This window comes from Odocoileus virginianus, chromosome 11, assembly GCF_023699985.2.
Source record: "Odocoileus virginianus isolate 20LAN1187 ecotype Illinois chromosome 11, Ovbor_1.2, whole genome shotgun sequence".
NCBI lineage: Eukaryota > Metazoa > Chordata > Mammalia > Artiodactyla > Cervidae > Odocoileus > Odocoileus virginianus.
Genome location: NC_069684.1, coordinates 16,899,083 through 17,824,089, shown reverse-complemented (window position 1 = coordinate 17,824,089; position 925,007 = coordinate 16,899,083). Strand labels below are relative to the sequence as shown.

The 925,007-nt window shown below is 44.3% G+C and overlaps 2 protein-coding genes, 3 long non-coding RNA genes and 2 pseudogenes across 6 annotated transcripts; 5 read left to right on the top strand and 2 right to left on the bottom strand.

Moving 5' to 3' along the window:
- Window positions 1-24,927: 24,927 nt before the first annotated feature.
- IER5 (immediate early response 5) lies at window positions 24,928-27,106 on the top strand. The gene has a single exon (XM_020868821.2). The coding sequence runs from the start codon at window positions 25,164-25,166 to the stop codon at window positions 26,133-26,135; it is 972 nt and encodes a 323-aa protein (XP_020724480.2). The 5' UTR covers window positions 24,928-25,163; the 3' UTR covers window positions 26,136-27,106.
- A 24,481-nt stretch (window positions 27,107-51,587) lies between these two features.
- Window positions 51,588-64,258, top strand: LOC110121613 (uncharacterized). Of its 2 annotated transcripts, none has more exons than XR_002309013.2 (3): window positions 51,588-51,750; window positions 61,268-61,361; window positions 63,868-64,258. It is a non-coding gene; the product is annotated as an uncharacterized lncRNA (long non-coding RNA). The 2 variants fall into 2 exon arrangements; XR_002309012.2 differs by having other exon boundaries at window positions 51,588-51,756.
- Window positions 64,259-131,688: 67,430 nt separating this feature from the next.
- Window positions 131,689-132,758, top strand: LOC139037368 (distal membrane-arm assembly complex protein 1 pseudogene; annotated as a pseudogene).
- Window positions 132,759-183,860: 51,102 nt separating this feature from the next.
- On the top strand, window positions 183,861-185,055 carry LOC110147493 (protein lifeguard 3 pseudogene; annotated as a pseudogene).
- Window positions 185,056-222,132: 37,077 nt separating this feature from the next.
- CACNA1E (calcium voltage-gated channel subunit alpha1 E) lies at window positions 222,133-742,799 on the top strand. The gene is made up of 50 exons (XM_020908964.2): window positions 222,133-222,558; window positions 334,470-334,905; window positions 413,791-414,057; window positions 443,288-443,393; window positions 444,242-444,381; window positions 514,599-514,702; window positions 515,825-515,977; window positions 517,128-517,309; window positions 586,540-586,643; window positions 648,471-648,586; window positions 655,249-655,302; window positions 655,949-656,038; window positions 657,009-657,218; window positions 657,987-658,099; window positions 659,937-660,049; window positions 660,715-660,846; window positions 661,556-661,628; window positions 662,490-662,607; window positions 665,123-665,190; window positions 666,869-666,966; window positions 671,193-671,249; window positions 672,426-673,085; window positions 673,478-673,791; window positions 676,450-676,609; window positions 677,775-677,904; window positions 678,796-678,855; window positions 679,615-679,721; window positions 690,956-690,967; window positions 692,725-692,821; window positions 695,245-695,405; window positions 696,134-696,271; window positions 697,568-697,769; window positions 698,791-698,955; window positions 699,935-700,045; window positions 703,954-704,037; window positions 704,755-704,880; window positions 708,417-708,482; window positions 713,730-713,821; window positions 714,369-714,534; window positions 719,591-719,718; window positions 724,884-724,980; window positions 727,149-727,254; window positions 728,114-728,221; window positions 729,393-729,493; window positions 729,757-729,863; window positions 734,735-734,846; window positions 737,753-737,881; window positions 738,916-739,096; window positions 740,150-740,340; window positions 742,055-742,799. Exons 2-50 carry the CDS (start codon window positions 334,484-334,486, stop codon window positions 742,583-742,585), a joined length of 7,362 nt encoding a protein of 2,453 aa, XP_020764623.2. The 5' UTR covers window positions 222,133-222,558; window positions 334,470-334,483; the 3' UTR covers window positions 742,586-742,799.
- On the bottom strand, window positions 731,184-734,798 carry LOC110147486 (uncharacterized). The gene is made up of 3 exons (XR_002316864.2): window positions 734,710-734,798; window positions 732,275-732,460; window positions 731,184-731,340 (listed from the first exon to the last, which is right to left on the bottom strand). It is a non-coding gene; the product is annotated as an uncharacterized lncRNA (long non-coding RNA).
- Window positions 742,483-749,313, bottom strand: LOC110147485 (uncharacterized). Its single transcript, XR_011490279.1, has 4 exons — window positions 749,137-749,313; window positions 743,747-746,605; window positions 742,761-742,815; window positions 742,483-742,552 (listed from the first exon to the last, which is right to left on the bottom strand). It is a non-coding gene; the product is annotated as an uncharacterized lncRNA (long non-coding RNA).
- Between the last annotated feature and the right edge of the window lie 175,694 nt (window positions 749,314-925,007).

Here is a 925,007-nt window from a genome sequence, read left to right as displayed (position 1 = left end):
TTCCACACACCATGAGTTCACAAAACGTTCTCCAGGGAGGGAAAGGCATTTGCTCAAAGTGCCAGTGGGCAGCAGCACTGGAGGGGTGTGGGGTCATTTGTCTTCCAGCCCAGATGTTTTCCACTTGACTGCACTGCCCTTGTTGGAGAAAAAGCCGCCACTGTCCTTCCTGAAATGCCTTCACCACCTCTCTTTCTTTGAACTTTTGCCATCTTTTAGCCTTTGATCTCACTGTAACATCTCTGCATCTCTCTTTCCCTTTGGGCTCCCTTTCTCCAAAGTCCTTTCATCTTCCAGTTACCCCTGCAGGCTGTGTAACAAATCCCAAGCCCTAGTGGCTTAAAACAACAGCAGTTGTTTTTATCATTAATATCTTTCAGAGTTTCTGTGGGTTGGGTATTTGGGTAGGCAGTTTTGGCTTGGGGTTATAGTCAAATAGTGACTGGAATTAAAACAGTGCAGGACTGGAGCAACTCAGGGTGGAGGGTCAGACATCTTTCTCTCTGTGTAGACTCTGAGGCTCTCCATGTGGTCTCTCTGTGTGGGTTAGATTGGGCTTCCTCACAGCATGGTGGCCTCAGGGCAGCAAGACCGCTTACACGGCAGCTAGTTTCCCTCAGAGCAAGTGTCCCAAGAGATAAGGGCAGAAGTGGCCTAGCCTTGGAAGCCACATCATGTCACCTTCGCTATACCCTAATTAGTCAAAGAAGTCACAAAATCCTGTTCAGGTTCAAGGGGAGGGTATGGAGACCTCAACACCCAATGGGAAGATTGGCAAAGTCACGTTGTGGGAAGAACATGTGGGTGGGAGGTATGGTTGTGGTCGTTTTTGGAAAGCCAGAGCCCATCACAAGCACTATGTCTCACCACTCTCTCCCCATTCACAATGCATTAGTGTCTTAAGACTGCCATAACAACCCACTGCAAACTGGGTGGCTTCTGGAGCAACAGACTTTCCATCTCACTGTTCTGGAGACCAGAAGTCCAAAATCAAGGTGTTGGCAGAGCTGTGCTCCCTCTGAAGCCACCAGGGAAGTCTGTGCCAGGCTTCTCTCCCAGCTGCTGGCAGAGCCTTGGCTTGTGGCTGTAAAACTCCAGTCCTCACTTGGTGTTCTCCCTGTGTGTGTGTCTCTGTGTCCAACTTTCCCTTTTTATGAGGATAGCAGTTGTACCGGATTAGGGGTCCATACTACTCCCATAGGACCTCATCTTAACTAACTACATTAGCAACTACTCCATTTCCAAATAAGGTCATGTTCTTAGGTACTGGGGCTAAGACTTGAATTGGGGGTATACACAGTTTAGCCCGTAGCACACCTCTGCCAAACCTCTGTAGGCTCCTGTCAATCCAGCAAAAGTTCCCTTTGCTCCAGTGAATCAGCTAGCATTTAGGAAATCAAAATAATTAAATGAACTCTCCCCAGAGTGAGTACTGACTCGTAAACAATCCACCTGACCTTAACTTGCCATGAGAGGAGTTAAATCAAATGAATCTGGCAGAATTTTGCATATGGTTTTGGGGGAGTTTGCGGGACTGCTGTCCTTTCTTTAAATCATACCACTTGGTTTTCTTTCATTTATAAGGCTCATTCCCCCCAACCTTTGCATGACAAGAAAAGGTATTTTTGGCCTCCAGCTTTCATCCCTGATGGTGAAAGCAGCTGCTCATTGATCTACTTGCCCAACAGCTTCTCGTTTAGAGACTGAGGCTTCTGATGCCTGCTCTCTTTGGTTCAGAGGGAAGATGCTGGTGTCTTTCAGTAGGTTAACTATGCCTTCAGATCCCTGGACACAAGATCTCTGGAAACACTTAGCTGATGGGGACCCTCTGCTGAGGAAGAAGCCCAAACTGGGGCTCCAGAGGAACTTACCAAGCTTTCACTGTGGCCTCCTTCTCCTTCTCTCTTGCTTCCCCATAGTTGGCTTGGCTGAGTAAAAAGAACACCAAATATAGCCACCTACATGAGTGACTTACCACGTAGCTAGATGGACACCATTTATGCCATTATATGTATCTTTATTGTAAGTCTTATTGGATTACAATACTAAACTCTGTCCATTTATTCCATCTCTGGCCCATGAACCAACTGAGGAGGGCCACAATTAAAATATAAGGGACATTCGTGCAAATTAGAAAACTATTTCCTTCCTCTGGGTGAATGCTGACCAAGGCCAGGTCTTATGGCTTAGCCAGTGGAACGTATAGTATTTCTACTCTGTTTGCCCCTTTGGTGAGATGTCCTTATAGAGGGCACAATCTTACCTGACATCTCTAATCCTACCATTAGAAAATGGATGGAAATTGGCTGCAGACTAAGATGAATGAACTGGTTTGGAAGGGAGGGGTGATAGTGGAAAAATACAGGTTAAGTCATTCAAATGGTAGAATTAGAAGTCCTATTTGTGTATACAAACAGCTAAAATTATCTGAAAGGTTTTACATAACCCTATCATGGAGTTTATTTATGGCAATCTATTTTTAAATTTCTATGTCATATTGGACAGTCCATTTGCACGATGCCTTGTATGTAGTAGGAACTCAGTAAATGCTTCTTGAATGAACCAGTACAGTATTTTAATTAGCTGGTCCACATGTACTCGTGAAAAAGAACAGTGTCATCTTACAAATGAAGTCATAGAGGGGAAATATCCCACTCAGGATTGTATGACATTCAAGGGGCCCAGGATGAACACACCAAGGATTCATCTGAATTCTTCAAAGGTTTCATCAGCATTAACAGTCTTTGTTTAATACGTTATCCTGTTATTGCCTTGTCTGTGAGATTAGGTATCCCAAACATTCTAACCACACTCCTCTCCGCCCCCCAACACACACATTAGGGACAAGGACAGATTTCAGAGGTTCTTACCTTCAGCCACCTTTTTCTGGAAGGTTCCAAGAAGAGGTGCTGAGAAAAGAGTTCTCAGCCATCTTGGGGGCTTCCCTGGTAATTCAGTGGTAAAGAATCTGCCTGCCAATGCAGGAGCCATGGGTTCAATCCCTGGGTCAGGAAGATCCCCTGAAGAAAGAAATGGCGACCCACTGCAGTATTTTTGCCTAGGAAATCCTAGTATTCCTGCAGTATTTTTGCCTAGGAGACAGGCGGGCTACAGTCCACAGAGTCACAGAGAGTTAGACATGACTTAGTGACTAAACAAAAAAATCTGTGGCTATCACTCAGCCATCTTGGGGACCCAAATATCTGATACTTAATATGTTTCTTTTTATTCTTAAGGACTCTGAAATTTCCTACCATCACTCGGAAGTATTTAGTTAATAATGCAAGTTTTTATGAATTTATTTTATTTTTATTTTTGGCTGTGCAGGTTTTTCTTTAGCTGTGGTGAGCAGGGGCTACTCTCCAGTTTCAATGTGCAGGCTTCTCACTGAGGTGGCTTCTCTTGTTGCGGAGCTCGGGCTTTAGGGCACAAGGGCTTGAGTAGTTGTGGACCTCGAGCTCAGTAGTTGTGGCTCCCACATTCTAGAGCACAAGCCCAGTAGTTGTGGCACATAGCCTTACACAAGTGGGATCTGTGGCAAGTGGGATCTTCCCAGACCAGGAATTGAACCCATGCCTCCTGAAGTGGCAGGCAGATTCTTTACCACTGAGCCACCAGGGAAGCTCAGTGAAATTCTTGAAATACAAATTCCATCAGTTCCTACCCATCACCTATGAAGTACAGGAAACAGTGCTAAAGAGAATTGATCGCGTGTGCATTTTCCTCTCCTGCTTCCTCCCATTCAGGGTTAGCGGAACCCAGGAGGAGCGTCTGCCTTTGTTCCACAGTGGGGGTTGGGTATGAGAGAAAGTTTGGGACCAGAAGGTTCTGAGTCCATTGGAGCTGGACAGTTGCAGCGAGCGGCTGAGTGGCAGCAGTGAAGCTGAGTTGGCCTGGAGCCCTGGCGAGCTGAGGCTGGGGCTAAGGCAAGTGCTGTGGCAGCAGCCAGGCCTCTGAAGATGCAAAACCAGGGCCAGAAAGTGGCAACAACTAAGGAGAAAAACAGGTTCTGAGAAAATAGCTTCTTAAATGGAAACTAAATTCAGGGAACAGGAGACTCCAGAATGAAATGGGAAGCCACTAGAATGGAAAAGGAAGTGAAACCAAGGGAGAAATGAGACATTCACCCCCCAGCTAAAGCAGCCTGCTTTTCTCCCTTTTTGAAGAATCAGTGTAGATTCTAAGGTGACATTGTTAACTGAACTGAGTAAAAGCTCTCTCTCTTTTTTTTTTTTTATAGCAACATGACAGTAGCCTAAATAAAGAATTCTGGGAACACATAGAGACGACACAAACTTAAAAGGTGAGACAATTCCAGGAAAATCTGGAATAATAAAAAATAAAACATTTGGAGTCCCATCAGCTGCCGAAATACAGCCCCTTGACGTACTTGAAAAGATTCCAACGCTTATACTCTGCATGTCACTCACATAATGGCTGCAGATCTGTGGCCCCTTCGTGACGCACCACAGGAAGTCACCAAACCAGATATAACCCCCAGAGGCTGAGAACTTGGGCTGCCTGCCATCTGACTTTTAAAAAACTGAATTAGTCATTGATCCTTGAGGAACAAGGAGGGTTGAGGATGAAAGGCAAACTGCCCTAACCCAATTTAGGTCTTTGCAACTGAAATTCGTCTACATCTACAAGATGACATGTTTATAGGCCCAGTGATGCCATTTTCAAGGATTGGCCTCTGCCACAATGAATTAATCATTTCTTTGTGTGGCACTGCATACACCATACTTTCATTAAAGTCATAGAGTTTATTTATTCCAATTTCTCACTAATAATCTGCCACGGATATTGATACTCAAGTTAAATTCATATGTCCTTCATTAGTTAATCAGCCATTCATAGAATGTATGTTCCATGAGGCCCAAGATACCAGTACCTGGCACATAGTAGACATTCAATAGCTGTGTATATTGACTAAATGATTTTCTGTAATACCTACTATGAGCCAGACTATATAGAAAATGGAACCCAGTGATGTTTTGAAAATCCAGTGCAGAAATGGCCCAGACATGTGCTTATAAGCAAATCAAGCTCACATGATAGAGAATGATTCTAGGGAAGATAATCTGGAATGTATTTCTGTAAAATAGACCCTGGGCTTCATGTTAATAGAAGAAATTCAATTCTGACAATGACCTTTGGGGATAATGCAGAAAAACACAGGTTGGATAGAACTCCAGAGCCTAATGAAGATAAGAAGTATATAAGTACTGCTTTAGTGAAAGGGAGGAGGAGCAAGAGAGAGGGGAGGGCTGGAAGAGCCCAGGGCTGCCCTCCCCCCCTCCAAACCCCCTCCCCCTGCCGCAGCAGCTGTGCTGGGCTCCCAAGGTCAACCGGCAATTGTGGTGGTGACATCGAGGAACTCAAAGATGTCCAGTGAGACAGAGGAAGCTCTGATCCTCTAATTTCCTTTTGCCTTCCCCAGCTGGCCGGTCCTCAGAATCTACTCCCTTTCTCAACCCCTCAGTGGCCTTTGGCTCTGCCCCTCAAAGGACACTGTGGCTACTCTGTGCTGAGATTTGTTTCTGCACAGCTGATCTCTCTGGCTAGACTGGATGCCACTTAAGGACACAGTCTGAATTCAACCTCCTTCGCTTGGCATCAGGGTGACTTTAAGTTATTTAACGTCTCAGCCTCAGTTTAAAAAAAAAACAGTTAAGTACCTCTTTCCTGGTGTTAGTGTGGGAGTCATAGGAGGTGTGTGTGTGTGTGTGTGTGTGTGTGTGTGAAAGCACTTGGCACAGCATGTCCCACATGCTGTGTCTCTTCCTCTAGGTTTTCTCTAGGGACTACCCCTAGTGCCCCACATGATCATAGCTACCACTTATGGAATACTTACTATGAACTAGGCACTTGACATGTATGATCTCTTTTCCTCATAATTTCAGCAGCAGGTCTTATCTCCATGTCACTGAAATTCAGGTAAGTTACATTTCTTGATGAGGTCAGAGTTCATAAATGACAGATGCATGATTCAAACCCAGGTCCTTCTCCATATAGAGCTGTGCTCTTTTCAGTACCTCACCCTATCTGCACATAGTAGGCACTCAACTGATGCTTGATGAAAATTATAAGGTGTCATTTACTCTAAGGGCTTCCCTGGTGGCTCAGATGGTAAAGCGTCTGCCTATAGTGCGGGAGACGCGTTTCGATCCCTGGGTCAGGAAGATCCCCTGGAGAAGGCAATAGCAACTCACTCCAGTACTCTTGCCTGGAAAATCCCATGGACAGAGGAGCCTGGTTGGCTACAGTCCATGGGGTCACAAAGAATCAGACATGACTGAGCAACTTCACTTTCACTTCACTTTCACTTTACTCTAAACTATGTTCGAGGACTTCCCTGGTGGTCCAGTGGTAAAGAATCTACCTGCCAAAAAAAGGGCACATGAAAAGATGCTCAACATCACTAATTATTAGAGAAATTAAAATCAAAACTACAATGAGGTAACAGCTCACACCAATCAAAATGGCTATCATCAAAAAATCCACGAACAATAAATGCTGGAGAGGATATGCAGAGACGGGAACCCTCCTACAGTGCTGGTGGGAATGTAAGTTCAAACAGCCACTATGGAGAACAGTATGGAGTTTTCTTAAAAAGCTAAAAAGAGAGCTCCCATGTGATCCTGCAATCCCACTCCTGGGCAGATATCCAGAGAAAAACACAGTCCAAAAAGATAGATGCACACCAATGTTCACTGCAGAACTGTTTACAGTAGCTAAGATATGGAAGCAATCTAGATGTTCATCAACAGAGGGATAGATAAAGAAGATGTGGTAAATATATACATAATGGAATATTACTCAGCCATTAAAAAGAATTATATAATGCCACTTGCAGCAACATGGATGGACCTAGATATTGTCATGCTGAGTAAAGTAAGTCAGACAGAGAAGGACAAATATATGACATCTCTTATATGTGAAATATAAAAAGAAATGATACAAATGAACTTATTTATGAAACAGACTCACAGACTTAGAAAACAAACTTAAAGTTGCCAGGGTTAGGGGAAGAATATGAGGAAGAGATAGTTAGGAAATTTGGGACTGACATGTACACTCTGCTATATTTAAAATGAAAAACCAACAGGTCCTATGAAATAGCACAAGGATCTCTGCTCAACATTATGTGGCAACCTGGATGGGAGGGGAGTTTGGGGTAGAATGGATACATATCTATTTATGGGGGAGAATGGATACCTGTGAAAGTCATATCCAACTCTGCAACTCCATGACTAATACAGTCCATGGAATTCTTTAGGCCAGAATACTGGAGTGGGTAGTCTTTCCCTCCTCCAGGGGATCTTTCCAGCTCAGGGATTGAAGCCAGGTTTTCTGCATTGCAGGCGGATTCTTTACCAGCATGGATACCTGTATATGTATGTAAACATACACACACATTAATCAACTATACGCAAATATAAAAAGCTTTTTTAAAAAAGAATCTGGCCACCAATGCAGGACATAGATTTGATCCCTGGTCTGGGAAGATTCCACATGCCATCGGGCAACTAAGCCCATGTGCCACAACTACCGAGCTCGTGGGCTGCAAGTACTGAGCCTGCCTGCTGCAACTACTAAATCCTGTGCTCCACAACAAGAGATGCCACTGCAGTGAGAAGCCTGAGCACCACAACTGGATAGTAGCCCCCACTCGCCACAATTAAGAGAGAGCCACAACCAAGACCTAATGCAGCCAAAAATTGAGAAATCAAAATTAAAAAAACAAAGCAAAAAACTGTGTTCCATAGTGAACCTTGGGAACAAAGGAATCAAAACAACTTTACAATGAATCAGAAATTAATAAAGTTCCTTATAAATTTGTGAAAGTCTAGATCTTTTTGCTCAGCCTTTGGTGATGTGACTTAAATGCTGAATAGGGCCAAATGAAATACATAGGGATTGTCATGCGTTTCATGGAAATGTCAGTGAAGGCCATGGATAAGATTCATTCCTTGGCAATTTTTGGCAGATGGGAAGAGCTGATGCACAAAGGGAAAACTGAAAACTTGCAAACAAACTCATCCAAGGTAGATCTAGGGATACAAAGGATATTCAAACTGGGATGTCAGGTTAGGGGTTATACAGTTAAATTCTCTCATTTTACAGATGAGAAAGTTGAGGCTTAGAATAAAATGATTTGACAAAAGAAATGCTAAAACTAATTACAAACTTTATATCTTTAGAACATAACATCACTTAGTCATTAGGGAAATGCAAATTAAGACCACAGATTATCAGTACCCAACTATCAGAAGAACTAAAATAAAAAGTAGTGACAACACCAAATGCTGGAAAGGATGCAGAGAAAGAGAAACTAGATCACTTACCCATTGTTTACAGAACACAGAATGGTAAAAGCAAAATAGTTTGGCCATTTCTTTCTTCCTTTATTTTTTTTTTTTAGTTCTACCACTTTATTGCTACCAACCCATCTCCCCCACCCTCGTGCACACATACTCAGTCATGTAACCCCATGGACTGCAGCCCACCAGGCTCCTCTGTCCATGGACTTTTCCAGGCAAGAATACTGGAGTGGGTTGCCATTTCCTTCTCCAGCCATTTCTTTAAAAACTAAAAATATACTTATCCAGAAGTGAAACTCCTAGTAATTTACTCCAGAGAAATGAAAACCTATGTCCACATAGAAATCTGTATACATTACCCATTGCAACTTTATTTGTAATAGCCAGAAACTGGAAACAACCAAAAGGTCCCTCCATAAAACAATGATACATCCATGCTAGGGAATATTACTCGGCAGTAAAAGAGAATAAACTATTTATACAAGCAACAACTTGGATGAACCTCAAAAGCATTATGCTAAATGAAGAAAGCCAATCTCAAAAGGTCACATACTACATAATTCCATTCTACAACACTCTCAAAATGACAAAATTTTGAGAGATGGAAAACAGATTAGTAGTTGCCAAGGTTAGAGGTAGTTGGGGAGAAGAGGTTGAATGTGACTATAAAGGGGTAGCATGTGAGAGATAGTAGACCTGTGTCTTGACTGCAGTGGTGGTCACAGAAATCTACACATGTGATAAAATAACAGAACTATACTCACATATGGTATAAGTACTGGTTTCTTGGCTTCCACATTGACCATAATTATGTAAGCTGTAACCATGGAGGAAATTTGGTGAAGGGTACATGGGACTTCTCTGTACTATCTTTGTGCTTTCCAGTAAATCTATAATTATTTCAAAATAAAATGTTTCTTAAATGAAAGCCACTTGTAATTATGATACTCGTAATTATTTGGCTTCTTTGAAACAAGTTCCACATAGATATTGGCCAGATAATAGACTGATACTCCTAGCTTGTTAAAGTGATCTGTGCCTGTTATCACAGCTACCCCCAGACTCCTTTTTCGAAAAATTCCATTGTGTTTGCAATCAGTAAGATTGTAAAATTAAGACACTTCAGGAGACCCATTAACAATGGAATAATCTGAAAAAGCTGTCTTACTAGAATTTGGTAATATGTTACAACATTAAAATAATTTGTTTGGGGAGTGTTTGGAACATTTCCACTGTTTAAAAACCCTGTAGAAGAAGAAGTGTAAGGTATTTGGGGCCTGGATCTTGCTGCCATTTGAAGGAGACCTCACCCAAGGCAAGGTAAGCATCACTGACTTATATGACCAACAATACTCAACACTTGGTGGTGAGGAGCTCAAGATGATTTGAATGTTAAGCCTCTTTTTGCACAGTCTTAAGACTGATTATCGTTCAGCCATTCTGACTGTTGGGTTCTTAAGTTAGTTCCCTTGCAGTGACTGTTTTCTAGTTACTCACAGGTGTACCTTGAGTCTACAAATACATCACCCATTTTCTGTGGCTCTTAGTGACCTAAGAGTTATGAATAATGCTTTCCATTATGACTGTCCTGGTCAACCTAATGAATGAACTTCAGTTAAGTGCATAGTTCCTCAAGGGGCAGATCCTCATGGAATTGATCTGCATATGTGGTTAGGTGTGATGCAGTTCATCTTGTAGGGGAGACAGACAAGTAAGGGCACAATAGAAATTCATCGTAATTGGTCCTCCAATAGGACAAAGGAAGGATCGAAGACGGCAAATTCTTTGAGAAGGGGGCAAGGGGAGTGCTGGGGACCAGGGTCATGGTATCAGAGAAAGAGGCTTGAGCTGCTTTTTCTTCTAGTAGTTGCAGAAGGAGATAATATACAATAAGATAGGAGTGAGTAGGGGAGTTCCAGCCACTATCTAATCCTTAACAAAGCAACAACTGCCCCCGAAACAGGGAACTACAAGCGTCTGTGTTGTTCACTGAGGTATCTCTAGCACGGAGGACAGTAGCTGCCACGTAGAAGTGCTCAAAAAAAAATAGTTGTTGAAAATAAAAAGAATACATTAAAACTCATCCTCTATATCACCTTATCCCTAACTACTTTTCCATCAGTTCAGAGTGTTACACGGTGGCATCACAGGAGCCAAGAAAGGAGATTTCAAGGAAGAAAGTATATTCAGTGATGTTAATTCATGTCATATATTGCATGGGGCTGAATGGTACCACACCAGGTGTTCCCAGGGCCCAGTATGTGGCCCAGCATGAGTCTACAGTGCCTCTTCACTGGATGAATGACGTCAAATAATTATTTTTAAGAGTTAACTAAAAAAAAAAAGAGCTAACTAGAATATTGTGTTGGCTCTTTCTGTTCTCTCATATTTTGTTAGTTTAGAACCCCAACTTCAGGGATTTTAATAAATGCTGGAAACATTCAGGAAACATCTCAACTCCTTTTTCCTTAAAATATTTCTCCACTGCCACTAACTCAGCAAATAAAATTGGGCTACGCAAAGTCTTTTTTGTTCCTCTTTTTCTAGTGTGTTGGAGCTGGAAGGGACCTTAGGTGAACTTCATCGTTTCATAGTTTAGGATCCTAGACTGTGAAGTCCCATGGCTTGCTCAGGGTCACCTGACCAGCTAGTGGCAGAACCCTGTGAGCATCTAACTCCTCACCCAGTGATCTCTCCACAATCCTGTGCTGTTTTTCTCTCTCAAAAATTCAAAACAACAGATGTTCCTGGGGGGTACCTATTAGATACAAGGCCTTCCCCGGTGGTTGAGTGGTAAACGCTCCAGCTGCCAATGCAGGAGACTTGGGGTTGCTCCCTGGGTTGGGAAGATCCCCTGCAGAAGGAAATGGCAACCCACGCTAGTATTCTTGCCTGGAAAAATCGCATGGACAGAGGAGCCTAGCAGGCTAGAGTCCATGGCGTCTCAAAAGAGTCGGACACAACTTAGCAGCTGAACAACAACTAGATATAAGAAGTAAGCTGGTGGTTTCTACTGGAGAGACAGGTTGAGAAAAGGCCCCTACCTTGAACAATTTTATAAATGAATGGAAAGAAAGACACATTTGAGGAAAATTCTAGAAAATATATGCAAAAAATAGGTTGCATGGAAATCCATGTGACAATGAACTTCAACTTGAATGGGAGAAGACTTTGGAGCAAATGTGACATCTTAAGGGCGCCCACTCTGCGCCATAGGGAGAGTGGTTGAGGGTGTGTGGAGGTGGGGGCGTCAAATCCTTCACTGGTCCCAGAGACCATTTCCAGCATAGCTGGTGGGGTTGGAACGCTGCTCACCTCTCACTGTCTTCTTACAGGAGAGGCCAGGAGCCATGACAACGTCTAGGCCAACCACAGGTTTTCTGAACAGAGAAGAAAGAACCAGGCTCAATATTTCAGGCACATACTTACGTCCTTATCTTTTCTTAATCTACAATGTTCCTAAAGGAAGTTTTTTGAGCCAAGAGTCTTAATTTGCAGTTCTAGTCGGTTCAACTTGATTTTGTAAAACCACCTCCAGAAATGCCCAGGATATTATGTGATAGAGGACTGCAGAGAACAGTCAGTAGAATTAATGTGCTAATGAGGTAGTAACACAGCTTTGCTCAGGATTAACACATTCGGGAGCCAACCAATTAACTGCTCTTTCTAAAACCTCTGTGTTCAGAGCTTGGTAAATCTCCTATCCTTTGTATATCTCAGCTCTCTTATGGTTTTTGTTGTTTTTTTGACAGGGCTTGGGGAGTGGGAGAGGAGTTGGAAAAGGAAAAGTTAGCTGAGTGACAAATCCCAATTTAAGCTATCTTGTTGTTATATCAAATAATGACTGCATGCGTGCTAAGTCACTTCAGTGCTGTCTGACTCTCTGCGACCCCATGGACTATAGCCTGCCAGGCTCCTCTGTCCATGGGATTCTCCAGTGAAGAATACTGGAGTGGGTTGCCATTTCCTTCTCTAGGGGATCTTCCCAACCCAGGGATCAAACTCGGGTCTCCTGCATTGCAGGCAGATTCTTTACCATCTGAGGCACCAAGGAAGTCCTGGTTACATATCAGAACATCACATATTTGTTTAGCATCATCCCAGTCCTTTATGGATTCACACAGCCTTCCCCTCCACCCAATTTGGGTCAGGACAGAAGTGCTCTCTGAGCTGCATGTACTATATTTTGACTGTTAATTCTGTCACTAACTCTGCTCTCTAATTAACATCCCTGCATCAGGCAGAATCCTTGCCAAGGTAAAAAGAACATAAGCATCTCTGGATCTTAACATCTAACATTTGAGTCAGCCACAGATGCCTTTGTGGGAGGGTCCTTTGGAAATATAACAGCATATATTCCTCTCTTTACTCTAAAAGCCCTCCTCTGGTCTCCAGAATATCCCTTCTCTTCATAAGGTATTTTTCTTCTTTAAGACGTTTGACAAAGTCAAGGCTGAAAAAGATAGTCACAAAACACTTTACATTTATGGAGATATATACCGCTCCTCCATCCTCTTCCCTGGAAACTTTCCTCACGGGAGGATACCCATCTTTCTCCTAAATCATTAATTCAACAAATGTGTGTTGAGTGTAACTCTGTGCATGCCATGTACAGTGCTAGGTGCTAAAGAATATACATGGGGAACAACTCTTGTTGGAAGGTCAAAGTTAATCACATCACTTTTCTGCTTTGTTTATCTGTTAGAAGAAAGTTTGCCCAATTGTATAATCCCTTTTCTAAAGTATCAGGAGAAAAAGGGATAATTTCTGAATGTTCCAATGTCTTCCTCCACTATGTATTCTCCTATCCATCCATCCAGCCGTCCATCTGTCCATCCACTCACCCCAACACTTCCAACATTTTGTTGCCTCCTTTGGACCAAATGCTGTACTAGGCACTGAGGATGCACACACATCTGCTAACAACCTCAGGGAAGTTCCAGTCCAGAGACGGTTGTATGATCAGACCATGAGCCGGTACATCACTGCTAGAGTAGAAGCATGTACTCAACACGAAAGGAACCAAGCCCATGGCTTCTAGCAGCTGAGGCTGATTGTGAGTTAGTTCATGGAACAGTTCTTGATAACTGTTTTAATTCCCTTTGGGTATATTTCCAAGGAAATTTAGAAACAGCAAAACCTAGAATCCAATTTGATATGTATAAACATTTAATCCTTTGGGGGCATATTTGGTCCTTCTGTTTCTCTGCTTCTCTCCTTTAACTTCAGGCTCCCGACCTTGTTGAAGGCAGGTTGTTAGTCTCTTTCCTTTGTTTAGGGCATTTTGTGCTTTCCCTTCCCATCCACGTCCCTACTCATGACAGCAGACATTTCAGAACCCAGAGAGCTCCGGCTGGCAGGACAAATTGACATGTGGGAGTGGGAGAGGTCGTCTTTGACAGAAAAGCATGAGGAAGAGGTAAAAATGGCAGGCTGAGAGAGCAGAAAGAGAAGAAAGAGGACAAGGCTGAGAAGGAAGGAGGAAGAAAAAAGAAAAAAATAGCAACCCCAGTTCTAATCAGATCTCTCCAGACCTGGTGTTGAGCAATTTTTGTCACTGGGAGTCAGGTTTAGAAAAAAGCTGGCTGGAACGGTCTTTCCCAACATGGGGGCGACGTGGAGCAGAATTACAGGAATACCAGAGGACTTGACTCACTCACCGCGAATGGCCTCTTAAACAGAGATTTTGCTTTGAAATTATGAACTGGGGGTGTGAGGTGGGGAGAAAACCTTCCCAGCATCCATCATGTGTTGCTTTCGAAAATTATTATTTTGGAGCACAAGCTGTTTCCTGTCTTTAAAGCCTATTATCTGTTCCCCTTCCAGGTGGAGCCTGGGCTGCCTGCTAATTTAATCCCCTGGGCTTCTCCCTCTGCCTTCAAGATCTCACAGAGATGCAGGCTTCATAAAGAGGGCACCTTTATGCCTTCCTCCCCGGAAGGCCCCCATCTACCCTGGCAGCCAAGGAGATGCTATTTTGGGAAACAGCAGCTGAGTGGGGAGGATTGTTAATTGTTTGTCAAACCCTTCCAGTCTAGTTAGATCTCATGGAAGAAAAAAAAGAGGGGGCAAAGCCATACCCTTTCCTTCATTCTATTTTACTCTCCCATCTGTGGGGTTGGGGGGAGCTGGGGGAGGGAGAAGCTGGGAATAAGGGGTTTCTTTTCCTCCTCAAAAGCACAAGCACACAATCTAATGTCTAAAAAAAGAAATTCTTCTGCCCAATTGGAAACATAATATTGGCCCAAGAACCAATCAAAGTAATTTAAAAATTGTTTATAAGCCTCAAAACAAACAACAACAACAAATCCCAAACAAACAAAAATCCCATCACAACGGAAGAAATATCAGGGTCTCCGTTATCCAGGGGGACCACAGCATTTATTCAAACCTCTGTGGCCAAACTGACTAAGCAGATCCCCGGTACACCCGCGCCACCGCCCCCGCCCCTGCCCCCTGCCCCTGCCCCTGCCCCCGCCGACACCCACTGACACAATGGAAAACAATTCTACCCAGGCACACTAATCGGAACATCCATGGTGACAAACACTCAGTCCATCACAGCATGGACAAATTCAAAATCAAACAGAAAATGACCCACATTGAGAACCGGCTGCTCAGGACTCTGACCTCAGGGGCCCCCCACGTGACTCTGAAACTTCATAAGCATTATGTCAGCCTACAGGGAAAAGGGGGAGAAAAGACTGGGAACCAAAATCTTATGCTTCTTAAAAGGGCAATGCCACAAAACATTTTCTAACTGGTTTTTCTTCCTTGACCCGTTCTCATGAAAGGATGTCTAGACCTACCTGACTTTTAAAGAACACTTCCCCCCCCCCTCTCCGCCCCCCCCCACAGAGTGATCTTTTTGGTATTTTCAAGGAATGTCAAAAGGAATTATCTTTTAGTATGAAAGGAGTTGAACCCCAAGAACTTTAGAAGTGATAATGGTGCAGGGATGGGTATGAGAATGCTGCCTATTTTACATTCACTTTTCCTCAAAAGCACTCAGGCTGCCTTATAAATATAAATCTGCTAATCCACACACTAGCTCCTGGTTAGAGAGCAGATCTGAAACTTCCTTTTACACTGGAGGATGTGTCTATATAAATTTACTCAGAATTTGCTTAGTCAAAATGAGCATGAGATGGGCTAGTGATTTGGGGTTTTGGAACTGAATGAACATTCATGTTGAAATTTATATCAGCTGTGTTGATCTAAAATGGACTTGATTGGTGATTTAGAATTTGTTCCATTGGCTACAGCAATTAGAAGGGGAGTAGGGAGATGAGGCAAGGCTTTCTTATTGGCTGAAAGAGATATATGTTGCCCCTAAACGAGGTGCTGATACCCAGTAGGCTTTTTGGTAACCAGTAACGTTTAATTAGAACAGGCTCAGATACTAAAGAATATGCTTGCAATGCAGGAGACCCAGGTTCCATTCCTGCGTTGGGAAGATCCTCTGGAAAAGGCAGTGGTTACCCACTCCAGTAGTCTTGCCTGGAGAATTCCATGGAGAGAGGAGTCTGGTGGGCTACAGTCCACCGAGCCGCAAAAAGTTGGATATGACTGAGTGACTAACAGGAAAGCTACTAGGGCTTCCTTGATGATGCTAGTGGTCAAGAACCTGTCTGCCAATGCAGGAGATGCAAGAGATGTGGGTTTGATCCCTGGGTTGCTGAAGATTCTCTGGAGAAGGGCATGGCAGTCCACTCTAGTATTCACACCTGGGAAATCCTATGGACAGAGAAGCCTAGTGGGCCACAGCCCATAGCGTCACAAAGAGTTGGACAGGACTGAAGCGACTTTTCACGGACGCAGGCAAGGAACTACTTTCTCAGTAATAATATAACACACTTGTAAATAGCATGGCAGAAAAAACAAACTACCAAAAAAACACCCACTTTATTTTATGTGAAAATAGCTTTTACAGGGAAATGGTAGAGCTTAGGGTCATGAATAATTGTATGCCAGGGTAAGATAAAATGTATTCAGTGATAATTTGGTTAACGTTGCCACTAGAATAACTTGTCAGGTACTCTTCCCTCTAATCTAGTTGGCTGTGTTTGAATATGTTACTCTCAAATTTGGAGAACCCATTAATTAGTTTATCAGATAGTTACTGATCCCTTGATATGAACATGGCAATACTCAGTTTTCTGGGTGTTGTGGAGACAGGATGCAAAAAAGTATAATGTAGCATTTCTCAGCACTTTATAATGTTATTGGGAAATAAATATATCCACATCAAAGTTAAATAAATGACATGTGAGAAAATAAAATACAAAAAAGGAGAAAAATAGATATCATAAGATAACAAGTTATTGTGGTTTTAAGTAACAAATGAATGTTGCGTTGTGAGAGAGTATGTGTGCCCAAGTGAACACACTGCAAACACCAGCAGGCATGGAAGACTTCCTGGAGGAAGTGATAGTGCAGCATTTGGGCAGGAGGAGAGAGTGCATTGTGTTGAGGAAGTAGGAGATGATCTATATACCTTTGATTAGACCTGTCCAGATGAGGGAGAGGTGGGACATTTATATTGCTCAGGGTAAGAGAAGGGTTGGAAAGATTTGCCTAGATTCATAGAATCGTAGAATTCTAAACCTGAAATGATCCTAAAAGAATCAGCTAGGCCACCGGTTCTCAAACATGGCTGCTCATGAGCTTTAAAAAAAATCCGCTGCCTGGGTCTCACTCCAGACATTCTGATTTGAGTCATCTGGGGTGAGGGCTGGAAGACTCCAGATTTAAAGCCTCCCCAGGTGATTCTAATATGCAGCCATCATTTGAGGACCACTGATTTTAGTCCAACTGTCCAATTTTACAAGACAAGGGCCACCTGCAAATCTGCCCATGCACAGCTGGTAAGAAGCCAGGCTCTGTCCCCTCGTTCCATTCCAGGCTGCTTGTCTTTAACAGTGTATTGTGTAGTACTCTGGGGACCAGGCCAGAGGGTTGGATTTTTGCCACAAAGGTCATGGGGAACCACTGAAGGTTTTTGTGCAGGAAAGTGGCACATTAAAAACAAATGGTCCTGCCATTCCAGGTGGACGTCAGAATTGAAAAGAATCAACACAGCCTACAAACGCACCAGAATGAGGCTGTCCAAGTGAGTACATTTTCTCTCTGAAATTTAAGTGTGCATGGTTGCATTTTGAATTTTAAAATAACATTGTGATAATTTCTGTATTATCATATTCAGACAAGGAGAATTGGGCTTCACTAACTTTGCGGCTACTTCTCAGTTCTAGAAGGAACTTTCTTCTGACTAGTTAGCTCTGGTTTTTACATTTTTCTTTGATTTTTCTCCTCACCTCTACAACCGTCTAAGTGTTTCATGTTTCATTTCCTTTTCATTTCATCTTTCCTCTGCTCTCCCCCTTCACCAATCAAGGATATTTGTTAATTGCTCACAATATGCTCATGCATATTTATATGTCCACACCTCCCAATCCCTTTATTATCCATAGGGCAGTGTTGTCCAATAGAAATATAGTTTGAGCCACAGATGTGAAAAGAAACAGGTTAAGTTAATTTTAATAATAATTTTATTAATTTTAATAATTTTCTCTAACCCGATATATTCAAAATTTTATCATTTCAACGTGTAACCATTCTCTTTTCAATACTAACTCTTTGAAATCGGCTATGTGTTTTACAATTACAGCATCGATTTGGATGCTAAATGTTCAGATTTCAAAAATATGACACACGGACTTCCTTGGTGGTCTAGTGGTTAAGACTTTGCCGTCCAGTGCAGGGGACCTGGGTTCAATCCCTGGTCAGGGAACTAGAGCTCATGTGCCACAACTAAGAGTTTGCCTGCGGCAACTAAAAATCTTGAATGCTGCAACAAAGATCCCACATGCCACAACTAAGACCCTGGGCAGCCAAATATAATAACTAATTAAAAGAAAAATATTGTAACAAATTCGATTAAGACTTTAAAAATGGTTCACATCAAAAAAATCTAACAAAAGAAAATATGACACAATCGGGACTTCCTTGGTGGTCCAGTGGCTAAGACTCTGTGTTCCCAGCACAGGGGGCCTGGGTTCCACCCCTGGTTGGGGAACTAGATCCCACATGCATGCCACAGTGAACATCCTGTGAGTCACAGCAAGTAAGACCCAGTGCAGGCTAAATAAATATTTTTTAAAATGGCAAAATCAAGTTGGGTTTCAGGAAAAGGACTTTATCCTATTTCATTTTTTAGATGCAAAGGAAATAAAATTCAAAATTCAGTTCCTCAGTGGCACTAGCCACATTGGCCTTGGGGCTACAGTATTGAACAGTGCAGGACTGGATTTTCTACAGTGGCGTTTTCACATTCTGAGACTGGAGAGGGTACCACGGTCATTTGAATGAGTTTGAATGCTGTACTTATTGAGGGAATTTATTTTTCTTTGGAGTATTAAAGGAGACAAGGGATGACAAAGGTGATCATAAAAAACAACCTAAGTTTCTCTGAAATAACATACAAAATTGAGGACAAGATGGGGGCTGAGGCTGTAACAGGTTCAGAAAGGAAATTTTGAGGAGGAAAAAGAAGACTGTCAGGTTTTGATGTCCACCCCTAGTCGAATGCTGTTTGAAGATAAAGAAATTTTATAGCTGTCAAGGTGCCAAGAAGGAAAAAAAAAAGATGTAAAATATGCCAGGATAGTGAGAGAAAGTTGAAATGAGGATTGCCTGTTTCAGAAGAGCAAGGGCCATATTATTTACATAAAAGTGCTTATAGTATGCTTTTGTAGAGTTTTCCTTCTAAAGATGCCACACAAATGATTACTCATTTATATAAGCAACTGTGACTCCTCCCAAATTCCAAATTTCAAACATTGAAAGGTAGGTACAGTTCAGATAATTTGCTATTTCACTCGCCAACTTCTTAACCATGGTTACTTATCACAGAGCTACTGTATGCGTGGGGCTTCCCTAGTGGCTAAGTGCTAAAGAATTCACCTGCCAATTCAGGAGATGTGAGTTCTATCCCTGGGTCAGGAAGATCCCCTGGAAAAGGAAACGGCAACCCACTCCAGTATTCCTGCCTGGGAAATCCCATAGACAGAGGAGCCTGGCAGGCTGCAGTCTGTGGGATTCCAAGAGTCAGACATGACTTAGTCACTACATAACAACATTGTATCCATGATCCGTAGCAGGTTTGCATTGTTCTTATATTGACTAGACCCCATTTAAGGCAATATTAGCTCTGTCATCATCTGATAATAATGCCTAGTCATGCAAACGAGAAATAAAGTCAGCAGAAGTAGATGGACAGGCCTCCTGTTAAAAAGAATCCTCAGATCAGAGCTTAGACAGTGCTTGAGTAGGGATAGCTGTGACCACACTCAGTGTACTAAGTTGCTTGTGCCCAGTGGAGAAGATGGGGTGGAAGGGCAAGACAGACTTCATGGACATCCTCTGGCCACTTCTTGCTCTGTCCTTCTGATACCCCCAGTCTCATCATGCTACCAATTACTCTTTTTAACTGAGAAAATCCCGAAGGTGACAGTAAATTCTAACTGCTTTCTAAAGCTTAGAAGAATATGTTCTATACTTTCCCACTTTTTTGGCAGGTGAAGGTGAAGCTTGCTGATCCTGAGAGCTCAGGTCCTCCAGATATGAGTTCTCAAGGTTCTGTTTTACTGTCTCAAGTTTGAGTAACTCCTGACAATAACAACGATCATGCTCAATTTCAAATCAGCAGACATTTATTGAGCACCTACTAGTTGGTATAGTAAAAAAAAAAAAAAAAAGCATTCAAAATTCAACAAGTGCTAACAGTACACCTACTACGTGCTTAGTACTGAGCTAGGCACTAGTATAATAATAAGAGTTATGATAAATAAATACTTGTGTGGTACTCAGAACTGTACTAAACACTGTAGGTATGCTTATAATTCCCATTGTACACAACAGGTGGCTGAGGCACAGAAAGATGAAATAACTTGCCCCTGTTATAAAACATGATTTACTTATTTCACCTAGATGTGAAATAACTTTCCTAAAGGTAACAGCAAGAAGTGAAACAAGGGTAATCTAGCCCCTGAGCCCCAAACTCACCAGGCTTTAGAATTAAACAGATTCAGAGCTGAAGCACACCCTCTTCCATCTACAGCTGTATGACTTCAGGAAAATCACTTAACTTTTTAGTCTTAGTTACCTCACCTGTAAATGGAGATAAAGACATCTACTTTCAGAACTTTGTAAGGATGATGCATAATGCCTCTACAGTGGCGAGCTCAGTGCCTGGTCAACAATATCATTTTTCAGTTTAGTTCAGTTTAGGTTGCTCAGTCGTGTCCAACTCTTTGTGACCCCATGAACCACAGCATACCAGGCCTCCCTGTCCATCACCAACTCCCGGAGTTCACCCAAACCCATGTCCATTGAGGCAGTGATGCCATCCAACCATCTCATCCTCTGTCATCCCCTTCTCCTCCTGCCCTCAATCTTTCCCAGCATCAGGGTCTTTTCAAATGAGTCAGCTCTTCACATCAGGTGGCCAAAGTATTGAGTTTCAACTTTAGCATCAGTCCTTCCAATGAATATTCAGGACTGATTTCCTTTAGGATGGACTGGCTTGATCTCCTTGCAGTCCAAGGGACTCTCAAGAGTCTTCTCCAACACCACAGTTCAAAAGCATCAATTCTTCGGCACTCAGCTTTCTTTATAGTCCAACTCTCACATCCATACATGACCACTGGAAAAACCATAGCCTTGACTAGATGGTAATGTCTCTGCTTTTCAATATGCTATCTAGGTTGGTCATAACTTTCCTTCCAAGAAGAGTACGCATCTTTTCATTTCATGGCTGCAATCACCATCTGCAGTGATTTTGGAGCCCAGGAAAATAAAGTCAGCCGCTGTTTCCCCATCTAATTGCCATGAAGTGATGGGACTGGATGCCATGATCTTAGTTTTCTGAATGTTGAGCTTTAAGCCAGCTTTTTCACTCTCCTCTTTCACCTTCATCAAGTAGGCTCTTTAGTTCCTCTTCACTTTCTGCCATAAGGGTGGTGTCATCTGCATATCTGAGGTTATTGATATTTCTCCCGGCAATCTTGATTCCAGCCTGTGCTTCTTCCAGCCCAGTGTTTCTCATGATGTACTCTGCATATAAGTTAAATAAGCAGGGTGACAATATACAGCCTTGACATACTTCTTTTCTTATTTGGAACCAATCTGTTGTTCCATGTCCAGTTCTAACTGTTGCTTCCTGACCTGCATATACATTTCTCAAGAGGCAGGTCAGGTGGTCTAGTATGCCCATCTCTTTCAGAATTTTCCAGTTTATTGTGATCCAGACAGTCAAAGGCTTTGGCATAGTCAATAAAGCAGAAATAGATGTTTTTCTGGAACTCTCTTGCTTTTTTGATGATCCAGCAGATGTTGGCCTTTTGATCTCTGGTTCCTCTCTGCCTTTTCTAAAACCAGCTTGAACATCTGAAAACCAGCTTGAACATCTGGAAGTTCACGTATTGCTGAAGCCTGGCTTGGAGTATTTTAAGCATTACTTTACTAGCGTGTGTGATGAGTGCAATTGTGCGGTAGTTTGAGCGTTCTTTGGCACTGCCTTTCTTTGGTATTGGAGTGGAAACTGACCTTTTCCAGTCCTGTGGCCACTGATGAATTTTCCAAATTTGCTGGCATATTGAGTGCAGCACTTTCACAGCATCAGCTTTCAGGATTTGAAACAGCTCAACTGGAATTCCATCACCTCCACTAGCTTTGTTCGTAGTGGAATTCATTAATCCAAGTGTATATGCACTTGATGGGCTTCCCTGGTAGCTCAGTTGGTAAAGAAACTGCCTGCAGTGCAGGAGACCCGAGTTCAATCCCTGGGTCAGGAAGATCCCCTGAAGGAAATGGCAACCCACTCCAGTATTCTTGCCTGGAGAACCCCACGGACAAAGCAGCCTGGTGGGCTGCATACAGTCCATGGGGTCACAAGGGTCAGACACGACTTAGTGACTAAACCACCATGGACTTGGTATGGTCACCTCAGGTGTCATAACCTTGAAATGCTGCCATACCAGTTGGCAGAAACTCTTGAGTGCCCCTCTTTCAGGCCATGCAGCCCCTCCTGCAGGAGCCTGCCCAAACCCCTGCACTGGAAGGGCCTCCAGGACCTGATGGTCAGAGCCTGTGTCCTACAGTTGTGAAACACTTTCACTGTCTCCTGGCTACAAACATGAGACGGGCTCCTGCCTGTGGTCAGAGGGCAGTTGGGGAGCAGTCCTAGGCATGATGGGAAGAAGTAACAGGGACAGTGATGAAGGCGTATGGCGGATGGGGGGACTCCCCGCTCAGGTGGGTCAGGAAGGCTTGGTCTATCAGGGACCAGTGTGGGTCGGGGAGAGCATCCAGATCATCACTAAAGTTCCTTTTGTCTCTCTCCTTTTTCATTCTTACTATCTCCACCTGGTTCAGACGTTTACTACTCTTTGCCTAAAGTCCCCCTTGATCTTCATGATTAAGTGGTCCATTTTATAATTAAGTGGTAATTAAGGGTGCTGACCATTCTAGGATCCATTCTGTGGTTCCCTTAGTAAACAGTCTTTGGTAGCTTCTTCATCTGCTCATAGGTATCCACAACCCTCTATTATGTAACCCCAGCCTCTATTTCCAGTCTTTCCACTTACTGTAGGTGCCTGGCACTCCTGCCAAATGAAGTATTTCTTACAATGGACTCAGTGGCCCCTGCTGCTTGGAACTTGTGGACCCCACCTTGGGGATTTTCAACACCCTCCTCAAATACAAATTCTTTGTTCGTTCCATCTAGGTTCCTTCCTTCCCCTGTCTTTTTCCACCCCAAGTCATGTAAGGTGTGATGTTCTAAACATTCACTGCTAGCATGTGATACCTTGTTTTCTCTTCACAACAGCTGTAAGAGGTAGGCACTATTACTATCATCTCTATTTTAAGACAAAAAAGACCAAGGCACAGAGAAGTGAATTAATTTTCCAAAGGTCACACAGCAGGCAAAATGTAGAGCTGGGATTGCAACTCAGGAAGCTTATCTTCAGAGCCTGTGTTCTTAGTGTTTTATAGTGATGACTAGCTCTCAAAGAAAGAGCAAAGAGAAGAAAAAAAATTGCTCGTTATTACACGAAACACATGGCTTGCTTTTGTAATTATTTGTGTTGTCATTTTATCTCCTTCTTTAGGTAAGCTGAAAATTTCTAGGGAAGAGGAACTCTGGGTCTTATGGACTAGTGTCTGTTATCATCATTAAGTTGTGAGGATAGATAATTACTGAGCCATCACATCCTGATTATGAATTAGCCTAATCAAACCTGCCTTTCACTAGTACTTTTCCCAACTAAATACATTACTTGGCCAAACCCTGATGCAAGATCAGGCTAGTGTTCCACATGGACTTCAAGAAAACTGTGCTTTGTTTGGTGACTCAGATTGTGGATGAGAGTTGTCATTCATCAGAAGATACTGAATAATAGAGCAGATGTGTATGTGATTTCTCCTTTTTAGGCTTGGAGAAATTGAAGCATCCTGAGGTTATTTACCCAGCATCAGGCAGGTCTATAGTGGAGCTTAGCTGGGACTAACTCAAACTGACTCTCCGGGAACCGTCTAGGACCCTGGACAACTCTCTGGTGTAAGGATCAGTAAATAGACTAAGTCATCGACTGACCAGAAAATTCTGGAACACTCTTCCCCCAAATTTTTACCTTGACACAAAATAAAATTATGACATCATCATGGGAATACAGGACTTCTCTATTTGTACTTTTATAACATGTTAGGTTTTTTCCCCCAAGGGTGGATTGATCAGTCCTCGTGTTGAAGAAAAATCGTTGTGAAGAAAGTGAACCACCTTACACTGTAACTGATGTTACAACTGTATTCGTTCTAGAAACTAGAGAACAAAGTGATGAATACTAACTTAAATAGAGAACCAAAAACTTTGTAGGTAGACACAAAACCTTCCTGAGGAGACAAAAACTTTGGAACTTTTAGAACCCCCGTTTTCTTTCTTCGGTGTTAAAATTGACAGGTACTGGAGTGTATGTGACTTTAGGAGGCAAAGGACTTATGCAAAATTAATATCTGCTAAATATCTTGTAGCAAAATTATGTTATCTAGGCGAATCCTGTGCCGCGTTTTGCCTTCGTCTCCATTTCTGTTATGTTGCGCGGAGCTTACAGGTGTCTGTCGCCTTGGAAACGGTGGTGCGGGGTGGGAATGGGAGGAGAGCTGATCCCAGGAAGGATCGAGGCTTTATTGCCGAACAAAGTCCACCACCATACTCGGATGAAAGTTCGAATGGTTTAGTTCGCTCTGGTTCTGGGAAGCAGCGCACAGGCCAGCACCTTTAAGGACAAACAACACCGTGGCTGTCCCGTTCTACGCATCACCAGCGCTCGCAGCACTGTCTCGGGGTAACCGCCTGCGGGCGGTCGCGCGCGTCTCCCCCTTTAAGAAGCTTCTCCGCGGGACTAACGTTCGAATAGCCCTGGCGCCCCTCCTCGGTCTCTGATTGGCCGCTCGAGGCGCACGAGGGCGCGCCGATGGTCCCGGAACGGTTGGCGGCCTCTCGCGATTGGCTGTCGAGAGGCCTTTATAAGGCGCCGGGCGGCCAGCTTGCCTTCAGTTAGCGACCGGACGCGAAACTGCTTGTGTGACTGTAGTGGGGAGGGCGTGGAGGCTAGTGAGCGCGTCGTCAGAGCCGTTTCTCTTCGGGAGTCTTCACAGACCGAGGGTCTACCCTCCGTGGCGGACTTGTTGACACTTCTTGTTCCCGTCTCAGCTTCGGAACGTGGGCCGGGGCTCACCCCCTCACCTCCGCGCCAGCCCTGGGAAGGAGGCAGGATGGAGTTCAAACTGGAGGCTCACCGCATCGTCAGCATCTCCCTGGGCAAGATCTACAACTCGCGGGTCCAGCGCGGCGGCATCAAACTGCACAAGAACCTCCTGGTCTCGCTGGTGCTCCGCAGCGCCCGCCAGGTCTACCTGAGTGACCCGTGCCCCGGCCTCTACCTGGCCGGTCACCCGGGGGCCCCGGCGGCGCCGCAGCAGCCCGAGGAGTCGGCGGCCGGGCCACCCGCGGGCTGGGGGGAGCCTCCTCCGCCGGCCAGCCGTGCCGCCTGGCCGGAGCCCGAGCCTCAGCCGGAGCGCCCTGCCGTCCCAGAAGTGCCAAGGGCGGGTGACGCGGAGCCCGCGGCCACGGTGACGGCCGCCGGGGACACTCTTCAGGGCGGAGAGGCGGAGGCGCCGGAAGCTGCCTGGCGCCGCGTGGAGGGACCGCGAGAGACGGCGGTCGGAGCTGGGGGTCCCGCCGGAGTCTCTGGGGTCTGCCCCGAGGGGCCCGAGGCTGCGCGCGGCCCCTGCGGCTGCCCCGCGGGGGACGAGGACAAGCTGAGCGCGGCCCCTCGCGTGGACCGCTGCCTCGCTTCGCGCCCCGCTGCGGCTGAGCCCCCCGCGTCGCCCCCTGTCTGCGCCAGAAAGCGCGGCGCGGCAGGGGTGGGCGGCGGCCCCGCGGACTGCCCGGCGCCCGGCTCGACCCCGCTCAAGAAACCCCGCCAGAACTCAGAGGAACAGCCGGGCGGGGCGGCGGCGGCCGCGGAGGAGGAGGAGGAGATGGAGACCGGTAACGTGGCTAACCTCATTAGCATCTTCGGTTCCAGTTTCTCGGGACTCTTACGGAAAAGCCCCGGGGGCGGCCGGGAGGAAGCGGAGGGAGAGGAGAGCGGTCCGGAAGCCGCCGAGCCCGGGCAGATCTGCTGCGATAAGCCGGTGCTGAGAGACATTAACCCTTGGAGCACTGCCATCGTGGCCTTCTGAGCCCCCGGGGTCCCGGTGCGGAGAGGAAGTTGAGCAGCGGGCGTCCCGACGTGAGGGCTGGGCCTCTCCCGGCGTTGAGGACGCCCCCGAGGCCGTCGGCACCGAGCGCGAGGGGGTGCCGCCAGGCGGCACAGACTGCCCTTGGGCTTGGTGGCCGCCTGGGCCGAGCCTCTCGGGTCTCCTCTGGAGACTTGGGAAGGGGAGACTTATTGGAAGAGGACGGCGATCGTGGACTTTTGTGTTTGTGTCTGTGTATGTCAGTTTGTGTCGTTGAATTAAGGCTATTTTGTCCCTCTGGAGAGCGTCACCCCTTCCCCGCGGTTTAGGAGATTGGGGCAGACAGGGACTTTCCTCTGCCGGCAGCGCCGAGGAGGAAGCGGCGAAAAAGGCCGGGGCCGGGGAGTTCCCCGTTCGCTCTCGGGGGAGGAAGGGACTTTACACACACCTCTTACATGAAAGCTAGAACCGCACCGGGGCCAGGAGCGGCGTTTCCTCCCAGGATTTCCTCGGACTAGAGGGATTTAGGCTGGAGTAGAGACTTGTATTATTTCTCTCCTTCCCCACCTTTCTCTGTCACTGAAGAAACGTCTATACCCTGTGATTACTCGGGGAGAGGGAGTGTTAGCGGCTCTTGTCTTCCTCACGGGGGAGGAAAAGAAAACTTGATGAACTTCACAGAAGAGTTCAAGCTTGGAAATATGGAGTTTATAGAGAAAGATTTATTTTTTAAAAGCTCTAAATCAGAACTACTACACAGTGCTTTTAAAAAGTGTTTAAGGAAACAAAGTTTACAGACAGAAGCCCTCAGTGGAAAGGCCCTATGGTTTTGTAGCTAGTGACTCCAGTCTTTGTTGTATAAAGGTTGGGGGAACTGACAAGGTTTTTGTACAGTATTTTCTCCTTCGTTGTATTGATTTTTGTATAAAAATGTAACTTTACGTGTCTAACACGTATTAAATATTTTGAAGCAACTTCACTGCCTCCTTGTGTGTAAATCGCCTGTCTGGGTTGCGAGGGAAGTGGGAGGAGGGCAACTATGGTCCGCCTGGAAAATTGAAGGTGTGGTTCTTAATATCAGTTGTGCAGACTGGGGACACTGTTTGCTGACCATTAAGTGGAGAGGGGCACATTTAAGCTTTCTCTCTCACATCAGAAGACCACTGTTAGGTACTAATATCAGTGGTCTGCCAGTTTCTTGAAACCTGCCACTAAAACTCCCTTTTCTAAAGTCAATTTAGGCAATTTGATTTTTAGCCCAATCTGACAGTGTCTAATATTAAATAGCTTAAGTGAAAACTTCTGAGGCCCTTCCCATCCACAAAAGTGTTTTTCACTAAAACTTTTAGTTTCCTGATAATAAAACCTGAGGGAAACTGCTGAGACTGACAAGGCCAGCTGCTCAGGTCTACCTCTGGATTCCAGTGGATGTCAGATGGAAATTTTAATGCTTTAAGAAATTAAAAAAAAAATTATGTCTGTAGAAAGTAAATGCATCAGTGAAAGAAAATAGCTTGTTTTCAGACTAGATAAGGTTGGAGGCCAAGGAGGGGTAGACGAATTAGCAAAGCCTGATTTGTTTTTGTCACCCAAATGGTGACATCAGTGTTTTGGCTGTGGGTCATGGTAAATAAATACTTTGACAGCCAAGTCATCTATTGATACATTTTTGGGGGGTCTAAGGCAGAATGTTTAGTATTTGAAGGGTAATCAGTAATCTCTCAGAAGCAAATCAGTTAGAGATTGGTGTCTTAAAATATGGTTGCTAGTACTTTAAAAGATGGAACTGGTCTAAAATAGCTTATGAATAAACTGGGTGTTTATGAGGTGGGGAAAATTGAGGAAAGAGGAGACAAATTTCTAAGAAGGGATTATTGCCTTTGAGCGAAGCATAAGGGAGTGCTTTGCTCTCCCTAAAGTCCTGACAGTGTGAACTTCTGTCAGGCTAGGAGGGCCCATGTTTTGGTATTTTTGCAAATCTGTCTGTGACTGGTTAAGTCAAAGGAATTTTCTACTTTATGCTCCATCACCATAAATAATATATTCATAGAATTAAACATTCTCTAATAAGGGTCTTGTTAACATTAACATTGACTTGTTTTGCTTTCAGAGATTAGCTCCTTAAGTTCAGTTACAGCCACAAGAGATCCATTGAGTGCGACTGCTTAAACTGGAGGTGTCTAGGGCCTTAATTTTGCAAACATTTCCTGTTGCTAGAAAGTAATTATTATGCTTGAACAACTATCTGAGTGCATTTTTATATTTGAAAGAAGGGAACATTTGGTGTGTTTGAGTTGATATGTTTTGCTTGAGATGAAAATCGCCATTGATCCTTGTTTTCACATTAGGATGAACCATGGGACCATGAGTCTGCTTAGTTTAGAAAAGGTAAATGGATATATTTGATAGGGAAATACAGCTTTGGAGAAATCAGTAAAGATTATTTTTTATCATAGAAGCAGTATATGTCATGGTTAGAGCTGGGCTCTGGAGCTAGACTTTCTGGGTTTGTATCTTGGCTCTGCCACTTACTAGCTGAGGGATCCTGGACAAGTTACCTCATCTCTCTGTGCCTTAATTTTTTCTCAGCTATGAAATTGAGATAATTGTGCCTACCTTTTAGGGTTGTGGAAATTAATGCCTAAAACTTTAGTTTTTAGGAAAGCACATCATACATAGAATAAGCATACAATTGTTAGTTGTTAATGTAGAAGTAAGTTCTGTGTATAAATCAGATCTGTGGTCAAAAAATTGTGTATATTTGTAAGAAAGGGGGAAGGAGAGTCTGTTTTGAAATTAATCCAATCTGTGAATTGCGAGTTCTTTTATTCTTGTTTTCTCTGGACACTGGGCAGTCCACAAAGCTTGGAACAGTTTTGCTGTTCTGTGTGTCTCTCACCAACCCGGTGACTTTGCTGATTGTATCAAACAGCTCTATTTTCAGCAAGGAGTAAGCAGGAGTGAAAACTTTCAAGGAGCAGAGATCTTGTTGACATAGAAATGCTTTTTGTGGATGAGCAGAGAGGGAAAAAAAAATAGCCCACAGAGTTATTTTTAGCCTGAATTGCTTGGGCATAGAATGTTTCTTAAGCCGTGTTAATTGATAGGTCCTGGAAAAGAGCCTTCCCAATGCCAGGATGGGGTTATCAGATTCAGTGTGACCAGAAATGAACCATAGTTTTAGTACCTAACCACTTCTTGACCACTCAGGGAATTTTTTATCAATTAACCTCAGGTCTGGCCTGGAAAAAATTTTTTCCAGATATTTACAGTGCTTTCTGACAAGGACTCCAGAAAGATCACATGAGTAGTGAATAGACGTGGTCATTTTCAGTAACATCTCAACTGTGACTAAACTTGTATTCCCTCTCAGAAACCACTGATTACATTTGGGGAAAGGAACTAATGCTGGAAAACTTGAACCTGCCCCTCCGCCCTGACTGCCTTTGCTCTAGGCACCTAATGTAGTAATAATAACCCTTGTATTCCAACCATTTACCACTGATTGGATTTGGGGATGAGGAGTGGAAGCGGATGGACCATCTAACAATTTTGGTAGAATGCTTCTCAGAATAAAGATATAATATCAGGAACGGAATTCATGATGACAAAACTCCATTTTTATCACTGGATTAATCTGAGTCCCTTCAACTTGCTAGGCATAACTACTCAGCTTAGAGCCTGTGAGATGAGGTCAAAAGGGTAATACCCACTGTGACATGCAGTTTGATGGACGTTTATTTCCTTATACTTTTTTAAAGTAGAGTTAGTTCAGTTCACTGAATAACCAAAGAACTTCTGATCTCTTGCCCTAAATATTTTATTCTTGTCCTGTTTGTGAATTTTTTTATTCTCCTAGGCTTGCTTTTATCCCAGCAAGTTCCTTGAAGAAGACAGGAATGAAAAGAAACACTGATCCAACTCTCCTGTGACTATAAAAGAAGCCATTCCGATTAGGTACAGAACTCGGGTGGGGAGTGAGGTCTGCTTCCCAGGATTCCTGGCACTCTTTGCAGTAATGAGCAGTTTGTCTCTTAGCCTTTGAACCATTGTTCGCATTTAAAATTCCACCCAGTGGAAAGCCTTGGGAGGAAAAAGACAGTAGAAGCAGAGTTGATGTTAGGAACCATTGTGATCTTAACTTGTGGATCCGGGAGTTTTTCAGTAGCAATTCTGGAGGGTGCCCTAGAGAAGAGGATAAAAAAAAGTCCAAAAAGATACATCTAGTAGAATTCCCCCTTCCTGATTCAAACACAATTTTCCCCAATGCCTGCCACCGCCCTTCTACCCCAAGTGGGAAAGAGGGTTTTAAAAATAAGATCTCTCTCTACCAGTTGCTCTCTCTTGGGAGAATATAGCCCAGCTGGGATATTGCTGGGTTGTATCCTGGGGTTTATCTCAGACCTTTGGAATCCTACAAGGAGGGAGGGAGAAGCCTTCTGGGACTGGATTCCTGAAAGGGCCTCTCCCTGCCTGCTGTGCTGACCAGCAGCAGCCTCCACCTCTGGATGCTGCCTACTTCCGGGTCGGTGAGAAACAGTATTGGCTGGCAGCTTTGGGTCTCTGCAGGAAGAAGGGCTGGCCCCTGTCATCACCATCAAGCCTCCCCAGCAGGTCTCTCTGGGGACTGGTATTAAGTAGGCCTGTTGATATTTTATATAATCGAGTTTTCTAGAACCCGGTCACAACAAGTCTCTGTGTGATAAACCACATTCCTAACTTAGAAGATGATGGTGAGACACAGCTTTCCTTTTTTGCCCCTTTTAGGCACCAGGTCAGCCCTAATCCCAGCCCTCTGCTTTCTCCCTGGGCTTTCAGAACTGGGCTTCTGTCAGGCTGCCCCGGCCCAGTCATTCCCTGAGATGCCAAGGCAAGACTCCTTTCAGTTTTTCTAGAACTTAAGGGTGTGCCAAAGCTATGTGTTCCCACCTGCTTGTTCTTCAACTCATGTGACCTCTCAAGTCTTGGGGCAGGGAGGCTGCTGGAAACTTGCTTTCTCTAAGGTCAAAGAAAACCATTCTGTCCCCTCTTAGAGAACTGAAGTTGTCTCTGAGGGCAGGATTTCCTTAGGCTAGTCCCCACACTTGATGCACTTCCTGAATCGAGGACACCACCAGTTAAGAGTTTTTCTCCAAGTTGATCCACAAGTGTATGACTTTTTCTAGCATCATCTTGCCCTTTGAGCCATAGATACTTGCCTCAGTACTATAGCTGTTTTGCCTTTCTGTCAATGCTGAGTCTAAGATCCTGCCCTCCATCCTTTTCTGAGTGTGCTCACATTTATTGTTTGTCTGCGAAAGGTCTGAGGAGCAGGGAAAAGCTGTGATTGGGAATGCTACCACCAGCTAAGGAGCAGAGCTGGATTTCTTGACTTCGAGGCTTGCAGTCTTCAGAGCCTTTGCCTACCAGAGATCAAGTCACAGCTGTGATCACTGGTCACCCAGTCCCAGATTCCAGCATAGTAGTAGGGACTGGGTATGGGAGTATTTATCCTAGAAACAGGAATGGCCACTGAAAAGCAGCTTGGCTTGTGACCAGATGGGGGGAAGGAAAGGCAAATCCTGGGAAGCCCTTGGGCTACATAGCTCCCTCTTCCTTTGCCACTTTCTGAACAGGCAATGAATCCACAGGCCCCTCTAATGGAGAAGTCTCTTTTTTTTCCCCTTAATTTTTTAGCCACATCGCATGGCATGTGGGGGAATCTTACTCCCCCACCAGGGATCAAACACGTGCCCCTTGCATTGGGAGCACAGTCTTACCCACTGGACTGCCAGGGAAGTCTCAAGAAATCTCTTAAGTGCTTCTTTGCTTTGTCTCTCCTCTCTTAGACTTTGATCAATTAATAGAAACTTATTACAGTGAGTTACTAGAAGTAGGAGTGGGGAGTAGTCATAATCCACTGAAATCACACAACAAAAGTGATGGGCAGCAAGTGAGCTGGAGACTGTGAGGTGACGCCGTGTGGCCCAGGACAGTTGTGGTGGTGGGCGGGAATCACCGTTGAGTCAAGTTCTCCCACAGTCAAGGTCTGCTGTGGGCCGAGGGACTTCAGCACCCCACTGGCTTTCTCCTCCCTGGCTGTTCTCAAACTATACCACAAGCTTCCATTTTCTTCAGACAATTTCCAAGTTTTATTTTTGGTTTGGAAAAGGGTGGAAGCACCTTGACATGTGCATTTATCAACATGAGCCTTCTCTCTGTGTATGACCTACTTTAGAGACTAGAATTGCTTTTATGTTTATGGCTGTGGGAGAAATCCCTGAAAGCAAAGATTCTGTTTAGAAGCTAAACTTAGGGTACATGGGATGCTATGCTGAGGTTGTTATCTGTGATTTCTGTGGTTTTCTCCTTGCATTCCACTCACTCTGTTTTCACATGTCTATGAACAGGCGCTCCTAGTCTGCACTAAGGAAGGCAGCTATAAAGCTGTGGTGTGTGGGAGATTCCGGCGTGTGGGCTGGCCCAGCTGTCTGCTTCCCAACCTTTTAGTCACCTCAGCATGAGGCATCTGGCCTCAGCCTAACATGTAGTTGGCCGCTCCTTAAAGCTCCTGAGCTCCTCTGTGAGGGGAGGGCGGAGAGGAAGGGTCTCCTACTTGTCAGGAAAAAGGAAACAAGGTCCAGAGAGTGAGTAGGGCATCTTGAATGATCAGGTGAGAACCTGAGCAGAGGCCGTGCTGGAATTCACCCCTGGACTGGGATCCCTCTGAGCCAGGGACTTGTAGGTCAGAATCTGATGAAAATGTGACTCACTACTTGGAGAGTCATTCATCTTTCTCAGTTTCTATTTATAGCTAAAAAAAAAAAAAAGTATCTACTGGCCTCACAACTGTGATTTGAAGATAAATTAGTTTGTAAAGCAAAGTCCGAAGATATAAACAACTCAGCCCTGGGTCCCATCAATTAAGTATTTACGGGAACACCCAGGAGAAACTCATCAATAGGAAATACAAAAGTGCAAACAGAAGGATCCTAGCCCTCATGTAGGGTGGGTTACATTCCAGATGAGATGCAAAAACAACACAGAAACCACCCTGTCCTCCCCAGAAAATCTGACAGTAGATAAGTGTGATCTAGCCCCTTGCTCCTCAAAGTATGGTCTTTGACCCACAACTTGGGTCATCTGGGGGTCTACCAGAAATGCAGAATCTCAGGTCCCACCCCAGACCTACTGCATCTGCTTTTAACAAGATTCCTAAGTGACCTGCATGCACATTAAATACAAAGTTCTTTCCAGCAGTCTGGGTGGGAAGGGAGTTTGGAGAAGAATGGATACATGTATATGTATAACTGAGTCCCTTTGCTATCCACCTGAAACTATCACAGCATTGTTAATCACCTCTACTCCAGTTAAAAAAGTTATTTCCAGTGATCTGGAGGGAAGGGTCTTGGGGGGGCTGTCTAGCGTGAACTTCTCAACTTGAGGTCACTCAAGTCTAGTTCCCTCTAGTCATTCCATCCTTCACACACTCCTTCCTCCACATGGGACTAGCTGCAGGCTTCTGGGCCTTTTCATATGCTGCTCCCCAGGGGGAGCAAGGCCAGGTTTGGAGAAGGTCCTTAAAGTTGGGAGCACGAAGAAACTGCAGGCAGGAGAGAAGTGCAGAAGCTAAGGACCTAGTGAAGGGGAAGCATGAAGGTAGGGCTGGAGTAGGAAGAGGGTGCTGTTGGCAGGACCACAGTTGGTGGATAGGTGGGAGTCAGGCTTGTGTTCAGAGAGATGGGCAACATAAAAGTTAACGAAACTGGAACCACTGAACGAAACATGGTCCTCGGTGAATTTTGAGAGAGATTCAGGCAGAAGATGGGATGGAAAATTTGATTATAAAGAGAGTGGAGAGGCTGTGGAGGCTCCAGCTGTTGCTTCCTCCTCAAGAAATTTGACATAAAAGGCAAAAGAGAACCCGCATAATTGCTAGAGAGGATGCTGGGTCAGTTGAAAGGGTGTGCATGTGTCTTAGCCAGTGGGCACTGAAACAGCTATATTGAGGTGAATGGGTTTTGAATAGGTAAGCTACTAAGTAAGGGTCTCTTATCAGAAGGAATAAACGCTTTCTTTTCCTTTTCCTGTCAAAAGGAGACTGGAGAAGCTCATAAATCACTCCAGGGACCTTGTTAGTATCAGCCACCCGCATTCTCTTCCTCGCTCTCGGCCCATGAAGACTTGCAGCTCTAGCCCCAACATACCAGTTGGCAAGGCAACGAAGGGCAACAGGATCCCGGAGGATAAAGGATCACTCCCTGAAACCCTAGCACTGCCAGCTGTTAATCGAAAGATATATATTTCTGATGTTTTGTCCTCTTTATATATGAGGAGTTTCAAACATCAGAACACATGCATGTGCTCTGAGGAAAGCAGGACTGGGTGTTTTGTCAGCAGAAAACACACACACTAGTCTGCTCTCATTTGGAAAGCTAGTTATGAATGAGCATGGGTTCCCGGGTAAGAACTTTACTTTTCCTTCCCTCCCAAGAACGTCTGACCTCATCTGTCATTCTCGCTGTTATAGAGGATTAGTCTGAGACCAAGAACAGGTTGAGACATGTCCAACAATGAGGTTCCAGGTCCGGAGAAGAGAGAGGGAAGTTGAGCAGTTTTAGGTGTCTTAAAGCAACTGATGAGAGGTTTAAGGAGATGGGAGAGGAGAGAGGGGTGGGCGGCTATTGAAGGCAGGAGTGATAGATGTCTGTGATGATTTCAAGAGACCCAAGATGAAAATAAGAGTCAGAAAACAGGAACAATGTGAGAAGGAGGAAAAGGTAATGAACTGAGAGCTGCAGTGTATTTGATCAAACACAGCCCTGTCCAGATGGAGAGCTGCATTATGCCCCTGCAAAGTCCTCTGGAACACTGGGAAAATGGAAAAGAATGAATAGCTCTACTTGTGGGGGGTGGGGGGGGGGGTGCATTTTCTGCCAAAGCTGGAGGAGAGATTTACTAGAGCAACCTTATTCCTGGATCTTCATTACAAGTTTTGACAAGTCAAGGTGAGACCCTAGCTTGCTAGGCTTTCTGCACTTACATCATTGAGAGACAAAATCAACACAGAGCTCAGAATTCCTCCAGTGGGTCTGCTTTCTGTCCTCATTAGATGAAGCTATTTCTAAAAACAAACAGATCATCTCCTCTCAGGGAAGCCCTGGTGGTGGAGCGGTAAAGAATCTGTCTGTAATGCCGGAGACGCAAGTTCCATCCGTGGGCCAAGAAGAGCCCCTAGAGAAGGAAATGGCAACCCACTCCAGTATTCTTGCCTGGAGAATCCCATGGACAGAGGAGCCTGGCGGGCTACAGTCCGTGGGGTCGCAAAGAATCAGACACGACTTAGGGACTAAACAGCAGAACCTCCTCCCACAGGTTCCCGCCACTTCCAGTGCCTTCCCTTGACTGCAGTCTGCTTCCTCTATTTTAGTTCCTTCTCCCGCACGAAGGGTGCAAACCTTGGCCTCCCTTGCCTCACCTCCCCCTTTTGCCAACACATCCAAACATCTAGCTCAAGCTTCTAGCACTTCCTCCCCATGAAGTTCGTTTTCCATCCCCTTTATGGTCCCCACTCTTGCCTTCGTCATTCTTCCAGCCCTTACCACTTCATTCTGTTCTCCCCTTTCCCTCAACCTCCCTCCCCCCAGCACTGAATCACTAATGGATTACTCAGCTTACCATAGAGTTTTCATGGTATTATCAGCCTCTGAGTCAAAAGCCTTTAATGACTTCCCATACTCTCCGTGAACTCCTCTGCAGGCATGCAGCCTTTTATGTTTATTGTCTACTCTGTGCTGGGCTCTAGGTACAAAGATGAGCAAGGAACTTGATATTTAGAGGGGAGGGGGATGAAGAACTCCCTAGAATTCAGGCTTCATATTGTGGTGATAAGGGGACATTGATGAGGGGTACTTAACTGGAGCATCAGGGAGGGGTTCTTGGGAAGAGGAGGTTGTTTCTGTACTGAGTTCCCAAAGACTGGAAGTGAAAGAAGAGGTAGGGTGAGGCAGGGCTGGTTAGAGTGGTTCAATAACTCAGGTGAGAAATGACTGGACTAGTAGCTGCAGCGGCACTTCTCCTAGACACCTATGGTACCTTGTCTTGATTGTTATTTAGGTACACGTTTTGTATTTTAACTTCCTGAAATTCTTTCCTCCTCCCTTCCCCATCAGATTGTAAATTCTCTGAAGATAAGTGCGGGGGGGCCCTTAATCTTATCTGTGTAGAGGCCTTTCAGTGTCAGGATCTGAATCGATGGGGACTTCCCCAGTGGCTCAGGGGGGAAAATATCTGCCTTCAATGCATTAGACACAGGAGATACAGGTTCAGTCCCTGGGTCGGGAAGATCCCCTGAAGGAGGGCATGGCAACTCACTACAGTATTCTTGCCTGGAGAATCCCATGGACAGAGGAGCCTGATGGGATAGAGTCCATGGGGTCTCAAAGGCGCCAAAGTGACTGAGCATGCACACACAAACTAGAAAAAGTGAAAAAAAGAATGGAGACCTAGCAACAGTAGTCAGTGGGGGAGCTCACAGCCAAAGAGAAAAAGGAATGTGAGGTTTCTTTTGCTCAGACCCCATTCTTTCTGCAGCCCAGCTGGGTTCCCACTCTGGTTTCTGCAAAGAAAATTCTGAGTCACCTCTTTCTTGCTAAATTCTCTTCCTCCAAAGGCTCTGAAGGCTGTAGGGTTACTGGAGTAGGGAGGGGGTAGCAGCACCTGATTCTTTCCCCATTTCCCAGGATAGACAAAGAGCAGTGATGCTGGCAATGGCCAGGCCAATAAGATAGTAGCAAGAACAGAACCTTCTGCCTCTCAGCCCTGGGGCCATGGAGTATCCCTTGGAAAGTAAGCAGAAGGTGGTGAAATTAGCCTTGAGAAGCTAGGAAGAGGTGACGGGGCTGGAGGGAAGGCCGTCCTCCTTTCAGACGGTGAACAGAATCAAACCCTTTCAGCCACTTTTCCAGTTACCAGTCTGTCTTGTAGGTAATTGCTTGTTTACTCCCATCCAGTTCTCAGAGGCTATTGGACACTTGCTGCTCTGGGAGCTGTAGATTTACCGATCCCCCTTCTACCCTCAACGTCTCCACTATACTGAACCTTCTGGGAAAGAACAAAGACCAGAGTTCAAGTTCTAATGAGGTCTCCAGTGAGGCAGAGGTGATAGTCTTCATTTGGTCCCAGGCAGAGAGATGTTGAAATCCCAGAACCAGTCCCTAAATTGGCTGTTGGCCTGTATGCGGACTGAGCACCCTGGGGAGGTGGGCAAACCTCTCGTACTCAACTTCTGGGAGACTGCAAGTAGCTCTTCTGGGATCACTTCTTCCCCAACCTAGTCTTGCCCCCCAGAGAGGGCACTTGAGTGCTGCAATTTAATAAATCACTGAAAGGCAGAGTGGATTCAAAATGTGATAAACACAAGCATGCAACTTGTATTCATAGAGAAAACAGTAGAAAGTGAATCCTCATATCCAACTGCTAAGAACTTGGGCTAATGCTCCCAAAACAGAACAGATAGATGTTAGTCCCTTCATTAACTAAGGGCCTTTTCTGCATTTCTATTGTGAGGGATGATCCTCTATTAGTTAAAGACTTGTTCCTCTGGAAGCTAGCCATTCTATGTGAACATTGACACTTGCTGGTAAAAGTCATAGGTATGCAATTCATGTCTTCTAATTAAAGCACATTTTTGATTATTTACAAAATGGCTAGGGCTGTAATAAACTAACCCTTAGGAGACCCCCGGCTCAAACAATCAAACAAACCTAATTTGCGATAGAATGTCCATGTGAGCCTAACTGCAGAGTCCACTGTTGCCGCTCCGTAAGGGTATTAGGCCCCTTGGGGACTGCCTTGCTTTCTGTTACGTTTGGTTCTCCCCTTTGGCAAGGCCTCTGAGGAGGCAATCAGAGTCCTTGGGCAGACGAAAGAGGAACAGTATCTCCAGTGGCGTGTGGAGCATCTCTGCCTCTTTCTTCCCTCCACTGTACTCAGCTCTCAGCAGACTGTAGCTCCCTGAGAAGCCATGTTTTCCCAGGATTCCTCTGCCTGGAATGCTTTCCCCACAAACCTGCTGGGCCAATTATTCTTGTAGACAGTCCTCCTTGCTGTAATGGTTTGTTCACGTGTTTCTCTTTCTGACCAGACTGTGCCCTTCCCATCTCTAAATCATAGTCATCTTTCTAGTCCCAACATCCAAATCAGAATCAAGCACATGGGAAGTACTTAGCATTAGTTGACTAGCTATCGTCTGGGGAGACTTAAGTGTTGGTTTGGCCCATTCACAGTCTGTGTGACTTTCAGCACAGTCACTTAATCATTCTGAGTTTTAGCTCTTTCATTTAAAAATAAATCCTGCCAATTCCAACTCACAGTGAGGAATTAAAAATGAGACAACTGTGGAAGTGCTGAACAAAACGCCAGGTGGTAGAGGTGGTAGGAAGGGTGCTCGGCTCCAAGCAAGACATATTTGTCTTAGTCTGCTCAGGCTGCCGTAACAAAATGTCGCAGACTGGGTGGCTTACACAACAGAAATTTATTTTCTCATAGTTTTGGAGGATGGAAGTCTGAGATTAGTGTGCCAGCATGGTTGGGTTCTAGTGAGGGCTCTCTTCCTGGCTTGCAGATGGTTGCCTTCTCATTGTATACACACCTGTGATAGTAATGGGGCTGATCGCTTCTCCCTTTTCTTATAAAGCCACAATCCTTGTGCACTCACTTAATTACCTCCTAAAGACCCTATCTCCAGATGCAGTCACATTGGGAGTTAGGGCGCCAACATACACAAGGAAGAGCTGGGAACACAATTCAGTTTCATAGTAATATTAAAAGAGATTCAAAAGCACACAGAGCTTCCTTCTGTCCCGCCCCTAGGTGCCCCAGCTTGCAGATCTGGCATCTCTCTGAGTCCACAGACCCTTTCGTTTTGTTCTCTGGACAACAGATTGTCTTTCTGGTCCTGTGTCAACATTTATTCTTTTTATAACTCCCGTCTCTTGTTGGGGCAGCTCTTCTGGGCTTGGGTTTTGGTGTCTACACTGGGGTTGTGTGGTAGTTGAAGCCATCTTAGTAGGCTAAGAAGTAAAAAGGAAATCATCTGGTGTTTTGATGCCAGTCTGAGCCAAGGATACAGGAGGAGTGGCCCTGGAAAAACGACTGAATTTCTTCCCCCATTCAGAGGTGCCTGGAAAAGAGGTTGTCTGTGTCTTACTAGTATATCTGGGAAAATAACCATTAATGTCTTGGGAAAGCATTTGCAGCTACAGTATATGAATTATAACTTGTATATCAGTTTATAGGTGTCCCAGTAACCAAGCACTTGTGTGGCATATCCTATGGCTTATGAAGAATACTACATACATTATCTCATCTTCACAGCAATCATTTCTCAGATGAGGAAATTTACACCTAAATGGCCCAGCAAGTCTCATGCCTAGGTCCTTTGACTTACATCCCCAAACTCTTTCCACCATACTAAAGTAACCCCAGTAGGCCACTTCAAAGAAAACACAGGGCTCTTAGAACTAGTCGATTCAACTCTACATGCTCCTCCACTCTGATCATGGAGAGCTGGAAACTTATTTGCCCCATATGAATCCTTTCTTCTGCTCTGGAATTTTATGGAATTTGAAGCAGCAAATATATATGGAATGAGGTAACATTCTTAAAGAGGAAAGGACTTTACAAATGCAGAGTATTAATTATTGTATTAGGTTTCTTTGATATGGGACCAAATTTCAAGGTACCTTGAATACTTTATATGCCCGTGGGATGCCCTGCCCACCCAGGACAACTGAATGAGGTAAGCACTACCTGGTTTTAATCATATCCCTTCACTAAACGTTCCTTTTGTTCAGAATCTTTAACGTGCCATGCTCTCTACCCTGCAGGAGTTCGCCTTCCAAGAAGTCAGGGGTAGGCTGTGGCCCTGAAGAGGGATGGCGGAAGGAACACTCCTTGGGTCTGCCCCTTTCTCCCCCCTGGGATGGGAAGATCCCCTGGATAAGGGAAAGGCTACCCACTCCAGTATTCTGGCCTGGAGAATTACACGGATACAATCCATGGGGTCGCAGAATCGGACACTACTGAGCGCTTTCACTTTCTCCCCCCACCCTACCCCGTTTGGTCGGTCAGTCTCAATTCTGAGCCAATCACCTGGAAATTGAGACACTTGAGGATCCGCAATACTTTAGCACACCACATCAACAAACAAAAGCTGGAGGGTGACGCACCGTGGAAATCTTCCTCTGGGAGGGGCGGGGTGGGGGCGTCGATCCCATCCAGGAGCTAAAGGGACTTTTCACTAGGTGCAATGCACTTGAGGAGGGCTCCCTGGAACGGACCACCCCCGCGCCCAACGGCGATTCCCCCTCCAGCCCAGACCCCTCGCCCCACACTTCCCCGTTTTTCCGGGCGGTCGGGCAGGAGAGAGAGCTTTATTTCTCCGGCCCTCCCTTTCACCTGGCCGCGCAGGCCGCGGACCCTCGGCCAAAGCCTCCACCCATTGCCGGAGGAAGGGCGGGGAGGTTCGGGAAGCTTTCGAGGGGCTGGAGGTCAGGCGGGGCCGGGGGAGACTCCGAGGAGACAACGCGGCCCGCGTAGCGCTCCCGCAGCCTCGGCCGCCGCGGAGCTTCCTCCCCTGCTCCCGCCTTTCCGGGCAGGCCGGCGGCGGGGAGGGAGGGCTTCCTGCGCCGGCTCCCTCGGCGCCTGCGGCCGGGCGTTTCGGGGACCCCGCCCGAGAGTTAGTCTGGCCCTCGCCCGCTGCGCAGCTGGCGGGAGGGCGGGACCCGGCCGGGCGGTGTTCGCGGAGGCGCTTTTCGCAACCGCCTGCCGCGGCCACAGTTGCCAAGGTTACGGGGGCGGGGCGCGCCCAGGTGGGAGGGAGGCTGCTGTGGCGCGGGCCGGCGGACCTGCGCAGCGGGCGGGGCGGGACCGGCCTGGGGCGGGCGGTGGGGGCGGGAGTCGCTGCCTGGTCGCCATGGGAACGGCGCAGCTATTTCCAACCCCCGGGTGGTGCCGGTGGCGCGGTGCCAGGGTGCGAGGGTATGGCAGGACAGCCGCAATCTGCTGCGGCCTGGGACTTGACAATGCGCCCCTTTTGTAGCGCGGGGCCCGCGGGCAAGAGGCCCGTGTAACGGGAGGGTCGCCTCCCGCGGGTCGCGCCTCCTCCCGGGCGCTCCCCGGCGTGGAGCCCCGCAGCCCCGGGCGCTCCCTGCTGCACGTGCAGCCCCCGCCACCGCCCTCGCCTAACAAAGCGGGGCCCTCCCGGGCGCGTTTCCTTCGTGCCCCCCTTCACTCGACGGACCCTTTGATTTCTTTCCACTCTCATCTTCATCTCTGACTCGTTCCACCTCTCACAGCCGCCTCCTGGAGTGCCTTCTCTTTTGTGCTCGCCAGCTCAAGTTTGGCCCTCACCCCAGAGCTTTGCCTTAAAAAACGACTCCATTTGACCTTGCCCCTCCCCCACGCTGTCATCCTTTGCTGGTTTAACGCTTTTGTTTCGAGGGCGACTGCTCTGTCTTACCTTTTCTGTTAGCTGCTGGCTCCCCTACCTAACACAAGCTACTTCCCGTTCTCAGCCTTTTGAAGACTCCCCGAAATCCTCTTGACATCTCTGCCTCTTTCCCAGTTTCCTTTCCACCTTTTTCTCTCAGAGGACGGTGGACAGCAGAAGGGAGACTGCAAATGGCCCCCTAGATTGAGCTCCCTTTTGTTTCTCGCTGCTGTTCAGTCGCTCAGTCCTGTCTGACTCTTTGTGACCCCATGGACCAGCACGCCAGGCTTCCCTGTCCTTCACCATCTCCCAGAGCTTGCTTAAACTCATGTCCATTGAGTCGGTGATGCCATCCAACCGTCTCGTCCTCTGTCCTCCGTCCCCTTTTCCTCCTTCCTTCAATCTTTCCCAGTATCTGGGTCTTTTCCAGTGAGTCGACTCTTCGCATCAGGTGGCCAAAGTATTGGAGCTTGAGCTTCAGCATCACTCTTTCCAATGAATATTCAAGGATTGATTTCCTTTAGATTGACTGGTTTGATCTCCTTGCTGTCCAGGGGTCTCTCAAGAGTCTTCTCCAGCACCACAGTTGGAAGGCATCAATTCTTCCACACTCAGCCTTTTTAGTTGTCCAACTTTTGCTGACACCACCGTTTTTCTGTGACCCTGAAATCTCATTGTTTGGGTAGTGTAGGTGACACTCTTGTGGGCTTTTGGGAGTTCTGCTGCCGTCACCATTACCCGTCTCTTTGATTGTAAGCTTAGTTAAAGGAAACTTCTGAGAACTGGCCAAAGACCTATGAAATGCAACTGGAGGAGTAAACTGTCTCTGCTTGCTCACTCTTTGCTTCAGGTCATATAGCATCTGTCTCTTCCTACCTCTAGACCCCCTCACCCAGGTCCATGCCCCCCCCCCCCCCCCCCACAGCATCACATTGTTCATCCTTTGGCACCCTGGATAGAAGAGGAAAGGGCAGGTCCTCCTCCCCAGGAAGGAAGGTGGGGCAGAGTAGCTTGTGCAGGAAGGGAAGGAAAAAGGAGGGAAGGAAGGAAGTGGCCAACAGAAGAAGGTGGAATCCGGTGGGAGGGCTTTGCATTGTTTTAAATCCTTTCATTTTTAGCTCTCCAGAGTCTAGCTCAAGGTCATCCCAGAACCCCAGGGGGGATTGCCTGCCTGAACCTGAAGGGGATTGTCAGAAGCTTTCAGGGACTTATTAAAGGGAGGTGGGCAGAGTTCAATGTATGCTGCAGTACATTTTTTGTGTATCCATTTCCTTTTGTTTCTTTTCTGTTCAACAAAGTCAGCTTTAAAAAAAAAAAACACACAATGATGTAAAGTAATTAGCCTCCAACTAATAAAAATAAATGGAAAAAAAAGAAAAAAAAAAAAAACTTTTTCCCCCCTATAAAAAGCCCCAGGATAGAACTATACTTCCTCTAAGAAAAATTTATCTAACATTTTTATGAGGACCTTTGTGAATCTACTCTTATAGTCTGTAATACTTCACATTTAATGGGGTTTATCGTTTATAAAGTTCTGTCACTTAATTCTACCTAATCTCACTCTTTATTATTATCCCTACCTGGTCCCTTTCACCCATTAACTTTAAAACTCAGTCTTTCATGGAATATTTATCCATATTTCTCTCTACTCTTTTTCCCTCCACTCTTTTTCTGGCCAAGGCCCAAATTGCAGCCCCCAGGAACACAGACAAGAAAGTGCTTTGGTCCATTTTTGGCCTGTGGCCCAGTACCAGAGGTATTAAGTTATAAATTTAAAGAGGTTTGTCATGTGACTATTATTTGCATAGTGTATCTTTGCATCTCTGTTCACTTAATATCCAGATGCCTGGCGGCATCTTGTTCTTTGAAAGCCTCAGAGTGGAAACAATCGATTTGTGTTTTGGAAGAGCTTTCTTGAAATCTAATCTAAACTTATCCTGCTGTTTGTCTTCCCATCTTGTGGATTTGTAATCAGTATCCTGAACACTGAGCAGTGGGCAGAAGATGTAGGGTTTTGTTTTTCTCAGTCTGGGAAAGCTCATCCCTGCTTTCTCTGTAGGCATACCCTCCTGAGGGGAAAGTGTCATCAATAACATTTTTCCATGGCCTGGGATGGGGCTGAGGGTCAGGAACAGAGCCCAGCAACCCTAGAATCCTTTTGTGTATCTTTTGATTTTAAATTGTTATCTCTTGATGAGGGCCTGGCTGTGTAGAGTTGGGAAAAGTATGGGCAGAACCATGGGATTTGGCTTCCTTTCCTTCTGTCTTACTTACACAGTGCTCTAGAGAGAATTTTCTACCACCTTCAATTAGCAAACCAATCTGCAAGCCAGTCTGCCCTGGGCACTGCCTCAGGGAATTTACACTCTTGCAGAAAACACAAACTCTGCAAACAGTTCCTGTGTGAAGGGGTGTGGGATGAAGCAGTGGGGAGGGGAGATTCATGGTAAACAGTAGGAAGGATTTTCTCATAACTGGAGATCTCAACTATGACAGAGGCTGGGCTGCTTTAGGTATTTGTGGTCATGGAGATGGTCGCCTAAACTAGATAGCCACCTGTCAGTAACACTGCAGTACATATTCCTGTGCTGGGTGGGAGGTGAATTTGATGACCTGATGACCCCTATAAGTTCTTTCTAACTCCAAGAGTCTGATATTTTGAAATATATCGATGATTCTAGGTAGTGTTCAATGAATAAGTCAAACTTTATAGGGATTGCATTCATCAATTATTTACTGAGTGTGTGTTCTGAGCTGCTGCTCTGCTGGATGCTGTGGGGGACTCAGAGATGCGAATGGTGGGGTCCAAGATCTTTGCAAAGGCCACCAACAGAGCAAACTGAAGCAGAAAGAGTTCCAGGCCAGAGGGAGAAGTCTTGTCTCCCATTCCTTCTCAATCACAGCCCAGAGGCCAGCCTCCTCTTACACCGTTGCCTCGTGATTTGTTTCTTCCTGAGATGCTAGATTGAAAGATTTCCAGGGCTTTTGATCTCGAGGAGAGGGGTAGGAAAAAGAACCTATATTAATCCAGAGAGTAGTGCTGAGGGAGTGAGGCCATGTCTGGAAGGCTGAAAGCTGGGTGAAATTAGACAACACCCCCCTCCCCCCCCCCCCCCAAATCAGGATATGCTAGGATGGGGACAGGAATGAGAACTGGGAGGAAAATGAGGTGGAAATGAATGGGCCCCTATAGGAGGAGGTAATGAGGTGAATCAAAAAAATCTGTCACTGAGATCCAAGAAGAGACTGGGGAGTTTCGTCTCTCTCTGTCTTTTTAAAAGATGAGACGTGTCAGTGAGAGGGCCTGGATTTATGAAGACAGATCTGTTTTGTTGGCTCCTACCAGGAGCCTGGGGAGTGAGCAGGTGGGGGCTTGCTATGGTTGCTGAGAAAGACGATGATATCCCAGCTCTTGGGCAGCCTGGAATCAGCTCTGGTCCCATTTTTCTTTTCCCATCTTTGGCAAGAGGAGTCCTGCTAAGACCTGAGAACTCTTTCCCTGGCTGGTGCTCAGCACCCTGCCCCCCTTCCCATTGGCAGCCTCCCCAGGAAGAGTCCAGGCACCTGTAGGCCAGGGAGAGTTGCGAGGTAGGGTGGAGTGGGAGGGGGGTGGAGGGGATCACTGTAGGATGGTGAGTGTCTGGGGAAAGGGAGGAGTCCCTCACAAAGATTCTGATTTGCTTCTCTATTCAAGGAAACAACCGGGAGTCAGTTTAATTAGAGAGCTTGGCATCCTAGGGGATGGAAACCTCTGCTTTGTTGGTGTATATTTGTGTATGTCCCAAATACCGTCCCTTTTCCATTGCCTGGAACACTCTCAGAATACCATTGCCGAGAATGTCCTTTAGGGGGTCATGTCTTGTGGCTCCAGGAGGACCTGGGAGTATGATTTTAAGAGCCTTCCTGGGGGGGAAGGGAGCAGTTTTATGTCCCTAACCACAACCCCCTACTAGCCTACAGCTTCTTTTGGAATATTGGCCTACTTTGAAGCACAATATTCAGTTCTCACTGAAATGCCAGTGCTGCTTTTGTGGGCACGGTGCTGCCCTGGATCACCATCTGCTGGAAGGAGCAGACTGGCAAGCACAGGAGGGCCACCCAGCATGAACCAGAAACCTGAAGGAAGGGGGTCTAGGACCAGGGAATTTTGCTGGGGATGGGCACAAGACAAGGAAGGAAAAAGTCCCAAATACCAGAGCTAGGGTTAGGAGCTGTTTTTGCTCCCTTCACTCCATCCCTGTGAGCGGAAGGACTCTGAAACTGACCCAGGTCCTGGCTGTGGGCGCAAGGTGTTCAACCATCTCTGAATTCTAGGGCTTGTGCACCCTCAACTGTGGCCTGAGTCATCTCAGAATCTCTGTGGGGTAGGGGGATGCTGTCATGGAATTTCATTCTGCTCTAAATGTGAGAACAGAAAGGCTGCTGCTGGGAGTTTTGCTCTTGTCTGCATTCAGATCATCGCCATGTTCTTTGCTTTGAAGGATGAACGGAAGCCAGGAGCTCAGTTTGACAAGGACTCTGCAGGGAAATTGCGGGATGCTGTTGTGGGCTGCAGGAAGCTCTTCTCCTGCCCAGATGATGGATGTGATGGGCCTCTGCGAAGGAGGCAGCCAGATGCTGGTTGCTTTTCTGGGTTTAGCTTTTAGTGCTGGGGTTCAGCTGGAAAGCCCTGGAAAGTTTTTCATGCAAACCAAGAGAGGGTCAGAGGCACCACACCTGCGCTCAAAGTCCTCAATGTCACAGACCTGTGGGTGGCAGCCCTTGGATTTCTGCCTGCAGTGGGCAAGGCTGAGAAGGCGAGGGGCTGAGTTGGCAGCTGAAAGATGGGGTAGAGCAGGGGTCCCCAGCCTCTGAACCACGGACTGGTATCCCCTGTGAGATCAGTGGCAACATTAGATTAGAAATAAAGTGCATAATAAATGTAATGCCCTTGAATCATCCTGAAACCACCCCCACTGCCCCGTCTGTGGAAAAACTACCTTCCATGAAACTGGCCCCTGGTGCCAAAAAGGTTGGGACCAGAGAGTGGACTCTTTAGCCCCAGAGGAACTGACCTTGAGGTTGGTACACTGGACAGAGTGGCCAAGAGAGAGCCCTCTGCCTCCATGCTTTTTCAAGTGTCGAGGGCTGAGTTGTTGACTTATAAGCCAAGCAACACAGGTCAGTCATCCTCCGGGGCTCCAAGGTCACTGGGGTCTATTTCTGTGCTGACTGATTGGTTTTATCTCCCTTCTTAGCTGAGATGTTCAAGAGCTAATTGGGCTTAGAGGACTAAAAGAGGTTTGCCTTCACTTTCAGAATTAAATCCAAATGCTGCAGTTTTAGGGACTCAAATATTTGTGGTTCATCCCCTGCCTACCATTTCTGCCTCATCTTTTGATACTCTCCTGCATATAGACGCCAAATAGTCACACTGACTTATTTGCATCTTTCCAGAGCACAGCATCTTCTCAGTCCTCTCTAACTTGGCCTATGCTGTTCCCTCCCCCTAAGAACACTCTCCCCTTTCCCAACTCCAGAGATGCCTGGCCTTCCAAAGAGCTTGCATCTCATCTTTTTCGATGCCCACCACCCCTCCCCAGTCTAGAGTAAGCTACCCCTTCTAAGTGCTCCAGGGAATGTTGTGCCTAACCCAAACCCTAACCATTACCCGAATTACAGTAGTTACCATATTAGATTGCGGTGCTTTGCTCCTGGGTCTCCCTGAGAAGAAAACAGTTTCTTCTGGGATTTCTCAGTGCTTGGCACAGTGCCTGATAACAATCAGCACTTGTGTATTTGTTCAGTTGCTAAATGCCTTTGTCCCTCATGCCCCTTCCCTCCCCCCACTAGAATTTAACCTCCATAAGAGCAAGGATCTTGCTTTCCTGGTTCACTACTATGCCCCAGGGTCTAGCACATAGTAGGCCTGCACTAAATATTTGTTGAATGATTGGACGGGAGTCAGGGCTTGTGATTCACATTTTGGCTCTTCCCCTGAGTGCTCTGGAGAAGAAAATGGCAACTCACTCCAGTACCCTTCCTGGAAAGTTCCATGGATGGAGGAGCCTGGTAGGCTATAGTCCATGGGATCGCAAAGAGTTGGACACAACTGAGCAACTTCACTGGTTCACTGAGTGCTCTGGTGGTCATGTGCAAGTTACTCAGCGTATCTGTGATGGTGTGGTGGGACAGGTGGTGGACCAGAGCACGGCCCTTAGGCACCTCTGCAAGCCTTCAGTGCCTGGGATCGTATTCCAGCCTCTGCTGCCGTGGCCAGTTCTGTGCAGAATTCCCAGACTTGTATACTCACAGCTCAGAAATGCAGAGGAGATAATACCCTGTGGGACAACTCTAGCCCAATGAGGAACCACAGCCAGTGGATAAATGCTTTCCCCCTTTCTTCTGGTGGATGGTTTTTTAAAAAATAATTTTTATTAGAGTATAGTTGATTTACAGTGTTGTGTTAGTTTCAGGTGTATAGCAAAGTGAATCAGTTATATATTTATATATATTTCCAGGCTTTGTTAGGTCATTACAGTGCTATCCAGTAGGTCCTTATTAGTTATCTGTTTTATGTATAGCAGTGTGTATATGTCAGTCCCAATCTCCCAACTCGTCCCTCCTCACTTCCCCCCGGCCCCCATAAGTCTGGTCTCTCTACTTTGTATGATTTTGAGATACATTTCAAAGTGTCCTCAGGGGGTCCCACGGGACTGGTCAACCAGTTGACCCTATGGACAGCTTCATTGTATAACTATGTCTGTGCTGGTGCTCTCTCCTGCCCTGTTGCTGCCTCCTTGGGCCACATTCTCAAATGTCCTGCTCACACATAATCAGGCTCTGCTCTGGGGGAACCTGGGTGAAGACAGCCAGTGTCCACTCCTTGCTGTGCTACCTACTAACTTTGGGTCAAACCACTTAACTGCTCTGCTTCTGTGGCCTCAGCTGAAAAAATGGGTGTCATCATGTCACCCGAGGTTTGTCATACTGGATAACATAATATATGGGAGAGCGTCTGCTTCAGTCCTTGCATGCATCAGGCACTCACTAAAGGTTCCTTTCCTGTGTTTGTGAAAAGGCAGGCCTGGGAAGCCTGCTTGGCCGCCTAAGGGGTGAGGCCTTATGAAGAAATGTTACTGCGCGTGATCCCTGCTCCTCCGGCAGGAGCAAAGGGTGACGCGACCGGATGACTCAGTCGTTTGGCAACGGGATCATTCTTCTCTGGAGCATTCTGTCAACATTGGTCAATGGAGTCTTGCAACATGCCTGACAGGTGGGAGGCGGGAAAAAGCAGGGTGTGGAGGCCGGGAGGGGCCCAGCCTGTTGCTCATGGGGCCAGAGGTGGCCGGCATGTCCGAGACGCTCCTCTGGCACAAGCGGAGGCCCCCTGCGAGGGGCAGTGACTCTGCAAGTTCTCTTCCTGCCAACCCCGCACCCTTTCCTGGATGGCATCCTCTGCTCCAAAGGATGCTGGTGTTTTTCATCCTTTGTCTCTGTCCCCCACCCCATGTTTTCCCTCCAAAATAGCTTGAGTCCCAAAGCAATGAAAACTCATTTCTGGCCCTCCCATAGGTGATGGGAGACGGTTTTGGTGGGGGGCTCGAAATCTCCCTGGCTCCTCCTTAAACTGTATGCTACATGCCCTCTTAGCCCATAGGTGAGGCAGGTGCTGGGCACATTAAGCCCATCAGCTCCCAGGAAGCTCTGGGAAGTGACTCAGGAGGGCTGGGTCGGCTTTCCTGATCTTTAGTCATCACCTCTTGGAGGCCCAGGCCTCTGATTCCCATCCTCCCTGGGAGTCTTCTGCTCTGGGCAGCCACGCTTGATGGCCAGAAGGATTGTCTTACTTCTCCCAGGCTCCTGCCCTGAAGGACCTGGGGGCCAGGGTGAATATCTGGATGTCAACCCCCCCACCTCGCCCAGAGGTGGCCCCTTCTCCCAGAGCCACCCCTGCCACCTCCCAAGGGACTAGATTCCCACTGGTCCAGACATCTAGTGCACATCTGGCTGGGGTGCCCGCCGGCGGAGCCCAGGAGGGGAGAGCGCCAGTTGCCAGCAGAAGACAGGCTGTGCTGTCCCCGCCTCCTCCCTGTCCCTGACGTTTGGACCCCACTCCCCCCGAGCCAGAGTCCTGCCCCGGTGAGCTCCTATTGATCAGGTGTGCTTGGAGACCCGCAGCTCAGCTCACTCTGCCCTCCCTTCCTACCCCTTACCTGAGTCACCGGGGAGCCGGAGCCGGAGCTCAGGGAACTTCCTCTGGAGGGAAGCGACTGATTGTAGCGGGGAGAGGGAGACGATAACAAGAATTGTCGACTAAGTTGCCAGGGCCTTTCACCTCTAGTCTCCGCATTCCCAAACTGCTGCCCTAACCCCGGCACAAGCATCTAAGTCGTCATACCTGTGTACACCACTTGTACATGCCAGATTCCAAATGCAGGTGGCTGGTCTGCAGTCAAACGCCTTCCCAGGCCCAACCCTTCTTTCTGTACTCTCTGATCCTGTCCATACTCTGGACCTGTGTAGCTGACCACAGACTGTATCCGTCATGGCCTTCATCACGGGGATTCTCAACGTGTAGTTTCTGGACCAACATCCCTGGCTTCACTTGGGAACTTAAAATGCAAATTTCCAGGCTCCCTCCAGACCTGCTGAATACAGAACTCTCAGGATGGGGCTCCAGAGTCTGAACTTATCAGGGTCTCACCAAGTGATTCTGATGTCCTCTGAAGTTTGAGAACCACTGCCTGATCACATTGTTGGCAACAGCCTAAACAGAGAAAAACTTGTCCGAAGGAGGGACAACCCTTGTCCAGGCAGGAGCAGCTAACTGCTGTCACAGGCCAGGCTTCCTCATGAACACACAGGTGCAGGAGGCCCCCGCCCACTGATGACAACCCCAGAGGCACCCGGGGATCCTGAGAGGGCCCTTCTCACTGACATCTCTCTTCCAGGCATTCCAGAAAGTGCCATGTCATTCTCAGAGAGACAGTTTTCTGAAAGCCTGTTTTTTTTTTTTTTTCACCCATGAAGTCTACGTGGGGATCTCATAAACAAGGGAGTTCCCAGAAGAGAAGCAGTGGGCTGGCTTTATAGACTTCTGTCCTCCTTCATCATTGGCTTCCTGACAAGGCATGGAATTTTCTTTTACTCTTCCCCACACAGCTGACACACAGGAGGAGAAGGGGACGACAGAGGATGAGATGGCTGGATGGCATCACCGACTCAATGGACATGAGTTTGAGGAAACTCTGGGAGTTGGCGATGGACAGGGAGGCCTGGCGTGCTGCAGTCCATGAGATCGCAAAGAGTCGGACATGACTGAGGGACAGAACTGAGCTGACACAGCTGACAAAGTTCCAGCCATGACCACAAGGGGCAGGGGGTGGGGGTGGGGTGGGATGGGAGTGGGATGCTGAACATCCTCAACTCCACAAATCTTCCTCATCCTTAGCCTGGCCTTGAGTGGGCACTCAGAAAAGAGGGCAGAGTAGGGTCACTGGCTTCTCTGAGAGTCCAGCAAGACCAGTGCCCCCGCCTTCCCTAACCCCCTCCCCCCCCCACCCCCCACCCCATACATCACCTCTGGTTCTCTTCGCCTGGGATCCTCCCTGCCCCCACCCAGGCCAAGGGTGTGTGGCCTGAGCCTCACTCCCAGCCTTCCTCCTGCTTCTTTGGGGGCCGCTCTCAGCTTTGGGGAGCAGCATAAGTGGTAGAACCGGTGTCAGAGCGCCCCGGGGCTCTCTGAGACTGTGGCTTCTACTCCTGGGAACAGCCCGAGGCTAATTCTACTCCCTTAGTCAGCACTGGGCGGGAAGGGTGAGGGCCTGGGAAAGGCCAGTGGTGTGAGCTCCTGTGGCAATCGCTCCTCGGTAAACACAGTAATAGCAGGTCCGGGATTATGATCGTTACCCACCCCCCCCACCCGATAATTATCAGCTGCAGCGCACGCCCTCGGAGGTGGGACACACCAGCTCATCACTGCACAGGGGGCTGGGGGCGAAGCTTCGGATTTCCCAGAGCGCGTCCTGCAGTTGCTAGGCAACTGGGACTCTGCGCAGGAAGTGGGGATCTCATTTGGGAAAGTCTCCCCAGGCCTCCAGAATCTCTGAAATCTGAAGCAGCTGTTCTCCACGTGTAGACCTTGGATGACTGACTGCTCACCTGGTAGAGGTGGGGGGAAGTCAGGAGGGGGGTGTCAGAGGCTGGTCACTGAATAAGAGAATCAGTCAGCCGGGAGGAGGGGAGCATGGGAGAAGGGAATCTGGTCTGGGAGCCACCCTCTGGCTGAAATGCCACAGCTGCTCTTTAGGGCGTGGGGCTGAGTTCAGGTGTGTTACTGCTGTTGCCAGTTGAGAAGCAGCTCTGGTGGCTGCCTGGTACTGGCCAGAGAGGTCTAAGAGGTGACCCAGCGAAGAGAAGATAAAGAGAGGAGGAAGGTGGGTTTGTGTCAGTTGGCTTGTTTTAGTGGCAGGTCCCTTTGGGTATGTTAGGCAGACCCTAGTGCCTTTTGCACTGTTTTGGGCTCCATAGACCAGAGGTTTTAGGGGTTTTTTAGCTTGTTTTGGGCGTGCCTTGAGGCACGTGGGATCTTAGTTTGCCAACCAGGAATCTAACCTGTGGTCCCTGCAGTGGAAGCTCAGAGTCTCAACCGCTGGGCCACCAGGGAAGTCCTTCCATAGACCAGAGTTTGAGATCATCGGGAAGGAGAAAGCCCTTGGAACTTTCTGGGTGGTATAATCTGGGGGCCGCTGAGCTGAATTTTCTCCGTTAAAGGACCTACAGCATTGTCTTTGGCCTGCTTCAGGAGTCTACTCCCAGGACCCTCAGCATGACAGGCTGGGGCAGGAGCAGAGCAGGGAAGGAGGAGGGCACAGCCGTGGAGCCTGTTAGCTTCCAGCTCTGTCAACCTTGACCCGGTACACATGGCATTTTCCTCTTGAATTCTGCGGAGTGCGTCTGACTTTGTTCACCTGGACGGAGCCCCTGGCTCAGAAACAGAAACAAATTACAAAGGAATGAAAATTCAATAAACCTTCCTTGACCGTGGCGTACTCAGATGGGAACGGTGCTGGGTGCCAGGGGGAAAGGGGGTCCTGAGAGCCTCGGTTCCCTCCCCTTAATGGGCTCGCAGTCTAGGTGTCACATGCACACTTCAACTGGAGGTCACTTTTTCTTCCTGGGAATGTGCCTCCTAGAGCAGCCAGAGGCTGGGGCTTTGTTCTAAGGGGGAGGTAATAAAAACCTGTTTATCTTCCCAGGGCAAGATGTGCCTTGGGGCCTCTGCATGTCAGTTTGCCTGAGTCAGGTGGAAGATCACCTCCTATTCTCTGGAATGTTGTCAGGGCAGGGAGGCGAGAAGAGGTGAGGTATATCCCTGGTATGGGAGCTGAGGAGGTGGATGCAAAGAGCTCCCAGCTCAGTGGCTGGTCTCCTGGCCACCCTGACCATGATCCGCTCCATATAACCAGAACCGCCCCAAGGAGACCATGATGAACATGTTCTGTAAAGGTATTCAAACAAAGAAACATCCATGGTCACCATCACCTTCAGTTTCTACAGATATTCATGGAATTCCCACCATGTGCCAGCTGGGGGGCTTCACGCTTTCCCATGGTTCTTATTTAGCCAGCAGTCTCTCAATCATTCTAGGAATTATGTATCACCCTCATTTTACAGACGAGAACACAGAACCTGGGGGCCCTAAGAGTACTCATCAGACTCAGTGAACTCAATGTCGCTTGCTAGTTCTATAGGACACCACTTAGATGTCATTCAAATATTTCCAACTTCTTTTATCCAAAACCAAGTTCACTATTATCGTCTCCTCCTGGGTTCTCGGCCTAAGTAATGGCCATTGGTCTAGCTGCCTGAAATCTGGAAGTTATCCTAGATACCACCCCTTTTCTCATCTCTGCTTTTTTGTATTTGTTTTTCTTACCTTCTGAATATCTCTTGATTCCACTTCCTCTTTCCCGTTCCTGGGTCACTGTCCTAATCCAGGCTCTAACAATTAATGAGGCTGCTCATCACAGTGGCCTCTGCCTGGAGCCATCCCTCCACCCCCACCCCACCCCACCTTGCTCATCCAACCTTCTGCTGGAGAGTGGCTCTCTGTAGCTTTCAGGAGAAATACAAACCCATTATTTAAAATAAAAGGCTCTTTTGGACTGGACCTTAATCACCCATGATGCCATATCTCCTCTCCAGAGTCCCGGGCCCGGGACCTGTGTGCAGTTCCCACGTGAGCCACACATGCCTGTGAGTTTTCTCAAGCTGACTTTTCTTCCCAGACTGCCCTGTGTCTCAGTCATGACCACTCACTACCCCAACTCCCATATGTGTCTTCTGACCTAACCTGAGCTTCCCCGCTTTTGGTTAATGTTTCCAGATGTCCGGAGTGGAGATGGTTGCCCCAGCCTTTGTGCTATCTGTCCCCAGAGTGGAGCTTGGCTCTCTGCTCACCAGAAGTGGAATGATCTGTAGCTTGACCACTGTAGTGGTTATCTGACAGAGGAACAACCTAAGAATATAGTGCTTTTAAGTTGGGGTGGGGACACTGCAACATTACAAAAAGAAAATTTATAAAGCTATCCAGATAAATCATGGAGTCCATTGTTCAAAGGAACAGGTTTGGCAATTGTTGAAGCCTCCAGTGGACAGTGATGGGCCTTCACATATGTCATCTAAGCAGTACGTCTGGGCTGGGCCACAGACAGCCTGAATGATACAGCCACAGTCACTTAGCAGTTGCCTGCCAATCCTGGGGGTCAAATCCAGGCAAAGGCCTGCTCCTCCCACTGCCTCCTGGGGCCTCTCCTGTTGGGAGGCCGGTTTTCCAGTGTGGAAATTGTGCCCCATCTAGGGGCTTACCAGGACTATGGCAAGGGAGGGGATAAGGGATAGGGGACCAGGGATGAGAGGACGCCCAAGGCCCCACAACTCAACCTCCTGGTTTTTCTCATGTGTGTTCAGCACACCCCATGGTGTCTCCCTGGAAGCACAGTTCCTGCAGTAGGATTGTCACTGGTGGCTCTGAAGACTGAGGTCCCTGTGACTCAGGTCAGCATCAGGCATAGAGGGCCCAGGCCTGAGTGGTGTATTTCAGCGTGGAGAGAAGGAGAAAAAGAGCTCCTTGATCATCTGTGACTCCATGGAGGTGGTGGCGAGGGCTCCTGGGAGCCCTGGGGGTGGGTCCTGCCCCCGTCTGGCTCTTTGCTCTAGTTCTCATGCCAGCAGATCCTTGGTTAAGGATTGTTGTGTGAATGAAGGAGCAGAGTGAGTCCCAGAGTGCCATATCTTTCAGGAAGGAGGAAGTATTCGCCCTCCTTCTTGGGTGTCTGCCCCTCAGATGGGGGCCATTTCTTCCGTAAGCCATCCCTGTTTCCTCTACTCTCCCCTTCTTCCCTCCTCCCTCCAGTCTCATTACCCCACCTGGGCAATTAGCATATTACTTTACTTTTGCCAGGCTTCGGGGTCTCCTCTAGAAAGATTCCTTCTATCTTTATCCACCGGACATTCATTGCCTTCCTTCCCTGGCTCAGCAAGTGTGAGTCTCTGCTGGAGGAGAAAGGAAGGTACTATGTGCCCGACGTTCAGGAGCACAGGTTGCTGGGGGAGCCAGCTAGTCAATGGGCAGTTGCCATGGATTTTGATCAGAGGTGAGGGACATCCAAGAAGACTTGGATGGATGGGGTTCAGAGAGGGCTTCTTGGAGGAGGTGACGCCTGACCTGAGCTAGGAGCACTTGCACAAAGCTGAGAGTAAGTCTCCTTAAATTTTATGCTCTAAGCCTTGACTCATTTCATTCTCAGCCCTGACCCTGAGGATGGGCAGAGTTAGTAGGAAAGGGAAGATGGTGTCGGTGAATAATCACCTTGCAGATAAAGGAAGCGGGCAGCAAGGGGCGGCGCCCTGATGTGAGAGCCCCAGAGCCACCCAGGGGCCTGGGTGTTGGGAGGGAAATTGCTGGTGCCTGGACCCCCCTGGTCATGCCCAAGAGCACAGATCACTGTCCCCCTCCCAGTGTTGTTGTTCAGTTGCTCCGTTGTGTCCCAGTTTGTGACCCCATGGACTGCAGCATGCCAGGCTTCCCTGTCCTTCCTCCCAATGCTACCAGTGTTCTTGCTGGGAAGAGAAGGTAGTTCCAGGTGGCATGGAATCAAGTGTCCTGGGTAATGAAACAGCTGACATAGGTGCTTACCCTGCGCACTTCACACACATGTCCTGGGAAATAGGTACCGTTACTGTCATCCCAACTCCATAGGTGGGAAACTGAGGCACAGAGATGTTGAGCAACTTGTGCAAGGTCATACCAGCAGTACCTGGATGTGAACTCAGGCAGTCTGGTGCTCAAGCCTATGCATCGAACCACTCACCCTTCTACTCTTCCTGGTGATACCTCTGAACAGCGGGAGAGAGTACACACCCATTGGGCTGTTGATAAAGATGGCTACAGGTGGGACATTTCTGAAAGATTCCTATCTTATCTTGAAAATTCACATACATCTTGTACCTATTGCAAAATAAAACCCCTAAATGTTTAATCAAAACATTGCCTCCCACCAAATAATTGAGTAAAATCCATGCTCCAGAGAGAAGTACCACATTTATCCCAAGGCACGGAGCATGGGCAGGGACACAGTCTGTAGTGGAGTGGTACAGCCCGCTCAAGTCTCAGGGCAGGAAGAGCTTGGCCCAGTTGGAGGAGTGGGACGAGGAGGAACTTGAGCATTTCACAGCGGCCCTGCGCGCTGCTGCCCACCCTCCGCCTCTCACGGTCTAGCTGGTGACTCTCTGAAGTCAGGGTGTGCACTCAGACTTCCTCACGTGATCCTCACTGCCAAGGTCATCTGGAAATGGGCTCCTCCCACTTTGTGGTCACTGGGCTACCTTGTTTACAACTGCAGTTCCTGCCTCTCCTCCCCCTCCCTCCCCCTCCTCCCCTCCTTCTCCCTCCCTCTCTCTTTCTCCCCCTCCCCCTCACCTCCTCCTGCTCCTTCCTCTTCTTCTTTTGTCTTCTCTCTCCTGGAGGAAGCCTTCCTGAAAGTCACGTGAGGGAGTCCCCACACAGGAGCACAAGCACTGGGGAAACTCTTCCATCTTAGTTCACAGCACTTAGTTCTCTCCATTCTTCCATTTCCTCTCTTTTCTAGAAGTTTTCATGTTTACTCCTGTTGAGCCACTGCAGAACACCCCCTGCATGACCTTAAGAAAATTCAGGGATCGTCGCCTTTCAAAGTGGGCAAGTGGATTTCGGGTCAGGGGCTAGGAGGTGCCCCGGGCTGGCGGGAGAGAGTGTCCTGAGGGGCTGATGGTGGCTAGACAGGGCAGGAGGGCTTGGACCTGGGGCTGAGCCTGTTGCTCTCCAGAGCGGGCAGCCGGTAAGGGTGTCTCTGGATGTGTGTGCTTTGGTGAATGAGGGAAGGCAGGCTGGGGAACACTCATAGACGGACAGAAACTCTTAGCTAAGCTGGGCTTTGACCTTTCGTAGATGAAATAGATCACTTTTGAGCCCTTTCCATGGAAGTTCTGAGAGCAGAGGCCCCACCCCTGGAAATCACCTAGCCCATGCTGGCTTGTTGTCAAGACTGCCTGCAGTCCTGGGGGAGCTGGTGACCTGGGGGCAGGGTGCACAGACCTTTATTCAGGCACAATTCAAAGGTCAGGGTATCATGTGCAATATTTGTGAACTTCGCCCTTTTCTCTTGAGTCTGGACTCTGGAACCTCAAGTTTCTGGAGGGAAGTGAAAGAGAGCTGACATCAACTGCTCATCGACAGTACACCTGGCACCAGGCCAGGCACCGCACGATACTCGTGATGTGTTGAAGTACACATTATCTTCTTGTTTTTGTACTAGGAAACTGAGGCCAGGAGGGATCAAAGCATCTTTTCTCAAAGGAAACCCAGGCTGCCTCTTTCACAGGCTGCTCTTGTATTAAGTGTCTCCTGGAGAGGCTGGGTGCACATCAGAATCTCCAGAGGAGAGGTCTTGGGATCTTGATTTTTAAAAAGTCCCTCAGGCATTCGTCATGGCCGGGATTGGAAGCTTCTGCTGTGCACCACGTGGCTTTCCTGAAGGCCTTAGTGGGGCAAATGGAGCAAAAAAAGAGAGTAGGCACCCACATTTGGAACATTAGCTTAGCAAAGAAACTTTAAACAATGCTAACTGGCTTTCTGGCTATGCTTGGGATGTGTCATTGAACTTCTCCGAGCTTCAGTTTCTTTGTCTGTAAAGTGGACATCCAAATACTTACGCTGCGGGATTACTGAAGTACTTGGGATACTGCAGTGATGACTTAGCTTAACCCACTCCAGTACTCTTGCCTGGAGAATCCCATGGGCAGAGGAGCCTGGCGGGCTACAGTCCATGGAGTTGCAAAGAGTCGGACATGACTGAGCAACTCTCACTCACTCACTCAACTAACTATTGGATAAATGGTAGCTATTAACACTATTTGCTGCATCATCTAAGTTTTTTTGGGGGGGCACGGACAGTGAGCTCCTCTGTGGCCCTCTCACCTATCGCTGAGGCCCTTCCTTGGCACAGCCTGTTCCATAGAAAGAGCAGATTGCCAGGTACTCCTATCCCTCCTGGGAAATCCCAGTGTCCCCATAGGCCACTGGGCCCTGCACTCTGGTACTGAGGCTCAGACACCTGGGGACACTTTCTGCTTTTCAGCTGGTGAGTCTGCTTGCTCCCCCTCCCCCGCCTTGAGGGCTGGCCCGGGGCAGGCTGGGCAGGGGGAGCTGGCAGGGGGAGCTGGCCTCGTGTGGCGGAGGCTGGCCTCGCGCCCTGCTCCTCTGCCAGCTGGGCGGCTGGGCCGGGCAGCAGCTTGGACTAGCTTGCAGGCCCAGCGGGGACCTCTGTGGGGCAGCAGGCCCCCTGAGCCCGGCTGCTAGCACCAGGGCCATCTGGTGCCTCTGTCCCCTTTTGTGTGCCTGGGGGAGGAGCGGGGAGAGGAGAGGCAAAGACAGATTCTCTGGCTCGCTTGCTTCAGAACTAGGGAGAAAGGAAAGGAGTGGAGGTGGAAGAAGGGGACGAAGACAGAGGGACTGAAGCCTGAAAGGGGGTAGGGGAAGAGGGAAGAAAACACAGAAGGAGTGGGTTCTCTCAGAGTCTTGGTAGGAAAGCTAAAAAGGAAAGAGAGAGCGGGAGACAGACTCAGGGAAGACCTGAGTGGGCTGGAAGCGGGGCTGTAACTATGCAGGAAAGAATGGAGGCCAGGAGTAGGCAAAGGTATACCAAGTGTCTCCACATGCAATGTGCGGAGCTGTTTTGCCAGAATATTTCTGTTCTAGGAAAGAGGAAGTGAGAGCCTGTGGGCTGTAGGTGACGGGAGGGGGTGGCTGAGAGAGCAGGCTGGGTTTCCGGTCACAGCAGCCTGGGGTCCTGCCCTGCCCTGCCCGGCAGCTGTGAAAGTTGGGGTCCCAGTCGGAACCGCTACTGACCGCAGACTTCTGGAAAGGGGTGTGATGGTTGGTCTCCAGGGCTGGGGAGAAAAGTGTTGACAAACATGTGCTTTGATGTGTGCGCTTGGAGAGTAAAAGTGTGCGTTCCTGGGCCCCTCAGGGAAAGTGAATTTAAAGAACCTCACATTTGGGGATTTGCAGTGGGCTTTGAGGGAACTGTCTTCTGTCAGGTGGCAGAATACCCCTCCTCCTCCACGCAGGCCCCCAGGCAGCAGGGCATACATGCAGCAGACAGAAATACCAATGAGTGTGCGGATTTGTGTTTCTCTGGTGTTCCCATAGACTCGCATTCTTCCCTCGGTGAAGTCATGAAGGGCGCAGAAAATGGTCTATTTTCTGTCCTGCGGACAACACAAACCGGCCCTGGGTTGGAAGCCTTCCTCCCCTGGCACTGCTCCTGTCAGACTCTGCTCCTGGAGCCCTCTCAGAATTCAGCTCGCATGCCCCTTCCTGGGCTTCTTCCAGGCTGTACTGCCTCCCTCTCCGGACCCTGCGTGTGCATCCCCACTCTTGCATTACCAGAAAGCCGTCCTGTCATCTGCCCACGGCCTTACCAGCATCTGTCTTCCTGTCCCATCTGGAAAATGGGACCAGTCACCGTTACCTCCTTGAAGTGGGAAATCTGCTCTGAGCTACTGCATGACTGAAGCACTGGGAAGGCACACAGCTAAGTGTGATTGATTTAGTGCAAAGAGGTCCATTTAGCATCAAGCAACATGCAGTGTTTTTTTTTTCCTCTCTATTCAAGTCACTTGAAGATCACCAACTGGTGGCTCTGGAAGCACTCTGAAACTCTGGGGGTGGCGGGGGTACCCCCATCGGAGGTGGGTGTTGTGGAGTTGACCTTGCTTGGGCTCTCATAGGCTCAGTGAGGGGCTGTGAGGAGCAGGGTGGGAGCACTCATGCCAGAGAGGCTGGTGCCCCTGGAGGAAGCCCCCATCCAGATCACCAGACGTGGCTGACGGACAGCTGAAATGAGCAGGGCTCCACGGGAGGTGCCCATTCACGTGTGCCTGCAGGTGGGCTCCCGCTGGCACAGCTGAGCCCCCTGAAGGAAGAAGAGAAGGGGCTTTGTATCCACAGCTATTAAGTGAGTGCTCATGATGTGCTGTCCCCACAGCATCTCTGACCGGGAGGAAGCCCGGCCCCGAGAGGCTCAAGGCCTCCCGCCCACCCGCTCGGCTGGTACAGGGCAAATCCTCCGTGCAAGCTGCAGCCGGGGCCAGAGCCCCAGCCCCTAACCAGGGGCAGGAGGGGCTCTGTGGAAAATGCTTTTGAAATGGCCCCCAAGAATGAGCAGGACTTAGACGTTTGGAAGGCTGATGCTTCTTCTAGGGGTGTGGGCACAGTGTGGAAGCAGATCCGGGCAGGGACGCATGTGAGGGCCATTGTGAAGTCTGAATGCCACCGTGGAGGTTGTGTTTTCTTCAGGAGAAGGTCCGGGGAAGGGGGTCCCGTGAAAGTTTTGATTAGGGGCATCAGAGGGTCAGGGTTGTCCTGGCAGTGGTCTAAGTGGGGCGATGAGAGAGCCGCAGGGGCTGAGGTAGGAGACTTTTGTGTGAGCGGAGGGGAGATGTGTGGGCCAGAGAGCCGTGGGCCTGGGAGGAATAAAAAAAATGACTGAAATGTCAGCCCGGAGGATGGTGAGGTTATTTATAGAAATGGGGAAGTCACAGAGAGAAGGCGCTTTGGGGGGTGGGGGAGAGGACAGAAAGGAGAGTTGATTTTGAACCTGGTGAGGTCAGTTGTCTGGACGTCCAGGTGGCCATGGTGAGCAGCAAGGGCGCCCAGATAATCAACCCTAGAGCCTCACCTTGACCGTTCAGCTTCTTAATTCTCCCTGGAGGTGCTGCGCTCACAGACTGGCTTTACATTTTGTGTTCTCCCAGTGCCACCAAACCCTTGATGCCCTGGGAGCCAGGGGGCCCAGTCACCAGCTGGCGCTCAGGGTCAAAGCCATGCAGTCCCTGCCCCAAATGTGGCCCCTTGAACCTTCAGGGAAGTTACAGATGAAGACTCTCCCTAGAGGGGTGTTCCTGCAGGGCCCAGTCACTCTGCTTTTCCCAGGGGAGACCTCACCCCCCATGTTGCAGGAGTGGAGAGGCTGGCAGTGGGGCAGGGTGGCACTTTGGCTCAGGGGCCATGGCAGTGACCCTGCGTTGGTGAGGAGGGAAGAGACACGGCTTCCTTCTGCTGGCTTTATCTCTGCAGGAGCGGGAAAGGAGCAGACCCCTAGCTGTTGACTACTCCTGTTCCCTCATTTCATCAATTCTTGGTCTCCTGTCATACTCTCCACCTTGCACGGGTAAGATGAAATCAAATTTTGGATTTGGGTTCATTCCAATTCTTAGTGAGAAGGCAGAGCTCTGGGAAAAGCAAATTATAATGGAAATAAGATCCATTCATTCTTTTCAGCCAGTAAGTAGGTATCTAGTGTTTCAAACTGAAAGTGTTACTCATGTCTGACTCTTTGCAATACCACGGACTGTAGTCCACCAGGCTCTTCTGTCCATGGAATTCTCCAGGCAAGGATACTGGAGTAGGTTGCCATTTCCTTCTCCAGGGGATCTTGCCGGTCCAGGGATCGAACCTGGGTCTCTCGCATTGCAGGCAGATTATTTACCATCTGAGCCACCAGGGAAGCCCTAGTGTCTACTCTGGATCAAATAAAGGATGGATAGGTGGAAGGCCCCACCCCTGACGAGCTAGAGTTGGGGGTATAGATGCAGACATGGGCAAGGGCAGCATAGGAGGGGCCCGTAACCCAGATTTAGGGAAATTAGGATGTCCTCATCTAATTTTCATCTAAGGTGGGAGGTAAGCAGGAAACTGTCCAGTGAAGGAAGAAGGGAAACTTCTCTGAAATGGGAACAGCAGAAACACCCCCAGAGTTTCTAATTTTGTGGGTCTGGAGATTGGCTTGGGCATTGGCATCTTAAATCCTCCCCCAGGTGATTCTAAATGGCAGTCAGGGCTGAAGGCCACTGACCCACCAACTGGTTTGTTTGCAGACTGGCGTGGGAATGAGACTCCTCCTGCCCACAGGTCTCTGCTCTTGTAGAAGAGGAAAAACTCTTCTTTTTTTCCACCTGCCTTAGCTACGTTCACTGGGCCCCCACAGTTTAGACCTATGAAGACAGATGAACAAGACAAAAATAAATGGAAGTTTATGAGGCCTCATGCATTGTAATGGGAGAACTCAGGGAAGGGAAACTCAAAGGGTGGGTGGACCCTGGACTTACGGAGCATTTTAACAAAAGAACAATACCTTTGTAGAAAAACGAGAAGACAAAGGGAAAGGGTTGTAGGTTTCCAAAGGTGGCAAACTGTGGGAACATGGGGAAACTAAAGGAAGATAACAGCTGGTTAGTGGAGCTTTTGATGGAGATTCCTCTGGTGGCTTCTCTGGGCTGATAAGGGTCTAGAGTTGTCTCTGGTGATTAACTCCTGACCTTCCTGGTTGTGGGTGGGGAACATCTTTATAAATTTATGTTCTGCTTTTGGGCTTCCCCGTGGCTCAGACGTTAAAGAATATGCCTGGAATGCAGGAGACCTGGGTTCAATTCCTGGATTGGGAAGATCCCCTGGAGAAGGAAATGGCAACCCCCTTCCGTGTTCTTGCCTGGAGAAGTCCATGGACAGAGGAGCCTGGCAGGCTGCAGTCCATGGGGTTGCAAAGAGTCGGACACAACTGAGCGACTAACACTTTGGGCAAATGAGAAGGCAGAGAGCTTTTCTTGTTTTTTCCCTCAGTTGCTTTCTGCTCAACACAGTCCTTATGCTGAAGTGGCTTGTTTTGGGGTGTATTTTGTGCTGCCCTTTATTCCCCAGGCCCAGTGGCCCCAAGCACACAGCAGGTGCTCAGAGGATGCAAAGGGTGAGCCCACTGAACATAGCCCAGGTGAAAGTAATGGCAATGGCCTCACTGAAGATGGACATGCAATGCAGGCGGCTCTCCTGGTTTTAAATGAGGAAATTGTGGTTCCCCCAGAAGATGTGAAACTTGTCAAAGGTCACTCCACAAATGACAGAGTTGGCATTTAACTCAGTTTAGGGAATGTTGCCTCAGTGTTTTTCTGACTTTGTGTTGACAATGCTGGGCTTTCGTGGGGGAGGAACTGGGGAAGCTGCTGGGTCATCCTTGGCCTTTCCTCAGCTACTCATAATGTCCTTGTGCCCCCAGCTGTTTCCTCCCATTTACCTGATTTTATCAGAGATGACTTATCTTTGGCTCTCACCATCGATGGCTCTGACATCTTCACTGACAACTGGCAACTTCAGAGACTCTCGAGAAAGCTCACTCTTTCTTTATTGGCATCCCTGCCAGCAGCCAGTTTCTTCAGAGCCTTGGTCTCCTGTCCTGGGGGCCTGGGGTGGCACTCCTTGTAGGAGGGAGCAGCTAGGGACAGGGAGGGGCAGGGTTGCTAGTGGTGCGTTCCTCCATCTCTGGGTTTATGTGGGGACAGCTCAGCCTGAGGCTGAGCGGGGAGGGGACATGCCTGGGCATGTCTGCTAGGGCATGGCTGTGTGAAGACTGCAGAGATTCTTGAGAACCTCAGCTGGACTCAAGGCGTGGTTAAACCCGGCCTGGAAAAAATGTCTTAGTCAGGGTGCAGGGGAAGAGGGGGTGTCCACTCTGGGGGAAGAGGGATGGGTACTGATGATGATAGTGGTAGATACAGATGGGTATTATTACTGAGCACTTCCTAGGTGCTGGGTACCGCACTTCAGTCCTTTATAGATGTGAGATCATTTCTCCTTAGAAAGTACCTTGACGTGAGATGCCTACTTTCTGATTTTACATTTCCCAGTTTTCAGAAGAGGAAACCAAAGCTCACATGTCCAGCCACCAGTGGAACTGCCATCTGTCAGCACTCTTGACCACTGCCCTCTCTGAAACCCTGAGTTCTCAAGATGTCCAGAAATACTGGGTTGGGGGTGGGGCGTGGCACCAGGGTGACGAGAACAGGTGTGGCTCAGAACCAGCCCAGTATGCGTTCCTCTTGTTCTCCTGTCTCAGACTGGCGGGTCTGGGAAATCTTGCATTAGTTACATTTATAGGTCTTTAAAAGCAAAACTGTTTTCACCCTTGACCCTAAAATAAAACACGTTCTCTAGACTTTGCTCATAAAGGAGGAATGGCTATCTTTAAAAGACTCTTACAAATGCTTCCTGCTGTGATTCCTCTGGCCCATTCTACTATGAACTGGCACAAAAACTAACAGCTTAAACCCTTCTGGGCAAAATTACAGAAGAAAATAAATCCTGGAGTGTCACTCTTGGCCACAAATATGAGCATGAGTAAGTAGCAGAGATACTGATTGGTGAGAAAAAGCTGATTTGTGGCACTGTGTGTGTGTGTGTGTGTTATCCGGGGGGAAACTTCCTAGTGAGTTGTGTTCCACCGTTCTATTTATAGGTCACTTTTAGGAACTCAGAACCACTTCTCTCACAGATCTATCTAGAAAGGCCCACCTATGGCTTGAAACTTCCCATGCTGTGCGCGGTGCTAAGTTGCTTCAAAACTGCCCACTTATGATGAAACAATAGGAGAAAGGAATTTGGCTGGGATGGGTAGTTAATTTTACCATTCCTTTGTTATGACTGGGAAATACCCTATCAGCTACTTTACGAGGGAAGTGATGATGTCATGGCCAGAAGCACAGCTTCTTTCAGTTTTCAGGTTGTTAGTATTTGGTGCACCTCCACCTCTTCCTACCCCATCCGTACTGGATCTTTCTAGAGGGCTTTCAGCTCGCCCCCAAACTGTGCTCACCACCCCTCCCCCCCGCACACATGAAGTAAGATATCTCTCAGTGCCCGCCCCCCCATGTCCCCTCACCACAGTCTGTCTCTCCGAGACTTCTAGTGTGGGGTGCTTCCTCATGCACTTCCCTAAAGTCTGACGACAACCATATGAGGCAGGTCAGTCCTGCCTCCAACATAGAGATCCCTTCAGATTGAATCTCCATCCTTCCATCGCCTCCATCTTCTCAGGGAGTCAAGTGGGATAGTCTGACTGCCTTCTTTTTTTTTGGAGCAAATAAAGGTTTATTGTGGGGTCAAGCAACAAGAGGAATGGGTGACTCATGCTCAAAAACCCCAAACGCCCCAATAGTTGCCTTCTGACTTGACTTCCCACTGCCTCCCCTGCCCCAATCCCCACTGCTTTTTTCCACACAGCAACCAGAGCGATGTTTGACAGTTGTCATCAGTTCATGTCACCTCCCAGCACATAGTAAAACTCAGCTCCTACCATGACCCTGCCAGGCCTGCGTGGCCTCCCTGCCTCTTACCTCCTTTCTCTTTTCTTAGGAACTTGTTGCATCTTATTCTTATAACGAATTGGGCTATGGGGGTTACACAAACAACAAGCCCCACCTCCCATCCTCATTAAGTGGATTGAGTGTTCATAAGGCTGGGGTGAAAATAATAACAGTTCAATTGGTTTTAAATACGCTAACACCTGGGTTGAAAACACATTGATGTGAGCCGATGAGAGCACACCTTCAAGGGTGTGACCTTTATGCCACTGGGTGGGATGGCTGATGAGTGAAGCAGACGCCGCACAGATAACTTAAGGGTCTATTTATGAAGTGTCAAGTACAGATCTGGGAGAAGAGAATTTGGGACGTGTGAAGAATTTGGAGGTAAGGAGACTGAATGTCTGCATGGGGGAATCGAAAAGAAGTAAGTTCTTTTAAATGTTTGTTTTGAGTCATGAGAAAAAGTGAGATATTATTTTTGAGATATTAGAATAATGGATTTTCAGTATCAGTAATGCAGACGCTCCTACATACTGAACTAGTGGGCTTGTGGCTTCTGGGGAGACTCACCCATCATAGGTCAAAAAAGTCTTGCCCAGCTTTGCATTTCTAATTAGAATATTACAAGTCCATGTCCATAGGAAGTGAATAATCAATAATTCTGAAAGCCTTGGGAATCCCCTACAGGTCCACTGGTTAGGACTCTGCATTTTCACTGCTGAAGGCTCCAGGTTCAATCTCTGGTCGGGGAACTAAGATCCTGCAACCACAGAGCATGGCCATTAAAAAAAAAAAAAAGCCGGGTTGCTGAGAGGGAGGTTTTCTAGTTTCCATGAAGATCCCTTTTCTGTGTCTAGAGTACAGTATGGAGATTAAAGCATAGGGTGACATGTCCAGCTGGGGTGCAGAGAACAGAGGGTTCAACACAAAGGCAGTACTAGCCTCCCAAGACAGAAGACAGCCCATCTGGTGCTGGGAGAAGCTCGGAGGGAGACTTGGGGAATGAGGATGTAGGGTAAGATGCTGTGTGACCTGCCCACTACCCACAGATTCAGGGTGGAGTGGGAGGGATGGTAGAATCTGGGGAAGAGAGGGGCTTATGCCCACTTCACATGTGGATTGCTGGGAGGAGAATGTATAGGGCAGTCACAGCACAGTAGAAACACTGTTGCGTTTCAGCACTGGGAGGGCCTGAGACAGTGGCCCTTGCTTCCAGGAGCCGTGCATGAGGGTGTGTCCAGGATCTCCCAGATGACCCCTAGGGATGCATCAGGAAGCTGGGAATCAAGAGTCACACCCCAGTGACTAGGTCAGTGGGACCTCTGGGCAGAGTCTCGGTGCGGACAGCCAGAGCTGGGACCAGAGGAGCCCGTGGCTGAGCCGAAGTGAGTCAGCGGTGCCAGGAAGTATGAAGTATGGAGCAGGGGTCCATGAAGCAGGGAGATGGCCAGGTTGCCTGTGGTAGATGTTAGGCCTAGCCTACAAGAACGAAACAGGACATGAACACCCCGAAACCCAGTGGGACAAGGGCCAGGAGAGGATGTGGCTTTGGGACAGTACATGAGAAAGGCACTTAGGGTTTTCACTCATGATAAGATCAAAGTGAGTTCCCAGTGTGAAATAGTAAGTCTCATGAAAAAAAATAAAAGGTTTATATAGTCTGGTCTTATTCCTTGGAAGGAAAGTTATGACCAACCTAGACAGCATATTAAAAAGCAGAGACATAACTTTGCCAACAAAGGTCCGTCTAGTCAAGGCTATAGTATTTCCAACAGTCATGTATGGAAGTGAGAGTTGGACTATAAAGGAAGCTGAGCGCCGAAGAATTGATGCTTTTGAACTGTGGTGCTGGAGAAGACTCTTGAGAGTCCCTTGGACTGCAAGGAGATCCAACCAGTCCATCCTAAAGGAGATCAGTCCTGGGTGTTCATTGGAAGGACTGATGTTGAAGCTGAAACTCCAATACTTTGGCCACCTGATGGGAAGAGCTGACTCATTGGCAAAGACCCTGATGCTAGGAAAGATTGAGGGCAGGAGGAGAAGGGGATGACAGAGGATGAGATGGTTGGATGGCATCACCGACTCAATGGACATGGGTTTGGGTGGACTCCAGGGGTTGGTGATGGACAGGGAGGCCTGGCATGCTGTGGTTCATGGGGTCGCAGAGTCAGACATGACTGAGCAACTGAACTGAACTGATGGTCTGGTCTCATTCTTCTCTGGGCTGGTCGGCTCACTTCTGGAGCACTGTGGTCACATTGGTATCCCACATTGAGACTGAACAGAGAAAGCAGATCCCATTACCAGGAGAGTGGTGAGAAACTGCCAGGTGAGAATAGGTTAAAAGGAATCGAGAGTGTGCAGTCAGGACAAAGACAGCTCAGGAGTGACTCACTTCTTGGTTCCTCCATGGTCCCAAGAGGAGTTTCGACGTATGGACACTATAGGGAGAGAGATTTCAGCCTGAAACCCCAAAGAACTGTCTAGTGATTTTCAGCTGCCATGGTCTGAATCAGGACAAAATGTCTTTCCTGGAGCGGCTGTATCTAAGCTGTAGCTAGGACATCATGCAGGAGATTCAGACATCTGTCTGGGTCACGGACCTGGTTGTTGTTCAGTCACTAAGTCGTGTCTGACTTTGTGATCCCATGGACTACAGCACTCCAGGCTACCCTGGCTTCCCTTCCCACGTAGGCCTGGACAATCTTCAAAATATCTCCCAACCTTAAGATTTTGCAGGTGGCAAAACAGAATTCTAATTTTACAATTTCTGACCCTGAAGAGGCTCTTACTTTGGGTCACAGTGTCTGAGTGGAAGGATCCCAGCTCCTCAGTGTCAGACAAACCTCATTTCCAAGACTGGCTGTGTGTCAGTCACTAGCTCTGTGATCCTGGAGGATTTCCCTCACCTTTTCTCATCTGTAAGATGGCCATACTTACCTGGCAGGATTTTGTTGGCATTAAGTGAAACAATATCATAAAAGGTGGGAAAAGAAAAGATGAAAGTAGATTGTGTGTGTGTGTGTGTATGTGTGTGTGTGTTAGTGGGAACAGGGAGACGCTAGGACCTTTGCAGTGCTATAAAACTGCATTACTGCCTTGTGGTTAATTTTCTTTTTCATAAGATCAGCTTACAGAGCATCAGGTTTAATGACAATATGAAATTGACTCTGATGTTGTGCGGACAGATTCTGGCTTGAATCCTCTTAACGGGAAAGGGAAGGGTTAGACACAGGGAGGTGGGGAGGCACCTGTGACTGTGCTGGGGGAGGGGCAAGAGAAAGTCATCTTCTAAGGGCTATAAACAGACAGCCCCTGGCCCTGTTCCTGGCTAAGGATGAGACTGCCTGTGTGGGTAAGTGCCCCATGCCCGCCCCGGCCTTTTGAGGAAGTAGTTACTTGGATAAGATGCCCATGACTGGTGTGGCTCCATCTGTGGCAGCCTTCAGCTGTGACTGGGCACAGAGCTCCTCTGAACCATCCCACTTCAGCCAGCCCTCAACTCCCTCTTACTTAATCCCTCCTGATTCCTCTGTCACAGCGTTTCCCTCTCACAAGGAGCTGTAAGTGACTGACAAAGCTAAACATGCTCCCGCTTCCAGGGACACTTGCCCTTCAGCCCCAAAGCAGCTGTGACTCTGCACCGGGGGCCCCTCTTCCCCGGCAGGAGAATCCCAGTGGAGGTGGGCATGGATGGCATCACCCGGTGTGTCTTTTTGCCAGGCTGACCCACTCTTGAGTCCCGGGGCACAGTGGTGAAGGAACAGGTCCAGCTGTGCTGGGGGTGGGGGAGTGCTCCCCCTCTGGGTTGGAGGAAGTGAGTGGTCCAGCCTCAGGCCCCAAGCTGACTCAGTGGTTCCTGGAAGGAGGTGATGTCATGGTGACACAGCAGTTCCCCTCCCCAGAAAAGTCAGTAGGAGAGTGAGTGACGGGGGTGTCCCATCGGCACCGAGGCCTGGGGCTCTCTTTGGAGTGACCACGTTCCTTGCCCCTGGCTGGCCACTCCATGCCACCTCTGTTGGTGGCTCCCTTCTCCAGATTCCCACAGCTTGGATCCTCTGCCCCTACAGTGACTCCATATTTGGGGCAGTCTTGATTGATTCTAAGCCTTCTGCCTCTTTGTTGTTCCACGTAAACACACTCACAAATGACAGGAAATCATTAAGTCTGAGCATGCCTCCTGGGCTTTAGGAACGTGGAGTCACCAGGCTGGATTGAAACCCGAGCATGGGATCCTGGGTAGCCTTGTGTCTTTCTCGTTTCCGTCTACATCTCTTTTCAACAACATTACTAGCTCCTGAGAGTTGGAGCTGTGTGCCTTTATTTCTTTTGTCTTCTCCGGACTCCCTCTGCAGGGCTGAGGGTGTGGGAAACTAAAAATGCTTTGGGGCTGGGGAGGGGGTGATGGGGGTAGGGGTGGCAGGCAGCCCACCTTGGCCTTGTCAGGCACTCCCTCCCTTTACCTCATGGGGGTTGAGACATCTGCATCAGGGCCCCTGTGGGGAGGTAAGGCCAAGTCTTGCTTCTTCGAGGTCAGAGCAGCACTAAATTGACAGGTAACGGTAGTCAGTCCTGGTGTGAGCTCGGGGGGGGGAAAAACCCGGTTGGATTTGTAAGGGCTGGGGATGCTTGCAGAAGACACTTTCCCTGCTCCATTGTTCACCGAAGACCCGATTCCCCAGGAGGCTGCATGTCAGACCCACGTGGAGTAACACGGGTCCTTTGTCAGCTGGAGTCTGAATTCTAAGGCCACCTCCGTGGTCCTTCCCAGACCTGCTCTGACGTTTTTACGAGCGAGCCGGGGAGACCTTACGCTGCCCGACGCTGCCCCCTGCAGGCTGTTGAGGGGCACAGCCTTCACCTCCGGGTTCGCAGGCTCTGAGCTCAGGCTCAGAGCTCTACCGAATGGTGGCTTTTCATCACCTAAAGTTGTCAGAGCAGCTAATAGTCCATGAACAGGGAGAAAATTAGGCTTCTCCAAGTGAATTGGGTGTTGAAAGATACTGAGATAAATAGTGGCGGTGGTAAGGATGACGGATGCAGTCGTATCTACTGCAGCCATCTCCTTGAAATCCAAGCTCACAACCACCCCAGAAGAGCAGCAGATGTTCCGAGGCCCTATTTAATGAATGTTGGAATCAGTCCTAGAAAGGTAAAACGCTGTGCCCAAGGTTATATATCCAGTAAATGCTGGAGCCAGGACCTGAACTCAGTGACCCCAGAGCTTTGTGGCATCGGCTGTCCATCAACCCGGCCCAAGAGAGCAGAATCCTATCCAAGAGGAAGATCCCTTTCTCTATGGTCCAGAGAACCATATGAACAGGGTTCTGTGGAATGAAGGTGAACTTTTCACAGCAGTCTCTTCACTAAGAGAGCTTTAGTTGTAGCCTCCACAATGTAATTTTAGGGATGCTAGCAAGATCTTCTTACCTGGAAATACATCCCCCACTTGCTCTTCCCATTGCTGGGAATCTCACTATAGGAAAGCCATTTGCTTGGTTAACATTGGCTAGGTGGTACCCTCTTGCTAACTGGAAATATGGTTCCTAAGAGGAAGTCACATGTTAACCCTTACATTGTAAGTCTACGTCTGTGGGGACTATCCCCATGATGAAGCATTAAAGATGAGGGAAAGTGGCAGACTGGGGTGTCTCTGATTGTATTCCTGGATGTCCAGAGATTCCCTCCACTGAGGAGATCCCAAATTAAATTCTTCATCTTCTCCCCGACCCTATTCTTTCTTGGACATCGAACAATCTTCACGTTCTCCTTCACTCCTCCATCTAATCGGTCCCGAAGTCCCACCTGGCTTGCCTCTAAAGTGGTGCTTAAATCTTTCCCATGCACACCTCCAGTCTCGGTCCTCTCAGGCCCCCATCAACTTGTCCCTGGCTTTTTTTTTTTTGGCCACATGGTATATGGGATCCTCGTTCCCCAACCAGGGCTTAAACCCCCTGCAGTGGAAACTCAGAGTCTTAAGCACTGGACTGCCTGTCCCTGACTTCTTTCTAACTCTGTGCCTTCACTGTTCAACGAGACCCCCAGGGCAGTGGCGGAAGAAGACTTCCTATTGGTAGAAGGTAAATCTGATAATGCTGCATTTTCTCTCAAGATCCTCCTCCTGAAGACTTCCTATTGATAGAATGTAAACCTGACAATGCTGCGTTTCCTCTCAAGATCCTCCTCGTCTCATGCATCCAACCTGGGCTGGTTATCTCAGGGCTGGTGCACTGGGAAGACCCAGAGGGATGGGATGGAGAGGGAGGCGGGAAGGGGGTTAGGGATGGGGAACACATGTAAATCCATGGCTGATTCATGTCAATGTATGGCAAAAACCACTACAATATTGTAAAGTAATTAGCCTCTAACGAATAAAAATAAATGGAAAAAGAAAAAAAAAGACCCTCCTCGTTGCTCAAGGAGCACAGACTCCTTAATCTTTTATTACAGGTCCCTCGGGACCTTGTCGCCACCCCTCTCTCTAGCCCCAGCTCTGTGACCCTCTGTACTTCCCTCCATCACCCGTCTCCATCCCATTTCCCAACCTGACTGGCAGACAGTTTTCCTTTGTTATCTCGAATGTTCCTTCACATATCCATGCCTTTGCTCTTGTGCTGGTTTTGTCAGAAAAGCCCTTCCCTTTGGTGGTCAACTGACCACTCCTCAGTGAAGCCATTCCTGATTTCCATCTCTGTCTCCTAAGGAGGAGGTAAAAATTTAAGTCTCTGTCTCCCTGACTAAGCCTGTATGCATAAATGAATGACGGAAGGATGAGTAAATGAAGTCAGCTGATGAGTGGGCTATCCATTCATTTCACAGGAAGTGCTGTTATTTTTTTTTAATGAATGCAAACCTAACCGTGGCTCCATTTACAAATGTTGCACCGAACGTGTATTGTGCGCCTTGGTGGGATATGCCGACTCTGTTATGATAAATAATTTTGTGGGCCTTGAACTTAATCACACAAGCAGAATCATTTCAGAACATTGCCATGGAGACGAATGAAGACTCAAGCAGCAGGGTACCACTTAGGCACTGACAGATTTTACAGAAAATGGGCTGAGACACACCTTTCTTGTCAAAAAAAAAAAAAAAAGTCCCCTAGCTAGTAGGAAGAGTGCTTCAAGGCAGACTAAAGCCTTACACTTGTGATGAACAAAAAGCCCCTGAAGAAAGGAAAACATGAAGAAGCCGGTCAGGAAGAAGAAAAATTCTTAGTGATAGATGGAAAGACAAAAGGAGAAAAAGGATGCTGGAGCCCTAACATGATGTTGGAGTTCCAGATATTATCAGAAAATAAGCAGAGGATGAAGATATCTTAAATACTGTGTATCATTAAATGGAAGAGTGTAAGGAGAGAATCCTGTTGTGTGAAGTGATGGAATATCACAGGGAATAGTCATGGCTGGAGGAAACTGAATGCTTGAACCTTGGCAACAGGTTCATAGTTTAATACAGAACTAGAACTAAAAGCTTACAATTCTGATCTGTAGGGAATGACCTTCCCTGTCTGGTGAAAACCTCTTCTTTCAAGGGCCAGTTCAAATGGCACCCCCTGTGAATGAACCCTTTCTCCACTCTTCAAACAGGGTGAACAATCTCCCCTGCCTTCCGCTCAGTGCATCATTTGTGGATCCAGGTTGTTCTCAGGTCAGCCTCAGCTGGTGACCCACATGAGCAGAGCGCCCTTGTCTAGCCATCTCTACACCCAGACACCAGTGTGGTGTCCAGCACAGAGCATATAAGAGCTGAGCTGGGTCTCCCAGAATCATGTGAAAACCCTAACCTCCAGCACCTCAGAATGGGACTGTATTAGAGACAGGACTTTAAAGAAGCCGTTGGGTTAAAATTAGCCATTAGAGTAGGCCCCCACCCCACCTAACTGGTGTCCTTGTGAGATGTGGAAATTCGGGCACACAAGAGACATCAAGGATCTGCGTGTACAGAGGAAAGATCCTGTGAGGACTCAGCGAGAAGGTGACATCTGCAAGCCCAGGAGAGAGGCCTCAGGAGAGGCCAGCCCTGCTGCCACCTTGATCTTGGGCTTCCAGCCTCCAGGCCTGTGGGGAAAATAGATTTCTGTCGTTTAAACCTCTCGGCCTGTGGCAATTTGCTATGGAGGCCCTGGCAAGCCAATACAGAATGCTTCCTCAGGAATTCTGTCAAATGTAGATAGAAATGCTGATTGTGAGAAGAGGAGGCCTCAGGTTTTGGTTGGAGATATTAGGACGAGAACCTCCAAGAACCAGAACGGCTCACTGCTGGAGGAAAAGCCACCTGTCTGAATGGATGCCCTGGCCGGATGTGAAGGAGAGAGCTGCGCCTGTTCACTATACATATGTATATTTATAATTTATATACATATATGTAGCTTGTAATAATTCATTTTGAAATAATTTTAAGCTTTCAGAAAAGTTGCAAGAACAGTATAATGAATTCCCATATCCCACACCCAAATTTCCCAACTCTTAACACTTCACTAAATTTGCCCTATTACCTTCTCTCTCTGTTTCTCTGTGTACATGGACATATATGTACATGGATGTATATGTCTGAACCATTTGAGTGCAAGCTTTTGAAGGGATGTCCCATCACTTCTAAATATTCCAGGGTTTTTTCTCCAAACAGGGTTTACAGACTTACCATACAACCCTCCAAATCAGAGAATGAACACTGACGCATCATGACTGCCAAATTCATAGACCCCTTCCCCCACTCAACATTTTCAGGCCGTTCCAACAATGACTCTTTCTCCTCTCTGGTCCAAGATTATATCCAGGAATATGTGTTGCATCGTTCTCACCCCTCTTTAGTCTCCTCCAACCTGGAATAGTTCCTTTGTGTTTCATGTCACCGATTCTTTTTAATTAAAGAGTACAGACCTTTCATTCTGTGGGATGTCCCTGGGTCTCTCTGGGGTAGTCTCATGATCAGAGCTGGTCATGCTTTCTTTCTTTTTTCTCTTTCTTTTTTATTTTTTAAATTATGATAGTATGACAACACATTTACAGGGGACTTGAAAGATACAGAAAAAGTTACATTACGGTTGTTGTTGTTCAGTTGCTAAGTGGTGTCCGACTCTTTGCGACCCCATGGACTGCAGCACGCCAGGCTTTCCCGTCCTTCACCATCTCCCAGAGCTTGCTCAAACTCAGGTCCATTGGGTCAGTGATGCCATCCAGCCATCTCATCCTCTTTATTTGGAGTTTCAATATAAAGCTTTCAAGAATTAATAGCATGAATATACAGAAAAGTAGAAGGATATAGTAGATGTGAAAAGCATAGTCATGCTTTCTTAAAAGAATACCACAGAAATGTGTTTTCTTAGTGAATTATCTAGGCATGGGCTGGGGGAAACATGATGTTAGCCAAACGTACAACTGGCGATTTTTATTTTATTATTTATTTGCTGCTTGCAGGATCTTAGTTCCCTGATCAGGGATCGAACCCATGCCCCCTACAGTGGAAGCACTGGGTCCTAACTACTGGACTGCCAGGGAATTCCCCAACTTGTGAAATTTATTTATTTTTTAAAGTGCCCCTTGACTACCTTTACCCATTTGGCAATGTTTATCTTGATCACTAGCTATGTTGGTGTCTGTCAGTTTTCTCCCACGTAAAGTTACCATTTCCTTTAATATTGTTTGGCATTTTGAGGGGAGATATTCCTGTTCTTTAATAAGCTTCCATCTATCAATCTTAGCTTCATTGATGTTTCCTGCTGGAAGCAAACACCACTCTGACAGTTGCCAAATTTCTATTTTCATCATTTCTTCCACTTTCATTAGTTGGCAGGCTACTTTAATAAGAGCTTTCCCATTTTCTGTGTTTGTGTGTATATTTAAGTGGTCCCTCAAGGGTGGTCCTTGCATCTTTCTGACATGTCTCCTTTATTCTCATCACGTTCTTACTTTTTGGCACAATTTGTCCCAGGTTCATCTTGTACTTTTTCTGCTGCAGGCTGGAATTAGCTCTTTTTTCAAGGAGCCCTGCTTTCTTTTGGTGGAGGATGGTTTTTAGAAATCAAGATCTGGGCATTTAGTGTGTTTATTGTTCCTGGGGTGTCATTGCCTCTAGGCCCTTTCAGTGGAGAGAGTTTGGAAATATATATATTCATTTGAACACACCTGCATATACATACACTTAAATCATTTTTGCTATTGAGTTGCTAAGTTGTGTCTGACTCTTTTGCAATCCTATGGACTGTAGACTGCCAGGCCCCTCTGTCCATGGGATTTCCCAGGCAAGAATTCTGGAGTGGGTTGCCATTTCCTTCTCCAGAGCATCTTCCCAAACCAGGGATTGAACCCGTGTCTCCTGCCTTGGCAGGCAGATTCTTTACCACTGTGCCGCCTGGGAAGACATTTCTATATTTACCTGTGTTTGTATGTTTTAAAACAATGTAAGCTGATACTTATATCTCCAAATCCCAATCCACCTTCAAGGTTCTTTATAAATCATCCCCTCTCCACATTTGCAACTTTGTTCTCCAACTTGGCTCTCATTATTCTCAATATATGCACCTAATTGTTCAATAAATTTTCTTATTTGCTTAATGTAACCACTCTCTGAATCACACCAGCTGTGCCTTTTACTTCCACCCCTGCCCCCACCTTCCAGCACCCTTTGTACTTGGACACATCATTGTGTATCTGGGCACCAGATACACCGTCAAAGCACCTCCACGTGTCAGCCCTCTTCCTGTCAGTATCCCATGGGGACCGGATCTTCCATATCAGGAAGGGAAGGGAAAGGAAAGGGGAGAGGAAAGAGAGAAGAAGGCTGTGCATATTGTTTTAATTAAAAGCAAAAAGGATGGAAAAGGAGATGCCATTTCATCTAACCCAGTAAGTGCTTTATCAAATATTGATTAATAAGGAAGTATAGATAGATGCCCATGCAGGTATGAATTGATAATTAACATTGTTTTAATAAGTTATCTGATTATTTATGTTTAAAGTATAATGCACTGTTGTCATCTTCACAAATGCTTTAGAACCTTGTAGGTGGGGTAGAGTGGAAAATATAAAATAGCAATGATAGGATCAAAGGAATGTCTAAGTGACAATTCATGGTTGGGCACATGCCTCACAACAGGGATGCATCTCAGAATTTTGCAAAGTTACGAAGAATTCATTCTCTGAGGTTGAAACCAATAAAAATCAGCCTAAATGAATGAACAACTACTTGTGGGGTGGAACCATCTTGAAAGATGACTTGTAATTGGCTACCAGCTACAACCAGGGTGCTTTCCAAATTTCCATCAAGGAGACTGGTGAGCCTTCCAAAACCTACCTAGGCTGTCATTCATTCATTCAACACTAACTGTGTTGGTGTCCACTGGGTTTCTTCCAAGCAAAGTTATCACTTCTCTCTTTAAAATTATATGTTAGCATTCAAGGGATATAATGGAGGAGAAAATGTCCTCATATGCAGAAAGTTCATGGTCTGGTTGCAGGTGCAGACCATGTAACCAGGTTGTTTCAATACACATTCTAAGTGCCTTGAGAGGAGGTCTCAGTCCTGACCTGAGGCAGTGTGCGTGGAAAGGATTCCCAGAAGAGGTGGCATCTAAGCCAACACCTCAGGATAGTGGGAATCAGCCAAGAGAAGAGGCGTGGGAGAAAGATAGAGATGAGAGAATATTGTGGGATGAGTGGCTACATGCCCTAAGACCTGGAGAACTGAGAGAACCTGGAGCACTCCGGAGTGGCTTGTGGCTCCGTGTGGCTGGAATGGCAAATTTGAAGGGGTTTGGGAGGATGTGAGACTGGAGACCTATGCAACACTGGATCAGCACAGGTCTTGGATGCCAAATTTAGGCATTTGGACTTCACCCTAGGGAGAGTAAGACATCACTTGAGTGTTTTAGGCAGTTGTGTGATAAGATCGCAGTCCCATTTTAGAAAACCCTCTTGCTGTGTACAAGGAGTCAGCCCAACTCAAGGTTAAGGGCACATTTCCCACAAGCCTGCCCTCACTTCAGACACCAGCCCCAAGTTTGGGGGTCCCCACAATCACCCTCTCTTCAGAGCAGCTAGCTATAAATTCAGGGGTGCCCATGACTACCCTCAGATTTGATAATTTGCTAGAACAACTCATAGAATTTAAGAAAGTGTTATTCTTAGGAATGGCATTTTATTATAATCAAACAGATAAAAATACATAAAATATATAAACTGAAATCAAAGTACAGTAGGGTGGAACCTGAGAAGGTTCCAAACAGTAAGTGTCTGTATTCCTAGGATGCATTTCCTCCCCAGCATCTCTATGTGACAATAAACATGAGTCTTGCAACTAAGGAAGTTCATCTGTACTTCAGTGTCCAGAGTTTTACTGAGGCTTCATTATCCAGGCATGATTAATTTAATAATTACCCACATGGTTAAACTCATCTCCAGGTACCCTCCCCTGCCTGGTGGCGGGGCTGGTACCATGTGGCCCAAAGCCCCAGCCACAATCATTCATGTCCTGTTGGTCTTCTGCAAGGCCAGCCCCAACACTGAATCATCTCATTAGCATAAGTGCGGGTCTCACCTTGAATAACAAAGGTACTCCTCTCAATGCAGAAATTCCAAGAGTTTGGAGGTTACTCCAGGAGCCCAGCCAAAGGTCAGATCTCTCTCACTGAGGCCAGATTTCTTACTATGCATTGTGGTATGGCAGTGAGAGTGAATGCGAGCAAGTCTGGAAGCAGGGAAACCATTTAGGAGGGTGCTGCAGAAATTCAAGACGAGAACATGGTGGCCGAGACCAAGGAACGGCAGAGGGAATGAAAAAAAGTAGAGGGACTGCAGATGCATTCAGGACAGGAGGTCAGGACTGAGTGGTTGACTGGATCCCTCAATCGTGCCTGGTTGAGGGACGAGGGAAGTAAAAGATTATGACAGGTGACTGGCCTGGACAAATAGCTGGCTTAGGCCCGCCGTATGCCGATAGCACATATTGCTGAACTGGGAAAAATATGATAGAGTAGAAGGAGGGGCTTAAATATTTAAAACAATAAGACGTCAAATTTTTTACTTCAATCTAGGCTTTAGAAATCATTGCATCTTATTCCAGGATACTCGCAGGCAGTATAAGGCCTATATATCCCCAAAGAATTTGTCAGTCACACGGGGCAGCATCTTCTCTACCAGAGGGCCACAGCCGTGGAATGAGAGCCCCATTACTGGTCACAGACAGCCTAGGGCTGTTCTTGGAGCTAGATTTAAGGGCGGTCTCTCAGTGCCAGGTGATAGAATAACGTGAACTCTGGAGCTGGTGGAACTTGTTTTGGCTTCTGCTTCTGCTGTGTGACTTTAGGCATATAACTTAACCTCTCTGAGCTTATCTGTAAAATGGGAATGACAACACCACACAATGCTTTTGTCAGGATCAAAGAAGATGGTGTACATCCACCTGTAAGAGCACCAGGCCTTCCCTTGCTGACCTGAACACCTGAGACTCTTTCTCAGACTATCCTGATTGCATCGGATAGTACCAGGCCTGGTGCCCACTTATCAGTGATATTTATTTCCTCCACAAGGCCTGCTCTGACCTCCAGAACCCAGAGGAAACTCTCTTCTAAACTCTCTACCCCATCACCTTCATCGGTCTGTCCTACTTTGCCGAGCAAGCTTTCTATTTCTTTATCTGCAGTTTACTTCCTCAACTAGATTGTAATCTCTCACAGAGCAGAGACTTTCATCTTTTTTTAATGTTCCATTTTGGAATCTTAGCACAGTGCCTTTTTGGACCTAGCACTTGCTCAAAAAATAGAAATCAATTGATATTCTACCTACTTTCATTTCCTAAAACACGCCCCAGAGTCATAAGCTGAACTCAGCCTACATAAGGTCATTACTACAAAGGAACATGTTTATTCATTTATCTGTTTATCCAGCTGCCCTTCATTGAAACACATCCAAACGAGAAGAGTGCCTCATAAGGCTCTCTGAAGGATCGCAAGGAGCCTGTCACCTCTCAAAGCATTTGTGGAATTCCTGCTTTGAGTTTTTGGGTGGTGAATCCTCACACCTCCTGGGAGGAGTTATTTTTGGAAACAGTGAGAGTCATTTTGGCCAAATTTGGTAGGTGTGGTCATTCAAGGGGGCAGCTGGGTGTAGAGCAAGAGGCACAATGATCAGTAAATATTTAATTTGGCATTTCCAATGTGTCAGGCACTTTACATTCACTGTTTTATTTTCATCTTAATATCATCTCTAGGAGGCGGGTGCTATTATTATCCCCACCTTACAGACAAGGAGCCTGAGGGCCAAAGGATGCCAAACACACTCTCTATAAGGGTCTCCATTCCTTTTTCCCCATTACCAAGATAGTGTTTGGAAGCACTCAGGACAGACATATGGGGGTGACCCTCCTTCCCCCCCAGCAAAGATGAGGGGACGGATACCTTATCTGATGACATCAAACCTAAGAATTGTGACACTTGAACTAATGGGGGCAGGGAGAGCTTGAGGAACATAGGAGCTGAGAAAACTGGTCCTTCCTTACAATGTAGGTGAATGCCAGCACACAGGAAGGCTCCTCTGAGAGGGACAGAAAATGAGGAGGGGACTGGCCCACGACTGGGGCATCCCTGAGCAGGGGGGATGATTCCTAACTGAAAGGTTTCCTTTTGTGCCTCTCTCTTTTTTAAAATTGATCATATTTTACTTTAAAAATTTTTATGCATTTTACTTTACTTTTTTGGCCACACCGTGTGACATTGGGGACCTAGTTCCCAGATTAAGGATCGAACCCGTGCCCCTTGCCTTGGGAGCATGGAATCTTAACCAGTGAACCGCCAGGGAAGTCCCTCTTTTGCACTTCTCTTTTTCACTTTCTTAAAATTGTATTCATGTTTACTGACTATAAAAGGAGTTCAAGTTCACTGTAGAAAACTTGGAAAACAGAAGAATAAAAAAACTTAAAATTACCTATAAATGACCCTCCTTCTGAGATCCCAGGCCTTGCTAAGTAAGACAAGGCTGCTGAGCAGATCAGTACACATGGGATTATTTATAAACTCCCTGCTTCCCACCCACCCACTCTCCTCTGGGCTAGAGAAGGGCCTTCAGCCAGGACATTCCCCCGCAGCCTACTCAGGCTGCTATATCAAGCCCTGCCTTTCTAGGGGCTGGATCAGGCATTCCTTATCTCTTGGCAGCAGGGTTCTCACAATGAGCCCAGTTGGCAGGCGCTCAGAGATGGGCCAGTGGGCTCTGGCTGCTGCTACCAGGGCCTCTAGCCTGCTCAGGGTCGTCTTCTCTGATTTCCACTGAGACTTGGCTAATGACACTGAAACCTTCCCTGTAGGAAGTCTTTTGTTTGCATCATTAGAGGGTAGCTGTCAGACAGCTGAGGTGAACCTGATGGGCCTGGCATGGGCGATGGGCGTGTCTAGCTTGTGCAGGCTGCATGGCCCAAGTCCTCCTCCTGAATCTGCCTTGCCTGCCCCCTACTCCCGCAGTCCCCACCTCGGCTTCCCTCCCCTTTCTCTTCCTTACTGCTTGGCTCAGAGTCTCCATCCATATGGCGTCGGCAGGCAAAGGCCTTCCATGGCTGGTGGCCTGCTGTGTCTCAGTTCCAGAATTCTGGGCTGGACTCCTCCCTAATTGACAGTGGACTGTAGCAGATGTAGTCTCTCTGCCTAGAAAAGGAGTTTTGCCAAAGGAGGCAGACTGACCTTATTGCTGCAAGTTGGGGCAGAGAGATAAGAGAGGCTTCCTAAAAACATGCAAAGGCTTAAATCAGGCAGAGCCACTGTGAGATCCTAGCTCCTCCGCTCAAAAAGAGGTGTGATCTTAGCAAGTTATGTAACCCCTATGAGGCTTAGTGTTCTCATCTTTAGGATGTACAGAATGCCATCTCTATTTTAGAACTTATGTAAAAATTGCAAAAGATGACATATATAAAGCTGACATCAGTTCAGTTCAGTTGCTCAGTGGTGTCCGACCCTTTGCAACCTCATGGAGTTTCCCTGTCCATCACCAAGTCCAGGAGCTTGTTCAAACTCATGTCCACTGAGCTGGTGGTACCATCCAACAATCTCATCCTCTGTCATCCCCTTTTCCTCCTGCCTTCAATCTTTTCCAGCATCAGAGTCTTTTCCAATGAGTCAGTTCTTCCCATCAGGTGGCCAAAGTATTGGAGTTTCAGCTTCAGTGTCAGTCCTTACAATGAATATTCAGTGTTGATTTCCTTTAGGATGAACTGTTGGATCTCCTTGCAGTCCAAGGGACTCTCAAGAGTCTTCTCCAATACCACAGTTCAAAAGCATCGATGCTTCGGTACTCAGCTTTCTTTAGAGCCCAACTCTCACATCCATACATGACTATTGGAAAAACCATAGCTTTGACTAGATGGACCTTTGGTGGCAAAGTAATGTCTCTGCTTTTTAATATGTTGTGTAGGATGGTCATAGCTTTTCTTCCAAGGAGCAAGTGTCTTTTAATTTCATGGCTGCAGTCACCATCTGCCTTGATTTTGGAGCCCAAGAAAATAAAGTCTGTCACTGTTTCCATTGTTTCCCCATCTATTTGCCATGAAGTGATGGGACTAGATGCCATGATCTTCGTTTTTTGCATGTTGAGTTTTAAGCCAACTTTTTCATTCTCCTCTTTCACTTTCATCAAGAGGCTCTTTAGTTCTTCTTCACTTTCTACCATAACGGTGGTGTCATCTGCTATTGATATTTCTCCTTGCTCTCTTGATTCCAGCTAGTGTTTCATCTAGCCTGGCGTTTTGCATGATGTACTCTGCATATAAATTAAATAAGCAGGGTGACAATATACAGCCTTGACATAGTCCTTTCCCAATTTGGAACCAGTCTGTTGTTCCATGTCCAGTTCTAACTGTTCCTTCTTGACCTGCAAACAGATTTCTCAGGAGGCAGGTAAGGTGGTCTGGTATTCCCATCTCTTTAGGAGTTTCCCACAATTTGTTGTGATCCATACAATCAAAGGCTTTGGCACAGTCAATAAGGCAGAAGTAGATGTTTTTCTGGAACTCTCTTGCTTTTTCTATGATCCAACTGATGTTGGCAATTTGATGTCTGGTTCTTCTGCCTTTTCTAAATCCAGCTTGAACATATGGAAGTTCACAGTTCACATACTGTTGAAGCCTGGCTTGGAGAATTTTGAGCATTACTTTGCTAGCGTGTGAGATGAGTGCAATTGTGTGGTAGTTTGAACATTCTTTGGCATTGCCTTTCTTTGGGATTGGAATGAAAACTGACCTTTTCCAGTCTTGTGGTCACTGCTGAGTTTTCCAAATTTGCTGTCATATTGAGTGCAGCACTTTCACAGCATTATCTTTTAGGATTTGAAATAGGTCAACTGGAATTCCATCACCTCCACTAGCTTTGTTTGTAGTGATGTTTCCTAAGGTCCACTTGACTTCTCATTCCAGGATGTCTGGCTCTAGGTGAGTGATCATTGTGGTTATCTGGGTCATGAAGATCTTTTTTGTATAGTTCTTCTGTGTATTCCTGCCACCTCTTCTTAATATCTTCTGCTTCTGTTAGGTCCATACATACCATTTCTGTCCTTTTTGTGCCCATCTTTGCATGAAATGTTCCCTTGGTATCTCTAATTTTCTTGAAGAGATCTCTAGTCTTTCCCATTCTATTATTTTCCTCTATTTCTTTGTACTGATCACTGAGGAAGGCTTTCTTATCTCTTCCTGCTATTCTTTGGAACTCTGCATTCAGATGGGTATATATATCTTTCCTTTTCTCCTTTGCCTTTTGCTTCTCTTCTTTTCTCAGCTATTTGTAAGGCCTCCTTGGTCAACCATTTTGCTTTTCTTTTTCTTGAGGATGGTCTTGATCACTGCCCCCTGTACAATGTCATGAACTTCTGTCCATAGTTCTTCAGGTACTCTATCAGATCTAAACCCTTGAATCTATTTGTCACTTCCTCTGTATAATCATAAGGGATTTGATTTAGGTCATACCCTAATTGCCTAGCGGTTTTCCCTACTTTCTTCAATTTAAGTCTGAATTTGGCATTAAGGAATTTATGATCTGAGCCACAGTCAGCTCCCAGTCTTGTTTTTGCTGATTGTATAGAGCTTCTCCATTTTTGGCTGCAAAGAGTATAATCAATCTGATTTTGGTATTGACTGTCTGGTGATGTCCATGTGTAGAGTCGTCTCTTGTGTTCTTGGAAGAGGGCGTTTGACATACGTTAATATAAAGATGATGATGATGATGATGATGTGTGTGTGTGTGTGTGCTCAGTCACTCAGTCATGTCCAAATCTTTGTGACACTGGACTGTAGCCCACCAGGTTCCTGTGTCCATGGGATTTCCCAGGCAAGAATACTGCTATTTCCTCCTCCAGGGGATCTTCCCAACCCAGGGATCAAATACAGCATTCCTTGGTCTTCTGCACTGGCAGACGGGTTCTTTACACTGTGCCATCTGGGAAGCAAAGATGGCATATATGGAAACATACATTATGGTAGTTACTATAATTTTTGTTAATAACATTTATGATCAGTTAGATGGGAGAGAGATGGTAGCTTTTTTTCTTTCTCTCTTAGATTTGAGATTTAACAGAGGAACTCTCCATGTTTGTTGTTAAGAAATTCATCTAGGCAAGAGATGCATGTTCCATTGATATAGAAATGATTTTTCAAGTTTGAGAGAATCTATTCAAAGCAACTTTTGGGCCTTGAGGAGGCCTTGGTTCACCTTTGTATTAGCCTCGAGAATCAGATCAACCTTATTTGAAAAGACCATTCGTTGTACTTACAGCTGGTCAAAATTTAGTGGCAAAACATTCCTTCAGTAAACCACAAGTCACTTTCTAGATGGAATGGTTACCTCTAAAATAACAGAACATTTCTTATTAGCACTTAGGAGGTACAGTTAAAGCAGTGCCCAGAGAAAATAGCATAGTGAGATTTTTTTGTCAATTGGACTGGCCCATAGGGTGCCCAGATCCTTGGTCAAAGATTGTTCTGGGTGTTTCTATGAAGGTGTTTCTGGATGGGATTAACATTTGGTAGGCTGGGTAAAGCAGATTGCCTTCCCAGTGTGGGTGGGCCATGTCAAATCTGTTGAAGGCCTGACTAGAACAAAAGCTGAGTAGGAAAAGAGTTTTTTTTCCTCTGTCCATCTTTGAGCTGGGACATTGGTCTTCTTCTGCCTTTAGACTTGAATTAGAACTTTCACCATTGACTCTCTTGTTGTCTGCAGATCTTGGGACACCTCAGCATCCGTGATCACATGAGCCATTTCTTTATAATAAATTTCTTTTTATATCTATTGCTTTTGATTCTCTGGAGAACCCTAATATAGACACCTAATATAGAACCCTAATATAGTTCTTATAAGGAACTAATTAAAAAATTAAACAGGAATGAAAAAAATGAACTAAGCATCCAACTGAAGTAGTTAGGAAAAGGTAATAAACATAAGGTAGGCAGAAGGAAGGACTTAATAAATGTTAAAGCAGAAATGAAAGACTTGTAAAACAAACAGGTTTAAAGTTAGTAAATTATAAGTAAATAAATTCAAATATAAGTCTTTGAAAATAGAATAAGATCCATCAATTGTCGATTAACCTTGTCAAGAGAAAATAATGAAGCACAAATAAGAAATGCTAAGCAGAAAATAACCATAAATGGAGGGAATGAAAAGAATCCTTAGAGACAATTTGGTCAACTCCATGAAAATAAATTTAAAATCTTATGTAGCAAAACAATTAACATTAGCCAAAGAGAGATCCTGGCTTTCCAGGTGGCTCAGTGGGTAAAGAATCTGTCTGCAGTGCAGGAGACACTGGAGACCTGGGTTCGATCCCTGGGTGGGGAAGATCCCCTGGAGGAGGGCATATCAACCCACTCCAGTCTTCTTGCCTGGAGAATCCCCATGGACAGAGGAGCCTGGTGGGCTACAGTCCACAGGGTTGCAAAGAGTCTGACACAACTGAAGTGGCTGAGCTCGAGCATGAAAGAGAGATCCAGCCCTGGTCTTTGGCTCCCGAGAGGTAATCTCTAGGCTTCTGATCGTCCTGCCTGGTAGGATTGTCTTTGTTTACCTGGGGGCCTAAGGTGACAACCCACTGTCTGACAATAAGGTTTATGATGGGAGCTTTGGGCCATATGGTATTTGCTCTTTCTCTAGAGCACCTGGAGACTAAAAGTCAGCCACGTGGGCAGCAACATCTATGTGACTGAACCCCAACAGAACATCTGGACACCAAAGCTCAGCTGAGCTTCCCTATTTGGCAATGCCTGTACTGCTGTGGGGGAAAGTGGCACTGTCCACAGCTCCACTGGGAGAGGATAAGTGAAACCCTGTGCTTGGGTGAGTCCTGGACTCTGCCCTCTGCATCTCTTTCCTTGGCTGGTGTTAATCCATATCCTTTCACAGTAATAAATTGTAACCGAGAATACAATAGCTTTTAGTGAGTTGTGTGAGTCCTTCCCAGAGAAGGCACTGGCACCCCACTCCAGTACTCTTGCCTGGAAAATCCCATGGACAGAGGAGCCTGGTGGGCTGCAGTCCATGGGGTCGCTAGGAGTTGGACACGACTGAGTGACTTCACTTTCACTTTTCATCTTCATGCATGGAGAAGGAAATGGCAACTCACTCCAGTATTCTTGCCTGGAGAATCCCAGGGATGGCGGAGCCTGGTGGGCTGCCGTCTATGGCGTTGCACAGAGTCAGACACTACTGAAGCGACTTAGAAGAGGCAGCAGCAGTGAGTCCTTCCAGCAAATTTTTGAACCCAAGGGTAGTCTTGGGAACCCTCTAAATTTGCAAAACCTAACATACTGGATACTTGCCTGAGAAATGTAATTCTCCAAAAACTGACCCAACATCATATTCAATGGCATATTCAAGGTCAGCTTGCCTTAGTTAACCTATAAATTAAAAGAAATCCCAACAAAACTAACAGCTCATATGGAAAAAGAAGCTGAAAAATGAATGGTAAACTAGCCCTGTAAGATATAACGCATATTATAAAACTTGAATAATTAAAATAGTGTAGGACATGATGTGGTTGGAATAAATAGGAAGTCCAGAAATAGAGAAAAACTTATTGGGAATTTAGCTTATGATGATGATGGCATTTCAAATCATTGGGGGAAAAAAGATGAATTATTCAATAAATGGTGTTGAGACAACTGGGTAGCCATCTGGAAAAAAATTAAGTTGGATCCATACCTCATTTTTTTATATCAGATACATACCAGGAAAAATAAGTGATTCAAATTTTTAAAAAATGCTAGAAGAAACTATGGGAGATTAAAAACTAATCTAATAACTATTTTGTAAGGGGAAGAACTTTCAAAAATGACACAAAATACAGAAGACCTCAAGAAAAAATAACTTCTGTTGCATTAAAATTATGTATGGCAAAACTAGTAAAAGCAATTTCTAAAGTATCATCAAACCAGGGAATGTATGGTAATAATCCTAACACAGAGAGACCTCTTATGAATCAATAAGAAAAATGACTATATGATAAGAAAATTGGCAAAAGATATGAACAGAGAGTTCACAGAATAGGAAGCACAAATGATTTTAAACATGAAGATGCTTCGTATTACTCATAATAAGAGGAATTGTAAAATAAAACTACAGAGAGATAGCATTTACCACTTTTCACTTACCAAATCGACAAAGACAAAAAACTTGTTTATAAACTGTTGGTAAAGGTATGGGGAGCAGAAAGTCTTACGTTGCCAAAGGAATGCTGAGTTCTGTACAACCTCTCTGGATGGCAAAAAATAACAAATGAACATCACCTGTTGACCAGCATTCTACTTCTAAGGATTTACCATAATCATTCTGGATAAAATATAGTGTATCTATTTGGGGAGAGGTTATTTAAGGGTAAAAACTTACAACCAGTAGATAAATAAGTCCTGGAGAGCTAATACAAAACATAGTGATTATAGACAATGATATTGCATTATAAACTTCCAAGGTGCTAAGAGACTAGATCTTAGTCATTCTTATCACAAAAAAGAAAGATAATACTGTGACACAATAGAGGTATAAAAAATTAAGTATTACGTACAAAGTTATGCATTGTGGCATTGCTTGAAAAAGACCAGAAATGACCACAATGCCCACTAAAAAAAGACTGGCATAAGTAAATTATGGTGCATTGAGGCAACTGAAAAACATGCAGCTCTAAAATAGACTGAATGAGCTCCCAAAGACACTTGAAAGAGAAAGAAATTAGGTACAGAACAGTACATGTGAAACAGTGCGATATCATTTCTATAAAACGGGAAAGAAAACAACATCTATTACAATGAGAGCAAATATGTGTTGTCTAACCTCATCCCTAGTATAAGGTAGGTACTATGATTACATCACGTTCTGTGGATGGGGGGATCCAGGGTACAGAGAGGTGCCCAAAGTCACCCGCTGGAAAGGAGCAGTACTGGGTCTTGAGCTCAGATAGATTGGCTCAGAGTTTTTACTCTTCCCACCATGCTGTGTTCTTCTGTTTGGGTTCATGTGCATATCTGCTTGCATATTTATGAGCTATGTCTGGGCAGCTGAGAGAAAGGTGTGGGAGAGTGTATTTCACTATATTCCCCTTTGTACCTTTGGACTATGTGAAGTATTATCCATTAATATATTTAAGCCAATATATTTAAACATATATTCCTGATTGGAAGCAGATAAATGACACAGGACTCAGGTCCCCTGAGGCAGGTATAAAATTCCATCCTGGATACCAGGAACCCAGAGTCTCTGTCTACCATGCCAGGGAAACCAGGGCCTCCTCCTGGCTCTGATCCACTCAGGGGGCCCATGTAAGAGTGGTGGGTGGAGGTGAGGTGGGAGATGTCCAGGTCTTGCCCACTGGTGGCCTGACCCTACCTGCCGGGCCTCCTGGCCACTCTGGGTCCAGGATCAAGGAAGTGGGTGTTAGGCCGGGCCCTCTGCTTGGGGCTCTGCTATGGTCTGCGGGGCTCCTCATGGCGGCCTCACCATCCGCAGCAGCAGTCTGCTTGCTCACTGCCCCCAGGCTATCAGCACTGCCTGCGATGAGATGGGTCAGGAGGTCACCTCTCCCCAGGGGCCGGCCCCCTCCTCAGACCGTGGGGCAGGAGGAGCCAGAATGCCTGCAACAACCACACGACCACAGTGACCCCAAGGGGCAGTGACCTCAGATGCATAACAACCGTGCACCATGATGACCACAAACTCCACGACAACCAGCACGGCAACAGCCAGGTGACCATACAACCGCCATGACTGTGGTAGCCTCAGCACCCACACAATAGCAACCACCACACACAGGCATAGACGCCACAGCCTGCGGCAGCCACAGCATCAGCTGCTGTGCATTAGATACTTGCTATGTTCTGACCTCCTGAACCTGAGATCTCCAAAGGCTCCCACCACAGATCAGCGAAGGTCCAGGAGGCTGGGTAACTTCCTGGGCCCTGAGGTGGGGGGACAGACATTCAGATCAGGTGGGCTAGGCTTGGGACATGGCCTCCACACTCTCTGGGGGAAGGTGTGGTTATTGAGGACTTCCAGGGGACTTAGGCTCTAAGAGGAGGGGGCATCTTTCTTGCTTCCCTTCCCGGGGATGCCTGGTGAGGCTCGGTGTGGAGTTGGGAGCAGAGATGACCGTCTCTGGGGATGGGACAAGCTGGCAGGCTTTCCTCTCATTCCAGTGGCCCACTTCCTCAAACACATCTCGGAAGGGAGGCTCTGACCTTCTAAAAACCACTTTCCTAAAGGAGGGTGGGGGAGGCCATTTCTTGACAGAAAACCCTAAGTCCTGTCATCACCATTCTGTAGGATTAGCCTCTATTCTTGCAGCCTGGCTTGATCCGCGGCTGGCCTGTGATTTTGTCCACATCAAGGGAAGAGGAATCTTCTCTGCTACCCTCTGGGAGGTTGTCACTTTTGCTGACAAGTATGCTATGCTTCCTCTTTTCTGATTTCAGAGAAGAGTTACACTTTTCCTTCAGGGAAAAGGGAACTAGTTCCCAAAGCCGTCAGAAGGGCTGCCTCTGAAGTCTGCCCAAGTGCTGGTCCTGGCTGTTGAGAGGGGCTCCCAGGCCCTGCCCCCAGATTCAGCCTGTTGGGGCAGAAAGGACATTTTCCTTTTTCTTATGCTGTTCTGGACCAGTGACTCTCAGCTGTGATTGAACAACAGGATTTCCTTAGGAGTTTTGAAAAGTTCTGTTGCCCAGGTAGCAGCTGAGATCAGCTGAATAGGACTGGGGGAAGGGCGTCTCTATGCTTGAAAGCTCCCTGGGAGATTCCTGGGTGCAAGGGGAACCTCCATCCATGTTTGTGGTTCCCGTAAATGCTTCTTCATTTACAGCTTGTAACCCCGTTTGGGTAAAAGCTGGGACATCAGGTGTTCCTGATGTCACAGTGTTCAATAGTGAGGCAGATTCAGAGTGGGCCTCGAGGAAAGGTGAATAGGGCAAAGGGTAATCACCAGCATGAAATTCTGCTGAGTAGATTGTCATCTACCTCCTCACTGTCCAATAACTATTTGTACCTGGCATAGGCCCCTATTCTTGTTCCCAAGGGTCAGTGAAACTCCACCTGCACCTCCTTCCTTGCTTCACTGGCTCCCTGTCTTGTACAGACTCAGCCACTGGGCCTTCTCTTTGCTTCCTCTTGGCCTCCATAACCCCCAGTTCAGAACCTGATTTGCTGTTGTCATGATTTGGGGATATTGCAGATCCTGTCCTTGGGCCAGGGACCAGGTTCCCCCTCACGTGGAGGTAAGAAGCTTTGTATCAACTTCAGCCCTGGAAACATTTTGTTATGGCTTTATAACCCCCCCAACCCCGATGTTTGTGTGGGAGCCCCACACAGTCTGTTTTCGGGACACATGAAATGCCGGGCTGGATGAGTTATGAGCTGGAATCAAGATGGGGGGAGAAACATCAACACCCTCAGATATGTGGATACCACTTAATGGCAGAAAGCTAAGAGGAACTAAAGAGCCTCTTGATGAGGGTGAAGGAGGAGAGCAAAAAAGGTGGCTTAAGATTAAATATTAAAAAAACTAAGATCATGGCATCCAGCCCCATTACTGCACGGCAAATAGAAGGGGAAAAGGTGGAAATAGTGACAGATTTCCTTTTCTTGGGCTCTAAAATCACGGCGGATGGTGACTGCAGCCATGAAATCAGAAGATGATTGCTTCTTGGCAGGAAAGTGATGACAAACCTAGACAGTGTGTTGAAAAGCAGAGACATTACTCTGCCGACAAAGGCCTGTAGAGTCAAGGCTATGGTTTTCTCAGTGGTCAGGAACAGTTGTGAGAGCTGTACCATAAAGAAGGCGAAACACCGAAGAACGGATGCCTTCAAACTGTGGTGCTGGAGAAGACTCCTGAAAGTCCCTTGGACAGCAAGGAGATCAAACCAGTCAATCTTAAGGGAGGTCAACACTGAATGCTCACTGGGAGGGCTGATGTTGAAGCTGAAGTTCCAGTGTTTTGGTCATCTGACGCCAACAGATGACTCATTGGAAAAGCCCCTGATGCTGGGAAAGATTGAGGGCAGAAGAGGGTGTCAGAGGATGAGATGGCTGGATGGCATCACCGATGCAATGAACCTGAACTTGGGCAAACTCTGGGAGATGGTGAGGGACAGGGAGGCCTGGCATGCTGCAGTCAGTGGGGTTGCAGAGTCGGACACGCCTGGGTGACTGAAAAACAACCCCCTCATGTGGTATTCCCTATCTTATCACAGGAGAAATCTCACCACCTCGGGTTGCGCCTCACCCTGGAACCTCACAACACCAAGCGTCACCCCGGCTTACAGCACTGTGTTTCTGCTGGAATCCTCGGAGATGCTGATCCTTTTGAGCAAGGCTTCGACTTTGAATTTTTTTGTATTTTATCTGTTATCGCTAAGCATTTGGAGCAGAGGGGACTTTCAAGCATGAATTTACAGCCCGGCTGTGCCTGTAAGTCTTATAACTACCACTCTGTTTTGGCTCTCCAGCAGGCCTACGACAACACCAGGCTCACAGGGTTTATTTACACTTGAAACTGGGGAATGAACATCGAGGTTGGAAGATGCCTTGAAATCACCTCACTCCGCCTTCTCATTTCACAGAGGAGGAGATCGAGCCCCAGTGCCTTGCATGGACTCTGCATGTTGTTAACAGCACAGCCAGGAAGGGAAACCTGACTCACAGCCTGGGTTTGGAATACCCGCCCTTGAACAAGGTTTCTCCCATACAGAGTGGTTTTTTGGCTTTGCAGCCTAATCTGAACCTCACTCCCAGTTTAAGAGCCAATTCAGGATCTACCCAGTCCTCCTGTGGTCTCTCCCTCATCTTGAGGCATCTGGCACTTAAAAGCAAGGGAAAGAGGATCAGCTCTAATGATTACTGAATGCCTCCTTTGTAATGGTTTTGTGTGGGAGCTCACATTTTCATATACGCTACTGTCCTCTAGTGGTCAGAATATGCATCAACCGTATAGTCTGGAACGGCAAGTTTAACTTGCTGAATGGTTCAAAACTACTCAGCTTGTCTTGAAATCATTAAGGTTCTCAGAGTCATAACTTTCCTTCCCTGAATCGAAACATGAATTCAAGTCCTATTTATTTGGTATTCCAATGTCAAAGCTATGGTTTTTCCAGTAGTCATGTATGGATGTGAGAGTTGGACTATAAAGAAAGCTAAGCACCGGAGAATTGATGCTTTTGAATTGTGGTGTTGGAGAAGACTCTTGAGAGTCCCTTGGACTGCAAGGAGAGCCAACCAGTCCATCCTAAAGGAACTTAGTCCTGAATATTCACTGGAAGGACTGATGCTGAAGCTGAAACTTTGGCCACCTGATGTGAAGAACTGACTCACTGGAAAAGACCCTGATGCTGGGAAAGATTGAAGGCAGGAGGAGAAGAGGATGACAGAGGATGAGATGGTTAAATGGCATCACCAACTTGATGGACATGAGTTTGGGTGGACTCTGGGAGTTGGTGATGGTCAGGAAAGCCTGGTGTGCTGCAGTCGATGGGGTCGCAAAGAGTCGGACACGACTGAGTGACTGAACTGATGTCAAGTATGTAAGATAGGTATGAATATAATCAGAAGCTATAATAACTACCTTGATGGCATCTAACATTTTCCAGCTGATGCTGCTCACTAGGCAGTACTGTCCAGTAGAAACATAATGTGAGCCATAAAGTAATTAAAAATTTCCTAGTAGCATCATTTTTTAAAGTAAAAAATATGTTAAATTCATTTTAATGATATATTAATATAGCCAGGATATTATAATTTTAACACATATCCAGTATAAAAATTACCACGAGATATCCTTTTTTTCTTTGTACTAAGTTTCTGAAATTTGATGTGAATTTTACAATGACAGACATCTCAGTTCAGTCCAGCCACACTAAGTCCTCATGAGCCATGTGTTACTAGTGGCCACTGAGTTGGACGGCAAAGGTCTGGGGCAGTGATTTCCAAACTCTGTCCTTGTTATTTACTGATGTTTATATGTCCATGAGGAATGTTTTCACCAGTGAGTAGCAGAATGAGAAAAATAAGAATTGTGCTTTTAAATAGATAGTCAGTGTCAGATTATCACCTATCTTGCTTGAGGGAATGTCTGGAGATGTCTTTCTGACTGTTGCTGTTAATATAATCATTCTTTTATGGAATGATGGTCATAGCAGATGGCAGATGATTGACCAAGTGTCCCTATTTTGTAAATAAAACATTCTCCATACTCTCCAGGGGCCCAGACTTTGTGTGCACGTGTTACTGGTGTGTGATGTATTAAATTCTGGGAGCCACATGCTAAGCATCTCCCCCTACCCTACAGCCAAGCTTGGACTATTGATGGTCACAAATGGGGCACGTGTCCGTGTGGCAAGGCTACTGGCCAATCTCAGTATGTCAACTTTACACCTTTTTCTCTGCCTCACAAAAACATAAAGACATGCAAGCAAGTGAGCATGATGCGAATAGAGGGGTGGCCTTGAATATACTCTAAGAACCACAACTTAGAGAGTAAATAATTAGCAAAATTCAGTTCTTAGCAATAATTAGTAATCACTACTACTCAACAGAGTCTACAGACTTGGATGCCACATACCTGGCATATGGCACTGCAATTTCACGTTGGTTGGTTTAGTTGCTAAGTCATGTCTGACTCTTGCAACCCCATGGACTGTAGCCCACCAGGCTCCTCTGTCCATAGGAGTTTCCAGGCAAGAAAACTGGGGTGGGTTGCCATTTCCTTCTCCAGGGGATCTTCCCAACCCGTGGATTGAACCTGGGTCTCCTGCACTGCTAGCAGATTCTTTATGGACTGAGCTACCAGGGAAGCAATTTCACATGGCTGGTTTTAAATGTGGAGTGGTGGAAAGTGATGAAATACTAGAAGAGAAACCACTGTTTTATGGGAAAGGACTTTAATATTCTCCTGGGCTTTACAACAGACAGTATCTGAAGTGGTGCTGGGTAAATTTATCTCACTTCGTGTGGCTGAGGGGAGGCCTAAGAACTCCTTTCCTGGGAACCAGGAGCTTGACCCTCTGTGCACACATAAAGAGTGTTTAATTGCAGTAGCTCCAAACTGCAGCCTGGTCTCTGGGTCCCCTCTTTTCTGACTGATGTGCCTCCTTTAGTTCATCTCTCTGCCCTGCTGTCCTAGCAGGTCACAGCCCTACCCCAGGCTTTGAGACATCCTCAAGGTGTCCTTAAAATATGCTTTCCGGCCACCCTGTTACAAATGCAAGTGTCTTCTTTGTTCAGCTGTCACTAGGGTACTCATTAGCACTTGTATTTCTCTTTCAAATACAGCCTCTACCCTTGACTTAAAATATGGGAAAGATGCTAGCAAATTGAAAATTTGTAAATCCAATAATTTTGATTGCTCTGGGAGCTCACTATTTGAGAAATCCTAGGGTGAATTCTTCTATAAATTGAGTCTTCAGCCCTCTACTTGTTTTAAAAATTCAAGTTTCCATATATCGTGCCTGAGGGAGATACGTCCACTCGAATTAAGAAATTTAAAAGATGCAAAGAAACGACTGAGTCTTCAGCACTCCTCCTCCATATTTAAATAGTGGTATGTAATCACAATTATCCAGCTCCAAGTAATTACGCTAGTATTAATGAAGGGACCCTAATCAAAAACTGTGCCCAAGGGAAGCTTCTGCCTGAAAGTCAGGGTTAATGGCCCAGCCATTGTTTTAATGGATTTTCAATGAGGTGTGAAGATGACAGGCCAATAAGGGTGAAATTTTATGGTGCAGCTAAACAAGCACAATTAGTGTCTTGACGTTAGTATTCTGACCTTGTTTCTGCTTTTATTTCCTTACAACCCCAGTGAACTGATTCCCTGGATGTTTAGTTATTAATTTATGTTTAATAGAATTCACAGAGCCTTTGTTAATTCTGAGTACAAGTGTCCCATCTCAGCTGCATTTGTTGGAGGGGCATTACAAAGGCCCTTTCCGAAAGACATTTCAAGGGTGAAACCTGATGACCCACCCGTTTTTGCTCTCCACCGGCCCTGGTTCCTTCCAGGCTCTCTGGCCCTTTAGATACCCGGCCTCCACAGCCTTGTCATCGGAGGAGCCAGAGGCCCCACCCTGGGAGGCGTGTGCCTGCCTGCTCAGCGGTGTCCCACTCTGTGTCCCCGTGGACTCGATCCCGCCAGGCTCCTCCATCCATGGAATTTTCCAGGCAAGAATACTGGAGAGCGTTGTCATTTCCCTCACGAGGGGATCTTCCTGACCCAGGGGTCGAACACTGAATGCCTTAGTCTCCTGCTCTGGCAGGTGATTCTCTACCACTGCGCCACCTGGGAAGTCTGGGAGGCGTGGAGTTAGTGGTTATAAACTCAGCCTCACCTGGGTTTGTCTCCTGCCTCTAGTAGCTCTGAGTCCTTTGGCAAATCACTGGGTTTTTGTGTAAGATCGACGTCTCTAGGTCCTTTGAGGGATCCTCCAGGGCCCCTTGTCTTGCCTCATTTTGAATCCAAGTCCCTGAGCTCAGATTCTGGGCTAGATCTGCCTTGAGTCCACCCCTAGCACTTCTGGGGACTCAGAATTTGATCATGGCTTTTATTCTCCTGGAGGCTTCTCTTGTGGCTCAGCTGGTAAAGAATCCGCCTATAGTGACGGAGACCTGGGTTCAATCCTTGGGTTGGGAAGATTCCCTGGAAAGGGGAAAGGCTACCCACTCCAGTATTCTGGCCTGGAGAATTTCATGGACCATACAGTTCATGGGGTCACAAAGTCAGACACCACTGAGCAACTTTCACTTTATTTCTCTGGCTGAATTCCCAATTTCTGAAAGGCAGCAAGAACCCCCCCCCCCCTTTTTTTTTTTGAAAAATCTGTCTCCTAACTGACCGGTTGGCAAACTATGGCCTGTGAGCTATGTCTGGCCCATAAATAAAGTTTTATTGGAATATAGGCATGTTCATTCATTTACAATTAATCTGTGGATGCTCTCCTGTGACAATCGCAGTCTAAAACATTCACTGTCTGGCCTTTAATGGAAAACATTTACTGTTTTTTGTCTGTGTGGATTGAATTATGTCTTGTGAAAAAGATATGTTAAAGTCCTGTCCCACGGTACCTCAGAATGTGGCCTTATTTGGAAGTAGGGTCTATAAGGACAGCAATAATCTTGGATTAGAACTCACCCTACTAGGCTCATTTTAACAACTTGATTACCTGACAAGACACTTTATCCTCTCCTTCTGCCTCCTGACCAATCCTGGGGCTTCCGTGTGTGACAGGGTTCCCTGTCCACCCTCCTCTGGAGAACTACAAGTAACGAACTCTCTTCAGTGGCAGTTGTCTTCTGAGCTGTTGGTCTCTCAGACCTGAAGAAAGCTGAAATCTCAGGTGCATTTTAGAACACAGGGACAGACAGAGAGGGAAAATAGTGTGAAGATGAGAGGGAGTATCATGTGACGATGGGAGAAGGGAGTGATGTATTTACAATCCGCAGGACGCCTGAAGCTACAGAAGGTAGAGGAAGGGCCAGAACAGTTCCCTCCGGAGCACCTTCAGGGGGGCGGGGCCCTGCTGACACCTCGATTTTGGACTTCTGGCTTTCAGAAGGCCAGACAGTAAGTTTCTGGGTTTTTTCAGTATAAATGAAAATTTATTGATATGAGCATGAAAAAAAGTGACACGTTCTAAATTTGTACATCATGCTGTGTGGGTTAGTGGTGGTCCTGCATTTGAGCGCAAAGAGGATTATGCCAGAGGTGGTGGTAGTTATTTAAAACAGCAAAAGAATCATGATGATGACGTCAAGCTCTTGATTTGTAATGGTACATTCTTTAAGATGAATTGGACAAATCTTGAGGCCTTGAGAACAATATTTGACCAATTCTGCCTGGATTTATTTTTTTACTTTTATTGCAATCTAATTGCTTTACAATGTCGTGTTAGTATCTGCTGTATAGTAAAGTGCATCAGCTGTATGGTACACATATACCCGCTCTTTTTTAGATTCTTTTCCCATATAGGTCATTACAGAGTATTGAGTTCCCTACGCAGTTGGTTCTCATTAGTTATTTATTTTATACACAGTAGGGTACATATGTCGATCCCAATCTCCCAGTCCATCCCGCCTCCCCATTCCCCCTTCTGTATCCATATGTTTGTTCTCTATGTCTGTGTCTCTATCTCTGCTTTACAAATAAGTTCACCTGTATCATTTTTCTAGATTCCGCATCCTTCGGAACTATCACCATCCTTTGTCCATCTCTCAGGATGGACTGACCCACATTCAATGGCTATTCACATGCAACGTTAGCCTCCGGAGTTCTTCTTTGAGTACTAGCTGCTAACACAAAGATCTGCACCTGTGGTTGCTCCACGCCCCAGGCTTCAAGCTCACACCTGGCTGGCCCTCCTATCCTCGTGGGGAAGCGTGGGGGAGGAGGGGTTCGGTTGGCGTCACCGCCTGGTAAGCGGGGGAGCACCAAGCGCCCCAAGCCTGATCCCAGCGCTCGCACACCTGTCTGACCACCACGCAGGCCCGGTATGGGCTCAGCACTCCTGCGTCATCCATTCTCAGGGCTGATTGATTCAGCGGGTGAGTCGTTACCTACTCCTTTGCGATTCTGACTTCCAGGGCTACCGCCTGCTTCTGTTGTTTTAAGTCCCTCAGTTTGAGACTGTGTTATGGCAGCCTAGGAAAGGAATACACGCCCTAACCAATTGTTTTGTTTCCTTTATTCCTCATTGTTCTTTTGCGTAACATATTTGTATGTGTGGTAAACTGGGCTCTAGCCCATGGGGTTGCAGAGAGTGGGATGTGACTGAGCACAACAAAACAGTCATTTCAAGGTGACCCTCACACAGAGTGTTGCGTTTGGGTTTCCTGAAGTAGTTAAGCCAGCAGGCAGCTCATTGGACCCCAGACTGAGGTTCAGAGACCTCGGGGGAACCTGCACAAGGTCCCATCCCCAAAAGGCGGTGAGTGGGGAGTGAACTAGTATTAACAAGGGTTCCTTATGTGTGCTTTGCTAACATTATCTCAAGACCCTCCAACCCATAACCAACCTGAGGATTAGTCGCTGAACCATTATACTAAGATAGCTTTGAATATAGAAAGGGTGTTCTCTTCTCACCTCATCTCCCCAGTCTCTCTACTTGGCTTCTCAAGACAGAACCACCTGGAGGTGGTCAGATACCTACCACTTTTCACAGCCCTGATTAGAACCAGCTGGTACTGACCACAGTGTCTGGGGAAGCTATTTCCTTGAAGGATGATGAATTTACTAGTGTGTGTTGAAACGAGACAGGATTGGTCTAGAGATCCCTTCAGTTGCCACTCTGGGCTGCGGTGGGGGTCCAAGGAGGGGAGGATGGGGAGGAACCTGGTACTAGGCCAGGTGCTATCGCGAAGGTGGGAGCTGGTTCTGGTCCAGGCTCCAACTGGATGTCATGGATCCTTCCAACCTCAGACACCAGGCGCCCAGCGAATCTCCTGAGGTTCTTGCAGATGTAATCTCCATTTCAATAGTTACAACACTTCTTCCACATCAGGGATATTTTGTAAATTTATGTCAGGATTTGGGGGGACTGTGAATGGACGAGTTGTCTCAAAAGGACTATGATCCCCATTTTATTTATTACTTTGGCTGCACTGGGTCTTAGTTGAGGCATATGGGCTCTAGTTCCCTGACCAGGGATGGAACTCAGGTCCCCTGCATTGGGAGCGTGGAGTCTTGGTTGCTGGACCACCAGAGACGTCCCTATCTCCATTTTATAGATGAGGACATTGAGTGTCCATGGATTGAATTGTATGTTTTATTGTTCAGTCGCCCAGTCGTCTCCGACTCTGCGACCCCATGGACTGCAGCACACCAGGCCTCTCTGTCCCTCACCATCTTTCGAAGTTTTTGCCCAAATTCACATCCATTGTATCAGTGATGCCGTCCAGCCATGGAATTGTACCCTTCCTGTCCCCACCAAAAGATGTGCTCAAGTTCTAATCTTCAGTGTCTCAGCATGTGACCTTATTTGGAAATAAGGTCATTGTAGATGTGATTGTAGCGGTCGCAAAGAGTCGGACATGACTGAGCGACTCACACACACACACACACACACACACACACACACACATACAGGTGTGATTACTGAAGATGTGTTATCCTGAAGCAGGGAGGGCCCCTTAGTCCAATATGACTGGTGTGCTAAGAGATTGATGTGAAACTACATGGAAAGAATGCCAGGAGAAGACAGAGGTGGAGACTGGAGGGATGCAGCTGTGGGCTGAGGAATGCTGAAGATTGCTGGAAACCACCCAAAGCCAGGAAGAGGCAAGGAAGGATCCTCCCCTGGCATCTTCAGAGGGTGAGTGACCTCCCCAATACTTTGGTTTCAGCCTTCGAGACTCAAGAATTGTAAGAGAATAAGTTTCCTTTGCTTTAAGCCACCCAGTTATTGTACTTTGTTGAGGCAGCCCTAGGAAACTGATACAGGGGTGTTATCTTTTTCAGGATCTTATTCCTAATTGTGAACTTAAGATTATATCTTAGCCAAAGAAATTTTCCACATTCTATTAGCCTAGTAATCTGATGTTCCCTGAAGACTATAATGCTTCGTTTTGGGGGAGGGATCCTGGAGTGGCATGAGAATTCACAAGGGCCCATTTCTTTTCACCTTATCATTGGGGAGTAGGGCAGGGGTCCAACTGGGTGGAACCTGAGTATCTCCTGGAAACGGACAGTGTGGGATGGGAAGAGGAAGATGAGGGGGGGCTCAGGTGTGGGTTGTGGCAGAGGCTAGATGAAGGGGGCCTGGACCCCAAGGACATTAGGTGCTCAAACCTTGGCTACTATTTATTTGTCTGAGGATTAAACTCAGTTCAGTCACTCAGTTGTGTCCAACTCTTTGCGACCTAATGAACTGCAGCACGCCAGGGTTCCCTGTCCATCACCAACTCCTGGAGCTTATTGAAACTCATGTCCATTGAGTCAGTGATGCCATCCAGCCATCTCATCCTCTGTCAACCCCTTCTCCTTCCACCTTCAATCTTTCCCAGCATCAGGGTCTTTTCCAATGAGTCAGTTCTTTGCATCAGGTGGCCAAACTATTGGGGCTTCAGCTTCAGCACCAGTCCTTCCAATGAATATTCAGGACTGATTTCATTTAGGATTGACTGGCTTGATCTCCTTGCAGTCCAAGGGACTCTCAAGAGTCTTCTCCAACACCACAGTTCAAAAACACCAATTATTCAGTGTTCAGCTTTCTTTACAGGTCCAACTCTCACTTCTGTACATGACTACTGGAAAAACCATAGCTTTGACTAGATGGACCTTTATTGGCTAAGTTGTCTCTGCTTTTTAATATGCCATCTAGGATGGTCATAGCTTTTCTTCCAAGGAGCAAGCGTCTTTGAATTTCATGGTTGTAGTCACCATCTGCAGTGATTTTGGAACCCAAGAAAATAAAGTCAGTCAGTTTCCATTGTTTCCCCATCTAATTGCCATGAAGTGATGGGAGCTGATATCTTGATTTTTGTTTTTACATGTTGAATTATAAGCCAGCTTTTTCACTCTCCTCTTTCACTTTCATCAAGAGGCTCTTTAGTTCTTCTTCACTTTTTGCCATAAGGGTGGTACCTGCATATCTGAGGTTATTGATATTTCTCCTGGCCATCTTGATTCCAACTTGTGCTTCATCCAGCCCAGCGTTTCTCATGATGTACTCTGCATATAATTTAAATAAGCAGGGTGACAATATACAGCCTTGATGTATTCCTTTCCCGATTTGGAACCAGTCTGTTGTTCCATGTCCAGTTTTAACTTTCTTCTTGACCTGCATACAGATTCCTCAGGAAGCAGGTTATGTTGTCTCATATTCCCATCTCTTGAAGAATTTTCCACAGTTTGTTGTGATCCACACAGTCAAAGGCTTTAGCATAGTCAATAAAGCAGAAATAGATGTTTTTCTGGAACTCTCTTGCTTTTTTGATGATCCAACGGATTTTGGCAATTTGATCTCAGGTTCCTCTGCCTTTTCTAAATCCAGTTTGAACCTCTGGAAGTTCATGGTTCACATACTGCTGAAGCCTGGCTTGGAGAATTTCGAGCATTACTTTGCTAGCGTGTGAGGTGAGTGCAATTGTGCGGTAGTTTGAACATTCTTTGGCATTGCCTTTCTTTGGGATTGGAATGAAAATTGACCTTTTCCAGTCCTGTGGTCACTGCTAAGTTTTCCAAATTTGCTGGCATATTGAGTGCAGCACTTTCACAGCATCATCTTTTAGGATTTGAAACAGGTCAACTGGAATTCCATCACCTCCACCAGCTTTGTTTGTAGTGATACTTCCTAAGGCCCATTTGACTTCACATTCCAGGATGTCTGGCTCTAGGTGAGTGATCATACCATTGTGGTTATCTGGGTCATGAAGATCTTTTTTGTATAGTTCTTCTGTGTATTCTTGCCACCTTTTCTTAATATCTTCTGTTTCTGTTAGGTCCACTACCACTTCTGCCCTTTATTGTGCCCATCTTTGCATGAAATATTCCCTTGGTATCTCTAATTTTCTTGAAGAGATCTCTAGTCTTTCCCATTCTACTGTTTTCCTCTATTTCTTTGCATTGATCACTGAGGAAGTCTTTCTTATCTCTCCTTGCTGTTCTTTGGAACTCTGCACTCAAATGGGTGTATCTTTATTTTTCTCCTTTGCCTTTTGCTTCTCTTCTTTTCTCAGATATTTATAAGGCCTCCTCGGACAAATTTTGCCTTTTTGTATTTCTTTTTCTTGGGGATGGTCTTGATCACTGCCTCCTGTACAATGTCGTGAACTTCTGTCCATATTCTTCAGGCACTGTGTCTATCAGATCTAATCCCTTGAATCTATTTCTCACTTCTACTGTATAATCATAAGATATTTTGATTTAGGTCATACCTGAATGGTCTAGTGGTTTTTCCTACTTTCTTCAATTTAAGTCTGAATTTGGCATTAAGGAGTTCATGATTTGAGCCACAGTCAACTCCCAGTCTTGTTTTTGCTGACTGTTTAGAGATTCTCCATATTTGACTGCATAGATTTTGGTATTGACCATCTGGTGATGCCCATGTATAGAGTCTTCTCTTGTGTTGTTGGAAGAGGGTGTTTGCTATGACCAGTGCATTCTCTTGGCAAAACTCTGTTACCCTTTGCCCTGCTTCATTCTGTACTCCAAGGCCAAATTTGCCTGTTACTCCAGGTAATTATTGACTTCCTACTTTTGCATTCCAGTTCCCTATAATGAAAAGGACACCTTTTTTGGGTGATAGTTCCTAAGGTCTTGTAGGTCTTCATAGAACCATTCCACTTCAGCTTCTTCAGCATTACTGGTTGGGGCATAGACTTGGATTACCATGATATTGAATGGTTTGCCTTGGAAACAAACAAAGATCATTCTGTCGTTTTTGAGATTGGATCCAATTATTGCATTTCAAACTCTTTTGTTGACTATGATGGCTACTCCATTTAGTCTAAGGGATTCTTGCCCATAGTAGTAGATATAATGGTCATCTGAGTTAAATTCACCCATTCCGACACATTTTAGTTTGCTGATTCCTAAAACGTTGATGTTCACTCTTGCCATCTCATTTGACCACTTTCAATTTGCCTTGATTCATGGACCTAACATTCCAATTTCCTATGCAATATTGCTTTTTACAGCATCGGACTTTACTTTTATCACCAGTCACATCCACAGTTGGGTGCTGCTTTTTGCTTCGACTCCATTTCTTCATTCTTTCCGGAGTTATTTCTCCACTGATCTCCAGTAGCATATTAGGCACCTACTGACCTGGGGAGTTCATCTCTCAGTGTCCTATCTTTTTGCCTTTTCATACTGTTCATGGGGTTCTTGAGGCAAGAATACTGAAGTGGTTTGCCATTCCCTTCTCCAGTGGACCATGTTTTGTCAGAACTCTCCACCATTACCCACCTGTCTTGGGTGGCCCTACATGGCATGGCTCATATTTTCATTGAGTCAGACAAGGCTCTTGTCCATGTGATCTGATTGGTTAGTTCTCTGTGATTGTGGTTTTCATTCTCTCTGCCCTCTGATGGAGAAGGATAAGAGGCTTGTGGAAGTTTCCTGATGGGAAAGACTGACTGAGGAGGAAACTGAGTCTTGTTCTGATGGATGGGGCCATGCTCAGTAAATCTTTAATCCAAATTTCTGATGATGGGCAGGGCTGTGTTGCTTCAAAAGGTCCCACACAGGCACTGCTGCACTCATTGCCCCCAACCCTGCAGCAGGCCACCACTGACCCACGCCTCTGCTGGAGACTCCTGGACACTCACAAGCACGTCTGGGTCAGTCTCTTGTGAGGTCACTGTTCCTTTCTCCTGGGTCCTGGTGCACACAAGGTTTGGTGTGTGACCTCCAAGAGTCCTGTGTAAGTTCTGGCAGCTCGATGGTGGGGTTAGCGGCGACTTCCTCCAAGAGGGCCTATGCCATACCCAGGTCTACTGCACCCAGCGCCCCTGCCCCCACAGCAGTCCGCTGCTGGCCTGCACCTCCTCAGGAAATGCCCACACACTGTTCTGCCTCAGTCGCCATGGGGTCTCTGGGTCGTGGTGCACACAAGGTTTGTTTGAGCGCTTTGAGCGTCTCTGGAGGATGGGGTTTGATTCTGTGATTTCGCCCCTCCTACCTTCCTGCTGGGGCTTCTCCTCTGCCCTTGGACATGGGGTGTCTTTTTTTGGTGGGATCCAACATTTTCCTGTCAATGGTTGTCCAGCAGCGAGTTGTAATTTTGGAGTTCTCACAGGAGAGGAGGAGTGTACGTCCTTCTACCCTGCCATCTTGAAATATGGATTAAACTATCCATAGCTGTGAATTGCTGAGCCTTTGCTGGTCTGTTCATGGGCCACAGAGACAGGATGATCAAAATGGAGTCCTCTTCAAATAATCATCGGTACGCACATGTTCACTGCAGCTTTATTCATGACAACAAAAGGTAGCAATACAAACAATCCAAACTTCCACTGACCGACCAAGAGACAAACAAAACCTGGCATACCCATATAATGCCATGTTGTTCAGCCAGAAAAGAAATGAAATCCTGTTGCGACAGGATGAACTGCACAGACATCACGCTAACTGAAAGAAGTCAGACAAAAGACCACATAGTGTATGACTGTACTTACATGAAATGTCTGGAATAGGCAGATCCGTGCAGACAGAAGCACATTAGTGACTGCCGGGGGAAGGAGGGAGGGAGGAAAGGAAAGAACTGCGTGATGCATGTGGGGGTTTCCTTCTGGGGTGATGAAAATGTTCTGGAGATAGGTTGTGGTGATGGGTGCACACCAGTGTGAATGGACTAACTGACACTAATTTGTGCATTTTAAAATGGTAAATTTTATGTTATCATACCACACAGACACACAAAACCCAGAGTCCCTGCCTTTCTGCATTCAAGTGAGAGGAGACAGACAATTAACAGAGAAACACGTATTTAACATAAGAGCTGTGAAGACAAGACAGGCCAGGGGACAGAGACTGACAGGGAGGTGCTATTGTCCAGGGTGGTCACTGTTGGCCTGTCTGAGCAGGATGGCTGGGAGGGGACCCTTTCAGGAAGAGGGAGCAGAAAGGACCAAAACGCCGAGGCAGGAGTGGGCTGGAGGGTGGGGAAACCCACAGGAGGCCAGCAGGATGGAGCTGAGGCAAGAGGGCCCAAAGGGGAAGGCAGCTGTGGCCACCGGGATTTGCGACTGCAGAATGAACAAGTGGAGAGACTGGCCAGGTTGGCTCTGGCTGTGTCAAGTAATACTAATGAGAGTTAGAAAAACGGCGTCCCTGTGGTCTCGGTTACCATGCAACATGGTCATGATTAAACAGATTTGTAACTAGGTGAGGGTTTTTGTTGTGCTTTTTGAGCGCACTGCCTAGGTAGTTCATTTATCTGTTTTTCATTCAGGCTGTATTGAATGACACGTTGTATTTCACACAGGTAGGTCTCCTGTTGTCCCCCACCTGGGGCTCCCTGATTCCCTCCCTCAGCTTTTTTCTTTCCCGCTGCGCTTGTTTCTCACAACCCATACAGGTATATACGGCTGCATGCTTAATTTCCTTGTCCTCTGGGCTAGGCTACAGTACCCAGTTATTCAATTACCACCAGCCTTGTGCTGCTGTGAAGGTATTCTGAGGATGTGGTAAACATCTACAATTAGTTGACTTTTAGAAAAGGAGCTTACCCTCTATAGCATCTCATCAGTGGAAAAGCCTTTTCTGCAAAGCTGACGTCTCCCTGTGGGAGGAGATATTCTGCCTCCAGGCAGCAACCTTGACTCCTGACTGCGTTTCTAGCCTGCTGGCCTGCCTTGCAGACTTGAGATGTGCCAGCCTCCACAATCAGATGAACCAAATCCTTGAAATAAATCTCTTTTATATTTATATCTACGCATACACATACATAGACACATACTCACTCATATATTTCCTACAAGTTCTATTTGTCTTGAGACAGATACCATCTCCTCCCCCAGAGGCAGGGTCTTGCCTGTTTCCTTCACAGCTGTGTCCCAGAGCCTAGAACTGTGCCTGGCAGTCGGAGGGGCCCAATCTGTATAGTCCAGTGGATAGTTCTTGCTTATTTGTTGTTGCCTTTATTGGTTGTCGGCTTAGCTTGAAAATCGGGAGATAAAAAAAGGCGGGGGTGGGGGGGGGGTGGGGGATGGGGGCTGGAAGAGCCATGATAATCTTATCTGAGCTGGGATTTCCCAGGGAGGGCCCAGGGCTAGAGATCCTGCTCTTGAGTGTGTGTGTCTATTTGTAGCTGAGAAAAAACTGCTGCGGTTAAGAGAGGTTGCAGATTTAAACTCAAGTTCGGATTCTCCTAGCAACATGCCCACCCACAGCTGCTGGCTGGTGTAATTCAAGCAGCAAGTATGTACAGCTGGGGCAGTTCGTGTTGCTAGGAGAACAGGGACTCCTGAGTGCTGTGGTATTAAGAGGGCCACAGGGTGGGCGGTGCCGTTGTGTCCCCAGTAATTGTTTTACGGCAAGGTATGCAGAGGAGCTCAGTGAGTGGGAGAAAGAGGGGCAAAGCGGAAGCCCTAATGTTTGTTTGTTTAGGAGCTAGTGGTTAGTACAAAGCCTCTTGGTTCAGAAAATGTCCCAAATGTGTTTGCAGTTAGGGACAGAGCCTGTTGGAGCTTATGGAACAAACAATTCCATGTGCTGTCTGGCTTTTAGCATCCATGGGCCATCTGGATCACAGCATAAAGTGTGAGGGTGGATTGGGGGTGGGGTCTAAACACAAAAGGATCAAACTGGCATTGGTTGGGGCCGAGAGGGGTTTGGGTTTCTAAATTTTGCATTCACTTTGCAGACTACAGCCCATGGGGTCACAAAGAGTCGGATATGACTGAAGCACCTTAGCACACACACATAATTACATTCACAGACCATCCTGACCTCCATCTTCTATCCAGGGCCAAGTCAGCCAGTTGACCCGCTGAAAAACAAACCAGGACACCCCCCAGGTGGTGGCCCTGCCTCTCACTTTGTTGCCTTCAAGAAACATTGATTAGCCTGGAGAGGGTGGTGTGGAGTTGGCTGGGGGATGAGAGAACAAGAGGAAGAGGGCTAAAGAAAATTCCACTCATGGCCGCCTTTATGAAGTGCTGTTTGCAATTGGTAACCACCCCATGTTACCATTTCTACTTTGTAAGAGGGGAAGCTGACTTGGAGGGCTGAGCTGTCCCAGGAAGTGACAAAACTGTGAATTCAGCCCAGCTCTGTCCCATTCTGAAGATCACCTTCTTTCTTCTGTATCTGTTGCCCAGGTGAGATGCTATGGGATTTAAGTAGAAACAGGTGGAGCATACCTTGGGCCTCTTTTCTAAGAGGAATTAAACTTCCCAAGTCTTCTCTTAGAGAAGTCTCAGGAGTAGGTAGCAGGAAAAACAACTGTGTGATCATTGAACTGCTTTTATCTTCCTCCTGAACACAGAGAAAAACTGTTTCAGAGCTCCGACTGCAGTAGGGTGGTGTCATGGCCCAGCTTGGTCCTAAAACCTTGTCTATGGCCACGTGCTTTCTTCCCACCTGCTGGTTGGATGCAGAGGACCCAGGGTGGGACTCCGTAGCCATGCAAGATAGTGGAGCTCCTGGGAAGAAGCCTGAGCACCCCAATGACTTTGCAGAGCGGAATACCTTTCTAACCTTGGTGATACTGGGCTGTGAGTGAAAAAAGCCTTTGTTGTGTCAAGCCCTTGGCTTTGGGGGTGTTTGTTAGAGTGGTTAGGCTATGCTGATTGATACAGAGCATACGTGAGGGTATGTGATAAGATCACTTTGGGGGGCGTGCCAAGAGAGTGATATTTGGCAGAGGTGTTTCCATGGGGAGGTGGGAAGGAGCCTCGTGGTGTCTGAGGGGTAAGATTTAATTAGCCACTCAAAACTAGGAGAAGAGGAAACCAGTGTGTGTGTAAAAATAGCAGTAAACACCTTCTAGGGAGACCCTTTCTGAATTGTAGTTAAAGATAATAATCATAAAAGTTAATTTTATTGCAGATTCACTTTTCTAAGTACTTTACATGGATTATCTCATTTAACCTTCATAATATCCCAATGAGGTAGGAGCTATTAATGTCATCCCCACTTTGTAGGTGAGGACATTTCCCTGTCACCAGAAAGTTAATGGCCGAGCCGGGATGGGAGTGCAGGTACGTTGGCTATGAAGCCTGTCTCTCTGGAGTGTGCAGCAGCCCTTTTCCTTGAGAACAGGATTCAGCTCTCTTACCTAGTTGTCTGAAAGAAAGGGAGAAGTAATTTGGGTGGCTTAAATGTCTCAGGTTGCTGTTCGAATTCTCTGAAATGGCACCAAATGTTCCTGGAAACATCTGGAGGGAACAGGAATGCTGGGGTGATGAGGAGGAAGACAGTGGGAATAGAGAGTCCAGTCTGTGGTCAAGGTAGGTTTAAAGAGAAGATCCCATGTAGACCTGTACTCAGGCAGAGCGAACCACAGGGGCTGGACTTGTGTTCTTCTCCTAACTGAAAGTGGGGTCCAGCTGCTTGCAGCTCAAAAGCCAATAAAGGGGCCGGCCAGGTTGGTGGAAAGGAGTTTGCTTTATTTTGGATGCCGGCAACCTGTGCAGAGCGCGGGGGTGGGAAGGGGAGTGGACTCCTGTTCAAAGGCTGACTTGCTGCCCCCACTTCCACCAATCAGGGGAAGAGCTTTTATAGGCTGAGGGAGGGGGCTGCATGTGGAAAACATCACAGTCAGCTCTGACCGTCATCTTGTGATTGGGCAGGCAGTGCTCCGGCTAGCGTCATCTTGATTGTTTCAGGTACAGTTAATCTTCAGTTCCAGGGTCGAGTTGTTCCCATTCCCCTGAGGCCAGTTCTTGGAATTGTGGTATCTTATGTCATGGTTACAGTCTGGTCATCACGTAGCTAACTTTTCCCACCTGGTGAGGGTTTCAGTATCTGTAAGACAGCTCACAGGATATGGCTCAGAGTATTATTTACAGACCTTGAAGAGGAACTAAAGATCCTTGACTTTGCTTAATGACTCAACAGTTATTGTTTAGTCTTGCTGGACTGCTTGCCTTTGTTTCTGCATTTTCCCACTTCTCTGATTAAACTTCTTCTTTGGTTAAAGTTTTTCCACAGACAAAAGGCAGGCAGAGGACATGAGGGCAAGGACGTTCGGGTCCTGCTCTGTTTCACTCTGAACCTCCCTGGAGCACACTGGCTCATCTGCAGAGGGGGCTGTGGGTGGGAAGAGCACTGACTGCCCTTTCTGCTCTGTCCCGAGAAAAAGGAAAGGTCTGAAGGTATTTTATACAGGAGACATACTTGGTCAAAGTTTATTGAATCCATATGCCAAATACTTATAGAGGGTCTACTGTGTGCCAGGCAAGGAATGCTGGGGATGCACTAGTGAGTAGAAAGACATGGCCGGATTCTAGACGATGGGTGTTTCATTGGAGGACCAGCCGGAGTTCACAGGTACCGCAGGTGTGGGAGTGGGGTGGGGAAAAATTCAGAATGGGGAGTCCAGCAGCCTCCAAAGTCTAGCCATATAGCATGACTGGGATGGGCTTGTTTACCTCCTAGTGTTTTCAGAAGAGAAGCAGTTGGTGTTTTTGAGTCGCTAAGTTGTGTCCCACTCGTAGCGGTCACAGCGCATTTCAGAGATGAGGGAGGGAGAGTGAATGAGCCTTTAGGAGACTGGCTGCCCTCAGGGAGCGAGAAGGGGAGCTTCTGAGTGCAAATGTGCACGATTCTTTTTGGGACCAGCAGAGACCATGCCCAGAGCAGGCTCTTTCCATTAATTTTTTTAAAAAGCATTTTATTTATTTATTTCTTTTTTAACACCAAAAACATTTGGTATTGGGGTATCCCTGATGAACAATTTTGTGGTAGTTTCAGGTGAGCAATGAAGGGACTCAGCCATACATATACAGGTACCCGTTCTCCCCCAAACCCCTCTCCCATCCAGGCTGACACATAAGATTGAGCGGAGACCCATGTGCTATGCAGTAGGTCTTGGTAGGTTATCCATTTTAAATACAGACCCTTTCCATTTTTGATGTCACTCTGGGATCGACATTTGATTTGCTCAGTTCCACGGACATTCAGGTGGAGCTGAAGTCTTGTGTTAAATGAGGAAAAACCTCTTCACCGGCTGGTCTGAAGTCTGGAGATGTGACTTGCTGTCCGGGGCACTGCACAGAGGCAGCCTGTTTTCCTCCCCCACTGACACTAGTGCTGCCCTGAGCTGGGACATCCCACAGTGTGAATCTTCTCGCTGATGAATGGCTGACCCTCGGGTGCAGGTGACTTGATGTCCCACTTCCTTACATGGGATGTGTTCTGAGTGGGAGCAGGGATACATCCCTGGGCTCAAGGAGAGGTCCCTTGTTAATCTAAGCTGTGTTGGGAGTGCAGACGCTTCCTTTCTTCACAATCCAGATAAGCTCTGGGACCCCCATCCACTTGCTCTGTCAGGGTTAGTGAAACTCACAGGTAACTTACAGGTGAGTGGGCAGGATTCCCAAAATAGCCCTCTTCCACTCATCTCTCCTGAGATCTAGGCCCCTGTTCCCAGCTGCTTTCTGGATATCTTGCCACATTTCAAAGTCACTGTGTTTCCCTTCCCTCAACCATCATTTCTAGAGTCTTCTCCATGCCAGGCCTGCTAGGGGTGGGAGTCAAAGAAAAGATGGCCCCCTTTCACATGACCAAGTGTGACCTCACCATGGTGTCTCTCTCTCTCTCTCTCTCTTTAAAAATTTATTTATTTTATTTTTGGGCTGTGGAGGGTCTTTGTTGCTACAGCGGGCTTTCTCTAGCTTTGATGAGCAGGGGCTACTCTCTCGTTGAGGTGCGTGGGCTTCTCTTGTTGCGGAGCCCAGGCTTCTAGGCACGTGGGCTGAGTAGCAGCAGCCTGGGCCCTAGAGAGCTGGTTCAGTGGTTGTGGCACTTGGGCTTAGTTGCTCTGAGCACATGGCGGGTCTCTGTTGAACTCGTCTCCTCCTTCCTCCTCTGGACCAAGCATTCCTTGAAGGCAATGGCTGCTTTTGCTACAGGATGTGTTCTCAGCACCCGCGAGTTAGCACATATTAGATGCTCAATAAAACATGGTTGCCAACATGTCAAATGAACGCAAAACCTGTCTTCCAAAGGCTTCGGGGTGTTGGGAGAAGCAGAGAAGGGAACCAACAGATGGAGTTCACCCCGCACACATGTTGGGGTAGCGGGTAGCAGGAGGAGGGCATTTAACCATGTCCCCAGGGTGGGGCTCAGGGACGGCTTGCATGTGGAGGCAACTGAGAACTAAGAATAAGTGGGAGAAAGGACAGGGCATAGGGGAGAAGGCCATTCCAGATGCCAGCAAAGCAGCCCAGGGCACCAACTGATGGAGCAACAGTGTATTCTGGGCAGTAGAAGGAGGCGAGGGCAGGAGGCCCAGGCAGGTGGACAAGCTCATCTTTTCTGCAGACCAACCCTGCCTTCCCTGACCTCCCAGTGTTTGTGGAGCCGCCTCAGTTCTCCTGGAGACTTTCCTACACATCCCGTCTTCTCTCTTCCTCAGGATTCTTGTTCTCTGGGTTTTGTGCTCACCCTTCCCCGCCCTGGGGCCTCCATTCTGGTCCCACCACCCTGCCCTGACGTTCTGCTGGCCTGGTTACTGTGCAGGCCACCGAACTGGCCCTCCCGCCCTTGTCTTATTGGGCTCCAATCCACCGCCGTACACTTCTGGCAGATTCTTTCTAGGGCTCAGTCCTGACTACAGCCCTCCCAGCTTAGTAGCTTTCAATGGCTCCCAGATGTCTATAAAATTAGGTGAGAGATTCTTGAAACTCAGTATGCCGGGACTCCAACCTGAAGGTCTACCTAACTTTCTAGAATCTTCTGTCCACATTCATGCAGCCAGCACCAAACTGGACTCTACTTGAGTTCATGCTGTCTGGACTATCTGTTCCCACGTCCCCAAATGTCTATGGGGTCCTATACATCTTTCAAGGCCAACCTCCAACTCTGCTCTCTCTGTGGAGCCTTTCCCCACTATGATAAACTTTATTTCATAACTCTTACCTCATGTCATAGCACAGTTCTAATCTTCCCTGGGCATGATGGATAGTCACCAAGGTTGGCAGCTGTGAGGAGCTAACATATGCCTTATGGCCAGAAGACCCAAACCCTAGCAACCACTATCCACAAAGTCCCAGAAGGAGAGTCAGAGGAAGAGCAGAGAAGAAAGAGCAGTCACATTTGATGGCAGCTGGACTTGGGCTCCAAACTGGAGTCAACCCGGCTGAGCCTGGGGGGCCGAGTTCTCCTTTAATCTCTGCTCTCGGCAGCCACATGGAAGGACAAGGGAGAGGGCATTAGCCTGGGCCACTGAACTGATTGGCTGAAGAACAGAGGAGAAGGATGAGCCATCCACTCCACCCGACCCTTACCCAAGCCTGTGTTTTAGAAACAGTAACCACACCTACCTGCAAATACGGGCCAATCAGTGACCTGCAGTCTGACCAATCGGACGAACTTTCTCCCTCCTTGGGATAGAATAACAGGGGAGGTATGCCGAGATGGAGCCCTGAGATGTCTCTTCTTACTTCCAGAGTCCCTCCAGCAGCAATGGAGACAGTGGGAACAGGGACTGGTTGGATGAATTTGAAACCAGTGCTTCCAGCATGAGTGGTGTGGGTTGGTCCTCTTGTCAAGGTCCAGGCCAGCAATCTCTAGACAGGATGTACTGATGTCAGGGTGAACCCTCTCCCGGCCTCCCACTGAGTACACACTCACTGGTGCTCAGTAAATGTCAACAGCCTGCTGAGCTAAGAGGAGTGGGAAGAGATGTATAGGAAGGTTTTCACCCAAAGATCCTGGCTCTCTTTGAGAGGCCATCACAAGGGAAATAGATATTGCGTGACAACACGGGAGCCAAGAGGAAGGAAAGCCTGAGAAGAACATATCAGGGCAAAACCACTGGGCAGTGGAAATGCATGGGCTGTGAGACCCCCTCTGGTTAGGGAGGGAGGACGCAGGGGAGGAAGGGGCTACGGGGACCTGCTTAGGGACCTTGTATCAGAGGGAGCTTGTTTTTTGAGCTTCATATTTCATTTTATTATTTTTTTAATTGGAGAATCATTGCTTTCAGAGAAGGAAATGGCAGCCCACTCCAGGATTCTTGCCTGGAGAATCCCATGGGCAGAGGAGCCTGGTGGGCTGCTGTCCATGGGGTCGCACAGAGTAGGTCATGACAGAAGCGACTTAGCAGCAGCAGCAGCATCATTGCTTTATAATGTAATAGTTTCTGGGTACAACCTGAACCAGCCATGTGTATACATATGGCCCCTCCCTCTTGAGCCTCCCTCCCGCTCCACCCCCCCACCCCACCCTTCTAGATCATCACAGAGCACTGTGATGGAGGGAGCTGAGCTCCCTCGGCTGTAAGGCAGCCACCTACGAGCTGTCCATTTTAGCCACGGTAGGATATACATGTCAGTGCAGCTCTCTCAACCTGTCCCATCCTCTGCTTCCCCTGCTAGGTCCACAAGTCCATTTTCTATGTCTGCATCTCTATTCCTGCTCTGCAAATAGGTTCATCAGTCCATTTTTCTAGATTTCATATATATGCATTAATATACAATATTTGTTTTTCTCCTCCTGCTTACCTCACCAGAGGGAACTGTTAAGAGATGCATCAACCAGGGAACTGAAATCCCAAACTCGTGTCTGCCCCGCCAGGGGCTGGGACTTTGGCCAGTTTCCCCCAACCCTCTCAAATAAAGTGGGTCTTTTGGCTCTGCCTCCCATGTAGCGGCAGTGAAGGATGCTGGTTGGTTCTCTGCTTTGTTTTGGGGTGGGATTTGGGGCCAGGGCTGCCTCTATTTCTCTCCTTTACTCTGATGTCAACTTCCATCCTCTCGAGGGTTTCCTCCCAGCCCTGGATGCTGAGGTGGGGGCAGCTTTGTTCTCATGATACTGGGCCAGTGGACGTGGGGCCTGGACGCCACATCAAGGAGATCAGAGTGGGACCAGCCGGCGGATTTGTTCTCATACAAGGACAGCATCTCTGCATCATCCAGTGGAGGAGTTCACACAAGTCCTAACCAGACGTCCGCGACTGCCAGGGATGTCCCAGGCCGAGATGAGTGCCTGGGGTTCTAGGATTCTGCCTTTGCAGTGGTTCTGAACAGATAACTTTTTTGGCTGTTTGTTCGTCCTCCAAATGGTTTGAGGAGGGGTTTATTCCACAGGTTTCCTAAAGAGTAAGCCGACTTCTAAATTCAATACTGAAAAGTCTCTGAGACATCCTTGATCATTTACATTTCCCATATGGAACCTTGTGATTTTTGGATTTCAACTACATGTTCCTTTCCTGCACCACCAAATTAAAAAAAAAACAATCTCTCTTTGGAGGAGCTTTTGATAGTCAGGACTCAAGGGTCTTACCTCCAAGCAGGTGTATTTGTATTTGCCTCGTGTCACCTGGCTGCAAAAGTCATTAAGGATCAGAGAACAGTGAAGGCTTTTGTTCTTCCAAATGCCTTCCCCAGCCTCATCTTGGGTCTCACAACCCCTCTGGGAGGGAAGCTGGGTTGGTGTTGATTTTTATCACGGTCTTTTCCGGGTAGGGAAACCCAAGCACCCACTAGTATGGAGGAAAGGAGCCAGAACAGAGCTGGGGGTCGAATCTGGACCCTCCCTGCATCCTGTTCCTTGGGGGCCACCCACAGGGCAAGGAGGCTGCTCCTGCCTCAGAGCTGCACATGCCCTCTATCTTTGCCTCCTCATCAGCCCAGAGCAATGCCAAGAAGTCAGGATTTCAGGGGACAGGAGCCTCAGCGCCCAGTCAAATATTCTCTTACGGACGAAGAAGCCCGGGGACCCAGGGATGTAACAGACAAGGGAGGAACGGGACCCTGCCGACAGCCTTGCTCTCCTAACTGAATTAACTTCACGTGGCCTAGAGTCTACCAGCCGCTTTGGAGGTATTCTCTCTACCTGCCAACCTTCCGTTTCTTGTGCCTTTTCTCTCCCTTGGCTCCCTGCAGAGACCCGCTGCAGCAAGAACCCCTGTCTCAGACCTTCGACTTCGCCGGTGCCCCGCCGCCGATTCTGCAGGTCGCCACTGGGTGGCGCAGCCGCCCACGGTGTGCGGGCTCGGGTCGCGCGGCTCTGGGTGCAGGAGGCGCATCCTGTCTGCCATCTCCACCAGCCCCACGGGAGAATCGGGCTCCTAGGGATGCTAGAAAGAGGAGGGGAACGGAAGGGGGCTGTCTTCCGGGAGCCTGGGGGGCGGCTTTCCGGCTGTGGGGCCAGGTGGGGCTGAACAAATTTCAGGGACCTTTAAAGAGAAGTGGATGTGTTCCTGCCTCCCATGGGCAGGGCAGGGCAGGGCAGGGAAATGTAGAGAGAGGAGGGGTTGCTGGAGCCTCTTTTCCCCCAGGGAAGCCCTCTTAGGCTGAGAATAGGCCAGAAAATTGCATTTCAAGAGCAGAGGAGAAAATATCAATGCACATGATTTGGGGAGGAGGGTTTCCTTACCTATTTAGCAAACGCACAGCACTTGTACATGCCAGGCACTTTACAAATGCTAGTACCTTTACGTCTCAGAACAACTCCACAACCTTATTTTACAGTCAGGACACTGAGGCACAGCTTCCCCCATCGGTAAGTGGCATAACTGGGGTCCCGCCCGGACAGACCGACTCTCCTGCAGCCTGCTATCAGGGCTGGGATGGACTTCAGACCACCTCCTTCCTCGCAGAAGGTGCTGGGAGGGAGGCATGCCTGGGCTTCTGCGTACAGTTTAGCTCTGTTGCCCTCCTGCTTCTTTAATTCATTCTTAGAACCACTGTTCTAAGATGTGGGGCTTCTTGGCACTTGGACTACAGTGGTCAGCAAAACCAGCCACAATCCCTGTCCTTGTGGAGACTTTATCCTTGTGGAGCTCGTTGTATTAGCAGTAGTGCTCAGCCACGTCCAACTTTGTGACTCGTGGACTGTAGCCTGCCAGGCTTCTCTGTCCGTGGGATTTCCCAGGCACGGGGGTCCTGGAGTGGGTGTCCGTTCCCTTCTCCGGGGGATCTCCGGGGGCCCCAGGGACTTGAACCCATGTCTCTTGCATCGTCTGCATTGGCAGGTGTGCTCTTTACCACTGGTGCTCCGGGGAAGCCCAGGAGCTAGTTAAACAGACAGAGATTAATTCATCACATCAATGACACTCACAGAGGTCAGTGCTCCAGAGAAAGCTCTTTTCTCCCTGGCCCCACTCCATACCCTCCCTCCCCAGACTCACTTGGCATAGTCCTGTGTCTACTAAGACTCTAGCTCAGAGCTGAGAGGATAGATGGTGACTTGACTTAGTTGCACAGCCCTTGGTGACTTAGAAGGGAGATCACATGCGTTATGTTGTTTGGCCTTAACCAGAATGGGCTGGCGTGGTTCTCCTAGGGAGGCAGGCCTTTTAGAAGAGGATGCTTCAATCCAGAAAAAATTCTGGGCAAGACTGAGAAAAAGTCTTTCAGACTTGGGTTTGAATCCAGTCTGTCACCTGATTTGTAGTGTTTGCCAATTTCTGTGGTCCATCTGTTGGTGGATTTCAAGTTACCGATGTGATGTCACTAAATAAGGAGCTGGGAAGAGATGCACAAATCTGACTTTGACAGCCTGTGTGAGCATGTGCCAATGCAATGGTGGCAGTGTCTCTCTCTAGTTATGTGAACTGAGGCAAGGGATTTAGCCCTTATAGCTTCAGTTTCCTCATCTGTAGAATGGGCTAACAATACCTCTCTCAAAGTGTTGGTATGTAGGTGAAGTGACTTACTGTGGTTTTTACCTGTCTTATTGAATCCTTATGATGCACTTACTCATACTGTTTGCTTAGTTTCATGTTTATTTCTCCAATAAACTATGAACTCTTTAAAAGTCGGGACCATGTCACACATCTTTTTGTTGTTATTATAGTTTTGTTGTTGTTTTGTCCTTTTTTGTCTTTTTAAAAAAATCAGAGTATAATAGACTTATTATATTAATTTCATGTGTATAACAGTGATTCAATGTTTTTATACAGTACAAAAATAATCACCATGATAAGTCTAGTTACCATCTGCTATCATACAAAGTTACCACAATACTATTGACTCTATTTCCTATACTCTATATCCTTTATTTTATAACTGGAAGTTCATGCTTAATCCCCTTCATGTATTTTGTCAACCTCCTAATCCCTCTGCTCTGGCAACCACCAGTTTGTTCTCTGTATCCATGAGTCTGTTTGTTTACTTATGTTTATTCATTTATTTCATTGTTTGGATTCCTCGTATAACTGAAATCATGTGGTATTTGTCTTTTATATCTGACTTATTTCACTTAGCATAATTCCTTCTAGGTTCATTTATGTTATTGCAAGTGGCAATTTTTCTTCTTTTTTATGGCTGATTAATATTCTACTGTGTGTGTGTGTGTGTGTGTATACAAACATTTTCTTTATCCTTTCACCTATAGATGAACACTCAGGTTGCTTCTATATCTTGGTTATTGTAAATAATGCTGCAGTGAACATTGGAGTGCATATATCTTTTTTATTTAAAAAAAAGATATTTTTTCATTTTCTTGGGAAATACCCAGAAGTAGAATTGCTGGATCATATAGTAGTTCTATTTCTAGTTTTTTGGGAAGAATTTCCATAATGTTTTCCACCCAGGCTACACCAGTTTACATTCCACTCAACAGTGCTCTAGGATTCCCTTTCCTCCACATCCTGACCAACACTTGTTACATGTCTCCCTGGTAATAGCCATTCTGACAGATGGGAGGTAATATCTCATTGTGGTTTTCATTTGCACAGTAAGTCCTCTACATAAGAACCTTCACGTTGTGAAATTTCAAAGATGCGAACATACATTCACACGTCTAATCACATAAGATAGTTCACATATCTGGTGAACACTGTCACGGGCATGTATCTTCCACAAGAAGTTGTGTTTTGTGTACCTTACTATATCATATTTTGTAGACTACAGTAGTACAGTATCTTTATTTTAAGCCCAGGATGTCCTGAAACAAGTGTAAAAGCAGCAGTGATGTAGCTGGCACTGTTAAGAGGTGCCAAGTGATAACAATGCAAACAAGTGAAAATAATTGAGAGAGCAGAGCAAGGTGAAAAGACAGCTTGTCCTCTGTCTCCCATTGCTGACAATCCTTCCGCTCTACCATCTTCTCCCTCTTCCGGTTAGTAACGCCTGTCCACTTGATGCCAGACCCTGCATGCTAGTTGTTGTAATGTACTACTGTACTTTTCAAGATATTATACTGTGAGATAAAAAATGTTTTCTTTATTTTTGTGGTTATTTTTATGTGTTATTTGTGTGAAAAGTATTTTAAACCTATTACAGCACAGTTGTTGTTTAATTGCTAAGTCGTCTGACTCTTTTGCAACCCCATGAACTGTAGCCCATGAGGTTCCTCTGTCCATGGGATTTTCCGGGCAAGAATACCAGAGTGGGTTGCCATTTCCTTCTCCCAAGATCTTCCCCACCCAGGGGTGGAACCTGCGTCTCCTGCATTGGTAGGCAGATTCTTTACCACAGAGCTACCAGGGAAGCCTATTTTCAGTACAGTATTATGTAGCCAATTGTGTTAGTTAGATACCTAGGCTAACTCTGTTGGACTTATGGATACACTCTTACATTGGAGTTCATTCGTTTGTAGGGAACGTACAGTTCTTCCTTGATTATTAGTGAGGTTGAGCATCTTTTCACATACTTGTTAGTCATTTGTATGTCTTTAGAAAAATGTCTATTCAAGTCCTTTGCCCAGTTTTTAATCAGGTATTAATCTTTTATATTGAGTTGTATGAGTTGTTTATATATTGGATATTAACCCCATGTTGAATATATGATTTGAAAATATCTTCTTATATTCAGTAGATTGCCTTTTCATTTTATTGATGGTTACCTTCACTATGCACATTTTTCTGTTTGTTTGTTTTTTTGATTAGGTTCTGTTTATTTTTGCTTTTGTTGTCCTTGCTTCTGGAGACAGATCCAAAAAAGTGTTTCTAAGACCAGTGTCAAAGAGCATACTGTCTATGTTTTCTTATAGGAGTTTTAAAGTTTCAGGTCTTACAATTAAGCCTTTAATCCAAGAAAGTGGTCTAGTTTCATTCTTTTGCTTGTAGCTGTCAAGTTTTCCTATCACCATTTTTGAGGAGACTATCATTTTTCCATTATATATTCCTGCTTTCTTTGTCATAGATGCTTGACCATATAAGCAAGGGTTTATTTCTGGGCTCTCTGTTTTGTCCTATTCATCTGTGTGTCTTTTTTTTGTGTGTGTGCCAATACCATACTGTTTTGATTGCTTTAGCTTCATAGTATAGTTTGAAACCAGGAATTTGTCATACCTCCAGTTTTTTTCCTTCTTATTCAAGATTGCTTTAACTATTCAGGATCTTTTGTAGTTCCATACAAGTTTTAAGATTATTTGATCTGGTTCTGTAAAAAATTGCCTTTGGTATTTTGATAGGGATTACATCAAATCTGTAGATTGTTTTGTGTAGCATGGACATTTTAACAATATTAATTCTTTCAGCCTATGAACATGGCATATTTTTCCAATTATTTGTGTTGTCTTCAATTTCTTGCATCAGCATCTTATAATTTTCAGAGAACAGATTTTTCACCTCCCTGGCTAGAGTTATTCTTAGGTATTTTATTCTTTTTGATGTGATTGTAAATGGGATTATTTTATTAACTTCTCTTCCTGATAATTCATTATTATGGATAGAAATGCAACACATTTCTATGTATTTAGTATTCTGAAAATTTATTTAAAATTATTGAAAATTTTTATTTTTTGGCCATGACAATGCAGCTTGCAGGATCTTATCTTAGTTTCTGACCAGGGATTGAGCCCATGTCCTTGGCAATGAAAGCGTGGGAATCCTAACCACTGAACTGCAAGGGAATTTCCTAGTATCCTGTAAATTTATTGAATTATATTATTCTAATTTTTTAATGGCATCTTTAGGGTTTTCTTTAGGCAAAAAAATTTTGTTCAGGTTTTTCTGTAAGATGGAAAAAATTGAATGAACATTTTGGCCAACCCAGTAGTAGCATGTCATCTGCAGGCAGTGATGGTTTCACTTTTTTCCTTATAAATTTGGATGCCTTTTATTTATTTATTTTTTTCTTGTCTGATGCTGTGGTCAGGACTTTTGATACTACATTGCATAGAAATGGTGCTAGAGGACATTTTTGTCTTATTTCTGATCTTAGAGGAAAAGCTTTCAGCTTTTCACCATTGAATATGAGGTTAGCTCTGGGTTTGTCATATATGGCCTTTATTATGTGAGATATTCCCTCTAAACCCAGGCTTCTCAGGTGACTCAGTGGTAAAGAATCCACCTGCCAATGAAGGAGCTGTAGGAGACGTGGGTTAGATCCCTGGGTCAGGAAGATTCCCTAGAGGAGGAAATGCCAACCCACTCCAGTGTTCTTGCCAGAATAATCCCATGGACAGAGGATCCTGGCAGTCTACAGTTCATGGAGCTGCAAAGAGTTAGACATGACTGAGCAACTGAGCATGCATGCATGCATATGCCCTCTTTACTTACTCTGAGGGAGGTTGTTTTTCTTTTTAAATAATTAATGAATGTTTAATTTTGTTGAATGCTTTTTCTGCATCTGTTGAGGTGAGCATATGGTTTCTATCCTTCATTTTGTTAATGTGGTGTATCATATTGACTGATTTGCAGATACTGGACAATTCTTGCTTCCCAGGTGGCTCAGTGGTAAGGAATTTGTTGGCCAATGCAGAAGATGCAGGCTTGATCCCTGGGTGTGGAAGATCCCCTGCTATAGGAAATGGCAACCTGCTGTAGTATTCTTGCCTGGAAAATCCCATGGACAGAGGAGGAGCCTGTTGGGCTACACCCCATTGGGTCACAAAGAGTCAGACACATCGAGAGACCAGGCATGCATGCATGAACAATCCTAACATTCCTAGAATAAATCCCATTGATCATGGTGTATGATCCTTCTAATGTATTTTGAATTCAGTTTGCTAATATTTTGTTGAGGGTTTTGGTATCTATGTTCATCAAGGATATTGGACTGTAATTTTTTTTTTTTTTTTTTGCAGTTGTCTGGTTTTAGTATCAGGGTAATGCTGGCCTTGTAGAATGAGTTTGGAAACATGACTTCCTCTTCAAATTTTTGGGATACTTTGAGAAGAAGAATATTAAGTCTTTAAATATTTGGTAGAATTCACCTGTGAAGTCATCTGGTCCTTTTTTGATTACTGATTCAACTTTACAACTAGTAATAAGTCTGTTCATATTTTCCATTTTTTCTTGATTCAGTCTTGGAAGATTGTATGTCTAGAAATTTATTTTCTTCTAGGTTGTCCAATATGTTGGTATATAATTTTCATAGTAGTCTAGTATGAGCCTGTATTTCTCTGGTGTTGGTCATAAGTTCTTCATTTCATTTCTGATTTTATTTATTTGGATCCTCTCTATTTTTTCCTTAATGATCTGGCTAAAGATTTGTCAATTTTGTTTATCTTTTCAAAGGGCTTCCCTGATAGCTCAATTGGTAAATAATCTGCCTGTGATTCAGGAAGATTCTTTTCAAAGAACCAGCTCTTAGCTTCATTGATCTCTTCTATTTTTAAAACCTCTATTTCATTTATTTTTACTTTACTCTTTATTATTTCCTTCTTTATGCTGAGGTTGGGCTTTGTTTATTTTCTTTTTCTACTTTCTTTACCTGGCAGTTTAGATTATTTGAGGCCTTCCTTGCATCTTGAGGTAGGCCCGTGTCACTATGAACACAGGGTGGGTTGCCATTTCTTTCTCCCGGGATCTTCCCCACCCAGGGGTGGAACCTGCATCTCCTGCATTGGTAGGAAGATTCTTTACCATAGAATGGAATTGGTTTTACTGTGTCCCAAGTTTTTTGGGAAGTTGTGTTTCCATTTTCATTTGTCTCAAGATATTTTTGATTTCCTCATTCACTCATTGGTTGCTTAGTAGCATGTTCTTACTTTCCTGTGTTTATCATTTTTTCCTCCAATTTTCTTTTTATAGTTGATTTCTAGTTGATTGTGGTTGGAAAAGATGCTTGATATGAGTTAAATCTTCTTAAATTTATTGAGGCTTGTTTTGTGGCTTAGCTTGTGATCTGTCCTGGAGAGTGTTCCATGTGTACTTGTGAAAAATGTGTATTCTGCAGGTTTTGGGTAAAATGTTCTGTATATCTATTAAGTTCATCTCATATAATGTGTCCTTTAAGACCAAGGTTTCCTTATTGATTTTCTGTCTAGATGATCTGTCCACTGATTCCACTGAAGTAAGTGGGGTATTGAAGTCCCCTATTATTATTGTATTATTATCAATTTTTTTCGTTATGTCTCAACATTTATTTTATATATTTAGGCGCTCCTGTGTTTGGTATATAAATATTTAGGAATGTTATATCTTCTTTTTGGATTGATACCTTTATCATTATGTAATGACTTCCTTTGTCTTTTGTTATAGCCTTTGTTTTAAAGTCTGTCCTGCCTGGTATGAGTATTGCTATTCCAGCTTTCTTTTTGTTTCCATTTACATCGAATATCTTTTTCCATCCCTTCTTTTTCAGTCTGTGTGTGTCTTTAAATCTGAAGTGATTCTCTTGCAGGCAGCATATATATGGGACTTTTAAAAAAATCCATTTGGTTACCTGGTGCCTTTTGACTAGAACATTTAGTCTATTTACATTTAAAATAATTATTCATATGTATGTATTTATTGTCATTTATTGCTTTCTGATTGTTTTTGTAGTTCTTCTGTTTTCCTTTATTCTTCTCTTGATGTCTTCCGTTATGGTTTGATACTTGTCTTAGTTTTATGTTTGCGTTCCTTTCTCTTTCTCTACTGTCTACATATTGTAGGGATTTGGTTCCTGATTACCATGAGACTAATATATATCTATATATCTATGTCTATAATCTATATGGCAGTTTTTGAGTTGATAGTTGCTTAAGTTTGAATGCATTCTAAAAGCACTACATTTTTACTTCCTACCCACATTTTGTTGTTTTAAAATGATAATTTGCATCTTTTATTTTTGACGTTATAATTTACTTACTATAGGTGAAATTTCTTGCAAGTACTGCATGCTTATGAATTGTGCCACTGTAGCAACAATAGTTGAAATTTGTATTTTTGTCTTTTAATCTTCATATTAGATTTTCAAGTGACTGAACCACTGCCTTTACTATATATTTGCCTTTATCCGTAATATTTTTCTTTCATATATTTTCTTAGTTCTAGTTATGACCTTTCCTGCTTAAAGAAAACCATTAACATTTCTTGTAAGGCTGGTTCAGTGGTGATGAACTCCTTTAATTTTTGCTTGTCTGGAAAAGTCTTTTTCTCTCCTTCACTATAAATGATAGTCTTTCAGAACTTTAAGTTGTTCCTTTTGGCTTGTGAAATTTCTGCTGAAAAATTAGTCTTATGAGGGGTCTCTTGTATGTGACTTGTGTTTTTCCCTTGCTGCCTTTAAAATTCTCTCTTTAACTTTTGTCATTTTAATTAGGGCATATATTAGTATAAATCCCTTCGGGTTCATCTTGTTTGAGATTCTGTGTTTCTTGGACCTGGATATTTTTTGTTCCTTTTCCAGGTTAGGGAAGTTTTCAGTCATTATTTCTTCAAATAAGTTTTTCTGTCCCTTTCTCTTTCTCTTCTCTTTTTGGTAACCCTACAATGTGAGTGCTAGTACGCTAGTATCAAGTATGCTTGATGTTTTCCCAGACGTCTCTTAAACTGTCCTCATTTTAAAAAGGATTTTTTTCCTTTTTTCTGTCCTGTTCGGATGATTTCCACTATCTCTCAGATTGCTTATTTGTTCTTCTGTTTCACCTCATCCCCTGTTGATTTCTTCTGTCTTCTGCCTCGATTACTGTGTTCTTCAGCACCGATTGGTTCTTTCTTATATTTTCCCTTTGTTGAAGTTCTGTCTTCCTCCATTCTTCTCCTGAGTGCAGTGAGCCTATTTACGGCCGTAACTTTGAACTCTTTATTGAGTAGATTATTTATCTCCATTTAATTAAGCTTTTCTGGGGTTTTATCTTGTTCTATAATTTGAAGCATGTTTCCTCGGACTCCTCATTTCGTTTTACTTTCTGTCTTCGTTTCTGTGGATTAGATGGAACAGCTACCTCTCTTGGTCTTGAAGGCACGTCCCCTGTGTGGATAGCATGTACCAGCTGGCTTCGGCAGGCTGGCTGGAGCTAGAGTGAGTGTGGGCCGGGGAGGTCCTGAGGTAGGCTGTGCCGGGGCTGCCTTCATGGGATGTCTGGAGTTGGGCTGAGCACCAGCAGAGGTGGATGCCAGAGCCGCCTTGAGAGGACAGCCTTAGCTGGTGGGGCCAGGGGTCTTGAGTTCAGTGGGTTAGCCCTGGCTGGCTGGCTAGAGCACCTGGACCATATTCCCACCCATGCCGTTGAGGCAGACGGGGAATGCGAAAAGATGGGGTGTGCGGCGTCCGTCACTTGGAGAGAGTTCTAGCAATTCCCTACACATTTGGCATAAGTGCTAAGATTATTAAATAGACTTTCTCATATAATCTAGATGTTCTTTAAACTGCTGCGTTTTTGTTTTGTTTTGTTTTGGTTTGGTTTGTTTTGTTTTTTCCTTCACAACAGGTTGAGCACACAGGCCCCTCGGAGATATCCCTCCACACTGCACGTTGCCATGTGGGGGGTGAGGTTTCCATCAATCCTGTGTCTCTCTCTACTACTCACATCTATAGGTTCTTCTTTTGCTTTGTGTGTGTGTGTGTAGAAGCTGTTTCATCAGTTGTCATTTTTCAGGAAGAATTACTCTGTATATTAGTGTAGATTTGGTGTGTCTATAGGAGCAAGGGAGTTTACAGTCCTCCTACACCACCATTTTGGACCCCAAGTAATCACATTCATCTTTGTATCCACAGTGTTCAGCATAGGGCCTAGCGCACAGTAAGCTCAATAAAAGTGTCCCTTTAAAACCCAAAGGTATGGCCCTGAGAGAGCAGATCGTATGGTGGGGATGTTTTGTGGATAACAGCCACTCCTAGAGAGCACCCTTCCCTGGGGTTCATCTCTGGGCTCCTTGGCTCTTTCTGTGATTCTGGGTGAGCCACTCACTCACTCAGCCTGAGCTTTCTCCGTAAGTTTGGGGAGGGCTGACCTGCTGACTCCTGTGTGGATCTTTCTGAAGGAGCCAGCATTGCTTGATCAGATTTTAGCTTTCCAAGGTCTGTGGACCAAGTCTGAAAGACGGCTGTCAGAAGGATCACTCTTGAATGTCTCTCTTGGGCTGCCAGGGGCCACTTGTAGGGAATATAGCCTTGGAGGCTGGTGGGGGCTGGATCACAGCTATCAGGAGCTCTTTCCATGAGGCTCCCCTGGCTCCTTCTCAGTTCTCTCCAAGTTTATGGAACAGGGTGGAGGGAACACCAAGGTAACAACGATGCTACCCCAAACCTCAGAATCATGTCTATACATGGGAAAAGGAGCCACTCTGGCCTTCTCCCCAGGAAGCATCAAATCTATCATCAGTCGTGCCCACTCTAGCCCTGCTGCCGCTGGAAAGCCTCGCTGTGAACTTCCACCGGTATGAGCTGGGCCCTCCCTAAGTCTCCTGTGCTCCCTGATACTCACTACTTTCAGCAGTGCCCAGCTTGGCACCACCTGCTGCTGCCCACAGGCCCGAAGCTCCCTCTCATCCCTGCTTCCTTTCCTGCTTTGCAGCTGGCCCACTGTCTCTAGGGGCACGTTCTCCTAGAGGTGAGAGACTAGACAGCATCCATCTTTTTTCATCACTGTGGAGTTTCTTTAAATTCTTGTGACAGCATGTGCGTATTGGTCTCTGAAGAAGTGAAGTCTCTGCCTTGTTTCCTCACCTTATAAAAGTTATCTAAAAAGTTTTAAAATATAGATCTTTTATTTATTTATTTATTTATTTTGAGGCTAATTACTTTATAATATTGTAGTGGTTTTGTCATACATTGACATGGATCCACCACAAGTGTACATGTGTTCCCCATCCTGAAACCCCCTCCCACTTCCCTCCCCATCCCATACCTCTGGGTCATCCAGCCCTGAACACCCTGTCTCATGCATCGAACCTGGACTGGCGATCCGTTTCATATACGATAATATACATGTTTCAATGACTTTCTTCCAAACCATCCTACCCTCACCCTCTCCCACAGAGTCCAAAAGACTGTTCTATACATCTGTGTCTTGCATACAGGGTTATCATTACCATCTTTCTAAATTCCATATATATGCGTTAGTATACTGTATTGGTGTTTTTCTTTCTGGCTTACTTCACTCTGTATAATAGGCTCCAGTTTCATCCACCTTGTTAGAACTGATTCAAATGTATTATTTTAATGGCTGAGTAATATTCCATGGTGTATATGTACCACAGCTCTTTTATCCATTCATCTGCTGATGGACATCTAGGTTGCTTCCATGTCCTGGCTATTATAAACAGTGCTGCGATGAACATTGGGGTACACGTGTCTCTTTCAATTCTGGTTTCCTCAATGTATATGCCCAGTAGTGGGATTGCTGGGTCATATGGCAGTTCTATTTCCAGATCTTCCTTAAAATCTAAATTCTCACCACAACTAAAGACCATTTGATTTGAATTGGTTCAAATGTTCTTGAAGTCCCTGAATAAAAGTGTCACCGATTAAATAATGCCATTAAAAGTGGCATTATTGGAGAAATTACAGAATAATCACCATCTCTTTCCCTAGACTTCTGTTTCATCTACAAAACAGGGATAACAACAGCAACATTTATTGCCCAGCTATGTGCTGGGCAAAGTTCCAAATGCTTTACACATTATTTTATGTAATACATTTAATTCTCACAACTTTATAATATCTCCATTTTACAGATGAGGAAACAGAGGCAGAGAGAGGTTAAATACCTAGCCCAAGGTTATCCAGCTAGTAAGTGGTGGGACTGAGATTTGAACCTCGGCAGTCTGGCTCTAGAGCATAGATTCTTATAATAGTAGCTCCTTATTCTCCTGTCCTTTTTTTTTTGACTGCTGAGATGCTAATTACTAATCAGTCTAATTCATTCCTTTAAATAGTTCCACTATTTCATTAGTTTAACTAACTGAGAAGTTAGGTGGTTTAGTTGCCTTTTCTTTTTGTTCTTCATCTGTGCACTCAGCCATCTGTCCATCCATTCATCTGTTCATCTGTCCATCCCATCCATCCAAGATCAATGCAATGTAAATAATTACAGAGATACTATTTACCAGCTGTTAGCTCTTAACCTCTTTGATTCATTCACCAGGATAAAATGGCATTATAATATTTTCAAACTGCTCATGAGTACTACATGAACTGTTTTATGTCCAATGTCTAGCCTAGAATTCATATTACTCTATGTACTTGAAAGAGACATAATTACGCTGAAAAAATGTAGAATTTAAGATTCACTAATATCACTAATAGTTTATAAAAATCTAATCATGTTGCACCCTAGGGAAAAATAACCCTTCCAGTGTTGAACTGATGAAGGACTCAGTGTCCACCTTAGCCACTCTCTCCCTCCTTTTGACGGTGGGAGCCATCTGCCTCTTGGCTGGCAGAGAGAGATTTGAGCCCAGTGAGATGGCCCAGACTCCTTTCCTTTTTGAACTTGCTGTTGGCAAGTCTGGGCTGCTTCTCCCTGGAAGAATAGGGTAGAAGGGCTTTTCCAGGGAGGGGATGGAGGGGGTGTGTATCAAGGGAGGATGAGCACCAAGGGCTGGGATGGGCTGGCCTTGGCGGTAGCTGGGATATGTATTACCTTCCAGAGAGGGTTTCCATAGCAAGGCCAGTATTTAGAAATTTCTGGTCACCTGTGATTCTGATCTTGGAGATGGCTGGAGAGTGAAGGTAGACAACCTTTTGCCAGAGAGAGCTTGGCACTCAGGTTTCTGCCATCTGGGTTGTGAATGCTGTGTGTGTGTGTGTGTGTGTGTGTGTGTGTATGTGTGTTCCATAGGCAGACTCTCTGGCCAGATGTCAAAAGGTCTCAAACCAAGGACTGGGGAGTCCTTGATTAATTGTCTCCTTAGCCATATCCCATTTCTGCCACTTTCCACAAGTTAAATGTGGAACACATTACAATTCAAAAGAGGTTGAATTTTTTTATACATTTATTGTCTTGCATCATCCAAGTAATAAGCTTTTAAAAGACAGCCCACTGGACATAATCATCATCAATAGTAAAACAGAGACACAAACTCAAACATAAGACAAGCCAACCAACCACAGGCTCAAGCTGTCTGCTGCAGTCACCTCCCTAGTGCCCTGGGAAGAAGGCTGGTATTTCTGGATCAGCCTCTGCAATCAGGGAACAGAAGGGGATCAGTGAGCTGCCGTGCTGGTCAAGAGTCCAGGATGCCCGTGTTTGGGACCATCAGCATGCAGCTCATAGCCAGGACTGAACTGAAAGATTGGTTTCAGTTCATGGGAGGGAGGGAGAGAGGGAGGGGTCAGTGAGGGAACACTGCTGGGAAAGTGCAAGACCCTTCCAAGGACTCAGAGGCAGGGGTCTCTCCAGATTCTGGGTGGAGCCCATGTTGGAACATCTGGACTATTAACTCAGTTGGAGGGGAGCAACCTGTTGTTTCTGGAGTGTGAGAAGCAGAGAGCACACTACGGCATTCAAAAGGTATATATCTTCTAAGTGGCAAGGCTTGTGAAATCATTTGACCTTGAAAGTGCAGCTGTAGGAGGAACTTGCAACTACTAAGCAAGCACTTGCTGATTATCTCGGTCTCCTGAAGATCCCACAGTTCATGCATTCGACTGATACTCATTGAGCAATTACCCGTGGCAGGGGTTATTCGGGTGCTGGAGATATAGCAGTGCACAGGAAGAATCAATAACCCCGTCTTCCCTGAGTCTGCCTCCTGGTGGGTGACCCAGCTCATAAGTAAGTAAAATACATGGTATGTTGGCTGGAAATAGGTGTCAGAGGAAAACAAGGGACAGGAAAGGAACATTGGGGAGAAATGTACAATTTTAAATGGAGTGGCCAATAAGGGCCTCATTCAGAAGGTGATATTAAACTGAAGATTGGAGGAGGGGAGGGAATGAGCCTTGTGGATGGTGTAGAAAATGAGTGGATCAGGCAGAGGGAATGGCAGGTGCCATGACCCTGTGTCAGGGGAGGCAGTAGGGCCAGTCCAGAGGCTCCAAAGGGAGACTGGTTGGAAAGGATTCAGAGAGGGGGCAGATGATGCAGGACTTTGTTGGTCACTTCAAAGCCTTTGTTTATATCTTAATGAGAGATGGGAAACTGGTGTACCATTTCTAGCACAGAAGTAACCTAGGGGTTTACAAAATTGCTTTCCCTGAGATGTTGAAGAGTGAAAGTGTTAGTCGCTCAGGGGTGTCCAACTCTTTGTGACCCCATGGATTTGTAGTCCGCCAGGCTCCTCTGTCCATGGGCTCCTCCAGGAAAGAGTACTGGAGTGTGCCATTCCCTTCTCCAGGGAATCTTCCCAACTTAGGGATCGGACCTGGGTTTCCGGAATTGAAGGCAGATTCTTCACCATCTGAACCACCAGGGAAGCCCTGAGATGTGAAGAAAGACTGAAATAGTGTTTGATGCAGAGAGTGTGGTGAGATGGTTCCTGGGAGTAGGAGAGGATGTCTTTGAGTCAGACATGGACATGGAGATTTGCTTATATATGATTCTGGCTGATAAGATAGGCTACTAACATCAGGTACCCAAGCAGGGAGATTGGATGAGGAGATGGCAAGATAAACTCACAAAAACCCTGTGGCAAAGAGAAAGAAAGAAAACTGCAGTGTGCATGACACAATTCCATCTATGGAAAATTGCACATGTATGTATGCAAGAAGTGTGAAAACTGCTCATGAAAAGCAGACAGTGTGAGAAATCCATGGGGTCCAGGGATCAGGACCCTGAACTTCCACTTCAGGGGACATGGGTTTGATCCCTGGTCACTGGTGCTGTGATGGGGCCAAAAAAAAAAAAAAAAAAAAACCCCACAGCAAAACAACCAGCAACAACAAAGAAAAAAAGAACCAGGAGAAAGCAGGCAGTGGAAATATCTGGGTGGCAGACATCCTGACTTTTTCCCCCAACACATTTCTGTATTGTTTAATTTTTTTTTTACAGTAAAGCAGGTATTGTTTATATAACCATAAAAAAAAATCCAGTAGAGCTATTTTCATCACGGAAAAAAAAGAATGTGGTTATTGGAGATTCTGTGGTTTGTTCTGTTAGTACATTTTATGACTCAGGCTCTCAAAAACATGCTATAACTAATTGAATGGGGATGGTGACGATTTCTTCTTCCACTGGTCACATGGCTAAACCCACATTGGAACCCCTGCTTGCTTTGCCCCAGTGGCATTCATGCCTGTCTGTTCTGGGTTCAGGCATTGCCTTCCTGTGCTACAAGGTAACTAACAGTCCATCTGATTATCCCAAGTTCATTACCGTGGAGAGGTGGGACATTACCTAAGGGGAATGGGCTGGAGACTTGGGGCCAGACTTTCCTAGGCATCTGCTGGAAAGCAAAGATGCAATCAGGAAGGAATAAATACTGAGAAAAATTCTAGACCTCAGAGCAACACACCGCCTCATCCCTGGCCCCTTTCAAGGAAACAGTATGAAGGTCTTCACAAAGCAGAGTGAGGAGTAGAAGAAACAGACAAGGCCTACTCCTGTCTGCCCCCTGCTCCCTGCACCGTCACCTCGCAGGGATAATTAACCTCCCAGTGAGCTGAGGACATTTCATGAAAATTTAAATACCGGAGCTGAGGCAGGCACTGCGTGTTGTCTTCATGGTGGCTTGGACATCTTTGAAAGCCTGAAGTCTCAGAGTCTCCCACGGAGGCCCCTGTGATGTCTGCATGGGGCTTCCTGGGCCCCGGAGTCATTGCGGCCCCATTCCCTGGGGCCGCTGCACAGGGCGAGAAGGCCAGAGCCTGAAGCGGAGACCGCCCTAGGTCCCTCTTTCGGATACCTGTGGGCTGTTACAGCTGTCCCCAAAGCAGCAGAGCCACACCATGGTTACTAAGGCAACACCCACCCCTCCAGAGCCAGGGGAGGGAGGGCGCGCTGACAGAGGAGGGTTTCATGAGCTGCTTATCCAGAGAGATCGGGGCTAAAAGTACCCCCACAGTTGGCACTTGCATGGCTTCGGGAGTCTCTGTCTTGTGTGTCTTGCTCCCTTACTGTGTTCTGATCCGCCAGGTGGGGGGTGGCCCTGCCTGGGATGAGAAAGACAGGCATTTGAGAAAACCCATGATGACCCTGATGGCTCTGGTGTGGAGACAGGCGTGAGTTAGGGCTGGTGTGAAGCAGAGGGCGGCTGTTGTCCTGGCAGACACAGGGCCTGCCTTCTTTGACTGCAAGGAAGTCATTGGCTTGGACACCCTTGGGCAGCTGACCGGCAATCATCAAACCATCAGTGACTCCAGAGGGCGCTGGAAATAGACCCAAGAGCTCTGAGCCTGCCTGCGCTCCCTCCCTGAGTGGCTGCTGAGGGCGCAAGAGGCCCTCCCAGGTCACTGCTGGGCCTGGGATCAGGCCAGCCCGGAATTTGCTGGCCGTGGGGCTTGCTGCTGTTTGTTCCGCATGTCAGGGACCCACACTGAAGCAGAGACCCGAGCTCAAGGCCCTCCTATTCCTGGGCTTCCAGCCTGTGCTCCCGAGGGCAGCCCTGCTTCTGGGTCTTCATGTGGTGAGAGAGGAGGATTACTTAGGTCTGCACCGTGAACAAGAGCCTCTGAGGTGGGCCACCGATACAACCTCTGTGCCCCGTAAGAGGTGGGTGAGGCTGTGACCAAGTGGCCACATACTGGTAACGGGCTGCCTTGGGTAGTGCTCAGACAGGGGTCTGCTTGGCTGTCTGAGCCCCACCAACTCACACAGAGGCCACTGGACCTCCTCTGGATTGCTTCTCCTCAAACCTCCCAAAACTAGGCACAGAATGCCTCAGTTCAGTTCAGTCTCTCAGTCATATCTGACTCTTTGTGACCCCATGAATCGCAGCACACCAGGCCTCCCTGTCCATCACCAACTCCCAGAGTTTGCTCAAACTCATGTCCATCAGGTCGGTGACACCATCCAGCCATCTCACCCTCTGTTGTCCCCTTCTCCTCCTGCCCCCAATCCCTCCTAGCATCAGGGTCTTTTCCAGTGAGTCAGCTCTTCACATGAGGTGGCCAAAGTATTGGAGTTTCAGCTTCAGCATCAGTCCTTCCAATGAACACCCAGGATTGATCTCCTTTAGAATGGACTGGTTGGATCTACTTGCAGTCCAAGGGACTCTCAAGAGTCTTCTCTAACACCACACTTCAAAAGCATCAATTCTAGTTCATGGGACCCAATTTGGGGCTGAGGCTGATTTCCTTAACATGGGTTCTTTCGTTTCACAGCCCCTTGAGCCGGTCAAGTTCATTGCGCCTCCCGAGGCCTCCTCCACCACTAAGCCCGCACAGGTTACTGCACCCGGAGCACCAGCCTCTCCAGCGCAAGCCCCTCTATTTAATAACTGCTGGAGCTGTCGCGTGCTCTCCGGGTCAGGGCTGATAGGGGCAGGTGGGTATGTGTACTGGATGGCGCGGAAGCCCATGAAGCTGGGATATCCCCCGGGTCCTGGGACTATTGCACAGATGATCTTTGGCATCAGCATTGCTTGCTGGGGTGTGGTCATCCTGTCAGACCCCAAAGGGAAGGCCTTCCACACTGGATGAAAGTACCACCCATGAATATGCCTTCTCTCCACGTCCCCACAACACATAGCAAGCATGGCAGTTACAGATGTTCTGGACAGAAACATGGACATTGACAGACTTCAGTCCTGCAGATACTACATGACTGAAAAGACAAACATGGATTGTCACTCATGGGCCATGACTGTTTATGGCCTTCTTTGCAGGTTCCACAGGGACCAATAAATCCCTGAGAGAAGAGAAGATTCCGTGTCTTATTTGAGGAAGGACGGTATAATTGTAAACATATATATATAGAGAGGAAGTGATAAACCAAATGGGAAAGTTAGCTAAAGTTATTTTCAATAGTTCTTTTTTTTAATCATACTTCTCCTATAATTGGCTCAGTACCTACTATCCTGGATAGGTATCATATAATACACAGAAGTACATAAAAAATGTATTCGCATACTGCTCATACTTCCCAAAGCATTGTCAGATTCATGACCTTTTGAGAGTTTACCAGCTACTCTGAGGAGGTTATATCATTGGTGGTAAGTGAACATTAAAAAACAGTCCTAGTGATATGCCCAGGCTCATTCAGCAATGGGTGTTCAGACTTGTTCTTGTCTTTCAGAACTAGGATTGTTCCCAGGAAGCAAGAATTAAGTTTATGAAACAATTGGATAAGCATAAAAATCATAAAATAAAAAGCTTAAGTACCAAAATACTTGTGAGAAATTCAAAATCTTTTGTAGTTTGTGTTTGTGTTTTGTTCTTTTCTCACAAGCACTGGAAAAGTTTCTGTGATGAAACTGAGTTGCTTTGCAATAAAGCCTGAAAATAAGATTAAAAAAAAAAAGCATCAATTCTTCGGCACTCAGCTTTCTTCACAGTCCAACTCTCAATCCATACATGACCACTGGAAAAACCATAGCCTTGACTAGACGGACCTTTGTTGGCACAGTAATATCTCTGCTTTTTAATATGCTGTCTAGGTTGGTCATAACTTTCCTTCCAGGGAGTAAGTGTCTTTTAATTTCATGGCTGCAATCATCATCTGCAGTGATTTTGGAGCCCCTAAAAATAAAGTCTGCCACTGTTTCCCCATCTATTTCCCATGAAGTGATGGGGCTAGATGCCATGATCTTAGTTTTCTGAATGTTGAGTTTTAAGCCAACTTTTTCATTCTCCTCCTTCACTTTCATCAAGAGGCTTTTTAGTTCCTCTTCACTTTCTGCATATCTGAGGTTATTGATATTTCTCCCGGCAATCTTGATTCCAGTTTGTGCTTCTTCCAGCCCAGCGTTTCTCATGATGTACTCTGCATATAATGCTTAGCTGCATGCTAAGTCACTTCAGTCATGCTCTGACTCTTTCTGACCTTATGGACTGTAGCCCATCAGGCTCCTCAGTCTATGGGATTCTCCTGGCAAGAATAGTGAAGTGGGTTGCCGTGTTCTCCTCCAGGGATCTTCCCAACTCAGGGTTTGAACCCGCGTTTCCTGCAGTTCCTGTATTGCAGTTGAATTCTTTACTGCTGAGCCACCAGGGAAGCCATGCTTGTTAAATGCAGGTTCTGACCCAACGGGGCTTCACAGGGCCTGAGACACTGCATTTCTGACAAGCTCCTAGAAGTCTCAAAGGCAGTGGTTCTCAAACAGTGGAGTAACTAAGAATCCCCGGGAGGCATTTTAAAACTCCGGATTTCTCCATTCCACTTGCGACCCCCTCAATCAGAGTCATCACATGGACAAATGTCAGAAAAGCTAACGGGCGATTCGCAGTCACCATCCTCCAGCCTAACCAGTGTGGTTCAAACATTACTCTATTTTTAGTAAGATCTGCCCTTTGCAAAGCTGGCCTACCACCTTTCATTCTTCAACAAATATTTATGAAGTCTCTTCTGTGTTTCCATAAGGGTCTATTCTTCCTCTTCTGGCTGGACAGACAGATGGCAGATGACAGACTCTGCTTCATGCCTCCAAGGCTGCGAAACTGAATTAAAGAAATCTCCAGGGGTTTAGGGTTCAGTGGGTTGGTTTCCTTACATGGTTACAGAGCAAGTAATGTGTTCTTAATGAGCTGCCATTTACTTATGCAAATAGCAGGCCCCAGATGCCAGGGGGATTAGGGTTTAGCAGAGAGGCGTGCCTCTGCATACCACTCAGGTTTTAGCACAGCAACTGCTGTCCTTTCGGACCCAACCCTGTTTTTTGTCTTTAACAGTCGCTGTGTGGCCAGTGTGTTCGTGCGTGTGGATGTGTGTGTGTCCTTGGGGGGGTCTCACGCCAGCCAGAGGTCCTGGGGGTCATGGTCACGACCTCTCCTTGCCCACGTCTGCTTTAGGCCTGGCCTTGCGGAGTTCTGTGAAGACCAGCCAGGGTGGGAGGCTAGGGCTGCTGAACTCCATGGTATAAGGACTTGCTAGAGCCAAGAGGTGCTGTGAACTTCATTTCTGGTCTTCATGAGAAAATTTCGCAAAAGTTCCCTTGCATCTTGTCAAAGGACAACAAAACACAAAAGCAGGGTCTTGGTTTCTCTGCCTTTCTCCCAAGAAGCTTCCCCATCACACAAGGGAAGACGCTGCTTGGGCTGTGAGGGTGTGAGGTCTCTGCGCGGTGCTGGTGCTGGCATGTCCTCTCCACTGGCACAGAGGAGCACCTTGCTGCAGCTGGTGACATTCTGTGCCATTCCAGGCACTGTCCAAACAGAACTTTTCAGGCCTCACTTCATTTCCCAGCTTTTGGAACATGGATAGGAGAGCAAAAATCAGTCCAAACAGGTATGGCATTCTTGAGCGTCAGCAACACACTGGTGATGTGCTCCCAGGCTTGTCTGCCTTGGCATCTCATTAGCACTGTTTGGCTGACACCCTCCTCCTCCTGCAATAACTGGCTGTGGCTGCCTGGATGTCTTCATGCTCACTGCTGAGAGCAGCTCCCCCTGTCTAGCTGGCCTGCCCCAGAGCCTGGTGGGAAACTCCTCTTGCTGGAGCATCACAGATGCTGCCAGGTGAGGCTCTCTGAATCACTTCCCACAGATGTCACCCTTATAAAATGCCCTTCCTGTTGCCCTTACCATCTCGTGCCCTCCAGGGCCTATCCATCCCCTTCTGTCTCTGTGACTGAGGACTTGGCCGTGAACACATGTAACTTCTTTCTGGCAACTCATCGCAGGAGGAATTGCTGGATACCATGGCAGTTGGGAAAATGAGGGCATTTTTTTTTTTTTTTTTTTTTGTGCCCATTCCCTCCAGCCCAGAGTCGACCCCTTTCATGAGGGTTGTGTATCTTGAGCTGATGCCCGCTTCTCCATGGGAGAAAAGGAAGTGGTGGGACAGATGGCGGGGTTGTAATGCAGTAGATGAAGGGTAGGTTTCGCCCCTGAATCTCACTTAAGGCATAAATCACCTTGTCTCATGGGTCACAGTTTCTTTACCTGCAAAACGGGGAAGGTTGGTTTGAACTTCTCTGGCCTACACTAATTCAAAAAAAACAAAAACTAAGAATGAAATAAACAATCAAACTGTTTGAGCTCATATTTAAAACTTAAGAGTTTTCACTGAAGCCAGCTCTAAAGATTGCTCAAGGACTCTAACAAAAAAGCGGAATCCAAATTAGAAGACTGATAAAAGAGCCATTACCAGGACTTCCCTGGTGGTCCAGGGATTAAGACTCCGAGCTTCCACAGCAGAAAAGAAATAAATAGATAAAACTTAGATTTTTTCATATAAAAGTATGATTTTTTCCCCTTCCCTAAAAAAATGGACCTATTTGACAACACCACTACCTCTTGGCAGCAGTCGTCTAGACCTGAGTAACTGCTGCCCCTTGTATGTGCTCCGCAGTGGGGTCCACTTTGGGGCGCCCCTCTGATGCCAGGCCGACTCACTCCATAGCTTTACTTGTTTGGTCTCTTTACATGTTTAACTTCCTAGAGCTAACATTACACATTACCATAAATTGAGTGGTTTAGAGCAACAGAAAATTACGCTCTAAACGCTGAAGTCTGAAGTCAAGGTGTGGGCAGGACCATGGTCTCTCTGTAGGCTCTAGGGGAGAATCCTTGTTTGCCTCTGACTAGCTCCTGGTGGATGCCAGCGATCCTAGGTACTTCTTGGCTTGTAGCTGCATCTTTCAATCTCTGTCTCTACTGTCCCCTGTGCATCCATGCGTCTCTAAGTGTTCTAGCCACTGGATTCGGGCCCACCCTAATCCAGCATGGTGACAGCTTAACTTGACCACATCTGCCAGGACCCTATTACCAAATAAGGTCACCTTCTGAGGTTGCTGGTGGACATGAATTTGGGGGTGGGGGACCTTACCCAACTTGGTGCAGCATGTGGATGGGCAACCCTGGACCACTGGCTTTATGTCCTCTGACTTGTCATTCTCCTGACCTTAGCCCCCAGCTTTCTTCCTCTCAGTGGTATTTTACTCCTTCAGTTCTCTCAGTGCAAATAGGTGGCACCTCAGTTTTCTGGTCTTGGTTTGACCACTTGAAAGGCCACCTCAGGGCTAATCATTGTCCTTCTGGGTTTTTTTGTTTCCATGTGTCACTGCAGGACAACAGATGCTGCTTGGGCTGTGGTGGGCATATGCTGAGTGTGGGGTGCACTTTTGCTTGTGGGTTCATTGAAGCTCTCAGGAGCATTGCCTCTGAGCAGCCCCTTCTCTGATTTACCCCAGAGGGCAACTGTCCTTCTGGGTGCCCACAGCACCTGAGACATACCTTTATAACATATCTGACCATCTTTAATCTGTTTTTTTACTTTGACCTTTGTATTCTATTGCTTTTGCTACAAGATAATCACTAAAGGGATGCTGCCTACTGATTTAAGTATACGTAATGGCCCATCTCTGGGGACCCTGTTTCTCAGGCCTAAGTGTTAAGCTAAAATACCTTTGTTTAGCTCTCAGGAAACATCCTAACAAGGACTACCTGTGAATGGTTGCAGGAGGGAAGAAATGAACACATCCCCTCCCGTGGCTAAAGCTTCCCTTGTGATTCAGATGGTAAAGAACCTGCCTGCCCTGCAGGAGGCCAGGGTTTGATTCCTGGGTTGGGAATATCTCCTGAAGAAGGAAATAGCAACCCACTCCAGTATTCTGGCCTGGAGAATTCCATGGACAGAGGAGCCTGGTGGGCCCTAGTCCATGGGGTCACAAAGAGTCAGATGTGACTGAGCAACTAACACACTCCAGTGGCTGGCCAGAACTAGGAAATGTTTGCAACAACTTGCTGCCTTTTTTTTTTTTTTTTTGCTTTGCCCTCTTACCTCTCCCTCTTTGTTCTATAAGAAAACAAACATCCAAACCCAGGCAGGATGGTTCTTTGGGACACTAGTCTACCATCTTCTTTGTTCAATGGTTTTCTGAATAAAGTTTCCCTTTCTTTCCCCATCAACTCTTCTCTCAATTTATGGGCCTATTGGTGTGATTAACAGTATGAGCTTGGGCTAGGTAACAGTTCTGGCACTTAATTACTAAATTGTAATGTGTGTTAGTTGCCCAGTCTTGTCTGACTCTTTGGGACCCCCTTGACTGTAGCCCACCAGGCTTCTCTGTCCATGGAATTCTCCAGGCAAGAATACTGGAGTGGGTTGCCATTTCCTTCTCCAAATTGCAATAAAGTGTTTATAAATCTGTTTCTTCTCTAGACTTGGAGCTCTGTAAGGTCAAAGACTATGTTTTTCTTGCAGACATTCAGCTAGGAACATGGTTGGCCGTTAGTAAATGTTTAATGAACTGATGATGTTGTAGGGAGCCCTACAAACTCTATAACCAGGACGGGATTGCCCTCCTGCCTGCCCACTCCATGCTGCTGGAGGCCCAAAGCTGCAGTTTTACTTTCTTGAATGCTCCAGCTTCTGACCGTTCCATGGTCTACCCAGACTTACTTTGGTGGATAATTGAGAAGAGATGGGGAGCTGGGCCTTCCCTTGCCAGCCATTCTCACCACTAGGCCTGATATTGTGTGGGTTGACATTTCCTTCCCCCAGCTTTCAGTCTTGTTCAGTAGAAACATTTCACTTCATTTCAGTGATAATCCCCAGATCCATCTCCAGAGGTTGGGTAATGCCCATGGTCTGTCTAATCCTAGAAGGCAAGGTCATGTCCTTGGTCAAGGTCCTTCATTCCAATGAAACTCATTTTCTCCATCTGCTGTGTCTGTGCTGCAGCTTCATTAATTAAACTTTTTCCCGATAAATATCTACTGAGTTCTGACCAGGTACCAGGTGAGGTTGTGGTTTCCAGGAATAATGTTGTGACTGAATGAATATAGGCCGTTGTCATGGAGTATGATTTGATTTAAATTGTAATAGCTCTGATTAAAGAGTTGGTAGGACTTCCTTAAGCATCATTAGTTCATCAAACATTTTCTAAGGGCCAACCATGTTCCTACCTGAATGTCTGCATCAAAAGCACAATCTATGACCTTACAGAGCTCCAAGTCTAGAATCTCTGTAATTTAAGCTGGAAAAGTTAAACACATTGTCCTATGACTGTGTCTGTCAGGAGGATCTGAAGCCAGCCTCGAGTTCTGGGGAATGCGGACTTGCTTGGAACATGGCATGTGAGCTGCACTCTAAAGGAGAGCTAGGAATCTGGTTGGTAGAGGCAGATGGGGACAGAGAATGGCAGAAATGGGACACATGGAGACCCTGTGGTGGGAGAGAGGACAGCCTCAACAAGGGTAGGGAGAAGGTCTGTGTATCTGGAGGTTGGAGAGTGACTGAGGAGCTGACAATGGAGAGGCCAGAAAGGCAGGTGGGGCCACATCAGGCCTCATGGCCCACATTGGTGCAGTAGGTGTCATGGAAGCATTTTAAGCAGGGGAGTGGTGTGTCCCAATGTGCATTTTCAAATGCTCATTCTGGCTGCAGTGTGGAGGATAGACTGGAGGAACTGAGACAGAAAATGAGGAGAGCAGGGGGAAATGACTGGAATCATCTCAAGTGAAACTTGGTGATCACTTGGACTGAGGGGGCGGAGTGGAATGGCACAAAGAAGGCAGATATGGGAAGTTGCTGGGAGGTCAGATGGAATTGGCAGTGGATTGGATTTGGTGGGTGAGGAAAAGGGAGGTGTCAAGGATGACTTGAGGTTTCTGGTTTATAAAACTGGTTGGTGGCACCTGTTATGGTGAAGAACAATGGATGGGAGCCAGTTTTGCAGGGAGAACATCAAGAGTTCAATTTGGTATATGACTGCACCTACTTCCTGGAGCTAGTGGGAAGGACATTGCTCAGAAGAAATCTCGGGCTCTTTTTTTTTTTTTAATTGGAGTAGTGTTGCTTTACAATGTTGTTTTCATTTCTGCTGTGCAGCAAAGTGAATCGGCTGTTTGTATACATATATCCCCTCTGTTTTGGATTTCCTTCTCATTTAAGTCACCACAGAGCATTAAGTAGAGTTCCCTGTGCTATACAGCCAGTTCTCACTAGTTATCTGTTTTATACAGAGTAGTGTGTATATGTTAATCCCAATCTCCCAATTCATCCCACCCCCATTCCCCCCTTTTGAAGCATCTGTGGTTGGATTCGGAGATGAGCCACTGTGCTCTCTTTCCTCCTTACCTGTGTCCACTTGAACCCTTGTAAGAAATGATCACTGAAAACATGCTCATTAGGGAGACTAATTGATTTGGCAGGGTAGCAGTTAGTGTCATGTGGACATTAAAAAATATGATGCCCTTTTGTCCTGAAAGAAGTAAATGTCCTTCCCACAACGAGCCACTCTCTTGATCCTCATGACAACCATGAGTGGGCGGGCAGCAGTGGGCCGCAGAGCTGGGCTTCGGCCACTCATTTTCTCTGTGACCTTGGGAGATCACATGACTCTTTTGAGCCTCTATTTTGCATGGTGAGGGTCAGATAAGATGGTGTGGCTGAAAGGGCTTTAGAAAGTTAACTGCTATGTAGAGATAGTTGGTGCTTAATTGTTACTGTGGCTGCAGCTTCCTCAAGGCACTGTCTCCTGCCTCTCATAGACTAGGAGGCGGATAAGATTTGTGTCAATGACCCAGACATCACTTGGAGGGTTTGGTTGTCAGCATCGCCCACCCCCATCTGTGGTCCCTTAGCTAGAGTTTTCCTCCACGTGACGCTGTCCTTACGCAAGAATTTTGCAAATGCAGTTCCTTGAGACAGTGTGCCAAATCCTTCAGAGGAATTGAAATCTTCCATGTCTGCTCTGTTCCTCTTTGTCACCAATTTTGGTAATTTGATTACAGAGAAAACCCTCTCTATTGGAGCTCTCCTGCTCTGGCCAAGGAAGCTGGTTCTGCTAAAGGTGTTACAGCTCCTCCTTCTCAAACAGGTTGTTTTTACTTATGTTTTGTTCTTGAGTTTGGAAAATACAACCTTGCCGTGAGCTATAGTGGGCAAACTGCCTCCAGTTCTTGGAGCAGGGCATGGAATACACAAATAAATGCATTCGTATATACACACACACACACATTCTTAGGCAGCTGCTTCTGGAAAGGATCAATACCTCTGTGTGTTTTCCTCAAAAAAAAAAAACCAAAAAAACAAAAAAAAAGGGATGGTCAGAGTGTTGCAGATGATTTCAGTTCTTGGCACTGGGAGCCCAGCCTGGCTGTTTGAGCTGGGGAACCGTGGGCAGGTCTTTGGTTTTTCTGGGCTTCCGCGTCTTCACTTAAAAAATGAAGGCATTTAAGTTATCCTTTCCAGCTCAGAAGGTCATTCATTCATTCATCCCACCAGTATCTATTCTAGGTGCTGGGAATGTAGCCTTAAATCAGTCAAACTCCTGGTTTTGAGAAACTTACATCCTCATTCTGCAGTTGGATTATTCATTCATTCAGGAAATAGTGGTTGAGGCCCTACTCTGTGCTGGGCAGCATGTGGGCACTATGGAGACAGTGGGGACCCACGTGGAAGTGGGTGCTGCTTTGGGGGAGCTTGCAGTCCAAGAGAGAAGAAGGGATCATAACAAAGGGTCCTGACTACATTGTGATGGGGTGAAGAGCAGGATGCTAGGATGCTGGGAGGCGCAGCGTGCGGACCCGTCTCTGTCTGAGCATCAGGGAAAGTTTCCTAAGAGGAGAAAGCTGGGTTGAGAGGAAAGAGGAGGAGGAGGGAAGGGGAGGGGAGGTTCTGGGCCAGGGAAGAGCTTCTGAGAAGCTGTGAGGAGCTGGGAAAGGTCTAAAGTAGCTGGAGCTGGGAAACAGAGGGCCAGCAGGGCAGGGTGGGGGTGGAAGAGAGGGGGAGGAGGCAGAGAGCTAGGTGGGGGACAGTTCACCAGAGCCATCAGTCTTGAAGTCTGGATGGCAACAGGGAGACCCAGGGCCTCTGAACCCCTTAGAGAGTGAGGTGCCCCCAGGGCCAGACCCTAGTCTGGGGTGGTACTCCCAAGTTCAGGGTCTTCTTCAGGTAGCCCAGGTCCCCTCTGCTTTTCACTCAGGCCCTCTTGCCTCCTGGACTATTGGAACACCCTTTCGTTTTGGCCTCTACAGAGAAACTGCTCACTTCTAATTTCTTTCTTTTAACCACTTATTTTCCTGAAGAGATGTTTATGAGATTTGAGGCATCCAAGGCATTTGATGGTAAGAAGGGGGCCTTTTCTAATCGCACAGTTTTCTTTTCCCAGTAAGTTTGTGTCTCACTCTGCATGCTTTCTCTGGAAGCCATGCTGAGGGTTTGGCTGGGCCCTGAACTTTTATGAGAAGGTTGTGTGGGAGCTGGGAGCTCTGATCATGAACCATGTAGGGTCAGTGCTGAGAAGGACTCACACACCTAGAAACCGACGCCAAACTCGAGCCACTCTGCACTGAAGCAATCTTGAAACAAAAATCTCATTTAAAAATAAAACATGTGCTTTTCCACATGAATTATTTCCCCTGGCGTTGTGACACCCAGTGAGTGACATTCCTGCCTTGTAAGCTTCAGCCACCCTGGTCACCTTGAAGCTCCTCGGACACTCCATGTTCCCTCCCTCCCTTGGGGTCTTTGCATGTGCTGGGCCTTCTCCTTGGAGAACTTTTCCTTCACTTTATACCCTTTTGCCTCAGTTCCCCTTCTTCATCCTTCTTAGCTCAGTTTAAGCATCACTTCTTCAGAGAAGTCTTCCTTGACCCTCCCAGTTGAGATTATATACTACCATAGCCCCCTGTTCTTGTCCTCCATAGTACACACTTCAGCTTATTGTCACATTGTGAGGTGGTTTCATTGGCCACCCAATAGACCCTAAGTTCTCTGAGAGCAGGAACCGTGTCTGTTGAGTCGCTGTTGCAGCTACAGGATGAGCACCACACCTGGTGCCTTGTGAAAACATTGTTTGATGAGCAAACTATCCTGAGTCACAATTTCCCGGTCTTCTTGGATATGCTGTTACCACAAGGCACCTCAAGACAGCAGACCTCACACTCTCCTTTGATGACTATCTGGCTTGTGCTTTTGTGAAAGCTGGGCTGAGACAAGCTTGTCAGGACATGTCTCAGGACATTTCCCTGGCCAAAAGGGAAATGAATGGGATATTTAGGGATAAAGGACTCAAGGCCCTGGGCAAAAGACCAGATATTTGGGCAGAAGCTGGGAGTTTGATGTGGCTGAGATAGTTAGTGCTCATCAAATATCCATGTGTTCTCTACACGGCTTCCCTTGAGGCCATGTGTCTGCTTCTTTCTAATGCACTGCATGGAAGTGATGGGAAGCATTTTCATGGGGCGGCAATTAAGATGCATGTGACTTTTTCATCTCTTTCTTCTCTTCTGTTGAAGAAACTGTTTCTATAGGACATAGTTGCAAGATGGAGAAGGGCTTCCTAACATGCAACCAACTTTTTGTGAAAGAGAAATAAATTTTTGTTACAACAAACCTTTAGGATTGAAATTAGTCTTATTAAGATTTCAGGATTTATTTGTTACTGCAGCATAGCACAGACTGTCCTAATATCCTTTTACCACATTAAATCTTTCTCATGATTCAGTCAGTTTAGTCACTGAGTCGTGTCCAACTCTTTGCGACGCCATGGACTGCAGAATGCCAGGCTTCCCTGTCCGTCACCAACTCCTGGAGCTTGCTCAAACTCATGTCCATCGAGTCAGTGATGCCATCCAACCATCTCATCCTTTGTCGTCCCATTCTCGTGATTATGTTTTCTCAAAAGCAAAACACTTATTTCCTTTCAAATTCATACCTATTAGCCAGTTGCCTTCAGACTTTCTGGAATTTGTATTAAGAATTCTGGGCGTCTACCAGTGATTTTCATATACCACAGATCCTGTCAGCATTTGATCATTTTGGTCTCTTGATGCAGGTTCTTTCCCTTCCTGCAGGAACAAGGTTTCATATTAAGTAAATGTCTTCCAGCCCTAGGTGGCATTTCTGACAGCTTATGGGAGAGAGGTTCTGCTTGGCAGATCCCTGGAGTGTCTCGCACACCCTTCAAACTGACTTCTTCCAGGTGAGCTGGGGCAGAAAGCATGTCCCACTTAGCTCTTGATCACCTCCAGTTATTCAGAAGGCTCAGACCTTAAGCAGACAAAATAAAAATACTCTGAACAGTCCTTCACAGGAGAGGCTCTTCTCTGTGATAGCTGCTGAGGTGAAAGAGGCTTCAGCTGAGGTACGGGGGCTGCTGCTGTCAAACGACAGATCCTATTAGGGCTGAAGGGACCTTTTACTTTCCTCAGGTTCTGACTAACTGGCTGACCTTGGGCAAGCCACTCCCATTTCCTCATGTGTGAAGTAAGTGTGTGAGTGGGGCTGGGGTGATGTAGCACTTAGTAGTTTTCAAACCACCGACCCCCAGGGATCACGGGGATGAGCAATGGAAGCATAGGACCCTGACTCTCTGCCAGAAAAGCCCTGCTTTCATTTATTTTATTTGTGTTGGGGTAATCCATTGATGTATTAACTACTATATCTTTGTTCTGTCTCCCATGAAAGATTCCAAAGAATGAAGTGAGGTTTTTCTCCCATCACCTGAGATTCTGACTTCCTGGCCCTAGGGGTTTGTTAACAGCATTTGAGATACAGGACAAGAAAATCACGCACAGAGAATCACTCTCCCCCAACCTAAGTTTTGTGTGGAGATGGGTTGTGTGGGAGGGGGGGAGAGTCAGTCTGGACTTGGGGTGGTCCTTCCCGGGAGAGTGGTGCTGGCAGGGCCAGTGAGGGGTGGAAAACTGTCTCCCCTGTGAGGTAGTGGTCCTGGGGGCTGGTTGGCTGCTGTGTGGTTTTTTGCCTTGGCCTTGAGAACAGCCATGGGTGGATCTCTGCGGTCAAGTGTGTCTTGAATGAAATTAGATGAGAGTTGTTGAGAGTGGTCTTCTCTGTTCAAGGAGCAATGGTAGATGTGGAGATGCAGGGCAGAGCCTGGGCCTCAGGGGCCCAAGGGCTGAGATGAGGGAGAAGGTACTTCAGCGCCTGACTAGGATTGATCCTGGATTCCTTGGCTACCATGCTGAGAAGAAACCTGGGGCCAAATGTAATGTACTTTAGAAGAATCTTCCCTGGTGGCTCACATGGTAAAAGCGTCTGCCTACAATGCAGGAGATCTGGGCTCAATCCCTGGGTCGGGAAGATCCCCTGGAGAAGGAAATGGCAACCCACTCCAGTACTCTTGCCTGGAAAACCCCATGAACGGAGAAGCCTGGTAGGCTACAATCCATGGGGTCACAAGGAGTCAGACACGACTGAGCAACTTCACTTTCACTTTAGAAGAAGAAGGAATATGAGTGATGTGGAGGGAACCCTCTGCCCTGCTTGTTTAGCCTTCTGGATAAAAGTTCTTTTAGAGAAAAGGCGACTAAACATTTACAACCCACTGTACTGCATGACCTCTGAAGTTCTTTCTGGAGCAGACAGTCTATGATACTGGAGTTTTAATGGTGATTTATCACTGACTCAATGGACATGAGTTTGAGCAAACTCCTGGAGATGGTGAAGGACAGGGAAACCTGGCATGCTGCAATTCATGGGGTCGCAAGAAGTCAGACACGACTTAGTGACTGAACAACAACAAATGTGGTAAGTGTCTCAAACTGGAGGAAATCCTCTTACATCCTCCCCAGCTCTGTCCTACACCAGGCGGCACATGGAAACTGCGTGGCAACTGTGGAGTTTCAGCCATGATTGGGGAGTTTAACAGGGTCCTCCTACAGATTTGGAACGCAGTGCTCATGAGATTTTGGGAACAGCAGAGCCAGATATGTAATTGGAGAGTCTGAATCCCGGCTGACTTGGACTGGTGCTGATCCTCTGATAACCGAAAATGCTCAGTGAATTCATATGTTCACCTTGCCAGGCTAGCTGGGTTCTCCAACTTGAAGGTGCAGCTCCTACAAAGGAAATAAGCCTCTGGCTCCACCGGGGGTGCTCAGGCTCAGGCAGGGTTCATGCAAGGTCATACCCATGACATAAATGCGTCTGTGACTTGGAGGTGTTTATGTGCCTGGTCACGGCAGTGGTCCCTTTCTGCACGTCACTGGCCAGTGGCGCACGAAGCTCTCCTCTAGGGCCTGCTCCACATACGGGCCGCCACCTCCTCTTCTCTTGAGCTTGGATCCAAGTCATAGGTAGTTTGCTTGTGCTCTGGGGCAGATTTACCTGGGATTTATGAGGCTGAGGCTCCAGGCCCTGGGGGGTACTGGGAGATGAAGAGTGTTCTACCGGGAGAGGGTAATTTCTGTGGAAGAGACTTTGGGGGAAAGGTTCTGATTCTCTAAGATTCCAATAATAACTTGCCAGTATTTCTTATCTTATTCAAATTAAGTATACTCTTTCATACCTAATTTTGTATTAGTCATTCTGCATCCTTTTTCTTGCAGAGGGCACAAAATCTGTTTAAGCTTCAGGTGTCATACAACCCACCCAGATCTGGTACTGCTTATGCTAACACTCGTGTTTGGGATATGTTCGTGACCATCAGTGGCTAGACAGGAGTGTGTACAGATTGCCTGCACTTTCCTTTGTGGGTGCTTCGCTCCAGCCTGTTCCCCCTCTGGAGTGACTTCTGCATCTTTATGGGGGCTCCAAAGCCCACATCTGAGTCAGCCACTCCAGATGTGGCCAGGTGTGGTTTCTCCCCTCCTCCAACAGTTCTGGACATTTTCTTTAAGAGTCCATTTAGTGTGTCCTCATGTACAACTTCATGGTATTTCTTTTGTTGTTCGTCTTGAATTGAAAATTGAGTACCAGATTATTATTTAACTTTCTATGTTATTTTGTCATATCTCCCCAAATGAGAGTGCAAGTTCCTTAAAGACAGGGGGCCACCTTCACAAAAAGAACTGTGTTTTCCATAGAGCTTGGCCCTGAGGAAAGGGCTCAGTGCACATTTGTTAGTTTAAGTAATAATGCCTACAGCGTTTTCAAAATTGATTGTCATTCAATGAAGAGAGGCAGAACAGGTAGATATTTTCTCTGCTTTATATAATTGAAAAATTCAGCTGAGATATAGCTCATGTATGAATGTTGTTCCAAGGTAAGACAGTCTTAAACCATTTCAAATAGATAGTTCCATCTTCTTTTTAAGTTTTTGCCAAAAAGTAGACATTTCCAGCAAGCCTCTTTCCAGTTTTTCCTGTTTATCAGAGAACCTTTCCATCTGGCTATGTTAAACGTCCTCTTTTCTGATTCAGAGTTTACTTGCATTCTCCTTACACCTTTGGAGAGGTCTTTTCAAAACTCTGTGTCAATCCTCCAATGAGTTGAAAGAAAATCAGCATGTACGTGACTTTCCATTTTGAGTGAGCCAGCCTGGCCTGCCTCCTCTGCTCTTGCTGCCTCCTTTTCCTTCTCTCTGCTCTAGTCACATGGCCCTTCTTACGCTCCCTAGACACACCAAGAGCTTCCTGCCTCAGGGCCTTTTCACATGCAGCCCTCCTGCCTGCTCGTCCTCCTACTCCTTATCCTTCAAGTCTCTGCCTAACTATCAAAGAGTCCTGCTTCAAATGACCTTTTGATTTCTCATCATGAAGACATCCCTGTTCTTCTAGACTCTGTCACAGCACTGTATTTTTTCCTGCACAGAATTTTTCACAGTCTGAAAGTATTTTGATTATTTGATCAGCTGTTTAGGATCTCTCTTTCCCAGGAGTAAGGTCTGCAGGGCAAGGGCCCTGTCTTTTTTTTTTTTTAAGCAAATTTTTATTTTATATTGGAGTACAGCTGGTTAACAATGTTGTGATAGTTTCAGGTGGACAGCAAAGGGACTCAGCCATACATATACATGCATCCATTCTCTCCCAAACTCCCCTCCCATCCAAGCTGCCACATGACACTGAGCTGAGTTCCTTGTGTTATCCAGTAGATCCTTGTTGGTTATCCACTGTAAATATAGTAGTGTATACATGTTTCTTTTACTCGCTGTTGCATGATCCCCAGTCCCACCTCTACTTATCACATGGCAGGGATTCCATATATATTTTTCAGCTGGAGGAAAGAAGTATGCAAATTATCGATCTTGGGTAAAAGAGAACACAGGACTGCTGCTGTGAGTTTGGTCATAAGAGGCTCAGCCGAGCCTGAGCCACCTGATGACGGGCGCCCATCTTTGGATGAAAGCAGTCAGTTGGCATGTCTGGCAGGGCAGGGTCTCCTCCTCTCTCACCGCTCTGACCCCCATCTAGACAGCATCCCAGGCCTTCCTCCCACCGTCTCCCTGGCCTCATCTAACGGGTCTGAGAAGACCAGCAGGGAGCTGATGAGCACCAGGTGCTGCTTGTATGGATGAAAAAAGTGCAGTTAGGGAGACCCCCTACTGCCCCTCACAGCCCCTTCTTTTCATGAGGCCTCCAAGTGTGAGTGTTGCCACTTAGAGTCAGAATGGATTCAGTGGTTTGTCATCTCCAGGGAGGTGGGGATCACTCAGGCAGATGAGTCCAGATGAGATTTTAAAAGATGCTATTGTCTGGGGTGACAGAGAACAGCTCATTTTAGGGCCCAAGGTCTCGCTTGGAGTTGATGGATAAAAGAATGATTTAGTAGCTAGAGAAAGGGAAATCAGCTTCCGAGGCTTCTTCCAGCTGCTCAGCCATAATACAGTCCAAGAGCTGACCTTTAATGTGGGCGTGCGAGGCCATCCTGCTGGGACAGACTAGAAGAATCAAGCTAAGAGATGCTGATGGCAAATCTAAACCAGCCAAGGGTGGAAAACCCAGGAAACATGGCCTAGTGGGGAGGGTGGCCAGAAAGCTGAAAAATAAAAAATAGCAATCAAACATTTCAGTGGGACAAGTGAATGCAGAGGGCTTTGGTGGCGCACAGCAGAAGGACCAGCAGTGTCTGGGGAGGGGGATGGAAATATTACTCCCACCCCAGAGCAGGGTGGGCAATGATGCCTGGGGCTGCTACGGCAGGGTGGGTGTCACCCGACTTTGTAAGATATTTAGTGGTGCTTGGCAAAGCCCATTTCATGTAGACAGCGTAAGTCGAGCCTGTGAGGAATGAATCATCTCTGTTTCCCAGTAATGGAAAGAGGCCCTGGGGATCCTGTAAGGGTTACCTGAGGCTCCTGGCTGGTGAGTGGCAGAAGCAGGATGGAAGTTGGCCTTCAGAGGCTGGAGTCAAGCTCTGGTCCTCTCTGCTAAGCCAGGGAGGTGTTTTGTGAGCTTGGGAGCCCCCACCGGAGGCCATGACCACCCTCCCTTGCTGGATCTTCCTCAGCTCCAATCAAATCAGATACCAAGAGCTTTCGAAGGGCCCACGCCTGCCCTGAGGTGATCCTCCTCACCCTGAACTCAGCACCCCAGGAGATCCAAATCTGTGGGACTTGGGGCAGAGGAAGATGGCAGATTCTGGCGACAAGCGTCCTGTCAGGCTCTGCCATCAGAGGGATGGAGAGCCTGTATTTTTGTCAGAATTGGCTGATCCCCCCAGAACTTCATTCAATTTCCGGATGGCCCACTGACCTGACTTGGATGACATTTCCTTTTTCCCAGGGAGGTAGATTGCCTTAATGCTCCTATTCTTTGGCTGCAAGAATGGCGTCTATTCTTCCCTCTCTCTTTATCCATGCCCTTTACCGTGCAACTTTGTGAATACTGTTTCCTTTACCACTAGCACCACCTGGGAAGCCCCTTTGAATACTGTTGCCTTATGTCCTGACTCTGAGATTAGTCTTGTGACTTGCCTTGGCCAGTAGAACAAGGCAGAAGTATAATTTCCAGCCTGGACCTCAAGAGACCTTGCATGTTAGGGCTTGCCCTCTTGCTCTCTCCCTGGGATGGACTCGCCTGGGCTTGCCTGCTGGTTGATGAGAAAAGAAAGATGAGAAATGTGTGGAGCAGAGCTGCGCTAGCAAAGGTGCCAGCCAAGCATGCAGAGAGAGTTCCCAGCAGATCTACAGATGCCTGGGGAACCGGCCTACACCAGCCCCTCTGCACCGCCACGTGAGCCAGAGCTGTTGGATTCTTGTGTGCCACTAGGGTTTCGTGGCTCACAGAGGTACTTGAAGAGCTAATAAAGTGCCAGAACCTGAAAAACTAACTCAGTATATTATGTAGAAAAAGAAAAACAGTAAGAAATTTGGTTGAACAGACCTCATCTCAGGTATGGACTTGCGGCTGTAGGGTTCCATCCCTTCATCCTGCAGATGAATAATCAGGAGTCCCAGAAAGGTGAAGCGACTTGTTCTGGATCCCATGGCTGTGTTGAGACTAGGAGTCCTATTTCCCAGGCCCAAGTTCTTTCAATCTCCTACCTACAACCTATCTGCCTCCTTGTACAGTTGAGACAGGCACACTGGGCTGGTGTGGGTCTGCGCTTGTGGGTGAAGGTCAAGGGTGGGGTGTGCTCTGCAGCCACGCTCTTAACCTCTGAACCCTGCAGCCTCTCAGCCCCAGGGTCTGAGACTGAGTGAGCAGCCTTAGAGAAGAAGGCCAGTCCCAGAGTGACCACTCAGTCTTCAGTGGTGGTCTCATGACTCCAAATGGCAGGTGGTTGCTGCTTTCAGCCACTAAGCCCCAGAGCTCTGTCAGGGGCTTCCCAGGTGGTTCAGTGCTGGAGAATCCACCTGCCAGTGCAGGAGCAGCAGGCGACGTGGGTTCGATCCCTGGCAATTGAGCATACACGTAAATCATGATATTTGTATATAATTTATCAGTGGTTCTCTTTAGAAATGAATTGTAACTTGGAATTAATAAACAAGGCTCTCTTTATTTAGGGTATTTTGGGGGGCTTCCCTGGTGGCTCAGCAGTTAAAGAATCCTGCTGCAATGCAGGAGACTCAAGAGACCTGGGTTCGATTCCTGGCTTGGGAAGATCCCCTGGAGAAGGAAATGGCAACCCACTCCAGTATTCTTGCCTGGGAAATCCCATGGACAGAGGAGCCTCACTCCAGTTTATGGGGTCACAAGAGTCAGACATGACTTAGAGACTAAACAATAGCAACATGCCTAATTGGCCCTGTGCCAGAAAACTGCTACGTGGCCTCAGGCAGTTGGATTATACCATGCTTCTGCTGCTGCTAAGTCGCTTCAGTCGTGTCCAACTCTGTGCGACCCCATAGACGGCAGCCCACCAGGCTCCCCCATCCCTGGGATTCTCTAGGCAAGAACACTGGGGTGGGTTGCCATTTCCTTAGGCACTGGTATTTCCCTGCCCTGGGAGGTTGAGGAACACTCCTTTCTGTACCAGGCGTGGTAAAGAGCAATTAACTGGCTTGTGTCTCCTTGTGCTGATGCAACCAAGCTCCTTCACATGTGGGAGTGGAACCTGATCAAAACTCGGACTGGGACCTGATCCCACTACCTCTGAGTAGGAGGCGACTTGGAACCCACTATCTTTTCACTGAAACCACTCATCTAGTGTCAGGACTTATAGAAGCTCAGATTCTTTTGTCTCATCACAGAAAGGACTCAGCGTGAGGCAACATGGCAGGCAAAGAGTTGAGTTTATTAGCGTGGGACACTTGGAGAGATAAAGGCAGACAGGTGAGAAGGCTCTGCCCTGATGGCTAAGAGGACTTTATTTTTATAAACAAAAGAAAAGTGGGAGAGGGAGAAGACCACCTTCTTCCCTATTCTTTGGCAAACATCAAGGCTTACTTCATTAGTTCCTCCCCTTTGACTGTGTATGGTTTAACAGGGACTGTCATGGTGCTATTTAAATCATACATATGTTAGTAGAAGGATGGTACATGCATGCTAAGTTGATTCAGCTGTGTCTGACTCCTTGTGACCCTATGGACTATAGGCTGACAGGCTCCTCGGTCCACAGGATTCTCCAGGCAAGAATACTGGAGACTACTGCCATGCCCTCCTCTAGGGGATCTTCCCGACCAGGGATTGAACCAGTGTCTCTTATGTAGCCTATACCAAAATACAGTAATTCGTCTCAAGTTTTGGTATAACATCCCCTTTCACCTAGTTTTTTTCCCCTTTCACCTCTATTTCTTTCTTGGGTACATGCAGAAATGCTACTCTTCAGGGACTGTTACCTCCTTGACTTCATGTAACAAGATTCGGACCCCATATCTATTGTCTTGTATTTTAACTATCAGGGTTTGTGGCTTGGGTGTGTCTGGTGCTTGGATGCACCTGGTCTTCCTTCAAGTTAGTGTAGATTGTTGCTAGGTTACTGGATTCTTTTCTTGAGTGGTCATTAACTTGCAGCAGTCTCCCAAACTCCCTTAAAATTCCCTTTTTGTCTTTAATCCCCTAGTGGGACTTTTGAACTATTTATCTTACTCTATCCCTCTCACTGCCAGCTTCACTACTTGCACACGTGTTCTCCCAGAGGTGGGCCAGCCCTTGCCATGAATCCAGGTGTGAGTTCACACATGTGTATACATGTGTGCATGTGAATGAGGGGTCTGAAACGGGTGTATATGATCAGGGACCTGTGAAGCTCTCCTTCTTCCTGAGTAGAGCATGATGGGTTTAATGATCTTTATGCTTTTCTATAGTTCTTCTGTTCCAGGGTCTTCCCTGACCTTGTCTCTTGTTCATTCCTGTTCTACTGGATGGGCAATGTCAGATCTGTGTTTGGGAGAATCAAGATTCCAGCCCAGTGATGGGAGTAGAGGCAGCTATGGGGCTCCAGGCAGCCAGACTGAGAAAGAGCGAGTCCTGCTGAGCCTTCTGCTTGGTTTCTACTTTCATTCAGGCTTCGGAAGAGGTCTCTGGGATTCCTGGGGTTGTTGATGGGGCAGGACAGAGAGGCTGCCCTCAGGCTGATAAAAGGGGACATGGGGCCGCCATCCAGTCCCCGACATACTTTGCACTGTGATTTTCAGTCTGGCTACACATTAAGATCACCTAGGAGTTTTAGACGGAGAAGGCAATGGCACCCCACTCCAGTACTCTAGCCTGGAAAATTCCATGGACAGAGGAGCCTGGTGGGCTGCAGTCCATGGGGTTGTGAAGAGTCAGACACGACTGAGCGACTTCACTTTCACTTTTCACTTTCATGCATTGGAGAAGGAAATGGCAACCCACTCCAGTGTTCTTGCCTGGAGAATCCCAGGGCTGGCGGAACCTGGTGGGCTGCCGTCTACGGGGTTGCACAGAGTCAGACACAACTGAAGCGACTTAGCAGCAGCAGCAGGAGTTTTAGAAATACCCACATGCCCAGCCTTCACCTCTGACAATAGGATCAGAATCTTTCATGAGGGAGGTGAGGGCCCAAGCAAGGTATTGTTATAAAACTCTTACATGCAGCCAGAATTGGAACATACTGCTTCCAGAGCTGAATCTGTAAGAGCCCCCCGTGAGAACTTCAACCAAGTGCTGTTTAGGGGCATATGATGCTGAGGCGGTTCTCTGGGTTAAGACACCACCTGTGGTAGGCTGAATTATGGCCATCAAGACATCAGGTTCTAATCCCTGGAGCCCACAAATATTATCTTATTGTTTGTAGGTGTGACTAAATTAAGAATCTTAAAACAGAGGAGTTTTTTTTTTTTTAAACGGAGGAGTTTATCCGGGATCATTTGAGTCGGCTGTAGATGGAATTAGAGGGATAGAGAAAGGTTGCACAGACATGGAGAAGAAATCAGTAGGAGATGGAGCAGAGAGAGATTTGAAGATGTTGGCCTTGAAGATTGGAGTGATGTGGACATAAGTCAAGGGATGTTTGCAGCCTTCAAAACCAGAAGAGGCAAGGAATGGATTCTCTCTAGAGCCTCCACAGGGACAGCAGCCCTGCCAGCACTTTTACTTTGGCCCCATGAAGCTGACTTTTGTTTTCTGTCCTCCAGAATTGTGACAGAATAAATGTGTGTTGTTTTCAGCATTGCAGTTTATAGTAATTTGTTATAGTAGCCACAGGAAACTAACACATTGCCCTCGGGTGAGACCTTTGGAGATGTCAGTGGTATTACTCTTCATGGGTAACATCCCCAAGCCAAACACGGAACCTGTATGAATCCAACCTGTCAACCTACCAGCCAACTAGTATTGATGAGAGGACCAGCCCCATACTTGATACAGTAGCAGTTACCAAGCAGGATGGGTGGCAGCCTGGGGCACAGTCAGTCCAGGGATTGAGCCAGCAGACTGAGTTAGCATCACTTGTGGTTTTCAACCTACTAGTCACAAGACAATCAGAGGACCTTGATATAAACCTGCTAAGACCTGGGTTCGATTCCTAGGTCAGGAAGATCCCCTGGAGAAGGCAGTGGCAACCCACTCTAGTATTCTTGCCTGGAGAATTCCATGGACAGAGGAGCCTGGCGGGCTACAGTCTATGGGATTGCAAAGAGTTGGACATGACTTAGCAACTAAACCACCACATGTAGCTATTAACATTTATTACCCTCTTAGGGAATTCTATTAGCTTTTCTCTTGTGTTGGAGTGCATTTTCTGGATCCTATCTGCATTTTGTCTTTGTTTATTATATTGTTTTGCTGTAACACATCTTCCAGTAGCTTTCTATGAAAGAGTACATGACAGGTAAATGTGTAGAAATTTTGTATGTCTGACTTACATTCTTGTTTCATATCCAATTTTTATTGAACTTATAGCTTGGTTGAGTAGCAACTTAGAATAGCGTTCTAAGTTGGTAAGCTTTTCCCTCTGAATTTTTAAGGCATTCCTCCATTGCCTTTCCAGGTTTCTACAGATAAGTCCAATACTACTTTGAGTTTTTTCTTCATATGCGATCTGATTTTACCTCTGAAAAATATTAGGATGATCTTTTCATTTGCTGTGTGCTTATGCTTTAACCATATGCCTTGGTGTGGGGCTTTTTTCCATATGTTCAGATAAGCATGTAGTGAAAGAAAGTGAAAGTGAAAGTCACTCAGTCATGTCCGACTCTTTGTGACCCCATGGACTATACAGTCCATGGAATTCTCCAGGCCAGAATACTGGAGTGGGTAGTCTTTCCCTGCTCCAGGAGATCTTCCCAACCCAGGGATCAAACCCAGGTCTCTTGTATTGCAGGCAGATTCTTTACCAGCTGAGCCACAAGGGAAGTTCAAAGCATGTGGTGGGCTCCTCTAATTTTGAAACTTAGGTTCTTCAGTTTGGGAAAAGTTTTTCTGGTTGCTGCTTTGTTTTTAGCAATTTGTTTTGGTTCTCTCTAGAAGTCCCCATTATTCAGATGTTGGACTTTTTGGAATGATCTAATTTTTTTCTGGAAGTCCTTCTCAATGTTAATTTCTAACTCTTCTATTGAAAATTTTATTTACTTGATTGTATTTTAATTTCCAGAATTCTCTCTTTTCCCTGAATCAGTCTTTTCTTTCTAGTATTGTATTCATGTTTTGTGAATATAGTATTTTCTTTTTTATATCTGAGGATTCAATTATAGTTTTTTGAAAGATGTTTTCTTCTACTTCTTGCAGTGTTTCTTTTACCTCTGAGTTCCTTTGTGTTTGTATATTTGTTCATTTTGGCCTTTCTCTGTCATGTTTAAGAATTTCTTAAAATGTTTACCAGTTCTTGGCTAAATGCTCATATTTAGGAGAGAGGTATTCAATATATTTGGAACTCCCAAGAAGTTTGCTGACTTGTGGGCCTACTTCTAGCCAGTTTCATTGATGATCCCCAAATATCAGTATCTCTAGGTCTTTTCTAGATTCCCTGTAAAGAAACCCTCTTATCTCTTTCTATAGAGTGTAAGACTGGCTACTTAGAAGGGGCAGGGTCATAGTGGACTTGGAGAGGCATCTTTAGAGTAGGTCTGTCGTATAAGCTTCTGCGAGTGCTGTTAGTAGGCAGCTGTCAGTTGTCATCTCTGTCATGAAAGGTCTCAGCTGCAATAAGCCACCTTGCTCAAGATTGTGTCCTTCCAAGAGTGGCCCACATCCACTGATTGATTACACCAAAGATGTAAAGGCCTGGCATTTTTGGCCCACTGTGGGACAGCTCTCCTGGGCCATTTCAGCTCATTTATTGTCTCACCATTTCCAAGGGCCAGGAATCTGGCATGCTTTCACTGGGTCCTCTGCTCAGGGTCTCCCCAGGCCAAGTCAAGGTTTCAGGTGAAACTGCTCTCTCATTTGGGACATGGGACCCTTTCCCAAGCTCACTGATGGTTGGTAGAACTCAGTTCTTTGCAGCTTCTTGCTGGCTGCTAGCTTGGTGCTATTCTCAGCTCCCAGAGGCCAATATTCCCTGCCATGCTGCCCTGTCCACAACGTGGCTGTTTTGGAGGGCATCTCTGCTGCTTCGATCTCTCTGACTTCCTCTGTCTCTGACCTACAGACCCAGGTAATGTTTTTCTAGTGGTCTGGTTTTATGAATCTTTCAAAAGCTATCATTTTAGCCTTCAGAGAAATGATGTGCAACTGTCTTTTCCCATTCATCTTTCATGCATTTACATAAAATGTCATTGATTGTATATAATTAGAATAATAAGCGTGATTGAAATTTGCAGTTTTGAGAACATAAAAATAGTGACCACACACCAGTCAGGAGTAGAAGAGGGTAAGGGAACCTGAGATGAACATAGTGGCTGTAAGTGCTGAGTATTAAATAGGGATCAGCAAGCTTTAGTTGATCTAGTGAATTCAGTAAGAGGAGATTGACTAAGAGAGCTATAACAACTAACAGTGATGGAGGGTTTATTCTAGACCAAGCCCCATGTTACTCTCTGATTTCCTCTGCCTCTGACTTTTGAACCCCCTTTTGAAAGGATTCACCTGATCAAACCAGGCCCACCCACATCAGGGACAGGAATCTTGGGACCATCTTAGAATTCTGCCTACCACAGAGGACTTCAAGGTGGGGAGGGGCATGGTCTGGCCTGTGTCTTTGTAGGATCACACTGGTTCTGCATTAAAAATAGACTCAATAGAGAGGGGAGCATAAATGGACACAAGGCGACCAGTTATGAGGCCTGATGGGGTGTTGAAGGCCTGAGAAGTGTGTGTTGAGACTGCTGCCTGGCCAGGAACTGCCTGGAGTCCTAGCTGGGGATACTGGGCTTTCTTTTTCTTTTTCAATTTGACTATACCATGCAGCATGTGGAATCTTAGCTCCCCAACCAGGGATCAAACCTGAGACCCTTGCATTGGAAGCACAGAGTCTTAACCCCTGGACCACCGGGGAAATTTGGAGATCCTGGGCTTTGAAGGGGTCATGGTAGTAGCATCCTGAGTTAGAGACAAGTGTAACTTTAGATTCTCCAAAGCACAAGGGCTCTGAAGCAGCTTCTGTCCCATCCTGTGGGAGGATTTGCCAGGAGTTAAAAGCACTGTGGTTACCCATGGCAGAGAGGCAGGGTGGAGGTGAGAGCGCTGTATCTGTGTTTGCTGAGGATACGGGGGCCAGGCTGGGCAGGTGACACGCCTGAGAGCCTGCGAGCTTAGGCCAGCGCCCCCATCCCTTCTTCATCCCAGGATCTCCTGTCACCCCTTCTTTCCCTGTCAACAAAGATGTGTCACTGGCTCCCCCAGAAGGGAAGGCAGCAATGGCTCTGAGCTGGGGAAGGCAGAAGCGGTCTGAAAAGCACAGCAGGGGTGTACTGTGAATATCCACTCATCTGTCTCTGAGACTTGTCAGTGCTCCCCGGGGCAGGTGGGGAGGAGGAGAGAGAGAGAGAGCATGTGGAGGCACATGGAGGCAGGGTGGGTGAGGGCTGATGCGGAAACTCGAGGTGAAAACACCTAGCCCTGTACCTCACACAGAGCAGGCCCGGAACCCGCTGATGTTTACTGAGCACTGGCTCTGTGGACCCAGTGCTTAACACTCCATTTCTGTCTCAAGGAGTTTACAATTTTGTCAAATTTTGAAATAGCCTGTGTGCAACAAGCACACTTGTGTGCATGTGTATGTACGTGTGTGTGTGTAAGATCTCAAGTAAAAAATCTGAGATGAGATCTTGACTTCAGCACTTACTTGCATGACATCATACAAATCATGGAACCCTCTGGGCCTGCCTACCTCTTTGTAAATGGGGGGATGGTACAAGTGCCTGCCTCAGAGAAGGGTCTCATCAATGACCTGAATTTGTAAAGTGTTTAGAGCAGTGCTTGGGATATAAGTATGTTGTATAAGTGCACGGTACATTGGAAGGACTGATGTTGAAACTGAAATTCCAATACTTTGGCCACCTGATGCAAAGAGCTGACTCATTTGAAAAGACCCTGATGCTGGGAAAGACTGAGGGCAGGAGGAGAAGGGGACAACAGAGGATGAGATGGTTGGATGGCATCACCGAATCAATGGACATGAGTTTGGGTAAACTCCGGGAGTTGGGGATGGACAGGCAGGTCAGCGTGCTGCAGTTCATGAGGTCGCAAACAGTCGGACAGGACTGAGTGACTGAACTGAAACTGAAACAGATAAAGAAGGCTGAGTGCCAAAGAAGTGATGCGTTTGAACTGTGGTGCAGGGAAAGACTCTTGAGAGCCCCTTGGACTGCTAGGAGATCAAGCCAGTCAATCCTAAAGAAAATCAACCTGAATATTCACTGGAAGGACCAATGCTGAAGCTCCACTACTTTGACCACCTGATTCAAAGAACTGACTGATTGGAAAAGACCCTGATGCTGGGAAAAATTGAGGGCAGGAGGAGAAGGGAATGACAGAGGATGAGATGGTTGGATGACATCACTGACTCAATGGACATGAGTTTGAGCAAACTCTGGGAGACAGAGAAGGACAGGGAAGCCTGCAGTCCACAGGGTGGCAGAGTCAGAAATGACTTGGGGACAGAACAACAACAACAGCAGAAAAGGCGTGAAACTTGAAATCTCAAATGACGTCTCCTCATCTTGTGAAGTTCTTTCTCAGTTCTGGAATCTTCTTGTACCTGATGTGAATGGAACTGAAGGATTGACGACTCAGGGTCACACCTCTTGTGAACGAGTGAGAGAGGGGTCCCAGATGTTCCTAGGGGGACACCGGAGGTCAGTGGTCATCTACACGTGGCCTCTGGCTCCACCCCAGACCACTACATCCTAGTGTCTGGGGACAGGAACTGGGACTGAACTTTTGAAAGTTTCCTGGGAGGTTTTGGTACCTAACTAGCAATGGCACACACTGATAGTATTGACTTGTCTTTTCTGCCTGTGTTTAATTCTTACTTCTTTCTGTGGAAAGTGTGTGTATATGTGTGAGATAATCGTTTGTCATCCACCTGCTCAGACAGAGTTATGGGAACACCAGGCTTGGATGTGAGGCTTTTGTATCAAAACTCATTCTATTGTTAGGTAGGTGAATAAAGCTTGTTACTGGCTCCAGTGCTCTGTCAAGATGTAAAGAATTTTTCTGTTCTCTGCCCTCAGCTCCCTCCGTCTGCAGCAGGTATGTGGTCTGACGCCCTTTCTGACCATTGCCTGCATCCCTTTCTGAGTCAGGTAGAAAAATCTGATGGCCAGCAGTCCTGACAATCACTGTTCTGGGAGGTCAGAGAGGGAAGCAGAAAGACGCAGCCTGAGCTCGGTGTGAGGAGAGCAGGAGAGCTTCTGAGAAGTGGAGGAAGAAAAGCCCCTCCTTGGAGCCCTCCAGCTCTCAGCGCTGCTAAGGGGATGGACAGTCAAAGTGAAGAATTTAGAACTGCATCTCTAGTGGGTTCTGTTCATCCCCCGCTACCCCCACCCCCAGAACTAGAACAGTTTGCTCGGAATGGTGCTGTCTGTCTTTCCCAGGCTCCCTGATTGTTTCGTTATGGCTAATGGGCTGACTTCTAGTTACATAACCTCCTCTCTGCTCGTTGAGGTCTCATTATTCCGCAGTGTGGTGTGTGCCAGGTCTGGGTTCCTGCGGAGTTACCTGAGAGAAGCTGGAGCGTGCTGTTTCTCATCATTTCCACTCAGCAAGTGGATCAGGGAGAGAGCGCTGCACCCTCGCCAATTATCGTGGGGTCCTTTGGGGTTGTTGTGTAATCTTCCAAGCACAGTGGGGTGGAACGGGCCTCGCCCCCTCTGGTGGGTGCACTGGCCGAGGCAGCGTCTGTTCCTGACTTAGCAGGTCTTGAGTACATGAGTTTTCTTCCATACCCAGGAGATTTTGAAGTACATTTGTATGTGGTTGAGTGGGGGGACTCCTGAATTCACCTGAGGTTTTCTCGCACACCAATATACAAAAATAAGGATATAAAAGCAAAGAGAGACCTTCCTTCTAGGCCTGGTAACTGCTGTCTGAGGTCCTGAGCGAGCTCTGAACTAGGCAAGTCAGACCACCAGCATAAGAACCTTCAAATCCAGGTATGAAAGCCCTGACTCCCAGGACAGGGACCAGGCTGTGGCAGGGAGCAGAAGCTTTGATGAGACGCCAGGGGCTGGCGCCCTCTGAGACAGCGAGGGTGACAGGATGGCATGGGGTGGGACTGTGAGGGCTTTGGGGTCAGCAGAACTGGTCTGACTCTGTTCTGCTGCTTCCCAATCATGTGGTATCAAGTCACTGTATCAATTAGGGTCCAGTCAGGAAAATAGAACAACTCTTTATCTTTCAACGCATGCATGCTCAGTCATGTCTGACTCTTTGCAATCCTATGGACTGTAGCCCGCTGGGCTCCTCTGTCCATGGGATTCTCCAGACAAGAATACTGGAGTGAGTAGCCATTTCCTCCTCCAGGGGATCTTCCTGACCCAGGGATTGAACCTGTGTCTCCTTCATCTTCATTGGCAGGCAGATTCTTTACCAGTGAGGCACCTTGGGAAGCCCAATCTTTTAATAGGGGGTTTTGAGTTAAACAGGCAGTGGCAGAGCCAAAGAGATGAGCAGGGCCTAGGGAACAGGGGACCAGCACAGTGGGAAGTCCCACCCCTGGGACTCAGGGAGGCAGTCATCTTATCAGAGGTCAGAAGCCAAGGGTGTTCCCGGGAGCTGGGGCCACGGAGGCAGGGAATGTCATGGGGAGCTGGAATGACAGGGGAGATGGAGCCATGGCTGGAGACGCCACTCACAGCAGAGAATGAGGAGGAGAGATGCTCCCATTGGCTGAGCCTGCTTGAGGGCAAAGGAACCTGGGAAATGAGACTTCTGTGATACAGACCAGAGCCAGGCACGGGTCTAAGAACAAACATGCATAACTGGCACAGCCACCAATGTCTTAAATAAACCATGTCTAATATGATACTGCTTATCCCTAGGCTGAGGCTTGGAGCTGGACTGGGGGGTGGACACTCTGTCATCTGGGATGGGAAGGAAATGTAGTGTCACCTGCTTAGGTACCTTCTATGGGCCCTGCACCTCAGTCCTATGTGATAACCTCAACTGTGTTATCACAAAGTAAATGTGACCCTCTGTGCTTCCATTTTACTGCTCTGTTTCTTCCTTTTAGAAGCCACCAGCCTCTTCTTCCTTTTAAAAATGGTTAGTTAATTTTTACTTAATTTTGCTAGCCTTATGGTACCACCTACTTCTTTTAAGAAGACTTCTCAGGCAAGACCCAGGTCTGCCTGAGTGACTTCAGAGAAAGAAGTTTTAGGGAGAGTGGAAAGCTGGTATATGGGACATGGCTGAAAGCGTGTATCAAACCTGCTGTGCAGTGTCCCCTCCAGTTGGTGGTGAGAAACCTCGGCCATCCTCATCCCTTCCTCCTTCTTTCTCTCCACTCACTTTCCACCACACGTCCCTGGGTCCAGTGCTCAGTAGGAAAGAGATGGTCTCACTAAAGGCAAGTTTGTTTAGTGAAGGTTCTGTTTCTGTGGGGACAGGGTTCAGGGAATCCACGCAGAATGGTGACCCATCAGGGACAAGTGAGACCTGGAGGCCGTCACCACCCACGGTGCCCGAAGGAGCCACAGTGCTGGAGCCCCAGAAGAGCTGGAGCTTGGAGGAGGGGTCAGGGGCTATGTAGTCTTAGAGAAATACAGTCGCTGCATTCCCAAACTGTGGCAAGGCGTGGAGGGGGCAGAGAAATGAGGACCCATGCATTTCTCCCAGCTGCCCTCTCGTCTCCTGCTGGGCCTTGCATTGGCTGAACCAGAAATGGGAGGGCAGGATGCCAAGTGTTGTGGCCCATGGAGGCCAGCCTCTGAGGTCAGAGCAAGACAGAGAGGGTAGGGAAGGGATTTGGGGTGGGGGCACAAATCGAGAGTAATCAGCATAGACTACCCTCTTGGTCACCTGGCATCTATTCTTGTCCTTTATTTAGTGAAATAACATATGTGTTTCTCCAACACAGGGGAAACCTCAAGTCCCATGAACCCCTCTATCATCACAGAGTGATGTTGATATCATAACACTCCAATCTTGACCCTAAATAGTCATGTTGGTCCCTGCTCTTCATATAAAGAAGCAGCAAAAATGTTGGGAAAAGAAGCAACAAAAAGCCTTTCTTTTTCCACCACTCATTTTGTATTCCCCCCGACTCTCTGCCAGCACTTTGATTATTGGGGCACCTGGTGGATGATCCAAACCTTCATTTGTGTAGGATCCACGCTTTCAGTGGTCCCGTGTTTACTGGGTTGTCATGGCTTCCCATCAACCCTTATTATTGGACATGGGAGCACTGAGAGATGTCCCAGGAAACCTTCTCGATTGCAGTCTTGGTCCCCTTTGCCCCCCTGTGTAGCAGCAACCAATGTCTCTTTGTTTTAGTTAAATTAATTCATTAATCATCCCCTTCTCTGACTGTCCACAAAGAGCTCCAAATGGCTGAATGTAGCTTGTAGTGTGTTCTCTGGTAGAAGACTTGCTCCAGTGCAGTATCTTAGTTTGGGTTCTTCCAACCTTGGGATAAGGACCTGGGTGCAGGTAGTTTATTTGGGAGTGATCTCAGAAAACACGGGTGCAAATGTGAGGAAATGAGTCATGGAAGGGAGTAGAGCCAAAAAAGGTGAATTAATGATCAAATGACTGTGAATCACTGGGTTTGGTCCTGCCGGAGACTCTGAGAAATAGTGTGAATAGGACCCTCCAGAGTCCTCCTATCAGAGAACAAGGAGGCTGAGCTGGGGCCATGACTACTGTTCCTTATTGGTAGGGGCTTTCGACCTTGACTTCTGTGTCTGTGGTGAAACAAGCTCCCACAATGCTGGAGAAGGCTCTTTGACAGAGGAGAGAGGCATGCACTTGATCCTTGTAGAGTGCTGGGATGTGCCTGCCGTGCTGTGGAGGGGGGATCTCAGGGGCATGGCCTGAGCAGCCTGTCATCATCACTGAGCCCAAGGAAAGCAAACCCTCCCTAACGGGCTTATTGGGCAATAAGAGGAGTCATTCTCACCTCTGTCCCTTGGTTCTGGGACCTGGGTTATCTGATTTAAGGGGGAAGAACACCACACACTGGCCCTGGAACCTCACCTCGTAGGACAGCATCCCAGCCTTATAGAGGGTGGTCCCCAGCTGGCATCACAGGAACGGGACTGCCTTGCTGAAGCTTTGGCCATGGATGAATATAACCTGCCAAGACCTTGGCGAGGTAGGGAAGAAGTGAGGGCAGAGGGGGTGTGGAAAGAAAGACTTAACCTCCGTTCTCTAGTTCGTCCTTCTACAGTCTCCTGCTGGTCCCTCTCATTGGCTGAACTCAACCGGAAGCAGAGAGGGAGGTGGTCTGGATGGTGCAGCCCGCGGGGTCTTCCGGAGAAGAGCACAGGGCCAAGCCATCCAGAGGGATGGGGGGAGGGGAGGGCAGCACTCAGGCTGATCGACTGCTTCCAGAATGCCCCCCTCCTTTCTATCCCTCCCCACAGTCATCAACTGTGTTCCAACCTCATTATCTCACCCCCGGAATATTGGGGCAATCTCTCAACACGTCTCTGAATCTCCAGTCGCCATCCCTCATGCCTGAGGCGCACGCTGAGTCTCATCGCTCCTCCTTGCAGAGAACTCGTGTTCCCCATTCTCTGCTCGTTTCTGAAGGTGGCCAGGTGCAAGGCAGTTTACAGAATAAAAAGATGATTCGGTGATTGCACTCATTTCTAATAAGGAGGATAGGTATTAAGCTAGAAATGGATCATTTCACCATAAAAGAGACGTGGTTAAAAAGATATGTAAATTTGGGCTCTTACATATCTTGGCATCATATTCAGGGATCTTCACAGTTTAACTCCAAATTTTCCTTCCAGACTTGTTTTCTAAGACATGTTCTACTGCATTCTCCCATGTGCCTGGCATCCCAGCTCTGATGGTTGCCTGGCATACTTTGCCCCATACACAGTTCGGATTCAGTGCCTTTGCTCTTGTTTCTTTAGCCCAGAAAGCCCCTCCTCAGCTGGCCTTTGGGATGCTCTGATCAGTCACTCACAGCAGGATAAGTCAGAGCACCAGACGTCTAGGGCCTCCTACTTGGAATGTGGTCCTCAGACCAGTAGCATGGCATTGCTAGGGGCCTTCCTTCAGTGACTCTCAGGTTCACTTGAATCGAGACTCAGATTCTGCCCTTAGAGCCCTAGGTGATTCCTATGTTCTTGAAAGTCTGAGAAACGTTCTATGTTTTGTGAACTACCTAAGTGGGGCTTGTAGTGTGAGCAGGTCAGCTTCCCAGTGTTCAGAATAAAGTGCAAGGGCTTAGTTCTTACTGTAGTTAGTTATAAACTGTTTGTGTTTCTCGCTTTCTAGCTTTTAAGTTGTAAGGATGAGGGGGGCTACCAAAATGGTTAAGAGAATGGTCTTTTACAGCATGTAGCCACACAGGTTCAAATCTTAGCTCTGCCACATATTAGCCTGGGGCTTTAATAAAGGCAATTAGGGGATTTCCTTGCGGTCCAGTGTTTAGAGCCCCATGTTTTTACTGCTGAGGGCATGGATTCAATCCTTGGTTAGGGAATTAAGATCCCACAAGCCATGTGGCTGAATAAATAAATTAAAGGCAATTAACCTTTCTCAGCTTCAATTTTCCAAAACATAGTGTATTAATGATATTACCACAGAGGTGCAAGGATCAAATGAGATAAAATATGGACATTATTTAATAAATGTTAATTGCATTTATTGTTTTGCAAACATGTGAAGAAAAGCAAAAAGCAAGAAACACTTGGATGGGAAGGTCTGAACCAGATAGCCAGTGATGGGAGGGGCAGGTCTTTGGTGCTGGAGCTCCAGGGCATCAGAGTTACAAATGAGAGCAGACAAAGGCACATCCAAGAGCAATTGAGTCAGTCTGGCTGAACAGAGGTTCCCCCACCAGAACAACATCCTTAGGCACAGTCTGAAATGTAGGCGGTATCCTGGTGGGCTCCCTGAAAGTGGGGTTGTGACATACAAAGTTAGAGGTGTTTGATCAGCCAGGACTGAAAAGGAGACATGCACCCTCTTCCTGGATGACTCATCCCAAATAACCACAACCATGTAATGTCTGACCAGGGTTCTGCCACTTGCAGTACACTCATCTCCATCATTTCTTTTAATTTGAGCTGTGATAGGGATCAGCCTGCTTGTTCAGGTCTCCCATGATGGCCCACCTCTGCTGATTCACACAGGAGAGATGATCTAGGCAGGGCAAAAGGCAACTTTGAATGTGTCTCCACAGACTTTGACATTTTGAGCAGGAAACAGAAGGACTTGAGGGCCCATGCTGTGTTTTCTTCCCTCCTTCCTGTTGAAGGTTGTGACTTTGGGGGAGAGAGGAGGCTGTGAGATGAGAGCAGCTGGCTCCAGGGAGGGTTCTGAAGTCTGAAATCAGTGGACTTAACACACTAGGGGGATGGCTGCTGACAGGATGGAGTGAACACACAGGAAGTGTGGGTTTGGGCCTGGATGCTTGCCATACCCATCTTGAAGACTTTCAAGGGGCATCTGAGACTGTGGAGAACAATGCCCAGAAAAAAGTGGAAAACTCAATATAATCAATGGTGTATGTAGTGACATGGAAGCAGATGGTAAATCTTCAAATGAAAATAAGAAGGAAGGGGTTGGGAGCATGACTGTAGATTCCTGACCCAACTGCTCAAGGTGTGGGCCACAAATACTGAACTTGGGTGGTAATGCAAGAATGTGAATACATGTGCAGATTTATTTTCTCCCTTTTGTAGGTTTATGTCAAGCTGAGGACCATCACTAATGCTGTTCCAGAGAGGCAGTTACGCAGTGGGTTAGTCTTGGTCTCAGGAGTTCAAATCCTGGATCTACCTCTTACTCTGTGTGACTCTGGGCCAGAACTCTGACTTAGTGGTAGTTTTCTCATCTGTGAAGTAGAATAATAAAGTCCATCTCATAAGAGTATTCAGAGAATTCAGTGAAATGATATAAGCCAAGGGTAGTGTTAGATACACATAATGTCCCATTGCTATCAGGGGAACCTCTTCTGTTCTGGTGACATAAGCTGGTCCTTCCAGGGGGTCTCTCTGGACCCCCACACTGGTCTGATCAGGCACAAGGACATCCAAAGTTCTCCCAAAGCCGCAGGTAGAGAAGGAGCTGCCCAGGCAGGAAATGGAAGGGAGATGATAGTCAAGTAGGAGGAAAACCACGGGCAAGTGGTGTCTTGAAGGTCCAAGAAGGATGGGTTTGATGAGAGAGGAGTTATCTTCAGTGTCAGGCGCTGGTGAGAGGGGAGGTGTGCCATCCAAGGAGAGCAGAAGAGTACCTCTGGACTTGGGAGGTGGTTGGGCAGGAGGAGGGAGACCTGGAGGTGGCCCCACCTGCCGTGAGATCTTGGAGTGTGTGGACCTCTGTCTTGACCTTCCTAACTATTATGATTAAGTAATTTATTCTTTTAACTTTCTTTTAGCTCTAAATGTTTCTGTGATTGAAGAATTGACTTTAAACTGGACATTGTCTCAATTCAGTAAGCACTTATTGAACATCCAGGAAACTTAGTGTGTTTGAGGCACCTTGGGGAACACACACGTGGTTTAGAATCTCAGTCACCCACTATAGTTTGATCTGGGATGAATCATTCACCCTGTGGAGCCTCAGTTTCCCCATGTGTTGCAATAGTTAATGAGCACTGGCTGCCCTGTTGTTTTCAGTGGATTCTCTCACTAACTACTTACAACCCTGGGAAGAGTTTGTGAATGAGGAATAGGACTTAGAGAAGTTGTATAATTTATTCAAGGTCCCATGTCTGTGAGCCATGGAGCTGGGAGATGGGCAGAAGTCTGCCTCCCCCTGCACGCTGCCTCTGCATGGCTGCATGCTACTTTATGGGCAGAAGATGCACCGCCAGGGCCACGTGTCTGTACCATAGAGCAGACCTGGTAAATTACAGTTAGGTAGTTGTTCATCCATCTCTCCTGCAAAATGTAAGATGCTTCCTCTAGCTCTCGAGAGCGGGGCTATTCTCTAGTTGCCGTGTGTGGGCCTCTCACTGTGGTGGCTTCTCTTGTTGCAGAGCGCAGGCTTTAGGCAAGTGGGCTTCAGTAGCTGTGGCTCATGGGCCCTAGAGCATGAGGGCTTCAGCAGTTGTGGCATGCAGGCTAGGTAGCTGCAACTCTTGGGCTCCAGAGCACAGGTTCAGCAGTTGTGGCATGTGGGCTAGTTGCTTTGAGTCATGTGGGATCTTCTGGAAGAGGGATTGAACCCATGTCTCCTGCATTGGGAGTGGGAGTGGATTCCTAGCCCCTGTACCACCAGGGAAGTCCAAGGTGTAAGATTCTTAAAAGCAGGGGGTGATTCTGAATTACCTGCTTGTAGTACTAGAGCCTAGGAGAAGCATCTGGTATAACAGGGGCACAAAAGGTGTTGGATGAGTGGCTATAGCACCGGCTCTGTGGATGGATTTAAAAATATAGTCTCTGCTCTCAAAGACATAATCTAATGGTGATATGGAAATACGACTGTGTAGTGACAACACAATGAGATACTTACTTTAATGGATATACATATATGGTACACATTTTCTTCTTGTAATTGCATTTATTTATGTAAATAAATACATTTTTAAATGGGAAAACATTTTTAAAATGAAAAGTTAAGGTAATTTTTATTATGGAATATTTTAAGCATGTACATATAAGGAACAATTGTGTATCTATTACCTAACTTTATAAAATCTTAACATTTGCCATGTTACATGATAACATACCAGTTTGCCAGGTGGTGCTAGTGGTAAAGAACCTGCCTGCCAATGCAGGAGACATAAGAGACATGGGTTCAATCCCTGGATTGGGAAGATCCCCAGGAGGAGAGCATGGAAACCCACTCCAGTATTCTTGTCTGGAGAATCCCATGGACAGAGGAGCCTGGTAGTCTACAGTCCATAGCATCACACAGAGTCAGACCTGACTGAAGCGACTTAGCACACACACACGCATGAAAACATCCACCATAAATGTACTGCAGATAAACTGAAAGAATCTATATATTCTTTCAGATCTCATTCCATTATTAATGTGAATTTGGGCTTAATATCCCCATATATATTCTTATATACTATTGCTTTGTGTATATATATCCATACATAATATATGATGTATTGTTTTTTTAATAATTTATGTATTGTTTTCATTGCTCTTTTGCTCAGTTACCATTTAAGATTTATTCATGTTGATATACTATAGCTCCAGTTCATTCACTTTAACTCATATATATTTCATATCATTTTTGAATGTTTTTAAATAATAAATTAAAAGTAATACTTGCTTCATTAATTTGGATAATATATATGCATATAAAGAAAAGTTACCCTCTCCCCAGCCTGCTCTATGTCCTGAGGTAACCCAGGAGATTACCTGTTTGGTGGGTGTCCTTCTACAACTTTCTCTTGGCTCAGACAAGCATATATACAGCGTATATAGATGCCTTTCTTTCTCTTTCCTTCCTTCCTTCTTTCTTTCTGTTAACAATATGGGATTCTCCTAAACATGTAGTAGATATGTCTTATTCCACTTAATCTGAGATGTGTCTTATTCTTATCCTGAGATGTGTCTTATTGCACTTAATCTGTGTAGATTTATTGGATGCAAGTCTTAAACTTGACTTTAATCCTGTGTCTGCGAAAGTGAAAGTTTAGATCAGGCCCTGTGCCTCTCACCAGAGAGATATCCTCTCTGCCCTTAAACTGGGAAGAGAAAGTCCCAAGAGGGTCAGGTGGGAAAGAGGCAGGAATGCTCCACTAGGCCATGCAGAAGATCAGGCTTTGGACAGGAAGGGCCTTAGCCATTGTGGAGAATCATAGCTCTTCACAGACGTGGGTGTGTTCAAGTTGGAGTCAGGCTAGATTACAAGAACGTTTTTCAGTAATAACTGATAGAAGCTTTAGAATTTTTGGTTCAAAGTTATCCCTGGAGCAACATAATTTTTCAGGCAAGCCTGGGTTATCCATGGGCTAAGTTATATGTCACATACATCTGAGACTATGATCTCAGCCCACCTCCCACTTCCTGTATCACCTTTGTATCAGTTAGGATGCAGGTTTTGCTACTTTGATAAAGACCTGAAGCTGGAGCTGGCACAGATTTTCAAAAATCTTATGAGCTGGTTGTTAAGCATAGCCATCATTAAAATTTTAATTATATAAATTTAAAAAGGAATAAACTGGAACTTCCCTGGCATTCTGAGCTTCCAATGCAGGGGTTCTGGGTTTGATCCCTGGTCAAAGACCTGGATCCCACATGCTGCAACTAAGAGTTTGCATGCCACAATGAAGATCGAAGATACCAAGTGCTGCATGTACGACCCAGTGCGGTTAAATAAGTGAATAATAAATAGGGGTGCTTCAGAAGAGGGAATACACAATTCTAAAAACAAGGGCAATGACTAAAAACTCATCATTTCCTAATTATTTGACTACCTTTTACTATTTGCTGTGCTTTGACAGTGATATACATCTATTACAGCACAGAGGTGCTGCTCTGCAGTGGTGTGGTGATCCAAGCTACTTGGATCTTGCTGCTCTGACATCTCAACCCCTACATTCTGTCCTGGCTCCAGGGAGGCTTGTCTAAGTTCTAACACCCATCCTGTACCCCAGCCAGAGGAAAGAGGGGAAAAGAGGAGGGTGAGGATCACTCCTTCCCTTTTCAAGTCATGGTTGTGTATTTGCATATATCACTTTTGCCGACATCTGATTGGCCACACCTCATTGCAAAGGATCTTGGGGATATGGCCTTTATCCAGACTTCCATGTGCCTAGCTAAAACTCTTTTTACCATTGAAGGAGGGAAAGGATACTGGAGGGACAGCTGGTACTCTCTGTTATAGCATTTCATGGATTCTTCTCATAGCCCTACACCATTAAGCATTCTATCCTACCCTTGCACTACTTCTTCTGAAGCCTGTTACAGGGCTCAGGAAAGTCACTTGCCATGGTCATAACCAGTAGAGACATGGCATTCTTCAGCCAATCTCACATCCTGAGGCTCCAGGCAGTGAGAAGAGACTCAGAGGCATATGAGACAGACCCATTTCTTCTAGAGTTAGGGCAGCAACAGATGAACAAAGGCACAAGAGGCTCCCTCTATTCAGGGCTGAGCTGGGATCTGAGGAGGGAGGGAACAATGATACCAGGAAAAATGAGATAGTACCAGCCTCAAGGAGCTTCTAGTCCAGATGAAATGCTTATACCTGAAAGATCACTAACAATATAGGCAGTAACTGCCAGGGACAAGGTAATGCCACTCTAATTTTAAATTCTGGGCAGAGAACCAGTCTCCATGAGCAACCAACTCCTTGCTGGACTAAGCTCTTGTTTTTAGCTTTTACAGTTATAATCAAATAAAACTTCCAACAAAGTTAGGTTGACATTAGTTAAAGATCTGCATAATTGTTGTACTGCCTGGTAATTAGGCAGAAATGGTAAGCAATTCACATAAATGACTGTAATTAGCATTATTTTTACATAGCCAATGTAGTTTTTAATTTTCCCTGTTACCCTGTATAGTTTATTGGTTGTCACTCTTGGCTCCAGCGGTAACTAACACTTTGCAGTGGTAGGTAGGCTGCCTGGCTCTCTCCAGCCTCTGCCCTGGGCTCAGAATGGCTTCTCCTGCACTTCCCCATCAAGCCCCCTTCATACTGGTAAGTGGCAAAGTTGTTACAGGCTTGGGCTCTGGAGTCAAAATGCCTTTACAACCCACTCCATGACTTAAACTTGGTGACCTTAGTGAACTGTTTAATCTTTCATAGAATTGCTTAGACATCATTTCTGAGAAGGGGTCTAGGATATAATTAGTAATACATGTATGTTATTATGTGCTCACTTATTCATTCATCCAATCGACAACAAATTTCAGCATCTGCTATCAACCAGATATTGCTGTAGGTGCTGAGCTTTGGGAGTGAACCAAAGTCCTGCCCCCATGGTTTACCTGTGAGAGCAGGGAGACAGACAACTAGTACACATCACGGTTCATCAGGCGGTGGTCAGTTGTATGCAGAAAACAAGGCAGAGGAAGGTATCCTGGTGAGGGAGGTGGCTCTTTCAGCAGAAGTGGATCAGGATAAACTAGGTGAAAGAGCAGTAACAGAACAACTCCCAGTTTCTGGGGCTTCCTTTTGCTCATGCTGCTTGTCCATTGTGGGACAGCCTGGATTCTTCTCCACACCTTTATCACCCTGCAACTCAGGCTGACTGTCTTCAACCTCTGTACTGTCCTTGGTCATGAGAGCAGGTGAAAGGGGGAATGTGAAGACTCATATCTGGAAGTGACATTGGCCAGGGTAGGTTGCATGCTGTACTTGATTTCAAGGATGGCGGGAATGTGGGGCCCTGCCTTATGCCTGGAAGGAGAAGAGCCAGAAATGCTGATGCACTGAGTGACTTCATTTATCCTGGATCTGCTGTCTGTCCTGTTCGTGCTCTTGTATGTGAACTCCATGTGCTGTATCACCAGGGCTCCCTGGCCCTCTAACTCCCACTTGGATTTGACCAAAAGAGCACCAAGAGGAGAGCCAAGGGTGGGGAAGGGCAGGCCGGTGTTCTTCATGCTCCCTGCCCCGTCACGGCTGATCTTCCACAACCGCAGCTCCACCAGGCACTCTCACACCCCGGCTCCAGCTCTCAGATGGGCTCTGATAACATCATTACTTTGGCCACCTGATGCAAAGACCTGACTCACTGGACAAGACCCTGATGCTGGGAAAGATTGAGGGCAGGAGGAGAAGGGGACAACAGTGGAAGAGATGGTTGGATGGCATCACCGACTCAATGGACATGAGTTTGAGCAAACTCCAGGAGACAGTGAAGGACAGGGAAGCCTGGTGTGCTGCAGTTCGTGGGGCTGCAACAAGTTGGACATGACTTAGTGACTGAACAACAACAGCATCCTTGCCTTGTCCCTTTAGGACTAAAGGTGAGGAAGGGTAGTGTCAGCCTCCCAGCGTGGCTAGTACTTGAGGCCTCAAAACCCATTCTTGGTTTCCTCTGTGAATAGTACCTTCCTGAAAAGATCTCTTCAAAGATAAATGCTTCATCTGAGTCTGGCAAAAATATCTATGCTACAGAGGTTTCTCTGAGGAAATGGCACGTGATGTGAGGGAGAAAGTCAAGCAGGTATCTAGCAGAAGAGGGTGGAGCAGTTAGGGAAGACCCAGGGGAGAAGTGGAGGGTGGCACACACAAGGGCCAAGGAGCCAGGTTCAGGGCTGTGAGTGTGGTGGGGAAGTGAGAGGGTCCAGACCAGAGAGGTGGTGGCGCAGATTACGTCAGACTCTTCCATGGGACGGGAGGGATTTGTGATTTTATTCAGAGTGACGTAGGAAACCCCTGCAGGGTGGCGGGGAGAGGTTGAGTGGGTGAGAGACATGACTTGACGTACAGTTTTAAAGGATCACTTTGATTTTAGGGATGAAGTGGAGATGATGTACTAGGAGGCCAAGGCTGAAGTCTCAGAGGGAGGTGTGAGATGCGGTGGCTTGGACCAAGAGGAGAGCCGTGGAGGTGCAGTGCTCAGGCGTGTGCTCACTCGTGTCTGATTCTTTGAGAGTCATGGACTGTAGCCTGCCAGGCTACTCTGCTCATGGAATTTCCCTGGCAAGGGTACTGGTGTGGGGTGCCATTTCCCACTCCAGAGGATCTTCCTGACCCAGAGATCAAACCCACGGCTCTTGTGTTTCCTGCACTGGCAGGTGGATTCTTTACCACTAGCGCCATCTGGGAAGCTCCATGGGGGTGGTGGGTGGAGAAGGGACCATATTAGGGTCTAGGTAGAGATGACACAAGACTGGCTGACAGATTGAATGTTGGCATGAGAGTAAAGGAGAACTTAAGAAAGACTCCAAGTTTTGGCCTCAGAGGAAAGGATTGAGGAGGATACATCTCTTTGGGAGAGGTGAAATCATGATCAGTTTCCATCATATTAAGTTAAAGATACCTGTTAGACCTTGAAGGGGAGTTGTTAAGTTAGTGATGAGAGGGAGAGGTCAGAGCTAGAAATAAAAATTTGATGACTACCAATGGTATGTGCATGCTAAGTTACTTAGTCGTGTCCGACTCTTTGCGACCCCATGGACTGTAGCTTGCCAGGGTCCTCTATCCATAAGGATTCTCCAGGCAAGAATATTGGAGTGGATTGCCATGCCCTCCTCCAGGGGAGCTTCCTGACCCAAGGATTGAACCCACAACTCTTACGTCTCTTGCACTGGCAGGCAGGTTCTTTACCACTAGCACCACCTGGGAAGCCAGTGGTAGGTGGTACTTACTGCCTAGAGATGGATGAGCTTTGCTAGTGGATGAGAGCAGTGGAGAAGAGAAGAGGTCTGAAGATCCAAGAAGGATGCTCTAACATTTGAAAGTTCAGAAGATAGGGAGGCTCCAGCAGAGGAGATTAGGAAGGATTAGCTGAATAGGAAGAAAATTAAGTGAAGCCAGTGTTCCAGGTCGGAGAAGTGGGTATTAACTACATCCAATGCTGTTGAGAGACTGCATTAGATGAAGACACCCTTTCAGGTCTTAGCTTGACTGGTCCTCTTCTAAGAAGTCTGTTCTAACCCCTGGGGGCTCAGGAGCTTTGTGACATGCTCTCATACACCACTGCTTCTCCTCCACCCTGTATTTACCTTCTGCCATGTCCATCTCCCCCACTATACACAGCTCCTTGAGGGCAGGAATGGCGTCTTACTCATTAATCACACTGAACTCAATGACAAGCACTTGGAAGAGTTAAATTGATAAATGTTGTTGTTCAGTTTCTCAGTTGTGTCTGACTCTTTGCGACTCCGAGGACTGCAGCACACCAGGCTTCCCTGTCTTTCACTGCCTCCTGGAATTTGCTCAAACTCATGTCCATTGAGTCAGTGCATTGATAGTAGTTCACTAAAAACACACAAAAACCCATGAGTCAATTAAGATGCAGTACATGCTCATCTCCTTCCAATACATTCACTGTCCAAGGCTCCAAATTTTATTCTCAAGAGCTGAAGTTCCTTACTTTTTTCACCTTGCAGGGCCTGAAGATTTGCGAGTTTCTTTTAAGCATTTCCATTTTAGTAGTTGGGACCCCACCAATGTTCCTCCTCCTTATGATGCTGAGGCCTTCTGGGACTATTTCTATTGGTTGAGCAACCTAGGTACCACGGGATGGAGCTGCAGAAACACGGAGACATAGAGTGTCTTCCTTGGTGATGACTTACTAAATCCTAAGAAAGAAACAGCTGTGGGAAGGAGGAGGTGAACAGAAGAGAGAGGGAGAGAGGTGGGGAGTAAAGGAGGGAGGAAGAAGGAGAGAGGCCCGGGACAAAGGTAGCTGCACAGTATGTATGAAAGAGGTGGCCTTGAGGAAATGAACTTTTTCTTCTCTGGCATCTCAGAGATGCTTTAGTGTAATTCCCTTATTTTATAGAAGGAAAGTTGAGCCTGAGAAGCAAATGGCTTATCCAAGATTTTAGCATTGGTGGTGTGGCAGGGCTGACCTAGACTTGTGCGCTTGTGTCTGTCAGTTCAGTGCATTTTCTTTTTGTGTAATTATTATTATTTTTTAATTTATTTATTTTTATTGGAGGCTAATTACTTTACAATATTGTAGTGGTTTTGCCATACATTGGCATGAATCAGCCATGGGTGTACATGTGTTCCCCATCCTGAATCCCCCTCCCACCTCCCTCCCCATCCCATCCCTCTGGGTCATCCCAGTGCACCAGCCCTGAGCAATTTTCTGTAACATGGTGGAGACCTTAGAGTCAGGAACAGGTGTTTCCTTTTCCAGGCACATATCTTCTGCTTATTCAGTGATACCTGGAGCTGCTTTCGAAGACAAGCTTCTTGTTCCACAGGTGAAAGGAGAAAGGCTAAAACTGCAAATGATGGAGAGAGAACAGTGCCAGGGGCACTTCTCTGCTGAGGGACAAAGGATGGAGTTCCTTAGAAGGGCTGGGAAGGAAGTGCTATCCTGGTGTCCGCTGGAAGGAGAGCAAAGAAAGGGAGAGGGAGGCAAGGCTAGAGGTGAGGAATTCAACCTGAAATTGGGGGACTTCCCTGGTGGTCCAGTGGCTAACATAGCACTGTCAGTGCAAGAGGTCCGGGTTTGATCCCTGATGAGGGAACTAGATCCCACATGCTGCAAGAGAACCCACATGCCTCAACTATAATAAAAAAAGATCTGGTACGCTGCAAAGAAGGTTGAAGATCCCACGTACTGCAACTAAGACCAAGTGCAACCAAATAAGTAAATATTTTAAAAAATTCTTAAAAAGAATTCAGAAAAAGAATTCTGCTGAGAATGAATAGAACCATCTTATGATGGAGCAACTTGACTGAGCAGATTGAGAAGGTGCAAGAAAGGGAGAGAGGCCCCATTCTTATCCAACCAGTGAGAGGGAGATATGAATCTTGGTTCCTCTCCCATTAGGGAAACAAATGGTCTGCTGAGGAGGGTTCGGGTTTGAGGAGTCGAGTGTGACCAGTTTGGATGTTCTCCTGCTGACCGCCTCCATGCCCTCCTAGCCAGCATCCATCCTGCCCTGTAGGCTACTAGGAGCAGGGGAATAGGAGTGTGTTCCAGGCCTTGTTGAGATCTGCAAAACTGGGTGATCCTGGGGTTTAGCAGCGGGCTTGGCCTTCAGTCCCATGAGCTGGGTTTGCTGGAGTTTGGAGGCATTGCCAGACTCTGTCTCACCTAGATCTTTCTAACAGTGCTAATTTCCAAACCCAATCATTTCCATAAAAAGCCTGGCAGCCTCGCCTCCCTTCTCAGTGAAGGTTTAATAGCAGAGCACTGAAACAGGTCTCGTTGCTAAGCCTTCATTATTTCCACAACATATACTACAGGACTCCTACTAATACACCGTGAAGCATTGTCCTAATTAAAACTAAACGACTCATGTCAAATTAAATGAGAGGAGTACATTGGGTTAGCCAGGACTTTGGCTTGCAACTGCATGTTTGTTTACTTGTTAATTGGTCAGGTTCAGTAACCTACCTCAGTCTTTTCTTCTCATCAATTCAAATTACTGACACTTCAGACTTGGCATGTTGGGGACCCCTGGCCAAGGAGATGAGATTCCTGACCATCAGTTCCGCTGTGCCGTCTTGTAAAGCTGTTGAGCCTCTATGTGCTCAGGCTCTCCTGGAGCAAACAGAGCATGTCTTTCATGAGCCTCCCACCTTTTGTGGATACTGCAAAGCTACTGTAAAGTAGGGTCATCTGAAGAGCTCCTACGTGTGCTCCCCTTTGGAAGAGCTTCGATCCAAAGGCTTCCTAGGTCCAGGAGTCCAACAGGGCTTTGAAGGCTAGTGTAAGCAGGAACAGCCTCATGGGTCACCCCCCACCCAATTCACAGATGAGAACACCGTGACTCAGAGAAATTGGGTAGCTTGCCCAAGCTCACACAGCTAGCACCTCCCTGTGGTTTAGGTGTCCCTCTTCAAAGGGCTTCCCTGGTGGGCTCAGATGCTAAACAATCTGCCTGCAATGCAGGAGACCCGGGTTCGATCTCCCTGGAGGAGAAAATGGCAACCCACTCCGGTATTCTTGCCTGGAGAATACCATGGACAGAGGAGGCTGGTGGGCTACAGTCCATGAGGTATCAAAGAGTCGACCCAACTAAGTGACTAACACTTTCATTTTCACTCTCTTCAAAGCACACACCCATCACGGCATTCATCACACTGTGTGTCTACTGCCATTTTCCTACCTGCCTCCTATACCAACTCAAGAGCTCTTGAGCACCCAGTGGCTTCATGGTGGGCAGGTGGAGTTCATGTCATTAAATGACGGTCTTATGTGTAGATGGTCACCATGGGAACCCATTGTTATGAACGCACATCCCTTGCCTGTTATTGTTGTTCAGCCTCAGTCATGTCTGACTCTTTGTGACCCCATGGACTGCAGCATGCCAGGCCTCCCTGAATTTCCTTGCAGCCAATTTAGGAAGGTGAATTCCTAGAAGTAATGGGACAAATTTCCACATGAGAAGTTGAAGAAAGAGGAATGAAGTGGTAGAGGTGAAGAAGAGGGGAATATTGTAATAGAAAGGATTCTGACTTGTAGCTAGACAGACCCAGGCTCAAGTCTTGGGTGGTAAGATGGTCCTTTACTATCTCCTGGAGTTTGCCCAAGTTCATGTCCATTGTATCAGTGGACAAAAAGATATGATAACAAAAGATGAGTCCCTTGCCTGCTACCTGATGACTAAATTTCTACAACTTGGCATTTCTCTTTTTGGTTTAAGGCTAATATTTTGTGTAAAAATGACAAACGCTGGTGGGCAGTGCCTTTGCTAGGTGTTATCATTTTCACCTACTTGTGAGTGAATATACCAGGTTAGCACTTTCTCCAGAGATGCAGTCTTGAGTCTCATAGTCTGAGACTATGTCTCAGAGAAATCCTTCAGCTCTTAAGTGGCAGAGCCGGGGCTGGGACACACACCCTTTACATCCCAGCCTAGTGTTTTCCCCTTCGTGTGATGCTCAGAGGTCCTGGGTACCTGGGGCCAGGAGAGTTGTGGGAAAATCCTTGGGCAAGAACTCCCAGCTAAGGGAGGAGGGTTTCCAGGGAAAGGGGTGCTGGGCTCTTTTCGCCGCATGGCACACAGGGTGTGCTTTGGGGCTTCCTCCCTCACACCAAGGTGGGTTATTATCACAGTGAACACCCTACCCTCCTCCTGCCACTGGTGTTTAGAAAATAACTCAGGCTGTCATTAACCAGTCAGCATAATTTAAAACCAGCATGAAAAAGAGGGAAAGAAAAGGGGAACTAGGGAGAGAGAGTTTATCTAGGAGGGAGACGACACAGCTTCCAGACAGTTCTCCCTGAGGCCGTGTGGCCTCCAGGTCTACCTGGAGCCGCAGGCTGCAGACAGAGTTTTGATAACTGAGAAGCCCCAGGTGTGTGAGCTGGCCCTGACCTGACCACACAATGGTCAGTGTGCCCTGATCTGCACAGACTGTTTGGAGAGATGTTAGCTACAATCCAGTGCACTTTGCACAAAGGCAAAAAGATGTGTATGGGATCCTAGAATGTTCGTTGCTATAGCAACATCTGCCTTTATTATCACCTAAATCCATTCACAGTATAAATATAGTAACTATTTGACTTCCCCACCCCCAGTCCACTTGGTAGAATATTTTAAAAAAAATTGTGACACTCGAAAAAAAAAGAAAAAAGAAAACCACAGCAAACTACAGTATCATGGAAGTGTGTGTAGAAGTGACTTTTGGAGATGGGGAGAATATGGGGACATTTGTGGTCAGGATAAATTTTCACAAGTTGCAAGTCAGTGTAGAGGCTAGTTTCCTTGCAGCCAATTCAGGAAAGTGAATTCCTTGAAGTAAAGGGACAAATTTCCACATGAAAAGTTGAAGAAAGAGAAATGAGATGGTAGAGGTGCAGAAGAAGGGAATATTGTAATAGAAAGGATTCTGATTTGTAGTCAGACAGATCCAGGCTCAAGTCTTGGCATCACTGCTTATCACCTGAGGACCAATGAGTCTGTTTCCTCATCTGTAAAATGGGAAAACCATATCCAGCAACTTTATCTCCTTGGACCAGAGCTTGACATCAGTTCCCCAGAAGACATTTATTTCCTATGTGCAAGCTCAGTCCTCTGCAGAGGAAGGGGAAAGGGGGCAGACCCAGCAGGGGCAGCAAGATCTTTGTGCCAGTTTGGAGACCGTCTGTGATGTTAGTGATGGCCCACAGCAGACTGGGAAATGGCACGACAAGCACTGTGGGTATCCTTAGGATAAAATACTCTCCTATCATGTAATAAAGGTGACCTTGAAAAAAAAAAACTGTAGAGTAGTTTGGGGAGGAAGAGTCTAACACCTAGCTACACGTGGATATGCTATTATTTATTGATTGAACCATTTCCCCTTTATGAGACATTTGGTTTGTTTCAAGGTCCTTCTGTCATAGGACTGTGTATGGATATTATTGTGTATAAATTCCAGTCTACATCTTGGGTTATTTCCTTAGGATAAATTCCCAGGGGTAGAACTGCTGCATCAAAGAAGATAGGAGTTTTTAGGGGTCTTAACATATACTGGGGCTTCCCTGGTGGCTCAGAGAGTAAACAATCTGCCTGCAATGTGGGAGACACAGGTTTGTTCCCTAGGTCAGGAAGATCTGCTGGAGAAGGGAATGGCTACCCACTCAATATTCTTGCTTGAAGAATCCCATGGGCAGAGAAGCCTGGTGGACTGGGCTACATGTAGTCCTTGGGGTATTTATATTACTTGACATATATTACTAACCACACCTTCCTAGAAAATTTGTACCAATTTACACAGTGTACAAATTTGCTCATTTCCCCATATAGGTCTGACAACATGGGGCATTTTAACTTAAAATTTTTTTTTGGTTCTCTTCTTACTTTCTCTTTGCTTGCTGTCTAGGATGTTCTTGGAAATAATTTTTTCCAGATTTATTGAGATATTATTGACATATAACATCATGTAAGTTAAAGGTGGACACCTATGTTGACTTGACATACACGTATTGTTAAATGATTACCATAGTAATGTTAGTTAACACCTCTAGAACCTCGCATAATTATCATTTGTTCCTTTTGTGGTGAGAACACTTAACATCTATTCTTTAATCACCATGTCGTACATTAGATCCATAGAATTTATTCATCTTATAACTGAAAGTCATGTTCTTTGTCCAACATCTTACTATTTCCCCCATACTCTAGCCCCTGGCCACCACCATTCTGCTCTTTTTTTTCTGTAAGTTTAGGTTTATAGATTCCACATATAAGTTGATATCATATAGTATCTGCCTTTCTCTTTCTGCCTATTTCACTTAGAATAATGCTTTCAGGATCCATCCATGTTGCTGCAAATGGAAGAATTTCCTTCCTTCTCATATCTAAATAATATTCCATTGTGTTTGTGTGTGTGTGTGTGTGTATGTATCAAAACTTCTTTATCCATTCATCTATAGATGAACATGTAAGTTTCTATAGTTGGGCTGTTATGAATAGTGCTGCAATGAACATTGAACATGGGGGTACAAATAAACCTTTTTTAAAATTAATTTTTATTGGAGTATAGTTGTTTTACAATGTTGTGTTAATTTCTGCTGTGCAGCAAAGAGAATCAGCTATATGCATACACATATGCCCTCCGTTTCGGCTCCCTTCACATTTAGGTCACCACAGAGTGCTGAGTAGGGGTCCCCGTCCTACATACTAGGCTCTCGTTAGTTACCTCTTTTATACACGGGCGTGTAAATATGTCAATCCTAGTCTCTCAATTCATCCCACTCCCTGTTCTGCCCCCGCCCCCTTGCCGGTATTCATATGTCTATTTAGAAGTACAGACATACCTTCAAGATCCTGAACTCATTTCCTTTGGGTATACATTGAGAAATGGGATTGCTGGATTATATGGTAGTTCTATTTCTAGTATTTTTGAGGAACCTCTATACTGTTTTCTGTAGTGGCTGCATTAATTTACATTCTTACCCACTGTTCCCCTGATGCTGGGAAAGATTGAAGGCCAAAGGAGAAGGGGGTGGCAGAGGATGGGGTGGTTAGATAGCATCACCAACTCAATGGATGTGGATCTGAACAAACTCCAGGAGACAGTGAAGGACAGGGAAGACTGGCATGCTGCAGTCCACGGGGTCACAAAGAATTGAACATGACTGAGTGACTAAACAACACAACACCACCCACAGTGTACAAGGCTTTCCTTTTCTCTATGCCCCTGCCAGCACTTAGCTCTCGTCTTTTCAATAACAGCCACTCTGACAGGTGTGAGGTGACATTTCATTGTGGTTTTGATTTGCATTTCCCTCATGATTAGTGACATTGAACATCTTTTTATGCACATGTTGGCTTTGTGTGTCTTCTTTCGAAAAATTGTCTATTCATGCCCTCTGCCCATTTGAAAAATAGGATTGTTTGGTCTTTTGCTATTGAGTATGATTTTTTAATATATTTTGGATATTAACCCTTTATCAGAAATATGATTTGCAAATATTTTCTCCCATTCTGTAGGTTGTCTTTTAATGTTATCAATTGTTTCTTCTGCTTTGAGAAGCTTTTTAGTTTGACCTGCATTTGTGCATGCTCAGTCGCTTCAGCCATGTCCGCTTCTTTGTGACCCCATGGTCTGCAGCCCACCAGGCTCCTCTGTCCATGGGGATTCTCCAGGCAAGAATACTGGAATGGGTTGCCGTGCCCTCCTCCAGGGCATCTTCACAACCTAGGATCAAACCCATGTCTCTTGCATTGCAGGCAGATTCTTTACCACCAAGCCACCTGGGGAAGCCCTTTTAGTTTGATGTAGTCCCACATATTTATTTTGGCTTTTGTTGTCTTATGTTTTTGGTGTTATATCCAAAAATTGTTGCCAAGACCAATAGTAAGGGACTTTCCCCTACGTTTTCTTTAAAGAGTTTCACAGTTTCAGGTCTTTTGTTGAAGTCATTAATTCATTTGAGTTAATTTTTGTGAATAGTGCAAAATAGGGATCCAATTTCATTCTTCTAAATTATTCAATTTCTCCAGCACCATTCACTGAAGAGACTATCTTTTCCCCACTGAGTATTTTTAGCTCCCTTGTCAAATAGCAGTTGACCATGTATATGAAGGTTTATTTCTGGACTCTCTGTTCTATTCCATTTGTCTTTTTGTCTATGTATCTATTTTTACATCAATATACTATTTTGATTACTATACCTTTGTAATATAGTTTGGCATCAGGAAGTGTGATGCTTCCTGTTTTGTTTTTCTCATATTTGTTCTGGCTTGATTAAGGTCTTTTGTGGTTCCAGATAAATTGTACAGTTGTTTTTTCTATTTCTGTGAAAAATTCCATTGGAATTTTGATAGTGATTGCATTGAATCTATAGATGACTTTGGCTGGACTGGAAATTTTAACTATGTTAATTCTTCCAACCCATGAACATGGGATATCTTTCCATTTAATTGTCTTTTTCTATTTCTTTCACAAACGTCTTATAGGTTTCAGCATACAGATATTTTACCTCCTTGGTTAAATTTATTTCTAAGTATTTTGTTGTTTTTGAAGCTATTGCAAATGGAGTTATTTTCTTCATTTCAGATATTTTGTTGTTAGTGTACAGAAACACAACTGATTCTTAGAAAATTTTGATGGGCTAAATTAAATTGTGTGTATTCTCTCTCTAGTTTGTTTTCTTTTCAGAAAGTAAGATGGGAAATATGACTTTGCTTTAGATATATGACAATGAGTTTTTTCCTCTTAAACATTCTTCTCAGTCAGCAGTAGAAAACTTTTATGTTGCTAATAAAGAACAAGAAACCCCTTCCTTTTAATGGATATTGCAAATAGCAGAAGGTCATATGAGATTTTTCTCCCGAGGCTCTCCTTAGCAATGGTCCTCAGTTTGTCTCTGCAATAGTCTTAAAATCTTACTTGGGAGAACTTGTCTTCTAGCTTGGACATGCCTTCTGAAATGAATTTTAAACAATAGTTCTTGATAGAAATTTAAGTGAAGTCATGAGTTAGTCCCTTCTCTTGTTTGTCCTTCCAACTGTCTGGATAAATTATTGAATGCCTACTAAGTGTCTGGTGTACAAGAGGCTGTGAAGTACAGGCAAGCCTGTTACCTACAGATTCCATATTTATGACGTTGCTTACTTGCTAAAATTTACTGTAATCCTAATCAGTGGCTCTTTTATGGTCATTTGTGGACATGTGTAGCATAGGGAAAATTTGAGTTGCCCAAAAAGCACATTCCCAGGGGAGGCAGAACAAGGTGTTTCTCCATTTTATCTCTCATGCTCTAAATAAGTGTCTTTGTGTGATGTACTTAATGCCATGTTTCTGAATTTTTCTTGGTGATTTCCTTGTTTAAATACTGAAGCGCTGTCTAGGGTTCCAAAGCACAGGAAAGCTGTGATGTGATTTAGGGAGACTTTGTGTTTGTTAGGTAAGCTTTATTCAGTCATGCAGTACTTTTATTCAGAAATATGGTGCTATTGGCTGTGAGTTCAAGGAACCAATGACATATATTAAATAAGGCATCTTTAAACAGAAACACACATAAAAAAAACAAGGTTCTGTGTGGACTGGTTGATGAAAATGTGACCAGAATCTCATAAAAATCTAACCCTGTGTTTTCCGTGGGAGCAACGCTTTAGCGTTTGCTAATTTGGTATTTACAGCAACGATAGGGAACATAACCAGCAGGAATAACCAGAATTGACTGCATATCAAAGGGTGACAGTTTGCCCTGGTAGATGGAAGGGACACACATAAAACAAATAATGAACAACATAAACAACAAAAGTAGTATAAATAGCAAAGAAAAATCGGAGTGAGATGGAGGAAGGCTTTGTGAAAGCAGTAGTCTTAAGTCTGGGCTCTGCAGGATGAAGGGAATTTAGGTAGACCCAGGAAGCTGAGAGTAGGGTCAATAGTCGTGTTAGGGGATGAGAGGTTGTAAGCCAGCTTGCTTGAATTTCAAGGTAGCTTTGAGTCTGAGACATATGAGAAATAAAAGTAGAAAAATAGTGTGGGCGAGGTTAGAGGGTCCTGGATGTTAGTCTGAGAGGATCTGGGTTTTTTCTTTAGACCAATTGTTTAAAAAAGAAACAAAATAACTTTACTAAAGTATAATTTCCATACAGTAATACAATGCACCCATTAGTTTGAGAGTTTGATGAACTTTGACAAATGTATACTAAAAACCACTACAATCAAGATAAATATATATAAAATATTCTGACAACCCTAAAATGTTCTCTCATATTCCTTTGCAATCAATACCCCTATCACTCATAATACTAGGAAAAAATATATAGCATAAATTTGCCTCTTACAGAATTATAGATAAATGAACTACTAAGTATTCTTATCAGACGGGCTTCTTTTGCTCAGCATAATGTTTTTGAGACTTATCCATTTTGTATATAGTGCATAGTGTCTTTTGAAATGCAGAACAATACTTCATTTTATGGATGTATCAAAATCTGCTTATCTATTTTCCTGTTACAACATTTAGGTTGTTTCTAGTTTCGAGCTGTTATAAATAAAATTGCTATGGCCATTTATGTACAACTCTTTCTGTGGAAATATGTTCTCATTTTTCTTGGGTAAATGTCTAAGAGTAATAACTGTTGGGTCATATAAGTGTGTATTTAACTTTAAGAAACTGCCAAGCTATAATACTTCCAAAGTGGTTAAAACATTTTATATGAGGATTCGCGACACCAGGAGGCCGGCGACGCACCATCCGGAGCTCCGGGTCTCAGCAGATGGGGTCTCCCCTCTGCTTGGAGTCATCATGTCCCATCCCAGTGCCCACCCTCCATATGAGGACCGCAGCCCCCTGTACCCTGGCTCTCCGCCCCCAGGGGGCTACGCGCAGCTGTCTGTCATGCCCAGGGGGTACCCTGCCTACCCACAGCCTGGCTACGGTCACCCTGCTGCTGGCTACCCACAGCCTATGCCCCCAGTCCACGCGACGCCCATGAACTATGGCCCAGGCCATGGCTATGATGGCGGGGAGAGAGCAGTGAGTGACACTTTTGGATCTGGAGACTGGGATGACAGGAAAGTCCGACACGCCTTCATCCGAAAGGTTTACACCATCATCTCCATCCAGCTGCTCATCACGGTGTCCATCATCGCTGTTTTCACCTTTGTGAAGCCGGTCGGTGACTTCGTGAGGGCAAACATGGCTGTCTACTACGCATCCTATGCTGTCTTCCTGGTCACGTACCTGACCCTTGCCCGCTGCCAGGCACCCAGACGCCGTTTCCCATGGAACATCATCCTGCTGGCCCTCTTACTCTTGCCATGGGCTACATGACCGGCACCATCTCCAGTGTGTATAACACCAAAGCCGTCATCATCGCAGTGATCGTTGCTGCTGTGGTGTCCATTTCGGTCACCATCTTCTGCTTCCAGACCAAGGTGGGCTTTACCTCGTGCACAGGCCTCTTCTGTGTCCTGGGAATAGTGATGATGGTGACTGGGCTTATCACTGCCATTGTGCTGGCCTTCAAACACATTTACTGGCTGCACATGGCCTATGCTGCGCCATTTGCTTCACTTTGTTCCTGGCCTACGACACACAGCTGGTCCTGGGGAACCGGAAGCACACCATCAGCCCGGAGGACTACATCACCGGCGCCCTGCAGATCTACACAGGTATCGTCTACATCTTCACCTTTGTGTTGCAGCTCGTGGGGAGTCGCGATTAAGGAGCACCTCCGGGGCTTTCCCTTCCCTAGAGGGCTGGGCCCTGTGATCCTGGTCTGGGCCTACACCCATTTCCTTCTCCTCAAGTAATACGCCCATTTTTCTTTCTGTCCAGGTATGGGCAGCCTCTCTCGCATTGGATGTATAGGTACCTGATGGGGCTGGAGGAACTGGGGACTAACTCTTGCCCTTAGTGGACAGAGCTGGGCCAAAGATGTGTGTTTTCCCTCCACCTCACTACAGGGCACCAAAGCCTTAACAGCTGGGGTTGGAGTGGGATGGGGTGAAAAGAGCCTGTTCTGTAGCTAAAAGGGGACGTGAGAAGGAGAAGGGACTTCCTGGTGATAAGGTTTCCCCTCCCACTCCTGCCATGGGCTTCTGGGCTTGACAGCTGGAACATTTTCCCTCTCTCAATCCCAACAAAGCCAGAGAGCTGTCCTCTGCCTCCTGGACTCATATCCTGTACTTTTTTGGCAACCCTTGGCACCTTTCAACACAGGAAGGTAGAGGGGGTTTGTCTCCCCTGCGTCAACCCCTTCTTTTGATAGCATTTATATAATGATCTTCGGGGTTAGGGGTGGGGAGGAAGAGGAGAGTGAGCAAAGTCAACACCGAGGCCAGCTGAGAGCAGCATCTGTCCAGGGCTTCCTCAGGGCCTGTGTGGTAGAGATCAGGCCCCCTGGCAGTCATCTGGTTCTCCGAAGCTGCCTGGGGCTTCTCTGGTACTTCTGAGATCTCTATAGTCAGTGGGACCACTTGCTTCCTGTGCTCAGGCTGCTCAGAGCAAAAAGTGAGGGCAGAAGTCAGGAGATGGGGTGGTGTGTAGGATCACTATAGCCAGGAAGTAACCAGGGTGAAGACAGCCTGGAATGTGGGCAGGGTCCCCCATCCTGAGAGATATGGAAGTCTGCGTGGTACCCAAGGGGCTTCCCTTCTGCTAAGTGGGGAGGGCCCTGAGAGGAAGGAGAAGCCCTTCTTAGTCTGTGAACTCACGCTGGGGGGATTTAAGATGCCCCATCTCTCCAGCCAACTACCGCTTTCTTCATGGCACCAAGTGCCTCAAGCTGGAATTGGGAAGGGGGGGAACAAGGGTCACTCTACGGGGTGGGGGTGGAAACCAAATAAGCCCAAGGATATAATTAGGACTTCTTTATTAAGTATGTGGTCCTAAATATGTCCCACAAAGGAACATAACTAGAAATAAAGTTTTGTTTAGAAGGTAAAAAAAAAAAAACAAAATATTTTATATAACCCCAGCCATATATGAGGATTCCAGTTGCTCCATATCCTGACAGCTAATACAGTTAGTCTTTAAAATTTTTGCCATCTTAGTGGGTGTGGAATCTCATTGCCTTTTTAACTTAAATTTTCTTTAAGACAAATGCTATTAAACATATTTTCATGTATTTGAGATTTTATATATTATTTTGTGAAGTAACTGTTCAAATATATTACCATTTAAAAGATTGTCTTATTGACCTGTAGATATTCTTTAAATATTCTGCATATTAGTCCTTTGTCACACATATATATTATGAATTTTTTCTTGCATGACTTGCCTTTATACTTTCATAATGGTGTCTTCTGAAGAGAAAATTTGCTGACATATTGAGTGCAGCACTTTCACAGCATCATCTTTTAGGATTTGAAATAGCTCAACTGGAATTCTACCACCTCCACTAGCTTTGTTCATAGTGATGCTTCCTAAGGCCCAGTTGACTTTGCATTCCAGGATGTCTGGCTCTAGAGTGGTCACATTATTGGAGGATAGTTGATTTAATTTGCTGTGTTTCAGGTGTCCAGCAAAGTGAATCAGTTATACATATACAGATAGCCACTCTTTTTAAAGGTTCTTTTCATATAGATGATTGCAGAGTGCTGACTAGTTTCCTGTGCTATACAGTAGGTCTCTATTGGTTATCTATTTTGTATATAGTAGTGCTTATGTATCAATCCCAACCTCCCAGTTTATCCCTCCCCTCTACTCTTACCCTCTGGTAATCATAAGTTCGTTTTCTACATCTCTTAACTCTGTATCTGTTTTGTAGATAAGTTCATTTGTAACCATTTTTGTTGTCTTTCTCTGTCTGACTTACTTTACTCAGTATTACATTCTTTGGGTCCAGCCATAATGCTGCAAGTTGCACTATTTTTTTCTTTTTTAATGACTGAGTAATATTGCATTGTATATATGTACCACATCTTCTTTATCCATTTCTTCGTTGATGGACATTTAGGTTGCTTCCATGTCCTGACTATTGTAAATAGTGCTGCAGTGATTATTGAGATGCATGTATCTTTTGGAATTATGGTTTTCTCTGAATATGTGTCTGCCCTTTAACTGAGATATGCAGATATTGAGCAGATCTCAATTCATGAAGCCATTCGGTGAACTTTTCATTTCAAATATTTCATTTTAATCTCTAAGTGATCTATGTTATCATATATATTCCATTCCTCTCTTCATCATGTTCATGTTTTCTTTTAAATACTTATACATAGTTGTAAGATTTATAATTGTTTTACATACTTGTTTGAAAATTCCCCATCAGATATGTCATTTCTAGTTCCATGCCCATTGACTGATTTTCTTCATGGTTTTGAGTCACAGTTTTCTACCTTTTTACCTTTCTAATAATTATTTTCAGTGGAAACTGAGCATTATTAATTTCCTTTGTTGAGTGCTTGATTTTGTTGTATTCCTTTAAAGAGTGATGGTTTTGTTTTGGTAGGCAAAAGTTTTTGCAGTTACTTTATTTATTTATTTAATTTTGATTAATTGATTTATTTATTTTACTTTACAGCATTGTATTGGTCTTGCCATACATTGACTTGAATCCGCCATGGGTGTACATGTGTTCTTCATCCTGAACCTCCCTCCCATCTCCCCCCCCATCCCATCCCACTAGGTCATCCCAGTGCACCAGCCCCGAGCACCCTGCATCATGCATCGAACCTGGACTGGCGATTCATTTCACATATGAGAATTTACTTGTTTCAATGCCATTCTCCCATATCATCCCGCCCTCGCCCTCTCCCACAGAGTCCAAAAGACTGTTCAATACATCTGTGTCTCTTTTGCTGTCTCGCATATGGGGTTATTGTTATCATCTTTCTAAATTCCATATATATGCATTAGTATGCTGTATTGATGTTTTTCTTTCTGGCTTACTTCACTCTGTATAATAGGCTCCAGTTTCATCCACCTCATTAGAACTGATGCAAATGAATTCTTTTTAATAGCTGAGTAATATTCCATTGTGTATATGTTCCACAGCTTTCTATCCATTCATCTGCTGGTGGACATCTAGGTTGCTTCCATGTCCTGGCTATTATAAACAGTGCTGCGATGAACATTGGGGTACACGTGTCTCTTTCAATTCTGGTTTCCTCAGTGTGTATGCCCAGCAGCAGGATTGCTGGGTCATATGGCAGTTCTATTTCCAGTTTTTTAATGAATCTCCACATTTTTATCCATAGTACTAGTTTGCATTCCCACCAACAGTGTAAGAGGGTTCCCTTTTCTCCACACCCTCTCCAGCATTTATTGCTTGTAGACTTTTGGATAGAAGCCATTCTAACTGGCGTGTAATGGTTACTTGAAGACCAGATTGATTCTTTTGAGGTTTCTTTTAAGGTTTTTTAAGGCAGGTCTGGAGTATACCTTAGAGCTCTGGTATAGTAGGCTCTATCTATCATATTACTAAGCTATGGCCCTTCTGGTGACTGATTTTCATATCTGTTTGAGTTCTGGGAATTTCCTGGCTTACAGCTCTCTGCTGATTGTTCTTTCCTGTCATTTTGGAGCTTGACCCGATACATATACAGGTTAGTATTCAAGCAAAGATTTGAGGGAACCCTATGCAAATTTCCAGGGACATAGCTTCATACAGCTCCCTTATTTTCAGTATTCTATTCTGCAACTTGTAGCTGCTTTCTCAAATTTTAATCTCTGTCTCCTCAACTTAGCAAGACCACTAGGCTTTGTTTGGATTCCTCTTCCTCGTGCTGCAATTTGGAATTTGCATGCAGGTGGATAGTCAGGGTGAATATAAAACATCATATTTAAGTCCCTTTTCTCAATGCGGGAGACCTAGGTTTGATCCCTGGATTGGGAAGATCCCCTGGAGAAGGGGAAGGCTACCTACTCCAGTATTCTGGCCTAGAGAATTCCATGGACTGTATAGTCCATGGGGTAGCAAACAGTTGGACACGACTGAGCAATTTTCACTTTCACTTCACTTTCACTTTCTCAAGGGTCATTATCTTGCATTGCTTAAAATCTGATATCTGAAAATAGTTGCTTAATGTGTTTTGTCTAGGTTTTAACTTATTTACTATTTTATTTATTTGTCAGGTGAACGATTCCCATAGCAGTGACTTATTCATAGGTGGAACTGAAGTCTAGAGCAGTATTTATCAGTGTGTGTTTGAGTTCGTGTAATGAGGCTATGCATGCATTGTTTGCGCCTTCATATAGGTAATATGGGTCATAGATATTGTCTTAGTTGGCTTGGGCAACTGTAACAAAATGCCATGGACTGAGTGCTTAAACAGTGTAAATTTACTTTCTCAGTTCTGGGGGCTGGAAGTTCATTATCAGGATGCCACCATGGTTGGGTTCTCTTGAGAGCTCTCTTTGTGGCTTGCAGATGACTTCCTTTTCACTTTACACTCACATGTGACAGAGAGTGAAAAGGAGAGGGAGAGGGAGAGGAGGGGAGAGACAGCAGGGGTGTGCTTTGCTGTCTCTCCTTATAAGCACACTAATCCCATCATGGGGGCCCTACCTCCATGAACTCATCTAAACTTAATTAAACTTAATTACCCCCCAAAGACTGTATTTCCAAACACCATCACATTGGGGGTTAGAGTTTGAGCATATGAACTTGGTGGTGAGGGGTAAGGGCATGGGATGCGATTCAGTCCATAGCACACATTCCTCAGAAATACCTCTCACTTCCTCATGGTAATTTTTTTCCAACTTAGGTGATATCTATTGTGCTAAGATGTGTTTTAGGATCTAAGTGACAAAACTCCCACTTTCTACTCTATTAGGGCTGTGCAGATTGAGAATTATTGCAGGCAATAGGGAGCCCTTACATTCAGGTTTTTGAGCAGGGAGTTGACAAGATGGAATGATTATTTAGGCGTTGAAGTATACAGGACTAAATGCAGGAGGGTGACAAGAGACAGAAAGCTATTTAATGATTATTATGCTAACCAATTGATGTGTTCTCTCAAGGTTGGGGGTCAGCAGAATTTGTCACTAGTCATTTGCTTATGAGTTGTGCCCAAGCTTAACATTATCCTCGGCACTAAAGCATCGGATAGCTCTAGTGATGAAGAAATCTTCAAAGACTCAAATGCCAAAATATATTCATTAATTTATTCATCTAGCATATGTTTTATTTAACTGTTGTGTCCAGCATTTTCTAGGAATACAAAATAAAGTTTATACCACTCTTACCCTTAAGCATCTTATGAACCCCTTGGGGACAGGAGACAAGCATATAAAGTAAAATATAATCATAATGATAATTCATTATTTGGGTATTATCTTACTCTTTTAAAGTGAATTCTCATACTTTCTTTGGTCAAAAAGATAACCAACATACTGTCTTACAGATTGTCCGTATGCTTTAAGGAAAGAAACAGGATAGTCAGTGTGGGATGGTGTTAGCCAGAGAAGACTTTCAGAGGAGGTTTTTGTGTGTTTTCTTGAAAGATATACTGAAGAAGAGGTGGAGGTTTCTTTGCACTACAGAAATCTCCTGGCAACCATCACAGGAGTTCAGGCTGACCCAACTGCAGTAGAAGTTGGACTTTGGGAAATATGACTGGAGAAAATGAGGACCCTAGGTAATAGAAATCTTTAAGGCCAGTCCCAGGCATGTGGACATCTTGATGCAACAATCAAAGAAAGAGATGTGGGAGGCTTGTATGTAGCAAAGTGATGGAAGATTTTGCCCCATGTTTTCTTTTCCCTTCTTTTTCTTTCACTTTCATGTAAGCTTAATTTTAAATTTACTTTTGACACTAAAAAGCTTTTAAAATAAGCTTTATGCTTATGTCTTATTATTTAAACAAACCATAAAATAGATCATCACCATAAAAACTTATAATAAAATTTTAAGACTGTAACCATTGTGTTAATGTGTTAAAATGGTAACCAAACAGATTTTAGCTCCCAGAAATAATGCTAGACACTCAGAGAGACACAAAGCGTTAGCATTTATTTATTCACTCACTCCGTTAATATCTTACGATGCTTGTCAGGACGTAGCCCATGTCTTCAGTATCTTACAGTGTAGTGATCAGAAGGGACTGGACTAAACAGCTGGCTGAATGCAAGTCTCCTTCCTTTCTTCTCCCTCAGCTAAGCAGAGGTTCATTCACATCTCAGGGCCACTCTTCAGGGCTTTCTTATTGGTTTAAGGACACAGGAGGGGAGGATTCAGAATGGAAGTTAGAAACAGTTTAGGGGGTTCTCTGAGGCTGCTGAAGCCTTTATTTTTGTCTCAGAATTCCATGTTGACATCTTCCCAGGGAGATTTCTTGGGAGGAACAGTTTATTTTCCTAGATTGTTGAAATAGTCATTTGAGTCTATAGTTGGGGGTCAAGTAGAAAGGGTGGAAAGAGCATGAAAGATGTCACTTTCTTATATAGTTCTGGGGATAACACCCAGCTGTGTGAGGGAGGCATAATAAATGAAAGTCAGTGATTTCAGCAACAGATGGGAAGCGCTTGCAACTAAAGGATTTTAGCTTATAATAAGCACGTGCCATGCCATGTGACCACAGCTTAGAGCTGAATGCAGTCTTAGCTTGTATTAATTATAGTATCTAAGAGTCTAAAATGAAAAGTTCCCATTTTACTTTCCATTGGCCAGTTTATGTCTAGAGTGTTTTATTCCCTTTCAGGGGCTAGGTTTAAACAGAGAAATAGGCAAATGGACCTCTTAAAATATTAAGAAGTTAGATGAGAAAGTGAAAGGATTTGAAACCAGGTGATATCTGGAATGGTTGAAGGAGATCTCTGTGCTGATCCTGTGGAAGAAAGGATTCAAAGGATTTGAGAAATTTCAAATATCTGAGGGACTGTCTTGTGGAACAGAAAGTAGACTGGATCTAGGTGAACCTAAGGGATGGGACTAGAAGCAACTCAAAAAAGTATCAAGGAAATTCAAGTGGGAGAGAAAAGTCCATTAGAACCGTTCCGATATGGGCTAACTCGTCCATCATGGGTGGTAAGTTCACTGACACTGCGTAAGTTTGATGTACATCTGGGAGAAATGTTGTAGAAGCATTCTAGCATCTGAAAGACAGTAGGATTGTTTGCTACGATTCTTTACCCTGTGAGGAATCCCATCACACCTTAGTGTCCTCTCAGTGGTGAGCTTATAGAGCTCAAAAGAGCTCCTAGGAACCCAGGGAACTGTGGATGAGCTGGTAAAGAGGGTGACTGCCAGACGCCCTAATTGTGAGTCATGTTTTTGAGCTACCCTGAGAGGCAGGGTGGAGGGAGGAAGAGAAAAAATTCCAAGAGGGAAAATACCTTCTGTTGCTCTTGGCAAACATTTGAGACAGCATCATCAGCTTGATGCAGCCCTACAGGGAGAATGGCCTCTGGTGCCCTGGCCCCTCTATCAGCCTGTACTTCCCAAGGCAGGAGGCTGGTCTTCAACAACCTCTCGCCAGCATCTAGCGAGTAATTAGCCCCTTGGGTGGTGGGTGAAGGGAGTGTAGGTTTGTTGTAACAGGAGACAGAGCTTACACTAACTCAGAAGCTGTATTTGATATTTTCTGATAGTCTCAGTTTGACTTATGGGGACTTTCCTGCTCTCTGGAATATAGGGCCTTATCACCAGGACAGGTGGATTACCTAGAGATTGCTGCTGGCGCTTTTGCTCACTTGACATTAATGCAGCCTTTGGTGGTTCTCTTTTCACATGTACCTGTCTTCTGAAAAGTGAAAGTGTTAGTTGCTCAGTTGTGTTGACTCTCTGCAATCACATGGACTATAGCCTGCCAGGCTCCTCTGTCCATGGAATTCTCCAGGCAAGAATACTGGAGTGGATTGCCATTCCCTTTTCTAGGGGAGCTTCCGGACCCAGGGATCAAACCTGGGTCTCCTGCACTGCGGGCAATTTCTTTACTCTCTGAGCCACCGGGGAAGTCACCTGTCTTCTCTCTCCAATAAATGGTAATAGTCCTGAGGTAAAGATTGGCTTATACTTTTGTGTGTCCGCCCTAGCACTTAGCTTTGTGCCCTTGTGTAGTGAAAGTGCTTATTGAAGCATTAGGGATAAGTGCCAACTTGTCAAAGTAGATTTTTTGTAAAGGAGATGATGTTGGCTAGTTTTTAACTATTTATTTGGTAGACTCTTCATTATGAATATTAATCAGTGAATATCATATCTTTATAAAAAATCCTTCAGGTGGTTTATGTCATTTGAAAATTCTTGCTGTTGGAGTAGGTATCAGATATTTTAAGGTCTCTTCTGCCTCAGCACTGGGAATCACCTTTGAGGTTTGGTTGGATCTGATTGTTACAATGAGTTTCAGGGATTCTGTTGCTGATGACTTGCATTTGCTCAAAGTCAATAATATACTGCTCACCCCTTCGTGATTTGGGTTGTTACTTCTATTAGCACAACCAATAAAAAGTTTTTCAAGAAGCTACACATACCTATTAGTCCTTCAGTGTCCAAAAGGAAAATTAGCCTAGAGATAGGGCAGCTATCAAGTGCTGATTTATGTGTGGGTCGCAGTGTGACGGCAACCTTGCTCATCACATCCCTTCAGTCCTTGTCTTTTCCTCTTCTAGTAGAGGGCAGACAAGTCTCTCCCTTGAAGGAGAGACTTCTCAAGCAAAAGCAAGCCGTCTCCAAGTGAGGTTGCTTTTGCTGCCTGGATGAGAGTTCACGTCTGGAGGAACCAAGGAAACCATCTTTGAAAGGCTGCATATAGACCAAATAATAGAATCCCAAACCGTGTTGTTGTATTTTAAAAATAACAAAACTTGGCAGGTAATGGGAGCACGCCATGATTTAATTGCTTTGGGTATTAATTAAAAAAAGATATAACAGGCTTTCAGGGAGGGATTTTAATGACTGTAGGAGCGTTTGAACATTATCTTTGTGTGTGTGTGTGTGTGTGTGTGTGTGTGTGTGTATGTGTATATATATATAGCCTATAAATCATCAAGAAAACTAAAGAAGCAGAAGCGTGGCAAGCTCATTTTACTGCCAGAACAAGGGCTGCTGTCTGCAGTAAAGTGCCCAGCGTCCTGAAGGAGCCTATGCTGGGGCACATTCTCGAATACTCAGTCTTTATTTTTCCTCCCTTGACTCAGTTTGTTCGTCTCTGTTGCCAAATTATTTTCCCTTCATGCCACTCAAATTATTCTTCCTCCTTGACGTGGAACACCCAACCATTGTTTGTCCCACACTTTTAAATCATGACTGACAGCTAACCTGCGCCTTTTGATCCTGTCTTCAGTTGATCCATGTACTCTCCTAGTTATTATGGTTGTTCTTTAGGAAACTTATAAGTTTTTGCAGCAAAAGCTAATAAGATAGCTCTGAAGAAATGTCCTGTTGCCCGTAGTTCTCTCTCTGGAGTAGCAAACAGCCTTACCTAATTTTCTTGTGTTTTTCAGATGAGAGGAAGTCAAATAAATGTCTAATGGTGTCCCTAACTAGCTGTGACTTTGAGGAAGTCATTTCTCAGTGTCAGGCTTTCTTTCTCTCCTCCCTCCCTTTCTTTCTCTCTCTTTCTCTCCCTATACATGTATTGATTCTTTTTCAAATTCTTTTCCCATTTAGGGAATTACAGAATATTGAGCAGAGTTTCCTGTGCTGTACAATAGGACCTTGTTATCCATTTTAAATATAGCAGTATATATATGTCAGTCCCAAACTCCCAATCTGTCCCCACCTTTCCGGCCCACCCCTATAACTGGTAAGTAAGTTTGTTTTCTAAATCTGTGAGTCTGTTTTTGTGTTGTAAATAAGTTCATTTGAACCTTTTTGCGGGAGGGGGGATTGGATTGCCTCTAGAGGTTCCATCTGTGATTCTGCTCCATCCTGGCTTTCTCCACCCATACTTTGTACCACAGGGCGCTGGGTGTGCAACAGACAAGACCTGGTTGCATTTCAAGGGAGTGAGAACTCAGCCTGAGTGAGTGAAATGGGCTTTGACAAGCCCTGAGAAGCTGGGCCCTGAAGCACTGCAGAAATCATACATTAATGCACAAAAACTTCCCAGTGCAGTGCTCTGAGCATTTGAGAGGAAAGACGCTATAGAAATCTAATAGGGAAATGATTCTTCTCTCATTTTAATTTACAGGCTCTCTACAGGCTAAAGTGAGAGCTCATTGGTGTTCAGGCTTGGGGTGTAGTTTTTCACACCCTTTTGGGTTTTGTACTGTTCAAGGCTCCTTTTAACTGGGCTACAAGAATAAGGAACAAGCTAGGGCCAAAGCTGGTCTAGGGCTCTGGGGGGCCCCATGGGGGAGGGGGGCAGTAGCCTGGCAGTGGGCACGCAGGGTAGATGGAGCCCCCTTGCCTCACTGAGACGGCAGAGGTGTCTGAGGCATGCAGTATTCCTCAGCCTTCATCGGAACAATCCACAGGTGTGGAGAAGCCAAAGGAGTCTTAATAGAAGCCCAGTAATGCCTAGGGTACAGTGTGATGCATGACATATGATTAGAGAAACAAAGAATACTAAGAACCTTTAACCTGGAAAGGAGAAACATTGGGAATAGCATTGGAACAATTTCCCAATACTTAAAGGACTGTCACAGGGAAGAAGAATTAGGCTTGTTTTTGTGCTTTCAATTAGACCCATTTGCTTTCAATTCCAAGAAAAATATTCTTAATAGTGTGTCAGAAATTGGAATAATAATATTTTACATCTTTCTGTTGTTTTAGCTTTATAACATCCCTACCTGATTTAACAGCACCATGAGGTAGGTAGAGCTAGTATTATTATTTATGTTAATATTAATCATTATTACTATCAACATCATTAATCATTTTAACCACCAACACCATTGTTTTTAATCAGACATGAAAATAGAGAATATAATACATTTATTTAAAGCCCTGAAACAGTTAGTGGGTAAGCCTAACTCTATATCCTAAGCTTTTTATTAAATTAACAAAAACATACACACACATGCACACACACATTCCCCAAACCACAAAATATGTGAGGAAACAAGTTTAGTTCAGTCGCTCAGTCATGTCTGACTCTTTGCAACCCCATGGACTGCACAACGCCAGGCCTCCCTGTCCATCACCAGCTCTTGGAGTTTACTCAAACTCATTTCATTGAGTCAGTGATGCCATCCAACCATCTCATCCTCTGTTGTCCCCTTCTCCTCCCACCTTCAATCTTTCCCAGCATCAGGGTCTTTTCAGATGAGTCAGTTCTTTGCATCTGGTGGCCAGAGTACTGGAATTTCAGCTCTAGCATCAGTCCTTCCAATGAACACCCAGGACTGATCTCCTTTAGGATGAACTGGTTGGATCTCCTTGCAGTCCAAGGGACTCTCAACAGTCTTCTCCTACAGTCTTCTTCAAAAGCATCAGTTCTTTAGTGCTCAGCTTTCTCTATAGTCCAACTCTCACATCCATACATGACCACTGGAAAAACCATAGCCTTGACTAGATGGACCTTTGTTGACAAAGTAATGTCTCTGCTTTTTAATATGCTATCTAGGTTGGTCATAATGTTTCTTCCAAGGAGCAAGTGTCTTTTAATTTCATGGCTGCGGTCACCATCTGCAGTGATTTTGGAGCACAAAAAAATGAAGTCAGCCACTGTTTCCCCATCTATTTGTCATGAAATGATGGGACCAGGTGCCGTGATCTTAGTTTTCCGAATGTTGAGTTTTAAGCCAAATTTTTCACTCTCCTCTTTCACTTTCATCAAGAGGCTCTTTAGTTCTTCTTTGCTTTCTGCCCTAAGGGTGGTATCATCTGCATATTTGAGGTTATTGATATTTCTCCCGGTAATCTTGATTCCAGCTTGTGCTTAATCCAGCCCAGTGTTTCTCATGATGTACTCTGCATATACGTGAAATAAGCAGGGTGACAATATACAGCCTTGATGTACACCTTTTCCTATTTGGAATCAGTCTGTTGTTCCATGTCCAGTTCTAACTGTTGCTTCCTGATCTGCATACAGATTTCTCAGGAGGCTGGTCAGGTGGTCTGGTATTCCCATCTCTTTCAGAATTTTGCGCAGTTTCTTGTGATCCATAGAGTCAAAGGCTTTGGCATAATCCATAAAGCAGAGTAGATGTTTTTCTGGAACTCTCTTGCTTTTTTGATGATCCAACGGATGTTGGCAATTTGATCTCTGGTTCCTTTGCCTTTTCTAAATCCAGCTTGAACATCTGGAAGTTTATGGTTCACCTACTGTTGAAGCCTGGCTTGGAGAATTTTGAGCATTACTTTGCTAGGGTGTGAGATGAGTGCAATTGTGCAGTAGTTTGAGCATTCTTTGGCATTGCCTTTCTTTGGGATTGGAGTGAAAACTGACCTTTTCCAGGCCTGGGGCCACTGCTGAGTTTTCCAAATTTGCTGACATATTGAGTGCAGCACTTTCACAGCATCATCTTTTAGGATTTGAAATGGCTCAACTGGAATTCTATCACCTCCACGAGCTTTGTTCTTAATGACGCTTCCTAAGGCCCACTTGACTTTGCATTCCATGATGTCTGGCTCTAGGTGAGTGATCATACCATCATGATCATCTGAGTCATGAAGATCTTTTTTGTATTCTGTGTATTCTCACCACCTCTTCTTAATATCTTCTGCTTCTGTTAGGTAAATACCATTTCTGTCCTTTATTGTGCCCATCTTTGCCTGAAATGTTCCCTTAGTATCTCTAATTTTCTTGAGGAGATCTCTAATCTTTCCCATTCTATTGTTTTCCTCTATTTCCTTGCATGATCACTGAGGAAGGCTTATCTCTCCTTGCTATTCTTTGGAAATCTGCATTCAAATGGTTATATCTTTCCTTTTCTCCTTTGCCTTTCACTTCTCTTCTTCTCATAGCTGTTTGTAAGGCCTCCTTAGACTACAATTTGCCTTTTTGCATTTCTTTTTCTTGGGGATGGTCTTGATCACTGCCTACTGTAAAATGTCACGAACCTTTGTCCATAGTTCTTCAGGCACTCTGTCTATCAGATCTAATCCCTTGAATCTATTTCTCACTTCTACTATATAATCATAAGGAATTTGATTTAGGTCATACCTGAATGGTCTAGTGGTTTTCCCTATTTCTTCAATTTAAGTCTGAATTTGGCAATAAAGAGTTCATGATCTGAGCCACAGTCAGCTGGCTCAGCAAAAACAAGAGCTGGTCTTGCTTTTGCTGACTGTGTAGTGCTTTTCCATCTTTGACTACAAAGAATATAATCAATCCGATTTCAGTATTGACCATCTGGTGATGCCCATGTATAGAGTCTTCTCTTGTATTGTTGGAAGAGGGTTTTTGCTATGACCAGTGTGTTCTCTTGGCAAAACTCTATTAGCCTTTGCCCTGCTTCATTCTGTACTCCAAGGCCAAATTTGCCTGTTACTCCAGGTAATTCTTGACTTCCTACTTTTGCATTCCAGTCCCCTATAATGAAAAGGACATCTTTTGTGGGTGTTAGTTCTAGAAGGTCTTGTAGGTCTTCATAGAACCATCCCACTTCAGCTTCGTTAGCATAATTGGTTGGGGTATAGACTTGGATTACTGTGATATTGAATGATTTGCCTTGGAAATGAACAGAGATCATTCTGTCATTTTTGAGATTGCATCCAAGTACTGCATTTTGGACTTGACTGTTGACTATGATGGCTACTTCATTTCTTCTAAGGGATTCTTGCCCATAGAAGTAGATATAATGGTCATCTGAGTTAATTCACCCATTCCAGTCCATTTTAGTTCACTGACCCCTAAAATGTCGATGTTCACTCTTACCATCTCCTGTTTGACCACTTCCAGTTTCCCTTAATTCATGGACCTAACATTCAGGGTTCCTATGCAATATTGCTCTTTAGAGCATTGGACTTTACTCCCATCACCAGCCACATCCACAACTGGGTGTTGTTTTTGCTTTGGCACCATCTCTTCATTCTTTCTGGAGTTATTTCTCTACTGATCTCCAGTAGCATATTGGGCACCTACTGACCTGGGGAGTTCATCTTTCAGTGTCCTATCTTTTACCTTTTCATATTGTTCATGGTGTTCTCGAGGCAAGAATACTGAAGTGGTTTGCCATTCCCTTCTCCAGTGGACCACATTTTGTCAGACCTCTTCACCATGACCCGTCGGTCTTGGGTGGCCCTACATGGCATGACTCATAGTTTCGTTGAGTTAGACAAGGCTGTGGTCCATGTGATCAGATTGGTTAGTTTTCTGTGACTGTGTTTTTCAGTCTGTCTGCCCTCTGATGGAGAAGAATAAGAGGCTTATGGAAGCTTCCTGATGGGAGAGACTGATTGAGGGGGAAACTGGTTCTTGTTCTGATGGACAAGGCCATGCTCAGTAAATCTGGAATCCAATTTTCTGTTGATGGGTGGGGGTGCTGCATGACTGCATGGCAGTGGGGCAGCGTCTGCGCAGCGCTGGAGAGACTTTGAGGAAATACCCCCCATCCAGGGGCAAAGGAGAAGCCCCGGCAGGATGGTAAGTGGGGCAAAATCACGTTTAGAATCAAACCCCATGCCTGCCAGAGACGCTCAGAGGGCTCAAACAAGTCTGTGCACCAGGACCCAGAGACCCCACGGAGTCTGTCTGCTGAGAAGGTATGAGTCAGCAGTGGACTGCCGCAGGGACAGGGGCTCTGGGTGCAGCAGACCTGGGTATGGCATAAGCCCTCTTGGAGTGTCCAGGAGTCTCTGGCGGAGGCGTGGTTCGGCGGTGGCCTGCTGCAGGGCTGGGGGCACTGAGTGCAGCAGTGCCTGCATGGGGCCTTTTGAAGGAGGAAACAAGTTACCTGCTGTTAAATCTTTTATGATGGTTGGCCTGACAACACCAGGGTCCTCTTTAAATACTTCTTGAAATTCCTCTCTTGGAATATCAACTCTTGATTGCTAACTCTAGGGCCCTGTACTCATTCTCCCAGGCCTAGAATGGTCTTCTTTCTAACCTTGTCTAGGATCATCTGGAAAGGATCAGCAGGAGGATTTAGGAACCTGGGGTGCTAAATGACTAATTCAGGGTCTAATTTGTGAGGCCCCATGGAGCAGCTGAGCATCTCCCAAGGTGCACAGCTGGTTTTTCAAAATGTTGCTATTATAGGATTATTGGAAATGGCAAATGGGCCTCAAGCATGGGGCCTCTTTTCTCGATCTTTAAGGTAAATTTAGCAGCAGTAGTCCATAGCCTTGACAGTCTTTAGACTGAGGAAGGGGGAAATGAATGGACAATGGAGAAGGATGATACTAAACTCATTTTAGGGAGAAGACAGTCCTCTTTTTACAGAAAATATCTCTAAGGAATAATTCCATATTTTGCCTCAGTTACTAGCTGATTTCTAGGTTCTTCATTTTGCTAAACCCAAATATCTCAGACTGGCATTTAGTGAGTTGATGAGCTGATAGCACTCACAGAGCATTCCCTCTGGGGAGATGCAGGAGACCATACATGCCTGCTCCCAGACTTCACAGTGCATTCATTTTCAATTTCCCCAAAGAACTCAGAATTATGATAGTTGATGTTATGATGGAAGTGTCAAAAGTACATGAAGAGAACTACAAAAACTGGGTCACATAAACCTGTTATCATTTGCTATACAGAAACATATATATTTTTAAATCACATTTTTAATATCAAGATAGAAAATAAAGACAGAAATATTGAGCATATGAGAGACTGAGCAGGAGGAGGGTTTGAGCAACAGGTCAGGGTCAGCCTTCCCTTCTCAGGTTTCTTCTCTCTTTCCATCTCTTTTTGTAACTGAGAAGGACCGCATGGGGCCTTCCCTGGACAGACCTCTCCCTCATACCCTCTCTGCTTTAACTCCTCTCTGAAGCACCTAGATAATATTATCTGACACACATATCCTAAGTTGTTTTACAGATGCTAAACCATCACCAAATGGAAGAAATTAACTACCTGACGACCATGAACTTACTGACCCCAGACCTACTGGCATCTAAGGATTGATATATTAACCTCCTTGACATCCCCTGTTATGTCACCATCAACCATTCAGAGCCCCGTTCATGAACTGATCACACACCTGGGATTTCACCTCTTCACCTTGCCTTTAAAATGCTTTCCTGAAACCCATCAGGGAGTTCAGGTGTTTTGGGCATCAGCAGCACTGGACTTCTAGATTGTGTGTGCTTAGTCACTCAGTTGCGTCCTACTCTTTGTGACCCCACGGACAGCAGCCCGCCAGGCTCCTCTGTCCATAGGGATTCTTCAGGCAAGAATACTGGAATGGGTTGCCATGCCCTCCTCCAGGGGATCTTCCTCACCCAGGGATAGAACCCAGGTCTCCCACATTGCAGGCAGATTCTTGACCATCTGAGCCACCAGGGAAGCCTGGACTTCTAGACTGGTGCCCAGCAATAAATGCTAGAGTGTCCTTCACCACAAGCCAATGTCAGTAGATTGGTTTCACTGTGTGTGGGCACATGGGCCCAAGCTTGGTTCTGTAACACTTTTCACCAACACAAATTGGAGTAGCCTCACTCCTTCTTTTCTTCTCATACTGCTATGTTCAGAAAGCCTGTCAGTCCCGAAGCCTTCTTTTCGATTTCTCTCATCTGGCCTAGGGACCCATAGGCAAACAGGTTACCTTGCAGCCTGCTGCAGAAGTCCAGAGGCCTGAAATGGTTTTGCAGAGAAACCCTGTCTGGACACACCAATCCTGTGGGGAAGGCTGCTGATGTGAAGCGGGGTAGTCTGGGAAGATTCTCTGGAGGAACCGGGTTATCAGCAATGTTCTGAAGGTGGTGTGTCTTGGCTTGGGGGACAAGGGCAGACAAAACCTCAGAGGGAGCAGGATGGAGCCAGATTTGAGCATGAGAAGGGAGGGGCCAAAGTTGTTCTAGTGATGAATATGATAATTCATGTGTTTAGAATCTGAGTCCCTGCTTCTATCCCCAAACTTCCTCTTCTCGTTCTTCGCACTCACATTCGGCGTACACCGAGAGCTTTTATTACAGCGTTCTCAGGGAGCAGACTGATGAAGCTAGAGCAAAAAGGGCCACTGGATTTCTGATGAAATCTGAACTTACTCGACATGGACAAAAATCTTAAAAGCTGAAGCTTTAGGTTAAAAAAATACACACACACACACACACACACACATATATATATATATATACACATATTGCTTGGCTTTAAATATCAAGAGCCAAAGTCTAGAGAGCTGAAGTTTTAAAAGGCAAGATGACACAATTTATTTCCCACTCTAAAGGAGATGAAAATGTGACCAGCTGGGGGAAGGGAGGAGAATGGAAGCCAAATGGTTATTGCTGGAACATAGAAGCTAGAACACAGGAGTTACTGTGAAAAAGCTCAGCGCCCCATCTCCTGGGTGAATTATGTGCGCGTATGTGCTAAGTCACTTCAGTTGTGTCCGACTCTTTGTGACCCTGTGGACTGTAGCCCACCAGGCTCCTCTGTCCATAGGATTCTCCAGTCAAGAATACTAGTGTGGGTTGCCATGTTCTCCTCCAGGAAATCTTCCTGACCCAGGGATTGAACCCATGTCTCTTAAGTCTCCTGCATTGGCTGGAGGGTTCTTTGCCACTAGCACCACCTGGGAAGCCCAGATTATGGAAGGGAAGGGCAATTGAAATGCTAAATGGATTGAAAGGAGCTCCAAGAGCAGTAGACACTTGGACTCCATAAGAGATTCTAAACAGACCAGAGATTTACATATAAAAAATTAAACCATACAAGTATTTTTTTTTATAAATGGGTAAATTCCTCTCTAATTTTGGAGTAGGGAAAACTTTTGTAACAATGACATAAAATCGAGAAGTGATACGAAAAATTGATGTTTTATTACATAAAAAATTTTAAAACTTGCATATCAAAAAGTTACTATAAGAAAAATGAAAAAGAAAAATATTTGCAAATTATTTGCAAACAAAGAGTTAATATCCTTAATATATATTGACTTTCTCTTATCAACTTCCCTTCATTGGTTTGTATAGTGTTAGTCACTCAGTCATGTCTGACTCTTTGTGACCCCATGGACTATAGCCTGCCATGCTCCTCTGTCCATGGATTCTCCAGGCAAGAATACTGGAGTGGGTTGTCATTTCATTCTCCAGGGGATCTTCCTGACCCAGGGATTGAACCTGGGTCTCCTGCATTGCAGGCAGATTCTTTACTGTCTGAATCACTATAGGAAAAGCAAAATAAGTGCTTGACTCTTTCTTTTTATTACCCATTTTTAAAAGAATGAGTTGATTTCCAAGTGTGATCAATAAAGATTTTTTTAAAGTATTGTAATGAAATTGCAGATGTAAACTTAATTACTGTGTTTCAATTAACGGTAATTGTTCTTATTGGTAATTGGATAATCCCACCTTTGGCTAGTAGGAGCCTCTTCAAGTTGGCTTCTGCATCCACTTGACATGATTCTAGTAGTCTTTGACAGCTTCCTTGATTTCAGGAAATTTTGCTAGATATTGTCAAATTCTTCATCACTGAGGTTCTAGTGTTTTGCCTTCCCACTAGCTTTTCAACAGAATATGATGTCACACTTGAGATTGTTATTAACCTGATGGATGGGAGATAGTACCTCACTGTATAATTTAAAATTTAAAAAAATGTTTTTAATGATGTATGGTTGATTTACAATATTATATAAGTTTCTGGTACACAGCACAATTTATAAAGATTATACTCTATTTGTGGTTATTGTAAAATATTTGCTGTGTTTCCCATGTTATACTATATATTCTTGTACTACATTTATTTTATACATAGAAGCTTGTTCCTCTTAACCCCCTACCCTAAATTGCCCCTCCTCACTCTCCCCTCCCCACTGGTAACCACCAGTTTGTTTTCTATATCTGTAAGTCTATTCTTTTTTTGCTATATTCACCAGTTTGTTTTATTTTTCAGATTCCACCTATAAATGATAACATACAGCATTTGTCTTTCTCTGACTTATTTCATTGAACATAATATCCTTCAAGTCCATCCATGTTGTTGCAAATGGCAAAATTTCATTCTTTTTTATGACTGAGTGGTATCAGTGTATTTCATTTGCTTTGCTCTTGTTATGAATCAGGGTAATCAACTTCTTCTGTGGTTAGGAGCCATTTGCATTTTTTTCTATAAACTCTCAGTTCTTATCTTTATTACATGTTAAATCTTTTAAAGTGTGGTGGGCCTCTGTTCATAGAGAGTCTCTGCATATTATGGACATAAGCCTTTGTTTATGAATAAGTTGCAGATAGTTTTTCCTACTTTATCATCTGCTTTTGCTCTTTTCTTAGAATATTTATTTTTGCCCTGCAAATGTTTTTTAAAATTTTCTTATGTAATAAAATTATCAATATTTTTTATTGCTTTTGGGTTTTAAGTAACAGAAAGCTTTTTCTGATTCCAAGACTGTAGAGGAATTTACCCATAGCTTTTTCAATTACCCATATGATTTAATTTTTACATTCAAATGTCAGAATCCATTTGAAATTTATTCTGGAATATACAATATGAGCAATGGATCTGATTTTTATCTTTTCCTCTGTGGTTATACAGTAATCTTATACTCTGTTTTCCCCACTTTGAAATGCTAAATGTTCAGGTAATAAAATGTTCACGTCTGGGTCGTTTTCCAGATATGCATTTTTCTGTCCATGTCACAATATCAAAACATTTTATCATAGAAGTTTAGAGTTGGGTTGAATTCTGACGTGACTAGCCCCTTTCCACCTACGTAGCCACTGCTCTTCATTTTAAGACTTTTCCTGGTGATCCTTCTATGTTTATTCTTCCAAGTGAACTTTATAATTAACTTGCTTCCAGTTGACTCAAGATAAAAAAATTATCTAAAGGTATTTTTATTGAGATTGTATTACACTTACAAATTATCTTATAAAAAAACTGACATCTTTCAGATGTTGAGTCATTTCATTTGTTCAAGTCTAGTTTTGTTTCTTTCTGATTGTTTTATAATTTCCCTGATACAGATTTTGGGCATTTTTTTTAGGTTTGTATCTCGGCATTTTATCTTATACTGCTGCACTGAAAAGGGCTTTTTTGTCTCTCATTAGACTTCTAATTGGGTTTCTTTTTATAAGATAATTTTAGTACCTGCTACTTTACTAGGTTTTCTTATTATGTGTAATAGTTTTTCCATTGATTCATTTCAATTTTCAAGATTATATCACATGCAAATAGTTTTTCCTCTTTCATTCCAATTCTTATTCTTCTAGATGCTTTCTCTTATTAATTGCATTAGTTCCAAAACAATATTAAATAGAAGAAGAGACAGTGTTGTCTTATCTCTGAATTTAGCAGGAAAGCTTTCAGTGTTTCCTCATTCAGGAGGCACAGTGGTAAAGAATCCACCTGCCAATGCAGGAGACACAAGAGACGTGGGTTCACTCCCTGGGTCGGGAAGATTCCCTTGAGTAGGAAATGGCAAACCATTCCAATATTCTTGCTTGGAAAATTCCATGGACAGAAGAACCTGGTGGGCTACAGTCCATGGGGTTTCAAGAGTTGGACACGACTGAGCGCATACACACACGTGCACATTTGTAAAATGGTAGTTTTGGAATTTTTGTCTCTTGGTTTCTTTCTCTATTGACTCAACACTGAAATAATCTAATAATCTCTTCTTTTCCCTCCATTTCCCCCCACTAAAGCTATTTTGAAGTAATATCCTTTTACTTTCTTACACAGTTAATTCCTGTAAGGCATTCAGTGAACTTATTTTACTTTTTACTTATATCCTTTCCAGGCTCCCTCTGTTTTTTAATGGTTTTACTGCATGGGAATTGTCAGATCGTAAAGTTCTAACATATTACCTTACATATTCTTGCATGTTCTCCTTTGTAACTATAATTTGGTCTTGAAGTGAAGTGAAATGAAGTGTTAGTCGCTCAGTCATGTCTGACCTTTGCAATTCCATGGACTGTCGCCTGCCAGGCTCCTCTGTCCATGAAATTCTCCAGGCAAGAATACTGGAGTGGGTTGCCATTTCCTTCTCCAGGGGATCTTCCTGATCCAGGGATCAAACCTGGATTTCCTGCATTGTAGGCAGATTCTTTACCATCTGAGCCACCAGGAAAGCCAGTAATTTGACCTTAGGTTTATCAACAAATATACACATAATGTTTTTTAAAAAATCCATTTTTGAATTGCTTGCCTATGGGCTTAGATGGTAAAGAAGCTTTGTGTTGCACTTTTCCCCAGGTTTATAGCTGTTATTTGGTATGGAGCTGGTATCATTCCTTGATATCAGAAGCAGAACTTCTTCTTCTTCTTTTTTTTTTTTTTTTTTTAGAACTTTTAGTACTTGAAAAGGCCCCAGATGTGTGAAGTTCATGGGGGCATCTGGCCTGGGGCAGGCCCAGTGGAGATTATTTTTGGCTGTAAGAGTCAACTGCCATAGATGGAGTTCATTTCCCAATTCCACCTGTGGCAAAGCTTGCCTTTTGTAGGTTGAGGCTCTGGTTGGGGCTTTCTGTTTAATAAGCATGCCTCTGAAGGAGTATATCCTGCCCCTTTTGTTCCTTTGGGGCTTTCCTGGTGGCCCAGACAGTAAAGAATCTGCCTGCAAAGCAGGAGACCCAGGTTTAGTCCCTGGGTTGGGAAGATCCCCTCGAGGAGGAAATGGCAACTCACTCCAGTATTCTTGCCTGGAAAATCCAATGGACAGAGGAGCCTGATGGGCTACAATCCATTGGGTCACAAAGAGTTGGACACGACTGAGTGACTAACACAATGCTTTATTCCTATGCATGTCAGGGATGTAGATGGAATCAGGACAGGTTAGGCATCATATCTCCCACCTCTGAGCACACAAAGGTAGAGCCAACTCTAGCAACATCTCTTTAAATCTCCTGTGTTAGCGGATGTCCCTCCATCTGACAGTGAGATGACCATCTCATCTTCATCAGGGAAATAGTGTGTCCAAAAAAGCTCAGAGAACAGGATCAGGGATGGAGCTCTATTTCTTGACTCCTGAGAAATGCAATCACTGAGTCCAACACATATCTTCTGCTTTTTGTGTAACATTTGTGCTAAGTATGGTGTCCTCTAATTCCGATCTTTTTTCATAAAGTCTTTTCTTAGTGTCACTAATAGCATTCTTTTAAAATCTCTCCAGGAACAGTGTCTCTGTGAGCTATATTGCCCCCTGCGTTGTCTTCTAATAATTTTATATGTACCTATTCTGTCTTTGCTACCAGCCTGTAATCATTTTGAGGGTCTGTGTCCTATTTCTCACACAATTTGTCTACCCAGCAGTGCTAGCACAGGACATATTGTCAAAGTAGAGTTGAGTTGGACTTGTAACCAGGAATGAATTTTGACAGCTCAGAGCTCCGGCTTTGCAGCAGAAAATAATGTCTGTAAATTTCACAGTGGGTGGTCTTACAAATCATGCTGAGGGAACACTGAGAAGGGCTGGGGCAGTTTGACCAGTTCAGGGCTCCAGAGCCCGCGGGGCCAGGTATTAGGAGTGAAGACTAAAAAAAATAGACCTGAGTCTGTAGATTTCAACTTAGGTTGAAGGGTTTAAAACTGAGAATTATCGAGAAAGTAAACATGGCTATTTCAACAGTTTAGGGGTTTAACCAAGTTAAGTTCTGATGCATGATTCTGACATTTTAATTGAAATGAAAATTTAACATCAATAAAATAAAGACACGGCATCAAATAAGAGCAACACTATTCTCATCCTGTACTCGGAATGTCAACTTGACTTTTACCCCAAAAGTTCGATGAGTCCAAGACTTTCTCAAGCTGGGTGCCTCTAACTCAACAATTATAGTTACATTATTGTTATTCTGGTCACAAGTGGTTTTTGGACATTGTGTCCATCAGCTTCCTGACCCAGCAGGATGTATTCTTAAAATTGTTTTACCAGGAGAGCTACTGGCCATGTTTTACTCCATGTGCTTTTTCTTCTGCCCATTTTGTGAATAAACCTCACTGATTTTTCCCTCTTCTGAAACTCCCAACAGTTATTGTCCATACAGTCCACACACGCAAGTCATTCTGACTTTGATGCTAACTTAAGCATGAGAAAACCAAGGTCCAGAGTGCCATGTTAGTTTCCCAATGTTGCATAGTAGTTTGACTGACAAAACTGTGATGAGAATCTGAGTCTTTACCGACAGTTCAGTATACTGCTACCTACACAGCACTGCTCACACTTTATAGAATAGCAGCAACAATAGCAATAACAACATGATACTTCACATAATGCTTTATGCTTTGCTTCTATTCTTTTTTAAAATTAATTATTTTTGTCTGGGCTGGATCTTTGTTGCTATGTGTGGGCTTTCTCTAGCTGCAGTTAGTGGGGACTAGTCTTTGGTTGTGGTACACTGGCTTCTCATTGAGGTGGCTTCTTACGTTGCAGAGCATGGGCTCTAGGGCACTGGTTCAGTGGTTGCGGCACTGGTTTAGTGATGGGGGCACATGGGTTTAGTTGCCCTGTGGCTTGTAGAATTTTTCCAGACTTGGGACCAAACCCAGCTCCCCTGCGTTGGCAGGCAGATTTTTAACCACTGCAGGGAAAGTTCTATTTCTCTACTTTTTAAGGCTGAATAATATTGTATTGCATGTATATACCATCCATTCGTACCTTGAAGGATCTTAAGCAAGGGTATGACCTGGGCTGTGATTTACAGCAATCACTCTGGGGGTGTGGTGTGGTTCTAGAATGGAATGGGGGGGGACAGAGTGGAAGCAGGGAGACCAGGGAGGGGCTAGTGCAGTTTCCCAGACTAGATGGCAGTGGCCTGGCATCAGGCGTGACAGAGGGCTTGGATTCCAGAGACATTCTAGAGGTGGGATGGGTGGGATTTGATAAAGAGGATAAGATATGTGTCCTCACTTTAGAAATCTAGAGGTGGCTCAGGTCTTCATACTTAGAGCTTAAGGTTTATTTCTTTATCATTCTTTTCACTTTTATCAAGATAGTACTAGCTTGATTAGAGGATTAGCCCTTAAGGTGGGTAACATTATGCCAATGTTTGGTTCTTAGAATTGAGTTCTATTTTGGAATGGGAATACTTACAAGGATTTTCCATAGCCTGGGTTAAAATGTACCAACACTATCCTCCTTCCTTTGTTATGATTCTGTGCTCACCAAGCAGCAGCCTCGGATGAATAATTTGGTCTTGCAGATATGCCGATAGCAAGAAAGAGGTGTGCTGCCTACAGAATTTAAGTACAGTATTCAGGCCCCAGAAAGGACAACCTCCTGTGTGTAAATTAATAAACTGGCTTTCCAGTTTTCCAGTCTCTAGATATTTTGGTTTATGTGACTTTCCCCCGGTACTGGTTAATTTCAAGAGAAGTAACAAAGTTGAGTTTCTGAGACTGCTCTGCTGAGGTCATGCTAAAGGAGGATGATTCTACTGAGCCACGACTGCCTGGTAGGCCTCATCTTAAGCAGCGCCCCCCTCCCTCGTGGCCATTTATGAAGATTTCTTGAACTGTGAAAGCTCCAACTAATCACAACCTTTCAAAGAGTTCCTTAACTGATGTTTCCTGTTTGGCACATCCCATTTTATGTCAAGCTAAAATTTTTTTCACAGACTGGGCTTAGTACTAACAAGGCTTGAAGACAAAGTCAGGTAGAGAACAGATTAAGAAGGCCCCAGGCAGTCCTAGAGAGCAGAGAGACAGAGGGAATGCCTGGCTTTTTTTTTTTTTTCCACATTAAGTTTTATTGGAGTATAGTTGCTTTACAATGTTGTGTTAGCTTCTGTTGTACAGCACAGTGAATCAGCTATATGTATACATATATCCCCTCTTCTTTAGATTTCCTTCCCATTTAGGTTACCACAGAGCATTGAGTTGAGTTTCCTGTGCTATACAGTAGGTTTTCATTAGTTATCTATTTTATACATAGTAGGGATGTCTAGCTTCTAATTCAGATTCAGGTGAATTAAAATAAAGTCTGGAGCCAATGAGATTCTTTTTCGGGTGGCTGAGATGCATGGCTTGTAGGATCTAAGTTTTGTGACCAAGGATCAAACCCAGGCTACAGCAATGAAATCTATGAGTTTTAACCACTGAACCACCAGAGAATTCCCACCAATGAGATCCTTATGCCATTTATTAATTCTGCAGACATTTTATTTTCATTGACATCTAGGTCAAATAGTAAATGGTAAATACCAATCCCTGTACTGTCAACTTTTGCCCCAATAACACTTTTGTCATAAGCTACTCCCAAATTCAGAGCCTTAAAACAATAATCACTTCTTCTTAAGGAGCAGAAAGTCAGCTGGGGTAGCTTTGCTTCCGGTTGCAGTGGCCAGGTTAGCTCTGTGTCATGAATCTCTCCTGTTTCTCCTGGAAGCACTGGACCAGAATTGGCATGTTCTCTTCATGTCGGTGGCAGAGGGTCAGAGAGACAGCCCTGATGTGTCGTGTCTGTGACATCCCATTGGCCAGAGCAAGTCACATGGCTGAGCCAGTGTCAAAGGCTGGGAGAGTTCCCGCCTTCCTGTGGGAGGGGCCACAGAGGGCCCAGGTCTAGGAGCGTGAAGGACGGAGGATATTAAGGCAATCTATCCCAGGCCCAATTCAGAATTCCTGGAAACATGGTGCTATTTATGTCCCTGGGAAGGTTCTGCAGATGAGGACTTTTTAAAAGACAATGTGTTAACAGTTTGGTTGTTCTCAGCGAAGGTTCTGCAGATGAGAACTTTTTAAAAGACAATGTGTTAACAGTTTGGTTGTTCTCAAAAAGTTAAACATAGAATTACCATATGATCCAGCAATTTCACTTCTAGGTAGACATCCAAAAGAATTGAAAGTAAACAAAAATAGACGCACGGGTATAGAAAACAAATTTATGGTTAACAAAGGGGAAAGGGAGGGGAGGATAAATTATAAGTTTGGGGTTGACATATACACATTATTATATATAAAATAGGAAACCAATAAGGACCTACTATATAGTTCAGGGGACTATACTCAATATTTTGTAATACTGAGTAACCTATAAGGGAAAATAATCTGAAAAAAATATATATGTGACTATATATATTACTCAATCACTCTGCTGTACATCTGAAACTAATACAACATTGTAAATCATCTATATTTCAATTAAAAAAAAGAATTAAAGCCAGGGACTCAAATAGATACTTTGTACACCAATGTTCACAGCAGCCTTTTTCATAACAGCCAAAGGTAAGAACAACACAGATGTCCATCAAGAGATAAATGGATAGACAAAATGTGCAATATACATACTATGGAATGTTAGTCTTAAGAAAGAAGGATATTCTGACACCTGCTGCAAATGGATGAAGTTTGAGGACACTGTGCTAAGTTAAATAAACAGTCACAAAGGACAAATATTGTAGGACTCCACTTATGTGAAGCACATACGCGCTAACTGCTAAGTCGTTTCAGTCATGTCTGACTCTTTGTGATGCCATGAACTGTAGCCCACCAGGCTCCTCTGTTCATAGGATTTTCCAGGCAAGAATACTGGAGTGAGTTGCCATTTCCCTCTCCAGGGCATCTTCCCGATCCAGGAAGTGAAGCCATGTCTCTTATATCTCCTGCATTGGCAGATGGGTTCTTTACCACTAGCATGACCTGGGAAGCACATAGAGTAGTTATATTCACAGATACAGAATGTAGAATAGAGGTTACTAGGAATTAGAGGTGGGGGGCTGCAGAGTTATTGTTTAATGGGTACAGAGTTTCAGTTGGGGAAGATAAAAAGTTCTGTAGATGGATAGTAATGATGGCTGCACAACAATACTAATGTACTTAAAGCCACTGAATTGTAGACTTAAACATGATAAAAAGGTACATTTTATGTATGATTTGCCACAATAAAAGAAGAGAGGCGGGGGGGATGTGGTTGCTGGGCTTGGTCATCAGATCTTTAGAAAGATATGGGGGCATCAAAGATGTTGAGCTGAGGAGGTCTCTCTGGTATAAAGACATCTGGGTCTCAATGATGGGAGAGAAGAAAGCAGAAGTCTGGAATATTTGAATTTAATGTCCTAATGGAATTTTATTTGCAGAATTAAATCCATTTGATCAGTCTAGAAACTTGTTTTCTTTGTGTAAATCGACTCAGTATTACATACAACAAGCCATGGGAACTAGAAGGATTCAGGACCAGGGAAATAAAGATAAGGATAATTTGGGGGTTGGTGAGAGTGTGGGTCTATTTTCTCACCTTTTATGAAATGAACATAACAGAGCCAGCTGGTGCAAGGGGGAAGGTATTGAACACAGCAAATCCAGTAAAGCCCAAACAAGTGCTTTATAAGACTTGAAGAGACAGGAAGAAGGGACATAAAGATATGATGGAAAGGTGCCCAAACCTTCCTATTGTGATAACTGGGCTAGTCCTATTTTCTTTCCCCTGGGAACAAAAAGCTAATGGATGCTTCAGGAATTCCTAGTTTCTAGTGGACAAGGAGCTAGAGTCACCTGTCCTAATATTTGTACTTCCCTTTTTCCATTCCCCCCCAAAGCTCTTTGAGAATATGCCAATGCCATTGATAGCTCAGCATGCTGAGAGACGCAAGGTGGTGTTTGTCTTGTACACAAACAACTAAGGAGAGCTCTTCTTGTTCAAAGTTTTCATGCCTTTTTTTTTTGTTTTTTCTTCCTCTCTTTCCTGTACTCAACCTCCACGGACTTGGAAAGCCATGGGTTTTAAATTATCATCTTTGCATGTAACTACATTCTAAGAGTGTCCACTTGGAGCGACATGGTTGGCACATGCTGGAGAAGCAGTGGGTTGGCTGATTAGATAGGCTCTAAGGAAGTGCACGCTCTGAATGTGGGAAGAGAACATTTTCAACTCTCCCTCTGATAACACATTTGCTTTTTGCTCAAGGATGCTGGGCCTGGGTGACTTGGGTACCACTGGGCCCTATGAATGGACAAGCTGCCATTTTCAGCATTCACTGGAAATGTGGAAATAAATGTTGTTTCTTTGGCCTTTGACTTCTCCTTGGGCAAATATGGAAGGCTGTATATTACCAGAGTCCTAAGAACTGGAGGTCTGGGTTTCCTGCCAGAGTTCCTGAGGGCAACAGAGACTGAAGTGATTGCAGGGCAGAAGCAGGAGCAGCCAAATCAAAGGCCCTAAGGTGGACAACTGACTGGGCGGCCAGGGGTCTAGGTGATGGAAAGTGAGGGAGTATTTGGTGAGTTGTCAGAGCATCCATGAGGCTCAGGCAGCACCGCCTCTTGTTTCCAGGACCCTGTACCCACCCTCCAACCTTGATCAATGAAAATGAATTCCTGCTTGTGCTATTCTGGTGTTCGTTAGGTTAAATCCCTGTTCCTGCCTCCTCTGGTTCTAGACATCCCAAAGAGACAGGATGGAGGCCAAATCAGTTCAGTTGTCCTTGGAGTGAAGGGGTAGCTTCCTTCAGAGGTCTGTCAGGGACGATGTGGTCACAAGGACGGCAAGTGAGAACTTGAGATGCCTCCAGTGGGTTCTGGGGGAGGAACGAGAGTAGCCGTGGGAAAGAGTTCAGACAGGCAGTTTTGAAAAATGGATATTCCTGGCTTACTGATCTTTTCTAAAGTAATCAGTTTGTGTGTGATTGAATGATTCAAATTTGTAGCTTTCCCTGAAAAGGAGCAAGGTGGTTCTCAGACATCTGGGTAACTTCAGAGTGAGACAGGTGCATAGGAAGTTATCTTACTCATTTCCTTGCCTGCAGGCAGGATCAACCCAGACACCTGACTCAATTCTAGCTTAAAAAAAAAAAAAAAGAACTTCAGTGAAAGAAAGTGTTTGGCTTGTAATAATTATTGAGAATTTTCTATGTTCTAGGCGTTGTTTTACATACTTGACAGGCATCATCTCCTTCACTCCTCACAATCGCCCTATAAGAAAAGTATTGTTGGGATTTCCCTGGCGGTCCAATGGTTAAGTCTCCATGCTTCCAATTCAAGGTGTGAGGGTTTGATCCTTGGTCAGGGAACTAAGAGTCCACATGCCATGCAGTGTGGCCAAAAGAAGTTTTTTTAGAAATAAAAAAGAAGGGTATTGCTATTATCTGTATTACACAGAGGAGGAAACTAAGGCACAGAGGGGTTAAACATCTGGCCCAAGCTCACGTGTTAGTTAGTGGCTGAGCAGGCAGTGAACCCCAGGCAGTCTGATGCCAGAGCCTCCACTGTAGTCCCCTGGTGAATGGGACTTATTCCTCACTGTCTCATCTCAGGTCTCAGACTAAGTCTGCTCAGGCTGCCATAATCAAGTACCATAGCCTGGGTGGCTTAAACCACAAAAACACATTTTCTCACAGTTCTGGAGGCTAGAACTCAGAGATCAAGGTGTTGGCAGGGTTGGTTTCCTTCTCCCGAGGCCTCTCTCCTTGGATCGTAGACGGCTGTCTTCACATGGTCTTCCCTCTGTGTGCGTCCAGGTCCTGCTGTCTTTTCATAAGGACACTGGTCATATTGGATTAGAGCTCACCTGAGTGACCGCATTTAACCTGAATTGCCTCTTGAAAGACCCTGTCTCCAAATACAGTCAAATCCTGAGATACTAAAGTTTATGACTTTCAGCATATGAATTTAAGATCCCCTGGAGGAGGAACAGCATTCTTGCCAGGAAAGTCCTATAGACAGATGAGCCTGGCGGGCTATAGTTTGTGGGATCACAAAGAGTTGGACACAGCTGATCATGCACTCATGCATGTACAATTCAGCCAGGGTGAATTCTCTCATCTGTGAATTCTCACAGGGTGATGGTGAATGTAGGTCCTATTGAAGCCCACGATGACTAGATTGCCTCTTGGTCTTCTCTTTTGAATGAGGAAATAGCCCCACCTCCGCTGTTTGCTTCCCCGCTCTGCTTTTCCAATCAGTTAATTATCTACACTGTTCTTTTGCTCATGATTTTCATGTTCTGCCTTGTAAGTGGTTGGGTCCAAATTGAAAGCATACTATGCTCATTTACATCTAATTTTTCTCTTTTCTCCTACTGGTTCGTAGATATATTGCCAATTCTGGGTTGGAGGAGAAATTTTTGTGTAGCAATGGGAAAGATAAAAGGGTAAAATAAAAGAGTACGAACATTTGAAAAATAATAATTCTATCTTAACCGCTTGTGCTGGGTCCTTTTTGTCCTGTACCATATGTTGAATTAATAAGTCAAAAGGTTTCTCCTATGTGTGAAAAACAATTTGAAACCCCAAGAATCCAAGAATCGTAGAAACATAAGATGCTGAGGTTGAAGAAAGCTAAGGTCTTGCTAGAGATCTCCAGGTTCTTATTTACAATTCAATGCAATGAGTTTCCCTGGTCCCATTCCCTCCCTGAGTCCTCTACCATATTTCTTCATTAATTAAATGAGATTATTTCATTTCTTTACTCCTATAGGTCAGCTAAGTCTGAAGAAAGAGTCTAGCAGTTACTTCCCAGTAGGCTCCCAGTTCTGTCTTGTTAGATTCATCAGAGGAAATGAGACGTTAGCATGTAATATGTGTTGAAATATTTTATTTGACAAGTCAATTTGGGCTGTTTCTCGTATATATAGGCGGGACCATGTCTGATGCTAACACTGTACTGAGAACTTTGCTCTAAATTGATGTAAGATAACCGCTTAGAGAGAAGTCCTTGAAGGGCTGTGGAAAACATGAGTGTTGGCATCCTGTCCCATCTCTGTGCTTTATGCTGGCCTGGGTCCTTTGTTTTATTCTCTTTGAACATTTTGTGAATTAGTGAATATGATTTTTTTCTCACCCATTTTGGGGTGGTTCCCTGGAAAAGGGAATGACAACCCACTCCAGTATTCTTGCCTGGAGAATCCCGTGGACAGAGGAGCCTGGCAGGTTATAGTCCATGGGATCACAAAGAACTGGACACAATTGAGCGACTAACATAAGACTTGGGGTGGTGGTTTTTTCTGCATAGGGGAAAAGGGCAGGTCTACAGGGCCTTGGCTGCCCCTAGACCCTACTTAGTCTGAGACTCCTCCAGGGTAATCCACATACTGAAGTCAGAGTTTTCAATACCTCCTTCCAAGGTAAAGCCAGACCCTTGGAAGATTCCACTCTATTAAAGTGTACTTGACTTAAAACTGTGACTAAACACTGATGGTGATAAAATGCAGACTGAGCAAGAAGCCAGTTAGAGAGTGCACATGCAGGAGTGAGCAAGCTGCATCTGTTGAATGGTGAACCCCAAGAGTTCAATTACCCCAGTTCCCTCCACAGAGGGTAACCATGGAAACCTCATAACCCAGTGCATCATCAGTCTCTGAACAAAATACACACACACATGCACACACACACAGACACACGTATGCCCTGGGAGGGCAATGTATACGTATGAATATGTATGCATGTGCCCATGTTTCAGTTATTGTATGTGTGGGGTGTGTTTGTGTGATGCCTTGACAGTTTGTGTGTGTGTGTATCAGATGGAATTAGCATGGGCGTTCACTACCAAATGCTTTCCGGTTATGCTCCTGGGGTGATGAAGAGCGTAGGTTTGTCCTGTTTGGGTGCTGTACTGGGAGCTGTTTCGAGCATGTGGGAGAGGACGTGCATTTTCAGTTTAGTGGAGGGTGACGTGGTGGGATGGTTTAAGCACACAGGAGGGCTGGTAACTTATTTTTCCCTTTATTAGGTTTCTATTGCACAAAAGTGTACAGCTGTGGGATATTTCACCAGCTGGGAGGTCTGATTCTCCTGGGATGGGGAAACCTCAGTGTGGATCCATGTTGAGCTCAAACGATCTAATGTGGATGTAAATCAGGTTTGGGGGGTATCATTTTTACAAAGAAATGTCTGTTTTTTCACAGAATGTGCTGGTCTTTCTTTTTTTCACTGTTCTCTTTCTGATTTAAAGCTTTCTCTTTTTCTGAGGCTTAGGCTAGCCTGCCTACGGCATAAGGTCTGTGAGAATGTGACACTTGGGAAGCGAGTGGTGGGGACAGCTCATGGAAGTCTGCTAATGAAATGTGTCATTCAGCATGCACATGATATCAAGAAGATTGCGTGTCACTTGGCAGATCTTTGACAGCAAGGCAGCTCCATCTGGATTAAGGATTGTTTGGGGGAAAAGCTACATGAAGACTGAGGCTTCAGACCAGCAGGCCTGGGTTTCTAGGTTGTGAATGGGGATAGCACACCTTGTAGAGTCTGGCCCTGTGCTTGACTCTCAACTTAATGGGAGCTCCGTGCGTTTGAGGGCTTGTGTGTCTGTGTGTTTCTCAGCTCTGCCCCTCCTCCTTTATGTAATGTATGAATGAAACAGAACTCATTAGGGAGTCTTAGGAAGAATCCACGGTCTTCCATTCATATTTATAGCTAAAGTTTCTTAAATGGGTAGGTCTTGTTTGTCCATCAGAAAATGGCTATCCAAAGAATATTTGTCTTTCTGTTTTTGAAGCAGTCACTTCCTGGATGACAGAAATCCACACTGACATTTCCCAGCAGGGGCCTCAAACACTGCTTGCATCCTCCCTGACTCCTCTGCTCACCACCCGTGGGCCTCTGGCAGCGCCAGCCCAGCCTCCCTCTGCTTTCCTCATGACCCTGCAAGACATCTGCTGTCAGGTGGCTGCCTGAAGCTCTGACACCTTGAAGGGAGTTCCCGTTACCTCATGCATTCAGTTACCTTTTGAGTTTGCCTAAATGGTGTTAGAGCAACCTTGGAGATGGGCAGAAGGGAATCACCTGTCTGGAGGTGTTCACTTTCCCCATTCCCTCTGGAGCCCACTCTCAATCCCTCTAGGACCTATTTCCATTCTGGACTGTCCCACCAAAGTGCCTGAAAAGGGCCCCTTGCTCTCAGCTCCCATCTCATCAGAACAGTTTGGAGAGGAGATCTCCTTTGCCCCATGCACACCATGAGAAGACTGGGACTCCCATGGGCTCCCATCAAGGCTTCCTTATGCCATTTCTGGGGTGCACCTTGAGTCTTTAACAAGCAGTGATTCAGAAACGCATGGTTTGAGGTGATTTACCCTTTCATTCAACCACTAATTCTTATGTGCCCCCCCCAAATGGCAGCCACTGGAGGTACGACAGTGAAAGATGTGCTGTTTTTGCCCCTTGTGAGTTCACACATCAGCTGAGGTACCAACAATACAGTGAGAAAAGGTACGTGTGCTCAGTCACTTCAGTTGTGTCCAACTCTTTGCCACCCCATGGACTGTAGCCTGCCAGGATCCTCTGTCCATGGGATTCTCCAGGCAAGCATACTGGAGTGGATTGCCATGTCTTTTTCCAGGGCATCTTCCTGACCCAGGGATTGAACTCGCATCTCCTGGGTCTCCTGCACTGCGGGCAGATTCTTTACTACTGAGCCACTGGGGAAACCCGAGTATGGGGTCAATCCAGGGCCCTATGGGAGCTTATAAAGGGGCCATGGAGGCTTCTTAGGGGAACTGATGTCTGATCTGCAACCTGAAAGATCAGGGGGAATTAGCTGGGTAAAGGGAGGTGATGGGATACTTTCCAGCAAGAGGGAATTGAATTTTTTTTTTTAAACTGCCTAACAGGTAAAACCTGATGGCAAATGGTGAGAGAGAGAGAGAGAGAGAACAAGCCGAGGACAAAAAGATGGAGAAACATAGGAAACAGTGGAAGAGGCAGAGGTAGACACAGACAATTGAACAGTAATGAAAGGCTGGAAGATGGAGAGATGTGAGGAATAGAGAAAGGACCAGGGAATCGTGGATTGTGAGAGCTGGAAAGAACCAGAGAGAACATGTAAAATCCCCCCCATTTTTACAGATAAGGAAACTGAGGCATAGAAAGCCATTTGCCAAGGATTTACCAGAGTTACACATGTGTTTAGTTAAAATGCTGAGTAAGAGACCTAGATCCCAAGGCTTCTAGGAGGTTTGAGAGAGAAAGAGCTAGAGAAGGACATGATGGGGAGAGAGAGAAGTCAGAGACAGAGGGACGAGAGCTAGGGAGAGGCGCCGAGAGCTGAGATTCCTGGGTGGCGCACTGTCAGGATTGTGTGTGGAGGGAAAGCAGGGAAAGTTTAGATGAAATCTGAGCCAGGTTCCTTTTCCTTTTCCCTCTCCCTTTTCCTCTTTTTCTCCCTCTCTTTCCCCTTCTCACCACATCCTGCCTACAACTAGATGGCAGGGAGCTTGTTGCCATGGCTACTAAATGGCATTCAAGCAGGCTGAATTATTAAACCAGGGTCTTTGAAGCCAAGGCCCAGTACGAAGTCCCTCTAGGAGGCATGGGCGCAGTGTGGGGCACAGGTCTGCACAGGGTGGGACAAGGCGCTCCCTTGCTGGTCTGGCTCTTGGAGTGTGCCCCGAGCACCTGAGCACCTCTCTGAGTACAGTAGAGGCCGGGGAGTTGGGGGGGAGGTGCATCTGCTGGGGTGAAGTGTTGGAGGGACTGAACCCCAGCATCCCAGCCGACTCTCCTCACCTGTTCCAGCAAAGTCACTGGACAACAGCGGCAACTCATTGGAATGGAAGAAGAACCAAAACCAATATTTTCATTATGTCTGAAACGGCACCATACTGTTCAAATTAGTTGTTACTTGTTGCCAGAGAGGCAAGAAATAAAATGACAGGTGTATCCCTGGGGTCATCCTAGGCCATCTGGGATTGCAATTCTTCCTTGGATAGTTATAGGGAATCTGTTGTGGAGCCATCCGGTTGGTAGGCGTGGACCTCTGCCTACAAGAAGAAGGGGCTGTCAAGGAGGATTGTTTGTGGGCACAATAGTTGTTTGTTTTGATGGTGGAGGGGGCTGAGTATGGATGCTCTTCTCTTAAGGAGATTCCAAGCCAGGAAAACTATCAACCTTCTGGAAGCCCAGCTCTTCAAACTTTTTCATTAAAAAAAGAAACCCAAACATTGTAGTGTGACTGTTTCTGCTTGTGGGCTGATGGAAGAAGGGCCTCTGTGTCTGATAACTGTCCTGTGTTTGTGAATATGTATGTTAGGGGGTGGTGGGGGGCATGAAGAGTCCATTTTGAGGTTAATGGAGTCATTCTCCTTCCCTCTAATAGATTCAGTAGATCCTGAGGTCAGTTTTCTAAAGTGGGAAAATCTCTCCCCACGTCCTCCCCACTCTGTTTCTTCTCCCTCAAGGGGAGGGCTGTTGACTCTCCAGGTCTTAGGATTCTGATCCCCTTGTGTTCAGGGCCCACATTTTCCTGTATGAGAGAGGCTCCTGCTGATGCTTGAACTGAGAAAAAAAAATTCTTAATAAGGGAAACCAGATCTGTAAGTCTTCCCAGAAATCTGCCAGCCTCTGAAAAACTGATGGATAGCCCTGATTTTTTCCCCTGATGCTCAGCTGGAGCAGTTTTCAACGTCAGGGCCACAGGCTTGATTTTCCAAAAGCTTATTTCATAGCGACCAGACTCATTTCTTTTCAGGGTTGATGATAATTTTTAGGATTTACCTGATGCTGGGGCTGAAGTTCTGGATCCTTCCAACAAGACCTCGTGGGGGTGAAATGGACACTAGCCAAGGAGGCCGCACTTCCTTTCCCCATCCCAAGCTAAGAGGAAGGGGAGAGGAGCCTTTGGCCTTGTGACCATTTAGTTCCCTTCAAGGCATGTTTTCTGAGATGTGCCAGGCCTTGGGTAGATGGATGTGGACTATACAAAGGTGACTAAATAAAATCCGTGCTCTTGGCCATAGCTCACAGCTAAGTAGGAAAGGCCCAATGTCTTCATTCAACTCTGGCAACCCCCAGGGGAAGTCTTCAGAAGACGTGCCCCATCTTTCTGTGCCAAGGCCAGGCCTAAGGAACTAGAGCTGCAGGAGCAAGAAGCCTCTCCTTTCTCTTTCTCCTCCTCCCCTTCTTCCTTTCTGTTTCTCTTCTCGGCCCATTCAGTCCTACTGCCTTCTCCTTTCTCTCTCTATGGGGTCCTCTGATTCTGAGTTTTCAGTGGTAAGTGGGCAGCTGAGTATAGCTAACTGGCACAGCCCCTCTGGGGATCTATTTGGACTGAAGAGATGGTCTGGTGGGAACTGAGGTCTTTGCCAGCAAGGGCCCTGGGAAGCATTTCTATTATCAAGGAAAAGATATGCAAAGAGCCAGAGAAATGAGAGGAGATGGAGCCCTCAGAGGGATTCAGATCTAGAAAGCTTTGGAGATAGGCCAGTCTGACTGTTTTAAGGGCTGTTCATTTTTTGTGCTCCTTAAATACCCCTAAAGAAAAGCTATGACAAACCTAGACAGCGTGTTAAAAAGTAGAGATATTACTTTGCCAACAAAGCTCCGTCTAATCAAAGCTATGGTTTTTCCAGTAGTCATGTACAGAAGTGAGAGTTGGACCACAAAGCAGGCTGAGTGCCAAAGAATTGAGGCTTTCGAACTGTGGTATTAGAGAAAATTCTTGAGAGTCCCTTGGACAGCAAGATCAAACCAGTCAAAAGGAAATCAATCCTGAATATTCACTGGAAGGACTGAAGCTGAAGCTCCAATACTCTGGCCACCTGATTGATGCAAAGAGCTAACTCGTTGGAAAAGACCCTGATGCTGGGAAAGATTGAAGGCAGGAGGAGAAGGGGACGACAGAGGCCAAGATGGTTTGATGGCATCGCCGACTCAATGGACATGAGTTTGAACAAGCTCTGGGAGTTGGTGAAGGGCAGGGAAATCTGGCATGCTGCAGTCCATGGGATCGCAAAGAATCAGACACGACTGAGCAAGGAATAACAACAAAATACACCTGGGAAATGGAGTCTTCCTTGGAGCGCTCAGCTGGCCCCTGGCCACCCCCAGGGAGCCTCTATATCCCTCCAGAGGCAGCAGAGATGTTCCCCACTTGGGCTGGAGTCTCTTCCTTGGACAGCATCAGGCTCAAGCACTGGTCCCTCCCCACTTCCTCCTCTCTCTTAACTTGATGCTTAAAGTCCCTGTTCGGGTCTGCTTCCCTTCCTAGGTAATCACCCTCTTCATCGCTGTTCCCAGACCAACAGGGCAACCAGCCAGGACTCTGGAGCCAGGGTGAGGTCCACTGGCAGAACCTTGGGAGGTGCCGTTGGTGCTCAGAAACAGGGACGGTTGGAAATAGACTGTGGAAGTTTGAGGTCACTGAACTTTTCTGCAGAAACCCCAGCCGAAATTTCTCGTCTCCAGGCCCTTTTACTACACCGAGCCCCGCCCGCCATCCAGCCCCCGGCCCCGCCTGCCGGTGTGCGCGCTCCCGCTCCCTCCGGCATCTCTCTCCGCACCCTCCCGCCTCGTGGTGCTGCCCAGCCGACTGTTTGTTCCTCTGTTTGGATACAGCTCCAGTCTTCTTATCTCCTTCTGACCCCTCTTGGGGGGCATGTGTGCGAGTTCTCTTTCTGATTGTCAGAAATTTCTTTTCCACTGTGTGGGCAGGAGACAGCTTGGTCCCCCCGCAACTGTCTCCCCTCTCCTTTATTTATTTTATTCTCCGTTTCTCTCCTTTCCCTTCTCCTGCCTCCCCCCTCTCCTTTTTTTTTTTCCCTGATACCTCCTTCTTCCTCTTTCAATTTCACCGTCTCTCCTGCCCCCTCTCCCCGTGCCCCTTCCCTTACCTTTGTGCCCTTTTAAAAATAATTCAGTGATGTCTCGGGAATACTAGCACACTCTCCTCATTCAGCCAAGCGCGGGATTCTGCGTTAATTCAAGGTAAGCCCCGGTGGTTCCTGCTGCCCAGGAAATGGTCGCCTTCACCCTGGTGTCGGTGTAGGGCGCCTGGCTCCGAGTCCCCAGTGCTGCTACCTGTTGGGGGTGCATGGACCGTGGAGATTCCGAGTTTGTCTGAAACCTTCCCCTAAGCCGGTTCTTCTCCACGCGCAGCCCTTTTCTTTGTAACTTCCGTGTTAATTTCCCAGGCGTGGGAAAGCCCCCGCGTAGTGGGGTGTTTCGGGGTGTGAGTGGTGTGCCCCTTGCCAGGGCCCTGGGGGCTGGCACCTGGTTCGTGCCTGCGTGTTCGCTCAGCCAGGCGGCGGGGAGGGAGGCTCCTGCAGCCCCGGGAGCGGGAGCGCAGCCAAGCTCGGAGGAGGGGGTTGCGGGGTCTCGGTCAGTTCCAGCCTCAGGGAAGTGCTGTGGGTTGTGTGTGTGTGTGGGGGGGGTACCTCTTGGGGAGGGCTGACTGAGGAGGGGCTGAGCTTCCAGTGAAGTTTCTGGGAAGGAGTTGTGTGCGCCCTTGGAAGCACCCCGGGACCATCGTTGCAGGTTAGGCTGGGGTGTTGCTGGAGCCTTGGGGTTGTGGATCCGTGGGAGAGTGAGTGGACCCTATCCTGGGAGAGAGCTGGGAACTGGCGCTCGCAGGAGGAAGGCGAGTTCGAAGAAGACTCTGAGCTATTTAGAGTGACTTGCCTTTTGAGTCCGTTTGGGTCTCCCAGCCAGATGGTAGCTGTGTCCTTTTCCAGGGATGAACACCCAGTTCACTGTGCTCCTTTGCTTTGCGCCCGTGCCCAGGAGAAAATGACGGGAGATGCCACCCCTCCTCCTGCCACATTCCCCTGAGATGGAGGCTTCTGCCTCACTCTGGGGACTGAGGTGGCAGTTTGGCCACTTGCCCAAGGAACAATTGTTCTTCTCACTGGGTCTGACTCTGTGGCTGCTCAGAGCAGGTGGTTCAGGCTGTGTAGGGGGGTGAATGACCCAGATCTGGGGGATTGTAATGATCCTCTCTCTCTTTTTTTACCTTTAGAGGCCATGGTATTGGAGCACTGATTGTTTCTTGTTCTGGGGGCCAAGAACCCCACGGTGTCTCAGAGACATCACAGTCAACAGATAGGCTGGAGGAGCCAAGCACTTTAATCCAGAGGAGGCTGTGAGACCTGCACTCAGAGAAGTGTTTTCGTGAAAGGAAAGAGGTTTCTGACGCTTAAATAAGAATATCGTTTTATCGCCGTTGACACCAGAGCTAGAGAAAAGTGGTTTTCTTTATTGGGGCTGGGAGCTGGGTTAGATACTGGGGAAAACTTCCCCAGTTGACAGTTCCAAAAGGAATCTTTAATGGAAAATAATAGAACTTCCTTTCCTGCCAAATGTGTGGATCTTTTGGGTTGTGCAGCCATCTCTGGAGCCTAGAAAGAGATGACTTTTTCTTTGACTCCACTCTACTATTCTCTCACATGATTTGTCTCCAGCCAGCTAAGATTTTTTTTAACCACCACTTTGTTGTACCGAGTAATCATATAATTTATTGTCCAAGCTGAGACACTTTTGAGGGTAGACAGAGACATTAGTAATAATTAGACATGGACAAGAGAGACTGTCTAGACAGATAGGGATGAATGATTGCCCTGGGAGTGACTGTATAGTCAGAGTGAGGGACAGTTCACGAGGCAGCGTGCCATGCTCTCATATCATTTGAATCTTGCACCTTCCTTCCTGGAGTGGCTCTTCCTGAGTCAAATTGCAAATGGGCTTTATTTCAGTTCCCTCTGAGAAGCTAGCACTGATTATAAATCTCTTTCCTTTGACAAACCCCTCTTTCCTCAATTCCATGAAACGCTTTACAAATCCCACTTCCAGAATGGAACTTCGTGCTTTGATTGCAGGAGTTACAAGGAGAGGGTGATTTACACGGAACTGATTTACATGTTTCTATCTCTGTCTGTTTCCTTGTGATATTTATGAGCTTGGACTCCCAGGGGGCCATCCTTCTGCCAGGACTTGTGAGTGTTTTGTTGATGGCAGGATGATATACAGTGACCCTCGGAGTCACACGGTTGAGTGATGGAATCGCTGCTGGCAAACCTCTTCAGATGTCCTGAGGCTTCTGGTGGGGTATGTATTGGATGTGAGAGAGGAGGCGGAGAGGAAAGAGTCCTGTATGTGTCTGAGTTTCAAACTGAGAAGCTCATATTCACGAAGCATTCTATTGCAGGGAAGTACCCAGCTCTTAATTCCCCAGTCGTGTGAGGAAGTGATGAGAATTCTTAGGGAATGTGTCAGTCACACCTCCAGCCCCCTAGGAGCCCATGAGTCTGTCAGACAGCCAAGTTGCTGCAGGGCTTCAGCAGTTTAGTTATCACTTATTAAGTCCTTATTATTTTCCAGATACTAGAGCGAGGAGTTTCCAGACTTTATCATAATTAATCCTTACCCAGCTCTATTAAGTGTGTGCGTGCATGCTAGTTTACTTCAGTCATGTCCGACTCTGTGACGCTATGGACTGCAGCCCACCAGGCTCCTCTGTCCATGGGATTCTCCAGGCCAGAACACTGGAGTGGGTTCTCATGCCCTCCTCCAGGGGATCTTCCCCACTCAGGGATCGAACCCGTGTCTCGGCAGGTGGGTTCTTTATCACTAGCACTGCCTGGGAATCCTTATCTAACCTATTAAGTAGGTATCCCCATTCTATAGAGGTAACTGGAGCTCAGAGAAGTTAAGTAACTTGCTCAAGTTCACCCAGAAGCTCACTGACTCTCTCCATGCGACGGGCACCTTTTTGTGCTGAAGCTGATGTGGTCAGAATTTGGTTCACACATGTGATACACCCTGTTTAGGGCTCTAGGGGTTTCAGAGTAGGGTGGATTGGACAGTCCACTTGTCCATCCTGTCTGGTTCTTGATTCATATTGCCCCTGTTTTTTCTGTTTGCCTTGTCCTTTCTTTTCTTTTAAGACATAATAATAATAGTTTATTATATCTCGAAGAAAAAATGGATTTTTAAAAAAATGGCATGAGATAAATGGCCAAACAGAAAAAAAAAAAAATTTAGCTGGACCTGTCAAAGCCTTTTCCTGTGGATTAACCGCATTGTCCTTTTTTGGTGTCTATGAAGTTTGTGTGCCCCACCCCCTGTCCTGTCACCTGGGCCATCACTGGAAGTGCCTCTTTTCTAGAACCCACTCCAGTGTGCTGATGAATGCCTGGGGTGGGAGGATAGTCTCATGAAAGGGCAGAGCATGTGTCAGCATCCGGTACTGAGGGTCTGTCTACACCTTAGTTATCGAAGCCTGCCTCTCTCAGGATCACACTTGACTGAGTCCAGTTGTCTCAGAGACTGACCACAGCTTTGATTTGGAGAAAACCTCCCACCCCTTGGTTTGCCCAGAAGTAACTTTATAGACGGGCTTCCCAGGTGACTCAGTGGTAAAGAATCTGCCTTGCGAGCAGTTGACTCAAGTTCAGTCCCTGGGTTGGGAAGATCCTCTGGAGAAGGAAATGGCAACCCACTCCAGGATTCTTGCCTGGGAAATCCCATGGACAGTGGAGCCTGGGACGACAGTCCATGGGGTTGCGGTAGAGTTGGACGTGACTGAGTGGCTAGACAGCCGCAGCAACTCCACAGATTAGGAGGGGAACCTGACCATTTCCAGCTGACAGTGTCTTGGTTGGTAATTTAGATCCTTTCTCTATTGTTGAGGCAAAAATAGAGGCTTAAGATAGGTAATTCTAGAACTTTATTTCCACCTATTCATCCTTCCTCTTTATCCTGCAGCCATGTAATCAGCCAGACCAAGAACAGCATGCCCAGGGGCCACAGGGCATTATCAGGTAGGGGTGGTGTAGATAAAGGACCATTGGCCTGGGATACCTGACCCAACTCATTAAACCCCATTAAGGAACCTAGTGACCTTGGGTGATTCATGAGCTTCCCTGAACCTCATTTAACTTGCCTAAAAATGAAGATTGGGAAGACGCTTCCCAGGTATTTCCCTGCTCCAGCTGTTGAAGATCCCACAGTTTAGGGTAGTGTTGAGCTCCGTGCTCCACAAATCTAGGCAGAGCCTCTCCTGGTTTCCCCTCTCTGGGTGAGGGTGGGGGAGTACAGAGGATGAAGGATGGAGGTAGATGGAGGGGCCACGAGAGGGTCGTCCTGGAGAGAAGCAGTGACTGCCCCAGGGCAGGCCTTAGCCTAGTGCTAGTCTGGAAGAATAGCACTGTTTATCTGGCCTTTCCTCCCATCTGCCTTGTGCTATCTTGCAAAGCCAAGGAGTTGTATATCCTTATACCCATAATAAGCAACAGAGAATTGGAAAAAGCAGATTCCACTATGCTAACCAACATCTACAATATTCCCTGAATGATGAGCTAAGCACTGGGTGGGGGGTAGGGGTGGAAGATAGGAGGATTGGAGAAGGTGGTCTATGGAAAAAAATGAAAAAGAGACTTGGTCTTTGTCCTCATGGCCTTGTGGTGTGGTAGGGAGCCGGGATCTCGGTCACCGTGTAGTTGTTTTTGTTCAGTTGCTCAGTCGTGCCTGACTCTTTGCAACCCCATGGACTGCAGCACGCCAGGCTTCCCTGTCCTTCACCATCTCCCGGAGTTTACTCAAACTCATGTCCATTGAGTTACTGATGCCATCCAACCATCTCATCCTCTGTCATTCCCTTCTCCCTTCATTTTCTTCCCAGCCTCAGGGTCTTTTCCAATGAGTCGGCTCTCTGCATTAGGTGGCGAGTGTTGGAGTTTCAGCATCAGTCCTTCCAATGAATATTTAGGGTTGATTTCCTTTAGGATTGACTGGTTTAATCTCCTTGCTGTCCAAGGGACTCTCAAGAGTCTTCTCCAGCACTATAGTTCGAAAGCATCAATTTGGCACTCAACACTCTTTGTGGTCCAACTCTTACATCTGTATGTGACTACTGGAAAAACCATAACTTTGACTATACGGACCTTTGTTGGCAAAGTGGTGTTGCTTTGTAGCAACAAACTGTACAGCCATTTGGAACCAAAAGCCCACTACAAAGCTCTTTGTTATAGCATACAGTGTTATGTCACATCCTCAGTTGTGTCTGACTCTCTGCAGCCCCATGGACTGTAGCCCGCCAGGCTGCACTGCCCATGGACTCTTCCAGGCAAGAATAGTGGTGTAGGGTGCCATTTCCTACTCCGGGGAACTTCCCGGCCCAGGGATCAAACCTGTGTCTCTTGGGTCTCCTGCATTGGCAGGTGGATTCTTTATCACTAGCGCCACCTGGGAAGTACTGAGTAGATTACATGCAAATCAGGAAACTTCCTGACAGAAGCAAAGATATGTGGTACCTCTTTCCCTGTAACCTGGAAAAGGTGTGAAAGATGTAATCCTGTTCTGTGACATGAGGATTCTAAAGGGTTCTGTTGTCTGCTGTAGATGTGTGGACTTGCGGGAATAGCAGTGAATGAGATTCTAGAACAGAATGGACTTTACCGAGGAAACGCCCTCCTGTCTGTGTTGATATAGTGTTATGTTGAAAGATACATCCTCGGGAATCATGGAGCCTTTATAACTACATTGACTACACTTGAAACAAAAAAAAGAACTTTCCCCCTATAAATACTAACTTGGGGTTGGGGTAAAGAGAGAGTGCTCCAGATTTTTACCATAGGGTTAGTGGTGGCAGTAACAGCTCAATGGACACTGAGTGAGAAGGCATAAGCTCGGGTGCGGTGAGAGGAAGGCATGAGGCTGTCTCGGGCATGGGGCAGGGCATCCAGCCCTTTGTGGGCTTTTATGTGATTTCTAACCCGAGTAACTAAATCTAGGCCTGCATTCACGGGCACACCTCTTAATGATGGAAATGTCACTGCAGTTGCAGAAACGTAACGAGGCAGCTCTGTGTGTGTTTCCAGCATAAGCTCTCTGCGTTGATGCCTCCTTATGTATCTTTTGGGGTTCCCCAACATGAAGCAAATGTGTACAAGGCCTTTTGCTGGGAGAAATGGGAAAATAGAGATGAAAATGACATGATTCTCACTCTCAGTTAATTTCTAGCTCTAAGTACAGTCCTTTGAAGAAATTTTTATTTCTTTTACCAAATTACGTGTTGCCTGGTCTTGCCCCTGTCCTTACTGGCCATAGACCGTGGCAAATCATTTACCCCTTGGGCCTCAGCTATGGTATCAATACACAGGCCCAGTAGTGCATCTTGGAGAGAAGGGACCCGGACCCATTGGTGGCCTGAGGCCCCATCCTATTTTAAGATCAATGCCTGTTTTGTGGTGGTGTTTTCCACCCCTTCTCTCTCCCCCTCTCTTAATTCTTTGTCTCCCCTGCTCACCTAGTCATGCAATAGATTTTTGTTTCTTTGTTTGTTTGCTCTACTTACTGAATGGAATTTTATTCTTTGTTCTTAATTTTAAAAAAGGTGGAGAACATTTTATATTTCTGCCTCTCAAAAGAAAGTAAATTAAATCTCTCTTGACTTATTTGGTCCTTGATTGATGTTTTCTTGAGTGAAAGGATCCTAAATACAGACAGAGTTTCAGGCCTTCTTTAGAGAAGGGATGTGTGGTGACAGGTGAACACACATTATCCCTGCTTCTCTCTCTGGCGCATCTCTGACTCTGGGTTAATGAGCTGTTCGGCACTCAAGTCTGAGAGTCCTGGGGATGTCTGCCTCTGTGCCCAGGCAAAGAAAGCTAGCCTGTCAACCTCAGCGCCTGGGCGCTGGCCCAGAGTGGCCCCCAGTGTCCTCAAGGAGGGGAAGGAACCTGGGCTGGGATGGGGGTGGGCAAAGCTCCATTTGTGAGTCCCAGCTATGCTACTGAGTGGAACAGTCAGAGTCTCTCCCTGTTTCTCTTCTCCCTCCCCGACTCCCACCCTGTCTTCCCACCCTGCTTCCTCCTGCAGATGTGTCCTAAGTCCTGTTCCAGGCCAGGCACTATTTGGGTACTGGGAATACAGCAGTGAACAAGGCAGACAGGTTCCCCACTTCTGTGAGATTTTTATTCCACTGCAAGGAGAGAGAGGGAGAGAATAAATAGACAACTAAATTTCTTTTAAAAAATCACACTGCAATACTTGTCACTCACAAAATTAACATAGGGTGATGTGGCACTTGTTCGGGAGTGGAGTGTGTTAGTCGTTCAGTTGGACTCTTTGAGACCCTATGGACTGTAGCCTCGAAGGCTCCTCTCTTCATGGGATTCTCCAGGCCAGAATACTGGAGTGGGTAGCCATTCCCTTCTCCAGGAGATCTTCCCAACCCAGGCATCGAACACAGGTCTCCAGCATTGCAGGCAGAATTTTTACCGCCTGAGCCACCAGTGAAGCCTAGCACTTGGTTGGGTAGCTCTTTAGATTGGACATCAGGCAGGCTTCTGAGGAGGTGATGTTTAAGCCGAGGATTGGAATGGCAAAAGACGAAATAGGATCCATATCACCAATTCTCATATGTGGCCATGGTGAGGAATAAGCACAGTTGTATATGAAAGTGTTTTATAGACTACATAATAAATGCTGCATATTTTATATCTCATTAGGCAAAATTCCTTGAGGGCAAGCATTGTGATTAATTAACGCTTTCTATCTCAGCACCTCGCATGGTAGTAAATGAGGATTGACAAACAGTATGTGTGTAAAATTGGGAGTTCAGAAGGGATTTTTAAGAAATAAGATGATGTGGATCTGTACCAGGCCTTTGTTGAAAGAAGACACTCTTGTCACTTCTGGGCATTCCTGGTGATTTCTATCCATGATGCCTTGAGGAAAGCAGAGAAGGTTCCCAGGGCATCACTCGGGCACAGAGGGGTGGAGCGGGATGGGCAATACTGTGGATGCAGACTTCCTGACAGAATTCCAGATTGCTTTTCTTGCTTTTCAGCACCTTGTTAACCCAGAGCAGAGGGTAACTTGCCTGAAATTGTGAAGAGAGGCCACAGGCTCCCTCTCTAAGCTTCCCTTCCCGTGCTTCCGAAACCTTCGCGTTCCTCCAGCCCCTCAGCATCTCTCTCCTCTCTCCGGTCCAGGACCTGGCTCATCAGCTGCTCCGGAGACCTCAGTCCATTCTGCTGCCTGTTGCCTGTGACTCTGCAGTCCTGCTCCTCTTCCCTGCCACCCTCCTTGAGGGTTTATAATGCAGCCCACCTCCCGAACCCTGTGAGTCATGGCTTTTCAAACACGCAGGTGTGAATCACTTAACTTGTAGCCCTTGAGATGTCCTGGGTGACAGCTAGGGAGAAGACTCTGTGCCCGTCCCCGTCCCTCACCTTCCCATTACTTCATCATGCTTCCTGCACTGAAAACCCGGAGCTCCCATCTCGCAGTTCTTCTCCGGGGCCCGAAGACCAGTTTATGGGGTACATATGAGTGGGCATTCACTCATGTGGGAGGAGTTCTTCAGGGAGAACATCCTGTCCCCAGGTGTGGTTCCTGGACCAGCAGCATCAGCTCCATCCCAGACATCCTGAATCAGAACCCGGGGCTGGATGCGTGTGATGCACGGTGAAGTCTGAGAATCACTGTTAGAGGCTTAGATGAAGGGATCTGCCAGAAACTTGGTACATCTTACACTTCTTGAGATAGAAACATTGTTATTCCTGTTTTTATAGGGGTGAACAAAGGATTCTAGAATCCAAGATCCCAGTAGGTGGTGGAGTCTGGATGAGAATCAAGCATTAGCTCCAAAGCCAGAATCACTATGAAGTTTAGATGCCTAATTAAAATGCAAATGTATCTGGAGACGTCTGTTACGAATCATTAGCACCTTAATGCTAATTACCCTCCTGGTCATTTCTGATAGACTTCTGAGAAGAGAGCGGGAACTGCTCGGTAGCCTAGTGGCATCTCGTGGGTGCTTCCCCTCCTTTGGTGATTTCGCCTCTGGCTAACTCTGGCTGGGTTCCTCCTCCAGCTGGGAACTGGGCGACTGATCCTCAAATGTAGGTGCTCCCTGGTTCCAGTCCTGGCCCTTTTCACTTTTTTGGGTGCACTCTCCTTGAGGGACTTCAGCTCCTCCCTTGCATCAGCCGTTACCCATATGATGATGACTTACAAATTTGTTTTCCATCCCAGGATTCTCTTTGAAGGGTCTGAACTTCTCTCTGTTGGACATTTCTATTTCAATTCCTCATAGTATCTCAGACTTACCTTGTCCATAACTAAACCTATCATCATTTACAAAATTTTGTCTTCTTCTCATAGAGACTCAGCAAGTGGTACCACCGTCCATTGAGTTGCTCATCCTAGAAATATGGACGTCATCTGTGACTCTTCTTCCTCCTAGTTGCCTTGTTCCCTCACCTGCATCTCATTAGTGAGGATGTTCTACTGACTGTTCTGTCTAAATGCCACAGAATTCTGGCCTTTTTCCCTTCTTCACTGCAACTGCACTCATCATTTCGCTCACACTCTACCGCACCTGTCTTGTCTCCATATTCTGTATTGTGGCAATAGCTACCTTTCTACAATGCAGATATGAGCATGTCTTTCTTCTTTTTGACATGACTCCATGGGCACTTTTTTCAGAATAAAGTATATATGGTAAGATGGGTGAAGTCTTCCATGGTCTAACCCCGTGCCTGCCTCTCCGGCCTTGTTTCTAGGTATTTCCACTCACCTTCTCCTTATACTCTGCCCCTCTAAGTGACTACAGTTACCTAGACATGCCTTCCTCTGTGAAGCCTTGATATGTTCACTAGTGCTAATTTAAGATGACCTTTCCTAGCCCCTCCTCACAAGGGCCTGGCTCATCACTGCGTATTCTACCAAAATCAGTTACTTCTTCTGGGAAGATGTCCTTGGTTCTCTCCGACCTATACTAGATCTTTTTCCTTTCTACTCTCTCAGTGTCTTGGGCTATAGTGTCATTGCCAGCCTCTTCTACAGTGTGTGAAATCTTTCAGAGCAGGAATTATTTCTCTTATCTAGGTCTCCTTGATGCTTTGTAGTTAGCACATGACTGATAAATTTCTTGAATGTGTAAACAAGTAGAGAAGCCACACTAGAACTTTCAACCAATCCTGGTTCTCCTTCCCTCTATTGTGGTACCCTATTCCCTGTGACTGGGGTCACTGTGCTCACCGAATGTGACTTTAACCGAGTACTCATCATTTGTTGACTTCGAAGTCACACCAAGAATCTATCAACTCCTCTCAGAGATGGGGATGAGTTGACTGAAAGCTGTGATATCGTGGAGTGTGTGTGTGTGCGTGTGTGTGCGTGTGAGCATAAGTGTTCCCATGAAACCCTGAAGTAGGAGAATTCAGGTAGATTCTATAGTCCTGCCAGTTTTTTATCCAGTAATTTTTAATATATAGAAAGTGAAGAAGGGTTTTCTTTGGTTCTCCCACTTCTTATTTAGGATAAACAATGTGTTTCTGTTATAACTGCATAGCACGACTCCTTGGTATATTGTCTGGAACATAGTAAGTGCTAAATAAACTTTCAGAAGGGCTTTAACCAATGGAAAGAGCCCTGTGAAAGGGTTTGGGTTAGGAGCCCAAGAGCAGGATCCATAAATCCATAACACGGCCAACCCATTCCCATGGCCTTGAGCACCATCCTCTTGCCCCAGACTCCTGTGTCAGTTTACTTTTTCAGAATAAGTCATCCCCAAACTTAGCAGTCTAAAACAGCAAACATTTAGGATTTCTCACAATTCTCTGAGTTGGTTGCATAGGTTGGTTTGTTCTGGGCCAGCTTGGCTGTAGTTGGATGGTCTAGGTTGGCCTCACTTACATGTTCGGGTCTTTAATCCCGAGGCAGTGAGACAGCTGGAATGGCCGGAGCCTCTCCTCTCGGTTACTGATCCTCAGAAAGGTTTGTTCACATGGTTGGGGAAGGGTTTCCAGAAGCAAGAGAGAAGGCAATCCCCAATGCACACGTTTTTTCAATACTCAGCTTTTATCACATTTGCTTCCGTTTCACTGCCTAAAGCAAGCCACAGAATCAAGCTGAGATTCATTGTGGGAAGGTCCTCCAACAGAGCAGACACCAAGATCAGATTAAATGTGTGAAGATTTTTATTAGGGGGAAGCTCCTATGAAAGGTAATGGAGGAGGGAGCAGGGAAAGGCTGGAAGAGCTATCAGAGCACCTTGCAAGTCTGACCCTAATGATGAGTAGAGGGAAGAAGGTTGGCATCAGGGTCCCAGCCTGCTCTGCAATCTAAAGATGCTCAGCAAGTGCTGGGATGCTTTCCATCCCGCCCAAGTCAGCCGTCAGCAGGGTCCTGTGTCTCCCAGCAGTGGGCCAGCTTTAGTGTCCCTGCTCTGCTCCCTCTGTGCAAATTCAGTGATGGATTTCAGAGCCTAGCAGCTGGGGCTCTTGGTCAATTAAGCACCCCGAAGTTAGACGTCTGCCAGGCACATTCTCATGGCTACTTACAGCACCATTACTCAAACAATTCATCGTTAAGTTCTCAAATTTATGTCTCCAGGTCAGACTTCTTTTCTAAGATCTGGACCTCTTAGATCCATCAGCTTTCTTCATGTCTCCTCTTGGCTGTCTCATTGACATCTCAAGCTTAATATCTTCAGACTGAACTCTTGATCTCTACCACCCAAGTCTGCTCCTTCAGCTTTCTCATCTTGGTGAATGGCACCTTCATCCAGCCACAAGTCCAGGGTCCCTGTTGATGCTTGCAATTCTGCATGCCCTTTGGCAAGCCATTATGAAATCCTGTCAGTCTAACTGCCTGAAGCTATACCTGCCGCCCCCACCTAGACCAAGCTACCAGCGTCTCTCACTTAGCATCTCTCACTTAGATGACACAATGGCCTCATAACTCATGTCTTACTACTAAGCATACCTCGCTTTTTGGCACTTTGCTTTATTATGCTTTGCAGATTTATTGTGTTTTTTTTTTTTTTTTTTTTTTTACAAATTGAAGGTTTGTGGCAACCTTCTGTCAAGCAAGTCTATTGGCACCATTTTTCTAACAACATTTGCTTGTTCATGTCTCTATGTCACATTTTGGTGATTCTTACAATATTTCAAAATTTTCAACTTTGTTATATTTGTTAAAGTGATTTGTGATCAGTGATTTTTGATGTTACTGTCACAAAAAGATTATGATTTGCTGAGGACTCAGATGATAGTCAGCATTTTTTAGCAATAAAGTGTTTTTTAATTAAGGTATGTACATTGCTTTTTAGAAATAATGCTACTGCATGCTTAATAGACTACAGTATAGGGTAAACATACCTTTTATATACACTGAGAAACCAAAAAATTTGCATGATTGCTTTATTGCAATGTTTGCTTTTCCTCCCTTTTCTGTTTATTAATTGAAGTATAAGTGAGTCCGGTTGATTTACAATATTGTATTAGTTTCAGTTGTACAGCAAAGTGATTCATTTATATATATACATATATATATATATATACACACACATACATATATATACACACACATATACATATGTTTTCTTTTTCAGATTATTTTCTATTATTGGTTATTATAAGATGTTGAATATAATTCCCTGTGCTGTACAGTAGACTCTCCTTGGTTATCTGTTTTATATATAGTAGGCTTCCCTGGTGGCTCAGCAGTAAAAAATCCACCTGCAACGCAGGGGACTTGCAGGAGATGCAGTTTTGATTCCTGGGTCGGGAAGATCCCCTGGAGGAAGAAATGGCAACCGACTCCAGTATGCTTGTCTGGAGAATCCCATGGACAGAAGAACCTGGCAGGTTACAGTCCACAAGGTCACGAAGAGTCAGACATGACTAAGCATGCAGCACACACACACAGGTACACAATGCATGTATGTCAATCCCAAACCCGTAATTTGTCCCTCCCCTGCAGTATATGTATTATTGCAGTGGTCTGGAACCAAATCCATAATATCTGACTTTTGCCTACACCCTCTTCCTGCCATGGCCACCTTCTCCCAGTCCTTTCCCTTTTCCTCTTCTCTGCCTGCCTGCAGCTCATTATGGCTGAAACGAAAGGCAGAAGTATCTCAAATGAAATGTCACAGCAGGCGTTAGTCATCGTGGTAAGGCAGGCCAGCCAGGGAGTAAGCAGAATAGAGTATGTGGTCGGGTCAGCCCGAGGAAGGTGTCTGGGAACTGGGCAGACACAGCCTGAGTGTGACCATGGCTACAGCAGCTCTGGCCCCTGTTTCTGTCCTGCTCTCCCCCCATGGGGTGGGCAAGGCTTGCTGGCATCCTCAAATTGTTGAAACTCTGCTGTTGAAACATAGAACTGCCCAGGGCACTGTGACAGGGTTTCCTTGGGTGTCAGATGGGTCATAACCAAATGAATGGGGACTCAGTTTTATGGTGGAGGGCTTGGAGCACCAACCTGGGGTCAGGCAGCTTTCACATCAGGTCCTGCCCACCCCATTCCTTCCTAAGTGGTTTTGTGCAGGTGAGGTATTTTCTCTGAGTCTCAGCTTCCTTCAGTGTATCTAGGAGTATACCCATCTCACAGGATTTGTGTGAAGTCTGAATCAGTATAAGTGCAATCAATATTAGGAGGAGATGACTGAGACTTGTTTAGACTCAAGGGACGGTACGGTGCTGAGCTCTGTTGGGAGGAGAGAGAAGGCAGGATGGCAGGCAGAGGTCTCTGTGGGCACTGCCAATATACCTGTGGCCCACCTTCCTCCTCTGCTGTCCTAGGGCATCTCAGAATCTCAAGCCCACTAGGCATCCAGTAAAAGTTGATTAAATGAGCATATAGAATATTTGAGGGAGGCAAAGACTAAAGATTGTCTTGGATTCCCTATCCTTTTATGGGATGGCCTGCAGGTTTTGATGGGCTTGTAAAGATGTGAGGATTTGGGGAATGTCAATTTATAGAAGTCCTTCAAACCATTAACACCAAACACAATTCTGCGAAAAGTATAAGTTGCACCCCATTTTCTTGCTTTACTCTGCTTTTTAGGTTTTCAGAGCAAAATCCTCAAGGTCTAAATATAAAGTACCAATGAAATAATCTGCTTTGTAAACTGTAGGGCTTGGAATATGTATATATAATGTCAGCTGTTATGTGAGAAATAGTTCCTGATAGATTTGCTATTTTGTTTGGCCTGTAAAGGTAGAGGGTGCTTGAGGTTTGCATTGCTATTAGCCTGTTATTGAAGAATTATAATTCTTATTTTCATTGATACTGAAACAATCTTCTATTTTGAGAGGTAGGAGGACCTTTGAAGGAGCCGCAACAGTTGTAATTATACCCCCAACCTTACCCCAAATCCAGTACATCAAACAGTGATTAAGTCTCTAGTAGTGTGATTCATAACCTTTAGAGTCATAGAATTTGTTGAAAATTTGATGAAGCCAGTGGACTCAACCTGATAAAAGTGGGTGCCCCAAATATTCATACAGTATCAGGGACCCCAGAGCCTTGAGAACCTATCCTACTTGGAGTCTGAGTGGATCATGCCAGATTGAGAATGTTCTCAGCATCATGAGGCATCCATGAGAAGACTGGGCAGAACTCAGAGGACATAGATGCCAGGTGAAGAGGCAGGCCTGGTCTCTACTTTTGCCATTGAGTCTGGTGTCATGACTCACCAAGGATGTTTCTGTTCTCATTGTGCAAAATTGCCCTCTCTGAGGATGCCTCCTGCATTGCACAGGGACAGAGCTTCCATCCACAGCTGTGGGCCCTGATGTCCAGAAAGCTGGGCTGTGGGTCACGGTAGCCCACAAGAAGCAGTTCATACGGACACGTCAGAGGGTGACTTTGGCGATGGGTGACATCATTCCCAGCCTCTCCCGGCGTGAACTCTGTAAAAGTCTGTGGAAGGGCCTTTTCTTCCACAGCTTTTGTTCCTATTACTTTCCTTCCTAAAATGCTCTCTCCTCTCCACCCATCTTCCTTGACATCATTTCTAGCCCTTGCCCCAGCCCCCTCCCTCATCTGTGGACCAGAGTACCCTTAAGGCCCTCACATCCTCTGGGCTACGTGTTCCACACCCCCTGTCTCTTAGTTAACCTTTCCGCTGTAATTCCCTGGAGAAAGGAAAGGCTACCCACTTCAGTATTCTGGCCTGGAGAATTCCATGGACTGTGTAGTCCATGGGGTTGCAAAGAGTCAGACATGACTGAGTGACTTTCACTTTTCAGCTAGAAGGCAGCTTCTCACAGTTAGAGACTCAACTTCTGACTGTCTACCTAGAAGCTCAGAGTGGGAAGTTTAAGAAGAAACCAAATATGTTATTTAGGAGAGCAGCCAGGAGAGGAAGGAAGCTCCAGTGAAAGCTGCAGGGACTGTGAAGGGAAATTCTGGTGGAAATGACTGAGACTGTGTTTTTAAGACTCTCCTCCTCCAGAAATTGCTCCATTTTGCTTCTTAGTGGAGTACAACTCACACAAACAAATAAACAAAAACAATCTACAACAGAAAAACACAGTGCAGTCCCTCTGAAGAGTCATTTGTTTGTGCTTGTTGGGTCCAAATTTTCACCCTATTTTCTCTTTTTTAAAGTAGCTTTTTATTGTGGAAGATTTCAAACATATACTAAAGTAGAGAGAATCATCTAATGAACCTCTAGGCATCCACCACTCAGTTTCAATAATTATCAGCTCGTAACCAATTTTTTTTCACCTTAGTCTCCCTAGTTTACCTTCCCATTGGAGTACTTTGAAACAATTCCCAGTTATTATAATTCCATTCATAAATATTTTGATACTAGTCTCTAAAAGATAGTGGATTAGAAAAAGAACCATAATAGCATCACCACACTCCCCAAATTAACAATAATTTCTTAATATTTTTGATATCTAGTTGGCATTCAAATTTCTCCAATTATATCATTTTTCAAAAAGCAGTTCACATTTTTTTAAAAGAGAAGTTTATTTGTTTGAATCATAATGCAAATAAGGCTCACACATCATATTTTGTTGAAAGATTTCTTAAGTCACAACTGCAGGTTCCTTTAATCTACTTGGCTTTTAGTCTCATGGTTTATTTGTTGAAGAAACTTTTCATATTTTTGGTAGATTTTTCCACATTCTGGAGTTTGCTGGTTGCCTCCCCGTTGTGTTGTTGAATGTTTCTTCCCCCTGTATTTCCTATAAACTGGTGCTTAGTGCCATCTGATTCAGATTTACTTTTTTTTAAATTTTGTAAGATCACTTCCTACGGGGTGGTATGTATTTTCATCAGAGGCACATAATGTCTGCTTGTTTCTCTTTATGTGACATTAGCAACCACTGAAGATTATTGCCTGTATCAGAGTTGGCAAACTTTCTCTATAAAGGGCCAGATAGTAAATATTTTAGTCTGTAGGCCATGTAGTCTCTATCACAACTAGTCAACACCGCCGCAGTAGTGTGGAAGCAGCAGGAGTCAATACAGAAATGAATGGGCATGGGTGAGTGCCAATGAAACTTTATTTATAAAAACAAGCAGGCCAGGTATAGCCCAAGGGCCATAGTTTGCTGATCCCTGCCTGGATTGTTTATTTCCTTGGGGGTTACTCGAAGCTGGTATCCTAATCCCATCATTCCTTCTTCATTTATTAGTTGGAATCACTTTGATTTTTTTCTGGTTACGTCGGGCCTTCATTGCTTTGCGCAGGTTTTGTATGGTTGCAGAGAGTGGGAACTACTTTAGTTGGGATGCCCGGGCTTCTCATCATGGTGGCTTCTCTTGCGTGGAGCGCAGGTTCTAGGTGCGTGGGCTTCAGTAGCTGCTGCATGCAGGTTCAGTCATTGTGGCTCCCAGGCTAGAACATGGGCTCATGCTCTAGCAGTTGTGGCGCATGGGCTTTAGTTGCTTCGAGGCATGTGGAATCTTCCTGGATCAGGGATCCAACACATGTCTCCTGTCTTGGCAGCTGGATTCTTATCCACTGTACCACCAGGGAAGTCCCTTGAATCACTTTTAAAGAGAGATTTTCCCCACACACTATTTGGCTATCTTCATTCTTTTGATCCTTCCTTTTGCCCCAACTCCTCCAAAATCATGCTAAGATAATCAAGGACTGTCCTGTTGCTAAATCCATTTCTCATCTTAAGATACTTGACCTACTGGCAGCATCTGACATAACTGATGCCTCTCTTCTCTGTAAAATACTTCTCATGACTTTTAGGTTTCACCACCCTCTCCTAAGGGTCTTCCTTTGCTACTGGTAACTCCTTCTTAGTGGCTTTTTAATTTTCCTAATCAATCTGTGAGTCTTGGATTCCCTTGGCTCAATCTTCAGACTTCTTCTGTTCTTCATCTACAGTCACTTCTTCAGGGTTCTAGACATAGATGACCTCTAAGTATATATGCATATAATTAGCCATATATGTATATTAGATATTATATTTCACATGATATGAAATATATAGCTCTCCCCTGGTCTTCTTTCTGAACACTACAAATGTCTCTCCAGTTGTTCATGAGACATTTCCATGGGGATGTCTAAAAGACAAGTCAAACCTTACATTTTCAAATACGAATGCTTAATATTTCCTATAAAACCTGCTCCTTCTTCAGTCTTTCCTTTCTCAGTTAATGAGGACTCTGTCTTCCAGGAGCCTAGATCAAAAAAATCTTAGCATCACCCTTGACACCTCTTTCTCTTTCCCTCTGCACACCCAGTCTGTCAGCCCATCATCTTGATTCCATCTTCAAATATACCCACTTCTCACCACCTCTGCTTCTACCAGTCTGGTTCAAGCTATTGTCCCCCATCTCTGAGACTGTTGACTGCTTCTGACTGGAGCAGGTTATGCTGCCCTACTTGAAGTACATCCTCAAGCCAGCAGCCCGAGGGACTCTTTAAAAACCATAAAGTCAGGGTAACTCACTGTTCTCAGATTCCTCCAGTGGCTTCCCATCTCATTAAGAGTTGAATCCAGAATCCTTAAATCCGTGACCTGCAGAAGCCTACACGGCTTGAACCTCAGCCCGGCCCCTTGCCTTTCTGACCTCATATCCTCTTACTCTTCCCGTGTGTCTTCCTGCTCCGGCACACAGGCTTCTTGCTGTACCCATTATGCTAAACACCCTCTTTGCCCCTGATTCTTTGCTGTTCCTTCTGCCTGGGATGCTCTCTTGTAGATACTTGAGTAGCTTGCCCCTCACCACCTTCAGGTCTTTGCTCAGTGAGGTCAACTCTGATCACACTACTATTCCCTCCACCCCTCTGCACTCCAGGAAAGAAGAATGTCCAGATCTCAGCAAAGAGAAGCCGGACTGTCTCTCCTCTGAGACCCTGATAAGGAAGCTACAGACCACACAGGAGTATTTCCCTGCAGTCCTTTCCCTGTCCTGACTTGCACTGCAGTGGGTCTACATGGTAGGTGAAGCGCCAAGATGGTGAGGGGAGTCATGCCTTTCCCTCTCTTTCCATGCAGGATACCCTCAAAACCACCCCCTGAAAGAGACCCTTTTTCTCTTTCCTTGAAATATAAGCTCTCTGACTCTCTGGGTTGCTGGACCAGCTGGGGTGTCCCAGAGCTGGGACTGGTGTGGGAGACCCAAGTTGGATTCATAGCCAAGCCTCTTCCAGTCTTCACTCATGAATCTGCTTCAGTGTTTTATTCTGGAGCTCATACTGGCTCAGTCTTCCCTGATGACTCAGAGGGAAAAGAATCTGCCTGCAGTGCAAGAGACCTGGATTCAATCCCTGGGTCAGGAAGATCCGCTGGAGGAGGGAATGGCAACCCATTCCAGTATACTTGCCTGGGGAATCCCATGGACAGAGAAGCCTTGTGGGCTACAGTCCATGGGGTTGCAAGGAGTTTGACATGACTGAGTGCCTGACACTTTCACTTTTCATAGCCGGAAAAGGGCTATGGTGGCCTCCTCTTTGGGCTTTTCTTCCCTTTTGTTTGTCATCCTGGGATCAGCGTGCCTTGGTGCCTCTCCATTCATTTATGTGAAAATGTTTCTCATTTTGAATTTGAATCTGCATCTGCCATCTGGAGACTTCTGATCCCTGCTGGGGCGGCAATTGGATGATATCATGAGATAGTGATGTCTGCAAGGCTAATGCCCTGAAGTTTTTCCCCAGCCAGGCCACTCATCATCCAGTCCTTGGCCTCTCTTTGTAGCATCAGAAACTCTCTGAGCCAGATGGAGCCCCAGTGACCACCTAGTCTAACTTTCTGTGTCTCCTCTGCAATGTGTCTGAAAAGTGGCTATACAGGCTGCTTTAGTACTTTTCAAGGTAGTCCATTCTACTTTTGGATAGGACTTCCCTGGAAGTTCAGCTGGTAAAGAATTTGCCTGCAATGCGGGAAACCCTGGTTTGATTCCTGCATCCGGAAGATCTCCTGGAGAAGGTTTAGGTTACCCACTTCAGTATTCTTGGCCTTCCTTAGTGGCTCAGTCAGTAAAGAATCTGCCTGCAATGGCTGAGACATGGGTCTGATCCCTGGGTTGGAAAGATCCCTGGAGAAGGGAGTAGCAACCTACTCCAGTCTTCTTGGCTGGGAAATCCCATGGACAGAGGAGCCTGGCAGGGTATAGTCCATGGGGTGGCAAAGAGTCAAACAAGACTGACTGACTAAGCACACAGCACAATCATTGGAAAACACTTTAAACCTTCAATTTGTTTGAGTCTCTTGTTTATCCTCTTGAAGGGTGCTTCCATAGTGACTTTTTCAACACTTGGTCCTTCAGCAAAGGCTGCCTGAAGATAGAATCCATTAAGATTCCATTTGCTAAGTGGCGAGGTTCTTAAAGGCAGGAATACATCCTATTCTCTGTATTCCCTGCACTTGGCGTAATGTCTGAATCTAATAGATGCTCAATAAATGTCTAAGGCAATAATGAATGAAGAACAACTACTTATTGAGGATTTAAAATGTGGCAGGCCCTCCTCTAAGCCCTTTATGTGCCTCAGAACAATGTAGTATAGTAGGCAGTGCTTTTATTACCATTTTTTTTTTTTTGATGAGGAAACTAAATCTTAGAAATGTTAAGTACCTTTCTAAGGGGATGCAGTCATGAAAGGGAGTAGTGAAGATTCAAACCCAGAAGTGTGGACTCTCTAATTAACTCTTCTTTGTATATCATTTCATATTTCTTTCTTTCTCTTTATTTTTTAAATTGTGGTAAAATATGTATAATATAAAATTTACCATATTAACCATTTCTAAGTGTACCGTTTAGTCACACTGAGTACATTCACATTGCTGTGCATCTATAATCACCTTCCTCCATCTCTAACTTTTTCATCTTCCCAAACTAGAACTGCAGACACATTCCTTCCTCCCCCAGCTCCTGGTCACCACCAATCTACTTTCTTTCTCTAGGGATTTGGCTACTCAAGGCACCTCATACAAGTGAAATCATATATCATTTGTTCTTTTGTGACTGGCTTATTTCACTTAGCATAATTTCTTCAAAGTTCATCCATATTGCAGCCCTATACATCCATAATAAAGAAATGTGTCAGGACTTCTTTCTTTTTAAAGGTCAGATGATATTCTATTGTATGTACATACCACATTTTGTTTATCTGTTCATTCATTGATAGAAACTTGGATTGCTTTTGGCTATTGTGAGTAATCCACCTGTGAACATGGGTATCCAAATACTTGTTTGAATATTTATCTTCAGTTTCTTTGGGTATACAACTAGGAATGAAATTGCTAGATCCCATGGTAATTTCTGGGCTTCCCAGGTGACACTAGTGGTAAAGAACCCAACTGCCAGTGCAGAAGATGTGAGAGACATGGTTTCGATCCTTGAGTTGGGAAGATCCTCTGGAGGAGGGCATGGCAACCCACTCTAGTATTCTTGCCTGGAGAATCCCCATGGACAGAGGAGCCTGGTGGGCTATAGCCCATGGGTTCTCAAAGAATCAGACACGACTGAAGTGATTTAGCACACACACTTGCACAGTAATTCTCAATTTAATTTTTTTGAGGAACTGCTATGTTGTTCCCCACATGGATGCACTATTTTATATTTCCACCAGCCATGTACAAGGGTTCCTTCCAGTTCTCCACTTCCTTATCAATATTTGTTTTTTTTTTTTTGTATAATAGCCATCCTAATGAGTATAAAGTGGTATATATCTCATTATGATTTTGATTCACATTTCCCTAATGACTAATGATGTTGAATATCTTTTTGTGTGCTTGTTGATCATTTGTTATCTTTGGAGAAGTGTCTAGTCATTTACATTGCCCATTTAAAAATTAAGTTCCTTGTTTTGTTGTTATAGAGATTCTTTATATATTCTAGATACTAAACCTTATGAGGTATATAATTTGCATATATTTTCTAAGAGTTTTATGATTTTAAGTCTTACATTTAGGTCTTGGTCCATTTTGAGTTAATTTTTGTATATAGTATAAGGTAAAATGTCCAAATTCAGTTTTTACTTGTGGACATCCAGTTTTCCTTACACCATTTGTGGAAAATACTGTCTTTTCCCCACTGAATAGTCTTGGATCCCTTGTTGAAAATAATTTGACCATATATGAAGAGTTTATTTCTGGACCCTCTAATCTGTTGAATTGATCTATATGTCTGTCTATATGTCAATACCCCATTGTCTTGATTCCTGTGATTCTGAAATAAAAGTTTTGAAATTAGGACATGTGAGACTGCTAACTTTTTTTCTCTAGATCATTTGGATATTCAAGGACTCTTGAATTTCCACATGAATTTTAGACTTGGCATTTTGGTTTATGCAAAACTGTTGAGATTTTGATAGGGAATGCATTAAATCTCTTTCGGTAGTGTTGACATCTCAAGACTCTTAAGTCATCTGATCTATGAACATGAGATGTCATTTCATTTATTACTATCTTGTTTAATATCTTTTAGTAATTTTTCATAGTTTTTGGTGTCTTTATTTGAAAAAAAAACTTTTCTCTTTATTTAAAAGTTTCCCCAACCACCAAGTTTTCCTCCTAGAAAGTAACCACTATTTTCATTTTCTCATGTGTCCTTCTATTCCATATATATCAATAAAATTTTAATGTATAAATTTCTCAAAACCAAATAGTAACATACATAACTTACTGTTCTGTACCTGTGTATTTCTCCACTTAAGAATTGATCTTGGAGATTCTTCCAAATCAGGACCCTGAAATCTGTCTCTCTCTTTTTAAAAGCTTTATACATTCCATAATTTATTTAACTCATCCTCTTTTGATGGATATACAGGTTTCTTTCCTGGCAACCCACTCCAGTACTCTTGCCTGGAAACTCCCATGGAAGGAGCCTGGTAGGCTAGAGTCCATGGGGTCGCAAAGAGTCAGACACGACTGAGTGACTTTACTACATACTTACTATTAATGCTTCAGTGAATAAACATAAGGATGTCATTTTCCCACATGCAAATATACATGAAGAAAATTTCTTAAAAGTAGAATTGTGCCAAAGAGTGAGTTTAAAATTTCGCATTGTAGTCCCAAATAGTCTCTCATGGAAGTTGTACCAATTGATCCACTTACCAGCCTGGTGGCTATTTCCTTGTATCCTTGCCAGCATAGTGTGTTACCAAACAATTTTTAGTCCTGGACTATCTTAAGGAATGAAAAGTGGTATCTCCTAGTTTAAATGTGTTTTTCTCTTATTGTGATAGTGAACAACTTTTCAAATATTAAAAGCCTTTTATATTTTCTAATTTGTGAGTTGATCGATCATATCCTTTGCACATGTTCATGTTAGTTTTAATTCATTATATATTAAGAGAAAATACCTACTTCTGTTTTATTGATTATGCCAAAGCCTTTGACTGTGTGGATGACAACAAAGTGTGGAAAATTCTTAAAGAGATGGGAATACCAGGCCACCTGACCTGCCTCTTGAGAAATCTGTATGCAGGTCAGGAAGCAACAGTTAGAACTGGACATGGAACAACAGAATGACTCCAAATCGGGAAAGGAGTACGTCAAGGCCGTATATTGTCACCCTGCTTATTTAACTTATATGCAGAGAACATTATGAGAAACACTGGGCTGGATGAGGCACAAGCTGGAATCAAGATTGCCAGGAGAAATATCAATAACCTCAGATATGTAGATGACACCACCCTTATGGCAGAAAGTGAAGAAGAACTAAAGAGCCTTTTGATGAAAGTGAAAGAGGAGAGTGAAAAAGTTGGCTTAAAGCTCAACATTCAGAAAACTAAGATTGTGGCATCTGGTCCCATCACTTCATGGCAAATGGATGGGGAAATAGTGGAAATAGTGGCTGACTTTGTTTTTTTGGGCTCCAAAATCACTGCAGATGGTGACTGCAGTCATGAAATTAAAAGACGCTTGCTCCTTGGAAGAAAAGTTGTGACCAACCTAGACAGCGGTTTAAAAAGCAGAGATATTACTTTGCCCACAATGGTCCATCTAGTCAAAGCTATGGTTTTTCCAGTAGTCATGAATGGCTGTGAGAGTTGGACTATAAAAAAAGCTGAGTGCTGGATAATTGATGCTTTTGAACTGTGGTGTTGGAGAAGACTCTTGAGAGTCCATTGGACTGCAAGGAGATCCAACCAGTCCATCCTAAAGGAAATTAGTCCTGAATATTCATTGAAAGGACTGATGTTGAAGCTGAAACTCTAATAGTTTGGCCACCTGATATGAAGAACTGACTCATTTGAAAAAACCCTGATGCTGGGAAAGAATGAAGGCGGGGGTTGCGGGGAGTGGGGCGGAGTGGGGGTGGAGAAGGGGATGACAGAGGATGAGATGGTTGAATGGCATCACCAACTCAATGGACGTAAGTTTGAGTAAACTCCGGGAGTTGGTGATGGATAGGGAGGCCTGGTGTGCTGCAGTCAATGGGTTTGCAAAGAGTTGGACACAATTGAGTGACTGAACTGAACTATTAAGAGAATTTGTCCTTTGCAGTGTAGATGCAGAATATATTTTCTAATTTGTAGTTTGCCTTTTGAAGTTGTTTATATTTTTAAGACATTTTTTATTTAGTTGAATGTATCAGCCTTTTTATTACTGTATTTTGGTTTTATATTGCTAACAGAGACCTTTGCAACTACAAAAATTACACATTAAAAAATTCTGACATTTTTATGGCTTCATTTGTTACATTTATATCTTCGATTCATAGATAATTTATTTTGGCATAAGACTTGAGGGAAGGATCCTACTTAATTTTTCCCATATGTCTACTCAGTTGTCTCAAAACCATTTATTAACTATTCATCTCTTCCTCAGTCATCTGAAATATAATATTTCTCATAGATATTTAGGTCTCTTTCTGCATTTTAAATTCTGATCCATTGGTACATTCATATGCCAGAATGCATATTTTAATTAAAGCAATTTTATAATGTGCCTTAATATGTGGGGACTAGTTATCCTTAATAATATTTCTGTGTTAGACTTTTCCTGAATATTCTTGCTTACTTATTGTTCCATATGAACTTCAGATTAAACTTATCTAGCTCTCTCCAAAACTTACTGGTGATTTTGTTGGAAATACATTTAATTTATAAATAAACTTAAGGGGAAATTCACATCATTAGGATGTTAAGTTTCTTTACCCATGAATGTGTTGTGACTTTTCCTTTGTTCAAGTATTTGTTTTTCTGTCCTAAAGTAGTATTTTAAGTGAAATATTTCTTCATACATCTCGCATATTTCTTATTACATTTATTCCTCTCTCTTTAGTTTTATTTTAATTTGTTTTTATAAAGATCTATCCTCTTAACTACTAGAGATCTCACTGTGCTTTTAGAAATTTAGTCACTGTAAGTTTCCTATCCTCCTGGCCTGGGGTGCTACAGTGTCCCTAAAGGAAATAATCCTCCCAGACATTGCCACTTATCCAAATCTGGCCTGTGATTTACTATCTGTTTTTACTTTCTGAGTTATGGGACTCTTTCAGGTCCATCATTATCATCTTATATTTGTCTAAAAAGCTCTTTGTATATGTGATTTCACTTGATCCTTACAATGACCTTGAGAGATCAACAAAGAGAATATTTATTCATGTTCATTTTAGGAGGGAAGAAGTTGCTCTCCTGAGTTCACACGGGTGGGGCTGGACTATTGTATTCAGTTGCTCAGTCGTGTCCAGTTTCTCTGTGACCTCATTGACTGCAGCATGCCAGGTTTCCCTGTCCATCACTATCTCGAAGTTTTTTCAGACTCTTGTGCATTGAGTTGGCAATGCCATCCAACCATATCATCCTCTGTCACCCCCTTTTCCTCCTGCTCTTAATTTTTCCCAGCATCTGTGTCTTTTCCAATGAGTCAGCTCTTGGCATCAGATGGCCAAAATACTGGAGCTTTTGCTTCAGCACCAGTCCTTCCAATGAATATTCAGGGTTGATTTCCTTTAGGATTGACTGGTTTGATCTCCTAGCTGTCCAAGGGACTCTCAAGAGCCTTCTCCAGCACCACAGTTAGAAAGCATCAGTTCTTTGGCACTCAGCCTTCTTTATGGTCCAGCTCTCACATCTGTAAATGACTACTGGAAATCCATAGCTTTGACTATACAGGCCGTTGTTGGAAAAGTAATGTCTCTGCTTTTTAATACACTGTCCAGGTTTGTCATAGCTTTTCATCCAAGGAGCAGGCATCTTTTAATTTCATGGCTGCAGTCACCGTCCATAGGATTTTGGAGCCCCAAAAAATGAAATCTGTCACTGTTTTCATTTTTTCTCCATATATTTGCCCTGAAGTGATGGGATTAGATGCCATGATCTTAGTCTTTTGAATGCTGAGTTTTAAGGCAGATTTTTCACTGTCTTCTTTCGCTTTCATCAAGAGGCTCTTCAGTTCCCGTTTACTTTCTGCCACTAGGGTGGCGTCATCTGCAAGTCTGAGGTTATTGATATTTCTCCTGGCAATCTTGATTCCAACTTGTACTTCATCCAGCTTGGCATTTGGTATATATGTACCCTGCATATAGGCTAAATAAGCAGAGTGACAATATACAGTCTTGATGTACTCCTTTCCCAATTTGGAACCAGTTTGTTGTTCTATGTCCGGTTCTCACTGTTGCTTCTTGACCTGCATACAGGTTTCTCAGGAGGCAGGTAAGATAGTCTGATATTCCCATTTCTTAGAGAATTTTCCACAGTTTGTTGGATCCACACAGTTAAAAACTGTAGCATAGTCAATGAAGCAGACGTAGATGTTATTCTGGAATTCCCTTGCTTTTTCTGTGGTGGTCCACCAGATGTTGGCAGTTTAGTCTCTAGTTCTTCTGCCTTTTCTAAATTCAGCTTGTCCATCTGCGAGTTCTTGGTTCATGGACTGTTGAAGCCTATCTTGAAGGATTTTGAGCGTGACCTTGCTAGCATGTGAAATGAGCCCAAGTGTGCGGTAGTGTGGAGCCTTACATCCCATCTGTGTTCTTTCAGTCCCTGTCTTTGCCTGGCAGCCCCAGGCTCCTGTCCCATATCCAGGAGGAGCCTGTCTGTCCCGCCCTCAGGGTTGCTCTCCATCCTAGTCCTCCCCCTGAATCCCCAGGCTGGCTGCTCTGGGTCTGTGCAGGGATGGGCCCCCAACCACTCGGAGCACACCCAGAGCCCAGCTGCAAGATGTGGGGTCTGAAGCCAGCCTCTGCTGCTCCTTGTTTACTGAGGCAGTAGTTGGGAAAGTTTGTCATTTCCAGAGGTCGTGCTGGCAGGTTGACAACCCGAATCGTCTCATCCTGCTGCCTTGACTTCTCAGAGAGAACAATGCAACACCCCCACCTTCCTCTCCTGTCGCTTAGATGAGGATTAAAGGCAGCCTCGCTTATTTTCCTGCTTCGGCAGGGGTTGCCTTGTGCTCTGAAGCGGGCTCAGTGTTCCTTCCCTCACAGGGGATCTTTTCTGGGCTCCGGGATCAGTGGGGCTGCAAGGGGCACACAGACCGCCAGCACACGTGAGACCAGGGCCAAAGGGCAGGCCCTCGGCCCGGGGTGCAAGCACTGCTTCAGTGTGTTCCCCTCCTGCCTCCCTTCTTTCCCTTTATCTTCCTCCACTGTTCTCAAAAGTATTCACTACTTTCTATCTACCCACTTCCTCCAACGGCCACCACAGCAGTTATGCTGCTCTCTTTCATGAAGACTCATTCATTCATTCATTCAACAAGTTTTTATTGAATGCTCGTTCAATGTCAGACACAGCTGCAGTAGCTGAGGATACAGCATCAAACAAGACAGTGTCCCTGAGCTCAGGGAGGTGGGAAGAGATAAACAGTAAGCAAGTCACCAGACAGGTAAACGAGATGGCTTCCCATAGTAAAGAGTGCCATGAAGAAAACCAAACAAAGGGGTGCGAAGGAGGGAGATTTGGAGGTCTCTTCCAAATGAGGTGCTCAAGGGAGTTGTCTAAAGAGGTGTTATTTGATTTGAAACTTGAATGATAAGAAGCCAACTATGCCAACATCTGTAGTCTAGGGAGAAGAGAGAGCAAGCACAGAGGTCCTGAGGAAGAGGTGGACATTGCAAGTTTCAGCAACAGACAGACCAAGGAAGTGGGGAAATTGTGAGCAGAGGGTGGGGGATACAGGGGAGGGAAGAGAAGGAAGCAAGGGTCTTAGAAGCCAAGATAAGGCTTTTGGATTTTGAGTATGACAGGGAGATTTTGGAGAGTTTAACTCAGAGGACAGACATGATCTGATCCATATTTTAAAGCTATTCTGGCACCAGGAGACAAATATCAAACTGCTCATAGCAACATTATTCATATTGGCTGAAGAACTAGAAGCAACCCAAATGCCCAGCAACAGTAGAGTGGATAAATAATGGGCTGCCGTAGAACAATAAAAATAAGCAAACTAGAGCCCGATACACAACACAGAGGAATCTCATAAATAAAATGCTGAGTGAAAGAAGTCCAAAACGAAGTAATGCATGCAGTGTGACTCCGTTTTTATAGAGTGTGTATATCAGCCAAAATCAAAACAGTAGTTTTTACACATTCAGGGTTAGGTGGTAAACTATAAGAGAAGTTGAAGAAGTGATTACCTTAAAGCTCGGAGGAGGGTTATATTTGGCAGGGCAGGTGGGGTAGTGACAGGGAGAGAGCAGCAGGGAGGCTTTTGGGGGTGGAACTGGGAATGTTTTTACTTCTTGATCTTGGAGATGATTTACTTCTTGACCTTGGGGATGATAGAGCATGTATGTTCATGTGGTCATAAATCACAGAGTTATACATTTTTGTTTTTTGTACTTTTCTGCATATGTGTTGTATTTCACAATAAAAATGTGCAAACACCGCAGTTTGGCTGCTGTGTGACAAATGGATTTAAGGGAGTCAAGAGTGGGGGGAGGACTAGTAAGTACTCAGCTGGCTGTAGACATCCAGGTGAGTGCCGAGGGTGCTGGAACTCTGCTGATTTCAATGGAATGGGTTAGGGATGTGCTTTGGAGGTGAGATCCACAGGGCTTGCCAACAGATTGGGTTGTAAGCAGTAGTGATGAGGAAAACCGCTGTCTGGATGCCCTGGGTATTTCCTTTGAGCATCTGGTGCTATTTCCTGAGAAATAAAACTTGGGAAGGGGGACAGGCTTGAAGGGGAGATGAAGAAATCTACACTGCTTCTGTCAAATTTGAGTTCCATATTTTGAAATTTAATGGAGAAATTAAACAGGCAACAGTTTCCTAACTGGCTGGCCCACTTCCAGCCTGGCTCCCTTCATTGCATTCTTGACCTTCTGGTTCAAGCGATTTGTTTAAAGAATAAATCTGGTGATGTTGCTTCCCCAGAAGTGAAGGATCTTCCGCAGATCCTCCCAATGACTATTGCCCAGTAGGAAGAGACTTAATTCCTCGTTGTGACCTCAAGCCACCATGCCCAGCTGGGTCCTGCCTCTCCAGCTTTGTCTTAGCGGCTCCTCCATCACCTCCAAGTGGCCACATAAGAGGACGACAGGCTTTTCCACATGCTGTCCTCTTTGTCTCCAGCTTCTTCCCTCGCCCGCGCTCTCACCACCTTGTGCCCACTCTTCAAGTCTCACCTTAGATATCTGTTGCCCCGGGCAGCCTTTCCACTTTTCTTAGCCCCCAGGACCCAGAGGGGTGCCATCCTGTGCTCTCTCAAACCTCTGCTTCATTTAGCTCTTGCGTCAGCCCTCATCCCACAGTCCCAAGTAGCTCTTCACTTCCATCTCTTCTCATTGACTTATCTGAGTTATCTGAAGGCAGTGGCCAGGTTCATAGCTGCATCTTGTGCAGCTGGCCACACCTGTTAAGGCAGATGCTCAACAGACATCTCTTGATGAATGACTAATGACACACCCTCTCCCATACATGCTCCAGGTAGTACTTACTCTTTCTCTTTTACCTGCACGTCTTCCTCTTAGACTCTCTCCCCCTAAAGGCACACTTTGTACTGCTCCTTTCACAAGCATTGTGTCTCAGGCCACAGGGCTGAGGCTCCAAGACCTTCAGGGAGAGAGGACTTGGGGTGGTTGGTGGTGTCCCCCCAAATCTTCTGAGAGTGCAGATGCTTTTCTACCTAAGGGTTTGGAAGGTCACCAAGGAGGAGGCAAAGATGTTATTGGAGCAGCTGTCAGAAAGAGACAGGAGAGCAGAAATCAGTTTCTCTGGTGTCTCCCAGGCAAAATGATCCAAAAATTGCCTTGGGGGAAACCCTGGGTCTAAGTGACTGCGAATGCTGTTTGTCCTCCGAGACCTCTTGCCAAGGCCAGTGGAGTGACATTATGTCTATCTTCCCTGCCCAGCACCCTCACTTCCATTCAGTGTGAATTCTCAAGGAGTCCTGAAGTAGAAGAGTCACACATAGTGTGCAGTAGAGGGTGGCTTGTGTGGGCCTGTGATAGGGGTGAGGTTTCTGTGCTGTTTGCCTGGGAACCTTAATTCCTTTTTTTTTTTTTAAAGAATCTGTTGATAGAGCTCTGAATGCCTCTGTGGTTCACACTGGTGAGGTTAGTCTAGGGCTTTAGCCACATCAAAGGTCATTCTTGGACTTCACAGATGGCACTAGCAATAAAGAACTGCCTGGCAATGCGGGAGACATAAGAGGCGCGGATTCGGTCCCTGGGTTGGGAAGATGTCTGGAGAAGGAAATGGCAACCCACTCCAGTATTCTTGCCTGGAAAACCCCATGGACAGAGGAGCTGATGGGCTATAGTTCACAGGGTTGCAAAGGGTCAGATACAACTGAAATGACTTAGCATGCATACATGAGGTCATTCTTACAATTTTGCCACACCTCTCCTCCTGCCCCACAGATACCTGCTGTCCCTAGATGGCCAAGGGATGGAAAACTGAATTTTATCCCTGTAAGAAAAAGGTGAGCCAAACCAGTCCTTGGAATGAAAGAGAGTGGCCTGGGACTGGCAGAATCGCCATAGTCCCAGCCAGCTCCCTGTTACCTGCCTCAGCAGAGGTGCCCTGGCACAGACTGCAAACTCAGTCGCTGGGCTTCTGGGGAGCAGCTGTCTTAAAGAGCAAGCAGCTATCTGCCATCCTGATTAATGACGTTCGCCTTGGAGGACTGGTGGCTTATTTCCTTGTAGAGCCTTTTCATAAGAGCCCTGCAGACCCTGAGCTTGAGATCTCTTGCAGTTGGTGTGAGCCTGGGCAATAGAAAATACCACTGATGGAGGGCCCAAGGGATGGGAATTGCTTCCTTCATCCTCACCATTGGGCGTGGCCGCATGAGAGACAGTGGCCTTGCCTGTGGTGTGAGTGGGCCACCGGGAAGGCCTGGAGCCTAAAGTAACCCGTTAGGGTCTGTTGGCCGCAGAGGCTCCCTAGAGAACTGGCTGTGTGACTCCAGGGCCGCTGTTAGAACCTCAGCTTGTGGTCTGAGATGAGACACATGGAAACATGGGTGAGGCTGATCTGTCAGCACAGTGGGGGCCTCACCAAGGGCTCGAAGAGATGTCAGAGAGGAGTTACTCTGCATCCTCTTTTTACAGGTGAACAAACTGAGGTCCAGTTGGTTGATGCTCACATCTCCTTGATTCTTGAGTGGCTGAGCCAGGGCTGAGCCTACATCTTTCTCCCAGCCAGGGTTCGTCCCAACACCCTCCAGGTTCCATTAGACAGGAGGAGTGGGCTCCTGGGGCCCCAAGTGCTACTCGGGGCACGGGGTCACAGGACGTAGGGGCTGCAGGGATTGCTCCACCTCCCCTTGATGGGATCCAAGGCCAGTCTCCTTCTCACATCTCTCTCTCTTTTTAAAAAAATTTTAATTGAAGTATAGTTGATTTATAGTGTTGTGTTAGTTTCAGGTGTACAACAAAGTGAATCAGTTCTACATATACACATATCCATACTTTTTCAGAATTTTTCCCCACATAGGTCATTACACAGTATTAAGTTCCCTGTGCTATACACTCGGTCCTTATTAACTGACATCTCTCTTTTCATTGGGTGATCGGCCATAAAAGGTTTAAGCCTGGGGCTTTGCCCAAAGTAGGGCAAGCTCTGGTAGGTTGTGTGATGGAGACTCCTGAATGGCTGAAGGGGCAGTGGGAAGACAGGAGAGCTGGGAGGAGGCGGCATTGAAGGTCAGTGAGAGCCAAGAGCGTCATCACCCAGCTCTTCCTGCCCCTCCCTCTGCTCCAGCCAGCAGTCCCCTCCTGCTCCTCCTCTGTCTCCCAGGTCTGCTCTCACCTTGGGGCACCTGCACTAGCTCTTCCCTTTTGTCTGGAATGTATTTCCTCACATATCTCCATAGTTCACCCTTGACTCCCTTCAGATGTTTTCTCAAAAGTAACTTTCTCTAGAAGATCTTCCTTGGTCATCCTTTCTAAACTTTAAGCCACTACATCTCTCTGCCTAAATTTTCTTCCTTAGCCCTTATCATCATCTAAAATGCCCTTTGTTATCCCTAAACATTTTTTATATTATTTATATCCTCTATTGGAATACAGCTGATGGGAAGTTGGGGATCTTTGCTTTGTTGCTTTTTATGAGCCCAGGCTGCCTGGAGTGCCGGGTTGAAGGGAGAGAGCCATGATGGGAGTCACCAATAACAGCCTGCTGTGGGCTGCTGTTGTAGGCCGGGTTCTTCCTAATGACTGCAGGTTACCTTAATCTTTCCCTTCTTGCCGCTCTTTGGGCAGGGTGCCGTTTGCTCAGGATGCTTCCCCCCTAGGGAGTTAGCCAATCTGAGGTGTGGGTTAATGCCTTTACCTTCTATTGGCTTTTAATTGAGGGCTCTTGGGACCATGTCGCTTTCATGCAAAGAGCTGGATCTCTGATGGTGGGAATTCCAGGCACAGTGGTCAAGGACAAGCAAGGCCTTCCTGACCCCAGGCCTCCGAAGACGTGGCTGCTGATCCCACCTGCTGCAAGGCCATTGCTTAGATTTTCCTGAAAGTCATTATGTGGAAGCAGGCCCTGGGCAGTACACTCTTAGAACAGCCTGCCCTGCACCTGGGGTATAGAGTTCATTACAGACTTGCTGAGAACAGAGCCAGGAACCTAAGACCTGCTTGCTGACTGAACGTGGGCTAATCAACAAGGACCACAGCTCTTAATGGGGACTTCCCAGCATTGCCTTATAGTTAAACACAAGGAAATCTTTACCAGATTCCATTATTCAGATCTGTTATTCCACAATTTGAAGAATGGCCACCACCTTCATGTACATTCACCAGGGTCACAGAAATGAAGCATCTCACAGGCTTGACTCACAGCCTGATTTACTTTAGTTCTAACCTGTTTCCTCTTAGTATCTGGTCTAATTATCTCTAAAGCATGTCTGTCCAGAGAGTCCGAAAGTCCTGAGAGCATCTTCCCTAGCAGAAGAGGTGAAAAATAAGTATTGGAAGAACAAGAACATCTGAATATTCTTCCTGCCTTGCCTTTCCTTTCTTCCCATCCCCAGATGGTTATTTGGCATTTTGGCCCCTGAATCAATGTGTGGCTTGTTTTTGTAGGGTGAAACAGACAGGTGCCTACTTAAGAAGGTCCTACAAGAAGAGCTGCAGCGTCCTGTTCATATCCCCATCTCCTAACTAAAGACCCTACAGATTCAGGGATAGGGGGTTGGGTTAGAGGATCCATCACCACCTCTGAACCTATTCCTCCTCCATCCGTGATTTTGGGTCTTCAGGCCTTCTCTTACTTTTAGTGGGGCTCATGGTGTCTAAACTCACTGACCATGTCTGCTGTCCTGGGTGGTGGAGTTGGTGACAGCAAGTGGCCACAGCCTGCTGGGTGGGGCTGGGAGTGGCCATTTTACCACAGAGGGCTTTCCTAGGTGGCGTCCTCCACAACAGTAAATATTTCCCCTTCTTGTCAAGAAATAACAAAATCCCAGCCAAAGGCATAACAGGCATTTTGCAGAGTGTTAATTATTGATGTGGTAGGACAGCAGCTCACCTCAGGGTGTGGGTCCAGAGACCGCTGCTCACTTTACAGCCGGGAAGCAAAAGGCGACCTGCAGGGAGGACCTACCCACGGCCCGGCCTGGTGGGGGACAGGGACCAGGGGCCGGGCTCTCGCCCTCACCTGCTCAGGTAACTAGCAGGTGACTCTTGGCCATTATTAAGACTTTCTGCTGGGCCACCTCTTTGGACTGGCACCACCCGGTCACTGATACTTAGGTTGGTGGGATTGGAGTGTGGGAGGGTGAGGAGCAGGGTAAACCTTCTCCAGGTGCCTGCCACCTCACTGACTTGTGGCCCTAAAGTGACTACTGGATAGTCGCAACAATGGACTCAGTCCCTGCCCTGGAATCACTGGTTCCAGGGAGGGCAGATAGGAACGCCATTGGTGCCCCGCACTGAGCTATCTTCCGAGCTCAGATGGGGTGTAGGTGGACAGGATGGCCTTGCCATGGAGATGCAGGGTTGCGCTTGAGTGTACTCGGTCACCAGGGGAAAGAGAGAACATATATAACTTGAGGTCTGCCCAGCCTGGGGGAGGTTGGGTCACATGTAGTCCAGGCCTCATTTCGCAGGTTGAAGAAGACATAAGTGATACGAGGAGTTGAGCTGGGGAGTCAGTATGGTTTGCTCAGTGGCAGTTCTGCTGGGTATCGTCCGGATGATGGGCCTTGTTTTAAGTTGCTGGGCCCCAGATCTAATTAGCCATAGCTGTGCTGGAAGGCGGAAGGCGTGCATGGTGGTGGTGAGCGTGTATATGTGTCAGGAGGGTGTATCGTTGCCTCAGAGGTTTTTGTGTCTTCCGATGTTTACTGTACACGCTCTTCTGGGAGACACAAGTCAGATTTTCAAGGAAAGGGCTAATTTTCCTTCTCCTCTTACACGCCCCGGATGTTTAAGGCTATCCTCTCAGCTTCTCTGCTTGCCATTTGTGTATGGAGACACTGATGTTTACTTAAGACATAAAAAAGTATGGGGCATGAGTCTTTTTTATCCTTTTTTTCTTTCATTGGCTGTGTTGCATGGCATGCAGGATCTTAATTCCCTACCCAGGGATCAAACCCATGCCCCCTGAAGTAGAAGCGTGGAGTCAACCACTGGACCACTGGGGAATTCCCTGGGGCCGTGAGTCTTGAGGGAGCAGTAGTGAACTGTAACATCCTCGTTTAATAGAGCTGAGCCTGTGGTGAGTGCGTGAGGGTACGTGGGCAGGCAGTGGGTTGGGGGGACAGGACCCGGGATCCAGCCTGGAGCTCCCTGGCCCATACATCCCCCCAGGCTCACTGCTCCTTCTCCTCTACAGGGTGAGTCCAGAGTGGACTGAATGTTCCGTCACAGGGTTCTGCAGATGGCAGCATCCTTAGGAGGCTCTGGGGGACACGTGGGAAGTGCAGAGAGCTGGCAGGTCTGGGCTGGCTGCTGTTACAGGGCAGAGAAGGTCAGAGAGGCATCACCGTGTGGCATCAACTTGGCCCTCGGTCCAGGTGATGCCCTTTGGGTGGGAATGGAGGTGCAGGCACTCCCTGAGGCTTATCCAAGGCCATGAGAGTCAACACAATGCAGATGGGACTTGAATCCCTGATTTCCAAGGAACAGGCAGTGTTGGAGCTCTCGCTGTGAGCCGGTCTGGGCTGGGGTAAGAGGCAGGGGTCACTGAGAGGAACCCACAGGGAATCCGCAGTCTTATTGGGAAGATGAGATAAAACAGCCCTGCACCATCGGATTCAGGGCTAAGGTGTGTCGTGTGACAACGCCAAGGGCTAGAGTTGTTTAAAGAAGGGAATGAAGCCCTGGTATTAGAAGGGTTGATGATAGAAGAGAGGCCTTGAACTGAAGCCTCTCGGATGGTGAAACTGGAGAGGAGGGAAGGCGTGCCGGCTGCCAGGCAGGGGAGCGTCTCCAAGAAAAGCACAGAGTCATGGGTGACAGTGAGAAGATATGCCTGTGTAGAGAGGATGGATTCGTGTGTGTACATGTGCATGCTTGTGCACACGTGCGTGTGTTTGCATGTGCGTATTGGTATGTTGTAGATGAGGCTCTAAGATACGTAAGATGGAACTGAGTTGGAAATGGATTATCCTGATATCAGGATATTTAAACTCTTGATCCCATTCTTTCTTACCAACAGTCTTGTCACCTCAAGCAAACCCCGTTCCTTCTCTGTTCTTCAGTTTCCTGGGCTGTTGCCTTTCCAGACCTTATCCAGCCCTGGCTCGTAAGGGTGGCATTTTGAGTAAAGACCCTCAGCCCCCTGACTTTACTGCTTCTGAGTCGATCCCTGAGGATGACAGGCAGGGGACTGAGAGAAAGGGGGTCTTTTATGACCCTGCACCGTGGCCAGGAGACTGCTTTCAAGTTGCTGATATTTACTGGGAGAAATTTAGTGGTGCTCTCTGGAGCCCGTTACTCTCAGGCAAACCAGATCTTGAATTAAAGCTTTAATTATCCAGGCAGTCTTCCCTGAGGCCCCATTCTCCATTTTAATTTTGGGAAACTGGTGTATGTGATATTCTTCTTCTCTTGATCTGTCACCAGTCGGGCTGCAAACACTTCCCTGGAGACCCAGGAGAGGACGTAAGTGATGGCTCCTGGGGCCTGGAGCCTTCCATTACCTGGTGCTGGGAGGGCGCAGGTACCCTGTAGCTATTGCCCAAGGACAGGGCGTCCTGTGGCAGAAAGAAGAGACATGGGGAGCCCTGGTCTCTGGGGCTTTTAGCATCCTCCTCTTTGCTCCCCCTCCTTCATCCCTCCCTTTATATCCAAGGCAGGGTTGGGGGGTGGGGGAAGAGTCGATATGTCCTCTGGCTCACTGTCTCTGATCTTAACCTCATAAGGGCTCATAAACCTCAGCTTGCCCGGGACTGAGAGAACATAAGATCCGATGAGCCCTCACATCTGTCATTCACCTGCCCTGACCCTGACCCCTGGTGGCTCTTGGACAACAGCCTTGCTTAGAGGCACTCGCAGCCAGCTGAGGAGGAAGCAAGGATTATCACGAAGTAGTCAGCCACCAAGAAGGCGTGGTGTTACATTAAGTGGCCCAGAAGGTGTATGTGGAGAGAGATCAATGTGGACGTGGCAGTGAAGTATTAGGGCTTTTTCAGTGCAGAGAGACAGGAATTCAGCTCCAGATGGCTGACAGTAAAAAAGGCAGGTTTTAGTTCATGTAACTGGGAGGAAGAGGGGTGGATCTAGATCAGGTTCAGCTGGACCAAAGAGTTCAAATGTCCTCCATTTTCCCCTTGATTGCTCACCCTCACTTGTGTTTTCTCCTCTGCTTCTTCTTTTTTTTACATTATTTTTACATTTTTTACATTCATTTTATTGGAGTACAGTTGCTTTACAATGTTGTATTAGTTTCTGCTATACAGCACGATGCATCAGCCATATATATGCATGTATCCCTCCTTTTTGGACTTCCTTTCCATTCAGGTTACCACAGTGCATGAAGTACAGTTCCCAGTGCTATACAGGAGTTTCTCGTTAGTTTCTATTTTATACACAGTAAGTACCAATAGTGTATGTGTATCAATCCCAATTTCCCAATTCCTCCCACCCACCCCTTTCCCCCTCGGTATCCATATATTTATTCCTCTGCTTCTTTTTGAGTGAGCTTCCCAGGTGGCTCAGTGGTAAAGAATCTGCCTGCCAATGAAGGAAAAACAGGAGACGCAGATTCGATCCTTGGGTCAGGGAAGATTCCCTGGAGGAGGAAATGGCAACCCATTCCAGTATTCTTGCCTGAAAAATTCCATGGATGGAGGAGCCTGACGGGAGACAGTCCACAGGGTCGGAGTCGGACACTGCTGAGCATGCATGAACTACTTCTTTCTGAGTATTGACTTTCTTCCTCAGTATTACAAATATTCTTCGAGTGGGAAGGTTGGCATTTCCAGGCCCTTTAATCTGAATGTGGCAAAAGAGAAAGTTTTTCTCTTTCAGTATCCATAAATAAAATCTGGGGGAAGCACTCTGGCCTAGTATAAGCATGAGCAATTTTTCCTGGGCCTCCATCACATGGCCAACCCTGTGATCTTGGTCAGGTAGGTTCTATGATCGCCTTTCCCATCAGAATCACATGACTCAGGTGGGAGAAGAAGTGCCTCTAAAGAAGAGAGGATACTGGCCAGACAGGGGCAACAGATGCCCTCTGTTAGTGGCCTAGAGGTAATGATCGTGACTTAGCTCTGTAGTGCCCTGGGTTCAGATCGGGGGAAGGAGGAAAAACTGAGATTGGGTCATTTGGGCTAAAAGGAATTTCCTGGCTTGGGTCCTAAGGGGCCAGCAGTCCCACATCATAGTGTCCAAGGGGCCTGAAGACCTTGATTCTGATCCAGGTTCAAAAGCATCTGATGAGTGGGGGCATTGCAGCAAGTGGTGCGAGGGGTGAATGCGTGCAGGGGCTGTGGTTCCTGTGGTCAGCCGTCTGGATTGGAGCATCACAGGAGCTAAAGTGCAAGTCAGGAAATGAAGGCAGCCTTAAAAATTATACCAGTCTAGCAAGGCAAGAGAGGGGTGCCAGTCCAGAGAGCCTGTAGGCCAGTACAGGGCATATCAGTCCTTGCTCTTACAACAACCCTGTTCTTTGAAGCTCCTCTGATCCTCTTTGTCCTGTTGTATAGTCTAGGCAGGGTTGAGACTGTAGGAGACAGGCGAAAGCAGCTGGGTGCTGATGGGCCTTGAAGAATGGTGGAGAGGATTCAGGGAAAGTGGAGAAAGGCACAGAGTTATAACAGGCCTGCAAGTAAGAGTCAGGGAGCACACATAGCTTTAGCCATCCAAACCAGGCTCCTGTCGCAACAGATGACTCTCCAGGTCTCAATCGCAATAGATGACTCTCCACGTCTCAACTGCAACAGATGACTCTCCACATCTCAACTGCAACAGATGACTCTCTACATCTCAAACTTAGAAATGATCAGAAATACTGCCCCCTCCCCCTGCCTCCTTTGCCTTATACATTCCCAGTTATTCCATCCATAATCTCCACAGTTAAGGGATTAATTAATTCAACAATGTGTATTAAGTGCCTATCATTTATAGGCACATATTGGTGCTGAGGATACAAGAGAAAACAAAGCAAATGCAGTTTCTATACTTTGGGAGAGAGGCAACCAAACAATGAAAATAAAACAAGTAAACAAACCAATGAATGAAATTGCTATAAATGATGGCAAGTCCTATGGAAAAAGCAAACAGGGAGCTGGAAAAGAAAAACATCAGGGAAACTTTTTTTTTAATTGAAGTATATAGTTGATTTTCCCTTGGTGTAGGTTGCCACCATACTTGGTGGCTCAGATGGTAAAGAATCTGCCTGCACTGTGGGAGACCTGGGTTCAGTCCCTGGGTTGGGAAGACCCCCTGGAGAAGGGAATAGCAACCCCATCCAGTATTCTTTCCTGGAGAATCCCCATGGACAGAGGAGCCTGGCTAGCTATAGTCCATGGGGTCACAAAGAGTCAGATATGACTGAGCGACTAACCCCCCCCCACACACACACAGTTAATTTACAATATTGTGTTAGTTTCAGGTATATAGCAAAGTGATTTGGTTACACATACATATATATCTTTATTCTTTTTTTATTCTTTTCCATTATAGTTTATTATGAGACATTGAATATAGTTCCCTGTGCTATACAGTAAATCCTTGTTGCTTATCTGCTTTCTTTATGTATGCATCTGTTAGTCCCATATTCTCAATTTATCCCTCTCCTCTACCTTCCCCTTTGTAACCATAAGTTCATTTTCTATGTCTGTAAGTCTGTTTCTGTTTTGTAAATAAGTTCATTTGTTATATTCTTTAGATGCCACATATAAGTGATATCATATGATATTTGTCTTTGTCTGACTTGCTTCACTTAGTATGATGATGCCTAGTGCCATCCAGGAGAAGAGCTCTTTTTGATGCTGAGTCAAGAAAGGATTCTCTAAGAGGTGACATTTAATTTTAGATTTGAGGAAGGAGCCAGGCATTTGAAAAGCAGGATGAGGAGAATTCCCGTTTGAGGAAGTGGCCGGAAGCATTGGAATAGCTGAAGGAGGACTGGTGTGTCTGGCTCCTCGCTCATGAGCGGCATTGGGATTAAGATAGGGTGGGAAGTTCATACAGTCAGGAGGGAGTGTGTTGAGTGTCAGCTGGATCCACCTCTGGGGCTAAAGGCCAGCAGGAAGTGCTCAGGGTCCATGGTGTACCATGGAGCATGGCCGGTAAAGAATGGTCTTGTCCAGGACTCTCCAAGACTCAGGAGAATAGACTCAGTCCTGGAGCTGTAGAACTTTGGATTTTACTGTGGAGAAGGAGTGATGTGGATGCTGTATCAGTTTTCTGCCATGGTTGTAGCAAATTGCAGGACAAGTGTTGGCTTAGAGCAGCAGAAATCTGTTCTGTTGCAACTGTGCAGGACAGAAGTAATACATCGGAATACCTGGACTGAAGTCAAACCTTGAGCGGGGCTGAGCTCCCTCCAGAGCCTCTAGGGGAGGAGCTGCCTCTTGTCTCTTCCAGCTCCTGGCGGCTGCTGGCATCCCTTGGCTTGTAGCTGCATCCCATCCCATCTCTGCCTGCTGGCCTCATGGACTTCTCTTCTTCTGTGTCAAATCTCCCTCTGCTTCTGTCTTCTGAGGACACTTGTCACTGCATTTAGGCCTACCAGGATAATCCAGGCCAATTTCCCCATTTCAAAATCCCCAATCACATCTGCAAAATCTCTTTTGCATTATGAGGCAACATTCACAGGTTCTGGGATATCAGAATGTGGCTATATTTAGAAGCTACTATTTAGCCTACCCCAGATGTGATTTGAAGGAGCAGGAGGAGGTGGGGACAGTGAGGGCAGGATTTATGCACCAATATCTGAAATGCATGCTCAGCATCTGGTTGGAATCCCTGATGAGTGCTGGCAAAAATACTTGGTTACATCTCCAGCTATGATATTTTAATTTCTCATCTGAATCCTGTCATTCCCAGGATAAGATTTGACCAGCAGCAAAGAGGGATGAGAAGTTTGGGGTGGCAATAACCCTTTCAGTTACATCAACTCTTTATGTTTTAAATAAAAAGCCCCCTGACATGGAATAAAAGGGGACAGAGCAGTGGGGAATGATGGTGTCCAAGCAAGTGGGGGAGGGTGGAAGAGCGTGGAGACTTCTGTTGGCATTTACAGGGAGGGTTGCTTTGTTGCCTTCAGTTCTGAGTTTTTATTGTTAGATTCTGAGAATTCATGGACTTGAATAATTATGTGAGATATGATTAAGTAAATAAGAAAAGAACATGATATTTCCTAGCTCTGTCAAAGAAACATTAAGGTCTCCTACCTAGACAGTCTTCCTAGAAATATTGAATTTCTTTTCATTATTTCTGAAGTTAAACAAGAATAAATTTGAATAATTAATACGTTGGTCTCTCTCCACCGCCTCCTCTGCCACTTGTTAGCATCTATATCATCTGAAGGCGCTGAGAGGAAAGAAATAGATCAGAGACATAGCAGTGCAATTTGTAGATATTGGCTAAATTGCTCTTTAGACTTGAGAGTGGAGATGATGGTTCTGCTTGGAGGGTGAGGGTCCTCGTCTCTAAGCCAGTGTCTGCTCCCATTAATCTTTCTCGCAGGTTGGTGAGCCCTTTGGAATAAGGCATCTTTTCTGATTGGGAAGAACAGAGTGGGGCTAAGTGCAGGCTGAGGTTGTCCCCAGGCAGGACTAGTGAGCCCTGCTCTGACCCGAGGGAGGGCAGGACAGGGACTTGGACTGACATCAGTGGTCTCTGACTGACCATCAGAGTGGTCTCTGGGGCTTCAGTCATGCTGCCCTGGCTTCTGGACACCTGCTTGTTGTTGGCTGTGCCACTGCCCCATCACAGACCATTGCCAGCTACACATATTGGGAATTAATGGGAGATGTTTTGCTTCTAAAGGTTAATGGCTTCCTCACTATGGAAAACAGTGTGGAGATTTCTTAAAAAGCTGGAAATAGAACTGTCATATGACCCAGCAATCCCACTTCTGGGCATACACACCAAGAAAACCAGATCTGAAAGAGACACGTGCACCCCAATGTTCATCGCAGCACTGTTTATAATAGCCAGGACATGGAAGCAACCTAGATGCCCATCAGCAGACGAATGGATGAGGAAGCTGTGGTACATATACACCATGGAATATTACTCAGCCATTAAAAAGAATTCATTTGAATCAGTTCTAATGAGATGGATGAAACTGGAGCCCATTATACAGAGTGAAGTAAGCCAGAAAGATAAAGACCATTACAGTATACTAACACATATATATGGAATTTAGAAAGATGGTAATGATAACCCTATATGCAAAACAGAAAAAGAGACTCAGATGTATAGAACAGACTTGTGGACTCTGGGAGAAGGCGAGGGTGGGATGTTTCAAGAGAACAGCATCGAAACATGTATATTGTCTAGGGTGAAACAGATCACCAGCCCAGGTTGGGTGCATGAGACAAGTGCTCGGGCCTGGTGCACTGGGAAGACCCAGAGGGAGGTGGGAGGGGGGACCGGGATGGGGAATACATGTAAATCCATGGCTGATTCATTTCAATGTATGACAAAAACCACTGTAATGATGTAAAGTAATTAGCCTCCAACTAATAAAAATAAATGGAAAAAAAAAAAAAGATTAATGGCTTCCTCTGCTAATCTAGAGGGGCCTGCAGGGGATCACCTCTCTGGGGTCCTATGAGGGGTTTTGTTTATATCCCATAAGCATTTAATATGTCTACTACTCTGTGTCAGGCCCTGGAGATACCACAAGACACGGCACAAGCGTGGCCCCCAAGTAGCTTTTGTTTAATGGGAGAAGCCATGAAATTAAAAGATGCTTACTCCTTGGAAGGAAAGTTATGACCAACCTAGATAGCATATTAAAAAGCAGAGATATTACTTTGTCAACAAAGGTCCATCTAGTCAAGGCCATGGTTTTTCCAGTAGTCATGTATGGATGTGAGAGTTGGACTATAAAGAAAGCTGAGTGCTGAAGAATTGATGCTTTTGAACTGTGGTGTTGGAGAAGACTCTTGAGAGTCCCTTGGACTGCAAGGAGATCCAACCAGTCCATCCTAAAGGAGATCAGTCCTGAGTGTTCATTGGAAGGACTGATGTTGAAGCTGAGACTCCAATACTTTGGCCACCTGATGCGAAGAGCTGACTCATTGGAAAAGACCCTGATGCTGGGAGGGATTTAGGGGCAGGAGGAGAAGGGGACAACAGAGGATGAGATGGTTGGATGGCATCACCAACTCAATGAACATGGGTTTGGGTGGACTTCGGGAGTTGGTGATGGACAGGGAGGCCTGGCGTGCTGCGGTTCATGGGGTCGCAAAGAGTCAGACACGACTGAGCGACTGAACTGAACTGAACTGAATGGGAGAAACAGACAAGTAATCCAAATCAGTCAGAGTAGGGTAATGATTGCTACTGGTCTGCGTGCAGGGTGATCTGAGAGCACAGAACCTGGTCTTGCAAGGCAAGAGTGGCTTTCTGGAGGCAGTCATGTCTACCCTGAAGTCTGAGGCAGAATTGGGATTAGCCAAGTAAAAGGTGGAGGAGAACATTCCAGATAGAGGGAATAACATATGGCCAGGCTCTGGAGAGAGCGAACATGATGTATTTGGGGAATTACAAGCACTTTGGCATGAATGTAGTGTTGAGTGCAGGGTGAAGGTCAGAAGAGCTGGGGGTGAACCAGGTGCCGACTCTTTGAATGGGGTATTAGGGCAATGGACCATGAAAGGGTTTAAACATGGGAATGACATGATCAGACTTACACTTACTATTATTTTAGAAAAATCATTCTGACTGTAGTATGAAAAATGGCTTGGGGAATGGATAGGACTATTTAGTAGGGACACCAGTTCGGGTGCTATTGGTCATTTGGACAAAAGACATTGGTGAGCTAGACTAAGGTCTAGGCACAGTGGATGGTGAGAAAACACAATATTTGGAATATTAATAGAGAATAAGTGACAGGGCTTTAAGGTTGTAGTGGGTGAGAGAGAAGGAGGAATAGAAGATGACATTAGGGCTTCATTTTCTGAGCAGCAAACCTAAATGATGGTCTCATTTTGCTCAGATAGGAAATAAGGAGTGTTGCAGACTTTGAAGGAAAGATACTAGACTTGAGATGCTTGTGAGCTATTCAACTGGAGATGACACTGGTCTAGAAGGCAGGAGATAGAGCAGGACATAAGAGGCAGAATCAGATCCTCAGCATGTGGATGGGAACTGAAGCTGAGAGACAGTGAGAGCTTCCAGGAATAGCACTGAGTTATCTATTGCTGCATAAAAAAAGAGAAATTTAGGGACTTAACACAACTATTTCATTATCTCTCTCTGTTTTGTGGGTCAGGAATTTGGGCAAGGCTCAGTCAGGCAGTTCTCTTCCATGTGGGGTTGACACAGGTCACAGGGTGGAATCAGCTGGCAGATGGGCTTGTCTGGAGATACAAGAGGCTTCACTCACGCATCCGAAACCATGGAGCTGGCTGGAAGGTCAGGCTTGGTTGGAACTCTCCGGTAAGGCAGCCTCAAGGTAGCTGTACTTCCTACGTGGAAGGTCAGGATCCCCAGAGAGGGTATCCCATGAGAGGAATTATAAATTGTCAAGTTTCTCAAGGCCCAGGACTGGAAATTGGCAGAGTTATTTTCAATGCATTTCATTGGTCAGAGCAGTCATAAAGCCACTCAATGAAGTTCAAGGTATGGGGCATAAACTCGGTTTCTTGATTGGAGGGCTGTCAGATTTTCAAATTTGTAGCCACCATACTGAGGAAGAAAGGTGATAGAAGGCTGTAGGAGGTAAGGCTACCTTTATTTACCAGTAAGGAATTTGAAGAGATTCCCTGACTACTAAAATTGATAATTAATTGGGATGCACTAGTAACGCTATTCAGGGTTGTTAAAAATTAAATACTTCCATGCATATTTGATAAAGAGTCATTTTGCTGAGCTCCTGAGTACTAACTGCCTTGGCTGACTTGGTCCCTCTCCTGTACACACAAATTGTAATTTTAACTGTACTTGTGTATTATTCAAATTTAGGATTTATCTCTGTATCAGACTGGAAGCTGAGTAAGAGCATAGACTTAAAAAATAATGTCTGTTGAAACTGTGCTTGCCACATAATTGTTAATATTGCTCAGTGGAAAAAAAATGAGTGAAAGCAGTATTTGTGAAGGTGGAGATACATATCTACCATGTGCTAGTCACATAGCGAGAGATAGATGATAAAATAGGGAAGTGAGATCTGTAACATGTCAGATGTTGACAAGTGCTGTGGAGAAAATCCAGGCAGGAGAATGGTGAGAGCCAGGCAAGAGTTGCTCTTCCAAACAGAATTCTCAAGGAAGGCCTTGATGAGCAGGTGACTTTTGCATGAAGATCTGAAGAAATCAACAACCTCAAACATGCAGATGATACCACTCTAATGGCAGAAAGTGAAGAGGAACTAAAGAGCCTCTTGATGAGGCTGAAAGAGGAGAGTGGAAAAGCTGGCTTAAAATTCAGCATTCCAAAAACTAGATCATAGCATCCGGTTCCATCACTTCATGGCAAATAGAAGGGGAAAAAGTGGAAGCAGGGACAGATTTTATTTTCTTGGGCTCCAAAATCACTGAGGACAGTGACTTTAGCCATGAAAATAAAAGACACTTGCTTCTTGGAAGGAAAGCTATGACAAACCTAGACAGTGTATTAAAAAGCAGACAAAACTAGACAGCATATTACAAAGCAGAGACATTACTTTGCCAACAAAGGTCTATATAGTCAGAGCTATGGTTTTTCTAGTAGTCGTGTATGGATGTGAAGGTTGGACTGTAGAGAAAGCTGAGCACCGAAGAATTGATGCTTTTAAACTGTGGTGCTGGAGAATGGCTCTTGAGAGTCTCTTGGGCTGTAAGGAGATCAAACCAGTCAATCCTGAAGGAAATCAGTCCTGAATATTCATTGGAAGAATTGGTGCTGAAGCTGAAGCTCCAGTACTTTGGCCACCTGATGTGAAAAGCCAACTCATTGGAAAAGACCCTGATGATGGGGAAAATTGAAGGCAAAAGGAGAAGGGGGCAGCAGAGGATGAGATGGTTAAATAGCATTGATAACTCAATGGACATGAATTTGAGCAAAATCTGGGAGATAGTGAAGGACAGAGGAGCCTGGCTTGCTGCAGCCCATGGGGTTGCAAAGAGTCAGACATGACTTGGCAACTGAACAATAGCAACGATAACTGGAGAAATGAATGAATGAGCTTACATGGTTTTTTTGGGAGCAGTGGGAATCTACTTTACTAAAATCCATGCCAGCTTCCTGGGGTCAGAAAAGTCACAAGTAGAGATTCCTTTCTTCAGTTTGAGTTGTCTGTACCGTATCTTGTTCTTTTAGAGGGAGATTGTGTAGCTCAGGTAGAAGAGTAGGTTTTCCTTGAGGAAGAAGGGGCAGAGCAGTGAGGCTCTGGCTACCCCAGGGTGTTCTGGGAAGGAGATAGCATTACGGGCATGGTGTGGGAGGGCAGGGGAGCTGGGTTCCCGTGGAAATAGAAAGGGAGGAGAGACAGAAAGAGGGTCTTGTGCATGAAAAAACCAAAGCAGAAAAATTGAGAGAGCCAACTCCAAGCCTAATGAGTGGTGTTAGGAAGTAAGGTTTGGAATCTTACCACCTCTTGTCCAAGACTTCCAGAAATTTTGGCTGTGTTCCATGGTGTGAGGAGATGGAAGAAGCCAGAGTCTGCTGGGACCCTGCTCCACAAGGAGAGGTGAGCCCTGCTTGGAGGAACCCCACCGAGTAAGGCGTGACTTTGCTAAATAGAACAGTTCCCAGGGGAAAGGATCCAGTGAATTGGTTAACTTGGGCGAGGCCCTGAGCTCATTGCCTGGGTTTGAATCCTGGCCCTACCTCATACTAGCTGATGAAAAGGTGAAAGAGAAAGTCGCTCAGTTGTGTCCGACTCTTTGTGAATTGTAGCCCGCCAGGCTCCTCTGACCACAGAATTCTCTAGGCCAGAATACTGAAGTGAGTAGCTGTTCCCTTCTCCAGCAGATCTTCCCGACCCAGGGATCAAACCGAGTCTCCTGCGTTGCAGGTGGATTCTTTACCAGCTGAGCTACCAGAGAAGCCCCACTGGCTGACGGTATCAGATTAAAATCATTATCCTTTGCATATCTGTTTTATCATCTGGAAAATGTAGAAAAATACATCACAAGTGAAGGGGAGGTTTACACGAGGCATTGTGTACCAAGTTCTCAACTCAGGGCACTCCATGGACTTAAGGGCTCATTTTATTGAATTGACCTAAAAGTTTCAGATTTTTGTGTAACATCATAAGGAAAAACACAAATGAACTTTTTGGCTAACTCATAATAGAACCCAAATCAGGAAAGACTTACTTTAAAAGAGAGCTCTCCCCCACAATGCTTGTTTCCAGATCAGTAACTGATCGACAGTTGCCGGAGGATAGAGAATGTTCTAGATAAATTGACGGAAGGCATCGCCAAGTGTGGGGGCATCAGAAACAAAGGTGCAGCGTCTCTGAGATGATGGGGCAAACCTACAGACATGGAGACCCACTTCATAAGACAATTAATTTGTATGCTACTTTGTGATCAAAATTTCATACAAGATATGCCGAGTTGGTATAAGGGGTTCATCCCCCCTTCCCTCTTTTACACTTTTATTGGCACCATTGGGACACCCCCCACCCCGTTCACAACTTGACATGCATCTTTTTGTGCCCTTCTCTCTGTGATGCTATCATTTTTAAAACAGAAAGTTGTGTAGATTGGGTTTTGTTTTTTGTCCCTGTCTTATAAAAAGGTGATCATCACATACATACTTTTTATGCTGCTTGTTTTTCTGATTTCATAATGCCTCCCACAGCCCACTTTTTAGGAATACATTTTTTTTGATGAATCAAGGCACCTCTGCGGGCCTATTAACAGTACAGTGGTGAGGGCGAGTGGGTATTTCTTGTGAATTCTTGTGAGGCTGAGCACCTCAGTTGCCCCTACTCTGATGAAATCAAGGACAGCTCTTACCTGACAACCCACTAGCCCGTGAGCAAAAGGAGGACAGGCAGTTCTCACCTTGCTTTTCCAGGGCTGTCGCAGTGCCCAGGGGTAGCAGGCATGTTGGAAATGTATCGTGATGCCTGGCTCACTGACAAGCCTGCGATTTCCTTATGCAAGTGTGCTCCTGTGGACAGATTTATCAAGGACGTCTAGGGTGACGCTGAAGTGCTTGTGGTAGAGTTCTTTCTCTTTAAGTTTTATGTAATTATTTTTATTTGCCTACTTTGGGCTGTGCAGGGTCTTCGTTGCCGCACAGGCTTTTCTCTAGTTGCAGCGAGCAGAGGCTGCTCTCTAGTTGCGGTGCGTGGGCTCCTCACTGCAGCGGCTTGTCTTGTGGAGCAGGGGCTCTGGAGCGTGTGGGCCAAGTAGTTGTGGTTCCTGGGCTCTAGAGCACAGGCTCAGTGGTTGTGGCGCTCAGGCCGAGTTGCTCCGCCGCGTGTGGGATCTTCCTGGACCAGGGATCGAACCTGTGTTGGCAGACAGATTCCTCACCACTGAGCACCTGGGAAGCCTGACAGTTATTTTTCTTTGAACTGTTGGGAAGTAGAGCATGAAGAAGCAGGGATGGAGGAGGCTAGTGGGATTGTCTTATTCCCTGACTGTTGCCTTCCAGTTGTGTGTGTGTGTGTGTGTCCAGGTTGATTGTTACACTGGAGACAGTGATTCCTATATTATCTATTTGCTCTGTATCTAATCCACACCAGCTCCCCTTCTAGTTGAACATGTGACTTTGTACCTGGTGCTTGGGACACAAAGATGCACAGTAGACTTTTGGTCTGACTTATCCCTTAGTGGCTGGGCCCTCCCTAGAGGCCTGAGGTCCCTAGAACACTTGCGTGCTCTGGCCTTCGCATTGCCTCCCCCAAGGCCTGGCTAGGAGAAGATATCCAGGCCCTGCAGGCCTCAGCTATGTTTAGATTCCTCCGGCAGCTTTGTCTCCAAGGCTGTTCCAGACTCCACTGCTGGGCCGTGTTCCTCCTGGGGCGGCTCCTGCTGCATCCTAGGGGTTTCCTTATCCCCAGGCTCCAGGTGAGGAGAGGCTAGCATCTCGACCCTCTGCCCTCTGCTCCTCCTTACTCCCAAGCCCTGGGTGGGAGCCCTTAGAGGCTTCTCTGTCTCCAGTGGACAAATAACTGGTTGCTCAAATTGGTTCTAAATATAACCAGCACAGCAAAGAGGTTCACTAGAGGGAATGGAGAAGTTGTACTTGGGTAAACAACTGTTTATTTCCGATTATTTTACCCGTAATTGAAGCTGCCCTCTCCCAGGCTTCCTCTTTGCTTCTTTCTCAGCAGCAAATGTAATTGTTTCCATTGAAGTGGCTCCCCTCCTCCCTTCCCACCTGCTTCAGCCTCACCCACCCACTGTTCAAAAGGAGTCTTTACTTGTTCTTGTTCCCGGATTAACCCCAAAGGCTCACAGAGCAGAAAGATGGGCTGGTCTCTGGGAGCCCTGGCTGATGGAGCTGGCGCCCACTTCTCTTTTCTTGGACTCAGAGTTCCCAGGAATGGGCATGACCTCCCGTTGCTGTGCTTAGGGAAGTCCTTGGTGAGGCCCTCTGGGCACTTTTAAACATCTGAACCATTATTTATTCCCATCTCTGTATGAGAAAACCGAAGTAGATGCATACTTGTGATTCTTCCCAGCGCCCCTGGTGAGCAGGGCTGGTCCCTCTGGCCTGTTCGGGACTATTAGCCCCCATGGTAGGGAAACACTTCTGTTCTGGTTTCTGTGTGTATTTTTTTCTCGTTTGGAAATAAGGGACGCTGCCAGGCAGTCTGTGTGAGCTCGGTTAGAGTAGGCTGATAATGATAGTTCTTAGGCAGGATTGCCTGTGGTTTACCCAAAGGATGCCCACCTCCCCCAACTCTATGGGGGACTTCAGCCCTGCCTCACCCATCACTTTCAATCTAAGGCAAAGGAGGAGCTATTTTGTTTTTCCTGGATTTCAAGGCTATATAGTTTAACCCCAGACTCTGAATGACATTGGGAGTCTACATGCTGTGAATGCCTGGCTCCTGAGTATCCTTGTGGGTGGTGTGGGATGGTGGAATCTCTACGCCTTGATGTTGTGAGGCCTAGGACAGAGAGAGGGCAGCAGACAGTCGATTGCACTCCTTTCCCCTGCTGTTCGTTCATGGTGAGAGGAGGAAAGGCTGGTGGGCTATGGGAGTTTGCCACGCAAGGGAGTGAGAGATTTGCTGGTAGAAGGCTGTCTGTCACAGACTAGGAGGTCTGCCAAGTGTAAGGGGATGTGAGTAGAGGGGACTTGACTTGCCTTCCAGAAGGACAGGACACTGCTGGCTCTAAAAACAGACTGCAAGAACATATATACACTGTTGATACTACATATAAAGTAGGTAACTAATGAGAACATACCGTACAACACAGAGAATACTTAATCCACTGTGGTGACTTGTATGGGAAGGAAGTCCAGAAGGGCAGTGATATATGTATATGTATGGCTGATTCACTCTGCTGTACAGTAGAAACTAACAACTAACAAATTGTAAAGCAACTATACTCCCATAAAATTAATTAAAAAATAAAAACAGATTGGATTGCATCTGTCCACAGGTGGCTCTCCTGTGGACGATGGCATGTCATGCCTTCTCAGTACATGACTTGAGCAATCTTACATTCCTTAAATCTGGTGGGGACCAGGCCGAAGTAGCCTTTCTTTTGTTTGGAATGGGTGAGTTTTTTTCATTCCTTCTGTTCTTTGGTCAGGAGCGATTTCTTGAGACTTAGCCAAGACCTTGCAAGCACGCAGATCATGCTAAAGTCCACACACTCAGTTTGGTTTTGCTGCAAGATGCAACAGTTGTAATGATCTCTTTTCTCATGTATAAAGGGACATTTAAAAGAGGGTTTGGTGAAATCATATGCAATGTGTAATCTTTTAAGAGTTTACAAAGTTGCAGAAGAGATTTGTTTTTGATATTTGAAAGAGCTTTCTTATTGTGGGCTAGTGATCCAATGAACCAAGGAACATTAAGGCTAATCCTTACATGGAGATTTCTTGGAAAAGCCTTGATATTATAGTTGTGTTTTTGAAATGAGTGTGAATGTCCTGTTTTGCAGAAAGAGTGTTGGTGAGAGGAGAATCTGGCTATTGCCAAGCTGTGTGTTAGATCTGATTTATTCATAATGAGCTATCATTTTACATCAATGTAAAGCAGGCTTCTAGAGACTGTCCTCCCTCAGAAGTACACCCAGCACACTACATAATGTCCTTGTAACATTTTCCCCCATATGTCTCTTCCTCAAATCCCAGTCTAATGCATATGCCAACAATGTTTCCCACTTATAACACTTCCTTACTTTAATCATTTTATCAGAAGCTCAGGCAAGCAGTTGTGGAACCAACAGAAATTTTGGTTGATACTGCAGTGTTTATCTGAAGGCAATTTCTGGCCATTTCTTGGAAATCAGCCTGGATGTGTTGGGTTTGAGCACTGGCTCTGCTGGAATGCTTGAGAAGTCCTCTAGCTTTATTGGCCTTAGTCCCTTATTTGTATAACAGAGGCTTGGCCTGACTATAGTTGATTAACAAACAATTATAATCAAATATTCACTCAACAGATGTTTGTGGAACATCAGCTATGTGCTAAATGCATGAATCTGGCCTGAGAGTGCTCAGTAGTGTTCGATTCTTTTGTGACCCCATGGACTGCCGCCTGCCAGGCTCCTCTGTCCATGGGATTTTCCAGGTGAGAATACTGGAATGCATTGCCATTTCTTTCTCCAGAGGATCTTCCCAACCCAGAGATTGAACCCACATCTCTTGCATCTCCCGCATTGGCCGGTGGATTCTTTACCACCTAGGAAGCCCAAATGCATAGGATGCACAGTCAGATAATAATAATAAAGAATGCACAGCTAATTGCCCTTGGTCTGGGTGGGAGGGTGGTGGTAGTTGAAGGGGCTTTAGATAGAAGATAGAGACATATAAACAAGTAAGTTCAATGTCAAGTGTATAGCATGCTGAAGGGTATAGATGAGGAATGGTTTAATTCTGTCTGAGAGGGACAGCAAATGACTCACTGCAGGAAGTGACATTTGTACTTGGCCTTGAAGTAGGACTTTTTTTTTTTTTTAGCATCCAAGGGGAAAGCATAGTGTGGGCAAAGACACAGAAGCTCAAATACACATAATGGCTGTGGGAACTAGCAAGCAGCCCATTGTGGCTCAGGGGAGGTGATGCTGGAGAGGAAGCTGGGCGAATGGGCCATTCTAAGGAATGTGGGCTTTCACTCCCACTCAGCACCTTCTGCTGTTCCTCACATCTGTGCTTACTCTTCCCTTTTGGATAAATACCTGGAGGCTTGGGTGGTGGAGGATGTACAACTCCTCGTGGGCTTCCCTGGCTTCCTTTCTGAGATGCTTCCAAGATTAAGCTGCACAGTAGTTACACATCTCTATTCACAAATTTAGGTATGCAAAAAATGTAATTTTGGGAATTCCCTGGAGGTCCAGTGGTTAGGACTTCACCTTTCAATGCACGGGCTGTGGGTTCGATCCCTGGTTAAGAAGCTTAAGATCCCACATGCCTCATGACCAACAAACTAGGACATAAACAGCAGAGGCAATATGGTTAAGAAATTCAATAAAGATTTTACAAATGGTCAGCATAAAATAAATCTTTCAAAAATGTAATCTTATTTATTTCCCTATAATTTCCCTTAATTTCTTTAATAAATTCTCATTCTGCTAGAAAAGGAAAGTTAATCTTACTTAATTTGAAGCCCTCTCCTTTCCTTAGGGTTATAGCTAAATGTGAGTTGCAGGGGGGGAGCTGGTGTATACATTCACCCTGGTAGTTGCTGAAATAGCGACACTGCTGCTCAGTCTTGCAGCACAGTGCTGAGCGGTTTTGACTTTTACTCTCTCAATGATAAGATCTCCTCATGTCTGGCCCTCCCCCTTGGCACATAGGAATCATAGTTGTTCTGCTGCTTCCATGATTCATTAGGCCATGGGTAGCCCCACAGGCTGTCAAAAATCCTATCTCTGCTGAAGCCTTTTGTGGAAAAAGTCTTGGCAGTTCCCCAGAAAGTTAAATATAGACTTATGACTCAGCACTCTCACTCCTAGGTATATAACCAACAGAATGTGTGTGTTTTGTGGACCCACAAAAACTTGTACATGAATGTTCATAGCTGTGTGATTCATGATGGTCAAAGAAAGAGAACAACACAAATGTCTATCAGTTAATGAATGGATAAGCAAATGGTGGCCTATCCATAGGATGAGATACTGTTCAGCCATAAAATGGAATGAAGTACTCATACTTGCTATAACTGGCTATAAACTTGGAAAACATTTTGTTAAATGAAGGAAGTCAGACATAAAGGTCATATATGATTCCATTTTTATGAACTGTCCAGAATAGGCAAATCCATAGAGACAGAGAATAGATGAATGGTAGCGAGGGGCCGGGTATAGTGGAGTAGGGGTGGGGGATTGGGGATTGGGGAATTAGGGATCTCCAATTGGGGATTGGAATGACTACTAACAGTGTAGGATTTCTTTTGGTAGGGGGATGGGAATGTTCTGGAATTAGTGGTGATGGTTGTGTAACATTGTGAACATGCTAAAAACCACTGAACTGTAACATTTTAAATGGTGGGTGATTTTTTTTTTAAGCATGCAGACACATCATTTTATTTTTATTTTTTTTAGATTTTTAAAAAACCTTTTTATTTTGTATTGGAGTATAGCCAGTTAACAATGTTGTGATAGTTTCAGGTGAGCAGCAAAGGGACTCAGCCATACATATACATGTATCCATTCTCCCCTAAACTCCCCTCCCATCCAGGCTGCCACATAACATTGAGCAGAGTTCCATGAGACACATCATTTTAAATTGAGGTTATAATGAAAAAAATCCCAGAGATATTAATAACATTTTCTGATATCAGTGCATAATTGTGTGCAAAATAAATCTCTGTGGCATAACATGTAGCAATTTTTAATGGATCATTGCCCTGAGGCATTTGTTTCTTAAGAAAAACCGTCAGTTTCAATTAAATAGCAAAATCCTTAAAGCACCTTTTTTTTCTACTTACTTCTTCATCTTTAGCAAATTATCACGAGTCACTGCCTGAAGTGATAAGCTTTTTCTGTAGAGTCATCATCACTTTCATTTTAACCACAGATCTCTCATGTGTTTCTTTCAGCCAAATAAGGTCAGGCTAAATGGTAAATGTTATGTGAATGATACCTTTATTTTGAGGACTGCAGTAAAACCGAAGAGAAAGTGAATTTTTCACTCTCTCTCTGGATACCCTATATAACTATTTCTTCTCTGAGACCTTGTAGGACTCTACCTGGATAAGGGGGCAAGGACCCCTGATGTTCTCAGATCCCATAAAGTTGTGGGGAGGGTGGTAGAAGGATCCTCGAGAGGTGGAGGACTGGGCACAGCGTTCCCCTTTCTTGGGGGCCCACTGTCTCTCTCCATCCTTGCTTCACCCCTGGCTCCCCCAGCGTGGGAAGCTCTGAGCTGCTTTTTTGTGTAGTTCTCTTCCGTCTGTTGTCTAGGCGCTGAATCCTGTCTGCTCCTTCCTGAGGGCTGGGCTTTGAAAACTCGAAAGCTGGAACTAACTCTTTCTTCCTCTGCAATTCTTCTGTGCTCTCCTTCCAGAGGCAATGCACACAGGCTGTCTCAGCAGACCCAGTGAGGGAAGGACAAGGCAGTACAGAAGATACAAAGTTAGTTTAGAAAGTTCATATTACCTACTTCACAGGACAGTTTTGAAGGCTGGTTGCATGCCAGCATCTGACACTCAGTAGGTCTCAGATGAATATCATCCTACCACATACTGTTTAGTCTTCTACTTTGTGTGGGGCCCTGCCCCATGGGAAGGTTTCAGAGCTTCATGGGCCAGGAGATTCAGCTGCTAGATTTTCCCATGACCCCCAGGAAGCCTCAAGGATTGTCATTAGGAGGGCCTGGCCTTGGGCAGAGGCAACATGAAAAGAGGACTTTAATGCCCATCTAGGAAGGGGAACTGGGAAACTGGGGGTAGCAAACAGTGTCTGACTCTGTGACCCCAGGGACTGCAGCCCGCCAGGCTCCTCTGTCCATGGAATTCTCCAGGCAAGAATACTGGAGTGGGTTAGCCATTCCCTTCCCCAGGGGTCTTCCCAACCCAGGGATTGAACCTGGGTCTCCTGCATTACAGGCAGATTCTTTACCATCTGAGCCACCAGGGAAGCCCTGGGAAACTGGGGAGGAATATGAAAGAATGGATAGGAGAAATCAAAAGCTCTTTAAAAAAAAAGATTTATTTGTTTACTTATTGGCTGTTCTGGGTTTTCACTGCTTTGCGTGGGCTTTCTCTGGTTGCGGTGAGCGGGGACCATGCTTCATTGCAGGCACGGGCTTCTCACCGCTGTGGCCTCTCTGCTTGCGGAGCACGCCTCTAGGCGGGCAGGCTTCAGTGGTTGCTGCGCTGTCTCGGTAGCCGTGGTGCTTGGGCTTAGTTGCTCCACGGCGTGTAGGATCTTCCTGGACCAGGGATCGAACCAGTGTCCCTCATGTTGCAAGGCAGATTCTTTACCACTGGATCACCAAAGAGTCCCCCCAAAGATTCTGATTGTATACTTTGTCTTCAGATGAACCAGCCCTTGCCTGAGGCCTCCTCAGATACCGCATTATGAGTTTACCAGAGAGACCAGGGGGAGACTGAATTCAGAGGTTAAATATCTCATCCCAGGTGTGGCATCAGGCCTCTTATCGGCCCCCAAAGGCCCCATGGGCACAGTTTCCTAGTTTCCCTAGGCCCCCAGAGGCCCCTTGGGCCCAGTTGTGTTTCCAAGCTGAGTTGTGCTCATGGTTGCCTCTTATTGCTTTCTTTGAAGCCAGGTTGCTTCAAAGCAGCTGTGAACAGGAGACAAGCAGGGCTGCCACTCCTTCAAGTTTCATTCAGGAAGTTTCTAGCGTGTATTTTGTGTCTCGTCTGGTGCTGAAGGTTATGAAGAATGCTCTGAAGGCATTCAAAATCTCTTTAGGGAGACAGGAAATGGATATACGGACCTATAACAAAACGAAAACAAAACACTCCTTTGTGAACACTTGCCAGAATGTGTGTGTGAGATGTCTGTTGCTATAATTCAGGAAGAGATAGTGCTGCTAGAACGGCTTAGGAAGGAAGGAGAGAATCATGTTTGGAAGTAGTGGGAACTAAACCGAGACAGTATCTTAGGTCACTTCTCTGGTGACAGACCCTGAATTAAGGATATGTATGCAAATGACAGTGAGATACCTCACAGCTGTTTAAACGGCTATCACCAAAAAGGCCACAAATAACAAGTGTTGACAAGGATGTGGAGAAAAGTGAACCTTTCCACACTGTTGCTGGGAGTGTAAACTGGTGCAGCCTCAGTGGGAAATAGTATGGAGGTTCCTTCAAAAACTCAAAATAGACCTACCATATGATCCAGCAATCCCACTCCTCGGTATATATCTGCAGAAATGAAAATACTAATTTGAAAAGATGCACACACCCCAGTGTTTATAGCAGTGTTATTTACAGTCGTCAAGATACAGAGGTAACCTAAGTGTCCATCAGCGGAGGATTCGATAGAGAAGATGTGAGACACGCATACATATATGTGTAGATATATGTGTGTGTGCGTGTGCACACGTGAACAACGGAATACTACTCAGCCACAAAAAAGAACGAGATTTTGCAACAACATGGATGAACCTGGAGGGTGTTATGTTCAGTGAGATAAGTCAGAGAAAGACAAATACTGTGTGTTATCATGCATGTAGAATCTAAAAAATGAAAGCTAGTTAATATAACAAAAAAGATACAGACTTGCATATATAGAGAACAAACTAGTGGTTAGCAGTGGGGAGAGGGAAGGGAGGAGGGGCAAGATAGGGGTAGAGAATTAAGAGGTACAAACTGCTGTGTATGAACTAAACTGAAAGGTTATGCTGACAGCACAGAGAATATATATATATATAGCCAATATTTTATAATAACTATAAATTATTTAAAAATTGTGAACCACTATGTTTTATACCTGAAACATGTAATATTGTAAGTCAACTGTACCTCAGTTAAAAAATTAAGTAAAATAAAATACTTTAAAAAAAGAGAAAATGCTTCCAGGAGAAGCTAGGAAGGGGCCCCGGGGCGGAACGAAAAGGCAGGGAAGGTGACAAGCAAGGATGCTGTTCCGGGTGCCGTCCCAGCCTCAGCCTGGCCCCTCCGGGAGCTCTGGAGCATAAGTGACATGGCTGACTCTGTCCAAGCTCTAGGCAGGGACCTGGACCTTCACAGTCCCACTCAGCGGCTGTCGGCTGCTGTAGGGCAGGTGACTTGGACCCCGGGTCCAAGGGTGACAGGGCTCTCCATAACATTGTAGGCACCAGCCGTCAGAAACCAGACAAGGAGGGGGGTGCATAGAAAGTAGAGGGATCCAGGCTGAGCGCCAGCAGCACCCACTGAAGACAGAGGGGCAGGGCCGGGGTAGGGGATGTCTCCAATACTTGAGTTAGAAATACAGATTTGGTCCTCTGTTCAACTGTAAGCCCTTACAAATTCCTGAGCAGGTGGCTGGCACAAGGAAACAGAAAGAGGAACCCAATAGTGATGCTCAAGGATCTGGAGGTGACAGAGCCCAGAGGCCACGCAGGCCAGGCGCGTGCTCCCTTTAGGGCTTATGCCGGACTGTTCCCCACTGCCTGGGATGTTCTTCCCCCAAGGTTTGGTGAACTCCCTGACCTCCTTCACATTTTTGTTCGGATTCTGTGTCCTCGGGTCTACCCTGACCATTCCTGCACTGTGCCCTCCCACACCCCATACTCCCAGTCTCCTTTATCCCGCTTTGCAGAGTCCTTTTTCCATAACTCTTAGGAGCTTCCATCACACTTTGTAACTTACTTCTTTATGACATCTATTGTTAGTTGTCTCTCCTTGGGATAGAGGTCTGTGTGGACAAGGACCTCTGTTTTTGCTCACCAGAGGTAGGATGGAGGCTGCCAGGGAAGGAGCTGGGATGGGAAGTGATATCTCATGGGAGAAGCAATGGGGTAGAATGGGTCAATGCAAGGGTTGAGTGGAAGGAGAACAGAAGAAGGATCACGAAGATTTGGGCAAGGAAAGTGGAACGATGCTGTGTTGTTGTTGGCGTGTGACTCTGTCCTGGATAGGATTCTAGGTGGAGCATGTTGGAGTGATACAGGATGCAGTGAGGGTCTAGGGAGCAGGTATTCCCAGGATGGGGCAGTGGGTGGCGGAGGGGAAGTACCTGCTCTCTGATGTGCTAGGGGCTGAGGCTGACTCCTGTGCTCAGGAAAGCCGGGTGCACAGTGGGACGGGTGGAGGGTTTTCCCACCCTCTTGCCTGTGACCTCCTTCCTCCTGACGGGGCTGCTGGGATGACGGGTGGCCCCAGGGCCTTTCCTCTGCACACAGCTCTTGGCACCATCAGCCCAGCCCCCGGCATGGTCAGGGAGCAGCATGGAGCTGGCTAGTCATGAGCGTGGGTGTGAGTACGGGAGACAATGGGGACCACCCCTCCTGGGAGGGGTGGTCCCCATCTTTGGAGCCTGCTGGGGTGAATCTGAGGAGCTGGGGTGGGGTAGCTGCAGCCTGTTGGCATGGTATGTTGTTGTCTTAAAAAATCAGCAAGAGGAGTCCTGGGCTGATGGGTGGTTCAGTGGATGAGTTCAGAGGTCACTTCAGACACTGATCTTTCTTTCTGCCCCAAACCCAGGGACACGTAGTCCGGACAGGAGAGGCAGGGGCATGCCTCGGGCAGAAGCTCCGGAAGCTGTATTTGCCTTATTGCAGGAGAGGGCTTCCTGCTGTGTCTGGGGCCCCGTGAGCCCCTGACGTTTAGCAGGACATGGCACCCTGGAAACAGGGCAGAGGCTTTTGAGGCGAGCATAAGCATCATCATGTTGGAAAGTGGATGAAGGGACCTGAGGGGGAGGGGAGGATGGGGACACATGCCCCATGGAAACTGGCTGCCAAGCACGGAGATGGCTCTTGGAGACCTCCCACTGCGATGGGGAGGACCCCATGAGGACCAGAGGCCTGCCAGAGCCTGTGAACTTGGGGTTATCATTGTCGCTGGGACTGCACTTCCGCAGTCTGGTGAGAGCTGGAGGAGGGCTGTCACGTGAGCCTGGGGTTGGGGTCCCCAGAGAATGAGCCTCCCCATAGTCATGTTTGACTCTCCTCTCTGAATGGTTTATTCCCATCTTACACCTTTTGTTTTAAGGATGGGGAGAGGACTGATACACCTCGCACAGATATAGCTGTTGTTTTGCCTCTTCCCTCCGCCCTCCACTTTTTCCCCTTCACTGGGCTCTGATGTTTCTGGTCCCAGCAGACCCTGGCTCAGAGCAATGCTTTCTGCTCTAAGTTGATTGGATCCCCTTGGGTTGTTGGTGGCATGAGACCCAGTTATCTCAAGGTTGATATTGTTGTTGTTCAGTCATTAAGTCAGGTCTGACTCTTTGTGACCTCATGGATTGCAGCACGCCAGGCCTTCTCATTCCTCAGTATCTCCTGGAGTTCATCCAAATTCATGTCCATTGAATTGGTGATACCAATCCAGCCATCTCATCCTCGGTCACCCTCTTCTCCTTTTCCCTTCAATCTTTCCTAGCATCAGGGTCTTTTCTAATGAGTTGGCTATTCACATCAGGTGGCCAAAATATTGGAGCTTCAGCTTCAGCATCAGTCCTTCCAATGAATATTCAGGGTTGATTTTCTTTAGGAGTGACTGGTATCTCAAGGTAGGGCTCAATAAATATCTCTGATGGGCTGATTTGATCTGTGGCACTTTGAGGGTTGCCAGTATAATCTAGTCATTTTCCTCTGCTTCCCTCCATGAATCCTCCTTTTTCTTAAGAAGTGAGCCACCACACTGTTGACACAAATTCAAACCTACAGGGATGGCATTCACAGGCATTGCTGCAGAAAGAGAGGGAGCCCTGTACATGGGTGGGCTAAGGGAAGACTGCAAAGGCAAGGAGCAGCAGTGTGAGCCCTGACCCCAACCAACATCCATCTGCTGTGTGACCCCAGGCCATTTGCCTCACTCCTCTGAACCTGAGATTTTCTCGCAGAAATGGAAAACATATGTCTTTAGGTTGGGTAACTAAAGAGAGAGCAGACTAATACTGATGGCAGTAGTTATTACCTTACATCCCTTAAGGTTTCCCCCCATGGCTCATCGGTAAAGAATCCGCCTACAGTGCAGGAGCTGCAGTAGACGTAGGTTCGATCCTTGGGTTGGGAAGATTCCCCTGGAGGAGGGCATGGCAACCCACTCCAGTAATCTTGCCTGGAGAATCCCATGGACAGAGGAGCCTGGCGGGCTACAGTCCACAGGGTCGCAAAGAGTTGGACACAACTGAAGTGATTTAGCACGGCACCGCAGCACAGCACATCCCTTGAAGGCCTGCTCTGTGGCACGTGCTTACCTGTATCATCTGCAATCACAACAGCCATTGGAGGTACTTTTAGATCAATTTATAAGTGAAAGGACGATAGTTTGGAGGCTGACATTCCTTAAAACTTCTTATTCTTTGGGACTTCCCTGGTGGCCTAGTGGTTAAGACTCTGCGCTTCCATTGCAGGGGGATGTGGGTTCAATCCTGGTCAGGAAACCAAGATCCCACATGCCACAGAGCTTGGCAAAAAAGCAAAACAACTTCCTCCTCTTTCCATTATGTGATCCTGTGTCTGTACTGAAGGAGGTACCCCTCTGCCTAACACATCCTATTAGCTCATTTGGGGCTACTACACAGGTTAGCCTCACCTGGGACCAGGACACTCTGACTTCTGGGGTTGGATCTGCATCTCCTGCCTCCCCTGTCCCTGGAGAGTTGTCCTTTGAGAGTATTGTGATAGCACCTTCTGCCATGGAGACCTTGTTGCTCCTTAGCAACCCTGTTGCTCCTTGAAGCAGATTCTTAGCAAAATTTAAGATTTTGTCAAAGATTTTAGGCCTGTCATCTGATCCGAAGTGCTGCTTCAGAAACTCTGTTCTGGGTTGAATTGGCACCATCTCATCTTGCCTTTCAGATTTTCTTTTTCCCATCTTGGGCTTCAAGAGTTTGCCTCTTAGTTTGTTCCAGGACCACCTGGACATTTATTTTTGCTGTGCACTGCAGACTTGAAAACTATTTTGGAAACTTGTCTCCTCAAAGGGGTACCGAATGTGCAGTTGTAGAAAGATATTAAAAAACGAAGCGAAGTTTCTGCAGATGAACTTGATTTGGGATAATAATTATGTTTGCATTCGTTAGAGGTAAAAATAACAGAGTCACTAGCTGACTGCTGAAAAGATAGATTGCTTTATAAGAGATGGGTAAGATATAGTATATTAGCTTTTATATTTTAATTATTTGCAAATGAAGTAAATATGGTTCTGCTTCAGAACCATGAGAAATAGGTCAACTTATTTGTAATTTACTCTACTCCCTTTGAAAATAGTGCTTTAATTCTCATAGAGCTTTCAGAAATCCCTCCCAATGCCTTTGATAGATAGCCATGTGACGCACTTGGAAAAGAGAAAATGCATCACAGATCTGCCCGAGTAACCAAAAAGGAGATATTTATAACTAGGTGACAAATGAAAACTATTTCCACAGAGAACCTGGGGTACAAATTTTATTGTCGAAAAGATTTCTGAAAAGTTATTAAAGATATCTGAATTAGGAATAATAAAAGCTAGCTAAAAATCAAAATTAGCCTAAAATAGGAATATCAGTTTGAGCAAGAGAAAGGTGGTTCAGCTGTGTGGCAGAAACAATTCAGATATGCTTATGGGGCTTCAGTAAAAGCTGCTCTTCACAATTTACATCTGATGTTTTTCCTCTTGTGTCTTGTGAAGACAGAAAAGAGTCTATGGGGGCAGAGACAGGACCAGCAAGGACAGTGGTCGTGTTTTGCCCACAGTCAGAACTAATACAAGAGGCCATGGAACCAATGTTTTTTAAATTTTGTAAAAAAAAATTAAAATTTTATATAAAAGTTTTGTATTACAAAAAAGTCTGTTATTTGGTCAGTCTCTATTTACACTAAATTTGTTTCCAACTTTCCAAGAGGGAGAGAATCGAAATATTTTGGAGGCAACAGTGTGAATGATTATGAGCTTTAGAGTCAAATTGCTTAGTTCCACATCCATAGAGTGGATTTCATAATACCCCCGAGTGTGGATTCTTCAGGGAGTAAAGGATGATGAATGTAAAGTACTCAGCACACAGTAGGTTCCTTTTCGGTGATCACAAGGGTTTGTAGTCATGCTGACTTATCAGGATTCTAACCCTATACTCAAAGAAGCATCACGAAGAGAGGTTGAATCAGATGCTATAGAAGAGAGTGGATCCTTTTGTCTAAGTGACTCCCTAGTTCAGGTCGGGACACTCCTCACTAAATTATGCAGGCCTCCAAGTACACCGGTGAATAGTTGCATGACAACATTTCAAAGTTAGTTGGCTCCAAGATATTTCTAGCTTGGAAATTTCCACTAATTCCAGCCTTGCACAGAATGCATTGTGGGGGTTGAAAACTGGAGAAATTACCTGGCTTGCAACCAAGGCTTTTTAATGACAGCATTCTCCAGTCTCTGTTTCCTGATCTGACTGGGCCACCGGAGAAAACCGACGCCTGTTATGTCATAAGCCTTGCTCTGACTGTCAATCACAGTTCCCCTCAGAGGAAATGGAATTCACCACACATTAACTGAGGCATTCTGGGTTGCAGAAGTTTCATGAAGCTCAAAAAACCATATCACAGAACTCTCTCTGCTAAATTTGTTGAATGGAAGTTTCCCTATGTTTCTGTTATAATACATAGGCCTCAGAGATGGGACCCTCACACCTAGAGGGACCCCTTCAGCTTGAAACATGACCCTGAAAGAGCCAAGAAGTTCCAGCTTCCCAGGGCCATACCATACCTGCCACATCGTGCTGGAGACCTGCGAAGACCACGGGTCCCTTCTCTAATGCCATAAAGATGCCTGAATGCCTCCTCCATCTCAGACATCATAGGATCAGTAGAAATAGCTTTGGTAGGAAATTCAACACTTAATTGATTCAGATTTTGCCCCTAAAAGCCTGAGAAAACCTAAAAGAGACCATTTTAAAGTCAATAGAGTCTAAAATAATTGGAAATACCATGCTAAAAATTCCCCCCACTACCCAATGTATTGGGGCTCAATAATCAAAATGAATTTGGCTTTAAAATTTAAAAAGTATATTTTTTAAACATCTAGAAAGTGTATATATTTTTTGCACCTGTATGTATATCAATCAGTAAAGGTAAAAAGCAAAAAAATGGCTGGTGTGGAGGGAAAATAATACAACATAGTAAAGACCAAACAGAAAGCTGGTGCATTGCACACCATAAATACCTTCACATTCAGAAAGTGGGGACTTCAAGTTTGTCTCTGATCAAATCTACAAGCCAGAATAAAAAGAGAAGTATAATTAGTCACAGGTGCCACATTTTCATAAGATGAAAGAAAAATAATTGTTCTGAAAGTTTTCCAGATACCAAAGATGTAAAGACCAGTAGGTGCCAAGTGATGTAGTGGATAACAATATGATAGGCATTTGTTAATTTAAAAAATTATTATTATTATTATTTTTGGCCACACCGTGTGGCATGCAGGATCTTAGTTACCCGACCAGGGATTGAACCCATGCTCCCTGTGGTGGAAGTGCAGAGCCTTAACCTCTAGGCTGCCAGGCAAGTCCCATGATGGGCATTTGTTCATTCACTCAACAAGTACTTATAGAACGTACACAACGTGCTTTCCATGCCAGATGGATGGAACAGTGAATGGGATTCAAGCCTTGCCCTCACAGAGCTCACAGTCGGGTTGAGTCTGAGGGGCTTGTTTCCTGCATGTTTGTCTGTGCAGACTAGAGGCAAAAATGTTAAAAGCAGTTCTGGCAAGAGAGGCTTTATTAGGGGTCAAATTCATGTCAGCTGCATTTGCAGCTCCTTTTGTCTGGTATTCAAATTTGATAGAAACCTCTATCAAGCTGAAAAGAAATTTGTTTATTTGTTCCATAAATGCTTATGTGCACTTTTTTCTGTCATACGATGAGAGACCCTGAGAATACAAAGGTAAATATTAGGTGGAGTCAAGCTTTCTGGAACCTCCCATGAAGGTAATACAAGCTGGCAAATAGAGTGGATTATGGTGGGTGCTATGACAGAGGTGTGAGCTGAGATTTCTGGGGACATCTGATTCTCCCAGGGGGAGTCAAGGAGGGGTCTACCAAGAGGAGAAACTTCGGTTGAAGGATCAGTAACAACTCAAAGAACAAAAGCAAACACTTGTGTGTATAAAACGTGTTGAGGATTAACTGCTTTTAATCCTCAGAACAACTCTATGAAGAAGGTACAGTCATGATCCCCACCTGTTTCACAAGTAAGGAAACCCAGGTACATGGAAGCTAAGCAGTGTTCTGCCCTGCAAGCAGATTTCCTTGCGGGTCAGTGACATCAAGCCTGGAGCCCCTCATCTTTCTTGTCTCCACTGGGTGACTTCTCTTGAGTCCCGGGGAGACCTCTGGGTTTCCTGGCTGCAGGCTGTAATGACACTGTGTACTTTTCCTTCTTAAAACTCATTACATAATTACACACTTGTCTGTGCATTTATTTATTTAATTTCTGCTTCTCCCTGTAGACCACAATCTCCACTGGGACAGAATCACTGTGTGTACATCTTTTAACTGTTTACTCTCTAGTGCGAGAGTTTGGCACACATGGAGCACTCAGCAAATACTCGTGCAGTGAGCAGACCCAGGAAAGGGCCTGAGCTGCATGAAGAATGCATGGTCAGAACCCAATGTGACGGGAGGTGGGAGCGAACCATGGAGATGCTAAGACTTGAGACAAACCTATAAATCACACCCGTCACCTATGCCAGTGCCTCTTTTATTGTTGCTTGCTTTAAAATAAACCTCAGCCAGGATGATCCACTGAGGAAAATAAGCTGTTTACTCTGCTGGGGCAGAGATAAGAAATAGGGAAGGAGCTTGGACGGGGCCAATTTTCATTCTTCGACAGCCTTGGCCTACTGGATGTTACCTGAGCCAGGTTTGGGGCAGAGAACCTGGGTGGCTCAGTGGTAAAGAAGCAACCTGCTACTGCAGGAGCCACGGGTCTGATCCCTGGGTCAGGAAGACCCCCTGCAGGAGGCAGTGGTAACCCACTCCAGTATTCTTGCCTGGACAATCCCGTGGACATTGGAACCTGGCAGGTTACAGTCCATGGGATCGCAAAGAGTAGGATGCAACTGAGCATGCATGCACAGAACCTGCAGTAACAGACTTTTATATCTTTTATTTTTTTAATATTTATTTAACAATAGTTATTTCCAATATTGTGTTAGTTTCAATTGTATAACAAAGTGATTCAGTTATATAATCATATTTTTACAGGTTATTTTCCATTATGGGTTATTACAAGATATTGAATATAGTTCCATGTGCTCAGTAATGTCTGACTCTTTGCAACCCCATTGACTATAGTCGGCTGGGCTCCTCTGTCTATGGGATTTTCCAGACAAGAATACTGGAGTGGGTTGCCATTTTCTCCTCCAGGGCATCTTCCCCAGCCAGGGATCGAATCCACATCTCTTGTATCTCCTGCATTGCAGGCAGATTCCTTACCACTTGAGCCATCGAGGAAGCCCCTATAGTTCTATGTGCTACACAGTCAATCCTTATTATTTGTCTATTTTATGTATAGTAGTATGTATCTGTTAATCCCATACTGCTAATTTATCCTCCCCCCTCCCCTTTCTGCTTTGGTAACCATAAATTTGTCTTCTTTGTCTGTGAGTCTGTTTTGTAAATAAATTGATTTGTATTATTTTTTTAGATTCCATGTTTTGATAATCTTAATTCTCTTTCCTCCTTCAGTCTCTAGGAGACAGAGACAGAAAGGGCCTCACACTGAAAGGTGGCTTGTTACATGCCTTTCTTTGTTCCCTCCTTCCCCAGCCTTTTGGGAAGGTGCTTCCAGCTCCAGTGTGGGGTGGGAGGGGACGGGGAGTGGGTTCTCTCTTGCTGCTGTGGCGATGCAAGAACGGGCCGGTTTCCCGTCCTGTGACACCATGTCACTCTTGCTTTGTGTCCTGAGCATCTTCTGCCTCCTGCTTTCTATTTCCAGGGGAGGATGGTGGCAAAATCTATATTTGGTGGGATGTTCTGCTTCTCTTTGGTTCATTTGACCGAGGGAGGCTGGTTAATTAGACAAGTTCTAGAGCCCGGAAACTGGCAACTGAGTGTTCCTAGCCTTTGCTACTTCTGTTATCCCCAGGGGGCTGCCAGGGATGAAGTGGCTGTTTTGGGCTCAGTTCTTCCTGCTCTTTGCATGGTGAGGAGCTCAGCTTCTCTCAGGAAGAACTGGCTAAGGACAGAATTGACTGTAAAGTTCTTTGCCTTGAATGTGGCCTTTAGTTCTCTGAGTCAAAGTAATTTATCTGTTCATTTAGTGGATATTTATTGAGTCACTGCTAGGTGAATAGCTCTATAACAATTACTAACATAGGAAGTCTATAGGGGTCCTGTGAAAATCGTAGACAGTCTTGCTGAGGCTGTTGAGAAGATATAGAGATTGAATATTTTAAGAGTGATCAGAATAGGCTTTATGGGGAGGTAGAATTTGAGTTACACTCAAGGATGGAAAGGATCTTGTTTAGAGTCAACTTGGGTGGGGAGAGGCTATAGAATGAAATTCTAAGTGGAGGAGATTGTGTGAGCAAGGGTTAGGAGAAAGATGTAGCTGGGGTCTGGCAAAAGGATCAGTGCTCATGGAGCAAAGAGTGACTGTGGTGGCAGTAGTCCTGCAGAGATGAATTTAGAGATGACTACTGGGGCTTGGAAGGACTGATGCTGAAGCTGAAGCTCCAATACTTTGGCCACCTCATGCGAAGAGTTGGCTCATTGGAAAAGACCCTGATACTGGGAGGGATGGGGGGCAGGAGGAGAAGGGGATGACAGAGGATGAGATGGCCAGATGGCATCACCGACTCGATGGACATGAGTTTGAGTAAACTCCGGGAGTTGGTGATGGACAGGGAGGCCTGGGGTGCTGCGATTCATGGAGTCTCAAAGAGTCAGACACGACTGAGTGACTGAACTGACTGACTGGGGCTACACAGTGGGGATACCTCAGGGCTGACATGGAGAGCCATAGAAGATTTTACAGCAGTGATACATTAGGATAAAACTTGGATTTTAATAAGCTTCTTCTAAAAGAAGTATTGAGTTGGCCCAAAAGTTCATTAGGATTTTGGGGGGAAAAAACCCAAATGAAATTTTTGACCCACCCAATATCTTCTGGAGGATAGATTAAAGGGAGGAGAAATTGGAAGCAAGGAGACCAGTTCAATTCAGTTCAATAATACTAGCTAACACTTACACAATGCTTATAGTGTGCCAGGCATTGTTCTAAACATTTCACATGTATTAAATCATTTAATCTTCACAATAATCCTCTGTGTTTGATTTTATCATCTTTGTGTTACAGGCAAGAACACTAATGTATAAGGAAGTTAAGTGACTTGTCCAGGGTCATATTGCCAGTGACTTGCAGCATCAGGATTTGAACATAGGTAGTCTGACTTCACTATTACATACTCTTAATACTGCCCGATAAAATTTCCCTAGAAGTATTAAACCCCAACAAAGTGCAAAGAGCTGCTAGCATCACATAAATGTAAATAAAATACACATGGTTTTGTCCTTCATCACTTAGTTAAGATGTAAATGTTTTGATAGTTTTTATGATGATTATCTTGAACTATGACGGGTGGTAATAGATAAAAGGAATAATTGACAGAACCTTGTGCTTGATTTGCTGTGAAACTTAAGAACACTTCTAATTTGGAATCTTGGACTGACCTTTTCTTCAGTTTACTCATTTGTAATATGAGTATAATAACAATGACAGAGATTTTGCTTCTGGTCAAGATGAAGTAAAAGGAATCATATTTAAACTACTTGATACACCAAGATTCAGAAAAAACATGTGAAATAATAGTTTGCAAGTAACTGGGTGTTGGAGAAGACTCTTGAGAGTCCCTTGGACTGCAAGGAGATCCAACCAGTCCATCCTAAAGGAAATCAGTCCTGGGTGTTCTTTGGAAGGACTGATGTTGAAGCTGAGACTCCAATACTTTGGCCACCTGATGCAAAGAGCTGACTCATTGGAAAAGACCCTGATGCTGGGAATGATTGAGGGCAGGAGGAGAAGGTGATGACAGCGGATGAGATGGTTGGATGACATCACTGACTCAATGGACATGGGTTTGGGTGGACTCTAGGAGTTGGTGATGGACAGGGAGGCCTGGCGTGCTGTGGTTCATGGGGTCGCAAAGAGTCGGACACGACTGAGTGACTGAACTGAACTAACTGGGCATCAAGCAGAAAAAGACAGTAACTCTTGAGGGATAAGAAACATGTGAGGTGAACTCTATCATTGTCCCAGCTTGCTGTCTTGAGAGGGTTTCCAGGCCACATAGAGGGAAGGGAAAGCCAGGTAGATCCCAGGCAACTCTCTGAATTTAAGAGACAAAGCTGATAGTCCAGGGAGACCAAGGCAGTTCGAGTTCTCAGGGCAGTGTAACAGAGAAGAGAAAGTTGCAAAGAGAGAGGACTCCAAGAGTTTGTAGAGAATCCTTTTTGAGCTTTCAGCTGAGTACTTACGTTGTGTGCATGTATGTGAGCAAACTGTCCAGAGCTGAGGAAATCTTCACGTGAAAGGATTAGAGGCAACAGTGTCTAGCAGTCCCACAGGGCCAGAAATAGTACCTATTCTCAGTAGCCTGACAGGAAACCTCAAGATTCAAGGGCATTGCTCTGGTTCTGCATAACAAATTTAAAAAGCAAGACGCAAAATGATTAAATGGTTTCCAAGAACTGCATCCTGGAACAAATCTCACAAATACTTATGGGGAAATTTTTTCAACATCCAACAAGGTAAAATTTACATCAGTCATCTGAGCAAAAATTACCAGACATGCAAAGAAGCAGGAAAATACAAGATAAATGTATGAACTGAAATTGACCTACAACTAATTCAGATGCTGGAATTAGCAGACAAAGCCATTAAAAATAGTAATAGGTGTATTCTGTATGTTCAGAAAGTTAGGTAGAGACATGGAAGATATAAAAATCCATCTTTTTAAAATGAAAACTACAGTGTGTGGGATGGAAAATATACTGAATAGAAAGGTAAGTTAGACTTTGCAGGAGGAAAGTATTGTGAACTTTAAGTCCTAGCCTTAGAAAACATTCAAAGTGAAACACAAGAACCAGAGAGAATTTTTTTAAAAAAAGAACAGAACGTTTTGTAAGCTATGAATAACTTCAAGTGGCCTTACATGTAACTGGAGTCTACAAAGGAGAGGAGAGGCAGAAGGTTCAGAAAAAAATATTTGAAGAAATAATGGGTGAAGCTTTCAAGTTTGATGAAAATGATACATTCAGAAATCTAAGAAATTCACAAACCTCAAGAAAAAGGAACCTGAAGAAAACCAACCCAAGGCACATCATAATCAAATTGCTCAAAACCATTAATAAAGACAAAGTATTAAAACTACCAGAGGAAATAGACATGCTATATACCAAAGAACCAAAGTAGGAAAGATGTTGGATCTCTTTTGGAAACAATGCAGATGAAAGATTGTGGCACATTTTTGAAAGAAAATAACCCTATCAACTTAGAATCTGATGTCCCCAGAGAAACTATCTTTCAAAAATGAAGGAAAAATAAGGATTTCCCTAGTGGTCCAATGGTTGGCACTTTACCTTCCGGTGCAGGGGGTACAGGTTTGATTCCTGGTTGGTAACTAAGATCCCACATGCCTAGTGGCCAAAAAACCAAAACATAAAGAAAAGAAAAGAAAAAGAAAAAAAACCAGGAGCGATTGTAACAAGTTCAATAAAGACTTTAAAAATGTTCCACATCAAAAACCTTTTAAAAAATGAAAGAAAATTAAGACTTTTTCAGACATGCAAAAGCTGAAAGAATTCATCACCAGCAGAACCACATGACAAGAAATGTTAAAGCGAGTTCTTTGGGCAGAAGGAGCAGGCTACTAGGTGGAATTCTGGATCTAAATGCAGGAATGAAGAATACCTGAAATGATACTTATGTGGATAAATATATAATATTTTTAATTTATTATTTAAATCTCTTTAAAAACTAAAGTGTTTAAGCAGCAGTAACAATCTAGTGTGGGATTTAATATATGTAAAAATCAAAGTCGTGACAGCATAAATGTTGGGAGGAGAGAAATGGAAATGTACTATTGTATGGTTCTTATACTTTATCTGAGTGGTATCACTTGAAGGTAGACTGTCATAAGGTAAATATATATATTTTAAATCTTAAAGCAACCAAAACAATAATAAAACAAAGAGTTAACACTAATAAGTTAGTAACGGAAATAGAAGCACACAAATTTTCAGTTTATTCACAAGAAGGCAGAAAAAGAGGAAAAAAGAATCAAGGAACAGATGGGAAACAGAAAAATAGAAACAAGATAATAGATTTATACACAACTATATCAATAAATACCCAAGTCAAAAGACAAAGGTTGTCAGACTAGATGAAAAGTTAAGACCTAACTACAAGAAGTCCATTGAAGATAAAGATACAAACTTGCCTCTGAGAAAATAATGATCTCAAATCAGTGGCTTCAGCTTCCATCTTACGCTTGAAAAAGAAGAGCAAGGTAAACCCAAAGTAAGTAGATGAAAATAGATAATAAACATCAGAGCAGAAATAAAATAGCCTGGAAACAGAAAAACAGAGAAAAAGAATGAAAACGAAAAGCTAGTTCTTTGAGAAAGTCAATAAAATTGATAAACCTCTAGCCAGACTGATCAGGAGAAAATGAGGAAAAGATATAAATTACCAATATCAGGAATGAGCAAGGTGACATCACTATAGATTCTACAGATATTAAAAGGATAATAGGATAATATTATGAACAATTTTCTGTCAATAAATTGAACAGTTTAGATAAAATTGGCAAATTATTTGAAAAACACAAACTGTCAAAGATAGTTTAAAAAGAAATAGATAGGTTGCTGCATGTCTCAGGGAACTCAAACAGGGGCTCTGTATCCACCTAGAGGGGTGGGATGGGGAGAGAGATGGAAGGGAGGTTGAAAAGGAGGGGATATGCATATACCTATGGCTGATTCATGTTGAGGTTTGACAGAAAATGACAAAATTCTGTAAAGCAATTATCCCTCAATTACAAAACATAAAAAAATTTAAAAACCTGTATACCTCATGAGAGAATTAAAAAAAAAAGGACTAGATAACCCAAATAGCTACATAGTTATTAAAATATAATTTTTGATTAGAAACATTTCCGTAAATATAACTCCAGGCCCAGATAACTTCACTGGTGACTTCTACCAACCGTTTAAATAAGAATTCCATACAAACTCTTCTGGAAGATTGAAGAGGAAGGGAAACTTCCCAGCTCATCTTAGGAAGCCAGTGGTATACTGATACCAAAACCAAAGACATCATAGAGAAGAAAACTATAGAACAATATCCTTCATGGATGTAGTTGCAAAAGTTCTGAACAAACTTTTAGCAAACTGAATTCAAACAAGTTGCAAGAGTACATGAAAATATGCTGAATGTCATCAACTGTTAGAGAAAGGCAAATTAAAACTGTTGGGAGGAACCACTATGTGTCAATTGGAATGTCTAAAAAAGACAGATGATATGAAGTATTGGTGAGAAGGGGGAAGACCTGGAACTTTTTAAGTGCTGATGGTGGAAATATAAAGTGGTACACGACATTAGAAAGTATTTTAGCTGTTTTTTAAAAAAGCTAAGCATATATCTAGAATATGATAAAGCCAATCTGCCCCTAGTTATTTCCACAAGAGCATTGGAGTCTTTTGATTTGCATACAAATGTTCATAGAATCTTTATTTGTAATAGCGCCAACCTGGAAACCCCAAATATTCATCTACAGGTGAAGGACAAACTGGTACATCAATACAGTGGAATGAAGTAAAAATGAAAGTTGCTTAGTTGTGTCTGACTCTTTGCAAACCCAAGGACTATATAGTCCATGGAATTCTCTAGGCCAGAATACTGGAGTGGGTAGCCTTTCCCATCTCCAAGGGATCTTCCCAAACCAGGGATAGAACCCAGGTCTCCTGCATTGCAAGTGGGTTCTTTACCAGCTAAGCCACCAGGGAAGCCCAAGAATACTGGAGTGGGTAGCCTATCTCTTCTCCAGCAGATCTTTCCAACCCAGGAGTCAAACTAGGGTCTCCTGCATTGCATGCAGATTCTTTACCAACTGAGCTATCAGGGAAGCTCATACAATGGAATACTACTCAGTGATAAAAAGGAACTATTGACACAAGCTACAGGATAGGATGAATCTCTAAACAATCATGCCGAGCAAGTGAAATAAGTCAGGCAAAAATGAGTATATAAAGTATGATTCCATAAAAAATTTTTAGGAAATGCACATTAATGTAGTGATGCAAAACAGATCAGTGATTTCCTGGAGAGAATGGAGAAGTGGGGAGGGATGAGGGAGAGATTACTGAGGATTTTGGGATAATGGATATGTTAATTATCTTGATTTTGGTAATGGTTTCTTATTTATTCAATTCTACTTCAATAAAGCTGTTAATAATAATAATGACCATCTAAATGATTAAGAAGATGACATGTGAAAGCCCTTTATATACTAGATAACACTACAGAGAATTATTAATTATACACAAGGACTTAATGAAAGATGACCATGTGATTACAAGCTTAGGAAATCAGAAGAGTGATGGGAGAAGTAGCAGAAATAAGGGAGACAGAAATAGGAACTAGATTGCAACAGATAGTGGTTTAAAAAAGACACATGTACCCCAGTATTCATTGCAGCAGTACTTAACTGCCAGGACATGGAAGCAACCTAGATGTCCATCGACAGGTGAATGGATAAAGAAGTTGTGGTACATATATACAATGGAATATTACTCAGCCAGAACATGGAATGAATTTGAGTCAGTTCTAGTGAGGTGGATGAACCTAGAGCCTATTATACAGAGTGAACTAAGTCAGAAAAAAAAAAAAATCATATATTAATGCACATATATAAAATCTAGCAAAGTGGTACTGATGAACCTATTTGCAGGGCAGGAGTAGAGGTGCAGATAGAACAAACTTGTGGACACAGTGAGAGGAGGGAGAGGATGGAGTGAATTGAGAGAGTAGCACTGAAACATACACATTACCGTATGTAGAACAGATAGCTAGTGGGAAGCTGCTGTCTGACGCAGGGAGCTCAACCCGGTGTTCTGTGACAGCCTAGAGGGGTGGGATGGAGTAGGGCTTGGAAGAGAGTCTCAAGAGTGAGGGGACATGTGAATACTTACGGTTGATTCATGTTGTTGTACGGCAGAAATCAACATAACATTGCAAAGCAATTATCCTCCAATTAAAAATAAATTTTAAAAAAGACAGTGATTTCTGTTTTCCCCAATGTGACACGTAGGCGGAAACACCAGGAGCTCTTTGGAAATGTAGGGCTGCAGCTGCACAGAGGTATGTTATGTACAGACAGGTTCAGAGGGCAAGCTGGAGGCTGGGGAGAGGAAGAGAGAGCTGGAAGGGCAGCGGGGAGCAAAGGAAGAGCGGAAGTCTGGGGACACTCCCAGCAAACTTTTTAGCAGTAGTTGGGGACCGGGGCTGTTGGGATAGGGCAGTTAGAGGTCTGAAATGGTGACATTTGAGCTGAGCCAGCCGTGTGGAAATCAAAAGGAAGGGCGTTTCCAGGCCGAGGGGCCGCAGCTGCAGAGGCTTGGAGATGGGCAAGGCCTTGATGGGTTCTAGGAGCTGTTTTTGGAGACTAGTCAGTCAGAAAGGAACGACTGTCCTCTCCTGTCCACCGCACATGATGGGGTGTTGGTCCAGCACTTTTCTGCTTTGAATGTGTAAGATTCTGCATCCGAAGTGGGGTCAATTCCCCTCCTCCACACACGTGAACTGGCCCACACCTGCCTACACATCTCCATCACCAACACCGGGACCAGACAAAGCTACCTGGTCTCCAGTGTTCCCTCCAGGGAGGACCTCATTAAACTCCGCCTCAGATCCTTAGGCATTGGATCCCGGAGGCTGGGGACTCCTGCTTTAAATCCAGGATTGCCTCTCATCTTTGCAGCCACCTCTGTTTCTACTTTGCAAGTAAGATCATCTATATACCGTTTTTCTAGATTCTGTATATACATGTTAATAAATGATACTTGTTTTTCTGACTTCACTCTGTATGACATTCTCTAGGTCTGCTGATTTGCATTCTCCTGATGATTAGTGATATTGAGCACCTAGCGTGGCTTGGGTTGGTCAGGAAGGAGGAAGGCAGTATGACTTGGTTGGGCTGGAAGGCTGCAGTGAGTTTCATTCAAGGACACCCCCAGAACTTATTTCTCTCGTAACTGGAAGTTTATATCTTCTGGTTGTCTTCACTCATTTTGCACACCTCCCATTCCTCTGCCACCTCCAGCAACCACCAATCTATTCTCTGTATCTATGAGTTTATTTTTTCTTTTTTGAGATTTCATATGCTGGTGAGTTCATACAGTATTTATCTTTTTTTCTCCTGTAATTTTTATTGGAGTATAGTTGCTTTGCAGTGTTATGTTAGCTTCCACTGGACAGCAAAACGAACCCGCCACACATATACGTATATCCTCTCCCTTAAGGCCTTACCTCCATGTAGCTCACCACAGTGCCTTAGGTAGAGTTCCTCATGCTCTGCAGTATGTTCTCCTTAGTTATCTATTTTATACATAGTATCAATAGTGAATATGTGTCAGTCCCAATCTCCCAATACCTCCCATCCACTCCTTTCCCCCTTGGTATCCATGTGTTTGTTCTCTACCTCTGTGTCTATATTTCTACTTTGTAAATAAGCTCATCTATACCATTTTTCTAGATTCCATATATACACATTAATAAATGATATTTGTTTTTCTAACTTCACTCTGCATCACACTCTCTAGGTTCCTCCATGCCTCTACAAATGACCTCATTTAATTCCTTTTTATGGCTGAGTAATATGCCTTTATATATATATGGACCGCATCTTCTTTATCCATTCATCTGTTGGTGGACATTTAGGTTGCTTCCATGTCCTGAATATTGTAAATAGTGCGACTGTGAACATTGGGGTGCATGTATCTTTTTGAATTATGATTTTCTCTGGGTAATAGCAGAATTGCTGTTTTCATTTAGCATAATACTGTCAATTTTTATCCATGTTGTTGTATATGGCAGTATATCCTTCTTTTTTCTGGCTGAATAATATTCCATTGTATAAACCACATCTTATTTATCAGTTCACCTGTAATTGTTTCCATGTCTTGGCCAATGTAAATAACACTGCAATGAACATGAGATTGTACATATATTTTGGAAATCATGATTTCATTTCTTTGGAATAAACACCCAGAAATGGAATTGCTAGATCATGTGGTAGCTCTATTTTTAGTTTTTTGAGGAAACTATAAACTGCTTTCCTTAGTGGCAGCATCAATGTATAGTGCCAACAACAGGGTACAAGAGTTTCCTTTTTTATTCATCCTTACCCACACTTGTTATTTATGTTTTGATTATAGCCATCTTCTAACAGATGTGAGCCGATGCCATATTGTGGTGCTGATTTGCGTTTCCCTGGTGATCAGTGACTGAGCACCTTTCCCCGAACCTATTGGCCATTTGTATGTTTCCTCTGAAAAAACATCTATTCAGAGCCTCTGCCCATTTTTATATTGGACTTATTTTTTTCCCTGTGGAGTTGTAGGAGTTTTTATATATTTTTTATATTAATCCCTTATCAGATATATGATTTGCAGATACTTTCTCCCATTCAGTAGGTTACCTTTTCATCCAGTTGGTGGTTTCTTTTGCTGTGCAGAAGCCTTTTAGTTTGACGTAGCATTGCTTATTTATTTTTGCTTTCGTTGCCTCCCCTGTGAATATTGACTCAGATGTCTCCATAAATGATGGGTTGGGGGTAGGGGGCACAAAGGAAATAGAGGCTATAAATGGACCAATTGAAAGTGCTTAGAATTAGGAAAGTGTGTGTATTGAAATGCCTTTAGAGAACCACAGCTCGGAGCATGAGCCTGACCACCATCTTAACTCTAACTGGTTTAAAATTTAAAATAGCCTAGAGGGAGATATTCTGGTTTTAGGATCATCAGTCTGATTTTATTACAGAACTGTAGTTGGGAAATGAATTTTCATTTTAGGAAGGTTTTAGAATGTATCTGAGGCAGGAGCTGGCAAATGCTCACTAAACCCATTTCCTCTTCCTCCTGGGCACACAGCTTGAGTGCAGTTATGTGTGGCCATGCGACTGAGCTCTGGCCAGTGGAATATGAGCAGAAGGGCTGTGTGGCACCTTCAGGCCTGGCTGATAAGACCCCTGCGTCATCAGCCGAGCTCTTTCTTGTCTTTGCCTGCTGGCTACGTGCCAGAGCTCCAGGGGAGAGAGCAGCTCTATCCAGTGGAAGCTTCTATGATGAAGAAATGTCCTAACTCTCTGCTATCCAAAATGGCAGCATGTGCTCACTGAGCATTTAAAATGTAGCTTGTGTGACTGAGGAACTGAGTTTTTAAATTTTGTTTGCTTTTAATTAATTTAAATAGCCACAGAGGGCTGTGGCTACCATACTGGATAGCACAGCATTAGACAGATGGAAGGAGTCTGGCCCTTGAATGACTGGGTGGAGCAGAATCCCAGCCTCTCTGCATTGCCTGGTAAAGTGTATGAGAAATAGTTATGGTGTTAAGACACTGAGATACAGTGTCTCTTCCATAAAGTGAGGGATACCTGCTCATTCAGCTACACTAAAGATTCATATAGTATCCAACTTCAGCTGGGCAACAATCTGGCTGTGCAAACTCAGTATCTAATATCAAACCCAGTTATCTGTGTCATTCCTTTTTTTTTTTTTTTTTAATATTTATTTCTTTATTTATTTATGGCTGTGCTGAGTCTTCGTTGCCGAACGGGTTTTTCTCGAGTTGCGGTGTGCGGTCTTCTCATTGTGGTGGTTTCGCTTGTTGCAGAGCACAGGCTCTGTAGCTGTGGTCCCTGGGCCTGGCTGCTCCCCGGCCGGCCTGTGGGATCTACCTGGATCAGGGGTTGAACCCTTGTCTTTTCCATTGGCAGGCAGATCCTTTACCAGGGAAGCCCTCTAGAGTCATTCTTAAATGAACGATCCAATCTCCTTTCACTTCCCTTGAGCTCCTAGTCTTGCCCCATCCTATTTTGCTGGGGGATGAATGGAGCGCAGGAGGCAGACACTGCCTTCTCTCGCTGCGCAGGGTAGCAAACTGCTCTGCCCTAGCTCACCACGTGGGCTCAGGCAAGTTGCACTGCTTCTCTGGTTATTGGCTTCCTCACTCATGAAATTGTGATTTCTGGGTTTGCCTCTTTTTCCCCCTAAAACATGTTTCAATATTTGCTCTCACATGGATGGATCAACAAAATTTGGTCCATACAAACAACAGCATAGTATTATTCAGCCTTAAAAGGGAAAGAAATTCTGACTCAGTCTATCATGTGGATAGACTCTAAAGAGTTAGGCTGCATGAAATAAGAGTTAGGCTGCAGATGGTCAAATCCTGTGTGATTCCAGTTAGGAGGTACCCTAGTTGTCAAATCCATATGACAGAAAGTAAACTAGAGGTTCCCAGGGTTGGGCAAGGGAATTACGATTTATGTCTGGAGTTTCAGTTTGAGATGTTAGAAAAATCTGGAAATAGATACTGTGGTGATTGCAAAGCACTAAATGTACTTGATACCAATGCTTTTTTTAAAGCCACAATTAAAAATAAACACACACACAAAAGAAAAAAAAATGATAAAGATCTGCTCTCTCTGTCCTCTCTGTTTCTCCTCCTTCTTTGAAAGCGTTCTCTCCCAGAGCTAGTTCCAGCCTCCACCCTGCCCACCCCAGGCCTTTCCACCTTCTATTCTATGTCCCTGTCTTCAGCCTTAGCACTTAGCACTTTTACTTGCTTCACTGCTTTTTTTTCCCTCTGTATAATTATGTCCATACCTGAGATCACCTGTGCCTCACACCTCACTCATCTTCAGCCTCTCCAGCCCAGCTTCTGCCCGAACTTCTTTACTGAGGTCGCTTTTGGGAATATCACTGTAATTAAGCTCTGCTCAGCTTCAAAAGGATGGTCTCTGGGAACCAGATGAGTCTCTTTTGTCTGGGCACTTAATCCTGTCACGTGGCTCTTCCTCCCCACCTATACATTCCAGACTCTCACCTCCTACACTCCCTGGGTGTCAGGAGAGTTAAAAGTTTGTAAATTGCCTTGAGTTCCTGGGGGATAACTAGCAAGTATAAAGAATAAAAATCATTTCATATAAAGCTGTTGAAAAATAGGCAGTGAATTGATTCACAGTCTCCCCCACTGGGCTATGATTATGAATGTCTTAGATGAAATATCACATTTTGGCAAGACGGGTTGATGGCTGTGTTAGGCTGCTAATTGTAATATGAAGCTTAATTTGCGCTCTGTTTCTTATTCCACTGGACTGGGAAGTGGGGGTGGCAAGGATGGGGCTATTCAGGGAGGCTTTATACGCTTGTCCTTTAGTTGGTGATGGGAAAATAATTGTTGCAGCATTGTATAGTCAAAGTTTGGGTACTTGGTGCTGTTAGATCCCAGCTATTCTGTTACTCAATGACACCGTCATTTCTGCTGTCTTCTAAGGCAGAAACTACATCCATCATTTATTCAACTACCTCTTCCTCTTGTTTTTCTTACTTGAATCTTTCTTCCTCCTTGTCTCTATTCCTCTCTTCTCTTGTTCTTTCCCTCCCTCCATCTCTTCCTTTCTTATTGAAAATTCTTTAATAATTTTGATCATCTACGATAATGAAGAGACTGGAGAGAAGGTGGTAAATGAAATAAACAAGGTTCCTTGTAAATGCAAGCTATGGTGGTTGACAAACAATGAAACAAGGAAGCCTAACAAAGAGAGTCATTCATCCATTCAACAAATAATCATGAAAGAGTTTACTGTGAGCCAGGCAGTGTTCTAGGTACTGGGATACATTGGTGAACAACTTATAGTAGGCTGTGATGGGCAAAGCAGGGGACTTTGTCTTATCTAAGCATTCAGGAGAGACTGAGAAGGTTGAGAACAAATCAGGTTGGCAAAAGGGGTCAGGGAAGTGGTTCAGCTAGCTGCTGGAGGGAGCAACTTGCGAAAAGGACGGAAAGAAACTTGCTCAGTGTGGCTGGTGCATGTGGCATGTAGGTCCAGAGTGGCAAAAATGTCCTGAGAGTCCTGAGAGCCAGGTGGAGGCTGATCCTTAAAGGCCATCTAAGCCACAGTAGTGAGTTTGAACTTCTAGGGCATCTGAGGATGCTGAAGTGCATAAGGACAGTTTGAATCAGAGCTGTCCAATCGAACTTTCTTTGATGATGGACATCCTGTTCTGGATGTCCAGTAGCATTGCTCACACCATACTAACGATGGCATACTTGAAATGTGACTGGTGTGACCTCAAAACTGGGTTTTAATTTTTATTTGATTTACATTTAAGTAGCCATGTGTGGCTTGAAGCCACCATATTGACAGGACACACCTGGATTGTCGGCTCATTATATCCAGACACCGAGTGGATTCTCTTTTGTCTAAAACCCCCGGATGGGCCCTTCTGTTTCTCTCAAGGCCCCCCAGCCACTGGGGTCTGTCGTACCAGTCTAATCTCCTGGTGAGCCGGGTAACCATTTTCTACCAGCTTCTACTTGTGTCCCACTTCCTCTTCAATGAGTCTTTACTTCAATGAGTCAGGGTGGGGGCTGCTCTTGCTTTCGATTTTCACCCCACGGCAGGCCACATCGCCTGTATTCATTGAATAGATTTTGTTTCGATGGGCTCTTGTTTTTCTTCATGAGCTGATGGATAGAAAGCTCTAAGGATGCAGATACCAGCTTGTGTCCTTTCCCCCAGAGTGTGCACAGGAGGCATCTACCTATGAACTGTCCAGCCTTTGGGACCCTTTATGGGGAACCCCCAGACTCTCTCACTTGTAGGACTGGGAGTGCAATGGGGTGCAGGGGTTCTCTGCTTCCTCAGGGAAAGGCGAGGTGTCACCTCCTGGGATCTTGTCTCTACCCTGAAGACCTGTCAGGCTGCTCTTCTGAAAGCCTTGTGGTGACAGGGAGCTTGCTTTCCATTCCTGCATTCACTCTTGACAGTCAAATCACTTTCCCACTGAGATTTACAGTTTTAAAATGATTGGGAAAAAGTCTTATTTTCCACGCTTATGTTTTCGGCTCAGCTTGAGGCATAAAAGGAAATGTTCTTATGGTAATTGCTCTCAATCAGTCTGGGGATAATCAATGATCTGCCACTTTTCTAGCCTCCCTCTACCCTCAGAGCCAGAGATGGCAGTGCTCCTGCCCTGAGGGAGAGCCGTTCCTGAGCACGGGTCTCTATGTGGCAGCAGGAGGCCCTCAGGACATGGTGGCCAGGGCTCATCTCCTCTCTCTGGGAGTGCAGATGGCGTCACCCCCTTTTCAGAGTGCACAGAGACTGGAGACGTGGTAATTTTAGTGAGGGAACAGATATTTCGCCCTGACAGAGTCTTGATTCCCACTTTTGGAATTTATTTTCATAGAGTAACAGACTCTCAAATATCATTTCATCAGTGCTTGCATTTTCTGTGTCCCCTCTGGTTGTTGTTCCCTGTGGTGACAGGGACCTCATTACCACATAAGGCTGCCGTCCCATCTGTAGGTCCTTCTGACGCTGGGAACAGATTTCACTGAGCTAAACTCTGCCCCTTTGTAGCTTTCATGCCTGGATCCTGACCTTCCCCAAGGGACTGTATAAACCCAGCCTGATTGATAGTCTGAGTCTTTCTTCTCCAATGGGCTCCCTGTTCTTTGGAGGACTGGGTATCAAGCCCCTGGTGATCTTGATTGACAGTTGTTAGTGTCCCCCAGAGTTAAAACTTCACAGTCCCCTGCTGACCTCAGCACAGCACGTGGGGTAGAACCACCTCCTCTTTTATTCTAGATGCTCTCCTTCATTAACACAGCCTGGGAGACTATAGCGCTCCAATGCAGTCCATCCCTGTTATTTACAGTAGCTGTGTTATATAGAGTCACGGAATTAGTGAACATTGGAGCCTCGTTCCTAAGGGAAATACAGGGTTAGAGTTGCCCCAAGCTTCTGGTCACGATGTTTTCATCAACCAGTCAGTGCATAACCTGGTTTTCTGTGCATTTCTTTTTAAAGACACCTTATTTAATATATGTTTTTGATTCATCAGCACTGAAATCACACCCAACAGTGCTAAAAACTGATGCTTGAATAAAGTTTATCTAGCAAACATATTTCATATGACAGCCTTCTTGTGCTTAGGGATACCAGATAACACTTCAGCATTAGGCTTGGGGGACCATTTAAACAGTGAAGTCACCGATAGGAAGCATGAAAATGCGAAAATCATGGTTCTATGGAGACAGCGAAAAGGACTTGTTCACGGAATGAGCTGAAATGAGAAGGCAGAGCATCACCTTGTTTGACTTTGGCTGGAACGTGTGCATGGGGTGACTCAGTTATTTTTGCCACCCTTACACGTCTGTGGATGGTTGCCAGAGTGCCTCGAGTATTGATTTGGGGATTACAGATAAATTTTAGTCAGTAGGTGAATCTGTGTGTGTGGAGTCTGTGAATAAGGATAGATTGTATCATACGCATGAGGAGGAAGTTGAAAAAAGGAGGTTAAGCTTTATGCAGAGATGTGGAGGGTGAGTGTCTGGGCAGAAATTGTATGACATTTGGGCAAGTGTGTATTGCTGGAAGGTGTTGGTCCAAAGTGTTGGTCCTGACCACAGAGTGAGTGAGTCTTACTTTTTGTCCTGTGTCCTTGGATGGACTCAGCTTGGGGAGCACATGTCTGTCATTTGCATCAACACCATCTGGCCCAGAGTGGGCACTTGGTGACTATTCACTCTGAGGGCTATGGGGATGTTGTTGATGCTGGTTCAGAGCAGAGGGAGAGAATGAAATGAGACGAGGGATGCAGGTAGGACCTGAGGAGCGCTTACAGTGAGTACACTAAGCTTAATTCAAAACATAAATGAAGAGGCAGTGGAAAGACCTGCTGGAGGAGACTGAAGTGGCTGCAGCCACAGAAAGATGATCTGGGGTGAGGCGGACTCTGTGTAATGGGATAGGTGGCTGGGGAGAGGCAGAGGTGTGCTGTTTTTCATTTCCTTCCCTGGGAGGAGTTTCTTTCTTGAAAACATGACTCCCCTCCACATAAAGGACGGCTGCTCTTCATGACAGCTCCCTGAGACAGCTGGGCTCTTATGCCCACTGTTCAGATGAGCAAGGGACCTGGGACAGAGAAGGGGATTAAGCCATCTTCCCAAAGGAACAGGGTCTGTGATTGGAACTTGGGCTCCCACCCTTGCTGACCTGGCCATAGGGAGTGGCTTCAGCTGCATTCTGTGTTAGCCAGATGAGAAGACATCATTTTATGTATCTATTTTTAATGAGAAGTTAGGAAAGTGGAGGAAGTTGAGAGAACTTATAAAAGGAGACACGCTCTTCATGCTGTTTGGTGATGTCAGTTTGGTTCAGTTCGATAGACACTGGCTGAGCCTCTGTATGTCCTTGCTGCTGGAAGGGAGGGAATCAGGCTGGACAGAGACAATCTGGTCAGGTGCAGCTACCCATCAGTAGGGGAGTGGGCTTCATCTATGAGTCAGGGAAGGGCTTCCAGGATTGTTAGCACGGGCTCACAGTGCTTGCTGAAATTCATACCCCTTTGGATAGTAAGAGACGGAACCTGGGGCCTGCTAGGGAGGCAGTTCTCTTCTGTTAGGTTGTCAGCTCCATGCTTTGCCCTGTGGCTGCACGTCTGAGCGTCCAGGGTGCCGAGGATTTCAGTGAAAGATACAATGAGCGACAGCAACTTCCAGTCTAGCAGAGGAAGTAAGTCAGATGGACACACAGCTGTATAGTTATAATGTTTCCCACCATCATGTGATTACAAAGGAAGGAAAAACTACTCCCTACTGGAAGGGCTGCTGGAGACAATTTGACATGTTATTTGACCCCCAAATTGCCCCTGCCTTATCGTCCCATCTCTGTGCTTTCCACCCAGTTGCTCAAGCCAAACATCTAGAAGATTGCTCACTCTTCTCTTTTCCTCATCCTCCACATCCAGTCTATCTCCAGTTTGCTTAGCGTCTATCTCTAGCATAGAACTTGAGTCTATCCATTGCTCTCTTTGTTTATTCTCACCTCCCAAGCTCTGGGCACAACCCACTGCTGCTGGGGCTGTTGAAAGAGCTTACTAGCTGGTTTAAAATTCTATCCAACCTCCCCTCCTATCAGTAGTTTTTGCAGCAGCCAGAGTAATTTTTCCAAAGTATAATTCAAGATCTTGCCACTCTTATTCTCAAAAGCCTTTGTAACATCCTGTATTAATCAGTGAAACAACTTTAGGTATTTCAAAGGGAATCAAAATACAAGGATTTCGTTACATAGAAACAAATAGAGGATGGGAAGGCAACCCAGAGCATGAAGCCAATACCACCTCTAGGCTGGAGAGACCCAAGCCGAGAAGCCAGAAGCTACTCAACCATGATGGCCACCAACCACCCCTGCCTCTGTGAAGGGAGCTGGGACCTTGGAGGAAGGGGCCGTCTGGTGGGAAGCTACAATGACAAAAGAGACATTGCCATAAATGTCAGCTAGTGCCAAGAAGGAGAGAGAGAAATACTCTGGCTTCTCCATATCTTCAGATCTCTCACTAGGGTCTCCCAATGGCTGAACTCTGCCAAAAGCCCATCGTCGGGGGAGCCTGGGAAATGCTGAAGGGTGGAAGCAAATTGACAACGAACAGACCAAGTCTGGTGCCCCCCAACTCTCTGCCATTGTCTTTGGGGACCCAAACCATCCACCCCCGGCTACCTGTCCACCCTTGCCTTGTACCGGCCCGCCCTTCCTCCTAGCAGGCCTGCTTCTCCAGTCTCCTTTCTAGTCCTGCAGCTCCCCGGGCACATCCTTCCCCACCTCTTTGGACAGTGCCCTCTCTTTCTGGAATATGCATCCCTTGGTAACCCTCCTGGCTGGCTCCTTCTTTATATCCTCAGTCTTAACTCAAATAGCACCTTCCCAGAGGGGCCTTCCTGACCACCCATTCTGTATAAACTGGCTCCGCTTAGCTTACTTATAGTTGCTCTGTAATATCACCCTGATGTGTCTTTATGGCATTTGTTTTCAGCAAAAGTGTTTTATTTGTTTGTTGTTCATTACTGTCTCCCCTCGCTTCATTCAAGTCTCTGCTCAAATGTTGACTCTACAGAGAGGCCTTCCATGACCACCCAAGCTAAGCAGTGCCCCTCACCCTTCTCAATTTATTTCACTACAGTTTTATTATTATTGTTGTATAGAGATAGTCATTACTTGGTGTGTGTGTGCACGCACATGTACACACACTCTTATTTATTTTCTCCACTAGACTATAAACTACATGAAAGCATCTTGTTTACCTTGTTCTCTTGAAAGGAAAGCTCCAGAGGGGCAGGGGTTTCGTGTGCCCCATTCAGCAGACCAAACTGTTGTGACCATCCCCAGTACTTAGAATGATGCCAGACATAGTACCCACTCGAACTCTCTGTGGCATGAGTAAATCAATAGTGTTGAAATTGAGTAGAATCTCCATAAGCAGTGATGGGAGAGAAGAAAGAACATTCTCAAACAGTAGTAATAATGAAAAAAAGGCCAGAATGTGATATGTAATAAATAGGAGTTATGTGAAGAGAGGCAGGTTGAGGCTATGCTAATAAGTTTACTCAGTTTGGTAATAAGAAGCCATGGGAAGTTTTTGAGCAGGATCATGCCATGTCCAGAACTGCACTTTGAAGGATGCATAGAAAGTATCCAAAGAGTTCCTTCATTTTCATGCCAGTGAAAATTTTGTAGCTATCCTAGTCACAGTTGGTTTAGACAGAGGGATGCCATTAGCAAAGTGAACTTAAGAGGAATTCATTTATTCATCAAGGGTTGATGAATAAATGATTGAATCATTGATGAATAAATGATTGAATCATTGAATAATGCAATATTAGTTGAATAATTGAATCATTTATTCATCAAGGATTGGAGTGCCTCATAAGAACCAAGTTCTGCTAGTGTAAGGGAAGAGACATTTAAATGTAAAACAGGATGTTAATTTAAACGTGAAACCAGGGTCCCTCCCCTTGGGCTCACTGTCTAATAAGGGAGATAAACCTGTAGGCAGATGATTGCATTGCAGTGTGATCTGTGCTAACTGAACTCTTAGTGCAAAGCAGGGAGCCCTTCCTGGGGTGTCACAAAGGTTGCTCACATCCAAGGCCCTGCTTGGGAGGTGAAAGGAAACAAAAGTGGAGGGACAGCATGCGATCCGAAGGGGTACAAGAGCAAGGCTGCTTGAGAATAGGAAGCACTGGCCCTGTGGGCAGAGTTTATGGTGATGGTGGGGATCGGCAAGGGACCCTGGACGTGGTGAGCGGTGAGAGGCTGGAATGATGGCATGGGGGGCCAAGTGATTGAAGGCCCTTCTACACCTTGTAAGGAGGTTGAAGAAGAGGACTATTTCCTATCACTCTCTGATTTCTGCTCTTAGAACAAACAGTCTCTTTGTGTCCCTGACACACCTGATTTTCACCCATTTGTTCCTTCTTTCCAAAAAGATATTTAAAAAGTTTCTGTTATATGCCATATACTAGTCTATGCATTGAAGATTTAGTGGTAAATAAGGTAAACAGGCTGTCTAGCAGGAAAGATGCGTGGATACACACACATACACACACATTAAGTATGTGTATTTGTTTTTTGCCGTCATGCTTAACTTTATGAAAACATATTTGTGTGTGTATATATATTTTGACTATATATATATATATTTTTTGACAAGTTAATGAATAGTTCTATGAAAAATCAAAACTCATAAGGAACTATAGTATGCTTCGAGAGGGTTTCTGTTTACCTTGGGAAGTCCTGGAAGGTCTTAGTGCTGGGGGAAATGACATGTGAGAAAGATCTGAAGTGAGGAGCAAGCCATGTGAATATCATCGGGAAGAGTGTTTTAGGCAGAGGGAATGGCAAGTGCAAGGGTCCTGAGGCAGGAGACGTTCCAGGAAGGACAAGGAGGACAGGAAAGCTGGAGTATAGTGAGTGAAGGCAGGGGGGCAGGAATGGAGGGAGAAGTCAGGAGCAACCTCTGGTGGGCTTGTAAGCAGAAGACAAGAGTGATAGATTTTATTCTAAATGTGATGAGGAATCACTGGAGGATTTTGAGCTGGGGGATGATGCAACGTGACTTATATTGTATTAGAATCACATCAACTGCTTCTGAGAAGGGGGCTCTAATGGGGCAGGTGAAGCTGAGGGACGGGTTGGGAGACAGTTGCCGTGGTGCAGGTGAGAGACGATGGTGGCTTCGGACATCTGAGCAGCAGTGCTGTTGGTGAGAAATGGTAAACTTTATTTCATATGTTGTGCATGTGGAGTCAATATAATGTGCTGATGGAGTGAATGTGGGGTGTTAGGGAAGTGGAAAAGTCAAGAGTGGTTGCCAATGTTTTATTTTTTCTGGCCACGCCCCATGGCATGTGAGATCTTAGTTCTCTGACCAGAGATCAAACCCATGCCCCCTGCACTGGACTCATGGAGAATTAACCACTAGGTCACCAGGGAAGTCACTCTCAATGTTTGTGACTTGAGCAACTGGGTGATGTGGTGATGCTATTTACTGAGATGGGAGACACTGACAGAAAAACTGAGCAGGGGGCAGAGAGCAGGGAGATGAAGAATTTTCATCTGGAGAAGCCCATCAGACCCCCAAGTGGAGATAGCATGTGGGCAGCTGGATGCAGGAGCCAGGAATTCAGGGGTGAAGTCAAAGGTGGAGACAGATATTTGGGAGTGTCTGAATATAGATGGCAATTAAATGCCATTTCAGTGAGTCCTGACCACCTTTTCAGGGCCAGAGTCAGTGCTGCCTCTTCCATGAAGCCTTCCTTGACTGCCTCATACATTTCCTTTGTCTTCCTGTCATTTCCTTTAAGTTGAAGTCCTTCACTGGGGTTGCTTGGGGAAGCTATGGCCCCGAGATCTCTTGGGCCCTCACGGGGCCTTGACTAAGTAGGTGGGCCCGGCTGTCCAAAGCGTGAGGGTGCTCACCTTCTACGTGGAGAAGCAGGTGGACCGTGTTTCCCAAGGCGCTGCAAGATTGGTGTTTTGGGTCCACTAGACAAAGTCCATCCTTGTCTCAGTGCCTAGACCCTCAGGGTGCTCAGCACACATTAGGATGGATTCACAACCTCAGCAGGAAAGCCAATGACAGAAGGAGACATATAATATGATTGTATTTATTGGGCTGGCCAAAAAGTTTGTTTGAGTATGTCTATAACATCTTATGGAAAAGTCCAAATACAAACTTTTTGGCTAACCCAATATATGAATTTCCTTTGGCATGATGAAAAAGTTCTGGACCTAGATAGTGGTGATGGTTGCATGACGTTGTAAATGTACTGAATGCGACTGAATTATAAACTTTAAAATAGTGAATTTTGTATTGTATGTATTTTACTACAGTGAAAAAAAAACAAGAAATGTTGTCAGGGGTGACAGTTTCTCCAGGCTTCTCATTCTAGTCTCTCTTTTGCAGCCACCTCCCCATCTGCCCCCCTCCTCCGCTGGCTTCTTCTACTTGGGGCCAGGCTGGAGTCCAGGGGCAAGGCATGGGGATGAAGAGCTTGGAAGTTTGTGGCTGGGAGCTGGCACTGACCTGCTTGCAAGGGCAGTTTGTCCTTTTGTAGAGAGAAGTGGAGGGAGGCAAGGTTGGGATGGCAAGGTGGGGCAGATTTATTCCCACTTGACCCAGGCCTGGGATGCACATGGGGTGGGACAAGGGTTGATCACAGGGTGAGTTAGCTAAGCTTAGGAATTACCGTGAAGATGGAGACTGAGGCGACCCTGGAGACTCTTCCTCTCAGAAGCCGAGTCCCAGGTGAACCAAGCTGACCCTAGTATTCTGAAATGCCCCACGGAAGTCGGGCCGCGGATTGGGGCTGGGGGCCGAGGCAGGTGGCCTGGGCTGTGGGCTGTATCCTGGAGGAGGGGGTGCAGTAAACTGCTGGCTTCTGGACTATCAGGCACTGGCTGAACTATTTGCGCAGACCGGGTCTGTCTCCTGGCTGTAACAGGAGATTGCCGAATTTGTCAGAAAGTACCATAGTCCAGGAATCTACTCAGCTGTTCATATTTTTCTGTGTGTACGTGTGTGTGTGCATGTGTGTGCGTGTGTGTGTGTGTGTCTAGTGGAAGGACAGATATCTCCTGGGCCAGGGGCTGAGTAAATGATGAAGAGCCTCTTATTGGCCTCTTGTTGACCCTGGGACAATAAGCAGAGAATATTATTCTGAAGAGAATTATGTGGCAAATCAGCAGAGAAAGTATAAAACACAGGCAGTCTGGTGCTTCCAGAATATAATCTCAGAGAGTTTTCATGCAGCATTAAAGCCTTTCAGGGTTTCATCCAATCTTATTGCCCATGTTTCTCCAACTGAAATCTTTCTCCCGATGCTTGACTAGGCCACACTGACTTCAACCTCCTCACCTTTGCATATAAGAGTCCCTTTGGCCAAATCCTGGCCATTCTTCAAGAACAGCACAAACCTCACCTCCTCCATGAAGCCTTCTTGGTTTCCTCCAGCCCACAGGGATCTGTCTGTCCTTTTCAGAATTCTTCAAAGGTTTGAAGTTGCTTTCACTCTTTGGTTGAATCAGCTCTTCCCAAGAGAGCTATTTCAGAGATGTCACCACTGTTCGCAGGCACAGTGTAGACGTCTAACCAACATCTGGTAAGTGGAAATTTATGCAATCCTAAAGATCAAGCAATCAGTGTTTAAAAAGAAGAAGAAGGGGAAGAAAGCGAGGCAGGTAGAAATGTGTGTGATCAATGATTAATGAGGCCCCCCAGAGAGAGTGCTTCAGGAACAAGGCAGAGCAATATGGTCATTGGCAGCAAATCTGTAATTGTGGCTGTTGGGGAGAAGGGTGGCTGCCCTTAATTAATGAGTAGCTGGAAAAAGAAAAGACAGCGGCGAGAGAGGCTGAGATGGGAAGCAGGCTGAGAAAGCTTAGCGTGAAGATATTGTGTGATGCTGGCAATTTTGAAATGTTACATTTAGCAATGAATAATGGATAACTGATCTAGTGGAAAATGCAGGGCAGGTTCTCTAGGAAGGTAAGAATGGGGTCTGTGAAGTGATAAGGAAGTTAACTGTGGGTAGCTATGTTGGAAGATAGAATGCCAGTTTGTTTACCCGTCTTGATGTTGTCTGTGGCTGTGAATGGATTTGCTGTGTGGAGTGCTGGAGCTTTAAACAGCCCTCGGTGTTGTTTACATGTTACACACACTTTCATGCTGAAGTATGGTGCATCAGTTAAACACAGGCTGTGGGGGTAGGCTGCCTGGGCTTCCATCGTGGCTTGATTACTGACCACTTATGGTACTGTAGGAACGCTGTTGAACCTCTCTGTGCCTCAGTTTTTCTCACCTATAAATGGGGTTAATAATAGTACATTCCTTCTAGTGCTATGAGGATTAAATGAGGGATAATTTATGTAATGCATTCTGGAGTGCCTAGTGTGTTGCAGAACCCAATATACTGTTAGTTATTATTACCATCAATTGTCGGCATCTCCAAGGCTTTGAGGATGAGACTGATGGAAGAGCTGGTGTTCTTTCCTGATGAAGGCAGTGAGAAGTTGTGGACCAATGTGTAATCGTTCAGCCTCAAAGGCTTTGAAAGCCCTGATACTTCAAGTATTTGCAAAAATGGTTGCAACATTCAAGAAGCGAATACCAAGAACCTCTTACCGGGCTTGCGGTTGAAGGGGCTGGTGCTGTTTGTGTGACTGTTCATCACCTTGTGTGGCCAGCAGGGTGGATGCCTGTGCCTGGGGACAGGAGGAAAGGTGGATATTGGCTGCTGGTATCCAGACAGGACCCTAAGGGACGCCATGACGGTGTGATGCGGTGGGTTCTCTGGGCCACAGACAGTTGTCTCAGCTGACCGCAGATCCCTGACCAGTGCAGGGTGCGCTGGGTGTTTAGTGGAAGAGTGGGACATCCTCCAGGCCCCCCAGACCTGGATTTATATCAGGCTTTGCTTCTCACCTCTTATGTGACTTTAGAATGCTACTTAACTTCTTTGAGTCTCAGAACATGGGAGGAATATCTAAGATAATGTAGACAGAGAGTCTGGCACATAGTAAGGCTGCCAAGTGTTAATTCCCTTTTCCTTGTTTTCATCATCTGTAAAATGTGGATTAAAAAAATCGTGTGAGGTGTTTATCATAATTATAGATAGTAGTTATTCATTCATTCAACAATTTTCGCTTATTATTCACTCTGTGTCAGGTGCTACCTGGGGCTTAGGTTGTATCAGTGAATAAAATAGCAAAGATACTGGCCCTTTTGTCGTTTAAATTTTAGCAAGGGAAGGCAGACAGTAAACTGGCAGAAGTGAATTGAATTTCTAGTGTGTAAAAAGATGTTAAGTGCTGCGGAGAAAAAAGAAGAATGAAAGTAGGATCAGGAGCCTTGGGAGTGCTGGGGTGGGGGGCAGTGTGTGTATTAAATGAGATGGCCAAGACAGACCTTGTTGACAAGGTGGTATTTGAGCAGAGACTTGACGAAGGTGAGGGACTTAGTCATGATGGTATTTAGGGGAAGAGCATGCCATGCAGAAAAAAAAATACATTTCTTCAAATGCTTGAGGCTGTGCCTAGAGCATTCCAAGAATAGCAAGAAGGCCAGTGTGGCTAGAACAGTGTAAAGAGAGAAGGGAAGGAGATGAAGTCAGGGAGTAACAGGGAAACCAGATCGTGTAGGGCTGCCACTGGGGAGACTTTGGCTTTTACTCTAAGTGAAATGAGGATGTACTGCAGGATGCTGAGCAGAGAGGAGAGGTGTGATCTGCCTATTTAAGAGAATTACACTGCACACTGGCTACTGTGTCCAGAGCAGAGACTTGTAGACTCTACAGTTGACTGTAGAGAGGCAAGGATGGAAATGAAGAGACCAGTTGGAAGGTTACTGTGGTGTCCAGGTGAGAGATGCTGGTGGCGTGAATTAAGACGGTACCAGTGGGTGGTGAGAAGGAACTGGATTTTCTTATATTCCAGAAAGATAGAGTCATTAAGTGTCACTGATGACCGTTTGCGAAGAATAAGAAAAAGACAGGAGTTAAGGATAGTCTGAGTAACTGGGAAGATGGAACTGCCATCAGTTCAGAAGAATGTGGAACAGGTTTGGATGGGAAAAATTAGAGTTCACCTTTGATCGTGTTGAATTTGAGCTGTATATTGAAAATATCCAAATGGAAAAGTCACATTAACAGTTGGCTACATTCATTAGAAGTTTGGGAGACTGATCAGGGCTGAGAGATAAATTAGGGAGTTGACAACACAGGGTACAGTTAATTAAAGCCATGAGGCTGGATGAGCTCACCAAGGGAGTGAGTTTAGACATACAAGAGGATCAAGGGCCAAGTTTTAGGGCCTCCAGCTTGAAAAAGTTGAGTGGAAGTAGAAGAACCAACAGAGGAAGTTGAAAGGAAGTTGGCAGAAGCAAAACCAAGAGAGTGTGCTGTGATGGGAGTCAAATAAAGAAAGTGTATCAAGGAGGAAGGAGTGATCAACTGTGTCAAGTAATGTGATGGGTCAAGTATGTTAATTATCTATTGTGGCTCACTCCGAAACTTGGTAGCTTAAAACAGTGCTTATTATCTCACAAAGTTTCTGAGGGTCAGGATTCTGGGAATGGCTAAGCTGAGTGGTTTTGACTCAGGATCTCTTGCAGACTTGCTGTCACGCTATTAGCTGGGGCTGAAGTCATCTCAAGGCTCAAGTGGGGCTGGAGAATTCTCTGCTGGGCTCACTCTTATGGTTCTCGGCAGTCCTCAGTTCCTCACTGGCTTTCGGCCAAACAACTCATTTTCTCACTATGTGGGTTTTTCCATAAGCTGTCTGAGTGGCTTCATGACACAGCAGCAGCTTCTCCCAGAGCAACGGATCCAAGAGAAAGACAGCATGCAAGGGACCTCCCAAGATGGTAGTCACAGCCTTTTATAGCCTAATTTTGCAATTGTCATACCACCACCTCTGGATGCTCTTGGTCACATGCTTTGCCAGCCCAAACCTGGCACAGTGTGTAGGAGGTTATACAAGGGCGTGAGTACCAGGAAGTGGGGATATCTTAGAAGCTGACTACTAGATCAAGTATGAGAATACGCAACCAGAGAGTGAAAGACTGATGATGGGGATGAGAAAGACAAGGACTTCCTGGTGACCCAGTGGTTGAGAATCTGCCTTCCAATGCAGGGGATGTGGGTTTGATCCCTGGTTGTGGGACTAAGATCCTACACACCGCAGGACAACTAAGCCTGTACGTGGAAATTACTGAGCCACAACTAGAGAGAAGCCTATTTGCTGCAATGGAAGATCCTGTGGACTGCAGCTAGGACCCAACACAGCCGAAAATAAAAAATTTTTTCAAAAGAGAAGAGAATTACTGGAGCACTGTCCTTGAGTAGAAAAAAAGATAAGCACCATGTCAAGGGGGAGTGGACCTCAGCTAGATGCATGCTGGGATCAGGAAAACAAACCATGTGGTGGGGGTAGATATGATTATGGGAGTTTGTGGAGCTGTATTCTGATCATTCCTTTTTCCTCAGTGAAGTGGGGAAGCAAGGTTATCAGCTGGGCTGGCTTTGATATGTTTTAAAAATCGTGGTTTTGATCCTTTGATGACTTTGATAATGGTAGGTAACCACCATGATTCCTTTCACTTTTAGTTAAAAGGTAGACTTATAGTCTTGTAACTTGTCCAGATGTGGGGCATCTGCAGAGTCATGGTACCCTTTTTGAATTAACATAGAAAGAAAGACCTGTTTAATTCCAAACAAACAGCTTATGCTAAAAACAGATAAAATCATCTGTGCTATGCTCAGTCATGTCCAACTCTTTACAACCCCATGGACTGTAGCCCGCCAAGCTCCTCTGTCTATGGGGTTCTCCAGGCAAGAATACTGGAGTGGGCTGCCACGCTCTCCTGCAGGGGATCTTCCCCACCCAGGTCTCCTGCATTGCAGGCAGGTTTACCATCTGAGCCACCGGGGAAGCCCTAAAATCACCTACCCTGTTCTTACATAGATAAGAGCTACCAGGCCATAAGAGATCAAGAAAAAAATTTTTTTTTACAGGAAAGAAATCTTAATATTCTTTCCATTAATAGAAGTTCTTTTCATTAATATTTTTTCTTCTTGGAATTGGGAGAAGACTGGAGTTTCTTTATTTCAAGAGTAGAACATATCTGGTCAGAACAATCAAGGTGCCTGGTTGCAAGGTCTCTGTAGTTGACCTGAAAAATCACTGGCTGGGACTTTTAGGGTAGTTCAGAGCCCTGAAGATAGTCAGGTTCTGTCTCCAGATGAGGGAATTATAGAGCATAGAGAAAAAGCACCTATTGGCATTCTCAGAATGTCTCTGGAAGAAGCAGAAGCATCAGACTCACCACAGTGCCCTGCCCACACCCGCACCCCTGCCCACACCCCCGCCCACAAGCTCCCAGTAGGCTTTTTATGTTATTAAATCCTTTCCTCTTTTAGGTCTCACTAGAATAAATAGTGGTTAGGACTCTGTCTTGGACCCCTAAGTAGTCCAGACTGCGAGCTGGGTCAGGCTACTTGGTCTCCTTTTGACCCCACTAGGAAAGCGGAGGACAGTGAGAGTTTTTGAATGGACCACTCCTGTGATGCGTAGACTCCAGCTTTAAGACCTAGCATCCTTCCCTCTCTTTCCCCCTCATCCCCTCTTCCCCTTGCCTGGCTCATTAGCCCTGGGACCTCCAGGTTCAGGCCTGAGCCTGAGGTCAGCCCTTGTTCCTCTTGTGCAGTAGGCAGTTCCTATAGGAGCTCTCCTGGTTCCCAGAAAGCCCTCACCCATTGATTGGGACAGAAAGTAACCTTGGAGATCCTGGATGCTCTCCTAGCAGCCATACCAGACCTGGTGGCCACCTCATTTTTGCAGAGACAGATGCTCCTGTAATAGGAACAAATCAATTAGCCATCCTGATGCTAATGTACTAATGCCACCTTATCAAGCTGGTCCGTAGCTCAGAGAAGTCACCTCTTCCTCTGATCCCTGCTCTGGCACTCAATTTTCCATTGTAGCATCAACCCCAGGCTTCTGGAAGGCTCCGCAGACCACAGGATTCCTGCAGTGGGTTGATTTTATCTTCCTTTAGAATCTGCCTGCAATGTGGGAGACCTGAGTTTGATCCCTGGGACAGGAAGATACCCTGGAGAAGAGAATGGCAACCCATTCCAGTATTCTTGCCTGGAAAATCCCATGGACAGAGGATCCTGGCAAGCTAGTTCATGGAGCTGGACATGACTGAGTGATTAACATACACACACACACAGAGTGTATATATGTCAATCACACTTTCCAAATGCATCCCACCCCCGGTATCCATATGTCTGTTTTTTATATCTATGTCTTTATTTCTCTCTCGCAAATAAGTGCAAATGCATCATTTTTCTGGAATCCACATATAAGCAATACTATACGATACTTGTTTTTCTCTTTCTGACTTACTTCACACTGTATGACAGTCTCTAGATTTCTCATGCAGTCTTTACTGTGTGAGGAACAGCTATTCTTCTCCTCCCTATTTTCTGAAAAATAGGACAAAGATGTGCTAAAATTTTTAATTAGATGATAATACCAACAAACAACTTTTTCCTCCATAAGCTTTATGGCTTAGAATGTGCTTTCTCACTTTATCCTATTTAATCCTCATAATACATCTATAGGAGGCCAAGACAATTATCTCCATTTTACAGATGAGAAAACTGAGGCCCAGAGAGGCTGCTGACTTGTTCAATGACATTAAGCTGGTAAATGACAATGCTAGGAATAGAGCAGAGAGAAGAAGGGCCAGAAGAGGGTGATTCAAAGCAAAGGTTAACTCTGGAGGAAACCCTCCTGGCAGTTGGAACCAGGCAGCTTGGAGAGTGCTTGCTCTCCATGGAACTTGCTGAAGGAGACTGAGGTTCCTGGGGCCACCAACACCTCTCTGCCTCCTGCACACCCAACCTGGATCCTGTGTCAGCTTTCCATTCTGTCTGATTTTCAGGAAAATGCCTTAGCAGTACTGCTGGACCTACTCTAGTATGTTTCCAAGAGGTTTCACTTCATCTCACAAAACCAAGCACCTCTTTGAAATCTTTAGCCCCATCCCTAAAAATTGGCCCTTCAGCTTGGTGAAAGGGCAAAACAACAATTGAAAAGTCAACTAAAAATGAATCCCTTCTCCTCGTCTACGTTCTGCTGTGCACTTCAGAAATTCTGTCTACCAAGAGGACATAAATATTAAGAAACTCTCCTCTGCAGAGTCTAGGTGAATCTTGATTCTACAGCGAGCCTCCTCATACCCCCAAATCACTTAAAGATTTGTCCTCCTATCTGACCTATCTGCCCCTCTTCTGAAGTTGTGGGTACTGACTGTTCCTGAAATAACCTGAATCAAAAAGTAATGGCTTTCAGGAAAGTTACAATTAGCTTTTCACTGGGAAGAAAGCTCAAAGAGGTGTTTTTTTGTTTATTTTTATTTAAAAAAGGAAAAGAGGTGGAAAAAGAAAAAAGAAGCAACTGAAAAATCTTGTGGCCTTCTGAGTCTGTTGAAAAAACACTGAACTATGTCAGGGGAGAACAGTTGCAACAGGAGACATTGATTTTTGGCTTCTTTTCATTGTTTTTATCGCTGATTACATCCTCTTTTTCTAGATTGTCAGTGTTGAGTAGAGGTGAATGAATTACTTTTCCTCACAGTTCATTGATTTCTGTGTTGACACACATTGATTTCAGCTCAGAATAAGGAAGAAAGAGCATCCTAATAGAGCTGTCTTGGAAGCTGGAAGAGTCGCCTTGGGGGCAGAGAGATCTGTGTCAACAGAAGTGTTCAAACATGGGCTGAGTGACTGTGCCGGGAATATTTGGATCTGACTCAAGCAATGATTGGGAGGGTAGCTTGGGTAATCCTTAATGTCCACTATGTCTGTCTCATGTTCAACGTTAAAGCCCTGGATGACTTAATCCCTTTAGCTAGAGCCTGTATCTTAACCAGGACAATATTTCCAATATGGTGGTATGCTAGAGGGTTTTTGTTGGTGACAGATTTACCATTAAAAGCAGGAAAAACGATAAAACAACAAAATACCATTCCATGCCTATTAGAACGGCCAAAATTCAGAATATTGACAATACCAAATGTTGGCAAGGATGGGGAGCAATAAGAACTCTCATTCATTGCTAGTAGGAATACAAAGTGGTACAGCCACTTTGGAAGATAGTTTGGCTGTTTCTTGCCAAAATAAATGTACTACTACTATATGATCTGGCTATCATGTTCACTGGTATTTATGCAAAGCAATTAGAAACTTATATTCATAAAGAAACCTGCACACAGATGTTTCTAGCAGCCTTAGTCATAATAGCCAAAACTCAGACGCAAGATGTCCTACATCTTGGACATGATGGATGAACTGCAACATCAGACAATGGGATATTACTCCGTACTAGAAAGAAATGAACTATTAAGCCATAAAAAGGCATGGAGGAAACTTCAGTGCATGTTGCTAAGTAAAAGAAGTCAATCTGAAAAGACAACATACTGTTCTGTTCCAACTGTATGACATTCTGGGAATGGCAAAACTATGGCAACTGTAAAAAGAGATTTGTGGTTGCCAGGGGTCAAGAGGGTATGGGGGGAGGGATGAAGAGGCAGAGCACAGAACATTTTTAAGGCTGTGAAAATACTCTTTATGATACCCGTCATTATACATTTGTTCAAACGTATATAATCTCCTGGCTCTGATAATGACGTGTCAGTGGAGGTTCATCAGTAGTGACAAATGTACCATTCTGGTGGGGGGTGTGGACAATAGGGGAGGCTATGCATATGTAAGGGTAGGAGGTATATGAGAACTCTCTGTACCTTACTCTCAATTTTGCTTTGAACCTAAAATTGCTGTAAAAAATTAAAGTCTTTTTTTAAAAAAATGAAAAAAAAGGTAAAAATAGAATTAGCACATCAAATCATGATTTTATGGATATCATTGCCTAGGATGAAGCTAAGACAGTCAATGCCATGGTAACCCACTCTAAGACTGCACGAATTACAGGTGGGATCCTAAGACATGACCTTGAACATTTAAAGCCTTCATTGCTGAATTTCGACCCTGACTGTTGCAAAGCTTGACTAGTTCAGACAATCCAGGTAAATGATATGAAATCATATCTACAGTATTTCCATGCTGTATCTCAGTACTCTTTTCAAGGATACATTGTGAAGCAGATTTGAATTTGCATGGCCACAAAACTCAGGAATAGATATGATTTTCATTATTTCCAGAACCTTATCTGATTTCTGAATCCCCAGCCACTGTAACTTGATATTTTCAAATTCGTGTTTTTTCTTGGTTCTAGCCAGAGGTTTTCTAGTTAACACACAATTTTTCATTCCTTTGGTTAAATATATCGTGAACTAATACTCTGTCTCCTACCCTTCCTTCCCTGGCGCTCTCACAGCCTGACATCGGGGTGGGGGTGTGGCTGTGAGGGTGGCCGCAGACTGGCCGCGCCTGGAGTGTAGATGTCCTCTGCTGGGTGGGCACGGTGTGACTGCATCAGCTGCTGGAGCCGCTGTGTGCCCCGCCATGCCTCTAGTCGCCTGTCTCTTCCTTGCCTGAACCTTGAGGCCCCTTCAGGACAGTGGCTAGATCTCCCCAACCCTCTCTGTGGGCAGGAATGTGTGCTGAAGACAGGAAATCTACAGAGTCTCCTGCACCACTTGGAGGACACGGGAACTTTAGGGGTGGCTCAATCAAGAATCTGCCAGCAATGCAGGAGACGTGGACTTGATCCCTGGGTCAAGAAGATCCCCTAGAGAAGGAAATGGCTACCCACTCCAGTATTCTTGCCTGGAAAATTCCATGGGCAGAGGAGCCTGGCAGGCTACAGTCCATGGGGTCACAAAGAGTCGGACACGACTGAAGCGACTTAGCATGTATGTGGCTATCCCAGGCCCTCCCTCTGCCTCACCCCAGCCCGGCCCTGCCTCCAATTTCCCTTGTGACATGTTAAGTGCCTGATGGTTAGGGCCCTTCGAGTGACTGTCTCTGCCCAAGGTTCCGGAGAGGAAGCAGACACACTTACTGTTTTATTGTGGTAACAGCTTCCAATATGCTAGTCTCCTGGTCTCTTCCCCTGCTCCCTAGAGTCTGTTCTCAACACCAGCCAAGTAGGATAGTGTCCCAACTCTGCTTAAAACCCTCCAATGGCTTCCCATTTCACTCAGAGCCAAAGGCAAAGCCCTTCCACACTACTTCTCTGAGTTTATCTCTTGCTCTTCCTGTTCTAGCCACACTGGTCTCATTCCTGCTGTTAGAATGTTCTAGGCATGCTCCCTCAGTGGGGCCTTAGCACTACTTTTCTTCTGTCTCCCTGGAGATCTCAATTGCTCACTTTTCCCCATTCCTTCAAGTTTGCTCACATGTTACCTCCCCCATGAGGCCTACCCTGACTGGGCTATTTAAATTGCAACCTACCCCAACTCCCCCCACCCCACCCCACACATGGCCGAGTCTTCTGTTATAATGCACAGTTCTCAGCTTAAATAAATACCATCCTCCAAGCAGCCTCCCTGACTTCCCAGTGCCCTCTATGGACTCCCATAGGAAAAAAAAGATTGTTGCAATTAGCTAGAAGTCTTGTAAAGCCTTCAGTATGGTGCCTTGCTCAAAAAGAGGTAATTTATAATTTATATGATAAGGGAAGGCTTCTTGCCACAGAGCTTCCGTATTGTCTGTCATTCGACTAGTCTCAGTGAAAATGACACTGCTTTTTATACAGGAGAAATCAGACTGAAATGTTGGAAAAGTGTATGTTGGATGGAAGGGGCAGTCCTACCTTTCTCCAGCATCGTCTTACATCTCCTGTTATCACTGCAGCAGCCCAGCTCCCTGTTACACTGGCATCTTGAAATGTGCTAATATAGTTAAGTGAATTTAATTTTACCTCTAAGGGCCTCCTTTGCTGGGGGAACTCAAGTTTAAGGTAGGAAAAAGAGGTAGAAGAAAGGCAGGATAGACTATCTTGGAGTGTATGTGTAATGACTAGATGGTCCAGCTTTCTGATGCTTCCCAATTTTGTATAATTGTATTTTTTCCAATATGGGTAACTCTATGAGATGTTTCCTATATGTCATTTTTAAAGTAAAAAAATTTGTTTAGACCAGTTTTAATTTTTGGATTGAGAAGTAAGGTCGCCATAATCATGGTGGATTTTTGGGGACTAGATTATGGTGAAGACAGTCAGGAATTTGACAACAGCCAGAGGACAGTAAATATCCATGGCCACTGGAGGATGGGAGCATAATGTGACAAGAGAGAGACGGGGGCCAGGAAAGGAAGGGGAAAGATCCCAAGACTCATTTTGTCCTTCCCAACCCCCAGCTCCCCTTCCACTGCATTTCATCCCAGAGCAGAGCTGTCACTTGGTTTTTGTCAGGTGAAGACAGCATCACAGGTGATGACTCACTCCCTCTTTCCTACATCTCCGGGCTGTCCCAGAACCTGCTCTGTGATGATCCTGCATGGTGCTGCTGGGGGAGGCCGGGGACACTTGTGCCAAAAGTGTGCACCGCTGCACATAATACTGTGTTTGTTTAGAAAGTGCTGCTGCTCACAGCTCTGCTTCTTCACCACAGTCCTGTGTAAAGACACAAATCTAGGGCTTCCCTGTGGTCCAGTGGTTAAGAACAGGAGACATGGGTTCAATCCCTGGTCTGGGAACTAAGATCCCACATGCTGTGGGGCAACTAAGCCCATGTGCCACAAATACTGAAGCCTGTGCACCTAGAGTCCATGCTCTGCAACAAGAGAAACCACTACAATGAGAAGCCTCCACACGCCTCAACTAGAGAAAAGCCTGTGCACAGCAAAGAAAACCAAGCACCCTTTATACAGTATTGACCATAAAATAAAAATTCAATAAATATTAACCATTGTATTTATTGATGATGATAATGATGACAGTGTCTGCTAGGACTGCTAGATCTTTTTATGCTACACTTAATTGCAAAAAGTCCTTTTCCATGTAATTCAGTTCCCTTCCCCACCTAAATTGAATTTAACTTTTACTCAATTGAATTTAACTTTATTCAGTTTGAATCATTTCTCCATTATACCAGTGATTCCTTTTTTTTTTAAGTTTCACTGTGGAGAGTCATGAGATGGTATGGGAAGGGGAGGGGAGGGCTACCTGCCTGGATACTTCTCTGAAACCTTTGTGATAGAGGTAGCATCTTTTCATGAAAATCCCAGAAGCAGCCAAATAAGCAATAAGAAGTGACAGTGTTAGTCAGTCGTATCCGACTCTTTGCAACCCCATAGACTATAGTCCTCCAGGTCCCTCTGTTCATGGAATTCTCCAGGCAAGAATGCTGGAGTGAACCAGTGATTCTTAGAATTGGTATCTCATTATCAAGAATTTTATGTAAGACTGAGGTCCCAATGTCTACGTATAAAAGATAAACTACAACCAAAAAAATCATGTAGAGGAGCATGAGGGGATGTCCCCCTGTCGTGACCAAACAACCTTATGGAGCAGTTGCGTCTTGTCATGATGTGGGTGGCTATGGGGGCTTCTAGTCAGTGAGCTTTGGGATGAAGTGACAGAAAATCTAATGCAAATGCATGGGCTGCAGCTGTCAGGAACCATGATGTCTTGCATGGCTAGAGTCTAATGGTGATGGCTGGCAGGCTGACGGGACCTGGTGACACCCTTCTTGTGGCCTGCCCTCCTCCACGTGGCAGTTTTGTCTTCATGTTGGCAATGAGAGCGTGGTGGTGGCGGTTCCACGGTTCACATCTATGTAGGACACTGTCCGGAGACAGTTCCTTTGAAAGCTTTCCTTAAAATCTGGAAGAATTCTCCCCACAGCTGCAGGAAGCTTGACCCCTTCCTTCACTGGCCGTAAGCCAGTCACATGCCCTTCTCTTAACTACACCGTCCATGGAATTCTCTAGGCCAGGATACTGGAGTGGGTAGCCTTTCCCTTCTCCAGGGGATCCTCCCAACCCAGGGACTGAACCCAGGTCTCCTGCATTGCAGGCAGATTCTTTACCAGCTGAGCCACAAGAGAAGCCCCTTCTCTTAATTAATCACTTGCAAAGGGTTAGGGTTACCTTGACTGGTGTGGTCTAACTAGAACCCGCAGGTTGAGCAGAAAGTGCATGAGGGCGGGGGCATGGAAGGCCCTGAATGAAATAACCATAATGCCTCCTACAGTTTTTCTTTTTCAGCTTGTTGTAGGTGTGCAGGCATTGTCAGCGTGGTTGTGTTTTGTTGGTCTAAAGTCACACAAGTGCTCCGTGTCTTAGTGTACAGCTCCACCAGTCTGAGCTGCACACATTGAGCTGACAACATTGTACACTCTGTGTGTGTGTGTGTGTGTGTGTGTGCGCGCGCGTGTGTGTGCTTGTGTACTGAGCATAAAATCCTTCAGGTCATTTTATCTCTGGAAATGCAACTTTTGTTGGCTTGAAAAACAGGTTAATTATAATATCATTATTAGTAATTATGTGCTAAAATGCACAATAGATGACCAGAAAGAAAAAGGCATAAATGAGCAGTGAGAGAGCGCAGAGATGAGGGTGGGATGAAGAAGAGAGTTAGAAAAGCTCTCAGAGGCCAGGTACCCTTGAAAGGCATCAGTTCATCCTTTTATTTCCATGGGGACCTGAGCACCCAGCTCAGAAGCCATGACTTTCCACTTGCTGGCCCGCTTTGCTGTAACTTCCCAAGTGTCCGATCACAGCGGAGAGGGTGTCCAGACAAAGGCTGGGCTCTGAGATAGGTCTGAGATTGGGGTCTGACCCCCAGGAGGGACCACTGGCAGACAGGTGGAGCAGAGCTCAGTATCTGGAAGGGACGGCCGCCACCGCAGGGGCTCCCAGCTGGCCAGAATGCAAGGCCTTGGGGGCTGTGAGGTTGCCCTACTTTCTGTGGCCACACCGTGGAAGCCTGAATGCAGCCTGGGGGGGCTCTGCACTTGTTTCTCTCGGTTGGTCCTGGCTCAGACTGGCTCTCTCCAGGCAAACCACATTCACTGCTTAGAGCTGCAGAGGAAGGGGCTGCTCGTGGGCTAGTGTCTCTGAGAACTTGCACTGGAACTGGAATCCTGCTCAGAAAGGAGGTGCCATTTGTGCCAACTCCCATCCCTAACTTTACTGCGGCAGTAACTTATTCCTCTTTGAAAGACAGCTTCCAGGCAAATCAGTTCAAGTCATCTTGGTCTGTGTGGGCAGGGGGGCTATTATCAAGCACTAGTTGGAGATCCCAGTGCTCCTGAAATTGACACTTGACAAGCACTTGATGGAAACAGAGGTGCTGGGAGTTTGTGCAGCATTCTGCGTTCAGCTGTTGGAGCCTGACGCCACAGTGGTTTGGACAAATATCTTTCAGAGAATAGGTGTGGTCTCCTGCAAGTTAGCCCCCAAGCCCTCTGTATCCCAGGCCAGACAACTGTGGCCCCTTAACTCTTTTTCCATAAGTCCAAACAGGTGGCAACATTCGTTTTCTCTCCAGCTGTCATTATAACTGATTCCTTCTAGATCCTGAAAATATTATTCTGTCCTTATGTTTCTACTTGCTTTATGATCTTCAGAAAAAGTAGGCCTTCCTTTTTAGCTTTGCCTGTCTTGTCTGTTTATGTCTGGGTCCTTTAGGGAAGTAGAAACAGTAGCAGAAGTAACAAATCCTGGAAAAGTCACAAATGCTCAAGGAATTTCAAGATACTCTTGTAGAAGTAATTTGGTTAAAAAAAAAAAAACACAGAAAATGTTTATTTTTTTAATGCTTGGTTAACTCCTTAGGTTTCTTCCTAGATTCTTTTTGTGGTACCATAAAGAATTACTAGTGCCTTTATCATTCCCTGACACATAGTAGGTGCTCAACAAATGTTTGTTGAATGAATCCATGGACATTTCTGCATGGAAATTAAGCCTCCCCTCCCATGTTAAAGCGTCTCCCTTCCCCTCTCTGAGCCATGCAAGTCCTGTGGAGATTATAAGAAGTTCTAAAGCAGAACAGCAAAGGCAAATATTCAAGCAGATTGGAAAGTTGCAAGCAAAAGCCCCTTAAGCCCACTCCTGCCCACTCAAATGTAGTGGTAAGGATCTCTGCAGAAGCCAATACTTTAAGAGGATTAATTTACCACAATAGCAAAACTATATTATGGGAAATTGCAGAATATCTTCCTTCCCCTCTACCTCCCCTTCCTCCTCTTTCCCCTCCCCAACTCCTTTCTTTTATAAAAACATATTGAATGTTTTTAGGGCTGGGTGTTGGGGTTTCAGCGGTGGATAAAGCTGCTGTGGTCTCTGCCTCGTTGTTCAGCCGCCAAGTCCTGTCTGACTCTCTGTGACCCCATGGACTGCAGCATGCCAGGCTTCCCTGTCCTTCACTATCTCCTGGAGTTTGCTCAAACTCACATGCTTTGAGTCGGTGATGCCATCCAACCATCTCACCTTTTGTCACCCCCTTCTCCTGCCCTCAATCATTCCCAGCATCGAGGGTCTTTTCCAGTGAGTTGATTCTTCATATCAGATGGCTAAAATACTGGAGCTTCAGCTTCAGCAACAGTCCTTCCAGTGAATATTCAGGGTTGATTTCATTTAGGATTGACTGGTCTGATCTCCTTGCTGTCCAAGGAACTCTCAAGAATCTTGTCCAGCATCACATTTCAAAAGTATCAATTCTTTGGCTCTCAGTCTTCTTAATGGTCCAACTCTCACATCCGTACATGACTACTGGAAAAATCATAGCTTTGACTGTATGAACCTTTATCGGCAAAGTAATGTCTCTGCTTTTTAGTACTCTATCTAGATTCATCATAGCTTTTATTTCAAGGAGGAAACATCTTTTAATTTCATGGCTGCAGCCACCATCTGCAGTGATTTTGTATTCCAAGAAAATAAAATCTGTCATTGTTTCCATCGTTTCCCCATCTATTTACCATGAAGTGATTGAACCAGATGCCATGATCTTTGTTTTTTGAATGTTAAGTTTTAAGCCACCTTTTTCACCCTCCTCTTTCACCTTCATCAAGAGGCTCTTTGGTTCCTTTTTACTTTCTGCCATAAGGGTGGTGTCATCTGCATATCTGAGGTTATTCGTATTTCTCCCCGCAATCTTGATTACAGCTTGTGCTTCATCCAGCCCGGCATTTCTCATGATGTACTCTGCATATAAGTTAAATAAGCAGGGTGACAATATACAGCCTTGATGTACTCCTTTCCCAATTTGGAACCAATTTATTGTTCCATGCCCAGTCCTAACCATTGCTTCTTGACCTGCATACAGATTTCTCTGGAGGCAGGTAAGGTGGTCTGGTATTCCCATCTCTTGAAGAATTTTCTGCAGTTTCTTGTGATCCACACAGTCAAAGGCTTTAGTGTAGTCAATGAAACAGAAGTAGATGTTTTTCTGAATTCTCTTGCTTTTTCTATGACCCAGCAGATGTTGGCAATTTGATCTCTGGTTCCTCTGCCTTTTCTAAATCTAGCTTGTACATCTGGAGGTTCTTGGCTCATGTATTGCTGAAGCCTAGCTTGAAGAATTTTGAGCATCCTCTTTCTAACATGTGAAATGAGTGCAATTGTACGATAGTTTGAACATTCTTTGGCATTGCCTTTCTTTGAGATTGGAATGAAAACTGACCTTTTCTAGTCCTGTGGCCACTGATGAGTTTTCCAAATTTGCTGGCATATGGTCTTTCCATGTAGCTTAAAGGCCAGTGTGTGTGTGTGTTTATGTGTGTTTTGAGGGTGGTAGTCTGTGGTGTGAGCCTGCTGCATAATTGATTAAGGCCAACACCAAAACTTTGCGTTGCTGAGGCCTTGTTTCCCAAATCCTCAGGATACTTTGGTGAATTGATTGTCACACCACTTAGAGTTTTTCCTTTTTCTTTTGTGTAAAATAAATCTGTTTCTCTCTGTGCACACTATGATGTGGCTAATTTATAGCAGTTGATTAATAACTCACTGGATTGGCCAATATTCCATCTGAATCACTTTTGTGGTTATATCATAATATAAATAGCAGTCGTGTGACGCAGACGATCACTATTGGTTTTCTACTCCCCATCCTTGACATGCAGGTAGATTGCATTTCTGCTGGCCTTAAGCAGGGCCAGGAGACAGTTCTGGCTAATGGAAGGGGGGGAAATGCTATACATCACTTCCAGATCTGGCCTCTAGACCTTTTGTAAGATTCCCCAAGTGCTTTTTCTTTTTCTTTGTTTCCTGGCTAGAGAGGAAAAATCTAGTGGAGGACGATGAAGCTCTATGCTCAGTTGTTAGCTGCCTATTTTTGTTAATAAAGTTTTATTGAAACAATCACATTCATTTGCCTATGTATTATCTATGGCTGCTTTTACACTACAAAGGCCATGGTGAGGAGTTGCAGCTGAAACTCACACCCTGCTAATCCTAAAATATTTACTTTCCAGCCCTTTAAGAAAAAGATGCCATCCTTAGGGGGTGGCCGAGCCCCTGCATGAGATCAATCTGGGCCCCAGAATGACAGTGGGTTGCAGGGTCTTTCTTTCCCATCATCTAGGCCAACTTGCATTATTTGACTATGACATGAGAGAGAAATAAATCTTTTTTCAACAAATTATTTTTCCAGTTTTATTGAGATGCAATTGACATACAGCAGTGTATAAGTTCAAGGTAGTTACTTAACTTATATACATCATGAAATGACCACCACAATCAACCTTTAACATTCATCATCTCATATAGATCAAAAAAAAAGAAAAATGAAAAAAAAATTTCCCATGTGATGAGACATCTTAGGTTCAACCCTCTCCACAACCTTCACATGTAGCATATAGTCATAGTAACAATAGTCATCATGCTGTATTTGGCTTCCTGGGTGGCTCAGATCTGCCTGCTATTAGGGAGGCCAGGGTTTGATTCCCGAATTGGGAAAATCCCCTGGAGAAAGGAGTGACTACCCAGTCCAGTATCCTTACGTGAAGAATTCCATGGACAGAGGAACCACGGAGGACTACAGTCCATGGGATGGCAGAGTCAGACATGACTGAATGAATAACCCTTGCACTTGTACTTGGGTTAGACCATCGATGTTTGGGTTTTTTTTACTAGCATTATTTACCTAATAAAATATGTGATTTACATAATAAAAACAAGAGCTAACATTTATTGGGCATTTTTATTAGGTACTGTTCTACATGTTTCTACTATGTGTTTCTGTTCTCAAAACAGCCTTATGAAGAATCTACTCTTAGTGATGTTTTAAAATGAAGAAATGAAAGACTGTCATTTTTCCAGGGATTCATTTGGTCAGAGCTGGAATGCATACCTAGGAAGCTTGGCTTCAGCATTATGGCTCCAAGCCTCTCTCTTTTCCTTCATATTTACATACTTCACATCTCCAAAGTTTTTTCTGAGAGTCTGTCTTATTTGAGTCTCACCACAGACTTCTGTAAGACAAGTTATATTATTATTGACAATATAATTACAGAATATATTTATTAGTAAATATTGTATAAAATAGTAGAAATTATATAATTATTATTATCATTGTTCAGGAGAGGAAACTGACCTAGAGAAATGACTTGCTAGAGCTTGCTTGACTAGCAAATGGCAGAACTATATCCTGAGCCCTGAGCTGCTGACACCAGTCTGAAGTTATGTGTCTTCCTTGGGTCTCGGTTTCCATTCAAAATACACCAACCTGTCAAATGATCTTGGACATTAGCCCATCCTTGAATGCTCAGCATAACAACACAGACATATGGAGAGGGATGTGAGATGGGCAAAAACGGATGCCAATCTAGGGGAGGATGGAGTTTTGCAGGGAGTGGGGGTGAGTCAAGGAGCTTATCCTTGATGTTTTTTGGTACCTTAAGTACCTTAAGTTCATGATGTAGACTGAAAATGAGTGAAAGGGACACTGTCCCACCTATGGGCCTTTAACATCCTAATTCATCCAAGACATTGCCTCTTATCCACATGGCACAATCTCTCAGGACTATTTGCTGCCTTTAGGACAGTGTTACTCAAGACTTGATTCCTGGGGGTGGAGGGGATGAGGTGGTGCTTATTAAAACTGCAGATTCCTGAACCCATCTAAGATCTATTGCATGAGAATCTCCAGAGGAAGGTCCCAGGAAGCTGTATTTTAAAATCAGCAATGTAGCTGCTTCTGATGTACACTAACGCTTGAGAATCACAACCCTGGGAGGTTACCACAAGTGAACTAATCCAGCTTTTACACCTCCTTTGTGGTTAGGTAGCAAGCTGGCTCAGATAAGAATCCCTAGATGAATATTTATCACAGTACCAGAAATGTTCCTCTCTGAGCAGGTGGGTGAGGATGAGGAGTAGGGTCATTCCCTGCCTTTTGTTTCGCTGGACAGGAAGCCCATTAAATATGTCAATTCTCTTCTCTAGAGCAGCATTTTTAGAAAAGAACTCAGAATGGTATCTCAGTTGTGTAGTATTTTTAAAAGTGTTTTCCTCTTGTGAGTTCTCATTCCTTACGGTTGGGATGGGGACCCTTCTGCCCTCTCCCTGCCCAGGGCAGACAAAGGGTGCAGGGCTTGGGCATCTCAGGTCCAGCTTGGGGACATCTGTGTGCCTACCGGCCACCTCTTACTGCCCATCAGCTCCATCTCTGCTCACTGTCTCCCAGCCTGTGCTGCTTGGTGCTGTATCCAGGGGTGACTTCCTCCTCCTTGTTCAACTCAAAACTTTCAGGGTTTGAAGGTAATGCGTTCACAAGAGCATTGTGACTTTGTTGACTTCTTGATGGATCCGTTTCTCAGAAGATGACTGGAAGATATTCATGTTCTGGAAGAATCAGAAAGTGAGGGGTGGGAGTGGAATGGACATGAACCCAATGAGAGGACAATGCATGTCTTCAACATGGTGGACTCACCTGTTGGGTCTGACAGGCAAGGACATGCCAAGGGGAATGCATGGGCCATTATTACTAAAGCAATCAAAGATAGATGGATAAAATTAAAACTCTTTTAAAAAGTATACATATATTTTTTAAAAATATATATTTATTTACTTTTGCCATACCACTCAGTGTGTGGGATCTTATTTCTCCAACCAGAGATTGAACTTTTGCCCCTCTGCATTGGAAGTATGGAGTCTTAACCACAGAACCATCAGGGAAGCCTCTAAAATTAAAACTCCTGATGGCCCAAAGAGTTTGTTCCTTTTGGGAGGAAGATCTTGACTTTAGCTCTGAGGGGAGAGAGGGGAAGTTTCAGAGGCAGGCAGGAGTGTGGACCACTGGCTCGAGCATTTTCATCCGTGCAAGGTGCTTGGGGGTAGGAGTGGAAAGGAGACCCCTCACTCTGCTTCCCTATGTGACCTGACAAACAAGGGGAGACAAATAAGTTTAATGGGGCTGCTGGATTACAAATGTGTGCCTAAACTTTCTTCCTCCTCAGGATCCCCATAATTTAAGATCCCGTACCTTGCATACCTTGCTGGGTCAGGAGGATCCCCTGGAGAAGGAAATGGCAGCCCACTCCAGTATTCTTGCCTGGAGACTCCCATGAACAGAGGAGCCTGGCGGGCTACAGTCCACGGGATTGCAAGAGTTGGACATGACTTAGCAACTAAACCACCACCACCACCACCTTGCATATTAGTCAAACAAACCAACAAGGAAAAAGAAGAGAAGTAAGTGGAAGGCAAGTTTAGTGGAGTAAGATAGGTGCCCTGGGGGCTTTCATGAGCTCATTCTTGAGCCATTATCACGGAGCAGCAGGGCCTGTTTTCCTTCCCCTAGAGACTGCGGGTGGGCCCACAGCACAGAAACTTTGCCCTCAGGAAGCTTCTCACTTGATGTGTCCACCCTCCATTCTGTTTTGTGGGTCTCTATCCCCTCTTTTTTCCTGCTGTTCTATAGAACTTGTGGACACAGACTAAGTGGCCATGATGGTGTCCAAGAGGTCCAGTTGAAAGGGTGAAGTTTACAAAAGTTCATCAATAAAGTTTTATCAGAACCTAGTCACACACATTCACTTACACATTGTCTGGTTGCTTCAGGCTACAATCGCAGAATTTGAGTATTTGCAAGAAAGATTACATGGCCTGCAATAATTACTATCTAAAATAATTACTATCTGGTCCTTTACAGAAAATGGACCTGTCCCTCTAGATCTAGAGGTCTCACACTGGCTTTAAGTGCTTAGCCTTGAAATGACATATATCCTCCACTCACAACTCACAGGTCAGCATGGTCACATGACCCATAGGGAGCCAGGATGTACATCCTACCACATGCCCAGGATGGGGATAACCAGGCTATTTGACTGACAGTTATCAGCGACCACCATGTGACCCCATGGACTGTAGCCCACCAGGCTCCTCTGTCCACAGAATTCTCCAGGCAAGAATACTAGACTGGGTTGCCATTCTCTTCTTCAGGGAATCTTCCTGACCCAGAGATCAAACCCAGGTGTCCTGCGTTGCAGGCAGATTCTTTCCTGTTTGAGCCACGAGAGAAGCCCTCATCAGCGACCACCGCAACAGTCTCCTACATGTTGAACTTAGTACTAGGGTCTGGATATAGGAAGATAAATCCAGACAAGATCTCTGATCTCAAGGTACTCAAAGAATGCCAGAATTTGGGGGCTGGGAGAAAAGCTAAGTATAGAGTAGATTCAAATGTCCTTCCCTGAAAGATGCAGACTCCGTCTCATCTAAATTTCCTAAGATGAAAGATGTTTTCTCAGCTCGATGATAGCCAGACCTGGGGACTGGCCAGCTTGGCAGGCAGTGGGGGCGACAGATTCCCATGATGAACATTTATATCAATAATAGAAGGGTTGTTTAACAGGAATTCTTAAAGGAAAGATGAGATAATTTCATGTTTTGATATTCGTAAAATTGATTCCGTTGAAGCAGAAGCGCTGCGGTGCATATTATTGCTGCTGTAATTTTGGCAAAAGATGTGACTCAAGTTGGCAGCGTGTCTGGGAAGGGGGAATCCAGTGAGGAGGGAGAGGGTGGGCCAGGAATCAGAGACAAGGAGCCAGGTCCTTGGTGGGAGCTGGGAGGGTGGTCCGGGAGCCTCTGCCAAGCGGGGACATGAGGAAGGTTCTCTCGGCTGCAGAGAACCCGAGGCTGCTTGGGCTTCTGGTGGTGCTAAAGCCTGCGGAGAGACAGGGAGCAGCCGGGGAGGGGTGTGTGCATGTGTGTGGTGGGGGAGAGACATTTAAACATTGTAGGAATGAAGGATAAATTTAAAATCCATCAAGCAGAGTTGAGACAGGATGACAACGTGAGGAACATGAATCACTCTTTCTAGGGACCCACCCAACTGTGTGCAGGATTGGAAACGGATTTTCCCCTTCATTTCTCCTCTCCTGCAAGCTTATCCGGGACCCTTTATCTCCCTCACCCCTGCCCTCTTGACTGAGCTTGGTGGCTGTGTACCTAAGGCTGGTCAGTGCATCCCAGGTCCTCCTGCCCTATATCCCTGAGCTGTTGGGTGTGGTGCTGGCAAGGCTGGGATGACCAGTCCACATGCTAGAAATGCAGGAGACAAATGAGGAAGATACCTCTGGCCTGCTCCCCAGAGAGGTCAGGGTCTATTTGACACTCATATCAGGCTTGATCACCTATGCACTAAAATCATCCTGCCTTTTAAAAATTTTTTTGGCTGCACCTTGAGGCATGTGGGATCTTAGTTCCCCAACCAAGAATAGAACCCACCCCCCCTGCAGTGGAAGCACAGAGTCTTAACCACTGGACTGCCAGGGATATCCCCATCCTGCCTTTTCTACCTGCTTCCTTAATGTAATGAGGAGGGGGTTGAAGGGGCATCTATGGATTCTGCTTCATGGGGTAGAGGCAGTGTGATCAATCTAGTGGAAAAAACTGTGAGTTAAATTTAAAACCTGAGCCTTTCCCAGCTCTTTTATTTATAGTATGACTAGTCTGAGCAAGACTCTTTATCTCTCTGGACCTCACCTGTAAAATGATATGGCTTGACCATTAAGATTCCTGCCCATTTTAATATTCTCAGGTTTTGTGATTTGTGATTTGGTATGCAGTCCAGACAGGGGAAGGCGGAGCAGGGTCTGGGAAGATGTCTTCCCTGGGGGCCCAGCCTCGCCCTCAGTTCATCATAGGTGCTCACTAAGCCCTGGATTAGTGGTGTGGATACCTGGGCTCCGCCCAGTGTGTAGGCCCAATGGCACTTTTTGGAGCCACAGGGCCTGTTTGTGCCAGCTATGTCACTAGGGGTGTGGTTTGTAACGTGGATGGGGAAGAGGCTGCGAATTACAGTGTTGGGCTCTACAGTGTTGGGCTCTTGGCAGGGAGGGAAACAGGAGGTAGAGGTCTGGAAAAGATGGTAAGTTCAGGTTCTCTCAATTCAGGATTGTCCCCCAGACCTCAGACTTGCTATGGGAACTCTTTCTAAGTCTTTCAGTTTCAGTCTTTCAGTTTCAGGACCCGTGCATGGGCTCACATAGCCATCAGGCCCACCTCACTCACAGCACATCAGGCTGTGTGGTCAAATTCATGTTCATCCTGTTCCTCCAAGGAGGAGGATGTGGACTAAATCCAGCTCATCTTGGCGTGCCCAGCGCCAGACTCGTGGTTAGCCCTGTCAGTGTTGATTGAATGAGTGTGTCTCACAGAGGCAAATCCGGCCACATCTTCCTTGGCATGGAAGAGGAAAACCAGGTTCAAGGGAGCCGGCCAGTGCACCTGATTCTACACATGCTCCCCAGACCCTGCTCGAATGAGCATATGCGAGTGAGGAAGGAACCTGTATGAAACCCAGTTTTCATCAATAACGTGCACCGCCAGAGAGAGTATGAGAGTTAGGGGAGCAGGTGGTGGGTGGGTTCCCCAGAAAAGCTGGGTCCCCGGGAAGAGGAGTAAGGAGATTCTTTCACCACGGACAGGCTGGGATGGCCAGCTAGCTGTCAAGGTGGGACTGAGAAGGACAGCCTTTGGTATCCTTCTCTCAGCAACCTGAGACATTGATCACAGTTGCCTATAATCATGCCTTTAACTTCTGCTCTCTGTGCCAGACTGAAGCTCACGGGGCAAAAATCAAACCTGCTTCTCTTAACTCTAGACACCCAGCACCTGGCACACAGCGTGGTCCACAGTGGTTGCTCCCAAGTTCAGCCATCATTTATTGCCAGCACCTGGCACACAGCCTGCTCCAGGATGGGCGCTCTGGAGTGCAACAATCATTTATTGAGCGCCAACTGTGTGCCAGTTTCTGGGCCAGGCCAGACGCCTTGCCCCAGAGGACAACGTCATTAACTTCTTTCTCTTCTCTCTCTCTCTCTTGCCCACCCCTCCCCTCCCTGCCCTCCCACCCCTTATCTCTCGCCCACCTCCCCGCGCAGAGCAATGTTCTGTGATGGTGCCCGAGATGCGTGGACTGAGCCCCGGCCGCAGGCTGCCCGAGCCCGCCCTCTGCCTGGCTGCGGGCGGGAGCCCTGAGCCCGGGGCCGCGGGCCGCCGCCACCGCCGCCACGTCCTGGCCCTGCCCGAGGAGGAGGCATGGCGGCCCCAGCACTGCGCCCTGCTCGAGGCCGACGCCTCGGACGAGGCGGGCATGCTGCCGGCCTCCCCGCGCGCCGCCGCCGGCTTCGACAACTTCTTCCCCGTGCAGGAAGGCGAGGGCCCAGGCTGGGAGGGCGGCTCCAGCCCCTTCCTGCCGGTGAGCCCCGAGGTGATGAAGCGGCGGCGCGGGGGCCTCATCGAGCAGCGGGACATCATCAAGGCCCACGAGGCACACAAGATGCAGAGCACCCCGCAGGCGCGGCGCAAGGAGTGGGAGTGAGTACCCGGGATGGCGGGGTGGGAGCGAGGCGCACGGGGCCAGGGAGGAGCCGAGGGCGCGTGGGGTCGCGTGGGAAAAGATGGGCCCAGCGAGGCAGATGGAGCTATCTCTGCTGCGGCCAAAAGAGAGGCTTGACCTTCCGAGGTAGGTCTCCGAGGTCAGACCCGATCCATTTCACTAACCAGCCACAGGCTCCTGGAACCTCACCGAGGTCTGAGGATGTCCAAAGCGCCGCTCCCTACTCTTCCCACCCCCAAGTCCCCTCCCAAGCGCATCTAGTTTACCAAGAGCCTGGGCATCAGGACCCGGGGTCTGATTCACACCCCAAGCTTTCCTGAAAAGAGGAGCTCTGTAGACCATGGAGAATCTATCAAAATGTGAAACACTTATCTCGTTTTTTCCCTCCGGAATTGCTGCTAACCCTCCTCTTTCTGGTATATTATCGAGTGAGTGATTTTATGTGGGGGCAAGTGTTCAATGCATAGAAGACATTGACCAAGATTCCAACCTCTCCCCTCGCGCCCCACCCTTACTTTGTTTCTTTTTGTGTAGAGTCAAAGGATTTATGTTCTGTCTTGGGCCATGTTTACCCTGACTGACGCTTATTGAGAACTGGGATTTTATTCCTTGGAGTCATAAATTAAAGGAAGTTAGTATTTCATTTAATTCTCAATGACACCAGATTTACATCCCACCCAGGGACTTTGATTTGTCCTTCTGATGCCAGTGTTTATTCTGCCTGTTTATTAATACATGTCCTGAGATTTGTACGTCTGTATCTGCTCTTGCCTTGGACTGAGTTAGTAGATGTTAGGCTAGCACTAGGGTTTTTTTGATAGTGCTGATCATGGTGGAATTTACCTCCCTGGTTTTGATGGACATCCTGGATGGTGCAAATGGGGGTCGATGGAGGTGATCCCTGGTATTGCTTTACTATAGATGTTAAATGTTCATTAGCTCATTCATTTGGTGACATGTGCCAGGCTCCTGGAGTTCAGAGAGGAACTGGGTACCTAGCACTTAACAGACTTTCTCTCCTGTTGATCACCTTCCAGTGTGTTAGCCTTTAAAACCTCACTTAGCTCTCTAAGTGCCAGTGGCATTCTAAGCACCTTACCTGTATTAACTCATGTTACTCCTCATCCTTACTATGAGGTAGTACAATTATTGTCCACATTTAACTGACAAGGCACAGGGAAATTGATTCTCCCAAGGTAATTATTACTGCATGGTTACTGTGGTTTGAGGTTCACTAGTGATTTGTACCCTGAAAGTCTGGTTTCAGAATACATGCCCCTAACTTCAAAGGCACATTGCCTTTTATTTTAGGTCTCATGGTACTTAACTGCTGATCTCAACCACCCATTGAGATGTCATGGCAAGAGCACTGGCCTAGGAGTTGAGAGACTTGGGTCTGATTCCCAGGGTGGCCTTATAGGTAGTAAGTAATCTCATCATGGCTTTTAAAATTGAGTAGGAGGAAGTAGATGACCATTTGAATATGGTCCAGCTCTGCTTGTTGGTATTTTTTTTTCATAATCAGAAGTACTATATTTTTATGCACTTCCGTCTCATCTTCTTAAGAGGATGGTGAACATCTTGAGGGCAGAGACTGTCTTGCACATTCTTCATGTCACTCAATGCCTGCCGTGTGACCTAACTCAAGAATTCCTACAACACTCACTGAAAAAGCTACTTCACCATGGCTGGGAATATGTGCATAAGTCTTAGGTTTGGTAGTTGGAGGATGGAGTGGCAGCGGGAGTCAGGAGAGACTGTGCTTTCATCAGGGCGAGCCCATGAAAATGTGAAACGGGGAGCACACTAGTAGCTTGGGGACATGTTGGCCTTTAAGAGAAATGATAGAGGAGGCACTCACCAAAGAGGCCAGGAAGAGTGGCCAGGCTGACAGGCAAAAAGCCAGAGGATACAGAGACAAAGAAGTGAAAAGAAGAGTGCGTTCAGAAGGAAGGAGTCATCATCTGTGTGAGATTTTCTGAAAGGTCAAATAAAATGAGGGTGGAGAAGGAATCCGTGGGTTTTGGCAATGCAGAGGTGGCCTTAATGGGAACAGTTTCAGGAGGGTGATGGGGACAGGACCCGGTTGGAGTGTGTTGCAGAGGCAATGGGAGGTGATAGAGACAGTGGCATGGCCCCAGACTCCCTGCTCCCCAACACTCACTGCAGTCTGTTGGGAGATCTCCATGGTTAACACCACCAAGCCTTTGTCGTCACCACAAACTCCCTCCCCGAAAGGCCCATGCCTTAGTCTGACCCACCTCCCGTTCCTCCCCCACTTCCCAAACCCTGATATTGCACTCGCTAGGACTCATGTTCCATCATCAACAAGAGCCTTCTCTGGATTTTCCCCTTACCTCCTGTTCTAACTGGACCCTGCCTCTCCCCCAGGAATGCTGCTTGATCTGCAGCTCTGTCATGTGGCGGCTGTCTTCCCTCCCATACTGCTTGGTACTGTTGAGCCTGGAGGTGGGGTAGGTGACTCCCTGCTTGCCATTGTTGCTTCCAGACTATTATTCCTCACGCCTGTACTAAAATGCCAGTTTGGAGCTCATGGCATCAGACAACACCACCTGCTACTCCTTCCCTGTGCATCTATCTGCAGACTCCCAGGCACTCCTTCATCCCAGGAAGGTTTTAGCTCTTGCTTACTGCCTCTCTCCCCATCTCTTCTCCTGCCAGCAGTTCTTGGTTAGTTCCATATCCACTTAGATGACCCTTCTTGTACCCTGGCCTCTTGGTTCCTTAACCTCATCTATGTGATGGTTTAACTCGACACTTTCAGCTGGCCTCATTTCCTTGGCCAGTGTAGACCATGTCGTAACTGCACTGCTCCATGATCTCAATTTCAAGCATCCTACTGCCTGACTTGGAGAAGGAAATGGCAATCCACTCCAGTATCCTTGCCTGGAAAATCTCATGGACAGAGGAGCCTGGTGGGCTGCAGTCCATGGGGTCACAAAGAGTCAGGCACGACTGAGCAACTAACACACACTGCCTGACTACCCTCTCTTTTCTGTCTGGTTCCCTCCCTCTGATGCTCCAGTCCCCAGATTCTTTAATCTCACTGGCATCCACAGACATTTGATCCTATTACTTTGTCATTGCCCCTTCCCCAACCGTATCCTCATTTCCCATCTTATCAAATTAAATTCCATTGTAAGCACCAAAAATACTCTCCAGAGAAAAATAGTGACATTGCACTTGAGGTCTCCTACCTTCTCAAGATTTTCTCCTGCCAACTTCCAAGGTAGAGCTAATTAGCAGCCAAGGGCAAGGATGTTGGATGCCTCCTTAGCTGGTCAGTAGCTTACTTCATGCTTCACCATCGTTATGGTCACTTCCTTGTTTTCACTCTCAACTTCCTTTCCCCTCTGGTGTTCCATTATATGGGCCTGGCAAAACCCCAACCCTGCTTAAATCTCACTTGCCATCTCTTCTTCACCTGCACGTGGACAGTCAAACATTACTATAGCATAACTCACAGTCTTGCTCACTTGTTTTTCTGTAAATTTGTGACCCCCACACCAGGTCCACCCTTAGTCCTGCCCAGAAATCTCACTCAGTTCAGTTCAGTCTCTTAGTCATGTCCGACTCCTTGCGACCCCATGGACTATAGCAAGCCAGGCTTCCTTCTCCGTCACCAACTCCCAGAGCTTGCTCAAACTCATGTCCATGGAGTCAGTGATGCCATCCAACCCAACTCATCCTGTCACTCTCTTCTCCTTCTGCCTTCAATCTTTCCCAGCATCAGGGTCGTTTCCAATGAGTCAGTTCTTCGCATCAGGTGGCCAAAGTATTGGAGCTTCAGCTTCAGCATCAGTCCTTCCAGTGAATATTCAGGACTGATTTCCTTTATGAAATCTCACTACTTTTCCTTTTTCATCCACTATCACACTCTTTTAGAGATAATTTCACACACTCTTTCCTTTATGTTCAAACCCCAACATCTCCTTATAAGCCAGCTTATTCTTAGCTCATGACCACAGTTACTTCCCACTTCACTAGGAAAATAGCAGCAATCAAAGAGGCTGGCATGACCTCTGGTCCACAGTGACCACCCTCTGCATCTAGACCCCTGTTCAGGCCATGCCTCTTGTTCCAGTGGACTCACCCCTCGTCACGCTCCATGTGGAGGTTTGGTGCCGCGTCGAACACGATGAGCCTGTTTGTCGGTGTGCTCTGTCTCTCATTTTTCTCCTACAGCTGGTTCCCTCCGGAACCCATTCCAATCAGGCTTTTGTCCCAGACAAAGCTCTCACCACGCTTGTGTGGTCCTCCCCTTTGCTAATCTAGTGGGCGATTCTCCACGTCCACCTTCTTTGAAGACGGTGGCAGCGGAAGCAGCATTTGATCGTTGCCATCTCTCTGAACGCTCTTCTCTTCCCACCTGGGCCAGTTGCTCCTCGGTCTCTCTGACTAGTTTCCTCTTGCTTTTCCCAGTCTCTAAACCTTGAAGGGCCCAGGGCTCCATCCCCCTTCCCAATACTTTTCCTGAGTGATCTCAGCCCCGACCCCCAGTTACCATAATTCACTGGTGAATCCAAGACCCTCAGTTACCATAGTTCACTGGTGAATCCCAAGACCCTCAGTTACCATAGTTCACTGGTGAATCCCAAGACCCTCAGTTACCATAGTTCACTGGGGAATCCCAAGCGCCTATCTCCAGCCAGGACCCCTCCCCTCAACTTTTTAAATTTATTTTTAATTCTTTTTACCTTTAAAAATATTATTTATTTGGCTGTGCCAGGGCTTAGTTGTGGCTTGTGGGATCTAGTTCCACGACCAGGGATCTAAACCTAGGCCCTCTGCATTGGGAGTGGGGAGTCTTAACCACTGGACCAACAGGGAAGTCCTCCTTCCCTGACTTTAAATGCTACCCACTTAGCATCTTCTCATGTGTCTGTAGGCATCTCAAGGCCAGGACGTACAATGGTAAATTATGAACTTTCCCCCAAACCTGCTTCCCCTATGTTCTTCCCTATCTCAGTCAATGGAACCTACACTCTTTCTGTGGCTGAGACCAGAAATGTTGGAATCATCTAGATTTCTCTCACACCGAGATGCTTGCCAATCCCTGGTGACTGTCCCTGAGAAATGTAGCAGATCATATTTCTGTCTCCCACTGTCTCTCTGGTCCAGCATTAATTTATTAATTAAATTAACTAATTTAATGAAATTTAGATTTTATTTTAATTTTTTTATGCCTTAAGTACTTAAATGGTACTTACTAGCTACCCAGCACTGTTTTAAACACTTTAGTCATTTAAACCTTTTAATTGAATAAGGCTAGTACTGTTAATAGCCCCTGATTTGCTATTGAGCCACAGAAAGTTTGAGTAACTTTCCCAGGACGATTACTGCAATCAGTTCTTAACTAGCCTCCCTGCTGGAGCCTGTCACCCCCACTGCAGTGAAGGGTCCTTTTTGTTCTTTAAAGAAATGATTTACAAAGGAGTTGGAAAGATAGTGCGTAGAGTTTCCATGGAAGAGTCGTTGGTCTTCTGCTCAGAACCTTCTTGTGGCTTCTCAGCCCACAGAGCAAACCCCAGTCCTTAGCACAGTCTACCTGGCTCTGCCCGACCTCCCTGCTGGACCTCGGCCTTGACTTCTCCCCAACAAAGACACACGGGCATCTTCGGCTTCATCTCTGAAGCTCTCCTCCATTCATCTGCTCCAGCTGTGTTGCCTCCCGCCTTTCCTTGATCCCACCTCACTGCAGGGTACTCGCCTGGGCTGTTCCCTCTCCCGGGAGTCTTTCCCTGCAGATCTGATCGGTCAGCCCCCACTCCACTGAGCACTCTGTTCGGAGAGCCCTTCCTGACCCTTTATAGAGTTGCCTCCCCAGAGTCACCCTGTCTCTTTATTATGCTTTAGTTTTCATCATAGCCTTTACTATTGTTTTCCCAACACAGACATTATGCACATAAATGCACATACAAACACACAGAGACACATGTGTATACACACACACACACACACACACACATGTATTTGTGTATGTCTGTCTCCCTGCACTGAAAAGTAAGCTTCTTGAAAGTGGGGACTTTGTTTAGTTTTAGTGTATAGAATAATGTCCCATGAGTAGTTGGCTCATAATTGTTTGTTGAATGAATGATGAGAGAAATGCTCTGAAAGGAATTGATAACCCTTCCAATCAGCTAGCTTCCAGGGAAAGACGCAGCTGAGTTCTCTGGGTCAGCTGTGCGGTTGTGCAGGTTGTTGACTGTACAAGGCCCTCCAGTTGAACAATCAGCAGAGGAAGTAGGGAGTCTGTTCCCTGCGCTCCCTCCAGGCTGCTCAGGACCCTGTGTCTGTGGTGCACCTTGGAGAGATGGACCCTTCTCTTCTCTCTTCTGGCTTGTCCTGACTTGTATTTCACAGACAGGCTCCTGCGGGCACTAGGACAGGGCCGCCTGGCCTGTTTGCAGAGCATAGGCGTGCTGTAGTAGGAAATCAGGAAGGAGGCTCTGTCGGTGGCCCTGCCGGCATTCTGCTCCCCCACCAGCTCCAGCCCCTTCCGAGGCCCTGGCCACCGCCCCCACAGCTGAGAGCCCACACCACACACACTGCCAGCTTTTACCAATCCCGCCTTCTTGGCACAGACTCTGGACTCTGGTGATGCACGAAGCTGCCTAGAAACCAACCTGGGCAGTTTCCAGCATGCATTTTTGGTCTTGCCTTGGGGAGCCAAATGCTTGGAGGGGATGTTGGAAGGGTAGGAGGAGACTTCAAGGAAAAGATCTCCGTTTTCCTGAGGACAGACGGTAGGTGATTTGGATAAAGCAGATTTTCTTGTGTAGAATGTTATTTCCCAAAGAACCTATTAAAAAATTTCCTCGGACCCAGTGTACAGGTTATGAGACCTTTCTGTTAACACTGTTTTATAGCTCTAGCGAGTGGGCGTGAAACCATGTGTTAGTAATGCTTTAATATAGTTCCCTCCAGCTTCCAAGATGTTTTCATCCATCCTATCTCATCTGACCCTTACTATGACCCTATGAACCAGCTACTGTTATTCCTAATTTACAAAAGGGAAAAATGAGCCACAAAGTCAGAGGTGATGTTAGGTCAAAGAACCCAAGTGGTCATAGCCACTGCCCCTATTGATGGAGTACTGGCTATATGCTGCGCATGCTATTTATTCCAATGGAAATCATAGGTACTATTATAAAGAGTGGAAACATTTCATATGGGACTATTATTGCATATGGAGGTGGAAGAAAAGAAATTGTGTGTAACTTTCAAGTCTGCGTAGGTTGCTGCAACTTATTCTATGAAGACGGAAGAGGTATTTCCATAATCATAGTACTTATTGCACTATATTGTAATTGCCTGTTTACATGTCTGTCTCCCCCACCAGACTGTATAGAGCAGGGATGTCTGTCTGACGCCCATTGTGTCTCCATCACTTAGCACAGTGCCTGGCATGTAATAGGCTCTTAATAGATATTTGCAGAAGAAAAAAAAAGAAGTGATTTGCACTGGGAAAGTCTGATTTGATGAGGTTACGTTAGTTGTCCAGAATCTAATGGCTAATGAGGTGTCACACCAGGCCCTCTGTCTTTAACGAAGCCCATCTTGTTCCATGGAGGCATTCCACCTGCTTTAGTGTCCCCTACAGTGACTTCAAGCACAGGCCAGTGACAGAAACCCAGTTCAAACTATAGTAACTCCCCTACATATGGACCTGCAAATTGCAACAGGTTGCAAATTGCAACCCGTGGTCTATCAGCATTAGGCGTGAGTGAAACTGCAGTGTGCCCTCCGCCTCCCGTTGCTGACAGTTCTCAGCTCTGCCATCTCCTGCTTCCTCTCCCTCCTCCGGTCAGGAACTCTTCCTGCCTGTTTGCTCAATGCCAGCCCCTCTCTGCCAGCTGTTAGGCTGGACTACTGTACTTTCAAGGTACTACAGTATAAGATTAAAAATGCTTTATGTTTTTGTGTGTTTTTTACATCTTATTTGTGTGAAACTATAAACCTGCTACAGTACAATACTGTATAGCTGATGTATTCGTTGGATACCTGGGCTACCTTTGTTGGAGTTATGAACAGAGTGGACTCACAAAGGTGCTCTTGGCATGGAGCTCACTCATATATAGGGGACTTACTGTAGTGGGGTTGATCCTTGTGATGCAACTTGTAAACTGTGGGACCTGGGACTGGTGGCAAATTCTCTGCATTTTGTAGAGTGGAGAAGAGTCATAATATTTAACTTGCCGATCTATTGTAAATTTTGGCCATATTTATTCTATCACATATACTGGTGTAGGTCCTTGAAATGTTGGTGAGCCCCAGGGTTATTCTGGGTGTTAGAGCTGCCTATACAGCCTCCTTGAATGACCTCAACCAGGTCCATGTGTATAGAGATGGCTCCCGAATGTAGATTCCCTAAGACTCTTGCAGCCAAATGCTAGCCTGGCACCTCCACACTATGGTCTAACTGGCACTGAGAACTTGATGTGGCTAAAACAGAACCCTTGACCCTCTCCTGACCCCACCGGCCCCTCAGCCCTCCTATTTCTGTAGGTGGCACTACATCTATGCCGTGGCTCACGCCAAAGACTCTCATGATCCTTTATTTCTTCTTCTTCCCTTTCCTCTTGCTTCCAATCAACTGGCGAGCCCTGACATCTGCCAAACATATTCCAAGCCTGAGCACTCTCCCATCCCCACGGCCAGCAGTCTCTTCTGCATCGCTGTCACTCTGAGCACTGAAGCAGCCTCCCCCCGACCTCTCCGTCGTCTCTGCTTCCTGGTGATCCAGAATGTGTCTGTTCACACAGCAGACAGGGACATTGATAAAAGATGTCACCCACACGGTGTTCTGTGCCATAACTTCCCTTTGTAGTCAGAGTACAATCTGAGCTCCTTTCTCTGGCTCGCCAAGTCCCACCCCGCCTGGTTTTGGGGTGGCTTCTGGCCTCCTCCATCTGACTGTCTTCCTTCCTCTCTGTAGTGTCACTCACCTCTCACTTTCAGGCCAGGCCTGGGCCTGCTTATCTCTCTGTCCTGGCTCCTCCCTCTGCCTCGAATGTCCTTTCTCCAGAACTTCACAATATCAGTCCATTCTTGTCATTTTCACATCAGCTAAAATGATACCTCCTCAGAGAGGTTGACCTTCACCACATGGTCTAAACTAGACATCTGGTAACTCTGGGTCACATCACCCTACATGGTTAGCTGCCTCCCCCACGGTCCACGCAGCCATGTCCCCTCCATAGTCACAGTGCTGGGTGCAGTGCCCGACAGCCAAACTCTTAGTGAATATATATGAGTGAATGAATGAATGGATGATTGCTCCACGTGCAGTTGATGTGGTTATAATTATGATCTTGATGCTCACCCGGCCTCTGACAGCCCCCAGACATGTTGCGGGGTCTAGTCCAGGGAGCTTAGGGAACAGGGATTCTGAGTCAACAGCAGGGTCCAGCCCCTGGGGTGTGGAGCCTCATGGGCTGTGAAAACCCAGGTGGGTTAAGCTGCAGGTCATTTGGGCACCATCCTCCTTCACACCTTCTTCCTTTGATCACACTGAACCATGTGTTATGGATATTGGGAAGAATACTCTAGCTTTCAAAGCTTCATTTTCCTCCTTTGCTAGGTTGTGGATGAGGACAGTGACCTTTTTTGAGTTGTTGTGAAGAGCATGTAAAGTACTTAGCCCATGCTTGGCTGTTTCCCGCCTAACATCGGGTTCCTCGCCTTCCAGAGCCTTGTCTTGCCATCCGTGTCTATAGCAGGGCATAGGAGTTTGCTGAAGTCTGGGGCACAGAAGGTGCAGTCAGGGTTGGGATCAACCACATGTGTCAGTGGACCCCAGCAGCTCTCAGGTGATGAAAAGAAATAAACAGTGCCCAGCGCGTGGTAAAGAGTCACTGCACACCAGCCGCTCTATCGTCATCGTCTTGCTCGTTACCATCTGCTCCAGCTGCCTCATTTACAGATGAGGAAACCGAGGTCCTGAGGGCTGGGTGGCTGCTGGCGCTTTCCATCAGCTGTTCTTCAGATGGCAAGGTCAGTGGGCTGTGGTGAGTGAACAGGCTCGGAGGACCCAGCCCTGCGAATCCCAGCCACAGCCCTGCAGCTGTGCTATCCTGGGACGCGGGGCTGGGCATCCGGATTGGGAGAGACGGTAACTAAGGCACGCCACCAGCATTCTCACCAGCTTTCACACCACACTCAACATCCGTGATGAATTCTGTTTAAAAAAAAAAAAAAAAGACATCTCAACCTTGAAGCTTTCTGGCTGAATTTTTAAAGTCACGGGGCCAATTTTTCTCTGAACTTTTACAGAACCATGGAGAAACCAGTCAGGCTAATTGGGGACATCCTTCCACATGCTGCCACTTGGTGGCAAAACTCAGGCTCCTCGGGGTCAGTTCTTAGAATGCTAGAGTCTGTAGGATGCCACTGCCAGAAGGGCATGGGGCAGCATTTTGTTGAGTTGAATAGAGGTGCTTTGTTGAATGATCTGATATGGTACAAATCCATGTGCTTTGAGGAGGGGCAGGAAGGTCACTGCCACCCCCAGACTTCCCTGCGGCCTCAGACAGGGCGGCGTCCTGCGTTTAGAGGTCCAGCTTGGCCCCAAAGGCACCTGAGCATGGAGCCATGCAGAGTCCCACCCCCTCGCTCAAAATGAAGCATTGCAGGCTGTTAGGGTGGTAGTATATATAACAGACTTTCAGAAACCAGAACATATGCCAATGGAACACAGAAACCATGAGCCTTCAACACACTGCCTTATCACTAGCCAACAGCACGTTTGGAAACCATGAGCCAACAAGGGACCTGCAAGCATCTGCCCTGCCTTCTTGGAATGCAGAGCATTCCACCTCCCCCCAGGAACTGACACAGTTCTGGTGACTCCGAGAAACTGGCTTTATGATGGCCCTTTGGGGGAACTTCAGCACCCATCCTTGATTTTCTTTTTTAACCTGTCCCCTCCAGGGATTAAAAAAATAGAAGAAAATAGTTTCTTTCTAGGTCTGTTCTCTAGTGACTTTCCTTCCCCTACATTTTCTTTTCTTCTTCAGACCTTCCGGCAGTTCTGTGAAAGCGTCCCTCGGAGGGCAGGCTGTGGGGAACGTGAGCAGTGGGGTCCGCTTGCAGGCGCCCAGCCCCTCCCACAGTATCTGGTGACTCCCCCGCCCTGCCCCCACAACCCCTCTGCTCCTTCGCTGAGCCACCGGCTACCCCAAGGGACAGCAGTTTGTCACCTTCTCCAGGGCATGGAGCCAGGAGCCAGCACTTGGCGGGGTCAGATGAACCTCTGTGGTCCTGGTTCATCCTCTCAAGGGCAAGCCAGGGAGGAGGGGGCAGGGGAGGAGAGTGTGTGGCCCTGTAGCCCAGCGCTCAGTCCTAATGTGCCCCAGGTGTCAAGTCCATGACTCTGCATCTCTTAAGGGCACCATCAGGGTCTTGTCTGTTTTGAGGAGCAGGTGAACCAGTCTCTCCTCCCCACCACCCGGCCATCTCCACTCTGCCAGCGTGGTCCCCGCCTGGTTACCTTCAGAAGACGTGCAGCCTCCTGGACATGTCAAGATACAAAGGGATTCAATCCCAAACACCCCCCCTCCCCACTTTTTTTTTTTTGAAGAAAATGGTAAAAGGGGTGCCCCCTAGTGTTAGCTGCACAATTTATCACACTTTTCCCTTCTCAAGGTAATTTTCCCTGTTTTATGGTGCCCTCTCATGGTCATTTCTGTGTAGTGCGGCCATGGTCTCACTTGGAAGCTTTTTAGAGTGCTATGGGAATGGGCTGGAGCAGCCTAGGGGTCTCCCGTCATATCACAGGTAAGGACATCCAGGCAAGAAGATGGAGGGCCTGGCAGGGCTGGAGGAGCACGCAGGGATTCAGGCTTCAGTTCTGTCAGGGATTGCTGTCTCCCTTACTACCCCGCACTGCGCTTCGCTCACCTGGATGCATGTCTGTAAATGAGTCAGGGGTGCAGTGACACCCCTGACATCACAGGGGTGACGGAGGGTGGCAGGAGCGTGGCTTGTAATTGACAAGCAACTGGAAACTGCCATGGAGAGGGGCTGGGTGGACAAACTGTAGTTCTAAGGAAATTGCACCTAAGGAATATTATGCAGCATTTAAGAGACATTGTGGTATTCTTTCCAGAAACCGCCAAGGAAAGATATCCAAAATAGAGTGTTAATTTTTAAAAAGCAAAGTTAAAAGCAAAATGCAGACCTGTATGTTATATGATTGCATTGTCATGACGGAAGGAAAGGGAGGGACAAATATTCCTTGGCAGTGACAGGATGGATGAGGACACATGGAGAAAAGGAAATGCTCAGTGCTGAAGACCTCACACACATACACACACACGTGCACATGCTCACAGACACACACACAGACCACTTACAATATTCCAGATACTGTGATAAGCAAGACATTTAAAAACCTTAAATGCCTTAAATGAGAGATTACATGAGGCGATGAGAAAGCAGTTGTTCAGTTGCTCAGTTGTGTCTGCCTCTTTGTGACCCCATGGACTGCAGCACTCCAGACTTCCCTGTCCTTCACCATCTCCCGGAGACTCATGTCCATTCTTGATTGCAGTTTGAGCTTTATTCAGCTCGATGTTTCACATAATATGGTTCTGCATATAAGTTAAATAATGACAATATACAGGGTGACAATATACAGCCTTGACATACTCCTTTCCCAACTTTGAACTAGTCCGTTTTTCGCTGTCTGGTTCAGATTGTTGTTTAATGAGAAAGAAGCACATTGTCCTAGGCCCTGTGGCCAGTCTACTGTGACCTTTGGCCTCTGTGCTATTTTCAGTGGCTGCGCCTCCTCCCAGCACAGGATACGCCTGGAAAGGCTGGCTCCCTCACCCCCACCTTGTTCCTCCCCTCTTTGCCTTTGGCCCCTTTCCCCACCTCTCTCTTCCTCTTTTGTTCTGCAACGCCCATGGTGGAAAAGGAATAAATACACACAGGGAGGCTCCTCTTCTGCTCATCTTTCTTACTCCACCTCTTACCTGGGAAGCCCTGTGCAGGCCCCCTGCAGCGCTGTACAGTCTCACTACTGTTCCGCTCATCACCTCTGATCACAGTGATGGGAAAGCTGTGTCTCTCCCCAGATTTATAAAGAATACAGAGAGGAGTTAGGTAAACTCTCTTTCTTAGAGTTCTCAGGGTACAGAAATAACATACAGAAATACTTACTTGGCTCGCTCTTTGGTGTGGGGTAGGATGGCCAGACGTACTTGGCATGAGTGTGCTGAGGTCAAGTCCATCTTCACCCCTCCTCCCCCCTCATCACAGTGCTCCTGGCTACCATCCATTGTGGTGACTCTCTCACCCTTATTTCTGTGCTGAAGCTGGGAGCATTTATCCTTCCCTTTCCTTCTGTGGTGACAATGTAATCATATAACATACAGGTCTGCATTTTGCTTTTAATTTTGCTTTTTAAAAATTAACATTCTATTTTGGATATATTTCCTTGGCGGTTTCTAGAAAGATGACCACGGTGTCTCTTTAATGCTGCATAGTATTCCTTAGGTGCAGTTTCCTTGGAACTACAGTTTGTTCACCCAGCCCCTCTCCTTGGCAGTTTCCAGTTGCTTGTCAATTACAAGCCATGCTCCTGCCACCCGCCATGATTGGGCCGCCGTAACACGTGCTTTCCTTCCTGTAGGAGATGGTCGGTGGGTGGAGGAGGCTTTCCCACACTGTGCCCTCACCTCTTGAGGAGTGGCGCTTCTCCTCAAACCCCTCCTCTCATCTCAGCTGCAAACTGAAATGTGAACTTTCTCAGTCTGTGTCATCTCTCTGGCCCCACCGGAGAGGCGCAATGAATTAATAATACGCCAGCAGGAAACAGAGAGATGGACTCATTAGTCGTCATTCTGTGTGCCTAACCTCTCCGCTCATTAATTAGCATGCTGACAGCCTTGGTTTCATCTAGAGCCAGGGTGATGCTTCGGAGACACTTGTGCCTCAGCATGGGGTATCCGGTGCAGAGCAGGGAGCCCAGGTGCCTTCCTGGGTGGAGTGGGTGCCTTCTTGCAAATGGCTGGCTGAATTCAGAAGTTCCTCCTGGGAACCCTGTGTGCCTCCTGGGGGGGTGGGATGGAAATGGGCCTGGGGATGGAGGCAGGGATGGCCGTTATTGCCCAGGTGGTACCGGCTGGTGTGTGCGGGTCCAGGTGACACGTGCTGAGCTGTGCTGGAGGTCATTGTCTCAGGGAGGAGCCTGGCCCTCAAACTACAGGCTCCCTTTAGGGAGAGGTGGCCCAGGAAGATTGCCTCAACATAAATACTGTTCTGACTCTGCGGTCGTCTCTCACCACACTCCTAGGCGGTTAGCCTTTAGGATTAGGTGGTGTAACCTTCAATCTGGCCCTGGCACAGCCCCAGGCTTGTGTAAAGTTGCTAAGGAAATGCTTCTGTACAGGAGACTGTCACCAAGAAGCTGTGTGACCCTGGCCAAGCCTCTTTACCTCTCTGGGCTCTGTTTGTAACACGGATTAGAAACTGCCCTTGCTTGCTGTCTGAAGCAGTGTGGCCAGATGACTCAGTGTAGATTGTAGGTCTGACGGCCTGTTTTCCATCCAGACTCTCACACCTGGAAGCTGGGTGGCTTTGGGTAAGTCATTTCACCTCTCTGGGCCTCTGGTCCCTCCTCCCTTTATTATATAGAGCTAGTCTTAGTTTGGTATTGATGTAAACTCTAATTTGATAAAAATAATTTTTTCCCCATGTTTGTACGTTCTTTGACAGATGGACTCCAGATGAAATCTCTGAGGCCACCTGGCTGAGACTCAGCCCTGTTCCTTCCCAGCTCCTCCCCACTCCCCATCTTCCCAAGTAAGCTATGAAGCCGCTTGGGGGCCATGTGACCAAGACAGAGTCAGGTCCTCGGGGCTGGGCTGCAGGCCTCGCCTCCTCCTGCCCTTGGTCCTGGTGTGGCTGAGGTCCAGGCTCTCTCCAGCCCATCCTCTATCCCCGGGTGCCCAGGACACCTGCCCTTCCTCCTGCATCGCTCTTGGGCCTCCCACGCTGCTGCAAGGGTGGTGGAGGCTGCTCGTTGCAGACCGGGTTCCCAGAAACAGACTTGGAGACAAGGATTAATGTGCAGGATGTGTATGCCAGGGTGGGAGGGTGCTCTTGGGATCGACACCCTGGGAGAGGAAGGGAAGGAAGCAGGATTGGGCAGAGAGAGAAGTTGGGCTGCGATGCATCTCAACAAAGGCCTTAGGTGACCTCATGGGGTGGTGGTGGAGGACTCTATAGAGTTTGGAGGGTCTTCCAGAGTTGTCCTGAGCTGCGGTGAAGAGGCCAGGCCTTTCTCTTCCCTCTTCAGCAGACCCTAGATGCAGACTGGCCCCTGGAAGGTGTCATAACGTAGGTCCAGGGGGACAGCGCAGCTAAAGCAGTCCCCGAGGGGGCTGACAGTGCGGGCCACGTGCCAACAGCGTCTGAGCAGCTGGAGGAAAGGCCCCGCAGTGCTGACGGGAGGCGGGGCGCGTCACAGCATCCACGACCCTGCTGTGAGGGCTCCTGCGCCGTCAGAGGGAGGGCGCCGTATCCCACTGGCCACACAGCGCAGACTTGCCTCTGAGCAGAGACATGGGAGCTGGCCAGGACCTTCCAGAACACCAGCCAGGACCTGCTCTCTCCAGGGCGCTCGTCTGTTGTGGGGGCTTGCCTCTCTGTTCCGACCTGTCCCCACACCTATGGATGTGGTTGGAGCCTCTTGGTGGAGGGTCTGGCCAGGATCGCCTACCCGGCATCCGGGCTGGGCCCTGCCATCACAGGGTCCTCTCAGATGCTTCTGGCACAGAGCGTGGTGGGAGCTGGCAGTGCTTAAGATTAGGTAGACCTGGGCCTGTCACCCAGCAGCCTGGCATGCCCCTTCATCTGCCTGGGATTAAGGACAGTGGTGTCTCAGGGTTGTTTCTGTCTGTTGTTTCTGTGTGTTTACCGTTACCAATAAGCTGCATATTTTCTTATGCCCTTGTGATGTGCTAAATCTCATTTGCACAAATGTTTATCATCAGTCTTGGGCTTGTCAGTTTGGGCTGCTGTAACAGGGCACCATAGCCTGGGTGGCTTTTAAACAACGAAAATTTATTTCTCATAGCTTTGGAGGCTGGAAGTCTGAGATCAAGTGTACCTACTCGGGTATTCTGGCCTGGAGAATTCAGTGGATAGAGGAGCCTGGCAGGCTGAATCCATGGGGTTGCAAAGAGTTGGACCCGACTGAGTGACTAAATAGCAACAACAGAGAGCTCAGGGACTAAGACTGTCACAGAGGAAGAAGGCTGCTGACACTTTTCTTTAGGTTCAGCCATTATTAGATCTGGAGCTGGGGTGACTTTTCAAGGTTATGGACTCCTTCAAGTATCCCAGGAAAGCTATGGAACTCTTCTCACCCAGAAACACACACTCATACACACACACCAGCCTCAACACTTTTGTTTGCAAATTATTATAAGTGATTTATTTTACATACATAAAAGAGGAAAATGATATTCCAAAGGAATATGCCTCTTGCTCAGTTTTTCACGTAGAAATTAATGACCATTTGCTAAAAAGAAAAAAAAAAGATTCAAACTGTACAAGTAAAACAAAAGGTAAACTCACCTTAAAAGTAAATTTGAATAGAGGATTGTTATTGTTGGCCTTGAATAAGGAACTGAAATTGTGCAGGGGTACATCATCTTTGCTAGTCTTGGTTTTGATCATAACATACTGAGTCAGAATCTGAGAGAGATGTCATTTCATCATTTTGAAGAAATCATGACTCCTTTTAAAAATTGAAGTGTATTTGATTCCTTCCCTGATAGCTCAGTTGGTAAAGAACCTGCCTGCAATGCAGGAGACTCTGGTTCGATTCCTGGGTTGGGAAGATTCCCTGGAGAAGGGAAAGTCTACCCACTCCAGTATTCTGGCCTGGAGAATTCCAAGGACTGTATAGTCCATGGGGTCACAAAGAGTTGGACACAACTGAGCGACTTTCACTTAAGTTGTGCTAGTTTCAGGTATGCAGCAAAGAGATTGTAATATATATATATTATTTTTCATTTATTTACCATAATAGGTTTATTACTAGATATTGAATATAGCCCTATGCTATACAGTAAATTCTAGCTGTTTGTCTGTTTTACGTATAGTAGTGCATATCTTTTAATCCCATACTCCTAATTTATCTTCTCACCCGTCCTTTCCCCTTTGGTAACCACATGTTTGTCTTCTGTCTGTGAGTTTGTTTCTGTTTTGTAAACAGATTCATTTATATTATTTTTAGGTATAAGTGATATCATAACATATGTCTTACTTCAGTTAATATGATATTCTCCAGGTCCATCCATGGTGTTGAAAATGGCAATATTTCATGCTTTTTAATGAAGTGCAGGTAACATCTGGGCTTGCAGTTGGCTTGCAGGAGTGGGTGATGGGACACTTGTTGGTCAGAAGCACAGGTAACAAGCTGGGTGTCTGATTGGTGTCTGAAGTCGGGGAGTAGGGAGAAGTCTTGTAGTACTAGACCCTTATCCTGTGGAATCATAGGCTGTCTCTGGGTGGATAGTGTCAGGATTGAGCTGAATTGTAGGGGATCCCCACTCTATATTGGAATTGGGAAACAAGAACCTAAAACTCTACCCTGACCTGGAACCTAACCTTCCTCTGGTGTCAGGGGAGAGGACCAACCCTTGGAGGATAACCTGCCCTGTCACCGATCCTCACCATCCCCTGTCTGTGCTCACCTCCTTTGTGACTTCCCTTGCTGCTTTTCTCAGCTTAAGAATCTGAGGTCTCTCCCCACAAGGCTTGTCTCAGCCTGATCCTGGAGAAACCATATTTGCAGTCCCCCAACATTCAGAAAACTAAGATCATGGCATCTGGTTCCATCACTTCATGGCAAATAGATGGGGAAACAGTGGAAACAGTGGCTGACTTTATTTTTCTGGGCTCCAAAATCACTGCAGATGGTGATTGCAGCCATGAAATTAAAAGACACTTACTCCTTGGAAGTAAAGTTATGACCAACCTAGACAGCATATTAAAAAGCAGAGATATTACTTTGTCAACAAAGGTCCGTCTAGTCAAGGCTATGGTTTTTTCAGTGGTTATGTATGAATGTGAGGGTTGGACTATAAAGAAAGCTGAGTGCTGAGGAACTTTTGAACTGTGGTGTTGGAGAAGACTCTTGAGAGTCTCTTGGACTGCAAGGAGATCCAACCAGTCCATCCTAAAGGAGATCAGTCCTGGGTGTTCAGTGGAAGGACTGATGTTGAAGCTGAAACTCCAATACTTTGGCCACATGATGCGAAGAGCTGACTCATTGGAAAAGACCCTGATGCTGGGAAAGATTGAGGTCAGGAGGAGAAGGGGACAACAGAGGATGAGATGGTTGGATGGCATCACCGACTCAATGGATATGGGTTTGGGTGGACTCTGGGAGTTGGTGATGGACAGGGAGGTCTGGCGTGCTGTGGTTCATGGGGTCACAAAGAGTCGGACACGACTGAGCCACTGAACTGAACTGAATCCTGCTTATCTGGGCTGTTTAACATTCTCTCAATTTTTCATTGCCTTTAAAATCTTCAGCCGCTTAAAAAACATAATGATGTAGATTTTTTTTACCTCTCATTAAAAAGGACATGTTGGTTGCAAAGCAATTGGGATCACCTGAGTATAAAGAAGAATATAAAAATCACTCATAATCCAATCACTCCAATCCAAACACTGCCAGTATTTTGATATGTTTTCCCCTCTGGTCTTTTTGGAAACATTTTAGATACATACAAATGTGTTTTTAATTTCTTTTTTTTTTCTCCCTAAATTGAGCTCCTGCAGAATATAGTTTTGTGTCTTGTTTCTTTCACTTTTCATTATATTGTGAGTAATATAATAATGCCATTAAGTATTATTTGAGAATTAGATTTGTAATGGCTAATGGCTGAAGTTCAGGGGAAGATTTTGGGGCTTTTTATGCTGATGTTAAGATAGAGACTCATAGAAACTTGGTTCCTGTTTTCCTGCTTATTCTTCCTCCCCAAAGAGTTCTTGACTAAGAGAAGTGCAAATAAGGAGAACAGCAGCCAACTGTGAAATAAGAAACTATTTCAATTGCATCTCAGCGCAGTGAGCACCAGCTCTTGGATGTTTCTGGGCTCATTGGTCTAAGTGAAGTTTCCTAACCCCATCCCTGGAATCTTAGATGATCTCGGTGGGCCTGTGGAGCTGACTTGGGCTTGACTTACTTACTTGGCTCTGTGTGGCTTTGGGCAGATGACTTAACCTCTCTGGGTATTTCCTCATCTGTAAAATGGACAATAGTACCCCTTAGAGTTTTGTACAGTTTAAGTGGAGTGAACAAATGACACGTTTGCTACAGTACTTGGCAAATAATGATCAGTACTTGGCAAATAATGATCAACAAATGTTAGTTTTACCATTTTCCTATCATTGGGTATTTATGTGCTTAAAATTTTTTTCTCTATTGTAAAGGAATCAGCTTATCAATATGCAGCGAATATTTATTCAGATCTTCCTAGGTGCCAAGAATTCGTTTAAATGTTGCGAAGGGCACGGGTAACCATGACTCGACAGGGGTCATCTCATAGAGTTTAAATTTTAGTGGAGAGGTAAGACAAACAAAGTAAGTTCAGGTGGTCATAAGGGTTATAAATAAAATAAGATAATTTACTGAATTAAAGGGTGGCAACTTCAGGTAGGGTGGTCAGGGAGGACCTTCCTGAATAGGTGATCTGAGTGACAGGGGAAAATGTGGCAAGGGCAAGTCAGAAGGCTCTGAAATGGGAGTGAGCTTGGGAAATTCCATCAAAATTCAGAAGCAGTGAGTGAGCAAAGAGGGCTTGAGGAGGGTCCTGGAGGTGGACAGGGGCCACCTCATCATGGAGCACTGTGGGGGACAGAGCAAGGAGTATCGACTTTATTGCACAGTGTCAGGGATCCTCCACTGGAGGGTTTCGTGAGGGGGAGAGACACATATTCAGTGGTGTGAGCTGGACCTGGCCCATGTGGGCTCGCGAGAGCGGTTATGCCCATTCCTTCCCAACTAATTGTTTGGTGACATCACACTGGTGATTTAAATGGCCATGGTGAGAGGATTTACACCATGGAAATTTGGAGCAGATGCTGTGAATCAAGGCTTTCATCTTCCAGGGAGCTTGTTGTTAACAAGTACCAGCACACCACTGGAATGGACTGACGCAGGTTTTTACAAACACTTCTTGAGCTGCTGTGGGGAGAATGAATTATATGCAGGTGATACTGCAATGAACATTCTTGAATACATCATTTTGACTGTAGTTCTGAGTATTTCCTTAGGAGAAATTACCAGAAGTGAAATTATTGCATTAAATTACCTAATAGCTCCATACTGAAAGTTTCACCAATTTATTCTTCCACCAGCAGTGAGAGACATGTTTTCTGTACCTTTACTTATGCTGATCATTAGCAAGAAAAGAAGGGAGAAAAAGAGAAAAATTAAACTTGTTAGATAAAAAATGGTGTCCTATTTGATTATTAATGATTGGATGCTTATTGCCCATTTGTTCATCTTCTTTATTGAATTATTTATTCATGTTCTATTCTCCTTTTAAAATATTGGCTATTTGCATTTTTCTTATTGACTTGTCAGAACTCTGTTCATGAAAAGTTTTAATTTTCTGTCATTATGTTACAAATATTTTCCCTTAGTTTATGTATTCCTCTAATTTTTTAATATATTGAAGTTTTAAATTTCTGTGGAATAAGACATATTGTTTCTTCAGCCAGAGAAATATTCATTTATGTTTTAATTATATTTTAAAAATACATCTTTAATCCATCTGGAATTTACTAAGTTCTTAGGTAATGTTCAATTTCATTTTATTGTAAATGGTTTACCAACTTTCCCAGCACTAGGTATTTTAAAAATATATTCCCCTATCATATTTTTATTTGGACTATTTTTAGAGCAGTTTAAGGTTCAGAACCAAATAGAGGGAAAGGTACAGAGCTTTCCCATATACACTCTGCTCCACATCTGCATAGCCTCACCAGTTATCAGTTATCATCAGTTCAGTTCAGTCACTCAGTCATGTCTGACTCTTCATGACCCCATGGACTGCAGCATACTAGGCTTCCCTCTCCATCACCAACTCCCGGAGCTTACTCAAATTCATGTCCGTCAAGTCGGTGATGCCATCCAACCATCTCATCCTCTGTCGTCCCCTTCTCTTCCTGCCTTCAATCTTTCCCAGCATCAGGGTCTTTTCCAATGAGTCAGTTCTTCTCATCAGGTGGCCAAAGTGTTGGAGCTTCAGCTTTAGCATCAGTCCTTCCAGTGAATATTCAGGACTGATTTCCTTTAGGATTGACTGATTTGATCTCCTTGCAGTTATCATCATCCCCCACCAAGTTTGTTACACTTGATGAACCTAACTGACATCATTCACCCCAAATCCATAGTTTACCTTAGAGTTCATTCTTTATGCTCTTGATATTGTACATTCTATTTGTTTGGACAAGTGTATAATGATGTATCCATCATTAATAATATCATGCAGAAAATTTTCACTGCTCTAAAAATCCCCTGTGCTCTGCCTATTTATCCCTCCCTAGTCTCCATTCAAACATATCTTAATGGTTAATACTGTATCATATTGGGGCTTCCCTAGTGGATCAGTGGTAAAGAATCAGTCTGCCAATGCAGGAGATGTGAGTTTGATTCCTGAGTTGGGAAGATCCTCTGGAGAAAGAAAAGGCAACCCACTCTATCCTTGCCTGGGAAATTCCATGGACAGAGGAGCTTGGTGGCTACAGTCACAAAAAACTTGGACATGACTTAACGACTAAATAACAACAACTGTATCATGTTATCAATACCAGATAATTATCATTAATTTATGATATTTCCAGTTTTCCAGTAGTATAGATGACACTGATGAGCATCTTTCTTTTTTAAAAATTTTTATTGGAGTATATTTACTTTAAAATGTTGTGTTAGTTTCTGCTGTATAGCAAAGAGAATCAGTTATATGCATACACATATCCCCTCTATTTTGGATTTTCTTCCCACTTATGTCATCACAGAACATTGAGTAGATTTCCCTGTGCTATGCAGTAGGTTTTTGATAAATTTTTTCTATTTCTTTGGTTAGGGTCTCCCATGTGCCGACCTGGAAATAAAGAATTAATAAGCATCATTAACTAATTTGGGAGTGATCCAGGAGCCATCAGTAAGAGAAGCGAGAAAGGGTAAAGGAGAAAGTCGATACAGGCTGTGTCATGGGCAATTAAGGGCTCAATTCCAAGTGACCTTTGGGAGTCTGTATTGAACTCATCTCATAGTTGTTCCCACTGAGAGTGAAGGATCCTTAAGTTCTGTCCATGATTGGTTAATGATTGCTCCCACAGGTGTTAACTCCTTGGAACTTCCAGCCAGCCTCATGTGTGACCTGGTGCACTTTCTTACCCAGAAAAGATTCCAGGCAGAGAGTTGCTGGCCCAGCACTATTTATTAGGTAAATCTTTCTCCACTGATTTTTAATGTTACTTATGTCATCATCTACAATCTTAGGTACAGTATAGTCTGTTTCTGTCTCTACTTAATTACATCGATCTATTATTTCCTCACTATCATGTGGTTTTGATTTTTAGCTTTATAATATATTAGAATATCTGCTAAAGTGAATTCCCCTTTAGTATACTTTAGAATCACTTTGCAGTAGTATTAAAAATTTACAATTTTGCTGGGAATTATGACAACCTTCAGTTGATTCGGAAAGCGAGAACATTTATACTTTTTTCCATCATGTAATATGGTGTTTTTTTCAAGGTTTTGCTTACATTTTGCAAAAATATATAATTTACTTCCTTTATACAGATTATGTTTCTACATATCTTGTTAAAATTTTTTAAAGAAATAGTTTTTATTGCTATTATGAGCAAGATACTCATTTTCTAACATGTTATTTCTGGCATGCAGGCAAGCTATAATTTTTTGTGTACATGCACGTTGACCATTTATATTGGTGTCCCATTGAAATCTAAACTCCTATAACATTCTGCCTGATCTGGAACTGTCTGCCCCTCAAGCTTTATCTCTACACCGTCTCTGTTCTTTCTGTCCTCTGGGCCCTCTGGCTTTTTCTTACCTCCTCCAACATCCTGACCTTTTTGTCTTACCACATGGTACAGTCTGTTCCTTTTATCTAGAACTTCTCATTCTGTTCTTTATGCAGCTGGTTGCTTTTTATCCTTTAGATCTGAGCTCATACATCCTGTCTTCCCAGAGGACTTTCCTGACCACCCTATCAATCTGGAATTACTTGTTTGCAAGAACCCTGGCTATTTACTTATCAAGCTGTTTCCACTGATTAAGACAGTGTCTATCACATAGTTGTCTAGTTGCTAAGCCATGTCCGAATCTTTTGCAATCTTATGGACTGAGGCTGGCCAGACTTCTCCATCCATGGGACTTCCCAGAAAAGAGTACTGGAATGGGTTGCCAATTCCTTCTCCAGGGAAATCTTTTCCTCCCAGGGATCAAACCTGCGTTTCCTGCATTGGCAGGAGGATTCTTTACCACTGAGCCATCAGTGAAGCCCCCTGTCACATTATAGGCTCTAGTATTTATTTTTAGAATGAGCCAGTGCATCTGGCTACCTTTCTGAGCTCTCAAGTTAACACTAATACAGTTGAAGAAGTTCTTTTACTTGGGATGTCCAGGATTGACTTATTCTATTTGAATGATATTTCTGAGGTTGAGGCATCTTAAGTCCAAAGAGCTCAGTGGTTGATAACAAAATATTATGAAATAAAATGTAGCTAAACATTTGTTACCCATTAAAACATCAACCACTAAGAACTCTTCACTAATGCGTGATTCAGATGGGACTGTCAGGACCTCTGTAAGTGCTTACCGACAGCATCTCTGGTTGTTCTAAAGTCCAGCAGACTTCCCCATCACTTTGTGCCTGTGGAGCTCAGACTACCACAGGCTTCCTTCTCACCATATGTCTGATGTGTGTCCAATAGTTTAATATTCTCTTTTTTAAAAATTCTTCATTTGCTCTCAGTTTCATCTGTTCATCTTCCTGCACTCTCCATCTAACAGATCATTTCTACCAGTGTAAATACATGTTATATAATCTCCCATTAAAAAAGAAAAAACAGCGACTCTCTGGGATGTCATGCCCCCTTTATCTTTTGTCCTGTTTCTCTGTTCTCCTTTGCAGTAAAACTGCTTGAAAGAGATGTCAATAGTTGTCTCCACTTTTTCATCTGTTATTCCCTCCTTGGCTGACTCTAATAGGCTTCTGTCTGCTAAGGCCACTCTTGTAAAGTGGTATCCTTGTTACTGAGTCCCAGGGTTCCTTCTCTGCTTTTATTTTACCTTGATTTCTCAGAGTATTTTGTACAGCTGATGACTCTCGCTATTGCAACATTTCTCAACACTTCTCTTGGCTTTTGTGACAGCCTGCTCTTCTTGTTTCCTGCCTTACTCTGTGATTGTTCCTTATAGTGTCTGTTACTGGTTCTTCCTCTGGGCTGTATGCCTAATGTAGGTGTGCCTCAGACTTGGGTGTTGACCCTTTTATCCTCGCTGTCTTTCCTCACCCCCTAGGATCTTATCCCTTCTTGCAGACTTCCAGAAATCCGTATGTGGATGCCTTCCAGCCTTCATCTCTCCTCTGCACCCCTGAGGCTTAATCCAGTTGCATCCTTTGCATCTTCTCTGACGTGTATTAGTGGCGTCTTCAGTTTCACATACCCAAACCAGAACTTTCCTCTTACCCTCTTTTCCACATCTCTTCCTCCCCCGTGCCTTCTCTGCTCCACAAATGACACCCCATCTGTCGTGTAAAGGCGTGTGGTGGGAGTAACAGCTACGTTCCCCAAGGGCACTGCTACCAGGACTGTCCTCTTCCCCCATCTGACCCTCCTCATCTTGTGGTACGTGTCCCTGAGCCCAAGGTCTGCAGTCAGTTCTCCTTCCTTTCCACTTCCACTTCCTGTTCCTTCCTCTTAGGAAGTTTGGTCTCATAATGACCCTAGAAGCAGAGGCGCTGAAGGCTACAGTGGACAATGGTATTCTGTCTACTCACAAGTTATATCCATGCAGGAGAAGGTTGGGTTCCTGGTTTTCTGGGTAGTAGAACTCCTGCCTCCCTGTGATGTGAAGCATGAATTACCGATGAGGGATGGTGCATTTATGGAAATTCTTTCAGGCTAGTAGGTTTTTTCTATTCCAATTCCATTCTCAGTTTTTTTTTTTTTAATGTTATTTGTTTTTGTACATTTTCCCCTTTGTCATTATGGGTATTTTGGTGCAGAGTGGGAAAGTCTAAATCAAAGACTGTTAGTCAGATGGAGTTGTAAGCTAGAAATTTAGAAATTCCCAGAGAAAGACAAATATAAGTAATTATGAGAAACTTCTTGTTGCCCAGCAGAATGACAAAATTCAGAGAAGTGGCTAATACCCATGTCGGCACTGATGTGGGGGGAGTGGGAACTTTCATGAACTGCTGGTGAAAGCATAACTGGTACAATGATTCTGGGAGGTAATTTGGTAGAATCTAGTGAAATGACATGTGCATGACCTATGACCCGGAAGTTCCACTCAGAGACATAGATCCTAGAGAAGTGCTTTGTGTAGATCCAAAGGGCCATGTCCAAAGATGGCATTGTCATATTGCTTGTAGTAGCAGGGTGTTAATGGCAATTTAGGTCCCCATTACACAGGGAATAGGTAAGTCATGCAGTGGAAGCAGCTCTGGGCTACATAGTAGGGAAGCAAGAGCCTATATACTGCAACATGGATGAGGTTTAAGAACAGTATCGAGGGAGAGAATGAGAAACAATGAAATTCCTTACATAGGTAAGTTAAAAAAATCCCTCCCTCCTAATATCTCATATTTTATAAAGATAAATACTTAAGATTATACACTAAATGTGTCCAAGAGCTATTTATGCTGGAGAAGGGGTTTGAAGGTGGGAGTTAGGGATGAAGATGTAAAAGCCCTGGTGCCTCCTGAGTCATTTCAGGGAGAGGGAAGGACAGCATACAGGAAATTAGAAAGTTCAGATTTAAAACATTTCTCCCATGAATTTCAGAAGGCTAGATTTATATTTCCTAAGTAGTTTTTGTTGTTGTTGTTCATTTGTGTGTGTGTGTGAACCATCTTTAAAACCCAAGTCCATGACTAGCATGAGTAGGCCAGGCCTTTGTTGATGGTGGGGAGGGGTGGACTTTTGCTCTTTTCTGTCCGCAAATTGTTCTCAGCTCCAGATGATGTGAAACCACTATGCACAGTCTGTCCCTCTATGTTTAGAGGGTGAGCCTTGTGGACTGGGTCTACACCCTCACCTGGTGTCCCCAGCTCCCAGTGCAGTGACGGGCAAGGAGTGAGCTCTCAGCACTTACTGCTGCTGCTGCTAAGTCGCTGTGTCCAACTCTGTGCGACCCCATAGACAGCAGCCCACCAGGCTCCTCCATCCTTGGGATTCTCCAGGCAAGAACACTGGAGTGGGTTGCCATTTCCTTCTCCAATGCGTGAAAGTGAAAAGTGAAAGTGAAGTCGCTCAGTCATGTCCAACTCTTCGCGACCCCGTGGACTGCAGCCCACCAGGCTCCTCCATCCCTGGGATTTTCCAGACAAGAGTACTGGAGTGGGTTACCGTTTCCTTCTCAGGGTCAGCACTTGCTAGCTACTTTCAATTGTATCACTTCATTGGTTACTTTATTGGTGTATATGCTTGCCTTGGCAGGAGGCTTATGCAGATGTTTCTCCACCAAAATGGCAGGTCTCACCCACAGAGACAGCATGGTCTGTCTCCCAAGAGAATAGCATGTCATCTGGTCATAGATAAATATCCTTAAAATTATGGCCAAGTCCATCTCCACAAGGAGACAGCATCTTTCCTATTCAGAGAATACCCTTGTGGAGCTCTGTTCAAGTTCACCCAATCTCACAAATGAACGCTGAATGCCTACTAAGTCCAACGGGGTTGAAGATCTGGGGGCAATTCCAATGAGATGACCAGAACGCTCTAGAATGAGTGGGAACTAGAGCGTGGTACATGGATTACAATCCTTTATGCAGTAATAGAAATAATAGGGAATAATAAGGACTTACATTTATAGAATGCTTTATACCTTTCCAAAGTATTTTCCTGTCAATTATCTCAGCGTGGTTTGGCGACCATAGTTTCAGGCAGTCTTTGTGATCAGGTAGATGTTTTCTTTGGAAAATGGTCTCCAGCATTGGGCTACCTACTTTTGGGGGTTGCATGAGTGTGCGGGGGACAGAGGCGATTGTCATGTGCTTCCACAGAAGGAGCTGAAGGAGCCAAGACTGAAAACTTTCCTGTCCCTAGCCGTGAAACCAACTCTGCTCATCGATTCCCCAGGGGTGTCCTGAAATTCTTCAAAGGAATTAGTTGTTGCTCACTTCAATTTTTAAAATCCACACGTATGCTGTGTAGCACAATGCTTCTATTCAGGATGGACCAGGGGAGGTGGACTGGAAGTTGTATGTGTGTCAAAGAAGCTGTCAATCAGTCAAAGAACAATGGGTACCTGAAACTCCCCCAAATTTGGGGGAGTGATTGGTCTGTGTTCATACCTGCAGGCTTGGCAGAGGCAAAAGGAGGTGGTGGTACTGAAAAAGTTGATGGAACTTGTTGGGTGACTGGGGTGGCTCCACACTCTGAACTCAAGATGCTCTGACTGGGGCCCCAGCTGATAAGATGCCCAGGTCTTCCCAGAGCCTAGAAAAGCAGGCTTCCTAGCCCCCAGGGAGTATGTCAAGTCTGCAATGCAGAGTGGGTGGTGAGGACTCAGTTTCCCAATATTATTTTCAGTTGACTAAGTGAAATGATTCAGTGCTTCTAGCATGTTTATTGATTCCAGGCAAGTATTGTTTTAAGAACAACACTTGGGTGGCTGCTTGGTTTAAGAACACAATGGCATTGGTCAATCTTTTCATTCCCTACCAAAGTTGGCAGTGCCAGGCTTGCTCTATTGTAGCATCTGGTTAATACAGACACATGGATCACTCTGTGTTCTCGGAACTTCAAGTGCGTCATATTGGCTGGGGAGGAACTCATTGACGACGGGGCCTCGGAGGAATGTGTCGAGGGCCGCCTCTGCTTCCTTCCCCTGCCTTGCTGGTTTGCCTGGGAAGTGGGATTTGTGGGCAGCTGCAACTGAGTGTGTTTGGGCTGGAGGCAAGCTCTTGTGTGTTCTTAGCCCGATTCCACGCAGCACAGTAGGAAAGGGGCCAGAGAGAGTAGCTGGCAATAGGGGCGCCTCAGTTTGGGGAACATGAAGCAACCTGGGAGAAGTGATGGAAGAAGAAGGATGGGGGAGAGTTAGGGAAACCTTTATGCCCCACATCTGGCAGCTTGGACACTGAAGTGGCCGCGTCTATGCCTCACAGGTTGTGGAGTCAGTGCACTCACAGCATTTTGGAGCCTGCGTGGACCTTGGACTCTGACAGGTGCTCTAATTGACTGTAAGAATAGCAGCTCAGCTTTCTCCTTGACTGGGGGACATGGGAGTGGGGATTAGGCTGTGAAGGGCAGAGGCCTGTGTTACTCCCCATTTTGTTCTCTTATCTTCTCTTCCCAGCTGCTTCAAAAGAGCTCCCCAGTGCTCTGTCTTCCCACTTCCTCTGTTGTGAGCAGGCTGGCTGCCCATCACCCAGATGGCAGGGCCCCCAGAGGCCTCTTCCAACTTCCAAATGTCCTGTTTCTCTAAGATCCTAGCAAGAGTTTGCAGACATGACTATGTCCTCGTTCTCAGTCTTCAGATAGAGTCAGACACCCTTCATTCTCAGTCCTTCAGCATCCTTCTATTCCCTTGCCTTCTTCCATTCCCAGCATGTGGTGAATGAGGGGTGGGTACTGGGTTCAACTAGTATTGTTTCCCCCCACGTGAGAGCAAGTGTCTCAGCACCGCTGTGCCCAGCCGTCCCATCCACCAGCCACTCTCTCCGCGGAACAGCTGTTTCTACAGACCCGCTCTGTCCGGGGAGCGCTGTCAGCCTGTCCCCCTGGTTCAGGGTGACTTTTCTTCTGCTCCTCAGCCAGAGAGGGCAAAGCAGGATACTTATAAACCAAGGAGGAGAAACACACAGAAAAGCCCGCCACATGCAAAAGGGCCACGCGCCAAGGGGCCGCCTAACGTGATGGAAAACACACCAGACTTGCGTTGAGTCCTGCCTCTGGCTTAGCACACTCTTTAAGTCTACATGAATCATTTTGCTTTCTAAGACTTAACGGACTTCCCTGGAGGTCCAGTGGTTAAGAATCTCCCTGCCAGTGCAGGGGACATGGGTTCGATCCCTGGTCCAGAAACTCAGATCCCACATGTCTTGGGGCAACTAAACCCATGTGCTGCAAATACTGAAGCTGGCATACCCTACAGCCCTTGCCCAAAGACAAGAGAAGCCACTGCAGTGAGAAGCCCACGCATCGCAGATAGAGAGTAGCCCCCACCTGCCCCGATAGAGAAATGCAGCGTGCGGCAGCAAAGACCCAGCGCAGCCAAATATAAATAAGTGAAAGTGAAAGTCTCAGCCATGTCTGACTCTTTGTGACCCCATGGACTATACAGTCCTGGAACTCTCCAGGCCAGAATACTGGAGTGGGATATTCCCAACCCAGGGATCTAACCCAGGTCTCCTGCATTGCAGGCCAATTCTTTACCAGCTGAGCCACAGGGGAAGCCCCAAAGATAAATAAATAACTTTTAAAACAAAAGATAGCTTCTTTTGCTGCAAAACGTCTCTACTGTCTCTTTCTCACAGAACTAGTATGTAAAATGTGCAGAAGCTCTTGGTGAAAAATTAAATACTAGAGGAAAGACCGGACAGGCTTGGACTGCCTCAGGCTTCTCGATGGTTCCATCATCACTATCATCTTGGTGTTTTTCCCCATGGTCCTTGACCTCACGCTTTTTGTCTCCTCCCTGGATTTTCCCAGTTGATGGGAAAATGTGCTTCTCTGGTTTCTAAGACACGGAAGATGACTATGAAAATGGCTTTGACACATTTTGAATCCTGGTGCTTTCATCTACAGTCCACTGCCGAGAAAAAGTAAGTACAAGGGGTGTTGCAGTTTCAAAAGGAAGCAGACAGCCTGTTGTAGGCAGGACTACTGCTCTTATCATCTCTCTGCAAGCTCATGAAGACAGCAGCTTCTGAGACGGGGTGTCCTGTCACCACTGTGCCAGCAAGATTCTTATTCCTTCAGTGGGTATGAGAAAACCGAAGTTTTGTGAGCAGACAGAGCTCGCTGCAGTGGTAAGTGGTGAAGCCAGGATTCGATCTCAGGTCTGTCAAATGCCAGGATCCACCCTCTTCCCACTGCAGCCCCGTGCACTTGACTATGCACGTGATAACTAAGCAGGACTTAGCACTTGACGAATCTGCGGAATAAATCTGGCTTCACAGCACGTTGGTGAGAGAGGGAGCGTTGACTGAAGATTTTGTGGGGCCGGATGAGGAAGAAGTTTTACTCTGCACATAGCTTAGGAAGACTTTCTTGAATCCCTTGAATTTTTAACATGTCTGTTCTTCTCCTTGATGCCTTTCCCTCAGCTCCGTTGCAGGGCTGACTCATCTGTCTTCTCTCACTCTTTCTTTTGGCCCCTGGGTACCCGCTCCATTGTTCCAAGTAGCTTGGTGCCCACCGAGCAGCAGGCACAGGGCAGCCACGCAGAATCTCTGCAGAGGTGGGCTGACTCGTTTTGATCACAGTCCAGTGAGCGTTTGCAGTGATTTCCTGCCACGTCCCCAAGTGGCATGTCAGAGTTTTCACCTGACAGAGCTGGTGTCTTCCAAGGGGAGGGTAGGACTATGCTTTTAAGATTAGCATTTTCCTCTCTCTTTTTTTTCATATGGGAGAGCATGAAGGAGAGCAAGTTTAAGAGAAGGCTTGGACCTCCCTTGAGGTCCAGTGGTTAAGAATCATCTGCCTGCTAATAATGCAGGGGACATGGGTTCACTCTCTAGTCGGGGAACGAAGATCCCGCAAGCCTTGGGGCAGCTAAACCTGTGCATTGCAGCTGTTGAGCCTGTGCTCTAAAGCCCGGGTGCTGCAACTCCTGAAGCCCAGGTGCCTAGAGCCTGTGTTCTGCAACAAGAGAAGCCACCACGATGAGAAGCCCGCACATTGCCAACAGAGCAGCCCTGGAGAATCCCACGGACAGAGGAGCCTGGTGGGCTCCAGTCCATGGGGTCGCAGAGAGCCGGACACGACTGAGCCACTGACACAACACACGCACTAGTAGAGTGTGCAACTAGAGAAAGCCTGCTTGCAGCGATGAAGACCCAGTGAAGCCAAAAATAAATAAGAAAGTAATAAGAGAGGGATGGCCAGTGGGGAAAGAGAGGAGACTGCAGTGAGACACTGAGATGTGGAATTATAGGACTTGGGGATTGCCTGGAGAGACAGGGAAGGAAAAGGGAAAGACTGACTTAGGATTTTGGCTACAGCAACAGGGCAGAATGAGGTGGAGACCTTTGGAAGAGAAACAGATTTGAGATGGGTTGGGAGAGAAGAGTTTAGGGAAGGTAATGTATTTCCTGAATATAGGGCTTCCTTGCTATCTTCTTGAGACACTGTCTCCTAGGGCCCCACCTGTTTGGCCCTAGTAAATGTGGTCCTTGCTTTAGCCTTGGGTCATCTTCTGGAGTGCTGAGCTCTGGTGGGAGAGATGGGAGGAGTGGGCCCCAGAGCCTGGAAGGCAGTTCCCCAGTTCACCACCTTGAAGTCCACTCTGCTTGGTTCCACGGGAATTGCTCCCAACTTCAAGACTTCCCTGGTGGCTTAGACAGTGAAGAGTCTGCCTGCAATGCTTGAGACCCAGGTTTGATCCCTAGGTCGGAAGATCCCCTGGAGATGGGAATGGCAACCCACTCCAGTACTCTTGCCTGGAGAATTCTATGGACAGAGGAGCCTGGTGGGCTACAGTCCATGAGGTCACAAAGAGTCGGACACGACTGAGCCACTTTCACTTTTTCTAGGGTCTCCTCTTTCATTTTTTCTTGCTTTTGTTCCTCTGTCCTCTCTCTCTCAATTTGTACCCAGGGCCTTTGATCTTTTAGAATTTTCTCACCCCTCTTATTCACAGATGACATCTTGTTTTCCAGTCTGAGTTATATGGATATATTCTTAAACAAAACAAAGTGGAGGGAAAGGAAAGGAGACATGTACTTAGATTATTCTCTAGATCAGTTCTCCTATAATTATATGTTTTTGTGTCCCATTCCCCTTCTGACTTTGAATTCCTTGAGAGCAGAAAAACTGGCTTATTCATCTCTTTGTTCTCAGTGCTATCCAAGTCTTTTACATGCACTGGGGAACTTCATGTTTGAGGAACTGTATGTTTACTTCTTTTGTAAACTTAAGAGATAAAAATACAACACATCATCTTCCAGCTCAAGATGTTTTTCCCTGTTTTTTTTTTTCCCCTGCCTCTACTGTGTTTAGTATGGATTTAATCAAACACGAGGAAAATATGAACACACCAGAAGACCTGAAGCCTTGATGCTATTTTCCCTGCTCCAGAATCTCGACTTCAGGGCTGGAGATGATGAAGGAAGCGTGATGGGGATAAGGGGTGGATGGAGAAAATGCAGGATGGCAGCAGGGATGAAGGATGAGTGGAGGGGATGAGGAGTGGCAGTGGTCTCTGGGCTGGAGCAGGTTCCTAGTGTGGCTGGCTGAGTGGTTGGTGAACTTTTTCCAGCCCACCCGCATGTATGGATTGCCTACTTGCCCTGTGCTTGGCACACACCAGGGGTGTGACGTGTGACAGCTGAGGCACCACACAGGAGCCCTGCCCTCAAGGCGCAGAGGGACATAAGCCTAAGACACAGTCAGTAGTTGGAGAACATTCCAAGTTAGAGAGTTAAAAATTGCAGCATTTGACAAATCTGGTCCCAGACTTACCTCACTTGCTAAATTGGTGATTCACGCTGCCAGGATCATTCAGCTTCCAAAAAGCCAGCCATCACAATGGGGAAAGCATCGTTGCATCTTTGTACATGGCTCCTGAGTTGGTTTGAAGAAAATCATCAGCAGCCCTACTCTGGGGAGCTGATTGCTCTCTGAACCTGATACACTCAACATTCATGGAAGAGGAGGAGCATTAAGGATGCAGCTGAGTCTTCTTCCTGCAAATGACAGTCACTAAGTCATCTTGGAGCCCACCCAGCAGTTGGTTCTCAAGGTAAAATAGCATCATTTTTCTAGACTGGCTCCTTACCTTGCTTACTAACAGGGCTGACCTCAGAGTCTGGGGAAACCTTATTTACCTTGTTAGACTGGTGTTCTTTGGAGGGACTTCCAGACTATAAGAGGGATGTGACTAGGGCCACTAGACTTCGGGCCTGTCTGGGGTCTCTCAGCATCTGTGAGTTCACCTCACCAGTGCTGACCTGGCCACAGCTCAGATTTTGCCGCTGCCTATAACAGAGGATGAAGTGAACCTCAGCCAAAGGATGCAGGCATGCCTGGTGCCAAGTGTTGCATTCTGAGCACATCAGAATATGGTGGGCCTAATGGATAAAGCTATCATAGATGCTCTTATTAATATATCAGACCGCTGTTTCATTACAGGGGCTGTGGCTCCCCCAGCATCCGTTGCTTGGAGTTACAGCTATCAGCTTCTTCTTGTTCCTGGCATTAGGTGGCTAATGCACTTTGTGAAGATTCAGAGGCATTTAATAAGATGACCGAATGCCATGCTGAATTAATGTTTACAGCCTCTTGGCTTGGCCTCTCTGAATCTCGAAGTACTTGGGGCTGAAAACTGAGGATCTGTCGTGGTCCCCACACTCTCTCTGCTCACCCCCATCATTCTTTTACAGCATGTGCCCTCTGAGATGCTTGTCCCCTGTCATGTGATTGCAGAGTAGATTCTAACTGAGGGGAGATGTGAAATGTATCGTTTGTGTCACTGATGGGGTTGCAGCTCCTTGTGTTATTTCCAGATACCATGTTTGGCATAAATGGCATCTGGTTTGCTTTTTCTCTCCAAACACACCATTCTTAACAGTGTTCTTTAGATCCATACTTGTTGGAGCCTTTCTTACTCCCAGAAGAATCTGGGCCATTGTGTTTTAGGCTCATGATGTCATCCTGTGTTGTAGGGTGATCTGGTTAGATTCTACTCCCAAGGCACTTGGGTTCTTCCCAAAGGTTATGCCTCATTTTACCAGCAGACACCAGGCAGAAAAGACCTGGAAGAGCACCTCAGGGTTCAAATATCCAGAATATCCAGCCTTCTCTTAGGAGTCATTAACTGAGTAAAAGAACATTTGCTTGCTATTCCAGTTTGGAGTTTTTTTGTATCAAAATAGAACTCTATTAAAAAGTTAAATCTGTATATACCTAGTGTGGTGTATTAGTCTTTTTATTGATGCCATAACAAATTACCATGAATTTAGCAGCTTAAAAACCCCTCAGATTTATTACCTTCCAGTTCTGTGTGGACAGACCTAGTGTTGGTCTATCCAGGCTAAAATCAAGGTGTCAGCAGAATGTTGCCTTCTGGAGTTTCTAGAGAAGTGTGTGTTTCCTGCTCATTCTGGTTGTTGGCAAGAGTCTTTTCTTAGCAGTTACAGGATCTCAGACTCTAATCTCTTGCTATCTGTAACCTGAATACTGTCTCCTTCTCTTGAGACTGCTGCCTTTTCTGGTTTGTGACCTTATCCTTCATCTTCCAAGCCAGTGGGCTGAATCTTTCTCATATCACATCTCTCTGACCCATGTTTCTTCTTTTTTCCTTCCTCTGCTGCTTTCAAGAGATTGTGTAATTAAATTAAATGAGACCATGATAATCTAGGTTAATCTCTCCATTTTAGGGTCAACTGATTAGCAACTTTAATTCCATCTGCAGCCCTCATTCTCTTACATGTTCTGGGGATTAGGATGTGGACATCTTTGGGGGGTGGGTATTTTTGTGCTTGCATGCTAAGTCACTTCAGTTGTGTTTGATTCTTTGTAACTCTATGGACCAGAGCCCTCCAGGCTCCTCTGTCCATGGGATTCTTCAGGCAAGAATACTGGAGTGGGTTGCCATGCCCTCCTCCAGGGGATCTTCCCTACCTAGGGATCAAACCTGCATCTCTTACATCTCCTACATTGGCAGCTAGGTTCTTTACCACTAGCACCACCTGAGAAGCCCACTGTTCTGCTTATTGCGTATATAGTTTCTTCACAAAGCCCATTATACATACAGTTCTAGAGATTGCAGCCAGGAGGAGGGAAACTAACATCTATTGAGCACCTACAGTATGCCAAGTACCATGCTTGGCATATGCATTCTGTGCATGCATATGCCATTCTGTGCATTAATTAGGTAAGTGCTATCTTCATCTGGGGCTTCCCAGGTGGTGCTAATGTTAAACAACCCACTTGCCAATGCAGGAGACATAAGAGACATGGGTTCAATCCTTGGGTTGGAAAGATCCCCTGGAGAAGGCAATGGCAACCCATTCCAGTATACTTGCCTGGAAGATTCTTTGGACAGAGGAACCTGGTGGGCTATATGGGGTTGCAAAGAGTTGGACACGACTGAAGTGACTTAGCATGCACACATCCTCATTTGGGGATGAGTTAACTGAGATTTGGGGAAATTATGCAACTTGCCCAAGGTCTAAAATCTAGTAAATGACAGAGCTAGGATTTGAGCCCCAAAAGGTAAAACTCCAAAGTCTGAATGCCGTCTTTCCATCATTCCATATTGTTCTTTTCCTGGGATCTCAACCAAGAGCTTCAGAATTAGACTTATTTAAATATAAATGTTTCCTCTAGATCCATTAAAATCTGTTTGAGGTCTGAGCTTGAGGTAGAGTGTAGATTACTCATTCTCCCTGACTCCTGTCTCTGATAAGCAGCAGGAACCAATTTTATATCACTTGGACCTGGGACAAGAAAGACGACTGAGGAAGTGAGGAACCTCCCTCTCAGAGCCTTTGGTTGGGCCAAGCTCAAAATCTTTTAAGGGTGGTTTAAAGTGGAACCGGGAATTTTGTCCCTGTAGTGTCCTACCCTGAGGGTTGGGAAGCTGATTGAAGTCCTTCCTCTGTTCTGCTCATCTCAGATGCCTGGGGCCCTGCAGCAGGCTGGCCTTGGGCAAGCAATGCCTGCCTTCCCAGCTGACTGAAGCTGAGGGGCTCAGAGTGGCTGTGCCCCCTGCATCAGAACTAGAGGATCTCTGTAGGAATTGCAGGGACAAGAGACACAGGGTGGGGCAGGAGGGCCTGCCAGGTTTGGTGTGACTCTTGTCAGGTCCACACCTGTGGGCCTCCGGTCCTGTGAAACCCCAGGTGGTGTGATCATTAATTTCCTGTGGATGCAGCTGCTTTGGATCTGGGTTGACTGTTGATGCAGTGGCCTTTGGAAGCTCACAGTTCAAGCCAGAGACACTTGGTTTGTGCCTCAATTAGAAAGATTTCCAGAGACACGCAGTCCCATTCCTGAGATGCCTGCCACAGTAACGACTTGGGGAGGCTGAAGCTATTTTCTGTCTCATATACACACACATATGTACACTCACATACACACTTTAAATAATGTGATCAGCTTATGTCCTGCTTCAGTATTCTGTTTTTTTCTTCCAATTTTGGTACTTCTCTGACAGACTGGCAGGGCACCATGATTCTGTCTTTGCACGTTGATTAAAGCAACTCTGACAGATAAGGATTTCAAGTTGCTAACTTGCTTCTGAGTTCTGACTGATGAGGAATTTCTAATGTCTATCCTAATGTCTTCTCCCTCTTAGCTTCTGCATTGAGAGTCTGGAGCATTGTGATGAAGTAGTGTTGGCATCTTTCCGTTTGCACCACCCAGGAGGGTGGGAGGAGCCTGAGAGGAGGAGACACCTGGGTCTCTTTCTGTTGATGACCAACTCCTTCCCACAGACCACCTGTGTGTGAAGGTGCTGGGCTGTGCGCTCCTTTGTTTCATTCTAGAAAACACTGGTTGAACATCTACTTTGAATATTCAAGGACAAACAGTGACAAACCTCCCCCTCAGTTAAAAATGCAAATACAATAGAGTGTTATAAATCTATAACCCTATAGAGACAGAGAAGACACTATATGAGACAGAGAAGTATAGGGTGTTATGGAGATGCATATGAAAGTGCCCAGCCCATTCTTGGCAGTGGATGGGCAGGACAGGCTCCCCTAAGGAATCGACATACAAGCTAGACCTAAAAGCAAGCCAGAGCTCCTTTCTTCATGGTCAGAGGAGTGTGTGTGTGTGTGTGTGTGTGTGTGTGTGTGTGTGTGTGTGTGTGTAGGAGGTTAGAGAAGAAGTGAAGAAGAGTTCTAGGCAGAATAAATGTCATAGGCAAAGGTCCAGAGGCCAGAGAGAATTAGGCAAATGAGAGAATTGGAAGCTGAGATGTTGAGTGGGATTGGATTATGGATGGGAAGTGGAGAGAGATTAGATTAGGGGGAACTGAAAAACTATGATGATTTGTAGACCAAGTAAAGAAATTTGTGTTTTAACCTCAGGGAGATGGAGAGCTGCTGCACTATTATGGAAGAGTAGTTTCAAACAAATTTGGCTTTAAAGAAGATGATTTTGGCTGCAGTGTGGAGAGTTGCTTGGAGGAGGCAGCATCGGAATCAAGGAGACTCATTACGGTGGTTTTAAATGAAGAAAGCAGTAGTCTGACTTAAATGTTGGGATGGAGGAAGTGGGTGAATTTGAGAACTATTTAGGAATTGCAGCGGCTAGGACTTGGTCTCGATGACTGATTAAGTTGGGTGCAGGGAGAGGAAGTGGTGACAAGAATTTACCCAAATTTCTGTCTTAGGCGACTGGATGGACAGTATAGCTGTTCACTGCTAGGTGAACTGGAAAGGCAGAGCAAATGTGCGCGTCTGGGGTGGAGATGAGTACAGTGCAGGCATGTTGAATGTGAGGGGCTGTAGGATGGCCAAGATGGAGTTTTAGTTGGTGTTGACTCACCAGGCCTGGTTGGTTGTTGAAATATGAAATATTTCTGTGCTGCCAATAAAGAGCCACTACCTCGAGCAGGCCCTTATCCCTGAGAACCCAATAGATTTCTATTGATTTCTATCTATCATACCAATAATGTGGATCATGTGCAGCATGGCAGAAGGTCTCCTCTTCTGACTGGTTAGTGCTCTCATCAGGGCTGTTCAATATTTTGAACATCTCTCCTTGGAGACGGCTAATGTCTTTCAGGCAGTTGGTTGTAAAAGATCAACTTTTCGAGGAAAGAGAGGTCATGGCCAGGAACACAGTTGACCCCTCCATATCTGTGGGTTCTGCATTCTTAGATTCAACCAACTACAGATTGAAAATATTAAAAAAAAATTTTTCCAGAACTTTCCAAAAAGCAAAACTTAACTTTGTCTTGCTGGCAGCTATTACATGGCATTTACATTGTATTTACAAGTATTTACATAGCATTTACATGGTATTAGGTATTATAAGTAGTCTAGAAATGAGCTAAAGTATACAAGTGGATATGTGTAGGTTATTTGCCAATACTCTGCCGTTTTATATAAGGGACTTGAGCATCCGTGGCTTTTGGTAGCCCTGGAGGTCCTAGAACCTATGCCTCTCAGATTCCAAGGGATGATTCTACTCATTTGAGATCATCAGTCTAAAGGTTGAAGCCTTGGAGTGGATAAGAGTCTTTAAGAAGAGTGTACAGAGTAAGAATAGGGACATCCTAGGGCTAAGGAATTTGGACTTGACCCTACAGGAAGTGGGGAGCCAGTAAAGTTTTTTAAGTAGAGGCGTGATCCAACTAGCGTCACCCCCAGGGTGAAGAAGAGTGCCAGAGGAGTCTGACAAGGACTTCTTTGGCAAACTCATCAAGGAGCTTATGCTCTAGCTGGGTTGGGCAATATAAAAACCGCCCCTTTGAAGAGAAGAGGCTCACCATGTGTGATGATGAAGTAGCAAGTGAGCAGCCCTATTCCAAAATAGGTAGTTCTGTCTCACAACAGATCCTGGAGCCCCTAGTGTGAAGGCCCCTCCTCTACCTGATGCTTAAGGTCAGCTGAGTGCTTAGGCAGTCCATTTGCCTTTGTTGAAATCCTCAATAGTAGAGATAGCACTTCAGAACTAAATGATTTCTCAATTCCCTTTCAAAGCCTAGATTCTTGAGTGAGTGGAAAGGGTTCTTAATAAGAGCCTTTGTATGTACTTTGCAGTTTACAAAACCCTTTGAGTTATATTGTTAAGTGAGCCGAAGCAGGTTGTGAAAACTCATAGAAGTATTGACGAGGGGAAAAAAAAAAAATTTTATTCACTTTCTAAGAGAGGAAAGGGAACAGGGGCCTAGAGTGGTGTTGGCCTGAAGGGCTGAAGTCTGAAACTTTTTATTGAGTTTGAAGGGCAAGGTGCAGGAAAAAGGGGGGTGAGTTCATATTTATTCTGGTCCTCAGTTGAATCTGGGCTGGCTGTGCTTCTCTAGGATGTAGTGTCCCTGAGAATCTGTAACTTCTTGTCTTCAGTAATTTTCCAGTTCTTGAGGTTTCAAAGAGACTTGATAGTGGCCCCTGACAGTTGCTATTCTATTTGGGATGGTGTTAGATGGGTTTGCCTATATTACCTCATTTTATCATTTCATCAGGTAATTTAGAGGATATTGCAGAGATCAGGAACTGAGAGTCAGAGACATTTGAGGTTAATAAATTGTGGAGCCAACCTTAAATCTGGGTCTTTAGATCCCAGGGCTGGTTCTTTCACACTTCTCCAGTGGTTTGCAAACTGTGTTCCTTAGAGCCCTGCAGGGACTGTGTTGGGTTGCAGGCGTTGGGAAGCACCCAGGAAGCCGTGCTCAATTCCCAGACTATCTCAGCCAGGCTGTCAGGCAATTGTCAACCTTTTAGATCAGCCTTCTTTGGAAGTTTTCCCCCAAGGAAGCATTTCTCAGTGGGGAGAATCTCTACTAGCTTGTCTTCAAGATTTCTCAAGACAGGTCTATCAGTCATCCTCACAGTTGGTGGTGTGTGTGCATGCCGGGTCGTTTCAGTCTTGTCCAACTCTTTGTGACCTTATGGACTGTAGCCCACCAGGCTTATCTGTCCATGGGATTCTCCAGGCAAGAATACTGAAGTGGATTGCCAGGCCCTCCTCCAGGGGATCTTCCCAATCCAGGGGTTGAACATGTGTCTCTTATATCTGCATTGGTAGGCAGGTTCTTTACCACTAGCACCACCTGGGAAGCCCACAGTTGGTGATGGTCCTTTTCTCCCCAAAACAAGACCTTGCATGCCACTGGCTTTGTTCTGCCCTTAGCCCTTTGGCCTTCGCTCTGGTCTGTCCCCTCAGGACATATCCTCCTATCCTCTGTAGTTCCAGTTCTTCTTATCAAGATGTCTGTTTGCTTTCTGTCCCTCCAGCCCCTCCTATAGATTCCTGGCACTCCAGACACTGGAGGAGTGAATATAAAAATTTACCAGCTTGGATTCTTTCCCAGACATGCATTGTTCCTGACTCTGTGACCATCAGCAGGGCAGTTTTAGTATCTTCAAATCTTGATGGGCTTTTGTTTGGACTCTTAGTGGCAGTGTTTTCCTAAAACCACTGCATCTCATGCGTTACAATTTACCAATTCCCTTGTCCTTGGGAATTGTACCCGCATTCAGACCATCCTTTTCTGTTGATGTATTTTTTTTTTAAAGGCTGCAGTTTGTCTTGACGCACCAGTATGTATGAGTTAGAGACTGAAGAGAAAAGGCCCAGAGGCAAAGACAATCATTTTGCTTCATGATTATACAGCGAGAGTAAGAATTAATATTTCTGTGATTTCCATTTCTGAGAACTGCCTTAGAATTTAGTGGCAACTTTCTGACTCATAATTTGTGAAACAAAGGCCTAAGCCTTTTTCTTCTGCTCAAATACTTATTGAGCACCTATTGTATGGATGCAAATCTTAGTGCTAGATTCTGTGGTGAATACAAAGATTTTAAGAAATGATTTCTGCCTTCAAGGGAGTTATTGGTCCTAGCATGGACTTAAATAATACAAGGAAGAGGCAGGGAGGGAGGGAGGGATGAAATAAATATTGAGGGTGATCTGAAAAATGGAAGTAATCAGATGATTTCAAGATTCCAAGGGAGAACATGGATGTTCTGACAGGCGACCCTTCTACGTCCCACTCCAGAAGCATGCGGGTTGATGGCAGAGTTCTGCTGGGTCTGAGGGCAGGAAAGGTCCAGGAAAGAACACTGACCTTGATAAATCAACTCCCAACTGGTATGGTTGATGGTGGGGAGTTCTGGACTCAAGTGGAATGCTTGTGCAGAGAAAAACTCAAAATATTTCAGCTCTGTGTTTTTGAAGAGTTGGTCATGAGTAGTTCTTGACTTCTTAGCCCTAGACCAGACTGGAACTGTTGGAGACATGACCCTGGAATAGCTCATCCACCAGATCTTCCTCTGAGAGAGCACAGGCTCTGGAGTCAGAGGCCCAGGTTCAAGTCCCTGCCCCCTTTTCCCACTCTGCTGTGTTGGTTGCTTAACTTGTCTTGGCTTCAGTTCCCTTATGGTACAAAGGAGAAAGAAGCAATGCCTGCCTTGCTGGCTTGTTGGGAAGATGGGGGACAGCACAGGGAAAGTGCTCGGTATATAGTAGGCCCCCAAATCAACAGTAGTGGGTTGGCCAGAAAGTTCATTCAGGTTTGTCCATAAGATGAAGCAGAGATCACTGTGATCCGACGGTTTCAGGGTGGGATGGAGCCCACAGAGTGTGGTGGCCTACACAGCTGTCACACCTTCCTCTCATCAGCGTCTCACCTACACATGATGGACTGAGGGTCTAGTGATCAGGCTCCTCCCCAGAGCCTCTAAACCTTCTCTCTGTGTTAGTCCTGTTTATACCCTGATAAAGTGGGAGTGAAAAAATCACATTCAGAGTTGGAGAGGATTTTTCAATACAACTTAAAATAAGGGTATTGAACAGGAGAGGCAGCTGAGGCCTGGAAGAGGTGAAATGACACCCACAAAGGCAAAGTTGAGAAGGTAGCCCTTGGCTCCGATAGCACATTCCTCCTCTATATAGCTGCTTTAAAAACTGGTGACAGCTCGGAGGCCTGGGAGGTTAGTTCATGCGTCATGAACTAATGATCCCTTTGGCTGGACCACCCACACATGTCAGATTTATCTTCAACAAATGCTGTTTTAATCAGCATCATTCAAGGACTTGTACCATAAAGGTAGCATCAGGTGGGCATGGAAAAGTGCTGGCTTTCCGTCTGTTTTTCCTGTTTAGCTTCCTCTTTATCTTTGGTTTCTGAACTGCTGCCCTGCTCTGACCTGACATTCACTCTCTCGATATTTGCAGTAAGTCCCCAACATATCAACAAGTTCCCTTCTGAGAGCATGTTCGTATGTCCAATTTGTAAGCCCAACAAATTTAGCCTAGGTACCCAACTAACGAAATTGGTTATGTAGTACTACACTGTAATAGATTTACAATACTTTTCACACAAATAGTATATTAAAAAAAAAACACAAAAAGTAAAGAAAGCATTTAAAATCTTACATTACAGGACCTTGAAAAGTACAATAGTACAGCACGGCAGCTGGATGCAGGGGCTGGCATCGAGTGAACAGGCAGGAAGAGTTACTGGCTGGAGGAGGGAGAGGAGGCAGGAGGTGGTAGAGCTGACGGGCCGTCAGCAATAGGAGAAGGGGAGCAAGCTGCAATTTCACTCATGTCTGACGTTGATGGCACAGGTTCTGATTCTCTGCTGGAACCAGATGCACATTCGCTTCTTTAAAAGTTTGCAACTTGAAGGTTCATAGGTAGGGGACTTTACTGTATCCCATATGAAGAAGGCTTTCTGAGTGCTATGGGGGATACAAAGAAATATAAACAAAATTTGAGAGTCTTAGAGAAAATATGAACAGTTGAAAAGTTGGATAAATGATGTGAGAGAAAATAAAACTAAGCAATACCGCAACACACTGTATGATTAAGTGTCAGGTGAAAAATCTCTGTGGTTCCAATGCTAATTTATGGGTTGGTGCCTGTTGATGACAACATTTTCATCAGCTTTCTGTGAAATGAGGAAAACAAGGCAAGTAGTGATTATTGTATAAGGCTCAATTTACATAAGATGATATATTATTGCACTTCACTTTTTTGCACTTCACAGGTACTGCTTTGTTTATGAATTAAAGGTCTATGACAATCTTGCATTGAGCAAGTCTATGGGCACCATTTTTTCCAACAACATCTCACTTTGTGTCATTGTGTCACTTTGTGGTAGAAATTCTTGTCATCTTTCAAACCTTACGCAGAAAGATTATGACGTGCTAGGGCTCAGGTGATGGTTGGAATTTTTTAGAAATAAAGTATTTTAAAAATGAAATTGTGTACATTGCTTTTTTAGACATAATGCTATTGTACACTTTATAGACTATAGTATAGTGTAAGTGTAACTACTATATGCACTAGGAAACCAACAAATTTGGGTGACTAGCTTTACTGTGATATTTTTTTGCATCATTTTGTTATGATGGAACCCATGATATCTCTGAGGTAAACCTGTATTTGTTTTATAGGATTTTCTGAGATGACATGCTTCTGAATTTTGAATGTTAAAATGCTCTTTCTTTATAAAATGATGGGGTATAAATAGCAGTAGATTTTTTTTTTTGAAAGCCCATATTTAGAAAAATAAAAAGTTGGCTACATAGCACGTTTCTTTTTAAAATATTGCTCATCCTTGAAATTCAAAAGCAAATGAATCTTTGGTGTGCACACTTGTCTAGAATCAAGGGGAGGACAATTACTGAGTACTAGAGTGTTCAGGGAAAGTTCCCAGGACAAGGACAAATATCAGTTTTGTTTGACAAAGGATTTGATAAACTGGAAGGGTGTGGGCAATCTTCCCTTGAGGGAGTAATGTGGGAAGAACTCTAGGTATAACACTGAAGAGTTCCATTACGGTGGTAGGAAGGAGTTGGGAGGTCTTGTCTATTTACCTGCTGTGCCCACAAAAAGTTTACCCAGCTGTTACTACAATAACAACAGATCTGTGACTCTCTTGAATTAACCAGCCACCGAATGAATGACCCAGTCTCGCTGGTGTCCTGGCTCTGGCCCATCCTCTTGCATGCTGATCTTTCACCTTATCTTAACGCTCACATATGGCCAGCAGTCATTCATTTCCAGTTCTGACCTCTTGCTTCCATCCCTGAGCACAGTTCGGACACATGACTGAGATGGACTGACCTTGTTCATTCTGGCCTTGTCCAGAGGTGTACACCCTAGGCTGTGCCCTCGAGGGCAGCACCCTTAACTGAATTAGCCTCAGCTCCAGAGAAGGTCCTGGTGAGCAAGGGCATGTAAGATGCATTGCAGGGCAGACTGAGAACAGGAAACATCTCAGTGGGACCCGTGGCTAAGTGAAGAGGGAGGAACCAGTGGCTGAAGCCTGGGGTCTGGGGCTGGGATGCTCACCATTGATTAAAATAGGAAGAGAGCCTGACCGGAGGAGGAAAAAGAATTTGGTTCCAAAGTCGCTGAGCCCAAGACTGAGAAGGGAGATAGAGGGAGGAGGAGGACCTCCTGGAGGAGGAGGACCAGGTCCATTCGGAGCCAAGAAGGATTCATGATGGAGAGCTTCTGGGAGAGGGCATCACTGCTGCAGGTCCAGAGAGCATGGAGGCGGAAGGAACTGGAAAGAGTGTAGCCTCCTGTGAAAGCTGCAAAGAGTGCAGGAAGGGCTGGGTGGACCACAGGGGGCTGGGGAGCCCATAGGCGATGACACAAGAGACACCACTAGCTGAGAGAGCGTACACCTGGGTCTTGGCGAGGACCCATCCTTTCCATCCTTGGCAAGGGCTGAAAATCATCTCTCACTGTCGGGGAGCGGCCTGAGGGTGAGGGAGAGGCGTGCTTGCTTTGCGAGCCTCCTCCGTGTGATCTGAGGTGTTCCCCTGACACAAACCCCCACCCCCTTGGCTTGCTGTCTTCATGCCTTCCCCTTTCCTCCTCGGGGGAAGGCGGACCTTGCTTCCAAGAACTGAGGGCTGTAGGGCCCAGAGAGGGTAGCGGCTAAGCGGACCATCCTTCTTTAGGTCTCTGTCCCAGGCTGCTAAGCAGGGCATCTATTGAGCTTATTTATGTGCTCCAGTGTTCTTGCCTGGAGAATCCCAGGGACAGGGGAGCCTGGTGGGCTGCCGTCTATGGGGTCGCACAGAGTCGGACACGACTGAAGCAGTTTAGCAGCAGCAGCAGCAGCAGCAGCATGTGCTTGGAGTTGAGAACCCGTGTTTTGCTTGTTCCACCAGCTTCCCACGCTCCCGGGAAGGTGCTAAGCAGCAGAAACTCAGATGCCCCCTCCCCCCGAGCTCTTTCACTCTCTCTCTCTGTCTCTGGTGTTCTTCGACTCCAACCAGAGCTAATATTTACCTGCTGCATTAGCTCTGGGGCTGTGGGATGTGACAGCTGGAGGTGGAGGAGACTTTTTTCTCTCTCTTCCTCCTCCACCTGTCTTTCCCTAGAGATTTGAAAAGGGGGAAAAATGTAATTGCAATCTTCAGGACTGCCTGGTTGACAGAGATTGCTGGGGAACATCAGGGGTCTTGTATTAGCTTCTCTACCAAAAGGCAAGGAGGGAAGATGCCCTAAAGATTGGGTCATCTGCTGGGCAGCCTGGCAAGGGGAGTAGCTGCCAGTCAATGGATATTTTATTTTAATTTTTTACAGGTGAGGTATTCCAGGGTTGGGAGCTACAGGGCCTTAGTGACAGAATCTGAGGTTTCTGTGATGGTCTTAATTGGTGCTGGCTGACGTGGACCACCTTTATGAGGAGACTGAGCAGATTTCCCATGGCTAGGTACAGGACTATTCCTTTCCCCCGGGGACTCTGCCAGGTACTGACTCAGCCTGAGTATTCACCTGCTCACCTATCAGGACTCAAACATATATAGTACATTGAACAAATGTCTGAGAGCAGGAATAGGAGGAATGTCTCAACTCAACATGGCTTGTGTATGACAGGAAGATGAGTAACTGGTGATGTTCTAAGACCGTGATACATTCCTGCCATGGAAAGGAGGTTCCCCAGGGATGCTTTAGGAAGGGATGTGGAGGGGAGATGGAGTAGGGATGAAAAGAGGAATCTCTTAGTTGGGAGTGGGAGGATGGGGATGTCACCACCTGTAGATTCTGGGCATGGTGTAGGTCCCCCTGGGTGTCTCCCCACAGTGGACCAGCACTCTTCCTTCTCTCAACTCCTCTAGCTGCCTTTTCCTGCCTTTCTAGCCGTTCACCAGAAAGCCTGTTTCTATTCTTCAATCTGTTCTTTTGAGCTGTGTGTCATGATTTTCATTCACCCCAATTTGTCCTCTCGTTGCCATGGTAGCTGGCTAGGGGTCTCCGGGGGCTGGGGGTGTCGTGCTGGCAGGGCATGGAGGCAGAAGACACAGGTGATCCTGGGATGGCACTTCTGCAGCTCCTGCTGCTACGAAGCCCACTTTGGGTCTGCTCTGCCCCCATCTCCCTGCGGGTCCCACCACCTTTGCTTGCCACCAGGCAAAAGCAAGAGAAGGAAACAGCAGTTGCAGTTTTCTTTTGTTCTGGCCATTTCTGAAACAGCCTGGCAAGGCGTGGGCTGTCTCTTTCAGGGAAGAGCTACGGAAGAGCTGAGATGGGATGGCTGCTTAGGGGAAGAGCCCCAAGGAAACACATCTCCAAACGTGTGGGTCTACTGTCCCATCCACAAGTAGGACGAGAAAAGAAGGCAGTAGAGAGGGAGCCAGAATTTAGCCTGTGAAAAGCCACTTCTAGGAAACATGCATCATCTGATGTGCTGTGGGCTGTTGGCCTCCGGCTGGGAATCTCAGAGCCCAGGAATATGCAAGTTTTTAATATAGGCTCTTGACTTCCCTGTTGAGGTTCCTGTATTTTTGGTGTATTGCATCACCACATGTTAGCCTTTTCATCATTCACTTGGATTTCCTATCACATCATGGCTGTTTTTCACAGGATACATTTAAAATCATTTATTTACTCCTCCATCTATGCATTTATCCACCTGATCATCCATCTCTTCAACAAATATGGGAGAAATAATTATTGAGTACATATTGCAACTATGTACTGTTCCAACTATGTGGATACAGTAGTAAACAAGATTGACAGTTTCTGTTCTCAAGTAGTTTGCATCCTTCTAATACAGATCAACAACAAATAAATAAGAAAATATCAGATGGTAAAAAGTGGAAGATTAACATAGAGTAATGTCATAGAGGATCTCTGGGTGGATGGTCCCAGAAGGCCTCTAAGAAGATAGCATGTAAGCTGAGATTGTAGCACCAGGAAGTAGTCACCATTGGAAACTGAGGAAAGAGCATTCCCAGCACGGAATGACTAGCTTAGATGCCCTGGGGCAGTGCAAGCCCATGTGCTTAGAAATATCAAAAAACCCCACTGTAAATGGCCTGAGTGAGGGAGAGGGAAGTATGAGGAAAGGTCTGGTCAGAGAGTCATTGTCTCAGATACCTTACATGGCCCACATCAGAGCCTCTTGGGCTCACCCGTTTCTGGGACCTCTGGCTGCTTTTTCTACCCCAGATACCACTGTAGTGATTGGCCAACTCTGTGCATTAAATTCTGTGCATAAAATTCGATGCCCTTCACCTCATGCTCTGTACCTGCTCCTTCCTACCCTGGAATTTCTCTGTTGATGCTGACCTGTGAGATATTCAGGATTCTCTTGGGCAACTGTAAGTTGAAGAAAAATATTAACTCCCTGAATGATAACTTTTGACCAGTAGGAGGCTCAGCAGATGAATTTTTCTATGATGGACTGTCCCAAGATGCAGTTACTTGGGCTTTTGGCAGCGACTAGCTTGGTAATACACCCGTGTATTGACTGTTTCTGTGCCTGCCTTCCTTGTTCCATCACTCCTACTTTCATGTGATTGCATGTAAACCCTTGTCTCAGGCTCTGCTTTCTGGGGAAACTGAGCTGAGACAGACAGGCAGGCATTAACTGATGTAGGGCTTTGCAGGACATGGTAAGGAGTTGTATTTCATTCTGAGAATTAGGAGAAGTAGTTAAAGAATATGGAACAGGGTAATGATGATCTGGTTTATTAAAAAGTTGACTCTGATGTAGTTAGGAGAATCAGTTGAAAGGAGGTAGGAGTGAAAGCAAGCTGAGCAGTGGGGAAGCTATTGTCATAGTTCTGGTGAGAGATGGATGGTGGCCCAAACAAGAGTGGGGGCTGTGGAGGACATGGGCATGTGTATCTGTGACAAGGGTGATCCTAAGGCAAGACTGCACTAAGATGGGTCCTGGGTTGTGGGTCAGATTGCTTTCAGTAATGGACTCACCTCTACACAGCAGCCTTTATGCTTGGCATTCACATATGTGGTTCAGCAAGATGACAAATTACATCCTCCTGTGGACCTTCATCTATGTTGAGTGTAGCGAGGTTCACCCTTGGGGCACACTGCTCGGGAGGACTGAAGACCTTTACAGTTACCTCAGTTCAGTTCAGTCACGTCTGACTCTTTGTGAGCCCATGGCCCGCAGCACGCCAGGCCTCCCTGTCCATCACCAACTCCCAGAGTTTACTCAAACTCTTGCCCATTGAGTCAGTGATGCCATCCAACCATCTCATCCTCTGTCGTCCCCTTCTCCTCCTGCCCTTAATCTTTCCCAGCATCAGGGTCTTTTCCAATGAGTCAGTTCTTCACATCAGATGGCAAAGTATTGGAGTTTCAGCTTCAGCATCAGTACTTCCAAAGAATATTCAGGACTAATTTCCTTTAGGATGGACTGGTTGGATCTCCTTGCAATCCGAGGGACTCTCAAGAGTCTCCTCCAATACCACAGTTCAAAAGCATCAATTCTTCAGCGCTCAGCTTTCTTTATAGTCCAACTCTCACATCCATACATGACTACTGGAAAAACCATGGTTTTGACTAGACAGACCTTTGTTGGCAAAGTAATGTCTCTGCTTTTTAATATGCTGTCTAGGTTGGTCATAACTTTTCTTCCAAGGAGCAAGCGTCTTTTAATTTTAATAGTCACCTCAGGATGGCATTATTCAAATTGCTCCTTGCTCAGGGGGAGAGTGGTTTGGGTTTTCTACTCTTGAATCAGAGCAGCCCTTCACTTACATTTGTTTCATTTATTTATGCTTCAAGTAGTTCTTTCTTTTGCAGAAAGGGATCCATGACTAAAAAATGTAAGGAAATATTTCTATTGATGAGTAGTAATTTAGCGAAATAAGACCAGACTGAGTCTTGGATTCTGAGAGTTAAGGTGAGATAGGTTCCGCCTTGGCCTTCATCTAGCAGATCTCCCTCCAGGGTTTAATCTGGAGGTTCTGGAGTTTGTGTCATTAAGGGAGGTAATGTGTGTGTGTGTGTGTGTGTGTGTGTGTGTGTGTGTGTGTTAGTCACTCAGTCATGTCTGACTCTCTATGACCCCATGGACTGTAGCCCGCCAGGCTCCTCTGTCCATGGAATTCTCCAGGCAAGAATACTGGAGTGGGTAGCCATTCCCTTCTCCAGGAGATCTTCCCAACCCAGGAATCGAACCTGGTTCTCCCGCATTGCAGGCTGATTCTTTACCATCTGAGCCACCAGGGAAGCCCCAAGGGAAGCAGGTAATAGATCCTTATAAAACATTCCTTTAGTGGTATTCGGGAGGCTAGAATCCAGCCCTTTCTTCTGAGAGACACGAGGCAGCATCCATCTATGAATTACTGTGATGGTGCCCCTGTGAGATAATTTGAGACAAGTGTTGTTCAATCCATTTTATAGATGGAAGGTTGTAATACTTCAGGCAGTTTTGGCTTCTCACTTTGCAATCAGACTCTAAGGCATTTACCCCTCTGTGCCCTCTTCTTCCCTTGTTCAACCAAAAATAACCCTGGCGCTTATAGGATAAATCATCAGTCACTAACAGTGGCTGATGTGAACAACTCATATGAATATTAGACCCTTCTTAGATAAAATAATGTAGCTTTTTTGAAACTACAAGAGGACTTTATGTTTATTTTAGAGAGTATGGGAAAGCATAGAGAAGAAAATTTAAATTATCTATAATCTCATCATGTACAATTTATTATACTCAGTGGGGATTATAGTGCATGCATATTGCTTTTATAACCTGCTTTCCTGACTAATAATATACTGTGAGCAGTTTCCTGTGTCATTATATGTTATTTTACCATATGATTTATTTTAGCGTATGGTTTTTAATGATTGTCAAATACTTCATTATATGATTGTATTATAATGTGTTAACCAGTTTCTTATTGTCCTTATTTTAGATTGTAGTTTCTTATATTCGAATTAACAATCCAATGGACAATTTTACAAATGCCTATTTTCATGCAAGTTCAGTGATATCATAAAGATAGATTCTTAAAATTGAAATTATTGGGGGTATTTTTTTGTTCACTTGCTCAGTTGTGTCTGACTTCGTGACCCCATGGACTGCAGCACACCAGCCTTCCCTGTTCTTTACTATCTCCCAGAGTTTGCTCAAACCATTGAGTGGCAATGCACATATTTATGATGCTAGAGAAATATTGTCCAGTCTCCTCCAAGAGAATTTGTACTAATTATACCCCTGTCAGTAGTGCATAAGATTGCCCAGATCTTTGCCATCTGTCTGTATTTTAATTAAGAATATCTCCTGAACTTCTCTTGAACATTTATTTGAATTATGATATATTTCAAATATTTAGTATAGAAAGCAGTTAAGAACATGCATATATTTAATCAGTCAATCCTAAAGAAAATCAACTCTGAATATTCACTGGAAGGACTGATGCTGAGGCTGAAGCTCCAATACTTTGGCCACCTGGTGCAAAGAGCTGACTCATTGGGAAAGACCCTGATGCTGGGAAAGATTGAGGCAGGAAGAGAAGGGGGTGACATAGGATGAGATGGTTCGATGGCATCACTGACTCAATGAACATGAATTTGAGGAAACTCTGGGAAATAATGAAGGACAGGGAAGTCTGGCGTGCTGCAGTCTGTGGGGTTGCAAAGAGTCAGACACAACTTAGTGACTGAACAACAGAAATATATTTAACATGAAGATTAAATAGATAATGATATTTGCCATATTTACTTCTTCTTTCTCCCATTTTTAAAGAAATAAAATGTTACAGATACATGTATGTACCCTTATCCTTATCCCTCACGCCAGAAGTCAATTTTCTGAATTGATATTTCCTCACCATGTGCATTTGCAATTTTACTGATAGTGTGTGTATTCATAAAATATGCATGTGAATTTCTGTGAGTTTTAAAGTTTTATATAAATGATGTATGGAATGTGCCCTTTTGCAGCAAAGTGAACATTTATTTTTAGGATTTACTAGTGTTATTACACACACACTTATTTCTTTTTTTTTTTCCATTTATTTTTATTAGTTGGAGGCTAATTACTTTACATCATTACAGTAGTTTTTGTTATACATTGAAATGAATTAGCCATGGATTTACATGTATTCCCCATCCCGGTCCCCCCCTCCCACCTCCCTCTCCACCCGATCCCTCTGGGTCTTCCCAGTGCACCAGGCACGAGCACTTGTCTCATGCACCCAAACTGGGCTGGTGATCTGTTTCACCCTAGATAATATACATGTTTCGATGCTGTTCTCTTGAAACATCCCACCCTCGCCTTCTCCCAGAGTCCACAAGTCTGTTCTATACATCTGAGTCTCTTTTTCTGTTTTGCATATAGGGTTATCGTTACCATCTTTCTAAATTCCATATATATGTGTTAGTATACTGTAATGGTCTTTATCTTTCTGGCTTACTTCGCTCTGTATAATGGCCTCCAGTTTCATCCATCTCATTAGAACTGATTCAAATGAATTCTTTTTAATGGCTGAGTAATATTCCATGGTGTATATGTACCACAGCTTCCTCATCCATTCGTCTGCTGATGGGCATTTAGGTTGCTTCCATGTCCTGGCTATTATAAACAGTGCTGCGATGAACATTGGGGTGCACGTGTCTCTTTCAGATCTGGTTTCCTTGATGTGTATGCCCAGAAGTGGGATTGCTGGGTCATATGGCAGTTCTATTTCCAGCTTTTTAAGGAATCTCCACACTGTTTTCCATAGTGGCTGTACTAATTTGCATTCCCACCAACAGTGTAAGAGGTTTCTCTTTTCTCCACACCCTCTCCAGCATTTATTGCTTGTAGACTTTTGGATGGCAGCCATCCTGACTGGCGTGTAATGGTACCTCATTGTGGTTTTGATTTGCATTTCTCTGATAATGAGTGATGTTGAGCATCTTTTCATGTGTTTTTTTTTTGCCATCTGTGTGTCTTCCTTAGAGAAATGTCTGTTTAGTTCTTTGGCCCATTTTTTGATTGGGTCATTTATTTTTCTGGAGTTGAGCTGGAGGAGTTGCTTGTATATTTTTGAGATTAATCCTTTGTCTGTTGCTTCGTTTGCTATTGTTTTCTCCCAATCTGAGGGCTGTCTTTTCACCTTGCTTATAGTTTACTTTGTTGTGCAAAAGCTTTTAAGTTTCATTAGGTCCCATTTGTTTATTTTTGCTTTTGTTTCTAAAATTCTGGGATGTGGGTCATAGAGGATCCTGCTGTGATTTATGTCGGAGAGTGTTTTGCCTATGTTCTCCTCTAGGAGTTTTATAGTTTCTGGTCTTACATTTAGATCTTTAATCCATTTTGAGTTTATTTTTGTGTATGGTGTTAGAAAGTGTTCTAGTTTCATTCTTTTACAGGTGGTTGACCAGTTTTCCCAGCACCACTTGTTAAAGAGGTTGTCTTTTTTCCATTGTATATCCTTGCCTCCTTTGTCGAAGATAAGGTGGATTTATCTCTGGGCTTTCTATTCTGTTCCACTGATCTATATTTCTGTCTTTGTGCCAGTACCATACTGTCTTGATGACTGTGGCTTTGTAGTAGAGTCTGAAGTCAGGCAGGTTGATTCCTCCAGTTCCATTCTTCTTTCTCAAGGTTACTTTGGCTATTCGAGGTTTTTTGTATTTCCATACAAATTGTGAAATTATTTGTTCTAGTTCTGTGAAAAATACCGTTGGTAGTTTGATAGGGATTGCATTGAATCTATAGATTGCTTTGGGTAGTATAGCCATTTTGACAATATTGATTCTTCCAATCCATGAACACGGTATATTTCTCCATCTGTTTGTGTCCTCTTTGATTTCTTTCAGCAGTGATTTATAGTTTTCTATGTATAGGTCTTTTGTTTCTTTAGGTAGATATACTCCTAAGTATTTTATTCTTTTTGTTGCAATGGTGAATGGTATTGTTTCCTTAATTTCTCTTTCTGTTTTCTCATTGTTAGTGTATAGGAATGCAAGAGATTTCTGACACACACACTTATTTCATTTTTTCACTTTCTGCCTACCACTGCACGGTATAAATAAATCACAGGTGGTTAATTTACTCCCCTTCTGTGGGGAGGTAGGTTGCTCTGATGCTTTTGCTGTTACCAGCAATGAGAAAATGATCAACCTTGTCCATGTCTTCTTGGGCACAGGGGAAATTTTTCTCTAGGGTTGGTGCCTAACAGTGGTATTACTGAGGTCTGGAATGCAGATTTCCAACTTTATTAGGTGTTACCACATTGCTTTCCAGAGTGACTGGGTCATTTACTTTCCCACCATATGCAGGGTTCCCATTTCCGTATATTGTCCACGACACCTGAGATAATCAGAATTATTAAAATTTGATGAATCTAGGTGTAAAATGAAATTGAATTATTGCATTAATTGCATCCCCCCTCAAATGAAATTGAGCTTTTCATATATGTTTATTAGCCATTTGAGTTTCTTCTTTAGGTGAATTGTAGGTTCATATCCTTTTCTCATATTTCTATCACATAGTTTGTGTTTTCTTCTTATGATTTGTGAGAGTTCTTACAGATAGATATGATTTGTGGGTTGTAAATATCTTCTCCATCACATGGCTTGTCTTTTTCATGTTGTTTATGGTGTTTTTTGTCATACAGAGTTGTTAATAATAGTTGTGGTCAAAGATATCTGCTTTTTTCTTTGTGATTTCTGTTCATTTTGTTGTGTAAAAAATTCCTTCTACATATTTAGGTAAAAAGAAGTCATTTGTATTTTTTTTAAACTAAAATTTTTAGTTTTTGCTTATCACATTTGGCTCTTTTACTTCACCTAGAGTCAATTTTCATGTATAGAGGTGAGTTCCAACTTTACCTTTTATTCCTCCCCCTACCCCCATGGCTAGTCCTTTGTCCCATTAGTTACCATGTAGTGACTAGTTAATTTGTTTCCACTGTTCCTGAGCATCTTACCTTTTTCCACTGGCCTAACGGTATATCCATTTTATCTCCGTCTCACTGATTTAGTTTTTATAGCTTGTAGTTTTGATATATTAGGGTAAATCCTTCCCATTTTGTTGTTCTTGTTGTTTGTTTTTGTTGTTGTAGTCGTTACCCAGTCGTGTCTGACTCTGCGACCCCATGGATCGCAGCACACCAGGCCTCCCTGTCCTTCACCATCTCCTGGAGTTTGCCCAGGTTCCTTCCCATACCGCTGCCAAATTGTCTTGGATATTGATCTTTATTCATTAAAAAAACTTTTAGGATAAGATTGTTGTATTTCATTTTAAAAGTGGGATCTTGACTGAAACTGAATTTATAGTTTTATTTGAGGGACAGTTGGAATCTTCAAGCTATTTTTCCAACCCTGAACATCACGTGTTTCTTCCTATGCTTAGATCTTCCTTAAAGTCCCTGAAAGGATTAAAAATTTTTTTTTACATCTTTTACCGCACATCTGTTACTTGCTTAACAGTTATGATGGCATTGCCTGATGCCTTTTTATTATTGTGTCTTCTGGTTCTTTGTTGTAGTTTTATCAGAACTGGTATTTTTGTATACTTGTTTCATATCCAGCATGCTCACAGAACGCTCTTATTGCTTTGAATGATTTCCCCCCACCATAGGCGGTCATATTTTTTATGTAGGCAGTACAATCCATATGCCGTTTCTTTCTTTTTCTTTACTTATTACACTGACTAGTACTTTAAGTACAGCAATGAATAGAAATATTTTTAGTGGGTGTCCTAGTCACATACCTCACTTCAAATATATGGCTTGACTTCAAGTCTGTATGCCTTCTGAATAATGCCTCACCTCTGGTCTCCCTTCCCAGCTTACATGGCACTGTTGTCTAGTGATATGGCTTTGTCTTGTGTCTGTGTATTCACAAGTTAAATTCTCTCTCTTATCTGTCATCTATCTATCTATCTTTAGATTTGTCCTCATATTTACCATTATCTTTTGCTTACCATGCCATTTTCTTGCACGGCAGTCTTTTCTTCCATTTAAATTTGCTTCTTGAGGAATATTGTGTAGTACTTATTTCATCTGAACTTGAGTAGTAAAATCTTCTTCATCATTCTGAGAAAGGCTTTATTGAAATCTCAGTTTTGAGTAACAATTTACTGAGTGTTTTTTGAACTTGAAGGTATTGTTCCATCATTTTCTAGCCCCTAGTATTATAGCTGATTGTCATTGTTGCTCAGTCGCTCAGTCGTGTCTAACTCTTTGCGATCCCATAACAGCAGCATGCCAAGCTTCCCTGTCCTCCACTTTCTCCCAGAGTTTGCTCAAATTCATGTGCATTGAGTTGGTGATGCCATCCAGCCATCTCATCCTCTGGCACCCTCTTCTCCTCCTGCCTTCAATCTTTCCCAGCATCAGGATCTTTTCTAGTGGATCAGCTCTTTGCATCAGGTGGCCAAAGTATTGGAGTTTGAGCTTTAGCATCCGTCCTGCCAGTGAATATTCAGGGTTGATTTTCTTTAGGATTGACTGGTCTGATCTCCTTGCTGTCCAATGGACTCTCAAGAGTCTTCCAGCACCACAGTTAGAAAGCATCAGTTCTTTGGCATTCAGCCTTCTTTATGGTTCAACTTTCACATCTGCACATGAGTATTGGGAAAACCATAGCTTTGACTACACAGACCTGTAACCTATTAATAATATTGTTTCTTTAGGTAATCTGTATTTTCTCTCAGGATGCTTTTAAGATTTTTCTCTTCATATTTTATAACCTTTAATATTTCACTAAAATGTGTATAAGGTTGGATTTATTTTTGTTCATTCTGCTTAGAACTTACTGAAATTCTTGACTCTAAGGATTTATGTCTTTCACTAATACTGTAAAATTTAATCTTTAGCTCTTCAAATACTGTCTTTCCCCCATTATCTCTTTCTAGAACTCCCATTAGATATATTTTGGACCTTTTTCATCTGTTCTCCCTTTCTGTTAACTTTAATCATATTTCCTATGTGTTTGTCTCTCTCTGCTGTATACCTAGGAGTTTCCTTAGCTGTCTACATGTCCATTAATACTTTTCTTAGTGTGTCTAACCTAATAGTTAACTTGTCTACTATCTTTAATTTCAAAGATCAGAGTTTTCATTACAAGAAATTGTGTTTAGCAGTTAAAACTTTTTTCATTGTATTCTATTATTGTCTTTCTCTATATACCTTTTCTGTTGTTTCAAGCTCTAGTGTGCTAATTCTCTTATTATGTCAACTAACTTTCCCTTATAGTAGATTGTTTCCTTGTGTGATTAAAGGTTTTGATTGTAAGTTCATGTCTAATGATGCTTGTTTTTCCTATGGAAGTGCAGCAGAGTCTGAGTTGTAGAGGAATCTTACAGAATGGTTTTGTTTAGTTCTCTTGTTTAACCCAGGAAGGTTATTGGGACTAGTTTTTACTTTAACTTAAGGATTCCTGAACCCTCCTGAACATGTGGTATGAATTCACCTTATAAATCTGTGTACCATATACAGTCCTGGGTTTTGATTCTCAGGTTTTGCTTTTCTCATGCAGAGATAAAAGCTTCCTCACCATCTCCTTTTGCTACAGAGTTGATTTTTATGCAGTGTATTGTTTAACTGAGAGTATAGTCCTTCAAACTTTCCAGCTTAATGCAGAATCTTAGTTTCAGCTTCTATTCACATGTGCTCCTAACACTTTATCTCTTGCTCTTGAATGGGCATTAAAACCCACCTATAGAATCTTCTAGTTTACCAGGACTAACGACTGTCTGTGGGATAGCTGCAGTCTTGGTGTATATGCTTAGTCCTAGGTTTTTCATTTCCCCCTAGAAATTTCCTTTTATATTTTGCAAGTTCAGCAATATGTGTTTTAAAATAAATTTGAAAATGTATTTCTGTACTTTATTGAGTTTTCCAAACATTTTTAGCAAGAGGCTTTTCTTATTCTGCTATCTCACTAGTACTGGATCCTTGAATGACTTTTACAAAGAGAATTCTCTAAAATAGGAAAGCATAAGATATTTCCTGGGGGCATACACAGCATCCTCCAAGACTTGTAAGTATGATGTTCCTAACGGAGAAGTTACTCAATGCTGGACTGAGCATAGAGGAAGGTTTGAGGAAGGAAGTGGGGGAGGAACAGAAATGCATTTAGTGGACAGTTACTTTCTGCCCCCTCGGATAGATGGTACCCAAGTGCTTAGCTAATGGCAGTTCACTTAGAAAAGCAGTCATTGACAAGTCCTGGTAAGCAGCTTCTAAAAATATCTTGCCTGAAGTGATTGAGTCTTTTTAGGAAATAAAAGATCAGAGTCTGGAAGCAAGGAGATGGTTCTGCAGTTCTAGTGAAGGTAAATTCTAAAAGCAAAGTGGGAGCCACAGAAGGTGTTGGTGAAAGGAGAGATTGAAGGACTCAAGCTCTCCTCTAAATTTAAACATTAGAAGAGGAAGCAAACAGAAGGAGAAGCAGGGGTGAGGGTGTAAAGGATTGAGTTGAAAGCATGAGTGTAGGAGTTTTCACTGAAGACAAAGCCAATTTGTGGGGGAAAACCTATTCTGCATGGGGCCTGGTAACTGCATTTCTTAGCATCTGAAGTATGAGGAGAAATGCCACTTGTCTGAGATCCGGTTGCTAAGCTTAAGCTGATGATATTGGATTGTGATCACTGTTTGCTCCATCCTGAGTTCTCCCTTCAGTCTCTGCTAGGAATATGTCTCTTTCATATTGAGGTATGGAACCCCCTGTAGGGCTATGAGACCATTAGAAAACCAGACGTGCAGCTCTGAGTTCACTCCAGCACCCAAAGGCTGTGACTTGTCAGAGATGAGGGAGAAAAGTGAAAGCTAGTGTTGGTGTGGCAAGAGCATCCTATTGCACTCCTCGTTACAATGCTGGTGAGTCATGTGATCTTGAGAAACTCAATTATTCTACACCAGTGGGCTCAACCAGTTTTGTCACCACCACCCCCGCCCCCCGGCCCCCACCAAGGCACATTTGGGAATTGGAAACATTTTTGGTTGTCACAACTAGGAGGTGCATTGGGCCACTAGTGGTAAGGAGACAGCAATGCCACTAAACATCCTACAATGCACAGAACCACCTACCATGACAAAGTATTATCTGACTCAAAAATGTCATTAGTACTGAGGTTGAGAAACCCCACTCTTACATGTCTTTTCTCATCTGTAAGATGGAGAGGCTGGAAGAGGAGGTTGATATATGTGTGGCTAGATTAGGGAAGCTCTATTCAACTTACTTGTCTAACTCAGACCACTTGTACCCACATCACATCCATAGAAGCATGAATCAAATGAAATGGGTTAAAAATGTTGCTCCTTTCTTACCAAAGAATGTAATTGTGGACTCAGAATGCTCTCAGCTTTGCAAGTTCACTGTGACAACTGTGTTTACCTCTGCACAATGGAGCATTCATCTTGTCATGCTGTGCTTGCAAGGTGCCCTTGTCCCTGTGAAGTGAGAGTCAAAGACTTGTCTTCTTTGAGCTGAACCAGTTGTATCCAAAACAGGCTTATCACTTCTAGCTATTCCCAAACAACCTTCCCAACATGACACAGATCGTGAGAAGTCCATGAGCTGGTTGTATCCATTTAGCTTTGCATATAGTGACCATTCATTCATGCATTCAGTAAACATGTGTTTAGTACCCACCCTGTGTAGTGGCCATGCATTTGTTGTGTGAAAGGATAGATAAATGAAGCCCCTGTAGTGCAGTGGGGGAGAAGAGATCCATACAACACAGTACCTGAGGTAGGAGGACAAAGTGCCTCTTTCTCAGAGAAGAAAGAGATCATGTTTGTGTCATGATCACAAAATGCTACACAGAGGAGGTATGGTATGAGTTGGGTTTTGAAGTCTAGTTTTTTGACAGCAAGATAAAGGAGCAGGGGGACAGAAGGGAGGAAGAAAGTGAGAAATTATATGCAGGAGGATTTGCATTTGTGGAAGTTGTGTATTTATATATTTGTAGACTGGTGAGAGTCCTGCTTCATTGGAGCAGGCAGTGAGAGCAGCACAAAGGAGATATCGCTGGGAACGTGGATACAGTGGGGCGGGCCATTTGTTCAGTCCTGGTCTTTGAAACAAGGACTTACATGGGGTGATGTTTAAGTTTGCTTTCAACCCCAAGATGATAAGATCTCATGATTTCATAGTTTTATTTGATAAGCAGTAGAAAACTCATCTATTCATTCAATAAATAAATATGATGATTTTTTTTAGCAGACACGGTGGTTGGCATGGAGGGGTACAGCATTGTTCATACTCTTGGATTTTGCTGCAAATCTGGAAGAGGAAGATGGGTTGGGAAGCTCTTCCCAGCTTCCAAGGAGGAGGCATACAGGTCCAAACTTGAGAGATAGTTGTGCAAATAAAATGGAAACCTGTGAAAGAGGAATAGAAAAACAAAAAGTGACAGGATTTGGGGAAAGGTTGGTGAAGGACATGGGCAAGAGGAAGAATCATCTTTCATTCTAAAGTTTCATGCTTGAGTTAGAGGGGGAGTGTGGTGCTGCAATAAGAATGAGAGACCCAGAGAAGAGCTGGTTTAGAGGGCAAGACACGATTGAGTGGGTTTTTAAAGCAGTTGATTGATGGCCTTGTCAGGCCATCCAGGTGGAGGAGCCTTAGAGCAGTTGTGAATGTGGTATCAGACTTTTAAAAGAACAGGCCGGAGGATTAGATGGGAGAGTCTTCCAGATATTAACTCTGGTTGAAGCCTTCTGGATGGATGAAATTACCAAGAGAGAGGATCTACATAGAGAAGAGGGTGGGAAACAGGCTCTGAGGGATGCGTGCCTTTAGAAGACAGAAGAAAGGAAAGAAAGGAAGAATAAAAAGTGAAGAAGATGAAGGGGCAGCAAGGGAAGTGGCAGGAGAACAGTAGATTGGGATGCTCCCAAGGGGCGGGGGAAGCAGGGAGATGGGGAAGCCAGTTCCTACTGAGCCCCGGATGCAGCAGAATGTGTACACACCCTGGTAGCCTCCAGGGAAACAGACTCTGGTTCTAATCACCACCTCCCCCCACCCCACCCCCCGGAATGTATTTAGCAATAGAAGTGTTGAGCCACCTGATCATTTTATCACTTCTCGGGCCCTAAGCCAGAAGGGGAGTGGGGAGAGTGGGAGGAGGAGGCTCTCCAGTGAGTCATCCGTCCTGGGTATGGAGTTGTGGGGAAGAGGTTTGCTGCGAGGGAAAGCTGCTTGATTTATTTTGTGGTAGGTCCCAGTGTGGCAACAATGGGGCTTCAGAAGCTACAGCCTTTGGCCCGAGAGGTATCCCCTCACCGGGAAGAGGTTTGGGGACTATCTGTGATGGGTTTTGTTCAGGCCTGTTCCCCAGGGCCTGATTGGCTATGTGGGTTTCCGTAGCTCATGCCAGATCCACTTTTTTCCTCCAGGAAAAGAGACTTTTTATTTCTGGTAGTGGAGGAGGCTCTGTGCTCACTGCCTGACCCTCAGTGACTCGGCAGTGACCCTGAGCTCTTCCCTTGAAACCATTCTTGCCCAGCCTCACCATTCAGGCCACACTTGCTCCTTCCCATGTGGCTTTCACAGTTGGGGGAGGGGTGTCCTCTGGCATCAGGCAGGTCCAGCTCCAATTCTGGCTCTTTGCATGCTCGCTGTGCAATCTTAGTTTAGGGTGTTGACTTAAAAAATATTCACAACCTAAAAGTTGAGAGTTATGTTTTATTCCGTGGGGATTTTTTGGACTTCAAGCCCAGGAGGCAGCATCTCAAGTAACCCTGAGAGAACTGCTCTGAGAAGGCGAGGTGGGGGAGCCAGGTTATATAGAAGTTTTGCAACAAAGGGCAGGTAGTCTGAACACCCAAAGATTATTGTTAATTAAAGGAAAACCAGATATCTCAAGTTAAGGAGTTTAGTGCTTGTCTATATGTATGGGAAGATGCAAGAGTCTGGGCTCCCTCCAATCATTCTTTTGATATGCACCTCAGATGTCTGGGCTGGTATTCTATTTTCAGATCCTGAGTTTTCCTTGGGGTTCACTGTAGGGAGTGGCTGCAGTCTGAAGGCTGTGAGATGGCAGATATCCTTTCCCTCTTGAGTTCCCTCAGGGCTCACCAGCTATAGTGACTGATGACTTTGACATACAGTGCTTACTCTGAGAAATGCAGTATTTCCTGCAGAATCAGTAAATAAGGATGTCACCATCATCAGTGATTCCAGCCCTCCAGGGCAGTCAGGAAGGAGAATATCTGCATGATCTGGCAGTCATCGGGCTGTAGCCACTCCCTATGGGGAGAACTGAAGAACTCAGGATGTGAAAAATCACAGGATACTGGCCCCAGATAGCTGAGATGAATATGAAAGGAATGATTTCAGTGAGCCCACTCTTGCATTTTCCCATTCATAGGAAAGCACTAAATTCCTTGAGATACCTGGTTTTCTTTAAATCCCAATAATCTCTTGATGTTCAGGCTACTTGCCCTTTGTTACAAACTTCTATATATCCTGACTCTTCCCACTGGGAGCAGTTCTCTCAGGGTTACTTGAGATCATGCCTCCCAGGCTTAAGTCCAAAAAATTTCCATTGAATGAAACATAACTCTCAACTTTAAGGCCGTAACTATTATTTTTTTTAAGTTGACAACTGATATGGTAGGGAATATTCCATTTGTCAAGGGACATTGTGTCTCTGAGCTCAACTGAAAAATTGTTGAAGCCCCCTAGGAGTCTTATGCAGATCAAATGAGGTAACACATACACAGTGCTTATTAGTTAGACCTTCCACAAATGGTAGGGATTGTTACTGCTTTGAAGCTTTTTCTTTCATTCTTCTGCTTCATTCTCTTTGTTGAATTGTTTTCAGAATTTCTTTCCCTCTCTTCCAATATTTACCACTTAAAAAAAGCAATTAATTTGAAGAAAATTATAACCCAGCACCCCTTAGCCAGCTCCTGTCTGACTCCCTAGGCAAATGAAGGGCCTTGAATGCTTTGATTGTTCTGGTATAATACCCTTTTGGAAGTAGGCAACTGTCTTTTGGCATCACTTTATAATGCCTGATGTCTGTCCTTGCAAATATCACAATACTACCCCTCATGGTTGTGTGACACTCTAAGTTTACAAAGCATTTTCACATGCATCATTTCAACAAACTCAGCATCATTTTGGGAGCAAGGTCTTTCACCCCAGAGAGCTGGTGACTGTCTTCAGTTTTTAGGGGTGTGTGAGCTCAAAGGATTGCTTCTTTTCTTTTAACACAAAAAGCTAAAGTTTCCAAGCAGGTGGGGTGTGGGTTAAACACTGTTCTAAATGGCAGGCCTGCTGTTCATGGGGAGGGAAAGTGGCCTGAAAGTTTAAAAATAACCTGAACATTATAGACTCCTGTGAATTCTACAGCCCAGAGCACTGCAAGTCTGTGGGTGTCTTACCTGCTGGAGTGCAGGGAGGAAAACAACAAGTTGAGAGGCATGAGGATTTAAATGTGCTGAATCCTTCAGTGGCACACGTTGGCAGCAGAAGAATTCATAGCAAAAAAAAACTAAAGCCATACTGAATGATCAGGATCGATATTCCTGAATGGTCAGAATGGCACTACCCTTGAATTTCCTGAATGCAGAGCACTGACTAATACTTGGGTCTGCAGTGCAGCGGACCCTCCTCTGTGGCTGGACAACATCTCCTCTCCTTCCTCCCTTCCCTCCTGTTGACTTAAAGCATATTCATAACCTAAAAGTTGAGAGTTTTGTTTTATTTGGTGGGAATTTTTAGGACTTCAAGCCTGGGAGACAGCAACTCAAATGGTGAGGTGAGGGGAGCCAGGTTATATACAAGTTTTGCAACAAAGGGCAGGTAGTCTGAACATCCAAAGATGATTATTAACTAAAGGAAAACCAGATATCTCAAGTTAAGAAGTTTAGTGCTTTTCTATGTATGGGAAGGTGCAGGAGTTTGGGCTCATTCAAATCATTCTTTTGATATGCACCTCAACTATCTGTGGCCAGTATTATATTTCACATCCTGAGTTTTCCTCAGGGCTCACCGTAGGGAGTGGCCGCAGTCTGATGGCTGCTAGATGGCAGATATTCTTTCCTTCTTGAGTTCCCTCAAGGCTCACGAACACACCTTGCGTGGCTGCTGCAATTTCTGGTGTCTGTACCATCCTTTGTTTACTGATACAGTAGGAAATATTCCATTTCTCATTCCCTTAGCGACCCCTCCAGAGTTAGACTGAAAACTTTTCCAGATCGCTACCTAGACTGGCCTGCCAGGGAGCTCAGAGCCTGGGGCATTTGGGGTAGATTTAGCCATTCATCAGATAATAAGTCAGTGGATGGAAAGTCATGTTCATCATGAGTAAACTGTGCGTAGTAATGTACACTCTGGATTTTGAGAAGTTTTGAAGAATTTCAACAGCTTTTGAAAGAGGGCTCAGTTCTTGCATGGCTTATGTCTGAAAATGTAGCAATGCAGAACCGAGGCAGGTCATGGCTTAAAATGCAGTACACTTGACAATCTGTCGTCACAGTTGGTCTGTTGATAGTCTCCTTAGATTCATAGGGGTGGGTCCCACTGCTGTCATTTCTGCACGTGGGGTAATAAGCCCAATCAGGACTGGGGGATAAGTGCGTCTTGTCTTACACAAACATGACTTTCTTATTCTGGGGTCCTTCAGCACCTGATGTAGTATCGGCACATTTTCTTGCCTCTCAGAATTGTAGGATCATCATAAAGTAAGTGACTACACCATTTCTATTAATGATGTCAGTGGGAGGCTGTGCAGTGTGGTGGTGAAAATAATGGATTTTGGAGTCAAACAGACCTAGGACGGACTTTCTGTGATGTCATTCACCAACTATCTGATCTTACGGGAAATTATTTCATCTCTTTCAGTTTTGCTTTTCTTATGTGTAAAATGCAGCTTATAACAGTACCTACCACATAGAATTAGTCTGAGAAATAAAGAAAGTAAAGGACTTGGGACAGTGCCTTGCACATAATAAGTATTAGTATTATTACTAATTAGTACTTTTTAAAATAATCTTTAATTAAAACATTTTTTTTAAATTATGCAAGTATACATTTAAATTATGCAAGGATACATTTACAAGAGAAATGGAAAATACAGAACAAGGTTATGTATAGTTCCAATCTATATATAATTATTTTTTAAATAGATAAATTAAGATTTTTAGTTGGAGTTTCAATATCAAACTCTCAAAAATTAATAGCATGAATATACAGAGAAGTAGAGGGATATAGTAGACCTGAAGAGCACCATGAACCAATTCAACATAATTAAGATTTATACAATTTTCACACAACAATAGGATACAAATTCTATTCAAGTTCCCATAGGCTATAAACTAGGAGACTGGAACATATTCAGGGACATAAAACAAAATGGAAAAATTTCATGGCCTAGAAGTATTGAAATCACACAGAGTTTGTTCTCTTATCACTGTGGAATTGTGTTAGAAATCAATATCAAAAGATATTTGAAAATAACCCACATATTTTCAAGTGCAATGTGACATTTATCAAGACAGATCTTTGATTTAGCCATTGAAAGCCTTAATAGTTAGAAGACTAAAAGGACACAGAGAGTGATTGCAGAGAAGAAAGCATTTAAATGATACATTAATATCAAAATGAGAAATTAATATCTAAAGATACTTTAAAAATCCCATGTATTTGGTAATTAAACATCTTTTTAATGATTCTTTTAAAATGATGAGTGTATCTAAGAAGACATAACAAAGAAAATTAGAAAATATTTGTAATAGAATAAAAATGAAAAGAGAATTTACCAGAATTTGTTGCATGCAGCTGAAGCTGCTCAGTGCAACTTGAATACAATGTGGAGTCTTGAATAAGGTATGAAAATAAATAATGGACGCTAGCATAGATTTTTGTGAAATTTGTACAAAATCCATACTTTAGTTATCAGTTCTGTATCCCATGTTAATTTCCTGTGTTTTTTTACAACATAATATTTCTTTATATTCTCAGAATTGGATTAGAAGTTTCAAGCCTCATTCAAAAATTTTTTAAAGAAATCACTAAGATAATAAATTTTCTAGACTTTTAGCAGCAGTACTAGATGCCAAAATACATGGAACTATATCAAAATTTTGAGTGCATGTAAATTAGAAACCTAGCAATCTAGCATTCTATTCCTTCTAAGTCAAACAAGAGGAATCAAAATGTCATAAATTTTTTAGCTAGGCAAAAATTCATAATTTTTCTAAAATATATATATTATGTTATACATAGTGTATATATATATATATATGTATACAAAAGCTTTCTACTATGCTTCATAAAGGCTTGAGAAAGAACAACAACAATAAAAGAGATGGAGAAATTGGAAAACATAAACTAGATGAAAAGGGGGCACTGAATATGAAATAGAAAGTGAAATAAACTCGATAAAAGTAAAACAGCATCGTATAGTCTAGTTGTTTTTAAACATGACTGCTCATTAGAAGCACTTCCAGAGTTTAGAGGAAAAAAGCAGTACCTGGGTGTTTGTATTTTTCAAAAAAAAATTCCAAGACAATTCTGATACTCATTTGGATTTTAAAAAGTGATTACAGGTTTTTCTACTAAGTGGTAGTTTTAGTGATATAGAATTCTATTATTTTCTGTTGGCCAATTGTGACACAATGGTTTTAAGTGAATAATAGTTACATAATCACAATAGTAAAAGATACTTATTAGTTTTCACAATCAGTAGACAAAAATAAAAGATGATTACACTTGCAAGCCATAATGGAAACATGATTAACCTAACAATATAAAATAATTACATATAATTTGGGGGTTAAGTAGAGTGATGTGGTAAGTGGAAGTGCATACATGCACATGTTTTCATCTGCCCAGCCAATCAATGTCTTTTGGTTGCTGCATTTAATCCATTTTACACTTAAGGTAATTATTAATATGTATGATCCTATTACCATTTTCTTAATTGTTCTGGGTTTAATTTGTGTAGGTCTTTTCCTTGTCTTGTGTTTCCTGCCCTGGAGAAGTTCCTTGACCGTTTGTTGTAAAGCTGGCCTGGTGGTGCTGAATTCTTTTAACTTTTGCTTGTCTGGAAAGCTTTTGATTCTCTGTCAAATCTGCATGAGAGTCTTGCTGGGTGGAGTATTCTTGGTTGTAGGTTCTTCCCTTCTACCACTTGAACTATATCCTGCCACTCCCTTCCGACTTGTAGAGCTTCTGTTGAGAAATCATCTGATAACCTTATGGGAGTTCCTTTGTATATTATCTCATTTTCCCCTTGTTGTTTTTCATATTTTGTCTTTGTCTTTAATTTTTGTCATTTTGATTACTATGTGTCTTGATGTGTTCCTCCTTGGTTTATCCTGCCTGTGACTCTCTGTGCTTCCTAAACTTGGTTGACTATTTCCTTTCCCATGTTAGGGAAATTTTCAGCTATTATCTTTTCAAATGTTTTCTTGGGTCTTTTCTCTGTTCTCCTTCTGGAACACCTATAATGCGAATGTTGGTGCATTTAACGTCCCAGAGCTCTCTCAGGCTGTTTTCATTTTTTTTTTTCCAATCCTTTCTTCTATATTCTGTTCTGCGGCAGTGATTTCCACAATTCTGCCCTCCAGGTCACTGATCTGTTCTTCTGCCTTTTCTTCTCCTGTTGATTCCTTCTAGTCTGTTGTTCATCTCCGTTTGTTCTTTAGTTCTTCTAGGTCTTCAGTAAACATTTCTTGCATCTTCTCCATTCTGTTTCTGAGATCCTGGATCATCTTCACTATCATTATTCTGAATTCTTTTTTGGAAGGTTGCCTATCTCCACTTCATTTAGTTGTCTTTTGGGGGTTTCATCTTGTCCTTTCATCGGGGCATAACTTTCTGCTTTCTCATTCTGATAAGCTTTCTGTAATGTGGTTTTCATTTTAGCTGCTGCAAAATTGTGCTTCTTCTTATTTCTGTCCTCCTTTTGGTGGATGAATTTGAGGCCCATGTAAGCTTCCTGATGGGAGGGATTGGCTGTGGGAAAAACTGGGTCTTGCTCTGGTGGGCAGGGCTTGCTCAGTAAAGCTGTAGTCCAATTGTGTACTGATGGGTGGGATTGCACTCCCTCCGCATTAGTTGTTTGGCCTGAGGTGACCCAGCCTTGGGGTCAGTGGGCTCTAAAGTAGGGTTAATGGTGACCTCCAGGGGGACTTATGCCAAGGAGACCTTCCAGGACTGCTATTGCCAGTGCCCCCGTCCCCCTGGTGAGCAACCCACACCTACACAGATACCCTCCAACACCAGCAGGTAGGTATGGTTCAGTCTCCTGTGGGGTCGCTGCTGCTTTACCCTGGGTCTTGGTGCATGCACAATTTTGTTTGTACCTTCCAACAGTGGAATCGATTTCCCTCAGTCTTGTGGAAATCTTGTAGTCAAATCCTACTGGCCTTCACAGTCAGGCCCGGGGGATTCCTAGTCCTTTTGCTATATCCCCAGGATCAGAAGCCTGATGTGAGGCTCAGAACCTTCACAACAAGAGAACTTCTCTAGTATTATTGTTCTCCAGTGTGTGGTATTATTGTTCTCTCTGGTGGCTATGGGATTTGATTTGATCACGTTTGTGCCCGTCTTACTGCCTCATTATAGCTTCTTCTTTGTCTTTGGACACGGGGTATGCTTTTCTGGTGGGTTCCAGCATCTCCTGTCAATGGTTGTTCAACAACTAGTTGTGATTTTGGCGCTCTCACAGGAGGAGATGAGCACATGTCCTTCTACTCTGCTATCTTGAACCAGAAGCCCATTAATTAGTACTTTTCTTTGTAATTATTCTTTGTTTGCTTGATGCATGTCCATTTGTTTTCTGTTTTTTATAGTTCTGCAATCTGCAATATGAAATTATGACTTATTGGAAAATATAGAGTATTTTAACAAAGGGAAAACAGCATGCATGATAGGAAACTTTGGGTGATTATATTAATACATGACCACTTTACATTGGCAGAATTTCTTTGAAGAATGTGATTGAATGATGGGGGGATTATGTGAAGAAAAAAAAAAACACAAAAAGTCTTTAATGGAAAGGGCTGTATAGTATGTCTATGTGTGTGTCCAAAGGACTGGCTTATTAAGGATATTAGAAAGAAGTATTTCATAAATTCTCTCTTTTGATTGAGAATTACATTTCTACCTTTCCCATTTTTAAATGACACATTACAAATATTTAGAAAACTTCAAAAAAGCTTATAATTCTTCACCTTTGATTGTACTGTGTTAAGCCTGTTTGAAAGTTCTTGACAGCTTAGGAAGATTCCTTGTGTATGTTTGGACACAGCCTGGCAGAACTTGAGATCAGATCAGAAGCTAGTGCATGTATCTGCATACAATCAAAAATGGTATTGCTCTTTCACATGCAGTTCTTCATAAGGGAAAGAGGTATGATGGTGACATTTGCCCTTTTTTGTAGAGAGAAGAGATAGAACCAATTAAGACTGTAGTTGATTTTTTTTGAAGCAGAATTTTATTCTTTGTTTTATGTTCTGTGAAAAGGGATCTGAAAATATTCTCTGTGTAGAGATTTGGATGTCTCTTTTTTATTAACTGATACCCCAAATCTTAATTCAATTATGTTTTTAAAGAGCAGGAGCTATTCCTCATAGGGGAATGAACCCTATAATTTATGATGGATAAATGAGGGTGAGGTTGTTATTGTGCTAGAAAAGCTCCCCCTGAATTACAGTCACCTGATCTCCTACATGAGCACTAAGCATCCTTTCTTATTAAGGGGAGAATGAACACTCAACCCAGAAGGAACAACTGGAAATACCTGACAACAGACTCAGTGGCAGAATCTATTAGGAGAAGGGCAGTCCCTCAGACAGGGACCGGCTACCTGGTTGATGCCAAAGCTCTTTTTCACCAAAGAGTTGCAGAAGATTCACTCATTCATTCATTGACTATGTATTTAGCAAAGGCCTGCTAAAGTAAAGGCTTCCCAGGTGGTGCTAGTGGTAAAGAACCCGCCTGCCAATGCAGGATACATAAGAGGTGTGGGTTCCATCCCTGGATTGGGAAGATCCCCTGGAGGAGGCCATGGCAACCCACTCCAGTATTCTTACCTGGAGAATTCCTTGGACAGAGGAGCCTGGCAAGCTACAGTCCATAGGACTGTAAAAAGGAGGACACGACTCAATTGACTTAGCACACATGCTTGCATGGAGAATGATGCAGGCATGCCAGGTAATAAAGGGGAAGATACGTCTTCTGCATTTAAGAAGCTTATACCACAGTGGAGGAGACACAGTTATTTGCTGCTGCTGCTGCTGCTAAACTGCATCAGTCGTGTCCGACTCTGTGTGACCCCATAGACGGCAGCCCACTAGGCTCCTCTGTCCCTGGGATACTCCAGGCAAGAATACTGGAATGGGTTGCCATTTCCTTCTCCAATGCATGAAAGTGAAAAGTGAAAGTGAAGTAGCTCAGTTGTGCCCGACTCTTAGCGACCCCATGGACTACAGCCACCAGGCTCTTCTGTCCATGGGATTTTTCAGGCAAGAGTACTGAAGTGGGGTGCCATTGCCTTCTCTGAGACACAGCATACCTAACTGTAAAATTAAATAGAAATGTACTGGTGAACTTATATCCATGGCAACAATGACAGTGAGTAAACGCGTTACTATCCATGAGTGCTACAAAAGTTTTATGAGTTTGCAGGATGTACAGATCATAGACTTAATTGAAGAGGTGACAGAAGGCTCCCTAGAGTTGGAGAGGTTATGGAAGGCTTCATGGAAAAGGCAGAATTGAACTTAACCACACACCTGGAGAAGGAAATGACAACCCACTCCAGTATTCTTGCCTGGAGAATCCCATGGACAGAGGAGCCTGGCAGGCTACAGTCCATGGATTGCAAGAATTGGACACGACTTATTGACTCAACCACCACCACCACACATCTGGAAGGATACCTAGGGGTCAGAGAAGCAGAAAAGAAGAGTATGCTTGGGTCAGTCTGAAGCAGGTGCTGTGAGCAAGAGTTTTGAAGTTTTATAACTATGTTAATACTCTGGAACATGGGAGATGGTGTTGGCAAGGTAGGTTGGTGTTGGCAAGGTGGGTCAGTCTAAGGAGTTTGGCCCTGTTTTAGGTAGTGAGGACCTATCGCTGAAGTCAAGTGACTGACGAGGAGAATCATGTCACCTAGTAGAAGGTGTAATTTTTGGAGGGGGAACTTGCTTCGAAGGAATTATAATGAATTCACTTTTAAATACATTGAGATGATGATGGATAGCCCAGTGCGTATGGAGATACCCATTACTTAATTGTGTATTTGTATATGGAAATGAGGTGAAAGGTATGGTACAGAGGCTGGATGAGGAAATAGAGGGGTAGTGAAACTGTGGGTAAGGACGTGACCCCAAAGGGAGAGGAGTCAGAGGGAGAAGGTCAGGAGGTTGAGGGCAGACCCATGCAGGGCTCCCTTGATAAAGGGGGAGGGATAAGAGGAGTAAGAGGACCAGGCGGTGAGGTGGGAGGAGTGGAAACTGAGATGCTAAGCGAGGGAGGAGAGGAGGTCAGTGGTACCAGACTCTAGTGTGGTCAAGGAGGAGGAGGGGAGAACAGGGACCACATGGGGTCAGTGGGGTCTTCGTACAGTTTCCGGGGGGTTGGAAGGGGACAGAGCCAGCCTGGTCTGCCTGGATGCACGTTTCAAAGCTGGCCTCAAGTCCATATCATATGGGAATGCCTTATTCACTCTGATTATTTTATACCAGGTGGGTGTAAGCAGCTGCTCAGCGGAGGAGAGAGTGGGAGAGAAAGGGTGTGGTGATGGACAGGTGGTGGCTTAATCTGTGATGATTCCAACCCAGAGTCCTGTGAGAGGCAAGCCTGGTGGGTGGGATGGGCATGCGTTCTCTTCTCTTGGTGGTCAGAGCTCCCCTAGGCTATCCTTGGGCTGTGAGCCACTTTCCCTGCTGGTGGGACATCGTCTTCAAGAGTGAAACGTGGGGCGTGAGTGGATCAAGACTGGCCGGTCATTGCAGGATGAAGCCTGGCAGCCTCTTCAGCCTCCTCACTGTCCCCTTGGCTCCGGGGCCGACACCACGCCTGACATGTGAAAGGCGCTCACTTTCTGCTTGCTGAATGAATGAACCAGCCCGAGCCCACCAGGCTTCGCAAGCTCTGCAATGTGTGTGGGCTGTATTTTATTTTCTGAGCCAAGAGGCCAAGGGGGCGGACGGATGGGTGTGTTTCTGTCCATTCTCACAACAATGATGTAAGATGGCGATGCACCCTCAGCTCATTCCCCTCAGTCAGGGTTGGAGCTCTGTGGAGTGGTCCTGCTGCCTTCTATCTTGGCTGGGCAGCCGGGCTAGACACTGGCAGCGGGTGCTGAGGTGATGGGGCAGGTGTCCTTGGTTGTCTGGGGCGAGACACTGGACCTCCAAACTGACTGTCCTAACAGATGGTGTGTGCGTGGTGTGTGATTAGTCAGTTGTGTCCGACTCTTTGTGACCCTTTGGATTGTAGCCCCCAGGCCCCTCTGTCCATGGGATTCTCCAGGCAAGAATACTTACTGGAATAGGTTGCCAGGTCCTTCTGTAGGGGATCTTCCCTACTCAGGGATTGAACCTGCATCTCCTGCATTGTAGGTGGATTCTCTACCCGCTGAGCCATTGGAGAAACCCAAGTGATAGTTGCTTAGTGTCTGACTCTTTGCGACCCCATGACTGTAGCCTGCCAAGCTGCTCTGTCCATGGAATTCTCCAGACAAGAGTACTGGAGTGGGTAGCCACTCCCTACTCCAGGGGATCTTCCCAACCCAGGGATTGAACCTGGGTTTCCCATATTGAGGGCAGATTCCTTATCATCTGAGCCACCAGGGGGTTAATTTCTCTTAAGGCTGACTTTTGTCTGGGCTGCAAAGTGACTCATCTTACGGAAAACAAAGGATTGAAGTGGTAATCCTAGACTGTGATCCTAGATGCAGGGAAAGAGAATGAAATGCAGACTGGTTCAGGAATTCGCTATCATTCATCACCACATCCCCACTCAGGCAGTCCTGACCCCAGGGCTTCTCTGGGCCCCCAGTGCCCTGCTGATTCTTCTCTTTTTCAAGCTGCCTCCAGCCTGAGGGAATGTGTCCCTCCTTGGATCTTCCCCCATCTGTGCTCTCTTAGAGCACAGGCCACATTCTGCCTGCTATCAGTGTCCTTCATAAGGATGTTTTCCCCTTTTCCTCTTTAAAACTGTAAGCTCTTAGGGGCCATGACTGTGTCTAATTTTCCCTTGAGCCTCAGAATCCCTGAGAATAATGCCCAGCACATTAAAAAGGGTTAATTCTTATTCGTTTCATGGGCTTATGAATTAAGGAAGCACATTTCCTCCAGGTATCAAGGCCTTTGGGCTCTTTAGACTCTGGTCTCTCATATTGTGCTTTCTTTTCTCTTTTCCCTCATGGTCTTTCTGACCAAATTTCAGACACACTTCTTGGCGCCTCTGTCTACTCTGCACACACCAGACACACCGCTGGGCTGCACTTCTGAAGTCTGCTTTTAGAAGCAGAAAACAGTCAGATGTACAGTGTTTGCTGTGTGTACGGTGGTCACAGCTGCCGTAGCTGAATGTATTTAACAAATACATAGATAGCATCTATTGTGTGCCAGGTACTGATCTAAGAGCTTAACTAACTTCATAACATCCCTATGGGACAGGCGATGGGTATTCTTTGAAATTTAACCTTCAGTGAGACTCTCTGGCTCAAGGCCATGGCTTATTCTCCAAAGTCTAAGATCATGCCTATGACTGGACTCTTAAGCAAGGAAAACGTTATCCTGACATGCAGTATGTTAAGAGGGGTTACACAGTGCAAGGAATCCTGACCTTATTATCAGGAGCTGCAGCTGTGTTTCCTCTGTCTGTGCACTTAGACACATCCCTGAAGCTCTGGGCCCCAGATAATAGAGTGTGTCTCACAGTCCTGCAGCTGAGATAATATCACCACGGTTGGCACCCAGGAAATATTGAGTTGTCATAAATGAATGGTTTAAAAAACATATTTTAGCAAAATTTGCACATCTACAGTTAGTTGATAGAGTGTTGGTGCTGTGGGGTTTCTCGGGCATAGGTTTGAGAAATGCTGGTTCTAGGCACAGACATTACATAAGGATGTGAAGTTATGTTTTTACCCAAGTCAGGGCTGTAAGGTATTGTGGAAGCCACCAGACTCCCAAGATGTCTGCATCGCCATAATGCTCTCCTGCTCTGCTGTGAATCTGCACATGGTCTCCTGCCAACTTTTTTCTTAAAACCCACTCCCAAATCCTCTCTGCATTATGTTCCTTAGAGCACTGCTTTGCATAAGAGTCTATTTCTTGGAAAGGCTCAGCAGGGGAAAAATAGAACAAAAGGGGCTCTGATCACTCAAGCAAGCATAAGCTATCTGGATAGAACTGGGAATGGAGGGGGGGTGGGGCTGGTGGGAGGGAACAATCCTTTTGGATGAGGCAAGGTTTGCAGACTCCTCAGTGATGGGCTGAAATCTTCTCTGAAGATGGCCCAAGGCCTGACAGATCCGGGAAGAGCTTTATGAATGAGGGAAAGAGGATAAGTGCTTTTCCATCCTTGCCACTCGCCTCTCTCCATCTTGGTACAAACTCCCATGGCCTGCCTAGTTCAGGAGGAGTGTGGTCACCTTGTTTCCTTCCTTTTCCAGGGAAGCTGGAGGGACACTCTACCACTTAACTCCTCTCCTACTTGCAGTCTGAATGGTGCATTGGAACAGAGAGGCTGAGGGGTGAATACTTTGAAATGGAAGTGTCTGCATTGGATTCATATGCTAGGAAAGGTTTTCACTTGCTTTCTTAGATCCTTTTGGGTTTATAGTTTGCAGGTCACTGTGTGCAGAAAATACATGTAGACCTTTTGGCTGCACCGTCTTAACTCATGTGTGTCTGTGTTTTGACCTCATACCCCTATGTTCAGTGTGGGGGACTGCACGTTTCAAACCATGAGATGCCTGGTTGCCTTGATGATAAAATTTTGGGCTTGGGCTTCAGGAAAGTACGACAGGGGAATAGAAGTCTGGTGACCAGAGGTCATCTCTTTAGGAATGTCTAGGCCCTGAGGTATGAGGTGTGAGACGGCCAAGTATCTGAGATCACAGCGATGTGCTCACATATGACCGGTAGATGGTGCTCTAACAATAAAAATATGGCTAATATCCCTCCGGAGCTGGAAAGGGATTTTAGGAAACCAGTTTCCAGTCAGAGTTATGACCAATTGCTGATTTTTTACATTTCCATTTGTGGTCTCTTTAAGAGGACAGTGGAACTAGGGACACAGGAAGGAGAATGCCCACCAAGTTCCCCTACAAAGAGCATTATGGCAGTGACCTAATCTCAGGGTTTTTTTTCCCCTAAGGATCCTTCCAGATCTTGAGGGCAGTAGATGTGTTCCCAGTTAAGCATCTTCCCAGCATAGTCCCAGGAGCATTTGGCCATTGATCAGATTCAATTTGAGGATGGTAAGCACAGTATTCCCATAGGCTTAGCGTGACTGTATAGTTTCTTCTCTTGATGGTGAACAATTTGGAACTACCCTATTACTGCCCAGAAGAAATTAGCCTGGATATTAGAAAGAACCATCAAGTGAAAGTCAGAAAAGCTGTTACAAGTCTCAGCTTTGCCTCTCATTAGATGTGGACAAACTACTTAACATTTATGAAACTCTGATTTGTCCACCAAATCAGGGTCATCATACATGTTTGCCAGGCTGGCCTCAGAGGTGTGGAGTGAGGTTTATATAAACTGAAAATTATTAAAGACACAAAACTATTATTCAGCCATTAAACCTGTAGCCATCTGAGGGCTGGGAGAAGGGAGACATGGGAGAGCATAAAAGCAGTCCACAGATCTCAGAGGGCTCAAGAGCTGTGAAGCCAGGTGGGGGTGAATGTGAGAGAGTGCCTTCCTCCCAGCATTACTGTCCTTAGGCCAAGTCCCTTCCGAAAGCGATTTATACCATCATATTTGCCTCTCTGCTCCTGGGCTGCACCCTCCAGGAAGTCGCAGCTTGAACTCCGCTACAGAGGCACCCGTGCTCCCCAGGATACGTTACATCATCCCCAACCATACATTTGTGATTTGTGCCTGCTCGGAAGGCGGGAAGGTAAGCCTCAACTCCAGGGGGCCCTCACATTTCTATGAATAATATCCTGCTGTGGGAATTCTAGGTCCCTAAAGAATTTTAACAGCCACAGAGCACAGAGGACATCGTAGAGAGAGCAAAGGAATCAGTACTGGATCTCTGTTGTATGGGTGACATTGAAGACACAAGTCAAGGGTTCCTAGTCTTCCAAAAACCTCTTCCTGGAAGTAACATGTTGGTGAGCCTTGCTTCTCTGAGCATTAAAAACAGGCATGCCACCTTTCAGCCTTTAAAGGCCAGGACAAGGACCAAAGGGGGTGATATTGCAGCATGAGAATGAGATCCATTATGCATTCCAGCCAGTAAGGTTATACAATTTAATCACAGAAGCAGATGCTTTATTTTTGTCATCATCTATTTTGCCCAATACTTTGGCCACCTGATGGGAAGGGCCAACTCACTCTGAACCTGGGAAAGATTGAGGGCAGGAGGAGAAGAGGGCGACAGAGGATGAGATGGTTGGATGGCATCACCGACTCAGTGGACATGAGTTTAAGCAAACTCCATGAGATAGTGAAGGACAGGGAAGCCTGGTGTGCTGTGGTCTGTGCGGTTGTAAAGAGTCAGATGCGACTTAACAAGACTCAACAACACAATTTTGTTCAGGAGTGTGTGCTCAGTTCCTAAAAGAATGCCTTGGGCTTAAAAACATTTGTCCAGTGATTTGAATGAATTTCGTGCTATGGGTTATGGTCCTATCTCTGAAAGCATGGATTTGGTCTTCACGGGGAGCCTTTTCTAACCCTGTGTAGTTTACAGAGCTATTGAGAGAGTCACTTGTGACTGGCTGGAAACAACTGATAGCTGATGGGCCTTTGGGTTCATAGTACCACCTTCCCTTTCACTCTGACTAGGTGTTCAGACAGAAAAGGACCCTCCAACTAAGGGAGGTAGTCAGACAGAGTAAGGCAGTAAGGAAAGCAAAATACTAATTAGAGCTGACTCACCTCAAATCATAATTGGACCCAAAATGGGCTCCCCTGAAGCAAAAGGTCAACCTGCCATGCCCAAAGGAGCAGTGCCTGCGCGGGTGGGGGTTTTCCGGCACCAGAGACTCTCCCTTCACCCCCCCCCCCCCCCCCCCAGACATTCTCACAGAGCAGAGCTGTGTCAGTGCTCACATGGCCTCGCTCCCCCGCCTCGTCCACGGAGGAACGCACACTGCCTCTCACTCAGACATCACCTGGTCTCCCTTCTCACCAGTTATCTCACACACAGACACTGCCTTTGACATCTGCGAGGGAACACTCACTCACCCAGAATTTCCAGGCTCTGGGCTCTGGTCACTCTCCTGTTTTCCTCCTCTGCCCCCACCCCCTTCTCCTCCACGGCTCAGGTGGGAACAACTTGGAAGGGCCCGCCTTCAGGCAAAGCAGTGGCAGCTGCTGCCTGTCTTCAGATCAGACCACTGACTCTCGTGGGGAGGGGCGTGGTTGCCAAACCCGGGGAACGAACTCTCTGGGGCAAGTCCACCTTTCCTTCGTCTGCAGCTCAAACACTAATTCTCCTTTTTCTCCATTGCTGGAGTGGGTTCGAGGAAGTCAGTGCAGCTGACTTGAGGGTAAGAGGTAGGGATGGGCGGATCCCCCTGATTGTTAAGATTTCAAAAAGGTGGTTTTTAGCCCAGAACTCACTTCTGGGGACCCGGTATCTAGACCACCTTTCCAGAAATGCAGGGTTCTCCGAGAGCCAAACCCAAGAGGCCATCCCAGATTGCGTTTAGAGAGGGGCGGCTCTCTAAACCCAAAAATCTCCCACCAGAGCTGGCTCCAGTGTGGAGACCCCGGAGGTCCTAGCGTCGCTCACGGGGCTTCCAGGCTGCTAAGTGGGGACGGGGCGGAAGGGAGTGCTGCCTTCTCCGCGGGGAATGCTAGGGCAGTGCGCTCGGAGCCCGGGAGGTGCTGAGACGCGGTGACCGGGCCCCGGTGCAAGGCACGCAGAACGCAAAGGTCCGGCGACTGCGCGGGGCACAGCCCCGGCGGGCACTGACGGCGCGAGAGCGTGCGCGCGTGCGTGTGCGCCCCCGCCGGGCCTCGGCTCTGCCCGCGCGGCCAGCTGCGCCGGTCTGTCTCCTCTCCGCAGGACTTGGGGAGAGGCGACTCTAGCCTGGTCTTTGGCAGAGGAGGCCCCCTTCCCTCCGGCTACACCGATCAATAAGCCACACCAGCCCCGCGTCCCGGGAGTCCTCCGGCCGCCTTGGGCCGGGGTCCTTCCGGCTCCATCCCGCCCCGCCCGCGCTCGCCGGCCCCGCCCCCGCTTCTCCCGCCGCTCTCGTGCGCGCCTCGCTGCGCCTCTGCGCTCCGCTCGTTCTCCCCTCCTCGCCTTCCCCGGTCTCCCGGTTCCCTGTCTTCTTCTCTGCTCCATCGAGGGGGGAGCTGCCGGGGTGGAAGAGGAAGACCGGGTCATCAGTGAGCAAGTTCGGTCCCTGGACAACTCCCGTGCCAGGCCGCCGCTGGGCTCGGCTGCAACCTGTTCCTTCCTCGCCCAAGTGCTCGCCCGCCCGCCCGCTCGCTCCCGCCCTCTCCCCGGCGCAGCCGCGGATCGCTGTTGCATGCTGATCCGGGGAGGCGGCGGCGGCGGCGAGCGCTCCGGAGGATGCTGGCACTCGGGCTTCGCTGCTCTCTGGATGCTTTTCAACTTCTCTCCCAAGCGCAGGAGCTTTGAAGTCATTTGTCCCTCTCCGGTTGGATCGACTTCTTATTTTGATATTTTGGGCGTTGCGGTTTACGCAGGAACCTCAATACCGCTCTCCTCCCTCCCTCCCTCTCTCCTTCTCCACCTTTGGATGCGTCTGTGCTGGCAGGTTTAAAGACCCAAGTCTTGGTTGTGGAATTTCTTAGATGGACTTGCAGGGGCCGGCGTTATAAAGCATGTCACCGTAACCTCGTCCTTGTCTTTTTTTTTTTTTGAAAAGTTCTTTTGTTTTCATTTTTCCCCTCCCCCATCAGTAAATTACCAAACTGTTACCTAGCGGGCCGGTGCCTGCCTCTCTCCCAGAACTAGGTGGTGCGTCTACCAGAAGAGGAGCTATGTTTGAAGAGCAGCCTACTCCACCCCTCTTCTCTCCAGTCCCTGAACGCCACCACACACTGGCATTTTGAAAAAAAAAAAAAAATTGTCTCCAGAAACGGAGCACCCCCCAGCTCTCCCCCCCCTTTTTTCCTCCTTGAGGAATGGAGCTTCGCAGAGGTTGCATTTAGATTCAACAGTTCAGAGCGGCGGGGTTGCTGCTGCCGCCTCTCCGAAGAGCTCGCGAGGCTCCCCGAGGCGGTGGTCCCTGTGCCCGTCTGGATGCGGCTCTGAGACTCCGTGTATCTTTCTGCTTGTTGCTGTGTGCGGGTGTGCGGCCACGATCACCTTTGTGTGTCTTCTGTCTGTTTAAACTTCAGGATGGCTCGCTTCGGGGAGGCGGTGGTCGGCAGGCCGGGGTCGGGCGATGGAGACTCGGACCAGAGCAGGAACCGGCAAGGAACCCCCGTGCCGGCCTCAGGGCCGGCGGCCGCCTACAAGCAGTCGAAAGCGCAGAGGGCGCGGACTATGGCTTTGTACAACCCTATTCCCGTCCGGCAGAACTGTTTCACCGTCAACAGATCCCTGTTCATCTTCGGAGAAGATAACATTGTCAGGAAATACGCCAAGAAGCTCATCGATTGGCCATATCCTTTCTTGCCCACCATTACTCCCCTCTCCCCTTTGCATTTCTTCGGGTAAGGGGGGAAGCCTAGCATGGAATTTGCCCCCCATCCCTTTCCTGGTGCCGATTTGCCCCTTTGCTGAAGTGCACTCTATACTTTGGTGCATCTAAGAGGCAAGCATGGTGCCGTAGAAACTGATGTGGGCACTAGTTTTTCAAGGTAAGACTTTTGGTTTCTGATTTTTCCTCCGTGAAAGTCTCCAGCATTCCTGGGTGCATGGTGTTGCAGTGTTTGCCCCTTTTGGGGCTGGGCTTGATTGGATTCTCGGCCCCCTGGTCCCTTCCCAAGCTGCATAGAACGGGTTGCCTCTAATCTCAGGATTTTCTTTCATACTCAGCCCCCTACCGTCCCTTGAAGCCATCCCCTTTGCCCCCATCCCCACCAGCTGGGAAAACACCTACTCTGCCTGGAGGAAAGTCGAAGCTCTGTGAGGATTTATCAGCTTAGGAGCTTCAAGAGCTCGGAGCCCAAACGCTGTAGACACATTGACAAATGGATAAATAACGCAAGCGTTTGGCCTGGGACCCAGCTAACTGCTGGGGATTGAGTTTAAGTTCTGCTGGAAGAGGAGTGAGTGAGTGTGTCCCAGGAGGCAGTCTCTAGTGACACAACCCAACAGCTCAGAGTTCGGGTGCTCTTCTCAGTCATGGCAGAGCAGCTCATCAGGGCCCATCCTTTCCTTAATCTGGGTTGGGTACTCCTGCCTCTTCAGGCTTGACCAGCTGAGTGCCTTCCCCATTCCCAGGATCCAGGCAGACCTGCTGGGCCTGAATTCATCAGCGGAGGGCTGCATCAGCTGAGCCCAGAGGTGTGCAAGCAATCGTCTCTCTCTAGCTCCATAGGAACTGCTCTCCACAAAGATCTGTTGGTGGCAGTGTTAGGGTGAACGGCAGAGAAGGAGCTCCTTGGCAGGTTTAGTGAAGCGCATCCAGTGCAGGCTGCTGATGAGGCATCTCACGGCCTCGTTCTTCACTAAGAATATGGGCATCTGGCAAGGTCTTTAGGAATCAGGGGCTGCTGGTGAGGGAATGAGTAGGGAGCAAGCTGGAGGGGGGGTGGATTATATACGGGGGTAGGCTTGGAGACATGGGACTTTGATGCTCTTGGAGACATTTCTTGGGAGGGATGCACCTGCAAAAAGAGGCCACTCCTCGTCTTCCTTCGCCTTCCTTCCCCCACCCCCAATCTCTAGGTGTGCATGGGGAGGCAGCTGGAGCCACCTTGGGTCTCCAGTATCCTGGAAGCTCGTGGCTTGCCCACCTTGGGGTCTGGGCATCTCGCTGCTGCCCCCACCCCAGCCTCTGGCCTTCGTTTCCTTCCTCCCTAGGTCTCTGCCTCAGCCGCACCGCGATTGGCTGGCGTGTGGGGCTTCTAGGGAGCACCCCTCATTAGAAACGGGGGAGCATCTCTAAGCAGACACTCTTCCTGCTGCAGCTCGCACCCCTCCCCCCCCTTCTTGCACTCCCCTCTCCCTCCCACCCCCACAGAGTGATCCTGGGGCCAGCCGGTGCCAGAGTTAAACCTGTCTGGGGTGAGGGGACGGGCAAGGGGGAAGGGTCCGGCCCCTGCAGTCCCGCCCGACCGGTCCGCTGCACAAAGCGACAGCTTTCATTGTGTTTCGTGCTGCGGCTGGCTGCGAACACTCCGCGAGCCAGGTCCCTACAGATTTTCCCGGCAGGCACCCCGTTCCTCGCCCGCCCATCTTCTACAATTCTCCAAAATTTCCCACCCACCTTGTGCTGCTTTACAGCGCGCCTCTCTTAGGGGCGTGTTTACCCAGACAGGCGCCCTCCCGTTGCCAGGCGGTAGACAAAGCCGCCCAGCCGCCCCGCGGGTGGCAGTGTGTGCCCGTGGCCAGCTTTGGCACCTCGGACGGCACCCCGTAACTCCCCTCGCGGCCTGGGCTCCACCGTCCCTCCGGGTTTAGCACCTCGGGCACTTCCGGCGCGGCCCAGGCTCCCGGGCGGGGAAATTCAGCACGTTTCCTACACCACGAGGTCGCTGCTTTTCACGTTTTCTCTTCCGCTGCGAAGACGCCCCCTTTCTAGCAGGCGTTGCGAGCAGCACAAGGTGTGACTGTGGGTTTCACTGCTCTCTTTCCATGTCTTTGGCCAGATTGCGCCAAAAAGTCAAGAGAGACAGTAGGGAGTTAATTTCAGCATCCTGCTCAGTGCCTTGGCCCTGAGCCCTATCCCAGTGGTCCCTTCCACCCCATTGTTGGAAGTTTCGCAGTGGTTCTACTGCATGCAGGCTGTAACAGTGATCGGAGAACATCTGCTAAGGTGTGTAGAGGAGCCCTGTTGGCAAATTTAAAATACACCATGTTTGTTTTTTATTCCTGGCTGTATAGTGTAATTGACTAATATATATTCCCTCTGGTGGTGACCATGTGGAAACATTGCATTTCTGGGGGTTCTGCGTGTGCTGTAATAGGGCATCTAAGTTCCTAGTCTCACCTCTCTTCCTTTCTAATTACTTTCCGGAATTACATTCCTTCTTCTTACTGGGAGTCATTGTGAGCACTGGTTTACCAGCAAAGCTTTGGAGCTCAGCTGTCTGGGTTCAAATCTCAGTTCCTTCACCAGCCCTGTGACCTTGAAAAGTTACTTTTTTTTCTCTGTGACTCAGTTTCCTTATCTGTGAAGTGAGGACGATAATAATGAGTTACTGGGAGAATTAAATGAATTAATATATGTCAGGTTCCTAGAGCACTGCCTAATTACCTGATAAATATTAATAGAGTCCTTAAGAAATTTTAGCATACCAAAGGGAGTGACCTTAGTTCTTGGTGAACTAAGTCTTCTAGGTTTTTGCCTCCCACAGACAGCAAGGGCAGCATCCTCATCACCTAGGGGCTTGTTAAAAATTCAGAATTCCAGATGCAGAGAAGAAACCAGTGGTTATCACAGGGGAGAGGGGCAGAGGGAGGGGTAAAATAGGTGAAGGGGATTAAGAGGTTCAAACTATCAGTTATTTTAAATAAGACACAGGGGTGTAATGTACAACACAGGGAAATATATAAAATACAGTCTATATTTTATAATGGAACTTCCCTGGTGGCTCAGTGATAAAGAATCTGTCTACCAATGTAGGAGACATGGGTTTGATCCCTGGGTGGGGAAGATGCCCTGGAAAAGGAAACGGCAACCCATTCTAATATTCTTGCCTGGGAAATTGCATGGACAAAGGAGCCTGGTGGGCTACAGTCCACAGGGTTGCAGAAGAGTTGGACACAACTTAGCAACTAAACAGCAACATATTTTGTAATAACTTTGTACAACATGCTATCTATAAAAATATCAAATTGCTCTGTTGTACACCTGAAGCTATTATTGTAAATCAACTATATTTCACTTAAAAGCAGTTCGGAATCCTGAGCAACGCTACAGATTTACTGAATCAGAATCTGCATTTTAGTAAGATCCTCAGGTGATTAGTATGCCCATTTGTTTGGGAAATGCTTCTGTGCTCTACGTAGGGCCAGAATTTCACAGGATGTAAGATTCAGGACACACGTCAAGACCTGTTTTGAACTGTCATATTCACATGCAACATGCTTGAGGATTTTGATTATTCATGCAGTGCACCTTCTGAGATAAATATATTTGTTTTTGGCTGCAGAAAGTCACTGGAGAACCAGGAGTTGTTCAGTCGCTCAGTCATGTCCAACTCTGTGACCCCATAGACTACAGTATACCAGGCTTCCCTGTCCTTCAGTATCTTCCAGAGTTTGCTCAGACTCATGTCTGTTGAATCGGTGATGATCCGGCCATCTCGTCCTCTGTTGTCCCCTTTTGCTCCTGCTAGGAGGAGAGCTAGGAGGATAATGTATAATTCTGTGTGCTGTGTTAGTGGTTTCTGATCACTACATTTTACTGGTCTTTAATCACATTGGGCTGAAAAGTTAAATATAAGGAATGATGTAACTTATACTTGGGGGATTCTCTGATTTGGATGGAGGGTGGTAACCTTATCCAGTTATTAATTGGGAAGGTCTTGTACTTGTGGAAAAAAGTGCCTAGGATAACCAGATTTGGCATGAAAAATGGTGGCAGGTCAACAGCCCACTCTGAATATGTTTCATTTTTCTTGGAAGCTACATCTGCATAGGGAGATAATTTTATTTTCTTATGGCACTCTCTTCTGCAGTGGATACCATAACCTTTTTGAAAATGTTAATCTGATTTAAAATGTGGTATTACATTTTACATGATTCTTCTTTGCTTTCTTGCTCATCTAATAGATCTAACAAAAGGGTTCCCTTTTTCTCAGGGAACTGGCTGCTCTGAATGTCACCCTGCATTTACTGTGTTGTGTGCTTCCTGGCGCTAACCCTTCTGTGCCAGGGCCGGTTGCCCTGTAGACCTAGAGAGTCTCGCTCATGGTTTGTGAGATGCTCCCCACACATTTTTGCTTTTCCAGGTTAAAAGAGGAAAGAAATAAATGGCATGTCTGACTTTGTGCCATTGAGGAGCAGTGGGGGACTTCTCCCCCACTGATGGCGTGGGTCAACTCAGCAGGGGAGCACATGTTTCATGTGGAAATGAACATGGTTTAAAGTAGGAAGATCAAATGTGTTTTTAGCCACTGAGCTAATCAAGCTCATTGTAATGAACCTGCGGATATTCACTCAGGATTTCTTATTGTAGAGAAGTTCATTATAGCCCCAGAGAACTCTGGCTTGAGTCTGAGGTTATGTGCTGTATTGTGGAGAATTTCCCACTGTCAATTGTCCATTATTTTTGGAGGATTTTGGTGAAGATTCCTGAGAGCTTTAGTATTATGGCGTATACCTTTCTCCTGCTTTGTTGCCCATAAATATATTGCGCCTTGAAAGATAGTAGACTGCAATCCTGGCAAGAATTTCAGGTTGGATGTAACTTCAGTGGCTCATGAGTCAGATCACCTTGATTAGGGCAGAGGCTGGCAGTTAACAAGAACAGAGTCTGTAATTGTATGCTATGATCAGATAATGCAGAGAGCCTTCCCATCTTCTGTGTACCTGGACAAGGCGGCAGTGAAACAGAGAGCGACTGTAATTGGCACTGAGGCTACAGGATAAAGGTCTTCATTTGCTGAAGCTCCGAGGACCATCTCCACGTTGCCCAGTGACTTTGCCCTTGAAATAAGTTGTGAGAAATACTTCCTCCGGAAACTAGGCTGGGACTTGTCGAGGGGACTATTTGTAGTTGGGAGGTAGCCTGGAAAGCAAGTTGGAGTGAAGGAGTTTGACAGAAATGAAATGACTTGAAGATGGAGACAAAAATATCCTGGCTGTGATAGTTTTGTCTCTTGGTTTGCATGTCATTTCCCCACTTTCCTCCACTTGCTTTCCCTGTGCTAGGTAGGTGCAGTGCACCCAATGCATTAGAGGAGGAGGAAAAAAGGAGAACAGGCCTTCTTTTTTATCTTCTTCTGAAAGATCCAGACTCTGGGATTAGTAGCTAGAGCCAAAATTGCTTATCTCTTTTTAGCTGCTGCTGTAAAAAATGTAGGTGTTTTTTTTCTTTTCCCCTCAAACTCTACTGCATTTTATTCTCTTTATAGGAACATCTGGTTTCTTTCCATCTTCATATTCTTGGTTGAAATAAAATGCAGTCAAGATGTGCTAAACTCTCAGAACTCTCGCAGACTCTTTGGCTCTGTGTGTGCCGTCAGCTCATCAGGAGCCTCCTTCTTGTCATCTGCAGGGCTGCCTGGGAAACTGCAGCTTCTCAAGCCCGGCCATGTGGTCCAGCTCATCAGAGGCAACTGTACTGATCTAATTTTGTTTATCACTGACCACAAAGACTTGAAAGGGGGAACTCACACGTGACTGTAATTAATACCCTTTTATTCAAGGAGAGAGAGACCAGGTCCTTCTCTTAACTTTCTGTTTCTGCCCAGTCCTCCGCCCTTTTCATCTTTCTATATTTCTCCCTCTCATTTTTAGGTTCAGCCTTTGTGAATAATTCATTATATGTGTGGGTTTTTCCTAGGCTTTTTAGAAAAGGAAGGTTATTTGTCTTCCTCTTGGTTATGAGCAAGATCTGTTGCAGAGGGCCAGCTTCACAAATCAGCTTTTCCCTCTAAGTCTTCTGTATTTTTGCAGTGGGACTGGGACATGTGTGAAAGGTAACTGGGGGGAATATCTTTTTAAATAGGCTTTTTTCTTGCAGTTTTTGTAATGATCGCCTCCTCTCCAGTCCTGTTTCACTGGAGTGCCCCATCAGTACGCAGCCTTTCCCTTCCTGTATTCAGAGAACGTGGTTAACGAGAAGATATTTATGTCCCCAAGCACTAGTCACTCTGAATCCTCTCATCCTCCTAGGTATTCACGCTGATAAATGCTGAGCCACTGAACTAAGAAGCAGACTTCTGTAGCTGCTGCCTTTCAAATTCTGGTGTGGATTCATATAGGATTGGAGTGGGGAGCAGACACTGAAATTAGTGTATCATGTATTCTGCTTCCATGAGTATGTGGCTTCTAAAGCAGTCTCTTTCAAAGAGGGATAAAAATGCCAGGGACCTCTATCAAGGCTTCTCCTTGCAAACATTCCAAATCTACACAGAGAGGGCTGGTGGAGTGCGGTGGTGGGGGGTGGGGGTGTCATCAGCCTTGTTGTCAGCATCGTCCTTGATTGAGAACAGAAAATATAGCCCAAAGTGTTTAGGCTCCTCCGAGTGAGTGGCCCCTTAGGTGTTAAGCTTACTTCAGAGTGCTGTCTATGGTGTATTTTTGACTGCTGAGCACCCAAAGAATGTTTGGGGCTTCCCAGGTCATGCAGTGGTAAAGAAGCTGCCTGCCAAAGTAGGAAATGCAAGAGATACTGGTTTGATTCCTGGGTTGGGAAGAATCCCTGAAGTAGGAAATGGCAGGCAACCCACTCCGGTATTCTTGCCTGGAAAATTCCATGGACAGAGGAGCCTGGCAGGTTATAATCCATGGGGTCACAAGAGTCAGACACAATTGAGTGACTGAGTGCGTGCAAGCGCAAACACACACACACAAAGAATATTTACTGAATTTTCTGTTCCCTACATCTTTGACCAACCTTCGGCTACAGACTCTTAACCCTATTTATGAGCCCCTGTGTCCTCATGTCTGGAAAGCAAGGAGCAGCCAGAAGATATATCCTTAAGAGGCAGGAATGGGCCAGATTAAGGAGCACAGCAGTAAATGACTTTAAAAGCGTCCGTATCTGTTCCATCCTCGACCCTGTCCCTGGCACTGCGGTAGTTTACCCCCTAGGCACTTCCTCTTGTATTGGAATTTTGAGTTCTAAGTTTGTTGGACTGAACAGTTCCACTCTCCGCCGTTTTGGACTGTTTTAAAGGCCTGCAATGGATGCATTCGTAAAGCAGTTCATCCCAGAGGCAGGTGGGCAGGGGTTGAGGATGTAACTGCAGGCTGGGCTCCAGGTCTAGGCTCCTGTGGTCCAGCGGTGTGAGTGGCTTCAGGGCAGGGCCCTCCTGTGCCAAGTGTGGTCGTTTTGCCTGTGGGTGGTTGATTTGAATTGCTGTTGCAACTCTGCATAATTTTGAGGCTTTTTTTGGCTGCATTTGGTCCCGCTGCATTTTTGCGGCATCTCTTTCCCCTAAACGCTGGAGAATTTGGAAAGCCTGTCTCAGATGTATGCACTGGCTTTCTGAAGGCTTGTGTCAATAAAGCCAGATGGTGACAGTGGGGTGGGATGTCACTTTTATTCTCCTCCTCCCCATTTGGGGGAGATGAAAAAGATGTGGCCAAACAGTAGGTAACAGGTTAGAGGGGAGAAGTGCTGTGGTTGGTGAGGTTTGTCAGTGATTTGACTCAGTTGTCATTTCCGCAGCCAAGACACAAGGGGTCCTCAGTGACCTCCGGGACCCAGAGAAGAGCCTCTGCAAACCAGCGAGAGGACGAAGTTCCTGCTCTCCAGTCTTTCCCAGCCTTCAGCTCAGTTTTAGGTTTGAAGTGTTTCAAACTTTCTGTGCCTCTTTGTCAATTTCCACACCATTGTCTCTCGGGGCTGGTCAGAGTCAAAAAGCATGAAATAGATTTTCAGCAGTCAGTCATTGACGTCCTGGCCATTTCCAGCTGTGTGCTGTTGGAAACTCTCTCACTCCAGCTCCATCAGGGATGTTTCTTTTCTGCAGGTGATTTCTATCAGCATCGAGCATCTATTAGCCTCTTTGTGTGGAAGTCATACGTATGCAGTCTGTCAGTTTCATCTCTGCCATTGGTCTTCAAACTTCATTGTGTCTCAGAATTTCCTGAAGGGCTTGTTAAAATACAGATGACTGGATCTCAGTCCTGGAGTTTCCGATTCCCTCCAGAAACTGAAAATTTGCATTTGTCACAAGTTTTCAGGTAACACTGATGCTGCTGGCCTTGGAACCATACTTTAAGAAAAACTGCTGTGCCTGGTGATGTCTTTAAGAGAAGACTAGTCTTACAAATCACCCGTTGAAAATCTCTGTCTCATGTAACAGCCTGAAGCCTTGTTGTTAACAGGGGTTCTTTTGAGTTCTGGTCATGAGTCTTTGAGACTTTCTTTACCAAAATGCAGATGATCTTGGGAGCAGGGACATAGTAAGCTAGTATATGATATTATCAACTTAGTCAGTTCTTCTTTTTCTTTCTGGGCTTATGATTGAGAGCAGTCTCTTAGAACAGGCAAAGGACATGTCCCATTTAATTCCAGCACCTAGCACAGTGTTGGCAGTTGGTGAGTGTTCAGTAATCTGTTGTTGAATGATCAAATTCATCAGTTACTGTTGATTAAACACAAGCATAACTGAAGTGCCTGTTAGTGTCTAGTGTTGTACTGACCAGGTCCTATAGGACCCGGTGTAGCCTGAGTAGGGGGAGAGGAGGATGGTAGGAGGTGGTCAGGGCACTGGATAGCTGGCAGGGGATTGGAGGGTCCAGTTGGAAGTTGGAGGTTGTAAAAAGTATTTTTACCTAATTCAGAAGGTTGGTCAGGGTCGCTTCAGTTTCTGTAACATTCACCACAGGCTGTGCAAAAAGTACACTGTGTCTGTTGTTATCTGGCATTTGCTTGTACAGAACTCTTTATTAATTGGCACTTAGAGATCTATGGTTTAATAACAATTGAGATTTGTACTGATGGTCCCTAGGTACCACAAAATGCTGTGGTGCTTTCTGAATATGATCAACAAAGCATTCATTACATTATGTTCAACATGGTTTGAATGGTGTGTGTACTTTATTGTATTTGGAGCTTTTGCAAATTATAATCCATATTGATTATATAAAGTGTCTCTTTATCAGTTTTTTCCCCATTAAAACCTTCTTCTCCAGTTACACTGGATAACAGGGGAATTTTGACTTTGTTCTAAGAATGAGTCCTTTTTACTCTAGCAATGCTTTGGGACCTAGAGATGGATCCTCATACAATTGTCATAATGTCAGATGGTGGTTAGAACAAAGTCATTATTTTTTAAATGGATTGATATCTCAGCAGGCTTTAGATTTATTGGGCGAGTTTTCCAGCTGACAAGCTGGCATTGCATCTGACTGGCTGTGCTTGGTTCTGTGCGCTTACATTGAAAATGAACCCCCAAAATTTCCAAGAGAGTCTCTAATGAGCATCTCAGCAAGAGGTGATGCTAGTGGTAAAGAACCTGCCTGCCAATGCAGGAGACCCAAGAGACGTGGGTTTGATCCCTGGGTCGGGAAGATCCCCTGGAGGAGGGCATGGCAACCCATTTCAGTATTCTTGCCAGGATAATACTAAGGACAGAGGATCCTGGAGGGCTATAATCCGTAGTGTAGCAAAGAGTCAGACATGACTGAAGTGACTTAGCATAGCACAAGAAGTAGGCAGGTGATACTTTTCCCCAGTTGACTGACTCACCTAACTTTTGTACCTTGGACTGTTCTGTGCTCTGTTATACTCCTGTCTCATTTCTGCTTGATCAAGATAAGAGGATGTTTAGCTTGAAACTGTTCACTGCAGGGTGATGGTCTTTAGATGCTAAAGGCTATGGAACTTTAGAATTGGGATTGACCGGAATGACTGTCTTGACATCCAGATGATTGTTCCTGGAGTATGGGGACAGTTAGATCCCTCTGGTATGGTGTTTTCTTGCTTTCTGTCTTAGAATCACAAATCTCATTGCAATTTTAAGTGATCCTGTAGCCCCTTATTTCCCAAATGTAATACAGTTTTGCAGTACATTTCATTTGGGAGTGGGGGGATTGTCCATGGATCACAATTTTAAAATGCTGACTATGCTAGAAAAGTCCCACATTCTGGGATGTTGGGATGCTGGGCCATTGAAGCCTATAGATACAAGTATGACGGGAACTCCACAAGAAAGAACTACAGATCTATGTTGGTGCGAGTGCATCAGCACGCTGCCATGATGAAACATGCACATTCTAAGCAGCGAGCACTAGGGTAATTCAGGAACTCTTGCTGTATCACCCTGATAGATGACCATCAGGCTTCCAGTGTCAGGGTGCTCTCCCGTTCTTAGAAGACTTAAAGGATAGCAAGTTGAAATACTCTTCCTTATAGTTTCCACCTGTTAGTTATTTTTCCCTCCTTTCCTGTTCTATAAAGCAACACAGACCCAAATCTCCTCCTTGTTCACTTATACTATGAACACAGTACTATAGCACTGAGCACTGCTGCTGGCTAGAACTTTCTGTGATGATGGTTATGTTTTTTTTTTTTTTTACTCATATCATTTATTTTTTTTTTCCATTTATTTTTATTAGTTGGAGGCTAATTACTTTACATCATTACAGTAGTTTTTGTCATACATTGAAATGAATTAGCCATGGATTTACATGTGTTCCCCATCCCGGTCCCCCCTCCCACCTCCCTCTCCACCCGATCTCTCTGGGTCTTCCCAGTGCACCAGGCCCGAGCACTTGTCTCATGCACCCAACCTGGGCTGGTGATCTGTTTCACCCTAGATAATACACATGTTTCAATGCTGTTCTCTTGAAACATCCCACCCTCGCCTTCTCCCAGAGTCCACAAGTCTGTTCTATACATCTCAGTCTCTTTTTCTGTTTTGCATATAGGGTTATCGTTACCATCTTTCTAAAGTCCATATATATGTGTTAGTATACTGTAATGGTCTTTATCTTTCTGGCTTACTTCGCTCTGTATAATGGGCTCCAGTTTCATCCATCTCATTAGAACTGATTCAAATGAATTCTTTTTAATGGCTGAGTAATATTCCATGGTGTATATGTAGATGGTTATGTTTTTATCTGTGCAGTCTAATGCTGTAGCTGCTAGCCACATGTGGCTTCTGAGCACTTGACATGTGGCTGTCGTGACCGAGTGTTAAATTTTGTTTCATTTGAATTAATTCAAATTTAAATAGCCACATGCGGCTAGTGGCCGCAGTACGGGGCAGCAAAAGCAGAAAGTCTGCATAGAGTCAGAAAGTCTGAGTTTCTATCTGGGATCTGTCCATCGTTCGCTTTGTGACTGGACAAGGTTTCCCTAGCTTGGTGCAAAGGCCTTCTTCTGATCCACTCTGCACATGGCATCACCCTGTCTCAGCTGCCATAATGCCCTTCTCTCCCTCTGGGTCAATGTGCTGCCTGAAGGGACCATCTTTTCCCAGGCTTCTGTGCTTGTGCACTTGCTGCTGTCTGTGCCTAGAATGTCTTCTCTCTCTCCCCCGACTGCTCGGCTTTAAGACTGTACTCAAGGTCATTTCCTCCAGGAAGCCTTCTTTGATTTCTCTCAGCAGAGTAAGACCAACTCCCTCCTCCTGGTTCCCACATGATACCTGGTTTATTACTTTATTGTAGTACTTACCCCATAGTTTTGGTATTGGTTTTAAAGCCCTGTAAGTGAGAGCTCAGTATCTTTAAATTACCAGGACATAGAACAGTGCTTATTAATATTGGCATTAAACATGTTTATTTAAATTAAAATAATTTTTTGAAGTTTCTTTTTGTGAAGAAATTGTATTCTAGTTCTAATGACTTGAGGTTGTAGTCATCTGAAAACCTCGGATCTTTTACTATGAATTGATGGCAGAGTTAATTTTCTCTCACACTGTTCTCATTCAATTTAATTTTTGAATGTAGATTCAGGACTCTGAGTTTATTTCATTTTATCTCCTTGCTTCTGGTCCAACAGTCCATCCTGTAGTGATTCTTTTCAAGTGGGGACGGGGAACTAATATTCATTGGGCATCCATGAACTTCAGACTCCATGCATGTTATTATCCACATTTTATATATGGGAAAACTGAGGCTAAAGAAGATTAAGTCAGTTGCCCAACATTATCACCGGCGAACTTGAACCCTCGTGATCTGAATCCAAAGCTTAGGTGGTTTTCATTACACATTGTTTCTAGACCCTTTTCAGGATAGTGAGCCCTCTTAATGTGAGCGCTATGTCAACTGCAGACAGGATGGGCAGGTGCTTTATCCTTTCATTCAAGTAACTGATGGAAATATGGTTAGAATTGGGACCCTCCCTTCTGCTTACCACTAGTACACTGGTCAGTGTTCGTCGACTGTTCAGCTTCTCTCACATTTTCTGAACTTTAATCAGCTGATAGACCTATACCTCATCTGTAAGGATATTAGGCAAAATATCCTTGTCATAGGCTTTGCTGAAATCCATACACACTTTTATACCTATTTCATGCCTGTGCAAAGAATCTGCCTGTAATGTAGGAGTTCTGGGTTCAATCCCTGGGTCAAGAAGATCCCCTGGAGAAGGACATGGCAACCCACTCCTGTATTCTTGCTGGAGAAATCCCATGGACAGAGTAGCCTGGTGGGCTCCAGCCTATGGGGTCACAAAGAATTGGACACAACTTAGCATCTAAACCACCATACATGTGTTAGGCTAGGAAATAACATCTTGCTTTCTCCGAGGTCCATACTGGGTGTTATTCTCAGAGACTCACTTAGACAGTATTTTATTTCTTTACTAGACAGTAGAAGTTTTGAAGTCTGTTATTACAGGAGTTGAAGTGATATTAGACATCAGCTAGTCCAATGCCCAGTTGAGGAAAGCTTCACCTTAGAAGTTAGGATTTACCAGTCTCTGCTTGGAAGCGTTAGTGTGCTAGTTAAAAACATGGCCTTTAGATTCAAGTCTTGGTACCACCTTCCCTACTTCTAGTTGTGTGTCTTGGGGAGTTCACCTTGCTGTGCTTAGAATCCTCAACTGCAAAATGGAAATAGAAATGTTACCCGCAGTGTGTATCTTATAGGATTTTTGTGACGATCAGATGAGATAACACATGTAAAATGTCAGAATAATGTCTGGCACATAGTAAGCCATGAATACATCTTAGTTGTTAGTGTCTAGTTAATTTCAGATGAATCAACATTAAATTTCTGCAGATCAATTTTCCCCTTCTAACAATAATACCATTTGCTTTCTACTGACTTTTGTCGGCTCTCTAACCGGAGCCCTGCCAGATGTTTATGTGGCCTCATGTTGGTTTTGTAACCTCTCTGAGTGTCAGCGTCTTCAGGTGTGAGGTGTAGGTCACCTGCCCTGCTTTGCCTCCCTCCCAAGACTGTTGTAAAGCTTCTGTTCAGTTCAGTTCATTCGCTCAGTCGTGTCCGACTCTTTGTGACTCCATGAATCACAGCACGCCAGGCCTCCCTGTCCATCACCAACTCCCAGAGTTTATTCAGACTCATGTCCATCGAGTCAGTGATGCGATCCAGCCATCTCATCCTCTGTCGTCCCCTTCTCCTCCTGCCCCCAATCCCTCCCAGCATCAGGGTCTTTTCCAATGAGTCAACTCTGCCCATGAGGTGGCCAAAGTACTGGAGTTTCAGCTTCAGCATCAGTCCTTCCAGTGAACACCCAGGACTGATCTCCTTTAGGATGGACTGGGTAGATCTCCTTGTAGTCCAAGGGACTCTCAAGAGTCTTCTCCAACACCATAGTTCAAAAGCATCAATTCTTCAGCACTCAGCTTTCTTCACAGTCCAACTCTCACATCCATACATGACCACTGGAAAAACCATAGCCTTGACTAGACGGACCTTTGTTAGCAAAGTAATATCTCTGTTTTTTTAATACACTATCTAGGTTGGTCATAACTTTCCTTCCAAGGAGTAAGGCGTCTTTTAATTTCATGGTTGAAATCACCATCAGCAGTGATTTTGGAGCCCCCCAAAATAAAGTCTGGCACTGTTTCCACTGTTTCCTTACATCAGCTAATATGTGGCAAAGTCCTTTGTAAAGATGTTAGATATTAGGGACTTTCCTGTAGCTCAGACTGTAAAGAATCTGCCTGCAGTGCAGGAGACCCAGGTTTGATCCCTGTGTTGGAAAGATCCTCTGGAGAAAGAATGACAACCCACTCCATTATTCTTGCCAGGAGAATCCCATGGACAGAGGGCCTTGGCAGGCTATAATCCATGGGGTCGTAAAGACTAGGACATGACTGAATGACTAACAGTACTACTACTACTAACATTTTATTGAGTATTTACTATGTGCCAGATTCTTGTGCTAAGCGTGTCCCGTGGATTACTGCATTTATTCCCCATGACAGTCCTACAGAGATATGCATGCTTGTTTTCTGCATTTCACAGTTGGGAGGATTACATGGAGAGGTTAACTCATTTGCTCAAGATTACACAGTACGCGAGAGCTGGAGGCCTAGATCAGAGCCCGTGCTCTCAACCACCTCAATGAGGTGGTCTGCCCACCAGCCCCTTTTGTTTTTCTTCTCAGAGTTATTGGGTTTACATCTTTAATGTTGCATTAAAAAACACCTACATCCAAACCTGCCTTTTTTCATGCGTCTCTAATGCCAATTTTATACCAACATTGTCTCTGAGGACATGTTTGGATTTACAATTCAGAGAAAAACATCTTTAGGAGCAATAATGTTGCAGAGTTTTCCTAGCAAACTTTGGATGAAAGCAGATAAGATACTCAAAACCATCAGCCTTAGACCAAGGCACTCTGTTTTGTTTTTGTAGACATAATAGTTGGAGGTTTCAGGTGGACTGATTGATGGCGTGTGGAAGGGTCCATCCTAGAACCCTGGCTAGGCCTTTGGGTAGGTTTTCTCTCAGGGGTTTTGGGTCATCTAGCTGCCTCCTCCTCATCTTTTTTCGGGCTTCTGAGTATTTAGGGTCTCTATCTTTGTTCTGTCGGAAAAGGGAGGCAGGATTGGATTCCATGAACTCTGGAAGAAGCTTCTGAAAGGGCAGGAGGGATATGACAGGGAGGGGCAACTTCCATGGCTTGGAGCCCATGGCCATTTGCCTAATGAGCCTGGGGAAGGTCATCTAGCCAGGATACCAGAGGGCATTTTACCTGCAGGAACTGGGTACAGATGTGAATGTGAATGGAGAACTAGGATGTAGGGTGTCTGGAAGCCAGGCTGAAGACTCAGAGGAAATGAGGGAGTGGGCTTTAAAAAAGTGAAAGGAACTGCTTCTTCTTTCTGCTAACTTTGGATTGTATTTGCAAGGGAGTTTGTATTTATGAGATAGCTGAGCCATATGGATGTACAGGGATGCATGTGTTCTCCTGGTCTGTTGATACGAGAGCAGTTGAAGGGCGTGGGCTTGTCTGGAGGTGGGGTGAGTAGGCGGATGTGGTAACATCAGGAGGGGGCAGTTCTGGGGAATATGGGCCCATGTAAATTCAGAGGATCTGGGCATTTTGGCAACCTACTGCTCCTTTCTCATAGATTGTTATGTATGTATTTATTTATTTTGAGGTTACCATCTGCCCTTCCTCCCCCAGAGTTTTATGGATAAAGATGTTCCGTCTTCTCTGGGTAACCTCTTCCCCTGGTGATGATTAGAGAGTAACCAACAAATTCCCACCCCTGAATGTACAGGCTCAGAAAGACTGAGCTCACTTATATCACAAACATCAGTAGGCAGGCTCAAAGGAGCAAAGCGCAGGAGTAGATTCTAGGAAATGAGAACGGTCTCCGCACTTCCACCATGAAGGAGGCTGGCTTCAGAACAACCCTGCACAGTTGTAAAGCGCATCATCTATTTCTCCTCTCTTAACCTTCATTTCTTTTTATTTTCATGTACTTATTTTTGTGTCATTTTACAAGCATCCTGTGGGGACCATGATCTGGGCCTGGAGAGTTTTCTGTGCCTCAGTTTACATCCCTGGCAATGTTGAGAGGAAAGTATTGTATCATTTTAGTTGCTAAATCATGTCTGACTCTTTGCGACTGCATAAACTGTAGCCCACCAGGCCCTATCCATGGACTTTTCCAGGCAGGAATACTAGAGTGGGTTGCCATTTCCTTCTCCAGGGGATCTTCCCAACCCAGGGATTGAACCCACGTCTCCTGCATTTCAGGTGAATTCTTTACTGCTGAGCCACTGGGGAAACCCCTCAGAGGAAACTAACCTTTAATAAACACTTACTGTGTGGCCAGCACTCTAGAGTGTGCATTAGAGACATCCATCACTTTACCCAGGCCTGAGGGAAATAAATATCATTGTCTCTTCTGACAAATGATTAGCCCAGGGTCACAGGAAGACGTGGTCTGGCCAGCTCCATTGACTCTTCTCTTTCCACTGTACTACACTGCCTCGGATCAGACCAGAAGAGTGGCGAGTACTCTTCCCTAACAGAGCATCCTTTTAGGATGACCCTGAACTGCTTGCCTGCATCAGTAGCACCTGCTGGGTATGAGGCTAAACCCATTGAGGAATAAGGAATCAGTAGATGGGAAAAGAGCAAAGATCTCTTCCCCTTCACCACGAAATGGGTCTGTGACAATTTGTGACCCTGTGTCATTGGAATGCGAGTGTTGATTGGAATTGGGGCTCTCTGCTATTTTTGTCTGCTGTCTTCCCCAAAAGCTCTGTTGTCAGACTCTCTTCATCACTCTGCAGAGGACTTTTGATTTGGAAATGCCAGTTCTCCTTTTCTTTTTAATATTAGCATAGAAAGTCCATTTTCTGTTTTCCAGCTCTCAAAAGGTCTATTCTCAGCCCTCCCTTTTCCAGGGCACCCATAGTGTGAGTGATAGTGGGAGGAAGCAACTTTTATGACTTTTTTCCTGAAGTTTCATCTTTTCCCGAATGCTTCTGGCTTTGTGGCTAGTTAAGAAAATGGGGGTTGTAGGGACAGAGGAGCTGCAGAAAAGACTTTACTATCCTAGTAGAGAGTGTAGGAAAGGCTTCCGGTAGGTTTATGAAAAAGCAGCCTTAAGTTCACCCCCAGGCCACCATTTTGAGTTTTCTGACTTTTCATTGACAATCTCATGGAGGTATTTCTAGCTAGTTGTCATGGAGCTTCTGTTCTTGAAAGTTTAGAAATGTTTCCACTGTAGACACTTGAAGGTGTGCCTAGGTGTGCCAGGACTCTGCTTTGGTTGTTGTTGTTGGATGTCCTCATTAATAGCTTCTCCAAAGGTGGCCTCTCCTCCTTTCTGTCTCATTTCCCTTCCCATCATGTTACCTATTAGCACCACAGACTAATAGGATAATTGTTACAGGAACCTAAGAGAAACTCAAATCAAACCCTCATTTATCTGTAAGAAAGCTGAGGGTCAGAGAGGTTAAGTGACTTGCCGCTGGTCTCTCAGTAAGTGATGGAGGCAGGGCTGGAATCCAGTACTCTTGACTCTCAGTTCAGGACTTTGTTTATCACATTTCCTCTGTGCTTTCTTCAATCTTTGTCTACTCATCATCCTTCTATCCCTTCGTTCTCTTTCTGGGATGTTTTCCTCCTGTTCTTAGTTAGCAGGTATATATTTTTAGTGTTTCTCTAGGGCGTTGAAGTCTGGATCATGATTAATAAGAAGGGACTTAATTAAGAAAAAGGAGGAATGGACCAGAGAAGAAAAATTCAAGAGAAGCCAACCAGCACGGATCCAATTGAATCTGTGGATGGGATTGGGAGGCAATCCATGAGAATGGATTATGAGAATGGGAGGCAGTGGTTCAGAACAATGGCTAATATTTCCTTCTCCCAAAATGTTGCTTGAGAATGTTATGAAATGGTAGTGGTTAACAGGCAATGAGCTTCTACCCAGCACGAGGATCACATCTCAGTAGATGGGAGAATGGATGCTCCAGCCTATCTCAGTGTTTTCTGGACTCTTCAGTGGTCCTGAGAGAGTAAACCATCCAGACCCTAACCTTAAGAGAGATGCTCTTGAGAATAGTCAAGTAGGGATGGGGAAGTAAACTCAGTAAAAAGATCCCTTTCTTTTAGAAGCTTCCTCTCAAGCCAGCAAGCCAAGGGAGTTTGATTTGATTGCTCTGTAATAGATTCCTAAGTTTTTTAGGAATCCAGAGAGGTTTCTGGTCCTGGCTCTGGAAGAATCTTATTCCATCTGTGATTTCAGTATCTACATCTATAAAATGAGTGTGCTGGATTAGCTAACCGAACTCTAAGGCACCTTTCATTTCTTACCGAGGCGCCCCTGGGATTCTAGTTTCCTCGTTTGTTATCTCACGTGAGTTGAGGGCATGTTTAGCTATCACTGCCTTCACCATGGAAGGCAGTATTCTTCTCCCTGACTGCACGTGAAAATCAGCCTGAGTCCTTCTGGATATTCTGATACCCACACAGTAGCTGAAATGAATTAAATTAGAATTTCTAAAGATGGGATACCTGTATCTCTAATTTTTAAAAGCCTCCCAGGTGATTGTGCTGTGTAGACAGGCTGAGATCCACTGACAATCTAGAAGAGGAGAGCCTTTACCTGATTTGTTTCTTTGAAATATGCTTTTAATCATATGTCTTGGTTGCTTCCTCTCAGTTGTCTTATAGTCACAGTGATATAGCGGAGGGGCCTCCCAGAATTCAACCTGAGGGAATGGGGTGATTGATTCTTCTGTTTCATGGTGTTGGCAGATGGGTCACCTGTGACTGCTTCTTGCACACATCTGGCTACACAGGTCCCCAGCCTTCTGTGTTAAGGGTGATGCTTCAGACTTCCAGAAGGCAGGTCTACTAGAGGAGCATCTCGAGTCTAAGGGGCAGAGTGAGTCTTGCTGACTCAGGAGGCCCTTGAGCAAGTGACTGAAGATTCATTGGCTTTCTTTCTTCCTGTTTGTTAACTCCTTGTGTGTAGGAGGGTTGTCCAGCTCAACTGCTGTCAAATTTAGGCATCTCTAGTATCCTTGATGGTCTCCTAGGGACATGGAGCTTGCAGTGAGTGGTGTGTGGAACTGGCTAGTCACAGCTTGTGGGTTTCAATTGTGTATATCTCTTCCCAACTCCGTGTGCATGGGTGTCAAGTTGGTAGCTTGAGAGTGCCATGGAGACAGGTTTACACTCCAGAAATTGATACTTGCTACACACCAGGGCTCTTCTCTCTTTAGGGAGGATGGTTTTTAAACATTTATTCATGCAGCACTTAGTTTACGACTTAACAAAATGGTTCGTTTGCTTGTGGAACTTCTCTGAATTGCCTCAGATCTGCCTTTGGGTGGCCGCTCTACCTAGTGGTCTCAGCCTTGCCCTTCGGAAGAACTTAGACAATTTCGGCATCCCCTCTGACAAGCTAGCCCTTCAGATATTTTACAAGAACTATGATCTCTGTCTCCAGTCTTCCTTTTATAAGCTGAGAATCCTTAGTGCTGTCAACATTTTCTCATGTGGTTTGGAGGCTCATAGGTGTCTTTGAATGTTGGGGTGCAAGAGCAGGGTTTTTCGGAAACAAAACAAAACAAAACAAAAAGCTTCTGCCAGAGATGATCTGTGGAGTCTTTCACAGGAGGCTTTTCCTTTTCTTTCTGCATTCAGAGTACCAGCTGAGCCCCACAGAGTCAGTGGGGACGTGGAGTAGGCTACAGTCTTGGGTGCGGTTGCTGATGGCAGCCCACATTCTTTGCCCAAAACACATGTTGCTGCCAGAAAGGCTTGATGGACTTGAATTTGTTAGAATGTCATCAAAACACACATTCTGGTTTCTGAAACAGGTAATTTTCCCACCACTGTTTTGTTTTCCTTCCAGAGGCTTTTAATATTTCCCCTTTCTTTCTTCCCTTTTCTGTAGCATTCAATCATTTGTCTCCTGATCACCAAAACTCTGTGTCGAATGACAGCGTTTTGAGTCCAGGATTCAGCATGACACACAGAAAGGGAATTTGTTAAGGTTTATCCAGCCGTCTGTTAGTGAGAGGAGAGAGAGAGGGAAGCCGGTGCTGGCTGAGTTTCTCAGTCACCACTTCCCATCCTTTTGGAACTGGGACTCAGCTGAGACTGAGCACTGGTTAACCACATTGGCAATGATGTGAGCTTCCTTTCAGTCACTTTATATAGAGGGCAGGGACATGGGAGTGAGATGTGAGTTGTTTGGTCTAAAAGCAATGAAAAGATCAATGCAGCTATACAGCCAACATTGCAGGGTTAGTGCTGGGGATCTTTTGTTTTGAGTAACTGAGTCCATTGACCTCCCTAAGAGAGCAGTGGGCCGTATGGGCAAACAGAAAGCCTTTTGGGGGGTTCTCTGCCTCTTTGCTATGTTCTCAGCATTGCTTCCTTTGTCTTTCATTCATTAGGATTTCAGTCTTTAGGAGTAGGTGTAATGGCATTTCCATCTTCTTGACAGAGAAAGAGGGAAAGAGGTGTGTTCAGGGCTGCCTGTCAGATGGTGAATTTGAACAGAGGCAACTGTTGTCATGGTGATGGTAGGTTGCATCCCACCACTATGGAAACCAAAGTTAAAAAACTGATGTTAAGGCTGGAAGTCACATGACACATTTTTGTTTTGTTTTGTTTTAGAAAAAGAGAAAGGGGTTTGGTTTTTCAATCTTTTTTTTTTTTTTTTTTAAGGCGAGTTGGGTGGTGAGAAAAATTCCACTAAGGGAAGCGATAAGATAATGGAATGGGACAATGCGAAGTATACAGAGCCTTCCACCTCATTTTCCTGCTTGTTAGCAGTGTGTTTCTGCTGTAGTGGGGATGGGAAAGAGAGGACAGATCCAGGATGGATTTCCAGAATTGCAGTCAGAATTGTGTGCTGATTCTTCCATCACAGCAACAGACACTGGGGTTTAGCCCTCCTGCCCTTCAGTGGCTATGTGTCATCCAGCCCATTGATCAGTTTGGGACAGGTACTGGAAACCTAAAAATAAGGACTGAGAAAAGAGAGGAGGGTGGAGTTGAGGGCGTGACTTGCCCCAGATATGAGAGTGGTTCATACATTGATAAATTCAGATGCTTAGCATTGTCTTTCAGGAAATTGAAAAATTTATCAGTAACCCCTCAGAACCCCAAAGAATGCAGTGTCTCTCTTTATTTCCTTTCCTGAATGAGACTTCTTTGGATGCTGTGTCCTGCTGGGTCAGCCACATAAGCAGGTTCAAAGAAGTCCAGAGGGAGCCCATCCGGGAGCATGTTAGCCTCTGGGCCGAGGCTCCCTTGGACCATGACTTACCTCTGAACCTGCCCTTTGACCTCTGAACCTGACCTCTAACCTCTGAACCTAGGTTGGGCAAAGCTGAGAAGGCTTACTGAGAGTGTTAGAAAGCCCTCTTGGCTCACCATCTTTTTATCTCATAGTCACTCCTACTTCATCACATGATCTGGAGAGAAGGTGAAACATCTTTCCAGGAAGGAGAGCTGGCCCCAGGCCTACTAGGGCTGGTTTGGATTTTCTTTTCAGTCTGGGAGGCATTGAAGAACTGTACGCACGGCGTGTGTGGAAAGTCTGGGAGACAGCTATTCCTGTGAGAATACTGGCCTCTCGGGAGGGGCGCAGACAGTGTCTGTAGAGACGATGGTGGTGGCCCTGTCCATGTCTGGGTTTTAGGCATGAGGTCCCGTCTCTGCCCTACTCCTGGTCCCTGCAGGGCAGATGTATCGTTCTCCATGGCCCAGGCAGGGGATATGATCTCACCAGCATTATCTCACTGCATTTCCATCAGGGTCTGTAGGAGCCAGATTCGGACCGCTATGATGGTTCAACCCCTCCCGTTCTTAGCCCTGGCCTTGGGTGTGATGAATGTCCCTTCTAATCACTGGGAAAGATTGCATCAGAGCCATCAGCTTCATAAATCCTCCTCTGGGGACTGCTGTTTGGATGTGCTTTCCGTATTCCCGGGAGGTTCTGAGCCAAATGTCTTTGCTCTCTTCCCAGAGACCCATTACCATAATTTTCTTTTCAATCCTTTATTGCTGTGGGTCTCTTCAATGTCAGCCCCTGGCTGCAGCCAGCCAGCCCACTCCTGGAGGCTCTGACCACTCACAGATGCTTCCCCCAAAGCTTCAAGCCACAGCTGATGCTTAAAGATGGATTTAGTAGGAGAATGAAAATGACTGTGCATGTGTATAGCACCTTACAGTTTTCAAAGGTTTCTTTTAAAAAATATTTATTTTATATTGGAGTATAGTTGATGTACAATGTGTGTTCATTTCAGGTGTATAGTAAAGTGATTCAGTTATGCATGTACATGTAGCTGTTCTTTTTCAGATTCTTTTCCATTATAGGTCATTACAGAGTGTTGAGCAGAGTTTGCTATGCTATATATACAGTAGGCCCTTGTTGATCATCTATTTTATACAAAGTAGTATGTGCATATTCACGTGTCATCTTAGACTTTGATCCTTATGTTGTCCTTGTTTGGCTCTGGAGGAATGGGTGGTGGTGGCTTTCCCTGATTTGAGTACCATGCTGGGGTGACTTTTGCATGGAGAACAATGGCTCTGGTTTCCATTGCCAAGCTACGTGTTCTCCATTGCATTCCAGGTCTGAGGGAGGTCCTGATTCTTCTCATATTAAAAAGGCGGCCTGAAGGTCTTGGATAGCTAGATTTCACTATGATTCATTTTTAAACTGTCCCTTTGGTGTTGAAGAAATCACAGACTTGGCAGCACCCCCTGCTCCAAGACTGTCTTTGAGTCAACATTCCACTTGTTAGAATATGTCTGTGCAGCTGAGGGAGGAGTGGAAGATCATGCACAATGATGCCCAGGCCGTCTTCTGACTTGCTTCCATCTCTTAGAATTGGGCATCCCCAAATAGGAGTCGAGGATGGACAGGAGGAAAGGAGACAGACTTGCCCTTAGGGAGCGTGCTCTGGTCCTGGAGTAAGGGATGAAGATGGGTCCTGAAGCCTGCTATCCTGAGACTGTGCTATTCTGGACTATCCCAGGAGTTTACAGGAATGACTTAGGCACCCACAGGCTGCCCCCCACAAAAGCACATTCTCTACCAGCCCTGGGGTTGGAATGAGAGCACAGCATTCCATCTACCTGCCTGTCCCTGGTGGACCCTCGGCCCCTCTGAGCTCATTCAGTCTCCGCGGAGTTCCAGCCTCACAGCTCTGAGATGACTCTGCTGAGAGCAGAAGGGACCTAGGACCAACATCCAGGTGGTGTAGAGATGCTTATCTCTGGGGGCACCCAGGTTTGCTGTGTGGGTCCCAAGTCCTGCTCAGTCCTGTACCTGCGCATCAGTCCCTGAGGGGTATTGATGGGGAAGCCCTGCTGGGTGGGTAGAAGGAAGACAGCTCCCAGGCTGGGCACCCACGGCTCTGTGGACAGCCAGCCAGTGGCTCGCCGGGAGGGCAGCCCTCCCTGTCCCCTGCTCTGGCTCGCTGGGCTTCAGGACAGGAGATGAACAAACAGCAGGTGTGCGGGCCAAGCCATGCTGCTTGAATTAACTGTGTTGCTAAGGAAACAAGTCAACCATCCGAAGGAAGGAGCATTGGGTAACGGAGATAAATCAATAAGGAAACCTATTTTTATCATTTCCCTAATGATTGTCTTGAAGCTGTGAGACGGGGAAGGGAGAGTTGGAGTGACACAGGTCCTCATTAATGGGCTCAGAGGGAGAAAGGAGTGAAGGGGTGTTCGGGGAGCTTGCCAAGAAAGTTTATAAAATGAGGCCCCTAGCAAGCAGACGGCTAGACAGATGCAGAGGAGACAGCTTTGCAGGTTTCAAAGAACTTCCATGGCCATTTCCTCATTTGGTTCAGTCTCTTTGTTCTCCTGCATTTGACCCTCTCAGAAATCTTGAGCTAATAATTTCTATGACCCTCAGGTTGGTATGGGTTTTTATGTTGGTTTGTTTACTTGTTTGTTTCAGAATAAATCTAGCTTTAATTGATTTCACAACTGTATATGAATACATGCTCATTATAACACAATGCATTAAGGAGCAAAGAAGAAATCCTACTACCCCAAGAAAACTCCTTATCCTTCTAACAAGAGAGATTTTTTTCCTTTGCTCTTAGCAAATCTTTTTTTTTCATTAAAGGGATCTTCTATGCATGCTGGTTTCTTTTTTTTGAAGAGATAATATGTGTACATCACTTGGCCAACAAAGGTCCGTATAGTCAAAGCTATGGTTTTTCCAGTAGTCATGTACAGATGTGAGAGTTGGACTATAAAGAAGGCTGAGCGCTAAAGAATTGATGCTTTCACACTTTGGTGCTGGAGAAAACTCTTGAAAGTCTCTTTGACAGCAAAGAGATCAAACCAGTCAACCTGAAAGGAAATCAACCCTGAATACTCATTGGAAAGACTGATGCTGAATCTCCAATACTTTGGCCACCTGATGTGAAGAGCCGACTCATTGAAAAATACCCTGATGCTGGGGAAGATCGAAGGCAAGAGGAGAAGGGGATGACAGAGAATAAGGTGGTTGGATGGCATCATCGACTCAAGGGACAAGAGTTTGAGCAAACCCTGGGAGATGGTACAGGACAGGGAAGCCTGGTGTGCTGCAGTCCATGGGATCACAAGGAGTCAGACATGACTTAGTGACTGAAAAACAAATATGTGTACATGGCATACAACACACAACATTCAAATGGGTGTACTATATAGAGAAAATATGGGTAGCTCTTGTAAGGACAACTTTGGCTCCGGTTTTCCTATGCTGTTCACTTGTCAGTTGACTGATTAATTTATTAATTAGTTAAAATCCAGTTACAGGGTGCCCACTGCATGCTGGACACTGGGGTGCAGAAATGCCTGAGTTAGGCAGAGCCCTTGCCTGCAGGCTCCCTCACTGCCCCGTCAGCCCCATTTGATCAAGATCTCTGGCCACCAGCAGTCTGGACACCAGGGAGAGCAAGTGTTCTCCAGTCTGCATTTGGTGTCAGGCCCAGACTGTAATGGACTCATTGAGTTCCTGGGCAGGAGGCATCAGAGTCCTGGACGGACCTCTGTTCTGTTTCACGATGGGCGTTGCTCTTTGAGGCCTGGGCAACATGGAGTTGCCTTTGACCTTTCTGAGCATGTCTTTGTCTAGCCTGTGAGGTACATCCTTGTGCCCTGCGGGCCCTTCCTTGCAGCCCAGGCTCTTCCCCTGGGAGATACATCAGAGCCCTTGCTAAGGGCCTGAAATTCTGTTTCAGGAAGACCGGGAGCAGTGCCCCTGCGTTAGCTCCCGGAGGTGGGGCTCCAAGCCAGTGGAAGTGACTACAGCCTGGTCATTATGATGTCTCCTCAGCGGAGCTGCTGCTCGCAGACGGGGACACCTCCCTTTCATTTAGCCTGCGCTTAACACTGAGTGAGCTTCTCCTCTGTGTCTGGAGCTCTGCTGAGCCCCGCCAGTGGAGACATGAACAAACCCTGCCCCTGCTTTCCAGGTAGAGTTTCTTTGGGGAGATCAATGTGATGATGAAATTGCACCCTGCAGAGAGCCAGGGGGCACAGGGAGAAGACCTTACAGGCCAGGTGATATTTCACCTTGATCTTGACATATGACCAAGAGAAGAGGAGAAAGGCCATTGCAGGATGAAGTGAAAGCACTGAGATGTAAGGGCCCATTCTTTGTACTTTGTTCAGAAAGAGAGGCAGACGGGCAGTTGAAGGGAAGAGCTCCAAGGGGGAGTGGCTGGGGCCTGGGTAGGATTGGGTGATCTCTCCTGTTCTCCTCTCCTAAGATTTCCCTGGCCCCCTTCTTTCTTTTACCTGATCCAGATGCTTCAGTGCTCCAGACATGAATTCATCCTGAGGTCAAGGTGCTCTACAAGGCCTAAAGGAACATCCCTCTCAAGGATGTGTGTACTTGACACATTCAAAATTTTAAGCCAAAGGATCACTGTTCTGAATGGGCCCTTAGACATCAGACTGAAGGCAGAGGGTTGGGAGGATGTGGAAAGAGTGTCTTCTCAGAACCTGTGAATTACCAAACTCTCGCTTTTAGATTCTAGCCTCCTAGGCCTTGGGTGGTGCCATTTATTGAGCCTTTGTGAATTCTCAGCCATCCAGATACCTGGCCAGTCACAGGAAGTCTAGCTTGTCAGCCTCTCTCCTGCTGTGAGTGTCCTGTATGGTGATGGCCACACCTTGCTGAGGAGGCTAGCCCTGTGTCTACAAGGCTGAGCTGTCTGCACCTGGACATTCTGGGATAGGTGAGCTAACTGGTCCTAGCAGGGAGCTCTGTGCTTAGGTTCTCTGGGAGGATGCAGGTGTGAAGTGAGTGTGAGGATGGGTGGCAGAGGGGCTGCGACAGCCCGCGTGGGCATTGCAGGGTGGAAAGCCTTGGAGATGCACAGCCGCCAGGAGCGGCCTTGCCTGGAGGTCAGCAACTCAGAGCTCCTTTACTTTCAAGTCTGTGGTTATCTCTCTAGGGTGTTCAGGAGAAGAAGTCTGAACCCCCAGTAGACTGGTGAGAACTCAAGACTTATCTGCAGCTTGAATGAGAACATGTGTGTCTTTGGTCCTACTTCCCAGGTCACGTGCTGGGCTCCTTGGACCTGCTGAGCTTGCATGGTCCTTCCAGTCATGGTGAAGGGCTGGTCAAGCCCAAGACTTTCTGAACATTCTTGTTAGAAACAAGGACACAGCGTAAGGTGAAAGATGCATTAGTTTCGCTCCTTCCAGAGCCACCGTGCTCATCTCCCTGACCCTTGGGGATTGGCAGTGAGCTCTGCCCTTTGTATTAGGGCTCCCCAGATGTGTTCCTAGGAACAGCATCCCCAAGAGAGATGCTCTGACAGAAGGGTTCTGTGATGAAGAAGTTTGGGAGTGCCATGCACTGCTGCCAGCCCCCTTTGGGGGAGGGGGGCAGTTTGTGTATAGTAGTACTAAAGGCCCCAAGAATCCTGCTGGGAGGAAACCTGCTCACCTTGACTGAACCCAGACTTTCCCACGTGCATTTGATTGCAAGTTCCCAGCGCTAATATTCCGTGGCCTGCATCTTAGAAACATGCCCAAATGTCCTCCACTTCTGTTGCTGTTTGTGGCTTGTTGTCATGTTCTTGGTTCTCTATCTTACACACATTCGCTGAGGGTGTTCTCAGGAAAGGGCAAGGATTCCCAGACCAATTCTGCCCTGTTCCCATCTCCATTTTACCATTCGGATCTGGGAGATTATCAGTGCTTGAACCAAGCCCAGGACAGGCTATAGCCTATTCAGAGGGCTTATGGGACACTGAGTCCTGGTCATTCTGGACTTGTTCAGAGCTCTGGGTTAAAGCCTGTGATGGGAAGGAGAACTCCCTGCTGTGATCAGTGGTCCCTAGTATGCCTGGATGAGTTGTGTGGGGGGATTTGTCGCAAGAAAGGAGGCACGTTAAGTGAGATGAGCATCTCTGATGTGTGTTTGCTAGAGTGTTTGGCTCTCAGGGGCCTAGCTTGGTACCCAGAGAGACCGAAGCAGGAGGAATGGCAAGATGGCTAGGGGCCTTTCTCTTTCTGTGCAGTGCAGTGAGGCTCTCCTCTGACTGAGCGGGTTTCAGTGAGCACGGCGGGGTGTGGAGGCAGGAGGCTGGCTCTGAGGTTCTCCAAGCCTCATCCTGTTTTCAGATCTGGCTGCTTGACCCTGCAGGACAGCAGACGCCGGCAGAACTGTCCTGAGGGTATGAGTCCTGGGCGAATGTTGGGTGTGTGGGAAGGGAAGACGGCCAGCTGCTGGGGCTGTGACTCAGGGATGGATAGGGGCAGGGAGGAGGTGCTGCTAAGTGAAAATGAAAAGTTCCAGAGGCTTGGATGCAAGCCAACCATCTCACCCCCTGCAACTTACCATTCTAGCATCAGGACCAGAGCAACTGGTGGGCGAGTTGCATCCTGCATGGACCCCCCTCCCCTCCGTCTGTCAGGGATGTGCAAGTGCCCTTTGACCATTGATGTTCACGGCCACATATAACCTGGTGGGGATGGCGAGGCATCAGGGGACGTGTTTATGGTTTGTCCTCCTTCTGTGCCACGTAGGGAGGGCTCTGGGCCCTACATCCTGCACAGCCAGCCTGAATGGGGGCGGGGCGGGGGGGGGGGGGGAGACAAGGTCCCTTCCCCTCCCTCCACTTCACTGCACTTACTACCTGTTGCTCCCGCCTGGATTCCAGACACTGCCAGATCACAGGTTGCTCAGCAAGACCAGCAGCAGCAGTTCATTCCTGTTTGTCACAGCAGTGGTTATAGAATGAAATCCCATGTGCAGAATGACTCTGGAGCTGGTGATTCCCTCTCCTTTTTTCTAGAAGTTCCCCACTCCCGCCTACCCCTGGTTTTACAGCACAACCTTTCTGCAGGAGCCAGGATGCTGGCACTGGAAACACAGTCCTGTTTTTCAAAAAGTCACAGGGAGCCCACTCACCTCTCTTCAGAAAAATGCAACAGAAAACAAAGCCTGAATTCATTATCCACTCATTTGTAGTTTGATTCCTAGAGGCCCTGACTTTGGTGCACTGGATGCAGGCTCATGATATATATCTCTGCTTCCTTTAGATGTAGAAGCTTAGGAGAAAATAAGATGGGACAAAACTAGTTTCTCTCAGACCCATTAAAAATTATCCTGGACTGGATATTAAAATAAAAGGGAGCTCCTGGAGAGAATGGCTTCTTTTCTAAGGGCCCTTCTTCTATTCAGTTGAGCAGAGCTTCTAGAGAATGCACTCCAGGTGTGATTCCCAGAGACAGCCGTGGACAGCCGCAGCTGGGTCCTTGCTGGATCAGTGGTTTGAAGACAGAAGAACATGGAGCCTGCAACAGCATCATTGCTTTTTCTTCTGTCTGTCCCACTTCCTTTTTCGGCCCTGGTTAATTCCCGGATATGTCACTGAATTCACTAAGAATCTGGAATGTCTGCCATATGCCTAATACATTGTTTACTGACTGAATTCTTCCTTTCCTTGAGAAGATGCTTTGTGTTCAGAGTCTGATCAGAAACGGTTCTAGTTCCATGTGCAAAGGACCAGCCACTGTTCTGCCTGCCTGTCTGCTCCTGTCAATCATGCTGACTGCACAGACACGATGTGGGTTGATAAAGTTTGTGTGTAGATGTACACAGCCCTCTTGGAGGCTGTCCTCTCTTTGGTGATTCTGTTTCTTAACTCCTCCTTTCCCACGCCGTTTGAGTACATGATCTTGGCCACCATCATTGCCAATTGCATCGTCTTGGCCCTGGAGCAACATCTTCCTGAGGACGACAAGACCCCAATGTCCCGCAGACTGGTAGGTGCCTCCCTCCTCATCTTTCTTTCCCCTGTTCCTCTTCTTCCCTGGTTTCCCTATCCTTTGCTTCATCACCTGGCCCCCTTCTCTCTTTTCCTACTCTACACTTCTGTGAGTTTGTTCTTTGCTGAGCAACAGATTGGTGACAAGTCCCTCTGGGGTTCATAAAGAGGACTGACCTTTTAAATTCCTGCTCCCAGGAAGTTCTGTGTCTCCAGGGCATGGCAGCCAGGCAAGAAGAAAGGAAAGGCCCTGGGTCCACTTCCGTCTTATCTTCTTCCTGGGGGACTTTGAGAATGAGAGGAAAAAGGGATAGTAAAGGAAAGAGGGTGAAGGATGCTCAAAGCCTCTGTGCCTTCATGGTTCTGAACTTCCTAAATGTTTGTCCATATTCTCTGTAGATAAATTATCCGTGTGTCTAAAGTACTGCCCCTAAAGAAAACAAACAAAATGCTTAAAATCCAAACAAATGGGTAAGTGGCCCCAGTCTGATTACCCATGGGTGAGAAAGGACTCTTAAGCTTCCAGCGTTAAGTGATGACCAGCAGTGGGAATGCCAGCCCCTTCAAGGCAAAGCTAGCACCATCAGTCTTCGCCTTGGGAAGACGGCTGGTCCTGGGTGTGAGCCCCACATCCACCCACTTCTGCAGCTGGCTTTCCTTGCTCCTGTGTATTCTGTGAGTCCCGCAGCACCCTCACCTCCCACCTGTACACGGGGCTGGCTCAGCACAGGCATCCCGGCGTCCTGTAGGAGAGAGGAAAAGTCAGAGCAGACGGGTAGCTAGGCAGGGAGTGCCTTGGTTGAAGCAGTCCTCCTCTTAGCAGCACCTCTGTTCTTCATCCCGCAGGAGAAGACAGAACCCTATTTCATTGGGATCTTTTGCTTCGAAGCTGGGATCAAAATCGTGGCCCTGGGGTTCATCTTCCATAAAGGCTCGTACCTCCGCAATGGTTGGAATGTCATGGACTTCATCGTGGTCCTCAGTGGGTGAGTCCTCTTCCCGTTTCTTCTTTGTACATGGAGGCGCCTGTGGGGTCGTGAAGTGGCTGGTGCAAGGAGCCTGGGAGTCGGGGAGACAATTCTATGGAGGAGAGGAGGAGGAGGAAGTTCAAGGATAAGATTCCCATGGTGCTGAGCCATGGCTGAGCCAGCTGCAGGGGTGTGTGGCTGTTCTGGAGATGCACATGGCATTAGACAGAGGCTGTGGACCCACGGTCTGGCTGCTGCTGCTTCTGGTTTCCCATTCCATGCTCTGCTAGCGCTGAACATGCATTTCCAAATGAGTTTTTTCACCAAGGCAAGCGGCCTGCCTTGGCATGAGGGACAACCCCCATAATGGGCCAAAGGATGCTATCAGGTGCAGTTTTCTTTAGGAGGTTGGGAAAGACTCTTTTAAGTATACTCTCTGAAATGATAGTTGGGGTTTGTGTCTTGACGACAGAGGATTTTTTTTTAATGATTTGCAGATTTATTTATTTATAGATTTATGCATATTTATAATATGAGAAGCTGTAAAACTGAATCATGTGAAAATGTTCGATAACACATCCCTTTGGAAATTGACATAGTAACAATACATTGTGTCACAGGTGGTGTATGTGAGGGCAGTACTTTTATTTAAATATTTTCTAATTCCATTTTTGAAAATGAATATGGTGTACCTCTACTGGGGCCAGTCCGGTGCTGTTGTCAGCATGTGCGACGGCCTTGGGACTGGTGATGGTGTGAGCATGCCTGCTCAGGCTTTCGTGGCTTCCCGTGTGTCTCTGTATCAGGCTGCCCTTGGTACCTGCAGGCGAGGGGGCAGTCCGTGGGTCCTCTGGGGGTGGCAGCAAAGGGTGTAGCATGGAAAGTTGTTTACCCGCTGCCCAGAAGCTGAAACCTGTGAGGACAAGTTGAGATCTGGGTGGAAAAGTGAGGAGCGGGGAGAGATGAGCTACCGTTACTGTTGACCAAAGGCGGAGGGGAGCAAAGAAGACCTTTTTCTCTTTTTTTTTTTTTTTTTCAGAGGAGTTGGGGCAGGTAAAATCTGACAAGAGTGAGAGTTTAGAAACACTTTCATCTTTTCATTGTCTTGTGCAACAGATATAATTGTCATACGTTTCAACCTTCATGTCAACTATGATTAAGTGAAAGGGGAAAAGTTGAAGGTGTAATAGACTGCTGCTGCTAAGTCACTTCAGTTGTGTCTGACTCTGTGCGACCCTATAGACGGCAGCCCACGAGACTCCGCTGTCCCTGGGATTCTCTAGGCAAGAACACTGGAGTGGGTTGCCATTTCCTTCTCCAATGCATGAAAGTGAAAAGTGAAAGTGAAGTCTCTCAGTCGTGTCTGACTCTTTGCGACCCCATGGACTGCAGCCCACCAGGCTCCTCTGTCCGTGGGATTGTCCAGGCAAGAGTACTGGAGTGGGCTGCCATTGCCTTCTCCGGTAATAGACTAGAATGTATAAATAGAAACTAGTGAGCATTGAACCCCTTAGTATAAGGAACATATAAGTAGTAGAGATGACTCTTTATGTTTGAAAACATCTGTTGTCTTACAAAAGGATCTTCTGAAGGTTATTTTTCTAAAAGAAAATGCTACTACTGCATTTAAAGTGTGATTTAGTGTGTAAAGATACTTCTGCCTAGTGTTTCAGAAGTACATGGTATAGACTGTAGTACACTTGGGTGATGTCTTGTGGGTTTTATCCCCACTTAATTAAACTGTGACTGACAAATGAAATTTGTCTGTATTTAAGGTATACAATGTGATGATTTGATACATTGTAAAATAATTACTGCAATCAAACTGATTAACATATCCATCAGCTCACATAGTTACTCTTTTCTTTTTGGTGGTTAGAACACTTGAAAACTACACTTTTAGCAAATTTCAGGTATGTTACACATTATTATTTACTATATGATAATATAGTAATAATATATAATAATATATGCATTATTATTTACCATGGGGAGTACTAGGTCTCCAGAATGTATACATCTGTAGCTGAAAGTTTTTACCCTTTGATCAATAGCTTCCCCTTTCCCCTACCCCTAGTCCCTCATAACCACCATTCCTCCCACTGTTACTATGACTTCGACTTCTAAAAAATTAGTATAATTAATATAACTGAGATCCTGCAGCATTTGTCTTTATTTTTCATAGTGTCCTTTGGGTTCATCCATGTTGTTGCAAATAGCAAGATTTCCTTTTTAAAGACTGAATAATATTCTTATGTGTGTGTGCGTGCACATATATCTGTATCACAGTTTCTTTATCCATTCATTCACTGATGGAAATTTAGGTTGTGTCCATATATGGCTATTGTGAATGAACTGCAATGCACATGGAACTGTAGACATCTCTTTGAAGATAATGATTTCATTTTCTTTGGACATGAAATGTCCATTTCATTTTCTTTGGACACAATAACCAGAAGTGAAATTACTGGATTATATAGCAACTCTATTTTTAATTCTTCTGAGGAATTTCCATGCTATTTTCTAGAGTAACTGTGCCAATTTACATTTCCACCAACAATGCATGAGAGTTCTTTTTTCTCCACATCTTCACCAACAATTGTTGTCTTTTGACTTTTTGCTAATATTAGTAGTTTGGGAATATTTTAAATGTCCCTAAAAGAATATATACTATATAAACAGTCCCCAACTTATGATGGTTTACCTTACAATTTTTTTTAGTTTCCGATGATGCAAAAGCAATACTGTTCCAGTAGCAACTGAACTTTGAATTTTGATGTTTTCCACAGGGAGTGTGGTACTGTCTTGTGATGCTAGGCAGTGGCAGATACAGCTCCCAGTCAACCCTGAGATCATGAGGGTTATCACTGTGTTTTTTACTTTCAGTATAGCATTCAATAAATTACATGAGATATTCAACACTTAATTAAAAAATTAGCTTTGTGTTGCGTGAGTTTACCTAACTGTATTCTAATGGAAGTGTTCTAAGAACATGTAACTAGGCTCAGCTATGCTGTTATTAGGTTCAGTCAGTCAGTCAGTTCAGTCACTCAGTTGTGTCCAACTCTTTTTGACCTCATGGACTGCAGCACATCAGGCCTCCCTGTCCATCACCAACTCCCAGAGCTTGTTCAAACTCATGTCCATTGAGTCAGTGATGCCATCCAGCCATCTCATCCTCTGTCATCCCCTTCTCCTCCTGCCTTCAATCTTTCTCAGCATCAGGGTCTTTTCCAGAGAGTCAGTTCTTCACGTCAGGTGGCCAAAGTATTGGAGCTTCAACTTCAGCATCAGTCCTTCCAATGAATATTCAGGACTGATTTCCTTTGGGATTGACTGGTTTGATCTCCTTGGAATCCAAGGGACTCTCAAGTCTTCTTCAACACCACAATTCAAAAGCATCAATTCTTTGTTTCTCAGCTTTTTTTATAGTCCAACTCTCACATCCATACATGACTACTGGAAAACCCATAGCTTTGACTAAATGTTGACTTACTTTGTTGACAAAGTAATGTCTCTGCTTTATAATATGCTATCTAGGTTGGTCATAGCTTTTCTTCCAAGGAACAAGCGTCTTTTAATTTCATGCTGCAGTCACCACCTGCAGTGATTTTGGAACTCAAGAAAATAAAGTCTGTCACTGTTTCCATTGTTCATTAGGTTAGGTGTATTAAATGTGTTTTCAGCTTATTGTTGTTTTCAGCTTATGGTGAGTCTATTGGGGTGTAACCTTATTGTAAGTCATGGAAGATCTATACAGTAAAAGGCCTTAAATGAGTCTGAGTCATTTTAGAAATATGATCTGTTTAAAAAAAGACTACTGTAATGTCTGGGTTAAATGTTAAAATTATGTGAATTCTTAGTCTCACTAAGTCTTATATGTGTCAGAGGCCATTTGAAATTTCCTGTCTAGTCCATTTGTTTTCATTTCAAACTATTCTATGTTCAATAAGGAAAATTTGGAAAATACTGAAAAAAAGAAAAAAAGTCACTAAGAAAAATTCCTGATTATTTTGTGGTATTTCCTTCCGGCCTTTTTAATGCTTAGCAAGCTCTCTTTTCAATGCTTGTAATTTTGCTGCATTTTCTCAGTATATTATGGGCATAGTACATGTTACTCTATATTTTGGTAAAAAGCGGTAAAGACTGCTCAGCAGTTTATGAAGTAGATGTACTCAGCTTATGTATCCATTTTTGCAATTATCTGAGACTTAGGTTGCTTTCTGGGTTTGGCTGTTATGAATAATTATTAAAGATGCTCCAGTGTACATCTTTTGGGTGTCACATTTTAAGAGGCGTTGTGACAGGTTGAAGTTCTTCTAGAGGAGAATCTGCCTTGCTGGGGTGGGGCCTAAGATGTGTGGGGGAGGATGGAGGAACTGGCATTGAAGGACAGGAGAAGCTGGTGGGAGCCATAAACTTGGCCTTCAAGTGAGCGCTGGCACATGATTGAAGGGGCAGATTTGTAGAGGTCAGCAGAATCCTTCATCAGTGTAACCAGCAAGGCCCCCTGTGTCCCCTAGTGCGGGGTGCACACGAGTGGGCATGGGGCTGAGCCCTGGGCCAAGCCACTTGGTCCTCTCTGCTTTCTCTCCCACCAGCCCTGGTATCTGCCATTCTTAGCAGCTCCTCAAACTTTGCTGAAAGGCCACTGCCATCCATCTGAACCAATAGGACTTTGCTGAACCTACTCTTTCTTTCCAGGGAAGGGGCGTGGCACTCTTGAGATCCAAGCTCAGAGTTGTGATTCTATCCCATGGGAATGGATAATCAAAACTTGTCTTCTGTTTGGACAGTGCTTTCATCTACCATGTCACGTTGTTTCTAAAATGCATTTTTCTCCTGCTGGTGCATGTCTAAAATATGCAGCCTGCATCTTACAATAATGGCATGATAAAATTTAATTGACAGCATTCATCTCTCTTGGTGGTGAGTAAAACCACGGGGCACCTAACAACTCTTGGGGTCTTAGCTATAGTGAATATGTTGTCATACAAGCCCAGGGAAGCAGGTAGATCAGATTTGAGATCGGAGTCATCCAGTAGTCAGAGGGGGTAAGTGCTCAGCCCAGGACCGCCGGCAGCTTGACAGCGGATCCAGAGTTGGGACGTGTCCTTTGACCCAGGGCTGGTGTGCCGCCCCTGCTGGTGCAGCCGCTTCTCCAGGCTTCCTGACGCCCATCCCATGAGCAGCCCATGCTGGCCGCTCTGACTTCTCATCTCAGCTCCAGGTATCCCCTCCATCTGCCTCCAGGGCAGAGGGGTATTGACACTGCTGGAGCGGGACATCGCCTCGGGCTGAGGCTGTCTAGCTTCTCAGCTCTCAGTGTGTGATGGGAGGTAGGGAGGGAGCTGAGGTGCCAGACAGCTGACTCAACCAAAGACCTACCGTTGATGTCCTTTGTTCAGAGACAGGGGCTTGGGGGGCCTGGTCCACTGCCTTCTGCCTGAACGCCAGACCTGCTAACCTTCAGAATTCTTAGGTCTGTAAGCTGAGGCAGTTCATGGTTCAGAGTTAATTTATGTACATTATTCATAGAACCCTCATAATCTCCCAAATGGGATCTTGTTATCCCCATTTTATAGATGAAGCAACCAAGGTTCAGAGAGGGTACATGATATACTAGGAGGTGCTAGAGCCGGACTTGAGCCCACATCTTCTGGCTCCAACTTCCTTCTTCAACAGTCATTTCCCCGCGCTGTCAGTGACCTCACCACCTCACAGGCTCCGCAGCTCTCTGCTTGTGTGTTTCTTCGGCCCCTTTCAAGCCATATGGGATGGGCTCAGGGAGCAGTATAATCAGGTGGATGTCCCGGAGCCAGAGCTGAAGCTTTACATGTGACTTGAAGAGGACTAGAGCCCTATGTGTCCATCCTAAGACTTCTCTCCATGGGCTTGGAATACAGCCAGCTCCCTGCTCTGTGGTTAAGAAGGCACGTTACTTAACTCTCATGTTTCATGTGTAAAAACTGAACTAGAAGTTCCACCTTGTTTCATAAATTGGCTTGTTCATCCATCCATCCGTTTATTCAACAAACTGTATGTTGTTGAACACTCAAATTCTGGAACTGAGAAACACCAAGATTAATGTATTCTCATTTCTTCTAAAAGACAGTGAATTTTCCATTCTTTTAACAAATTATGGTGGCTCAGATGGTAAAGAATCTGCCTGTAATGCAGGAGACCTGGCTTTAATCCCTGGGTCAGGGAGATCTCTTGGAAAAGGGAATGGCTATCCCCTCTAGTATTCTTGCCTAGAGAATTCCATGGACAGAGGAGCCTGGTGGGCTTATAGTCCATGACGTCACAAAGAGTTGGACATGACTGAGTGAGTAATGCTTTCACTTCACTTTCATTTTCTTAACAAATTATTTCCTTACATAACTTGGGATCTCTCTTATATTGGTAACAATTCAAGAGATGCTATTTCTAAATATTTGTTAGGCCACCTGGATAATTCTAAATTATTTGAAGTCATTATTACATATTAGCCTTAAAAACAGGTCACAGCCCCTAGAATAGATGGTCTAATGATAGGGGAGAATGAGAACTCAGAGGCACTCCTAACCCATGGGTAGGAATAGGAAAGTGAGGGCCAGGATTGTGTCTTTGAACCCTGTTCATGTCTGTGCATGATTAGAGTAGGTACTTAATAAATGCTAGTAGAATGGAATCACTTGGTCCATGCCAGATTTCTCTTGTCACCGATTGGATGTGAAGGAGGGTGCTGGGGGCACCCTGAAACTGTCAGTCAGAGGGGGTCACCTATTCCCTGTCCTTTCCTTGTTCTGTCCAAGCCGAGCCTTACCTACAGCTCTCTCAGGTAGCTATGACCCAGCCCAGCTGCTTGAATCCAGATCACTCCGTTAGAGAAATGGGAACTGGGAACTGAGTCTCTAGGTGAATAAGAGATATTGGACTTCCTGTTGTTTGGCCTGTTTACTGGACTCTCAGGCTTACCTTTTGGGATTGCTTCCTGAGTGATGAGTGCAAGGGATGGGGTCAGAGCTGAATATTGACGACCCAACTTCCTAGAGGTGCTATGGGCAGGTGGAGGGATATGGAGAGAAGGGCACTATTGCCTCACACCGCATTTTTCATGTAATGAAAGCTGTTATCTGTTGAGCCATATTGCAAAAATGACATTTATTCTTTATTGCTCAGAACATACTTTACAATCAGTTTTGCTAGCTTTTCTGTGGGAGGTGACCTCTTTTGGCTAGTCTGTTAGCTGCAAATACGTGAGTACTAACTCTGAAGAGTGGGCAGGTGTATCTGAGCCTCCTTCCTCCACCAACACCATTCCAGGGCCCAGGTGACCACCTGTCCCCACCCCTCTGTCTTCCTTCAAGTTCTTCAGGAGATAGCGTTGAGGACCCACGGTGTGCCAGGCACTGTGCTGCATGTGGGTGGTGCAGGGCCGAGTGTCCCCAGCAGGGGGCCAGGTGTCATGAAAACCCAGAGGAAGGGCACCAGTCTAGCTCTGGGAACTGGAGAAGACTTCCTAGAGGAAGTAACATTGAAATTGGGATGTGAGGGCAGGCCGATAGGACTTGGACAAAGAAAAGTGGAAGAGCTTTTCTGGGTAAGAGAATTTTCATACAAATCCTTGAAGCTGAGAGAGAGCACACAGGATGCTTCCGGGGAGTTGGCCAGGGGAATACTGAGCAGTGCTCCCAGAGAGGGCAGCATGGGCCAGCTGAGGCCACGTGGGAGGAGCTCCTAGTGGAGCCAGAGGCAGAGGGACCCACTGAAGGCTTTGAGCAGGGACTGGTTTGAGCAGTGATTGGTTCTAACCCTGTGCTCGATGCCGTGCAGGTCTTTTTCATCCTGAAATTCACTTTGAGTAACGAGTATGGAAAAGAGAGAGGGAAACCATTGCCATACCCTGAGCTGCAGTTTGGGAGGAGGTGCCTCACCCTGCAGAGGGAGGAAGGATGAAGGGTAAAGGGAACGGGGAGGAGAAGAGCCTGAGGAGGTGCCGCAGAAGGGCTGGGAGCTGCCATTGGAGGTCCCCAGCTTCTCACCATGGCACAAGCAGAGTGGTTCAGCTTGGAGCCTGTTGGTAGGAGGACGCTATCTGGAGCTAAATATACATCGATAGGTATTTTTAGAGGGTTTCTGTAAGGAGGCCGCCCTAATACATGCATTCCCGAGCAGTTAAAGATCGAGGAAAGCACAGTTTTCCTTCCCCAGCACCGTCTCCCCAGTGCTGAGAATGTGGGGGAGGTGTTGATAGCACAGTCCCGGGGCCCCCAGCCCAATTTAAATCTCTTGGTACTAGAATGATAGCACTTGGGATTTATATAGCATCTCCGTGCCAGTGAGCCTGGCGAGCTTTTACAGACCTGTCTTGTACTCATTCTCTCCACTCTAAGTGGGTGAAGCAAGTGGGGGTGGGGAGCAGGGAAGGGCTGGGTACAGGGAGGAGTCATTGGAGCTTGTTGTTTCAGAGATGGGGAAACTGAGGCCACATGAGGCAACGTAGGGGTAGGAGCTGCTCAAGGGAACTGAGGCAGTAGAAGGAGACGAGATCTCGGGTGCCTTCATCCTGATGTTGGGGTGCTCCACTAGCCCTAAGCTAGACCGCTTCTCAAGTTCTCTCTCCCAGTGGAGTTGGGCTGCTCGTCTGAAAGCCCTCCACCTCCTCACCAGCTCCTCGTTCGTTTCTAGCTCCACTTTGGGGGAACACAGCTGCTGCTTGCAGCTTCTCCTTTTGTCAGAACATGAGTTTTCTGTTTTAATTGCATTTCCCTCCAGATGGGTTCATGATGGAAAAGATAGTTAGGATGTGGAATTTGGACTCAGGGAGGAGGTGGGCAGAAGGCAAAACGTGGAGCTTTTGGAGGTCTCTTCTTTGCTCTTTGATGATGATAAACTTTATTTTGGGGAGATTTCAGATGAGAGTCCCAGCTAGTAGTTGATAGGCAGTTGAGCTGCAGTTGCTCCTTGGGTGGGAGATCATTTCTTATTACATAGACCCTTGATCCCTTTTCTCTATTGAGACTCATCGTTGATTCATTCTACAGATATTTATTGCGTGATTAGAGTAGGTATTTACTATGTAAGTACATACTTACTATGTTCTGGTGTATGACGTTGCCGTTGGGCTGGTTTCTGTTTCCTTAAGTGTTGCTTCTTGTCACCTGCACGGATTGACAGAAGCTCACAATGGAGAGAACTCGTGGGGTCCTGTGTTGGTCTTGGTGTCAACAAGGAGGGTGGAAAGCCAGGGGGAGTGGAGGAAGCTCAGAATGCCCAGGTGGTTTGGTTTGGGAGCATTTTTCTGGCTTTACATTCATTCAGGGTAACAGAGGGAAAGACGTGATGACCAGGTACTCTCTAAGCTCGGCCACCACCTGGGTCTGAAGCTCCCATTTGAAGGCAGTTAAATGCATGCAGTCTTAGGCAGGTGCGTGAGTGTGTGTGAAAGAGGGCAGCAGGGGTGAAAAGTCTGAGGCAGGACTGCAATGCAGAGGTGGCCATGGCATTAATGTTCATTCTCCAGATTTACAGGAGAGACTTGAGAATTAAAGGGCGTGTCTACATTTCCGTTCTGTGTGTGATGTACATCTCCTCCCTTGGGTAGAACTTTTGTGTACTTCTGTCTGTTACTGTCAATATAATGTACAGTTCTGTGTGAAATGTGAAATGCAGCAGTACTGATCAATGTCTGTTCCCCTGAAGTCAGAAAGTAACAGATAGGAGGAGTGAAGAGAGATCACCAAAGGGAGCAGGGCAGATGCAGGAAGGAACAAGAGGGTGTGCTGGGCTCCAGGAGAATGTACGAAGGAAGTTAAGTCTGAGGTCACTAAGACTTGGCCACCGAATTTTAGACCTGGGGGAGTGATCACTCTGTCCAGCTTTCCGTGTTTATTATTTTTAACAGGAGAGAAAACTGAGACCCACGTAGCTAAGCCACATGTCCATGGTCCTAGAGATGGAATGTGCTGAGCTGAGTTTGGGTCCTGGTTGGTCAACTCCGGATTCAGGGCTCAGTTGAAGCTATACTCCACTGCCTCTGGCGGTGAGAATCTGCTACTTCCGGATTATATTCAGGCCACTGGGGTGTTAAGAAATAAATCAGAATTAGCCTCCAACTAATTAAAAAAAAAATAATAAAAAAAATAATAAAAAAAAATAAAAAAAATTACTTGACTAGAATATATGTGCAACTTATATAGAAACATAATTTAATATAGTGGACTAAATGATTCAGGGTTTGGGGTCCTGGTCCTCACCCTAATATACATTCCCTCTCTGATCCTTCAGTATGATACTAGGTGATACCTAAACCATCTCAGCTTTCCTTTATGAAATCTCATTTATGAAATAAATGCCTTCCACTGCCTTCCTCACCAGGTCTTACAACAAGAAAATACAGTAATGACGATGCTGCTGCTGGTGATGTGGGTTCACATTTTACTTATAGCTTGCATGTCTTATCTCAAATATGGAAGCCCTTATATACTATCTCAGCATTTGCATACATCATTTTATGTATAGAAACACAAAGCAAGGCAGATATCATCTCCGTTTTACAGATGAGGAAACCAAAACTCAAAGAGATTAAGTCACGAGCTCAAGGCCAAACACTTCCTAAGCGGAGGGGCCGGGATTTTCATTGTATTACATCATCAGCCATCTAAACCCGTGCGGTGTCTCCTGTACAACACAGCTGTCTCAGCCAGAGTGTTTTGAGAGACAGTGAAGCAAAATACGAAATCGGTGAGCAAAAATACTTTCCCCCAGGTCAGTGATGTTATGAAGATAAATGTTAAAATACACCTAAAGCACCTTGAGCGCCTTTTAAAAAAGATATTTAAAATTGAAAATATTCCAAATACCAGGCCTCATTCAGAATCGTCATTTATCTCAATTAAACTAACAACCACACAGACAAGTTTCACTGCAACCTATTGCAGGTTCCATGACTATGGCTGATTTAAAATTTCCCGTTAGTTGTCATTTTGCTTGAAGACAGAAGTTTCCTCCAATTGAATGTGAGGTATATCTTATTTCTTCTTAGAGGTATCTAATTTTATCTGAACTAGTCAAATACTCCTGTGGTTGTTATCAACAACAATAAAGAAATTCCAAGTAAAAGTGGAAACAAAGGCCTTCATTTTTAATCTCATCAACACTGTTTTCCAGATTCTTCTTTAAAAAAAAAAAAATATTCTCTTTGTCTTCTGGCCCCCTGCATCACACAAACATACAGAAGTCAGAGGGCTCGGGCGTTAGAAAGGAGGCTGAGGAGAGTGCCCTTGCCCTCGGTAGGAATGTCCAGTCAGGAGGACCACTCCAATTCTCTCTCTGAGGAGAACTGACAGGAAAGGCTGAATTCTGATGTCCTCCCCCTTGCCTTTCATTTCCTCCCGTCTCGGCTGCCACTCTTCTGTCAGGAGCCTGGGCCTTGGTGACAGAATGGTTAGGAGAGGGGCTCAAGGTCGTGGCTTTTCTCCCTGGCCTCAAGCTCTGGGACAGTGACTGGAAGGCAGAGTGACAGGTGTGACTGTTTCACACTTCAGATGGCATTTGTGGTGAAGTCTCACGGTTTACATCCCTGTGGGGGTTCTGTACATCTTGCCTCTTCCCCCACCAACCCTCTAGGGCCGGACTGGTCCTGGAGGAGTCAGTCTTAGTTCAGAACCACAGGAGTGGCCATGGGAAGTTGAAGCTGAAATAGAACTGATTTGGGGTATCTTTGCTGTGCAGTCTTAATCAGAACTCTGGGTGATGGGCGGGAAAACTAGAAGGATTTATCTCCTGGGCCTCCCACTCAGGGTTACCTTTGCCCCCATGTCTGAAACTCTGAGTTATGGGGAAAGACATAGGAGGAGGAAGGGCCAGAAGACCAGGGGGAGGGAAGGATAGAAGCAGCCAGTGTTCATCTTGGGCCTCTTATGTTCCAGACGTCATGCTGCCTAAGAGGGACGCAGTCCTGGGTAGAGGTCTAGTTTCTGTTGTCTTGGAGCTAGCTGTCTAGTAGAGGAGACAGATACTAAATTAAACTTTAAAGGTGTATCAGGGTTGCAAAGGAGACGTGTTACAGTGCTAGGAGGATTTTACACTGGGACTCTGACCTAATCTGAGGGGAAGAAGGTCAAGAAGTTGATGTCGAAACCCAGAGATGGAATAACCTTTCACTAGGAGCAGAGAGAAGAGGGAAGGGAAGGATGAGGAGGGTTTAGGTGGAGGTTGGAGCAAGTGTGAAGGGCGGGAGGTGGGAGAGCGCAGAAGAAGGCCAGCGGAGCCCAGCGTGTAGTGACTAAGGTGATGGTAACCTGAGGGGAGCTGGAGAAGGGGAGGGACCACATCATTCACGGTCTGCTTGGCACCACCAGGGATGTTCAGTGGGAGGCCGTTGGCTGGTTTAAAGCAGGGAAGTCGACATATTTGCAGAAAATGAATGGGGATGGGTGATGTTCCCTGAGAAAATAGAACTTCCCTGAATGATTCCAAGTCTGCTCAGTGTTAGGATAGAATTAATGTCTTCAAAGAGTCCCTCCCTCTTGCTTGCCTCCTCCATCCAACAGTGGCCCTCAACTATAATTTTGTTTAACCTATTGGAACTGTACCAAAACCCAGTCTGTAAACCTTATAATCTAACCCGTTTAGCGCTAAAGATCTGTTAACCCTGCCCAGAGTAGAGACATAGTCCTGCCTTCTGGGTTCACACTCTGAGTGTCTCCTACTGATTCAAATAATGGGTAAGAATTGATGAGTGTGTGGGCTTTTATTTTTGATGTTCAGCAGAGAAATTATTTAAAAAATGCTTTTCTGAGAACATTGCTATATGATTATTAGGATTTTTATTTTTCTGATAGAACAATAGTCAAAAGATCAAGCCAACCCACATGCTTGTTGATGAGATGTTTCTCTTCCTCCTGCTCTCTAAGCCTGTGACACATCACGATGCCGAATCTGGATCTGAGTTGAACTCTGGTTAATAGCCACCATAAATATACCATTTTGTGATCTAGGGGCCCCTTCTGGGGGGAGCTTAAAATGCTCTGTAATTCATCCTCTTCCCACTTCTCACGTGGGGAAAGGAAACAGAGGCCTCCCCTCCCAGTTCCCTTTCTGAATAAGTGTTGTCTTCTCTCTTCTGGAGACAGGTCACCCAGATGGAGGCTTCTCAGCTGGGCTCTGATGTCGAGGTGGGAGGTGTTCACTGCTTCCCCCGGGCTTCCCCACTGAGTACTTAAATTCACATCCTCTCTTCACATGAGTGCAGCCAGCTCTTTAATGTCCTGGCTTCCTCCTCCTTGCTCTTGCTTTGTTCTCCTCTTACTCTCCCTAACCTTTCTCTGTTTTCATATTTCACCATGGTTCAAAATAAAAGACTAGGTGAGTTGGGGACAGGTGCCATGGAGAGTGATGCATTTGTGTATGTGCTTGTGTATGTGATGCTAGTTCCGGCAGACAGCCTCTTATAGCTCTGTCTACAGGATGACTTTGACATTCAACCCCCTCTTCTCCGGCAAACAGATCCACGTATGAGGTGGGTTCTCCCTACTGTGAATCTGATAGCTCATAGTTTGACCAGCTTCTACTGCAGACAGAGGAGGACTTCCGTGATTACTTTAACTCCCCTGAGTTGTGACTGATCTGAAAACAAACTAAAGTTGAGCACTAGGAAGTCACCCAGGAATTAAAATTTTAGGACCACAGATAGAAAATAAAAGCATGTGTATACTTTAAGAATACACCAATGGATTTTAGTCAGCTGTAGGGAGGTGGATGAACCTAGAGCCTGTTGTACAGAGTGAAGTAAGTCAGAAAGAGAAAAGCAAATATGGTATATAACATGTACCTATGGAATTTAGAAAAATAGTACTGGTGAACCTATGTACAGGGAAGAAATGGAGATGCAGACATGGAGAACGGGCTTGTGGACACAGCAGGGGAAGGAGAGGGTGGGACAAATTGAGAAAGTAGCATTGACATATATATATCCATGTATGAAACAGAAAACTAGCGGGAATTTGTTGTAAAACACAGGGAGCCCAGCCTGGCATTCTGTGACCCCCTAGAGAGATGGGATGGGAGGGTGTGTGTGTGTGTGTGTGTGTGTGTGTGTGTGTGTATTTAAAATTATGACTGATTTGCATTGTTGTGCAGCAGAAACCAACACAACATTGCAAAGCAGTATCTTCCAACTTAAAAAAAATGGGTGAATTCTGTAGTATGTAAATGATACTTCAATAAATCTGTTTATAAATAAAGGAAAAAAGAATATGTACCTTAAGAGACCCCTGGAATTATTGCAGTGGACATGCAGATCCATGGCTGCACCCAGCATTGGCTGTTTCCTGAATAGTGTTTCTCACAAATATGTACCACATTATCATTTTTCTAAAATGTGTGTGGGTGCCATTGTAATTGATCAGATATAAATACACTTAGACTAAATGGTGGTGTTGTTTTTCTCTTTTAGCTAGTATAGCATAGTGGTTAACAGTTTGGGCTCTGTATGCATACTGATATACATACTGGAGTTCCTGTTTCTGATCTACTGTTTACTAGCTCTGTGGTTGTGGGCAAGTGATCCAGCTTCTTTGAGCCTAGGTGTCTTCATCTCTATGAAAAAGAGAGGAGGTGGTGATGGATAATACTTAACAGAGTTGCTGTGGAGCTACATTAATGAAATAACTCCTCTGGGAGGGTGAAGTGAATCTTGGATTTTTGACATTAAAAAAGGAACCTTGCACTTGAAAGCGGTAAGAACGGCTGATTCAGTGTGACCCATTATTACAGACGAAGGGGCTGAGGCCCAGAGAGGGCTTTGAGAACTTGAACTCTAGTGTAGTCCTGGTACTCTTGTCTCTGGGTGGAGGGTCACTTGCCTGCAGCTAACACCCAATTTTGGTCAGGAGGTGAGTTAGACATGGAAGTTAGATCATTGTCTAACCATTGTTAGACCATCGTCAGTGTTGGAACCTTTTTTTTTTTAAGTCTAAAATACCTTAAGTACTTGCACTCATGAACAGAATGGTTTGGTTGGAGTAGAATATATATGTGTGTGTATCTGTGCATAAGACAGCTCAGCACAATGTGACCAGGATACAGCTTTGTTCTGGTTGGTGGTTCAGTCTCTAGTAATTGTTAGAAGAGGGGAAGATGTAAGCCAGGCCGGGGACACCCAGATCTCTATCCAAGGTCAGGTAATCCATAGTTAGCCTTTGGATTCTTTGTCTTTCATTGTCAATTCCAAGGTAACTTGGATAGTTAAGTCTTTTTTGGTGGTTGCTTGCCTGTTTTTCCTCATCATTGTCTGTATGAGTATAAGGGTTAAAAAAGAAAATTTAAATTGTTGGATGTACAGTAGGTATATAATAAATACTTTCTTCTAATTATTAGTAATACTCATTGATTCAAGGAATATTTCCTATGCATATACAAAACACTTTAGTGAATATTGGGATGAAAAAGGTAAATAGTAAGATATCTGCCCTCAAGGAGCTTTCAGTCTGATATAGAGATAGCATCCATATACAGATAATTTTAACCGTTTGATCAGGAGGAAAGTTTGCAAATAAATCTGTTCTGTCCATTCAGCTTTCCATCTATCCACTTTTTATTAAGTGCTTTCTGTGTACAGTGTCCAGTTGAGAATAGCAAGAGGGACAGTGATAGAGCTAAATGAAGAAGAGATGGAAGGTCATTGGGAATTTGGTTTCATTTTGCTCTCATGCAACTGTTGACACCTCTACTAGAAGTTGGTATCAGCAGCCCTTAACACTTCTACCCCCTATTTTGATCAGGCTTTGAAAGTAAGAATGAGAAGCAAGTAGACTGTTTGATTTCGTTTTATTTTTGTGTTGCTTTTTCCTCTGTAAGAAACCAGTTGAGGCTATTTATAAAATGTTCGTGTTTGCCTGGATATCACTTCTGGTTAACATTTGGCAAACTGCAAACTCCGTGGCCAGGAGGACAGAGGTTCAGGAGCCAGTGGCAAAGGGAAAACCAGCTTCTTCCTTTGCTGGTGTTTTTTCTATCCTAGATTTGCACGAAAAAGGTTGAGAAGTCAGATATTGACTAGTGAACTGTGCGTGACTACAACAAATAAATTGGAGTCAGTAGCAAATAAATGATTGTTGTAGGTCTTTGGAGGAGGATTTATTATTGCAGCCAGAGTGTTTGTATGGTCCTTAGGGGTGTCAATTACGTTGCTCCTAACTGCAGCTTCTCACGTGCCTTCTGCGTGGGGGTTATGTCGTTAGATCTAGGAGAGCTTTTTCCAAGGCAAGAGGCTAGTTTGGCTTCAAGTTCAAGACGCTAATGAAAGGAGTTTCAGAAAGGAGTTACCCAAATTATTTAGCTTTATTTATTGATATTCACTATGTCCAGCTCTGGAAAAGGGCGCCTTCATTTCAACCACTGGCCCTTGTCATAGCAATGCCAGGTTAGGAGACAGGGAGGGGAAGGATGAATGGAGAATTGGAGTTACCTGCTTACTCAGGAGTGCTGGCTTAGTTAACAGCTGATGGTCAGTGTGAAGCACTGCATTAAACATTTTCAAGGATTTTCTCCTTTAATTCTCACAACAACCCTATGAGGTAAATACTGTTAGTATCACCACTGGATGAGGAAAGTAGGGCTTAGCTGGTTCAGGAATTTTCCCCAGTCACAATGCTAGTGGTTAGTGGAGCAGGGATTCAAATGAAATTGCCTAGTCCCAGAACTTGTGCTTTTTTCAATTTGTTTTATTTTTAAAAATTTTATTGAAATACAGTTGATTTCAATAAATGTATTGAATTTTAAAATAAATTTCAAAATTTGATTTCAGTAATTTCTGCAGTATAGCAAAGTGGCTTAGTTACAAATATATATATTCTTTTTCATTTTCTGTTTCATTATGGTTTATCATAGGATATTGACTGTAGTTCCCTGTGTTACACAGTAGAATCTTATTATTTATCCAGTCTGTACATACTAGTTTGCATCTGCTAATCCCAAACTCCCAATACTTCCCTCCCCAACACTGCCTCCCTCTTGGCAGCCTCAAGTCTGTTCTCTGAGTCTAGAAGTTAGGTTTTTAACCATGATGCTGCACTGCCTTCCTAGTGTATGTATCGTAGTGACTGTCTGCTCTGATTTTGTTTTACTCCTGATGCACTTTAACTGATAAGAGTAAAGGGATTTATCTGTGATAGCTCAAAATCCATTCATTGGAATGTGGTTTTGGTTACTGGGAAGATGTCTTTCATTGAAAAGGATTAAAAGAACAATAGATTATTGGATTTTCTCTATCACTTTAATCTTGAAATCGTTTTAGACATATTATCCATTTATCCCTTTAAAGTCAGTTAATGTTATAATACAGGACACAGCCTGGCAGGTTGGAAAGAACAAAGGCTATGGAATTACATTATTTTGCGTGTAAAGTCTGAATCTGGCTCTGTGACCCTGAGCAAGTTTTGTAACCCTTTACCCTCAGTTTCCTCATTGGGAAGTTAACGGTTCAGGGTATCTGTGAATATTGATGAATATTTGATGAGCATCACCATATGATGTGGCAGGCTTCCCTGGTGGCTCAAATGGTAAAGAATCTGCCTGCAATGCTGGAGACCTGGGTTTGATCCTGGGTCAAGAAGATCCCCTGGAGAAGGGAATGGCTACCTATTCCAGTATTCTGGCCTGGAGTGTTCCATGGACAGAGGCTACAGTCCATGGGGTTGCAAAGAGTTAGACACAACTGAGTGACTAACATACTTTCATGATATGATGTATGTCAAACACTTGGCGCAGTGCTTTGTACTTAGTAGATTTTTGATAAATAGCATCTCCTGCTATTTACTAATTTACTAATGAGGAAAGGGAAGCATAAAATTAAAACAGTGCATTCCTGGAGTTACTCTAAGCCCTGCAGAATTTCTTGATAAAGCCAGGAGGAAGTCAGTGCCCTGTATTTTCGGTCTGTTGTTATTTGTACTGGGTCATATTAGCTTCTAGAATGTAATAAATCTTGGGTGGACTTCAGCGTTTCGAATCACTTTCTATTTGATCTGTACTCACAGCTCTTGTTTACCTAGGATATGGCAAATTATAGTTGAACAACTGTATTTATCTAATAATAGTAAAGCAGGTCTGCCCCTAATATTACCTAATACAGCATAGTATCAGCTGGCTACAAGTAATAGCAATGCTTGCCTGATGTGTGTGGTCTTCTTTTTCTTTCCTTAGCCCTCTTTTTAAAAAATTCTATTTCCAGCTCTGGTTTTACATTTACTCCATGACGTCAGTCCATTTTATTTCCTCTCTAATATCTTATTTTCTCCCCTTCCCTTCATATTTATATAATCAAAATCTCATGATAGTTTTGTGGTTTTTTTTGTGTGTGTGTTGCATTCTGATTACACATCTGAGTCGTCCTCTTTTTTTAAATTTTATTTTGTTATTTTTAATTGGAGCATAATTGCTTTACAGAGCCGTGTTGGTTTCTGCCTTACAACATCAAGAATCAACCGTAAGTATGTATCCTCTCCCTCATGAGCCTCCCTCCTGCCCCCCCATCCCATCCCTCTGGGTTGCTCTTCCTCTTTTGAAAGAACACAAACATCAACATTACAATAAATGATTTATTTGCTTTCATTTATACAGTATTTTCTATTGTAATTCTATTCATTAGACCTTATTCTTTTTCATGTTTCTTTCCTTTATTTTTTTTTGTATTGATCAGAATCTTATAATCAGTTTCTTATAATTATCAACCAGATTAAGTTCTTATAGTGGAGATACTATTTTTTATCTTTTTTCTTTTATTCCCCATCACCCTCCCCCACTTTTGCAGGTTATAAGCAGGAATCCACATATATTACTAAACTCGATGCTGAACTTACAGTCGATTTTTAGGACTTACAGTATGACTGACAGTTTGACAGTCAAATGCAGTCAGTGCCAGTGAGAAATCGTGTGTTGTAGTGGGAAGCCCATCCAGATCGAAACTGATCCAGGCCTGGTACTCGTCCTTGTTACCGGTAACAGCAGGGCTAGCTTGTAACCATCCTGAGTCTAAATTTTCTGCTCTACAAAGAGAGCAGTACTAGCCTTGCAGAAGTGTTGAGGAGATTAAATGGAATGACATATGTGAGAGTGTCTGGTACCTTCCTAGCTGTTGCTGCCTTTTCCTGTCTACCTTCCTCCGTGCCTTCCGCGCATCAGTAGGAGGAGTCCTGGAGGCCCCTATGCAGTTTATCTATATTCAGGCCGTGGTGCTGCGGAGGAGGGAGCCCATTAAAGTTTGATGGTGCTCCTGGGCACTGCGGGGCTGGAGAGGTGAGATGGAAGAGAAGAGAAAGAATAAGAAATTATGCAGCTTTTAAGAAGATATGCACAGGCTTATGGTTTATGATCTGCCCATATGGGTGCCTGCCGACGTGTCATATATATTCTTGCCTGAGGTTACAACAGGGTACATCTGCACCTATACTTTCATCTGTATCCTCTGTATCATGTATTATCCTAAGGAGAACTCTTGAATGTAAACAACAGGGCAGTTGTGTTCTCGTAGCAGCTTTCTTTCTTAATCAGGGATTTCATTAAAAGGATTTTAAAGCCTTTCTTTCCTTTTTTAAAAAAAAATATTTTTAATTGATGGAGCATTAATTTATAATATTGCCATAGCTTGTTTCTATGAACTATTCTAGGGCTGGATCCCCCTGCCTTTCTGTAAACTGCTCCAAGGGATAGCTTACTCTTTCTCCACACCTGATTAGCTTTCCCAGCCCCTGACTCTGACTGGTTTGGTCTTGTCTTTGCCAGGAGGACCTTACCCTAGGAATTTTCTGGGAGTAAACTCCCCCAAATCATCATTTCTGGAGTGCAAATCCTGGGCTTGATTGGACATTTGGTAATGAATTTGTCGCAAGAACAGCAACTCAGCCCTTATTTCACTCATGATTCTGCCCTGTTATTTGAGGCAGACCCATTTCTCAATGAGATTATCTTCTCTTTATGTGAAAGGAGGGAGGAAGAAAAGCCTGTTTGGTGATTTTCTGAAGGGCAGATCTCCTCCAAATTTAATTGTGTATTAAAAACAAAAATAAAGGTTAAGGGATTTGAGAAAAGGGTGATTCATTTTTTTTTGATTGAGTTAAGAGATTTTCCAGAAAGGGTAACTTTTTTTCTACCTCTTTGGGGGCTTCCCAGGTGGTGCTAGTGGTAATGAACCTGCCTGCCAATGCAGGAGACTTAAAGAGATGCAGGTTTGATCCCTGGATCAGGAAGATCCCCTGGAGAAGGGAATGGCTATCCACTCCAGTTTCTTGCCTGGAGAATCCCATGGACAGAGGAGCCTGGTGGACTATAGTCCATAGAGTCTCACAGAGTCAGACATGACTGAAGTGACTTAGCACAGCAGAGTACTACCTCCTTGATTTTTCTCTTTGATTAAATTCTTTGCTACAAGTGATACCTTTTCCATCATCACTATTTCTATCAATGGTGTCAGTTGTCCATGTGATTACAAGGAAATGACCTTGATGTGTGTCAGGAATACTACCAGGATCTTCTCCAAGGCACCCAGTTCCTTGTGACAACCCCAGCTGCAGCCTAGAAGAATTGGATGGATGGGCTTTAGGGAGTCTTGAATCACCTAAAATCATATGGTAAGTTAGCACGTATGAGCATTTTCCCCCAGGAAAAGGGTCCATAGCTTTTATCAAAGGAACCTGTGACCCACATTAAGGACCATTTTATTAAATGATCTCAAATTCTCTAAGCTTGAGAATTTGGGGGAATTTATTATCCTTCCTCTCACGTATATATTTCTGTTAAGTTTGATGCCTTCGTCAACCCAAGATCTCATTTTCCTCCTGCCTGTTTCTGTCATCTCTCCCCTCATTGGGATTGTCATCATTGGGTGCATTCAGTAAGGGCATCATAACTTGACTCCTGGTGACAGGTTTGCCCCAGCTCTCCTCTGACATCACACATGCAATTGAATCATTTCCTTATATATACCTCTGTCCTGATCAGGATCTTTGGGCAAAGTTTTCTTTCTTTTTCGATATGGAAAGGAAGCTTTTTAGCATCATGTCCCAGACATCCATCAGCTTGATCTCTTTCCTGCCTCATGTCCACTGCCCCTCTTGTGCCATTTCTGTCCCTGAGGGCCTTTTCACCCCAGTCGGGCCAGACTTGGAGGTACCTTTCTCATCTCAGAGCTTCGTTCTATATTCTTTCACATGCTGTCACTCTGCTTTGTTTATATCCTAACTGCCTTTTAATAGTCTGTGCCATGATGTTCTGTGGAACCAGCTCAAGACTTGACTCCTCAGGAAGATAGATCCCCTTCTCTGGACTCCCTAAGCAATTTGCTACGTTTTCCCTTCAGCAGCAGATGCTACCCTGTCTCTTGTTATTCCTGTGGCCCTCTTGTCTCTACGTTGAGATTGAGAGTGGGGGCATGTGCTTCTTCCTTCTTCTCTAAAGTGACTTAGATTTTCTCAGGCCCATAATATTAATAGATGCCTAACAAAGTACGGGTGAATAAGGAGGTGAAAAGCAAGGGCCTGTTAGTATCTGCCCACGGGGCTGAGTGGGGAGGGAGGGATGGGAATCGTGGACCCAGCTTAAGCCTAGAACTCTAGCTTCATAGTCTGCCCTTGTGTGTTTCCTCATCCTGAGACCACATCGCGGGAATAAAAATGCAGACCATGACCGAGCCTTAGGCCCAGCAGTGATGTGTGTGGGTACCAAGCACCTAGTCCAGCTGAGGGTGGAGAACAGGGCGCCATGGAGTGGAGTGCTTTGATTAGGACTCTGGGGGGCGTGGGCAGAGGTTCCTCCCCTTCTCTATCAGCCCCTAGCCCATACTAGTTACCCAGTAAACTTAGAGAAAGTGATTTTCTTTCTCTTGGTTCTTTATGGTTGTTTTTGTGTTTTCGCTTAAAATAAATGACGTGTTAATACTGCCAGCTGTCAGACTGACTCAGACTCCTTTTCCTTCAATCAGTCTCCTTTCCCTCTTCACCTCTTCTGCCTGGACAATTAGCAAAGTGTTTGGTCTTTGGTTTGTATGAATAATTGATTCTGAAGCTTTGTGAATGATTCATGGCCCGTATGGTGAGGCAACAGGATGTGTGTGTGTGTGTGTGTCCAGCATCTCATACAAAAGGTCAGAGGCTTCTCCCTTGCTGGGGGGAGGGGCTGGTACAGGTCATCTCCTGGGACAATGCAGCAGTATGCATATGGTTCTTCTCTCTGTGTTCTATCAAAAGTGAGAGGGTTGGAGCTTCCCCCAAGAAACCAAGGTTCTCTATGGGTATATGCATTTCATCCTTCTAGATCATTGGTTTTGGTTTTGGTCAGGCTAATTAGTGAACTGGAGTTCATCCCCTTTAAATTAACCAGCTATTCACTCTTCCCAAGATGAATGGTTAATTTGATTTTCAGAGCATTTGAGAAAAGGGCATATGTTGCCTTTCTTCCTTTGCATTACAGTGTTTCAGACTTTCCTAGTCAAGGGACATTTTTTTCTCAATCCAGAATTTTACCATAGATACCCTCTCTTACCACATTCATTTGGTTTCCTCATATATCTCCTTTGCTGGAGACAGAGAACACCTGGTTATCATTCATTTTATAGCTCTTCCCTATTTTTGAAAGCTGTCATTGGATATTTGTGTGTGTGAGACAACAGGACTGATGGCCTAGCTTGTAGAAGAGTGACATTCCTTATTACAAACCCTCTTCGTTTTAGTCATTTTATAGGGAACAAATGGGACTCCTGAATATGCCCTGATCTTTGGAAATCAGCTAAGAAAAAATAATTTTGTTACCTACACAGAGTTCATTTTTTTCTTAGGTAATCAGACTCCCCATTTTATTGTAGGGAGCTGAAACAGAGGCAGTGTATAAGTGAAATGCAAGATTGTGATGAAGATATGGCAGTTTATTTATTGGTCATTTGGGCTTTTTTCAGGAAGGTCATAATGATCTTGTGGAGGTTCAGTCACTCAGTCCTGTCTGATTCTCTGCGACCCCATGGATTGCAGCACACCAGGCTTCCCTGTCCTTCACCATCTCCCAGAGCTTGCTCAAACTCAGGTCCGTTGAGTCAGTGATATTCCATAGTGATATTCCAGTCATAATGATATTCCCCTATATTTTCTGGTACTATTTAAAAATTATACTTGTCACATTTATGTTCTAATCCTTGAATTTATTTTTGTGTTTTTCTGTGAAGTGCGTGCTGTGCAATGCGTAGTCGCTCAGTCATATCCGACTCTGCATCCCCATGGACTGAAGCCCGCCAGGTTCCTCTGTCCATGGGGATTCTCCAGGTAGGAATTCTGGAGTGGGCTGCTATGCCCTCCTCCAGGGCATATTCCCAACCCAGGTATCAAACCCAGGTCTCCTGCATTGCAGGCAGATTCTTCACCATCTGAGCCACCAGGGAAACCCTATGTGAGGTATGAATATACCTGTATGTTTTCCCATAGGTCCCAACTTCAATTGGTGAAAGTACATCTTTTGCCCTGGACTTCCCAGGTGGCACTAGTGGTAAAGAACCTGCCTGCCATTGTAGGAGACATAAGAGGTGTGAGTTCAATCCTTGGGTCAGGAAGATCCCCTGGAGGAGGGCATAGGAACCCACTCCAGTATTCTTGCCTGGAGAATCCCATGGACAGGGGAGCCTGGCGGGTCGTGGCCCATAGGGTCACAGAGTCGGACACAGCTGAAGTGTCTTAGTGTGCATGACACATCTTCTGCCCACTGAGGTCTGATGCCACTTCTGTTTATGTGCTAGCTTCCTATGTATGCATTGTTTGCTTTTAGGCTCTCTGTTCTGGCCCATCAGTTATTTTTTGTGTGTCCTATTCATGAGTATGTATTTGTAATGCTTTTTGATAACTGATAGTGCTAATCATCTCTTCTCCATCTGGCTTTTAAAAGAAGCTAATCTTGGGCATTATAGTTTCATACAAATTTAAAGTAACTTGTTAAAAATATCAGGGTTTTGTTTGGAAATGCAGTGACTGACTAAGTTGGGAAAAATTGATATTTTTACAATATTGAGTCTTACCAATATGTCTTTGTTTATTTGGGATATATTTGAAGTCTTATAAGAGTTTTGGAGAGTTCTCCATTTAGTACTTGTACATCTCTTGCTATAGTTATTTGTATTATCTTATAATTTTATTGTTCTTGTGAATGAAGTTCTTTTTCATTTCTAATCAAATATTGCTAGTGTATAGGAATGTTACTGTTTTTCTTTGTTGCTGTTATATCCACCGAGGGCTTCTCAGGTGGCGCAGTAGTAAAGAATCTGCCCATCATTGCAAGGGGCATGAGATTGATTCTTGGGTCAGAAAAGATCCCCTGGAGTGGGAAATGGCAACCCACTCCAGTGTTCTTGCCTGAAAAATTCCATGGACACAGGAGCTTGGTGGGCTGCAGTCCATGAGGTCACAAGAAGTTGGACCCAACTGAGCACACACACGTATTTATCAATTTTGTCAAACCTGTTCATTAATTGAAATAAGTTGTTTGTACATTCTTTTAGATTATGTAGAAAATTATATCAACTGCAAATAAGTTTTATTATATAGTTTTCTTTCCATTTCACTCAGTCTGTATGTATTTTTTTCCCTTATATTAGCTAGCTAGAACTTATAGGAAAAATGTTGAATTATGGCAGTGATAGAAGACTTTCATATCTTATTTCTGATATTAAAGGTAATTTTTTTAAAGCTTCACCATCAAGACAGGTATTTGTTATAGTGTTATTGTGGATACCCTTTATAAAGTAAGTAAAGAGTAATGGTTAAATTAATTTCACCTGAAGCTAAAGATTTTCGTTTAATATATAAGCTCAAAGATTTTGAAAATTCATTTTGTAGAAGGTTAACCATTGAAATTATTGTGAATGCTATTGAAAATTATTTATAAATGTTAGCATTAATAATAAGCATTTATTTTAGAGTGAAAATATGTATACAATTTTGGTGTAATATAGTGTCACTGTATTAAAAGCTTTTGCTAAATTCAGAAACCAATGGAATGGAAATTCATGGAGTTATGATGTACACACAATTCTTAGTCACAGTCAGCAAGGTCTGGTATTCTCTATGTTGAAATAGAAGCTATAGGCAAATAGAATCAGTAACAAAAAAAGGTAGCAAAGAAAATCCAGAAAGTCCATCAAAAAGTGAGAAAGGAGGGAAATGAAATAATCAGTAAGACAAATAGAAAATATGAATGAATCTAGAAATATGTCCCAGCTCAATAGCAATCAGAACAAATATAAATAGATTAGACTTACTTTTTAAAATAATAGAGTGTGTAATTCAATTTTCACCTTATGTTTAAAATACTTAGCTAAATACAAATATTAGAAATTAAAAATAGAAAGACTGGTAAAAGGTATGCTAGGTAATGTCAATAAAGAAAGCATTAAGGTAAAAGCATTAAAGGGGACAATGATGACTGTTCCATTCTGACAAAAGGAAAATCATTTAAGAAGATGTGAAAGTTCCGTCTTTATCTGTCATCAGCATAAGTGTCTGTTAAATATTTAGGGGAGCTACTAAAGAGATTTTCAAGTGATTTTGAACAATGTGCAACCAAAATTTCTTCCTTACAAAAGAGTTCAGTTCCATCTCAACACACACACACACACACACACACACACACACACACGTGATTACCTTTAAAATTTTAAGCTATCATACCACTGTCTTTTATCCTTTGACAGGTCTAATATTAACTTGATTATTTCTTTATAGACTGTTAGCATTTTCTCCTTATTTTTGGCATTGTAATATTTCACTGATATGTGCTTTATGTGGTGGTTTTTACTTATTTTTATCTTTCATGCCAGTTTTGGGGATCTTTTCAATCCAGAGATTCACATCTTTATTGTTTAATTCTGGGAAGCACTTTTGAATTGTTTTTCCTTCCTTCAACTTGCTCCTTCCTTTTCTCTTTTTAATAGTATCTTCTCTACAGTTTATCTATTCTTTATTTCTAGCATTCATTATATATAACACTGGGACTTGTTCTGTATATCCTCTGTATCTCTTAACTTTGCTTTTTCCATCCTTTTATTGCTCTGTGTTGATTTCTGGAAGCATTGCTCAATTTTATTTTCCAGGTCTCTAATTCAGCTGTCTATCTTGCCATTCAGTTTATTCAGTCATTTAAAATTTTTGACCTATCTCTAGCAATTAAAAAAAACAGTGCTTGTGATATTCTCTCCCTTTCTCCTAAGCTAGGAATTATATGTGTTCATTCTCGTTGAGTGTATGTTCTTTGATTGTTGAGTTTGTTTCCTTGCTTTATAGTATTGAATCTGCTCAAGTATTTTGTGGTTCTTGATTATAATGTCACCTGGCATATTTGTTTGTGCAGACTGTTTGAAGGGACTTTAGACTGTGAGACTAACAGTCTGTTGAGAGTATCGGAGATGTGACCTGCCACTGGGCTGATCACTTTGATGGCCAGTCGCCTGTCCCTTTCAGGCGTGGAAAGGCATGGAGGGCTCCCCCCCACTTTCTCACCCACCTTCCCTGCCCTTTGCCCTGGCTTATAGGCAGATATTCCTTTACTGTTGCCTGGTCCAAGGAGGGAAGGAAGGGAAGGAAGGGTGAGGATGAGAGAGTAAAGTGCTTCCTTGATCTTATTGCTACTCTACCTGTCACCCTGTTAATTACCCATGGACCCCTCCAGGCTCCAGAGTCTACCATCGGCAGACAGGAGCACTCAGGGAGCCAGGCTGTGCTGATGGCAGTGGCATCCTCCTCTGGGGGCTGGGAACTGTGGTTTCCTTTTCAAAATCAAATTGCATCTATTTTCTGTCCTGAGGATGTTTGTTACAATTTCTGTTCAACCAAGGGTCAGTTTTCCTTCTTGCTTTCCAGTGTGGTTATTATGTGTATTTGTAAAATGATTTCTAGGAATTGAAAAGAAGAAACCACAGTGTGCGCTCGGTCTGCCTGTCTGAGAAACAGAAGCTGGGGCAGCTTATTCTATCCTCGCTGAATCTCAGTTTTCTTATGTTTACAACTAGGTGGTGATGGTGGTGATAATTACTCTTTGAAAGTATAGGATGTATCAGGCGTTATTCTAGGCTCACACTTGACACGCGTAACTCATCTAATTGCTCAACAACTCTGTGATACATATTATTATTGCCATTTTATAGATGAAGAAACTGAGGCACAGAGAGGTTAAGTAATTTACCCAAGTAAGTGGCTGCCTACTTCATAGGACTAGTTTGAGGATTTTTGGGTTAATACATATAAAGCACTTAACATGGTGGTTCATCTAAATCTGTAACAAATGGGAAAATGGCAATTGTTATTTTTCTCAGAGCTAAAATAACAGAGCTTGCTGATAACAGGCAGCATTAAGTATATGATGAATGAATGGAAAGATACCAAATCATATTCTTCTTGATCTACAGAAGGTCACATACAAGTCATTGGACAAAAAGCTCTGCCCTAGTGTTTTTTTGTTTGTTTTTGTTTTTTCATTTATTTTTATTCGTTGGAGGCTAATTACAATATTGTAGTGGTTTTTGCCATACATTGACATGAATCAGCCATGGATTTACATGTGTTCTCCATCCTGATCCCCCCACCCACCTCCCTCCCCATCCCATCCCTCTGGGTCATCCCAGTGCACCAGCCCTGAGCACTTGTCTCATGCATCCAACCTGGACTGGCGATCTGTTTCACACTTGATAATATACATGTTTCGATGCTATTCTCTCAGATCATCCCACCCTCGCCTTCTCCCATAGAGTCCAAAAGTCTGTTCTATACATCTGTGTCTCTTTTTCTGTCTTGCACATAGGATTATTGTTACCATCTTTCTAAATTCCATATATATGTGTTAGTATACTGTATTGTTCTTTTGTAATTTAAAAAAATGTAAATTTCTGGGCACTGGCCACTTGATTCCCACTCAACCAGCTCAACATTTTAAATTTTTAGGTATTGAGTTCTTGATGCTTAAGGCCATTTTAATCTTCTGTTTTGTCATAGGGTATAATCGCAAATACATAACTTGGTTAATAAGTTTTTTTTTTTTTTAATCAGTTGTTTGTAATTTCTCATGTTCAGGTCAGAGTCCTGAAAAATTTAGTAAATTTTGCTTTTACGAGAACTTATACTTTAATTTCCATATAGATACACACCACATATACATTTACATCAGCTGCATGAGAAAATGTCCCTCATTTAGTAGTACTATATGAAACCAGCATCCAGAACAGTATTTGGCACAGACCAGGTGTTCAATAAGTGCTGCTGCGAAAATGAGCTTGTAGTATATGTAAATTAGATGTAAGGCTCTACCTTCATGGGACCCTGAGGCTAGGAAGAGAGAGACTTGTAAGAAGTTAACTGGGATGTAGCAGTGCAATCATGCTGTGTAGGAAGTATCCTGGGAGCGTGGAGGAAAGAGAAGGTGGCTCTGTTTGGGGGAAAGAAAATCACTGGGAAGTGATGTTTGTTTTAGGTTGCTGCTGAAGGTGAATAAGGGGTTGCCATAGAGAATGTGGGGAAGGGTATACAGCTAGGAAAATGGAGGGTATTGGGGGGCAGGGATTATATCTTTTGAAAAATATTTATTTATTTATTTTTGGTTGCCCATTGGCTTTCTCTAGTTGTGGCGATCAGGGGCTGCTCTTCATTGCAGTGCACAGGCTTCTCATTGCAGTGGCTTCTCTTGTTGCGGAGCATGGGCTCTAGGTGTGGAGGCTTCAGCAGCTGCAGTGCGTGTGATCTCAGGAGTGTGGCACACGGGCTTAGTTGCTCTGCGACATGTGGGATCTTCCCCAGCCAGCGATCAAACCTGGGTCCCCTGCCTGGGCAGGCAGGTTCTTAACCACTGAACCACCAGGGAAGTCCAGGGGGTTATATCTTATCCGTATCAGGACTCCTCGTGTCCCTGGTGCTTAGTGATTCTTCAGCAAGTATCTCTGAAAAACAAATGAATGATGGGAGAAGCTAATGAGTAAATTACTGAACGGCAGGTAAGGAAATGGGGAGGAATTTAAGAAGACAGGCAAAAGTTCCAAGGATGCTCTTCAAGCCAGATGAAGAAATGCTGAGTTGACCCAACCTCTGTCCGAGGATTACATTTGCGGGAGGAAGACTACATCATTCCCCGTCTCGTCCTTCTTCTCTAAGGCCTTGAACATTGCTAATGCTGCCTGAGCCTCCTGGTCTCATGTGGCCTGTTGTGTCTGAGTCCCACTGATGCTTTCCTTGAGCCTAGAAGGAACCTAAAAAAAAAAAACCTGATAAGCTTTCTTCTTAGTTAATAGAAATCCTTCCTCAGGGCAATAACCTCTGAATATTATACATAAAACCATTACATTACTTAATGGATAAAGCTCCTATTAAAATTTACCTTTTCTCCAAAGAAGACAGATGGGGACTCTAGACTTTGCTCTTAGTTGCCATATGTAAGAAGTGGTATGTGGTGAAACTGTGTTATTTGAGCAGGGATCCTAAGTTAAAGTAGGACAGAGGTGAAAGTAGAAACCAGGGCTTCTGATTTCAGATCCCCAGTCTTACAGCGCATATAAATGTTGTCTATTTAGTCTCTGGCCTCCATCCTCTCTATGCTGATCACCAACAGATACTCAGTGAGTACCTGCCGTATGGTTATGAGGTCCTGTTGTGTGCTGGTGACGCAGTGCACAGTTAGGGACTGTTTATGATGAGGGAAATGGAGGATGTTCACAAAACCCACAGTAATGCAAATATGTTTCCTGTGTGCCTTGTGGAGTTGGTCATAATTATGCACATACACAGTCTTCCCTGGTGGCTCAGAGGGTAAAGAATCTGCCTGCAATGAGGGAGACCTGGGTTTGATCCCTGGGTCAGGAATATCCCCTGGAGAAGGGAATGGCTATCCACTCCAGTATTCTTGCCTGGAGAATCCCATGGATAGAGGAGCCTGCCAGGCTATAGTCTATGGGGTTGCAAAGAGTTGGACACGAGTGAGCAGCTAATACACACACATGCACATACACACAATAAACATCAGAGGCCTTTGATTGGATGCTTCATCTTCAAGGATTTCCTGTAGTCTCATCTGATTTCCTGTTTACCACGGTGGTCTCCATACTCTGTGGCACGCTGTGTGTTACATGATCTTTTATAGAATCATTTTTATTCCTTGTGCATGTAGGACTTAGAAGTCGTTCAGCAATATTTGATGAATATTGACCAAGCTAATGAATGAGTGGCATATATGAAAATGGGGAAAATTTAGGAAGGCAAATATTTCAGGAATGTTCTTAAGGTCCTAAGATTTAACATGGTTTTAGTCACAAATATCATACATTTCATTTTGAAAGGAGCTGAGGTTTTATACTTTACATTCTATTGCCATAATAATCATTAAAGATACACCTAAAAAAAAAAGATGGAGTGAATTTCTAAGGAATAGGATTTTAGAAGCTAGAGGTTGGAGGAATTATGATCTCCCAGTTAGTTAGGTGGACAGTGAAGGAAAAAAGAAAGGGGGAGAGGAGCATGATTTCTAGTTTAATAGTAGCAGGACTGTTGAGAGCATAAACAGAAGTAAATTGATGCTCATCTCCCAGATTAGTTAAGAACAGGCTAATTAGCTAATGAACAGTTCCAGTCCTGAGTTCTGAGAAGCTCAGTCTCTGGGCAAGCTGCAGTGCTTAGCGGCAGCTGCAGAAGCGTATGGACGCACTAACACCAGGCGGAGGAGCCCATGCTGAGTTCTGACCTGCAAAGGCTGGTCTTTCGGAGTCACCCATTCTTAAAGGAATAGCGGAGTACAGAGGGCATGTTTGTTTAGTAAAAGTAACAGAGAGGCAGCAGGACTCAGCAGCCTGGACTCTGGACTCCCTGGGGTCAGTTGCAGCCCAGCCACTTACTCTCAGACAAAGCCTCACATCCTGGTCCTCATCCCCTTGCATAGTTGTTTCCCACATTGTGGCAGGGTTGGTCTTTGTGACCAAGAGAACACGCAGAAGGGAGAGTGTACCTTTTGAGGCTCAGTTATAGAAGATGCTGCCACTTCTGCCTTGCTGTCTTGGATGACTTGCTCTGGGGACAGCCAGCTGCCATATTATGAGGACACTCAATGAGCCCTCTGGAAGTCATGTGGTCAAAGTCTGGTGAATGAGCCATCTTGGAAACCCAGAATAGTTAAGCCTCAGGTAACTGCAATTCTTGCTGACATCTTGACTGCAAGACCATGAGAGATCCTGCTCCAGAACCAGGCAGCTCAGCCACTCTCAGATTCTCAACCCACTGTGCGAGATAATACATGTTGATGTTGAAAGCCACCTAGTTTTGTTGTGCAGTAGGAGACAAATGAAGCAGAAGGCTTTGTAAAGAACTCCTTTAAAGGATATTGTTAACAACAGATGTGATGTGATAAAATAGTGGTCCATTCTTTTACTTTACAGAATACTTAAAGAGTAGCACTTGCCAAAGTATCAGTAACTTCTGTGGAACACTAAGTCCTACCATATGTTCCATATAAAAGGGATTTGATGCTCATATAAGTTTTTGAATGCTATGCACTGTGGATCCCTTTTGTATGTTCACAGTGCTCATATATTAAAGGATCTGAGAAGTTCTGAGTAAAGAATTTTTTTGTATAGCCCAGTGTTTCTCAAATGTGTATTGCCAAGAAATTACTTGATCAAATATTACTTGGTAGAATGCTGTGAAAACCTCCTGCAAGAAATAGTATTCTATGTCATTGATTCTTAGACGAAAGCCTATACTTAAGAGAGTTTGGAGTCACTTGGAGAGCTTGTTGAAATATAGATTTCTGGGCCCTACTTTTAGAATTTCTGATTCAGGTGACCTGGGATAGGGCCTGAGAATTTGCTTTTCTAATAAGATCTCTGGTGATTGTGATACTGCTGGGTGTGTGTGTGTGTGTGTGTGTGTGTGTGTGTGTGTGTGTGTCAGGGGAGGGAAGAGACCATACTTTGAGAACCACTATAAACAGTGGATTCCAGGCTCCTTACTAAAAGCCTTAAAGGAGTATGGAAATGGCCAGTAAATACAGGAAAGAATGTTCAACCCTTCTTATTAGCTATTAATTAAATGCAAATCACAACCACAATGAAATACTCTTTACACCCAAAAAGAAGACAGTGACAAGTGTTGGACAGGAACATGGATAAGTTATTGCCCTTAAACATTGCTGGTAGGAATGTAAAATGGTATAACCAGTTTGGAAAACATGTCAGTGCCTCAAAGTAAAGTTACCATATGATCCAGCTGTGTCACCCCCAGACATATTCTTAAGAGAAATGAAGACGTGTGCCGTACACGAAGCGGTACATGAATGCCTGTAACAGCATTATTCATAGTCAAAAATGGTCATCACCCAAGTGTCCAAGAGCTGATGAATGGGTAAACAAAACGTCATCTATTACACAATGGAATGCTATTAAACTATGAAAAGGAATGAAGTACTAATTCATGCTACAGCATGGATGACCATTGAAAATATTACGCTAAGTGTAAGAAGTCCTTTACAAAAAGGCTGTGTTTTGTTAGATGATAAGTTCAGAATAGGCAAGTCCATAGAAATAGAAAGTAGAATAGTGGTTACCGAAGGTTGATGGGAGGAGGGTGGGGAGAGGCTGCTAGTGTGTACGGAATATTTTTTTGCAATGATGAACATGTCCTGGAATTAGATAGTGCTATTGGTTGGCTTCCCAGGTGACTTAGTGATAAAGAATCTGCCCTGCCAATGCAGGAGATATGGGTTAAATCCCTGGGTTGGGAAGATGCCCTGAAGAAGGGAATGGCAACCCACTCCAGTATTTTTGTCTGGAAAATTCCATGGACAGAGGAGCCTGGCAGACTGCAGTCAGTGGGGTCACAAAAAGTCAGACATGACTGAGCACACACGTTAGTTGGATGACTCTGTGACTATACTGAAAACCCACTGATTTGTACACTTTTTTTTTTCCCATTTATTTTTATTAGTTGGAGGCTAATTACTTTACATCATTGCAGTGGTTTTGACTTGTACACTTTCAATGGGTGACTCTTGTGGTTGCAAATTATAACTGTAAGAAAGAATGTGCATAGCTTCTAAATTAAGATACCAATAAAAATACAGATATCCAGTGAAGGCATATATTGTTAAGTCTATCATACTTTATAAGGTGCTACAAATAGAGGCAGTGGTGGGCTGATACAGAGAGGACATTAGATATACATGCCCCTTTACGTTGCTGTTCTTCCTCCTTCCCCCCATGAAGATAATAAGTGCTACTGTTGTTTCATTGCGGCTCTGAGTAAGCTGTGGAAGTGATGAGGAAACAGCAGGATGACCCCAGACAGATTGGAGGGAGTTATAAATTTCACATGGGGCAGTGTTGTTGTTCAGTCACTCATTTGTGTCCAACTCTTGGCAACCCTATGGACTGCAGCATGCTAGGTTTCCCTGTCCTTCATTATTTTCCAGAGCTTGCTCAAACTCATGTCCATTGAGCTGGTGATGCCATCCAACCATCTCATCCTCTGTCGTCTCCTTCTCCCCTGCCTTCATTCTTTCCCAGCATCAAGGTCTTTTCCAATGAGTCAGCTCTTTGCATCAGGCGGCCAAAGTATTGGAGTTTCTGCTTCAGCACTAGTCCTTCCAAAGTATATTCAGGGTTAATTTCCTTTAGGATTGACTAGTTTGATCTCCTTGGAGTCCAAGGGACTCTCAAGAGTCTTCTCCAATAGCCAGTTTGAAAGCATCAATTCTTCAGTTCTCAGCCTTCTTAATGGGTCAGCTCCCACATCCATACATGACTACTGGAAAAATCATAGCTTTGACTATATGGACCTTAGTCAGCAATGTGATGTCTCTGCTTTTTAATACACTGTCTAGGTTTGTCATAGCTTTTCTTCCAAGGAGCAAGCATCTTTTAATTTCATGGCTATAGTCACCATCCACAGTGATTTGGGAGCCCAAGAAAATAGTCTGTCACTGTTTCCATTGTTTCCCCATCTATTTGCCATGAAGTGATGTGACTGGATGCCATGATCTTAGTTTTTTGAATGTTGAGTTTTAAGCCATCTTTTTCACTCTCCTCATTTACCTTCATCAAGAGGCTCTTTAGCTCCTCTTCATTTTCTGCCATAAGGGTAGTGTCACCTGCATAACTGAGGTTATTGATATTTCTCCCAGAAATTTTTATTCCAGTTTGTGCTTCATCCAGCCTGGCATTTCTCATGATGTACTCTGCATATAAGTTAAATAATCAGGGTGACAATATACAGCCTTGACGAACTCCCTTCCCAATTTGGAACCAATCTGTTTTTCCATGTCTAGTTCTAACTGTTGCTTCTTGTCCTGCATACAGATTTCTCAGGAGGCAGGTCAGGTGGTCTGGTATTTCCATCGCTTGAAGAATTTTCCACAGCTTGTTGTGATCCGTACAGTTAAAGGCTTTAGTGTAGTCAATGAAGCAGATGTTTTCCTGGAATTCTCTTGCTTTTTTGATGATCCAACAGGTGTTGGCAATTTGATCTCTGGTTCCTCTGCCTTTTCTAAATCTAGCTTGTACATCTGGAAGTTCTTGGTTCATGTACTGTAGAAGCCTCGCTTGCCAGATTTTGAGCATTACCTTGCTAGCATGTGAAATGAGCGCAATTGTGCAGTAGTTTGAACATTCTTTGGTATTGCCCATCTTTGGGATTAGAATGAAAACTGACGTTTTCCAGTCCTGTGGCCACTGCTGAGTTTTCCAAATTTGCTGACATATTGCATGCAGCACTTTAACAGCATTATCTTTTAGGATTTGAAATAGCTCAGCTGAAATTCCATAATATCCATTAGCTTTGTTTGTAGTAATGCTTCCTAAGACCCACTTGACTTCACACTCCAGGATGTTGGGCTCTAGGTGAGTGAGCATACCATTGTGGTTGTCCGGGTCAACCCAAAGACCTTTTTTGTACAGCTTTTCTGTGTATTCTTGCCACCTCTTAATATCTTCTGCTTCTGTTAGGTCCATATTGTTTCTTTCCTTTATTGTGCCCGTCTTTGCATGAAATGTTCCCTTGATGTCTCTAATTTTCTTGAAAAGATCTCTAGCTGTTCCTTTTTGTTTGTTTCTTGCATTGTTCACTTAAGAAGGCTTTCTTATCTCCCCTTGCTATTCTTTGGAACTCTGCATTCAGATGGGTTTGTCTTTTCTTTTCTCCTTTGCTTCTCGCTTCTCTTCTTCTCTCAGAACACTAATGCATGGGGCAGTAGTTAGGTAGTTAGTTCAGTTGCTTAGTCATGTCTGACTCTTCGCGACCCCATGGACTGCAGCACGCCAGGCTTCCCTGCTCATCACCAGCTCCCAGAGCTTGCTCAAACTCATGTCTGTTGAGTCGGTGATGCCATCCAACCATCTCATCCTCTGTTGTCCCTTTCTCCTCCTGCCTTCAATCTTGTCCTGCATCAGGGTCTTTTCCAATGAGTCTATTCTTCACATCAGGTAGCCAAAGTATTGGAGTTTCAGCTTCAGCATGGGGCAGTAAATGACAACAATTTCAGGGGTTACCCTTCTTGAGTTTGGTTGGTTTCAGTCATTGTTGTTATTTGTTTTGCACTTAGAAAAGCTTAAAGTTCTAAGCTAGAAGAGAGGCTCTTTGATCTTTGGTGCACATTAAAATCACCTGGAGCTCTTGTTTTAAAAAGCTGAACTTTGGCCTTAACCCTGAGCGAACAGGCAATGCTAGCATTCACATTTCACACGCTAGAGTATGTGAAGGAAGCACCCAGATAACCCTGATGCAGGTGGTTCATGGACCCCATTGAAAACATTTGAGTTAGAAACGCACCTAAACTATATATATTGGGAAAGTATATAAATCTGCATGTGACTGCTGATGACCAATTCCAGACAGTGGTTACTCTAGGGAGGTGGGGGAGAAAACGGGGTGGGATGGAGTTTAGTCTGTATTTTAAATGTTCATGTCTTTAAAAAAAATGATTTGAAGCAAATATCAGCAAATGGTAACCCCTGTTAAATATGGGACTTTGTACGACTATGTACATTGTTTTATGTTCTGAGTATCTGAAATATCTCATAATAAGAAATATTCCAGAGTACCTTATCATCTTTGGAATTTTAGATTGGGCTCCGTGTTTCCTGTGGGGCCATAGGTGATGGAGGCTGTGCCCAGCCCTGCAGGTCTCGTCTCCTCCCACAGCACCCCCTCTTCAGGAAGGGTCCCCTGGCTCCACAGGGTCTCCATTAGGGCAGGACACAGGAACTCTAGAAGCCCCAGGATAGAATTTCTACTGACAGAGCAGGAAACAGGAGGAATGAGGAAACAGCAGCCTGCCAGCTTGGTCCCAGGAGACATCTGTTCTGGGAGTTTGGGAGGATGCCATATTTGGATCACAATAGTTGTCACTTTTTTTTTCCATCTCCCTCCTAAGTTTTAAGACCCCTGCCTTTCTGCCCTGTCTCCAGGAGGGAGGGATGTTTGTTTATTTGTCAAAGGTTACCTCAGGCCAAACAGCACACCCTCCCACATCTAATTTCTTTCTTTGCTGTTTTCATCAGGTGGATTTTTTCCCTAGCCCCCCTTTTACATGACTGGGCATGGAGGTGCAGAGGAGGTCATCAGATAGGGCTCTGGGCTGGCCGCCTGCAGGGGAGTGGGGCCCTGAGCGCTAAACCTCTGTCTTGGGCTGTGGGAGGGGGTTGGGAGTGCTCCAGGGGTGCTGGGATGGCCAGCCTCGTGGAGAGGGGAGCTGGGGCTCTGGGGGAAGGATGTGAGTGATGGGAGGCAGCCTGCTGGCCTTTGACACTTTGGTTAATGTAGAGGCTACATCCAGCAGACACAGAGCTTGGTTTGTGAGGGGATGAATGCCAAGTCATCAAGTTTTAAAGCGGTCTCGGGCCAGTCAGGAAGCCTGCCAGCGTGTGCCATGCCCAAGGAGGAGAGAGGTCTGGCAGAGCATTCTGGCCCGAGAATGAAGAGATTTGGGCTCTTGCCAGCTTCTTCTTTCCCCGAACCTCTGCCCTCTTCTCTGAAAGCAGGCAGAGCTCTTCTCTGTCTGCCTCGTGGGGGTGATGAGAATCAGTTAGGGCGTTTGGAAGATGGCTGATTTATAATCTGATAGTTGCTGCAAAACCTATCACCTACCACTCTGCTCCCCTCCCTCCCAGTTTCCTGCTTCCCTTGGTCTGCGCTCATGAGTCCTACTAGGGCTGTGCCCTCTGTTTTCTATCTCAGATGGCACCCTCCCAGATCTGTGCTTCTCTGGGTTTGATGCCTCTTGAGGTTTCTAAGGTTACATGGGGGATTATTTAAGGTTCTGAGTGGCTCTCTGTGAACAGACAAGTGCTGATCATTGTTCCTAGCCAAGCACTGCGCCAGCTGCCATGGGAGATACAAAGTTAAACAGGGCTTCTTCACCATAGGAAAGAGTCTGCATGGTCAGTGCACACTCAACTCCTGTTCTGCCTCTTCCTGCCCATGGCCCATCTTATAGGGTGTGAGATGCTCTGGTCCCAGGTGTTCGTCTCTTTCAAACTCTAGGGATTTGGAGTCAGATGTTCACCTGGGGTCCAAGATGGTGAGGTAGGTACTGGAGTCATCCATTTTCTGTATCCTTAATACCTGAGTTTCCCAAATCTTATCTGTCCTTTCAAAATATGTGATCTATTCCTCCCTTCAATGTCATCTTCCCTGACAACAGCCCACATCGTCCTCATCTCAATATCGTGGGTGATTTAGCCGCTCCTTGATTGGCTTCTTGCCTTCATTTTGTCCCCAGTTTCAGTCTATTGACCGTCACGAGGTTCTCTCTACAGCTCCTCCCATGGCAAGGCACTCCCTTGTCATCCCAGGTCTGACCTGACCTCTTCCGCGTGACCCATGAAGCCTTTCTCAGTTGGTGATGCTGTTCCCACCCCTGCCCATGCACCATTTCCACCTGCTCAACCCTGTTCTCTTCAGCACACTTGACCTTCGCAGCCCTGCCCAGCATCTGCCCTCATGAGAAATCTCTTCTGTCATCCCTCCTCCTTCATCTCCTCTGCATCCTTCCAGTCTCTCCTCAGCACCTCCCACCATGATGTCATCTTGTTCCTCTGCATTCGAACCACATTTCATGCAAACTGGAAGGGACCTCAGAGAGCCTTGAGTCCTGTTCCTCTCCCAAGATCTTGAGAGGGGAAGTAACCTGCCTGTGATGCACACCAGGTTGTTCCAGGACCAGGCCTCCGCTTCCTGGTCCAGCACGCGCTGCCCGCCTACAGATGGAGACGAAGTGTTCTCACCCACAGCTCACTGGGATGTTTGTTATTGACAGCCGCAGAGATGCAGTGGAAGTAAATAACAATGTTTATGGAGGATTTCTTATTCACTGCCTTTTCCATGCAATTAGCACTTTATTATAGCCTGATCTCCTTCATATTGTCAGTTCCACACATTGAGCCCTTTTTTTATATCAGAATATAACACTGCCTTATTCACTAATTACTTTATGCCTGGAAGTCAGAGCTGCCTTAAATATCTTTGGTCGCCTGAACATCTCGCACAGTTCCACGCATGGAGTAGAACTCAGTCTCTATTTGGGGATTCACTGGGTTTCACGGACAATTCCAGGCAAGGTTCATATTGAGGCTATTAGTTGTGAGGGGTCCCCCCATATCACCATTGGCTTTGCCTGAACTCTTCATCTGAGGCTTCCCAGAGCCACATGGTTACAGTCGGGTCGCCCCCTACCCTCTCTTCTCCTGGCATCCGATTAGTGCCTTGGCTGCGGCTCAGAACATGAGGATAATTATGAAAAAGCCCTACCTTCTCCTGGATTTTATGTGTCCAGGGATGTTAGGAAGTTATGCCCCACACATGGTTGGTGAATATTATGAATAATGACACAATTAACACCATCTTATCCACTTGTGGTCTTTCTGTACAGCCCAGGTCCTCCTCCCGTACCACAGCCAAACCCCAGGCTGGGATGCAGGCCAGTCTGGGAAGGTTTGGGCTGATTTCCAAATGGGCAGAGGTAGTTGTATATCTCTGAGCATGTCTCTCACCGCCTCTCAAAGTCAAATACACAATAAATTACTTTGGCTTTATCCATCATGATGAGTTGGCTAAGTCTCTTCCTCCATCAGCCCAGATAATGAAGAGATGACATTTTTATTGTTTACTCTGTGGCACCGAGGATAAAGCAAGTTCCCCGGTAACAGGGCACAGGCAGCGTTTTCCAAGCACCCACATGGCCATGGTCTGGAAAGGAGAGGTGTGTCTGGGGGAAACAGAAAGGGAAAGTGGGGTAGAAAGAAGATTCCAACCCTGAGGGCTGGAAGGTCTAACATCACTTTACAGATGAAGAAATGGAGGTCCAGAGAAGCAGAGCCAGCCCAGAGTCCCAGGGGTCGGGGTAGGAGAGAGCTTGTACTCTCGGACCCCTGCCCTGACTGTCAGATATCCATTTCCCTGACATCGTAGCCCCATCAGGTTGCTAGCAGAAGTGTCACACCACTGCATGGTCTTGTGCTTTGAGGGCGTGAAGAAGGAACAGTGGTGAATGGATTAGAATGGGCATGCAGGGGATCACGGACGGGCTGGAGAGAAGGGAAGGAAGAAGGGCTGAAGGGAGAGTGGCGAGTGGGATTTGCTTCTGATTCAGGATATTTCCCTCCTCTGGAAAGAGGACCATGTAAGAGAACGAGAGGCAGGATCAAGCTGCCCAGCATCAGGGTGGGATGTGTAGACGTTCCAACAGCTCACCGCCAGGCTGCTTCTACATTCACCTATCTTTTTCCCTTACAATGATATTGCCTCAACTGTAGAGCTTTCCAGAAACTTCTGGGGAGTGAATCTGCCCAAGAAGGAGGAGGGAAGAGGAGGAGTTACCCTTTTGGGTTCCCATCATTCTTGATGGAGCAAGGGGTCTCAGTAGAAGGAACTGTTGGTGAGTGGAGAAGCGTGGGGCTAGACTGGACGTGTATCTTCTGCTGGGCAAAGGGAGTAGATACTAATGATTAGATTTCCAAATATCCTGAATTAAGTAGCTCCAAAGTCCTACATAAATGACATGGAAAGGGAGAATTGTAAAGTCCTGAATTTGGATTTCATAACTGAATAGCTTAAGTACCAGATAGGATAGCTATGGCTTTTCAGCAGTGCACATGAAGAAGACTGGTGTTTTCTGGTTTAATGACTGTTACCTGAATTTGCATTAGTAGAAATACAGGGTCCAGAGGAAAGGCAGTTATAGGCTCTCTTGAATTCACTCTGCACATAAATGATGCTTTCATTCAGGGTACATACTGTATTGTTGTTCACTTGCTAAGTTGAACCCACCTCTTTGTGACCCCATGGACTGCAGCACACTAGGCTCCCCTTGTCCTCCACTATCTCCCGAAATTTGCTCAAATTCATGTCCATTGAGCTGGTGTTGCTATCTAGCCATCTCATCCTCTGTTTCCCCCTTCTCCTTTTGCCTTCAATATTTCCCAGCATCAAGATCTTTTCCAGTGAATCAGCTCTTCGCATCAGGTGGCCAAAGTATTAGAGCTTCCACTTCAACAACAGCCCTTCCAGTGAATATTCAGGGTTGATTTCCTTTAGGATTGACTGGCTTGATCCCTTGCAGTCCAAGGGACTCTCAAGGGCCTTCTCTAGCATCACAGTTCAAAAGCATCAATTCTTTAGCAGTCAGCCTTTTCTATGGACCAATTCTCTACATCCCTATATGACTACGGGAAAAACCATAGCTTTGAATATATGGACCTTTGTCAGCAAAGTGATGTTTTTGCTTTTTAGTACTCGGTCTAGGTGTATAATCATAGTGTATAATGATGTATTAATTCAAGGTACATAGTGTTCAAGGTATATACTGTTTATTGTATACTGTGTAAGAGATGCTGACTGTCTGGAATCCCCTCAGAGGAGCCTGGTGGAAGAGTGTGAAGCCCTGGAAACCAGAGCACCTTTCTGGCAGGTGTTTTTACGTGTTTAGTAAATGGCAAACCCTGTGGTGAGTTCAGGGGACACAACCCCTTCCTGCAGGAGTGCAGGTATCTTGGGAAATTAGACCTGGACCAACTATTACAATAAAGGTGGTGCATCTGTAAGAGAGGGACGTACAAGGTGCTCTGGGAGTGTGAGGGAGGCTGCATCTAGCTGTGCTTGGAAGACTCAGGAAAAGAGGCCACAGAGAGGAGCTGTTGTTTGAGTGGACATTTATTCAGAAGGGGCTCCTCAGCTCTGTGGTGGGGCAGGGGAAGAAAACCAAGGAGGGAACACAAACCAAGGAACGGAAGTGGGAGCAAGCCCGCTGAATTTGGAGAATAGCATTCATGGGGTGGGCAGGGCCTGGGCAGTAGGCAGGGCAAGCGTGCTGGTTCCTGAGGTAGCCCTATAGGCAGGTGGGAACATTAAGGTCTTGTGTGCTGTGATAACACGGGATTTTATTAAGAAGGCAGGAGAGGGTCATGAAAAGGTTTAAAGTAAGAGAGAGAGAATTCCTGAGTAGAGAAACCTTCCAACTCTCCAAGGCTCAGATTCTTGTCTTGGTGCATGTGAGTGGGTGGTGATGGTTGGGGAGGAATACTAAGACTCGAGCCCAGAGGACCAGTTAGAGAACCATCCTTTACATGTGTCACCCTCTAGAAAAAAAGGAAAATATGGATCTCAACTGTGTCAGTGAGACCAGAAGGGGACAGGTATAATTTACAGATCTTTAAATTAGAATTATGAGGGAGAGGGAATAAGCAAAAATGAGTCCCGTGTTTGGCGGGGGAGTGGGGATTCCTTCCCTTAGAGGTAACACCCTGAATGCAGAGCAGCCAGAGTGGGGAGATGAGGGTGACTCTGTCTTTGTTGGGTTGGATATGCCTTTTGGACCCTTGGGTGTGGCACTCTGGTCAAAAGACTGGAGGTCAACTCAGGCTCAGCGTGGACATCTGCAGTTCAGCGATGTGTGTGGATGACATTTGTAACCATAGCAATGAGTCAGATTATCCTAGGAAAGCAGCAGAGAGAGAAGATGGCTGAGGATGGACTCCAGCGGACCCTGCACTAAACAGGTGCTGAAGACATGGGTGACCCAGAAGGGAGGCTGAGAGGCAGCAGGCAGCGTTCTTCAGTGGCTAGGTTGTGTCCGACTCTTTGCAGCGCACCAGGCTTTCCTGTCCCTCACTATCTCCCAGAGTTTGCTCAGATTCATGTCCATTGAGTTGGTGATGCTATCTAACCATCTCACCCTCTGCCGCCCTCTTCTCCTTTTGGAGAAGACCTTGATGCTGGGAAAGATGGAAGGCAAAAGGAGAAGCAGGCAGGCAGTGGGAGACAGATTAGTGGGAACCATCCCAGGGAGGAGTTTCCAGAAGAAGCAAATGGTTAACAGGGTGAAATGTGAGGAAGGAAATCACTGCTGGCATTTCCTGGAGAAACACTGACCTTTCTCTGCTTCCTCGCTAGAGATAAATGCCTTTTTTTTTTTTTTTTTTTTGTAGCAGGCAGTAATATACAGGGCCCCTGCCCCCTGGAGTAGATTGTTATTGTTCCATGTCTTAGAATCCATACGTAAAGTCCGTTCTCGTTCTAGGCTTCATGAAAGAGCAGAGAACAGTCACCCTTGGGAAGTTTGCGCTGAGAGACAGAGGGGGCTGGGTGTGAGGGATTAGTGCCTTAAATTTATCAAGACTCTCTGAGCTCCTTGGAAGGCAAGCTAATTTCTATATAAATAGAAAGTATTATTATTATTACATCCTCATGCTGTATCAGAGCCAAGCGCTGGAGTCCTCATACTGTATTTATTTCTTTGGGCTTCTGGAGGGGTGGGGAGGAATGGGACGTTTAGGTTGCTAAGTGATTGTGCTGCTAAAAATAAGGAAATTCCCAGTGGCTCTCTCTCCCGTTTTTCTCGTTAGAGTAAGAGGATGCCAAGGTCAAGTTATGGATGGCGGGCTGTGTCTCCAGGTGGCCCTAGGGCAGTCTGTTGGGGAAGGATGGGAGAAACTCTCTCCCTCTCCAGTCCTCCTCCCTCTGTTCCCTTGGGGCTCACTACTTTGGGAAATTGCAGGAAAAACTGGGCCTCACTCTGCCTGAATTGAAATGTCTTGCGAGGTAGTCAGCCTCTGTGGTTGCTATGGTGATGGTGGGCGGTGGAGGGGAGGTAGTGTTGCAGTATTTGGCCTGTGTGGCTGAGGTCCCCAGCGCAGCCTGCTTGAAGCACAGGCTCAGATGCTCTCCACAGTTCATTTGGGATTCCAGAGGGTCACTTGCTGCAGTGTCAAAATCTCCAGACAGGCCAGCCAGTTCAGGTGGCTGAATCTGTCACTACTGAATATGCATCTCACAGGCCTGATTTTGGCAGATGTTCCTGGGATTAGGACCTCCAGAGTGACTTTGATGGAAGGAGGGATGTGTGGAAGAGAGCTCTGAGCAGAGTGCAGGGGGTGAGGTTGTAGCCTCTGAGAATTGAAAATGGCCTTATCTAGTTCATCAGACTCTTCACATCCCTGTTTTCTGGTCACTAAGCCCCTACTTGGACTCTCCCTATGATGAAGAGCTCACTACTGGCAGGGCATACTTTTCTGTTGTTGGTCAGCTCCTAGGTACCCCACCCTATACCCTTCCTCTCTTCCTTCATTCCTTTTAGTCTGTCTGTCTTGGTAAAACCTGGCTCCTTCTAATTTGATCCACTGGCCCAAGTTAGGCCAAGAAGAAGCACAGTGTGAGTCTTTATCCAAGTGATAGCCACTTGCTACCAAACAAAACATTCATGCTTTTCTCAACTACTTCTCAGCTGACATTTCACGACCCCCTGTGCTACCCCCATCCCCTGTGTTTCCCAGTATTGTTCTTAACATATGACACCCAGAACTGAACATTGTACTTCACCGGTCTGACCCATGTAGCCGACTTGCAGATGGTACCACACGTCAGTGCACACAGTAGGGGTTTACTTTTTAAGCCCCCTTGTTGCCCTGTTGGCTGATTGTCATTCTCAGATCTTTTACATGTTGAACGTCCATCATTGTCCTTTAGTGTTCTACTTTTTTTTCTGTTGACATCTAAGCTGTTGATGACTATGTCAAAATGGACAGAAATAATGATGATAGAACATAGTAGCACATCTCTAGAGACCTCCCTATAGGTTGAAGTTAATAATATAATTACATTAATAGCTAATGTTTGCTGCCTATCTGTTACTTATCTGTCCATCTCATCAGCCCTCGCTGGTCTTCCACATTGGTTGCTATTGTTTAGTGATAATATTTTTCTGACGAGGATGTGGAACCACAGAAAGGTTAAATAAGTTATCTAAGGTCTCACAGGCTTGAAATAGCGAAGTCAATATTTTATTCATTGATCAGTATAACTTAGGCAAGATTTTTCAGATATCAGCAACTTGCCCAGTGGTATTCCTTACTATTCTGATAGCGTAATAAGAGATTTTGTCAGAGGGCATACTGAAATACAGGGATACTGAATCTTCAGCATGTTCCTGATTTATTCATCCAACAACCCATTAAAAAAAGAAACAAGGTTAGCTTAGTTCAATGTGTTCCAAGCAATTCCATGCTAATTCCTAATTATATTAATGAGAAGCAATGATGGTAGTGATAGGACGAGTCCTCACACTTACAGAGCCCTGCTCACCTCTGCCTAGAGCTGAGCTAAGCTTTCCATGCAGTATTTGATCATCTTGCTTTCTCATTGCTCACGCATTCCTCTGGGGTTGACAATGAGCTTCTTGTTACCTTTCTAGAATCTTGATTTTGGAAATCAAGACATTTGTTTGGGTTTCTAAGGCCTCTGTTTTTATCCTCAGTTTCTCACAAGCAGTTCGGATGGTCTTTCTGTGCTGAGTCTAAATGAACATTGAACTTGGGAGCTGGGGACTGGGTTCAAGTCCAGTCTCACTAGTGCTTTTTATCTGTGGCTCTAGCAGCAGATCACTCAGCCTTCTTGAGCCTGGTCTCCTCATCCTTGAAATGGGGATGATAATCCTTGGCAGGATATTTCTAGGGATTTTGTAATACTTGTATTAGAGAATGTTTATGCTTGTTAAAATTCAAAATTCCAGACATATTGGAGTTATTATTATTTAAAATGGTTAGGGTTTCTCTCTTATATTATCTCCCATCTGGGTTTCATGTTTCTCTTAACAAAATTTGTCCTACCCTTTTTTTAGTTATTTTATATTCTTATAAGATGCATAGAAGTATGGCAGAATATTAGTCACCAGACCCAGAAAGAGGTACCCACTAGCCATCTTCTCTACTAATTTGGCTTGAGGTATAAGGGATGGGGTTGCAGACTCAAGGAGGAAAAGGGTATCCTTGTGGAATTCTCTCATCCAGAGTAAAGCTTCTGCCTGTTCCTAACCAGCAGACGTCCTCAAAGAAGCAAATCTCATTGATCCTGGAAGGAGGGGACCGTATGTGTAGATTTTCGTTTATTTTTCTTTTTCCTTCCGCCCTCCCCAGGGTAATCTGGTTACCCCTTGCAGTTTCTTTTGGTGTTCTCATGAAAAGGAAGGGTGCATAGAGAGCAACCAGCTTTTTTCCCCTATGGGATCAGCAGCCTAATTTTCTCATTGGAAAAACTGAGGCACAAATGAATGGGCTTACCTGGGGCCACCATCCCAGCAGAGCCAGGAGCTGCCGTGTTCTATCCCTGGTCTTAGATATTAGAAAATGCACTTCCCTAGATTGTAAGCTCTAAGCTCATGAGCATCTTGCTTACCATTGCATCCTGGCTCCTCACACTGGTACTTGATACACATGAAATGTCAGTGTACATTCATGCAGGAAGAATTGAACAAAGGAATGAAGGGGGAATTCTTTTCCATGGAATCTGTGGCTCCTGCTGTGACACACAACCTTTCTTAAACTTTGTGATGAGGAATCCCAGAAAGCAGTTCATCAGAAACTCCTTGGTGCTCCTGTGGTTAAGAAAACGCCTTCCAGTGCACTGGGAAGACCCAGAGGGATCGGGTGGAGAGGGAGCTGGGAGAGGGGATCAGGATGGGGAATACATGTAAATCCATGGCTGATTCATGTCAATGTATGGCAAAAACCACTACAATATTGTAAAGTAATTAGCCTCCAACTAATAAAAACAAATGGAAAAAAAAAAAAGAAAATGCCTTCCAATATAGGGGACACAGATTCTATCCCTGGTTGGGGAACCAAGATCCCACGTGCTGCAGAGCAACTAAGCCCGCGAGTTGCAACTCTGGAGCTTGTGCGCTACAACTAAAGAATCCTTACATCGCAAGGCAAGACCCCGTGTGATGCTGCAAAGATCCTGCGTGCCACAGCCAAGATCTGATGCAGTCAAATAAATAAATATTAAAAAGAAAAGCTCCAACCATTTTATCTTTAAATCTTGTCAAAAAGGATGGAAATGTTCTGAGATTGTTGGAAACATGGGCCTAGATGAGCAAGTGGCGTAGGAGTGCTTGAGCCTCCAGCTGCTGTCACGAGTGAAGGGCACTGCAGGAGTCAAGTGCAGAATGGATTTTCTGCTTCAATGTGGATGTACTAGCATGTTCCTGGGCGTCTTCTTACTGGATGTCTTAAAGGGTGGCATCAACACCCCTCATCTGTCTAGGGCAGAAGGGGTGTAGTGTACCTTCATGCCTGGTTTACAATGAATGCTTAATTCCCAAGACAGTGAATTCTTCTCCATTTTTGTTCCACAATATCCCTGGAAGACATTCTTGTTTTCTCATGCCCCTGTAATAGTCACCTCTAAACAGAAATATAAATAAGAGGGAAAAAAAAAAGTCAGGCTTTCTCCACGATCACAGCAGATTTGAACTGCCAGAAGGGACAGAGAAAGGGTGAGTGTGGGTGGAGTGGACAGTTTGTCTCCTTTGGATGGCTTATCCCTAGAGAAACCCTGTGGGCACTGGTCTTTCGAATGTACTTCTTCTTATAATAGTATCAGGACCTTCTCCCCCAAAGAGGAGTCATCCTGAAGTTCGGATCCATTTCCCATAAGACATGTGCTTGGAGGATGCATGACCCCGGGCCATTCTGTGGGGCTGGTGGGCAGAAGTCAGGGTGGAGTGGGGTGGGGAGACTCTATGGTCATCATATTGAGGAAACAAGATGCTGAAGCTTCCAGTCCAGACAGGCTCAGGTCATTAACTGCTAGGATGGAGACCAGAATGCATGCAGCATCACTGCCGCTACCAAGAGGTGTAAAACGAGAGTTGGGAGGGAGAGGCGGAGATAATTTGCTAATTCACAGCCTTTCTCAGAGTTCACACCAAGTTTCTCGTCCCGCCACCCCCACCCCCATGGCTCTTTTAAATATCTCAGAGATGGTGAGATCAGTAAGTAGAAGCATCATGCGACATAAGGTTGGGAGCCATGGGCGCCCCTTCTCAACTCTGGGAGCAGGGGCTCTGGTGAGGGCAGGGGGGGTGTGTGGGGTCAGCTCAGGGGGAATGCAGGGTCGGCATCCCCTCCGCTCTCCTCCCTGTGACCCTGGTTGCTGAAGTCCAGCCCATCAGCTTTCAACAGGGCTTTCTTTGATGAAGTCTTACAGGCTCCTCCAATGACGTGGTTGTTGAGAGAGCAGATGGCATGTGTGGTGGGGTCAGTCGAGAGATATGCCCAGGGACCCTCTGTATCTGGCCCAGGAGCACCTCCTGATTTTTCTGTAGAGCCCACATTTTCCCCTCTGGAAGGTGACACCGGCACCTCTAATCTTCCTGGGGTCACCCTTGGCCATGCAGCGGCTGCCTCCTTTCTTTTTGACAGTTCTGGGCATTTTAAGAGTCCTTTTTCTGACAACTGTCTGGAACAGGCGCATCGTGTCGGCACGCTGAGTATTCTGGGAAGATGGAGATAATGAACTTCCTTTTCACCCAGGTTACTGTCACCAGAGTCAGAGCCTCTGTACCTCTGGTGGTAGGGAAGTAGAGCTGCCCCTTGCTGCCCTGCCCAGACATCCCTGCTCACTCGGCCTGCTCTCTCAGTCCTGCTGCACGACCTTCCAAAGACTAGCTTTGCTCACATGGTCGCCCTACTCAGGAACCACCCTTGGCTCCCCTGTCTCAGGAGAGGAAGGCACGGAGCTAACTAGGGCCTGCTGTAACCAGAATTTAAGGTCCCAAACAAGGTTCAGGCTGGCCCCACTTTTACCCTCAGTCCTGGTTTTTGAAATGGGCACTCCCTTTAAAGTGGCAAAAAAGAAGTGGTTCCTGATAAAATTGTCCAGAATAACTAGGGTTTAGCCTTAAAAAAAAGTTACAGTTAAAAAAAAGTTACAGGGACATGAGAGAAGAAATAAGGGTGTCAGCTTGGAGAAGAGGTTAATTCCAGGAGTGCTTATCTTTGAGCACGTGAAGGACAGTCTTGCAGCTCCGTTAAGATGGGGTTCCTTTGCATAAGCTCAAGGACAGGGATGGGCTGCCTTGGAAAATCATTGCTGCCCTTCTCTGTCAGGGTCCAAACAGAGGCTGGAGTGATCCTAGCCCAAGAACATATATAGTGGCTTAGAGTTTGGGCTTGATGTTTTTGAAGATCTTTTCCAACGTGAGGTTGATCTAATTCTCTTCCCTACCACATACCTTTATAGAGAACTTGTGCTTAGTCGCTAAGTTGTATCCGACTCTTTGCAACTCCATGGACTGTAGCCCGCCAGGCTCCTCTGTCCATGGAATTTTCCAGGCAAGAATACTGGAGTGGGTTGCCATACCCTCCTCCGGGGGATCTTCCTGACCCAGGGGTCTGTATCTCCTGTGTCTCCTGCATTGGCGGACAGATTCTTTACCACTGAGTCATCTGGGAAGACCCCTGTGGAGAACTTACTATATGCCAAGTACTGTGTCACGGATTGAATGTTCTTGCACTGCCCCCCCGCCCTCCGCCAGATTCATATACTGAAGCCTAATTTCAGAGGTGATGATGTTTGGAAGTGGGCATTTGGAGGTGATTAGCTAATGGGATTAGTATCCTATTAAGAGGCCCCAGAAAGCGTCCGTGTCCCCTTCCTCCATGTGGGGACACAGCACAGAAGATGGCAGTCTGTAAACCAGGAAGCGTGTTTCACTGGATACCAAATCAACTGCTACCTTGACCTTGGACTTCCCAGCCTGCAGAACTGTGAAAAATAAATTTCTGTTCTTTTAGCCACACAGTCTGTGGTATTACGTCAAAGCAGCCCAAACAGACTGACATACTTTATTCCGTATTGTATTGGAACAATGTTCTCTTCCTTAGAGAACTCAGTCCAATAGGGAAGACAGATAGGAACAATGAATTATTAAGAGTGAAGATGGGGGAAAAATGATTTGGGAAGACTTCCTAAAGGAAGTTCACGCTAAACAGAGTGTTGACGGAAATGTTTTGAAGGGGCAGGTTATATTCAGATAAGGCAAAGTACATGCAGAGGCACTGACGTGTGAGCACCTGAACATCTGTAGAAACCATGATTAGTTCAGGTGATTGGAGGATGGCATGGGGGACGTGTGGGAGCAGGCTAAGCTTTAGATCATGGTGATATTTGAAAGTCCATGTCGGGGTATTGGAGGATTTAAAAGAGGAAGATGCCTATTAGACTTGAGTTTTAGAAGGATCATTCTAGCAGTGGTCTGGAGATAACATTGTGGGAGAAGGGGATAGGAAGGCAGAGAGACCGCTGTGTCGTGATGGGGGAAATGATGAGCACATTGGCAGTGAGGATAGAGAGAAAGAAAGATACTAATGGAGACAAAGCTACAAGAATCCCTATAAGACGATATCTAGAGAAAGACAAAAGAGGTGACACTTAAATTGACATCTGAATGATGAAAAGGAAGCAGCCACATGTAACTGAGGAATGAAGAGAGTTCCAGACCAAAGGACCAGCAAAGCCCTCGAAACAGAAATAAATCTCTTGGGCTTCCCTGGTGGCTCAGTGGTAAAGAATCCTCCTGCTGGATTCAATCCTCCAGGAAGGTGCCCTGGAGAAGAAAATGGCAACCCATTCCAGTATTCTTGCCTGGGAAATTCTGTGGACAGAGGAGCCTGGCGGGCTACAGTCCATGAGATCACAAAGAGCTGGACATGACTTAGCTACTGAACACCACCACCAGTCAGTCAATTTGAGGATGATATCTCTACGAGTTTTCTCCATCCTTTTTTTTTTTTTTTAAAATATTTATTTATTTAGCCAAGTCAGGTCTTAGTTGTAACATACTGGCTTAGTAGTTGTGATGGCGTATGGGCTTATTTGCCCCACAGCATGTGGGATCTTAGTTCCCCGACCAGGGATCAAACCTATGTCTCCTGCATCACAAGGCAGATTTTAAACCACTGTACCATCAGGGAAGTCCCTCCATCCTTTTAAAAAAACTTTTATTTAAAAACTTTTATTTTTGTATTGGGGTTTAGCTGATTAACAATGTTTGTGATAGTTTCAGGTGGAAAGCAAAAGGACTCAACCATTCTTATACATGTATCTGTTCTCCCCCAAACTCCCCTCCCATCCAGGCTGCCACATAGCATTGAGCAGAGCTCCCTGTGATATACAGTGGGTCCTTATTGGTTGTCTATTTTAAATATATCAGTATGTACATGTCCCCATCTCAAACTCCCTAACTGTTCTTCCCTTCCAGCAATCGTAAGTTTGTTCTCAAATTCTGTGAGTCTGTTTCTGTTAGAAATAGCATTTTAAAGTCTGTGTACTATTTCACTGAGTGAACTATACGTAACTATGGAAAATTGTATGTTGGTTCCTTAAAAATTAAGCATGGCATTACTTTATTATTCAGCAGTTCCACTTTTGGGTATATACCCACAATAATTGGAAGAAGGAACTTGAACAGGTATTTGTGCCTCAATGATCATAGCAGCATTATTTACAATTGCCAAACAGTGGAAGCAATCCAGGTGTCCATTGACAGATGAATGGATAAACAAAATGTGGCATAGACCTACACGATGGAATATTATTTAGCCTTAAAAGGAAAGGAAATCCTAATACATGCCACAAAACAGACGAACCTTGAAGACATTGTGCTGAATGAAATAAGCCAGTCATAAAAGGACAAATATTGTGATTTCACTTATTTGAGGTATCTAGAGTAGTCACATTTGTAGAAGTAGAAATTAGAATTGTGGTAGCAGGGATTGGGGGAAGGAGGGACTGGGGACTTGGTGTCTAATGGGCACAGTTTCAGGTTTGTGAAAAGAGCTATGAGGCTGGATGGTGCTGCTGGTTGCACAGTAATGTGAATGTACTTGATGGCACAGAATTGTGCACTTAAAAATGGTTAAGATGGTAAATTTCACATTGTGTATGTTTTGTTGTTCAGTCACTTCATTGTGTCTGACTCTTAGTGACCACATGGACTGCAGTATTCCAGGCTTCCTCATCCTTCACTATCTCCTGGAGTTTTGCTCAAACTCATGTCCATCGAGTTGGTGATGCCATCCAATCATCTCGTCCTCTATCATCCCCTTCTCCTCCTGCCTTCAGTCTTTCCCAGCACTGGGGTCTTTTCTAATGAGTCAGTTCTTCACATCAGGTGGCCAAAGTATTGGGGCTTCAGCATCACTCCTTCCAGTGAATATTCAGGGTTGATTTCCTTTAGGATGGACTAGTTGGATCTCCTTGCAGTCCAAGGGACTCTCAAGAGTCTTCTCCAGCACCACAATTCAAAAGCATTAATTTTTCGGTGCTCAGCCTTCTTTATGGTCCACCTCTCACATTTGTACATGACTACTGGAAAAACCATAGCTTTGAGTAGATGGACCTTTGTCGGCAAAGTAATGTCTCTACTTTTTAATATGCTGTCTAGGTTGGTCATGGCTTTTCTTCTCAGGAGCAAGCAACATGGCTGCAGTCACCATCTGCAGTGATTTTGGAGCCCAAGAAAATAAAGTCTGTCGTTTCCATCTTTTCCCCATCTATGTGCCATGAAGTGATGGGACCAGATGCCATGATCTTAGCATTTTGAATCTTGAGTTTTAAGTCAGCTTTTTCACTCTCCTCTTTCACCTTCATCAAGAGGCTCTTTAGTTCCTCTTCACTTTCTGCCATTAGGGTGGTGTCATCTGCATATCTGAGGTTATTGATATTTCTCCCGGCAATCTTGATTCCAGCTTGAGCTTCATCCAGCCTGGCATTTCACATGATGTACTCTGCATATAAATTAAATAAGCAGGGTGACAGTATACTGCCTTGATGTACTCCTTTCCCAATTTGGAACCAGTCCATTATTCCATATTTGGTTCTAACTGTTGCTTCTTGTCCTGCATACAGGTTTCTCAGGAGTCAGGTAAGGGGTTCTGGTATTCCTCTCTGAGAATTTTCCACAGTTTGTTGTGATCTACACAGTCAAAGGCTTTAGCATAGTCAGTGAAGCAGAAGTAGATGTTTTTCTGGAATTATCTAGCTTTTTCTGTGATCCAACGGATGTTGGCAATTTGATCTCTGGTTCCTCTGCCTTTTCTAAATTCAACTTGTACATTTGGAAGTTCTTGATTCATGCACTGTTGAAGCCTAGCTTGAAGGATTTTGAGCATTACTTTGCTAGCATGTCGAATGAGTGAAATTTTACAGTAGTTAGAACATTCTTTGGCATTGCGCTTCTTTGGGATTGGAATGAACACTGACCTTTTCCAGTCCTGTGGCCACTGCTGAGTTTTCCAAATTTGCTGGTATATTGAATGCAGCACGACATCATCTTTTAGGATTTGTGGTTTGTTTTGCCACAATTAAAAAGGAAAAAAAAAATCCGCTAAGGAATCTGAAATGTTTAGAAGTCAGGTTTACTGAGCTATAATTTACATACTGTAAAATCCATCCGTTTTAGGTGGACAGTTCTGTGTGTTTTGACAAATGTATGTGGTGAGCTAACCACCATCACAATCAAGATATAGAATATGTGTTTTACTCCGAAATTTCCCTTAAGCCTATTTGTAGTCAATCCTCTCTCCCCATCCTCAGCTCATAGCAATTAATGCTCTGTTGTGTCCTAATAGTTTTGCCTTTCCAAAATATAATATAAATGGAATCATTTAGTATGTTGCCTTTCACTCTTGGTTCTTGTGTTTAGCATAATACTTTTGAGATTTATCCATCATGTTGTATATGCTAAGAGTTTATTCCTTTTTATTATTTGCCTATTTTGTTTGCCTATTTGCCTATTTTATTATTTGTTCAATTGTATGAATATATCAGAGTTTGTTTATTTACCAATTGAGGGACATTTGTAATGTTTCCAGTTTGGGCAGTTATGAATCTGACGGTGGTAAGTAACTGTTCATTGCTGGGTTATATAGCAAGTGTATGTTTATCTCTAAGCAGTTGCCAAACTGTTTTACAAAACGACTGTACTATCTGATAGTCCCAAAGCAGTATATAAGAGTTCCAGTTGCTCCACATTCTTACCAGCTTTTGCTACTGTCAGGCTTTTTATTGTTTTGTTTTGTTCTATTTTAGCCTTCTAATAGGCATGTAGTAATAACTATTGTGGTTTTAATTGGCATTTCCCTAGTGATTAACAATGGTGCATCTTTTCCTGTGCTTATTTTCCATCCACATATCCATTTGGTGAAGTGTCTGTTCACTTCTTTTGACCATTTTTTAATTAGGTTATTTGTTTTCATTTAATTGTGGGTGATTTTTAAATATTTTATTATCATAAAAAGTGCTTCAATGAACATTATATGTAAAATGTTGCCCTCACCTCAGTTTGGAGCGTGTACTTGAAATAATTTCCTAAAACCACTGGATCAAAGAGAGAACATCTTCAATGCCCTTCCATGTGCATCGTTCAAGAGCTCTTCAAAGTGGTTGAACCAATTTACTGTCTTTCTAGTGGTCGCAGTTTGATAGGTGGAACAGGCTATCATGTTGTTTTAATTTGAATTTGACTATAATGCCTTGGAACTTTTTCATATAATCATTAAACATTCTGTTTCTTCTTCGGTAAATTGTTTCTACCCTTGCCATTTTTGTTGCTAGAATAGCACAGAAATTTTTCATGGCTCTGTCTTCATAAGGTCAGTGACAGGAATGGCGATTTACAGTATTTTCATTTTTCATAAAATATTAACCAAACTGGTTTCTTTCATGCTTGGAGGCCAGGAGCTAATTTGCATAGCTGGCAAGGTAAAAATAACTTCAGAGCTGAAAAGAAAGAGCATTGCATCGAGTTAAATTTGGACCCTGGGTGTCAGCACTTGTACAAGGGGCAGCAGTTCCTTCGTCTAGACTCCGTTATTAATGAACACACTCCACTGTTCCTTATAAATAGAAAAGGGTGCTCTTTTAAATTCCTTTCTGAGAAAATGCCCATGCCACTTAGTTCTTCAGCTAGGAGAGCAACCTCTTGATTCCTCTAACAACTCAGCATTTTATTTATTCACAATGAAAGTGCAATTAAAACCACTTACGTTGTTTGTGCTTACATACCCTATCAAATAGATTTGGGTAACAATTAAAAGAGTTCCTGTATATAAGCACAATTCTTTTTAATTATTAAAATTGCTTGTATTTTATTGTATTCCAAATAGGTGGTATGGGATGTGATATGACTCAGAAGTACTGGAATGAATTTTGGTTTAATGACTCTAAAAAGTAAAAAGCATTTTGTTTCCTCTGACAAATAGCTTAGTTCATTTGGTGCTCTACAGACAGTTGATATTTTAGAATAACTTTATGGCTGCCTCTTCATCATGCACTATAATTGTAGGTTTGTCTTCCATGCAAGTACAGGAAATTATCTAGGTATTTTTTTAAATATTTGTCATCCTAGAAGACAGAAAGCCTGTGCCTGTCATGCAAAGTCGTCTCTTACACATTGTAGGCAGAACTAGAAAAGTGGAACAATGGACAAATATATATATTTTTCCTAAAATTTATGGATCCATGCTTTGTCTGAAAGAGTCACTGATTTGAGAATATTTTATAAATTCAGATTCTTTCAGCCAGATACTTCCCAGACATCCAAAAAAGAAAGCTCCTTATACCAACACTCTGTGAAAAAGTAGTTTTATTTCTTAGGCTTTTCTTTTTCTCTTACTTCGAAGGATCCTTCTGCTAGCCCTCTACCCGGGGTTAACTTGTACTCATCAGCATTTGATGTCTTGAGAAGAGGCTTCTGAGTCTTTCCAGGATCACGAATGTGCATAATTTTTCAGTCTTTTCAAAGCTGGAGAGAGAGCAGAGTTTCAGTATCTTAGGGATTAAGCCACCTACTAAGGTGACATTCAAGAAAGCAACTGTGCGTCCTCTAATTGATATATTGACCTCATGTCAGGGATATGTTTCTGAGTTTTTCCTTGTTTCTCATGTAGATGACTTGGCTCTTGTCTGACCATGCCAGTTATATCAAGTTCTTCATTTTGGTTTCTTATCCAGATGGTATGAATCTGGACAGAATAGGTGGGTGGGTCATTGTGAGTGACAGAAACCAAACTTGGACAGCTTTAGGCAAGGAGAGACTTTTTAAAAAAAAAAAAGTATCTCACAGGACCACCATGTTGCAGAACCGTCAGGGAGAGGTGGGGCTCGGGAACTGCAAGAACAGGGCGCCATCTCCAATAGAATTCCCTCCCGCCAGCTTTGTTCTGTGAGAGCAAACATGGATGAGGACAGCCTTTTATTCTATGTCTTACATTTTATTTCATAGCTACTTCAGAAGAGTTCAACCAAACTCTGGCACTGAGTCTAAACATCTCAGTAGCCGCCCTGTCCCTGTCAACTGACCAGCAATGTCACATAAGAACATTGTTGATTCTGAAAAGAATGACAGGTATAGAGTGGTGGTGTTGAAGGAAAGACATTAAGACCACAGGCGGCCACTCTGTATGGACAGTGCTGGATTTTACAGCTGGTGTCTGTAACCCAGCATTGGAGTTTGCTGGTGCATTCTTCTGCTGAGGCCAACATGAGAGGCTTGGCCCCTGCGTGGATAATGAGCTCAGTTCTGTTCCACAGCTGGGCTCTCTCTCTGGCTAACCATCTCACAGACGCTTATTCCTGGTCCTGCAGGAGACCTGGTGAGAGAAAGTGTGTGGGTGGTAGATCCACAGAAATCCCTCACCACTACTAGCCAAACAACTCAAAGAACATGTATTTATGTTAGTGAGTTCTTATAATGTGGGATTTCCCTCTCCAGCAATTTTCCTCCTTTGCCAGCTCTCTGAAGCACAGTTTTGGTAACATTCATATGATGGTGCAATCACAGGACCCCATAAGGCTTTGCAGAGAGGCAGCTCTGTGGTCATCCAAGAGAAGACATTTGTCAAATATATGTGCCTTTGGGATCTATTTCTAGTGATTAGCCCTTATCTTTTGTAGCTACTCAAAGGTCTCCAAATTTGGAATCTAAATTTCTAGGTTTGAGTCTCAATTTGACCATTCACAATACTACCTTAGTGACCTTGGGCTAACCAGTTTCTCTCTGTGAGCCTTAATTCTCACACTTATAAAATAGGACATAATGGTATTGCTATGGAGCAGGACTATGTAAGCTATGAAACAAAACTGAGGCAGTTTTCTTTTATCATCTTTGTCATCACCTAGTCCTAAATGACAGTCATATAATTACTGCCTATCGCTTGGCATGTCTCCTTGCTGCGTCTGAGTGAAAATCAGGGACTTTCTTACAAAAAAGAAAGAAACTTGGGACCTTGGTACAAACTTGACCTTTGTTTTCACTACTGTAACAAGGTTAAGGAGATAAAACCCTCCTTTGTACATTTCTGTGTTCTTCATCTCCATCATTTGGGGAAATTTTTCTTTTGGATTAAGGCTTCCTTTAGAGACACCACAGGGGGTAAGTTTTATGCATCCCCTTGGAGATGTTTTTGGGCTTCTCTGGTGGTTCAGACAGTAAAGAAACCGCCTACATTGCGGGAGACGTGGGTTTGATCCCTGGTTGGGAAGATCTCCTGGAGGAGGGCATGGCAACCCACTCCAGTATTCTTGCTAGAGAATCCCCATGGACAAAGGAGCCTGGTGGGCTGCAGTCCACGAGGTTTCAAAGAGTCAGACACGACTGAGCAACTAAGCACTGAAGATGTTTTAAGAACAAAGCAGAAGGAAATTTTCATCACTGCTGGAGGTCCCTCAAAATCATGACAGTGGCTAAAGGTCATCCTGGAAGACTCTTCATTTCTGCCTTAAGAGGGGCTGTGTGCACTTCTCCCAGAGTGGATGGAGATTAGTTGTGAAGCACATTCATTGTCTTTGGCCAGGCTATTGCTTAGCTGAGAGTTTCTCTTATGGTACTGGTTCTCAACTACCCTACCGAGGTAGGGGTGCCCTCAGTAGACATTTGCTGATGTTTAGAGACTTTTGTAGTTGTCGTAACTTGAGGAGAGCGGATAGAGTAGGGGATGTTACAAGCATCTAGTGGGTAGAGGCCAGGAATGTTGCTCAGCATCCTACAGAGTAGTCTGGGTCATGAAGATCTTTTCTGTACAGTTCTGTGTATTCTTGCCACCTCTTCTTAATATCTTCTGCTTCTGTTAGGTCCGTAGTGTTTCTGTCCTTTATTGTGCCCATCTCTGCATGAAATGTTCCCTTGGTATCTCTAATTTTCTTGAAGAGATCTCTAGTCTTTCCTAGTCCATTGTTTTCCTCTATTTCTTTGCATTGATCGCTTAGAAAGGCTTTCTTGTCTCTCTTTGTTCTTCTTTGGAATACTGCATTTAGATGGCTATATCTTTTTCTCCTTTGCCTTTCACTTCTCTTCTTTTCTCACTATTTTTAAGGCCTCCTCAGACAGCCATTTTGCCTCTTTGAATTTATTTTTCTTGGGGATAGCTTTGATCACCGCCTCCTGTACAATGTTACGAACCTCTGACCATAGTTCTTCAGGCACTCTGTCTGTCAGATCTAATCGCTTGAATCTATTTGTCACTTCCACTGTATAATTGTACAGGATTTGGTTTAGGTTATACCTTAATGGTCTAGTGGTTTTCCCTACTTTCTTCAATTTCAGTCTGAATTTGGCAATAAGGAGTTCATGATCTGAGCCACAGTCAGCTCCCAGTCTTGTTTTTGCTGACTGTATAGAACTTCTCCATCTTTGGCTGCAAAGAATATAATCAATCTGATTTGGGTACTGACCATCTGGTGATGTCCATGAGAGTCATTTCATGCATTGTTGGAATAGGGTATTTGCTATGACCAGTGCTTTTTATTGTGTGGATCGCAGCAAACTGTGGAAAATTCTTAAAGAGATGGGAATACCAGACTACCATACCTGCCTCCTGAGAAATCTATATGCAGGTCAAGAAGCAACAGTTAGAACCAGACATGGAACAATGGACTGGTTCCAGATTGGGAAAGGAGTACATCAAGGCTGTGTATTGTCACCCTGCTTATTTAACTTATATACAGAGTACATCATATGAAATACTAGGCTGGATGGAGCTCAAGCTGAAATCAGGATTGACACGAGAAACATCAATAACCTCAGATATGCAGATAACATTACCCTTATGGCAGAAAGTGAAGAGGAATTAAAGACCCTTTTGATGAAAGTGAAAGAGGAGAGTGAAAAAGCTGACTTAAAATTCAAGATTCAAAATGCTAAGATCATGGCATCTGGTCCCATCACTTCGTGGCAAATAGATGGGGAAAAGATGGAAACAGTGACAGACTTTATTTTCTTGGGCTCCAAAGTCACTGTAGATGGTGACTGTGGCCGTGAAATTAATATGCTTGCTCCTTGGAAGAAAAGCTATGACAAACCTAGACAGCATATTAAAAAGCAGAGACATCACTTTGCTGACAAAGGTCTGTATAGTCAAAGCTGTGGTTTTTCCAGTAGTTATGAGGCTAAGTGCTGAAGAATTGATGCTTTTGAATTGTGGTGTTGGAGAAGACTTTTGAGAGACCCCTTGAACCGCAGGGAGATTCAACCTGTCAATCCTAAAGGAAATAAGTCCTGAATGTTCATTGGAAGGAGTGTTGCTGAAGCTCCAGTATTTGGCCACCTGATGTGAAGAACTGACTCATTAGAAAAGACCCTGATGCTGGGAAGGATTGAAGGTGGGAGGAGAAGGGGACGATAGAGGATGAGATGGCTGGATGGCATCACCAATTTGATAGACAGGAGTTTGAGCAAGCTTTTGAAGCTGGTGATGGATAGGGAGGCCTGGCGTGCTGCAGTCCATGGGACTGAGTGACTGAACTGACCTGACCCTAAAGCATACTCCCTGAGACATCTGATCTCAAATGTCAATACACCATCATCTCCTTGGTGTGACATGGTTTGATCATTGAACTTTCTTTGGTGGGAAAGGAAAGAGGATTTTTATGCTATGATTTTATTGTTCATCAGAAGGCATATTTTTGGACTCCTCCATATCTACTAAGATTCTTATGAAACTTAATTAGGAGTCCTATTTTGACATCCAGAAAGGGTTGTCTTCTCTTTATTAAATACAGAACTACTTGTTCCCTACTGGAAATAGGGAACAACTCCTTCTCTACTGGTAAGGAGCTACTTGATCTTGCCCTTCCTCCCATTCTCCTAAGAAATGTTAGGGCTTTTGGGTATGACTTATTATCTGCAGACTTAAAAGACAGTCCATGCTCTGCTCTGACCTAAGCCAAAAACAACCAGAATGAGCAACCAAAAATAAATAAATAAATAAATAAATAACCCAAAACAAGTGGCTTCCTCAAGATGATTTTGAGGTTAGCATATGTATGTGATCTCTTTATGACTGCCATTGCTAGGGACAGCAAGATGTTCATGCTACTTCAGGTACCGTCGGAAGGAACAAGGTCTCTTCTAGAATGCTGTGTCTGCAGTTCTTGGAAAGCACTCAGCCTTTCAAGGCAGACTGTTTCATTGTTCTGGGAAAACACCAGGAATGATTCCATTAAAGCAGCAATTCATGCTGATCCACCTTGTCCTCTCCTTAGAGAGAAGGAGCGTGTGTATTGGCTGGTCTCTACATCTGGATTTTTCAAACTATGGGCCAAACCCCATTAGAGTTTCATGAAAGCAAAATAGTCAGTTGTAACCAGCATTAAACAAAAGGGAAAAAGGAAAAATTGAAGAGAAAATACGAGTGTATTACACATGGAAAGAATAAGTATTATTTTATGAAGCATTATACAATTATATAATGTATATGCTTCCTGGCTTGTGATGTAAAATGTATTTCTGACTGTAGGCTGTGGCAAAAAAGATTTGAAAATCACTACTGTTTATGCTTTTACTTCTGTTGTAAGAACTTGGGTCAGATGAAGCCCCACAGCATATTTTCCCTTATACTGAAGGCCTGAGTTCCCTCCCACACCCATTCCTGAACCAGTTGCTACTCAGGAGAGTGGATAATTTGCTTAGACTAATCTCTGTACACTCTCTAGGGCAGGAGAGGGGCCTGGCCTCTCCAGTTGGCATAAACAGAGTATATCTGTTTATACTGATAAACAGTATATCTGAGGATATATCTCTTATCTGGGAAATTATTATAGGGGAGACACATAGTAGCTGCTGCCTGGGAAGGGCCTCTGGGGCTTCTTCCTGACCCAGGGATCGAACCTGGGTCTTCTGCATTTCAGGTGGATTCTTTACTGTCTGAGCGACCAGGAAAGCTTCTGGGGCTAGAAGGTAGCATTAATGCAGGTAGAGAGACCAAGGTAGACACTCAATTGCAGTAGCTGGGGCTGGGGAGAAGGTGAGGAACCAGTGGTTAAATCAAATTCTTTGGAGCTCAGAGTAGCAGTGTGGGTAACCTTATGTCCCATCACCAAATGTAAACTTGGAACTTTTGAGCACTGACAGGCTTGGTCCAAACATTTAATAGCCTGGAAAGTCTTGTTTGGTGGTGGTTTAGTTACTAAGTTGTGTCTGACTCTTTGTGACCCCAGGGACCCCACCAGGCTCCTCTGTCCATGGGATTTCCCAGGCAAGAATACTAGAGTGGGTTGCTGTTTCATTTTCCAGGGGATCTTCCCAACCCAGGGATTGAACCCATATCTCCTGCATTGTAGGTGGACTCTTTACTGCCGAGCCACTGGGAAGCCCATATAAAGTCTTCTTTATTTGATATTTTTTCCCTTCTGTGCAGCCTTTCCACTGTCTCCATTCTTCCCCAGACCACTAGGTTCCAGCCATAACAGCTCTTGTTTGAGCTTTTCAAGTATAACGATCTCCTTTTCCCCCTAGGCCTTCTGCACATGCCTTTTCCTGTATCTGGGTGTTCTCCCACCGTTGCTTCCTCTGACCTACTCATACTTCACCTCTGAGCTCATATCCCATTTCCGCAGAAAAGTCTTTTTTCCTTTCCTTCCCATAATTGTGATTTATTTAGTGCCTATCTCTTTCATTAAGTTTCACAAAGATAACCACCATCTTTAGCCTGTCCTCCACTGTAATGCCAGTATACACTCAATACATGTCAGTAGATTGTAGATGGGTTCTGGGCTCTGGGGTGGAGCTAAGCCTAAATGGGATCAAGGGATCTCAGCATAAGGGCTGGGGAGGAAGAAGAGGCAGCTTGCAGTGTCTGGGAACTGGGCTGAGCCTGACACCGGTTTTCTCTTTCCCAACCTCACTCTTCTCCCTCAAATATATTTTGGTCAAGTTGAGTTTTGGAGAGTGGAGACTTGTCTCTATGTGAGTAATTTAATATACATTGACTTTTTGTTTTTGAAAAAATAAAATGTTTAGAAATTGATTCCCAAATCAAATCACAGCTTTCAGTAATTTATTTAAAAGTAATGGAGAGCCAAACATCAGATATAATTCAGTAGATTTTCATAAATCATCATTATGTGCACATGTGGCTAAATGGATGTCCAGTTACACATACAAGTGCCTGTGGACTCATTCATAGCTCCATGGGCAAGTCCAGCCAATCTGTCCTAATGGGGATGTATTTGTACTCATTTATCCCTGAGTAAAAAAAAAAAAAAAAGAAAAATTCATCCCTGAATCATTTATCCCTGAGTCAGGGCTTCCCTGGTAGCTCAGCTGGTAAAGAATCCGCCTGCAATGGGTTTGATCCCTGGGTTGGGAAGATCCCCTGGAGAAGGAAATGGCAACCTACTCTAGTATTCTGGCCTAGAGAATTCCATGGACTGTAGAGTTCATGGGGTCGCAAAGAGTTGGCCACAACTGAGTGACTTTCACTTTATACCTGAGTCAAGGGTGTTTCGTGGGTACCACTCTTGCATATTGTTAGGATAAGGGCGGTAGTAGATGGCAACATGAAAGGCAGTTCCTGCCATCAAGGCTTTGAACTGAATTTTAAGAATCCAGCTCATTATCATTCATGGTCAGACTTTTGTTCTAAGATGCAAGAATGGTATACAATTAAGTGTTAAATGTTGTGCAGGCTTCTGGATGGTCAGAGAAAGGGGAGATTGGTGTGAACTGTAGGGTATATCACCTTGTGGGTGGCTTTGACTCATAGAGTTTCAGAGCACGAAGGGGCCCAAGAGGGCTTGCTATCTGACCACCTCATTTTATAGATAAGAAAACAGATAGATTTCTTCTCTTCTTCCTCCATACCACCTATTAAATACATTCTGTGAGCAGACTGTAGTAGACATTATAATCTTTTTTAGTTATTCCATATCCAGCTTCCCCCATGGTCCCTCATCTCCCCTTTGGGAGAATATTTTACTGTATGTGCTCTTTCTAGGGGTCTTTCTCACCCTGAAAGTGGTGGAGGACTGTCCCTGCACAGCCAGATAAAGTGTAAGAGGACATGTGACTTAAGCTCAATCACTTGGTTTCTTCCACATGGCTTTTAAGCTAGCAACTTTATGACATTAGTTTTCACTGGAGGATATTAATATATTGCTAGAAACATCCACAGTGGCCTAGGAATCAGATGTCCTGGATTCTCTGACCTTTGCTTAGTGCATTAGTTTCCTATTGCTGCTGTAACAAATTACTACAAACTAAATGACTTAAAAAACATTAATTTTCTTATTCCAGAGGTCAGAAATCCAAAATCATAGATTGGCCCCATCATCTGGGCCAAAATCATGGTATTAGCAGGACTGTGCTCCTGTCATAAACTTTAGGAGAAAATCCATTTCTTTGTCTTTCTGAGCTTCTAGAACTGCACTTCTGTGCTCTTTGACTGGTACGCCCTTTTTCCATCTTTAGAGCCAGCAACATAACATCTGGCTTCACTCAATGTATTGCCTTCTTTCTAGTCAAGTCTTCCTGTGCCTTCTGCCTTTTAAGGGCACTTATGACTGCTTTTAGGGTCTACTTAAATAATCCAGAATAATCTCCCCATCTCTGAATCCTTTAATCACATCTGCAAAACCTTTTTGTCATATCAGGTAATATTAACATTCACAGCTTTCAGGTATTAAGACCTGGTTGTCTTTGGGAAGCATTATTCAGCCAACTACACAAAGATTTCTGCTTTTCTGTTTTCCCATCTTGGTCTTCCAATATGCCTTCAGTTCTGTAAGGTCCTGATATCTTCTCAGTATACTTGTTTAGGATTTGTTTGCTTAAGAAAGCTAACATTTATTTCTGTTGCTTACAACCAGGAACCCTACATGGTAAATCAGCACTGTGCGAAGAACTACAAGTAGCCTCTTTTAAACAACATCAACCTTCTTAGAGAGGCACTGGCCCCATTTTACAGATAAGAAAACCAAAGCTAAGAGAGACAATTTTGCATAAGGCCAGACAGCTGGTGTGAGTGAGAGAACTGGTATTTAAAACCCGCCAGTCCGACTGGAGAGCATGTGCTCAACTACTTTCTCAGAATCCTACTTCAAGTCTCTTTTTCAAGGATGGGCAGGATTTCATCTGGACGCTGAAGCGGCAGGGGAGAGATGGCATGAGAAGGTCAGTCTAGGCCAGAGGGAGGCTGGAGAGTAAAAGGTAGATCCAAGAGATGCAGAAGAGGAAGGATAGGGTGGACTTTGATGCCTCATTGGAGGTAAAATAGTAAAAAGAGATAAAGAAGCCAACTGCCTAGGGAACACTTTTAAGTGAACAAAGCAACTCATTTCTATTGACTTCCCAAGGAAATGATATCCTGACTCAACTCTGGGTTGGAATCCAACTTGAAATCTGTGCCTTCCCGCATCCTCCTGGTCTCCCCTTAATATGGGCTGGATAAGTACCTAATCTCTTTTGCTACTGTTCATCAATCTTTTTGCCTACATATGAACAACTTGACTTTCAAATGCTAATGAGGTTCTTCCTTGGGACCTATATGGTCAGAGCCAAAATCAGTGATTTCTGGAGTGCAGGAGGGAATTTTCTGCCTGGTGCTGACACTCTGACTTGGGTCTCTTCTTAGAAGAGAGCTTGAATGTTTATTTAGGGATGAGGCAACCCTGGAGAAGGAGTCTCCTCAGTTGATCATTTGACGCTCACGCCACCACCACTGAAGTAGAGAGGTACATGAGATGCCTACCTAAATTTGAATTTCAGAGAAGCAGCAAGTCATTTTTAGTGTAATATTTGCACAGTGCTTTGGGGCACTTGAATCCACCTGCAATGCAGGAGACCCTGGTTCGATTCCTGGGTCAGGAAGATCTGCTGGAGAAGGGATAGGCTACGCACTCCAGTGTTCTTGGGCTTCCGTTGTGGCTCAGCTGGTTAAGAATCCACCTGCAATGTGGGAGACCTGGGTTCGATCCCTGGGTTGGGAAGATTCCCTGGAGAAGGGAAAGGCTACCAACTTCAATATTCTGGCCTAGATAATGTATAGTCCATGGGGACACAAAGAGTTGGACACAACTGAGCAACTTTCCCTTCACTTGGGGCGCTTTTGGCTATGGGAGAGTGAAAGTATCAGTCACTCAGTCTTCTGACTCTTTGCAACCCCATGGACTGTAGCCCTCCAGGCTCCTCTGTTCATGGGATTCTCCGGGCAAGAATACTGGAGTGGGTTGCCATTCCCTTCTCCAGGGGATCTTCTCTACCCAGGGACAGAACCCAGGTCTCCCGCATTGCAGGCAGAGTCTTTACCATCTGAGCCACCGGGGGGGGGGGGGGGGTACAGTGAAATATGCATGTGCAGAGACTGCTAGACTTGGACTGACCAGGAGATTGAGACAGAACCCTATGGTCACAAGGAAGGCAGGGTTGCGGAAATCTTCAGGTGACGACTTGGGAAGGGGCGCTTGGTTGTAATTGTCCAAAGCATCATTCCATCATCATCTGCGCTGTGCCACTGGGTGAAGGTCAGATCACACCCTCAGGCTCATATCAGCCTCCACTCTTTTACCTGCGGACGCCTACAAGTGAAAATGTTCAAGGTAGGGCTGAGCCCTGACATTCATCAGGAAACAGTTTTGGCACATTCATAGCGTGTAGAGCACAGTGTCTGTGCTGATGCTGGTCAGGGGTTTGTTTGCTCACTGACTGTCCTCGGCCTTGGAGATCAAGTAGCAATTAAGACCTCTGTGTCCAGAGCTCTCCACCAGGTTCTATGCTCATGGTGACAAAAGAAGTGAAGAACACAGCCTCTGCTCCTTAAGAGTGCACACCTGTGCCTCTTAGGATGGCGGAGAGCTTAGCTTTTATTAACTTGGAACTGGACTCCTCCTCCGGGGCCTTGCTCTGACCTTGTGGAGCACCTGTCCCATCCTGTGTGTTTGTTTAGATGCTGCGGCGGTCACCACCTGGGGCTCAAGGAGCCTCATACCCTGCTGGTCCTGAGAGTGATGCAGTCAAGTCTGTGGGAGTTAGCAGTGTGTGGCCTTGGAATGAAGGAAGCCAAATTCTCTGGCTTGTTTGGGGACCAAACTCTGTGACCTTGGTATTTTTAGCAAAGCACTGGACTATGGAACAGTGGAGCTGCCGGGGACCCAGAAGATGCTGCCGGTATAATGGTAGAGAGGGAAAAGGATTGGCTTTGATCTCACAAGAGAACTGACTTTAATGCCTGGTCTTGCCTTTTATTAGCAATTTCATTTTCTTCTGCGCCTCAGTTACCTCCCCTGTGAAATGGAATGGATAGTAACATCAGGATATTTTGGAGGATTTAATGAGATAACATATTGGAAAGTGCTCTCAGATGGTAAGTTCTGTATTGGTCATCGCAGTGTTTCCCGTTCTCGTGGCATTTTGTAAACACCTGTGTTATGACACTCTTTGCGATGAATTATAGTCATTACATTTCTGTGTGTCTCCTTCTACTAGACTGAGGGCCAGGGCGTTTTTCCTATGGTTCACTTTCCTGGAGCCTCTCGCATAGGCCTCCTCTGGACGAGACTCAGAGTTGAGCTGAGTAACCTTCAGAACTTGGGTTTTGCTAGGAGACAGGTCTTTGCATTTTGAGTCTTCCTCCCTTGCCCCCTCCATCTCTGACTCCCCCACTGAGGGCTGGACTGATCCTGTCCTGGGGGGTCTGTTTGAGAGCACGTGTCTTAGCAGTACCTCGGAAGCTTGTCATTAGACTCTAAAATGCTTGAGGACAGATTTCCAGTGCTCTCCTGTATGCTCAAACAGGCATGGGTTTGGGTAGCAAACTGGCTCTGATCTCTTCATTGATAATTTCTAGGGTTTCTGTGGTATTTCTGTTCATTTGATCTCAGTTTTAACACAGTTATTGATTTCCTCAGTGCAGTTCAATTCCTTGAGCATTTATTGAGCACCTTTTCCTTGCTAGACCCTGGGCTGGGTGTTGGGCATGTTGAAATGAGGAAGACAGTGTCTCCACCTGAGATATTCTGGGTCTCAGAGGGGAGGCAGGTGAGAAAACAGAGGCTTCCTCTAGGATGTGGTAAGGGCAGTGACAGTCGTGGGGACAGAATTTTATGGGAGCTCAGAATAGGGCCCTTTTCCTTAGTTATCTTTTGCAGCCCATTGCTGTTGCTTCTTACAGATGGATGGGGGAGCCAGATTGTGATCCCTGCCCTCAGGATGGTTTGAATACTAGGAGAAAGCCAGTGGCAAATGTGTATCAGCCAGAGGTTCAGTTGACAGCACTCCGGCACTGGATGAAAGAGAAGAAAGTCTCAGGGCCAGGAGGGGGCACAGGGCCATAGGTGCACGACCCTGCCTGAAGAACGAAGGGTTTTGGAGGCCTGGGGAGACGTTGGTTCAGCCAAGGGCTGCACTTGGTAAAGGGCGTCTGGACACATCTCATGGCCGGCTGCTTCTCTTTTTGACATTAGCTTTACTTTTCTCCCCTTTCCCACGTCATCATCCGTGATTATCTGACAGTTGCTTCTCCACCAACTCTTGTTTCTTCTCATCGCCTTTCCTACTTTCACCTCCACGTTTCCTTTGACTGCTCACCACCCCCATCCTCCCATTCTCCGCTCCCTCTGCCATTTTTTCTTCCTTTCTTTACCTGTGCCTTCCTGCCTTTTAATAGCATCCTTGACTTCCTACCTCCATGTTCCAACATGTCTCTTGTTCATCTCAGAGTTGGGGAGGAGACTTTCATTTTCAGTGGCCTTTCTTATGATGTGAAAGAGCATCTCGTGTGTATCTGGGTATCCTAGGAAACAGAATCCTGGTTTCTGAACGGGGCAGATTACTCACTGTGTTTGTAAGACAGCAAACCAGAGGGAAAGCAGCCTCCGTGTGTGCCCCTCCAAAGACTGAGAATACAGTGGGCTTTCCCTGTAAGCAGGATCAGGGGAGCATTGACCCCATTTTCATGGGGTTCTGATTCTCTCTAACTATACCTATTCCTGAAGCTTCTCTTTCCTTCCTTTCCTTTATTTTTTAAATTTCTGTCCTGATTTTCAGTTCTGTTGTCCATGTTTCTCCTTGTTCTCTCTAGTTTTTTTCCCTACTTATTAGAGATTACATCAGTCCCCTCCTTAGTGTCTTTCTTTTGCCTTGGAAGATAGAATCAAAAGCTCCTTATTTTCAGATGAGCTGATGGAAGTTTGGGTTGGAAAAGACAGAGAAAACGTGTGAAGCTTGCCTAGCTCCTAAGATGCTTTTGAGACTAAGCTTTCTTTCTAGTTCTTATTTTGAGGTTGGATCAACATAGTTATGGAATCTTTTTTTTTTTTTCCATTTATTTTTATTAGTTGGAGGCTAATTACTTTACATCATTGCAGTGGTTTTTGTCATACATTGAAATGAATTAGCCATGGATTTACATGTATTCCCCATCCCAGTCCCCCCTCCCACCTCCCTCTCCACCCGATCCCTCTGGGTCTTCCCAGTCCACCATGCCCGAGCACTTGTCTCATGCACCCAACCTGGGCTGGTGATCTGTTTCACCCTAGATAATATACATGTTTCAATGCTGTTCTCTTGAAACATCCCACCCTCGCCTTCTCCCAGAGTCCACAAGTCTGTTCTATACATCTGAGTCTCTTTTTCTGTTTTGCATATAGGGTTATCGTTACCATCTTTCTAAATTCCATATATATGTGTTAGTATACTGTAATGGTCTTTATCTTTCTGGCTTACTTTGCTCTGTATAATGGGCTCTAGTTTCATCCATCTCATTAGAACTGATTCAAATGAATTCTTTTTAATGGCTGAGTAATATTCCATGGTGTATATGTACCACAACTTCCTCATCCATTCATCTGCTGATGGGCATCTGGGTTGCTTCCATGTCCTGGCTATTATAAACAGTGCAGTGGAATCTTAAAAGAAATCTCTATTGGCTATTTAAATAACCTTCAACCCAATGTTGGAACCCTCTTTCCTTCATTAAGAGGGTTCTTCTGCTCTGTTCTTGAATACTTTTAATGTTAGAAAGTCATTACCACATAAAGCAGCCCACTTGTTGGCTAGCACTGCTTGTTTCAAAGTTACTACTAATGATTATAATCTGGATCTGTGTAATTTGTGCCTGTTGATCTCATATGTGCATTCTCAAGATAATACAACATAAGCCTTTTGTTCACGTTTTAAAGGAACTTCAAGGTATCTTCTTCAGTCCTTGAAATATTTTGGAGAGATTCCACTGAAAATAATTAAATGAAATAAACCATTCTTGCCACCCTTTTGCTGTATAGAAAAGTCAGTTTTCTGAATGACTCATTCCTTAGCAGTTCCATATAGCTGAAATTGTCCTGGAAGTTGTAAGGAAGAAAAAGAACGATCCTATACAAGGAACACTAAAATTAGACAAAATTGTTAAAGCAATATTATTAACATTTGTGCTAGATATAATGTCTAGTTTGTTAAGTATAATGTCTACTTTGCACATTAAAGTTTAGAGAACACTCATAATATTCAATGCCATGTCATTTTATTTTTGTAAGTAGGCCATGGTACTCCCCCAGTTTGTAGATGAGTGTAGTGAGGCTCATAGAGGTTGACTGGCCTCAAGGCACCCAGTTCTCAAGTGCATGAGTCAGGACTGAAACCCAGTTCTTCTGATTCTTAGTCTTCTGCTGTGTCTGTCATAAATACTTAAGTGTCTTCGTCTCTCCAAAGTACCTGCAATGTCATGGGATTATATGAAATAAATTGTCTCCTCAAGACAAGGTACTTGGTGTACACAATCTAATAGGATTGTTATGGATTTTTGTTTTGTGTGTGTCTGTTTCTGCATATGGCTGTGGAAGTAGAAAAGTGGAAACAAAGAAACCAAATCCAGCTCAGGCAGTGATTTGGGGGCAATTATAAAAATACTCTATGGGGACCAGTGATGCTATTCCCGAAGTATAAGCATCAGTATGATTGATTTTGTTGGTGAAAATTCTAAGTGTCAAGGTAAAGAAGAATGAGTTATTCCTTTACTGCAGTTAATCCAGAAAAATTTCCCGAAGGAGATAGGAAACAGGGAATTCTAAGAAAATTTTAAATAAAAAATGTGAGGGCTTTGATAGATTGGAAAGTTGTTATTATTCAGTCATAAAGTCGTGGCCAACTCTTTGCAGCCCCGTGGACTGCAGCATGCCAGGCTTCTCTGTCCTTTGCTGTCTCCCAGGGTTTGCTCAAATTCATGTTCACTGAGTCCGTGATGCCATCTAACCTCATCCTGTGCCGGCCCTTTCTCCTTTTGCCTTCAGTCTTTCCCAGCATTACGGTCTGGAGAGAGGGGAAGGTAATTGGCAAGACTTAGAGGAGGGTTGGGAACATGGTTTCGGGGCAAGAATGAGACAGATGCTGGGGACCTCGTGTTTTACTAATGATTTGAAACTAAGATTCCAATGTGATGATCAGTTTTCCTCCTTTGCAGAGTGAAACCCTGATGTGACTAAATTTAATCTCGCTTGGAATCACTGGTGATTCACCCAAGCTCAGGTGCGCCCACGCGCAGCTGGCATCAGCTCTGTGCGCTTTCCAGGCTGATCCTGCTCTAACCCAGCTTACCCTACTCCCCATGGAGCTAGGGGAGAAAACCAGACTGTGGTAACCTTGACCCTCTGTGTCTCCATCTGCAGCATCCTGGCTACTGCGGGAACCCACTTCAACACCCATGTGGACCTGAGGACCCTCCGGGCTGTGCGTGTCCTGAGGCCCCTGAAGCTCGTGTCGGGGATACCTAGTGAGCATCCGTCTTTCCTCTTCCTCCTCTGCTAAGAGCTTTTCTGTTGTGTCCTCAACCAGATCCAGGGATAAGCAAGAAGTAGTTTCCCCAGAGAGGAAGCCCCTGCAGTAGTAAAGAGAGGACCTGCAGCAATCTGGCATTATCTTCCATTTTAAAATTTATCAAATTTTTTCACATTTAAAAGATAATGAAAGATCTTTACAGAAAATGTGGAAAGGAAACAATACAAAATTGAAAATGAAGAGTACCCATTATCCTGTCACTCAGAAATCAATTTTGTTAACATTTTAGCATATTTTTTCATTCATTTTTTTCCTGTGCATTTTAATGTATGTGGGATCATAATGTATTTTTGATTTTGGATCCCATCATGCACATTTGATTTCCCTCACACTAATAATTCTTCAAAAGTATGACTTTGAAATCTGTCTTATATTCTTTCTTATACTGTCCATGACTTGGGTAGTCCTTTCTACATTACTATTCATTTAGGTTATTTTCAGCTTTTTTTTTCTTTCGTTTTTTTTTTCCCCTAAATAGAAATAGTGTGGTAACAAATGTCTTTTGACTTAAATATTATTCAGATCCCTGATTATTTTCTTAGACTAGAATCCTAGAAGTGCAACTTTTGGGTCCAAGGATGCAGTATTTTATGAATAGTGGTTGTACTAATTGTGCTTCCATGACAATGAATGGGAGAGCTGGGTCTGAGATAAGAGTCACGGGAAAGATGAACTTTGTCCTTGTTCTTCCAGACTTACAACCTAGTAAGATAAGGCCTAATTCCCTTTGGGAAGGAAACACATTCTAGTAGGTTTCATCTGTAAGAAGAATCCAGAAGACAGTGTGGGTGAAATGAATAAGGGAAGGGTAATACGCATGTAAGTGATCAGGGAATAAGTGAAGAGGAGCAAGGGGTTGATTCCTCTGGGGAGGGGTGATGGCAGTCTTTGGCTTGACATGTCTTGGTTATCCCTTTGTGAATCATTTTCTCATCTCAGGACCAGTGGTCCTTTTCCCTCAAAGACTTGGCCCTTTCTCCTAGGAGAGGGTACACAGCCTGCCCTGTTGGGGTGCTAAGTGAGGGCTCCGTTCATCATTCTCTTTCTTTCCTTCCAGGCCTACAGATTGTGTTGAAGTCCATCATGAAGGCTATGGTGCCTCTTCTGCAGATTGGCCTTCTGCTCTTCTTTGCTATCCTGATGTTTGCTATCATCGGCTTGGAGTTCTACAGTGGAAAGTTGCACCGAGCGTGCTTCATGAACAATTCAGGTAGGGTCACTATTTGCTGGCTTCTCCTTCTTCCCTTCCTCTCTCCTTTGGTCATGGGGGTAATTTTAGGATATTTGGAGGCTAATTGGAAAACAAAGTATGTCCTATCCCAACCCTAGAATTAGAAGCAGAGGCTTCCTAGTCATCAGCTTTATGAGGTACAACCAGCCTAAAGATCCCCATTGCACACTGATATTGCAAAGCAAATAACCTCTTAGGTTTATAGTCTGTTTCAAATAGAAGGTCTCAGCTGCCCCATCCCTCTGTAGAAGGCTATCAGGAGGCATGTCAAAAACCATATGCCTGAAAAATTACTCTTTGTACAGGGGACTCTCTGGCCCACAGCCAGAAAGGCCTCAGGAGTCTGAAGTCAGACCTGGGGCCCTTCAGATCTCAGGGCCGTTTTCTCCCTATGCTCAAGCTCATGACATTCCCCCACTCTGCTGTCAACCATGCATAGTGTGGAAGAACTGAGTGAGTTCTGAGCATGACTTGGCAGTGGTTAAATTAGCGAGGTATACAAGATCTCACTTTCTTGTCTCTGTATCTTGTTTGTTCAAGTTGAGTAGACTGCTTTAGGAGGAAAGATGGCAGGGAGAGGTTGAATGAGCCCAATTAGCTATGATGTTTTTATGAAAAGAATCTTTAAAGGACATCGTCCATGTTGGATTTGTTTTAATTTTTGTCTTATTCCAAACGAGGAATTTTGGCCAGAAAAACAAGGAGTTAAGACCCACGAAAGGGACTGTGGTTTATAATTGTTCCCAAGGAACCCAGAAACAACAGGGGAGCCATCCTGGAGTCTGAAGTTAGAAAATCACTTAAGATTTTGCCTTCAACTCAGACCCTTCTGGGTGATACCCAGTCCTGTAAATTCCTGTGGAGCTCAGGAGAGGGTAGAAGATGTGACCTGCAGAAAGTGGGGGTGGGGGGATGTGTGGAGGAGGCTTCATTTTCAGAGCAGGTTGGGAAACACTGGGTTGAACACATTAGAGTTTGTGAGCTGTGACGTGTAGGGGTAGGAGCTGGAGACAAGGAGGATAGACCTTCTTGTGGGAAATAGAAATGCATGCTGTGGTCTCCTGGGGTTATTTGCAGCTCATGTGAAACATCACATGGTTTATCCCCCACCCTCCAAATGTGTCTGCAGGTATTCTAGAAGGATTTGACCCCCCTCACCCATGTGGCGTGCAGGGCTGCCCAGCTGGTTATGAATGCCGGGACTGGATTGGCCCCAATGATGGGATCACCCAGTTTGATAACATCCTTTTTGCCGTGCTGACTGTCTTCCAGTGCATCACCATGGAAGGGTGGACCACCGTGTTGTACAATGTGAGTAGAGCTGGTGAGGGGCCGGAGCAGAAGGGAAGGATCATGGAATTAGGCTCCTGGCTTGGTTGGGGTTGGTTAGCCGGGGGAAAGGAAAGATTGGAAATGTGTATGGGGGTGTGCATGTGTGTGTGTGGACTCAACTATGGTAGGCTTAGAAGTTTCTATGCCTCTGTTTTTGCCCTCTTGCTAAGCACACAGCTTCTTAATAGAGTTAGGAAATTACATGCCATATTTGGTGGGTGAACAATGCTAGTTAAATCAGATCAGCTCAGCCATTATAGAGTATGTTTTGCTACTGGTTTGATGTGGTGGTAGGATTGAGTGAGGGGTACCAAGAGTTATAGGTTCCTTGGTTGCTGTCTTTAAAGAACTTACTATTGGTCTGGAAAGATGTTCTAGTAGTTCTCAATTCTGGCCTCGCACTGGAATCAGCTGGGAGGGAGCTTTAAAAATGTACACCACCTGGGCTCTACTCCAGACTAATTAAGTAGGAATAGCTCGGGGTAAAGACCTGTCATTGATTTTTTTTTTAAAGCTTCCTAGCTGATTCTAATATGTAGTCACTCTCAAGAACCATTGCATTACATGCATGTAAGAAACATGCTTAGTTGTAAGATTCACTGGGGATGCTTGTTAAAAATTCTGATTCACAGGCCCTTTGGAGATTTGATTTCATGTGGTGGTGGTGAGCTGAGCTATATGTTTTACACGTGCTTCTGGTGGTTCCTGTGATCAGCCACATTGGGAAGGTTGTAAGTTGATGCATAAGACAAGGCTGTCTAGCTGCCTGTCTGGGATGTTTGGGGATCCCTGCTTGAGGACAGAAGTTAGGGTGACTACTGAAGTGTCTTCTACCTCCCAGAGTCTGATCTTAATAAGTTATGAAAGGTATAAGTGCAGAGTCTCGGAGAAGGCAGTGGCATACCACTCCAGTACTCTTGCCTGGAAAATCCCATGGACGGAGGAGCCTCGTGGGCTGCAGTCCATGGGGTCACTAAGTGTCGGACACGACTGGGAGACTTCATTTTCACTTTTCACTTTCATGCATTGGAGAAGGAAATGGCAACCCACTCCAGTGTTCTTGCCTGGAGAATCCCAGGGATGGGGGAGCGTGGTGGGCTGCCGTCTATGGGGTCGCACAGAGTCGGACACGACTGAAATGACTTAGCAGCAGCAGTGCAGAGTCTAAGTTCTAAAATGAAAGAGTAGAGAGTTGTGTGGTTTGATGCTTAGGGGAGCCTTGAGAGGCAAAGCAATTTGGGCAAATTGTCTTTGTAAACAGGTGTTCATAAAGGTTTGTACTTTCCTATGCCTCCCAGCCATCCCACCCTAGGGCACATCCGTTTGGAGCAATCATCATCTCACTTGCCCTCCCCTAGCCTTCTTTACCCTAAGGCACCCTCATATTCCTTCTAACCTGATTCTCGTATCCATATAAACATAATGGATGGGACATGGGGTGATTTACAAAAAGCCCCCTTTAGAATGACTTCGGGACATTATCTATACTGGAAGGAAAAGAAATGCTGTCTCAGGAGAGACTCAACCAGATTGTCATGGAGAAAGAGCCACGGTCCGTATAAGGCCCATATAAGTAGGTGCCTAGTAAATGTGCATCATTAACTTGGACCCATCCCCACGCGGCATGAGCAAGGCAGGTGGGGCTTTGCAGAAAAGAGCCGCAGGCTTTTCCCGTCGAAGATCTGGAGAGGTGTGAAGAAGTCCCAAGGACCAGCGTATGCCTGGCAAGCCCAGGGGTTCTGTGTGACCTAGAAAAACCTTGAGAACACTCTGGGATTCTTACCAGATGTGGGGGTGGCAGGGAGGAGGGAAGAGAGAGAAGGTTGATGAGGCCAGTCACTCCTCGTTTGAGATGTGAAGGTTGTCTTGAGGCCATGTCACTCAGATTAACCAAGCGCCTCTGGAAATGACAGCACTGGGCCCCGCAGTGGCTGGTGTCATTTGTGGGGCTTTGGGCAGGATGGCTTTCAATTATATGTGTAGACTCACCTAAGTGATGTGATAAATGCACTGAAAGCCCGAAAGGAGAAGTGTTGCATTTGAAGATACAGGCGAGATCTGTTGGTCCTCCAGGGCCAAGACTCAGAAGGTACTGAGATAAGCAGGGGTCACTCATCACTTGGTTTAGTTCCTTTGTTCATTCATTCATTAATTCTTTCAACATACATTTGTGAGCATCTGTGATGTGTCAAGCAATGTGCTAGGCACATGGGGAAACAGGGAGAAAAAATGCCATGACCTCTGTGCTCCTGGCGCTCTCTTCAGATTCCAGCCTCTCTCTGGTTGTCTGTCTAACTTAGGTATGGAGGTCACACAGAGACACTGAACTGGCTGTCCTGTCTAGGTGTGCTTTACCGAGGAAGCAGGGAGAAGATGTCAGACGGCAGATCCTTTGAAACCTTTCATTGCGTGGGCTCCCAGGACCTCAGACACACAGTACCTCTGACTTCCAGGCCATCAGTCATTGAATTTCAGCTTACTGAAGGCCTCCTGCTACCCCTGTGTCTGGATCCAGGCTTAAGAGAACTCACTGAGCTGTAGGACTGGCTTCCAAAAAGTGGCTGGCTGCTCATTGGGCAGAATGAACTCATGCCCACTTTGAAATGACGTCACTTTCCAAAGCTTTGGATCTAGGGGGAGGGCATGGAGCCAAGAGCCCACAGGCAGAGATAATGGTCATAGTGAGGCTAGTATCTACCCCTTGATTCAGGAGAAGCTGGATGGAAAAGGCATCCCATTTTTAGCCAGTAGAGCAAGGACAAAGTCTGGCTCCCTAGGAAGAGAGGAAGTCAGCCAAGTCTAGCTTCCCTTGAGCAGGAAACTGGGGTGTGGAGCATGGCCCAGGTGGAGCTCTCTTATAGGAACTGGACACACATCCTAGAGTTAGGGTTGTCTTCTGCTGAAGGAAGTTTCAGAGCTGGGTGTCTTCATACTGGTGGGGGTAGGGCTTACAATATGTGGGGGAATCACATCACACAGGCTTTTGTTAAAAAAAAAAAATTCAACAGTGGATTTTAAAAGTGTTTTTGACATTATTCAACCATTCATGAATGAGGCAGCATCCCATCTCACATCTGGAAAGGAGTGCTGAGGAGCTATACAAAATGAAAGGCTTTTATAGGCAGAAGGGCACTGGACCAGGAAGTTAGTAAAGAGTGGATTGGTTGTAGCAAGGTCGCTTTCCTTTAAGGCAGGGGTCCCCAACCTCTAGGATCTAATGCCTGATGATCTCAGGTGGAACTTATGTAATTATGAGAGAAATAAAGTACACAATAAATGTAGTGTACTTGAATCATCCCCAAACCAGCCCACTACCATCCCCAGCCTGGGGAAAAATTGTCTTCCACGAAACTGGTCTCTGGTACCAAAAATGTTGGGAACTGCTGCTTTAGGGGAATGGCAGGGTTTTATCAGGCAGATAACTTCATTCATACTGACCAGGTGATTCCTGATTGCCTGGTTTAAGAGCCCATTTGTGGGAGAGACTGACACTGTAATAAAGTTTTTGTTTGATGACATGGGGCTTAGTGTAAGTGACTCTGTTTTGGACCTGTTGTCTTGTTTTTTTAACACTGTTAATTTACCCAAATTCAACTATTCAGCTTGGACCAGAAAGGGGATTCAGAACTTGTGGACACAATAGGAGAAGGAGAGAATGAGATGAATGGAGAAAGTAGCTTTGACATATATATCATACCATGAGTAAAACAGATAGCTGGTGAGAAGTTGTCGTATAACACTGGAATCCCAGGCTGGTGCTCTGTGATGACCTCGATGTGTGGGTCAGGGGGAGGGGAGGGAGGCTCAAGAAAGGAGATATATATATATATATATATATATATATAAATATAATTATGGCTGAATTCTTTTGTTGTACAGCAGATACTAACACAACATTATAATACAATTTTCCCACAATTAAAGAATAAATTTAAAAAAGGATCTAGGATATGGGGAAAAGAATATTTAAATAGTGGAGACTAATTCACCTACCACTCCTTTCCTGTTTATGCCCATTAAGAGTATGAGATCAGAGGTACCTAGGATCTTGGCTGGAAAATTGCAGATTCTTGTAGCCCATGCCAACAATACCTGAGTATTTTTTTCTCTCAATTTTAACTTAAGATTTTGTAAATGAAAAAGTTTTATATATGTATTAGAACTGGTTACACACTACTGGGTTAACTGTGAATGACTAAGTCGCCTTGTGCGAATGCTAAGTCCCTTCAGTCATGTCTGCCTCTTTGCAACCCCATGGACTGTAGCCCACCAGGCTCCTCTGTCCATGGGATTCTCCAGGCAGGAATACTGGAGTGGGTTGCCATGCCCTCCTCCAAGGGATCTTCCCAACCCAGGGATCAAAGCCAGCTCTCTTAAGTCTCCTGCATTGGCAGGCAGGTTCTTTACCACTAGTGCCACCTGGGAAATCCCTACTCTGAATACATGAATGTATGTATGTATGTATGCATGTTTCACCATAGAGGAAAATCAGCCATGGTGCCTTTTATTATCACCACTGTTCAGAGGTTGCAGATATAACTGGTTGATTTCCCTTTCTACCACTCATTCCGGAAAGGCCCAATTCACCCAGTTGCCGTATTTCCTCACAAAGGCCACAAAGAAAAGAGAGCCCCTTTTTCCCATTCCAATGTCTCCTCTATTTAATGGTCACAACAAATATGTAAGATTTATTGGCACCGGTTACGCTTGAACCATTAGGAGTGCCTTCAGGTTGACACTGTATACAGAAGCTCTCTCAAACATGTGGACTCAGTTTAACCTTTTCCTATATACTGTAAATGCTTCCCTGGTGATAGCATCCCTTTTCTGCTGTACAAAGCCTTCCTGAATGCTTCCTGTGATCTTGTATGGCTTCACCGGTGATTTTGGTTAGCTTCATTTACATGTAGCCTTTCTCATTATCCTGCTTGATTGTAAGGGTGGGGGAGAGTTCCCATTGTCAGGGCAACCTGGAGTCCTGCTTGCTGAACTCCATTTAGTTTTCCCAGAATTTCAACTTGGTTTGGTCACCCTCCAACTGTATTCTTGGCGTCCCTCCCTCTTGTGGTAGAAAGATGCAAAGCAGTCTACGGTTCTGCTGGCTGCTTCTCCCTGTTTTGACTATCTCTGCAAAGGTCTCCGCCACTTGCAGACTCTCCCCTCTTCTTACTGGTTTAATTTGTTTCATGTCTCTTAATCTGGAGATGACTGTTGAGAATCCCTTGGACTGTAAGGAGATCAAACCAGTCAATCCTAAAGGAAATCAGTCCTGGATATTCATTGGAAGGACTGATGTTGAAGCTGAAGCTCCAATACTTCGGCCACCTGATGCAAAGAACTGACTCATTACAAAAGCCTTGATGCTGGGAAAGATTGAGGGCAGGAGGAGAAGGGGGCGACAGAAGATGAGATGGTTGGATGGCATCACCAACGCGATGGACATGAGTTTGAGCAAGCTCTGGGAGCTGGTGATGGACAAGGAGGCCTGGCATGCTGCAGTCTATGGGGCCACAAAGAATTGGACACCACTGAGCAACTGATCTGAACTGATTCTGGATGGGTGTTTGTCCTCCAGGACAGTGCCGTCTTCTCTCTTGGCTCAGTGCAGTTCACTCTGCAAATATGACTGTGGTTCCAGGATTAACTTCTAAGCTTCTTCACCTGAATGAGATGCGGCTCTCAGATCCGGCTTTCTGCTGATTTTGGTCTGAGTTGGGTTTCTCTGTTGTGACTCTGGTTTTGTGGTCTCTGCTGTTTGTGGTTATCAGGACTAATATACAGATTGCAGGAGTTCCCAGTCTGTGGCTGCAATTACTCCAACCTGTGCTCTTCAAGTCCAATTTTTTGAAATATTTATTTATTTGGCTGTACCAGGTCTTAGTTGGGGCATGTGAGATCTTTAGTTGTAGCATGTGGAATCTAGTTCCCTGATCAGGGATTGAATCCAATGCCCCCTGTGTTGAGGGAGCAGAGTCTTAGCCACTGGACCACCAGGGAAGTCCCAAATCCAGTCTTTTGATCTGTATTTCATCTGTGTTTTTCACTGAGCTGTTTTTCTTCTCACTTGGTGTCTATAACTCATGCAGATCGGCATAGTTCTTGGAGGCATGCTGTTTCTCTGACTTTGCAGGTACACGCCAGCTTTATCTGTTATGACTGCTTCAGCGCTCTGTGCTGCCACAAGAGAGATTTTTTGATGGTTTATCCAGTCTTAGGACTTTAAATACGATCTATACCCTGAAAATTCCAAATTTATGTCTCCAGCTTAAACTTCTACTCTGAATTCGTTTATCCAGCTCTCTCCTTACATCACCATAAAGCTATCACAAATTCCTTTCCTGGAAAGAAAATACTCTTTCCTGGCTTTTGGCGAGAAGAGGAGAGTCTCCCTCATTCTCAGAAGTCCTTTGGTCCTATGACTCGCTTTTAAGTTGCCTTCTCCCACCTGCATATAGTTAATAGTTGCTGAATAGTTAACAGCTAATCACTTTTTACCCTGTTGGCATTTATCTTATGTGTGTTCTGCATAAGCATGTTGAAAGAATAAAACCATATCCGAGGGTTGGTGGAAAACTGCCATCTTCAGCTTCCTGAAGCTTCTCTGATTTTATGGTATCTACAGAGAATGTGTTTGGTGCTGAGTTCCATGTGACTGGGGAATGTGTCTACTCATCTCTGCTTTAGTTTTCATCACCACCTCCTCCACATGCCCTGGGAACAGAACATACTCAAAACTCATTTGACAAATAGGGGCCAGGAGTCTACCACCATCTTCTGGTGTCAGAGTGATAAGGTGTACCAATTAACCTAGGATAAGGTATCCAGTAGGTAAAATTTGTGGATTTCTGTAACCAGTAAGTCATGCTCTGGTATAGGCTGTTTTTCTGCCTGCATCCTTGTCTGCATGACCCTGTTCCCATGTCCTTGCAGGAGTCCACGACCCAATACAGATGCCACCTGGAATCTGACATCAATGTCTGTTCATGTATGACTTATCTAATACTAAAAGGGATTGATAAGTATATCCTGGAAGTTAGTCTTTCCCTGTCCCATGAAGGCTGAGGGGTGAAGTAGATTGGGAAGAATATGAAGAATTGAGTTGGGACATGAATGAGGAATTTGAGATGCTTAAATGGTGTTGTACGGAGAGAGTTGGATAAATGAATTCAGGGTGGAAGCCTAGATTGGAGATACAAATTGGGAGTTTTCAGTGAATAGATGGTATTTAAAGCCCTAAGACTGGATAAACCATCAAGGAAGGTAATATCTAACCGTAGGGAAGAGGTTTGAGAGCTGAGTTCCAGTGTTGAGATGTGGGTGAGTTAAGGAGTTATCAGCAAGAAAACTGAGAGGGAGCAGTGAAGGGGGTTGGGGAGGGATGGTGTCCTGGAGGCCGAGGGAAGAGATGGCTGCAGAAAGGAGGAAGTAGCAGTGATCAGCTGAGTCCAATGATGCCTAGGGATGGGTTAAGTAAGTGCTCAGAATTATTCATCAGAGGTCAGGAGAGGGCAGTGGGAGGGGCAAAAGCCTGATTGGGGGAGGTTTAAGAGAAGGTTGGAGATATGGCCATACTCATTGTGGCGAGTTTTGCTGAAAGAGGAGCAGAGAAAAAGGGAAAGGTAGATGAAACACCATTTGCTTTCTGATGAGGATGAATCTTTCAAGACGAAAATCATTGCCGGTGGAGAGAGAGGACAGTTGGTGGAGCAGTCTTCTAAAGCAGGTGAGAGGGGGTGGGCTCCTAGCCCGGCAGAGCCCATGTGGATGATTGGGCTTGGCACCCAACTTCATGGTTCATCAGTAGTCCTCGGAGGGAGGCTTCAGAGGCTGGGATGTGGGTAGGGTGGCGGGAGCTCCTGGAATTTCTCCTGTTGTTTCTATTTTCTCAGTGAAATTGGAAGCCAGGTCATTTAGCAGAGGGTGGGAGAAGGGAAATGCTGGAAGTTTGAGGGAAGGTGGAAATAGTTTTCCAGAGAATGGAGAAATGAGTGGAGTGGGGCTGTAACTGCTGGACTGCATTTGGGACCCACTTGGGGTTCGTGTTGCTGGGGTGAAGGTGAGACCAGTGAATGTGCTGTGTTTTCCTCTGGTCACATTTGGCCCCTGAGCTTCAGGCAGGACGTATCTACAGAGCTGACTTTTACCAGAGTAGTTTTGCCAGGTGAGCCTAATGAAATGAGCATTAGGAGACTGACCTTAGCAGAACAGTGAAATTTGACCTGGGTAGGAAGGAAAGAGAAGGGGGTGACAGAGGATGAGATGGTTGGATGACGTCACCCAGTTGGTGGACATGAGTTTTTGCAAGCTCCAGGAGATAGTGGAGGACGGGAGCGTGCTGCAGTCCATGGGGTCTCAAAGAATCCGCCACGACCGAGTGACTGAACAACAACAAAGAAAGGAAAGAGGTGGGGGAGAGACAATGAAAAGGGAGTAAATGTATTATAGGCCCTTTTTCAAATGTTACTCTGGAATCTGCTGGCTAAATTCAGTGTGTGGAATGAGTTGAGAAGCCTGTCTCATTGCATGGAGGAAGTAGGAAGTGAGTTTTAAAGCCAAATGTTCTGATTTCTAATTTGGTGCTTGAACTGCCCCCAATAGAGGGAGAGTGAGTGAGGGAGGGAAGGGTGTGTGTGCACACACACGTGCAGAGTAAGCTGTGACCAGAAGGTGTGGCTCACCTCGTGGGCCCTCCCAGACTTCACTCCTGGGCGCCCGGCCCCGCTTCGGCCGGCGTGGACTTGGGGAACTTTTGGGGACTGAAACCTACCAGGCCCGCCCACCTTCCTCACTTGCATTGTACTCCGTCATCTTGTTTTCCTCCTCAGAGTGTCTCTTTTTTAAAAAACACATTTATGTTTGTAGCTGCTGCTGCTGCCTTTGGCAGCCTGCTCTCATGTGAATCACTTGTCCTCTCTCTAAACCCTGCAATGCCTCCCGCCTGCGTCCTGCCCGCTGGGCCAGAGTCCAGGGTCCACTATTTCCAGTCCCTGGCTCCCTCTATGGGGGAAGGAAAAAAAAAAAAAAAAACCTGTGATTTTCTTTCTTCCTCGCACATATTTCCATCCATAGCTGCTTCCATCCTGAAATATTCCCACTCTTTCATATCCATTTTGATTTCTTAATAATTTGTCAAGCCAGAGATGTCCTTCTGTTTGGGGTTGATTCCAAATATGCTAAGTTTGCCTCCTGATCGAGTGCCTGGATTTCACACCACACACCAGGCCAGTCTCCAGATCTTTTGTCTACGCAGACCCATTAGGCTGGCTCAGGGCTCTTGGCCTTTCTTTTAGCCCACTCTAATACACAGTTTAATTTCTGATCCCTGGCCAGAGGCCTTAGGCGCCTGGTGTGTCATGCAGCCTTGGGCTATGATCTCTCTGTTCTGAGGCAACCCCATGCCTGAGGACCAAGGGGCAGAAATTAACAGGGGTGGTGCGGTGGTGACTCAGTGGCTGTTTCAGGTACTTTTCACTGGATCCCCCGGAGGCCAAATCCTTAATGGAATCCCAGCTAGACAGAGATGGCACAGTGGCAGCCGCTAGCACTAGGCAAGCCAAAATGGTCTCTCTTCATTTTTCCCTCAATTTATCATTCTCTAGAAAAGTATTTATTGAGGGCTTTCTTTCAGTGCCCCTCAGAGTGTGGTCCATCTTGGAATCGGCTGAGGGGCAATTAATATAATTACAGATTCCTGGGCTCTGCCTGGATCTAACGACTCAGCAGCTGCAGAGGCAGGAGGAAGGAATATGTATTTTTCACATGCTCCCTTGTGCTTCTGAGGCTGCAGTGAAGTTTGAGAATGACAGTTCCCTGTGACAGTAATGACGGCCTGGGGAGGGTGTGAGGTGGTCGGCGTAGTGGGGGCCTACTGAAGAGACGCCTTCAGCCTGTCTCTCCCACTGCGTGCATTTCCATGAGGTCCTACTTTAATCAATATCTGTCTAATACAAACTAACTGATACCCACGGTGGGCTCTCAGGAAAGAGAACAAGGACCATTGGCATTTCCATTCTCCTGAGGACACTTTAGAGTCTCCCTGGTGGCTCAGTGGTAAAAGAATCCACCTGCCAAGCAGAAGACTCGGGTTCAGTCACTTTGTCGGGAAGATCCCCTGGAGAAGGAAACGGCAACCCACTCCACTATTCTTGCCTGGAAGATCCCGTGAACAGAGGAGCCCTATGGGCTACAGTCCTTGGGGTCACAAAGAGTCAGACATCACTTAGCAACTGAGCGCGCATGCGTATGAGGGCACTTTGCTGGCTGCCCTCCTCCCTCTCCCATCCCTAGGCCTCTGCCCTTGGCCCAGAATTGGGGACTTGTCAGCTGAGATCTGTAGGCAAACTCTGGTGGCTTCACAGAATTGTCTCATTTTGTTTTTAAAAGATCTTAAAAATGTTTTTTAAACAATTGAAGTATAGTTGACTTACAGTATCTCAGGTGTACAGCAAAGTGGTTCAATTATACTTATCTATCCTTTTTAATTAGAGGTTAGATGTAGCTCCCTGTGCTATCCAGTAGGTCCTTGTAGTTTCTCTGTTTTTCATATAGTAGTGTGTATCTCTTATTTCCAGATTCCTAATTTATCCCTTCCCTGCTTTCCCCTTTGGTAACTGTAAGTTTGTTTCCTCTAAGTCTGTTTTGTATATAAGTTCATTTTTATCAATTATTTATATTCCACATATAGGTGATATAATATGCTATTAGTCTTTCTCAGACTGACTTTACTTAGTATGATAATCTCTTAATGTGGTAATCTCTAGGTTCATCAAATCTCTAGGTTCATCCACTGTTTTCCCATCTATTTCCCATGAAGGGATGGGACCAGATGCCATGATCTTAGTTTTCTGAATGTTGAGCTTTAAGCCAACTTTTTCACTCTCCTCTTTCACTTTCATCAAGAGGCTCTTTAGTTCTTCTTCACTTTCTGCCATAAGGGTGGTGTCATCTGCATATCTGAGGTTATTGATATTTCTCCCGGCAATCTTGATTCCAGCTTGTGCTTCCTCTAGCCCAGCATTTCTCATGATGTACTCTGCATATAAGTTAAATAAGCAGGGTGACAATATACACCCTTGAAATACTCCATTCCCAATTTGGACCCAGTCTGTTGTTCTATGTCCAGTTCTAACTGTTGCTTCCTGACTTGCATATAGATTTCTCAAGAGGCAGGTCAGGTGGTCTGGTATTCTCATCTCTTGAAGAATTTTCCACAGTCACAAGAATTTTATTGTGATCCACACAGTCAAAAGCTTTGTCACAGTCAATAAAGCAGAAGTAGATATTTTCCTGGAACTCTCTTGCTTTTTTGATGATCCAGCGGATGTTGGCAGTTTGCAACCATGAAATTAAAAGATGCTTGCTCCTTGGAAGAAAAGTTATGACCAACTTAGACAGCATATTAAAAAGCAGAGACATTGCTTTCCCAACAAAGTTCTGTCTAGTCAAAGCTATGGTTTTTCCAGTAGTCAAGTATGGATGTGAGAGTTGGACTATAAAGAAAGCTGAGTGCCGAAAAATTGATTCTTTTGAACTGTGGTGTTGGAGAAGACTCTTGAGAGTCCCTTGGACTGCAAGGAGATCCAACCAGTCCATCTTAAAGGAGATCAGTCCTGAATATTCATTGGAAGTACTGATGCTGAAGCTGAAACTCCAGTACTTTGGCCACCTCATGCGGAGAGTTGACTCATTGGAAAAGACCCTGATGCTGGGAGGGATTGGGGGCAGGAGGAGAAGGGGACGACAGAGGATGAGATGACTGGATGGCATCACCGACTCGATGAGCATGAGTTTGAGTAAGCTCCGGGAGTTGGTGATGGACAGGGAGGCCTGGCGTGCTGCAGTGCATGGGGTTGCAAAGAGTCAGACAGGACTGAGCGACTGAACTGAACTAGGTTCATCCATGTTGCTGCAAATGGCACTATTTCATTCTTTGTTGTGGCTGATCATGTTCCATTATGTATGTGTGTGTGTGTTATACCACATCTTCTTTATGCATTCATCAGTTGAAGTACACATAGTTGGCTTCCGTGTCTTGGCTATTGTACATAGTGCTGCTGTGAATATTGATGTGCATATATTTTTTTGAATTGGAGTTTTTGTTTTTTCTGGAAGTGTAATTGCTAGATCATATGGTAATTCTATTTTAAGTTGTTTAAGGAACCTCCATACTGTTCTCCATATTGGCTGCACCAGTTTGCATTCCCACCAACAGTGTAGGAGGGTTCCTTTTTCTCTACACCTTCTCCAGCATGTTCTATGTAGACTTTTTGATGATGGCCATTCTGACCAGTGTGAGGTGGTCAAATCATTGTAGTTTTGATTGGCATTTCTCCAATAATTAGTGATGTTGTGCATCTTTTCACGTGCCTGTTGACCATCTGTATGTCTTCTTTGGAGAACTATCTGTTTAGATCTTCTGTCCATTTTTTGATTAAATTGTTTTTTTTTATATTGAGCTGTATAAGTCATGTGTTTTTAAAACTAACTCCTTGTCAATTGCAGATATTTTTCCCCATTCCATAGATTGTCTTTCATTTTGTTTTTAGTTAAAATATATCTTTTAACAGTCATACTTCCTTGAATCCAAGATACATGTTATTGATTAGAAGATCTACTAAAAGCTTAATAACAGCTTTTAAAGGAGGGGGAGCCCTACTACATTCTATATGTTACATATTCATATATTTTGAGTTTTAAACCCTTGCTGTGAAGAAAGGTGTATCTTCAAATTGAGGAAGTAGAAAATCACACACACAAAAAACTAATTTAAAAAGCATAATCAATGTGCTTGAGACCAAATCTTCATTCTTGAAGACTACCTGTGGACACCTGGCTTGTTTGTAGAGACCCTGGAGGAAAGCCGTGTTTGCCATCTCTGTGTTTGTTTGAACTTCATGTAAATGTGCTGTTGATTAGAAGGCCTGTAGTTCTGTGTTAGTCTTTTAAAAAATTCAAGTCTGAGCTTGTTTGCTCACAGAAAGGGATATAAGTGAGCACACTATTCCTTTTCTGTATGATTCAGGATTTTCTCAGTCCTGTGAGACTAAAACAAAATATGGAAATAAACTGGATACCAAAGCTGATTCGAGACTGCAGCAGGCATCCTCACCCGAGCTTCAGGGCTCATCTTGCCCAAAACCACCTCATGTTTTGAGTGAATGATTCGGCATTACACATACGTTTTATATTATAAATACATATATATTAAGTTGCAAAAATGTATTTATTCTTTATCCTCTCTGTATTTTCTGCATTGATGTTCTGATGCAGATCTTGTTTGACGCAATGTCTGTTAATAGAGGTGGTGTAACAGTGGTTATGAATCTTGGTCCCACTTTACTACCTGTGGGACCTGGGCAACTTAATCTCTGTTGTCCTTTTCTGTAATGTGAGGGGAATTATGTTACCCTGCTAGTAGAATCATAGTAAGAATTAAAGGAGGTAACTTGGGTAAAACCCTTGGCATGTGCCTAGCACATAAGAAGCACTAGTGGTATTAAATAATTCTTTAGAACATTTTGGACAAACCACTCTTACGGGAAAGACAAGCAGAGCATCTTCTTGCACTGCCCTGTTGCTCTACAGATCTGCCTCTCACTGACTGGTCCCTTCCCGCTTTAGTCTAGCCACTTAATATCTGTCATGTGCCTCTTTGCCAATAATACGTTCACATTCTTTGAAATTAGTTTTTCCTTCAAAATGTTGACCACTTCCCCCACAGAGCCTTCTCTGACTATCCCTGAAAACTCAAAAGACGAGAGGTCTTTTTTCTAAGCCCTCACCCCTGACCTAAATGTCAGTAGCATTCATTTGGTGCTTTCGAAGATTCCTACATCAGAAGTTGTCTTTTAGGTGCCTCTGCCTCTTTTTCCTTTTGAAAGGCCATTCTGTCTTCTGGCAACAATCACAGTTCCCCAGACGTGAAATTCAGTAAATACCCATCGACAGGCTCATTTCACAGGGAAGCTCTGTGAACTCACCCAGGGCGCGTGGCTTCCAGACCACCCGGCTGTCAGCATACAGTCTGGGTTTGGATGAGGGAGCTGCTGTCGGGAGGGATGCCACTAATGCTGGGCAGTGGGCTGTCACCACGGTTACCGCAGTCCGCTGTCACTGCTGGGCTCCAGCTCAGCACCCTGTTCCCTTCTCCTGTGACAGGTAGAGATACACACAGAAACCAACGAGTGAAAAGCAGGGGCACTCTACTAATTTATTGAAACGTTTACACAGGGTTGTTGTGTAATTAGTAGTTTATTTCTGTGACACAGTTGGCCTTCCTGGCTTGGAACCTGGCTCTGAAATGCTCTTAAAGAAACCCAGACCTGAGAGATGGCAATCTGCGAGATGATTAGGATTTGGGAACAGAACGAACAGAGAGTATGCCCTGTTTTCTGTGATGAAATGTGACCAGTAACAGCCCCCAAATTGAAGACTCCCTATACACACACACACGTACACACACACGCAAGCACGCACCATTTCTGGCATCATTTTCTGCTGCTGAATCCACTTTTTACAAGGTCTGTTTTTTACTTTTGTGAACATCAGCTTGTTTGATCCTTACACTGAGGATAGGGGGACAACCAGTGGACCCCTTCCTGCCATGAACCCCGTGATTGCAGTCAGAACACTCATGTCTCTTTGTAATGTCAGCTAGATGAATAAAAAAATGTGTGTTAGTCTTTTTGTTAGTAATATGTGGCTAATACCTACCACCAGCTGTCCCTAACCTTGAGTCTTGTAGCAATTACATGAGATGAAACATAGGAAAGTGCTTTGAAAAAGACCCTCATTCTTTGCTTTATGAGTGTTTTTTAAAATGCCTTTTTGCTTCTAAGACTTGTATACATATAAACTTGATTTTGCTAAGTGAGCTTTTTTTTTTCTCATTCAAAGAGAGTATCTGGTTGCTGCCAGGGGCATGTAAGGCAAATTTTCCCACCGTGTTTCTTGTTCCTTAGCTTTCATTAGCTCTGTGTATTGGGAGCTCTCGTGACCTTTGCTTTCTGTTTCAAAGTACAGTGTTTATATTATGTCCATGTTGAGAAACATACATATATTTGATGCTACAATGGCTTCTGAACACATCTTAAGTTCATTCCAGTTCTTAATAACTTGAATTACCTCTGGATAACTGGCAAAATGCTGACGTTAAAGCTGCTCTCGAATTCAAACACAGTTTGAATTCAGGACTTTCTATGCTTCGTGTGAAGGCAGACCTGACTTTTATATCCAGCAGTGTTCCTACATGGGCTGGGACTGAGCCCTTGATCAAGTGTTTTACCAGTCTGGCATAATGAGAAAATAATAGCAATGTAGTTTTTTGGAAACTAAATTTCTTCAACTTAAAAGTGAATTTTTTTTTTTTTTAAAGTGAATTTTCAAAGTTAATGTCTTTTCTTGACAGAAGAAAAAGTTAACAACCCTATAGCAAGCCCATATTCTTTTCTATTTGCTTTATGAAAATTCTCTGATCTGTAATAGCTGACAAAAAACTATGGTAATATAGATTTTATCTATATAATACATTAATCTGTTAATATAATTACATTGATATAAATAATTTACTTGTGAATGTACAATATTGCTATTTGCAGCTTGGCATGTAAGGTTTTTTTTCTGTTCTGGTGACAATGAGATTTTTACATTAATCTTAATAGGAATTAGTAGTTGCTTATGTGACTTGTCATCAAAGAATGAGTGTTTTAGAAACCCAATTAGACCAACACAGCAAATGCCATAAAGAATAGGCAGTGTTCAACACTGGATTGTACTCGGACCTGGGTTCAAGTCTGGCTTTATTTTCTGTCAACTCTCCCCCTCCCCCACATCATGATCTTAGGCAAGTCACATGACCTCAGTGAGATGCCTTTTCCTCTTCTGTTAAATTGGAACCCTCAGTTTACTTTATGGTTGTAAGAATTAAATCAGAATGTATGTGTGAAAGGGCTTTGTGCACCAAGATATGCTTTGTAAATTTAAGGTATTGTTAAAATACTTTAAGGTTATGAACAGTGATGTTTAGAGGATTTCTATTATTGAGCTTCACAATGCAGATTTTTCACATATCATTTTTAAATGTGTTTTGACAGGTATGGTCAATGGGATCCCTTGGGAGTAAAGCAGAATATATATTCAAAATATTGTTAGAATCTTTCTCTTTTGTGCACAAAGCATCATGATACCATGACCTTTTCTGACTGTTTCCTTGATGATGTAAAACAGAGCCACTGTTCCCTGAGTCACTTGTACAAAAAGAGCAGATTTCTAGATAAAGCAGGAAAGAGAGGGAGTGTGGGCGCGTGAGCCCTTTCCTGAGGGATCCCGCTTTGATCTGAATGGCTGAGGTGGGCCGCCACCTGCCTAAGGGGGGCAGGGGAAGTGCTGCTACTTACAGCTGTGCCCTTGGATCAGACAGACCGCCCTTCCGGGTTTGGAAGGAAAGGCAGGACTCAGAGGGCAGCAGGCACTCGCGCATCCAGGTGATCACGCCTCCTTTACTACCGGTTGTCATCACATTCAAGTTCTGGGCAGCACATGTTCCCCAAACCCAGGTGGGTCTGGGATCATCAGTCAGGCTGGCTGTCACAATCACCCTTTCTCACAGGGCTTCGAATCGGGGACTTGCTCCTCTCTTCACCTCCCCCTTCCCGAGGTCTCCCACTCTCCCCTCTTCTGTGACAAGTCCCCCTTCCTTAGCAGGTGGCCTCGGGCTGGCATGACCCAACCCCTCGGGGAGCATGCCACCTGAGCGGGTTGGGAAGAGCAGAGAGGCCCCCAGGGCTAGCTGAATCACCAAACTGGGCATCGGGGCTCCAGTGTTGGGACTCCTGACCCCACGGTCTCGGTGGGCCGGCAGTCTTGGTCCGCTCTCCTGCCTCAGTCTCCCTGGGAGCATGAACCTTGCCTGTCATTCCATGCTACTAGAAGCAGCTGTTACTGTCGGCCCACCGAGCCTGGGAGAGGTTACTGCGGAGAGTAATCTCCCATGTCTGGTCTGTGTGCATGTGTGTGGCCGATCGAGAAGGGAGGGCGCACCTCTCTTTTGTATCCAAGTTATTTATTGCGTTTGTCTTACGACTTCCATTTAGAGCTAAATAAACTGCAAAGTAGGTTATTGAAGCTGGATCTTGGGTGTCTTTAGCAAGTGGGGAAGTGGGCGTTGAGGAGAGAGAGCGATGGAAGTCTGGGCAGGGGAGATTTAGAGAAAGGGGCCAAGAGGAAGCAGACGTGGCTTTCCCCCGCCTTTCAGATGGCTGAGGCACGGGTGTGCTGTGTCTCGTCTGTGGGGTGCCCTTTTGCTGGAGGACTTTGAAATGCTTTCTGTGTCTCAGGCATTTGGGGAACAGCCTCCTGGGGACATATCTTGAGTTACCATTTATGGATAAAAAATCTAAGACATGCCCTGCACATTGCACGAAATCTGCTGTGATCTTACCCCACCTGGAAAGATAGCACCCCACCTCTTCGCCTACCTGACCTGATCACATCCCTTCCCTCTGTGCCCTGATCTTAAGCAGCCTCACAGAAGGGAGATGCATAAGGGAGAACATGTCTTTAGAACATATTATAGCCACTGAATCTAAATGAGGTCTCAGAGGGTCTCATCTCCACAGAGCGGTGTCCCTCCCGCCAGCACGTGCCTGTCTGTGTGCCTGTCAAGTTCCCAACACCCTGCAGGCCTGGGGAGTTCTTTGTCATTTCCAGAGACTCTTGGTCGATCAAAATCAGTCATGAATTCTCTTTTGCGGAGATTTGATAAAGGGTCTTTCTTGAGTACCAGAAGTACTGTACATAATTCATAATATGCAACGAGATGAACTAGAAAGAGCGAGAAAAGATAATAACTGGGGAATTAAAAGTTTTCAGCTTTGTTACAAGCTGGGAGAATGAGTCAGCATCACATATGTCTTGAAGGAAAGCGTTGCACAGAGCTAGGTTTGGGGTGGGGGCCCAGGGGTTCCGAGGTGGAGGAAGAAGGCTGCCCAGGAGTCAGAAGGAGGGGGTGTGGAGGAGATGGGTGAGGGGTAAGGAGGAAAGGGGCAGATTGTGAGTGGGGGTGAGTTCCTGCCCTGCCCTTCCTCTTCCCCTTGCCTCTAAGGAAGGAGATATCCTGGGGCCTTAATCATCTCCCTATCTCTCCTTCCTCTCCTGGTTTAATTAAATTCCTGTTCTAATTTGGAAGAGCTTGCATATCCTTTTCTGCTGTAGCAACCAATCTCTTTTATGAGACCCTCCCCGGCACTTGGGAGCTGCGACCTCTGTGGGGACTCGATCCTCTGTGGTTTTTGTGGTCATGGGCAGCTCAGTGATGAGCAGAGGTCAGCTTGAGAGAAGGGGGTTATCTTGCTACTGTCAGTCATCTTGTTTCCCGTGGCTATAGTCTGTGCCGCATCCCCTTGCACCACCTGGAGTGAAACCTGTCCTCCCATCCATATGTCTTGACATCTTCCTCATTCCTTACTTTTACTCTTGAAGGACAAAACACACTTTGTTGGAATCTCTGGATACTCATCCGTCAGCCTCTGGTGAATTTCCCTTGTAGCTCAGTTGGTAAAGAATCTGCCTGCAATGCAGGAGACCCGGGTTCGATTCCTGGATTGGGAAGATCTCCTGGAGAAGGGAATGGCTACCCACTCTAGTATTCTTGCCTGGAGAATCCCACAGACAGAGGAGCCTACAATCCGTGGGGTGGCAAGAATGGGACACGACTTAGCAACTTAAACCACCACTGGACACTCAGGAATGCTGAAGAGAGAGATGAAAAACAAACATGTGGATAATATGACTAGCTACCGGGACTTCCCTGATGGTCCAGTCGTTAAGAATCTGCCATCTAAAAGCAGGGGACGTGGGTTTGATCCCTGGTCAGGGAGCTAAGATCCCCATGCCACAGGGCAGCTAAGCCCATGCACCTCAACTACTAAGCTTGCAGTTATTGAGCTCATGGGCCACAACTAAGATCCACTGCAGCCAAATATAAATAAATGAATAAATATTAAAAATATACTAGCTACCATTTATCATATACCTACTGTGTGCCAGGCCCTTTACCTACAAGGCCTCTAATTCTTACACTAGCCTTGAAGTTGACTGATCATTCTTTGTTTTACAAAAGAGGCAGCTGAGACACAGAGAGGTTAAGTGACCTGCCCAAAGTTGTCCAGCTATTCAGGTAACAAGCCTGGATTTGAACCTAGTGTTACATCACTGGAGAAGCCCACTCTCTCCGCTGTACCCTGCCACCATCGGTTAGAGCAGACTGGCAGAGGAGGTGGTGGGTGATCAGGCTGTTCAGTTCACCTTAATTTACACAACAGGCTTTAGACAGCCTCCTTATTGCCAGGATGGTAGAAGATAGTGTGCCCGCTTTTGAGGAGCGAAAACAGACCTGTGTTCAGTGGTTGCCCTGATGAAGTGTTATCCTTCCTTCCAGTCTTGTCAGCTGAGTGCTGCGGTGGTTGTATAGACAATGGTCATATTCTGTCTGAGGGCATCAAGAAAGGCTTTGCAGAGAAACCTCATAGAGGCTTGCTTGGCAAAGTGATTGTTTGGTGGGTTCAAGGAACAGCAGGAAGGCTGGAGCATGCCAGGAGGGCATGGAGGGAGAAGGGATCAGAGAGTCACTGGGACTGGATCCCACTGGGCCCTGTTGGGTTTTATTTCACACTTGATGGGAGGGGTCTTTGAAGTATTTTGAGCCAATGGGTGAGACAATTTGATATATGTTGTAAGATCACTCTGGCTGCTGTGTGGAGAACTGGCTGTGGTGGGCAGAGGTGGAGGTGTTAGAACAATGGTGTGAAGTCTCGGATGGTCAAGCTGGTGGTTATCAGATTGGGATGGATTTTGAAGGTAGAGCTGGCAGGCCTTGCTGATGGGTTGAATGTAAGGTGAGAGAGAAAGGCAGGGACCAGTGATGACTCCTCAGCTGTATTAGTGAATTAACGGTGATACAGTTTCCTGAGACAGGGAGGCTAAGAGAAGGGGGGGTTGATTGACCAGTGTCAAGAGTTCAACTGGGAGTTTGTTAAATTGGAGATGTCTGTTTGATGCACCTTTGGTATCCAAGTTAGTGGTGTCACGATGAGTGAGTGGTTAGATACATAACCCCAGAGCAGAGAGGAGAGGGGCAGAACAGGAGATACACATTTGAGAAGCATCGACTTACTAATGGTTTTAGAGTCATGGGATTGATTGGCCAATGCCCCACAGGGAGAAGGTATAGCTAGAGAAGAGGATTAAGGACTGAGCTCTGAGGAGCTGCAGCTCAATATGTATTAGCCCAGCAGTGGGCCTATTACTGAGGCCCTAAAAACTTCAGGGTTTTCTCTTGGAGCTATTTCTTTTGGAATTGAGCCCAAATTTAATATTATTACTTCTCCTAGGAAGTTACCAGGATAATAGCATGCTCTGGGGACAGTTTATTGATTATGGCAGGGACTTCTTTACTGGAGGGAAGGCAAATAGGAGTTACCACCACCAGCCAATGAGCTGGTGTAAGAAAGATAACAGTTTCAAGTGTAGAGAAAGCTCTTCAGGTCTGTGCTGGTTTGGTTCTTTTTCCTTTTGTCTGCTCCTCTTTTCCTGTAAAAAGTCTGTTTTCCATCAAGATGATGTTGCTTGTAAAGCTGTGTTTTTATTTCTGTAGCTGAACTCCTTTTCATCCAATGGACTTTTATTGAGGGCCTACTGTGTGTCACTTCACTGTGTGTTAGACGTGGGCCAGGTGCTGGAATACTCCATTTTCCAACACAGGGCTTCTCTTGACAGTTTCTTTGCTGCCCTCAGGCATCTGCTCTTTCCCAGGGGTCTCGGTTTGTTTACACTCATCGCATTATTCACCTGTACATCATTATTCATACCTGTTACATCATTGACTATTAGTTACAGTAGCTGCTGAATCTCAGAAGCATTCTTCTGTTGCTTTTTCTTCACACCCCACACTTAATTCAGCGATGATACCTGTTGGCTCTGCAGTGCCTGTTTATCCAGAGTCCGATCTCCAGTTCTGACCACACACTGGCCCGAGCCCCCACATCTCATGGGGAGGTTACTGCAGGGTCTCCCTGAGTACATCGCTGCCCTGGCGCAGGTAAAGCAGAGCATGTCTCTCCTGCAGGAAGCCCTGTAGGGGCTCCTCCTCTCTCGCTGAGTGGAAGCCAGAGCTCTTGCAAGGGAGCCACAGGACCCTATACAATCTGCTCCTTTCCTCTTCCGCTCTTCCCCCTTCTCCCCTCCCTCATCTCCTCCAGCCACAGCAGTCTTCTTGCTGCAGGCACGTGGAGCGCACTCCTGCCTCGGGGCCTGGCCATTGTGCTGTGTTGCTGGGGTGTCCTTCCCCAGAGGTCAGAGCGCACTCACCCTCTCCCCTCCTCGGGTCTTTACCCAGTGAGTCTTTCCACGACCACCCTATTTAAGGTTGAATTTCTCTCTTCCTGGGAGTCTCTACCTGCTCTTCCTGCTTTCTTTCTATCCAGAGAACTTCATCTTTTACCACAGCATATATTTTTCCCATTTATTGTCTGAAGACTAACCCCATTACAGTAAGCCTCTTGCGGCAGGAATTTTGTATTACTCACTGCTTTGAACGGTTGCTGCTCAGGTTGCTGAATGAATAAATGGCAAGAGTCCATTACGGAAGGGGGTGTGGTCAGTGCACTGCTTCTGATACAGGTACTATTAACCCCCTTGGCCGTCTCACCAGAACCGCTGCTGACGGGTGGAGTGCTGTTGTGAGAGGGTCGGCTGCCATGAGAGACCTAGCCTGTGGCCGGGAAGGAGCACTCCCGTTGGAGAAGCCGCCTGGCTGCCGCGGGAGAGAGCCATTCGCCCAGGTGTCCTCGGTATTATCAGCAAACTCACCATCCCATGTTTGAGGTTAGATAAATCCACGGGAGGGCTCATTGAGGGCATATTCACAAAAGCAAGTCCCTCTGATGGTTCACAAGATCTGTTTTTATCCATGAAGATAACTGGGGCGTCCCTGGCTGGGAGACGGCAGTGGGGGGTGGGGTGGGTAGAGAGATCAGAATTCCCGAGGGGGTCCCCATGATGTCTTCATCCGGGTGCCACAGCAAGCCTCCAGCGCCACGGAGCAGAGTTTGACTGTGAATGAAATGAAGGTCAGTGAACCTTAAAACCGGGAAGGAAAGCCTACTGACCATAAGTACTGGGAGACCTCTTGCTTATATCCTTAGGAGTGTTTAGTGTTGTGAAAGCCCAGTGTGAGGCATCACAGCCAACATTTATATAGTATAGATTGTTTGTCAGGCACTGTTCTGTGTACTTTATAGATAGAAATACATTTGATATTCTCAACAAGCCTTTCAGATAGGACTATTACACCCCCATTTTACAGTTGAGAAGATCAAGGCCATCTGTTTCCAGAGTCTCTGCCCTTAACCATTACATTACAGTTGTCTCAAAATAAGTGTGGCTAGTGGGCCATTCTATTAGGAGAATAGAGAAATTGTTTAATACACTTACATGTTATGTTTTGATTTGTGATATTGTTGTGGGGAGTAGCTATGTGTGAAAACTGACATTCTTGTGAGGCATGCATGTGTGAACACTGTAATTACTATTTCCAGGAGAGAACAGATTTTTTTTTTAATTTCACCACTGCGCCTAGCTGGAGACTTTGCTTATGACACATTTTTGTTTTTGAATTTTCATAAGAGAGAATGTTAAAGTAGGGCTGTCCTTTTGATGAAACTTCTGGAGGGTTTGGGACCCTTGAAGACTGGTCAGATGCTATTAAGTATTTTTCACCTTTGATCCTCTGTACTCAGGAATGCTTGATTACCCAGCAAGAATTCTCTAGTGATTAGAAAAGTTAGTTTCTTATCCTTTCCTGTTTTTACCTCTGCCTGCCTGTCTTCCATCCCTGGTGATGGATGTGTGCTGGCTCAATCATCAGGTGTCCAGGGCTGGAGGGTCAGGTCTGAGGGCAGTTCAGGCAGAGAGCAACGATAGAAGACCAGGAAGACTTGGTGGATATGAAGTTTGGGGATTGCTGTCCACCCCCCTGCCCCCAACTTTGCCCTGCCCTGTGGTTAACAGATCTAGCCAGCTATTTTTATCCTAGAAGCACTGATTTTAAAAGAATGGCTGTGCCTCTTGTGCTTGCTGGACTCATCCTGGTTTGAAAGGAAGGTCCTTGTGACTTCCGTGAGTGGTACCCTATGATGTCCAGCCTTCAAGTCCTTCTGAGCCCTGAGCAGGTGCAGAGTTCCACCTTGACCCTGTCTCAGACCGAGATCCCATCCGCCCCACCAGAGTGTGGGCCTTTGGGGAGCCCACCCCACCTTGGTCTGCCTTCCTTTTTGAGGGAGTAATCAGGACCCTAAAATCCCACTGCCTTCAACACAACATAAGAACTTCCCACCCGTCTTCCAGGCAGGCCTGAGTAACACCTCTAGCTGAGTGAGCAGCCGTGGAATTGCTGGGAGAGGAGCTGAGGTCAGTCAGCTACCCTTTCCTTGGGCTGAGACTGGGAAGGGGGAACGGATGGACCGGTGGGCATGACCCCGGAGGCAGTAGCTACATCAGACCAGTGGGTTCTCTCTGCACAGCCCTGGCCTCACACTCAGATAATTAGGCTCTTGATGTCACTTGCTTCTGACACGGGTGAGGCTGCTACCAAGTCGCTGGAGATGAAATTGGGTCACCTGTCACAATTCCTGCGGGACGAGGCAGAACTGTGCTTACTACACACCTTGCTCTGCTTTAGCCTCCAGCTGGGTCTGGACCCACGTCCCGGCTGGAGGGAGGAGAGGAGACCTCCCAGGGCCACTCTGGGGTGGACTCACCCCAGCCCGCCTCCCTTCACCTAGCACAGAGTTTCTTAACAGAGTCAGAGCGAATCCTTTCCCTTTTTCTAAGTCCAGTTTGTCGAACAAGGGGAGGACGGTGATCCTGAACCCCTCCTGGTGTGGGAGAGATGAGAATGGCCCCGTTTGTCATTCTGAGCATGGAGGAAGGCACAGGCAATTATTTGTCTTCTCAGAGATCCGCGAGAGCCTTCTCTGGTCCAGCCCTTTTCTGAGGACGGGAATAAGGAGAGATGGCTAGAGATGAAGTGAGCGAGGGAAGAAAGGGAGGGAAAAGGACCTCATTTGAGTGTGTGCGTGCATGCATCCATGATTGTGGATTTAACTTAGGAGGCAGTTGAGGGGGAAACAGAGAAATTAGAACAAACAGGAAGAAAGAGGCATAATGTGAACAGGAGGATGGAGAAGAGGCTGCCTGAAGAGGCAGTGGAAGGAAGAGGTCAGGAAGGGAATGGGGACCGAGGCAGAAGGCAGATGGGGGCCAGGCGGTGGGGAGCCTGCACCCTGTTTCCCAGATGGTGACAACTTGCCCTGGAAGCTAGCGTGATGCCTCAAGCAGTGCTCAAACCACAAGCAAACACGTGCAGGAAAAGAACCTCTTTTATTGTGTTTTCTTTACATTTTAGAAAGAGTAATAACCACTGAAAAAGAAACACAAGGTGGGTAAAAAGAGGGGGAAAAAAAATCTGTCATGGAGGTATGAAAATTTAATCAACACCCAGTGTTCTTAGCCGTTCGGGAGCAGGCACAGATCTTGATACCTAGGCAGCTATTTCTGGCACCTCTCAGGGCCCCTGGGAGCAGCACCCGCTAGTCCCTGAGTCTGGAAGACAGCGCCTGGGACTCATTGTCCTGGTCTCTGTCGTGGGTGGGAGAAGAGATGGTGGTCTTAGGAAACTTCGAGTAGAGAGGGCAGCTTCAGGTTTACCTAACAGGTGTTTATGTACATGGGGATTTTAGTGTAGACTTTCCTCCTGGGGTACTAGATGTAAATGTGAGATCATGTGAGCATTTACAGCCCAGTCATGCTGCCTTCCGTGTGTGGATGTGGACGAGTATATCCCACTTTGTAGGATGCTCCTTCCGTATGACTTTAAGGCCATCACACCATCCTGCTTCTTTCTGTCTTTCTGGTTGCTTCTTTTCCTTTGGGCCCTCATTTCTTCTCACACACTCTTTCCCTAGGGGATATCACTGAAAGTCCCTGGACGATTCTTGATGACTGGAATTTATATTTCTAGCTCAGAACTCTTTTCTGCACTCCAGGCATATATATCTAATTACCCATCACGAGCACCATTCCGAAATGCCTTAGATTAACAAGGCTTAAACTGAAGACGTGGTTTCCGCCCCCCTTGTTCCTGTCTCCCCATCCAAGTACCAAAGCCCCACCACCTGTTTAGTGGCTTGTGCAAAAGCCTCCTGTCTCCCTCATTTCCTCCCACTCCTTCACCTTCTGTCTCCCATCAAACTCAAGTCAGATGGATGCTACCCTCAAAACGCATCCCAGTCCTCCATCTCCACTATAGCTCCTCTGGTCCAGCGGCTGTCTTCTTTCCCTGCATTGCTGCTGTCACCTCCTGATGGTCTCCCCGGATTTTTCTCTTGTGCTACTTCAGTCTGTTCTCTGCTCTGCAGCTGGATGGTGTTTTGTGTGTGTGTGTGTGTGTGTGTGTGTGTGTGTTGGCTGCATCATATGGCATGCAGGATCCTAGTTCCCTGAGCAGGGATTGAACCAGTGCCCCCTACTTTGGAAGCATGGAGTCTTTACCCCTGGACTGCCAGCAAAGTCCCAGGATGATTTTTAAACAATACACATGTCCCATATCACTTTCCTTTCCAAACCTTTTATTCAGTTCCCGTTGCACTGGAAATATAGACAAATACCTTTAATGTGATCTGTGAGGCATGTGGCCCCCACAAGGTTTTCTAACCTTGGTGGCCCTTACCTAAATACTGTGGCCTTGCTGACCTTTGTCAGAATCACACAGCCCCCAGGTGCACCAACCTCAGGACCTTTGGACATGCCATTCTGCACATAATGGAATTTCTTCCATTGGAGCCCCTACCCTTTCTGGTCAGCCCATGCTTGTCTTTTAGATCTCAGTTCAAGGGCTTCCCTGGTGGTTCAGTGGTAAGGAATTTGCCTATAATGCAGGAGACTTGAGTTTGATCTCTGGGTGGGGAAGATCCCCTGGAGAAGGAAATGGCAACCCACTCCAGTATTCTTGCCTGGGAAGTTCCATGGACAGAAGAGCCTGGTGGGCTACAGTCTGTTGGTTCACAAAAGAGTGGGATATGACTTAGCAACTAAACAAGAGCAGCAATCTGCATTGAAGGACATACTCTCAGGGAACTGTTCCCTTGGCACAACCCTGAACAAAGTCAGCTCTCCCCAGAAATCTCACTCATGACCCTTCTCTGTTTTCCTCCGGCGCGCTTACCCCCATTGTACTATTACAGTTATTTTGTGCTGTTTTAAGTAACGCCATTACTCCTCCTGGGGCTTCCCAGGTAGCTTAATGATAAAAAATCTGCCTGCCAGTGAAGGAGCCACAGGAGACGTGGGCTTGATTACTGGGTCGGGAAGATCTTGCCTGAAGAATCCCATGGACAGAGGAACCTGGAGGGTTATAGTCCACTGAGTCACACAGAATCAGATGACTGAGCATGCATTCTTCCTCCTGAGTGTAAGTTCCCCGAGAGCAGGGCCCTGTCTGTCCTGCTCACTGTGGTGTGTCCAGGACACGGCACCCTGGCCCGGCCCGTTATAGAGGCTGAACCAGTGAGTGAATCTGCCCTGAACACCTCTGTGTCTGGAGCTTTGATTCAAGCATGGAGGCGCAGGGAGTGGGAGGTGAGGCAGGACCTTCAGAAAGATATTACAAAGTGTCCTTGGTCTGAGGCTCCTTCCTACTTGACCCTAATCTGTTTTGTGTTATCTGCTTGCGTGCATGGGCATATTTCCAATAGAGGTTATGTACTCCTTGAGGACTGTGCCTTAAACTTAATGGAAACACATTCACTGGGTTTTATTTTCTTGAACGTTGTCTCCCTAGATGTGTCTTCCTTCCCTTCCCCATTGGCCTGACCTCTGGGTTCCCAGCGTGTCCTGTGGCACAAGCCGCCTGCATTAAGACAACCTAATAGCTGTGTGTTCTCAGCCATGGCTCTTATTCTCTAGCAGATTCAGCTCTCTGCAAAATGCGAATGAGATTATTAATGATAATAATACCTTGTCTTTCAGGGTTGTTGTGAGGAAAAGATGAGTTCATTTATGTCAAATACTTTGAAAACCGTGCAGCTTCTTAAGAGTGTTGGAATTAAGTAACGACACTGGGGAGTGATGAGAGATGAGCCATCATTCCTAATTGCAGTGGAAAAGAAGGTTTCTTGGAGGGGGTGGGGTTGAGAGTGAGCCTGGAAAGATGGTGTTTCAGGCAGGATACCGATAGGAAACAGAAGGTACCTTCAGCTGGAGTTGGAAGAGATTTAATGGAGTATTTAAGAGATGTGGTCAGAGCCAGTGGGTGATATTTAGACTCTGGGGACAGCTTCAGTGAAAGGTCATTTCCACTGCCAGGTCTAGAGGAGCAAGGTAGGGATGCGGGGTGATTGGAGCCCAGTGAGAGCTGGAAGCAGGGGAAGGGGCTGCCATCACAGAGGGACCTGGTCCAGCCAGAATTGCCACAAGGAAGTCCAAGAGAATTGAGAAAAATAGACCCTCAGCTCTCTCCTCCTACTGGTGCCTCCTGGGGGAAGTGAGACAGCTAGGGAGCCACGTGATGAAGTGCAAAGGGGCTAGCTCTCAGGGCACAGAGAAGGGCAGGGGGTACACAGGGATGGTGGTAGTTGTTGAGTTATTCAGTCGTGTCTGACTCTCTGCCACCCCATAGACTGCAGCACGCCAGGCTTCCCTGTCATTCACTATCTCCCGGAGCTTGCTCATACTCATGTCCTTCGAGTTGGTGATGCCATCCAGTCATCTTGTCCTCTGTCATCCTCTTCTCCTCCTGCCTTCAGTTTTTTCAACATCAGGGTCTTTTCCAGTGAGTCAGTTCTTTGCATCGAGTGGCCAAAGTATTGGAGCTTCAGCATCAGTACTTCCAGTGAATAGTCAGGCTTGATTTCCTTTAGGATTGACTGGCTTGATCTCCCTGCAGTCCAGGGGACTTTCAAGAGTCTTCTCCAACACCACAGTTTGAAAGTATCAATTCTTTTGCACTTAGCTTTCTTTATGGTCCAACTCTCACATCCATACATGACTAGTGGAAAAACTGGAGCTTTGACTGGATGGACCTTGAAGGGCAGGCAAATGGAAAATAACCAACACAGGTGTGTGTGATCTGAGAAAATGGGCACAAGGAGCAGCCAAGATATCCAGATGAAAATAATGGTGTAAGAAAAACAAAGCAGATAGGCTGGAAAATATTTAGGGGTCAACTGAAGGAATCAACAGGAAATATTCAAGATGTCCATAGCATCAACCAAACCACTGATGACTGTTAGGCTTGGAAGGTTGGGTTTTTATCCTGCCAACAAGGGAAGTTATAGAAGATGTTTCAGCAAAGAAGACCTATTATGAAACCTGTATTTGGAGAAATGTTTTAGGCAGAGGTATGTGGTTGGAGGGAAGCAGCGAGTGACTGAAAGGCTCTTGCAAGGGTGGAGGGGGTCTGGACTGAGTAGCAATCAAGTGAGAGTGGAAAGTTCTGGATGAACACAAGGACTCTTGGGACTGGATGAGACCTGGCTCTGGAGGTTGTCATTCACCAGGCATGTCCGCTGGAGACCCGGGGCCCAGAGAGGCCCCCAGTCCTGCTATTTCTAGGCAGGAACCCTTTGCTTCCCCTGGTACCTCCCTCCTCTCTATTCCCACGCCCGGGGTCTTTGTGACCAGTGCTTTGCTCTTCTCTTCCGTGGGGCATCTCTGCTGCAGTTGACCACTTGCTTGTTTCTGAAGACCTCTTCCACATTCCCGAGTCCCAGTGGTGTGTTCTTACTGTAAGACTCCGGAATGAGGGAGCGAGGTTTCTGAGCCTGTAGGGCTCAGGCAGTGGTGTCCCCAACTGGGTTTCAACCCTTCGGCCAGACCCTGGGCCACTAGCAGCTTTAGCCTCTGAGGAGACCCCAGGTCTGCCAAGGACATTAAGCTTGGGAAGAAGAAATGAAGAGAGGACGTTTTCCTTCCCAGCTTCTTCCTCAGCACTTGAATGAATGAGTGCTTTACACAGCAGGGCCCTCTCCTGTCCGTCTATCTGCTGCCATTTCTGTGTATAATGCCGGTTCTTATTTAACAGCTGCCAAACACAAAAGGTGCATCAGGGCCACATGGAAACAAAGTGAAATGCTGGCGGTTCCCCTGGTCTTAAACTTGAAATCAGACAAATCAGAAAATAAAGCCTCACCCCAGGAGCTGAGGGCCCTAAGAGAGAGAATGGCCTTGGGGCGTGCTGGCTTGCTTTCTGGTTGTCTGCCTGTCTCTTCTACTCTCCCTTCCTTTAAAAACTTCTTATTTAAAAGATGTTTGTGATTTTTTTTTTCTTTATTTGGGTTTATTTGTTTGGTCAATGATAAGAGAATGGAGGTTAGCTGGGCATTCTTAGGGGGGTGGTGTTAAACAGTAAACAGCCTGGTGTGGTAGGGAAGCAAGCCTTAGGAATGAGAGCCCCAAGTGTGGCTGAATATTAATGCATGTTTATGGAATCTAGAACTCAGTGTGGTTGGAGGAGCTCTGGGTCAGGGCGGGGAGTCGGTGAGAAATTTGCCTGGTTGCTTGTGTGCAAGTTGTAAGAAAAATTGCTAATGAGCCAATACAAATCATCATCATCATTTATTCATCATGTCATTAAGCACTGTATTTAGCTCCTTTATGCATAATCTTGTTTAATTCTCACAGCAGTTCTATGAGATAGAGCTACTATTAGCTTCAGTTTATAGATGACAAGGCTGAGTGTGAGTAGCTTGCCTAAGATCACACAGCTGTTAAGAGCACAGGTGGATCTCAGACTCAAGGGGGCAAAACCACAATTGTTGAGGGATTGTTCCACCTGGGCATGAGTCCCTAGAAAGAACTCTTAGCTGGGGGTATGGAGTTAGGGAAGAGTTTCCAGGACAGAGCTCATCTCTACCCTTAGCCCACCTCTCCCCCATGTGCTGGGAGCTGGCCCAGAGATACAAAGTGTTCATTTGAGGGATGGTCAAGAAAGGCTGGGTAAAGCCCCATCAATATGGTGTGTAGCAGGCACCTTCCTGAACCACAGTAGATCCTCTTAGTCTAAAAGCCATGGCCATTTGTTCCCCATGTTGTACAAGAAAATGGGGGCAAACCTTTTTGCCTTCAGTACTACACAGGGTCTATGGCCTGAGCAGACTTCCTGAAGGCCAGTCCTCTTTGAGTTCCCACACATAGAACCAGTTGGAAAACTTCTCCAGCCCATCCCAAATTATAGACCAGTAACCTTGGCACATAAGCTTGAGAAGAAGTCTCCTTCCAAACACGTCTTTGTATAATTGGGGAATCAGCAAAGTGTATGTGAGGAGTTGTTGGGAGATACCCAAGAGCATATCTTTTTCTATAGCACTTTTCTATTGATACCTTCCTTGTTCTGTAAGAGAGCCAGGCTCAGAGCACAATATTATGCATCTAAGGCTTTTAGGTTTCGCATGCCAAATATTCTTAATCATTCTTTGCAACAGAGTGAAAAATTCTTGATCCATAGTTACTATAATCCACCGTGCCAAGTAAGATACATCCTCATTCACTTCTTGAGTATCCACAAGACTGCCAGATTGACTGAGGAACTTTTCCAACCTTGAAGTCATGGAGATGTTTTCCTGTCTTATTTTCTGGAGGCTTTTGGGGTTTATTTTCCATATTGAGCTTTCATCTCATTCAGAATTGATTTTTAGGTATGTTGTGAGTGGGAGTTGATTCATTTTTTTGCCTATGGATATACAATTGACCTAGCACTATTTATTGAAAAGAGTATCCTTCCTAGACATGAACTTGAGCAAACTCCAAGAGATAGTAAAGGACAGGGAAGCCTGGTGTGCTGCAGGCCATGGGGTCACAAAGAGTCAGACACTACTTAACAACTGAACAATCCTTACTTTGTTACTGTTTGTCACTTTTATCATAAATCAAGTGACCATATACCTATGCATTTGTTTCTGGATTCTATTCTGTTCCACTGTGTCTCTTTGTTCAAAATACCAGTTTCTTAATAGTTATTGCTTTATAATAAATTTCAGTATGTGGTAATAGAATTTCCCCAGATTTGTTCTCTTTTTTAGGTTTGTCTTAGCTATTTTTTTTTCTTCTAGCATTTCCATATACATTTTAGAATTATCAGTTTTCATAATTTTTTTTTTTTTGCTAAGGTTTCGACTGAGACTGAATTCAATCTGTAGATTTCTGGGAAGAATTGGTATCTTTATAATACTGAGCCATCTCATTCATGAGCTTAATATTTATTATATCTAATTTTTCTCAGTAATGTTTTATAGTATCTTGTGTCTGATGCACTTTTATTAAGTAATGTTTTGATGTTTGATTTGTAATTGGTATTATTTTTATAGTTTGTTTCCTCATATTCTGTTGCTAGTATATCAACATACAAATGAATTTTGTTTATTGAGGTTATATCCAGCTGTCTTGCAAACTTCACTTTATTTTAACAGTGTATCTGAAGATCCTTTTGGATTTTCTACATATATACTCATTTCATCTGCAAATAATGATAATTTTCTTTTTTTCCTTTCTGATCCTTTTACCTTTTGTTTCTTGTCTTACTATACTGCCTAAGACCTATAGTACAAATAGAAATGGTAAAAACGAATTTCTTTTTTTTTAGTCACAATCTCAGTGGAAAAGTTTTTAATATTTCCTCATTAAATATGATGATTGCTGTAGGTTTTTCATATATATCACTTTTCAGCTAGGAAAGCTTTATTCCTAAATTGCTAACATTTTGTTTTGTTTCTTGTTTTATCATGAACAGAGGCTGATCTTCCTTAACTTCATTTTATACTTATAGCTGTCATTATATTATTTTTCTCCTATATTCTTTTAATATAGTAATTACACTGATTTTCCAGTGTCAGTCTCGGGGTTACAGTTTAACACCAGTTTTGTTATGTATGCTTTTTTAATATCACTGAATTTGATTTGCTATATTCTGGTTTATGATTTTATTATCTATTTTCATAATAGAGGTTAGCTTGTAATTTTCCTTTTCTTAAAATGTCTTACTTAGGTTTTGCTATCAAGGTTAGGTTTCCCTCTTGAAACAAGATTTATTCTGTCTCTCTTTTGATTTTTTGGCAAAATTTGTAAGATTGAAGTTATTGTAAGATTCAACTACTGGACTGAAGTTATTTCTTTCCTTTGAATTTATTCATGAAGTCATATGGACCTGGCAGTTTGGTTTTTTCTTTCTTTGCTTTTTTAAGTTTAATTTTGGCTTTATCCAAGTTGTAATTTTGACTTTATCCAAGTTGTAAGCTTTTTTTAACAGTGGAGAAATCAATCAGTGTAATTCACTATATTAAAAGGATGGAGAAAACTTGTCATCAATGCAAACATGATCAATGTAGAAAAAGAATTTAGTTAAGTTCAAGTTTTATTTTGCTCAGTGATTTTTTAAATTGCAGATTTAATTTCTGTGCTAGACATCAGACTATAAGGTTTCCTACTTATTCTTGTATCAGTTATTTTAAGTTGTGTTTTTAAAATAATTTATCCGTTGCATCTTACTTTTAAAATTTCATTTCATGAAGTTGTTAATCATATATTATTATGTTATTTGATGTTCATAGAATCTGTAGTAATGTCTTTTTTTTTTCATTCCTAATATAGACAATCTCTGCTTTCTCTATTTACTTTTTTTTTTTAATCAGTTTTGTGGTGGCTGAGATGGTAGAGAATCCACCTGCAAAGCAGGAAACTCAGGTTCAATCCCTGAGTTGGAAGGACCCCCTGGAGAAGGGAATGGCGATCCACTCCAATATTCTTGCCTGGAGAATTACATGGACGCAGGAGCCTGGCAGGCTAGTCCATGGGGTTGCAAAGAGTCTGACACAACTGAGCGACTAACACATACTATTAATTTTATTCACCTTCTCAAAGATCCAATTCTTGTCTTGTTGATTTTCTGTATTACATTTTATTTATTTTTTAAATTAATTTATTTAATTGGAGGCTAATTACTTTACAATCTTGTGGTTTCTGCATATATTGACATGAATCAGCCATGGGTGTACATGTGTCCCCTGATCCTGAACCCCCTCCCATCTCCTCCCCACCCCATCCCTCTGGGTTGTCCCAGAGTACTGGCTTTGAGTGCCCTGCTTCATTCATCGACCTTGCACTGGTCATCTATTTTACATACGGCAATATACATGTTTCAATGCTATTCTCTCGAATCGTCCTACCCTCACCTTCTCCCACATAGTCCGAAAGTCTGTTCTTTACATCTTTGTCCCTTTTGCTGTCTTGTATATAGGGTCGTCATTACCGTCTTTCTAAATTCCATATATACGCATTAATATACTGTATTTGGTGATTTTCTTTCTGACTTACTTCACTCTGTACAGTAGGCTTCAGTTTCATCCACCTCATTAGAATTGACTCAAATGCATTCTTTTGTATAGCTGAGTAATATTCCATTGTTTATATGTACCACAATTCCTTCTCCATTCATCTGCCAATGGACATCTAGGTTGCTTCCATATCCTAGCTATTATAAATAGGGCTGCACTGAACATTGGGGTGCATGTGTCTCTTTCAGATCTGGTTTCCTCGGTGTGTATGCCCAGCAGTGGGATTGCTGAGTCATATGGCAGTTCTATTTCCAGTTTTTTAAGGAATCTCCACACTGTTCTCCATAGTGGCTATACTAGTTTGCATTCCCACCAACAGTGTAAGAGGGTTCCCTTTTCTCCACAACCTCTCCAGCATTTATTATTTGTAGACTTTTTGATGGCAGCCTTTCTGACCAGCGTGAGATGGTAGCAAATGAAACAACTGACAAAGAATTAATCTCCAAAATATACAAGCAGCTCATGCAGCTCAATACCAGAAAAAAAAAACAACCTAATCAAAAAGTGGGCCAAAGAACTAGACAGACATTTCTCCAAAGAAGACATACAGGTGGCTAACACAGGAAAAGATGTTCAATATCACTCTATCAGAGAAATGCATTTTATTTTTGCTTCAATTTCTGTTATTATTTTTTTCTAATTTGGGGAGGGGTTTACTATGCTATGGGCTTCCTTGGTAGCTCAGATGGTAAAGCGTCTGCCTACAATGTGGGAGACCCGGGTTCGATCCCTGGGTCAGGAAGATTCCCCTGGAGAAGGAGATGGCAACCCATTCCAGTATTCATGCCTAGAAAATCCCATGGACCAAGGAGCCTGGGGGCTACAGTCCAAGGGGTCACAGGGAGTTGGACGCGACTGAGTGACTTTACTCACTTTTACTGTGCTGTTCCATTTTCACCTTTCTGTGCTAAGGTGTGTTTTTTATAAGCAATTTTTGTCTTTTATTTGGTGACTTCAGTGTCTGTTTTGTTCACCGGGGTCAGTTGCACTTGGATAGCACCTGGCATGTTCTGTGTGTTCCACCAAAAAGTGTTGAACAGATGAGTGAATAAGCACTGATCCTTAGTTAAGAACCGGTGACCGGGACAGAGCTAGTTGGAAATCTGAGTTTGTCCTGCTATGAATGAATTAGTGTAACTTCCTTCGGCAACTTTGTCATCTGTGTAGTTCCGTCTCCGATTTGGGCAGTTTTCATGTTAACCCGTTTCAAAGCAGTCCCCCTATCAAGGACTTTCTTCTCCTGCACCCTCATCACTAACACTTAAAGCAGTGAGAAGTGTTGCAGGCTTAAGCATGTCGCGTGCTCTTTGCCAGCATTCCTGGCGGTCCCTCCTTCTCAGTGTTCTCCCAAGGAAAGATTGCCTCCCACACCTCGCTCCGTTACAAAAGAGCCCAGATGACGCTGGGTATTTTCAGGGGCACGGCGTTGTGGCAGTGACAGAGCGGTGTGGCATTAGCACAGTGACTCTGCTGGAAGTGCCATTAGCGCTTTGCATGTCATCTGGGCGACTGCTGCTCTGTCCACGTTTAGCTGGGTGAGTCCCGGAGCTGAGGGAGTTTATTTTCAGTGTGGGAAGAAAAGCTTCTTGGATCTGCATGGCAGCTCCTTTTTTAAAAAAAAAACTTCCAAATTTGATATAACTTTCCCCCCTGCCTTGCTCCAGAGACCCAAAGTTGTAGACAGTGAGTCTCTGCATGACATTTAATTTGCCTATAGTGGTGTTTTGAACGTTATAGATAAATCAACTATGAATTGACTGTGTGTCTATATTTATGTGGTTATGTGAGATAGGAAACTAGATGAACCAGAGAGAAACATGCTTGGGAAGAGTAGGAAGATGCTAGAGAAGGGATGACAGTGGGCATGGCAGCTTAGATTCATAATAGTGGAAGGGACATCAAAAATCATCTGGTCGAATCTTCTGTCCTTGGATAGGTGAAATCTTCTCATCCATTTTTAATAGACAACACAGTTGACATCCAGAGTTGTTTCTTGACTTGGTAAAGAAGTTAAAACTTGATTCTGTTAGATTATAAATTCCAAAGGTCAAAGATAATATTTGCCTTGATCACTGTTGTATCTCTAGTACTTATTTCAATATCTAGCACGTGACAGGTGATCAATAAATGTTGACTGAACGCTAAATACATAGCTGCTGCTCGTAAAAATTCCTTCAAGGCTACTCTTTAAAATATTCTTCAGAGTATCTGATTAATCTGGTCCTAAAGTACTTACCTCAAAGATTACCAATTTTTTTGATTAATAGATCCACATTAGTAACAGATAAAATAAATGGATTTTGGTTTATTAAATTTGATTTATTAAATTATATATCACTTTTTTACACTGATTTTTAAAAAATTTTAAAAAATATAGTTGATTTACAACATTGTATTATATTCTGGTATACAGCATTCCTATACACTAACAACAAAAGATCAGAAAGAGAAATTAAGGAAACAATCCCATTTACCATCACAGCAAAAAGAATAAAATATCTAAGAATAAGCCTACCTAAGGAGACAAAAGACCTGTAGTCATAAAATGATAAGATACTGATGAAAAAAATCAAAGACAACACAAACTGATGGAGAGAGATACCGTGTTCTTGGTTTGGAAGAATCAATATTGTGGAAATGACTTTTAGTACCCAAAGCAATTTACGTATTCAATGCAATTGCTGATGGCACTTTTCACAGAATTATATAGCGCATTTTTCTTGAGCATCTATTATGTACCAGGCACTGTCCTAGGTAATGGGAGGATTGTTGTTGTTGCTTAGGTGCTAAGTTGCATCGAATTCTTTTGCCACCCCAGGCTCCTTTGTCCATGGGATTTCCCAAGCTAGGATGCTGGAGTGGGTTGCCATTTCCTTCTCCAGGAGATCTTCCCAACCCAGGGATCAAACCTGAGTCTCTTGCATTGGCAGATGGATTCTTTACCACCTAGCCACCAGGAGAGCCTGTAATGAGAGGATGACAAGGAGCAAAAGACTCCAAATCCTTACCGTCATGAAGATTCTAAGCAGTTTAAAAAAGGAAAATAAATAATATTAGTCATGTTAGTATTAATACATAGTGTGATAGAAAGAGGTGCACTCCAAGGGGGCACGGGCAGTTTTGGTAGGAGGGCATGTGGATGTCATTTTATGTAGACTAGAAAAGGCCTCAGAGAAGTTGGCTTTTGAATAAAGACCTGAAGAAGGCTAGGAATTCTATCACATGGCTATTTGGGGAGGAAGCACTCTGAGAAGGGACAGTACACATGAAAGTCCTGAGGTTGGAGTAGGTCTGCAGAAGTTGAGGGAGAGCAAAGAGGACAGTGTGGATGGAGCTTAGCAACAAGAGGGCAGTATAGGAAATGGGGTGTGATCTGGGGAGCCAGGCCATGGAGGGTCCTTGTGGGGCATGATGAGGCTTTGAATTTTACCTGGGCTGAGCTCGGAGGGAGAACTTAGAAGAAGGCAATGTCATGATTCACCTTACATTTTAACAGGGTCACCTTGGCCTCTGTGTTGAGAACAGATTGAAAGAGGCAGTAATCCCAGTAAGACATGGTGGTGGCTTAACCCAGTGTGGTCACAGAATGGAAGGAAAAGGAGTGAAATATTCTTGCCTGGAAAATCCCATGGACAGAGAAGCCTGGTAGGCTACAGTCCATGGGGTCGCAAAGAGCTGGACATGACTGAGCGACTTCACTTTCACTTTTTTTTGAAGGAAAGGCTGATAGATTTATGATGGATCAGAAGTTGGACATGAGAGAGAGAGGGGAGTTAAGGGTAATTTGAAACTTTGGGCCGAACAGCTAGTAGAATGGCATTATCATTAAATCAGTCAGTCAGTTCAGTCACTCAGTCGTGTCTGACTCTTTGCAACCCCATGAATCGCAGCACGCCGGGCCTCCCTGTCCATCATCAACTCCCGGAGTTTACTCAAACTCATGTCCATCGAGTCGGTGATGCCATCCAGCCATCTCATCCTCTGTTGTCCCCTTCTCCTCCTGCCCCTAATCCCTCCCAGCATCAGGGTCTTTTCCAGTAAGTCAACTCTTTGCATGAGGTGGCCAAAGTACTGGAGTTTCAGCTTCAGCATCAGTCCTTCCAGTGAACACTCAGGACTGATCTCCTTTAAGATGGACTGGTTGGATCTCCTTGTAGTCCAAGGGACTCTCAAGAGTCTTCTCTAATACCACAGTTCAAAAGCATCAGTTTTTCGGCGCTCAGCTTTCTTCACAGTCCAACTCTCACATCCATACATGACCACTGGAAATACCATAGCCTTGACTAGACGGACCTTTGTTGGCAAAGTAATGTCTCTGGTTTTTAATATGCTGTCTAGGTCGGTCATCACTTTCCTTCCAAGAAGTACGTGTCTTTTAATTTCATGGCTGCAGTCACCATCTGCAGTGATTTTAGACCCCGTCCCCCCAAATAAAGTCAACCACTGTGTCCACTGTTTCCCCATCTATTTCCCATGAAGTGATGGGACCAGATGCCATGATCTTAGTTTTCTGAATGTTGAGCTTTAAGCCAACTTTTTCACTCTCCGCTTTCACTTTCATCAAGAGGCTCTTTAGTAATTCTTCACTTGCTGCCTTGAGGGTGGTGTCATCTGCATATCTGAGGTTATTGATGTTTCTCCTGGCAATCTTGATTCCAGCTTGTGCTTCTTCCAGTCCAGCATTTCTCTTTATGTACTCTGCATATAAGTTAAATAAGCAGGGTGACAATATACAGCCTTGACGTACTCCTTTTCCTATTTGGAACCAGTCTGTTGTTCCACGTCCAGTTCTAACTATTGCTTCCTGACCTGCATACAGGTTTCTCAAGAGGCAGGTCAGGTGGTCTGGTATTCCCATCTCTTTCAGATTTTTCCACAGTTTATTGTGATCCACACAGTCAAAGGCTTTGGCATAGTCAATACAGGAGAAATAGATGTTTTTCTGGAACTCTCTTGCTTTTTTGATGATCCAGCAGATGTTGGCAATTTGATCTCTGGTTCGTCTGCCTTTTCTAAAACCAGCTTGAACATCTGGAAGTTCACAGTTCATGTATTGCTGTAGCCTGGCTTGGAGAATTTTGAGCATTACTTTACTAGCTAAATAATGGGGAAAACTATGGGAGAAACAAACTTGTGAGAGGCATGTTGAACTTAGTTTTAGACATGTGAAATTTGAGATGACTATTGGATCTCCACGAAATATCTGGAATAGGCAGCTGGACATGTGACTCTCGAGTTCAGAGGAGAGGTTTGTGGTGAGTGTATATATTTATGGGTTGGAGTATATAATAAAATGTTTTTATTATTTTTTGTTATTTTGTTTTATTTTTATTTATGCATATTTTATATTTGGTATTATATTGCATTATTATTGTAACATATAGGTGGCCATGAAAATTTGATGAGAATGAAGCCAATGTATGTTCCATTAGTGTATGGCCCAGATAGATCTTCCTGTTGAGGGGGCCATTGATTAGTTTCAGAGCCACTAACCCAAGCTAGTATATAGCGCATGTACACATCAATTCTACAAGTGAGCCTAGGCGAAGAAGAGGGATAGATCAGCATCAGCCAGCTTCACTGCTGGGAAAGCAGTCTCATGGGGTGAGTCAGCTATGTCAGCATTCTTGCTGTGAAGGGGAGCTCATCCTGATTTCTATGACAGATGTGCAGACACAAGTCACCTGGAGAATGTCATTTCACCATGCTGACACCCCTCATCCACAGGTTGAGTCATGGGCTTACATGTGCAGTTGAATTCATTTCTGGTTTTTCTTGGGGTTCATTCATCTCAGGGTGCATCTTTGAGGTAGTGTTGACAAACAGGCCAGAGATAACATGGATCAGAGTGTGCTTAGGACTGGTCAGCACTGGATGGCCTGTGAGCCTGAGAAGACAGCTGTTCCCAGCTTTTCGTCCTCTTCCTAAGAGTTCCCAGTGGATTGTGCTACATTCATAGCAGTGTGGTGGGTGCAAAGAGGTGTAAGACTTGGAGAGTTTCCCGAAGGGACTTATTATCTGATGAAGTTACATCCACTGTATAGATCAAATAATAATGCAAGGTGGAGGGTGCTGGAAGGCAAGGCATGGTGAAGACAATATGTGTTATGAGGGATGCAGAGAAGAGACTCTTGGGGACCATGGAGTCAGAAAAGGCTCACTCTCACAGCAGTTGGGGCTGGAACCAGACTTTGAGAAATGGAGGGATTTAAGTTAAAAAAAAAAAAAATGGTGGAAGGTGGGGACTCCTCTTTGTGGCTTTGCAGGAAATAGCTACGCAACTTCATTATTTATCCTAATCATGCACATCATCGGTGGTCCCAAAACAGACATTCCAGGTGGAAAAAAGGACATGGGCAAAAACAAGGATGTAGAATCAGCCATGATATGGTCATTCGTTTGATGCTAGTCAAACATCCATCTGCTTAGGCAGTAGATATTTATTGCCTGGCGTCCATGAACAGGCCACATTGATCACCATGGGAGGTTCATGTGGCAAAGTGGTGACATACATGTGTGGTTGGTGCTCATTATGTGAGGCCTTGACAGGGAAGCTAAGGAATTAGAACTTCACTCTACTGGCGGTTACTGACTAGAAGTTTTCGGATAAGAGATAGAATGTTTTAAAAATAGTGTTTTAGGCAGATATCTCAGTAGCAGAACACAGGCAGGCTTAGGTCGTGAGATGCCTGGTGGTGGAGAAGTGAAGGAAGAGAGTAGGCTAGGAGAAGAATTGAGAGTGTTAATGCCGTTAGGGTTAACAGAAAGGCCTGGAACCATTGCCAAACATGTGCTACAGGGCTGACTGCACATTAGCCAAAAAGGTGCATGGGAAGTACCTACTATGTCTGTAGTTTTCTAATACATGTAAAGGAGACACAGAGGAAAAAATTGAACATATGGCTCTCCCCCTCAGTTGCTCAAAGTCTAACTGAATATAAAATGCATGTCCACATTGCAAGTCAACCTGCCAATAAAAGAGGACAGAACTTAGATAAGCAGAAAGAGCTATGGAAAGGAAATTGAATCATTGTCTGTTCAGCTGGCATTTATAGAGCTCCGTAATGGCTTAAAACATGACCATATATTATCACGTCTGACTCTCAGTACAACCTATGAGGTTGGTATTATCACCCCTATCTGATGGGAAGGAAACCAAGATGCTGAGAGCCTATTGTGTCACCCACCCTGGCAGTGGCAGGGCATGTCTCAAGCTCTGGACGGCTGACCCCAGAAATGTTTTTTCTACTCCCATATTGCCTTGTGTTGCATTTTGTGCATTTCTTTTGCAGCCTGGAAGACCCTGCAGAGAGTGTAGTAGGATTGTATGTGTGTGAGAAGGGGAGGTGGACTTTCTCCATTACTCTTTCTCTACTACTGGCCAGAGCTCTTGCCTGTATCAAGTTTAGTGTTCCTACAATGCATAGGTGAGGAACTGTCTACTCACAGTACCAGTCAGCTGAGATAGGGGTCATGTCCAGCCCCACCACGAGTGTATCCCTTCCTTAAAGGGCATATAAGACCCTCCCTAACCAAGACATCCAGTACAGAGCCTCTCTCACTGCCCAGAATGTCCCTGCCCTAATTGCAGTGTCCTTGAGTAGCAGAGCCCCTACTCCTTTCTCCTGAGTGAGTTAGGTCAACCAGGATTCCACCACTTCTCCTTGGTAATGATCCATCAGAGCTGCCTCTGGTCCATTTCTGTTCTCAGATGTTGTTCAGTCTATCTGACCCTTTGTGACACCATGGACTGTAGCATGTCAGGCTTCTCAGGTTATGCTCAATATATCCAAGGTTAGCTCCTCTATTTCCTTCTTCTTCCACAGTTGCTTAGATCTTTCTGAAAGCCAGCTCTTGGTTTAGTAGAGGGCTGCTTTTTTTCAAGGAGTCAAGTTTCATTGTTTAACCTTCTCTGATTAGGATGGCAATGTTAGAGTAGTTGATGGGTGTATTAGTTTGCTGGGGAAGCCAAAATATACCATAGGCTGAGTGGTTCAAATAACAGAAATCTGTTTTCCCACAGTTCTGGGATCTGGAAGTCCAAGACCAAGGTGTCAGCAGTTTGATTTCTCCTGAGGCTTCTTCCTTGGCTTACAGATGGCCACCTTCATGCTGTGCCATGGTTTTTCCTCTATGTGTGCATCCCTGGTGTAGCTTCATGTTTTCGTATTTCCTCCTCTTAGGAGGACATCCATCAGATTTAATTAGGGCCCACCCCAGTTTCATTTTAAAGTAATCACCACTTTAAAGGCTCTCTCTCTAAGTACAGTCACATTACTGGGAGTTAGTTAAAAATTTCAGAGTTCCACCCAGAAATTTGGAGGGCACAGTGCAGCCCATAAAAATGGGAAAGTTCTTCTTTACTTCACCCTTCATCCTCTGTTGTCTCCACTTCCTGCAGTACCTTTTCTGAGAGTCCATTTGGGCTGTTTCCAGAAATTAAAAGGCTGGGATCTGAAGTGGTTGCTTAAAAACCCTACATGATAAGTTCCTCCAGGACAAGGATCACTCCTTGTATTATGTTTTCTGCCAGAGTTTAGCAGAGAGTAAGACACAGAGTAGGTTCTCGGATTTTGCTGGATGATTACATGATTAGGGGACATGTGAAGCAGAGGTATTTCTTTAGGTCCATCCACTTAGAAATTTCTGTTCAATCAAACGTAGTACCTAATAGACTATAGATTTTCAGAGTATGGATTTTGAAAAAATCAAATTGCAGTAAAATACATTTTAAATTCAGACAATAAACATCAAATCTCATCTTTCTTAGACAAAGGACATTAGAGCCAAGTTGCAGAGTTCTGCTTCCTGCTCTGTCTCTCATGGGCTTTTGGTCCTTGGGAAGTTACTCAGACTCTCTCAGGATCTTTTGCCATCGGCAGAATGAAGGGACAGAGTCTCAAATGACAACTAGGTTTCACATTGCATGCAGTTTTCAGCCAGTGGATACGATTTCCTAGAGGAATCTGAGATCATGTCCACATCCATCTTTGAAGAGTATCTCAAATAATTAGCCATGTCTACCAAATGGGGCTTCCCTTGTAACTCAGTCAGTAAAGAATCTGCCTGCAGTGCAGGAGACCCGGGTTCGATCCCTGGGTTGGGAAGATCCCCTGGAGAAGGAAATGGCAACCCACTCCAGTATCCTTGCCTGGAAAATCTCATGGGCAGAGGAGCCTGGTGGGCTGCAGTCCATGGGGTCGCAAAGAGTCGGCCATGACTGAGTCACTAACACACACCAAATGCACATGAGGGAGGAGAAGTGGTATTAATGGAGATGTTTTCTGAGGTCACTCTGAGCAGTAAAGTTCTTTGAATTTATGATTTGGGAGAAAGCACTTCAGAAACTTGCAAGGCTCCATAGTCATCACCAAGAACATTTGCTTGCATTGTACTGTTGATATGTAGGAGTGCTCACTGGCAGAGACTTCTGGTCAACCAAATGCTGGGTGAGTACATAGTATGCGACTTGATCTAAATTCAGGAGAACATGCACAGGGCGTAGGACTTCCATACGTAAATTTGTTAAATTGCATTGAAGTAAAATGTGCAATTAAGAGGGTAATGAGAGTGGTTGTCTCTAGGTGATGATTATGGATAAGTTTTACTTTCCTGTTTATGTTTTTTTTGTACTTTTCAAATGTTCATGTATTGCTTTCATAAGCAGAAGAGCAGAATTTTATTTAAAAAATAACATCCTAGCAGGGTGAAAGAACAATGAAAAATTTCAAAGTTCAGTTCATTTCAACACACACACCTATTATTCCACAAACATTTATTTAACCTTTATAATACAAGCACTATGAGGGTTATGAATAGTGATGATTTAATATGGCGATCTGATCACAGGATGAATGTTTCACAGAAGAGAAAGCTATTGAACTAGGCTTCATGAAAAGAGTTAGCAACTGATAGAATATGGGAAATAGACCTGTCAAATCAAACAGTACCTGTATCTGGGAAATGTAGTGTGTTATCAAGGAACTATGGAAGGTCAAGTTTAGATAGTGGGAGGGATCCTGTCTGGGAGAGGAGGGAGATGATTCCAGTGCACAGATTGGGCCCAGCTTGCCGTGCTCATGGCCTCCATCAACAGAGTGTAGCCAGTGCCGAGTTCTGAGCAGAGGACTGTCATAAGGCAGTATATTGGCTTCTGGTTGGGTTGCAGGAAGCTCATCAGGCTAGCACAGTAGTTTAGCTATAAGAGAATGTTGTCTAGGGATGCTCGGTTTTGAGAAAGGCCTTTCAAGATGATAGATACTTCTGTGAGCACCAGACTTCTCTCCACTGTTCTTTTTTTTTTTTTTTTTTGATTGGAGTATAGTTGATTTACAGTGCTGTGTTATTTTCAGGTGTATAGCAAAGTGAATCACGTTATATGTCTACATATGTTGTTGTTCAGTTGCTAAGTCATGTCCAACTCTTTACAACCACATGGACTGTAGCACACGAGGCTCCTCTGTCCATACCCCTATGGACAATATTCTAGGCAAGAATACTGGAGTGGGTTGCCATTTCCTTCTCGAGGGGATCTTCCTGGACCAGGGATTGAACCTGTGTCTCCTGCATTGGCAGGCAGATTTTTTACCAGTGAACCACCAGGGAAGCCCGTGTGTATATGTGTGTATGTATATATGTTTATGTATATACACATCCATTCTTTTTTTTTTTTTAAGATTTTTCTCCCATATAGGCCGTTGCAGAGTACTGAGTAGAGTTCCCTGGGCTGTACAGCAAGTTCTTACTGTTATCTATATTACATAGCAGTGTGTTTATGTCACCCACTTTTCTTAACTGTTACAGATTAGGGAGAATAAGGGGTTTCCCAGGTGGCTTAGGGAGAATAAGGTTTAACTTATGTCACTAACATGGGACTTTCCAGGTGGCAGAGTGGTAAAGAATCTGCCTGCCAGCACCAGAGACACAAACGACAAGGGTTCAATCCCTGGGTCAGGAAGATCCCCTGGAGTAGGAAATGACAACCCACTCCAGTATTGTTGCCTAGAGAACCCCATGGATAGAGGAGCCTGGTGGGCTACAGTCCATAGGGTCACAAAGAGTCAGACGTGACTGAGCACAAGTGAGTATGTCCAGTGGGTGAGGCTAAAGGTTGCTAAGCTTTTTGGAGTGAGACAATAATTTTACTGTTTTAATGTGGTGTCTTGTTAACCAACCTCTGCTTTCTCTGTCTAACTTTTTTCCACCCCGTTATTGACATTTAGTTCATGTTCATTTTAGTTCTTAAGTGAACTAAATTACTTCCATATTATGAAACTCACATTTGAGATCATTAGAAATTTTCTGTAATGCTGTAAGCTAGTATCATGGGACTGGTTAAGTCATATTTTTAAGGAAGAAAAAAACACCAAGAAACTAGATGGCATGATGAGGAGTTGAGCTGGGCTATGTGTTCTTTAAATGGCCAGTCAGTAACCTTTAAACCCCATCCTAGGTGAAAAGCCCAGCTGTCTTATTGCAAATGTATATGTCCATTTCTGATCACTGGGGGCGTCTCAGGAGTCTTCCCTTTTCTAAGCTTCTTTAGCATTCCCCAGGATTGGAAACACTCACTCTCAGGGCTTACATGAGGCCAAGTCAGAAAGTTAATGTCCATAGCACTTAACACAGAGGAAGCCAGGACTCTATTGCTAAAGGAGGAATCTGTATAACCAGATTATCTTTCTTGTATTAAAAACTTGAAGTCCTTTCTCCCAGGAGTTCATTGCTGGTGGCTTTCTTTGTAGTCTGGTAGTCAGTTCAAAAATGTGTCGCTTCTGGAAAATGCATTCTTGATTGTGTGAACACATGAATCATTTTTTATCATAGAAAAGTCTTTAGGTGGGGTATTGATGTCAAGATTAACTCAGAGAAAATTGGCTGCAGTTAGGGCTGAATGATAGTGATCATTCTAAAAACTCATTAAGAGTCTGAAAAATGAATGTTTAGACTTTATCCTTGACCAAAACCCATTTGTCCCAGAGTGGAACATGGTAGCTGAAGAATGACAGCTCAGCAAGCCTGAAGTGTAGGCGGGTCTTTCTTTATGAACCAGGCATGTTCTTGAAACTGTGTGTCAATCAGCTTTTTGTAAATGGAATCTTTTTTTTTTTCATTAACTTACCCTATAATTTCAGCAATGTTTAACGTTCATTCCTGATTGATCTTGAGTTGGCAGTTAACTGCGAACATTCAGCCTCAGATTTTAATGCTTCTTCCTCAGTTTCATGCTTTCTCTTTGCTCCCTTTCTTTCACCAGCTACTTAAGGAGCAAGTAACTGTGAGTTAGGCACAGTAATAGGTGTTGGGAATGTAAATAAGAATGGCAGGTAAATAATTACCAAGCAAGAGGTGAGTGTAATATACCAAGGAGGGCGGGGAGGCCCATTTGAGCAGAGTGTCCCTGTCTGGGGCGGCGAGGGAAGGCATAGACGTTACTTGAGCTGAGTGCTCAAGGAGATGAAGATGTGAGGGGGAGCTTGCTGTAATGCGTGCCTGCCCCCTCCCACACACACGCCGTAGTCCCTCAAGATAACTGGGATCAGAGCCATGGTGGACTTTGGTGTTGAATGGTTTCAAGTGTCAGTTGATGGTCTTTCCTTCTACATGGAGTGAATATTTGTGGAAAGTTCAGAAAGCTTTGTTTCCCTAATCATCAGGAAAGTATTCTTCTCTCAAATTTCCTGTAAAGTACACTTGTGGAGTTTGTTGTTTGAGCTGTCTTATTTCAAGTTCATTCTATAAGACTGGAACCTTATTTTTCATGAAGCAGGGAACCGTTAAAGAAAACAGAGAAAAAAGAACATGAATAATCTCCAGTGGAAACTCCAATATTTGACTAGCACCCTCCAGTTCAGTTTAATCACTCAGTTGTGTCCGAGTCTTTGCGGACCCCATGGACTGCAGCATGCCAGGCTTCCCTGTCCATCACCAACTCCCAGAGTTTGCTCAACATTAAGAAATTGCAAATTTTCCACGGCAAAGGACACTATATGTAATGTCAAAGGACAGTTGATGGGCTTCCCTTGTGGCTCAGCTGGTAAACAATCTGCCTGCAATGGGGAGACCTGGGTTCAATCCCTGGGTTGGGAAGATGCCCTGGAGAAGAGAAAGGCTACCCACTCCAGTATTCTGGCCTGGAGAATCCCCTGGACTGTATAGTCCATGGGCAGTGAAGAGTCAGACATGACTGAGCGATTTTCACTTCACTTCACTTCAAAGGACAGTTGATAGACTGAGAAAAATGACATAGAAAACAAATGCTGGTATAACTGGTACATAAAGAGTTCCAACAAATTTATAAGGAAAAGATAAACAACCACATGGAAAAAAAAAAGGATATAAGTAAGCAGTTCAAAGAAAAGATAATCCAAATGGCTAATCAACACCTGAAATGATGCTAATAACCCAGAGAAATGCAAAATAAAGCACTAAATCCCATTTTTCATCCATCAGATTGGCCAACTTTTAAGGGTCATAACATTCAACACCTGTAAGAATGTGGAAGAAGAGGCATTCATGAGATTTCAGTGGAGGATCTAGTGCATTGCCACAACCTTTAGGAGAATTAATACCAAAATATGTATTCCCTTTGACCCTGTAAGCCTATTTTTAAGATGCTTACCTATTGAAATTAAAAGATAAGTTAATAAGAACATCATATGCAAGAGAGTATTCAGCCCTGTTTTACAGCACAAAAACAAACAGCAGTAGGAGACCTGTGGAGTGTTGCATAGCTGAGGTTCTGTGTAAGTCTATGTCCATGTGGTTGTGTGTATGGGGTTTTTTAATGAATTTGACCTATGTATTCGTCCTGGGGGGAAATTCCTAATTTTTTTTTTACATAAGATAAGCAAGCTGCAGAGTACTGTGTATAGTGTGATCCCATTAAAAAAAAAAAATAGAGTGCTGTATGTCAGTTTGAAGGTGCATGGAGAAAGGCAGGCCATGAACACTGTAAACCCAGTGGGATGGGAGTGGAGGTGAGGGGAAACTCAACACTTTCTTCATACATTTTTGTCTTGTTGGACTGTTACTTATTCCTAATGCTCATTGCTTTTGTAATTTCAAATTTCACAAATACTAAAGCTTACTCCTTGGAAGGAAAGTTATGACCAACCTAGATAGCATATTAAAAAGCAGAGACATTACTTTGCCAACAAACGTCCACCTGGTCAAGGCTATGGTTTTTCTAGTGGTCATGTATGGATGTGAGAGTTGGACTATAAAGAAAGCTGAGTGCCGAAAAATTGATGCTTTTGAACTGTGGTGTTGGAGAAGACTCTTGAGAGTCCCTTGGACTACAAGGAGATCCAACCAGTCCATCCTCAAGGAGGTCAGTCCTGGGTGTTCACTGGAAGGACTGATGCTGAAGCTGGAATCCCAGTACTTTGGCCACCTCATGTGAAGAGTTGACTCACTGGAAAAGACCCTGATGCTGGGAGGGATTAGGGGCAGGAGGAGAAGGGGACAACAGAGGATGAGATGGCTGGATGGCATCACCAACTCGATGGATATGAGTCTGAATAAACTCCAGGAGTTTGTGATGGACAGGGAGGCCTGGCGTGCTGCGATTCATGGGGTTGCAAAGAGTCAGACAGGACTGAGCGACTGAACTGAACTGAACTGAAAGATGAAGAACTGATGAGGGCACGTCTTCTGCTCCTGTCTGGCCATATGGCTATTCAAGCCAGCTGGAAAATAGTTCCGTGAGGCCAAATGAGGGGAAGGCCTTGCCTCTTCCCAGGGACTTTGGTATCAGACCTAGAATAGAACAGTACTGACACTACTTACTATCTGTTTTATTTTAGCCTCTCCACTTTGAAGCCCTATCATTCATTCGCTCATTCATGATTTCTTAGTTATCATTTAGAGATACACATAATTGCCTGCTCTGTGTCAGACTTTACACCTATACTGGCTCTGAGCCCTGCTCACGTTCCAAGTGTCAGTGTGGGTTTTTCCAGTTCTGACCTGATTCTTCTCGGGGCAGGCAGGCTAGCATCTTCTGGAATTGTCCTCGGGTAACCGGAAGGCCTGACTGGAAGGAGCCCAGTTGGTCACCCTCAGCTGGGTGGTGCTCTTCGGAGGCCTGCTGTCCAAGAACGAACAAACCCCACTCGACACCACATCACAGGGGCACTTTCTCAGGCTCGGTGCCCAGGGCAGCGGAGCTGCCAGCCAGGTGCATGACACTCGGTTAATTAGGTAGTTATCGGCTGTCCCACGGCCCAAGCTGGGTGCTCGTGAGTCTGGGCTGTCGCGGAGATAGACCTCTGGCTGAGAGTGGATGTTCTCTGCAGACTGCTCATGTTTTAGGCTCCAGGATGACTCTTCTTTTGAGAACGTCTTATAGACCACTCAAACCCTCAGACGCTATCTCTCTTCTCAGTGTTTGTTTTTTTCCTGGTGTATTATTTGTTTTGTCTTGATTCATTGCACTTCCCAGTCTCCCTGACTGTATCTTAAGCTGCCTGAGGTCCGGGAGTGCCCCTATAACGATTGCCTCCCCCAGCCTAGTCCTTTGGGCCTAGGCAGTGTTCAGTGAGCCCAGAGTTGCCTGGAGCGTGTGTGGCCTCTGGGGAGCATGTGGAGCTGTGTTCCCAGGGCCTGTCCCAGCCGGCACGGTGGTGGGGAGGGACCTTTCATTGCAGGACCTCCTGCCAGCCACTCATCTGGATGTTGCCCCTCAGAGTGAAGGGAACCCCTGAGTAGCTGAGGGGAAGAGGGAACACCTCCCCCACCCTGCCCCAACACACACACATCCCAGGGTGAGAAGAGAAGGCGAAGCTGGCTCCTCGGCCTCCAGCAAGCATGCTGAGAGCTTACCTGTTAAAATGCCCTTTTATTGTCTCTCATTGCAAGCTGAATGTGGATTGTTGAGGAACCCTCAGTTTGACTGCTTTTTCTGATGAGTGGCTCTGGCCAGGCCTTGGGGGAGCCAACCGATCCACACAGCCTTTCCTAGGGCCTCCTATCTGGCTCCACAAAACCCAGGGAGATGAGATTCAGCCCAGGCTTCATGTGGTGATAGCAGACTGCTCCTTGGATCTCAGGACCCCACCGGAACTCAGATGTCAATAGGAGCATGTCTGTCTGGGAGTCCTGAGAAAAGAGCTCATCTCCGTGTAGCCTCATGGACTTCAGACTGAACCAGAGTCGCCTTGGACTGAGTGAGCTGATAGAGTGTTGGAAGTTCTGCATTCTCCACCAGAGACATCCTTTCTCAGCCTCTCTCCACCCTGCAGCCAATACAGGGGCGTCACTGAGGACTGTCAGTAGCGCAGAGCTAACCTGTGTCATGGCCTGGAAAGAGCACGTTTGTGCATTTCCTCTTTTCTCTTGTACCTGGGTTTCCAGAGGAGCCAATTATAGTGGGTATAGTGTAACACAGGAATACAGCATTGGGAATAAGGGAGCTAGTTTCTATTCCAAGCACTGTCACTGACTTTCTCTGTCACCTTGGTGGGAGCTGGGCTGGAGGGAGCCTTCTTCTGGGATCAGCTGTCCCCCAGGAGCTCATGCCTCACTCCCAAGGAGGCTGGAAGGTCAGGTCAGCAACTCTTTACAGATGTGAGCTTTGTTTAATGTTTAATATTTAAAGAACTAATAATAGTTCACATAACCTACTTCCCCAGTTCGATTTGTGTGGCCCGTTTTTACAGAGTTATTCTGTCAGAGGGATTTCTTTTTCTAAAGTTCCTTACTGCTGAGACTGTGTGTGCTCTGGTTATGAACCATGTATGTCAACATTGTGGAAATGAAATTCCTACCCCCTCGACCCAGGCAGATGGATTTGATTTTGGACTCAATAGAAATGTAGTCTGTACAAGTCAAATATGTTTCTAGAGGATCTTCTGTCTTGAAGGTGCTTGGAGGAAACAAAGACATTCAAGTCACAGTCCTGTTTCTGAAAGAATGCCATTAATTCTATAAAGCTTCTAGGAGTCACATGGATGATTTCATAGCCTTTTGAGTTTGAAGACTTCATAAATGCTGTTATCAGTTCTCCTTACTGAGCACTGAGATAGAGATCCTGTCTCAGACTGGGGTTTCTGGAAGGCAACTCTGCACTGGATTGCAGGCAGAATGTTGATCGGGGTGTGCTTTTGGGAGGTAATACCTGAGGAGGTGAGGAGACCAAAGGCAGGCAGAGGAGAGGCTGACCCACACCAGCTGAGCTAGGTGCCCTTTCAGAGGTGCAGGACAGTGCCCAGCGATGGATGCAGCTGTGAGCTCTCAGGAGAGGGTGATCCTGGCAGCTGTGGAGTGGGCTTGTCCTCTCCGAGGAGGGGAGCTGGCTAGAACAGAGGTCCCCAACCTTTTTGGTACCAAGGAAGACAATTTCATGAAAGACAGTTTTTCCACAGAGCAGGGTTGGGGAGATGGTTTCAGGATGATTCAAGTGCATTACATTTATTGTGCACTTTATTTCTATTCTTATAACATCAGCTCCACCTCAGATCATCAGGCATTAGATTCTGGAGCTTGAGGACCCCTGGTCTGGACCACAGGGCATCCACGTTTCACATGCTTTCTGCCTGACATCCCTTGAGCTGAGTGTCTTAGCCACATGGTTTCTAATCCAGCCATTTTAGAGATGAGGCAGTCAAAGGGCAGAAAAGCTAAGTAACATGCCTACGATCCCACAGCTAATACCTGGTGGGGTGTGTATTACCTATCAGACTATGCTTCTCACTTAATCTTCCCAGCGTTGCTTCATGAGAGGGGTTATCAGCCCCATTAGGCAGGTTGAGAAGCTGAGGCACTGGGAGTTTAAATGATTTGCCCAGTGTCACAGAACTAAGAAGAGGGGAGGCTAGGGTCTTACCATTACACTATAGCATCTCACAGGGCTAACCTGTCCAGTGAGAGATGCCCAATTCTGGCTGGAATAGGTACACAGCTTTTGAGTAACTTATGGACCACCAGTTTTCCCCTCTCCATTTTTGTGGACAGATTTGTGCTTTTGTTGTCAGTAAAGGAGCATGGTTTTTGAAGTCAGGCAGAGGTGAGTTCAAAACCCAGTGCTTTATGACCTGCATATTCCTCAGTTTCTCTGGTCTTGGTGTTCTTATCCATAAAAATGGGTGTTGTAATAATGCCTTAGTTGGCTCGTTATGAGGATTAGAAGGAGTTGGATGGGAGATATCTCAGCATATTTCTCCCTACTCTCCCTCCTAAAAAGGGCTCAGGGGCTGCACAGGAGTGTTCAGAGGGCAGATACCTTGAACAATAGTGGTGGTTTATTGATTCAGCATTTTCTCACCTGCTTTTTAATCTCACGCAGAAACAAAGTGAGGCTAAGTCTTCCATGCAGCTTGCTCAGAATTCTAACACTAGCTGTTAGTCTAATCATAACACAGTTCTTCTTGGAAACAAACATAGCAACAGCAATTATATCTTACTTTTAATGTCTAATTGGCTGTAAACTCGCTCTCCCGGAGTTATTTCCATCTAGCGTATGGAGCGTTGTGCGCTTTGCCTGCCTCGGTGTCCTCCTGCAGCCCCTGTCTTGCCTTTGTTAGTGAAGTCAGTTGGATGTATGATTGCCTTGTGGGCGCCCTGGAAGCTCCAGCCGTTCCCAGCAAAGTGCTGAGATGCTCTTGAGAGCCTCTGCTGCTTATTAGCCCCTAGCTCTCCCTCCTGAGCCTCTGGCCTTGTGTCTTCATGTGAACCCTGCTCCATGTCTCCGTCCCATGTGGTCTCCTGCCCTGGCTTCTGGAGTAATCCTCCCCTGGCCTGTGAGCCCTGCTTCCTCATGCCCTCCTCTGCTTCCACGCCTGCAGCGTGGTGGGTTCTCTCCCTCTCCTCCTAAGCTACTCATCCTTTTTCACAGTGAGTCCTGCAGGGCGGCGGAGCCATCCTAGCCAGGCTGTGTGACGCTGTGAGCCAGGGTGCGGAGGAGCAAACCCACACGGTTGTGTTTTCACCTCCTGTTGGACTGATCGCTGCCCTTAGGAAGAACCAGCCTTTCCAGGAGTCCAGCTGGGGGCCAGAGCCTGTGTGGGGAGCTCCTTCCATAAGCTTTCTCCTCACTGTGTTTTTCCAGCTTGCTGAAGCTTAAATCCTTCTGCAGGGCTCAGGCCTCAGCGTAGGTGTGTCTGCTGCCTGGTCATCCTGGGGAGGGGAGGCTATGGGAGGTGCTGGACCTGTTGCTGTGGCAACACGTGGCTGCGATCATGAACCCATTTCATTCCCAGCAGATTTTGGCATGAATCAGTCTCTCCTTCTCACCCACCTTCTTTCTCCTCCCTCTTCATCTCTCCCCACACCCTTCTGTCATCCTCCCTCCTCCCTCCTCCCCACTCAACCTCAGACTTTCCTCCGATCTCTCTCTCTCTTTTTTTTTTTCCACTTCTGGAAACAGCAGCATAGCAACTGAGGCTACCCATGACAGACTTCTATTTTTTTTTTCCCCCTAGACCATTAATTCTCAGACTTCAGAGGCATAGTCTGAAAAGCTTGTGAAAATACAAGTGGCTGAGTGCTGAGCTTCATTTGGAGGGTTCTGATCTGAAGGTCTCCCCTGGGACCCAAGAACATGCATTTCCAGCAAGGCCCCCCCAAGCTACTGGTGCTGGGGGACCAGGGTCCACCCTTGAGAACCACTGTTCTAGACTGTGTTTGTCCAATTTGAGCTAGTTGTGGCTGGAATATTCCTTTAGATTTCTATTCTAAAAGATTTGATTAGCTCATTCATCCACTCATACAACAGATATGAATTGAGAAGTATTCAGAGTCCTCTAGCAGGTTTGCTATACAATGAACCACAAAACCCTGTCCTCCAGGATTTCACACATTTGTACAGGGGCCTGACAAGTAAATAATCATTATGTGGTGTGATAAATATTACAATCCCCTGCAAATGATAAGAGGCTTAGAAGTAATGCAGTCTCCAAGTAAAATATTTAGATGAGACAGATATAAATAATAGTGATTCATTCATTCTTTCTCCCCCCATTTTCAAGGGTTAAAGGGAACTGAACTTAGCCTATTTAAATAACATTAATATGTAATGAGTGTGGAGGATATTCTGTGCTTCAGTGATCAGACAGCTGGTGTGTCACTTGCTGTCTGTGCAGCCTCAGGCAGGTTAGCCAACCGCTCTGTGCCTCAGTTTCCTTATCAGAGGAAAAGGCTATGCTACTAGTACCTGCTTCAAAGGATTCTTGAGAAAATTAAGTGTGCACCTGTGGGCAAAGCGTTACATCGGAATTGTTCCCAAAAGTGTTGACTCTTATAATTGATGTTGTGTGACCTCAGGTTGAATATCAAGAGAGTCTCTCTCAAGAAATGTATACTCTTCAGACTAAATACATGGTCAGGGTTTAAGCCAAGCAGATGGTTTGGGGCTAGCTCTGAATATGGAAATTAGAGGATCCCAGAACTAGTTGGAAAAGCCCCTGGGGCACTGGAGGGCCCGGTCTGGTGATCAGGGTATTGGTTCATCCAGAAGGGGTAAAAGAAAGGCGCTGAAGGATGGCCAGAATTTTTCACAATTCATTTCTTCATCTTTGAGAAGATGAGTGGGGGTTTCACGTGGAGGCTTAAATGAATTTCCAACTGAAAAAGCATCTCTACCCAGCAAAGCTTAGGAGGACAGAACACAGAACCTCCCTATCTGGGGTCTAGAAAGTTTCAAGCTTAGCTTTGACATTGAGAGAACCAGGGTCACCTTCCCTGAGACATGCTCTCTACCCCATCACCTTCGTACCCTCTGGCCACTGCAGAGAGACTGTGTTTTTTTGATGCTTTCCCAAAGAGGCTGCTCTCTCCCCTCTTAGTTCCCTCCCCCTCAACCCCCTTCACCATCTCCTGAGAGATGTGTTTCTCTCTTCCATTATCTCTTCCATTATTAGGTTGGCCAAAAGTTCTTTCCATAAGGTGTTATGGAAAACCCAAACAAACTTTTTGGCCAACCCAATAGTTTCACAGTCAGAAAGAGTTCTCCTAATCTCTGCCTGGGGTCCTGTAAGAATCACAGTCCACATTCAAGTCTGTATTTTCCACCTCCCTCAAACCCAGTTTTACAGCTGAAACTGAAGCCGGATGTGATGGCAGAATCTACCAGTTTTGTTTTTAATTCTTTCCTGAGTTCATCAGAGATAAGCATGATAGAGCTTTTCTTCTTCTGAAGAATATTGGAGGATGAAGTCCTTTAGTGGCCAGATATACCTGGGAAGGCCTTATTAAGTGATAATCCCTGATAAACCCCCTCCAGGCAACCTGTGACTCTGCCCTCTTAATAATAAAAAAAACCCTCTGGACATTTAATTAACTCTTTAAGAAATCCTCTTTCTCATCACCTTTTCTTTTCTCTCTTTTGCTTGTCTTAGATTTAATCAGAGTTGTGTGCTGTGCTGTGCTTTGTCACTCAGTCGTGACACATTCAGCGTATTAACTTCATTTTTTATTCACTCTGAATAAAGTACCCACTGGGAACTGAGTACCCACTGGGAACTAACTTGGGTTCTGAGCCAGACAGACAGAAAAAGAAGACCTTCTCCTCGTTCTTGGGCAATGTCAACTCTTGTAGAGAAAGGCATACCAGTAAGCCATGAGTATGGGACAGAGTTGAGTGACATGGTAGCCTTATGTGCAGAGAGTGAAGAGAATGACCGACTCTGGGAGGGTTTCTGGGTGAAAGTAACCTTTAATCAGAGGTTTTCCAGGAGGAAAAGGCAGAGAAGGTATCCTAGGCAGTGGGAACTATATGAGCAAAAGCACGGAGCTGTGTAAGAAAGTGGCATGTAGGATAGTTGTAAGAATCTCGGTGTGGCCATGTGGCTTGGTTATACAAGGAGGCGGGGGCTGTGAGATGGACCGGAGAGGTTGGGCTGGGGTCTCTTGTGGTAGGAGATATGCCTTGGGCAGCCTTGGGAGGGTTTTAAGCAGAAGAGACACAGGTTAGAGAGATGTCGACAGATGAGAGATGTTGGTTAGAAATGACAGCTTTGCCCTCCTCTGAAGACTGAAGCCAGCCGTGGCTGGAAGTCCCTTGTCCCACTTAACAAGATCACCCTGGCAACAGAGTGACTGTTGCACTACTAGCCAGGGAACTCTCTGTGACAGTCTTCCAACCTTATCAGGCATCTAGAAGAAATGAGAAGAAATCATTGCATTAAGGTGTTTTTCAAAGGTGTGGAAACAGTATAATATTTAGATAGGATTTCAATATGCAATTGATAAGAAACTTTTTTTTTTTTTGCTGGCACTGCTGTTGTAAATACCTGCATTCATAGCTTTGTTCTGATATGTTCCATGTTAAAATTTTTTATTTCTCTCTTTCTCTCCCCCTCCCCCACCATACAAGAGGTAACACCATGTCATGTCTTAAGAGGAAGTCAAACATGGGTTTGGATTTTGGTTCTATAATATACTGACGATGGGGCCTTGGGCAAGTCCTCAGGTTTTATGAGCCTGGATTTTATTGTTTTGTTTCTAACACATGAAATTACAGTTGCATCTCTCTTACACGTGGTTGGTATGCTCCTGGCTCAGTGTTCAATATAGACTAGATGCTTAATGGATGGAAGCCTTGATTCTTTTTCCTTCTCAATTACATTGGAGCCTTAGGGTGTAAGTCACAGGAAAATGTGGAGATAAAAATGTTTTAATCAGGTCTTCTTGGTGTACACTTAGTACCTCCATAAATAGGTTTGATTGGGTCCATGTTGGATTTGCCATCCAGCAGCTCATATGCAGTCTTATATGAGTCACTGGACATGGTTGATTTCAGTACATTCCACCCTAATGTACAGCAATGAAAGTTGTGCAAAGAATGAAAAAGACCAAAAGAGATTTTTTTTTTTTTCCAGTGGTTACCAGATTGGGAAAGCAGTGAACATTATTACTTTATTATCTGTATTCTGTTTCAGCCTTGTTACTCCCCTAAGCCAATAGGAATGCTCAGTTGGAACGCACCCTGTGTATCTTTGGGGAAAGAAGAACCACCACCAAGATGAGTGTCTAGGAGGGCAGCAGCAGAGTGAACAAGGTAGTAGAAATCAAAAGATGAGAAAAGGGGAGGTTTCGGGGAAAAGACCAGAGAATTCAAGTCCATGAGATAGAGGAGAACCACAGTGAGGAATCTGGGTCTGAGTGGGAAGGGACCCCACATCTGTTGTCTGATGTAGGCACCTACTCAAGCGAGGAATTCCCTCCTCAGTGTCCCTGACAGATGGTGTCTGGCACAGTGATTCCTATTCTTTTTCACATCATGGCACACATAGAAAATAACATTTGTCTCACACTGGGGTGAGTGGACAAAGCTGCTCACAAGTGGAGGTGACCAGCCCTGGGGACTCAGGCTGAGCCAGGCTCTGCCAATGGGCATGGGAGGTGAGTAGAGTGATGTTTTGGGCCCATGTGCAGCCCAGCATTCTTGGAGAAACTCTGATCCAGCAGGACATATCAGACTTAAGAACCTCACCTAGATACTCTCAGACCCCTGGCTGATAAACAGGCATATTTATCCCACAATAAATAAATCATGGGACTGAACATTTCATTATCCCTATTACCATGCATGAGCATGTTTTTAAGAGCTATGTCTTAAAGTCAGAAGATACAAAGACATCAAAGCTATGATACCTTGCTTTCAACCCGTTCTCACTAAGGACTAAGAGTGGTTCCTGTGGCCACAAAATGAATGAAACTAACTGGCCTGGGGCTTCTTCAGGGAACCAGCTGGGCTTACCAGCCTTACATAGTGTTTGACACGCAGTCATTAATTAAAACATGGATGTTGGATGATAAATTAATTTACCTACTCAGAAGGCATTATGGAGGGAATGAAAGCCACAAAAAATGATTATGCTTGAAGCTCTTTTCTTGAGTGTCTGCTCTTATGTGCTGTACTGAATATTTCAGTTAGCTAAGTGTACTTGCTATGTGTCAACAGAGATGCCATTTTACAGGTGATATATTTATTTCCAGAAAAGGAAACTCATAGGCCTGTGAGGCAGAAGAATGGTAGTAGTGTTAAAATCTGCTGGTTAATAGTGTTACTGAGAATCTCTTTGTTTGTAGGCATTAGTAGAGTGGATAAAGGATGTGGTTCTGTCGATAAGAACCAGTCAACCCTAGTGGAACGGGAGGACTAATATATGAGAGAGACAGAACACATATAAAGAGGGTCTGTAAACAAGTGCAAATAGAACCCAAGTGCAGCACTTAATGCTCTATTTTCAATTATAGGCATTTATACTCATGACTTACCTCCTTATGGATACCAAGGCCCTCAAGGACTGTTTTCCTTTCTCATTCATCATGTTCAGAGTACACACTCAAAAATGTTGAATGAATATGCATGCTGCTACGGGGTGCACCTAAGTGCTGGGAAATTCTAGAGAAAAGTCGAGTGATGTGCTTCAGGGAATCCTTCTGGAGACTGAGCAGGCTTAGTATGAGGGAACGCATGGCTTGGCAGAGAGAGAAGGTAGAAGAAAGGAAGAGCTCTAGGGTAGTGAGCAAATCCAAACATTTACACCCCCATTCAGGGTCTTCCAGGACCTGCTCCTCTTTTTTTTAAAAAAATTATTTATTTACTTATTTTTGGCCATGCTGAGTCTTCACTGTTACACTTGGGCTTTTCTCTAGTTGCAGTGAATGGGGGCTACTGTCTCATTGTGGTGCATAGGTTTCTTCTTGTGGCATCTTCTCCTGTTGGGGAGCACAGGCTTAGTTGCCCCAAGGCATGTGAGATCTTCCCGGGCTGGGGATTGTGTCCCCTGTGTCCCCTGCTTTGTGAGATGGATTCTTAACCACTGGTCTGCCAGGGAAGCCTGGACCTGCTCCTGTTCATCTTGCCTTACTCGCTGCTCCCCACGACTGCTCTTTGTGGCCTCATCGTTCCCACGTGTTTCCCTCTCTTGGACTGTCTTCCTCCATTGATGGGCTAATCTACATCCTTGTCCTACTTCAAGTCCAGGTGAAGGCACAACCCCAGGATGCCTTCCAGGACATCTCCAGCCTCACTCCTTTCTTCATGAGATCTGATAGCCATGTTCATAGCTCCATTCTCTGAACCTTCAGAAGTAAGACATCATCATGGTGTCCTACTTCAGGGAGAGCAGGAGGCTAGAGTAACCACGTACAAATGACCAGAGGGAGTAGGACCATATATTTAATCTCAATACTAAATGATGTGGGGGAGAATAGAAGGGCTGTGCCAGGTAGCCTGGGGTTCAGAAGTCCTAGCTATACTTCTGTAATCAGCTAGGGAGTATCTTTCAGAAATCACCTTTTTGAACTTTGGTTCTTCATTCATAAAGTAAGGGGCTTGTACAAGATGCTGTTCTTCCTTCTAAACTTCAAGATGATGAAAGGTACAGAATTCATGTTAGACGAATGGGAAATAGAGATGTTTAACTGGAGGAGACAGGGGACTCGTGGAAATGCAGCAAATGATCGTAACTAGAAGGATTGACCTCTGAAGACTGTGGGATAGAGCAGAGAACCAGCCAGGGACTGGTTGAAGACCTGCTGCCCTGTGTCAGCAGTATAGCCTTTCTAAACTACACAAAACTCTCACAATGCAGAGGGTCTGTCAAGCCTCATGTGCCCTTTGTCCCTGGGCCTTAAAGGGAGGGTCTCCTGAGACTCATGTCTTCTCTCATTCACTGAGCTTTCTGGTGCTTGAGTTTCTTGCAAGAATACATTCAGTCTCTGGTCAACCAGCCGTGTAGACTGGGTAGAAGGGTGATGTGTGTTAGCTGATCATCATAAGAAACAACCTCTTTATTTATTTATTTATTTATTTTTGGCTGTGCTGCAGCATGTGGGATCTTAGCTTCCCAACCAGGGATCGATCTCTGTACTGCCTGCACTGGAAGCTCAGAGTCTTAACCAGTGGACCACGAGGGAAGTCCTGGAAGTATCCTCGTTCATTTCTTCTCTGAGTGGCCAACTTGGCCAGCGTACATATGGCAGCATCAGAACAGCATGCTCACCTTTTCCCAGAGGTGAGCAGCATCTCGGCCTGGATGACTCACTGTGTGGTCAACTGTCCAGCTCCCAGTGACCCCGGGGAAGCTGACCTCCCCAGCACTCCGCTGCAGTTGCCTGGCAGGAGGGCCTTCCCTTCTCTCTGGCTGTTTCCCTACAGTACTCTTTATGTTTTCTCTGACCATGAAAACAAAGCAAAACCCACTAGTTACTGCAGAAAAAGCTGCAAAGTATAGAAAAGGATAAAAATATTTTTAAATAAAATCACCAATTTCTACCCCTGCCCAGTTACTGTCACTGTTACCATTTTTCAGTGTTTTGCCACAAAGGATTCTCTAAAAACACCCACATATGACCCTGAACTGTATAAGTAACCTATACAGTTTAATTTGGGGAAAATCTAAAAACTCTTTATTATAGAAAATTTCATGCGTACACACAAGTAGAAAGAATAGACTATTGAGCCCCTGTGGAACTCAATCCCAGCTTCAACAGTACAAGATCTTGAACAGATGTGTTATCTCCATTTTGGGCTTTGGGGCCAGTGATCAGAAAGGGAGGAGACAGCAAACCTCACATAACAACAGTATTGAAATCGTTAGGATTTACCAAAGCATTCTTCAGCACAGCTGGGCCCCGAGCTGTGTGGGCGTGAAGGCGCTCACTTGCGTGGACAAGGTCATGGCAGCCTTCCTGGTTAGATGGAGCACTGCTCATCCGCCCTCACTTTGACATTTATTTGCGTCCTCTTCCCAGGAGTATGGATGGATTTTCACAGACACATCCATACCTGTCTGCGCAGCCCCAGTGGTGATCGCCACCCACGTCCAAGGTGGGGCAGTGTTTGCTGGTCGGTGATACAAAGCAGAGCTCCCGAGGGTGGCCTTGATGGCATCATGCTGCTGCCTGTGAACACGGGTGGGAGAGCAGATTTTTCTGGCTCTCCTCCTGGGCCCACTGGTCCTGCTCTGTTTTTCCACTGGTCAGAGAAGGAGAAGAATAAGTGGTGAAATGCCCAGTAGGAAGTCCCCCTGGAGGTACTTTTGCATGTGGGCTAAGGCACTGCCGAATCCTCAGTGACAGTCACTGGCAGTCCAGGCAAGAGGAGAAAGTGGCCGCTGGCCATCAAATCTGGGGGACTGCAAAGGACCAGAATGTGTGGAAAGCCTTGATTACTTATCTCAGGCCCCCGGCTAAGCCAGATACTGCCTTTGAAGCTTGTTTATGTGGGGAAACTTAGCATGTTTATTAAATACACGCAGGGGTCTGAGACATAATGGAATGCTTTGCCTCCAGGACTGACAGGCTCCGCCTCCCTGCTGGGTGGCAGCAGGTGGCCATGTTTCACTCAGGCTCTCTGTCTTCACTCTTTCCACCTCCTCCCCCGACCCTGCTTTCTTGCCTGGGGTCTGAGACATACAGCTCTAACCTTCTGGCTGCCAGACCCTAGTGTTGGCTTTCTTCTTTATTGTGGCTCTGCCCTAGAAGGTGGTGGTAGAGTGAGTAGGATTGCAATTAAGAGACCAAGTGAGATAATGGGCAGTCAAGCGTCCTCAAGAAGTTGACCCCATGTGGCTCTAGATTGTGGCCCCGTTACTTTGCTTGTCCAGATCTTAGTTAGTTTCCTCCTCTACCAAGTGATGGATTGGGTAGTGTGTTCCTGTAATCTACTTAGATGGTGGCTAGAATTCCTGGTACACGTGGTCCGCAGGCCTTAACTTGCTTAGTGGTCATAGGGTGCGCTGTACATCGTACCTCCTTTTGCTAAAATGTGACTGTGGTCGAAGGGCAGTAGCTCTGCCTATAGAAACATCATCTACTATCCATTTGGGTGGTTCTCGCTCAGGGCAGAGTGTTACTGCTTTGTGAGGTTAGTCAAACCCTGATGAGAAAACGATTTAATGCCTTAAATCAGATTCCCTATGAACTGTCTCTGGGACAGAGATTTTTGTGGCAATGATTTTACTGATGGACTGCTTGCAGGGGAAACCTGAACTAATAGGAGGAAAGTTGAATAGGTCAGGAGAAAATACTATCCAGAGACGTAGTTGTACACGTTTTAGCCTGCACCACGGAGGCCGTCCCACGCAGAGGGGAAGGGGCTGGTCCTGTGACACCCCGTATCAGTGAGCTGTTGGTTCCAGGTCACGGCCCCCAGAATAGGCATAAACTCCCAGATGAGGAGGGTCTGTTAGCCAGGGGCCGACTTCTCAGGAGGATCCAGGTGTGAGCCATTAGCAGCCAAAACTCAGAGCTGCTGGTTGGGGGGTCTGGTCCACCTGCTCTAAAGGAGACCACTGGGGGCAGCACAGACTCTGCCACATCCAGGCCGGTGAGAGCTCAACAGTAGGAGGGTTCTTCCGAATTTAAGTCCCTGGGCAGTGAGGGAATGTGGATGGCTCAGGACATTGAGAGAAATGTGAGATGTGATTTCTTAATTCAGTTCAGTTCAGTTGCTCAGTCATGTCCGACTCTTTGTGACCCCATGAATCACAGCACGCCAGGCCTCCCTGTCTATCACAAACTCCTGGAGTTTACTCAAACTCATGCCCATCAAGTCAGTGACACCATCCAGCCATCTCATCCTCTGTCGTCCCCTTCTCCTCCTGCCCCCAATCCCTCCCAGCATCACGGTCTTTTCCAACGAGTCAACTCTTCGCATGAGGTGGCCAAAGTACTGGAGTTTCAGCTTCAGCATCAGTCCTTCCAATGAACACCTAGGACTGATCTCCTTCAGGATGGACTGGTTGGATCTCCTTGCAGTCCAAGGGACTGTCAAGAGTCTTCTCCAACACCATAGTTCAAAAGCATCAGTTTTTCAGTGCTCAGCTTTCTTTATAGTCCAACTCTCACATCCATACATGACCACTGGAAAAACCATAGCCCTGACCAGATGGACGTTTGTTGGCAAAGTAATGTCTCTGCTTTTTAATATGCTATCTAGGTTGGTCATAACTTTCCTTCCAAGGAGTAAGCATCTTAATTTCATGGCTGCAGTCACCATCTGCAGTGATTTTGGAGCCCCCAAAAATAAAGTCTGACACTGTTTCCACTGTCTCCCCATCTATTTCCCATGAGGTGATGGGACCAAATGCCATGATCTTAGTTTTCTGAATGTTAAGCTTTAAGCCAACTTTTTCACTCTCCTCTTTCACTTTTATCAAGAGGCTTTTTAGTTCCTCTTCACTCTCTGCCATAAGGGTGGTGTCATCTGCATATCTGAGGTTATTGATATTTCTCCCAGCAATTAGGCCAGTGTAATTGATGGATATAGAAGTCAGGAGACCGTTACATTTGAGAAGAAGGAGATGATTCCTAGGAAGGGATGTGAGGGAAGCCTGGTTTTATCTGGATGCTGGCTGCACAGTTATGTACACTTTGAAAAAATCCACTAAGGGTGGTGCCCTTATGATTTATGAATGTTTCAGTACAACATCCACCCAGGTGCCTGGGGGCTGCTACTGCAGAGGCAGGAGTTTGGTGTCAGCGTTCCCTGCCCTCATTTTTCTTCTCATGTGTCCCCTACTCTTGGCACTTCTTAATCTTTTTTTTTTTTTTTAATTGAAGTGTAGCTGATTTACAGCATGTTAGTTTCAGGAGCACAGCACAGCAGTTCGGTTACACGCATGCACACACACACACACACACACGTATCGATCAATTCTTTTTCAGATTCTTCTCCTTTACAGGTTATCACAAAACATTGAATAGAATTTCCTTTGCTATACAGTAGGTCCCTGTCAGTTTTCTATTTTATATATTATTTTATATATAGTAACGTGTATATGGTAATCTCAAGCTTCTAATTTATCCCACTATCCCCCTTTCTGCTTTGGTAAGCATAAGCTTGTTTTTTATGATTGTGAGCACTTCTTAATTTAAACCTTTTCCTCCTCGCCCTTTCCCCTCCATAATAAACCTTTCCTCTGCCTTTCTAACCTCCGCTGCCATTGCCAAGGTAGTTTCCTAGACTCATGTGACGCTTTACTCTGAAAGCTTCAGCAAATCCTTTGCTGACTTCCTGAACCAGATCAGCTGCACCTGCAGGTCAGCTCCCGGTGTGGTCCTTGATCACCCTCCCCTCAGTTTAAAGTCGAACAGGCCATGTGAGCTCACTTATTTAATGGGGGTCTCCCCATTATATACTTCATGTGGACCAGGACCTGGGACTGTTCTGTCCATCATTTGTCCCCAGTATCTAGGAGAATATCTGTCACCTGGTATTAATACATGGTCCACACATTTGTCATACAAAACATGACTTCTGGCGCTGAGCCTTGGACTTCAAGTCTCTCGGTATGAAAAGGAGGTGTTCACTTGGTGCTGGAATGAAGTGCGGGCCTGGAGAGGCCAGCAAGCTGGGCAATGAGGGGTGCCCAGGTATCATGCCATCAGGGAAGGTGGAATTGTGAATTGTCTTTGGTCTCTGCCCCTTTCCTTTATTCCACTCTTGCCCTCTCTGAATTTTCTCTCCCTGGAGTGGTCAGCAGAGGCCTTGGACTTTTTTTTTTTTTTGGTCTCACCACGTGGCATGCAAGATCTTAGTTCCCTGATAAGGGATCGAACTTGTGCTCCCTGCAGTGGAAGTGTGGCATCTTCACCACTAGACCACCAGGGAAGTCCCCTTGGACAGATGTTTCTGTGGAGATGAATGGCCTGGCCTCTTTGACAGCCCAGGGCTGCTCCTGCAGCCATCCCTTGACTTGAGTCCAGTTGGTAATTCCAAAGCTGTCTTTGAGACAAGAGTCTCTAAGCCAGTAGTTCTCAATAGCAAGCCGTTTTTGCCCCCCCTGGGACGTTTGGCAGTTCTGGAGCCACTTGGTATTGTCACAACTGGGAAAAATGCTGTTGGCATCTAATAGGTAGAAACCAGGGATCCTGCAAATGCAGTGAACAGGACAGCCTCCTCCTCCCCAACCCAGCCTTGAATCATCCAGCCCAAGATATTAGTGATGCACTGGCCGAGAAACCCTGCTGGGGTCCAGGCTGGGGGTTGCCTGCTGGCGCCTCCAGCCCGGGGAGTAGGTGTATCTGAGAGACCTTACCCCCACCCTGGAAGGACCCTTTTTTTCCCCCTGAAAGAACCCCCATATTTTCCCAGTCCCAACTCATCAGCCTCCCAATTCTGCAGCCATAGGTCATTCAGCCTCCCTGAATGGAAGCTGCTCCCTGGTGGAAGCTGCTCTGTGAATGGCAGGGACATCCAGGAGGAGGCTCTTCAGCCTGTTTTCCAGAGAGCCCTGTCGAACCCTGGTAGAGACCTGCTTCCCACTATGGAGGCTAGCCCTGCCTTCAGCCTTGTGCCCGGAAAACCCTGGGGCCCCCTGCCTCCTGCCATCCTCATGCCCATCTTTCTCCCCAATCTAGCTCCTCCCACCCCTGCCCTCCGCCATCTCCCCCATCCCCCAGAGATTAATGTGATAATTGCCATGTGTGCCTGTTTACCCAGGGAGTGGGTGGGCTCACCACCCCCAGGCAGGCAGGTTCCCAGAGGAACACATTCCCACTGTGTCAGGCCCGCTACCGCCGAGCACTGCCTGTGCAGGTGGGCCGCCGCCTCCAATGCGCTGTCTGTCTGTCATCACCCCCGCCCTGCACACGTGTGTGTGTGTGCGTCACTCAGAGAACGGGGAGGTGAGAGAAGTGGAGGACAGCAGCCTGTCGAGTCTAGGGGCTTGACTGGGTCAGTGGGAGGAGACTCAGCATCTTAAATAAGAGGACACTGCTCCAAAGAAAAGCTCTCTTCGGGTACTGCCTGCCAAAGAGTAGGTGTTCCATGAATGGTGGCGAAGGAGGAGGCTGGAATGCGTTGTCAAGCCTTCTTTGCAAGGAGGGGCTGGTTTATACTTAAGCTGCTCCATAATACTGGGCTGGGCAGGGAAGCTTCCACCTTAAGACTCACTCTCTCCTGGAGCCAGACATCAGTGGACCGTGTTGGGAGAGCTGTGGGTCTTCTTTCCCTCAGTCTTGCACGGAGTTCTTAGCGTGACTGTTCCTGTCCCTGAGGGAAGGATCGGTAGGGAGAATGAAGTGTGATGCACCCACATCCAAGGTGCTTGGGATCACAGAAGCTAGGTGGGTTGGGGGAGGTGGGTACCAGGGAGAGAGAAGGGAAGGGGAGATGCTTCCTCTCACGCAGGCAGCCCCTCCGCTCTCCCACTGCCTGCTGTGTCACAGACACACATGCCCACCCCAGAGGGAGCACAGTCCCAACTCTGGAGCTGAACTGGCAACTTTCTGCTCGGCGCTCCTGACTCCCACCTCATATGGTGTCAGGGCCCTTGCTGCCTTCAGGGTTGCCGAGTGCTTTCTTCTTCTTCCATCTCAAAAGATACTGCAGTAGTTGTCTCTCCTACACCGGACAATTTTAAGGTTGTAATAATGATGAATCAGAAAGAGATTGAAACTCTAATTAGCATCAGAAAGAACCTTGCCATTTTGGAGGAGGGAGGCGTGAAGTCCCAAGCTTGCCCACTTCCTGCTGAGGTTTGTTCCCTTGTCTTAGTGGACCTGTCATTGATCCACCGACAGGCATGGAGGTGAGGCTGTAAGGCCACCTGGAGAGGAAGGATGGGAGGGGAAGAGCTAAGAGGAAACCGGAGGGAGAGGAGGAAGGTGTAAAGAGGGTGCAGCAGGTCTATTAAAAGGTTTGTGAATAATCTAGGGGAGCTGTCAAGCTGCTTTCTCCAGAAAAACCTTTTAAGCTGTCAGTCATCCTTAATAACCCCCTAGGGCATGATGCCGGGGTCCTCCCAGATATTCTTTTTCTCCTTCTCTTTCTTTTCTCCTCATCTTCTCATTCCACAGGCTCCAATACCATGGTGGATGACTTTTTAAAATGTAATTCAGATAAAGCTTGGGGAGAATATCAGAATGAATTTATTTTTGGCATATTTTAAACCCGAGAATCATTTTACTCAAATCATGGTCATTTATTGATTGGCTGAGCACTTGTGTGTGCCAAACACTTTGTCAGATGCCAGGTACAGAAATGAGCAGACAGTGAAGTCTCTTGCCTTAATGTAGGTTAAAGCAAAACCAAAACATTCTCACAACACTCTTGAGTATTTTAGAGAAGAGTTAGAAAGCACATCCGAGACTCTTGGCCTGTGAGAGGAGTCCTTCTATCCCTATATTTCACAGGCTGTATTTTCTGATGTGTTAATAGGTCTCTGTTGAAAAGGAGGTTTGTAATCAAGGAATCATAAGAAATGATGGAGGAAACAACTTGAATACTATTTCTTTTGGGTGGGTCTTCTCACAGGCTAATGCAAAAATAAAATCTGCTGTGTTTCCCGAGTTTCTTTGATTCCAGAAGCTCATTTTCCGCAGAACGTGTGAGCATCTTACAGATCGCTAGCTATAAGAAGACCACAATGTGGGAATTAGTCTTCACTCTGCAACATCTTTGGCAAATAGTCACCCAACTGAAATTGCTCTCCCCATCCTCAAGACACAGCACAGTCACTCCTGGGACCAAAGAGAGCTTAAAAGCCACAATTTCATCATTGCTATTGCTGACACCAACTAATGCATATTGGCACTTGAGCCCTGATTAGGGTCCTGGGAGCGGACTGAGTTCTTGCTGCCAAAGAGGGCTAAGGGTGGGGGTGACTGTCTAAGCCACAGAGTTGTTGAAAAGACACTTGCTCCTTGGAAGAAAAGTTATAACCAACCTAGACATCATATTAAAAAGCAGAGACATTACTTTGCCAGCAAAGGTCCATCTAGTCAAAGCTATGGTTTTTCCAGTAGTCATGTATGGATATGAGAGTTGGACTATAAAGAAAGCTGAGCTCTGAAGAATTGATGCTTTTGAACTGTGGTGCTGAAGAAGACTCTTGAGAGTCTCTTGGACTGCAAGGAGATCCAACCAGTTCATCCCAAAGGAAATCAGTCCTGAATATTCATTGGAAGTACTGATGCTGAAGCTGAAACTCCAATACTTTGGCCACTTGATGTGAAGAACTGACTCACTTGAAAAGACCCTGATGCTGGAAAGGATTGAAGGTGGGAGGAGAAGGAAACAACAGAGGATGAGCTGTTTGGATGGTGTCACCAACTCAATGGACATGAGTTTGAGTAAACTCCAGGAGTTGGTGATGGACAGGAGGCCTGGCGTGCTGCAGTTCATGGGGTCGCAAAGTGTCGGACACAACTGAGTAACTGAATTGAACTGATGTACATTCAAACCCCCTGTAGGCCTTGGCATCTTCCTTCTGATACCAGGAGCTGTTTCCTCTAAGGTCTGGCCCACATCTTCTTTGTTTGCATTTGACTCACCAGACCTGTTGAACCAAAACACTAGCTCTTATTTACTGAAATTGTCAGGTCTCTGCTTTTGTTCATTCAGTTCAGAAGGTGTTTGTTTTTATCTCTTATTCTGCTTCATTTGCAAACTTACCTCTCTAAACAGTGTAGGGGCAAGACAAAGAGACAAGTTTGGTGAAAGAGGTTGCCTTAGAAGCTGTTTTTTAATGGAAAAATCTATTGTGCAGTGATAGTTGCCATGATCAGTGGGAGGCTGTATTTTATAGGCTGACATATTTGATTGGGAAGCAGAAGGAAAATGAGATAATTTGGGGGAAAAACAAGATAGAATGTCATAGAAGTCCACGGGAAGCAGGAAGATGATGAATCAAAATATGTTGGCAAAGTGAGAGGGAGAAAAAGGTACATCAGGACAAGAAACACTTTGCCATAGAAATTCTGAGTTCGGATCTTCATTTTGCTAATTTAGTGTGTGAATTTTAGGCATGGCGTTTGATTTGGATGGCCTTGTTTCTCCAGTGAATTGGGAATAAGATATCTTTCCGGAAACTGTTGAGTTTCAAACAAGTATTAAAGTTTGTGTGTGAGAGAGTAGGATGGGATTGGGAGGGATTTCAAAGCCCTGTGTATGCAAAATGTAATTCAGGTGGACTAATTAGAAGGATTTGGGGTTGATATCATGGGAAGAGAGAGTCAAGGGAAAGCTTAGTTGAGAGATCCAAGTGTTAGATGGGACTTTCAAAATGTTCCAAAACCGTTTCGAGGTGCTTAATGAGAAATCCTACCAAGAGTTGATTTTTTTCTTTTGGGGGAGTTGACTGAGGCACGTGGTATGATCCTCCCTCAACCTCTACCATTCAGAGACCTGGCATCACACTTGTGGTATTAGAATCCAGAATGTGGATTTCCATGCGGGGTTTAGTTCACGATGTGTTAGCATTACAGAGAGAATAAGGGATCCCTTTTCAAGTCTAGATTTATTCCTTGTTTTTCAAAAGCCTTCCCAAGGCCTGGCCTGGTCTAGCTGTGTACTGTTGGACCATGATGAGATGGAAGAAAGGAAGCCAGAGCCCAGGGTCAGCAGCTGAGCAGGGTGTGGATAACACTCATTTCTCCCAAGCAGCCTGCCATAGCCTTACCAGAATCCCTGGACTAAAATGATGGACATACTTGCCTCTGTCTTCTGAAAATTTGCTTAATTTAGAGTAGAAAGGCTTAGAACCCACATCACCAAACACTATAAAACCAGTGATTATTTGTGTGATCTTAGAAAAATATTTGACCTTTCTGGACTGTTATCCATTGGGTGAGGATATTAGACTATTCAAACGCAGGCTGTTGTGTGACAGTGACATGGTGCCCTGCACAGTATACATGGGAGAATGAGTTAACCTACAATCACATCAAATCGGGAGTGAAGCAACGCAATGTATGTCTGTATTGCACTGTACTTGTTGCATAACCCTACATGTGAAGCTGTGGGAATGGAGGCCTTCACCTGGCAGATGGTTTTGATGAAGTATAATACTAAAGAACCATTTTTCTTTCTTTCAGACCAATGATGCCTTAGGAGCCACCTGGAATTGGCTGTACTTCATCCCCCTCATCATCATTGGATCCTTCTTTGTTCTCAACCTCGTCCTGGGAGTGCTTTCCGGGTAAGCCAGATGTTTCTCTTTTCTCTTCTCTCTGACTATAAACTAATGCTCTGGACTTCTTGCAAATTCGTTCATGCAACCCTCATTTACTGAGCAGCTCCTTTGGGCCGAAAGCTGCTCTAGGTGCTGGGAATACAGTCGTTTTAATCATCTTTAGTATTCTTAGGAATTGAAAATCTTAAGTTGGTACAACATTGAACATGATATGTAGTGAGGGTCCATTTATCCATTCTTTCATTCCATCACTCAAGAGAGACCAATTTTGTCAAATGCTGTGCTGGTTGTTAGGCATATAATGTTTAATAAGATACAGACTGTATCCTCAAAAGGTTCTTACTCTATCTTGTATTGGACATCAAATTTCATATTTGTGGCTTGAATTACTGTACATCAGTTAACAAACATTCAGTGTTCAATGCCATGATAAGCTTTACAAGGAGCACATAAAGTTTAAGGTGTAGTTTTTGCCCTTAAAAAAACTTATGTTTTGCTGAAAAGACAACACTTGAAACAGGGAGCAGAAGTTTGTTTACTTGCTAATATAAGATATAGTTCATTTGTCTGGGGAAGGGACAAATCTATATAGTCTGAAGTTATCAGGAATGGTTTCATAAAGGATTGGGATTTTGCTTGGGATTCAAAATATGTAATAGAATAAAATAGAATACATGGGAGTATTCAGAAAGGGGAGCACCACCCCATAAGCCAACATGACGAAATGAGATTTGTTATGGAGAGTGAGAAGACTATGATGTGACCTAATTTAACTTAAGTGGAAATTTCACTTTGGGAATTGAAAGGAGAAAATAGAAGGGCCGGAGAGGGTCTTCTGTTTTCTGAGCAAAACTGAACATAATTTCTTGTCTGAATGGCAAATGTTCTTGAAATGGAAATTTATAAAGTGGTGCTTCTGTTTAAGCATGGTGGATTGAACCAAGTTGGTATCTCTTGTACATCCACAAACACAGGAAATAAATTTTGAGAAGGACACAGTGACAGAGAGAATAGGAGAGGGTATGAAAACAAATGAGAGTTGCCAACAAAATGTTTGAGACAGAGAGTAAATGATAACTAATCTAGTGGCGTGAAAGCTGAGGCTCCATTAACTACAATGAGGAATGCCAAGAAAGGGTCAGGAATTGAGGCATCATGTAAAGCTGGGTTATGGGGGATGCTAAACAAGATTTTTCATAAATCCTTGTGAGGAACATTTAGATATGTCCTTCCCTCAACCAAACAATACTCACAGATGTCTGCCCCACCCAACCCCACACTGCCCTGGTTAGAAGACTTCCTCTCTGTCAAGGCTGAATCAGAAAAGCTTGGGTTTGTGGACACACAGGAGATGACCAACTTGGTTTAACCCACCATGTTTAAACAGAGTTTAATATTAGATGGGGTTGATCTCTTGTAGTGAAAACAGAAGTATTATTTGAAAGTCCACAAACTGGATGTCATGTTTCCAGCCCAATTCTACTGCTTGGCTCTCAGAACTGTAGCAGTCTGGGGAAGGAGGGGGAGAGGGTTTCACAGCATTCCTCTTTGGAAACCCATCCATCTGAAGAGAAAAGACCTTTGTATCCTGATATTTGACGATGACCAGAAAAATGGTCTGACCCATCACTTGTGGTGAAGTTCACTTATTAGTTTCCTTTGGCCGCCGCAACAAATTATCACAAATCAGGTGGTTTAAAAGTGTGAGAGAGACTGTCTCATAGAGGTTAGAGGGCCAAAATCTGGCAGGGTGGTGCTACCTCCAAGGGATCTAGGGGAGAATTTCTTTCCTCCTTCTTCCAACCTCTGTTGGCCCCAGGCATTCCGAGGCTTGTGACTATGTCACTCCAGTCTCTGCCTCTGTGGCTGCATTGCCTCCTTTTCTGTCTGAAACCTCCTTCTGTCTCTCTCTTATGAGGACACTTGTTGTTGGATTTAGTGTCATCTGGATGATCCAGCATGACCTCTTCATCTCAAGATCCTTAATTACATTACCTTTTTCCAAATAAGGGAGTGTTCTTCCAGGAATTAGGATGTGGACACATCTTCGGGAGAGGCAAGTACTAGTCACCACTGCTGCTGCTGCTGCTAAATCGCTTCAGTTGTGTCGGACTCTGTGTGACCCCATAGATGGTAGCCCACCAGGCTCCCCCGTCCCTGGGATTCTCCAGGCAAGAATACTGGAGTGGGTTGCCATTTCCTTCTCCAATGTGTGAAAGTGAGAAGTGAAAGTAAAGTCGCTTAGTCATGTCCGACTCCTAGGGACCCCATGGACTGCAGCCTACCAGGCTCCTCCATCCATGGGATTTTCCAGGCAAGAGTACTGGAGTGGGTTGCCATTGCCTTCTCTGAGTCATCCACTACACCCCGCCCCCCGCCATGCTATAAGCCCCAACCATTCACAGGAGCTTCCAAGAAGCCTTTTGTGCCTTGATCTTAAATATGAACACAGTTAGGGGTCATCAGCATTCAAAGAAAAGGTCCAACACAAAGACAAATCAAAATAATAAATAGGTAGAAGGAGCTTGAGGGAATATGAATAATGAAGGGAGCAGAAAGTAATTTTTTAAAAGCATAATTAATATCAGCAGAGATAGAAGAGATTATCCACACGATAGTAGATTGCTAGGAAAAAGAACACTTAGCAGTTGAGAGCATTTGGAAATTAATGTAAAATAATTAATGTAAAATTTATATTAATGTACAATGAATTAATGTAAAAAGTATAAAAATGTAATAAACAGTAAATGGTAGGACTATAAAGTTTAAATCGCACAGAAAGTAGAACAAAAATAAGAAAACCAAAGATTTGTTTCAACATTGAACTAATAAAAATTCCATAAAGAAAACAGGGAAATGGATAGAAAGAAATTAATAAAGAAAAATGCCAAAAATGTTCTTAGAACTAGTAAACTCACATTGCCAAATTTAAAAGATCTGTTGATACATGTGCAAAGACACTCTTTCTGTCATTAGGTTTTTATAGTGGAGACTTAGCAAAAATCTGGGTATCCATAACTAAGAGAGTAGTGAGCTGTCTCTTGGATGCAGACAATGACATATTATGTGGCAGTTAGGAGCAACAAAGACCATGTACACATTGAAAGCAGAGTTTAGTGACAACAAGAAGGAGACAGTATAGTATCATCCACATAAATAAAAAATGTACACAGTTTGTAAAAATTCATTAAAAAGTATACACTGCATATAATGTAACAGTTATTTATATGGCAAGGAAATGGGAAGTGGGTATGGAGATAACTGAGAACGGATGAATTAATAAAAAAAATGCCCACTGACAACTCAACACAATGAAAGAGAGAAGACCACTCCAAGATAAATCATGACATTTCAGAGCATCTGAGTAAGATAATATTCTGTAAGCTTCTGGTGATTATTAAGGGGATGAATTTTATCTATAAAGAATCTGGAGCTAGGATGGCTTTGGAGTTAGGATGGCTTTGGACTTCTCAATGATATTGAAAGTTAGGAACCAATAGAAAACCTCCTAAAACTTTCTGAAGGAAAAAAATTTCCAAGATAGAATTCCATACCTAGCCAAAATAGCAGTTAATTTGTGAGGATGAAATTGCAGTATTTTGAGACACTCTTTCTGAAGAAATTACTGGAGAATGCGAGTCACTAAAAATAAGGAATTCATTGAGGAAGGAGAAGGACACGCTTCTCATGGAAACAAGAGATCCATTAGAGAGGAAGAAAGTTTTCCAGGATGATGATGAAGGAAAGTCTAGGATGCTAACTGTCCGAAAGTCTAGGGATCACCAAGTTCAGACTTGAGTAGAATGACAGAAAGCTCTAAAAATGATATCTTTAAGAAAAAATAGAATTAATAATTCCCAATGTGTATTAGTATAGTTAGAAAAGTTTAATGTTTTTTCCAAAACTATATATGAATATATAAATATTTGTATGTATTTGCACACACATATATCAATCTAAGCAATGAATTCCACAGAATACAGAAGTATTATCACCAAAAGAATATAAGCGAAGTAGGTACTCCATACAGCTCAACTGTCAGTCAGATGTGCATTGTTCACACTGGATTTTGAGACAGCCCGTATGGTGCTATGGTTGCCTTGAGAACACAAGAGAGAATAAGTAGGAGGAGGAGAAGGGAATGTCAGAGACTGAAATCCTAGGTTCCACAATGGGAAAGTCCATAAGCAATACCTAAAACAGAAAGATTAGCAAGTAGCAGTTGGATAAGAATAATATTTAGAAAATTGGAAATGAGTATTAGAGGAAGCAGGTAAAAGAATTACAAGTGGTTGCCTATGGGGAGTCAGATTCAGGAGTGAGAAAGGGTGAGGCTGTGGGCTGCTGTTTTTTCACTATAAGCTTTAAAAAATATTTGACTTTAAAGCACAGCATGCATAACTTTCACAAAAATAGAAAGTAAATTTTATAATGATCACACACACACAGTATAGGACAAAAGGTCTGTATGGGACATTGACCTGAGGGAGAAACCAATCTCTTTGCCCCAGGAAGAGGATTGGCCTGGGGGGAGACCAGTTGCCAGAAGGTTAAGAGAAAACTCCGATGTATTAGTCAACTCTGTATGCTAAGAGCCTTGGGTGACTTGTGAAATGGTTATAAAGGAAAAGCAGGAGACAGTGTGAAGGAGTTCTTAATAGTGTGTGTCTGGAGCGGAGAGTCACAGATGTAATAGGATTTCTTAAGTAGGTGCTCATTCAGTGAGCATTCGTTGACATCCTTTATGTTCAGTAGGTAATTGTCTCCGCATATCCTGTAACTGAAACTCAACTCTTCTATTTTAATGCTGCCCAGGATGGGTCTGACCACAGACTTCTTTCTTCTTGTATTTCTACTGAGGGGATACTCTCCCATTTGTATCATCTTATCTGCTACATTTTGTCCTTAATTATTTCCTAAGTGTGTCCATGTTTTAGTTGGAAAAATTCAAGTCAGATTCTCACTTTTGAATAACAAGTCAGTGATGTTCCAGATAAAGTTCCAGTATGGGTTGAGAATGTGTCTTGACAGAGCTGGAAGGGGACAGAACACTGGCACTGAAAGACAATCCTGTGTCTGACTGTGTCTGCTCTGATGTACTAGCACTAGTTTGGAATTGCCTCTTTGAATTCTACATATTTACCCTGGTGGGAAAGCATGGTAGGTTGGAAGAAGTGCAAACTTTGGCATCTGATAGTCATGTTGTTTAGTCACTAAGTCGTTTCCGACTCTGTGACCCCATGGACTGCAGCATGACAGGTTTCCATGTCCTTCACCATCTCATGGAGTTTGCTCAAACTCATGTCCATTGAGTCGAAGATGCCATCCAACCATCTTATCCTCTGTTGTCCCCTTTTCCTCCTGCCCTCAATCTTTCCCAGCATCAAGGTCTTTTCCAGTGAGTTAGCTCTTTGCATCAGGTGGTTGAAGTATTGGAGCTTCAGCGTCGGTTCTTGCAATGAATATTCACGGTTGATTTCCTTTAGGGTTGACTGGTTTGATCTCCCTTGCTGTCCAAGGGACTCTAAAGAGTCGTCTCCACCACTGCAGTTTGAAAGCATCAGTTTGGTGCTCAGCCTTCTTTATGGTCCAACTCTCACATACATACATGACTACTGGAAAAAACATAGCTTTGACTCTGTGGACCTTTGTCGGCAAAGTGATGTCTCTGCTTTTAAATGTGCAGTCTAGGTTTGTCATGGTTTTTTCTTCCATGGGTAAAATCCTAACCCTGCTGCTTATTAGTGTTGTGCATTTGGACAAGTTACTCTGGGCCTGCTTTCTCCCCTGTGAAATGGGATAGCAATATCCCTCTCCCAGGCCGAGGCCCAGCTATGGCATGGAGTAGCTGTCAGCTCTTACCCCCTCTGATAATATTGATGCTCATTTTCTCTCACTGTTAGGTGCAGGTGGCTATCATCCAAGTAGCCTGTGATATTAGGCTCGAGCCCACTGTGAGACTGTGCGCTCCTCTCTGACCAGAAGGCGGCCTCCTCAGGTTGGGAGATGAAACAGAAGTAGCATGGCACATGCCTCCTTAGCACTTCTGGAGAAGGTTCGGAGGTGACAGCAGCAGCTGGGAACAGCTGGTGTGAAGACATTCTGACATTTAAGAGAGTGTTAACAATAGGGGCCTTGTGGACTGGAGCTGGAATAGTTCTGTCCTGGTTTCTCCTTCTCCTGATACTCAACACCTGTGTGGTTCCACTGGTGTGTCTGTAGACGGTTCGGCAGCAGCTAGTTCTGTGTACAGGGTGGTGGGGGGTGTGGGTTCTCTCTCTCGCTTTATCTGGTTCTCACATGCCCCTGAATGGGGATGTAGGTGTTCTGCTTGGGGTAAGGGGTTGGTTGGGAGTTCCATGTATAAACCAGGGAGAAACTTGAAGGTTTTATCTCTGGGGCACATGTTCCCTGTGACCTGCAGGCAGTTTAATGTTAGGCCCTGAGGCTTCCTAAAGCAGAAAAAGAGCTGTGGAAGGAGGAGATCCTGTTGGGCAAATGGTAAGAATCCAGTAAGGGAGGGCAGGTAGCCCACACGAGTGCTCATGGCCCACCAGCTGTGAAGGTGACTGTGGCACCCATCCTAGAAGCACAGGCCTAGGTGGGTAGAGGTCTCAGAGATATGTTTGAGAGTCTCAGTATATTTAAACAGGAATTGTGGTTAGAAGCTTTGTCGCATTTTTACTTGTCTTGGAGGAAATGGGATTTGATGAAAACCATTAGCTTAGGCTTGAAGAGAAGCAGAGCTTCCTGTCTCCATGGAAACAAACCAGGGCTGCAGAAGCACGTCCTGAGGTGTAGTCAGGGGTGACAGGGCAGAAGGCTCATGCAAACAGAAAGTGACCCTTATCCCATTACCTCTACCCTCTGCTCCCAGGGTTTCTGGAGAGAGGGAGAGAGTCTTGAGGGAGCCATCATGCTGTCTCCAAACCAGGGCAGGGACAGCCAAGCCAGGAACTGCTAACACATGCATATACAGGGAGCATGTGTATAAGGTATGGCATAGTTTTCAGAGCACCTTTGCTTCTTGCTCTTATGTGTTCCTTGTAACAGCTGTGTGTAGTAGGTAGATACTCTATTTATTTACAGATGGAAAGAAGAGGGTTTAGAGGTTCTGAGCCCCAACTAGTTACTGGCAGAGTTATGGTCAAAGGTTATAATTTCCCACCTGTGGTTAGAGACTTGTTCTGATACACCTACACCACATGGCCCATATCCAGGAATATGGGCTCCCAACATGGCATAACTAAAGAAAACCAGCCAATGGTTAACCTAGAATATCGTCCTGACCATACAGATGTTGGTGCCAGTTTTAAACTGTCCATACATTGATGCACATACTTATTCACACACACTGGTCTTCACATACACAATGTGGCCTGGTACATACAAAGTCCCTTGTACATACAAAGACTGCAAGGAGATCCAACCAGTCCATCCTAAAGGAAATCAGTCCTGAATATTCGTTGGAAGAACTGATGCTGAAGATGAAACTCCAATACTTTGGCCACCTGATGTGAAGAACTGATTCATTGGAAAAGACTGATGCTGGGAAAGATCGAAGGCAGCAGGAGAAGGGGATGACAGAGGATGAGATGGTTGGATGACATCACCAGCACGATGGACACGAGTTTGAGTAGGCTCCAGTAGTGGGTGATGGACAGGGAAGCCTGGCATGCTGCAGTCCATGGGGTCACAAAAGAGTTGGACATGACTGAGTGACTGAACTGACTGACATACAAGATAGAAGATTCCAAGACCCACTGTCCAGGTTCTTTTACCCTCAGGTCTGGTGGGAAGTGGTGGACTGTCTGTATAAGAGGAGGGATTCTTCTGGTTGCATCTCTTGAGTGAGTGGAGTGGCTCTTGTTACTGGCAAGATAACTGTCACTAGATAACTGGTGAGGTCTGTCTTGCCACCAACTCATTTGCTGGATAGCTTTGACAAGTTCAGAGCAATTCAACAAAAGCTGATTGTATGGCTACTATGCTTAAGACACTGTGCTAGACACTGAGGTTAAAGTGAAGTGAAGTCGCTCAGTTGTGTCCGACTCTTTTTGTGACCCCATGGACTGTAGCCTACCAGGCTCCTTGGTCCATGGGATTTTCCAGGCACGAGTACTGGAGTGGGTTGCCGTTTCCTTCTCCAGAAGGAAATCTCAGACACTGAGATTACAACGATGAATAAAATAAAGAGATTGTAGATTAGTTAAGGAAATCATTCAAAATTACATGTAATGGTGTCTAAATTCAATAGATCCAGAATTCTGGCCCTATCAAAAGTTTGATTCATATGTCATATATTTTTGGCACCTACTACCTTGCGAGGCATTCTTGACTGTACAAAGGTGAATAGGACCTAGGTCCTGTCCACAAGGAAGAGGCTAAAGAATGTATCTTCAGTATTAAACCTTGAATCTCCTGAGTCACCTGCCATTGCTTCCCTCTGTATGTTAGGAGTTGGCACTTAAGTGTTTCTCAGGCCTGACTTGAGATAGGAATAGCTGGTGGTCTTAGGAAGGAAGTTATTCTTGTCTAGCTCAATGGTCCAGATGAACACACAATGCTCATCTGAGGAGTTGGTGGGTATTAGTTTGGCCTGTGTGTCATGGTCCAGAGGCAAGCTGACATCAAAGGAGACTGGCTAAGATGAGCCTGTGCATAAGCCACAGGGTAATTCCTCTCCCAGGATTCTGACCCTGGAATCAGTGGGAGAAACTCAGCAAGCAGTTCCTGGGTTCTTGCTCCACGTCTCTTGCTGCTCGGGGCTGGGAATGAGATCGAACAGGGACAGAGAGCTGCTGTCCCCAAGAAGCTTGTAGCCTATGTGGAGACATAGCACAGGGTGCAGATTTATATTAGACGGGGGCAAGGATCAGGCAGGGCCACTTGAAGAAGCTGAGTAATGGCCAGCCAGAAGGGAGAAGAGCTTTCCATCATGTTGGCTGTCAGGACCGTGTAAGAGGCTGTTCTGAGACTGTAGTGAAGCCCGTCCAGAGGGATGAAACTAGAGGCGAGAGGCTCATGGTGAAAGGCTTCTCCTATGGGCTAAGCTGAACCTGAGTTCCAACCTGGCCCCTGGAGCTCACGGTTCCGGGTTGGTTCTCAAGCTTTAGGCAAGGAAGACAACCAGTTTGCATTTGAAGGTGATTGCCCTGGAGGAGTGAGATTGGAGACAGAGAGGCATCTTTGGAGTGACAGTGGAAGAAAGAAGCAGTGAAACAGTGAGGCAGCAGAGAGTGCAGTGGAGTAGTGATGGAGAAGGTGGACCAGATCCAGGAGATGTTGGTGGGATGGGATCTGCATGACTCGGTGACTGTATGAGTGTGTCTGAGTGTACTGGGGGTGGAAATAAGAGGGAAGTCTCTTGGACTGCTTCTAGTATCTTTCTTCTTTTTTTTTTTTTTGGTTGTACTTGGGTCTTCATTGCTGCGTGGGCTTTTCTCTAGTTGTGGTGAGCTGGGCTACTCTAGTTGCAGTGTGTGGGCTTCTCATTGCAGTGGTCTCTGTGATGGCCTCTCTTGTTGCAGGGCACAGGCTCTAGGACAATCCAGTGCAATAGTTGTGGCACATGGGCTCTATAGTTGCAGCTCCCAGGCTCTAAAGAACAGACTTAATAGTTATGGCACCTGGGCTTGTTCCTCAGCATGTGGGATGTTCCCAGATCAGGAATTAAACCTGTGTTTCCTGCATTGGTAGGTGGATTCTTTACCACTGAGCCACCAGGAAAGCCCCTAGATTTATTTATTTTCTTTTAAGTTTTTGTTGAAGTCTAGTTGATTTATAGTATCATGGAAGTTTCAGGTGTACAGCATAGCAATTCAGCTATGTGTGTGGACACACACATACACAGACTTTTCCAGATTTTTTTTCCCTTACAAGTTATTGTATAATATTGACTCTTTACCCCCAAACCTCTTCATCCTATGTTCTCCCTAGCCACCTAGTGGCTCAATTCAGAACGAAAGAGCCTTGCAGACAGAAAATAAGGTTAAAATGGAAAAGTAGGGGTTATGGAAGGGATCAATTAGGAGGCTGGAATTACCATATACACACTGTGTGTGTGTTAGTCGTGTCCGACTCTTTGCAACCCCATGGACTGCAGCCCGCCAGGCTCCTCTTTCCATGAAATTCTCCAGGCAAGAATTACTGGAGTGGGTTGCCACTTCCTTCTCCAAACATATACACACTACTGTGTGTAAAATAGATAACCAACAGGGACCTTGGGCTTCCCTCATAGCACAGTTGGTAAAGAATCCGCCTGCAATGCAGGAGATCCTGGTTTGATTCCTGGGTCGGGAACATCCCCTGGAGAAGGGATAGGCTACCCACTCCAGTATTCTTGGGCTTGCTTTGTGGCTCAGCTGGTAAAGAATCCACCTGCAAGGTGGGAGACCTGGGTTCAGTCTCTGGGTTGGGAAGATCCCCTGGAGAAGGGAAAGGCAACCCACTCCAGTATTCTGGCCTGGAGAATTCCATGGACTGTGTAGCTGCACATGACTGAGCGACTTTCACTTTCAACAGGGGCCTACTGGATAGTGCAGGAACTTCGTGTCCCATGCTGAGTCGCACACCTAGTGCTTTATACACAGTATACTTTATACTGTGTGTACTTTATATACAGTATAAAGTATGAGAGGTTGTGGAAAGAATCTGCATTTTCCCAAGATGCTGTTTTATGTATCAATTGTCAGAGTCATGTCTTTCAGGGTGATAAAAATTATTCACGGCAGGAGGGACTATAAGTGTCGTTTATTCCTGCTGTTTATATTATAACTGAGAAAACCAGACCAGAGAGTGAAGCAGCTTCCTCAAGTCATACGCAGCTATTTAGGGGTAGATGTTGACTAGAACCTAGTCCTCTGGTTCCCTGTCCAGAGTGCTTATCTCCTCTGCACGAGGGGGATAGCTTAGTAGTAACACACAGACTCGGTACAGCGTACATGGGTTTGAATCCCTCGTCCATCACTTGTCATCTGCATGACCTTAGGCAAGTAGCTCCACATGTTTATACCCTCAGTCCTTGCAAATAAGGACTTTAGAATCCACCATACTGGATTGTTGGGGAAACTAAATCTGATCATTCATGCTAAGTTTTTATTTTTTTTTATCTACAGATTTTATTAAGATTTCACCGATTGTCCTATTAATGTCCTTTGTAACATTTTTAAGAATGACCAGGATCCAATCCAATGCAGGGTCACATATTGCATTTGGTTTCCAAGTTTTTATTTTTTACTTAAAAAAAACTTTTTTTTGTTCTTTTGTTTTTTCCATTTATTTTTATTAGTTGAAGGCTAATTACTTAACACATGCTAAGTGTTTAGTACCTGGGAGATAGTAAATATTTAATCAGCGTTAGCTCTGAGTGGCAGAATTCTTCCCTCCAGGTCTTGGTTTTATACCTCAGTCATTTTTACTTACCTAGTTGCCCTACTTAGTATGAACTTGGATGTTTTCAGATGTCACTGGTAAGACGGACCATCCACGGCAGCCTGTTCCCTAGAGGAAGCAGTCATGACAGACCCTGTATCACACCCCTGTGCCTGCACACGTGGCCATCACCTTGAACACTATACTTCTTGCAGTTTCTTAGCAATGCTCTCTGCTCCTGTGGTCAGGAATGAGCCCTGCCCTGTTAGTTTTTCTTGTTGAATTCCTGCTCCCCCCCAGGGCATATTTCAGCTTTGACTGCCTCCATGAGATCCTTCTAGATCCATACCCCTACTCCCATTCTGCAGTTGGGACTAAAATCTTCCTTGCATACGCTCCTGTCACACTGTGTTCCTGTCCATTAGAACCTGCTGCTCATTCTGTGCTGTGCTTAGTCATGTCCGACTCTTGGTGACCCCATGAACTGTAGCCCACCAGGCTCCTCTGTCCATGGGGGTTCTCCAGGCAAGAACACTGGAGTGGGTTGCCATGCCCTCCTCCAGGGGATCTTCCCAACCCAGGGAATTGAACCCACGTCTCTCTCGTTGCTGGTGGATTCTTTACCGACTGAACCACCAGGGAAGCATTACTCATCACAAGATTATGCAATTTTGTTATGTCATTTAGTAATAATAATGCTAAAGAAAAGAGTTAACTTTTATTGAAAGCTGGTTATCTTCTTGGTAGTCTGCTGAATACTTAATTTTGGCTGATTTTATAACAGCCTCATGAATAAGTCACTGTTGTTAGTCCCGTGTTGTAATAAATGGGGAAATGGAGGCTGAGAGAGTTTGAGAGTCTTGCCTAAGACTGCACAGTTGACAAGGGCCAGAGCCCTCCTGTCTCCTCCTCAGGGTGCACTGTCCTTGTATTGGAGTACTGAATGTCTCTGTCACCTGTTAGGTTTTGTTCCTAATGCTGGAGATGACTTTCCACATAGTTGGACCTCTCTTAACATCTCAGTGCCTTGTTCTTGTGCTCCGTGCATAATTGCTGAATTGAAGGGAAACCCAGTAACACCAGGCCCTGTTAGGGGATTCCTTACCCTGTTGTGACCTTCTACAGAATAATATTGCAGAGGACTGAGGAAGAGGCTGGTATCTTAAAACCCTGGAGCATAATCACTGGCACAGGAGATCCCAGCAGAAGCTCCAGAGAGCTGTGAGGTGTTATAGACATGAAATTGTCACGCGTTGTACATTTTTTCACACCTATTGATTTTTTTTCCTTTTAGCTAATTTCTCCTGTCCTTTGCTCATTTTCCTCTAGCCATATTTATTTTTTCAAATGAACGTAAAAGGTCTATTTGTATAGAGAGGAAAATAATCCATTTATATCATATGTGGCAAATATTGAGGGAACAGTCACTTAAGGATAAAGCTGTCATCCTTGTGGGAATTGTGGGCAGCTAACTCCGTTGGAAACACAAAAGACTAGAGCAGTTGTTATTTTTCTTTCTTTCCTTTTCTTTCTTTTTTTTTTTTTTTTTACTGTAGAACACTTCATTTGGAAAGCATTTCATCTGTATTCATTTGTTTAGTTCTCATAGCAATCCTAGGGAGTGGGTTGTTATATTACAAATAAGGAGCTTGTAGCTCAAAGGTGAACAGGCAACATGCTCTGTGTAATAAACCTAAGGGAGTGGTGTTCTGACCCTTAGTCCTCTGTTCCTTGTTTCACACAGCACTGTTTTCCCATATAGAGTTGGGTGCTCCCAGTGAAATCTTTGCTGCTCAGCTTCTATTCAGAGCATAGCTATGCGATTTACGTATACACTCTAACACAACAAAATCCTCCTCTGAATTTAGTTATTAGGGCAGCAAATATTTACTGAGCCCTTACTCTGTGCCAAACACTGTTCTGGATGGAATTGAAAAATCCCTTCCCTCGTGGAGCTTGTATTCCCATGTTGCACATGTAATCTTTATTTTCTAGAATATTATTCCCCATTTTAAGTTGTACTGTTAGGAAGAAGTGTGTGTGTGTGTGTGTGTGTGTGTGTGTGTTGCTCAGTCGTGTCCGATTCTTTGCACCCCCGAAAACTTGTATGCCAGGCTTCTCCATCCATGGGATTCTCTAGGCAAGATTACTAGAGTGGATTGCCATTGTCTTTCTCCAGAGGATCTTCCCGACCTGGGGATTGAACCCTGGTCTCTTGCATTGCAGGCAGATTCTTTACCATTTGGGCTACAAGAAAGAAGTATGATCTCTACTAATACCCTGAAATCGCCTTTGTCGATAAAGTTGTGGATTGAGATTGTGACTGTGAAATGTAATGCTTTGGAAAGAAAAAGACTCCAGGTCTCTTTTATTGTTTAAAACTCAGTTCCATCTCAAAAATCAAGCTCTAATGCACTCTGTTACTTATCTGGACAAGCAGAGAATATACTAGAATCAATAGTTCTGGGAACCTGGGCCAAGGTGGGAGGGTCATTGTCTGAAGATGTGTGGTGGGGATAGAGTGGTGAAGTCATATCTTGTGGAAGCTAGTAATCATATCGAAAACGGTCAGCTCCGAGAGGCAGGGTCAAAGTGGTAAGGGAAAAGAAATAGAGAAATCGGTGAGGAGGACAGTCAAGATAAATCATCAAAGCAAGGCACTGTTTTACATGGACTCATCCTTATAGAGAAATTTGAACAATTAGACTGGGAATTCATTATGTACCTTTTTGGTGATGAAGGCTACAGCTAAATATAAAAATGATTCCACTCTCTGTTTAAAGATTTTTCATGCATGAAATTCTTGGTTGGCCAGATTCTTATTTGACTGAAACAAAACTTACCTCTTCTGCCATAATGTAAATAACTTGCTGTAGATTCACCCTGTAATACTCTGATATTGTTGTTCAGTCACTAAGTCGTGTCCAACTCTTTGCAAACCCATAGACTGCAGTACACCAGGCTCCTCTGTCCTTCACTGTCTTGAAGAATTTGCTCAAATTCATGTCGATTGCATTGGTGATGCTATTCTAACCATCTCATCCTCTGCCACCCCCTTCTCCTTTTGCCTTCAATCTTTCCCAGCATCAGGGTCTTTTCCAGTGAGTCGGCTCTCTGCATCAGGTGGACAGGGTATTGGAGCTTCAGCTTCAGCATCAGTCCTTCAGTGACTGTTCAGGGTTGATTTCCTTTATGATTGACTGGTTTGATCTTCTTGCAGTCCAAGAAACTTTCAAGAGTCTTCTCTAGCAGCACAATTTTAAAGCATCAGTTCTTCAGTGCTGAGCCTTCTTTATGGTCCAGCTTTCACATCTGTACATGATCACTTCGTGGCAAATAGATGGGGAAACAGTGGCTGACTTTATTTTTCTGGGCTCCAAAATCACTGCAGATGGTGATTGCAGCCATGAAATTAAAAGACACTTACTCCTTGGAAGGAAAGTTATGACCAACCTAGATAGCATATTAAAAAGCAGAGACATTACTTTCCCAACAGAAGTCCATCTAGTCAGTGCTATGGTTTTTCCAGTGGTCATGTATGGATGTAAGAGTTGGACTATAAAGGAAGCTGAGCGCTGAAGAATTGATGCTTTTGAACTGTGGTGTTGGAGAAGATTCTTGAGAGTCCCTTGGACTGCAAGGAGATCCAACCAATCCATTGTAAAGGAGATCAGTCCTGGGTGTTCATTGGAAGGATTGATGTCGAAGCTGAAACTCCAATACTTTGGCCACCTGATGCGAAGAGCTGACTCATTGGAAAAGACCCTGATGCTGGGAAAGATTGAGGGCAGGAGGAGAAGGGGACAACAGAGGATGAGGTGGTTGGATGGCATCACCGACTCAATGGACATGGGTTTGGGTAAACTCTGGAAGTTGGTGATGGACAGGAAGGCCTGGCATGCTGTGGTTCATGGGGTCACAGAGTCGGACATGACTGAGCAACTGTACTGAACTGAACTGAACTGGAAAAGTCATAGCTTTGACTATAGGGACCTTGCTAGACAAAGTGATGTCTCAGCTTTTTAATACACTGTCCCCTCATAGCATTCCTTCCAAGGAGCAAGCATCTACATCTGTTCATATACATATATACACACACATTTGTGTGTATATACATATACACATTTGTGTGTTCATATACATATATACACACACATTTCCATAGTACATTATGCTTATATCCATGCTTAAACTCAGTATGCATGCTATACTGCAGTCTCTGTCCCTCCATGAAGGGAGGGACTTAACCCAGTAGGTGACTGTACCTTTCTCTGAATTTGTCTTATATAGTGTACACTGTGTTGTACTCTTGCACACTGTATTCAAGCCTCCTTAAAGATTGTTTCCATCCTGAGACCCCATTTTAGTTATCTGTTTTTCAGAGGAGGAGTTCATTTGTGTTTAGTAAAATAATATAATGTGAAATAATATTTAAGAAGTTGGCTTTATTACCAGGTCAACCTAGATTTAATTTACCAATCTGCTCCAAAAGGTATTTTCACTTGGGACATCCCTTACGTGTCTCAAATTTAGGATGTTCTAAACTAAATTCATTTCATTGCCTCCTTGCCCTGCTGCTGCTACTGCTAAGTCACTTCAGTCGTGCCCGACTCTGTGTGACCCCATAGATGGCAGCCCACCAGGCTCTGCCATCCCTGGGATTTTCCAGGCAAGAGTACTGGAGTGGGGTGCCGTTGCCTTCTCCGGCCTCCTTGCCCTACCCCAACACTAAACACATGTGTTACTCTTCCATACTCTCCCTCTGTTATCTTTTATCACTTTTGTAATCCAACGTAGCAACCTTAGTTAACCACGGTCCGTCCTTTTCACTTATTCTCTGCATCTACTTACTCGTCAAAACCTACTGATTCCACCTTTGAAGGTTTTCATGATCTGTATCCTGGACTGTAGCAATTGCTTCTTTAAATGTTCTCCTTACTCTAATCCAGCCAGCTCTCCATGATCAAAGCAGCCTTTCCTAGCTAGACTATCTAATTATATGATTTATGTATAATTATTTATAATGGGTTTCTATTGCCTAAATAATAGAATAATTTGTTTATTTGTTCAGTTTTTCAACAAATAGGTATTGTGCTTCTCCTGTGCCAAAAAGTGTTCTAGAAACTGGGAATGTAGCATAGAACTAAACAAGCAGAAAGTCTTGCACTTGTGAAGTTTGAATTCCAACTCGGGGAGATTCTGAGTTCTCATTTAGGTAGATGAGAATACAAACATAGTTCATGTTAAAGGAATTCTTCAGATTGCAAAGATGTCTATTTTCCCTCATTTCATCGCTAACATGAATGTTAATAAATGCAAATAAGATTTTTACTGAATAGAAATTTATATGAAAACTTAAGTATATAAGAATATCCAGGACATTTCTTAAAACAGTGAGGAACAGGGAGTTTTCTCCAAGTAGTAAAATGTATCCTAAAGTTGAAGTAATTAAAACAGTGTGGCCTGATGTAGGAATAGGAGGATCAAAAGAGATTCAAATATGTATACATGAATTTACAGTATATGTTTTATTTCAAATTAGTGAAATTATTCAGTGAGTGGTGTTGATAACTGGCCAGTCCCTTGGAAAGAAAAGGCTTAATTGGCTCCCAATCTCTCATAACTTACACCAAAATAAATTGCAGGTGGAGCAAGTACCCATGTTTTGAAAATTAAGCTGTAAATATTCAAAAAGATTTGGACAGCTTAAAAATCTTTAAGGGGGAAAGCCTTTCTGAGTGTGATACAAATCAGTAAGCCATTAAGGAAACAGCTGATAAGTTGAATTTGTAAAAATAAAAATGTACTATCACAATTCATTAATTAGATCAAAAAACAAAACTTGAGTTAGTTTTGAATTTTAGATTGAGGATTAGGGAAGGGGGTTAAAAAAAATGACTGGTTAGTAATAATTCTGTGGAAAGCTCTAGTTGTAGATAGAAGGTGAGAATCTCAGGCACTGATGGCGGAAATGTAACGGGAAAGCAGAGGTGACGGATGTAGGTGGTAAAATAGTCAGGACGGGGAAACTGATTGGCTGTATGGGTGAGGGAAGATCACTTAGCATGCCTCCCAGGCGTGCGGTCAGTCCAGTCGCGTCCGACTCTTTGCAACCCTATGGGCTGTAGCCCACTGGCCCCTCTGTCCTGGGCTTCTCCAGGCAAGAATACTGGAGTGGGTTGCCATTTCCTTCTCCAGGGGATCTTCCCAACTCAGGGATTGAACCCAAGTCTTCTGCAGCTCCTGCGTTGCAGGCACATTCTTTACCACTGTGACCCTAGGGAAGCCCATACATCCCAAGATTCACTTGCAAATATCTTGCAGAACTTTGGTTTTCCACTTACTAAGTTGAATAATATAGGAAGAAAAACAACTCTGTTCTGGCAGGAAGATGCGTTCAATTCCAGACAGCGAGTGTCTGAGGTTCAGGAGGGCCAAACAAGTGGATAGGATCGGCTAATATCTGTGTTTTAAGAGCAGAGGGAGAAGAGATAGGACCCACTATCAGAACATAATAGAGAAAATGGCACAAATAGATAAGGTTATCCATGGAGGGCATGTAGAGAAGAAAAAACAGAACCAAGGATAGAGATTTCTAGTAACACTGTTAAAGTATTAGAATATCAAGATTGGTCACAAGGGTATCATAAAAGCATCACATCGTAAAGGTCAAAGAAATGCAGGATTTCTAAAAGGATTGAGAAAATCCCAAATGCTTAATGTGTTATAGTGACTTGATACAAAGATAACTAAAAAATAACTGTTGAAGTTGTCAATCTGGAGCACCTGGCTAGCTTTTTTCTTTTTTGTTTTTGTTTTTTTTTTTTTTAATTTTGAAACAATTATAGAGTCACAGAAAGTTGGGGAAAGAAGGAAAAGAAGACTTGTATCCCCTACACCTGGTTTGATAACATCTTGCATGACCAAGTAGAATACCACAACTAGTATAGTATACTAGTGGTATAGTAGAATACCACAACTTTGGTGCAGTCCAAAAAGTTTTTTTAATGTGCATTCTTTTTTTTTTTTAGGCACTTTCAATAATGTGCATTCTTATATGTGTGTCCATGTGTGTGTGTTTCCATGCAGTTTTATCAAGTGTAGATTTGTGTAACCACCACCATAATCAAGACACAGAACTCTTTCATTACCATGAGACTTCCTCATGCTACCCCTTTATAATCACATCCACTGTCCTCCACCCACTACCCCCTCATCCGCTGGTAATCAGTTATTTGTTCTCCATCTCTCTAATTTTGTCATTTTAAGAATGTTATAAAAATGGAATCATACAGTACATAACTTTTTTAAATTGATCTTTTTTTTCACTCAGCATAATTTCCTTGAAATCCTTCTAGATCTTTGCACATATTAATAACTTATTCCTGTTTGTTTCCGAATAGCTTTTCATGGTGTGGCTGCACTGCAGTTTGTTTATCCATTCACCCCTTGGGAAGACATTTGAGTTGTTTTGAGTTTTGAGCTATTACAGATAAAGCTGTTATGAAATTTGTGTACATGCTTTTGTGTGAACATAAGTTTTATTTTCTCTGAGATAAATGCCCGAGAGTGTAATTGCTGGATCATAGGGTAAGTGCATGATTAGTTTTATAAGAAGCTGCCAATCTGCTTCCAGAGTTATGTGCCTGCCAGCAAAAGTGAGAGTTCTGGTTTTTCCTTGTTCTCATCAGCTTGTTTTTAAAAATTAAATAATAATTTACAATCAATGCTAAAAAGTATCACAATTAATGTGGAAATTTTAGGGTAATATAAATAATGTAAACCAGTGATTATTAGGTAGGTCACATTTTTAAACATTTTTGACTAGTACATTCTCAGAAAAAGGATACATAATGATAAAACTAACACTGGGTGGGTTGGAAAGATGAATATGGAGTTAATAACTTTTCATTTTAACAGTTAAAGGCTTTAAGAGGGGATAATCACAAATACTGGCTCAGATGGTTAAAATCTGCTCACAGTGCAGGAGACCTGGGTTCGATCCCTGGATTGGGAAGATCACCGGGAGGAGGGCATGGCAACCCACTCCAGTGTTCTTGCCTGGAGAGTCCCCATGGACAGAGGAGCCTGGCGGGCTGCAGTCCATGGGGTTGCTAAGAGTCAGACACAACTGAGCGACTAAGCACAGCACAATCACAAACACAGCTTCAACTGCTAGCTTCTTTAACCGTCAGTTTATTTAGAAGTCCGAAGAAATGGTTCTTGTCTTGCAAGACCTCTCAAAGCTTAGCTCAACCTACTTTTCCAGCCTCAATGCTCTGTCCCCTCTCCTTTAGCCCTGCCACACACTCGCTGTTCCTGGATTCCCCAGAGCACACACCTATGTTCCTTTGTTCCTTTTACTTAGAAAGAACTACTGTATCCCCTTTGACACACCTGACTTGTTTGACTTGTGAGCTCTGACTTATCTTTGAAGGTCCAATTCCCCTTAAGTTTCTTCTTCTTGCACTATAGGTAATCCTCTATTAGAGCCCTTGTCTTGAAGTTATTTATGGAAACCTTTGCCCCTTTCATGGACTTCCCTGGCGACTCAGATAGTAAAGAATCTGCCTGCAATGAGGGAGACCCAACTTCGATCCCTGGGTCGGAAAGACCCCCTGGAGAAGGGAATGGCTACCTACTCTAGTATTCTTGCTTGGAGAATCCCATGGACAGTCTGGCAGGCTGCAGTCCATGGGGTCACAAAGAGTTGGACATGACTGAGTGATGCACGTTTTTTTGCCCCTTTCATAGCATTGTGATAGCAGACACCAGACACCATGGTGAGTTCTTCTTTCTCCAGCACTGGGCAAACCTAACAGGCACTCAGTGGGCTCCCAGTAGATGCCCTCCAGTGAATGAATCAAAGGCCATCTTCCTGTTTATGGGATGTCTACATTCTTCAGAAATTTTCCTGAGATTTTGGGCACTGTTTTCAATGGGTATAATTCCCCTGAAACCCAAGTTTAACGTTAGTTGAAGAGCAGGGTACAGATGACTGTAGCAGAACTCCATTATTTTGCTGGTGTCAAGGGACAACTCTAAAAATTGTGCTTAGACTTTCTCTATTACAGGGAGAAGGAGGGAACATTTGTCATTATCAGATTGATGGACATAAGCCAGTGTATCAAATCACTGCTGTTGGAGGGGTTTTTAATGGGTTTTTTTTTTTTTTTTGCTTACAAAATTTATCCCATATGCTCATTTCACTGTGGCTTTTATGCCAAAATCTTAGTCTTTTCAAGATTAGAAATATTTTTTTGCTTGAACCTATGTCTCTTTTTCTGATCAGTGGAATCTCATAGCAATTGATTTTGCCACATGGAAATTCATAATAGTATCAGAGCCTCACTTCATTCTGAGCTTATAGCCCACAATCAAGCCCCTATAATTAGACATGTTTTCTGTGCGCTTGCAGACATGTGCACACTGAGGTGGCTGAAATAATACCTCCCAATTTCCCCGGTTGATAATCACAGCCTTTACAACTTGGTTATATACTGGGTGCTTGGCATGTCTAGCTGTTAAGTTCCAAAGCCATTAGAGTTGTAGCTGAATTAAAAATTCTTTATTTTCCCCTCAGTGTCAAGTGCATCACTACATTCTCAACACTCAATTATCATCGCATCCCAAAATATTCCTCATTTAGCAAAAATATTGAAATTATTCTTTCCTGGTGAAGAAGCAAGCTCTGTTATGCAGGGAGAACATAGAGATGGCGTGTTCCAGAGGACTCGGGAAATGAACAGCCATTGAGAGCAGTGAGAGGGCAGGAGGGACCCCAAAGCTTGTTAAAGGGGCCACACTACCCTAACCCATATTAAACTAAACTTGACAACCAGTTTGTTTGCCAGCTGAAAGATCCCTAAGCTCGAGTTGACCAGAACAGAGAGAGGAGACCCCTTACCCCTCACCAGAGTTGGCAGAAATGGCAGTAAAATGAGACACAGTTCTTTCCTACTCCCTGCCTTGTGCTCTGTATACAGAGAAGTGCCTCCTCCATCACCCCACCCCTGCTCTTTCACATCATGCTCTTCCTTGAGATCAATACCCGATAATCAGAGAAGAATGATCTGATTACCACGCAAGAGAATCTGAACACCATACAAGAGAGGAATGATCTTACTAGGGGACGTCAGTGCCTCAGCCAGTGAGTATCTGAGATCCAGAACTGAGGGAAGGAGATGATCTTTTTTTTTCTTTCTTTCTGATTTTTGTTGGAATATAGTCACTTTACAATGTTGTGGTATTTTCTCTTGTACAGCATAGTGAATCAGCCATATGTATACATATATCCTATCTTTTTTGATTTCCTTCCCATTCAGGTCACCACAAGCGTTGAGTAGAGTTCCCTATGCTATGCAGTAGGCTCTCATTTAATTATCTATTTTATACGTAGTATCAATAGTGCTCATTGGAAAAGACCCTGATGCTGGGAAAGATTGAAGGCAAAAGGAAAAGAGGGTGGCAGAGAATGAGATGGTTGGATAGCATCACCAACTCAACGGACATGAATTTGCGCAAACTCCGAGAGATAGTGAAGGAGAGGGATGCCTGGCATGCTGTAGTCCACGGGGTCATAGTCAAACATGACTTAGCGACTGAACAATAACAAAATCAATAGTGTATTCATGTCATTCATGTCATAGTGTATTCCAGTTCATCTCACCTCCCCTTAACCTCCTTGATGTCCATATGTTTATTCTCTATGTCTGTGTCTCTATTTCTGCTTTGCAAATAGGTTCATCCATACCATTTGCACTCCGTAACCTAATGGCTAGGACAGGAAACAGGTCAATAGCACCATATTAATAATACTTGGTGTGAAAAAAGTGAACAGGCTTTGAATAGCAGCTCTCACTCTCATCTTCAGATGAAAAACATCAGACTGGAGAGAACAACATGGGTTAGCTAGATGTCAAATCTCTGGATGTACTTTTCTGAGCTGAAGCAAGGGCTCCTCCCTAGAAAAACTACCTGTGTTTTGCTCTAAAGGGACAGTGTCTGTTATTCTGAAAATGTCACTTCTCAACCAATGGGGCTACAAAAATGACCAAACAATAGTATCTTGAATGTGTTAATTAACCTGTGTGGGTTACCTCTTGTTCTGTACTCGTGGGGTTAAAAGGGGGTGCCTCTGTGTTAACCAACAGTGAAAGATGCCCCAGGGGATCAAGCAACTTAATATTCCTTTCAGAGGTAATGAACCAGCATCCAGGACTATGCTTTTATTGATAACTCCACCTTCTTCATTCCCTCTGTGCACAGCTATGAGTAGGAAAGAAAAAGTCTAAAACAGCCAAGGCCAAGCTGTGTCCCAGATTGTCTACCCCATGGAGGGGATGTTATTCATTCAGTCATTCTTTCTGGTCCCTTTTCTCAGCACTGTCCTCAGAAGCAGTAACAAAAAGCTGTCTCTGGGTTGGTCATTTTTACAGACAAGCAAAAATCATTCCTTCTTTCTAGGAATTTCTGGTCCATAATATAGCCTTTTAATCCTGGTCAAGATTTGGTCCTCACAAAATTTGAAAAGTAGGCATTGATGCTTCAGATGATATACCTTTGCTGTCCCCAGTTTAATGGCACCCGTTCCATTTCTCCCATCCTTTTGTCAGGGAGGAAAATGATTTAACTGACTAGTTCACAGATAGTGTTTTGGACTGGGTTCCCCTGAAAGAAGATCCTAAGAAAGGGATTGGGTCTAGGTATTTTATTTGGGAAGTGATCTCTAGCTGCAAAAGGGAGAGAATGGGGGAAATTGAGACAGAAGGAGGAAAGCAAAATAACATGTATTAATTGAGAGAGTTACTAGTATAGGCTGCTGAAGCTTAACCCACTGGGAACCTTCCAAGGAACCATATAAGATATATCTCAGCATTGCTCCACTGAGGACTGGGCCATGGCAATGTATATTTACATAAAGTCTCCTTTAATTCCCCTCCCTCCTTGAGTGATGACACTTTGGGGCTGCCCTGCTTGTGAGCTGATCAAGCCTGTAGGGCACTGGAGGAGTCTCTCAGGCAGAGAAACAGAAACATGTGGGGACTGTCACATTTGTCAAAGTGCCCAGGCTCCATCCACTGCAGCTTCAGGACAACTCAGAGGTGACTGAAGGGGTGTGAGGTGGGCCATCCAGAGCATATACTGCTTGTTGCCCATTTAAGAAATATTTCACTCATCCAGGATTTGTTGAGTACCTACTATGTGCCAGGAATTTGTGTTCTCAGGTTAGTTAAAAGAAGCAGAGTGAAACTAGAACCTGAGCTATGGAGTGGGCTGGAGGAGCGGTTGGTCCACTGCCTAGAATGTGAGCATCCTTCAACAGGGCCAGGAGGCAGGTGCTCTATAGGTGTGCTGCTTAGGATCCCAGTGTGCACTTGTCCTGCTCAGCCTTCCTGCCCTTTTAACGCTCCCCTCACCATGAAGTACAGTGTTCCCTTGATCATCATTTAGTTCCCTCATCTTCACAGCTAATCGTGTTATGGGCCAATTTAAGCAGTGCTAGAGTCTGGAGCTTTTACGACTTCAGCAATTGGGGATCTCCTTCTGTTAGCAGTGATGAATGATATAATAAGTAAGTGGGGTCTCAATTAAAATACTCATCCATCATGGTTGATGTCACAGAGTCTAATCTCAAACTCAGTAGGTCTGTAAATTAAAAATATTGGGCCTTGGTAGCCAGAGGGTCATCCAGTCTTAGAGCCTCAGGACACTGTCCCATAGTCTGGGTCAGATTCCATCTGTCAGTTTCACACACCTCTCAGCCCAGAATTCCTATGTTCTCTGGCCCAGTAGTCTTCCCTCCCCATAGCGTGGAGGCCAGCAGAGACGTGGGGCTGTCAGGAGGGTGAATGGAGGGGGTGTGCTTGTCCTGACCACCTCTCTTGGGTCTCTCGGATCCCAGCCCACAGAACCGGAGCTGAGATTCTTAGAGGGTCAGCCCCTTTAGCAGCTGTGGGGCCCAGACAAGCATTTCACCTAAAGAAGCCCCAGCCTTCTGGAGCTCATCACTTCCTCCCCCCAAGAGTGAATGAAGCGCGTGGGAGCAAGGGCCAGCCTCTCCATGGCTTGTGTGCAGTGCGGGAGTTCAGGCTCTCTCCTCTGTTTTGGTTTCTTTCCCCCCTCTGTCTGCATCCGGTTTTTGATAGCAAAGGTTAATGTTATAATTAAACAATCAATGTAGCAAATTTTCTTTGGGGATTTCCTTGCCTTTTGGCAACTGGATCTCCTCTGATCTCCAGAGATCCCCTGTGAGGTACATCTGAGGTGTTTTCACTTTCCCTCATGTGTAGTTGTGGCCTTTTTTTTTTTTTAAAAAAACTGTTTTCAAGGGCTAACAAATGATAAATAAGACACAGCATGTGCGTGGTTTATATAAGCAGGAAGGGATATATCAGTTTCTCTCTGCAGGAAGAGGGGAGGAGGAGAGGAGAGAGGGGCAAGCTGATAACTGTCACCCGAGGCCTTACTTCAAAACACCACAGGGATTTGAAGCCTGAGAATCGTAATTGGATATTGTGAGAACAGGGGCGATTTCAAATACCCACTGGGGACATGCTGTGCTAAATAGAAAGTGTGTGAGAAAATTTACAAAATATTGGTCGTATTTTCTTCCCTGTTTTGTTTCCTGTGCAAAACATACGTCGCGAGAGATGGGAGAGGGAGTTCACGGAAGGGAGAAGAGGAGGAGAAATAAACTTTGAGGATTCTGGTTGCCATGACAACATAATGAGCTCCCAAAGTGGCATCTCTGAACTAGTTTTGCATGGGGAGGCAGGGGAGCCCAGAAGGAAAGAATTAAAATAATACAAATAATAAAGCAGCGCTCATGAGGCCAAGGACACCTCTAAAGAGGTTCTTAGCAGGTCCTGCCACTCTCTGGGGACCTGGGCCGTGGAAGATGCTTGCTGCTGTCTGAACGTGGCAGGGAGTGCGTGGTTGCTGCGTCGTGTACAATGCTTCTCGCAACCTCCTGGTCTGTGGACAATGTGAGGCTGAGAGACTCTGACGAAGGAAACTGCATTGTGTGTGAAGCGCGCTGTGGGGGAGAAGCCTCTGAAAGCCAGGCTCTCCTCCTCTCCTGCCCCTTCCATGCCTCCCCGACCCCCTCCCCAGCGTTCCTGCTTGCAGTGGGTACTCTGGTGCCCAGACGGTAGTGTGTGCTCTATCCCTCTCACCACAACAGGTCAGCACAGAAGGTCTCCATCACGGGGCACTCACTGTAACCAGGTGACTCTTTTCCTTAGCCCAGTGCCCCAGAGCTGTGTGGGATTCAGACAAAGGAAGGCAATACTGAGAGACATAAATGTGAGGGCTGAGAAGGACTTGTAAGTAATGGTTTGTTTGTCTACAATTCTCAAGTTGGAAATGTACCTGAAGCATCTTAGAATTGTTTACTCTTTAAAAAGGTTTGTTGTAAACAAATTATCCTCCAATTAAAAAAAAAAGTGTATTTAATGAAGAAATCTCTCAGTGCTGTCTTGTCCTTCTTTAAGGATCATTCTTTTTTTTCTCATCAGAATAAACTGTGAGCATTGCAATACATATCCTTCCCTCATATAATCAGCTTTTATCTTATGGCATTTTGAACGAATCCACGAATTAACATGCATGTTCTTACAACTGGGTGAAATTGGGGATCCTGCTGCCACCTTGTGCTTGCTTGATATCGACACCCATTAGTCTGTATGCTGTTATATCTCTACCGTCAAGCACAGTAGCTGGTATACAATAATTTCTTGATATATGCTTGTCGAGTGAGTGAATGAGTGCTTGATTTCAGTTCAAGCATCAAGCCCTTCTTATTACGTGTGCTCTGGCCAGACTCTAACAAAGGACTGTTTAGCCATAATCCATATCAAGCTCTACAGATGATGTATGGGTGAGCCCCATACTCCTAAGGAGGATAGCAATGCCACTGAAATTAGCAAATCATTGAGTGTGTTCTTTGGATCAGCAGAGACTAACCTACTAATCTCCCTTTCAGATATTAAGCAGTTACATCGTTAGTTATTTGCGTTACACTTCCTATATTTTAGACCCATTTTTTTAGTGAGGGCACCTTCTTTTTCTCTGGCTTCATGTGTCCATGTGGAGGAACATCTTCTAGAAAATACTCCGTCTCTTTCCCTACCCTTCATTCATTCCTCCTGACTCATATCTGGTAAGCTTAGAAGAACTGAGTGTGGTTCCCTCAGCCTCTTTCTCCTTTTTAGAGCTGGCCTGTCTCCAAGTGTAGGGGTCCTCACCTCCTCTGGCTCTTAGGTTAGGGAAAGTGCCCTGTAATAGGGATGGCTTGGACTCATAGGTCGTACCTATGACTGGGTGTCTTAAAAGTCATAGGATGAAGGGATGGAGTGGAGCCATGGTCTCTGCTGGACTGGATCAGAAATAAAGCTGATGTTTTTGTCTTCTTGTATCAGACGCCTGCATATTCTGTTTATCTCAATTGGTTCTATAATCAGGAGGAGGAAAAGTAGTATATTGATTCCCACAGTACTGTTAGGCTTGATTAGAAAGTCATTTTTTCCCTTAAACATGCTATTTAAAATGATACAGTATGATCTCAGGTGTGATTTCTGTCACATCAAAGGAATCCAGAAATTTTAGTGTGCATGCCTTAGATATTTATATTGAAGGTCAATCGGGAAAGCATAGTTACAGAACAGAAATACACTTATAGCATACCACACTAGTGTATGACCTTCTTATCACCAGAAATAGGAGGATGAAAGAGAAGTCTGAGAACTGGTTCTTCCTCTTGGGGCTTGTATCTTCTCGAGGAAGCTTAAACCTGCCATTCTTTAATATTGGCCATCCCTGCAACAGGTGTTCTGTGGCTGGGATCAACCATGGCTTCTAGCAGAAGAGCAGCTTTGTGGAAAGAAGTAGGGTTTGAGCTGGGCTTTGAAGGGTGGCTAAGATTTAGGTAAGCCAGGAATGGCTTGGAATAGGATTAGGGGAGAGGAACATTTCAGGCTGGAGGAATGGGATGAGCATTACCTTTGAGGCCCTAATTTATTTGTGGGAAAGAGAGGACAGTGCATTTGACAATGTTACAACCAAGGTTGGCTTCATTGAGTGTGGCCAGATGATGGGAGGGTTTACAAAAGAGCCCTTGTGAGCTTTGGCTGGATCCTGCAGGTGGGTGAGTCATCTTGCAAGCTTGATGGAGGATACAGGATGACCATGCAGGATATGGTGTTTTATTGGATTGGCCAAAAAGTTCATTTTGGTTTTTCCATACAATGTTATGGAAAGGCACTGGACTCACAGACTTGTCCTGTGGGCAGAGGCACCTGCTTCTCTAGTTCCTTTGCCACCTCCCCAACTCTTTCATCTTCCGGGAGCTCTGAGCTACCCCTACATGAGGAATATGGCCATGTCCCTCTGTCACTCTGGACTGTGGCAGACATGCCTGGTATAGAAGGTAGGCTAGGCTGCTTCTGAAAGGACTGAAAGAGCTTTCATTCCCCAAAGACCCTGGCTGTGAGGTTTGAAGTTAGGCATGAGAATGCATATTGTTTCAAAAGAAAAGCCTTTTTTCAGATATGTGAAAAATCAGGAATAATAGTCACCATTCCCCTATAAACACACACATCTAGAAGCTGTAGCAAGGGACTGTACATCATAACAATAGCAATAATAAAGCCTCTGTTTATAAACTGTTTGCTGAGTGTTAGGGCTTTTCTTACTGTGTTTGGGCATTTCTAACATATGTCTTTAACAAAGACATACTGAGCTGTTGTTAGGATTTTGCAGTGCTGGGGGTAAATAGAGACCAGAAAAAAGGCAACCTCAGATGTGAAGGTTTTGGAAGAGTCTTTTACTGAAAGTGGGAGAGAGTCTAGCATAGTGGTTTTGAAATTGGAGAGTTCAGATTTAAATCCTAACTCTTCATTTTACTACAGTATGATTACAGGCAAATTTTCCAACCTCAATGAGGTTCAGTTCCCCAAATTTTGAAGTGGGTATGGTAACAGTTTTTAGAATTTTTTTGATGTCAGTTACATGCGGTAATGAATGCAATGAACTTTGCACAGTGTCTGGCACGTGGTGGATATTCAGTAACATATAGCTAGTATTATTAAGGTCGTTCTTAACTAGCTTCCTGTGGAAACAATTTTTCTATTATCTACTATATCTTTGAGTTGAAGCTTCATAAGAGCCTCTAAATAACTAAAATGCAATACATGGTGAGAGTTACATGTTTTCTCCCACAGGCTCCTTTAACACGTTCGCATGACTCATTTATTAGCACCTTAGAATAACGGAGCCTCAGAAGAGTGGCACTCAGGCAGGACAGAATCATTTTAATAGCGAAGGAATGGAGTTGTAAAAGATAAAGGAATCTGGAAAAAGCCAAAACATGTTCAAAACCAGACGTATTGAGTAATCACAATATGATAGGAAAATTTCGTATATTATCTATTTCACTCTCATTTAACTCAGTAAGATAGGCTGTTCTCATTATCTTACGAATGAGGTAATGAGACTACAGGAGGTGAAATCATTTGCCTGAGGACTCCCAGCTAATCAGTGGAGGGATCAGGGTTTGAACCCAGGGCTCTCTTAATCCAAAGCCTGTGTGTTTTGTCCTCTCTTCTGCTGGCCCTGGGGAAATGGACAGAGCAACGATGCCTATTGAAGGAAGGCAAACTCTGGGGGCCAAAGGCCCTAGGAGAGCCAAGGAGAGGCTTAAGGGTATAAGGCCAAAGGGCCCCGTGTAGAGATATGAAAGAAGTAAACATGTTAACAGGGAAGTGGGGGAAAAGTGAAGGGACGATGTACTTTCACAACTGCCGTTGTTCTTTAGGGCTGGCTTGGTCTGGGAGAGACAGACTGAGCCCCTGACCACACTGCCCAGACACAGTGCCCATCAGGACAGTACAACAGGGTTGGGGCTGCTCAGCATCTGTCCCCTCTCAGTGGCTAGGCAAGGAGCAGGCCAGACTGGGCAGTGGCCTGGGGAGCTTAGGATAGGCAGGCCATTTGTTATTTAGCATAACAGTGTATAGGATTGACAAACATCCATGCCCAGAAGGGGACCGATGTCAGAGTGAGGACTGGTGTTCTAAAGGTGGGTCCCCATCTAAGGGGCTACAGAGAGAACAGGAATTGGGATACTGGCTGGAGGACTCATTGAGCAAGGAAAATCAGCACAGACGTGGGATGGGGAGATGGCCCTGGAAGGATCCCTGGGCAGAAGGTGGGCTTTTAGTGCGGTTTCTCTATCTTCTTCTTTTTTTTTTTTTCTATCCTTCTTGTGAAAGCACGCTGGGCACTTTGTAAGCAGCCAGGGCAGAAGTGCTGTAATGTACAAAACTGAAACTCCAACCCCAGGGGCAGGAGGCGGGGTGTGGGGGAAGGGATGTAAGACACACACCAAGGATGTGTCAGCCCAATGGGCTTGAGTGAATGAAAGCTGCCACATTGAGAAACGTGTAGGCTGCCAAGCAGCAGGGCCAAGGCAAGTCAAAGAACTGTGTATTCTCTAACTCACATGCAAACCAGCCCGGGCCATCCTGCCTCTCAGGCTCTCTGCCTCAAGCAATGAAGAGTCAAAAAAAACCAAAAACCCATGACAGTGAGTTCTACAATTTTCCAGATATAGGTCTACTCAATGGCAAACTTCACCACACCCAGTACTTGTCTCTCGTGATTCCCCGGGAATCCCTGTTGTCAAGTCAATAGTCTCTTCAGTCTTGAAACTCTTCCACATCTTTGCAGTGTTTGAAAATGTAGATGACTTCATGGAGACCTTTCCTCCTCTCTTAGGTTTCTCTTTTTCACTTTCTTGATTTCCTCTTGGTATCTGTATACTGTGGATCGATTAAGGGGCTTCCCAGGTGTCTCAGTGGTAAAGAACTGCCTACCAGTACAACAGACGCAAGAGACTCCTGTTCGAACCCTGGGGCAGGAAGATCCCCTGCAGTAGAAAATGGCAACCTGCTCCAGTGTTCTTGCCTGGAAAGCCCATGGACAGAAGAGCCTGGTGGGCTACAGTCCATGGGGTTGCAAAATGAATGAGCGACTGAGCACACAGCACAAGTTGATTAAGTTATGTGACTGAAACCACCCCCAGTCTCAGTAGCTCAGAGCAATAGATGTTATTTTTAACTCACACTACAAGGTCAGAGCTGCATATCATAGATACCTCTTAGAGACTAGGGCTGACAGTTCCATATTCTGGTACAGAAGTGCCACCTCACATAGCAGTTCTCACATTTCATTGGTCAGAACCTGTCATTAACCTTGCCTAATGTCAAAGTTGGAAAAGCGTAGTCCTGCATGTGCTCAGAAGGCGAGGAGAACGATCAGTAATGTTTCCCTCCCTCTGTTTGCTGGCCTCTCTTCCCCTGGGTCCTCGTGAAACGCTGGTTCCCCACAGGAAGCCATTCTGAACCACATTCCCCTGCCCTTCCTGGGAAGGCTCGTTTACTCATACAGCTATAAGCCTTCCATGTCCTTCTGACTCTGAATCCCCATCCCTGACTTTTGCTTCTCTCCTCCGCTGCAAAGCCATATCCCCAGTTGTGTGATCGATCTGAATAAGTTACTTTAAGCTCATCATCAGTTCAGTTCAGTCACTCAGTCGTATCCGACTCTTTGCAACCCCATGGACTGCAGCACACCAGGCCTCCCTGTCCATCACCAACTCGCAGAGTTTACTCAAACTCATGTCCATTGAGTCAGTGATGCCATCCAACCATCTCATCCTCTGTCATCCCTTCTCCTCCCACCTTCAATCCTTCAAGCTCATCATACTGCAAATCAAATGAATTTCCGGTACCAAAATCCCCTACTTCCTTTCTCTCCTAACACACATGCTTAGCCATCTTCAGGACCTTTAAAATTTCTGGCTTATCTGGTCTGCAAATTCCTTTTTATTCTGTGAAATGTCTATTGGTCTGTTCATCCTCCTTTCCATTGTCAATGCCCTTGATCATGCCAGGCCCAGATTCTCACCACAGTCTACCAAATAGTGTTTCTTCTTCATTTTTAGCCTTTGGCAAAAATATAGCGATTTTCCTAAAAATAGATCTAATCGTGTTGCTCCCTTATGTAAAAACCTTTGAGAATTTCCTCCAACCCACAGAATAAAGTACATCACGTCAACTCCTTGGGGAGAACGAGGTTGTATTTGAACAGAGACAGACAAGAACCTGAATCCTGGTCTGCCGCCTACTAGCTGTGAGTAAGCTATGTAATCTCATTGACTCTCAACTTTCTAATCTATAAAAAGAAAATAATACCTGTCTCATGGGTTGCTTTTTTGGCTTGCATTCATGTCCATCATCCAGTTGACCGGGGGCTGGTTATTATGCTTCCTCATGAACCTAGGCTGATAGAGTAGACTCTCTCTGACCTCCTCCTTCCCCATTGCCTACTGTACTTCAGCCACTGACTCACACCGTGACAAGGGAAAGAGTGCTCTGGAGGCTCTAATCCTACCAATGAAGTGTTTGTCCTCAAACCTATTTGCCAGAACTGGCTGTAAGGCCGTGTCTAGCCTGAGGAGCTGCAAAGGCTGAGGGCCAAAAATACTATGTGAGCAGCATGAACGACTCCTTTACCCCATAGCAGTCACCACAGGCCCTCGCCCTCTGGGTCACCCCATTGCCTGATCAAGGTCTGATACTGAAACCACTAGTCCATCAACCTTGTCAGGTTTTCATTAGCTTTCTTCCAAAGAGGGTGGGACACAACAGTTTTAAATATGTCAGGGACTTTACAATAAGCACTAACCCTCAAAGATGCTCTGACTAGAAGGGATGCAAACTATCTTTGAGTCACTTCTCCTCATCACTGATGAGGAAACCAAAGGACCGAGAAGGGCAGGACCTTCCCACCTCATGCTCCCTCACATCTCAGTCTCAGCATGTCCATCCTGAGCCCTCATTATTGTTGCCAGCAAATCCCATCATTCAGCCTGTGTTTTCTCAGTGGCTGTTGTTACCATTTATTTTCCACTTGTTTTTCTAAACACGTCTTCTTCCCTGGACACCTTCCCTTGTTCCTCTCTTAGAATTGGAGCCTCTATCTCCGCTATTTCATCCATGTCTCATTTATAGCATATGCCATTTTTTATTGTTTTACTTGTCTGTCTCCTGGGAAGATTGGATTTACTTGAGTACCAAAATGGTATCTCACACATTGTTGTATTTTCCAATCTAGCAGGCGGCACTTTATCCAGTGCTACTGGATAAAAGTCTAGTCTGAGTGATTGGAAACAAAAACAATTCCCTCAACCATGCAAACAGGCAGAGTTGGTACTGAAGCCCAAGACTCCTGATTCTTGTTCCCACTTTCTACTGAATGATATTCAGCTTGTAATTTTTCAGTTGCTTACAAAATTGGGTTCCATGCTCTTATTCTTGGGTATAAGAGGCTGTTTCTTGTCAGATTTTTTCCTCTATTGTTCATTAGGTTTGCTGATTTGCTTTATTCCTCATTTGGTAATAATACTGCTTTGCATTCTAGATGGATATACTCCCTAAACAAAAGATTTTGAGTTTTTGTTTTTTTTTGCCATTTTATTATCATGTTACAGGAAATAAACAGATTAATTCTAATTTGCAGTTTGATAGCCTGAATTAAAGGATACTATATTGCTTGGAGGGTTTAATATTTTGCAGAGACTGAGTTACTCTTTTTTTTTTCTTTTAATTGCTTTACAATATTGTGTTGGTTTCTGCCATACAACATGAGTTACTCGAGATAACTTGGAGGTTTTTTGCAAACTATAAAGGATCATACTGTTATGATACAAGTATTATACTTAACATCCAGCATCATGTCTGGTGCATAATAGATGCCGAATGAGAATTCAATAAGCAAACTAAGACCTTTTCTCCCCTAGGTATATGTTTGCAAAGAAAATGTTTCCTTACCTAACTGGGTTGCACAACGCTCGCTTTTAACTTTTCAAATCATTTTTATATCTATTATTGTCCTCGTGACAAGCTGTTTTGCAACCGCAAACCATACCCTGCAAGTCAGTCAGTGCTGTGTTCTGAAGACTCCAGGGGAACCAACCTGGACCGTGTGAACGACAAGCTATAAAGGATCAATGCAGTCTGCTTTCTACCAACAGCAGCCCGCCACACCATATTCCTCCTTGGCGGCCAGTCCCCTTATCCTGATTGACTCAGACTCTCTTGGCTGCCTCTTTTTTTTTTTTTCTTTACTTCCAGAAGGATCTCGAGTCTTTTCCTTATGTCCTAAAGTGCCCTGTTTGGGGTAGGTGTTTCCAGTTGTGAAGATCATATCAGCAAAGCCCTCTCCAGCAGGTGTTTTCGTCCTAGTCTCATTCATTCAATATATAATGTAGTTCCTACTATGAACCAGGTGCTATGTTAAGTTCTATGGTAAAAGCATGACTAGACTTACTTTTTTTTTTTTTCCATTTATTTTTATTAGTTGGAGGCTAATTACTTTACATCATTGCAGTAGTTTTTGTCATACATTGAAATGAATTAGCCATGGATTTACATGTATTCCCCATCCCGGTCCCCCCTCCCACCTCCCTCTCCACCCGATCCCTCTGGGTCTTCCCAGTGCACCAGGCCCGAGCACTTGTCTCATGCACCCAACCTGGGCTGGTGATCTGTTTCACCCTAGACAATATACATGTTTCGATGCTGTTCTCTTGAAACATCCCACCCTCGCCTTCTCCCAGAGTCCACAAGTCTGTTCTATAATCTGAGTCTCTTTTTCTGTTTTGCATATAGGGTTATCATTACCATCTTTCTAAATTCCATATATATGTGTTAGTATACTGTAATGGTCTTTATCTTTCTGGCTTACTTCACTCTGTATAATGGGCTCCAGTTTCATCCATCTCATTAGAACTGATTCAAATGAATTCTTTTTAATGGCTGAGTAATATTCCATGGTGTATATGTACCACAGCTTCCTCATCCATTCGTCTGCTGATGGGCATCTAGGTTGCTTCCATGTCCTGGCTATTATAAACAGTGCTGCGATGAACATTGGGGTGCACGTGTCTCTTTCAGATCTGGTTTCCTTGGTGTGTATGCCCAGAAGTGGGATTGCTGGAGAGGGTGTGGTGAAAAGGGAACCCTCTTACACTGTTGGTGGGAATGCAAATTAGTACAGCCACTATGGAAAACAGTGTGGAGATTTCTTAAAAAGCTGGAAATAGACCTACTTTTAAGAGACCCTCTCAAACTTTGTCTCCAGGACTGTTTAGAATAATTCACCTATATCTCTTCATCTTATTATCCTTGGTTTTCAGAGGTTATGAATTTTGTACCCTGTTTGTTTTGCTTTTTATACAGTGTGGACTATTTCTTCATATGCTTCACCCTTGCAAGCCTAGTTCTATAAATTTCACTTCCTGGGAGCATCAGATGTGACTAATGTTGGGCTTCATTTGAGTTATAACCTAAGAATTCTCAGGCTAGCAAGGGCCTTAGAAAATATTTCACAGCTGAACTAGAGTCACCTCTGTCCCACAAATTGTCTTGGCTAAGACCTCGGAGTGGCAAGTGGCAGAGTTAGACTGGAATCGAGGGCTCTTGACTCCTATTCCGTGTTCATTGTTTATCTACCCTTGTCAGGGAGCCTTTTGTTATTTCACTTCTATCCTTGTTATCCCTTGCTCTTGATTTGGTGCTGAGGACCACAGTTTTTGCCCCTTATTTTGATCCATTACAGAGTCTTGGAGGCCAATAACAACCTGCATTTCCCAGCAGTGGCTTCGGGTCTCTGAGTGTTGCCCTTTTAGGCTGATGTGCTATGTCTTATATGAAGTTGATGAGCCTCTTTTAGTCCTTATTGCTATCCAGATACTGCAGCTTGAATTGCAGCTAGTAGGATTGATAAGATCCTCCTAACCCAGGGAGGACATGTCCAGAGGACAGGCCAACGTGGGGATACTGGCAGGGCTTTTCTATGGAGAGTTCTCTTGTGAGGAGGTGTTCAGGAAGCAGGCTTGTGGAACAGGGACAAAGAGAATTCTAAAAAGACTCTCCAGTGAACTTTCCTCTAGCTCCTCTCAAAGAGGAATGGAGATGCTGGGCACCTTGCAGTGCTAATTTTTATTGTTCTGAAGGGAAATGGCAACCCACTCCAATATTTTTGCCTGGAGAATTCCATGGACAGAGGAACCTAGCAGGCTACAGTCCATGGAGTCGCGAAGAGTCTGGCTCGATTGAGTGACTAATACACCCTCTCTGTCTGTCTCTCTCTGCTGGTACTATGATTGGGTTTCTTTTGCTGTCTGCTTGGCAAGGGAATTGTGATTGGCTTGACTGGGAACATGAGATGGGGACGGGGGAAGTTTTAGCAAGCTCCAATTAATTTACAGATTTCAAGAGAGGCAGTTGTTGGAGGTACAGAAGGGCTCCTCTTGAAGGAAGAAGTATAACATCTAACCCCCACTAGCCAGATGGCAGTGGAGACCCTGGAGTTATCAGGGCAGCAGGTGCCAGGGCAGGGAGAACAGATGGCACTTTTGCACCACTCTTCACAGTCTTCTTTTGGGATTTTCCTCTTTTCTGTCTTAATCTTTAGTATTCCCTTAATGAGCTCTGGATTCAATGACAGTATGCTTTGGAAAGTCTCTCAGGGTGATACACAGAGAAGCCAGGTTTGCTACTTAGGAACTTAAATGGCCGAGGGGTTCCTCATCACTCCTCTGGCTTGTTAAGCCCACCCCTCAGTTGCCTGAAGCTTGGCCCTTTGAGAAGGTGGTTAACTGTAGGCTTGGGAGGAAGGCATGACAGAGAGTCTGTTTAAGTGAATGCAGGCAGCCAAGTCTGAGAGCCCAGAGGCTCACCCCTGAACTTGGTGAGGGTAAATATTAAAGTGGTTTCTGAGTGTTTAATAAATTCTTGTAAAAAAGGGCATTGGGTCAACTATAGAAGAATGCAGCTGACAGGCACAGTTTCTTAAACTGGAAGAAAAATTATTTCTTGCTTATGTTTTAGGGTCTATACACACACACACACACACACACACACACACACACGGCTTTTTCCCTTTTCCAGAATACCTTTGCATATATATTTTATTCCTTTATTCACATCATAACTTCAAGAGAAATTATTATCCCCATTTTGTAAGAAATAGAGGTTGACTGTGGCTTAGCCAGGGTCACATAGCTTGGCGGTGTCAGAGCCAGGGCTAGAAGCCAGCTCTTCTGCTTCTCCTCAGTGCTTTTTCCTTATTATTCAGAGTAACTCGACACCCTCATAACCACGAGGCAATGTGTTTTCATAACTCATGTTTCATTGACTCACAAAAACCCTTCTGTCTGCAATATTTCATATACACAAAAGAACAAATATGTATGTAATTTTGTATAAGGTTTGTACCATATATGTGCTATAAACACAAGTGCCATGAGTATCTGGTTATTCACAATAAAGCTGGAGAGAGAGCATTGTTACTGGCACCAGCGGAGTCCAGTGGCCTTTTTCCAACTGCTGCTCCCACCTTCCCTCAAGGGGTTGCACTTACTATTCCTTTGCTTTTCATTACTTTTACTATGAATACCTATGTCTGTCTCCTTACAAAATAAATCATTGTTTGGTTGTATGAATTGGAACATAAAGTGTGTATTTTTATTCATCTTGGGTCGTTGCTGTGTAGAATTCCACTATAAATGTGCTGCAAGTTGTTTATCCATTCTCCTCAGTGGATCCTTCTACTTTTTTTGCTGATGCAAATATGTTGCCATGAAAATTCTGGAAGTAGTCTTCTGGAGTTATAGGGCATATGCACCTTCAACTCCATGACATAGTACAAATGATTTTTGTTTTTTGAGGGTATTAAATCTTTTATTGATTACACATGATAATGGATGATTTTTTTAAAGTGATTGTACCAATTTATAATTTCACCAGCAGTTTATAAGAGACCCTGTTGTTCCCCATCCTTGTTAACACAAACTTTTTTGGCCACTGATTTTATGTGAACGTGAAGTATATAAACACCATCTCATGGTTTTAATTTGCATTTTCTACATTCCTAATGAGGTTGACTGTGCTTTCAAATGTTCATTGCCCATTTGTATTTTACCTGTTTCCACCTTTTGTCTCTATTTCTTTTGGGTTGTTGGTCTTTTTCTGAGTTCTTTATATACTTCAGGTAAACATTACTTTTGTTTGTTTTTGTCTTGAAGTATCAATAACTCTTCACAGTGAGTCGCATGTCATTATTATGTTCTAGGGTGTCCTAACTGAACAGAAATTTGAAGTTTTAATTTACTCACGTTTATCTTATTTCTATGGTTTATGTTTTTTTAAATCTTGTTTTGAAAAATCCTTCTCTACTTCAGGGCTTCCCTGGTGGCTCAGCTGGTGAAGAATCCACCTGCAATGTGGGAGACATGGGTTCGATCCCTAGGCTGGAAAGATCCCCTGGAGAAGGGAACGGCTACCCACTCCAGTATTCTGGCCTGGAGGATTCTATGAACTGTGTAGTCCATGGGGTTGCAAAGAGTCGGACATGACTGAGTGACTTTCACTCTCTACTTCAAAGTTATAAAGATATTCTTATATGCTCTTCTAAAAATTTTGTAAAATTTTGCTTTTTGTATGTAAGTCTTTAACCTACTTGGGTGAGTGTGTGTGTGTGAATGATTTGGAAAAGGGGCCTATTTTCACTTATTTTCCATATAGACAGTGAATTGCCCAGCACCACATAAAGGAAAACAGCTAACTCTTCTTGGTGTTTTTCTTTTCCATAAGAATTTCAGCATCCTTATCAGGTTCCAAGGAAATATCAGTTAGGATTTTTATTGGAATGCTTCTCATCCTCTAGTATGATTTAGGGAAACTGGTATTTACAATATGTCTATCCATGAATATATAAATATCTTCATTCTTGGTGCCTTCTTTAATGTCTTTCAATATCATTTAATAACTCAAGGAATGTCTTACATATCTTTTATTAGATTTATTCCTTGTTACCTCATGATTCATGTTGCTAATACAAATGGTACCTTTTTATTATTCATTTTGTAATTGCTCTGGTATCTAAGGTTTCCATTGATTTTGGAAATTGACAATTTGTGTTCATTAATATTGTTATACTTTCTTAATTCTATTAAATTATACATAGATTTTTTTTGAGGTTTTCAGTGTATAGTCTTCTTATCCAAAGATCACATAGCTTTTTAATTATTTTTTTCCACTTATTCTACTTATGCCCTCTATCAGATATGAATTTGCATTCTTTTTATTTTCTTCCAGTGGCTAAATTTTAATTTTTTCCATGCATTTCAAATTAGTGAAATTTTTGTAAACTCAGTACCTTAATGCTCTTACTCTGTCATATAAAAACTTAATTACTTATATTGCCTGATTTTTGGCTTCTAAGCTATTATTGGCCAATGTGAAACTCTAGGGCTTTGCTTTTTTTTTTTTCCTGGCCGCACTATATAGCTGTTGGATCCTAGTTTCCCAACCAGGGATTGAACCTGGGTCCTCAGAGGTGAAAGCACAGAGTTCAGACCCCCGGATCGCCAGGGGTTCCCTCTAATCTTTTAACTCAACAATTTAGAAATAAACATTACAGTTTTAAACAAATATATTTGTTAGATTTATTGTATGTAATACTTAACATGCCTCCCACTTTATTTGATCACCATTCTTTCTTCCATTGTAATGGAAGAAACTTTTTAAAAAATTGCTCTCTTTCTAAAGTGCATCCTTCAGAGTTTTCTTTGGCAGAGATCTGTTGCTGCAGTTGCTTCAGTTTTTATTTATCTGAAAATATCTTTATTTTGACTTCATTCTTAAAAGTTTGTCAGGATTCGTAATTCAAATGTGGCATTTATTTCATCTCAGCATTCTAAAGGTATAATCCCTGTATCTTGGCTTTCAAAATTACTGATGAGATCTAAATGGCATCCCTTAATAAATGATGATATTTAAAAATCTCTTAGGCTTCGTTAAAGACTTTGCCTTTGGTATTATATGGTTTTAGTCTAATGGCACTAGTTATGGGTTTCTTTTTATTTATCCTACTTTTGATATATTGTGTTTACTATATTTATTTGAGTGTTTCATCAATTCAGAGACAATTCAGGTATCTTCAAATATTTCCTCTCCTTCTATCTCCCCTCTCTTTATGGAACTCTGACTTGATCTACTTAAGATCTTGACCCAATTTAACGTTTGTATTAACCTCCCTTTCGTCTTTTCTATCTCTTTATTTTATTGGGCTGCATTAAAAAAAAAATAAATCTCACAATTTACTAACATATTTTTTTAGTGCTGTCTACTTTGCTGTGTAACTTATCTTTGAAATTAAATTTCAAAGAGAGAAAACACAAATGATCGACATTAGGAATGAAAAGGAGATCATCACTATAGACCCTACATATATTAGAATATATTAGAAAATAGGGATATAGCATGAGTAAATCTATACCAGTAAATTCAACAACTTAGAGAAAATGGTAAGTTCCTTGAAAGCATAATTTGCCAAAATTTATACGAGAAATTGAAATTTTAATTAAACCATATCTCTTAAATTTATTTATTTTTTCTTAAATTTAATGAATAATCTAACATTTTCTCACAAAGAAAACTCCAGCCCACATGGCTTCCTCAATAAGTTCTGTCAAACATTATACCAAACCTTCTTGAACTCTTTAGACTGTAGAGAAGGATAGAAAACTTCTCAACTCATTTAATGTGGACAGCATTACCCTAATACTTAAATTGTTATTGTTGTTGTTCAGTCACTGAGTTGTGTCTGACTGTTTGCGACCCCATGGACTGCAGCATGCCAGGCTTCTCTGTCCATCACTATCTCCCTAAGTCTCTTCAAACTCATGTCCACTGAGTCAGTGATACCATCAACCGTCTCATCACCCCCTTCTCCTGCCTTCCATCTTTCTAACCATCAGGGTCTTTTCCAATGAGTCAGCTCTTTGCATCAGGTGGCCAAAGTGTTGGAGCTTTAGCATTAGTCCTTTCAATGAATATTCAGGGTTGATTTCCTTTATAATTGACTGGTTTGATCTCCTTACTATCCAAGGGGATCTCAAGAGTCTTCTCCAACACCATAGTTCGAAAGGGTCAATTCTTTGGTGCTTAGCCTTCTTCATGGTCTGATTCTCACATCCATACATGACTACTGGAAAAACCATGGCTTTGACTATATGGACCTTTGTCAGCTAAATAGTGTCTCTGCTTTTTAAAACACTGTTTAGGTTTGACATAGCTGTTTTTCCAAGGAGCAAACTTCCTATAATTTTGTGGCTGCAGTCACCGTTCGCATTGATTTTGGAGCCCAAGAAAATGAAATCTGACACTGTTTCCACATTTTCCCCATCTATCTGCCATGAAGTGATAGGACCAGATGCCATGACCTTAGTTTTTTGAAACTTGAGTTTTAAGCCAGTTTTTACACTCTCCTCTTTCACCTTCATTAAGAGGCTCTTTAGTTCCTCTTCACTTTCTGCCATTAAAGTAGTATCATCTGCATATCTGAGGTTGTTGATATTTCTCCTGGCCATCTTGATTCCAGCTTGTGATTCATCCAGCCTGGCATTTCTCATCATGTACTGTACATATAAGTTAAATAAATCTATTGTTCAGTTGTGAAGTTGTGTCCCATGGACTACAACATGCCAGACTTCCCTGTCCTTCACTATCTCCTGGAGTTTGCTCAAACTCATGTCCATTGAGTTGGTGATGCCATCCAACCATCTCATTCTCTGTCTCCTCCTTACCTTCCTGCCCTCAGTCTTTCCCAGCATCAGGATCTTTCCCAGTGAGTCAGCATCAGTTGGCCAAAGTATTGGAGCTTCAGCATCAGTCCTTCCAATGAATATTCAAGGTTGATTTCCTTAAATCTGACAAACATGTAGTTAGAAAAGAAGATTGCAGAATAGTACTTATCATGAACATAGGTGGAAAATTCCTTAACAAAACATCATCAGTCAAATTTGACAGACTATAAAGGATAATGATATTTAACCCATGAGTTCGAGGTTGGCTTGGCATTTGAGTATCAATCAGTGTAGCACATTAACAGTATTAAAGGGAAAAAAGCACATGTAACAACTCAATAGATGCCCAAAAAGAGGATAACAAAATCTAATAATCTTTTATGATTAAAAACTCACAGAACTTTCTCAATCTGATTAAACGGCATCTTAAAGCCTACAGCTGAGCTGGTATCATAGTTCACGGTGAAATATTAATTCCTTTTTCCCCTGTGATATGGAAATAGGCAGGAACTTTCACTTTCACCTTTCTGTTCAACATTGTCCTGTAGATATGAGCTATTTTAATAACAATAGGAAACAGAAATAAAGGGCACACAGATCAGAAAGGAAGAAGTAAAGCTAATTTTTTTCACAGACAATAAGATTGCATATTTTGAAAATCTAACAGTAGAATCTACAAACTACTTAAGCTAATAAGCAAATTTAGTAAGATTATAGGACATAGATAAAATACAAAAATTTAATTGGGTTAAATATACTTGCAGTGATCCATTTCAATGTAAGTGAATTAAAATTTTCTAATGTAAAAAAATTCAAACATCTAGGAATTAAAAAGATGAGACTGGGCACCATATTTGCATAATATGTATCTGTTTTTATCTTTTTAACTTTAGAGATTTCTATTACTTTCCTGTAAGCTTAAGAATATATTAATTAGCATGCATCTTATAATTTACCCAGTATCTGGATATTTTGTGTGAAAGGTGTTTCAGAACATTAGTGCATAGTTCCGCTTGAAGTAGAAGTCAGTTTTTTTTGACTCTGCAGAATACCTGTTAGATACAGCAGTTTTTGAGCAGCTTTAGGTGGAAATACAGTTCTAGCATGATAGTGACTATCTTACTTCACACTTAAGCAAAATTGTTGAGTCAAAACCTGTCAGGCTACCCCTTTAGACATAAAGCCTGTACTTACTGCTTCCCCAGATAGGAAGCATGACTGCAAAGCAGTAGGTTAACCTCTGGAAACACTGCCGGCCTGGTGTGTGTCAGCTTTCCTTTAAGGGGGGCTCTGTCTATACGTGTTTCATGTCGACCCATCATATGTCTGTGCCTTTTATTGATTGCGGATATAGCCACAGATATGCAGAAACTACGTTTTCAGAAAAGATAAGAGTGAAGATTTGAAAATAAGTCATATTTTAACTTAAACTTAGAAGCCATGGTAATATTTGTATGCCAGATATGTGAAAAATTGATTCGTGTTTATGAGCAGAATGTATTTAACTTAGAAAAGGATATGGCCGTGATTTATGTCATTGAAAATTGGTGCTTTTAATGAGAATTCATTTCTCTTAACTATCATTTGATAATAAAAGAGTAATGTAAATTTACTACTCCCTGTACATGCTAAGAATGTGAATTTCATGCCTCCTTTTAAGGCTTCAGCCATTCAACTTCACAGAGCATGGAAGGGCAAGGACATCCTATAGTGGAGTCCAGGGGTTTTTGTGACCTCAGGGATGAGAGACAGAAGGGAAGACAGAAAAGAAAGAATGAAAAAGAAGAAAAAAAAGCAGAGGAGGACAGCACAAAAAAAAGAAGAAGAGTAAGATACGTTGAAAAGATGTGACTGAATGCTACCAATATAATCATAAGGGTATCAAGTGACACTGACCTCCTAGCTGGTAATCTGCCTCTCTAGAGCTATTTGTGGTCAAAAGAATCTTGGTTCTGTCACTGCTTCACCTTATGGACTTCAAACAAGTTTTTTAACATCCTTTGGCCTCTTTAAAAATGAGATGATAGCACGTATTTTATGTCTTTAGGAAAACTAAATGATACAGTGCTTTTAAAGCACTTAATAGAGTTTCTGGGACATCATAAGCACAAAATAAATGGTAATTAATATGATGATCTCCATACCACATCCTCTAGACACACACACACACACAAATTGGTTCTGCTCTGGACAATACTTATGCAACTATCTGTAGTGAAAAATCACTTTTTAACATTCCCAGTCTAGTGTGTGTTGATAGTTTTGTAAAATGAAATTGTAACAAAAATGGATTGCTACAATAATGAAATGAAAATACAGAGACATAAATATAAGCCATCAACTTTTATTCTAAAATTAAATTGACATTAAATATCTATCACATTATTATAGAAGTTACTAAGCACTTTTAATTTCTGAATTTATTTTATCATGTTCTAGTAGCAGTGTACAGTGTACCGATGGGCCTTGGTCCATGGACTATATTTTGAGTACCACTGCTCTGCGAAGAGCAGACCTATGATGGCTTTATATACATTTAGGATAAACTTTGCTGAAAGAAGGGCTTGGAAGTTCTTAGAAGTCTGTGTTGGGGTGAGGGGTTATGGCCTAAGCTGGCAGCTCTCCCTCTAATGCATTCATTTGCACACATGTCCCTCATTGTTCCAAACTCTGGAAAAATTTTCTCTAGAAATTCCCATCAAAAGGTCCTATGCAAGAGTGATTTCTTCTGCCGGTGGCCTGTTTTTGTTGTTTAGTCACTAAGTAGTGTACAACTCTTTGCAACCCCATAGACTACAGCATGCCAGGCTTCCCTGTCCTTCACTATCACCTGGAATTTGCTCAAACTCACATCCATTGAGTGAGTGATGCTATCCAACCATCTCATACTCTGTCTTCCCTTTTTCCTCCTGCCTTCATTCTTTCCCAGCATCAGGGTCTTTTCAATGAGTCAGTTCTTTGCATCAGGTGGCCAAAGTATTGGAGCTTCAGCATCACTCCTTCCAGTGAATATTCAGGACTGATTTCCTTTAGAATTGACTGGTTGGATCTCCTTGCCATCCAGGGGACTTTCAAGAGTCTTCTCCAACACCACAGTTCAAAAGCATCAGTATTTTGGCACTCAGCCTTCTTTATGGTCCAACTCTGACATCCATATATGGCTGCTGGAAAAACCACAGCTTTGACTATATGGACCTTTGTCAACAAAGTTATGTCTCTGCTTTTTAACACACTGTCTAGGTTCATCATAGCTTTTCTTCCGAGGAGCAAGTGTCTTTTAATCCCATGGCTGCAGTCACCGTCCACAGTGATTTTGGAGCCCAAGAAAATAAAATCTGTCACTGTTTTCATGTTTTACCCATCTATTTGCCATGAAGTGATGAGACCAGATGCTATGATCTTAGTTTTCTGAATGAGTTTTAAGCCATCTTTTTCACTCTCCTCTTTCACCTTCATCAAGAGGCTCTTTAGTTCCTCTTCATTTTCTGTGGTTAGCGTGGTTATAATCTGTATATCTGAGGTTATTGATATTTTTCCCAGCAATCTTGATTCCAGCTTGTGCTTCATCCAACCTGGCATTTTGCATGCTGTACTCTGCATATAAGTTACATAAGCAAGGTGACAATATACAGCCTTGATGTACTCCTTTCCCAATTTGGAACCAGTCCCTTGTTCCATGTCTGGTTCATGCAGGTTCTTGACCTGCATACAGATTTCTCAGGAGGCAGGTAAGGTGCCTCTCATCTCTTTAAGAATTTTCCATGGTTTGTTGTGATCCATACAGTCAAAGGTTTTAGCATAGTCAGTGAAGCAGAAGTAGCTGTTTTTCTGGAATTCTCTTGCTTTTTCTATGATCCAGTGGGTGCTGGCAATTTGATCTCTGGTTCTTCTGTCTTTCTAAATCCAACTTGTACATCTGGAAGTTCTCGGTTCACATAATGTTGAAACCTAGCTTGAAGCATTTTAAGCATTACCTTGCTAGCATGTGAAATGAGTGCAATTGTGCGGTAGTTTAAACATGCTTTGGCATTGCCCTTCTTTGGAATTGGAGTTAAAACTGACATCTTCCAGTCCAGTACCCACTAAATTTTTCAAATTTGCTGGCATATTGAATGCACCACTTTCACAGCATCATCTTTTAGGATTTGGAATAACTTAGCTGGGATTCTATCACCTCCACTAGCTTTGATCATAGTAATGCTTCCTAAGGTCCATTTGACTTCACATTCCAGAATGTCTGACTCTAAGTGAGTGACCATATCATCATGGTTATCTGAGTCATTAAAACCTTTTCTGTACAGTTCTTCTGTGTATTCTTACTACCTCTTCTTAATCTCTTCTGCTTCTGTTAGGTCCTTACTGTTTCTGTCCTTTATTGCGCCCATCTTTGCATGAAATGTTCCCTTGGTATCTCTAATTTTCTTCAAGAGGACTAGTTCTCTAGAAATTTATGAGATGAGCAGTTAGAATTGAGAAACAGCCAAATAGTTTACTAATACTTTGGTAATACAGACTTTGTCAGAAGATTCATTTTTGTCCTCTCTGAACTTCACTGATATTCCTTCTTTTCTAGTGTTGATTTTTATTATCCTTCACCCAAATACTTGTTTTGAGTTACTATCCCAAGGTGATAAAATAGCAAGAGTCATCCACTCTCAGCACTTTATACTTTAAGTGAACTAGCTACCGTGGAGCTTCAGATCCAAATTCAACTTGTGTACGTTTAAGACGTACCATGCTCTGCACCATGATGGATACCTTTTGATCTTTTGAGTCCACTGACACAATAGCTCGAGATTGGTATTTTTATCGGTGCTGTTTATTAGAAAATCAAGCCTCAGAAATGTTGAATGATGTTCCCATGGACTGTGATTCAAACTTAGGTGTGCTGCCTCCAAATATAGTTCTTTTATACTATAGTACATGTTTAATTATCTCTCAGAACATCTTATTTCTTTGGGTGTATTAGATATTGCTACAGAGTCCTCCCTGGAAATTGTATGGTAGCCAACAGTAGTCCTGCACAGTAATGTCCATCACTTTCCAGCCTTTCAGGAGAACATCTTTGCTTATATACCACCTGCTTTTGTAGCATTTGTTTCTAATAGACATTGCAATTTTCAACAAAGTAATAGTGAGTTACATTTTCATGAAGAACTCCAGGTAACTGTAAGACAAGCTAAAAAATTTGGTGATTTATTAAATATTCTTGGTGGCTCAGACAGTAAAGAATCCACCTGGGATCTCTGGGTAGGGAAGATCCCCTGGAAAAGGGAATGATACCCACTCCAGTTTTTTGCCTGGGAAATCCCATGTACAGAGGAAGCTGGCTGGCTACAGTCCAGTCCAACTGAGTCCAACCCTCAGTCCATGAGGCCTGAGGGTTGGACGTGACTGAGAGACTAAGCACACAGTACAACTTCAGAAAGAGTTCTAAATAAAAGATGATATAAACATAAGTGAGACTGCAGAAGACTGCAGAAGGATAAGGTCTCAATTGCAAGATAAATATTTAAGTAGAATACACTAAAGAATTGCCTGCCCTGATGAGGCTTTACAGCTTTGGAGTGGTTTTGAAAGTTCATGTTCTAAGACACGGTGCAGATTTTACTTTTAAATAGGATGGAGAATTAATTCTTGAAGGTAGAGGGGTTGATCACACTATCACTAGATGGGATCTGCAGTGGTCATGACTCATCACGGTAACCTACCTTCAGAAAAAAAGTGTATACTTCTTCATGTTTGGTTACTTTTATTCATTCATTCAACAAATATCTATTGCATTCCTTGTTCTTTGTGTGTGTGTTTATTTATTTGGCTGCACTGGGTCTTAGTTGCAGCATGTGGGATCTTTTTAGTTGTGGCATGCGAACTCTTAGTTGTGGCATGTGGGATCTAGTTCCCTGACCAAGGCTTGAACCTGGGCCCCCTGCACTGGGAGCTCAGAGTCTTAGCCGCTGGACCACCAGGGAAGTCCTCTCTTTGTTCATTCTTATGTGTGTGTGTATATGAGTTACTCAGTCCTGTCTGACACTTTGCGACCCCACGGACTGTAGTCCACCAGGCTCCTCTGTCCATGGGATTCTCCAGGCAAGAATACTGGAGTGGGTTGCCATTCCCTTCTCTGATGGATCGTCCTGACCCAGGGATTGAACCCAGGTCTCCTGTATTGTGGGCAGATTCTTTACTGTCTGGGCCACCAGAGGATATTATAGAAGAACAGAAAACCAAAGAGTTAAACAAGGTAATCTTTTAGCAACAAATGTTGTCAACAAAACAGATGACTGTAAAAGAGTGTAACAGGTAGTGGGATTACTGATTTTAGTTCTCTGAATCAGGAAAGGTCCCCTAAAGTCCAGGAGACAGACAAGAGTCAGACTCATCTGGGGTCTTGTAGAGAACTGTGGGATGCCAGGGGAGAGTCTGAAACAGGAGGGTAACATGGCTAATTTGTATTTTAAAAGCTGCTCCTTCGTTTTCTCTTGTGAGGGAAATAGGGGGATTGGGGCAAGGGTAGAAACAGAAAGTAAGTTAGGTTACTGCAGGACACTGAAGGTGGAGAACATGCAGGTAAGAAACTGGGGTAGCTTGGGCTCAGGGGCCACAAGTTTAAGGGAGACAGTAGGAGGGTAGGAATTGTTGCATTGGACTGGGGTTGCAGCGAGAGAAAAGAAAGAATGGATAATGACTCCTAGGGTGGGTCATATTCTTTACTGAGGTGGGAGAGTCTAGAGGGGGAGTGATTTGGGGGAGAAATAAGTTCGATTTTGGCCAGGTTAAGTTTGAGATGCCTGTTGGACACCCAGGTTGCTGAACACAGCAGACAGTTGTATAAATGGGTTTGGAGCTCATTGGAGAATTGGGCCTGGAGCCATAGATTTGATGGTATAGAGATGATGTTGACTCTGTGGGCCCAACAGGATCATCTCAGGGGAACACAGCTAGCGGAGAAGACCTAGGCCTGGATGCTGGGGCACCCCCATATGTTAAGGAGAAGCAAAGAGATAGAGAAGAAGCAAAGCAGAGGAACCTAGGAAGTTTCTTTCTCCTGAAAGAATGAGCTGGGGTTGCACACCCACATGTGCCCCCTGCCCCTGTTGACCTTGCACATCCAGGGTCCAGGACTGAGACACAGCCCAGGCCCCACTCACTCCAGGGGACCCAGCCTCACCTCTTGTTCAGAACCCGAGCCTGCTGCGTGTCCAATGGTTGCCCCTCCTGTGAGGTGCCTTCATTCACTTAGTAAACCTTTGTTGAGCAGCTCGTTTGCGCTGAGACTGTGGGTATAACGCTCAGCAAGAATGGTTCGGCACAGTCCTTGCCCTCAGGGTCATCAGCAAGTGGACGATTACAATGAACAGAAATGGTGGAGGTATAGCTATTTTAGTATAGACTGTGGGACCCAGGCAAACATTTAGTTCAGTTCAGTCGCTCAGTTGTGCCCAAGTCTTTGTGACCCCTATGAACCACAGCATGCCAGGCTTCCTTATCCATCACCATCTTCTGGAGCTTGCTCACACTCATGTCCTTTGAGTTGATGATGTCATCCAACCATCTAATCTGTCGTCCCCTTCTCCTCCTGCCTTCAATCTTTCCCAGCATCAGGGTTTTTTCCAATGAATCAGTTCTTTGCATCAGGTGGCCAAAGTATTGGAACTTTAGCATCAGTCCTTCCAGTGAATATTCAGGACTGATTTCCTTTAGGATTGACTGGTTTGATCTCCTTGCAGTCCAAGGGACTCTCAAGAGTCTTCTCCAACACCACAGTTCAAAAGCATCAATTCTTTGGCACTCAGCTTTCTTTATGGTCCAACTCTCACATCCATACATGATAACTAGAAAAATGATAGCTTTGACTAGATGGACCTTTGTTGGCAAAGTAATGTCTCTGCTTTTTAGCAGAGCAAAAGTAATGTCTCTGCTGTCTAGGTTTGTCATAGCTAGTATAGTTGCTGTTGTAAGCCTAAATTTCCCATCTGAATGGAATTAAATGTGAAGGGCTCTCTGATGTACCCTGAGGATGTGATGGATGGATGAGCAAATGAAAACTCCAGTCTAGCCCCTCATGGAACACTAAAAATACAGTGAGTGGGGAGGCCTGGTCAGCATCTCTGTGTGGTGAGTCGACATGTGATATGTTAGCCTATAGCAAGTCTCTGGTTTTTCCTTCAGATGTCTGCTCTTTTCCTCACCCTTCCCTATTCCTATTCTGTCTGCTCTGGGTCTTCTCTTTGGTTCTACTTGTCTGTCCCAAAGCAGAAGAAAGGGCTGGTTTTAACAGAGAAGAATCTTTTGATATTGAACCAGGAAGATGGGTGGCTGAAAACTTCATTCATGATTTTCCATAAGATGTTACAGAAAAAAACATTTTGGTCAACCCAGTACAAGGAACCTTTAATGTTTAAATGATCTGGGAAAGTGGAACAAAGGATTCTGGGAAATTCAAGGCTCTTTACACAGAGTGCCAAGTGCCCACACAGGGTTCTGTGTATAATGGCTGAGCTTGGTAATAAACTCTCAGCCACGCCCTTAAGCCCAGCCACATCCACTCCTCACACGCCTCAAAACCCTTCGGGGAGGGTACCGATTGCAGCAGCTTCTCAAAGGAGTGCAGAAAGTGTCTCTGAAAAGAACACAGCCATTTGTTCTCTGTCAAGATGCCTCTTTCATACTGTAATTAGAGTGCTGTGGAGGGGTGGAAATGGGGGAGAAGGAGGAACATGAAATGCTCTGACTTCCCTCATGACGTCTTCTGCCTGCACTACAGGGCTTTGAACTCACTGAAATACTGCGACTGATGACTACACCGTCATAGGCACAGAGAGGGAGAAAGCAGCGTGTGTGTCCCTGCGCTTGTGCCTCCAAAGTGTCTGTGTGCTAAAGCGAGGAGGGGCGGCTTGGCATGGGGGCAGGGCAGAATTCGACAGAGGAGGGAGATCAGAATTCCCCCTTGTTACCTTGTGTCGCTCCAAGAGTCACAGTGAACTGATGTAGCCTGCATCCTAAGTTTTAAAGAAGAATGAACAGATTCTTCGAAATAAGTTCTGGCAACATGTTTATGTTCACATCTGAAAACATTGATAGGAATAATATATACCCAAGAGTGTTGTTGGAGAAGGCAATGGCAACCCACTCCGGTACTCTTGCCTGGAAAATCCCATGGACGGAGGAGCCCGGTAGGCTGCAATCCATGGGGTCGCTAAGAGTTGGACACGACTGAGCGACTTCACTTTCACTTTTCACTTTCATGCATTGGAGAAGAAAATGGCAACCCACTCCAGTATTCTTGCCTGGAGAATCCCAGGGACGGGGGAGCCTGGCGGGCTGCCGTCTATGGGGTCGCACAGAGTCGGACACGACTGAAGCGACTTAGCAGCATCAGCAGCAAGAGTGTTGCATCTTCAGGCTTTTATTTTCCCAGTCTGCAAAGTGGGAGTAAAAAAAAGTGATGTTCCCTTAATTCCCTTCCTGAAAGGCTGTAAGGACAAGCTTGTGAGGACTCAAAACTTTTCAGAGGGTTCATAGTTCCTGCTGTTCCGTGGTCATCTTTGCTAATATAAGGAAATGATAAAGCTTATTGGTGTGAAGTAGTGCAGCATTCAAGAGTATTTGTGGGTTTTTGTTTTGTTTTAAATTGTATTTGCAGCAGTAGCAACAATTTCTTGATTACATCGTTCCTTAAAATCAGTTGGCATCTTTCTAACACTTGCTGGCAGGGGAGGAGAAAGAATGGTGTGGAGATAGTCTCCAGCAACTGTTTCAGTCACAGCAGATGATGTTTGAAGCGACTGGTGCATTTCATGTAGATAACAGAGAATTGATGCTCTTGGGCCCAATGATGTTCAACATAAATGTGTCAGGATATCCAGCTGACTTAATACACAGCTGAACTCCTGGTCTGCCCTCCAGAAACGACTCCTCATGGTATCTTTTCCATCTCAGTTTATTGAACTCCATCCTTCTAGTTGCTCAAGGAGAAAACCTTGAGGGCCTTATTTGACTCATATCACTCTTATGGTCCATGTTTAAGGTGTCAGCAAGTTTTCCTAGCTGTACATCACAATATGCCCAGAATCCCAGTACTTCTCAGTGTCGGCACTCCTGCCACTCTGGCTGAGGCAGCCGCCATGATCTGGAAGTAACTGGGAAGTCTCCCTGCCTTCACCTGTAGCCTTCATCAGTCTGTTCTCAACAGGCAATCAGAGACAGTCTGTGAAACCGTGAATCGGATCCTGTGACTTCTCTGCTGCAAACCCCCCACCCCATGGCTTCCAGATGACACGAAGTAAAAGTCAGGTTATTATCCATGGTCTACGTGGTCTAGCCCCCTAGCTCCATGTGGCCTGTTACCCACTCTGAGCTCACCTTATTAGACTTTTCACTTGTTGCATCCACTCCAGACATATGGGCTCCTTTCTGTTCTGCGGAAGCTCTTCCGGGGTGTTCCTGACCCAGAGCTTGCCCTGGCTGCCCCTTCTGGAATACTCTTCCTCAGACATCTGTGTGGCTCACTTTTCAAGTCTTCTCAGCAAGGCCTTTCCCAGCCACTTGACCCCCAAATTCCAGACCCTCTCCCCAAACTTACAATTCTTCTTCTATGCTTTGTTTTTCCTTCTTATCAGTATTGAGCATACTTTATATTTGTGCTCATCATCCTGGTTATTGTCTGTCTTCTTTACTAGAATGTAAGCTTCATGAGGCCAGGTATTTTTGCTTTTATGTTTTCTGCTCTATCCCCATGTGCTAAAGCAATGCTAACCAGGTAGTAGGCACTCAGTAAATTTTATTTTGGAAGCACAATGAGTAGATACATAGATAGATAGATAGGGGCCTTAATAGTAGGTTGTGTATATGGAGATACATTCTTAGGAATGTCAGACATACTTAAAATAGGCACTTGAAATACCTATTCTGTGCTAGATACTATACTTTGCACTTTCCATCTCTTATTTAAAATAATCCTCAAAATGCTTTAAAAGACAGGTGGTGTTTATTCCTACTTTACAAATGAGGAAACAGAGAGGCTTCAGAACAGGTCCCACCCCAACGGAGCCATGATTCAAGCCCAGTTCAGTCATGTTTCAGAACTTCTCATTGTGCTATAACGGTCTGGGTTTATACCAATACCAACTCCAAGGTTAGAAAGCAAAACAGGGAAACCATAGCTCCCTCGTGATCTCTTTTATGCTAATTGCCAGGCCTTTTATTTTTTATTTTTATTTGAGATTTATTTATCTCAAGTAAATAAATGAGATCTCAGCGTCAAGAAGAAAAAGGAAGAAAAAAGACCACGCAAAATTCCCCAGCATCTTAAAATCATCTGCCTCCTTGAGGTCTCATGACTGCAATATCATGAAGATGTGAATGGCACTGACTTTGAACCTTGAGATGAAAGTGATGCTGTAGATCAGCTGCCACAGGCACTGTCGGCCTTGGGCTAGCAAACCCCCTGACCTCTCTGCACCTCAAGTCCCTTGCCTGTAAAAGGCAAGACTCAGGAATGTGACTTGTCAGGTCCTCCCACCTGATATTCTGGCCCGTGAGAGTCATGGCCTTTCTTTCATCGCTGTGGGAACAGTATGGCAGAGTCGGGGGGTGGACCATCACACTCTGTGCAAGGCTGTTTATTGCCTTCTCTGCTTTAGGGAAGGACTTCTGCTCATTGGACGAGCCCTTCTAAAGGCCGTGATCTCTAAGGAGAAGTGACATGGTGTGATGCAGTGCCTCAGTTCGTGCATTCCTCATCCTCCAGCATGCCCATCCATTCTGCTTATTAGAGTCAACACTGGATGGCATTTAGAGTATTGGCTGCTGTTTTGGCCTTTATTTATTGACATCCTAAGTCTCCTTAAATCCTTTCTGGAACAAATCAAGGGATAAGGTGTAAATAACTGTAATACAGCTGAACCGTGTGACCTTCAGTAAGGTATTTACCTTCTCTGGTCTGTGTTTGCTCCTCTGAAAAATGGGAGAAAAGGTTCCCCAGGCTCCTAGCACACTGAAAAATTGTTTTACAGGCCATGAAACTCATGCCACTCAAACCCCCACTCATGCCATTCTCCAGTGAAATTGAAATGAAAACACTGCCAACACACAATTGCCTGTCTGACCTTCCCCAATTTCTTTGTTAACTTCAGAACAGGTAGGGTCAAAGTTTTTTTTTTTTTTTGATGTCTAACCTAAATCCTCTTTCCTAAAGCAAACGTGTTACAGGAGGACTGGCAAGGTTCCCCTCACGCAGTGAAGCACTTTAGAAATGTGGGCTTTGAATATTAATAGCAATATGACCACGTGGTCATTTGTGAGCTTGGCAGAGTCCGTGGTCCACATATGCTTCTGCATGCCAGCATGAGCATGTGTGTGTTCATGCCAATGTGTGTGTGGTGAAGCATACAAGTGTGTACAGAAGTGAGGGTAAACAGATCTTTGAGTCACAGGGACCAGCCCCTCCAGGCAGGCTTTATCTTCCTTTTGGTTGCCATGACAACAGCAAGGGCCTCTGCATCAGTAAACAAAGCTCCCTGCGTGGACTGAACTAGGAGGAGGGGTCTGGAGCTCGAAGCCAGAACTGGGAACCATGTAGTCCTCCAATAGAGTGTTGTCACAGCAGACCTACCAGAACATCTTCCCCATTAGGTGAATACAGAGATGCCTGTTCAGATACCCTGAGACTCTGAGGTGACATAACGTAGGCAGGAATTTCCAGTTGGAGCAAGGCTTCAGTAAAGCTCACTCTAATCCCCAACAGTTAGTCATCTCATAGAGAATTCTAGCAATGTGAAAGGCCAAAGCCCCTCCCATCACCCTGTGGGTCTATACCAATCACTTTAGTTTATTAATAGGCAGAAGAGCCCGCTGGGTGAATTGTCTGGGGCTCCTCTATAAGTCTGGAAGTTCATCAAATAGAAATCAATTTAATATTAACCTAAATATGACTTCACATACCCCCTAATCACACATGATAAACACACATGGATAAACAAACCTTGTCTGAGATTATCATTCTTCCACTTTAATCATGAATAATATGGAATTGGCTATGTATGAATAGTTGATTTGTACAAATTATGCCTCTCATATAAACTGCTAAAAAACAAAAGCAGTCACAAGTGTAAATTTACTAACTTGGATGTAAGAAGAAAAGTGTACTTAATCATGCAGTGTGGTGAGATCAGCCTCCTCTTTAGTTCCAGTAGCTGAAGTTTAGAAACCCAAACGTTGCGTGCACATGAGACAAGCAGAATAGAGGCTCAGCTGCGCTGCTCTTCATGCCATCTTCCTTCTATGTGCTAACTGTTGTGAGGGTAACTATAGGTTATCTTCCCAGGGGGAAAAAAAGACAACCAAAAATTATGAGTAACAGAATTAGCAAAGAAGTATTCCAATGAAATGTGATAGATTATCCCCCCACCAGTTTTATTGTGATATAATTGACCTATAACACTGCATTAGTTTAAGATGTATAAAATGATTCAATATTTGTTGGTATAATAAAATGATCACCAGGATAGGTTTAGTTAACATCCGTCACATCACATGGTTACATTTTTTTCTTATGATGAAAACTTTCAAGATTTACTCTTTTAGCAACTTTAAAATATGCACAATGTTGTTAACTATTGTCTCTATGCTATATGTTACATCTTCAGAACTTGTTTATCTTATAACTGGAAATGGGTACCTATTGACTAGTGATAGTGAAGTCACTCCGTCGTGTCCGACTCTTTGCGACCCCATGGACACCAGGCTCCTCCGTCCATGGGATTTTCTAGGCAAGAGTACCTTCACCCATTTCCCCCAGCCCCTACCCCCACCTCTGGCAACCACCACAATATTCTGTTTCTGAATTCAGTTTCTTTTAAGTTACACATATAAATGAGATCGTACAGTACTTGGCTTTCTCTGTCTGACATATTTTACTTAGCATAATGCCTTCAAGGTCTATCTATATTGTCCCAAATGGCAGGATGTCCTTCTTTATTATGGCTGCATAATATCCTGTTGTGTGTCTATGTGTGTACATGCACATAGATGGATACTTAGATTGTTTCCCTGTTCTGGCTGTTATAAATAATGCTGCAATAAACATGGGGATACAGAATCTCTTTGAGATAGTAATTTCAATTCTTTTGAATATATACCCAGAAGTGGGATTGCTAAACTATATGGTAATTCTATTTTCAATATTTTGAGGAACCTTCATACTGTTTTCCATAGTGGCTGCACGAATTTATATTCGTGCCAGTAGTGCGAAAGGGTTCCATTTTCTCCACATTCTCCCCAACAATTGTCTCTCGTCTTTTTGATAAGAACTCTTGTAACACGTGTAGTTTTGATTTGCATTTCCCCAATGATTAGTAATATTGAGTACCTTTTCATGTACCTGTTGGTCATTTGTATGTCTTCTTTGGAAAAAATGTCTATTTAGTTTCTCTGAGTATTTTATAATGGTTTTGTTTTTGTTTTGCTATTGAATTACGTGAGTTCTTGATATATTTTGAATATTAACCCCTTATCAGATATATGGTTTGCACATATTTTCTTCCTTTCCATAGGTTGCCTTTTCATTCCATAGCATGCCATCTCATTGAATTTTTATCACTTTATAATCTTTTGTAAGAATCCATGCAGGACTGTCAGACTAAAACAGATTTGTTCCTACTCTGGTCATGAGCAGAGCTTATTTTGTGTTTTTCGAATGTCAGCCTTGTCTGGAGAGGAAGCTGAGGCAGAGAGGTTTACTGTTCAGATTTTTAGCATCAGAGGTTACTGGAGTACCTCGCTCCAAGAGTAGACTTGGTTGTATTTATGCTACATCACGTGAGGGTTTATTTTTGTTTGCCTGGTTTGAAATTCTGAAGTCTAGATGCATCCTAGTCTGAATTCTGTTACATCTAGGGTGTAGACACACTGGATAGAGCAGATGAAAAGGCGCCATCCTCTTAGCTTGAGCCGTAGGTTAATGCCAGGTGGACTTAGGGGACGTGAACACTCTTCTCGTGTCAGATTTTCTCCTTCGGAACTTCCTGTTGCTTAATCCAAAGAAACTCTATAAAATGAGATATTCATAGGGCCATTCCTTGAGGCACGTTTCATTAAGAAGTTTGGCAGTGGATGGCTAAGTAAGGTAACGGCCATATGTTTTATCTTTGCAAAAGCAACGTCATCTGAATAACTCCAGGATAATCCTCTATGAAGAGGAGAGGAGTATTCAGGTCCTCAGGGAAGAGAGGGACCAGACAGGAGCACACGTCCCTTTCCTCAGTCTGGCTACATGTATGCTCATGAGACTGACAAGCATGTTGTGTCTAAGGTTAGAATAATCACTTATTTTGGGCAGGTAATGGAGCTAAGTCCTGTTTGTCCCTGCTTTCTCCAGAATGCAAGGATACACAAACTCAAGCAGTGCCTCACTAACTTGACTAATGCTACAAAATTTTTACTAGGTCCTTATTAACCCAACACAGAACAATGGATTATATGCTGCTCTCTCCATTTAAAAGACAGTCCTTTTAGAAAAAACACAAAATTCTGTTTTTATGTCCTTATTTTCCTCAACCTTTGACTAGAGAATAAGTCCCTTTTGTGGGTTTTAAATGTGACTTCTAGACACATGGAAGACAGCTCAGGCCTTGTAGAAATAACACTTAATCTGGAATCAAAAGACATTCGTTTAAATTCCGGCTCTGTCTCCTGCTAATTTGGTCATTTTGAGCTAGTAACCTTTCTGAGTCTCCCAGGGTTTCCGCAAATCTACATGAAATAATGTACATGAAAGTGATTTAGAAAATGAGACTTTTACAGATGTGGCTTATGAACATTAGGTGTCCTTAATGTTTTATTTTTGTAATCTGTGCTATCTGCTGTAATACTCGGCTGAGGGTTAAACTTCCCAGGTCCTTGTTGGAATGTGGTGTGAGTCCGACTCTGCTTGGCCTCATGGAACCTGCAGACCCGTCAGAGAGAGGAGCCTTGGCCAAAACCCTGACAGCACGGGAGGGCTGGGAAGTGCCGTGAATGGTGTGGTGCCACACCTTGTGCCCTGGGCTCCCATCTGAAAAACAGAACAAGCTGATGGATAAACGTAATACAGAAGGCCTCCAAACACAGCCCCTCTTCCCCTCCACTGGCGAGCAGAAAGCTGCTTAGAAAGTTTCCCTGTTGGTGCACACTCTGTTTCTTTTAGCCAAGAGCCTTCTTAAAAAGTCCAAGCCAGATTTGTTGGGCTCTGGGCCTGTAGGATGCCAGGTGGGAGGGTGGGAGGAAACGGGGGCCTGCAGTGGCAGAGGAGAGCAGGGAAACCAGCTGGTGAGACTGGAGCCAGGAAACTTCCAAAGATAAAGAGAGATTAGGCTGGGATGACTTGCCTCTCCTTCCGGAAATGAAGCCACATGGTCATTCTGGGGATTGGGTAGAGGTGATATACTGCACTCTTCATAGACTAATGCTACAGAAATTTTAGTGGAGCCAAGCAAAGAAGCACAGTGGTGGCCGTGTCCAGGAGTTACCTGGCAACTGCTGTGTTCGCGTTAGTTCACCTGGCTCTGATTGGGTCCGTGCAGAGATGCTGCGTCCCTTCATCTAAGCCTTTGGAATTCAGGGCAGATCTATCAGTATGGTTTTCGAGTCAGCCTAGATATTGTCATTAAAAAAAAAATCTATTAAATAAGTACCATACACCAGGCCTAGTCTAGTCCTGGAGGATGCAAAGTTGAGTAAGACAGAATGTTTCCACAAAAAGCTCACAGAGAGGGAGAGAGACAGTCACATGTATAGCTCACTGCTGTAGAGATCTGGCTGTAAGATGAGCTATGAAGAGACAGAGGGAAGGTATACAGCCGAGGTCAGGAGACTGGGGGCAAGGGAGAGGGGCAAGCTAAACATTAGAGGTGACCTTTCAACCTGGCCTTGAAGGATTTTAACAGACTCAGGCAGGTAAGGCTGGGTTCTAGGCAGTGTGAATTAAACCTTTAGATCCCTCATTGATCTTTCAGGAACCGTGGGAAGTGTGCTGGGGCTGGAGCTTGGCTATAGTGGGGCTGCAGGTAAGCACGAGGTAGATCGGATTGATGGGAGGTGAGATTTGAAAGAAAGGTCCAGATCTAACCATGAAGGACTGTGAAAGGTCTGTTAGGTATTTAGCAGCTGGTGGAGGAGATGTGAAGCAAGAGAAGATAGAAGAGGGAATTTATAGGATCCGAGGGTCATGGTTCCTCTTAGTGGCACTGTATTTTAGGATACTTGACCTTTCAAACGACCCCTTAACTCCCGTTAGCTTCAGTGTTCTGAGCTGGAAAATGGAGATGTTGGTAATAATGCAGACACTAAAGGATTATTGTGTTTCTCTGCTCATAGCTCGCCTATGTATGTGTGTGCTCAGTTGTGTCCGGCTCTTTGTGACCCCATGAACTGTAGCCTGTCAGGCACCTCGGTCCATGGGATTCTCCAGGCAAGAATACTGGAGTGGGTTGCCTCCTCCAGGGGATCTTCCTGATCCAGGGACTGAACCATGTCTCCTGCATTGGCAGGCAGACTCTTTACCACTGAGCCAGCTGGGAAGCCCCATAGTGTGCTTAAATTCTCTTATTTCAAGGTCTTGCTCAAAATACTGCATCCTGCTAAACCCTCCTGGATTCTCCTAGAGCAGAGTTGAAAAATGAAGGCACACACGTATGAAAAGGTAGAAAGCTGCATATAAACATGCCTCTGGGCTAGGCAGATATATGGGGAACCTGGGCTCTTAGAGCAGAGAGGCCTGGGGTTCCAAACCTGGCTCCATCTCTTAGTTAAACTTTCATGAGTTGTTTAACTTCTAAGTTGAGGCTGAAAATACCTGTTTTGCCGCCTTCTCATTTTGGTTGTAAAGATTAAATGCACAAAATGGATGCAGGTACTTGGAAGTTAGAAAGTGCTCCACAAATGTCACTCACTCTGGTTGTTATTTTAGGTTTGGACATGGTAAGATCCAGTGCATATTTTAGAAAGATGACACTAGTTGCTGTGAAATGGATGAAATGAAGGGAAGAGAGGCAGGTGGCCTAGAGACCAGGTACATGCTATTTCAGTAGTCCATGCAGGAAAAGATGAGGTCTTAGACCAAAGCAGTAAGAATGAGGAGGGAGGTTGGATCCAAGTGCCATTTTGAAGATAGAACCAACAAAACAATGACAGGGATAGAAAGACAAAGAACCAAAGGTAAGAACTTTGGTAGGTGGTAACACCATGAACCAAGCTAGCTCCTTGTTACTTTCTTACTTGCTGAAATCCAGAAAAGTCAGTGGAAAAAAGAGGTGCTCCAGGGTTAAATTCTGTTACCCTGACTCTCACTGGTCCTAATCAACTCTTCCATCCCTCAAGACACCCTTAGGAGAACCTACTGAATCTGACACCAAGTCCAGGAGGATTTCTCCTTCTAATTTCTCCTTTCTGCCTTGTCCCGGCCCTTAGCCTGACTGTGACCTCTGTAAGGTGCCTCTGCCCAAGGAGTCCCCTCTGTCTTGGAAGGAGAGGCCAGATGAAGCATGACCTAGTATCCCCCTGCCTCACAGTAGATTGGCACCCTCCCTCTCCTGCCCTGGGGCCAGGGCATGTCCCTTCGCCCCTGGTTTCTCTCCTCCTCCCTGGACATGAGGGAGTAGGTAGCAGGACCCTCAGTGGGTGCTGGAATCTGTTATCTCGGGTTGCTGCTCTTTGTTGATGGAGAGCCCGTGAATAAGTGGAACAGCTTTCAGGGCAGTAGGAGAATGCATGAGCCACGGCTGGGAGGCACTGCGCTAGCAAGGGGTGTTCTGGCTGGAAGGGTGTTTGATGATGAGAAGGGCATTGGTGCAAATGTGGCTTCCAGAGTGGCCTACTAGCCAGTGAATATTTCTTGATCCCCATTTGCTCACTCGTTGAATCTCACCATCTTCCTGTCTGCAAGGAAGTCCTCATTCCTCTTCTCTCTTCTTTTTCCCATAGGGCTTTCAGTTCAGTTCAGTTCAGTTGCTCAGTCGTGTCCGACTCTTTGCGACCCCATGAATCGCAGCATGCCAGGCCTCCCTGTCCATCACCAACTCCCGGAGATTACCCAAACTCATGTCCATTGAGTCGGTGATGCCATCCAGCCATCTCATCCTCTGTCGTCCCCTTCTCCTCCTGCCCCCAATCCCTCCCAGCATCAGGGTCTTTTCCAGTGAGTCAGCTCTTCACATCAGGTGGCCAAAGTATTGGAGTTTCAGCTTCAGCATCAGTCCTTCCAGTGAACACCCAGGTCCATCTCAGGATGGACTGGTTGGATCTCCTTGCAGTCCAAGGGACTCTCAAGAGTCTTCTCCAACACCACAATTCAAAAGCATCAATTCTTCGGCACTCAGCTTTCTTCACAGTCAAACTCTCACATCCATACATGAGCACTGGAAAAACCATAGCCTTGACTAGACGGACCTTTGTTGGCAAAGTAATATCTCTGCTTTTTAATATGCTATCTAGGTTGGTCATAACTTTCCTTCTGGGTTGTTCTGTTTGTTTTAATCATCTTTTGCCACAGAGTGACTCTGTCCGCTGTTAGGTAGCTGTGTCTTCCGTCTGACCCTCATGCTGGTTTTATCCCCCTGTCTTGTTTTCCCCTCCACCCCACCCCATCTTCCCACTTTCTTTCTTCTGGAGCTGTGTTCCCTTTCTGTGTCCTTTCTTATCCAACCTTGACCAGCCATCTTCAAACAGCATTTCAGCCCTTCAGGGCATCGGTGTCATGGTCTTCAGTGGCAGCGCATACTAAGCACCACGCCCAGTGGGTCAGGCCACCGGAATTATGGGTAGAGTTCAGATCCCAGTAAGTGACAAGTGACTGCCCTCCCCTAAGCCTTGGTTCCCTATATGTTAAATAGGGTTTTAATAGTGCTTACTCCATAGGGTGATTGTGAAGATCAAATGAATTAATGGATATGAAAAACTTCATATAGGACTGGCACATAATCATCACTCAATAGACAGTAGTCACTGTTGTTATTAAAAGCATAAAGGATAGTTTGACCCCTCAGAGGGTTGAGTTTCTGTTGTAGCCAGAGCCACATAATATATAGCATTCTGGAACCTAGCTCGTCACATTACTAAATCAGTAGCTTTCAAAACAGAGCAAGCAGATGAGATCGGGCACTTTGTTATACAGCAAAAACATTGTAAAGCAACCATACTCCAATAAGATTAAAAAAAAATAATTCTCACCTTTATAAGTACAAAAAAGGAAATTAATGCAAATGTTATTAATATCAGCTTTTTAAAATAGTATTCTAGTGTAAGTTTCTTTCCAAGAACCTGATATATACTCATAGTACAAGTTTTATATGTATGATTCAGTTATTTTCTAATTTCTATTTAATTTTTTTCTTTGATTGAGGGATTTCTTAATGGTGTATTCATTCATTTCCAAATATGAGTGTTTTCTAGTTGCCTTTTTGTTATTTATTTCTATCTTTATTGCATTTTATTTCAAGAAGATAATTTATATTGAAAAAAAAGAAAAATTAGAGCAAGCAGAAAGTTTTAGTGCTGACTGAAATGAAACTGATCTGAGAAGACTTCCTGCAAGAGGCTGAACACAGTTTATTTCTGTGCAACATTTTAAGATTATAGTTGCAGGCTGGGACAAAGGAAATGGGGTATACACAGTGCCTGCTCACTCACTCACTCTCCTGCTTGCTTCACCCTTTCTTTTGGTCATGGCACTGCCCAAACCTAGTGAATCCTATCTGCTTTGTCCACAGGGAATTTGCCAAAGAGAGAGAGAGAGTGGAGAACCGGAGAGCCTTCATGAAACTGCGGCGCCAGCAGCAGATCGAGCGTGAGCTGAATGGGTACCGCGCCTGGATAGACAAAGCAGGTAAGACCTGGGGGCTGGAGGAGGTTGGTGATGGGCTGCACAGACATCTGGGACCTACCCCAGTACCCATTCCCAGTACTTCCGCTCAAAGGGCCAGTCTAGACCAGGGCAGAGAGAAGCTGGAAATGACTCGTTGGCTTTGGGGGTTCCCAACTGGTCCCATTTTCTCCCTCTGGAGTCTGTCCCTATTCTTCTACCAAACACCTTTCAGGAGGCAGACATTTCAGCAAGGTGAGCTGAGTAAAAGATCACGTAACCCAGTGCGAGAGCGAAGTCTGGGCTGATGCCATCTCACACTACTACCGTTACTACTAACAATAGTCTGTTCAGTCCACGGATATTTATTGAGGGTGTACTTTGTGCCAAGTCCAGGCATTTGTGATACAGCAGTGAGCCAGAGCTCGACTCTCGTGGAGCTCAATTACCCTATAGCTGGGAAGACAGTGATGAACAAAATAAGGAGTAATTTTTCATAGGGTAATAAGTACAATGAAGCGCTTTCCTGGTGGCTTAGATGGTAAAGAATCCACCAGCAATGCAGGAGACCTGGGTTCAATCCCTGGGCTGGGAAGATCCCCTGAAGAAGGAAATGGCTACCCATTCCAGTATCCTTGCCTGGGAAATCCCATGAATAGAGGAGCCTGACAGCTACATACAGTCCACGGGGTCACAAGAGTTGGATACGTCTGAGTGACAAAAGTTTCCACTTTCAAGTACAGTGAAAACAGATCAAGGTAGGGCTAGGGGTTTAGGGTGAGTTGCAGTTTTAAAGGGAGGGTCAGGGTAGACCTCTCTGGGGAGAGATGTGAAGGAGATGAGAGGGTGAGCTGCAGGGAGCCCTGAAAGAAGCATACCCCAGTGTCGTGGCTGCAGTATGGGAGGAGACCCAGAGGGCTCCAGCAACTGCCTGAGGTGTGAGCAGGGGAGGGCAGAAGCTGGGATGAAGGCATTCTCATGGTGGGAGCAGGCGGCAGAGCCTGTAGGACCTTTACCAGCCCTTGTAAAGTTCAGGGCTTTCCTGTGAGTCAAGTGAGAACCGCAGGAGGGTCTTGAGCAGAGAAGGGACATGCTCTGTTTAAGATTTAAAGAAGCACTTGGTTGTTGCATTGAGAACAGACGGTAGGAAGACCTGGGCCTGAGCAGGGAGACCGATAGACTACTACAGTAGGCCAGCTAAGAGATGATGCCGAGAACTGGTTTTCCCTGTTCTTGCTGTCATCAGCTCCTCACTCATGGCTCAGCCTCAGGAATAATTGTTGCCCAGCCCTGAGGAAAGGTCCAGGTTTATCCTGATTTTATGAACCCACAAAGAGCCTCCAAACTCAAGAGTGACTGTGGCTCTGCTGTTTATGAGGGGCGTTGATCACCCCATATCTGTCAGTAAAGAGAATACATTTGCTTTCCTTGTTATTTTAAAGGTTGCATTGCATTGGTGTTATATATCTTCATTTTCTTACTGAACAAAGAGTACATTTTTTTTAATTAAAAAAAAGAAAAAAGCATAACAGTCGGCATCTTAGCTCTGTTCCTGGTAGAAAAGCAGAGCACAAAGAGATCTCTTGGGAAGAATTTGGAATAGGATTGGGTACTTAGTGGCCTGACCCTTATTCTTCTCTAAGCTTTGGAATGATGGATGCTATGACTCCTATTCTGACCAGAGAGCCTGACCATACAGGCTCTCTCAGCTCAGGAGTCAACGTTTGATCACCTGTCAGGTGAGAGAGCAGGTATGATGCAAAGTGCCATGCCAAAGCCAAATAAAAGCCACTCCTCATTTGGGACTATCTGCATTTCTTTGCTGCTTCTGGAAGCAAGAGCCATGGAGTGGTGACTGCACTCCCCATTTCATCCTTGCTCCTCTGAGACTCTTGTGTGGACGTGGACTTGAATCTTCCCTCCCTCTTCTCAGAACAGTAACTCAACAGATTTGCCTCCAGGCCAGCCTGGCAGCTTGAAGCTCCCAACTGCCCTTGGGACAGACCACCCTAGTGAGCAGGCTGGCAGCAAACCCCAAAGACAACCCTCTGCGCCCTTCCCACGGCCCCCGTCAGGGTCAGGGGGCTCGAGATGTTGCTCTTTGTGGCTCTGCTTTTCAAAATACATGCAGAATTCCAAGGCTTCACTTTCTTCCAGTTGGCAAAGCCTGCTCTCGTCTCCTTCTAAGAAAAAAAAGACGCACTGCGACGTCAAATTGTTGCTTCCTGGCCCTTTCCTTTACAAATGGAGCGTGAGTGATTCAGAGACATATGGGTTACGTTTCCCTGGAAAGACACTCACAAGTTCCAGGGCGAACTTGGCAAAAGACATTGGGGGAGGGGGTGGTGCCAGCCCATCAGGAGCCCTTGAGCGCTCCCCAGAGGTACTCAACAGCACCATCCACCCTCCTTCTGCCTCGGGGGTCCTCGGATCTGCCCACCCCAAAGCCCAGACACTGTGCAGAGTGAAAAAGACTCTCTGGCTGAGGTCATTCATGTTGCTCTGAGGTATTTAACAAGTACCTAATTTTGAAAGGATGGCCTCCAAAAGCCAGTGCTGTCAGTGACTTTCAAACCTTCTATGTGCACATCAAGAAGCATCCCACCAATAACACTTAACCTGTTAACTTAGTTTTGCCAGAGAGCTGTACTTAAAAAAGAAAGCTAAATGTTATGACTTTATAATGGCCATCCTGCGTGGTACATTCCGAGCCTCAACATGCTCCCCTCCCTGGGAAATACATTACGTACTCTCAGTTTTATATGCAGGTGGAATTATGGTAATAACTTTACCCTTTTATGCTTGTCTTTGTACTTGTTAGAAGTGCTTAAATGAAACCATTGCTTAATAGAACTGCTGCAGGCTTATCCCCAGCAGCTGGGATCTCAGGGAATGATTGCTGGCACTTCCAGGTCCCCTCCCTTATGGCTGAGACAGGAGTGGGGATCAAAGCTCATCCACACCACTCTCAATAGGGGGCTCAGAATCCCACTATATGTGCGACAGAAGGTCTGTTTTGTTGATACATTTGAGAGATGTTGTCTTGTTGTTTAGTTGCTAAGTCATGCCAGACTCTTTGTGACCCCATGGACTGCAGCACACCAGGCTTCACTGTCCTCCATTAGCTCCCAGAGTTTGCTGAAATTCATGTCCATTGAGTCAATGACACCATCCAACCATCTCATCTCCCCTTTCTTCTGCCTTCCATCTTTCCAAGCATCAGCGTCTTTTCCAGTGAGTTGGCTCTTTGCATCAGGTAGCCAAAGTGTTGGAGCTTCAGCGTTAGTCCTTCCAATGTATATTCAGGGTTGATTTCCTTTAGGATTGACTGTTTTGATCTTCTTGCAGTCCAGAGGACTCTTGAGTCTTCTCTAGCACCACAGTTCAAAAGTATCAATTCTTCTGCACTCAGCCTTCATTATGGTCCAACTCTCATATCTATACATGACTATATAGATGTCTATATAGACCTTTGTTGGCAAAGTGATGTCTCTGCTTTTTAATACACTGTCTAGGTTTGTCACAGCTTTTCTTTCAAGGACCAAGAGTCTTTTAATTTCATGGCTGCAGTCACTATCTTCAGTGATTTTGGAGCCCAAGAAAATAAAGTCTGTCACTGTTTCAATTTTTTCCCCATCTATTTGCCATTAGGTGATGGGACCAGTTCCCGTGATCTTAGTTTTTTTAATGTTGAGTTTTAAGCCAGCTGTTTTGCTCTCCTCTTTCACCTTCTTCAAGAGGCTCTTTAGTTTATCTTTGCTTTCTCCTATTAGAGTGGTGTTATCTGCATATCTGAGATTATTGATGTTTCTCCCAGCAATCTTGATTCCATCTTGTGTTTCATCCAGCCCAACATTTCACATGATGTACCCTGCATAGAAGTTAAATAAGCAGGGTGACAGCACACAGCTTTGATGTACTGCTTTCCCAATTTTGAACCAGTTCATTGTTCCATGTCCAGTTCTAACTGTTGCTTTTTGTCCTGCCTATAGGTTTCTCAGGAGACGGCAAGGTGGTTTGGTATTACCATCTCTTTAAGGATTTTCCACACTTTGTGATCCACACAGTCAAAGGTTTTTAGTGTATTCAAGGAAGCAGAGGTAGCTGTTTTTCAGCAATTCCCTTGCTTTTTCTTTGATCCAGTGAATATTGGTAACCTGATCTCTGGTTCCTCTGCCTTTTCTAAATTCAGCATGTACATCTGGAAGTTCTCAGTTCAAGTACTGCTGAAGCCTAGCTTGAAGGATTTTGAGCATTACCTTGCTAACATGTGAAATGAGTGTAATTGTATGGTAGTTTGAACATTCTTTGACATTCCCTTTCTTTGGCATTGGAATGAAAGCTGATCTTTCCCAGTCTCGTGGCTACTGTTGAGTTTTCCAAATTTGCTGGCATATTGAGTACAATATTTTAACAGCATCATCTTTTATGGTTTGAAACAACTCATGCCAGCATTCTATCACCTCCACTAGCTTTGTTCATAGTAATGCTTCCTACAGCCCACTTCACTTCACATCCTAGGATGTTTGACTCTAGATGAGTGACCATACCATCATGGTTATCCTGGTCATTGAGACCTATTTTGTGTATTCTTGCCACCTTCTCTTAATCTTTTCTGCTTCTATTAGGTCCTTGCAATTTTTGTCCTTTATTGAGCCTATCTTTGCAAGAAATGTTCCCTTCGTATCTCCAGTTTTCTTGAAGTGATCCCTAGTCTTTCTCATTCTATTGTTTTCCTGTATTTCTTTTCATTGTTCACTTAAGGCTTTCTTATCTCCCCTTGCTATTCTCTGGAACTCTACATTCAATTGGATATCTTTCCCTTTCTCCTTTGCCTTTTGCTTCTCTTCTTTAGCAAGGCATAGTCTAATAAGGCTTGGCAGAAAATAGTGTCTCACCCATGATGACACCTCTGTGGAGTGCAGCTGCTCCTGGGGAGGTCAAGAGGGGAGTCCAGGGAACAGAGTGGTTGTTTTTCAAATGCCAACAACCAAATAATGTTGTCACAATGCCAACGAGGTCTTTCCCTTTCTAGCACCAGTGGGGTATCCAGCCATTCAATTCAGTTCTGACACTAAACCATCCAAAGTGAGTGCAGACCCCACAAGCAGAGGGCTCCACCCCATGTGCCCATCTCTCCTTCACACACCAGCCACAGAAGGGTCCCCAGGTGACCTGTACTTCTTCCTGGCTGAGTACAAATTCAAAGGGTTCCAGATTTGATAATTCATTAGAAATGACTTACAGAACTCAGGAAAAACTATCACCAGTTTATTATGAAGAATACAAGTCAGTAACAGCCAAATTCAAGAGATACACAGGGTATGATATAGAGGGTAGGGATAATGGGTGAATGACCGAGCCTACAGGCACATCGAGGCACATCCTAACACCCTGATGGGCTCACCAACCTATCAGCAACCTGGGCCCCATCCTGTAGGGGTTTTTTTGGTTGGTGTTGTTGATTTTTTTAAAATGATTCATTTATTTGTTTTTGATTGTGCTGGGTCTTTGTTCCTGCGTTCGGGCTTTCTCTAGTTGCGACGAGTGGGAGCTACGCTCGTTGTGGTGTGTGGGCTTCTCTTGTTGTGGAGCATGGGCTCTAGTCATTCAGTCTTCAGTAGTTGTGGCATATGGGCTTGAGTTACTCCATGACATGTGGAATCTTCCTTGACCAGGGATCAAACCTGTGTCTCCTGCATTGGCAGGCAGATTCCTGCCCACCGTACCACCGGGGAAGTCCCATGTAGGGTTTTAAATGGAGGTTCCCTTATGCAGACCTGATTGATTGTATCATCGACCATTGGTGACTGATAGTGTCAAGCCCCTCTCCGCTCCTGAGAGGTGGGAAAGGGGATGAGCCTGAAAGCTACAACCTTCTAATCATGCGGTGTGGTTTTCTGAGTGACCATCCCCCCTTACACTATCTAGGCCTCTCCCGCAGTGAGTCATCTCATTAGCATACAAAAGACAGTACATCCCACGGGCTTTGGAAGCTCTGTGCCTGAATGGTGAACAAAAACCAAATATTTATATTTTATTATGTCACAGGGACGATTTCATGATGGGCCGAAGCCTCTTCAACTCAGGCTTTGCTCAACAAGGCAGGATAGACATGGTGGGGGGAGAAGAAGCAAGCCCACAAGCCTGCTCCTCTCTTTGAGGGGCCGTGAGCACCTTCCTACGCCCCTTCCTGAAAGAAGTAGGCTAGACCCCAAAATGTGGTCTCATCTTCTGAATGAAGGGAGGTGTTATGACCTGGGGGCTACTGCAAACAAGCAAAATCATGGGAGCTCCTGTTGCTAGAATAGCTTTAAGGAACCTGGATAAAAGAAAACAGAAATGGAAATTTTTCATTTTTATCAATTTAGGAGGATTTTAGTTAAAAAGATCAACTCTCGCTCTCAGAGCTGTTTATTCTCCTAAACGGTGCATCAAACAAAGAGCTGAATCTTAAGCCATCACCCCCGACGCCCCCTTTGTTAAAGACCTTCCTTTCTGTTCTGATGCTCCAGGGCTGCGTCCGTGACCCTTGATGTCTTTCTGATGCTGGTGCCTGCAACCAGCTCTGAACTCCGCTGTCTCTCCACGTTGCCCTGGAGCCAGAGCTGTTCCTCAGGGATTTTCATTTCGCAAAATAATTTGGCATTTACCGATAATTTACTAAACCATTTGTTTCCATATAGAGGAAGTCATGCTTGCTGAAGAAAACAAAAATGCTGGAACATCAGCCTTAGAAGGTAAGGAAGTGCTCCAAGGCCTCATTGCTCTCTCATCTGCCCCTCGTCTGCGGCTATGTCTCTTGATCAAAAGAGGAGAAAGAAAGAAAAGAGGGGTGCTTTGGGATTTGAAATGCGAGTCTCTCTGTCATAAAATCCCTCATGCTTTAAAAGGAAGGGAATTGAGTCATGGATTTAAATGCATTTTAAAGTGATGAAAATGAAAGCCAAGAGTTGTTTCATTCCAGGGCGTGTGATTGATAATGGGCAATGAAAAGGCCATCATACAACCAGTGGTTCAGAAAGGGATCTTCTTTGACAATTTGCGGGGGACATCTTGGGACCACTTTCATTGGCAGGAAGTGACATTGTTTATGAAGAGCCAGAACAAATAGATACAGGTTGCCAGTTTACCTGCTGTGTTTAGAAGAGCTCCCACAAGGAGTCAGGAGCTTTGTTGCATGGGATTCAAGAGCCTCATGTGTCAGAGGCGCTGCTGAGCAAGGGAGCCACGTTTCTGTAGACGTTTGTAACTTCTCTCACCCTGATTCTGGTATTTAAAGGCAGGTGCCTGTGTCACAGGTGCCATGAGGCCACAGTCCTGTTTTGACCAGACTGATCTGGTGGTTCTCATGTCCTCTCTCTGCCCCTTGCTTCCCTGGTGTAGTGCTTCGGAGGGCAACCATCAAAAGAAGCCGGACCGAGGCCATGGCACGGGACTCCAGCGACGAGCACTGCGTGGACATCTCCTCTGTGGGTGAGTGGAGGTTGCCGGATCATCTTTCACTGCTCCAGACCTCCTGTGAAAGGGAGCATTCTATCTTAGGAGAAATGCCACAAGGAGGAGGAGGGGAGCCCAAAGAATCCAGAACTTTGGGATATAATTAGGGAAAGGCACTGGAATCTAATCTCATCAACAGTGACTTAAAGGAAAATAAAATAAAATAGAATGGACCAAGGGATAATGTTTATGTGAAACATGGGGTTTGGGGCCAAGAATCCAACCCAGATTCTTCAATGTGGCAGATGTATCTCTTCAGCATGTGTATCCTGTCTCTCCTGGATGTGCTAACGAGCACCCACTTTGGGATATTGTTCACTGAGGACGCCCATATGAGAAACTGCGATCATTTGCTTAATCATAGTAACATCTACCTACTTGCATCACCTGCTCCCATGTGATGCTTAAACAGATTCCTACTGACAACCCTTTAACTTGCCGGCTGTTCCATCCCAGGTTCTCTTAGAGAGTCTGGCTGATGGCAGACTTTTCTTCTCCAGGAAAAAAAAAGGGAAGGGTCTGACTTCATCCTGAAAGGCAGAAGAGGCGTCCGGAGCTCATCACTGCTTCAGTTTGCCAGGGGTAGAAAAATCACAAATGCAGCGGGATGACTCCAGTGCCTGAAGCATATTTAAAAAGAAAAGCTCAATCTGTTACAAACATAAACAGGATCCTATTAGGATTCAAGATACCGGCTGGATGCCTGCTATCCTGCCCCGGGGAATCCTTCCATTTCCTAGGACCAAGAGTGCCCAGAGGAAAAGCAGAGTTCCCTGTTGCACCATGAAAACTCTTAGCTCATAACGTGGGGATGCCCTGGGGTCTGCAACGTGGCAGTCCCCTAGCCCGGACCAAAGCTGCCCATCTGGACCTCTGAATGCCCCTTTGTCATGGAGGGTGACCTCTTTTGCAGCTTCATTCCTCCTCCTTCCTTCTCCCCTGCTAGGCACACCTCTCGCCCGAGCCAGCATCAAGAGCGCAAAGGTGGATGGGGCCTCCTATTTCCGGCACAAGGAGCGGCTTTTGCGTATCTCTATCCGCCACATGGTTAAGTCCCAGGTGTTTTACTGGATCGTGCTGAGCCTTGTGGCTCTCAACACTGCCTGTGTGGCCATCGTCCATCACAACCAGCCCCAGTGGCTCACCCACCTCCTCTGTAAGTGATGGTGACTGCTGGCTCTCACGGCTGCCACCCGATTGCTGTGTGAATGTCAAAAGAGCAAGGTGTCACGTGGGCTTGGCAGTGGTCCTGCCCGCCCAGAGCTCTGCCTCCAGCACGCTGTGGCCAGAGTTGTCCTCAGGGGGTCAGGATTATCCCTTGACTGTTTTCAGCTGTCATTTCATTATTGAATCAGATAAATAAATCTTTAGTGATGAGTCAACAACATAGTGTTATACCTTGCATAATCCAGGGCCTTCACTTAGTGCCTTCAGGAGGCTCAATGATTAGGGAGTCTTGGTCACCCAAGTCCTAGGGACAAGTTCTTAGGGACATGGATACCTTCAGCAGACCAGGAAGGAAACCAAGGTCAACCCTTGGTAAGGCTGCCCCGGGATGCGGGTGAGTCTCCTAGAGGCTGTCACAGCTGGGTGTGTGGAGAGGAAATCCAGCTCTTTCATCAAAGCTATGCTCAAGCCCTTTCTCTCTCCTGAAAGCCATCTGCCACGTAAATGGTAGTGACAAACCCACCTGTCAGAAGAGAGCAGAGCTGACCTGTGGACTGTGGAACTCAGCCTGGGTCTGAGCATGTTCAGACCAGGAGAGGTTTTGCCTGGCATTGACCAGGTCTATGGTCACTGATATCCTGCCCGTGTGGGTCCCACCGCTCTTAAGGGCTCCTCCGTGGGTGGTAGGGATTGGGTCAAGGAGGACAGGAGCCCGTGCCATCCATGGAACCAATGCTTCTGCCTTTAATGCTTTCAGACTATGCAGAGTTTCTGTTTCTGGGGCTCTTCCTTCTGGAGATGTCCCTGAAGATGTATGGCATGGGGCCTCGCCTTTATTTTCACTCTTCCTTCAACTGCTTTGACTTTGGGGTAAGTGCTCCAGAGTCGCCCATCTTTCTGCCTGGGGTTGCTATACTGTGGTTTGAGATAAGCACCTTGCCCTGGGGCTCAGCGTGAAGCCTTGAAATCAGAATTTATTAAAGGAGGATAGATAGGATTAGCCAAAGGGAGGTCAGGAATGAGTGAATACTTGCCATATAAGGATTTGTTTGGGTTTTAGAAATGCTCTTTTATTTTTAATGTTTTTACTGAAATGTGTAACATGCATACCAGAGAGTAAACACTTCAGTGTATATAGCTCAGTAAGTTTTACAAAGCTCCCCATAGCCTGAATTTTGAACCACTTATTGCCTTGGAGGAAGCCTGGGAGAGAAGAACAAAAGACTTGATTCCGGAAAGTGGTTTGATCAAAACTGAGAAATATATTTATTTTTTTAGTTCAGTTTAAAATTGAGAAAATTATCTAGATATACCCTTAAACATTCATACTCATATGCACACACACCCTCTTATATTAGCAAGTCCCCACATAGACTTCACCCAATGTCCACATTCCTAAATAATGACGATACATGAGTGTGTGCATTATCAATGCTCTTCAAGGTGTTTTCACACACATTTTTGTCCTCTGCCACTTTCAGTCCTGCCCACGACGTTAAGTATTGGGAGTTAGGCTACCCATTTACACATGAGTCAACAGAGGACCTCGTGTGCAAGTTCACACAGCCAGTTAGCAGCAGAACTAGGTTGCAAAACTTTGGGTTCCTGAACCACCTCTCCTTCTGCCAAACCCACTTCATTTTCTGCCAAATCTCCAGTTAGGTGCTAACGATTTTGAGCACTTGCCAACCTGCATTTTAACTTGGAACATATGCTTCTGGGTAGAGGCAATTTTCAGGCATAAGAACTAGTGAAAGACCATTTTTATCTTAGTTCCCTTATGTACATACTTTTCAGCATTGCTGTGAGGATTAATTTCTGTTATTTCTCCTAGTGCGATGTGGGGAATGTATTAGACCTTCAATAAACATATAATTAAAACATAAAACAAATTGAATGGCTAATTTGACATTGCTGCTTCCTATGGCAATCAGATTCTGTGCCACTAATTAGTACCATCACATCCAGGTGTGTGGGGCCTGAGTGACTGAAAGCCATTTCATGCACAGGTGACTGAAACGTTCTCGTTAGCACTAAATTCTAGGCCAGTGAGAGAATGTGGACCTTCTCAGAAGTTTTTATATTGAAAAGTAACCTATATTCGTTTAAATTTGTTTTATTAGAGGACTGCTCTTTTGTCTGTCTGTTCAAGGTGTTCTAATAAGAACAGTATAGCTGTCAAATCTGTGCAGAAGTGGTGAATGACTTGTAGTTTTCAGGAAAGACAGAGCAGTCGGTAAAGCAATCTACAGTATGAAGGAGGAAATTTAGCAAGGAGAGTGGGGAACAGTGGGGAGAAAAGTGGTAGAGTCATTTTTCCTTGGCAGCCTTCACAAATAGGTGGTCCTGTTGGAGGTGGGCTTCCCTGATGGCTTAGCTGGTAAAGAATCCGCCTGCAATGTGGGGGACCTGGGCTCGATCCCTGGGTTTAGAAGACCCCCTAGAGAAGGGCATGGCTACCCAGTCCAGTATTGTGGCCTGGAAAATTTCATGGGCTGTATAGTCCACAGGGTCGCAAAGAGTCAGACAGGACTGAGTGACTTTTGAAGAAGATGATTGGAGGGAGGCAGGGTGGGGAGGGAAAGATTTAACTTCAGAAAAGCCCAGTGAGAACTGTTGATTGAGAAATACCTCCTTCCCCTTCCCCCCCTCCCCCTTCTCCCCCCTTTGCCTTTTCTTCTCACCATGGCTGGCTTTGGCTCTTTAGGTCACAGTGGGCAGCATCTTTGAAGTAGTCTGGGCCATCTTCAGACCTGGTACATCTTTCGGAATCAGTGTCCTGCGAGCTCTCCGGCTTCTAAGAATATTTAAAATAACCAAGTAAGTGATCAAAATCTAGACTCTTCCCAACCACCTCTGGGCTTGGAAGCTCCTCTCTGACACATTATATTGCCTTACATCCTCACCACAGGATCCATTTCCTTACCCCACCCCCTACTCCACTCTTCAGCTTCTCTTCCATCTCCAAAGACCAAACCAGGAAAATGCCTGAGTGCCAGATCCTGTGCCAGCTTCCTGAGGGGACCCACATTATTGCTCCATCTCTCCTTCCTACAAGTGTCCAGATGCAGCTTATAGGTCTCCAGGCAGATGCCCAGATGAGCCTGAGGGTAATTTGGTACTCAGTTTGCCGCTGTAACCAGTCCATCCTAAAGGAGATCAGTCCTGGGTGTTCATTGGAGGGACTGATGTTGAAGTTGAAGCTCCAATACTTTGGCCACCTGATGTGGAGAGCTGACTCATTTGAAAAGACCCTGATGCTGGGAAAGATTGAGGGCAGGAGGAGAAGGGGACGGCAGAGGATGAGATAGTTGGATGGCATCACCGACACAATGGACATGGGTTTGGGTGGACTCCGGGAGTTGGTGATGGACAGGGAGGCCTGGCGTCCTGCGGTTCATGGGGTCACAAAGAGTCGGACATGACTGAGCAACTGAACTGAACTGACTGAACTTGCCACTGTAACGCTGTCTGGGTTTTTGTAGGTATTGGGCATCCCTCCGGAATTTGGTGGTCTCCTTGATGAGTTCCATGAAGTCTATCATCAGTTTACTCTTCCTCCTTTTCCTCTTCATCGTTGTCTTTGCTCTCCTAGGAATGCAGCTGTTTGGGGGCAGGTAAGCACCAATGAAGTTTCCAGCCAAAGCAGCCTCAAAACCTCAACTTCGTCCTGTGAGCTCTGGGGTCACCAGTTTGTTCACCGTGTTACCAGGTGTTTGTGTTCATGGCCCATATCAACCATGCACATTATGTGTGAAACTAATGTCTCTGTTTTTAATCCCTCCACACCATATGGGGTTCTTATTGAGGGGACCTCTCCCTTTGGAGCTGCCCCTGAAAGGTGCCCCTTTGGAGCTGCCTCTGAAAGCTTGGGGTCTTACAAGTCAAGATCAGTCCAGATCTCATCACCAGTGCCCTTCAAGAGCACAGTTCCTGGTGAAGTGAAAGTGAAGTCGCTCAGTCGTGTCCGACTCTTTGTGACCCCATGGACTGTAGCCCACCAGGCTCCTCTGTCCATGGGATTCTCCAAGCAAGAATACTGGGGTGGGTTGCCATTTCCTTCTCCAGGGGATCTTCCCGACCCAGGGACTGAACCCCGGTCTCCCGCATTGCAGGCAGGCTTTAACCTCTGAGCCACCAGGGAAACCCTGGTAGTTCCTGGTAGTAGTCACTAAAACCATCTTTGTAAGTTACTGGAATGGAAGGAGAGTGGGGAAGACAGGGATGTGAAGAAAGGGGAAAGGAGTGATGAAAATGGCATGATTTTAGGAAGGGAAAACTTGGTGTGTGAGCTTTTCATTTCATTCTCTCTGAATCTCCTTTCAGGTTCAACTTTAACGATGGGACTCCTTCAGCAAACTTCGACACCTTCCCTGCAGCCATCATGACTGTATTCCAGGTATGAGGATGTTAAAAATGTTACTTGGGATCCCCTGGTGCACATGCTCCAAGGTGATGATGTTGTAAAAGAATCCTCCCTTTCCTCTCCAGGCTCCTCTCAGGAAGTACTTAGTACTCTTGCTTATTGAGCAGTCATCACCACTGTAATTCCTAGGATTTCTATAGCTCTGTTCTCATAAATAATAAAAGAGCTCTGTTGTGATGACCTCATTGGCCTTCTCCCTGCACTTGTCAGTTTGCAAGAGATGTTAATTAAGTCAAAGACATTCAGTAACATCACATTTCTGGTTTTATGAAATTTAAAGTACCTTCTAACCTGCATGTCCATTTAATGAAGAATCTTTTCCACCCCCACCTGATCTTTTTTTTTTTTTTAATCATGGGAGGAAACTCAAAATCGGTGATGTCTAAGAGCTAAAGGAGAACTCTGTTTAGCCGGAATCTAAGACTGAACCAGAACTCAGCTTTCTGGAACTGGAGCCCATGAGGCTCTTTCCAACAATGCTGCTGTCTCAGGAGCTGTATCTTGGCAGCTCCAGAGAATAGTCCATCAGTGCCCGGACCACCTGCTCTGAGTAGTTCCCGTAGGCTTGGCAAAGCTGGGGTGTGGGATGGGAGACCGGAGATCCTACGTTTTGAGGAATGGAACTTTTCCTTTTGATATTCTTCTTCCATTTTCAATGGCTAAAATTCTCTTACACATCAGAAGGCAGTTGATTATTCATGGGTGTGACATTTTTTTCTCCCTGACAAGAGGGTAAATGGAAAAGACTCAGACTCAAAATTTTCCCCTTTCCACTGACCCCCGTTTTCTCATCCAGCCCAGGTCTCTGATTAGCCTGTTATGTCCTTTGTGTAGATCCTGACGGGTGAGGACTGGAATGAGGTGATGTACAACGGGATCCGCTCCCAGGGCGGGGTCAGCTCGGGCATGTGGTCTGCTATCTATTTCATTGTGCTCACCTTGTTTGGAAACTGTATCCTTTTTAAAATGCTGCTCTGTTCTGCCGGCCTGGACCAGCATGTGAGGAGGAGGAGGCCATGGTGGTGGTGATGCTGGTGATAACAGAGGGCAGGTAGCAATGGGGTAGACAGTGTTAGGTGTGCTAAGAGAAACAAGGATCCCGCTCTTAAGGAACATTTGCTATCTGGGTAAAAGAAGATGCGTATAAGTAAGATAGAGTATCATCCCAGTTATCGGATATCATAACATCCAGGTCATCAGATTATCATCACAGATAAAATCATAAGAGTCTGTTATAGTAAGTGATTGGAGGGACTATGAACTGGGGAAAAGAAGAGAGGACAGAGATCATTATAGGCTGAAATAGTAATAACTGGATTATAATATTAATGAATTATATGTTTTCTTTTACTTAAACATTTATTTTTGTTTAAGTATAGTAGATTTACAATGTTGTATTAATTTTAGGTGTACAGAAAAATGTTTCAGTTATACATACATGCATATATATATATATATATATATATATATTCTTTTTCAAACTCTTTTCCTTTATAGGTTATTACAAAATATCAAGTATAGTTGCGGGTGCTATACAGTAGGTCTTTGTTGGTTTTCTGTTTTATTTATAGTAATGGGTGTATGTTAATCCCAAACTCCTAATTTATCCCTTCCCCTCTTTCCCTTCAATAGTAGTAACCATAAGTTTGTTTTCTATGTCCGTGGGTCTATTTTTATTCTGTATATAACTTCATATGTATCATTTTTTTTTATGATTCCACATATAGGTGATATCATATGATATTTGCCTTTGTCTGGCTTACTTCACTTAAGATGATATTCTGTAGGTCTATCCACATTGCTGCACATCATTAGTTCATTATTTTTTATGGCTGACTAATATTCCACTGTATAAATATCCCATATCTTCTTTATCTATTCATCTGTTGATGGATGTTTAGGTTGCTTCCATGTCTTGGTTATTGTAAATAATGCTGCAGTGAACGTTAGGGTGCATGTATCGTTTCAGATTATGGTTTTCTCCAGATTTATGTCCAGGAGTGGGATTTCTGGATCATATGTTAGTTCTCTATGTTAACAGAGAACAGAGCCTTCCACCTAATAAGTTCTCAAAAATATTAGCATTGTGATCAATGCTAATACTGCTGAGCATAGCTAGCATTTATCATACTTGTGCTGTTCACAAGACCTCATACTAAATGGTTTTCAGGCATCATTTCATCTAATCCTTACCTTACAAATCTTAGAGGAAATAAGTTGATCAAAGTCAACTACTAAATTATAATGGGAGACTAGAAAATAAGTGCATTTAATTCCCAAACCCATGACTAGTCTTGCGATCTAGACAAGGAAGATTTAGGTTTTAATCCCAGCAGCTCTGCTTACCAGCTGTGTGGCCTTGGGAAAGTCACTTAACCTCTCTGAGCTTCTAGTTTTCACATCTGAAAAGAGGAAACAATATCTATGTCCTTTGTTAGTTGTAAATAGTAAAATGAGATAGTTTATTTGAATATTCCACAGACCAGAAACTTCTACATGATGTTTTGGGCACGTGGGACTTATCTTGAATTGAGATCACTCGAGTGAAAAGGGGACAGCCATGTGTTGCAGATGTAATTTTGCCTTTTCCATAGTCTCACAGAGCATAGATGTTCCTTTAAGTTTTCTGCTCTGAAAACTTCTAAGGGCCAGAGCAGACTATAAACAAATACAAGAAACCCATATAAAGAAAGCTAGGCAGTGAGTCACACAAATGGAAGGCCAGTTTGCCTTAATAGCGGCACCTTAATTTTCCTGTTACTCTGAGGGTATTCAGACCTGGACTTTTGTGCTAAAACAGATGTATGTTCCATAACACATGAGCCTTGAGGATAATTGGAAAATTGGGACTTCTGAGGTTAGAGTGTGGAATAGAAATGGGCTCCATAATGATCTTGTGTGCCCTGAGACATTTTGTTAAATGAAATACGGGAGCCTCCCAGGACAAGAAGATTGAGAAATGTTAGCATCCCATTACTGAGAGATAGTAATGAGTCTGTAGAATCTCATTTTTTTTTTTTTTTTTCATCTTTAAGGTCAGACTGGCATGACTGATCTAGATGGGCTTCAATTCCAGCCTCCTGGGAAGGAGAGAAGAACTCCTACCTCCTGTTCCCTACCTGTCTTGTTGTTCAGTGGTTCTCTATTTGATGTTGCTGTAATTAGAGGCTGTGGCTGTGCAAAGGCCTCCTCCTTCCATCTCCCCCTTCCCTAGGGGGTTTGATTCAGGTATATTTCTTTATCTGATGCAAAGAGATGATATGTGGAAGGAGAGAAGACGTATTCTCCTTCAAACAGAGCTGCATAATATCTCTTTCCCTCCCCCTACAGTCCCTGCTTAAGTGACTCTTTGGGGTGACTCTGTCCCTGCTGGTATCCCAGACAGGAAAGGCATGGAGATGCCTTCTCAGCCTTGCTGGGGCTCCTTTTACTTTTCTTACTTTCCCATCCTTAACTCATTGCCCCAGACACACTGCTGAATGTGTTCTTGGCCATCGCTGTGGACAATCTGGCCAACGCCCAGGAGCTGACCAAGGTGAGCCTTGTTCTCCAGGGATCCAATGGTCCTCTGGGCCATTGGGTGCCTACTAGGCTTTGGAGTTGCCTCCAGAAGCCTGCACTGCCTGACTCAGGCCTGCAGGGAAGGCCCCTTCTGGGAGCTCGTGGATACCTGGAGAGCTACACTTGTCCATGAAGGGAGCCTGGTTCACTTTCAATGAGTTTGTGGAGCCTTGGACCAAATCGGGTCTCTCACTGGATATTGAAGATGATCACTTAGTCACTGCAGACTCTCAAAAATAGCCTTTGCAGGCTTGTGACTTGGAAAATAGAGAAACTACCAGAGTCTTGGATTTAAATTCCACCTCTTCTCCTGTGACCTGTGGCTATGTGACCTCAGTCATGTGCCTTCACCCTTCTGAGTTTGAGGGTGAGAGGATCCAGGACTGTGGCTGTTGGGGTATTCCAGTGCTCACTTCATCTTGGGGGAAGTTTCCATGGGTTTCAAAGAAGCCAGACACCATATTTCTCAAAGAACAGTTCCTTTCTTTCCTCTGAGGCATGTCTTCAGGGGTAGCGGCAATACACTGGCAGTGGGATTGTTTAGGGAGATGAGTGAAACCTTCTCCCCGCATAATACATATTTGTTTTAAGGCAAAATCCATAGCATCCTGGTGATGTTCATGAGCTTTTTCCATGTATTTCTTGAGGGTTACCTGCTCTTCTCTGCATTCTCAAGGATCTTCTTACCTGCCTGCAGACAGGATAAGCTCCAGTAGCTGAAAAGCTGGATGTGAGTCACACATCTGTCACTACTGGCCCTTTTAGCTTAGACTTGACCCCTGGTCTCTATTAATGTTGCTTCCTTCATCTGTAAAAAAGGGAATGCTATATTCTGCCTTGCATACCTCTCAGGAGGACAGCAAGGATCAAGCAAAAGGACGTGTGTAAAAACCAGCTGTGAGTTATACATCTGTCACTTACTGGCCCTTTTAGCTTAGACTTGACCCCTGGTCTCTATTAATGTTGCTTCCTTCATCTGTATAAAAGAGAATGTTATATCTGCCTTGCATACCTCTCAGGAGGACAGCAAGGGTCAAGCAAAAGGACGTGTGTAAAAACCAGAGCAGTCTTTGAAGATGTATGTATTCTTAGTAGCTGTAGTCATTTTACCTGAACTGGGTTTCCTTGGTATTGTCACATAGAAAGACATTTATAAGCTGGAGTGTGGGTGAGGGGCTGAGGTCCCTGCCCGAGCACCGGGGTGGGGGTCACTTAGCTGTGTAGGGAAGAGGGTATGATGAGGATCGCGGCGGTCATCTCAGGGTCTCTGCTTGGAAGGTCCTTCTCCATCACTTCCAGACACTGTCAGCTCTGGCCTCTGACCTCTATAGCCCTGGCCACCTCCACCGAGGGCTGGGGTTTGGGGTAGACCTTAAGTCTCTCCTAAGGAAACATGGGGGAGCCTGTGGGGCAGGATGGGGGCCAGAACAGCTGGCCGTGCCAGGGCTGTGGAGGCTGCTGTCTCAGGAGGCCTGACTGCTAGCTGCTGGAGGTCTGTGAGCTCAGACCTCACTCTGCCTGTTTGACCTCTTGCTCTGCTTTCCTCGCTTCTCCGGGTCTCCAGAAGCTCCCTCAGCCCTTCTGGGCAGGGCCGAGGAAGCTACTCTCCTTCATGGGGATCCCAGACAACGCCATCTCTACTTTGTGTCTAGGATGAACAGGAAGAAGAGGAGGCCTTCAACCAGAAGCATGCGCTGCAGAAGGCCAAGGAGGTCAGCCCGATGTCTGCACCCAACATGCCTTCCATCGAGTGAGTCGCTGTCCCCACGTCACAGACCCCGGGCTCCTGTGTCGACAGCCTAGTGCTCAGTTCCACAGCTGTTGACCCTTGGAGGGAGCCTGCTCTGTGCCAGGAAGCATCCTGTGAATACAGTACTGAGCAAGACAGGGCCAGGGTCTCTTTTTTCACATAACTTTTATTTCAGTGAGCAGATAGCTGATAATGCACAGAAATAGTTTTAGATACAACTTCTATAAAATAAGTAAAACAGGGTACTAAGGCAGAGGAATAGGAATTGGGTACAGTACCTTTGGGCAATTTGGGAGGAGTTCTCTGAAGAGAGGATGTTTGAGCAGAGACCTAAATGTGTAGAAGATGGTTGTGTGACGTTATGAAGATGGAGCATTCCCAGCGAGGCCCCGGGATGGCTGGTGTGCAGGGAGCAAGAGGAAAGAGGAGGAGGTATGGCCAGGAGGTTCTAAAGGCTCGAGTGAAGACTTTGCTTTTGTTCTGATCACAACTGTAGGAGGGTCTAGAGGAGAAGGATGGGTAGGATTTGATTTATACTTGGAAAGGTCACTTTGCTCTGTGAAAAATGGACTGAAGGGGCCCAGACTGGAGGCAGGAAAACAGAGATTGGCTCTCAGAGTAAAGCAGTGAGAGCTGGTGGTGGTTTAGACCGTGACAGTAGCAACAGAGAAGATGAGAACTCATCTCATTCAGGCTGTATTTGGAGGGAGAACCAATTGATGAGCTGATGGAATAAATGCGATTGAAGTGGAGATGGGGGAAAAAAAAAGGAGAAACAAACATTTCTCCCAGGTTTTGATGTCTGGAGAGGTGGTAGTGGTATTTACGGCTCACCTGAAGATGGTGGAAATCCAATGCTCCTTTTGATGGCATTAAATTTGAGATGCATATAAGACAAACAAGTGAAGATGTTGAATGGGCTGTTGGCCACATGAGTCTGAAGCTCAGAAGTCAGGATTCTAATCCTTAGAAATAAGGACTGGGGGGAGCATTTGCATTTGGACGGCATTTAGGCTGGCATCCCAGGAGAGATGACCCAGGGAGAGCTGGGCTAAGAAGCTAAGGTCAGAGGCCAGAGAGCACCCCGTGTTCAAGGAGAAACCCACAAGGGGAGCAGGGTGTTCTGGAGACGTGGAGAAGAACACACTTCTGGCAGGAGGAGGTGGATAGAGGAGCTCAGAACTACTGAAAGATCACGTAAAATGAGAACATAAAAGGGAGCATTGAATTTGGCAAAATGAACACTGTTAGTGAACTTCACGAGAGCTGTTTAAGTGGCCCAGTGGGAACAAAATCCATTTGGAGTGGATTAGAGAGAGAATGGGGGGTGATACATTAGAGCAGCCCGTGTAGACTCTCTTTGAGGATCCAGCCTGGCCCCGGTGGCTGCTGGTGGAACTAGCAGACCGTGGGGCCTTTGGGCAGCTGACCTCTGTGTGGCACTGGGGGAGGGCTTTGGGGGAGAGGCTGAGAAGTGACCACAGAACCCTGAATTCCTGTTGGGCCTTCTGGGCCTGCATGAGGACTGTGTGAGGGGCCCTGGGATATTCCTGGGGAGGGTCTGAGGCATCTGGCCAGCTGGACCTGTATCCAGCTGGACCCAGACCCTGTTATCTGTTAACTTGAAACTGATCAGCAAGGAGCCCTTCCCTTCCCAGAGCTCATGTGAAAGGCTCTCAATGTCCTCAGCCTTGCCTTATAGGGACATTCCAGACTTATGTGTGGGGGCCCCCTCCCCTGCATGGCTGTCCTCTTGTTCTCACCTTTCAAAACTGAAGGAAGGCCTGGCCTCTGGGCCCCTCCTCTGTGAATGAGAAAAAAAACTCGCTCCAAAATTCGTTAAAGATCATTAAAGATGAAATGACTCCTTCCTCCCTAGAATTTTCTCTGAGCCTCAAGCAGTTTCTACCCCACTTTCCCTGCACTTATGAGTTTGGGCTAAAAATAAATACACACAGGTATCCAAACATGCTGGTGGGTGGAGCTGGCTGCCACTTTAGGAGTGGGTGGTTCTATTTCCTGAGATGAGGAAACCTGGAGGAGGAGTGGGTTTGGAGATATGAGGGGGAAGGATGCTTGGCCCAGAGTGGAAGCTCACTATTTATGGAATGAAAGAATGAATGAGATCTGGTAGGCACAGGGCCGTAGGGAGTGAGCTGTGTGCGTATCCGGGCACAGTGAGGCGGGAGGAGTGCTGTAATCATCCCAGGCTTTGGGGGTAATGGGTGTGCTGCTGGCTGAACAACAGAGTGTGTTTGAACAGGCAGGCCAAGACCCCTGACTTCCGGACTATAGTATGACTGAGTGCGAATGTGCAGCTAGGACATTATTACAAACCATAAAACCTGAGGGCTAGACATAGCTCTGTCCCTCAGTGCTGTGACCTTAGAGTGAGAACCTCTTAGCATCTCAGAGTCCCTGTTTCTCTATCTTTGGAATGAAGAATACCAGCCACCTGTCCTGGTCCACATGATCCTTGCTGAGTGTGTGTGAGGTCACATGTATGTGAATTGGGGAGATGCTTCTCTGTGTGATTGTAGGAATGTTGAAGATGTACTAATGGTTGTGATAGGATGTGAATCTGGATCTTTGTACGTGCAAATGGAGAAGTGAAGTTTGAAGTGTGGATCTCGTTTGTGTGGAAATGAGAGTTTGGTTTTCTTTTTGGCCTGACCTCTGTGTGCGTGTTTACGTGTACGCACACACTTGTGAGCATGCAGAGAATTCTTCTACATATTTACCCTCTTCCACATGTGCTTCTGGAGGGCCAGTGTGTGACGACTTGAGAATTTGCAAGTAGCTGGTGTAAGTGTTAATCGATCAGTTGTGTCCAACTCTTTGAGACTCCATGGACTGTAGCCTGCCAGGGTCATCTATCCATGGGATTCTCCAGGCAAGAAGACTGGAGTGGGTTGCCATTTCCTTCTCCAGGGCATCTTCCTGACCCAGGGATCAAACCCAGGTCTCCTGCATAGCTGCAGAGCTATCACTGCATGGGTATCACTGCATAGCTGGTGGAAAGTACTTTTCCTGGTGGGCATGCATGCTGCCTGTCTAGAGTGTGTGCCTCTTTCTCTGTGCCCCCATGCCTCTTGGCATGGCTGCCCCACGTGCATGGCAGCCACCAGTGCCGAGGGGTGCTGGGGACCTAGTCACAGGCGTCTCCACAGTCTTGGCCACATCCATCCCAGGGGTGCTCCTGTGCCCTGCGCCTCTCTGGGCTCAGACCAGCTGCCTCTGTTCCCCCTGCCCACCGTGGACCAGGCTGCTCTGCAGATGTGGACGTGGCGGTTGAGCGGCACTAGTTTGCCTGCGTGTTTTCCATGGGTGGATGTCCGTTTCATCAGGGAAGGAGCCACATTTGCCAACCTCCCAGGTCCAGGCAGGGTCTCTTGGGCCAGACTGGGTTTGTCACCCCAGGAACCGGGGCAGGCTCATTCCACAAGTGTCCCAGGCACATCTTTCTCCACCTGAACACTGACCCTGCGCTGACAGCTTCATTTTTCCTGTTTGCCTTTGTGGGTGATGCCCCCACCCGACCATTGACCTTCCATTGACCTTGTGGTCGAAAGGACATAGCATGTGCGTGTGTGTAGAAGAGATTTTTCCCTGCGCGAGGCCAGGAAGGGTAATACTTGCTTTACCCAGCTGAATAGACAGTGTCCAAGGCCTTCAGCCAGGGCCACCACGGTGCACACGTGCGGGGGTCGCCACTCACATCCTGAGGGATGCGGGTGGCAGCCCATTCAGCGGTGGCCCTGCCTTTGGCCATGGGCCCGATGGTGTGCCCGCTAGAGCATTTGTTCCCTGCATGTTGTGTAAGATGGGAGGGATGAGCCAGGGAGTCATGCCTTTGTGAATATCCTAGGTATGAACAGGGGGAAATGAACTTCATCCAAGATTACAGGGTTTCCAGATTAGGTCTCTGAAGGACACTTAGGTGAAACCTGAGTGCCAGCAGGGCTTGATGACTGAGCGTCCAAAGCGTCTATGAATTGATAAACCCTGTGCGTGCCTGCATGTTCGCTTCAATATATTTGGTCCGTGTGTTTGCACACAGCAAGGCACCAAGGCCAGTCCCTTGGAGAGTTGACGGTTGGGCGTGTTCAGAGGGCAGCAGGTACCTAGGGGATTCTGTGCCTCTCCCTGGAGATCGGCTGGTGGCCAAGGGGCTGGCGGGTCCTAGAGGTGGGGGTGAACTGAACCTGTCCATTTTTCTTCCCCAGAAGAGACAGGAGGAGAAGACACCACATGTCGATGTGGGAGCCACGCAGCAGCCACCTGTATGTGTGCGCCGGTCTGCGTGTTTGTGAGTGGTTACGTGTGGGTGCGGGGACACCGTGTCTTTGTCCTTGCCGGGGACAGAGTGGCACCAGGCGTGCACGTGTCCGTGTGGGCCGTGGCGTGTGCGTGTGTGTTCCTTGCACATGGTTTGTGGATCTGCCCCTCCGCACCTTTCACCATGTGCCTTTCTCGGTGTGCGTCTCAGGTATGTGACCCCGTGTGTAGTTTGCTCTTCCGTGTGGCCTGTGAGTGGACATGTGTTGGCGTGGGTTGTTTGTGCCAGTGGGGTGCCTTTCATGCGGGCGCTTGTGGACAGTTTGTGTGGGCCCCAGTGAGGATGCACATGGGCACCTGTGAGCGACCCCTGCACGGGCTCTAGATGTGCACCCATGGGCGCCTGGGGGTGCAGGTGTAGGCGTCCACCCTCCACCACCCGTGGAAGCCCACCCTGTGTCACGTTTGTGCTTCCTGCTGCCACGTGAATGGTCAGCTAGGCCTCCAAGCTGAACTGTTCAGCGGTGGTTTTGAGTATGAGCTGCTCATGGTTCCTGGACATAGAGTCCCTTGGATTTTATCAGTGGTTGTGGAAGAGACCCCACCGCATCACCACGAGGGTCATGCCCAAACTTTTTGCAACTTGGGTCTGCTCCTGCTGTCGTCAATCTCCCTTTAGTAGGACCTGCCCTTGAACTTCTCAGACCTGGCTCTCCCGGGCTGGCATGGGAAAGGGAAAGAGGGAGAGCAGGAGGAAGAAAGGCCTCTGACCTTGAACTAAGGGCCATTGGCGCGCACAGAGCGAGTACAGATTGATGCCCTGAAAGCAAAGGGGAGCGGGGAGTGAAGACCTGGCAACCTTCGTACCACTGTCTGCAGGTCCTGGCCACTGGGACTCAGTCCTGGGCTGCCCCCACCCCGACTCAGCTACTTCAGGGCAGGGATCAGAGCGGGAGACCCCACAAAACTGGGGGGCACCGGTCCAACCACCCACTCTGCCCCTCGCATTTTTCTGTGCTTCCTGTCTGCAGGTCCTGGGCTCTCTCATTTGCTCCCCCACCGTGTGTTTCCCCCCGACCCCGTGCCCTGGCCACCGTGGGCTGGTCTGGGCCCCTGTGGCCACCTTCCCCGGCCCTTGGCCGGCAGCTCTGACCTTGGCCTCGCCTTCTCCCCCTTGCCAGGAGGGAGCGGAGGCGCCGGCATCACATGTCCGTGTGGGAACAGCGAACCAGCCAGCTGAGGAGGCACATGCAGATGTCCAGCCAGGAGGCCCTCAACAAGGAGGAGGCCCCGCCCATGAACCCCCTCAACCCCCTCAACCCGCTGAGCCCCCTCAACCCACTCAACGCGCACCCCAGCCTCTACCGGAGACCCCGGCCCATTGAGGGGCTCGCCCTGGGCCTGGGGCTGGAGAAGTGTGAGGAAGAGCGAGTCAGCCGCGGGGGGTCCCTCAAGGGGGACAGTGGGGACCTGGCGAGCGCCCTGGACAGCCAGAGGAGCCCCCTGGCCCTGGGCAAACGGGAGCCGCCCTGGCTGGCCCGGCCCTGTCACGGGAACTGCGACCCGACCCAGCCGGAGGCGGGCGGCGGGGAGACGGTGGTGACCTTCGAGGAGCGGGCCCGGCACAGGCAGAGCCAGCGCCGCAGCCGGCACCGTCGCGTCAGGACCGAGGGCAGGGAGCCCTCCTCCGCCTCCAGGAGCAGGTCCGCCAGCCAGGAGCGGAGTCTGGACGAAGCTGTGCCCGGTGAGGGGGAAAGGGACCGCGAGCCCAGGGCCGGCCACGGGGGCAAAGAACCCATGATCCAGGAGGAAGAGCGAGAGCGATCCCAGGACTTACGGAGGTAAATGCGACGTAGGAGCGCCCTGGAGACAGGTTGTGCAGCCCGCGTTAGGGGTTCTTCAGTGTACGCCTTTCTGGACCTCAGTTTCCCCTTTTGTATTATGCACCTTTTACGAGGTTTGTGTCAATACAATAGCAGTGAGATCTGTTCCCCTGGAAACCAGGGCATATTCTATTGGAGTGGGGAGGGCATGATGGGCAGGAGTGAGCTGATGGATGCCGCCCCAGTGGACCTCAGCTCCTCTGCCCGGTGAGGGGGCAGACAGCGGGTGCCATGTGCTCTCCAGCAGGGCCACATGACTCCCCTCACCCTTTGCTCTCGCCAGGCACAGCAGCCATTTCAGAATCACTTCCTGATGTGAGCAGCAGCTGTCTTCTCCTCTGTCTTCACAGGACCAACAGTCTGATGGTGCCCAGAGGCTCCGGGCTGGCAGGAGCCCTGGATGAGGCCGACACACCCCTTGTCCGGCCCCAGCCAGAGCTGGAAGTGGGGAAAGACTCGGCCCTGACACAGGAGCAGGAGCCAGAGGGCAGCAGTGAGCAGGCTCTGCTGGGGGATGTGCAGCTGGACATGGGCCGGGTCAGCCAGAGCGAGCCGGACCTCTCCTGCGTCACGGCCAACACGGACAAGGCCACCACCGAGAGCACCAGCGTCACTGTCACCATCCCCGACGTGGGCCCCATGGTGGACTCAACCGTGGTGCACAGTGAGGACACGGCCCATTCCCCTTCCCCCACACCACCCACAACCCCCCAAGGCTGGCAGAGGCATGGTTCTGGAACCGTCCTGGGAAAGCTGCAAGGAAAACCCCACCAGTGGGATGGACTCCTTCTTCAACATATGAAAGAATAGCAGCAGTTTTAGCCCCGTTTGCAAGAGAACTTGGAGAAGGAAATGGCAACCCACTCCAGTATTCTTGTCTGGAGGATCCCAGGGATGGGGGAGCCTGGTGGGTTATTGTCTATGGGGTTGCACAGATTCAGACACGACTGAAGCGACTTAGCAGCAGCAGCAGCAAGAGAACTAAGCTAGAATTTTCTCAATCTTAAGTTTTACCCGTAAAATGTCGTTCAGCCCGTGGCCCCCTGGAGTCTTCAGAGAGTTTACATATGATTCTGTACCCCTTTGTCTATTCAGCTACTTAATTTATTTTGTGGATATCTGATGGCATATTCTCTGGGCCGCCCCTCGCCCAGGTGCTCAGCCACCTGATAAGTTAGGGGACCGTTGCTGGCAGGCCCGCCCACGTTGGCCCTGGTTCTGCTCAACATGTGGCCTCCAAAAACCCTGTCTGTCTTGAGGCCTCAGTTTATCATCTGTGAAGTGAGAGCATTGAACGAGATGACCTCTGAGACCTTCCTCTGTGCTAACAGTTCTTGAATGTTTTACTCATATTGACTGTCTTTCTCCTAGGAGCTTTTAGTCACACTTTCTCTCACAGTTCCCGGAGGTGGTAGATATTCATCTGTGAGGCCTTAAAGGGAAACACATCCCCAAAGCACTTACCCCATACCCATCTGTGCCTGACCCCACGCCCATCTCTGTATAACCCCACCACCATCTGTCTGCTTGGCACTGAATTGTGACCACCAGATTCCACTCTTGCTTTTTCCCCCCATATTTTTATTCTTTTCACGAAACAGTCCTCTTTCCCTATTTTTCTTTCTTTCACTGCTCTGTCTCACTTCACCTTCTCAAAGTGAAATACTTCTCAAAGTATTCTTCGGAATGCCAGTACTACTTTATAATCTCCCATGTCCAGTAACCCCTGCTGTCTTGTTTAATTTCGTGCTCTAATAAGGAAGTGTTTTTGGACCCTCTTTTATGAGGGTCGTAGTAGTGTGTGTCTCATAAAAGAGGGTTGGGCTTCCCTGGTGGCTCAGGGAAGAATCTGCCTGCAATGCAGGAGACCTGGGTTCCATCCCCGGGTCGAGAAGATCCCCTGGAGTAGGGGATGGCAGCCCACTCCAGTATTCTTGCCTGCAGAATTCCATGGACAGAGGAGCCTGGTGGGCTGCAGTCCATGGGGTCACAAAGAGTTGGACACGACTGAGCAACTGACACACACTCTTTTGAGACACAACGTTAAGAAAGTTTGACCCTCTTCTGTTCTCATTCTGGGGCTAGTCCCTGACCTTGGTCGTAGGTAAGAGTGTGTTATCAGAGGGGTTTTGGACGCTTTGGATGACTTGCCTTTTGGAAGGACCTGGAAGGGGTCAGGACTTTGGAGGTTTGCTACTTACACAAGGCTCCAGGGCAGAACTGTTTACTGAATGGGAATGTGGGAGAGGTGCCCCTGCCCCGCTCTGATGGCCTCATCCTCTGCCACTCACCCCACACTGGGCCTTCCACGTGGAAATAGAGTAGAGGCCCAGCAGCCCCTCTTGGTCTCTGCTTCTTCATCCTCTCGATCCTGGGAGAAGTCATAGGCCCATCTTCCCATGAATATTGCATTCTCATTTCTGCATTAGTCAGGACTGGAACAAGAACAGCCAGAAGGGCAGCCCCAGACAGAGTCATGGCTTCTTAAAATCTTCCATTGCGGTGTGGTTTCATTGAAAGGAGATAGAATTTTGAATTGGGAATGTATACCAGCTGTATGGGGCTTCCCTGGTAGCTCAGCTGGTAAAGAATCTGCCTGCAATGTGGGAGACCCCGGTTTGATTCCTGGGTTAGGAAGATCCCTTGTAGAAGGGACAGGCTGCCCACTCCATTATTCTTGGGCTTCCCTGGTGGCTCAGATGGTAAAGAATCCACCTGCAATGAGGGAGACCTGGGTTCAATCCTTGGGTCGGGAAGATCCCCTGGAAGAGGGCATGGCAACCCACTCTAGTATTCTTGCCTGGAGAATCCCTGTGGACAAGGAGCCTGGTGGGCTACAGTCCATGGGGTCACAAAGAATCCTTGGTGGCTGAGCCAATAAGCATACCACCAGTTGTATGGCCTTAGGGAAGGTCCTTGAATTCCCTGAACTTCAGTTTTCCCATCTGCAGAAGGGGAATAATAATATACGCCGTTGAGGTGTACCAACGTGAAGAATGCCCTAAGTAAATATATACAAAGAAGCCAGATTTTAGATAGAAGTAAGTTTCTAAACTTTACAACAGAAACAGCCATTCTCTTTTACCTAGGGAAACGGGATTGTCATTTATATGGCACAAAAGGCTCTCCCACCTGAAATTAGGGCAGGGGTAAGGCTAGGAAGAGAGCCTGGGCTTCACTCAGTGTAATTTAACAGACACCCTGACGTTCACAGGTACCTAGCTCCCTCTCCCACCTTCTCGTCCCATCCCCAGTGGAAAAGGAAGGGCGCCATTCTGCATGTAGCAAGGTTTTTGAAGAGTTCCACACATTCTCCTTGCAGTCAGCAACAAGACTGATGGAGAAGCCAGTCCCTTGAAAGAGGCAGAGATCAGAGAGGATGAGGAGGAGGTGGAGAAGAAGCAGCCGAAGAAGGAGAAGCGTGAGACGGGCAAAGCCATGGTGCCTCACAGCTCGATGTTCATCTTCAGCACCACCAACCCGTAAGACACCCTTCATTGCCACCTTCCTTTGGTGCTGGAGGTTTTGAGCCAAGATTTCAGCCAGGGCAGGGGGATGGGAAGGAGGGATGAAGGTCTAGCCGTCCTCCTGAGCCTTCCTGGTGGAGTATGGCCAGATAAAGCCTCCAGGGTGTTCACTAGTTGAGGTGTGTCATGGAATTAATGAGCAGCCTCTGAACTCTGTGCCCATAGTCTAAAGAGTCATTTAAGATAGAACATGAGCAATGTCAGAGGAAAGGACCCTTCATCTATTCTTTGGTTAGTAGGTTGCAGGGAAGGTTGGGAAGGGAGGACATCTACTTGGGCTGTGTCACCAAATATTCCAGAGGTGGGCTGAGCTGAGAATAGGAAGCTTAGGATAACTGGATCATCCATTGGCTGCCCTGCACATCAGTTTTGAAGTGGGTGTGTTCCTCAGAGCAGAGTCAGGGCTGTGAGATGAGGTGGGCAAGGAAGAATCTGGAAGGTTAGATTCAGGAAAGATGGGATGTTGAAAGAGAAACTGCCTTCGGCCCAGGAAGTGAGCAAGATGTATACGTAGACCAGCTTCAGGGTCTCAGAAGACTCAAGAAGGCTTTCAGTGACCATGTGGGCAGTATTCTGGCATGGCCCTGGGAAGGAAGGAACCTGAGCAAAGAGATGTCTGGCCAACCGAGGCCAGGATGCAGTCAGTCTATAAAATAGTCACTTTGATCAGAATACCTGCAGCTTGGGAAAACCAGTTGCTGCTTTCATCAGGAATCTTAGAATCAAGGTCTGTTTTATGTTTCTGGGTTCTTAGGATTTTCTTGCTCTGCCCCGGTCTCTGTACCGTGGGGGAGCAGACACTGAGGCACAGTGGAAGGCAATGTGTAGCCACCCAAGCGTGTGTCTTTTGATGCTGGCTTCTGCTCCCCACGGTGGCTCCGATGCGCATGCAGATAATGTGTCTTGGCTTGCATACTGCAGTCTCTAACCAATCTGATTACTTTCCCCCAGTGGGGCTTTAAATCAAGGGTGGTGCCTGAGAAATTAAATTGCTCTCCCCACGGCTTCCTCTGGCCAGGGCCTGGCTGTCTGGAGGAGGCTGATGTGTATGGGGGTGGGGCGGAAGGATGGGATGGGAGGGAAGCGGGGCTGGCTCAGTGGGCTTGTCCGCTGCCCACAGGATCCGCAGGGCCTGCCACTACATTGTGAACCTGCGCTACTTCGAGATGTGCATCCTCCTGGTGATCGCAGCCAGCAGCATCGCCCTGGCAGCCGAGGACCCCGTCCTGACCAACTCAGAGCGCAACAAAGTGCGTGCACAGAGGCTCTTTGCCAGCCTCCATGGTACCCTGCTACTCCCCTCTCCCAGAGCCTACCATTCCAACATTAGAGTGAGCTAAGGAAGCCTCCTGGAGGATGGGACAGGCTTAAGAAATTGCCCAGTCCTGTTCCTCGGCGCAAAGTAGGAACCATTTCAAGACCAGCCCCCACCCCAACCCTAACTCCCCAACCATACTGCTTACCTTTAGGCTCAGCAGTGGGGCCTTACCCCGAGAGCCAGCCAGGGCTTTGAAAGGGGCTTCCATGATGGCTTAGTGGTAAAGAATTCTGCCATGCAGAAAGATGCAGGTTCAATCCCTGGGTCGGGAAGATCCCCTGGATCAGGAAATGGCAATCCACTCCAGTATTCTTGCCTGGGAAATCCCACGGATGGAGGAGCCTGGCAGGCTGCACTCCATGGGGTTGCAATACGTTGAGCACGACTGATTGACTCAACCACAACTGCTGCCATCCATGTGTTGGATGTGGAGTCTGACCTAGGGGCAGTTGGGGCCCTGCAGCTCCACATGGGGAGCTGAAACAACCTGTGGAGGCCCAGGATGGATATCAGGAGGGATGAGGGGGTGGGGAGGATTGGAACTGACAAAGATCCCAGCAGGGGAGAAATCTGTGGGGCAATTCAGACCCAAGATGTTAAGTTCTGACCACTTAACAGAGGCAGGGAAAGGCCAAGGACTGGCCACCAGATCACGCGGTCCCAGCAGCATCCGTGACTCCTCTCCTCCCTGCATCAGTTAGCAGTTGTTAACTCCGGGCTTCTGGTCTGAGGTTGAAATGAGCGGGCCTTGGGGTGGGCATGCAGGAGAGCCTGTGTTTGAGGAGTGCCTGTAGCCTGATGGTCTCCACTATGTGTCCTGCAGGTGCTGAGATATTTTGACTATGTGTTCACTGGCGTGTTCACCTTTGAGATGGTTATAAAGGTAAGAACCACTGGAGCACACCTGGACTCCGGGGCTGCAGGGGTCACCCGTCCGCGCCTCTAGGACAGTGCCCTTCCCCAGGGCTGTCACCTCCTGGCCAATGACAGAACCTCAGGAAGGCCTCTGCCGAGCCCTCCTCCGGCCTCAGATCCTGGCGAGGTCTGCCGTGGCAGGACGTGACCACGTGGCTCTCCTTAGACTGGCGCAGACCTGTGGGCATGGCCCAGGGAGGAGTCACGTCCCTCCCAGGCAGGCAGTGGGAGTCCCGCAGGGGTGGGGCCTGTTCTCACTTCCCCATCACACTTCCTGGTTGAGCCAGTGTCCCAGCCAAGGCTTAGGTAGGCATGAATCTTCCTGGCCTTGTATAGTCCCAGCCGTACTCACTGCCCTCCAGTCTGTTCCCCACCACCCTCACACCCTGCATTTCTATCTTGTTCCCAGCCTCACCCATCTGGGATTGTTCCCAGCTGTGCGTATGTGGTAATGCCTGGTGCTCTGAGCCACTAATGAAAGGGAGGGCTGTGGCGGGGTGCTGGGAGCCAAGGAGTGGGTGCCCTGGTGGCTCTGCAAAGGGCCTCGGGCCTCACAGTTCAGTGGGGAGAGCCCTTGGGGCTTGTCCTTCTGCTCTTCGGATCCTCATGTGGGGTTGGGTTAGAGGCAGTGACAATGGAGACACTGCCGTGCGGAGCCCAGAGCTCAGGGCCCATATGACCAGCACCTTGGGGCTCATTGGTGGCTGTTCCCATCCTTCTCCTGCAGATGATAGACCAGGGCTTGATTCTGCAGGACGGCTCCTACTTCCGAGACCTGTGGAATATCCTGGACTTCGTGGTGGTGGTTGGTGCATTGGTGGCCTTTGCTCTGGCGTAAGTAACTCTTTTTCTCATCCGTTTTCCTTCCCTCCTTCTTTCCTGAGACTGGCTGATCTAAGGGCTTCTCCAGGGTCAGTTCATTCAGTGGTGCCAGCGAATACTGCCCTGGGAGTCTGCTTCCCAGTTGCCCCTCAACAGAGCTCCCAAGAGCCTTACAGCTTCAGCTAACCTGCCCCGAATGAGTAGGTCTAGTGAACGGAGAGCAGGGCAAGACTCTAGGGAGAAGTCAAAGGCCCTGGTGTCCCTCCCTTCGAGTTGAGATGAATGAGCCTGGACAGCACTCACCTGTGTTCCCCCATGGATTCAGGGTGGGACCAGGGACAACTGGTATATCCTTGCATTTCTTAATTCTGTCAATAAAGGATCCACTTGAAAGAAAAATGAGGCAGGTAGAACAGAGTTGGGGACCACAGAGTCCTGGGCATGAGGAAATTCTCTGCTCATGAGCAGGAATCCCCCAGAGCTATTCCAGGGACATAAGAACCATGTTAATATGTGAAACTCCTGAAGGAAAGACTTTTCCAACCTTCCTTGGTAGCATACTTAGGAAAACAGTCTTAAACCATTCAGGTAGCTAACTATGTTCATTATGTTAGGGGATTTTTTTTTTTTATCATTGAAAAAAAAAATGGTTTTTTTTGAACATTGAAAAAAAAATGTTTCCAGGAAAGGGCTTTCCTAGCCCTCCAGGGTATAGCTAGGAAGTAGGCGTATTGTCAGTGCCTTTTCCTTCAGCTGGTGGGTAGAGGGCCCCAGAAGATGAATGACAGCCTTCTGGGCTCTGTCTGGACCTTGTTCCACTGTCAGAGTGGCTTCACCCGCTCCCAGTGGGACAGTAGAATTCCCTCCAGCCTCTCTGAGTAGAGGAGAAAGCCAAGTCATCTAGGCAAGACAAGCTACACAGTGTGATGTGGCACAAGGAAGGCATGTGGGACCTGCTGTCATTGATGGCAGCTGCAAAAGGGAAGGAACAAGGCAACTCCATAGACTTGACCTTCCTGGTCCAAGTGGTCAAGTTTGGATCACCCATCCTACGTTCTCCCCAGACACTGCCAGCTTCCATCCCTATCCATTCTGTCAGAGAAAGAAATGGGAGAAGAGTTAAGAATGTTCCTCAAGTGACTGAAATCGGAGAACTCTGTCTGTAGGAGAGATGAAAGGTCCCCAGGTGTGCTAAGAATTTGAGACCTCCCAGAACCTGGAAGTAGAATGTGTCCATTGCTGCCCCAGCCAGGGGTGACCCTCCAAAGGAGAACCAGGCTGAATGTGACTTGTGACCCTGAGCTGGGCTGGCCATCAGGACAACTCCAGTGTCCCTTGTCCTTATGTGCACCAGTGTATTAACCCTATTAGAGTCACGTGGAGTCACTCATGACCTTCACAAGGAAGCAAACGATTGAAAGCAGGAGGAGAAGGGGATGACAGAGGATGAGATGGTTGGATGGCATCACCGACTTGATGGCCATGAGTTTGAGCAAGCTCCAGGAATTGGTGATGGACAGGGAATCCTGGCATGCTGCAGTCAATGGAGTCACAAAGAATTGGACAAGATTGTGTGACTGAACTGAACTGTTCCCAAGGAGATTTCACGAAATCTGGTCCCTGTGTGGACTGTCAGGGCAAGATAAAAATAAAAGCAACTCTGGCTCTGCTAAGGGGACTCCCAGCTCCTCTTCCTCCTCCTTCATGGAAAAAATTACCAAAGACTGCCTTTGTCCTAAGGAGATCTGCCATTTTTGTTAGAGATAAATCTTACCCTTCAGTTTTTAAAATCAAGCTCCTGTCTCATTTTACCAATTCATTTGTGTACATTATTCATCCTATTGTTGTCTCTTGTTTTGATCTCAGTAAAAATAAGTTTTTGCCCCGAAGAAATAGAGGACAAAGAGAGAGAAGCGTATAGAAAGGAGGCCACCCCATCTTGAGGGAGAACAGAGCTCATGGGGTCACAGGGCAGAGTGGGAGGGAGGGGGTGGGCTGTGGAGTCAGGAAAGCCCAGCTCCTCCACTTACCACCTTCATGGCCTAGAGCAACATAGCAAGGTATTAACCCGTTTAACTTTCATTTCTCATCTCTGACAAGGAAGCAGAATGATGTGTTTCAAGCACTTAGCCCAGGGCCTGACCCAAAGTGATCAGTAAATGTGAATTCTCTTCCTTATGCTTCCATTCTCCACCACGTCGTGAAGTATGAATATGCAGCAAAATATGTTGATGCATAATGGATGCAAATAGTTGAAGATGAACACCGGCCGGTTTCCAAGACTTGGTTATCGTCCACACACACCTGGCCTGTGTTGGTGCCGGTGGGGAGGAGGTGTGTGTTAAAGGAAGGCTCTGTGCATGCCTGCCTCGTGTCCGCAGTGCAGCTCTCTCCTCCGATCCAGAGCAGTGATGATGGGCTGGAGGGGTGTCATCTGTCTTGTTCTTTCTCTCTGCCTCTTTGAAACATGGCGGTGGTAGCTTTGGTGCTGGCGGCAGGGGGAAGCCTTAACAGCCCCGGAGCCGAAGCCTCTCTGTTGGTCCTCAGACCAGGTACAGTGCAGGTGACCCCAGGATTCCTCTGGTTCTGGAATCCACACATATGTGATGGATTGAGTATTTTTGATCCATTGCTTGCTTTTAGTGATGTCACTTCTCAAATTTTTTTTCATTTCTCTCCAAAGTGTAAATGGAACTGGCTCATCCTTCTCCATCCACACTCTCTCTTTTGTTAGCATCCTTCTAAGCTTGCCATGCATAACTCCTCTCCCCTTTCTCCTGCTTATGGGACACTCCCCATGTCCTCTGGCCTTCGTCACGCTCGCTGGGATCCAGGTGATGCCATCTCTTGCTCATGTGCTCGCGTTTCCTAATTCTTTCCCCTCCCCTTCCTCATTAAGGGCCCAGAGAATTCAGCTATCTCATCATTTCAGTAGGGCTAGCCAGAGTTTCCCCTGCCAGCAGAGTGAGGGCCTAACCTGGGGTAAGTTGACATCGAAATAAGTCCTGTGTCCCACTGCATGGCAGGGCCAGGGGCTCAGGCCAGCAGGAAGCACATGTGAGTCTTTCTATAGGCTTGTCAAGGACCTCCCTCCCTCTGGATGCAGCTTCCATTGTCATTTCCCATATTTTTTCCCCCAGGAATGTCCACCATTCACATAACGTTACTCCTGCCCTCTCTCTCCCCCCTTGAAATTGAATCTCGCCATACTAAGACTTCTGCAAAGGCTCAGTTGAGCAGAACCGATGGTGATCGCCATGGTAACAGCTTCCCATGGCTCCTCAGAAGTCAGTAGTGACTTGGTATCCCTTCCACCACTGGCAGCCAGAGCCTTCTCAGAACCCAGCCCAAGTTCCAGGAGCAACACCCCGATCCAAGGGGAGAGAATGGCCCCTAGCTGAATTCTCAGAGAGAGCTGAGCCCTTCTACGGCAGAGGTCTGTACCTGTTGCCATGTATGTTTTCTGGAAGCATATATGCTGTTTCTGCAGTGGCCGAAGAGGAATCTCTCTTCTCTGTAGCCATGCACATCAAGTGAAGGGATTCTTTATAATGTAAACTCGACAAATTCCATGTGGGGACTTTATTGACTTTTGAGGAGGAGGGCACGGGTTTATTTTCTGCATGTGGGCATAGCAAGGGACAAGAAAATGAATGGAAAGATACCTGTGATAGCACCTTTTCTGTTCTTCCCCATCCACTTTTACATTATAAAGCATTTATAAGAACACTCAGGTCTCCCTCCCTAAGCCGGATAACCTGTGTAGAGGTGGGCGGGTTTCTGGCAGAGGGTGGCTCCCTCATTCCACTGCCCTCACGATACCCTGCTTTCTTGGCCATGTGAAGACAGAGTGTTTGCCAACTATAAGTGTCCTGACTGTGCCTTTTCCTCTGTGTGGTTTCAGGAAAAGTCTGGTGAATGACTGGGTCTCTGAAACCATTCTCTTTTTATCTTTTTCTACTTGAAAAAGAGAGTTTTGGTTTCTTTTCTGTTTGATGGTTATTGTCCACCAAAAGACCGGAAACTGCTTTTCCCAGTCTTCCCACACCCTGTTGCCATCGCTTCTGCTTCCCGTCTTGCTGGGTGGGAAAGCAGAGATGGTTCCAGCCTTGGCATTTCTGGGGATCTGCACATTGGGCCCCTCACTTTGGGGCACCACGCCCAGAGGCAGCTGCCTCGTAGGGGGGTCTTGTGTCCACTATGCGGGCTGACTTCATGAGCCTTGTGGGATCCTGCCCAGGGACGGCGCTGCTGTCTGGCCCCCAGGCTTCCTGTCGTCCACGTTCAGCGAAGGGCTTCCTGGGCAGGCAATGGGCGTGGCCGCCTCTCAGGAGTGACCGCAGGGGAGCACGGGAAGGCTGTGATCCTGCACTCCAGCCCAGGCGCCTTCCCCCCGTCATTGCTATTGCTCTACAAAATGTTACTTGACCAGCTCAAGTCAAGTCACCAAGCAAGCTGTCCTGGGTTGGATTCTAAATAGTAAGTCTGAGGCTTATGATGGCTTCTCAACACAGTTTAAAAAATGATCAGAATTCTGCTCCCACCTCCTCCCGGATACAGGTCTGTACATCAGAGTCATGCAGGCTCGTGAGCAGCTGAAAGCTTCCCATTACCATTTTCCATCATAGCAGGGCATGAGGTAAGGTCAGGACTTTCTGGCACGTAGAGGCTCTGGATCGCAGCCGCACTCGGCCTTTCATTATTCAGTGCTTAGCCAGGAAAGTAAAACATGAGTCAATCTGCCTCTTGATGCCAGAAGGAATGGAATTCCCACATTAGCTTTTATTACATTCTTTTCATTGAAGTATGTCACTTTCTGACACTTGACCCTCTGCCCTAGTCTCAGATGGATAGGGTTTTTTGAATGCATTCAGAACCAGCCACAGCAGCAGAGCTTATTCTGAATCCGTTCAACGAAATACACAAGCACAGACCATTTTAGACTTGGAAATGGCACTCTGGTTCTGGTTTTGCATTTGAGGTTTTGTGTTTGTGAAGGTGGGACTGTGCACACGTGAGAGAGGAGTGACTATTTAGAACTGAAATGCTGGTACGTGCTCACACTTGGCAGAGCTTGGTAACAACCGAACTGACATTTCACCTCACACCTGCCTGACCCTTCTTCCTGTCCTTTGCAGTCTGCTGTGTCTAAGGCAGTCCTCTCCAACCTCAAGCTTTGCCTTCAGGGCTTCTTTCTTGACAGCCCTCATTCTTTTAACTGTGAAAGGGATGTCTCCCACAGGAGGCTATGACTACACATTAATCTTGGAGGAGGGAGAAAGGTGGACAAAGTCCTACTCCATGCCAGGAAGACCTATTTACCACTGAGCCAGACAGTTCATCCAGTTCCACTGCTCTGTGGAAGAGAATGAAGGATTAAAATTAAATTTAGCCATCAGGTAGCCCATTAACTGTGGATTTAGGATGTCAGCTGAGCTGGAATTGGAAATTTCCAGCCGTGAACAGATAGAAGGATGTCATTGCTTGAGACTCAAGCCTTAGGAGTCACCTCGAGAGTGACTTTATCTGACTTTGTGCCCCAGCAGGGACTCTGAAGATGATTAATGGCCATGGGCTCTTGGGGTTCCCACTGCTCCATTTTATACCCTGGCAGCCTTGCATACTGGGTTGGGGAGGGAAAAAGGAGGGTCATGGTGGTAGCACATGGAGGAAATGTCTGAAAGAAGGAGATAAGTTTCCAGTCTACCTGCTCTTGTCTTTAAGCCCCAGCATGCATGTTTTTTAATGAACACTGGAAAATGCACTGTCTGTTACAAGTGCCGTTGGTGCTGCTGGGGAACCCTCTGTAGAATGTGTGCTTAGGGACTTTTATCACATGGAGACAATGCGTGTGAACACCTGAATATCTCTCTTTATTAGCAAGCACAAATTGGATAGTTAGTTGGTTGTAAATAGGATCTCAGCTTGCAGCCACAGAACCAAGCAAAATGAAATGATCCAATCCACGTGGTAACTGACATTTGACTAACCAGACTCTGGTCCCAGAGCACCCAGCACAAGAAAGTGAGGCTTCACAGCTGTGGGAAGAGCCCACTTCTTCAGGATTAGTGGAAACTCATCACAGTGCCCTCCATATTTAAAAGTAGGTTTTAGAGTAATTTGGGTCAGAAGATTTCATGATGAGACTTGGGAAGTATCAGCTCAGATCATGTGACCTGCCAACCATCTGCTTCATCCACACCCATAGAGGCACAGCCTAGCATTATGAATTAGTCTCCAGCTGAGGGAGTGTATGGGCTGGATTTTAGCTGGCACCAGTGCCTTCGTAGAAAGATCTACAGATGAGGAGTCTTCGGGTATGTTCAAATTATGAAGACTAAGAAACAAGATAGATCAGGCCACTGTTCATCAGAATGAATAACAAAATCACTAGGCAAGCCTTTGGTGGTGCTAGTGGTAAAGAACCCACCTGCCAATACAAGAGACATCAGAGAAGTGGGTTTAATCCCTGGATCAGGAAGATCCCCTGGAGGAAGGCATGTCAACTCACTCCAGTATCTTGCCTGGAAAATCCCATGGACAGAGGAGCCTGCTGGGCTACAGACCATGGGGTCACAAGAGTCAGACATGACTGAAATGACCTAATACACACACAGTTAGATGCTTTGCTATCTCTTGCTGCTTCCCAGTGCTTAGACAGAAACACCTTCCATTGAGAGTACAGTGCTGGTGTTTTGCAAAGGAGAAAGTTTGCAAAGGGCAATAACCTGTGTGCACATGGAGCTCATTGAGGTCCATATGCCAGAAGAAAAGAGTTATACACTAACCACTTAGCGTAGAGCTAGTGCTCTGCTCACAGAACAAAGAAAGATGACAGAGTCCCAGAGGATTTAGAGCCCCTGGGTGATCCCAAGAGATGCTGAGGTATGGGTCAGGAAGGAAAATAATCTCCAAATGGCAGTAGCTGGTCAGTGACAAGGTCAAAGTGCTGGATTTAGATGCCTCACGTAGAGGACCTAGCCTTGCCCTTGAGTACTAGAGAGTCCTGTTTCCAGAGGCAGGAGTGGCCAGTGTGAAGGGGCAGCTGCTTCCTCACTTCCATGGGGCTTTAGAATTTTTGAAGTGCTTTCACACTTTTTATTTCATTTGTCACTTTACAGTCCTATTTCACAGTTGAGAAATGAATTGCCTGAGGTTTGACTAGTTTGACTCATTTGAGTAATAATAGCAAAACCAATTCATAAACAACTGATAAATTTTGATTTCGAGTTCAGGGCTTTCTGCATTATATTAAGCTCCCTTCTACCTCTTAGAAGGTAGTTCTAAGTAGTTCTACTTCATTCCAAGCCATTAGCCTCTGTAAAGTCAGAGTGGTGGCTTGGTATGGATTTCTCCTCCTCACACGGATCCTCTGTCTCTGCCTGGAAACAGACAAAACCTGGTGGACCAGATGGAGAAAGCATTCCTGACCTTGTCCATCTTGCTGTTTCATCTGTATCTTTTTCTTCCCATGAACCCTCACAGGCCCTATACTGATGAAGGATACTAGGATAGACAGCTCAATATTTGAGCTCATGAACTACTGGTTTCTTTTGCTGTTTCCTTCTTTGGTTAAAACCCTCCATTGGTTCCTATGTGAAAAGGATTGTAACATCATAAATCGTTAACACCGTAAATAAAAGCCTAGGTTTCAGAGTCAGGTGTTAAATAAACTTAGTGTTATTAATTATTAACCCACCTTTGCTCTCTGAACTTCTACTTACTCATCTGTAAGTAGAAATTAAAAATAACTATTTTGATCTTGTGAGAATTAAGTAAGGTAAAATATATTGTGTCCAGTATAGTGCCAAATACTTTGTATTATATTAGTTAGGAGTTATTATTGACTACGTAATAATAGGCCAGACACTTTAGCAAGGCTCAAGGCTTTTCACAGCATAACCCATTGGCCCCCTTACATTCCAGTACCCTGTCCATTCCCCTAATGCAAGAGATTCCTTAAAATCCCATTACTGTTCCCTGCTGGGCTCAGGGGAGGGCAGAGGACCATTCCACTTAAAAGAGGGAGGGGCTCTTCAGAACCTGGTGTCCTGGCTCTCTCTCCCACCCCCAAGCACCCTCCTATGAAAGAAGAGTCAGTTCCTAGCAGAAATCAATTTAAGTCCTTTGAGAAAGTATGAGGTGGGGGGTGCGCGGGGCGGTGAAGCTGAAAAGCAAGATTACGGTGAATGATGAGTGATTACACATGGAAAATCTGGAGGGCAGCTTGACAGTTGAGCTGGAAAATTCTCATCTTTTACTGATGAGACAAAAGAGAAACGTGGCAGTTATTTTCTGGAGAGCAGCCAAGAACTTAACAAATAAGTAGGAAATATAGTAAATGGGGAAATGGGGAGCCCAACTGAGCCCCTATTAAAGTGGAGCCGGTACGTCCTCACATATGAAATTATCCTCAGATTAGAGTCAATTTTTAAAACTGAGAAAATTTCACTAATTAGCTAGGCAGTGTAAAAAAAAAATTCTGATTATGCATCTAGTAGCAAAGACTAGCAAAGTGTTATCAAATGATTATATTTAGATGATCTGTAAAAAACTCATGAATTTTTTTCTAAAACAATGTGCCTCAGTTGAAGTACTTGAAGAAGTTGTCCTCTTAGTTTGATAAAACCGTCCCTTGCAATCTTGTTGACTTGGATAATGGCTTAAATGATTCTTCTATGCAGGGATTTGGGAGAGGCCGTTTGGCCTGGCCCATGTGTAAATTGACACTTTTCCTGACTTTGTGGCTTCATTAGCAAGTATCCCTTTCATTCAATGAAAATTTTCAAACTATTCTGGAGTGTATCTTAACAAAACTGAGAACACAAGCGTGCTTTTTCACAGCCACTCAAGAGCATAGCTTTTCAGTGGCTCCTCTGCAGTGAGAGACCTGTGTGAAAGATGTGCAGAGCAATGACTAATCTTCATTTTACTTTTGCTTGTGTCTAGTTACTAGCCCTGGCTCCACTTTGTGGGAGTCAGAATGGGACAAATAGTCCTCCAGCCAGGACTTGGGCAGTCACAGTCAGCTGTTAAGATCAGAGTGCACCGTCGAAGAATTCCACTTCCCAAAACAAGGGACAAACAAGCACGCTGTTCAGCGAGCCCCTCTGTTCCATAGCACGATATTTTACTAAGATCTTGGGACAGTATTAGTTGTAGACAGCAAATTCTGCCCTTTATCTGAGTGTGCGAGAGGAACAAAAATTATTGAACCTTCCTTCATATGATGGGTATCTGTGAGAATGAGCCCGTTTAGACTCTATGGGATCTAAAGTTCTTGGGGTTCAAGTCCTGAGCTAAGAGGAAGATGAAAGCCTGGACCACTTGCCCATCCATTGATCTGACTCTTGTCTCATTTCAGGGATATGGGAGATTCTCCTTTAGCTTTTCCTCAAGATGCATGCAGCCTAGCAAAGAGATGGTGACCCATGTAGTTGTTTTGGTAGAATTTTCAATCAAATGATTCTATTTTCCCCACAGCATTTAGCTTGCAGTTTTACCTTCATTTGCTTGCTTGTTTATTTGAGACTTGTCTTCCTTCCTAGATTAGGTGAACTCCAAGAGGGTAGGGACCTCATTTGTTTTGTTCACAACTGTGTAGCCAGTACTTAGGATACTGCCAGATGTTTGTTAAGGACTCCATCAGTGCTGTCATATGAGTGGATAGAGGTATATTTGGCTGACCTACCACATGTCCAGTCTCATGCATGAGAAGACACTTACAACTCAGGAGAAGACATTACCTCTGCCTTCTGAGAATTTGGAGATTATCACGTGAGAGATATAGGTTTATAAGGCCTTGAGGTTTAATTCTCAAACAACCATTCATTTGACATTTACAGTGAAAAGTAATATACTTTCCAATATGGGGCCATTCCCTGAATAAAATTGTCACTAGAAGTCTTTGCTTGTGGCATATGGTGGTGTAACATAGGTTTATGTTACATAAAAAAAATTAAAGGTCGAAAAAGTACCCTTCAGAGCAAACTGTCAACCAAGAAGCAAAGGCTGAATTCTAGGCACTTCTCCATAGCAGCAGGCCTGTTCACCCGTGGCGCTGGGGCTTACTCACTGAGATCTTATGCAAGGCACATCTTCCCCAGGCTGCAGTTTTGTTTGCAGTTAAGAGGATTTTAGGGATCTCTTCCAGCTCTAGAATTTGGTGAGCCATTTGACAGAGCCTGGAACTGAAACCTGCTGGCACAGAAGCTAGTGGTGCAGAGCAAGAACTCTGAACATCATGCAGACTTGGGTTCAAGTCCTAGCTCACCCTGCCAGTGCTGGGCACTCAACCTCTCAGCATCTCATCTGTGAAACAGAGACGATAATACCTTTGTGCTAAAGTGATTAGGATGTCCAAATAAAGAGTTGCACTAAAAGTGCTTAACACTGAGTCTGGCCAAGAATAAATATTAAAGCTAGTCCTCATATCTCATATGTTTTATATTCATGCTCTTCATCTTTATTTGTGTCATTGTTAAACCCCACCCCTAGAGCAGGGGTGATTTGTCTTCCAGCTGCATAGTAAATAGCTCACAAAGGACAGGTGGTCATTTAATTTATCAAAAGGCATCTCTGTGTGTGACATCAGGACCTTGATAGACAGTACCTTCCCCTATAATTCAAGGTGGATTTGTGATGTGGCCCTTCTGTGCTTTTGAGAGATGTCACAGTAGCCTTCTCCTAGACATTGCCTGTCCCTCTCCAAATGAAATCCTTCATAAACATAAATATGCCATGATGCCTTGAAACACCTTTCCCAAGACATAGTTTCTGGCCCAGAGTAGGCATTTTTCCTCTGGTCTGACATCTTATACATTCACTGGAAACAGAGTTTGACTGAAGACTACTAAGGAAGAGGAAGTGAAAGCCTACATTTAGAAAACTTCAGTTCAGCAAGGCTCCATGGAATAACGTACAACTTGGGGAATGCCATCTAGTTAGAGGCAGCGTCACTAATGCCTGCAGAGGGTCTTGGCCTTCCCAGGGTAGAAGGGTGGGTCTGGAGCCACGGTGAGCTGGCCCTTCCTTCCACCACCACGGTGAGCTGGCCCTTCCTTCCACAAAGCGTGTGGACTCTGCAAGTGCCAAGGCTGTAAGCGGGATCACCCGGGTCTGGACTGCTCCAATTTCCCATCACCCTAAATTCTCCTTTCTCCCTGAAGTTTACTGACTGTCTCCCTTCTCTCCATCCCCTCCCCTCTTTTTTTTTTTTAACTGCTTTCTGCTTGGATCCTCCATAGGAATGCTTTGGGGTAAATATTTTTTTCTTCAGTTTTCTTTGAAATGAAAAAATACAGGGAGTGGGGTGGAGGAGGGAGAATGTGTGATTGGGAGGTAAGGAGCTGACTCACTGAGAAAGCAGTGGTGAGTTTATGTGAGTGGTGTGTTTTCATTGATATCTAAGAAAACCAAAACTGGGAGTCACAAAGCTTTCTTGGGAAATAACCATTCTTACTGGTTTGGATGTGTATTTGGGCTTATATGTTGCCTTTTTAGATAGGTAGATCGACCAACCTAACAAAGTAAAAGAGTTTATAAAATAGACAAAGTCTATAGATGCAAAAGGCCATTGATATCAATGCGATACTTTTGAGTTATCTACATTCAAATCTACAGTTGAGTAAAAGTGATTTATAGGTCATGGATTATAACCATTTAAGAGGGTCTCAAAATATACATTCTAGCCAGTCAGTATTCCATTAAATGTCTTCCTACCTTGCCTTGTATGAAAGAATAGATGGCCTTTGATCTTCCTGTTCAGGAGGATGAGTATGTCAGGGAAGACAGGGTGGAAAACAGGCAGAAGCCTTGGAGTTTCCATCTGATGTTCTAGATGGATCCCATTTCTTCTGATTGTTGGTGTCATGGTAATCTGGGCCAGTGTGAGGGAAGAACCAGAGCCTGAGCTCACTATTTAGAGTCTCATTTCCTACCATCTGTGTATTTTACAAATTGCACTTGTTTGACTTGAATGCTAAGATCTCAGGGGATGAGTGGGGTGGAGAGAGAAATGCAGGTTGACTTATTCATTTCCTTCCTAAAAATAGATGTATTTTGTCTACTAGGAGCAAACACTTTTGAGAGGCTGAAGGGGTAGGGTCATTAGCTGTAAGGCAAGGATAAAGGTGGGTGGGGGCTGCAGTTTGGGCCTCCCCCAACTGTAGGCTGTCCACAGTTTGTGCTGGATGCAGAGGGCTTGAAATGGGAAGGACTGCAGGAAGAGCCAGCTGCACAGAGATAATGGGGTTGTGAGCCAAGGTCCTGGCTGGAAGCCTGCATGACATGCTGTCTCTGGAGCAGGCAGCCTAGCACAACAAGGGCATCATGTCCCCACCAGCCCTCCTCACCCTCCTCTCCCTGGAACTGTGCAGAGGTGACCAACCTAAAACCAAAAGAAAGGACTAGGTTGAATCTTCTGATGAGACTTGCTCTCAACTGGGGCTCCCTATTCAATTCAAGTATTAGGTTAGCCAAAAAAGTTTGTTTGGGTATTTCCATTAAGATGTCATAGAAAAACCCAAATGAACTTTCTGGTCAACCCAATGTTATTAGAGAGCTTTCTGCTGAAGACTCCCCAGGCTCGGCACAGTGCCCATCCACAGTGGGCTATGGCCCTGTTCCCTATTTGATGGATCATCCATTTCCATTTGGCCAGTACGGTCATGAGCAGCACGGCTCTGGCTGTTGGGAGGGGGAGAAGTGTTGATTACCATGTGTGCATGGGTGCCTCTGTGGTGACCCTGTGTCTCCCTCTGCATGAGTATACATGGGTGTGTGGGTGTACATGCATGCATGGGTGTGCATGCATATGAGTGTGTACACCCTGGGGAGTGATTGGGAAGTTTTCCCAGAGCTTGTTTCTTGGGGGTCTCCCTGATGGAGTCTACTCTGACCCAATTTCTAGCCTCTTGCCCACTTCTCTCCCCTTTCCCCCTGCTGTGTCAATGCAGTAGTGTGACCATCTCTTTAATTCTTCCCTGTCCTGTGATTCCCCGGGGCTTCTCTGCAGAACCAATAAGGGCCGGGACATCAAGACCATCAAGTCCCTGAGGGTTCTCCGTGTCCTGAGGCCGCTGAAGACCATCAAGCGCCTGCCCAAGCTCAAGGTGACATTCTCCAGTTTCTTCCCTTCACTTCCCCTTTGTCCATTTTTCCTCTCTAGCCACTATTGGCCTGCTTTTGGAGAATTATTTCTGGAAATATCCCTGTTGCTCACGTGAGGACTAGGATTCTTTTTGTCTGCTAAAACCAAGGATCTTAGTCTCAAAGGAAAATAACCAACGTCCCAAGAACTCTCTAAGGAGGCTTTCACCCCTTGACTCCAGCTCTAGGAGGTATTTTCTACCCACTGTGGCAAGTCATAGGAAGACAAAGTCATAGCTTTGTCCTGGGGCCTCCTGTGTGGTTAAGGTGGCCCAGACACCAGAGTGGAAGCCGCAAGAGCCCTGCATGTCATGGTCTGTGTACTTGGTTGGACAAAGTAACCTGGGATGGTTTTTTTCCTCGTGATTCTAGAGAAAGAAAGGACCTTCTAGCGTTGATGCTTCATATTTTTGAGGCATGAATAGGTCAATAACTTGCCCAAGGACAGTCATTTTCGGCACCAGCAGAGAAGAAATGGGGAAGTGAGCTTCCACAGCTAAGTTCTCCCTATTGCCAAGACCTGTGTCTGCATAGGTCTCAGTCTGGGTTGCCCTGCCCCCTCACCTGCTGGCCTGTCCTAAGCTCCTTCCCTGAGGCTTTCCTGCTGTCATGTTGCTGGCATATGGAACCCATCTCTCCCACACACATCCGTTGCTGTTACGGTAGCTAAAGCCCCATGGGATAGAAGTTCTTCCTCCCTGAATTCCTGTGAATGAGAGCCAGTCAGCACTGGGCAGGGAACCTGGGACCCCTATGCTCCCCATTCCTCTGTCCCATTGAGTTTACATCACCTCTAATATTCCCCACCAGTCCCCCCCCACCACCACCCCAGCTGCTTCCCTTTCAGCCCTCTGGCTCTGCAGGGGGATGGTAAGCCAACCAGGTTGATCGGAGGCTTAGGATCACAGGAGGGTCTCTTTTGAAAGACCCCTAACTGGCTGAGACATGGCTCCTCTCAGAGCCCAGGGCCCTGGCCACTTGAGTGGGTTCCTGAGGAGAGGTGCTCATGCCCCACAGGAGGCGTCCTCCCTGCCTGCTTTGCTCCTCAAGTGCCCAGCCTCCCCTCCTGGATGAGGCATCTCCCATGGCGATGGGCCCAGCACAGGGCCTGGCCTGGCTCAGCACCCGTGAACATTCATTCCTTTCTGCCGCACCCCCAGCAAAATATGGCCAGGAGCCCTGCGGCCTGACAACCACTGTCGTTAGCCACAGCCCAGGTCCACTGGTCTCATCTCCTCTGAGCTATGCTGGGGTCCAGAGAAGAGCTCAGACGGGCGGATGATATTACTCACCAGGCTGGAGAAGGCGCCCCCAACCTTGCCTAATTCCAATTAATTAGGAAGGGCTGGCTCCTCGCTCTGCAGTTCCATAACCTGAGGGAAATGTAGGTGGATCTGATAATTCCATGAGGCTGCATGTCGCTCACATTCCCTGCAGTGCTGAACTAATTAAACCAGCAGTGTTCGCCCAGCACTGTGAAGAGGCAGCCGCTCAAACGCAGCGCCACTGTGGGGCAGACTCGCCAGTGCGCCAAACCTACAAACCTAGAAAACAACCCCAAAATGGTTTGAAATACGTTGAATTCCCATGTAGCTCTTCATGGCGTAGGGCCTGGAAGGGATTCTCCAGAGGGAGATTCAGTGCCTTGAACTGAAGTGCAAGTTTCTGGTTCTGTCCTCCAGTCCTCCTGTCTCTAAGAGGGCAGGTCTCATCCCTTCCCACATGACCTGCTGAATCTTTATCCCCAGCACAGCTGGCTTTTAACTAGAGAACCTTTATGTGAAGTGTGGAATGCACTTGGGGGTAAATATATGAACTTATTACAGAGTATCATTAAAATGAACACAGATGATAGTTTATTATCACTCCCCGCTCCATTTAGAATGGCAAAGAGAAAAATGATACATATTCAATATACAAATCAAATCTAAGAATGTGCCCCAAATAAATGAGGTTTATAGATAAGCTATTTAATGTATTGCAGAAAAGTGATCCTTGAAATCATTTAGCCTATTGAATGCCTAAAACAGGCTAAGTGATTTCGAGGATCCCTTTTCTGCAATACATTTCTGTTTCACACTAAGTGAAGTGCACGTAATGGAATTCCACAGAGGACTCCCTCCACTGCCTGCTACCATCTGGTCTCTTCTGCTTCGGGTTTCCTTTCAGATTCAGAGCATGTGTTCCCCTCCCAAGTGGTAGGTTCCTGTAGTCATGACCAGTTTAGAGGCCAGGTCTGAATCCTATGAGTGTCGCTTCTTAGTAGGGTGGTATCTTCTGGGGCACCTTCTCCGAGCACCAGTTGTGTGGGTCCCATTCAGCTGTAGGCAGATCCACAGGCCATTCCAGTGACTCACACACCAGGGCTCTTTTTTCCTGTTCTCAGGCTGTCTTCGACTGTGTGGTCACCTCCTTGAAAAACGTCTTCAACATACTCATTGTCTATAAGCTCTTCATGTTCATCTTTGCTGTCATCGCAGTTCAGCTTTTCAAGGGCAAATTCTTCTACTGCACGGACAGTTCCAAGGACACAGAGAAGGAGTGCATGTAAGTGCCACCGGCACGTACCACTCACTTTCTGCTAAAATGTGTTTTGATAAGGTCCACTCCTCCCTTTATAGATAGGTCATTTCTTTCTCTCTTACTTAAATCCATTCCACTTTGGGGGGAAAAAAGTCAAAATATGAAGTTGCTACATTTTGATTGAGTACATATTTTGTGTCAGGCATGGACATTTCACATCAGGTTTAAATTTTAAATCTTTCTCATGACCTTCTGAAATAGGTCTTCTTTGCACATTATAGATGTGGAAGTTGAAGCACAGAAAGTTTAAGTTGCTCAAAATTACCCAGCAACTGGGCTTCCCTTGTGACTTAACTGGTAAAGAATCCACCTGCAATGCAGGAGACCTGGGTTTGATCCCTGGGTTGGTAAGATCCCCTGGAGAAGGGAAAGGCTACCCACTCCAGTATTCTGGCCTAGAGAATTCCATACAGTCCATGGGGTCGCAAAGAGTCAGACATGACTGAGCAACTTTCACTTTCACCCAGCAACTAGTGAAAGGATTAAGATTTAATCTTCATGTCTGCTGTTGGACACAAAATCTCATTTTTGTTCCATGATAATATACTGTCATAATAAAATCCTTCCTTCCTTGCATTTGAATGCCAATAATTCAATGATTACTAGGGTTTGTTATTGTAGTCCCTAGAATTTCTTTGCTCTTCTGTGAGCTATAGTGACAAGGTTCTGGTTCATTTCTGCTCTGGTTTTAGAGGCAACTATGTAGATCATGAAAAAAACAAGATGGAGGTGAAAGGCCGAGAGTGGAAGCGCCATGAATTCCATTATGACAACATCATCTGGGCTCTGCTGACCCTCTTCACCGTCTCCACAGGAGAAGGATGGCCTCAGTGAGTGATGGGATTGACTTGGCATGCTTGTCTGTAAGCTGGGCTGGGACCATGTGTTTGCCTTGAGAAGTTGATTTAAGATGAACAAGGCTAACCCTTTGGGATTGTACCAAGGAAGGTAAGTGGTCATGAGTAGGTGAGACAGGCAGGAGAGAGGAAGAATGAAGATCCTTCATATAGGAATCAAGCCGGATCTGATGAAGTCAGGGAAGTATCTGGTGCACTTCATGTTTTAGCTGATTATCGAGGAGTTGAGTGGAACCATCTGACTCTTACAGAACAAATGAACTTTGAACAGCTCTCCACACCTTAGGAGAGTCCCTGAGGACTGTTTTAGACACATTTATCATCCAGCTTGACCCTGGACATGAGAGAGGGTTGAGGGTTAAGGATGAGCTGGCAGAACCCAGGGACACTTTCTGTGATCATACCTTATATGGCAAAAGTAACAGAATGCAGTTTTTTTATGCTGCTCATGGCGCTAGTGGTAAAGAACCCACCTGCCAATACAGGAGACATCAGAGACACTGGTTTGATCCCTGGGTTGGGAAGATCCTCTGGAGAAGGAAATGGCAACCCACTCCAGTATTCTTGCCTGGAGAATCCCATGGACAAAGGAGCCTGGCAATCATAGGGTCAAAGGACCCTGCAGTCATAGGGTCGCAAAGAGTCAGTCGAATATGACTGAAGTGACTTAGCACATAGCTGCAGGCTGATTTTTTTCAGAGACTTGGCAACTACCAAGACACCGCTTTCTGGTGGCAGTGTACTCTTTTGGCAGCAAAATACCAAAGGGGAATTCAGGAGTCTCCTGGTATTTTATAACAACCTCACCTATAACATAATGTCACTCTGGTGCTTAGGAGTTGGATCCATGGTGGCACAGGGGCTAGAGATAGCAGTGGCTTGGGGGTCACCAGATCTCCACCAGCTTGGTTGTGGAGCCCGAATTCATGGAGGATCCTTGAAGTTTAAAGAGTCAAATAAGAAAATGCAGGGGACTTCCCTCATGATCCAGTGGTTAAGACTTTTCCTTCCAATGCAGCATGAGTGGGTTCAGTCCCTGGTTGGGGAATTAAGAACCCACAAGCGTTGTGGCCAAAAAACCGAAACATTAAACAGAAGCAGTATTGTAACGAATTCAATGAAGACTTTAAAAACGGTCCACATCAAAAAAAAAAAAAAATTCCTTAAGAGTATATATATAATAGGGGGGTACATCAGCTAACGAAGCCTTGAGTCAGAGCAGCTGGCAAGACCACCTCCACCATGCCTGCTTCCTCTTTCTGTCCCCAGAGTCTTGCAGCACTCGGTCGATGTAACAGAGGAAGACCGAGGCCCGAGCCGCAGCAACCGGATGGAAATGTCCATCTTTTACGTGGTCTACTTTGTGGTCTTCCCTTTCTTCTTTGTCAACATCTTTGTGGCTCTCATCATCATCACCTTCCAGGAGCAAGGGGACAAGATGATGGAGGAGTGCAGCCTGGAGAAGAACGAGGTGAAGCAAGGGGTCTGGAGTGTGGGGCAGTGGGGGATCCAGAAAGGACTGTCAGACCAGCAGTGTTAGGAGGAAGACAGAATGTTCTCCACTCTCTTATGAATTAGAGAATTGGGGGAAAATGTTGTAGTTGGTCATCAAATAAATGTCTTTGGAGCATCTACTGTGTTTAAAGCCCGAGAATAGGGCATAGGAATGGGTGGCTCAGATGGTAAAGAATCTGCCTGCAACGGGGGAGACCCGAGTTCAATCCCTGGGTTGGGAAGATCCCCTGGAGGAGGGCATGGCAACCCACTCCAGTATTCTTGCCTGGAGAATCCAATGGACAGAGGAGCCTGGCAGGCTATAGTCCATGGGGTTGCAAAGAGACATGACTAACACTCACTTTCATGAGGCACAGAGACCTGGAAGGGATCTCTGTAAGAGGCAGTCCTTACTTTTATGCAGCACGTAGTCTAGAGACGTGTGCCAGCATTATAACATTAAGACATCCGCTTCCCTGGCAGTGCCCCTCAATGGTACGTATTTGCTGTAAGGGTAGGGAACAAGTCTTACTTATTACTGCTTTTGTAGTAACAAGTGTGGTTCTGGCACATTGTCGAGTTCATTGTTTTTATCCTGGAACTGCACTAGAAATCGTTAAGAATCTATAAGACAAAAGCAAAGAAAGTGCTGTGGGAATGCACAGGAAGATAGATATTTACTTCCGACTGCAGGCACCAGGAACAGTTTCCTGCCCAGTCATCTCAGCCATGTGCTGTGTAAGAGACCACCATAATCGATGATAACCATTAAGTCCTTCCTGTATGGGACAGACCCTTCTGGTTCTGTGTTTTCCTTTAAGGTGACATCCCACCTGTAGCTTTGTCCAAATAATTTCTTTTGTACTTTCACCTCTGCTTGTCCAGTCCTTGCCTCTTCTCCTACACTGTCCTCTTCTCCTAAGCATCTAACAGAGAGCCCCCCGGGGTGCGAGGTTTGGGGGATCTGAGCCTGACTAACCAGTGTGACCCTCCCACAGAGAGCGTGCATCGACTTCGCCATCAGCGCCAAACCGCTCACCCGCTACATGCCCCAGAACAGGCACACCTTCCAGTACCGCGTCTGGCACTTCGTGGTGTCTCCATCCTTTGAGTACACCATCATGGCCATGATCGCCCTGAACACCGTCGTGCTGATGATGAAGGTGAGAGGGTGGTGGCTGGGAGGCGCTGGGGCGAGCTGAGCCTCGGCGACTGCCCCCTCACAGGGCACTTGTGTGTGTGCCCAAGACACTGAGAAACCCTCCAGGGGGGTGAGGGGGAGGTAGGGAGGACGAATGGGGACTTGGTGTTTAATGGGAACAGAGTTTCTGTTTAGGAAGGTGAAAAATTCGGAAGCTGGGTAATGGTGAGGTTTGTACAACAGCATGAATGTGTTTAGTACCACTGAACTGTACAGTTAAATACGGCTAAAATAGTGTGCTTTGTATGATGTGACTTTTGCCACAATTAAAAAGTTAAAAAAAATTTCAAGATGGGGAACTCTCTGGCAGTCCAGTGGTTCAGACTCCTCACTTCTGTCACAGGGGCCACAGGTTCAGTCCCTGCTCTGGGAACTGGGATGCCACCCACTATGTGCCATGGCCAAAAAAAATAAAAGAAAAAGAAAAAAAAAATGACTTGCCAGTCTGTTGCCTCCTTACCTACTTTTCCGTCGTGGAATCTCTCTCTGATCTTGTCTTCATCAGCACCCCAGCCTCTAGGCCCTTGGGGTAAAAGGCAGTGAAATACATAGCAGCAGTCATGGAACTCTGAAAGCAAAGGTTGATGACGGCAGTCAGATGCAGATGAGGGTGGAAATGTCAGATGTGGGTGATTGCGGAGTTCTAAGAGTCAGAAGAGGTTTGATGTTGTTTAATACTAAATGGTAAAGTAACTAACTCTAGCAGATGTTTCTGCCCTTCTCTCCTTCAGTTTTAGGAAGACTGGCCATTTTGCTAATAAGATTTGTGCTCCTCTCTGTTTTGTTTTGCTACATAGGATGTGTACTTCTCTCTAGCCCTAGATGACAGTCTTTCCTTCTACATCATGCACCAGAATGTCCCCCTAGGGCAGGGATGCCAGATGGCCAACCTCTGTGACCTGGATATGCCTCTCACCTTTCCTGTTTTCTCCTCCTGGCAGTACTACTCTGCTCCCTGCACCTATGAGCTGGCCCTGAAGTACCTAAACATCGCCTTCACCATGGTGTTTTCCCTGGAATGTGTCCTGAAGATCATTGCGTTTGGCTTCTTGGTATGTCATGGGATTGATCCTGCCCTCATGCGTGTCTTCCCCTCTCTTTGGGTTCATTCCAGCCTCTGTTGGAAGGGAGGGGTGGTCACTGCTATTCCAGAAATGGTTCACACACCCACCCACCTAACTGTGAGTTTGTTTGGGCTGCTCAATAAACGGCCATAGAGACAAGATGCTGTGTGAGGGTGTCAGGAGAAAAGGCAAAGGGAACCAGAGCCCTCAGATAGACCTCAGCTCTGTTCCTCTCAAATTCTATCAGTGGTCAAGGGGCCACGATCATTAGGTCTTACTGGAACTTAGCAAGGTTTACCTGTTGAGGAGCCAAGCAAGGATTGGACTAGTAAACCCGAGTGCTTATTTATTGATGGAAGGTTTAAACTCTTATAACTCCAATGGGAAGATATCTGTCCCTCTTAGCCTCCAACATAGAAAATTATAGATTTTATTAATATGTAATTGTCCTCCTCCCTTTAATTACGTGAAGAATAACTCTTGCCAACAAAAATAAATGTTTCGTACTAAAGCTTACAAAGACTAGTGACCTTTAATGTGTCTGTGAGAGAGAGAGAGAGGTGGGCGTTCGGGAATTTGGGGAGCATTGGGATGAGTTTTTCTGGCAGGAGTCTTCCCTTTACTTTTTTTCAACTGCTAATTATAGTTTTGGCAGATTGTTACATCTGCCATCAAGCGTGTTAAGCAAACCTAGCCCTTTGCTTCAGTGTCCTATAAACAAGAGAGTTCTCTCTGCCACCCGCCCCCCACCCTTGGCTCAAATGTTTACAGTAAGATCAGTGGGATGCAGATAAACCCACCTGAAAGCTGTTTCACACTTACTTTGTGTGTGAGCTACCATTTCAAATTATATGTGTATGTGGTGTCCCCTGCAAGAAGAGAAACTTAGCTCATTATCTGAATGTGAGTCTGACCACTGGCAGCTTGCGCAGGGACTCTGACCTCGGCTTGGCGGTTGTCAGTGTTGATGGTGGGGGTTGCTTCTGGCTTCCTAATGGTTCTTTGCAAAGTCATTGGTTTGATGGTGTAGGGAGGAGAGTTGAAGGGAACCCATGGCAGGCGGCTGTATATTATTGGTTGTTGGACTCCCTTTTGAGTCTTAGAGAAATCAAAAAGTAAACTGCCAGCCACAAAGATGCCTTTATAATACAGTCTAGCCCTGGGCAGGGGGAGCAAGGGGCGGGGGAAGCTTATACAACAACAACAGGACAAGTTTTCCTCCGCATCTTGGTTACTTGCATGTTGGATTGATATTGTCTGTGCTTAAGCCCCCAATTATGTGTCAAATTATAGGGAATACTGAATACCTACTTATAAGCTTAACTAGGTGATTCAGCCCCAAAGCCTGCCTCCTTCCCACCCTCACCCTCATATTTTCATCCAAGGTCTAAAAGCATTCTGAACACTATAAAAGGCACCACTAGCCCCAAATAAGTCTTTTCATTGATATGGTACTGTAGGTTTTCAGAATTCCCTAATATATACTGTTTTGTCAGATCTTTGCAATGACTCTGAAATAGGCATGGCAGAAACTAGCCTTGTTATTTTAAATGAGGAAATTGAAGTTCAGAAAAACGATGTTCCTTTTCAAAGGTTACAGACCAAAAGGCAGTAGGATTGGATAGTGGAATGGGAATAAAAAAGGAAGGAAGAAGAAGAAAGAAAGGGACAGAATTAAAATACATTGGTTGTCTGGAAAAAGAAAAGTGAAAGTGTTGGTCGCTCAGTCGTGTCTGACTCTTTGTAACCCCATGGACTGTAGCCCACCAGGTTCCTGTCCATGGGATTCTCCAAGCAAGAATACTGTAGTAGATAGCCATTCCCTTCGCCAGGGGATCTTCCCGACCCAGGGATTGAACTCAGGGCTACCGCATTGCAAGCAGATTCTTTACCATCTGAGCCACCAGGGAAGAAAGCTTTACATATTATTCATTTTACCTTCATAAGAACTCTATTAGATTGGGCATTATGATTTTCTTCTTATATGGATGAGCTGGGGCTTAACAAGATTCAGTACTTTGCATTAGTTTATTAAAAGGCAGAGCCTGTGTTCAGATCCCGGTCTGTGTGGCTTCGGAAGCCCACACTTTGTCCTCCATAACCTCCTAGTCTATACTCTACTCCTCTGGGCTTTACCATGCTGTATTGTAAAGCCTCCTCTACTGGAATCCAGGGCTTCTGTCCCCTGAGACCTAGATTTGTATTCTAGCCCATAAATGGGGACTATCTAAGAATGTAACACAGGAGACCCGTGTTCAATCCCTGGGTCAGGAAGATCCCCTGGAGAAGGAAATGGCAACCCACTCCAGTATTCTTACCTGGAGAGTTCCATGGCCAGAGGAGCCTGGCAGGCTACAGTCCTTGGGGTTGCAAAGAATCAGACATGACTGAGCGACTATTGCTCACTCACATCTAAGAATTAGGAAGCTCACCCCAGGTTGGGAACAGGAGAGCCCTGAAATGTGAGGAACTCAGAGACTCAGCTTGGCCCCAGTCCTGAAGGAGTGGCACCCTTCACAGCAGTGAGTTTGTGAGGCTGGATGTCTGGTTTATCTACATGCCTGGCAGGTGCCTGTGACTTTTGAATCAGACAGACCTTTCCAAGCCTCAGTTTTCTCCTGCATTAAAGGAGGATAACAAGAACTGCCATGTACAGCCATAGATACTGTGTGTGTGTCCAATCAGGGAATATACCTAAAACGTCTGGTCCTGAGTAGGTACTCATAAATGTACCTTCTCTCTCCCCACACCATTTCTCTCTATCACATTTCCCTCCCCACTCTTCATGCCAGCCCTACCACTCAGTAATTTGTGAAGTATTTATCACTACCTACTTAGAGCATCCATGGGAGGAATAAATGAACTGAAAGGATGCTGAGGAAGGGTCTGGCACAGAATCTGGCATGTATAGTAAGGACTCTTGAATGCCAGCCATGGGGGTGGGAGAGGGTATAGTTGTGCAGTGCTCCAAGGGTCACTTATAGGAGCTGCCACCCACAGGCAAGTGGGTAGTGTTTTGGAGACCCAGGTATTCTGTTTCTTTTAAGGAATATAGTCCAAGGTCTCTGTTCACCTGAGCCCCGGAGATGAGAGCTGAGCCCACTTTTCTCTAATGTTCCAGAGCTGAACGTTTTCTGGTTGGTGAATTTTCCAGGTCCTTTACTCCTTTGTCTCCTTTAACCTTCTCATCTCATTACTGCTTCGTTATATTTTATTTAGTCACACCTCCTCGAAAGGTGTAACAGAGCCGAGAAAGATGGCAAAGATGAATTCGTTCATCCTGTTGCCAATCAGAAGTTGGTTTGAAAAGGTTCAGTGAGGTTAGGAAGAGATTTTTGGCACATCTTTGATCTTTAGGCACTTAGGACATCTCTGTGACTTTTTATTGTTAGTTGAAAGTCAGAATGGTGTATTTATAGGGTCCCATGATACTATTTAAATAATTTAAAAGTTATAGAAAACCTTAGACTAATACTGTAAATCATTTTATTGTCTTGTAGGTGACAATGATGATCTTTCTTTTCTTGGAGGTCAACGTGTTCTAGGCTACAAATCACTTCCTTACATATTTTTATGTAGTATTACTTTAAAAAATCTTCCGTGTTCTTTGTATAGCTTTTTAGTGACAGCTTCAAAAACAAACTCTTCAAATAGTGATAAAACTACTTCCCAAATGAGAAATTCTCAAATTAGTGAAGGAGAAACCGCATTTTTGGTTAGAAATAGGAAACCAAAGCCAAAGTTAAAATGAACTTGTCTTGGAATTGAAAAGTTTTAATTTCAAGTGAAAGAGTTCTATCATGAAAGATATTTTTTCCTTCATTTTCCCCCCTTGTTTTCTTTTCTCCCCCCGCCCCCTCCCCGCCCCAATGCTCATGGCTAAATTCACTTGGCAGAACTATTTCCGAGACACCTGGAATATCTTTGACTTCATCACCGTGATTGGCAGTATCACAGAAATTATTCTGACGGACAGCAAGGTAAATAGCTCTTCGATCTTTCTCTTTAAGCTCGATCCTGGAGTAGCATTAAAGCAATCCTCGGCACCTTCAGTCCATTTTTAACTCCTCAAACCCAATGTGCAGCCCCCTATTCACTTTCTCAGTCCTGAGCTTTCCCCAGAAAATGGGAACATTGGATGACACTGGATCTCATGGAAGTTTGGTCCCATTTGCACCACTCAAATAGGTGAGTGGGATAGAGGGCCCAGGAGAGGCCATGTCATAGTGTTCTGCTAGATTCTTCATGAGATACCAAGAATCTAGGCACAGGATCTTTGCCCTCAAAGTTGTTAGACCTTAAGTGTTTCCCTGAGATGGTTCATCCCAAACAAAATTTGGAGAGCTCATCACAAAACCATCATGTTCTAGAGGGATTATGAGGTCTGCTCTCTGACACTCATGTGCAGAGTTAGGACCACTCAGAGAAGACCAGGGAGGCCAGTTTTGCCAACTGTGTTCAGGGCACCCATCTGGGGAACTTCTGTACCTTCCTGCCTGGGAATAGAGGGTGGGCCTGGGGAGGCTCGGAGAGATGGTCCTCTCTGGCCTGCCAGCTGGAGACGGGGTTAAAAATGAAAGACACCATTCGTGTTCTATTTTATGATCTGAATGAGGGATAAATGCACAAATGCCAGTGCTTAACTTTTCTAAATGACCCGAATGTCACTAATGATATGTTTCCTTCTGGTCCACCAGCTGGTGAACACCAGTGGCTTCAACATGAGCTTTCTGAAGCTCTTCCGAGCGGCCCGCCTCATCAAGCTGCTGCGTCAGGGCTACACCATCCGCATTTTACTGTGGACCTTCGTGCAGTCCTTTAAGGTAAAAGGCCTTACCAGCTCCGGGCAACCCAGCATTATTCCACAGGTCCCCTCGCCTCTGGGAATGGCTATTTGTCAGAAGCATCAGATAAACACAGCAGTCCTCAGCTATAATACAACTCGGCCAGGAGGTGGTTAGCTTATGACTGATTAGTTGGGATTTCATTCTAGAAAGCATCCCAACTTTGAAACTCAGTTATTGTCTCTGTTCACTGAGGCAGGGGGCTTGTGTATTCCCTCCCAAGTATTCCAGAATGCCCAGAGCAATCCTACCCATGGACAGAGCCAGCCACCTATAGTCACATATCCTCTGCATTTTCAGAGTTTCATCCATGGCTTTATTTCACCCAACAGTTTTTCAAAGGACTCCTTGAGTTGTGTTTTATAACAAGATGATTCATACCATTCCCACACATGTCATCATTAGTATGTAATTCCTGAACCACTGAATATATCGCATGCTAATGGCCACCTCTGCGTCCTGCAAATGAATAAGACATCTGGGCAAGGTTAATATGGTGAGCATCTTTTGAATGACCTCATCAGGTTGTACAGAGGTGTATGTGTAATAAACAAGTTAAAACTTGAAACCTGAGACCCATGTAAATGGCAGAGACTTTCAGTAAAAGAAATTTTCCATATTTAAATATTTGCATGCTGTAGCAAATATAATTCATTTTTGAAGTTTGAGGAGCATTTATGCTATTCAAAAACTTACTGTTTTCTTCATAAAATAGGGTTTTTCAATAAATGTATTTTTAAAATCTGATGAAATTGATTCAAAATGAAAAATCATGAATTTAATAATTGCCTTCTTTAATTATTTGTACATTTTAATTGTATTATTTGATGTTTGTGCTGATTGCTGTATGCGGGCTTTCTCTAGTTGTAGAGAGAAGGGGCTACTCTTCACTGCGATGCTTGGGCTTCTCATTGCGGTGGCTTCCCTTGTTGCCAAGCACAGGCTCTAGACACATGGGCTTCAGTTATTGCTGCTCTCAGGCTCTGGAGCTCAGGCTTAGTAATTCTGGTGCATGGGCTTGGTTGCTCCAAGACATGTGGAATCTTCCTGAATCAGGGCTTGAACCCATGTCCCCTGTGTTGTTAAGTGGATTCTTAACTATCGGACCACCAGGGAGTCCAATTATTTGTACATTTTAATTCCAAACTGAACTGAAGAGAGCCTGTCAGTGAATTCATGGTATCTCGTTATTTAAAAGGGACTTCACCCCACACCATCATGACTTTTACTTCTCCATCAAGTTCTTGTGCATCTGAAATGTGAGACCAATTGTAAGGATGTTCAGGTTCCCACGAGCAACCTTGACATTTTTATTGTCTTCATCATAATTGTTTGGTATGATAATTCCCACAATGAATAATTCCCACTCGCCTCAATGAAAACTGTTTCTCCAAAACTGAATGACGGAGGAGAAATCAAAACCCTTAGCAAGAATTTAACCATTTGAGTCTTGAGTGGAGCTGGATTTAGAATTTGAAACACAAGATGCTCTTAAAACCTCTTTGTAGAGCCCTGCCCAACAAGTTCCAGTTGTTAGTCTCTTAAGAAATATGCGTCAGCCTGTCATATCCTCATGATCACCAATTCTCTGTGAAAGTGTATACTATTGAGGACAAAGAAAAGCATGTCAAAAACTGACGGCCAAATGGTTGGCTTATTCCAGTGAATAGAGAAAAGTGGAGACAGGTGTGTCTGTCTCCAGGTAACACTGTGATGGATGGGTGTTTCCTTTGTGGAGCCGCTCTGGGACACAGTGTAGAAGTTGTTTTCCTGAAGTTGGTTTAACAAAGGCTGCCTCTGCACACACACAACAGAGAGTCACACAGTGTAGACAGCATTGTCCCGTCTCTGCCTCCCCCTCCCTCACCCTGAGCATCACCTCATTTCCCACCACTGACTCCTCTCAGTGCTTCTCTCTCTCCCTTATTTTTTTTTCTTTCCTAATTTAACGATGACACTCGGCTGTCTTCCAGTTTGCATATTTTCTGACCGGAAGTAGGTTGTTATTCTTTGTTCTGTGAATGTGCTGTGTCTTTACTTTCTTCAGGTATTTTACAGTCCTTTTTGAAAATAATTTTTTGGCTGTGCCACTCCACATGTGGGATCTTAGTTCCCTGACCAGACATTAAACCCACGCCCCTGCATTGGGAGCGTAAAGTCTGAACCACTGGATCACCACGGAAGCCCCTCTTTTCCTTATTTTGTGTTGGAATGTATGCCATGACAAGGAGAGAGATCAGGATGGGAGAGAGGTACCAGGGACTAGAGATGATGGAATGGGGAAGGCAGAATAAAGGCAGGAAGCACAACATAGAAAGTGAAGGGAAGAGGCCAGAAACCTGCCTCCCTGCCCTCTCCTTTCAGCAGAGGGTGTCTTCACGTGCCCCGGTGGGATGTAGCCACTGCTCACAGACCTTGAGAATCAGCAGTCCATGGGAGAAGGGGTTCTCCCACCACCTCTCAATTTCATTTTCATGTTTGTTCTTTATTCAAATTGTAAAAGTCTCCCAGGACTCTTCATTTAGTTAGCACCGTGGAGAAGCTCTGCCTGGCTCCTGCAGTCTGAAGCCTTCAATTGCCCTCCTGGGAGTCGCGCTGTACACACACGAGAGAGTGAAGCCTCGGAGTCACATGAACTGCCAGGGAGGCTTCCTGGGTGGTGAAAACAAGGGGCGTCCATTGTCAGCGCCAAGATCCCCTAGAACTGTAGTGCCCACCCTTTCCCCAAACCGAACTGCCCTGTGTCTTCACCCTCCCCCAGCCACCAGGGGCAACTCCCTGCCTGCCTCTTCCTCCACTCACCCCTTCACCTCCACCTTTAAAGTGTTGTCATCCCAGAGTGGCAGGTAGCTTGCACAGGATTGAATGTTGTGCCACAGGGCTGCATGGCAGAGTTTTGTGGTCACCCACACTTTGAAAGACTTTTTGGAATTTTGCACAAAACAGGCTGAAAAGTCAGCAGGCTTAAACATTGGAAAAAGATGTTTCATCAGAGCCTGAAGGCGCCTTGTAGGAACTGACCAATGACTGAGACCCCTCAGCCAATTCATTCTGCTTCCAGATGCTTCATTAGGAGCCTTGTGTTGAGTGAAGGAGTGGGAAGGGTCATACGGGGACTTGGGAGTCAAAGCTGGATGCTCGCTGTGTAATTGGCGTCATATTTGCCCAGATTATTAATATTCTGCATACAGAGTGGGATGAAGACCAGACCCAGGAGTTTTTCCCAGCTCTCCCTCAGATACCCGGCCACACACTTTACTGAGTCTGAGAAGATTCTTGGTGGGGAAGGAAATTACAAACCTCTCTGAGGCCAACAGCTTGCATACCTATCAGACGACGTGGACATCCGCAAAAGCATGGAACTCCAAAATAGAACATCCCAGGGGAATAGAGAGCTGCTGCCCTGTGTTTAAGTCATTCTGAGGGCAAAAGTTCCTACGCTGCCTGGGGTGCAGTTTGTTGACCCCAGAGCTGCCTGCCTTTAAATTCATGGTCGTGTCTCTGCTTCTTTCCAGGCCCTTCCCTATGTCTGCCTTCTGATTGCCATGCTTTTCTTCATCTACGCCATCATTGGGATGCAGGTGAGTGGGTGCCTTGGGAGCCTGATGGGGAACAGCTGTCGCCCATGCTGGCTTTCCAGCCAGAGCCTACAGGATTGAAGGTGCTTTAAAGAACCCCTTCTTACCCAGAGGTTGAAGTGTTAGTAGCTCAGTCGTGTCCAACTCTTTGTGACCCCATGGACTATAGCCCTCCAGGCAGCTCTGTCCAGGGCATTCTCCAGACAAGAATACTGGAGTAGATTGCCATTTCCTTCTCCAGGGGCTCTTCCCGACCCAGGGATTGAACCTGGATCTCCTTCATTGCAGGCACTTTCTTTACCACTAAGCCATCAGGGAAGCCTCTTACCCAGAGGCTCGCTCTAATATCTTGTTGCAGTATGACCTTGGGAATATCACATGTGCAGTTCCCCACTCAGGTTGCCCAGGTGGTCAGTGTGGTCTGATAACAGGGGCTTCATCTGTGGTTGTCAGATCCTGGTGCTTTCTCACACACAGTTGGATTCCACTGAAGATAATGCCGTTGTTCTTGGCCAGAGGGCGCCCCCTGAAACTTACGAGAGGGTGAGGCTCCTGATGGTCCATATCTCAGGAGCCTCCCATATTTGAGCCAGACCTAGAAGAAGATCAGATGGCTGCTCTCCTATAGACACAGACACAAAATGTATTTGAGTTACACCCCAAACAGTTGAGATTGAGAACAACTCAGAATCTCTGGCAGTGTGCCCAATCCATGGGAAATCCCTGGGCCACATTCCAGCTGATGCCTGTCAAAGGACCATGCAGCTTGCTGGATGGTTCTCCTGGGTTAGCACATCCTTTCCAGTTTCAAGATTGAGACGTGGATGAGGTTCGCACCCTGGGTACTCATGCAGATAACCAGAGGCCCACTGAGCAGAAGGGACCAAGGGATCTTTCAAAAGGCAGTGGTCATTTGTGGTGTGTGAACACCTACCATAAACACCCTGCAGCACACCCCAGCACCTGTCTGGTTGGGTACACAGGCTCTGCTGGGCTCCGAGAGGCTGACTTTCTGACTTGGAGATATGGAGGCTACACCCCGGTGTAAGACCTCAGCCACGTGGCCATCTCCTGCAGTCAGGCAGTCTGGCTGCCTTTGGACGGCCAGCTGCCTTCTCAGTGGTGGCTGCCACCTGGAGCCACTGCTCACATCCCCCAGACTTGCCATGTCGGCAGCCCTTTCTAGAGCTTGTCTGAAATGTCGTCTTTTACTCCTCTCTCTTGCCTGCACTTCCTAATTTTGTTCCTCTTCTAATCCCATTACTGGAGAGTTTTGTTCTCCAAAAATACAATAGAATGTCAGGTGTCAGAAAATGTGACACTTGGTTGAAAAGTAATGAGTTCTCTTTCACGGAGGATATTTCAATAGAGCTTTAATGATGATGTCAGGGGTGTGTTGCAAGCTGAATCCCAGCTGAAGCTGAATCTTGTCTTGCTGACTTCTATTAAGTCATTTCTAACTGTGAAGCATTTGATTCTAGAATTTAAATGTTCTTGAATAGCCAAATGAAACTTGATTAAATTAGGGTTTGTTTTTTTTTTTGTCCACACTTAAGGGGGAAGATCCCTTGGAGAAGGGAATGGCAACCCACTCTGGTATTCCTGCCTGGAGGATTCCATGGATAGAGGAGCCTGGAGGCCCCCAGTCCATGGGGTTGCAAAGAGTTGGACAGGACTAAACAACTAACATTTTCAAAATAGTTCTTATCCCTTTTCATCTTCAAGCAAAATAAATTAGGAAAACCGTCTCTAATACCTGTTAGTGGTACTACTGATAATGATGAATATCATTTACTATCACTTGAATCCCTAAGTGTTTTAGACACTGTGCTAAATGTATGCTCTTACCTCCTCCTGCCTCTCCCTTCCTCTCTTTCTCTCTCTCCCTTCTAAAGTGTATATATTATACCCACACACATAAATACAGGACACATAAGATACATAACTGATGTATTCAGGAATGATGTGAAATGTTTAGAGGTGGGTTTCATTGTCTCCGTTGTTGCCTAGCATGGTTAAGTAACTTGTAACGCACTCCAGATCTTAGATATAGGTGGGAGAGCTGAGTTTAAATCTCAGCTTTGTCTGCTCCACAGCCCATATCTGCACCTTCTGCATAGTGACTCTCCTCCCACCAACAAGGAAACACAAGTATTTCTTTGACTCTTCAGTGGCAGGTGGAAAGTTCTCCAGTTGTGACATTGTGATATTTACAGTAGCCATAATGTGTAATAATTTATTGTCCATAGACTTATTTCCAAAAACTAAAAGCACTGTTCCCATTTTACTGAGACAGGAATGGCATCCCCATTTTGACGTACCTTTAGCTGGCTGTCTTCATCATGGCCCTTGACAGAGACCCCACACCATGAATAAAAAAAACATCTGGAAAAAAAAAAAAAAGCAGACACCTAGCTTGTTACCAGAAAGGTTGTTTCTCATATAGACACAACCAACAGGGGGATCCATACCAACAGAAAAGAAGAGTAGAGAAGCATCTGAAAGACAGAGATAGCAACAGGATGTGTCTTTGAGAAGTATTGTTATTCTGAATTCTCAAGGGCTTCTTGGAAGAAGTGAGCTTTGCAGACAAATCTGAGGGTGAAAAGAAGGAGTAAGTTGCTGGGTTTGGGAAAGAGCTCTGGGGCTGCTAGTAGTTAGGAGGTGTGGCTTTTAGACCTCAGCTCCACCACTGACCAGCTGTGCAAACTTCGTCAGATCACTGAACCTCTCTTGGACTTAGCATCATCACCAGTGCAGCGGAGGAGTGGATAGATAGCTTTATGGATCCCTTCTAGTTCTTAAATTCTGTATGTGTGTGCTCAGTTGCTCAGGCACGGTTGACTCTTTGGGACCCCATGGACTGTAGCCCACCAGGCTTCTCCGTTCATGAAATCTTCCAGGCAAGAATAGGGGTGAGTTTCCATTTCCTACTTCAGGGGATCTTCCCAATCCAGGGATCAAAACCTTGTCTCCTGTATCTGCTGCATTGGTAGGTGAATTCTTTACCACTGTGCCACCTGGGAAACCCCAATCCTAAGCAAAAACAAGAGTTAAGCCTATAATTGCAGTAAGTGTTCAGATGGGTCTCAGCAAACCTTTCTCTTTCATAGCCTTTCCTTTTGATGTCGGAGATTTGGGTTAATGACAAGGACTAAGTGAAAAGCTTTGAAAAAGGTGAAAAAATTTAAAGGCCACCTTTGTAATAAATATGCGCTTTTGGCTTAACAATAGCTCCTTGACTGTTACACACATAACTTTTATAAAATAACAGTGTACCCTCTGGCCAGTTCATGGTTAGTAAGGTGTTTGAGAAAATCGTAGAGAGGACAACTAATGAAGTCTTCAGGAGAGTCATAGGGAGAAAAAACCCCAAGTTGTATGTGTAAGAATCAGGGATAAGTCGTGGATTTTGAATTAAGAGGATGAAAAGAAAGACAGACAGAGACATGAACATGGGCAAGGATATGTGACAGTTTCCTCCTGGGGCATCCAGAGCTAGGTTTGATTGTTTGGCTGGGATTTTTTTCAGTGCTCCTATTTGTCTGATTGGGGGCCCTCAGCCTTCTTATCTCCCTTCTTCCCTCCTTCCCCAATGCCACCTAGCTTGCCACCTCCATTCTCCCTGAGAGAGAAGTAGTATTTAGGTTTTGAAATCAGTGTTGAGAACAAATTCCCCAAGCAGGTGTCAGTGGGAGTTATTTGGGCAAGATAGCAGAGACTGTTCCTCAATTGCACATTCCAGAGGAAAGTGTGTTCCATTTAGCACATATTAGATAAACTGATAAGCCTTCAGTTGTACAAACATTGCCTTGTGAAAGTAGATCCTGAGATCTGAATCATGACTGGGGAGGACAGTACATGTGTAAGGGTACCCTTCCCATCTAGAGAGGGCTTCCCTGATAGCTAGCTCAGTTGCTAAAGAATCCGCCTGCAGTGCAGGAGACCCCAGTTAGATTCCTGGATCAGGAAGATCCTCTCGAGAAGGCATAGGCTACACACTCCAGTATTCTTGGGCTTCCCTTGTGGCTCAGCTGGTAAAGAATCTGCCTGCAAATATGGGAGACCTGGGTTCGATCCCTGGGTTGGGAAGATCCCCTGGAGAAGGGAAGGGCTACCCATTCCAGTATTCTGGCCTGGAGAACTCCATACACATAGTCCATGGATCTCAAAGAGCTGGACACGACTGAGCGACTTTCACATTACTTCACTTCCCATCTAAACAGATGTGGGATACACCTTGGCTCCAGGCAGCACTGTGTCTAGGAGTTCATCCTTACTTTCTGTGGCCGGAGGTCTTGTGTGTGCCTCTTATTTCCATATGAATTTGCACAGTAACCACATTCTAAGCCCAATGAGCAACAGCAGATCAGAAAACTCACTCTGTAGCCAGATCTGCCCAAACCTGTTTTCTTTTTCCTTTTCCAAGTATCCAGTTTTCCAGACTTTCTTCATCCCATGGGCCTGGGTTATAGATGTATCGCACTTCCGAGGTGTGACTCTTTGGGATGGGAGCACACCCCAGGAAGATAGGGATGCCCCTCTCTGACTTACAGTGCTTGCAGATTTCAGGGCAGCATCTGCCTATTTCTTTTTTATAAAGAATAAATCACATCTTCTGCAAATACATATGTTCTCATCATTACCAGCTGAGACAGGAAGAGAGGAGGGTAACGCATTCCCTGCACGCCTGTCATGGGGTAATCTTGTTGACAGACGGCTTGAATGCTGTGGTGAATAGGTATCATAGAAATTAAACGACCAAATTAGGTGTGGGAGCAACTACATCCAAGCAGAATGACTTCCAGAGATCTTGCCTTCTGTGGTCCTTGCAAGCATTCCTCCTCTTTGCTTCCCTGGAGAATATAACTCTTGCCACATATCAGGCCAAGAACATGGGGTCTGCCAGCCTTCCTGGGTTCTGAGTTGTCTGCTTCAGGGTTAGGCCGTCAGGAGGAGCCATGTGGGTGAAGCTGCTGCCCCTGCCAGCATGTGCTCGGTCGGGTTGGACTCTTTGCGACCCCATGGACTGTAGCCTGCCAGGCTCCTCTGTCCATGGGGTTTCCCAGGCAAGAATATTGGAGTGGGTTTGCCATATCTTCCTGCACAGGATGTTCCCGACCCAGGGATCGAACCTGCGTCTCTTGCATCTCCTGCATTGGCAGACGGGTTCTTTACCATGGTGCCTCTGACCCTGCAGGTCCCACTGCTTACTGATGCTCAGGGCTTTCTGCTGTTTTTCTCACCCAGGTCTTTGGAAACATAAAGTTAGATGAGGAGAGTCACATCAACCGGCACAACAACTTTCGGAGTTTCTTTGGGTCCCTCATGCTGCTCTTCAGGTACCTGGATCCATCCCTGCCGTGGCTGGAGCGCTCCTGAGAAAGGGAGACAGTCACCTGCCTTTGCTTCCTGTTCCCGTTTGTCTGCCTGCTCTGCTTCTGTGAGGATAGATGGGGGTGGGTTGGTGGCGGGGCCTCCAGAAAACCGCCCTGCTGACTTTAGGAAGTTTCCTCCACATCTTTGGCTCAGTAATCAGTTTGCAAATGGCAACTTCAGCACCTCCTCTAGGGCTCAAAGAGGGGGAAGTTGAGGACAGAGTCCATTAAAAGGCTGAAACCATAGATGGTCAGATTTACATGGAGTCTTCGAGTCCCACAGCCCTCTCTACCACTGTCAACAGAAGACAGAGAAGCAGTGCCTGAGGTTGCAGAACCCAAGAAGCCCTCCCGGCACTCTCCATCACAGGATGGAGAGCATAGACAGAGGCTCATGGAGCACAAAAGGAGCCTAGGAAGGGAAGAAGGGATGCAGGAACCGGGAAGATGGTCAAGGAGAGGCTGGGCCGTGCAGACCTGCTACTACTAACCGAGTTGTCTTTGGGTTCAGGAGTGCCACGGGTGAGGCCTGGCAGGAGATAATGCTGTCGTGTCTCGGGGAGAAGGGCTGTGAGCCCGACACCACTGCGCCGTCGGGGCAGAGCGAGAGTGAGCGCTGTGGCACTGACCTGGCCTACGTGTACTTCGTCTCCTTCATCTTCTTCTGCTCCTTCCTGGTGAGCAACAGTGTGCTATCAGTTCAAGAGGGGGTCCAGCCCACCTGCCTGATCAATAGACGAGAGGTTTCCTTCTGTGTACGTTCAGTCACAAGCTCCAGCCTGTGTTGAGAAATAGGTCCTCCTCAAGAGAGCTCTTGGAGGCCAAGGTGCTTGTCAGACACCCGGGTGGGTGGCTTTCATTGACTGAGAAATGTCTCTGCTCCTTCTAGGGTAGCACTGTGTGAGGAGAGGTGATGAGGGGAGTGGATGGGGTTCAGCAAATTCAGCATCCAATGTCATGTTGAATTGGTGGTGACTCAAAGTAAATCTTTCTCTTCTGTATCTCTGGTGTTTTATATCTTACAAGCAGGACTGAGAATCTCTAATCTCTCTTTTGGAGACCTTTGGACCCTTTGAGAAAACGTACCTTGAAACTCTTAAGTGGATAGCATTAATTGAAGCAGGATGATGACAATGTACAATGGAATAGATGTGGTTCTTTCTTAGGTTGCTACATTTGATGGCACTTGGCCAACTTGATAGATGTGAAAGGATACGATTGCTCTGGCATTGGTTAAATATTGAGTAATGCATGAAGCACACCCATCTAGAAAATGGTGAGAAGCCCCAGGTGCCTTCTGAACTCTTTTTTTGGGAGAAAGCCTGACTTGGCACAGAAGCTTCCAGAAATCTCTACCCTGCACCATCAGATAAGTGGTGATAGAATAACAGGCAAGGTGCTACCAGGTCACTCTAAGGGTTAGTGCCGTGTTTCTGGCCACCCTGATGTCCCTCAGCTCAGCTCCCCTGCTAATGCCACCAGCTGCGCAAAAATAGTCTCAAACTAAAGTGCTGCCGTTTAAAAGTAGCCAGCTTCATGGCTGGGCATCCCGAAGTGAATTGTCTGGTGTCCAGGTGTTTCTACCTCTTTCAAGTGACCCAGAAGGGACTTGGCACATGTCCAACTGTCAGGTGTGAAGTGGCCTACAGACAGACTAGTAAGAGTGTCAGGCAGGTTGATGTAGCAGTGGATGGACTAGTCGGAGACTTGGGGAGCCCACATTGGTCATGTTGCTTTCTAGCTTTAGCCAAGGCACCTTCCTTTTTGTAGCTTCTGTAAAATAAAAAAAAGTACTTGTTGATAGACTGTTACCTGTACAGTGAACTGATACGTGTGGATGTGCAAGGTTTTTGAATGAAAAAAGAACAAAAAACATCTTATTTATAAATAGGAAAGTATAATGAATATAACTGCAAGGAAATTTAGAATGATTATATAAATTAGAGTTTTCGTTTATTCATTCCTGTATTCAGCTCATCTTTACTGAGTGGCCATTATAAGGTTCACCTTGAGCTAGGCACTGGGGTGAAGCCATCAGTCCCTCTGTCACCTAGAATTGAAAGGTGAGAATCATACAGGAGTATTAGTGCCCATCATGGGGGAAGGGGAGCACAGAGAAGGCCATTCAGACATCTCCATTTTATCTTCCATCACTGAAGTGTTTAATAATAAATATTTTAAAAGAAACCAAAGATATAACTGGAAAATTAATTAGAGACTATAAAGTACTTTTAGAATTTTGACTTAGAGGCTACTGCATAATTCACATTAATGTTATTTTTAAAGAGGCTATATTCAGTATGAGATGATAGGCTTGCAAATCTCAGCCCTACACTGACTCCATGACCTTGGGCAAGTCATACCGCTTCCTCAAGGCAAACCAACCACTCTGGAAAGATTTACCGAGGCGCTGGGATGTACCCGGCCGTGTGCTTGGAGCTAAAGAATACAAATGTGTATAGGACGTGCTTGAGTCCTTGAAGGGCCGGTGGTAATTAAACCTGCCTCACGAAAGGTTAGAACAAGCATTAAAACATATGATAGGCGTGAATATATATACACACAGTGCAATAAAAGACTATGCAAGTGTAAAGCAATAATAATACAAATAGATCGTTTTTGCTAACATTAATAATGGGATCTGGAAAGGAGTGTAAAGAAAATGTGTGGATACAGTCGGCTGTATCTGCAGGTCCCACCTCCATGAGTTCAACCAACCTCAGACTGAAAATGTTTAAAAAAACCAAAAACTCCAGAAAGTTCCAAAATCCAAAAGTCGAATTTGCCACATACCAGCAAATGTCCATTGCATTTACATTGTGTTAGGAATGTGTACAGAAGGCTGTGCATAGGTTATATGCAAATACTACACCTTTTTTGGGGGGGCCACACTGTGCATGGCTTGTGGAATCTTAGTTCCAGACCAGGGATCAAACCTGGGCCCCCACACTGAAAGCGTAAAGTCCTAACCACTGGGCCACAAGGGAATTCCTGGTACTTTACCATCTTACATAAGGGACTTGAGCATTTACAGATTTTGGTATCCGGGAAGGTCCTGGAACTAATTCTCAGCAGATGCCAAGGGATAATGATGGTGTGTACTCAGTCACTCACTTGTGTTCAACTCTTTGCAATCCCATGGACTATAGCCCACCAGGTTCCTCTGTCCATGGGATTTCCCGGGCAAGAATACTGGAGTGGGTTGCCATTTCTTCCTCCAAGGGGATCTTCCTGACCTGATAGAACCTGTGTCTCCTCCATTTCCTGCATTGGCAGGTGGATTATTTACCACTGCTCCACCTGGGAAGCCAGTTGTATATGGAAAACCCTCTATAACCTGGGCAGTGATTAAATAAATTTCACTGTGGCTCCAGTCACAGTGGCAGAAAGAAAAGTCCATGTTAGGATTAGATTCAGCTGCTTGAAATTCAGCTGCTTCAAATAACAGTGGTTTTACCATGGGGGATGTTTATTTTTCTGGCATGTCAGTGAAGCCTGGAGGAAGGCAGTGCGGGCTGGTTATGGTGACTTCACAGAGTGTCTGGTACCCCAGACTCTTTCCCTCTTTCTGCTTCCTCACCTCCACCAAGTGTCCCTCAGCTTTGTGGTAAGAAGACAACTAGATTCCAGGGATCCACTTCCATTCTAGACAGTGGAATGGAGAAGGAAGGACGGGAGGAGACCGGTTATTAGGATGCAACCAGCCATCTCTGTATTGCAGAGGAGACTCCCAGCAGGCCCTGGCTGCAGACTTTCTCTTGATCCCCAGTATCCTATCTGCATATCCTGTCTGCTGGGTACTTCCACCCACCCAGCCACTTCACCTGGGAGTCAGCAGCAGACGTTCCCGTTTGCTCACCCCCCTGCAGGCGATTCATCTCTGTCAGGCAAGATTCTTTCTCTTGCAAGTGACAGAAAGTCCAGCTCCACCTGACATGAACAGAAAGGGATTTTATCGGCTTATATAAATGAAGAGTTGGGCAGGACAGGCTTAAGCAAGCTTGCTCTAGGGCTCAGATGACATCATCCCCAGAACCAGGTTTCCTTCTCTGTTGATGGATCTCTTCCCCAGGCTTCTTCACAAGAGCTCTTTTCTCCAACACCCCCAGCCTGTGGTTCCAAGATGGGAACAGCAGCAGCAGCTCTAGACCTCAGTCCCTACATATTCAAGGCCAATAAGGAAAAACAAGTTCTCTTGCTCAGAAGATTCAATGCCATTTTCTTGGCCTTAATTGGATCACCAGCACTGTAGCCCAGGGGACAGGATTCAATGGCTAGCTGAGGCCTGGGTCATGGTAGTGCCCCACTAAACTGTATTCACTGGGACTCGGCAAGGGGTGTGTCCCTGGGAAACTGGAAGTAGTGTTGGGTGCTGCTGTTCACTGTGGCCAGGGCCTGTCAAGTCCACCTCCTTTATCTCTGTACCCAGGCTGCTGTCCTGCCTCTGGCCTGGCTCAGGAGCACCTCACAACTCTCTGCCTGGACTGCCAGCCACCGTCCACCCTGCTACCAATGCAGTCTGAATGCACATAGCTCTTCTCTTTCTCCTAGTTCAGCCTCTTTAGTGGTTCCTGTTGCCTCCTGCATAATCTAGATGAGAGCCCAGTGAGTCATGGAGCCCAGGCTAAATCAAGTTTGCCAGCTGTTTTTGTATGGCCCGTGAGCTAGCCATGATTTTTACCTTCTTCAGTAGTTCAGAAAAAAAACTTAAAAGACGAATGATATTATCCTGACATGAAAATTATATGAAATTCAAACCCATGCACTTTTCTGTCCCTGTTGTACATGTTTCTTTCACGGCTCTCAAAAAAGTCTGTAGGAACTTCTCCTGGGTCCAGTGGTTAAGAATCTGCCTTCCAGTGCAGGGGATGTGGGTTTGATCCCTGGTTGGAGAACTGAAATCCTGCATGCTTCAGGGCAACTAAGCCCACTCGCTATAACTGGGAGAAGCTGGAGTGTGACAACAAAGAGAGCCTGCATGTTGCAACTAAGACTGGATGCAGCCAAATACATATATAAATATATACTTAAAATCTGTAACATTTGTATGTTTCCGGTAGTCTCTGCTGAATACTAAATGTCTTTAAGAATATTCAAGTAACAGCATCTAGTGAACACCTGCTGTGCTTTAAGGAATGTGCTAGTCATGGAAATATATCTCAGACCCGAACTTTCTTACCTCCCACCCCTGGCACCTGGAGCTCTGTCTGGAACACAGTAGGTGCACAATAAATGTTGTTGAAGTAAGCAGGAGAACAGGGTCTCAGAAGCACTTGAGAGCCGTGAACAGCTTCAAGTTGTTGCACAGTAAGCCCAGCATCTGCTGTAAGGCATCCCACCAGGTCTCTGACAGGCAGCTGTGGTGAGCGCGGGTAGGGAAGGGAGACTGGAAGAGAGGCTTGGTGTTGGGCCTTGACTTCCTCTGGGCTTTGAGAATGTGTTGCTACTGCTGCTCCCTCTGCTGCTGCAATAACAAAGAAAGAAATTGAATAGATAACAAAAGCGACTGAGGAGTACTTCGCAAATATAAAGTGGCATAGCAAAGTGGACTCATAGCACTCCTCACATAGTGAGATGTGTGGTTCAGTTGTGAAAATGTGTTGCCTTCAGCAGGATCAACAGGGCTATGGTTAGGAACTTTCAGCCTCAAACTTGTGAATTCTTTACTTGCCTCACAGTTTGTTTTTCTGCTCTGGGTCCCCCCTAACTCCCCTTCTCCCCCTCGCCCTCCAGATGCTCAACCTGTTCGTGGCTGTCATCATGGACAACTTTGAGTACCTGACTCGGGACTCATCCATCCTTGGGCCTCACCACCTGGATGAGTTTGTCCGTGTCTGGGCAGAATATGACAGAGCAGCATGGTGCGTAGGCCTCTCGGCCACCCCCTCTGGGGCCGTATCAAGGGCCTCTGGGGTTCTCAAGGAGGAGGTTGGGATGGGAGCCACCCCATTCTGCCTGTTGCAGAAGGAGAGGAGAGTCCTCCTGGCTGTGGGCTGGGGAAGAGGCCAGGTCCTCAGACTGGCTCTGGGATCAAGCACACTATGGACCACTTAGCTTCTGTGTTTTCCTTTGCCTGCTCCTTCCTTCTGTAACAGGCATTTTCCTTTCTTTGACAATCTCAATACACAGTCTGCAACTCAGAGTGTTTGAGTTCAGTCCACAGAGGAGCTTCCAGAAATGGTTAGTGGACTCCTCTGAGTCACAGGGGGATTGACAAGGGTTCTCTGGGTCAGCTGGACATCTGGCCACCTTAGTCCTTTCTCTCTCTCATCCCTCTCAAAAGTACAGTTTCATATAACTCTGAAATTATACCAAACAAGTAAGTTATTCTCTGAACTGATGGTTTAAACACATGTGGGTTTCTGTTGATTGCATGGAACTGAGTTAAATGGCAGGAATTTGCAGAGATGACCTCCCCGGATCTTTTTCACTTTCCAGTAGTTCTCAAGTGAAATTGTGCCTTCTGGACTTTAATGCAGAGGCTGGAAAACTATAACCCATAGGCTCAATGTGGCTCACTTTATCTGGAAATAAAGTATAATTGGAGCACAGCTATGCCCATTTATCTATTGTTTATGGCTGTTTTCACACATTGTGATAAAGACAGTATGACCCTCAAATTAAAAAAAAAAAAACGTTATTATCTGGCCCTTTACTGAAAAAGTTTGCAAATCCTTGCTTCAAGTTCAAAGGCAACCTTTTGGTCCTCACAGTGGAAGACAAAGTGAGAGTGCTGTGAGCACTCATTCCATGGGACCTTTGTCCCAACTTATTTTAGTTTTAGGATCTTATCTCACTAATCTATCCATTCTGGCCCACCTCTAAAAATACGATAAGAAATGCCATCCTTCATAGGAGCGGACCACGTTGCTTCCACCTGGAACCATTTCATGATCTGAGACTCTTCCCCAAACCTATCCTCCTATGAGGCTGTTGCCCTTGGGTCACTTCTTTAGGTGTTGGAAGAGCACATAGGAATTCCTCTTCCCCTCAATAATTATTAACAATTTAGAGCACAGAGTTTTCTGAATCCATTATTATTACAGTAGCTGAGCAATGGTGTTTACTTTCTGGGCCTCCTTTCTTAGTAGGATAGGGCGATTAGAATGCCATGGGCAGTGTGTTACAGGCGAAGGGAGCCAGGCCTGCATCTTGTTAGCTGTGTGGCCTTGGACAAGTCACTCAACCGCTCTGAGCTCCCATATCTGTTGTATATAGTGGTAATGATCCTACCTCTGTGCAGGCTGTTTATAAGGATTATATTAAATTGTGTGTGTAACTTTTGTTACCATTAATAAGCATATGGGAAAGGAAGTAGAAAGCATGAAAAATTGGTGTCTATAAAGCTGGATGGCCATGGGATCAGGATACCAAGAAGGGACCTCTATCCCTCACCTGAGAGAGAAGAAACTATTTGCCAGCAAAGGTGTTCTTTGCTCACCTAGCCTCACTCAGGTAAGAGCCCTTGGCTCTCAAAAACCTCAACTTCCTGTGGTTTCACATTATTTGGGGACCCAAGTCCTTTGTGCATTAACTGTGCTACTCCCCAGTTCTTCCATCTGCTGGGAAGAGCAGTTCCATGAGGACTAATCATGAGACTCAGACACACGAGCTGTGAAAGACCAAGGAAAGCCTCTTGCATCTGCTTTGAAATTCCCAGCGTGACTTGTCCTGGTTAGTTTCACTGGCCTTCTCTAGGAAATGAGAGGGGAAACTAACCAAGGTGAAGTGGGCCAGTGTCTTCAAAAAGGAGACAGGTTGCAAAGTACATCAGCCTATAGACAACAGAACCAATTCACCCACACCTCAACCACCATAAGGAACCAAAGAACACATGGTAAAATGAACCTCCTCTCAAGAGTCAAGAGACTTGGAAGTACTGCTGAGCTATTTGGAAGAAGAGGAAGAATCAACAGCAAAATCAAGAAAAGATTAGGAAGAGCGGAGCTGGGGCAAAGTTGTTGTCTTGACATGGCTGGTGAGGACTGGATGCTTGGAGGTAGAGATGTGCAGTTATAGTTTGCGGTAGAAACTTGGATCTAAACCGGGGTGTGTCCAGACCTGCAGATCTCTGGCCGTTGCTGACTGGTTCTGACCCCTCACAGAGCAGATGCTTTAGCCTCTGAAAATGAATCAACTGTCCATTCTCTTCTTGCCACAAGAAGCCAGAAGTCTCTAGCAGGCTCTGTGAAAGGGGGTTACTATGACAGGCCCCAGTGTTCCTGGGATTCTGACTGGATCTGACCAGGCTGTCTGCGGGTGGGGTGGCAAGAACAGGACTGAAGGGAGAGCCCTGTGGCTCCCTCGCAGGCTGCTTTCTGAGCACAGATCCCGGCAAGCTCCTAGCACATTGAGAAGCGTTTGCCCAAGCAGAACTCGGGGGAAAATCTGCCACAAAGAGAAGCAATGTCCTCCGCAGATTCCCTCCTGCCAACTGTGCACCTTGCTAATTAGCTTAATGGGAAATTTCTCTCTCACAGTCCGGAGAAAGATGCTGACTTCCCACCACTTGACAAGCTGGTCGGAGTAGCTGCCTGTAAGCAGTGTCTGTGAAAAGCAAAGGGCTCTGCAGTCCGCTTCGCAGCAGCCTGGCATCTGCTCTTGATGGTGGCCCGAGGCATTTGTGATCTGGTGGGCTTGGTTCTTAGAGGCCTAGCTGGAGCCAAACTCCATTTGCTGCAGCTGGCCAGGTACGGGCCAGACACCTCGTGGGGTGCTCATGGTCACCAGGCATTGATTTCCGTGGAAAATAGGAGGCATTGTAGTTGGCAGAGTGATGGTTCACGCCGTTTGCAAGGTGCTGGTTCTCTGATGCTAACCGTCCTCCATCTCTCCTGGTCTGGCTTTGCCAGGCCCCAGGAAAGAAGCCACCCATCCTCCTCCGGCCGTCCCTTTCATGGCTAGGCTGTCGTGTCTCTCCTCCCTTCTCTGAGTGTCCTATTAACCCACCTGTGCTTCCTTTACAGCGGCAGGATCCCGTATAAGGATATGTACAAATTAGTGCGGGTGATCTCGCCGCCTCTGGGCCTGGGAGAGAACTGCCCTTACAGGGTGGCTTGCAAGGTTTGCCTCCGGTCCCCAGCCGTGACCATGACCATGACCGTGACCGGCAGTGGGGTGCAGCTTCCAACCCCCCTCCTCTCCGTTTTGCTCCACCACCACTGCGCCACATGAGGGAACCTTCATGTTGCTTTCCTTTGAGTTTAAAGAGGTCCAAACCCTTCCAGAACCAGCAGCTGTTACACAAGGAAGAAGGGCACTTGGCGGGGGCAGGGGGAGGGAAGTAGATAAAAAAGAGTTGAGGACTTAGTAACAGAGGCTGCTTTGACCTCTGTCTTCTTCACACGCACACACTCATTTGTGCGTGTGGAGCACACACACATCTCTCTCTCTTTCTCACTCCACCTTATTCTGTGGATTTAACCAGAGGAACCTCTCCCTCCTCCACAGAAGGCAGAAATCTTTTTTTAATTCAGCATGGAGTTCTGGTTTCTTTCCCTTGGAGAGAGCGCCTCCTTCTCACACATGAGTAGCATCCTCCCATAGAGAAGGTAGCAAAGTGTGATTCTAACCACACTTACCCCAGCCCCATTCTGGACAGTTTGGAACCAAGCAGTTATATTGGGTCGGTTGGCCAAAAAGTTCGCTCGGATTTTTTTCCATAAGCTCTAACAGAAAACCCTGAATAAAACATTTGGCCAACCCCATGAAAGCTATAGGACAGAGAGGTGAGAAACAATTAAAAAAAAAAATGAGGGCAGGAGGTGAGGATAAGTAAAGAAGGTGAAGAGGATATAGTCCATGGGGTGTGGGAGAATGTCAAAGCTCAGAGAAGGTCTGGGAAGGTCTCAGTAGAGCACAGAGGCTCCAGAGCAGAGTTCTTGCCTGAGGGTCCTGCCGTGTATTGTTGAGGGGTCTGTTGTGACTGCGCAGTCACGGCTTGTTGTGAGACCAGGAACATGGTCCAGGGGGCACACAGGGGACCTCCCTCTCCAGCTAACACAGGGGCTCCGCCCCGCCCGGGGCCAAGGCCACGCCCCCGAGATAAGGAAGCCTTTCCTGCCGTGCCTGGAAGGATGCGCAGGCTCCCTGGGGCGCAGCGCAGTCCGGCAGCTGGAAGACGACTTAGGCCCAGAAAGATGCCAGCCTGGGCGATGGGGGAGGAGCTGGCCGGGGACGGCGGCGAGTGATTCCTGTAGTCGGGCAGGCCGAACAGCTGCCTCTGCAGAGACTCTTTAAACTCCACCCTGGTGAACCCCGCGCGGCCGCATGTGGGAGAGCCCGGGAGGGCAGCATGGCATGCGAGACGCTCCTCCTCCTCCTGGTTTTGTTTCTTCTGGCCCCAGCATGCCGCTGCCCCGGGGCATGCCGGCACACCAAGAGCACTCTCACCCCACGGAGCCAGGTGGAAGCAACGGGCCAACGGAGCAGCAGCCTCCGCCCTCCACTTTCAGCGCCAGCCGCCGCCTCCTGCAGCGCTCACAGCATAGAGCGGGATACACGATGCCCCCGCCTGCGGGTTCAGAGCAGGAGAAGGGCCTGACTTCCAGGCCGAGGACAGGGGGCCGGAAACCCTTACCCCAGGGCTGGAGCACCGTCTATCTGGTTTATACCGTTCGCACACAGCCCTGGGAAGTGAAGACCAGCTTGTGTTGTAGGGGGCATGGCTGGTGTGAACAGGGAGGTGGGTTGACGCCCCTCCCAGAGGGGAACAACAGTCCCTAGGACAGCGAACGCAGAGGGACCTAAGGTTGCCGCCACGTTCCCGGGTCTGTGTGGGGCGTGATATAAATCCGCACCAGGATGGAGACACATGTATGATTTGCCTTGATTAACAGGTTTCCTATTCTTTTCCTGTTTGTCCATTTTGTTTCGTTTCTCTTCTCCTGTTTTCTGTACACTTTTGTTTGTTTTGGCTCCCGCCCCCCCGGAATGCCTGTTCCCCTCTCCTCCCTGTCTGCATTCTTCCCTGCCGCCCTCCCTGCCCCGCCCCCCGACCCCCACCCACCACCCCCGCCATGAGCAGTGGCCGCATCCATTACACTGAGATGTATGAAATGCTGACTCTCATGTCACCGCCGCTAGGCCTCGGCAAGAGATGTCCCTCCAAGGTGGCATATAAGGTAGACCACCCCTTCCTTTGTTCTGGGCTAGTGACCAGCAGGAAATGGGATCCCACTGTGGGAGGTCAGAACGTGGGGGAGGAAGCTGGGCTGGGAACTGTGGGAGGAGGGAACCAAGGAGGAAAGAAATGATGTGGTGCAAGGGTCAGGGATGTTCACAGAAGGATGATACACAAGGTGGTTTGTAAGACTCTAAATGTGTTATTCTGTTTGTACAAGTGTGTGACTTCTTGTGAGTGGGTTACTAGAAAAGAAGTAGCATGTTTCCTTTAAGAGGAAGCAGGGTGGTGGCCTGCAGAATAGCATATTTGGGCAAGAAGGACAGCAGTCAGAGCTTATAGAAAGATCTTCCATCAGGTAAACTAAGAAATAGGAAATAGGCATAAATTCCACTAAACATGGTTCAAGAAGAAATTTTTAGGAGGGAGGAAAACTCTTAACTAATTTCTACCTCCATGACATAGTGGTATGGTTCCTTCTAGGGATCAGAAAAAAAAAAAAAAAAAGAGGAACATAGCCTGCATCCCTTGATACATGATGAAGGATGCAGCTCCCTTCCGCCATTAGCCCAACTACCCATTTTTCCTGGCAGTATCAAAGGAAAGGGTGATGATGGGCACAGGCTGTGTTCAGCCTTAGGCCTGCCTTCTTGGCAGGACTGAGATATGGATGGACTCCCCTCAGTTTGCTTAGAGCAGCATTGTACATTAGGAGTCCCCAGCCATCAGGGTGCTCAGGGCCTTGGGGCCTGAACTGTTCCTCCACATTCAGTAATGTGTGTGCTCAGTCATTTAGTCATGTCCGACTCTTGCAACCCCATGAACTATAGCCCACCAAACTCCTCCATCCGTGGCATCTTCCAGGCAAGAATACTGGAGTGGGTTGCCATTTCCTACTCCACATTCAGTAATAGTTACTGTTAATCCCCCATTGCTGTTTAGACTGACTCAGAACTCTGGAGCTCTTTCATTCACCTAGCAATACGCCCTGGCAATGACGCCACTTCTCTGGAAGCCTAAAGCAGTGGGAGAGAGGTGGAACTCAGATACAAACTGTAAACTGGCCTTACACTCTAAGATGCCATATTTGTGGCGTCACATTAGGCAAGATGTTTCAATGGAGTGTTAGAAACCCTGCCTTGGAAAGAGACACTTAACTTCCTGCTAGGCTGGTGGTTCTGCTGGAGGACCTTCTCCTGCTGCTCCCTCCAAGTTTAAAGCTCCAGAGAGCATCTCATTGGAACAGGGAGCATCTATTAGGGACCCTCATCCACCCCACTACATGGCTCCTCCTTTGCAGCTTAGGAGCCAATATCTTTTATGCTCATGATTCCACATCTAACAGGTGATGGACTATATGGTCCTGAGTTCTTTGAATTTCCAGGGTGAAGCTTGGGGCAGAGGCGCCAAGGGTTGTGGGTATCAGAGGAAAAATTCATTCCAAAAGCAAGATACTCTCTGGAAAGTGGATTTGGCCATTTCCATTTGATCCCCTTCCTCCAGGTGAGGGGGACAAGGCCTGCCCACTCTGCTCCTGCCTCGGTCACCCTTCTCTCCTGTCTTCTCTGCTCTCCCCAGCCCTTCCCCTGGACCCTGTTTGCACTGTCTCACTTTTCCATTCTGCTCCACCTCATCCTCTGGATAGGCTGGACTTCTGCATGTTCAACCATGTGCTGGCAATTTAAAGACTCAAAAAGGGGGCATCAGGATGCATCTTTCAAGTCAGATAAGCAAAGTAAAATCTAGCCCTCCCATCACTGTCTTTTCACCTGAGTTTTTGGGAGTCTTCATGGGACAAGTGGGATTGTATAACAGCCCTGAAGCAGGGAATGGAGCCACCTCCCTGAGCTGACTCCTTTCCCTGAGACATTGTTTTTAGGAATCCTGATTAAAGACATTCTTAGGACCCTGGAGGAGTCCTACAGAATGATGAGTCCCTCTTCCCTTGAAATTTGGCATCATTCCCTAGGAAAAAGAAAAAGAAAAAAACAGCAGCCATTGAGCCTTCAGTGAGAAGCAGGGCAAGAACAGGACTGGGACAGGGGATGGGGGAATCCTTGCCCTTCTTTTTTGTCTCTGCATCTGACCGCTGCACTTTTCCTCCCTTGTCGCCAAGGTTTTTTTCGATATATGTTTTCTCCTGCTGTTTCTTTTCTCTTTTTCACACAGAGGTTGGTCTTGATGAACATGCCAGTGGCCGAGGACATGACCGTCCACTTCACTTCCACGCTGATGGCTCTGATCCGGACAGCTCTGGACATTAAAATCGCCAAAGGTCAGTAACCTTACGAAGGAAGAAGATTCTGGAACAACTCACCTGGAGTGATGCAGGACAGAGATATTTGAACTTCATCAGACCATGAAGTAACCTGGAGATCAAGTAGTTTTCACCTCTGAGATACAGTAAATGTTACTGTATTATTTAACTTTTACCCTTTCCTCTTAATGAAATGAATGAATTGATATTCACTTAGCTCCTTTGAGCTTTAACAGTATATGATCTTTGATGTCTGGCATATAGTAGAGATTTTAGTAATGTTTGTTGAATGAAAAAGTGAGTTTCAGTTCCTTTTTTTTCTTACATGGTGTCTGCAACGTCTTGGAAGGCTTCTGTGGCCAGTGCTCTCATGGCGATGCTTTGTTCCTCTTGATCATTTAGTGATTTAGGAAAGAAAGGATTTGCTACTTCCAGAAGGGCCTCCAGCTTCCTGCTCTTACCTGATCCAAGTCCTTTTTAAAATTGGTTTGCTCCAACCCAGGTTAGATCACTGGAAGAACTGATACACGTATAATGAGGCAGAGGCGGCTGGCTTTTGGCGCTCTGCACTTCCCCTTCTGATATACTGAGCAGCTGGGAGGCTCTGCGAATGAATGAGGAAGCTGATCTTGGTCCCCAGGGCCTCGGTTCTCTGTGGCAGGATTTCCCTGAGTCACTGAAAACAGGAGCCAGAATGTGTTCCCCTTCTTCAGCAGAAAGACCCAGGATTGCAAGATCCACAGTCACTGAGTGCCAAGATTTCCTCCGAGAATATGAGGCGCCGTGCTGACTCAGCCCCTGTCCCATCTCCTCCCTCCGTCCTCGTTATTTCCGTGTCTGTTCGGTTTTCGTTGTTAATAAATGTGTCTCCTCCCAGGTGGTGCAGACAGGCAGCAGCTGGACTCAGAGCTCCAGAAGGAGACCCTGGCCATCTGGCCTCACCTGTCCCAGAAGATGCTGGATCTGCTCGTGCCCATGCCCAAAGGTGCGGTGTCTCCTCCTGGCTATCCTTGTCACTGTAGGCCCAGCATGCCAAGACCACATCTTTGGGGGGAACTGGAGTAATCAAGGAGATAAGGGAAGGGTCTCTTTTATTCTTAGGAAACAGAAATCCCTCACTTCTCAAGTCCCATTTGTCATTGAAATGTTTCTTTTTGCTTATTGAAGTATCGTTGATTTACATTGTTAATGTCTGCTATATAGAAAAGTGAGTCAAGTATACATATATTCTTTTCCATCCCTGTGCTATACTAGCCTTGTCATTTATCTATCGTATATAGACAGACAATACTCTGCTATACTAACCCCAGACTCCCAATCCTTCCTTCCCCTTTGGCAACCACAAGTCTATACTGTGTCCATGGGTCTGCTGCTTTTTTACAGATAGGTTCACTTATGCCATTTTTAGAATCCATATAAAGTGATATCATATGATATTTGTCTTTCTTTTTCTGACTTACTTAAGTGTGATAATTTCTAGTTGTATCTGTGTTGCTGCAAATGACATTATTTCACTCTTTTTATGGCTCTGTAATATTCCATTGTGTAAATGTGCCACAGCTTCTTTACCTATTCATCTATGGATGGACATTTAGGTTATTTCCATGTCTTGGCTATTGTGAATAGTGCTGTTATGGACATAGGGGTGCATGTTTTATTTTTGAAGTATAGTTTTGTCTGGATATATGCTCAGGAGTGAGATTGTTGGATCATATGGCGGTTCTGTTGTCAGTTTTCTGAGGAAGCTCCTTTCTGGAAAATCATTTCTTAAGATAGGTCACTGTGATTGTGGGTGAAACTTCTTGGGTGCACAGCTCTATCCTCCCACGTGACATAGTTCAGCAAACCTTCAAGTGGTTGAGGAAAAGGTGCTGTTGCTGAGAGATGGAAATCAAGACCATTCCGGGGGGTTGGGGGTGGTGCTTACTAATGTGTTTCTTATCGTTAGTAACAGGACCCTGACTGGGTGGCCGTGGAGGTGCCTTAGGGATGGCTCTGGGGACCTGTTTACTCCATATCCTCGGTGCCTGGCACAGATGAAACCCTCCATTAATGTTGGATGGCTGGGTAGTGAAAAGGGCAAACCTGCTTCCCAAGCATCCTTACTCTCTCCCCATCTTCCCCTGTTTCCCTCCACGCCACACGGGTGTCCTCAGCCTCTGACCTGACTGTGGGCAAAATCTATGCAGCAATGATGATCATGGACTACTACAAACAGAGCAAGGTGAAGAAGCAGAGGCAGCAGCTGGAGGAACAGGTGAAGGTCAAGGACAGACTGTGTGGTGGGTGGGTGGGCCCCTGAGGGGACAGGCCAGTGCATCCCTGGGGGACAGTGCCCCGCAAGTGCATCCAAGCAGAGGCCAGGCCTTGCAGGGCCCAGGAACTGCCTAGGATCGGGGGATTAGAACCCCCGTGGGGCAGAGGTTCAGTAGTCACAGGGTATCAGTCATATTCCCATTTTACTCAAGTCGCTGCACAGTCGATTGAGTTCCTTTTTCCTCCTTTCCACTTTTACCACAGAAAAATGCACCCATGTTCCAGCGCATGGAGCCCTCGTCTCTGCCTCAGGAGATCATCGCTAATGCCAAAGCCCTGCCTTATCTGCAGCAGGACCCCGTTCCAGGCCTGTGAGTATAACCAGAACGCCCACCGCTCCTCTGCTTGCATTGTCAACTGTGTCATCAGGCAGACCCACAAATTCATTGCCTAGAAGCGCCCAAGAAATAACCCTAACTCTGAGACCAGTGGATGCGCCCCTCTCTGAAATTGAGAAGACAACATGTTGTATTTTTTTTTTTAACTTTCTATGGTAGCCCTTTTAATCTTTTATATTTTTATTTATTTACTTAGTTTGGGTTGAGCTGGGTGTTCTTTGCCGTTGTCGGGCTTTCTCTAGTTGCGGCGCACTGGTTTCTCATGGAGGTGGCTTCTCTTGTCGCAGAACATGGGTTCTAGGGAGCGTGGGCTTTGTTGCCCCATGACATGTAAAATCTTCCCTGACCAGGGATCAAACTCATGCATTGTCAGGTGGGTTCTTAACCACCGGGCCAGCAGAGAAGTCCAACGTGTTGCATCTTAAAATGGCTATTCAGCGGGGAGTAAGAAAAAAGCAGACTGAGCAGATATTGGTGCTATTGCCGTGGCCAGCTCGAGAGAGAGGGAGCCCTGTGAATGGCCAAAGGAAAAAGGGGCTGTATTAGTATCACCACTTTACAGTGAAGAGGCTGGTGGCTCAGAGAGATTCATTAAGTCATCCAAAGCCAAGGGGCTGATAGGACGCCGAACTGGAATTTAAGTTCATTATTTCCAAGCCCAGTCTTCCCTTTACACTGTGTTATCTGAAATGAGCAAGAAGAACTTTTATCAGGCAAAACATTTTTTGATTTTCTATGTTGAAAGCAGAAACAAAACTCTAATTGAGGAGTGTACCAGCTCTCCTGACTTGTAAGCCTTAGCCCCAAAGTGGCCATGAGTCATAAAGATTTATTATACATACCTCATTATAACACTCTCTCTCATCACAAGCCCGTAGTGAGTACTCAAAAGGCATGAGTCCATCTTTCCAACGTAAATGGCATTTTGTAGTTGGTGGTGCTCACGGTAAAGAATCCACTTGCCAATGTAGGAGACATAAGAGATCTGGGTTCAATCCCTGGGTGGGGAAGATCCCCTGGAGGAGGGCACGGCAACCCACTCCAATATTCTTGCCTGGAGAATCCCATGGACAGAGGAGCCTGGCAGGCTACATGCCACAGGGTCACAGAGTCGGAAACGACTGAAGCGATTTAGTGTGCCCGTGATTAGTGGATTTTTTTTTCCAGTCTAGCTTCTATGGAACCAATAAATCACTAAATATCATCACCTCTTCAGTAATTATCAGAGGAGTGAAATCCCAGGCTTGGGAATGAGACCTCTGTCAGAACACTGTTTGGAACCTCTTATACCATGAATTTCTTTCTCCCTGTGGTGTTGGAGATCTGTTTTTAAAAAGCAGTTTTCGTAGGTCACAATCCACATTTGAAAGTGAAGAAAGATGACCAGGGTGGTCGGTCATTTTTACAAAAACATGTGATGTGTTGAAGTAGCAGGTGTGGATTCTCCTGTCTACAGAAAACAAGTTCATGTTTCTTTTTGGTCTTTGCAGAAGGGTCAAGAGGTATGATTAGAGTGCTAGTACTATCTTCTTGGAAGAGTTTAGGGTGTTTTTCAAGGGTCTTTGGCTTAGAAATAGAGGAAACCATCCCTCATTTAGATCTGTTTTGCCACAACGATTTGCTATGCAAACTATAACTCCCACCATTGGACTATCCCAGCCTCTCTCCCATATGTTTATTGATCCATTTATTCATTGATTTGACCAATATTTACTGAGAGTCAATGTAACCCAAAAACTGGTTTAGTCACTGGGGATCAGTCAACATGATCACAGTTTCCATAGACACAGTCCTTGAAATAGAAATTACAAAAGTGGTAACAGTTAAAATGTGTGTGGCAGGGGGTCGGGGTGGGGGGGACGGTCGGCTATTGTGATGCTGTGTAAAGGAAGCAGCTCACGTAGTTTGAGGATTTGAGGAAGCTTCCCTGAGGAAGCAACATTTGAGTAAGACTCAGAAGCAGGCACTTCAAGAGATGAAGTAAGAGTCAGGTTAAGTTTAAGGAACCTAAAAAGTGTCATGATGGATGGTGCACACAGAGGTCAGGGGAAGTGGCAGGTTTGGCAGGGCTAGGAGACAGAAGTTTAGTTTCATCCAAGGGTAATGGGAGACAGTCATCAGAGTGATGTTATCAGGTTTCAGCTTTCCAAAGGTCATTCTTTAGTCCGGTGTGGGCTCAGCGGATTGGAGGGAGACAGTTTGAGAGATGGAACATCACCTAGTACATGGCTGCAATTGTGTGAATTATTAAAGACTGTGGCTTGGATTAATAGGAAATGGCGAGAGAGAGAGCCAGACTGGAGAGGTAATTCATACACAGAATGGGTCCGAATGGTGACTGATTGGCTACATGGCATGAAGGGGGGGAAGGAATCAAAGATGACCTTTGGGTTTCTGGTTTGAGCTTTCGGTAGATGATGGTCCATCTCCTGAAATGGAGACATTCATGGAGCAGCGCTCGTGTTCCTCGGGACCAGCTGTGTTTCTCGAGCCCTGTAGTGTTCAAGTAGTGATTGCTCTGGGGGCAGCGCAGTGAACATGACTGGGCTCCTCTCTCACTGAGTTTACACCTGGTAGGAAAACAGACATGAAGCAGAATTATCAGAAAGAAAAAAAACTTGTCATTTCCGATGATTTAATCACAATTTTAGTAAGTACTAGGATGGAAAAAAATGCATGATGATCAGAGTGCATGTGGGCGAGGGCTCTGACCAGTGTATCAGATAAGATTTCCTCAAGGAAGTGACTTGTAAGAAAAATTTTGAAGGATAAATTTAAAAAATGGCTTGCAAGGGACTGGGTGTTTGAGAGGCATGCTGTATGCTGGGAACAGCCTTTCTTAAAGTCCTGAGGCAGAAAAGGAGTCTTGCACATTCAACCAAATGTGGTTGAGAGCCCAGCATATTGGACTTCAGGGAGTAAGGGAAAGTTATGCAAGAGGAGAGGCTTTCTTTGTAGCTCAGTTGGTAAAGAATTTGCCTGCCGCTGAAACGTGTATTACCATACGTGAAATAGATCACCAGTCTAAGTTCAATGAATGAAACAGGGCACTCAAAGTCAGTGTGCTGGGATGGCCTGGAGGGATGGGATGGGAGACACATGTTACACCCGTGGCTAATGTATGGCAAAAACCACCACAATATTGTGAAGTAATTAGCCTCCAATTAAATTGATTTTTTAAAAAAGGAAAGGAAAGATTCACAACAGAAGGAAAAAAAAGAATCTTCCTGGAGACCCGGGTTTGATTCCTGGGTCAGGAAGATTCCTCTGGAGAAGGAAATGGCAACCCACTCCAGTATTCTTGCCTGGAGAATCCCGTGGACCGAGGAGCCTGCCAAGGCTATTCAACTGAGTGACTAAACCATGCAAGGGGAGGATGTTCAGGCCTCTAGACTCTTTCCTAACAACACTGAGGAGCTGGACAAGGTTTTCAAAGTAAGAGGTCACTCAGCATTCAAATTCGTCAAGTCTAGAATGTTGTTCAGTGATTTTAAGGGTCCTCTCTACAGTTACTCATTTTCTGTAGGACAGAAAGGGCCCATTTCCTGTAGAGCTGTGCTCGTCTGTTCCCTGTGTTTCTCAAGCCAAGGCCCGAGGAGGAGGAGGATTGACATTTGAGCAGTTGTTTCAATAGCAGATGGCTCTCTAGCAGTTGTGAAAATTCAGCAGACGCCCTCACCGGTGGCAAGGGGACAGGTCGGGTGAAAAATCTGCTCTTCAAATTTTCCCCTGTGCTCCCAGTCTATTGAATTACTTGTAGGTAATTGGTAGTCCTCACTCAGGCCTCAGATTTTCCAGTGGGTTCGAGAGTCACATAGCAGCAGGCTCTGCAGCGGCTCTTCCCATCTCATCTCTCCCTCCTGACCCCACTGCCACGGAGAGCCGCTGCCGCGCCACTGGCCACGTCCCTCTTCTCGAGATGAGGAAGCTCAAGCTGCGTGCTTGCTTAGGGCAAAGGGGGTCCGTAGCAGTGAATGGCAACAGCAGCGGTGGGCATGTTCTCAGGACAGGTTCTTGGCTGCCTCTTTTTTTTTTTTTTCCTAACCAGCTGGGTGGATCTCATTGGCTGACAGTGTCTGCAGGTACCTGACGATGGTTTACTCATAGGCACACTGCAACAGGTCTCTGCACTTTTCATTCAGAGGCCCCTAAACACCTGGCCAACTTTGTCTCTGTCCTTTACCTCATCGCCATTGAAGCATCCTCCTCCATAGCCATTGACCCAGATGTTGTCACCTCTTCAGTATCACCTCTGACATCATTCCACCCAGATCATAAGCCAACAGACACAGTATGTGGTACAGAGCAATCCTTCAGTAAATGTTCATGGCATTCAGTTGTTTCATTTGGCCATGGATGTTGGCACAATAGAACCATACTCTTACTGAGAGTGGAGGGAATTTCTTAAAAGACCATGACTGCTTAATATTTAAACAAACTGTTCACTGTTTAAACTATGGCATTTTTCTGCCGAATGGAGAAGCTGAGCAGAAGCAGGTTTACAATCTAGCATTGGTCTTCCATATGGCTGAGTGTGACAAATGATGTCATTTGTCACAGATATGCCAGTCGCCAGCAAAATGATGAATCATTCCAAACGCAGGTTGAAAACAGTGGTTTCTCTTTTCCAGTGTGTTTCCTGCCCCACCCCCCCCCGCCCCCCGTCCCCGCCCGCCAGGGCTAGCCACCTGTAAGTTGACAGGCTTACAAGCTAGCCAAGGCTAAAGGGTATTGCCCTTGCTGGGAAGAAAGTCTTGTCTGGGTGGGAATTAGTAATGGCAGTTATGTCATGACTGTTTCTCTCTCATGCACACATTACCTCTGAACATGGCATTGCTTTGCAGGAGTGGCCGGAGTGCATACCCTTCGATGAGTCCACTCTCCCCGCAGGAAATATTCCAGTTGGCCTGTATGGACCCAGCTGATGATGGACAGTTCCAGGAACAACAATCTCTGGTGAATGAATTCAAAAATTACTTCCTTGGTTTCCTGATCGCTCCCACTCTTTTTTCTTTTATTTTTCACCTTCTATTCCATATCCATTCCAAGCCCTGATAAACCAACCAATTACCCTGGGAGTTCCCTGCCATCTCTACTTTCCTGGCTGAGTTTCTCATATTCTCTGACAAATGTTCCCTCTTCAGGTTTTAAAACCCCAGAGGCCCCTTACCTGCTGCAGGAACTTATAATACTCCAGGCCACGCTCTCTTAGTTTGTATCTCTGGGCTTCACATGGAGAAATAGAAGTAACAAATGAAATCGTACCTTTGATTGGGAGCCTTAGGATGAGTCAACATAAGAATGAGTGGCCCTAACCAGGCAGAGTCATGTGGTCTAGGGATGCCACCTGCCTCTTGGAGAACTCAGGGGTGGTCTGTATCAGTGACTAGCTGTCTGCTGGGAGATACAGAAGCATCTCATGCCTCTGCTCTATGTGGGTTCAGGAAAATTGGCCCTTGTGGTCACCATTCTACAAGTTCAAATACATTCAAAGAGGTCCCTAAGATCACACTCGTGAACCTAAAGATTTTCATCAGCAGAAATGGGCAAAATGTCTAAGAACTCTATTGAATAGAGTTTAAACTTAGAGATAAGAGGGCAGATGGAATTTTGGATTTTACTAATACAAAGCTAAAATAGGATTCCCAGAGATGACAGACTTTACTATTATTAGTTCAGAAGCCGTGAGGTCAAGTTCCCTCTGGAGCTTTGAATTAAAGCCCAGGTGCTGATTGGTCTGGAGAGAAAAAAGGGTGAAACCTGACCGCTGCAATAGTCTATATAGACAGTTTAAGTGAGTTCCATGTCACTTAGATTCTGATGCACCTGTGTTCTTCTCACCCCTTCATTTTTCCCCTGACCCCTCCCAGGGTATGCCTTTGCATACCCCAGAGCTTCCCAAATGGATGTGTGGATGGAGTGTGGGTATGGCCTGCTTGTGGGTGGCATGTCTGATGGGATGGGTACCCTTCGGAAGAGAATAGATACTTCAGTAGCACCGGCACATGAGTGATTCCATTTCCTGTGACTGAGGAAACCTGGAATTATGCATGGCTGTACTGGGGAGACCACCAGACCAGAGCCTCCCCTCTCATTGTGTGAGTGGCAGCCTGAAGGTGTTCTTGGTAAGGTAGGTAAAAATCCTTGGAGTAATTCCCTGCATTCCTGTCTGAGGAAATTTGTACCACTTAGGCCCTGGCCTAATTGGGACAGTTTAAAGGGACCTCTTATCATTTTATGGCTTGCCTGGCGGTGTGTCTGCTAAGAAAAATCTCAATACTGTGTTCTTTCTTTCACAGGGAGGCTTTATTACGTCATCCTTCCTGCAGGTTCCGCAGGGCTGAGCTGTAGTGCCAGGACTTTCTGGATCTATGTTCATCTCATTGTCAGTCCTGGTGTCTGTAACCCAGTTCAGGTGTCAGCCCGTGCTACACGCTCACCGCTGTGTACTCCTGCTCCATGTCCTGGGGCATGGCTGTGATCTGTGTATGTCTTGCACCACCTCTGACACCCATAGACTGCAGTATCGTTACCACACAGACTGCAGCATTAGCACATCTGTTTCAGGTTGGACATGTGTACTATATAAAGCATACAATGCAAACACCATAACTTCCTCAAGTGCACATATCCTGTCCCATGAAGGCAGTGCTTCCCATTCATACCAGGGACCCCTCAGCCAAGGGGGATCTTAAACACCCTTACCTTTAACAGTACCCTACTCATATATCCATGTTTTTAGGGTGTCATTTCCTAAATATAAAATGCTCTTTTTCTGGTATAATCTCCAGATGTCCAAAATATTCCTAGCTCTCTTTGTTGGGTAGCCAGTATAAACATTTTTAAAGCAGCTCTACTCTTTATGCAGTGATACTAGCTGTCTATATAGAGCATGTACATTTGTCAAACTAACTTTCCTTAACCAGGAAAATTAAATGATTTTGGCAGGAATCTAGAGGTTTCCAATCCAACTTATTAAAGCTCTCAAATGCTCTCATAGTCCAGTACAATAGCTACTGCCCACATGTGGTAACTGAACACTTATAATGTGATTAGTCCAAACTGAGATATGTCATAAGTGTAAAATACCTTATTTTTATATTGATTATATGTTGCCATGAGAATATTTGTATATATTGGGTTAAACAAAATCTATTGTTCCTTATTTATTTTTGCTTTTTAAAATGTAATTACTAGGGAATTTTAAATTACATAAGTGGTTTGCAGTATATTTCTATTGGACTGCACCAGTCTAGAGCACTCTTGAAAGATGGCTACCCACACCCTTTTTTGGTTTTAATCATAGGAAAGCTCTTAAAAGCATGTCTTAAGATTTCAGAAATTCCGGGATGGGGAATACATGTAAATCCATAGCTAATTCATTTCAATGTATGACAAAAACCACTGCAATGATGTAAAGTAATTAGCCTCCAACTAATAAAAATAAATGGGAAAAAAAAAAAGATTTCAGAAATTGGTAGCTTTCCTTAAAACACTGCTTTCTATTTAATTGTCTGTAGATTAAAAGAATAAACCCAACACTAGCAACTTACAGAAAGTAAATTTCATAAAGTGGTAAGATCTGATGTATTATTTAGTAATAATTAAGATGGTCCTTAACTAGAAAAGGTGATCTTTACCCCTCAATCCTAGTTAGAATTTTCTGTTTTGGGACATCTGGTATACCACATATGTGCACACAGAAACACAAACCTATATACACCTACAACTGAGATCTTAGAGATGGATGTCTCTCTTCTGAAAGCCATTCTTCATATGGAGGAGGCAGAATCATCCACTGAAAGTGAGAAGCTATGGGATGGAACCAAGTCCCACAAGCTTGGCTGTGTGTTTATTTCTAGGAGCCAGAGGTTAGTGAATTAAAAAGCGCGCAGCCCTCTAACCATGGCATCTACCTTCCTTCGGACACCCAGGAGCATGCGGGCTCTGGGAAGGCATCCTCTATGCCACGCCTGACTGTGGATCCCCAGGTAAAAGGCAACCACCACTACTATGTTCAGTGGCATCCTGGGCTGTGTTGAATTGGTGGGTTATGAAAACACATCTAACATCTTCAGGTGAGCCCTTGACTTGCTCCCACGCCTCTCTAAGAGCTGACTCATGGGCCTTCTGTGGAGCATGCTCCTCCACACTGTGTTTCCAATGACAGTCTAGCCACAACAGGTCAGCCAGCAAAAGTGGGGGGCCTCTGGATGGGCTCCACATCCTCACAACTCCACTGGTTAGGCAAGAAATACTCTCCAGGATGTTCCCCATGGGTTTTTCCTTCCTTTTCTCTGTTCCTGGCTCTTCTAGCACACACGCAGTTACTTACACACACAGCTCTGTGTCAGGACTGTCTGTCCTAACCAGCACAGACCACACCTCATTCCTTTGTCTGTTTTCCTGGCTTCTTTTTTTCTGTCTGTCTGTCTTACATCAAAGTTTTGACAGAGACAAGAAATTTTTGTGGATCTGTTTTAATATCTGTGGCAAATCAAACTGCCCGAGTTTACTGTGGAGCTGGGGTGGGACTGATGGAGAAAGCAATGCATTCTCAGGAGCCTTGCGGTATCTATTCAGTTACCAGCTCTCCTAAGCTCTAGCGCTGTAGGGCAGCGCCTTCTCTGAGGAGAGCAAGATACAAAAAGGCAAAGCCATGCCTCTTGCATCATGGAGATTTTCTGACAGTAGCCCTCACTCATTTCAAAGCAGCTCAAGGTTCACGGCAGGTCCTGGCTGGGTCCCAGGGGTAGATGGCTCTGGGCAGCTTGCAGAGGACACTTAGCTCCCTGCTCCCCTGAGCATGACGAGGAGCGCTGCAACAGCCCGGTGACCATGTTAACGTAAAGATGCTTTCTGGAACAGCCTCCTCCAGCATAAGGTCTGAACAAGAGGTAGTCGCAAGAGGTGACAGTTGGCAATCTTCAGCCATCTAAGTCTTCTGTCTTCCTTACTTTTAGACTATTTCAGTAATTAACCCATACCTTGTGTTCCTGGGTGGGGCGGGGGCTTATGTTTCCAGGTGGTGACAGACCCCAGCTCCATGAGACGTTCATTTTCCACCATTCGCGATAAGCGTTCGAATTCCTCGTGGCTGGAGGAATTCTCCATGGAGCGAAGCAGCGAAAACACCTACAAGTCGCGACGCCGGAGTTACCACTCCTCCCTGAGGCTGTCAGCCCACCGTCTGAACTCTGACTCAGGTGAGAGGGTCTTCACTCTCTGCGGTGCTCCTGCTCTTGAAGGGCTGATCCTGACAAGAACTAAAAAATCATGGCAACAGAATTCAGATAAAAGAGGTTCCCTATCTGACTCACATCATGAAACACAGCAACAAAACTCTCCCTAGTCATCACAGAGGCTAATGAGATTTCCTTCTGCCAGACCAGGCTGTAGAAATCATGAAAGTGGAGGTTTCTCAAGGGCCTTCTACAAACCACTCCTCTGCCTTAGGGATGTATGAGAGACCCCCTGGCAGGCGCTGGGTTTCACCCACCAACTCCACTTCAACCCTGACAATGCTACCTGGAATCAGTTTATGTATTTGAGTTTTATGTTTTAAGGGAAGGGGTCATGTTGATAAAAACAGAAAATCACTAGTTTGGTTCAAGCTGTTCTTGAGCCAAATAGCTATTCAAGCTGTTTCTTCATTTTACTAAATGAAAAAAGAAAGATAAAAAACCAATGACATGCCCCATATCATAGGGCAGGTGAGTGGCAGAAAAGGAGGACTGTAACCTGCCAGACTCCTCTATCCATAGGATTTCCCAGGGAAGAATACTGGAGTGAGTTGCCACTTCCTCCTCCCGGGGATCTTCCTGAGTAGAAGTGAAATCCTTTGATTTCAGTCTCAGGACAGTACAGTAACTATATCCATTATTTCATTCACAGAAGCTTCTTAATTCCCTTCCCGTAATGCCATTTTCGCCCTAAAAAGTTACACACCCGTGTTTAAGACATAGAGGATTCCTGGGCCACACTGCTGGAAAAGATTCTACCTTAATTTTATCTAGCACCAACAGAAGCAGAAGAGAACAGTTGCATCCTTGGATCTGTAAGTCTTTCCAGTGACAACTTGCACACTTACCTCTTCACAAAAGGTTAATTTTCCAGCCTTTCTCTTCTGCCTCCCTTTCAGATCACCTGTTGACATGCCTGCCAAAGTCAGTGTCCTTGATAGGCTCAGTCCCAGGCTTTAGTTGTTCAGCAGCCAGGATGGGCAGAGTCAGGATTCACTCCTTTTTCATCTCTCATAGGCCACAAGTCCGACACTCACCGCTCAGGGGGCAGAGAGCGGGGACGATCGAAAGAGCGAAAGCATCTTCTTTCTCCCGACGTCTCCCGCTGCAACTCCGAGGAGCGAGGGACCCAGGCTGACTGGGAGTCCCCAGAGCGCCGTCAGTCCCGGTCTCCCAGTGAAGGCAGGTCACAGACCCCCAACAGACAGGTGAGCGTGGAGAGGAAGCCAGGCCAGGGTGGGCTTTTAACCCTAGATGCAAAATGTGTGTGTCCAGCACTCACACAGACCTCACCTTCACAGGAAACTATATCCATTGTGCAGAGGTTAGCTCCTTAATACTTATGGATTCAGAAATGATATAAATTCACAGAAAAATCAGAGAGTACCCCAAGAAAGACAGTGGTGTCTAGGGGTCAGTCTGACTGGGTACTCAGAATTCAGAGGAAAGGAAGGCTTTTTAAGGCAAAAAATTTCTTTGACTAATTGTGTGATCCTTAGTATTGGTTGGAATGGTGATTCCTCTCTCAACACAGGATACAAAAGATCAATTCAATTTCATTTATCTAGCTTCCAGCCATCCCAAGAGGAAGACCATCACTCCTTCTGCCCTGTTGCTAAAACAAAGCCCAGTCTAAGAAATAGCTACCAGAGCTGTGTGAAAACATTCCCTGGCCCTGTTTTCCTCCTCACCGCCATCCCTGGCTCCCTGCCTTACTTCACTCCAAGGCTGTCAGAGGCCAGATGGCAGACCCACTCAGTGGCAATGGGGAAGAGGAAGGGCTTCCATAGACAGCTTTTAGAGGCTGTTGAGAAGGGTACTTCTAGAGCAGTGGTGGTGAGTTTCAGTGCAGAATGGAATCACCTGGGCTTGTTATAACTGCACATTCCTGAGACCTTCTGCTTCAGCAGTGACACCCATTGGAAAGGAGAACCCAGAAATCTCCACTTGGAAGGACCCAAGAATCTCCAAGAAGATCTCGAGCAGGTGGTTCCTAGGTCACACAAACCTTGAGAAATGCCTCCCTGGAGGTCCATTTACTGGCTCAGGGACCTTGGGGACTAGGTGAGCAGGTCAAGTCAGGCCTGAACCAGATGCAGTAGCTGGGTATACAAGCTGAGCTAACATCAGCACACCAATGAAAACACAGATGCAGAAGAAGATGAGGGAAGGTATTTACCATGTCCTGAGATCCAATTTCCAAGAACTTACCCCAGAAAGAGCAACTCTGGGGCATTCATTCCCCTTCATGGAATTGTCTTTCCTAAAACTTCAAGGCTTTCTTTTAGTGTGCCACGTGATAGAGAGAGCTTTCTGAATCTTTGCTACTCACTGTGTTTATTCCATGGAACCCACATCTGAGAGCGTGTTGTTAGTAGAAATGAAGGATCTCGGGCCCCAGCCAGACCTTCTGATGCCAGAGATGCATGTGTGCTTATTGCTTAGTTGTTTCTGACTCTTTGTGACCCCAGGGACTGTAGCCCGCCAGGCTCCTCTGTCCATGGGATGTCCCAGGCAAGAATATTGGAGTGGGGTGCCATTTCATCCTCCAGGGGATCTTCCTAACCCAGGATCAAACCTGTGTCTCCTTCATTGCAGGCGGATTCTTTACCCGCTGAGCTATCAGGGAAGCACAGAGATGTGTAAGCGTAATGAAAGTTGATGCGCCCAGTAGTACTGGCTCCTCAGTCTCCTTTCATCTCTGCATCCCTGAGTGGCTGTGATTCGTACTGCATTGGCCAAAAAGTTCGTTTGGGTGTTCTGTTACATCGTAATGAAAACCCTGGACGACCTTCTTGGCCAACCCAATAACAGGGGGGGTTCCAGTGGCTCTCGGTAGGAGGGGTTAGAGAGCTTAACCGGGTCCCAAGTAGGGAGGATGCCAAACCCAGGCTAACGTGCCGTGTTTCTCCCGCCACACAGGGCACCGGGTCCCTGAGTGAGAGCTCCATCCCCTCCATGTCCGACTCCAGCACCCCACGGCGAAGTCGGCGGCAGCTCCCACCGGTCCCTCCCAAGCCTCGGCCCCTCCTTTCCTACAGCTCTCTGCTGAGACACACTGGGAGCATCTCCCCACCAGCTGATGGGAGTGAGGGTGGCTCCCCACTGACCTCCCAAGCTCTGGAGAGCAACGACGCCGGCCTGCCCGAGTCTTCCAACCCCCGGCAGGGCCACCCTTCCCCACAGCGCTACATCTCCGAGCCCTACCTGGCCCTGCACGAAGACTCCCACGCCTCGGACTGCGGCGAGGAGGAGACACTCACCTTTGAGGCGGCCGTGGCCACCAGCCTGGGCCGGTCCAACACCATCGGCTCGGCCCCGCCCCTGCGGCACAGCTGGCAGATGCCCAACGGGCACTATCGGCGGCGGAGGCGCGGGGGGCCTGGACCGGGCATGACGTGCGGAGCTGTCAGCGACCTCCTGAGTGACACGGAAGAAGACGACAAGTGCTAGAGGCTGCTCCCCCCTCCGATGCATGCTCTTCTCTCACACGGAGAAAAACCAAGACCCGAATTGGGAAGCCAGTGCGGCCCGGGGGGGAGGAAGAGGGAGGAAGGAGCTGGAAGGACACCGCGCAGTTATCAGAGGAGAGGAAGGGAAGGACAGAAGGCAAACCACTCAAACCCACCAAATCGCTGTATTTCCCTTTGCAAGATGGGCACTGCCATAGTTCTGCCTCTTTGCTGGGGAAAGAAAAACACAAGAACCACGGAGGGTTACTCCCAGGGGAGAAGGGACACGCGGATGGCTTTGCCTCCCCTTGCCCCCTTCCCAGTTTTCTACAGCCGTTGGGGGAAATCGAGCCAGCCTGTGTCTGTGCCCATTGCCCTGAGAAGCCCTGGAGATGTTCTGGCTCTTCACCGGGGGAGTCGTGGAGACCCCGGGAGAGGAATCGCCTCCCTCACCAGCTCTTCCTCCTCAGCCAGCACCACGGCCACCGGGCCGCCGCGACAGCATCTCACGCGTTTCCCTGTGGCTTGCTTCCCCGCAAGGAGCACAGGCTAAGTTCAGGAGCATCGGATGTCAAGGGTGGGAGGCACAGAGGGAGGGGAGCGGCGAAGGGGAAGGGGTCGGGGTGCCGTGATGGCAGCAGCAAGGGCTGGTCTGAATGAGCCAAGCCATAGTCCGGCAGCCCTCACTGTCGAGGCAGGGGCGCTGGTCGCTACAGTCCTGTCTGAGCCTGTCACCCGCTCAGGAGGTGCTGTGTTCATTAAGATAGAGGCTAAGAGGTTCCCCCTAGTCCAGGAAGGTGCCTGAGGCACTCTGGTGAGGGTGATATTCTCAGAGTATGGAACAATCGGTGTGGCCAGGACACCAGATGATGAGAACAGAGGTCAGCCTTAGCGCTGACGCCCCATGCCACAACAGGCCTCAGTCTGGGAGATGCTGGGCACAGGGGAGCCCTGAGAGGGGCTAAGCGTGGTGGAGGCACTTCAGGGACTCAGCAAGAGTCAGTTTTACAACGACTATGGAGGTAATTCGGTATGTGGAGCGGGGCGGCACTGTCTCGCACATACTGGCTGAGTGTCAGCCCAGACTTTGGTCTACGAGCCAGGCCCATGTCGTGCCAAGGACCTGGCCACCCCCACCTATATAAGGTGGGCTACACCTCACCTGCTGGGGACTTCCGTAGAGATGAGAAAGGCCAAAACCAGAGATGCTTCGATGAGAGAATCAGTTTACTGAGGTGTTCCTGTGAGGGAGGGACCCTCGGACGGGCCGCTTCTGCAGCTGGTGCGTGGTTGAGGATCAGTCTGTCAGGATACTTGGAGGTGATGAGTAAATATACCTCAGGGCTGCTGCTTCTAGCCAAGCAGGCTCCGGTGGGGCCTCAGAATACAAAGTAATAGGCCCCGGGGTCCTGAACAGCCCCCTGGGAGTGACCCCTCCCCGGAGTAGGAGCTGAGCAGAAGACAACCTCAGGACCTTGTTCCTAACCCCCCAAACTCAGAAGCATTGAGAAAGAGCGCCCTTTCTTGACCGATCCGTGCTCCTCTCACTGTATCGATTACCCATTTGGGGACCATCCCTTTACACCCCTCTCCAGTTCCCCAGCAGCATCACCACTAGGTGGAAGGATTTCCTGGAGGCGGGGTACCAGGCAGGGCCCTCCTCCCCCAACCAGGAGCGGATGGAGCCTGCCTCCCGGGGCTCTGCCCGGGGAGACTCAGAGGCTCCCCGGCTGAGATTACAGCAGATAAATACTCTTACTTCACCTCTTAGGTAGGAGCAGTCGGTGGCTGTTATTTTTCTTAGGAAATGGGGGTGGTTTGTTTTGTTTTGTTTTTTGGCTTTGTTTTGTTAAAAAAGAAATAAGGTATCATCGTATCAGCTCTGAAAAGCCAGATTCAACGCTGTGGCTGCAGAATCACTTGTGATGGCTCTGCCTTCTGCCCTAGACAGGGATGGCGCTTCCTGGCCGCAGTCAGCCCCCAACCAAAGTAGTCCCCCCGGCAGGAGACCAGTGAGGCAGACACATAGGCCACCCGCCCTGAAGCACTGTTTTCCCTTTCCTGTCCGGCTCAGCACATGTGTGCGCCCCGGGGGTCATTGGGATTGGGACCGTGTAGCACCCAGACCCTAACAGGCTGGGTTGTAACCTGGGACTCAAGATGCGGGGCCTTGTGCTGTCTTAAAGGTTTCCTCCGCGCAGTGTCATTTCCTGCCCAAGTGCTGCTATTATGGGCTGCTTTGCACAAAACTGCTTGCTTCCATCTTGGCAATGCAGCTTTTCCAGCGAGCTTGTCGCACTGTGTTTTGAGAAAGGGCGTTGAAATGACCCCTACGCCATGGCGACAGGAGACATGGAGGCTGGCAAAATTACCAGAAATGGGATTTGCCTGCACATGACATTACAGACACTCAATGTGCTGTGCCGGGAAGCCTTCCTGGACATCTGCACTCCTTCACCTCACATCCGCACGAGCACCTGGTCCCAGAGAGGGGGGCATCGCGCGCTGTAGATGCAGGTCCCTGACCAGCCCCCTGGGCTTTTTTTTAGTGCACATGAACTTACCAAGCATCTCTTTTATTCCACTTCCCCTGACCAAGAAATCAGGTTCCTTATCCTTTAGCCTGCATTTGCCCTTCTGTTAAGACCAGAAAATAAAAGACAATTTTCTCTTAAGTCACGGAACATATTAGCATAATCTTATAATGGTTTCCTTCCACCTCTGAATAAATATGAACCCAAACCTTGCCTGTCACAGCCAACCAGGAGATTCATTCCTGGGTATCAGATTCTGCCTCTCTCCCTTGAGAAGAGGCCCCCTTTGGATCGCAAAACCTCTGCGCTTCTCTGCATTAAAAAGTATGGCAGCATCTTGAAAAATTTCACGTGGACCACCACCGTGCTTGAGGTACACAGCGTGATCAAGCTTAGCACTGTAGGTCCCCTCAGAAGAGTTTTTAGCTACATGTCCAGTTTCCTTTGCTAATATGAGTCTTCAGGATCCCCTCAAAATAAGAAGGGAGGTGATGGGGAAAGGAAGGAGGAAAAAAAGGAAAGAGAAGGAAAAGAAACCAAGGCGGAGAGAGATTCTAACTAGCTTTGTGTAGATACTCCTCTCTTCACTTAAGGTTCCAGACAGTCTTCTGATGGGGAATTCCTCTCTCTTTATATATGTACTGTCTCTCTGCCAGTCTCAGTCACCGAGGGGGCCAAGTGCCAGCAGACCTTCAGACAAGGGTAGAGCTCTAGGTGCCCTGTGAGCTGGGGTCAGGATAGCATCCCCTACATTGTGAAGGGACGGTACCCTTGAGGGTCCCCCACACTCAACGTGAACCATGAACACTGCTGCCCAATGTGAGGCTGTGTCCTCCTCTAGCTGAGGAATCTGTTTCTATTCTGGGTTTTGCTTCTCCCCCTTCAGCGTTGCTGAGGTTCTGAGATGCCTAATACTACTACCAGTTCTCCGAAGCCGAACTCTAGATCTTCTGGTTTTGCCTTCCCTTGACACAGGGATCACAAGGAGAAGACCCCATGTTCCACCACCTGGCCGACATGCATCCTTTATACCCATCCTCTTTCACATGGGCTTTATGATGAGCCTTGGTGTCCTCCCAGCAGAGCCCTCATCTTGCCACATATTAGCAGTGACGCAGCTCCCAAGAAGGTTGTGTGTGTGTGCTTACTTGGCTCAGTCATGTCAGACTCTGCAACCCCATGAACTGTAGCCCACCAGGCTCCTCTGTCCATGGAATTCTCTAGGCAGGAAAACTGGAGTGGGTAGCCATTCCCTTCTCCAGGGGATTGTGTTAAGTCCACCCAGTCCAAGCTTATCTGCTGACCTAGCTGCTTCTGCTGGGCTCTCTTCCTTTTCAAGCATGCTCGAGTCTCATGAAATACAGTCAGGGACTCACCTGGTGATTACTCCTGAGATGATCTGAAACAGTATGAGCTGTAGAACTGCTGGTGTGTATGAAATGTCCACATACTCAACGAATGCCCACTGCAGGGAAATGAGGTCTCTCCTGGAATAATGAAACAAAATTGAATAATTCTGATGTTTTAAGAAAATTTGCGATTTTTTTTTTTTTTTACTACATCCTTATTTCTAAAGCCTGCTCTGGATGTCTCATTTTTGGACAGAATATTTCTTTAGGGGGTCATGCCAGGGATAAATTGAAAATTTTTTAAATTTCTTACCTCATCTTATGAGTGGAGAAGGCAATGGCAACCCACTCCAGTACTCTTGCCTAGAAAATCCCATGGACGGAGGAGCCTGATAGGCTGCAGTCCATGGGGTCGTTAGGAGTCAGACACGACCTGAGCGACTTCACTTTCCCTTTTCACTTTCATGCATTGGAGAAGGAAATGGCAACCTACTCCAGTGTTCTTGCCTGGAGAATCCCAGGGATGGCAGAGCCGTCGGACACGACTGAAGCGACTTGGCGGCAGCAGCATCTTATGAGGTTGTACTGGACAAGGGCATATGTATCTCAGGAGGGGAGCAGAAAGTCACCTATTTTGCAGGGATTTTATGAGACTTGAAGATTAAGGAACTTTCGCTGCTATTCTTACCAGTTTCATGTCTGTTAATGTTTTGTGATCCTCAAAGGCCCAATGTCAGTGAATGCAAAAAATCAGGGTGAGGAGACATGTCCATGCCTTGGGGTAGATTGTTCTTCACTTGCTTCTCACCTATCCTGTTCATCTTTCCCTCCTGATTTCCAGAACACTGAGCACTGTTCTGGAGTTGCAGGAGGGGACTTTATGCTGTCAGAAAGGAGGACAACATGGGCCCCCAGCAAGTGGACAGTCAGGGCATGATGGTTTAACTCCAGACACCCAGAAGGGGTCAGGTCCAGATTTGGATAACTATATATCCACACTAGAGACTCTTATTTTGACAAAACCAAATGAAATTAACTCAGGAGTTATGACCCAACCTTTCCATGAGGCAATCAAAGGAGAGCCTACATCAATAAACACTGCCCCTGTCACCCGTGTGGACATGTTGAATTTTGTTTTTTCCTCTCTGAGCCACCAGGGACAGCATAGCCAGGTTTAATAACCCAACAGAGCATCAGCCAATGGTTCTCTGCTGAGTGCAGGGGCAGGCTCACCTCCAGCCTGCTGCGCTGATTGTCAGCTGCCTTGTGCTGCAATTCACCCGATCAGAGAACACAGACACAAAAGACTAGGAAAAGACAGAACCATCTTCGGTGTCTGATGGCCGTCTTTTTCTTAAGTCCGTTCTGCTTTGAGCCTCTGAAGCTTATGCATCTTAGAGAGATCACTCCAAGCCAAAGAGAACAGATTCATAGATCCTCCCATCCTACCCAAGGGCCTGGAACGCTGCCCTTAAAATTCACACCACTTAAGAAGCAGGAATGGAACTCAGATTAAAGTCTCGTCACGTTGCTGGGGTGTCCCCAAACTGCCTTTCTATTTTTATAGTCTTGTTTCCTTCTACTCCCCACCCCATGCCAAAAACATGGCTGGTATCTTGACCTTCTAAATGCAAGAAGAGATTTTATAATAAGCTGTGCTATTATGTAAATTGCTGAGCTGGAATTCTTTTTTCTGGGGGTTTGAAAGAGTTGAGTAGATCAGGTGAAAAGAGAAAAGGGGATTTGTGTTTATTTTAATTTTGTTTGATTTTGTTTTGGTTTGGCTAGTTGCATTTTTTGGTAAAAGACCTACTGTAGAACAGCAGAGAGGGATAAATATGTGCTCTGCAGTGTTTCTGAATTAGCTTCTCTTTAGGAATTAATTCCCGTCCAGTTTAATGATGTGATACTTAAGTCAAAAATCTGAGGTTACACAGTACCAAATCTAGCTTCTCCCTCTGGTTTCCTGTTTATCTTCTTTTTCCTTGTAAGTCACCTTTGTCTCTTGTTTCTTTTCCTTTTAGGAACTTAATATGTTATTTAGAATACTGAAAAACTATGAAAACATAGGGAAAGCCCAGGAAATAATAAAATGGATGTAGGATTTTTATAGGACATCTTTAACTAACAAATAGAAAGTTTATGTCTTTATAAAAAGATTTAAAAAAAACCTTTTAAGGGCATAGTAATTTGGGAAATGAAAATTATTGGGAGTCAAAAATAAAAAATGCTACCCCAGCCTTCTGTAGTAACTTATGCCTTCAGCATAAGTTTTCCCTTATTAGGAAAATTAAAGTACTAATGCTTGGCTAGTTCATGGTTGTGTCAAATGTTTGGAAGTTAATAACTCAGCATTTTAATAAAGCACTTATTCTCTACAAATCAGTTTAGAAAAGTCTTCACTCCCTATATTCCATTTAGTCTTGGCATTGCTCTAAGCATTTTTTTTTTTTAAAGAAACTTCATGTTTAGTGAAACCTCAATCCAGGATTTGCTTTAATTTCACCCTCTATTTTTGCCATCTTCCCCTTCCTCCTTTTCTTAGCTTTCTAACGACAGAAATCCAGACTTCCTTGTTTTTAATCCAGGAGGGCAGCTGAGTATTCTTGCTCAGAGCTTCCCAGTGCCATCTTTGTGGACACTGAGCCAGTCTCAGGTCAGATGCTCACAAGCTAACACGTAGGATCCTCCTGAGACATCTTCTCCTACTCAGCACTGGAAATCTGGATGGAGCTTTCTCTGTGTGTGTGTTCTGAAGTTTGTCAGAGATAAGAATGGATTATTCTCTGTGTTCTGGACCAGGTTCTAGAATGTATACCAGGCAGTACCACTTCCTTCTTGGTTCACTCAGGGCAGGACCCCCCACCTGCAAGGGGACTAACTAAGTCAAAGCTACCAAATTCAACTTTGACCTTCTCTGGTGACTCAGTTTGCTTTCCAACACTCTAATTTCTCTTAGCGATGGCCTGCATCACACTGAGAACCGCCACTCAAAGCAAGTCTATTAGATACCTTGATAAGGGATGAGCAGGAAAAAACACACTCCAAAACTTCAAAGTGCCATTAATCAACTTTTAAAAATAAAGGTAACAGGAAATGAGGGCTAAATAATGTAATCTAACTGCCAATTAAAGTCTACTGTAGTCTGGTCTTAGTTACATTTGATATGGAGCTATATAGCGTTAAGCAGATCCCAACAGATTTAGTAACAACATAGGTATTGTATTTTAATGGCTACCAATGGAGATATGTACTTAGCCTGCAGGCCAAACATCAATCAGTGTTTTTCTATCCTGGGGTTTTGTCACCAAGCCAAAATTTATACAAAGCCACCCTAAGTGCTGTTGATTGCAGAGGAACCTCCCTCTTGGTGACATTAGAGAGCTGTCCAGCCAGCTCCACTCAACTGAGTACATGATTTGGAACTCACACATAAAAACAAATGGAGGAGAAAAATCTAAAGCAGTTAGTGTGCAGAGCATCTCATAGCTAGGACTAGTGGGGTAGAGGTGAGGAAAACAAGCTCTATAACAAAGACAAGGTTAAGGTGGGAAATACCAACTGGTCCCAGAAAGAGGAAGGCATGTGACCTGGGATCCTCATTTATGCCAGATCACGGATCAACTCGTTAGCATGGTACTAGAGATGGCTTCTTTCCACTCTAGGTAGTGGGTTTAAAGGCCTCGGGGGATTCATATAGCCCTGAAAAAGTTTTTCCGGACTTGGGAGATGGAGAGAAAGGAGGTTCTTGCTTTCAAGCAGCCTGAAGACAATCTCAGTGACTTTAGCTGCTCTTCAATAAAGTAGTGCCAACAGTGGACAGATTTCGTTGTTCCTAGTGGCACAAGTGTCATGGGAGGGGAGATGGAGGAGGGGAGGGGAAAGGGAGGAGGGGCGGTGAGTGGCACAGGAGAGGAGCTTTATCATGATTAAATGTCATACTCCACACGGCACTCTGCTAGTAGCCTCAGAGGATAACGTTGCAAGAAGTGGACAACAGGGTGTCCAGGTCATACCCTCTGTCCTTTGGGATCCAAGGTCAGGACATCCCCCCCTTGGTTTGCTCTTAGAGGATGCGCACATCAGATGGGATCGAGAGGGAACCTGGGTGCTCTGCCTTAGGCTGTTAAAACGCTGCCACCTGTGTTACAACACATGTGCGAGTCAAGGCACTCCAGACGCTTCCTTACAGGCGGCATCCACTGCAGTGCGGCGTGCCAGCCTGACGCCCCTTCAGTGACCGTGTGTGACTGGCAGCCAGTGCTGGCCCGCCCACAGTATCGGTGCATCTCACCCAAAGCCGGAGTTCAGCACTGCATGTTGACCAGGTGGATATCCTGTAACATAGATGCTCGTTTGGATCCAAAAGGAAAACCATTAAAAATTAAAGAAAGACAAACAACTTTAATGTTTCTTTGGGGGGGGTGTGGTCCAAGAAAATAAATAAAACCTTGTTGTAAAGAATTCATCAGCCTGATTTCCTTCACTCATTCAATATGTTTCTTTGAAAGTGAAGTTGCTCAGTCGTCTCCGACTCTTTGCAACACCAAGGACTGTAACCTACCAGGATCCTCTGTCCATGGGATTTTCCAGGCAAGAGTACTGGAAAATTTCCTTGCCATTTCCTTCTCCAGGGGATCTTCCCAACTTGGGAATCAATCCAGGGTCTCCTGCGTTGCAGGCAGACACTTTACCATCTAAGCCACCACGGAAACCATGTGTTTCTTTGCTCCCACTCAAAAAGGAGATCATGGGAGTGAAACTTTGCTCTCAGGGATGCTCGGTGGGGCAGGGGATGGGAGTGGCAACAGCTTCCAGACGGGACGTCTGCTCAGCCCATCAGGTTATGAGGAATTCCAGGGTTTCCCAAAGTTCCAAGGACATCCTGTCCTAGAAAATGTTCTTCTCTTATAAATGTTCGTCTTAGAAGAAATAAAAAACAAATAACCAGACAAACTAGTTCCCTGAAGCTGAAAAACTTGGTATTTTTCTAATCAAAAATCTGCCCATCTCTGGGGGAAGAATTTAAAAACAGGCAGAGGCCTTCTCTGGTGGCTCAGTGGTAAAGAATTTACCTGCCAGTGCAGGAGACACAGGTTTGATTCCTGGCCCAGGAAGATCCCAGATGCCCATGGGGGTAACTAAGCCCATGCACCACAACTACTGTGTTCTAGAACCTGGATATCACAACTACTGAGCCCACATGTCGTGACTACAGAAGCCTGAACACTCTAGAGCCTGTATGCCACAAGAGAAGCCACTGCGCAGGGCCGGTGGCGCAATGAATAACACGTGCGACTACAGATCAGAAGAGAAGCCACTGCAATGAGAACCCCATGAGGCGCAACTGAAGAGAGTAGTCCTACTCACCGCAACTAGAGAAAAGCCTGTGCAGCAATGAAGACCCAACACAGCCAAATAAAATTACACACACACACACACACATATACATACAGCTTAAAAAAGGCAGAGAATCTCTTTATGGAACACAGGGCTTCATGAATAAAACTATAAACAACCTCCCTCCCAAAAGGGCTGCCAAGATCAGGAGGGAGAAGACTCCCCAAGATTTTCAGGAAATGCTGTCCATTTTTCCCTTCCACTCATATCATTCCTCGTCTAACCATCATGGCTCCTTTAATAAAAAGAATCAGTCCCTGGGTTCAGTGATCCCTTTATGCTGAGAACACCTTTTTGTCTCATTCTCCCCAAAGAAGCATCATCATCTCCTACTCCTAGTATTGAGTTTATTATTTTAATCTGAATAATTCTTTTATCAATTAAATAAAATCCAGAATTCTAGGGTAAGCCCCCCATTTTTGCGGTTCCATCAAAAATAAACTCTGAAGCCCTAACAAACATAATTTTGTTAAGTGAGAATTGTTGCACCACATTTTTGGATAGTTTTGACTGTGAGAAAATGGCCTAGGTCCTTCGAGGCTGGATTGGAAATCTCTAAATTCTTTTTCAATTCAAATTTTGTGTGTTTTCTGGTCGCAATATTTTTCCCATGGTTTCCATCACTGTTGGAGCTGGGAAGAGTGAATGTCAGCCACTGTCTTCCTTGCTGCTGCTAAGTCGCTTCTGTCATATCTGACTCTGTGCGACCCCATAGACGGCAGCCCACCAGGCTCCCCTGTCCCTGGGATTCTCCAGGCAAGAACACTGGAGTGGGTTGCCATTTCCTTCTCCAATGCATGAAAGGGAAAGTGAAGTCGCTCTGTCGTGTCCAACTCTTAGTGACCCCAAGGACTGCAGCCTACCAGGCTCCTCCGTCCATGGGATGTTCCAGGCAAGAGTACTAGAGTGGGGTGCCATTGCCTTCTCCGGCAGTCTTCCTTATCCACATGCTTTTATGGTGTTACCAGCCGGTGTGTTCAGGCAAAGGGTGGTTTGTAAGGAGTTTCCGCAGGGATCGATAAGGGTTTGTTTGGCTCCCTTCTCATCTAGACCTTAGGTCCATAGTATTTCCAGGGTAATGGCACTAGGGAACATATATAAACAAAAGCAGGCACTATTCTGAACTTCTTTCTGGTGCTTCTGTGTTAGGATTCTGAGCATCTCTTGATTACCCTAACACATGATCTTTAACCTAAATTTTCTACAATATTAAAAACATGTCTTTACTTGTACACCAAGTTCCTTTGCTGATAAGCTAGGAAAACTCCCAAACCAAATACCAAGATGTCAGTCCGTTAAACACAAAATATTGGGATGAGTCACAGGTGTAGATGACTCTAGAACACCTCAAGGATATGAAGCAGCACAAAGAAGAGAGGCTATAAATGCAGGTGCTGGAGTCAGACCCAACTGAGTTCAAATATGTGCACCATCATTCATGACCTGTGGGTCCTTGAGCAAGCCACTTAACTTGACACTTTCTTCATCTTTAAAATGGAACAGTGAGAACTTCCCAGTGGTCCAGTGGCTAAGACTTCATCTTCCAATGCCGGGGGTGTGAGTTCAATCCCTGGTCAGGGAACTAAAATCCCACATGCCTTCTGACCAAAAATCCAAAACATAAACCAGAAGCAATATTGTAGCACATTCAATAAAGACTTTAAAAATAGTCCACATCAAAAAAAAAAAAAAACTTAATAAAATGGAAAAATTAAACAACTACCTCATAGGGTGGTTGTATAGACTGGACTAGTTATTGCATATAAAAAGAACAGCCAGGACTTCCCCGGCAGTCTAGTCATTAAGAAACAATGCTTCTAATAAAGGGGGTGTGCAGCCAATCCCTGGTTGGGGAACTAAGACCCCACATACCTTCGTGTTCACCCCCAGCCCAAAATAGGAAAGGAAGAATAGCCAGGGCCTGCCTGCCCCATGATAGGCATTTGATAAAAGTCTGGGAACACTATCCCTGCCATCACTGTCACATAAAACACACTCCCCAACCCCCCTAAACCCAAGAAACTTAACAGTTCAGCGTGTGTGTTAGTCGCTCAGTTGTGTCCAACTCTTTGTGACCCCACAAACTGTAGCCCGCCAGGCTTCTCTGTCTGTGGAATTCTCCAAGCCAGAATACTGGAGTGGGTTGCCATTCCCTTCTCCAGAGGATTTTCTCGACCTAGGGATCAAACCCTGGTCTCCTGCATTGCAGGCAGATTCTTTATCATTTGAGCTACAGGGAAGTCCTACAGAAGAGTATGCCAGGTGGGCTTTCTGTCAGTGAAACACAAAGGACAATCTGATATGTAGACAGCTTTCTAATGAGAAGGGAATAAATTAAGCTTTAAAAAGTAAGCAAATCATTATTATATATCTATTTTTAAATAATGCCTCCATTCTTGTTTGAGAACAAGCCCTAATTTGCTTATTCTTCACTTCTAATTTCCATTTTCATTTAATAACAAAATGGGAGGAACTTTAATGGGAGATAGTAATTGTAAAAGTAGCAATAAAGTAAATGACAGCATTAAAAATTATACATACACAAGAACGTAGCAATATTCAAGGCAATTTGAAATAAGAAGCAACTCACAAATTAATGGTACATGCAAAAAACATCATAGATTCAGGATCAAACAGCCTGATTGTTATTCCATAAAAAGAAAGAAAAAAAATCATAAAAGTCCTTTTAAAAAACCATTGCTAGGTGGTCAATAAAAACTATTAGTTCAAAAGGCATCAGCTCTGGACAAAAATAAATTGCAATGCTTTGCAGGAATAGAGTACCAAGAAGGCAGAGCAACATGAGTCAACAACTAAGTCCATCCAGGAAGGGGATTCTCATGCCTTCGGGCCTTGTTTCCAAATCTGTGACCTGATGTTTTCAAACTGTGATGCTGGAGAAGATTATTGAGAGCTCACTGGACAGCAGGGAGATCAAACCAATCGATCATAAAGGAAATCAACCCCGAATATTCACTGGAACGACTGATGCTGAAGCTGAAGCTCCAATACTTTGGCCACCTAATCAAAGAGCGAACTCATTGGAACGGACCCAGACACTGGGAAAGGTTAAGACAGGAGAAGAAGGGGGCGGCAGAGGGCAAGATGGTTAAACAGCATCATCAACTCAATGGACATGAGTTTGAGCAAACTCTGGGAGATAGTGAAGGACAGGGAAGTCTGGCATACTGCAGTCCATGGGGTCACAGAGAGTCAGACATGACTTGGAGACTAAACAACTGCTTCTGCATGCTGGACCACATATGTACATAAAATATCTATAGCCTCAAGGTGCTGATATTTAAATGATTCAGTAACACATGGAAATCATAGAATCAGAATGTTAACACAGGAAGGAGCTTAGGTGTCAATTCTGGCCCAAGCCAGTTCATACATGAGAGATGTAAGATTTAGAAAAACTCTAACATGGGTTTTTCCAGAGATCAAGGAGGCCTCTTGTGAATCTGGACAAACACAGTAGGCTCCAGCCACCCTAGAAAAACTTTCGAAAAAGAGGAAAACAGCAGAGAAATACTGAGGAGGCCTTCTTGCTCACATGTCCAGAAGACTCCTTTGAGAATCTAATGGGAGCTATGGACTATCTCTTTTGATGAAAGCACAAAAAGTCCGAGTCTTCACATCCCCCAACCCCACCCAGAGCCTGTTTATAACTCCCCTGTGACAGTCCCAGGAGGTATTAGGGAAAGACCAAGCACAAAACAGAGCTACTTGCATCAAAGGAATTTAAAGGAAGAGCTGTGACATCAAACTATTTGGACCCAGAAATAAAGGATAGAATCCAGGCCCAGTTCCCAGGCATACTGGAAATATTGCTTTCCTCACCCTTGAGACCTGAGATCTGACTGCTTGACTTGGACGGGAGTACGGTGTGGGCTGGGAAAGGTTTGAGAAGGGGAAAGGGTGCCTTATGTAAACACAACTCAATAAACACATTGACACAAAGCAAGAGATCTGGACCCAAATTCCAGTTATACATCGAATAATGCCTGCAGCCATGTTACTTGACATGACACTAAAAGATGAACCTCCCCTCCCAGGTCAGTAGGAGTCCAATGTGCTACTGGAACAGAGCAGAGAAATAGCTCCAGAAAGAATGAAGAGGCTGAGCCAAAGCAGAAATGACAGCCAGCTGTGGATGTATCTGGTGGTGAAAGGAAAGTCTGATGCTGTAAAGAACAACATTGCATAGGAACCTGGAATGTAAGTTCCATGAATCAAGGTAAATTGGAAGCGGTCAAACAAGAGATGACAAGAGTGAACTTTGACATTTTAGGAATCAGTGAACTAAAATGGACAGGAATGGGTGAATTCAATTCAGATGACTATTATATCTATTACTATGAGCAAGAATCCCTTAGAAGAAATGGAATAGTCCTCATAGTCAACAAAAGAGTCCAAAATGCAGTACTTGAGTGCAATCTCAAAAACGACAGAATGATCTCAGTTCATTTTCAAGGCAAACCATTCAACATCACAGTAATCCAAGTCTATGCCTCAACCACTAATGCCGGAGAAGATGAACGGTTATATGAAGACCTACAAGAACTTCTAGAACTAACACCAAAAAAAAAAAAAATGTCCTTTTCATCATAGAGGACTGGAATGCAAAAGTAGGAAGTCAAGAGATACTTGGAGTAATAGGCAAATTTGGCCTTGGAGTACAAAATGAAGCAGGACAAAGGCTAACAGCGTTTTGCCGAGAGAACACACTGGTCATAGCAAACACCCTCTTCAACAACATAAGACTCTGCAAGTGAACATCACCAGATGGACAATACTGAAATCAGATTGATTATATTCTTTGCAGCCAAAGATGGAGAAGCTCTATATAGTCAGCCAAATCAAGATTGGGAGCTGACTGTGGCTCAGATTATGAGCTACTCTTTGCAAAATTCAGACTTTATTTGAGGAAAGTAGGGAAAACTATCATGCCATTCAGGTATGACCTAAACCAAATCCCTTATGATTATGCAATGGAAGTGACAAATAGATCAAGGAATTAGATATGATAGAGTGCCTAATGAACTAGGAATGGAGGTTTATAACATTGTACAGGAGGTGGTGACCAAAACCATCCTCAAGAAAAACAAATGCAACAATGTAAAAAGGTTGTCTGAGGAGGCCTTATGAATAGCTGAGAAAAGAAGAGAAGTAAAAGGCAACGGAGAAAAAGAAAGATATACTCATCTGAATACAGAGTTCCAAAGAATAGCAAGGAGAGATAAGAAAACCTTCCTCAGTGAACAATGCAAAGAAATAGATGAACAAATAGAATGGGAAAGACTAGAGATCTCAAGAAAATGAGAGATACCAAGGAAACATTTCATGTAAAGATGAGCACAATAAAGGATAGAAACAGTAAGGAGCTAATAGAAGCAGAAAATATTAAGAAGAGGTGGTAAGAATACACAGAATTGTACAAAAAAGATCTTAATAAACCAGATAAGCACGATGGTGTGGTCACTCACCTAGAGCCAGACATCCTGGAGTGTGAAGTCAAGTGGGCCTTAGGAAGAATTACTAAAAGCAAAGCTAATGGAGGTAAAGCCCCCGCAACTTTGGAAAACTCAGCAGTGGCCACAGGACTGGAAAAGGTCAGTGTTCATTCCAATCCCAAAGAAGGGCAATGCCAAAGAATGTTAAACTACTGCAAAATTGTGCTCATTTCACATCCTAGTGAGGTAATGCTCAAAACCCTTCAAATTAGGCTTCAACAGTACATGAACTGACAACTTCCACACGTACAAGTTGGATTTAGAAAAGGCAGAGGAACTAGAGATCAAATTGCCAACATCCCCTGGATCACAGAAAAAGCACGGGAATTCTAGAAAACACCTACTTCTCCTTCACTGACTACACTAAAGCCTTTGACAGTGTGAATCACAAACTGTGAAAAATTCTTAGAGATGGGAATATCAGAACACCTTACCTGCCTCCTGAGAAATCATAAGAAGATCAAGAAGCAACTGCTAGAACCAGACATGGAACAACAGACTGGTTCAAAATTGGGAAAGGAGTACATCAAGGCTGTTTATTGTCACCCTGATTATTTAAGTTATATGCAGAGTACATCATGTGAAATGCCAGGCTGATGAAACACAAGCTGGAATCAAGATTGCTGGGAGAAATATCAACAACCTTAGCTACGCAGATGACACCACCCTAGTGGTAGAAAGTGAAGAGGAACTAAAGAGCCTCTTGATGAAGGTGAAAGAGGAGTGAAAAAGCTGACTTAAAACTCAGCATTCAAAAAACTAAGATCACGGCATCCAGTCCCATCACTTCATGGCAAATAGATGGGGAAAAAAACAGAAACAGTGATAGGTTTTATTTTCTTGTGCTCCAAAATCACTATGGATGGTGACTGCAGCCGTGAAATTAAAATACCCTTGTTTCTTGAAGGAAAAGCTATGACAAACCTAGACAGCATACAAGAAAGCAGAGACATCAATTGGCCAACAAATGTCTGTATAGTCAAAGCTATGATTTTTCTGGTAGTCATGTACAGATATGAGAGTTGGACCATAAAGAAGGTTGAGTGCCCAAGAGTTGGTGCTTTTGAGCTGTGGTGCTGGAGAAGACTCTTGAGAGCCCCTTGGACAGCAAGGAAATCAAACCAGTCAATCCTAAAGGAAATCAACCCTGAATATTCATTGGAAGGACTGACACTGAAGCTGAAGCTCCAATCCTTGGCCCCCTGATGCAAAGAGCTGACTCATTGAAAAAGATCCTGATGCTGGAAAAGATTGAGGACAGGAGGAGAAGAGGGTGACAGAGGATGAGATGGTTGGATGGTACCACCAACTCAATGGACATGAGTTTGAGCAAACTGAGAGACAGTGAAGGACAGGGAAGCCTGGTATACTGCAGTCCATGGGGTCTCAAAGAGTCAGACATGACGGAGGAACTGAACAACAGAATCCTTAGTTTTCCTAGTATGGAATTAGTATAACAAGACCAACAACATTGCATTGTTGTATTTAGGATTAGAGATAACAGCTGATTTTTGAGCAATGCAGGGATTAGGGGTCCCAAACCCCTGCTCCATTGAAAATCTGCATACTACTATCTCTCCCTCAAAAATAGAGAAACTGATAGATGCCTCAACCTAGGGCAGGAAGCTGAAACAGTTTGGATAGAATAAGGATTTAAACCTTAGTTCTTTTGATTCCACATACTGTGATCTCTACTTGAATACAAAATTTTCCCCCACACTTAATGATCTGTAAAATGAAAATACAGGTACTATTATATATTTATTGAAAAAAATCTGCCTATAAGTAGAACCAGGCAGTTCAAACCAGTGTTGTCCAAGGGTCAACTACATACACGTATACATACAGACATGCATGGTGCCTATCACATAACAGGCATTCTATAAAACATGATTGCTGTTGTTATTAGCTCACCCACCCATTCATCAAATGTATCTATTAACCATGCGGTGTTGTGCAGAGCACTAGGGTTTTGGTAATGAACAAGCCAGATGAAGAGGTGGCTTTGAGTTGTGCACCACCTAATGAAATTTTAGACGACAAATAAACCTCTGCCCCAGACTGCGATTCTTACAGGTAGGGAAGTTTCAGGGTGATATGGAAGCCCCTAAGAGGGGCTGAGGAGTCAGAAAGAGCCTCCTGGGAGAGCCAGTATTTGAACTGAGGGCTGAAGGGTGGCAGAGGTTAGTTGGGCCACAAGGATGGGGAGGAGAGTGCCGAGTGAAGGTGTGGGAGAAAGTAGCCCGCTGTGGTTCAAGGGCAGAGCTCTGAGAGGATGTGTGAAGGGATAAGTTTGGAGCCTTAAGGGAGAGAACGTAAACCAGGTCCAGAGCTTAGCCTTCACGTAACCACCATGTTAGTCAATGGCAAGTTTTGAATTATGAGAAGACTAGACACAGATACCACATGGGTGAGCCAGAGTGGATTTGCTTGCCTGAAGGATAAAGAAGAAAGCCAGGAGAGTCAGTATACACCAAAGAGAAATAAGTGCTCTCCAAGGCACAGACACAGTCTTCTGGCCACCACATTCTGTCCTGGGAATACACAGCTAAGACAAAAATGTGAGTTAGCGAGGGTCATGTCAAACCCTTTGGAGGCTTAACCATTTCCTCCAGGTTTTCCATTCCCAGGCATAACGCCGAAGCTATTCTCAGTGTAGGTTATCTGGAGCAGTGTCAAGGGACATCTCCCGCTGCTGCACCCCATCAGTCTTGAAATCGCACTGTGATGACAAGGCTTGTACAGGGCAGAATACCTGAGCTGGAGGGCAGTTCCCGTTGATCACACTTGGCCCCAACCCCTCCCTGCCTACCACAGTCCATCACATCAGTCCCCGAGTTTAGTACTGAGAAAGCCAAGAGGAGCCCGTTTCTCAGGAGACTGTAGTGGTTAGAAGCAGAGGAAAGACACAGTCTGATCTGTAAAAACAAAAACACTTTGGCTGAAATGAGACGAACCGGGTTCAAAGGGGAGAGATCCATTATCCCGGACGAGGCTAATGAGGGCAGAGATGGAAAGAAGCGGACAGAACTGAGGAGTCCGTTTAGGGGAGATTAGGCAGGATCTGAGGACGGGTGGGTGTGGCACATGGACGCACGACTCTGTAGTTTCCAATGAGTGGGCCAGCGAGTTGGTTAAGATGATGTGTCAGTTTCTCTTTGCTGCTGCAACAACTCATACAAACGAGCGGCCTGAAACTGTGCAAATGTATTCTCTTATAGTTCTGGAGGTCAAAAGTCCAAGATCAGTTTCACAGGACTGAAGTCAAGATGTTTGCAGGGCTGGTTCTTTCTGAAGCCTCTATGGGAGAATTCCTTGCCTGCCTTTTTCTGCTTCTAGTGGCCACCTGTATCCTTTAGCTTCTGGACCCTTGCTCCATCTTCAAACTGGATCACTCCGAGCATCACAGTACCTTCTTCTCTCAGAAGGCAATCCCTCACTCTTAAGAAATGTTGCAATTACATCAGTCCTTACAGGTTACTGTATATCTATTTTTAAATAGGGCTTCCCTGGTGGCTCTGTGGTGAAGAATCTGCCTGCCAATCCACCTACGGGAGACATGGGTTTGTTCCCTGGGTCAGGAAGATCACCTTGAGAAGAAAATGGCAACCCACTCCAGTACTCTTGCCTGGAAAGTTCCATGGACAGAGGAGTCTGGTGGGCTACAGTCCATGGGGTCTCAAAAGAGTCGGACATGACTGAAGTGACTGAACAACAGTAACAATAATTTTTAAATAATTCTCCCACTTTTGTCTCAAAGACAAGTCCCAATTTGCTTATTCTTCATTTCTAATTTCCATAATCATTTCACAACAAAATAGGTGCTGCTCTGCCAGATAGAGGTACTCGGGGAGGATCTTCAGGCAGCATGATTGGCCACCAGCTGCGAACTTCCCTTGAGACAGGGAAAGAGAAAGTTGGGATAGGAGAGGGAGGAAAAGGAAGAAGTATTAACACAACCAAAGTGCAACTTTACCATTACCAATCATCACCATCGAGGCACCAAGCATGGCAGAAAGGTTCCTTTGTAATTGGAAGAATCAGCGGGTTAGTCACATACTAATCGAGACCTATTTTTGCTTGAATTAGGTCAGTCTTCGTTAAATGCCTCTCTAGAAATAGGCAGAGGTCGAACTCTCCATGGGTGGTTTGCACTGATGCAGCAGAAATGACTCACATTCGCTGCTGCTACAAGCTACACAGATGGTTGGGAGCGGCTGATGGAAGCTGCCCTGCCAACTCCCCCAAGATTGAAGCCCACCCTCCCACCATCCTACTTCAAGCCAGGCAAATAGACTGCAGGTGGGCAACCGTGGTTTCTGAACTGACCCTCATGCTGGGGGCAAAACAGTTTCTTAATCCTCTGCTATCAGAATGCCAGGAATTATATCTCAGCTAGCTGTGTATTTGTGACTGGCACAGAGAAGGTCCTGGCATCCTGGTAGAGTGGCATGTCTCTCTAGTGGGATAAATAATCACTCCAGTTGGGTTCTCATGGGGTGATAAACTTGTTTCGGCTTGCCTAAAGGTTTGCATCCTGGGTAAACCAATCACTGGTCCATCTAGAGCTCTTCCGAAAGGGTAAGATGCAGGGCCAAATCTCTACTTGAAAGATATTCCAGGTTCTCCACAGTGTATGAAATAATGTTCAAGATGAAAGGGATATTAGTGAATATCTGATCTAGTAATTCTAAGCCATAGTGTACATCAGAATCCCCTAGGCTATTTACTGAAAATGCAGATTACTGAGTGCTACCTCCAGAAATACTGATAAAATAAATCTTGGTGGGTTCCATATTTTGCCATTTTATAAGCATCCTAGATGATTCAGATTAAAATGGTTCCAAGAGGCCATGTTTGAGAAACATGAATTTAATTCTACCCTTCATTTTGTTGATAAGAAATCTATCCTGAACTGAATCACTTGGCTGTACACCTGAAACTAACACAACACTGTTAATCAGCTATATTTCAATATAAAGTAAAAATTTCTAAAGAACGAAATCCATCCTGCATAAGGCCACACAATAGGCCAATTACAGCCTGATCTAAAATAAAAACTCAAATATACATTCTCTTCCAAGTTCAGTTATTTCTGTTTAGAGCATTTGGGGGCTATGTGAGCCTTCCTTTTTGAAGAAGTCTGTTTATATTGTCCATCCAGAAAATATCATCTACCTGAGAAAATATTTAACAAAAAGGAAAACTGAGCTTTATTGGATGTAAGCACATTTATAGGGCTTGGGCTTCTTTTCTGTTAGTAGCTGATGTCAGGTTCAAAGGAAAAGAAATTATAATGCTTTGTTTTCCTTCTTGAAGGGTTTCTTAGAAATATCAGTTGCTTTGAGCCAGTTTGCTCTTATATAAAAGGTTTGAGACCTCACACTGACTCACCCAGAATAAGTGATGTTAATTATAAAGGTATCTAGGATTAAAACGGAGAAGGCAATGGCACCCCACTCCAGTACTCTTGCCTGGAAAATCCCATGGACGGAGGAGCCTGGTAGGCTGCAGTCCATGGGATCACTAAGAGTCGGGCATGACTGAGCGGCTTCACTTTCCCTTTTCACTTTCATGCATTGGAGAAAGAAATGGCAACTAACTCCCATGTTCTTGCCAGGAGAATTCCAGGGACGGGGGAGCCTGGTGGGCTGCCGTCTATGGGGTCGCGCAGAGTCGGACACGACTGAAGCGACTTAGCAGCAGCAGCAGCAGCAGCAGCAGGATTAAAACAGAACTTCCCTGGTGACTCAGATGGTAAAGAATCCACCTGCAACGCATGAGACCTGGGTTTGATCCCTGGGTTGGGAAGGTCCCCTGGAAAAGAAAATGGCAACCCACTCCAGTATTCTTGCCTGGAGAATCCCATGGACAGAGGAGCCTGGTATGCTACAGTCCATGAGGTCACAAAGAGTCAGACACGACTGAGTGACTAGCACACACAGGATTAAGACACAGTCACAAAATCCTTAATTCAGGCTCCAAAATTTGTCCTTTGTGAAACTGGACCCAGGGCATTTCCTGTCAATGAGACTCTTCTCTGGTTTGCCCGTACCCTGTAGAGCTAGTCTTTAAATATCAAACAGCAAACTTTTGAAAGCAATATTTTAAGGTATGTATGCTCAGTCACTTAACTGTATCCCACTCTTTGAGACCCCCCCATGGACTGTAGCCCACCAGGCTCTTCTGTCCAAGGAATTCTCCAGGCAACAATACTGGAATGGGTTGCCATTTCCTACTCCAGGGGATCTTCCTGATCCAGGGATCGAATCCAGCATGCTTTGTGTCTCCTGAATCGGCAGGCAGATTCTTTACCACTGTGTCACCTGGGAAGGCCTAGTATTTTAAGGTGGCTCTGACTAAATAGATGACCATCTGAGATGGACCCCATTTGCTGCTGTTTTATTCCCCATCTGCGTAACTTTAATCTACCACACACAGACCCGTCCTCTGGAGCTAATTCCTCTTCCAGAAGACAGGTCACCAAATGTTTAAAGACTGTTGCCAAGACACCCAGGATAAACATCCCTAATTCACCCAGTGTCCTCTTTCCAAATTCCTCCTCCTCCTCGGGGCATGATCTTGAATTCTGCTGTCTTATTGAAATGTGTCATGCAGACTGGAGCCCAGTTCCTAGGCTCACCCTCTCCCCTCACATCAGCGTCCATCATTAGAACTGGCAGAGAGAGGTGAACAGAGGTGACATGTTTCACACGGAGACTTGAAGATTTTCAAGACTAAAAAGAGTTTGTGAAAAGGGGCCCACCCCAAGCATGGAGCGAGAAAGCATCCATGCCTCCCTCATGCCAAGTAAGAACTAGGGATTGCTTTAGCAGTGCTGACAGTAAACTGAAGTCATGTGGATTTGTCTTAATTAATTGATCTACAGGGACTTTCCTGGTAGTCCATGGCTAAGACTCCGTGCTCCCAATGCAGGCGACCCAGGTTCAATACCTGGTTAGGTAACTAAATCCCACTCGTTACAACTAAGAGTTTGGATGTCACAGCTAAAGATCCTGCGTGATGCAACTAAGACCCAGTGCAGCCAAATAAATAAATAATTTTAAAAAAACAAAAAACAAATCAGCTTTAGATACAGTTCCCATATTGCATGGTGCATCCATTTACAGTTATAACTCAGTATTTTTAAAAATTATATTCAGAGTTGTGTAACTATCAACACAATTAATTTGACATTTTCATCATCCCTCCAAAATAATCAAATTTTAAATAATATCCTAATCAATTTATTTCCTAATTATTGATCATCATTTATAAGACCTTCACACTATTCACTGATACTTAAGCACTCAGTATGAAAGCATGAGGAAAAGAATAAGGCAAGGCAATGCACTTCTTAGAGACTATATGATCCTGTTGTGCAACATTAACTACTAAGTATTTCACAGTTTCCTAGAGGCTAAGAACAAGGACTCTGGGGCAAAGTTGGTCGGGTTCAAATTCTGGCTCACCACTTACTGACCTTGGGAGAGTCAGCTCCATCTATAAAATGAGGATGATAATTGTTCTCACCTCATATGGTTCTTATAAAGATTACACAGATCAACATGGAAAGCATGTAGAAAAGAATCTGGTTCTACATCACTGTTGCTAATCTAATTATTGTATATATACTTTACTATTATGGATATTGACCAGGGTTAACCCTTTGTGACACTATGCGTTGTGAGATTTTGCATGTATATATAATCTGTTAGCAGTTCAATATGTACTAAAAGTCTGTGGTTAGAATTAAAGTCCCTATGAAATTATTAGTCATTGGGCAGTTTACCTGGGAGAAAAATCAGACAGTTTAGTCTTATTTCATGAACACAAAGAAATTTACATGAGAGATTCCAGTGACCTCCTCCTTGGGTTTGATTAACTCACTAGAGTGACTCACAGAACTCAAAAAAACATTTTAATTTACTAGATCATCAGTATATCATACAAGGATTTAACTCAGTAACAGCCAGATAGAAGAGATGTGTAGGGCAAGGTATGAGGAAGGGCATACAGAACTTCCATGCCCTCCCTAAACTTGCCCTATTGGTAGTATTTTGGAATGAGATTAATGCAAATCTTATAAAATGAATTGGGAAGCATGCCTTCCTTCACTGTTTTCTGAAAAGTTGTTTGTCGAGTTCACATCTCTTAACATATTGTGTCTTTTTATTAAAAATGAATATTTTGTAAAAAGCATATAGTTGGGTCTGAAAGGTCACGCTGACTGCCCCCGCCAAAAAGTCCCAGATAAGTACCAGGGACAGACATCCACCAATCAGCAGCCCGTTGCCAGGCAGACTGATGGACGCGAAGGTGCCAAGACTCCGGCCAATCAAGAAAAACCGACACGGGACAAAAGGCCAATCAGCACCCTAGAGCCTGACTCCAAGCATATTCGAAAAGGTCCCACCGCTTCCGTATCGGCCAGCGTATATAGGTGCCGCCCCCCTTCCCGCAGGTTGTAGACTGCCTTTGTCTCTTCACTCACCCGCCCCCGGGAGTTCTGCCCGAGAGCGACCGCCCAATAAAGGCCTTCAGCAACGGTCCTTAGAGGTGGCTCTTTCTTCCCGCGGCGTTTTCTAACAGGGTCTTGCTTTATTTGTTTTTTAAAGTCAAATCTGACAATCTCTGTGTTTCAGTTCAGATATTTGTATTTCTACTCAATATAACTATTTACATGACTATTCATCTATTTTTTCAAGTATTTTTTCTACCTTTCCTTCTCATTTACTCTTTCTCCATTTATACATATGTTAGACTACTTATTATTTTCCACAGGACACTGAGGCTGTGTTATCGTCTGTCAATCCCAGTCAGTGAGATTTTAGTTGCAAATATTTTACTTTTCTTAGCTGAAGCTCCATTGATATTTTTTATATCTCCACTGATTTCCTTTAAAAATTAGAAGATAGTTACAGCAACTATTTTACATCCTTTTTCCCCCCCTAATGCTATCATTTCTGTTCCTGTTGACTGATTTTTCTCTAATCATGAGTTGCTTTCCTGTTTCTTGGAGCATCTAGTAATTTTTATGATGCTGAACTTTGTAAATACTTGTTGTTGAGTGTCTGGATTGTGCTGTCTTTCCTCAAGTGTTGGTCAGGCAGTTAGGTAATTTATAGGTCAGTTTGATCTCTTTAAGGTCTGTCTTTAAGCTTTTCTAGAGCAGACCTAGAGTCTTCACTCTATGATAGCACAGCCCTAGTGCTAAAGTGTGGGGTCTACCATGAATGCCCTGGTGCGATCACCAATGGCTCTCCAATTTGACTGGTCATAGTTTGAACACATCGTCACAGCTTAAACATTTCATTGACCTATATAAACTCTGGGGATTATTCTGATTACAATTCTCTCGGGTATTCTTTACCTGGCTTTGTATGGTTTCCTGTCAGGAAGCATTTAACAAGAGGCTTCTGGTGTGCTGTTTGGATCTGTCAGGAACCCTCTGGCCTTTATTGATTCCTGAATATTCAGGAATTAAGAGGAGAGGCACACCTTTCCCAGGGCTGAGGAATCCAGGCATTTCTCATTACGGTGATAAGCACCCTCTTCCTTTTTATGAGCCAAATGGTAAAAGGTGATTGTTTGCAACTCTCTCTTTAATAGGGGTCATCTTCTGTTTTGTAAGTCTGGAATTTTAATCTTTATCTTTGCTGAGAATAACTACAGTATATATGCCCAAGCCATGTTGATTAAAACACCTTTGCTTCATCAGAGCTTTGGTCTCTGTGTCTTTCTTTCTATTCTTCCTGTCTTTCTCTTACTCTCCGGACTACCAGGATCCGGTCCATTTAAAGAACCGACAGTTTCCTCTATGAATATTCAGCCTTGTGCTCAGCAAATACTCATGAGAATCCTTTTTTAGGTTTCAGGAGTTCTTTCCCTGCTCACATTTTTCTGAAATTCTGCACTGCACATCCACCACCACCGGAGCTGCCTTGAGTTCTAATTTCAAAATAGTTATCTGTTGAATTCATGAAGGTCACTGTGCTCTGCTAGAATTGACCCCCCTCCATCTAAGCCCAGAAGTTGCCTAGAAGTCCATAGGCCTAGAAGTTGCCTCCATGCAGAAATCCAAGATGATCACAGGGCTCACTTTACTTATTTCTCTCCATTTAGCTAATAGGGGTCATGGTCCCTCATGCCTATTGTAAAATGTTGGAAAACATGTGTTTTGTACTGCTATAGACTGAATGTCTGTCTTTCCAAAATTCATATATGAAATCTAATGTTCAATGTTATGGTCTTTGGAGGTGGGACCTCTGGGAGGTCATTAGCTTATGACCATGAATCCTTATAAATAGAATTAATGCTTTCATAAAAGTGACCCCTCAGAGCTCCATACCCTCTTTCACCATGTAAGGACAGTGAGAAGACTGTCATCTATGAACCAGAAATGTGCTCTCACCAGACACCAAATCTGCAGGTGTCTTGATTTTGTACTTTTCAACCTCCAGAATTGTGAGAAATAAATTCCTGTTGCTTATAAACCACTCAGTCTATGATAATTTGTTAAAGCATGCTGAATGAGCTAAGATATATATTTTATAAATTTTCTAGTTGTTTATAAGCTGCTTGCCTGATTCCTTGTTGTTGTTCAGTTGCTAAATTGTGTCTGACTCTTTGCAGCCCCATGAACTGCAGCATGCCAAGCTTCCCTGTCCTTCACCATCTCCCAGAATTTGCTTAAACTCATGTCCATTGAGTCAGTGATGCCATCCAACCATCCCATCCTCTGTCATTCCCTTCTCCTCCTGCCCTCAGTTTTCCCCAGCATCAGGATCTTTTCCAGTGAGTCAACTCTTTATATTAGGTGGCCAAAGTATTGGAGCTTCAGCTTTAGCATCAGTCCCTCCAGTGAATATTTAGCATTGATTTCCTTTAGGATTGACTGGTTTGCTCACCTTGTAGTCCAAGGGACTCTCAAGAGTCTTCCCCAGCACCACCATTTTAAAGCATTCCTTTTTATTTCATCACATCTTTAAGCAGAAGCGTAGTCATACACCTTTTATTTAACCCAGTGGCTTCCCTGGTGGCTCAGATGGTAAAGGATCTGCCTGCAATGCAGGAGACCTGGGTTTGATCCCTAGGTTGGGAAGATTTCTGGAGAAGGGAATGGCTACCCACTCCATTATTCTTGCCTGGAGAATTCCATGGACAGAGGAGCCTGGTGGGCTACAGTTCATGGGGTCATAAAGAGTCAGACACGACTGTGTGACTAATAGAAAGTTCATATACAATGTAAATAGTGAAGAAGGAATAGGCAAAGAAAAACAAAGTGAAAGAGTGAGTTTGCAAATTAAGAGTTTAGGCCCCTCAACTTTTACCCCAAGTCTTTGTTCATCTTTAGTATTGCTTTGAAAGTATAAAAAATTAGATATTTTAGCAAGAGTTTGTCTCATTGACCTATAGATAAATAGCGCCTATTCTAAAAATAATTTTATGCTAACCTAGTAAGCAAAAGGGGTTACGTGACTTGAGTGAGGTTCTGATATGACCTGTAAACTGCATATATTTAAAATTAGTTATGAGAAATAAACCCGTCCTGGTGTTCCCAAAGTCCTTTCCACCTCAATACAGACCAGACTTCCCTGTGAGCCTGACAGGACAGTAAATATCCATTGATACATCCCTGAATGTGTGCAGAAGAGTACATAAAGACAGAAACCAAAAGTTTGCAGCCCTGGTAAGATTTATAAAATAACTAAGTAAATAAGTCAGTAGTGTCTAAATAAAGCTGAAAATAACCTCTGCTGAAAACTTTCCTTTCAAAGTCCTCATATGTTATCATTTAGTCTGAACTAAACGCTACTGGGAGAAACAGGTAATATCTATCTATATATATATGGACTACTCTTACTACCTCTCAGACTGGAGCTGTAGCTCATCCATAGGAATGATTATGTCCCATAGATGTAAATGATTAGCACCACCATTCCCAAGCACAGTCTTCTTACAAGTATTCATAAGAAAGAAAACACTTTTTCTTCTAAATTTAATAACCAGGGCCTCTTGGGGTACTCGTGCCTTGCTTTGATCTAACTTGCAGAGCCATAGCAGATACTGCTGAGAAGGAATGACTTTCAGAAAGAACTATATTATCTATTCAAAATTGTTTTCTGTCTGAAAGTCTGCCAAGTCAATAAGTAGGGAATACACAGAGTATGTGTCTATATTCTCAAAAACTCAAATGTACATGCATATTTAGAAGTTCATTCCAAATGGAAATCCTTTATTGAATTTTTCTAAATTCTGGAAACTGTGTTAAGTAATATAAAGGATATACGGATGTTAAATAAAGCATGGACTTTGAATGAAGTAAGTTCACAAGTCAGAAGAGAGATCATCATAATGTATGTAATTCTAACAGAAAGCAAAGAATAATAAGGTATAAAGTGTTAAGGAGTGACACACCCACAACCCAAGGGAGTGAAGGTGCCTGGCACATAATAGGTTCTCAAATATTTATCTGTGGATAAATAAATGATGAATATATTTCTCTGATCATATATCTTAAATACTATCATCATTGCATAAACTATTATTTGGAAGGGAACAAAGACTGGGGACTAAAAAAAACTCATAAAATAGTCTGATCTTTCATTCATGATTCTGACCTGTGTAGTCCAGAAATATCAGAAAGAGATGTTTCTAAATAATTTTTCTAAGTATTTTCTCTGGGAGTTATGTCATAGTGAAATATTGTGTTGGTATGTCATCAGTTTTCAGTATTAGGTACATTTTGCTCTCCACCTACATACAGTACGTGCCCAGGAAGAATGGTCCCAAAAAGCTGAAGCATTACATACAGGAAGATGGCAGATCCAGCCTGGGTATTAAAGAATATACTAGAAAAAGAGGAACCAAATTAATTTCTGATGCTGAGACATGCTAGAGGAATGTGAACTGCTATAGGACAGGCAGTATGACTTCTAGAATTCCATTCCTCTTCTTCCTTTCAATGAAAAACTGTTTCTACTCTTTAAAAAAAAATGAAGCTATAGGGACTTTGGCTTCTCTGTAGTAAGATGGAATAATAGGAACCATATCTAACTTTACATCTGAAACAATTAAGAAAGAACTAAATATATGAAACAAAGGTTTGCAATACACTACATATCAGACAATGAAGGCAAGTGATCCTTGACATATAGGAAACATCATATTCCTATGAGAGGTGATGGCCATAATGCAGGGTGGAGGGATGTGAGGGCAGTCATGAACTCCCTGAACTGAGGAGAAGGCAAGGAGAGTTTGTAGGAAACCATGGCAACTCAACTTGGTAAAAAGAGAGTACCAGAAAGGAAACGGCTACACAGAGAGAGAACTCGGGATATACACAAAGATTTACTCTTGAGTATTTAGCTGAATACTGATTAGCACATGCATATGAGGAAACTACTCAAGGCTGGGCAATCCTAGTTGAAACAATTAGAGATCAAGGTGTCTGGTGATCAGACAGGGCTTGGAACAATGTCTATTCACAACGGCCAGACTGAAAAAAGGAAAATTAAGGATGCTTTGTAGACACAAGTTTCTTGCATCATTTAATAGGGAATAATTAACCATGGGTTGATAACTGCTCCAGTCTTTCCTTATAAATCTTAACAACAAAACTTGAAAAGATCAAACAATTTTCATGTAACATAACTACAACCCATAACAAAGCTCAAGAATATTCATGAGACTATAAAAATATCCAGCATCCCACAAAGTAAAATTCAAAACATCTGACATCTAGTAAGAAATTGACAGAATACAAAGAAGCAGGACGAATGCAACCCATAGTTAGGAACTAAATTAATAAAATGAAATTGACTCTAAATTGATATAGATGTTAGAATTAGCATACCAGGACATTAAAGCAATTATTGTACCTGGGTTCCAAATGCTCAAAACTTAAGAAGAGACATGGAAAACATATAAATGACTAAAACTGAGCTTCTAGAGATGGAAATTAAATAGGTAAAAAATTAAATAGGCAAAAAAATAAATTGTATGAAATGAATAGCAGATTAAGCTTAGAAGAAAAATTAGTAAACTTCAAGATACAATAAAAGAAAAAATTTAAAAACCATATACACAGAGAAATGAGAAGTTAAAAATGTAAACAGAGAGATTAGTTCAAGATGGTGGAGTAGAAGGACATGAGCTAACTCTTTTCTTATGAAAAGACCAAAATCACAACTAACTTCTCAACAACCACCAACAAAAAAACCACTGACACCTACCAAAAAAGATACCCCAGATCCAAGGACAAAGAAGAAGCCACAATGAGACAGTAGTGAAGTGATGTCACTCAGTTGTGTCCAACTCTTTGTGACCCCAAGGTCTGTAGTCTGCCAGGCTCCTCCATTCATGGGATTTTCCAGGCAAGAATACTGGAGTGGGTTGCTACTTCCTTCTCCAGGAATCTTCCCGACCCAGGGATCAAACCCTGGTCTCCCACATTGCAGGCCAACTCTTCACCATTTTAGCCATGCGGGAAGTTGAATGAGATAGTAGGAAGGGCACAACTGCAATAAAATCAAAACCCATACCCACCAGGTGGGCAACCCACAAACCAAAAAATATTATACCCCAGAAGTTATCCTACAGGAGTGAAAGTGCTGAGCCGTACATCAGGCTTTGCAGTCTAGTAGTGTGGTAACCGGAGAAGGCAATGGCAACCCACTCCCATACTCTTGCCTGGAAAATCCCATGGATGGAGGAGCCTGGTAGGCTGCGGTCCATGGGGTCGTTAAGAGTCAGACATGACTGAGCAGCTTCACTTTCACTTCTCACTTTCACACATTGGAGAAGGAAATGGCAACCCACTCCAGTGTTCTTGCCTTGAGAATCCCAGGGACAGGGGAGCCTGGTGGGCTGCAGTCTATGGGGTCGCACAGAGTTGGACACAACTGAAGCGACTTAGCAGCAACAGCAGCAGTAGGGTAACAGGAGGAGAAGTCCCCAAAGAACTTGGCTTTGAAAGCCAGCAGAGTTTGATTGCAGGACTTCCATACAACTGGGGGAAAGAGTAAGTAACTCCATTCTTGCAGGGTACACACAAAGTCTCACGTACACCAGAACTCAGGAGAAAAAAGCAGTGACCCCAGAAGAGACTGGGCCAGACTTACCCGCTACTACCAGAGGGACTCTGATGGAGGTGGGGTGGGGGTTGGCTGTCACTCACTGCAGGGGCAGAGACACTGGCAACAGCAGTTCTGGGCAGTAGTCATTGGTTTGCATGCTCCCAGAGGCTGCCACTAGGCCCACCAAATAACCTGTAGGCTCCAGCGCTGGATCACCTTAGGCCAAACACCCAACAGAGCAGAAACACAGCAACCCCACCCATTAGCACACATGTGGCTTAAAGTCTCCCTGAGTACAGCCCTGCCCACTAGAGAGACGAGACCTAGCTCTACCCAGCCCTGGGTAGGAATCAGCCCCTTCCATCAGAAAGCCTTCACAAGCCTCTTAGACGGCCTCATACACCAGAAGGCAGAGAGCAGAGGCAAGAACGACAATCCTGAAGAATGGAAACCATGACGACAAAGTCAGAAAAAATGAGATGGCAGAGAAATACGTCCCAGATGAAGGAACAAAATGAAACCCCAGAAGAATAACTAAGTGAAGTGGAGATAGTCAACCTATCAGAAAAAAAGAATTCAGAATTATGATAGTGAAGATAATCCAAGGTCTTAAAAAAGGAATGGAGACAACAATTGAGAAAATGCAAGATATGATTTAAAAAGACCTGGAAGAACTAAAGAACAAAGAAATGAACAGCATAATAACTGAAATGGAAAATATACTAGAAGGAATCAATAGCAGAATAAGTGAGACAGAAGATAAAATTGATATGGAGACACAAAATGGCCTCAATAGACAAAGCGATCTTGAGAAAGAAAAGCAGAGCTGGAGGAATCAGGCTCCTTAATTTGAGACTATACTACAAAGCTATAGTCATCAAAATAGTATGGTAGTGGCACAAAAATATTTAACACTATCAAACAAACAGCTCAATCAAAAAATGGGCAGAAGACCTAAGTAAAAATTTCTCCAAAGACATACAGATGTCCAGGAGGCATGTGAAAAGCTGTTCAATGTTGTCAGTTATTACAGAAATGCAAATCGAAACTACAATTAGCTATTACCTCACACCAGTCAGAATGGACATCATCAAAAAAATCTACAAAAAAATAAATGCTGATGAGGGTGTGGAGAGAAGGGAACTTTCTTACACTGTTGATGAGGATGTAAATTAGTGCAGCCACTGTGGAGAACAATATGGAGGTTCCTTTAAAAACTAGAAATAGAGCTGCCATGTGATTATTCAATCCTACTCCTGTGCACTTATCAGAGAAAAACATGGTCTGAAAAGATATGTGCTCCCCAATGTTCACTACTGTACTGTTTACAATAGCCAAGATATGAAGCAACCTTAATGTCTATCAACAGAGAAAAGGATAAAGAAGATGTGGTACCTACACAATGGAATATTACAACCATTAGAAAGAATGAGATCATGCCATTTGCAGCAACTTGGATGGACCCAGAGATTATCATACTGAGTGAAGTAAGTTAGACAAAGAGGAATATTGAATGGTGTCACTTATATGCAGAATCTTTTTTAAAAAAAATGATAAAATGAGCTTATTTACAAAACAGAAAAAAACTCAGACTACTTAGAGAAAAAAAAATTATGGTTACCAGAGGAGAAGGATGGGAGGGAGGGATAGTTAGGAAGCTTGGAATTGACATGTATACACCACTTAATTTAAAATGGGTAAGCAACAAGGACCTACTGTATAGCACAAGAAACTCTGCTCAATATTATGTAACAATCTAAATGGGAAAAGAATTTGAAAAAGAACAGATACATGTATATGTATAGCTGAATCACTTTGCTGCACACTTGATTGCTAATCAAACATACTCCAATATAAAATAAAGAGTGAAAAAGTCTACACAAATTCTTTCAGAAAATTGAAAAGAAGGAAATACTCTCCAAGTCATTCTATGAGTTCAGCATTTAATGTAAACCAAAACAAAACAATTATAAGAAGTGAACCACCTATCAATATCCCTCATAAACATAGATGCAAAAGTTATAAGCAAAATTTTAACAAATCAAATACAACAATATGTAAAGAAAGATAATATATCATGGCCAAGTGAGGTGTTCCAGGAATGCGAGGTTGGTTTAACATGCAGAAATCAATGAGTATAGGAGGATTCTGGGAAGATGGCAGAGTAGGAAGCACCAGAAATCTGTAATGTCACCTAGACAACAACAGCATTAGCAGAATCTGTGTGTTGCAACTGCTGTGGAACACTGGAGTAGAGACTGAAAAGGCTTGCCACTTACAGGAAAAGTCTTTGATGGTAAATTGCAGTTAGTTTCAGTCAACTTCAGTTCTTGACACAGTAGCAGCTATCCATTCCCCACTCCTCCAACCCCTGGCAGGCAGCCACTTTTTTCCTGGAGTCACTTGCATACAGGTTTGCAGAAGCCAGGGTGGGCAAAAAGAGCCCAGTCCTTTAAATGTGAGGTAGCTCTTGAACTGCAGATTCTGATCAGAGATTTGCAAATAAAGAAGTGAGAGCTTAAATTGTTGTATCTCCCAATTTTTCTTTGCAAGCTCCTCTTCCTCTGACTAAAGTGACTCAATGGGATTTATAAAGAGTCAGTGCCATTTTCCTTCCTTTTTCTTTGTTTTACCCTTTGTGAGGCAGATATTGAAGCAACAATATTTAAGGGGAAATTAGAAAGTCATTGTGTATTCCCAGGGAGGCCACAGGCTCAGAAAAGACCTGAGAAGACTTTGTGTTATATCTAAAGTGATTTGTCACCCAGAGATAGTCTAGAACAATAAAAGAACAAACCAAACCAACAAAAACAGCAAACCATGGGGAGGCAGAGAATCATTTTGAGAAATACCACATTATTAGATTCAAATGTCCAGTTGCCAAAAACATCACAGGCATACAAAGAGACAGGAGAATATAACCCACTCAAATTAAAAAGTAAACCAACAGAATTGTCTCTGAAAAGGAACTGATCCTGTATCTACTAGACAAAAACTTTAAAACTGTTCTAAAAATACTCAAAGAACTACATTAAGACAAGAAAGTCAACAAAATAATGAGCAAAATGGAAAGATCAATAAAGAGATATGAAATCTAACCAAAAAAAAAAAATTTAGAACTGAGACATACAATAACTGAAATGAAAAATTTACTAGAGGGATTCAAAGGCAGATTTGAGCAGACTGGAGAAAGAATGAACCTTAGTTGACTATAAAATTACTGAATCTGAGGAACAGAAAGAAAAGAGATGGAAAGAAAGCGAACAGAGCCTGATAAACCTTTGAGACAATATCAAATGAAATGAACCAATATATACATTGTGGAAGTTCCAGAAGGAGAAAAGACAGAGAAAGGGGCAGAGAGAATATTTGAAGAAATAGTGGCTCCAAATTTTATGAAAGACATGAATACATCCATCAAGAAGCTCAACAAACTCTAAGTAGGATGAACTTAAAGAGACCCATACAAAGATATATTATAATCAAACTGTCAAAAGCCAAAGGCAGAATTTTTAAAGCAGCAAGAGGAAAGAAACAACTTGTTACATACAAGGGGTCCTCAATTATATTATCAACATAGTTCTCATCTGAAAATTTGGAGGCCAGAAGGCAGTGGGCTGATATAATCAAAGGACTAAAAGTATCAACCAAGAATCTTATAGCTGGCAAAACTGTTTTTCAAAAGTGAAGGAGAAATAAAGACATTCAGATAAACAAAAGCTGAGTTTATAACCACCATATTTTTCCCTGGGGGGGGGGGGAAGATGTTAAAATGAGTCTTACAGGTTGAAATGAAAAGATACTAAGACTATACACACAAGAAAAATGAAAAAGGAAATTAAATGTTTCACTACAAAAAAAATCAACTAAATAAAAGAACACAGTAACGCAGGCGACTGGGGACAATAAAAAGCTATAAGACATATTAGAACATATTAGGGGTAATTACTGTAAATGTAAACAGACTAAACTCTATCAAAAGACATAGATTAGCAGAGTGAATAAAAAACATGTCCCAAGCATATGCCATCTACAATAGACTTACTTTAGATAAATGATACAAATAGTTTGAAAGGTTAGAAAAGGATATTCCATGCAAATATTACAGTCAAAAGAAAGCAGGAGTGGTTATAATAATAACAGATAAAATAGACTTTAAATCAAAAAAAGTATACAAGGGCTTCCCTGATAGTTTAGTGGTTAAAAATCTTGCAACCAGTTTGATCCCTGGTTTGGGACGATCCCTCATTCCAAGGGGCAGCTAAACCCATGAGCCACAACTACTGAGCCAGTACTCAAGAGCTTGTGAGCGGCAACTTCTGAGCCCACAGGCTGACTACTGAAGCCTGCATACCTTAGAGCCCATGCTCCACGAGAGAAGCCGCTGCAATGAGAAGCTTGCATATGCAGCTAGAGGTAGCCCCCACCCGCTGCAACCAGAAAAACACCTGTGCAGGAACAAAGACCCAGCACAGCCATAAATAAATAAATAACTCTTGGAAAAAAGTATACAAGAGACAAAGAATGCTATACATTAATAAAAGTTTCAACGTAGCAAAAATATAATGATTATAAACATTTATATAGTAAATAACAGGTAATCAAACATATAATGCAAAAACTGACAGAATTAAAGGGAGAAACAGACAGTTCTACAATAATAGTTGGAGACTTCAACACCCTACTCTCAATAATGGATACAGCAAACAGACAGAAGATAAGAAAGAAAACAGAGGACTTTACAACATAGTACAATAAATCAATTAGTTCTAACATATACAGCCTCTACCCAAGAACAGAATACACATTCTTCTCGAGTGCACATGGAATATTTTCCAGGACAGACCATAGGTCAGGCCAAAGGTTAAGTCTCAATAGATTTTAAAAGATAGACTCATACAAAATATCTTTTCTGACTACAACAGGATGAAATTGGCGATCAATAACAAAAGAGAAAATTCCACAAATTTGTAGAAATCAAACAACACATTTTTAAACAACCAACATATGAAAGAAGAAACCACAAGAGAAGTTAGAACTTAGAATTGCATGAAAACAAAAGCACAACCAACCCAAGGGTACAGAACATGTGAAAACAGTACTAAAGGGGATATTTCTTATGTTTACATTTGAAAACAAGAAATATCTCAAACTAACAACCTAACTGTACAACCTAGGGAAGTAGAAAAGGAAGAAAAAACAACGCAGAGGTGATAGAATTCAATAATAAAAATTAGTGAGGAGGTTAACTAAATTGAGAATAGAAAAATAATAGAAAGAAATCAATGAAACCAAAAGTCGACTTTTCAAAAAGGCCAACAGAATTAACAAACTTTAGCTAGATGTACGAGAAAAAAAAGAGAGAAGACTCAAATTACTAAAATCTGGAATGCAAGTGGGGACATTCCCACCAATTCTATAGAAATAAAAATAATCATGAGAGTACTATGAGCAATTGTATGCCAACTAATTGAATAAATACATGAAATGGAATTTTCCAAGAAACACAAAATCTATCCAGAATAAATCACTAAGACATAGAATATATATATGCATATATATATAGCTAGTATATATACTGGTATATAGTATAGTATACCTAGAACTAGTAAGGTTTAACTATAACTATAGTATACCTATACTAGTCCCCCTAGTAAGGAGACTGAACCAACAACCAAAAGCTTGGTTGCTGCTTTCCAACCAAGCAAACTCTGAACCTAATGGCTTCACTGATGATTTCCACCAAATGTTTAAGGTAGCATTAACAGCAATACTTCTCAAGCTTTCCCAAATAATTAAAGAGGAAGAAAACCTCCCTAACTTGTTCACTAAGGCCATTATTAACCTGACAGCAATGCAAGACAAACACACTACAAAAAAAGAAAACTATAGACCAATATTCCTTATGAAAATTTGTGCAAAAATCCTTAACAAACTATTAAGCAAACCAAATTCAGCAGCATATTAAAAGTATTATACACCATGACCAAGTGGGACTTATTTCTGGAACGTAAAGATGGTTCAAACAGAAGAAAATCTCAGTGTGATACACCACATTAACATAATGAAGGGGGAAAAAAACTACATGATCATCTCAGCTGCTGCAGAAAAAGCATTTGGCAAAATTCAAAACTCTTTTCTCATGATTAAAAAAACCCAAATTAGGAACCAAAGGAACCCAGCTCAACTTAATAGAAGCATATATGAAAAATCCACAGTGAATTTCATACTGAATGATGTAAAATCAAGAGCTTTTCTTCTAAGATCAGGAATAAGGCAAGGATTCCCACTTTCTTCACTCTATTCAACATAATACTAGAAGTTTTTGTCAGAGCAATGAGGTGAGAAAAGAAAATGCATCCAAATTGGAAAGGAAGGAGTAAAATAATTTCTGGTGTGGATAATATAGTCTCATACATAGAAAATCCTACAGATTTTCCCCTCCAAAAAAACACCCTGTTAGAACTAATAAACAAATTCAGCAAAGTAGCAGGACACAAAGTCAACATACAAATATCAACATACAAATTTCTATACACTAACAACAATCTGAAAAGGAAATGAAGAAAACAATTTCATTTACTCTAACTTATGGTACAAAAAAATATGAATTAACTAGAGAAGCAAAAGGCTTGTACAATGAAAAAATTTTCTAAAAGAAATTAAAGAAGATATAAATAAATGGTAAGACATTCCATGTTTGTAGACTGGAAGACTAAATCTTAAGATGTTAATACTACCCAAAGGGATCTACAGATTTAATACAATTCTGATCAAAATCCCAATTATCTTTTTTGCAGAAATAATGAAATCCTAAGATTTATATGGAAACTCAAGGGACCCCCAAAGAGCCAAAACAATCCTGAAAAAGAACCACCAAGAAAGTGACTCACAGTTCCTGATTTTACAACTTATCACAAAGCTAGAGTAACCACAACAGTGTGGTACTGACAAAAATTGAGACATACAGACTTGTGGAACAGAACAGAGAATCCAGAAAAAACATCCTGGTATATGTATGTGGTCAAGTGAGTTTCAACAAAGGTGTCAAGAGCATTCAATGGGTGAAAAGACAATCTTTTCAACAAATGGTTGAAAAACTGGGTATCCACATGCAGAAGAATATAATTAGATCCCTAATTTCATAAATTCAAATTAACTCAAAATGGATTAATGACCAAAACACAGACCCTAAACTCTAAAATTCTTGAAAGAAAACAGGACAAAATCTTCAAAAATTAATTTGGCAATGATCTAGGGTATGACAACAAAGACATAGGCAATAAAAGAAAAAAAAGACAAACTGAATATCGTAATTTTTTTTTAAAAAATTATACATCAAAAGATACTATAAAAAAAAAAAAAGATACTATCAACAGGGTAAAAAGGCAATCTACAGATTGGGAGGAAATATTTGAAAATCAAATACCTGATAAGGAATCAGCACCCAGAATTTATAGAGAATTCTTAAACTCAATAACAATAACTAAAAAACCAATTAAAAATAGGTAAGGCACTTGAATATGCATTTACCCAAAGAAGATAAACAAACAGTCAATAAGCACAATTAAAGATACTCAACATCACTCATCAGTAGAGTGATGTAAAAGAGCAATGTCAAGAAAAACTACAATGTGATAGCACTTCATACTCATTAGGAAAGGCATACATATTAAACAGAAGCTTTCCAGGTGGTGCTAGTGATAAAGAACCCTCCTGCCAATGCAGGAGACATAAGAGGTGTGGGTTTGATCCCTGGGTTAGGAAGATCCCCTGTAGGAGGGCATGGCAATCTCCTCCAATATTTTTGCCTGGATAAGCCCATAGACAGAGGAGCCTGGTGGGCTACAGTCCACAGGGTCATGCAGAGTCAGACGTGACTGAAGTTATCTTGCAACAACAAAAACACCATGTGGAAGAATTAGAACACTTGTGCACTGTTCGTTGAAAAGTAAAATGGTGCAGTCACTGTGAAAAACACTGTGGTGGTACTTCAAAGAGTTAAAAATAGATTTACCATAAGATCCGGCAATTCTACCACTGGGTATACATTCAAAAGAATTAAAAGCAGAGTCTCCAAGAGATATTTGTGCACTATCTTTATAGCAACATTATTCACAATAGCTAGAAAGTAGAAGCAACCTAAATGTCCATTGATAGATGAATGGATATATACATATAACAGAATATTATTCAGCCTTAAAAATTAAGGAAATTCTAATATATCACTCAATATAAATGAGCCTTGAACCTATATTATCCTAAGTGAAACTAGCCAGTCATGTACAGAAATACTGTATGATTTCACTCAGATGAGGCTACAGAAAGTATAGAATGATGGTTGCCAGAGGCTGAGGGGAAAGAAAAAATGGAGAGTTCTTGTTTAATAGGCACAGACTTTAAGTTTTGTAAGGTAAATAGTGTTCTAGATGGATGGTATTAATATAAATGGTTGTTCAACAATAAAAACATACTTAATGTCACCAAGTGTAAACTTAAAAATTGTTAACATAGTAAAATTATGTATTTTACCACCAAACTGTAAAAACTTCTCTCTGATTTCCCCTCAGCCTCACTGAAACTATCCAATGAGTTTTTTTACTTCAACAGCAGACTAGACACAGGAGAAGGTAGAATAGTGAAGTGAAGATGCATCCAGAGAAAATACCCATATGGAAAAATCAAAGAAGAGAATGAAAAAGTTAAAAAAAAGAAAACAGAAGAGTAATACATGCATTAAAGTGAAGTGAAGTCACTCAATCATGTCCGACTCTTTGCGACCCCATGGACTATAACCTACAAGCCTCCTCTGTCCATGGGATTTTTCAGCAAGAGCACTAGATTGGGTTGTCATTTCCTTCTCCAGGGGATCTTCCTGACCCAGGGATAGAACCCAGGTCTCGTGCATTGCAGGCAGACGCTTTACCATCTAAGCCACCAGGGAAGTATAGTGTATTGAACACAGTAAAAATAAATAAATAGTCTATCATAGGTATGCTTCCCAGGTGGCGCAGTGGTAAAGAATCTGCCTGCCAACGCAAGAGAAACAAAAGATGGGGGTCGGAAAGATCCCTGAGTCAGGAAGACTCCCTGGAGGAGGAAATGGCATCTGCTCTGGTATTCTTGCCTGGAAAATTCCATGGACAGAGAAGCCTGACGGGCTACATACAGTTCATGGAGTTGCAGAGTCAGACATGACTGAGCGTGTGTGCACACACACACACACAGACGTCATAGATACAAGTCCCAGAAGGAGAGGAGAGAGACTAGGGCAGACCTAACAACTGAAGCGACAAAGGATCAGAATCTTTTGAATGATTAAAATCTCCCAAGAGGATGAATACAAAGAAAGCCAATCAAAGCACACATAGTTCGCCTGTTGAAAACCAAAGACAAAAATAAGAACTGCTAATTCCAGTTTTCCCCAGTAGCCAGTCCTGCCTGGGCCAAGTCTGATATCTAGTCCTTTTCCGGATTTGTCAAATGCCTCCAGGAAATAAAATGATTGCCAACTTCAGCTCATATAGGTAGTGGTCTTTCTCCCTCCAGAATTTTATGCTATTGAGTCCCTTCTGCTTCCACATTTCTTTGGTGTCTTAAAATAATTTTTGGAATTTTCCTATTATTTCTATTTGGGGAGCAGAATCTCATCTAAGTACATACCTTTGTTCTGTTTGCCTATTCATAGAGACTGTGGTTTTCCTAAAGATTTGCCTATTTATTGTGGATGGGGTCAAAGTGGAGAAAGAAAGAGAATAGGAAAGTTGTCTGAAAATCATCTAGGGAGCTTTGCAGGAAGTATGGGAACATCATAATGGAGAAGGCAAAAAACCAGATATATGTTGAAGTGCTTTCCAAACGATCCTGACATCCCTCTATCACTCATTCCTGAGTATCAACAGACTTTAGAAAAAAGAGCACATCACAGCCACATGAAATTCTAGCCCATGTGAAATTATACAGTTGACCCTTAAACAGTGTGGGATTTAGGGGTGCTGACTCTCCGCACAGTTGAAAATTCACATAAATTACAGTTGTCCCTCCATACCAACGGTTCCTCCATATCTACAGATTCAACCAACCAGGGATCATGTAGTACTGCAATATTCACTACTGAAAAGAATCCACATATAAGGGGACCCTTGCAGTTTAAAGCCATGGTGTTCAAGGGGCAACTGTATTTCTTTTCATAAGTTAACAAATACTGATGTATATAGTGATTCCTATGCTGCTGCTAAGTCGCTTCAGTCGTGTCCAACTCTGTGTGACCCCATAGATGGCAGCCCACCAGGCTCCTCCATCCCTGAGATTCTCCAGGCAAGAACACTGGAGTGGGTTGCCATTTCCTTCTCCAATGCATGAAAATGAAAAGTGAAAGTGAAGTTGCTCAGTCATGTCCAACTCTTAGCGACCCCATGGACTGCAGCCTACCAGGCTCCTCCAACCATGGGATTTTCCAGGCAAGAGTACCGGAGTGGGGTACCATTGCCTTCTCCAAGTGATTCCTATAGGGTAGTTAATATAAAGCTACTCCTGAGTATTCAACTCATTCTCAGAAACCCCAAACCATATTCAGTTGCCAAAACTGATGACCAAAATCTGGACTGAGGTGAAGTTACCTGGTTAAATGGCAGTCAGTCAGCTAAAATCAAGAGTTCCCATCGCAAGATCAGGCAGCATCAGGGAAGACCAGCTGACTGACACATCTCTGTGTCTCCTACGCAGGCAGCTTCTTCACCAACTTCATTTACCAACTGACCTTCATTAGATAAGGGTATAAGGAAGAAATGAATCTTGTGATTCTTAGAGCAGATAGCATGAATTCCTCTAACACAGAAATTGGTATCTTGAATTGGGATGCTACTAAAAGCAAAAGCCCAGAATTTGTGCCAGACCGTAAAAAATGAGTGACAAGCAAACCATTGTTGGAAGCTAAAAAGATTATATTAAACAAGTGTCATACACTTGATGAAACACTAGAACATGAAATACAATGCTCTAACCTGGATGTCAGATCACATGTCTAACGACCTCGTAGCTTTAGGGAAGAATTTGGAAAACAGGATGCTACCAGTATTTATTGGACACTCTTGGTTGCTTTTGATTAGGTATTACCAAAAAAAGAGATGAATTCAGAAAAGAATCAACTTGTTTGCAAGCAGAAATAAAATGAACAGAAAGTCCAGAAATCCAGGGCTTTGCAGGATTGTAAAATCTGGTTCTTCTAACTTTAAACTGTTAGGGATGGGTTTTTTGAAGCCTCTGAAGACAAAACCCTTGTAAAACTTCTCAACTGATAAACATGACTAGGGAAAAGATCAGATTAAAAGTTCCAAGTGGTTTCATGATAGTCATATTTTAGCCATATTTAAGTTGAGACAGAGAGGCATGGGGGTAAAGAAACAATGATTTTCAAAACTGTATCTGAGAACTATATTTCAGGAGAAATCTGGGTATGTTTACTCCCATAAGAGATGGATTTGAAATAGATTGTAGAAGCCCACTATGTTTTTGAGGGAATTATGTTTCCTAAGAATCCATGAATCTGGATTTTTAAAAGTATTTGATTGTTCAAAACTTAAAAACAATCCTTAAGACTTCCATAAACATACATAGCATGCTTTATAAACTACACAATCCCCCTAAAGAGCATTTTCTATATTAAGAAACACCTCAGACCGGTGAGCCATCTCAAAGAACCAGGAGCCACAGAGAACAATGAATAAAAGAACTGTTCCCAGAATAAATATAATAAAGGAACCACCCCACCCCAAGGACAGGTGACTTAATGACACCTACCCAATGTGTTTCAGAATTGCTCCACTCTCCCCCGCCCCACCACTTTTTTTTTAAACTTTTTATTTTGTATTGAGGATTGAAGGCAGGAGGAGAAGGGGACAACAGAGGATGAGATGGTTGGATGACATCACCGACTTGATGGACATGAGTTTGAGTAAGATCCAGGAGTTGGTGATGGACAGGGAGGCCTGGCGTGCTGCAGTCCATGGGGTCGCAAAGAATCAGACACGACTGAGCGACTGAACTGAACTGATAGCCAATTAACAAAGTTGTGGCTGTTTCAGACAGACAGCAAAAGAACTAGCCATACATAAATATGTGCCCATTCTCCCCCAAACTCCCCTCCCATCCAGGCTGCTACATAACCCTGAGCAGAGTTCCGTGTGCTGTACAATAGGTCCTTGTTGGTTCTGAAGGGCTGTTTATCGTGGTTATCCCAGTCCAGTCACATCAGTGTGTTCTGTTTGTGTGTGGAGGGATAGGGAATGGGGAAAAGCATGTAACTTTCTTATCTCATCAATTGCCAAGCTAAGAAAACCAACATGTGGACTTGATGGAAATGGCTACATGAAATTGGGTTCCTGAGCTTTAAGCAGAGAGCATGGACTGGGTGGGGCTTTGAGTGGCCCCCTTGGTGTGCATGTCCTACGCGTGAAAGTAGGAGTGAAAAAGGCTTCCATGGTCAGGGTGGCAGCCTATGGCAGAGGCTTGCTAGATACTCACCAATCCTGTTTCCCTCTTCTTGACACAAAAGACTACATTTCCCAGTATACTTTATAGTTAGGTTGGAACAGCAAGAATGTCTTCTGGCCAGTGGGATGTGGATAGAAGTGATCATACTTAGTCCCTGTACCATCTAATAAGGTGGTCACTAAATTTAAGTTTAAATAAAATAAAAAATCGAATTTCTCAGGAACAATACATTTCAAGTGCTCGTCCCACATGTCTAGTGGGATTTGCACCATACCAGCTGGTACAGATACCAAATGTTTCCTTCATCACAGAAGTTCTATTCAGCAGTCCTGCTCGAGTCCTGCTGCAGTGACCTTGGCAGTCATTTTCTAAATGAGATGAAGGCTCAGAAGGCCCAAAGGATGGGGAGAATGGTGGCTCTAATGATTAGGACAAATTTCATAGATTTAAGTTTCAATTAGAATAAAAATGTACCTCTTGTTAAACAAGTGACCAATGGATAAAACAGTCCTATTTATGACTGCAGCAGATAGCTGGGGACAAGGGGAATAATGTTTGGTGCTTTAATAACAATGTTATCAACACTGAAGATGTTAGTATCCTTTATCTGCTTATCGTATTTGCAAAGTGCTACGTAAATAAGCCAACAGATTATCCTGACTTCTAGACTGATTATCCCCTCAGAAATCTTATTACCACACTTGAATTATGCTCTCTACCAAGGAAGAGTTTGTAAATCAAAGGGAAACCTCAGGGCTTGCTAAAACACATTACAAATCAATAAAGTCCTGTGATGACTGCAAAAGTGCTTTTAGAAAATTGAATATTATCTAAATTATGATTAGGGCCAATGGCTGCTTGTATGAAAGATTCTTTATGACAAACCTAGACAGTGTAGGTTTAAAAGCAGAAACATCATTTTGCCAACAAAGGTCCGTATAGTCAAAGCTATGGCTTTTTCAGTAGTCATGTATGGATGTAAGAGCTGGACCATAAAGAAGGCTGAGTGCCAGAGAATTGATGCTTTCAAATTGTGGTGCTGGAGGACTCTTGAGAGTCCGTTGGACTGCAAGGAGATCAAACCAGTCAATCCTAAAGTAAATCAACCCTGACTATTCATTGGAAAGACTGATGCTGAATACTTTCCCAATACTTTGGCCACCTGATGTGAAAAGCTGACTCATTGGAAAAGCTCCTGATGCTGGGAAAGATTAGGGGCAGGAGGAGAAGGGGGCGACAGAGGATGAGATGGCTGTATGGCATCACCAACTCTATGGACTTGAGTTTGAGCAAACTCTGGGAGAAAGTGAAGGACAGGGAAGCCTGGCGTGCTGCACTTCATGGGGTCACAAAGAGCGAGACATGGCTTGGTGACTGAACAACAACCATAAAAATTCTTTCCACCCCTCCACTCAACAGAATCAAGTTAACAGAGCACTTTGTGAAAAAAAAAAATTAAGTGGATTTTTTTTCCTAAAGAAAATGTAGGATAATTTCCAACATGATGTACTCTCTTTCCTGATTCGGTTTTTTGAACATTTCTCCAAAAGAAACTAATGGGTAACAAGCATCATTCATGACCTTAGCTTTCTCTCTGATGCTTCTGACAAGGTCAAATGGCTCATGTTATTCTGGAGCCACAGGTGTTGTCTATTTTTTTTTCCATTCATGAGTATGTGTCTATATGAACCTATAGATAAATTATGCACCTTCCTTTTTAAGATTTTGCCTTTCTGTATATCTAAATTCAAGCATGGTCATACACACACACACAAACATATCACACTGGTAGCAGCAGCATTTTGAGGGGAAAGACAAATAACATGATTCTACCAGTATCTATGTGACCATAGGCATAGTCACTTAATTTTTTAGGACCTGTTTCATTCTAAAATGCATTCAAGAATGGAATAATCTCTAAGACCCATTCTTTTTAACTCTCATTACTTATGGCTTTAATGCAAAGTAAAATCAAATAGAAAAATATATCAAGAAATATTCTACTTAAATTTCATTTCCCAGTTTAAACATTTATGAGATTTAGGGAAGAATATTTGACTTATTATTTATTCATGTCTATAAACAAATTAAAGTTTCTTTGAATTTACCTAAGTATTCTTGAATTCACAGAAACTTTGGCTATAAGGGTAAACTCTCAAACCAGTAAATGTCAGGATTGATGGGCTGATCTTGCTGGCTGGATAATCTAGGATGACATTTGCTGTGATACAGAATTTGACCAAACCAAATGTGTATTTTTGTCCTATAAATTGAAAAATTGTCCTGCTGACATTGTTATCTCATGTGAGGCTTCATCCATCTAACTTTGAGTCACTCTAATCTCTCAAATAGCTTTCTTCCATCGGGTCCTTTTTAAGTAACACAAATGATCATATGACCTCAGAGAAAATACTCGATCTTTGTCAGTGTCCCTTAATACCTCCAGAGGAAAACAATGTTTAGTCAGGAGACAGGACTATAATGTGGAAATAGTGTCACATTGGGAACCAGGAAAACAATCTGAGCTTCATTCAGAAAGTTTCCATTCAATCTTTTGAGTTTCCATTCAATGAAAAACATTTATTGAGTAATCACTACATCCAAAAACGTTGGGCTAGGATTTGGGGATATAGTGGGGACTAAGACAGAAAAGACTTCCTAACTCAGGAAGGGGGGAAGATAAGCATTAAACACACAATTCCAAGTGTGATAAGAATTTCCAAGGGGGATATAAAGGGTACTATGGGAACACAGAAGAGAAGACTTTACTAAGTCTAAGGGATAAGTTGAGATCAGAAAATCAAGTGAGAGTTGTTCAGAGGGAGATAAAGGAGAATTAATCCAAGCAGTCGGGAAAGCACGTGCAAAGGTTTAGAGGCAAAGCAAAGCATCATGCGCATGTGGAAATAAGGGAGGCTGTAACCAGCCAGAGAACAGGGGGAAATAGCCTGGGATGAAGATGAGGTACCTAGGAACCACAGTGTGGAAGACTCTGAAGTAACATTACCAGCTGTGATCTCAGGACCCCTTCTCTCTCAAATAGACTTGAGAAATTCTGTGACTTCTTCACCTCTCCAGGCCACTGCGCTACAGGAGGTCACAGTAGGGGGACTGTACAGAATCTTCTAGCTCAAAGGTTGAAAGGTCTGTGGCATCTCATTGGTCTATGTCTCAGAAGTTAACTAGCTTAAATTCAAGGGTTGAGGGACACGCAGCTATTTAGGGTAAATATAGCCTGATGTCTCAAGCAATTTTTCACTGTTCCATGAATTTTATGGATGTCTCAACACAAGACAAGGACATCAAATTGTCATGCTGTGTGGTCTAGTCATGAAGTGGAGATCCTGAGAATATGAGGTTGTCAGTCCTGCTTTGGGTCTGTTGCTGACTTACCCAGATGATTATTAATTTCCACCTTATCAGTTCTATTCATCCCTCTGAACTCTCATGGGTGTACTGAAAATGCTTCTCTTAGAATTGTTGTGGTTTAGTCACTAAGTCGTGTCTGACTCTTTTGTGACCTCATGGACTGCAGTACGCCAGTCTCCTCTGTCCATGGGATTACCCAGGCAAGAATACTGGAGTGGGTTGCCATTTCCTTCTCCAGGGGATCTTCCTGACCCAGGGATCGAACCTGCATCTCCTGCATTGGCAGGTGGATTCTTTATACTGAGCCACTGGGGAAGCCCCTCTCCTAGAGCAGTCATGATTAAGATGCATAAGATGTTCTAAGTATATATGTAGAATAAAATGTATGGGCAATTGAATTGGTTCAGTTCAGCCCAGCCAGGTAAGTGATCTGAATTTCCGCAAGATCATATTTCTTCATATTCTTATGTATTAGGTGAAATAATTTGACCTGGGACAAAGTTCTAGTAAGCAGATTCACAGAGGGCAAATAGCAACTGCCAAGACTGCAGGCCTTGCAAAATCAGAAAAATGTCTTTTTTTTGTTCTGCTATATTTAGAACACCTAGGTAGTGTCAGGGCCATAACTCAATAAATATTTATAGAAAATGCAAATTTATCAAGATGTCTCTTAGTATAGTTTATGTTGACCCAATTTACCTTGGTAAATATGCAGCAGAAACTCATAAAAATCATAGAGGATATTAACTCACATTTCTAGAAATGATCCATTTTCTGTTACCCATTGTGGTTTACTTTGTATAGTTCTTGATTTCCTTGGTTTTTTAACCTTAGTTTGGCTCAGTCACTTGATGTTAAATTTGCTCTAACCACTCCAGTCTTTGATAATCCATTTTGAGCTCACCACCCCAGCTTAACTGGCATCTTACTTTCTACCAAAGGCTAATATTTGACCCTTGGAATATCACACACTATGACAACAGCCTTTAATTTAAATCTTCTGGTGATACAGAATAAGCTACTAATAAAAGCAAGGTGCATACATCACTAGGAAGCCCTGCATTGCATTATGGCAAAAGTTGCTTCCCTCAGCTTTAAGTCATTTAAGGTAATTCTTTCCCTTGGAGAAACAGAATAAGTCCACTCCCTGTTTCTCATGACAGCAATCCAGATAAGTGAAAGTTAATGATTATGTTCTTCCTCAAGCTTTTCTTCTCCAGAAACTTTCAACTATCCTACAAGACATACTTTTGAACTCATCTACCTTTCTGATAAATTTGAGTATTTAAAACAGAAATTTCATGGTAAAAGCCACAATAATCAAAGTCAAGATGGAATACATCAGATATATAACAGAGTAAAGCTAGTATTTCTATTGATAACATGTAAGTGACTCATACAAATTAAGAAGAGAGGTACAAAACTCTGATTAAAGTATTGGCAAGATATGAATAAACAATTAACAAAAAATAATGACTGTCAAGTAAATGAAAAGATGCTCAATCTCACTCATAATTAGATTTTATGAAATATGTTAATGAAAATTAAATTACACTAAATATATCACTCTCATCCAGCGTAAAAGTAAAAAAAAACAACAGAAGAGACATTTTGTTGGTGTTGCTCTGTAGAAAGAAGCACTCTCATGTGCTGCTGATGGGAATATAAACTAGAGCCAGTCTTTTGGAGAAGAATCTGGGTTTACATAATAAAAAAAAAATACATATGCAGTTACCTGTTGAAATGGAGTTCCTCTGCTGAGTTTATCATTAACCTCACTATTTAAAATTGTATTCCCTTTCTTGTCCTGAACCTGTTTCCCTCAAGACTGAGAAATATCAAAGAAGAGGGTATATTGAAACTGCCTACAAGCCGCTGTGTCCTTTCCTTTGAAGTAAAAGGCTTTTGCTTTAGTCTCTGAGGCCTCCCCTGAGTTTCAAAAGGTTGGCTTAAGAGTTAGTGATTACAAAATGTGAAGAGGTAGAAACAAAGAATACTTACTGGGCTGAGAAACGGGCAACAATTTAAATTATAAACCAGTTGCATAGAAGAATCACAGAGCTCCCAGTTCCCTGAAGATGTAGATAAAGCTCTTACACACATGCCTAAGGTGTTTTTACAGGAAACAGATGAAAAGTGTTGATCACATGCACTTAGACACCAGGCAGGTTGAAATCAGAAGACTGGAGCTACTTGAGACTTCACTTTGATGCCAACCCATCTGAGAATTGTGCATGAGTTGATCATACACCCTGCAGCCCCCTCCCTCACACTGTCTTTAAAAAATTTCCAGAGGGATCGGGTGGAGAGGGAGGTGGGAGGGGGGACCGGGATGGGGAATACACGTAAATCCATGGCTAATTCATTTCAATGTATGACAAAAACCACTGCAATGATGTAAAGTAATTAGCCTCCAACTAATAAAAATAAATGGAAAAAAAATAAAAAAATAAAAAAATAAAAATTTCCCCGAAAGCCATCAGGGAGTTTGAGTCTTTTGAGCATGAACTGCTCGTTCTCCTTGCTCAGCACCATCTAATAAATGTTTCACTTTCCTTCACCACAACCTGGTGTCAGTAGATTGATTTTACTGCTCAAAGGTAAGCAGATCCAAGTCCAGATTCAGTAATACTATTGATCCAGCCGAAGAGTTAAAGCAATTGCTATAAGTAGTTGTAGAAATTTACCCTAAAGACATACCCTTAGCAATATATACACATGCAAGATTGTTCATTGCAGAATTGTTGTAACAGTACAGTACTGGAAACAAATGTAGCAAAGTGATTGAATAAATTATGGTACATGCACACAATGTAGTACTACCATGTATCTGTAAAAAAAAATGACATTATCTATGAACTAATATAGAGTAATTTTTAGGGTATAATATTAGGTGAATAGAAGGAATATATTCCAGAGTGTCTACTGTATGCTACTTTAAGTAGCAGACAGGAAAAATAAGAAAATATATATAAATGTACTTATTTTAAAAAATAAGATGAACTGAAAACTAGCAATTTTGGTTACCCACAGATAGTGGGTAGAAACAGGATGAAAAACAGGAATGTGGTAGGAATTGGGGGATAACATTCTTTGAGTAAAATAATTACACAGTTTTAACTTAGAACTATTTAATATCTCACATAATCAAAATACAGATATTTAACTAAAATGAATGGTGAGGAAGGAGATGCCAAAAGGAATATTAACAGAAAAACGATGAGCCAAATTCTATTACCAATAACAAAACCACACTGATGATGTGGTGGTGCTGGATAACTAACCAATGTAACTTCAGAAACAGTGGTTTGACTACATAACCTAAGACTAATTAGAAAAGAAAAAGACTATACAAATATTGTACTTCTAGTTGGTAGGTTTGTTTTCTACAGGGTTATGGGTTAGCAGTTCTGAAACTACTTCATGAGTAGTGAATGAATCAGCATATATATTATGAGTAATAAGAGCTAGGTTGCTCTTTGTCAGAGAAAAAAGTTGCAAATCAGGAGGAGGGGAAGGCTAGAATAAGCCGTAAGGAGCGGAACTGAAATTGGAGGAATTAACATAAATTCAAGGACTTAAGAATATATACAAATAGAAATAAAAATAGTTATAGGGGGTGTGTGTGTGCGCAAGTGTGCACACACAGTATAGTTCCGTCTCCTGAGGGGGACTACAGTTAACTATATCTCTGTATTAGTAAGCATACCTGAATCCTATCCTCTAATAAAAGTAACTGCTTCAATAAGATGTCATTCTTAATAAAAGGAACCAGGACTCCTTGCAGGGATATATCTCAAGGCTTCTGTGTGTTAGTCGTTCAGTCGTGGTCTGACTTTTCGTGACTCCATGGACTGTAGCCCACCAGGCTCCTCTGTCCATGAAAATTTCCAAGCAAGAATACTGGAGTGGGTTGCCATTCCCTTCTCCAGGGTATCTTCCCAACCCAGGGATCACATCTGGGTCTCCCACATTGCAGGCAGACTCTTTACTCTCTGAGCTACCAGGGAATATGTTCAAAGCTTGGGCAGGGAAAATATAAGATGAACCTGGAACATTTTATGGGGACAGAGATTAGGAAATGCTTGAAAAATGATAGAGCTATATCCAAAAGACACTGAAGCCAATTGAATAAGCTACAATGAACAAATCCAGAACAATTTGAGCAAAATAGAGTGAAATAAAAATCTATAAGTCCACAGAGATATAAATAATTGAAGAGATACATAAATGGTGGAGAAAGGAAAGCTCCTCCTTAACTTAGACTCTAATTGATGATGTAGAAATTTTACTAGCAAACCAGCATTTAGTAAACATCTGAGTAACAATTATCCAGTCAAGACTTATCAATGGAAGCCAAAATTCGTAGACAAAAAATTATGAGAAACAAGCTGTTTACACGATCTCAAAGTATCTCCCCATAAGATACTCATTCATTACAAGGAAAAATAATACAGTGAAGGAGCCTAGCAGACACCACCTTTACCAATGTTGAAAGATGCAATGTGCAATCCTAGACTAGATCCTCATTTATAAAAATGACACTCCTGGAATAACCGGCAAAATTTGAACAAAGTCTGTAGAATACATAATATAACGGTATCAATGCTAAGCTTCTGATTTTGCTAACTGTACCATGGGCGTTATGGGCTGAATTGTGCCCTTCCCCTGTTGAAGTACTCACTCCCTTATCTCAGAATGTGACAATTTGGTGGTAGGGCTTTTAAAGAGGTGATTAAGGTAAAACGAGGTCATGTAGGTAGGCCCTAATCCCACATGACTGATGTCTTTATAAAAAGAGGAGACTGGCAAACTGCAACAGAGAGATGACTGTCAGGACACAGTGAGAAAGTGGCTGTCTGCCAGCCAAGGAGTGAGGACTCAAGAAAAGCCTAAACTTGCTGACACCGTGATCTTGGAATTCTCATTTCCAGAACTCTGTGAAAATAGATTTCACTTCAGCCACCTGGTCTACAGTATTTTATAATGGCAGCTCTAGAAAACTAATACAGTGAACAATGAAGTATCATTCAGTCTTTAAACAGGAGGACATTTTGACCACATGCTAGAACATAATGAACCTTGAAGACATTATGGTAAATGAAACAAGCCAATCACAAAAGGGCAAATACTGCCTGAGTCCACTTATATGAAGTACCTAGAGTAGTCAAATTTATAGAGACAAAGTAGAATGGTGGGGGCCAGGGGCTGGGGAGTTGGTATTTAATGGGTACAGAGTTTTAGTAATGCAAGATGAAAAGATTTCTGGAGACCGATGTTGTGATGGTTTGCAGCAACATGAATGTCCTTAACGTCACTGAAAGTCGCTCAGTCATATTCAACTCTTGCAACCCCATGGACTGTACAGTCCATGGAATTCCCCAGGCCAGAATACTGGAGTGGGTAGTGTTTCCCTTCTCCAGAGGATCTTCCTAACCCAGGTATTGAACCCAGGTCTCCCGCATTGCAGGCGGATTCTTTACCAGTTGAGCCACCAGGGAAGCGGTCAACTAATGTCACTGAACTATACACTTAAAAATGGTTAAGATAAGTTTTACGATATGTATATTTGGGCAGAATTAAAAATAAAAATAAAGGAGAGGGAATTTTGGATATAGAGACAGGAGGCACAGGGTGGACATCATGGAATGATAGAGGCAGAAACTGGAGTGAGGCAGCTATAAACCAAGGGTGGCCAGGAGTCCCCAGAAGCTAAGAAAAGCCAAGGAAGGATTCTCCTAAGAGCCCCAAGAAGGAACTCTGTCTTACTGACACACCTTGATTTCAGATGTCTAGCTTTCAGAACAGTGAGAGAATACAACTTTGTTGTCTAAAGGAAAGGTAAGAAGAAAGGAAAGGAGGGAGAATGGGGAAGGGAAGGGAGGAGGGAAGAGGAAGTTCAGAAGGAAGAGAGAGGGAGGGAAAGAAGAAAAGAGGAAACTGTGAGCCTGAGAGAGCCTGTCTGTGAAACAAAATACAGTGTGACTTATCTAGTCCACTTGGAACTGATTCAGGAGAGTAAATGATCACTACTTCACGTGGGTGAAGTTCTGGAAATGTGCAAGTCTTCAGTATCTGGAAGTACATCTGCCCAAACAACAGTCAAGTAGCATTCTTTCCCTGGTGGAGTCCACTTACCTTTGTAAATCGTTGCCTAAACATCACATTACCAAGAGGAAAGGGTGAAGCAGACACTTTGTCTCCTGTGACCCTATTTGCAGTTCCTCCTACTCTTCTTGTCGTTGTTCAGTCACTAAGTCATGTCCAACTCTTTGTGACCCATGGACTGTAGCCCTCCAGGCTACTCTGTCCATGGGATTTCCCAGGCGAGAATACTGGAGTGGGTTGCCATTCCTTTCTCCATCTTCCCACTTCTGCTTTTCACCAAAATAGCAATGAAAGTGAGAGTGTTAGTTGCTCAGTTGTGTCTGACTCTTTATGACCCTATGGACTGTTGCCTACCAGGCTTCACTGCCCATGATATTCTCCAGGCAAGAATACTGGAGTGAGTTTCCACGCCCTTCTCCAGGCAATCTTCCCAGCCCAGGGATCAAATCCCTGTCTCTTTTGTCTCATTTACAGGCAGGCAGATTCTTTACCACTACCACCACCTGAAAGTAGTAATTGTGGAGGGCAAATGGTAAAGGAGTTATAAGACTTCTTTTTATTTTCTGTGTGTGTTCACTTTTTTACTTACCTACTCATATTCAACAGTCAACCATTAAGTACGTTATATGTTCTGAGGGGTAATTTACTTAGTTGACAAATATTGATCGAGTGTCTGCCATGTGCTAGTATAGGTATCAGAGATACAGTAGGGAACAAAACAGCATCCTTGTGGCTGCCATGAAAATGGGCATCTCAGGGAATGCCATTTATTGACAGCCCCAGCTTCTGTGCTCTGAAATCTATCACTATATTCCTGCCAAGGGTACACTTCCAAAGACTCCTCCCAGTTAACAACTGAACTTGGCAGAAGTAAGAAGGCCAACCAGGTCCTGGAAGAGACAATTCCTCTGATGTATGATCTTTGACTGACTTTTTTCTTGAAACATTCTTAAAGTTATACTGCAAACTGCAGTGCCCTTCCTTCTGCCTTCCACCCCCTCTCCTTCACCAGGGTCAGTACTCCATTATGGTCTACCCTGTCTACCAGTTTCCTCTGGTTCTTTTCCCATATTCTCTGACTGGGGTATCCCCCCAATAAATTTCTTGCATGTTGGATCCTATGTTTTTTTTTTCAGATTTTTGTTTTTAATTTTTGTTGGGGCTCCCCTGATGGCTCAGACAGTAAAGAATCTGCCTACAATTAGGCAGACTTGGGTTCAGTCCCTGGGTTGGGAAGATCCTCTGAGGAAGAGAATGGCTACCCACACTTCAGTATTCTTGCCTGGAGAATTCCATTTTGTTTTTGTTTTAATTTTTATTGGCCTATAGTTGCTTTATATACAATGTAGTGTTAGTTTCTGCTGTATAGTGAAGTAAATCAGCTATTCATATATACATATCCACTCTTTTTTTGGTGGGGATTCCCATTCCATTCAGTTTACCACAATGCATTAAGTAGAGTTCCCTGCGCTATACAGTAGGTTCTCAAAGTCATCTATTTCATACATAGTATCAATAGTGTCAACCTCAATCTCCCAGTTCATCTTCCATCCCCCTTGGTATCCATACATTTGTTCTCTCCATCTGTGTCTCTATTTCTTTAATCCCACCTTGATGTCTGCTTCTTGGTGAACCCTGACTAACATGGTCCCCAACTCCCTGCAGGAAGGGGCAGAGGGAGAATGCCCTCTGGAGTCTGATTGCGTGTGTTCAAAGCCAGGTCTTACCACTTATTGGCAAGCTATTTCATCTCCCCCCACCTCAGTTTCATTACAGACTTAGATTCAGTGTCATCACTTGTAAATTAAGGGTAGTAATAATAAACTAAGTTCACAGGGTGCTTGTGAGGATTAAACACATTATTATATGGGTGAAAGCTCCTAGAATGGTGCGAGGTACATGGTCTATATAAATGCTGGTTAATACAGACCTTGCATTTTAGTGAAGAAGAAGAGAGAGAAATCAGATAGATCAAACAGGTGGCAATCATACTAAGGTGAAATTCAGAAGGAGGATGTGACATGATGACCAAGGAGCTCTTTTAGATCAGGAATCAGGAAATGTCTACAAGAGAGTGTCCACCATGTTGAGATCTGGAGAAGACTGATTAGCTGAAGGAAACAGCTTGCGCAAAGACGTTAAGGTAAACATAGGCAGGTCATGCTTCAGAAAGGATAAGAAAGTCAAGGAAACTGGAGGGGAGAGAACAAGGAGAATAGTAGGTGAGGAGACTGGGAGACGGGTGGAAGCCAGATCATGTAGAATCGAGTAGGCCAGACAAGGAGTTTCATTTCTTCTCTTGTTAATTTGCACATTTGCCAGCCACCCAACTAAGTGGCAAACCCTCTGATAATTCTGGCTCTACATTTTCTATTCCCATGATTAGAGGTAACTTGAAGTAGCAGTGACCTATGACCCCAGGCAAAGGTCATACAGGGGGCAAAACCATCTTCTAAAGAATCTCTTTCCTTCTTTGAGTTTTTGCATAACTAGATAAAATTTTCTGCTCTTGGCACATTTTTTCTATTCTTGGATATTTTGGGGATAAACATAGGCTTGTTGTTTTACCAAGTTTTACCTTATAGATACTTTACTTTTCTTAATAAAAAAGTGAATATATATAAAAATAACTTTATTTTAAAATATATATATATATATATATATATATAACTTTTTTTAAAAGTTAAAAATAACAACTAGATTCACTTTGTTATCAAAGTCCTGGTGGTTTAAAGCAACTACCACCACCATCTACCAACTCTGTGATTGGCTGTTATCCTAAGCATTGCTGAGCTTGGCTAAACTTGCTGCACTGCAGTTGACCTGACCAGCAGGCAATGAGTGCCTTTCAAAAGTGGGCAAAGATTGATAACCACTCTAGCCATGACATGATAGTCTTGAAATGCCCAGGAGAAGGTGTGTCTATTTTACTTTGTGTTGTATTTTACTGTGAAGCCAGAGGCTGAAGTTTGGTGTTTTCAAGGTCCTACGTACTCACTCACTTTTCCTGAACCCAGACCTGTCTCTGTACTTGTCCATGGCCATATAATTCATCGGGGTCTCAGCTTCCTCACTTATAAAATGAGGATAATATATCATTTCTACTTGCCTTGGGAGGCTGAGTGAGTGAAGTTTTCTCTGGTAGATTCTTCTGAATCTGGGTCCATGAGGCAATGAGGAGTCATGGGGGCGAGGTGGGGGGTGGTTATCCATTTTCCCCACGAGTTCAGTGAAGGTGAAAAAGTTTCTAACTGGAATTCTAGATGGGAAAGTGATAAATAAAGTATTGAGATAGTGAGACAAGCTGATGTGTTTTCATGCCAAATTAGAGTCCTGATAACAAGAATAGCATTTGCAGAAACACCCTTCTGGGCAAAATTACAAGGGACATCAGTCTCTAGGACTCAGGCTGCAGACTGGCAGTCTTGGGTCCTCTCCCAAGAGGTGCCTTAATTTCTCTGTTAAAATCTGTGGACGCCCCAGGAAACCCAGGGATTTCCTTGTTAGATCTGACTCTGGTTAATTGGTGCCTTACCCCAGTCACTGGCCCTCAATTGTTCAGTCTGCAAAATAGAACAACATACAAAATAACCAACCTATCATCTTCCAAGGTTAATGGTGAGTTTACCAGTAACTAGGGAGGGGAGAGGCCAACATAGTCAGAGAACAGAGTGAGCAATTGCAGAAGTACTTCCTGGAATCTTAACACTGAAGGAGAAGAATATAAAATTAACTATACTCTAGGTTAGAGTCAGTTACCAATCCCAAAGAAAGGTAATCCCAAAGAATGCTCAAAATACCACACAATTATGCTCATCTCACACGCTAGTAAAGTAATGCTCAAAACTCTCTAAGCCAGGCTTCAGCAATACGTGAACCGTGAACTTCCAGATGTTCAAGCTGGCTTTAGAAAAGGCAGAGGAACCAGAGGTCAAATTGCCAACATTCGCTGGATCATCGAAAAAGCAAGAGAGTTCCAGAAAAACGTATATTTCTGCTTTATTGACTATGCCGAAGCCTTTGACTATATGGATCACAATAAACTGTGGAAAATTCTGAAAGAGATGGGAATACCAGACCATCTGACCTGCCTCTTGAGAAACCTATATGCAGGTCAGGAAGCAACAATTAGAACTGGACATGGAACAACAGACTACAGATTGCAGCTATGAAATTAAAAGACGCTTACTCCTTGGAAGGAAAGTTATGACCAACCTAGATAGCATATTAAAAAGCAGAGACGTTACTTTTCCAACAAAGGTCCGTCTAGTCAAGCTATGGTTTTTCCAGTGGTCATGTATGGATGTGAGAGTTGGACTGTGAAGAAAGCTGAGTGCTGAAGAACTGATGCTTTTGAACTGTGGTGTTGGAGAAGACTCTTGAGAGTCCCTTGGACTGCAAGGAGATCCAATCAGTCCATCCTAAAGGAGATCAGTCCTGGGTGTTCATTGGAAGGACTGATGCTGAAGCTGAAACTTCAATACTTTGGCCACCTCATGCGAAGAGTTGACTCATTGGAAAAGACAGTGATGCTGGGAGGGATTGGGGCAGGAGGAGAAGGGGATGACAGAGGATGAGATGGTTGGATGGCATCACCGACTCGATGGACATGAGTTTGAGTAAACTCTGGGAGTTTGTGATGGACAGAGAGGCCTGGAGTGCTGTGATTCATGCGGTCACAAAGAGTCGGACACAACTGAGCAACTGAACTGAACTGAACTGAACTCTAGGTTAGACAAAGGGCCATAACAGTAGGAAGGAAATACCTTCTTTTTTTAAAGGTTGCTTTTTATTTATTTTTTAAAAACATTTTATTATTATTTATTATTTATGTGAACCAGTTTTAAAGGCTTTATTGAACTTTTATGTTTTGGCTTTTTGGACACAAGGTATGTGGGATCTTAGCTCCCCAACCAGGGATCAAACCCACACCCCTGGCAGTGGAAAGTGAAGTTTTAACCACTGGATCACCAAGGAAGTCCCATAAATATTTTTAAATTTTGGATTATGGAGGAAGGAAAAAACAGATTCCCTACATTGTATTGCTTATCTGACTATGGAAAATAAAGATATTATTTTTTCCTGATGGTATTCTTTAGCCCAGAGCAGAAGCTCTTAAGTTTGGTTGCTTCTCAGAGTCATCTGTTAAGCCTAATTCAATACTGCTTGAGAGAGGATTTCTAGGACTTCCACTTAAGACTAAGAGTAACAGGGATCATGTTTATTCTCCCACTGGAAACAGCCAAAACACAGCCAAAACATATAAAGCAATAGTTTCCAAGACCTCGGGCATAAGCAAACAAAGGACAGTGATCTCTGAGTCCCAGGAAAGAAACAAGCTAAGTCTATTGATTAGCCCAGCTTGCAGCCAGGTCATTGCCAGCTTCTAGTACGGGTTGGAGCACTGTGGACTGCTTGAACTGAAGAGGGAAAGCCAACATTTTGGTGAAATTAAGTTGGTAGAATTCTCAGGACAAAGTATCAGAGAGAAAAATTTGATAAAGAGAGAGTGTGTGTGTGCCTTGAATATTTGCAGAGTGCATGTGCTAAGTCGCTTCAGTCGTGTCTGACCCTTTGTGACCCCATGGACTGTAGCCTGCCAGGCTCCTCTGTCTATGGGGATTCTCCAGGAAAGAATACTGAAGTGGGTTGCCATTTCTTCCTCCAGGGGATCTTCCCCACCCAGGGATTGAACCTGCATCTTCTGCATTGCAAGAAGATTCATTAGCAGTAAGCCACCTGGGGAGCCCATTTGCAGAGTACCCCTTGAGTATTCACCTGAATATTGGTCAGGGCTTCCCTTGTGGCTCAGCTGGTAAACACTCTGCCTGCAAGGTGAGAGACCTGGGTTTGATCCCTGGGTTGGGACAATCCCCTGGATAAGGAAAAGGCTACCCACTCCGGTATTCTGGCCTGGAGAATTCAGTGGACTCTATAATTCATGGGGTCGCAAAGAGTCAGACATGACTGAGTGACTCACTCACTCACTCACATGTGTATAAAAAAACCTACCTAAAACTAGGGTGAAAAAAATCTGAAAGGATTAAGGGTGACAGTGTCCAGCACTCATACAGGGCCAAGAATAGTGTCTATTCTCAACACCCAGAATGGAAAACCTTAAGATTCAAGGGTAGATTAAACAGAAGTTTTCAGTCATAGGGAATAATTAGCTCCTAACTGATAACTACTTCAGTCCTGCCTAACAAATCTTAAGAGCAAATCAAAAAGAATTAAAGTGTTTCCAGGTAACTTAATTTTGTTCCAGAAGCCTAAGCATATAGAAATATCCAGCACTCAACATGGTAAAATTCAAAATGTCCCAGCATCTAATTAAAAAAAGGCATAAAGAGAAGGAAGAAAATGAAATCCATAATAAGATAAATAAAATAATTGAAAAGAACCCAGAACTGACACAAATACTAGAACTAGTAGATAAGGACATTGAATTTATACACTGATTTTATATAATTTGAAAGTTAACTAGAGACACGAAAGATATTTTAAAAGAGCTAAAGAAAACTTACAGAAATAAAAACTACAATGTCTGAGATAAAAATTCACTGGTTGGGAATAATAGCAGAGTAGAATTGACAAAATAAAAGGTCAGCAAATTATGAAGAAACAGCAATACAAACTATTCAAAATGAAACATACAAAGATAATTTTTAAAAATGATCAGAGCACTAATGAGCTGTGGAATACCTTCAAGCTGCCTGATATATTTTTAATTGGAGAATTCAAAGTGCAAGAGGGTGTCATAATAAATATTTGAAGAAATCATGACTAAGATGTCCCCAAATTTGATGAATACAATAAAAATACAGATGCAAGGATTTCAATAAAATGCTTATCACAGAAACATTAATAAAATTACATCAAGATACATTAAATAAAACTTCAAAACCAGTGATAAGGAGAAAAATATTAAGAGCAGCCAAATGAATAAAAGACATATTATTTGCAGAAGAATAAAGATAAGGAATGAAACAGATGTCATTGGAAACAATGCAAGTGAGAAGACAGTGCAATCACACTTTAAAGGACTAAAATAAAACAACTGTCAACCTAGAATTTTAGGCCCAGAGAAAATATCTTTTAAAAATGAAGGCAAAATGCTTTTTTCAGACTAAGAAACTAGAAAGACTTTTTTTTTTTTGGCCAAATCTATGCTATCATAAATGCTAAAGGAAGTTCTTCAGGCAAAAGAAAAGTGATACCAGATGGAAATATGGTCTGTAAAAATGTATGAAGAAGCTAGAAATGGAAAATATATGGATAAATATTTATGATTTTCTCCTACTCTTTAAATCACTTAAAAAGACAATCATCTTTTAAAACACAAATGATAACAATATGGTGCTTAGTTTATTGTGGTTTTATACATATGTAAAGGTAAAATATTTGACAAATAAAGTACAAAGTTGAGGTAAGCAGAAATATACTATTGTACAGTTCTAGTATACATGAAGTGGTGAAACAGCACTCAACTATGGAGTTTGGTAAGTTAAAGTAGTGTACTATCCATTCTTCAGCAAACACTAAAATAATAAAGCAAAGAGTTATAAATAATAAGCTAATAAAAGCAATAAAGCAGAATCATAAAACCCATTCAAGTATTCCCAAAAGAAAGCAGAAAAAGAAGGAAAGCAGAGCAGGGAAGAGTACAGGGAACAAATATTAAACAAAAAACAAGACAGAAAAATCCAGCCATATCAATAATCACAATAAATAGAATGGTCAAAATAAGACAACTGAAAGGCAAAATGTGTGAGTGTACAAAATGTGAGACTTAACTATATCATTTGCAAATATTTTCTCCCATTCAGTATATTGCCTTTTAATTATGTTTATGATTTCCTTTGTTGTCCAAAAGCTTTTAAATTTAATTAGGTCCCATATGTTTATTTTTGCTTTTGTTTCTGTTGCTTTTGGAAGGAGATCCAAAAAAATATTGCTCAGTTTATGTCAAAGAGTATTCTACCTGTTTTCTTCTGGGAATTTTATGGTTTCTGATATTACCTGTATGATTAAATGGTCTTCAATTATTTTAAGTTTATTTTTGTATATGGTGTGATAAAAATGTTCTAAGCAAATTCTTCTATATATCAGGTTTCCCAGAACCACTTATTGAAGACATTCTTTTCTCCATTGTATATTCTTACCTCCTTTGTCATAGATTAATTGAGCATAGGTTTCTTTCTTTCTGTTACACTGATGTCTGTGTCTGTTTTTGGACCAGTACTGTACTGTTTTGATTGCTGTAGTTTTGTAGTATAGTCTGAAGCTAGGGCATGCAACACCGCCAGCTCTGATCTTCATAATCAGGATTGTTTTGGCTATTCATGTCTTTGGTGTTCCCATAGAAATTTTAAAATTACTTGTTCTAGTTGTGTGAAAAATTCCACTGGTAGTTTGATAGGGATTGCATTGAATCTACTGAGATTGTTTTGGATAGTATTAATATGGCCATTTTAATACTATTAATTCTTCCAATCCAAGAACATGGTATATCTTTCTATTTGTGTCATCTTCAGTTTCTTTCATCAGTGTTATACAGTTTTCTGAGTATAGGTCTTTTACCTCCTTAGATAAGTTTATTCCTAGGTATTATAATCTTATTCTTTTTACTCTGATGGTAAATGGGACTGTTTATTTAATTTCTGTTTATGACAGTTCTTTGTTAGTATATAGATATGCAATGGATTTCTGTATGTTAATTTTATATCCTGCAACTTTACCAACTTCACTGATGAGCTCTAGTGACATCATTAGGATTTTCTACATACAGCATCATGTCATCTGCAAACAGCAACAGTTTTACTTCTTCCTTTCCAATTCAGATTCCTTTTATTTCTTTTTCTTATATAATTACTTTGGCTAGGACCTCCAATACTAGGTTGAAGAAAAGTGGTTAGAGTCAGCATCCTTATCTTGTTCTTGATCTTAGAGGAAATGCTTTTAACTTTCCATGATGAGTATGATGTTAGCTGTGGGCCTGTCATATATGGCCTTTATTATGTTGAAGTATCTTCCTTCTATCCCCACCTTCCAAAGAGTTCTTTTTATCATAAATGGATTTTGAATTTTGTCAAAAACTTTTTGTATACCTATTGTGATGATCATATGGTTTTTATTTTGCAATTGTTAATGTAGTGTATTAGAGTGATTGATCTGCAGAATTTAAACCATCATTTTTGGTCGGGGGCATGGAGCAGGCAGTGTGTGCTTGGATCTTTTGAAGGAGTTCACCATTCATTACCTCCACCATTGTTCAGTCTCAGGTCAAACAACAGGGAGGGAACACAGCCCCACCCATCAACAGAAAATTGGATTAAAGATTTACTAAGCATGGTCCTGCCTGTCAGTACAAGACCCGGTTTACCCCAGTTAGTCTCTCCCATCAGGAAGCTTCCATAAGCCCTGGATCCTTCTCCATCAAAGGGCAGACAGACTGAAAACCACAATCACAGAAAACTAACCAAACTGATCACATGGACCACAGCCTTGTCTAACTCAATGAAACCACGAGCCATGCTGTGTAGGGCAACCCAAGACAGACAGGTCATTGTGGAGAGTTTTGACAAAATGTGGTTCACTGGAGAAGAGAAAGGCAAACCCCTTAAGTATTCTTGCCTTGAGAGGCCCATGAACAGTGTGAAAAGGCAAAAAGATATGACGCTGAAAGATGAATCCCCAGGTCATCAGGTGCACAATATGCTGCCGGAGAAGAGTGGAGAAATAACTCCACGAAGAAGAGACGGAGCCAAAGCGAAAACAATGTCCAGTTATGGATGTGACGTTGATGGAAGTAAAGTCCGATGCTGTAAAGAGGAGCTGCATAGGAACCTGAAATGTTAGGCCCATGAATCAAGGTAAATTAGAAGTGGAGATGGCACTACAAACAGGAGATGGCAAGAGTGAACATCAACATTTTAGGAATTAGTGAACTAAAATGGACTGGAATGGACTAATTTAATTCAGATGACCATTCTATATACTACTGTGGGCAAGAATCCCTTAGAAGAAATGGAATAGTCCTCATAGTCAACAAAAGAGTCCAAAATGCAGTACTTGGGTGTTATCTCAAAAATGACAGAATGATCTCTGTTTGTTTCCAAGGCAAACCATTCAATATCATAGTAAACCAAGTTTATGCCCCAACCAGTAATGCTGAAGAAGCTGAAGTTGAATGGTTCTGTGAAGACCTAAAAGATCTTCTAGAACTAACACCCAATAAAAGATGTCCTTTTCATTATAGGGTACTGGAATGTAAAACTAGAAAGTCAAGGGATACCTGGAGTAACAGGCAAATTTGGCCTTGGAGTACAAAATGAAGCAGGGCAAAGTCTAACCGAGTTTTGCCAAGAGAATGCATGGGTCATAGCAAACACTCTCTTCCAACAACACAAGAGACGACTCTACATGTGGACATCACCAGATGGACAATACCTACATCAGGTTGATTATATTCTTTGCTGCCAAAGATAGAAAAGCTCTATATAGTCAGCAAGACCAAGACCAGGAGCTGACTGAGGCTCAGATCATGAACTCCTTATTGCCAAATTCAGACTTAAATTGAAGAAAGTAGGGAAAGCCACTAAACTGTTCAGGTGATGACCTAAATCAAATCCCTTATAATTATACAGTGGAAGTGACAAATAGATTCAAAGGATTAGATCTGATAGAGTGCCTCAAGAACTATGAATGTAGGTTTGTGACACTGTACAGGAGGCAGTGATCAAGACCATCCCCAAGAAAAAGAAATGCAAAAAGACAAAATAGCTGTCTGAGGAGGCCTTACAAATAGCTGAGAAAAGAAGAGAAGCTAAAGGCAAAGGAGAAAAGGAAAGACATACCTATTTGAATGCAGAGTTCCAAAGAATAGCAAGGAGAGATAAGAAAGCCTTCCTCAGTGATCAATGCAAAGAAATAGAGGAACACAATAGAATGGAAAAGACTAAAGATCTCTTCAAGAAAATTAGAGATACCAAGGGAACATATCATGCAAATATGGGCTCAATAAAGGACAGAAATGGTAAGGATCTAACAGAAACAGAAGATATTAAGAAGAGGTGGCAAAAATACACAGAACTATACCAAAAAGATCTTCATGACCCAGATAATCATGATGGTGTGATCATTCATCTAGGGTCAGACATCGTGGAATGCAAACTCAAGTGGGCCTTAGGAAGCATCACTATGAGCAAAGCTAGTGGAGGTGATGGATTTCCAGTTGAGCTATTTCAAATCCTAAAAGATGATGCTGTAAAAGTGCTGCACTCAATATGCTAGCAAATTTGGAAAACTCAGCAGTGGCCACAGGACTGGAAAAGGTCAGTTTTCATTCTAATCCCAAAAAAGGCAATGCAAAAGAATGTTCAAACTACCACACAATTGTACTCATCTCACATGCTAGCAAAGTAGCACTCAAAATTCTTCAGACCAGGCTTTAACAGTACATGAACCATGAACTTCCAGATATTCAGGCTGGATTTAGAAAAGGCAGAGGAACCAGAGATCAAATTGCCAACTTCCATTGGATCATAGAAAAAGCAAGAGAATTCCAGAAAAACATCTACTTCTGCTTTCTTGATTACACCAAAGCCTTTGACTGTGTAGATCCCAACAAACTGGGAAAATTCTTCAAGAGATGGGAATACCAGACCACCTTACCTACTTAATAAGAAATCTGTATGCAGCTTTCTCACACATATACAGAAGCAACAGTTAGAACCAGGCATGGTTCCAAATTGGGATTCCAAATTGGGAAAGGAGTACGTCAAGGCTGTATATTGTCACTCTGCTTGTTTAACTTATATGCAGAGTACATCATGCAAAATGCTGGGCTGGATGAAGCATGAACTGGAATCAAGATTGCTGGGAGAAATATCAATAACCTCAGATATACCTCAGATAACCTCAGATGATACCACCCTTATAGCAGAAAGTGAAGAGGAACTAAAGAGACTCTTGATGAAAGTGAGAGGAGAGTGAAAAAGCTGCCTTAAAACTCAACATTGAAAAAACTAAGATCATGGCATCCGGTCCCATCACTTCATGGCAAATAGATGAGGAAACAATGAAAACAGTGACAGATTTTTTTTTCCTTGGGCTTCAAAATCACTGCAGATGGTGACTGCAGGCATGAAATTAAATGACACTTGCTCCTTGGAAGAAAAGCTATGACCAACCTAGACAGCATGTTAAAAAATAGAGACATTTACTTTGACGACAAAGGTCCATCTAGTCAAAGCTATGGTTTTTCCAGTAGTCATGTATGGATGTGAGAGTTGGACTATAAAGAAAACTGAACGCCAAAGAATTGACGCTGTTGAACTGCTGTGTTGGAGAAGACTCTTGAGACTCCCTTGGACTGCAAGGAGATCAAACCAGTCCATCCTAAAGGAAACCAGTCCTGAATATTCATTGGGAAGACTGATACTGAAGCTGAAACTCCAATACTTTGGCCACCTGGCCTGAAGAACTGACTCATTTGAAAAAATCTTGATGCTGGGAAAGATTGTAGGTGGGAGGAGAAGGAGACAGCAGAGGATGAGATGGTTGGATGGCATCACCAACTTGATGGACATGAGTTTGAGTACACTCTGGGAGTTGGTGATGGACAGGGAGGCCTGGCGTGCTGCAGTCCATAGGGTCACAAAGAGTTGGACACAACTAAGCAACTAAGCTCACTGGCACCCATAGGATAAATCCCATTTGATCATGGTATATGATCTTTTAAAAGTGTTGTTGGGTTCAGTTTGCTAATATTTTGTTTAGGAGTTTTGCAAACTCACCAGTGATCTGACCTGTAATTTTCTTTTTTGTGATGTCTTTGTCTCATCTTGAAAACATGCTTTGTTGGACTCATAGAATGAGTGCAGAAATATTCCTTCCTCTGTAATTTTTTTGGAATAGTTTGGGAATGGTAGTAATTGATCTGCTCATATTTTCTATTTCTTCCTAATTGAGTCCTGGGAGATTGTACATTTCTAATAATTTGTCCATTTCTTCTAGGTTATCCATTTTACTGGTATATAGTTGTTCACAGCAATCTCTATGTTCTTTTATTTCTGTGGTGTTGGTTGTAGCTTGTTTTCATTTCTGATGAATTTGAGCACTCTTTCTCTTTTTTTGATGAGTCTGGCTAAAGGCTTATCAATCTTGTTTACCTTTTCAAAGAACCACCTCTTATACAGTCAAATGATCTTTGACATGTATGCTAAGAACACACAATGGGGAAGTATAGTTCCTTCAATTAATGGTATTGGGAAAAGTGTATATCCACATGCAGAATGAAATTGGACCCTCATTCCACACCATTTACCAAAATAAATCAAAATAGTGTGAAGACTTACATAAGACTGGAAACTGTAAATCTACTAGAAGAAAACATAGGGGGAAATCTTTTTGACTTTGGTCTAGGCAATGATTATTTTAGGTACAACACTAAAAGCATAAGCAACAAAATAAAAAATAAATAAATAGGGATGCCACTTCATTAAATCAAAAAGTTTCTGTAAAGTGAAGTAAATAATCAACAGAGTAAAAAGGCAACCTATAGAATGGGAGAAAATATACATCAACCCTGTATCTGATAAGTGGTTAATATCCAAAACATATATAAGGCACTCATACAACTCAATAGCCAAACCCAAATAATCCAATTTAAAAATGCCAGAGAGGGTGTGGAGAAACAGGAACCCTCTTATACCATTTGTGGGAATGCAAACTGATACAAACACTATGGAGATTCCTTAAAAAACTAGGAGTGAAACTACCATATGACCCAGCAATCCCACTATGAGTCATAAACCCCGAGGAAACCAGAACTGAAAAAGACGCACGTACCCAAATGTTCATTGCAGCAGTATTTGCAACAGCTAGAACATGGAAGCAACCTGGATGCCCATCAGCAGATGAATGGATAAGGACGCTGTGGTACAAACACACTATGGAATATTACTCAGCTATAGACAGGAACACATTTGAGTAAGTTCTAATGAGGTGGATGAACCTAGAGCCTATTATACAGAGCGAAGTAAGTCAGAAAGAGAAAGACAAATATTGCATATTAATGTATTTATATGGAATCTAGTAAGATGGTACTGATGATCCTACCTGCAGGGCAACAAAGGAGACACAAACATAAAGAATAGAGTTTTGGACTCAGTGAGAGAAAGAGGGTGGGCTGATCCGAGAGAACAGTACTGAAAAATGCACATAACCAAAAGAAAAAAAATGGGCAAAAGACCTGGATAGAGGTCTCAAAAGAAGACAAACAAATGGCCAACAAGTACATGAAAAGGTGTTTAACTTCACTGATTATCAGGCAAAGGCAAATCAAAACCACTGTGAGCTATCTCACACCTGGCTATTAACAAAAATATAGAAGCCATCAAGAGTTGATGAGGATGTAGAGAAAAAGGAGCCTTTGTACACTGCTGGGAAGAATGTAAACTGGTATAGCCACTATGGGAAAAAGTATGAAAGCTCCTCAGAAAGTTAAAAATCAAAAATAAGAACCATCGTATGATTCAGTCATCCCACTACTTCTGGGTATATATCCAAAAGAAATGAAATCAGATATGTCCTGAAGAAATATCTGTACTCCACATACTCATATCAGCATTGCTGACAATAACTGAGATATGGAAATGTCAAGTTAAATGTCAGTCAATAGATGAATTGATAAAGAAGATGTGATTATCTATCTATCCATCCACCTACCTACCTACCTATCAATCAATCAAACACATATAGGTCCAGGCGCACACATGCACGTACACACACACACACCCCACACACATAAAGGAAGATGATTTAGTCTTAAAAAGGGAATTTTGGCACTGTGACAACAAAATGAACCTGGAGGACATTATACTAGATGAATGAAGCCAGACACAGAAAGACAAATACGGCATGGTCTCACTTATATGGGGAATCTAAAATAGGCTAACTTCGAAGTAGAGAATAGAATGGTGGCTGCCAAGGGCTAAGAGAGGTGGAAATGAGATGTTGGTCAATGAGTACAAAGTTTCAGTTATGTAAGATGACCAAGTTCTGAAGATCTAATGTATACAATATGACTTTAGGACACTATGATTATATTGTATACTTGAGATTTGATAACAGGGTAGATCTTAAGTGTTCTTACCACACACAAACAAAACAGAAAAAAGAAGAGAAGAGGAAAAAAAAAAGGTAACTATGTGAGGTGATGGATATGTTAATTAGCTTGATTTTGATGGTTATTTTACAGTGTATATGTATATCAAATCAAATATATACTATTTTTATCTGCTGACTACATCTCAATAAAGTTACAGAAGAAAAAGCTCTGAGTACAATCGGCTTCACTTGTGAATTGTTTCAAACATTTAAGGAAGAAATATACTTATGATATACTAACTCTTCCAGAAACTTGAAGAGGGGCTGATATTTCCCAGTTCATTCTAGAAGGCCATTAATATATGAATCAAAACCAGATAAAGAAAATACAAGAAAAGAACACTAAGACTGATATCTTTCCTAAACACAAAGGCAAAAATTCTAAACAAAATTTTAACAAATTAAATCCACTGATACATAAAAAGACAATACCTCATGATCAATTGGCATTTCTTAACATTTCAAAATTAAAAAAAAAAAAAAACAACACTCCAAAATTAGTCAGTGGGTTTCCCTGGTGGCAGTGCTGAAGCCAGCAGCCAGTGCAGAAGACATGGGTTTGACCCTTGATCCCGGAAGATCTCACATTCTGGGAGCAACTAAGCCTATGTGCCACAACTACTGAGCCTGTGCTCTAGAGTCTGTGACTCTCAGCTACTAAATCCTGTGTGCCCTAGAGCCTGTGCTCCACAAGAAAAGCCACTGCAGTGAGAAGCCCACACACCGCAACTGAACTCCTGCTTGCTGCAACTGGAGAAAAGTCCACAGAGCAACGAAGACCCAGCAGGGCCAAAAATAAATAAGTAAAATTACTTAAAAAATTAGTGTATTTCTCCATTCACCATATTAACAGACTAATAAAGAAAACCTATATAATTATTTCAATAAATACAAACAAAAATATCGATAAAATCCATCATCCATTCCTTACAAAAACAATTAGAAAACAAGAAATTCTTTCTCAAGCTAATAAAGGGCATCTACAAAAACCTACTCCTAATGATGAAAGAATGACTATTAATGCCTAAGATTAATAACAAGATAAGGATATCTGCTGTCATTGCTTGTATTCAACATTGTTCTGAACGATCAAACCATTATAGTAAGGTCAGAGATACACACATTATTAATGAGTAGGGAAACGCAAGTTAAATCAGTAATGAGATATCATTACATACCTTTTTAAAATGGCTTTAAAAAAGGATTTACCATACCAAGTAAGGTAAAAGTCAAAGATATAGAGGATCTGGAACTCTTTCAGACTGCTGGTGGGAATGTTAAATGGTGCAGCCACTTTGGAAATCAGTTTGGCAGGTTCTAAAGCTAAAAATATAACAGCCATGTGCATGCATGCTAAGTCACTTCAGCCTTGTTCAACTCTTTGCAACCTTATGGACCAAAGCCTGCCAGGCTTCTCTGTCCATGGGGATTCTCCAGAGTGGGTTACCATGCCTTCCTCCAGGGGATTTTCTTGACCCAGGGATCAAACCTGGGTCTCCTTTGGCTTCTGCACTGCAGGTGGATTCTTTACCACTGAGCCACAGGGGAAGCCCATCATCAAGTTATTCCACTGTTAGGTATTTACCCAGTTCAGTCCAGTCACTCAGTCATGTCTGACTCCTTGCGACCCAACGGACTGCAGTATGCCAGGCCTCCCTGTCCATCATCAACTCCTGGAGTTTACTCAAACTCATGTCCATTGAGTTGGTGATGCCATCCAACCATCTCATCCTCTCTCGTCCCCTTCTCTTCCTGCTTTCAATCTTTCCCAGCATCAGGGTCTTTTCAAATGAGTCAGTTCTTGGCATTCAGATGGCCAAGGTGTTTGAGTTACAGCTTCAGCATCAGTCTTTCCAATGAATATTCAGGACTGATTTCCTTTAGAATGGATTGGTTTGATATCCTTTCAGTCGAAGGGACTTTCAAGAGTCTTCTCCAACACCACAGTTCAAAAGCATCAATTCTTCGGCACTCAGCTTTCTTTATAGTCCAACTCTCACATCCATACATGAGTACTGGATATTTACCCAAGAGAAATGAAAAACATATGTCTATATCATGACTTACACATGAATTTTCATAGAAGTTTAGTTTGTAATTGTCCCAAACTTGAAACAACCCAAATGTATATCAACAACTGAATGGTTAAACAAACTGCCATATATTCATTCAATGAAACACTATTCGGCAATAAAAAGTAATAAACCATTGATCAAAGAACATGGTTGAATCTCAAAAAAAATATGCAAGTGATAGAAGACAAAAAAGAATACATACTGATACTATTTACACAAAACTTCAGGAAATGATTAATATGTTGTGACAGAAATCATATCTGTAGTTATCTGATAAGGGGGTTAGAGCAGTGGAAGGGGAGAGAATTGCCAAGAGGCAGGAGGAAATTCTTAGGAATGATGAATGTGTTCATTTTCTTTATTGTGGTGATGGTTTTTTGACAAAACTTACCAAACAGCACATTTTAAGTAGGTTTAGCTCACTGTATGTCAACTAAGTATCAGTAACTGTTTTGTTAAAAAAGAGAATCTCTGGGATGGAGGTCCAGGTATACATATTTTATTCTTTTATATTAAGTTATAGCTGATTTATGATATTAAGTTAGTTTCAGGTGTACAATATAGTGTGTATATATATATTCATAGAGATATATATTTAAATTTTATATAAACAAGAGGAGAGAACTACTGACTTAAGATGGGACGGTTGGAAAAGGAGAAATGATGACCCTCCAAGAGAGCTGACCTGAGTTCCCTTGACAACCACACTGCAGTGTCAGCCTGGCAGTGTTCTGTCTCCAACGCAGCTCTGATGCTCAGCTGTATACCCTTGCCTGGAATCGCTGGCAATGCTGTTTGGTCTTGTAATTTTTTTAGCATAATGTTTCCATGCTTATGATCTCACTTGTAGCTCCCCAATTTTAGTCTGTCATAGAACAGTTGCTTAGTTACCTAGCTGGCTATCATCTGTCCTCTAAACATACCCACTAGAACAGATGACAACACATTTAGAATTGTGAAACTGCAAAAAATTTTTTGTGGGAAGTCCAGTAAGACCATAAGGTAGGTGAGGGATCCTCCCAGCCCTCACTCACGTTTTCCAGCAAAATGAAGATGATTTGTTTGTTTCTTCAGTGGAAATAAGACAAAGACAGTTTAACCACCTCATGGTAGAGATGTAGGCATTTTTTTTTCCCTTCAAAGCAGTTAAAACTAATATTTATTCTCCAGTAAGTTGTCCACAAAAAATGATTGTAGGAGGAATGTCCTATCTTTGTGAAGTGTGTTCAGGAGTGATAAAAGAGCCTGTGATGAATGATTGCAGGAATGATTCTACTGGGAAAAACCTAGGGACCATATCTGAGGCTTTGTGAAATTCTTGAGCAAGAAGCTGAAGGCCCAAGGAGACTGTAAAGAGAGATTTGGATAAGATAAGGCCTGACTAGTGACTGGTCAGCTGTACTCATACTGTACTAATTGGGATCTGGCTGGACCTTCTGATCTGAATCTCCAGCCATAACTGGAACCCCAAATGCCCTTCTCACATTCTACAATCCTGCTAATATATAAATGTCTTTCTCTATCAGATGGGAACTCCCTTTAATTCTGGCCCCCAGACTTGCAAGGGGACCTACCTTTCTCATGCTATAATCGATGGGGAGGGATCTCTGGATCCTATGTTATCTCCCTCTCAGAAATTTGCCCCGTTGGTTACTTCTTCCTTCCCTTGTATCTTAAACCACTCCTTTCTATTGAGTTTCTTGTTGTTCATATTTAAATGAAGTCAAATCTTTTTCATCTTAACACACAAATGTAACACAATCTCCCTTTATCCCTTCTCATTAAGCTGCTATCCTCTCATCTCCCCTTCATAATTAAACTGCTCAAATAACAGTCTTTTATTCACTCTTTGACTCAAATACGCCTTTCTACACCAACAACTAAAACTCCTCTTACCAAGGTTGCTAATAACTGTCTTTTTAAATCTAATGAGCACTTCTTAAGAGTTGGCAGACCAAACCTCTGTAGGGTGTGACAACACAGTTAAGTAGATTGGCTAAGATCGTGAACTGTTTGGTCATGAGGTCTAAATCCGAGTCATGACTCTTCCTCATACTAGCTCTGAGCAGGTTATCTAACTTCTTGGCTTTGGCTTTGTGAATAACAATACTGCCTGCCATATCAGTAAACAAAGGATGCTGCAGCTATCAAGTCATCATATTAAAACCATGCTGACAGTCCTCCCTGAGGGACCTCAGGATAGAAAGGGATGCCCACTATCTATCTAGTGGTCAACTGCTGCAGCCCCCCCCACCAGTGCACCCTGAGGAGACTCAGGGCGAGAAAGCACAGGATACTGGCCTCTGAGAGCTGTCATGCATATGAAAGGAATGATTTCAATGAGCGAAGGCTCTTGCATCTTTCAATATAAAGAGAAGTGCTAAATTCCTTAACTTGAGATAATGTGGTTTTCTTTAATTAACAGTCATCTTTAGATATTCTGACTACTTAGTCTTTGTTGCAAAAATTCCTATGTATCCTTGCCCCTCCTTCTCCACTGCCTCTTCAGAGCAGTCTCTCTCTGCTATCTATCCGAGTTATCTGAGATGCTATGTCCCAGGCTTAACTTCTCAGATTAAATAAAATGTAACACAACTTCTAGATGTGCATTTTTTTCAGTCGACAGATTCCTTATCTATGAGGATGAAAGTATTCACCGGATGGAACTGTTGAGAGGACGTGATGAACTGTATACATGTAACACTTAGAACAGTGCCTATTACATGGTGAGCACTCTGTTACTTTTTTTTTGTTGTTTTTGGCCTTGCTGTGTGACATGCAAGATCTTAGTGCCCCAACCAGGGATCGAACCTGTGCCCTCTGCATGGACAGCACAGAATCTTAACCACTGGACCACCAGGGAAGTCTCCTGTTACTATTTTTGACCTCTCCCTCTCATATTCCTGAAACACTCTTTTCTGCCTTTCTGTACTTCTCCAGTTTTCCATCTACTTATTTAATTGCTTCCTCTTGTCTCCTTGGTAACTGCTCTTTTTCTGCCCATTCTGAAAGTGTTGGTGTTCCCAGGGTTCTTAAATCTTCTCTCCTTACTTTCCTGGGGTGACTTATAGTAAACCAAGCTTCAGTTCCTTCCCATATTCAATGACTCCACACCTACCCTCTATGGTTCACATCTAACTACCTTGGACATCTCCATTTAATGCACCACTGACTGCTCAAACTATATCTGCATGCCCAAAACTAAATTTACTGTCTTCCCCTTGAACACTCAATTCCTGTCCTGTGTTCACTATCCCAGTGAATGACTGAACCATCTCTTCAGAAGCTCAAGTTATAACTTGAGTTGAACCTTCATTTCTTTGTCTTACCCTTTACAAGCCAACCAACATTCATTAAGTCAGATGTCCTCTATAAATAATTTTGATTCTATTTCTCTCCTCGTTACTTTCAGTCTCTGGTTGAGGCTGCCACCATCTTTTGTCTGGATTATTATAAAAATGCCTAATTCATTTCCCTTCTTTCAGTCTTGTTTCTTTCCACACAGCACTTTGCAGCCATAAGACCCTGCTACAATGCAAATCAATTCTTATCAGTTCCCTGTACCAAACTGTTCAACATTTCGTCCCTTTCTTAAAATCCAAATTCCTAGGCATGGTGTTCGGGGGTTTTAAGATCTTTCACTTCAACCTCTTTCTGACCATTTTCTCCCTTAACTGCAGTCCTAGTGAGTGCAGTCCATTAGACTAGGCTAAATTCAATTCCCCAAATGTTCCAGACTTACATGCAGCTCTCTTTCCCCTTCCTACTCTCTCCTACCATCATCTGGTCCATCCCTACCTGGTTCAGACGTCACCTCTCATGTTCAGTAAAATGCAATTGATTATCAATCTGTTAATGTTGACTAGTTTTGCATCTATTAATGAATCTTTTGAAAAGCTTATCTTTTAACAACTAGGTGACAGGTTTACTGTAATAATTCCTATTTTGCTGATGATGAAACTGGGACTTAGTCCATGATGAAGTTGGGCAGTAAAGATTACTATTAAGTGGCAAAGAAGAGCTCTAAACAAAGTCCATGCTTTAAGTACTACCCTACCCCATCTTCTGTGAGAAGTTGGGGACCTTGTCTATTTTGTCCACCATGGTATTCAGGTAAAACAGCGCCTGGCACAAGACAGGTACTCAGTAGATATTTAATAACCTGTGGGCTGAATTAACTGGTTGGAATCCAAGTGTCTGACAAATTTCAAAACTTGATCTTCTGACAATTCTATTTCCAAGGAAGTAGAATAAAATCAACCACACATATTGCTATACCAGGGGATCAGGAAAATGCATGAAACATACTACATTTGGATTTCAGTATGGTATTTGACATGCCACTTGACAAGGTCTCTCATGATATCCCTTTGGGGAAGAAAACAAAATATAAATTAGATGTCATTAGATGGTCAAAGTTAGCTGAAATCCAAGGATGTTGACTTCCAAATTACAGAAAGTAAGACAGAACTCTGTCTTTTTCTTAATTTGGCTTAACATTTTAGCCTGCCTTACATACAGCCATTGTTTTATTAACTATATAGCTCTAGGACCTAGAACAATACCCAGCATATAGTAATTGCTCAATAAATACGGATTTAATGCATGAATGAGTGACTGTAGTGACATACTTGAAGACTGGATAACAGAACTATAATAAACAAATGAAAATACACTGGATGACCTCTCAGCAGTATCTGATACAATGGATAACTCCCTCCTCCTTGAGAGTTCCTTGATGGTTTTCCATCTGTAACTCTGGGCATCCCCTTTCCTCCTCTTTTGTGGAGTCTCTTCCTCTTCCAAAGTTTAAATAGTTGGGTCTCTTACATTCTTGTCTCTTCTTAACATCTTCTTACCAATGAACCTCTCCACCCCTCCCTGTATTCACTTCCTATCAGTGCACTGTGCAGGCGTACTCAGTCGTACTCAGTCGTGTCCGACTCTTTCTGGCCCCATGAACTGTAGCCTGCCAGCCTCCTCTGTTTGTGGGATTCTCCAGGCAAGAATACTGGAGTGGGTTGCCATGCCCTTCTTCAGGGGATCTTTCCTGCCCAGGTCTCCCACATTGCAGGTGGATTCTTTACCATCATTCTTTACCACCTGAGCCTCCAGGGAAAATCATCAGTATACTGATGACTTCCAAATCTTTAACTAGATCTTCAGTCTGTCATTCAGATTGACATTCTTGTATTCAACAGCCTACTTGACATATCCCTTGTCAATTGAAGCTCATCATGTGCAAACAGAATTTATTACTCACCCTGCACCTAACTAAACAGCAACAAAATCTGCTCCTCTACCTAGATTCTCTCTCTCTGTGAATATGCCAGGTGTTCATCCAGGTATTTGAGTCAAAATCTCAGGCGTTATTTTTACCACCTTTATCCTTTACCCCCTCTAATCTTTCAAGAGATTCTGATATTTCTACTTCTAAATATCTCATTCACCTCTTCATTGCCACTGCTGCTAACGTCTTTCAGACCACTGCCATCGCTTAGCCGGAATACTGCGACAGCCTAACTGGTCTCCCTGCCTTCAACGTTGTTTCTCTCTTCAGTACATCCTTAACTGTGAGGCCAGAGTGATATTTTTAGAGTAAAGATATGATGCCACTACCCTATTTACATCAACAGCTCTTTATTTCCTTTAGGATCATGTTTAAACTCCAACTTGGCTTACCTCTATAGCCTTGTTCTCTACTGCTGCTTCCTGATCTTATACTGCTGACCTGATTCAATGACTCCATGCGGCTTCTCTCTTTTTGATTAAGCTGTTTGGTTTGAGGAAGAAGATTATTCTTCCTTTCTTTTTGCTCAACCCACACCTACACCTCTGTCACTCTTCAGCTACAATACCCCTTCCTCCATGAAATCTTTCTTAATTCCCCAAACCTGAGTTAGAGACTCTGTCATAGCATCCTGTACTTTCTGTTAGAACGCTTATCTTACCCACTTGTACTCATTGGACTAATTGTTCCTATTCCTTACTGAACTGAAAGATTCAAGGACTGTGTCTACTATATTCATCAATGTATAGTCCCAGAATGACTGCAGAATAGCAAGAGATCATAAAAATTGTTTGAATTAATGAACAAGTTAATAAAGAGTCCACTCCTAAGAATACCCATCTAAATGCCAGGGTTGGCTCTTATTCCAAAAAAGCATCTGCATAAGCCAGGTAGAAGAGAAGGAGCTTAGCAATAAATAGCACATGTGAGAGAGATTAGGAATTGTGTAATGAAAGGCTGAGGATGAGTCAATATTCTGTAGCAGCCAAAAAAAGGATTCAACTTTGGCAGCACTTACATGAACTATGGTATTTGAAAGATGGTAGCAATGGCTTTTCTACACTCAAATTATAGCATAACTGGAGCTTTGTAATCACTTATGAACACTGGGTTTGGGGTGTGATAAAGACAAGTAGGAGACAGTAAGCAAGTGACTAGAAAGATGAAACTTCACGGAAAACTGTAAGACATCAATGAAAGAAACTAAAGACAAAAAGATATTTACCTTCATGGATTGAGAGACTATTTTTAAAATGTCTATACTACCCAAAGCAATCTATAGATTCAATGCAATCCCTATCAAAATTCCAATGGCATTTTTCATAAAAATAGAACAAACAATTCTAAAATTTGTATGGAATCACAGAGACCCTAATAGTCAAAGCAATCTTGAGAAAGAATAACAAAGTTGGAGTAACAAAGGCATCACATTCCCAGGTTTCAAATTATATTACAAAGTATAGTAATCAAACAGTATGATATTGACATAAAAACAAGACAAAACAAAAATATATATATATATTGATATAACAGAAAAGTGTCCAGAAATAAACATATATATATACAGTCAATTAATTTATGACAAAGGAGCCAAGAATACACGATGGGAAAAGAACAGTCTCTTCAGTAAATGGTGTTGGGAAAACCAGACAGTCATATGCAAAAGAAAAAAACCAGACCACTCTCTTATACCATACACAAAAATTAACTCAAAATGGATTAAAAGACTGAATGTAAGACCTGAAACTCTTTAAAACTTCTAGAAGAAAACATAAGCAGTAAACTCCTTGACTTTCCTTTTGGCCATGGTTTTTTGGATCTGACATCAAAAGTAAATGCAACAAAAGCAAAAACAAACAAGTGGGACTACATCAAACTGAAAATCTTCTGCAGAGCAAAGGAAACCATCAGAGGATGAAAAGGCAACCAACAGAGTGGGAGAAAATATTTGCAAGTCATATATATGTAAGGGATTAATATCCAAAATATATATATATTTTTAAAAAATTCATAGAACTTAACAGCAAAAAAAGCAAACAATCCAATTTGAAAATGGGCAGATCTGAATACACATTTTTCCAAAGAAGACATACAGATGGCAAACAAGTACATTAAAAGATGCTCCATATCACTAATCATCAAGAAAATGAAAACCAAAACCACAGGGGGATACTACCTAACACCTGTTATAAAGACTAGTATCCAAAAGATGAGAAATAACAAATAGTAGTGAAGATGTGGAGAAAAGGGAAACTTCGTGCACTGTTTGTGGGAATGTAAATCAGTGCAACCACTACACAAAACTGTTAGGAGTTTCCTCAAAAAACTGAAAATAGAGCTACTGTGTGATCCAGCAATCTTACTTCTGAGTATTTATCCAAAATAAAAAGGAAAACGTTAACTACAAAAAATACATGTAACCCCATGTTCCCTGCAGCTTTAGTTACAATAACCAAGTCACGGGAACAGCCTAAGTTTCCACCTATGGATAAACACATAAAGAAAACGTGGCATTTAAATATAATGGAATATTATTCGGCTATTACAAACATGAAATTTTTACATTTGTGACAACATGGATAGACCTTGAGGGCACTGTGCTAAGTGAAATGAGTCAGACATAGCAAGACAAATGCAGTATCGTCTCATGTGGGTGTGTGTGCAACATTGCTTCAGTCATGTCCAACTCTTTGCGACCCTATGGACTGTAGCCTGCCAGGCTCCTGCCCTTGGGATTCTCCAGGAAAGGATACTGGAGTGGGTTGCCACGCCCTCCCCCAGGGAATCTTCCCAACCCAGGGATCGAACCTGCATCTCCCACATCTCCTGCATTGGCAGGTGGGTTCTTTACCACTAACACCACCTGGGAAGCCCTGTATCATCTCATATACATGTGAAATAAAAGACAATTCAAAATTCATAGATACAGACAACAGATTGGAGGTTGTCAGAAGTGGGGGATGGGGAGTGAGCAACATGGGTAAAGGTCAAAAGGTACGAAACTTTCACTTATAAAATAAGCAAGTCATGGGCATGTAATTAGAATATGGTGATTATAGTTAATACAACTATGTTGCTTATTTGAAAACTACTAAGAGTATATTTTAAAAATTCTCATAACAAGAGAAAAAGTTGATAAATATGTATGGTGAAAATTAATAATATTACCTAGGCTTCCCTGATAGCTCAGCTGGTAAAGAATCCACCTGCAATGTGAGAGACCTGGGTTCCATCCCTAGGTTGGGAAGATCCCCTGGAGAAGGGAAAGACTACCCATTTCAGTATTCTGGCCTGGAGAATTCCATGGACTGTATAGTCCATGGGGTAGCAAAGAGTCGGACATGACTGAGCAACCTTCACTTTCAGACACTGTAGTGATCACTTCATAAAATATAAAAATATTGATCATTATGTTGTACACCTAAAATTAATAACAATGTTATAAGTCAATTATATCTCAATTTTTAAAAATACACATTATATAAAGTAGGCTCATGTAGAAAAGTATCTCTCTTTTAATCATATTCCCCATAGCTTATTTTTAAAAGTTGAAACCAAGTGAAGGGTGAGCCAGAAACAGATGAGCTACAGGCCAGACATTTACAACTGGACTCCTGTTCACATTTCTTGGGGCAGGAGGTAAGTGGGCTCCAGCCTAGATATTTATGTACAACCTCCAAAGTCTGCACTTTGAGATAAAAATAACGAGGGGAACAGGGTAAATAGATGGACTTTGTTTCCTGTGGACAACAGGGCAGGGACAAAGAGTCAGCAAACTCTGTTTGAGTAAAAGATCAAGAAGTCACATATTTCTCATCCACAGGGAAAGGGAGACACTACACATGTGCAGAAAGCCTCCCCAGGTGTAAAAAGGGGACACCAGACCATAATAAGTCATGTCAGTCCTCCCTCAGAGACCACTGTGCTAAAATCCATCTTGGTTGAGGGGTGTGCATGCACATAGGGGCAGGTCCAGTGGCAAATCATCTGTGGGGTCAAAGCAAGATGACCGGACAGAGGGAAAACAAAGAGCGGAAGACTGCCCCCTCATAAAAGGTTTAAACTTCTCAAAGGCATGACTCTCTCACTGAGCTCACCCCAGCCTCTGTCCACACGTACTCTGCTTTTCTAACAAATGCTCTACTTGCCTCTCTACCTTCCACCTCCTTATGACGACTTTTTCTTTTCAATGCAGACAAGGATCCGGGACCCAAACTCTAGCCATTGGCCAAGTGGTTAAGACTTGTGGTTCTCACCACCAAAGACCAGGGTTTGATCCCCAGTCAGGGAGTTAAGGTCTTGCTTCAAGCTACTGCTCACTGCTGTCTGTGAGTCTGCTGTGTGTGTCCAAAATCAAAGGGCATCAGAACACACCACCCCATATATACTTTTAAGGTTGGCATATTGGCATATTGATTTGCATGTGTGTGTCATGTCAGACTCTTTTTGACCCCATGGACCTATTGATTTTTTTTAGGTGAAGGCAATTGATTTTCAGGTGAAGGCAACCGAGAAACAACAGATGCAGAAAGGGTTCTCTGACCTCCTCCTTTCTATCTAAAAGCAGGTCATAAATTTTCCATGAAAAATATGTCATTCTTGTATCATGAAGAGGAGAATAATTTTATCAACAGAGATAGGAAGTTGACAACAACTGAGTCCGTACCAATCTTACTAACATAACATTTAACTTCCATTAGATCTCCCAATTAATTTCTAGTCATGTTCCTACAATATACCACCTCTCTAGCCTAAACACTTTTTTCTTTGTCTTGGCATGGCTTCACAATGTATCACTCTTTGTTCAAATGGTATCTAAGGCCCTGGGTCTAACTGCTTCTTTGGGTTTCACTTCCTTCCATGCAGCCTCCCCCACCCTATGCCACATAAAAACATTAACATCAAATAAAATCTGTATGCTTTTTATCCTGCTAATCTTTGGTCTGTTTAATTTATAGGCCCCCGATACAGAAACTGAGGATAGAGAAAAGTCTTCCCCTACATGTGAATTAATGAACTATCAAAGGCTGAAGAGAATCATGAATACTACTTTTGAACAAAGATGATTTCTTCCAATCCAGAGTTTCTACAATTGTGACACTTAGGTTTATTAATCTAAAATTGGGATGCCTAAGAGAGTGATGAAAAGCAATAGGCCTCAAATATATTTGCTGATTGATCATGGACTTTATCAATTGATTGGGGTTTATTTCTTAAAAAGGCTGAGTGGTTTTCTTATTCCTGTCACTGTCACAGAATTTAGATATGGTTTTTTCATACCTCTTAATATTGCATAATTTTATATGTTAAATACTGATTTTCTGTTTTTCTCAATGCCTTGGAGTCTTATGGTAGAAAAGTGAGGACTCTTCAGTTTGAGCAATTTGGCTTCTCCACTCTCCTTTGGAAAAGTAGATTAGGTGCAAGGGTGTTTAATTACCTTGCAGTCTCTCTAAATAGGTGTGAGAGTCCAAGCTTTATGGTCCTTGATAGCTATAACCAGCTTATGTAAAGCTGTTCAAAGTAGCTCCTATGGCCTATTTCTTCTTTCCTTTCATTGTGAAGTTTTCTGAATGCCTCTAAGAGTCAACATTTGCGTGCCCAGTGGGTATTGAAGTGGTCCAGAATATACCGCCCCAAAATATGCCACTTTGGCACAAGGATTATTTTAAGCTGAAGGCAACTGAACATCAACAGATGCAAAGAAAGAGTTTTCTGCTCTCTCCTTATCTGCTTAAAAGCAGGACATACATTTACCTTTCAGGAAGTTGCCCCCCATCACCTCGCAAAGGAAAAGAGTACTCTTATTATTAAAGATGGAGAGTTAACAATGAAGTGAGTTTGCATAAGCAGACCTTACAAAAATAACTCTTCTCTCCCATTAGTTCCCACCAATATTTCCTAGCCACTCTCACTATTTATCATCCCTGGGAGAACAAATCCCTTTTCCTTTGTTGAAATGGTACATCAGCCCCCGAGTCTAACAACTTCTTTGAATTTTACCTTTTTGTGAACTCCTGTGGAAATAAATATTAATAAAAACTGTGCCTTTTCTTCTATTAATCTATCTTTTGCTGGTTTAATTCACATGCCTGAGCCTAAGAGGGTAGAGGAAAGGATTTTTCATCCTGGCAGTATTCTCAGTCCTATAACTGTGCTAGGTCTGAAACAGTTCACTCAAAGCATGATTTCTGCCCTTAGGGTAAATTAAATGAGAAAACCGAGGTAGTACAATATCACATTGAGTTGTGTTTTTCATTTACTCAGTTGTGTCCGACTCTTTGTGACCCTATGAATTGCAGTGGGCCAGGCTTCCCTGTCCTTCACTATCTCCTGGAGCTTGCTCAAACACATGTCCATCAAGTCAGTGATGCCATCCAACTCTCTCATCGTCTGTTGTCCCCTTCTTCTCCTGCTCTCAGTCTTTCCCAGCATCAGGGTCTTTTCCAATAAGTTGGCTCTTCACATCAAGTGGCCAAAGGACATTGAGTAGGTGCTCAATAATAGTCATGTGTGAATGGAAAGTGGCTTTCCAGGTGGCTCAGTGGTAAAGAGTCTGCCTGCCAATGCAGGAGACACAGGTTCAATCCCTGGGTGAGGAAGATCTCCTGGAGAAGGAAATGGCAACCCACTCCTGTATTCTTGCCTGGAAAATCCCATGGACAGAGAAGTCTGGTGGGCTACAGTGCATGGGGTCTCAAAGAGTTGGACATGACTGAGTAACTGAGCATGCATGCAGGTGAATGGAAAAGGACTATCTTGCCTTTAGGCTTCATTATTGGGAACCACCTCTAAATATTAGCTAGTTTTCAATAGGCACAGACATTGCTAATGAAACCAATACAGACAGTGAAAGAAAGTATCAGTTCTCATTTCTTAATCTGGGCACCCCTTTCTTCCACAAAACACTTTGCAGGTCTTGAGTATTCTCTGGAAAAGACAGAATCTCAAAGAGTAGGCACAGTCCAATGCAGTAAAGCTAATGGATCTCATTTATGAAACAGTTGAGAATAAGCAGTCTGTCACATCTGGGCTTCCCTGGTAGCTCAGTGATAAAGAATCTACCTGCAAGGCAGGAGATGTGGGTTCCATCCCTGGGTCGGGAAGATCCCCTGGAGGAGGGCATGACAACCCACTCCAGTATTCTTGCCCGGAGAACCCCATGGACAGAGGAGCCTGGTGGCTATATAGTCCATGGGGTTGCAAAGGGTCAGACACGAATAAAGCAACTGAGCGTGCACACACACACGCACACAATCCGTCACATCTAATGCACAGACACACTCACTCAACACTATTTACAAGGAAGTGGATAATACACTTGCTCCCTGTGAAAATGCATTTATTCCATGAAGTAAGACGATGGAAGCCAGATTGGTCACTGTGATTCCATGGACACCTGACTGGTTGACTGACAAATTGGTTATTCTAAGAAGAGCCTTTCTCTTGAAGGGTTTCAGATGTTCCTCATACACCTTAGAAGAAATTAATGCCACTTGATAAGAATATACAGTTTTGGAATAGAAACTTCTTGAATGTTTTGCATTCTCTAAAGGTTAATGTCAAAATTCACAGAATTTGTGATCATGTGCAAAGATGCTGTCATGGATTCTCAATATGGTTATAAAATATGTTTATATACTATCTGACATTCTAGCAACCAATAAAAACAGCTTGTATTTGCCGAGGGCTTACTCTGTGCCAGGCATGGTGGTAAGAGCTTATATAGTCTTAATTATTGTAACAACAGCATAGAGTAAAAAAGAACTTACTTTCTCCCATTTCACAAGTAGTAATGAAAACATGTAACATTTACTGAACAGTTAGTAGGAGCCATTCTGAGGGCTTTATGAGGCTTATTTCATTTAAGCCCTTTAAGTAAAATGATCTAAAACTTGAAAATAAGGTAAAACGGCTCCATCATGAGTTTTCAAAGTTTTACACAGTAGTGTCTAACAACTGGCCTAAAGGTCTTATAATTTTCTAGATGAGGTAACTCCAACGTACCATTTACTATTGCTGAGGTCCATGACTTACATAGATAGTGTTTAACTATTAGGAAATTGACATGTTATAAATTTTTGTAAATCTTTTTTGTCTTATAGAAAAGATAACCCCAAAAACCATAGTTTTGCTTATAGAATATTAATCAGTTTTGTATCAAATGTTGTGATCTTATTGCAGCATTCTCTCTCCCTATGACTATGTATCTGCTTATTTATCCTTCTTTAAATCAGTTTTGTCATCCTCCTGATTCCATGTCAAGTAAACCTTTGATACAATCCTTTATATATATATGAATGTTTTTAACCTTCTGGACATTATACTTTGACAAGAGAGTCCTTTGGACTGTAAGGAGATCAAACCAGTCAATCTTAAAGGAAATCAACCCTGAATAGTCATCGGAAGGACTGATGCTGAAGCTCCAATACTTTGGCCATCTGATATGAAGAGCTGACTCATTGGAAAAGACTCTGATGGTAAGAAGGACTGAGGCAAAAGAAGAGGGAAACAGAGGATGAGATGGTTAGATAGCATCACCAACTCAATGGGCATGAATCTGGGAGAACTCCAGGAGACAGTGGAGGACAGAGAAGCCTGGCATGCTGCTCCAGTCCATGGGGTTGCAAAGAGTCAGACGTGACTTAGCGACTGAACAACAAAAGTACTCTTAGTGATCCTGTGAAGGATTTGCTATAGTCATTATCCCTATATACAGTTGAGGAAACTGGGACACAGAGGAGTTAATTACTTGCCCAAGGACACACAGACAGCAGGTCACAGAGTCAGGATGAAAATCCAGGCAGTATGATATTAGAGTTTACATATTTATAAATTTTTTTCTAGGAAGGGCAAGACAGTAGACGAGTTAAATAACTTTGCTAATAAGATCCTGCTCTAGTAAGTATAAGAACCTGGTTATTCTGGCTCTGGCCTCATGTTCAGAACAGTTGTGTCCTTCTGTATATCATTTATAGGCACTGTATGGTCTAAAGGAGTAAAAATGGGATGAAGAAGAATTTAAACAAATCTTCATTCTTCTCATCTATTTTTGCTAACTCCATCAGGGTTACATCATGAGAAACCAAACCAAGGCAAAGAAACAAAGCAAAAAGACAGTCCAGACACCATAAAAGTGACAAAGTATTTTTCTCTTCTACATCAGCATTTTCTCCTTTGCCAAGTCAACAAATGAGCTTGCTAATTGCCCAGAGTTCCAAACTCTTGGTTTTGCATTCATTCTGATTTGCACTGCAATGCCATTAGGGAAGATTACTGGAAAATAATTTAGAGGATGAGTCCACTGCTGGTACATATGCCAGTGACAAAGCCAAGTGTATTACTTAACCAAGTCAATCAGTGCAGGAAGTGACGTATTGGCATTTACAAGATAGAGATCTCTAGGTAGTCTAGGGAAGCACATGCCTTTTAAAAATATGCCTACTAACCCCAAAATCTTGGACTTCTTTGGGAGGAGAATGGAGTAGAATCTTCCATTCTCTGTACATGCTCTGCCCACGCTCCATCTGACCTAGAGAGAGAGAATGCATCCTTTTTTTCATTCATAGGAATTCTTCATTATTCTGAATACAAGTCTTTTGTTATATTTTTTAACATTTTATCCTCAGCGACTCACTTTTTCATTTTTCTCAAAGATGTTTTTATTGAGTAAAAGTCTTGAAGTATCACCTCACACTGATCAGAATGACCATAACCAAAAAGTCTACCAACAGTAAATGCTGGAGAGGGTGTGGAGAAAAAGAAATCCTCTTATGATATGGAGAACAGTGTCGAGATTCCTTAAAAAACTAAAAACAAAACTATCATATGATTCTGCAATCTCACTCCTGGGCATATATCCAGAGAAAACCATAACTCAAAAAGCTACATGCATCCCAATGTTCATGCAGCACTATTTACAATAGCCAAGACACGGAAGCAACCTAAATGTTCATTGACCAATGAACGGATAAAGAAGATATGCTACATAAGTATATGATGGAATATTACTTGGCCATAAAAAGAATGAAATAATGCCACTTGTAGCAACATGGATGCCCCTAGAGATTATCATACTAAGTGAAGAAGTCAGCGAAAGACAAATATATGGTATCTCTTATATATGGTATCTAAAAAAATGATACAAATTAACTTATTTATAAAACAGGAATAGACCCACAGACTTAGAAAACAAACTTACAGTTACCAAAGGGAAAAGGTGGGGGGGGGTAGGGATAAATTAGGAGGTTAGGATTGATGTATACACACTACGGTAGCTATAGCACTGAATGACTCAGGAGAGTCCCGTGGACTGCAAGGAGATCCACCCAGTCAATCCTAAAGGAAATCAGTCCTGAATATTCACTGGAAAGACTGCTGCTTTAGCTGAAGCTCCAATACTTTGGCCACCTGATGAGAAGAACTGACTCATTGGAAAATACCCTGATGCTGGGAAAGATTGAAGGCAGGAGGAGAAGGGGATGACAGAGGATGAGATGGTTGAATGGCATCACCGACTTGATAGACATGAGCTTGAGCAAGCTCTGGGAAGTGGTGATGGACAGGGAAGCCTGGTGAGCTGCAGTCCATGGGGTCGTAAAGAGTCAGACATGACTGAGTGACTGAACTGAACTGATATTTAAAAAATAACCAACATGGACCTACTATATAGCACACGGAACTCTACTCAATTTTCTGTGATAATCAAATGAGGAAAGAATTTGAAAAAGAATATACATATATTATTCCATTTCATCTATTATGTATAATTCCACTCTCTGGAATGGTTATCCACTCCAGTATTCTTGCCTGGAGAACTCCATGGACAGAGGAGCCTGGTGGGCTACAGTCCACGGGGTCGCAAAGAGTCGGATACGACTGAGAGACTAACACTTTCATTCATATATATATATATATATATATATATATATATATATATATAATCTGAATCACTTTGCTCTACACCTGAAACTAATACATTGTATATCAACTATACTCCAATATAAAATTTAAAAAGAGAGATAAAACATCTTAAACCAGTTCTGCTAATATGAATGCACACAGGAAGGTAAGTAGCATGAAAGTATAAGAAGAGGATTCGGGACCCTTCTTCTGATCAGAGTGGGCAGTCATTCCTCTGTTCAGCTGATTATGGCCACATGTTGACAAAGGCTGTATGTTACCACACTATCCCATTTTAAAAAAGAAACCCAAACGTCCAAATTTTATGTAAAAACTCTTGCTTACAAATGTTGGCAATTGTTTCAATTTTTTAACACTGTGCCAACTAAACAAAACATATCTGAAGTCCAAATATGTAGCCCACAGGTCCACAACTCCTGCTTTAAATAAACCTATTATGGGAAAATATAGATTTAAGCAGGTGTTAAAAAGAAAGAATAATTATTATTTTAAAAAGACTCATCATAATTTCCCGTAGAGAACAAGTTCTTCTCTGTATTTAAAATATTACTAGATACAGGAAAGCTTAATTCTAAACTCATTTTTGAGTAATACATCAATTATATAAAACACCTTATTTGCAGAGACTACCAAATCTTGCTTGATCCTATTTTTTGAATTCAGAACTATTTTAATTAAACATAACACTTATTCAATGGACATGAACAAGATGGTCATTAGGTGACCAGAAGTGTTCAAGGTGCTAAAAATGTTAATACCAGCAAAGATAAGACTTGGTCCCATAAAAGCTCATGTTTATAGGAAGGTAATATGCATAGTAGAAACAGTATGGATACCTTTTGAATTGATGAATTTGATTAGCATCTTGAATCTGATTATTACAATATTAGTTCTATTATCTGTTACTGGCTCTATTAATCTTCATCGGTTTCACTTTTTCTCATCTGTAAAGTAAAATAGTTCTACCATTCTAATAAGATCTCATTAGAGATATGGAAAATCAGTAGGCAAATAGTACACGCTCAACAGTTAACTAAATCTCCAAAATTCATATTCTCTTCCTCTCTATCAAGGAGAAAATTTTGTTGCAAGTGACATAAACCCAATTCGAAATGGCAAGGCAAAAAGGTGAGTTGGACTATACAGTCAATGGAATTCTCCAGTCCAGGATACTGGAGTAGGTAGCCAGTCCCTTCTACAGGTGACCTTCCCACCCAGGGATGGAACCTAGGTCTCCGGCATTGCAGGCGGATTCTTTACCAGTTGAGCCACCAGGGAAGCCCATTAATAAGAATACAAAATAAATTATGTAAGCAAAAGAAGAATTGAATAACCAAACCAGAATGCATCAGGCAGGGAGAGTCTGAAATGCCATCAGGGTTCTCTTCTCCTGCCTTTTCTGTTGTTTTACTAGTTTAATTTCCTCCACATGACAGTGTAGATGCCATGGTTCATATTTCATAAATTTTACTTCCAGAGAAGGTCCACATCTTTCATTTTAGGCCTAGATCAAAGAGGACCAGGAAAGTACCCTGATAAGCTTGGCTTGGGCCAACAGCCACTTGTAAAGCAACTACCCAGAGACAGTGAATGTGGAAGATGTGAACACATGGAAGTTCCTTATAACCACACGAGGACCTGGAGGAGAAACAGTTCCAAGAGTAAGGGGAGATGTGATGGTCTCCTGAGAAGGAAAAGCTGGTGGACAGACACAATGGTCAACAATCTCAGCTCCTTAGAAATGGGTTCAAGACACAACCGGATTCCTTTCCACCAAGAATATCTACTGTAGGGGAGAACTGATGCCCCTAAAGAAAACACAAGTGTTTTCAGAAAGAGGGAGTAGTTTATGGATAGTCAAAATATGATCAAAAACTACCACTTACTTGATCTCAATTATTAGGTCCCACATTGATAAGCTGGCCCCTGATTTTCTGTTCTTAGCTATTACTAGCATAATTCTCCAGCTAATATGCCTTCTGGAACCCCTTTAATTTCCTGTGTTCCTTTCTTGTTCTGGGAGTTTCTGCCTGATAAGCCCACCAATCCTTAATCATACAGTCTTCACCTCCTATCTCTGCTTGCCTGCATCTAATAACATCTGACATTACAGTAGATATCAAATCATTTCCCACAATTATTTAATTATTTAATGTTTGCAGCACTTCTAAAAGGGACAAGGTAAGTATTACCATCCTGTTTTATAAATGATGAAATAATTCCAAATCATGCCATAGAACAGAACTAAGACCTAAGCCTGCAATATAATTTTCATGCTGAATCACTTTATGCTGAGGATGACTTGCTTTTCCCACTAGATTCATAAGTTCCTCTAAGGACTAAAATATTCCTGAGTTTTAAGCGATGTGCACTGAGCAAACGGCTAGATACACGTGTGTCAAGGTGACCAGGCCTGTCAATAGATGATCTCACAGATGCCTTCCTCACTTCAAAGACAATCCCAAACTATAGGTTCAGAATATCTGGACATATCCCCATGTGATGTTCCATGAATCCAGCTCAAGAATCCAGTTCATGAATCACCCCAAGAGCTCAAAGTACAGGGATAATATTCAGACCATCACCATTTCTAACTGTGCACAGAAAAAGTATCCCATGGGATGCCTGTCTCAGGCATTTGTAACAGTTTTACTGAGATATAATTAACATACCATAAACTATACACATTACAGGGCCTAATTTCATATTTTAACATTTAAATACTGTCACTACACAAGCCATCACCACAATCAAGAAGTGAACCCATCAACACAAATAAACTCAATTAAAGAATGAAATATAAAACTGGATACTCTAAAACTCCTAGAGGAAAACTTGGGCAGAGCACTCTTTGACATAAATCACAGCAATATTTTTTTGGATCTATCTCCTAGAGTAATAGAAATAGAAACAAAAGTAAACAAATGGAACCAATTAAACTGAAAAGGTTTTGCACAGCAAAGAAAACCATAAACAAAATGAAAAGACCACCTACAGAATGGGAGAAAATATTTGCAAATGACAAGACCAAGAAGAGATTAATTTCCAAAATATACAAACAGCTCATTATAGCTCAATATTAAAAAAAAAAAATCCAATCAAGAAATGGCAGGATATCTAAATAAACATTTCACCAAAGAAGACATACAGATGCCTATTAGGCACATGAAAACATGCTCAACACCACTAATTATTACAGAAATGCAAATTAAAACTACAATGAGGTATCACCTCACACTGGTCAGAGTGACCATCATCCAAAAAGTCTACAAATATTAAATGCTGAAGAGGGTATGGAGAAAAAGGAACTCTACTATGCTGTCGGAAGAAATATAAACTGGTGCAGCTGCTATGGATAACAGTATAGAAGTTTCTTAAAAAACTAAAATTACTTACCACGTGGTCCAGTGATCTCACTCCTGGGCATATATCCAGAGAAAACCATAATTCAAAAGGATAAATGCACCCCAATTTTCATTGCAGCACTATTTACAATAGCCAAAACACAGAAGCAGCCTAAATATCCACTGACAGATGAATAAATAAAGAAGATGTGGCATATATATATATATATATATATACACACACACATACACATACATCTATGCGATGGAATATTACTCAGCCATAAAAAAGAATGAAATAATGCCATCTGCAGCAACATGGATGAACCTAGAGATTATCACACTAAGTGAAGTAAGCCAGACAGAGAAAGACAAACATAGGATGACATCGCTTAAATGTAGAATCTCAAAACAAATGACACAAACTTATTTACAAAACAGAAATAGATTCACAGAGAAAACAAACTTATGATTACCAAAGAGGAAAGGGAGGAGGGATAAATTAGGAATTTTGGATTTTTATATACACACTATTATATATAAAAGATAACCAATAAAAACCTACTATTTAGCACAGGAAACTATACTCAACGTCTTGCAATAATCTATAAGAGAAAAGAATCTGAAAAAGTATATATATGTGTGTGTATATATATAACTGAATCATATATATATATAACTGATTCACATATATAACTGAATCATGTATGTATATAATCACACATGTGACTGAATCACTCTGCTGTATACCAGAAACTAACCTAACTTTGTAAACCAACTATACTTCAATATAAATAGAAAAAAAGAAAAGAAGTGAAGCTATCACCACAATCAAGACGGCAAACATGTGTTTCATCCCCCAAAGTTTCCTCCTGCCTCTTTGTAAAGCCTTCTCCATTCCCTTCTCCCTACCTTTATCTCCAATTTTATGGAATCAAACAGTTTGTACTCCTTCGTTCCTGGCTTCTTTCACTCAGCAGAGTTATTTTGAGATTCATCCATGCTGCTCTGTGTGTTAACGGTTCACTCCTTTTAATTGCTGAGTAGCATTCTATTGTATGAATATTCCACAGTTTACACATCCACTCATCTGTTGATGGACAATAGGATTGCTTCCAGTTTGGGGCTATTGCAAATTAATTGAATATGATCAGTGAATAGGCTGTAGTATATGCTTTTATTTCTTGGGGCAAATAGGAGCAGAATAGTAGGATCATATGATAGGTATATGTTTGGATTTTTCACAAACAACTGTATTGTTTTTCAAGGTGATTATATCATTTTACATTGCCATCAGAAGTGTCTAAGAGTTCTAGTTCCTCTATATCTTTACCAATGCTTTATATGCTCAGTCTTATTCATTTTTTCCACTGTGAAAAGTTATGCAGCGGCATTTTATTTGGTTTTAATTCACATTTCCCTAATTAATGATGTGCAGTATCTTTTCATGTGCTTAAGTACCATGTGTATGTCCTTTTTGGTGTAGTGTCTGGGCAAATACTTTTCTCTTTGGGATTTGGCTATTTATTTTCCTATTGAATTTTGAGAATTCTTTACATATTCTAAGTACAAGTCCATTTTCAGATATGTGCTTTGCAAATGTATTTCCCCAATGCATGGCTTTTCTTGTGGCCTTAATAGTCCTTCAAAGAGCAGTTTTTAAATTTTGGTGAAGTCCAATTCACTGTTATTTTATGGGTCATGCTATTGACACCAGACATTTTGAACCTTCAGAAACCTGTAACTTAAAGTAGGAAACAGGAAAATAAAGAGAAGTGGAAGATAACGGAGGAAAATGGATATACTAAAATTAGCCAGCAATTTGGCTGTAGCTAGCAAGCCTTGTTCTAAAGGGATTATTACAAAGCTTTTATTCTGTGGGACACACACACAGCTATTTAAGCACTTTCTAGAAGAGATGAAAATGTTTCCAAACAGCATTTCTGGCTAGTGTTGTCATATCCAATTGGCTTTATTGTTTGCTTAGGTTTTCTTTTTCCAATTTTCTCCTCTGCTTTCTTCTCAACACAGACATTCAAAAGGTTAGTTTGTATTCAGAACACTCATGTCCAAAACATGGCCCTTTTTGGCATTCCTAAACGCATTCAGCCAAGATTGACCTGAAATCTGTGTTGATGACTTTAAGCGATCCTGAGACGCCCATCTCAGTAACACACACTGGGCATTGTTGGCAGTGTGGTAGGTTCGTTTCTGGGAGGAGAAGAACAGAGGCTCTGTTGCTGGGGTTCCTGGGTATTAATAGAATCAAGGGAGTTAGATGGTGTTAACTCTCAGGTTACCACCGGCGTACACTGGACCAATGTAGCAAAAACTCGGGAGCTGTGTGCTGCACCTGCACCATGGGATCACGGATGGCGTTTTCATTAGACTCCTGATGACAAGGAGCATTGCCCCCTGCTCCCCCCGTTGCAGAGCACCCAGAGGCATAGCAGGCACAGGGCACCCCTGGCTGTGTTACAGTCAAGCACCCCACCCTCCCCTGGAAGCAAACGTGAAGCTCAATGCATACTCAGCGCCTCGCAGTATCTTGCGGTGAGGTGCAGCGCCCTGGGTGGAGTGCCACTGCCAATCACTAACACCATCTCCGCCTGCCAGCAGCCAGCATAGAGTTACAGGCAGAATGCTCTCCGGGTTAAGGTCTCCCTGCAGGGTGACTGAAGCCTGGGGTTTCCCCAGAGGCTGTGGCAAGTGTCGTCCGTGCTGCGGGGCAGTCCGTAAAAGGAGCATGCCTCCTGTTTCCAGAGTCATCTGCAATGTACTTGATTGTCTGGAAATGCCCAGGGGCACTATTTTGTCTATTTTTTTTCTAAATTTTTATTGGAGTCTAGCTGATTAGCGATGCTGTGTTGGTTTCAAGTGTACAGCAAAGTGAATCAGTTATACATATATCCACTCATTTTTAGAATCTTTTTTTCGAATAGGTCATTACGGAATACTGAATAGAGTTTCTCAGATCTCCATCCCTCAAAGGAGCCTATTTTCTCTCCGAGGGTGGAAAACTGATATCTGAATAAGTAACAGTTTCCCACAGCCAGGGAAACATCACCTCTGTTTTCCTGGGTTGCAGGTAACCAGAATGCATATATCATGGAAACTGTCGGCTTGGAAAAGGGTTGGTGGAGAGGGAAAAAGAATAAGACCCATATTTCTGACTGACTGCAATAGTGATGGTGTTGCAGGGTACTCTCCAGTGGAAGCAAAGAACTTTTTTTCTGCCCAGAAAATAGACTTGGAGTCCAAAAGGTGTTTCACAAGGCCCCATATCTGGTACATTTCCACCTAATCTCGGAGGTTTCCACCACAATATTTAACTGAATTTGAGGAGGCAGCAGGGGCACTCGGTTTTTTGGAAGAAAAAACTTTGCAGACTCTGTGAGAATCCCTGCCAGAAAACCACAGGATGTGAAGTTCCCAGATAATTCTAGGGGAAGAATGACTGGAAAGTCTGAGAAAGGTGCTCTGGGTGAAAGAAGGCTAATCTCTGCAGACTTGGAGGGCTTAAGGAAAGATGACCAGTTGGGCTTTTGGTCACTGGGCTGTGGAGCTCCCAAGAAACCTGGGAAGGAAGGCTTGGAGACGCTCATGGGAAAGTCATCTCCATGAGGAGGACTGTGGGAAGGAAGTAAGTAAAGCTTGATTGACGGCCAACCTGTGCCAGACAATGAGCACTGGGAGGAACCTGAGCTGTGATTATTCTGCACAAGCTACAGGTACCATCTCACCTCATCCAAAGTGCAACGCTGGAAAGTAGGCATCCTTTCCCCACTTCAAAACTGATGCTCAAAGGAGTTTCCTTAATTCATTCACTTACCCTAATTTACTGAACAGCTTCTATGCGTCAGCACTCTGACAGTCCCTGGGGATACAAAGATGAATGAGACACAGTCCCTGGCTTTGAGGAACTCAAGGTCAAAGCAGTCCGATTCATGGCGTCAGACATGTCAGCAACAAAATTACAAGATACTGCTCTGCAAATGTTGCTTTAGCCTCATTCAATTTGAGTGGCTGTGCAGTGTTACGACAGAAATAAAACTAAAGAAAGGAACAACGGATTTGGACCGAACCAAATTTGTGGAAGACTTCTCATAGGGAGTGACCCTGAATCAGGCTCTGAAGGGCAAAGAAATTAACCAGGCAAAGAGAGGAAAAGTATTTTCCAGAGTTACTACATCTCAGAATGGAATTTGAGCCTGGCTCTGATTAGCAAGTCTTTGTCTTTCTGCTCCACCAGTTACTAGGGTCCCAGCCTCAGAGGCTCCTGAAGTCCCAGAACCTGTCTGTCTCTGAGGGAGTGGGAATGGTTCCAGTCTGGATGGAGGATCAGGCTTCTAGGAGGCAGGTGAAGCTCTGATGATCCTATTTCAACTATGCTCCTACATTGGCAGATGATTGTTACTCCTTAGCTTCTGAGACTTGTGGGGCAGATCCTAAGCATCCCTGAAACTAAGACAAAGAAATTCAATCATGTCCATCTTTCATGGGAGAGTCAAGAGTAATTTACTCCTCACATAAGCAAATGAGTGACTTCTTAACATCTGGTGGTTTTCTTAGTGGTTGATGACAGCTAGTATTTACTGAGTGCTGTGTGCATGCTAAGCTGCTTCAGTAGTGTCCAAGTCTTTGTGACTATAGCCCACCAGGCTCCTCTGTCCATGGGGTTCTCCAGGCAAGAATACTGGAGTGGAATCCCATGCCCTCCTCCAGGGGATCTTCCCAACCCAGGGACTGAACAAGCATCTTTTAGGTCTCCTGCATGGGCAGGTGGGTTCTTTACCACTAGTGCCACCTGGGAAGCTCACTAAGTGCTTACTAAGTATTGTTCTTAATTTTTACATATATAAACTCATTTTATATATTTGTTGTCTTCAGTTGCTAAGTCCTGTCTGACTCTTTGCGACCCCATGAACTGCAGCATGCCAGGCTTCCCTGTCCTTCACTATCTCCCAGAGTTTGCTCAAACTGATGTCCACTGAGTCAGTGATGCCATCCAACCATCTCATCCTCTATGTGTTTAGGTAATTAGATATCTTTCCCACTTGATAGATGAGGAGAATTAGGCACAGAGAAGTCCAATTGATCTTGTATGGACACAGCTACTTACTGAGATATAGTGACCCACTTTTCAAGACCCAGAACCAGATCTGTTGAGCTACAAGAAGCTCTAAAAATGATGAGGAACCTCTCAGCACATCATCTGAATCAAAGTTATGCATCAAGTTTGGGCAAAGACTCTCATTTTTCAAATCTTGTGCAGTCAAATGCTCTGCCACTGAGCTATGCCCCCTTCAAATCTTGTGACTATAGAACTCCCTAATTACAAGTATCAAGTAGTTTAGAGTGAGCAACCCAGAAAGACAGGTATTATATCTGACTTACACGTAGCTACACTTAGCTGCCCCTGACTCTCAAGAGAACGGGAGAAGATCTCTGGTAGTGTAACCCCACTCTCCTGCCACATATACCCTGCCAGGTGGATGGTCATCCTTTTGGAAACTTTCTGCCTTTTTCACACCTTCAGGGTTTCCCTTAATAGCCATTGAAATCAACAAAGGGCAATCTACTCCAAGTGCCACAAATTCCCCTGAGGAGGGCTTTGATATGACTGGCATTTCGCGCTCATTGGACATCCTTTCCTGGGTACACCATGTGTGTGTGCACTCAGTCGTGTCTGACTCTTTGTGATCCTATGGACTGTAGCCTGCCAGGCTCCTCTGTCCACGGGATTTCCCAGGCAAGAATACTGGAGTGGATTGCCATTTTCTACTCGGTCCTGGGCACACTACTTCTAGTGTAAGTAAAGGCTTCTTGACTCACTGACTCATTGACTTGCATCTGTAGGGAGCACTGAAGCTTCTGTAAGAGAGGGCAGTGTTCTGCTAGGTAAACAGTCACAGATCGAATTCTGACTGTTGGGATCCTTTTCAGGGTTTAAAACTCATGTACACTCAAGGGATTTTTCAACATCTCCCCTTCTCCAATAGAGACAGGAATATTAATTCCTTCTTAGTTGCCTCTGACTTGACTCCTGTTTTCCTTCTTTCCCCAGCCCCAGAAAGCTATTTTTAAAATGGTAAGTTTTATCATTATTTATTTATCATTATCAAGGCAAACAGACCAGAAAGTGATTGCCATTGAAAAGACAGTTTGTTATACTCAGAGACCACAAGAGAAGAGGGCATGCCACACTATGGTGGGGGCGAGGGCACTTGGAGAAGCACCAGGGGAAGTTAGGAGGCAGAGGGAATAGGGATCACAAGGGAGATAAGTATGCGAGGCAGGGAAAGCAGGTTTAGCGCGGACTAGTTTCAATAATTTCAGCAAGTTCTGGGGCATAAACCTATTTGCCTGGTACCTGGCTTTGGAGTGATGAGAGCCCATTGAGGAGGTGGTTGGAGGTCAGGGCTCCAGATTGGCTTATTTGCATATGTAAGCCATGCTTACAGGCAGTCTTTTACTGTTTCTTGGAATTGGCTAAACTGGAGCCATATGGGTTAAACAAATGTCCATATATTCAAAGCTATGGGTTTATATTCAATAGTCATGTACAGATATGAGAGTTGAACCATAAAGAAGGCTGAACGCTGAAGAACTGATGTTTTCTAACTGTGGTTCTAGAGAAGACTCTTGAGAGTCCCTTGGACAGCAAGATCAACCAGTCAATCCTAAAAGAAATCAACCCTGAATATTCATTGAAAGGACTGACGATGATGTTCCAATACTTCGGTATTGGAAAGAGCCAATGTAAAGAGCCAGTGATGTAAACAGCCAACTCATTGGAAAAGACCCTGATGCTGCAAAGATTGAGGGCAGGAAGAGAAGAGGGTGACACAGGATGAGATAGTTGGATGGCATCACTGACTCGATGGACATGAGTTTGAGCATGTGAGATAGTGAAGGACAGGGAAGTCTGGCGTGCTGCAGTCTGTGGGGTCAAAAAGAACTGGACACAACTGAGCAATTGAACAAAAACAAGCTGTGGCAGGACAGTCCCTCCTAGGGTCAGCCAGGCCCCAAGATGTCCAAGCACGAAATACAGAAACTGGAGAATGTGCTATATAGAGAAGGGAGCTGCTAGATTCGCCTCTGTCACCTCTCTCCAAGGTCCTGCCTTAGGTGGCTTTTAATACCCACATTGAGAGGTATTCTGACTCATCCTGGTAACACTCCATTTTCTCTAATTTGCATCTAAAAATTAAAATATCCAATTTCAGCAGTGGATTTGAAATTCACACATCTTCGTATGTGAGGCTGGTTTCCCTGGATCAAACACAGCTTCCTCTTTCGAAGAAAGATTGCTAAGTCTCCCTAAACTACTGAAAATGGAGTGGTGGATCCCAAGGTCAGCTATGAATAGCCAACTGGTTCAACCAATTGTGGGTCAATGACTGAGAAGTCAGTCAAACACAACAACAACCAGTCCACACCAGTCACCTGAATAGTTACAACAATGAGGGGAAGGGCAGGTATTCTTCATAGTAGCTCTCAGCCCAAGCTGCAAATTAGTATTACCAGGCGAGTTTTTAAAACCTACCAATATTTGGGCCCTGCAGCAGATTAATTAAATCAAAATCTTTGAAGGTATAGCCTGGGTAACCATATTCATCAGAAATTCTCAATGTCATTCTAATGTTCAGCTGGTGTTGAAAAACCAGTTGTTCTATAGCTACCTGAATTATTAAACAACTGGACAATGACTCATTAGAATAGTTTGTTAATGGATGCTATAAAATTAAAATTTTGGGTTAATTTGGAAGCATCTTGATTTTGTGACTTGGAGTTCTTGCTCTAAAAGAGATGGGTCTCAGGCACTCAGTATCTGCTTCTTCCTGCTTCTAGAAACTCTGTCTACCTTTCCCCTTGGGCTACCTCGTTGGACTAACCAGACTGGACTGAAAGAAATACTGGTCCTATTATCCCTTTACCCTATGAAAACAAAAGATTATTGGAGGCTCTAGTAGATTTTGAGAGGCACGTTTTTACTTCCCATTCCCATCCGGGTAGGAAACTGAAGACCTAACCTCCAGCCATGAGACACGTCTCAGCTACTGAAGGAGTCTGAATCCAACGCCAAGAAGGGATTGAAGCATCTGACTTCAGGCCAGGATGCCTTTGATGTCTGTTTTCCCACATCCCTGGCAAGGCTCTGTGCACTCCAGTTTTTGAGAGAAGCAGTAGCAGAGCAATTTACCCAAACGAGCTCAGTCCTGCAGCGGTTTGTGTTTCTTTAAGCACCAAGAAGAGAAGGTCCTTCAAGAATCCTTGTGGTTTCCATAAAATCCTGGGGAGGGGAGGATGATGTCCAAGGGCCTCTATACTTGGTTACCAAGGTGTCTTAGCCAACCTTTCTTTAAGAATCTTCTGTTTCAGAGATCCCATCATTAAAACAGTGTGAAACCTTATTTTGGCTGGATGTTTAGATGCCAACCTCCTTCTGAATACTGCAGCTTTCTCTTGCCTTGATTAAGAAACTGAAATACTCATTTTACTGGGGAAACAGAAAGTAGCCAGGCATGAACTAAATAGGTTTTCTCAGTGTCACTGAGAGGCCATCTTCAGATTCTCTTACATAAGGTGTCATATGTATATGGTCATAGTAGACACACCCTTCCAACAAGAGATGACTCTACCAATGGACATCACCAGATGGTCAATACCAAAATCAGATTGATTTTATTCTTTGCAGCCAAAGATGGAGAAGCTCTATACAGTCAGCAAAAATAAGACCAGGAGCTGACTGTGGCTCAGATCATGAACTCCTTATTGCAAAATTCAGGCTCAAATTGAAGAAAGCACGGAAAACCACTAGGCCATTCAGGTATGACCTAAATCAAATACTTTATGACTATACAGTGGAGGTGATGAATAGATTCAAGGGTTAAAATCTGATAGAGTTCGTGAAGAACTATGGACAGAGGTTTTTAACATTATACAAGAGGTGGTGACCAAAACCATCTCCAAGAAAAAGAAATTCAAGAAGGTAAAGTGGTTGTCTGAGAAGGCCTTACAAATAGCTGGGGAAAGAAGAGAAGTGAAAGGTAAAGGAGAAAGGGAAAGATATACCCAACTGAATGCAGAGTTCCAGAGAAGAGCAAGGAGAGATAAGAAAGGCTTAAGTGAGCAACACAAAGATATAGAGGAAAACAATAGAATGGGAATGACTAGAGATCTTAAAGACTAGAGATCTCTTTAAGAAAATTGGAGATACCAAGGGAACATATCATGCAAAGACGGGCATGATAAAGGAAAGAAATGGCAAGGACCTAATGGAAGCAGAAGAGATTAAGAAGAGGTGGTAAGAATACACAGAAGAACTATACAAAAAAGGTCTTAATGACCCAGATAACCATGATGGTGTGATCACTCACCTAGAGACAGACATCCTGGAGTGTGAAGTCAAGTGGACCTTAGGAAGCACTTCTACAAATATAGTTAGTGGAGGTGATGGAATTCCTGCTGAGCAATTTCAAATCCTAAAAGATGATGCTGTTAAAGTGCTGCACTCAGTATGCCAGCAAATTTGGAAAACTCAGCAGTGGTCACAGGACTGGAAAAGGTCAGCTTGCATTCCAATCCCGAAGAAAGGCAATGCCAAAGGATGTTCAAAATATCATACAATGCACTCATTTCACATGCTAGCAAGATTATACTCAAAATCCTTCAAGTGAGGTCTCAGCAGTACATGAACCAAGAACTTCCAAATGTATAAGCTGGATTTAGAAAAGCAAAGATCAAATTACCAACATCTGCTGGATTATAGAAAAAGCAATGGAATTAAAAAAAAAAATCCATTTCTGCTTCAGTGACTATGCTAAAGCCTTTGACTGTGTGGATCACAACAAACTGTGGAAAATTCTTCACAATATGGGAATACCAGACCACCTTACTAGTCTCCTGAGAAATCTGTGTGCAGGACAAGAAGCAAAAATTAGAACTGAACACAGAACAGCAGACTGGTTCCAAATTGGGAAAGGGGTAAGTCGAGGCTGTATACTGTCACCCTGTTTATTTAACTTCTGTGCAGAGTACATCATGCAAAATGTCAGGCTGAATGAATCACAAGCTGGAATCAAGATTGCTGGGAGAAATATCAACAACCTCAGATATGCAGATGACACCCATTTAATGACAAAAAGTGAAGGGGAACTAAAAACTCTCCTGATGAAAGTGAAAGAGGAGAGTGAAAAAGCAGGCTTAAAAGTCAACATTCAAAAAACTCAGATCATGGCATTTGGTACCATCACTTCATGACAAATAGAAGGAGAAAAAGTGGAAACAGTGACAGATTTTATTTTCTTGGGATCCAAAACCACTTCGGATGGTGATGGAAGCCATGAAATTAAAAGATACTTGCTCCTTAGAAGAAAAGCTATGGCAAACACAGACAGCATATTAAAAAGCAGAAACATCACTCAGCTGACAAAGTTCTGTCTAGTCAAAGCTATGGCTTTTCCAGTGGTCATGTATGGATGTGAGAGCTGGACCATAAAGAAGGCTTAGTGCCTAAGAATTGATGCTTTTGAACTGTGGTGCTGGAGAAGACTCTTGAGAATCCCTTGAACAGCAAGGAGATCAAACCAATCAATCCTAAAGGAAATCACCCTGAATATTCATTAGAAGGACTGATGCTGAAGCTGAAACTCCAATACTTTGACCATTTGGTGCAAACAGCCAACTCACTGGAAAAGACCTGATGCTGAGAGCGATTGAGAGCAAGAGGAGAATGGGGCAAAAGAGGATGAGATGGTTGAATGGTATCAATGACTCAACGGACATGAGTTTGAGCAACCTCTGGGAGATAGTGAAGGACAGGGAAGCCTAGCATGCTGCATTCATGGGGTCACAAAGAGTTGGATATGACTTAGTGACAGAACAACAAAATATGAGTGATGATCTCAATCTAGAACATATATATATATATATATATATATATATATGATCTTGAGAATCTATAAAATGTTGATAGTCCTAATAGTAATCCCTCAACATATCATGATTTATAAAACATCTTTTTCATAGCTGTTGATGACAGCTAAACTTTAATGAGAGCTTACTATGTGCTGGGTGTTGAGCCATTTATATGAATTTTCACAAAACCTTATGGAAGTAGATGCTACTATCCCTACTTTAAAAAGGGAGAGAGGACAGGACGGAGAATGAGAGGAAAAAACAGAAGGAAAGAAAGAGAGGGAGAGGGATGGAGGAAAGAAAGAAAAGACAGGAAAGAAAGGAAGCTAATTGAAGAGAGGTTAATAACCTGGCAAACTTTTCTCACTGATAAATGGTAAAGCTAGGATTTGGCCACCTGATGGAAAGAACTGACTCACTGGAAAATACCCTGATGCTGGGAAAGATTGAAGGCAGGAGGAGAAGGGGATGACAGAGGATAAGATGGCTGGATGGCATCCCCAACTCGATGGACATGAGTTTGAACAAGCTCCGGGAGCTGGTGATGGATAGGGAAGCCTGGCACGCTGCAGTCCATGGGTCGCAAAGAGTTGGACATGACTGAGTGACTGAACTGAACTGAGGACTTTAACTTGGGTGAGTCTGGCTCCACAGCTGGTAATATTAACCATCCAAATGCCTATAAAGGGCCTGGTAAGTGATATAAAAAAGGGGAAAGCCAGGTACAACATAAAACTCTGTTTTCCTGGACCCTCTGTCCTTCCAGATCTCTAAATGTAGAAGAGTTCTTGTCCTGGGATCTCCTCTACCTACCCTTACTTCATAAATTATATCACCCAGTCCCATTTATCTATCAAGGGCTCCCCAATTTTTATGTCAGTCCTTACCCTCTCTCACACACAGTCTCATATAGATAATGCCTATTGTTTCTTTACCCTTGGATGTCTAACAGGTAACTTACATGTAACACGCACAAAACCAAACTCTTGAGTTCTCTCCCTGCAGGCCACCTTCTCTACCCGTGTCTCTTGTCCCAATCAACAGGTCAACATTCACCCATAGGCTTAAGCCAAAACCCTTGGAGTCGGCCTCTCTTATTCTCAGGATCCATAATCAATCCTCTGACAAATCTCAACAGCCCTACCCTCCAAGAATATCCCAAGTATGACTCTCAATCCCAATTTCACTGCTAGCATCATAGTTCAAGCCATTTTTCCTCCTAACAGTTCTCCCTGTATCCTCTTCTGTAGGCTCTCCATTTTCCCTAGACAATTCATGCTGAGGGAAAACATCATTTGAATAACAAACTGTCAGCTGAATTGACTGTTCAAGCACTGTCAGTTTTACCTCTATCTGGTATGGCTTAGAAACTGTCATCCTAGGTGACAATACTCCCACCCTGACCACAACCTCTGGGCTTTTGCACTGGGTTTCAGATCACTCCTCTGGCAACCATGATGTGGAGTTAGTGCTCGCCACAGGGCCAGTGTGCTGTTCCTTCTGTACCAGTCCCCCATCTAAGGCTGGGGGTCTTGAGACCTACTGTATCCGTGTCCCAACCTATATACTGTAGGCCTCAGTTTGGATGACTGGGCTTATGCTTGTTCTGTATTCTTTTATGAGATTGTCAGGCAGAAGCAGTCACAAGAGGAAACACAGGAGAGGCTCAGATAAACAAAGTGTGTGTGATCCCCACGGGTCCTAGAGAGGAGGTTACCATTATGCCATGCAGGTGGATGGGGGAAGAGCCATATTTGGGTCATTGACAGTAGACAGGGCCAGGGGAGAGCTTAGACCAGACTCTTGACTCTTCAAGAACTGGAGTTCTTGCAGGAAAGGCAAGGGAGGGTAAACAGTTTAGGATGGGCTAGTATGAACCATTTTGGCAGGCTTGAGGCTATCGGGGTGGTCTTTAGTTGCCTGGTGCCTGGCCCTAGGATGATTGAGGTAGAGGAATATTGCCCCCTGGGGTGGACAGATCAGATAGAGCATGTGTGCTCTGGAGTAGTTAGCTTACGGTTAGCTTCAGCTCCTGGCTGAACCCTTTGCTGTCTCTTAAGAATTGATTAGCCTTGGGAGAAAGGTTCATAAGACATCAAAGCACCATAACATATGGAAAATATAAAACAGATATATAACACAGTGCTTCAACCCCAACCCAGATTCCTGTTCCAGGAAGCTGCCTGTGCTCTCAGAACCTCCTATGAGCAACAGGCCCTGCCTCCCCTTGCCAGCCCCTCTTGGGGAATCAAGACCTGCACCCAAGTCCACAGGGAAGCTCATATCCTGTTACTAAGAAACAGATGTCCCAGCTGACCTCCTTAGACTTCATCAGGCCTCCCCCTACTCATTAGGATACCTGCCCTAGGCTCCTGCCCTGTCTACCATCTGCCCCAAGAGCAACATTTCTAACATTTTCTAGGGCACTTATTAAATGTGCTTACTATATGGGATACTAAGCACATCATATTTATTGCATCATTTAATCCTTCAAAACAACAATATAAGTTGGGCACCATAGAGGTAGGATGCAGATCTTTGCAAGGGGTATGTCTTCCTTACTCATTTGAATGCAGATCCTCGGGTTTGCTCCTGATATACGCCCTCTCTCTGCTTCAGGGGGTGAATGGCCAAGGGACTCTACAAGCCCTACTGGAGGAGGGTAGTGACATAGCATCTCTCAACAGGACAATGCTGGAAGTGGTAGCTCTGCAAATGGTTCTCCCCAGCTTGACCCTCAAGGCCAGGCCCAGAGGTGGTGGGCAGGCTTTTGCAGGACATTGGGAGCCAACATAACACCTGTGCTGCTGGGCTTCCCTGGTGGCTCAGTGGTAAAGCATCCACCTGCCACTGCAGAAGACACAGGTTCAGTCCCTGGTCTGGGAAGATCCCACATGCATGCCAGGGAGCAGCTAACCTCATACACCACAACTATGGAGCCTGAGCCTGGGAGCTGAAACTACTGAAGCCCATGAGCTCTAGAACCTGTGCTCTGCAACAAGAAAAGCCACCACAATGAGAAGCTCGTGCACTGCAACTAGAGAGGAGCCCCTTCTCGCAGCTAGAGAAAAGCCTACCCAGCGACAAAGGTCCAGCACAGTCAAAAATAAATGGATAAAATTTAAAGAAAATACCTGTGCTGATTTATAGAGGGCCTGTCTGCTCTCTGAGCATGGGACGCTATGTGTAACAGTGAAAACTCAATCAGCCCAAGGGATGGAGGCAGCCAGGTTCCTTATCACCGCAGACCAAAGTGTTCACATGGGTACAGATGAGCATCTAGGCAAAAAATAAAAAATAGTGAAGAAATTCAACCTACATTCAAGGGTCAGAAATTGACTATGTAAGAAACACTCTCAATAAAAAAGAATGAAATGTGGCCATTTGTAGCAACATAATGCAGTTGCAGGGTATTAGACTAAGTTTATTAAGTCAGACAGAGAAAGACAAATACTGTATAAAATCACTTATATGTGGAATCTGAAAAATACAGCAACAATAAATAAATAAATACAGCAAACTAATAAATATAACAAAAAAGCAGCAGATTCACAGGTATAGAGAACAAAGAGGTGACTACCAGAGGGGAGAGGGAATAGAGGGGCAGAGGTCTAAGCGGTGTGGTTTTCCGTGGTGGCTAAAACAATAAAAAATCTGCCTACAATGCAGGAGACCCGGTTCAATCCTTGGATTGGGAAGATCCCCTGGAGGAGGGCATGGCAACTAACTCCAATATTCTTGCCTGAAGAATCCCCATGGATGGAGAAGCCTGGTGGGCTACAGTCTATGAGGTTGCAAAGAGTCGGACACGACTGAGCGACTAAGCACAGACTAAGAGGTGTAAACTTCTGTGTAAAATAAGCTACAAGGATATACTGTATGACATGGGGAATATAGCCAGTACCTCATAATAATTATAAATGGAACAAATCTTTAAAAATTGTGAATCACTATATTGCATACCTGTAATTCATATAGTCTCAGACATCAACTGTATTTCAATAAAAAAGACCTTTGTTTTAAAGAAACACTCTCAAGAAGTAACCTGATAGATCAGTCTGCAGACCTCTGTGTTCGTGGCACTTGGGGCCTGGGGCTTTTGAAGCGCTTTGAAGAGGATGAGTTACCTCTCGAGGCTGCACAGTGGCTCCTGCAGAGGAAGGTCCGCCTGGAGCTGAGAACAGGCTCCCTCAGGTGCGGGGAGTGAGCCGCCTGCCTGACAGTGCTGGCCGAGAAGCTCTGCCCCTTCATGCCTCAGCTCTGCAGCTTTTTACAGAGCTTCACAAAGCACCTCCTTTGACACTGTGCCATTTGACCTTCTCAGAACCCCAGGGGTCAGGCTGTATATTCATTTCTTAGGGCTTGCCATAATGAATGACCACAAACTGGGTGTCTTAATAGAAATTTATTCTCTCACAGTTCTGGAGGCCAGAAGTCTGAAATCAAGATACCGGCAGAGTTGATTCCTTCTGAACCGAGGGAGACTCTACTCCGTGCTTTCTCCAAGCTCCTGGTAGCTGCTGGCAAGTCCTTGCATTCCTCAGCTGATACATGTATCGTTGCAATCTCTACCTCTATCTTCGCATGGCCTTTCTCTCTGGGTTTCTCCTCTGTGTCTATGTCTCCTTTACGATCTCTTATAAGGCAGTCACCACTGGATTTAGGGCCCACCTAATCATCTTGAGATCCTTACCTTAATTACTAGATTTGCAAAGACGCTTGTCCAAATAAAGTCACATTCTGAGGTTCCAAGTAGACATGTATTTTAGAGGCCATTACTGTACTCATTATGAGCTGATATTATTCTCACTACATACAGGGAAAACTACAGAGACATCCCATGAGGTTAAATTATCCAAATCACAGAGCTAGTGGTAAAAGTGCCAGAACTGAGCAAGGACTTGGCAAGCCACATCTCTGGGGATTCTCTGAGGCATCAGGACTCTCAGCTACTTGCTCAGGCTAGAAGGGGTATCCCAACTTAGGTGCTGACTGTTAACTATAGATGAAGGAAACATCTTTGATGACAGGTAATGTCAACACCAAGGGGCTTCCCAGGTGACTCAGTGGTAAAGAATCCACCAGGTAATGCAAGAAACGCCAGAGACACAGGTTCGATCCCTGGGTCAGGAAGATCCCCTGGAGGAGGACATGGCAACCCAGTCTGGTATTCTTGCCTGGAGAAACCCCACGGAAAGAGGAGCCTGGCGGGCTACAGTCCATGTGGTCACAAACACTTAGACATGACTGAGCATGCACACCAACACCAAATCACCTCTACATACGTCTCTGTCTCATTGCTTTCAACAGAAATTCCTTCTCAATTTGTATGTGGTTTCTTTGAACCTGCTGTCTCTGAGAATGCACCTACTTTCAGCTTATTTACTTATATTCATCTGACCAATGTTTACCAAGTGCCTATTACGTCTCACATACTGCTCTAGGCAGCACAGATACAAAGATATGTAAGACACAGCCCCTGTCTGCAGGATGTTTTCTGTCTGGTGTTAAGTGTCTACCCACTGCAGTCCAGAGCAGAGGTGAGGGTAATGGGATATTCCAAGCACCAAAAAAAAGGCCAAGGATGGGAACAGTAATTGTACCCAAGGCCCAGAAGGCAGGGCCCAGGAAGTAAGCTTTTACAGAGTCTGGAGAGAAATGTGATGCTTCTTCAGGGAGACACATGGGGAAAGGATTCTAGAGCAAGAGAATAACATGTGCAAAGCTAATCATGTTAGTAAACAGGACTGTTTAGGGGAAGGGAAGGATCTGTTAAAGGGTTGAAAAGTTAAGCAGGGACCATATTGTTATGAGCCTTGTATGCCAGACCTGGAGTTCAGGTTTTATTTCAGCCCTAGGGAAACCACTGATGAGCTTTAAGTGGGGTCAAGTGTGTATGTAACTGATTTGCATTTTCAAAAGAGCCAGCAGCAGGAGAATGGAAAATACATGGGTGAAGGCCTAGTTTGGAGACAAGGAGACCATTAAGAGGCTTTGTAAGAGTCCAGTTATTAACACTTAGAGCTTGATGGAACATGTGCCATTGAGGATGGACAAGAGGCAGGAACTAGAAAGCTTGGTTAGTATCCACCCTGACAACCCTCCTCCCCCAGTCTGAGTTCCTGTCCTCTTTTTCACTCCCACAGCACTGCTGGCATAACATATTGTTCACGTATCACATTACACCATATATTTGGTTTACAAGGCTATCTCCATCATTAATCGTGGGTTTCTTGAGACTGCCTTATTCATCTTTGTTTCTCAGAACCTAACAGAGATGTCCAATAAATACATATTGATTGAATTTTTAATGAGGCAGAACCAACAAGAATTGGTGATCAATTCGATATGGGGAGTGTGGAGGAAAGGAGGAATTTAGAAGGACTCCAAAGACCTCGCTTCCGTGGCTGGGAAGATGGTGCCATTACTAGTAAAGTTTGAGGCATCTGGCTGAGCTTAATGTTACTGTTTTTTCAAAAAAAGATACCTCATTAGATGCAGCTTGATAGGGCAAGTCACAAATATAAACTTTGTTAGCTTGAATTATCTGATGGGGGAAAACCCACCATCCAATGGCTAAACATCACCAGGGTGAGATTCAGAACTGAGTTCTACCAATGGCTCTACTCTGACATTCACTAACTCTCTGAACTCAGAAATGGTCCAGCCTCTCTGCCTGAATAGCCTTGCTTGCAAACCTAAATGCTTCAAATGCCACCTCCTTCCTGAAGTCTTCCCTGACCCCTCCTTTAGATTAACCTCCACTTCTTCAGATATTCACAGTATCTCCCCTCTCATCACCCTCTTGTGGTACCTTCTCATGGTCTTTTCATCACTCTCCATTTTTTATTATATTTTAGGAGGTGCACATCCCTTCATAGAGTAAAACTACCCAGAGTGGGATTCATGGTAAACGCATTTACCAACAGTATGAAACAAGATACCATTTTAAATAATTTTGCTGAATGAGTGAAACTCATTAAGAAGTAGGAAAATGGATCTTGAAGACTTCTTGATTTTACATTTATTGGACAGTCACTGCCTGATCTAGGAGATGAACCTGGTGGCAGGGGAAGGAGCAGAGGGAAAACTTCTGGGATAAAGAACTCAGCCAAAGTTTCTTATAAGCCAGAGCATCCCACAAGAAATTGCAACCATCTCCCTGAAATTGCCCCAGTTTGGAGAATAACAGAGTGAGCGACTGGCCCATTGGATCTGGAAAAAAGAACACTCAGAATAGACAGGTTGCTGGTTCCCATAAAGCTCCGAGGATTTTTTTCTTCCACTCTGCCCCTTCTTGTAAATGAGGATGCTTCCATTTTACAGCCTACACCAGTCTTTAATTTGGCTTGTGTCCAGTTAACTGAACAGACTCTGACCAGGATTCCCTTGGAGGGTTAGGGTCACATACCCCCCTACCCACACAGACAGGCTTGCAGAGGCCTGGCTGGGGTCTGCCTGGTCAAGGAAAGATGCGCCTTAGCGCAGCTCCTGCATCAGCACCCATAAGGGCAGCGGATGGTGCCCCAGGCTCTTCCACGCTGGGAGGGCTCGCGCTTGTAATCGACTAAAATACTCAGGGCTGCTGTGACTCATGCCCGCCTGACATTTGTCTAATTAATTCTGGCTCTTAAATTCCTGCTCTCTCATCCATGAAGGTGGGGGTGTGGGAGCCTGGAGCTCCAGGTGAACATTCCAGGGCCGGCAAAGGGCCAGGCAGCCAGGAAGGAACTCCTCCAGGAGAGGGGTGGGCAGCTGGAGCCCTGCCGGCCCTAAAGGGAAGGTGCTGAGGTGGCTGACTTTTCTGCTGCCTTGCTGAGGAGGCCTGGGGAAGGTAAGGGCCTGGAGAGGCCTGTGGAAGGATGCCAGAGACTGAGGCTTGTCTTCTTGCTATTAATCATCACCAATACAGTTGCACTCCAGGCTGTTCTGCATTGCTAGGTGGGGCGGAGGGTCTGACACAACTTATCTACACTGTGGGTGGGAGACAGGCAAGGAGGCTTCCCCTTGGCAATATGATCTGGGTCCAGCCTCTTGCTCCATTTGGATGTATTCTGATGGGGCTAGAGATGTATCAGGGTGCTAGTGGCGATTTTAAGCCTCAGAAAGGAGAAGGTTTTAAACTTCTGTATAATTAAGATCATCCAGGAAGCTTGTGAAAATACAAAGCCCTAGACGCCGCCCATCAAAGGTTCACTGTAGATGTTATAAGCTCTACGGGGATGCTGACACAAGCAGACCTCACTCCAACACTTAGAGGGAAAGTGGGACCAAATGGCCATCCTATGCCAAGAGGGTTCCCCTCCAGCGGCACTGATAGCCTCCTTGGATAATGCTGCTAAACTCACTAAACTCTTCTCTCTAAACTCACGAGGCAGAACCCCAGATTTATCCAGTTCACTCCTCCCTGGACTCTGTAGTGCTACTGGATAAACACATACACACCTGGGCAGGCCAGTGGTCCTCAAAGGCAGGGCTTCTAACTCACCTGAGGACAGATTTTACATCCCCCTTTGCCAGTTTCCCCACTTCTGCCTTGACCACCTGGCCACCTCACTCTTTGCAAACAGCTGTTACTTCCACTTCACAGCAAAATAAAGGTCCTGCAGTTGAGCATCCTCTCTTTCCCAAACCCACCTAGAAACATATCTGCTTAAGCATCCACCCTTCCTTCTGGTCTCAGGGGAAGAGACCTCAGTCACTGAGAGCAGTTATCACCATGACTCTTCTCTCTCATCTTTTCCTCATTGGCTGTTTCCCATTAACACTTATTCAAGCCCAAGTCTCTCCATCTTAAAAAGTCTCCCTCAATCCTATGCCCTTTCACCATCTAGGACTTCTGTTCACCAACTTTTTGAATGAATGGGTTTACCTTACCCATCTCCGATTTTCACCTCCTGTTTGTTAGATTCCAGCTCCCCCATTCCCACCACTATCTTTCTGAAATTGCTCTTATCAAGATAGAAAAGTATTTTCTGTTGCCCAGTACCATTGACACATTTCTCTCCCTACCTCACTTGGTCTCTGGGCAGTTCTTAAACCTATTCAGATCACCTTCCTGATACTATCTTCTTCTCCAGTCACACCACCTACTGGTGTTCTTCCCATCTCTTTGACTCCTGCCTCTCATTTTCCTTCCCAAAGTCCTCTCTTTATCAGCCTTAAAAGAGCACTCTTTCCCTAGGTTCCACCCTTACTCCACACCCCCTCTCATGGCTTCAGCCACCATCCCGGTCCTGATGGCTCCCTAATCAGGTTTCTGAGCCCAGATCTGCTCCACAAACTCAATCTGGTATATTGGCTATCTCCACAGAGATTTTGCTGTTGTTTAGTCGCTAAGTCGCTGATTCTTTGCAACTCCATGGGCTATAATCCAACAGGCTCCTCTGTCCATGGGATTTTTCAGGCAAGAATACTGGAGTGGGTTGCCACTTCCTTCTCTAGGGGATCCTCCTGACCCGAGGATTGAACCCATGTCTCCTGCATTGCAGGTGGATTCTTTACCCCTGAGCCACTTGGGAAGCCAACAGAGACTAGGATGCAGGTCTAAGACAGAGTTCACCACTTCATCTCTACCATTTTTTCCTCACATTCTTTAACTTTCCCTGTATTTTGTAATTCAGTGTTTCTCTAAATTTAACAGTTATTTTTATATCCTGGCATATATGTCACCTTTTCAGAGAAGGTTCTCCAACTACTGTACCTAAAACAGCAATCCTCTCCCACCTTGCATGAAATGCCATCCCCTTACCTTAATTTTTTTCATAGACTGTATTGCTCTCATTGTTTATTATGTATGTTTGGCTTACCCTCACTCTAGCCCATCCACTTAAAGGCTCTACAAAGACAGGGAGTTGGTCTCATTCACTGAAGCATCTCCAGTGCCTAGAAAAACATCCAGCACATAGTAAATATGTGTTGAGGAAATGAATGAATGTCCCCTGGGGTGCCTTGAAAATGCAGATGCATGAGCCCAGCTTCACCTACTAAATCAGCATCTCTAGCTAGGTATGGTGTCTGGGCTTTTCAGATGGCAAAGTAGTAAAGAACCCACCTGCCAATGCAGGAGACGTAAGTCACAGGTTCAATCTCTGGGTCAGGAAGATCCCCTGGAGAAGGGCCTGGCAACTCACTCCAGTATTTCTGCCTCAAGAATCCCATGGACAAAGGAGCCTGGCAGGCTACAGTCTATAGGGTCGCGTAGAGTTGGACATGACTGAAGCAAATTAGCATGCACACACGGAGGCATGGTGTCCAGAAATTAGCATTTTACAAAGTTCTCCAAGTTAGTTCTTATAAGACCTATTTCCTAACAAGATAAACGTCACTACCACTGGCCCATGAATCTGCACAGCCTCCCTAATGCCCTAACCTTCCTCTTACCTTGCAGGTCTGCTGTAAGCATGCCCTTTCCCCTTCTCCTTGTCATCTTTTCCCATCTATTCTGTGTTTTTGACATCACTTAGATGCATATCTCCTGCTTTGTATTTGTCAATATCACTACCTTCACACTTTGTCAGTTACCTAGGAAGCAAATACCTAATTGATATCTCTACTTCCAGTCTTGACCTAATGCAATCCATTTTTCTATCCTTCTTGGAGATTGAACTTTTTGAAATGCAAACATCACAACAGCACTCCCCTCTTAACAACCTTTGATCCATTCCTCATTGCCTTTGAAATTAAGCTCAAATTCATTACTGTGTTCCAGCTACCACACTTCCCCAGTGCCAGCCTTCTTGAGCAAACCTTATCCTCTCTACTGCAATTAAGCCAGACAACCTGCCCAACTCCATGCTAACCATCTCCCCTCCTAGTCTTGCAGGTCTTTAGCTGCTGCTCCTTTGCCAGAATGTTCTTCTCTCTGGATTTCTCCCTAGACAAACCCCAAGTACTCTCATCCTCAAAAGTTTAGGTCCTCACTCAGAACCAAGCATACTTCTTTCTAGGTTACAGCTGAATCAGAGGCAGTCCTTCCACTAAACTCTAGGCATCCTCAGAACATACAAGCAGGGGTGTGCTGGAGCCAACTTGCTTCAGCTTGAGAGGGTCAGTTGGGTGCATCTCTTCCCACTTCCACATTTACATTGGTTGTTTGTAACTGGCCATGGGGAACACATGCTGTAAGCCAAGATTTTGGGTGGAGAGCTCATTATTATTAAACATTGGCCAGCATACCACTGTCTACAGGGAAACACATCTAACACCCAGTATACATTCAGCTGAATCAGTATTTTGTTGGATGAGAGAATGAATGTGTGAGTGAATAAAAGTGTCAAGAGTAAAAGTTTTCTTCTTGAAATTTCCAACTTTATGTTTCTTGTACAATACTTTTCCCACATATTCTCTCTTTCATAAAAAAAAAAAAAAAAAGGTCTTAAATAGCTATCATGCTTTACCTTAGTCTTTTATTTTTCACACCAAAGTTCCTCGATCTGAAGCCATGCTTCAGGGCAATCACCATGCTGGTGATGTCCCTAGAGATGTAATGTTGTATGAGGGTTCCTTTTCAAACCCTGTGGCTCCCAGATGTGACACAATGCTCTCGGGATGGTCTGACCAATGCTGGCCACAATGCCACCATCACTTCCAGTAACTGCCATGTGGTGTTTCACCACAGAAGCCCACAATGTAAGCTGTGCTCTCCCACACACACGTGCATACACCCAACTCCATCATTCGTGTGGGATAGTGAAACAAGTACCAGTTTTCACATATCCTTAATAATTTCTGTCCATTTTTTTCCAGTCTCAATACTCCAACATATTGAAATGTTATTTAATCTTGATTCTGTCATCTCTCAATTTTTTTTTCTTCTTTGACATCTGGGTTCTGAATTATGCATCAGAGATTCTTCAGGAACAATAGAAGAGGAATCACGGGAAGGAAAGAAGCCAATGTGCACTGGGGAATGCCTTCTATGCATAAGGTACTAAGCAAGATATTTTGATATATTTTGCCTCCTTTAATCCTAGTAACAACCTGCAAGGAAAATGTTGACAGTACCATTTTAACAGATGGGGACTTTCTGGTGCTTCAGGGAATTAAAGAATATCTCCAAAATCAAGTGGACCTGGAATTGTAACCCACATCTGTCTGAGTCTTAAGTCTACGTTCTTGTACATCTTTGCTTCCCATAAAATATTACTAATGACTAACATTAGCGTGCATAGAATTTTTTCATAGTTACTTTCTCTTGGGATGCTTACAACTTAATGAAGCAATTTCTATTTCCCTACTCTCTGTGGAGCATATTAAAAACCAGAGACATTACTTTGCCAACAAAAGTCTTTCTAGTCAAAGCTATGGTTTTTCCAGTAGTTATGTATGGATGTGAGAGTTGGACCATAAAGAAGGCTGAGCATAAGGAAATGATGCTTTTGAACTATGGTGTTGGAGAAGACCCTTGAGAGTCCCTTTGGCTGCAAGGAGATCAAATCACTCAGTTCTAAAGAAAATCAGTCCTGAGTATTCATTGGGAGGACTAATGCTGAAGCTGAAACTCCAATACTTTGGCCACCTGATGCAAAAAGCTGACTCATTAGAAAAGACTGACACTGGGAAAGATTGAAGGCAGGAGAAGGGGATGACAGAGGCTGAGATGGCTGGATGACATCACTGACTCAACAGACATGAGTTTGAGCAAAATCCGAGGGATAGTGAAGGACAGGGAAGCCTGGCATGCTGCAGTCCACAGGGTTGCAAAGAGTCGGACGTGACTGGGCAACTGAACAATAACATCAGCTCTCTTTGGAAGACTTATTTCTTCAGTTAAATTTAAATAATCTCCTTGGAGTGACCAAAGAATGGCCAACACTGTCTGACCACGAGGTTTAATGCCACCCAGGTGGACCACTGCTGCAGATAGCCATGAAAGTGCTAACAAAACCAACACTCTTTGGAGTATGTGTTGGACACTCATGTGCTAGGCTCTGTGAACCTTGCTGGTCAACTGATCCTGAGTAACATTCACAACCAGCCTATGAGGGAGAAATGCCTATTTTTCCTATTTTCTAAGTGTATTAACTAAAACTTCAAGAGGTCGATTCACCCACCCAGGTCAGAGCTAAGAACAGGCAGAACTGGGACTTGACTCTAGTGTGCCTGACTTCTGCACCCATGTTTTCCTCCAAGACCTTCAAGGATCTTCTTCACCCAAAGGAGAACAAAAGCTCAGGCCATTGCATAGGTCACTTGGAAAATTCCTGGCCTTTTCTATAAGATCTTTGGATGTTCTTATGTATTTGCAGTTTGGTAACATTCAGATCCATGCCCAAATTTCACTTATTATTTAAATCTATTATAAGAAGCAAAATAAGCAAAGGCCGAAGAGAAAAGGGGAAAGGATTTGTGCCTGCTCATTCCAGAGCTGCAGTTTTTTTCCCTCTCAATGTTGCCATTCTGGGGCTATGAGAGTCTAGTTCCCTCTAGCATGTGCATATCTGATGATGTCAAAACGGTCAATCACCCAGGCTCACAAGGCTGTCTGGCTTCTGTGTCAGCATTCCATATCATGTCAGTGCTTGAATAGGCCAACAGGTTCCTGACAGGTCTGTTTGCCTCAGACAGTTGTAAATCCCCATCCACTCCTAAGAAAATGGTATCATTTTTCCTTCACTTGTTCTCTCTTACGTTCTCTCTCTTGCCCTGGACGGGTCCTGCCCAAACATTGTCACCGCATAGCATCATGAGCTGTCATGCACAGTGAAGTGTCATGCTGCCGGAAGCTCTAGCTGCTAACAAGAGCCCGAGATGTTAAGAAGCAACCCTTCTGAAGCCAGAATAGCCAAGCAGAGAGAAATACTGCTAAGCCTAGGTGTTTGGTCCAGACAAGCCCCTTTAACTCCAAATCATTCCATCCTCAACTCACATAATTAGTCCCAGGTGTGATTTTGGTACCTGTTCTTTCTGACTCTACTGCAGAACCTGTGACCTGTTTACACTTGCTGAACTCATGTCCCTCCCACCTTCCCTTGCTTCCAAAGACCCTTCCAATTAGTGGACCTTCCAGTGGGTTAGCCTGCTGTCCAAGCTGACCTTCCACAATCCAGCTGCTCCAACTAAAAGATCACAGTTCCCATGTATCAAGGTAGCGACTGGTTGGCTTCTTTGGTCACTTGTATGAGTTGTGCTTCTTGATTTCCAGTATCGTGGGGAAGAGGCTGATTTACTGACCAACTCAGTAACAAGGAGGGTGTCCTACCCAATCACTATTCGCTAGATTCCCAGCCAGGACATCTGAATCAAAACTCGATATCCCTGAAGACACTACAAGCGCTGCTGGAGGATCCATAGTCCAGTCCAGCTTTGGGTGACTCTGCTTCTACTAGAACAAGCGAGGTAAACGTGTTCTGCTGCTGCTGCTGCTGCTAAGTCTCTTAAGTCATATCTGACTCTGTGCGACCCCATAGATGGCAGCCCACCAGGCTCCTCCATCCCTGGGATTCTCCAGGCAAGAACACTGGAGTGGGTTGCCATTTCCTTCTCCAATGCATGAAAGTGTGAAAGTGAAGTCGCTCAATCGTGTCCAACTCTTAGCGACCCCATGGACTGCAGCCTACCAGGTTCCTCCGTCCATGGGATTTTTCAGGCAAGAGAACTGAAGTGGGTTGCCATTGCCTTCAAAATGGAAGAGCCAAGGAAAGAGGTTTGAGAGGATAAAACACTCATTCTTGATCACATCTCTTCCCCCAAAAAAGAGATGGTAGTCATAAACACCCATCCTTCCAGAACCATGACACCATGCTTACCTTGACTCACTGACAAAAACAATCCAATTTATTCCCCATCCCAAGGCCACCCTTAGTTCCAGACTCTGAAGCTCTGTTCTTGAGGGAGGAAACCAAACCCACGGCATGTCTCAGGTTTGAAGGCAGTTCCTTAAGAAAGACTAATCTGCATTTCCATTGCTCACCATCCCCAGGAATGATGAAATAGCATTTAGAAAAATATCCTCAATTTCGGGACTTTCAGTTGCCAGGACAATTGGGCCATTCATCTCTCCGCAGTTGAGTTCATTTATAAAAAATGCAATCCAATTTCTACTCAATTCAGCAAAATTCATTGAGCATCTAGGTACCTGGTTCTGTGCTAGATCTTGAGGATGTAAAAATAGGTAACAGGACTCATTCACTCCAGCAGTTTATAGTAGGAAGATCCAATCTTTTTACATAATCATATTATCTATGCAAGAAGTGTGTATAAGGTTGAGACACAGAAGTGTTATAAAGAAGGAAGCATTGGTTCTGTAAGTGTGGGGGCTGTCAGGGAAGATCTTAAAAGGAGGTCCTACACCACAAGGATTGGGAACCTATTTGTGTGCTGCCTATTACAACTGGTGGAGTAAACACAGATTATCTCTACTACCTCCTGAAACTGTACTAAAAATGGACATACAGGGATTTTTTTTAAAGGAATAAATCTTTAGGGACAAAGAGAATAAGAACACCAAACATATAATTTTGAAGTGGAAAGCAGATGGGCATTTGATAACAGACTCAATAGAGCTGAGAAGGCTGAAATCTAAGCTGGCAGTGTAAGTATCTGTACTGTAGAACCCACGGAAGCTATGTCTCTAACAATGAAGGTGATGGCAGAGGTGACAGCAGAAAGGTTGAAGGCTGCTTTAAGAAGCAGTAAGACCCCCATATACCTTCCACCACCACCCTTTCCCACTGGCAGGAGACTGGAGAGGGTGGGCTGGAGGGATGCTGGATTAGAGACACGAGGTGTAGCTAAAGGTAGAAGGGCTGTCCTGAAGGCAGCGGCATTCGAGGGAAGTATGCACACAGAACTGGGAGAGCCTTCTACTTAATACAACCAGGACATCAGCACCAGGCTCCTCCCCTCCAGGAAAAGAATGAAAGGGTGTACTGTTTATTCTGAAAAAATAAATAAAATAAAACAACTGACTAGTCTGAGAGACAAGACTAAAAATGTTCCACAGTGGAACAACTCAGCCAGGTCACCCAACAGTGAAGCTTTTTCTGGTCAATAAACCCCACTTAAAAGCTGGCTTAAAATTCAACATTCAAAAAACTAAGATCAGGGCATCTGGTCCCATCACTTCATGGCAAATAGATGGGGAAACAAAGGAGACAGCAACAGACTTCTATTTTCTTGGGCTCCAAAATCACTGTGGATGGTGACTTCAGCCATAAAATTAAAAGATGCTTGCTCTTTGGGAGAAAAGCTGTGACAAACCTAGACAGCATATTAAAAAGCAGAGACATTACTTTGCTGGCAAAGGTCCATCTACTCAAAGCTATGGTTTTTCCAGTAGTCATTGGACTATGGGATATGAGAGTTGGACTATAAGCAAGGCTGAGCACCAAAGAATTGATGCTTTCCAACTGTAGTGTTGGAAGACTCTTGAGAGTCCCTTGGACTGCAAGGAAATCAAACCTGTCAATCCTAAAGGAAATCAACCCTGAATATTCACTGGAAGAACTGCTGCTGAAGCCCCAATACTTTGGCCACCTGATGGGAAGAACTGACTCATTAGAAAAGACCCTGATGCTGGGAAATATTGAAGGCAGGAGGAGAAGGGGAGGACAGAGGATAAGATGGTTGGATGGCATCACCGATTCAGTGGATATGAGTTTGAGCAAGCTCTGGTGAAGAACAGGGAAGTCGGGCATGCTGCAGTCCATGGGATCGCAAAGAGTTGGACATAACTGAGCAACTGAACAACAAGAAGAAAAAAAGCATGAAGACTCAAAAACATTGGGAAGATAAGTTGAAGAAATCTCTATGAGAACAGAACAAAAATGTAAAAAGATACAAGATAAAAAGAATTAAATTAGAGAAATAGCCCAGATATACTAAGGAATTCCAAAAAGAGAAGATGGCAAAAACAGAAGTTATCAAATATATTCAAGAAAATTTCTCAGACCTGAAGGACATAAATGTCTGTATTATAAAAGTACCCCACTGTCCAGCACAAAAGAAGAACACAGACTCCCACCCAAAAGCACATCATTGTAAAATGTCAGAATACCAGGGATAGAAGACCGCAAATGTTTTTAGGAAGCCATATACAAAGGATCTAGAATTGGAATGGCATAAGACTTGCCTCATTTTCTTGTGTTTACCAATAATCCACTGGCAACAGCACTGGAAGCTAGAAAACATGAAGCAATGACTTCAAAACACTAAAGGAAAATCATTTCCAGCCCAAAATTCTACACACGGCCAAACTGTAGATCAAATGAGAGAAGAACAAACACATTTCCAGACAGGTATGTTTTTCAAAATACTAACCTCCCATAAGCTACTTCAGGAAATGTTCTGGCAAAGAGGAGTAACTAAAAACAAGATGGAGACTTTCCTGGTGGTCCAGCGGTTGAGAGGTCACCTTCCGACACAGGTGATGCAGGTCCACACCTCGCGGGGAACTAAGAGCCACAAGCCGCAGGGCAACGAGGCTCGCGAACGTGAACTAGACGGGCCCACGCGCTGGGCTCTGGAACAAGGGAAACCCGTGTGGCAAGGGAGACCCAGCGCAGCCAATAAATACAGTCACAGCTTTAAAAATAAAAATTGAAGACAGGACGACATGAGATCCATGAAACAAGGAACTCAGCACAGGAGAGAGGGAAAAAAATGTTTCTAGGATGAAGAGGAATCAGGAAGACAGCCGCTCATCAGTCCTCAAGTATAGGTAGTACAAGGGGGAGAAGAAACAGATCCAAGATGAACTTGATGAAATACTTGATTGTGTGAATATATTGAGGAGAAATTTACATCTATGGAAGAACATCTAGCTAGGAGTTAGTGGTAGGTGAGCAGAAAACTAGGTGAATGAAGGAACAAGACAATTATTAACTCCAGGGAAAATTAAAAGTTGTACAAGAAAGGAAATGCAATCATGCTTTCCTACACGGGCATGCTGTGAATACAGTCATAATTATGTAAACACTGACTACTGATCTAACTAAAAACGATGATATAAGTCTATTGGGAGACTGAGGAGAGGAAAACTGTGGAGGTGGGTGAGGGAGGTGCTAAAGGGAGCTAAATCTTCATCTTTCAGAGTTAGAATTCAATAGGTAATTCCTAAAATTGAAAATCAAGAGGTTGGGAGCAGAAATGTGTTATTTAGCAATGTGAAAGTAAATACCTAAAGAGCAACCACTAACAGTTACCTCGGAGAAGCAGGAATGAAGGATGGAGAAGGGGAAGGTCAGAAAACTGCTGTTTCTTATAATCATGTTTATAACTATTTGACTTTAGAATAGGGATAACTTAGATGAATTTTTTTTTTTAAAAAAAGTATAAGTGAGTATATCAGGGGCCAACACAATATTGTAAAGCAATTATCCTCCAATTAAAAAAAAGTGTCAGTGAGAGTTCTCTGGGTGGAGAAGAGGAAGCCATATTCAAGGTTGAGGAAATACTACATAAAATACACAGATTCGTGATACAGTGTGATGTACTGAGAATTGCTCTGAAATGCAGAAGGGACTTAGGAGGTGGGACCAGGAAGCAGAATCCAGGCCATGAAGGGCCTTATCTGCCATGAACCCAGACAGAATGCTTCCCAGGGGGCTGGAGGAAATCTGACATTAGACTGATGAACCGTGGATAATGGAAGAGCTGCCAGGGTCATAGAACAAACAAATGTGAGTCTGATTTCCAGAAAGGGGAAAGAGCCTGATGCCACAATAATGCCACAGAATAATAGCTCATTGGTTAAATTCAAGAATGGACTTTCAAATAGACGGTTTTCAAAAAGAAAAGAGTAACAATAAGAAATCAACATGAGTTCATGAGGAAGTCATGCTAGAATAATCTCTCACCTTTATCCAGCCTGGTTATAAGATTGAGAGACCAACAAAAAGCCATGCACACAGGGACTCTCTTAAATTCAATTAAATATTAATATTGACCTTGCTTCTGTCCCTGTGGAGAAGGCCTGGGGGCTGGGTGACAGTACAGTGGGTCACTATTTAACTACCTGATTAATTACACACAAGAGTGTATATCATTTGCTTAAGAATTCAGAATAATCAAGGTCAGTCTGCAAAGACACAGAGGAGACCTGAGTCAAAACTGTGAGTAGTTATATTTGTCCTAAACATTTCTTGTCTCAAATCAATATTTTCAACCATGAATTGGATGGGGGCTTTTTTTTTTTTTTAATCAAGTTCTTACATGTTATAACCTGAGAAGGTAGATTAATAGTTGGGGGTGGAAGGGGCAGTCTCCTAAATGATCTTGAGATGTTTGAAAAATGGACTGAATTTACAATCTAGGCTTAATAGGAACAAGGTGTATTTATTCACATTACCTGCCCAGTTTGACTTGTAGCCACAAGTTTCTTAGACTCTGGGCAAAGATAACAACTTCCCGTTTTGACATGGGTCCCCTCTGTATCTTTGCAAACTGGCCTTGCTTCTGCTGTTTGAAATGTCCTCCCCCTCTCCCTTCCCACTTTTATGCTTGTTCAACACAAACTCAACAGTCAGATTTGGCTGGAGTCCTCTATACATTTCCTTCTTACTACAACTAATTTTTATTTTATTTTATGGGTCACCCCACACAACATGCAGGATCTTAGTCCCCCAACCAGGAATCAAACCTGCACCCCCAGCAGTGGAAGTGAGGAGTCTCAACCGCTGGCCTCCCAGGGAAGTCCCTACAGTTTCTCTTTCTCAGTCCCAGTGGAGTTTAGCATCCCCTCTTTGGGTCCCACTGGACCCAGTCGCTGTTTGTCAGTAGCGGTAGCACGTTAGGACCATTTGTTCCCTTTCATGAGTGAGGAAGTATGATGAGGTCGTTCAACAGCGGCTGGAGGCTGGCTCCACTACTCATGGGCTGTGTGTTGCTGACTAAATCCTGCAACTTCTGTGGGCCTCTCTTTTCCCTCTGGCAAGAAACGGTGGTAATAGCTCCTACTTTATAGGATAGTTACGAGTATTAAGTGAGTTACTATTAATGACTAGCACAGTGAATATCAGCTATACTTATATATATCTGTCAATTATGCCATTGACCACCCTTGTCGTCTTCATCTCTGCATTGCAGCTCTCGAGCACGACGGGGCACACAGCCGGACACCTACTGCAAACCCCTTCTTAGCTCTCCACGGCACTCAGGAAAATACCCCAATTCCCAACCTGCCTACTCCCTCACCAGCCTCTACCCACCCCTCCACACCCCTCAGATCCTACACGCCAGTCTGCAAAAGGAACTTCTGCTGGTCAAAAGATCTTCTCCAGATCTTTGCTCTGGGCCGTTCTGTTGCCTCTGAAAGGCAGCGGAGCCACAGGCAGTGCGAGGCAGCTCGGAGGAGAGCGGAGGCGGGTGGAGTCAGGCTCGCTCTCTCTGTGGGTTCATCACTGTGGCCCAGGATGTATGCAACCCCTCAAGTGCCATCAGGACCTTCCTTCACTTCAGTGGCTTCCCAAGGAGGAAGGGGCCCCTCACCCCACGGAGTGCTCGGCCCTCCGGGACAGCTTTTGCAGCATGCCCCTACCCCTTCTCAGCGGAGACACACCCAATTAGTCCAGTTAATTTTGGACTACTGTAAAGCTAAATCAACACTGACTAGACCTGGGGATATCGGCCAAGAATGTTCTGATTTCTTTTACATTCTAAATGAGCTCTCTGAGGTCAGAGACTCTGTCATCTCCACCCTCAGATTCTTCACTCACAGTCATGAACTTGGGAGTAACTTCCCAAACCTCACTGCTGATTTTGATAAGCTCGAAGACCCCAGTCTGGGGTGAAATGAAAGATGTACTTCGCACTGAGAAGAAATGAGATTATTTGACCCTCTATGGCAACTTTTCACCACTACTTTATTTTTTAAATTTTTAAGAGAGAAAAGTGAAAATTGCTCAGTCGTGTCTGACTCTTTGACCCCATGGACTGAATTCTCTAGGCCAGAATAGTGGAGTGGGTAGCCTTTCCCAGGGGATCTTCCCAACCCAGGGATGGAACCCAGGTCTCCCACATTGCAGGCGGATTCTTTACCAGCTGAGCCACAAGTTAAAACAGAAAGCACTGTGTAAATCTCAGCTTTCCAGGGATTTTAGACTTCCAAAAGCTAGAGGCCATTTCCGAATGCAGATGCTAATCTTCTGAGTGGGACAGCAGTGCCACCTAGTGGCCATCTTGTGGAATGTAGCAGTTCCTGCCTGTTCTGCTGTTTTATTACAGAAACATGTCTTCCCCAAATCATTTGGATATGCTGACATTTATCTCCCTTGGTTTAACATCTGTTGACCTTTTGAAGGATTAATATTTTATAGAATTTCTTGGAGAAAAAAATTAACTCGAAGTGTGGTCCAGGAACCACTGTAGATTCTCAAGAGCCTTTTAGGAGTTCTGCAAGGTCAAGATTATTTTTGTACTACTAAGACATTGGCCTTTTTATTCTTATTCTTTCATGAGTGTACAGTGTATTTTTCCAGGGGCTATATGACCTGCGACAAGCAGAGGCAGATATGAGTATCAAGCCAGAACTGAGCTATTAAGGCAGATGTTAAAGAGACTTGCAATATTACACAAAAGCAATTTCACTTTTTTGTTTTGGAAGTTATTGTTCTTAAAAAAAAAAAAAAAGCTATTTATATGAACATATAATAGGTTTATTGTTGTTATTTTAAATTATTTTTTAAAGTTTCTGTTTTAATTGTGAAAATGGTTTAAGTATTGAGAGATCTTACCTACCTACAGGAACAAAAGCTTTTGGATGCATGTGCTAAGTTGTATCAGTCGTGTCCAACTCTTTGTGACCCCTACAGACTTAGACCTCCAGGCTCCTCTGTCCATGGGATTCTCCAGGCAAGAATACTGGAGTGGGTTTCCATGCTCTTCTCCAGGGGATCTTCCTGACCCAGGGATCAAACCTGTGTCTCCTAACTCTCCTGCAGTGGCAAATGGAAGGTTCTTTATGGCTAGTGCCACCTGGAAGCCCAAAGTTTTTGGGGTCCTCTATAATTTTAAGAATGTGGAGGGGCACTAACTAAAAAGTTTTAAGAACCACTGATTTAGAGCCTCATTGAAATGTCAAGCTGTGTTACCGTCACCAATGCTGGGCTGAATGGCACGCGGGGAGATCCATGACTTCACTGATGGTAGGGCACAACGTATGTGGGTGTATTTTTCTGGGGAGGAGGTATTTCTCTTTCATTGGGTTTCAAAGATATCTGACACAGTCTGCCTCCACAAAGGGCAGGAACCATTTGAAAGTGGACGTTAAGCCTAGGCTTGGAGTTCTTATCCTAATCTGTTTGTGATTTCAAGAAGGAAGAGGTGGATACAAGGTCATTCAGAGCCATGTAGGAACTAGGGAGAAATCAGATAAATCTTCCTTTTCTTTCCAGTAAAAGAAGCAATCTTTCATGATGTTCTAAAGTGTGGTTTACACCTTGCCTTGTCCATAAAAGGACTTAATAAGAAAAACATAATGTACATCCTGGGGTAACAATAGGATACAAGCCTGAAATTAAAATGCTTTTCCAAACATTGCTCTATGCTATTGACCTTTCAACCAAAGTTCAGATTATTGGATTATTGACTATTGAATATTCAGATTATTGAATATTGATCAATATTATTGCCTTTTATTTTCCTGTTTTCTCATTCACTGTTTTCCTTGGTTGACTGTTTTAAACATTTTATTAGTTTTTAAGAATAAATCATTTAACACTATTTTTCCCTTTAAGCATAGCTTTGGCTATATCCTATTTTTATATAAGATGATTTAATTTTAGGAAAACTCTAAATCATCTATGATTGGAGTTTTCTTTCATCTAAAAGTTGCTTGAGAGCCTCTTTAATTTCCTATTTTCTTTAAAATAAACACTTCATTATTAATGTCTAGTTCCTTATAATAGCTTTGAAAGTGAAAGTGTTAGTTGCCCAGTCATGTCTGACTCCTTGCAGCACCATGGACCGTAGCCTGCCAGGCTCCTCTGTCCATGGAAATCTCCAGGCAAGAACACTGGGGTGGGTAGCCATTCTCCAGGGGATCTTCCTGACCCAGGAATCAAACCCAGGGCAGATTCTTGACCATCTGGACGACCAGGGAAGCCCTTATAAATAGCTTTACTGAGATAAAATTCACATACCATAAAATTCACCCTTTTAAAGTGTACAGTTCAGTGGGTTTTAGTATATTCATAGTTGGATAATAATCACAACAATCTAATTGTAGAACATTTTTATCACCCAGAAAAGAATCACTATATCATTTCACCACCCCAAACCACAACATTCCCACCCAGCCCAGCTCCAGCAGCCCTTAACCTACTTTCTAACCCTATAGAGCCTCTCGTTGAGGACACTTCATATAAATGGAATACGTATTGGTCATACATACATGTCCAATTGGTCTTATATATATTGGACATGTATGTGACCAGTCATACACTTGGTGGCCTTTTGTGTCAGGTTTCTTTCACTTAGCATAATGTTTAAGGTTTATCCATGTTGCAGTACAGATCAGTATTTTATTCCTGCTTATGGCTGAATAACATTCCATTGTATGCCTACATTACATTTATCTATTATTTGGTGGACATGTGGGTTGTTTCCACTTTGAGGTTATTATTAATAAATCTGCTATGAATCTTTGTGTATAAGTTTTTGTGTAGATTTTTTAAAAAAATTTTTGTTCGATATATACTTATGAGTAGAGTTGCTGTGATATACTGCAATTCTATTTTTAACATCTTAAGACATTGCCAAAGTCTGTTCTAAAGTAGCTGCATAATTTTACCATCCCACCAACATTTCTTCCTATCTTTATCAACATTTATCATCTTTTTTTTTTTAATTTTAGTCATCCTAGTGGGTATGAAGGGAATCACCATGGTTTTGGTTAGCATTTCATTAGTGAGTAATGATGCTGAGGCCATTGCACTTTGGTCAGAGCAACTGTGACCAGATTTTACAATGTAATTTTTCTTTGTATTTTAATATGTGATCAACAAAATGTTCCTTGAATTACATGAGGCAAAAAAAAAAAAATCTATGTTCTTTTATAAGACATACTGGTTTGTTTTCTCTGGAGAACACTATATATTTTTATATACAAATTTAATTTTGTCCTTACTTATTATTTACTTGTTGTTTAGTTTGTTAAAGTCTCAAAATGTATCAAAATCTTTTACTGCTATTGTATTTCTGCTTCTTCTCCTATCACCTTTCCTTTAAATACACTGAGGTAATGTTGTCACTTAAAGGCTTATGAGACAGTTCCAGCTTTTATAATAAAATTGTTCTAAAGTTTTGTGTAAAAATATTTGCAAAAAAATAAGTTTTGACTAATATTGATAATGTTCATCATCAATATACTGTCATGGGCTTTTATGCTTTTCAAATAAGACTATATTTTAGAACACTTTTGATTCACAGCAAAATTGAGCAGAAAATATGAGTAGTTTGCACACAGCCTGCACCTCCATCATGCACCGCTTCCCCCACTGTCCACACAGTATGCAAGTATCACTGGTACTGATATTGTTTCCTGTTAGTTGCATTTGCATAAAATATCTGTCATGCGTTATTATAAATTTTAATGCCACTTAGCTTCAAATCAGTCTGATTTAAAACAAAACTTGGTGCTTTCAAACTGTGGTGTTAGAGAAGACTCTTGAGAGTCCCTTGGACTGCAAGCAGATCCAACCAGTCCATCCTAAAGGAGATCAGTCCTGGGTGTTCATTGGAAGGACTGATGCTGAAGCTGAAACTCCAATTCTTTGTCTACCTGATGAGCTGACTCACTGGAAAAGACCCTGATGCTGGGAAAGATTGAGGGCAGGAGGAGAAGGGGACGACAGAGATGGTTGGATGGCATCCCCAACTCAATGGACATGAGTTTCGGTAAACTCCGGGAGTTGGTGATGGACAGGGAGGCCTGGCGTGCTGCGGTTCATGGGGTCGCAAAGAGTCAGACATGACTGAGCGACTGAACTGAACTGAACATTTAGAAAATGTTTTCTTGCTATTTGTTTTCAGCCCTTTGATAAAATACATTTTCTTTGCATTTATGATAGTTTTTAAACCAGTTCCTAATTATATAAACAGTTCCAAACTATATCTTTGGTGTTCAAGAAATTTTTTGACAGCATCTGTTCACTTATATTTCTTTAAAATTAGAGAGAATTCAATAGCATTTTTGAAGTCCTCTCATTTGACTCTATTTTTCTCCATTCTATCCTTCAACCAGCACCAACTTCTAAATCTTTGTTACAATAACTGCGGCATTTTTTTGTATAGTACTGTTATGCTATTTTATATTTTTATGTTTTTAAAAAATAATCATTTTACATTTTCGTAAAAGTTTATGATCAGAAGTAGAACAGACATGTAAACAGCTCTATGTTATGTGGACTAAGCCATTGCTGCTCCATTCCTGTCCTGATTTCCCTAACTGAAACCTTAGTTTTGCTCCATCATTCATTTGAGGCAAACCCAAATTGCTATTAAAAGAAAAATACATGTGTAGGACCTTTTCTAAATGCCTAAATATCTGAGACTATTCTTATTTTGCTGACATTAATACCAGAACGCTTGGCTGTGTACAAAATTCTAGGTTACAGAATTTTCTATATGTGTTCCATCATTTTCTAGAATTTATGGTTATAAAGGAAAAACACAATGATTAATCTGTTTTACAAGGCAAAGTGAAATAACACAAAAATACTACCCAGTAATAAACATGCCTAATGCTTTGATATTACCATTTTCTGATTATTTTATGTTTATGATATTTTTATGTCTCAGGTGACATTGATTGGTAATATATACCATTAATTTAATGACAGTTTTTTTGGGAAAAGACATGAAAGGATATGAAAGTTGCCTTATATCCTAAATATTATATAATACTTTAATGTTGATATTAAAATCAGAGCTTTCATCTAAGTCCTCTCACCTAAGGTTTAAAAATTATTATAAAACATTTTAGCTATTAGCAACCATAAAATTATGGTGACTTTATACTTTTTAAACCTATACTCATAACGTTGATTTTTTTTGGCACCATTAAGATTGATAGCATAATTTAAAAGCACATCAAGGAATGCCAGGATTCTGTTTACATTTCCCACTTGGAAATTTTTATCATTTTAAAAATTATATTATTTGACAGGACCTAAGTGACACTAGTTCTTCCAAACACATGAATTGCCCATACCTTACTCTTCTGGTTTTGAAAATTTTATTTAGTAGGAGGGATTCCATAGTATTATTTTTATTGTATTGCCTAGTATATGATACCCAGTCTTCCATTTATATGATAGCTTTTAATTTCAGTGCTGTCATCATTTAGATATCTTTTTAAGACATTTTATACAACTATAGAAAAGGAAAAAAATCTTTTTCCTCAACCCGTCTAAACTCTTGGCCTGTAACAAAAGTGAGATTAACAAGAGAAAAGCACACACATTTATTTAATATGTTTTATGTGAAAACACAAACCTTCATAAGGAAATGAGGTCCCAAAGAAGTGGTTAATCCTGAGTGTTTTTATGCTAGGTTTGATGAAGACTAGAAAGTCATGGCAGAGAAGGCAATGGCACCCCACTCCAGGACTCTTGCCTGGAAAATCCCATGGATGGAGGAGCCTGGTGGGCTGCGGTCCATGGGGTCGCTAAGAGTCGGACACGACTGAGCGACTTCACTTTCCCTTTTCACTTTCATGCATTGGAGAAGGAAATGGCAACCCACTCCAGTGTTCTTGCCTGGAGAATCCCAGGGACGGGGCAGCCTGCTGGGCTGCCGTCTATGGGGTCGCACAGAGTTGGACATGACTGAAGTGACTTAGCAGCAGCAGCAGAAAGTCATGGGAAAATGTGATAAGAAAAAAACAAGGTATGAACTAAGTATAGTAAACTGAGGGAAATAGGATGACCTGCCTGTTAATTCATATTCCTCTCTGTATTCCTGTCTAAGGAAATATGGAAGGTCCTTTCTTCCAGGTGTGGGGAGGCCACTTCTTACATGGAGAATCTTATGAACTGCTTCAGAGAAAGATGAGAAAATCCTTCCTACATCTGCACTAATTCCTTCAGCTTGAAATACTGAACATGGCATATTCTGGGGTTCTGTGCCCTGAAACCTGTCACCATAAACAGGCATCTCAAACAAGATAAAAGGTCAAGGGACTTGAGATGGATAGTGTTATACTGATGCAAATACCTACCTGGAATTGTCCTTTCAGTTGTAAATTACAGTTTGCAGTTCAGCTCGCACTGGGAAAAACACTGACAACCACACCATAATTTACTGTTCTACCTGACAACTGTAGACTGTCGTTTAATATCAACTGCACATGCATTTGATTTCAAAAGATAAAAATGTCATTACATTCAGGAAAAAGATTATAAACAACCAGTTGACTTTTGGCCATTTTTTTTTTTTCCAGTTGTTCAAGCTGGATTTTTTTTTTTTTCCATTTATTTTTATTAGTTGGAGGCTAATTACTTTACATCATTACAGTAGTTTTTGTCATACATTGAAATGAATTAGCCATGGATTTACATGTATTCCCCATCCCGGTCCCCCCTCCCACCTCCCTCTCCACCGATCCCTCTGGGTCTTCCCAGTGCACCAGGCCCGATCACTTGTCTCATGCACCCAACCTGGGCTGGTGATCTGTTTCACCCTAGATAATATACATGTTTCAATGCTGTTCTCTTGAAACATCCCACCCTCTCCTTCTCCCAGAGTCCACAAGTCTGTTGGCCATTTTTTTTTAAACCTTGCAATTGGGATTTTGTATATACCCTTATATACTTGTCTAAACATCTCCTTCAAATAAAAGTCCTAAAAGATCATTAAGCAATGAGTGAAAGGAACATTGAAAGCTTTCAATATGCACTGTCAAATTGCTGTCTAGAAAATTTGTCTGAATTTACCTTCCTGACCAGAAATGAGAGTGTATATTCCCCTATGTTCTTACCAAAATTGGTTTTATCATTTTTATATGGTAGATCTGCTGGGCAAAAATGAAATCTTATTGTTTTAATATGCATTTTTGATGTCTAGCAAGTTTGAACATTTTCATAAGTTCTTTATTTTCTATGGAGTTGAAATATTACTGTACATGTGAAGTACCAATGTGTAAAGTATGATGCTGATACTATATCATCTCTGTTAAAAAATAGATTCCCAATTTTCCATTGACATTCTGATATACTCTGATTATAATATAGTTTTCAATTTTAATGTAATAAAATCTATTGCTTTCTTAAATTTTTTTTTTTGCTATGATCCAGTCTGATTTTCCCCCACACTGGTTGAAGATTTTCTTATTGTAGACTTTTGGCAAAAGTTAAAGATCCTGGGTGTAATTTTCCCCGTATTTAGCTTGCTTGAAGTTCATAGTATTCCCTCAATGTGTGGCTCAAGATCTTTTCAGTTTAAGAAAATTATCAGCCATTATCTCTTCAAATGCTGTGTGCACTCTCTTTCTCCCTATCTTCTCCTTGAGTTTAAAATCACAAGTATTTTAGATCTTTTCACCATAACATGTGTTTCAAAGTTTTTTCTCTGATTTAATCATCTTCCCTTATGGATTCGTACCTTTTCTTCTTTATGTTATCTTCCACTTCAGCTATATCTAAGCTTATCCAGGGTGGGATGAATTGGGAGATTGGGGTTGACAAATATATACTATTTATTGATACTAAGTATAAAATAGATAACCAGTGAGAACCTGCTCTACCACACAGGGAGCTCTCCCCAGCACTCAGTGGTGATCTAAATGGGAAGGAAATCCAAGAGAGGGGATGTATGTATATGTACAGCTGATTCACTTTGCTGTACAGTAAAAATTAACACAACATTGTAAAGCAACTATACTCCAATAAAACTGTAAAAACAAACCTATTGTTTTAATTACAGTTGTCTCTCTCAATTTTAGAATTTCCATTTGATTTTTCACATTTCTAGCTTTTCTGCCCCAATTTTTCTGCTAGCTTAATTCCTTCAACGTAGTAATCCTAAGTATTTTAAAGTCCATAATGACTTTCCTTTTAACTCTTCTCTGAATTTCCCATGAATCTGTTTCTATTGTCTGTTTTAACTCTTTCTTGGTTTGCAATTAAATCTTACATTTTTTTATGACTGAGGATGTTTGACAGAGGGCTGGATGTGGTTAATGAAAAACTGTACAGATAGTTGAGGCACTAGATTATGTTCTCTTCCCACAGAGAGAGTTTGTTTATCTCTCCTGGGCCACTGGGCTAGGAGCATTAGTGATACCAGATGGCTTAACGCCATTAGAAATTCAGATGATTTGAAGGTAGCTTTCTGTCCCTGGGGAGCAGATCTACTCTTGATTCACGCTTATTCCTAGGGTATAAGCTTTCCAGAGTCACAGCTGAAAACCTGGGCCACTCCTAACTCCCTGCTTCTTCCCGCATCCCTCTGTCTATAGCTCTGCTCAGCATTTTCTTCTCTCAGTAGTTGCTTTTGAACTTGGCAGGGCCTTGGCAGGTACATGAAATGCTGGGCTTTTCTCCTTTGCTTTCTTTTTTTTCTTAAGATCTTAGCCCCACAGATTCTCACTGCTTTGAAAGCTCTCCAATGCTTTCAAACAGATGAATTTTCTAGATTTTCTACCTCTCATCAAGAGAGAAAGTAACCCAGACTACCATGGCTGAAAATGTAAGCCCAGCCTGATTTAAAAAAATATCTTATGGTGGGAGGGGGGACCGGGATAGGGAATACATGTAAATCCATGGCTAATTCATTTCAATGTATGACAAAAACCACTGCAATGATGTAAAGTAATTAGCCTCCAACTAATAAAAATAAATGTAAAAAATATATATATCTTTTCTTTGCTGTTAATTCTGGGTTTTTTTGACATCCGTAGGATGATTTTTAATTTAAAAAAATTTGATAGGCTATCTAGCTATGGGTTTCCTCTTAAAGTTATTAATTTTATCTAAAGCCTGAATGCAAACACAAGGTTTTTTCTTTTTTTTTCAGATAATGGAAATCCTTTTATCATATTTCTTGGACAATTATGTTGGTTCCATTTACTCTGAACTTTCATCCAAGAATATCTATTATATTCATGTACTGGGTTCTCCATATTCTATCATCCATCTACATCATCTTCCTGGTCAGCATTTTCCTCTATTTATCCTTTCAGTCTGAATTCTGAATATCTTCCCATTTTTTCCCCCCACTGTTTTAATTCCTACAATCTTTAGCCTGATCTTTATGTCTGTTACAGTAAATTTTCAATATTCAATTTTGTAATATTTATATTGCAATTTCCCTGCAAGTTTTCTTCTATCCATTTTTAATCTCATTTAATGATTTCCATCTCAGCTTAGTCTCCCTTTGTGATTTTTTTCCTCTTAACTCATAGAGTTTACATCTTTTAACTTTTTGAGGCTGGTGCATAATCTTGAAATAATCTAAATCCTGCAATAGATCATTCTCGAATATATGTTCATCCTTTGAGTCTTCCAGATGCTATTAGATAACTTTTCTTTAGAGAGATTCATAGTTTGCATACCTGTAGCTTCTACTGGAGGAATCATTTTAAATGTATATAAATAGGGAATACCTTGAGTCCTAAAATTTATAAATAACTCTCACCATTAGAAAACCCAGATCTAATCAAACAAGAATGAAATTGGGTGATTACATTATATTCTGAAATCTTCAATAGTTGAAGATTGACCCCAAAGCTTCAATGGACCCCAAAGCTGCATTTCTATTTCTTTAAATTTTTGTAACTCAAAACCACCTTAATGCCAGCAGCACATTTTAGTTTCTATTACTTGTTCACCATTTATTAATTTCCTGCAGAATAAAGGAACACAATACAAAAGGACATGTATCTTAATTTCATATAATGTTAGTGAGGAAAAGGGGGAAAAAGTATTAATGGACAAATTAATACTCCATTAATACTTTAAAAAGTTACTGAAAGAGGTTTGAGGAGGGAATTGGGAATTATTCGACCTATTTCATTCAGAGAAACTATGTATACTGTAAAGACAGACAACTGATTTATTTGAATCTAATCCTAACTGTAGAAACACTAATTGTTTCAGCTAAATTGCCTAAATTTTATGTGAGCACTAACATGAAGATATAAAGGGATGCCTTGCATTTAACATAAAGAAGTCCTTGTTTCACTTCAAGGGGGATTATCAATGCTATAATTATTCACTATAATTATTATTCTCTTCTGTGCTTCTCTAGGTCAATAGTCTACTAACTTCAGAGGACCGATGAGAAAAAGTCACAGAGAAGAATCTATATGGACTAATGCAGAACATAACCTGTATACCTGAACATAAAATAGATACATTTTTCCCTATATTTCTTGGTGTTCCCTTGAATGAGAAAAAAAGAAAACAGCTGATATTGGATACTTAAATGATTTTCTTATGAATAAAATTTCTAAATTAAAGAGATTTGTTATTTCTTTATGTTTACATTTCGTGCCTCACTGTTTCTAATCATACAGAAGTTTTTTTCTGCATTTGATTCTCTGCTGGTCCCATCATTAGATATTATTCTGTATTTTGGCAAACAGCAATGCCCAAGACTGCCTGTGAGAACATATGATGTAATTAGAACTCATGTTTTGGGGGTATCCACTGGTTGCATGCAAGGTCAGAATTGTTGAGACGACTTCTTCCCTTAAAAAATCTTAGACGAAAAAAAAAAAAATCTTAGACGTTTCTTCTTAGGTTCTATATGGTCAACCCATGAATATGTGATAATGAAAAAAATCACTGTGACAACTCTTTTGTAGCTTTTCCTTGCTTAGATGATATGCCTTTGACAGGATAGTAAAAGATCATGTGTCTCACATTTTGCATATTCAATTTTAGAGTAGTGGAGATCAGGTGGAAATTTTTCTTTTTCATTTCAAACCCTGACCCTTCTACCCTCTTGAAAAGATGCACAAAGAGCTCTCCCCATGAGCTACTGGCTCTGAGTTTTATGGTTCATTTTCTGAAGCAAACTGTCTCTCATAATTGCATGTTTGGGATATTTTAACATAGAAAACAGTCTTTAGTTCAGAGACTTGAAATAATTTACCTTCTAATCTATGACCTAGTGTTTACTAAGTTGCATGTCTACTGATAAAATAAAACTGCTAAAACAGAAATACAATATTGCAGCAACTCAAAAATGTGTGAGAGAAGAAGAGGCTTACTCATTTGCCCACATCCTCAGCTCTTACTTCTCTCAAAAATCTGGAATAGAAATTTAGTTATCTTTTGAATTTCACCCACTGGTCCCTAAATTTCTACTGAGCCATGGTGACCTTTGCTCAAGGAATTATTTTGAGAAAGCATGATAAGTGCTTACAAAATTCACCCTCGTGGATAGACCATTATTTCAGCAATCACCTTTTGCATAAACTACTTGTCAAACATCATGCCAGACAATGCAGGATGAAAGGAATGAGAAAGACATGAGTCTTGCACCAACAGTTTTCCTCAGGACACCAAATTTCAGTCAGAAGGGGAAATTTAAAGCCTAGAAGACAACCCTCCAAGCTGAGATGTTAAGGACCCTGGGTTCACAGAGGAGCAAGGCTCCGAATAATTACATGCTAGCATGGGGTCCATGGGCTTCTCTTGTGGCTCAGCTGGTAGAGAATCTGCCTGCAATGCGGGAGACCTGGGTTCGATCCCTGGGTTGGGAAGATCCCCTGGAGAAGGGACAGGCTACCCACTCCAGTATTCTGGCCTGGAGAACTCCATGACAGCCTGACTGGGACAGGAACCGGGGCTCTTGGACTCCCTGCAGTGTAACAACTCTGTAACCTAGCTGCCACTGAGTTAACAAAAGAACACGACTTGGGGCTTCCCTGATAGCTCAGTTGGTAAAGAATCCACCTGCAATGCAGGAGACCTGATTCGATTCCTGGGTCAGGAAATCTGCTGGAGAAGGGATAGGCTACCCACTCGAGTATTCTTGGGCTTCGCTTGTGGCTCTGCAGGTAAAGAATCTGCCTGCAATGAGGGAGACCTGGGTTGGGAAGATCGCCTGGAGAAGGGAAAGGCTGCCCACTCCAGTATTGTGGCCGGGAGAATTCCATGGACTCCACAGTCCATGGAGTCGCAAAGAGTAGGACATGACTGAGCGACTCTCACTCACTATGGGGCCCATGTGCTCAAAAGAATGCAGCCATAATCATAGCTGGCATTGGAGCGGCACTTTACAACTGATAAATATCTTGTCCCTGCATAATTTTATCTTATCCACACAGTCATTCCCCCAGCTACATGACCCTGGGAAAGACATTAACGCCCATGAGCCTTAGTTTTCTTTTCTGCAAGAATAGGTATGATAGTGTCTGTCTCTTGGGGATGTTCAGAGGATTAAGTATAGCACTTTAAATATTGGCACTGAAAAATGTAAAACATTGCTGAGAAAAACCAAAGAATACCTAAATAGAGGAGTATACCATATTCACAAATTAGAATGGTCAACATTGTTGAGGTGTCAATTTGCTTCCAGGTGATCTATGTGTTGAGCATTTCAGGTGGCTTAGTTGGTAAAGAAGCTGCCAAAGCAAGTGCCAAGCAGTATATTTTAAAAACACTGAAAGAAAGGACTTTCTGAGAACTCCTTGTTTTCTGCTTTCAGAGCCCTGCAATTAAAAGGTGTCAGGGAGGGAGAAGAACTGGGGCTGGATGTCTGCATACCCCTGGGGTGTGCCACTGTCTAAAACAAAGCACCATGCTGGGAAAGACTCAGGAGCTCTGAACTAAGGAATAGATTTTTTTAAAAAATTCAATTCCACTCCACTATCCTGACCAAGATCCCTGGGCCTCAGAGCACCACTGCTGGTTAGTCAAGCTTTTATTTTCACTTAGCTTCAGCCAGAATGCATTCTCTCTTACCAAATTCTTGCTCTCACTCTCTCTCTCATATTCTCTCTCCCCACTCCCCCATCTCTTCCCTCCCTCCCCAAATCAGGCAGAGAAGGTACAGAATTTATTTCTGCACTCTGATAGGCAAGGCTGAGTTATTTTTATCTTTATAAATTATTTCCCATTCTTTAAAAAAATATCTCATTTAATGAGATGTATTTCTAAGTGACTAAGGTTATACATATTTCAGCAGGCACCCTCAGGGCCATCTGAGAGCCTGGCTTGGCAGGAAGGTTTCCCAGTTCTCTTTGTTCCTGTTCTGAGTGTGGCCCTGGGAAGCCGGGTGGAGCTGAGTGCCACGAGAGAATGAAGCGGTAAGATTTATATGGGCAGGTGAGGAGTCAGCGGGGCAGAGACACTCCGCCTTCCTACTGCCATTCTGGATTGCCACTGTCAGCTAATACCTTTGCAATAACTGGAGTCAACTGTATAACTGAAGTCATCAGGATACTTCCATGGAGTCAGGGAAAGAAGAGGGCTAGAAGATGCCTCTCAGTCCTTAAGCCACAGTCTTCTCACTGGAAGCTACTGTGTATAGATCTCATACTAGGATAAGTTGAAAAGGAAATCCCAGGTCTTGCCAGCCAGAGTAAACATGACAGGCATATCTTCATCACAGATATTTCCAATGATGGGTTGAAAACACTGTAATGCATAAGCAAACCTCTGGATTTTTTAAAAGGAGCTCCTTACATAGGAAATCTGAGAAAATCCAGACATGGCTTTCTCATGTAGGAGAAAACAAACAGGGAGAATAGGAAACATGAATGAAAAGTGAGAACAAGAGCAGCAATGGCTAAAGAGAACAGCGAGCAATAGTGATGTTCTCATTACAGTCTGGATACTGAGCTACAGTCCTTACCTATAGTATCTCATTTAACCTTGCATTAACTGTGAAATAACCATATTATCCCCATTTTTCAGGAGAGAAAACTGAGTTTTAGAGAAGTTAAGTAACAAGTCCAATTCTAAACATCTCAGGGGCATTAGAGAAGGTCTGTCTGCTCTAAGTCTTCAGAGAAAAGGGAAATAGACTATAAAGAAATGGGAAAGACATCAGGAGAAGCAGAGAGAAGTTTACAAGTAGGAAGACAGGAAGCAAGTTTTGTATGGGTGGTAGAAGGAAAATACACTGGCTTACAAAATGAATGTCATATCAGGATACTCCATAAGATGTATTTTCATATAGAAATGTTTTATTAAAACTAGCTGATAGGTGTCATATTGCTCAGTTTTTTAAGGCAGTGAAAGATAGAAACTGTTCCTGGGGGACATGTGATTCATCCGGTCAGAGGGATTAATAGCTCGGAAAGCCAGCTGCTATTTATTATCACACTTATCATCCGCTCTCAGAGTAGTATAATAAGCACACTACCTATTATCACACTGGCAGAACAGAACAAGGTTCCAGTGCCCTGAAAATTCTTGAGAACTGTTAGGTCCACTCAGCTCCTCAACACTGAGGGTTGTGATTCTAAGTGACCTCTAAGTTTCCTTCCTGCCTCAAGGTCTCATCATTCCTCTTCTCCCGTGTTTCATTTGTTCTCTTGGATCCATCTACCTATTCTATCATTTATAATTATCTCTGGAGATGGTTCCCACACCACAATCACTGCAGAACTGGACATTTGTGAAGCTTTAAAAAGCTAAGAACAGGTAGAACTTTAGAGCATTGTACTTATACATATTAATACTGACAGAGCATATAACAATTTCTGGATTGAGTGCACAAACAGGCAGGTCTCTTCCTTGGTCTGCCCCAAGCCTAGTTTAATATAGGTCCACAGGCTGCAAAAATGGTATCTCTAGGGATTACTTTTCCAGAGTTGATCATAGGCTGGTGGCTCTTCCTGGGGATATGACTGGTAGGAGGAGGTACATTGGTGTTACAGCTCCAAGATATCCTCTTCCAGCTTTGACCTTTCTGTTTTTTGACTAGTTTGGGAGGCATATTGAGGGGTAAGAATTCACTGGAAGGATTGATGCTAAAGTTGAAGTTACAATATTTTGGCCACATGATGCAAAGAGCCAACCCACTGGAAAAGACCCTGATGCTGGGAAAGATTGAGGGCAGGAAGAGAAAAGGGTGACAGAAGATGAGATGGTTGGATGGCATCACTGACTCCATGCACATAAGTTTGAGCAAACTCTGGGATATAGTGAAGGACAAGGAAGCCTGACATGTTGCAGTCCATGGGCTTGCAAAGAGTCAGACATGACTTAGTGGCTAAACAACAAGTATTCTTATTAGCATCTTTCAAAGATGTTCCTGATATTCTAACTTGGGTTGAAACTCTCAAGAATCAGAGGGCTAAGTCCCAGATTTGTCTATTATTGAAGGGGAGAAATAAAAGCTATTTGCATTGAAATGCTGTAAAGATGTCTATGGAAAAATGAGTTATCTCTCATTTCCCCTTTCTATTACCCCTTTTTGCCACTTCTTCATCCTCTTCTATCCCTTCTCCAAGTAGGGTACTGAAACTCTTGAGGGCAAGATGTAATTTATCTTTGTTTCAGCAAAGCACCTAATTCTGTGCCTGTGACATGCAGGTGCCCAGTATTTGCTGGCAGGACAGATGGATGGACACACTGAGGTTGGACAGAGAGACAAGATTGAAAATCTCCTAACTGCGCCACCTACTACTAGCTATGTGAATTAGGCAGTTTGTCACCTTTCAGCCAGAACTTCATACCATCCAAAAGTAGAAACTACACATCATACTTGTTATGAGGAGTCAATGAGATAATCTTCAAAAAGTAATTGAAACAGTACCCAGTGTTACTAATTGGCTCAATAAATGTTACCTCCTTTAAAAAAAAAAAAGTTAAAATTGGGAGAAAGGGAATTCAGAAAACTCATGGTAGATGACAGTAAAATACAACATCTTGGTTATTCAAATTGATGTTTAGGAAAATCTGAGAATAAGTTAGGGTCAGTAAGAATCACAAATCTGGTACCTAGTAAAGATAGGGTGAGTAAGGAGTAAGCTGGGGACTGAGATCTGATCATGTGTCAGAGGGTTTGGGCAAGCACTTAATTCTGAACAAAACAAGTTCAAGACCAAGGAGTAAAGCTCCTTCTCTCACAATACAGCTGAAAACATGCCTTATATCTTTAGGGGGATGGTCCCTCCTTTTTAGTTCTTTTAAACTCTGACCCAGCAACTATTTAAACATTTGCTATTTTTCTAGGTATCACATCTTTATAACGGACTTCAAAGATGAATAAGAAGTCCACAGTTGCCAGTCGAACATAGGAAGATCTTGGAAGTGGTGGCTCCTATCCTCATAAGAAAAAATAGAAAAAAAAAAACTGAGTATCAAACACTCTTCTTAGAACAATCAGACACTAGAGGTCACAGGGCACACTGCCAACCTTTTCACCTGAAAAGACATGTAAATACAAAGAATCACAGCTTGCTTGGAACAGAAACTGCTGTAGGAACCAGTTAGGAACATTTAAGAGTAAATCACTAATTGCTAGAAACTGAACTAAGACTAACTTGAAAGATAAAACTCCTGGGAGCATAGCTTTAAGGGGAGAGGGTCCCCATACTTTCATGAGTTTTACCTCCAGGAGCCCCACCAGGTTTGGGGGTGAATATTCAAGAAAAATTCTCCCATGCTTCTGGCATGAAGAGATAAGTGAAAGTGAAAGTGTTAGTCACTCAGTCCTGTCCAACTCTTTAGCCCAAGTCCTGTAGCCCACCAGGCTCCTCTGTCCATGGAATTCTCCAGGCAAGAATACTGGAGTGGGTTGCCATTCCCTTCTCCAGGGAATCTTCCCAACCCGGGGATCGAACCAAGGTCTCCTGCATTGAAGGCAGATTCTTTAGCATCTAAGCCACCAGGGAACCATCAAAACCAAACTCAGATATAGCAGAGATTTTGGAATTATTAAACTGGAAATTTAAAATAACCATGATTAGTGTTAAAAATCGAAAAACCTGACCTCATGCAACAGCAGATTGGTAATATAAGCAGAGAGATAAAAACTCTGCAAAATAATTTTAAAATGCTAGGAATAAAAAGCACTATATGAGAAATAAAAAACACCTTGTTGATCATCAGTAAACTAGACATGCCAAGGAAAGAATGAGTGAGTTTAAAATTATGTCAATAAAAATTTTTCAGTGGACTTCCATGGCAGTACAGTGGTTAGGACTCTGTGCTTCCACTGAAGGGGTTATGGGTTTGATTCCTGGTCAGGGAACTAAAATCCTGCGTGTCATGCAGCCGGTGAGGGAAAATTTAAAAAGTAAAAACTTTTCAAAATGAAAAGCAAAGAGAAAAAAATTAAAGACTGGACAGTATTTCTAAGAACTGTGGAACAATTATAAAAGGTATAATATATGAATACCAGAAAGAGTAGCAAGAAATAAAATATCTGAAGTAATAATGGCTGAGACTTTTCAAAATTAATGATAGATACCAAATCACAGATTGAAGCAGCTTAGAGAACACCAAATAGGAAAAACTTAAGAAACCTGTACCTATGTATACTATATTCAAACTAGAGAAAATCAAAGACAAAGACAGTCTTGTAAGAAGTGAGGAGGGAGAACATTTTACTTATTTAGGAAGAAGGATAAGAATTATATTTGAGTTCTCTATAGAAGCCATGAGATAAGAGTGGAGTGAAATATTTTTAGTGTTGAAAGAAGCCCATTATCTAGAAATAGAGGAGACATGAAAACAAAGGATTATAATGTGTGTTCAGTAATGGGACAAAGGAAGAAATATTTAGCTGTTACTTGAAGTTAGGAACATGAGAGGATGACTACAACAATTAGAGAAAAAAAAAGAAATATGAGCAAAAGATATAAGAGTTTGAGGAACCCATTTTTATTTCCTCAAGTCTTATTTTTTTCCTCCATTGGAACCACTTCCATGAAACACTAAAGAAAGCCTTCTACAAAGGCATGGATACTTCTGGAGGAGTCTGTGACCAGCTAAGTGGGACCCAGTGTTAACCAGAGAAGGCCACCCAGTTGACCCTTTCGCAATCAATGCCCAGTTTTCAGGGGTCTGTATTCTGGTAATGTTAAAGAATTCAGGGAATTACGATGATTGAGAACTGATAAGGTAGAAGGTCAGGGTCACAAGGGATCCTGGTGAACGCATGGTATACAGTGAGAAGGGGAATAAGTGAGGCTGGGGATAGGAAAGATGGGCTGATAGAACTAGGGTGGTCAGAGAACTGAGGTCATGAGGAGGCACAGATCAAAGGTAAATGTAGAAGAAGTTAAAAAAATTTTAAGGTTAAAGGGGATTTGAAGTATAGAGTTGGAATAAATGTGAATGATGTAGAGTTTAATCAGCTTGTATATATTCAGCTAGGTCTCAAAGGATACAGGAAAATGAAGATGGGTATATCCCAGTGCATCTGCACTATTGAATGTATGAGACAGATAGCACACCCTGAGATGGAGGTTGAGTTCTGCCATTTTTACACATTTGTCATTTATTGTAGTACAGTGATTTCTGACCCCCTGATGCAAAATACCTCCAGTCTCCATGTCTTATCTATTACATCAACTATAGCTACTACTTTTTCATTCTATAAGACAATGGTCCCCAAACTTTTTGGCACCAAGGACTGGTTTTGTGTAAAACAATTTTTCCATGGACTTGGGGTGGTGAGAGGGATGATTCAAGCACATTACATTTATTGCTCACTTTATTTCTATTATTACATCAGTTCCACCTCAGATCATTAGGCATTAGATTCGATAGGCTGGGGACCCCTGCCTTAAGAAATTTCTCTTAGAGTATGGAAAAGAGGAAAGGAAACAATACAAATTTCTACCTCAATAAGTCATTGTAGTAGATTGTCTTGCCACTTGGCATGAGATCTAGATGAGCTGACTGTTTCAGAATGCTAGAACATTCTGAAACACCACCAGTTCTGAGCTGGGCAGATTGCTTCAGGAAGGAATTGACCACCCAAGTGGCAAAGGAGGAGGTCTTGAGACCCAGTGTGTCTGGGACATTTGCATGGTTGGCAGCACAGAACACAGACACCAATGCTTGATTATTTAGGATTCTCAGGGGGAGTGTATAACTTCCTCGGTTCTGTCTTACCATAGCAAAAATTTGAAATGGTGGACCAGTATTACATCTCTGTTACAGCTGTTTTATTCCGCAAGCAAAAGAAAGTACACCCTAAAGGCATGAGGGCGGGTTGACCCCAAAGGAGGGGCCCCAGTCCATCTTGGCTTCCTCCTTTTATATGTTTGTCTCCTCCCCTCCTTGAGCCTGCCCTATGCAAATTGGACTGGCCAAGAAGGGGCGTGTTTGTTTCACCTGAAGTTCTTACTCCCTGTCCATGGATTTTTCTTTTGTTCCGTTTTTGCGGGCTTTTTCCTTTCTCTGTCTTTTAGTCACCATCATGTTGGACCCCTTTTTCCTATTCTAACTACCTAACAGGATGAAGTTTGACATTTGTGGGACTGGGGGAGGCTTCCTTGGTTGCTCAGATGGTAAAGAATCTGCCTGCAATGAAGGAGATCTGGGTTCGTTCAGTCCCTGGGTTGGGAAGATGCCCTGGAGAAGGGAATGGCAACCCATTCCAGTATTCTCACCTGGAGGAGCCCATGGACGGAGGAGCCTGGCAGGCTATAGTCCATGGGGTCAAAAAGGGTCGGATATGACTGAGAAACTAACACTTTCAATTTTGATGTGTGGCAAATGTGAAATAACAGGCCAAACTAGTTATTATGACCTAGAGTAGTATTGCCTTTCCTGTAGTTAAAACAGATAATTAGGTGGTATGGATTGAGGGCCATCATAGGGAAATGCCATGAAACCTCAAGATAACACAACTAGAGGAAAAGTCAAGATCATCGAGCCTAGAAATTCCCCGTGTGTTGTGAGTGTGCCTCAGTCCTTGGGACAGCCTGGAAAGGCCTTATTTCTAGGGGTACTGCACAGCTATCATTGTCTATGTGTGTTTTGATGTGAAAAGCATTAGGAACATTCATTGGCCCAACCTCATCTTCTCTTATTGAAACGCCTGAAACAAAGAGGTGCAGTAGCTTGGTCCATCGTTTTGGGCAGAATTAGAACTGCAACCGATGCCTCCTGAATCCACTTCTCAACCCACCATATTTTAGTTCTTCCTCCACTGGCTTGAAAGTTCTCTACAAATACAGAGATTCTATTAAGTGTGGGGCTGGTCTATTAAGATTTACATTAGATGATTATCAATTCTCTTCTTAAAACCCTCCAGAGGCATCCCATTGCAATTTCATGAATTCCAAACTTCCTATGGGTTTCAAAGTTCTCCATGTGTGCTTGTGAGTGCTCAGTCATGTTCAACTCTTTGCAGCCCCATGGACTGTAGCCTTCCAGGATCCTGTCCATGGGATTTTCCAGGCAAGAATTCTGGAGTGGGGTGCCATTTACCATTCCAGGGGGTCTTTCCCACCCAAGTGCTCCATCACCTGCCCCAGCTCACCCCTTCAGAGCTATCCCCTCCTTTCTGCCCCTACTCACTACACATACACACTCTCCTTCTCTCTGTTCCCATCCAGGTTGCTCCTATATCAGGAACTCTACACTGCCTTTTCCCTCGCCTGGAACATCCTGCCTGGGATCTTTCTCTGCTTGTCTTCATTCAGGTGAAGACTCAAATGTTAATTCCTCAATGAAGACCTCCCTGTTCACTCCAACTCCCCATTACCTTGCTTTATTTTCCTCATAGAACTTACTGCTACCCACCCCCATCCCCCAGATCATCTTATTGGTTTGTTTACTTACTTATTGTCTGTCTCTCCCGCTTGAGTATAAGCAGTAATCTTGCTTGAATTCATCCCTAGGTTTTGTTCTAGGCATTCCAATAACTTTATGAATTCACAAGCATACTTCTGTTAAAATGTAAAGTATCTTCGGCAAATAATATGTGAACTAATAGATGATTGTGAATTTGTTTATCAGCCTCTTTGCAGAGCCCTAGCTAACAGGGATTCATGACTATCTCTTACAGCTCAGCGGGGAAACAAAAGAGGATTAAATTGGATTGGAGATTGGTGAAAAGGCTTTGTTAGGGAAGGTAGAGAAAGAAGTCTCAGGACAAGGAGGCATGGCTGAAAGAGGGTCCAGGTAAGTAAAGCGTTTGATGAAAAAATGAAGGGGCTTCTGGAGAAGAGATGAGTCTGCCATCATAACCTCTTTGACTCTCTTCACTGGCATCCCACTGCAATTACATAAATTTCAAACTTCTTATGGGTTTCAAAGTGCTCCCTGTGAGTATGTGTGCTCAGTCGTCACCAACTCTTTGCGGCCCCATGAACTGGAGCCTGCCAGCTCAAAGCTGACCCCAAACGTGACATTTACAAAGGCAGGCAGACAGGAACTGGAAAACATGCAGGGCACTTGTTTCCACTTAAATGTGACTTTCAGTGACATCATCTGTGAAGCACACAATCCTGCCTTCAGCATTCTCTTCAAATGTACCACTTGTGAAGAGGAGATTCAGAGAAACTGCATATGAACCAACTAGATGTTAGCTCGAAGAGGAACCTAAAAAATGAACTCCTAAGAGCTCTGGAGGCCTGTCTTTCTGGATCCACTCATGGGGGAGACTCGAGAAAGGAAAGCAGGTGAGCAGAGTGATGTGATGAGACAGTGAGGGCGTGTGGCAGAGATGTTCCTTTAGGGATTAAATAAGAACAATAACAAAGGCTTTTGGAAATGATGAATGACAACAACGACAGCTCTGTTCTGGAGGGGAGATGAATGCATCTTTGAATCACCCCACAACATCTAGGTGGGAAGTACTTAACAGACATCACTTCCTTTAGATGGCACCACTCACAGCTGCATGGCTAGAGAAGGCAAAGGGTGGATTCTCCTGAGTTTCTTATCCTCTCAAATTCCCTTGGATTTCTCTTGTTGGTTCTTGCAAAATAGGGCTGTGCCCTTCCCATCGCATTATTCTGCAAGCCTGTGGCACAGGCTTACGTAAGACATGTGCAAAGAAATAACAGGATTTCTGGGAAGCAGATCTTAAAGGCTTATTTTTTTTAACTGCATTGCTAAATTTAGGGAAGTGATTCAGAAGACACCCCCACTCCATCACATGCACACCCCTCTGTCTAGTGTTCCATGCACGTTTAGCTGTTCTTCTTGGCATTTTATTTTTTTATCTAGTTTCAGCAAAGGGCCTTGTTGCATTTGTCCATAAGATTCTTCTTTTAAGGATCATTTTGTCCTTTTTTATGGTGAAGTGATGATTTGGACCAACATGAATAAAATATAAAGCAGGGCATGACATCTCTTCACACGGATCAGAAATTTGGGGACTGTGCAGTTCATGAGGGAAAATGCATTCCTCCTCTAAGGGACTGGGGAGGTCTGGGGGAATTCTTGACAGTCAAAGGGCATCAAGCTTTGAAACATCAAGCTGAAAATAAGCACTTGACATGAGATTCCTATGACTGGCTCATTCGTTTCTTTCCCTTCACCTGGGTGCAGAAGGCTGTGTGGTGACCCCCCTTCCCACTCCCACACTGTGGAAAATGCACACTAAAGAGAGGTCTAGATCTTAATTCCAGATGTGTGACTACTAAGTCAAATGTTTCTGAGCATGTCATTGCCTCTTTCAGCATCACTTTCTTTTCTATACAGTGAGACAGTTGAGCTGGATATTCCTTTCCCAAACTGATACACAGCACTGTAGTGGGAAAGACACAATCCCATTATTATCCCATTTTTGGTCTTTCACAAGGTTCAGAAGCACTTTGAAGACTAGGTATGTCCTGTAATAAACACACACCACCTCCACAAACAACAAAAACTCTGTCAATCACAGTTTTCAAACTAACTTGGCCATGAAACAGTCCTGGTAGCCTTCTCTTATCCTACCCCTTCTCCCCCTGCCAACCTTTTAACCTCCATCCCATTGAGCCTTAATGTTCTAAGGAAACTATCTTTGGAAATCCTGAACTAGATGATCTTGTGGATAACCTTGTAGGATCCACATTCAGCTCATTTCTGCCACGAGGACCTACTTCTTGCCTAACATGTTCTAGGTGCAGTGACGAGAGACTTGGGCCCTGCCTGTGGAGCCACTTACAGTCATGGTCTATTTTGGTCCATATGATTGAAAAGCAAGTTTCTTTTGGTGAAAAGCTGAAGATATCACTTTGAAGGGTGAGCATGTTGCATCAAAAGTCAAGTTGTTGTTTAATTACTCAGTCATGTCTGACTCTTTGCAACCCCATGGACCATAGCCCACCAGGCTCTTCTGTTTGTGGGATTTTCCAGACAAGAATACTGGAATGGGTTGTCATTTCCTTCCCCACCAAAAGTCGAAGATTACTTGTAATTCATTGGCTGATAAAGAGCTTGCCCTAAGTCCACTGTTGTTTACTTGTAGCTTCACGGTGAAATATTGATGGAAACTGTCACCAACTTCCCAACTAATCCCCTGAACACCAGGCTAAGAGCACTCCATCCTGGCTACTGGGAGAACCATGATTGTGTGCTCATCTAGTCGTGTCTGACTCTTTATGACCCCATGGACTGTAGTCCACCAGGCTCCTCTCTCCATGGGATTCTCCAGGCAAGAATACTGGAGTGGGTTGCCATGCCCTTCTCCAGGGGATCTTCCTGACCTAGGGATTGAATCTGCGTCTTTTTAAGTGTGGCCATTATAGGATAACAAAATGGTTATTGAGGATGATGCAAAGGGTGTCAGGAATTTCTGCCCATTCCTGTTGCGTCTGAAATTATTTGGGGGAAATACAATTGGATTAACAGGAAGACTTTTGTTTGATGGTAGGGCAGCTTAAAATCTATCCCAGTACATTTTATTAAAACATATCTTGGACTTAGGATTCTCTTCTGGACAAGGCAACTCCAAATCTGCCTCAAGCTTTACAGCTAATGGTACCACCCACTGAGTCTCCATATGGCCCCATGACTAAGGACATTTGTTATGACATTAAAATGGCCCCTAATTGTGCCTTAGGCACAATAGTACAGAATACCAAGTTATTAGTGATACGACTTGGGGCAGAAGTACAGAGAGAAGACACTGGCAGGAAAGAGACTGTTTCAGGGTACACAGGGGACAGATGGCTCGTCTGTGGCATGTGGAACACCTCCTAAACAACAGCTCACCTTTAAGGATTGCTCAAAGCCAGGCCATCTCTGCTCGTCTTCTGATACAGCGTTAACAGAAACGCCATGGGATTGGAAGAAAAGTAAATGAAAATGCAAAAACTGAAATGAAGATGTGGGAGACTGTGGAGGGGGGAAGAAGAGGAAGACAACTTATGAACAACAGGACCACAGGATGATGAAAGGGAGCAGATGTAAACTGCAGAGAATTTCAGGAGTAGAGATGTGCTCAATTTCAACTCTAGGGAAACCAAATGCCCATTTCCTCCACCCCTCTATATGAGAAGCAGCAGACAAAAGAGAACAATGTTCCCTACAAAGAGAGTGGGATGTCAGGGAGAGGAGTGGGAGAGAGAAACAGAAGCTATTGTGCCACTGCGCTTTTTTCTAGACTACACGACTGCTTGGAGACACTTGGAGGGAGCTGGGGTAAAGGGGTTCCTGATTTCCTACTTAGCCCTTCTCATTTCATGTCTGGGGCCAGTGGGGTGAGCTGCTTTATGCCACTGCAGCCTTGCCTCTCAGGGAGAAGATGAGAGAGCCAGGAGGCAGTGATCTGCTGCTCAGAGCCATCCCCAGCACACTGGGGGATCCCCGAGTGCCAGGAGGACCAACCAGGTGTAAAGATGTAACTTCAGAACCCCTTCTGACCCCTGCCTTCCCCCCTTTTGCCCTTCCTCTCACAACCCCTGTTTGCCTATCTCATTGAACTCTTTTTTTCCCTCTTCTCTCTTCTTCCCCTCTTGATCCTACTTCTACACTACCCTCCCCCCACCAGAGTCACAGCCTATCTCATCAGTGACTGTCTCGCCATCACTTTATACAACTTTGTGCTTTGTCTTTATCCTGTGATCACTCTGCAGACTTCTAGCCCTGAGAAATGACAACCATCTTTCACCATTTTTTTTTCTGCTTGGATGGCTGTTTACTAGAGAAAAGTCCAAAAGATTTCTACTCAGCTGAGTCATCTGTCATCCCTGGCACTTTTTTGCCCGCGGTGGCTACCTGACATTTCACTCCCTTTTCAAACCCTTTCTTGCTCCTGCTCTTCCCCGACCAGCCCCCCACCACAGCAGATGGCCTCGCTTCTCTCTGCACACAGGACAATATAAAAAGCAAAAACAGGCAGCTGGATCTTGTTCCATGGGAACCCTTTTAATCAGAGGAATACCTTGATGAGCTTGGATTCGCATGGGAAGACCAGCAGAGGGGAGTGGGGATTAGGGACAGTTGCTAAGAATAATAGAAAGAGAAAATTTTAGCTTTCTCAAGGCTATCATAGGAGAGAAGGGGCAAAGGAGAGAGAGAAAAGAAGAGGGAAAAGAAGGCTGACACAGGAATGGCTGAAGCAGACAGACACCCTTTGGTGAAGAAGCCAGTGAAAAACCCCAGTGGGGAAAACCAAGATTTGAAGGACAAGAGTTGAGCTATGGTCAATTGGAAACTGTTTGTGTTGCTAGGATAAATATCCCTCTTTTGACACTGCTATATTTAAAATGAATAACCAACAAGGACCTACTGTACAGCACAGGGAACTCTGCTCAATGTAATGTGGCAGCCTGGATGGGAGGGGAGTTTGGGGGAGAATGGATACTTGTATATGTATGGCTGAGTCCCTTTGCTGTCGACCTGAAACTATCACAACATTGCTAATCAGCTATACTTCAATATAAAATAAAAGGTTTAAAAAGATTAAAAAGCCTCTGTAAAGTCTACCACAAATAAAAGTGCTTTGTGAGAACGCCACATCGTGGAATTGGAGGCAGAGACCTCAGAGTGCCCAGAAAATCTCAGCCAATTCAGAGGAAGCCATGATTGAGATCAGAGGAACCTGGGGCGATGCCAGCCCCTGTGGAAGGCTGGGAGACTTTTACAGGATTTGGAATGATATTTAGGCAATGTCAGTTTAGAGGGACAGAGAGGATCCCATGAATGAATATTTGGATTAAACAACAACAAATGCATCTTCACAAGTGTCTTCAACTTGGCCCCCATTCTACAAACATGTCTCCAACTCTACCTAATGTCAGCTTCATTCATCTCAAGGAAGAGGCAGCAGTGTGATGTGGTAGAGAAAGAAGGAATCTCAGTGTCAACATAGACTTAGGTTTTGAATATCGATTCTAACCTTACTAGCTGTGTGACTTTGAGCAAATTGCTCAACCTCTCTGAGTCACGGTCAGCTTTCTTATCTGCAGCAGAAGGAATGTAACACTTCTGGGGTTGTTATACTTAAATGGTATGATATACAGAAAGGGACTTGAGCACTTGTGGATTTTGGCATCTGTGGGGCAGAGGTCCTGGAGCCAATCCCCCACAGATACTGAGAAACAGTTGTTGTTCAGTCGCTAAGTCATGTAGAAATGACTGTATGTGAAAGTAACTCCAGAGTCCTTGGCACACGGAAAGCACTCAGTAAATATCAGTTCTTCCTCCTGACTTCCACCTTGATCTTATCCCTTCATCTTCTCTTTGAGGTTGCTCCATCAATCATTCATTATTTTTGTATTTTCTTATTCTCTTTGTATCTTCACATACATATGTTTAAAACTTACTCTTGGGACTTCCCTGTGCTCCCACTGCAGGGGACACAGGTTTGATCCCTGGTTAGGAAACTAAGATCCCACATACCTTGTGCGGCACAGCCAGAAAAAAAAAAAAAGAAAAACAACCTGCTCTTATAAGACTTGTGTTTTCTATTTCCCTGCTTCTCTTCAAGGTAAAAACTCTTGATACAGTCATCTCAGTCACATCTACTTCCTCAGTGCCTCCATCCCCAATGCACTGCCCTCTGACTCTGCCCCACCAATTCATGAAAGTTCCCTTAGTTTGACCTTCAAAATGGTCAGATGCAGAGAATTCCATTCAGCCTCTTTTTACTCGACTTCAGTGCCATTTGCCACTGAGATCACTCCCCCTTCCTTTTGAGACATGGACCACCCCTTCCTTCAGCTACTAGGCCACTATTTCATTCCTTCTCAGTCTTTTTAAAATTGATTTATAGTTCATTTACAGTGTTACATTGGTTTCGGGTGTACAGCACAATGATTCAGTATTTTTACAGCTTATACTCCATTAACAATTACAAGATAATGGCTGTAATTCGCTGAGCTATGTATTACTGTTGCTTATATGTTTTGTGCATAGTAGTTTGTGTCTCTTAATCTCATACCCCTAATTTTCCTCTCCCCTCTTCTCTGTTCTCTTTGGTAACCACTAGTTTGTTCTCTGTATCCATGAGTCAGTTTATGTGTATATTCATCCATATTCTTATGTTCCACATGTAAACAATATCATACAGAGTCTTTTACTATTTGACATTTCACTAAGCCTAATATTCACTAAATCCACCATGTTGCTGCAAATGGCAGAATTTCATTCTTCTTTATGGCTGAGTAATCTTCCATTGTGTATCTATACCACATTATCTTTAGTCATTCCTCTGTTGACGGGCACTTGGGTTGCTTTCATATCTTGGCTATTGTAAGTAGTGCTGCTGTGAACATTTGGGTGCCTGTATTTTTCTGGATTAGTGTTTTCATCTTTTCTGGGTATATACCCAAGAGTGGAATTGTTGGATCATGTGGTAGTTCTATTTTTAGTTTTTGAGTGACTTCTATACTGTTTTCCATAGTGGCTACGCCAATTTACATTCACGCCAACAGTGTACAAGGGTTCCCTTTTCTCAACATCCTTGCCAACATTTGTTATTTCTTTTTGATGACAGCCATTCAAACAGGTGTGAGGTGATGTCTCATTTTTGTTTTCTTGACGAGTAGTGAAGTTGAACATCTTTTCATGTGTCTGTTAACCATTTGTATAACTTCTTGGGAAAAATGTCTCTTCAGGTCTTCTGCCCATTTCGATTGGGTTGTTTTTCTGACAATGAGTTGTATAAGCTGTTTGTGTGCAAATCCATTTTCAGTCATATCATTTGCAAACATGTTCTCCCATTTCGTAGGTTTTCTTTTTGTTTTACCAACAGCTCCAGGCTCTTAAGTTTAATTAGATCCCATTCATTTATTTTTGCTTTCATTTTTTCTGCCTTAGGAGACAAATCCAAAAAAAAAAAAAAAGGATTGCTATGATTTATATCAAAGTTTTCTGCCTATGATCTCTTCTAGGAGTTTTATGGTTTCATGTCTTACATTCATATGTGTAATCATTTTGAATTTATTCTTGTATATGGTGTGAAGGAATGTTCTGATTGTTTTACATATAATTGCCCAGTTTTCCCAGCATCATTTGAAGAGACTGTCTTTGGTCCATTACATATTCTTGCCCCCTTTACCGTGGATTGACCGTATGCATGTGGGTTTATTTCTGGGCTCCCTATTCTGTTCCACTGATATACATGAAGGTTTCTATTACAGTACCACCCTTTTGATTACTGCTGCTTTGTAGCCTGAAGTCTGGGAGGGTACTACCTCCAGCTTTGTCTTTTGTGTTTCCATATGAATTTTAGGATTATTTCTTCTAGTACCATGAAAAAATGTCATGGACATTTTGATGGGTATTGCAGTAAATCTGTAGTTTTCTTTGGGGAGTATGGCCATTTTAACAATGTTAATTCTTCTGATCTGAGAGCATGGGATATCTTTCCATTTCTTTGTATTATCTTCAGTTTTATCAATTCTTTATAGTTTTCAGTATATAGGTATCTTACCTCTTTGGTTAAGTCCTAGGTATTTTATTCACTTTGATACAATCTTAAAAAAAAACTATCAGAGAAAAAATTCTGTTTATTAGTGTACAAGTTTTTTTATTAGTGTACAAGTATAGAAAAGCAACAGATTTCTCTATGTTAATCTTGTATCCTACAAATTTGCTGAGTTTATTTATTAGTTCTAATGGTTTTGGGGTGGAGACTATATAGAATATCATTGTCAGTTTCTTTTCACGGCCTTTTAAAGGTTGTAACCCCCTCTCCCACCCAGGGTTCCATTGTGCCCTTTAAAAATTCACACTCTATATTATCATACTGGGAATTCTTATTCACCACTAACCCTTTAGCCACCACCCATGTAATGACTTTAAAATAATTATTTCTCTGAGCAAGAGCTCTCTCCTAAGCACTATATTCACGTTTTTTTTGTTTTTCAAATTCTACCTGTTTAGGTTAATAAGCACTTACTGGAGTGCTTACTATGTGCCAGGACTTTCACCAGCGATATGAACAGGAATGGAACACATTTCCCTGGGATGTCAAGAGGGTCCTGAAGGCTTGAATTAAGTCCAAACTTCCCCAGAAACTCCCAACTCTGTTAGAAGGGTAAGAAAGGGACCCCCACGATTTCAAAGCAGGGTCATCCTTCCCTAAGAGAGAGATTAAGTTCTGTACCTGCACTAAGACCTCCTAACTGCCAACAACAGGTGCCAAGAGAGTCCCAGACACCCACACATCCATACCCTCAAATGCTTATGGCCTGGCACTCGAAGCCTCCTATCAATATCTGTCTTGAATGATTAATATCCAAAATAGGGAGAATGTATACAATTCATAGGAGAAAACCAAGTAACCTAATATTTTTAGAAAAAGGCAAAGGATCTGAATAAACATTCCTCAAAAAAAGACAAATGGCCAACAGTACATGAAAAGGTACTCCACCTCACTAATCATCAGGGAAATGTGAATCAACACCACTGAGATCAGCACACATCTGCTAGGATGTCTATTATCAAAGAGAAAATATAACAAGTGTTGGAGACAATGTGGAGAAAAATGTATACTTGTGCCTTGTTCCTGGGAATGTAAATTGATAAAAATCACTATGAAAAGTTTAGAGACTTCTCAAATTAAAAACAGAACTACTGTATGATCCAGAAAGCTCATTTTTTGGTATATAACCAAAGGAAATGAAATTTGGATCTCCAAGAGATATGTACACTCCCATGTTTACTGCAGTATTATTCATAATAGCCAGATAAGGAAATAACCTAAATGTCCATTGACAGATGGATGGATTAAAAAGTGTGGTACATATGTACAGTGGATATTATCCAGCCACAGGAAAGAGGGAAATGTTGCCATTTGCAACAACATGGATGGAAAAGTATGCTAAGTGAAAAAAAAGCAGACACAGAAATACCGAATTCTCTAACTTGTATGCAGACTCTAAAAAATTTGAGCTTACAAGCAGCAGAGAGTAGAAAAGTGGTTGCCAGAGGTCTGGGGTGAGGAGAGAAGACAGAACAAGGATAAGTCAGTCAAACAAGTATAAAGTTTCAGTTACACAAGATGAATGAGTTCTGGAGGTCACCCATGTACAGCTTGGTGATTAAAAACTAACAAAACTGTACTATATACTTGACATTTGTGAAAAGGATTGCTCGGGCCTGGTGCACTGGGAAGACCCAGAGGGATTGGGTGGAGAGGGAGGTGGGAGGGGGGACCGGGATGGGGAATACATGTAAATCCATGGCTAATTCATTTCAATGTATGACAAAAACCACTGCAATGATGTAAAGTAATTAGCCTCCAACTAATAAAAATAAGTGGAAAAAAAAAATCATCTCAGCACACAAGCACATCCTAACTGTGTAGAGGTGATAGGTAAGTTATTGAGCTTGACTGCAGTGATCTTCTCACAATGCTTTTTCTTTAAATATACACACATCAAACCATCAAGGGTGGGGAAGTGAGGAGATGTGGGTTAAAGGGTACAAATGTCCAGTAATAGGCAAATAGGTTCTGGGAGTGTAATGTACAGCTCGGTGACTATAGTTAACAATACTGTATCACATACTCGAAAGTTGCTGAGGGGGTAGATCTTAAATGTTCTCACCAAAAGAATATGGCAATTATGTGACATGACAGGTGTTAGCTAACACTGTGGTGGCAATCATTTTGCAGTATATAAGCATATCAGATAGACACATCAGTTCAGTTCAGTCGCTCAGTCATGACCAACTCTTTGTGACCCCATGGACCGCAGGACACCAGGCTTCCCTGTCCATCACCAACTCCCGGAGCCTACTCAAACTCATGTCCATGGTGTTGGTGATGCCATCCAACCATCTCATCCTCTGTCATCCCATTCTCCTCCCGTCTTCAATCTTTCCAGCATCAGGGTCTTTTCTGAGTCAGTTCTTCTTATCAGGTGGCCAAAGTACTAGAGTTTCAGCTTCAGCATCAGTCCTTCCAATCAACACCCAGGACTGATTTCCTTTAGGACTGACTGGTTAGATCTCCTTGCAGTCCAAGGGACTCTCGAAAGTCTTCTCCAATACCACAGTTCAATAGCATCAGTTCTTCGGTGCTCAGCTTTCTTTATAGTCCAACTCTCACATCCATACATGTCTACTGGAAAAACCATAGCTTTGACTAGATGGACCTGTTGGTAAAGTAATGCCTCTGCTTTTTAATATGCTTTCCAGGTTTGTCATAGCTTTTCTTCCAAGGAGCAAGCATCTTTTAATTTCATGGCTGCAGTCACCATCTGTAGTGATTTTGGAGCCCCCAAAAAATAAATCCTGTCACTGTTTCCATTGCTTCCCCATCTACTTGCCATGAAGTGATGGGACCAGATTCCATGACCTTAGTTTTCTGAATGTTGAGTTTTAAGCCAACTTTTTCACTCTCCTCTTTCACTCTCATCAAGAGGCTCTTTAGTTCTTTGCTTTCTGCCTTAAGGGTGGTGTCACCTGAATATCTGAGGTTATTGATATTTCTCCCAGCAATCTTGATCCCAGCTTGTGCTTCATCCAGCCCAGCATTTCACATGATATACTCTGCATAAAAGTTAAATAAGCAGGGGGACAATATACAGCATTGACATACTCCTTTCCTGTTATTCCATGTCCAGTTCTAACTGTTGCTTCTTGACCTGCATACAGATTTCTCAGGAGGCAGGTTAGGTGGTCTGGTAGTCCCATCTTTTTAAGAATTTTCCACAATTTGTTGTATTTCACACAGTCAAAGGCTTTGGCATAGTCAATAAAGCAAAAGTAAATGCTTTTTCTGAAACTGGCTTGCTTTTTTGATGATCCAGAGGATGTTGGCAATTTGATCTTGAGAACCAGAGATCGAATCAGCACATAGTACATCTTAAACTTGGATAATATTATAGGTCAATTGTATCTCAATAAAACTGGAAAAGGCATCAAATTTCACTTACTAATATTATAAATTTAACATGTACAGGGCTTCCCTGATGGTACAGTGGATGAGAGTCCATCTGCCAATGCAGAGGACGAAGGTTTGATCTGGGAAGATCCCTCATGACTCGGGGCAACTAAGCCCATGTGCCTAGAGCCTATGCTCTCCAACAAGAGAAGCCAGTGAAATTAGAAGCTGCGCAACACAGCCAAGAGTAGCCCCCAGCCCCTGCAATTAGAGAAAGCGTGAGCACAGCAACAACGACCTAGTACAACCAAAAATAAAGATTTAAAATGTACCAGCTTTCAAAAACAGTTGTTAAAAAAATTAAAGCTCTGCCTTCAGTCCACTGAAGGCGGACTTTTGGATAAAAGTCCATTATGGCTTGTATCCTGGTTTCTATCGGTCACCACAAAAGCCTCAGACTCACAGGTAACCCCCATGTCTATCTCTTCTCATTCCTCATGGCTCTATGCACGTGCTAGTCACTCAGTCGAGTCTGACTCTTTGCGACCCCATGGACTGTAGCCTGCCAGGCTCCTCTGTCCATGGGATTCTCCAGGCAAGAACACTGGAGTGGGTTGCCATGCTCACCTCCAGGAAATCTTCCCCATTCAGGGATCAAACCCAGGTCTCCTGTATTGCAGGCAGATTCTTTACTGTCTGACCCACCAGGGGAGCCCCTTTATGGCTCTATATAACCCCAATTCTGTTCAATACCCCATTCCTTCCAAGCTCCCCAAACCACCCGCTGTGCTCTCTGGAATCCATACCTGTCATTAGCAAACATCCCCTAGGTCCCCAATTTCTTCTCTAAACAGTCCTTTCACTTTCTTGGTCTAAGGAGGCTCTCCCCAGAGGTTACTGCCTCCAGGAGAGTAGGGGCTGTGTTTCCTCCCACAGCCCTGACTGGGCTTGAAAGAGGATGAGGTCCTCCTTGCTCTTCTTTGCCACTTTCAGACCCTGCTCTTTCTCTCTCCTCCCAAAACAACCCAGCATTGAGTCATATGTCATCAGACTAGCCCACTCACTACCCTTCACTGTAGCTATAACTTACTGACATTTGCTTTACTTCTGTCTTAATTTTCGGTGATTTTGAAAAGTGAAAGTGAAGTCGTTAAGTTGTGTCCGACTCTTTGCGACCCCATCGACTGCAGCCCACCAGGCTCCTCTGTCCATGGGATTCTCCAGGCAAGAGTACTGGAGGGGGTTGCCATTTCCTTCTCCAGGGCATCTTCCTGACCCAGGGATCGAACCCAGGTCTCTTGCATTGTAGGCAGATGCTCTACCCTCTGAGCCACCATACAAGAAAGTGAAACATCATGCATCCTAGGCACTCACCTCAGCAAATGTGCCTGCCTTGATGATCTTGCCCTCCACCCTGTCTCTACACCCATGGTGACATCCTAGACTTTGTCATAACAAACTTTGCAACTTTCTAGGATACAAGTCCCATGTAGGCTCTCCTTGAGCCTTCTCCCCTAAACTTCAGCTATCTCCCCCTAGCACCCCAGATCCAAAAAATTATGACCTTACCTGAATTTATATTCCAGTGAGTCTGTCTTTTTACTGTCCCTGCCCCCTTCCCCTCCTTCGTCAGCTTGTATTCCATAGTCATTCCTTAGCAACTTCTATGTGCATATCATTTTCCATATTCCTTAATTCATTGTATTCACTTGGCTAAACTCCAGACTTGAGCATTTCTGCCAGCCACGTCAGCCTACCAACTCAACGCAGCTCCAAGTGACTAGAAACACACATACACACATACTCTCTGCTGACTTATGTGCTTTAAATTCCTGCCCTGAACTTCAAGGGGGCCCTTGATGCCACCCAGTGGCCACATCAGATTCCCCTAGAGTGTTTGTCTTCCCACTCTGAGATGATTAGTTCACAACTTCTTTCTCCTCCAAGTCCAACACCTCTGCCCCCATGACCACTCTTAGCTGACAATCTTGCCTCTTACTTTCCTCACAAAACTGAAGCAAAAGAGAATTCCACAAACTCCCACTACCTCATTTACCACCTCCAATCATCTGCACCCATATACGCTGCCTTCTTCCTGTTATAAAAGATGGGCTTTTTAACACACCTCTCTAAAGCCAGCCAGCTTCCCCCGTGAGCAGTTAATGCCCCATTAGGTGAGTAAATTGTGAGTTTGAGGGATGGGTCGTAGGTTTTTTCCCCCTCGTTTCTTGTTATTGTGAATAAGAGATCATGAATATCTTAATGCCTTTAGTTTTGGGTTTTTTCTTAGAGTGGATTCCCAAAATGTATAATGACAGGGACCAACTTTATTTAAACTTCTCCAGTGAGGTATAATGGATGGTTATAGGGAATGGATGGTTCCCTATAACCTTATAATGGATGGAGGATGGTTCAAGGGAACAAACAGCTCTGACTCACTATCGGATAAGAGGAAAGAAAAATAATGTTATGAAGCATTAATAGAAATTTAGTTATGAACTTTAATAGAACTAAGGTACAATAAAATAAATCAATATCATTTGGGAAATATGTCTGAAGTTATATGTTACAATATAGTCCATTCAGATGATAACATTTGTATCCATTCCCTTCTCCAAAAAAGTCATTTTCTTTTATGTTTACAGTTTTGCTTGGAGAAGTAAACAAAGAACAAAGCAGTAAAAAGCTAAAATATTAATTCCTGCTTGCCTCATTCATGTCAACTTGCAAGAAAACAATTCTGGAAAAGAAGTTCCAATGATCTGATTTTCTCATCAATAAATATTTGTGAAACTGAATCACTAAACTTTAACATTCCAAAACTGCACAAGGACCTATGCAACTCTGTGAAACCTTTGCTGATGTTAGATGCAAGAAAGTAGAGAAAGGCCAAATAAATCATGTATGCCGGTCACCTTCCTGCTGTACTTCCCCAGGCTTCTGTTATTAGCAGTGCTGGCATTTTCTTTCTTTTTTTTTTCCAGATTTTTCCATTACAAAAGCAATGTATCTCCAGGCAAATGTGGTGGTTTACTACTTACTTCAAGAGAATTTCTTCTTTGTCCATAAATGCAATAAAGGCACAATGAAAGAATAACAACATGTAAGTGCACAAGAGACCACAGAAGGAAACTGTAGATAAGAAGATTGAGCAGTTTGGGAAGATCTCATTTCTACTGAGTTTAAAATACTGGATGGAGACAGGCACAGCAGAGTAAGCTCCCGTTCACGTGCCTGCAGAGACCAAGGGAACTTGCCTAAGAGGCAGTACCAGGGATGAAAGTGAAGTGGAAGACTGGAAACAAAGGGCTTGTTTAGAATCTATATAACGAAGAACTGAATCCTCCCAGATCCCCCTTCTAAAATTACAGCCACATGACAGGGCCCTGAAAAAGGTCAGAAGTTGATTCTCCAGTGAAACTGAATAAAAGGATTGCAGATGTGAAAACACCAGGCACTGAAAATGGAAAGTTAGTGAAAATCTGCACTTTAAAAACAAGAAAGCCTTTCATTTTCTTTCCCGGCCTTGCTCCCAGAACATACTCAAGCATATGTGCCATCCAATTTCCCAGACATGATATTGAAGCATTCTTCTACTATAATAGATAACCCCAGAGAAAGACATTCACATACTGACATACGTGGGTACCCCAATGAAGAGCTAACAACCCTTGACTCTACTTCACTGGCCAAAAAGTTTGTTTGGGTTTTTCTATAACATTTTACAAAATATCTGAACAAATTTTTTGGCCAACCCAATGCCATGGTGAAATCCCATGACTTATAAGGCCTGTGCATGCATACAAGGTTTCACATCAGATTTTAGTACATTATTTTAAAAGTAAATACTCAAAAGCCCTAAGACTTTTTGGGAAAGCTTCAAACATTAAAGACAGACAACAAATGGGAAAAATGAATAAGAGGAGAAGCAAAGATTATACAAAGAACAGAAGAATAATTACAGTATCCTGAGAGGAAAATATTGCACTCATGAAACAAGACAGAGTACTATGGAAAAAGAACTGTGTTAAAATATAACAGACTCTGCTATAGTAACAGACACTCAATTTTCAATGACTTAGAACAACAAAAGTTTATTTCTTATTTATGCCAAGTCCAAATCAATTAAAAGTTGTTCTTTTTTATCTGGGACTCTGAGATCCAGGTTCCCACTATTTCATGATGTCACCGTCTTTGCACGTAGCTTACAAGGATATCACAGCAGGAAGAAAGACCAATGGACCGAGGCACAGATTTTAACTTTAACAGCTTCAGCCCAGGAGTGATATTTGTCACTCCTGCTCACAGACCATTGGCCAGAACTAGTCCAAATCTAACTGAGGTTGGGAAATGGAAGCATGTGGAATGTTTGTTGAGTCTAATATCCCTGCAGTGAGAACTACCAGCGTAAGAAACAGCTCTTGAAAATTAATATGGTAACTAAAATTTACATCTCCATAGAGAATCTGTAGGATAAAGTGGAGGAAATCAGGAAATAATTTTGTAAAAGACAGAGAAGTTAAATCTATAATCCACCCGATTGTTAGGAACTCCACCAAGAGTACAGAGAAAAAAGAAAGGAAGGAATTTTTCTATGAAGTAATACCAGAAGTTACCCATAGACTATAACCTGCAACTCCACAGATTAAAAAAGCCCACTGACACAGGCCTGCATCTTGGTTGTGCTAAAAGACTATGATCAGGAGTCTTATAATATAAGGCCCAACAAACTGTGGGTAAAATAAAACCCCTCAGACGCAAGGCCACCACTCAGTTTGACAAGAGGGAGCAGTATAACTGGCGAGCATCTCAGAGTCTGCTCCTTTCAACAACAGTTTTTGTGTTTTGTGTTTATCACTTAACATTATGCAATAATTGTATTTTCATGGCACTGCATTATTTTCATGGCTGTTACATTTAGTGATTATAAATATCCTATGGAACAGATATACCATATTTTACTTAACCCTTCCACTATACTTAGACTTACATTTTCAATCAGCCTTATTTTTCCAGTCTTCTATTGTTATAAATAAGATAGTCATGGATATCTGTCTAAATTTTAACTTAAATTTGGATTATTTCCCTAGGATGGATATTTCTTTAGGATTATCTCCAAAATTGTAAAGGCAAGAGCAAATCTTATTTATATTTTCATGATTGTTGGTAGATTAAAAAAAAAATCAATTTCTAGGCTTCCCTAGTGGCTCAGTGGTAAAGAATCTGCCTGCCAATGCTGGAGACACAGGATCGATCTTTGATCCGGGAAGATCCCACATGCCGAGGAGTAACTTAGTCTATGAGCTACAACTATTGAGCCTGTGCTCTAGATTCTGGGAGCCATGATACTGAAGCCCATGAGCCCTGGAGGCTGTACTCTGCAACGAGAGAAGCCAGTGCAATGAGAAGCCTGAGCATCACAACTAGAGAATAGTCCACACATTAGTGAAGACCCAGCACAGCCAAATAGCCAAAACAATAAAATTAAAACAAACTGTCTTCCACAATTACACCAGTACATGATGCATCCAGGCACGCCTGCATGTATATGTTTATCCACACACTCACCAGCACTGTACATTTTTATTGAAAATTTTTTTGCTTAACTTAGGAGGAGGAAATGGCCTTGAAGGTATTTTTCTGTATAATTATTTATAATAATTTCATTTTAATAAGTCAACTGTCCATAAACTTTGTTAATCTATTTAGTGCTTTGCTTATTACTTTACAGGACTTCTATTAACCTTTTGTCAGTTACTTGTGTTTAGCTTAATAATATACTGAAAATTTAAAAATCTTTATGTAAACAAATCTGTTAATTCTTTCCTTGATGATCTATTACTTATAAGCACATATTTCTGCAGAAAGTTGATAGCCACTTAATTTCTTATTGTTTTACTATGATTAATTTTTTATAAGTCCATAGTAAAATAAATTTAATATTTATTTAATGTGTGCTTATGTTCTACACACTGTAGGTTCAAGATAAACAGAAGTCCCTGCCTTCCACCAGTTTACAGAACTGATGTTTCCTACAAATTCTTAGATGGTCCCAGCACCACTACTACACAGAACGCTTTCTTTTCCCATTGATGTTTCATGTGCTACAAATTCTTATAAATATATTCTGTCAAAAATCCCAATGGCATTTTTCACAAAACTAGAACAAGCAGTCCTAAAAGACCCTGAATAATCAAAGCAATCTTGAGAAAAAGGAACACAACTGGAAGCATCACAGCCCCAGATTTCAAATTATATTACATCGATAGTAATCAAAACAGTATGATACTGCCATAAAAACAGACACATAGCTCAATGGAACAGACTAGAGCATCCATATAACAAACATATTCATATATGTTCAATTAATTTATGACAAGCCGAGAATATATATACAATGGAGGAAAGGGGAGTTTCTTCAGTAAATGGTGCTGGGAAAACTGGACAGTCACATGCATAAAAATGAAACTGGCCCACTATCTTATACCATATCCCAAAATTAGCTCAAGATAGATTAAAGACTTGAATGTAAGAACTATAAAACTACCAGTAGAGCTAATTCATTTCAATGTATGACAAAAACCACTGCAATGTTGTAAAGTAATTAGCCTCCAACTAATAAAAATAAATGAAAAAAAAAAAACTACCAGTAGAAAATAGAGGTGATAAGCTCCTTGATTTTGGTCTTAGTAATGATCTTTTGGGTCTGGCAATGAAAGCAAGAATAAACAAGTGAAACTAAAACCAAAAAACCTTCTACAGAGCAAAAGAAAATTAAAAGGCAATCTATACAGTGGGAGAAAATATCTACAACTCATACCTGATAAGGGATTAATATCTAAAACACACAAGGAACTCATGTAACTCAATAGCAAAGAAGCAAAAAATCCAATTTAAAAAATGGTCACAAGATCCAAACAGACATTTTTCCAAAGAAGGTATACAGGTGGGCAACAGGTATATGAAAAGATGCTCAATATCTTAAATCATTAAAGCAATCAAAACCACAATGACACATCACCTCACACCTGTCAGAATGTCTATTATCAAAAAAAAAAAAACCAAGAAATACGTTGGTGAGGATGTGGAGAAAAGGGAACCTTTGTACAGTCTTGTTTGTCTTGCTAAATGGAGTGACCTTGGGTTCCTCCTGAAAATTTTGTCAGCTGGTGGATTTTCTGGTCTTATACAGCACATCCGATTCAGTAAACTCACTTCTCTGAGCTCCCCGATTCTTTCCTCCACCATTTTCAACAGCTATTTTGCATTTTTACTTTATTCTGTGTAGGTCATTGTTTTTTCCCACCTTCTGGGAGGTACACCAGCAAAAACAGGATCATCCGCTAGGCCTTTGCTAGGGTGTTATCTTATGGCTTTGAAGGAAGGCTCCCATGTCCACAAACTTAAACTTTATACTCTCTTCTTCCTTGGTCAAGCACTCTCAGGGGCCTCTCTTAGACACTCTCTCCCAGGTTCAGCCAATAAACTCTCTCTAGATCCCGAGGCTCCTTCAGTATATAATAGAAACGCTCTGTGCCTGGTCCAGCACTTTCTGATTGAACTATGCTTAGATCTGATGCTAGTTATGAATCTAGTGGCTAGGAGGAGAAATGGAAACATATCTTGAAGAGGACTCTGCACTGTTTCACAAGGCCTTATTTGAAATCTCCTTATAATTTCAGGAAAGATGAGGGTAGGAGGCCCTATCCTCAATAGAGAAATAGGCGGCTTCTTCGGAATCAGAGTTCACGGGAAGCAAAGTTCAATGTACATCTACACAGAGATGTCTTAGTCTCAAAGCCGCACTCTTTGCCCATTAAGGCCCCAACTTTGACTTAAACGGCTTGTGGAGGCGGAGAACTCAGCCTTCTTAGAGCTCCCACCATTGCAATTAAGTCCTGTGCCCTGATCTTCAGCTGTTTCTGCCCCACTCCCACCCCAGCTGTAGGAGGTAAGGCTTTCTGACTCTCATATTTTGATATAAAATTTTGACCAATAAGTCCTAGTCTGTAATTTTCTCCCTTCAACTACTCATCCAATTGTAGAGACCTTATAGCCATTAATTTCCCACAAATAAGTCTCAAATGCTAACTCACTGCACCAATTAGCACATCGCCTTTCACCTGAGTTCCATTCCAGCTCATTCCACATGGAAATCTTAGCAGTCACACTGTGCAGCATAGCAGGAATTATCAATTTACTCACCTCACGGCCATCCATAGGGCAAGCAAGCCAGCTCCAGAATCCCAGCCTCACAGGGCGTTTCTAAAGTTCACCTCTGAAGCCAGTGCTCTTAAGTGGGGTTCCTGAGTTCAGTTCACTTCAGTCGCTCAGTCGTGTCCGACTCTTTGTGACCCCATGAACTGCAGCACGCCAGGCCTCCGTGTCCATCACCAACTCCCGGAGTCCACCCAAACCCATGTCCATTGAGTCGGTGATGCCTTCCAACCATCTCATCCTCTGTCATCCCCTTCTCCTCCTGCCCTCAATCTCTCCCAGCATCAGTCTTTTCCAGTGAGTCAGCTCTTCACATCAGATTCCTGAGTAGCGGGGGCCGAAATGAAGATTTGTAAAAGTGATTGAGAAAGTGCTCTCAGGATAAGAGGAGTGGTAAAAAGCAGAGTGGGATGGGAGCAGAAAGCTTAAACAGGAGGGCGGTACTTGCTGAAGACTAGTTTCAGTGCACTCCACGGAGAGACAGGTTACACCACAGAAAGGTGAAGGAGGGATGGGGTGAGGTGGTGTGGGAGGCAACCTTTTGTACCACCAAGCCGGCTTCCATTGGGGGTGGTAGTGGCCGTTGCCTCCTGGGCAAGGAGACGTCTGTTTGGCTGAGGACTATTTTCAAGGGGAAGAGGCAGCTGTGAATTGTTATCAGTCATGTGGACCAGCAGCCCGAGGGTGGGCGTGCTGCCTGTCAACAGGATTCAGGTGGGGCACTAGGAGAAAAAGAGAACATCTCTAAAGGGTATATACCTGCGTGCGACCTCAGTCACCTGGTCCAGTCTGACTCCTCGCGACCCCATGGGCTATAGCCCCCCAGGCTCGTCTCTCCGTGGGATTTCCCAGCAAGAATACTGGAATAGGTTGCCATTTCCTTCTTCAGGGGATCTTCCTGACTGGGGAATTGAAACCATGTCTCCTGCATTGGCAGACGGATCCTTTACCACTGAGCCACCTTACTTTAAATTCTTTTTTACTGACTGTCTTATTTAAATTTCACAACAATTCCAAAAGGGAGGTGTTAATACTGTCTCCATACATTTTCTCAAGGAAAATAAACCTTCAGAGTTTAAATGACTTTCCGATGATTACAAAATGAGGCATCATGTTTTCAAGGGTAATAAATTTGTGGATAAAAAGAAAATGCCTCAGCTTATGTACTTGTAGAATGAATGTACACAGAACTCATTTAGAATCATATCTTTGGAAGAGGAAAGTGGAGATTCTGGAGAGAGCCAAATGTACTCAAATCCTAAGCGTTAGTGCTTTCAGTAATACTGCCTCTTGAATAAAATTGTGATTCTTATTCCCTAAATATTCTTGATCTCATACTTTACTTTTGTTTGTATGTGTGTGTATATATATCAACTTAGTAACTCATAGTAAATTAGTTGAAATACTACATTTCCCAGCCCCTTAGGATAATAAGTGTTAAAAATTACTAAGAATTTCTCCATTAAGTGGTGGAAAAGCCAGAAAATAGTCTAGATATGCAATTAATAATTTATTTGGCTTCTGACTGTGGGTTAAGTACTTTATGTCCATTTTCTCATCATAAAACAGGTACTAGCATCCTATATAATAATATAGATAAGAAAATGGAAACTGTGGGAGGTTTATTAACTTTTCCCAAATCACAAAACTAGGAAGGGATAGGTCTGGGAATTGAACCAAAACCACCATCTGACATCAAAATTACTATTGGACATTAAGGAGAAAATGGCACATCATAGATTCACCTATATAGAGACAACCAGTGATGCAGATTTTCAGTATAGATAAAGGAAATTTTCCACCCTTTCAACTCTTTTTCACATGAGCCAAATCTGAAAGCTACAAAGGAGATGGAAAATTTCAGAAAACACTCATTCACTCAGCATATCACTGAAGCAGGAGAACATTTCCAAGACAAGGAAGAAGAATCATTAATAATGACCTGCTAAAATAAAAAGTAGTTTTCTAGAGCCAGTGCCCTGAGCTGACACAGGATGAATGGCTCTGATTCCACAGCTGGGGTGAAATTATCAGACCAGGTTCTGTGACCCAGAGGAGGATGAGGTTTTGACAGGAGGGGCTACCTCCATCACCATGGAAACTATACCAGGCAAACTTGTCCTGGAAGGTGACCTCTGCGGAAGGTGGCCTCTGCAGAAGGTTACTGAAGTTTTCTTTGCTTCTTCTCCCTCCTCACCACCCCCAACCCTCAATGAATAAACCCCCTGTTATATCCCTCTAGGCTCTGTTACCTCAGGTCACTTTCCAAAGGAAGCAAAATTCTAGTACTGGCAGAAGGCGTCTTCTGTTTTCCTTAGACAACTTAGCCTTTCTAGGTATCACTTTCCTTTGGATTGTTGTGGGGGAGATATTTATTTTATGCATAAGGACATTGTGTGTCTGTGCGAGCCTAGGACAAAATATTTCTGAATACATTCAGATACCTTCCCTATGGTTGTTGTTGTCTAGTCACTAAGTCATGTCCAACCTGCAACTCCATGGACTGTAGCCAGCCAGGTTCCTCTGTCCACAGAATTTCCCAGGCAAGAATACTGGAGTGTGGTTACCATTTCCCTCTCCAGGGGATCTTCCTGACCCAGGAAATGAACCCTTGTCTCCTGCATTGGCAGGTGGATTCTTTACCACTGAGCCACCAGGGAAACCTGCCTTCTCTCCACCTCACTCCATTAAAAGTAGGAAGAATTAGGGGAAAGAATTTTTGCGGTTCAAAACTCTTATTGGCTGTCTATGGCCTATGAGATGAAGAAAAAACCCTGTCTTGTATTCAAAATCTTCCACAGTATGGTCCCCAATTCCCTTCCCATTCACCTTTCCCATGATATCCCCCTTCTCACTAGTCACTGAACATCATTTGCATTTGTCTACCTTTATGCTGTCTACTTGTACTAGCCTATCCCAATTTTTTTTTTTTCTTTTTTTACTTTTTGGCCACATCCCAACCAGGGATCGACCCTGCACCCACTATATTGGAAAGTGGAATCTTAACCACTGGACAGCCAGGGAAATCCCTTGCCTCTCTCAGTTTTGCCAAAATTTATCCATAACTTTAGTCTCAAAATGTATGGAAATTCTATGCAAATCAAATTTCAGTAAATTATGGAAATTGTGAGAATTCCATCCCTTCAGTGTATCTTATCATTTATTGTGGCTAAAACTTGAATTTTAAAAATGTTCCTTGATGTTATCAAGCCATGTATTTTAAGTGTACAACTTGATGGATTTTCATGAAGCATACACACCCATGTAAATACCTTCTGGATCAAAGAAAAAAGTATTATAAATATCCAGGTAGCCTCTCTCAAGCTGTTACCTGAAAACTGGGTTTGCCTCTTGGTGGGTGTCTAGCCAAGATACAACTGAGCCAGAGAGCAGGAGAAGAAAGGATTTTTTTTTTTTAATTTACTTATTTTTGATTGAGGGATAATCGATTTACAATTTTGTATTGGTTTCTGCCATACATCAACATGAATCAGTCATAGGTACATTTGCCCCCTCCTTCTTGAAACTCCCTAGCTCCTCTCACCCCATTCCACCCATCTAGGTTTTCCAGAGAGCACTGGTTTGAACGCCCTGAGTCATACAAAAAGTAGCAGAAGACTGAAACAGAAATTTCTCCAAAGAAGACATACAGATGGCTAATAAATACACGATAAGATGCTCAACATGGCTCATTATTAGACAACTGCAACTCACAACTACAATGAGGTAGCATCTCACACCAGGCAGAGTGGCCATCATCAAAAAGTCTACAAACAATAAATGCTGGAGAGGGTGTGGCGAAAAGGACACCTTCTTGCACTGTTGGTGAGAAAACAAATCGATAACCACCACTATGGAGAACAGTATGGAGATTCCTTAAAAATTAGGAATAAAACTACCATATGACCCAGAAACGCCACTATGGGGGCATATACCTTGAGGTATATGCCCCGTATACTTGCAAAGAATTGGACATGACTGAGCGACTGAACTGAACTGAACTGACGACCCAGCAACCCCACTATGGGGCATATACCCTGAGGAAACTGTAATTGAAGAAGAAGGAAGGATTTATTACTCTCAGCAAGTTAGCAGAACACTAAGGAAATTTTCTGAAGTAGTATCTTTTCAAATAGCAAAATTGGGGAAGTTTAGCTCAGGGTACACATAGAAGGGACTTGGGTATGGTCTATGCATATTAATAAAGGGGCTTGAGCCAAGAGGAATTTAGCATAGAATTGGACAAAGGTTGACAGAGTCTTGGCTCTGCTTGATTGAAGTCATGAGGGTCAGTCAGTCTCATCATTCCTTAGGTTCTGGTTAATCTGGTGGTTGAGAGGGTTTAAATCTTGCAAAATAGTTTAGGAATGTGCTTCAGGCTAATCTTTACCTTTGAAACAGAGCTGGGAGTCTTTACAAATGATACATTTCCCTGCCCTGGTCAGGAGCAAGCACTGTGGTCAGCTTGAGGTCACAAATTGGCTTAGGCCTAAAATGGCTCCTCTTATGTCAAGAAAGTTATGTCTAGAGAAAGCTAAATAATCTATGATATCACTTACACGTGGAATCTTAAAAATACAATGAGCTAGTTAATATAACAAAAAATAGACTCACTGGTATAGAAAACTAGTGGGTACCACTGAGGAGAAGCGGGGAAGAGCAACATAGGGGTGGGGAATGGGAGGTACAGACTCTTGGATGCAAGACAGGCTACAAGAATGTATTGGACAACACAGGGATTATAGCCAATATTTGTAATAACTGCAAAGGGAGTGTAGCCTTTAAAGACTGTATTTAAAATGTTACATCTGATTCTCTTCCTCTAGGAACTTCCTCCTTTATCTACCCACAATGCCCCTTCATAATTTTCATCTTTTTCTGCAAAGGTAGCTGCTATCATGATATCTAAATCATGTATTAGCTTTTCCTTTTTTTTAAACTTTATATAAGTGGACTCATCCTAAAGGAAATCAGTCCTGAATATTCATTGGAAGGACTGATGCTGAAGCTGAAATTCCAATACTTTGGCCACCTGATGCAAAGAACTGACTCACTGGAAAAGACCCTGAGGCTGGGAAAGATTGAAGGCAGGAGGAGAAGGCGACGACAGAGGATGATATGTTGGATGGCATCACCGACTCAATGGACATGAGTTTGAGTAAGCTCCGGGAGTTGGTGATGGACAGGGAGGCCTGGCAAGCTGCAGTCCATGGGGTTGCAAAGAGTCGGCCATCACTGAGTGACTGAACTGAACTGATAATTGGACTCACATGGTTTGTGTTTGTGATGTCTTTTGATCACTCTCATGTTTGTGATATTTATTCATCTTGTTGCATACGGCAGTATTTCATTCCTTGTCATTTCTCTATAGAACTCAGTCATGAATATTCCATTATTTTTTATCTGTTTTCCTGTTGATAGGCATTTGTGTTGTTTCTAATGGCCAAGCAGGAAATGTGCTGAGAAGATCTTCATCTGAGTCATGTGCATCTCTTCAGTCTTAGACAATGTACAATGTAGCTGTAGGGTTTTGTACCATGTACTGACATGTGGACATAGACAAATTTTCTCCCTCAGCCACCCTCTCTCCAAGGTTAGCACAGTTCAGTGTGAAAACACTCTTGAACTTGGAGTTCAAGAGTTCTATAACTGGCTTTTCTATAACAGTTCTATAACTGTGGAGTTATAACAAGAGTCAGTTATCAAAATGTCTCAGGAAGCTTTGTTAATGGGGCCTTGAAATAGCCAAAAGGCCTGTTAGGTTTTTTCCATCCAATATTTAATAAAGTGTTCAGGAATTATGAGTGTGTGTCCCCATAAAGTAGAGATCTATTTCCTTATGTTTTTTCTAAACCATGGTGATTCACAAATTACATAATTTTAGAATGTTAGACCTGGAAGGGACTCTGAAGCTCATGCATTTTAATGCCCAATTTTAAAGTGATAAAAGAAAAAGGTATAGATACATCAGTGATTTTTTCCAAGGTAAAATATAATTTCCGGGTTTTAGAATGAGGTCTAAAACCTGACCAGAAGGGTCCTTTCTTCCACAAGATGGCATTACAAGCCACTCAGAAGATTTTATACATGTGACAGGCCTCCTTTCCCTAGAAACATGCAGCTTTCTCCACTGATAAGGAGACAAACGTTCACTTTCCTTCTGGGGTGAGGGGAGAAGTTCCACTTTGGGTCTCTTTACGCATCACTTCACCAAACACCAGTGTCTTTCTTTACAGAAAAGCCACCAATAGGGCTTTCCTGGTGGTCCAGTGATTAAGAAATCACCTTCCAATGCAGGGGACACAGGTTCAATCCCAGGTCTGGGAAGATGCCATATGCCACAGGGCAAATAAGCCCATGTGCCACAACTACTGAGCCTGTGTTCTAGAGGCTGGGGGGTCACAACTACTGAACCCATGTACTACACCTACTGGAGCCTGCAGGCCTAGAGCCTGTGCTCCACGACAAGAGGAGCCCCTGCAATGAGAAGCCCGCACAGCAATGAAGAGTAAGCCATGCTCGCCACAAATAGAGAAAGCCCATATGCAGCAATGAAGACAAGCACAGCCGAAAATAAATAAATGTTTTTAAAAAAAGAAAAGCCAGCAATAGAAAATCCAAATGTACCACGCTCTAAGACCACTGGAGGAAACTACTTAGGGATACAGGAGCAGAAACTGACTGTCCACCATCATCCCCTTGAGAAGTGTTAACAGGTGAAAGGCCTTTACTGTTTATTCCTGAAGGAGCAGAGCCACAGCAGCAGCTAACCTAGACTGAGTGGTGTGGTTATTACGTGCCAGCTGCCTTCTGAGTTCTTTATACACGTTCACTCATTTAATTTTCACAGTTCTCAAGTAGACACTGTTATTGTCTCCATATTACTGAAGAAGACACTATGGCACAGGGAGGCTTGGTCACTTATATATGGTCCCACTAACTCTTACGATGAAGATGCCTTCCCCCACCCACCCCACCCCCGCCACCCAGGGGAAAGCTGAGGGTCAAGTGAACTTTCTGGAAGTTCATTTGATAGCACTGTGAAGGGCAACAGCCACACCTCACAAAGTAAATGTGTGTTGTGGTTGGGGACAAAGGCTCTTGTCATGAAGTCTGTAGCTCTGCTGTATACATCTATAATTTCCTTCTGGTCTTGTGGTGAGTGTTGTCTTGCCCAGACAAAAAACACTTCCCGCAGAGCAGCATACTTACTTAGAACACCCGAGAGAAAGTGACAGGCTGAGTAAAAGTCCATAAGGCTTGTAGGCAGTGATCACATTCCTTCATCACTTCTGGTAATTGAGCCAATGATGTGGGCAGTTGCTTCTGGAATACTCTGTTTTCCCATACATCCCATTTCCCATAAACTGAAAGTGGAACATGCCAATGGGTAAATTAATTTTTGCTGGAGGAGTATGCAGAGTCCTTCACAATGTTTAGACAAAATGTTGGCCTTCACACCCTAGCTCCTGATGGCTAGTGCAGTCCGCTGAATGGCTGTGGCCAGATTAGATTCCTTAGGACTGAGCCTGGGGTTGCCAGTGCCTTGGGAAGCCAAAGGAATGAACTAGAGGAAATCCAAAGAATCAAGCTAGGACCCAATTATCTGGTAGGATGTGTACAGACAGGTCTCCAGAGAAAAGGTCAGGCCACTAAGGTGGGAGCTGGCGCAGGATTAGAGTGCCAGAAGGTCAGGAAAAGCAAAGGCTGAGAATTCTCAGGCAATTTCCTTGAATTCAGGCTGGAATCAGTAGCTTATCCTTATGAAAAAAGGTGCTTGCATACATAGGGTAAGGGCACAGCTGACTCAAAGGTCCAGAGAATAGAATTTAACATCTCATCACAAGGCAAGACATATGAGGATGGAAATAGCAACCCACTGCAGTTTTCTTGCCTGGGAAATCCTATGGACAGAGGAGCCTGGTGGGCTACAGTCCATGGGGTTGTAAAGAGTGGGACTCAACTGGAGCGACTTAGCACAGCACTGCACACACTGGCCAAAGAGATATTCCACAGGCATTCAGGAGCCTCTTTGCATACAGTGGTCTCTCCAATGGCATTTGACTCATGGCCTTCTAAGTGCTGGCATTCATTGCCCCACACTGCAGCTGAGCATGCTTCACACATTGCTCTAATCTTGAAAGAGCCACAGAAACCCATCCTACTTCACTTTCTGTCAAAAATGTGGGACCAGTTAGAGGAACGAGTGTATCACTGGGAATTCTTTTCCATTCCCTGTTCTTTCTTGAGTACCATGATGGTGCGAGGCATCTCTGGAGCACCTCCTTCCATCGAGCAGAATCAAAAGAACTTAACAGGTCATAAAGATGGTCATATGTCAAGCTCACTCAAAACAAACAAAAATGTTTTTCTGGGTGCCTTCCAGATCCAGGTCTTCAGAAGTACATATAACTACTGCTTTGGACTATTGATTTGAACTAATCATTCCACATCCACCCTGGTGGCTCAGATGGTGAAGAATCTGCTGCAATGCAGATTCAGGTTCGATCCCTGAGTGAGGAAGATTCAGGTTTGATCCCTGAGTGAGGGAGATCCCTGGAGAAGGGAATGGCAACCCACTCTAGCATTCTTGCCTAGAAAATTCCATGGACAGAGAAGCCTGGCAGGCTACAGTCCATGGGGTCACAAAGAGTTGGACACGACTGAGCAACCAGCACACACAGTCATTCCACATCTTAGCCTCCAAATCTCAATTTCTTGTTCACTGATTGAAACAATGTCTGACACTTGGCTCTTTGTATTTGCCTTGTTCTGTCAAGGTCCTTCTCCTCAAGGTACTTACTTGGGATTTATAACTAGACTCTCAATCCCATTTCTCGCTTCATAAACTAGATTTTTTTCAAAGATCTCCCCCATTTCTGTTTTTAAGATCTCTCTTCTCTTCCCACTTTCTTTCCTCTCTTTTCCCTCAGGGTTTTTTCTTGATATGTTAGCTTTGCAAGTCTATCTTGGTGATGACAGAAGTAATGAGTATAGAAAGAGCAAAATTATCTGGTATCCTCAAGTAATTGGCACTGGGGTGAATTCAGAAGCAAATAAAAATGCTTCAAAGAACTGGTACATAAGGGAAGAGAGAAAAATATGAAATATGCTAGATCCCTCTGGTTGAAAAAATAAAACCCAAATTTAATAGTCATTGCTAGTAATGTTCTAAAAATCCATAAGGTGAGAATAGTTTCTCATAACAAAATGTAGTGTCTTGTTCCAAATGAAATTAAATTTAGCAAACGTTTATTTGATTATCCACTATATGAAAGTACAGCATTACATGAAGATAATGTACAGCAAGCAAGTGATCAGCAAGCTGCAGTATCCATCCTCAAAGAACTATCAGTCCATGGGAGAAACAGACATCCATACACCTGACATTCCAGCCCAGCACTGCCCAACAGAAATTTAATGCAATCCACTTATGTAACTTTAAACTTTCTAGCTGTCAAACTAAATAAGTAAAATAAACATATATAAATTAACTTTAATAATATTTTATTTAGCCAATATATTTCAAATAACCATGTCAACACATAATTAATATTTTAAAATATTGAAATATCTTTCATTCTTCTTATTATATGAAGTCTTTGAAATCTGATGTGTATTTTACATTTATAGCACATCTCAATGCACATACTAAATTTTCATCACAAATCCTTGGTTTATAGTTAGACTTCATAAAATTTATGGTTGAGAAACTACATTTATATACCCAAAATGTTTGGAACATATTTTAAAGTTTTCTAATAACTGAATCAGGTATCAAAACATCATATCCCTTTCAAACCTTCATTCATATTTTTAAAAATTTTTCATCCTCTTGTGAAGAATTGCTTTGACTTTGAAACAAATGTATTTCAGGTTCAAAACTATGTTTGTCCAAGTTAAGCAAACTCACTAATTCTTGTATTATTAGTTTCAGATTCAAAGAAATTTTAAACAAATTGAAAAGCAGCATAAATGCATAAATATTAACAAATCGTTATTTAAATTTTCCCAGTAATTTTTGTAGCTAACATATAACACTGCCAATCATGACTAAAACTTGTGACTTTTGGCTTATATTAGAGAAACTGTAAGAGTCATTATTATTCATTTGTGCTATGAAAATTTTAAATTTCAACCCAATACCTGACTGTCTAGGACTTATATGTGTTTTTCTTTTCCTTAGAGCTTCAAATTTAGATGTTTCTATGTGAAGTATAATTGTGAGAAATTGTAAGTAATCCATTGCCATGTTTACCTTTGATTATTGAATATTTGTCAAGCATTCCTTTGGTTTCCAGAAAAATTGGAGGTAATGGTAGTGTGTGTGTGTGTGTGTGTGTGTGCATGCGTGCATGCACGTGTGTGCACACATTCATTGCTCAGTTTTGTCTGACTTTTTGGGACCCCACCAGGCTCCTCTGTCCATGGAAATTTCCAGGAATACTGCAGTGGGTTGCCGTTTCCTATTCTAGAGGGTCTTCCTGACCCAGGCATTGAAACCAAGTCTCTTGCATATCCTGAATCGGCAGGCAACTTCTTTACCACTGCGCCACCTGAGAATCCCAGTGGTACAGTAAATTTTTATAAAACTCTTCTGTTACTCAACAAATATGCAAAAAACATAAAAATCATTACCTTTATTGTCTTCTATTTCTTTCAACATTCCATAAATTAGCAATAAATCATAAGCATTTGCTCATATACATTGAAAAACATTAATTTTATCATGATACTTTTCATAGTTTGCTTCTGAAAACTAACTACAAATATTTTCAATATATATCACACAGAGGAACAGAGCAATTAATTGTTTTTCTCTGGCAATTTTCCCAACTTTGAATCAGTTCATCTTTGATATTGTTAAAAGGTTTTGTATTTTATGGAAAATTGTTGATGGCTTAACTGTAGATATTTTACTTTTTGTAAAATACTTTTTATTCTTTTATTAATAATTTTCTCACAAAATTTCCATAACAAATAATAACTTCTTTTACCTACCATCTCTCCATCTAGGTGTGTGTGGCGGGGGGAGTGCAGGAAGCCAAGTTGTTCTATAGCTGACCAACACTACAAGCTCAAGTCCTATTAAAAATCATTAAAAACATTTTCATAGGTCATTTAATTTTGATTTTAAGCAAGTAAGTTCATAGAGTCTCTTTTGATTATTGATCAAATTTATTATATGCTTAATGAAAATATCCATTTTATTATCTTAATTTTTTTACATAACAGATATTTTTTTAAAACTTTGCTCAGCAAATTGCAATTCACTGTAAACTTTACAGCACACCTTCTTTCAGCATTTTTTCTTACTGTCCTGGATGCAATCTTAGCTTCTACATTTCCATTTGCCTCTACATTACTATTCTGCCTTCATTTTTAACTTAAAAATCTGGCCATGCTTAATTTTTAACTTGTAAAAACAACTTGGTCACATTATAATGAAAATAATATGTATTTCTATTTAGTTAACAATTATAATTTACATATATACTACCAGAACTCAAGGTGCATAAAATATTAAAATAAATGCATTATAATGTTATACTCTTATACTGCTATATAAACAAAAATCATTCAAACTGAATCAACAGTTCAGCACCAACTAGATCAGTGATGTGCTTATGTATATTAAATGATGCACATGCCTGATACACTCTAATACAATAACAATACACGAGACAACACAGTGTTTAAAGTGAAATATGATCCTATCAAAACAATAAAACTGTATTTCATGGAAAAGTACTATAGCTTTAAAATTTAAATTAATTAAAATTAAATAAATTTAAAAATTCAGTTTCTTAGATGTCCTAGCCATATTACAAATGCTCAACAGCGCATGCGATTAGGGAAAAGGCAACTTCTGGCTGATTGTCTACCCTCCTAGTCTCTCTTCTACCACTTTTTTTTTGCTCTTTACCCTTGCCCAAGAGAGAAGGTACTATTAATTCAAGTTGGGTTCGAAGTCATTAGTTGAAACACTTCTTAGTGGTTTTTTCCTTCTGCCTCTCTGTGCCATGTGCATGCTAAGTCTCATCAGTCATGTCCGACTCTTTGCAACCTATGGACTATAGCCAGCCAGGCTCCTCTGTCCGTGGGATTCTCCAGGCAAGAATACTGGAGTGCATTGCTGTGTCCTCCTCCAGGGGATCTTCCTGACCCAGGTATCAAACCCGTGTCTCTTAAGTCTCCTGCATTGGCAAATCGGTTATTTACCTCTAGCTCCACCTGGGGAGCCCATGTCAGTGGGTGGCAATTTAAACCCCCTTCCCTGGATCTCTTCTACTTCCTGGTGACAAAATAGCTGTCCACAACTCCAGACTTACATCCTATCCTCTTAGCAATTCACAATCGAAGGAACCTGCATCTTTTTCAAAAGGTTTAAAAAAAAAAACCTTCTAGAATTTGATCTATTTGCCTCTGATGATCTTGACTTGGGCTATATTCCTGTGGAGGTTGTGTTAACCTCACTGAAACCACACGAACTCAGAGAAGGAACGAGTGATTCCCTAAGAAGATTCAGGGTGCATGTAACCAGAAAAACGGCAAGTGGTTACTAGGAAAGCAAAAATGATCAATCTCTGATACACAGATAAATTGGAAAATAGAAATAATAATCCCTAGTTTCCTCATTCAAATATAACTATTGTTAGTATTTTGGCAAATTTACTCCCATTATTTTTTCTGGGTATTTTTTTACATAATTATAATTATAGTTTATTTAAAATTTTTCTCCTGATTTTTTTTCCTCTTACCATTCTATTATATGCATTTTGAATGTCTATCATGTTTCTAAGCATAATTTTAATGGTCACATGTAAATAAACACTAATTTACTCCCAAGGACACCACTGTTGCTTCTTTTTCTTTAAAAATTATAAATAAAGCTGTGACAAATGTATATAGCTTTTTTCTATTGCTTGGACTATTACCTTATAATTTTCCAAATGTTGAATTACTGGGTCAAGAGATTTGCATGTATTTAAGCTCTTCCTAAATTTTTCCCATTTCCCAAAAGGATTGTACTTATTCATAAGATTGTCATCAATATAAATGTAGTCATCATATATAAAACGTTCTTGTAAAGTCAAAAGACAACACTAAAGTATGGTGAAGACTGCAATTTCTTTGAGAGTGATAAAAGTGCTTATGAAGAGGATGTTTTAACCTTTGATTCTGTATCAGTTTCACAGAAATCAGTCCTACATGGCTCAATTATGCAATTGCATGTGTTGTTTCTTGGAAAATTATGTTAAACATACAAGAAAGCAAATTGACAGTGTATTCTTAAGTAATATGAATAACATGGCATAGGATTATGGTACATTTCAACTAATTCTCATTTCACTAATATCTTTCCTACTGTATAGCTAATTAGGCATGCATGCTCAGTTGCTCATTCATGTCTGACTCTTTGTGACCCTTTGGACTGTAGCTCACCAGGCTGCTCTGTCCATGGGCTTTTTCAGGCAAGAATACTGGAGTGGGTTGACATTTCCTTCTCCAGGGGATCTTTCTAACCCAGGGATTGAACCTGCATCTCCTGTGTTTCCTGCATTGCAGGTGGATTCTTTACCCACTGAGCTATTGGGAAAGCTAATTAGGCATCGGGACAAAAACCTAACCACAAGAACCTATGTCACAACACTGTTAATAATAGCAACACATTGGAGATCTGCCTCCTGAGTTTTAGATGTCTTTCCCTCTGTTTCCTAGACACTTCAAACCGGAATGTTTCAAAGTATCTCAAAAATATTCAAAATGGAAATCATTCTAGAGCTTCGCACAGTGCCTAGCACGGGGAAAATATAAATCTGTTTGGTACAGGAGTGCTGTCCAATAAATCTACTTTACTTCTTATAATCCATCATGATAAATATTTTCTCATCTAAACTAGAAACTTCACTGTCCTATAGTCTACCTTCTAAGTACCCTTTTAATTGATTAATCACTAAATTCTCTTGATTTTCACTTTAGAAAAGACCATTGTCCCTACTCTTCCAAAAGATTCCTATGGCCCTCGTTCACTCCATTATCATCTCTTATCGGATTATTAGCACAGCTTCTTTGGTCTCCTGACTCTAGTTTCATCCTGTTTCCACTCTCCTAACAAAATCAGCGTTTTAGAATTCAGAATAAATCATGAAAAACTTCTGCTCCAAACACAACAGTTCACCATCCACAGGAGCAAAATCTGAAACAATGTGCATGGCATAGAGGATCCTTCCCTTCATTTGGCCTCTGCCTACCCGCCTGGCCTCCTCACTTTCCTCCCCACCCTGCCCCCAGCCGTTCCCTGCATACTGCATGTGACCGAGCTGATGATGGTCCTCTCAATCTGTACAAATGTTTCCCTTCCTTATTTCTGCATATCATTTTGCAGCTGCCTCCCTGGAATACTCTCTCTCCACTTTGTGAGCCTGACAGCAAATTTCTACTTTTTCTTCCAAACTCATCTTAAGAGAAAATAAGTCCTTTGAAAATATTGAAGAGGAGGTCAGATGAGGACAGGCTCAGCTATAGAGTTCTGGCGCATAGCTCTGCATTAGAGCGTTGGTTGAAATTTTCAGAGAGGAAGAATTCTCAGGACAGCATGAAATGAGAGGCAAGCAGTGGGCCATGTTAGAAGACAGAATAAGGGGGGAGAAAGGAGTGTAAATGAATGCAATATTTCAGAAACCGAGGGAGGGGAGGGTTTTTAGCATGATGGTATGACAAAAACTGTCCAAGCAGCAGAGAAATGGAGGAGGATAATGACCTCATAGTGTGCATTAGCTCTGATATTGAAGAGGCTTTTGTAATCTTAGAGCAGTTTCAGTGGAAGGTGGGGGCAAAGTCTGACTGCAGTGTTTTCAGGAAATGGAGTGGACAACTGTAAACTACACTTTCCTGTCCATGGCTGGGAATAAAAAGATGGAAAGATGGCCTTCGGGTGGTGACTTGAGGGGTAGGTAGGAGGATAAGGGATAGATGTTTTAAAAGAGAGAATGTTAGTGAGCAGAGAGGATACAGCGAAGGAGGAGGGAATGATAAAAGCTAGAGATCTGAGACAGAGGAATATCCCTGAAGAGACTGAAAATAGTGTAATCAAGAGCCCAAATGGAGGCCTAGGTCTCACGTAGGAAAAGGGACATCCCAGTTTTAAAGAATGTAGGAAAAGAGAAACGTTGCACAAGGTCTTGTTAAAGTTTGCCAAATGATCAAAAGATAAAAGGATCCTTGACAGGATTTCTGCATACTTCACAATAATACATCTGGCCAATTTTGAAAATGAGAGGCAAGGATTTAGTGATACACATGAATATGGAAATGCAATGAGGGTAAACTGAAGATGCAAGGCATAGTCTTTGGAGTCAGATGGACCTGGGGGGGAAATACTGGCTCTACCACATACTAGCTTTGATCTTTTTTCTTAAAAGTTATTACCACTACCTTTTACTATGTAAACTTAGGTCAAGACACAGTGTCCACACATTTGAAACTGTACAATGCTTGGTACCCAGGCTATGGCCTCCAACTCTTACCCACAATCATGTCACTAATACTTGTCTTTCCATCCTCTCTACTTAAAGAAAAAATCCTTACCTCTCTATTCTCTCTGTCACATCTAACACTACGGGACTTGGATCTTGTAACCATGCACAGATCTTCAGAGATTCACTTCTGGAGCTTCTGTCAATGCCTCATCCTACAGCTCTAGCCACACCAGTCCCTGGGCGTTGAGACCCTGTGTCTTCCCACTGCTAGCTTGGATCTTAAGTAATTTTTTTAACCTTCTCTGAACTTGAGTTTCTCCTTCAGAAAATAGGGTGGGTTTCCCTGGTTGTTCAGTGGTAAAGAATCTGCCTGCCAGTGTAGGAGACATGGGTTCAATCTCTGATCTGGGAAGATCCCACATGCCACAGAGCATCTAAGCCCATGCATCACAACCACTGAGTCTGTGCTCTAGAGCCGGGAGCCACAACTACGCAGGCCACGTGCCCTCAAGCCTGTGCTCTAGAGCAAGAGAAGCCAATGCAATGAGAAGCCTCCAGGAAATATCTCCTGGAGACATTTATTGATTAAATTTAAGAGATCTCCTTTAAGGTGTGTGCTGGAAAAGTTTTTAAAAGAAACATGCCATGTGTAGATAAAGATGGTTCACTAAAAAAAAAAAAAAAAAAAACAAAAAAAAAACAGTAAAAATATGAACAGCATGAGGCCAGAATAGGATGAAAGGTAGAACTTGTACAGTGCTTTAGCTTGTAACTATAAAAGATAGTATAAGAAATACTACTTCTAAAGATAATATTGGTAGAGAAAGAAAGAAAGGAGGGAAAATATTATTCATAGGGAATACTGTAGAGTGAGAATAGGAGAGAGGAAATCGCTTTTCTAGTATGAGTCAGTGTTTGATTTTACATCATTTCATCGCAGAAAAGTAAAATAAAGATGCATTCACCTCAGTGTAATCAAAAGAGCATGTATCTGGGAGCCAGACAACCATGAGTTTTAATATTGACTTTGTTTCACACTAGCTGGGTGATCTTAGACAAGTGACAAATTCCTTGAGTCTCAGTGTATTAGTTTCCTAGGCTGCCATAACAAAGTACCCAAAACTGGATGGCTTAAAACAACAGAAACTTATTGTCTCATAATCCTGGAGGCGGGAACTGCAAGGAGACTGTAACAATCAAGTTGTAAGCGAGATGATGCACCCTTAAGGACCAGGGGAGGATCTGTTTCATGTCTTCTTCTAACTTCTGGTATTAGAAGCCTCAGGTGTTTCTTGGCTTGTAGATACATCACTCCAATCCTCTCTCTTCATAAGCCATTCTCCCTGTGTTTCTGGGTCTTCACATCACTGTCTTCTTTCAAGGCCTACAATCACTTGCTTAGGAATCCACTCTACTCCAGTAAAGAATCCTCAGCTGGTTAAGAATTCACCTCCCATGTGGGAGACCTGGGTTCAGCCCCTGGGTTGGGAAGATCCCTGGAGAAGGGAAAGGCTACCCACTCCAGTATTCTGGCCTGGAGAATTCCATGGGCTCCAGTATGCTCCAATATGCACGCGTGCTCAGTAGTTCAGTCGTGTCTGACTTTGTGTGATCCCATGAACTGCAGCCCACCAGTCTCTCCTGTTCATGGAATTTTCTAGGCCAGAATACTGGAGTGGGTTGCCGTTTCATACTCTGCTACTCCAGAATAAACTCACCTTAAATAATTATAACTACAAAGACTGTTAAGTAATTATAACTTCAGTGACCCTATTTCCAAATATATGGTCACATATCTGAGGTACTGAGGGCTAAAACTTCAACATATTTGGAGGAAACATAATTCAACCAGTAAGACTCAGGATGTTCATTCTTTAGGTAAGAATAAAAGTGCATTCCTTGTGAAACCCTCCTACACCATTGGTGGGAATGTAAATTGGTGTAGTCACTGTGGAAAACAGTATAGAGTTTTCTCAAAAAACTAAAAATAGAACTACCATGCCGCTGCTGCTGCTAAGTCTCTTCAGTCATTTCCGACTCTGCAACCACATAGACAGCAGCCCAACAGGCTCCGCCATCCCTGGGATTCTCCAGGCAAGAACACTGGAGTGGGCTGCCATTTCCTTCTCCAATGCATGAAAGTAAAAAGTGAAAGTGAAGTCGCTCAGTTGTGTCTGACTCTTCTTGACTCCATGGACTGTAGCCTACCAGGCTCCTCTGCCCATGGGATTTTCCTGGCAAGCATACTGGAGTGGATTGCCATTGCCTTCTCTGAGAACTACCATATGACCCAGCAATTCCATTCCTGCATATACATCTGAAAGAAACAAACACTAATCTGAAAAGATAAACTCACCCCAATGTTCATAGCAGCATTATTTACCATTGGAAAACTATGGAAGTAACCTGAGTGTCCATCAACAGATGAATCAAGATGGTGTAGTACAGATATACAATGGAATAATACTTAGCCATAAAAAAGAACAAAATACCATTTGTAGCAACATGAATGGATTTGGAGGGCATTATGCTATCTGAGGAGAAGGCAATGGCAACCTACTCCAGTACTCTTGCCTGGAAAATCCCATGGACAGAGGAGCCTGGTAGGCTGCAGTCCATGGGGTCGCTGAGAGTCAGACACGACTGAGCAACTTCACTTTCACTTTTCACTTTCATGCCTTGGAGAAGGAAATGGCAACCCACTCCAGTGTTCTTGCCTGGAGAATCCCAGGGATGGGGAAGCCTGGTGGGCTGCCGTCTATGGGGTTGCACAGAGTCGGACATGACTGAAGAGACTTAGCAGCAGCAGCAGCATGCTAACTGAAACAAGTAAGGCAGAAAAAGACAAATACTGTATGGTATCACTTACATGGGGAATCTAAAAAATACAACAAATTAGTGAATAAAACAAAAAAGAAGCAGACTCACAGATAAAGAGAACAATCTAATGGTTACCAGTTGGGAGAGGGAAGAGGGAAGGAGCATTATTTGGGTAAGGGGAAAGGACTATTAGGAGATCATATGAAACCATGCATGTGAAAATTCAAAAATTGTAAAGCCACTCTAGAATTCAAAGAACCTTTCTTTCTTTCTTTCTTTCAATAAATAAATATTTAATTAAGTGTGAAAAAGGTAACTTCCTTGCAATGTTGTCATGAGAATCCTGTATGAACTTGCGAAAAAATACCTAGCATAATATCTAAAGCATAGTAATTGAGAAAAGTGAAGACAAGTCAAAGCCAGTCATCATAACTGTATTTTGGTTGTCACTGTCTGATTCCCTCTGAGCTATTTGTCAAGAAATCTTGGTGGATAGGTCTTACTAGGTTCCGTGACCCTTTCATATTGCATTCACAGGTGACCTTGATCCCATATTTACTAAGCACTTACTGTATGTTTGACATTATACCAGGCAGAGAGGTACAGAGGAGACCTGAGGTCACCTCTATGATTTTCTGTTGAGGTTTGTACTCTAGGATAAACCCATCATCCCAGGAAGCACGCAAATCTAGAAGCCATGTTCTAGAAAAGGGATCAGAAAACTATGACCCAGGAGCTAAATCCAGGCTACTAACTGTGTTTCTACGTAATTTTATTGAAAGGTAGCCATATCCATTTGTTTATGTATTGTCTGTGGCAACTTTTGTGTTACCAACAACAGAGTTGAGGAATTGTGACAGAGGTAGGCCTACAAAGCCTAAAATACTTACTTCTTGTTTTTAACAGAAATGTTACCTTTTTCATTGATCAGATCTTGACTTATAGTCTTTTTTTCCCCCACTGTAGGAGACTTAGATTCTTCTTAGACTACAAGCCTAATGATTTTTAGAGCATCAGGTTTATTTACTGCATGGGCCTTGACCTCTCTAACTTTGATTTGTTTGGTTTTGAGGTTCAGGACCTTGGGGTTGTTCATTCATCATAATGTAGCAATATTGGTTCATCACTTATGGGAAATGTACCACACCAGTGTAAGAAGGTACCATTAGGGCACGTATTCCCCATAGTCCACTTCAGGCCTTGCTGTATTTTACTTATCTGCACTCTTTTCCTGGATCCCGTTGAATAATTTGTGATTACTTTTTAAATTTGAGAAGGTATAATATGGGAAAACTCATTCTTCAGCAAACATTTGTTGACTACCTATTAATACTAATTATTTTAGTATTAATATAAAAATACTGAAGAACTGAAACATAATAAATATACTTATGATGAAATTCAAAACATTATTAGTTTGTAATAGATGGCATTTTCACTCTAAATATTCACTGCCTCTTCCATAGGCCCCTGCCTATGAGAGGATGACATGTCTCTGCTCATGGCAGTCATGGTCGTGTGACTTGCTTTGATCATTGGAATATGACTGGAACTGACAGTCTCACCTCTGAACAGAACTTTAGGAGAATTTTAGGAGAAGTTCTGAGAAGTTCTGTGGTCCATAACCACCAGCTCTTTTTCCTTCTGACATGAAACTATTATGTTTTCGATAGGGGCTGCTTTTTATCCTGGGTTTTGGAATGAGAAAGGCATGTAACTGACTCAAACCTGACCCCAGAGTAGATATGAGAACTAACCTCTGTTGTGAGCCCTTGAGATTTTGAATTCTTTGTTTCCACATAGCCCAGACTGATGGAAAGATTACTGGTTGTATTTTCTTCACCTTTTTTTGTATCAAATAACATTTAGGAGTTTTTTTCTGACTTTAATATTATGGATGACAATTTACAACTTCAAGATAATCAAAATAAGGCCTAGAAATAAATATCACTTGGGAATTAAATAGAAGTATCCAATTCTAGCTGGCAACTTAGAATACCATGCACATGGTGTCCAGTTACACAAATCCCATTTAACTTAAACCGATGCATACTATTTATTTTAACATTTTACAGGACTTGTTTATTCACATATCTGTGTATCCATCCAACAATCCATCTTATTTCCTGCTACTGCTGCTGCTAAGTCACTTCAGTCGTGTCCAACTCTGCTCAACCCCATAGACGGCAGCCCACCAGGCTCCGTCGTCCCTGGGATTCTCCAGGCAAGAACACTGGAGTGGGTTGCATTGCCTTCTCTGTCTTATTTCCTAAAGTATTGTAAGTAAGTGTCAGGCATCAGTACACTTCACCCCTAAACACTTCAACTTGTACATCTTTAACTACATTTCAATATCTGCTTATGAATTTTTTCTTCTGAGGTAAAATGTATATGTAATGTACAAATCTTACATATATCATTTGATACATTTTTTTTTTTTGCTAAACAGACACTCCCATGTAAGATATAGAACATGACTATCACCCCACAAAGTTTTCACTGTTCATTTCAATCCATATATTTGCTGTTTATATGAGCTTCTCAATGCTGCATGTATTTTTATTCTGAGCTTTGTATGTTTATAGAGAGATTTAAATATATTCATAGAATTCACACTAATATGTCATGTCTCTAGACTTGATGAATGATACACTTTACCAGAAATTTGTTTCTCAAAAAGAACTTTTAGCATCTGGTAATCAATATATATTGTTTCTGGGCCATTATTTTTCTTTTTCTACCTTTGCTTTTTGAATAATAGTTTTGTTTCTGTAATAACCATCCATCAGGAATGTCCCTACCACATTGTGCAATATAATCATTTCTACATAATTAAAGCTTTCCCAATCCCATGATCTACAAGAGGCATTAGAGGGGCTGATGCTAATCACAACATAATTATATTGGCTTAGACTGGCTAGGGCTGAGACTGGTTAGTAAAAGTGAGTGAAAGTGAATGTGTCAGTCGCTCAGTCATGTCTGACTCTTTGTGACCCCTTGGACTGTAGCCCACTAGGCTACCTGGTCCATGGGATTCTCCAGATAAGAATACTGGAGTGGGTAGCCATTCCCTTCTTCAGGGGATCTTCTTGACCCAGGGATTGAACCCAGGTCTCCTGCATTTCAGGCAGATTCTTTACCATCTGAGCCACCAGGGAAGCCCTAGTAAGAAGTAGGATAACTGCTAACGAGAGAGAAAAAAAAAAAACAGGAAAGATTTATACTACATGTTTGTGTCTGTACACAGGAGA

What these genes read in the sequence shown, in the direction of transcription:
- CACNA1E (XM_020908964.2), top strand. Translation starts at nt 334,484, where the DNA reads ATGGTGCCCGAGATGCGTGGACTGAGCCCCGGCCGCAGGCTGCCCGAG. An exon ending in CCCCAATGTCCCGCAGACTG is followed by an intron (nt 443,394 to 444,241) that starts GTAGGTGCCTCC and finishes TTCATCCCGCAG; the next exon opens with GAGAAGACAGAACCCTATTT. An exon ending in ACGCCCAGGAGCTGACCAAG is followed by an intron (nt 665,191 to 666,868) that starts GTGAGCCTTGTT and finishes CTTTGTGTCTAG; the next exon opens with GATGAACAGGAAGAAGAGGA.
- IER5 (XM_020868821.2), top strand. Translation starts at nt 25,164, where the DNA reads ATGGAGTTCAAACTGGAGGCTCACCGCATCGTCAGCATCTCCCTGGGC.